This window comes from Capricornis sumatraensis, chromosome 15 (assembly GCF_032405125.1).
Source record: "Capricornis sumatraensis isolate serow.1 chromosome 15, serow.2, whole genome shotgun sequence".
In the NCBI taxonomy this organism is placed as follows: Eukaryota; Metazoa; Chordata; class Mammalia; order Artiodactyla; family Bovidae; genus Capricornis; species Capricornis sumatraensis.
The window spans coordinates 21,244,191-22,397,623 of NC_091083.1; the positions used below are offsets into that span (position 1 = coordinate 21,244,191).

The 1,153,433-nt window shown below is 41.7% G+C and overlaps 4 protein-coding genes, 1 non-coding gene and 1 pseudogene across 24 annotated transcripts; 5 read left to right on the forward strand and 1 right to left on the reverse strand.

Moving 5' to 3' along the window:
• Positions 1-1,195: 1,195 nt before the first annotated feature.
• On the reverse strand, positions 1,196-67,744 carry CREM (cAMP responsive element modulator). 11 transcript variants are annotated; one of them, XM_068987377.1, is made up of 10 exons: positions 67,633-67,744; positions 57,100-57,199; positions 51,761-51,884; positions 32,911-33,057; positions 29,818-29,915; positions 29,534-29,676; positions 21,219-21,407; positions 6,033-6,189; positions 2,181-2,321; positions 1,196-1,900 (listed from the first exon to the last, which is right to left on the reverse strand). In XM_068987377.1, exons 2-10 carry the CDS (start codon positions 57,141-57,143, stop codon positions 1,756-1,758), a joined length of 1,188 nt encoding a protein of 395 aa, XP_068843478.1. In that variant the 5' UTR covers positions 57,144-57,199; positions 67,633-67,744; the 3' UTR covers positions 1,196-1,755. The 11 variants fall into 11 exon arrangements, with proteins under 11 accessions (XP_068843478.1, XP_068843479.1, XP_068843481.1 ...); XM_068987378.1 differs by lacking the exon at positions 21,219-21,407; XM_068987380.1 differs by lacking the exons at positions 2,181-2,321; positions 21,219-21,407.
• A 26,024-nt stretch (positions 67,745-93,768) lies between these two features.
• Positions 93,769-166,230, forward strand: CUL2 (cullin 2). Its single transcript, XM_068986954.1, has 21 exons — positions 93,769-93,869; positions 111,139-111,279; positions 116,640-116,742; positions 119,841-119,935; positions 125,875-125,980; positions 126,647-126,729; positions 133,311-133,407; positions 133,504-133,614; positions 135,268-135,430; positions 139,542-139,666; positions 140,813-140,920; positions 144,509-144,568; positions 145,251-145,379; positions 145,476-145,562; positions 146,535-146,687; positions 147,190-147,267; positions 151,605-151,671; positions 157,846-158,048; positions 159,705-159,806; positions 164,869-164,985; positions 165,729-166,230. Exons 2-21 carry the CDS (start codon positions 111,161-111,163, stop codon positions 165,858-165,860), a joined length of 2,238 nt encoding a protein of 745 aa, XP_068843055.1. The 5' UTR covers positions 93,769-93,869; positions 111,139-111,160; the 3' UTR covers positions 165,861-166,230.
• Positions 166,231-239,637: 73,407 nt separating this feature from the next.
• LOC138091635 (large ribosomal subunit protein eL38-like) lies at positions 239,638-246,099 on the forward strand. Its single transcript, XM_068987552.1, has 2 exons — positions 239,638-239,805; positions 245,890-246,099. Exons 1-2 carry the CDS (start codon positions 239,638-239,640, stop codon positions 246,097-246,099), a joined length of 378 nt encoding a protein of 125 aa, XP_068843653.1.
• Positions 241,732-241,804, forward strand: TRNAG-UCC (transfer RNA glycine (anticodon UCC)). The gene has a single exon. It is a non-coding gene; the product is annotated as a tRNA-Gly (tRNA).
• A 14,276-nt stretch (positions 246,100-260,375) lies between the features above and the next one.
• On the forward strand, positions 260,376-829,289 carry PARD3 (par-3 family cell polarity regulator). Of its 10 annotated transcripts, none has more exons than XM_068987362.1 (25): positions 260,376-260,495; positions 351,321-351,422; positions 476,185-476,362; positions 510,872-511,047; positions 529,877-530,008; positions 572,782-572,873; positions 575,089-575,172; positions 586,032-586,157; positions 587,159-587,538; positions 591,360-591,499; positions 594,320-594,448; positions 596,732-596,770; positions 606,427-606,615; positions 608,213-608,383; positions 616,710-616,869; positions 623,189-623,378; positions 625,905-626,056; positions 627,113-627,157; positions 632,030-632,257; positions 646,321-646,552; positions 676,707-676,817; positions 686,688-686,930; positions 810,479-810,599; positions 822,431-822,558; positions 828,893-829,289. In XM_068987362.1, the coding sequence occupies exons 1-25, from the start codon at positions 260,376-260,378 to the stop codon at positions 829,287-829,289; spliced, it is 4,065 nt and encodes a 1,354-aa protein (XP_068843463.1). The 10 variants fall into 10 exon arrangements, with proteins under 10 accessions (XP_068843463.1, XP_068843464.1, XP_068843466.1 ...); XM_068987363.1 differs by having other exon boundaries at positions 616,710-616,860; XM_068987365.1 differs by lacking the exon at positions 676,707-676,817.
• On the forward strand, positions 492,191-492,806 carry LOC138091495 (large ribosomal subunit protein eL19-like; annotated as a pseudogene).
• Positions 829,290-1,153,433: the final 324,144 nt, after the last annotated feature.

A 1,153,433-nucleotide genomic window follows, 5' to 3' on the forward strand; every position in this document is an offset into this window, starting at 1 on the left:
ACCTTACTTTTCTGTAGAATGAGACAAACACTGAGATAAAAGAGATTCAGAGCTCAGGCTCTGATGGGTGGATTAAGTATTTCTAGAGAAAGCCACAAACGGTGCGCCTCGCCTCCTGGGAGTTACAGATAAGGGATGACGACGTGGGGTGGCACTAAGATGCCACCCAGCGGCCTCCCGTCCTGCACCCCACACTCCTCCACACAGTAGCCAGCTCCACTGCTGAAACTGGGGGAGGGGCAGCCTTCACAGGTCGGGAGTTACAGCAGAAACTAAGGTGAGTCCAGCCCAGAGGAGGCCTTCCGCAGACGTCCCACGAGTGAGTATCTTGTGGTCAGGGCTTTGGGCTTACACGTGTCTTCGAGGTTTTTTATTATAAAAGCAGGATGAGATGTGAATACCAGTAATAACCCACTCGACGTAATGAACCTCATCTGAAAGTGCTGACTCAAAAGTGTTTGATCTACAAGTAGCTGTCTTGAAGTGAAAAATAAAATCTTGAGTTGTCTTAGATTTTCCTTTAAAATTCCTATGGTGGGACTTCCCTGGTGGTCCAGTGGTTAAGAATCTGCCTTGCAGTGCGAGGGGCTTGGATTGGATCCCTGACCGGGGAACTAAGATCCCACAGTCTGTGGGGCAACTAAGCCCATTTGCTACAACTAGCGAGTCCATGAAGCAGCAAAACATCCCATGTGTCACAACAAAGCCCTGATGCAGCCAAACAAATAAATATTTTTAAAAAACAACAAAAAACCAAACCCTCCCATGGTTGTTAGCCATAACTCAAAATAGAGGGTCACCAGCAGGAGATTTCCAGACCATGTGCAGAGAGGCCTAGTGCATCACACCAGCTGAATCTCTCAGAGCTACTCCGCTGTATACAGCTAAGCCCTGGGGCTGGGTTTCTGAGACGACGGCAGAAAGGACACGTGGCAGAAAACACGGCCCACTGTGGAAATCGGCAGTGGAGCCCGTGAAGGTCTGCAAATACAATTCAAACTTGTAACTCGGCACAGGTATTAAAATATGTGTCACCTTTCATCACCTTAAGAGCAAACCGACACTAAAAGCTTCTGAAGATCTATTATATTACACCATAGAGTAAAAACTGTAGTCAATGTTCGGATAGTTAAAAGAGCACCAAACACTACAAAGTGTAACCAACATGGTTCTATTAGAAACTGTTGTCAACTCTGGCATTCAAAGACAGCAATACAATATTTTCTTTACAAAGCAACCAATATAAAAATCTGCAAATGCCATAAATTCATTTATAGGCTATTATTTTTCACATAGGCATGTCACTAGATTCTTTCCATTCCTTCTTTCTTTCCATTCTCTCCTGAGGTATTTTTTTGTGGTTTATTTTTATTGTACTGCTGGATGCATTTATCTTTGATCACCCTTTCCTAAAATGATTTTTAAAGATCTGCAAAAAATTTTTATTGCATAGGACACTATTCATGACACAGATTGGGAATTGCAAATATGTGGCACTGGAACAAGTCTTACAAATATTGCATTTTAAGAATCTGTTACAGACTTTTTTTACAGTTTGTCTCTTTTTTAAAAAAATTGAAGTTACAGCTAAGAGTTAACTACGTACAGTGAAGCAGTTTGGGAATGTTAGAGATTAGAAAATACACTGAATGATACAAAGGAGAAAAAAAAGCCATAATTCTTGCCGGCTATATATTGTATTGCCTTCAAAAGCAACTGTACAGGTTGTAATCAGTTCATAGTTAAATATTTCTACTAATCTGTTTTGGGAGAGCAAATGTCTTTCAAGGTTTCCAGTTCCTCTATAAGCTTCTTGTTTTGAACTTCCAGCACTGCGACTCGACTTTCCAGACACTTGACATATTCTTTCTTCCGACGTCGACATTCTTTAGCAGCTTCCCTGAAAGGAAATAGAAAGCAAAAGGGCAAACAAAACATTTTTTCGCATGCACGCTACTGACAAGGAGGCTGAAGGAGGCTTGGGAAGTGTGATCATGGTGGCGTTCCCCATCCTGGGACAAGAGGTCGCATTCAATGTCAAACACTAAAGCCAAACTGGGTTCTCAAGGGTCACGGGGGTCCCTTCCACAAGTCATTCCGCATGGCAATTAGTAGCATGGCTGCACCTCCTGCCTTGATTAGAGTTCAGAGCAAACAAGGTCCAAGTCAAAGACAATTACTCTGCTTTATGGCAATAAAGATCTTTGAGGGCCTTGAGTTCCTCAATGAGGGTCTTGTTTTGGTTTTCAAGCACAGCCACGCGGTTTTCAAGACACTTGACGTATTCTTTCTTCTTCCTGCGACACTCCCGGGCAGCTTCCCTGGAACCAACACAAGGCCAGTGACAAGGGGAACAGCCTCTCAGCACAGCCCAGAGCGGCCCCCCGGGCTCAACCGCCAGGCGGCCCTCGGTCAGCTCTGGGGAGAGCGGCACGACAGCTGTGACCAAGCATGTGCCTGGGCGTGCGGCCACCCTCAGCCGGCAGGAGCGATGGCAGAGCGACAACCGGCCAGGCACCTGTGGTACAAGGTGTTTCCTTAGGGCACACGGCCCATGGTCACAGGGGCCAGAAAGGTTTTCAGTAACCAAAACGACAGGAACACATCCCCACATGAATTTCTACCGAAAACAACAACAAAAAAAATTACAGATCTGTTCAATTCTCTTAACTATCTTTGTCCACCAAAAGCCACATGTTCTATCACGAGTTAACTTTGATCAAAAATGATTAGAACAATTAGTCCTCAGCAACCTTAAACCTCAGTATGGGAGGTTTTCATTCTTCAAGACTAAATTTCAGTTAAGACAAGATCAATTAGGATGGCAAGCAATAATTTATTGGCTGGAAAAACAACATGGATAAGAATAACAGGTCATGCACATTTTCATAAACCAAAATTAAAGGGACTCAGCTTTTGAAAATTAAAGGAGAGAAGAGAGGGTACAGAAATACAACCCTCAGTAATCCAGACAACTTAAACCTGGAAATGTGAGAATGCCAAGACAGAAATCATGGAAAGGACATGAGACACACATCTGCAAACCAGGACTAAAAGTAGTGTAGACACGCCCAGAGGAAGACCAAACCAGCAGCCAAAGCAACACACACAAATGAACCCACGAGCCGAGTGAGGTATTTTCATGCATGACCCCACCAAAAAACAATGGACACAGCCAACATTTTCTCTAATTTTTTTTTTTCTAGGGGGGAGGAGGTGGCAACCATATCATTTAACTCCTCTGCAGAAGATACCCTTTGATCACAGCTTTATTTTGGAGCATTCCTTTGAGAAGAACTGCCTTTCAGGTACTCATTGTATCAAAAAGCCTACGCTGAAACAGATAATTCAAATATGTAAACAAAAGTTGTGTCGAATGTCTAATTACCAGCTACGGTAATGCCAGTTACTCTGCCGCAATGCTGAACTAGGATTGACGTGTGCAACACACTTGGCCGATTCTGTTTTAATGTTTGGGGGTAGTTGACACTAACAACTGGTTATCTGTGTTTTCTCTGTGGGAAGTAAGGGTCAGCAGAAGAAAGACCTTGAAATCCCAATGATCCGCAGGAAGACATCAAGCCTTACCGCCTAGCTGAGAACAATGCCGTCGCCCTGTGAATTTAAGATGTTCTCAGACTTCTCAAACAGTTAACAGAAAAATTAACAGTGTAAAAGTGAGCCCAATCTGATAAACACAGATTAAGTTAATCTAAATGATTCACATGGCAAGTCAAGAGTAACTCCAATCACACTTGGCAGTTTGGGAGCACAATTCAACTCTTTCACAAAGAAATGAAAATATATTTCTGAATACCAAGCTTTTCATGATTAAATCCTCATATGAAATTCTAGATCTGGAAGGAAGATAGCCATTTTATAAAACAAGTTACCATGAAATGAAATTTTAAATATTGAAGAACAGTGTCGTGGGATGTCTAATTTTTCAAGTTTTATTTACCAAGGTCAACTATTTCTAGTGAAATATTCATACTTCGTGTTTCATGTGTCTGCCTGCCTGTTACCAGAGTCAAAATGTTCTAGGCACAAAGCTCTGGATGGTCATACCAGTAGGTGGTACATTCCTAAGTTGTCTCAGCTACGGAAAACACCTGTTTCTTCTATTAATAGCTCAGCTTTCAGGTCTTGCATTTGTCTGAAGATATCCTTGGCATGGAGAAAAAATACCCAGCAAAGAAGAAAAGCTGACAAGCTTGTTAAAAAACTAAAAACCGTTGTGGGATTGGTAGAAATACAATTAAGTATCTATTATGAATGCCAGCCAAAGAATTTAGTCTTTTTAAAGAGAGAATGTGTAACAGGTCTTTTTCATGAGTAAGTCAGTCCTACGTGTCTCTACATGGTGGGGCTATGGGTAAGGCCATACAACTAAATGTGCAGCTGACACCAAGGTCTCTTGCAGGTGACCTCAGTGTCAGTGCTGTGTGGGCTCTGGGTAAAGACAACCTGAATGTACTTCCAGGTTCTGTGCAGTTTGGGCTGTGTGATTTTAGCCAGCTTGTTACCTGACCTCTCTGAACCTCAGCGGCTCATCTGTAAAGTAAAGAGAATGTGTGTGTGTGTGTGTGTGTGTGTGTGTATGCTCAGTCATGTCTGACTCTTTGCAACCCCATGGACTGTAGCCCACTAGGCTCCTCTGTCCATGGGATCTCCCAGGCATGAATACTGGAGTGGGTAACCATTCCCTTCTCCAAAGCATCTTCCTGACCCAGGGATCGAACCTAGGTCTCCTGCATTATAGGCAGATTCTTTATGGTCTGAGCCACCAGGGAAGCCCATGAAAAGTAAGGAGAATAACTAGACCTATTCTCATGTGAAAGCTATATGCCTGCGAGGTAAAGAAATGGTAGAAACAAGCATTGAAAACTTGCTCAACAGACACTGAGCAACCGAGTAGCTATTTGTCATCTGCTTTTCTCTTGTCCTGCTCTGAAACTGAAATCTGGAAGCTAAAATAGATCCTTCTCAGAATTCCTTGCACCTAGGGACTCTCTCAGTTATTTCTAGCCCAGAAAATATGCAAGAACATGTGAGAAAATGAGAGAGGGAACTAGAAGTATATGTACTACCGGAGGTGTCTCTACGTGGTGGGACTGTGGGTAATTTCAATTCTTCCTCTTGGTTTGTCCCTGCACTCAACTAGAATTTTTCAGAATAGACTGTACTTTGGTATAATAGAGAAAAAACGAAGTTACAAAATGGATAGAAAACTACATGTAAAAGACTTAGAAAATTCTGAACTCACACTCAAATTTATTTTGCTCATAAAGCAGCTTCCCCCCCCCCCCCACACCACAGGATCTTTAACGAGTCAGAGGGGTGGGATGGGGTGGGATGGGGTGGGAGGCGGGAAGAAGGTTCAAGAGGAACGGGACATATGTATGCGTATGGCTGATTCATGATGATGTATGGCAGAAACCAATACAATCTTGTAAAACAATTATTCTCCAATTAAAAATAAATAAAAACAAACAAGTCAGGCAATCATCTTATTTCGGTCTTTTTGTATAAAGTATATAAAGTGTATAAAGTATATAAAGTACTTCGTCGTCATCATCGAACCATTTTCTAGGGTTTTCATTGTATCTGAATGTCTTATTTCATAATAATGATCATTATATTGACCATACTAATTGATAAATAATGATAATTTTTAAAATAATGATTTAAAATTAACTGTTATTGAGTATAGTTGCTAAGAAGCTAAATATTACTTATCACCTATTTCACAAAGTAAATACCAAGTATAAAGTGAATCTTTATTTGTAATAAAGTCCTTCTGTTGTCATTAAAAAAATTTAATGTCTCATTTAGATATCACCCTACAACACAGGGGGCTGATGAAAGAGTTTCACGGCTGGAACTCTGATTAGAAAACTTACCTATGAGCACAAGCAGAGCAGGAGTCTACACAAAATGACACAGAACATGTAACATGGGAGAAATGGCTGAGGACAAGTAGTAAACGATAGGTCCCCTAGGTGGCCGCAGTTTCTAATGAAATGCCTTACCTGTTTTTCATTAGCCTCAGCTCCCGTTTGCGTGTCGCTTCCTCTGCTAGCTGCTGGGGACTGTGCAGGCTTCCGGGGGAGGCAGCCATCACCACTCCCTGTGGCAAAGCAGTGGTCGGAGCTCGGATCTGGTAAGTCGGCATCTCGCCAGTGGCGGCTGCAAGGAAACAAAATGGCACAAGTCATATAAACAATTTCCTACTTGATATATTTTATATAAAGTTGACCTGGAAATAACCACCTTCTTTTTACATGTTGTAAGAGGTGATCTTGCTAATGTTTAAGATGACTGTTCAGGGCATTATAGAAATCTTAGGTATGAGAGATCTCATGAGCATTTGGAACAATGATACTCAGGATGGTCTATACATTTAATAGAAAATGCCCTAACACTTTTCAGAAAGTTTTTTTTTTTTTAATCAAAGGCTAAAGTAGGGAGACTTTTGAATTAATAGTTCATTTAGTCTAAAATCAGTGTTGTGCTGATACATATTTAATTGCAAGCTCTCCAGGAGGGAAAAAAAGCCCTGGTCTGTACTGTTTATCAAATTCTAGGATGTGAACATTTTCACCATGGCCAGTTTCAAGCTACCAGTGTAACTTCACTAGATGTAGAGGTGGAAAGACATACTATAGTAAGGGGCACACCATGGAGACAAAACAGATGTAAATAACCTCAAGATCATGGATATAATTATTAGAAAGGATGAGTTTTAAGTGTTTATTAATGTAATTTATTTGTTAAGTATATGTGTATTATCAATACATCTATTTTTTACTGATGGCTGTTTTTGGAATCAGTTCATAAAAATCCTGAAAATGTAATCATTGGTACCAGCAAACCAGTGGGAGCTGGCCCTTGCACACCACTGCAAGAATTTTACTTAAGCAGAACATCTGTATCCTCTGAATAGCCCAGTGAAGAGATTTTCCCATAGCCTACATCATACCTGAAACAGTTCCTGAAAATCTTTAAGTGCAAGTATTATTAACAGATGATGACTAACTGGGCTGCTGGAAGGAAAATACTAGCTTACTGTATTTTCAGCTTAAAAACAAGAACAAAATAAGAAACAGGAAAGCTCTACTTAAAACTGGTTTCTCTGCAGAATAATAATTTTTGTCTTTCCTAGGTTCCTTGGGATAATAACACATTTCTAAGCAATCATTTTTTAAAACACATTTTCTAATTATGGTATAATCATAGCTAGCTAAATGATAAATTTAAATATTTAGTATTCACACTGAATACTAAAAGTCCTCAAAGTGTCCTGATTTCAAAGTTTGTCTATCCACTGCCATAAACACAGCTTCCTAGAAAGGACAGATTTAAGTCACAAAACATTTTTTTACCACCAACTTTTCAACTTTAAGAATGAATGGTCCATAGTTAATTTGACATTTTGATGAAATGTTGCAAAATGCATGCTGTCTCAAAGTTAAATGCAAGAAAGGTTTAAAAAGTTATCAAGTTCAATAAAAATTGGTCTGAACTTAGTGCCAATCAAAATATGAAAGGCATCATCACTATGTGTCATTGAAATGTATTATACCCATTGAGGAAGAAACAAAATTTTACCCAAAAGGGAGACAAAAGACTTTTTCACTAAAGTGGAATATTATCACTGAAAATAGCCAACCAATTTAAAAGGTTCATCAAAAATGATCTATGTGCTTCTTTTGGATATATACCAGGGTTTTTTTTTTTTTCCCTCTAGGGCTTGAGAATTAGGTGAAAGAATAAAAATATGGCTTTGAGTGAAGATAACAAGGTCTTTGTAAGATTAACAAAATCACTTATAAATTTCTCCCTTCTGTATATAATTTAATAAACAATCATGATAAACAGCAACTGTGATAGATATAACAATCACTAGCAAAATTTGATATTAGTAAACTTGAGAAAAATCCTAAATTTATTTTTGTGACTATTTAAAACACTGTATACACAGATGTCTTATTATATGTCACTGAAAATTTTGAAATATTTTGAAATTATTTAAGAAGATATTTTAAAAAATCAGTTGTAAACTGTTAACTTCCTAAAGATTTTTTAGAAAAACTTCAAATCCTATTGCCAGGGGAACTAGAACGGTGCACAGAACTACACAGCGGTCTCCTTTCTCTGTACTCACAGCAGGGGAAGGTGGTTATGGGTTAATAAAGGTTAAACAATGAAACAGCTGGAGGCGACAGAGGCTTTCTAAAATTGGAACAATGGCCTGTGACGAATGAGAAGTTCTTGTGTCGTCCCTGTGCTGACATTTGCAGGCGGCAAGGATGCAGACCTTGGTCTAGTGTTTTTCTGGCCAAACACTGCTCACAAAGAGTGCAATAAAAATTAACAGCAAGGTACAGATGGGTTCAGGATGCTTGCTCTAGCTTTGTGTATATCTGCTATTTTTGGTACTGTAAGTCAGAGCAGACTGGTTATGTGATATACAAAAGTTAAAGAGTATCCATTTTTTAAAAAAGGAAAAGGGGGAGGGGGAGGAATATTTTGCAGGTGAAAAAATAAAGTTCATTCACTGGTCTTAAAGCCAGAAATGTTTCTAAACTTGTGCCTGTTCCCCAAAGCTGAAACTACCCTCCAAGGGCCAAACTTGGCACCATGAAGAAGAGCGGCACTTTTTAAAGAAGTATTCTTAAAACATTTTGAGCAATAGCTCAGGAAAAAATACAGCTTTAAAATGATATCTTGGAACGGAATGTTGTATTTGGATGTATTAGTTTTAGATTATTCGCTAACAAAACTAGGTTTTATTACAATTTTTCAGACCTAGAATATATTCATTCTATCTCCTTCAACAAAAAATCACCCTGCAGTGCATTAGTTCAAGCCAGAAATAGGAATTAATGTAAATTAGTAGGAATTAGCATCAATTCCTATAATATCCCAAATAATCTATGTGATGGTGCTATTCTAATGTCTAATGGTTACTGAATAAGTATCAAAGGATGAATTCCATATATTGAAATATGATCTTGTTAGTAAGCATGTTAATAAGATGGGGGCAAAGAGAATCTTTTGTTTTAAGGAAATCCAAATGTCAAAAAGTTTTGTTTTTGAAAGAAGTTATCAAAAAGTTTTTGTCTTAGCTTTAGTTTTTGATGAAGTGATTCAGTGGTAATTTAAAGCAGGTCAGATGTTGAGGATCACAGTTCAAAGAAATCTATTACATTCTTCGGTGTCACACTCTGATCCATGGATTCTTACAAAGGCCAATTTCTGTTCCTTCTAACTACTAAAAGTGCCCAAATTATTTTTTATTCCAGAATTTCACTGTACACATTATTTCTGAAAATAAGTAGACCATCTGTGGGGGCTTTAAACTCATGATCAAACAAAAACAAGAAAAAGGTATTAACACACTAATTTTATTCTAAGGCTGCAAACTTTAAAGACAAATCAGGGACATCTTTTTTACCTTGGTATCCCCTAGAATCTAGCTCGGTCTTTGATACTATGAGTGCCTGGTGAGTTTACATGTGGACCACACGGAGTAAATTCTGAACTTCCTGGGGTTTTGCAAAAGCCCACTGTCATTTAGAATGTCTAAAGTAAGCAATATTATGATTATAAGACCATAAGCTATTGTTATTACAGCTGTCTTTAACACTAAGCCATGGAAAGCCTGATAAGGTGCCATGTGTTTATTCCGACTTCTGGATAAAAGGCATTATTTCTTCAGTTTTCCCTGAGATAGTAGTCATCTAACCTGGCATTTTAGAAGGAGAGAAGTTCTATTTATAGTGTGATTCCAACCATCTAACTCCTGACATGTAAAAAGAAATGTTTAGGTTTAGTATCAATATTTCATGAGAAAGAAAATTCCTAGAACTCTCACTTCTGGTTAGTAACTTCATACCTCTCTTCGCAAGCTTTAAACACGGTACAGCAGAAAAAGCATGGGGCTTGGAGTTTGGGTTCTAGTCAGCTCTGCCACTTACCAGCCATGTGACTTGGGGCAAGTTCAGTTTCCTCATCTGTAAAATGGGGATACATGGTCTCATTTAATACTCACAATAAACCCTGTAATGTATGTCAAAGTGTCTAGCACAGTGCCTGGCACATGGTAGGCTTTCAGCAAATGTTAGTTCCCTTCCTCTTCCCTTCCTTAAGTTCTGAAAGACAATATTCCAGATTATGCTTATACTGTATATTAGTTCAAAGGCATTTAACAACCATAAATATATTTCCCCCTGGAGTTTTCCTTCTAACAAACCTGGGTAATAGAAATGGTTGAAATGTGTGGCTCTTATTCCTTACTGCGCTTTTTAAAAAATATGCCTCTTAAAAAACTTTTAAAATTTCTACTATAAAAATTTCTACTATATATTCTATCCCCTTAGAGAATAAATTATTAAGCAATAATAGAAAACATCCTTCTTAAGGTATATAATCATTTAAAAGAGAATCTCAAAGGTGGAGAATCACAAATAAACAGATGGTACAATCTCATCAGCCTGGTAGTAAAAAAACTGAAAATCCCACAAGTCAAAGGTGCTTGTTTCTTCCTAACAAAGAAAAGAGGAAAGCCAGCCAAATGCCTAGCTTGATAACTTCCAGAGTGAAGCGATTTATCAACACCCCTAATGATGGTGATATTATTTGCTTATTTGTTCACTGAGTTCTCTGAGCACACTAACTGAATAAAGATCTCTGTTTCCACACACAGCTCCTACCTTCATGTGTCACGTTGCTCTGTGTGGCCAATCCCAAACACACTGGAGAACTGCAAGCAATGGAGGTGACTTTGCAGTCACACTGGTTAGCACAGGGTGCTTGCCCTGGCTCCAAAAACCAACAGCACCCTCATTTTCCTTTTCTGGCCCTCTTCCTCCCTGCCACCACACCAGGACTCAAACTGTCCAGACCAGGCGTGCCCTCGCCTGCTGTCTCACACCACCCAAAACTTCCCCTCCTCCACTGCCCCCCACTTTTCCCAGGTAAATGAAGTCCTATGTAAATCTAACTAAATACTGAACACTTTCAAATGTGTTATAATTACTATAACACATAGACCCCATAGAATTAAGCCAGTACTATTTTTTATTAAGTTACCCATAAGGGACCTTCCTGAATTGTTTATTAAGTAAAATTCTTCAAGTGAAAAAAAAAAAGTCCATGTAAAAGATGAAATTATGAATATCAAAATTTAAAGTTCTATATAATAGCAAATATATACTCCTATATCATCCTAGGAGAGTAATAATAAATATTCTAGAAAAAAGCAACGTGATATGGTGTGAACAGGACCCAACATGGACTCTGAAAATCCAGAAGAGTTCATCGCTTGCTAACTCTGTGAGCTAGAAGAGCTTCACCCGCTCTGACCCCTGTTCGGTTAGATGCAAATAAGGGTAACATCATCCGCAGTCAGTACCTCAGTGACAAGGCATGGAAAGTGCTTCTCCTCTCACCTATTTAAACGTGGTTTCCTCAGTGGGGACTTTCCTGATCCCTTAACCCTGTTACCTGCTTCTCATGGTCTCTCATGTTCTGCCAGCTTTCTTATAGCACTCGCCACATTTGTATTTATTTGTAACATTAAGTGATTTTTTTAAGTTTACATAAATGCAAAGTATCATCATAATTATTTTAGTAGGCATTCATTTATATTTTATTAGGCATTATTTTATGTTCATATAGGCATATAAAACTGAGCAAAGTGAAACAAGCATCCAAAATTGTATTTCATTAAAATGTTTTTTCAAAAATAGTGGGGAAATAACACAATGGCAATTTCTGTATACCTTCCATGCAGTTACAACCTGATCCAAAACATTTTTTCATGTGAAAATCTCCAAACAAAAACTTTTTCCAGCAGCCCCTTTTCACAAAGGTGAAATGTATCCTTATTCTCATGCATCAAATATTAATTAAGATACTATTTTCCAAATTTGAATAAGTTGTAACTTTTTAACAATTTAGAAATCCAGGCTGAATACCATGATAAAAACTATTTCTGATAAAAATTTAAAGTATAACCAACAGAATCAATAATATAATTCTATAAACAATGGATATTCACTCTCACATTCAATTCCATGATCCTATAAGCAAATCCTTCTAAAACCTTTTCCATGCCAGTCATTATTCTGGAGCCTGATTTTGGTCTAGATGAGCTTTTCAAACTATAAGTTGTAGACCATAAGCTATTTATTAGTTTCATGGGTCAAGAACGGCATTAAAAAATAGAATACACAAGTATATCACAGAGCGTAAGCACTATTTTTGAAACTGGTTTTACATAAATGTACTTGTTTTATATAAACACACACACACACAAAGTCTACTGCAGCATGATGTAAAATGTGCATCATGGTCAAAACTGGGTGGGGACGATCCCCTAGAGAAAGGAATAGCAACCCACTCCAGTATTCTTGCCTGGAGAATCCCATGGAGAGAGAAGCTTGGTGGGCCATAGTCCACAGGGTCACAGAGTCGGACATGACTGAAGACACTTAGCACACATGGTCAAAAGTTGGCAAGTCAAAAGATCCAGCTCCATCCACTCCCTTCAAAATCCGAATGGAGAGGGGGTGAAACTAGGAGTCCAAAGGTGGGGCCCAAAGCTCCACTCAGTTCAGTTCAGTTGCTCAGTTGTGTCCGACTCTTTGCGACCCCATGAATTGCAGCACGCCAGACCTCCCTGTCCATCACCAACTCCCGGAGTTCACTCAGATTCACGTCCATCGAGTCAGTGATGCCATCCAGCCATCTCATCCTCTGTCATCCCCTTCTCCTCCTGCCCCCAATCCCTCCCAGCATCAGAGTCTTTTCCAGTGAGTCAACTCTTCGCATGAGGTGGCCAAAGTACTGGAGTTTCAGCTTTAGCACCATTCCTTCCAAAGAAGGAAAAGCTGCACTACTGCCTTCAGAAGGCCCCTTAAATCCTGTGTTTTGGGAGCTCCTCAAAAAAGCAAATAAAATACGCTTTTCATTCTCAAATACCATTTTAAACAGAACTGATTCTGTGAGAACTGACCAGATTTCCAAAAATAATGATTTCTGAAGACACAGTGAGGTCTTGTGAAAAACGTTTGACATTTTAAAAATTTCAGCATTCTGAAAATTTTAAATTGGAATGGGTAAATCAGGTATAAGCATTGTGGGCAAAATGTGAGAAAAAAATCTTTTCAAGGATAGTAGTAGTATGTTCACTCTGTAAACATAAATGTTCTCTTATTTACAAGCAATGGTTAAAAATGTATGCACATTTTTACTTATGTTTAAATATATTCTAGTTATTCTCCAATCATTTGATTTTATTTTTTGCTATATTTGTTTCTCATGTTTGGACATGCAAGTTGGAATTAAAGGCTTAGTAAAGAAAGATACACACCAACTAATGATTTTTAGAAAATAAATGCACGCACAAAAATGCCTTTGGTCCTCAAATCACTATGACATGCAGTGTTTGAGATTAAGTCCATCTATCTCTTACAGTAAGTCTGTCATCTGAGGGCTTCTGTAATCTATAGCACTTCCAAAACCTCAACCTCACAAAAACTTCTTTGAGAAAAACAATTTAACACAGGCTTTACTTGCTCAAGACAATGGAATGTTCCCTTCGGGAAGAGAGCCAGATCCACCGACTGAACAGCTAAAAGGTGTTCACAGTAACCCTTTCTTAAGAAACTCGACTACAAGTTTAGTACGGGTCTGGCATTCAACTACAAGTCACTAAATCACAGGCATTACCTGTAACTGAGAGCATCAACCCCGGGAAAAAGTGAAGGTGGGGGTGGGGTAGGTGGGGGGCGGCCAATCAAAGACTTGCACTCCCCGGGCCAAGCACGAGCGGGCGCTCGGTCCCCAGGCACCTGCGCAGGCCGTTTGGCCCCGCCGGACACACACTTACCTGGGGCACAACGTGAAGGCAAGGCTCACGGGACCTGCTGGGAGCTAAGGGCGCCGTCGGGGAGGGTGGCCGCCCCCACCTGCGCGCGGCCGAGCGGAAAGAACTGAGTCAATTACGGCGTGACTCGGACTGACGTCAGCGTGCAGCTCGCCTGCAGTTTAACTTTCCACTCCCCGCTGCACCGATTCCAGGAAATGTAATGACGTCGGCCCTCTGAACCCGGTGAGCCGAGCAGCAGACCGTTTTCCACAGGACGGAAGGAACGGCAGGCTCACCAACACCCTTGACGCGCTGGGTTCCTTATTCTGTTTTGCAGCTACATTTGAACACAGCGTGAAAAAAATCGGAAGCTGACTCCGACTTTTTTTTTTTTTTAACAACTTGAACAGAATGTGTGTTTCACTCGCAGCTGCATTGGATCTGCAACAGGTTGCAGATGAATCAACAGCTTATTTTAGTAGAGCAAATGGAGAGAGAGAGAGGGGCGTGGGTGGGGGGTGCCGGATTACCGATTTGGCTAAGGAAGCAGCTCAGTACTGAGGAAAGAAGCAACTACACTCAGATGCCTTCACATGGTGCCGAGCAGATACGGTTACACATTAGAAGAGACGTCTTACTTCTCAGCTACTAGAAAGTTGATACTTTGGGAAACACTGAAGAGGTCCCTAAATAATTTTTCTAAACTTTAAAAACAATTCTGCGGAATGTAAACCCCTCTTTAAAATTCTTACCTGTTTCATCCCCAGTTACAGCCATGATGGGCTTCTGCATACAGCACCGCCTGGCTTCCCCTGCCGCGGGTCCCACATAAAGTGTTCCAAACCAGCAAGCTCGTGCGGGGTGAGTAGGAGTACTGACATCACAATGACATCATTAGCCTATCACTGCCATCAATTTGCTTTGTCACACACGAGCTCACCGAAACCAAACCCTATGAAAACCCTTCCTGTAATAAATCATCTCAGTGTTCTAGTTCCTCATTTTTATATAAAAATCAAGTTGGGCTCTGGCAAAAACAAAACAAAACAAAACACCATCTTATTAGCATTAAAAGTTACCTGGTTGTTTTTTATGGAGCTACTTTTAGTTATTGTTATGTCCAGTGTTTCTAAGTAAGCAAAGTAGGCATAAACCTTAAATATTTTTAACTCATAGAAAGATAAAAAGCACTTACAGATTAAAAAAAAAATTGACAATCAGCCCAGAAAAATGCTGTGAAATACACGTAATGTATTTCATTGATGCTTCTAAACTCACCAGGTAAGGAATATCCAGCCACCTTAGTTGACTTAATACATTTTTATTTGCTACAATATTGTAAAATCCAGCTGTTCCTAAGATGACACAGAATTTGCTGATTTCACTTGAAGGAAATACATACTGAAATTTTAGAAATTCACTCTGCCCAAAGCAGCAAGTATTATATAAATTCTTCCAGAAAAATTAGATTGAATCATATGAATTGGCCGATAGTTAACCTTTTTGGCCCATAAAAATAGCAATTTCATGTGGCTCAATCTAATATGCCATTTTACTCAAAATCCCTTGAAAAGAATTTTGTGGTTTATAAAACTCATAAATAAATCACAATTACTATTCATACATTTAAAAATGCATCCAGTTTTATTTGGATCACTTAGTAAAGGTTCAGCACATGAAGAGCTGGATCATTGCTGGAAATTTAACTGTTACAAAGTTAGACAAAAGATTGGCACATGTTCAACAGAAAAACAGACTACAGCCCTGGGGAAGAAAATTATCTACATCTCTACTGCCCCCAAATAAATTATCTGTCACTGATCTTCCGTCCTTATCAGTGGGCTTACAAAGTCTATTCCCTGTAGGACTAGGATTCAATTCAATGTTACATCAGTGAAAGGGTATTCATTCCACTACCTCCTTCTTGCTTTATTCAATGAAGTACTTCTAGTAAGGCAGAGACTTCACATTCAGACCCTTGGGAGGCAAAACATGATGAAGGATCCATGGTTCTAGTAATTTTCCGAAGCACATAAACTGAAGACATCCTGACTAAGTAAGAAAGTCTGGAGACCAATGGAGAGTCCATGAGGGACTCTTTTCCATTCCAGCCATACCTGAGGGCTTGGGTTCAGGACTCTTGATCAACTTTTATTTCAAATTTGAGAAAGTTCACATTGATTTTAATCTCAACATTTCTTTAAATTGGCACTTGGGTGCTCAAACCTATTTGTGTTAAAAAAAGAAGGGAGGTACTTCCCTGGTGGTCCAGTGGCTAAGACTCCCAATACAGGGGGCTTAGGTTCGATCCCTGGTCAGGGAACTAAATCCTACATGCCTCAGCTAAGACCCAGAGGAGCCAAGTAAATAAATATAAATATATTTTTAAAAAAGAGTAGAGGAAGGAAAGGAAGAAGGGGGGTTGGTTGCTTGGCTGACTACTGCTATCGGTACAGTTTAATAAATCCCCTGGACTAGATAAACTTGGTTAATCAGCACATGGAACTAGTTAGTAACATTTTTACAGAGAGAGACTATTTCGCTTTCATTCAGTAAACGGTTATCAAACATTTATTACACGTCAGGGGTCCCAGCAGCCAGATGTAGAAGGTTGGGGAAGGCTGCCTAGGAAAGTGTTTCTCAGCATGAAGTGATGGGGGAAGTGCTCCTGCCAGGGCGAATGGCTCGAGGTAAGGGCCCTAGAGGGGAGAGGGCGCATGGCACAGGACAGGAAATGAAAGGAACTCTGCACAGAAGAGGGACAAGTGTAGGGAGAAGTCCAGTGAGGAAGGAAAGCCTGGATCAAGCAGAGGCTTGGGCTTTGTTAGGGACTCTGACTCTAACAAGTAACAGGCATTCACACAAGGGTTTTGAGCAGAAGAGGTTGACGTGATTACACACTTGAAAATTTTACAAACACCACTCTGAACTGCAGAAGGGAGAGCAGAATGGGAAAGAGGAAATGCTGGAGACAGAGACTTTTGTTTCTAAGAAATATTAGTAGCTCCCAGAATCACTGGGAAGTATGAGTAAAGGGAGCCTAGCTAAACTTTCAGGAGCAGTTCCCAAAACACCAGGCCAACAAGGGAGCTGCTGCTTCTGGCATGAGGAAGAAAATCAGAGTGCTGCTCCATAGCCGCCAGCTTCAGGGCAGCCACCGGGCAGTGGACAGGGATCACCAAGGTCCGGAAAGAGGACTGTGACAGTGGAGGTGGGGAGGAATGAAGACATGGGCTCTTTAGCAAGGAGGAGGGATGAAGACGGGGCGGGAGAGTGACAGGCGACACCCAGGATTCTGCATGAAGTAACAGGATGGACAGTTACTGAATGAAATAGGGTAACAGAAAGGGAAGTGGGGTGGGAAAAATTAATGTGGGGTTTTGGACTTTAGGCATCAAGAGATGTGAGCCAGGAGCAGGGATGAGGTCATCCAGAGAGAGCACTCAAGCCAGGCAGGAGAGGGCCTGGGATGCAGCCTGAGCTCCACCACAACCACCAGCACCTGGGAGCTGGGCCGAGGGGACCGGAAGAGGGGCAGGGCTACCCAGGCAGTGAAGGTAAGCAGCATAATTACAGGAGCATAGGTGTAGCTTATTCAGATGATTCAGAATGCCTTTGTATTATTCTTAAATTTTTATCTAAACTGTTTAGAAATAAAAGTATGAAACACTGCCAGACCCCTGGGGTCTAGAAAGCTGTTTAAGAAGTAGTCATTTATAAACTTCTGTTGTACAGGAACACTTTGCATTCAAAAGCATTATGTGGCATAATGTGAAAAAAAAAAAAAAGATGAGGACAGAGACTCACAGGGAAACCGCTGTGACCTTTCAAGGGGCTGACAGGGTGGAAGGTCGACAGAGAGTAAGACAAGAATGCCCACGGACCCTGATATGTTTAAGGAAGAAGTAGAACCCCTGGCCACCATTATTTTTCAGATGGAGAAGGAGAAGATAAAAGTAAAGGCAAGGAAAAAAAAAAAAAGTAAAGGCAAGGAGAAAGAACAAGAGGAATATTTATTTATATCTTATTTGTGTTTGATATAAACATTCATGTAGGATCACAGAGAGATTCACCAAGAGTCAGAATATTATTAGCAGTAGAAGTAATTAGAGTTTTAGCAAGGTTCATAGATAAAAGATGAACTTAAAAAAAAATTATTTCTCTATACCAGCAACCAGAGAATGTAACAAAGAGCTACCACTTCTAATAGCAAAAACAAAAACCCAACACCATCAAGTATTTAAGAATTGAACACTGTTCAGAGTATGACAGGACCCCCACCCCCCACCCGCCATGGAGAAAATTTTAAACTGTTAAAAGTTAAGATCTGAATAAGTTATGCTCTGTTTGGTGGGAATATAAATTGGTGCAGCCACTATGGAAAACACTATGGAGGGTCCTTAAAAAATTAAGAATCAACTACCCTATGATCCAGCAATCCTACTTCTGGGTATTTATCTGAAGAAAATAAAAATACTAATTCAAAAAGATATCTACACCCTCGTGTTCACTGCAGCAATATTTACAATAGCCAAAGCATGGAAGCAATCTAAGTGTCTATCGACAGAGAAATAAAGAAGATGTGGTATATGCGTATATATATATATATATAATGTAATTTTAATCAACTATAAAAAAGGAAGGAAATGCTGCCATTTGTGACAGCACAGATGGACCCTGAGAAGAGAATTATGCGAAGTGAAATCAGTCAGACAGAGAAAGACAAACGCTGGATGATATCACTTATATATGAAATTTAAACAAAACTCAGACTCACAGACAAAGAGAGCAGCCTGGTGGATGCCAAAGGTGGAGCATGGGGGAGAGCAAAGACGAGTGAAGGGGATGTCAAAAGGTACAAACTCTAGTTATAAAATAAGTCCCAGGAATGTAAAGTGCAAACTGGCGACTAGAGTTACTAACATTGTGTTGTATGTTACTAACATTGTGTTGTAAGTATTACTAAGAGTAAGTCTTAAAGGTCCTCAGTTCAGTTCAGTCGCTCAGTCGTGTCCGACTCTTTGCGACCCCATGAATCGCAGCACACCAGGCCTCCCTGTCCATCACCAACTCCCAGAGTTCACTCAGATTCACGTCCATCGAGTCAGTGATGCCATCCAGCCATCTCATCCTCTGTCGTCCCCTTCTCCTCCTGCCCCCAATCCCTCCCAGCATCAGAGTCTTTTCCAATGAGTCAACTCTTCGCATGAGGTGGCCAAAGTACTGGAGTTTCAGCTTTAGCATCAGTCCTTCCAAAGAAATCCCAGGGCTGATCTCCGGTCCTCAGCACACAACAAAAAATGTCTGTAACTATACACGGTTAAGTATGTTATAATAAACAGCCTTATCACGGTGATCACTAGCTGTGACTGTACAAATGTAGGATCATTATGTTGCATACCTGAAATTAACAAAAATGCTATGTGTCAGGTATACCTCAATAAGAAAAAAGACTTCAGTTCTCCCTAAGTCAATCGATAAATTGAGTGTAATCTCATCATTGGTTTTCTTACTGTATTATACTATTAGTATTTAGAAATTCAACCTTATTCCCAGCGCATGTGAGAGAACTATAGTTCACAAAAGCGAAAACAGCACTAAAAACAAAAAGTTAAAAAGACAAAAAAGGGGAGCTTGTTCTGTGACAACAAAAGCAGTGTGGTGCTGGCATGCAGCAGCGAGAATGCTGAGACACTTCACGACTGCACAAGGCCTACTTACTGTACAGTTAAGACGGCGCACAACTGGCTGCGTATGCGGAGACAAAGAAATAAAAACAGGCTTTCACCCAACCCTACACAGAGGTGGGCCACAGGTAGATTAACAATGTAATGTGGAAGGTAAAACCATAAAGCTGACAGAATCAATGCAGAAAAATATCCTTTGTGACTTATGGAAGAAAAAGACTTGTTAACTCCCCCACCGAAATAGAAGACTTACATGTGTATTACTGATGTACAACACAAAACATTTTAAAAAAAAACTCCTTCTTAAAGTAGCAAGTTGTCAGTAGATCATCCAATTAAAAAAGATAAAAGAAGAAATGAGAGCATTCTTTATGATTTTTCACTTAGGTATAAAGGATTTATGAGTATCAGATAAATAGAATGGGTGCTTTAATTTTATATTTAAAAGAAAACATTAAAGCACTGGGTAAATACTATTGGTTTTTTTTAACTCCATAAATGTCACCAGTTTAGCTTTTCGCACATTTTTATTATACTCCATGCTGCTGCTGCTAAGTCGCTTCAGTCATGTCTGACTCTGTGCGACCCCATCGACGGCAGCCCACCAGGCTCCCCGGTCCGTGGGATTCTCCAGGCAAGAACACTGGAGTGGGTTGCCATTTCCTTCTCCAATGCATGAAAGTGAAAAGTGTAAGTGAAGTCGCTTGGTTGTGTCCGACTCTTAGCGACCCTATGGACTGCAGCCCACCAGGCTCCTCCATTCATGGGATTCTCCAGGCAAGAGTACTGGAGTGGGGTGCCATTGCCTTCTCCAATTATACTCCATATAGTGCCCCAAATACTTCAGAGTAAATCTAAATTATCAAGAGACTCATCAATTGTAATCTGCTATTTTCTATACTTGCAAAACTTTCAAACTAAAACAACTGATGTTACCCCCCCACCCTTAAAATTAGTGCAAATAGACCAAGGGGAATTTTTTGAAAGTTGCATTGAACACATTATAGTTATTTGAGCACAGCTGAATAAAATAAAAAATACTGTATACTTCAGTTTTCATTGAAATCTTAGGTTACCCTAAAAACTTAAGGCTATGTATCACAACTGCTTCATTTCACTACTCTTAGCTTTCACAAGAGATAGAATAGGTACCTCAGAATTCAAATGTACTAAAAATGCTCAAAAGAAAGCACAAAATCAGCATTTGTTTTGAAATAAGATGTCTAGAGAGTAGGCTTGAGTGTAACAACCGGGGAAAAACCCAAATTCAGTGCCTTGTGGACTGAATACTTAAGTCTTCCTAAGACTAGGTACTAAAAACATATTCGGTACATTTCTAATCCCCAGAGGAAGAATATTTACTTAAAAACTTCATGTTTCCAACTCCTTTTTTTCCATTGTTACTCTGAATTTAACTTTTCTTTAGAGCCAATAAAATCTGCTAAAAATTGAAAACTGTATAGTTTATTTAACTTTTGCTTTAGTATGCTAAAATACTTCTCCAAGCCTTTTTAAGTCCTCTTTACCCTCTCCCTCCCTCCCCAAATCTACATCCTGTAAGTTTCATAGAACTATGAAACCACCACTAAATGGCGCTAGTAACCACTAGTAACCCACAGGTATTCTAAATGTATTAGATGAATGACATATACCTTGAACCACCACCTGGCTGCCTGGGACAAAGAACTGCTGTGTGCCATCTGCTGACTGTGCTGCGTACTGCACAATTGTAGCACCTGGTGGAGGAGCTCCTGAATTTGTCATTGTTAATGCCTGCAGTCCCTGAACACCATCAGATCCTGGGTTAGAAATCTGGATTGTTCCACCTTGGGCTATAGCAACTTAACAGAAAAAGAAAAGAAGTATTAGAGAATTTCAAGATTTGTTCTTAACAACCCCATATTGGAAGAATACATACTCTGGACCTATATATGACCAAAGCTTCTCATTCTCAAGTTACCCTTAATTCTCTATGCTAGATTGATCAAGGGACCCTCCTTCATGGGTAAACACACTGAAAAAGCTCAAAACACTTGAAAATGTCTCATATTCAGAACTGCTTGAAATACCCAGAACTCAGGGAGTTCTTCCTCCTCTCTGGCATCCATATACATACATATAGTATTTAAGAGGAAGAATGGAGATGCAGGCAGGAATAAAGTCCAGGTTTTGACTTTCTCCTTTCTTTCTCATATATTGTTAGTTATAAACAACATTCTTCTAAGATTTAAGAAATGGTCAGTTAAATTCCATCGAGCATTATAATTACAATAAATTTGTACCTTCAGCTAACTACTTGTCTAATTTATCATCAAAAGTACCTTTTAATGGAATATATATTTAATATATAGCTTTAAAGCCTATATATATTTATTAAAATATATGTGTACTTAAATATTTAATAAAACATATGTGTGTATATATACATTTAGACATGAGGTTTTAAAGTGCAAGTCTATAAAACTGTAACTTTTACCATTTTGATTATGTCAGGAGAATCCTGAAATATAAAATGCTAAGCCAGAAAGAACCTTAAAAGGTAACTGTACGGAATTTGTGCTAAAGTATTTACCTTTACAAAATATCTTAAATAACTGTAGCTATGGCAAAAGATATGAGGTAGACTTCCCTTAAATATTGAGGCTTACCAACCATGTTTAAAAGCAACATATTAACAGAAAGTTTCGAAAGAATAACTGATCAAATGTTGTTTTAAAATTTCACTCTAATAGACAAATAAATACTATCGAAAATATCTGAGAGCTCTGTATACTTTAACATAAAGATGACTCCATGTTTTAGTTTAGACACTAGAGGTTAAGTGGAACAAGGGCTAGTCTTTAAAAAAAAAAATCACATACAAACCAGCTAACTAGACTTTACAATGAAGATAGAAGTTAACACATAATCAGAGTAACATGACCCCTATAATTTAATGTGAGTGCCCTACAGGAATGCTGTGGTAGTGTCTAAGGTATATTCTGAATATTTCAGAGTCATTTTCTAACTTTGTTATGGCATCTAAGCAAAGGTGACAATCTGATCAGATAAACCTGTCAGAACTATTAATAACAATAACAACCACCACCACCACCAAATCTTCAGTTCTTTGACCTAAAGTTCTAGGGCCAACACAGAAAGATGAGTTAACATTTTTAAAAAAGATTTCAACACAGAGGCACTATCTGGTTTTAGCTCACTGGCAGGCTACCACAAGACTGATAGAAACTGAAGAATCAGTTACCAAAATGTCAATAGTTGAGAAATTCTGAAGCAATCTGACTTTATTTGTCTCGTTCATCTACAGCATTATATTTTGTACACATTTTCAAAACAGCATTTCACCATGACTGTCCAAAGATTTCAAGGGTCTCAGGACTCACTCTTAATAATAAAAGGGTTTAAGAGAAATCTGAAACAGAAGAGATATCGCCTCCTTGGATCTTCATGGGTGGACATGAATGAATGTCATATGTTGTTATATATTTGAATGCATATTTTCAGTTGATAGTTGGATGTCAAAGAAACAGTGCTTTATAAAGAAAAGGCATGGGCAGTGTACCCACCATGTTAAGAAGCACAAAGCCTAGCACAGAGCAGGCACTCAATAAATATGACTGATGAGTGAATGGCTACCATTTCCTCAAGACAGGACAGATAAAAACTTAAGCCACATGTGAGTGTAGAAGAGTTAAATGAAGTATGGTTTCAAATTGTAATTATAGAACTTAATTTTCCATATTGACAGTATTATCAAGCTTTTGAACTAGTAACAGATCTGAGTAGTTGCTTCCAAGGATAAGAACCATGAAATAGGTAGATAAAGATCCTTTCTTTCTTCTTTTCATACTTCATTTGTTTTACTCTTTTAGTTTTCAATGTTTTCCCAATAGATCTAACCAAATTTCTTTGCTTTCATGCTGTGAAAAACTGAATCTGTTCTTATGATCATTACATAATTAGACATGAAAAACCAAAGACAAGCAGGCACACAGAAGCTGGCTCTGGAGAGAAAATGTTTCTACTGATGAGTCTTGTCCTTAAGCCTAACTTTTATTTTTTTTTATATCAAAGGCACTCTTGATTTTGGCATAAGCAAATGACAAAGGGCTGTCCCATTTAAAAATATTATCTCTCAACTGACAATATCCCCATTGCTGAATACCGGAAATAGGCTTTGTGAGCATGTGTGTATATATTCAAAAGATGTGAGGAGGAAACTTTTTAGGTTACAAAAATTTTCAAGGATAGCATAATATGTTTTCAATGAACACATCAATATAAATTAAGTAGTAGGAAAAACAAAAATGAAATTAACTGAGTGAGTTTAGTTATATCTTAGCTAATTATTAACTTTATAAACTTATGGAAAATTTTTAGTGAACATAAAAGGTAAAAGAATTTTGTGTCAAGCTATTTGTCAAAACCAATCTCAGACATCAGGTCTGGCAAATCATTTAAAAATAAAATCACTGGCCCATATCAAGGCCATTAGGAACCAATGAAAATAAAATAGCTTTTTATTTCCTACTGATTCCTAGGTCCTTGGGGACCTAGGTTTTACTAATGCTCTATTGGACTGAAAGGGCTGCCCTGGTGGCTCAGACAGTAAAGAATCCACTTGCAATGCAGGAGACTTATGTTTGATCCCTGGATCAGGAAGATCCCCTGGAGAAGGGAATGGCTACCCATCCAGTATTCTTGCCTGGAGAATTCCATGAACAGAGCAGCCTGGTGGGCATGCAACTGAGGCATAAAAGCTTATACTTATGGCCACTTTATTGTTCGTACTGGAGAGCCTACACGGGCCTGTGTACAGTGATTAGGATGCAAGCAGAGGTAAAGTAGTGTATTATTTTAGGCCACCTAACACATGCACACTTATTTTCCTCTTCTAAGTAAGCCTTAATAACATTACGATTTGATGAAATAATCTCAACTGAAGGAAAACTGAATGCTTAGATTACATGATCAGTTAAATTCTACTTCACTGTCCTCTATGAGCTGACTCAAGCCGGATGGTATACTATCTGCTCATAGTAGTGGTGAGCACAGGTTAAGCTCTGGTATTCCAGTTGCTCTGGGATATGCTTAACTTTCTGTCCCCTAAAGTCTCAGGTGAACTACGCCCCATAATTAAGTAGGTCACTCTACTCTATACCCACAGACTGAATCTTGAACACACTGACCTTACATTAATAAAAAAAAAGTTTGTCTACAGAGAGTTTAATTCATTAGTTAAGTATTTTTCTACTAAGTAAGTTTTAGTGGTTACATAGATGTCTTCCTATACATTCTGACATAGCCATGATATTTAGTTTCAAATCAGAATTAACAAGTATGGTCTCCCCTTCCCCAACTTACCATATTCCATGGTAACCAGGATGATACCATACCAACTAGTCTAGGCAATTCTTTAAAAATTCTTGGTATAAAAAACTGTTTAAAAAGATCTGCTACTTCTTCTATTCACTGCCATGGCACACTTCTCTTCTTAGAGGAAGTAGTATCACTGAAGCAAGGAAAACACTACTTATAGGATGAAAATTCAAGAACTTTGGTAAAAAAAAAACTTAATTAAAAAATAATATTTTAAAGGTGTATATAATCAATAAAGGAGGAAGAGAAAAAAGGATGGAAACTGAAAAAAAAATTCATGACCAAATGAGGAAGAAGCAAAATTTAAGATTTCATCTGACCTTTTTTCACATGATACATCTTTTTAAATCTAAATCTGTATATATGAGCTAATTCAAACTACAGGATCTTCCCTGTAGCTCAGATGGTAAAGAATCTGCCTGCAATGAAGAAGACCCAGGTTCGATCCCTGGGTCAGAAAGATCCTCTGGAGAAGGGAATGGCAACCCACTCCAGTATTCTTGCCTGGAGAATCCCATGGACAGAGGAGCCTGACGAGCCACAGTGCATGGGGTCGCAAAGAGTCGGATACGGCCAAGCGACTAACACTACCACTACTACTATGTATGAGCTAATTCAAACACATAAACATGCAAATGTTTAATTACTTATAATTTACAATTTAAAACCATCTTTATTCCAATTGCAATGAAAGGATTCATACATAAAACCTCACTGAATGAACTTTAAAAAGGAATAGCCAAAAAAAAAAAAGAGAACAGACCTTATTTCAGTGAATTCTCAGACTGTAATTCAAAAAGTGAGCACAACACAGAAACTGTGAGTACCTGAAAGACTAAAACAGCCTGGTGGGCAGCACCAAAGGTAAAGAACCAGACTGACACTAAGCAGAGACCATCCAAAGTTTGCTTTGAAAGGTACCTAGGGAGCACAGAAGCAAAGTCATTCCTAACAGCAATAAATGCAACTGCATTTACTTTGGAATGCGCAAGCCCGTCATGCCAATTCCTCTGTGAAGAAATGGAATGGGTGCTTATTCATTCGAGCTTCCTGAGAATTCTGAATTCTTCAAGCAGTCCACAAAGGTCACAGATAACCTTTCTTCATAATGGTGGATTTAGGATGAACTTACTTACCGTGAGCATACAGATGAGTTAATAGAGACTCACTCTAACAAGATTCCTAGGAAACAAAGTAGGAGCAAGAAAAGAGACAGAGATGTTTAGGAAAAAATAATTTGAAGTCTTGGACGATAGCCCTTAACTGGTAAGGGAAGAAGTAGGGTTAGCTCGACAATGGGTTAAAAAAAAACTGTCTTTAGAGAAAATTTAATAAAGAAACTTCAAACATTTAAATTTATTTACCTGCAACAACACAAATAGAATAACCACAACTTCTGTTCATGAATTCATTCCCACTCAATGCATGCCATGCAGCAAGTAACATTCTTTGCTAATTCTAAGACAGTCTGAACCACCATCGTTCAGAAATAGTCTCTTAAGACAAATCACAGTTTCTTTGACCAGAATGACTTAATTGGCATACAGCAAACCTGTCACTGACATCAGTACTTTCAATAAAGTTTCGCAAGTGTAGCTCACTTTCTTGGTGTTGCAATAACGAATCCCTGCCTATTTTAAGTTATTTTCCCTAGTCCTGGAAATAGCCTATTCTAACTTTCACTTATTGCTTTTGTCATTTAAAAAATAAGTTGAAATAATAAGGCCAACTTCTGTAAATATCTCACTTTCAACTACTAAAAATGCAACTACTTATATATAAGAAAACTTAAGCACACTTCATTTTTTTATTTTTTATTTTATTTCCTCAACTTTGACAGTTCCTTTGTTTTTAACACCAATGCACTCACTGTATCAAATTAAAATAAATAATTATAATTTATATATAATTTTTGAAGTTTTTTATCCATGGATAAAAGTTGAAGAAAGAATTAAAATCTTTTTATAATAAAAGTTTATAAAATGATCTCAAAACTAGGTACATAGAAATACACAGAAAAATCTCCAGAAATTCTAGTAAAATAAACTCTAATCTAAAAACCAAAAGACACCAATAACTCTATTTCTAGATATTTAAGAACATTTAACTTCTTAATCATTAACTTCTGTTAAGCTACTGCTAGTAAGAAATGGTTGATGAAAATGGATCTTGTATAAATATACATTTAAAGCAAGGTCTTCTAAAGAAAAACTTAAATATTAGTATTCACTTCTCAAATGAAAGAATTATCAACATAACCAAGTGTCACTAAGTATCTAAGAAATTCGTTTTTAACATAGGCAATATCCCCTTTTTGAGAACCGATAAAATGACAGTTTTTAACCTGCGGACAACACATATTGGACAAACACAACTTTTTATTAAAATAACTGCCAGGATCATATTGTATGGGTCCAAATTAAGAAAACTAAGTAACAAACTGTCCATGACATGTTATGGAAAAACCATATGGTAAACAGTAAATAAATATGCCTGAAGTTCTATGCTAATGAAAAAAAAATTGTCCATGATTTCTAATGTGGCAAATAAATATATACCCTAATTTCTAAACATTTGATTTTCTAGTTCTCAACTAGAACCTCTGACTCCACTCCCCTACACCCACATACTCCACATCCAAGGTAGTGACAATATTGAACCCCCAGCTCTAAGGGCATGCTAAGAGCTCAAAATGCTGATGGAGAGGACAGTTTAATAACAGTGAGTGAGACACGCCATAGCTGGCTTACATTTCTCTGTTTCACGTCAAAAGCAGTATGTCTCTTCTGACATGAAGAGTCAAAAGATTTTACCCTCACAGGTAAAATCTGTTGTCTCCTTTTGTTCTCACATTAACCCTGAGCTTGGCAATTCAGTGTTAGTCACACTTCAAAGACTAAAAACCCGAGATGTGAAATTATACCAGGCAGTGACTAGCAGGACCATGTACTACCACCGCCTTCCCCATATCATCGCCAGCTTCAACATCCTCTCAACCCAACATGTTCTCACGACTCCAAATTCTCAGCTAATGATTTAGACAAATTCACCCACAGCATCCTCACCCATGTCACTTAGAAACAGATCAATTGCTAAGCAGACTCAGGATATGCCAGAGAGATTTGTAAGATGCCAGCATCTTAATCACCCTCCAAACTTTAAGATATCTTAGCATAATTTCAGCAGTAATTTCCAACATTTTCCCTGTCATGACACAAAAGAGACAATGATAAGATGGTAACAGCCCACTGCTCAAGGCCAGAGCTGACTAGCCAAGAGGTTTCAGCATCTCCAAGCCCTGCCCAGTCACACTGGTTCTAAAATTCCCATCATCTACTCCCATGGGTCAGAAAAAAAAAGGCATATAAATCAGAGAAGTGATTAAAGAAAAATGAAGGGGAAAACCTCAAGGTCTAACTCTGATAGACCGTGGAGAGTTCTCTTTTCCTGACATTGACTTTGGACATGTCCAATCAGTGCTCTGTACAGGATGTGGACAAATTATATTATAGCCCAGTTCTGCGTAGTATCAGGGTAGGAGCTACCCAAAGAACCAGAATCACCAAAGCAGAACTTGCTTAATACTGCAAATCTACCACCACTAAAAGAAAAAAAATAATGACTGTATAAGGCTTTTCCACAGATTACAGCAGCCAGGTCATAAGTTAAGACTTGAGATTTTTTGTAGGTATTATCACTTTTTAAAGGGAAAACAGAAAATATATCTAAAATATTAACACTGTACTTGGATCAACACAGTCATTAACATTACACATATTTCTGTACCTAACTAGCTTTTTTTCTGTACCTAACTAGCTTTTTTCCTGCCCTTTTCTCTCTTTTCCTCCCCACTTTTCTTTCCTTTTTTACTAAAGTATTTCTTATATCAAATGTTCTTGATTTGGGGAAAGACTAGTGCTTTAACTGGAGCACAAAGCACAGAACTAACAGCCCATTAAAATGCACAAGACTAAAGGTGAATGTATCTGTTTATTTACAGCTTTTGGTGCTTAAAATTTCAAATAAAATGATCTGTCCAATTGCATTAGTTTAAAAAAATAAGTCATTTTTCCATTCTCTTCTAGAAAAAGCTGCAGCACAAATTAACACAGTAGAGAGTAGTGAAAACAGAATTACATTTAAAACATAGTTTAGAAAACATAAGCACCTCTTTTAGATTAGTAAGTATAAGATGTAATTGTTGGTGACAAAAGTCAACAAGAACGAAATACAGACATTTATATCTTATCGTGTTCACATGCATCATAGAGACAAAAACAGTCAAGTTTTAAGTGTTTACTAGATGTGAATACAAACATAAAAACAAGAAAAACCTTCCCTTTATTTTGACCCCAAAGTTGTCTTCATTTAGTAAACAAATTTTTTTTGTTATTTTTCAAAAGGATACGACAACTGTCAGTACAAATCTCTCACTTCTTTAACATGTACTGTTCACACTGTGATACACAATTTAGGTATTATGATGCATTTTTAAAATGGAACAGTTTAGTGCCAAAACCCAAGCTGCTTCAGGGAAACGAGAGACTGAAAGCTAGCGCTACGTCATATGGAATCGCCGCATACATACTGTATTGCCCCGTGCTAGTCTGATATATGCTAGTCGGTACTGCCATAGCAGTGATGTGAGGCGGTGTTCCCTCTTCCTCTGATTTTTCTTCTTCAATCTTGGGTACACCAGGCACATCAGAGGAAAGTTCATTCAGTATTTTTCTAAAATATAATTCAACAATACAAAGAATTAAGATACATGAGTGAGATTTAAAACAGAAAAGCTATCACGGGAGAATCTGAAGTATCTTTATTTCTCCCTTTTGGGAAAAACTTTTCATGACTGTAGGAAACTTAACTTACCTGTAAGAGGGTCTTCGTGAAAGGATTTCTCTACGTTTATGAGAATCAATTACACCTTCTGATTCTGCAGACTCATCTGTTTCTGCAATGGTTGCTACCTATAACACAAGAGTTCCTGAGATGCATCATAAAACCCATGGTATCTCCTTCATTCACAACCCGGTGTCTGACGGGGCTCTGCATGCAGCACAAAGCCGGGCACTGCCAACAGAACACACTGAGCCGGCCTAACCGTGCTCACAACCTGGCTCAGGAGAGGAAGTGCAGACACTGACACCTGGCTGTAAACCAGCCTGTGCACTAAGGATGACACAGATGACAAATGCTACAGAAATGCACACGTGCCAGACAGGCTTCCGGAAAACACTGAACATAAGACACACAAGGCCTAAGACCCAGCCCTGAAAATGTCTCACAAATCCAGCAGAGGGTGAGCTAGCAAGTGACAGAGGAGAAAACAATACCACTGCTGACTTAGGCTGGGTCTTCAAATTACACATTAGATAGATCCAAAGAAAAAGAATATTAAGTAGGTAAATACTTGTGTTAACAAGCCTGGTTAAAGTTATGATTTATATTACAAGAAGTAGGTTGGGCTTGATGTCAGTAGGTCTTGTCAAAATAAGGAATTACTCCTTAAAAGAAAGATCAGTTTTAAATACAATTTCATTTTTTGAAGTAGTATAATAACATGAGTATTAAGGAAACTCTCTCCACAACATGACTGTTCTCAATATATTCAGCCATCTGTCACAGGTTCTCAGTTTATCATCTAGTTCTGAGCTTACAAAACTCCTCCAATGAATATTGTAAGGACATGGGATTTGATTTGAGTATAATCAAAAAATCATATTAAAATACCAACAATGTAAGCAGGCACATGGATGTGCATGTATGTTTGCCCACATGTATGATCATACATCTTTGGTCATGGATACCCTATACATAAGCACACTCAGGCATGAAGAGAATCTTTAGAAAAACTATTGTTACAGTCAGACAATCATACATCATCACCAACTATTTATCACTTTCCACTGGGCTTTCACACATCTCTTGTATAATCATACACCCCTTTGTGCAAGGTAGGCTATTACTGTAGAAAGTGAAAACTGAAGTTCATCATTCACCAGGTCAGAATTCTAAGACAAGATCCATAGGCACCTAGCTCTGTAAAGATAATTAAGTCACCCATTTAACAAAATCCAAAACAGCCTATTGAAAATGAGATAATACTCTCTCTTCCAGTGCCACCGAGGTTAAAGCTAAGTAGAAATATCTGCATCCTAATAAAAGTCACAAAAAAGAGAGTGGAAAGTCTTGTTTTATAATCAGAGTCGGAAAGAGTCAGAAGCTCCTAGAATTAAGGTCCTCACAAGAAAGGGAAAAAAAAAAAAGACACTACTGAGAATCACTCAAATTTTGAACAACTCGGAAGAGACATCTGTGCCACGAAGATAAACAGACTTTTATTGCCCATGGATTTATTACTTCAAGTATCTTGGTGCAACCCTTATTTTGCAACAAACTGGATTCAAATACACAGGAAAAGGACAAGACCAATTAAGCATAAGCAACTACGTTTTCTTCACAGAGCTTTTTGTCATCAGATAGGTTCAAATAATTTCAATATTTAAAGGATAAAGACAAACTGACCTTAAAAAGGAACAGAAATAAATTTAGTAAAAGAGAAAAGTATGCTTTAAAAAAGCATACTTAATAATTTATATCTGTTGATGCAAAAAATAATGTTTTTGCTTAAGAAATGTTAAGAATTTATGACCAACTTTGGTGACAATAAATAACAAAACACGTCTCTGGATTACAACCGCAACACTAACCACATCTAAAAAAACAAGGTTTAATCTGATGTATAAAGGCAACAGCAATTAACGATGATATCATGGCACACATACTGAATGAACAATAGACCTAAATTTCTACACTTTACTGTGAGTATTGGTGAAAACAGTGTCAGTATTAGAAAATCTACATTACGAGGTTTATCAGACATCTCCAAAGAAGCCTCAAAGTACTTTTAAGCATTTTTGGAGAGCTCTGGTAAATGAATCTGAGTTTGAGCAAACAGCAACCTTATTTCAAGGAGAATGACTGGACCTTCAAATTAGGAGCTGATAACAAAACTGCAGCTCGAGTCAATCTCTGTATCCAACAGGGCACCAAGCACTTCACAAAGAAAAAGGAATCTGCCTGCAATGTGGGAGATCTGGGTTCAAAGCCTGGGGTGGGAAGATCCCCTGGAGAAGGGAACAGCTACCCACTCCAGTATTCTGGCCTGAATTCATGGATAGAGGACCCTGGCGTGCTACAGTCCATAGGATAGCAAAGAGTTGGACATGACTGAGGGACTTTCAAAACAAAAAACTTCTACAGAAATAAAAAGGAAATTCTTACAAATGTTTAATAACAAGAGTTGAGCATCACTCTTTTCCATGCCCACCAGTTCAACCACTTAGAATTTATCCTAAAGAAATTTTTAGGCAAATGTACAAATATAGCTTATGTACATATATTTAGATAAACACAGGGATGTGTATAAATAACATTTCTCAAGGTGTTAAAAATGTAAAAATACTTTAAAATATGGAAATTGTTACATTATGTTGAATTGTATTAAAATAATTTATATTAGGTCATCTATGACTAAAAAAAGACACTACATATAACTGGTAACATTACTACATTATAATTTGGTAATAATATAGTACATATAAATAATAGAATACTAGCATGCCATTAAAATATGTTTATGTATGCACATAGGAAACATATATGGAAGACTTTCAACCAAATGTTAATAGTACTTATATCTGAGTGTTGAGATTATTTTTACTTTCTTCTTTTCTGTATTTTATAATTTTTCTCTCAATGAACATAGGCAAATGTGCAATTTCAAAATAAAAGAAGCCAGTGTTGACATAACAAAAAGAAATTACCACCATACTAATAGATTGTTCCTTATATGGTTAAAAAAAAAAAGAGCATCAAATCTACAGGAAAAAAAAAAAAGATAAATGAATTAGTAAAAAGCTCAAGAAAGTCAAAGAGAAGTCATTTAGGAAGGAGGCTAACCTGAACAGTTTGTATTTGTGGTGACTGAATAACGGATGGCTGTGGTGTCTGAATTACTCCCTGGACGTGGACGGTCTGGCCGGAAGGTAACTGTACTAGAGTTACAGCTGGGGAGCCTCTTCCGGTGCTAGATCCAGCTACAGAAACCTGCAAAAACCAGCATCATTGAGGATTAAGGCTGAACACTTTTTCTGCCCCCCCACTGTTACAATCTGCCTATTTTCCCTGCTTCTGAGATCTGACCAGCAAGCCAGGGCACTCAGCATCAGGAGATGGTTACTGTGCTGGAACAGCCATTCTCTGGTGTGACAGATATCAAAGAACCCATGCGTCTCACTTTCAGTCCCCATGCTTCAGTGGCTAAGAATGTTCCAAGCACAAAGTTCTAAAGCAGTTAAACTACCTCACTACGACCTCAAGACTGCTAACAGTGAAGCCTTCTTTAGGCCAGAGTATAAACCACTCTCTCTAACTTAAGAGCAATCGGAGACAGAACTTAAATATGGTAAATTATTTTTTCAATAAGTGCAACTTCTGACATGTGATATTAGAATTACTCCAGATACAAGCTAATGCCTTGTCTCTATACTGATGAAAATTGCAGTTACTTTTATGCCCCAATAGTCACCAAAATAGGCATAGATCAAAGAAATCCCAAGACCTCTCAGGCCCTTAGCATCTCCAAACCAGAGAAAGCTCATACCCTGGAGACTGTGTGGTCCTTGCACACTCCCCTCCCCACAGCTTAAGCACACAGAACCATCACTTGGTTTGCACAGAGAGGAGATTACAGCTGTTTCCCACCACCTTGGTTGCTTGCAACAAAGAGCCCTGCAGCAAAACACATTAAAACGTGTTTTGTTTTGTTCACTTCTCTGGACTCAAAACCTGCCAAGTTTCTAATTGGTAAACAACTCAGTCCTAAAAGCCGGCATAACCTTACAAACTCTGCCTCATTTTACTAAGTTTCACTATTCATTACGACTTCCTTGGAACAGACAGAGACTTTGGACGTGAAAGAACCTACTAGTTTCTATCATGAGTGGTGGCAGACCACAGAATCTAAAACAAATTTTGAAGAAAGCCTCTGTGGGCCCTCACTTGAAGGAAAACCAATCATTTCCAATCAACTTATACAAATACTTTTTAAGAATTACTAAGAACTGGGTTTATAACAAATAATCAGATGTGTTTACATCATTCCCTTGGAAGGCAAACTTTGGCAACCTAGAAGTCAAGTCTTCTATCCATGCAAGAGAACCTTCATGGAGAGAACTGAACTAGGTGCACTGGGGTGGAAAGCAGAAGTGCTAAATCCAACACCTAAGAAACAATAGCACACAAACAGTAGAGAACTAATCGCTCCAATGCCCAGGTCATGAAGACCACAGGAGTACAAAACAGACAGATCAGCAGGAGTCTGAACAAGCGGAGGTGGTGTGCAGAAGCTGCCCCTTGAGCCGGGCCTTGCTATGGTCTGGATAACAGCTGGACAGAAAAGTGAGAGACTGGGGCAGAGACCACCTGACATGGAGCCCCATAGGCAAATTCAGCCCACCTGCCCCTGGAGTATTATTGCCAACTTTAGATTTCAGGGGAAAGAAAAACAGCATCCCATAATGGAGCCCTCAGATTTAATATCCAGAAGTTTAAAAGCCACTAGATTTATTCTACAAATGTTCCCTGCATGAACTGTATAAAGGGATCCTTCTCTTTGTGAACCAGTTGCCAAAAAAAAAAAAAAAAAAAGGTATTCCTCTGCCAAATGACTAGGGCTCAGTCTCAGAACACCTTTACACTCCTGAAAATGACTGATGACCTCAAATAACTTATGTTTATGTTACATCCAGCAGGATCCTGTAAATGTACAGCCAGCTCCTGGGAAGGAAAATGCTATGGGTAACTTTTGTGGATTTCTATAATGAAAATACTCCTAGTATGCAGATTTTAAGCTGCCAGTGGGTGACACTGAAGACAAAGCTGGAAAAAGATGTGTACAACTGGCTATGACAAGCAGCTCAGCTCTTATATATATAAGCTGTTATATGTGTGTGTGTGTGTGTGTGTGTGTGTGTGTGTGTATATATATAATATTGATATGTACTGAATAGAAATAAAAACTGAGAAATTTTTTAAATACTTAGTAATTAATTTAAAAATAATAATTCCATCATATGCTAACATAAATAGTATTTTCTGAAGACTATTTTCAAAGACATAATAATTAGTGACAAGAATGTCAATGTTTTACATTTTTACAAATTCTTGTAATGTCTGGTTTAACTTAAAACAAGCTGGATTTTCATACCTATTTCTGCACTGAATCTATTGTAATAAGTTATTTTAATTGGTAAATGAATATGCCTTATACAGATATATGATTAGAAAAGGTGGAGTATATCAATAGCTTTTTCAGAAAAATATGGGTATTCTTCTTGGATACTACCCCAAAACTCAGCAAATCGTTGTTTTTCTCAAAGATTAGTGGCCATGTGGAATCTGAAAACTTAGTTACGTTAAAATCAGTTGATCTGGGACTTCCCTGGTGGTCCAATGGCTAACACAATGCACTCCCAGTGCAGGGAATTCAGATGCAATCCCTGGTCAGGGAACTGGATCCCACATACTGCAACTAAAGATCCTGCGTGCTACAACTAAGACCTGATGCAGCCGAATAAATAAATGCTAAAAAAAAAAATCTATTGCTCTGTCTTATACTTCAGATGGTTCTTTAGCTAGGCATGATTTTGTAATGTCATGTAGTAGCTACTTGGAAAATACTGAGTTACTGAATTAAGTAGATCTCCCAAATGCTGATAAATTTCATGATAGACTATCAGAAAACTACATTCATTAAAATCAAGATCAACGTCATCAGAAAACTATAAAATATTGGCAAGTTATCAAGTTCAAAATGGCAGATGAAGAATTTCCACAATTTGAAACTTCTGCTAAAAACCTGAATTTTATCATCAGCAATAAACACTGTTAACTGTTTTCCTCGATGTGACAAGCTTACTTCATTCGCTTTTGAGAAAATTTTTCAAATACTCAAGTTTGAACAGACATAGATATAATTTAGTTATTTGCCACTGCTTTGAGAAAAATTATATCCTGTGGCCGGGGAGTGTGTGTGTGTGTGTGTGTGTGTGTGTGAATGCAGCTAGTTCATCTTGTCCCTCAGACAATAACTTGTGTTTTTTCTCAGACAATAACTTGTGTTTTTTCTCAAGATCACCACTGATCTTCAGTAAGTGGCAGAAATGCTTTCAATGAATGTTCCACTTCCAAAACACAGAATATTAAAACAACATGTACTTGAGGGTCAAGATTTAACATAATTGGTAATGTTTACTGCTTCATCAGGGACAGTCTTAAGTGGAACAGAGATTTTTTTTTTAAACTGCAAGTGAATGCAGTGAAGACTGTAATGACCACTAACAAAGTTTGGTGCCACTTACGTGACTGGGATGAGGCACCAACACTTTTAAACTCGCACTGTTTTTGCGCCATCAGGGCAAATGCCAATACAGAGAAAAAAAATACATCTTCGTATTATTATGAAAATAGGTTTGTCCTCCAAACCTCCAGGCATGATTGTGTAACATCATACAGTAGTTATTTGGAAAATACTGGGTCCTTGGAGTTTCCTTCAGGGTTCCCTGGATCACACTTTGAAAACTGCTGCTCTGTCCTCATGCAGCCTCTGGGCCCTGCTCACAGCTCAAAGCACAGAGTGCTGAAACGGGCTGCAATTTTAGCTCCACCACAGCAGGATGGCCAAAATCACCATCCACAGTAATTCTGATAGAACATTCCTATGTCAGAAATTGAGCAAAACAGAAAGTACATTATACCCAAGAGCATCACCAGTATTTCTACAGATGAGACCTGTGGCTTGAGATGCAGTTAGTGCTACGCACAGTTTCATGGAAATGACCTGCTGTAGAAAAATTAGATATTCTGAAGAACAACTCAAGAAAGATTCATGGGGGTTTTGTTAAGTATAAACCATGCTTAAAGTCACTCTATATGTCTTTCAAGTATAATTTTCAGGACTTTACATTATTAAACAATGCTCCATCAAAATGGCTTAGTGAGAAGAAACTCTGCTGTAGAAAAGAGAGCTATACCCACTAGAACAAAACTGAATTCTCAGAATTCTGGAGATGAGTTATATGAATCTGTGCGGTGAAAACTCAATGTCCAAACTCTGGGCAGTGAAGAAGGTCATGTGTGCGTGCGCTCAGTTGTATCCGACTCTTTGTGATCTCATGGACTGTAATCCACCAGACTCCTCTATCCGTGGAATTCTCCAGGCAAGAATACTGGAGTGGGTTGCCATTTCCTCTTCCAGGGGATCTTCCCAAACCAGGGTTCGAACCCAAGTCTCCTGTGTCTCCTGCATTGCAGGTGGAGTCTTTGCCCATTGAGGCACCTGGGAAGTCCCATTTTTCTTATAAACATCATATATTCATTCCAAGAATTTTTACTAAGTCAATCTCACAGAAACAATTCATACTTACAAATTAACTCATTCTTTTGTTCCCTCAACAAATGTTGGAAGCTGGCCTTGTGGACCAGTCTAGACAGCAGAGATAAAGTAGTAAACAAGAAAAGTCTGCTCTCCTAAATCAGAAGGAGACAGAAGACAGATGAAGAGACTAAAACATAATTTGGGAGAGGTGCTAAATTCTTAAAAGAAAAATAAAGAAGGGTAACTAGTGAGGTGGGCTTCCCTGGTGTCTCAGGGATAAAGAATCCACCTGCCAATGCAGGAGACATGAGTTTGATCCCTGGGTCAGGAAGATCCCTGGGAGAAGGAAATGGCAACCTACTCCAGTATTCTTGCCTGGAAAAATCCCATGGACAGAGGAAACTGGTGGGCTACAGTCCATGGGGTCACAAAGAATTGGACACAACTAAGAGACTAATCAACAACAGCTAACGAGGTAGAGGGAGGGTGGAAGGAAGCTACGTTAAGGCATACCTACTGCGGAAAGCTTCTCAGAGGAGGGAACTTCTGTGCAAAAAAATAGTCTAAAAGAAAAGTAGGAAAGAAGGCCATGGGAAGATCTGTCAATATATTCATCACATTCCAACAATCAAGCAGGCAACTGCCCAAAAAACAAACACATAAAATAGGTGTATTTTATATTTTATAATTTTACACCTCTATTTATGAGGCTCTAAAAAGTGTAAAAATGAACTCATGCCAGACAGTTTACCTTTTTTTCCAGATCCCCTGAAGGATAATCCTCTTCTATAGGATGCCTGAAACATAGATTATGCTGAGGCCACCACATCCACCAAAAGCCTCACTAGAGACAGGAGTTAATGTGATGAAATAAGTGAAGATGATGCAGTTGACAGCCTAACTTGTCTTTGCAATTAAAGAAAATCTCCTAATAATGACACTTATAACTGGTAACACCTCACAATGTTGTAACACAGCATTTGATTAGCACCTAGTGGACAGGCACCAATCTGTAGCTCGGTTCCCTTATGATGGGGTTTATGATGTCACAGTGCAGGTGAACGTGTCACACAGCCACTGAGCCCGCATTCCAGACAGTTAATAAAGGATGAGAGGATGTGAATGCATGGTCTAGCAGACTTCACTATCAACTCTGCTGCCTGAAAAATCAAATCTATACATTATCTATTTTAATTCCAAGGACTCCAATGAAAACCCAGTAACACCCTATGGGAGAAGCTGGAAAAACATCTTGATTTCTGTGTATTAAGACAGGATTCTCAAAAAGAAGTCTGTTTCTTCTACAGGGAAAAAAGTGTTTAAAGAATAAGGCTGAAAACAGGAAAATAATAATATAAATGTGTACACTTTAAAAAAGACATAAAATATTTCACTTCACTTTTTAAAAAGCTGTCCTTAGGGACTCCCCTGCTGGTCCAGTGGCTAAGACGCCATGCTCCCAATGCAGGGGGCCCGGGTTTGATCTCTGGTCAGGGAACTAAATCCCACATGCCACTACGAAGATCTGGTGCAGCCAAATAAATAAATAAATAAATAATTTTTTAAAAGTTGTTACTTGCATTAAATGAAGGCAAACACAACATGAAGAATACAGAATTGGTATCACTGTAGTGTCTTTACTGTTTTTCTTTCCCATATTGAGGTTCTGTTTTTTTTAAACAGTGTGACTAACAAATTGCAAAAATCAATGGAGTTAAATTTTACCTTGTAAATATCAACTGAAAGCACTGATAACAGAGCTGGACAGATAAGACTGATATTTTTATATCTATGTTAAAATTATAAGGAGAACTACAACATGATCTTTGAATCCTTTCTGTGTATAGGGAATAAACAAAAACTATCTAAAATTTATCATCTGAATTTTAAAAGGAAGTAATTGTTTCCGTAATTATAAATGGCCAAATACGTCTCTTTCAAAAAATTCCCCTTTTGAAAGAAAAGCAAATATCAGAATCAAGTCATTCTTAATTATATCGTCTATTCTGATAATACTTCCAATAAGCAGTAGTGATTGCTGTGGTGACTGGTGATGACAAAATTAGGGTTTATGCTTTGAAAAACAACGCTCTAGCACATTTTTTTCCCCAGCTGATCCTTATCATTCCCTATCAATAGTACTTGGAGCATCATTTTATATTCTAATATGATATGTGTTTTACTTATATTTATAAAGACTGACTATGAACATGATCTTTAGGGAAGTCAAAATTCTTTTAGCTCTAGACTTTTAAAAATCAATCTTATATACTGATTCCAGTAAGACTGAAACTAAAACTGATCATAATTTTCTAGCCAACTCCATTACAAAGTAATAAATGCACATAGTGAAATAGGTTGCTATGAGATTCTGAGCCCAAAATGATATTTACCCAACAGATGGCTTATATGGGCAAACAGTGGATATTAAAACTACTCTTAACAATGATATAGATTAGATTCATTTCTAATACTGAGGAAGAAATGTACATGCCAAAAGCCTGAAGCTACAGAATGAATACCTAAAACCACTTACCTTTATTTCTGACCAGTATCAACTTATTGGGATCTTCTCTCGTAGCTCAGTGGGTAAAGAATCTGCCTGAAAGGCAGGAGATCTGGGTTCAATTCTTGGATCAGGAAGATCCCTTGGAGAAGGAAATAGCAATCCACTCCAGTATTCTTGCCTGGAGAATTCCATGGACAGAGGAGCCTGGCAGGCTATCGTCCATGAGGGTGCAAGAGTCGGAAACGACTTGGCAACCAAACCGCCACCACAATATCAACTCATAGGAATGCCTATGAAGGAAACTTCAATTCACTTGAACTATTCTACATTAATTTTTCTACCAATGACTTGGTATATAAGCCCTAAAGATTACTGATTTAACAAAAACAACTTTAAAAAACAGTAATAATAAACAAAATGTGGTGTGTACATACAGAGAGGAAGGAATTCCTATCACATACAATACAGATAAACCTTCAAGACATTATGTGAAGTGAAATAAGCCAATCACAAAAAGACAAGGAGAATAAACGCAAAAAGACAAAATGGTTGTCTGAGGAGGCCTTACAAATAGATGTGAATAGAAGAGAAGTGAAAGGCAAAGGAGAAAAGGAAAGATAGACCCATTTGAATGCAGAGTTCCAAAGAACAGCAAGGAGAGTAAGAAAGCCTTCCTCAGTGATCAGTGCAAAGAAATAGAGGAAAACAAAAGAATGGGAAAGACTAAGGATCTCTTCAAGAAAATTAGAGATACCAAGGGAACATTTCATGCAAAGATGGTCTCGATAAAGGACAGAAATGGTATGGACCTAACAGAAGCAGAAGATATTAAGAAGAGGTGGCAAGAATACACAGAAGAACTATACAAAAAAAGATCTTCATGACCCAGATAATCACAATGGTGTGATCACCAACCTAGAGCCAGACATCCTGGAATGTGAAGTCAAGTGGGCCTTAGAAAGCATCACTATGAACAAAGCTAGTGGATGTGATGGAATTCCAGTTGAGCTATTTCAAATACTAAAAGATGATGCTGTGAAAGTGCTGCACTCAATATGCCAGCAAATTTGGAAAACTCAGCAGTGGCCAGAGGACTGGAAAAGGTCAGTTTTCATTCTAATCCCAAAGAAAGACAATGCCAAAGAATGCTCAAACTACCGCACAACTGCACTCATCTCACACGCTAGTAAAGTAATGCTCAAAATTCTCCAAGCCAGGCTTCGACAGTACGTGAATCATGAACGTCCAGACATTCAAGCTGGGTTTAGAAAAGGCAGAGGAACCAGAGATCAAATTGCCAACATCCATTGGATCATCAAAAAAGCAAGAGAGTTCCAGAAAAATATCTATTTCTGCTTTATTGACTATGCCAAAGTCTCTGACTGTGTGGACCACAACAAACTCTGGAAAATCCTGAAAGAGATGGGAATACCAGACCACCTGACCTGCCTCTTGAGAAACCTATATGCAGGTCAGGAAGCAACAGTTAGAACTGGACATGGAACAACAGACCGGTTCCAAATAGGGGAACGAGTACGTCAAGGCTGTATATTGTCAACCTGTTTATTTAACTTATATGCAGTACATCATGAGAAACGCTGGGCTGGAGGAAGCACAAGATGCAATCAAGATTGCCGGGAGAAATGTCAATAACCTCAGATGTGCAGATGACACAACCCTTATGGCAGAAAGTGAAGAACTAAAGAGCCTCTTGATGAAAGTGAAAGAGGAAAGTGAAAAAGTTGGTGTAAATCTCAACATTCAGAAAACGAAGATCATGGCATCCAGTCCCTTCACTTCATGGTAAATAGATGGGGAAACAGTGGAAGCAGTGACAGACTTTATTTTGGGGGGGGGCACTCCAGAATCACTGCAGATGATGACTGCAGCCATGAAATTAAAAGATGCTTACTCCTTGGAAGGAAAGTTATGACCAACCTAGACAGCATATTTATTAAAAAGCAGAGACATTACTTTACCAACAAAGGTCTGTCTAGTCAAAGCTATGGTTTTTCCAGTAGTCATGTATGGATGTGAGAGTTGGACTATAAAGAAAGCTGAGTGCCAAAGAATTGATGCTTTTGAACTGTGGTGTTGGAGAAGACTCTTGAGAGTCCCTTGGACTGCAAGGAGATCCAACCAGTCCATCCTAAAGGAGATCAGTCCTGAATATTCATTGAAGGACTGATATTGAAGCTGAAACTCCATTACTTTGGCCACTTGATATGAAGAGCTGACTTATTTGAAAAGTCCCTGATGCTGGGAAAGATTGAGGGCAGGAGGAGAAGGAATGACAGAGGAGGAGATGGTTGGATGGCATCACCGACTCAATGGACATGAGTTTGGTTGAACTCCGGGAGTTGGTGATGGACAGAGAGGCCTGGCGTGCTGCAGTCCCTGAGGTTGCAAAGAGTCAGACACAACTGAGGGAACTGAACTGAAAAGACAAATATTGATGATTCCTCTTATATGAGGTATCCAAATGTAGGCAAATTCATAGAAACCAAATATAGAATGGTAGTTACAGGAGGTTGGGGGGGGGTGTGTAAAAAGGAGTTGTTGTTTAATAGGTACAGAGTGTTAGATCTGCAAGATGAAAAAGATCTGGAGATCTGTGTCACAACATTGCAAGTACATTACAGCGAACACTGCTGAACTATAAACTTGAACTTGTTAAGACTGTGGATTTTACGTCTTTTCTTTAACCATATACAAAAATAGCAATAACTTATTGCCCCACATTTGCTGTAGATGATAATTAGCTGGCTCATTGCCAAGAAGATAATCAATCCATTGATTTTACCAAAGGCAATGAGACTGACTTCCCCATCATTTTATAAAACATAATTCTAAAGCTCTGGGCGCTCTCGTGCTCCCGGCCCCAGAGTTACTGCTCAATACTTAGATTGGCTGTTGGTCCCAGGATTTACATGTACCAGTTACTAATACATCAAAATGGATAAAATTTAAATCTTCTACACTCTTCATATATCCAAGATCAGAAGCTGAACTGGGACATAAACATGAAACTATCTTGAAAGTGAAAAGTGTTAGTCGCTCAGTCTGTTGTCCAACTCTTCGACCCCATGGACTGTAGCCTGCTAGGCTCTTCTGTCCATAGAATTCTCCAGGCAAGAATACTGGAGTGGGTAGCCATTCCCTTCTCCAGGGGATCTTCCTGACTCAGGGATTGAACTTGGGTCTCCTGCACAGGAGGCAGATTCTTTACCATCTGAGCCACCAGGGAAGCCCAAAAATACTGGAGTGGGTAGCCTATCCCTTCTCCAGTGGTTCCCAACCCAGGAATCAAACCAGGGTCTCCTGAATTGTAGGCAGGTTCTTTACCAGCTAAGCCACCAGGGAAGCCCATAGTAACTATATGTAGCATATAATTATGATTACTCTTTGCTGATCATGCATGTTCCCAGGTAATGTCCTCTGAAATAATCTGATTCAACACTGAGTATCTATGTATTATCACAGAAGTAATAGAAATGTTTAATGCAATCTAAAGCCAGGTTACCTGGGCTCTGCCTTTTACTAGCTATGTGACCTGTGACAAGTTACTCAGCCTCTCTGTACCAAATTTTCCTCAACTGTAAAAGATAATGAAAACAGTACCTTTCTACAGAGTTGTTGTGAGAACTGAGCTATGTGTAAAACACTTAATTCAAACTGAGTATTGGTGTAAGTTAGGGCTCTTTTACCTTATACCAAGTACAAAGCAGGAAGCAAGCCCTTAGAAAAGGTAAAACTAGAAAGTTCTGAGGAACTGGGAGGCCAACTTATACTGGCAGTACCTATTATGGTATATTAACATATCTGATAGCAAATAAATTACCATTAGTTTTCAAAAGGTATTTAGAAAGAGGTCTACTGCTGTACAGAACTTACCTACTCAAAGGCAAGTGCTTTTCCTGAGCTATTTCTGCTTGCACTATTTTCACCTGATATTGTCTTTACTTAGCATTGGGTTTTGCTGTAAAACCTGAACAAACTTTTTGGCCAACCCCGTATTTTTGACCTCACAAGCAGGCTTTTCTCTCCTACGCCTTTTTGGAGAACCACACGTCGTACCTCTGGGGGTGGGAGAAAGCTCAGAAAGCTCACATTTCTGAAGATCATTACTAAGATGCTGTCATCACAATTAATTAACGAGTGAAAATTTCCCAAAGCCTCTGTGCTTCCCAGTGTAATTCCTTTAGCAGTCTGGGGCTTCCAGAGGTTGTAGCAGCAAAACTTGAAGTGAGGCAAAGTAAACAAACAAACTACTTCCTTGTAGTTTCAAGGAAGAAACTACAAAAATTAACATTTCTAATATGAAAAAATTTCAGTGTTTAGTCTACTATTTTTGTTTTTGCTGTTCTTTTTTTTACTGTGGAAAAAAAATACAGAATATAAAATTAATCATCTTAACCACTTTTAAGTGTACTGTTCATCATATTCATACTTTTGTAAAAGATCTCCAGAACATTTTTATCCTCCAAATCGGAAACTATAGCCCTTTATCAACAGCACTTCCTGTATTCCCTCCCTACAACCTACTCTTTAACTAGGAAAAATCAGAGAAAGGGTAAAAAAGTAACCGTTTATACTCAGTTATTTTTCCAATACTGTTAGTGACAAACTATCTGCTACTAAAATTAAGACTTGAGCATCAAACAAAAAGTACCTAAAATCATTACAAATGACAGAACATCTCTAACAATCTCTTAAACACTAAAACAGATTTGTATGCAGTTTTTTTTCTGATTATAAGTGAAAAAACAAAATCTTTTTCTGAAATTTGACTTTGCTTTATACCTGCTGAAATTATCTTTGAAACATCAATTTTCTTATTTTTTAAAAAATATTTATTTGGCTGCATCAGGTCTTAGTTGTGGCACATGAGCTAAGTTGCTCCTCGGTCTGTGGGATCTTAGTTCCCTGACCAGGGATCAAATCTGTGTCCCCTAAATTAGAAAGTGGATTCTTAATCACTGGGGCACCAGGGAAGTTCCTGAAACACCAATTTTCATTCAAAGCAAAGTATTATCACATGTAATACACTGGGATGAAAATACAGAGTGCATTTTAAAGCCAAAAATTAACCTTTAAAGAAGCAGAAGGTGAAGAAGAAGTAAAGAGCCTCTTGATGAAAGTGAAAGAGGAAAGTGAAAAAGTTGGCTTAAAGCTCAACGTTCAGAAAACTAAGATCATGGCATACGGTCCCGTCAGTTCATGGCAAATAGATGGGGAAACAGTGGATACAGTGTCAGACTTTATTTTTTTGGGCTCCAAAGTCACTGCAGATGATGACTGCAGCCATGAAATTAAACGATGCTTACTCCTTGGAAGGAAAGTTATGACCAACCTAGGCAGCATATTAAAAAAGCAGAGACATTACTTTGCCAACAAAGGTCCGTCTAGTCAAGGCTATGGTTTTTCTAGTAGTCATGTATGCATGTGAGAGTTGGACTAAAAAGAAAGCTGAGTGCCGAAGAATTGATGCTTTTGAACTGTGGTGTTGGAGAAGACTCTTGAGAGTCTCTTGGACTGCAAGGAGATCCAACCAGTCCATCCTAAAGGAGATCAGTCCTGAGTGTTCATTGGAAGGACTGATGTTGAAGCTGAAAGTCCAATACTTTGGCCACCTGATGCGAGGAGCTGACTCATTTGAAAAGACCCTGATACTGGGAAAGATTGAGGGCAGGAAGAGAAGGGGACAACAGAGGATGAGATGGTTGGATGGCATCACCGACTCAATGGAGATGAGTTTGGTTGAACTCCGGGAGCTGGTGATGGACAGGGAGGCCTGGTATGCTGCAGTCCACGAGGATGCAAAGAGTTGGACATGACTGAGCAACTGAACTGAACTGAAAGAAATATACTAGCAAAATATACTAGCTATTATTATTAGGAAAGAAGGGGGTGACAGAGGATGAGATGGTTGGATGGCATCACCAACTCAATGGACAAGAATTTGAGCAAACTCTGGGAGATATTGGAGGACAGGGAAGCCTGGCATGCCACAGTCCCTGGGGTTGCAAAGAGTCAGACCTGACTTAGAGACTGAACAACAACACAACTATTATATACAGAGTTCTCAAAATATGAGTACAGATTATATAAAAAATTATTACTCAAATCAAACAAAATGGTCACTAATATTAATAGTTCACAAATTATTTTTACTTATGTCCCTTAAACCCTGAATTACCTTCAAGAATGAGTTACATGTCAAAGTAGTATATTTTCTTGAATTAGCTAAAACCAATGAAGATTTAGCATTTACTGAAAAAAAAAAATCAGTGTTCTATTTTCTCCTCCTAATTTATGTTAATTTTTAGAGCTAAGTGAATACAAATATTATGATCAAAAAAATTAAATTATGGGACTTAAAAATAACCAGGAGAAAGCATACATAAAATTAAAGAGCAATAGAAAGAAAGTCAACAATAAAATGAAACTTTTTATTTTACAATCTTAAGAGGAATATTTCCTCCTTCAGTAACAGCCTCTCAAGTCATAGAATCAGCATATTGAGGTTTAAAAAACAAGATTCAGTTAAACACTGAGCTTGAGCTAGATGTACTCAGCCAATAATAAATATAACAAATCAACCTAACATGATGCAGATCATCATATACAAATATGATGTTGCCGGCCAATTAGCAATAACAAACGTTGCTTGTTTTGTTTTCTGACAGCTATTCATATTATTCTTGGTCCTACTTAGGACAGAGGAGATAGACTTTTGGCACAGCCAGCAAAACAATGAGAAACGCCATCCCAATTTTCCACCAGTTTGAAAAAGCAAACATGTAAGTCATACACTGAAACCTATCCCTTGTTAAATCAATCGTTCCTACTCCAATCCCTCACTGCAAGCCAGGCCTGCTTTCCTCTAAGGCGCTTCTTTAACACACCGTTGGCATCTACAGCAGACAGGATAAGGAAGGAGTGAGCAGACTGCAATCCCTGAACAACACTCCCTAGTGGCTTCCTCTGCTCCACAGAGTCCTCTTGTTCCAAAACTACAGAGGGTGTCAGAAAGGTGGAATATTAGAACTAAGTCTCTCAAGGCACTATGCTGACCCTGATGCTCTCGAGTTTCCTTCCAACTCTGTGATCCCTGTGGTTTTGCTCCTTGCATCTTTCCTTCCTATCTTGGCTGAAACTTTGAGAACTGGTCATTTACACAGCAGAGTTATTGAGCCTTCCGAGTCAGGCCTTGGGCTGCACCAGGAGCTGTAAGGCATGAAACCCCAGACAGCACACCCTCTCTCAGGGCTCCATCCAGGTTCCCTCACTCAACCAAGAGCTTTGTGGCAGCATTATCAATTTCCAAGAGACGTGGGATAAAGAAAGGGCAGGGGGCCATCACTGCTGCTTTCAGAGCAGATTACACTTTGTCAGATAAGTGGGAAAACATGAGTATGTTGAGCATATTATGCCAAGGAATTACACTCAATTTTATTAGGTATGATCATGACATTTGGTTATTTTAGACAATATGTATAAGCGTTGCATACCCAGAAGAAAGGTGGAACAAGATGACGTGATGTCTGAGATCTGGAGAGCTGCTTAAAATTCTTCCTCAAAAAGGGAAAAAGAAAAATTTTTTAAATATAAATTTTGTAGCAACTGCTACAAAATCTTAATTTTAGGTTTCTATAAATGTTGAAGTCTTATTCTACTGTTATATATGTCTGAAATCTTTCATCACAAAAGAAATGATAAGTTCCCATTACCCACTTAAGGATTATATTACTTCCAAAGGCTGTATGTGTAACTTTTAAGACTACCTGTATATACAGTAATTTTGCTTGTCACTATTTTGGCTTTGGGAAAGAGTTTTCTCCTGGCTTGGTGATATAAAATAGACTCTCTTAACTTATCATCAACAGTTTTTCCAGGGGGAGAGGAGAGTAGACTCTAGTCTTATATACGTATCAACATATACACTTAGACAAGACTCCAGCTTCAATTAAAAAAAAATCAACATAAAAAATAATTCAAAGCAAGAAAATACACAAATCGCAGTACTCAAACCTCAACGATCTTCCATGCCAGCCTCTAGCCCTTGGATACTGTTACCACGTGATCTCTATTTGCTTTTGGATACAGACAGAAGTGGCAGGCTCCACTGATACCTGGGAAGTTATAAAACAGAAAAACTGCAAACTCAGAACTTTAGCCTTCCTCCATCAGTCAACAGAGCAGAGGTGTGGGGGCCAAGAGCAAGCTCAAGTTTTCACATCTTTATAGCTGGGATGATTTGCAGCATTAACTTGATTAGCAGAAGCCCTGGAAAGGCCAGGATAGGCAAAACTACTGCTATCGAATGACCAGAGGCAAAGGATTAGACCCACTGAAACTTGGGGTTTTATCTTTGGTTCTCACACTATTTAATGATAAATAGACCATGTGGAAAAGAAAGTAAGTGTCATAAATTCTGCTTTATACAAGACTGAATTTAAGCCTAAAACATCTGGAAATTCACAATCCTCTAGTTTAAAATAAGTGGCAAGAATGTACGAAATACCAGGAATTATTCAGTCAGTTGTGTTTAGCATACATTATAGGCTTAATGAATGAAGATTTCAGCTTGATCTCCTGATCCTTCTATCATATACTGCATGATAATGAACACTCAAATGAACCGCTTCAGGCATCACAAGAATCTAAACTGATAATAATGTTTAGAAAAATTATGACTCTTAAGAACTGTGTCCTAATTCTGCAAAACATCATGATCCATAAAGGATTTATGGCCTCACATCCATGGAGGATAACTCTTATTTAATCAAAAGAATCAATGAGTCAGCATACAGATTTCTTCTTAATCTCTTAACATTCCTAGTATGTGAAAGATAAATACCGTGATATATTTTTTGACCAAGTATTTTAAATATATGGAAAACAGAATAAGATAGGTCTATGAACTTGCTATCCAGATGTAATGACTATCAACATTTAATATACTTGAGATTTTTAAGGAAGTAAACATTATGAATGTAAACCACAGCCTTTTCCTTGCTCTGTGGTTCAGTCTTCTCACAAGTCTCTATCTCTGAGCCCTTCTGTTTTATTTAACTCTTCAAACTTCCCCACACTCCTATTTAACACTTCCAACTTACCCCAGCTCACACTCCTTTGTCTCCCAGACCCATCTTTCTCTTTCACAGGAAAATTTCTTGAAGAATCTATACTTCCAATTTCTACTTTCTCTCTCTCTTATTCTGTAACCTACTAAAGCCTGGTTTCTATTAATTGGACTCCTATGAGATTTCAAAAACCTCATTAATCCGAGGTTATTTTTCAGACCCTACATTACTTGACCTCTTCAGCAACTTCTGACTGAGACTCACAGAGCTGGGTGTCACCCAGGCTGAAGGCTGGAGGAAAAGGCACGTGTAGAGGACAGGGAAGCAGTACCTACAGGGAGAGAAGCGGGCTCAGGAGGAAGAGCTGCTCTCAACTAGCGCTTCAGCAAAAGGCGAACTACAGATCTCGAATCACAGTTACAAAAACTCTAGTTGCCATTTTTGTCTTTTCTGAAATTTTTGTCACCAAGGAAGGCAGGACTGGACTTCCCTGGTGGCTCAGACAGTAAAGAATCTGCCTGCAATGCAGGAGACCCAGATTCAATCCCTAGGCTGGGAAGATCCCCTGGAGAAGGAAATGGCAACCCACTCCAGTGTTCTCGCCCAGCGAATCCCATAGACAGAAGAGCCTGGCAGGCTACAGTCCATGGGGTCGCAGAGTCAGACATGACTGGGTGACTAACAACATATTTGGGACTTTGAAATGGTAAATATTTGTGATGTGTAAAAAAGCATGATACACAACTGTATGATCTTAATTACATAAAAATGGACGCTTGGTTGTGTAAATACACAAATGAGACCTAAAAGGATGCATCAGACAGTAAAGTGCTTATGATTCTGGATGACTTTGGTTTTTGTTTTGGTTTCCTATTATGCCCAGGTTAACTTTTAAGAAATAAATGTCATTTTAAAAACCTTAAAAGAAAACTCTAGAAGACCCCAGATTAATCAAAAGATATATGTATATTCTATTAATATTCTTTTTGCAGACAAAAAGACAATAGGATAAACATCAAGATGCTAACAACAATTAAATTTCTGCATATAAAGACTACAGGTGGCTTTAATTTTCTTCTTCATTTAATAATACACATTTTGCCAATTTTCTACAAATGAACTTTTTTTTTTTAATGAGAAAAAGGCTGCCTTCTTGAAAAATAGCATGGTCTGCATGCCAATTTTCCACGGTAACAAAGAAGGGTGTTGCCAGGGAGATGCAGCTCCACAGAGCACTTGTGAGGAGGAAACCCCAGGGAGCAAGTGGGTGTTGGGAGCCTGAAAGAGGAAAGAAGGGCAGGCTGAGTGCAGGGCGTTTTGGAAAAGTCCAGACCATGCAGGAACCAGGCTGGCCGGAGACAACCCCAGAGTTGCCTGGCACTGCTGCGGGCCTTCCAGGCAGCCATTGGTCCTTCCTAGTCTCTCTTCCAGATACTGCAGTCTCTCTACTGCTCGAACTCATGTCACTGTGATCCCACCCAAATGGGGTCCCCACCCCCGGCTTGCTGATGTCCCACTCACACCACCTGGCCGCAGGTATCCTGCTTTGGTGAACACTTAGAACACGGGATGGTCCACTCTCTCAGATGGATACCACCCTCCAGCTAACCCTGACCAGCTCCACTTCCCAGCCCAGACACAGCACCACTTGGCCTCAACACCAGCAGTTCCTGCCCCCATCCTCTGCCTTCTGTATACTTTTTCCTGGCCTAGAGAATATGCTTCCCTCTCCTTATATACCCAGTGACCTCTACCCTTCATAATAAAACCCTCTACAGAGCACTCTGAATATTCAGGAAATCAACCCTGAATATTCATTGGAAGGACTCATGCTCAAGCCGAAGCTCCAATACTTTGGGCCTTGATAGCGAAGAACTGATTCACTGGAAAAGACCCTGAGGCTGGGAAAGATAGAAGGCAAGGCCAGAAGGGGACAACAGAAAATGAGATGGTTGGATGGCATCACCGACTCAATGGACAGAGTCTGAACAAGCTCCGGGAGATGGTGAAGGACAGGGAAGCCTGGTGTGCTGCAGTCCATGGGGTCACAAAGAGTCGGACTGAGTGACTGAACAGCAACAGAGCACTCCTGGTCCCCCAGCTGCTTCCCCTCTGCACAGCCCAGTCATTCCTATGTAACACCTTGCAGCACTTCTTACATGGCGAGACTTATCCCCTAAACACCTCTCCCCACTAAACCGTGAGATGTCAAGTACAGGAAATCCAGAGCCTCATGCATCCAAAACACCGCCTAGATATGGAAGGGGCTCAGTAAGTAGTTGATGAGCTAAATAAATGTATCTGCTTTTACTATATAGTTTTATAGATATCTCAGAAATGAGGTTTAAGAGCTGAAAAACAGCTAACTCATATTGGTGCTCTCTAAATGAAACCAATTCAAAGTTTAAGGCCTAACTAAAAAGAAAGTAAAGATTAAACCAAGTATATACTGGGCAAATGGCAAGATTTCTGTCATCTTTAGAGCTGAGAATATAAAACTACATCAATCTGGAATTACCAACTTTACCAAATAGTAATCTGAGGACTACACACTATGCAGGGGGTTTTGTTTCTCCTTTACATAGTGTCTGTTACAATGCAAAAGTAATTCAAACACATATCTTCTCTTTGAAGGCAAATCAGTAAGACTGGCTGATACCCAGGGAACAGGGGAAACTTAAGATCAATGGCAAGAAAACAAAATCTGCGTGTAATTCTCATTTCCACACAGGCTGACTTTCATGGGTGCCTGCCTGATGCCTACGTTGAGTTTACCTGAGCTAAAGTGGGGATTGAATTTTGACCAGTCTGCGTCTGCATGTGAGCAGATTCGCTCTCTGCCACAGAATCTGGTAAACTTCCATCCTGCTGAGAGTCAATTGTTTCCATGGTCATTTGTCTGAAAAGACAATAAAAAGGAAGAAGAATTAAGGCCCTATCTGAAATACCTGTTTTCACCTGGATTTCTGGTTGATATTCACTTCTATCATCCAATTGTTCTACCTTGTTTTTCAAGAAATAGATTCAGTGGCCGAGCTCTCTAACTCTCCAAATGTAAAGGCACCTTCTCTGCTCACTGGATATGAACAGTATACCAAGGGAGCAATGTCCCACGGGAATTAGTTTATTTGAAAATTTTTTAATCTTACAATAAAGTCTCCTTGATAATTATTTTAAGCTCTCTAGCATAAATTAGTGATAAAGTTAGGTTTTATATTTCACATGAAGTTTAAATATCCTACAACTCTCACGGCCTAATAAACCTGCTTTATACTATGATTTAGTATGAAAGAATTTCCACATTACCTATATTAAATGTGTTCTGATATAAAGATGTGTCTGGCTTTGTCAGAACTAAATAGTGTCTGATTTAAAAAAACCTGTCAAATTGAATCACTCAGAGTGGACCACTTGTCCTGCAGCTCTTCCTTCACTTAAAGAGGAGAATCTAATTTTTCCAGGAAAAACTTGTAAATTTTTATCTTATAATTTCAACTTAAGTTAATAATTTCTATATAGGCCCTTTCTAGACAGAAGGTAAGCCACATTATAATGTTACCCTACTACGAGAACATATAAAATATGCAAACAAAATCAACAACAAAAATTTTTAAACTTATAGGAACTACTCCCTGCAATTGTGTATCTTTGCAATCGTTAATAATATAGAGTGTTTTTTTCACCTCAGTAGCCTAAATATGTATCCCGAAAGTATGCAGGCAACTTAGAACTTTAAATTGAAATGTCCAGACCTTTTTTCCAGATTGAATTCTTCTGCATTTCAAGAGGCGTCACTTGAATTCAAGTCTTCTGTTCTCAAAGCCGTCTGCTGTAGCCTGCACTACACCTAGAGTTACTTCTCTCTATTCAGACAGTTTAATACTTACAACTGACCGTGACAGTTTAGAGCAATTACGAAAATCTAGAGTCTACTCTGGAAAGACATCTTTCCCTCAATGTTCCCCAATTCTTTTATTTCTTATTATTTCCCAGCATGGACTTTCTAATTCTAGGTAAGCAGAGGCCATCCCCCTGCAAAAACTGCCAATTCCTGAGGTTCCACTTTTGCTTGTGAGCAGTTTCCAAGGAGAATACCTAGAACATTTGATTCTGCAGGATATGAAAAGGTATTATCTGGGCAAAGAGTGTTAAGAGGAAAAACGCTTGGTCAGAGTTTAAAATATCTGTGATTAAAAGGGTTTCTTGGCCGCAGAACTTTCTCTGATGCTTGACTATTCCAGTGTGACTTGGGAAGGATGATGCAGATGCAGTCAACAGCATTTTCCAAAAGAACCATCCCAAACCCTTTTCCAACAAAGCGAGTCCTAGCAGAAATGGTTTGGAAAGATTGTGAGAAATGTTGTCTTATGCTTCTTCTTACACCTTTATTAAAAGCTCTTCAGGTTCTGTCAAGAACTTGAGTCTCCACTCAAACATTACCCTCTGAAAGGCCTTCCCCCTTTCAGAAACATTCCTTTAGCACCATCTACATGACATACCCTGAGAATACAAAAGTCACAGTCCTTGCTCTCAAGGACACCGTTCTCCACTTGGGCCTTAGTTTCTCCAAAAGTCCTCGGACAACCTGTCTTAGAATTGACAAACACACTTGTAAGGGGGAAAAAAAGCAGATTCCCAGGCTCGATCCCAAACCTACTGATTCAAACTTTCTAAGGGGTCTAATTTTTATATCTAAGAGATTCTGATAGCTATTAAAATTTGAGAACAACTTAGCTTATTGGTAAATGATATTGATTAGACCCGTAATGAACACAAATTGTGTGAGGGGTGCTATGTATGAAATGCTAGGAGAAACACAGGAAAACTGAAATAGGCCTGAGGATGGGGCCATATGAGTTGTATGCTGCAGAAGGAGAGGGTAGAAAAGATCAGGACAACCAAGAGAGGAAGGAAAATACAGAGCACGTTTGGAAGACAGAGTAGCTGACTGCAGCAGACCATCTGGTGAGGCGTACAGAAGCCTGCTAGTTTTCATCCTTAACAACTTCTAAAGGGCAATATAGTCAGTTCTTCTTATAGAGGTGAGGGAAAGGAGACATAAAGAGGTTTAGAATCTGATTTTCAACAAAGGGATTGAGTGGCAAAGCCGAGTTTCGAACTGAGGTCTTTTCCCAAAGCATATTCTCAATGACCAAACCAAACTGCCATTCAATCTCTCTCACAACATGAGCTCACTTTATCTTTACAGCCTCATCTCCAGTCACTCCATTCCTTCCCACATTCTGCAATCCAGCCTCCTTACGAGCCATGTCTTTGGCTGAATACACATCTTATTTCCCCAATTTTAATTTCCTATATCTGTACTTCTCTCTTCCTCGGCTGCCCTTCAGTCTTTCTTTGTCCAACGGGCACATTTCTACTCATTCTTCAAAGTCTAGATCAAGGATACCATCTTTAAAAAGTCTATTCTGATAGCCGTGGGCAGAATGATTCTGTCCTGAGTTCCCAAAGCATCTTGTGCAATCCCTCCATTTCAGCACTTGTCTAGCATGTTCATCTGTCCACAAAGTTCTTGCAATAGTGTGAGGAACAGACACAACATCTTAGACTTCAATGTATTCCCAGTGCCTAGAATAGAATCTACCATAATCGTTAAGTAAGGAAATTAATTAATCAACTATTCCAGAAGACTATATGACTGTCAGGGGTTACTAAAATAATAATAAGAAGGTTCAGAGAGATTCGGTGTCTTGTTCCAGGGCTCACAGAAGACTGAATGATAGAGGGTGAACAGGAGGTCCGGTGTTTGTGACTCCAGGGTTCCTCCCACAGCTGGTACCCTGAGCAGTATTCCCGTCTAGATACGTCTTACAAAAACGGTGTGCTTCTCAGTATGCTGCCACTGGTGTCACAGTCTTCACTCAGATGGGATGTACAGACTCTAATTTTATCCCATTTTATTCTCCTGGAGTGCCTTGTACAAGGCCCGGTACATGTCATTCAGTCCAACTTTGTTACTAAATCAATTTATTTGAAAGTAAAAATCTACAGAAGAGCAGGTCAGTACTACCAATTTATACAGCCTGTCATCTTCAAATAAGTTCATTCTGCTGATCTATAACCAACTCCTCTCCAGTACAGCCTCCTAAACCCACTAAAAGCCAACCCCAGACCAAGACTCAGGGGAGAAGATTCAACTAACACTGGAGTGCTCAACATGGATCAGTCATTGTACTGGGCATTTTCAGACACTAACCCAGCAGGAAATAAAGGGCCCAGACCTCAGATGGAAATGACACGTATCAACACTAATATCTGTAAATCAGTCTCAGCTAGTTCCAAAGGAATTTGTTTACCAAGTGTAAGAGACAGACCCATTTTAATCTTGCACTGTTCACTTACCTACTTTACAGCAAAAATTAAAGAGGTAAATCATACAATATTTTACCCCAAATCTCACTTTCTATACCAAATTTTAAACACAGTTGTACTAGTATTAATAATCTGTATATTAATTAATTATATAATATTTCAATTTTAAATACAAATGAGAAAAAGACCAATTAGGAAATAGAAATTACAGAATATTTAAAAATAAACACATACAAAATGATAAAAACAGACACAAAGTTAAAAGTCCATTAAGCACTATAATCTACAAGTAAGCAAAATACTGGGAAACATTTGGTTCTACAATTCTAAAGAACAGATAAGGATTTGCTAACACAGGCATATTTAAACTTATAAATGATTAATGGTAGTAGCAAGATTCTTATGAAAGTTAAATATTTCTTCTGAAATCTTTATTTATTAGCAAACCATTCTCTTCTTCAGTAGAAAAGTAAATGTTATCCCAACATGTTTTGAAAAATTGGGATCCATCTTAATGAATATTAATATAATCATTGTTTTAAAAGAACAGGATCCACTCAGTTGCACAATTTTCCAAGTCTTCTAGGGTGAGCTACCTTTAGTGCGGGTAGCATTGTATTTGCAGGTTACTCTGTTATTTTCTAGGTTTTTAGTAGAACATCTATGTCATATTTCAAAAACTCCCCAAAATACTGAACTACAGCAAACAGTACAGTACTGTTTATATATGATTTATATAACACACTTTGAAGAAATGAATACAAAGCAGTACAGTTGTAAAAATTATGTTTTTATAATTATAGAAATATTGAGATAATTAATGACCAAAGTTATCCTGGCATACCTATGTACCAAGCACACACAAGATATTTAAAAAGAAGGAAAAATGAGAAGAAAAAGGAAAAACATTTTTGAAAAATTCTATCCCAGGTACCCAGGAAGATATTCTTAAAAGAAAGGAAGAAAAGAAAAAGAAACAAACAAAGACATACAAGCCAAAAATATCTAAGTGAAAAATAAGTTTCCTAGTTATAATTAAAGTATACAATTAATAACTTAAAAAATCTTAGTTGTATCCAATTTGCAAAGACAAATTATACTGCAGAGCAACTTTATTTATCCACGCAAAACTTTTTTACCTGCTTAAAAAACAGAATCCAGCAACGAAAGGAAAAATGATTAAAGTTGTTTTTATTATCTCTTTTTAAATAGTTTTATTAAAACTGTCATGAAAAATTCATTTTCTTTTCGCTGCTAGACCCAACTGATGAACCAGAATGTCTCTGAAAATAACTAAAAGACAATCTGAAAAATAATATTTGGATTTCCAGAAAACATTGGTAGAGATGTGCTGTTTTACAACTTTAGGTACAGGTGTTGACTAAAGGCAAGAATAAAAATGAAAACTCTGTCCACTTCCATATATATCATCTCCTTTCTAACTGAAAAGGTCACCACTTAGAACAAGCTGACCATGAATGACCACTCAACTCCTATGATGCCTAGCACAACTCATGGTAGAAGACAAACTCCCTAATTGAACAGCTGAGCAATTTGGGTACATACTATTATAGTTTTATTTTAAAAAATATATGTATATATATATACATATATATACACACCAGGCAAGAGTACTGGAGTGGGGTGCCATCGCCTTCTCCACACACACACATATACATACACAAACACATATACGTATATACACACACCATTAATTTATCCATTTTAACTTAAGCTAAGTAGAACTTTCAAAAGAATAGAAAAATAACATATCCACCTACCTTAGATTTGTCTTCATATATTTTTTCCTGCCACATTTGCTCATTATTAAGACATTAATAATCAATGCTTTGCTCCTTCCTGTTTTCTTCTTTATTTATCCTGCAGTAAATTATAATGTTGAATTGGGGAATCATAAGATTTTATTTAAAAAAAATTAAAATCTCACAACTACAGCAAAATACCCTAGTTTCATAAAACTAAAAAAAAAAATGCATAGAAAGCTGAAAATATTTTTTTTTTTTTCAGACTTACTCCTACCCAATTTTCTCATCTTTGGAGGAAAAAAATTTTCAGAAAAATTAAATTGCATGCTATTTACCAGATGATTTCCTATTGAACAGAGCAGTGCTACTTGAATCATTTAATACACATTGCAACGTGCTTCTATCAGCTCTATTTTATGATAATAAACATTTAATAAACTGAATGAATTATCGTTTTCTCAAATTTCATTTCACTGAAACAAATGTGTCAACTGTTTTTCATATACCTTAACTTCAAAACTGGGTTTTGTTAAAAAATTTTAACTCCAAACAAAATAGTAATTTTTCCTTTAAAATCTCCTCTGACAGCCTTCAATCTATTTTAAAAAGCTGTTTTAGACACTGTAGAAATTAAACTCCTTTTTTTCACTAATATCTCTTTAAAATGTACATTTGACATGCTGCTGCTGCTGTGGAGTGCTCAGTTGTGTCTGACTCTGCAGCCCTCCTCTGTCCATGGAATGCTCCAGGCAAAAATACTAGGGTGGGTTGCCATTTCCTTTTCCAGGGGATCTTCCTCACTCAGGGATCGAACCTGCATCTTTTGTGTCTCCTGCACTGGCAGGTGGATTCTCTACCAATGCACCACCAGGGAAGCCCTCGACATGCTGAATGAAATAAAATCGACAAAGAAAAAGACCAAAGGAGGGCAGCGAGCTCTCAATTTATCTTAGATTTGAAAGGACAAACACTGGCATTCCTAAGTTTCTTCCGGGCGCCTATGCCAGCAATGGGTGCTCTGCCACAAACAGGCTATTTTCAGGGCTCCCTCATAATGGTCCCTTTATAAAGATGTTACACCATCTCACCCAATTTGGAAACTGAGTTGGCAGTCAGGTGTGCTACCCCTCACTAGGGGCACTAGGACAATGATTATTGTTACCACCTGCCCCCAATCTACAATAGAGATGAGAAAAGGTAGCATTTGAACCAAACCCCCCACCCCCACCCCGCCCTAACCCCAACCAGGATTCCCTGGTGGGTCAGTTGGTAAAAGAATCCGCCTGCAGTGCAGGAGATTGCCGGCAATACAGGAAACCAAGGTTCGATCCCTGGGTCAGGAAGATCCTCCTGGAGAAGAAAATGGCAACCCACTCAAGCACTTTTACTTTTTAATTGAAGGATAATTGCTTTACAGAATTCTGTCGTTTTCTGTCAAACCTCAACATGAATCAGCCATCAGTTCAGTTCAGTTCAGTCGCTCAGTCGTGTCCGACTCTTTGCAACCCCATGAATCGCAGCATGCCAGGCTTCCATGTCCATCACCAACTCCCGGAGTTCACTCAAACTCACATCCATCGAGTCGGTGATGCCATCCAGCTATCCTATCCTCTGACGTCCCCTTCTCCTCCTGCCCCCAATCCCTCCCAGCATCAGAGTCTTTTCCAATGAGTCAACTCTTCACATGAGGTGGCCAAAGTAGTTTCAGCTTTAGCATCATTCCTTCCAAAGAACACCCAGGACTGATCTCCTTTAGAATGGACTGGTTGGATCTCCTTGCAGTCCAAGGGACTCTCAAGAGTCTTCTCCAACACCACAGTTCAAAAGCATCAATTCTTCAGTGCTCAGCTTTCTTCACAGTCCAACTCTCACATCCATACATGACCACTGGAAAAACCATAACCTTGACTCGATGGACCTTTGTTGGCAAAATAATGTCTCTGCTTTTGAATATGCTATCTAGGTTGGTCATAACTTTTCTTCCAAGGAGTAAGCATCTTTTAATTTCATGGCTGCAATCACCATCTGCAGTGATTTTGGAGTCCCCCAAAATAAAATCTGACACTGTTTCCACTGTTTCCCCATCTATTTCCCATGAAGTCTTGGGACTAGATACCATGATCTTCATTTTCTGAATGTTGAGCTTTAAGCCAACTTTTTCACTCTTCTCTTTCACTTTCATCAAGAGGCTTTTTAGTTCCTCTTCACTTTCTGCCATAAGGATGGTATCATCTGCATATCTGAGGTTATTGATATTTCTCCCAGCAATCTTGACTCCAGCTTGTGCTTCTTCCAGCCCAGCATTTCTCATGATGCACTCTGCGTAGAAGTTAAATAAGCAGGGTGACAATATACAGCCTTGATGTACTCCTTTTCCTATTTGGAACCAGTCTGTTGTTCCATGTCCAGTTCTAACTGTTGCTTCCTGACCTGCATATAGGTTTCTCAAGAGGCAGGTCAGGTGGCCTGGTATTCCAATCTCTTTCAGAATTTTCCAGTTTATTGTGATCCACACAGTCAAAGGCTTTGGCATAGTCAATAAAGCAGAAATAGATTATATAAAACCCATTCTCCTTATTGATCAATTGAAGCAATGTAGGAGAAGAAGATGGCATCCCACTCCAGTACTCTTGCCTGGAAAATCCCATGGATGGAAAAGCCTGGTAGGCTACAGTCCATGGGGTCCCAGAGAGGACACGACTGAGCGACCTCACTTTCACTTTTCACTTTCATGCACTGGAGAAGGAAATGGCAACCCATTCCAGTGTTCTTGCCTGGAGAATCCCAGGGACAGGGGAGCCTGGTGGGCTGCCGACTATGGGGTCACACAGAGTTGGACACGACTGAAGTGACTTAGCAGCAGCAGCAAGTGGGAAGAACATAGGGGTGATGTCGCCGAGGGCGGTGCTTCCTGGAGATCTTTAGAGCCGCCATGGCCCGTACTGGAATTTCTTCTTCCTGGGGTCCTTGTTGTCCCGTCTCCACTTTGAAGGCCAGGGGCCCCCTTGGGTCAAATCTTCCTAAGAGGAAGCCATGTGAATTCGTTGGATCCATCGGCCTCAATAGGCCCTGGGGTCACTCCGTCCGAGAATCTGCCTACTTGTACCAGGTCCCTGTTCTGGGCGCCACTTGTTGAGGTCCTTTAATAGACCGGAACCTGGTGGTCCGGAGTCGACAATAAGAAAGTAAAGGAGAGAAAGAGGCTGATATTCCATGGTTTACACAGAAAGCCAATAAAGCCCCTGCACGGGGCTTGCTCTGTTCATGAAGGCCTCAGGTGCCCTCTCAATGGGGTGAAGGCACAGAGCACCTTCTCAAGAGGGTCTTAGAAGCCCGGGCAGGAAAGTGAACTCAGAGAGACTCTGCGCTCCAGGGGATCAGCCTGAAAAAGAAAGGGAGGGAGAGAGAGAGAGAGAGAAAGACACGGGGACCAGAGCTCTGATGGAGCAAAGGTCAGCAATGATCTTTAGTCTCTATCTTCCTTAATACACCTACAGCATTTCCTACTCACCAAACTTTGTCCTCCTTGAACTCTTCAGGGCACCACAGTCAAGTCCCTTCCAAGTTATCCAGTCCTTTGCCCCAGCCTCCTTTGGCCCACTCTTTAAGGGTTGGTGTTTCCATGCTCCCAGTCACAAAAACCGCCACACTCTCCAAGACTGCTTCATCCCTGTTAGATGAGTCTCAAATTTCACCTCCAGCCTGACCCCTCTATGGTCGAATGCTCAGGAGTATCCGACTCTTTTGAAACGCCATGGAAGCTCCTCTGTGCATGGGATTTCCCAGGCAAGAATACTGGAGAGGGTAGCCTTTTCCTCCTCCAGGGGAATCGTTCTGACCCAGGGATCGAACCTTTGTCTCTTGTATTGGCAGTACCACCAGCGCCATCTGGGCCTGTATGTATCTGCCTATTTGACATCTCTCAACAGTTTGTTCACAGATCCTCAAGCCTGAAATATTTAAAACTAACCTCAACTCCTTTGCTCTACATCTCCCTTCCTGCTATATTTTTTATCTCAGTTGGAGACTGATGTCACCATGGCCTCAGGCACCGTATCTGGGCATCCTCTGCCTTTACTCTGCTTCCTTTGCCTGTCCCCAGTTCCTGAGGAGGCAGTGCGGTCTAATGGTCATACACAGCAGCACAGTGTGCGATATCCACAGCACAGCACAGCACTGCAGGCTGATCTGCGTGTCAACTTGAGTTCTAGCCCTTACTGGACTATGGTTTTTGCAAGAAAGACAAAACTGAAGTCCCACCACAATTAGCATGGTCAAAATGAAAAGAATGTGGAATAAAAGGGCAGCGCACCTCTAACGGAAGCACGAAAAGAGAGAACACAGGAATGGATAATCTGTTTCTTGGGCTGTGGTTGAAGAAAGATTTTAGCTCTTTGGGAAAGTAGGAGACCCTCACAGGTTAACTATGATTTAAGCAGCAACAGTAAGGTTTGGAAGAAGATAGGAGAAGACGATGAAGTTCATAAGGTAAAGCTGGTTCTTCTCAACCAAGTCAATTAAAAAGTTGGGGAAGGGCAGGCTAGCTAGAAAAGAGAAGTACGGTTGACCTTTAAACAACGCAGGATTGAAACAACATGGGTCCACCTATATACGGATTCTTTTCAATAAATATATTGGAAATTTGGGGGAAACAGGCAACAATTTGAAAAAACTCTCAGGTGAAACTCATAGCCTACAAATATTGAAAATATTTTTTAAGAAAAGGTATGTCACGAATGCATAAAATATACAGAGATTCTAATCTAGCTGAACATAGGCATAAGGTGAGTGGTAGGCACTTAATACAGCGTGTTAGTTTTCTTACTCTTTCATAACTTTCAGAGGGTTACATGACCATACAGTATGCCTCACTCTCATAATTGGAGAAACTGTCATGATAGGTGAGTGTTTTGATTTTTTAATGTAACAATGTTTCCAATACTGTATTATAAATGACTATAATATTATATGTCATAAATTTCTATAATGATTCATTCATTAGTGTATAGCCTAGGCTACTGTGCCACTGTCAATGCATGAATCATTATATCTATAAATGAAACAAAATTTCTTTTCATATTATCTTTTCATTTTTGATGTCTAGTGTTAGGAATACATATAAGAGCTACAGTGTTCTGTTATCACCTAAGATGGTATTGATGTACTGACAAATGATTCGTCTTGTCAATTTATAGTACTGATAACTACAGTACAGTCCTATAAATGCTTCTCTTCCTTATGGTTTTCTTGATAACATTTTCTTTTCTCTAGCTTCTTTATTTTAAGAATATAGTATATACTACAAATAACATACAAAATACATTTCAATTGACTATGTTATTGGTGAGGTTTCTGGTCAATAATAGGCTATTAGTTAAGTTTTAGGGGAGTCAAAAAGTATATGGGAATATTCAGGGGTTAGTGCCTCTAACCCCCATGTTGTTCAAGAGTCAACTTCAATTACCAAAAGCCATATATGTGAAGTTGACAGGGATGATCCTATGATTATTATGTATTTTTAGGTGAAGATGAGTACAGGAAAAACAAAAAATACAGTAGTAACAGGAAATCATGCCACTTTTAACTTTTTGTAATTTTTGTGAAGCAAAATTAGAATAACCTTCAAATGACAATTTTTACACTTCTCTGTAAAAATATAAGTGGTCAGGAATAGTTTTTGTAAATAATTATTTGAAACACTTGCAAATACTGTCTTTACTACTTTGAACATGAATCACCCAGAAAATCAAGCAGCATTCTAATACAGATTCAAGACCACCCAGTTTAACTGCTTCAGATACCTATTATGCGTGCGTGTATGCATGCTCAGTCACTCAGTTGTGTGCGATCCCATGGGCTGCAGGCTGCCAGGCTGCCCCTTCTCCATGGAGTTTCCCAGGCAAGGATCCTGGACTGGGTTGCCATTTCCTCCTCCAGGGGATCTTCTCAACCTAGGGACTGAACCCATGTCTCCTGCATCTCCTGCATCAGCAGGCAGATTCTTTACCACTGAGCCACCTCAGATACCTATTATTATTTAAGAAATATTAACTCTTTACTAAAATCACCAAAGGATTAAAAATTATTCAAGCATCTCATTCTCAATTCATTCCCCCCTGGTGCCTGCTTTTGTCTATTTCAGTCAATGAACAGCAGATCTGCTGCTAAGGAGGAAATGAAAAATGAAATTCAAATAATCATGGCCTACTTCCTTGTCTCCAAGTCCCCCTTCCCTGCTCCAGCTCCAATTCATGAAAGGAAACAAAACTTTCAGTCTTTTGGGGAAGTTATTGCTTGACTAATCATCACTGTAGGGTTTTTCAACAGCATGCTCCATTGCTGCACTTTAAGTATATTTCAAAAACACTTACCTACATTTAAAGTACAACTGCATTGACCACTAACTAGTAAATTTGGGAAAGAGTAGGTAAGACACTGGAATTAGCTAAAGTTTATAGAAATGAATTTCAATGTTGTGATACTCAGGTTGGTCCTATCTTGTGTATACGAACAAAATTAGTGTCCAAGTGCAGACACATGTCTAAATAAATTAAACTTCACTCCTCCAATAATTTTAAGAAATGCAAAAGCATCCCAAGTGTCTTTATGCACGATACATAGTTGTCCCAATGCCAGAGCTGGAAACTTTCATGACAATCAATGCTATGCTATAAATTACTAAGCATTTCTAGGTGGAAAAAATAAGTTTTGTGCTACCAGTGGAAAAAAATTGAAGCTGTTTGAGAATGTGAACAAAACTCTATGACATTTGACATTCTGAGTTAGGATGTTCTAATTTTAAGTCTGCTGAGTTTAAAACAAAACAAAAACAAAAACGTTCATTAAGATAACTTTGAAGAAACTGAGTTTATTTTCAGGAATCCTCAAAAGTAAAAATATTAGAATCACATGAACCCCACTGTTACAATTTAGCAGAATTTCATTTTGACATTTGATTGGTCTGTTCAGTGTTCAGAAAGTGTGAGTGAAGCTGCTTCTCATTTGGGGAGAGGGACTTCAGGAGAGCCTCACAAAAAGTTGCTAGTAAGGTTTTCTTGGAGGCAAGCCTCCTTCCTCACCAGGGAGACAGTTATTTTAAACAGTTCCAAATAACCTTACCAGCCCATGCTTTTCAAAACTGTTTTGCGTGCACCTTGCCAGTAATCTCCTATAATACTCCTGGGATGGTCAGTCAAGAGATTTGCAAAATAGGTATTTTTAAAATTTGCTATAACTGAATTATACCATAAGACTCAAGTTGTCTTCATGAGCAATATTAAGATAAATCCCCAGTAATGTCATCCTTACATTATTCTCTTCGTTCTCTCTTACTTTTTACTGGATATCCTATAGCATCATTAAAAGAAAACCCATGAATGAAAGATTTAAAAACAGGGCACTGTTTATTGTGCAATTCTCATGGTAAAAAGTATTTTACATACTTTGTGTGCTTTAAAAGGGAATTAACAAAATGATTTAAAACGTATATCTCAGTTTCTTCACAGTTATCTACATGTGTATAATGGGTGAGAAACACTTCCCCTGAAATCTATATTTTTACAATGTATATACCTGTACTGATAATATTGAAACTAGATTCAATGTAGGATACTAATTCTTCTCAAAGTTGACTTTTATATGGGTCAACAGCAGTCTCATTAAGTAGAAAATTAACAGGATTCAATGACATTTCAGGTTTATTTCCTTAATGACCACTACTGATTGCATGTCAAAACATCAGTGGTGCAGTTGTTAAGTATTTGCATTGTTCAGTTTTATTTTTCAAAGTTTATCTAAATAGGCCATGACATTTGAGCACATTCCCCAGTTGAACTGGCCCAATATTAACTTGTAGAGAACACGAAGGTGGAGAAAACAGGATCAGGAATATATGTCTATACTGATAAAAGATTCAGTCAGGATTCCTTTTGTATGTTAACCTGAACATACTTCCCTGCTGCTGCTGCTGCTAAGTCGCTTCAGTCGTGTCCGACTCTGTGTCACCCCATAGACGGCAGCCCACCAGGCTCCGCGGTCCCTGGGATTCTCCAGGCAAGAACACTGGAGTGGTACTATTCATGAAATGTCCTTAATTCTAAACATGATTTCATATTTTAAACATACAATGATTTGCCTCAGTGGGAAACTAGTCTATGGAGTCTGGAATTTGTTAAATTCACCAGATTTCAGGAAAGCTTCTGGGGCAATAGGGAAACAGAAAGACTAAAGCGTTCTTCTTTGTTTACACATTCAATAAAAATTTATTCATACACTCTTACAAAATGTGTACACAAAACATCCATGTAATTACAACTTCACACTCACCAAAGCAACTCCAGGTTGAAGAGCAAGTCATTGTGCAAGCATTAGTTTACTCTTAACTATTTTACAGATGCACCAAAAATGTCTGTGTCATTACCATCACTTAACATGACAGTTTTCATTCCAACCCCAAAGAAAGGCAATGTCAAACAATGCTCAAACTACCACACAATTGCACTCATCTCACATGCTAGTAAAGTAATGCTTAAAACTCTCCAAGCCAGGCTTCAGCAATACGTGAACCGTGAACTTCCAGATGTTCAAGCTGGTTTTAGAAAAGACAGAGGAACCAGAGATCAAATTGCCAACATTTGTTGGATCATGGAAAAAGCAAGAGAGTTCCAGAAAAATATCTATTTCTGGTTTATTGACTATGCCAAAACCTTTGACTGTGTGGATCACAATAAACTGTGGAAAATTCTGAAAGAGATGGGAATACCAGACCACCTGACCTGCCTCTTGAGAAACCTATATGCAGGTCAGGAAGCAATAGTTAGAACTGGACATGGAACAACAGACTGGTTCCAAATAGGAAAAGGAGTACATCAAGGCTGTATATTGTCACCCTGCTTATTCAACTTCTATGCAGAGTACATCATGAGAAACACTGGGCTGGAAGAAGCACAAGCTGGAATCAAGATTGCAGGGAGAAATATCAATAACCGGAGATATGCAGATGACACCATCCTTATGGCAGAAAGTGAAGAGGAACTAAAAAGCCTCTTGATGAAAGTGAAAGTGGAGAGTGAAAAAGTTGGCTGAAGCTCAACATTCAGAAAACGAAGATCATGGCATCTGGTCCCATCACTTCATGGGAAATAGATGAGGAAACAGTGGAAACAGTGTCAGACTTTATTTTGGGGGGCTCCAAAATCACTGCAGATGGTGATTGCAGCCATGAAATGAAAAGACGCTTACTCCTTGGAAGAAAAGTTATGACCAACCTAGATAGCATATTCAACAGCAGAGACATTACTTTGTCAACAAAGGTCCATCTAGTCAAGGCTATGGTTTTCCCAGTGGTCATGTATGGATGTGAGAGTTGGACTGTGAAGAAAGCTGAGCACTTAAGAATTGATGCTTTTCAACTGTGGTGTTGGAGAAGACTCTTGAGAGTCCCTTGGACTGCAAGGAGATCCAACCAGTCCATCCTAAAGGAGATCAGTCCTGGGTGTTCTTTGGAAGGACTGATGCTAAAGCTGAAAATCCAATACTTTGGCCATCTTATGCAAAGAGTTGACTCATTCGAAAAAACTCTGATGCTGGGAGGGATTGGGGGCAGGAGGAGAAGGGGACGACAGAGGATGAGATGGCTGGATGGCATCACCGACTCGATGGCCATGAGTTTGGGTGAACTCCGGGAGTTGGTGATGGACAGGGAAGCCTGGCGTGCTGCAGTCCATGGGGTTGCAAAGAGTCGGACACGACTGACCGACTGAACTGAAGTGAACTGAGTCGGGGAAAAAGTTCCTTTTAAGGTCAAAGATCTAAAGACTGTGACTTATGAGGGGAAAGCAGCTTGTTATTCAAAAGCAGCATGGAGACTAGGCCAAAGATGTGGTACCCACAGGGGAATAACCAGAGAACATGACCTTCCTGTCTTCTAACACAGTCTTCACCTTGGACCTCCAGCCCTGCGCATCTCGGTTTGTGTTTATTTCCAGGGAGGGTGGCTGCACTCCCAGGAGCCCGGCGAATGAGGCGGGGAAGCCAGAGGTGTTCGGAAGCTGCTTGGGTGAGCCGCTCGGTTACGGGGCCTCCGGTGTGGGCCGAACTGGTTCCGCCAGGCGGCATCGCTCACCCTCGGGCCGGCCGACCGCCGCTGCCCTAGCCGCGCAGGGAGGGAAGCGGCTCACTCTATGGATCCAGGTCCGGCCGTCCGAGGACGCTCGTCCCTCTGAGTCCGCGGTCGGGACCGCGGTCGCCTGGCTGGCTGGTCCCGGCGTAGCGGGGCACGGGGAAGGAAGGTAGCGCGCCTTCCAGAAGCACCGCTCGGTCTGTCTCGGGTAGCGAGAATCGGGGGCGGCGGCTCTGGCGAGCGAGCGAAGCCGACCGACCCGCGTCGCCCGTCGCCCCTCCCCTCCCAGGAGCCTGAGCGGCGCCCCCTCGGAAAAAGCCCTTGAGGTGCGCGGGGCAAACGGCCCCCGGCTACCCGCTCCGCCCCGCCTCGGCTCCGGCGCCGCCGCCTCAGGCCCCGCGGGTCCCGCCAGCCGGCGCGCCACTTACCCGCAGCGAAGCGATTTACGTAGCGGACCTCGTCACTGCTTACGGACGCGAGGAGGTGGGACGACGAGCCCCACCGGGACCGCCGCCGGCCCACGTTGCCCCACGTCAGCGCTGATGCGGCCGCGGCCTCCCCGCCGAGCGCGATCCAACTCGGCGTCGCAGCCGCCCGCCCGCTCGCGGCCTGGAGTCCGCGCGTCCACCCGCCCGCCCCGCTCCGCGCCTGTCCCTGCCCAGTGGACGCCGGGGAAATCCACGCTCGAACCCCGCCCCCTGCCGGCCGCCTGTGGGAGTCCGGCGCCGACAATCCAACAATTGAATGGAACGGGGCTGGGGGGGAGGGCGATGAGGGGCGGGGCCTGAGGGCGTGGGAGGCGGGGTCTGAGGTGGGGAGGAGGGGGCCAGGGGCGGGGCCGGGAGAAGGAAGTAGGCTGGGCGGGGAAGAGGACCGCGTTGCGGGCGGGATCTGAGGCTGTACGGAAAGAACCGGAAATTGCTAGGTGGCACCTGCTCTCGGAAGTCAGTCCATTGGAAACTGCTAACCCAGGTGGTCCCGTTGTGTGTGCCGAAGTGGCTTCCCTTTGGATTGTCCCCAGCTGCCAGACGAGGCCCGGGAGCGCATCCTACGGACACCACCCCGCCGCCTCCGGCCACGAGCCCCGGAGGCCCCGCCCGCCGCCGATCCTCGGCGGTCTTGTCAGGGTCCTGGGGTCCCCATTTGGTGATTTCGCGGAAGACAGGAAGGCTTTTTGGCAACAAGCAAAACCCCCGCCTGGAAGAGGGGAGAGTTTCGTTTTCGTCTAGCTGGAAACCCGGGGTTTTCTAGTAAGGTCCCGGCAGATAAAACGGTCACCTGTTGTGTACCAGGAACCCTGTTATAACGGTGACCCAACGCCCGACCTTAGGTTCTCAGGAGTGGGTCACACCGAGAACTGCCGTCAAGGACACTATTTGAAAAGTTGCTGAGTAAAGAAAATAAGAGCATAAGCCACCTAGTGCAGGTGGAGAAGGGCAGCTTTGAGAAATAGTAGGATCCCAGTGCGGTTCTTCCGGAAGGGGAGAATCCTGAACTGTTCAGTGCTAGATTATTGCCATTCCGACGTACTGTCAGCAGTAAATGCCTGCTAGCAGAGATGAGAGGGTAATAACGTGGTCGGTTCACGTTCTCCTTTCCACATTAGCAGAGCTTTGAAATTCTTCCAGGACAATAGTAGATGCCTCTCTCCTCCTCCTGTTAAAAATGAGGGACATTACAAAGCTAATAAAAAAGTTAACCAAGTCCTTTTCCTGTGTGTGCTGAGGTAAGGCTGGCACAGGGTTATTTATTCGTAAGTAATCAATGAAGCTCATTTTAGTTCAGAAAAAAAAAGAGAGAGCCATTAGAAGGAATGAGAAGGAAAAAAAGACCAGACTGCTAAACCTGAAAAGTCATAACCTTTGTTTTGATCAAGGTTGACCATGTGCTGGAAGAATAGATTTTTAGCTTCCAGTGATTTATGGGGAATTGTAATCCCTGGAGAATCCCAGGGACGGGGGAGCCTAGTGGGCTGCCGTCTATGGGGTCGCATAGAGTCGGACACGACTGAAGTAACTTAGCAGCAGCAGCAGCAGCAGCAGTGATCACTCTCCTTCCCAAAACATTGTTCTCCACCTACTTGTTTATCACTAAATTTTTTTAAACAAAGTATACATTCTTTGTAGATAGAATCCATCAGACAAAGGGCTTCAAATGCAAATATGAGTCAGAGGGGGCTGAAAAGCATTTGTAGCCCGTTCCAGTGACAGCTCAAGACAGAGACCCTGTATCACTGTTGTTCAGTTGCTAAGTCGTGACTAACTCTTTCAGATCTCGTGGACTCTGCAACTGTGGCACTTCAGGCTCTTCTGTCTTCTGCTGTCTCCTGGAATTTGCTCAAATTCATGTCCATTGAGTAGATAATGCTATCCAGCCATCTCGTCCTCTGCTGCCCCCTTCTCCTTTTGCCTTCAGTCTTCCCCGGCATCAGGGTCTTTTCCAGTCAGCTGGCTCTTTGAATCGTGGCTTCAGCTTCTTCAGCCTTAGTCCTTCCAGTGAATATTCAGGGTTGATTTCCTTTGAGATTGACTGGTTTGATCTCCTTCCAGTCCAGAGGACTCTCAAGAGTCTTCTCCAGCACCTCAGTCAGAAAGCATCTATTGTATCCTTAGGAGCTTTCATAAGCACCACTTAACATGCCCAAATAGATCCAAGTGACCCAATACTGCCTTCTGGCTTTTTGTATTAATCACTTTCCTGACTCTTCTCAGCCCCATTCAGCCCCTCCCTATTCTTCCATTCTCCTTTAAAACACTCAATCGCCTCTCTAAATTTGATGTTGAATTCAGTTCATGCTAGATTCTTTTTCTCTATTGCTATAGTAGATAGGGGGCTTCCCTGGTGGCTGAGTGGTAAAGAATCTGCCTGCCAATGTTGGAGACATAAGAGACACAGGTTCGATCCCTGGGTCAGGAAGATCCCCTGGAGTAGGACATGGCAACCCACTCCAGTATTCTTGCCTGGAGAATCCCATGGACACAGGAGCCTGGCAGGCTACAGTCAATAGAGTCACAATGCGTTGGACACAACTGAAGCAACTTAGCACACAGATGCATAGTACATAGGTGATTAAAACCACTTTCACTAGTGTTAGCTTTATCTGACAAGTCACAGGAAGCTGTTAAATCATTAAATATCCAATATCCTTGCAGTCAAGGATGCAAGGATATTTCCTACCCATGAAGGCAGGAAACAGTCTGATTGCCCTTCCTTTCCTTCTCTGACTTTCTTCATTGGAGAGATTTTTTTTTATACCTGCCACACTCCCTTTCTCAACATTTAGGTCCACCGTGGGTACAGTGTTCTCCGTCTGTCATGCTGTGCTTTCCTCATAAATCTCACATGTATGCCTTCTTCCACATCCACACCAGTGCCTTCCTCATCTACATCTCTGCCTTCCTCTTGCACCCCACACCTATGGCTTCCTGTTATTCCTCCTACCCCCGCATCTTTGCCCATACTCTCTTTAGTTTCTCCTTTTTTCCTTTTTGACTACCATTTAGTTGCTAGAGAAGAACATCAAAAGCACCTTTCTTCCTTACTTTCTCTGATTCTATTTCATTTAGAAAGCTAGAACACCAATCTAATCATGTTCATTATGGATTTTTGCATTAAATATTCTTTTTAAGTATTACATTCAAATGTCATTTATTTTGATTACTGAGTTCTTGTGCCATCATAAATTCTGTGCCCAACATGGGTGGCTCTCTCCTATCATGGTATCCCAGGCTTGATCTGTGACTTATATTCAAATTTTATCAATTTTCCCAACATTATTCTCAATAACTGTCTTCTCCCATCCATGATCCCATTGGAGTCATGCATTGCACTTATCTATTTATATCTCTTTATTCTGGAACTATTCTTCAACCTTTTTTTTTTTCTTAACCTTGATATTTTAAATGGAATAGTCCAGTTATTTTGTCAAAGGGTGATTTAAAAAAACTATGGAGAACAGACTTCAAGGAGAACAGTCAATAGAAATTACCTTATGGGTTAAATAGGCTTCATGGTACTATTATTTCTACTGTTTTTGTCATGGGAAAATATTTTTCCTTCTAAACAATTTCTCACCAAACTTTTAGAATATAGTTCATCTATAAATTTGATGTTATGTTCAAATTCAGAGATTAATGAATTGGTGATAAAATGTCCCTAACTAACTGACTGATGATGATCAAGATAGGATTTTTTTCATGCTCTTAATTTCTGGAACAGGCCACAACAGGCCTTTTGCATATGCCCATTCCCTCTGACTATTATGCTTTTCCCTTTTCTTTTTTCATCGATAATGTCTATTCATTCTTCAGAGCTTAGCTCACTGTGTCTTGTTCAATGAAGCTTCCCTTTACTTGGCAGACTGAATTCAGCCCCTTTAACCATTTACGTATCCTCATTTTATTAGATTCATCTGTTGTAGCACTTATCATAAGTTTAATTAAGTAATTATGTCATCATGTATTTAAAGCCCATCTCCCTTGCCAGAATGTAAACTCCATGATGACATCTGTCTTCTCCAATGCAGTTTGCCTGATAACTTCTAAGTTATTCCTTAATTCAATAATAGGGAGAAATGATAGTATGGGTAACATCAATACAGTTGCATCCTCATATTAGGCTCTTACATAGCTGTTCACCTGCTTTTGTTCTACTTATCCAGTTCAGGGCCATATGCTAGATATGATTAATAACTGTTTTCTAAAAAGATAAGGAATAAGATCCTGTTATCAAATGAACCATGTGAAAAATGCACTTGAAATGAAAGATTAGCCAGTGCATCTCTGTAAAACACAGGAGAAATGATATCCATATTATTTTGTATATAAAATACCTTATTTTAAAAAATATATCTATTTAATTGACTGAATTGGCTCTTAGTCGTGGCATGGGGAAATTTTGGTTTCCCTCGGGGCTCTCTGGCTCAGTAGTTATGGCATGCAGGTTTAGTTACCCTGAGGTATGTGGGATCTTAGTTCCCCAACCAGGGATGGAACTCATGTCCACTGCATTGGAAGACATATTTTTAACCACTGGACCACCAGGGAAGTCTCCAAAATGCCTTATATATATGCATGCTCCATCAATAATAAGTATTTTAACTAGAATTTAAAATTTAAAAATTTAAGGCTATGACAAACCTAGACAGTTTATTAAAATACAGACACATTACTTTGCTGACAAATGTCCATATAGTCACAGCTATGGTTTTTCTGGTAGTTATGTATGGATGTGAAAGTTGGACCATAAAGAAGGCTGAGCACCGAAGAACTGATGTTTTTGAATTGTGATACTGGAGAAGACTCTTGAGAGTCCCTTGGACTGCAAGGAGATCAAACCAGTCAATCCTAAAGGAAATCAGTCCTGAATATTCATTGGAAGGACTGATGCTGAAGCTGAAGCTAATACTCCGGCCACCTGATGCGAAGAGTCAACTCATTAGAGAAGACCTTGATGCTGGAAAAGATTGAGGGCAGGAAGAGAAGGGGGCGACAGAGGATAAGATGGTTGCGTGGCATCACTGATTCAGAGGACATAAATTTTGAGCAAACTCGGGAGATAGTGAGGGATAGGGAAGCCTGGTGTGCTGCAGTCCATGGGGTCACAAAGGTACGACACGACTGAGCAACTAAACAACAACTAGAATTTAGCAGGTCCTTACTGCTACTGACAAGTACTAAGTTGTGTCTGACCGTTTTACACCACATGGACTACAACCTGCCAGGCTCCTCGGTCCAAGGGATTTTTCCAGGCAAGCATACTGGAGTGGGTTGTCATTTCCTTCTCCAGGAGATCTTCCTGACCCAGGAATCAAACCCAGATCTCTTGGTCTGCTGCATTTGCAGGCAGATTCTTTACGACTAATGCCACCTGGGAAGCCTTTGATTTTCATAAACTGACAGCCTCTTATTTTGTAGGTTATAGTGCCATCATGTGGATACTTGATTTTCCTAAAATAAAATGTAACATTTTTGTCATAGAGACTAGAACACTATGACTGGAAACCCAGCCATCCCACACCCAGGCACTAGTTATCATTCAGTACTAGTTACCAAGTCTGGCTGAGTGAAGGTTCATTTGGGGACTTCTGAATCTTCGTTGTAAGCATGCAGAATTTGGAAACATTCATTTAAATGATAAAAGAAAGCTTACAAAATACAATAGCTTGAAGATGCCTGCAATTCCTATGATCCTCAGGTTATTTTGTGTGTGTAAGAATCCACCTGCCAATGCAGGAGATATGGGTTCGATCTCTGATCCGGGAGGATCCCACACGCCTCGGAGCAGCTGGGCCCCGGGAGCCACAGCTACTGAACCTGTGATATAGAGCCCGGGAGCTGCAAGTACAGAAGCCTACAAACACTAGACCCTGTGCTCCACAGCAAGTGAAGCCGCCGTGGTGAGAAGCCGGCAGACTACAGCTAGCGAGTAGCCCCCACTCGTGGCAACTAGAGAAGAGCCCTCACAGCAGTGAAGACACAGCACAGCCATAACTAAATAAATTTTAAAAATTAAAAAAATAATAAAGCATACCGATGATTAGCTAGATGAAGAGCCACATAGGTCTGGAAGGGTCCCAGTGCAGGAGCTTCTTCTGTCCCTTGGAGGTGCAGTATGCCAGAATGAAGCAGGGCAAAGGCTAATCGAGTTTTGCCAAGAGAGCTCACTGGTCATAGCAAACACCCTCTTCCAACGACACAAGAAAAGGCTCTACACATGGACATCACCAGATGGCCAACACCAAAATCTGATTGATTATATTATTTGCAGCCAAAGATGGAGAAGCTCTATACAATCAGCAAAAACAAGAAAGACTGCAAGAAGATCCACCCAGTCCATTCTAAAGGAGATCAGTCCCGGGTGTTCATTGGAAGGACTGATGTTGAAGCAGAAACTCCAACACTTTGGCCACCTCATGTGAAGAGTTGACTCATTGGAAAAGACCCTGATGCTGGGAACGATTAGGGGCCGGAGGAGAAGGGAATGACAGAGGATGAGATGGCTGGATGGCATCGCCGACTCGATGGACATGAGTTTGGGTAAATTCCGGGAGTTGGTGATGGACAGGGAGGCCTGGTGTGCTGCAGTTCATGGGGTTGCAAAGAGTCGGACATGACTGGGCAACTGAACTAAACCACTCCACCAGGCCCAACTTGGTGTTTACCAACCTGGAAACTCTCAGAATCTCACAGTTTAAAGGTTTTTATGGAGACTGCATCATGCAGGTGAACGTCAGCTCCCTTCCCTCACTGTAAACTTAAAATTCCAAGCTTCAAATCCTGGCTTGGTCTTCCTGGAGACCAGGCTCCATCCTGAAGCTATCCAGAGGCCACCAAAGATGCTTCTGTCACTCAGGAAATCCCAAGGGGCCCATGGAACTTTGTGTCAGGAACCAGGGGCAGTGACCAAATGTATATTTCTTTTTTTTTTTTTTTTCTTTTTGACTGTGCCATGCAGCATGAAGTATCTTAGTTTCCCAACCAGGGATCGAACCCATGACCTCTCCAGTAGAAGCATGGAGTCTTAACCACTGGATTGCCAAGGAAGTCCCTGAATACACATTTCTTATTATGTCACAATTAGCCATTCTGCAGTTGTGCAGAGGTATCTCATCATTTTAATCTGCAACTTTTCTAGTGACTAAGGATTTTAATTGACTAACTTTTCATGTGCTCATTTTCCCTCTCTATATCATAGGTGAAGGGCCTTTGTTTATTAAAAAAAGTTTTTATAACATTGGTCTATGAGAATTATTTACACATTCCAATAAAAGTTCTTATTATGTACGTGCTTTTCAAGTATTTCCTCCCTGTCTCAGCTTGTCTCTCTATAGTCCTAATAATGGACTTTGAAGGAAGTTTTAAACTTGATGAAGAAATCCAATCAATTAATTTGTTATTTTATGAGTCAAGCCTTCATTGTCATACCTAGGAAAGCTTTGCCTGGAGAACAAAGATTTTTCTCGTGGGTTTTCTTCCAGAAGAAGAATAATTTCAGATTTTACCCACCAGGCTATTAAAATTTTATTTATGGTTAGGAGACTGTGAGAAAGAAATCACGGTCCAAAGTCTTTTTTTGCCATGTTCTAGGTTCTTGCCTGGAATATCCCATGGACAGAGGAGCCTGGTCGGTTACAATCTACCCTTTTTAATGTAAACAGAATCACCTCAACCTGGCTCAGGAGAGCGATATAGTCTAAGGAAAAGAATCTTCTTTATCTCAGCACACTCAGCTTTATTGCTTAGACCAAAATCTGATAATAATCCCTGAATCTTTTCTTTCTCTCACTTAGAAATGGCAAACTTGGGAATTTCCTAGTATCCATGGATAAGACTCTGCACTTCCACTTCGGGTAGGGGAGGGTGCCTGGGTTTGATCTTAGTCTGGGAACTGCAAGCTGTGGTCAAAAAAAAAAAGTGGCAAATCCATTCATGCTGCCTCTAAAATAATTCCCTAATCCATCCACTTCTATCTGCTATGCCCAAAACCATAATCCAAAACACTAGTATCTTCTGCTGAAATGCTGCAGTAATATCCTAACTGGTCTCTATTTCCATTCTTCACCATGCTACATACCGAACTGGGTCTCCCTACTCAAATTCATATGTCCCCATAACATCTGACGGAGAAGGCAATGTCAACCCACTCTAGTACTCTTGCCTGGAAAATCCCATGGACGGAGGAACCTAGTAGGCTGCAGTCCATGGGGTTGCAAAGAGTCGGACACGACTGAGTGACTTCACTTTCACTTTCATGCATTGGAGAAGGAATGGCAACCCACTCCAGTGTTCTTGCCTGGAGAATCCCAGGGACGGGGGAGCCTGGTGGGCTGCCATCTATGGGGTCGCACAGAGTCGGACACGACTGAAGCGACTTAGCAGCCGCAGCAGCAGCATAACATCTGAATGTAATCCTATTTGGAGCTAAGGTCTTCAAGGAGATGATTAAGCTAAAAGGAGGCCATTAGCGTGGGGACCTAATCCCGTAGGACTGGTGTTCTCATAAGAAGAGAAAGAGATCCCAGCAGCGTGCGCACAGAGAGGTGGACATGCGGAGAGGAAGGAAGCCATCTGTAAGTCAAGGCGAGGGCCCTGGGACAGCTCTTCCTCTTATGGCCCTCAGAGGAAACCAGCCCCCTGGCTCCTTGATCTTGGACTTCCGGCCTCTGAAACTGTGAGGAAACAAACTTCTGTTGTTTAAGGGAACCCAGTGCATTGTGTGTTTGTTGTGGCGGCCCTAGAAAACCAATACATCCTCCTGTAGCCCAGCGAATTTTCATTTGCTTGTTGTTACCTATGCGTGTGTGCTAAGTTGCTTCATTGTGTCCGTCTCTTTGCGACTCTATGTACCACAGCCTCCCAGCTCCTCTGTCCATGGGATTCTCCAGGCAAGAATACTGGAGTTGGTTGCCATGCCCTCCTCCAGGGGATCTTCCTGACTCAGGGCTCAAACCTGCATCTCTTAAGTATCCTGCATTGGCAAGCAGGTTCTTCTCCACTAGCGCCACCTGGGAAGCCCCTTGCTTAAAAACCTCCGAAGATTTCCCACATGGTTAGAATGAACTCTAAACTTCTCAACATGGTATACAGGATCCTACCCACACATTTTTTGATTTAGCCTCCAGTCTTCAAACCATTCATTCTTTGTTTCAGTAATTGTTGAGGATATTTTTTTTGTCTTGTCTTTCATAAGTCTCTTTATATTTTATAAACTAAAATTTTATTTTTTATAACTTTATATTTCATAACTGTATTTTACATATAAAATACATTTTCACATATTTTGTGTGTGAAATTTCTTTTCTTATAGTGTTTATTGATTTTTTTTTTTAATTTAAGGAGGCTGCTTCTTTCAGGAGCCAGATTCATTGCTTTTCATTAAACATGTAAATAACATTAACTGTACTCCCTGTATTGTATGTAATTGTTTAATTTGGGGGGGAACCCAAATCCAGGCCATCACGTTTAACCCTTGCTGAATGTCATGCTATTTGTTTCATTTCTGGACCTTGAATATGTTTTTAAGCATCTTTATTCTGCATTGACCTATAAATTTTTTTTTTCCAGAGGTTTTGATTTATTTAATCCTAGTTGTGATCTGGGAAGAATCTTTTAAAAGATTCCCTAAGTGATTCTAGCTAAAACTGAACCACTGCAAGATCAACCAAGTAGACAGGGTTGGTAGAAGAATCTAGGCTCTCAGGTGATACAATTCTGATGTCTTTCTTCTGTCCGTTGTGAGTTCCTTTATTTTTTTTTTAATTTGTTTATTTTAATTGGAGGCTAATTGCTTTACAATATTGTAGTGGTTTTTGCCTTGACCTATAAATTGAACTGTTGTTGTTTAACCGTTAAGTCATGTCCAGCTCTTCTGGGACCCCAGGGACTGTAGTCCGCCAGGCTCCTCTGTCCATGGGATTTCTCAGACAAGGATATTGGAATGGGTTGCCATTTCCTTCTGCAGGGGATCTATCTGCCTGACCCAGGGATCAAACCCATGTCTCTTGCATCAGCAGGCAGATTCTTTACCTCTGAGCTACCTGGGAAAGCCCATAAATTGAATTAACTTGACATTAATTGAGCACCTAGTATTTGCACATTACTATGCTTTCCTAAAATTTCATCTATCTTTAACACAACTAAGAACCAGAAAAGAGGGCCAGCAGTCCCTTCTTCCTACCACACCAAGTTTCTAGGATGCTGCTGCTGCTGCTGCTGCTTCTAAGTCGCTTCAGTCGTGTCCAACTCTGTGCGACTCCACAGACGGCAGCCCACCAGGCTCCCCCATCCCTGGGATTCTCCAGGGAAGAACACTGGAGTGGGTTGCCATTTCCTTCTCCAGTGCATGAAAGTTTCTAGGCAACCAAGAAAAATGAGAAGTCATAAAGACTGAGAAGGCAGAGGGCAGGAGAGAAAAGAGACCAAAAGTCAAGATGCTAAGTTCAACAGGAAAAGTAAAGAAATGTCTTGCACCATCTTCTGTATATGTGTGTGTATATGTTGTTAAGTGTGTATGTGTCTCATAGTAACATTGTTTTTGTATAGCTAATATGCTGTATTTGAACTCTTCCAGAGATCGGAGAGAGAAATGATTCACCATAACATTAATGCAGCTTTAATTTCCTTTCCAAGGCACTCTGTGGAGTCCTAATATATTTATTTGTTATTTTATATTCTTTTTCTTAAGGACAACCTCTCAAATCCTGGATCTGATGAGGTTACATTTTATTGTAAAAATTTAGATTAAGTATAGAGGGGGAAGGATGAATGGAGGATAGAATAAGAGGTCAATATTAGTTCCAAGAAGCTTGAATGAACACATTTTGAGTCAAGTAGATATTGGGTGGGACTACCTAGAAGGCGCATTGGTCTTTGGCTTAGAAGATTTGCAAAAATCCAACTGATTAGACTTCGAATGAAAAAAAGTATCAAATTATAGAGCTTTCCCTACTGATTTTATAACTAGCTCTTTCCCTTAAAAGGTAGCATTATTCAGTTTAGGTTTTATGGAATTCCAACAATTTGGAATGGAAATAACGTTGAAGGTCACCTAGTTCAAGTTTCTTATTTTATCAAGGAGTCACAGATTTTTTTTTTTAATTTTATTAGTTTGCTGCTGCTGCTGCTAAGCCACTTCAGTCGTGTCTGACTCTGTGCGACCCCATAGACGGCAGCCCACCAGGCTCCCCCGTCCCTGGGATTCTCCAGGCAAGAACACTGGAGCGGGTTGCCATTTCCTTCTCCAGTGCATGAAAGTGAAATGTCAAAGTGAAGTCGCTCAGTCGTGTCCGACTCTTTGCAACCCCATGGACTGCAGCCTACCAGGTTCCTCCGTTCATGGGATTTTCCAGTCCAGAGTACTGGAGTGGGGTGCTATTGCCTTCTCCATTTTATTAGTTTATTTATTTATTTTTGTGCTGGGTCTTCACTGCTGTGCAGGCTTTTCTCTAGTTGCAGCGAGCAGGGGCTACTCTTCCTTGTGGAGCACAGGCTCTAGGGTGCACAAGGTTCAGTAGTTGTGGCATACGGGCTTAGTTGCCCTGCAGCATGTGGGATCTTAGTTCCCCAACCAGGGATTGAACCTGTGACCCCTGCATTGGCAAGCGGATGCCTAACCACTGGACTACCAGAGAAGTCCCGAGGCACAGACATTTAAATGACTTTAAATGTGATGTTACAGCTACAAAACAGATCTCCTGTTTCTTGTGCTCTATTGTGTCTACTCCCTCTAGTTAGTAACCGTTCTGTTTGGTGTGCTATTAGAGCAATAAACTGAACGCTCGCTCTGCTACTGCCAGTGTTAAAAGCAGCTGCTCTATTCAACATCCATTTACAATAGAAACTCGCCAGAGAGTGGGCACAGAGGGAACATATATCAACATAATAAAGGCCGTATATGACAAACCCACAGCTAACATTATACTCAATGTTGAAAAGCTGAAAGCATTCCCCGTAAGATCAGGAACAAGACACGGATGCCCACTCTGGCCACTTTTATTCAGCACAGCAAGTGTCTTTTAACTTCATGGCTACAGTCACCATCCACAGTGATTTTGGAGCCCAGGAAAATAAAGTCTGTCACTTTCTACTTTTTCCTTTTCTATTTGCCATGAAGTGGTGGGACTGGATGCGATAATCTTAGTTTTTTGAATGTTGAGTTTTAAGCCAGATTTTTCACTCTCCTCTTCCACCTTTATCAAGAAGCTCTTTAGTTCCTCTTCGCTTTCTGCTGTTAGAGTGGTATCATCTGCATATCTCAGGCTATTGGTATTTCTCCTGGCAATCTTGATTCCAGCATGTGATTCATCCAGCCTGGCATTCCACATGATGTACTCTGCACATAAGTTAAATAAGCAGGGTGACAACATACAGCCTTGTGTACTCCCTTCCCGATTTTGATCCAGCCCATTGCTCCACGTCTGGTTCTAACTGTTGCTTCTTGACCTGCATACAGGTTTCTCAGGAGGCAGGTAAGGTGATCTGGTATTCCCATCTTTTTAATGTGTACGTATATATATATATATATATTTCAAACATTTTAAACTGCTTGAAAAATGTCTTATTTTAAGATCAAGTGCTATAGTGTAAGTTGTCTCTCTTTCCAACTATCAATCATCACCTTTATAATTTATATATTCTTTCCTAGCACTGATAGGTAAAGCGTATACATAGAATTGTAAAATGTGGAACATGGAAGTAGACTTAGGATTCTTCTAGTCTAGTCTAGTCTCGTCTTTGTATGCTGGATTTAAAAATCTGCCTGCAATGCCGGAGACCTGGGTTTGATCCATGGGTTGGGAAGATCCCCTGGAGAAGGTAAAGGCCATATTCTGGCCTGGAGAATTACATGGACTGTGTAGTCCATGGGGTCACAAACACTGAGCGACTTTCACTCCACCACTAGCTCAGCGAAATAGCAACCCACTCCAGTATTCTTGCCTGGAAATCCCATGGACAGAGAAGCCTAGTGGGCTATAGTCCCTGGGGTCACAAAGAGTTGGAACCGACTTAGTGACGGACACCACACACACACCACTAAAGGTGAAAAATAATTATCTTAATTAGTAAAAGGCATTAGGCTAGGGGACCTAGTATTTCAATTTTCTGTTTTTCTTCCCACAAATTTTTAAACAACTTGTGCTTTCAATTTTTAAAAATAGAATTGAGGAGGCAGTTCAACATGGTGGTGTAGGAAGATCCTGAACTTGCCTCCTCCCACAGACACACCAAACCCCCAGCTGCTTGTGGAACCATTCTCTCTGAAAAAGGTCTGGAAACTAGCTGAGCAGTTCCTGCACAACAAAGGATAAAAGGGCCACACTGAGATGGGGAGGAGAAAAGGTCTCCACCCACAGCGTGGTGACCCACAATCAGGAGGATCTCACAAATACGGAGCTTCTCCCTAAGAAGCAAGGGGTTCACACCCCACATCAGGTACCGCAGCCATTGGGACCAGTTCCAAAGAGATGAGCCCCCAGAACATCTGGCTTTGAAAACCAATGGGGCTTACCTCCAGGAGACCCAAAAGGCTGGAGGGAGCTGAGAGCTCTGCTCTTAAAGGGCTCAAGGGCAAACTTATTCACCTCAGGACCCAGTGCAAAAGTAGCAATGTGAAAAGTATCTAGACCCCATGAGAAGGAGATTCATTTGCTTATCGTAAACCATCTGCCAGGGGGGCAAAGGCCTGTTGGGGGGTCTCTCGTGGTGGTCATGCTACCACCCCCAGGGCTTGGTGCCGTCAGCAGACTGAAAAGTGCCCACAGTCTTCTCAGGAAAAAGGCCTGTTTACTGGTCCTGTCTTTTCTTATTTACTTCAGCCTGAGGGGCAGGCGTAGGTTTACAGCACGTCTAGAGACTCCAGCGGTGCTCTCAGGTGACAGAGGTCATCTGTGTGCACTCCCTTGGCCTCCCTGAAGCTCACCAATATCTCCCAGAAAGAAGTACATACATTCCTCTGGAGCCCCAGATTTTGCAGCTTTACCACGGGGACACCTCAAGATCAGCTTGTCTGGAGGCTAGCAAGGTTTACATTGCAATCCCACAAGATTGTATATATTTCTTTAAAAAAATTTTTTGACATGTGCACACAGCTATATTTATTGATTTACTCACTCCAGTATTCTTGCCTGGAGAAGCCCATGGACAGAGCAGTCTGGCGGGCTACCGTCCATAGGGTGGCAAAGCGTTGGACATGACTGAAGCGACTTAGCATGGGTATGTGCTCCATGGTACGTGGAATCTTCCTGGACCGGGGAACAAATATGCATTGGTAGGTGGATTCCTATCCACTGTGCTAACAGGGAAGTCCAGGTTGCTTTTGTGTTGGTTTTTGCTGTACATGAAGTGAATCAGCTATATGTGTACCTATGTCCCCTTCTTGGATATCTCTCCCATCCTTCTCCCATCTATCATGAGGTTGAAGAGTGAGAAATGTTTCCACTCCTTAAGTCAATTGCTTTGCTTCCTTGGTGGCTCAGTGGTGAAGAACTCTCCTGCCAATGCAGGAGATATGGGTTCAATCCCTGGGTTGGGAAGATCCCTCCAGTATTCTTGCCTGGGAAATCCCATGGATGAAGCAGCCTGGCAGGCTACAGTCCATTGGATCACAAAAGAGTCAGACAAGACTTTGAGACTAAACAACAAAGTCAATAGTAGGTTCCTAGATGCAGTAACTGTATGATTTTCTCTGGTGTCAGATTCTAGAATAAGATCTAAGAAAAAATAGACTTTCTTGATACTTGTTTAGTTAAATTAATGAATAAATAACATATTTGTAAATAAAAAAGATGCTGCCTGCATGTGACTTCCAATCAGCCCAAGGAGCTTCCACTGCAGGGGGTGTTGCTTCTATCCTGGTGGGGGAACTAAGACCTCTCAAGCCCCACAGTTCAGTCAATAAAAAAGTGATTACACTTAGCAATTAATCCATAAGCATTTATGAAGTTCCATAATGGGGCTTCCCCGATAGCTCAGTTGGTAAAGAATCCACCTGCAATGCAGGAGACCTGAGTTTGATTCCTGGGTTGGGAAGATCCCCTGGAGAAGGGAAAGGCTACCCACTCCAGTATTCTGGTCTGGAGAATTCCATGCACTGTATAGTCCATGGGGTCACAAAGAGTTGGACACGACTGAGCGACTTTCACTTTCACTTTCATAATGACCTCAAAATTGTTCTGGCACTATGACGAATCTGTGACTATTCACCATCATTCTCCCGAGCATGCTCATCATTCAGATTCAGAAAACTGACCAATACAAACATTTGTGTTGTGTTCTATATCACAATCATAAAAGCTTCAATAGACCTAGAAGAGGAGACTTCCTGGAGGAGATGAGAATATTGCCGAGTCTCTGAAACTAAGCAGGACCCTGTGGAGTTCCCAAGGATTGGGGCCTTTCTGTCCCCCATTTCTTATAGGCAAGACTCCTCCCCTGACTTCCAAAGGATGGATTGGAACAGTTGTTAATCAAGGAGGAGCAGCCATGAAATCACCTGAGGCACAATTAAAGGGACCAGAGAAGCATATCAGGATTAGGAGAGGGACCACCTGAGACGAGATTAGGGGAGTGCAAGGAGACACTTTGGAACTGTGGTGCTGAAGACTCTTGAGAGTCCCTTGGACTGCAAGGAGATCAAACTAGTCAATCCTAAAAGAAATCAACCCTGAATATTCACTGGAAGGACAGATGCTGAAGCTGAAACTCCAATACTTTGACTACCTGATGTGAAGAGCCAACTCATTGGAAAAGACCCTGGTGCTGCGAAAGACTGAAGGCAGGAAGAGCAGGGGATGACAGAGGATGAGATGGTTGGATGGCATCAATGACTCAATGGACATGAATTTGAGCAAACTCTGGGAGATGGTAAAGGATAGGGAAGCCTGGCATACTGCAGTCCATGGGGTTGCAAAAACTGACATGACTGAGGAACCAACAATAACAGAGGTCGGCTCACATCCTGATCTTGTCAGACCCCACCTTTGGCCCACTGTTTTAAAAACCCTCATCAAATCCTTTAGGGTGTATATCCAGTTTTTTGAGGCTGAAGACCAGTGTGTCTTCCTTTGCCTGGCAAAGCTATGAAGTTGTCCTTTTCTACTTCACCCAAAATTCTGTCCCTGGGATTTGATTCAGCACCAGTATACAGAGAGGCTGAGCTTTTGGTAACATTTCCATGAGAAAGAAGGAAATCCTGCCATTCATGACAACTTGGATGAAACAAGTAAAATAATAGAGAAAGAAATAGTGTATTCTCACTTAACATGTGGAATCTAAAAAATCTGATAGTCAAGTGGTAGTTCCCGGGGGCTATAGGGGTGGGGAAATGGGGAGCTATCGGTGAGAGGGTCATACTTCCAGTTATAAGATGAATATGTTCTGGGGGTCTAGTGCACAGCATGGTAATTATAGTTAACATTACTGTCCTATATATCAAAAGTTGCTAAGACAGTAGATCTTAAATGTTCTCACTACAGGAAGGAAATGGTGATTTTGTGAGTTGATGGAGGTGTTAGCCAAGCTATGGTGATAACCATCTCACAACATGTAAGTGTATCAAAGCGACAGGTTATATACTTTAAACTCACATAAGGTTATATGTCATTTATCTTGACTTCCAGGTATTGTATCTCTCAAACAAGTTTAACTTCTCCAACTCCTGGTTTTCGTGGATGAGAGACCTGAGACTTCCTTGAAGGTTATGAGAGCTGCTCAAATGGAAGACTGAACACTGTGTTGTAAATACATTCTCTGCTTCCCTACCACCTCTCATTTTCTCCTCCTCTTCCTTCTCCTGGGTCCTCCAGGTACCCATTTACCCAGATAGGCATCGTCCTGCTCCCTTGTTCTATTATGGGATCGATTGGTCAGAAAAGTCTAAGTAAATTGGAGGAAAACGTACATGAGAAAGAACTTGGATGAGAACCCAGGATGAAGTGGAAAGAAGTAGAGTGATATAAATGAGTAGTGAGAGAGAGCTTGTCAGGGTGACGGAGCTCTTTTGAATCCCGTGGTGGTGGCGGCGCCACAGATCTAAACAGTGTTCAGGGACTTCCCTGGTGCTTCAGTGGTCAGTGAAGGCGAGTGCGAGCTCAATCCCTGGTTGGGGAGCTAAGCTCTCACATGCCTTGGGGAAATCAAAACATAACAAAAAACAAAACATAAACAACAGAAGCAATATTGTAATAAATTCAATAAAGACTTTAAAAATGCCACACATCAAAAAAGTCTTTAAACAGTGTTCAAATTGGTAAAAAAAAAAAATGGACGCTGCTACTAAGTCACTTCAGTCATGTCCGACTCTGTGCGACCCCATAGACGGCAGCCCACCAGGCTCCCCCATCCCTGGGATTCTCCAGGCAAGAACACTGGAGTGGGTTGCCATTTCCTTCTCCAATGCATGAAAGTGAAAAGTCAAAGTGAAGTCGCTCAGTCGTGTCCGACTCCTAGCGACCCCATGGACTGCAGCCTACCAGGCTCCTCTTTCCGTGGGATTTTCCAGGCGAGAGTACTGGAGTGGGGTGCCATTGCATCTCTCTCCCCTAATCAATGTTACTGCATGATAATTTAAAATTAAATGAAAACAAAGTGTAAAACAGTGCAAAGAGTTAGGCTTCTCATCTTTCCTATCTTCCTAAACAGTAATAAGGGAAATGTGTTGAGGATCTAGGTTACAAAGTGGCTATTTGTTAGAAATAGTATAGGCTACACATGCTAATTTCTAAGACTACTTACATATTGTATGATTATGTGAATGTCACTTTCTCTCTCTGTGTTTTTTCACTAGCATAAAACATCTTTTGGGAAGCAAGTGGTTGCTGACATTTTTTAAAGGTTGTTGGGATACATGAGTATTTTTATTAAACATTAAACCATCGTGCAGTTCTTAGTATATTGGTCTTATTTGCTCATCCATAGAGATCTAGACAAACAAACTTAAAGGTTAAAAGGGTCAAATTCTTTTTTTTTTTGTTTTCTTACTTGACTTGCATTCTATTTACTGGCTCTTATCCTTGCCATGGGGTTCCCTGGTGGTTCAGACTGTAAAGAATCTGGTTGCAATGTGGGAGACCAGAGTTCGATCCTGGGAGGATTGGGAGGATCCCCTAGAGAAGGGAATGGCTACCCACTCCAGTATTCTTGCCTGGAGAATTCCATAGACAGAAGACCTGGCGGGCTAGAGTCCATGGAGTCACAAAGAGCTGGACATGACCTTGCCATACCTATTGATAAATATGCTACTTTAGAAATCCAGTTGCATAATGGTGCACAGTTCTTATCTTCAGCATTGATGTTGAGCAGATGAAGCCCTTAGGACCCACTCTGCACAATTTGACTTTATTAATCGACCTCCTTTTGCTCAGAGATTGTTTCTTTGCCATTTGTTGTAGTGGTTATTCAATCGCTAAGTCGTGTCTGACTCTTTGCGACCCCATGGACTGCAGCGTGCCAGGATTCTCTGTCCTCCACTATCTCCTGGAGTTTGCTCAAATTCATGTCCATTGAGTTGGTGATGCTTTGCCATTTACTCTTTCACAAAATTAGCTTCCTTCCTTCCTTCCAGACTTGCCACATTTGATTTGCTCTGCTTCTTTGATCCCTTTCTCCTAGAATGAGATGGACCACATTTCTTATTTTCATTAAGTTACAAGTATTCCCATCTTCTCTCATCACATTTCTCTGGGTGGATCATGATTCATTTCCACTCTAGTGACACACATATTTTTAATATGATATAACAGTTGAGAAAAATGTCATCTCTCTTTCTTTCATATATCACATGTTATTTATTGTAATCCATTACTCAGAGTCACTCTTGATTCCCAGTTCTGGGAAATCACCTTCTAAATGCATTATTCCAGACAGTGAACTTTATGGATATTTCATTTTTCTTTCTTGTTTTAAAAAATTTTTATTGAATAGTTGATTTACAATGCTGTGGATGTATTTCTTTGAAATGAGCTCTCTTTTGACACAGCTTTGATTTTGTTAAATTACCTGTCTGAATGTGACTGCAAAGAAATATAAAGTATTCGGAGGTAATTTTTTTTTTTAATTAAAGCAATTGTTTTTCTAATTTAAAAGAAGATACTTTTCCTTTTTTTTGTTTTTTTTTTAAACAACTTCCAACCAGAATTATCTACATGTAAACTTGGCATCTGGCTCCACTTCTCCATATGGAAAAATCTTAGGTGCTCTTAGCTTTTCTGATTAGAGACCCTAGACTTTTTCTTTATTTAAATGTACATTTAGATGAGGTTTTTATTTTTATTTTTAATTAACAGATTTTATTTTTTAGAATAGCTTTAGATTTACACAGAAACTGAGCACATAATAATTCCTACCTTCTCTCTTTCCCCCATCCCCGGTTTTCCCTATTAACATCTTACATTGAGATGGCACATTTGTTACAATTAGTGAATATATTTTGATATATTACTATTAATATATGGTTGAAATTTTCCTTAATTTTTTACCTAATGTCTTTTTTGTGACCCAGGATCCTCTCCAGAAACCCCATGTTACATTCAGCAGTCATGTTTTCTCTTGGCTGTGACAGTTTCTCAGACTTATCTTGTTTCTGTTTTCTGTTCAGGTTTATTGAGATAGAGCTTATCTTGTTTTTGATGACCTTGACAGTTTTGAGGTGTCCTGGGCAGGTATTTTGTAGAATGTTCCTCCCTGTATTAGAATTTTTCTCGTGATTAGACTGAAATTTGGGGTTTGGGGTAGGATGATCACAGTAAAAGGGCCAGTCCCACCCCATCACATCAAGGGGACATAGGATGAGCAATGAGTTGTCATTATCAATGTTGACCGTCATCTGGCTAATGTGACATTTGTCATGTTTCTCCACTAGAAAGTTTCTCTTTTAAATTCCCTTTTTGTACTGTATTCTTTGGAAGGAAATCACTTTTCCTAGCCTATACTTAAGAAGCAGGGACTTATGGTCGCTTTCCTTTAGGTGAAAGACCTACATAATTTATCTGGCATTCTCCTGCCTGAGATTGTTTTCTTTCCCTCATATAAGGCTTATTCAGTCATTCCTTTATATTAGTATGGACCGATGGATACTTCAGGCTTCCCTTGTGGCTCAGCTGGTAAAGTATCTGCCTGCAATGCGGGAGACATGGGTTTTATTCCTGAGTTGGGCAGATCCCCTGGAGAAGGAAAAGGCTACCCACTCTAGTATTCTGGCCTCAAGAATTCCATGGAGTATGTAGTCCATGGGATCGCAAAGAGTAAGACATGACTAAGTGACTTTCACTTGCAGTTTTCATGGATATTTACTTTCTACTTTGAGTTATCATCTTCGACTCGTTATTTTCTTGCTTACATTGTTCTAGTTCTGACTCATGGGAGCTTTTTCAGTTAGCTTCTGTGTCCTTTGACCTACTCATATCAACGTGGATGTTTTTATTTTTGAGCACTTCCTTACTTTCTCACACTACAAGATGTTCCAGACTCATGTATTTCCTGCCCTGGCCCTGCAGTTAGATGTTTCTCCAAAGAAGAGCCTTGCATTTTTATAAGCATAAAACAGCTCCTTAATCAGCTACTCCAAACATGAAAACAGTTCTTCAATCTGTTTTTCCTTTTTAGTTTACTAGAAACAAAAGATGGAAAAATGTTTTAATAAATGATATAACTATGAAATGCAAATTTCCAGTAAAGGTTTAAGAAAAGATGATTCAATTTTAGCATATAGATTATAAAAAGGATAAAATTATTTGAAATTATAAGTCCCAGAAAAATCAGGGCTCGTTGGGTTTCACGTCTGTAAGGGATGCTTAGAAGCACAGAAAACAGTTCTGGTTGGGCTCCTTGAATGGTGGGTATTAGTTGTAGATTATGAAATGAAAAGAGAAAACTATGTATACTCTTAAGTGGAAAATGAATAGAAATAGATATACTTGGTTTACTGAGTTATGTAATGACATTTTCATATATTCTATTTAACATTTTTTTCATTAATTTACTTTAAATATAAATTTATAAATTACTATGCCTGTCTGAGAATTACTTAAATATTCTCATAAAGACCAAAGCCAGAAAGATTCAGCCGTAAAAATAGCTGGCTACAAAGTGGCAAATCTATAATATGTTCAGAGTTGCATAAATGTATTTAATCATATTCATAGAAAAATCTTGAGGAATATTTATCAACCTAAACATGGTTATCTATTTCTGTAATATTGGTCTTCTTAAAAAGTTTGTTTGCATTTTTTTTAACAAAAAAACATTTATTACTTATGAAATTGGAAAAAAATAAAGGAATTCAATAAACATCACACAAAGCCAAAACACATTTTTAAGTAATACATGTAGCTTTTGCTAAGAAGTAAAACAAGAGGACTCAGAGATGAACAAGAGTTTAAGGTTTGGTCTGACGGTAAAGACCAAATATTGCCTAAAGCAGTGGCTTGAAGGGTTGATTAGAAAGGATAACTTTGTTTTTCTGGAAGGAAGACGTAATCTCAATTTAATATGAAGGCTATAACTTTTCAAAATGTAATTTCCCTATTATACAGGTTGGGAAAGGTATCAATTCCAGAAAGGTCTCTAGAATTTGGAAACAGAAGAGTGATGGGCTTCCCTGGTGGTTCAGTGGTTAAGAATTTGTCTGCCATTGCAGGGGACACAAGTTTGATCCTCAGTCTGGGAAGATCTCTTATGCCACGGAGCAACTAACCTCGTGCACCACAACTGCTGGGTTCAGACTCTCTAGAGTCTGTGCTCGGCAACAAGAGAAGCAACCCCAATGAGAAGCCCATGCACGGAAACAAGAGTGGCTCCAGCTCACCCACTAGAGAAGGCCTATGCCCTGCAAGACCCAGCACAGCCGGAAAAAAAAAAAAACAAACCCAAAAAACTAATAAAATAAAGAAATCTTAAAAATAGAAAAGAAATATGAGTGTTACAGTGAATCAGGTTTGGCACCCTCTGTGCTAATCCACACCTTCAGCTGGAGATTGCAAGGAAGGTGGGGAGAGCAGAGGTGTTTCCTGAGTTCAGGGGAACTGTTATGAAACTTTTTAGTCCCTGGACCACTTTATACTCTCAAATGTTACTGGGTAACTTAAAGAGCTGTGTTTATGTGGGTTGTATCTAGCACTAGTTACCATATTAGAATTAAAAATAGAAGATTTTTAAAATATTAATTTTAAGAAACAAACACATTTTAACAAACTGTCTTTATGAAAAATAATCGTCTTTTCTCTAGTGGGCAGAAAATCATATTTTCTCTCCATAAAACTTTAATCAGATTGTCCACTGATGGGTGTGGCTTCAATCCCTCCCAGTTAGTTGTTTGGCCTGAGGTGACCCAGCCCAAGAGTCTAAAAACTCTATGATAGGGTGAATGATGACCTATAAGAGGGCTCATGGTGTAGGACACTGCCTCTGCCAGAGAGCTACTGTGGACCCAGGCCTCTGCAAGAGAGCCTCCCACACTAGCAGGTAGGTCTGGTTCAGTCTCCTGTGGAGCCACTGCTCCTTTGCCCTGGGTCTTGGTAAACACAAGGTTTTGTCTGTACCCTCCAAGAGTGGAGTCTCTGTTTTCCCCAGACCTGTGGAAGTCCTGCAATCAAATCCCTCTGGCCTTCAAAGTCAGATTCCCCGGGGATTTCCTGTCCCTTTGCCAGATCCCCAGGCTGGGAAGCCTGATGTGGGGCTCAGAATCTTGTCAACAGAGGGAGAATTTCTCTGGTATTACTGTTCTCCAGATTGTGGGTCACCCACCCAGTGGGTATGGGATTTGATTTTGTCGTGATGGCCCCCTCCTACTGTCTTCTTGTGGCTTCTCCTTTTCTTTTGGATATGGGGTATCTTTCTTTGGTAGGTTCCAGCTTCCTCCTGTTGATGGTTGTTCAACAGCTAGTTGTGATTTTGGTGCTCTCACAGGAGGAGATGAGTGTACATCCTTCTACTCTGCCATCTTAAACCAATCTCTTATATTTCCAAAATAAAAAGATCCTGTGAGTTTTCATCCTTTTAGTGAGAAGTAAGGCATTGCTTTCTTTTTGTGTGTATCTCTTTAATAGCTGGCTTAATAAAAGACAGCTAGATTCTCTATAGGTATAGGAAGTATAGGAAGAAAATAGAAAGCCTTGGGTGGAGAATTCAATTGTCTTTTGGGGTGATTGTGGATATTCTTATCTGATACAGAAAATTTGACAGGTGGATGTTTCTTAAGGGTTAGTTGCAATGAAAATCTGCAACCATGTCAGGTAATCTTTTGTACTCTGTGTTTTATGTGAATGTGCACACAGACACTCCCACACCTATCTGTCCTCTGATCTTTCACTTTGAATTGATATTTTATCCATGGGTTATTTTAAAGTGGCCTGCATCAGTTATTTGGAAAACATTGGTTCAATGTGTCGTGTAGATCTTCCATGTATTGAGATGGCTTATCATCCAATATCAAAAAATTACAGTCATTAATAGCACTACAGTCTCATCAGAAAAGTCTTTAAGCTGTCAAGCTCATGGTGGTGACGGAAGACATTTTCACATCTGAAGTATGGCGAAGTCATTCTGGCTTGAACTTTAGGCTAACTGGAACAGCATGTCTTATGGCTTATCGAAGGTACTGTGTATGTCTACTTTAACCCTTAAAAAAAGGATTATTTAAAAAATGAAAATGTAGTAATTGTGGTTCAGGCATTCAAAAGGGAGCCAGGTTGCCATTATGGATATAGTTTCACACTTGTTACTCCATCACTGAGAACTTGAATTTTCTGAATTCAAAGACAGCAGTTCTCAAACACAATTATCTGTTAGTAGCTGATGGCAGCAACCTTATGGTCTCAAGGTCTTCCCTTTTAACTATGCAACCATTTTGGATCCCAACCAATCCTTACCTAACAAGCATCCTTACTTTTTGCTATTTCTAATCCTAAGTCCTGACAACTTAGGTTAACTTTGTGGGTTTTGCCCATATAAGCCTCCCTCATTTTTGAGCCAGAATCTATGTCTCTTGGGCTATCATTCTCAGTTAGGCTGGACTAAAACTCTTTTCTATTCCTGTTATAGATTGTTCATTGATTATCTCAGTTGACAGTATTGACACAAATTTCCCACATTTTCAAATTTCACTTGCAAGGGAAATTTTATCATTGGCCACAAATAGTGTCAGTTATTTTGCTTGAAGTGTTAGGCTCATGTTACTGTTTTTTGTAGAAATGTCCAAGGCAGAGTAATGTTAACATTTCTATCAACTGTTCTTTCAAGGAAAAATGGCACTCCATAAAAAAACAGTTCAGCTGGCAACTCAGCCACTCAAGCATTTTTCTTCAAGACCACAGTCCTGTGGTATTCAGCAAGAGTAGGCGTGTGCTTCCCGTTTCTTCCCTCACAATGTTAGAAGACCTGTATTCAGGGTTGAAATTTATAAAATTAGTACTTTTTACTACTTCACCAAGGATATTCCTAATACAAAACAAGAACAAAGTACCAAACTGGGAGTGTATGGCATCAATGCAATGACCAACAGGACAGATTTGTGCGACCCTCTTTTTTTTTTTTTTTTGGCCTTGCCAGGCACCTTGTGGCATCTTAGTTTTCCCACCAGGAATCAAACCCAGGCCCGGGCAGTAAAAGTGCAGAGGCCTAACCACTGGTTGGCTAGGGAATGTCTCTTGCCTCCCTCTTGATTCTGCCTGAGGAGATGTCAGCCGAGTTTTGTGAACCCAGAAAAAAATAACAAAGAACGTGTCATTTACAAAGATGATTGTTTTTAACATCGGGACCCCTGAAAAGATCTCAGATTTCCAGAGGTCTGAGGGCCATACTTTGAGAATTGCTGGATTAAAAGAAAGAGACCATGTGAGAAAACAGGTCATATGTGGGATTGATTTTAACATATGATAGCTTTCTTAGAATAAGTACTGCAGACTTCAAGTGCTGTGAGAGGCAGATTAGAAGAGGAGAAAGATCCGTGGGATTTACCAGGTGGGGAGATTTTACGTGGACCTTAAGGGAATGGAACCCACTCCAGTATTCTTGCCTGGAAAGTCCCATGGACAGTAGAGCCTGGCGGGCTACAGTCCATGGGGTCCCAAAGAGTCGGACACGACTGAAGAGACTAAGCCTACACGCATGCATTGAAGGAATGGTACAGAGTTTTAAGAAAGGGTGTTGGATGGGAAAGGCTCAAAACGCACAGAGAAGACAAGACTGACTTCTGAGATCTTTGGATACCAAAGGCTGATAAAAGAATAAAGCCAGGCTTTTGTTCCCCGGGGCGCTGTGCGTACTAGGGAGGAGATGGGTACTGTCTGAACTTTTGTCAACATCACCCTGAGCATTTGTAGGCGAAGGACACCCTTGGATTGACAGGTGCAGGGAGGTAGAGAGTTGGGGTCACAGGCTGTGAAGGGACGGGCCTCTACTGAAAATACATATTTATGTCTCAGAATGTCTACAGATAAAAACCCACTAGAAAAGGATACTCCGAGGAAACTAATTTTGCTAATACCTATCAATCCTTTGAAAAGCCCATAGAAGTAAGTAGGTGGCAAGGAGATGGTGGTGTATCAGAATGTTCATGTAGTTCTAAAAGAACTTTAGGGGAAAATCCTGTGTTGAAACCACTTTTCTAACACATTGTTATCAGCAGCCCCTGGACTTAAGGGGTCCTCAGTCGCCAGGTCAGCGAACCACAAGCGCTCGTGGGCCGCTCGCAGTGGCTTGGAGCAAGGTTCCCTCGGCCTTCCGCCACCGCACAAGAGTGGCCCTCGGCCCTCGCCGTACTCGGACTCTACCAACGCCGGCACAGGACGGGGGTGTTTGGTGGTCGCGGAAGAGGAGCCCCGAGGGTGTGCCGGGAAAGCAGGACCTCGGAGGACGGTTGTTTCACCGCTCGCGTGGCTCTCCCGCCCTTCTCCCCTGTCCGCTCCCCACTGCGCCGTTCCATCCGGGAGCTGTCCCGTGTTTCCGCGACGGCAGGTGAGCGCCCTGGCTCCCGGCCCCGGACTGGCCCCCCCCCGCTCCTCGGCGGTGGTGGCGGCCGGCGGGGAGGCGCCTGCGCGCAGTAATGGCAGCGCGGTGAGCAGGGACGGAGCTGACAGCCGCCGCCGCCCACCCTCCTCGCCGGGCACCGTCCTGCGCGCCCTCGGACTGTCTCCCTCCCCTGCTCCCTGCCCCGGGTCCCGCCTCTGCAGCAGGTAACCCGCTGAAGGCCCGGAGCCAGCTGCGGGCTCCGGGAAACTTCCTCTCCCGGTTAGTGGGTGGCGGGGCTAGGGCGGGGAGAGGAGTTGGGGGCGCGGAGGGGGAGGGGAGGCATGGGGGGAGGCCGGGGACCGGGTGTCCTGAGGGTGACCCTGGCTCCAGGAGCGCCGGCCCCGGAGCCTGACCGGCCCCGGACTGTATCCCGGGCCTCCAGCCGGCCTTGGCCGCCCCTCCCTCGGCCCCATTTTGCTCCCAGGGAGGAAAGGTGCGAGTGCGTGTTCTCTTTCATTTACGCGCCCATGCGGTTACACAGCTCTGTGTGTTTGCGGTGTGAGGGGTCGGGGGCGGGGGGGCATCAATCTCTACATCCTTACCACGAGTGTCTTCACTTTTGTTTCCGCAGACAGCGAAGATTGATAGCTCTGGGGAGGAGTGCCCTGCGTGCATGCTAGACCTGTCTCAACCCTTGGGGTCTGGTGAAATAAGATCCTTAGACTCTTAAGAGCACTTAGATACACACCAGGGAGTCTGGACCATTCCCTACCACCCTGCAAAAACGTGCATGTACAGAAAACATTCGTGAGTTGCAGACTGTTTTGTCGTTAAATCCTCTCCTTTCCCCAGGGAGTACTAATACCTAGTTGTAAGGGAGAACCTTGGAAGTTTACATTTTGATTATAAGATTAAAAACTATTAACATTCACTACAGACTTTGGCTTCACAGTGTAAACATCTTTGAACTAGACCAGTCCCAGATCTATACATAGTAAGATAGGGGAAATAATCACTTAGTTCTGACTTATCACCCACTACATAATAGGCATTTAAGAACACTCAAAAGACTGCTCTCTCTTTCTTACTATCTCACGTTTCTTTCCAAGGCAGACAATCAAACAGATTGTTTATATTTTGCCTCTTTTGCCCAAATACGGTGTTGGAAGACCCTTCCAAAAGAGTCAGAGATGAAATAGCAGATGTACACGGTGTTCTCAGTTACTCTTCCCTACCCCAGATACTGTTTATAAGTTGAAAGGACATCTGTACATAGTATGTGAAAAATACCCTTTCTATGTCTGAATGCTCACATGCATCTGAAATACTTTTGCTTCATTCTCCAGCCTCTGGTGATTTTTAAGTGTTTTCTGTGGGAAGGTAGTTTTTTCATGTTTTTTTAAAAATCTTCACCAGTGTCACTAAATGGAATGTTGTAGGCCTTCTTCAAAGTCTGTTTTGCCTTGCCTTTGTCAGTTCACTATTTATTAAGCACCTGGTTTGTATGACAAGCATTACCTGAGGCCTTAGGGATACAGCCATAAACGGGACATGTGAAAGTTCTGCTCTCCGGGAGCTTCAGTTCTGGGAGGTAAGGGAAAGCCAGAAAGTAAGAAATAGAAAAAGTTTCAGCCAATCCAAAATGCTATAAAAGAAGTAAAATGGGAAGTCGTGGTAGTGACGAGGAGAGACTGCTTCGGATGCTGTGGTCAGGAAAGACCTGTCTGAGGAGACTTTTGACCTGATATCTGAAAAGTGGGGAGAATATGGCCTCTGCAAGTTTGAGGGAACAGCAAATGGATATGTCCAAAGGTAGTTTCAAGCTTAGGTTCAGCAAACTGAAAGCAACTCACTGAAGTTGGGCTGAGACCCTCGTGAGAAAGAAAAGCTTAGGTGGTAGCCATGGGTCAGGTCATGTGAGGTCTGTGTTCCAGAGGAGTTTGTTTGGCTTTTATTCTTAAGGATCATTGAAAAGCTGTTCCCTTTTTGCAAAGCTGGGAGTGATATGGTCTGGTTTACAATCTGACTGTGAAGGAGGTTGGATAAGAGGAAAGAAGCAGGCCTACTGGTGAGAAGGCTGCAGCAGGTCTGAGTAGTGACCAAAGTCAAAGAAAAAAGATGCTGAGGTCTATTTCGGAGTTGAAAGTAGTGATCTGGCCTGGTTCAGATGGGAACGCAGTTGGCTGGGATGGGGGTGACTCCTGGGTTTGAGGCTTCACTTGGAACGTGGTGATGCCATGAACTGAGATGGGGAAGTGAGGGAAGCAGGTTGTTGTATGGGTGTACGGTTGGATGGGACATTTGAAGTAGGACCTATTCAGTATGCATGTAGAGATGAGAAGCAGGCGGTTGGATACACAAGTCTGGAATTCAGTGGAGAGATTAGGGAGGCATTCATTGATTCAACAAGTGTTTTTTAAGCGCCAGCTATGGACTAGGCAGTGGGGATACATCATAGTGAAAAAATAGACAAAAATCTCTGCCTTCATAGGATTTAACTTTTAGTCAGAGAAAGATATGGGGAGTCATCTGACTTTATCTGTTGGTTATTATAATTATGTTAATTTTTTAAAGAATTAAAAACTCCTCTGTTTTGCTTCTTGTTATAATTATCTTTAGATACAAACTATATTCACATGATTCAGAATTTGAAATGCTTGATGGAATATAGAATGAGAGTCTCTATTTCTTGTCCCAACATATTTGAGGCCAAATATTTTGATGGTCTCTCAACACATCTTTCCAAAGATATATTTTGTGCACATGTAGACAAATGGTGTAGGTTTCTTCTCCCCACTTGGCAAAAATGGTAGCATACTTGCTTTGATTTGACACCTTGTATTTTTTAGAGTATTAAATAGTATTTAAAAAGTTATGAAACAGTATGAGACCATCTGAAATAAGAATGTACGAAAGAAGAGGAGACGGTCCTGGGGCACCGCAGCATTTTCTGATTTGGTCCCTATCTTCTGTGAGTTTAGGAGCTGCAGATACGGAGTTTAGTTTAAAGAGCTGTTTTGGTGAGGCTTTTTTTTTTTTTTAACAAAAGTTTGCACTGTTTCTTGTGTCTTTCACCTTTCTTATCTGCCTGTTTTCTTTATGTGCTAGAAAAATGTTTGATTATGATCGAAAGCAGCATTTCCGTGAATGTACTGTCAGTTAAATTCAAGTAAGTTGATAAAAAGACCAGCATTGAATCTTAATGTTTTGAGGAAGTTTAGCTAATGTTAAAGGTTGGAAAAACAAGCAGAAATTTGGAATGTTTTCATGAGACAAAAGTTATTGGTACTTGAGATGTGTGACTGAATTCTCTCTCAGTAATCAGTTAATAATCAGACTATCTGTTCAGAGTTGTCTGGCCCTTTGCCTAGGTTTGAATCTTAACAGTCAAGTTTCTGTTGCGTTGCAGATGTTAGCATAATTCTTATGTTACCATCTTTAGGAATACAGACCGTCCCCAATTTACAATGATTTGCCTTAACAATTTTTCAGCTTTATGGTGGTACAAAAGCAATATGAATTCAGTAGAACCCTATTTTGAATTTTGATCTTTTCTGTGTCTAGCAGTATGGAGTATGATAATCTTGTGATGCTGGGCAGCGGCAGCGAGCCTCAGCTCCCAGAAAGCCAAGCGGTCATGAGAGGGAACAACCAGTACACTGAACAGTTATCCCGCACATGGGCAACTGTTTTGTTTTTCATCAGTGTAGCAGTCACAGAATTACATGAGATAGTCAACATGGTATTACAAAGTAGGCTTTCTGTTAGATGATTTGCCCAACCATGGGCTCATGTAGGCGTCCTGAGCACTTTTAAGGTAGGCTAGGCTAAGGTATGATGTTCGGTATGATGTTCGGTATGAGTTGTATTAAATGTATCTTGACAATATTTGTAACTTTTGATGGATTTGGGGAGACATAACCTGATCTTAAGTTGAAGAAGATCTATATAAGATTCAGACTATGTTACCACTTTGTATTTGGGAAGGCCTGTTGAAGATACTGAAACAGTGAAGTTCCTTTAAGTCTTAAAAGTTTTGAGACAATGACTAGAGTTAAGGTCCTGATATTAGCATCTGCTACAACTTTTGGGGTGCAGTTAATGTTAGCTTCCCCTGTTGATTGACCCAGAGGAGGGGAGATGGAATATTTTCTTTCAGTTGCTTAAGCTTAATTTTTTCTGAAGAATTAAAAAACTCAGACTCATTGTGTTCCCTACTGAATTTAATACTATTTTTTATATTGGTTGACATTTTGATTTTCACTTAGCTGTCTTTAGTCAGACACTTTATATGTAAATTGATCTACCTTTTTTTTTTTTAACATTGTTCTGGATTTATGAACTGTTTTGTTCAGCTTGATTTTGTTTATGTTATTGTTACCTCCCTTTTTTTTTTTTGTCTGAGATAAGTAAGCATTTAGTTTCTAGGTTAGAGAAATATCTTTAAAAAAATTAGTTTTTCTTTTTTTGAAGCATAGTAGTAATGCTATGAAATATGTGTGTTTAGTGTATTAAGCTTACTTAAACTCTGTAAATGTAGATGTTAATGTTATATTTGAAGATCTTAGTTATCCAGAGCATTAAATCATTGAATTATAGCCTGACTGATGAAAAATTCTGACACATATACAGTCAGGTTAGTAGTTTATCATCTTTGTTTCTCTTATCAGCTGTAAGCTTCTTGAAGGCAACATCTTTAATACCTGGTAGAGGTCTGAGTATTGTGAATTCTTAATAAATATCTATTAACTCAATGACTTAAGTCTTGTTCTAATGTAGGTTGCTTTTCAAATAATGAAATGTCAGATTTACCATGTGTAAATATTTCTTGAATTTCTCAGTTTTGCTTTACTTCAGTTGATGGAAAGCACAGGATACTTAATTTTTTTATTTTATTTTATTTTTGTTTCTTTTTTGTTGATTTGGCTGTATCATGTAGCAAGTAGGATTTTAGTTCCCCAACCAGGGATCAAATGCATGGCCCCTGCAGCAAAAGCACTGAATCTCGACTGCCAGGGAAGTCCCTTAAATTTAAATGTTGAAATAATTCGAGACTCTGCAGAGAAGTTGCACAAATGGTACAGAAAGCTCAGGTACATCTTTCTCCAGATTTCCCTAATGCTAACAGCTTACACAACCAGGGCGCAATGATCAAAATGAGGAAAATTAACATTGGTACCATGCTGTTAATTAAACTACAGACCTTTATGTGAATCCCACTAGTTTTTCCTGTAATGTCCTTTACCTTTTCAAGATTCAGTTCAGGATCAGACACAGCATTTAGCATCTGTCTCCCTAGTCTCTTCTAATCTGTGATGATCTTTTCTTATCTTCCATTATCTTCATGCTTGCAATGAATGGTCAGTTTATTTTGTAGAGTGACTCAATTTGGGTTTCTCTGATGGTTTCTCATAGTTAGATTGAGGTGGTACATTTTTGGCAGGCATACTAAAGAAGTGATGCTGAGTCTACAGCATATCATATTGCGGGATACAGGATGTCAGTATGTTGTATTAGAGGTGATGTTAGCCCTCATTAAGGTCATGTCTGTTAAATTTCTTTGCTTGTAGAAGTTACTATTTTTTCTCTTTGTAATTGCTGGATATATAGGGGAGATTCTTTGAAACTATGCAGAAATCCTGTTCTCAAATTTTTGTCCTTTCCTTTCAGCGTTCTTTGGTAGTTCTTGCTTATAACAATAATTACAGCAGTGTTCACCTGATGGCAATTTTATATTTTTCTCATTTCCTTCTATGCTTATTAATTGGAATTCTTCTGTAAGGGAGAACTGTCCCTTCTCCATCTTTGTATCCATGTTGAGTCAGAGATACTTGTTTTACTCTATGGTTTATAATTTAATTTTATCTTCATTTAATCACTCAGATTATTCTGCTATGGCTTTCAAGTTTGCTCTTTGTCTTTTTAACATCCTCCAATCTTTTTAAGAAAGCATTTTCTGTTTTCTGACATCTTAACATGTCCAGACTCATTATGTTGCCCCTGCTGCAGTCCTGGAACCAGTCACCTCTCCTGTGAGCTCTGGTTCCTTCTCTTGAAGAATGGTTTTTAGAAACCAAGATCTAGATGTTAGGTGTGCTGATTGCCACCGGGTGTCAGTGAACAGAGCTAGAAATACGTGTATGAATACTAATCCATGCATACACAACATCTGTTTATTTCTGTATCTTTTCGTCTCTGTGTGTGTTAAAAACCATACTGATAACTCTCATTCCAGTCAAACACTATAGCATTTACATTTGCTATCCCCTTTTATTTATAATTGCTGTTTTCTGATAAAAATAGAGCATACTTTCCCAATAGTCATAATAATGGTTTGAAGTTACCAAAGTGAGTCCAAGGTTTTTAGATAATGTGACTTAATTTAGCTCTCAGAATAGGAGAACAAATATTACAAGTCACTGGGTTGTTAAAAAGGATAACTAGAGTATAATTTGAGTAATCCTTTTTAATATTTGGATAGATGGTCAGGACTAGAAAGAAAACTCAGTCTTAATGTTTATTTGTGAAAAGGCGTATTGGTCATAGCTTTGTCTAACTTGTGCGCCAAAGTGGGTGGGCTTGCCTACTCATAAGAAACTCAGATTAATTCAAGTTCTCTAACTCATCCTTGAAACGTATGTAAGAATTTTTTTAGGGCTAGTTGGAGTCTTAAATTCCTGCCTGGCTTATTAAAATTGGAAAAAAGTGAGCAAGTAAGTGAAAAAAAGACATAAAGCTTCATTGAGATAGGAGCCATGGAAAGAAATACTGTCTGTAGACATGTGGGAGAGTCTCAAAGCATGGAGGAGAAAGGTCTTTAATTCTGGTCAAGTTGACTTTAGTTTGGAAGCAGATTCTTCTATAATTTCTTTGTTGTATTATAAATATATTCCGTATTTCCTACTGTCCCCCCTTCCTAAGGTTTTCTTCCTGCACTGTACATTTTGCCAATTGCAGTTACAGACCACTGTGTTTCTGTTAACTTTTTTTCACCAGTGTCTGCCTTTTTGAAAAAAAAAAAAAAAAAACACTACTAGAAATTCTTTTTATTTTTAATTTAAAAATTTATTTATTTATTTATTTTGCTGCACCAGATCTTAGTTGCGGCATGTGTAATCTCTGGTTGTTGCCTGTGAACTGTTAGTTACAGCATATGGAATCTAGTTCCCTGACCAGGAATCGAGCCTGGACCCCCTGCGTTGGGAGCATGGACGCTTAGCCACTGGACTACCAGGGAGGTCCCCTAGAAATTCTTAAGTAAGCAAGTCACATGATGGAAATGACATTTGTGGTGTGGAGCAGTGTGTGTCACACTTTATTGCAACAGTAAACATTATACCCTGAACCTTCGGTTAACAAAGATACCTCTTGGCTATAGCTCATGGGTCACACATTCAGTGCAGTAAGATGAAAGTGTTTAGATGCATACTTGGAGCTTATTTTCATATGAAATCATGATAACTTTTGGTCAGTGTATACCAGAGACAGTCTTAGAAATGGAAAATATTGCAGAATTAATAACACTCTTTGCTTAGGTATTAAATATTTTCCTTATTTTATGTATTTAGGCTATAACCTGCTCGATAAGCCCCCTGTATGTCATTTTTAAAACTTACTAGGGTATATTGACTTAACTGAAATTTATTTAGGCCCCAGTATTGTTTAGATCAGTGCAAAGAAATAGAGGAAAACAACAGAATGTGAAAGACTAGAGATCTCAAGAAAATAAGAGATACCAAGGGAACATGTCATGCAAAGATGGGCTCGATAAAGGACAGAAATGGTATGGACCTCACAGAAGCAGAAGATATTAAGACAAGGTGGCAAGAATACACAGAAGAACTGTACAAAAAAGATCTTCACGACCCAGATAATCATGATGGTGGGATCACTCACCTAGAGCCAGACATCCTGGAATGTGAAGTCAAGTGGGCCTTAGGAAGCATCACTATGAACAAAGCTAGTGGAGGTGATGGAATTCTAGTTGAGCTATTTCAAATCCTAAAAGATAATGCTGTGAAAGTGCTGCACTCAATATGCCAGCAAATTTGGAAAACTCAGCAGTCCTGAGTGAAAACTCAGGACTGGAAAAGGTCAGTTTTCATCCCAAAGAAAGGCAATGCCAAAGAATGCTCAAACTACCGCACAATTGCGCTCATCTCACATGCTAGTAAAGTAATGCTCAAAATTCTCCAAGCCAGGCTTCAGCAGTACATGAACCGTGAACTTCCAGATGGTCAAGCTGGTTTTAGAAAAGGCAGAGGAAGAAGAGATCAAATTGCCAACATCAGTTGGATCATTGAAAAAGCAAGAGAGTTCCAGAAAAACATCTATTTCTGCTTTCTTGACTATGCCAAAGCCTTTGACTGTGTGGATCACAATAAACTGTGGAAAATTCTGAAAGAGATGGGAATACCAGACCACCTGACCTGCCTCTTGAGAAACCTATATGCAGGTCAGGAAGCAACAGTTAGAACTGGACATGGAACAACAGACTGGTTCCAAATAGGAAAAGGAGTACATCAAGGCTGTACATTGTCACCCTGCTTATTTAACTTCTATGCAGAGTACATCATGAGAAACGCTGGGCTGGAAGAAACACAAGCTGGAATCAAGATTGCCGGGAGAAATATCAATAACCTCAGATACGCAGATGACACCACCCTTATGGCAGAAAGTGAAGAAGAACTAAAGAGCCTCTTGATGAAAGTAAAAGAGGAGAGTGAAAAAGTTGACTTAAAGCTCAACATTCAGAAAACGAAGATCATGGCATCTGGTCCCATCACTTCATGGGAAATAGATGGGGAAACAGTGGAAACAGTATCAGACTTTATTTTGGGGGGCTCTAAAATCACTGCAGATGGTGATTGCAGCCATGAAATTAAAAGACACTTAGTCCTTGGAAGGAAAGTTATGACCAACCTAGATAGCATATTCAAAAGCAGAGACATTACTTTGCCAACAAAGGTTCATCTAGTCAAGGCTATGGTTTTTCCAGTGGTCATGTATGGATGTGAAAGTTGGACTGTGAAGAAAGCTGAGCACCGAAGAATTGATGCTTTTGAACTGTGGTGTTGGAGAAGACTCTTGAGAGTCCCTTGGACTGCAAGGAGATCCAGCTGGTCCATTCTAAAGGAGATCGATCAGTCCTGGATGTTCATTGGAAGGACTGATGCTAAAGCTGAAACTTCAATACTTCGGCCACCTCATGCAATGAGTTGACTCATTGGAAAAGACTCTGATGCTGGGAGGGATTGGGGGCAGGAAGAGAAGGGGACGACAGAGGATGAGATGGCTGGGTGGCATCACCGACTTGATGGACATGAGTTTGAGTAAACTCCTGGAGTTAGTGATGGACATGGAGGCCTGGAGTGCTGCAGTTCATGGGGTCGCAAATAATCGGACACGACTGAGCTACTGAACTGAACTGATTCTTTTGATAATTTTTGGAATGCCAGAGTTTTATCGCTGGGAATGATCAGTACTGAAATAAAAAGTTAAATTTGACGGGTTTTTTGTTTTATTTTTAATTTTTTTTACTAAAAAAGACATTAAGTGTTTAGCCATTTACATTGTTGATAATTATACTTTTGGAAGGCAACTGAAATGTTTATCAGTAATTAAGTTGTAGTCATACTGATCAGTATGTTGAACATGGTTATATATTTTACTAAAATAGTTTGTGCTTCAAATAAAATATTTAATTATGTACCAGCATCAGTTCTGTTCTTAAAATCAGTGTTTTGAGATGCTGTTACTGCTTTACCTGCTGTAGTGTAATTATCCAAATCACTTCTTTGTGTGAAAAATGTCTGAGTGAAAAACAGTATCACTCCATATTAAAAATCCATCTGATGTTGGCAAAATTATATCTTTTGTATTTCTGCTATTGCTGGAAACTTTGTTTTCTTTGAAACATTGTTGGGGTGGGAATTTTGTCAGGCTGTGTTAACACATCATAACACATTGTCAGGCTGTGTTTCAGAACTCTTTGAGCATCTGTACTTCAAAGCTAAGATTCTTGGGAGAAAGGAAAGGTTAGTGCGTTTGTGCATAATCAGTTGCTCAGTCATGTCCAACTCTTCTGTGAGTCCGTGGACCCACCAGGCTTCTCTGTCCATGGGATTCTTCAGGCAAGATTACTGGAGTGGGTTGCTATCTCCTCCTCCAGGGGATCTCTTAGTGTTTTGGGGAGTGAGGTAGGTGTGTGAAGAGAAAAAAGGAAAAGAGATTTTAGAACATTGCTATCAGAAATCTAGATAACTTATCAATTTGATTTTTGTCTTTAGCTTGGATTACCTCGCTGTTCTCTGTAGAACTAGTAACTGATTAGAAAATGTTTGTTGTCAGAATACTAGTCAAGTATCTGTCCTGAGTCTCTGACAATCAGTGATTTGATGTATGTTTTTATATTTTTGACTTTTGCAGCAACCATACAATATGTAGCTTGATGAGTATGTCTGCTTTCACTTGACATAATGCTTTTGAGAATCCTCTGCTGTTGTCCACATATCAGTGATTTGTCCCACTTTAATACTGAATAATATACTGTTGTGTGAATTCACCGCATTTTGTTTTCCATCCACTAGTTGATGGGACATTTGGGTTTGTGCACTTTAGTAGTTATTAATAAAGGTGCTCTGAAAATTCGTGTTTAGGTTTTCCTATAAGTGTATGTCTTCATTTCTCCTGTGTAAATACCCAGAAATGGAGTTGCTGGATCCCATGGAAAGTATATGCTTAACTTTAATAGAAACTGCCTAAGTGGTTATTAGGCAGCTTGTCACTGTTTAGTATATTAGCTGTGGGCTTGCCTTATATGACCTTTATTATGTTGAGGTACATTCCCTCTATGCCCACTTTGTTGAGAGTTTTTGTCATAAATGAATGTTGAATTTTGACAGATGCTTTTTCTGCATCTGTTGAGATCATCATGTGATTTTTCATTGTTCATTTTATTAATGTCATTGATTGATCTGTGGATGTTGAACCTTGTATCCCTGGAATATATCACAGTTGATCATGGTGTATCAATCCTTTTAATGTGTTGTTGAATTTGACTTGCTAAATTTTTTTTTGCAGATTTTTGCATCTATGTTCATCAGGAATATTGGCCTGTAGCTTTCTTTTCTTTTTGGTGTGTGTATATATTTTTTTATTTTGATACCCATTTTGTTTATTTTTTTATTTTAAAAACTTTGTATTTTGTATTGAGATATAGCTGATAACAAATATAAAAGTTTCAGGTGAACAGTGAAGGGACTCAGCCATACATACATATGTATCTAGATTTTCTTCTCTTGGAGTGTCCTTTGGTAATCATGGTAATACTGGCCTTGTAACATGAGTTTGGAAGTATCCTTCCTTCTTTTTTTTTTCTTGGAAAGAACCCTCCTGGAACCCTTTGTTCTGTGTCTGTATAGACAGGTTGTTTTTAAAATCTGTCAAACTTCTGTCCTGAAAAATTCCGGTTCCTCTCTTCTGTGTTAGATCCCTCTGTTTCTGGGATCCCAAGTCTTTCTTGGTTTGTTAATTTCCTCCTGATAGAGAATATCTCCCAATAGATTCCTGAGTAAAATGATTTCATATAGATTATTTGCTACCACTCTGGATAGAGAATTCTAGGTGATTAGTCATTTTCCCCTGAGCATTTTGAAGCCGTTGCTTTGTATTACCTTCCAGCATCCAGTGTTGCAATTGTAAATCTAGATGTAATTTATAGTCTGTTGTGACTTTTTTCTTTTCTGGAAAATTATAAACTCCTTTCTTTATTCTCAGTGGTTTAGTATGCCAAAAAGTGGTGCCTTGTTATTTTTAAAATCAAATATTCTGGGTACTCAGTATGCCCTTCTAGGTTGGAAAACTAATGGTTATTAGTTCTGTAGTATTTTTTCTTTGATAATTACCTCTCATTCTGATTTTCTAGAATGCATCTTAATTGAATGTTAGATCTTTTGGATTAATAATCCTTAAAAAAACCCTTTCTGATTCTGATTTATTTTATGTGCTCCCCACTCATCCTCATATTTATGGAACTGTTAATGATGATGGTAAAGATTTTTTTTAAACCCTTTTACTTTGATAAATTGCAAACATATACAGAGAATGAATAGTTTAATAATGCCTAATGTACTTGTCACTCATTCTTAACAATTATCAAACAGTTCATAAAGAAGCTGTTTAATTTTGAGGTAGGTCAGATAGCATTTATTACATTCATAAGTATTTTGGGATGTGTCTTTGACAGATAAGAACTCTCATTTTTCAAGCTCTCATAATTGTTATAAAAAACATTTTTAAGGTCATGAAATAGCCCCTCAGTGTTTTCAGATTTCCAGGGTTATCATAAATATGAATTTTAAAAAGGAGCATAAATCTAGATCCAAATAGGAACAATCATACTATGGTAGATTAAATGTGCCTTTTCAGTCTATTTTAGTTTAGTTTCTCCTCCGTAAATGTCTCTCACTCTCATTTTCTCTTCTCTATCTTATGTATGTGCATAATTTTCTCCGCCCATGGGATTCTCCAGGCAAGAGCACTGGAGTGGGGTGCCATTGCCTTCTCTGTAATTTATTGAAGAAATCTGATTATCCAGTGGTTTCCTGTAGTCTGGATTTTGCTGACTTGCAGGTTGATGGTTAGTAATGTTTGTATATATATTATATATCACATAGGAGGAATTCAGAAGGTATTTAATGAACAGTAAGGTTAATGATAAATTGTAATTTTCTTATTAATAAGTATTTGTAGCAATTGTAACTTAAGTTGTGTTAACAGTATCTTTAGAAGAAAACTTTGTTGATGTCAGTGTGAAAAGAACTTACTAATACATTTAAAAAACTTTTAACTCAAAAATACTGATATTAAACTAGGTACTTTAATTTTGGAGGACCCATCACATATCATATCAAACATAATAGAATGAATCCAAGTACAGCCAAGCAGTGAGATGCTATTTGCCTAGTTACTCGGTTGTGTCCGACTCTTTGCGACCCCATAGACTGTGGCCTGCGACGCTCCTCAGTCCATGGGATTCTCCAAGCAAAGAATGCTGGAGTGGGTTGCCATTTCCTTCTCCAAGAAATGCTACTAGGATTAAAGAAATCCTTATGTGTTAATATGAAATGCTTTTCCAAATGTACTGTTAAGTGAATATATTAAGTGGTGTGATGCCATTTATATAAAACAGGTAAAGAAAGACCATCTCTATATTCAATTATGTAAAAAGGGGAAATAATGACATATATGCATAAAATACTCCCAGACACATATAATAGATTCCTCTAGTGATGGGACCTGGTGACTCTAGGATAGGAGTGAGAGGGAGACTGAAATTTCAGAGTTTCAGTACCTGTTCTCCCCTACATTCCCCTCCATATTAAATTGCTCCAGAATTTTTGGTATGGTTATTTCACCATAAGTGCTTTAACAGCTTTATTGAGTTATCCTTCGCATACCATTCAGTGTACTCATTTGAACTGTACAGTTCAGTGGTTTTTAGCACATGTGAGGGTTGTGCAAACATGGTGACAATCAGTTTTAAAACATTTTCATCACCTAATTAGCAGTCACTTCCCATTTTTCTCCAGGTCCTCTAACCCTGTGCAAACACTAGAATACTTCCTGTGTCTGCTGATCTGTTTTTTCTAGATATTTCATGTAAATGGAACCCTGTAATAGGCAGTCTTTTATGACCAACTTTATTCACAGAGTATGTTTTGGAGGTTTATCTATGTTGTAGCATCTGTCAGTACTCCATTCCTTTGTACGACAGAGTAATCATTGTATGGACGTAGTACATTTTATTTATCCATTTTTTACTTGATAGACATTTGAGTGACTTCCACTTTTTTGGCCTTTATGAATAAATGCTGCTATGAACATTCGTGTCCACGTTTTTGTGTTACTTTATTTTGTTTTTTTTTTGGCTGGGCTGGGTCTCTGTTGCTGTGGGGGGTCTTCTCTAGTTGTGGTGCTTGGGCTTCTCACTGCCGTGGCTTCTGTGTGTTGCAGAGCAAGGCTGTAAGGCACTTGAGCTTCGGTAGTTGTGGCAAATGGGGTCAGTAGTTGTGGCTCCTAGGCTTCAGTTGCTCCGTGGCATGTGGGATCTTCCTGGATCAGGGATCGAACCGGAGTCTCTTGCATTGCCAGGTGGATTCTTTACCACTGAGCCACCAGGAAAGCCCCATGTCCAAGTTTTTGTGTGGACATGTTTTCTCTTGCATAGGAGTGAATTACTGAGTCACGTGGTAGCTCTGCGTTTATATAAATCACTTTTGTAATTATTATTAACAGCCATATGATACTTAGAAATGGTGCTCTCAGTGAGAAAATCTAGTCTATGAATCATTTTCAAATGTAATGCAAATTTCATAAATGTTATTGTCATAACATTTCTTTCTTTGCCCTCTGTTTTTTACACCCTTATATAAATTCTCCATGAGTAAATGATCATGTAAACAATTTAAGTAAGATGAAGGAGCATACATTTTATTTAAGGAGCTTAAATAAAGGAGCTTTCTATTGGGTAGGCATAGAAGCTAATCGACTGTTTTAGCATACTTCCTGTTACTGGTTTGTTAGTTTTTAGAGTATTTCCCTGGGCTGATGGTTCTCTCACCTTGGTGTTCACATTTTCCATCCATCTAAGAGTGGATTATCACTGTACATAAACCCATTCTCTCTATTCTCAACAGAGAAATCAATGCCAGTCTGATTCTGCTAAAACTTGAATAAAGCTAACAGATAAATCGACGCGACCATTAAAATAATGTATAAGCAGGGTGTGTGGTATGATCCCATTCTTATAGGGGGAGGAATGGAATGTGAAGCAAACAGTGATAGCTTTTTGGTACACAGTTATACAGTAGTCTCCCTACCCTGAGGAAGCACTCAGATAATCATGGCTCAGTTCAGTTCAGTTGCTTAGTCGTGTCCGACTCTGTGACTCCATGGACTGCAACATGCCAGGCTTCCTTGCCTGTCATCAGCTCCTGGAGCTTGCTCAAATTAATGTCCATCGAGTTGGCTGAGGGTAGTTTAATCCTCTAATAGTGGTTAAAGAGAGTTCTTAAGTCATACAGAAGAGGACACCTTACCTAGCTTAAGTAGGCCCAGGAAATTTCTAAAAAGCTAATATTCTGGGCCAAGGCTAAAAGATCAGTAGGAGTTAGGTGAATGGATTGAAAGGAGGAGGCATGGAGAAGAGAAGAATTTTAGGTACAGAAAGCAATCAGGGTAACACTCAGTGTTTGTGAATCAACCTGTTGTGTTCAGTGACCTCTAAGCAAAGAAGTTTCCAGATTATGATGCCAAGGAAAGGAGTCCCATGGGAAGAGCAAGGTGAGGATGGGCTTCAGTCCAAGGTCACATCATGGAAGCTTGATGATCCTGTTGCCAGTGAGCGTAAACCAGATGCTATCCGTAGTGGAAAATCTCAAGCTGCTTTAAGTACCAGAGTGACATGGTCAGCTCTGTGGTTTAGGTAGGTTATTTTTGTTGCTGAATGCCAGATCCAAGAGTCTAACTTTCTTGAAAGTCAAGAACTCTGTTGACCACTGTTATCCTCACCTAGTACAATGCCTGACAGGTATCTAAGTACTCACTAAGGATGTTACTAAGTCTGCTGGAGTAGGACATGGCAACCCACTCCTAGTATTCTTGCCTGGGAAATCCCATTGACAGAGAAACCTGGTGGGCTACAGTTCATGGGGTCGCAAGGAGTCGGCCATCACTGAGCACACAGCACATAGTTGTATATGGCAGTTGAGGGCAGGGGTTCCAGCGCAGGTCTGAATCCTGATGCCGTCAATAAATAGCTCTGTGACTTAAAAGCAAGTTTGTCAATCAGCATGTAATTAGTTTTCTTATCCAGAAAATGGAGGGGACAGTGGGCCCTACTTCAGATTGTTGGGAGGATTAAGTGACTTTATATAAAGCACTTAGATTTGTGTTTGGCTCATAGTAAGTATGGGCTTCCCTGATAGCTCAGTTGGTAAAGAATCTGCCTGCAGTGCAGGAGACCCTGGTTCAGTTCCTCGGTCAGGAAGATCTGCTGGAGAAGGGATAGGCTGCCCGTTCCAGTATTCTTGGGCTTCCTTTGTGGCTCAGCTGGTAAAGAATCTGCATGCAGTGTGGGAGACCTGGGTTGGGAAGATCCCCTGGAGAAGGGAAAGGCTACCTACTCCAGTATTCTGGCCTGGAGAATTAATTCCATGGACTATATAATCCATGGGGTTGCAAAGAGTCAGACACAACTGAGTGACTTTCACTTTCATAGTAAGTACTGTATAACCGTTATTAGTACTTCTTTGATAAAAGATGAATGCAAACTGGAACTGTTGGGGGCCTGACCCCAGAGCTTTCATGGGGTTGCACAAGAATGGAAGGATTTAAGAAAATCCCACACAGTTAGATAGGATGTGTGAAAAGCATGAGAAGTTAAGGTTAATTTTCTGATTTAAAACTGGAGCTTTAGGTTCCCCTCTTCCCCAAATAAACACACACACATACACACACAGGGATTACTGCTAGTTAGAGGAAATTTAAGGCCTGGTCTGTTGACAGAAGAGAGTGATTCAGTGTGGCACACCCTCTTTGGGCTTTTGTTTGACCTCTCTGATTCCTTTTCTTCTCTTCCTTGAAGTCTGTTACCTGGACCCCTCTGGAATTCTTTTCTTCACCACATAAGAAGGGCCCAGAGCCTCCTCCAGTTCGTGGACCATGCAACTGGTCTCTTGTCTCGTTTCCTTTCTCTCTATGAATTCTGCCTGCTGTCTCTTTACCTCCTTTTTTCCCCACAGTGGGACACAAAGAAGAAAAATGTTTCCTTCTTGTTTGGCCCTGGCTACAGACTAACTTGGTGCTTCACAGTCCGGGTAATAAGGGAGAACTTCGGGGAGGATGTGAAGGCTTGGGCTGGAAAAATGCTCCCTTGTGCAATTAAATGTAGCTTTACAAGGTTTTTCTTTTAATTCTGTTCTGGTGTGTTATGGAGAAGGATTTGGAATCCAGCTAAACTGATGCTTTAAGAAAAGAAACCCTTTAATGGTTTTGTGTTTCCTCATATATAGGCTTGGTCTCCAGTTTAAGGAGTGCAAACCACGAGGATTTGGGGCCGAAGCCTTTTTGTCTTGACCGAGTATCTGCTGTGCATTTCTCATGTTGGAGTTTAACTTTTTGGCTCATTGAGTCCCAGCTTCTTTCTGTCAGCACGTGAAGCTTCTCATTCTTTGGACCACCCTGAATTATAAATAATTTGTGTTAAAAGCTCTCTATTTCTCAGAGTTTGTAGTGAATACAAACATTCTGAAGGATTCCTTGTCAGGACAGGCATGAAAAGATGGCAGCCAACGTTGATTGTTCTCAACATATGCCAGGCTCTGTTTCACGCCTTCCTGCATCCTGCTGCCTAATGATGCGGTTGTTTTAGAGACAAGTGACTGACCCCGTGTAATTCATGCTAATGTTAGGATTGTCTTTAATTAACAGATTTCAACACTAAACTTGCACAATGTCTTTGAAACCAAGAGTAGTGGATTTTGATGAAACCTGGAACAAACTCCTCACGACAATCAAAGCTGTGGTCATGTTGGAGTATGTGGAGAGAGCAACGTGGAACGACCGCTTCTCGTATCCTTTGGTGGCACCTACGCCTGCGCCCGTCAGCACTCTGGGTTCATAAGCTTGTTGAAAACAGGTTTAAGCTTTCCTAAGTGGAAGAACTTTCCAGTATAACTATTTTCAAATGTATTATTGTTAACAGTTCCAAGTTTATTGCCCGTATGTGGCAGCCAACAGTCTTCCATAACTTTTTGTTCAACAAATACTATGCTGAGATTTAGCGTATGTCAGACACCGCTTCAGGCTTTGGGAGTACAGCTGTGAACAAAACAAGCCACTTTCCTTTCATTCTGCTGAAGGAGATAGGCGTTCAGTTCAGTTCAGTTCAGTCGCTCAGTCGTGTCCGACTCTTTGCGACCCCATCAATCGCAGCACGCCAGGCCTCCCTGTCCGTCACCAACTCCCGGAGTTCACTCAGATTCACGGAAAGCAAACCTAATGCCAGTGCTTCTGTTAATCATAACAGGTTAAATATCAGGGCAGTGGGTTGGGGGGGAGTGAAGCAGGGCAAGCATCTGAGTATGGCTGGAGTGTGTGTGCGACTCTGCAGATGGTGGTCAGGGAAGGTCTCTTTGAGGATGGTGATAAAACTTGAGCAAAGACTAGGACAGAGGGAGGGAGCAGGTCACACAGAGACCTAGGGGCAGCGCTGCAGGCAGGAGCACATAGCACGTTCAGCGGCTGTGAGGCAGAAACAGTTCTTACCTGGGTTGTCTGCATTTGCAAGTTAGGGGTTGTATATGAAAACATAAATTGGTGGTTTCCCTGTGTTCTAAAACCTGCTGCCTTGCATTCCTACATGAAAGCAATCTTATTTTTTAAATTTATATACATACACATGTATATATACTATACCTAATATGGAGAAGCTCTATATAGTCAGCAAAAACAAGACCAGGAGCTAACTGTGGCTCAGATCATGAACTCCTTATTGCCACATTCAGATTTAAATTGAAAAAAGTAGAGAAAACCATGAGACCATTCCTGTATGACCTAAATCGAATCCCTTACGTTATACAGTGGAAGTGACAAATAGAGTCAAGGGATTGGGTTCAAGGGATTAGTTCTGATAGAGTGCCTGATGAACTATGTATGGAGGAAGTTCGTGACATTGTACAGGAGGCAGTGATCAGACCATCCCCAAGAGAAAAAATGCAAAAAGGCAAAATGGTTGTCTGGGAAGGCCTTACAAATAGCTGTGAAAAGAAGAGAAGCGAAAGACAAAGGAAAAAAGGAAAGATAAACCCATTTGAATGCAGAGTTCCAAAGAATAGCAGAATAGCAAGGAGAGATAAGAAAGCCTTCCTCAGTGATCAGTGCAAAGAAATAGAGGAAAACAACAGAGTGCGAAAGACTAGTGATCTCTTCAAGAAATTTAGAGATACCGAGAGAACATTTTATGCAAAGATGGGCTCAATAAAGGACAGAAATGGTATGGACCTCACAGAAGCAGAAGATATTAAGAAGAGGTGGCAAGAATGCACAGAACTGTACAAAAAAGATCTTCATGACCCAGATAACCATGATGGTGTGATCACTCACCTAGAACCAGACATCCTGGAATGTGAAGTCAAGTGGGCCTTAGGAAGCATCACTATGACCAAAGGCTAGTGGAGGTGATGGAATTCCAGTTGAACTATTTCAAATCCTGAAAGATGATGCTGTGAAAGTGCTGCACTCAATATGCCAGCAAATTTGGAAAACTCAGCAGTGGCCATAGGACTGGAAAAGGTCAATTTTCATTCCAATCCCAAAAAAAACGCAATGCCAAAGAATACTCAAACTACTGCACAATTGCACTCATGTCACATGCTAGTAAAGTAATGCTCAAAATTCTCCAAGCCAGGCTTCAGCAATACGTGAACCATGAACTTCCATATGGTCAAGCTGGTTTTAGAAAAGGCAGAGGAACCAGAGATCAAATTGCCAACATCCGCTGGATCATGAGCAAGAGAGTTCCAGAAAAACATCTATTTCTGCTTTCTTGACTATGCCAAAGTCTTTAACTGTGTGGATCACAACAAACTTTGGAAAATTCTTAGAAATGGGAATACCAGACCACCTGACCTGCCTCCTAAGAAATCTGTACGCAGGTCAGGAAGCAACAGTTAGAACTGGACATGGAACAACAGACTGGTTCCAGATAGGAAAAGGAGTACGTCAAGGCTGTATATTGTCACCCTGCTCATTTAACTTCTATGCAGAGTACATCATGAGAAACGCTGGGCTGGAAGAAGCACAATCTGGAATCAAGACTGCCGGGACAAATATCAATAACCTCAGATATGCAGATGACACCATGCTTATGGCAGAAAGTGAGAAAGAACTAAAGAGCCTCTTGATGAAAGAGAGTGCACAAGTTGACTTAAAACTCAACATTCAAAAAACTAAGATCATGACATCTGGTCCTGTCACTTCATGGCAAATAGATGGGGAAACAATGGAAACAGTGACAGACTTTATTTTTGGGGGCTCCAAAATCACTGCCAATGGTAACTGCAGCCATGAAATTAAAATATGCTTGCTCCTTGGAAGAAAAGCTATGACCAACCTAGATAGCATATTAAAAAGCAGAGACATTACTTTGCTAACAAAGGTCCATCTAGTCAAAGCTATGGTTTTTCCTGTGGTCATGTATGGATGTGAGAGTTAGACTATGAAGAAAGCTGGGAGCCGAAGAATTGATGCTTTTGAACTGTGGTGTTGGAGAAGACTCTTGAGAGTCCCTTGGACTGGAGTCCCAGATCAAACCAGTCAATCCTAAGGGAAATCAGTCCTGAATATTCATTGGAAGGACTGATGCTGAAGCTTGAAACTCCAATACTTTGGCCACCTGATGTGAAGAACTAACTCACTTGAAAAGACCCTGATGCTGGGAACAATTGAAGGCAGGAAGAGAAAGGGATAACAGAGGATTAGGTGGTTGCATGGCATCACGACGCGATGGACACGAGTTTGAGTAAGTTCCGGGAGTTGGTGATGAACGGGGAGGCCTGGTGTGCTGCAGACCATGAGGTTGCAAAGGATCAGACACAACTGAGTGACTGAACTGAACTGAATATAATGTATGTATATGAAAGTGAAAGTCACTCAGTCATGTCTGACTCTTTGCAACCTCTTGGCCTGTACAGTCCATGGAATTCTCCAGGCTAGAATACTGAAGTGGGTAACCTTTCCCTTTTGCAGGGGATCTTCCCAACCCAGGGATTGAACCCAGGTCTCCCACATTGCAAATGGAGTCTTTACCAGCTGAGCCACAAGGGAAGCCCAAGAATACTGGAGTGGGTAGCCTATCCCTTCTCCAGCAGATCTTTCCAACCCCGGAACTGAACATTGCAGGTGGATTCTTTACCAACTGAGCTATCAGGGAAGCCCTAACAGAGGAATCTGCCCTTTCTGAGGTTCGAACTCAGGACCTTCAGATTGAGACTGACCTGCTGCCTTCTGTGCTAAGAGGGCAGACATGTATATTATATGTATATTATAGCGTTAATGATATCATTATATAGGTAAAAACACAGTGTGACCTCCAGCACCCAGGATATATACTCTGGAGAAAACCCACAGCATTCCAGTACTTTAGCTTCTTAGTATTTGGGAGGTTAAAGCGGTCTCTAGGAACCCTCAGCTGCAGGTAGCTGGGGAGAGGGGTGGGTGGCTGTCTGACCAGCTCTGCCCAATGTCTGCCAGGCGCTGTGGCTGGGAGGGCCTGGGGGCAGCCCTGGCAGACTGCTGACCTGCCTTCACCTTCTACCACAGGGACATTCCACATGAAGGAAGGGAGTAGGGTTGAGGCCTGGTCTCTGGGTTGAAGGGCCCTGTAGGAGGCTTTATGAACTGAGTAGACCCTGCAGGAACCAGAGACTCTTTCCGTCTAAAGGGAAGATGAGACGTGAAGGTATTAATACGTGGGTGAAGGTTCCTGTCGTCTCCTGCTCACTGCCCACTCCAGCAGAGCCCTGTGGCTGAAGGATGGCTGCCTCACCGAACAAGGTGTGTGTTCTCTAGAAAGGCTGGGATTTCATAAGAGTGATTCAACTTGTCAATGCCTAACCCAGTTGTTAATATTAAACCGAATGTTGGTACAGGAACAGTGAAGTTCTTTGAATTCATTACTGTTGCAGTTGTCAGTAGGAAACATTTGATAGGCTCTCTGTGTTCTAGTTACTACAGATACAGAAAATGATGGTAACTTTTCTAGACGGCTTCATAGTTTGCAGAGATCTTTTACATTTTTAGTGTTATTTGGTGCCCCAAACACGCCTATCAGACTGGTGGGGCAGATATTATAGATGTGGAAACTGGTACTCAGGGGTAAAGGGACCCACACACGCTGTGCTGGTAATTGATGATGGAGCACAGACTTTATGCAAGATTTCTAACATCTGATTTCTTGTACTTTCCATTTTATCTAGATGATAATTGACAATGGATTTTGCCTTTGAAGAGCTTGTTATTGAACTAGTCTCTTTTAAGTTCTGTGTGTGTATGTGGAATATCATGAACTGTTTCTGATTGGAATCTTAGTAAAAACTTTAAAAAGTGTTAAAAGTTACTTGTGCATGAATGAGGTTGGGCTAGGCAAGTACTTAGGTACTTTTAAGGCTATTTTAACTAAAATAATGAGTAAAAAGACAAAAAGTTGGTCATAGAAGATGACAAGAGAAAATGAGCATAAGTTAAAGAAAATGGAATAATTAAATGTGTTCTTATTCTACAGAATATATAGTTACTTGTTGATTTGTAAGTGGCTTTGAGATAGCTAGTTTCCTTGAAAAGTCCCTTCAGTTATTGATATTTCTAAAATGTTTATTGTTTGATCTGTCTAAGATGATCCAATTACTCTTCACCTGATCGTGAGTTTTCTGCTCCTCCCCTGAAATAAAAAAATGTCTGTGCAAACAGCAAACTTGGAATCTCAGTTTTAAATTTTTATTTTGAAAAACAAAGAACTGTGTTCCTAATTGTTCTACGGCTAGTTTTTCCCTTTTTCCTTTTCCTGTTATTTTGCCCAGGAATTGACTTCTGATACTCAGATATTAGGTAGAAATTTTAGCGGTGATAAACCTTTCATATTTTGAAACTGAAAAAAAAAGCCCCCCACCCTCCTCTGAAAATTGTGCAGCACCGTATGTTAGTACTTAATTTTTTACAAAGCATTTTTCGGGGTGTGTGACTTATCTTATGTGGTCCTGTCCTGTCACATGTTGGGTCAGTGTCCTTCATTCTGTATGTATCTATATAATCCTAAACTATAAGAGTGAAATAAAGGTTTTTCATTTTTTAACTTGAGTTCTAACTTGAGTTAAATCTCATTTGTTTTAAAGTAATGTTTCCAGTGAATATGAAAACCTTAACAATTTAACTAGAGATATCTATGCTTTATGTGTGGCCTATCCTGAACCCCTTGGAGAAAGACTTTATACAGAAACTAAGATTTTTTTGGAAAATCATGTACGGCATTTGCACAAGGTAAGGACTGCTGTATGTATACATGATGTAAGTGTGTTTATGGCTACATAGTTATTTGACTAGTTCACTGTTTTCCAGTGCAGAACTTGTATCAAGTTAAGGTTATTTGTTTTGTTTCCTAAATAGCATTTTTCTAAAATGTATTTAAGAGCTATGAGTCAAGCAATGTGTGGTTAGGTTCTCCAAGGGAAATCAGTTTAGTTGCTCAAGGTCATGCTACTAGTAAGTGAGGAGAGTTTCAAATCAAGATTTGTTCAACTTGAAATCAAGTCCTTACATGTTCTTCGGATGGTGTTTGTAGAACCAGGTGTTTTTGTTTTTACTGTCCCTTCCCCACCTCTTGGTGAATCTCTGTAATCAATCTTTTAGCTGCCTCTTAATATCCTATGTTGGAGAAGGCAATGGCACCCCACTCCAGTACTCCTGCCTGGGAAATCCCATGGGCAGAGGAGCCTGGTAGGCTGCAGTCTGTGGGGTCGTGAAGAGTCGGACAAGACTGAGCGGCTTCACTTTCACTTTTCACTTTCATGCTTTGGAGAAGGAAATGGCAACCCACTCCAGTGTTCTTGCCTGGAGAATCCCAGGGACGGGGGAGCCTGGTGGGCTACTGTCTATGGGGTTGCACAGAGTCGGACACGACTGAAGTGACTTAGCAGCAATATCCTATGTAAGGTCTTGAAAATCCTAGGATTAAAAAGGAGAATGATAAATGAGGAAGAACGACAGGAACTCCCCGTGACCAGTTATTTCGGTCAGTGTGCCATGCACATGAGGGAAACATCACAGACTTGATGATCTGCATATACGCAGTGAACAAATTTGCAGTATTTGGCTAATGGCAGCATTTCTGACTTATTTCAGATTAGTGATCTTATCAGGAACTGGATGAGATCATTTATTGTTTGAGCTAGAAACTTTTGATCACCTTTTATTAGCCCTGTGACCCTGGGCAACTCACTTAACCTTCCTCACTTAACCTGGATTGAACTTTAAGTTCTTTTATCTATAAAATAGAGATAAAGTAACATAAACTGTGTAGTGTGTCTAACCCTGCACATGAGTAGGATGAGGCCTTTTTCAAAGGGTAGTAACCTATAAGTAGAGCACAATTGATCCTGTGATATTTCCCTTATAATCTTTGACGAAAAGCTAATTTTTCAAAGCCTGTTTTATCTATTTGTTTATTATTATTTCTAAAAAGGGCAAGTCCCTAGACTTAGAATTCCTAGGTCTTAAGTCATGAACATTTTTTATTTTTTTAACTTAATGCAGTTGGTCTTCCATATTGGTGCATGTGGAGGCCTGACTGCAGGGGAGTTGAGCCTCTGTGGGTTTTGGTATCTATGGGGCATCCTACAAACAGTCCCTGCTGATACTCAGGAATGACTGTAGTAAGAAATTGTTTCTGGATTTATATTTTACCCCACCAGCCGCAGACGTTCCTAAGGGGGCCCTATTCCCTAGCATTGTTAATGCTGTGCCATGTCAATCTCTCAGTCCTGTCCGTCTCTGCGATGCCATGGACCACAGCCTGCCAGGCTCCTCTGTCCATGGAATTCCAGGCAAGAATACTGGAGCTGGTTGCCCTTTCCTACTCTAAGGAGTCTTCCTGACCCCAGGATTGAACCTGTGTCTCCTGCATTGGCAGGTGGATTCTGTTCCACACTGTGCCATCTGGGAAGTGTGGCGTTATTAATAGTGGTTGGTATTTTTAATTTACTTACCACATGGTAGGCAAAAAAAGTACTATTTGTCGGCTATTCATATCATTGTGAGCTTTAATTGTTTAAATCCCAACTTTAAAAGCATAGCATTTCATCAGAGTTACTAGAAGAGCATTGAGATCAGGACTTGCCCAAGGTCACATGGACAGTTGATGGAAGGACAGTTGAGGTACAAGAAGCAGTGACTTTGGGAATGTCCGTCCTAGTCAGTGAATTTTTGTTGCTATACTGAATTTCAATTAAAATTAACTTTTTAAATACCAGGCCTCAGATTCAGCTTGATTTTCATTTTTCAAAAGATAGTAGGCTTTTATTTTTATTTTATTAAGTAAATATACAATAACTTACTTGGAGAATGTGGAAAATTGTCAATTTTCATAGTCTTATTCAGAGAAGTGAATAATGTGAGGTGATGACGTACAACTAGCAATCTGATCAAAATTGATGGACATGAGGAAAAAGAGAGATACATGGCAATAGAATTACATTCGGTTTTAATCTGACCTAGTATTCTAGCCCAAGGAACAGCATCAAACCATTACATTTTATTTTTTTATCTTAGGAAATGAAGCATTTACTCTGTAATGTGGATGTTTCATTTTCATCTCTAAGACTCACATTTTTTTTTCCTAGCTCTTTCATTGTTACTGAAGGTAGTTAAATTATTATTTTAATGTTAATTTATTTATTTTAATTGGAGGCTAATTACTTTACAATATTGTATTGGTTCTGCCACAGGCGTACACGTGTTCCCCATCCTGAACCCCCCTCCCACCCCCTCCCTGTACCATCCCTCCGGGTCATCTCAGTACACCAGCCTCAAGGATCCTGTATCGAACCTGGACTGGTGATTCGTTTCTTATATGATATTATACATGTTTCAATGCCATTCCACCAAATCATCCTACCCTCTCCCTCTCCCTCTCCCACAGAGTCCAAAGACTGTTCTATACATCTGGGTCTCTCTTGCTGTCTTGCTACAGGGTTATCATTACCATCTTTCTAAATTCCATATATATATGCGTTAGTACACTGTATTGGTGTTTTTCTTTCTGGCTTACTTCACTCTGTATAATAGGCTCCAGTTTTGTCCACCTCATTAGAACTGATTCAAATGTATTCTATTTAATGGCTGAGTAATACTCCATTGTGTATATGTAACCACAGCTTTCTTATCCATTCATCTGCTGATGGACATCTAGGTTGCTTCCATGTCCTGGCTACAAGGTAGTTAAATTAGAATGTAATTTCTAAATATATAATGCTCAAATTATGTCTTTCATGTAAGAACATTAGTTTTTGATAAATTTCATCACTTACAAATGAAAATGATCACTGCTTTGTGTGTAAAAAGTGCTTTTCTTCTCTATCTAGCGAGTTCTGGAGTCTGAAGAGCAAGTGCTTGTTATGTACCATAGGTACTGGGAGGAATATAGCAAGGGTGCAGACTATATGGACTGCTTATACAGGTAAGTGCACTTTCCTTTTCACTCCCCTGACAGACGCCTGTATTTGGTAGTTGAAGGAGCTTTTGCTTTTATGACCTACTAAAATACACAGAACTGAAGCGTTTCGTGATGTATGGACTCTTTTCTGCTAAGGGGACAGGTCTGTAGTGCGGGTCATGTGGATATTTGGGAGCCAGGCCATGTGTGGAAACTTAGTCTGTGAAAACTGAAGCTGTATTTGATGGCCTAGCTCTGTTTCTTCAGTTGTCTGGGACTGGGTAGCACGCATTAAATCTTGACAGATCTAAAGTGAAGCTTCAGCTTGGATGAAACGTCTAGTGGATCCAAGCCAGCACCCTCCAGCGTGTTCCTGATTGACTCCAGGATTTAGTATTTTATGTCTCATGGAGGTACCCAGCCTCATCTCATCCTGCCATTCCTCACACGATTCTGTCCATCTGTCTGGATTGCTTTTCTTCCTTTTCCTGAGTGACTAATCCCCATTCCCTGCCCTGAACTTCTTGCCTCGGTCTCCTGCTTAGATCTCCTGCCTTAACTGCCCCCTCCTGCATGTTCCATGGCCCTCTGGCCAGGTCCTTTCTGACTCATTCACGCCAACGCTGGAAATAGGTACTGGGGTACACAGGCAGAATCCCGTTTATTGAAGGATCGTGGATAAATAAAGGAATGATGCTGGCCCCAGTGGCTTGTGATGGCTGCAGTGAGAACGGTGCCCTCTCTGCACTGTGGCTTGGGCCACAGGTGAACCGCTGCCTCAGTTTCTTACTGAGGAGAAACTGAGAAGCCGAGCTGACTTGCACATTTACATGATGCTTTGCAGGAAGCCACACCAGGGCCAAGGTATGGTCACCTCTTCGTGTTTGTCCTTATTTGCTTTATGCGTTTTTTGTTTCCTTTTGTTTTTATATCACCACTGGACTTTACTAGATGTAGGTTGCTTATGTTAGAAACTGGAGCTTAATTCTAAATAGCCAGTCGCTCTGTTTCTTCTTAGAAGAGCAAAATGTAATAAAACCAAACCAGAAACCAGCAATGGCTAACAAAGGCATGGCTTACTGTGGCTTTGGCTTTTATAAAATGGTGTCTGCCATCCATTAAACATCCTGACCATTTGATTTTTTTCCCTACCTCATCCACCAAAGTTACCTAGTCATAAATAGAACTTTGAGAATTCCTTAGCTGAGCTATGAGGGAGACCAGAGGGCGGTTTAAGGATCAGAGTGAGGGCGCATGTGTGCTTTTGCTCCTGCTGAGAAGCTGGGGCCGCTGCTGTACAGATGACAAGAGAAAGCGCTTCACCTGTGTGGGGGCAGTGGGACCCCTCATTAGCTGAGATGCTTCAGCAAAGATCCAAGTTACTTTCCTGTTCTTTCTTAGTTTTCTGAGAGAGCATTCTCTTGGTTCTTCTGCATCTCTCTTGACCAAAATCAATTTGGTGCTATTGAAATTAGTACTATTAAAGAACCGTTATTAAGTTTTGTAGTATATATGATGCACACACACATATATATGTGTGTACAGATAAAGCCATATGAGGTGATTTTTTGCAGTGGAGGAAAACTATGGGTCAGAGAGGTTAAATGTCTTTGCTCAAGGTCCCTGAGCTGGAAAAATGACAAGGGGAGAATTTAAACCCAGGTCAGCCTGAGTAAGTCCATTCAACCCCTTCATTCTGCCTAGTCTCATTCTAGATAGAGACTGTAGTCATGTAGGTTCTCTTCTCATTCCTTAGCCACACTCCTTATTCTTTCTAGGATGATCTCAGTTATTCCTGGTTTTAACTACAACCTGTATATCGATTACCATCAAAATAGACATTTATTTCAGGTAGCCTCAGTTTCAGAGGAGTAGTCTTACCTGACAGCCTGTACCTCTAAGGTGTTCTGTGGGTACATCATACTGCTGCAGATGTTTACAACTTGTTATCTTTTATGCATACACTGCCCCCAGTAATGCTCATCTCAGTTAATGGTAGTGCTGGACACCCAGATGTATGTGCCAGCAGTCGGTTATCCTTCACCTGAGGTCATCTTCTCTGTCTGATGCCTCTTGGTCAAATCCTGCAAATGTCTCTTAAATTTATTATTTCCTTTGCATTGCTATTATAGTATGGTAGTTCAACTTTTTTTTTTTTTTATCATTTCTCACCTGTATATTAATGATAATGTAACCAGTTTCCCAGCTTTTGATTTCTAATTTATTCTATTTAGTAAATTCCTTAAGTGCAAATTTGGTCACTTAGTACCTTTCCACTGTCTGTAGCAAAGGCTTAGAGTCAGTGGCTCACGGGATTCACTTGGAGGGTTTTATCTGACCTCCATGTGGTTGGCTTCATGTGATCATCATTGCTTAATTATACCGGTAGACTGAGTCATGAGATCTCATGGAGGTACATTTGGCAGTAATTAGATGAAAAGTGTTTGATACTTGTTGGATAGCAGGTTATCCAGGCTATCTTGTTAGCAATCTCAGTCTATAAGGAAATCTGTGTAAAGAAATATAAAGGAAAAAAAATAAGTTTTGATTCAAAAGTATTTTTAAATATTATTTTGAAGTAATTTCTAGCCTCTGCTTTACTCTGGTTGATTTATAAAATGGATGTGCCTTAGCATAGGTGACTTAAGGATTCTGATCTTAAAGGAAAATAATAATGTTTCTGTCCCACTTCTCCTGCTAGTCCATACCTGTTTAGGCCCTGCTGGCCCTTGATGGAACTGCTGGGACCCAAGGTTATTTGTTTAGTACTAAGTTGTGTCCGACTCTTTGCGACCTCATGGACTGGAGCAATTAGCTTGAGACCTAACAACTCCTGAAATCTAGGAGGTATTAGCATGAGAACAGTCCTTGTAATGCAATTCTCTTAAGATAGGTGAAATGCCTGATTTCTTAGAGGCTTCAAATTTACCTTTAGGTTCTTAGTTCTTGTTAGTTAATGCTGTTGGGATACTGCTAGTACTCCAGAATAGCAAAGGATAATTATTAACTACTTTGAGCCAGGATGAATTACAAAAATGTGCACTACTGCACAAATTGCACCTGAGCAGTGAGATATTACCTGTGCAAAAGAGTAAAGACTATTTAAAGAATTTATTGGAAGCTATTTTACGACCTTATAGTATATATATGTTCATTTAAAAACAAATGTGTGCCTAATAAATTCTATTGTAAAGTGTTACAGTGACTTAGAAATTAAGAATCATGTCTGAATCACAATGAACAACTACCCTACTTTTTTCAGTTATATATATAAATTATTTTAAAAGTGTCTCTATCAAGCTTAAGCTGTCAAGAGTAGAATATCTGGAATGAGAAGGATCTAGATAATAAAAGTTAGTTTAAAATTTATCCCATGAGGGAAAGAGAATAGTGACTGGTCCTCTGAAATAACACAGCGTATGAAGCTCCCCTGACATAGGGTACTGGCTCTGAAATACACACAGAGACCTTGGGAAGGGGTCAGTGAATCTAGACTTCCGCAGATCTAGCAGCTTCTCTTCCAAGTCAGCAGTGCTAAGAAGTTTACATTTAATATAGGAATAAGGGGGCTGCTGTAGGCTCCTGGGTAGGAAGTTGGTATCCTGAAAATAGAGTTTTCAGATGAATGAGAGATGCCAGAAATGGGAAACAGAGACCAGTCATGAGAATGTTGCACTTGATCCAAACAAAGAGTCCACAAATGCATTGGAAGTGAAAAAAGAAAATCATGGGAGGAGGTGATGAATAGTTTAGAACAGGAGGACCAGCTGATGAAAAGGATATAAAATGGAGCACGAGGTAGGTGGTGCTGACGTTCTGGGTAGGATTGCTGGTGGCCATGGTACACTGACCAGGAAAGGAGGGGTTTGGAGCAGAGGCTCTTTCAGAAAGGCACGTGTAATGGTGCAGGTGTGACAGCTAAGTTCCCCTGCTCAGAAATGTTACATTTCTTCCTGTTGTTGTGTCCTGCCAGATGGGTAAGCTCACCGGGCAGAAACTACATTTCTGTTTTTCTGTTTTTCTGTCCCCATTGCCTTGTTGTACCTGGTGTGTAGCACGCAGTTGGTCAGTACTTGCTGAATGAGAGAGGGAACCCTCGTGAATTTTCTGAGTCAGCTCTACAACTTAGTAGTGGATGGACCTCTGCCGAATTCTTTAAACTCTCTAAGCTGCAGTTTCCTTACACATAAAATGGGGATCTTAATGGTACCACAAATACCTACCTCCTATTATTCAGCCAGCTGCAATGCTTAGGGCTGTCTGTTATGCATAATAGCCACTCCATAAATATTAGTGACTGTTTTTATTTCCTGGCATTCATGACTTTTTATGATCTGGCTCCAGGCTGCTTTTCCAGACTTGGGTTCTACTGTTAGCTTTTGCCATCCATGCTTGCTGGAAAGTTACCCGTTTATTCATTTCGTTAATTCGAAGAAGTATTTTTCAAGGACTGCCTGTCTGCCTGCCACTGTTCTGGACACCGTCTGGCAGCCCTCACATTCTAGAGAGTATGTGCAGACAAAGAAAGAACAGGGTTACTTCACATAGTGGCAGGTACTGTGAAGGAAAGGAAACAGTTGTGTATCGGATACTAACTTCACTGGGGGTGGGGAGTGAAGGCTGGTTTGGCTTGGGAGTCAGGTCAGGCCCGAGAGGTGTGTGAGCCACGACCAGAGTGACCTAGGCCAGAGGTGCCTCCCTGCCCCAGAGAGTCTGGTTTCAGGTGAGGCAGGCGTTCTCTCTGGAGCTGAGGTTTCCTCTCTCTCCTGTTCCCTTATCCTCGGCTGGAAGCATGGTTGGAAACCCAGCAGGAAATTACGGGGGTTATAGTGAGAATGGAAGGGAAGGTTCAGTGGTACTTGGAGGGGAATGACTTTGTCAGCGGTGGACAGAAGAGACTAAAATGTTGACTGAAGCTCCACGGTGTAAGCCCTGGAGGCCAGAGCTTGAAGTGAGTGAAGGTGGGAGGGAAGGTGTGTAAACGGTTGTGGCCTTGTGCTTTATTATTTCCCATCGTTTCCTAGAATTGGCAGAGGAGTTCCACCGTTGAGATTTTTGTTGTCTTTGCTTTCAGTTTCAGTTGTCTGTGAACACTGAGTAGACCTTTGATTTCGATGCAGCAAACATGTGTGTTTTAATACAGAGATTTCGTGGTTGTTGCCTAAATACTTGTATCGTCAATAGCCGTTTTCACCTTGGCAGAACCTGTCCAACAAATAGTTTTAGGAGGTGAGCATGAAGGGTCTTGTGAAATCTGGGATGGTGGCAAGTGGTACTTGAATATTGTGCACCCTTTGCACACATTTCCTTTAATCTTAGAACTCTGTTCATCTCAGTGATTCTAAGAGTTCATTACAGTTGGTCTTTCTTTATAAAGCTGTTTCCCTCTGGTTGACACAGTGATCTTAATTCTGTCCATTTTTCCTTCTACCTGTCTATAACAGTCTATTCCATTTTCTTACTTAGTGATTGTGATTTTGTTTTTGGTTCAAAAATGAAAAGTTAGATATTTAATGGTGATAAAATATAAATTAGAGAACTTACTTGATCTTTTTAAGCATTTTCTGTTTAATTCTTTGCAAAGTGAACTCGGCTTATTTAAGGAGAATCTGAGAATGAGCAAATTAACTTGTAGAGGGTCTGACCTTGGATAGCAGCTGTTGAGCTCTAAGAGTGTTAGAAATTTTTGGAGCAAAACCCTTGAGTTTTTTTAAGTGGGACTGTGGTAATAGGATTTTTTTTTTTCTACCCTAGAGGTCTTATTTTTTGTCTTTTAGGGCCTTGCAAAGAGAGTTTGGCTGATAATTTTTATCTTTTTTAAAAATTATATTTCTAATTTCTTTGGGGTGTATTACTGAACTATTCTATAGTTGATTATAACTCTAAAGTTTTTATTCTAAAATTCCAAGTTATTTCTTTCCTACTGATTGTGACATAGCATCTTGAAAACATTTGTTTTCCAGGTATCTCAACACACAGTTTATTAAAAAGAATAAACTGACAGAAGCGGACCTTCAATATGGTTATGGTGGTGTAGATATGAATGAACCACTTATGGAAATAGGAGAGGTAGGAAATTCTTTAAAAGACTGGCAAACATAAGCGTGTTTTTATGTACTGAAGTAATGTGATTCCCTGTCTTCTTAAGAACACTGAGTTGACTGTCTTAAAATTGTCAAGATTTAAAACATCCTAAATGTTAAATAAATGAAATACTGTTATGATTTACTAAGACTTTCACATAGATGAGAAGAACAGAAAAGATGTGGGAAAAGTATTATTTTAATAATTATATTAATGGTGGATGAATGACAGAAGGTTAATAGTTTTGCTTTATGAAGAAGCTCATAAAATATATTTAGAAAATATTGAGACTCTTATAGTTTAAAAAAAAAATGTGAAGGACATGGACTTAAAAGAGAACCCAGAAGAGATGAAATAGAAATCTGTGGATGCAGCAAACTTATTTTAACTAAGGTTTTATAAAAACCATTTATTTCTGTAAGATTTTCAGTTAATGATAAAACCTGAATTCTGTTCCTTATTCAGAATGTCTGACATGTGAGCCAGTGTCATTTTAAATTAAGCCATTTATTTTCCTTATGTATATTCAGTTTTTATTTGAATTTTGAAATAAAGTTATAAATACTTCTTCTGATGGGTATTTACTTTTACAAATGTTTAAAGCAAACACTGAGTAATTCAGCCTTGATGATTTTCAATTTTTCCTGGCAGCTAGCATTGGACATGTGGAGGAAATTGATGGTTGAACCACTTCAGACCATCCTTATCCGAATGTTGCTCCAAGAAATCAAAAAGTGAGTGTTGACATTGATCTTACGTTGGTTCTGATTTGCTGATTGAAATGGTTTAAAATACTGAACACTGGCCTGGCTGTCCACTGCACATAGGCCCCATTTTACTGTAATGATCCTCTTTTTCCATTTTAATAAAGCTAGTATTTTAAAGTGGTTTTATAATCTTTTGGTTTTGGGGGGGGTGGAACCACAAGATTTTACTGTGACATCATATGCTTAGTAAATAAGTAAGTCCCCGAAGGAAATGACTTCTTGTGTAGTCCCGAAACCTCTTGGATCCTGTAGACAGTGCTGCTGAGTTCTTTGAACATGTTCTCAGTTGAAACCCTGATGACGATAACCTGCTCAGGAAAAGATATTCTTCCAGTTAGTTGGGTTACCTTTACAACCAGTTAACCCATGAGGCAAATTTATGAGAAAAAGGCTCTAGAATGGTTGATTCTGCTTGTGGCCCAGAGAGGATGGCTTATCTGAGCTGCTGTGTGAATAGATTGTGGCACAGTCTAAGTTTTCTTGTGGAGTCCAGAGCGGGGCGTCCTTGGCTCAGGTGTGGCCTAGCAGATTCTTACTAGACCCTAGGTGACTGGAACTGCTGTGAAGGGAATTCCCTAGACCAGTGAATTGCCACATGATAATGGCCACTCCCTCTGAAACTGCTTTCAGAAGACCCAAATAGGGAGTTTTTTTATGTGAGGAAAAAAAGGAAAGCATTTTTCTTACTACGGGGCTCCTAATAGGAAATAAGGGGTTATGAAAAAAAGTTCACCAAAAAGGATAAGACACTGTTTTAATAGTTAATGTTAATGCCAAATAAGAAGTATGTGATAGAAATTAATAACTTGTTTTTTAAAAATGGTCACTCACACTTTAATAATACTGTTGTTTCCAAAGGGGAACTGTTTTCTTCCTTCCTCTTTTCTCTGCTGAACTATGAATGACTAAAAGGGCACTCCCAACAAGGGTTTTAGGTTTCCTTTGCTAAAAATATCAACTTTATTCTTAAAATTCAGCTATTTTACAAGTACAATGGAAATACTGTTAAAATTTTCTAAATGTACTTTTAATAAGTGTCTCTTTTATAACGATTTTGATCCAACCTAGTAAATTTTTCAGTGTGATTGTTAGCTTGTTAAAAGTGAATTTAATAAAAAATTAAGGAAAGCATGACTGTGTAAGAAAAACAATAATAACTGTAGGATACTAATTCTGGAAAAGACATAGAGACTATGGTCAGAGACATTAGGCCAGCTCATTTTAGTTTTGTTGTTATAGTCAATTTCCTTTACAGTATTATTTGACATGCTTTACTAATATCTCATTTATTTTTTTATGTCTGCTTTATTAAGTAGGTATTACCTTACATTTTCTAGTGAGGGGTACTAAGGCTTAGTAATAATAATAAAATATGGAAACTGTTTACCAGGCAGCAATTGAAGTTTTACATGCTAATCCCATTTAATCCTCGCCACCCCAGGAGACTGGTATGATTTACCATTTATAATGTGTTAATCTTCTTTGACGATTTCAGAAAGTTGAGGGCCATCTCAGCCTTAAGGTAAAGTTATCTGTCAGGCTAATGGAGGATTTTTTCAAAAGCAGACTGTAGATTGCAGAATTTTTTTGTTTGCTTGAGAGAATCAATGAAACAATTCTTAGTTTAATTTTTGTTTTTTGTGGTATCACTAAATGTGTACACACGAAATTTAATTGATAATCAAAAAGTAAAGTTGTTCCTTCTATATAAGGAAGAAAGAAACAAGCGATGGAGTCATAGATTGTGTGTCAGCATATTTTCATAGTGTCTGCTTTACTAAGGAAAGATGGAAGTAACTCTGTTCATACAATAACTTGTCTTTTATAGTAAAATAGTAGAATGCCAACTGGGACTTTCAGTGTAGTAACAGCCTAACATTGATAATTCTAATCAATAAAATGCTGTAATTTCATGGATCTAAATGTTACAGTGTAAGAATGTGAAATTGGAGAGAAGAAAGCAGATCAGTTTTTTAATGCAAGTAAAAGGAATTGTTTAGGTACTTAAGGATACTACTGAAAACACACTCTTTAATGTTAAATGGATTCAGAATTGCTTTCCTTTTTCCAGTAGCTCTGTAGTTAACTTTCTAGTCAGATAGTCTTTGAGCAAAAATTAAAACTTTAAATAAAATTCTTTGTTCACCTGTGAATTAGGAGCAATTTATAACATAGGCTGCTGTGACTGATTTGTATTTTCTCTGACATGTTCATAGGCTTTTTATTCTATTTCTAAACTGTTAAGATTTCATTGAGGAAAAATATAGATTTCATTGAAGAAAAAATATAATCGTGGATAAAAATAAAATGTAACGTGTGTGTATTAGTCTCTCAGTTGTCCCTGACTCTTTGCAACTCCATGGACTATAGCCAGTCAGACTCCTCTGGCTATGCAATTCTCTAGGCAAGAATTCTGGAGTGGGTTGTCATTCCTTTCTCCAGGGGATCTTCCTGTTGTTTGATTTTCATTTTTTAACTTGAAAAATTTTATAAAAATATACTTACCCTTGTCTATTATTTGGTTATCATATACAAAAGATGAAATAACTGCTTTTTTTCCTTTTCTTTACCCATTTGTCAGGATAATGAATTGGTTTGCTGTCATCTTCAGAAAGTGGCCAGTTAGCTTTTTCCACCCAATATATCGTGATGAAACATAAAGACTTAAATATATTTTATTTGTCTCTATTGTCTCAATTTTATTAAAGTTTGAATAGCATCTCTCTGGTTAGTTGGTGCCCGAGTCTTTTTGCTATGACCATTGTCATCCTTGATAACTTTCTTGCTATCTCGTATGTCAGGATGTTTCAGGCTTATCTTGTACATTTTCTTCCTCAGACCTGGCACTAGCTACTTAGTGAAAAACTTAGTTCCAAATACACAAATGATATGTAAATACATTCTTGAAAAACATTGAATGCTCCAGATCTTTTCCTCTCCATGGAGGTAATCCCTGTTTATCATTTGGTTAACTGTCTTTTCAAACTTTTTTCTATGAATTTTTATATCTATGTACAGAAATAAATACGATACAAAATATTTTTGTGTTTTCTTTTTTCAAGTGTATAATTTTTTCATTTTTTTCTAACTTTTAAAAATCATTTATGACATACTGATTTATCTCTCTTGATAATTTTTCTGTGTTTGTACATAGAGATCTTACCTTCCTCCTTCTTCCTAAACTCTATATCGAGTACAGTTCTACCTCATTTTATTAAACGCTTCTCCTAGTGATGTATATTAGGTTGTTTCCAGTCTCCATTAGTACAACTCTGAGGTCTCTTATGCATATATGCAGCTTTTTAGAGCCACAGAGTATATGTATTTAGAATTTTGCCCTCTATAAAGTAACTGTTCTTCCAAAGGCACAGTATGGGAACCCATTTCTCTACCACTCATCAAGTCTTGATGCTACCAAATCTCTCTAGTCCTTGATTTCCCGGTAGCACCGGAGGTGCCCTCAAGTGGATACCACAGAGTCTGGGTGCAGGCAGTTTCCTTCCTCCTGGGACTGTGCTCACTGCTCCTGCAGGGACGCAGTGAGCAGCTAGTCTGCCAGTGAGCTCACTGGTTTTGCGCCAGCCCGGTTTCAGTAATGCCAGTCCTTGCCCATCTTCCTTCACATCTTCCACCCCCTTCTTGTAGCCGTCCTTTCTCTTCTGCATTTTTGTTTTTCTGTGCTATCTAGTCTTCATTCCATCTTATTTTCAATTTCTACAGGTCCAAGGGCTACTGCCAACAATGGAATATTAAAAAGTATCCTTCCTATCACTTCTCAGGTTTGGATTGAGGCAGGAGACTGCATTTAATTTAATCTTCTCATCATAATCACGGGGCAAACGAAGGTTTCAACCAAGAGATTAATTTGCCCATTGTCACATAGCAGAATCAGGATTTATGAGAGTTTCAGCCTTTTTTTTTTTTTTTTTTTTGCTGCACTGGGTCTTCGTTGCTGCATGAGGGCTTTCTCCAGTTGTGGCGAGCAGGGACTACTCTCTAGTTGGGGTGCGTGGGCTTCTCATTGCGGTGGCTTCTCTTGTTGCGGAGCACAGGCTCTAGAGCACAGGCTCAGTAGTTGTGACTGACGCACAGGCTTAGTTGCCTCCTTGGGCATATGGGATCTTCCCAAAGCAGGAATTATACCCATGTCCCCTGCACTGGTAGGCAGACTCTTAACTGCTGTTACACCAGGGAAGTCCCTCAGCCTAACTTTCAATGACCGTCACAAACCTAGTCTGCCCTCTTAAATGCCTTGGTTTTAAAATCACACTCAGTGCTTTTTTTTTTTTTTGGTCTCTTAGCTTTCTTCTCTTGCTTCCATTTTGCTCAGTCTGTGCTTAAAATGCCAGCTTAGTGATGCTTCACTCATTTACTAGGCACTGTGCTGTATACTTTCTTGGGTTATGCTTAGTCTTCACCATACCCTCTTGAGAGTGGGTGCATTTCTTATCCCCACTTTACAGAAGGAGAAATCTCTGAGTAGGAAAGGTTAAGCACCTGCACATGCTGACATATTAATGCAACCAGAACTTGAACCTAGGCGGTCTGACTCCAAAATCTGGGTCTTAAGAATTACAATAAACAATTCCTATAAGCTCCCAGCCGAGTGATTTCATTATGGTTGTTGTAGGCATTTTCTACTTAGTTCTGTCAAGATCAAATAATGAACCACATAATAAAAATTCTTTATATTGTTTTCTCAGGGCTCATCTCTTGGGTTCACTGTTCTTAGATAAATCCAGAGCTTATTCATATAACCAGCTTAGTCATTGCTTTTATATAGTACTACCTTATGAGCATCATTTCAGTTTATTTTCATTATCTGTCAACTTAATAGAAATAAATTATAATGATTTTGTTGTACGTTTTGTGCAGTTATAAAAGTATGTGGTGATCTTAAAGACTGAATAATTATGCCTAAGGGTTTCTGAGTTCAGATGTTATTCTTACAGTAGAAGACAACTTAGTCACTAAGCGCTAGGAATATTGATATACTTTCTAGGCAGTACCTTACCAGATTGCTGCTTCTCTGGGCCTTTTGGGGTCAGAAACAAAAAGGGCAGGAGTAGGAGTGGGTGTTTTCTGGGTGCTGAGCAGGGACAGTAGAATTTGGTCATGAAAATAACTTTAGGTAACCTGATTTAGATGTTTCTCACTTTGTCCTAGACAGAGTTAAAAGGCAAAGAGCTGTGCGCTCCAAATCGATAAATTAAGTCAAATCATTTTTTCACCAGATTTAATTTGGGCTCAAGAGGGAAGGTGAGCAGAAGACATGAGCTCACCTAGTGTCACTTTGTATATATTTATTTTCCTTATTAGTGATAACAAAACGTAGACTTTGTAACCAACATTTTGTGACTGTCAGAAGGACTGTAGCCATATTAATTCAATCACAAAAAAACTTTTCTCAGAACATCCAGATAATTAAAGGAAGAAGGAAAGAAGCTTAGAGGGAGGTGGAGGCAGGGAAGGACACTGACTTACAAAGGTTATTGCTGCCGTGATTCTCCTAAATGTTAGAAGTGCTTTCTATCCCAGTGCAAAACCCAGATGATTGTACTGGAAATGATGATGGTATACTTTTCTGTTGCTTTTTTTGTAAAATAATTATTCATTCAAAGAAAGAAGATATTTAAAAGTGAGGTGGACGATTACCAGTAGAAAGGTAAACCTTTGACTGGATAATGGTTTGATTTAGGCATTATTACTAGATTCAGAACCTTCCAGTATAGAGCCAGGCTGTGTGGCTTTAGGCAAACTTTTTTTTTTTTTTCTATGTCTATAATTAGAAAAATAAAAAATTCACCTACATTTCTTATTGTGACTAAGACTTGCATCTCAGTAGTGCCCTCGACTGACTAGGAGCTTATCAAAAGTCACATAATTGGGTCACATCTCAATAATTGAGATGATTTTAGATCCCTTTGTAGCTGTAAAAGAATATAGAAATATTAAAGCATGTCTCAGTAAATTCTAAGTAGAGAATTACCTTTGTGCTTAGATGAAAGCAACTCAGTGGCTCTAGCAAATGTCTTAGAGAACAATAGCTATTAGTCATTTCAATGAGCAAAATACTGTATAGAGTGTACTTTTGAGGGATGAGTCCCATCAGAATACTGTAGGCATACTTGTGATGGTTTAAAAACTGGATTCTCAGACCAAATCCTCTAGTAACAGAGTTTGTGGTGAGTGAAATTCAAATATTCTTAACCACTGGTATTGCAAATCTTGAATTGATGGGTTTATAGCTACTCTATTAAAATTGAAGAATTATCTTAGTATCAAAATAGTATCTTTTAATTTTACAATTAAGCTTTTCTGTTGTTTATTGAACTGACATCTGATGGGTACATTAACTGTCATAAATATTAATTCAGCTGCAATATTAAAAATTGCATTTTAAGTATCATGGGTGCATTGGCCTTTAAAATACTTCATAAATAAAGTGATTAGACCAACAGAATAAGCAGCTGTATTTTGGCATACTTTGGTATATTTCCATGGATACTTGTATTCTCAAGAATGTTTTTTGTTTTACCTTGTTTTAGTGATCGTGGTGGAGAAGACCCAAACCAGAAAGTAATCCACGGGGTTATTAACTCCTTTGTTCATGTTGAACAGTATAAGAAAAAATTCCCTTTAAAGGTAACAAAGCTTCCTTTAAAACATAAATTATTAGACCTTTAATTTCTAAGGTTGCTTGTTCTGATTTTTAAAATATGATTTAATTGATTTATTTAGTTTTATCAGGAAATCTTTGAGTCTCCCTTTCTGACTGAAACAGGAGAGTATTACAAACAAGAAGCTTCAAATTTATTACAAGAATCAAACTGCTCACAGTATATGGAAAAGGTAGGAAAGCAGTATGTTAACTATTGTCATCTATTATAAATCAGGTGTGGCTTATTTAATATTAGTTATCTTAGTTAATATTTTTTTTTGGTGGAAAAGGTTCCATTTTTCTTGATCAGTCATTGTTCTTGCTTGACATTTTCCATGAGAAAAAGTGCTGTTCCAGTTTTCATTGTGGTCAGTGCTTTCTGATAATTCTGATTAATCTAAAATTAATATATTTCATATTCTTGACAAAATAATAAGCTATATTTTATGTTTAGTAGTTAAGAGAATAGGCTAAGTACAATAGCTAGGTATTGGGAGTTTTTTTCTTTCTTTCTATAAAATAGAAGGAAAAAATAGTAAACTTATAATAATTCTAGATACTTAGTCTTTTGGTCTGTTAAGTTTGTGGAGACTGAGAAAAACTTGCATGAGAAATTTTAATCATTAAACCAGCACATTGATAACCATATTTAAAACGGCTATGTATATTTTCTTAGTCAAAGAATAATCAGATTATAAATTCAGTCATCAGATATGTTAGACATTTTAACTAGTTTTCTTCTGCCACTGTGTTGAATCTCAGGCATTTTATTATCAGGTGATTTTTGTTAGTTTGTTTACCTTTAATAAATGTCTGAAGTGGAAAAGCTGTAGTGAAGCCTCCATAGGACATGGATCAGGAAATATCAGTACTTACTGATATAATACACTGGTGTCTGTTCCACAAACTCAGGTCCAGGAGTTGCTTAATTCTCTTTTGCTTTGTCAGTTATTAGCTCTGGGACCTTGAGTAAGTTATCTAGGACATTTTCCTCCATTAAGTGCAGGTTACACAAAGTCAGTGGGTCTTAGCTTTTAGCCCTTTTTACATCTTAGACTCTTACTAAAGGTTCTAGATCCAGTCTTGAAAGGTATACACAGAGTATCAGTGATATATAAATTCTCATCATTATATCTGACTCTCAAAAACAGGCTGTTGGCAAACACTGAAAACAACCCAAATGCCTTTCAAGAGTTGAAAAGACAGGCAAAATGTATGTACATAAAATGAACTATTATTCACACTTAAAAAACAATAAAGTTCTGACACATGCTACAGCATGGATTAACTTTGAAGACATTATGCTGAATTAAAGAAGCCAGACACAAAAGAACAAACATCTTATGGTTTACCTTACTCAAAATGTCTAGAATAGACAAAGTCAGAGAGGCAGAAAGTAGATTAAAGGTTTTGGGGAGAAGAGAACAGGGAGTTATAGCTTAATGGTTTCTGAGCTTCTGTTGGGTGTAATGAAAAAGTTTTGGGAATAGACAGTTGGGCAACATTGTAAATGCAATTAATGCTACTAGATTGTATACTTAAAGATGGTTAAAATGACAAATTTTATGTTACACATATTTGATCACAATTTAAAAACGCTAATAATATACCAGAAACCATTGGATTGTATATATAGGACATTTGGAGTCAATAAATAAGGGAAAAAGTGCAGACCAGTTAACTTTTGTTCTTTTTCATAAGGCAGTGCTGAAGTGTAGCTTAAATAAGATTTTGAAATGATTTATGGAATGGAACTTTGAATTGTGAATAGAATTATGTAAATAATTCTATATTTCAGGTGTTTTCTCATAGTAGTTCATGACTATAAGAATATATTTCTAAAGGTTCTAGGTAGATTAAAAGATGAAGAAATTCGGTGTCGAAAATACTTACATCCAAGTTCATATACTAAAGTGATTCACGAATGTCAACAACGAATGGTAGCAGACCACTTACAGTTCTTACACGCAGAATGTCATAATATCATCCGACAAGAAAAAAAAAATGGTAAGTGATACCAAACATCAATAGGAATAGGAGTGAAATTATAAACCCACTTTTTATATCATCTTCCAGCCTCCTTAGGCTTCAAACATATTTAAGCAATATGTTGATACGTTTTTCAATATGCCTTTTTACAGATTATTAATTATCTATTTTAAAGGACTGTTTGGAAAAGTATGTTTTCAAACTATTTTCTAAAGTCAAAAGAAAAACTGGGAAAGTGTGTTTGCACATTTTAAAAAATCACAGGGACTAATTTCTTTAATACATTAAGAGTTTCTAGGAGGAGGAAAAACAAAGAACAAGAAAGGGAAATAAAAGTAGATTTTAAATATCTGAAGATGCTCAGCCTCAGTCAAAATAGAAATACAAAGTGAAGATACGAGATGTTAACAATAAGCAGTGAAAAAATGGAATTTTTTTAGAAAAAAACAATGAGAATTTTTCAATAATAGGGAATAAATGTGACAAGATATGTGCCAGACTCACACAAAAAACTGAAATCATTGAAAGGAGCATTGATAGATCCAGGGCAAGCTTTGCAAAACCCAAGATTATTTTTTTAAACTCTGAAAGTTACACTGTTAGCCTAAACGGTCAAGACAGTTTTGAAGAGCACAGTGAGAAACCTTTGCAGGATAGCATGACTTCTAAAAATTACAGTAATTAAGAAAAGGAAGTGGCACAAGGGTAGTCAGAGTGACCAGTGGAATAAAACAAAAAAGCCAGGAAATAACTCATGCATATGAAGATATTTCATTTAAGACCAAGGCGGCCTGCAGAGCAGTGGGTGAAAGATAGTATTTTGAACACACAGTGCCAGGTCCGTTGGATAACCAGTTGGGGAAAAAGTGAAATTTGATCACTACTTCAAACACTGTATACAGAGTCAGTCAATTCACCTTGGGCTTTTGATCTCAGTATAAAGCAGTAACTCTTCCAGAATATAACATAGAATAACTTCAGGACTTGAGGGTAGAGAAAGATAATTTAAATGAGACACAGAAAGCACTAACCACAGGGAAAGATGATCAAGTTTATTACTTTATCATTAAAAGCTTAAAATCAATACAAAACCATAAGACCATTGGATCATCAAAAGAGCATCACAAGAACGGTCATAGGACAAAGGAGCCAAGAATACACAGCATGGAAAGGATAGTCTCTTTAATAAGTGTTTTTGAAGAAACTGGATGACTGACTTAATACCATACACAAAAATTAACTCAAAATGAATTAAACACTATAACTTAAGACCTGAAGCCGTAAAACTCCTAAAAGAAAGCAAAGGTGATAAGCTTCCTGATACTTGTCTTAGTGACGATATTTTGAAACTGACACTAAAGTGAAAGTGAAAGACGCTCAGTTGTGTTCTACTCTTTGCGACCCCATGGACTATGCATGGATTCTCCAGGCCAGAATACTGGAGTGGGTAGCGTTTCCCTTCTCCAGGGGATCTTCCCAACCTAGGGATCGAACCCAGATCTCCCGCATTGAGGCAGATTCTTGACCAGCTGAGCCACAAGGGAAGCGAAAGTAAACATGTGGTTCTGCATCAAACTAAAAAGCTTCTGCCCAGCAAAGGTAACCATTCACAAAATGAAAAAGCGACCTACTGAATGGGAAAAAATCACATATCTGATAAAGGGCTCATACAACTCAACAGCAAAAAAAAATTGATTGAAAAATGAGCAGAAGACCTGAATAGGCATTTTTCTAAAGAAGACCTCCAAATGGCCAACAGGTACATGAAAAGGTGCTCACCATCATTAATCATCAAGGAAATATAAATCCAAACCACAGTGAGGTATCACCTGGCACCTGTTAGCGTGGCCATTATCCAGAAGACTAGAAATAACAGATGTTGACAAGGATATAAGGAAAAGGGAGCTCTCGTGTACTGTTGGTGAGAATGAAAATTGGTGGAGCCACTATGAAGAACAGTATGGAGGTTTCTCAGAAATTAAAAAGTAAAACTTTCATGTGATCTAGCAATTCTACCTCTGGATATTTATCCAAAAAGAAAAAAGAGCTAAAAAAGATACAGGCATCCCAGTGTTCACTGCAGCATTATTTACAAGAGCCAAAGTAAGAAAACAAGTGTCTGTCAGTAGGTGAGTGGATGAAAATAAACACATGAACACATAGAGAAATATTATTCAGCTATGTAAACAAAATGAAGTATTGCTATTTTGTAACAACATGGAAGGATCTCCAGGGCATTGTGCTAAGTGAAATGTCAGACAAAGACAAATACTGCAAGATCTCACTTATATATGGAATCTAAAAAGCAAAACAAGTGAGCTCATTAATACAGGGAACAGATACGGTGGTTGCTGAAGTCAGGGATGTAATAATGTGTAGCATGGTGACTAATTAATAATACTGTGTTACATATTTGAAAGTTGCTAAGAGAATAGATTTTAAAAGTTCTCATCACAGGAAAAAAAGTTATAAATACGTAATGGTGAAAGATGTTAACTCGACTGATTGTAATGATCATTTTGCAGTATATAACAATATTGAAAATCATTTTGTTATAATCCTTAAAAGTAATATATGTCAGTTATACTTGAAAAAAAGACAGTCATAGGGTTATATATGTGTAATTGTTGAAAAAGGTTTATGTCCAAAATATAAAATAATTAGGACATTTGAACAGGCACTGCAGAATATATATATCCAGATGGCCAATAAACATAAAAAGTCTATCAATCTCACTAAAACAGAAATACAAATTAAAATCACACTAAGGTGTCAGTAATTAATGATATTTTGATATAAAATGAAAAAGACTGAAAATAATAAGTGTTTGGAAGTGTATAGAGTAATAGGGACTTGTTATACATTGGACATAGAGTATAAATTGATGTAGCCACCTTGAAACTCTTGACAGTGAGTAGCCACTAACACTGAATAAACATATCTCTTAAGATCCAGCCATTGCTCTCCTAGGTGTTAACGCGCCCACCCAAAATGCATGCATACATGCCCAGAAGAATATGTGCAAGCATGCTCACAACAGCGTTGTTTGTAATAGCCCCAGTCTGGAAGCAGTGCAGATGTCCTGAAACCGTAGAATGAATAAAGTGCCACACAGAGATACAATGGAATGTTAAAGAAGAGTGGAAAGGAACACCTGAGAGCTGTGTACAACTCAGATGAACCTTTTATACTGAACTGAAAAAACCAAACAGGAAAGAATTAGATGGTCTTGTTCTTCTAGATAGTTTCAAACAGGCAGATCGAATCTGTGGTGTAGTTGAATAGTGTTGTCATGACCGTGATTACCGTTGTGGAAGAGCAGGAGGAGGAGTGAAGGCAAGGGGGCTTCCGGGAGGAGGTTGTGTCCATTTCTCACTGTGGGTGGTGAGAACCTGGCTGGGGAGGAGGGTCACTTGTGGTAATTCATTGAGCTATACCCTTAGGGATTGTATACTCTTCCATATGTGTGTTATACTTCAATAAAAAGTTTAAAATAAAAACCACTACCCTGAGATGTCATTTTGCACCTCTCTGTGTGAAGATCAAAGCATTTGTTGACGGAGCTCCCAGCTGCTTGGGAGCTGTGTCTACAAGGTCCTTCTGTAAGACAGCTTTTGCACAGCAGTCCCACTTCTGGGAATTTATACTATGGATACTCTTGCACATATGCAGGATTATTAATCGTAACAGTGTAAATATCAAAAGATTGGAAACAGCCAAATTCCCATGAGTTGTTAAATAATTGTCATATAGCTGTCAGATGGAGTGTTAAGCAGTTGTAAAATATGGGGAAAGGCTTTATGTACTCATAGGAAAAGATCTTCAAGTTAAAAAGTTGTGTTCTGCAGTTGTAGATAGTATATGAAATACGCTACACTGTTTATTGAAACAGGTGGGCAGAGGGAAGAATAGTGCTTGAATGGGTAGGAAACAGCTCTGAGAAGATAGAAACAGCCACAACGTTGCTTTCCCAGGGGAGGAGTACCACGGGGATTAGGAGAAAGGTGTCGGGGGAGCTTGTCTGCATATGCTTCTGTAATTCTGCATTTTGAATCATGTATTACCTATTGTATTAAAAATATTTTTAAACTGTTTGTAAATTTCATAATAAATTTCTTTCTCCCCTCAGACATGGCAAATATGTATGTCTTACTCCGTGCTGTGTCCACTGGTTTACCTCATATGATTCAGGAGCTGCAAAATCATATCCATGATGAGGGCCTTAGAGCAACCAGTAATCTTACTCAGGAAAATGTGAGTGACATAAGGAATGGGAAGATTTTTCTCTTAATCAGACTATCATGGAGTTTTTCTTTTGACTTTACTGTTTAAAAGCATGAAAGAAAAGTCCTACCATGCCAATAAATGAGACATCTTTATTAAAATGTTCAAACCTAGAATTTGTTGGACATGTTTTAGAATTATCAGTGATTAGGAAATCAGTTGAGTAAGACTTCTTACACTACTGTGTTCATTTACCAATTCTTAGTTAATTTCTCCCAGAAAAGTATGTTTGCAACTTTAAAACAGTTGTGTTTCTATATAACTAGCATCTATGTTAAGTTAATTGTAGTACTATTAGTATTAATCACTGATCATATAGACAACTTACAATTTGGTTTCCTTTTACATGTCCTGGGTATGATAGCCCAGAAAGCAAATTTGGATTAAAACTATCTTCCCTAAATATATGCTTATTACCAAAAATAGTCAACAGTGACCCCAATTCCTGTCTTTCTTGAGTTCCCTGCCATTTAAATGACAGTTTACAACAAAGTGTCTTTCCTATCAAAGTATGCTCCTCTTGTCAAATTTTGTTGGACCACCTTCCTTGGTTTTACTAGTAATGGATGACAACTAAGGTAGACATGACATCATATGTCACTTGTCTTCCCTAAGTAGAACTGTTTGCTCCCCTGTGAGGAGTGATCTGTGTATAGACCTTATTTAAAGAAAAGAGATGTCATTCAGTTGTGTCTGACTCTTTACAACCCCATGGACTATACAGTCCATGGAATTCTCCAGGCCAGAATACTAAAGAGGGTAGCCTTTCCCTTCTCCAGGAGAACTTCCCAACCCAAGGCTCAAACCCACGTCTCCAGCATTGCAGGTGGACTTTTTACCAGCTGAGCCACAGCTGTACCCTTATGATACAGAATTCTAGCACCAGAGAGAAGTGTGTTTTCCAACCACAGTCCTCCATTTCTGGTGTTGAGTGACAGCCAATTTCAACACTGAAGTTTTAGATTTTGACTGTCTTAGCTAAAAACATTTTCTGAGGATGTGTATTGTTTGTAACATTGTTTGCTGGGGGAAAACTACTTTTAAGCAGTCTTTACTAAGCCTAATGGTTTTATCCCTGAACTTCTTAAAATATGGTTTTGTATTTCTTAATTTTAGATGCCAACACTATTTGTGGAGTCAGTTTTAGAAGTACATGGTAAATTTGTTCAACTTATCAACACTGTTTTGAATGGTGATCAGCACTTTATGAGTGCGTTGGATAAGGTAAATTTTCAATACATGTATCTTTATCTATATATAATTCTCCTAATTTAATCATTATTCAAGTAGTTTCAGAAATAGGGCTACTAATTATGAGATCTCTAATCTGTACATGAAGATTAACCTTCAGTTCAGTACAGTTCAGTCACTCAGTCGTGTCCGACTCTTTGTGACCCCATGAATCACAGCACGCCAGGCCTCCCTGTCCATCACCAACTCCCGGAGTTCACTCAAACTCTCATCCATCGAGTCGGTGATGCCATCCAGCCATCTCATCCTCTGTCGTCCCCTTTTCCTCCTGCCCCCAATCCCTCCCAGCATCAGAGTCTTTTCCAATGAGTCAACGCTTTGCATGAGGTGGCCAAAGTACTGGAGTTTCAGCATTAGCATCATTCCTTCCAAAGAACACCCAGGGCTGATCTCCTTTAGAATGGGCTGGTTGGATCTCCTTGCAGTCTAAGGGACTCTCAAGAGGCTTCTCCAACACCACAGTTCAAAAGCATCAATTCTTTGGCACTCAGCTTTCTTCACCTTAACCAACTTCATAGTGAAAGTCAGAAGTATGTAACTTATAATTTTTAAGTAAATAACTGAATTATTAAATTGAATGCTTAGGTTATATGGGAATTGAATTTCCCATGATTTTGCTGTAAAAGGAGACTTGTTAATATACTAGTACATTCTGAAAATTACATGTAAAATTTTAGTATTATTTAGTGCTCTTTTTTCCTTTGAATATAATACTTAGGCTATATTGAATACTACTTGAAAGAAAAATAAATATATTTTACAAACTTGAATTTAAATTTGCTTACATGTTTGTTGTAAGATTTTTTAAAAATATAGTTTTATTTTGTCTGTGTTCAGATATTAGAAATAAGTTATAAAGAGCATCTTTCAGTAGGAACAGGATATATATAATCATTATATAATTGTCATGAGGGATACAAGGATAGGAATTTACTCTGTATTATATATGAAAAGAATATTAACAAACTACCACTAAAATGCCATGTTTTGTGTCAGGTAGTAATTTTTGGATGTACCGATTATAGCATATGTTAAGCCGGCTGTATTTTTACCCTATTCAGTTCAGTTCAGTCGCTCAGTTGTGTCCGACTTTTTGCAACCCCATGAACCACAGCATGCCAGGCCTCCCTTTCCATCACCAACTCCCAGAGTTCACTCAAATTCATGTCCATTGAGTCAGTGATGCCATCCAGCCATCTCATCCTCTGTTGTCACCTTCTCCTCCTGTCCTTAATCTTTCACAGCATCAGGGTCCTTTCCAATGAGTTAGCTCTTTGGATCAGGTGACCAGAGTATTGGACTTTCAGCTTCAACATCAGTCCTTCCAGTGAACACCCAGGACTGATCTCCTTTAGGATGGACTGATTGGATCTCCTTGCAGTCTAAGGGACTCTCAAGAGTCTTCTCCAACACCACAGTTGAAAAGCATCAATTCTTTGGCACTCAGCTTTCTTCACAGTCCAACTCTCACATCCATACATGACCACTGGGAAAACCATAGCCTTGACTAGATGGACCTTTGTTGACAAAGTAATGTCTCTGCTTTTGAATATGCTATCTAGGTTGGTCATAACTTTCCTTTCCAAGGAGTAAGCATCTTTTAATTTCATGGCTGCAATCACCATCTGCAGTGATTTGGGAGCCCCCAAAAGTAAAGTCGGCCACTGTTTCCACCGTTTCCCCATCTATTTGTCATGAAGTGATGGGACCAGATGCCATGATCTTCGTTTTCTGAATGTTGAGCTTTAAGCCAACTTTTTCACTCTCCACTTTCACTTTCATCAAGAGGCTCTTTAGTTCCTCTTCACTTTCTGCCATAAGGGTGGTGTCATCTGCATATCTGAGGTTATTGATATTTCTCCCGTCAATCTTGATTCCAGCTTGTGCTTCTTCCAGCCCAGTGTTTCTCATGATGTACTCCACATAGAAGTTAAATAAGCAGGGTGACAATATACAGCCTTGACGTACTCCTGTTCCTATTTGGAACCAGTCTGTTGTTCCATGTCCAATTCTAACTGTTGCTTCCTGACCTGCATATAGGTTTCTCAAGAGACCGGTCAGGTGGTCTGGTATTCCCATCTCTTTCAGAATTTCCACAGTTTATTGTGATCTACACAGTCAAAGGCTTTGGCATAGTTAATAAAGCAGAAACAGATGTTTTTCTGGAACTCTTTTGCTTTTTTGTTGATCCAGTAGATGTTGGCAATTTGATCTCTGGTTCCTCTGTCTTTTCTAAAACCAGCTTGAACATCTGGAAGTTCACAGTTCACGTATTGCTGAAGCCTGGCTTGGAGAATTTTGAGCATTACTTTACTAGCATGTGAGATGAGTGCATTTGTGCGGTAGTTTGAGCATTGTTTGGCATTGCCTTTCTTTGGGATTGGAATGAAAACTGACCTTTTCCAGTCCTCTGGCCACTGCTGAGTTTTCCAAATTTGCTGGCATATTGAGTGCAGCACTTTCACAGCATCATCTTTTAGTATTTGAAATAGTTCAACTGGAATTCCCTCACCTCCACTAGCTTTTTCATAGTGATGCTTTCTAAGGCCCACTTGACTTCACATTCCAGGATATCTGGCTCTAAGTGAGTGATCACACCATCGTGATTATCTTGGTTGTGAAGATCTTTTTTGTACAGTTTTTCTGTGGATTCTTTCTACCTCTTCTTAATATCTTCTTCTGTTCTGTCCATACCATTTCTGACCTTTATTGTGCCCATCTTTGCATGAAATGTTGCCTTGGTATCTCTGATTTTCTTGAATTGATCTCTAGGCTTTCGTATTCTATTGTTTTCCTCTATTTCTTTGCATTGATTGCTGAGGACATCTTTCTTATCTCCTTGTTATTCTTTCAAACTCTGCATTCAAATGGGTATATCTTGCCTTTTCTCCTTTGCTTTTCGCTTCTCTTCTTTTCTCAGCTATTTGTAAGGCCTCCTCAGACAGCCATTTTGCTTTTTGGCATTTCTTTTTCTTGGGGATGGTCTTGATCCCTGTCTCCTGTACAGTGTCATGAACCTCCATCTATCGTTTTATCAGGCACTCTATCAGATCTAGTCCTGTAAATCTATTTCTCACTTCTACTGCATAATCATAAGGGATTTGATTTAGGTCATACCTGAATGGTCTATTGGTTTTCCCCAGTTTCTTCAATTTTAGCCTGAATTTGGCAATAAGGAGTTCATGATCTGAGCCACAGTCAGCTCCCGGTCTTGTTTTTGCTGACTTTATAGAGCTTTTCCATCTTTGGCTGCAAAGAATATGATCAATCTGATTTCGGTGTTGACCATCTGGTGATGTCCATGTGTAGAGTCTTATCTTGTGTTGTGGGAAGAGAGTGTTTGCTATGACCAGTACTTTCTCTTGGCAAAACTGCAGTAGCTTTTGCCCTGCTTCATTCTGTACTCCAAGGACAAATTTGCCTGTTACTCCAGGTGTTTCTTGACTTCCTACTTTTGCATTCCAGTCCCCTATAATGAAGAGGACATCTTTTTGGGTGTTAGTTCTAAAAGGTCTTTTACCCTATTACTGGCGACTAATTCCTGTTCTGTCTTCCATTTAGGCCCTTACATCAGTTGTAAATTACAGAGAACCCAAGTCTGTTTGCAAAGCACCTGAATTGGTAAGTTTGATGGTTGCATAAATGTAATCTTATGAAAAATTGTCATTAGAGAATGCAAGCTGAGATGAATGTCAGATTTGTTTTTGTAGCATTTTTTGGAAAAATTAATGAAACTAATTATTAAAAATAGAAACTGATCAACATTGTATATAATTTGGCATTTGTATAAGGGATGCAGTCGGTCATCTCTGTAGCCTTTTCTTAAAAAGTAATTGAAGGAGAAATATTCCATCTTACAAAGTTTGGGTTGGAAAGGATGACTGCTTTAAAATAATTTGCATCACATTTCATAGAGGTTTAATTTTATCTCAACTCTAAAGGGGGAATTTGATGACAAATGAAAACCTTTAAAGGAAACTTGCTTATAAGGTTGTTTCAAGATTTTTAATAAGTATTTTTTAATGTCATAAATGATTTTACTGCTCAAAACTCACCTAGGTGTTTCCTCAAAACCTAATTACTTATATCAGTGCTCCATTGGATCATTCAGTGTTGATTAGATTTTACTTGTTTATAGTTTTTTTAAAAAATTTACCCAGTGACATGTATTTTAAGTTTTAGTGCATAATTTCAAAACATAAGCTTGAGGATGGCAAAAACCCATGATCTACTTTGCGTTGTTACCATGGTGCCTCCTTTGAGAAGGACCCTTTGTAAGAGTTACTGTCAATTTCTATTTGAGCTCGCTAAGTACTGTGACAACTTGCTGAAGAAATCAGCAAAGGGGATGACAGAGAATGAAGTAGAGGACAAGCTCACGAGCTTTATCACTGTCTTCAAATATATCGACGATAAAGATGTTTTTCAAAAGGTAATTTTTGAGTCTGAAAGTTTTATGTGTCACCTTTGATTAATCTTTGAACTTTAAATCAGAAAGGAAATAATCTTTTAATCTTTTTAAATGTAGTTCTACGCAAGAATGTTGGCGAAGCGTTTAATTCATGGGTTATCTATGTCTATGGATTCTGAAGAAGCCATGATCAATAAATTAAAGGTACTGTAGGACTTTGATATGATGTCTTAGAAGTTATTCCACTAGCACACAGAGATGGTCATTTTCACAGTATGAGTAATAACAGGAAATAATTCATTAGCAGTTGACTGGTTAAATGTAAAGTGTAGTTTCATGTTAGCACATGCAAAGGCTGTATTAAAAGACAGAATCTCTATATGTTGATATAGAATCATATACAAGATAAGATTTGTATTACTTAAAAAGGAGCATACCTAAAATATTCCTTTAGGTACAAGTTTTGTGGAGGGCATTTGACTTTCAGTTCACTTTTACGTGATTTTAGCTTACACACTGATGAGATAAGCAGTTGCTGATTCATATGTATCCTGAGTTATTCAATAGTTTATAATTTTCCTGTATAGCAGACATTGAATATGCAGTCCTTTTCAAAGACACCAAAAATAACTTGAAATTTTTAAAGATAATGTTAACAAAGCTTTTTATATCCCAAGCTTAGAGATCCAGATTTTTTGACTTGATGATCACAGAGTTTGGAATAATTTCAAAGAAATAGATTTCTTCATTATTCACCTGATAGTATTAAAAATCTGCCTCAGTGTCCTCCTTATAACATTAACTACTGGCTCAAATACTCCCAGTTATCTTTCATGTGTATTCGATACTATCTGTAAACCTATACCTTACAGTAATGAAGCAGTTTTTAGTGTTGAAATGACATACAGATTTATAGAAAAGTTCTTGTTTTAAATGGAAATTTGTTACTTCATGAATACTTGTTTTCATTCACTTATTTAATCTGTGTTAAAAAAAAAGAAGAAAGGAATTTTTGAAATATTTTGAGTAACTGCTTTGCGTGATGAGTAATACAAGCCTTCAGTGTGAGTGTACAGGCCGGATCTTTGACCAGACACATAGCAGTAGCACAACATTCTTAATAATCAGTATGGTTTATTATTTCTGTTTTTAAATCTTTAAAACTTTCTTCTACAGCAAGCCTGTGGTTATGAATTTACCAGCAAGCTACATCGGATGTATACAGATATGAGTGTCAGTGCAGATCTCAACAATAAGTTCAACAATTTTATCAAAAATCAGGACACAGTAATAGATTTGGGAATTAGTTTTCAAATATATGTTCTACAGGTATGTGTTTTATTGTGGGCATTTACTAATGATTTCTGATACAGAGGACTGATTAATAGATGGATGCCTGATTACCTTTCTTTCAGTCAGAGGGTTATAGCTTCTGAAGTTACATGTTACATTGATTTGGAATGAACTGTGCCCTGATAGTCATGCTGATGGGTTTTATCAGCATTTGAAGGGAGGAGGAAAAAGTTGTTTTAGTTGCTTGTGGTGGTGGTGTTAGTTGGTAAGTCGTGACCAGCTCTTAAGATCCCATGGACTGTAGTCTGCCAATGTCCAAGGGATTTCCCAGGCAGGAATACTGGAGTGAATTGGCATGTCCTCCTCCCGGGGATATTTCCGACCCAGGGATCAAACCCAAGTCTCCTGCATTGCAGGCAGATTCTTTACTGCTGAGTCACCCCAGGCATTCCCATTGTAGTTGCTTGCATCATTTTATAAACATTCACTTTCAAGTGAGAAGTGTATCTGCTTAACAGTTTTACTCTTCTCCTTTTAGGCTGGTGCATGGCCTCTTACTCAGGCTCCTTCATCTACATTTGCAATTCCCCAGGAATTGGAAAAAAGTGTACAGATGGTAAGTGGACAGAAGATATATTGGAAGACCTAAGGAATTTTAATAATTGTCTTCATGTTATATCACTTTAAATATTTCTTCAAAGTCTTAAGGGCTCATGTGATGTAAAAACACATTCACAAGTTATGATTATTCTGCCTTGTAGGAAGAATGTAAATGATGATAGTTTCTAAAACACTTAGTGGTGTCAGTTGTTTGTCAGAACATGTCTCTTACTCTTAATAAATCAATTATCTGTCGTAAGTAATTCTAAATTACAAAAATTTTGATGTTAGAAGAAATTTTAGAATCTAGGACTTAAAGCAGTAATCTTCTAATTTTTCACTTGAATGTGGAGCCATTTTTATAATTCATTTATCCTTTATAATAGTTATTTTTGTTTCTGGGCTATAATTTGAGTAAATATATAGAGAATGGGAAATATTCTAGAAAGGAAAATGGATTGAAGATGGAAAATACAAGTAAACATGGTCTTAAAATGTGACTGAATAGAAACCTTAGAATTCTAACCTAAAGTGTTTGCAGAGACTGTGGAGACTCCATTGTCAGCAGCTGTTGAGCTATAATTCATGTACCATATGGCTTAGTCATATAGTTGTGTAGTCATTCTGTAAGGCTGCTGTAACAAAATACCACAGCCTAGGTGGCTTATAAACAACAGAGATTGATTTCTCATGGTTCTCGAGGCTGGAAGTTTGAGGCCGGGATGACAGCATGGTGGGGCAAAGGCCCTCGAAGGTGACAGACTATGACCTCACGTGGTGGCAGGAGCTGGGGAGCTCTGTGGGGTTTAATGCCTCAGATGAGGTGATCTAAGCACCTCCCAAAGGCCCTACCTTCTAAAACCATCCCACTGGGCATCAGGATTTCAACATACAAATTTGGGGAGACACAAACATTCAGGCCACAGCACTACACAGTTCATGTAACATGTACATTTTCAGTGGTTTTCAGTATATTCACAGTATGTTCGTTAGCACCATTAACCTTAGATCATTTTAATTGTTTGAAGTGAAGTGAAGTGAAGTTGCTCAGTCGTGTCCAACTCTTTGCAACCCCGTGGACTGTAGCCCACCAGGCTCCTCTGTCCATGGGATTCTCCAGGCAAGAATACTGGAATGGGTTGCCATTTCCTTCTCCAGGGGATCTTCCCGACCCAGGGATCGAACCCAGGTCTCCCGCATTGCAGGCAGACACTTTAACCTCTGAGCCACCAGGGAGCTTAATTGTTTAATTACCCTGAAAGAAACCCCCTACCCATTAAGAGTCACTCTTCACCTTCACCAGCTCCCTACCCCTCCCCAGCCCTAGGCAGTCTGCTTTCTTTCTCTGTAGATTTACCCATTCTGGACATCTGTTGTAGTGCTACGCCATACGTGGTCTTTTGTGACTGCCTTCATTCACTTTGCAGAATGTCACGATTTATCCATGTTTTAGCCTGTGCCAAATAATGTTCCATTGTTTGGAGTCACCACACTTTATTTACTCATCCAACATCCGTTGATGGACGTTGGAGCTGTTTTGATCTTTTGGGTGTATAAGTCATGCTGTCTGTGGGGTTGCACAGAGTCGGACACGACTAAAGTGACTTAGCAGCAGTAGCAGCAGTCATGCTACTCTGAACATTCTTGAATGGATGGACATGTTTCCATTTCTCTTCCAACTGACCCTTTTTGATTCTCTAACTCACCAAACAAGGCTTCTTATTTCTTGATTGGATGGAAGTTTAGGTAGCATTTTTTTTTCCAGCAAAATCTTCATTATCCTTTTCATTAACTTTTTATTTTATGTTGGAGTATAGCCAACTAACCAGAGCTTCCCTGGTAACTCAGCTCTTAAAGAATCCATCTGCAATGCAGGAGACCCTGGTTCAATTCGTAGGTTGGGAAGATCCACTGGAGAAGGGATCGGCTGCTCACTCGAGTATTCTTGGGCTTCCCTTGTGGCTCAGCCGGTAAAGAATCTGCCTGCAATGCAGGAGACCTGCATTCGATTCCAGGAGAAGAGAAAGGCTACCCACTCCAGTATTCTGGCCTGGTGCATCCATGGACTACATAGTCCTTGGAGTCGCAAAGAGTTGGACATGGCCGAGCGACTTTCAGTTTCACTGCCAACTAACAATCTTGTGATAATTGCACCTTCACGGCCGATTAACAATCTTTTGATAATTTCAGGTAAACAGTGAAGGTGACTCAGTCATACGTATTCTTGTATCGAAAAGGCTTTCATTATCTTTTAGTAGTCTTTTATTTGGGCAATAATTTGAGGTTGTGAACCTCAAGGTATGCATATGTTATTTAAAATGAAAATGGAGAGAGTTGCATGGAAACATATACACTACTATATGTAAAACAGGTAGCCAGTGGGAATTTGCTCTATGACTTAAGGAGCTCAGACCAATGCCCTGGAGGAATGGGATGGGGTGAGAGGTGGGAGGGGGTTCCAGAGGGAGGGGACATATTTATACTTACAGCTGATTCATGTTGCTGTATGGCAGAAACCAACACAATGTTGTAAAGCAATTATCCTTCAGTTAAAAATAATAAAAATAAATTGAAAATGATACTTCATTACACTGTTTCCTAGAGAAGTTCACAATGTGCCATTTGAATCTTTGAATTATTTATGTTTTTGTTTCTTTCAAAATAAGGATTATAAATCAAATAACATGTCAGCTTTGGAGTCATAAATCCTGGTTTTACATGTTAATTCTGTCATTTACTGTGCTCTGTGACTCAGGGCAAATAACTTTCTAATTTTCTGTTAACTGATGATGCTAGTACTCAGAGTGCTGATATGAAGATAGAGTGAGATGTGTAAAGTAAGTACTCACTGAACGGTAGCTGATAGTAGTAGCAGCAGTAGTTGATGCTAATGCTGATAGTAGTGGTAACAGCAGGCTAGCGTAATGTAAACAGTCAGGTGTATTTTAAGATGCTGCGCATAAGGTAAACTTAGAAGGCTGACCCCTCGCCTTTAACAGTCTTAAAACCTATTTCTTCTAAAGAGCCTACCTTGCCAATTGAAATTAAAGGAGAAGTTGGGGGCAGAAATAGTAATAGTTTCCTTGTAACTTTGTCATTCTTTTCTTTCTCCTTGAAATAATTATTTTCCAGTACTTTTTGGAGTACTGGAATAAACCCCTTAAACTTCATTTATTAACATATGACCACCCCCAGGTTCCAGTGTCCTTATTTACAAACAAAAAGTGGGTTTCTTTCTGACTGTAAAATCTTGCTCTCAAGATTGTTTTCTCCATTTGAACTTTCTCTCAGTACCAGTAGAGGGAGTTTGTCCTTTTTTTTTTTCCCTAGTACAATTTCAGTATCATTTTCTCACTGTAGATTATGTACTAGCTCTTTAAAAAGAACTCTCTACTTTTTGGACTGATGTCCCACATTCAGTCAGAGGGAGGAATTTTTTTAATGTCAAAGCTGTGTTACTAGAATGTTTAATTTTCCCCAGTAGTATCAACAAAAGGATACGAAGTCAAGACTCTGATGCTTTGCTTGTATTAGTGTTTGACTGTATGTGGGAGTTAAATCACGGCTGTCACTTTTGAAGTAACTGTTGGCACTGGTCAACCTGTCCCTTCAGCAGGGTATATGTTATAGGAGACTAGAGATGAAGGTATGGTTTAATGATTTATATTTTCATATTAAAATGTGCACAGTAATGTTTTTTGCTTAGTGCTTTATTGGCTTCCCTGGTAGCTCAGCTGGTAAAGAATCCACCTGCAATGCAGGAGACCCCGGTTTGATTCCTAGGTCAGGAAGATCTGCTGGAGAAGGGATAGGTTACCCACTCCAGTATTCTTGGGCTTCCCTTGGGGCTCAGTTGATAAAGAATCTGCCTTCAATGTTCAATCCTGGGGTTGGGAAGATCCCCTGGAAAAGGGAGCAGCTACCCACTTCAGTATTCTGGCCTGGAGAAGTCTGTGGATAGAGGGAGGAGCCAGCAGGCTACAGTCCATGGGGTCACAAGGAGTCTGACATGACTGAGCAACTTTCACTTGTATTTATAAAGTTCAAATTGATATCATTCAAAACAGTAATTTCTGACTTTATACAAAAAGTCAGATTTGCAGGACTGGTTTGGCAGTGAAACTACAGACTGAGTTGTAAGTGAAAAGGGCTGGTCTGATATTTGCATAATCTTTATTAGGAGCTTTAATGTGTTTTGTGTTTTCTCGTCTATAAAATGAGTAAATATACTCTGTGGGCTCTAATGTCTTTTTCTAACATGAATTTTCTTTTTGCTTTTTTAGTGTAGTGATAGCCAAGGAAGTTAGGTTGTCATAGCTGAAAATAATTTGATTCCTTTTTTCTTTTTTACAGTTTGAATTATTTTACAGCCAGCATTTCAGTGGAAGGAAACTTACATGGTTACACTATCTTTGTACAGGTAAAATGCATTTAATTATATCTAGTTTAATGAAATTTACCTGATAATGATTATGTTAAAATTTTGGACAGAGATTTATTAGAACCTAATTATAGTTGTTTTGTTTTTTTTTCTTTTCTTTTCTAATTATAGTTTTTAACCTTTTCTTCTTCATCTACCTTTCTGGTTACCCTTAAAGCAACAATAAACAAGTTCACATGCAGCATTTTTAATAGTGTGGTGCTGATAAAGAATTTCTGAATTTTATAACGGTTTCCTACATTTCTGTGGAATTTTATTTAGAAAGCCAGACTTAATGAGTCAGATACTCTTAAAAAAGCCTGTTCTTTCTAGATATGCCAGATATCCTCAGAAAGTTCATTAATTATTACAGCACCACAAGGAGACCTAACCATTTGAATTTGTTTGTGGTACTGTAGTGAACTGCTGTAGAAAATGCTTTTTCCAAAATGTCCCAATTAACTTCGAGTACTTCCCAGTTTTAGAAAAGTTTAATCAAAATCTAATCATTTTCTTAGCTTCTTCCTGGAACAGTGGGGTCGACTTATTGGAAAGTAGGATTAATATTTTGGGTGGTGAGAGCTTGTATGTAATTGCTCTGAGCTGCCTGAAGATGTGAGCCAAAGCAAACACTCAGAATTTTGTCTACTTTTGCTAAAGCTATGCTTTGAAAAGTGCATTGAGTCAACTTTCAGTTTGTATAAGAAGGAAAGGATATCCATGTATGTTAATGTCTCTTAGAAATGATACAGGAAAATCTGATTAGTTGCCATACCTTTGTCAGGAAATTGACTCGAGAAATTTCTGGTGGTTCAGTGGTAAAGAATCCACCTGCTAATGCAGGATATGCAGATTGATCCCTGGGTTGGAAAGAGAAACATAAGTACCATTTATTTGATTACTTTATGTTTGAAATATGATATCTCATTATGTTAGTAATTCATGTTAGTACATAATAATAAGTGTAATGCGGGAGACCCGGGTTCGATCCCTGGGTCAGGAAGATCCCCTTTAGAAGGAAATGGCAACCCACTCTAGTACTCTTGCCTGGAGAATCCCATGGATGGAAGAGCCTGGTGGGCTACAGTCCATGGGGTCACAAAAAGTTGGAGACGACTGAGCAACCTCACTTTCACCTTCACTTTCAATACATATTTATACAAGTGTATCTTTAATGAACAAGCTGAGCATTTTAATTTTTCAGTTGTTCATGAAATAAAGAGATGTTTGCTGGTATTCTTAGTATGTGGTCACTTAGTAGTTGGCTTTTAGTTTCATACCTGTTGTGAGTTTTAGTAAATTGGTTTTAAGGAACAATACATTGCTGGACCAGTGTTTTAATGTGCTTGAATTACAGTTACTTTTACTTTCCCTAAATATCTATCTTGGGGAGTTTAAACTCTCTTTGTAGTTACCTCAGCAGTAATCAGTCCATCTCTTCAAGTAGTTTTAATGAGGGACTTAACTTTTTGGCATTTGGAAACTAGGTGTATTAAGATGTTGGTGAGAATATCTCTTTGGGGGTCCTGATCACTCGTGGCTGGAGCATCCACTGGTGATCATGGCTTGAATCGGGTATCTTACTCCTGGTTGCAGATCGATGACACTCTGTCATGCACTCAGCAGCTTAGCAGCTGACATTGTTCTGTAACGAAAACCTTTCTGCTAGAGACTAGGTTGCTGATAGGTAAGGAAGGAGAAACGCAGATGAAAGTGTTTTGAGAGTTCTGCCTACTCTCTATTCTGGCAGCTGTTAATATCACTTGAATTATGGTTGGCTAATTTGTCAAGTATGTATGTATCAGAATGTTTTATTCTAGTTTGGAGTCTCTTAGAGTTTGTCAGCCTATTCTAAAGGTTAAATGACTTCTTTGTCATTCTCCTTTCCTGTTTACCCAGCAGTGATTAAGTGAATCATCCAGATTTTGGGTTTCTTCACTGCCCCACATGCTCCTCACCCTTTCCCCAGTCTTTTCAGCTCTGAGAGGAGTAATAAGAGAATGGTGCAGGAAAAAGTAAGAAGAGGTCCATGTACCATTGATACTAATAATGTATGGAAAACAGCAAGAAAACTAGCAAGTTTTCATTTTTTCTCTAAGTTGCAGAGTGGATTTGATATCAATGAATGATACTTTGAGCCCTTAATTGCATTGTCTCCTGATGCTCTCTGGGTTCTTGTGGCAGAGACTCACTCTGTTTCCAGACCCTTGGCAGTACATTGCAGCATCTTTGAAAGCTGGGTGATGGTCCTAGCTTAATCTTCTAGATGCTTGAGGCATTATTTTATACTTTGTTTCTGGGATATGATCGAGCAGTCATTGCACAAATGGTCTAATGCCATTTATGTGGTTTATATTTTTGCCTCTCACCACATTTCCTAAACTTCAATGTTGAGATGAAGCTCTTAAAATGCTCTTTATACTAATTGTTAGTAGGACAATCCTAATGGTAATATTCTTATACTTAAACTCTATGTGAATTGGATATTCCCATTAAGTATTAAAACCTCCTTTTGTGGAAATTCAGAGATTAGAATTTTTTTTCTCTAGGTGTTCAAATAATTTTGAAAAACATTTCTGAGTGTTAGTTTTTTTTTTTTAAGTTGAGGCAAAGTGCAAGTTAGAAAAAGCATATCTATCTAGTGATAGTAAGTTGGAGAATTGACTTATTGCCTTTAAGTTCTCTAATTATATAATGAATGAATTATATATTATTAAATAATAAAAGAAGCACAAAATCTTGACCACAGTTGCTAATTATCACTAACAGAGCCTCTGGGGTAAGTTCATGTAAAATTCAACTTCCTTGAGTTAAAATGTAGAACCCGAAAACCAGATGTCATACTGATTTAGTTTACAAGTCAGTAAAAGAAAATAATGTAGGATGTGTATGTGCGTGTAAGAGAAAGAGAAATGCAATCACTAAACCACAACTTTGTGCTTTAGGAAGAGATTCTTTGACTTGTAGTAACTGTTTCTTATGTTACAAGTGCATGTCTCTTTGACAACAGTGTTGGCTACAAGCTCTTCAGTGAGCTCACCCACCACCCCCGGTGGCCCCAGATGGATAGAACTGTGGTTGACCAAACCCTGATGTGTTTTTATAGCTCTCAGGGTAGTGTGGGGTCTAGAACATTTTTATTCCATCAACTGTTTCAACAAACTTGTTCAGTTGTGTCTGACTCTTTGTCACCACATGGCCTGTGGTCCATGGAATTCTCCAGGCCAGAATACTGGAGTGGGTAGCCTTTCCCTTCTCCAGTGGATCTTCCCAACCCAGGAATCGAACCCAGGTCTCCCACATTGCAGGCGGATTCTTTACCAGCTGAGCCACAAGGGAAGCCATATGGCAGAAAGCAAAGAAGAACTAAAGAGCCTCTTGTTGAAAGTGAAAGAGTGCCGGGAGCCAGCACGAGGAGTCCCGCCTGTGGCAAAGGTCATGAGGTTAAGGGGTCCGACAGGCAAAGGCTCCCTTAAGGGAGCCTCGCTGGATTTTCTCGAGCATCTACCACCAAAACCAGAGTCTGCCTGCCGTACAGCATTATGCTTTCACCAACTCCTGTGACATTAACAGGGGGCTGTCCCCCCACCAACTTTTTCTGGAAAAAGTTAATTTAAGCTTTTAGATAATAAGACTCCTGGGCATAATAAGAGTGTTTCAATCCAAAAACCCCTCTGATGGCTTTCTAGCCTGCCTACAGGACTCTTACAGCTGCGCATGTGATTGTTTGACAGTGAGAGGCACAGGAAGCTCAAAACATCTAAGAATGTAGGGGCTTCCGAGGAGTCAAAATCATTAGAATAGGGCTGATTAAGGGTTTCATTTGTTGAGCCAGTACTTGCTGCCAAATTTTCAAATCTTTTATTTGTTGATATAGTTGGTATATAGGAAAAAAAAAAACAAGTAGCAACATAGATCTTTGAATTAAGTACCTTCTTTGTTATAACCCACTGCACCATTGTTCTATAGGGATGTAACTTTAGTGCTTTGAGGGTGATGCAGATTAAAGAAAAACACTTCAGGGGAAATGAGATTAACATTCATTAAGAAAGAGAGCCATAAAGTGTTAACAGGCCTCTTGGCCAGAAGATAATGTAAATCACCTGAGACCTTTTGTATACAAAAAGATATACAGAAAGGGTCAGGATGCTGCCCCCGCATTACTGTGTATGTTCCATTATGTAAAACTTAGGGTATATAAACACCTTTTAAAAATAAACTTATGGAGTTTTGGCACAAGCTTGGCCTCCCCCACGGAGAAGGCAATGGCACCCTACTCCAGCACTCTTGCCTGGAAAATCCCATAGATGGAGGAGCCTGGTGGGCCGCAGTCCATGGGGTCGCTAAGAGTCGGACACGACTGAGCGACTTCACTTTCACTTTTCACTTTCATGCACTGGAGAAGGAAATGGCAACCCACTCCAGTGTTCTTGCCTGGAGAATCCCAGGGACGGGGGAGCCTTATGGGCTGCCGTCTATGGAGTCGCACAGAGTCAGACACGACTGAAGCAACTTAGCAGCAGCAGCAGGCCTCCCCCATGTCGACTCTCTCTCTCTCTTTCTCCCTCTCCCTCCCTCTCCTTTTCAGGCTGATCCCTTGGAACGTGGAGGCTCTCTGTGTCTACTTATTTGCCTGGGCTTCTAAGACCCACGCAAGAGGGAGCCCAAGGCGGGGCACCCTCCGCTATTCAAGAGGGCGCCTGTGGCCTAACGTAGATGGTGCAAGTTTCTTGTCTTGAGACTTTATTAGCTTTCTGTGTAAACCAAGGAATATCAGCCTCCTTTCTCCACTAATTTTCTTACTACACTCTGCTTTCCTAGTCTCTCTTTATATTTCTAAATAAATAAGTTTTTCCTCGCCGACTCTGTCCCCGCTTCGAATTCCCTGGATCCACCAGGACTGGACCCTGACAAAAGAGAAGAGTGAAAAAGTTAGCTTAAAACTCAACATTCAGAAAACTAAGATCATGGCATCTGGTCCCATCACTTCATAGCAAATAGACAGGGAAACACTGGAAACAGTAAGAGACTTTATTTGGGAGGCTCCAAAATCACTGCAGATGGTGACTGCAGCCATGAAATTAAAAGACACTTGCTCCTTGGAAGAAAAGCTATGACCAACCTAGACAGCATATTAAAAAGCAGAGACATTACTTTGCCAACAAAGGTCTGTCTAGTCAAAGCTATGGTTTTTCCAGTAGTCACGGATGGATGTGAGAGTCAGACTATAAAGAAAGCTGAGGGCTGAAGAATTGATGCTTTTGAACTGTGGTGTTGGAGTAGACTCTTGAGAGTCTCTTGGACTGCAAGGAGATCCAGCCAGTCCATCCTAAAGGAAATCTGCCAGTCCTAAATATTCATTGGAAGGACTGATGCTGAAGCTGAAACTCTAGTACTTTGGCCACCTGATGAAAAGAACTGATTCATTGGAAAAGATCCTGATGATGGGAAAGATTGAGGGCAGGAGGAGAAGGGGATGACTGGATGAGATGGTTGGATGGCATCACCGACTCAATGGACATGAGTTTGAGTAAGCCCTGGGAGTTGGTGATGGACAGAGTAGGCCTGGCGTGCTACAGTCCATGGGGTCACAAAGAGTCAGACACAACTGAGCAACTGAACGGAACTGATTTCAACAAAATAATGAATCTGCCTGTTTGCCTCTCCTCACATTTGTGTTTGTTTCTAGAAGATTACTGTGGAGAAAAACTTATGAGACAAAATAACATTGTTATAGTTTAGCAGAAATTATGCTTTAGCCAGAGCTGCAATAACGGTATCCTCCTGTAGGCACGAACCTTCCCTGGGGTAGACCAGATAGACACACAGGAGGCAGTTGCTGGTAGCTGACTGTCTTCTCTTTTTGTCTGTTTCTGTTCCACCTCCACTTCTTACTGTTTTTTCTGCCCAGGTCTTAGCTTTCCTATTAACTATTTGATAGCTTAACTGTGATTATATTAGATACCCCAGACTAATAACCCTCCACTCAATTCTCCCTCCTCCCCCATCCCCTCAGCAAACAAATGCTGCATTGCTAGCAGGAATAACTTTTCAATAATTAAGTTCTTGGTTCACTCTTTCAAGAGAAAATATTGGAAATAATTATTTATCAGGTAATTTTGGAATGCTTCTTTGAGTGATCAGCTTATTGTCACAATTTTGTCTTAATTATAGGTGAAGTAAAAATGAACTATTTGGGCAAACCATACGTAGCTATGGTTACAACATACCAAATGGCAGTTCTTCTTGCCTTCAACAACAGTGAAACCGTCAGCTATAAAGAGCTTCAAGACAGCACTCAGATGAATGAAAAAGAACTGACGAAAACAATCAAATCATTACTCGATGTGAAAATGATTAACCATGATTCAGAAAAGGTATGGGGTAATACTTTAAGAAATTTAAGTATTATAAACATTAAAGCTTCGTGGGACCTTTGCAGTTTTAAAAGTAAGGTTATATTCGTTAATGCCCTTTGTACTTTGCAGCGCTCTTTCAGTGTTGCAGAGAAGGCTCCATCAGTTGGTACTCATGTGCCCTTTGTAGATCAGTTTTATTTGAAAATTATTTAAGAGGTAACATCAGAAGGATTCTGATTAATTGAGGTTTTAAAACTAGTCTGTCATAAGTTTTTCTGGGCTCTTCTGTGTGTTTAGTTAATGTTTAATCTCATGGTTCTATGATAGGAAATCACAGCTTATTGATGTCTATTCCCTGCGAATTTACAACGTGTAACTCCCATCTTGGATGCTGTCACTCTCACATTTAATTTAGAGCCCTAAACTCTAGGATTCAGCTCAACACCGTATAGTTTTAGTGTCTGTCACGGGACTAGCAAGCTGATAGTACATTCCTTTTTTTCTTTATAACTTTTCCCCCCTAGTAACATGGTTTTGTTTTCATAGTATCTAATAGATATTTGAATAGTTAAAAAAGCAACAGATGTGGGTTCAATCTTCTGTTTCAGATTATTGTGCCTGTAAGAAAAACTTCTTGCAAATGATGTTGTGTTTTTATTTTACTTCATGGCCTACACCAGTTCCTCTTGCTAAAGATGACTTTTGTGGCCTCTGAATGGCATGCATGCTGTAATTCAAATCAAGCTTTTCTTAATTTTGAGAAATGATTAATTTTTCTGACTTTAGAAACTTAGCAGAATATTGAATTCTTAATATTAAAGTTTTAATTAATTATGAGTAAAAGCTTTTAAGCTTAAAGTTTAAGTTTAAATTTTTAAGCTTAATTAAAATGCTTAAAAAGGTAAGTATTTTTCTAAATATGTATTTTTGCTGCTCAGTAATGTACAAAATAAATATTGATATGTTGTGTGCACATTAAATGTGAAATACAAAGCTGTCATTTCTTTAATAGACTTTTTATGGTTATTACTGAGGAAGTGCCATCTGCCAAGTGCTGCATGGTCCTGCTGGTGGAGAAATTCCAGTGCATGACAAAAGTGGCTTTCTTAAGCTCAATAGAGCTTAAGAGCTAAGGATTGGCTTAACAACTTCCACTTGAGAAAAGACCACTGGCTTCTGGCAGAGTGGATAAAATGTGCATTAAGGGGTAATGTCAGAGTTGCACTAGGTGGTAGGGAAGTGAGCTTGTGTGCCATTGAAACCAGCTGGCTTCTTTCGTTAGGTTATTTTTAATTGGTATTTTGTTATTGTAATAGCATTCAAAAAAATTTGGTTATTCGGTTTTTCAAAATGTAATGGAAAAATTATGAGCCTTGGTATTTAATAAAAATTAAAATGTTAAAATTCTGCTAAACAGTTGGGCCAGAAAAAGTTTTGCTGAATCTAAGCTGATTAAAATTCTATTAAGTTTAAAATTAGGAAAGAATTGTTTTCTCCTTCATGGTTTGACAAAAGACAATTATTTTCTTTTAAATAATATTTATAATGTAAGAGATTGTGAGAGTTCAGTGTTTTTTGCTTGGTCATTATTTAACTTTATGGCATGTTATTTGTAGCAATTGTTATTTGATGATTTTATTTTTATAAATGTAAATGAATTATTTTTAATTATAGGAAGACATCGATGCAGAATCTTCATTTTCATTAAATATGAACTTTAGCAGTAAAAGAACAAAATTTAAAATTACTACATCAATGCAGAAAGACACACCACAGGTAAGTGGTTTCTGATGTCATTTCTTTTGGAAATATTAAAGCATTGGATTTTACAAGCAGTAACATTGAAACCAATGCAGAATTTTGCACATCAAATTATGATACATCTTCTCTGGTTTATTCTTTCCATTAACTGGCCTCACAAACAGTATTTTAGATTTTAAAAAGAGTAATATAATCTTAGGGAAAAGGTGTCATAGTTTAGTCGCATTTGCCCTTTTGTTTTTTCTCCCAGTTTTACTGAGATATAACTGCTATACATCACAGTGTAAGTTTAAGCTGTACAGCATAATGACTTGATTTACATACTGTGAGATGATGATCACAGTTGGTTTAGTGAATATTGATTATCTCATATAGAGACAAAATTAAAGAAGTAGGAAAAAAACTTCCTTGTGATGAGAACTCAGGATTTACTCTCTTAACCACTTTTGTATATAACACACAACAGCATTAATTATATTTATCATGTTGTACATTACATCTCTAATACTCATTTTATAATTGGGAGTCTATACCTTCTAACCATATTCTGTCATAGGAACCTGGAATGTCAGGTCCATGAATCAAGGCAAATTGGAAGTGGTCAAACAGGAGATTGCAAGAGTGAACGTCGACATTCTAGGAATCAGCGAACTAAAATGGATTGGAATGGGTGAATTTAACTCAGATGAGCATTATATCTACTACTGCGGACAGGAATCCCTCAGAAGAAATGGAGTAGGCATCGTGGTCAACAAAAGAGTCCGAAACGCAGTACTTGGATGCAGTCTCAAAAACGACAGAATGATCTCTGTTCGTCTCCAAGGCAAACCATTCAGTATCACAGTAATCCAAGTCTGTGCCCCAACCAGTAACGCTGAAGAAGCTGAAGTTGAATGGTTCTATAAAGACCTACAAGACCTTTTAGAACTAACACCCGAAAAAGATGTCCTTTTCATTATAGGGGACTGGAATGCAAAAGTAGGAAGTCAAGAAACACCTGGAGTAACAGGCAAATTTGGCCTTGGAATACGGAATGAAGCAGGGCAAAGGCTAATAGAGTTTTGCCAAGAAAATGCACTGGTCATAGCAAACACCCTCTTGCAACAACACAAGAGAAGACTCTACACATGGACATCACCAGATGGTCAACACCGAAATCAGATTGATTATATTCTTTGCAGCCAAAGATGGAGAAGCTCTATACAGTCAACAAAAACAAGACCAGGAGCTGACTGTGGCTCAGATCATGAACTCCTTAATGCCAAATTCAGACTTAAATTGAAGAAAGTAGGGAAAACCACTAGACCATTCAGGTATGACCTAAATCAAATCCCTTATGATTATATAGTGGAAGTAAGAAATAGATTTAAGGGACTCGATCTGATAGACAGAGTGCCTGATGAACTATGGATGGAGGTTTGTGACATTGTACAGGAGACAGGGATCAAGACCATCCCCATGGGAAAAAAAATGCAAAAAAGCAAAATGGCTGTCTGAGGAGGCCTTACAAATAGCTGTGAAAAGAAGAGAAGTGAAAAGCAAAGGAGAAAAGGAAAGATACAAGCATCTGAATGCAGAGTTCCAAAGAATAGCAAGAAGAGATAAGAAAGCCTTCTTCAGTAATCAATGCAAAGAAACAGAGGAAAACAACAGAATGGGAAAGACTAAAGATCTCTTCAAGAAAATTAGAGACACCAAGGGAACATTTCATGCAAAGATGGGTTCGATAAAGGACAGAAATGGTATGGACCTAACAGAAGCAGAAGATATTAAGAAGTGGCAAGAATACACAGAAGAACTATACGGAAAGGATCTTCATGACCCAGATAATCACGATGGTGTGATCACTCACCTAGAGCCAGACATCCTGGAATGTGAAGTCAAGTGGGCCTTAGAAAGCATCACTACAAAGTGGAGGTGAGGGAATTCCAGTTGAGCTATTTCAAATCCTGAAAGATGATGCTGTGAAAGTGCTGCGCTCAATATGCCAGCAAATTTGGAAAACTCAGCAATGGCCACAGGACTGGGAAAGGTCAGTTTTCATTCCAATGCCAAAGAATGCTCAAACTACCGCACAATTGCACTCATCTCACATGCTAGTAAAGTAATGCTCAAAATTCTCCAAGCCAGGCTTCAGCAATATGTGAACCATGAACTTCCAGATGGTCAAGCTGGTTTTAGAAAAGGCAGAGGAACCAGAGATCAAATTGCCAACATCTGCTGAATCAACAAAAAAGCAAGAGAATTCCAGAAAAACGTCTATTTTTGCTTTCTTGACTATGCCAAAGCCTTTGACTGTGTGGATCACAATAAACTGTGGAAAATTCTGAAAGAGATGGGAATACCAGACCACCTGACCTGCCTCTTGAGAAACCTATATGCAGGTCAGGAAGCAACAGTTAGAATTGGACATGGAACAACAGACTGGTTCCAAATAGGAACAGGAGTACGTCAAGGCTGTATATTGTCACCCTGCTTATTTTTCTATGCAGAGTGCATCATGAGAAATGCTGGGCTGGAAGAAGCACAAGCTGGAATCAAGATTGCAGGGAGAAATATCAGTAACCTCAGATATACAGATGACACCACCCTTATGGTAGAAAGTGAAGAGGAACTAAAAAGCCTCTTGATGAAAGTGAAAGTGGAGAGTGAAAAAGTTGACTTAAAGCTCAACATTCAGAAAACGAAGATCATGGCATCTGGTCCCATCACTTCATGGGAAATAGATGGGGAAACAGTGGAAACAGTGTCAGACTTTCTTTTTGGGGGCTCCAAAATCACCTCAGATGGTGATTGCAGCCATGAAGTGAAAAGACGCTTACTCCTTGGAAGAAAAGTTATGACCAACCTAGATAGCATATTCAAAAGCAGAGACATTACTTTGCCAACAAAGGTCCATCTAGTCAAGGCTATGGTTTTCCCAGTGGTCATGTATGGATGTGAGAGTTGGACTGTGAAGAAGGCTGAGTACCGAAGAATTGATGATTTTGAACTGTGGTGTTGAAGAAGTCTTGAGAGTCCCTTGGACTGCAAGGAGATCCAACCAGCCCATTCTGAAGGAGATCAGCCCTGGGATTTCTTTGGAAGGAATGATGCTGAAGCTGAAACTCCAGTACTTTGGCTACCTCATGTGAAGAATTGACTCACTGGAAAAGACTCTGATGCTGGGAGGGATTGGGGGCAGGAGGAGAAGGGGACGACAGAGGATGAGATGGCTGGATGGCATCACTGACTTGATGGACGTGAGTCTGAGTAAACTCTGGGAGTTGGTGATGGACAGGGAGGCCTGGCGTGCTGCGATTCATGGGGTCCCAAAGAGTTGGACACGACTGAATGACTGAACTCAGCTGATACCTTCTAACTGCCTTCATCCAATTTTCCTCCCCTCCCCTACCAACCCCTGCCTCTGGTAACACCAAATGTGGTCTCTTTTTCTATGAGTGTGTTTGTTTTTGAAGTATAATTGATGCTATGTTAGTTCATGTTACAGGAACATAGTGATTTATTTCTGTACATTTCAAAATGATCATCATGAGAAGCGTAGTTACAATATATCACCATATAAAGATACCACATAAATTTCCCCACACTGCACATTTCATACCCAAGACTCATTTATTTTGCTGCTGGAAGTTTATACCTCTTCATCTCCCTCACTGATTTTTCTCTTTCCCCCATCCCCCTTCCAACCACTTGTTGATTCTTTGTATCTGTAACTCTGTTTTGCTATGTTTGCTCTTTTTCTTTTTTTTTTTTTTTAGATTTTACATATACATGAAACCATGGAGACATGTCTTTCTCTGACTATTTCACTCAGCAGAATACTCTCTAGGTCCATCTGTGTTGTCCCAAATGGCAAGGTTTTATTGATTCTTTTTTTATGAGTAATATACCTTTGTGTGTGTGAGTGTGTGTGCGTGTGCACGCACCACATCTTTTTTATCCATTCTTCTATTTTTGGGCACTTAGATTGCTTCCATATCTTTGCTGTTGTAAGTAATGCTGCAATGAACATAGTCATATTTGCTTTCAGGTTTTGTTAAAATGTATGGATTTGTTTTATATTCTTTTCAAAAATTTCTGCCTTGAAGAATAATGCAGTCTCTCATGTTTTTCATTCACAAAATAAGGGAAAGTTTTGCAACACATTTCTTTCAAAGAAAAACTGTTGAAAATGCCTTCAGACTTCCCTGTGCAAATGAACTGCATGGAGATCATGTTAAAACTCAAACTGATGAGTTCATAGGTCTGGAGTAGAGTCCGACCTGGGATGAGCCAGTGTGCACCGTGAACATCCGCTGTTGACGTGGTGGTTCTTCTCGGGCAGCCTGTTCATATCACTGAGGATTTCCTTATTGCTTCCCATGTGCCACCCTGACCTTGGGCTTGAGGCAGGTTGTGAATGTATCAGATATGTCAGGCTCCTCTGGGAACTTAACTCCCCCCCAAGGTCAAATGTTAATCAGTTGCTATTCAGTTTGACCCCTAAAATGGTCAAGATCTCATGCCTGTAGGCAATGGTGATAACGTGTGCTTCTGTCTGTTAGCTGCTGTGAAGTCCCTGTTAATGTGGCACTGCCTGCTTCTGTGCCTTCCTGCCACTGTCTTCCCTTGAGCTCCACGGAGAGAGGCCCTTCTGGCCCAGCCTTCCTGGCTTCTCTGCTTGAGTCAAATGGAGCCCTTCCCAGCTCTTGCCCTTGAAGCCTGATCCAGTATCCACTTGGAGCCAGTTGCTAAAGTCTGCAAGCTTTGTGGTATAAGTCTTTACTCACTCATAGGTCCGTGATCTTGAGACTTATTACTCTGTGTCACTTAAGTTCTACTTTCTTGACTATTTACACTGAGTACAATGTACAGTAGTGTTCATTTTTTAAAAAATAGCCTCCCCACTTTAACTTGAGAAATTATATCTAACTCATAGATATTTTGGTAATGGTTATGTTATATTGGGCACATAGTCATATAGTTTGATTCTCAGTATTGATTGGAGATTTATTTAAACTCACAAATAAAAGGAGTTAAAAACAAGTGCAGTGACTGAGGGTCTCCTTTGCTTTTTGTGGGCTTCATAAAACAGGAAATGGAGCAGACGAGAAGTGCTGTAGACGAAGACCGGAAAATGTACCTCCAGGCTGCTATAGTTCGTATCATGAAAGCGAGAAAAGTACTGCGGCATAACGCCCTTATTCAAGAGGTAAAAGGGGAAAGCCCTGAAGACTTCTTGGCAGAGAGTATGAGAATTAGGCATGTTTCTTTGTGAAGATGATACAGAAACCTGTGACTCCTGTATAGCATAAAGAAATGCTTTTTGTTTCTGAAAGAGAACAGTGCTCATAAATCCAGTATTAAATTCACGTTTAGATTTAGAGGTCTGAGCCTTGTGTCCAGTTATTGAAGGAGGTCGCAGGCATGCACCACTCACTCGTTCCTTGAATTCACACGTGTCTCCCGTTTGGTGGAGTACTGTGCTGGTCGCCGTGGGGTGCACACCAGCTCAGGACATGGCTTCTGCCCTTTGGGAGTTCAGTGTCATAAGGAAGAAATGCATTACTGAAGTAATGTGTCAGTAACTATAAAATTACACTAATGTGCAGCAGAGAAAAGGGATATGGTTCAATGAGAGTGTACACAGGTCTTGACTCGGGGTGTTAGGGAAAGCTTTCTTGAGCAGGTGTTCCTTCAGCTAAGAGCCAGAAGTTGTTTAGGGATTAAATGGAAGCTCGAGGGCGTGTATGAATAGTTAATTAGTTTGCGATTTGATTTAGTATGTTATTAGGTTTGGCTGTATCTGTGCCCTTCACCATTTAAATTCCTTCACCTCAACGTTAAAACTATTCCCATAGTTTGCATGAAAAGGTATTTTTGTGCATTGCAGCAGAGTTGAACGAAGTGCTCCTGACGAGAAGAGCATTTTTACCATCCGCCTCTCTCCCACAGGTGATTAGCCAGTCAAGAGCTCGGTTTAACCCTAGTATCAGCATGATTAAGAAGTGTATTGAAGTCCTGATAGACAAACAGTACATCGAACGCAGCCAGGCGTCCGCGGATGAGTACAGCTACGTCGCGTGAGGCGGCGCTCCTCCAGCGTCGGTGTGAGAAGGTCGTTGCCGTCAGCATCCGGTGTGTGCCCGTGGGAGAAGGCAGGCCTGTGCCTCCATAATTTGGTCATTTGGCAGCCCCTGTTTCTCTGCTGTTTACAACATCACCAGTGCCACGTCATGAGCGTCAGAGAAGATGCCTAGAGATATTTCAAGCTCATGTCATTATGACATTTCTTAAAACTTTATTAAAAGGATGAGTGAAGTATTGCTGAAATGTGGAAATCTGGCTGGGTACCATGCTTTTTCTCCCCTTCACGTTTGCAGTTGATGTGTTTTTTTTTTTTTTTTTTAATGTATCTTAAAGGACATAAGATTAAAAAAAAACCTAAATATTGTAATATGACAGATAACCTAATAATTGTATCTACATTAAAATGACAAACATGATATTGCTGCTTGTCAAATAAAAAAATAAAGAAATAGAATGCCTTTTTTATGTGGATGGAGTATCACAATACAATGATCAGAAATGTCCGTGAGTCCTTGTGTTCCTGTTTAAATCCTACGTGAAAAGGTCTCAATTATTGTTTCTGAATGCCTTTAGCATAAAGGATGCGTTCAGCATAAGTGATGCTTTCTTTTTATGGATTAGAACTACAGTGGATGTGGGCCTTGTGAGGAGTGAGGCTGTGGTTCTGTCTCAAGTTTCTGGTGGTCTGCTGCAGCGCAGAACTGTGAGCGAGGGGACTGTGGTGGCCTCGTGTCTGGCTTAGAAAGAGCCGCCATTCCCACCCAGGCTGTGTCACTTCTCTCCATAGTGCATCAGTTCTATTGAGGTCTGACGCCCCTCTGTTCCTTCCCTCCCGCCTTCCTCGGGGTCGTAGGTCATCCTGCGGTCCCGGTGTCTGTCTGTGCGTTCCCCTCGTACCTCTGCCTGCCTGTTGCTCCCACCTCCTATCAGTTTAACACTAGATTCGCTCCTACGTCACAGATACTCTTAGCAATGCATAACCTAAATACTTTTTTTTTCTGTATAGTGCATTACATCAGGTGCCGCTTTTATTGACATGAAAGTTCATTATTTTGTTTATGTGTATCAACAGCAGTATTAGAATACTCTGGTTTATTTCCGTATTTATTATCTACCCTTCCTGCACCACTACACACACATTTTTTTTTTTAAAGCATATCCTTCGTGGATCATTTCATTTGCAATACTTCAGTCACAGAAAAGGCCTGTAGAAAAACACAACCACAGTTACTTTACTACACTTAACAAATAATAATTACTTAATATCATCTCATATATGGCTTGTATTCCAGTTTCTCTTATTGTTGCCTAAGTGGCTTTTTCAGTTGTTTTGTTTGATGGTAGTATTTCTAACTCATGTCTCTTTAAGTGTTTTAAAAAAAAAAATATCTGAGCTTTTAGTGACTCCTACTGTATTTCTCATTTTCCCTTTTATCCCCTAGAGAGGAAATAATGGCAAATCATACAATATTGTACAATATTGTACATCCACTGGATGTACATCACTGTATATCCACTTTGTTTTGATAACTTGATAAAGTTTTCCAAATTGATTCCTTTTTTCTTAAATACTTATGTCTTATCCTGCTATCTAATTGTCAAGAAAATATATTGAAAAATGGAGAAAATACTTGAGCCGAGGTTGACAGAAATGACTGAGAGGAGTTTTTGTCCCATCTTTTTTGCGTTTGACCTGAAAGGAGACATATTGAAGGCACGGTTGTCATCCGCGAGGAGGAGCCAGGCGCCCATAACAAAGGCACCTTCCGGGAGGATGGATTTAGTGCGCCCTCCGTTGAGCAGCAAGGAGCTGGGGAAGAGCTGAGGCTGCGGGGTCGGGTGGGGTCAGGCAGGCGATGTCGTGGCACCAACCAAACCTTGGCACTCGTGCTTGGTGCCCAGAGCCATGGGCAGGAAGGGTCAGAAGGACAGAAGGGCAAAACGAGGGGCGACAGGAAAGGCTGTCAGTGCTTTGCCTCAGAAAACGAAAAGAATGTGACGAACACTCTGAGAAGTTGAAAAATCACACACGCGGGGGTGGTTAACGTGAGTCAGAGATCTGGCCTACAGCCACGCAATGGATAGCTTGTGTGCGCTTTGTCTTTTCCGCTCGAACCCAGATGTTTTCATTGCTGCTGTAGGTGCAGGTTTATTCTAGAGTTTGGTCCAGTATTGTATGACAGTCGCTCTAATCCGAGCAATGGGATAGACATTCTGGAGTTTGTGTTTTGCCTTATAACTTTTGGTCTTAATAGGATTTTATAACCTGTAATTGCCACAATGCTATAACATTTCGGTTAATTTTTTTTTTTTATCTTTATTGAATGCAGACTGTGGCTGCTGCTTCTATATGTTATTTGTTTGGAATCTTCAGGTAATCCTGAAAAATAAGCAGCATTCCTTTCTTTTCATAGATGAGGAAACTAGAGTGCTTTCCAGGAGTCGTTGCCAGAAACTGCATAACCTGAACTTAAAACCAAGGCAAAACTGTGGACCTAATATAGTGTATCCTGTGAATCAGATAGAAATAACTCCATTTTATATGTGAAGAATGATCATTTTCCCTAACTTTTCATAATAAAAGTTTGTGTCCAGTTAATTTGTGAGTAATAAACACTTCCTTTTTTAGTTTCTTAAGATACTTATTTAAGCTGTAAAATACATGGTTGAGTTGGCTCAAAACCTCCTCCATCTACAGGTGGACAGAATCCTGAACAAAAGCAGTTTTAACAGTCAGGCAGAGGGACGGGGTTCTCTGAGGCAGGCCATTGTGTATGATTATAACAAAAGCAATGGAAAACAAGTCAAAGAAACTGTTCCAACGTGAAGTCAGGTGTCAGATTTGGCTGTGCACGGAAGAAAAAGGATATGGGCTTTTAAAACAGTAGTTGTAAGGGCAGCTGTATGTGGGCCATAGCTAAGTGGGTGGGAATGAATATGGAAAGGCTCACTGGTTGAGGGTTGATGTGTTCCTGGGGCATATCTAAGGCCGAATCAGTAAAATCCTCATGTGAGACAGAAGCCCCATTGGTTGGAGTTCATTAAAGGGGGGCTTCACCGGTTGGCAGGAATGGTTTTCACATTTGGTGACTGTGCTGCCTGGGAAAATGTAAAGTTTACCCCCCTGGCCTCCCTCTAGGGCTCAGGCAAGCTCCGCCCCCCCTGCTCCTTTGTCGCCAAACAGCCATGCCTTAGGGCCAGGTATTGTGTGGGTACCAGGACTCTGACCATCAGCAGCCGAAGTATGATCTGTGCCCAAGTGGGGCATTTAGACTTGTGTTGGTCAGACGTGAACACAGCATTCCAAGTGCTGATGAAGGGGCCTCCTGGGCTCTTGCAGGAGGTCGGGTAGGAGAAGTTAAAGGCAGAAAATGAAGGTGGGAGAGCGCGGGGTAGGCAGCAGCGGCCAGAACACTTGCTGAGCCTGAGGGGCTGGTGTTTACAGTTTACTTGGGCAAGTTATAGTTGTATCGGAAAGAAATGGGTGACGATGTTTTTTAAAACATAGGTGGTGAGTGCATGAATATTTCCTTTGCTGATGCTGTATAGTGTGCATGTTTATGTTATTTCTTTGGTGTTTATGAACTGTTTCAGAGTATTTGCGATTTCAGTGAAAATGGAGACACTGTTTGTGTAGAACGGACTCTGGAGGGAGGGCGGGAGACGTCCACGCAGGACGCTGGAGGCCTAGGCGGTAGTGGGCAGTTGGAGAGGGCCAGTGGCGCCCTCCAGTGGGGGCAGTGGGTAAAGCGACACCACTTGCCAGTGAGGGCAGAGGTGAGTCAAAGAGGACCCGAGACTCTTGGCTGTCACAGAAAATACTATCCAGTGAGGTGGGGCACCTGGACAGAGACAGAGGTGGAGAAGGAGCAGGGTGAGCCTGGCTCCAGATACCTGTGATGTGTGTGTGAGATGACCCAGTGGAGCTGGCAGTGGGTCCCAGGGGCCTGATGCTCCTGATGTAGGTGCTCTGATCCTGAACCTCAGAAGCCGATCGTAGAGGCTTCTGAATCCATCCTCGTTCCCCTGACTCTTCAGCCCTTGAATGAATGTCCCAGATAACTGTGACTATGAGTAGTGGGTATTTACTACCACATGAGTACAGTACCTAACATCTTACATCAGAAAACTAAGAACCAGCAAGAATGAGAGTATTTGATCATTTGTACATGCCTTGAGAGTCCCTTGGACTGCAAGGAGATCCAACCAGTCCATCCTAAAGGAAATCAACCCTGAATATTTACTGGAAGGACTGACGCTGAAGCTGAGGCTCCAATAATTTGGCCACCTGATGTGAAGAGAGCCGACTCATAGGAAAAGACCCTGATGCTGGGAAAGATTGAAGGCAGGAGGAGAAGGGGACGACAGAGGATGAGATGGTCGGATGGCATCATCAACTCAGTGGACATGAGTTTGAGCAAACTCTGGGAGATAGTGACGGACAGGGAGCCTGGTGTGCTGCAGTCCATGGGGTTACAAAGAGTCAGATATGACTGATCGACTGAACACATGTTCTACGGTCTGTCTTCCTAGAACCTCAGAGAGTGGTCCTTGTCACCCTACTTGGAGGCAAGGACATGTTTATAGAAGTAGAGGAATTGAGCCGTAAGTCACTCCGTTATATGATTATTTCTTCTGTTCACAATCTTTGTTAGTGTTAAGCAGTAACCTTGACGGAGGAACATATCAGTGTTTTTCATTCTCCTGACAACATTAATGGTACCATTTTTCAGCAAAAGGAAGAAACATTTGAGAACTAGCTTGTGGAAAAGAACTCAAGGGTTTGTTCAGTTTTCAATTCTTTATTATTTTCTTTTTCTCCAGTGCTTCCTATTTATAGTTCCAGTAATTGAAGAATTGCAGCCTCTGTCAGAGGTTCACAGTCCAGGGGAGGGTGGGTAAAGTGAATGGGTTGCTAATTTTATCCCATGTGGTCAGTTCAGTATTTTCCTTGGAAGAACTTAGGGGTCATAGGAAAACGATGGAAATGTTCTGTGATTTTTGTAACCGCCCTATTGAGGTATCACTCGGTTTGTGGGATTGCCCACCTCAGCACTGCGCTGACAGCCTGACCTCAGAGTGGGTGGGCTTTATTAGTTTATCCTTTGGGGAAGAAAGGACAAGCTTGAAAAGCAAAGATCTACTTTTAGCAGAAATAAGCTGGTTTAGCATCAACTGTACCTAATTTTGGCCACCTGATGTGAAGAACTGACTCGTTGGAAGAGACCCTGATGCTGGGAAAGATTGAAGGCAGGAGGAGAAGGGGACAACAGAGGATGAGATGGTTGGATGGCATCACTAACTCAATGGACATGAGTTTGAGCAAGCTCCAGGAGCTGGTGATGGACAGGGAGGCCTGGCATGCTGCGGTTCATGGGATTGCAGAGAGTCAGACACGACTGAGCGACTGAACTGAACTGTACCTAATGTGGTCCAAGGAGGTCACGCATGCAGCAGAAGTGCCCTGATAAAGAAAAAGTTGAATACTGAATAGGAAAAAAGAAAGGCTGTTTTAGTTGTTTATATACAGCTGAGGTGACTAAATTCAAATCTATGCTGTGCATGGAGGAAGCTTTGGAGACACCTTGTTTAGACTGTACATTTTATAATACCCATCTCTCAATGTTGGCAGCCAAGAAAGATACCAGCCCTCCAGCCCCCTGGTGCAATGGTAAACTGGACGTGCAGTAGGGTAGGAAGGGCCAGGACAGCGGTGGGGTGGGGGGACGTGCAGTCCCTGATTGCACAGCGCTCCTCCACCTGGCTTGCCCCCAACCCCCAGCACTGCCCCATGAAGCAGGATGAGCGGAAGAGGTGCCCACAGGCTAACCCGCTGCCTCTGCCCTCTTCCCTGCTGGCATCTGCCCAGGTCCAATCGGAGAGAGCCTGCTTGCATTCCCAAGGGGGTGGCACCTCCAGGAGGCCAGCCTTGCTCTGGACAAGTCAGTCAGGCTCACTACTGACCCAGTCACATCCCAGCTGGCTCCGTCCAAAAGCTCTGACACCAATTCCTTGTAGCTGCCGATCCCAGAAGCAGCACTCAAGGACCAGGCCGCTAGCTAATGCATCTTTGTCCCTGTCAGATGGTCCCTCCCTCCAGGGGTGACTCTCAAGAGGCAAGAATGGGGCCAACCAGGAAGCTCAGGGAACTCGGCGGAGCACTGAGCTGGGGTTTCTGAGTGTACACTGGAGGGATGCAAGGTGTGATGTGAACTCAGAAGACTGGGGTCAGTCCTTCTCTGCCTGAAGGACTTACTTCATTAACCGCTTTGTTTTGCAGTGGGTGGGTGTGTATGTTCATTTTCATCGGACTCATCTGATGCTGTCTTTGGTTGCATACTGGTTGTTGTTGAATCGCTCAGTCGTGTCCGACTCCTTTGTGACCTGGTGGATTGTAGCTCGCCAGGCTCCTCTGTCCATGGGATTCCCCAGGCAAGAATACTGGAGTGGGTTGCTATTTCCTTCTCCAGGGGATCTTCCCCACTTAGGGACTGAACCTGCATCTCCTGCATTGGCAGGCAGATGCTTTGCCACTGAGCCACCAGCGACACCCACGTATTGTTCCTTACTGTGCTGTGTTGGATAGTGTCCCCCCAAACTGCATGTCCACCCAGAACCTCTGAATGTGACCTTGTTTGGAAATAGGGTCTTTGCAGTAGTAATCAAGCTAAGTTGAGGTCATGCCAGGTTAGTGTGAGCCCTGATACAATGATGGGGTCCTTATAGAAAGGTCATGCCTGGTTAGTGTGAGCCCTGATACAATGATGTGGGTCGTTACAAGGAAAGGGAAGTTTGGACACAGACACACAGCCACGTGAAGACAGGCAGAGATCGGAGCGATGCAGCCATGAGCATCAGAAACACCAGTAGAGACCTGGGAGGGGCACGACCTTACACATGGGCAGTAAAATTTCCAGAAAGATACAAGAGCCAGGCAGAGGAAAAGCAACAATAATAAATTCCTCTGTGCTAAAAAAGACTTGAGTGCTCAAAGCAAGTACATTTACCAAATCCCAGGCTGGATTAATAAAACAGCCACTTAAGGAATATCCTGATAAAAATTCCTGAATTGTAAGGAAAAAGAAAAATCTCTCATACTCTGGACTAAAAGGGAAAGAATCAGCTTGCACTGGATTTGTCTTCCAAAACATTGGAATAACATTTAAATAACATTGGAATAACAGTGGAATAACATTTACAACTGCTTAGAGGAAAGAAGCCAAGATTACTGTGCAACCATTAAGGTAAAAGGCGAATATTCTTTCTGCAAAGATTCAGAGAATGAATCGCACATCTACTTCCATTTGATGAAAATACTTGAGAACTCTAATCAGACTATAAATAAAGCAGAAAAGAAAAAGACCTCAAGGTTGGCGTGATGGGCAAGGAGCTTTGCAGAGTGCGTGTTGTGATGCATGTAAAATGATACCGTGGTCAGGACTGTGTACCGTGCGCGCTAACTAAGGATCTTAGAATAGAAACAATTCTATGAGCAAAACCATAATAGTAGCCGGGAAATGAAAGCACTAAATTCCCTGGTGGAGCAGTGGCCCGCGTGTCCCATCTGGGCCTGGGAGCCTGCAAGGTAGCTGTGATGTCCTCAAGGTTTCTTACTGATGAAGGACTGGAGTTTTGTGGTGGAGAGACATCATATTGCTCTGCGTTTCTATTGTGACATATAGTGGTAGAGAAATAGGTGTCCATTGTACCAGGTATAGAGTGGTATCCACTAGTGAAATGGAAAATTATGGTAGAATTTTCATGTCTGGATATGAAAAATTAGTCTAAGTGATGCCCGAAACTGGAATGGTGATGGACCCACTTCTGGCTGAAGTTGCCAGGTCAGAGCAGCAGAAGACACAGAGACCCGTAGTTTCCAGCTCCTCTTCCTTCCCTGTGCTTCCTGGAGAAACCAGGGCCTGAGTCCAACCCATTCCAGGCAAGTACAGGCTCTGGAGGCCCAGCTGCAGGGCTATGTTTTTGTTACCATTTGCAAAAAAGAAAATTAAGAAAATCCATTCTTTGTTTAGGGTTTGCCCTTTCGGTGGTGTGTGTGTGTGTGTGGAGGGGGGTGAATATTCTTTTTTTTTTTTTTTGTAATTTCAAGCATGCAGAAATGTTGGAAGCATAACACAAAGAACTCTGTGATACCCCCTCTCAGATGTGCCAATTATTTACAATTTGCTCAGTTTGGTTTATTATTTATCTATGGAAACATTCTTCTTCCTGAACTGATTGAGAATAAGGTGCTGATCCCGTACCCGTGCGCCCCTAAATAGCTGAGTTTGTTCTCTTGTATAACCACAGGGTGATCAGAAGCAGGAGACAGCGTTTATACGACATCCCTAATGGCAACCTCCATTCACGTTTCATATTTTTCTCATCTGGAATGGAAGCCCAGATTAGGCAGTATCGTTTCTCCTCGGTCTGTTTCAACATGGAAACACTTCTCAGTATTTCTTTGTCCTTTGTGAGCTGATGAAAGGCAGGAGGCAGTTCTACAGAATGTCCCTGAGAAGGAGAAGCACCCTGGCACCTAGGCGCTGGCAGCTGCCACCGGTTGGGCACCGGTGGTGCTCTTGGGAGGCCAGCACCCACAGGAAGGGCTTGGTGTCCTCTTGCTGAGCCCTAGCCATCTCGCAGAACCCCAGGGCCACTCTGACCACGCTGGATCATGGTAAAGACAAAACCACCCTATAATCATGTCTGAAGCCAGACAAAACATGACTATCGCCAAAGCCACAGTGTACCAGATGCCCCTCTGGCTAGTGAGTGATGGCCTCCCTAGTCTGCCCTCCCCACAGATAGGACGGAAACCTCCAGGTTTCCTCTGTCCATGGGATTCTCCAGGCAAGAATGCTGGAGTGGGTTGCCATCCCTCCTCCAGAGGATCTTCCCAGCCCAGGGATCAAACCTGCGTCTCTTACAGTTCCTGCATTGGCAGGCAGGTTCTTTACCACTAGCGCCACCTGGAAAGCCTGTACCAAATCCCATCCTCCTAACATGTTAGGTCCTCCTAAGATGCTTTGCTCTGATGAAGAATAAGGCCAGCCTGTCCAAACACAGGGATGCTCCTGGTCATCTTTTTAATGTTTTTTTAAAATTTATTTTTAATTGGAGGGTAATTGCTCTATGATGTTGTGTTGGTTTCTGCTGTACAACAACGCAAGTCAGTCATGAGTATACATAAATCCCCTCCCTCTTGAACCTCTCTCCCACCCTCCCCCACCCCACCCCTCTACCTTGTCACAGGGCAGCCGGTGCTTCTGGTCATCTGTGATTGATCCTCTCAAATGAGTCCCCCAAATAACTCTGGACACCGTTTTGAAATAAATAAATTCTCTGTGTGTGGACTTCTAAAAATCTGTTGTGTGATCCCGGGCTGACTTCTTACTGACGTCGCAGTCACGTCTCATCATGTGCCTCCCGACATGCTGGGACAGGATGACCTGAAAAGGAAGCAATCCGTGGAGCAGGGATTCGCTCTGCGTGAGAGAGGAGGGCGGACAGGCACCCAGAGCGAGCTTGGGCACGTTCCGCAGGTCTCCTTTAAGACTCAGTCCTTGAAGAGTAGGTTGAACTCTTGCTCCCAAAGATAAGATCAGCTTTGCAGAGGAAATGTCAAAAATTGAAGAAATCAGAACAAAGCCGTTGTTAATCATACCTTCACCTCAGGTAGCTGTTTCAAATACCTCCTACGAGCCACGTACCATAGTCAATACTAAGGCTATGAGAAAACAGTGGAGCAGTTCTTGCCCTCAAGCAACTCACAGTCTAACTGTTAAGTTGATAATTAAATATGCCCAGGGTATTGTGGAATGTGAAGGTGCATGTTCAAAGATGACTTCCTGGGGAAATGATGCTGCAGGGTAGGAACTAAGCCTCCAGATGGCCCACAGGGCATAATAAAGACTGTTTTCAGTAAAGAATAAATGATGGGGGACTTCCCTGGTGGTCCAGGGAGTAACACTCCATGCTCCAAGTGCAGGGGGCCCGGGTTCAGTCCCTGGGTGGAGAACTAGATGCCCCGTGCCGCAACAAGAGATCTCGCATGCCGAAACTCAGACCTGGCACAGCCAAATAAATAAAAAGTACTTAAAAAAGAAAAGAATAGTGACTCCTCTCTACTACTAGGTCTGGGCTGAACTACTTAATACTCCAATTGCTTGACTAAAGCCAGGAAAAAGCCAGCCATTGTGTTTAAAAAACATAGTCTTCCTAAAAGCCTCAAACAACCAGACAGGGAAGGGTCACGAGGGACAAGGTCTGGAATGAGATAGGAATCAAGGGAATGAAGTTCCCAGGCAAAAGTAGTCCCGATACTGGACTTATCCCCAGGCTCCTCCTCTCAGCAGGGCTGCTTACGGTCACCCTCCAGCTAGAGCGCACGCTCCATCAGGGCCGGTACCGGCTGGCTGCACCGCCCACGAGGCTGGGGCTCTGCCGGCCTGGGCCCTCGGAGGCGGGGCTCCATGACCACTGTCTGAGGCTGCACGGTCCCACCTGCGCCTCGACTGGCAACGTCACAGGGTCCTTCCTCCTTTCCGGGGTCCCATCTCTTTGCCTGTGAGTGGCTCTCCTCCAGAGCTCCATGGCCTCTCTGATCGTGGAACTGGGCCCTGGGCCCTGAGACCCAGAGTTGCTGTGAAGTGGACAGAGAGCGGAGCAGCCTCCCTGCCCTCCTTCCTCCGCCACTTTCTCTGCAGAAGGCAGAAGGTGGGGGGCGGGGGATGAGTTGGCTCAACTATACTCTGCGGCAGGGTCTGCTTCCCACATTTCCCTCTGTATTAAAAAAAAAATTATTGATTGATTTTCTGCCTCGCCAAGCAGCCTGTCGGATCTTAGTTCCCTAATCAGGGATCGAATCCGTGCCCCTGCAGCGGAAGCACCAGGGAAGTCCCCCTCTCCAGTATTTTAACAATAATTTAAATATAGAGTCAACCCCCTGAGGTGGTTATCATGAGACCGTCATATGGGAGAGTGAGCTGAGGTTTAGAACAGGTGAGCGAGGTCTCCGCCCTCCACGCACTCACTTGGCTGCCCTCGAGGGAATACCTGTCAGGACCAGCATCGGCCTCTCTCCCCAGTTTGAAGTTAGCTTCTACTTCCTGAGGCTCAAGTCTTGAGCAGGTGATTGAGCCTCCCTGGAAGTTAGGGAACTGGGTGGGGCCCCACCTCCCTGCCAGCTGCTGTCAACAGGCCCTGGGGAGCCGAAGCTGAGGGCCATGCTGGCTCAGGGCAGGGCTCAGGGCTGCGACTTGGGGTGGGTGCCAGCCTCTGCCCTGTCCCCTCATCAAGTTTGAGAGGACCCGGACCAGTGGGGGCCTCAGAGACAGGCGAGCTGGCTGAGGGCCCTCAGCTACGCTGGGACCTCGGGGAGGATGGGAGTCCAAGGGTTATGAAACCCTCTGCACGGTTTCATAACCCGCGTCCCCAGTCACAGGATATGCCATGTAGGACCTTCCTAAGGGCGCTGGACACGCCAGAGTCCCCCTCCTCTGACCTGCAGGCCCTTTTTTACAACCTTTTCTAGTTCCACCTCAGGCCATGCCTAGCTCTTGAGTGTTGTCTGATGCCTCGGTTCAGAAGAGGCTACACTCATCCCAAGGTCTCTCTCTTTCTCCTGCTTCTCCTCTCACGGCCTCTCAGCTGTCGTCTCTTTACTGACTGTGGCTGTTGCCTCCTCACTGTCCCTTCCTTTTCATCTCTGAGCTGGTTCAGATCAAAATCCTGCTCGCTCTTCAGAGCTGACTCAGCCTTAATAAGAACTATTCCTGCCGTCAGGGTCTTCTCACAGGTTTGACCCTATTTGACCCTATTTACTGGTGGCTCAGAGGTTAAAGCATCTGCCTGCAATGCGGGAGACCTGGGTTTGATCCCTGGATCAGGAAGATCCCCTGGAGAAGGAAATGGCAACCCACTCCAGTATTCTTGCCTAGAGAATCCCATCGGCGGAGGAGCCTGGTGGGCTACAGTTCACGGGGTCCCAAAGAGTTGGACGTGACTGAGCTGCTTCACTTTCACTTTCACCCCATGGGAGTTAGAGCATAAAGAAAGCTGAGTGCTGAAGTATTGCTTTTCAACTGTGTTGGAGAAGACTCTTGAGAGTCCCTTGGACTGCAAAGAAATCAAACCAGTCAATCCTAAAAAAAATCAATCCTCAATATACATTGGAAGGACTGATGATAAAGCTGAAGCTCCAATATTTTGGCCACCTGATGCGAAGAGCTAACTACTTGGAAAAGACCCTGATGCTGGGACAGATTGAAGATAGAAGAAGGGGACGACAGAGAATGAGATGGTTGGATGGCATCACTGACTCGATAGACATGAGTTTAAGCAAGCTTTGGGAGTTGGTGATGGACAGGGAAGGCTGGCGTGTTGCAGTCCATGGGGTCGCAAAGAGTAGGACACAACTGAACAACTGAACTGATCCCACTGAGGGCTTCCCAAGTAGTGCTAGTCTGGAGGAGGGTATGGCGACCCACCCCAGTATTCTTGCCTGGAGAATTTCATGGACAGAGGAGCCTGGTGGATTACAGTCCTTAGGGTCACAAAGAGATGGACACAACTGAAGTGCTTTAGCAGGCACATAACCTACTGAACCCCCATGCCTACCTGACTTTTCTTTGTTTCGCAAACCTTCTTGGCTCTGAACTTGATTTCCCCAGTGAGTGTTCATTTCAACTCAACAAACATTCCTTGACATTCCAGGAGAGTTTTAGCCTCTGCCTTCAAGAAACCTTTAAATTTGTAGTGAAAATTAGACACTTCCACAGGAGATCAAAATATGTGATATGGTGAATATTTCAGCTGATGAAGAAGTAAAATGCTACTGGAGCCAAGAAGGAGAGACTAGTTCCAAATGAGTAGAGGGAAAAGGCTAGGGCAGGTCTGGGAAGGCTTCTTGGAGGAGGTGGCACTGAGCTGGGCTTGAATGCTTCAGAAAGTCCAGAAGGGTGGAAGAGGACATTGGACAGAGGGATGGTGTGCTTGGAGAGTCACTAGCTTTCCACTATGGCTCAAGTACAAGTTGAGAGAGAAAGAGGGAGATAGAGAAAGGATATTATCAAAGGAAGGTTGAAGTGATGTCATTGATGGTCTCCAGGTCAAGTTCAGAAGCTTAAACTTTTATAGAAAAAGAGGAACCAGAGAAGAATTTGGAGTCAAGAAATGCCCAGGATTCAATCTGGAAGGCATTCTTTTCCCCAGTCACCAAGTCTACATCCTCAACCACTTTAAGAACCGAGCAAGTCTCTCCATCCGTTAGGTCACCGCACCTCTGTTCAGCCGCCTCTTTCTCTCACCTGGATGGACACGGCACTGCCCTAACTAGCTCTCCAGCCTCCGGATGCCCCTCTGGCATGCCCACTCCTAACGTACTCCTCCCCCAGGGGCCACACTGGATTGTTGTCAAAGTGCAGATGCAATCGTGTCCATTTTCTGGCCTTGTGACTTGCAGAAGCTTCACGTTATTCTCAGGATAAAGCCAACATTCCTTACATATTACACACCTGTCCTTTCCTGTCTCTTGCCATTCCTGCCACCTTACTAACCAGTTTCTAATTCTGCATTTCCTTTCTCCATGGGGATGCCCCCTCCACTCATCAACTGGCTTGACCCCAGGGGTCTCTGGGTCAAAGTTCGGCTCCGGTGCCATTGCCCCCACAGGGACCTGGCCCTGCCTCCCACCTCCCCAGGCTTCCTGTTGTTTTAACACTTATCACACAGTGTTGAAATGGGCTGTTGATTTATTATTTTCCCCTGCTCTCTGATTTATGATCGGATCTGCATTCCCACAGAGCAGGTGCTTGGGGCTCAAAAAAAAAAAAAAAAAAAGTATTCTCAAATGTGTGAATAAGTGTTCACTTCCTCCCTAGACTGACTGACCTCTCCTGCCCACACGCTCCATGCCCTCTGGACAAATTATTTGCTCCTGTTTCTTCATCTTTTCTTCTTTTCTTTGCCTCTCTGTCCACAGTGATGACTATGGTGCTGTAGGAAGAGAACACACAAAGTCATTTCCAGATAACATCTCTGTGAAAATTCTGGAGTGAAAAGCCAAATGGTTAACAGAGGTGGCCTCTGGGCAGTGGGGCAGGGGATCATAGTGTATTGGTTCCATTTTCTCTAATTTCTTAAATTGACTATATTTTGTAATGGGAAAATACTCTTTTTCTCTCTCTTTTTTTTTTTGTTGGAAAGACTGAAAAAGCTTAGTTTCAGGCAGAATAGTATGTATATTAAATGGTTATCTGTCTAGAAAAATAAAATCAGAAAAAACATATATTTATAAAATCTCTCTTGAAGGACACATATATTGGCAAAGTCAATCACTTCCTTGGAGGGGAGCTAGGAGGCCAGGGTCTAAGGAGGCAGGCTTTTCACCAAGTCCCTAAGTACGTTCTGGAGCTTCCCAAACAGTGGTAGGGAATCTGCCTGCTAATACAGGAAATGCAGGTTCGATCCCTGGGTTGGAAAGATCCCCTAGAGAAGGAAATGCCTTCAGGGCTTCCCTGATAGCTCAGTTGATAAAGAATCTGCCTGCAATGCAGGAGACCCCAGTTTGATTACTGGGTCGAGAAGATCTGCTGGGGGAGGGTCAGGCTACCCACTCTGGTATTCTTGGGCTTCGCTTGTGGTTCAGCTGGTGAAGAATCTGCCTGCAATGCAAGAGACCTGGGTTCAATCCCTAGGTTGGGAAGATCCCCTGAAGAAGGGAAAGGCTACCCGTTCAGTATCCTGGCCTGGAGAATTCCATGGACTACAGTCCATGGGGTCGCAAAGGGTAGGACATAGTGACAGAAACAACAAGAAAGTACATTTTGGATTTTGAACCATGGGCAAAAGATAAATAAAGTGTGATTGCAAAGAGCCGAGTTTGACTTTTGACCCTCAGATGACCGAGGGAACCTCCCTTTGCCCGTCTGTGAAATGGAGGAAACATATCCAGGGTCACAGGGTGATGGGGTGGCAGGCTCTGGGGCGCCACCCGGAGGCCGGCCGGGGCCTCTGCTCCCCTACTGCTCCCTCCCTCTCACCCTTGCTTGTCCTCCAAATGAAGCTGTCAAGGCCGAACTGTGTCTGCCAACACATCTCCCCTGGAGTTGCCCGCCTTGGCTCCCTGCCTGTTGGAACACAGCTAATAGCGTGGAGCAAAAGCCACCCTTGGAGGCGCTGGGCATCTCGGAGCGGCCAGACAGCTCTTTGTGTTTTCTCAGGCTCTCAGCTTGCCAGCTGGTTCCACACATTAGAAATATTTTGGGTCAGCACTGCAGTTTTCAACCACACAGATTCGTTTTGTTTCATGACTACTTCCTTATAATAGCTGTGGGAAAAACTGCACTGGGCCCCGTCCCAAACCACGTCCCTGGCATGGCCAGCTACATTCAAGATGGTGTCTTGGGGTAGAATCGTAAAAGAAGCCGAGATTTCCTGCAACTTACTAGGATCTGGTCTGGAAACAAAGGAGTGTTTGGGTTGAGTTTCTCAAGGGCTGTCATCACCACGACCTTCAAGCTGTTTGAGGCAGGAAGGGGAGCTTAATTTGCCATGTTCCCGCCTGTTTAGATATTCCTGCCTTTCTCTGCAGCCCCGTGGATTTCTTTCTCCTGTATGTGGATATTTATTGAGTGTTGATGAGAAGTACTTTCTTTGTTGACTGGGATAGAGCTGCCAGATTTGGCAGACAAAAATACAGGGCACTGGTTAAATCATCATTTCAGATAAACAACCTTTTTTCTTTTTTTTTAGTATGTCCCATGCAATAATTGGGGCACATATACATTAAAGATTATTCATCACTTTAGTCTTAGGATGTCCCATGTAATATTTTTATACTTAAACTAAAAATTATTCATTGTTGATCTGAAATTCAGATTTAACCGAGTGTCCTGTATTCTCTCTGGCAACCTTGCCTATGAAGGGCACGGATGAATCCTCCGTAGCCCTCATGAGTGTAACTGAATTCATCATATTCTTTTCTGAGCATATACACGGGAAAGGTGAGGGGCACGGGCTCGGGGCACTTGAGGTCGGAGGTAAGAGCGGACACCTCTTTCTGGGATGGGATGAAGGGAACTCAGCCCCTGGGCACCTGGTGGGTGCTCCTCGTGAAGAGTGGACCTCAGACCCTCCCCGTGCAGCCCCAGCAGTGATGCTAACACTCAGAGCAATGCCCTCTCTGCACCACCCTGAGTCCAGCCTCGTAAGTCCCCCTCCTTCCCTGGCAATTTCCTCGGGTACTAGAAAAGGATCTTCAAGGGATACATTGGAGATTTTTATCATCTGTCCACGTTTTGGCTAAGAAGGTGTTTGCTGTGACTGCTGGTTACACCTCTTTCCGTCTGGTTTCTCGTGGTTTCCAGGACTGTCCTCTCTGCAAGGCCAATCAGAGCTCAGATTTTCAGGAATATTTCTCACCTGCTCGATTCTGCTCCCCTGAGAGCCTCTGCTGAGGAGAGTTCCACAGACAGTGTCCCCGTTCATTTTTCTGTTTATAGAGCAGAGCAAGGTCCACGTCCTTGTTCTAAGGCAACACCATAGCTAAAATCCACCCCTTAGTTCACCCCCAGTTTTGATTTTCCTGGTTGAGAACCATCACTTTCTTGATTTTTTTTTAATGTTGTTCAATTGCTAAATCATGTCTGAATCTTTGCGACGCTATGGACACCAGGCCTCTCTGTCCATGGGATTCTCCAGGCAAGAATACTGGAGTGGGTTGCCATGCCCTCTTCCAGGGGACCTTCCTGCCCCAGGGATCGAACCTGAATCACTTATGTCTCCCACATTGCCAGGTGGGGTTCTTTACCACTAGGGCCACCTGGGAAGCCAGTCAACTTTGATCCAGAGCCATTTATTACCTTGATAATTCTTAAGAAGCCATGCAATATTAAAATCAATCAATTAATCCATACAAATAAATATTTGAAGCCTAAGAGAAAATGAAAGAAATGAGGCTCGGCAAAACTGCATTATGCCACGTCATTGACTTTTATAATATTTTGTGAATAGCTGTAAATCAATAGATGTAGAGAGTCTGTGGCGTTGCCTTGGCCACCATCATCTTGTTGAAATAGAACTCAGCTCTGGATTTCGTCTCCTGTGTATTACTGCTGACCTTATGGCTTTTTTGGGTGTCTTTCATAAATCTGGGTACCTGAGAATGGCAAGCCTCTTCAGAACACAAACCGTGTTCTCACTGCAACTTTTAGCCTTTGTTCTTTGGGGCATCTTGAGCAAAATGCGTATATATTCTTATCCTGGATCTTGTAAAATATTTGGAAAAAAGAGCAATAAATCTTTTTATTTTGCTTAGAAAAATTAAACTGGAAAACAGTTAAGACATAAAACTCTCATGAGAAGGGAAACCTACTGCTTAACTCAACAGTATATATTTACATAATTAATATAAAATGGATCTTTAACATATAAATATATTTGGAGAATGAAAGAGGGAAAATAGAAGTAGGTAGTTGTGTGAAAACACTGGAGCTGAAGTTAATATGTACCAGAAGCTAAAACACTTTCTGTGTTCCCGCTCAGAGTGGGGCTTAGGGTGGGGCTGCTGTTTTTCATTATAAACCCATAATCCTTGACTGTCAGGGTTCTTAGTTGAGATAACAATCTACTCTAGCTTTTTTCTTAAGAAGACAGGAGTGTAAGGACTAGCTGGAGCTCCAAGAATCTCAGGGAGATGTGAAGAGGCTGGGTTTGTATGGTGGGTCCCATGCTGGGCTGCAGAAGTGGCCACTGCCTGGATACACACTGCCCTGCTGTCAGCCGCAGACTCCTCACTACAACCTGGGCCACAAAACACAGGTCCCCCTTGCCAGGCTTCAGGTCAAAGGTGTGGGAGGTCAAGGGATGGGCAGAACCTGCCTCCCACAGTCCAGAGCCATGCTGAGAATCATCAAGGCTTAAACACTGCTGGGAAGGCCAGTTTTCATGATGTGGAACTGTTCAAATGGATTTTCTCTTTTGAAGCCAAGCATACATGTTACTTTGATGAAAATAAAAGGAATGAAAAAAGAAAAGGGCTTTGTGAGCTGGAACTAGAGCCAGCTTCTAGGCTCATCAAGTACTCTTAATAGGATGAGCTGGCATATTCACGTGGTCCACGGAAAGTTATTTGAAGATGGGTTTTTAGCTCACTTCCTCCTGAAGGACGTGTGTAGCCCTCTTCCTAGTCCTTACGTAGGAAAGAAAAGCCTTTGCAAAGCCGATGCCTTCTCTTCGGTTTTATCCCAGACTCCTGACCCTCCTCCTTCCCCAGGCCCCTCAAGATTGACATTTGAGACTTGATTATCCTAAAGCAGTCATCTTAAACCGCACTGTGTCAGGGCAGATGGCTGATTGAAGCATGACAGGACAGGTGTCTGTGAAGGAGGGAGCAAGTGGATCCACCAAGGTGTATATTTATACAAGCTGGAGTTAAAAATACAAGCAGCCTGGTCCCAAAGCCTGGGACTGTTGAGATGGTGTGGGGACCTCACTCTGTGATGAGTGAGGCCTGAGGTGCTGAGGTCTGACTGGGGTGGGGAGGAAGGCCTCTTGCCACAGAAAGCTGGAAGAGATGGGCAACCTGGAGGTCAGACCGCCGGAGGTGACCAGCCACCTACAGCCTGAGGTCTCTGCCCATATCCTTGCCAGTTGGAGTTCAGACTGTGGAACATCAAGGGGAGTGGCAGGACATGTTTATGAAATCTGCAGCGCAGGGGAGGACTTTCCAAAGGGCTTCACGTATCATCATGGTGTTTACCCCTGAGCTTTACTGAGAGATAATGAACATATGACGTCATCTTAGTTTTAGGTGTACAGCATAAAGACTTGATATATAGATACATATATGAGGAATGATCATGGTGATGTTTTGTTAACACCCATCACTACCCACACTCACTGTGTTTTTTTAAGTTTTTTTTTAATTGTGGGCTTTTTTTTCCTAATTTTATTTTATTTTTTTACTTTACAATACTGTATTGGTTTTGCCATACATCAACATGAATCCGCCATGGGTGTACATAAGTTCCCACTCCTGAACCCTCCTTCCAGCTCCCTCCCCATACCATCCCTCTGGGTTATCCCACTGCACCAGCCCCAAGCATCCTGTATCTTGCATCAAACCTAGACTGGTGATTTGTTCCTTATATGATATTATACATGTTTCAATGCCATTCTCCCAAATCATCCTGCCCTCTCCCTCTCCCACAGAGTCAAAAAATCTGTTCTGTACATCTGTGTCTCTTTTGCTGTCTCACATACAGGGTTATCGTTACCATCTTTCAAAATTCCATATATATGTGTTAGTATACTGTATTGGTGTTTTTCTTTCTGGCTTACTTCACTCTGTATAATCAGCTCCAGTTTCATCCACCTCATTAGAACTAATTCAAATGTATTCTTTTCGATGGCTGAGTAATACTCCATTGTGTATATGTACCACAGCTTTCTTATCCATTCATCTGCTGATGGACATCTAGGTTGCTTCCATGTCCTGGCTATTATAAACAGTGCTGCGATGAACATTGGGGTATATGTGTCTCTTTCAATTCTGGTTTCCTCCATGTGTATGCCCAGCAGTGGGATTGCTGGGTCATAAGGCAGTTCTATTTCCAGTTTTATAAGGAATCTCCAGATTGTTCTCCATAGTGGCTGTACTAGTTTGCATTCCCACCAACAGTGTAAGAAGGTTCCCTTTTCTCCACACCCTCTCCGGCATTTATTGCTTGTAGACTTTTGGATTGCAGCCTATCTGACTGGTGTGAAATGGTACCTCATTGTGGTCTTGATTTGCATTTCTCTGATAATGAGTGATGTTGAGCATCTTTTCATGTGTTTGTTAGCCATCTGTATGTCTTCTTTGGAGAAATGTCTAGTTCTTTGGCCCATTTTTTGATTGGGTCATTTATTTTTCTGGAATTGAGCTGCATAAGTTGCTTGTATATTTTTGAGATTAGTTGTTTGTCAGTTGCTTCATTTGCTATTATTTTCTCCCATTCCGAAGCCTGTCTTTTCACCTTGCTTATAGTTTCCTTTGTTGTGCAGAAGCTTTTAAGTTTAATTAGGTCCCATTTGTTTATTTTTGCTTTTATTTCCAGAATTCTGGGAGGTGGGTCTTAGAGGATCCTGCTGTGATTTATGTCGGAGAGTGTTTTGCCTATGTTCTCCTCTAGGAGTTTTATAGTTTCCAGTCTTACGTTTAAATCTTTAATCTATTTAGAGTTTATTTTTGTGTATGGTGTTAGAAAGTGTTGTAGTTTCATTCTTTTACAAGTGGTTGACCAGTTTTCCCAGCACAATTGTGGACCATTTTTAAAGTCTTTATTGAGTTTTTTACAATACTGCTTCTATTTTATGTTTTGAGTTTTTGGCTGCGAGGCACATGGGATCTTATCTCCCCGACCAGGGATCGAACCTGCACCCCCTGCATTGGAAGGCAGAATCTTAACCGCTGGTCTGCCATTGAAGTCCCCATTGTTACTCTTCATTCATAATAAGACTTATTGGCAAGTTTGTCACTGATGTACATTGTATCGTATCTATTGAAATGAACTTCCTGAGAGAGAGGGGACATTAGAGAAAACTGCTTTTGTGGTGAAGACACTGTTGCAAATCACAAAAACCACTTTCTGAAGGAAGGAAAAAGCTGCCAGGAAGACAGGAGGAGGGCCTTTGCCCACCCTAGGGGGACCCGCTGCAGAGCAAGTCCCCATGAGGGATGCGGATGCAGAGCAGACCTTGGGAGCCCCGGTGCAGGCCTGGACTCGCTGACGCATATGATGCCAGTTCCGAGGTACTGCCCACCAGGGTTAGTCATCCAGAGAATGAAGCCAGGGAGCCCCTGATATGCTGCCCTGGGGAGAGGACAGGGCCAAAGAGAGGAAAACACAAGGGAGGAGGAGGCCTGATCAAGGAGCGCCTGGAGGGGACCCGCACATGAACTCTAAAAAGAGGTGTGTTTTTCAAGAGAGAGAGCTGGGAGACCTGGGAGTGGGCAGACATGAGCCTCGTTCCCTGCATCTCGCACATACCGTGGCTGGGCTGTGGGGTCAGGCTTTGCCCTGGGGAGCTGGGCAACCACAGTTCTGAGCATTTGGAAAAATAATCATTGTGCCCGTGGTGCCTCTGAGTGTTCAAAGGAAAGGAGTCAGCAGGGTCCTCCTTGGGAAGCTGCCCAGAGACCCTGATGGAAGCGTATGTATCAAACGCCCTGCATCCTCTCCCTGTTTCTTCCTATTCACCCCTACCCTTCCAGACCCCAAAGCAAAAAACACAGGAGTGACAAGAGTGGGCAGCTGACAGAGAGCTGCGGAAAAGAAGCAAACCCGATTTTCAAGTCTGCCTGGGCACCCAACCCTGCTTATACGACTTTCCAAGTGGTTAAAGTCAGTGAATGAATACCAGCGCCGGGTTTTAGGACACCCCCAGGTGTCTTTATTCCAAGGACGATTGTGAAATTCTAAAACTAAAATGATTTTAAGTCCCTGCACTTTCAAATAAGCTCACACCTTGCAGTCTTTACAAGCGCACACTTTCAGAGGGAAGGAGATTGTGAAATCCAACAGCAGCCAGATTCTAGCAGGCCAGCCGCGGCAATCAAAACACCACTTGGTATTTGAGTAATGCTCTGCGGCTTTGAGAGCACTTTCCTGGGTTAGTGACTAAACCTATGAATTAAGACAAAAGATGACTGTTCTAGCCTCCACGTTGCGCTTGAGGTAGATATGGAGATGGGCCCTTCCTCTGGCATGAAGCGACGTAGCTCATCTGTGGAGTTCCAGTTTCAACAGCTGGTGGAGGTGCTGTTTGAAAAGAAGCTGGTGGCCCAGGCCTGGGCAGCAGTGATGTTGTTTGGGCCAGGCAGAAAGGGTGATCGATGCAGGGCTTCAGGTCGTGGCCAGAGAAGGGGAAGAGGAGGCACTTCCAGGCTGGCTGTCCCACTGTGCTGCACTTGGCTGGGAGTTCTGGGGAAGCACCCTGAGCAGCTGGCCAAGTTAGCAATGACCCTGTGAGCAGCAAGGCCCAGACTGAAATCTGGGACCATTTCTTCCTGAGCTCACACCCCTGCCAGCCTGGGGAGCCCCTCAGTTGAATTCCTAGAACTGAGCTGTGTTTGAGAGACAAGGGTCTCCTTATGTGGGCCTGCCTGCATCCTAACAGGCTGATGTTTAATTTAAAGCAGCACCATGGAAATTGAAGAATGGAGAACAAACTTGCTTTTAAAGAAAATCAATATGGGAACTTTCCTGGCAGTCCAGTGGCTGAGATTTCACCTTCCAATCCAGAGGGTTTGGGTTTGATCCCTGGTCAGGGAGCTAAGATCCCACATGCCTCAGGGCCGAGAAACCAAAACATACAACAGAAGAAATGGGTAACAAATTCAATGAAGACTTTAAAAATGGTACACATTCAAAAAAAATCTAAGAAGAAAAGAAATATGAGACAAAAACATGTCTCATGGAAACACAGTCCGAAGAGGTTCAGGAGGCCTTCTGCTGAATCAAGAAATCATGCCCTGCTCAGGGCTGGCCCACCCATTCACTCCACCCGGAAGGGCTGACATGCTGTCTGCTTGTGGTTTTGACGTATTTTGGGCAGGACGGCTCAGGGTCCCTCATGGGAGAGGGACAACTCATTGAGAAAATGGCAAAAGGCAGAGAAATGGCTCAAAAGTCCAATGAGACCATCCAGAAAGTTAGTGGGGGTATAATTAGTGGGATTTGGGTATCTGTCTCCAGAAATCTCATCCAACAGGTACACCTGGTGTTTAAAGAATGAACTAATGTTAAGAACATAAAAATGCATGTCATACCAACAGTTGATTTGTGCCGTGAATGACATTCACACACACGATGTACAACTGTACTGAAGTGAGACAGTGTAGCAAATCAATAATTTTGGCAATCGTATCAGCTGCAGATATCCAACACATAGACCCCCCACACTCCTGGAATTTGGCACAGCTTATCTGTATTTTAGGGAGTCATAACTGAAGCTGCAAAAATATGTTCAGGTTCACTTTATCAATCGAGGGACTGATGTATTATTTTATATTTCACTCTGAAAAAGTAAAATTTAAAAAAAAACTTTAGAGTAGAAAAATACTTTTCAGAAAAATCTTTACTTCATTTTTAAATTGCCCATATCTGGCTATATGCTATTTAATTTATTTTAGGATTTTTACCATGGATAGTTAGATCTAAGTGAAAAAATAATTATACCATTCCCCAGGGTATAATATACATGATAGAAAATGACTGTCCTTCTGTAGTCACATCAACACAGACAATTAGGAAAGGGACAATCTGGGATCTAATTTATTTTCTGCAGTTGCCATAAAAAGCAAATGTCTATTTTCACTTGGGAAATGAGATACATGATAAAAATCAGATTAAAAGATGCAGATAGTTGACACTGTTTATATGTACTTTAAACCCTCAGAGAATGTTCTTAATATTTTATTTCCCATTCATTTACTAGGTTCTATGATTAGATTTGAGTGTAAGGAAATTTCTGGAAATTTACCTCACAGAAAAACCATGTACCACATGTTCTTAGTATACACTTTAAAGAGTCAGGCATGGTCTCCAGATTTCAACTTTTCTACTTAAGTCCTGGCAGTTCGCTCCACGTCAGTGATATTGGATCCTGCTTTACATTCTGTTTTATGATGATTTAGGCAGATTCAGGGTTTAAGTGTCTTTTTAGGAGGATTTCATCCTTTATTACAATATATAGACAATGCTGCATAAATAATTTCTAGCCTAAATGGATGGCAACTGCACATTTTTACTTGCTGAGGCCAAATCTTCAGAATCATTCTTTATTTTTTAAATATTTATTTATTTATGTATTTGGCTGTGCCAAGTATTCATTTCGGCATGCAGTATCTAGTTCCCTGACCAGGAATCGAACCCAGGCCCCTGCATTTGAAGCGTGGGGTCCTAATCACAGGACAGCCAGGAAACTTCCTGAATTCACCTTCTTTGTGTACTAAGTCCATTGCTAGATTGATCTACTGTTGGGTTGCCAAATGGATCTTAGTTCTGTTGTCCAGGTTAGCCAAGGCTTGCACAAACAGTACCAAGGAAAGGAGCTGGCTGCCAGAGGCAGAGCCAGGGCTTAGGTTAGAAGCGGAGTTAACATTTATGACATGTTTATGTAATCTGGACACATGTAACTATAATTTGAAACACACATTGCTACTCTAAAAAAAACTATTTATTTATTATTTTTGGCTGTGCTGGGTCTCCGCTGGTGCTCGAGGTCTTTCTCTAGTTGCGGTGAATGGGGGCTACTCTCTAGTTGTGGTGTGTGAGCTTCTCATTGCAGTGGCTACTCTTGCTGCAGAACACAGACTCTGTGCACTCAGGCTTCAGTAACTATGGTGCACGGGCTTGGTTGCCCCGAGGCACGGTGGATCTTAGTTCCTCGACTAGGGATCAAACCTTCTACATCTACATAGGAAGGAAAATTCTTTTTCTTTTTTAAAAAAATTTATTTATTTTTAATTGAAGAATAATTGCTTCACAATATTGAGTTGGTTTCAGCCATACATCAACATGAATCAGCCACAGGTATACACTTGTCCCCTCCCTCCTGAACCTCCCTCCCACCTCCCACCCCATCCCACCCCTCTAGGTTGTGACAGAGCCCCGGTTTGAGTTCCCTGAATCATACAGCAAATTCCCACGGGCTATCTATTTTACAGAAGGCAGATTCTTAACCACTGGACCATCTGGGAAACCCCCACACTGTTCTTTTGATTTTAAAAGCTTAAAGTAAATATGCCCCAACAGTGGGAAAGACCCATTGCCTCTAGGAAGAGTCAACTGGGGATCAGAGCTCAAGAGGTCAGCAGGCAGGAGAGTTTCTTTGCACAGAATGTCCTTTTATACTGTTAATTTAATATGAGCACATGCTGTCATTAAAAATAAGCCAAAAAACCAAAAACAATGGCCATGCCCGGTAAACAATGGCCTCTACAGACAGAAGGATATTGGAATGTTCATTGGCTCTGGGAGCCATCCAGGCAGCGTCCAAAGTCAGTGAGAGTTACTTGGTGCACTTACCGTAGATGAGTTTTTTCGTATATAATTTTATTTATTTACTTTGGCTGTGCTGGGTCTTCACTGTGTGTGGACTTTTCTCTAGTTGTGGCAAGTGGGGCCTGCTCTCTAGTCATGGTGCTCGGGCCTCTCATTTTGGCAGCTTTTCTCGTTGCAGAGCACGGGCTTCAGGGCCCACAGGCGTCGGTATTTGTGGCTCCCGGGCTCCAGAGCGCAGGCATCGTGGCACACAGGCTGAGTCCTTCCTTGGCAAGTGGAATCTTCCCAGATCAGGGATTGAACCTGTGTCTCCTGCATCAGCAGGCGTATTCTTTACCCCTGAGCCACCAGGAAAGCCCTGTAGATGAGACTTAAAGAGCTCACCATTTGCTGGAGACAATGCCTCCTAGCTATTGTCTGGAGAGGGGCAAGGAGGCTCCCCAGATCCCAGTAGGAAGCAGGCAACCTAAAATGTACCTGACGCCAAACAAGCCATGAGTTGTGACATGTTCCAGCTGTAGCTGGCCAAGGGAGAGTGAATCACAGGTGAGAAAATGTGGTCACAAGGAGAAGTCGGAATAAAGGTTGGCCGGGCGACTCCAGGGATGTGTCAGAAGGCGGCCGCCCCAGCAGGCTGACATCGACCTTCAGTTGCAGCAGGACAGCCACGGCCAAAAGGACCTGATAAGGGGATCATTTAAGGATGTCGGGTCTCTTTTGATCTGTCTTTATATCCAGTAAGTACCTTTCCTGGCTTCCTTTGCATTTCCATGTGCGTTTTCTTTCTGGGGAGAGACAGGGATGATGACTGGGTAAAACACGTCCGGTCGCAATGCATCTCTCCGTTGGGAGTGAGTGTGTTAACACTCGGCAGTGCCATGAGCCAGTCCAGAGTGAGTTTGGATTCAGGAGCCAGCATCACACAGGCAGCCCACACAGACTTGGAATGAGAGGAACCAGCTCCCTTTCTCAGCTTCTCCGCTCATTAATGTGGGATCTTGACCTTGTTAACCTAACCTCTGAGCTTCAGCTTCTCCTGTGCAAGATGGAAATGAGCTAGGGTGAAAACCAAGAAAATAAAGGCAAAACCCTTGAGATGATGTCATATGATAGACATTCGAGAGATGGTTCTCTCACACTGTCCCATAAATAAAGGACCATGTTGAGTCACTAAGTTGTGTCTGACTCTTTGCCACCCCATGGATCGGAGCCTGCCAAGTTCCTCTATCCATAGTGTTTTCTAGGCAAGAATACTGGAGTGGGTTGCCATTTCCTTCTCCAGGGGATCTTCCCAACTTAGGGACTGAACCTGCTACTGCTAAGTCACTTCAGTCGTGTCCGATTCTGTGCAACCCCACAGATGGCAGCCCACCAGGCTCCCCCGTCCCTGGGATTCTCCAGGCAAGAACTGTGGAGTGGGTTGCCATTTCCTTCTCCAATGCATGAAAGTGAAAAGTGAAAGTGAAGTCTCTCAGTCATGTCCGACTCTTAGCGACCCCATGGACTGCGGCCCACCAGGCTCCTCCGTCCATGGGATTTTCCAGGCAAGAGTGCTGGAGTGGGGTGCCATTGCCTTCTCCAAGGAACTGAACCTACATCTCCTGCATTGGCAGGCAGATTCTTTACCACGGAGCCACCGGGAAGACCACAAATGACCATGCGTATCTGGGTGCCTGCTAAGTCATTTCCATCATGTTCGATTCTCTGCCAGCCTATGGACTGTAGCCTGCCAGGCTCCCCTGTCCATGAAGATTCCCCAGGCACAAATACTGGAATGAGTTGCCATGCCTTCCTCCAGGGGATCTTCCCAACCGAGGGGTTGAACCTGTATCTCTTATGTCTCCCACATTGGCAGGCGGGTTCTTTGCCACAAATGCCATCTGGGAGCCCTATAAATGACCATATTGAAGGTTAAATTAGTGGGGAGCTGTAGATCCCGGCGCTTAGGATTCATGAAGGTCAGCATCGTGCAGAAGCAAGCAGTAGAGAAACCAGGTGCAGGATGGGGTGAACCAGATGGAGCCTAAGAGGCAAAATTCAGTTTTGAACAAGCCCAAACATGGCAGTTGAGGGTAGGACAGCGTCTATGGTTCACTCGAGAAGAGATGGTTTAATCAGCAATCACCTAGTGAGAGGAGAAAAACTGTAGTTTTTCTTCATTATTCCTCCCTCTTCTCAACATGCAAATGTGATGTAGATGACGTTGCCCAGAAAGGGATCCCTCTCTGGCCCGCGTGCCCCTTCAGTTACTGCGTCCTCTCTCCTCCTGCTCTCTGCTCCCGGAAGGGCCCTCCCTTCCCTCCCACGTCCACAGCAGGGCTCCAGGTGAGGGCAGCCTCTTGCACCATCCTCCTGTGCTTTGACTTGTTGTCTCTCCTGCCTGCTCCATTAGCCTTTGCTTTGTGAAGGCTGCCAATGACAGAGTCCCCAGTGACCTTCGTGGGGTTCCATCAACCCACACATCTCAGTCTTCCTCTTTCTTGACCGGTTTGTGGCTCTTGCCACATGCCTCATGACATGATTGTTTTCAGTTGGCTTGGGGAATACCACGCTCCCTTGGTTTTCTCCTCTGTCCCTCGCTGATGCTTTGGAGTCTCAAGTGCACCCCCAAATGCTGCCCATTGGGGTGCTCAGGCATAGTCATTAGTCCTCTTCCTTCCAGGGATCTCATTAGTCTCCCAGCCAGCAGCAGTGTGATGTCTTCCAAGTTCGTATCTCGGGCCCAGACCTGCCCCCTTATTTCCAAGTTCATGGGCAAAACCCTAGGTGAACAGGCATCTCAAGCCTCCAACTCTTCTCTTTTTTTGACTTTAGGAACAACAACTTGCTTTTGTCCAGGAAGGATGTTAAAAAAAAAAAAAAAAGACCTGACTATTTAAAATCACCTTCATTTCACAAAACAAAGGATGCATTGACATTTTAAAAATAGAAAGGGCATAGTCTCAGAATCACGCCTCCAGGTTTTTCTCCTTCTCTCAAATCTTGCTGCTTCTCATTTTAGTAAATGACAATTTCATGCTTTCGGTTGCTGCTTTGGACTGAATTGTGTCCCCCAAATCCACATATTGAAGCCCTAAGCCGCCTGTGTGAGTGTACTGGAGAGAAAACCTTATGAGTTAAATGAGGTCATAAAGGTAGCTCTGATCCCATAGAATCTGCGTCCTTTTAAGAAGAGAAGGAGATACAGAGAGACCTGTCAACAAATATGTCTTCAGACTACATTCAGACTTTACCTGCCACTGATCACTGACAGCGCTCAGGCTGTCAGGTGATCGCCATAACCTCAGCGCACCTTTCTATGCTGGATTCGTTACACCCACACCCCAGTCTGTTCTCTTATCAAAATAAACAAACAGAAACAAAACAAAACAGCCAGAGTAATGCTTTTATTTTATAACTTATGTATTTATGTTTTATTGATGTATAGTTGATTTAGGCTTCCCTGATCTGATGCTGGGAGGGATTGGGGGCAGAAGGAGAAGGGGACGACCGAGGATGAGATGGCTGGATGGCATCACGGACTCGATGGACGTGAGTCTGAGTGAACTCCGGGAGATGGTGATGGACAGGGAGGCCTGGCGTGCTGTGATTCACAGGGTCGCAGAGAGTTGGAGATGACTGAGCGACTGAACTGAACTGATGGCTCAGAGGTAAAGAATTTGCCTGCCAGTTGAGGAGACTGGATTCAATCCCTAGTCTGGGAAGATTCCCTGGAGGAGGAAATTGCAACCCACTACAGTATTCCTTCCTGGAGAACCCCATGGACAGAAGAGCCTGGCGGGCTACAGTTCATGGGGTTGCAAAGAGTTATACATGACTTAGTGACTGGACAACAAATAGTTGATTTACAATGTGTTAGTTTCTGGTGTACAGTGAAGTGAAACTATTTTTCAGATTCTTTCCTATTATAGATTATTATAAGATATTGAATATAGTTCCCTGTACTGTACAGTTTTGCTCCTTGTTGTTTATGTTTTTTATATAGTGGTGTGTGCCTGCATGCTCAGTCGTGTCCAACTCTTTACAACCCTGTGGACTGTAGTCTGCCATGCTCCTCTGTTCATGGGATTTCCCAGAGAAAATCCTGGAGTGGGTTGCCATTTCCTCCTCCAGGGGATCTTCCTGACCCAGGGATTGAACTGGCATCTCCTGCATTGGCGGGCGGATTCTTTACCACGGAGTCCTAGGAAGCCATGCATAGTGTTGCATATGCATTAATTCCAAACTTTTCATTTATCCCCACCTCCCCTCCCCTTTAGTGACGATGTTTGCTTTCTATGTCTATGCGTCTGTTTCTGTTTTGTAAACAAGTTCATTTGTATCATGTTTTTAGATTCCACATCTGAATGGTATTATATGTCTTTGCCTTTCTGATCTACTTCACTTAGAATGGTCATCTCTAGGTCCAACCATATTTCTGCAAATGGTATTATTGCCAGGGCAATGCTTTTATTGCTGAAACAGAGTGTGTCACTTCTGGGCTTGGGCACCTTGCATAGGCTTCTCTTGTTCAGAGAAAAGCCTTCATCTTTAAGAATGGCCTCCAGGGGGACTTCCCTGGCAGTCAGTGGTTAGAACTTCGTCTTCTAATGTGAGGGGTGTGTGTTCAACCTCTGAGGGGTAGGGAGCTAGGATCCCATGTGCCTCGGAGCCAAAAAACCGTAACATAAACAACAGAAGCAATAGTGTAACAAATCCAAGAAAGACTTTAAAAATGGTTGATATTTTTTTAAAAAAGAATCTATGACTGATTGATGTTGATGTATGGCAGAAACCAACACAATATTGTAAAGCAATTATCATTCAATTAAAAGTAAGTTAAAAAGAACACGTTTTGTAAGAAAAAAAACAAGCAGAAGAATGGCCTCCAAGCCTTTATATCTATGTTCCCCCTCGGCCGTGTCCCTTCTGAACTCAGCATCCTTTGATCTAGTCACCCTGCTTTCCAGCTTTCCTCATGCACCTGTGTCCTCCTCTCTTGCAGAAGGCCTTCCCTGACCACCCTGCTGGGGTTGCACCCTTCCTTCCCCCAACACTCCCCCTCCATTTGCCGGCTCTGATTTCTCCATAGCACCTTCACCATCTAACACTGCGTACGGTTCGCTTGTTTGTTGCCAGTCCTCTGCCACCAGGTTGTGTCCCGGGAGAGTAGGAGTTGTTTTCTCCGTTGTTCATCACTGTGCCCCAGACTGAGACCAGGCCTGCTCTAGAGCGGCACCCACTCCAAAAAGATTTGTTGAATAGCTGCACTGATGAATGAATATCTGTTTCTTTACCTTTTTTCCAGAAAACTCAATCTTTTGAAATAAAGCAGTCTTTAACATTGGTTTACATAACCACCTTTAAGAAAGATTTTTGCCCTCTAGAGAGTAATTAACCACACAGCTCATGAGCTGGGTGAACCCAGGTAGCCAGAGCCACAAGGGCCACCTTGCAGTCACATACTCTTCATTGCAGGGAAAGTCCTGTAAAGAAAAAGAAATGTCTTGAAGGCGGTGTTTGTAAACCTGAAAGGAAAATAACATTCTAGCAGTATTCTTTGAAAAGTAAAGGTTGGGAATTTTTAAGGATGCTTTTAAAGGCAAATTACTCGGGGTGCTTGGTTCATTTAGAAGAGACTCATCCTTTCTACCATCCATCTGGCACCAGAAAAGCCATCATTCTTGGGGACATGGGGAGTTTCCATTCTTCCAGGGTTAGGATGATCCTTGGAGAAACAGTATGTGGACTCCTTGGGACTTACTGGCAGGAAAAAAGGAAAATTATCTGGAACAACAGTGGTTCCAGTGTCCTGCCAGGGTCCACGTGGTCCACTAATAGCCCCTGCCCAAGATGCAAGTCACAGGCAGCCTGACCTGGCCCTTCATCCTCCGCCAAGCCCTATCCAGCCCCAGGAGGGAGCCTGCCACTTGCGATGCAGCCGAGGACTGGTACTGGCAGCCCATGTTCTGATGGCTTTTGCAGAGACTGCTGACATGTTTTTCAGAATGTCAGAATCTCCTCTTCCAGGGACAGCCTTCTACAGAGCAGATTTAAAATCATATCAAGTCATAAAAAATATTCTTTCTGACAAAGAGGCAGGAGGAGCCAGGGGCTGCCTGACCTTTGGCAAGGGGTCAGCCTGGCCTGCCTGCAACTACTTAACGGTAACTAATCCTCAAAGACCAGAAAGCCCAGAGCACTGAGTGTGCTAAGCTCACTGCTTTCCACATTCCTGGTAGGGGTTGGTTACGGGGAGGCTGAGGGTCTTGGAGGTAGGCTCCTGCCAGCTTGGATTATGAGGGCTGATTGCCCTCTGAGCGCTTCTCTGGTTGAATGTCTGTGTTGATTCCTTAAAACTTCCTGAAGCTGGCAGTGAAGAACCGGTGACATCAATGTGAAATGAGCAGGGTAAGAGAAAAGCCTCATTGTTGTTACTCTTATTCAGTTGCTCAGTCATGTTCAGCTCTTTGCGACCCCATGCACTGCAGCACACCAGGCTTCCCTGTCCATCACCAACCCCCGGAGTTTGTTCAAACTCATGTCTATTGAGTCAGTGATGCCATCCAACCATCTCATCCTCTGTTGCCCCTTCTCCTCCTGCCTTCAGTCTTATCTCAGCATCTCATTTTCCAATGAGCTAGTTCTTTGCATCAGGTAGCTGAATGTCTGTGCTTATTCCTTAACACTTCCTGAAACAAGCAGTAAAGAACCGGTGACTTCAACGTGAAACGGCGGGGAGCAAGAGAAAAGTATCATGGGTATTTGTATAGCCTCCATCTTCAAGAAACAAATACTTCACATCAGGGATGTCTTGAAATACGGTCCCCAGACTCTGAAGGCCCAGGTTGCCTTTTGTCCCTTGCCGTGGGCTGCTGGCTGGATATAAATGATTTGTTTCTCATCTTTAATAAGCTACTGAACATAGTCACAATGGTACATGCATCTGGTTTAAAAGTTCCAACAGTGCAAAGGCTTCATGAAGGACCAGAAGCTTTGCTTCAGCTGTCTCTCCCCTCCCCCTCTCTCTGTTTTTGTCAGGGGACTTCTTTAAGTCTTTTTTATAATTTCATTCATCTTTGGCTGCCCTGCGTCTGTTGCTGGGTGGACTTTTCTCTAGCTGTGGCAAGTGGAGGCTGCTCTCTAGCTGTGGTGCCTCTCACTGTGGCGGCTTCTCTTGTTGTGGAGCACGGGCCTTAGGTCTAGCGGGCTTCAGTAATTGCAGCTCACGGGCTCTACAGCACGGGCTCAATAGTTGCAGAGCACAGGCTTAGTTGCTCCGTGGCATGTGGAATCTTCCTGGATCAGGGATCGAACCTGTGTCTCTCCTGCGTTTGGCAGGCAGAGCCTTTACTACTGAGCCACCAGGGAAGCCCTGAACTAAGTCGTAGAGTAAACTCTTAGTAAATTATATATTTGGGGAGGGGGAAGCACTTTTCTGATACAGTCATATAATATAGCATCCTTTGCCAGTTTTACCATCTGGCCATGAAAAGAACTGTTCTTACACCACCAGGGAAGTCCTGTTAGGGGACTTTTAGTTTTACGCAATCTCAGTTCACATCCACATTTGCCCTAATGAAATCTGGTGCTCCATCTGTAGATTTATTCCAGATGTTTCAAACACTGGTGTTTGCTATGTAAATGTCAAGGATGTTTAAGATCTTTAGGGTCTAACCCTCTGAGGACTGGGTCCCCTGTGTGTGATCACCAAACAAAACTCTGGCATGGCCCAACCAGTTATCTCCTTATCATCCCCTTGGGGGTGGCAAGAGCCGTGCAGGCAGCAGCAGATCCCGTCATGCAGAGACTTCTCAGCCTGCACGTATCTACACGGCTCCCAACCAGCTTTGCAAGGCACTGCAGACATTGTACAATCCCCTGGGAGGTAATTACTGACTAGTCTTGCTGGCTGCCTCGCAATGAAGTCAGGGAGAAGGACTCCGCAGCTCAGCCCCCAGGATCTTCTTCTGAGCCTGAGTTTAGAACAGGAGAACTGGTGAAGGTGGAAATAGTCTTCTGTGCAGCTGTCAGGGCCTTTTGACCTCATCTTGCAAAAGCTGCAAAAATAAAATTAAAGTAAAATGGAAGTGAAAAGATTTCCCAAAGCCTTTGAAAGTCTCTTTTAATCAGATGCAGAAATGCTTCTCAGTAAATGGTGAAGTGCCAATGAAGCATGATCTGTTCTCAGTGGACCTGGGTGGACCTGGGTTTGGTTCTTGCCTTTGCTCCTTAAGAGCTGTTGGGTTCTGTTAACTTACTTCCTCTCTGCAAGCCTGTTTCCTAAGGTATAGGGGACCCGCCTTATCCTTCTTGGGGAATGGTGAACCTACACGCCCAGCAAGCAGGCTGTGCACTCTGAGGGATTAAGCAGGCACCAGGGCACCACCCCCGTGCCTGCTCCTAGGAGATGTTCATGTCTTCTCTCTGGTCCATCCTGTTTTAGGCAAGACTGGGCCAACACCGGCAGACAGGTCTTGTTTTCAGATGTGCTTTTAGAGTTTCTGGTAAGAATTCCAGCTCTCTCTCTACTCTATTAGTAATTTTACCAACTGGAGTTCTTAACTTTCAAGATATTTTTGCCTTTCTCAGGTGGGCTATAAATAACAGCATACTTTAAAATTTCCTGATGGTCAATACTGTAAGCATTTAAAGTTATGTGTCTTCATCTCAGCCAGTGTGAGCCTAAGTGAGTTGGAGAGAGATAGAGTTGATATATATTCTGATATTTTATGATTGTTTAATAAGATGGAGATCCGCAGAATTTGTGTATGGGTTCCACATGAGGAAGCATAATACCTGCATGGACCTCATTTTAGTGTCGGGATTAATTTCTTGGCCAGGTTTTTAAAAGGTGTTCATAAATAAGAAAACTTTTCTAAGATCCTTTCAGTTTCTGTTGAGTGTGTATGAACAGAAATGATACCAGAGAAAATACAGGTATCTCAGCTGCTAAAACCTGTGAGTAATGTGAAAGTAATGGTCGCATTTTGGTAGGAGCACAGTGGAAAAACAGTTCTCAACATAAATATCGAACAAGCATGGGAGGTGTCCTGTGATTCATTAAGGTTACAATTATCATTATCCTTTTCTCTCTGTGCTGCAAATAAGTTCTCCCATTAAAAAAAAAAACACAAAACAATTCATTCTCTGCAGTAATCAATCAAGAACCTTCTGTGTTCTCCTATATTCAATGTATCTTCTGGCCAAGGACTGCCAAAAACTTACTGTATTTCCTTTCTTATCTATGGTGTTGGTGACTAGATTACCTGGCATGGTCCTGTACTCTCACTCTTCGAAGCCCAACAATTTCTGAGAGCATAGCCAGGTCAGATCAAAGAAGCAACAGGAAGATGTTTGGGAAGTATCTCATGACTGCATCCCATGTCCATACTGTGCAGCTGTGCTTGAAGCAGAAGGGATTTAGTACAGGGTATTGACTGGCTGAAAGGAGAAGGGGGAGAACAGAAGAAGCAGAGTTGGGCTGAGTGGCCAGCTCCCACAATCCAGCAGCGGGCACAGAGAGCCAGGGGCCCGGCCACATGTGGAAGCTGCCTGCAGACCTGGGAGACCTCCCCTGCAGCGACTGGCCCCAGATCTACAGGATTTGGCTACTGTGCATGCCAACAGGCTGGGGGCTCTATGCCCTGCCTCTCCCCCATATAATTCCCTTCTAAATTCAAGTCTTGCATGAGTGCCTCCCATTAGCAGCACCTGAACCTCATGTAGAGCCCTAGCTGCCTAGGAGCTCAAGAAGCACCCTTTCCTATCCTAGGTTCCAGGACAGGAGGCACAGATCAGCCCTGGGATTTCTTTGGAAGGAATGATGCTAAAGCTGAAACTCCAGTACTTTGGCCACCTCATGCGAAGAGTTGACTCATTGGAAAAGACTCTGATGCTGGGAGGGATTGGGGGCAGGAGGAGAAGGGGACAACATAGGATGAGATGGCTGGTTGGCATCACTCACTCAATGGATGTGAGTCTGAGTGAACTCCGGGAGTTGGTGGTGAACAAGGAGGCCTGGCGTGCTAGGATTCATGGGGTCACAAAGAGTCAGACACGACTGAGCGACTGAACTGAACTGAACTGAGCACAAACAGTGAGCAGATCCCCAGTCACACCTCACAGGCCTGCCAGTGTTGTTCCTCTGAGGGATAGGGCTGCAGTGGGCCTTAACCCACTGCAGAATAAGAATAAGAATAAGACTTCCCAGGGCCAGTGGTGGGCGACACTGCTACATTCCAGAAGTCCAGCCCGGAAGGCTTCCATTGAGAAATGGAAGGTCAGAGCTGGCAAATGGAGTGAGTGATGCTGCTGAGACCTCAGGTCCCGTCCCAAAGAGTGAAGCACTGGATGGAGGGCTGAGTGTCTGGGGCCCCATGCGGTGAGAATCTAATTCAAGAGAGGGACAGACGATCGGTTTTCGTTCCCACGTTGCCTGTGATTAATTCTTAATGGCTTCTTGGAGCACTAAATTAAGATTTTTCAGGTTCAGTGGAGAAGAAAGCTGCGATGTATTAGGAATATCTGCTGCAGGCACAGTTAGGGGCGACTTGAGTGTAAAGAAGGAAGTGTGGGAAACTCAAGCTTGGGCTTGTGTCCAAGAAGAGAGAGAGTGGGGAGGTTGGAGGGCCTGAGAAGTTAGAGGTGCTTTGCTTGGAGAGAGAGTGAGCAAGAGGGCAACACGAGGTCCCTCCTTGATGGAGGAGGACTGTACACTGAACCTTACATGGAACACCACGAATGCAATACAAAATAACGCTTGACTATCCATCTTGAAGTTAGCAATGAAGGCTTTCTTATTTTGGTTATAGGATAACCAAACAATTTAAGTGCACACAAAAAAGGCTGGTGGTAGTAACTGGCTTATTTAAAAAAATTTCTTTTAATTGAAGTTGCTTTATAATATTGCGTTAGTTTCTGCTGTGTGCCTAAGTGAATCAGCTATACGTATACATAGATCCTCTCTGTCACTGCAGAGCACTGAGTAGAATTTCCTGTGCTACACAGTAGGTTCTCATTAGTTATCTGAGTTGATTCCTAGTCTCAAGTGACGTCAGCAGATGACAAAGCCATGTGCTCACCATCCTTAAACCCTGAAGGCAGCAGGTGGCTCCACATGGCTCACTCCATACCTTCCTGAACAACCTTAGGCTATGGTGCAGTGAGGTTGGAATTCTGCACACCCCAGTTGGACTTTTCAGTTCCGTTAAGAAAAGAACAATATGAATTATAGACTTTTTAGATATCTGTACAAAATGACTGAAACAAAAATAGCCCAGAAGTGACTGTGCAGAAATTAACTCTAAATCAATGCTGAGGCAATTAGTAATCAAATATTTCCAAACTGTTTTAGAATGCTTGAAAGGTTATTCTCTAAAGTCTCTCAAACAAACTGCCATCAACCTTATTTTTACCTTAGATTTTCTTTTTCTCTCACTTGTCTTCGCTTTTTCTGTCTTTCACTCCTACATTATGTGACCACGATTGAAAGGGAAATATACAATATTATTGTCAAAATATCATTTTCATTTCAAAATTGACAATGCCATTTTCAAATGCTTGGGACCAAAAAAATCAAACCATAGAAGTATATAAAAAACATAAAAAGAAAAACATGAAACTTCCTCCCCATACTCGTCCCCAAAGGCACCTTTGGTTAATAGAGGCATATCTGAAAAAATCTTGTCTACCATGAATAGTTTAATGCTTTTTTCTGTGAATATAGAATTTACATTTTCCTCTCAAAGGAAAATTTCCTTAATCCATTTGTTATAAACCAACAAACCAGTAAGTGAGAGAATATGTTTTTAAAAACCAGATTTACTGTTATCTCCAAAATCACTGCAGATGGTGACTGTGCAGCCATGAAATTAGAAGACACTTGCTCCTGGAAGAAAATTATGACCAACCTGGACACCATATTAAAAAGCAGAGACGTTACTTTGCCAACAAAGGTCCATCTAGTCAAAGCTATGGTTTTTCCAGTAGTCATGTATGGATGTGAGAGTTGGACTATAAAGAAAGCTGAGCGCTGAAGAATTGATGCTTTTGAACTGTAGTGTTGAACAAGACTCTTGAGAGTTCCTTGGACTGCAAGGAGGTCAAACCAGTCAATCCTAAAGAATATCAGTCCTGAATATTCACTGGAAGGACTGATGCTGAAGCTGAAACCCCAGTACTTTGGCCACCTGATGTGAAGAACCGACTCATTGGAAAAGACCCTGGTACTGGGAAAGATTGAAGGTGGGGGGAGAAGAGGATGACAGAGGATGAGATGGTTGGATGGCATCACCAACTCTATGGATATGAATTTAAACAAGCTCTGGGAGTTGGTGAAGGACAGGGAAGCCTGGCATGCTGCAGTCCATGGGGTTGCAAAGAGTTGGACACAACTGAGCGACTGAACTGACTGATTATGTATTTACTTATCTATCCATCTATCATCTCTCTATCCACATAGAATACACATATACACTAACATAAATATGTATTAAATACCATACAACCTTTAGAATGATCTTAATTAAACTTTTTGTGGAGAGAAGCAATGATTAAATCATAGCATATTATTGCAACTATTATTAGCAGTTATACCCAGAGTTCCTCCATCTCTCCCAGGATCCCCACCACCCAAGGCCTGAGTAAGCACACATCAACTCAGGCTTCTGAGGAAGGTGGTCTGCATCTTTTGACATTGTTACTGATATCTGCTCTAATGCCTGCACGCATGCTCGGTCACTCAGTCATGTCTGACTCTTTGAGACCACATGGACTGCAGCCCACCAGTCTCCTCTGTCCATGGGATTTCCCAGGCAAGAATACTGGAGTGGGTTGCCATGCCTTCTCCAGGGGAATCTTCCCAACCCAGGGAACATCTCTTGCGTCTCCTGAACTGGCAGATGGATTCTTTACCCCTGACCACCTGGGAAGCCCCCATGCTCTAATATCTATCTCTTAAAAAAGTGTTTATTACTCAAACGAATATGATTTACATTCAATGGAAAATTACTCTTGACTACATTTTAGGGATGGCTCCAGGGTATGAGTGATGAGAAATGTCAGGCTTCATGTGTTGTCCAGGATGAGCCCTGAAGCTCTGGTGAGGGCGTGAGGAGTGCACTCCGTGTGTGGTCTCTCTCGTGGCCTGGAGTCTTGTCTGCTTTCTATAAAATTCTGAGTGCATTTCCAAAGCCCTGAAAATGAATAACAGCACAAGGCAAAATCTTTCGAAGTGTCCCCGTAGATCACAAATCTAATTAGAGTCCAGGCAGGCTTGTGGAGTATTTCTCTCCCCACTGATAGAGGGCCTCAGCATTAAAGATGTTTCTCTGGGGTTTCTAAGTGACTTCCGAGCAGGTGCCTTAAAAACACCAATGTGTGGCCAGAGGAGGGTCATAGTTAACACAACCTCTTTGTTAGTGTAAATTCTGGAGACGCAGAGGAGGGAAAAGGAACCAGGAAAGCTTAGGTATGTATGTTCCCACGTGACGAGTGGCCAGAGAAGATAAATAAGGTTGGGGAGAAGATACACAGAAAGACCTCGTGTTGGTGGAGGGTCTTCCCAGAGATCACACTCTAGCTTCGCGTTCCCTAAGGTCTCTAAACTCTACACCAGGGGGCTGGCAGACTCCCAAAAGTTGCTGTTCCTGTAATGTGGTTTACTGCTTAAAAGATCCTACTGAGTCTCGTTCTGTTGGAGTAGGACCCAGCCTCGCACATCTACTCGCTTAACAGTGTCATCTCTGTCCTAATATTCTTCAGCTTGAAGGAAGTAAATTCTGGGTACTAAACATAGATAAACTGGAACGGTTCATGTGCAATTGTCTTGGCTCAAGTTCAAGGGCATTGTGACTCTTGGCTTAATAAAACCTGTGGGTTATTCTCAGCTTCTATAAGAAGAAGATGTTGGTTTTCCAGTTAGTCTCCTATAAGGAAATTAGAAATGAAACATCTTTATTTTCTCCAGAACTTTTAAGTAAAGTTTAATTACAAGGTGTTCATCATACTTTCAAAGATGGGTCACCATCCTGTCTAGCTGTTGGATTCCTCCAAGTGTAGAAGCAAGTAGTGTCAATGTCATTCACCATTTGTACATTGGCAAGGTATATGCTCTACTGCTGCTGCTAAGTCGCTTCAGTTGTGCCCGACTCTGTGTGACCCCAGAGACGGCAGCCCACCAGGCTCCCCTGTCGACGGGATTCTCCAGGCAAGAGTACTGGAGTGGATTGCTACTTTCTTCTCCAAGGTATATGCTCAGTGGGGTTAATAGCAAGGAAATAGATGGAACTGTTCTTTTGGCCAGTTTGACGATATTAATCTTGATCTGCTGATTTGAAACCATACATGTGAAAACAAAAAGAGTCTTGGCTTTGATGCATGGTGCCCAAAGGACAGTGACTGATCAGAAAAATTCCAGCACCCTTTCTTCAAAAATACTTTTAAAAGGAGTTTTGTAATGAAAGTGCCCATCTTCCTATGGAGGGTGATGCCCTGGGGCCCACTGAGCTCAGCACTGTCTCCAATGGCCCTCGTCTGGGCTTTCAAAGGCTGGACAGGCCCCTGAGGGGTGGCTCCTGTGGCTGGTTCTCTCTCATCAGCATGTATGGACACAAGCCTTGTGCCCCAGTGGTGTGTGCTCATGGGCAGGAACACTGAATTCCCGAGTGGAAGTTTCACTCATTCATGGGACAGTTATCATCCAGTGCCTGCAGTCTGTTGTTGAGGACTGGGCACTCTGTAGGCACCACAGATAGAACAAGAGAGAATGTTCCTGCCTCTTGAAGCTTATATTTTAGTGAGAAGACAAACAATAAATGAGGAAAGTAGCAGAAAGGTGTGAGTACTAGGAGGGAATGAAGGTTTATTGAAGGGATGGGGAGCATGGGTATCATCTAGCATGGCAGTAGGGGGTGTTATTTGCTTGAATGTAATGGCTTGTGACGAGCAGGTTAGCCCTTCCAGTCTCAGGTCCGCCACTTGACAGAGTGCTCCCAACTTTGAGTAGGAATCAGTGTCTGCGAGTTGCATGTCATTAACATGAACTGGGGTGCCAGCTGTCACTGGCCATAATTAAAATGGAGTGTTATGGCTTTATAATTTTGTTAATGCAAAACCATCTTGCTGGGAGTGGGAACAAATGAAGGATGAATTTTATTAAATGCAAGTACTTGCTCAGACAATTCCTTAAAACTCCCACAAATGCTGCACACAGTGTGCCAGGAGATGCGGGTGGAAATGCACCTCCTTTGATGTGTGGTACAGAGTGGCAGCTGCACAGAGCGGGACAAAGCTTCCACACGTCCATCAGATGTCCAGCACCAGTGCAACATGCAAGGGATGCGTGAAAGACACAGCTGTGCTCCGAGCGGTGGGCATTTAGCGACATCTAAGGGGACGTCTTTGCCTCTTAAATTCAATAGTCTCTTGATAAGACTGTGCAAGTTCTGACTTCTCAGGAAAAGGCAATGAGAACAAAGTACTTGGGTGTGGGAAGTGGCTCTTTCCTGGGGCAGCTGTGAAGTCCTACCAGGGGGTGAACTACTGATTACACAAAAGGAGAGCAGCTGCAGGGGAGCCTCCGGGATTGGGGGAGGGGTGTCACTGGCCCAGATAGCGCCACCAACCTGGCAGGCCGGTAAGGCAGGGATCTGGGGTTGAGCTGCCAGGTGACAGCTGCGGCCGCAGCCCCAGTGGACCCCACAGGGCCATCCTCCAGGCCGGAAGCTGGGGAAGTGAGGACAGCGACCCCGATTCAGCTGTTTTGGATAATTCCGAACATTTGGCGTCACATCTGGTGTCGGTGATTTGGTTACTGTTTCACATATTTCATTTCACGTTGGGTATTAAGGGATGAAGCCAGCCGACAACAGAGGCTGGGAGAGTGGAAAAAGAGCCCACTTCTGAGCAAGTCCTCAGGTCATGAGGTTAATCCACTCCAGTGGCTCCTGTAAAAACTGCTAATTGAGGCATGGCTCAAGTCCTGGAGCGCAGGCAGCATCCTTGCCCTGGGTATCACCACATCCTCACGGATGCTCCTTCAGCTCCTGGCCCAACTGCCTTTCCATGGATGCTGTCTGGTACCCGGACCGACATCTCATTTTTTCAGAAACGGCTGTTGGAACATTAAGTTTTTAGTGTCATTTCCCCATAATTATTTGTTCTGTGAAAAGGGAAGAGAAAATCTATAATGTGACAATCGGGCGGCAGTAGTAGACCTGTGATCAGAATGAACAGCTGGGTGAAGAGTCACACATGTGAGGCGCTGTCGTTATTACTGGACCACAGGTTGGAAAGGGCCTGGCCAGGAATGACTGTTCCTCCTGTGAGCAGCGGGTCTCCGTGCAAAGAACACAGAGCTTTTGGGGTTGAACCTGGGTTGTGTAGGTTCTGCGTCTTGCAAACCGTGTGGCCGTGGTCGTGTCCTGGGCTCAGTGTCCCCACCTGCAAACAGGGACAGGACAGGTTTCAGATGGTCATTTGGAGTCGAGTGAGGGGAGTGAGCGAAGTGGACGATCTGTCCACTGTAGTGGGCAGGGCCAACTGTAGGGCAGCCCTTGTGCTGGGGACACGGGGCTTCCGGGAATCCCTGCTCCTGCCCAAGCTCCGCCCCTCCGGCCCTCTCCCGCGGGCCCCCCCACCCCTCCGCGGGCGCGCACACACACACACACACACACACACACACACACATGCACACGCACACACACACCCCGCTCTCCCCAGTCATCTTCCTGCCATCTCCACACCTTCCCGCTGTTATCTTGGTCTCCCATTTCCTCATCACCTTGCAGATCCAACTCTCCCTGAGGTTTAGCTGTGATTGTCCCCCAGGTAGGGTGTCGCTGATTTCCTCCGAATTTCACACTCAGGAGTGACAATGTGTCTCTAACTGCCTGCCACATCGGTCAGTCTGCCTGAGTAGATTCTTAACCCCAAGGGCAGAAATGTGCCATCTGTTTGGTGGAAGTAGCCAGTGGGGAGATCTAAGGAACCCCTGAGTACCTGCTTTTTTGGTCACAAGATAGAAAATGTGGTGTTGACAGAATATAATAGTTTTGCAGAGGGTCCTGTTAGTCTAACCCAAGTTGGAATTAAAGTGACTGCCTTTGATAAGATGGTGGGACCATCATTCCCTGGACAGAAGTGGAGGGAACCCCAGACTGAAGATGCAGGGACCAGGGACTGAGGGGAGATGGTCCTTCATGGGCTCAATCAGTCCAGCCCACCTGCATCTGGGCATCTCAGAGTTCCCTTGGGGTTGGGGAGGGGAGCTGGCAGAACCCAGAGAGCTCTTGTGTTTCCAGAAACAAAGGACTTATTATAACTTTTCTTCTAATTCTAAAATATCTATTAAGCTTTCAAATGAGCCAAATACTATTTATAGTGTATCTAATAGGATGGTTCTTGCTCTCAGAGTCAGTTTTGAAAGCACAGTAATCACAGATTTTTAGATAGTAAAGAAAAAATTTCCCCCTGATATTGGAGTGGCTGAGCCCACCCATGCTGCTGTTTCTAGCTGGGTGGACCCACAGGGGCTGCCCTTGGCCAAGTGGGGAAGTGGACTGTGCTGGTCTTTCCCATCCAGGTCCAGCTCTCAGGAACCTCCCTCCAGGACTGAGTGTCCACTGCTCCCACAAACCCCCGCGGCTATCTGGAACAAGCATTTTCTTCCCTGGGGAGCTCGGCACAGCCATCTTTCTCCCCCCTCATGGATCACGTTCTAAATAAAGTAGCTTTTCACTACTAGGATGATCCATACAAAATTGAGGGCAGCAGTGGTCAAAAGTCAGCAGTCTCACAGAGTTCGCCTAATAGATGTCAGATTGAAAGAAGCATAAATTATTTTAACTAATAGCCTAAGGGACCACAGAAGTGATTAGGAATTCAGTTTGAGGAGTCAGAAAGGCCTGAGTTGAAACCCTGATGCTACCCCCTGGCTGTCTAATGTGGGTCACTGTCTCCCTCAAATGGAGGTAATAATACCAAATTCAACCTTAAAATTCATGATCTGGAAGAATGCTCTTACTAATTGATGGGCGTTTACAGATGAGCTTTGATGATAAGTTGGTAACAGAGCAGATCTTAGGTGGGTGTCCTTTGTTTGGAAGGCCTGCTGAACGCCAAGTGCACCCCAAACGCCCAAGGCTGATCAAAGTGATTGACATGTATTAATGTGTGGAACTCTCATAACAACAACCCTCCAAGGTAGATACTGTTATTATTATTCCCATTTTAGAGATGAGGAAATGGAGGCTCAGAGAGGTGAGGAACTTGCTCAAAGACACACAGCTAGAAAGGGGCGGATATGAGTTTCAAATCCACACAATCTGCCTCCAGAGTCTGCACTTGTAATCTCCCTGCACCTGGCTTCTCTCTGCGGCCTATAGTCTACTCTGATTTTACTGTTGTTGTTGTTGCTTCAGTCACTAAATTGCACCTGACTCTTTCACAGCCTCATGGACTTGTAGCCCCGCCAGGCTCCTCTGTCCGTGAGATTTCCCAGGCAAGAAGACTTGAGTGGGTTGCCATTTCCTCCTCTAGGGAACTTTCATGGCTCAGGGATCAAACCCACGACTCCTGGATTAACAGGCACATTTTTTACCACTGAGCCATCTGGAAAGCCCAATCTATTCAGTTAAGAACTGGATTTTCAAAAGACTGTCTTATTAAAAGGTGGGCAAAGGACCTGAACAGACATCTGACAGATACAGAGAGATACAGATGGTATCTGTATATCTTCAACACTCAGGAAAAAAAAAATACCCTAACTCAGAGTTCACCAGACCAACACAGCATTTTGCCAAAGCTGTGCGTGTGTCTGTAAGGGAGAACCCCAGTTAACACAGCTCCTCTGAACAAGGAGCTGAGAGGTGAGGGAGTTGTTAGACATGTGAGTTACTGCAATAGTTTCCGGGTAGTTTGGAGCCGGGGTTTTCAGGACAAGGCTCTTAAGTGAATGAGATCTTTGACATATTTGTGAGCAAATGGTGTGGGGGCTCATGTTAGGCACCACCTGTGCATGAGTCAGAAGCAGTTTTTTAAAAATTCAAGCTGTTAGTGAAATCACGAAATCCAACACATGCAGAAACATCAACAGTATGTCACTCAGAGGCCATTCTCAGACAAATGTCACGTGGAACTAATAAATTCAGATGCTGAAATAGTCCTTCTGTCCTTGTTTTCTTTCTTGTGTAACGCTATCGAAACTCAGAACATTGTAGGTCTGTGCTACAGACTGATTTTGACTCACTGTTTCAGGGCCTGAACGGAACTGAGCCAAGCCGAAAGGAACTCGGATTGAAAGAAAAATGGAAAATACCATTTTTTACGTAGATAGGGGGATTTCCAGGTGGCATCTCTGTTTGCCATCAGTGACAACTTCTACTTGGTCTGCAGAAGGGAAGAAGTAGCTAGAAGGCTTATAAGCCGAAACCTCTAAGTTCTGTCTGTAAGAATCTGAGAGAAGTAAGTTTGCTGAGTTAAAGCTGTTTCGTGGTCTGTGTAGGAATCCTGGTCTTCAGTGAGAGTAGAGGAAACTCATTTTTTTATCCTGTGGACTTCAATTTTCTTTAAAGGGTACATCTTCTGGATCCTTCTCCCCTTGTGAGGTGGTCACACATTTGTAGAAATAAACTTACCATTCAGGACCCACCCTAGCTTTTTGCTTAGAGTAGACAAAAGTGTGTCTACACAGTCATGTCCAACTCTGCAACGCTATGGACAGTAGCCCACCAGTCCATAGGATTTCCAGACAAGAACACTGGAATGGGCTGCCGTTTCCTCCTCCAGGGGATCTTTCCCACCCAGGAATCGAACCCGAGTCTCCTGTGTTGCATGCAGAGTCCTTACTGCTGACCCACCAGGGAAGCCTCAGACAAAAGAACACCCCCGCAAAAGTCTGAGGGCTTTTTCTGGTTTTATAATTACTTGGCTGTAAATTTCTTGGGGTTTACCTTTTGCTTCCATTATTATCCACATAATACTGGACAGTTTTCCATGCTGGCAGGTTTAGTGCTTCCGTTAAGGACCAGTGCAATCCTGTTTCCCTGAATAACTAGTTTTAGAATGGAAAAGAATGGGTAGAAATAACTCACCATCTTTTGACTTCTTCAAAAAGTGCATACTGTCAGTGGGATTGGCCTTCTGGCATAGATTTGCACCTCAAAGGGTTCACAGCAGGCAGGGTTTTAGCTCTAGAAAACGAAAGCAAGTTTTCAGTCTGCCATAAAGAAGCAAGTAAACACCATTAAGATGACTTTTCTGAAAATGAGTCGTATATCTCTGTGACTCTACTTCAGAGATGCTCAAGGAAACAGTTACCATTAGAAGTGCTTGATCATCTCCTCAAAAATGGGCTTCCCTGGTGGCTCAAATGGTAAAGAATCTGCCTGCAATGCAGGAGACCTGGGTTCAGTCCCTGGGTTGCAAAGATCTCCTGGAGAAGGAAATGGCCACCTACTCCAGTATTCTTGCCTGGAGAAGTCCATGAAGAGAGGAGCCTGGCAGGCTATAGTCCATGGGGTCGCAAAGAGTCGGACAGAACCAAGCGACTAGAACTTTCATTATTTTTCATTACTCAAAATGGTCAACAAAATTGATCATTTAAGGGGCCAGGTGATGCTTTCCAGGTGCATTTCTCTATTATGCTAGTGTAATTGAACAGATGGAGGCTACTCTGAAAATACATTAAGATGAAGCTAAGGGATGATCATTTTTAATCAAAATGAGACATGTGCGGCCCTTTCCCTCCTCCTAAGCATCCCACAAGCCTGTCCCTCACGTATGAGGCCAGGTGCTCAGCCGTTGGGGAGGAAAGGTCTAGATTTCAGCCTGTGATTCATCATGACAATGCCTGTCACTGTCCCTCCGAGTCCACTTGGAGGAGTTAACTAATTCTCAACCAAACTGGCTCAGCTGGTGGCTGGAGTGAAACTTGGAAGTTGATCCACCTAGATGATCATCTCGGTGGTTGCCTTTCCTGAAAGCTCATTCTTGTGGTGTCTGTTCACCAGGGTTCATATATGGATATGATGTGGATCCTACTACTTGGGGACTTAGGACAGAGTCCCTGAGTCCTTTCTGGCTGGGACCCCCCTGGCGTGAGGGGCTGGTGGCTGCAGAGCCTGGAGCCCTCGCCCCTGCCCTGCTAACTCTGGGGAGCGGCTGCTCCAGACACACCATGCTTCCACACTGTCGATCTCCTCTGAACTTTTGCCTTCCCCAGAACGTCTTCCTCGCATTGCACTGTTTGGTGTTATTTCTGAATTAGGCTGTTGGCAATGAGTCAGCAAATACTGCTTTTGTTTCCTGGTGATGCAGCGGCCCCTCTTTTCCACTCACTCATCTTCACCTCCAGGCATGGTGTGCAGAGTGCAAAGAGCTGGGCAGTTGGCAGATGCTCAGTAAACAGAGCGAGCGATCAATTGATTGAGTGAGTGGGTGACTAATTGGTTGATTGATTGGAGCTCCCTGCTTTTTGCTTAGGTCACAGCAGTGCATTCCTCCAGGGACGGAGTGATGGACGATGTGCTTTTGAGGGATGGGCTGCACCCAGCTTAGCCTCAGAGGCCTCTTCCTCCAAGCCACCCAGCTCCAAGACTCACAATTGCATGATTAAATCCAGAGGGGCATCAAAGTGCTCAAAGCCTCAAGCTTTGGTGGAGGTGGGGTGGGGGGCAGGAGAAGAGATTGTATCTGTGGCAGACCCAGGCTTTGCTGTCTTCTCTGGCTCAGGTCTCTCTGCAACCAAATAAAAATCAGTGCTAGAGGCCTGCTGGCTTCTGGCAGAATGAACTAATCAGAAATATGGTCAAAATGCTCCCCTTGGAACTTTCTAACTCCTGCTACAAGGGAGCTAGTGGCTGTGTATATTCAAACAGCAAAGGGAAAGTCTAACTCCCCTGGTAATTTTGACACTGCAATGTTTATCTTCATCTTTAGGTTTAACCTGGAACACTGAGGATCTGAATTTCGTTATAAGCCAGTGACATTTTTAGCTGGCATCTCTTTGCTTGGAGCTGCCTCCGTATGTGTATGGGTTTTGATTTTTGGAATAACGGTGCCTGGCAAAAATAATTATACAGAGGAATGTTCTTTATTATAAACTCTTCTTAGATAGTAAAAGACAATTTGGTCAGATGAATTGCTAAATTGAGCTTGCCCTAATCAAGCTCAGCTGATTAATTTTAAAGGTTTTTGACAATGGACATTTTAGGAGTGTTTAACCAGGCTAATAAGTGCTCTTAAAATAGCAATCGTATGATAACCACACTGTAAGCTGGATAAGTAAAAATATGCAATGGACACCTCACCCATTAGCCACAAAGGGAAAAATTACAGCTTATACATGTACATACATAGATCTTCTTTTAGCTGAAATCCTGTAATTTATTGTATATGATTATAGAATAGAAACAAATACGGAAATGGTTTAGGCACTGATGAAATTTTATCAATAAAATATGTTGGAATGGTTTGTGGTAGCAGAGCATAAATAAAGTTTAAAAGAATCCCCCCCAGCCCAATATATAAGCAATGCAGACATACACAGTCTATTTTACTCTGTTTTTGAATTAATAAAATTTAGATACACAGGGCACCTCTAATAGCCAAGGCCTTCTTTAACTTTGAAAATATGGTCCTTTTCAGGAGATTTCAAAATTCACTCCACATATACCTGAAAAACACAAATGCTCAATTGGCTGGTTTTCTTTGTGTGATAATAAAATGATCTGTTCTCTAACCTCTCATTTTTATCGGTGGCAGAAATGTGACTGTACTGTAACCCAAAAGACATCTGTTAGCAATTTGCAGTCTCCAAGCGGCCCATGGTTTTATAGGAGCTTCATCTGAAACTCTGATTCATTTGGTAAGAAGTCAGCTTACAGCTAACCTAAGCAGAGTGGGGGCAGCCACCCCACACTGGGATCTGGGGAGGGGCTGGTTAAGAGTCCAGGCTCTGCCTCACAGCATCTGCCTGATCAGTTCAGTTCAGTCGCTCAGTTGTGTCTGCCTCTTTGCGACCCCATGGACTGCTGCATACCAGGCTTCCCTGTCCTTCACCAACTCCACTTTCTCTCACGTTGCCTCTTCCTGGCAGCTCGGTCCAGTAAAGGAGCCCCAGTTGTGCACTCCCCGGGGCAAACACTTTAGTTGCTCGTGGCTCTTTCTTCCAATCTTTACCTTCATATTTCTCACTTTCTCTGCTGTTTTTCATTTCATCACATCCGGACATTTTCTGTGGACTTGTAACAGCTGAGCGTTCTCTGTCACATAGCCTTCTTCCTCCCTCCTCCATTCAGCTGTTGTATCTTGAGAGAATTGCACGGATGCAAACTAGTAGATATAGGATGGATAAGCAACAGGGTCCTGTTACATTGCACAGGGAGCTATGTTCAATATCCTGTGTCAAACCATAATGGCAAAGAATACGAAAAATAATGTATATACGTGTATAACTGAGTCATTTTGCTGTACAGTCAAAATTAACACAACCTTGTAAGTCAGCTATAGATCAATAAAGTAAATTTTTAAAAAAGAGAAGGCTGTGATAATAGTGTCAGCATTGTTAGGCCCTTTTAATTACTGTGCACTGCTGAGCCACGGAGGGTGCCGTTTCCTTTCTCATACAGCATTTCCCTTTTTTCTGGAATAAATAATCAGGGTTTTGTTGTTATGGTTTTTTGTTTGTTTGCTTGTTTGTTTTGCTTTTTTATAAACTGTTCCCCTCTGTACTGGCCTGGACAAAGCTGTCCTCATAGAAAAGACCTATACTACTTACTGCTGTCTGTATTGAATCCCGCTTCCTGGGGTGCTTTTCTTCTACATTAATGCTCTTGATTTGCAGGGGGAGATGCTTCATTCTTGTGGAAGAATGTATGGTAGGTAAATCTGAGTCTGTGCAAAACTCGTATTGGAGACTTTTCTCAGGTGCTCTTTGCTCTTTGCCTGTCCATTTGTACTTGAGAAGGACGTCCTTGGGATGTTCTTTGGAAGCTGTCTATGCAGATGGAGCTTGTCCTCTCAGGAACTTGTTCATTGAATGATTGTGTGGCCTCTTTGTTGGCCCCTAAGTCAGCATTTTCAGGGTGTTAGGAGAAGATTCCTACAACTGCTCCCAGCCTTCACTTTCCAAGGGGCCAGAGGGCATCCTGCTGAGATTCTGGAAGCAAATTAGGAATGAAGGGAGTCAACTAGAAGAATTTCACTTAAAAACTGTGTGTTCAAGCCCCAGGCTCATCCTGCTTTCTTTCTATCTACTTCTAGTCTCTTGGCATTTGGGGTGGTAAGGAGGGTGCATGGGTGGGGGTGGGGTGGGGTCGGGTGAGCAGGCTCCTGATTTCTGGGCAGGGGTGGGGGAATGAACTTCACCTCCCACCTCCCTGTCTCCAGTTCTGAGCCTTCCTGAATCCCATGGAAAAAACTGATGCTTTTTTTAGCATCCCCTCTTCAAACTATATGAGCTTCTCGGTGGCTCAGACAGTGAAGAACCTGCTTCCATTATGGGAGACCTGGGTTCTATCCCTGGCTCAGGAAAATCCCATGGAGAAGGGAATAGCAACCTACTTCATTATTCTTGCCTGGAAAATCCCATGGACAGAGGCGCCTGGAGGGCTACAGTTCATGGGGTTGCAAAAAGTCAGCCATGACTGAGCAACTAACACTTCACTGCAAAGTACTGACCCAGTGCTGATCACTATTCCAGTGGTCTGTTCTTTCACTCTGCATGTTAACTGCCTGTAGCTTTCAGAAATGTGTTCAAGTCTTTCATCTTCTGATGTCCCCTCTACCAAAATCTTTGTCCTTGTGGCTTTGTATATTTTTTATTTTAAAGGGAAAGGAGATGCATGTATGTGGCTAATTGATCGCATTTAACCATGAGCCTTAGACACATCAATTTTGCTAAAGTAATTTCACTGGCAGTGGTGATGAGGGAGAGAGCAGAGGGTTCCTACACTTCCAGGTGGTGACCTGTCCAGTGTCCACGCAGCACCCAGTGGAACTGGATGGGTTATTCTCCGAACTGAGGCAGGATGAAATTCTGTTTCTGGAAACTTGCTTTCATTTTTTAGACCTCCCCTAAGTTGGTCAGCCCCATTCATGACTTTGGGCAAAAATGATACATCAGAAAGGCAGAGGAAAACCTTTTGACTCACACTTTCTTAACTTGGGATCCATGAATGGTGGGAGTGGGGGGAGTCTGTGGTTAGAATGTGCTTGAAGTTGGATGGGAGAAATATCATATCTTTTTTTTTCATGTCTGTATTTGCAATAACTTCTAGTTGAAATTCAATCATGAATGCTGCAAGAAACCACAGAGGTAAGTAATGGAAATATTCGTAATCTCATTACCAACAGAAATCACTGATGTTTTCATATCACAAAACAGTGGTTGTGGATACGTCTAATTATGATTTGGAAATTATGATCACTGGAAATTATGGTACTCATCAGACCTGTTGGTCTTATTTTTTTAATAGAAGCATGAGGTAACAACTTAATTTTTTTTTGTTTTTTTGGGCATGCCACTTGACTTGCAGGATCTCAGTTCCCTGATCAGGGATTGAACCTGGACCACAACAATGAAAATGCTGAGTCCTAACCACTAAGTCACTAAGGAACTCCCCTTAAATATTTTAATACATATATTTCTATCTATTTGGCTTATTTTGTAGTCCTATGTATCAAGATCATGTTTTTGCGACCACAATATTTTCTGAGAACTTTGGGGCTGGTTCATTTAGTCGCTGTCAGTGGGGCTCTTCATTCTTTCCTCCCTTGCAGCCTCAGCAAAAACTGACTACTCACCCCGTGTTCACAAGAACATGACGGTAGAGCCAAGCCTCACATCCAGATACGGCCGTGTGGGTGGAAGATAAATGATCATTCCTTCACCTGTGACACTTTTCATAAACAAGAAAGTGTTTCTTAAAATTCCCTCCTCCTTCAGAAGACCTCCCCTTATGACACGTGACCAGAAATGGGCACAGGCACATCCCTAGATAAATCACTGTCCAGGGGATGGAGCCATTAGAACTGGCTTATCCATGAGTCACAGAGAAGCCCAGACACTGTGGCGGCGAAAGTAGGGCTCTCTGGAGAGTTCCCCAGTGATCCAGAGGTTAATACTCTGCGCTTCTACTGCAGGGAGCCTGGGTTTGATCCCTGGTCAGGCAACTGAGATCTTACAAGCCTTGTGATCAAGAAAAGAATAGAAAAAAAAAAAGGAGGTAGGGTTCTATCTGCAAAGATGAAATGGGGAGTGGTTCTGGTGGCCAGGAAGCTGTGCGTTACACTGGCTATTTCTCCAGTTTGCATAGGGAGCATTTCTGTTCTTGTTAGGATGATGTCAATGGACTTGAATTGCTCCCCTTCCACAGAGAGACTGAACACCTCAGATTTTGTTACTTCCCAAGTCTCCCAAGGCACGTGCTGAGCCTCTGGTTCCATCTCAGGGATGAGAGAGCTGCCTTAGGGCCCCTCTGGCCTGGGCTGTGAAGTCAACCTCCTCCTCTTTGCCACACTTCGTGCGCCCTGACCGGCTTGTGGGCTGGAACCTTCACTCCAATCCAGTGTCCCAAATGGCTCAAATGGTAAAGAATCCGTTTGCAATGCAGGAGATGTGGGTTCGATCCCTAGGTGGGGAAGATCCCCTGGAGGAGGAAATGGAAACCCACTCCAGTATTCTTGCCTGAAAAATCCCATGGACAGTGGAGCCTGGTGGGTTGCAGTCCTTGGGGTCGCAAAGAGTTGGACGCCACTGAGCGACTAGCATAGCACATCTGCAGCACAGGTCAGGCTCCCATGCCCGTGAGAGGCTGGAGTCCCCCGCCCCACCCCACCAAGATTCCTCATAGGTGTGTCTTGTGGTGACCAGGCTTATTCCAAACCACACAGGCCCCCATATTAGTGAAAGACTTGGCATCTTCCAGTGGAATAAAACCATTTTTAGTTGCATTTGTTCTTATGGCTTAAACTCAGGTAAGCATTTATCTCAAGTCTGCTGATATGACGCAGAGGGCAGGGCGTATCCACCCATCCTAAGATGTCTTTGGATTTCTTTGTGAAGGCAGTTGAAGCCATCAAAATACTGGAAATCAAGCAACTCCTGTGGTTTTAAAATGGAATTTCCCTCTTGTCCCATCCTAGGTGTTCTGATGGGATTGTGTCTCCAGCTTATTATGCCCACAGCCCAGATTTTTAAAGCTGATCTTCTACCACAGTCTCTTGTTTTTCTAATTTCTTCTTCTGCCCACAGTGGCAGAGACTGCTGCAGGAAAGCAGGAAAGGCCCTGGGTAGGCTGGTTTTCTCCCTGTGCCCAGCTGATGTGGTCAAGAGTCAGCCTCCTGTTCTAAAATCCTTGTAAAGCTGAGGTCCAAGAGGAGGTGATGGTCTGTTTGGAAGACCATAAGGCAGCAAATGTTTGTGTCTATAGACCTGAAATCCATTTTCCCCTGAAAATCTCCTTGTGTCCTTCCCCTCTGTGCTTCTAACACAAGTCACTCTGTGCCTGGGGCTACATACACAGACCACAGCTCCAGGGCAGAGGAAGGGTGGACTGCAGAAACTAAAAAGCAAATCAGCAAATATGCCTTGGTGGTGGGTGCTGGGACAGGCGCGGTTGTCCACAGGCAGGCCTGGCAGAGGGCTGAAACTCTGGGGTGTCTGCAGCCCTTCCCTGAGGCCGGATCCCACCTGGCCAAGCAAGTCCAGCCTGAAACAGAGCAGCTTGAGGGGGCTTCTTCCAAAGGGTGGGGACTGCTGAGTCTGTCTGCCAGTCCCTTTCCAGCCTGCTGGATGCACTCCATCCAGGTGCAGGACAGGGAAGGGGCTCTGAGTCAACCTGCAGACTGGACCATTGATCCAGTTTGTCTTCCTTTACTCTGCAGATTGGCCAGCCTTCCACCTGTAGCTCTCAGAAATGTGTTCCCATCTTTCATCTTCTGGTATCTCCTCTACCAAAATCTTTGCCCTTGTGGCTTTGTATATTTTTTATTTTAAAGGGAAAGGAGATGCATGTATATGGCTAATTGATTGCATTTAACCAGGAGCTGTAGAGTTGTCAATGTTTTAAAAGTTAATTTGTTTGTTTTAATTAGATGATAGTTACTTAACAATGTTGTGATGGTTTTTTGCCATACCTCAACATGAATCGGCCATAGGTATGCATGTGTCTCCCCGCCACCAGGTACCTACAAGCCTCGGGGTTCTTTTTCTTAACATGCCACAGTGTTGCTAAAACTAAAATCACTTACTCAACCAAAGAGTCAAGGAAATCCACCCATGGTTATCATCGAAACCCTGGTACATGTGTGTGCTCAGTTGCTCAGTCGTGTCCGACTCATTGTGACACCCAGGACTATAGCCCGCCAGGCTATTCTGTCCATGTCCATGGGATTCTCCAGGCAAGAATACTGTTGTGGGTTGCCATCTCCTACTCCAGGGAATCTTCCCAACCCAGGGATCGAACGTGTGTCTCCCGTGTCTCCTACATGGGCAGATAGATTCTTTACCACTGAGATGGACCATAAAGATGGGTGAATGCTGAAGAATTGATGCTTTTTGAATTGTGCTGGAGAAGACTCTTGTGAGCCCCTGAACAGCAAGGAAATCAAACCAGTCAATCGGAAAGGAGATCAACCCTGTATATTCACAGGAAGGACTGATGCTGAAGCTCTAATACTCTGGCCACCTGATGCGAAGAGTCGGCTCATTGAAAAAGACCCTGATGCTGGGAAAGACTGAAGCCAAAATCAGAAGGGGGCGACAGAGGATGATATGGTTAGATAGTATCACTGACTCAATAGACATGAATTTGAGCAAACTCTGGGAGATAGTGGAGGACATAGGAGCCTGGCATGCTGCAGTCCCTGGGGTTGCAAAGAGTAGAACATGACTCAGCAAGTGAACAACATCAACCTGATACTCAATAAAAATGTAATCACTCCCCCTCAATAGAAAGAAGATAAGAATACTCTATGTGTAGAGAAGAGAGTTTGATACATGTATTAATCAGAGCTATCATATTTACTATATGCTATACAAAAGTTCTATATTATTGATTTCATTTTACCCACTTGACTTATAAACCGTAGAGACAAGGGAGGAGGCCAGCATGTTTCTCTTTATTTCTGCTTTCCTCTCCTATAATTTCAAGTTTATGGGCACTATTGCTTGGCTATTTGGTGCTTTATAACTGTTTTATCTATTTATATTTATACAGACTAATAGTTATAAATTTATAGCTATTTTATCTTCACTGTGAATCATGCCCTTTAGCTTTATAAGGTGCTTTTATTGGTCTTGCTTAATCACTTTTTTGGCCTGAATTCCAACTTGTCTGAAAAACCAGGACCCCTGCTTCCTTTGGGTGTGTGTGTGTGCTTAGTCACTCAGCCATGTCCAAATCTTTGTGACCCCGTGGACTGTAACCCACCAGGCTCTTCTGTCCATGGGGATTCTCCAGGTGAGAATACTAGAGGGGGTTGCCATGCCCTCCCCCAGGGACTGAACCCAGGGTTCCCACGTTGCAGGGGGATTCCTTACCACCTGAGCCACTAGGGAAGACTTTGGGGGCATTTTCCACTAAACTACCTTTACTTACGCTTTTACTTTCAATATTCTGATTTGCTTTAGTTGTGTCCCAGGTATACAGAATTCAGCTCTACTTTATAATCAAATATGAAAATATTCTTTCTCTTTGAGCATTAACCCTGTTTGTATTTCTTTATTGATGAAACTAGGGCATATTTAGTCTTAGTTCAGTTATATTATTTTATATTATGATTTGCTTTTAGAGTTTCTTTATAAGTCAACATAATTCCATTTTATTTGTTGGTCTGTTTGTTTGCCTTTGTTTTTTAGTGTCATCTTTGTGATATTTAGGAAATTAATATATTTTCTAGTAGCTATCTTTATAATAATAATGTTAACATTCTACTGGGTTAGCCAAAAAGTTCATTTGGGTTTTTCCATCTGATGTGACAGAAAAACTTGAACAAACCAACCCAATATTTGTATAGAAAGTATCTGTTAGTTCCCTAAGCAACTTATCACTGTTACTAATCTCTTCTAGACAGCATATTAAAAAGTGGATACATTACTTTGGCAACAAAGGTCCATCTAGTTAAAGCTATGGTTTTTCCAATAGTCATGTATGGATGTGAGAGTTGGACTATAAAGAAAGCTGAAGGCTGAAGAATTGATGCTTTTGAACTGTGGTGTTGGAGAAGACTCTTGAGAGTTCCTTGGACTGCAAGGAGGTCAAACCAGTCCATCCAAAGGAAATCAGTCCTGAATATTCATTGGAAGGACTGATGCTGAAGCTGAAGCTCCAATAATTTGGCCACCTGATGTGAAGAACTGATTCATTGGAAAAGACCCTGATGCTGAGAAAGATTGAAGGCAGGAGAAGGAGACAATAGAGGATGAGATGGTTGGATGGCATCACCGACTTGATGGACACGAGTTTGTGCAAGCTCCAGGAGTTGGTGATGGACAGGGAGTCCTGGCATACTGCAGTCCATAGTGTCACAAAGAGTTGGACATGACTGAGCGACTGAACTGAACTGGTTATTTCCCTACTACAAGCAATGGCAAAATTAGTATGTTTCCTCTTTCTCATCATTCTACTACCAGCGCATTTTCAAGTAGCTCATAATTTGATATTTGTTACAATCCATCTTTGTTCTTTAAACAAGTTTCTAGTTTTTCACTTAAGTTGTCAGCTCTTACATCAGTCAGGGCCTAGGAAAACAGAAACCATGATAAACCAAAGTGACTGGATCAGGAAGAACCCCTGAAGGAGGAAATGGTGGCCCACTTCAGTATTCCTGCCTGGAAAATCCCATGGACAGAGGAGCCTGGTGGGTTACAGTCCACAGGGTCACAAAGAGTCGGACACAACTGAACAACTGAGCGTGCATGACTATAAACCAAGGAAGTGGGTACACAGGTGGCAGAAATGCTAAGAAGTCCCAGTAAGACTCTGCAGATTAGTAAAAGTGATAAGTTGGTACTTCCCTTCGGGGCTGGGAGGAGGTGGTTTTACTGAGTCAGGGACCAGACATACCTTGAGGTGCTGCCCCAGGAGAGATGCAGCTGCTGTTGCCCAAGGCTTCCTGCCCCCACCCTCCAGCATCCCACAGGCTCCTTCTAGCAATCCAGCCACAGACATCAGGCCCAGGCTGCAGCCACAAAACTTGCTGGGATCAGCCGTCTCCTGATATTGGCCAGAGGAGCCAAAGGGCAAGGACTGACTGTACCTGAGAACAAGCAGGCCAAAGACGGAGGGGCTTTAAATGGTGTCCTTTGTCTACTGGTTGCTGTGGATGAATTGAAACATCCAAATACTACTCTTTATTCTTGGTTTTTAACAGTTTGACCTGGATGTAACTCATAAGCTTCTTTACGTTTATCCTGCTTGGTGTTTGCCTATCGTTTTGCATCTACAAAGTTCTATACTTCATCCAATTTGGGGAAATTTTGGCCTTTATTTCTTCAAAAAAATTTTTTCTGCCCATTCTCTCTTCTTTCCCTTTAGTGTCCCAATGACTCAAGTATTAGACCACTTGATATCATTTAACTGGTCCTTGAATTTCTGTTCGAACTTTTCAGAATTTTCTCTCCTCTGTATTCTTCATTTTGAATCCTTTTAATTGACCTATCTTGCATTTATTTCACTTATTACTCTGGTATTTCTATTCCAGCATAAGTCTATTCCTGTGAAATTTTTATTTCAGAAGTTTTGAGGGGTTTCGGTTCTAGAATTTCCATTTAGTTTTTTCTTAACTGTGTCAGTATCTCTAATGAGATGTCTTGTTTTCCATTTATTTAAAACGTATTTCTTTCACTTCACAGACAATAGCTACAATAGTCACTTCAAAGTCTTGCCTGTGGGTTCCATCTTAGATTCATACTGAGATACGGCTTCCTTGCTTCTCTTTCCTCTTGAGAACAAATTCCATTTTCTTGATTTTTCAGATGACAGGTCAGTTTGGACCGATCCTGGACATTATGACTGTTAAGTTGTAGAGATTCTGGATTCTGCTATTGTTCTTCAGTGAGTGTGTTTCATATGTTCACAGGCGAGTTTTATGGGGTAATTCAGTTTTTCGATATGAATACCGGTCTCGGTCTAGATCTTATTTCCTTAGCTGAGCTGACTTAAGCCTGTTTCACATACACCTGGCTCAGGGTCTGTCACAGACCAATGGAGGATCCCACCTCTGAGTTTCTCCCTCCTGGGACTCCCCTGTCGCTCTCTTCACCACTCATGATTTCTTGCCTTCATTTCTCTGGCTTCCTGTCTTTATTTATTTTTTGTTTCCCAGGATAGAAAACCTGTGGGGTTTTCCTTGTTTGCCACAGTGCTGCTGCGCGTGCTGCACAGACCAGCCTTAGCCCCTGGCAAAACGCCAGAGTTGGGAACTTACTTGCATGGCCCTTCCCTCGCCTTCCCCAATAAATGGGTACCCCTCCCCACACCCGCCAGACTCTCAGCTTCTGTTCCGTCTCCAGTACTTTTTGTTTCATGTTCAGATTTCCTACAAGGAGGGTGGTTGAGGGCTTGTCTGATTGTGTGTTAGTCCATTAAATCTAGAGATAGAGTCTTTTTTTTTCTTTTTTAAGAGAAGAAAAAATTCTAATGAGATTTTGCTACAGAAATAGCGACAGACGGCTGGGAGGACTGGAGAGAGCAGCTGTATTTCCTCCACGCGGGTCGCTGAGGAACTCACGGGAGCCTGGTAATGGCCAGAGGGAGGACCCCTGAATGCCATGTGGCTTGAGGGGTCTGATATATGAGAGTGAGAAAGAAGGAATGAGAGAAAGAAAGGAGGGAAGGAAGGCGGGAGGGGAGGAAGGAAGGGAAGCAGAATTCTGATTGCAGGTTTGCTATCAGAATAGACATGAATAGACCTTTAATACCCAAAAAAGAGACTTCTTGTTATTAACTGAAAGTTAACTGTGAGATCTGTGTGAACTTGTTATCTTAGATAGCGAAAAATAATTCAGCTAGACTGTATCTGAAAAAAGGGCAGTGGTTTGATAACAATAAGATTTCTCTGTGCTAATTCATTCAATACACTGGCTGTAAGTGGAAGAAAGGATTTAATTTCTACTCTACACACATTATCACTTCCTGTTGACACCCTCATCTTATCTGTAGGGTTATATCACAATTTTTATTAAATTTAAATTCATTGTTTATATTTTATGATCATATGTGATATTATTCACAACAGAGTTGCTGGTTCTACTAGGAATACATTTTCTTTCTTGTACTATTTTCCCCTAGTGATAGTAACTGACTTGGATTTTGTTCCTTGGTTCTTCTGAGTTTTTGTTCACTTTATTTCGCATTTACCTATTGCTGATTCACCTCCTAACTTCCACAATAAATCTCTGATATGTTCAGAATCATTAAGTAATCTACTTTTTTTATGTTTGTTTTTTCCCCTTGAGGACATGTCTTCTGAAATCCTCCACCTCAGCCTTCACTCCCTTTTAGCCGTTCTCCCCACAGTTGTCGTCCTGTGATAGCTCTTCAAGAAATTACTTTCTTTCCCTCCCATCCTAGACGTCTTGTGTCCTGAGTCTCATGTCTTCTCTTTTGGTTTATTCCCTCATTTGATGAAGCATATCCCCTAGGATATTCCTAAGAAAGTACATCAGTTCAGTCGCTCAGTTGTGTCCGACTCTTTGCAACTCTATGAACTGGACCACAGCAGGCTTCCCTATCCATCACCAACTTCTGGAGCTTGCTCAAACTTGTGTCCATTGAATCTGTGGTACCATCCAACCATCTCATCCTCTGTCATCCCCTTCTCCTGCCTTCAATCTTTCCCAGCATCAGGGTCTTTTCCAATGAGTCAATTCTTTCCATCTGGTGGCCAAAGTATTGGAGTTTCAGCTTCAGCATCAGTCCTTCCGATGAATATTGAGGACTGATTTCTTTTAGGATTGACTGATTTGATCTACTTGCAGTCCAAAGGACTCTCGAGAATCTTCTCCAACACCACAACAGGATCAAAAGCATCAATTCCTCGGTGCTCAGCTTTGTTTATGGCCCAACTCTCACATCCATTCATGACTACTGGAAAAACCATAGCTTTGACTAGACGGACCTTTGTCAGCAAAGTAATGTGCATAGAAGGCAAATTTTTTGGAGACTTCACATATCTAAAGTTGTCATGATTTCCCTTTACAAATGATTGACCATTTGGCTGGGTAACTCCCTAGTGAGTCCCTGCTTCTGTTATGGAATGATACGATGAACCAGAACAAATATATTTATAAAGAAAGGGATAGAAAGAAGAAAGTTCTAGCAGACTTCTCTATCCAGTCAAGCAATGGACTTTGCTTTCGTTGAGACTGAGGTTGTGGGTCTGGGTCTGGAGGGACCATGTGGTATTTGTCTGAGAGCACTTCTTAGAAGAATCACCATCCTCTCATTTGTGGGGCTGGTCAATCATGGTGCCCTCTGTCTGACCACAAAGATAGTCATGGGAGCTCAAGCAAGGCCAGTGTGGTTAATATTAATAACACATCCGAGGGGGAAAAACCCCTCTGTGCTGCCTGTCTTCTGTTGCCTGTCCAGAGATGTTCTTGTCCTGTGTTTGTCCGGAGAGGCTTTCTGATCTATCAGCCTCCCACTGGACTGAACCTGTGGGGCACTCCCTGGAAACCAGTGAGAGGGGAAGTAAAGGCCAGATAGCCTGGGTTCACGGTGCTCCCCCAAAATGCCATGGCTTCTGCTAGTAAGCCCTCTCCACACCTCTCCCCACTCCAGCTGCTCCAAACCACTTCTTTCTCCAGCATCCTCAGGCCTGGGAATAATATTATATTAATGATAGGTTCTGTGGTTTATAGCACTAAGGACAGCCCTCAGTTCAGTTCAGTTCAGTCGCTCAGTCATGTCCGACTCTTTGTGACCCCATGAATCACAGCACACCAGGCCTCCTTGTCCATTACCAACTCCCGGAGTTTACCCAAACTCATGTCCATCGAGTCGGTGGTGCCATCCAGCCATCTCATCCTCTGTCATCCCCTTCTCCTCCTGCCCCCAATCCCTCCCAGCATCAGGGTCTTTTCCAATGAGTCAACTCTTCGCATGAGGTGGCCAAAGCACTGGAGTTTCAGCTTTAGCATCAGTCCTTCCAATAAAGACCCAGGACTGATCTCCTTTAGGATGAACTGGTAGGATCTCCTTGCAGTCCAAGGACTCTCAAGAGTCTTCTCCAACACCACAGTTCAAAGGCATCAATTCTTCGGCACTCAGCTTTCTCCACAGCCCAACTCTCACATCCATAAATGACCACTGGAAAAACCATAGCCTTGACTAGACGACCTTTGTTGGTAGAGTAATGTCTCTGCTTTTGAATATGCTATCTAGGTTGGCCATAACTTTCCTTCCAAGGAGTGTCTTTTAATTTAATGGCTGTGATCACCAACTGCAGTGATTTTTGAGCCCCCCAAAAATAAAGTCTGACACTGTTTCCACTGTTTTCCCATCTATTTCCCATGAAGTGATGGGACCAGATGCCATGATCTTAGTTTTCTGAATGTTGAGCTTTAAGCCAAATTTTTCACTCTCGTCTTTCATAAACTTGCACTCACCACCATGAATAGCCCCTTCATTAGATAACCCTCAAGTCACCTAACTTGGAGTGTGCCATTTATTTCCTGCTAGGACTTCAGTGGAGCTATTCTTTTGCCTTAAAGGACTTAAGGCTGGATTTGTTAGTCACCACTTGCTGAGTGGGGCTTCCCTTGTAGCTCAGCTGGTAGAGAATCTGCCTGCAATGTGGGAGACCTGGGTTTGATCCCTGGGTTGGGAAGATCCCCTGGAGAAGGGAAAGGCTACCCACTCCAGTATTCTGGCCTGGAGAATTCCATGGACTGTATAGTCCATGAGGTCACAAAGAGTCGCACAAGACTGAGTGACTTTCACCTGCCATGCAAGCAGAAACAGAGCCAAGAGGTAGAGATGAGCCTGATAACATCCTCTGAGCATCTGAACTCAGCTTGGTCTGCAGCTAGCTGTATCCCAGTCTTCCCAGAAGAATCAGCTAACAAACTTTCTTTTTAAAAAAATTAATTTAATTGGTCCAGGATCCATGAAATTTAATGGGAGCCTGCTGGCTGTCTGTGACACACAGGAATGTAGTTCTTAGCTTGACTTGGTGTTGCTTGGCCATGAAAAATTACATCATCCTTGGCTTCATTACCTTTATCACAGCTAAATGTTTACTTGCCCCTACTGGCCTATCTCATAGTCTATTGAAATAAGATCTTCAGAGCCATACCAATTCATATTTTGTGCCTAAGATATTGGCAATGCAGTTCAAGGTTTAAAAAAACATTAGTAGAAGAAATATGTATCATATTCCCTCAAGAGACCTAGAACATTACGTAGAAATTGCATATATGCATCCTTATGCTGGTGATTCTGAAGCCTAGGGACAGTGGACTTATTTAAAAAGTAGAAAATGGTTGATATGGCTCATAATACCCTGCCACATTCTTTTCAGCCTTGCAGGAGCAATTTTCTCCTCACTTACTCTTCTGGGGCCTCTTTTGTCAGGCACATCAAATGGTTTCCTGCCTCAGGACCTTTGCACAAGCAGTATTCTTTAACACAAGGCTCTCCCCTGACTACTGGTTCTTCAGGCTGTGTTGAAATACCACAATTTTAGAGAGGCCTCTCTAAGCCCCTTATCCAATGGTATCTCCCTATTATCCTGTCTCTTTTTCACCTATCTTTTACAACCACGGCACTTATCACAATTTGAAATTATTTTCCCTTCCTGTGTGTAACTGGTATGACCGGCTTCACCAGCTTGGGGTGAAAATTAAGTCACAGTGCTTACATCTTCAAGTCAGAACTGGCTCTGGTTCCATGAGCCAGATTTCCAGGAAGCTTACGCCCTTCCTGAGGTTAGGGGAGGTTCTTTTCCCATCAAGTTGTCCAGTAACTTCAGGGGTTTACTTGCTTTGAAGGGGCCAGTCCTGGCCGCAAACATCTTGTCAAGAGCACCATGCATAAAGTAGGGGACTAAGGAGGACCTGCTGTGAAGCACAGGGAGCTCTACTCAGTACTTGGTGGTGACCCACATGGGAAGGAGATCCAAAAAGAGTGGCTATATAGAAACAGAGCGGATTCAATTTGCTGTGCAGCAGAAACTAACACAACATTGTAAAGCAGCTATGCTCTGCTAAAACTTAAAAAAAAAGAAAAAGAGTCAGTTATAGCCTCTGAAGAGTTCAGTAGTTGGCTCCCTTGTTTTACTTTTTATAAAGTAGTAGACTTATTTAAAAAAATTTTAAACTATTTATTTATTTAAAAACAAATAACTATTTATTTAATATAAATTATTTAGTTGTGGCACACAGGTTCCAGCAGGTTCAGTAGTTGTGGTATGCAGGCTTAATGGCTTCTCAGACAGCATGTGGAAAGTTAGTTCCCTAATCAGGGATTGAACCCATGTCCCCTGCATTGCAAGGCAGATTCTTAACCCCTGGATCACCAAGGCTGTCCTTGGTTGTAAAAGGGCTGTGCTCCTTGTTGAGAGCTGACCCCATGCACCTTGAGGGGTCAGTGTCCACTGCTGCTGGTCCACCTTCATTGGCTGAGCTCACACTTTGGGGCACACTGCATGAGGGGGTGTCTGGTATGACTCTGGGGCTCAGCCCTGGCATCCCACCCCTGCCCGGTGGCCATGGGTGTCCTGGTTCTATAACAGGCCCAACAGCCGGCATAGCTGCTTCGAGACATTGGAGAATGTGTTCAGGGAGATCCCTGAGGACTCCAGTCGCCTGCAGTGTAGACAGCTTACACTCCAGCGTCCCTTATGGGATCCAGCTACTTTTCCTCCCTCTTTGCCTCTTTGCGGTCCTGCCTCCCACACGCAAGCCACACCCTGGAAACATGTACTGATAATCCTTTCACCTCAGGGTCTGTGGCTGCAGGAGGAGACTTGAGACCCCCTTCTCCAAGATGAGCTCCCATCAGCACCCTTGAGATTTTCTCTGCTAGCTGATGGCTGAAACCATCTCATCCTCCAGCCCTACAATCTTCACCCTCTATCAAGGTCTCCTTCCCCTTCATCCCAGGAAGGCCTGGCCCCTGTCTGAGTTGCCCTCGCCCGCTTGCTTGGAGGAGGAGGTGGAGAGCAGCTGCAGTCAGGCACACAGACATGGGCCTTCCATCCCCTTGCTCTAGAGTAAAGGGGTCGCTCACCTCCTGTGACCAAGAAGGGCCACTCAAGTGAGCCTTTCCAACACGAAGACGATTTATCCCTGAATAACTGAGAGTTTGTCTAGATAGAGATTGTGAGAAACTTTTAAATGGAAGCTCATTTTAGGTTTGAAAAAAAAAAAAGACTCCATCATACTGCATGGCTGTCTCCTGTTTAAGCCTCAGAACCTCAGCTTCATCTGTGAGCCCATGCATGGCACATGGAGGGCAGACAATCAGTTCTTGCTGAATGATTGTATCACCAATTCCTGAAAAAATTCATGCCAATCAGTAAACTAGGGTTTGAGAACCAAAGGATGGGTGCAGAATGATCTAATAACCCTGTTAAATGGTGCTGATCAGGGATTTCCCTGGTGGCCCAGTGGTAATGACTCTGAGCTCCCAATGCAGGGGGCAGGGGTTTGATCCCCCTGCTCAGGGAACTAAGATACCACATATGACACAGCCTAAAGATAAACAAACTAATAAAAACAAAGTAACAACAAAATGCCATCAAAAAATTAATAATAAAGGAGCAGGAAATGCAAGTAGATACATAAGCAAACATTAAAAATATTTTTAAAAAACTGATCGTGGGTAGAAATGTCAGTGTCCATATACATGCAATTTTATTCACGTTTTCTTCCTTTTAATTTCAAGAAGTGCAATTTTCTTTTCATTTGGAAACTTTCAAGAAGGGTTTCAGACATTCAAAATATTGTGAAAAAGAATATAACAAACACCAGGGAACCCAACACAGAATTTAAGAAATAAACCCAAACTAAAATAGTTGCAGACACTTGGGTACCTCTCCTCACTTCTCCCACCAGAGGTACCATTGTCTTAATTTAAAGAAACTTCCACAGCCCTAGAAGCCACAGACCAACACAGGTGTGATCTTGCCCCTCCTCCTCCGGCCACAAGTGATTAAACCAGGTGGACGCCCCACACACCTGGGCCAATCAACTGCTGCGTCTCAAGAGTTCAGACGTGAAGGCCTGAGCTAGTGTGCTGTGATGAGCAACACTGACAGGTCTTGCTAGTTGCAGGACTTGGACTCATTTTGGGTGTGGCCACAAGGAGTCTTGTGAGAGAAGGTAAGTGCATAGTGAACAGTGTGAAGGGATAAAAAGAGCAGGTGTAGAGGGAAAGGAGGGGAAGGCTGAGGGGGAAGGGGAGACACCGGGAGGTAAAGAGAGTAAGTGGGGAGAGGGTGTGTCCAAGCAGAAACGCTGCTAATTATCTTGTCTGCTGCTGCGCTCTGTTGTGTCTGACTCTCCGCAACCTTATGGACTGCAGCCTGCCAGGCTCCTCTGCCTATGGAATTTTCCAGGCAAGAATACTGGAGTGGGTTGCCATTTCTTTCTCCAGTGGTCTTCCCTACCCAGGGATTGAACATGAGTTTCCTGCGTCTCCTGCACTGGCAGGGAGTTTCTTTAACACTGAGACGCCTGGGAAGCTCTTTCTGCATCTACTTCTGCTTAAAAGACTCAGTTTAATTCCTTTAGGGAATGATATCTGCTGTTAAAACATGCCTAGTTTTTCATTATCCTTATTTTTATTGGTGTCATTTCTTTGTCCAGTTTGCTCTGATTATAAATATATACATATATATATCTCGCTTTGGCTCATCTTTACCACTGTAATCCTCTCCCTATCCCTGCAGCATAATGGTGATATAAGTCTTAGGGATGTTTTCCTCTTACTCACCATTATTTGTTCATTCAGTCAATCATTTATTCATGCTACAAATAAAATGTCTGCTATGGTAAGCGTAACACAGTAATACAGACAGATTTAAAAGAGTGAGCTGTGGAAGAAACTAAAGCAGGGAGGAGGATAGAAGATGGAACTGTCTAGGGTTTCAGTTTAGCACTGGGGTGGTTGGGCTAGGATTCCTGTGGAGGTGACATTTTGTATAGATTTGAAGGACTCAGGGGACTGTTCTAGTATCATGCAGAGCCCCAGTCCAGGAAGCAGAGATGGTAGGTGCAAAGGCCCTGGGGCAGAGAATGAACTGGGGGGCAGGATGAAGGAGAATAAGCAATAACACATGGGGTCACAGTCAGTGCAGGGCCTCAGGGCCATTGTCAAGACTCACTGGCAGACATGGAGGCTTCTGGTGAGAGAAACGGCCCCGTCAGACGTCTGCTATAAAAGGGTTAACCCAGCTGCTCTGTTGGCAACTGTCTGAAGCAGAGCTGTTCTTCAGCCAGGAGGCACTGGGGCCTGGCGTGTGTTCTTGTGTATTTTCATATCACCTTAGTGTGACGGAGGCAAGCATGCATGCAAGGTAACCGGGCAGGGGGCTATGATGACCGTTCAGGTGAGAAGAGCAGGTGGCTTGGACCAGGGAGGGGACAGCAGAGGAGGTGAGAAAGTGTCAAATTCTGGAAAGAGGTGAAGCATAGCCCTTTGGCAATATTAAAAAATTGTCAGTGATCTACATGGGAAGTGTCATACGACATTGGTAGTTTAAACAATTCCTTTTATGAGAAAGAGGACCCAGGAGGCTGGTGTAGATCCTTGACTCTGATGCTTCATCCCAAATTCCACCCCTCTGTTTCAACCAAGTCATTCTCTCCTCTATGCATCCCACTGGCTCGCCTTCCTAAGTCCACGGACCCATTGCCAGTGAGATGTGTTGTCGTTTTTGAGGCCTGCTTCCGAATGGTCCTCCTTCCTGTGTTCCAGCCTCTGGGATTCAGTTTCAGTTTTCAATACAAACTTCTAGAATTTCCAGTATTACTTGGTAATTACCGCATGCTAATTACTGTTGAAATTTTTCTTTCCAGCAAACACCAAATGAACATGCCTTTCTGCTATCATGATCACATTGCAAATCTAATTTAACAACCTGTGGAATAAACAAACATAGAGATAAATAGTACATTGTCAAGTGATTTCGGCAAGTTAGAAATTGGATCAAATCCTTGTAGGTGGCAATATTTAGTTTGGATTTGCTCTGTCTTCATGGCACTTTAGTTACTATGATCCTGGGGAACTTTCTAGACAAAAGAAAAATGCTCCCTGTTTTCAAATTCATCGATCCATGTCTTCTTAGTGGCTGTATTTATACATTTATTGTTGTTGTTATTCAGTCACCCAGTTGTGTCCGACTCTGGGAGTCTATGGACTGCAGCACACCAGGCCTCCCTGTCCCTCATCATCTCCTGGAGTTTGCCCAAGTTCATGTTCATTGCACCAGTGATGCCATCCAGCCATCTCATCCTCTGATATCCTCTCCTCCTGCCCTCAATCTTTCCCAGCATCCAGGTCTTTTCCAGTGAGTCGTCTGTTCGCATCAGATGACCAAAATACTGGAGCTTTAGCTTCAGTGTTCAGCAACATTTACATGTTTAATCGTCTGTAAATAAAGGATATGGTAAGGGAGAGCATTTGGGACAAGACATGCTTCTATAAAAAAGAATCAGCTTGAAGCATTCAACTTAAATGAGGGTTAAGCACACAGATAATTGTGTTAAATGGTAATGAAATGTTTTATTTTGAAATGTCATTTTGTTGCTGCAAACTCAAAGTCCTCCTGTGAAGTACCTCATTAAGCAGAAAACAAGCCCAGACGTGAATTAATGTTTTCCTCTGAGCACCTACACTTTCTCTATTCTGAGCTCTTCAAAATTCAAGGTGCTTCCTTTTTTCTTTTTTTATTGATGTATAGTGGATTTACAATGCTGTGTTAGTTTAGGTGGACAGCCAAGTGATTCAGTTATTTACATATGCATTCTTTTTCATATGCATATATTCTTTTTCAGATTCTTTTCCATTATAGGTCATTACCAAATATTAAGTATAGTTCCCTGTGCTCTGCCGTAGGTTCCGATTGATTATCTATTATGTTTATATAGTAGTGTATATAAGTTGATTCAAGGTGCTTCTGAAGCATATAACATTTAGATTTTTTTTTTTAATGTCCACAAAATCAGTGAATTCTTTGCTTTTTAGAATTTAACCTTTTGAAAGCAAGTGGTTCTGCTAGGTTTTACTTAACTGCATGAGACTTTTCTTGTATCATTTGTGACGCATTTTCGATTGACTTTCGTATATGAACCCACTCGTGTTCTCTAGATTTTACTCAGCACCTTTTACTGAAGGTAAACTTTTCATGGTGAAGGACTGCACATAGAATGAGACTCCTGCAAGATACTGTATGTACATGTGGCTTTTGGACTAACAGTTTCTGCTGTTTTATGTATAGTTCCTGACAGGGATTGAATTGACTTCCAGATACAGAGGAGAGAGATGCAAAGATACACATTCATTAACATTTACGGATACTTTTTTCAGAGGAGTTATTCATTTAAATGATAGTACAAGAGACACTTTCTCTTAATGGCCAAACTACACAGTAAAAGCAAGTGTTTAGGGAAAAGACACCCTAATGAACCATTTCCTGTAGTATCTTGTCGCTCACATGCTCACACATATTAAGCTCTTTCTTCTACCTACAGACTATCCAGGCTATTTTTATGGTTTCTGAACCCATCTGTTCCAACCTGTACTCGCTGCTATTTAGAATACAGATGTTAATTACCTCCTTAACATCTCCCTGCTCCTTGCTAGAAGCCTCGAATGCCCCCAAGCAGCTATGAGGTTCTCAACACCCAAACCTCGCTTCTGATTTTTCAGAGCAGCTCAACTCAGACTCTTCTCCCCATCAGCCCCGGTTAGAGGGACATGGATATGCCCTCCAGGCAGAAGTACAGACCTGATACTTCATCTCTCTTCACTGAAATCCCGACTAAGGCAGACCTTCTCGCTCTGAGTTGAATAAAATAATCCTAATTCTAAACATCTTAAACATCTTATTAACAGGACGTGTCCAAACATGTCAGAGAGGCTCCTTCTCACCCCAGGTCTGTCCAGCTTGTTTGAAAGCTATGGTTTCTCTCCATGCTGTGTAACCCTGGCTACACTGCTGGGCCATCCATAGCTGAAGGCTGGTGCTTCATTATGGTTTGTTTTCATCCTTGGGCCCTACTATCTTTTCCCTCTGATTTTAAATTCCCTAAGGGGCCTAACATTGATTCTGTGATTCCTATCGGTTTATCAACTGATTTCCCCCCTTTGTTTCTGTGGTAAGCTTCAGAAAGTTGCCACTGCAATGAATGAAATGCAGCTTCCAGTGGGCCTCTGAGAGCACATAGAAACCCCACTTAGAATGAAAACCTCCCTTTCTTTATTTTTTTTATTTTCGGTTGCATGTTACAGCATGTGGGACCTTAGTCCCACCAGGGGTTGAACCCATGGCTCCTGTGTGGAAAGGTAGTCTTAACCACTGGACCACCGGGAAGTCCCTCAAACAGCACTTTAAAATGGGTCATGGAGAATGACTCAGTTTTACCCCTTGAAAGTAACACGTTTTAGTAGAAATTAAGTATTTGTCATTTGATGAGTCTTCTAGAACTTTGTGCTAATTATAATGCCTCATTTTATCACCAAAAGCTGTAGAAAGAAGAGCGCCTTACAGCTGCTAAGAATGGATTGTTTTCACGTGAGCTCTTTAAATTTATTACTCTACTCATTCCTTGTAGTTGATAATTGAATGGGAAAGGAAATAAGTCAGAAAACAGAGGAAAAAGAAGAGAGCACAGTGCCGGGCAAGAATAGATTCTCAACAAATATTTGCTGAATGAATGAAAAGGAGCCCTGAAAATTTAAAAACAGTCATGATGTAAGATCTCAGCTCCTGGGATGAAATTCAATTAAAAACATTCAGACCATTGTGAGCATGAGTATGATTTTTGTCATGAGGAAAGCATGTGTTTCTCTTTTTTTGAATAAAATTTTAGAGAAAGAAAAGGGGTGAAAAAAAGATGAATGCCAGGAAAATTTGAATGAGGTGAACAGAAAATAAAGGCGAAGAAGAAAAACAGATGAGTTTGGTAAAAGGAAAACAAAAACAGAAATGTGAGCACATTTCTGTTTTTCTTTTCTTTTTTTTTTTACAGAGATAAATCTCCCACCTTTATTCTTCAAACTTGAGATCAGACATCTGATCTCAAGATGTGTGATCAAACAGATACTATTTAGTAGTGATAAATATGGACTTCCCTGGTGGCTCAGATGGTAAAGAATCCACCTGCATTGCAGGAGACCTGGGTTCAGTCCCTGGGTTGGGAAGAGCCCCTGGAGGAGGGCATGGCAACCCACTCCAGTATTCTTGCCTGGATATTTTTAATATTACAATGAGCAAATAATTATGGAGGAGTTACTATAGCTGAGTCACTTTATTTTTTATTTTTTTATCTGTTTCTTTTTTTTAATTAAACATTTTTTATTGGAGCATATTTGCTTGTGTTGTGTTAGTTTCTGCTGTACCACTGTTTTTCTTTCTTCTTACTCCCTCTCCTTCTTTCTAGTATTTATACTCAGAATTCCAAAGGGAGATTTAAGAATAATTTGGAAATACGTTAAGTAAGACAACACCAGGTGGCAAATAGCAATTTAATTCTCCTTGCCAACAGAGCTAAAGACTTACTGTGCTTTTTATTATTAATAGAAGAGCCAGGTGGGAGGGAGAGGGGAGGGAGTAAGGAAAAAGCCATTTAGTGTGCGGTGATGAAGGCGAAGCGGAGTTGATAGGACCCAGATAAGAAATCTCTTAATGCACGCATGAATTCTCCTTTTCATTCTGCTGCCTGCTAGAAAATTGGGTGAACAGGCATTTAAGACTTTTCTTTTCCTGCAGCAAATATTTGCATGGGAGCCGGCATTGACACTGTGTGCTTTGGATTTCAGGGAGCAGGCTGATGCCTCTTGGGGCATGTAAGTACAGAAGGCAGGGCCACACCCCTGAGAAGGTAGCTGGTTTCAGAGGCAGTTTCAAGAGTCCTATTTACCCACACTGAGTCAAGTGTGGTACTTGTCACTTTGAAAAATAGGATGGGGGTCTCCTTTGAAGTCTTCCATGTGATTATGTCCTGTTTGTTTTTTATCTGATAGAACACTGGATTTTCTGGGCCCCTAAACATATACTATTTCAGTTCAGTTCAGTCGCTTAGTTGTGTCTGACTCTTTGCAACCCCATGAACTGTATCACACCAGGCCTCCCTGTCCATCACCAACTCCCAGAGCCCACCCAGACTCATGTCCATTGAGTTGGCGATGCCATCCAACCATCTCATCCTCCATCATCCCCTTCTCCTCCTGCCCTCAATCTTTCCCAACATCAGGGTCTTTTCAAATGAGTCAGCTCTTCGCATCAGGTGGCCAAAGTATTGGAGTTTCAGCTTCAACATCAGTCCTTCCAATGAACACCCTAAAGGACTGATCTCCTTTAGGATGGACTGGTTGGATCTCCTTGCAGTCCAAGGGACTCTCAAGAGTCTTCTCCAACATCACAGTTCAAAAGCATCAATTCTTCAGCACTAGGCTTTCTTTATAGTCCAACTCACACATCCGTACATGACTACTGGAAAAACCATAGCCTTGACTAGACAGACAGACCTTTGTTGGCAAAGTAATGCCTCTGCTTTTTAATATGCTGTCTAGGTTGATCATAACTTTCCTTCCAAGGAGTAAGCGTCTTTTAATTTCATGGCTGAAATCACCATCTCCAGTGATTTTGGAGCCCCCCCAAATAAAGTCGGCCAGTTTCCACTGTTTCCCCATCTATTTGCCATGAAGTGATGGGGCCGGATGCCATTATCTCAGTTTTCTGAATGTACTATACTACTATAAACTATTTAGTAGTGATAAATATGGGCTTCCCTGGTGGCTCAGACGGTAAAGAATCCGCCTGCAATGAGGGAGACTTGGGTTCAATCCCTGGGTTGGGAAGATCCCCTGGAGAAGGGCATGGCAACCCACTCCAATATTCTCGCCTGGAAAATCCCCATAGACAGAGGAGCCTGGCGGGGTACAGTCCATGGGGGTCGCAAAGAGTTGGACATGACTAAGCAACTAAGCACAGCACACAGTGATAAATATATACCATTTAACATAAATTAGTAAGTCCGGCCACTGTTATTGCTGTTATTTCAGCTTCTGTACCTGGCAGCATCTTTAGCTCCTCCCGCTGCAGAGGTCGCCGAAGTTCTGTCTTCATTCTGGCTGGGAGAATGGGAGAAGCCCAAACCCTGTCTACTGACCTGAATCAGAAGGAAGGAAGGTTTTCTTTCTCTTTCTCTCTTTTTTTTTCATTTTTGAGTCACGTGCTTCTTTTTTGTGAGGTTCAGTAGGTACGAATGGAAGAAGCAGGCAGTGAGCTCTGTTCTCCAAGGGAGCTGAACAGAAAGAAAACCTCGTGTGGATGCATCAAGGTCCACGTCGAGGGCTTTTCAGGTAGCGGGCCCTTGATGCCCTGTCTGACCAGACTCTCATCATGGAACAGGAAGCGGTGCTCCAGGGCAGCTGGACACACCCAGAGAGGCTGGCTGTGCCTTCCCTCTGCCCCACGGACAAACGGGCTGTGTGGATATGGTGGTGGGAGGGCACCCTCGAGTGGGGGACTGCCCGTCTTACCATGGGTTTGCGGGCAGCCGCCTTGTCAGGCTTTTGGATTTGAGTGCAGATCTCATACTAATCGGAGTTTCCTTTTAAAAAAAGCAATGCTGTGAGAGACAATATGAAGACTGTAAATGTCGCTCTCAATAGAGAATTTTTGAGTTCTTTCCCTTTTTTTGGGAGTGGGGGAGGTACAGGATTAAGTTCCAGGGCCCTAACTGGGGATCAGACTGGGGGTTTGTTCAGTTTACTTGTCTGTAAATGGGGTTGTCATGATGATTGCAAGAGCTGAGTTAATGCATTTTAAAGCATTTAAAATGCTTCTCTCACAGTCAGCCTCAGATGCACTTTAACATTAATCTATTATTATTACTTTTGTTCACTTGCCATGAGGTTTAAACCCTCTTTCACTGCAGGTCTTGCAACATTCTGTGGAGGACAGCCCACAGTTAGAAAGCACTTCACGTTTCCCTAGAGATTTGTTTTCAAGAGCCCATGCTTATTTCTCTAAAACTCTAAATAGCAGGAAGTTTGCATTTTACTGAGTTAGCCCAGAGGTCTAGGTCCACCCTGTAGGGCAGCCTTCCAAGGTTCTGCGTAGCTGGCCCTTCTTGTCAGATGCCCAAGGACCTGACCCCCCCCCACACAAAGCCAAGCAGAGAATGAAGGTAGCTTTCAGATAGGTCAGGTTAGTGAGATTTATCTGGGAACTTGTTTCAAAGCCCTGGGAACCTGCCTTTTGTAAAGAACTATTTTCTACTTTCCCAGAACACAAAGTCTTGGAACTGTGACTTATCCATAAAGAAAAGAAAAGCAAAAACTCCAGCTTTCAGGTTAGATGGCATCACTGACTCAATGGACATGAATTTGAGCAAACTCCCGGAGACAGTAAAGGACAGGGAAGCCTGCCGTGCTGCAGTCCATGGGGTCGCAAAGAGTCAGACATGTCTTAGAGACTGAACAGCAACATGTATTTGTTGAGAAATTTTTATGTTGTTTGCCAGGGGTTGGATATCCAAAGATGAACAAGTTCCTTAACTTTGAGGAGCTTAAAGTTAGTAATGGAAGCATGCTCAGTGGCTCAATCATGTCCAACTCTTTGAGACCCCTGGGACTGTAGCCCACCAGGCTCTTCTGTCCATGGAATTTTCCAGGTAAGAACACTCAAATGGGTTGCCATTTCCTACTCCAGGGGGTCTTCCTGACTCAGAGATCAAATCTTAGTCTCCTGCATTGCAGACAGATTCTTTACCACTCTGCCACCTGGGAAACCCCAGGTATGCATGTAAGAACAAGGTGATATGAGTGGGTGATATTACTTGGAGCAGAAGTAGGAATTTGTTGAGATGAAAATGGGAGAAAAGGCCATTCTAGAGAGATGCTGTATAGTGTGTACAAAAGGTTAACCGTCAGCCAAGACTGCGGATTACTGATCAGATGAGTGAGAAGTCTGGGGTGACCAGGGCACAGTACCCTTCTCTCTCTGCTGAGCAGGTACCCCCACCAGCCACACTACTCAGGGCTCAGCAAAAGATGAGAGCAGCGATCACCCATAACCCTGATGCTCAGACCGGGAACAGGGTACTAATTCATTTCCAAGAGGGACCACCAAGCTTATGAGGTCCCAGAAACTTGTGAAATGACTCACCTGAGTGGAGGTCATGGTATAACCCCTGACAGCTGGAGGGGAGGGTGAGCTTGAGGGGACTGGTTTGCAGAAGCCAGCCCAGGGCAGCACAGGCACTCTGGCAGCTGAGAGGTGCAAGCTCAGGACTCATGAAGCGCCTTTGATGACTTTTCTGAGGTGTTGCATTCTGCCTTTCCCTGCAGGTGAGGGTGAGCTGGTAGACTGTCTGCACACTTTTGCAGTGTGGAGAACATTCCGGAAGGAAAGGAGCCAAGACAGGAGTTGATGTTTAGTTAGGAGGCTGGAGTGGTGCTTTTGGGGACCCCTAAGGTCTGAAGGAGGATGGTGCTGGTGGTGAGAGGAGGGGTCAGTAGAACCAGGAGCTGTTTCTGGACCGGAAATGGCAGGATGTTGCGATGCTGGATGAAGCAGGGAAGGAGGATGATGCTCAGGTCGGAGTTGTCCTGTGGTCGCAGGGGTCTGGGTGTGGAGCTGTGCGCGCTCTCTCAGCAGAGCTGAGCTGGCCCTTCACTGGGTTTGTGCCATTGGCACTTACAGCAGCCCCTGGAGGGGAGGATCCCCAGGTGAGAAGGGGACCGGGATGCAGAAGGGTGGGGTGGCTGCCCACATTTACACAGAGGCCAAGCCGCATCTGGCACCCACGTCTGCCCATCTCCTCCCTTCGTCACCGTGTATTGTTTGCTGTCTTTCCAGAAGTAGGAGGTGTAACCTCAGTCTGAAAGTCTGAAGTGTTCCAGCATTTTGGAGAACAGAGTGGGCCGATCCCCCATCTGGGGGACAGAAACGGGCCAGGAAAGGAGGGCTGGTACAGGAGCACTGAATCAAGCAGGTAGTAAAAATGAAAGGTCTATTCCCAGGAGGGCTGCTTAGGAGGCCGTGCAGCAGGGGTTGGGGGGCAGAACGCACTGGCCACCTTGGGAAGACTGGAGGCCCGAGGCTCGGGGAGGATATATGGGTTCTGCAGCCCTTGTCAGGGTGTTTGGAGATGCAGGATTCATCGGGGATGGCTTCAGGGACCAGGCAGAGGAAAATGAGGTCTCTTTTGTAGCAGCCAAGAGGGTTCAATTCTCAAACAGACCAATGACACTCCTAGGGCTTCTGTGAACCACTGGGACTTCTGTCCACCGCTGGTTCTTAAATTCTGCCAGTGGACAAGGTCATGGACATATACTTTGTTACCGTGACCCTATTTCCCCCTTGGGCAAGTACAGGCAGCTCAGTCCATGCAATAAATAATAACAACGACAGCAACATCTGTGCAACATTTGCCGGCCCCAGGCGTGGCACTGAGTGTTTACATGCACAGTCTTACTTAACCCCAAAATAATGCACAGAAGTTAGTGCCATTGCTTCCCATCCTACACGTGACGGAATGGGACAAGAGCTATTCCTGTGTCTGTCCCAAGTTAAAAGGTTAGGAACCAAGGATCCTACAAGCTTACTGTGATCATCACCCTCTTCTTACTCAATTAAAAAGCCCAGTCTCAGGACTTCCCTGGCAGTCCAGTGGTTAGGACTCTGAGCTCCCAGTGCAGAGGGTGTGGGTTTGATCCCTGGTCGGGGACCTAAGAGCCCACATGCCTTGGGGCCAAAAACCCCCCTAAAACAATAAAAATAAAACAAAGCAATATTTTAATGAATTCAATACAGACATTTAAAAATGGTCCACATCAAAAGTCCTAAAATAATAAAAATAAAAACCCAAAAAAGTCCAGTCTGTATGCATCTTACACAAATCCTCAAGCCCAAGTGTTCTCTTTCTCTTCTTCAAGTTTGTTTTCTCAGCTGACTAGATTGTGGGCGAAGTGACATCACCATCTGATCAGCATCTAAAAACATTTCGGCTAAGTTAAAAAAAATAGAGATCTTGAACGTGCTCCCTTAATTACATTTGACCATTTGAGCAGCTGCGTGGAAACCCCGGGTAGCCGGCCTGTTCTGCAATTTGTTTTGAAAACAAGCTTTTCAGTCTCTCGGCTGCGAGGATTCTGTGTAAAGGGTGTACACTGTGAATCACAGTTTCAAAGGAAGACGACAAACACAGATCTCAGCCAAGTAATTTGTAAAGCTGGATTGCTGACAGAAGTTCAGGAAACAGCAGAAAACAACCAACACAAAGACACAGTCAAGAGGCTGGATGCGACCTGAAGCAATCACGGGAAGAAGCTCCGCGGTGAAGGAAAGACAAGGAGCAGAGACCCCGAGGGGTTGAGAACACGTGTTCCGAATGCAGGATGCCCTGCGTTTGGGACCTGCGCTGCCTTCAGCTGTTCCTAACGTGTGTTTAGTTCCCTGAGGGAACAGGGAACAGAATGTTTCTTCAGTTAGATTTGCAGCTTTCATTATCTTCATGAACTCAATCTGTCCAAATCTCTTTAATGATTACTTCATGGGTTTTGTGGTCTTTTTCTCTAATAATAACAATAACAAAATAAAAATAAGTAACACTTAAACTGAGCTTTCTACCTTCAACAAGTATCAGAGAGACTTTCCTGGTGGTCCAGTGGTTAGGACTCTGAACTTCCAATGCAGGGGACTCAGGTTCAATCCCTGGTCAGGGAACTAAGATCCCACATGCCATGTGACATGGACAAAAAATAAAAAAATAAAAGGTCATTTGGATTCAGCCAAAAAATAAAGAAAAAACAAGAAAATCACAACAAGTGCCAGAGTCCATTGGGGACTGAATGGATGGATAAACAAACACCTGTTGCACGTCGGCAGGTAGTACTCTCAGGAGTTCACTGGTTCATTTAAACTTCATCACTGTTCTATTCAGAAGATATTTGTGATTCTTTCTGTTTTACAGATGAGATAACTGAGTTCCAGAGAGGTGACTTAAGATTATCCAAGGTTACAGGGCTACAGGGGCAGAGGCAGAATCGGACTCAGGCAATCCCACCCCAGAGTCCCCTTCTCCAGACTATTGGTCTTCAAGCTTCATTCACTCACTTTTAAACCTCTCCAATTGACTAGACTTCTGAGATAATACAAATGTGAAGTCTGAGTCATATTGAATGTGTAGAAAAATGCACCACGAAATTGTCAGATCCCAAAGCCCATTGCTCCCCTACAGACTAAACTAGAAGAATCTCTTCCATGAGAAAGCAGTTCATCCCCTACTTTTATTTTTCAAACAAATATCAGGAAACTTGGTTGAATATTTATGTCTCACATTATGAGAGACTCTTCATCAGCTTTCTCTTTTTGTAATTGTAGAAAATTCTTTCTTTGTAAATGTAGACACTTTGGAAAAATACAAACCTTTTTCTTACCAGATAATTTTCATAAGACTAGTGTTGTCAAGTTTCCTTGTTAAAAACATTAGATTTTTATCTTTGATTTATTTTATACTCCTGTGATTGGATCTGAGGATATTTGAGTGGATGTAGACCTCAAAGTTTCTAATCCAGATCTCTATAGTTTTAGTTTTTATTGGGAAAACCATGTTCCTTTTCTGCATTTCCCCAATTAATTTAACAGATCATGCCCTCCTCCAAAGACCATTTCCAAATATCTGCTGAGATCTCTTCTCCTCCACATCCTCAGGATCCTCCCAAGGGCCACCTCACCACTTCCCAAAAGCATATATTCACTGACCTAAGATTCATCTCCTGCCCTCACTTTTCAGCTTTTCTTAGGGAGCTTTTTGATCATTGAAAAGAAATACATTCAAAGATGTATTACCTCAATAGAATTTATATGATAACACCATAATATACAATATTTATATTGAAGTGATACAGTTCAGTTTTAAAAGGAGACCATGGTAATGAGGTGACAAAAATATTGTTCCTTTATTTTCCAAAATTCCTTGGAAAATGAGCCTACGTGGTTACACTTGAAGCATGTTGTACTTTGCAATCACATAATAAAGCCCTGACTACATCGACATCACTCTGAAAAGCTGGTGATGATAAAAGCCAAGGATATGGTTCCATTATATAGGTTAAAGCAAGTTTCATTTACCTGTCTGTGTATATTGCTTGCTTTTAGCTAATTTAAGGTGTTTTTTTCCTTTGTTAGCCTTCAGATAGAGACACCATCTGCCACCATATAGACTCTAAAGAATCTGGATTGGGAAATATTCTCATTCTTCCCTTTTTCCTAATCCTTTAATCCAACAAATCTCAGAACTTTCTGATTATAACTACAAAGTATTTTTCGTTTTTGTCCGATACATGAGTAGAAAGGAAGAAATAAACCTCTTATTATTTATTGATGATATGCTTGTCTACATAGAAAATCCAAAAGAATATAAAGAAAAATTATGAAAACCAATAAGCGTTTGGCTAGGCTGTTGAATACAAAATCAACACACTAATGCCAATTGCCTTTTTGTATACCACTGAAAGTAAAAAGTATAATTTTGCAAAAAAAAAAAAAAAAAAACAGCAGCAAAAGTATGAAGGAGCAAGGCAGGAATCTTGCAAAATGAGTAAGCTCTTTAGGAGAACATTTTAGAACTTTGTGGACTGACAGTAAAGAAGGGCAAAGTAAGTGGAAAGATGTATTATATTCGTAGATGGAAAGAGTCAATATCAAGTGTTCCTATAATGGTCATTTTAAATCAAGGTCCCAAAGGTTCTGCCCCATCCCTCCCTAGTGGAAACTTGACAAAGTGATTCAGAAATGAATGAAGAATAGCAAAGCGTGAAGACTGAAAAAGCGTCACTCCTGAAAATGTGTCTTGACTAATTACATAAGACCCATCATATGGCAGCAATGACTGTTGGTATTGGCACAAAGCTAGACAGACAAATGGACTGCTGCTGCTGCTGCTAAGTCACTTCAGTCGTGTCCGACTCTGTGCGACCCCATAGACGGCAGCCCACCAGGCTCCACCATCCCTGGAATTCTCCAGGCAAGAACACTGGAATGGGTTGCCATTTCCTTCTCCAGACAAATGGACAGACTAATGCAAATATGGAAGAAATTTGGAAGCTCTATTTATGACTGGAGAGGCATCAAAGATTTGTGAAAAAAAGAGTGGACAATTCAGCAAATGCTATTGATTCAAAAAATTGGCTATCCATATAGAAAAGCATGAAGTTGGATTGCTTCCTCTCACATTAAAAATCCATTCTATGTGAATTTAAAGACAAAATCAAAAGGCAAAACTATGAAAAAATTTAAAAGACAATTAGGAGAATATATAAGCTTGAAGTAGGTACAGATTTTTAAAATAAGATGCAAAAAACAAACTGTGAAAGAAAATAAAGATAAGTTGAACTATGTTAAAAATGAAAATGTTTGCTCATTATAAGACAACTTATGAGAGTTAAAAAGAAAGTAACAACCTGGGGTAGGACATTTGCAATACATACCACTGACAAAGGATCAATATACAAATTAATAAAACAAATAGGTACAAAAATAAGACAGACCACCCAATAGGGAAACAGAGAGAGGCATGAAAATGTACCTCATAGAAAAGGCAACACGGATGGTCCATAAATACATGAAAAGGCACACAATCTCATATAGCAATCAAGGTAAGGAAAATTGATGCTGCTGCTAAGTTGCTTCAGTTGTGTCCGACTCTGTGTGACCCCATGGACTGCAGCCCACCAGGCTCCCCCGTCCCTGGGATTCTCCAGGCAAGAACACTGGAGTGGGTTGCCACTGCCTTCTCTGAAGGAAAATTAAAGGCACCAATTAGATACGATTTCACACTCACCCCCAAGTTAAATAGTCTAACAATCCTACATACTGGAGAAGATGTAGAGACATGGAAATTTCCACTTGGGAAACAAATTTGGCAGTGACTAGTGAGGCCAACATGTGCAGGACTACAACCAGGAAGCCCAGCTCCTGAGAAATATATCCTAGATAGTGCTCACAAAGAATCTGGACCAAACTGGGCAAATTCAGGGTAGCTGTGCCGGTGGAGGGGAAGGCAGGGGAGGGAGAACTCCGGGTGATTTTCGGCTTTAGGGCTGGAGCAGATGGCAGTGCCACTGACTGAGATTTGGAAGCCTAGAAGAATAGGGTGGGTATCCAGGGTTCTTTTCAGATTGCAGATGCCTTTTCTCCATCCAGGATGTAGTATCTTGTAAGTACATGGGAAAAGGAGTCTGGGAATCAGAGGAGAGCTGGGGGCTGGATTCCTATGCCCATCCTTCTATCCTCCCATCTGTTTTTCTCTCCATCAGAATGAAGATCATGAATTCTATTTAAGCCCATGGGCTGGATGGGATATCTAGGCAGCCAAGAGAAATGGAGCAGATATTGGGACTGAACCTTGCTGTGCTCCACCATTTAATGATTCTTCAGACTTGAAATATCCAGCCAAGGTCATGGAAAAGGAGTGGCCAGAACGGCAGGAAACAGATCAAAGTGTGTGATATCGTGGAAGCTCCTGAAAGAAGTGCTTCCAGAGGACAGGACAGTGCCAAGTACAAGGGCCAAGTAAAAAAGACTGTTGGACGCGGAAACAAGGAAGGTGTGTGTGACCTTGAGGGATCTCAGTGGAATTGTGGAGACGGGAACATGATTCAAGCAGATTCAAGAGAAAATGCAGGGGGTGGGGGGGTGCAGGCAGGGCGGCCTCTGCGAGGGTCTTCAGGGGCCCCAAAGGGGCTGCCGGGTTTGGGCATCCCAGCAGATGCGTCTCAGCAGCTGATTTCTTTTGCTCTGTGTTGCAGCCTCTCAAAACTGAGGAAATCAAGGACTTCCTGCTCACAGCCCGCCGCAAGGACACCAAGTCCGTCAAGATCAAGAAAAATAAGGATAATGTGAAGTTTAGAGTTCGATGCAGCAGATACCTTTACACCTTGGTCATCACAGACAAAGAGAAGGTCGAGAAGCTGAAGCAGTCCCTGCCCCCCGGTTTGGCCGTGAAGGAGCTGAAATGAATCACGTACGCTGCTTTGAACTGTATTAAAATTTTTAAAATTCTCAAAAAGAAAAAAAGGGAAAATAGGAATGAGAGTGTGGGTGGCTGAACCAAGTCAGTCCTTTACAAAGGCATGCTCTGAAGAGCAGCAGAGAAATGGAAGTCCTTCTGGGAGACGTGGGCACAAAGGAAGGTGCTGGGGTTTTTGTTTTTCGTTCAAGGTATGAGTTTCTGGAACTTGTCTGTATGCTAATGGGAATGATTTAACAACATAGGGAAATTCTGATTAAAAATTTGGGGACCAACGTTCTCAAGGCAAGAGGATTACATAAGGAACATAGAATTCAGATTATTGTCAACATGCGTGTTACTAAACATGTATTTTGAAAAAATCATTCTCCCTAACTCCATAAAATAGACTATAAAATAAATATTAACAATAACAATAATGACAATGTGAGGTAAGAACCATGTTTATCAAGTACCTTCTGTAAGTCAGAGACTCTGCTGCTTTAGTCACTGTATTACTCTGACAACACACAGATGAAAAATTTATTAAGATTTTTTTCTTGATGTGGACCATTTTTTAAAAGTCTTTATTGAATTTGTTATGATATTGCTTCTTCTTTTTTTTTTTGCTTCTGTTTTATGTTTTGGTTGTGAGGCATGTGGGATCTTAGCTCTCCAATCAGGGGTCAAACCCACACCCCCTACATTGGAAGGTGAAGTCTTAACCACTGGGCCACCAGGGAAGTTCCCAAATTTATTTATTTATTTTTTGAAATGTTTACAAATTAAGAAGTTGAGACTCAGAGCATTTCATGGGCTGGCAGTGAATAAGTGGCAGATAGGTGATGAATAGATGGCCGGTCTAGGATCCAAATCCAGACTCTTAGCTAATGCCCAGGTGCTCTGACTGCCCAGTGATGTTCAGCTCTGGCAAGCCCCACCACCTCCCTCCACCCTGTGCTTCTGCAAACCCCATAGGCCCTGGGCTGTTGTTCCCATAGAGCAAGATGTACCACAATTGGGAACCTGTCTCACTGTTCTGTTTAGAACATTTTTTTCTGTTTGAAATGGTTACGTTATCTCTCCCATGACTGAAATGGTTACCACTGTTAATGCAAGAGCTATTTTCACATACCAGCTATTGCCTGAAAACAAAAAGTCCCATGAGAATAAATATGACCTGTCAGGACAAGTTCTAGCAAGTTGTGTTTAAGGTTATTTGTACTTTCCACAGGTTCCTTATTTCCAGTTCATAGATAAATGTGCATCTTTGTATGGCAATCTTCTGGAGATCAGGACTTGTATTTTTCACTGTTTTTATATTTCCTTTATCATTCTCTAAGAGCTTGGTATTCTGATGAGCTGTTCAATAGTGGAGCTGCTGTCTGGTTGATGGCAAGTGTGTGTGGAAATCTCAGACTTACTGAGTTTCTTCCTATCTAGGTCATGAAGAACTCCAGGGAATGAGAACCTTATTGGATTGGATCCTTGATTGAACAAGTTTTTAACATCAACCTGGGGAATGATCGATCGATTGCTAAACTTTGAAAAAAACTTTTTTTGGTGCATGTATGCCATAGAAGAAGCCCTCATCATCTTAGCATAAAAAATTAATACAATGGAATCCACTTCCAATGAGGAACAAAATTTTCATATTAGTTAAATTAAAAAAAATTATTGGGGTTAGTAGATTAATAGTGTTGTATTAGTTTCAGGTGTACAGCAAAATTAATGTGTTATATCTACTCTTATTTATATTCTTTTCACACATAAGCCTCATTTAATAAAAAATTTTAGATTTTTTTTGATTGGGATTTATCTAGAAAAATGAAACTAGATAGCAAAAAAACTAAATTTAAAAAAATGTGTATTAAGAAGGTTTAGATTAGGTCACATTATAATATGAACTATGTCCTTTTTAAAAATAATGTTATTTATCTCTCTATTTTTGTCTGTGTTGGGTTTTCGTTGCTGCTTGCGCTTTCTCTAGTTTTGGTGAGCCAGGGCTACTCTTCAGTTGCAGTGTCTGGGCTTCTCATTGCAGTGGCTTCTCTTGTTGCTGGGTTTGAGCGTGCAAGAGCTTCAGTAGTTGCAGCTCCCAGGCTCTGCAGCACAGGCTCAATAGTCGTGGTGCACAGGCTTAGTTGCTCCGGGGCATGTGGGATCTTCCTGGATCAGGGATCGAACCTGTGTCGCTCCTGCATTGGCAGGCAGATTCTTTACCACTGAGCCACCAGGGAAGCCCTGAACTAAGTCTCAGAATAAACTCTAAGGAAATTATTTAATCTGAGGAGAGAGAGAACTTTTCTGACACAATCATATAGTCCTCTGCTGATTTTACACTGTGACCATAAAAAGAACTGTTTCTACAAAAATGTGCCCTAGTTTCATCAGTTTTCCCAGGGGCCTTTCTTAATCCTTTGATATTCAGATCATTCTTTTCTGAAGCTCCATCTTCATTACCCTTGTGGGACCTTCTTCCGTCTTCAACAGTTCAACCCAGGTGGACCTTCCCTGGTCCACAGCGGGGCCTGTGATGAGGACGGTTGTCCATATTGTTTCCATGAAAACCCAGCTATTCTATGAGATTACAGTTTTGCTCTGTGCACATCTAAACCAGATGTTTATAACCTCAGACCATCAGATTCCTAATGACTTATGACCTTGGTGACCTAGGCGGCAATGGAGACGTGGGCATGGAGCAGAAAGGGACATCATCATGGTTGTGCATGAGCTCCATTAGTGGCCCATTTTGGTTGTTGTTTCTCTAAGTTATGTGAGTTTGGAGTTAAGAGAAAAATATTTGCCCGTCCCAACTTGAAGTGGTGGGATGGAGGGAGAGGAGGGAAGAAAGAAAAAGTAAGGCTTCCCAGGTGGCACAAGTGGTAAAGAATTCACTTGCCAATGCAGGAGATGTAAGAAATGCAGGTTCAGTCCCTGGGTTGGGAAAATCCCCTGGAGAAGGAAAAAATGCAGCCCACTCCAGTATTCTTGCTTGGGAAATCCCATGGGCAGAGGAGCCTGGCGGGCTACAATCCATGGGGTCACAAAGAGCCACACGTGACTGATCACTCACACACACAGAAGAGAATTCGCTTTTAACTGCCTTTCTCACTTCATCCCATTCAGCTCTCTCAGTGTTCCATATTTCTCTGGAATAACATCCTTCCTCCTGTTTCAGCCCCAAGTCTATTAGCCACAGTTACTAATGTTTCCTACCACCCACTCTTTTCCCCAACCCCAAGCACTGGGGGAGAGAGCCTAAAAGGGCCTAGACGATAAAAGTGCTCCTCCAAGAGACATTGGGCCCTTAAACAATGAGGACATGGATTTAGGTCCTGAAAAAAGGTAGGAGGATTGCACCTTTAGTCCCCATCCCATAATTTAAATTCTCAGCACACCCCGGGGACCAAGGCGTAGCTCCCTGCAGCAGCTGCTCTAATTACAGCCCTTCGGGGAATGCCGTGATGCTTCCTCCAACCTCCCTCTCTACCACCCCACCCACAAAATCACTGCTGCCCAGCCCAGGCCCAGAGCCACCACTTCCAATGCTCTCCCAAGGTCTAAACCAATGTTAGATGACCATCCTTTCAAGAAGCACTGTCTTAAACTGCTGTCTTATGTCTGTAGGTTATATGCTATCCAGAGTACAATAATCTCCGTTAATGAGATGAATCTCCTTGTACTAATGTGAAAAGCTGCCCGAGATATATTAAGTGAACAAAAATGTGCAAAACTGTATCTGTAACAGAACATTTTGCTAAATTATTGGTATTGACATATATATTAGTTTGTGGAACTGGACATTAAAATGGAAGATTCAATGACATCAACACTGTAGGTAGGATAGATGTCAGATACCATGCAGAGAATGACACAGGTCACCCTGGAGGAATCTTCAAAGTAAATACAGAAAACTAGTTCTGGGACCGTTGAATCCTGGCACCCATTTTGAGAATATAAGCAAGTGGAGATGGAGGGCTTTGGGAGAAAGTGAATTTGAAGAGTTCTGCTACCGAGGCCAGGAACGGGGAAGTGCTGGAGCCCCTTGAGGATGGGCTCCTCCAGACCCTTGCAGAGCTGGGTTTGTGTCCCTCAGAGTTGGGGGACCTCACGGATTGGTGCCTGATTCATGCCCGACAAAGCAAAAGAGGCTTGTGGCAGGGCAAAGAGCAGAGGGCTGTTTCCGCAAAGTGACCATGCTCCCATGGATCTGTGTGTATGGAGATGTAATGCATGGCTGTTTCTTGCAGATCCTGGTGAGAGAGCCAGTCTGCTGTCACTTAAAGTCCACTAAAGTTCAAAAGGAGGGGTGGGAAAGGCCAGGGCCTCCCTCAGAGAGTCTGAGCCAGGAGTGGATCCTGAGACCTGAATTGGGCAGGATCCCGTCGAAGCAGAGGCATCCTCTAGGCCTGAGGGCCTAGCAGGGGACCCACAAGGTGACCCTGAAACACCCCGGGAAGGAGGTGTTGACTGGAAGCATTTTTTCCGCCCAGTGTAGTAGCCAGCAGCTGAGTGGGGAGGTCCACATCTCTCATCACTTTTGCTCCCCACCCTCGACTTGGCCAAGCCAGCGAGTGGGAATGAAAGAAAGAAAGTGAAATCGCTCAGTTGTGTCCGACTCTTTGCAACCCCATGGACTGTAACCTACCAGGCTCCTCCGTCCATGGAATTTTCCAGGCAAGAGTTCTGGAGTGGGTTACCATTTCCTTCTCTAGGGGATCTTCCTGAACCAGGGATCGACCCTAGGTCTCCTGCACTGCAGGCAGACATTTTACCATCTGAGACACCATGAGGAGAAGAAAAAAAAAAAAAGAGAGAGAGAACCAGATGCACCATTTGCAGGAAAGGAAGTATCTTCTTTGAACGAAGGCTGAATTGATGAACCAAAGCTTGGACTGGATATCTAGTTTCTGATTTGCTACTGTGTTTTGAGACTGCATGACAGTCTAGTTCCTAAAAACTGAGCAAGAAAATTGAGGAGACTGCCCAGTGATTAGCCAGTGGCAGGGGAAAATTTCCCTGCTGGATCAATTTTAAGGGGCCTTGGAAACAAAAATACAGCAGTGTTATTCTCACACCTCTTCGTTGTGCTTCATGGAAAGACTGGTTTCATAAACAAGGTAAGAGGTCCCAGAAGAGAACCACCAGCTCCGGTTATCTCCAGTGGGGTGGGGACAGGAACTTGTCCCCTTTTTCTCTTATCTGTTTCCACCGTGTTTGAATTATGGAAGCAGAGCATGGGGACTTTTGTAATCAGAAGAGCTGTGATGACAAACATGCCCATCTAAAATACTAGGGCGAAAAGTCATCTCTGTAAGTGAAAAAAAAATATGGTGAGAAAGAGCAAGTTGAAAAACAAAATAGCAATCATTGTAGCTAACATTTGTAGAGGCCATTCCATTTTCCAACAGATTTTCATCTTAATGATCTCATTTGATTGTTTCAGTAACCCTGGGGATATGCATTTGAATTATTCACATTGTGCAGGTGTAGAAACAGAAACAGTCATAATTGTTGGTTCCTTCGCTTGGCCAACAACACTGCTAGTAATGATAAGGCTCAAATTTAAGTCTCTGCCTGTGAGTCCCATATTCCTCCTATTGCATAACATCAAGGGCTGCCCTGAAAGAATATTTAGTTGTCAGGGAGCATTCGCCCAGCCCACTCCCTGTGGAGGGTACGTGGTCCCCTGGTGCACAGGACACAATAAAGCCATGTTGGCATGGCCTTCATTGACAGTATTTTCCTGAATTATATTCCACTTTCCTCTTTAAAGAGGATCTCTATGTGTTCCCTCCCACCTTCAAACTTATATTCTTCCTGGATGCCTTGCCTGTCAATGACTCCATCATTTTTCTAGCATCACAGTCTCAAACCTCAGTTTTCTTTGATTTCTCCAGCTCATTTTATTCCAAAGTTGGTCATTTTTAAATCTTTTAGCTTCTCTTCTAGAAGAACTTAGATCTGTTCATAATCCATTTCCATGGATTGGACATCCCCCCCTTGGTTCAGACGTTTAATTTCCTACTTGGCTCACTGCCAATTGTCCATTTAAAAATTTGCCCTTTTCTGGAAGCTTTTGTCTGACTACTGAGGCTTCAGCCTCTGTGTTTCCATTTATACACTCTGTGTTATAACAGTCTGTTTACATCGCTCTCTGGCTGTCTCCATCCCAAGAAGAAGGCTGTCCTTGAGGACATGATTGCGTCTTACCTTTTATCACTATTTAGCACAGTGCTTGGCAAAATACTAATTTCCCAATGAAAGCTGAAAGAGTGAATGAGTAAATTTTTTACAAAGGGACATCTTTGAAGCACATGAACTCTGGGTGTCACAAGCGGGAAGAAGAGTGCTGGGTGTCAGAGGGAGAGAGACAGCCAAGCTGTATCACCGTATGTGGGATATTTCCAGTCCAGGGGCTGAACCCATGTCTCCTGCATTGGCAGGCAGCCTCTTAACCATTGGACTACCAGGGAAGTCCTAAAAGAGAGACTTTGGTATAAAAGGCCCCTAACACACATTTTCTCCCTTTACTTTCAGCCACCACTTCCAAGAGTTCCACTTCCATAAGGCCTGTCTGCTCATCACTGCTTTGCCCAAAGCCTGGATCATCCTGCTTCTTGCTCAGTGGGACTCCCTTCCTGAAGTTCCTGGGAGCCACCCTCAGGATGCTGGCAGGAATGTCTCCATGCTATCTCTGAGCTGAGCAGAGACCCAGGGCCACAAAGGGCAGCTTGCCTCGGAGAACTTCCCCATCCGGAACAAGCTGGTAGCCTCTGCTGAGATGCTGAGCAGATGACATTCCAAAGCACAGAGAGAGCGAGCTTTTGAAATTGAACTCCTAGCTTAGCAGCATAGTAAGAGGAGGGAGGGTGACTCAGCCATCTCATGTCAGGGGCAGAGGAGCAGCCGGGCTGGGTGTGTGCTGCTCAGCACACTTGCATTACTGCCTAGAACACCAGCACCCGGGTGCTGGATTGTATCACAGAGCAGCCTCGCTGCCAAGTGGGTCCTTCTGACATGAGCAGTCTTGCTTTGTGGAAGGAAGACTTCCCGTTGTCAGCTGGGTGAGGTTGGGGGGTGGAGGTGGAGAACTTTGGGTGGAGGTGGAGGTGGGGTACTCTGGGTGGCGGTAGAGATGAGGGGCTTTGGGTGTGTCTCAGGTGGGGTAACCCAGGTTGGCCCACTGCCCAGAGGTCCTCGGCAAAGGTCCTGCATGGTTGGTTGTTTTTTTAATGTTGATTAATTTGGCCGCATCGGGTCTTAGTTGTGGCATGTCAGCTTAGTTGCCCCTGGACAGGTGGGATCTTAGTTCCCTAACCAGAGATTGAACCCACATCCCCTGTATTGCAAGGCAGATTCTTAACCACTGGACCACTGGGGAAGTCCTGCCGCATGGTTAATTCCACCACAGTGACTGCAATTAAAGCTTCCCTGTCACCCAGCCTCATTGTTTCAAGATTTGAGAATTTCAGACATTTAATCTTGACAAGGTCAAGAAAAAAATATATTGTTCCAATGATCAACCACAATGCATTTTTTCCCTTCTTTACTGAATGAAGCTGCTCAGTCACATTTGCTAAAAAACAACAGTCTTTAAAAGCGGATTCATATCCCCTGACCCGAAGTCCTTTAGAGCTGAGATTTATCTAAGCATTGGTGCGAGGCTTCATGTGAACTCATTTCATCCTTTTCCTTTTAATCATCAAAGATTAAGTATCCTCTGGCCGAGGAGAATTTTTCTTCTTAAGAAATGATTACAATCATTTCCTTGATCTGTTCCCCTTCCTACCTCATTTTCTCAAAGTCTTGGAGTAAAAATAAAAAACAAACAATGACTTCAGTACTTCATGCTTCTAGGAGAGCCACGCCCACCTTGGAGAGACTGCAGAGTGGTCCTCCCAGCTGGGAATCCCAATTCAGACTAGGAGCCTCACTTCCTGTGCCTCTGGACTCCCCCAGCTTAGAAGGTCAGCAGAACTTGACCCAGGACTTTGTTCTCAAAAATTCAGCTGAAAGAACCTCAGGTGGAGACACCTCTCCACACTACTGGCTGCTCCCATCTGCCTTGGGTCAAGTGGCCACTGGCACGTAGGCAGCTCAGACTGCTTTGCTTGGCTCTCCTGCAGATCTGTCTCCAATAGCTCAGTTGGTAAAGAATCTGCCTTCAATGCAGGAGACCCTGGTTTGATTCCTGGGTTGGGAAGATCTGCTGGAGAAGGGGTGGGCTGTCCACTCCAGTATTCTTGCGCTTCCCTTGTGGCTCAGCTGGTAAAGAATCTGCCTGCAATGTGGGAGACCTGGTTTCGATCCATGGGTTGGGAAGATCCCCGGGAGAAGGGAGAGGCTACCCACTCTAGTATTCTGGCCTGGAGAATTCCATGGACTGTGTAGTCCATGGGGTCACAAAGAGTTGGACATGACTGAGTGACTTTCACTTTCTTACAGATCTGTCTTCCAATAGCTGGGTTTTAACATCACCAGTGGTGCCGCCTTAACTCTGCTCCATGTGTTTCTGGGCTGGCCTTTGAGGACTTGATTGACAAGCTCCCTCATTCTTAGGCTTTGGAGCATGGGAAGCAGAGAGGCATTTGATGAAGGAACCATGGCTCTTGAGTGGTGGATCATGATGCTGGATGGATGGATAGAAGGATGCAGGGGATGGCTTTCTGTAAGGAACTTGGGATCTCTTCCTGCACACTGAGGTTGGGTGACATGGAGGCATCTAGAAGTGGTTTTCCAAGCAAGGCAGTGGGGCTGACACAGCTTCCAGGCATTTCTGGGAACTGGCATAGGACAGCAAGAATATGGTAGATAGTCTGGTGACTACCGATGGACTGGTTGAGGGCAACCTGGACTATTTTGAAGGGAGGACTTGGATGCCCATGGTTGGGTGTGAAAGTCAACACCACCCCACTGGAAATCATAACCTGGTGAGTCAGGTGCCTTTTGGATTACACCAGCCTCTAGGGTAAAGACATTGTCAGATGCAAGGGAAATGGAGATGGGCCCACCGCATCCCATGAGATTTTCTTCTGATCGGAACCAGGTCAATCTGTGTACTTTTCATGTCTGATAATGAGGGATCATTAAGGCTCCTCCTGTTTCTTGTTCTTTTCCTTTTCTTTCATAGACTTATTCTCACCTGAACAATTCATATGAGCTCAAGCTTCATTAGAAAAACCACTGTTTTTAGACTTCTGTTTAATGTTGCACAATAGGAAGATCCGCGGAATCTAAATGCCATTCTTTTTTTTTTTTTTTGGCTGCAACTGGGCCTTGGATCTTAGTTTGCTGACCAGAGATTGAACCCAGGTTACCTGCAGTGGAAGTGTGGAGTCTTAATCAAAGGACCACCAGGGAAGTCCCTTATGTGCCATTCTAATTTCCCTCAATCTTTGCATTCTATCCTAAACAACTTTACTATTACAATATTTGTACATATGTTAAGAAACCATCTTTCTCCCATCCCTCTGTATTCATGCACTCATTCATCACACTTAGAAGCTAGTGTGCAGATAGCCTTGGGAGAACAATTCTGGGAAAGTGCTGTCAGAGAGGGCACTTGTAAGTTCCTCAACAGTGCATGTGGCTTCCAGCCATTAGCAGTTCCATCCTGTAGAGCTTTGCTGTCCAATATGGTGGCCACCAGCCACATGTAGCCACTGAGCTCTCAGAAGGTTAGACACATGCTGGTTACTCAGTCTTTGACAGAAGAGTGAATGCATGATGAATGAATATGGAGGACTGGTTCAAAGGAAGATGTGCTGTATGTTTAAACTATGCACAGTGTCAAGAAGAATTAGTAGGCAAAAAAAAGTATGAAAAATAGTGGTTAACAGACATTTGGTTGTGTCCAAAACTTTCACAGGACATTTGGTCTACACCAAAAGGTTCTCGATATTTGGTCAATTTTCAGTTCAGTTCAGTTCAGTCACTCAGTTGTGTCCGACTCTTTGCGACCCCATGAATCGCAGCACGCCAGGCCTCCCTGTCCATCACCAACTCCCGGAGTTCACACTTTTGGCCCTGTCCAAAACACCCATGGGGACATTTGGTCCATGTCAAAAGGTCCTTGATATTTGGTCCTGTCCCAAACCATCTGGCATGGATCAAACATGCCCATGATGTTTTGTGTGCATGCATGCTATGTCGATTCAGTCCTGTCTGACTCTTTGCAACCCTATCAACTGAAGTCTACCAGGCTCCTCTGTCCATGGGATTCTCCAAGCAAGGATAATAGGATATACTGGGTTGAATAGAATATATTATTGAAATTAATTTCATCTGTGGCTACTAGAAGATTTAAAGTTAGGAATATGGTTCGCTTGGTGTTTCTCTTGGACAGTTTCACTCTAGATGGCCTGCTTCCACCCCCTTCACTTTCCTCTCTCCCAGGAAGGAGCACTTCTCTGGGTACCATCATCATCTCCATATGTAGCACCTCTCATACCCTGCTGCTAAGCTGCTAAGTCACTTCAGTCATGTCTGACTCTGTGCGACCCCATAGAGGGCAGCCCACCAGGCTCCCCTGTCCCTGGGATTCTCCAGGAAAGAACACTGGAGTGGGTTGCCATTTCCTTCTCATACCCTAGTGGCTGCCTATTCATGTCTGAAACCATTTCCAGCATCAGAACCTCTTGAAGGAGAAACTTTCATACACAGCCCACAGTGCTGTGCTTGTTATAAAATAGACAGACAATAATTAATTGGTGAATACGGATCAATTGCTCCTATTAGACGAAACTTGTGTGAGGCAAGGCATTTACGATTGCTAATGTGGTCTTAAGTATAATACTGCATAGGCATTCAGTATATGTGGGAAACATTTCAGAGATAATTTCTAAAATACATATGAATTTTTAAAATTCCTGGAAATATTTTATTCCTAATTATTAGAACTTTTAAGGGTATGCTGTTAGGTAATTCAATACTGTTCCTATACACATGGGGTGTGTATTTATTTCACAGTGTACATGAATGCTGCTGGATAGAGTTGAATTTATGGTCCATGTGGTCACACATGCCCATTTACAAAATAGGCACAAAACCCAGCTAGATTCTAATCAATTTTCAGAATTCTCTGATGTTTTCAAAACCAATTGAAATCAATCAATTATAAAATAGAGAGATATAAGTTAGGTAAGAGTCATACTTTTTTTTAACCAAAATAAGCAGAATTTAAGACAGTAAACACACTAGAAAATATTTGCTTAACATTTGACCATTAACTGTGATGAGTTTGCTTCTCAGGGGTCTGGGTTTGCTTTTATGCTCATCTCAGGTCAGAAGCAATACGGTCAAACTGAACACTTCGTGGATGTGAGTGCAGCCTGACCCTAATGCATCTTTATGGTTAGACACTAGATAAGTATATTCGTGAAAACAGGTTTATTGTTTGTGAGAAAAGTTTATGAATTTGACTCAAGACACCAAAGTGTCTGGTATCTAAAATTAACACAGCATTAGTTTTTCATCAGTTATTAATATAGAGGGAATCACTGTATCTAGATAAACTAGGTAGATTTAAATAAAGACTTAAGGTTTTATCTGGTTAGTTAAATCACATTGTAATTATTAATCTTATGATCACATTTTTGAAAAGCTGTCTAAACGTATTAATGATTTAATAGTGGAAGGCATTGATGTACACAAAATGGTACAGGAGTACTTGGATGCTGTCTCTTTTCTGAATTCAGGCCTCCTTCCCCAGTTCGGCTGTAAACACTTTGCTGGCTTGAATTTGTAATGTCTGAATTACAGTTATTGGAGTAGCTATCTTATTTTAAAAATTTATATTTTTCTTACTCAAAAAAAATTCTGCTTTCCACATGGAAGTTCTCTAACTGTGTGTGGGATCAAATTAAGGGAAGTGAGCAGAGATTTGATTGAAGGTCACGAGTCCTGGTCCAGAGACTAAACAGCTGTATCACCGATTCAGCAATTTCTCGGAGCCTTGGACTCCTCTCCCAGGCTCTCCCTCCCCCTCAACACCCTCCTTTGGTATCTGGTCCTGACTGTGTTACCGTTCACCCAACTTCATGATGTGTGCGTGTGTGCTCAGTTCCTTAGTCGTGTCCAACTCTTTGTGACCCCATGTACTGTAGCCTGCCAGGCTCTCCTGTCCATGGAATTTTCCAGGCAAGAATACTGAAGCCAGTTGCCATTCCCTTCTCCAGCGGATCTTCCAGGCATAGGGATCAAACCTGTCTCCAGCACTGGCAGGTGGATTCTTTACCACTGTGCCACCAGGGAACCCTACATTACAGTAACTGGACTCTACAAAACTACACACTCCCATGTGGCAGCATGCACCAAGTATCTTAACACATTATTTTAATCTTAATAATTTATCTCATAATTTATGGAGATCATCAGCCCCACTTTTCAGCAAATAAAACTGAGGCTGGAGAGAGATTGAGTGGCATTTCTAAGGCACAAGTAAATGGTACAATTACTATTTCTACCTACATCCCAGCATTGTCTGATGTCCTCTGGCTATTCCTGAACTTGCCTTTCAACCAGAACTATTTTGAGAAAGACCCACTCTAAACTAGTATACTCCTCTCTTTCCAAAGCATTAAAACAGAGACAACATCTATAATTATCAGTAATTGTTGTTGTGGATCCAAGTATTAATACAGAAGCAAGGAGACCTCTGCAAGATTTGTTGTCGTCGCTGTTACAAACTTAATTATTGGGTAGAAATGTTGAAGGTTGCCTCTAAACAGAAGAGGAGTAAGAGAGCCTTTCCCATGAATGCATGGCAGGAAACGGGCTCTCTTTCTGGGTCATCCTCTAGCTTTCTCTGGCTGGCCTTGGGCTAGTGATTTCAACACTCCTTAGCATCCTGGGGTAAGATGGGATGATGACACATGGTGCATACTTATTGCACTGCTTTGCCAGGATAATTGATTGTACTGGTCAAGGGCTGCAGAGGAGTGGAAGTACCTTGTGTATGACAAACCACACTATACCTGGGGCAGTGGAAAGTGCAGGGATCCAAAAAGCAGATTAACCTGTCTAGTTTCCTTAGTTTAAAAAGGGAAGTGGACGGTCACCAACTGTACCTGCTGAAGTTCTCTTAGAGCCCACGGAGCTGTTGATCACTTTCACAAGCCCTAGAGACGCTGGCAAAAATGAATCCACTATCGTTTGGGACAGACCTGGGCCAGCGATGACTCTTTGTTGACACTTGCATTCTCTGAACAGAGAGACACACAGTTGCCAGGAACACTGAGATTCCTGCCATAACAGAGGAGCCTCAGTTACTTTTCTTGACGTGGTGTCGGTTCCTCTATTAACTGTCGCGGGTCCCCACGCAGGTGACTCCATGCGGCGCTGCTTTCTTCCCCAGGGCTGCGGTGGCCTTCCTAGTGCATTGTTCCTGACTTTGCTTTCAGATTGCTTGGGTTGCCGAATTCTAATAAATAAAACGATGCGAACTGCTGATGTCGGAGTTGCAAACGACAAAGCGGGTGGGTCACCACGGGGTCAAAGGAACTTCAAGGTAAGTGGTGGCCTGGGGAGAAAGGACTCCCCGCAGAGCAGCCCCCTCACTCCTGGCCTCTGGGGGCGGGGTGGGGAGGTTGGGAGTTGGGGGGGATCGGGCGGGAGCCCCCCCCCGTCCCCCCCGGACCTTTGGGGTAGTGTGGAGTCAGCCGCGATTCCGCCTGGGCCCCTCCAGCGCCAGGAGGGGGATCCACAGCGACAAAGGAAGGGGGGTGCGGGAGGCGGGGGCCGGGGGCTGCGGCGCCCAGGCTTGCGGGGCGGCGGAGGAGGGAGGCCGCCCCGCGCCTCGCGCCAGGTCTCCGCGTGTGCAGTGTGTTGTGGGCCGGCCGCGCCCCTCCCCTCCCCTCCCCTCCCTCCAGTCCTGTCCCTTCCCCTCCCTCCTTGTCCCTCCCCTCCTCTCCCCTCCCCTCGCCTCCTCCCCGTCCCTCCCCTCGCCGCGTCCCCTCCCCCGCGGCCCGGAGCGAGCGCCGCGCCAGCGCCACACGGCCCGGCCGCCGAGCGCGACGACACACACCGAACAGGTGGCCGGAGGCTGCGGCGCCGCGCGGGCACAGGCGGGCGAGCCCGGGGCCAGGCCGGGCGAGGCGCGGCGAGGGCCACAGGCCGGGCATGCGAGCCGATCGGGCCCCCGGCCGCGGCCCCTAGCCTCGCGCCCCGCGCCCCGCGCCGCGCGCCCCGCGTGCAGTCGCCTCGGCCCAGGGCGCTCCGGCCCCTCCGGCCGCGGTCACCGAGGGGCGCGGGCCGGCCCGCGGCGGCGGCGGCGGCGGCGGCATGAAAGTGACCGTGTGCTTCGGGAGGACCCGGGTGGTCGTGCCGTGCGGGGACGGCCACATGAAAGTTTTCAGCCTCATCCAGCAAGCGGTGACCCGCTACCGGAAGGCCATCGCCAAGGTGAGGGGCCGGGGGCGCGGGCGGGGGCGGGCGGGCGGCCGAGGGGGCGGAGGAGGGGCGGAGGAGCGGGAGGAGGGAAGGCGCCGGGATCAATATGGCGCTTCCTGGAAGGGGAGGCGGCGGCGGAGGCGGGGAGAGCGAGCGCGCGGCGGCCGGCCCCGGCCTGCGCCCCCCGGCCGGGCTGCGGGCCGCAAACTTCCCCGCGCCCGGCCCCCGCGCCCCGGTCCCCGCTGTTCCTTCGAGGCCTGGCGGCCGGCGCCCCGAGCCTCTGGGGAGCCGAGCCCGAGCCGCGGCGGGGCGTGCGGAGCCTGCTCCCGGCCGCGGGCTGCGGCCCCGGCTCCCCGCCCTGGGCCGCGGGCGGAGGCCGGGCGAGGGAACTTTTCCTGCTGGAGCGGAGTTCGGCCCGCGCGCGGGGAGAGTGGCTCGCTGGTGCCTCTGCGCCCCCCCACCCCCGCCGGGCGGTGGCTGGGGGGCCCTCCTGCGTGCCCTGCGGGGCGGGGGTCCCGGGGCGGGTGGGGGCGCGGCGCCGGGAGCGACCAGCTCCAGCTGGCTCGCGATCGTCGCTGGAGCCCAGCACTTCGGAGACCGAGAGGCCCGGGAGCACAGCTGGCTTCTGGGAGGAGCACAGCCTGGAGATGGGTCACCGAATTCTGAGTGTTCCTGCCGGCACCTCCCCGTGGACCCGTCTGCACCGAGCTCCCTGCGGAGCCCGGGCCGCGCCCCGGCCTCGAGTGGAGTGGATTTCCCTTTTCCCCGTGGAGTGATAACATTGTCTCCACTTCCCTGCATTCCTCTACGATGTGTCAGAAGTGAAAAGGCTTTTTGTTAAATTGTTTTATCGTCTGTGTCTGTTTGACAACAGCCCACGCCTCCCAAGTTTCTCTCAAGCACCTGAGGATATTTCCTTTGCGCCAGAGGAACGTTGGTTGGAAAGCACAGTCACTTTAAGAATTCCCGTTTTGTCCCCGATCTTGGAGTGGTTTGAGCCCTGTAGGTCTGGGGGCCACAGAGGAAAAAAATTTTTTTACACTCCTGTTTTGAGGAGAGAGGAAAATTAGCCCACGTTTGGCCTTTTAAAGATAATCTTGGGGAAGTTTAAGAACATGACAGTGATGGAAGATGTTGACTTTACTTCACGGCTCTAAAATGTTCCTTACAGTTGGTTGAACTTTTATTGAAAATCAAATAAAATTAGTGGAAATTGGGCACCTGCTTATCTTGAACCACTGTCAACCTCTGAACATACCTTGAGCATTTTAAAGGGTTGTTTATGGGTGAGAGTTTGTGATCTAAATGTTCGGTACCAATAATTAGATTGCCCGTGTACTCAGGAAACCAACAAAATAAACCGTGAGAGGAAAGAGAATAATATATACTTTGCAGTGTGCCCAGGTTCTGAGTGCAGAGGAGTGATGGACATTTCTTGGCTTACATGCTTAAAATGGACCTGCTTAACATTAGTCATTTACATGCTTAAACATTAACATGCTTAACAGTAGTCATATTTCATTATGCACACGATGCATGTGGGTGGAACAGCTTGTTTGGGAGATAAAAATGTAGTTGTTTGGGTCATTTGTATGCTCCACAGAAATTCTTAAGCATTTACTGTGACTGAGGCATTGTTCTGGGTGCTGGACATCTGTGAGATCCACTGGCTGCTTGTGGAAATTGGACTGTGAGACTCAAGGAGAGAGGCTACACGGTCCTGCAAGTGAGGGTAGCCAGCCTTTGGACTGGCGAGTTACATGCAGTGGGGAGAAGACAGGCCTCTGGGGTTTTGAGTAGATGGAGTTGACAGGCCTCGGTGAGGGAGCTGGACTTTGTCTTTAGGTATCAGTGGTGGTGGTTTTGCAATGACTGGGGAGCATGAAGAAGGAAGCGTCGGTTTCTGCAGGGCACCTGGGAAGGCACCCAAGAGAAGCAGCATCAGAGCTGAGTTTTGAAGGGTAGGCGTGAGACTGATTATTGTTCCTGGTGGAGATGGAAGGAAGGAAGGATCATGCTCAGAGAGTGACGGTGTTATTGGAGTTGGATATAAATGACTCAGAGATGATTCAGGGGCTTCCAAAATTGTTTAAATTCTCTTTAAGTGCAATTCACAGTTCAGCAGGTAAATTTTAAAATGGGCTTTGTGGTCTACAAAGTTCGGTCATCGGATCACAAGACTGTTGACTCTCCAGTGTTGGATGAGCTGGAGTTTCTTCCAGGTCCATTTGTATTTTTTTCCTCTTAAATGATCAGGTAATGGCTAAGATGAAACTTTAGTGGTTCTTTCCATTTTGCCCACCTCCTTTAAAATGGTTATGAAGCAAACACTTATTAACACTTGTTTTAACTTTTATCCTCTTATCTCTTCCTTACCCCTTACTGTTGAATAGAACAAGATAAATTTTGCATGAAGAACTGGGTAACTGGGTAGCTGTAGAGTGGTGTTTGGTTGCTAGGTGACATGTGCCATGCTGAACTCCCATCTGGTGGGGGAGAATGGGGGAAGATCATGTTTATGGCTTTGTATAAAAACCAGCTAAGCTGGAAAAAGAAAGAAAGAAATTAAAGGAAAAAGGAAAGAGAAAGAATGATCCCAAGCCACTAAGACTTTCTCTGCAGTGAGCATTTTGTGGTGTGATGGGGCTAATTTTTGGCATTATATTTAAGCTGTTTTCAGGTTAAACAAATACATTTTTCTGGGCAGTGGAGTGGTGTGACTGAATACCAGAAATGTCCTCAATAAACAGATATTTGAAGGCTTACAGTTATTCATAGCACTTTTTTTTTTTTCTCCAGTTAAAAACTGTTTTTCTGTTTATGATCCCTGATGGGTGAAAATTGTTTGGCTGTTCTTCCCCATCCACCCATCCTCATCTGGACCATCGCTGAGGAGGGTGCCCTGGAGACATGGAGGACCGTGCCATATGGACTGTTCTACTCCTACCTGTGGCCTGACTCATCCATGGTCCCTGATGGACACAGGGTGCAGAGCACCAACTGCCCGGACTGTGTAGTGTGGTCACTTGGCTTCTCAGGGCTTTGCCTGCTCTTTCTTTATTCTCAGTGGATCAGGGCTGGCCTGAGACTTCCCATTTTTTCCTGCTGTGCACCTCAACTCTGGTTAGCAGGAAAAAAATAATCTCCATTCTTTTTTTTAAAAAAATTGTTTATTTGTTGAAGGGCTACTATGTGCAAAATGTCATGCTCTATGAAGAAATGTAAGGCTGAATTCTTGCTCTCAAGAAGAATGTAATGTGGGCAATAGGGTGAATATATTAAACTATGAATAACAGTAGGCAATAACATTAATTAGCAACAGGGTGGTGCATACAGAGAGTAGCTGCTTCTGGATTTCAGAGATGGAAGTGGTCATTATAGCCTGGGGGTGGCAATCTCCTGGAATCCCTGGGGTTTGCATACACTAGGCTTAGTCAGTGGGAAGGCTGGCCTGGATTTAGGACGGCACTTCCTAACTGGGTAGTGGGGTGACCCCCAAAACCACCTGCCTGGCCTAGGAGTCCTGGTTTGACAGGTGTCCGGTGGGTCCGGGCGTGTGAGTCTGGAGCGTGTTGGCTGCCATGCTGAGGGGTGGAAGGGCGGGCATTGCTGGTGAGCATCAGGGCTAGTTTGGCTCCTGGGCTGCTGTCCCGTCAGATGGCGGCAGGACCAAGCTGAGGAGGGCCAGGAACGCCAGGATGAGACCCCGAGGCTTTGTACAGTCTGATGGTCCAGGGGGTCTGAGGTGTTTGGGCAGGACTAGTTCTCTTCTGGGCAGAGGACCAGGATCACCTTCAGTCCACAGAAACGCTGGTTTTTTCACCATTTAACCTTGGGTAGACCAGCCCTACGGAGCCTCACTTCCTCATCTTGAACAGGTTCCTCCCCTGCAGGGTGCCTGTGAGTGCTGAGGGGTGATGAATGGGCAGCTCCTCAGCTCTGCATCTGGGTCCCTAATTGGTTTCACTCACCAAATGGTGTCACTCACTTGACTGCCTGCAAGACTTTCCCGAGTAGTCTGCTAGTTCTGTTTGGGTTTTTCCTCTTTGCTCAGGAAGACAGTGTGTAATTTAATTAAAGAATAGGTAGGAATGTTAATATTTGCCTAAGCAACACCACAGTCAGAAAGAGCACATTATGTGTGTGTGTGTATAAAGTAGAGAATGTAAAAATCACGGCTGTTACAGCTTTACTCTGGGTTGACTTCTGGACCTCCATTTTGTGTGTGTGTGTAGGGGCCACTGCTTCTGTTCCTTGAGCATGGAAACCTTAAGAGTTATTTAATAGCAATTTACCTGTGGCTCAGCTGGTAAAGAAGCCACCTCCAATGCGGGAGACCTGGGTTCCATCCCTGGGTCGGAAAGGTCCACTGCAGAAGGTAAAGGCTACCCAGTGTTCTGGCCTGGGGAAAAGAGTCGGACAGGACTGAGAAACTTTCACTTTCAGTTTAATGGTGTAAAGAAACCCCACAAACATAAATTTATGGGCGGTAACTTTTGAAAATATACTTTTCTTTTTTGGGGGTGAGGAGGACTGTTGATTACCAAAACCATGTAAGTCATGGTTTGTACAAAGACTCTTGTGTTTGGTGTGTGATTTCTTGCAGACAGATGGATGACCACATGTTGTTACACATTCGCAAGGTTATTGAACCTATTAGGAAAATAGGAAACTTTTAGGAAATTGTTGCAGAGTTTGAATGACCGTATTTTTGAATAGTGACATGAAGTACATTTTATTATTTTGTTAACATTTTCTCATCTTCCTCTTCAAAAGGAAAAAAACAAGAAACATGTCTGAATGGTTGATCTTTCTAAAATGCACATTTCCATGTACTCTTCTGCTTAAGGACCCCAGTATCAGCTTTCCCCAGAGGCCAGGTCCTGCCACCTCAGCAGAGCCTGTCCCTTGTAGGACCCCTCCTGCCTCTTCCACCCCAGACCCTCTCACTTCACCCCTACCCATTCGGCCTTGCTTGCACTTTCCTGCCTTTGCTCTGGCATTTTCAGCTTCTCCCGCCTAGATCACTTGCTTGCTTCACATCTGCTCCTCTCTTGAGCCTCAGCGCAGCTCAGGCTGGCCCTGCACCCAAGGCTTGTGGGGGTTCTCCCCGCTTCCCGCAGCTCCCATACTGACCTGGAGGAATGTGCTTTGTTGTGGGTGCTTCAGGGGGTTTGTTTGGGAACAGAACTATGCCTCTTCTCCTCCCGGTGAGGTGCTTGAAGGTGATGGTCCTGCCTCAGTCTTACTGGTGGTATCTGCCACGTAGTCATCTTACAAGCTGAGTAGGTGCAAAATTGAGGATAAATACATGGCATCTATTCTCACACAAAAAGTGCACTTTTGCTTGGAAGACTGTATGATTTTGAAGACTTTAAAATTTGGTATGTTTGGCATATTAGGACAAAGAGATTGATTTAGTGTGGTTTCAGGGTACCTGGAAGTTATTCTTTGGTATCATTTGTTTTCAAGGAGTTTGGTCCATTTTTCAGCCAGAGCAGAGGAATCATCCTGGGGTTTGCTTCGGGCCTGTTTCAAGGCTGGTGGCCAGGGCAGTGCAGGAATCTGGCCTCAAGACACACCTGTGCTGGGTCTGGCGCTTCTAATTCTGTCAGTTGGGATCCGTGGGTAAGTGCCAGGAGTAAACAGAAATGTTTAGGATCTGAGATTCATAGGGAGAATCTGGCCATGAGACGTGCTTCTTGGCTTGTGGCGAATGTGGTGAATTGGGCACGGGAGGTAATGTGTGCACACGTGCACAGAATCTTCATCTGTGCTGGAAGGTTTGTTCAAGCCTAGAGTTGGATGCAGGTGGGTGGTGGTTAACACTTGAAAGATGACCCGAGCCCTCTGCCCTTTTTCAAGGATGGAAAGAAACATCCATCTTGGAAAGTGCTTGGTCTGGGAAAGTGCTTTCCCCAAGTGGAGGTGCTTTTCCATGGGGTAGAGGTGGGCAGCCCACACAGGTGACTTTTCTCCCACTTGGCCACTCACGTAGCAGTCCAAGTGGCCATCAAGGTCAATGGCAGTGGAACAGGGCTCAGAAAATTTATGCGTTTTACCAATTTTTGGTATCTTTTCTGTTTTACATGGAAAAGAGGAAAATCTTAATAAAAAGAAATGCAAAGTTCTATGATCATAATAGGAAGGTGATTGTTTTTTGCCTTATAGTCATTATTTTATCCAATTGAAAATTTTTTTCCATTTGGAAGGATTATGTAAAAATGCTTTTCCTTCATGGCTCTGTCTTCCTGTATCTGACCTTCCATCTTTATGTGTTCCTGCCATTAAATATTACTTTTGTTTATTCTTTTCTCCTCCATCAACTAATATTGTAACTTAGAAATACAATTTCCAGCTTCTTTCCAAATGACTTGAAATGTGAATTATTTCACTCTCAACACTAGCTTATACACACACATGAGAAATTGAAAACACATCATAGAAAAAATATATACATGAATGTCTATGACATGATTCATAACAGCCAAAAAATAGAATAAGTCAAATGCTCATCAACTGAATAAAATGTGGTATATCTATACATTAGAATATTATTAAGCTGTAAAGATGAACGAAGCTGTGATGCATTGCTCACTAGAGATGCACCTTGCAAACAGTATGGTTCATAAAGGAAGCCAGTCATAAAGGCCCACATACTATGAGTCCATATTTACAAAATGACCAGAATAGACAAATCTGTAGATATAGAAAGTAGAGTAGTGATTGCCAGGGCCTGGGGGTTGAAGAATGGTAGGTGACTGTTCATGGGGATGGGGTTGATCTTTGGGATGATGAAAATGTTCTCAGTTTAGATAGTGATGATGGTGGTATGCCTCTGTAAGTATACTATAAACATCACTGAACTGTACACTTTAAATGGGTGAATTTTGTAATATATTGTTATGTCTCAATAAAAATGCTAAAAAAAAAAAAAAAAAAAAAAGTCTGCATAAGCCCCTATGGGCAGAGCTCCATTTTTTAGGTATTTTATGAGAGTCCCATAAAATATGTTTTTCTGTGTTAGAGGTGTTCAAATGAAGAAGGGCTATTTTTAGGAGTTTTCCGTACAAAGTGTGAACCTGCTTTCTCGAGGTTGCCTGCTTTCTCCCGGTGCTGTCTGCTAAGCCCCTGACTGCTGAGAATCCGCGTTCCCTAGTGCCTCCGTAAAGGCTTCGCCAACTCTCCGTTCACCTATTCTGCCTTGTTCTCCCTCAGCCCAGTCCACCAGCTGCCCTGGCGGTTGATTCAGATGACCTAAGATGTCCATCATGGAAGAACTTTTCCAGTTCTTGGTTTTGAGCTTTGGCAGATCCCACAAGCTCTGTGCGCATCAGTTTTCCCATCTTCATCTCCCCATCCTCAGAAGGTCTGGGCTGGGCTTCTGCTTTCTGTCCCCCTGGGCAACAGCCACCCTGAGTCTGCATGGTTGGTGGTTGTGCCCGTGGGACCATCAGGCATGAGAGGCTTTTCAGAGGCATGAACAGAGTAGATCTCAACTCCCCAGACCCTCCCTATGAGAAGGTTTTGCTTCCTTTACTTTGAAATGATGGGCTTGACCCACAGGTCAGACATACGCTGTTTGAAAGTTAGGATGTATTTTGCCTGGACTGTCCCTCAGAATTCCTTACTGTCCCAAGATAAATATCTTTAAAAATAAATTACATGCTCAGAAGTAACTTAATAAGACTGTGTCCTTTGTGAAGTGTAGCTAAAGGTATGATTCTGCATGGTTCTAAATGTATGGCATGTGTGTACACATACATGCACAAATGTATTCATGAATTTGGTATTTTTATGGTGATATCAATTTAAGGGGTTTTAGAGATGACTGGTCCCTACTTTTAATGTTCTTTAATATTCAGAAATGATAAGGCAAGTTTTTGGAACTCAGGTTTATTTTTTCCTGGTGTGTAGTTTTTCTTATTTTTTACTGCATCCCTGTACAGGGATCTGAAAAGACCTCTTAGAGATATTCTGTGATACAAAGCAATATTTCCTTCTCTGTTTATTTTAGAAAACAACTCACTATATATAAAAAAACCTAAGGTTCCTAAATACTAAAAATATGTGGTATTAACAGACGGAAAACACAGAAAGGCTGCTTCTGTGTAAGTGTATGAGATGAGAGTGGGCTATTTTGTTCTAGTTCTTTGCAGTAGACGATAAAAACTGGGAAATATTTTTTCATGTTCATGATTTAATTTTTCTCAAATCTAATATTGAATCCAGAATTTAAAAATAATCCATTTCCCAGGGAACACAGGAAGGCTTTTAAGATATACCATTTGTAATTCTTTTTTTTTTTTTTTTTTGAGAGAGAGGCATCTCTAATTTCTTTATTATATAAAGATGAAAATTTGGGGTAAAGCATTTTAACAGTGTTACTGAGATATAATTCCCATACCAAACAATTAACTCAGTAAAGTGTACAAGTCAGTGAATTCTAGCAAATTAACAGAGTTGTGCATCCATCACTGCAATCAATTTTAGAGCATTATTTTCCCAAAAAGATACCCTACACGCAATTAGCAGTCACTCTCCAATTCTTCCATGCCCCTCAGCCCTGGGAAACCACTAATCTATTTTTCTGTCTTCATTGATTTGCCTATTCTGAACATTATAAGTGGAATCATACAATATTTGTAACTACTTTGTAACTAGTTTCACTTAACACAATGTTTTCAAGGTTCATCCCTGTCATGTTATATGGTAATACTTTGTTTCTTTTTATTGCTAAATAATAGTATATTATATGGATATACCACATTTTATTTATCCATTCATTGGCTGATGGACATTTGGGTTGTTTCCATTATTATGAATGATACTCCTAAGAACATTCACATACAAATTTTTGTGTGGATGTATGTCTTCATTTGTCTTGGGTATATACCTGTGAGTGGAATTGCTGGGTCATATGGTAGCTCTGTATTTGACATTTTGAGGAATCCAAGGTGGTTTTCAAAGTGGCTGTACTACTTTACATTTCCACCAGCAGTGTTGAGAGTTGCAATTTCTTCACATTCTCATCAACACTTATTATTATCTGTCCTTTGATTATATCTTAGTGGATGTAAAGTGAAAGGGAAAGTGAAGTCGCTCAGTAGTGTCCGACTCTTTGCGACCCCGTGGACTGTAGCCCACCAGGCTCCTCCGTCCATGGAATTATCCAGGCAAGAATACTGGAGTGGGTTGCCATTTCCTTCTCCACCATTTGTAATTCTGAAACCTGTTGTGCAAAGTCATATGTGAATAATACTTAGCCAGATTCCTGCCCAACAGGGGTATAGTCTAACCTGAGATTCTCTCATTCCAGCCAGCAGCACCTGTAGAAGGAGGAGGTGAGATGTGCAGGTTATTGGTTCCTGGTGAACCACCATATAGGATATGACTAATCACTAAATCCATAAAAGCTGAATGTAGAATTTGGTATTTTTATTGCTTTTTTAGAGATCTGGGCGGAGAAGGCAATGGCAACTCACTCCAGTACTTTTGCCTGGAAAATCCCATGGACGGAGCTTCACTTTCACTTTTCACTTTCACGCATTGGAGAAGGAAATGGCAACCCACTCCGGTGTTCTTGCCTGGAGAATCCCAGGGACGGGGGAGTCTGGTGGGCTGCCGTCTATGGGGTCGCACAGAGTCGGACATGACCGAAGCGACTTAGCAGTAGCAGCAGCAGAGATCTGGGAAAAAACTGTTCAGACAAATCAAGGGGCTTGCTACATGAAAGCGCCTCGTTTGGCTTGGTAACTACTTAAACAATTGCATCTGGAAGATGGTGGCATTTCTGCATTTGTACTGCCTGAGGAATATGAAATGAGTCATATTTTAAATTATGAAGGCATATACTATTGGGAATATTTTTTTTCAAGGAAACCTGGAAAGCTAATAAAACCCTGAATTTTTAATAGTGGAGTCAGTTTTATCTTTTGTATTTCATGACCCACTTTTTAAAAACACAGATGTTGGGTAAAACACAATTAGCTGGAGGTGGAAAGTTTGGTGGTGGGTGTTTTTTTTGTTTTTCTCCTTCTAGGAGGCAAGCACATCAGTATGACACAGTCTGGGCCAGGATTCAGAAGAACAGATTACATCATTTGTGTATGAGAAAGCAAGAACGGTAACTTCTGTCAGCCTAGGGTCCATGTCCTTCATGGGACTGTTGTGAATGTTTAAAGAGAGAATGTTATAAAAAGGCATTGCAGGAAGTAAGGCAGAGAGCTTGAGAGCTGTTCTGTTCTTTCTCTCTTGCTAAGAAAGGTCACAAGTGATTAAGGCTCACTTGAATAAATGCTTCTAAATTGTTTCTTCTCATCTTCCTTAGAACTGTTCTAAATGTGGAATATTGAATATTTGGGGGGAAAAAAGAGTTCTCCCTTTAAAAGTCCTGAAAGCATTCTGCTGTTTGAGAAATAAAATCCCAGTGACATTGTTATAGATGTTCCAAAGATGTCCATAGAGGAATATCTTTCCTCGTTTTTGGTTTTGGCTATGGTAGTTTTGAACTTTGATAAGTCTTACCAGCTCTCTGAGCCTCAGTTTTCTCATCTGTAATTTGGAAATGTTTTCTTTAGTCAGCAGTCATGGAGATTAAGGGATTTAATATAGATAATTCCCCTGCCATGTTACAGGCTCTTAGTCAATTTTAGATCTTTTCCTTTCAAGTTTCACACAGAAATTAGACACAGTTTTAATGGCTAATTCATAAAATCAACTTGATTTTTACTTGATTTATAATTCTAGTTGTCATTTTTCAAGATGGTTTGTCAAAGAGTTAGCACTTTCTTCTTATAAGTACTATAGAAATTCCAGTATTTAGTTTTCCAGTTTTGGTACTTTTACTAACTGAGTTGGAAATAGGGAAAAAGAAATGTTCTAATAATCCAGTAGCTGATTCTTTTACAGATCAAGAAGTGTGTTTATCCTAACTCTGTAGCTCTTTCTGTTGTTAGCCTCTTCTTCTTTTTGTTAACTTTATTTATTTTCGGCTGTGCTGGGTCTTCGTTGCTGCCTGTGGACTTTCTCTGCTGCCTGTGGACTTTCTCAAGTTGCGGCGAGCTGGGGCTGCTCCTTGTTGTGGTGCTCGGGCTTCTTATTTCGGTGACTTCTTGTTGCAGAGCGCAGGCTCTAGGGTGAGTGGGTTTCAGTAGCTGCACTCGAGCTTAGTTGCTCTGTGGCGTATGGGATCCACCTGGACCAGGGATTGAACTCCTGTCCCCTGGATTGACATGCAGATTCTTAACACTGAACCACCAGGGAAGTCCTATTTGCCCTTCTTATTTTTAAAAATAATTGCAGCTGCCATACTGCTAGATGAATGGAGATTATGGAACCTTTCTTTGCTATATTTACAATATTTTAAAAGGCACTGGTTACACATTTTTCCATTAAAGAAATCTTTTGAAAGTTGGAAAGAGTAAAACTAGAAATTGTAAATTCTGATATTTAAAAAATCCTAGAGATCTTTCAGACAGCTGTTTTAAAGACCTTTAGCCTTTATTAACTAGTAGCAGCAGCAGTAGTTCTGAGAGTACCCTGGAGCTCAAAGAGATAATCTGAGTTATTAAAAAAATGCGAAGGTTGACAGTTTTGTGACCCCTCTAATCCTTTATTCTATAGGCCTGTATAACTCACATGCCCATAACACTTCTTCACTCTTTTCTGTATCTTTAAGATGGTGATTTGGGGCAGCTAAATCAGCAGTAAATGAACATGGAACATCTTTTGCTTGGGTAGATAGTTGTAAGGGTTGACAGATTGATACAACTTTTAATACTTTGAAGTGAAGTCACTCAGCCGTGTCCGACTCTTTGTGACTCCATAGACTGTAGCGTACCAGGCTCCTCTGTCCATGGGATTTTCCAGGCAACAGTACTGGAGTGGATTGCCATTTCCTTCTCCAGGGGTTTAATACTTCAGTTCAGCTAAAGGCACCCAATGCCAATCACCTGAAGACTTCGCCCAAGAGTTGACCTATTTATCATTCTGAACCAGGAGTGGTGCCTGGGAGGCTTCCTCAGGGCTCTGGGTGGGGCTGTGCTAAAATACCAGACTTGCCAACTCATCAAAACTCAACTGAGTTCATGCCCAAGAGGACCACTTCTTACTTACCTTTTCCATTTCACAGTATTGAAAGTTGTCTTCCTCTCTTTGAGGACTTTAAATTCCTTATTAATTCAAGCTTCCTCCCTCTCTGGATATGTATTTAGGGAAGTTGCTAGGTAGTGTTTAAAACAATAAAGCTTATCTAGTTGTGCAGCATTCATATTTTGACTTTGATTCCTTCCAGTATTTGTTTATAAACATTGCGTCAGGTGAGTGCATTTGAAATCCAAAGCTTTTGATTCACACAAGGCCAAAAAAAGAGATACAGCAACACGGTTGGTTGGAATTGATATATATCGTTTCCATTGTTTTTGTGCTTTGTAATGAAAGTGATAAATAGTGCTTTCAGAACCTTTCCAGATTACCCCAGCATTTTATAACAAAACTGTAGAGAAATAGCTCTGGGGGAGTTTTTTCTCCCCAGCTTTATTAAGGTATAATTGACAAATAAAGTTGTAAGATATTTAAAAGTGTGCACTGTTGTTTTATACACCTGTACATTGTGCAGACTTCCTCCCATTGAGTTAATTAACACATTCGTGTCATCTTGAGTATTTCTTTATGTTCTCTGAGAACACTTAAATCGTACTGTTTGACTTGGGAGCATTTTAGACAGATCTGTTCTGATGGGTGATTGAGGTGGAGTTTTAGTTTATTTATTTATTTATTTATTTTCTTTTTTTTTTTGGAGTTTTAGTTTAAAACAGAAGAGTTTTTGGTCCTGGGCTGTTTTTCCCCGATGAGGAGGGAAGCCGCCTCCTTTATAGATTCAGGGGAGTGGTATTTTCAGGTCAGTCTTTTGGTGTCAATAACCTTTTTTAGGTCAGAATGGATGATAGAAAGCTCTTGCACAAGAGGTGCTGTATCAAGGGCGTTATCTGCCTGTCACATTGGGGAGCTGTTGAGAAAGTACCTTTAACAGTGATACCCATCACATCTCAGTCCCAATTTGTTGAGGAGTTTTTGACAGGTAGGAGGGTAACCAGGACACAGTGGTATGTATCAGGTAAAAGTAGCAGTGTTAACACTTATTATCAACAGGCATGGTTAGCACTCTGGGGGCATTTTGTAATATCAGGCCCTAAGTCTGGGCTCATGCTCATTAAACCCATGGAGTGGTAGTGAGGCAACTCTGAGTTTATGGGTGAGGAAACTTGGGCTAAAGAAGATTAAGAAGGTGGCAAACAGTTGTACATCTGATGTGACCCCTCTGGCTGGAGAGCCTGTACTGTTCTACAGGAAAGAATGAACAGCGCCCATTGGAGAAGACAAGTTCTTTTCTGATCTAGGTTTCATCTGGTGGCTCATGAGTGAAGGGAAGAAGTGCACATTTGGGATGATGGAGCTGGCTGGGTCAAGGAGGCTAGATATTGAAGCCCCTTGCTGCTCAGGTGTGGTCTATGGATCAGCAGTGCTGGCTTTGCTTGGAAGATTGTTAGGAATGGAGAATCATGGACCCCATCCCTGAGAGATGCTCTCAAAATCTGCATTTTAGTCAGATCCTCAGATGATTCCAACCTTCTCTGGTAGCTCAGCTGGTAAAGAATCCAAATGGCTACCCTCTCCAGTATTGTGGCTTGGAAAATTCCATGGACAGGGAGCCTGGCAGGCTACAGTCCATGGGGTCACAAAGAGTTGGACACGACTGAGAGACTTTCACTCGCTCAGATGATTCCAGGGGCTTCCCTGGTGATTCAGTGATAAAGAACCTGCCTACCAGTGAAGGAGACTTGAGTTTGATCCCTGGGTCAGGAAGATCCCCTGGAGGAAGAAATGGCAACCCACTCTGCTGTTCTTGCCTAGAGAATCCCATGGAAAGAGGAGCCTGGCTGTCTATAATCGATGGGATCACAAAGAGTTGGCCACAACTTATTGACTAAAACAACAACAGATGCTTCAGAGCAGTTGCTCTCAACTCTGGCTGCAGGTAGGAACATCTGAAAGGGTTTTAAGAACTGGATGCTCAGGCTCCCCACGAACCAAGGGAATCCGATCTCCGGGTTGGAGTGGATACTGGTATTGCTCTGAAGCTCCTCGGGGTTTCTCTGTGCTTCCAGGGTGGTGAACTACTGGTTTAGAGCAGCCTCCAGGCCCTTAGGGGTTGTTGTGTTATGTGACCTTGTAGCTGTACACTGGAAATTTCCAGAACAAAAATTGAGAGGATCAGCCAGGGTGCTCACAGGCTGGTCACTTAAGTGACAATGGCTCCACCTGTACATTTTTATTTCTGACTTTTGAAGTCACTCCCCCGCTTAAAAATTTTCTATTTTCTATTGGAGTGTAGTTGATTGACCTGATGTGAAGAACTGACTCATTTGAAAAGACCCTGATGCTGGGAAGGATTGAAAGCTGGGAGGAGAAGGGGATGACAGAGGATGAGATGGTTGGATGGCATCACCGATGGTTGGATGGGCATGAGTTTGAGCAAGCTCCGGGAGTTGGTGATGGACAGGGAAGCCTGACGTGCTGCAATACATGGGGTTGCAAAGAATCGGACAAGACCGAGTGACTGAACTGAACTCATAGTTGGATTGAAAGTTTTGTGTTAGTTTCTAGTGTATAGCAAAAGTGATTCAAGGTATAAATATATAAGAATCTATTCTTTTTCAAAATGAAATCACTCTCTTCTCCTGCCTGTTAATTAATTTTGAGTTTTATTTGTGGACGCAGTTGACAGCATCGGTACTAGGTATTCCTGAGGTTTCAGCCGTTAACTCTTAAGGACATCTAGTCTGAGTTTAATGACAGAAATGGCTTAAAAGGTTCAGAGGAGCAGTAAAATTGACAGCCCAAGAGACAGAAATAAGGGGGGAAAGGAAAGGTCATATTGACTCACACATGTGAGATTTGGTGCAAGTCATGGGCTGTCCTCTTGGTGTTTGTGATGTGTAGTGACAGGACAGCTAAGACTTCTGGTTCTGGGTAAAGCAGGCTTGTGAGCAGTGGACTGAGAACTCCTTTTGCTGAGCTTCTCTTCAGGCTTGTTTGTGGCTGTGCCTGCCTGTGTAGGAGAAGGCACACCCTCACCAGGCCAAAGGGCATTCCTATCACACACATCCACTCTCAGCTTGCTGGAATGTTCCAGTCAGTCCCCACCCCCACACCAGGGAGCAAGGGCAACAGGTGCCTCTGGCCTGAGGCCTCGGGGACCTGAACGTGGGTCAGAGAATGTGCCTGCCCCCCTGGGTCCATTTTATTAACTTGGGCATGAAATGAAAAGACGTTTGCTCCTTGGAAGGAAAGCTATGACAAACTTAGACAGTGTATTTAAAAAGCAAAGACATCACTTTGCCAACAAAGATGTGTATAGTCAAAGCTATGGTTTTTCCAGTAGTCATGTATGAATGTGAGAGTTGTACCATTAAGAAGGCTGAGCAGTGAAGAATTGATGCCTTCAAACTGTGGTGTTGGAGAAGACTCTTGAGAGTCCTTTGGACTACAGGGAGATCAAACCAGTCGATCCTATAGAAAATCAACCCTGAATATTCATTGGAAGGACGGATGCTGAAGCTGAAACTCCCAACACTTTGGCCACCCGATGCGAAGAGCCAACTCATTAGAAAAGACCCTGATGCTGGGAAAGATTGAAGGCAAAAGGAGAAGAAAGTGACAGAGAATGAGATGGTTAGATATCATCACCAACTCAGTGGACATGAATCTGAGCAAACTCCAGGAGATAGTAAAGGACAGAGGAACATGACATACTGCAGTCCATGGGGTCGCAAAGGGTTGGACATGACTCAGTGACTGCACAACAGCAAAGACAACAACAAATGGCATTGTAGTCTCTGCTTTTCCTGGCATTGTAGCTCCTTATACTATCCCTGCATTTTTATACATTTCCTTTGTTACTAGGAAAAAGAGGACAGATGACCAGCTATCATTCTTCACATGGATTTGCCAACCGACCTTCATTGGGAAAGTTTACACATGGGATGGGGCTTCCTGCCACTCCCCCCCAACCCCCCAACCCCAGTCACAGTGCCAAGAAGACCCAGTACAGGGCTCACCAGCCACAGATGATAAGGACAGGACATGCTTTCCTCAAGGGAGATTTCAGAGATGCAAAGTGCAATATTTAAAACAGTGTCTTCAAAGGTACTGCAGCCATAAGAACTTACTTACAGACCTGTTAGAAGTTACTTTAGTTAAAGGTGTAACGTGTTTGGGAGCACTGCCCTTGTGAGAATTTTTTTCTTAATTGGCGGTTTCAAATAGCACTTAACCATGAGTTGATTAGTAAAAGTGTTGTTTGAAAATTTATGTATGTTTAGGTATTGCTGCTTAACAAACTACCCAGAACTTCATGGCTTAAATCAATAACTAATTATATATCATGATGTAGTGGGTCAGGATTTGGTCAAAGCTCAGCTGGGTGATTCTTCTGCTTCATTTGGAGTTACTTGGGGATATTATATAGCTGGCATGTATAGATGCCATGTAAAGGTCCTAGATGGCTGCATTCATTCACATGTTTGGTGCTGGTGGGGTTGGTAGCAGTTTGAGGTACACTGGGACTGTTGACCAGGGCACCTAGTTTTTGCATCTCCAGCATGGAGGGCTCAGGGCTCCTGGAGAGGGTGTCCTATGAGTCAGAAGAGGAAGCTGTCACTCTATAAAGACCTTAATATGGAAGCCAGCACAAACTCACTAACCTTATATTCTCTGTGCCAAACCAGTCACTAAACAGCAGAGATTCCAGGGCAGGGGATGCTGGCTGCACTTTTCAAAGCCAGGAGAGTCCAGGAACTTGTGACCGTCTTTATTTTGCTGTCACTATAGAGGTGTGTGTGTGTGTGTGTGTGTGTACTGTAGATAATATCAAAAATTCAGTCTTTTAATTGTTCTGTGTCATGTTGTAAAGTTCTCCTTTTCTTGGTCTGGGCACAGTAATAAAGTGTATATCCTGAACTGTCAAGGCTGACAAATCTAAGAAGTCATTGGAGTTCCTAATTCATGAGGCCAGAAATCTGTCAGCTTTCCCAGGCTGTACAGCAGAAAGAGATAAAAATAATAACACCTTGGGTTTACATGGCATCTCCTCTGAGAGGTTCAAAGTGGCTGTGCTGCTCAGGATTCCTTTATTGGAATGTCTTGTAAGGTAAATTAGTCATATATCTTCGAGTTCATGTACCGATGAGGAAATGAAGTAATTCCATCAGTCTGCTAAGCAACAGTGTTCAGAATGCAGCTCTTCCAATGTTCCATGTACTAATTAGAACTGGAATATGAGTTTACCTTTCTTAGAGGGGATTCTGGAAGATGGTGGAGATGGACTTTTGAACATCTGGTAGTGTTTTGAATTATATGTCTCCTGCCAAAACCAGTGTCAAGTTTAAAGAGGAGTTAGTTATTTTTCTAATGTGGATTTTTTTTGGGGGGGGGCAGTAAAAGCTTATGGATATTGCAGCACTGGGGTGTTTTACTATAATGAGTTAAATTCTGTGGGTTCAGCAGATAGGCAGACATTAGGCTTGGTGAAGGCAGCCACTCTCTCATGAGTGTGTGCTGTGGATGGAGGGTGCCTTTGGAAGTGGGAGAACCTTGTCCCCTCTGTGGTGTCCATTCCTGAGTCCTCTCATTGTGGGAGCATCCCCTGGTGCTTATGGGTGATTCAGTGAAGTTTTCAGGGGGTAGTTTTACCATATGTTAAGCTCACCATGCTATTTAGTGCCTTACTTTGGGGTAATATGCTGCTCCACTGTAATGCTCTAAATGTGGTGCTGGTTACATACATTCTGTTTTACTTAAAATGAAACACTTTACATGTAATTGATAGGTATCAGGCTTTGGGAATAAAGTTCTCCAGTCACTGCTTGTTAAGGGCATCTCCTGGTTCATGACTCCCTCACCCCACCCCACCCCCCACCCCCCCAAGTGTGCAGTAACCCACCCCGCATGTTCCCAGCAGGGAAAGTCCCCAAGGACAGCTTTCATCACAACACTCTCCAGCTCAGAGAAGTCCATGAGGCTTGGCAGGGCTTCCAGGCAAAAACAACCTGTATCAGCCTGAAAACGGCCCCTGCCTACCTTTCCCCTTGACTCCCTCCACCTCTCTTCACCTGCCCATCTTAATAGAATGGACTCTTATATTTCCTCAAAGCTGTGCTGTTTCCTGGTTCCCTAGCCTGGAATCCTCTTGCCCTCATTTCTCTTCTCACTTGGGTTCCCCCATTCTTTCCTCCGTGTTGTTGACAGAGCTGTGCCTTTATGTTCAGATAGATTCAGGGCTTCCCTGTTGCCCCTGGGACAGTCTTCCTCCCACCCTCCCAGGGAGGATTCAGGGCTCTGCCCCAGTCTCTGTTTCTCCTTGCCTGGCACCATGTGCCATTGCCTAGACCACTCAGGGTCATCTATGCCACAGACCCAGGTGTGGCCCAAAAGGTACCCTCTGCTCCTCCCCACCCACAAACTAGAGAGATCCAAAAATAGACACATCCGGTTATAGGGATATAAAGCGTCACTAACACAAACATTTTCTTTTTGAAAGGAAGTTACCCCAATAATTTTGACTGTGTTATTACGTGTTTTATTACTTGTAAATAATTAGAAGAGGATGAACTTTTAAGGGGCTTCCCAGGTGGCTCAGTGATAAGAATCTGCCTGCCCATGCAGGAGACACAGGAGATGTGGGTTCAATCTCTGGGTCGGGATGATCCCCTGGAAAGGAAATGGCAACCCACTCCAGTATTCTTTACCTGGGAACAGAGGAGCCTAGTGGGCTACAGTCCATGGGTTGTAAAGAGACATGACTAAGTGACTGAGCATGCCTGAATGAATTTTTAAGAGACAGTGTGCTGATACCATCAAGAAGGACCTTTTGAATGTTCCTTTTGCAGCATGGTGCTGGTTCTCCACTGGGAATCCTTGGTGCTGTCCAGATTCCCCTGCTGACAACTGTGGCTTGACATGTTGGATTTACTGTGCTCAGATGTCGCTGTAAAGATTGTGGGTGGATACTCACGTTCCAGGAGGTGGATAATTTTTCCATAAAGTGGCTAAAAGAGGGGGAGGTATGTCCTTAGTGGAAAAACAGTGTCCTTGGAAACTGCACCGCAGCTATGACTAATGCTTGGAATTGATTAAGAAATACTCCGCTGGCAGTGAGGAGCCACTTTTTTTTATGTGTCTGTGTCTTTTATCGGGGCTTCCCTGGTAGCTCAGCTGGTAAAGAATCTGCCTGCAATGCAGGAGACCCCAGTTTGATTCCAGAGAAGATCCTCTGGAGAAGGGCTAGGTTACCCACTCCAGTATTCTTGCCTGGAGAATCTCATGGACAGAGGGGCTTGGCGGGATCGCAAAGAGTGGGACTTGACTGAGCGACTAAGCACAGCACAGCATTAAACTTGAATGAATATTAAGGGTTTTTTTTTTTTTTTGCGTTTGCTATGCTGAGGAGTGGAGTCTGTGAAGCGTCAAGAGAGGGAGAACAGGTGCTGCTGGATTAATGACCATTTTTGAATTGAGGGAGGAAAGTGAACTGGTAGCCTGAGCCGGGTATTTGAAATGTTCATCTCTTCTTACCTCAGGGAATTGGCAAGACCCTTTGGACTCTGTTCTATTTTCACCCATCTCCTTATCCCCAGGGTTGGGCAGAGCAGGAGGTACCTGCAGAGTGAGTGGTGCAAAGGCACCTTCCAGAATGCTGTGGCTGCATCCTGATGGATCCGAGCAGTTAGACAGTGGGTCAGGGACAGGTAGATGATGGATCAGGGCAGTTAGACGATGGATCAGGGGCCGTTAGATGATGGTGTAGTAGAGCATGGCTGGGCACAGACCTTAGCACTAGCCATTGCTGTGCTGCCATTAACCTGTACCCCATTACTGCATGAGTGTTAGTGGTCCGGCTCAGCCATTGATTGGCACAGCTGTGGGCCCCTCCCCCAAGCAGCCAACTGTCAGTGAGGGACCGTTAGTGGTCTTGCTCAGCCATTGGTTGGTGTTAGGCCCCACCCCCAAGCAACCAACTGTCAGTGAGGGACCGTTAGTGGTCTTGCTCAGCCATTGGTTGGTGTTAGGCCCCACCCACAAGCAACCAACTGTCAGTGAGGGCCCATTAGTGAGGCGTTCAGTCAACTTCCTGTAGAGTGGTGGTCATCAGGCAGCGAGAGAAGTAAGAGGCAGATCCTGGCCTTCTCCCCCCGGGCCCTCCAGCTCACCTGGCCTCAAACCAACAGGTGAGCTGGGGGCCCAGGGAACAGGCTGGGGGCCATGTCCTGCAGGCTCCAGAGCCCTCACTAAGGCCACCCACTAGCTGTGCCTAGGCCTTGAGGTGGTGATGACCCTCTCCTCCATCCCCACCTCTGCAACCTCATGGGATGGGTCACCATCTGTGGGACCTGCTCTTCCTCCCACCGTTGGGTGGGTGGCCTGAAGAGCCTGAGGACTGGTTGGATCCTGTGCCCTTGCTCCCTCAGTGATGATGGCTGGAGAGGGTATGGGACCTGGCCCTGAGGGAGCCGCCCGCTGAGATCTGCTCATCTCAGCCAGGACTGGACCTCGGAGTTGACGGTTGTGCCTGGGGACCGTGTCCTTTCTCGTCAGAACAGAGAATAACATTCAGTTGGTGGAGGTTTACAGGAGCATCGTTCCCTTACTGCGTATGACCTGATCTCAGGAACACAGGCTCTGCCACCAAGACGTTTGCAACAACTCGCTCGCCCTTCCCTCTCCTTCTCTAGGAAAGGGCTTTGCTAAGAGTTCTTGGGGGAGTTTGGGGTTTTTGAGGGCATGAGCCACTCATCTCCTTGCATGACCCTGAAGTAAACCTTTCTCTGCTCCAAACTCTGACGATTTGGTGTTGTTTGGCCTTGCTGTGCATTGGGCCCATGGACTGGTGTTTTGGTAACAATGGGTCAGGGACAGTGAAATGATGGGTTGGAGCAGTTAGATGATGGAATGTTGTATAGGAGAGTTCAGTTCAGTCGCTCAGTTGTGTCTGACTTTTTGCGACCCCGTGGACTGCAGCACACCAGGCTTCCCTGTCCTTCACCAACTCCCGGAGCTTGCTCAAACTCATGTCTACTGAGTCGGTGATGCCATCCAGCCATCTCATCCTCTGTCGTCCCCTTCTCTTCCTGCCTTCAGTCCTTCTAGGCCTTTAGTTTGGTTTCTTTTTCTCCCAGTGGAAAGAAAGTGAAAGTAAAGTCCCTCAGTCGTGTCCGACTCTTTGTGACCTGTGGATGGTAGCCTACCAAGCTCCTCTGTCCATGGGATTCTCCAGGCAAGAATACTGGAATGGGTTGCTATTTCTTCTCCAGCGGATTTTCCCGACCCAGGGATCGAACCCAGGTCTCCCACATTGCAGGCAGACTCTTTAACCTCTGCACCACCAGGGAAGTGGTGATTGTCTATTTTGTGATGCTCTTAAACTATCAACCAGAGTGTGGGTGCATCATGTATATGTGTCTGTGTGAGAGGCTGGGGTGGAAGGTGGTTACTGCACTGTGTGAGTTCTTTGGTCAGAGACTTGGGATTTATTTCACAGTCAGAGATGGGCTTTTTTTTCCAGGGAATAAATACCTCTCATGTAATTCCATGGATTAAAGAAATGCAGTCAGTTTTTGTATGGCTCATTAAATCTTTTAAAAATCCATTTATACTTGGGTGCATTGCTGAAATATTTAGAAAAAAATTCACAAAAAGCTTCATTCCCCCCCCCAACCCCCCCACCCCAGTTTGTATTAGCTCAGTTGTAACTTGATTTTCCCTGCGTCATTTGCAAACTTATCATTTACTTACAAGTGCTGTGTTGCATGAATGCCAGTTCCACACAGGGCAGAGCCTCCGAGGCCCCCTCTGCCTCTCTGCTCCTCTGTGCGGGTGCTCGGTGCGCCCGTGAAGTCATTTCAGCATCTTTCTCCCCCTCATTTACGCATCAGCATCATTGTTGTGCCTGCCTCTTTGGGGATCTGACTGATTGGTAAATTAGAGCTGGCAGAGGAAGTGGAAGACAATGCACAAGTGTTTTACTTAAACAAACACACTCTACAATTTATTTTATTGGATTTTGTCCTTTGAATGAGAATGCCACAAGTAATCCTATTACAGACTAGAAACTGCTTGCTCACACCAGATTACAAGCCTCAGAGTGTGTTGCTTTGCCTTTGGAATCACATAAGTCTTTAATAAATGAGGCAATTTCCACATTCATCAACAATTAACCAGGAATATGAGAAGTTTTATCCCAATCCAAAGCTGCAGAGAGTTTGAGACAGTCTGCCTGTGCAGATAAAATCTCTCTGAAGCATCTGTGAACACTCAGTTCTTCTTCAGAGATGCTGGTTTGAGAGGTGTGAAGAATGCTTTCGTGAAAAATGTTTGTTTGCATTAATCATTTACAAGAACATAAATACTTATTATAGGGAGTTTGCAATGTACAGATGTTTTTGTAGAGCAAATTACCTCACCTACAGTCTCACCACCCAGAATAATCTAAAATTTGAGTATTTTCAGTCTGAATTTCTGTATGTTTGTGTGTATATAAATACAGATGCTTTTTAAAAATAAGTTGAAATCATGATGTATGATTGTTCCGACTTTGTTTCCTTGATATGTTTATGTTTTCCCACGTCTTTTTCTTTTTTTGTTTTTGGCCTTGTTTTGTGGCATGCAGGATCTTAGTTCCCTGACTAGGGACTGAGCATGGTCCCCTCCCGTCCTTCTCATGTCTTTTAAAAATTGTCATAACAAAATTTAAAGGCTATCTAGTGTTTCACTGTGTGAATATATACATATTTGCCTATTGTTGGAAATTTGTTGCTCCCTTTTTCACCATTTAAAAATATTGTAACAATCCTGGTGCATAAAATTTGGTCAGTGGTTTGGATTATTTATTTAAATTAGGTGTATAATTTTTTTGGGGGTGAGGAAGTCATGAACTTTTCTTAAGGCTCTCAGTTTATGCATTTTGCCAGTTTGCTTTCCAGAAGTTGCACCAGTGTGTGCTTGGCTGGCCTGGGAGGTGCTTCCTGCCTCCTCTGGGGAGGCCTCGTGGCTTAGGTGGTACACCACACTCACAGCTGTGAGCCCCGGGGCCCAGGAATGAAGTCTGCAGCCTCGTTTTGATCATCTGTTAGCTGGGCTGTAATACGTCGCACCTTCTCTGTGAAGATTAAAGAGAGACACTTGTGTAAAGGGTGTGATCTTGAGCTTGTCCAGTGCAGGCATCTGGTGCTTGGTTGCTGTGGAGATGACTGATCTAATGTGCAGCATTTAGATTCTTCCCTGATGCTAGAGTAAGGCAGTGACCGGAGATGAATGGTAACTGTATCAACTTGTCTTTCAGGAAGAGGCACAAGTGCTTTTCTGAACTGGGATTCTGTGTAAAACAGTTGGACAACCAAAGTTTAATTTAACAAACCGAAAAAAAATAGCTTTTTTTTCCTGAGAATGCTCTGGGCATGAAATGCAAAGGTGTCCCCGTGCTTAGAGCATCTCCCACCTGTCCACATGGACCCCCTGCATTTTACGGACCCCGCGGTGCTTCATCAGTGCACCATGGTGCCCCTCTGCCCTGTGCTTTGGGTGTGGAATGACATTTTCCACAGCTTTCCTGCTAGTCTGACTGGGTTATGACTGTACAGTGTCTGTTTTCCACGTTAAGACTTAAAACATTTCCTTTGCCATTATGGATTTCTAGGATTCCTTCCATCTTGCCTGAGATACAGAAACACTCCATATCTTCACCATTGTTTGTCCAGCTTACATGCTCCCAGACCTCAGTGAATTGTAAAGCACATCTGGTCTCAGCATTTCCATGACAGCTCTAAGCCCACTCACCTCACTGAGGTGTTACGTGATCAACATTCCATCTTTTGTTCAGATTCTGCTGTTGGAATCATACTTGTTTCATTCTTTTAAGTGTGTCCCATCTCCCCATGATACGGAAAGGACGTGTCCTTGTTATCTACTGTGTTTGGATCAGTCTGTACTACCTTAGTAGTGTTCATATGAACTCAGTTTTATCTTTGTATTCTTGAGGTGCATAATAGATCTATGAGGATTTTTGTTAAATTTCCTAGGACTGAGAAAAGTTGGCAAACACCCAGTAGGTTTTCAGTTACTTGACTCTGAACTGGGTGTGGTGCTAGTTTTTAGACTAATTGCTTTGGAGAACTCTTTGCAAGCCTTGAAGCTGTATGTCCCACTTTTGGGTGTTTGATTCTCCTGATATAATGATGCACAGCAGTCACATTTTCACTGAAGCCTGCATGATATCTTTGGACTTCTGAAAGCAAATCTGTATGTACATATTGGAAAAGAAATAGACATAGAATGCTAAAGCCCATTTTTAAGTTTCTAACCAGGCAGTGAGTGTCAGAAATGGGTAGATTTTAAGTGAATCTTTTGGGCTTGTTACTTGAATGGGATAAGAATCTGTGTGTGGCTCTCCTGTACCATTAGACACTGGCAGGCGCCTCTGTTCCTTTCTAATCCCCAGATGTAACAGGATGCCTCTGACTCTTGTTACTTCCAACTGCCATTCATAAAACTGCTGGCCAGTCCTCCCAGGTGGTGGTGGTTCTAGCGCCTTTCAGACTGTCAGAGCCCACTTGCCCTTCCCTTGTGAGACTCACATCACTCAGACCATTGGGGTGTTGTGTGTTGACTTGGGCTTTTCCAGGATACAATGCTCTAGCATCATCATGTGGCCACTTTCAGTCAGTGATTGTGGGTCAAAACTTTGGCCAGAATCAAAAAATCGTTGCCAGAAAGAGTCGGTTGGGTTACCCCAAGCTGCTCCGTGCATGCGTGCTAAGTCGCTTCAGTCGTGTCTGACTCTTTGCAGCCCTAAGGACTGTAGTCCGGTGGGTTCCTCTGTCCATGGGGAGTCTCCAGGCAAGAATACTGGAGTGGGTTGCCATTTCCTCTTCCAGGGGATTTTCCTGACCCAAAGATTGAATCTGCGCCTCCTCCGACTCCTGCATTGCAGGTGGATTCTTTACCACTGAACCACTGGGGAAGTCTCATCCCAAGCTGCTACTGGAGTATACATTTCAAAATGCAAAGTTAAGGAAATAAGAAAAATGTTAAAATCATAGATTTAGATATCTGGGTTTCAAAATATGACTATGTGATACTTGTGCTAGTTTGGGAGACTGAGGTCATTTGAGATTAGAAAAACATTTTTTAAACTTTTTTTTTGGTTGGAGGATAATTGCTTTACAATGTTGTGTTAGTTTCTGCTGTACAAAACCATGAATCAGTTACAAGTATTCATATATCCGCTAAAACCATTCCTTTTTAAAAGTATGAAGTCATTTTTCTTTTGTGTTTAAGTAAAAATGTCACCTGCTGTCCCAGGTAGCTTCACTGTGTGAACTGAATGATTAGTGACATTTTTATGATGCTCTAGCCATTATTTTCTAGTATGACGCACTTTAATATTCCCATAAATGAATTTAAATAAACTCCAATATCCACTTAAACCATTTCCAACAGTTTTAGGGCAGTGAAGAAGCTTAGTTGGTGATTGGATTTCTGGCACCAGTTTTTCAAAGAGTACGTTGAGGTGAAGATTGAGAAGAATAAATACTAGGAATTATTACTACTGAAACGCATTTATTAAGAGGGTTTCAACAGTTATGTTCATGTGTGGGAAAGTTCAAGATACATTTCCAGTTCCACAAGGTTAGATAGAGACATAGGAAAAAAAAAGGGAAGAAAATCTTAAAAAAAACAAATTAATAATACCAGGAGAATGCTCATCTCCACTTACACCTGCTGTTTTGTTATTCAGATCTTCTTAGGACCAAGCGAAACATCCTAAAACACTGGAGTCATTTTCTCCTGTCTACTCGCAGGGAACTAGTGTTTTATTTAATTTTTATTTACTTATTGCCTACTTTAAATATTAGAATGATGGTTATAAAAACTGTAGCTGTTTCAGAAACCACTTATAAGATGCACATTTTATACAGAGGTTGCTTGCAAGTAGTTAAAGGAAGGCGTTAGATGATTTGGAACATACTAGACCAACAGCAATATTTGCTTTAGGGTGATGAAATAGGGTGGTTTTCCCTTTTTCTATTCTAAAATTTTTATAATGTGGTTATATATATTTATGATAAATGAAAACTGTATACTCTCTTGTTTTTATTTTAAATGTGCTAGAGGACTTATAACAGTCTCAAATAGTTTACACCCTGAGGCAATTATTCCACATTAAAACTGAAATCAAATATCTGAAAGTTCAAATAAATGTACCTTACAGAAAATATTTAGAAACCAAAATTTCTAGGTGGGAGTTATATCAGACCCAGATTAATGCTTTTTAACTGTTGTCCCTTGGATGAAAATAAATTCAACTTGACCCAATTAAGGTTTCAGTTTTAGCACACTGATAAAAATGGCATTTAAAAAATGTTTTAAGCTAAAGTTTAAATGTACAAGCTTCTATATTTAAAATAGATAACCAACAAGGACCTACTGTATAGCACAGGGAACTCTGCTCAGTACTCTGTAATAACCTAAAATCTAGTAAAAAAATTTGAAACGTCTATGTATAACTGAGGGCTTCCCTGGTGGCTCAGTGGTAAAGAATCCACCTGCAATGCAGGAGTTGGGGGTTCAATCCCTGTGTTGGGAAGAACCCCTGGAGGAGGGCATAGCTACCTTCTCTAGTATTCTTGCCTGGAGACTCCAGTGGACAGGGGAGCATGGTGGGCTACAGTCCATAGGGTTGCAAAGAGCACAAGTGAAGTGACTGAGCATGCACACATATGTAAAACAGAATCACTTTGCTGTACACCTGAGACTAACACAACATTGTTGATCATCTATACTCCAGCATAAAAGTTTAAAAAAATGCTTACTGTAAGTCCTTCTTGGAATATAGTTGGCAGGTAGGAGGAAACCTTTGTATGTAAGTCATTGGGTAAAAGTGGCAGGACTGATGTGTTGGGGGCGTAATTGCTAGTACTGAAGATCTGAGTATCTGGAAGTGGAGTGGCCAGCTCTTAGGTATGTGGATATCATTGTGAGAATTGCAGTTAGTTATAAAGAACAGATACAGAGCTCATCTCAACACTGGAGATTATGGAAGACGGAGCTCCTCAAAGACCTTTCTCTGTGCCCCAGTGTTGGTTGAGTACCTCGGAGGGTACTGGAGATTCCAGACTTCATTGCAGGCTTTCTAAAACTTATCTCCAGCACCCAGTGAAGGAGGCTGGGTGCTGCCTCTCCTCCTCTAGGGCCTCTCAGGATCTTCAGATGGGCAGATCTTCTCAAGCTGCTTGATCAGAGTGGGCTTGGGTTACACCCTGCCCTTAAATCAGGCCTCTGCAATTTGTAGGAGACTTCTGCTAGGATGCAGTTGGGTCCTGAAGCAAGTTAGGATGATATTTGAAGGACAATTATGTGGTAAATAGTGGAGTTAAAGTGCATTCCCTTACTCTGCATTTTACAAGTTAAAAATATCTAAAAAGTATGGCAGGCATTTCACAATTTCTCATAGGTGCCAGATTTAGGTATATCACTTTTTAGAGTGCTTAAGCACTGTGAAGACAGAATTCCATTAATCATAAAGTTCTGTTTTTCTAATAAGTTAAAAAACATCCCTATTGCTGTCTTGCTGGGACCGTGTAGTTCGGTCCTAGGTGTTCAGAGTGGCTCGTGTGCTCCCCTGGGTTCAGGAGCCCTCTTTTCTCCACAGAACCATGAGCTCCAGGCCAGGAGTGATGTTTTGTGTCTTTTGTACACTGAGTATGGACTGTGCTGAGAAATCATTAATTTCTGTCCTACTTTTACTCCCAGAAAGCCTTGTTTATTCAAAGAACTAAAGGTAAATGTCTTATAGGAAAAGGCATGATGAATTTAGAGAATCAGATCTAACTTTGTTTAAACATTCTGTTGTAGGATCTTGGTTTTAGGGGTCTTCACCTACCAATTTCCTTTTGCATCAAGTACTAGCTGCGAAAGAAAGCCAAAATCTGGTGGGCCTCTTTATTTCCCCTCCCCCCCTTTTTTTCTCTGCCTCACCCCCGCCCAATGTGGAAACCACCAGAAACCAATAAAAAAGAATGGGAAGTGACTGGAGCAGACAGGAAATACCAGTTTCCCCAGCGAAGCACCGCAGCTCATCCTGAGCCCGAGGTCAGGGGGGCGGGAGTAGCACAGCTGCCTCTGCAGGGGGCGTTCTGCCCCGACCCGCAGCGTCTGCAGCTGGGCGGCCTCTCGGTGTCACCCAGATTCCTAGGCTGATGCTCCTGTGAGCCTCTGCAGATGCAGGCACTCAGGGAGTTGGGGAGGGGGTAGGTGCCCCCGGGCCCGAAGGGGCAGAGCTTCACTTGGATGCTGTGCTGGGACTGGGAAGCCTGGGATGGGAGCGGCATCTGCCCCACCAAGTTCAAGAAAAGTACAGAGTAAACGGAAGTACTTCCCTTCAAATACAGGAAATCCCTAGTCGCTTTTATGTTTTCCCTCACAGCTGTGTGAAATAATATCTTGCAATTTAGCCGTAACATTGAACTTCAGCTCCTTTTACTGTGTGGCATCCAGGGGGTTGATTTTCAGTATTTCCTTATTACAGTGTATTGTATTTCTCACCTGCATGGATGATTGTTCTTTGTTAGTTTAGAAGTCCTGTTTTATCCAGAGAAGGAGAACAGAAAAATAACAGCAATTTTGAATTGCCGTTCTCTCCGTTTTTATTTTTAAAAGATACCACTTCTGTAAAATCTGCAGCAGGAGGAAAGAAGGGGTGTTCTATTTCTGGGGATAAACTAGGCAGGGGACCAAAGGCAACTCCGTTTCCACTTAGCAATGGTTTTATTAATGAATCCCAGTAGAGTTTTAACAGCAGAGCAGGATTTCCTCCTATTATGATTCTTGATGACCTCCAAGATAACAATTCTTTAGGAAAGTACTCATATGACTTCTTTCTGATTATAGGCTTGTAATAATTAGATGTTTATCTCCAGAAAAAAAATGCCATAAAATTTTATTAGTAGTGCAAGGGAAATGCTTGTGTACCTTATCATGTAAATTGTTATCTTACAGTCTCCATCATTTCAAAAAATGTACTGAGAAGGCTTAAGAGTTCTCCCATAGAGCAGTACTTGGACTTATAGACAGTATCCATCATGTCCACCAAGCGCCTAACAAGTTGTACCCACATTCCCATTGTTGAATAGCATCCAACTTTTTGGGAAGGAATGGGGAATCAGGGACTTATTTGGTGATTGGTTTTTGAGGTTAGGTTAGGTCAAGGGCAAAATAAATGTGTCAGCAACTTTAAAACCATTCATATAAATGATGTAGATTCAAAACAAACTCACAGTGTTTCCATGGGGATAGCCAATAGGGATAAGGCACCTCCTGTTCAGAGACTGACGGAGAGAAGACGCAGAGTGTGATGGCGAGTGCTAATTACATGTGTCACTCGGTGGCATCAGTGTCATCATTCATTCATTTCTAAGCATCTGGATCCTCAGTTACAAGGGGTCAAAGAAGACGGGGACGCAGGAAAACCATGGAGGATTTGCCCCATGTAGGAATTTCTCTGAAATAAGCACACCTTCCTGAAAGTGCCACGTGAGAGAGCCGTGCTGGATTTTTTCAGGTGTGACTCTCATCCGGATAGTGTTTGCAGTTTTGCATGATGTGATTGAAATGTTACAATGATCTCCTCTTGCTTTCACTGTCTACATGTCACTTCATAGAAGTGAATTCCATGGGTTTTTATAGCAAATTCAGAAGAGAATGATTTACACATAGTTGCTTTATGTTATATGGGTGGTGACTGTAACTTTATCCATAGTAATCTTGATTGATTACATATATTGTATATGCTGTAGGATGCTACTTTGTTCTAAGTCAGAGTCTGTCAGTTTTGACAATTAACTATTATTTACAATTAACCATCCCTCGTGAGCAAAAATCCTGGTTTATCTGCCTCATTTTAAGGGAAAGGAGATGGATTTTAAGGGAAAGGAGATGCATTTTTAAACAGAATGCACTAAGAGGGAAAAAAACACACTAGGTTGTTTAAACAGCAAGTTCTTCATTGAAAATATGATTTGTCATTTACATCAGTTCAGCATACATGTGACTACCTGTGTAACTGATAGAATAGAATGTGGGGGTAACTGTGGATCCTAAGAGATGGCTTCTAAGTATGTAGGCCTTCTGAGCACTGCAGACATACTTTCATCACCAAATGTTTGCCCAGGGATCACATCTGTGGTGATACATTCAGCACTGCTCACAGCAGCCAGTTCAGAGGGTTAAAAACTTACTGGAAAAGTTCTGTTGGCCTGATACCTGCTTCATTTTCATCCTTGGCAATTCATGTTGCTTATCATTCAGCAAGAGAGACAAGTCTCTTCACCTCCATCCGTGACACTGAGATCTGGAAGCTAAGAACCCAACGTGAGAATCCGGCAGCACAGAGATATTGCTGTTTGCCAGACAAGTGACTCCACACCCGCTGCTGGCTTACATTTGTCCTTGGCCAAGAGGTGTAGGATCGAACAGACTGCGAGTCAGACCTGGAGGTTACCTGGTGCTCCCTCCCTTCCTCCATCCCTCCCTGCCCACTTATGGGGGACACCAGGAGACCCCGCAAGCTTACATGTACTGTTCAAAGCCAGTTGGCTGTGAGCTCAGTGAATTTTGTTTCAGGTTTGGGTTCAATAGTGAAAACGTACTTTGATCTCCATGTTGGAAGTTGCTAGCTCTTGTTTCTGAGTGTGATTTCGACCAGGTTTGACACTCAAGGACATTTACTATTTGTTCACGGTTTCACTGTTTAATGTAATAATAGTAACTGGGGAAATTTTTAAAGTACCTTGTTGACGTTTGACAGCCATAGTAGGAAAAAAGCGACACTAGTTTCATGTACCTGGCCTGAGTGGTCCCGGGGTAGGTCACAGCGTCCCTGCCCCTGTCGGGTGTTGAGAGTTCATTGGAATCTAAGGGAGACGGGAGAAGCTTTAGAGACATGTGGACATGGGATTTGGAACCATTTCTTAGCTCAGACAAGTTACTCAGCCACTGAGTTGCAGCTTTTTCTTTTTTTGAAGGTCAGGACACTCCCTCCCTTGGAAGGATGTTGGAGAATAAAGCTCTAACTCAGAGCCTAAGTGGTCTCCATGTCCTTGGTGAGGCAGCACTGCTCATCTTCATTTTCTGATCTTTTTCCTGGTCTCATGACCATTCTTCAGGGATTCAGTCATTAGTTGATTGATTAAGAAATGAACGTCTCTTACTGAGTTCATGGTGTTAGTGATATGAAGATGTCCACTCAGACCCCCAGTCTGGTGGGAAACAGCATCAGCAAGAGTGGGAAATGGGGTAGAGACCCAGGCCCCATGTGTTGTGGGGCCCAGGGAAGGTCATCTTTGTTCTTCCTGGTCTGATGGCAAGTAAGAGCCCATCCAGAGAAGATGACGTTGGAGGTGGATTTGGGTGAGTCCTCTAGGGGAAGAGGGACTGACCTTGGAGGGAAGGGGCTTATTGTCCAGCAGAGGAATTTGTACCTGCCTCCAAGCAGGTGAAGGTTCTAAAGTGGGGGAAATAGCGCAAAATTACTGAAAATGCTTTGGAAATGTTCTTAGTTTATTATTTTTATTATTTTGGAGTGAGAGAGAGGCTACTGATTTTCTTGTTCCTTTTTTAGCTTGAAATTCTGTTTTAAAAGACCAGTAAGAAATACAGTTGGTTAGTAGTAGCCTACACTCTCCACACTGTAGCCTGCCTCTTTCAAGCTCCAAATATAGCTTAGAATCTTACTTTCCTCCTTTAGTTTCTTAAAAAAAAAATTGTTCCTGCACTTCAGCTAGTTCTGGGGTTTATCTTTCTGACAGAGTTCTTTGTGGTTCATACCACATTTTTGTTTCCTTCTTGGCCATGGGCCTGCCCCTCCAGTTTTTAGATAAACTGTTTTAAAAATGGAACTACTCAGTTAGTCAGATTAATTGCTTTGGATAATGCTGATTCATCTTTCTCAGATTGTCATGCTTTAGTGTCTTGAGTGCTGCAAAAGCAGTGATTCTTTCAGGTGTGTAATGTTTTTTTTCTTGGACTTTTCAAATTTAAGTCTAGAGGTGGTGTCTGCTTAGTCCCTTGTATTGTTATTACTAGTTCCACAACTGCATTCTCACTTTCTTCCAGGGGCCTTGATGGTCTGATTAATGAGTTCCTGTTTGGTCCAAATTATGGGTGAATTTGATTTTCTTCATACTTTCCCAACATTTCTTCAATGAGCTACATTAATTTTGTTAAAGAACAAAGTGTTATTCATTACAAAGAATGAAACTGAGAATGATAGCTTTTCTTACTGCTTCTTCAGAGGCAAGTCAAGAGTTCTTATGACATGCTCTTAGAATTCTAGAGTCATACCTGGAGGTTTCCCTTATGTCTTGATTCTGCGCAAATTTGTGGTTAAAAATAAGAAAGGTTGATATATTACTCAAACTCATGTCCATTGAGTCGGTGATACCATCCAACCATCTCATCCTCTGTCATCCCCTTCTCGTCCTGCCTTCAATCTTTCCCAGCATCAGGGTCTTTTCAAATGAGTCAGTTCTTTGCATCAGGTGGCCAGAGTTTCAGCTTCAACATCAGTCCTTCCAATGAATATTCAGGACTGATTTCCTTTAGGATGGACTGGTTGGATCTCCTTGCTGCCCAAGGGACTCTCAAGAGTCTTCTCCAACACCACAGTTCAAAAGCATCAATTCTTTGGCGCTAAGCTTTCTTTATAGTCCAACTCTCACGTCCATACATGACAACTGGAAAAACCATAGCTTTGACTAGATGGACATTTGTTGGCAACTTCCAAGGAGCAAGCATCTTTTAATTTCATGGCTATAGTCACCATCTGCAGTGATTTTTGGAGCCCCACAAAATAAAGTCTGTCACTGTTTCCACTGTTTCCCCATCTATTTGCCATGAAGTGATGGGACTAGATGCCATGATCTTAGTTTTCTGAATGTTGAGTTTTAAGCCAACTTTTTCACTCTCCACTTTCACTTTCATCAAGAGGCTCTTTAGTTCTTTTTCACTTTCTGCCATAAGGGTGGTGTCATCTGCATATCTGAGGTTATTGATGCTTCTCCAGGCAATTTTGATTTCAGCTTGTGCTTCAGCCACCCCAGAATTTCACATGATGTACTCTGCATATAAGTTAAATAAGCAGGGTGACAATATACAGCCTTGATGTACTCCTTTCCCAATTTGGAAACAGTCTGTTGTTCCATGTCTAGTTCTAACTGAGCTTCCTGACCTGCATACAGATTTTTCAGAAGGCAGGTAAGGTGGTCTGGTATTTCCCATCTCTTGAACAATTTTCCACACAGTCAAAGGCTTTGGAATAGTCAATAAAGCAGAAGTAGATGTTTTTCTGGAACTCTCTTCCTTTTTCCATGATCCAGTGGATGTTGGCAATTTGATCTCTGGTTCCTCTGCCTTTTCTAAATCCAGCTTGAACATCTGGAAGTTCATGGTTCATATACTATTGAAGCCTGTCTTGGAGAATTTTGAGCATTACTTTGTAAGCGTGTGAGATGAGTGCAATTGTGTGGTAGTTTGAGCATTCTTTGGCATTGCCTTTCTTTGGGATTGGAATGAAAATTGACCTTTTCCAGTCCTGTGGCCACTGCTGAGTTTTCCAAATTTCCTGGTGTATTTAGTGCAGCGCTTTTCACAGCATCATCTTTTAGGATTTGAAATAACTCAACTGGAATTCCATCACCTCCACTAGCTTTGTTCATAGTGATGCTTCCTAGGGCCCATTTGACTTCACATTCAAGGATGTCTGGCTCTAGGTGAGTGATTACACCATCGTGATTATCTGGGGCATGAAGATCTTTTTCGTATATCCATCCATCTATCTATCTATCTATGTTTTCTCTGGACAGTAAGTAGCAAATGCTCTTAGGAGGGCTTTTTGTCTATTTTGTTTCCTTCTTATTTGCACCCAAATTTCTTCATGCTCCCACAAGTACATCCAATATTTCCCCTTACGATACATTTTCTGAACAAAGGGTTACCTTTAACTGGCAGCCTTGTGTTCCATTGTCTGTCCAGCTTTGATCCTATAAAGAATTTGTTTTTTTCTTGCTGATCAGTCTTTATCTAACGACACATAAATGTTAGAGTATTGCCGTATTTTGAGCAGGTTCTCTGTCGCATAACGTTGAACAGCTGGGTACTATGCTACTTCTTTCTGTGTTGTACCAGTCTCCAGAGGAAAGGGATTTTGGAGTTAAAATTGCTTCTCTTATTCCTCAAAGTATGTTTCCTTTATCTGGTTGGTACTTATCTTCAAAGCATAACTTCTGACAAGCCTGAAATGCTGATGCAGAGTATCTCTTGGATTTTTACATTTCATATACTTTCATTTTTTTAAAAAAACTAAGTAAACATTTGAATGACTGAAATTTGGTATCTGTAAATGAAAAATTAGTGTGTGATTTGAGTTCAGTATTTTAACGTCTGGATGTCAGTATTATATTTGGCAGGATTGCAAAACAGTGACAGGTATGTACATGCAGTTGTTTTAATTCAGCTAAAACTGTTTTACCATCATAAGATCAGTGTGGTCTTTGAGTTGGTTGTGGTTTTCAATGGCTGCTTTTAAATGACAAATTAGTTCATTTGACATCATCATTATCCATTTACAGTGTCATTGGGTCATGTGTATTTAACTTAGGCTAATTTAACTGTAAATGTTTGCTTAAAATTAATAAATAGTATATATATTTTTTCCATGCAGCATTCTCTTGAACAAGTCAGACTTGTATTTACCATGCTTCTTGTATTCAACGAAAGTGCAGTCTCTTCCAACACCACAGGAAAAACTGGCAGCACTGGTGCCACAGTCGAACTGGCCTTTGTGAGAGAGAACGCAGTACTCAAAACACCATGCACACTGTACTGTGTGGTCTCCTCAAGTAATTTTCGGGGATAATTTTGTCCTAAACCTTAGCCTTGGTCTTAGAAGCTCTGCATCAAAGGTTTGCTGTGAATTCTTTGACCAGATCTATAGGGTGTAGTGGTGTACTTTATTATCAACAGCATTGAAGGATTATAATTTTTTAATATTGAGAACTTAAGCTAGGTATGCTTTACTGTTCAAGCGTGAACCATCCATGACCCTATTTAAATAGCTATATATTTTCACCCTCAATTTGTTCACACAGTGACAGTGCATTTTTGTCATTGAGCTTGTTTTCAGTTGAGAAGTAGTAATGGCTGAGAAATGTGGGCTGTGTTAAGTAAATTGGAGAGCCACTGGTTTAAAGCAAAGAGGTGGGAGTCCCTGGGAGCAGCGATGTGTTGTTTACTTCTGAACATTCATCCAACTGCAGTGGTAGAGTTAAGTCCCTATTATTCTTTGTCTAACACGAAAGCTTCTCATTGAAAATGCAAGGCGCTTACGGGGCACTTTGACACCATCAAACTAAAGAGAAGAACATTAAGAGCCCAGTGGATGGTTGGCCAGAGGACTCAAATGAGCAGTTTAAAAGGAGAGGATCAGCTAGTAAGAAACCATGGAAAAGCACTGAATAAACCTGCTATTCACAGACTCACAAATTAAATTACCATCTCTCTTATTAAATTGGTAAAACAAAAACTGCATAACACACTCCGTGCTCCAAAGTCACGGTGACTGTGTGTTTGGATCATCGTGTCATTGCTGGTACTTTTGTGCAACTGTATATTTCCTTTGAAAAGCAATTTGGCAAGATTATGAAGATCTGCAAAAATGTTCCTACCCTTTCATTCAGTTCCTGGAATATTGTCCTCTGAGATACTGTTTATCCCTAGGAAATTAAAATCATGGGTGAGGATATTCAGCCAGCATTATTTAAACTCTGAAATCCTCAGCATGACTTCAAAGGTCTAACATCAGGAAAATCATTATGTAAGCCACAGTTTATTCATTAGAAGAAATAGTATGTAGCCTTTAAGTGAATATAAAGGCTTTATAGTAAAGTGAAAAAAGGTTATACAGGTTTAGTGAGAAAAGGTACAAAATTAAAGTGTACCCTACAGTTAGAAAAACATTAAACATGCTAAGGTAAAACCTGAATGTTATTTGTTGAAGGGTGGAGAGTTAATAGATTTTTTTGTTTGTTTATAATTAAGAGCTTCATCAAAGTAAAGAGAAAATTAAAGAATTAGATAAGGCTATGGTAGGATGAAAATGAGATGCTGGGAAGACTATATTTTGAATCCAAGGGAATGTGTCAGCTTCTTTGGTATGCCGCCTGGTTCTGCCAGGAGTTCATTTGCTGTCTAAGTGGATTTTGCTTTCTTATCACCTGGGTATGAATGAGAAGTAATTTTGGTAGCTAAATGAACATGTTGAGGCCATATTTTAAAGTTCAAATTCCATCTGCTGAATGTTTTTGCTAAAGGTATTTATTGTGTCTTCCTTTGCTCTAATGAGAATACAGACCAGAGAACCATATAGGAATAGATGTTTTTTCCTTAAGTGTTTTAGAGTAAATCTTTGACTCATCAAATATTTTGACTCTCTTTTACTCCTCATTTTGGATCATTTCTATTATCCTGTTTACAGAAGTTCTGTCCTACCTTTGAAATGTAATTGATAGATTAATGACATGCTTTTTAGTGAAGTAGTTACTACATTTTTCTTTGTACAGATCTCTCAAAGATATCAATCTTTACTAAGTAATTAAGATCACACATTTTGGGATGAAGGTTGAAATTTGCACAAATGCTTATTCATATAGTATAAGTGGGTCTTAGCCAAAGTGGCTCAGTAGTAAAAAAAAATCCACTTGCCAACTGGAGATGTGGATTCAGTCCTTTGGTTGGGAAGATCCCCTGGAGGAGGAAATGGCAACCGATTCCATTATTCTTGCCTGGAAAATCTCATGGACAGAGGAGTCCCGGCGGCTATAGTCCAAGAAGTCGGATATGGCTGAGCATGCATCCACAGTGTATATTGGTGACCTCCCAGTTGTGTTTTTTATTTTAAAGTGGATTTATAGAGAAAATGTTACAGGTCAGGAGACAAGTCTGAGCAATGAGGAATCTGCAGGGTATTGTGATCTACATATGACAGGGGGCCCAGTGCACAGAATGGGCAGTTGGTGTCCTGGAAGTTGAGGTGGGAGAGACCTACCTGTGTGGCAGGCTGCATGTGTAGCTTGGCCTTTTCTCCATTATTCCCCTAAGAAATGGGATCTTGTGAAGTTTGGGGCAGATGGGATTCCTGATTCTATCTGAGCAAGACTGTGGGCAGGGCCCTGTAAGGTGATCTCAGTTGCAGGGATTAGCCAGAGGATCCGGGGGAAGTATGTTGTTTTAGGCAGTGAGTGATGAACATCTAACTAAGATATCAGTGGGAATAGAAAGGGCTAATGCAAGAGACATAGATGCTTCTTTGATACAACTTGAAAGGAGGGAGGCAAAGATGCCACTTGGAATTTGGACTGAGAGACAGGGATAGAGAATTATTCAATCATAACTCAATTCCAGGTCAGCAATCATTTTTGTAACCCTGCATATCAATTTTCTCACTTAGAGACTACAAAATTAACCTGAAGTTTCCCTTAAACTTGGAAGTGCAGTGATTATCCACTTTTATGTAATCACACTTCCTGTTTTCTGAGGACAGTCCTAGGTTGTGATTGAGGATAATTTCTGACCCCTGAGTTTTGGTGTACACATTTTGTTGGTGGGATATTACAGGAAGACTGTTGGGATTTCATCACTGCCACATGTGGGAGTGATCCTGTTTGATGAGTTATACTGTTTTGCTGCTGATATTTTATTACATTTTTTCCCCGTGGGTTTAATTTTTTTTAAAGAAGTTTCACTTATTACTGGCTGTGCTGGGTCTTTATCGTCTCTATGGGCTTTCTTTAGCTGCAGTATGAGGCATTGTCACTGCGGTGGCTTCTCTTGTTTCTGAGTTTACTGTGTTTTCAAAATGCCATACTCCTCTAGAGCAGTGCTTCTTCAGCTCATCTGCACGCTGGGGATCTTGTGAAAGTGCAGATTCTGATTCAGCGGGTCCAAGGGGGACCAAGAGTCTCCACTTCAGACAGGATCCCAGGTGGTGCAGGTGATGCTGGGCCTTTGATGGTCAGGCACAGCAAGGCTCTGCAGGGTGCTTCTGCTTAAACTGCATGCTCTGAAGATTACTTTTTGATGATGGGAAGGAACTCCACTGCTTCAGGCTTTTAGTGTTATTTGAACATTGCTGTGAAGGCAGATTTCATTTGCAACCTGATTTCCATATTATTGAAATATCAAAAAGAATCCCCCCATCTCCCTTCTAGAACTTACATTATAGAAATGTTAATATTTAGAAGAAGTTTTACCTATTAAAATAAACTTGAGGTTTGAATAGTGATACTTTCTAACATTGAAGTAACCTAAGATGCTTAATAGTAGCTTCAGTATATATAGTAGTTTCCAAATGACTTTCAGCAACGTGCAGTTCAGAGTAGACACAAGAAAAATGAGCAAGGTTTATTTTAATAGTTTCAAGCAAAATGGCTTCCTTTTATTTTGAATCATGACTTCACAGTGGAATAAAATGATGTCCCATGAGAAATTTTGAATTAGGTTAGTGAAATTTTCAACATCACTGTATATCTGTCATATTTTGGTAGAAAATGATTTGAAGCAAAAGTGATTTTAGCTGTTTAAGAAGGTAATCATGATACAGAATGAAATTTTTCTTTCTTTGGGAGGATAGCTCTTGATTTTATTTTATTTTTTAAGAGAACTATCTATAAATAGGCATTTTAAATAAAAGGAAATACAGAGAAATCAATTTTAAAAAACAAGTTGGGGGTTCAGGCGGGAGGTGACATGTATACCTGTGTCTGATTCATGTTGATGTATGGCAGAGGCCAACGCAATACTGTAAAACAATTATCCTCCAGTTAAAAAAAAGAAAAGGAACAGGTTAAGAAAGTATTAAACTTGTCCAGTTTCTAGCATCTATTTTTTAATTACCTGGTATTTTGGAAAATTTTAATCTGTTTATCATTTAATTGCTAACATTTAGGTACTTAAGATACTTCATATCTATATTTTTAAAGAAATTTTATTTTACTTTTTTGGTCATGCTACTTGTGGAATTCCCCAGCCAGGAATTGAACGCATTCCCCTTGCAGTGGATGCACAAAGTGCTAGCTGCTGGACCGCCAGGGAATTACACACACACCTAAACATATATATTTCATGTGTTGGTGCTGCTGCTGCTGCTGCTGCTAAGTCACTTCAGTTGTGTCTGACTCTGTGCGACCCCATAGATGGCAGCCCAGCAGGCTCCCCTGTCCCTGGGATTCTCCAGGCAAGAACACTGGAGGAGGTTACCATTTCCTTCTCCAATGCATGAAAGTGAAAAGTGAAAGGGAAGTTGCTCAGTAGTGTCCGACTCTTCTTGACCCCATGGACTACAGCCCACCAGGCTCCTCCATCCATGGGATTTTCCAGGCAAGAGTGCTGCAGTGGGGTGCCATGCCTTCTTCATCATGTATTGGTAATCGACCTTAAAAGGGGTCACTTTATTTAACTGATACCTACTTTTTATTGTATTAAGAGTTCTTAAGGATGTGTTTATAAAAACTTGAACAACATCCTTGATGTACTGAGTTGTAGATACACTTCTGAATAGGAAATACAATGTTTTGACAGTCTGGTAATAAAGTCACTTGAATGATTTCCCATTCACATTTTTAATATAATTGAATCTCTCAGGGAACAACTTGATTTTTGCCAACTTTAGTGTAATTCCGTTTGCTCAGATTCTAGTATAGTTATGTTTGCCCTGGCTATTTTAAAGAGTTACTGGCTCAACTTCTAGGTGTCATCCACCTATAGTGGCAACTAGAAAACAATATGTATACTCACATATAATGCAGGGCAGACATTGCTCCTGCCCCAGTTCTGTTAGCTCTGGCTGCTGCCGATGGACCAGCCTGCCTGCCAACTGCTTTAGCTGCTGCTTCCATAGCAAACGTGGGAAATTTTGCTCCAACACAGAGGATTTCAGAGAGATTAGCTGCCTTGAGAGGGTGGGCTTCAAACCTGATAATGTGTACTGTCCAAGATCTGTTTTTTATCTTTGAATCCTGTTTATATCCAACTTTGTTCATTTGGTTTATTCATTCAGTTCACATGGGACTGAGTGTCTATTTTAAGCAGGTATTGTAATCCAGTGGGTATATTTCTGCTGTAGAGTGGACTGGGGCATTACAGAGTTGTTGGAAAAAACAGAATCCTTTGCTAGTTGGGATGAGCATAGGCAGTTCTGCCTTCCAGGTTGAAAAACTTCCTTGGTATTTGGATCCATGACTTCTTCGCACTGTCAAGGGCTGACCTGAGCTTGTTTCTAGGCATGACCTGTCTTTGTTGACTTATCCTGTGAGCTGTTGGGAAATACTGTCATTTTAATTTGCTCTGTTTCTATGAAGCTCCATTAAACAAGGTCTGAGCTCACCCCATGGAAAAACTCCTTTGTTTCTGCCTAAAAGGACAGGGCGTTCATTTATATCAGATCAGTTCCTTTAAATATACCAGCCTGGGCATGTGTGTGTCTTTGCTTAAACATCTATTGCTTCATAAGATATACCACAGAATTGGAAGAGGCAGAGAAAACTGTTCCTCAGCTGGCATTAAAAGCAGACACCAAAAAAAAAAAAAAAGTAAGCAAGTTGTTGTAAAGCTTACATGGGTGGGACTGGCTGACATTGCTTTTCTTTCGTAGTTCTGTGCTAATTATTTTTGGCTTTAGAAAATTGTTTTGCACTAACAACATGTGGACTGATGTGCCCTGCTAATTGCACGGCTGTGATCTTGACAGTGGTGGTAATAGGAGCAGCAAATGTCCGTTGCTTGTGCCCATGTGCCAGGCACGGTGCTTCACACGGGGAGACTCCTTCAGGGTCTCCCATCTGGCGGGTGTGATGATTACTGTTGTTCTCAGAAAATGAACCTGGGGGGCCAAGGGATGCTGAGTCTAACAGCTGGGATGGGCAGAGCTGCACCCCTGCCTTTGCAGGGTACCCGTCCTGGTGAATGGCTTCATTACTGCTGTGCTTTGTCCACATTTGCTTTCAGAGGCCAGAACACTTAAAATCAAAGGAGTATAAACTTAAAAACTGCTATGAATTTTGTGTAGCTTCTTGAAGAAAATTGTGAATGCTTGCATATTTTAAAATGTCAAATTCTATTTTTTAAGCTTTTTTTTTGATGTGGACCATTAAAAAATTATTTTTGAATTTGTTAAAATATTGCTTGTTTTATCTTTTGTCTTTTTTTTTTTGCCGTGAGGCCTCTGGGATCTTAATTCCCCAACCAGGATCGAACCCATACTCCCTGCAGTGGAAGATTGGAGTCTTAATCACTGGGCCTCCAGGGAAGTTCCTAAAATGACAGATTTTAATACCAGGTCTTCCTCCCTCGCCCCCTCCTCCTCATCAGCCAGAAGAGCATTTGATTGTTGTTTGGTTGTTCATTCCAGAGCAACCTCATAGACTTTTAGGGTTTGAGTTCCCAGAGGAACATCGCAAAACCTCCCCAAATCCGGTGATTTTAGACCTTGAAGGTCATGGAGTCCGAGGATGGCAAATCCATTGCCTCTTGTTGCTGCCCAACTTTTGAATCTGGTGGTTTTTGAGAACTGGTCACATGCTCTTTGTCTGGAGTCCCCACGTAACCTCAGTCATTGCAGACGCCACCACCGGGACATTGACACTGGAACTTGACATGCAGTTTATTCGTCCCCTCTAATTTACTCTCAGAGCAGACATTCTGGGTCAGGTTCCTGTGGTCTGCGGGGTGAGTCATCTGTCCACAGTTACATACCTGGTAAGTGGCAGGCGAGTTTGGACTCCTGGCCTCGTGCTTCCCTCTCTAGTAGGCCACCCTGCTGCTCTGCAAGTGAGCTCCAATCCCATGACGCACCTGCTCAAAAATGGCTACCCCACATGAAAAGTTGGGTGAAGGATGCTTTATCAAATCCAGGCAAGCCATTCTGTTTGGGGTTCTTAGCAGAAGTGATGGGATGATCAGAGCTCAAAGTTCTGTCTTCAGGGAGTTTACAGGCAAGCTCAGGGCTAGAGGTATAAGTTGAGTTCAGGAATGTTGAGAATACTAGGCAAAAGGAATGCTTTTAAACAGAGGGAGGAAATGCTTTTGCAGCTCACATGCTGGAGAGATGATCATTGGCTGAATAACGAGGAAAGATGTTAGAGGGGAGATAGCACTTAGTAGATCTTAATAGAAGAACAGATAAGTGGGCATGTTGGCTGAGATAGCGTTGGTGAGCCACAGAGGTGGCAGAATGGCTCATATCTGAGGTGCAGGGAATATTTGACTGGATAATGTAGCTGCACGTGGCAGACAAGATGGAAAAACAGCATCTGTAATAGATGGTCTTGAATGTAGGGCCATCAGCTGAAATCTAATTTAGGAAGTTATTGGGAGCCACTGAAGATTTTTGAGCAGGGGAATTGAGTAATTGGGGCTATATTTTAGTAAGACAAAGCTGGCTTTGGTGGAAAGGGCAGATCAGAACAGAGGACCCCTCCCCCTCATTCTGAGTTAATGTCATTTAGGGAAAGAGCCACAGAGACTCAGCAGCTGAGGGTTTAGGCCTTAGAGGCACTTAGGCCTCGCACCCAATTTCAGACACAAATGGATGTTGTCAGTCTAGAAGGAGGATATGCTGGAGTGAGCTTTTTGAAAGTAAATGGCAGCAATTGTGCTGCTGAAGCGAGTGTTAATTAGAAGGCACGGTGTGGGGAGTTGTCATTCTCGGGAGAGTCGCATGGTTGTGGCGTGTTGTGTGTGATGTGGATGGATGTATAATTGAAGAACACTGGGTATGGTTTTAAACAAAGAAAAAACGGACAGGATTTTGTCTAATGTCATTCTTTAAAAGTCTCAGTAATCAGTCTGTTAGGGTTAATGACTGTGCTGATGTATAGCTGTATAACCTAGTTTTTTTTAAAGACCTTTGAGTTATTTGTAGTGTTTTGGTTGTTTTTTCATGGTATGTAAAGTGCTAAAAGTATTGTTCTATTCTTCGGATGAAAGGACCTGAGAAACCTCGAGGCCTTTTCTTTTGTATAATCCTTTCCCAGCTGAAGTAGTTTGATGGAGAAGAGGGCGGTTCTATGTTCTGCTGTGATTTTCCTCAGTGAATCTCCATCAGTGTTTGGTTAAGAAGTCCTTTTTGACCAAACCCATCTTCCCTAAATTGCCCCCTCCCGCTACCTCCTTAAACACACTGCTCAGTCCTTTTCTCACCCTGCCTCACCCAAGCCTGTTGTTCTCAGGGACCCCTTAGAGTTTCTGGTGTGCTTTCACTGTATGTAACGTGTTGTTATACGTGCTCTCACCCACTGGTATTCCTGTCAGACCATGGTCTCCATGAGAGCACCAATCCTGTTCATCTTCCACCCCGCTGTGTACGTGCTTGGTGGATGTCACATAACCTGAGGAACCGATATGCGCTTACCGTGAAACTCGAGTGGGTTTTTGGGAGTAAAATGAGACCTCTTGTAATTGTTGGAATATATGCAGATGCTTCCGGAGATGGCAATGGCACCCCACTCCAGTACTCTTGCCTGGAAAATCCCATGGATGGAGGAGCCTGGTGGGCTACAGTCTATTGGGTTGCTAAGAGCCGGACACGACTGAAGCGACTTAGAAGCAGCAGCAGCAGCAGCATGCAAACGCTTCAGTGTACGAGGGAGGTAGATCCTGTCGAGCATTCCCTCCCTTACGTTATAGATCAGAAGAGTGAGGCTGATAGGTCACCCAGAGAATATCAGAGGATACCGAAAAGGCACTGATGGACCTCTTCATTTTCGTGTCTAATGCTTGTGAAAAGCCTTCAGATAGGTTATTTTAGGGCACTCGTAGGGTTTGGAGTGCTGCGCAAAGCATTGGCGTGTACACGAAAAAGACTAGTCATGCCTTGATCCTGGAGGGGCTGTCACTGAAACGGTAGTGTAATATACAAATGTAGAACCCATGACATTTATGAGAGCGTGTCTGTGGTCCAGGGATGGTCTAATTGAAGAGTCACTGAAGACACTTTGGACAGTGGGCAAAAGCTGGGCTATCTCTTGTTCACCAGTTTAAGACTGGCACCTTTTGAATGGGGGTGTAAATGTGACTATGGTAGAAAGGGGGCTCAGAATGACTTCAGGGCTGGCTGCGTTCTTCGGTGATGCTGAATTTTGTGTTCAGAGACTTTCAGTTAAATCCGTTGAAGGCAGCCTTTTAAGTGAGAAAAAACTTGGCTGTAGCGGTGGGTCAGTAGGCAGTGATAGCGTTGGTCAGGGTGGGAGTCCCAGCACTGTGGCTGGGCCTGCAGTGTGCCGTGTCCCCAGCAGAGCCAGTCCTGAAGTTCAGCCACGTCCTCACCCCTGTTGGGCAGCTGCAGAGCCTGCCTCAGAGCAGAATGTGGGCCAGTGTGGCTCTATGGAGAGCCTGGCTTTGTTGACAGTGACATCAGTTTGAGGTTGAGATGGGATGGGATGATGGACATCATTCAGCTTTGACAGGAGGCTGACATCAAAGGAGTTTATTGAATTTACTGATGGAAGCCTAGGAAGGGGAGGTGACATGCATGCCTCTTCTTTGCTTGATGAGCTGTGAGGGCTGAGCAGAGTTTGGCAGTGAACTTGGGTCAGCGCTGAGAACTGGCTATCTACCTGTTTAGACCTAAGGCAGTGACACCTATTAGAGCTCTGTCTCTGTGCCAGGCTGGAGCCACACCCCACAGGTGGTGGCATGTGTGCAGGGCTGCAGCCAGGGCCGGGAGCCAGCGGCCAAGCTGTTTGAGGATAAAGGTGGACCAGGGCCAAGTCAGGGCTCTTTTCCCTTGCCCCTCTGTGGTGACACCCTGAGCGATACTTTGAGGGCTCTATATGGTAAACTTGGACGTCGGAAGGTCCTTTGAGCACTGAAGCCCAGTGAAGTGATGGAACAGACAACATAAGGAGACAAAACAGCTGTGCGTGTCCTTTCAAAAAACAAACTCATGCTTCCTTCAGATAGATTGGAGTCTTATCACCTAACGTTTTGTAGTTTGATTTTTTATTTCTCTCAAATTCTTAGAAATTTGGAGGTCACACAAACATGATTATTTACTACTTTAAAAACATAATTTTTCTTCTATTAATATTATTTTAAACATTCTCAAAGCTTACATGTTTCTTTGTATGGATATACTATTTAGTTTTCTTCTGAGTTATTTAAATTGTTTTTATAAATAACCTTGCATTGAGCTTGTTTGTATGTAAATACTTACATAAATGTCCAATATAGTCTTTAGATTCTAAAAGAGGAATTATTCTAAAGAAACAAACTGCATATATTGCCGTGTTCTTTTTAGAAGGGCTGTAATTATATAGCCTCATCAACATACCAACATTTATGAAGGTAATGCTTCATTTCACCTTTCTCTACTAGATTATATCACTTAAATTTTTTTGCTAAATTTATTCAGAAATCATAATTAAAAAGTCTGCTGTCCTGGTGGTCCAGTGGTTAAGGCTGGGCTCCCGGTGCAGTGGGCACAGGTTTGTCCCTGGTTGGGAAACTAGATCCCACATGCCGCAACTACAGGATCCGCACGCTCCAACTAAGCATCCTGCACGTGGCAACCGAGGCCCGGCCCAGCCTAATAAATACATAAATAAATATTTCTTCGTCTGCTGTTGTCCTAGGTTTCCCGTAATTTTACCGAGGGAAAGTGTCCCCTGCTACACTTGTGTCCAGCGGTGTTGGACTGCAACAGTAGCAGGGGTGGGCATGTTGGTCAACAAGAACCCCAGAGAGAACGGGAGGCCACTTTTCAAGGGGCTTCAGTTTGAGGTGGCAAGAAGTCATTATTGGCGGCCTCGAATTAGTTCAGTTGATTGAGGTTGAATTAAAAAGACATGGAGCCGGTTGACTTTCTTGGGACGCTCAGAGTGCAGGAGCACTTTGCAGGGGCCTGTTCGTCCCTCAGGACCCCTGAGCTGCATTTGTTTCTTGCTTCCCTGCGCCCAGAGGAGCGAGGTGCTGCATTGATCAGCTGCTGGGCTCCTCCTGCCCCTCTGTCTCCTTTCCCCGTCTAATTGTTAAGTGCCCGTCTTCCAACTAAAATCATTGACATCTTTGATTCAGTCTTGTCCCCTTAGGATCCAGGCTCTATTATAACAAGCACTTAGTTTTTTTGGCTTCTGCAGCCTCCCCAGAATCTGGCCTGTAATCGATGCTGAAGGAAGCTCCCTGTTGCCCGTGGAGACAAGTGTAGACTGCCACCCCATCTTCAGTTTGCCCCAGTGGCTTTCCCAGAGCATCTTCCTGAATGACACTGCCCTGTATCCACGTGTGCGCGCTGCCTGTGGTGCCCTGATGCCCCGTTCACATGGGGCCTGGCAGAGGACTTGTTGCGTGTTTAGCGTTCAGCTCAGTGTTTTGCTGATAATCCCTGACAAAACCTTCCCTCACATCCTAACTGGCTCTAGTCTTCTGTGCATCCCGGAAAGTCATCCTGTGTCTTAAAAGTGACTTCCGTGTGTGGTTATGTCTTTGTGCCTGTAGAGTGGGGACTCCCTGCTCACCCAAGTTCCTGGCCCTGCAGTGCTTGGGGCTCAGGCAGCTAAAGGTCCACTGGACTTTTCATTCAAAAGTCTTTGTTTCTCAAATTATCTCCCCCACCTCCTCCAATTTCTCAATTTGTTTCTCATTTTACCTCTTTAGTTGTATATTTTTTGGTCCATGAAATAGTTAAAATATTACAGCCGGTGGGGATCTTGGCCAATACCTAGGCTCATTGGAATATATACCTGTACTGGGGTTTTTCCATTAAGCTTTGCCCCAGGAGTTTCGGATCAGCTTTGGGGCTGGTAGCAAATGTAGATAATTGTTTCCTGATTAGGAGTCAGATTTGACACTTCCTATTGAAATGTTTTGCTGTCTGGGATATGAAGCAGATGGTTGCTTATGACAGAACAGATGTCTGTGTTGAATCAGAGTGTTTTAATCTGCTCTGTACCTTGAGGTGTTTCCCTTGGCAAATGCTTACTTCTGACCTACTTGTTTCAGTTTTGGGTGTTTTTCCTTGCTGAGGGGCTATATAGATTCTTACAAAGAAGTCTGATAAAGTATGAACAGAACATGCTTTAGTATTTAGTATTGGTTAATCCACGTGCTTATCTGAGTGCAAGTCCAATGTCTTGATTGACTGGGTAAGTGGTAATTTGCTGATCAACACACTGTTAACATGAACTACGGATCATAACTCTGAAAAAACCATTTCACTTAAACATAGTTTGACTCTTCAGATTATCTGTTGAACTCAGGCTGTTGGTGGATTGCCTGGTTTTGAAAGTTAGCTGTGTCATAAGACCAATGTAGATTTAGGCATGACCTTGCAACGCTGCGCTTCAGTTTCCTCATCTGTAAAATGGGAGTGAGCAAGGGGGGTAATAATAGTATTGCTTTTCTGACTGAGTAGGGGTTACATGAGTTTATGAATGGAAAGTGCCAAGAATGCTTACTGGCTCGTAGTCACTGCAGAAATGTTAGCTCTGTCACTAATAGCATCGATGTATCATCATTGCCCTCCTCATCTGAGAAGCTGGAGCTCTCGCTGCCCGTGTGCACAGTACAGAGACTGGAACAAGAGCCAGATCTGAATAAGGAGTATCCAGCTGAGGCCTCTGTGTGGCCTGCCCAGCTTGGCTTTGTTTCACTTTGTAAGGTGCTGATTGTGCCAGCTGTTCCCTGGGATGTGTAATGTCTGTGGACAGTTTTTGTTTGGAAGTGTAAGTTTTCGAGAGTTACAGACATAGAGAACAGACTTGTGGTCAAGATGAACTTGTTTGTGCCGTTACAATTATGAATGTAAACTAGCACATCAAAATAGCACTTGTTAAGTGAACTTGAATTCTCTTTTGTGGGTGTTGTTCATATACATGTATGTGTTATATTGATACATCTCAGGGATTCTCAAGCGGTGTGTGTAAAGCTGCCTATGCATGTGGGAGCAGTTTTTCAAGCACCATCCTTGAGCCCTCTTCCTTCCTAGTTCCTTTATCATGACATCCATCATTTCCTCTGTCATAGCACTTTGTTCCTTTGAGATATCCTATTCTTAAATAGAAAGTAATAGACCTTTTTAGGGAGAGAAGAGCGTAAAATAGTACAAAGATATCACAGAAGGCGGGCATATGTCTTTGCTTAATGTTGATTCTCTAGGGAAATCTACTCATTTAAGTGTCATGGGAGGGATGCTAGTATCATTTATGTGACTTGGTAGAAGAAATGTGCCATCATTTGCCTCTGAAAATCTAGGAATACTATAATTTGGCTATACTTCTAAAATATTTCACTGAGCATTTTCTTAGAGTTAAAGAATAAATCCTAATTGCTTAGTTTTAAATTACCTTAGCTAATAAAATATGTGTGTAACCTTTTTTTTAATGTTTGAAAAATAATAAATCCAAATTAGGATTCTTTTTTTTTTTCACTAAGGCCATTTACTTGAATATATTTATGCCTTAAACAAATAAAAAGATGGGTTGAAATTTATGCCCAAATAATGTTTTGTCTTCTATGATGGGCTCTATGTAAAAAAGTCTATTAATTATCTAATTTATATAATTTATCTATTGTGGAATAAAAATTACTCCAAACTATAATGGCTTAAAACCCCAGGTGCTTACTAACTTGTTTCTGGTGGGCAGGACTTGAAGCGTGGCTCGTCAGGGGGCTTTGGCTCATCTTTTAGGAGACTGAAGGTGAGAGGGGGACTGGGGAATCTGTTGAGCTCCACTCATGGGGCTGACGGCTGGAGGCCCTGGTTCCTCACTACAATCAATGAGCACCTAACATAGAAGCCACCTGCTTTTTATAACCAGTTTGGAAGCGACAGTCTGTTCCTTCTTCTATACTCTGTCCATTGAAAGTAGACCAAGGAGAAGGGATCACACAGGGGCATAAACAAGAGATGAAGATCATGGGGGTGTTTTAGAGTCTGTCTCCCATATTACATTTACGTATATAATGTACAGTTTGCTAGATCTTGGAATTATAGTGAACTTGTTGAAAATTGAATACCTCATGGCAACGTGAAAGATTTTGATGGGTCAAGTTATGTTTCTGAAACTTAATTAAGAATCTCCAAGGAAAATGAAGGGTTTTTAAAATTCATAAATGTTCAGAGCTGATCTTGAAAGTAAAGGGGAAACAGAAAATGGTAGTGGTATATGCAGAACTTCTCACTATATTAAAACATTACACCGTAAGACTTGTATTTCATATGTGAACTGACTTATGAATCACCACTGGGGGTGAGCTCTCATTCAGTCATCTTCTGTAATATTAGTTTTTACCTTGGCATTATTATGTGGGCTAAAATCCGAGCACTTAACATGTTTGCTTCAAAGAATTTTGCCTTGATTTTGGGTACAGAGTGATGAATTGGCTGCCCTAAATCAGTTCTCTCAATTCTTTTTTAGATTGATACTTTTTCTTTACCCTCTTTTCACTTGCTTTAATTTGGAATATTTGATTGCTAAGTATGTCATCCTTATATGAAATGTTTGTCACAGAAAGTTCTAGAAGCTTATTTTCTCTTTTCGCAAGAATGCTGAATAGACTACAAATCTCCTGGGAGATAATCTGGAAGATTCTAACCAAGGAGATGTTTTCCTTAAGCAGGGCCCCTTGTGAAGCAGGTCTCAAGAGTACATTGTATCTACTCGGAAGTCTCTTAAGTGCAGATACAGTATTTACTGGTTACATTTATACTTAGTTTTTCTCTGAAGGTGGTATTAGGTCCTAAGTTCAGAGGCTTGACATTGTGGCTGAAATCCTCTGTCAGGTCTCTTTGTGTTCTCTTCTATGCAGTATGTCTCTGTGGTTTCCTATTTCTGCTCTTAGTACTGAGTGTTGACTAATGGAAGCAGTAGTATTTTCTCTTTGTTTATTTCAGTCCTCACTTACCTTCAGTGCCTGTGCTTCCATAGCTTTTCTTCCCTCTCTCCCCTTTCTGCTCTTCTTGGGCAGCAGTATCTGAAAGCATCCCCGTGAATCCTCTGTTTGCTAAACCTATTTTGTCTGACACAGCTTTCTGTCATGACTTGGTTTAGCTGTTTCGGTCACACCCTTTATACAATGGGGGATTTCCAGTGCTGTTAAGCCCTCCTTGTCCCTGGGGTCCAAGGTGTGCCTTTCAGAGGGCAGGGCCAGAACTCTCCAGGTCTTATATTTTAGGTGGGAGCTTATTTTAGGGATTGTTTTTTCTGTGAATGAGTAACAGTGAAATTAATCCAAGCTCAGTGCTGAAATGAAAACACATTTGCATATGACACTGTAAGTCGAAGGTCCATAGTACTTAGCTACCCCAGTGAGAAAGTGATTCATCATCAGGTGTAGTTATGTAGAGAGCATGACGTGATAGAGCAAAAAGGAAACTGCCGGTGAAACAGCGACTCTGAAATTCACTCGGCTCCTCTAAAGTCCTTCGTTTTGAAACGTCTCTCCTTCACTTGAGTGTCAGATGGACCTCAGTGTAGTGGGGAGGTTTTGAAATTACCTACCACTTTGCAGCCACAGTGCTTGGAAAAATTACTTAATCTCTCTGGACCTGGGTTTCCTCATCTGTAAAATGGGGAGAATGCCAGTTTCCTTGAGAGACTGGCTGGAGGTTCTATAAGAATGTGTGAAATAAAATCTAGCACAATGGGTGGTAATTGGTGGGTATTCCACACTCTCTCCGGAGAAGGAAATGGCAGCCCACTCCAGTATTCTTGCCTGGAGAATCCTGTGGACGGAGGAGTCTGGTGGGCTGCTGTCCGTGGGGTTGCACAGAGTCGGTCATGACTGAAGTGACTTAGCATGCATGCATGCATTGGAGAAGGAAATAGCAACCCACTCCAGTATTCTTGCCTGGAGAATCCCAGGGACAGAGGAGCCTGGTGGGCTGCCATCTACGGGGTCGCACAGAGTTGGACACGACTGAAGCGACTTAGCAGCAGCAGCCACACTCTCTCTTTATTCAGTTGATTCCTTCCGTGTCAGTGCTACAACCTGAGTTGTGTGAGGTTTTGTTAAAGTGGCACCTGTTGATGATGGTGGTAGCATGTCCAGCATGGTCTACGCAGCTAGTGAATAACAGACAAACACCGAGCAGGTATAGTGGGTCAGGAACAGATGTGATTTAGAAGTAAAGAGCAAGGTGGGCTTATAACTGAGTTGACAGTAAGGAGTTAGTTTTAGAAGAGTAGGTTTCATGCCCCCAAACTTCATGTGTAAAAAGGCAGCTTTGCCTTAAAAGAGAGATTTTTAGAACATCTCTGTGAAGCACCAACAGTGAATCCATCCAGGTGTAAGGGCAAAATGAGGCATCACGTGTTGGGTTATTTTATGACAATTGTGAGAAAAAAATGTGTCCCTTACAAGGGCAAGAGGGGGCCAGAAGCTTGGGCATGGTTTTAGATTGTCCAGGGGAATTTATAGTGGTTTTCAGGATATACTCTTTAAGAAAACAGATTGTTTCAGAGTCTCAGTGAGTGGATAAGGAAACAGGTGAGGGACAGGTAGGTCCCTGAGCTCACAACTTCTGTGAATTTCCTTCATCAGATACTGTTGTCTAAGAAGGCAAACTTTATTTATTTATTTTTTTTAAGTTCATACTAATGTTCAGTTTGAAGTCTCAGAATCCAGGCTGAGAAACTAGCCCTGGAAAGCACATGGGGGCACAGAGGAACGAGGGTTAAATCATCTTGTTTTTGGTGAATCTTCTACCAAAAGATTCAGCCCAGATCAGTTGTGGATTGTTTAGGTTAGAAACAAAATGCCCACATGCTTTAAATGAAGGCTTTAACCGTGCACAGTAGAACTTGCATTTTGTGGGGTCAAGTCACTGGTGTGTATACCTCATTTGGTGGGTTAGGGTTGAAGGGAGGCGGGATGAGAAGAAAGCATTGCTAAATTAGTGACAATTAAAACATTTCCTTTTACCCTTTCAGTCTTAGTAAAAACTTTGCTTCCAGTCCTCTGCTAAAATCTGTGCAGGCTCTAACTGGTGTCCTGTTACAACTGTTGTAAGTAGCTAAATACTTACCTGTATCCCAACTGGTATTTTGATAGATGGGCAGCAACAAACTACACAATTGCATTAATTAACCAGACCGGGAGTCCCTTTCTGTGTTACTTTTCATGCCACATGGTAAGGTCTTGGAAATATTTGTGCCTTTGGCATTTTGAATGACTGCATTCAAGACTTTACTTACAGTGGTCTGGTCTCATGTGGTGGGGGGGACGTGGAGGTAAAATCAATGGTGTGTCAGGCAGAAGTGGCAGCCCTGGGTCATGATTGGCAGCAGCACACGTGTTCTTCAGGGTTTGCCCGGAGCTTGGCTGCCGGCCTCTCCACCGGTGCGTGGTGCTCTTGGTTTGTCTTTCTGTTTGCCAGTCCCAGTGCCCTTGGGGCGTGGCTAGTGTGTCATCCAGTTCTGCCCCTCAGCATTGTGGGTGGAGAGGAGAGGCTTCCTGGGTGCACACCTGTAGCCGGGTTGGGTTCTGAGGCCTGTCCTGGGTCCAGGACCACAAGGCCGAGGCTGCCGAGTGCATCAGAAGGGCTTCACCTGCTGCTCTCATTCCTTTCTTCCGTTATGACATCTCATGATGGGAAATTTGGAAAAATTGGCTGTGGTAGAAGAAGTGTTTCCACTCTGAACTGGAGACCATCCCTGTCAGTATTTGGATTAGTAAGTATAGGCTTCCCTGGAATGAAAACTTTTGGCTGAGCTATTCTCAGACAGCCCCTGGCCGTGCACTTGGGGAGAACGGCCATCCTGTCCTCTGGGGTGGCCAAATACCAGTCTTTTCAGGTTTAGTGGTGTGACAGGTGACAGCATCCTCCTGCTGGTTAAGGACAGGTGTCATGAGTTGGATCTGCCTCTTGAATTTTGTTTGGGTATTTTGTAAAGAGATTCCACTGAATTGAGAGACAGAAGTAATTTGAGGTCAGTGATTACACTTGACCCCATAAGATACTCTAAAATGGTCTTCACATCCATCAGCTCCAACAACCTCAGTGTAAGTACCTATATATATATATTCCCCACCCCCACCCCCCACCCCCCCCACCCCCACCCCCCCCCCCCCCCCGCCAATACTTTCTTAGCTTTTGCTCTGGTTTCGGGGCATTTAAATGACTTTGTAAAAACTTATCCCTTAAATAATACAAAAAGCTGCCTTAAGTTGGTGGAGCTGCCAGGTCAGAAATGCTATCTGCACAATAATAGGCTGCTATTAATATGTTATTTTCAGGTTGTCTCACTGAGTTTGAATTGGGGACAAGCAGGAGACGGCCTTTCTTGAACATGACTGTGATTAGCAGATGGGTTGCTGTCTCCTGGCTAAGCTTGTCCCCACTGGTACTTCTAGTTCATGGTCACCTGAGAAATTGGGTTTTTGTTGTTCCACAGAAAAATCTCCCACAAAAATAAATTGTTATTCTCTAAGAAAAGAAAACTAAATTTTAGTTTACTGGGATAAGCACTAGATTAACAGATTAGGAGAACTACATATCTCAGATATGTAACCAATTTGACTTCCCTGTCTTACAAGTGTGCAGTACTTACTATGCAGGGTTGAGTTGCTCTTATGGGTTTTTTTTTTTTAATAAAAAATTAAGTTTTTGTTTGATGTGCCAGGTCCTAGTTGCAGCATGTAGGATCTTCGGTCTTCGTTGCAGCATGCGGGATCTTTAGCTGTGATGTGTGGGATCTGGCTCCCTGACCCAAGGATCGAGCCCCGGCCCTGAGCGCTGGGAGCTCAGAGTCTTAGTCACTGGACCACCAGGGAGGTTCCCCTGCTCTTGCTGTTTTACCCATAGTCCTCATCAGCACAGCAGCTGTTTCCTTCTATTGGGTAATTATGCGCCAGGTACTAGGCTGAGTATTTTTGTGTTTAATACTTAGAGCAGCTTGGTGAGGGCTTTGTCTTTGTCCTGCAGATGAAGTTGCCTCAGCAACTGCCCCAGGCAGCAGCGCCTGGAAGGGAGGGATTTTGAGCCTGGTTTTGTCTGATGTCAATGCCTGCGCTTCTTCACGTGCTGTCCACTCCAAATTTACAGTACGAAGGAGTTATAAATAAGACAAGAAAAATGTTTCTAATTTCACCTCCAAGAATAATCCAAATGGACTTAGTGTATAAACATTTGGACAGCTTAATCAGTACCAACAAGAAATAAAGGCTCCTGCTCTAGCTCTCACCTCCAAATGTAACCGCATTAATTGTGCCTTCTGCGCAGCCTTGCAGCCTTCTAGGCTTTTAGGTGGGAGTGTGTGTGTGCGCGCGCATGTGTGTCAGACAGAGGAGAGGGGGACGATATAATCCCAATTTTGGTAATACTACAAGTGGGTCTGCTGCTTTCTAGAAGTGGAATTGCTGGGCTATCTTTCTTTTCATAGTCTCTCATTTTTACCTTTGCTTGAAATGTTGTATCTTCCACAAATTTAGATAAGTTTATTTCTTTTTCTGTATTCTGTATCTATTCTGTTTATTTTTTCTCCTTTCCACCCCTCAGTCCCAAACTATTGTTAATTCTGACAAAGCACCTCATGTTACTTTTTGTTTTCATAATTTTTCTCAATTTTTCATTTTTTCTTTTTAAGATTATAACTTTAGACTCATTTTGCCAAAGGTGACCCGTTCCACAGAAACAAGACAAATGGAAATCTATTAATATTGTAATTGAGAATGCATTACAATGAAGGAGTTGAGATCTTTGTTTTATTTATTTAATTGATCAAACCTCCAAGTTTGCGAGATCTTAGTTCCCCAACCAGTGTTGGGACCTGCTTCCCCTGTAGTGGAATCTCGGAGTCTTAACCATTGCACTGCTAGGGAAGTCCTGACATCTTTAAAATAGTTAACTCTAACCAAAAAAAAAAAAAGAAAAAAGGAAAGAAACAAAAGAAAATCCCGAGAGTATGTGTAATTTACCTTTTACTTAAGTCTTTTTTGGTCGCTTCTTAGAATTCTAAATATCGTGTAAGTCTAATACATTTATTATTTCCTAGGTACTTAAACCCTTTTGATTGCTATTGTCAACTTTTCTCATAATGTTTTTACTTTTTCCTGTCATCATATTTTCATATGGCTATAATTTATATATAGGGAAGAAGTTATTGTATTTAATTTTTATAAAATTTATCATTTAAGTTTTATAGTAATTCAAGTTATTCTTTTGGGTTTTCCAGGTATGTAATTTTATCATATGTGAATAATGATAATTTGGTTTCCTTTTCTGTATTCTTAGCAAATATTTACTTCTCTGTTTATTGCCTGGCTAGCACTTTCAGGGTAATGTTAAGTGAGAATGGTGTTAATGAGCATCCAGTCGACTATATGCCAGACACATAATAATGGTTTTGGTATAAAGGATATCAAAGTCTACCATAAAAATACGTAACTGTTAAATTTATAGCTGTGAAATGGATAAAGAGAAAGTAAATTGAAACCCAAGTACAGGGGGCAGGTAATAGACTAGGACTAGAATTCGAGGAATAAATAATGAGAAAATCTAATGGAAGAAAAGTAAGGTCAATCCAGGCAGAAAGGTTGCACCGGAGGCTGTCTGTCCACCTGCTGAGTCAGTCTGGATTCTGAAACCAGCTCTGCATCAGGCTTCATTTCGGTTGGATGCTCTGAAGATGGCATCCTTTTATGAAGTGCCTGTGACAGAGGGAGGCTCGGTAAATGAATGGAAAGGAAGGTGGGAGGAGAGGGAGGGGCTGCTGCTCAGAGGTGGAGAGCTGGATGCAGGTGAACTGTTCCAGATGGGGTCTGGACGGGGGTCCTGTTTGCCATGTGGGGCTTTGCAGGGGCAGGTGGATTGGGGGGAGGTGGAGGGCTCCTGGTGGCTGAGATCAGGTTGGAGCCCTCAGGGTGAGGGTGGAGGGGCTGGCTGCCTTTGGCTCCTGCACCCACATTTTCCCTGTGTTTCATGCTGTGAAGACAGGAAAGCAGATGGTCCAAGTGCTGCCCAAACCCCGCGCCTACACTCCATCTTCGGACAGCTGATGTTGGGGCTCCCGGGTCAGAGAGCAGTGGGCACAAGGCTTGAGCTTCTCTGTGCACCTCAGGGAAGCCCGCAAGGGCTCAGGGTGTCAGAGTGGACGTAGAGCAAGGCATTTGCAGGTCTTCCCACAGAGCCAGGATGTAAGAGCGGACGTGAGCCATCCTCTGATTGTTGGGAACATGTCTCAGTATCTTTCTTTCACGAATGACTCTCAGTCACTGTTAGTCATGGGTCCTTTGATTAAATGAACTGTGAGGAGAGAGAGCCCAGTTGGATGAACATATGATGAAAAGACTGCTTTGAGTTTGGGGAAGAGGGAAGGGAAGAGATGAGACCATCTGTCTGGGAAGTTTGAGGGTGTTGGGCCAGGTCTTGAGGATGCTGCTGGAAGCTCAGGAAGAATGTCAGCAAACTTCTGTAGAGTTGTAATGTGTAATACTCAGTTTTGTATGAGCAGCGGTGAGGGTGGCAGAGAAGTTAGTGCTATATAGAGTCAGCACCCAGTGTTTGCTTTTATGTTGTTTAAGGATGAAACATTTGACTTGCATGATTTAAAAATAATGTTTTCAATATTATAACAACAGTATTAAGAACTTTTTTTTTTTTTAATTTAGTTTTTTGGCCGTGCTGCAAGGCATTTGGGATTCCAGTGTTCTGGGGCTGACAGTGGTATTGATTGCTGGGATATATCACAGTCTAGGGGTTTTGTGTACGTTATTTGATTAAGTCCTCACACTGATCCTATGATGTGGGTGATATTATCCCCATTTTGATAGGAGATGAAATTGAAGCTTGGTGTGGTTAAGTAATTGGCACCGTCTCTCAGAGCCTGTGGGTGAGACAGGCAGGATTGGAACCTAGGAATGTCTGACTGGAGCTCCTAGCTGCGGTGGAGGAGGTCAGGTCTCGGGCTGTGAGGTAATGTGACCACTTAACTGCAAAGCACACACCGCAGTGGTGGGGGCTCACCTTGAGTGGGAGAGGGAGCCTGGGATTTCTCCCTGATCTGAGAACTCAAGGTTTTGTTGCCTGTTCCCCTAGATGAGATGCTGTATACTCAAACTGACATCTATGGGAGCCTCTCAGAGGAATTGTGGACCACACGTGATCACTCAGCATGCACTATAAAAAGCACCTTCAGGAGACTTTTACGCTGCAACTTGCAGGTCTTTGTAAAGTGGGAATATCTGCTAACTGCTAAGAGATTTTAAAAAGTAAATCCTAACGATGCATTTCCCATTATTTCTTATAATGGGAAACAAACGGGAGAAACTTTGGCACTTGAAGAAAAGTGTATTGGTCACCTGACGGTTATATTGGGACAGAGAAAATACTTGTTTCTGTTGATGATAAATACCTGACAGTTGCAAACTGTTGGACGTTTTGCTGGCACTATTACAAAACTGTAATCTGCCTTTTTCAAAGCTGCAAAGCATCAGTTCTTTAGTTTTTTAGCCAAAAGTGTCATATGAAATGGCCCTGAAACAGGACTGCCAGTAGGTTAAAATAGTAGAAATGTTTGAGAGAAGTTAAAAGTTTAAAAGTTGCATGTATGCAATTCCAAAGCTGTTCCTGCTGGAATGAGGCAAATAATTTCATTAGAAGTTCTAGTACATTAGAGAGTATTATTTAGTTAGTTACTGCTCTAGTTTTGATTTTTGAAGAGTTGTAATTGAAGAGGACAAATGAGGAGAGCTTTTTTGCATAGAAAAATTTCAAGGTTAATTACTGTCATGCAATTACATACAGTAAGTCCCAACGTGCAAATGAGTTCTGTTTCGAGAGCACGTTTCATAAGCCAACCAAGTTAGCCTAAGTACTCAACTAACACAATAGGCTATATCGGACTGTATTGTAATAGGTGTATAATACTTTTCTCATAAATAATATATTAAAAAACAAAAATTAAAAAAAAAATTTAAACTCACAGTACAGTACCTTGAAAAGTATAGTGGTACCAGCTGAGCCTCTTCTGATCCCTGGTGGGGAGCAATGTGGCCTGTGATTATAACGAACATTTGGAGGGAAGTTTTCTAAACTCTCCTCAAATGGTCCTGTTTTTATTTGAGATTTTGACATTTTATTCATCATGGATGTTGACATTAATTTTGACTTTTCCCCTCAAAATTTTCATTAAAAGTGCTTATCACAACTACTGAGATTCTGCCTCCCACCCCACTTAAGTTTTGTCTCCTAGACAGGTCCCCCTTGTCTCACCCCAGTCCTGGCCCTGCTCCAGTCACAGGCTTGTAAAGACTATAATTCTTTGTTGTTTGTCATAAAGGGTGGTTATCAAAGCCAGGTAATTTGGAGGTGTAGACAAGAGATTTCACTGATATGCTGGTAAACAGATGCCTGTTTATGCTGACTTAGTGGCCAGGCAATAGCAGTTGCAAAACCCTGAAGTGAAGACAGAGCAGTGAGGTGGGCAGTGGTCAGGGTGGTAGTCTCTCCCATTAGTGGTGAAAGGAAACCTTTCAGTCTTTTAATCCTGGAAGGTAAACAGCCAAATATTGGACTAACTTAAAAATGTTATTACTTTTGAGATGGGAAATATAATGGTCTTGCTACTAAATTCCTCTTCGCAGTGAACATTTTTTTTTTTTTTTAAACTGGAATTTCTTACGGCAAATATTTCAAGATTTACATGGATAATGCAAATCTTCCTCCAATATGACTGATGTTAAGAGAAGCATAGCCACCTGGTTTGTTGCCTTTAACTGTATGAGCTGTTGTGCTATTTATGATCATTCCGTAGTGATACCATGGAGGGTCCATGGAGGAGAAGGAGATGCAGGAGTGGGGCTGTGGTGGCTGTCTGGGCCCTGGGATTGCTGTGCTCCGTCTGTCACCAGGAGGGCCCGGGCTGGCTGTTTGCTGCTGCTTGCATGGGCTCAGTTGTGTCTGGGAACCTCTTCGCCGGGCAGAGGCACACTTCTCCTTGAAGCAGTCTTGCAGGCGGTCCTGAGTGCCGACGGTATCTGTGCCAGGTTCCCAGCGCTGCTGTATAAGGCAGGGATGGGCCGCAGTGGGAGGGCCCACCAGGGACGCAGAGCCATGGAGGGGCAGTCATGTAGCTTGCCAGCCCTCAGGCCAGCTCTGTTTCCCTCTTCCCTCCTCTGACCGTGGCACTGACTTCTTTTTTTTTTTTTAAACGTGGACCATTTTTAAAGTCTTTACTGAACTGATTACAACACTGCTTTTGTTTTATGCTTTGGTTTTTTTGGCTAGGAGGCATATGGGATCTCAGCTCGCTGACCAGGAACTGAACCCGAACCCCTTACATTGGAAGGCAAAGTTTAACCCTGGACTGCCAGGGAAGTCCCCTGATGGTGGCATTGACTTTGGGCAGCTGATATGCAGGATCAGTCTTCATGTTATCTGCAGCCATCACTTCAGCTTCCAATAGCCACTGCTGGTCAGTGCTGCATGTAAAAATCCATCGCAGCTGGTGAGGATGGTCTGGTGTTCAGAGGACGCAGGTTTAGGTCGAGGAGAACTTGGCCGCTTGCTTTCGGCTCTGTGTGCTGCATTAATTGGCAGTTTTACGGGTCTGAAATTTAGAGTTGATTTCAATTCATTTTGAAAGACAAGTGTGAGGGACAGTTCTCAGTATGTCAGGTACTGATCAAGTGGGGTCTTATCAGGGTTGATTTATCCTAAATCCAGCTGTTTGTCAGATCTGTCACAGAAGCTGGTCTCAGGCTTCTGTCCTGAGCTGAGGAAGCTCTGCTGGGTCTTTGACTCTGAGCTGTGCAGATGAGAGGACTGAGTTACTGACCAGACCTGTGTGGCTCTGGCTCCTCAGGAAGCTGCTCTGATGGCTCAGTGGGTAAAGAGTCCCCCTGCAGTGCGGGAGGCACAGGAGGGTCTCCTGCGGGAGGCAATGGTGGCCCACTCCCGTGTTCTTGCCTGGGAAATCCCATGGACAGAGGAGCCTGGTGGGCTACAGCCCAAAGGGTCACAAAGAGTTGGACCGGACTGACTAAACACACACACTCACACACACACACACACACACACACACACACACACACACACACACATGCAGACAGGGGCAGACAAGCGCTGAGACCTGGGTGTGTGGTTTTACACACACACACACACACACACACACACACACACACATGGCCTGGGTGTGCAGTTTTACACACACACAGACACACACACACGAAGACAGGGGCAGAGAAGCGCCGAGACCTGGGTGTGCGGTTTTGTTTGGCTTCTGGTCCTTTTTGTGTGCCTGTCCTGGAACCCAGACGTTCCAAGAAGTTTCCTGTTTGGGAGGAAGATGTAGTGGAGAATAATAAGATGATAATACACTTTAACTGAATGTCATCTAAGTCCAGGGCACTCTCCTAGACCTTTGTAACCCGGATTTGTAACCCATGAGCTAGGTGCTATCTTCACATCATACCGGAGGACCCTTGGCAGTAAATGGAGCCTGAGACTGTTCAAAGTTGAACTCAAGAGTCAGCGGTTTGAGGAACTTCCTTGGCGGTTCAGTGGTTAAGACTCTGTGCTCCCAATCCATGGGATGCAGGTTGGATCCCTAGTTCGGGAGCTAAGATCTCACGAGTTGGGTGGTGCAGCAAAAAAAAAAAAAAAAAAAAAAAAACCACTAGCGATTTGAGACCCCTCCAGTGTTGTGTGCCCAGTGGATTATTGATGTATTCTTCATAAATAGACTTGTAGAGTTGTTTCACATTTTAAACATTTAAGATCACTGTTGAAGTAAAAAAAAGATACATGCCAATTAAATTTTTTTTTTTTTGGCTCAGAATAAAAATTCGTTTCTGACCCCTCAGGAGGAGAGGGAAGGAAAGAGAGTTTGTTGTTCATAAAATACAGAAGAGGCTGGTAGGGGAGACGTAGCGAAGCTTCGGAACAGACTGACATGAATGAGGAGGAGACCCGGGGTGACAGGTGGGGGGAGTGTGAGTGTGAGATGGGGTGGAGCCAAAAGGCATTCTTCTTACAGTCCTGCCAAGAACCCATGGTAAACCTCTGTTTTGTTGTAACTGCAAAGGCGATTGACAGAGAAAGTTGTCTAGAGCCGCTGCCACCCATTCAGAAGGCTGGTGACTTTGAGGTCATGAAAGAGGGTGAACCCTAATAGCACATGTATTTCTCAGGAGACAGATCCACTGATATTCTTTTTCCTCATTTTGCGTTCAGAGCATCTGTGTCTGCTTGAATCAACTACTGTCTCCTCATCTAGGAGAGCTGTTAGGGACATCTCCTGCCACTCAGCTTGGAGCTTTTTCCAGGGAGATATGTCTGCTTCTCAGCTCTCGCTGCACTGGTGGTCATCTGGAGACGACCCCAGCCCCGCCCCCTCACCGCCCGCTTGCTCTGGTTTCATGTTTCCTTCCCTCCTCCTTTGCGGGGAGGGGGGTGGCTGACTCCCACCAGCTGCTCTCTTTGTGTTTTCTCTCTTGAGCTAAAGTCTCTGACATCCTCCGCGCTCCGCTTTGCCTCCTGTGAGCCCGTGGGAGGTGAACCCTAATGGTTGCTTGTCTGTGCCCCGACTTCCAGCACTGCTTACCGTGGCTTGTGTGGCTCAACTCCAGGTTTTATTTGGTTTTCACTCGTTTTTCCATTAATGTCCCCTTTCTGTTCCATTTTAGTTAGTTGTTGACTGTATATTAATAAAACCTCGTGTTTCAGTGCTTAGTTGTTTTATTTAGGGGGATGGTGATACGGAGAGAAACCTTCTCTTGGGTGTCATCTTTCCTCACTGCCTCTGGTCGGTATTTTGTTCAGATACATCATCCATAGCCTTGCACTGAACACCCTCATTTGTGTTTGCTCTGGTTTATGTTTTGTAGTAGTGTATTCTTTAAACACTTTATATTTACAAGTAAAATTAGCAATATTGTGTATGAAGTGGCAACATACTTCCTTGCATTTTAATGAGGTTTGAATACCCAATAGTTTTGTGTGCCATGGAGCTGATTAAAAGTGGGATTTTATCAATATTTTGTAACAATTTATAAGGAAGAAGAATCGGAAAGAGAATGTGTGTGTGTGTGTGTGTGTGTGTGTGTGTGTGTATATAATAACTGAATCACAGTGCTATACACCTGAAACTAACACAACATTGTAAATCAACTATACTTACAAAAAAAAAATCTAGGGTTCTGTTTGTATGATGGATGAGTAGTACCAGCTTTTCCAGGACCAGTGGCACTTGTAAAAGTGTGATTGTTATGTCCAGCTAGCTAATAAAGGTATTTTTCTTGAAATTATAGATGCAGGCATCATGTAGGATAGTTCATCTGGGAGAGGGAGGGGAGTTTGTTTCTTAGTAGGTTAAAACTGGCATTAAAAATAAAAATAAAATAGTTGAGGATATTGCATGTAGTAAGACCCATAGCCTTTAGGGAAAATGCAGTCTTCACTTGTCCAGTGAGAGCCCACAGCTGGTCTTGCCTCCCTCCTTGCCCTTAGCCCAGGCATGTACTCTGGCCCAGGCTTCTGGGCGTGCACCTGGCACGCTCATGCCCCTGTTCTCTTGAATGTGCAGCAGACTGCCTTGCTGTGGTTTTGCCTCCACAGTGATATAAGTGTGCTGAGGAAGGGGATCTGCCTTTCGTCTCTCTGGCCTCGGGATAAGTGCTGCTCTGGGGTGTTTGTGGCAGACCTCTTTTCCGTTCCTTGTTTGGGCCAAGATTAAGGGCATGACTTCACCTGTCCTTGAAGCTGAACATAGCCAAGTACCTAGAAGGGCTTTCTACTTTTGCCTATTGTGACTGCCGAAATAGGAACTCCTCCTTGCCTGACCGCATAATCACAGAATAAACTTTGGCTTCTGTTAAAAAATGAAAGGCAAATTGTACGAATGAGATACCTTTGACCTCACAACTGTTAGCTCAGCCACCTAAATACACAGCGAGTCCCTGGGACCAGATCGACACCGCACACTCCCACTTCTCCCTCTGGCTCTTGTCGCTCACATTTCTGAGCCTGGATTTAGATACTGCGGTTCTCAGTTGAGATTGTGGAGAGTCTCAGCTATAAAAGGGGATGGAGACATGAGACTGGTTGCTTCCCACGTTCTGGAATGTCTAAAGTAACCTGTTTCCAACATTTCGAGATCATTCTTCAGGTGTATTTTCTGTAGTTCTCACTTTTTATTGAACATAGACAATAGTGCAAAATTAATTATCTGTCTGCCAATGTAGGAGTTTCAGGAGACTCGGGTTCAACCCCTGGGTCAGGAAGATTCCCCTGGAGGAGGAAATGGCAACCCACTCCAGTATTCTTGCCTGGAAAATTCCATGGACAGAGGAGCCTGGTGGGATACAGTCCATGAGATCGCAAAGAGTCAGACACGCCATGCAATTATTTAAGTAATCTGTTTCTGTCTGATTTCTTTTATAACACAGTTTGTTAATGAGAATCAACTCTAAATTCAGTCTAACCAAACATGGACTATCAGTGCATGGGGTACATTGACTGTTTCTTAGTTTTACATTTTCATTAGGTTGCACATCCTGGTGGTGTTTCCTCTAATAGCTCTTTCATTGACTCTTTTAGATTAGAGAGAAGGGGCTTCCCAGCTGTCTGTTTTTCAAAGAATAGTTAATAGCTGTGATTCAGTTCAGTTCAGTCGCTCAGTTGTGCCCGACTCTTTGCGACCCCATGAACCACAGAACGCCAGGCCTCCCTGTCCATCACCAACTCCCAGAGCCCACCCAAACCCATGTTCATTGAGTCGGTGATGCCATCCAACCATCTCATCCTCTGTCATCCCCTTCTCCTCCTGCCCTCAATCTTTCCCAGCATCAGGTCTTTTCAAATGAGTCAGCTCTTCCCATCAGGTGGTCAGAGTACTGGAGTTTCAGCTTCAACATCAGTCCTTCCAATGAACACCCAGGACCCATCTCCTTTAGGATGGACTGGTTGGATCTCCTTGCAGTCCAAGGGACTCTCAAGGGTCTTCTCCAACACCACAGTTCAAAAGCATCAATTCCGTAGCAGCTGCTGCTCCTGTGCCAATAGCTGTGATTAATCTTATAAAAACTATTCTTTTAAACGTTTTTCCTTGCAAGATTATCCCTTTTCCTTTTGTTTTTACCCTGTCAATTCTGAGAAGCAGGGACCCCTGAACCTGGGGCTTATTTTGTATTATGTCTGTCTCCTTAACTTTAGTTGACTTAATTCTTTGCTCTCCTCTTGTAAATATTTGCAAATTCATTACATATTTACTTTCCCTGTGGTTTAAGTGTTTTTTTTTTTTTTTTAAAGATTTTGGCAAAATGTGTGGCATGCTGAAGAATTATTGGAATAGTATTTGGGAGTTGGAAGTGTTTAGATCTTGCTCTCCAGTTAATATTTAATTTTGAGCCTTGACTTTCTCAGTTGTTATTCATGATCTACAAATTCTTTGTGTTTGCTTAAATCTTAGTGGTTTTAATTGCAAATCAAATTTGTTTTATATTCTTTTATGGCCTAAAAAGTGTTATTTTAGGAAGAACCCTAATTTATAGGACATAAAGGGTTTTTTGCGCTGCTTCTAAAAAATCTTGGTACAATAGTTCAGGCAGCAAAGTCAGCAGTTAGTGTAAAGGGCTTGTGTAAAAGAACCCCTCGCCAAATAAGAGTTGAGTGGAATTTATAGGGGAACTGAAGATCTCATGCTAGAATACATTTTCTTGGCATACAGCCTCAAACTCGGACCTGCTGTATAAGAGAGTTCTTGAAAGAAGATGATCAGTCACCATTCTGCATTCTGACAGTTTTCTGAATCAGAGAAAAATGATAGGCACAGAGAAAATAGTTTAAAGAAATAGCTCAAAGCATATTTTACAGATGTTTATAAATGTATGCATTCACACAGATACAAATACCTTTATGACACAGAAACCTTGCTGATGGCAATTTGTAGCTGTAAAATTCTTAACTTTGGGGTACAAAGTTGGGTAACTTACAGTGGTAGAGATATGTAACCAGATCAAATTTCGGACCCCTGTGCCTCCCCCATTCCAATAGATCATTTCCTTTTAATTGGGAGACTGTAAAATAAACACACACATGAAACTCACTGTTGGGTTTATTAAAGAATGGCTTTGAGGACATGAGTTTACTGTGTCTCACACCACATTCATCTTGGGAATCTGCAAGGGAAACTTCTTCCTGGTGACACACACCATGGTGGTTTGCCTCTTACATGTATGCACTCAGTGAGAGGGATTCAGTCCCTCCTAGGCCAGGCTGCTGGATTTCCTCCTAAGCCAGTCTGGAGACTTCATGGAAGTCATTTTGAATACCTTTGGCTTCATTGTAGTTTTCCAGATTTGATTTCTCTGCTCTTGATTTTAGATGATTAAAAACATCCTGCTGCATTATGCAACTTTGTAGCTGTATGCTGCTGCTGCTGCTGCTGCTGCTAAGTTGCTTCAGTTGTGTCCGACTCTGTGCAACCCCATAGATGGCAGCCCACCAGGCTCACCCGTCCCTGGGATTCTCCAGGCAAGAACACTGGAGTGGGTTACCATTTCCTTCTCCAATGCATGAAAGTGAAATGTGAAAGTGAAGTCACTCAGTCGTGTCTGACTCTTAGCGACCCCACGGACTGCAGCCTACCAGGTTCCTCCACCCATGGGATTTTCCAGGCAAGAGTACTGGAGTGGGGTGCCATTGCCTTCTCTGTTGTAGCTGTATAGTACAATCTAAAATGCAGGCTCATTGATTTCCACACATAGTTTATTTATCCATTAGAAAACAAAAAAAGATTTGGATTTTGGAGGGGGAGAGAGTCTTAAGAGTTGTGGTTGTGGATGAAATCACTTTATATCTGACTGCTTTTATATGTTGCTGGCTTTACTTTGCTAATATTTTGTTAAGGATTTTTGTGCCTGTGTTCGTGAGGGAGATAACATATATTTTAATGTCTTTGTCTGATTTTGGTATCAGGTTATGCTGACCTTTCAACATGAGTTGAAAAGTTTTCCTTCATATTTACATAGAGAGTTTATGTAAAATTGACATTAATTCTCCCTTAAATATTTATGAGAGAATTCAGCAGTGAAACCGTTCGAATTTGGAGTTTTCTTTGCGGGAAAGTTTAAAATTATGAATCGTTTAACAGAGTTATTCAAATTTTCTATATCTTTTGGTATCAGTTTTGGTAATTTGTGTCTTTCAAGGAATTGGTCATTTCTTCCAAGTTGTCAAATTTATCAGCATAAAGCTGCCTGTAATATTCTGTTATTAACTGTTTAATATCTAGGATTTGTAGTGATGTCCCTTTTGCATTCACAGATATAATCCGTGATTTCACTTTTTCTTTGATTAGTATAGCTACGGGTTTATTACTTTTATTAATTTTCAAAGACCCAACCTTTGGTTTATTTTCTGCATTTGTCCACTTTCCATTTTATTGGTTTCTCACTTAACTTCCCTCTCTCCTCAATCCCCCTCCCATTTCTCATCCTATCCCATCCCTCTGGGTTGTCACAGATCACTGGACTGAGCTCCTGTGTCACACAGCAAATTCCCACTTGCTCTCTGTCTTGCCATCTACCTTTTTTTTCTTTTTAAAATAAGCACATAGACCTATAAATTTACCATCAAGCTTTAGCTCTAGTCCACAAATTATGATATATTGAATTTTTATTATTATTTGGTTCAAAATCTTTTAAATTTCCCTTAGCCTTGGGTTATTTAGCAGTATGTCCCTTAACCTTCAAATATCCAAACATTTGGAGATTTTCCAAATATCTTTATCATTGATTTATAATTTAACTCTGTGACTAGAGAGCATATGCTGTATTATTTCAGTCCTTTGAGATTTCCTGAGGCTTGTTGGATAATTCAGCCCGCGGTTGAATCTGGGTGAATATTCCATGTGCACTTGAAGCTGTTTTCGCTTCTTATTTTAGCCAGAAAAGGAAAGACAAGTTGGACTGAGAACAAAACAACATCTTTCTCCAGGCTGAGGTGTGGGAGTGATGCAGGCAGCTCTGTTCACAATGACTTTCTTGGTGTATTTTATGTGGGAGGGGATATGGGGTCCCCTCGCTGTATGATTGACCGCAAAACTGTAATAACGAAACAGGAGGCAATTGTAGTCTATAGAAGGAAGATTGCTTAATAGGTTCCTTCCTCAAATTGCAAATTTGCTCATTCTGTGGGCAACTCAAGAAATGATAGGAATAATTCACCTTGCTGAAATTCCATTTTTTAGCAGGAGGGCTTTCATATAATATTATACATACAACTGTCCCTCAGTATCCATGGGGGCTTAGTTCCTGGAGCTCCTTGAACACCAAGATCTGTGGATGCTCAAGTCCCTTATATAAAATGGTGTGGTATTTGTGTAACCTAAGCACATCCTCCTGTATACTTTAAATCATCTCTAGATTATTTATTAGATTACTAATACAATGCAAATACTATGCAAATATACTGAAACATGACAAATTCAAGTTTTGCTTGTAGACCTTTCTGGAAAAAATTTTTTCTCAAATACTTAGATAGTTGCTTGAATACTTGGATGCAAAACCTGGGGGCACAGACAGCTTAATATACCTGTGCTAAGGATGATAATTTCATATAGGTGGATAACTCAGACTGTTTTGTTGTGAAATAACAATTTATCCACTATGCATTTCCTATTAAAATAAACACTAAAAATTGATGCCTCGAGCCTTTTCTGTCTTAACTTAGAATTCTGTAGCTAGAGTGAGGCAGCTAGGATAAGTTCTCTGGGATAGTCAGGACAGAAATGATCATCACCTCCTCTCATAGAACTTAGATGAACAATGGACTCTGTCAGGTAAATAAAGCTACTTGACAACATACATTTTGTTTTCTAGGGATACTGACCTAACTGAATTTCACTAATCCCTTAAGAGTGAAGGTTTAAAAAAGCATTTTGCTCATACTGAATTTTGATAATTTTAAATTCATGGCAAATCACAACTGCAACCAAAGATTCTACCTCAGTGCTAATGTATTGTTCAGCTCCTGTTAGGGTGAATAAAGGGCAAAGGAGGCACTGGTGTAAAAGTCTGATTTTAACTACTCGTCGATTTATTACCTAGTTGAAAGCTTTGAAATATTAACTATATTTTTTGGAAACCTTGGTAACATTAAATTTTCCTTGCCTCTTGGTGTGTTTTCCAGGCCCAGAGTCTCACTCTCAACAGTCTGGCTTTCCCACATCTGTATATGTTTGTCCAGAAGGGCATAATTTCTAAAAGATGAGCCTGAAGATTAGATCTGATACAGGCATCAGAAGTATGTCACATTTCAAAAGCCAAACCTTGGTATTTCTCTGTGCTATGAGATGCTCTGGGACTGATAACACCTATCTTGGGTCAGGATATAGCCCCGAGAAATTGTTTTCTTGAACATTTTAAGAAACACACAAAAATTATTTATGAAATGCTCTTTAGTTCTGACTTAGATGATAAGACCTATTAAAATTCTGTAATACATATTGGAAAGCCCATGGTTTTGCAAAAGTGAGGCAAGGGGGATGTTGGGAGTGTTTTTTCTAAGAAGGATCCTCCCTTCTTTTCCCATCCTTTTAAACTGAATCTCTCCCTGGGGATAGATCACAGATGCGTGCACAAGCGCCAGAGTGAGCGCAGTGAGCTGTAGGGCTGCGGTCAGATTCCTTTCTGGCTCCTGTAGAGGGTTGCTCATCGCATAATGAGTGAATTTGTTGTAACTTCCTTAGTGTTTTTTTAATTAAGTGAAGTTTTTGTGAACATGTACTGGTCAGATTGGTGGTGATTTAGTTGCTAAGTCATGTCCAACTCTTGTGACTCAATGGACAGTAGCCTGCCAGCCTCCTCTGTTGGGTGGAATTCTCCAGGCAAGAATACTGGAGTGGGTTGCCATTTCCTTCTCCAGTGGATCTTCCCAACCCAGGAAAAGAACCCGGGTCTCCTGCATTGCAGGCAGATTCTTTACCAACTGAGCTACTGGTCAGATTGGCTTATAGTAAACTTTCTACATTAAGTCAAGTCACACTATTTGAAGATGTTTAGCGAATATTTCACATGCAGAATATTTCAAATTCTTACAAGAGATTTTTATTCAGAGCATTATCTTTTTAAAAAAGGTAGAGTACTTTCAGCATTTGAAGGGTTTTACATTTGAGGATAATTCGATAATTTTGTCTAATGTGAGGATTCAGAATATTGTGTTACATATGGTGGCGCTAGTGGTAAAAACCTGCCTGCCGATGCAGGAGACCGAGATGTAAGAGACACTGGGTTGACTCCTGGGTCGGGAAGATCCCCAGGAGGAGGGCATGGAGATCCACTCCAATATTCTTGCCCGGAGAATCCCATGGACAGAGGAGCCTGGTGGGCTACAGCGCATAGGGTCACATAGAGTTGGACACGACCGAAGTGGTGTAGCACACACACACGACAAACTATTTTAAACGCTACTGGGCTTCCTAAAATGTGGAATCTTTGTTTGCTGCTTCTAGGTAATGAGAAAAAAATAGTTAAGTATCAAAATGGTTGTGTTCTATTAGAAAACAGAAACATTTTACTCCAGCCTGTGATGAAATCAGACTGTTGGGGAGCATTTAAAAACAAGCAACAATGTGACACATTTACTGTAAACTGGGTAGTGCCTGTGTGCGTGCTAAGTCGCTCAGTCGTGTCCGACTCTTTGTAGCCCTATGGACTGTAGCCTGCCAGGCTTCTCTGTCCATGGGATTCTCCAGGCAGGAGTACTGGAGTGGGTTGCCATTTCCTTCTCCAAAACTGGGTAGTAGCTTATTGGAAATGAATCTTTTTAAAGTGGAAAGGCACTTTTAGGTGCGTGTGTTCCATTCTCTTATATTCATCTTTTAGGAGATGTTTCAGAATTGAAGAGAATTTTGCTGCTTCAGTTTCTGACTGTTACAGTCAGTCAGTGGAAACATTTAAGATTGGGACTCGCTGGCTACTAACCTGGCTTTTTCTAATCTGTGAAGATGTTCACTAATAACACTCATTATCGGAGTCTAAGTTTTATTTGTTGTGTTCCAATCTACAGGTTTCCCAAAGGCTATTTGTATGTATTTGAAGCACTGTATACCTTTATTAAGCATTTGACAGCCAAAATGTGGGAGCGTTTTCTAAAAACTGTGCTTTATTGATGATGAGAAATTGAGGAAGACAGAATGAAGGGCTTTTCCTCTGCGTGATCCTTGCCCATGATCTATCATACACAACACACTGCTGCTGCTCCTGCTGCTAAGTCGCGTCAGTCATGTCCAACTCTGTGCAGCCCCATAGACGGCAGCCCACCAGGCTCCTCCGTCCATGGGATTTTCCAGGCAAGAGTACTGGAGTGGGGCGCCACTGCCCTCTCCAACACAATACACTACTGAGCCTCAAATTGGTGAAATCTAATCAAATAGATAAAATAAATATGGTCTTTAAACTAGAATGCATGCAGGTGTCTGGTGTTAGAAGGGCTGATGTCAAATGTGCCCAGTACACAGTGGTGATGGAGGGGCATGTGGTGGTGGGGTGGGATTAATACTTCCATCATTTCCAATAGGAAACTCACAGTTGTCAAAGACAGTGTTTAACAAGAGGGCCAGAAGAGCTTTATTCTGGCACAGGTAAAGGATCTGGGATGGAGAAAGATGTGACCAGAGGCAGAAAGAAAATCAAAAAGGCTTTGAGCTGCCCATAAGTCACTGATGAAGAGAAGAACTTGGCGATCTCTCTGGTGGCTGTGCTCAGACTTGTTCCAGTGAAATGAATTTTCACCTCTTTCCAAAATACCAGGTGGGAATTCTTTGAGCTTTCAGGCTTAAGCCTGGGAGGACAGGCCTGCTTGGGGTCCCATGGGACTTGCCCTGCCTGCAGGTGGAGCTGGTCTGGACAGCAGGGCATTGATGGCGTCTGCCACGGCCACCTGAGCAGTTGATAAAACCCGCCCCCCCCCCCCCCCCCCCCCCGCCCCTCATGGCCCTCACAATGCATAGCTTCTCCTGAGACCTGGGGCATCAAAGCAGGAGCAAGCCCACTCCACACGCCTGATTTTCCCCTCCAGGCTGCTGGAACCCCCATCCTGCCCCCATCATTTGCTTTCTCGGTTCTTGTAGTCATGTGCGCTTGGGACTCCTGTGCCAGAGTGTTTAAGCTTGACTTCTCCCAACGAGGGACTGGCCCAGCCCACTGTGAAGGGGAATGGGTGGTCCAGTTTTTGTGGCTTACAGGAGGATATATGTTAAGAGTAGTGGGGCCCTTAGATCTTGTGCTGCTCCTCTGTGATTACAGATGGGGAAATGGCCAGAGCTTTTAATTGCCTGAGCACACACAGCTAGTTATTGGCAAAGCAGGGACTAGAGCCGACTCCAGTCCGCAGAATCTCATGGAAAGCTGCCAGCCGTCAGGGCTCAGGGATACCGTGGCTGTAAGAGAGCCCGTTCCAGGGCTGGGGTCACAGAAGATGCTGGACAGATGGAATGTTGGCCAGTCCCCTATGTCTAAGAGAAATCAGCTTTTGTTTTAGGAAACCGCCAACTTCTAAGGATAAACGTAGTTATCACTAAGAGCTTTAGGAATGTTATATTACATCTGGCTCAGAGACAGTTGGCTGTTGATGGTTAAATTTAGGCCGAAATCCACGAGGAGCTAATTGATGATCTGTACTGACCCTTAAGCTTGGATCAAATCTCAGTCTAGAGAAATTTATGCTTAGATAGTGCGTCTAGCTGTTGCAGGGCTGAGAATAGGAGAACAGGGGATTTCTTTATAAACCAGGAGTGCAGTTACCCAGGACAGCAGAGTCAGTCCCCACCAAGGAAATCGTATTCTGGGTTGCACAGAACCTTTTTATTCAGTTATCACCCTTATGGGGTTGGGGGAGAGTTCCCCGTGCTCATTTGTAGACCAGATGGTCTGGGTTGGGGTGTTGGGTAGCTAATTAGTAAAGCTCTGTGGGTGTTTCGGATAGTCAGGAATGAGAACTCCTGTGAACAACCTCACTCCTTTTTGAAATAGATTGCCCTAGATATTTGCGCCCCCTAAAGGGTAGGGTGTGCAGTGTACAATACCCATCCACAGTTGAGGAAGGAACCTTGGCTATAATAATAGTAACTAAACTTACTGAGCAGTGACTCAATCCCATGAGCTATTTTAACTGCTTTAAAGGTTTAGACTCCTGTAATTGTTTTAACCACTATGTGTGTTGGGGACTCTCTGTTACTCTCATTTCTCTGCCGAGGAGAGTGCTGTGAGAAGAGGGTCAGGAGTCGGCTCGGTGAGGCCCAGAGCCTGGACGCTGACTCCTGGCTCTGCTGCTTGTTTGGAAGCAGCTAACCCTCCCTTCATATTGATGATCCACAGAAGCCCCTTAGCTCATGAGGCTGATTTAAAGCGTTGGCATTTCTACTGCTTGTGCACTTGCTCCACAGCATGTCTTAGACCATGGAGGCCAGAACTCTCTGTGATGTGCAAGAGTTCTGGAAACACCTGCTGCAGCATGGGCTTATCCCGGAGTTGTTCTGCACCATGTGTGTGCGTATACATTTTTATGAATATATATATATATATTCACCGTAGCATTTCCTGTGGCTTTCAGTGCTATGTTTACTGTAATTATAATTTTTATTTTTTAAATGTTTCTAAACAAATATTTACTGATTCGGCTGTACCCGGTCTTAGTTGTGGCACACGAGATCTTTTTTTAGTTGCAGCATATGGGATCTAGTTCCCTGGACAGAAATCAAACCTGGGCCCCCTGCATTGGGAAGCTGGAGTCTTAGCCACTGGACTACCAGGGAAGTCCCAGTAATCAAGTTATTTAAATAGTTTATTGAGATTAGGAACAGAGAGGTTTATTACATATAATTTAATTTTTACAAGAAATTGTAGAAAAGTACTAATAAATTTAGAAACATTTTACTAACAAATATAGAAATGTATGAGCTTTTTTTAAAAAAATGTAGGGAACTGAAGGGAAATAAAGAGCTTTTTCTCTACCGTCATGAGACAGTGGATGGTCGTACAAGTCTTTCAATGTGGGCATGATTTGGAAGGACATTTTAATTCCATGGTGAAAGCCATAGACCACAATGCAGCTTCTGGATGCACTGCTCTGGGTTTCCCCCACCCTTAAAAAGTGTTTTATGTAGAAAAATGCTTTAAATAGTATAGGATTTATTTTGTAGCATCTTCAAATTGCCTGTTTATTTTCTCATGAACACGAATTTATTCTAATTTCTTATTAAATTGCTCCTATGCTAAACATGAAGTATCAGTTAAGAATGCATTTTGCCTTGATTGGGGTGAAGAACTGTTTCCCTCTGCAGAGGAAAGGAACCTCTGCTCACAGAGTGCACTCTGCTGGTGGCTCTGGGTTTTAGTAGTAGTCACAAAGCCAGCATCCTCTAAGTGATAGAAGGAATGTGGGACTTGAGAGTCAAAGGCACTTTAGCACCCACTCCCAGCAGCAGCATCTCTCTGCCCTCGGGCCTAGAGTGTAAGGCAGCCCCTGAGGAGGGACGAAGCAGCCCCTTCCTGGTCCTGCCTCCCCATCCCGGTCCTTCTTTCCTATCTCTGTCCTGCCTCCCCATCCCGGTCCTGCCTCCCCATCCCCATCCTGCCTCCCCATCCTGGTCCTGTATCCCCGTCCCCGTCCTGCCTCCCCATCCCCGTCCGGCCTCCCCACCCCTGTCCTGCCTCCCCATCCCCATCCTGCCTCCCCATCCTGGTCCTGTATCCCCATCCCCGTCCTGCCTCCCCATCTCCGTCCTGCCTCCCCATCCCGGTCCTGCCTCCCATCCCCGTCCTGCCTCCCCGTGGAGTTGCCAAGCCCAGGACAGCGGGCGCTTTCAGTGCCTCTGCTGCATCACTGTGGTCAATACTTGAGTGTATTTTAAAACACAACGTACCAGGATAATGCAAAATTTATGAAGTAATTGGGTTTTCCCCTCCACCTCCAAAGCATCGAACTAGCGAAAGTGAGAAGTTTCAAAGTTTTCTTGACATAATAAAGCCAAGATTAATTACTCTGATCTGATTGCTACTTAGTACATTTTGTTTTTCAAGAGATTGCTAGAATTACACAGTGATCTGAGCTGAAAGAAGCTGAAAGACGATCTCTGACAGAGAAAATCTGGGGAGTTAGTAAGGCACTGTGTTTGTTTAAGGGGGAAAAAACTCCAGAAAGTCATAATAGGCATGATGACTTTGCTGCTGCCGCTGTGTGTGTGTTTCAGCTGTCACTGACTACTTTTCCTCTTATGGTTTTATTGAGAACATGTGAATCAAGGGCAGCCTCTGCCCTTCAAGTCAATATATGTATCTGGCAAACAAGACCAGTGAACTAAGAACACCCTGCTCTTGGCTGTGCTTTGTAAAGGCGATTCTATTTTGGAAGGGGGTTTTAAACAAGCTCTGCGATATGCCAGATGCAGAAGCAAACAATTTGAAATTAAAAGTTTTTGAGATGGAGGCCTTGAGCACGTGTCCTGACATGCGGAGGAAATGTGAGTGGCCCTGCCCACACTGGAGATGGAGCAGCCAGGTCTTTCCCTCTGCCCCTGTCAGTCAAGATGTCTCCATGGATCTTTCTTGTGATTGTGGTTGGCAGGGATCCCTTGCACTGAACCAATTTATTCTTAAAACATGCAGTTGATAAACTATAACTTGTTTTCTCCGTAGGTGACTTTCCGTGGAAGTGTAAGGGTGAAAGGAAGGGTGGTGGTGGGTGAAATCTTACTTATTACTATTTAGAAAATAACAAAACCAGTGGTTTTCTAGTGTTACAGCTTATATGATTGCAATTTAATATATGCTTCATTAAAGGTATTGGTATAACCCCAGTACACATTTTTTTTTTCATCTAACGCAGATTGGAAGTAATATTTAATGCTTTGTTTGTATCTTCCATCAGTTACTGAATCCACCTACTTGTTAGATCTCTCACATTCTTCTTCAGTTTTGTCCTGATGGTGAAAGCGTGGCTTCTCACAGCTCCAGGAGATGATGCTCCGGCAGCCTCTGTGGCTTGAGCAGTGGAACCTCAGTGCCTTGCTGTCCTGTTGACCTTGTGGGGATTGAGTTCCCTGGTCACTTGCTCATCCCTTGTGCACACTGGACACTCCCAGGGAGGTGGACCCCCCCTCCCACCACCTCTCAGCCCCAATCCTGCCCTGCCTCATCCAACTCAGCATGCTCACCCTGTCTTTGGAGAAAAGGGGTCAGTTCTTCCGTGTCCTCCTGCTTGCTGTCTTGCTAAACCCAGGTGCCAGTCAAACATCCCTGCAGCATTAGCCTCCATCACTTTCCTTCTTTTCATATGGTTTAATTTACACTGTATTCTTTCCACAGTTGTTTGACTGTTTTCAAAAACAGCATGGATAGAAAGAAACCTAATTTGAAGGTTAGAATTCTGTTATTTTTAGAATGCAGCCTCCTCAGCCCTGGAATTGATTTCATTTGGTTGTCACTGGTCTTTGTGAAGAGTGAACCTTGCTTAGGATTTACATGTAACCTAGTCAAGTTTGCTTCAGTATTGTATTACTTTGCATAAGCTTTGTCAAGGGGGCTTGAATATTTGCTGTAGATTCAGAGTTAATGCATCGCCCTTCTCAAGGTACTTCCATTGCCCTTCTGCTGTGATGGGGTTCAAAACTGTGTCAAGTGCCCTGAAATCAGTCTGAAAAGTTCTTTCTCAGTTCATAACATTGTGACTTCTCATTAAATGACAGTGACAGTCCTTAAAGGCATATTATCTTATTTAAATTATGATGGATTTTGCTTTCCTAAATAAGTGGGCGCAATTTTAGGACGCTAGTGGCATTTATATGTGTATATATAGGTATTATTTTAGGTGCGTTGAGAATTCTTGACAAGGTACAAAATGGCATCAATTCCAAGGCACTTTTTTTTTTTTCCCCCAAAAAAGTAAGGGGAAAAAAAGAAAAACGAGTGTCAGTAGTCTACGCTTGATTTATATTTACCTGTGGGAGCAATGGTTTCCCATATATCTTACACCATAAGCTGAAATTTTGGTGCCAGTACCCTGGTGTGCGGTTCTATTCAGAATGGAGACAGGTTTTTGCAGGGATGTCATGTGACTGTGAGATGGGCCCCAGAGACGCTTTGTGTCAAAACACTCACTCACCTGGTCCAAATGGAGTTTGCCTCTTGTTTGTTGATTGGAGATTTTAGTTAAGAGTGGGCTCTGGTGTTCGGAGGCTTGGATGTGTTGATGTTATGCTGCTTCAGTCTCCTGTGTGCTGGTCCAGGCTCTGCTGTGACGTGAACAGAGCCCTGTCTTGGTGTTGGGAGGTGGTCAGAGGGCTGGGCTGCACACGCCTGATGCCGCCGGTATGTGGGGCTGGTGACTGAAAGGTGGGGGTGCTTCTCTGGCTCACATAGCACATGTCAGACGGGTTTTCTGTTCTCCTTGTGGAGTTTTGTTGACCTGCTTTTCACTTTAGTCTGTTGATAAACAGGAAGTGCAGTTGCAGGGCTGAGAGGGGGTGTCTGAAGGACTTTTACTGTTAAGCCCATATAGGATTTCATTTTAAAAGGAGGAGAGATGAGGGGTTGGAGACTGTAACCCAAGATAATCCCACAATCCTTAGTTTTGGGATTTTAACCAGTGTGATTTGGGGTCTTTCAAAATGCTTGTTGGATCTCGAACTGTGGGTTCACACCGGCAGCTTCTGTGGGTGACAGCTTGCTTAAATAGTTGTTTAGAGCAAACACGAAGCTGGAGATGATGTTTGGGTTGGGGGCTTGAGTGTCAGTGATTCCCACTCAGGTTTAGAGAGCCTCTTCTGCAGCCTGGCCCCCAGAGTTCCTGTGTGTGCGCCTCAGCTCTCCACATGCCGGTCCTGTGAAGAGAGGAGTCGGGTACAAGACAGGTGCTGAGGGGGTGTGTGTGTGTGATGTCTGGGCTTTACTCCCCACTGTCCAAACATGCCATGTACGTCTTGGCCTCCTCACCTTTGTCTGAAGATGTCCCCCACTTGAGGGGGCATAATTCCTTTGTGAAGTGTTCTTTGTCTCTATTTGTTTTTGTAATTCCTGTACCACTTGATTGGCATTTAATTTTGATACCTAGGAATTGTTAGTGAACTTTCCACACACCTGTGGTTTGCCTCCCAAAGTTGATTTGAAGTCTTGGAGGGCACGGGCCTCCATAGACCTGGCTGGACCCCTTTATCCTAAAACACAAGCTCAACTTTGAGACTGAGTGTTAAGGTTTTCATTGGCTGGTGGCGTGTCACATGCCAGCCTGTCACCTGCAGCTGTTAAACTGGGTGATAAGAGCACAGTGTTTTCAGTCATTAGGAGCCGCTGAACGGATGTTCTTCCCTATCCTCGACTGTTCCTGCTGGCAGGAGTCTTTAACTTGGATGGGCCCGTGGCCTTGCTTCCTGCTTCCTAGTCTGGATGGTGCAGAGCGTGGTTCTGCTGCCATCAGGAGGCTCCCTGTGTTTGGAAAGGTGGATGGATCGACAGCTCAGAACTCTGCTACTGCCAAGACATATGTCTGTAAACACGTGCTCAGCAGAGGATGTTGTAGGTAGGGGAGGTTAGGTAGTTTTAATTTTGTATGATGAGTTGCTTTCAAGATCAGATTATGGTGGTTGTGAAAATGCTTATCTTCCTTCCACTTTGAAAAGGAGAGCTATTTGGAGTGTGTTCAATTTTTGTGTCTGCTTGAGCAATGTGTGACCCTCAGTGACAACTTACCTCCTTCATTGCTACACACATGGCCTCGAGTGTCTGCAGCTGGGAAATGACTGCATCGTTGGGCCACTGAGTCCATGGGGTCTTTTTTTTCACTGCCTTCTTGTTGTTGCTCTTGGTAGACGGGCTACATGCCTGTGTCATTAAAGCTCTGCCTTTCTGCCCAGTCCACGGTACCTGTGCATTTTCAGTGCTTCACAAACCAGCTTTGGTTCTGTTTTGCTGTCTTCCCACCCTGCCTGATAAGTTTATAGGGACATGTCTTACTGTTGTTTGAGGTAGTCCATTTCATGCTTTAATTACTAGTTGTATAATTAGGTTTTGCCTGAGTTCCCAAACAGCTAATTTGTTTCTTTGCATCCATGCAGGATTTTTATCGGAGACTTTAGGTATGATGCAGAATGTGTTGGGTCTGTGCCTGCTATATTTCCTGTTTTAGTGCTTCGATTGCACAGCTTAGCATTTTGTTTTGTTTCTTTGGGAACACTGTGCACTATATTTTCTTAGAAGTAATACATTGAAGGCACAGTTAACTAAATTTCAAATGCCTCATAAAGGAAAACTTTACAAGGACAGCAAACTAACTGTGTATCCAAGGGATTAAGAAACGATATGGCGTTAACCTCTATAATCTGCTCACATATTTCATAAGGTATCTTGAAGCCCTTTCTTTCAAATTCCCCCATTTCAAATCAATTTGAAATTGACCAGATAAAGCCAGATAAGTTTGTGAGTCACACTAGGGATTTTCAAGGAAAAATTTTAAGTGCGAACACACTTGGAAACCTATGAGTTAGCAAAGGAATACAAATTGACCTTTGGTATTGGGTCACCAGTAACACCGATGAGTTTTGGGGTGTGGGGCTGTGTTTAAGCGACTTGGGACTAGGGACCATTTGCTGCTGTAACCCTGTGTCTGTTCAGTGCCTGCCATCGAGTAGATGCTCCTCGAGTGTGTGAATCAGGTCCTGAGGCTTGATTAGGGTGATACTGTAAACATGCACATCTTCCAGACACTGTTGTGAGTGCCATGGAGAGACAGGGCAGGAGACAAAATGAGACTGGAGGCTGCTGCTGTGCAGGGTAGATGTTAGCAGCCACTGACATTTGGGTGAGCTTTCCCCGGGGTTTCCAGGAGGGGCCCAGGGAGCTATAGCAAGTCCGAGTGACAAGGAGAACCCGTGCATTCACTGGCCCAGGTCTCGGTTTTCGTGGTGACTGTGTGCTTTGTCGGTCTGTCGCTCTCTTCTCTGCTGAAAATCATCCTAAAAGCTGATGCAGGTTCCTCGCCTGCACATATGTCCAAGGTAATGAGACTCGGAGAGGACTCTGGTCTCTGGCACATCTTTTGAAGATACCATCATAGCTCCCGCCCTGGACCCATGCTGGGAGTGTCCTGGGAGGAGGAGGGTGCTCCACCTCTGGCATCAGCGGTCCCAGGAAACACTGGGACAGGGCTTTCCACCTCCTGAGTGCCTGCAGTTGGAGCCACGTTCTGAGCACCAGCATCTGCTGTCCCCCACCTTGGGGCCACCCCTGTGATGTGGTGCTGTGGCCTTCCTCGCCGGACCCTGTGCAGCGGGGGCTATGCTGAGTTTGAGTGTAGGGGCCACAGAGTGCGGCTGGATGGCTGTGTGCCCAGGCTTCTAAAAAGGAGACCCCAGGTAGGTGCAAGTTATCTATCTATCAAAACCCACCGTTTCCTCACAGTCTCCTCTGTTAGTTCACGAGTCATTCTTCTGATTCAGTCCAGTTGGGTACTGCCAGATGTAAGGAATTAATTGTGGATTTTTAAGCAACTTGAGATAACATCTTTAAAGAAAAACTGGGAGGTGGTTTTTGGATTAAGTCATAGGATGGGGGAGTCGAGAGCTGCTTTGGGGTCAAATTTGGTTGGTTTGTTTTAGAATTCTGCACTATTAGAGTTTATCATGTTTCAGGGAGGCTTTCTTTCTGTCGGAGAAATTCCTTTTTGTCTGAGTCAGCCTCTCTTGTTGGCTGGTTGGAGAGTAAATAGGAGAGGGGAGGTTTTTCTTTTGTGAAGCTGGGTGAGAACCTTGAAGATCTCTTAGGTTGGTTATTTCTTTATAAACAGTAGAAACACATTCAGCATCTTAGTTCACTTTAGAAGATCTCAGTTGTTGCCTGATGTGTACAGGTGCTGTGGGCTGCTGGTGCCCCAGGATGGGTCTCTGCCCTGAGGGGTCTGAGGCCTGGTTTTAATGGTTGTATGTGTGTGCTAAGTTCCTTCAGTTGTGTCCGACTCTTTGCAACCTTATGGGCTGTAGCCTGTCAGGCTCCTCTGTCCATAGGATTTTCTAGGCAAGAATACTGGAGTGGGTTGCCCTGTCCTCCAGGGGATCTTCCCCACCCAGGGGTCTCTTATGTCTCTTGCATTGGCAGGCAGATTCTTTACCGCTAGCGCCACCTGGGAAGCCCTTTAATGGTTATGGGTTTTTTGCTTTTTTCCCTGCAGCTTGGAATCCAGCACTTCCAGGTGCCGACATGCTTCTTAAATCTATGTGTCTTTGTAGGTAACACTGGGGGTAAGACATTACTTCCTTAAACTGAAGATAGTCTAGTCTATATACGTGTAGACTTGGGTTACATATTTTTCATTATTGTTATTTTTTCCCATTCTAAGTGAAAAAGAAAGAAAGAAAGAAAAGACTCTATCCTGATCAGATTTTCCCTTCCTCGTGTGTCCTCCTGACAAATCCGTCTGATCCTCGTGCAAGAAGCAGTGCGTCCAAAAGAGCAGAGCAGTCACTGAGAAGTCAGAGTGACTTCTGAGCTGAAATGCCCTTTCTCTTCCATGATCTCAGACAGGTTGGGTTTCCTGCTCCCCTGGCCTTACACCTGCACATGGAGCTGGAAGCATTTACCTTGAATGAATGTCCTGAAAACCATTGCTGTGCATGAGTGGCCCCATGGCTGGCCCCTCGTGTAGTCGGGAGGGTTAGGGAGGCCCAGGGAGGCCTGGTGCAGGTGCCCACCTTCAGCTCTCTGGTGGTCCCCAGGCCTGGAAGGAGAGGCTTGAAGTTGGGGAGGACACTCCTGTAGGTCCATGTTGTTTTTCGGGTCTCAGCCTCATTTACTGTCTCACGCCCTTTCCTGGTGCCTCTGGCCCATCAGGTGACAGTACTGCCCACCGTCTGCCCTGGGCATCCTGACCCTCCTTGGGACGTAATTGGGGAGAACGTGGCTGGCCTCAGTAAGCTGTTGTCTGGCTCTCCTTTTCCTAAGTTGTAAGCAGGTGTGACCAGCATAAACTCAACTTCTGCCTGGTCCTCCAGGCCAGCGGTGCTGGGGATGCAGCTCTGCACATGAGCATGAATGTGTTTCTGCAGGAAATTGGGTTCCTTTACATTGGAAGGATAGAGTACCTGGAAGGCTTCTTTCCCCACAGCTCAGGCCATCTGGAGTGTCAGCCAGGATAGTCACACTGAGGTTCTTGAGCGAGCTCTGAAGTCAGAGGATACAGGATGAAGGGAGCATTGATCCCAACAGGCGCCCATGTCCATGGGGTTTCTTTTGGTGGTTAGGGGAGCATAAGCCTCTTTGTGAATTCTAGTTTTCCGAGAAAGTCTTGTTGAAATTTCTTTTTTGTCCAATTGGGTTATTTATTATAAGTATTTTATACATTATTTGTGCAACAGCATGGTGTTTTGTTCATTGTTTTGTGCTAAAGAGCAGAAGATGATCCCTGCATTTGGGGAACTTATCTAGAGATAAAAAGTATCTCCATGCGTGTGCAAGGAAACAGGCTATCATGTGACACCTCTGTGGTCTGGATGAACACCTTGGGGTTGGAGGGCATTTCACAGGGGAGGTGGTTGTGATCTCCGTCGGGAGAGGGAAGGACAGCCTGGGTCACTGGAGCCGTGGGGTGACTGCTCTCAGCTGTGTGGAGGGGAAGGGACCAGTGTTTACTGAGCACCTGCTCTGTCTCGGGCTTGGCTCTGGGTGCCTAGGGTAGGATCCACAGAGAGTCTGGAAAAGCAGGCTTGGAGAGTGTTGAGTGCTTGGCCGAGGACGTTGGGTTTTAGTGTTTAGGATGTAGTGAGTCACTGGAAGTGACTCATCACAGGGCAGGGACATGATGAAATAGGTGTTTTGTGAAGATGAATGCAGTCTCAGGATGTAGAGAGGATTAAGAGAGGAGCCTGGAAGCAGTGAGATGAGTTAGAAGGTGATTCCATTATTGAGAACAAGAGAAGAAGGAAGGGGAAAGGAAGGGATGTGCTCACTTGTTACTTAAGGTGATAAAATTATACATACATGTTTCTTATGGAGACTCAGAAGGGTGGCCAACTGAGTTTAGCAGTTCTTTCCCATTGTCTATGGATGCAGATTCTACTTCAGACTAAAGATGAGATGCTACCTTTCATGGTGTTCTGTGCACAGCATTTAAATTGCTGTGCAGTGTTTCATGGATTATATGTCCTCAATTTCTAATTGTTGGGTGTGTAGCTGGTTTCCTATTTTGTAGTGCTGTTTATTAAAACATCTGATTTTCTATATACATCTTGACCATTTGTAGACAAACATTTTAAATTCCTGGGTCACATACTGATCACTTCCAGGAAATTTTCCATTAATTAATTCTGTCATGATAAGACAGATTCTTCAATTGTCCCAGCTTTTTTTTTTTTTTTTTAATAAAATTTCTCTCCAGACGCAGGATCCACTTCAGTATCATACGTTGCATCTAGATACTAGATAATGTGCATTTCAAAAAAAAGAAATCAGTGCAGTTGTGTTATTAAGGTCTCATCTTCTGGACTTGTCTGGTTGTTTCTTTGTGGTGTCATTTGACTTGATTTTTTGTCCCCTGTATTTCCTGTGGGAAGGTGGTGAGGTTTATGGCTTGATTAGGTTAAGTCAGAGGAGGATGGTACTGCCAGTAGGAATGAAGACAAAATGTTGATTTTATGGGCAAGATAAGGGATAAAAGCTTCATAAATTAGAATTAAAATAGGACTTGATAAAAATATTGTTTAGTTATCAGTTATTCCCAAATGAATATCCTTTTATTCATCGCATTAAAATTTCCTGGCAAGTAATCAAAACAAGCTCCCTGGGGAACTCAGACAGCTCCCAAAGTCACGTGCAGTGAGAGAGGTTGATGATTGCATGTCGGGAGAGCTTTGAGGTGAAATGACTCTGAGAAAGAGTTTGTTTCCGACACTGACTGTGAATACGTATATAGCCTTCTATGTGATTGTGAAATATCTATGTATGTATTCATGGTGATGTTTGTAAGATGTAGTAACAAACATCTGTTTCATTTAAGAAATGTTCCTGGGACTTCCTTGGCGGCCCAGTGATTAGGACACCGTGCTTCCACTGCAGGGGGCACGGGGACTCAGATCCTGCATGCCACATGGCATGGGAAAGAAAAGAAGTGTTCATGGGGGCATTAGCCCATGAGTTTATGAGCTAAAACATAGTAATAATAGTACCTAGAAGAAATACAAAGCATTTCAGCCTTGAGAAGTTCTGACTCAGCAGAGCTGAGGTTTGGAGCTTCTGCCTAGTAGTCAAGGGGTGCTGCTCTGGGATGGAACCCTACTTAGAGAACCACTGCTCCAACTAGGACGAGGTTCAAACTGTAGTGTGATACTTAGGTGAGTGGGTTTTCAAACTTGACTTTTTTAAACAATCAAAACTTTTTTATTAAAATAAATATTTTATGGACCTACTCACTGTGCAAAACATTAAAAAGTGATGCTGTTGGGAAGAGATTGGGAGGAGGGGCTGTAGGAAGACAAACAACTGTGATGCTGCTGTTGGAAACCACCCGTATGGGTCTTAGAAAGGGCTAGGAATCATCGGCAGACCTGGGGCCGTCTTGGCTGACAGCATTTATTAGTTGTGACTTCTTGGCAGCAGTTTATGCTCTCTGAGTCTTATATTTTCTCATCTGAAAATAGGGCTTATAAACCCTCCCATCACATTAGATAGTGCGCGTGAATGTAATGCAAATCGAACTCAGGGTTACCACATTCTCATTCTTGCCTTGGTTCTGTCCCAAGCCAACTCTGTGATCTCTGTTAGATGATTTCTATGGAGAGGAGCAGGAATTGGGGAGCATCTGTGGCTTGGGTGATATCTTTGCTGTTGTGAAAGTTATGTCACGGGTACAGACGTCAATCATGGGCTGATTTCCCTACTTCTGGGCTAATGTGTGACTGTAGAGTGATCATGTGCTGATTCTAATAAAGCAGAATGCCAGACAGTTATTTCCTTGGGGTTGGAATTCACCTTTGGTTTCAGGCTGCCTTCTTTTTTGATCGACATGTTAAATGCAGCCATCCACCCTTCAAGGGAGGCAGCAGGTTTGTGGTTTGCTCTGTTGTGTTGTGGTGGTGAGGTGGTATCATGAGTGTTGGGTGTGGTTTGGGGTGGAAAAGGGGGGCAGCAGAGATTGATCAATTGATCTATAGATTTCAATTGAAGATATTTTTTAAAATCCCAGAAAATTCCCAAAGCATAACTTGAATTTGCCATCCACACAGATGACTCTTTACACAGTTCTTGCGTTGTTTTAGGTAGTATACATCATCTAAAGTACACAGGAGGAGGTGGTAGGTCATATACAAATACTACATCATTTTGTACCAGGGATTGAGCATCTGGATTTTGATGTCCCCATAAGTCTTGGAACCCCATACTGAGGGGGGACTGTATCATGTCTATCTTGAACTACCAATGTTCATTAAAAAAAAAAAAAAGAACTTAACAGCATACTTAAAGTTTCTTGCTTTTGGTTTAAGTAGATTGGAAAGATACTTACCAAGATAATCTAGCATGAGGCATCAATCCTACTGACTTTATATTGCTCTTCTACTGACTTTAAAGAGAATATGCTTTCTATTTGTGATGTCATTACCAGTGACTTCATTTGTCTCTGCATTATAACTTTCCTTGGCTCACAGGATGGACAAATGCTAACCTTGAAGCCCTGTGCCACCACGCCCATTATTTTATTTTCCAACAATTTCTTGTCTTTTGGTTTCTGGACATTATAGTTGTGCAGAGTCAAGTGGTTCTACCAGGATTCTCATGAAAAAGAGCAGCATCTCCTAGAGAGTTTGTCTTTTCCAACTTTGTGCCTGGTCCATTCCACATTCTCCTCCATATTTCTGTGTGAACAGTTATGTTACTTCTTCTTTTTGTCTGTCTTTTGACTCAGTGTGGAAGATTGAACCCTGTTTCACTGCCCTGTGTGTGCTTTGCCTCCCTCTCTTGCAACCACTTCTTGGATTTCTGTCTGTTTCTCTCTCTCTCTCACACACACACACACAAATGTGATGTTTGATGTCACATTATTTTCTTTTAAAACTGCTCAGAGCTGAACCATGTAAGATACCTTTATTGCTTATTCTTGGACAACTTGTATGTTTTCTCTGGAATGAACAATTCACCCCCACCCCCCACCCTCCTTTGGTTGGTCTTCTGTGAACTTGCAGCTAATTCCATCCCCACTTGGCCAGCTGTTAAGTAGCGTCTCATTGTGTTGAGGTGCATGGGGTCCTCTACCGGCCTCGTCTGACGACAGCTCCCACCATGACCTGCCCTTCCCACCCCTGGTAAGCATCCTGTGCGTCCTCTCACAGGTCTGTCCCGGCTTCACGCACCACGGTGTCCTCATTCGTGGTTAGGTCTCTGTTGGCACACATCTTCTAGTACCCATCTGAGAAAGAGAGAGGGAACTTCTTGGTGACACTTCATTTCTGAAAGTGTTGTATTCTACTGGCGCTCATGCTTCACTGATAGTTGGTCGGTGAGGTCCAGAATTCTATGTTGTAGAACATTTCTCTTAGAAGTTTTCAAGTCAGTGTGCTGTTATCATATAGATTTTGGTGTTGCTCTTAAAAAGGTCCAACCCATTCTGGTTTCTGATTCCTTTTCCCTTTGGTGGTGACTTGTATTTTACTTTCTGGAAATTCCTTCCTTTCTTCATTCCATCCCACCCTCTTCTGGGATCTGATTCTCTTAAAACCTCATCACCAACCTTTCTCAAATGTTCTCACTGAACGTAATCTTTTTCTCTTCAGAACTCACAAAGCATTTTTTTAACTTACTTATTTTTAAGTGGAGGAAAATTGCTTCACAGTATTGTGAAGCCTCTGCCATACATCAACATGAGTCACCCGTAGGTGTACATGTTTCCTTTCCTTCTTTAACCCTCACAAATCATTTTTATGTTTCATTTTCTTATGACCCATGGTCTGTCTGTTTTTAACTATTTGTGTTTTTTTTTTCTTATCTGATAAATTTTAATTTTTCACAATAGGTCTTGATTGTTAGTGCTTATACTCAGTTTTTTTTGGATCAATGTGAATTTCCTAGTTACACAAGTCTATTCTCCTTTGAAGATTTGACAGGGTATAGATCATTACTATACACCGTGACTGAGGCAAGAGTAGGGTACCGTTTCTATTTGCAGATGCTTTTCTTGAAACTCACTTGGGCATAAAATATGTACCACTTGTGTGTCACCACTTGAAAAAGCTCATTACCTTGTTGTATGGTGTGGTGTCTTAAGAGTCCCTTGGACTTCGAGATCCAACTAGTCTATCCTAAAGGAAATCAGTCCTGAATATTCATTGGAAGGACTGATGCTGAAGCTGAAACTCCAATACTTTGGCCACCCGATGCAAAGAACTGGCTCATTGGACAAGACCCTGATGCTGGCAAAGATTGAAGGCAGGAAGAAAAGGGGACGACAGAGGATAAGAAGATTGGGTGGCATCACCGACTTGATCGACATGGGTTTGGGTGGACTCTGGGAGTTGGTGATGGACAGGGAGGCCTGGCGTGCTGCAGTCCATGGGGTTGCAAAGAGTTGGACATGACTGAGCAACTGAACTGAACTGAACTGAACAGTGTGGTGATGCTTTGTGGAGTGGTGAGAGATTTCTTGAAGTCTGGGTAGGAATCATTCTTTCATTATGACTTTCCCTCCTCTGTCTCTCTTCCTGTGTCCTGGGATAGAGTGCGAATCAGAATTCTTTGCAGTTTGCATCTTATTAAATCTCTGCTTTCTTTCTACCTGATCACAGAACTATCCCCTCCATCTTTCCCCAGTTGTCTTGGGTGAGAAGCAGTGATTCCGTGTGTGGGTTTGTCTCCTGGTTTCTTCTCTGGGCTCCGATCCATCTTGGGGAGTGTTGCCTGGCGGGGACATTTGCTTCTTGGTAGTCCTCTATGCAGCCACTTGTTGAGAACCTTGTCTCTCATTTCTGGATTTTTGTTCATCATAATGTAACCTTATTGTTACTGTTCAGATCTTTGGTTATTTATATGCACATACTGTAAGGGAAACCTTTTTAAAAAATTGAGTATGTGTCACTTTTTTTTTTAATCCAATGACAAGTCTACCGATTGTAGAATTAATGTTTTTGGCATTTTTTAAAGTGGCTTATCACTGCTTTCTGTTCAGTTGTATGTATAAGTTTCTATAGCCAGGACAGCAACAGCAATGATTTCTGTTATTAATTATTTCAAACTTCTTAGTGAAAACTACCGTGAAGTGGAATCAACGAGTATGTGCCAACTTGTTTAGAAAACAAGTTTTTCTCCTGGGTACTTGACCGTTCCTTGAAAATACTGCCAATCCTCTGGGTATTTAGAGAGAATTGTGTGGACGAAGGCTGTCAGTTAACACCTCCTTAGAGACAACTCTTCCAAGAAGATGTATTTCTCAGCAGTGAAAAGCATCCTGGTTTTACACTCTTGTGGGAGGACTTTTTTTTAGTGTCCTTTGCTCTGTTGGGATTACTGATGATTCCCACTTTGTGTCTTCTCTCCCAGCAGTTGTTTCCATTCAGCACATGGTTCAGCGTGACATTAATAAGTACCAGCCTGATGAAAGCCTTGACATGGTGTTGTCGTGGCTACTTGGCATAGCTGACCGTTGAATCAGGACTTCTCTGAAGTCAGGAATCAACAACTGAATCTCAGAAATGGACACACCCTGGTCAGGCAGTTGAAGGATGATAAGCCAAGTCTGGAGAATATTTCAAGGAGGAGGGAGTGACCAGCAGTGTCAGATTCTGCTGATAGATCAAGGAAGATGGGTCCTGAGAACTCACTAGCAGCATGGAGGCTGTTGGTGACCTCGATGGACAGTTTTGGCACTTGTGGTGGGGAGGAAGCCTGACTAGCAGGGGGCTATAGGAGAAGGAGAATCTGAGATGACAGACCCTTAAAATATTTTGCTGTCAAGGGGATCAAAGTGTGGTAGCTCAAGGACAAAAGTAGGGTCCATAGAAGATTTCATACAATTATTTTAGCATCTGCAAAAATACAGTATTAACAACTTTTGAAGACTCTGAGTTGACAGCTAAGTGCTATTTTCCATGCTGTTATGGTTTTAAAAAATTAATTTTATTGAAGTATAGTTGATTTACACTGTTGTGTTAATTTCTACTGTATGACTGATTCAGTCATATACATATATACATTCTTTTTAAAAAATACTCTTTTCCATTATAGTTTATCACAGGTACATTGTGCTATATAAGGGGACCTTGTTGTTTATCCATCCGATATGTGCTAGTTTGCATCATACTGTTAACGGTTTTTAGGAACTCTAACAGTAAGGCTAGAGATAGACTTTTAACCTTTCTTGGGATGTTCCAGTCAGGAGAAGCTCTTGGGGAAGAGGATGGCTGAGGAGTCTTGAGGGATGGAAATGGTCAGCCTGTGGGTAAGTGGGGCTCCAAACATTGGGCACAGTGGGGAGGGGTGCGTTTATACAGGACACAGTGCAGGCTGCTAGAGAGGAAATGGTGCAAAGGAGGCGGGACTGTGGTAGGTTCCCCTGTATCAGTTTAAGAGATTGGGACATCTTTAGGAGGGAATTTATTTCCAGGGAGTACCAAATGTTATAGACAGGCAGTAGATTATGATCTCATGTGGAAAGAGTGAGGAGGGTCAAGAGGCTTTAAGAACGTGTTTTATAAGTTACGTTTTAGGGGTCAGTTTGCATCTGTGTTGGAACAGAAAATGGCAACCCACTCCAGTATTCTTGCCTGGGAAATTCCATGGACAGAGGAGCCTGGCGGGCTCCATGGGGTTACAAGCAATCGGACACAACTGAGCATGCACACATTGCCTTTTGTGTGCATAAAAGTGTTTCAGAAATGAAAGCAGATTTTTAAGCTGGTTAGGTCATCCTGCTCCGGGGAGGCAGAGGACAGGCTGGATCAGTGATAAATGGTTGGACATGATGGTAAAGGACCACCTTCTCTTTATTCACCCCCCGGGTTATTCATTCTTCCCCATTTCTCTTGCAGAGTGAATGCCACTTGGGAAGGAAGAGTAGAAGTACAGTTTGTTTCAGGACTTTGTTCTTTAACAGCTGAACAAATCTAGAAATGAAAAATTCTGGAGCCTGGCTGGACTAACAGCAGTGGGTTTCCCAAGAACTCTCTAGGTGACGTGATTAATATAAACAGGGAATTAGCCGAGTAAGGCCCATGTATGAAGGGGATGCCAAGAGAGGGGTGTGTGTGTGTGTGTGCATGCGCGCGCACTCGTGTGTATTCTAGAAGCTTACTCTCTGTGTTCTGGATGAACAGTTGATTTCAGTACTGAATCTCTTTCTCTTTTTAAATGTTTTGGCCGTGTGGCATCTTAGTTCCCCGGCTGAAAGGCTGAGTCTTAACCTCTGCACCCCCAGGGAATTCCCTGAATTTCCTTTTAAAGAAGTCCAGATAAATGAGGGTGCATGCAGAGCCACTGTGGAGTGTTGGCGTAGTGGTTTCTATGGTCGTATTTAATAACTTTGAGAACTGGAACCTGAACGGTTTTCTGTGCTGGTTAAAAAGTGACAGGGATTGATAATACATGTTCCATTGTAATGATTGCCTAGGGCTTTGGAGTCCCTGGCTTCGCCCTTGGAAGGTCTGAGTCAGAAGATATGGGGTAGGGTCCATAGTCTGTGTTTTTATTAATAACTGTCATTAATCTTGTGCCTCCTCCACCACAACCTTTCCTCTCAGAAAGAGCTGTTCCTGACATCACTGTTTAAGTTGGTAAAATAGAGTGTTAATGTGAACTGAACTTTTTATTAGTAATTCTGTGCTATGGATGATTCAGTAGCTAATGGCAAAGGTTATAGTTTAGTGTATTTTCATTTTTGAATATACAAATGAGAATGATTGTAGAAGTTGAAGAACAGCTATGTTTTTTTCTCACGTCATTTTAGAACTTGGTTTGATGTTATATTCTGTGGTATATATGTTGTGTGTGTGCGTGTGTATATGTGTACATGCATAAGTGTGCACACAAACCCAGGCAGCAGTGTGTAACATTTAAAGTGAAGTCCTTTGTCTTCCTTCTTCCCCAGCCCCACCCCTCAGGGATAAGTATTAAAATGTTGGTGTCTATATCTGGGGACATTTTTCTGTGCACACATACGAGTGTATATAATTTTGTCTTTATAAAACAGACTCAAGCACACACGCTGTTCTCAGCTTGCTTTGTTCACTTGTGGTCTTAACATTCTGCGTCAGTATATATTAGACCTGTTTGTAGTGATTACATAGAGCCACCAAGGCAGACAGCCTCCTTTTCTTCAGATAGGCTGCAACAAGAGTTTTCCAGACACATGGTATGTGTTGCTTGCTTATTAGAATGTCTCAATAGATTGGATTGGGGAGATTATGAAGTATTTCATATTGGACGATGGGAAACTCAGCATACTTCAGACGAATTACTCTTTTGTGTGCCGTGAGTTGTGCTGGTGTCTGCAGCTCCTATCACAATAGTATATCAGTGTCTGAGCCAAAGGGATGTACATGCATGAGTGACCGCATCATAAAAAAGCTAAATGGACTCAAACGTAGGGAGCCACCTGAATTTTCAATCAAGTGCCGTATTGTTGATGAGGTCAGTTCCTTTTCACGGCAGGAGTTTATCCTGGTTTAAATGGTTGCGTCCCCTTTTGGTGGTCCTAACTTGCTGTATGCTCTCATACAGGATCCAAACTACTGGATACAAGTGCATCGACTAGAACACGGAGATGGAGGAATTCTGGATCTCGATGACATCCTCTGTGATGTGGCAGATGACAAAGACAGGGTGAGTTCAAGTCCAGGGAAGCGGCTCTGGTGCATTTTGTGAAGACTGGGGAGGGTGTGGGTGGAGGGGAGCACTTTCCTTTCTGTTTCAGACACTATTTTAAAGAGCATTTGGGCCACTCATACTGGTTTGCTTATTTTATCGTAAGTATCGTGAATCTTTGCTTTCCTGAACCCCAGGGACTCAATACTAGGTTTTGGGAATTTTAAAATTGCAGTGTTTAAATGGAAACATTTTAAGAAGTTTCCATGCCATTCCCCCCTTATTTTCACCAAACGTAACATCTTTCTTGACAACTCAGGCCTGTCATTATGATCACCATCTCTGTTTTGATCCCAGTGGCTGGCATTCCCTGGCTGCGTTCCAGTGTCCTCCCAGTGGGCTTGGCTTCCAGGAAGCCACCCTTTCCTCTGTAGCTCCTCTTTGGGTTCTGTCATACTGCAACACCATCTTCACTGTCAGCGCTGAAGCCATGGCCTGGACCCACCTCCTGTCTGTCCTCACTGACGGAGGGGGCAGAGGAAAGACTCAGGGTGTGTTAGGAGCATGACAGGATGCTGGGCTCTGGCACAGGAATTCAGATTCTGCCCCTCTCAATCCTCCCCCGGCACCTCCCGCTTTCTTTTAGGCAGCTGGTTAATATGATTTTATTTCAGCATTTACTAAAGTTTTAAATATAATCACATAAAAACCAAGTGTGAAGTATTAGAAAGTTAATGAGTGCCATTGATCTTTCCATGCAAACAATCTCTTTTTGCTGAGATAAGCAATACCAATTCTGCAGCTGGCAATATGTATAATGTGTTACTCTACCAGAGTTTAAAAATAGGCTTGATCAAGAGATTGCACGTGATACAACTGAAGTAGTGCAGATTCTTGATTGGATGAGGTGCTGACTTGAGCAAGCTGTGGTCACGCCCCTCATGTCTGGCAGTGAGATGATGGGGAGGACTGGCCGCCGCATCCTCACCTGTTCATCACGGCTTGTGATATAGCTCAGGGTGGGCTCTGCAGTGATGTTACCTCATGGGATCAAGGAAGGTAAATCTCCCAGCGATCACTCCTGTTCCTCCCAGGTGATGGATCACGCCAACCACCAGCCCCTTGCCTCCTGGGCTGTGGGCTGCCGCGTCTTCATTACACCTGCATTCCCGACAGTTAGCATGGTGCCTGGTGCAGAACCGGTTGAAGTCTTATGTGTTTTCTTGAAATCTTAAGGAAAAGGAAAATTTCCAGGTACCAGGTATTGTGTAACCTGTGTCAAGGATATTTGATTCACTAGCACCTGCCATAGTGGGGTTTGTCCCCTGCAGCTCCCGTGGGCTGGGAGCACACTGTGTTGAAAATACAGAACTTTCCTGCCCACATGTGGTTTGCTGCTGTTTCTTCAGGTGTCAGTTCTAGTCATGAGGCTCCAGGAGCAAGAGGCTCTCAAGTCCTTTTGCTGCAATCCACATGAAGAGGCCCCTCTCGAGACTCAAATTATAGTCACTTTATTGTGCAGCTCAGCTCCAGAGCTTAGACAACTACAGAGATTTATGAAGGATTTAAACAGGTGTCCTTTCCCAGTCATAATGCTGCAAAGAGATGAGCTAATGTTGTATTGATCTTTTAATATTTTTTCTTCTCCCTTCCTCTTCCTTCTTTTCTTTTTTTGGTTGTTTTTCTTAAGATAGTACGGCTTCTTGTGCAGAAAGAGAAAAATACTGGCAAAGACATAGCTACCCGTGACCCCATTGCTGCCTGAAGCTCATTACTGCTGCTCTTTGAGTGGGCTTTGCTTTTCCTGAGACTCTTTTCCTTCAGACACACACACACACACACACACACACACTGTTTCTCTTAAATAGGAGGGAGTGAGCCTGCCTTTTTGGAGTTGCTTATAAACATGTTTCCATGTCCACTGATGGTGGCTTTGCTGACAGAACTGCACAGTGTTCTGTTTTAGGGAGTTTTGTGCTGGTTCTTTCTTCCTGGTTTGGATTCTTGGATTTCTGTGGAGGAGGCCCTGTGGTCCGGGGCGTGTCCCTGCCCACAGCGGCAGTGATGAGCATGCCTGTTTCTCTGCCTGTTTCCTTTCAGTTGAAGTATAGTTAATTTACAATTTTGTGTTAGTTTCAGGTATACAGCAGAGTGATTCAGTTATACTTGTGCATATATTCCTTTCCATTATTGCTTATTACAGGATACTGCAAACTGTTTCTTTTCTGCATTGAGCACAGATGTAGGTTTCCCCCAAATTGGTGCCTTTTCACTCTGTGTTTTGACTTTATGTCCAAGTAAAGAGAGGGAGTAAGAGTGGGCTCTGAGACTGCCTCCGTGCTGTGTCTTGCCCTGGTGTGTTGTCGGGACCACGGTTGCCATAGGAGCAGGATGATATAGCACCTGGCGGGTTCATGAAGCACCCCCATCAGCATTCACACTCCAGACAGAGTTCACATTCTGAGTTGGTATTGAGACGTAGGTGTTTGGGTATTGGGTTATTGAGACTTATTTTACGGCCCAGTGTATGGTCTTTTTGGTGGGTGTTTGGAGAGAGAGGAGAGAGAGGGAGAGATAAGGAGAGAAAGAGAAGGTGGGGGCAGGGGGAGAGAAAGGAAAAAGAGGGAGAGAGAGAATAAGGCAAACTGTGATCTAAAACAGTTGCCTATTAAAATCATAGGGTACTTAATAAACTGTGTTTTAGATTTTATAATCATTGTTTTGTTTCAAAGTATTTAAATGTGTGTGTGTGTGCATGTGTGTTAGTCACTCAGTTGTGTCCAGATCTTTGTGACCCCGTGGACTGTAGCCCATCAGTCTCCTCTATCCATGGGATTCTCCAGACAAGAACACTGGAGTAGGTAGCTATTGCCTTCTCCAGGGGATCTTCCCAACCCAGGGCTTGAACCCAGGTCTTCTGCATTTCAGGCACATTCTTTACCATCTGAGCCATAAGAGAAGTCCAAATATGAATATGTGTAAAATTAATTTCAGTTTTTGAAGGAGCATCTTCATGGACCCACTTTAAGTTGTAACTAAAAACATATAACTAATCCAGAATCTCAGCACCACACGAGTGTTGTTGGGTGATTGTTGTATTATTTTATGTATTATTTTGAGTTCAAAGAAAAGTATATTATTTGAAGTGATAAAGTTATACAAAGTGAGGGATTGTGTGTAGTCAGCTGCATGGCTGTTTTCCATGGTTCTGAAATTTGATTCTGTATAATCACCTTGGAGTGTTTTCAACTTTTTTTTTGGCAGGGTCTCTGAATAAGAATCTTGACACCTATTTTGCTTTTAGGTTAGAAAAGCAATCTTCTAAATAAATAGTACATTTCCTCTTAAAAAAAAAAAAAGTCCTGTTTTTTGGAATTCCTCTGGACTCCTGCATTTTATACTCTCTACCCCTCAAGTGATCCAACTCACTGGAAAGACCCTGATGCTGGGAAAGTTTGAGGGCAGGAGGAGAAGAGCGTGACAGAGGATGAGATGGTTGGATGATCACTGAATCAGTGTGCATGAGTTTGCACAAACTCCGGGAGATAGCGAAGCAAAGGGAAGCCTGGTGTGCTGTACTCCATGGGATTGCAAAGAGATGGACCCAACTCAGTAACTGAGCAACAACTCCTCAAGTGCCCCACATGCTGTTTTTGCTCCCAAACTGTAAAGACAAGACTTCATTGGCTTGTCCACCTGGCAGTCTCTGTAAAAGGGCAAACTCAGAGATAGAGATTTTATACCTGGTCATTGAATTTGTAAAATTATGAAAAAATATTTTTAACAGAAGGAAATAAGGATTGAGAGGAAATAATTCAAATGATCACAGGAAAAAATTGAAGCATCTATTAGCTGTAATTTTGGTCACTATCCTTTAGTTATTAATGTTCAATGCATAGCACTGAGAAGCTTTCATTTAGTGCCTATATGATTCCAATACCAGGGCTTACCCAAATGTATTCAAAATGGTGTGAGTGTGGGTTGTCTTGGGTTCTTGGAGTAGGTTTGATTTCCTAAGACACAGAATATTCTAGAGTTAGGTTGAGCATGAGGATGTGCCATGTGTTCATCTCTTCTGGACATTGATTCTTCCAGGCAGGGTACAGAGTCAGCCTGTACGTGCTGTTACACCGGTCTGTTTACTCTCAGAATCTGATTCTCAGTCTTCTCATTGACATCCTGCCAAATTGTGAAAAACCATAGTGGCTTTCACGCGTTCTCTAGCACGGCTGACAGCAGCTGTAACTCGAGCCTTCCTGAATGGTGCTCTGTTCTGTCTGAATTTCTTCCTGATTTGCTCTCCATTATTTATTATTTACTATCTCTGAGCTTCTCTTAGTTCCCTGTCCCTCCTGTCATTCCCTCTGTAAACTTTAGTAAACTGGGTACATAGATGTCCAGGTAAGAATACTGGGCGTTTACTTCTCCCTGCAAGCTGGCACCTTACACTGACTGAAGGGTGGAAATGGACGTTTCAGGCGGAAGTGATCAGCAGTTAGAGTTGGGAAAGGATGCTTTGTTGGGGAGCAGTCAGCAGGAACAGAGTCTTTTTCTCACTCACAGCATTGTCTTCTCTTAAGTCCTTGGTGTTGAAGGTGATTTAAGATGTGGTATCAAGCATTTCCTCTGTCACACTGGGATGTGGTTTTGTTTTGACCAAGGATGATGTCATGTCGTTCTAGCTTTGTGATGACCTTGGGAAATAGCTTTCATTTATCCATATCTAGCTCTTTGTAGGAAGAGCTGGATGGGATAGCAATTTCAACTCTTTGAAGAGTTTGTATGTTTAGAATGGGGTCCAAGTTGTCGAAGGGTTGGTTGCTGTGGAGCCAGCTGTCTGCTGCTTGTTGGAAAGAAGCCAGGGTTCTCTGGGGGACAGTCTGGCTGGCCAGTGTCCTAATGTAGAAGAATATTGAGAAAAAGAAACTCTTAAAATGTATTGGCATTGTGGACAAGCAACCGTTTCCACTTGTCGGTGGAAGCTAGCACAGAGACATTTGCGGAACAGACAAGTTAAAACTGCGTTGTTGAACCAAAGCCAAGTGCCCCTCCTGCTGTTGAAGAAAGCTTAAGTAGAGAAGTTTTCAAACCAGGGTGCTGAATAATAATAGTAATAATATAATAATAATAATGAAAAGACAACACATGTAATAATTTCCTTTGAAGGATAAGACTTTTGATATATATTTTTAACAATTATTTTTAGGTAATTTGACCTGTTTATTGACTGTGCACCTATTGTGTGTCAGACGTTGTGCTCCGTGCCATGGTATATTGTGGAGCACACAAGTAGATACAGTTCCTGCTTCCTTGGGGCTTAGGATCTGTTACGAGAGTCAGACTTACTGATAGATAATGATTTTGAGGAAAAGGAACAGTCCTGTGAAATATGTGATTAAAGTCCCCTGACCATGCTCAGTGGGAAACAATACTTAAAAAAAAAAATGTGAGTGAGCTGGAATTTGGACAGCCAGGTGAGAACAAAGAAGTGTTAGGTGTTCAGATTTATATTTGAGAAATATCCCTAGCTGAATGTGTCAAGAACGAATGGGCGAACTTCCCTGATGGTCCATTGGTTAAAATTCTGTGCTTCCAAAGCAGCGAGTTATAGGTTCCATCCCTGGGCAGGGAGCTAAGATCCTACAAATTGGGTGGTTTGGCAAAAAATTAAAAAAGGAATGAATGAACAGGAGACATAGTGGACCCAGGGAGGCCAGTTGGTGGGCTTTGAGGGGGATGCGAGATGGATGGAGGTTGGATCTGGTGGTGAAGTGGGAAGTAGGTAGGTAGGCAGATCTGAGGTAGCTTAATAGGTAAATTTAATGGTGGGATTATTCCCCAAGGTCGGGAGTGTTGGGGGGGAATCAGGTGGGGGAGCAGGGTTTAGTCCTGACTTTAGCTGGTTGAGGTGCTCTGGAGGATCAGTTTGGCAGGTGAATATTTGGAACCAAAGCGCAGATAAATGTATGGATCTGATATAAAATTGTTAAAAAATCAGATTAAAACAGCATTGAAAGTATAGTCTAATTTTAATGAAAATAATTATACACCTTTGGAAGGTTTTAAGGGACCAATTGAAATAGTTATCTCTGAGGGTGGAATAGGTGAATAACTGGAGATTTTGTTACTTTATTTTTTTAAATTTCTCCGTAGTTCTCCTTCTGCCTAATCCCAATATGAAGAGAGCATTAGTCCTAAATTTGGGTTATAATAGGAACATCCTTTTTTTTTTTTCTTAAAAAAAAAAAAAAAAACTTTAGTGTGAATTGGCATAGTGATGGTTTAAAGAAATAATTAGAAATAATTTGTATAAATAGACTTCATTTAACTAGATGACTTGATTAATTTCCTCCTAACTGGATTTATTTGAGTTAGGTTCTAAATAAGAAAATATTTAAATTAAATGACAGCAGAGCACCAAATGGCTAATTAATTAACTCAAAGGAAAATGTAGCCTGCAGAATGGGAAAAAATATTTGGAAACCATTTCTCTAATAACTCAAATAACTAAAAAAAGAACACCAAAAACAAAACCCAACTGGGTCACGCAATGGACTGAGGAAATGAGTAGATGTTTTTCCAAAGAAGACATGCAAAAGTACCACCGGGCATGCAAATATGTGCTCAACATGACTGATCATCAGGGGAACAACTCAGAACCACAGCGTCAGTTCGCGCCTGTCAGAGTGGCTGGTATCAGAAAACAGGAGACGGCAGGCTTTGGTGGGGATGTGGGGTAAAGGGAGACCGAGGCCTTGTTCACTGTTGATGGGAATGTAAACCGGTGCAGCTGCAGGGAAAAACTGCATGGACAATTCCCAAAACATCAAAACTAAAATTACCAAAGGATCTAGTAATCCTTCCTCTGGGTGTTTATGTAAATCAAGTGAAAACACTTGTCTTGAAATGACATCTGCCCTCCCATGTTCATTGGACTATATTATTTACCGTTGCCAAGGTATAGAAACAACCCAAGTGTCATCCATGGATGAATGGATAAAAGAGTGTTTACACACACACATACACTCACAGGAATATTATTCAGCCATAAGGAAGAAGAAAATCCCATCATTTGTGACAACGTGGGTGGACCGTAGGGAATTTATGCTGAGTGAAATAAGTCAGAGAAAGACAAATATGTATTGCATGATCTCATTTGTATATAGAAACCAAAAAAAGCCAAACCTGCAGAAGCAGAGATTAAAAGAATGGTGGTGACTAGGGGCTGGAAGTTGGGAGAGAAGGGGTGATATTGGTTAAAGGGCACACAATTAAGATGAATAAGAACAACTTAATGATTAGAGTTAGTAATATTGTATTACATGCTTGAAAGTTGCGACGACAGTAGACTTTAAATGTTCTCACCCAAGAAAGATATGGTAATTATGTGCTGTGATGCAAATGTTACTAATACTCCAGTGGTAATTGTTTTGCAGTATAATCAGTGCATCAAATCAACACTTTGTACACCTTAAACTTATATAATGTCATATGTTAGTCACATCTCAAGCTGGGGAAGGACGGGAAGGAAGGCCTTGTTTATGGTTTTAAAATATCACTTGGCCAACACCGACAGTTCTCCAGGAAAAACAGCACATCTCAAAACAAGGGCTCCTGAATAAATGCTGTGAAAAGGTATTTTATAACAAATTTCATCTTTTAAAGTATTTTGTGTAGGTTTTCCTTTCTCTCATATCTCAAGTGCAATGTATAAAATTCAACTTTTCATGTATATAGTAAACTGTTATCATCACAAAAGAAAAAAAAGGAGGAAGGTTGATGACTGTTGGCTTCTTCCTCATTGATATTTTCTGAATAATTTTGGAGAAGTAATTATAAATAATAAACACGATCATCCCATTCATTCATGCAACTATTAATAAAGGCTAGAAATCATGTAGAAAGTAGCAGTTTTTTCCCCTTCCTGGATTGTGTAATAAAGAAGGAGGAAAATAGGAAAAGTGTGGATCATTTGACCCTCTTATAATTCCAAAATAAGTCAACTAATAAAACTGAAGCCTCCTGTGCTACATATGATAGCAGGATAGAGATGTAACTTTGCATCAGCCCTGGGAGTCGGGTATGGCAGTGTCCTTGGTTTGAGAAGTGGGAGAACCAAATATACTTTCTAAACCCGCAGATCTCTTTCACTGCCTTGGGATCCTGCCTGGCCTCAGATAACAAACATTTTAATTGCTGGTTGGGGTTGGAAAAGAGGCTAGTTTAGCTAGTAAAAATATATTGATTTTTAAATACTATATTTAATTTTGTCAGACTACTTGTATGTAATCTTCTTATATGAATATTCAAATGCCAAGAGTTTTGTCGTGTGTAATTGTATCACAATGATTAATATCACAATGATTGATTATAATCACAATTATTGATGCCCCATGTTCCTGTGTAAGACTAAAATTACAGCATATGTTTGAACAAAGGTTAAGCAGACCTTACAGATTCACCCATTCTTCACTTGTTTCATCCTTCTGACGTTCATTCAACAAATGCTTTTCAGTCTCTAATATACTGGAGAAACAGATGGAGGTGCTGAGGGCATGTTGTGGCGTGATGTCCTCTTATCTCACAAAGCTCTCCTTGCAGTGAGAAAAAGAGACTCTGAAGACAGTGAGTCTGGGCTGTAGTGGAGCATAGGACGGAAGGACAGCTCTCAGGACACAGTTGTGCCGATTTCAGTGAATGAGAAGGAGCAGATGTGGGAACAGCCGGAGGCAGAGGGAACAGCAACCTGAAATGGAAAAACGGATGCAGGATCTGAAGGGGATGAGTGTGGCTGGGATGCAGTGAGCAGCTGGGAGAGGGGAAATGGTGGGGTTGGAGAGGAAGGGTGGGTATTGAGAACTATATTAGGCTACTAAATTCAATAGAAAGCCATTAAACTGTCAAACTGAGAGGTGACACAGAGGTATAATTTTAGAAGATGGATTTGGGGAGAATGCATTCTAGGTGTGAGGAATGAGGGCAAAGAAGATATATTGAGAATGATTTTAGAGTCTTAACTGGAGCAAGGTGGATATACAGAGGTTCCATTTCATATACATGGAAGCTGTCACAAGTGGAATAAGGATTCAGGGTTGGGGACAGTCAAGTCTTCTTCCTGTTGAGACACTGAACTGATTTTGCAATGCCTGTGAGACATCCAAACAGAGATGTCAAGTAGGTCATTGGACATATAATTCTGAAGCTCAAGGGGAAGATCGTAGTTGGAGATATGAATTTGGAAATAACTACTACATAGAATAGATGGTATTTAAAGGCGTGTGACAAATAGTGTTTCCATGTGGCAAAGTTTGCAACCATTCTAACCTGGTCACCTTTATTGGTTCCTCCAAGAGTGTACACCTTCATCTTATTGCTTGCCTTCACTGTGATGGAAAATACTAGTAACATTTTAATTAGAAATTAGTATTAAAATGTGGAAAAGAAACTCCTTAAATTCTTCTGAGTCAAAACATTTGAATTAGAATAACGAGGTTTAGATATTGAGGAAAACAACTGAGTGTAAAAAGCTATAAAGAGACAGCTCAGGGAGATGACGCCTCAGACACAAGACTGGTAGTATTATTTCTAAGACATGCACAGAAATTTGTGATTGCTGTAACCATTTGATCTTAGATGGTCCAGACATGATTGCCTCCTAGGAAAGAGTTTATTTAATGCAATAGAAGCGCATAGTTAAAATCAGAAACTCACCTGGAATAGCGGGATCCTATAATCTGTATCCTGTATTTCAGAATTTTGATAGTCCCTCCATTGGAATGCCCAATAGATTGCTTAATTTCTTATAAAATATTAAGCAACACTTCTTTTCAAGGGGATAGTCAAATGCTGACTGTGCTCAGGCATTCTGTTATTAGCAGTAGTGTGTAGTGTCAGCAGAGATTTCTCAGTTCTAGGAACTTGAGACTGAAACCTAGCTGCGCTTACATTTTCTTTTTTTAATAACAGTATCATTTTCTTTAATTTAGCTCAGATGTGTTTTTTGAGCACCCGTTCCATACCAGGCAGAACTTGAGATATTGAAGGGAATAGACAGACGCTTACTTTTCACCATCCGTTGTAAAACAGGAAGATGAAAGTGCTTCTAATCCTGTGCGCCATTTCTGACTTTCCCTCTTACAGAGCTGCAGTCTTAAGTAAAGATAATTCTACCTTCATCTGGCATAGCAGATGATTGCTTTGTTTAGTATTGTCCCCATTAAAGTTCTTGTACTTGTATGATTTATCAGCTATATATTCTGGTATAATCTAATGTTTGGTTATGTGGTTTTTACACTTATGTAGTTTCTTTAATGATTGGTATATGTGTGCTTTTAAAAACAATAATGTTACACCACTTGTTACAAAAATGAACTTTTAGGATTATGAGCTAAATTTAAAAATATTGCCTTGACTGCACTTTCTTTCAGTCCTTGGGTTAGGGTGTGTGTGTCCCAAAGCACTGAGTTTTGTGGGAGAATCTAGTATTAACCATGCCAGAAGCATTCACTGTGTCGTGAATATTTGTAATTGAGTTCTCTGGTTTTTCATCTTTCATTTTCCTGCCCCCTCCTCCCACTAAAGCTTCATTCAGCTGGACTTGAGACAAGCTGAAGGGATGATGCTGCTTTGGAAAGGACGTAAAACACCCTCCTCTCCTTTCTGGGGCAGAGGACAGGTATTCCAGAGTCCTGTTCATTTCTCCTGTGACTCTTTTGTCCTATACTTTTCTGGGTAAAAGTGTTTAAGCATCGGATCGCTTCAGTTCTCATTCTTTGGAAGAAGAGAATGTCCAAGGAGTTTAGAAAACAGTGTTTGCTAAGTAAGAGGGCTCTGACTTTGAAGTAGGGGTTGGGGCTCCATCCTGTCCTGGAACCAGCTGTCTGTTTTGGCAAGGAATGAGTTAAAGAGATTTCTTTGAGCCTGCTGTGTTTACTCACACCCTGCTGACTCCTAGGTGTGTTGTTACACCCTGTGTCACTCCTGACAACTACTTCTGGCCTGTTTAACTGGTGGAGGGTGTTTTCATATGGTACAGAGGAAGCCCTGTCCTTGGTCTCCCTGCCCTAAGCAAAGCTCTCGTCTTCCTGGGGGCTTATATATATGGAAAGGGTTCTTTCCTGTGTTTCCCACCTGTTTCTCATCTGTTGCCCTTTCTAGAGGACTGAGCAAAACACAGGTCTTGTATCTGGGTTTGGGGGATCACTTTTTTTTTTTCTGTAGTTAGTTTTGGAACCTGAGTCACTGTGGATTTTGCCTTCTGATGGACTGAGATGGCAGACAGATTGACAAGGAAACCTGCGAAGAGATATTACTCCTTTTCTGGAATCTCTCGGAAAGATTCAGTGAAGGCCCTGAGGTTTTCAAGGTCATTGAACCTTAAAAGAGCCACTTCAGAAATCAGCAAAAGGAAGGTTGGTACAGAAATTTCTGATTCCTTCAAGTTTCATTTGGAGTTGAAAGTCGTTGAAACTTTTGAGAAAAGCTTTGAATATTTGATTTGAAAATTTAATTTGAAAATTCTTTTAAGGTTTCAAAAACATTGCTATTTTCTGCGCCATCTGTCAGTTAATGGATGTTTATTATTTGTGTGTATGTTTGTTCATTTATTACATGGGTTTAAATTATTCACTGTTACAACACAAAGTTGTCATGGTATCAGAAGATTCTGATTCCTAATATGAATTCTTCTCCTAAAAGTTTGTTTCAATGAAGACTCTCATAGTACCAAAACATCTCACTGAAAGGATTAGTTGACTTTTGTGCATAAACAAAATATTACACTGAATACAAACTAATGTTTATATACTTTCATAGGAATATTGTTCCATAGGACTATGTGGAATTAAACTGAAATTATAAAAAAGTATTTTTTATATTAAAAAAATAATTGGAGGCTACTGCTTGGGAGTATAAAAAAATGAAAGGAAGTGATTCTGGCTGTGTGCTTTCTTGTTTAGTTTTACTATCTATGTGTGAGTATGTAACTTACCGGCTGTTAAAATAATACATGTGTGCTGTGTGCTGTGCTGTGCTTAGTCGCTCAGTTGTGTCCAACTCTTTGTGACCCCATGAACTGTAGTCAGCCAAGCTCCTCTGTCCATGGGGATTCTCCAGGCAAGAATACTGGAGTGGGTTGCCAAGCCCTCCTATAGGGGATCTTTCCAACCCAGGGATCGAACCCAGGTCTGTTGCATTGCAGGCGGATTCTTTGCCATCTGAGCCACCAGGGAAGCCCAAAATAGCACATAGAATTTAAAAATTAAAGATTCCCCTTCTTAATATTAATATTTCTGGAGGTCCCTTTCAGTTACCAAATAGCAGTAATAATTGATAAAAAGTCAACTAACATCTCGCATAGAATGTGATTTTCTTTTTACTTCATCATTTATTTTTGGACAAGGGCCATGGGTTACGTGTGCCCCCCAGTGGTCTTTTGTAGAATGGTCATTTTTGAGCTCCATTAAGAAGCAGTCGCAATATCCACACCACTCTAAGGGGAAGAATTGTGCCTTCAACATTACAGACAAGTTCTTCAGAACAACTTCCTTCAGGTAGTTCAGACCCAGCTCAAATATGTGATGTTTATTTGGATACTTTCTGAAGGATGTGTGTTTGGGAACATCTGTCAGTGGTTTGTAGGAGTGGACAGTGAAAACTCATGTTAATATATGGAAACTCATGTTAATATGTACCATCACGTCGACCCTTATTTTGGACCTAACTGCTAATATTGAGTAATTTTAGTTTCTTCTTTGTCCCCTTCTTTTCCTTTTTACCACGAAGAACGTTGACATGTCAGATACAAATCAAATCCAAGACCTTCCAAATCACTAACCATTTTCTCTGGCAGAAATCACAGCCATAGTAGATGTTTGTTGACTAGGGATTCTCAACAATCCTGATTTTCTTTTTTAGTTATTTATGCACAGCTCAGTGTAATTTGAATTGCGGACACAGATTAAAACCTGTTTTTAAGAAATTAAATCTTCTACGTAGAGTGTACAGAAAAGAAGATGAGAAATTAATGAGGAAATCAAGGGCGCTGATTCAGATGTCAGAATCTTTTCTCTACGTCCTCGAGGAAGTACAGAGTTGAAAACTCTGCTTGAACTTGAGGGTGGGACCTGTGTGTCGGCATTCTGTGCTTGAGAATTTCAATAGGAGCACCCTGTCTTGTCATTAACGATTCCACGCATTGTTTACAGAAGTAGGGTGTTCACCTCCAGTTCTCTGCCACAATCCAATTTGTCTAATTAAATTCTGCTGAGCATTTCTAACTTCCTGCCTGAAACGCATTCTAATTGCTTGTAGTTCCAGCGGTGATAATAATAGTGATGGTATTCTGCTCTGGTAAAAATGTGTTGAAGTGATTACATTCCAACCTGTCGGGGAAAATGAGGGATGAAAAAGACTTAGCTTTTTGGAGGATGCACGGGGATGTCGGCTGTATTGGTGATGAGTTCAGATTCCTATGCCGAGTTTCTGGGTCATCTTGTGTGTACAGTTGGTGACACTATTGACCAAAAAAGGCACCTACCCTCCCCCCAAGGAAGACGCATCGCCTCCTCAGAGCCTTGTTGAAAGCCAGTGTGTGAAATGTCAGCAGCCGTATAATTTCAGATCCCTGCATTGTTTTGCTTTAGGAAAGGTTTCCATAGGTTTCAAAATCAGGGTTTTGTATGCTTTTGGTTGTGGGTGGGGGTGCGGTAGTAATGGTTAGGACAAGAATGTAATACTTTTGAGACTTGTCAAGGGAATTAAGATCTCATATTAAGTGGAAAAACACTACGAAAAGCAGAAATGTTATATATTGGACAGTTTGCTGGGCTCACAAGGCAAAGCAGTTTAAAGTGTGTGTGGTTGAAAAATCTGTCTCAGCAAAAACACAACCAAGGTTTTTGGAGTAAATGGTCAGAGTTTGTGCATCCAGGATCTGTGTGTGGCCCGACGTGTGGATTTCAGTCATTTGCTATGACACCATCATTGCCGTCATTCATCTGTATGTCTCTGTCTCTATGCTGACTTACTTCTACATCCTGATTACATAGAAAACCAGCATGTAGACTCAGAAGTCAGCAGAATGACACATTCTGCTTAATGATTAATGACGGAAAAGCAAGGAAGCTAACTCAGAAAGTTAGATGTTTTTTAATTCAACAAAAAGGAACTTTAAGAGCCTTAAGTTATATAGACATGTATTTTATCTGCTAAAGAGCCTTCATTTTTAAGTAGAAGGCAAAGACCTTAGAATAAAGTTGCTTTGGTCTTTTAGGGCCTGAAGGTAATTATTTTGGATCCGTTTATTGGTTATCTTCAGGTACAAAGCAAAGGAAATTGCATGGATTTTGTATCCAAACAAAGAAAATTGTATTATCTATAGTGTGTGTGTGAAGATAACATGCTAAGTCTTTTTCCATGTTCTGTTAAGAGTGACTTGTAGAAGGATCACAGTTGGTAAAAGTGTAGCTCTGGCTGAATGAAGTTGTCTTCTTATACCAACCATTCCTTAACGATAGACAGTGCCACTACTCATCAGTGAGAGATTGCAGTTACGTCCAGAATAATTTGACGTATAGCATTGTTTATTGTAAAACACTAAAACATATGTCCTGTTCAGTGCTTTTTAGAAAACTACTTTGAAAATATTTAACAAGTTAGGAATATGTAACGGTTCTCTTATTTCATAAAATGTAGCCACTTTTTTTTTTTTAAAGAGGGAATGATTTAGAAATAGAATGTATATGTCTAGATAACTCGGAAGAATTTTTTTTGTTTGTTTGTTACCACAATAGTTCTCTAATCATAGCAGAAAAGCTAGTGCTGCGGACGTCACCCAGGTGGGAAGAAGTGTGTTCTTGATGAGTTTTGTAACATAGCTTTGCTGTGTACATAATAAAATGTCATCAAGTTCTATTCTCTTTCACTTTTGTGTTGCAAAAGTTGTATATTCTTGGTTTTCTCACAACCTCAATTAATGAGAAGCTCCTAAACTTAAATGCAATTCATGTTTTCAAGAATAGCTTATGTATTTTTTAATATTAGGTTTAGCTTTACCCTATGTAGTTAGGTGAAATGTGCAGGTGGTACTACACAAAGTATCAGCTTAAAAAATACAAACCTTTAGTATTTAATACCCTCACATTATTCTAGGGCAAATACAGTTTCTTTCCAAAACACACTGTCTCCAGATTGAGAGAGTTCTGATTTGGATTAAAGTAAGTTCTCTTTAGTTATTTTTTGAGGGGTTTGTTCCAGCATTAATTGTACTCCTTAGTTATCCTTTGACATTTCTTGCTTAGGTAGTTTGATCTGAAATAGCAGTCAAGTTAAAGTAGGCTGAGATAATTTTGAATTTAAGAATAGATTAACCCAGAGCTTTTAATACATAAGGGGAAGTGAAATGCATGTAGGTGTTAATGATGAAATGTATCATCCTTGAGGTGAGCAAAGAAAGACTGCTGAACAGTGAACTGCTGAAAGAATCAAATGGGGCCAGGGTCTTTAGCTTCTCCTATTCCATACCCCTTCCTGTAGTTAGCATCTCACCACGTCATGTGCGTTAGCCGCTCAGTCCTGTCCGATTCTCTGTGACCCCGTGGGCTGTAGCCCGCCAGGCTCCTCTGTCCGTGGAATTCTCCAGGCAAGAATACTGGCGTGGCTTGCCATTCCCTTCTCCAGAGGATTCTCCTGACCGAGGGATCGAACCCAGTTCTTCTGCATCACAGGTAGAGTCTTAGTCCTCACCACATCATAACACCAGCCCAAGCAGGCCTTGGTGACCAAGAAAAAAGGACCAGCATGAAATGTGGCTCATTTTGGGTAAAAAATTAAGGCCATGTAGTTGGAGGATGTATGTTCTTTTGAAAGGCAGCAGCTCTTACATAGGGAGTGTCTTCAAACAGGGCGGAAGCAATGCAGCCCATCCATGCGGTGGATGTGATTTATATTTTATGTGCTGTTGGTTATACACGTTCCCAAGGAGAAGTCCTCTCTGTCGGATTAGAATGAACGGTTGTTCCTGCCACATGGGACCTGCGGTTACCTGGTGAGAGTGACTGGGTGCTCGGCTGGTGGTAAATTCCTTGTTTACCTTTGGGCTGTGAACTAAATGCACTGTAATTTATGTTAATTTGTGCTTTTAAAAGTCTTCAATTTTGTACTTGATCATAAGGGCGGGTAAGAAAGATGAAGAAGTGCGTATGAATAACAGTGTTCCTGGGGAAAGGGAGAGTGGTTAACCTTTTGAATCAGAGTCACAGGTAAATAAACTCAGCTTTTTTAAAAGTGATATATCGATTTTCAAGCTTTAAAACCACAAAACGAGTTGATTTTGAAATTTGTGACCTGTTTCTCTGTCCCTTAGGGACTCTGCTCCTGAGTTCTTAAGCCCTTACAGCTTGTGTGGCTCTTTGTAACAGCTGGAATGACTGACATTCATTTTCAAACAATCAGTTCTCTCTGATTTGGAAACACATATAATCATATTTTGGCAAGCATTTTCCCATTCCAGTTTCTCCTAACCCTGATGTTTTAGTGTCTCTTGCAGCCATGTTAACATTGGCTCTTAGTTTTAAAATGTTTTTGAATTTAATTTTCACATGAAGCTTGAAATACATGTTACTATGATGCAAAGAGTAAAACAGTTTTTAAATGGTTTTTAGGACTGTGTTCTAACAAGAGCCAAACAAACTTTCAAGGTTTTGTTCGGTTTGTTTTCGTTTTTGTTTTTAGTTTTTTGAACTTTATGGAGGAGTACAGTTCAGTTCAGTCGCTCAGTCATATCCGACTCTTTGCGACCCCATGAACTGCAGCATGCCAGGCCTCCCTGTCCATCACCAACTCCCGGAGTCCACCCAAACCCATGTCCATTGAGTCGGTGATTCAATCCAACCATGTCATCCTCTGTCATCCCCTTCTCCTCCTGCCCTCAATCTTTCCCTCCATCAGGGTCTTTTCAAATGAGTCAGCTCTTCGCATTAGGTGGCCAAAGTATTGGAGTTTTGGCTTCAACATCAGTCCTTCCAATGAACACCCAGGACTGATCTCCTTTAGGATGGACTGGTTGGATCTCCTTGCAGTCCAAGGGACTCTCAAGAGGCTTCTCCAACACCACAGTTCAAAAGCATCAATTCTTCGGTGCTCAGCTTTCTTTATAGTCCAACTCTCACATCCATACATGACTACTGGAAAAACCATAGCCTTGACTAGATAGACCTTTGTTGGCAAAGTAATGTCTTTCCTTTTTAATATGCTGTCTAGGTTGGTCATAGCTTTCCTTCCAAGGAGTAAGCGTCTTTTAATTTCATGGCTGTAGTCACCATCTGCAGTGATTTTGGAGCCCAGAAAAATAAAGTCAGCCACTGTTTCCCCATCTATTTGCCATGAACTGATGGGACCAGAGTGCATGATCTTAGTTTTCTGAATGTTGAGCTTTAAGCCAACTTGTTCACTCTCCTCTTTCACTTTCATCAACAGGCTCTTTAGTTCTTCTTCACTTTCTGCCATAAGGGTGGTGTCATCTGCATATCTGAGGCTATTGATATTTCTCCTGGCAATCTTGATTCCAGCTTGTGCTTCCTCCAGCCCAGTGTTTCTCATGATGTACTCTGCATATAAGTTAAATTGTAGGGTGACAATATACAGCCTTGTCGTACGCCTTTCCCAATTTGGAATCAGTCTGTTGTTCCATGTCCATTCTAACTGTTGCTTCCTGACCTGCATATAGGTTTCTCAAGAGGCAGGTCTGGTATTCCCATCTCTTTCAGAATTTTCCACAGTTGATTGTGATCCACACAGTCAAAGGCTTTGGCATAGTCAAGAAAGCAGAAATAGATGTTTTTCTGGAACTCTTTTGCTTTTTTGATGATCCAGCAGATGTTGGCAATTTGATCTCTGGTTCCTCTGCCTTTTCTAAAACCAGATTGAACATCTGGAAGCTTAAGGTTCATGTATTGCTGAAGCCTGGCTTGGAGAATTTTAAGCATCACTTTATTAGCGTGTGAGATGAGTGCAATTGTGTGGTAGTTTGAGCATTCTTTGGCATTGCCTTTCTTTGGGATTGGAATGAAAACTGACTTTTTCCAGTCCTGTGGCCACTGCTGAGTTTTCCAAATTTGCTGGCATATTGAGTGCAGCACTTTCACAGCATCATCTTTCAGGATTTGAAATAACTCAACTGGGATTCCATCACCTCCATTAGCTTTGTTCATAGTGATGCTTCCTAAGGCCTACTTGACTTCACATTCCAGGATGTCTGGCTCTAGATGAGTGATCACACCATCGTGGTTATTTGGGTCATGAAGATCTTTTTTGTATAGTTCTTCTATGTATTCTTGCCATCTTGTCTTAATATCTTCTGCTTCCGTTAGGTCCCTATCATTTCTGTCCTTTATTGAGCCCATCTTTGCATAAAATGTTCCATTGGTGTCTCTTTTTTTCTTGAAGAGATCTCTAGTCTTTCCCATTCTATTGTTTTCCTATATTTCTTTTCATTGATTGCTGAAGAAGGCTTTCTTATCTCTTCTTGCTATTCTTTGGAACTCTGCATTCAAATGGGTGTATCTTTCCTTTTCCCCTTTGCTTTTCGCTTCCCTTCTTTTCACAGCTATTTGTAAGGCCTCCTCAGACAGCCATTTAGCTTTTTTGCATTTTTTTTTTTCCCTTGGGATGGTCTTGATTCCTGTCTTCTGTACAATGTCACGAACCTCCGTCCATAGTTCATCAGGTACTCTGTCTATCAGATCTAGTCCCTTAAATCTATTCCTCACTTCCACTGTATAATCATGAGGGATTTGATTTAAGTCATACCTGAGTGGTCTAGTGGTTTTCTCCACTTTCTTCAATTTCAGTCTGTATTTGGCAATAAGGAGTTCATGATCTGAGCCACAGTCAGCTCCCGGTCATGTTTTTGCTGACTGTATAGAGCTTCTCCATCTTTGGCTGCAAAGAATATAATCAATCTGATTTCGGTGTAGATGGGATTAATGCATTATTTGAGGAAATTGGTTTGAAATTCTAATTTACGCTCTAATTTTAAAGTTTGATTTGTGGGATATCACTTTATTTTTTCCTTATTAAAATTGGCATTTCTATACAATTTGAATATCTGCTGATACATTTGGATTTTCCTTGATTCAAAACTATTTCTTAAATGCAAAAGCAGTGGTCTGGCCTTATCATTGCAACTTACCCTTTCATTAAAGCCATGATTTTAACAGAAATAAGACTCTTAGCTCCTTTAAATTGAAGACCATCTGAGGAGTCTAGACACCTTAGGTAAAATGTGTGTTTTTGTTTTTTTTTTCAATAACATGATGCTGATCTTGGGAACACTCAAATCACCAAAATGTGGGAAAACTGGCATTTTTGTCAAAGGATCCTGTTTCTTTTCATTCATTCTAAACTAGCACCTCCTTTTCTTACAATGATAGTTACATTAGTAAATATATTATTTCATAAATAAAACAAATCATTTTAGTGTTTAAAAAAGGCAATTTAATACTTAAGCCAGCCTTGAGGAAAAGCACAAAGTTTACCAGGTTACATTTTTTTACTCCCGACACCTCAAGCACCCATTCTGTGCACAAGACTATTCTGGTTGCAGTGAAAGTGATTCTTAACATTATACACCTGATTGCACCTTCTGAAATTGTGTTATCTCTCTTTGCAGAAAGTAAAAATAAGTAAAATCACTATTGTTTACTACTGTATATGCGTGCTAAGTTGCTTTAGTTGTGTCTGACTCTTTGCGACCCCATGGACTATAGCCTGCCAGGCTCGTCTGTTTATGGGATTCTCCAGGCAAGAATACTGGAGTGGGTTGCCATGCCCTCCTCCAGGGAATCTTCCTGACCCAGGGATTGAACCTGTATTTCCTGCAGCTCCTGCATTGCAGGTGAATTCTTTACCACTGAGTCATGGGGGATGTCCTTGTTTACTACCTACCTGCCCCAAATCTACTCTGGCTCATGGTATGTGGTTTCTGTCACATTTAAGGTATTTCAATGAACTCAACTCCAAATAATTATCCCAGTATTATGGGAAATCCCCTTCCCCCTTTTCTGTCTCCTATATTTTCATCTCTGTATCCTCAACCTAGAACAATGCCTGGCACATAGGAAGTGCTCAAATATTTGTTGAATGAATCAGAATAGAGATATTGCCCAAAGTATCTTTGCTTTGAGAAGGCCTGATCGTGTGAATACATTTTTTTCTTTTTCTTATCTAATTAAATATTTGCCATTGGCTTCAAATATAACTACAAAGAAGGCTCTGGAGACATTTATATTGTGTGAATTTACAATAAAATCAAGTTTTTATGCCTTGGAAATGGACTTTTTTTTATTACGACCAAGAAATTGACCCGAGTTGTGGTTTGTCTGGGCCTGTCCTGGTCTTTGTTGTTTTCACTTGTCTTTGTAGGTTAGGCTGAGAACAGGTAGTGGTTACTCTTCCACCCACATTCTACCTTAATCACTGCAGGCTACTGGTGAAAACCATGTCCGTCATCAGCTCATCCAGGAAGGTAAAGGACCAAGGAGAGATGTGCCACATGGCTGTGCGGTACCTCCTTCCTCCCTGGGTTTTTGGAAAATCCATCCATCTCACTCCTTTCTGTTATGACCTTAGAACAGTGAAGAAGCAGGCAGTTTCTCCTTCAGGCCTTACAAATAAGGATGGAACTTAACGATAGTAAAGCTTATTATAATTACTTTTAACAAAGTCATCATAGTACAATAAACATTTCCTGTGGAATTTAAGAATAAACATTAGCTACGGTGGCTACTATTTACATTTGGCTTAATTTACCAAGAGCAAGTCTACCTCGGCTGGGCATTCAGCTGTCAGTCATTGGGTGCCTCCATCTGGACTGGGCTCGAAAGAGGAGCATTCTGGCTTTGTCCCACGACACCCACGTGTGAGCACTTTGATGCTTAGGATTCTCTACTGCAAGCATTTCTCAAATATGCGAGATACAAAACCATTTAAAATCAGTGTGCATTTTTCAGTGCTAAAGGCTGGCCAATAAAAATATCTCATTGCGTAATGTTCTTTTGACTCCGTGGTGAATAAGGTGACCTCACTGTGACCCCAGACTGTCGTGCTGCTGCTGTTGGTGCCGCCACAGAGAATGCTTGGAGGTGCCGGTGGCCTCAGCACACTGCTTGCTCTGGATGTCAATCAGTATGTCTTGAGGAACTGTGGAATGACGCTGGGAATCCAATCCATTCTTTCCTTAGACATCAAATTCTAATTTCTGACATTGTGTAAACAGAAAGTTTGCTTCTTCCAGCTGATTGGCCCTTGTTGAGTGGTTCATTTTAGTGTTTTGGATTTTATTCTTGAGTTTCCAAACCAGTTTCTCAACTTGTTTGTCAATAATTATGTTATAATTTACCTTAGCGTGTTTCTGAAAGACCTGGAGCAGATATTTTGGCTGTTGGATATGCATATCAAGGTCAGGTATCAAATTAGGTCCAAACAAGGTCTTGTTCAAAACATCCGTCTTTAGTTTCTAGAACTCCCAGTCCAGTATGATGTGTACATGTCCTCCTCCCATGCTTCCTGCCTTTAAGGATGAGGAGGAGGTAATCAAGTCCAGGAACAGAAGAACAAGAAATGAGGAGCCCTCACTGGACAGATGAATGAATAAGACAAACCTGAGTATTGGAAGTTTGGAGTCTTGTTGAGTGATTCCTATAGCACCATCTAGAGTCTGAGAGCAGTACTGCATCAGCTCCTGCTGGCCGGCACCAGGCTTTCCCCTGGCTTTGACAGAAAGGGAGGTTGAGATTCTTAGATCCTTTGTATTGTGTTGTGAACCAAAAGCAGCAAGTCAGCAGCAATTTCTTGCTCCTTGATTAGCCACATGATTAGCCAATATATATATTGCATGAATACATATGCTATGGTTTAAAAAATAATTTATGCCTCAGTAATATATTTCCTATATTTAAAGTGGGGTTTTTGGAGGATTAACTTTTATTTAAAAGTAAATTAGGCAATTCATCAGAATCTCTACTATAGTTTCATTATCCTCTAGCTTATTTGAATTGCTATACCTGTTTCGATAAAGACAATCTAGAAATCTTTATTATTAATAATTTGCACAGATTGTATTAAAACAGAGAACTTTTCCAGGCAAGTTTTCTTTTTACTTAAAAGATATGATTTTCCTGGTAGTTGTGGTTTTACTTATGTTGTGTCCCTATTTAATGGGATGCCTTTGTAGAAAGTTGCTTATTCTATCTTTTGGGCTATCTATCCTTCTATCTAAGACACATATGTAAACACGTACGTACTTTAAAGCATTTCTGAACTGCCTGCAGATTCTGTGTAAGCTGTTACAGAGAGTAGGATAGAGTGTGCTTGAGAACCCAGAAGTCTTTAGAAAGAGGTATTTAATATTTTGCACAGAAAGACTTGCTTAGGATGAGCCTCTTAATAGCCTTGTCTAGGATGATGGAAGCAGTGGCCACTAATTTGACTAATAAACAGGTTCTGATTGCATTTGCTATTGATACTGACATTGACATAAATATATTAAAACCACTCTTTTTGGAAAAAAAAGTAGAAAGTGGAGTGTTTTGTGGATGAATAGGATGACACAATGTCTTTAAAACATTTTCCATGCATGGTGCCTCCCAGGCCAGGTGGATCACACATAAGAGCCCACCTTGTGTTAAGTATGCCTGCTTATCACATCAGTATTTGCCTATAACCAAGTGTCTGGAAGTGGAGAGAGGGGGTGTTTTGAGACTGAGGAAAGCTGATCATACCGTTCTTGGGGTTCTCAAGGCAAGAATGCTGAAGTGATTTACCATTCTGTTCTCTAGTGGACCAAGTTTTGACAAAGGTATGACCAACCTATATGTGTTAAAAAGCAGAGACATCACTTTGCTGACAAAGGTCCAAATAGTCAAAGCTATGGTTTTTCCAGTAGTCATGTATGGATGTGAGAGTTGGATCATAAAGAAGGCTGAGCACTAAAGAATTGATGCTTTTGAACTGTGCTGTTGGAGAAGACTTTTGAGAGTCCCTTGGACTGCAAGGAGATCAAACCAGGCAATCCTAAAGGAAATCACCCCCAAAATATTCATTGGAAGGACTGATCCTGAAGCTTTGGACTGATCCAAAGCTTCCAACCCTTTGGCCACCTGATGCAAAGAGCCGACTCACTTGAAAAGACCCTGACGCTGGCAAAGATTGAGGGTGGGAAGAGAAGGGGTCGACAGAGGATGAGACGGTTGGATGGCATCACTGACTCAATGAACATAAATTTGAGCAAACTCTGGGAGATAGTGAAGGACAGAGAAGCCTGGCGTGCTGCATTCCATGGGGTCACAAAGAGTCAGACACGACTGAGTGACTGAACAACAAAAGCTGATCTTGGAGAGAGAAAGGGCCACCGTTTCAGCCAGCCTCAGACATCAGTTTAGCCTGATTTAGAGAAATGGATCACTGGTCCCATGATGTGTGTACCTCCAGGAAAGTGGGGGGCGTGGCTCTCTGCCTGCACATTTTAGGGACTGAGATCAGAGGAGCAAGATCTGTCCCTCTTCCTAAGGGTGTGCAACATTTTCAGGAGGTGCGCCCCTTTCTGTGCACCACTCCCTCGCTGATGGGGAAACTTAATGCATCAGTGACTATGCCAACCCCTCCCTCCCCTGAAGGGCTTACCTGAAGGTCAAGGGCTCTTGTCCTTGTCTCTCTACTGCAGCAAAGTTCACTGACCCTGAGCTCTGTGCAAAGTCATGGTGATAACAGCTCTCTTTCTGTGGTTCTTTCCTCTGTGTCACTGACCTTGGATGAAGGCCTGTGGACCACAACCCAGGCCCAGTTTTGGCTACAGATGAATAAGTAGATCCCGTCCATTGTTTTTTCTTTCCCCATTATTTTATGCAAAAATGATGCTTAATTGTTGTCACCTACTTTCCTGACCTCCGTAGAAAGGGGTTTGTCTCAGTTTCTCTGCCATGACCCTCAAGCCCTCCTTTGACTAGATGTGAGCAGTTTGGGAAAAACCACAGGTCCTTCATCAGGCCACTTCAGGGGAGGAAAAGAAGTTTGCATATTTGCTAAACAGAGGTCCCAAGTTCCTTTATTCGTTCGTTTTAGGATGTTTGCAAGTAAGTTTTATTTCCTAAGAAGCTATTGCTTTCTTAGTTACAGAAGAACTAGTTCTTTCAGCTTGTTGGGTGAAGGAGATGCATCTTTTCTGTCTCTTGTTTCTCAGGGAGAATAAGTGCAGCTTCAATTAAGAAGTGCTTTTTGACTTGAGGTGTCCACTATGACCCGAAGGGCTGTATTATGTGTAAAGATGAAAGCATATTTGTTCGACCAAATCTTCACATTATTTCTGTCAGTCCAATTAGTTATAATCCTAGCCCTTCGGCCACACGTAAGAAGGGGCTTTTGGTAGACAATTTAATGTGTGAAAGAACGTCTGTTCGTTCCTTGCCGACGGGGTCAGCAGGGTCCGTTCTTATACACCAGCGCAGAATACGAGGGGCAGGTTGGGTTATAGTTATAGCATCTACCACTGCGACAATGGCTTAGAATATTGAACTAGAGCACCATGCTTCTGTGTCGTGTTTCAAAATAACTTTCCCGTCTGGACAGAACTGAGGCTGGCTGTGTTGCATGGTTCAGTTCCTAAGTTCTTGCTGCTAGAGGCACTATCCTGGGTGCTGATTGGGGCTCACAGGAGTCTGGTCAGGCTGGTTCAGCCACAGAAAGCCTAATGGGTACTGCACCCACACGTGGAAACCCGAGGCTGTCTATCCATGTGTTCACTGCTGCGTCCTGGGGTCAGTGAGGGAATGACAGTCTTCATCCCTGCGTGTATCTTCACGGTGCGCTTTTCAGCTGTGACTTTCAGTGGCTCTGCACTCAGGGCCCACCCTGCACAGCTCCCCCTCTACAGGGCTGGGGCGAAGCACCCTGTGCACCCCGTGTACGTGGCAGCCTTACTGTGCACAGAAAATACTGCGACGTTTAAAATGTCCTTTATGTTCTACAATTTTAATCTAAGTTTTAAATGATCTGTCTTTTCAGAAAAAGAAACGTGCAGTGCAGGCATTTATGTTGATACTGTATGTGATTCAACCAAAATTCTGTCCTATGAGATGCCTTCATTGAAACAAAAGACTTCTAGAAAATTAGTTTCAAATTTGAAACGAGAGAGGATTTTTATAATTATAAAAATTTCAAACACTAGAAGGAAGTTTAGAAATAAATGTTTATCAGGCTCCCTCCTTTGGGGAAAGAACCACAGGCCCAAGTGGTGTGTTGCAGGCAGGACTTGCCTCAGGCCAGGGTCTCCTGGGTCCTCACTCCTTAAAACCCACCTCCTTTTTAGAGTTTGCTTCCTGAGTCCACACCCAGGCTATGTGTGCTTTTGCTTTGCGTGAGAGTTTTCTATTAAAGTGGATTTTGTGTGTGAATTCTAACCGATAAAGTCATACACATTAAATAACAAGTACTTTGAAAATAAAATAATGTCATGTATAGATTTAACACTACTCCTGTGCCAGGCATAACTATAAGGACTTTTTAACAAACATGACGCACGCCATCTGTGAGTGGGTTCTGGTGTCTTCTCCATCTCTTCTCCGTGGGTGAGGACACCGCGGCACTGACAGGCGTTCTTTCACACACTGAATTGCTTACCAGCCCCGACCAGGGCACTAAGCGCTGCACTGCACGTCTTGCTTGTCTGCTGCTCCCTGCCGTTGGTGCTGGAGGAAGTCTAGAAGGAAGGGTGGAGAGGAGGCGCCTGGCTTTTCCTGTTTGCTCTTCCTGTCAGCATTGCCCAGCCTGGGCAATTCAGTGGTAACTGACTCTAGTTTTCAGCTCTTTTTCTGGAAGCCCCAGAACCATCCCAGGAGGCAGCAGCCAGCTTTCCCTCCCAGATGCCCCAGCACGTGCTCTGCTGTGAGCTTCCTCTGAGCTCCTAGGGGCCAGCCCATCCTGCTGTGTCCTTGTTCCACAAAAGCCCTCCACTAAGTGCCCTACATCCCAGCCCCAGCAGGCAGCACCCTCTGCTCTGGCCTGGGTACCAGCTGCCCAGGACCTTCCTCCAAGGGTCTTGGTTCTGCAAACCCCTGTCTCCCTCCTTCTCTAGTATTCCCAGCTCCAAGCTTACCTGTTTACCCTTCCTTATACTCTCTGTTGTGACTTCTGTTTTCCTTACTGGACCCTGATTGCTCTTTTGGCATATATTAAATAATATTCAGGATTAAGCATATTAGCTCATAAAATAATTTTGGTGAACCTATCCTAAGAAATATTATAATTTAAACTAGTATCTAATTATGAGTTAGTACTAGTATTTATTTTCAAATGTTTGCCAAGGGATATAAAACCCAAACCATCTTTTTTAAAAAATGGAATGATTCCTTTACTGAGCTCCAAAAAAGTTAAAATGAGGCTGGAACAAAGTAGGAAGGAGATAGTTCTCAATTATTAATTAGTGAAAATCTGTGGCTTTGGGGAAAGCTGCTGATCCATTTAGAATAAACAAATATCAGTTGATTTTAATGAACTCCAGTTGGACCTAAAGAAAATTATCTCATCAAATGAATTTCAGATTTCATGATCTTTCATCACAAACCTCTATGTTTGTTCCTTTCTCATCATCCTCAGTTTAAGGAAGCGGGAAACAGTGCTTGAAAGCGTGCGTGCTTGCTCTTGCTTTTCTTATTTGTGCCTTTGCCAAGACTCTAAAAGACCCGGTCAGTGTAGCAAAAGTTTAGGGTCCAAGTTTGCATCTGAACATAATTCCTTGTGGAGGAGAAAGTAGAGCTGTGACAGCTTGGTTCTTCCCCCTCAGGCATAGTTTGGAATGTTTAATAAAAGGATGTTTCTTCACACCGAGTTTCCATCAAGCTTGCATGCATGCCTTAGCTTGGTGCTTTTGCAATTTTTATGTAGCATCTGTTCCCCAATCCGAGGGCGCTAACAAGACCTTAATACAGATAGCAGTCAAGACAGCAGGGAGCTGCCCCTGTCGGCTTCTGACTTCTCCTGTGTCTTGAGTTATTATTCATAACGTAAACTCTCTCCCGGTTCCCAGCATGTACATAATTAATGGAAGAGACTATCCCAGGCAGTTTAGCAGCCACAAGTAGGTCGCCATTACCAGATGTTTAATTATTGTCATTAGAAAGCATTTGGAAATACCTGGTGAGCTTTCTAAAAGCATAACAATAAGCAAATCCCTTTGGATTTTGACGGATTGGTTCTTCTGTGTTGAACGATGATTAAAGTGATTACAGGCACAATGCTGGAGCCTTCCTCTGAATATCTTCATCAAAAAGAGGTAATAATTATGTTACAGTCAATGTGAAATGCACGCCATCTTCCTTTTCATTTGTTTCCTGATTTTCTTCAGCTGTGCCAAGTTTTAATTAATGTGCTTCAATAGTGTGAAAACTTGAACATCTATAATTACATATTTAGTAGCAATATTTAAATCTTTACTGACAGTATATTTATCAGATAATATTTTCTAGAATTAAGGTCAGTTGTCTGGAACCTCAAGAAAATATTGGAATGGAATGTGTTCCAGATTGTTTTTTTAATTTTGGTGGTTAAAAATAAAATGCGAGATAGGAGAGGTTGAGAGAAATCTGTTAGAATGAATTTACAACCATTCTGTTAACATTATAATTTTTAAAATTTTTGGTGGCGTATGAGGTGGTCCTAGTAATGAAACTTGTCAAAGGAAGGAAATTTTGAAGAAAATGCTCATTTATTTGACTTCCTTCAATCTCAAGTTTGTATGTCATAAAAAATTTTTATTTTTAACTACTATGTGAAAGGGCTGTTGTCAAGCCATCCGTCTGAAATGTTTGTTTCAGAAACACTCACACTGAAGATTACTCTAAAAAGTCCTTTTCTTTTTTGCATTCAGTTCTGAGGAGCATAAGGAATTCCTGTATGTTATTCTTTACTGATTTCTTTCACTGCTCCTCTTGTTACTCTTAGTATTTTTTCATTGCCTCTCGTGGTTTGTCTTAGTGGAATTTAAAGTTTAGTGTTAAGGTAAAGTTTGGGTTTGTAAAGCAAATTTCCTAGTGTCCAGTTACTTTGAAGATGGACCCACTGGCTCCCCCTTGTGGGCAACCTCTGTATTGTCACTCCCAAGGCTCTTGGTAAAAGGCCCAAGCGCAAACGACTATATATCCTTCGGAGTTCTCATTTCCTTATTGACCCTTCCCAGCATTCTGCCCTATTTCACACATTTTATAGTAATATCACGCACATGACACCCGTTACCGCACCCTGTGATCAGGAGAAACGCAGACTAGGGCCATTCCTGTTGTCTTTTACAGAGAAAACACACAGATAAATCCCTCAGAACTAATATGCTGGAAAGGTTTATAGACAAACATTGTGCAGTGTGCAAATGCTAACCAGGTGAGCCTAGGAGAGACCTTCTCATCCAGTCTTTGTGTTAAGTAATTCAGGCTCCACTTTTTAGGAGTTTGCAATGGCTTGATAGGAAGCTAAGCTCACTTCTCTTTCGAATAGTGTCACACAGATAAGCACCGAAGAATCACTTGATTACGTAAGGGGAGTGGCTGTTTTTGTAACAGGGGTTTGAAGGGCAGATATTGTCCCAAGCTGTGCTTCGTGGATCTTGGGCAGAGTTTTGGGCTCCGAAAGCATTTGTCACGTGCTCTTCTACTTTCATCATAGGAGAGACTAGCGATTTTTATCACAGATTTTATGGTTCTGTTACTAGACAGTTGGCAGGTGGAAGGGGATGAGCAATCAGGAATGGACTGTGATTTTAGAAAGGAGAGGCCCAGGGTTCACAAGTGTCGTGGGCGCCAGTATTAGGGGAGTACAGCTATGGAAATGCTCGTGTGCGTCTCGGTGAGCTGTGTTTATGGGAAGCAGCTGAAAGTAAAATTGAAATCGCTCAGTCGTGTCCGACTCTTCGCGATCCCATGGACTGCAGCCTACCAGGCTCCTCCATCCATGGGATTTTCCAGGCAAGAGCACTGGAGTGGGGTGCCATTGGAAGCAGCTGAAGAAGAGCCCAAATGGAAGATCTTGAAAGGCAGACGTCAGAGCTGAGTTTAGGAAAAAGTGCCAGGTGCTCATGAGGAAAAGGACGGAGAGACAGAAGAAAACAGATTGGATCTGGTGCTCGGCTTGATCGAATTTAGCAGCATAGCCACCATGGTGCTCTGGTTTTGTTTTTCCCCATCACAGATATTTTTCCATAGAAAGGCTGGGAGTGCATCTCGGATTCTAGAGCAGAGTCTGGATTCAGATGGCTCGGGTTCAAGTTCAGCCCAGATATCTGGCTTTTGTGACTTTGGACAAGTTACCAAAACTTTCCGCCCATCTGCAAAAAAAGGCAGTGATTATAATAGTTCTATTTGCAAGTGGGTGGTTGTGAGGGTGAAAACAGTATGTGGTCTGTAGCGTCGCCTAATACACGTGGGTGGTGACTTAGTCGCTCAGTTGTGTCCGACTCTGTGACCCTGTGGTCTGTAGCCCGCCAGGCTCCTCTCTCCACGGGTTTACCAACAAGAATACCGGAGTGGCTTGCCACTGCTTCCTCCAGGGGTCTTTCCAACTCAGGGGTCCAACCTGTATCTCCTGCGTTGCAGTTCAAGTCTTTACTGCTGAGCCACTAGGGAAGCCCCTTTATATATGTTAGCTGTTATTATTTCATTCTTTTTGTATTTGCATAGCCTTCCCCGGAAACCAACAGTGGCATCATCTTTATGATACTTCTGAACTGTTTTTCACAATTTTACTGGCACCAAATGTGTTTATTTTCACCCAGTCCCTATTAGAACCATGTAATTATATTCATATTTTTATAAAGGTTGTCAGTTTACTATTAGAGCAATTAATAAAGACAAGGTGTGAAATATTCTGTGAGCTCATGCCTCTGTGTTAAGCAGATTTAAAGATTCTACCATCGAGTGAGTGTGTGTACAAGGGTACAAACATGTCTCTTCCAGATTTCTTTCTGCCCTGTGATCGCATCTCCAGGTAACAGGTCACAGAGGATGGACTCTTCCTTCACAGCTGGGTGCCCCATGGCCACCCCAGGAGCTGCGCCAGCGTCCTCTGGGCTTGCCCAGGCCATGGGTTTCATCTCTGTGAGCATCTTTGTAGAGGTGTTCCGTGCATCTGAGTCCTTCATCTCTCCCTTCCAGATGCCCCTCCACGGGCACACCGTGCTATTGTTATGTTTGTTGTGGGAGCATTTTCTCTTCAGAGGAGGCAAAGTTTGTCAAAACCGGGAAAAAGATGAGTAGGTATGATTTTTACAGTCCTTAAACGCAGCGAGCAGATCTCTGTGGGGACTGACGACGACATGTATTAGGGGGCGTGTGAGGGGCGGGCTGACCACAGGTCACAAGGAAAGACCTCAGCTTCCAGTTTAAGTGTTTGACCCCGAGGTTCTGCTTCTCGGGTGGTTCTGCTCCCAAATATCGTCTCCTTTTTAAAGGTGAGAATAATTTGTTCCTCTCCTGAGGAACGTAGTCCTTGTACTGGCCCCAAATATTATTTTTCTGATTATTATTCATTATGTAAGACCCTCCAGATCTTTCTTTTCCTTAAAAGGGAGGATCTAAGCTACCACATTTTCGCCTCTCAAGCATGTGATTTGTCTTTTTTAAAATTTATTTATGGTCCCTTACCGGCCTCAGAGCTCTAGGGCTTGTCATTTAAATGAGCACTTTTGGTTTAACATGCTGTAGCTCTTCATTCCCTTTGCCTTAGTGACCAACTTTTTATTTGAAATGCAAATCTCTGAGGAACAAGCCAAAGTCTGACCTACTTATACAGTTTGTTGCTTTCCGTACAGACTCCCTGTGACAGCTGAGGAGTTTGCACATTTGTTGCATATGGTTGCCGCGAGCCTCCTGGATATGAGTGCGCTTCATTCTCTAGAATCTGAGTCTGTATTCCCCCTCCGGACCTTCTGGTGACTCTGCAAGCTCAGAGCTGCCCTGCCAGCTGAGACAGGACCCATCCCACAAACAGCACACACCCCAGTCAGCCCCCAAGAACCTGCCGCACCCCTGCTCGTGTGTATTACTTGGCAGATGTTGGCCGTTTTGGAGTGTCAGCATTTCTGAGCTGTCCTCAGCATCCATGTGGTTGGTTATTTGTAGAACATCTCAAACCAGGTACCTTCCCTGTTGTCTGGGATCTACTGTTCAGATTTGGCAAAAAGTGAAAGGAAATCTCTGTCTCAAATCCCCTAAGGAAACAGGATTAGAAAAAAAAGAGTTATCATCCAAACTGAAGGGTGGGCAAGGGGGCTCCAGGCTGCTTGCCTGTTCCCTCAGAAATCATTTCAGGTTGTGAATCATCTTGGTTGAGCTGGTGACTCACTCACAGCCGGATTATCAAAATAGTCTGCAGGTCTTTGCATAAAGAGAGGAGTTTTTTTTTTTTTTTTTTAAACTTTCTTTTCTAGAAATTTAGGGAAAATGATGTATTTACTTCCGAACTCTTTAGGAGTCAAATGTAGATTTTTAACAAAAAAAAAAGGAAAAGAAAAAAAAGCATGAAAGCTTCTGGGGCCATCACCTTGTTCTTGTCTTCAGCCCAGACCATCCGCATACACTGACCTGTCTCTCCATGGCCAACGGTGGACTGTGAATTGGCCCTGTGTCTTGAACTTGTGCAGAGACTGGGCATGTCCGTGCAATCAGAGCCGGCTGGCCGGTGGCTGTGGGAGAACTGGGAGGGAGATGCCGGAGGTGAGGGGCTGTTTGTTCAGCACGAATAAGTGCTATGTCTTCTCCTTGGGACTTGCTTCTCTCTGGGGGCCAGCTACCAACCACAGGACTGCGTGCTGAGTGTGACATTTGTGAGGAGGGTTGGTAGAGTGTGCTGCGGTCTACAGTGTGTGTAGGAGATAGGGGACTGATTGGCTCATTTTGTTCTGAAAAAAGCCCTGAACTCTTGTTATCTGAAACGAAAGAGACCCTAAAGTAATTCATCTGATGAACACTTCCTAAAGCCTGTCCGTGTCTCTCACAGTAGTAAAATTGCTCAGCCTCCTGGGTGGTGTGCCTTTGTGACTCAGCAGCTGAGTTTCTGGTCTTATTCACTGAAGGCAGCTTGGTTCCAGAGGATGCAGTTAGTGGCTCCATCACTTGGCACCTCTGGCCAGAGGGTGGTCTCAGTGCTGTGCGGTCCCAGAGTCTGGGAGGCCTTCCTGAGGCGGCTGTGCAGACCAGCTCCCAGGGTCCCGGGGCCTGAAGGTGCTGCCACTGGGTCTGGCCACGGAGTGAACGTCAGGCTTGTGGGGACTTCTCTGCAGGGACCCTCTCAGTAAGGGGGAGCCTTCTCTGAATGGGGGCGGGGAGGGGAGAGGGGACACTGTCCCTCCCTGTGCAGCTGCTTGGGGAGGCTGGTGGGCTCTTCTGTGGGAGGAGTTCCTGAGAGAAGTAGGGTGTCACATGCCCCCTTAGGAGCCGTGTGAGGGCAGGAGTCTCCTCTTCAGGGAGGGTGTCGTCTTCTGCTCAGACCAGTGGAAAAGCACATGGGACGTCTTTGGCTATGTTGATTTTTGCCTTTTTGAGTCAAAAAAAAATAATCTCCTTTTAGTGTCAGTGATGGTGGGAGCAAGTGAGCTATGCCTGTGGGTCCCTGAATTTGGCTGGGGTGTGGGCAATGCCCTTCCTCCCTGTCACAGCAGGGCAGGGCACCGCGTGCAGACGCCCAGAGTGTGATTGTGGTCCTGGGTCTGGGCTTCTCAGCTCTCGTCCCTGCTCCTGTGTCCTCTGACCCCAGTGCTGGTAGCAGCTGCACTGCTGAATGAGTGGATGGTGAAGATAGTTTCTAGGCTCACCCTGAAGGCGCTCCATTTTCCTAGGCCTTCTTCTGTATGTAAGCACCCTAAAAGACATGCCCTCCCATCTTTGGGGCTGCTCCACTGCCCAGCCAGCGGCTCCACTGTGCTTGAGCTCAGCGTTCGAGACACATTTGGCCTCTGGGCGTGATGGCCACTCACAGGGATGCAAGTACCCGGCGGTGCACTGCTCTGGCCACACCGGCATGGGGCAAAGGAGCTTACCGGGAGTCCCAAAGTTCAGGAATCTTCTGACTCAGCCTCTTCACCTCGGAGGATGCATAGCTCCACCACCATGCATAAAGCCAAGGACATGGCTTCCCATTCCGGAGGTGTCATTGGACAGTGACCGTAATAAGTTCATCCCAGCTGCTCCCCAAGGGCAGTACCCTGGAGAGTGTGAGCTGATGCCCCACCCCCTATAAAACGTGTCATGTGCTGGGGGAAGGTGCTTGCAGTTGGCGTGGGGCTCCTTAGATCTCCACGTGTCATGGGGTCTTATCACGGGTTCCTCAGAGCGTGGCCGACATGAAAAGAGGAGCTTTCCCACAGCTCTTGGCATTTGTTTTCAGATGAAATGCATCAATATGAAAAATAAAGCATAAAACAGTCATGAAAGTTTTTGGAGTCCTTTTAAGAATTGCTTTGAAGCTGACTTAACATTGTAGCATTTATTACAGTCACTCTGCAGTTCAACTCTGCTTTATAGGTTTTTAATCTTGGGTTCCATATGTGTTTTAAGATGATATAGCATTATATGCAGTTTCAGTCTGTTTATAAAAACCAAATGCAGTCTTCAAACCCATGTGGGTGCCACATGGCAGTATCGGGCTGAAGAATATGTTTCTATTTATAAACAAATATGCTGGTGAGGATTTTAGGTGTGATTTGCAGATTGCATGTCTATCTAGGAGCAATCTCTACAGAGTATAGTAATAGTAATGGTTCCCACCCTCCTCTCTTGCCACACACATACACCTTGGACCCTATTCTTGAAGGTTTTAGTAGAAACAATGCTTAAATGCTCTCACTTCCAAATGCAGTTTCAAACAGTCCAAAACTCAGTTTCCAAATATGTTTATCATTTCTTGATTGAATATTTTCAAAATATTTTCAAAAGCTGACATGTCCTAGAATTTCTCTCACATAGGTCTTAGCTGGTCATATTGATTAGAAGACAAAGAGCGAAGGTATGTTATACTTGCTGGCATTTTAGCTCAAACATCACAAGGAAATTAAGGGTGCCTGTCAGCCTGGTTCCGACACTAAAAGAGGGCTTTTCAGATTTTTTCTGGATTTTTATGTCTGGTGTAGATCTCCTGGGGGCTTGAAGGGAAGGCTTTAAAAATTCCATTTTCAGCCCCTTCCTACTGGTTATATCTTAGAATGCAGAACAGCTATAAGTGGGTGGAGTTGTATTGGTAGGGCTGCTGGTTTTGTGAAAGCTTCACCCAGCAGACATTCTGAAGTTGCCTGCTTTATTTAATTTAGCCAGACCATCATTTGTGAATCTTGTAATGTGTCCTCCAGACGAGGGGCACGGCAGCCAGGGGACAGAGCCCTGCCCTGAGCGCCCGCATGCCAGCTGTGTGCATGGTGATGGAGGGCTGGGGGGGGAGGTGTTGTGGGTGCAGTTCACGATGAGGTTCTACTCCGTGTAGACAGAACGAAGTTTCACGTGTGAGCAGCTGTCTGGTTATATTTAAAGCAACTTACCCTCCTCTCTTTCCTCTGAATGTGTGTAGTAGCAATCAAGGTGGAAGAGTAATTAGTAAAGCTCTCTTAAATAAGAGCAGATACTCCCACATTTCCCAAAAAAGCAGTCCTAAGTGGAAGGCATATGGCTGTGATGCTAGAGAGGACCATGAGAGGTGAATGGAAATTTGGAGAGGGAACCAGTAATCTCATAAAAGATCCTGCAGTTACTACATTAGCAGCATGATGGGGACATGTTCCCATCTAAGTAATGACCAGAATGTGCTTTATGTGAAGAATATTCTGTGAGAGACATAAAGTCCTAGCAGGGCCCCCTCTCAGGTTATTAGTGGATGATGCTCACACTTCGTTTTATTGCCAAATGACTATTATGCTCTCTGAGGTATGAAGTGATATTAATGACCATTTGCAATGAGAAATAACACTTTATAGCATTGCTATCATTTACACATATTAAAATATGTTGTAATGTGGAAGAACACCCTAGGGGGGAAAGATGAAAACTTAGGAGTTTAATTTGAAATGCAGTTTGGAAATTATTTGGACAGGAGAGAAAGCTTCAGGGCAAAATTTCAATAAAAGTGTGTTATTTTCTAAACTATTCATGAAAGTCTGTTTTTTTCATGTACCTGGACTTAATTATGGCTACTCACCGTCCCCGACCCCCCCCCCCCCCCAAAATAAAAAAATAAAGTTTGGTTAATTTTAGTCACTCATATGTACTAATCCAAAAACAAAAACGAAAAGTTATTAATGTAGTTATTTAGAGAAAACACAATGAATCATTTGACTGTAAGCACTTAGATATTATAATCACGTCCTTAGTATTTTTATCTTGCCTCTTTTGTGAAAACCCACATTTCTGCACTCTTACTGTGTTGGGGGAAATTATGTCCTACTTCCTATCATCTATACTTTTATCAAGCTTCAGTCTTGTCCTAGTGATTCTCCAGAGACCTAATCAGTTAAAGAGATTTTCTTTTCCATTTCAGATTGTAGCCTGAAGTTTTACTCTTAGTAGTCAAATACTCTATGACTACGTAACAGGGAGAATTAGAACATGTCAAGTACAGTGACACACTGTAATAGTTTGCTCTAAAAATCTGTTAATAGGTAATCTCTGCTTACCTAAATTTCGTCTTTTTTCCCCCTCATTTCTTAGGAGGGCTTTTATTTGTGCATTGATCTAATATTTTAAGGAGCCAAGAGGCTCTGGCTGTGCTCACATTGAGGCCGCTGCCCCCTTGCCAGCCTTCTCCTCCCCCCTCACTGGGTCCCCTTCCAACCATGAGGCAGGGGCCAAGCTGGACCCACCCTGGCATCAGGCCTGCTGGGATAATGGGGGGTTGCGCTGGCTCCCTCCCTGAGTGCCTTGCAGAGGCCCGGGAAGCTGCGTGGTGCCCCGTCTCTGCTCTCCCCAAGAGGAGGGGAAATGGTAACCCTGAGGGGCTGGGCAGAGTCTCCTTGAACCCCTTGGCTCTAGGGACTGAGACCAGGAGCCCCAGGCCGGCTCATTGCCAGACTGCTATTTCTAATTTGAAAAACTTGGTTTCTTTCTTTGTTGAAATTGAAGTATAGTTGGTTGACAATGTTGTGCTAATTTCTGCTGTACAGCAAAGTGACTCGGTTATACACATGCACATCCTGGTTTCATATTCTCTTCCGTTACGGTTTATCACAGGAGGCTGAGAGTAGTCCCCTGCGCTGCACGACAGGTAGGACCTTCTATCCATGATAGTTTACATCCGCAGGCCCCTAACTCCAGTCTATCCCTCTCTCCCTGCCATCTCTACCCTTGGCATCTACAAGTCTGTTCTGTATGTTTGTACGTATGAAAAACTTGGTTTCTTAGTGTGCGGGTGGAAACAACATGCCTGCAAAAAATTCTTGACTGCTTTTAGTGACAATGTTGAGTCTGGAACCCCATTATCTTGGTTGGGATTTATCTTTATCATTCTATTTATCAGTATCTTTATTGTCATTTTCTTTAAACTGTATGTACTGTCTGCTGCTCTGATCATGACAGACATCCCCTCTTCCCTTGGAAAATTTGGTGAGCATCCCAGCACCATGAAGAAACTTTGTGAAATACACAGGCTTTCTTTTACTTGTATAAAATATGTATTTTTACTCTCAGTTATTCAGTAAATAAATTTCTTTAAGTTCATAAATGGCTTAAGACACTGAATGCCAGTTTTCTTATCACTGAGAATGCTGTGGCACCTGCAGAGACCCTCAGGCCAAATGGATGCCCAGTCCTGTTGGTCAGGGGGGTATTTAGTGTAAAGACTGCATAGCTGTTGTGTACCCTGTAAACGGCATCCTGGAAATGGGGTGCGTGCTTTATCCTTATTCCTTAGAGGGGTGTCTGGAATGGGCTGCCAGGAAGAATCCCAGGGCCCTAGGCGCACAGCGATGCAGGTAGCATCGCTTGGAACCGGCTGCCCCTGCAGCCACCCTTGGCCATGCCCGTCGGCACCAGTCACACTTGCATCTCAGTGGTCAGATGGTTGTCAGGGCGCTGAGCTGGGCCCTGGAGACCCAGCTGCTACCTCTGTGAAGCAGTTTTAATATATTAAGCTTGGAAAGCTCCTGCTGAGCTGGATAAAGACTTGGTGTCCTTTGGGTCTCGCCTGTTTTATTGGTTTCCGGCTGCAGGGCAGGCATCCCTCCCGCCCCTCGCCCTCCTCCCCCAACCCTGGCCGAGGTTCCGGCCCTGGGATGTGGAACTGGCAGGTTTGACTCTAGAAGCCCTCAAAGGCACAGGGAGATGGTTCTGAATTTGGCATGTTTGTCTCAGAGCTCAATACCCAGCCACTGTGGACAGCTTTGCCAGGTTTTGCAGCCTAAAAATATCATGCAGGCAGTAAATAAAAAAAAATCTGACACACGGACACAACATACATATCTCGCCACTATGGGGTCTTTTGTACAGGTTATACTTCTCTTCCATTTCATTTTATTTTTTTTAAATTCTCTGTTAGATTTACATGAGGAAATATATTATTCTAAAATGTGGAGAAGGAAATTCAGTGTTACTGTATTTGTAAGTGTGAAAGCAGAAAGTAACAGAATTAGAAAAGGTCTCTGTGCTCCTTTGACTTGTTTATTTTATACTTCTGTCAGTAAAGGACACTTTAATACATTTAGTCAATGTAGAACTAAAATGTACACAGAATCTCCTGTTCACTCACTGCATAGATGCTCCCTGAGCTATTTTTCTCCACCTTTATTGAGATGTAATTGACACATAACACTGTAAGTTTAAGGTGTGCAAGGTACTTATATGCTGTATAATGATATCACACTAAGACTGGTTAACACACCTATCACTTCACAGAGTTACTGTGTGTGTGTGTGTGTGTGTGTGTGTGTGTGTGTGTGTGTGTGTGTCTGTGAGGTGAGATTGACATTTCCTGTCTGTGTAACCTCCATGTATAGGACAGTACACTACATCCCCAGAATTTACTTATTGCTGGAAGTTTTGGCCTTTTGGCTAACATCTCCTCTCTTCCTCCTCGCCACCAGTCTCTGGTAACTACCAGTCAGCCCTATGTTTTGATTCGTTCAGTTTTTTTAGTTTCCACTTATGAGTGAGATCATACAATATTGGTCTTTCTCTCTCTGGCTTATTTTTCACTTAGCACAACGCCCTTCAGTTTCATCCACATTGTCACAAATGGCAGGACTTTCTTCTTTCTCATGGCTGAATAATATTCCATTGCACATACATAGCATATTTTCTTTATCCCTTTATCCATTGACAAGCACGTTGTTTTTCCATCTCAGCTACTGTGAATAAAGATGCAGTGAACATAGGGATTCAAATACCTCTTCAAGAGAGTGACTTCATTTCCTCTGGATATATAACCAGCAGTGGGATTGCTGGATCATATAGTAGTTCTCTTTTAATTTTTTTTGTTTAGGAACCTTCATACTATTTTCCATCGAGATAGCTTTAGGTAGTGTAGGCATTTCAATAACATTAATTCTTCCAGTGTATGTGTCTCCTTTAATTTTTCACTATTATCTTTCACCTCCTTGGTTAAGTTTATTCCTAAGTATTTTATTGAAATGCAGTGGATATTTGTATATTGGTTTGTATGCTGTAATCTTACTGAATTTGTTTACTAGCTCTCACAGTTTTTTTTTTTTCTTTTGGCAGAATCTTTAGGGTTTTCTGTATAATATAGAAACTTTATAATATATAAATTTTTAGGGTTTTCTGTATAATATAATATAATAATCTTTAGGGTTTTCATGTATAATATCATGTCATCTGCTGATAGAGACAGTTTTCCTTTTCAATTTGGATGCCTTTAATTTCTTTTTCTTGCTTAATTGCCTTGAACCCTTTCTGCGTATGAGCTCTTAGGGGGCACCAGGCCAACCCCAGGCAAAGGACACCCAGGCCCTGCTGTGTGCAGCCCACAAGGCGCCCCTTGCATAGCAGACACTCAGTGTTGAGGAGCTGAGCTTGTGCCAACAGGGCCCTCACATGTTCCCATGACTCCATCCTGGGGGCTTGTCAGGAAAGTCGCCCCTGAGATGCCTACTTTTAAACCAAATGCTTGGGAAGGAGTCAGCAGGTGACTGAAGGTGGGGGGAGGGAAGCTCAGAGGGGGAGGCCGGGTCTTTCCTTCCGGGTGGGAAGCCAGCAGTGTTGGAGGGCTCCCCAGCAGAGTGGGAGGGCTCAGGTGGATGGTTAGGGCAGCAGGGCCACCCTGTCCCTCAGCAGACATCTGAGTGACTGCAGGGGCCAGCGCGATCGGAGGTTCAGGGAAACTCTGATCTTCATGTTTGGGGAGCAGGCACGAGCAGTTATAGAAATGACACGGAGGGCTTCAGGAGGCTTGAGTCCTGACAACACCCATAAACAAGGGAGACAGAATGACCAGAGGTGGGTGCTGGTCTGATAGGCTGCCTGAGTCCCTTTTCTCTGATGGGGCCGCATGTCAGCAGAAGGCGTATCAGAGTTTCTGGATCAGTAATAAGAGCATAGGAAGCACGGAGCGGGCTCTGGGGAGTGACAAGATGTGTCTTTATAAATGTGGTCCGGCCCCTCTGCGGACCATAAAGCAGTTAGGAGGCTCTTGCAGAATCTAGGAGGTGTGGGGGAGGGCAGCTCTGGCCAAGGAAAGAGGGAAGAGCCGGGTGGATCTGAAAGGCTAGTTAGGAGGTGGAGTGACAGGCCACAGTTTCTGGCCAGTACAGCAGAAACCGGGTCAAAGTTAGGGGGTGCTGGTGGTCATGAGGGACATTTTGGCATGTGCTGTCTAGTGTTCAAATTGCTCTATTGAGCAGGTGATCAGGTTTGGGGCCATGAGGAGAAGTCTAGGCTGGGGTGGTGAACTTGGGTATGGCTAAGGATCAGGGAGCCGGTCTAGGGAGAGCCTAGGTCAGTGAAAGCGATGAGGTCCCAGGCTGAGCCTTGGGGCCTGCAGCGAGGGTGAGCCCCCCACTTCAGTGGGGACCCTGGGGACAGGGGAGGGTGGGTGGGGAGGGAGGCCTGCTGAGTAGGCCTGGGTCCACAGGCTGGGGGAACCATAGTGGGGAGGGGGTTGAGGGAAGCAGCTGGGCTGTGGCTGGGGGTGCAGCGAGGAGCCTGGGAAGGGTTGGTGACAGCAGCACGTTTACAGGCAGCTGGGGGGACTGGTGGGGGAGCAGAGGAGGCGGGGCAGAAGGGCAGGGCTGGTAGGTGGTCCAGGGCGCTGAGGAGGCGGGAGGGCTGCGCGCCTGAGACGCAGGAGACCCGGCGCCGCTTGCAGCGACCTGGTGTCCACATGCCACCGTCCTCCCAGTCCCGTGGGAATTTGCTGGGGAGATGCCTGCCGGCTCGTAGGGAGACCTCGGTGCACCTTCTGGTCCCCTGAAGCACATCGCCAGTGCCTCTTGCGTGGGCACTTTTGCTCTCAGCGCATCGCATCCTACACTTAATAACACACAACATGGGATTAAGAGTCAGCAGTTAAATGCCGAGTGCTGCCCTCCGACACCTCCCTCCCAGCCTCCCCACTTTACAGACCAGGGGACCGACTTAGAGATGAGGAGGTGCATCCCGGCGGGCCCAGCACTTCCGGTGGCCCTCGGAGCCCGGGACGTGGCCTTGGGGCAAGTTGTGCTCGCGGCCTTCTGCTCAGTTTTCTCCGCGCCCCCCTGTCTCTGGGGTGTGTGCTCTGAGGATGGATCACCCTAGGGCCCCGAAACTCTGAGAGAGTTAGATTGTGCGGGTTAGAATCGCACAATCTGCCAGCCAAAGCCACTGTCTGGAAGGAGATTGGATGGGAAGGTAGAGATTTTGGGAAGGGAAGATTTGGGATGGGAAGATTTTGGATGGGAAGGATCGAGATTTTGCGCAGAAGGAGCAGAGATGGGCCCATCCTCCCCCACAGACGGGCTGCCCCAGGTGCCTGCAGGAAGGCAGCTCCATTTAATTGCTTTGTAGTTTTGGCCTCTGGTTTCCTTGCCGGCCTTGGATGTGTTTTAGCCCAAGCAGGAATTCAAGATGGGAGTTGTTTTAATTATATAACACAGTGTGCTCATGATAAGAAAGTCATCCATCACAGGAGAGCGTGAGGAAGCAGCTCGAAGCTGCATCATTTCCGCCTCGTGCAGCAGAAGCCCTTCTGCTCACTAGACCATCTCAGGGGAGGACCTCTGCATGGGTGGACCTCTGCCCTGAACAGGGAACCTTGGAAGACGTCGTGGCGGGGCGGCGGTGGGGGGGCGGGGAGCTCTGTCTTCTGTGGGTGTGGGTGTGTGGGTGTGTGCTGGCGAGGTGCATGCAAGGATTCTCACAATAGCTCTGCTCTCTGGCTGCTGGTTCCCGGGGAGGGGAGGAAGCAGGGCTCTGGCCACTCACCTGTGAGGTGGTCCCTAACGCTGTGCTGTCCCCCATGCAGAAACATTTTATTTATTTTTACTTTTTAGAATTATTTCTATTTTTCTTTTTTTGGTCCCCACTGCAAGGATTTGTGGGATCTTAATCCCCACCCCCAACCCTCCACCCGCCCCCCTCCATGATCAAACCTGTGTCCCCTGCAATGTAAGTGTGGTATCTTAAACATTGGACCACTAGGGAAGCCCCTCCTGTGCATTTTAAAAAGGAGTAGTGGTCATAACATATGTTGTGTTTTCCTGTGCACACTCTTTCAAGAAGAGGTGTTTGTCGTCTTTATGCATCCACCTTCGTGTCTCATCAGATCTCGTTTCGTAGATTAGAACGACTTTGAAGCCAGGGAAAATCTTAGATATTATGCCAGTGGCACGAGGACCGTAGGCCTAGTAAGAAATATTCTTTGAAATAAACTCTCACAGGCGTATTTCATATTTTATATATTCTCTTCTAAGAATTGGAAAGGAATTTAATTTTATTTTTCCTGGAGGGAGAACCATAAATCACATAAATACTAACAGAGATGTTTGTGGATGACAGAACTCAATTCATAACTGATTTTCAAATCAAAGCAAACCCACTTAAAAGCTAAGCTTTTCAAATGCTTTGTAACACCCGGTTGAAGGGGCTATTATAAGACTAAATAGTTGTGCTGTTTGGTGGTATTTTTATTTCAGAATACCCACAAATGAAAGTCAATACCCTCTTGGTTTTCAGGGTGCGATTTCTGGACCTTCCAGCAGAGGGCACTGCCAGTTTGTCATTGAGTTTTACTGCTGGCAGTTCAGTGAGCCTGTCTGTGTATGTGGTGCTTTCCAGAGGAAATGGATCAGAGTGTGATGTGCAAATAGTTATATTTTATTTTAGGATGTTATCATGAAAATTATTATAGGTGTCATAATAGCATTTGTAAGGTATCTCAGAAGATGGGACTATTTCTTATTACCTGAATGTAATGAACATTTTGCAGTTAGCTACCCAATGAGATTTGACATAAAATTGGTTGGATTTCATCACCGGCTCAATGGACATGAGTTTGAGCAAACTCCAGGAGATAGTGAAGGACAGGGAAGCCTGGTGTGCTGCAATTCATGGGGTCACAAAGAGTTGGACACTACTTAGCTGCTGAATGACAAAAGGGGTTGTTACTGACTATGGCTTGAATCTCTACTTAGCCCACTCCCTCCCCTGCCCCCTCCCCCAGCTTGATTTGGGTTTTATAAAGGAAATCTTACTAATTTGAATTCAGGGGATGCATACAATTTGGGGGGTAATTTTTACTATGTAGCAAAAAAAAAAAAAAAAAGCATGACAATTCCTTATTGGTGGCTTTGTGATTTCCTGCTGATTTTTAATTGTTCTTAAATTTCAAGTATTTCTTTACCAGTTCTGGGTCCTGGTGACTGCATCTTCAGTGGAGACTTACATGGCTTTGTTACGTCCACTTCCCCGCTCCTTACAGTGTCCACGTTCCCTCTCCTGTACTTTGTCTGCCAGACCCGTACAACCCTTGTATTCTGTGGACCTGACTTGCCAGTGTTTTCTCAGCACAAGAACGGTGGGTGCAGTAGATGTCTGTGTGTATATGTGTGTTTTGTCTATACATACGCATATGGATGCCGATACATTTTGGCTTAAGTTCTTTAGTGTGAAAAATTTTAAGTGATGTGTTGGCATGTTCATACAGTTCTGAGGTTTGAGTATCTTTCATGCTTGGTAAGCTTGATTTTTTGATGTCCATCAAATGTCGAATTTTTAGGAGAGACCTCTTTATATTTTCTGGGGTTAGCTTGTGTTTCCGTTTTCTTTTTTTTTCCCCCTCATTGATCCAGTTCACAGGCTTTCCCTGCCTGTCTGCCCTTCTCCTTTACAGGCGCTGGGCCGGCATGGTCCGCTGGAGGGCAGCACGACTGCGCACTGCCCGGCAGAGTCTAGCGGCTTTCTTTTCAGTTGGCAGGTGCGAGGGGCACTTGTGAGAACAAAGCACATTATTACCGAACACAGAAACCCCCAGCGACAGAGCATTGCCGTGAATTCAAATACACGATCCGGGAAAATTCTCAGGGTCCCCGGGACTGGTCTCTAGGGCGAGCCTGAGACACTGATCACTTGTAATTAAAGCTCACACTTGTGGATGGGGTGAGCGCCGATGTTACCGGGCGGCTCATTGTGGGGCTTTGGAAAGCTGTGGCAAGCCCGCGGAGCCAGCGCCTCTTATCCCCTGAATACTTATGAGGTACAGAAATAAGAGCTAGTTGGGAGGAGGCTTGTTATCTGGATTCATCCGTTTGTGAAAGGAATGGAAAATACTCGCAAATAAAGGCATATGGATCACTGTCCGTCTTGCAGGAAACGACACTCACAGCACCTGACGGAGTCCTTGCTGACAGACTTATTTTACTTGTTGATTCCTGGAAACTGGACCATTTAACTAGTAAATCTTTGCAAAGGGGTATAATTACAGTATCAGACGTGTTTCTGTGTTACTTGTGTAACTCGTGTCTTGGACTATCATCTTGATTTTAATTTCCTTCTTTAGGTTTCGTGTTTTTCTTTTTTCCCCAACGATCTTAGTGCCTAACATAGAGTTTTGAATGTAAGTCATAGCCAACATTTGTATGATAGGCTTTTATGTGAAAAACTGCACCATCCTCCCGCCGGCTCAGTTTCCCTTTTAACATACTTTTCCCTCTCTCTGCGCGGATGCGGCTGCATCCGGGTCTTCCTGCCTGTCCATCACGGCCGCGTGCCACGCCCACTGGCTCTTTCCTTGCTGGTCCCACAGGCAAATCAACGCGGGGACATAGAGCATCGTGAAGTGGATCAGTTTATCCTACTAATCGGTTGACAACAGGCTGACGGGAACTGCGGGCTATCTTCAGCATCACTGTTGCTTTGACTCTGGGTGAGATGACTTGAGGTTCAGGGTGGCTTTGTTTGTCTTCCGCCAGCCCTGCAGAAGCGCTTGTGCAGTCACCGGCTCAGTTGCGGCTCAGCTATTTGCCCAAGGTTTTCAAAACCTCCCACCCGCCGGTGTGAGATCGTCTGCATGCCAGTGGTGAACCGGTGTCAGGGGCCGGTAGCGCCCCGTAGCCCGACAAGGTGCTTGCCTCGGGCCTGGTGGAGGAGGTGGGCTCCTGAGGCCACATGGATGGCCTGGGTGGCTGAGAGCTGGCTGAGAGCGGAGCAGCTAGGCTCGACTTGGGGAGGGCAGCTCTTGAATTTGAGTGTCCAGGGACCTGCGGCTGACTGTTGGTTTCGCTAAAACAAAGCTTGCATGTAACCTTCCGGCAGAGTAAGAAAGATGAGTATAGCGTTTTGGGGTTTTGCTTTTTTAAAGAACAATGCATAGCGACAGCACCCTCACCCTCATTAGACCAGACCCCATGGTGCTGTGGTGCTGTTCTGGGGGCGTGTGGGCTTGGAGGTTCGGTTTGCTCTTCACCATCACCTCTGTGGCCAGATCCTTCCCCGATTTTGTCCGCTGGTGTGTGTGCTCTGTGCCCACACAGCTTGTGGGACGATGTCACATCGTGTTTGTAAAAACCCAGCACGCTGCCTGGCTCATTCCAGCAGGCGCTCACATGTTCTCTCTCTCCATCATCCTTTGCAACTGAATTAATGGAAAAAATAAGCATCAAAACAAATACATTACTTCCTATGTGCTAGTTGTCTGATCTCAAGGAATGAACAGTTCTGGAGATTTGACTGATGTGTGACCTGGTACCAGGTTCTGAGTGCTTTCTTATCTCACTGAGTCCTTTTAGCCACCCCCATCATGTTATCACCCTCCATTCAACCTTGAGGTCACTCGGGACAGTCAGGAAGCCCAGGAAACCTTTCTTGAAAAGAAGAGGGTGGGGACTCAGATGTCCCCTGTGTGGCCCAGGGCCAGGCCCCCACCCACAGAGGTGGCCCGGAGCTGACCTCGCGAAAGCAGGCTGAACTCAGGCGTCCTGCTCCAGCACTCCAAACCCTGCACCTGTGGGCCTTTCCTGAAATACACTGGCGTGGCCAGTGGCCCACGTGGCCACTGGCGGCTGCCATGCGGGAGGAACCTGTGTGGAGGCCAGAAGGGGCCCCTGGGTCCTCCTCCCCTTGGAGCCATGTGTTTGGTGAAGATCTAGGGTAGAGAACCTGGCGGGTACCCTTGCTGCCTCTTGCCTGCCTCCAACCTCCTTCACGTCGGGCTGTCTCCGCGGTGTTTCTCGATCCTTTTGTTCCAAGCACCACAGCTTCAATCTTAACTAGAAATCACCCAACCAACTGAAAAGACTCCGAACTGTGGGAATGGAGTTTTGTGGCTTTCACTCCATACGGGAGTATTCGGAAGCACCACCTGTAGGATCTCTGCAAAAAAAAACAAAGCCATCCCCCTGTTTCACTGGAGGTTGTTACTGTTACTGTTTGTGGTCTGTTACTCCTGGTGCCTGCCAGGGGACTCTGAGCCATGGTATTCTTTCTTTTCTTCTTATTCAACAGAACATCTCTTAAAAACCCTACTCTCAGAATCTCTCTGTTCCTTTAAAGTCTGAGGGGTTTTTTTTTTTTCTCTTCCCTCTAAATTGTAATACTGATGGGAAAAAAAAGTGTATAAAATGGAAAATAACAAAAAATGCCCTGAATACCACACCCCTACCCTCCCTTGGAGGGAAAACATAATCATGTTTTTTCTGTTTTGGCAGCATTCTTCTAGAAATTTCTGCACATATATGAGCATTTTAAACACACCCCCACACACAAATGGCTTCCTGCTCTGCATGCGGTTCTGCCAGTATACCTTGGATGTGTTTCCACATCAGCAAATATAGATTGACTTCATCTGTTAGCAGCTCCTTAGTAATTAGGGGATGATTTCTTACAGCTCTCCCATCTTTTGGTTCCAAAGCAGGACGCTCTGGATCCGTGCCCATGCTCTCTTTGTGCCACTTCCTGTGTTCAGTGCTTGTCCAGCCCTGCTTCCTTTACGGAGAGTTCCATCTACTAATGTCACCCACTCAACTTTTTGTGGCTTTCAATTACTTAGGTGTGTTACCAATTACATTTCTAATAAGAAAGGTATGGGTCTCAGAACTTAAGTTGGCCACCAGAGGCGAATGCAGCAGGACAGGGAATTGGGGATCAAGTCGGAGCAATGACCTGTTATGCACAATGTTAAAAACTGGAGCCTCCAACTCAGGAGAACTTCTGGAGATGAAAGCTCTGCCCAGTGATTTGACCAGCGACCTGGGTCCCCCTTTAGGTCTCACCCTCTTTGTTCTTTCCTGAGTTGTCTTTGGCCGTGGGGCTCCATTCACCATTTGAATTCAGTGGGAGATAAAAAGGCAGTCAAAGAGTGCATTAGAAAAAAAAAATCACAATTAAAAATATAGACTCCTTTTATTTGAACCAGTGTAAATATTATCAATGTTTCTATGACAGTAGAGCCTACTAGGTTCATTTTCTAGAACTGTATGTGACCGAGAATTTGTATTTGTGTATAATCAGTATAATTAGCTTTCAAGTGCTTAAGATTCTTGCTTTCAAAATATGCACTTTTAGCTAATCCATTTTCTAATTTCCCTTTAAAAGCAACATTTCTGAGTGTTAGCTACCTGGTATAAATGCCGTAGAACTAGTGTGAGTACCTTTATCTACGATCATCTGTGTCAAACTATTCAGACCTTCTTATTGACTTTTGTTTTCTGGATGTTTTGCGTCAGGCTCTTAAAGTCAACATTAACTCCTTTATTCTAAGTCTGTCTGAAGCACTTGGGGGAAAGGCAGCCCTCTTTTGACTATGAAGTGACATGAAGGTTATGGCATCCCCTTGGCATGGATTTTGAGTTGGATTCTGGGTTTGGGCAATGGGGCCAGGAGGAGACCCACAAAGTGGAACAGGTAAAGCCTGCGAAGAGCCAGTCACTGTGGGTGTAATAGCTGAGGTTTTTCTTTTTTTGTAACTGACAGCACTGTGAATTTCTAGGTCTCGCCCAGTGATGTTTGAGGGTAGGTGCCCAGTCATTCGGGGGCTTCCCAGGTGGTAAAGATCCTGCCTGCCAATGCAGGAGATGTAAGAGACACGGATTTGATCCCTGGGTCGGGAAGATCCCCTGCAGGAGGTGTGGCAATCCACTCCAGTATTCTTGCCTGGAGAATCCCACGGACTGAGGAACCTGGCAGGCTATGGTTCATAGGGGCGTGAAGAGTCGGACATGACTGAAGTGACTCAGCACATACAAGCACAGCCAGTTATTCCAAGCCCAATCCCAGCCCTGTATGCGTTATGTCAGAGTAGCAGGATTTGTTTGCAGTTCCTGTGATGCTGTGGATGCCAGTTACTGGGGCAGCAGCTGGTGGGAAAGTGGGGTCAGGTCCTCACTGGAACAGAAATAGAAAAACGAGGCTCTGGGATCCCCTTACGTCCCCAACCCTGCTGAGGTGTGCGGGCTGACTGCTTGGCCTGGAGAATATTCTCTCTCCACAGCCACCTGCTTCTCACATTATCCTCACCGGTCCACTTGCCTTCCCATCTTTACCTTCCTGGGCCACATATGACTGTGGTTTCATACCATAATCAGAAGGAAACAGCTGGCCGGTGCATGGAGGGCAGCAGCGGGAGGCCAAGCGGGTGCTTTTGGCAAGTTCACTACATGGGTGCTTTGCCTCTGTGTCACTCAGCCAGGATGGGAATGTGGGAAAACAAAGATCTTTGTTCACAGAAGTCACCCTGTGTGATTGCTCCTTCCAGTGGGTCCTGAAAAGAGAGAGGCTGAGTAAGGGGCCAGCCTGGGATCCTGATAGTGTCTTTGGAGGTTGGAAACCTGGACAGGGGGGAGGTGGCTTCTCTGTGTGCCCGCCAGATCTGGGTAGGGGCTGTGGCCATGGATTAAACCTCTGTCAAACCAAATGTGGCCTGAGGGACACAGAGGGAATCTGTTTTCCGGTTTTGGTGACCTGGGGACCAGCTCCAGGCTCCAGGAAGTTGAAATGTTAATCCCAAAGCCCTGGGTTCCTGTGTCTCCTGTCCCACCACTGGCTCCCCGTCCTCTTCTCGACGGATGGTCTGTATGGTCAGGTGACTTCTGCAGGGGCTGCTCATTATGGAGGGGATACAGGCCACGTTCACATAGCACAGTGGGGACAGCTACGTGTATTCCCAGGCATGTTTTATCCCAGGCATTAGGTATTTATCTAAATGTCTACATCCTGCATATATTCAGTATCTAAAGATCTATAATGTTGCTTAGTGAATAACTAAGCGCTGTGTGCTGTTGACCCCAGGAAAATGACAAATTATTAAAAGAATAGTCTTAAAAGACTAATGAAAGCTGAGGGTCTTGAGTATTTTGGCGCTTGTTATTTTAATGAGGTCACTAAACAGAGGTTACGACAACTGGATGAGTGTTTTATCTGAAGCAGTTGAGTGACTGGGTGGTCTCTTTTCCCTGGCTTCCAGATAATGCAATGTCATATTAATTTTGATGAATGAAATATGCTTAGCTGAGGCTCTCTCTGAGAGGCTCTCTGCTAGCAGACTGGAGGTTGTTTTCTTTCTGGGCTGCAGTCAGTAGATGTCCTGAGCAGGAGACCATAGCATTACATGGCCCTTGTGCGTGCACGTGTGTGTGTGTGTGTGTGTGTGTGTGTGTTGTGTGTATGTGTGTGTGTAAGTTAAGAGAATCCTCCACCCCTGTGCTTTGGGATTACTGCTTTTGTGATGGAGACTAGAAGACTTCCTCTTTTTTTTGGCAAGGGCTATAAAGAGAGATCACATTAGTATAACCTTTGCCCCTTAAGGTGTGGATGAGTGCGTTGTGGTTAGAATTTAATTTTAACAGGTTTTATCAAACTGCTGAAAGATATTGAAAATGTTTAATATGGAGCTGAGGCAGTAAATCACCCGTGGGCTTGTTAAATCAGAATCCTTGGGGGCGGGCGCTCAGGTCCCTCCCGGGACCCTCGTTGCCCCGACCAGCACGCTGCAGTCACCTTGTAACTCTGCGCTATTGAACAGCTGCTGGAGACCGTGGTGAAGGGGGATTTAACACCTTGTCTGCCCCTCCTGGGGGAGGGTTTATGGACCTATTCTTAGATCATTTGGCTTTTCACCGGGATTTTAAAAATCATATCTGAAGTATGTAGACACATCATATTAGTGTCACCTCTGACACTGAATGGTGTCTTTTGACCCCCTCCCATCTGTAGTGCATTTTGCTTCATCTTTTTTTTTTTCCCCTCTCCTTTCTATGCTTTTCTTCCCTCTTTTTGTTGACTTCCAATTTTGTTGGAAGATGCTTAGAGCACAGGTATGGCCATGCTTATTGGGGACACGTTGCTAGTCTCCATCATCAAAGTTGAGGTGACAAACTACAGCCCACGTGCCAAACCCGCCCGGTTGTTGGACCCAGCTGCTGTCCCCATGCGCTGCCCGTGGCCGCTTTCACTGTGTGGTGCTGGGCGTTGCTGAGAAGTGGCCTCAGAGCCTCCAACACCTGCTATCAGGTCCTTCTCAAGAAAAGGTTGCTGACCCCTGATCTAAATCAGAGTAGATATTTATTGGAGAAGGCGATGGCACCCCACTCCAGTACCCTTGCCTGGAAAGTCCCATGGACGGAGGAGCCTGGTGGGTGGCAGTCCATGGGGTCATGAAGAGTCAGACACTACTGAGCGACTTCACTTTCACTTTTCACTTTCATGCATTGGAGAAGGAAATGGCAACCCACTCCAGTGTTCTTGCCAGGAGAATCCCAGGGACGGGGTAGCCTGGTGGGCTGCTGTCCATGGGGTCGCACAGAGTCAGACACGACTGAAGCGACTTAGCAGAGCAGAGCAGAGAGAGAGATTTACTAGCCGCTGAATGAACTGGTGTATGAAGGACTTCCCAGTCAGGTTTTACTTAGTATAGAAACAAACCCGCTGGTCCTGGGTGCTTGGACTCCTGGTGCACCTGTGGTGAAGATCCGTCAGAGCATGTGCTTGAGTCCACACAGGTGTGTATCATCCTGTCACGCCACTGTTGAGTATGAGCATTATGTAAGCTTCTGTGCGGCACCTCTCAGAGGAAAAGGGAAGACTTGGGGAAGTAAGTTTCTGGGCTGGAAAATGTTCCCAGGTAGCATGGATGGGCATCCCACATGCATTGAGGATTAGTCCCTTAGTCTTGGTGGTGCAGGTCCCTGGAGAGTCAGCCAGGTGAGGTCGGAACCAGGGAGATGCTTGCCGTCTATGTGCCTTCAGATGAAAAGACAGGCCATGCCCATAGAGTGAGCTGGTGAACGTGAGCTTCAGACGTTTCAAAAAACGGTCAGGGCAACTTCTGTGTGTACTTCACGTCCTGCTAAAATCATTGATATTATTTCCCACATGAAACTTGAAAAGCTGTTTTAATCAGAGTGCTTATGGTTGCTCTGTTCATTTCGGAGGGATGCTGTAACCGAGGTCCCAGAGCTGGGTGGGTTAAACAGCAGAAATGTGTTATCTCTCAGTTCCCCGAGATGAGATAGCTGGTCAAGGTGTCAGTGTGGCTGCCTTTCCTCTGAAGCCTTGGGAGAAGGAGTGCTGCCTGGCTTGTGGTGCCGCACGTGTTCCTTGGCTTGAGGACACATCATTCCAGTTCTGTGTGTGTTCACGTTGTCTTACCTCGATGTCTGTCCATCTCTGTGTTCAAATTTCCCTGATTTATAAGGATACCAGTCGTGTTTCACTAGGGCCTGCTGTAGTGAATTCATTTCAACTTAATTGCTTCTTTGAAGACCTTATTTCCAAGTAAGGTCACCTTCTGAGGTCCTGGGGCTCAGGACTTTCGCAGATCATTTCAAGGGGACACAATTCAATGCATAATAGATAGGTATGTCAGATCAGTATAATCCAAAAGGATGTTTGGCCTCAAAAGTGAAGTCATACAGAAACACGGCCAAGAAAAGGTAGCCTGTCATTCTCTGAGCTAAGACAGTGTTGGATATGACTGCCTGGGCTTCATAAATGCGCTCGTCTGTCATTCTCTGAGCTAAGACAGTGTTGGATATGACTGCCTGGGCTTCATAAATGGGCTCATGTGTTGACTGTGTTGGTCACCGTGTCTGTTTCTGGATATGCGCGTTCATATGTTTGGAAGGGAACTGTTTTTGAAAGTTTGCGCTGAAATCACAGTGTCCACAAGTGTGTTAGATGTCACGACTGTAACCACGTTCTTCTCATATGTTTTGTCATGTTCTTGGCCAATTTTCAGATATTTGTATCCAAATGTGAGTTTCACCCCTCAAACCAGTCAGAATTTTCTTCTTGATTTTGCATCTAAGCCATGACACATATTCTGTGAGTGCTTCCAGAGACTCTGTGCTGCCAGATGCAGAACTGTGAGTTAACCACATAATCATGTTCAACGATGTTCTTTTTGTTGGACTTCCCTCCCCTGTCCTCTCTAGAAAGAAAGAAAGAGATTAGAAAAGACAAGTTTTATTCTTGGAGAGAAAGAGGATGAGAGTCAGAGAGTGAGAAAGACAGAGAATACGTTTCCCCACACAGAGAGGAGGAGAGAGCAAGGGAGCACACACTGAGGGAGAGTGATTCCAGAAGGATTGCCTGTGGACCTGCCCTCCCAACTCAGCGGGTGGATTGAGAATGAACATCCAGTGAAGCCTGCTCTTCCCTCCATCCCAGCTCCTTCTGGCCGCCCAGTGCCAGCATCTTGTTGCACTGAATGAATTCCGCTGTTTACACAGACACCCCCTGCACCAACCCTCCCCACACCGCACACCTTTAGACACTTTTGTTCAGATGATAAAACACTGTTGTCCTAGAGGTTTTGATTTCAAATGCCTTGTTCACGATTAAAGTCAAAGATTGAAGTTACTTAAAACTGAACATAGTTATATAGAAGAAAGTTTGATAGCCTATTAAAAGATGCCTAGAAAATCCCCATTTTGGTTTAGTTCCACTGTTAAATAATGCATATTTAATGTGCATAAATAATCGTGTGTCTGGAGTAGGCAGGTCTGCTATAAATAGATGCCGTCAGACGGGGTGCGATGCTCTTCCTTCACATGTGGGAACAGCCTTGGGGGCTGTTCCGTGGCTCCCTGCCCCACATGCTGCAGACACAGCCCTGTGAAGTGTCAGTTTTCACTTCTGGGCTGCGTAAGCCCAATGTATATCCCCATATGCTTTTGTGTGTCTTTGTAGAGCACTTTGGGGTGGATTTTTGCTATTTCATCACTTTTCTTACTTTGCGTTCAGGAGCCAGAAACACTGACGTTTCACACGTGACCTGCAAACTCTCAAGCTTCTGACGGGCCAGGAGAAAGAAAACAGTCTATTTGTCAGGAAAAAAGGAAATAAGTGACAAAGCTCCCCCCAAAGCTTAATTCCCACTCTTCTCTAGTGATTTTCTCAGGAGGATTATGAGAAATACTCTTAATATGGACTATGCTTGCCCTGGGCACTAAAATCCAAATGCATCCCAGGCAGTATTGTCCTGTCAGGCATTTGATCTTTGCAGAATCTTTCCCCAGAGCTTCTTGTTTTTATAAAAGACACTAAAAGCAGCTGACTGAAGTTTATCCAATTTATTCTCTCAACCCTAATTTATTCAGTGTTTGTATGTAGCCCACTGGGACTAATTGTAATTGTTATCTTGCTTACAGATACAAACTCATCTTTATCTCTTCAGTGGCTCCTCCCTGTCCCCATAGAAAGGAGAAAAAAACCTCTTCTGACAAATATTATCTGTCATCCTTTTGTAAGAATTGAAATGGCTGACATTTTAGGTGAAAATTACAATATAGAATTATTTTCAGAAGCTTCAATAAAGGAAACATAGTTTCCTTTCTCACATATAGCTTTCTTATTAGATACCTCTTTTCTATGTTAATTTAATTAATATCTTGAGACTTTGGGTTTTAATTTAAAGCAGCATTGGCCTGCAAATCCAAAGTTGATATTTCTATGAAATTTAAGCAAAATGGGTAAGTCAGAAAAAAATGAAGTTCTTCCAAATAAATGATGATCTTGGATTTCTGTCACTAGAGTATTTTCCAAATTAAGTTCTGTAAATGTATCTTTCTTTCTATATGTTTCTAATAGATTGGTAATGTTGCCCTGCCTAGAGGATTTCTGTTCTTTGTTTTTAGCAAGCAATGTGGTCCGACATGAGTGTGACTTGGGTTAATAAGTAAAAATCTCTAATTGAAAACAAGTGTGGGAATGGCCACCTGTAGAAGTACCTAGTTCTTCTACTGAATTTTAGGAAAGGTGTGAAAATTGAATAATGATTAAATAAGTGATTGGGATTCATGTGTTGCTTGAGAACTCTTTCTCCCTCAGCTGGCACAAAATGTTATATAAACATGAGCACCAGGGTTTTGATACTTATTTCATCCACATATATTTAGGTATACAAATTATATTTAGATATACAGTCTTTTTTGTTTCAGTTTATGTACTGCAAAGTAGATTTAAAAATACAAAAGTCTGACACTGAAAAAAAAAAAAAGAAATCTGTGCATCATATGACTATATTTGTCCTTCTTGGTATAGCCTGCCATGGAAACTTCTAGAGCGTAGAAACACTATACATGCTTCTTTAGAGGGTTTATTATTACATGAAAAAATTAATGTGATCATTTTAAGGAGGTGAGAAGGCAGCTGCTGCTGCTAAGTTGCTTCAGTCGTGTCCGACTCTGTGCGACCCCAGAGACGGCAGCCCACCAGGCTTCCCCGTCCCTGGGATTCTCCAGGCAAGAACATTGGAGTGGGGTTGCCATTTCCTTCTCCAATGCATGAAAATGAAAAGTGAAAGTGAAGTTGCTTAGTCGTGTCCGACTCTTAGCCACCCCATGGACTGCAGCCTATCAGGCTCCTCCATCCATGGGATTTTCCAGGCAAGAGTACTGGAGTAGGGTGCCATTGCCTTCTCCGTGAGAAGGCAGAGGTGCTGTTTATTTCAGGTCATGGTGTGAGTCTGGCATCTGGATTCTGTCTTAACAGTTTTCAAGGGTTTTCTTGAGCAGCTAGGAATGTGCAGGTAAGTCCTATTCTGTTGTTTAATGTTGGAACTATGAATTCTTTAATGGGCCCTGCCTGATTTGATATTTTTTTTGTGTGTGTGCAAACCTAGAATAGAGTGGGATTCTCCTTCCATCTCTGTTCAGAGGTTTCTCTTCATTGGATCGTGACAAAGGAAGAGGTCATGCCAGCCCACCTGGGGGAAAGGAGACCATCTGTGGGCTTGAGGGCACTTGCAGGCCGGCAGTGAGGTGCCTGGGCATGCACGTGGCCCTGCTGTTCTCGTCTAAGATTGAAGTGCTTCTCATCTCCTGTTGCTTTCATAAAGAATGAGAGCTGGTTCATTACGAATGATTTAACTTGGAATAAGAAAATTTCCACTTCTCTTTCAAGCTTTGGAATTAGTTTAATTAAAAAGTGCCCTGAAATTGCAGGGTGAGCTTCTGTCTGTTTATTTGTGAGACTTTTAAGCTGCTATCTTGGAAGCAGAACAGAAATGCCGAAACAGGATTCTGAGGTAGGTGAAACGCTCAACCCGTTTTGACTTTTCTGCTGTGTTCATCAAACAGCAGCATTGTTTTCTTCCCTTGTCTTTTTAATAAGAAATGATATATATTCCAAATGAAGAGATAAATTTATGTAAGTCTAGATTTTAGCTTGTCTTTGTATGAGGACTCTGGGGAAGGTTTTTATTGTACAGTGATTCAGAAAGAGAGGAGTGCCCTCCGTACCCCCGACCTCTTGCTCTCCAGTGACAGAGAGTTTGGAGCAAGTGCGTCTGGAAGCAAGGTGGGAAAAGGTGTGGTTGAAATCTGTAGAGCACAGACTTGGTGTGGGTTCAGCTGCTCTGAGCTGTTGATGGCCTGAGTCACCTCTTGGTTGTTAGGGATGCAGGATGCATTGTGTTGCTTTTTTTCTCTTTTTGGTAATAAGTTGGTGGCATTTGAAAAGGAGAAGCCAAAGGGAGGCAAGATGACATCATGCACAAGTGACTGATGACCTGGGGACACCTCTTGTGTGTGGTTGTCTGAACAGTGCCTGTTTTTCCACTTGTTTTCACTTTACAAGAGCAGGGCCCATGGGTCTTGCTGCAGAGCTGGTGGGTGCCTGCATTACATCCCCGGTGCCTGGCATAGGGGTGGGAGCCCATAGTAGGTCCTCAGGAAGCATTTGATGAATAAATAAATGAAGTCATACACCTAGAAGCAGGTTCTGCTATCATGCAGAGGCAGACCCAGGCTTGCTCGGCTCAGTGCCAGGGGGAAGTGCACTGTCCTGTGTTAGGAAAATCTTCTGAGTCAGAGCTCCCTGAGATTGCTGTGAGCTGCCTGGGGAGGGAGGGAGTGCAGGCAGAGGGTGAGTGGTGGAAACAGAGCAGAGGGCACTCAAAGAGTTTCAGTGGGCAGTTAAGCCAGATGATTCTAAAGTGCTATTTATATTCTGAGACTCCATGAAATATTTGAGCACTCCTGTTTCCATAACAATGTGTGAGTCACCAGGGAGAGATCCCACAGTGTGTGCAACGAGATGCCTACCTAGGCTTGGGTATTCCCAACTGCATCTTGATAGTAAGATAAAAATTTAAAAGTAAAACTTAGTGAATAACAAATTATAAATAGATATGATGAAATTCAAGATAGTTTAAACCATTCACTCAATAAAAATTTGAATGCCCATAGGCATCGTAGATACAGTGGTCGTGTTTGTAGCTGGAGAGGACAGCAGATCTTCTGAGAGGGGATCGGGTCTGGCTGACTGTGGAGGAATTACAGAAGAGCATCGGCAGTGGGCAGTGGGCAGTGCGGACGGCTGGTGCGGGGCTGAGGAGGTGCCTCCAACAGTGAGGAAACCTTGCCTAAGAAATAATGCAGGGACACCAGGCAGGAAGCTGGAGTCGCATCATGGTTGACCTCAGGTGTCGCCTAGACACTGAGTTGATCCTGTGATCCAGTGTGGAGGGAGAGGTGGGTGTGGTTCAAGTGCATTTAGAAAAGTTTTTGCCCCCGCCAGAGAGGAAGGAGGACTAGGTGAAAATGACATGGAGAGCCAGCTGTACAGAGTCCATCAGGGATGTATCATCGCTAAAAAGACCTCTTGTGTTTTGTTGGTGGCTCATCTGTTTGCCAGTTTAGATGTACACTTAGTGCATTTGGGGTCTGTTCTTTTTTGGGTCCGTTTTCCTTTCACGTGGGTCCGTTGGCATCCATCACCTTCTCATTTCTGCACTGATTGTGACTGACTGTCACTGTTATGCAAGTGTTCCCACATGCTGGCTTCACTGGTGTAAGATGTCACTAGGAGCTGAGAAAAGCTATTTTAAGTGGGGTGGCAAAGGAAATGTATTTCAGGCTTTAAAGGAGCCCCTAAGTTTTCAAACAAAGCTGAGGATTTTTAAGGAGCTTGGGCACTTGTGCGTTCTCGGAACATCTTGTTAAAAGGGTTTGAATTTTATTCTGGTCCTTTGTTTCTAGGGCATTTTTGGTGGAACACCATTGGACGTTTATATAAACAAATAGAATCGAGTGTGAAAGCCCTAGTGTTTTAAAGTAAAGATGAGGAAGCCTGAATTTTAGAGGAAGTGACGGAGGAATTGTGCCTTTCCTCCCTGCTTTTCCTTCCTCCTCCTTCCTCTGCCCATCTAGTGCTATGGCTTAAAAAGGCCATGGTTTGGAGGATCCTCTGTTGTTATACTATAATTTTGCACCAGACGAATACAGCTGAATATCAGTATTTTTAAAGAAGCCATAGCTGATACTTTCAAACCTTTTCCTTTAAAAATTTTTTCCGAGCTGAAATGCATTTGAGTTTTACTTCTCACAGTTTTTTTTTTTTTTTTTTACCAAAACTGAGAAGTTAAAGAGTTTAAAAATAAAAATGTAAAGCTCTAAGTTTGATCTCTTTAAGCTCTGAGTCCTGGAGACTAGCCCCGTACTCTCTGAGGGTGGCTGTCCCTTTGTGGATCTAAGCGTCCAAGACCAGTCCTGTGAAAAGACTGTTCCCTACCACGTGAACTCTGCTTCAGTTTGTGCGACAGTAAGCTGATTCAGTTCTGTGGGCCAGATTACCCATTGAAGTGCACTTAAAAATAACTTTCTTTTTTGAAAAAGTTAGGTAAAAATGTTAATTAGTATTAGCAGTGCTTTAAAAATACATGCTAGGCATTTAGAATATCACTTAAGTGATCTGGGTACCTTTAGATTATTTGTTAATAAATGTTGTCATTATTCATTAGTTTTTTTTACCCTTGAACAGCCTACTTTTTTTGGTCTCACTCTAATGTTCCTTGAACTTTATATTCCTTTTCTCTCAATCTTCTGTCAGAGAACTTCCTGATGTATTCAAATTTGTCGTCTCCAGAGCTTCAGCTCTTATTAACTCTCCTTCATAGGCAGCTGTGAAATAATTTCCCAGAGGATTCTGTCTCTTCCTGGGAGACCTGTGGTCCTTCTGCCGCCCCACGCAGAGGAGCAGGAGGAGGGGGGTCTGTGCACTTGAATGACGGCTGTTGGCTGACTTCAAATGTCACGAACACTTTTCCCCAGAAGAAACAAAACTTTAAAGGAGAAAAAACATTTTTCCCCCCCCCTCTTCAAATTTAGCTCTTTGCCTTTGAAAGCTGGATCCAGCCAAGCAAACACATCTATATAAACAAATATGTGTATATGAGTATATTTGTTAACACATTTCAGTGTTTATAAACTTGTCCTATTAGTATGGCCTTGGAGTATATTCTTTTATTTTTTTTTCCTTGGAGTATATTCTTAGTGATTGCTTTAATTTTAGTAATTTCTATAAGTTGATTCATGAAAGGGAGGATCTGCTGATCAATAGAGCATTATACATCTGTAGCTTGTGATGTATCATAATGTCAAAAAGCAAATTAAAATAAGAAGTGACAGTGGTTTTCGAAAAAGGTGCAAAATGTGTGTGTGTGTTTTATTTTAGAACTACATGGGGCTTATTGAAAGCTTTTTTTTTATTAAATTTTTAAAAATTTATTTATTTTCGTTTGCAAAATATTTTTGGCACTTTGACCCTAAAGGGTTTCCTCCATAAATTTAGAAACTTGGAAGCTGGTCCCTAGAGAATATTGGGCAGAAAACCATTTTTTAAAGGCTTTTTTTATTCTACAGGAAATGAATGCGTTTGCTCTTTTCCTGTGGTGCCATATTGTCTGAATTTCCATTCTGTACTCATAATGGGCAGAAAGAGTAAGAAGGCCACACATTTGCTAATCCTCTTGATGCTGTGTGGTGCTATGCTGTGGGGTTGAATAATTATGATTAATTGTGAGCTAGACCATGTGCATTTCTGAGAGTGGGTTGTAATTAAATAAAACTTCATGATTTTAACATTGGGCTACTGGTACGTATTTATGATACATAGCTCTATTGTTCATATAAGATATGCTTTGTAATTGCACAGATGTTGCTGAGCTCAAATTGCACGCCATAAAAATATTCTGGAACTGCTTTCTAATGAAAATAAGGTTTCATGTATCTCTGCGTTTCACAGGTTAGACCTCAGAACGCTGAAAGCTGAGAGGTAGGTGAGTGGAAAAGAAAGCAGGTGTCCAGTAGCGCACATGTGATGCACTTTAATTGGGATGCGCGTTGGCTTGATTTGTGTGTTGTTTACATATTTTTCTAAACGTGCAAAAGTAAGTTTTTGTGAGTGACTTATTTTTTAAGTCATTTTTTTACATATCTTTATATGTTTTTACATAGTTTTATAAGAGTGCAAGAGTAAGTTTTTGCGAATGACTTAAAACACTTGAAACAATTCAGCCATTGTAGAATTGTTCTGAGCTTGCTTTTGAATTCAGAAACAAAGTTATTTTGTGTGATGGACTTTAAGTTTAAATATTTATTAGTATTTGTACTATAAGTAGCTTTGGTAGAATTATGGTCACCTATATGGGTTTAGGTTTTATAGCTGCTTGGAGAATTATGTACATTAACTTGAAAGATAAATTACATTTAATTTTCATTTAAGATTGATTATTATTGTTGGCTTGATTGGCTGGCAGAGTACTTTATCATCTCCCCTTCAGCTCGTTTCCAGCCCAAGGTTGCCCAGTCTTTTTGCAACTAGCTTAGTGTCCTGGGTTGTCATTTTTCCCGTAAAGAGAATAAGGAGACTCACCTTGCTGTGTTCTTGTAGTGAGTAGCAATGGATTCCACTCACTGGGTCCAATACTGTGCATCAGAATTAAGAGGCTTTCTGCATCTGTTCTGTCATTAAACCTTGCTACTGCGCTTTTGGGTAGAAGCTGTTGCCCTAGTTTTCCCACGAGGGAAATGAATTATGCAGGCTTCCCACGCTTGCCCAGGGTTGCACACAGCTCCTAAGACGCTGTGCTGGGACGGTGCACGTAGAGCACCCAGCACCATCCTCTCACGTCGTTGTGGTTGTTATAGAGCCACAGTAACCACCTGAGAAAACTGTGTAAAGAGGTGGAAACTAATTTTTTAAATATGACATTGTCTTGGGCATTTTCTTTTGCCTTTTCAAAAATCATGGTTTTCCTCTCCTAAGGGATAATTTCTCACTGATAGGGCAAAAGTCTGTGTGTTTAAGGATTTGGGGGTATATTTGCAAAAGGATTTTATATGTTTTAAAATTTTATATTTTTAATGCATTTTAAACATAGCCTTAGAACACTTTGGTGTATGCATACAATTGTTTACACATAGTTCTTACTTCTGTCTATGTTTATATCTTACCCACTGTGTCTGTAGTTGTGTACTATATATATGGAAGGCTTCCCGGGTGGTGCAGTGGTAAAGAATCTGCCTGCCAGTGCAGGACATGCAGGAGATGTGGGTTCAGTCCCTGGGCCAGGAAGATCCCCTGGAATAGGAAATGACAGCCCACTCCAGTGTTCTTGCCTGGAGCGTTCCACGGACAGAGGAGCCTGGCGGCTACAGTCTATGGGCTTGCAAAAAGTCGGACATAACTGAGTGACTGAACACACATTATATTTGAACTACTTTAGTCTAAATGTCAGACATTAAGTTTATTTCCCACTTTTGTGTACATGGATTAAGATAAATGTAACAGTTTTTAGCTGCCTCCCCCTGATTTCATTATGCACAACTGGGGCCTCGAGGGTGGAATTCTTGTGGTTGGTCCAAGATCTAAATTTTTCCCTGGACCTCGTATACTTTTACTCTAATTTGTCCTATTAGAAGTTCATAGGAAAGCAATTCTAAAAGTGATATTTTTTAATTTGCCAAGTTAATTTTTCTGGCCATATCTGAAATTTGTAAAGGCATTAGGAGGAAATAGCAACCCACTCCAGTATCCGTGCCTAGACAATCTCATGGACAGAGAAGCCTGGTGGGCTGCAGTCCATGGAGTTGCAAAGAGTCGGGCACGACTGAGCGACTAACACATATATACGCACACAGAGGAGAATCTAAAATAACTCCCTTATGCTTCTTTTCCTTGCCTTCCTCAATATATGAGTACTCCTGTGCCTTTTAATAGTTTGGTTTTTAATCTCTTCTGTCTTCCAGTTTTGTCCAGATAATGCTTGGTTAGATAATGCATCTCTAAGGGTCTTATTGTCTTGAATTTCTAGAAAAAGTTGAAATTTCACATTTTGGTTAGCTTACCTTCTCTCTGTTTTTAGGTTGAGGAATACAGTTGTTTAACAGTAAACTGACTTAGTTGTTAGGCAAGGTTATGTTCCTAAAATGGTACAAAATTGGGATGGAAAAACATTCATATTTGTATGACCTTTTGTTTTACAAGTAACTAGTAAACACAGAATACCTCTGAAAACTATAATTAAATTTCTTAGCCGTCACTGATTTTTACTTTTATGTAAGCACTGAACAATGAATGTAAAAATAAATTGGTCCTTATTCTGCCTAATTGTAGATTCGTGTGTTTCTTCCATTTTTAGTGCTGAATTAGGCAGGCATTGTGGCAATAGGCTGATTTATCTCCTAAATTGTTTAGGGACTGGGATGTTTTCTGCAACACTTTACACAGAAAAGAAAACCATCCATTTTTTCCCCCTTTTGTATGAATGTATTTCCCTTGGTGCTGCTTACTTTTTAAAGTCATGGAAGAGTTGAAAATTTTCAAGTTTGCTGTCAGCGCACACACACAGCCTTGTCAACTGGATCTGCAAATATAAATAATCCTTGTGTTAAATTTTAAATAATCAAAATCTATGGCTATTTTCTAGTTGTTCCATTTGGTACCACACTCTGTAAAACCTAGAGTTAATCATATACGACATTCAGCAATTTCATTTTACAGTCAATGATGATCATGGCATGAAACAAAACAAAACACCTCCTTCCCATCCTTAAAAAAACCTCCTAACAGCATGCTGTAGGAGCTCCGTAAATGTTCTTTGGAACATGAATCTAGTTCAACCCTGATGCTATTGGTTCCTTCGAATTTTCCTCCTATGACTTCTCTGCACAGACCTGCCTCTTTTCCTGTGATTGACTCAAGTCTACAGGTAACATTTTGGGGTGTATTTGCTAATCCTCTGAGCTGTCCTGGAAGGTTGGTTTCTGCTGAGACTGTCTGCATCAATATTTCTTGCTTTGAAGAGTGTTGTGGTTGCACAGTGTCCGCCGGGTTTTGATGAGTGTGGCTCTTTTCTGCCATTTTGAACAAGGACACAGCCTAGCATGCTTTACATGTTCACATGTAGGAGACTCTGAGGAGCAGCCAGAGACTAGTGAGCACCAGACCCTCACTCAGGACTGGCTGAGTAGCTTGCTGGGATGCCCCGTGCAGAGTTATTCAAAGTGCCCGGTACTCGATTCAAAAAGTCGCCATTCAAGACATCAAGAACAGAGTGTAAACACAGTGTGGGGCTCTGTGCTGAGGCCTGGGTGGGTGCAACCCTGAAGCCCGCCCTGCTTTTCCTCTCAGACAAATGCAGAACACATAAATGTTTCTCCCAAAGCTTTCTCAATTCTAATGCTAGAGGCCTGAGCAGAGTTAAGTGTTAGTCGCTCAGTCGTGTCCAACTCTTTGCATCCCCATGGATGCCAGGCTCCTCTGTCCGTGGGATTCTCCAGGCAAGAATACTGGAGCAGGTAGTCATTCCCTCTTCCAGGGCATCTTCCTATCTCCTGCATTACAGAGAAATTCTTTCCCATCTGAGACATCAGGGAAGCCCTATTCCAGATCTTGGAATTGAGTTTTCCCTGCTGATTCACCCCCAGTCTTCCTCCAGCTACAGAATGAGCTCTGAGAGGTGCCAGGCACACAAGTAGAAATGTCTGAGAGGTGCAAAAAGGAATTCACCTTTCCTTCCTTTTCTCAACACACTTGGAACAGAAAAAGGGTCATAAAAACAGACATCACCTCGGATACCTGCCATTCAGAATTTGTATAATTAGTAGAGTTTGTATAAAACACAGAGGATCCCTTTCTTTTAATCTATTCATTTTCCATTCATACTGTTTTCCCTCCCAAGAATCCCAGGAAGTTACTTAATTATTTAACTGTGCTTCTAGCTGTTACACATTAAGAATTCCTATTGTTGGCACAAAACCCATCACTTAAGCCTCGTCTTGGGAATGCACTCATCCTTATTATTTCTGATATGACCATGAAATGTGGTTTTTAGCACATTTGTATGTACCCTGGAGGGTTGTTTGCAAACACAGATCACATATGTTGTGAATTTATCTGTAAAATGATGGAATATTTTTATATGGTTTTAATGTACCTGGAGTAATGACTTTGTGGGTGGGACGAGGTGAAGCTCTGACAGTTTTAAAATGTGTAAAATGCAGAAAGCTTGGTCTTGCCTTCTGAGGCACTTAGATGGGCCCCCAAAGATGAAGATTTACGCCAAAGCACATTTCTCAAGTTCTCCTCGCGCCACAAAAACAACACATCTATCTGTGGATCTGGGCCACTCCTTCCATGTTCCAGCTGTGTTAGGGCTGTCTCCTGGATACTGTTAACTGCCCCGCTAGACCCGTGAAGAACCAAAGAACCACCAGAAACGAGAATCTTGGAAATGCATGCCGCATAGCATGTGCATCTGATGGAGGGGATTGGGTCAGGCGTGCTTTCCCACTTCCGGCTCGTCTGTCTCCACCTCCCCTTTCTCTTGGTTGCTCTGCGTGTGGACCTGATGGAGGGGATTGGGTCAGGCGTGCTTACTCACTTCCAGCTCGTCTGTCTTCACCTCCCGTTTCTCTTGGTTGCTCTCTTGGTTTGAGGCACCCAGGCTCCCACGTGTGTCCCCCTCTCCCCTGCACCTGTGAGTGTGAACAGATGCCATTTCTCCTATGAAAACCAGCAAGACTAACAAGAAATCACTTGTATTGCTGGTTGGCTGGGCACAGTTTTATAACTCTCAGAGAGTATATTTGGGTGTGTGTCCTTTGCTTTGGGGGCCCTTTTGTGAAATAAGGGAATCAACTTCCTTGTTAAAATGTCAGGGTAGCCATTTTTGGTGGGACTGGAGGGAAATGAGGTTTTTTGAATTTCTTGTTCTGGGACTGAAGTATCTGGGACTGAAGGCATCTTCAGTCACCTTATTTCTCCAGGATTTGGATGTAAAGGGGTTGGTGGCATGTCAGATGAATTTCTACGTGTAATTGTCTTTCTCTGAACCTGGAGTGGTGGTTACACCAGCTTATCATCTTCGCACCTTTTTCTTTTCCCCATGACTGCTACACGTACGTTTTCTAGTATGTTTTTCCTATTTCCATTTCTTCCTTGCTTTCTCTCCCCTGCTCCTTCTATTCCCTGTCTGGTGTGCCGGATGGGTATGATAACCTCCGATCCTGTTATATGTTTCTGGTTGTGAAGTCTTTGGCAAAGAAATGAGTTGTCTGAGTCTACTCTGCTAATGGACGCCTTAGATAACTGAGATTCCTTCTGAGTTTTGAACTCTAATTGACTTAGGAGCCCCATCCTGGACTGCATATCCACTTTTCAGTACGTTGCCTTTCCCTTGCCTTCCTTTTCTGCATGATTTTGGAGGGAACTAGGCAGAAGGGACAGTCTTCGCAGATTAAACCCAGGCAAGTTAATGTTGTTGTTGGGCAAAGAGTATTAACCCCTGGGCTTCTTGGAATATGTCAGGTTTTTTCTGCCAAGGGCAGGATGCCATCGAGGACAAAGATGAACTCTTCAGGGAAACAAGGATGCAACTTTATTAGCACTGGAACTGCAAAGCACCAGGCAGGGGGTCCCTTCTAATTTAAAAACTTGCAGCCCACCCAGGCGCCATTGATTCACTCTAGGACACCTTGACAAGCTGCCAGCAAAGAGTAATTTTCAAAGCACAACAAAATTTTTCGGATACACTCTCAGGCCCTACATACAGTGCTTAATTTTGATAGCCATTTGCTGGTCTAGTATTCAATGGCACTTTCTTCTTTCCATTCATCTCTTTCTACCAAACAATCACATGAAATGAAACAACATTTTGAATTTTAAAACTACAGCATTACTATTTGTCAACTATTTTAAACTATCACAATTTTAAGTCCTAGTGATGTTGGATACATATTTTACACTGTTCTGAACCTCAGTTTCTCTTTCTGTTCATTGTGGGCATTATATGGACAGTAGAAAAGGCCTTTAAACATTGAAGTATGTATATATCTTAGTTTCCTGACCAGGGATCGAACTCTAATTCTTGGAGTGAAAGGGCTGAGTCCTAACCACTGGGCCATCAGGGAATTCCTGAAATGTGTTTTTCTAAACAAATTGTTGTCCCAGTAAAACAAGCAAGAAATGTATATGTATATAACATATATTACATTATAGAATATATAATAATATTATATAAGCAAAACCAACAAATCAGTGACAAATTATAAATATCCGTCCAGCTTCTCTTAGCAGCCTCTGCAGCCCCTGTTTCTGCTGGCACCACAGTGAAGTTGAGAACTCCGCAGTCTTAGCTCTCATTCCAGTGTGACCTTGCAAGCCTATTATAAGCTACTAACTCATGCCTTGTTCCACTTTGGCCCTCCAGGACCATTTCCTTGACCATTCTGTTAGGAACCTAGAGACTTTGGGACTTTCTGGTGTTTCTTTGATTAAGCAGATTCTTGAAATGTCTTTGGCACTGGGAGTGCAAAATCTTCCCTCTATCCATTTAAACTCTACAGCTGGGAGCCATTTCTTATTTATGTGCCTAAAGCTAGTCAAATCCCTTCTCTCTTTTGCAGTCTCTCTCTAGATTTATTTAAGATAGAGATAATACATTGAAACACTGCTGGGGCACACCTCTGCTGCTCTTTGAGATTGCTCTATTAAGGGACGCCCTCCACCCCTCCCACCACTTTCTCATCTTCTCCACTCTAGAACTGGGTTAGGCACCTTTGGTGTGTGTTCACATTTCCTACAGGGCTTTGAAAAACTTGTGTGTATGTAATAGAAGAAAAGTCTGATGCAGTTATGTTTAAACAAGCACATATTCCAAAAAGAGGTAAAAATTACAGTTGGATGAATATTGCTTGCAAACTTGAATGCTCCCAAGGTTATCTGCACAGACATGCCAAATCTCACTGGATCCATCTGACTGTATAGGGTTTAACTGGAATTAGGGCTCAGAAACAAAAGCAATGACTGGAACACTCACTTTTTTTTTTTTTCTTTTTCATGAAAAAAAAATTAAGGATAAAATTAAGTTTTTATCTTCATTTATTTGATATTTGAGCAAGAAGAAGAAAACTGCAGTAATTCTAATGTAAAAACCAAGGCAGAATATTTTTTGACCTAAATAATGAGCTCTATTTGAGGTAACAAAGTGAAAAATAAAATTTTACTTTGTGTCTTGAATGTTTCAATGGAAAACCTTATTATACTACACTATAATAAATTTTACTTTTTATTTTAAAAAGTGACTTAGTTATGGTGACACACTCTCCTTCCTTGAAATATTTCAGATGGGTAATTCTGACTACCACCACCACCATAATTGGTATTTGAAATGCCATTGGGTATGCATGAGGATAAAGGAGAAAATGTGATGAAATCAACTTGAAATTTAACCAACTTGGAGACATCATACCTTGTAGGGTGCTTTATGGAGTGTAGCCATGTTTTGTAAAACTTTTTAGTAGATTTCAGAAGTTGTATTTGGAAGTGAAAAAATCTTTTATTTCTAAATTTCTGAAGGGTTTCTTTTAGACTCTGAATATTCTGTGAATACTTAGGCCAATATTTTGCAGCAGAAATTTCTATTATATAGTATTTCATATGTTCAGTTGATTAATCTTTGCTATGCTGAGAGAAAAATCTCTTTCCCTCTCCCACATTTAACAAGAATGACTTTAAAAAATTTAGTCAAGGCTAATTTGACTTTAAAACTAGAATGAGGAGTGGAGAATTTCACCAGTGATGGTCTGAGTCATTTTTAGGGGATATTTTGATTTTGAAGCCTTAAGTAGTTCTCATATATTCCTGGACCACAGGACTACAACCTCAAGTGTAGAGTTTTGGATAAAGAACTGAATAATAATGATGGTGATGACAGTGTCCTTTACTATTATCCTTTACTCTGTGTCTGCTATTCGCTTGGCTCTGTCCTAGGTGTTTTAAATGTTGCTGTTTATTCAACAGGCAAATAACTCCATGGTGCTGATCTGAAGAAACTAAACTTTCAAGAGTTGCTGGGCATTCTTGAGTTCCAGAGTTGCTGGGCAAGATGCCCTGCATTCAAAAGGCTGGTGTTAAAAGCCCAAATCTGACTTATTTTAGGGCCATGTCCTTTCACTGTCCCCATCTGCCTCCAGGGGTGCTTCATGGCCCTCTCTCTCTAACTGTTGGCATCATTTACTGCTTTTTCTTGGGTTTTTCTGTTTTCTAGCAAAGTTGTGTGAGAGGAGAGTTGAAGAGCTTTTTACCCAGGCTTCAGTGATGTATTTGTGTAAATGAGCCTCAGAATCCACCCAAGTACACTTCCTTATGACAGAACTGCCTGTATACTATTCTATTGAAGCTTTCCAGTACAAGTTGGAAATAGGAGTTGAAATGTAATAGCCATTAAGTGTAAATTGTGGGTCATTTCAAAGACATTGTTTTTACAAATTGATGACAACATGCTAGGTCTTTCATGTGGCAGTCTTGGACTGAACAGTCTTTACCAGCCTCACATGTTCCCAGTGCTTGGCATGGTTCTCAGGGCGTGTGACTGACTGTTGAAGCAATAAACCTTCTCTTTGCTGTCTGAGAGCTGAAAGGGAGGCTGTAGTCTGTTTGGGAAAAGGCATATAAGTCATAATTGTAGGTTGTAATAAATGTAAATCCATGAGAAATGGTTCAGTTTCAGACAGCTAAGTAGCAGAAGCTTGTAAAACCATGCCCCAGTCCTCCTTTCTGGGGCCCAGATCACAAAAGAATTATTCTTTTTTTTTTAAGCCATGAAATTTTGAAGGCTTCTTATAATCTCCAGTCTATTGGCTTCCTGCAAGAAAACAAATATAGAGTCTTAAATGACAGAAATGATTCCTAAATAAGTAAAACTTTTTCAAAATTTTTACTAAATTTGAATAATAATAATGCTCCTTACAGATGATAGCTCAGGCCAGCACTTCCTCAGTGGCGCTGAGCTAACATTCTAAATTTGAGATGGCATTCTCTCTGTTCTACTGTTGGGTTAATCACTGATGAAACATTAATCATCTCACGGTTCTATTCAAGTCCATTGATGGAAATGCTGAAATGTAATTTAGCTCGAGGAATTGAATTAATGTTTTCTAATAGCCCTGAGGCATTCAGTGATTTATAGGTTTCCATGCTGGAAGGTGTGTGTGTTTGTGTGCAGCAGTTAATCTGAATAGATGGTTAAAAATGATACACATTCTATACTATAAAAATATGTATTAACTCTATGGTGAATGTTCGTACGGTTTGTGGCTGTTAGTGTATCATTGATTATGTTATACACCCAGTACAAAGTAGTGCTCCATTAAGAACTATTTGTTGAGTTTTTATAAAACCTTTAACTATGGATATTCATATGCAGATGTGGACATGAATATCTGTCTGTATATATTTGTCAATATCTATGTTTAATGATTTATTTTCAAGAAAGTTCAGGATTTATTCTTATTTGATTATACTATGAACTGCTGTTATATAAACACTAGTTTTCCATAATCCATCATTTCCCTCATTTATAGCTTTTATTTTCCTCTCACCCCTCATACTCTCTAATCTATAACATTTTTGCCTAAAACCACGTTAATAACATACTTGTGTCTTTCTCACTACTTGCTTCTTTCAAAGATGCAGTTAAATTTTGTTCACTTTGGCACGTATAGGATCTGAGCAGTTTCTGGCCCAGTGTAGGTATTCACCGTTGAATGAAGGTATTCAGTGTTGGATGAATGCGGAATATGAAGAAACCAGGGCAATGTGCAGGGTCCCAGGGAAGGTTCATTCTATGATTCTGCCCCTTTTGCATCACTTTGGACCAGTTGTTTCCTCTGTTTAGTTCTTTATTTGAAAAATATGCATTATTATACCCATGTCACTGGATTAAGGGTTAATAAGATTATGTAAGTGAAATTCCTTACGTGTTGCCTAGAATGTAGTAGGCTTTCATAGTTGGCTCTGTTTGAATGTTCTGTCCTTGGTGTCCCTATGTGTGAGTGTCCTCATCTTATAAGGAAACAGTCATACTGCATTAGGACCCACCCATATGACCTATTTTAGTTACCTCTTTAAAGACTCTTCAAATACAGTCACATTCTGAGGTACTAGAAGTTAGGATTTTGACATATGATTTTGGGCAGGGTGGGGTGGGGAATATGGGTAGTCTTCTAACAGTGCAACACTTTTAAAATGTGATTTGAAGCTCTTGTTAAATGAATTGGCTTTTCTTGGGGCAAAGGGAAGGATAGACCAGCTCTGCTTAACCAAACCTCTTATATTGATTTCTGCAAAACAGAATACTTGATTAATCACATGAAGCTCAGAGGAACTGACCCATTGTCATGTATCCTCCATAGCACAGGATTTTGAAGGAACTTTTAATTACTTCTGACAGAGTAGTATGCCTCAGACTTTAACGCGCACATTACTATTGCAGGGATCTTTTCCACATGCAGGTGTCAATTCGCCAGGTCTTCCTCAGAGGCTAAGATGCTGTATCTCACCTGTACTCCGGATGGTACTGATGCTGCTGAGACCACACCTTGAGAGGCAGGCAGGACTGGCTCCATAGGTGACAGGTTGCAATGCAGAATCAGAGTGTGGTCCCTCGTTTTCAAAAATGATTAATAAATTTGAGACTGTACCAGCAGAGAGTTAAACTAAGTGCATGGAACCCTATGCTGTGACACCATTAAAATGCCCATGAGCCAACCCTGAGCTGCTTTCGAAGCGCTAGTGGAAATGATCTCAGGCCGCTTACTCACACTGATCTGTGAAATGATTGCCCTTATTGACCCATATAAAATCTTTGTACTGCTAACCACTCATGGTTTTACATAATGTTTGCACAAAACTCTGAAGATGTGGGGAAGCATGAGCACGTGGGAAGCATAAATAGAGTTGCCCCGACACTCTGCATATCCCTGTGTATAAAACAGAACTTTGTCCCCGCTAGCACAGTGACTGTGATACACAACTCATACTTCATTTGGAAAGGTGCAAAGGCATCTAGGCCATGACATGTGAATTCCTTGGCAAAAATGATGATTCTTCTTTTTTGTCCTTGAGATAGCACTAAGCCTTCTTTTTATAGCTGAGTTTAACTCTAGGAGCAAAATCCATTGCACTTTTTTTTTTTTTGAGATGAAGATCATTATAATAATATAAAAATTTAAAAACTTGGGTTACTCATATACATGGATTTGTCAATTTTCTGTGGAGGGAACACAACCACCCATGTACGAGTTGTACATCTTAGAGTTATCTCCCCATTTTCCTGCTTCCTTCTCCCCTCCTCTCCTCTTCATTAAGAGAACTGTATAGGTAGATAATTCCAGAAGCCGAGGAAATGGTTTTCATTTAGGATTAGCCCAAGGAGAAACCCGAAGTTTGATGAGAATGGTCTGAGGTCTCTTCCTACTCTTTCATCCTACTAGATTTTTGGTACTTTTCCAAGTCCTTGGTACTAGGTTCCTGTAATCAAGAAATTATTGCAAAGACAATGGTCAGGTTTCTATGGAATGATTACTTCTTTTATAGTTGTGTTTTTTAATACTTCTTTCCTATATCTTTATCTCCAGGTATCTTATTTCTATATGAATTTTTCTAAATTAATTTTTTTGGTCATGCTGTGTAGCATGTGGGATCTTCCTTGTGATCACGTACTCCCTGCAGTGGAAGCATGGAGTCTTAACCACTGGACCACCAGGGAAGTCCCTGAATTATGCAGTTTAAGGGAAAATAGTTTCTTAAAAAAATTCTGGTAAACATCTTGTGGAGGATTGTGATTGCCTTGGTCTGGAATGGTAACCTGAATTTTTTGAATAAGTGCTATTTCCATTTGTCGTTATTCAGTCACCAAGTCGTGTCTTACTCTTTGTGACCCCATGGGCTGCAGCATCTAGGCTCCCCTGTCCTCCACTGTCTCCTGGAGTTTGCTCAAATTCATGTCTATTGAGTCAGCGACTCTAACCATCTCCTCCTCTGCCATCCTCTTCTCCTTTTGCCTTCAATCTTTCCCAGCATCAGGGTCTTTTCCAGTGAGTCGACTGTTTGCATCAGGTAGCCGAAGTATTGGAGTTTTAGCCTTAGCATCAGTCCTTCCAATGAATATTCAGGGTTGATTTCCTTTGGAATTGACTGGTTTGATCTCCTTTCTGTCCAAGGACTCTCAGGAGTCATCTGTAGCACCATAGTTCGAAAGCATCAATTCTTCAGCACTCAGCCTCCTTTATGGTCCAACTCTCACATCTGTACATGACTACTGGAAAAACTATAGTTTTGACTATATGGACTTTTGTTGGCAAAATGATGTCTCTGCTTTTTAATATGCTGTCTGTGTTTGTCCAACGGCTCAAAATTCAAAAGGTATAATTGCCACTGCCATCCTCAAGCCATTCAGTTCCTTCCTTGAAGGTTCCCCACAGTTGTGTGTCCTCTAAAGTTAGTTTAGGCATACATGAGCAAATGCGCCCATGCTTCCCTCTAGGAAACTATTTTCATGGTTTTGCACATGTAAAAAATTATCTAAACTATAATACAAGATTTTGTGAAAGGTAATAACGTTCAGGACTATAAGCAATGGAGGTGGAAGATTTGAGGGGTTAGAAGTGTGTGTGCTCAGTAGCCAGAGATCCCACCTGCTGCCACAGTCACCTTTTCTTACTGCTCTTAGAGTTGGTGCTGTTCCTAGGCTTTCAGAGTTTTGCCCAAAAAAGGGGATATTAGGAAAAGTGGTGGGCTTTTGTATTAGAAATAATAAAGAATTGCCAGGGGAAATATAGTAGATTGTTTTTAAAAAGAAAAATTATCATCCAGTTAGTTTAATTTCAGTTCCTAATAGACTGATGAAATAACATTAACAAGAATGTGTAAACATCTATAAAATAATGGAAACAGAACCAAAGACTTTAAAGCAGTAATCATCACACAAAAACCTGATTGCTTTCCTTGATAGCTTTATACAATTACTTGATTAAAAAAAGGCTATATATGTTAAATATCATGATTTTAAGAAAACAGTGTTTTTTGAAATCTTATGTACCAAATTAACTGAATTGGATAAGAAATGGTAAATGTATAATGAATTATCCAAAGAGATAATGATTATTGAAAACATATCAAATTAAAGAGACCCGCAGGGTAACGTGTATATATTTTTTAATGATCTGGAAGGATTAGCTAAGCAGTGTATTAATGGCATCTACAGATAATGGTGAATGGGAGGGTGCCTCTTTTTTTTGTTTGTGTGTGTGTGTGAGAATGAAGCATAGGAGTCAAAATGCACTTTCAGTGTAACAGCAAAAGGTGAAACAGACTTAATTTCAAAAAACTATTGCATTTGAGAGAAATCATCAAATCAATGGGTCAAGGGAAGGAAAAACATAGTGACCAGATGACCATTTCAGGAGATGGCAGTAAAATAGCAGTTCATTATTATGTGAATTTGATAAGATCTTGATGTACAATTAACCTAAAGATTTTTAGTCCATATGATGAACAAATATCAAGTGCTAATCTAGGTATAATATTATACATATTTGTCAGTTTCATTACCATACCATCATTAGACGGCATCTTGACTGCAAAAGCAAGAGGTTGTACTGCAATAAAGGGAAATATTCTAAAAAGAAGTGTCTTTCAACTGAGAAAATAAAGTGGACATACATTGTAGAGACCCGTGAAGACTTGTTGAGGCAGATGACCTTTGTTTTATCGTGAATTGTTGGCCTGAGTTGGGTACCATGTTGCTGTCTTCCTGAAGGAACTGCACACGATCACTTGAGGAAGTCTGCTGGGACCAAGGAGCTAGCCTCTGAATGCCCTTCATCGTAGACGCTGTCCCTTGTTTCACACAGTTGGGCTTTAGCTTAGAGAAGTTGCAGCGTCTTATTAAGTGTGTTACAGACAGTCCCTGGGTGTTTAGGCATATAGTTGTCTCCTGCTTACTAGACTAGAGTTTTTGTGCTGGATTTCCTGAGGTAACATCAGTAGTCCTTCTTCATGTTAGCAAGCAGTAGGGGTTTTATGTCTGCATGGACAAGGAGCAGGATAAGATTTCAGTCTCTAAGGCAGTCACGATGGGTTGCCCTTTTGACTTATAGCGTCTCACAGCAACAAATTCATGTCTGCTTTGGACCAGGAAGAAACAGTAGTTTGAAATCTAATAGCTTGAAGAGTCAGGAGGACATGCCAATCAGTTTTGTGTCATCAAATTTGTGGATCAAGCATAGATTTTCTAACCTGAGTGATCCTAAGAATTTATCATAGTGCATGACTCGTGTATACCAAAGGCTGTAATAATTAAATACCCCAGAATAGTAGCATTATTGATGTATGTTAAACTGGTGGAGATGCTAGAATTAAAATTAGTCCCTAATTTGCATTGATTTTTTTAAAGAAGACATCAATTTTATGGAAACTTTTGAAGAATTAAAGTGATAGAAAACTGTAAAGCACATCCTCCTTCTGGTAGAAAATGTTCTCTTTCCCCCTCTCCTGATGAGTTTAGCATAGAATCAATGCTAATACTGTTTGTATTGTACTTCAGTGTTTACCAAGTGGATTCACATATATTCTCATATTTCATCTGTGTAACGACCTCTGGAAGACAGGATTTTCTAATTATGTTTTTTTACTGTCTATTTCTTAACTCTGTCTAAAAGCAGATTGATTGAACTCCATTTCCTCAATTTCGAAGGCTGGTTGGATTAACTGTATGATGGGATATTCAAGGAGGCAGAGGAAAGGAAGAGCTAGAGATTCTAGATGATAGAAACCACCCCCGAAATGCTTTCGCCAGCAATCTCACCTCTTTTTCTAAAGGCTGAAAACAAAGACAAGGAGAGCAGGGAGCACGTGTGTTTTTGAACTTGGCAGTGGAGCAGGGCCTTCCTGCTGTGCCTGGGGGAGGAATTTGCTTTGGCTGTCTGTTCTGCAAAGTCAACTTTGTTTTTTCTCCTCAGTGTCTTGTTTTACTGGCATATGCTTATACTGGATTTATATTTCATCTCATTAAAACAAAAATTGAGACTTCTGTATCATTCTTTTCATAATTATGACTTCGTTGGTGGCTCAGACGGTAAGGCGTCTGTCTACAATGCAGGAGACCCGGGTTCGATCCCTGGGTCAGGAAGATCCCCTGGAGAAGGAAATGGCAATCAACTCCAGTACTATTGCCTGGAAAATCCCATGGACAGAGGAGCCTGGTAGGCTACAGTCCATGGGGTCGCAGAGTCAGACACGACTGAGCGACTTCACTTTTATTTTCTGACTTTTTAAGTTAGGATTAAGCATTGCATTATACAACCCCTGATTCCCCAAATAACAGCAGGGTCTTAAATATGCTAAAAGTTTATTTCCCTCTTAGATAAAGAAGTCAAGCAGTCTGCATCCCAGAACTGATTTGTGTGATAGCTCCAGAGGCAGAGAACCAGATGCCTGACTCACTTCAGTGTTATCCTCAGACTGTCAGCCTCGTGGTCCAGAGAGGTTGCTTGAGTGTCAACCATCAGGTCCACATTCTAGGCATCAGGGGAGAAGAAGGGCACCTGATTTCCCTTTTAGGACGTTTTTTTTGGTATACCAAATAGCTTTCCTGTTTTTATTCCTGCTCTAGTTAGAGGGCCGATGAGGAACAGCTTGCTGCCAGGTAAGCTCAGCTCAAGACCAGAGTTCCTTACTGAGGGGGAGAGGAGAGTGAGTGCTGGTGCAAGGACCTCTCATCTTGCACATGTGATGTAGGGCACCATCGATGAGCAGGGAGGATGCCTCTACAGTCTGTCCATTGTCTGGCTGCACCGATTGGCTTATAATGATATGGTCCTGTGACTTACTGCTTTTCATGTAGAGGTGCACATATATTAGAATAATCACCTGATTCATTTAAACTTGTGCCTGTAAAAGGAGAGAGTATTTGTTCTCAGAAGTCACTGAGTAAGGTTAGATTTCTGTACTGTTTCTAATTTTTACATTATTTCCTAAGGCTTCAGGGGGAAATGCGAGCAGCTTGATGCTAGAATAGTTTTCTATGTGATTTCCTCTCCTTTTTCTTTAAAGGAACAATAAAGTGCATAGAGAACAATGGGCAAAATGCCAGCCACTGTGTCTTTCAGGTCTGAGATTTGGCTGTGGAGCATAGAAGAAAATTCCAGAAACACTCTTAAGAAAGTTATTATTTTCTCTTAAATGTGATTTGGAACAGCAAAGGACAATATGTTTTATAGCACAACTTTTAAGACAACTGAATTGGCAATAAATTCACATAATGAAACTTCCAGCAAGTCTTTATATTTCTACTGGGGAATTCCTTGGTGCTTGGTGTAAATTTTTTAATAGTTAATATCAGCTTTCTATTCTTTCGTTTCTTTTTTCGTAGAGCTAGTGGGAAAGAAGCTTGCTGTGTTACAAAGAATGCCTTTTAGTGAAACTATGAATCAACTCACGTGTGTTTCTGTGTCAAGCATATGAAGTGGTAGTTTTTAGGCACTTGAAGGATTGCCCATAAGGTCATAATTGTGAGATTCTCTTTCTCATCCATAACCAAGTGAAATCCTTACTTTCCACCACTGCTCGTCCAGGCTCCCAGCCTTCTGGTTTTTCTTACAATCTATTTTCATCAGGTTCGGCTCTAAACCAGCAGAGCAAGTCCTAGCTTCTTGGAGACCTGGATCTTAGTTCTAGATTTGTTGTTGAAGGACAAGGTATAAGTTAAGGCAAACTGATGTGTGTTTTGAGGCCTCAGTATTCCCACATTTAAAACAATAACTTGAGTTACAGTATTATTCTCTTCCACTTATGAAAATCTGAAACTCAGTGCAATGGTTTCTTTAAAAATTAGCAAAAAAATTTTTCTAGAACATGTTTTTCCAATAATCCCAAACATGAAGATGCTACATTTAAGTAATTAAATTATTAGCTTTGTAAAAGGAATTGAAGTAAAAAAAAGTTTGAGTATTTGTGATTATGAGCTCAAATAGCTAAGCTTAATTTTTATGATACCTATATTTTGTGGGGAAAAAAAAAGTTGCAACGAAAATGTTACTTTCAAAGCCTAATCATATTCTACATTTTCTGTTAAAAATTTAATGATAAACGTGTTGAATTACTGAAGTCAGATAAGGAGGAACCATCTCAAAAGCCAAATAGTCTGTCAGCCTCCTTGATGACATTCAATTTTATTTGTATTCAAACAGCAAGTCTCCTAGGATTAGCAGCTGCCATTGTTCTGAAGCTTGGTCCCTGTCCTGAGTACAATGTGTCTGTTGTCTTCGTAAATCTTTATGTGCTTTATGTGTGTGATTACGATTTCAAACTTAAAGTATTTAAATATGGGAGAGTTCAGGTTTTTAGAATAGATTTTAAGGATAACAGCCAGGATCAGTAAAAACTATGGGGGTATAGATCTAGCCTTTAAAAAAGAAATTTCATTTTGCAATATTTAGCAAATGGGTTAAAGTGCTTTTTGAGATTCTATCTGGAATGTTTAATTAGGAGATTTAAAATTATTTTTAGTGAAAATGTTAGGTATTATTTACTTAGTATCTACTGTCTGGCAATGAACTAGCCTCTTCACATTAATTTTTTTTCATTTAATACCTCCAGAGGGTTCACACCTATTTCACAGGTGGGGAAACTGAAGTCATCCAGAATGAGGGACAGGAAGGAAGAGTTGAGGGGGGCTCACCCTTACCTGAGAGTACTGAGACACCAGTATTTATTGCGAAGGATGTTGTTTCCTGGTGGCTCAGATGGTAAAGCATCTGCCTGCAATGCGGGAGACCTGGGTTTGATCCCTGGGTTGGGAAGATCTCCTGGAGAAGGAAACGGCAACCCACTCTAGTACTCTTGCCTGGAAAATCCCACGGACGGAGGAGCCTGGTAGGCTGCAGTCCGTGGGGTTGCAAAGAGTCGGACACAACTGAGCGACTTCACTTTCACTTTCTTTTCAAAGTGGTTTATTTAATATTTTGCTTTCCTGATTAAGCAGATCTCTTGAAATTTTATATAACTGCTATATCTTCCTCTTCCCCTACCTTAGAACTTGTAAGTAATAGGAATTCGGCCTGAACGGATTCAGAAAAAAAAGAAATTAAAAAAAAATTTTTGCCCACATAAAATCTGATTAATACGTTTCCTTGTGCTGTACTGTGCTAAGTCTCTTTAGTCGTGTACGACTCTTAGCGACCCTGTAGCCCATCAAGCTCCCCTGTCCATGGGATTCTCCAGGCAAGAAGACTGGAGTGGGTTGCCTTGCCCTCCTTCAGGGGATCTTCCCTATCCAGGGATTGAACCCTTGTCTCTTATGTCCCCTGCACTGGCAGGCGGGTTCTCTGTTACTAGTGCCACTTGGAAAGCCCAGTAAATGTACTTGTGTGCACCCTAATACTCTTAGAAATGTAAAACATGTACGTTACCTCAGGGACTTAGTGCCTTTGGAGAGTTGCAAATGTCAGTGTGAATTAAAGGCACAGGCTGTGTAGACAGAAACCCTGGATTTGAATCCTAGCTCCACCAAGTATTGACGTATGACCACTTAAGAGCTTCAGTTTCCACGTAAGTTAAACTACTTCAGGGCTGTCAGGTTAAAGTGAAATAATATGTTTGAATCATAAGGATAGTGCTTGGCAATATTTGAGTTGCTCTTGCTCTTTTGGGGTAAGTTTATTGTTCATTGGCATGGGAATGCCTTCTCATTTGAGTCAAGAAAAATAACATATGTTAAGAATTTTAAAAATAAGAAAGGAAGACTTACTAATTAATATTGGGTGTGTTTTTTATGTTAGTTATTTTAAAGACTTATAAAAGTCCTCTAAATAGATCCCACCCCCAGTGAGCCTCAAATATGATTCAGTTAAAAAATTATTTCTTTAAAATTTTCAAACATTTTCAAAAAATTTTCTATGATATTTTTATTCAGTAGTAGTTGAAGTATTGAGGAAGTGTTACAGTTTTTCATTTATTCTAGTATCAACTGACACATTAAATGAATGATTCATATCCCTGAACAGTATAAAACTGTTTCATATATATGTGTACACACACACACACACACACACATACACATATATATATATAGTTTTAAACACATATATTTAAATAAAATAAAATGTTTTGGGGGTTCTTTTTATTGGAAAAAGTTATTTCTCCTTCACATTACAGGCAGGAAAGATGAGTCATAAAATGGCACTTAGGAGAGCAGTGAGAGTGATGGATTTGCAGCGAAGGAAAGGGCGTGAGGAGGCAGGCATCCTTGATTCTCATTCAAGTTGGATTCATTTCTGCTGTGCTATGTGGTGTTTCTAGCATGGCCAGCTTTTTGAAATGTTTTAAATTTTGCTTCTGTGTTGTCATATAGTTCAGTGCTTGTGACTGGAACGGTCTCTTGGGCAAAGATACTAATTTAAGAATGTTACCAGTCTAAATTTTCCTAAGAGGATTAAACAAACTCAACAGTAAATAAATGGACATGTTTAGAAGGTTTTTCCCCCAAGTTAATTTCCAGAAAACACACAGGAATCATTTGCTAAGCTAAACATCAGGTACATGAACGATTCCTGCTTATGTGGATGGACAGTCGTAGGGAACCTCATCGTTAGGCTTGGGTTCAGTAGTAGGAGCTGCGCAATTCACAACTAGAAGCTGCTCCTATGTGTCTCTCCCCAAAGTCAGTGAGGCAGCTCCCCTCTGTGCCTGATCATTAGTATGCATCAGCCCACAGCTCAGACTCTTTTCCCTTGTTTTTGTCAGGGAAGATGATGGAGCAAGGTTGCCTAGAAACAGTTAGCCACACTCTCCACGGGAATTATCAATCTGTCCTGTGCATTCACCTCTGCATGCAGGGGAGAAAATTGAGTTTTGCTGCTGACAACGTTAATTGATTGCAAGTTGTTTTAGATGTTATGTGATGTTGAAAACCGGCGTCCCTTTCCTTTTTATGTGTTGGATGTGGAGAAACTATACGGTGACTCGTTGCACTGAAACTAAAACGATCGTAGAGGCGTCTAAATTTGGATTTGTACGTGTTAGTATTCAGATCTTGACACTGGTCAGCTTACAGAATCCTCTTTGGTTTTGGAGACTGTTTCTGTAGTGATTTCTTTGGTTTCCAATAAATTCACACAGCCGTCTCCTTCAATAGAGTTCTGATTAGCACAGTCAGGGAGTGACACGTGAAATTGGGGTAGGGGAGAGGGCTGAGATGAAAACCAGCCATCAGCTGATCACCTCTAATTTTTATGGTCCCCAAATTTTTTTTCTTTTCTCCACTCCGTCTGGTAAGATTGTCATCTTCAAAAATGTCTTGCCCTAAAAGGTAAAGGCATGAAAACAATGTGTTTCTGTGGTTGATTTTTTTGGACTTGAATTCCTCTTTAAAGGTTTTTCTGATTTGGCTATTACGAGCTCTTAAAAGCTGAAAGAGGAATAGAGCAGATGAGAGAAAGTTAGATAAACAAGCTGCCACCTCTCTGAGGTTAGAATGGGTTGACCTGGGGTAGGAAGAGGGGCTAGAGGCAAGCCAAGGGGACAAATTTGTTTTGGGCCTGTAGCCCTCTCCTGTGCAGTGCCTAAGCCAGCTTGTGTGCTGAAAGCATAGTGCCTTTGGTCATGAATGTGTTCTACCAAGCACTCCCGGTGAAATGAACGCACTGAACTTTGGGGAGGCCCTAATATCTTTAACACACACCCACACACCCACACACACACACACACACACACACCCACACACACACACACACCTGATTATAAAGATGTTTAACACACACTGTGTGGCCTCTGGGATCTCAGTTCCCTGACCAGGGATTGAACCCACGCCAAGGCAGCGAAAGCCTGGAATCCTAACCACTAGGCTACCAGGGACCTTCCAAGCACATTTAAAAACTGATTCTTCTTTCTTCAAGACAACACATAAGAATCACCTGTGGAGCCTGAAAAATCAGTGCTTATTCCTTGTCTTGCTCTTGACAGATTCTGATTTAGTAGAAAAGCAAATTGTCTAAATTCTTATAGGATTTATTATATTAGTCTATAATGTTAACATATGATGGATTATATTATATGATAATTAGTGACTTATCGTAATAAGATTGCAAATACAAAGGAAGTTATTTATAATGAAAATATTAAAGTCTTATCTACCCAGAAAACAAACGGCCTCACAGTATCAAAAGACCTCTTGACGAGCTCCCTGTTAAGGTTACACTTATTGATAGTGTTTCATGAAAAGGGGAGGCATGAAGCAGTTCAATCCAGAAACTGCATTGAAGCTGACACTTTGATTTCCTTCTAAACCACAGCTATAATGGATCCTTGAAATTTCCAGTGTACATTACAGAGACTATTTTACCAAAAATTGTAATACTAGTATATACTATAACGAGCCCCACAAAATATGTTACATAAGGCAGAAAACATTAGATACCTCCTTTAGTATAGAAATAAATCATCGTTAAAATTTTCTACTACCAAAATGAATTTTATATCACATTGCATCATTAGATTTGACAACTTCACTATCATTTACTTTTACTGTGACATCTAGTATTTTATTAATTTTTTTCATCAAAAAATCATTTTGTCAGATCTTGTGTTAGATGATGAGCAGAGCAAGAAAGCTATGAACATGAGGTTGGATATTCTAAGAATAACTTGGTCATAGCTCAGTTTTACGACCTCATGCTGAAGAGGAAGTCTTGTGACTGCGTTATTTATTTATTTATTTTTATGCATTTATTATTATTATTTTTTTTGCCAAATGGCATGAGGGATCTTAGTTCCCTGCCCACAGAATGGAACCCCATGCCCCCTGCAATGGAAGCATGATTCTTAAACACTGGACCACCAGGGAAGTCCCTGTTTATGTTTTATAGTAAGATGTCCAGTGCTTGGTGCTACCTCACAGGGTTATAAAGACCAAATGAATTATATGCATAAAAGGCTTGAAGCAATGCTTAGCCCATATTAAGTGTGTATATTAATGTTAGCTGTTGACATTATCACAGCATCATCATAATTGCACTGTTATCGTGATTAATCTGTTAATATTAATCTATATTATCCCTTTAACTCCTTCAGAGGAGATTTGGTCTTCTAAGTGTGTCTTTGCCCAGCTTATAATCAATTAAATACTTTTAAAAACTTTCCTATTCATAGGACTATAAGTGCCTGATGTATTTACTTCTGCTCCTGTGGTTCTTCTTGGCAGAGGGTGATTTTTCTTTGGTTGATGAATCCACAAGACACTTGATTTAGTTCTGTGGGTTCTCAGTGTGATCTGACAACATCTAAATGTTAATTTCTGAAATGGGAATGTCGACAGGTATTCCCCGTGACGGGCTCCCCCAGCGGCTCAATGGTGAAGAACCTGCCTACAATGCAGGAGATGTGGGTTCAGTCCTTGGGTCGGGAAGAGCCCCTGGAGAAGGAAGTGGCAACCCTCTGCAGTATTCTTGCCCAGAGAATCCCATGGAGAAAGGAACTTGGCAAGCTACATTCCATGGGCTCTCAAAAGAGTTGGACATGACTTAGTGACTAAATGACATACTCCACAGAAACAAAATCTCTGTGGAGTTTCCACTAACTTCTTAGAGCAGAAATATTCCTGAAGCGTCTAACTTTGATCAAAACAGGTGAGGTGTAAGCCAGCAACTCCCCGGTCCCAGGTTATGGCCAAGCTTTGTAGCTCCATTTGCTCCCTGAGGTGTGAGGATAAAAAATTAAAAACCCACTTCTGTATAACTTTTCATAGAATCCCAGGATTTAAATTTTTACTATGTGAAGAGGAGTGCTGATTCTAATTCACATTCATCTAGCTTTAAGAATAAATGACTGGAACTTCATAACCTATTGTAGTTTTGAGTGGAGACAAAAACAGTCCATCACTTCTTAATTTTTCCTGAATAGTCCTTTGTAGCCCACCTTTACCACTGAGAAGGAAAACATTGCTCAGCTCTATTGTAAACTAACATCAGTTCAGTTCAGTTCAGTCGCTCAGTCGTGTCCTACTCTTTGCGACCCTGTGAATTGCAGCACGCCAGGCCTCCCTGTCCATCACCAACTCTCAGAGTTCACTCAGACTCACGTCCATCGAGTCCGTGATGCCATCCAGCCATCTCATCCTGGGTCGTCCCCTTCTCCTCCTGCCCCCAATCCCTCCCAGCATCAGAGTCTTTTCCAATGAGTCAACTCTTCACATGAGGTGGCCAAAGTACTGGAGCTTCAGCTTTAGCATCATTCCTTCCAAAGAAATCCCAGGGTTGATCTCCTTCAGAATGGACTGGTTGGATCTCCTTGCAGTCCAAGGGACTCTCAGGAGTCTTCTCCAACACCACAGTTCAATTGCATCAATTCTTCGGCGCTCAGCATTCTTCACAGTCCAACTCTCACATCCATACATGACCACAGGAAAAACCATAGCCTTGACTAGACGGAACTTAGTCGGCAAAGTAATGTCTCTGCTTTTGAATATGCTATCTAGGTTGGTCATAACTTTTCTTCCAAGAAGTAAGTGTCTTTTAATTTCATGGCTGCAATCACCATCTGCAGTGATTTTGGAGCCCCAAAAAATAAAGTCTGACACTGTTTCCAGTGTTTCCCCATCTATTTCCCATGAAGTGATGGGACCAGATGCCATGATCTTCGTTTTCTGAATGTTGAGCTTTAAGCCAACTTTTTCACTCTCCTCTTTCACTTTCATCAAGAGGCTTTTTAGCTCCTCTTCACTTTCTGCCATAAGGGTGGTGTCATCTGCATATCTGAGGTTATTGATATTTCTTCCGGCAATCTTGATTCTAGTTTGTGCTTCTTCCAGCCCAGCGTTTCTCATGAAGTACTCTGCATATAAGTTAAATAAGCAGGATGACAATATACAGCCTTGACGTACTTCTTTTCCTAGTTTCATCATTTTTTCTGATACTACAATTTTTTTCATGTTCTGGTAACATTTAGTGATGGTGACTTGTATTGACTTTTTAAAAAAATTACTGTCGCTTATAACACAGGATTACATAGCATTGCATATTTATTTTGAATCATTTTCTACCTCATAATTTAAAAATCAAAACCTTGTCTATCTAAGTTTTCTTGTGGTAGTAAGATCAGCCCGCCCCCTGCCCTCATTCTTCTGTAGGATTATTTTTCTACTTCTCTATAGTTTCCAAATGCTGATGTTCAAATGTTAGTGCAGTAAAACTTTTCTCATTTTGTACTTGGCTAATGTTGTGTTACTGTCCTTTCTTGTTCTGAAGGGCTCTGGCTGTTTATCGGGCATTTTAAAAGTTTTCATGCATTTTCAGATGGTATGAAAAGTAGTAGGATGAGTTTAGCTTTTAATATTAATACCTGTTAATGATTAAACATTCTAAGGAATGATTTTTTGTTTTTGGAAGGCTTTATTAACATTTTTATCTGGAGATAATAATACAGACTGTAATTGTCATTGCTTGTGTCAGTTGAAGTATTTCATACTCAATACTATTAGAAATAAAAGTTAGGAAGGGCATTGGGCAATTGACATTTGAGTGCATCCTTCCTTCAGCTCAGGGAATTGAAGTTCAGAGAAGTTTATTGCCTGAAGTCAAACAGCAAGCAAGTTCTGGAACAGAACTTCAGAGTTTGACTCCAGTGGCTCTGTTCTTTAACTTGCAAATTGCTGCATCTGAGAACAGAGTGGGGCATCCCCGCTCTGCCACCTCTTAGCTGTGTTAGTATATTATTAATTGTCATGTTGTTATTCTTATCCTGAGACCTCAGAGTTGTATCATTTATGAAAATAATCTCCAAGGTTTTTTAAAAATAAAATATTCCCCCTTTTATTATTTCTTAAAAATTTTAAAGATATGATTTATGTTTCCTGGTGTAATTGGCAGAGAGATACATTTTCTTTTTTATTGCGTATTTTATTGTATATTATATTGCATATTTTATTTCAAATTGAGCAAGGTTTTAATTCATAACAAAAGTATTTAAAATCATAATGAATTCAAGCTTCTTCATAGGGTGTCTCTTTTGCCAATAATGGCACGATTCCTACAGCACTGGTTGATTGTCAAAGTGTGATCATTGTAGTGGAGGTCATTCACATCTGTAATACTAACTTCAGTTAGTATTTTCAGTTAGGTGAATTTTGATTTCACTCTTCTGTCCAACGATAGTCTCAGCCCAGATAAAATGCAGTTTTTTGGGAAGGCAGTTCCTGAAACTCCTCCTCTATTCAGTAGGAAGTGTAGCTAGCAGGATGGGAGGTTGGTCCTGATGGTGACTGATGGACTCTGGAAGGGAGGGTGAGGTACAATGTCTATTTGATGGCCCCACAGGAAGAGAAATGCATAGTGAATGGAAGGTAGTTGGTTTCCTTCTCTTTTAGCCCACCTATCAGTTCTTTGTCAGGCAGAACCTACTATACTTGGGAGTCAACTACTCGTCCTTACTAGCTAGCTCCTCCAACAGTGACACACATCTTACGATCTGAGGACAGATGGCTGGAGCATAAATCTGTAAATGTCAAGTTAAGTCTGTTGTGCAAGGCTTCTTGCTAAAATATTGATAGCTTAGTGTCCAGCTGTAACTGCTGGTACTGCTCTTCCTGTGTTTATCTTATTGTTTAAATGAATAATGCTCTTACTACTTTAAAAGCCACTGGAAATTTTAAAATTAGATTAAATTGTCAAAGCACATAACTGATCTTTGCTTCTCTCTGTATTTGTGTTAATGAATGATTCGAGGTAGTACTCTAAGGATGAGTTTATCCTCTGAATGTTTGAAATTCTATCTAGGCCAGTTGTTTAATGTGAAGTCAAATCAGTGTAAAAAGAAAATGTTATCAAAGGACTCAGACTTCTTAAGGTTTAAAACTGTTTTGGAAATGTCTTGGGGATTTAAATTTTTATAATAGATGCTACACCCAAGCAAACACTCATATGTATGCCCCCACACATATTTCGTTACTATTTTAATTTCAAATGGTCCTAGTTCTTATCACTATTTTTGACATGAGTGCTTGTCTATATTGACATTGTTTTTTAATTTTTTTTAAGTAGGTTCAGAGTTTGTTTTCAGAACATATATTAAATCAGTTCATGGTATAAGAGGACTATGCTCCAAAGGTTGATATTGACAGTCTGTTGAATATCTTTTTTCTCTGTAGCACATTAAGTAGCAACCCTGTTTTCAGGGAAGGTTGGCACGACAAGGTCTCATTAACCTCTTGTTTTCTTTGCGTGGGGCACTGTGCTAGCAGCTATAAATTGCATTTCCTGTTATTAGTTTCCTGTGTAGCAATCTTTCTTAACTAGTCTGTAGTGCTCTTTATTTCCAAGTCTTTATAGAGGAAGTAACTATAAATAGAGAAGTTAAAATTTACCCTAAAATACATTAAAAAAAAAAAATCCGGAAAGTATCTGAACAGTTACAGAATTTTATTTTTAAAAAAGTTTACCCCTTAATATAGTACATTCAGAAAACATTTAAAGACATGTTGTTGTCTTAAAGCAATATTGGCTTTATAGCCATCTGATCAGCATCATGTGTGTTGTTTGGCCTGATGCGGGGTGGATATGCCAATTGCAAAAACTTTTGAATTAATTTGTTTAATTAGTATCCAGATAGAATACCATAAATGAGCTACCATGGGACTTCTACATGACATTTTCCGTTGTAAAAGCAAAAGCAGTATATGAAGAAGAAAACACACAACTCATGTTCAAAACCTGCTTTTCTTCTTTGTTTTGACGTTACACAGGTAGATTTTGTGCTGTGATCCATTTTGCACCACTTTACCACTTTTGGCCAGACATTCTCACTGCATTTCCTGAATAATGTACTTACCATACATTTCACTCCTCCTGCCGCTGACTCTCCACCTTGTTTCCCCCAGGATGTTTTTGCACTTGTCAAGTCATGACCTGACTTGGTTTTTAAGGATTTTTAATCTGTATTTGGAATTAGTCACTATCTGTGCTTTTCTGTAAGTTTACGCCTCTTTGCATATGCTTGTAATGACTGTTAGAGAAATGTCCCTTAAGGGGTGCTTTGTGTTGTTTTCACATCATTTTCAAGAATGCACAGCTCTATCTGTCAATCTCTAAAAAAAATAGTTCAAAACTTTCTGCAAAGTAGAAATTTCATACTGTGCGATAGTGTTGACAGGGCTGGCCATTGTTCCCTCACCCACGCTGCAGGGGATTGTTGACTGAACTTTGAAATCCCCCCACACACCATGAAGAGCCCGCTTCCTGCCTTTGCCTTGGGGCGACCCTAGGATCAGTGGAATGTGTTCCGTTGGACTTTAAAGGGTCAGTTCATTGGATTTTGTTTAATCTTTGACTGGTATTTTCCTTTTGATAGAGTGGAACAATAGTTGAATCCTGACTTTCTTTTTTTTTTTTTGTCATCTAGAAAATGGGCCAAGTTAGGAAAAGCCAATAATCACGATAATTTGAATTCTACATTTTTTGAAGGTTGTCTCCCTGGAACCAACTCTGGTGCTCTAATTAGTGCTGTGCACTTACGCACACTCTTAAAGGAGAGCACCACTGTCCTTTCCCATTTGAAAAGTGAAGGTCATCATCCATAAAAACCCAAAGCAGAGGTTCCCAGGTGTGCTATGCATCAAAATCACTTTCTGAAAAGTCAGAATTAGGAATAAATAATTTGCAGCACAGAGTTGCTGCAAATAACTCTGTTTTCTTGAGTTTTTTGAAACAAGAAAAATGGTATTAAATCTTTCAAAGTTATATCTTCTATCTGGCCATATGGTTTTCAATAGTGACCAGATGAAGAACTGTCTTTATATAATTAAACTAGCTCTCCTAATTGAGTATAATTGGACAATAAGTTATCTTGGGTTCCTGCCCAGCAATTAATATCACTGATGGTCTGAATTTGTTTTAATACTATTCCTTCCACAGACAGTATTGGTTAACAATAATAAGTGGACTTGAGAGCCAGTTTCCTGAACTTAATCTTGATTCATCAAGTTAATACTTCTGTGCATCTGGACAAGTTACTTGGCTTTTTTGGGCCTCAGTTGACCTGTCTCTAAAGTGGGGATAAGAGATATACTTACCGCATAACTTTGTAGTAAGAAATACATGAATTACAGTGAACATTTGAGAAGTGTTAGTTGTTTTTATTCTATCAGTAAATGAAAAATTATCATATTAATGACATAACTATAGACTGAGATTATTTCATTAATCATGAAATTCAATAATGTTCAATAATGAGGGACCCAGTTCTTTCTTTTCTGTCATCCTCAGCATCTAGGCTGGTTCTTCCCAAAATCACAAAAGAACTGTAGTGGTTCCATCTTGCACATTCCAGCAATGTGAGTTGGAAGCCCATCTCCAAAGCCCTAGGAAGGCTTCACCTGCTGACCAGTGGGCTAGAATTGAATCCCTTATTCTTCTCTGAGCAGACCTTGAAAATGAAAGGAAACTATAAGAAGTCATAGAGCCAATCAGAGACTAATAGATACTGAAAAATTGGGGTTCAGTTAGTGACCCAAGAGTTTGGAAAGGATATTGAGTAACATTGTTGTAGCATTTATTTTTATATTTTAATGATATGTAAATGTGTACTTGCGTGCTAAGTTGCTTCAGTTGTGTCTGACTCTTTGCAACCCTGTGGACTGTAGGCTGCCGGACTCCTCTGTCCATGGGACTCTTCAGCCAAGAATACAGAAGTGGATTGCCATGCCCTCCTCCGGGGAATCATTCCCAACCAAGGGATCGGACCTGCGTCTCCTGTGGGTCCTGCAGTGGCAGTGGGCTCTTTACCACTAATGCCACCTGGGAAGCCCAGAGAGCACTTGTCCCACTGAACCAGTCAGGAGACGAACCTGGAATCTTTTGGTCCACAGTCAGATGTGTTATAAAGACATAGATAAATAGTATTTATTTATATGTGAACAATCCCCATGAGGTAGAAACTATTAACTCCATTTCATGGATAGACAGGGTTAAGCAGTCCAAGATGGTGGGACCAGGATCTGCTGAAAGAAATGTGGTTCTCTGAAGTTGAAGCTCTTTCTATTATAAAATGCAGTTTCTTATTCCTTTTGGACATCAGAATATTAACTGATGCTCTTAATTTTACTTTATGGTAAACTGATTTACCTTAGTTCTTTTTGAAGACAGGTATGAATTTCATGTATAAACAGATTCTCTCTCCAAGACATTAGTGTTCCATATTCTCATATTAGCAAAAATTTTCCTAATGAATAAACTGTTTTAGTAAATGGAAATTGAATATAGAACTTGTAAAATGCTTCATAATAATCTTACAGAGAATATGTAAGTACATCTGTTTAGTGCTGTGACTCCAGCAACTCATTCTAAAGCACATATTTTAACTTCTAATTTTCAAGATGTTAAAACAAAATCCCCTCAAAGAGTCAGTTTTGTCTATCCTCAACATATTAGGTTTATAACCTGGGTAACTGAAAGAATGGCAATACAAAATGTGGCTGCATTTAGAAGGTTGAATGATTGCAGGGTCATGGTTCAGTGCAGTTCAGTCGCGCAGTCATGTTCAACTCTTTGTGACCCCATGGACTGCAGCACGCCAGGCCTCCCTGTCCATCATTGACTCCAGGAGTGTACTCAAACTCATGTCCACTGAGTCAGTGATGCCATTCAACCGTCTCATCCTCTGTCGTGCCCTTCTCCTCCCGCCTTCAGTCTTTCCCAGCATCAGGGTCTTTTCAAGTGAGTCAGCTCTTCGCATCAGGTGGCCAAAGTATTGGAGTTTCAGCTTCAACATCAGTCCTTCCAGTGAACTCCCAGGACTGATCTCCTTTAGGATGGACTGGTTGGATCTCCTTGCAGTCCAAGGGACTCTCAAGAGTCTTCTCCAACACCACAGTTCAAAAGCATCAATTTTTCAGTGCTCAGCTTTCTTTATAGTCCAACTCTCACATCCATACATGACTACTGGAAAAACCATAACCTTGACTAGATGGACCTTTGTTGACAAAGTAATGTCTCTGCTTTGTAATATGCTGTTTAGGTTGATCATAACTTTCCTTCCAAGGACTAAGCGTCTTTTAATTTCATGGCTGCAGTCATTCTACAGTGATTTTGGAGCCCCCCAAAATAAAGTCAGCCACTGTTTCCACTGTTTCTCCATCTATTTGCCATGAAGTGATGGGACCAAATGCAATGATCTTCATTTTCTGAATGTTGAGCTTTAAGCCAACTTTTTCACTCTCCTCTTTCACTTTCATCAAGAGGCTCTTTAGTTCTTCTTCACTTTCTGCTATAAGGGTGGTGTCATCTGCATATCTGAGTTTATTGATATTTCTCCAGGCAATCTTGTATTATTTTATTTAAGTTAAACAAGTCTCATTACTTTTGGTGAGTTAAAAAGACCATATTTTTCTTTATGCCTCTCATTTTTGTTCTTTTTTTTTTTTAACTTTATTTTACTTTACAATACTGTATTGGTTTTGCCATTCATTGACATGAATCCACCACGGGTGTACATGAGTTCCCAAACATGAACCCCCCTCCCCCCTCCCATCCCATATCATCTCTCTGGATCATCCCCGTGCACCAGCCCCAAGCATCCTGTATCCTGCCAGAAGATGATGATTCATTTGGTTGAAACTATGTTCTGATTGGTTTAAAAAATGGTTTTAATAGTTATATAAATGACAGACTTAAGAAAAAACTTTAAATGGTGATCCCTCCTGTGAAATTTCCTATAAAAAACTTGGGAGATGGAAAACTGAAATGGACGAATAGAGTAAGCAAGAGATCTGTATGCCTGTCCTTGGAGGAGGGTGTGCTGGCTTCCACTGATGTGTGCCTCCAGTTACTTGGAGGAAGACATTTCAACAAGGCTTCTACCCTGTACTTGGTTTTACTGAATATGATTTTGGACAAGGATAAATGGAAATTGGAAGTGACAAATTAGATACTGGTTTGAAATTAGAGGAAAAAGGCAAAGCAGTTGGTCAACTTTTAGCAAGATAAGATTCCCATCATTTCATCTTTGCTATTGCCATCATGAACACTGGAGGTTGGAATAATTTAATTCCTGAATACAAAATGTTTGGTAGTGGTAGAGGGGATTTCTTGTATCAATCCTCTTACCTCACTGCCGCCAAGATTGGAGACAGGGTGTTATCTGCTTCAGTAATTGGAGTAATCAAGAGTATTTCTGTTCCCTGTCCCCTTCTCAGGATCAGAAACTCATCTGTTGCTGTTCTTAATATTGACTAGCTGTGTCACCTGTTTTTACGAGTTTAATTTGTTTAAACAATACTATTTGTTTAATTAATTGTTAATCTTTTTGTTTGTTTTTGCTCTAAAACCTTACCCTACACAGTGGTTTGAGAAAGCCCTCATCTGAGTACATTCCCAGAAGGAAAAGATAGAGGCAAATTTGACCTTAGATTCTGTCATTTTTGCATAAAAATGCTGAGTTAGTTCCAAATGCCTCAGATCAAAAGGAGAGCTGACACTTTATTCCCCTTGCTATCCTTTGGAACTCATGAAAACGTGATCAAAATTTAATACTATTGTTTTAAAAAGGCATAAAAGAGCTCCCTGGACCTGCGTGCCTTCTGCTGTTCCCAGTCACTCCCCCAATCCCTAACTAGATGACAGGGCACTGGCCCCATTCTTGAACGGCTTTGTCTCCCTGGAGTTTTAAGCATAAAGTTCTTGTATCTGTTGACATTAACTTTCAAACCTAGGAAAATTTTTTAATACTATAACCATGTACCAAAAAAAAAATCCTTTATCTATGACCAGATATCTAGTGTATTCTGGAAGTTTTTGGTATACCCTTTAGAGAATTGCTTATTAATTTTTTCGCACCACACAAAGCACGTGGCTGTGTTGAGACTGACAGTGTAATGTACACACATACAGTGATAAACATTTATATTTGACAGAATAGATTTAAATTTTCATCGACTTTGTTACTTTAAAGCATTTTCTACTTGAAATATATCTTTAGTTAATTCTACTTTGATACTCTGCCTGCTGCTGCTGCTGCTGCTAAGTCACTTCAGTTGTGTCTGATTCTGTGCGAACCCATAGATGGCAGCCCACCAGGCTCCCCCGTCCCTGGGATTCTCCAGGCAAGAACACTGGAGTGGGTTGCCATTTCCTTCTCCAATGCATGAAAGTGAAGAGTGAAAGTGAAGTCACTCAGTTGTGTCTGATTCTGTGTGACCCCATAGACGGCAGCCCACCAGGCTCTCCCGTCCCTGGGATTCTCCAGGCAAGAACACTGGAGTGGGTTGCCATTTCCTTCTCCAATGCATGAAAGTGAAGAGTGAAAGTGAAGTCACTCAGTTGTGTCTGATTCTGTGTGACCCCATAGACGGCAGCCCACCAGGCTCCCCCATCCCTGGGATTCTCCAGGCAAGAACACTGGAGTGGGTTGCCATTTCCTTCTCCAATGCATGAAAGTGAAGAGTGAAAGTGAAGTCACTCAGTTGTGTCTGATTCTGTGTGACCCCATAGACGGCAGCCCACCAGGCTCCCCCATCCCTGGGATTCTCCAGGCAAGAACACTGGAGTGGGTTGCCATTTCCTTCTCCAATGCATGAAAGTGAAAAGTGAAAGTGAAGTCGCTCAGTCGTGTCTGACTCTTCGCAACCCCATGGACTGCAACCTACCAGGCTCCTCTGTCCATGGGATTTTCCAGGCAAGAGTAGTGGAGTGGGGTGCCATCGCCTTCTCCGTGATACACTGCCTAGTAAAGTACACTTACTGTAGTTAATGATGTTACAGACTGAAGTATACCCTGGTATACCTTGGAAAGAGTTGCTTTGTACCCATAAATAGTAAAATATTGTCCTCACTGATTCATGGATTAAAAAGATAAATTTAGAAAATGTACTACTTGGAGGAAACCAAAAAATGAATGTATTTCCATTTAGCAGATTGTTTAGTTTTCTGTGACATTGTCTGTACTAGGCTTGTATCCGTTTTTCATTATCAAGCCCTACACATGTAACAACCCCTTAAACTCTTTAAGCATTAGAGATTAGGAATTAGAATTAACATATATAAAAGTATTTGCTTTTGATATTTGGTATCATTAACTTATTCTGCATGGCCTAGTTTTGAAGAATAATTGTTCTGTGTTTAAGAAGTAGTGATATTACGTGCCAATGTGCCAGTACAGAACATACTAGAAAAAATATTCAGGGTATGGTAAAGTCAGCCTTCAAAAGGTTAGGAAAAGTATCCCCAAAATGCTTCTTTGGACTCTGATTCCTTCTTCAGGAATCATGGTTAGTTACGGTTCCTCATATATAATTCTTATAAATTAAGCACATTTTTTTTTTTGGACTGGAAAGCCAAACATTTACCACTATTTTGAGTTACTCAGTAGAATATACTGGTGTTTCTGTTGCACATAATTAAAACATATGCCAGCTTCTATGTCAGCTTCTAATTCAAGCTTAAAAGTTTTTTTACTTTGCAAACAATATTTTGTTAAAAAACAAAACTCTCTTCACAGACTCATTTAAAATGCCCATTTCTATACAACATGAACGGGGAAGGCGATGGCACCCCACTCCAGTACTCTTGCCTGGAAAATCCCATGGATGGAGGAGCCTGGTAGGCTGCAGTCCATGGGGTTGCAAAGAGTCAGACATGACTGAACGACTTCACTTTCACGCATTGGAGAAGGAAATGGCAACCCACTGCAGTGTTCTTGCCTGGAGAATCCCAGGGACGGGGGAGCCTGGTGGGCTGCCGTCTATGGGATTGCACAGAGTCGGACACGACTAAAGTGACTTAGCAGCAGCAGCAGCAGCATACAACGTGAAAGATCTTCATTCAGCTTCCAGGATCATCTTAAAATAAATACATCCATTTCTTCTTAAATGCAACCAATCTTCTTCACTTTGACAAGTGGTAGAAGCCTTTCAAGTATGTTTCTGTTGTTATAATCATTTCTGTTCTCATTAAGTAAGGTCAGATTATATTGCTGTCCTGGGAGTCACCCTTTTTACCAGTTATTGTGTGTCTTTCTTTTCGATGAGTAACTCTTTATTAAACAATGAAATAATGATTTACGGAGGAAACTGGCATTGACAAGTGGGCATTCACTTAAGGAACCTTGACTTGCTGACATGTTAAAAAGGCAGTAATATTGTTTTTTTCTTTCATTGGTTTTTATCTTTTCTGACTGGTAACTATTGTGACTCAGGTAGAATTTACAACTCAGTGTTTTAGTTTTCTTTTAGAAAATGTTATAAAAGCTCTAGATTCTGGCAGTTTACAATAAAATTGGGCTTAAAAACCATTTCTGTCTAATTCTCTAGACTTTATCAGTGAGTGAATGTTAGTTGCTCAGTTGTGTCTGACTCTTTGTGACCCCATGGACTGTTGCCTGCCAGGCTCCTCTATCCATGGAATTCTCCAGGCAAGAATACTGGAGTGGGTTGGCATTTTCTTTTTCACTAGATTTTATGACCCTTGCCTAAAAATGCACAGGTACTTACAAATAGGAGAGAAAGACACCTGAGCCATGGGTTATAGAAAATCATAACAAATTTGCACCAATTAGCCTACAAGCCTTTTTATCTTAGATCCATGAAAAATGCTACTTTGCCAATAAAATCAATTCAGGCAGTTCGATCTCTTGTAAGATGTGCACAATGAGCTGGAGTAGAAGGCAGGGTGTGGGGCCAGGATTAACAGGGTGTGTGGACCAAGGACAGAAGAATGACATGAGGGAGTGTTTTGGGATAGAGGCTCCAGAAAACTTAAGACTTTGGAAAAAAAAGTCTTAATTCTAGATGAGTTGTATATCTCAGGGAGAAGAAATAGCAAATGTGTGGGTTTGGAAGTGAGCATCTAATTGATCTCTGCTAAGTCACTTCAGTTGTGTCCGACTGTGTGCGACCCCAGAGATGGCAGCCTACCAGACTCCCCCATCCCTGGGATTCTCCAGGCAAGAATACTGGAGTGGGTTGCCATTTCCTTCTCCAATGCATGAAAGTAAAAAGTGAAAGTGAAGTTGCTCAGTCATGTCTGACTTAGCGACCCCATGGACTGCAGCCTATCAGGCTCCTCCATCCATGGGATTTTCCAGGCAAGAGTACTGGAGTGGGGTGCCATTGCCTTCTCCGAATTGATCTCTGGTTCCCTGTAACTGGAATAAAAGCTCAGGGTGCACACTTAGGGGGAGGGGACATCATGGAAGCTGAGGCACAGACACTGTGTTTGCAGTAGACATCTTCACACTCTTGCACATTAGAGAGTCAAAGGGACCATCAGAAAGGAAATAGAACTTGTTCTCAGATTACTTAGGACTTAACATGTTGAGAAAAGGAATTAGTAGGAATGGTAAGAATTTTATCGGTCCTAAAGATGAAGGCAATGATGATAGTTTACAACGTGCTTCTTTTCTATAATTCCATACTCATAGCTGATAAAACAAAGCAGTATTTCTGTTAAGAACTACAACTTTGTAACGGCATTCACTCCAAGTGTTTTTGGAGTACTCCAGTCACAAATGCACCTCTGATGTGGGTGTGCTAGATCATTTGGGCTGTAACGGGGAAGGGTAAAATGACTCATTCAATACTTCTGAGCAAAGACATGTGCAGCCACATGCACGAGTAAGTAGGGGCTGAGAAATATTTGGCATCTTCTATAGAGAAGTATGTTTTGGGAGATCTTTACCCATAGCTATTTATATGGACAAGTGGTCTAGCGGTTAAGACTCTGTGTCTTCACTGTAGGTGATACAAGTTTGATCCATGGTTGGGGAACTATAATCTAGCATGCTGTGTGCCACAGTCAAAAAAATGTGGGCTTCCCAGGTGACTAAGTGGTGAAGAATCTGCCTGCATTGCAGGAGATCTGGGTTCAGTCCCTGGATTGGGAAGATCCCCTGGAGAAGGAAATTGCAACCCACTCCTGTATTCTTGCCTGGGAAATCCCATGGACAGCGGAACCTGGCGGGCTACAGTCCATGGGGTTGCAGAGTCGGACATGACTGAGCTACTAAACACCAGCAACAACAACACCTACACCACAGTTGTCTGTATCTTTGATTGAGAAACAATCCTGGCATCATCATGCTTTCTGTATTTTCTAGTTATTCTGATTGGTAATGATTTTCTGTGTATGTACTATATTCTACAAGATGGTTTGGGTGCCAAGGATACAAAATTGAATAAAGCAATATTGAATAATTTGAACTTTATTGAATAAAGTTGAATTTATTTTTTTGAACAAATATTCAATAAAGTTCCTACTTTTCAAGTAGTTTAGGAATCCTCATCTATTTTCATGCCCAAACCACTCAGAATAAAAACACCTTATAGCGGTAACAATGACCTCCTTTGGTATGGATGTTGTTTGGATGCTCCTCTGTCCTGTGTGAACCTCTGGGTCCTTTAAGCATTGCTGTGCTACAGGCTGTGAGAAAAAGTTAAACCGACTATTATACCTGTTTCTGTCACCAGTCCCTGCTGGTGGGTTGGGGTCAGATATGTGTATGTGTTCAGAAAGATTCTGAATGAAATATGGACTATCAGTGAATCAGAAATGTCCTTGTATAGGTATTTTGAGTGGAACTTAGAAAAGTGAAGGACAGTGGGCTGGGTGGGGAGGAGAACGAGTGTGCTGGGGAGGGATAGTTATCACCCTTGAGATTCATGATCGAAACAGACCTGGACATAAAAAACCCAATCGTAATAATGTTGTCCATCTAAAAAGTCTTAAGCCGTGGGGCTGAAGAGTGGTAGCATGTTGCATATATTAAATCTTTGTTGCACATAGGATGTTAGGGCCTATTCAGTTGAGTTTCTTGATATTCCATGTAACAATAGCCAAATCAGACTAGCATAAGAAAAATGGAATTGGGACAGTACCAGAGGGGTTCTTCATGACCTCAATAGTGCCAGAAGTTAATGGGAGCAGAGACTGTGAAGTCCTTAGGAAAACCAAAAGGTCTCTTTTTATGCTGTGATTTCTTGCTTGCTTCTGGAATTATTCTTTTTTTTCCTCCCCAAGAACAGCTTTTTTCACTCCTGTTTCCATGTTATTATTTGTCTCAACATCCCCACCTGTGGCTTATATTAGTCTCGGCCCCTTTCAGTCTGTCAGTCCCATATGTAAGTTCCCAGTTGACCTAATTTAGATCAAAGGCCCACCTCTGATGTCATCAGTGTCGCTGGGAGGGGAGGGTGTGGGTGCAGTGATGTTGGCAGTGTCTGTGGAGATGAAGTAGACCCACACACCCCTTTGGATGTGGTGGGCTGGTGGGTGTGCAGTTAAGTGGAGGTGTTTCTCAGAAAATGAGAGATGGCACTCAACTTGGGCAAAGTGGTCCTATGATTATAAAAAAAACACCCTGAAACATCCTGAGGACATTAGAAAATGATAAGGATAGTAAAATAATAATGGAAGGTATGTATTCAGTTGTGAAAGTTTCATGATCCACCTCTTTGGAAAAAAACTTTGTGATAGTTGAAGCAAAACTTGAAGTATTCATTCTTCTTTGATCTTATAACTGTGTTTTGTTCCTTAGTTATTTTGATTTAAATTTTTTCTAGATAATTTTGCCATACATGCAATAGACAAGATTTTGTTTTCTGATGGAATTTTAAAAATGGAAGTATAACTTCCCAACATTCTCTTAAAGTAGAATAGTGGCAGCATTGTTCGGTTTGAATGGATTGGGACCACAGTCCATGTCTTGAAAGCTGACATTACAGTTACTATTTTTAAAAGACAAAACTATCTGTCCATTTTCAATCAATTAGTTGATCTTCAAATATTTTATTCACTACCATCAAAATATCTTACTATTAGTAGTCTAGATTTTTCCCCTTGAATGAAAGATTTTGTGATTCATTTTTATTTTTCTCATTGTGAAAGTGTTAGTGTGGTTTAACAAAACTTTATCCGTTCCTACGATTTTTTTTTGTCCCAGTCTTAAAGCTCAACACTTAAAAAGCGGCCCCCATTCTGTGGTATCCTGATTCCTAATGAAAGGGTACTGAGTTGTCATTGGCCTTAATTGTAAGTTGGTTAACTTGGCATATTAAGTTTCTTTCGATTTATATTACATATCTTTTTTTAACTACGGGAATTACTCTTCTTAGAAAATAAACGCTTTAAATGATGAAGAATTTATCTTCTTTTTAGATTGCATAAGAAGGAAGCTTGACAGTAAGCCATGTGCCAGGCACTCTAACTTTCTCTGTTATTTAAAACAGGCAAGCATTAAAAGGTTAGTACAAAGAAAGAACCTAAGCTACCTTTCTTCAAAATTTTTCACCTTCTTAGTTCACTGAAAGCATTTGTCAACACTTTATCACTAACATGGAGTATAAGTTAATGATACACTAAGTTTAAAACCTCTTATATTCAATTAGAGGACCTGTTAGCTTTGAAAGCAGTAAATAATAATTGGCATTTACTGAATTTTAAATAGGATCTTGCTTGTAGTTTTGGTTTAGAGCATATATAGCATTTTGGGTTATGCCATGAAACTTGATGTTCTGAGAATATAGTTACCTTTTAACATTTAACCTAAAGTCTCTTCCTGATTTTAATGTGGAATATTTCCTCTCTTTAATTGCTAACATGTTTTTCAAATATTTACACATGATTTTAAAGGTGCTAATTGGCACTAGAATAGCTGATGGATAGTAAACATTAACTTAAGCACATCCATAATAAGTTTTTGTATCTTGCCCTGGAATTGCTGGTATTTGTGCATTAAATGCATCCTGGTCTAGCAGTAAAATGCATAAAATGGCAGTGTGCAGTTTCAGCTTTTACCTTTCCAGGGCCTTGGATGCCAGCTATGGGGTCTGCCTCGGCAGAATTTGATGGATTCTTTTGTAGAATTGTAAATGTTATGGTGAAGCTCTTTTTTTTTTTTTTTCTTTTCTTTTTAACAGAACATTGCCTGTTTATGTGTTCCAGCTTATTTGGCCCAATGGACTTTATAAAAACAAAAACAAAAACCCACCTTTCTTCTAAAACCCAAATATGTGATTAATGCCATCTTTTGTTTCTCACTCTTGCTTTTTGTTTCATGCTTGTTATTCTTCGCACATTTTCTCCCAGTGTCATTTGTATGATTCATCAAAACATGCATCCTTCAGATGGGTCATGTTCCACTGAGCCAGGCGTCTTGTCCGCCTCATCTGTTCATCCCACTTTACCTCTCTGTAGTTTTCCTGAGAATTTGCAGTTTATCCAGTACATCATTTTTGCAGTTATTTTGTTATTGTTCAGAGATGTACAAAGGCCTTTTCTCCTCTGAATGTAGAACCTGACTCGGAACCCCCAGCTCCAGGCTGTTTTCTTGTGTATCTCCTGGGACCTGCCCTGGGGACTCAGGTTCCGGGGACCAGAGAGGAGGCCTGGGGTTCCTCTAACCGTGCCTGCACTGGTTTTGACCTGGGAGCCCTGTCTGGTGACCAGTGTGACTCACAGTGAGTCATTTCCCAGCTCTGAACCTGGCTGCTGATCAATTCCTAGAGCCAAGTTCAACAACAGCAACAAAACTCATCCCATCACGTATTGCATGCGTGCAAGTGTGCATGCTCAGTCATGTCTGACTCTTTGTGACCCCAGCATGGGCTGTAGCCTGTCATGATCCTCTGTCCATGGAATTTTCCAGGCAAGAATACTGGAGTGAGTTTGCCCTTTCCTTCTCGAGGGGATCTTCCTGACCCAGGGATAGAACTTGGTCTCTTGAGGCTTCTGCATTGGCAGGCGGGTTCCTCACCACTGAGCCAACAGGAAGCCCATCATGTTTTGGTCTTACTGTTGTGGACCAATGCAGACAGGAGATTCTCACCTTTGTAAAGTGAAGGTGTGGGGCTATATTGTATTTTCAACTTTAGATAAAAGGTGCATCATAAAATCTAAGGCCTTCAGAGGAGGAAATTATTGAACGTTGCCTTTGTTGTGTATTATTTAAATAAAACTTTGTGGTCAAGTGCTCCAAATCAAAGGGAACCATCCGAGTTCTATTGAGATAAACCCATAGCGTATCCCAGCAGGGCTTGTAATCCAGAGTTTCTTATGGGAGAATCAGCATTATTTGTGAGCAGTTTCCAAGATACTGGATTTTAAAAGATATCACAGTTAATATATATATGGAAAGACATAGTGGCTTGAAGTTTCCATTGTTGAAAGATACCAGCTAAAAACTTTGAAAAGTGTGACTGTTGAGGTGAGAGCTATCTGATTTTCGCAGTTTGGTTTTCCAGCTCCTGCTCATCTTCTTTATAGATGTTAGGGTAGTTTGGTTGGTCTGATTCAACAGAAAGAAGATCCAGTGGTGGATATTCCAGAATAATTTTGCTCCTGGTCAATTGAAAGCTGACCACTACAGATGACCTAACTTCTGAGAGTGATGAACAGGCAAGAGGATTTGGGATATGACAGAGACTAAACAAGAACTTGTAGGGGGCAATCCTGTTCAAAGTGTTTACAAAGTAAAGTCAAGCAAAGGAGACTCTACTACTTTTCTTTAGTTCTTCACGTTGGTCTTCAAATAAAAGAGAAAAACAGTACTTCTTGTTCGGAAGGCTGACATGTTGAGGAGGATTGTTGATAAACCACTATGCTTAAGGTCAGATTTTAATGCTGTTTGGGGAGTAAGCGTCATCCTCTTTTAAACAGTGGAGAAATTTCTGTGGGAAATGATATTTAAAAATGAAAGGAAGAGAGAAAGTTATCGTTTTGAATTACAGAAAACTGGGTTTCCAGGGTAAATCAATGTTATTCCTTTGAAATAAAATTTTAAAGAACAAGGTGGCTAACTGATAAAATCCAAAACATCAGATGGGGAGTTGGTGAGCTTGATTAGTAGAGACTAAGGCCCCTATTGTATAACTTGTTTGTCACCATCTTATTAGCTTTTAGAGCCCAGAAAAGCACAACCACATACATATATGAAGTCATGGGAGATTGTTTATCTTTAATGTCAGCTAATTTTTCAGTAGTTACTAGAAGTGATGGTCAAAGTTTGCTGGTTAATTAGCCATTTTAAACATAGTCATTGCCTGAAATACATTTTTCTGTTACACAGCATAATTTTTTCTCTCGTCATTAAGCAGTATTTTAATTTGAGTTGCTACGTGAGCAGTAGATGTCAGGTTATTTGAGGAGAAGAAGAAAACTCTCAGTAGTAGTAATCCATCCTATTGCAGACTTAGCATTGCCTTGCCAATCTTTTTTGAAAAAATTTTATTGGCGTAGAGTTGACTTACATGTTGTAAGTTCCTGCTATGCAGCACAGTGACTTAGTTACACATGTACATATATCCTCTCTTTTTTAGATTTTTTTTCCCATTTAGGCCATTACAGAGCATTGAGTAGAGTTCCCTGTGCTAGACAGGAAGTCATCTGTTTTATATATAGTCGTGTGTATCTGTCAATCCAAATCTCCCTGCTACTTCCCCCACTGGTATTCTTCCTCAATCTTGATGAGCATTTCTGCGTATTATTCAGAGCTAAACGTGCAATTTCCTAACAGAGCTTAGAAGCTTTATGTCTCAGTATCATAAATCTCTAGGTGAATTCTTGGCAGTGATGCATATGTTCTATGTGTACTGTGATTATCTCCAGCCATAATTATTTAATACACACGGTATATGTAACATTTATCTTCCCAAGGGGAAAAATGATCTGTAATTCTGGCAGATTATTTATATTATTTATCCTTCAAATGTTTGGTAAAAAATTCTATGTATCTATCTTACTGTTCTATTTTTAAACTGTTGTATAAAAATAAAGAAACTGAGCAGAGTAATCTTGTTTTTACCTATTTCCTTTTGTCAATTACTATAAATGGCGAACATTCATTGAATTGACTGGCTGGTGGGAACTGGCTGACAGTGGTAGTGTCCCCCTAACTTTTTGATGGATAGTTCAATAATATCCCCCTTTGCATAAATTTGCATGAAGATTTGAAAGTTTCATTTGCCACTGGATACTAGGAAAATTTCTGCAATCTTATCAAATATTGAATAAGTAAATTTTATAAAAATAACTCTTGTAGTAAGTTAAGCAATTTAAAAATATTTGTTGCTTTGTGTGTTTGAAAACTAGACAGCAGGCTAATAATTTTTTGCCTTTTCAGATAATTTCATTTGTGTTCTGGCAATAATCAGTTCAGTTCAGTTCAGTTCAGTTCAGTTCAGCTGCTCAGTTGTGTCCGACTCTTTGCGACCCCATGAATTGCAGCACACCAGGCCTCCCTGTCCATCACCAACTGTCGGAGTTCACTCAAACTCACATCCATCGAGTCAGTGATGTCATCCAGCCATCTCATCCTCTGTCGTCCCCTTCTCCTCCTGCCCCCAATCCCTCCCACCATCAGAGTCTTTTCCAATGAGTCAACTCTTTGCATGAGGTGGCCAAAGTACTGGAGTTTCAGCTTTAGCATCAGTCCTTCCAATGAACATCCAGGACTGATCTCCTTTAGAATGGACTGGTTGGATCACCTTGCAGTCCAAAGGACTCTCAGGAGTCTTCTCCAACACCACAGTTCAAAAGCATCAATTCTTTGGTGCTCAGCTTTCTTCACAGTCCAAATCTCACATCCATACATGACTACTGGAAAAACCATAGCCTTGACTAGATGGACCTTAAATTCTAATGTGGCCTTAAATTCTAATGTGCTCATTCATTGTATTGAACCAGGAGAATACATTAAATGTCTAAAACAGTATAAAAGGAGAGAAATGCTACTTAGTTAATACAATGAAAACAAAAGCTATATATTTATTTTCAGTGGAACCCTGAGTCTTGTTAATAAAATGCTTCTGCTGCTGCTAAGTCGCGTCAGTCATATCCAACTCTGTGAGACTCCATAGACGAGTATTGCTAATTGCTGTAATCTGCAAAGTTCTATTTTTCTTCTTTGTACAAAAATGTATTCATCTAGTATATTCAGTGTTTTAGTGAATAATATAAAGTATTAACTTCAGAATTTTAAACAATTTTTTATTATTATGTTGACATCATTCTATATGTTGAATATTTACTAGGTTCTAGAACTATAGAACATGTAATTTACATATGGTATTTTTTTCTAATTTTATTTTATCGTAAATATACATTGTACATTAAAACATGCTTGTAGTGTAAGATTGGCTTTGCTTGTTGCTCAGATGGTAAAGAATCCACCTGCAATGCAGAAGTATAAGATGCTGAAAAACAAAGGAATAAAAGCTGGAAAATAAATCTCCTGTAATTCTACAATATCAGATGTTGACCACAATATGTTAGTGTTTGGGGGACTTCCCTAGCAGCCTAGTGGTTAAGACTGCACTTCCACTTCCGGGGGCTCGGGTTCCATCCCTCTTTGGGAATGAAGATCCCTCATGCAGCAGGGGGGCAGCCAAAAAATAATAAAAATTATTTTAAAAGCTGTTAATACTTTGGAGTATATCATTTGCTCTCCTTTCAATGTCTGTGGATATATATTTTAATAGCTATATTGGTTTAAAATAGTATGGATGTTCAGTGATTTATTTAAAACATCTCCTACTGTGTATAGTTAAGGGTGCAGTTATAAATTTGTGATAGAATTCTTCTCAGTGTCTTCCCTCCCAACATCCATGTGTCTAGATTCTCACGGAAATCTCTTCCACATATCTGTCTCTGTTGACAAGTGCTTTCCAGCAATGTGATATGTGGTTCCTCACATCTCTCATTTCCTAGATCTTTAGGGGCCTCAGGCTACTTTGAAAGCTCTACTCCCAGAGGGTCTGTTACTTCTGTCTCTCTCAACTCGCCCCTTAAATTGAAGCAGTTGGGATTTTGGTTAGAGGTGAGCGAGTTGTGGAAACCCGGCCTTGATTTAGGAATGGGTGATCACATTGTAAAGACGGCAAGATGGGCTGCACATAAGTTACTCTTTAGTCAAGCAATTAAATAAAAATTTGAACGAATGGAAGAGGATTCCAGTGGCTATCTGAAATCCACACCCTGCCTATTTTTGAGGAGGAAGTAGTGTCATGGATGTGGGACTTTCTACGTGTTATAGAAACTGAAATTACATCCTCAGGAAAGCTATCCATTTGCACAAAGCGGGTGGATGAGCCTGGTTCTGGGAAAGCAGGAAGGGAGGGACACTCCCCGTGTGTGATGGGCAATAGTGGTTAGCAGTAGACTTTGGTTTCATACTACTTCTTAGAGCCTCAGCTTAGTGTTTAAAGTGACTGAGCCAGAGCTGCTCCAGAGTCATGAGAACACAAGTTCCTACATCTTGAAACTATCATAAGGGTGAAATGGGCTAAGGTGTGGATGTTGCTTAGCACAGGAAGTCATCTTAGCACTTACTTGCAGGTTAGGATAGCGCTTCTCCAACTTGACTTTGGATTAGAGTTGCTGGAGGGTTCAGAAAAACAGACTTCCAGCCCCCAAGTTTCTTACTCAGTAGATCTGGGTTGAGGCCTAAGTGTTTACGTTTCTCATGAGTTCCCACATGGTGCTAATGCTCCTGGCCGGAGATAACATTTAAATCACTTCCAACTTATCTTCTAGTCCCATTTTTTGTAAGTGGTCAGATCTGAATTGTTTTGGATTATTGTAGAAATTTAAAGCTAGAGTTACATAGTTACTTTAAATTTTAGAATTTAAATAAAGTCTAGAATTTTGAGGATTTTGATAGCCTTTAAGTATATACATAATATATGAGTCTGTAATATTCTATGAGTATATAATGTGCTCACTCAGTTGTGTCCGACTCTTTGTGACCCCATGGATTGTAGCCTGCCAGGCCCCTCTGTTCATGGAATTCTCTAGCAAGAATACTGTAATGGTTGGCTGTTCACTTCTTCAGGGGCTCTTCCCAACCTAGGGATCAAACCCAGGTCTCCCGCATTGCAGGTGGATTCTTTACTGTCTGAGCCACCAATATTGGCTTAATTTTTAAAGAAAATGGTTTAATAAGAGTCATTTTCCTTTGATATGGACTCTGTATATATTTCTGGTGGATCTAGAACATTTGAACATGAGATATTTTCCAGAATTTTAAAATAGGTGCAGAATTTAAAATAATGTTAGACTGTGAGCCTTGATTTTTTTTTCCTTTGCTTCCTTGTGAAAGATCTGTAGGGACTAGGCTCCTCTCATGGCATTATTTCTGCCAGATGTTTAAAGCAACTGGAATCATCTAGAGTATTGTCATGAGTTGCCAGTGATTGGCCATCATCGTGAGAACAAAGCTTCACTTGTAATTTTCTTGATGAGTGCAAGACAAGGGCAGGCATGAATGTATGGTGTTGACACACTTAATTTAGTACTCCTTCCACAAAGCTATTACATTGACTATTAATTGGCCTTCTGATAAAATTTCTGCTTAATGCAAATGATGAAAAAAATGCACCCTTGGATACTAGCTGCTGCTTCTGAAAAATTCGCATGCCCTGAGATCTCATTAGTGACAGAAAACATATCTTCTTTTGAATGTGATTAGGTTTCTTCTAAATATAATGATTAAAATGTATTAGACCGGACTGTGGTTAAAAGACTTAACTTGCAACTGTATAGTTTGTGGTTCTGTTGCCTTGTCTCTTTCTCAGCAGTTTGAAAAGCAAAGAGGAGCTTGTCTGTGTTCAGTCCTTCATCAGGCTGTGCTTTTCCAAGGAAGAGCCTGTGTCTGCAGGTGTGAAGTTTACCAGTTTCAAACCAGAAAACCTCCAGCTCACACTGTGTTTTGAAAAGCGTGAGTTGGAAGTTGGTTTCTGCTTATGTTTTCCTGGCTTGTTTTTTTTTTTTTTTCCTGCTTTATTTCACTCTTTCTGGTCCTCTCTTTCTCACTTACTACCTTTTGTTTTAGGATTTTTTAGTCAACTCTAGTGACTTACTCTGGTGATTTTGATGATGGAAGGACTGTCAAGTCAAAAAATCTGAAACTGTTGGCTTCTTCACAATGTCTAGAGATTTTTTACTTTCTGAGTAAGGATTTACAGATTATGAAACTGTCCTGCCTTGCTCTTTTTGTTAGTTTGTCACAAAATCCTTTATTCTCTTTTAGTTTCACACCTCTCTGAAGTGAGCTTCATAATTTTTATTATTAGGAAAAAAATTGGAACTAAGTTTTAACTGTGTCCATTGAGAAGCTGTTGTTACATTCATTTCTTAAGTATTAGCAGACTCTGCTTACAGTGGTGCACATATGTGCCCTATAGGAATGACCCTCAGATGGTGTGAAATACAGCTCAGTTAGTGGCCCTGAAATTTGTGACTGTCTCCAGGGTTGGCAGTGGTGACATTTGCGACTAGATTGTTCTTGGCTGTGTGGTCTGTCCTGTTATGTTGTAGGAGGTTTTGTGGTTTTCCCTGACCTGTACCACCTAGATGTCGATAGCACCCTTCTGAAGTTATGACAACCAAAGTCTCTCCAGACGCTGCCAATGTCCCCTCAACAAATCCCCTACAGTAAAAGGTGCTCTTGGCTTGGCATCCCTGTGAAGAAAAATGTAAACTTGTAAACAGCCTCCCTGCATAAGATGTGCGTTGATAGTTTCTATTCTTTCCTATTCCATTTCATTAGTCCCATACCTTTTTATTTAAAAATTCTTGTAAGCATATTTTTCTAGTAGGTCCTGATGGCACTTAGTTTGCACTTAAAACTGTATGTGGGATAATGATTTACTAAGGGTTTTCTTAAAGTGAGGCACCAGGCTGAAGAACATGCTTTTCCGGGGCTGCCAGTAGCTGCTCCGGGCAGAGATGATTCTGAAAAGCCGCACCAGGAGAGGCAGCAGAACTACCCAGGGCCCCTCCAAACTGCGATCCAACGCACACCACCCCAGAGGGATGGTTCTGCTCTAGAACTGTGGCTGCCGTGGTTTAGGAGACCAAGTTTATGCTGTCAGCAGGAGAAGGTGTGTTGTTTTGGGCTTCAGGGATTTTGCACACGGTTCACAGTGGAAGATGCCTGTGAGGCCAGAATTCATCTGTTGTTCAGTTGCTCACTCATGTCTGACCCTTTAAGACCCCATGGACTGCAGCACGCCAGGCTTCCCTGTCCTTCACTGTCTCCCCGAGTTTGCTCAAACTCATGTCCATTGAGTCAATAATTCCATCCAACAGTCTCATCCTCTGTCACCTCCTTCTCCTCCTGCCCTCAGTCTTTCCGAGCATCAGGGTCTTTTCCAGTGAGTCAGCTCTTCATCTGTAGAACATCCATAGAACAAGAGAATGTTGTTATTCCTTTAGGGACATAGATTAGATCTTGGGGTAGAAGGCTTTTTGAGTCTCACACCACAATATTTAGTTTCATTTCTCTAAAGGAAGTGTTTATGTTACGTCTGTGTGCTTTGGAAGTTCTTCCCTTCTCTTTGCATTTGTTTTTCTTATGCAAATACTGTGTGTGAAATATCAGTTATGCACAGTAATGTAGAAGATGATGATCCTCCTAGGCCACAAATAAGAAACCTTCCAACTGCCTTAAAAATACTGTGTTAAGATTCAAAAAGAAGCATTAACTTTATATCCTGAAATATCAGCTCCTGCATTTTCAGCATTCTTTTGAATGTGTCTTTATGGAATGTTTCAATTATTTAATTTTTTTGGATAATTTTTTTTCCTTTATAATTTTACCTGTATCTCAGATTAAAGCTAATAGAGCTTGTGAAAAGTTGCTATGATGACTATATATTTAGGCTTTTTTCTCTAATTTAGGAATGGATTTGCAGTCTAAAACCTCATTTTAAAATCAGTTATTCAGAACTGTTAACTTTTTTCACAGAAACAATATTGAAAGTAATAGTTAGGTTTTAGACTCAAGCAGAAAACTTACTTAAACCAGAAAGGAAAGGAAATTTCATATACTCATTTTTTCCCTCATTTAGCAGATGGTTTGTTTGTTTTGTACTTTTACTTACCTTGTTATTGTTTAGTCAATGAGCCACGTCTGACTCTTTGTAACTACATGGACTGTAGCCCGCCAGGCTCTTCTGTCCCTGGGATTTCCCAGGCAAGAATACTGGAGTGGGTTGCCATTTCCTTCTCCAGAGGATCTTCCCAATCCAGGACAGAACCCACATCTCCTGCTTGGGCAGGAGGAGTCTTTGCCTCTGAGCCACCAGGGAAACCCCTTTTCTTACTTCACAGGATTTGAAATATAGGGTGTATTGAACCACACGGGGCTTTGGAGGATTTATTCATTCCTGTAGTAAATATTTACCGTGTCCCAACTATTTGCAAGGCACTGGTTGAGACCCTAGCATCAAATAAAATGATGCTAGCCGCTTCCCCAGTGCCTGCCGGCAGTTGGGAGCTGACCTCTAATTTCATGCCCTGGGAATGAGGTAGGAGGCCAGGAAGGAGGCTGCCTTGAGGCCTTTTCCTTCAGTGGCTAATGGAACCCTGGAAAAGGGGCGCTGGGGTTCCTGAAGCCTCTGCTCCATCAGCCTGGCTCCCAAGTTTCCCTTCTAGCTGTCTGTTATGCACGGGAGCCATTCCTGAGCTCTGCCATCCTGACGTCATCCTCGTTCATCTTTGTCTTCACAGTGTCAAGAGAGCCTAAAGCGCTGATGTGCTTGTTGATGTCTAACATCTAACGTATTTGTAGTGTTCATTGGTTTCTGTGGTGTGAATGCTTTACTGCAGGCAATTTCAAGAACCAGTGTGATGTCAGTTAGTGTGAACTTGGAAACACACTGTACATACCATTTTGTAGTATTTCTGTCCTTTGGATGAGGTAGATGTGGTTCCCAGGTGGCTCAGTGGTAAAGCACCCACCTACCAGTGTAGGAGCCAGAGGAGACACGTGTTCGATTCCTGGGTCAGGAAGATCCCCTGGAGGAGAGCATGGCAACCCGCTCCAGTATTCTTGCCTGGAGACTCCCCTGGACAGAGGAGCCTCACGGGCTACAAAGAGTTAGACTCAACTGAGCACAGATGCATGGATGAGGTAGGTATACGTATCCTCAGATGACACATAGCAGTAAAATGCAGTCAGGTAATTAGAAAGGGGTATCTTCCACGAAACTGGTCCCTGCTGCCAAAAAGTCTGGGGACCAGTGATCTGCACAGCCTGCTACTGCTGCTGTTCTCTCTCAGCGTTTGCAGTATCCAGCTGAGCACTGATGGTGCAGAGGCCACAGCATCTGGGGTCCAGCCCCCGAGCTCATCCTCCAGGAAGTGGATTGGAGTGGACAGCTCCCTCTGAAGATCTGATTCCCAGGGGCAGTTCATTCCAATTGCTTGGAGTTGTGTCTTAACGAAGCTTCTTTCCTTTCAACTCCCAAGACAGCTTCAGTGACATTCTCATCAATCAGGCCCGTTTCCTTGTATACTTGTTTACAAGGAGCGTATGTCCGAGGGACATTATCTGTGGTGGCATCCATGAAGGCGACCGCATTAGGGAAGAGTAGCCAGTCTTCTAGAGTGCCCGTGCATGGTGGCATTCAGCTTTCCTGACTCTCTTTGTGGTTTTTAAGGTTCTGGTGGGAATGTTTGAGAATGGGAACTTTCAACCAGTAATTTCAGAGGTTTTCCATTAGTATTTTATTTATTTATTATTTATTTATTGGTTGCACTGCATGGCAGGCATGTGGGGTCTTAGTTACCCAACCAGGGTTTGAACCTGCACCCCTGGCCTTAGAAGCAGAGTCTTACCCACTGGACTGCCAGTGAATTCCCTTCGTTAATATTATTTTCTGTGGGCAAACTAATAATTGAGCTGAACTTATGTTTTAATCACTTCATGTGGAAGTTTAATTCAACCTTTATTGGTAAAAATATTATATATTAAGATTTCACAATCTTGTGTAATAGTCTATTTTGTTCATTTATTACACTTAGCAGTGCCATAATTTGTGAAGTCACTTTTCTCCCTTTTATTTTACCACTTACCTAAGTGTGTTTCACTGTCTGACAGGATTGAATCAGTCAAGTTTTAAGGTGGCAGCAATTTATAAATAATGTGCTTCTTCCAAAGAAAAAGCAGCAGCCTATTAATGGTTTGTTTACATGAAATTTGTGTTTATTTCTGGCAATTTTGATGCTAATTGTCTCATCAGATTTGTGTTTTACAATAAACGCTGATGTGGCCACTTGAGGAGTTTGTGTTTTCCTATCCTTTAGGCTATTTTGCAAGCATAGGGACTGTGTATACATATCTGAGCCGAGACCTTTTCTGCTTTTCTCTCACACCTGTGTAGGCAGACCCTGTGCTCTGTGGAGTCTCTTGTATGTGAGGCGATTTTATTGTCTGAGCAGTTTCCAGCTTCTGGGTCATTAAGACATTTCCAGCATTTTCCGTGGCTTCAGAGATAAAACTGTTGATGAGGTGCGTGGGCATCACAGCATCCACTGGTTGGTCTGCTACTGGGTCCCAAACACCAACGTCTCCTCAGGTTGCAGGTGGTCTCCTGTTGTTACTTGGTTTTACGATGTCTCTCAGCTTTCCTTTCAGTCCTTGGGTCATTCGGGCTGCTGTGTTAAATTCCTTACATCCAATGTATTGAGTATGTTCACTTCTACAGAGGAGGGCAGAGCGATGTGCTAGGACGATGTGCCCTTCCAGATGGGGTGAAGTGAACCACAAAGGTTCCACTCAGGACCGTCGAAGCCAGGGTTCAGGACCCCACGTGGTGGTTGGTTTTCTGGGGTGGGTGCGGTCTTCTAAAAAAAGTGTGAGATCCTTCTGTAAAGGAACCTATGGGAGATAATGGTTCTGAGCTATGTCTCCTTGTAATGCCTTGGTATAGGATTAGTATCTTTAGAAAACCGAATGGTTGAGGCTATAAAGAGCTTAGTTCTGGTTCTGATTGTCTCCTTGACATCTTTATGTCATTGGAGACATATTGGTTTTGGGAAGGACCGCAGCCCATTTCTCCTTTTGTAGATGGTGGGGGTGATTGTTAATATAGCCTTAGCTTTTCCCTAGATTTTCTTATGTTTGGTGAATTTATGTCACTTTTTGATTTGAAAGCATAATAGCACTCAGTGATTTAAATATCTTTAATAGACATGCTTATGTTTGAGGGGAGATAAAACAACTAGAATACTTAAAATGTTATTACACTGTACTGAAACCCTACACATTGGTTCTGGTTTGTGGAAACACAGGTCGTAACTGGAGGCTGAGGTGACTGGTGTTCTAGATCCCAAAGTGGATCAACGCTAAGCACTTGGGATGGATTGTGTTTGGAATGTTTCCTCATACTTCTGACCACAGGATACTCTACACTTTTATGCTCACATTTAAAGGAAAAACACTAACAATACTAACTTAATTCCTTTACAAAAACTGGTTTGGGTAATTGTCCTGTAGATTTAGTACCAATACCAACAAAAATGTATGCATTTTGAGTTCATTGTACTCAGATTTGAGTTTTTACAGCCTAAGTGTATTTTCAAGATCATTGCAAATCAGATGCTAGTTTTTTAAAACTGTTTTGCTTTAACATTGTTCTTCGTGAGTATCTGTTGCTGCCCTTAGCAAGGCCCCTCTGCTTGTTGGCCATGATGGAGGGTGTGTCCTGAGCAGTATCCTGCAGGGTTTGGAGCCAAACCATTGGTCTTAAATGCGCATGGGCAGTTCTGCTACATATAAGCAAAGCCAGTTAATGCAACCCTATAGGTTTCCCTTTCACTGTTTGTTTGTTTTTTTAATGTGGACCATTTTTAAAGCCTTTATTGAATTTGTTACAATATGGCTTCTGTTTTATGTTTTGGTCTTTTGGCTGCGAGACATGTAGGATTTTAATTCCCTGACCAGGGATCGAACCTGCACCTCTTATGTTGGAAAGTTAAGTCTTAACCACTGGACTGCCAGGGATGTCCCTGCCAGTATTGAGTGGATGCTCTTTGTATTTCAAGGCTAAGAAAGGTCAGTTCAGTTCAGTTCAGTCGCTCAGTTGTGTCCGACTCTTTGCGACCCCATGAATTGCAGCACACCAGGCCTCCCTGTCCATCACCAACTGCTGCAGTTCACTCAAACTCACATCCATCGAGTCGGTGATGTCATCCAGCCATCTCATCCTCTGTCGTCCCCTTCTCCTCCTGCCCCCAATCCCTCCCAGCATCAGAGTCTTTTCCAATGAGTCAACTCTTTGCATGAGGTGGCCAAAGTACTGGAGTTTCAGCTATAGCATCATTTCTTCCAAAGAATACCCAGGACTGATCTCCTTTAGAATGGACTGGTTGAATCTCCTTGCAGTCTAAGGGACTCTCAAGAGTCTTCTCCAACACCACAGTTCAAAAGCATCAATTCTTCGGTGCTATGCTTTCTTCATAGTTGAACTCTCTCATCCATACATGACCACAGGAAAAACCATAGCCTTGACTAGACGAACCTTTGTTGGCAAGGTAATGTCTCTGCTTTTCAATATGCTATCTAGGTTGGTCATAACTTTTCTTCCAAGGAGTAAGCGTCTTTTAATTTCATGGCTGCAGTCACCATAAGCTCCTGTCATTTAGTATAACTTGGTTGTTATTGCTATTACTATAATCACATTTTTTAAATAGTTAGGAATTTTGTTTATGATTATCTTGCTGCTGCTGCTGCTAAGTCACTTCAGTCGTGTCCAACTCTGTGCGACCCCGTAGACGGCAGCCCACCAGGCTCCCCTGTCCCTGGGATTCTCCAGGCAAGAACACTGGAGTGGGTTGCCGATTCTCTTACTTTTATTCTAATCCATGTAAAGTAAAACCTTATTTCTATGTTTTAACATTGAATATTTATAGAGTAAAATGAGAAGATGAAGCAGAAAAAGTAGCAGGGGTGTGCTTCAAGGAAATAAAAAGAACTTGAGGATATTGAGAAAAGATGTACACTCTGATACTATGTAACTGTGGTTATCAGAGTGATGTGATGGAACTTAACGAAATATGAATGGGTATTTTATTGAATGTTAGAAAATGAGTTTTAAATTCTGTCTTCATTGTCTTAGAGGGGAGATCTATGAACCTGCTGAAATTACATCCAGAATGCAGTGTGTCTGTGCAGTTTTGTTCTGTGGAGAAGGTTGATTCATTCATTGCTTGACACATAGTAGGTGTGTGGTGTGAGTAAAAGAATAAAGCTAGCTTATGATCTTTTATGATCTGGTGTAGTGTTGTATAATCAGCAATGCATTGTGGTCCTTCTTATAGGAAAGGCAGAAATCACAGCTGGAGGGTTAGGGAACATCCAAGACCCCTTGTTTTGCATCAATCTACTGTCTCCTGGGATTCTAGACTCAGTCTAGTTGAAACGTACTTCTGGCTTCTGAGAATAATGAGACCTGGATGTTAGGGTGTTGAAAAGCAGGAGGACGATAACGTGGGCAATTGGTCTGATTCCTTGAACTGAGGTACATGCTGCATTGCTCACTTCTCTTCTCTTGCAGGCTGTTTATCTGGGTGTGTGAGCAGAGGGGTGAGGTCAGGGCATGGGGCCCAGAGGACTTGCAGTGACTCAGCTGCTGGTATTAGCTTGCCTACACTTCTTAAAGGGGTTGCAAAATCATTATGCAACATGATATTAATTCATCATGTATTTATTGCAGCATCTTTCAGACAGGAGCAGGGTGGGACACAGAGGTTAGAGAAATAGACCGTTTCACAAAAACTCCAAGAGCTGTTTACAGAATCCTCATTTGTTGAGACAAGCACATTATGAAGATGAATTACGTACTTAGTGTTATTTGAACAAATATCTGAATGTCTATATTTTGTATATCAATGGAGTAACAATTTAGCTTTTTCCTATTCTTTTATTATTCATCCCCTATCAGTAAAATTATTTTAGCACAAGTGTTACAGTAACTTTAGGTTCCACTTGTTGAAAATATATATCGATGTCACCTTCCTTGAGAAAGTGCTAATGTGCTTCCTCATGGTATTTCAGTACTACTTATCATGACTCCATGATAATCTCCTCTTCCTGGCTTCTGTGAAACCATGTTTCCTTGAGTTTACTTCTATTCACTAGTCAATTCTTAAATTTCTTCCAAAGTGAAATTGGAGGAAGAGAAGAGAAGCCTGCCATCTCAGCTTTGTGCTGGTTTGGTTTGGGGTTCCCTACATGTTCCGTATCCAGATTGGGACCTTAGCTAAACTCCTGGTTTCACCCACCCCCCACTGATGACATCGCCAGTTCCATATCTTTAACCTTGAACTCCCCTTCCCATCCTGGAACCCCATCTCCAGGTGTCTCCTGGGAACTGAATCCAGTGGGTACCTCAACTGAAGGCATCATCTTTTGTCTCAAACTTCTTTGTCCTTGTCCTTGCCCCCTGACCAGCCACCCAAGGCACACAAACCTGGAGATCTCAGGTTCGATCCTCTCCTCCACAGTGGCACCCATCTACCAAGTACCAAAGCCTTTTAACTAAGTCTCAATTCTGAATTCTCATAATTATTTAATTGTCTTTTTACTCCATTGCTCTCCCATGAGTCTAACCTCTCCTGACTTCCTCATTATTTGGCTAACATGTTGTGTGTGTTTACCCTCCCCGTCCTTTCTCCAAACTCCTCCAAACCTTTGCAGAATAAGTGCAGATCACACAGCTGTGCATTCAGGGTTGCCTTGTGGCAGCCCTTCATCTTCCTCCCTTGACAGCCTCAATCTCCTGATGCTCTCTCTCTCAAATCATCAGGGTAGCTGACATTTATTGAGTACTTGTAACCTGCAGGAACTTCCAAGCACTTGGTCAGAATTAAATACACACGAGACAGTCCTGTGCAGTGCAGAGACAAGAGAGAGGAGGAGCTATCCGGGCCCTCCAGCTGGGGGTCATCTCTATGAACCTCACCCATCCCGGGAAACACATCCGAGACAGGCAATCTCGCCCTATCGAAATGAGTAGAGGACACTGCGCATGAATGGGTGACCTTGGCTTGACCCCTATTCCAGGTCCACTGTGGGGAAGTTTTCTGTGAGACGTAATGGAAGCAGAGAGTTTGGCTATCTTTAGAATTCATTCTCCTAAAAGTTAAGCTTTCCAAACTCTTTGTGCTTGTCTAAATCCATTAGGTGGCACTGGATTTCAAAAGATTTTTGTGCAGTTTTAGTATTAAAGCGATTTGTGGATTGGGGGATATGTTTAACTTCTAAGGTATTTCTTTTCATCTGTCAAATACAGGGGAGAAAGGATTGACACACAATTAGTATTTATTCTGTGTTCATTTTTTTAAAAGAAAAAAAACAGTAGTAAGCAAGTTATATTAATGAAGAGTTGTTATAAAGAATTTTATTATTTAGTTACTTTTTGAATAAACCTGCCAGCTGATTAAAATGAACCTAATTTAATCAGCATTGTGTTGCATACTGAAGATAATTTGGGATAATGTCAAGGACACGTTCTCTCTTCTTTGTGGAAGGTGGTGAGATAATGCGTGTAGCAAAAAGGAGTCAGAACATGTTTGAAGTTTTTCATCTCTGCCTCTGGCTGGATATTAAAAAATCACACTTTGTCTTTTTGCATGCAAATTAATCTGAAAGGCATTTTGTAATGTAACATTAGAGTTATATTTTACAAAACAAATTTGTTGAACTCTGATCTTTTGCTAATATTGGCTTGTGGTTGTCAGAATGAAGACTGACTCTGTTACAAATCAGCATAAACCTAACTTTGATTCAGAGTTTGGAGGGAGCAGAAGTGATGGGTTTGATGCATTTTCGGTGGGCAAGAAATCACCCAGAAGCAGCGACTCCCAGCTCTTCCACTGTCAACTTTTCTGAGTCACCTTTTTTCTCCTGTGCCCCCTGCTGCTCCTCAAAGTCAGTGCTGTAGAATCTTCTGAATTTCTGTCTGTTAAAGCAGTTAAACTCTCTTTTTTTCCGACGATGCCTTTTAGTTGGAAGCTAAGCTATCAGTGGGAGTCTGGTTCAAATTGTGAAGTCAGCAGTTAAGGGATTACTAACCCTGAGTAAGTCCCCTATACAGTGGCAAGTTGCTTTGGAAACAGGCTGGTTCCTTTAGTTGGAAGTGTGTGATCTTGTCTGTAAATGCCGGGGATGATGGTTTTCACCTTTATTGCACCAACTCTAGGACTAGCGTACTAAGAGTCTTTCTGCTTGACTCCTTCTCGGTACTGATGCCTTGATGGAGCAAGAGCCAAGTTTTCATTTCTCGTGCTTTTAATTTTAAACATAATCTGCAAAATTTAGAACTAAGGAAGTGATCCTTTAAATTTCTATTTTAGGATAGGAAATTTTCCTTTGCTGATTGCCAAAAAAAAAATGAAAGTACTATGGCTCCCTGGATTTGACTGGCAAGGAATTTTAGTGATGAGTCATATATTCAACAGTGGGATCAGCGATGGGTGATTAGGGAGAGGATGTGAATGCATTGTTCTGTTAGGTGGTTATTTTGATGAACCGGGTGGGTTTCTTCTGGGAGCCTGGAATCACCTGATCTGCAGTCCATCGAGCACAGAGTCAGGGCGTAGGTTGGTGGGAGGCTGTGCTTGTGACTTGAAGCTTAAAAGCACCCTTGCTTCCCTCTGATGTAGATGTTTCTCTCATGCTAGGTGTAGGGGTGGGTAGGGCATATGGAGACAAGGCTTTCAGGCCAGTGGAAGAGGCACTGGCTGAATTTAACCTGGCTAAGGAGGTAAAAAGACCAAAGGGCCTTCCTGATGGAGGCCTCAACTTGGCTTCTGCAGGCTCTCCAAGTGGAGGCAGAAGTTCTGAAGTGCAGGATGGTAGGATGAGCTCTTACCTCTCACGACCCAGTGGTCCTGCCTGGGTAATTGTGATGCTGTGTTTCTGGGCTGAGCAATCACATTGCAGCTGTCATCCCTTAGGTCTGTGTGTTGGGGTTTGGGGAGAGTTGAGTCTGGCGCCCCAGAAATTACACATCTTTGTGGGACAAAGAAGGGAGGGTCACTCAGGCATACTTACTCCTCAAAGCTCAGGTGGCGTGGTTGGGGCTGTGGGTTTTGGTAGTGAACCTTTAAATCACAGTTCAGAGTAAGGTATTGACGGAAAGCGCCTCTCTGTGTGTCTTTTCTATGTATGCATATGATTTTGGCTTACCATTGTGTCTGTCTGTTTCCTGGGTGATGTTGGGCTTTTGGTTAATAACACATATATATTTAAATTTAGATCCCTAATCCCCAGACCACGGCATTCATGAAGGAGTCACTATTGGTGGAATGTCTAATTTGTGACTTGTTGATGCAGCTATTCCTGAGTCAATATGTAACACTTATTGATTGTCAAGCTAAATTGTGTACAGAATAAAACAACTTGTGGTTGAATCCTGTTTCCTTACCTTGCTGATTTTTGGAGAGATGTATGTGAGAAGGTTGGAAGAGTGGCAAGGTGGCAGGGGGTTACCCATGGATGAGGACCTGCTGCCTCTCAAATCTTAAGCTCTGGAGCTGGAGGTGAAGATAGATTGAGGTCAAGGCTCCTCGTACTGGGCAGGGAAAGGACTCCCACTCTTTGCTGTTCCTAGCTTAGCCAGGAGGAAAAATAGCTAAGCCTTCAGTGTGCTTATGGCATTTAGATTTCTTTTCTAAGCTTTGGGATCTTTTGTTTTGGTCATTTGTTTTTTGTTGGTGGTGTCTTTTTTTTTTTTTTTTGCATCAGACAAGATACACTTAATTCTTGAAATGCTGATGAAGCAGAGAATTAATCTTGCATACATAACATTTAAAGTTTTTCTTTGGCAAACTTGAGATTCTCTGTCTGCCATGAGTTAGCTGTTATCAGCATTACTACTATTATAAAACACCATTGGTGCAAATATATTCTTTTACTAATGTTTTGCTTACTCGACCAGTAAAAACAGTAGCTTTATTTAAATGAGTTTTTCATGAACCATGAGAGCAAGTAAGGCTCAGAGAATGGCTAAGGATTTAGTGTTGCCCCTGTCTTTAAAATGAATTCAGTCATTAGAAAGCCTATGAATTGATTTAATGGGTGTTTTTTTTTTTTTTGTCATGTCCACATAGTAATTTGCTATTACATCATTACATTTGATTCTGAGGTTCATATGATTCTTTCCCAATTTTACCATCATCTCTTCAAGGGAAACCTGCATGTGTTGTAAAGTCACAACAAATGCCACCTTCTCCAGTTTGGAGTCAACCTATATATGTTTGATTAGCCAGTTTCAGGATTACTTTGTTCTGTCTTACTGTGCAGTTTTGCTTTTTATTTACACTTCAGCAATAGTGAAATTGAGTTGTAACCTCATGGATGGGTACAAATAGAACAGTAGCTCTTGGGGAGGGGCTTGGGAGGGGGAGAAGTTTGCATTGTCTGACAAGTGGGTCAGCCAGCTCCTGGCTACAGCCTTTGCATATGCTCCTTGTGGTTTGCGGTTGACATACTCAAGGCGATTAGTTGAGCATAACTCAGATTGGGAATCTAATTAGTCTGAAGGCTCAGTGGGTGACAGAGTGTGTCACCCTGAGGGACAGCAGAGTCAAATCCCAGTTCTAAACTGGAAGCTGGGGAGTGTCATAGGTGAATATATATTTCACTGTGACTTCCAATGAAGCATAATATATTTATTAGGCATCTGTGACCAAGAAATGGTACCTTCTTAAGGGATGCTGTTAGCTCTTGTGGGACAGTGACTTCGATCATAGACAGGTGGGAGCTTCTGATCGTGTTGGTCTCCTTGGTTGCTCAGGGAGCAAGGGAATATCTTACTCCCCTAGGAGGTGTATTGTTTGAAATGGCACTGTTAAATATTTTTCTCGTTAGGTTCCATTTTTGTGAGTAGATAACATAATCTGCTAGTGTCTCTTAGCTTTCTTTTTGTTTTTGGCCGTGCTACATGGCTTACAGGGTTTTAGTTGTTGGATCAGGGATTGAACCTGGGCCCATGCAGTGAGAGCACTGGGTCCTAACCACTGGGTCACCTGGGACTTCCCTAGTCTTTCTTTTCTTTTATTTGTGTGCCACAGGCTATCAAGTGTGCTTTATGGGAAACAACTGTACGTGGAATTTTTTTTTTTAAAGGAATGGATAAAGCAAAATCCAGGAACCTAAATACTTGACCTACTTTACCTTGTTTTTAAAAGTGCCGCCTTGAGTCAAAAGACAAAAAAAAAAAAAAAAAAAAAAAAGTAAAGGTCTTGATACAATGTGATCTTAACTATAGAAACTCAGATTGACCCAGGAGAAGGAAAAGTCATTTTTGCCATAGTGGTAGTTTAGTATGTTACAGAACAGCCTCACTTCTGTCGTGAAATACATGTATGTCCAACTGCTTGATTTTTCTTGTTATTTTTTGGGAATGCTGCACTGTGCTACAGCTTTGTAATGCATTTTCTCTGTGTGGCATTTATTCTTTATAGGCACATCTGCCTATGAAACCTCCCTGCCATTGTTCAGAGAGGTGTTATGTTATATGATGTCATCATTACTTTGGGGTTCTAAAGCATCATCACCATAGTCTCCTGTTAGGAAGAATATTGAAAAGTGTGGCAAGCAAAGTTCCCCACCAGAAGCACAGTCACTGTGTTTTGGTGATTGGTGATTTTATGTTGATACTGTAGACCAAGTGATTCAGTGAAGTCTGGCTTACTCATATTTCTTAGGTGAAGAAAGGGTCTTGAAGGCATCTTCAAGTTCCTTGTCATTTTTAGTATTTTTCCATATGCGTCGGACCTTCTCCAGGGCCAGAAATATGATGCCTTTCTAAAGAGTTATAGGTCTTTATTTCAAAGTCAAACAATTCAATACATTAATGTTGAACATGCTAAAGACATTCGTGAGACCCATAATAATCAACTTTTTCTGGATATATGCAGACTGTACATGAAGAAATCAACAGAGACAGGTGGGTTACTTAAAGGCTAGGGCAGTAAAACAGCTTTGGAGGGTGTATGGAGCCCAGGCCCAGAGTCTTGGTGACTTCACTTGGACAGCTACTTAAGTCCCCTGCCATTTCCTGTATGAAGATAGACTCCACAAGATCTTTTGATTCTTAAAAAAAAAAAAAAAAAAAAAATTCTTCTGGGACTTCCCTGGGGCTCCAGTGATTAAGACTCTGTGCTTCCAATGCAGGGGGCATGGGTTTGATCCCTGGGTGGGGGAACTAGGATCCCACATGCCATCCCCAACTCCCAAATAAATAAAAGGCTTTTCTGATTCAAACTGAGTGACAATATCTTTAGCACTGTTACCCTCAAGTATGTTCAGAAACTTTCACATAGTAGTATCAAAATAATGTGAACTTGGTAAGGTGGGATATTATCTGTGGTTTATCCTCAATGAACAGAATTCAATTCCAAGACTTGCAGGTGCTCATAGCCTGGAGATTCCCCGCAGGCCCTGCGATGCTCCAGGGCAGCGAGGTGGGAGGTTAGATTTGAACTTCCAATTTCAGATTCATTGTATACTTCCAGCTAAACTCTAGTCATATGAATCTTTCTGAGTCTCAGTTTTCTTTTCCCTGAAACAAAATATAAAAAGCTGCTCCGTGTTTCTGTGAGGGGTTGAGGCAGGTTGCAGGGCATCTGCAGAAGAACTTCATTCTGTGCTTATTACGATGCTGAATTTTTCCAGCAAGGCTTCTCCTTTTGTTTTCCTGTTGTTTTTCCCTCTTTTTATTGATGTCAAAGAACTTTGCCTCAGCCTCCAGTTACTCTTGGAACTGATCCTCAAAATCCCAGAAGTCTGTGTTCATCAACCACCACGATATCGCTTTAATTTTAGGTAACAGAGAGGGTGCACTTGTGTCCTGGAAGCTGATGTGCCTTCTCCCTTATGTGTCCAAAGTCCAGGAGGAGAGGCCAGGGCTTCGAGTAGTTTCCTACTGCTGCCACAGCCAATCCCCACAGACTAGTGGTTTGAAACACCACACATTTATTAGTATCTGTCATCATTTTTGAATAGCATTTATTTGGCTGCGCTGAGTCTCCGTTGCGGCATGTGGAATCTTCACTGTGGCACTCAGACTCTCTAGCTGTGGCATGTTTGCTCAGTGGTTGTGGCACACAGGCTCTCCAGCTGCATTGCACATTTTTACACTTATAATTCTGTAGGGTAGGGGTCTGACATAGGTAAAATCCATTCTTTCCTGGAGAGGAGAATTCATCCCCTAGCCTTCTGGAGACCCCCACCTTCCTTAAAACCAGCAGCGTGCTCTGTGTCTAACTATTGTCCCATTTCTTCTCTGACCACAGCTGGGAAAGAGTCTCCATTTATCCGGACTTGTGTGATTAGATGGGGCCCATTGGACAGTCTCCCTGTTTTAAGGTCCTTTATTTGAATCACATCTTCAGGTCCCTTTCACTGAGGAAGAGTGGTACCCACAGGTTCTGAGGACTTGGGTGGGCAGTCATGAGCATTATTCTGCCAACATCACCGCCATCGTCTTTTGAGATGAGGAGATGTAAGGCTTAGGGATGGCAGAGAGGCCAGTGGATTGGGCCAACACCTATCCAAGAAGTAAGGTTAGAGCTGGTTTTAAGTGTAGTTCTCTTTGATTGTGGGTTCTATGTCCTTAGCCACTTTGCTCCATGCAGTTTTTATTCATAGAAGAGGCCACCCTCAATCCTCAAGTGATTTGCGTATGCATTTGCATGCGATGTTTATGAAATGGGTTTCCTGCTGTAAGGGTCTGGTGTCTCAGGCCCCTGAAATGATGTGTTCCAAGGGAGGTGGAAATGTGTGGCCAGGTTCGGAGTTTTATTTATCGGTGGGTCGTCTTAGGTCGCAAAGGGTCGGACATGACTGAACAACTGCACTTTCACTTTAATCGTGGCTGTTATCCTAAATTCCCTCTTTTCTTGTGGACACTTTTTGGGTGAATGGACCACAAGAGTGATGGAATAATAACTGTCGAAGTTAAAAATGAACTTTCAAAAACAGTCTACTTCATGGGCAGCAGTGAAGATTCCATCTGTTAAAATATGGGTTTGAGTCACGTTTCACAAATTGAAGAGCAAGACGTTTCCTTTATTTTTTGAAGGGCACGATAGAGTTTTTTAATATGTGATGTTTCTGTGAAGGTCTTATTTTCTTTTGCTGTGCTGCTGGGTATTCTTGTAGAGTAGATTTTCTAAAATTATATATCCTTCCCAATTTAACACAAAATTACTTTATATCTGCACCTGGCACTTAAATTTCAATTTAAAAGAGAGCTGTAGAATTGTATGTTTTTGGCATATTGCAAATCACCAACTGTGATTCTGCCATTGAAATTCAAACAGCATTTGTTCATGACACAGTCCAGATTTCATAATACTTGTGTTTTCTAAAAATGCTGGAGATAATTATTGAAACTAATATGCGTGTGTAAGTTCTTCCATCATGTGTGGCATTTAAAGACTTGTTCTTTGTAATCTTCAATCTCCATTTTCGTTTGCAGAAAGGACTTTATTCTTAGGAGAACACACCATTGTGAAAAGTTAATAACAAAACTTGAATTTCATTTGCTGCCAATTAAGCGCCAAAATGTCAAAACTTAATATCTTCAAAATGCATATGAAGCCACACACCTTGTAAGAAGTCTGATGAAATTAAAATCAAGTACAGAAATTCAAAATCCTAATGAAGAGCTTGAAATGAATATTCTTAGCTTAGCAGGATTACCAAGGAACCTTGACTTTTAGTTTTATTTCCCACACGGAAATTTTTAAATTGGATGTTACGAGAGGGATGAGCAATCTAGTGCAGAATCATCAAAGTATGGCCCGTGGGTTAAGTTTGGTTCATTATCTGCTTTGTAAATAAAGTTTTATTTAAACACAGTAACTGTCATTTATTTATGTATTGTGGATGGCTATTTTCATGATAGAATGCAAAGTAGAATCGTGTGACAGAGACTATATGACTTGCACAGCTCCAAAAATATTTAGTCTCTGTACATTTAGAAAAATGTTCGCTCACCCTGATCTGTAGAATGTCTATTTTTAATCAGAGGAGATGCTTGTGAGATAAACAGGTTGATCATGTATACATATATATACTGTTTGTGAAAACTGGTGTATACATACAAATGCCTTTCTGTTTTTTACAATTGCTAAGGATTTCTTTTCCTACTAATGTTGCTAATTATAAGGTTGAGTGGCCCAACTCCTCATCCGACTTTTTTAATTTCTTCTTACCACTTAGCCTTCCTTCAGATTGTTTAATCAGCTAATTATATAAGATGCCACAGCAGGATTCTGAGCTTCCTGTTTGTCTACATATCTCTATGACCTTATGGTGGTTTTCTTTTTTGTCTTATGAATTGATGGTTGTAAATAGAATTAATTAAAACTATAATTATAAATACTTTTCATCATCTGTGAATTCTTCTCTTAGTCTGTTAGCTAAAAGGAGTTGCAAAGATTTGGGTTGGAAGCTGAAGGCTTGGTTCTTTTGGGGTGTGGTCCTGTCTCTTCTTTCCTTGGAAGGCTAAGCTGAGTTTTCTAGGCGTGAGATTGGAGGGTGAATGGCCAAGGTGTTCTGTGCCATAGAACTTTTGTCCTCTTTGAGATTTTAAAGAAGTGCTGCCACTGTTTAGTTGTAAGAAGAAATAGAGTGAGTTTAAATAGAGATAATTTATACAGTACTTGGTAATACTGTATTATGAAATTTTTCAATTTTCAGAAAAGTTACAAAAATAGTACAGAGTGTTTTCATGTACTCTTCACCTATCCCTGATGTTAACATCTGACATAACCATAGTATCTTTATCAAAGTTAGGAAACAAACAGTGCTGTACATACCACTGTTAGTACCTACCACGAACTAATCTATAGCTCTCATCTGAATTTTGCCTCTTTTCCACTAATGCCTGTTTTCTAGTCCAGGATCCAGGCAAAGATCTCATACTGCATGCAGTTTGAATTTCTCCCCAGTCTCCTCCAAGGTGCACAATTTGGTCAGCCCTTTACTTTCCTGGTCTTGATATTTTTAAAGAATAGGAGTTATTTTATGGAATGTTCCTTAGTTTGGATTTGTCTGATGTTTCCTCATGATTAGACCAAAGTTATGTGTTTTGGGCAGGAGTACCATGGAAGTAACGTCATATACTTCTTGGTGTATTTTTCAGAGAGTACATGCTGTCAGTATGTCTTATTACTTAGCGAAATGCTGTCTGCCAAGTTTCTGCCCTGCAAGATATTATTTTCTCTTTTTAATTAAAAAGCATCTTATGGGGAGATACTCTGAGATATGCCCACCTCTGATCATATTCTTGCAATTAATGTTAGCATCCACTGGTAGATCTTGCCTGCAACAGTTCTGACTGTGGAAATTGCCTAGTGATGATTTCTCTTAATTTTTTCCATGTTTACTAATTTGGATGCTCCAGAAAGGAAGAGCTGTCCATTCTCCATCATTTATTTCTTCGATTATTTGATTATATCATTATGGACTCAAGGACGTTTAGTTTTCTCTTGGGTTATAATCTAATGCTATCATTATCTGTTTACAAGTGTCCCAGATGGCTTTGGTGATTCAGAGCTCCTTCAGGTTGGCCCCTGATTCCCTTAGATGTTCTCTTTAGCATCATACGGTGTTTCAGGCTCATCATGTATTTTTCTTACCCTGCCCCTGGAGTTAATGGTTTTTCTTCGGACTTCTAGTTCATTTACTGGAAAATCTTATTAGAAACCAAGATCTGGTCGTTCATAGCCATTGAGTCAGTAACTTGTAACTTGACATTGAAGCAATGTCATTGCGTCAAGGATCTCTCAGTGGACAGAACTAGGACATACCTGTGTGGTCTGCACACCACACATGGACTCACATCCACCTGTGCCTGCCTCCCTACCTGCTTATGAAAACCTTGAGTTCACATCAATGCCTCCGATTCGAATCGAATACTACAGTTAATTTCCTTTGTCACTTCTGTTTCTGAACTTTGTAAGAACTTTGGCTCTAATTATCCAAAATATTTTTTCCATTCATTCTTGAGGTGTGTGTGTAGGAGGAGGAGGAGGAGGAGGAGGAATGGTAATAGTAGTCATAATAGTAAGAGTAGCATGAATTTCTAAACCATGTGCTGTGGGAAACAAGCTTACTAACTGAATACAATATTTCTGTTCCTGTCCTTTTTCCTTTAGATGTACTTAAACAGTGAAAATAATTTTCCAGAGTTGCTTAGTTCTTTTCTTCCCCACCCTTTTCTGTGTGGTTGTGTTTTTCATTTGTAACAGGTTTATTTGTTTGTGTTCCATTTTAGATTATCTGGCCTCCAGACCCCCACCTTGCCTCTTGGTTGATTTCAATTATTTATTTGTTTTAAATATTTTAATTATTATGATGGCTCTAAGAGTCAGAGTTACAGAAAAATATGTTCAGGAGAGGGTCACCAGCCCATTATCTTCATTACCTGCTCCCATTCTCTTTCTTTCAACCTTGTTCCCTCTAACTCCATGTAGGCTACCAGCCTCGTTAGTTTCTTCTATCCTTCCTGTGTTTCTTATGCACCGTGAGCAGATGCTTTATGACAGTTCATATCCCCTTCTTCCCACATGAAGGGCCCCTTATTACCCTATGCTGTGTATACTACATGTCGTATATATGTATATGTATTTATATATAGGTATATGCGCTTTCTTATCCACTTGATGTACTATCTACAAAAAGATTTAAATCCACTCGATCCCCTTTAGCATTCTGTGATACAAAACCATTGTATTATTTTCCACCTGTAGAATTTTGGATATGAAACGTACAACTTAGAAATGTAAAAGTATCAAAATCCAGCATGAGCCTGTTTCTCTGAAGTTCCTCTTCCTAAAATGTAATATTCCTGGGTGCGTAAATCTCACTATTTACACCAAAGACGGTGTAAGTTTGGGGTTGTCCTTCTACACGCCTTTGTGTATAACTGCAGATTCACCTGTCATTTCTAGCTGGTAGCTGTGTTTGATGAGCAAGACCCACACCACGGAGGCGATGGCACCAGTGCCAGCTCCACGGGCACCCAGAGCCCAGAGATACTCGGCAGTGAGCTCGGCACCAGCGTCTCAGCCTTCCAGCCTTACCAAGCAACAAGTGAGATCGAGGTCACCCCTTCAGTCCTTCGTGCGAGTAAGTGCGTATTTCATCTTCATTTACAGGGATGCCAACCTTTGTTATTCAGGCATGCTCCTGTGAATGGAATTCATTATCTGTTTAAAATTGATTAAGTTTAAAATCTGCAAATGTCTTTTGCAAGAGAGATAAGTAAGATTCTTTACATTTTTGGATTGAGCTTTGATTACTTTGGACTGGTAAACTTTTAATAGCTCACTAAAGATCAATAAGGATAATATAAAGTTATATTACTTGAATTTTTCTTCCTATGTATTTTGTCTGAATGCTAGAACAAATGGAAGTAATCAAAAGCCTTCCATTGAAACAAAGCAGGGCATGTTTGATTGACAGTCAACTTGGTTATAAGTGTTTCTTGATCTTTATCTGGAGGGGGTCAGCGTTATCTTCAGGGATCTGGAAGAGCTGCTATGAGATACCATCTCAAAGAAAGAAAATATCGTACTTAGTGAGTTTATAGTAGAAATCCTAGGATGCAGAGTGCCCAAGTTCCAAGAAACTAGCTTGAAGAATTCTATACCACTCCTGCCATTCCTTCACTTCATTTACTCACAAATGTGAAGAATGTCTGCTAAATATAATATTTAGTGTTTGTAATTGAATAATCTTATCATTGAGCAGTTGGTAAGAGAAAGAAGGCCTATTTCAAGAAATTTATGTTAGAAATCACTTATCTTTTAGGCACATCTAATTTAGAAACATTTAAGTTTTCAAGTAGAAAATTTAATCTTGTGTGATATTACTGGTAGTTTTCAGTGGGTCTTCACATAGAGATATGGAATGATATATAAAAGTGATACATAGAATATAGTTAGATAATTTTGAAAATATGCAGTTTTTTCTTGCAAAATGTATCTTTGTCCCCACTTTCTGTATTGGTAGCAGTCTACAACATCTTGGTAATTTGCTTCTAGATGTTTATAAACTATTTCTGTTTCCACTGTCCCTTGACGATATATAGGTATATACATATATTAATATATTACTATATAATATCTCCATATTTCTATCTATAACATCAATTTAATAGTTAACACATCTGATGATCCAAAATGTGATATGATGTGTACCATATATGGTATATGAAGTAATATGTAGGGTGTGCACAGGTCATTTTCTTTTATTATATACTGACTCATAAATCCATGCTTCAGTGATTATCTGCTTGGAGCAAATGTGTTTAAAAAATGGATTGCCTGGTTTCAGTTTAAAGAAAATTTTAATGAAATAACATTGTAAATATTCATCGGTGCCTGATGTTTGGAAAGCAGTGTCTTTATGTGAGTAATTACACCAATATATATAATGAAGTACAGAGTTTTTTTGTTGTATTATTGTTGTAGTTTTTTTATTCATGTGTTTTATATAGCAAGATGCACCTTAAATTTAGATATATGCTGGAAGAAAGTCCAGTCCTATCTTTAAGTTAGGAAGAATTTGAATGGCTTGTTGCCCGTCCGTTTGTATCTTTTGACTTCGCTGATTCAACAAAATTTCGATACCACCACCACCCACATTTGGCTGGCTCTGTGTGTTAAAATTTAAACGCTGTTTTCACCCCCAAACATCTCTTTTACCTTGTTTTTATTGAGAAAAGGAAGCTATATTTGAAGTGTATATGTTGTCTTGTAGCCACCAGTGGAAAAATACACAGATATTAAGAACAAGAAACTCTGACTTTTATTTACTAAGGTTATTTAGATTTTATGTCCTTGGAAGGCATTGGGTAAAATGCATGTTAAACATGTACTAAATACAAGGTTTGATGACGTTACTCAATACATATGAGTCATTTTCTATAGTATTAATACTATTCATTCAGAAATAAAAGGGTCAGTCAGTGCTGGCCAGGCCTTGTGCTAGCCGATCAGAGTCTAGGGTTGAGTTAGTAAGTCTTTGCTATCAAGGAGTTTATGTTCAGTGATCTTCCTCATTTTCAGGTATGAAAGGAAAGAAACCAACGATATGTAGAGATCTGTTCCATCATGCAATAATCAACTGCAGTTAGAGGCATAGTTAACACAAGATTTCAGATAAATAAGCTTCAATACTTATCTTGAAGAAATAAAGTGATGATTTTTCTATGAGTTAATTCACTCATCTCTTTTATTCTATAACGAACTGATGGAAGCTAAGAAAACTCTACAAGTATCATTGTCTTGTGATGTGAGAAAAAAAATGATAAATTTTTTTTTTCTCCCAAAGTTTACTTTTCCTCTTCTGATTAAAAAATATCAAGACATTTGGGCCTCCAGAAGTGCTGTGAACCCTGGGCATTGGATCTTCTCTGCCACAGTGGAGAAATCCAGAGGTTTTCAGGCCAACAGAGCCATTTTAAGGAGTGGCAAATGAGGAAGGTGATGATTTGACAGCAGACACTTCAAGCTGTTGTTCTGGGATCTCTTGGCATCTCTTCTGCATTCTTCAGTCATAGATAGGTATACTTTGATTTAATGATAACCAGATGCCGATAACCTGTTCTTTTTTTTTTAAAAACAAAACAGACTTTTGATAAGTTTGAGAGTCTATTGTACTTTACACTTTTAACATGAGTTTACTCTGCAGACACTCCTTTTTAGAACACGGTTTAGAGTATTCATGGTTCAGAAAAAGTAAGGCAAAACCACGTCAACCGCGATCAGTGGCCTTGCTCGGCCTCGGTTCCTTCATCTCAGGGTACCTGGGCTAGAACCGTGAAGAGTAAATGAGATGGTTGAACTCTTGATAGTGTCTGACACATGATGAACACTAGAGTAACGGGAAATTGTAGAGAGAGGATGGTGATAATGACATCTCTTGAGTGCAGACCCAGTTCTGGATGTTCTAAAGGTTTGAGGAGTTACAGAGCCCACGTATAGAGGATGTGTCTTCCTGGATAGAACATATTGCCTTTCTTGGTGGGGTGGGGTGGAGTACTCGCATGTGGAGTGAAATTGGAACTGTGTTCTCCTAACCTCACAGTTCTGTGATAGATACTTAGCTTCCTCTGTTTTTAATGTTCACAAATCCAGATTTAGAGAGACTTACTGTGCTCAGGGGCACAATTTTTGGAGCAGATCATTGAGACCAAGTCTTATTTTTCTCACTCTATGATGTTTTTTTCTTAAAAAAAAAAAAAAAAAAATTCTAAAGGCTGTTTATAGGGCCAGACATTCTGAGGGTAGTCTAGCCCTAGAGTGCCGGCAGCATTCCTTTTCACCCCAGAATACTGATTTAGTATTTCCTTTGGAAGAGCCAGACTAAAGATGCAAGATACCTTGGCAGTGGCATTTGCCCCAGTGATGGAAAAAGTCCTAGAAATAAAATTGCTCTAGAAGTTCTGAGAAACAAAGTATCTGATTAGATTGACTTTTAACATTTTAACTTTTATAGTGAATTTTTACCATTTCTGGCAAAATGGTGCTCTGTAACTAGTTGGTAAGATTTTATGAGCTCCCTGCTTTTAGAACTTACAGAGACATCAACAATTGCTATACAAGCTTGTGTTATGAAGTTAGCCCCCCTGCCTCTTTCTTGAGCTCTAAATGTTTTTTCTTACTCAAGAATATACAGATTGGTTTTCTCTTGCTAGGAGATCTAAGATCTTTGGTTTAGAGATCTAGCCTCTTAACTGGTATTAGAATACTATTTTCCAGATTTAATTTAAATATGTATTGAAAATAGAAATAATATTCCTATTGTATTTCCTTTTAACTTGTGAAGTGGAGCATGGCATACAAATGGCATTCTCAGTATTTCAAATAATTACCTTCTTACTGTGCAAGTTCTATTCAGCCTATAAAACTCATCCAGTTTTGTTGTAGATGCAATCTGATTATTACATGTTGACAAGGTCATATATCTATTAATTGGATTGGAGATGGGATACAAAATTGCTGTAATTATTGTAATTTTCTAGCTAATTGCAGGGTTCGTGGTGAATATTTTACTTCTGCAAAATGGAAAACAGTATTCCATCAGAAGTTGTTCTATGGGGTTTCAGACATTTTGTTTCATATCTTTGGTGCTTTTTGCCCACAAAGTACCTCTTTTGTATCTATTTTTTGTGTATCAGTCCGCCTTTGGATGTCAGAGTGCTCATTGGCAGGCATCAGTGGAAGCAGCAAAGGCAGAGAGCCTGGAGCACTCACTGCCTCTTTGTTCTGGTTGCCACGGTACCTCTATTGTTTATTTATAAATTCGAGCACTCTCCTTTCAGACTTAAAATCAAGGTTGAATGGGTCATATCCAATTGGAAGAGGGCTCCTCCGCTCTGCTCTGTTGTCACCTGTGCACTCAGAAATACTCCCCAAAATGAACAGTCCTCACTCCATTCACATTGTTTATGTTCTTTTTTGGCATGAATAATTAAATGAATTATTGGTCAGCCCATTCCGCACTGTAATATATGGCTTATTTTGCATATCATCTCTTTTTTGTGTGTTTTTTGCTTCATTTAAACTAACCAGCTTTTAAGAGCTGGAAGCTGAATTGACATTTTAAAAATAATGGTGTGTACACAAGGTGAGTGTGTTTGGAGAGTTCCTGGTGGGTGGGGGCCGGGTTACCGAAGGGGGTGTTGGAAGCTCACTACCTAGGATGGTGCAAGCAGGCTGATGTTTATTCCCCTGCTGGAGTATAAACTGGAGGCGCAGGTGAAAATTGCCAGGCCTAATGAGCAATTTGGCAGATAAGACGGGCTGTCAGGCGACAGCAGTTCAGCAGCAGGCGTAGTCTGCAGACCAAGATGCTTGTTCCAGAGACAGCATTTCAATACCATAAAGAAAGCTTTTTCGGTTGGTATCTGGTGTGGCAAATATGTTTATTTCATCCGTCGATTTTCCAGTGAAGTAACCAGACATCAACATATGGCGATTTTGGTTGCAAAATTATTGTTAAACTTGCCTTTTCATACGGTTCATCCATTTAAAAAAGAAAAAAAGGCCAATGTATGTTTCCCCCACACCAGCACACAAGAAATGTTAGGTTTTAAAATGGTGATAAAATGTAAGCCATCCTTGCTTCCTTGGGCTGAAGCATTTTGTCTGTGGTCTTTAAGTTGGAACTTAACACTCTACCAAGAAACAGTGTAGTCTTTTCAGCAAACTGTGTCATTTATATCTGCTTCTTTAACCCAAGAATCCTTTCCTTCCATGCAGCACATGAAAGTCTAGGCCTATGGATGGCTTCTCCCTACAAAGGCTCTCAGTGTATTGTAAAAGGGATGCTGGGACAGGTTTCCGTATCTTTGGAGTGCAGGGGCAGTCCCTTGGGAAACCACCAGGTCCCTCTCCCCTACTTTACCATCAGGCATCTGAGGCTCAGCAGAGTGAACTAACACAGGCTGTACTGACAGTGGAGTTATTGCTGAAAATGCATGGATACTTACTGTACACCAAGGTCCCTTTGTGACATTTCAAGATATGAGACTTGGAGTCAGAGCACTGTTGCTCTTCCTGTCTGACACCAGTATTTCCCAATATCTTTCAGCAGAATAAACAGTTGTTTACTACACTGTTTAATTGCATTTCTGTGAAGTACTTAATTAAAAAAAAAACCCTCCACGCATCACATGTGTACAATATTTTACCCTTAATGATGACTGTGGACCATGGGGAGGAGGAGTATATTTTAGAACCTCTCTGCCTCGGGTGGTCAGCTGGACTTTGGACTGTAGTTAGCAGGCGATCCTTGGTCAGTGAAAAGGTTTCCTGCAGGGGTCACAGCACCGCCTGTGTGTGTTCTGCAAACTCTAACCTTAGAGAGCTGGACACTGCTGCATGGAGCTCTCTGTGTCTGTCGCACCTGCTGAAATCTAGGGAAGAGCAGTTTTACAGATTTCCCACCTCTCCCTACCCCCAAGCCCAAGATTTCCCCATGGTCCAATCACCTCTGTATTCTTCACTTCTTTTCGTCCTTGGCTAGTATATTTTATTTGACCCTAAAGTCTTGCCTTGTACTCTTGTCTTTGTATGGCAATATACCTTATGTGCCCAATGTTTATCTGTTTATCGTGTACAGAAACAGTTACTGACACTTGAAAATTGGTAAAAGTGATATAGCTATGAATACGTTAAGAAAGTACAATTTAAATCGAAGCAAGAAAGCCCATTTTCACATCACAATAAGAAGTGCATTACAGAGAGAAAATAATTGTATGAAAATGTTTGAGCAGACACAATTGGATTGTAAACAAGCTTTCTTTTTCATTTTCATCCTCCATTCTAACCAGGTATCTAGATTCTTTTTTCTGTTAGCGGATGTCACAGGGAGACCCATATGTGGATTATTTTGTCAGCGTGGAAGCCTGGCAGATAACATCTTTTCTTCTCTTCTTGTTGCACTTGATATAGACCTCTTGTATAGCTCTTCTTGAAACGGTGTTCGCTTATTTATTCTTTCCTTGCTTTTAATGTCAGACACGGCCTTGTGTTCCTCATCCTGTTTGCTCCTGTCTGCAGCTAGAGACCGACTTCATCTCTCAGAATCCTTGTGTGAGTCCCAAATGGGGAGGGACCCAGAGGCAGGGTGATTTTTAAAGGCACCCCTGAGGTCGTCACCCCTTCTGCCTTTTCCCTGGAATGGAAAGCTAGTGATCTCTGTGGTGGCCACGTTTTGAAGAAAAACTAACATGTCTAAATCACTGTATGAATTCATTAAATTATTTTGCATTTACAAATTTCATTTATATTGATGTTTAATTTAATTATTATTTAACACTTCATTGCCTACATTTCAGCAAATTATCTTTCTCCTTAACAAAGAGCCTGGGCACTGTAGTATGTGGGCATAGTGGCATGAGTGCTTGTGGCCCCAGACACACATGAGAGAGGACAGTGAGATCATATCTATCCAGCACTTTCTGTGGCTTAGAGCTGATGCTTCTGTTACGTAGTTCCCTCCTGTTGGCATTTGACAGGATTTAAATGAGTCCAGAATTTTCATAACAGCAAAAAGGGGACTGTGCATCTGTTTACCAAACCCTCCTGTTTCCCTCTCTTGGTCTCAAAAATGATCCAGACCATGGACCTGGCTTATTTTCAGATACTGTCACCCTGCTTGTTCCTCAGTGGAATGCCTTTCCATTTGTGTTCTCTCTAAAATTTGTAGAAAGCTTTCTATCTCTGCATTTTTCTACATCACCCTATGTTTTCTGTCTGTTCTGAAGATTAAGCAATCTCGATATGTTCTTTTTCAGCTCTTTCTTACAGGGTCAAGGGTAAATACAGCAATGACAGCTTGTTGCCTGGGCTGCGGTTCTGTTTCGACAGTATTATATAAGTTTTCTTGTCTTTATAGGGGTACCGTAGTAATAAGTGTATGGTTAGGATTGGCCAAAATGTTCATTGGGTTTTTCCATACAATCTTTTAGAAAAACTCGAATGAACTTTTTGGGCCCATCCAATACGTACACACACATATATAGCTGATACTTAGTGAGGTTATATGAGGAAGGAGAATAGGAGTAGCATGTACCTTCAGGAAAATAATCATTTTTGTAGAGATAATTCATGTGTTCAAAGATGGAAGATTGCAGCTGGATCCATCTAGGGCTAATCGTAATATGGAAAGAGCAGGAGCCAAAGGGCATTTCAGACTACTGCTAGATTAGTCAACCCATCATCACATTTAATTAAAATGTCAATTTGTGCCATAGCTGATCTACTGGTTAATTTGTTATTTAGATCAGCTTGAGAAGTATTTATTTCAAATACAGAATTTGTGTTAATGCATTGGAAAAGAATATTCTCTTGCTTGGCAGAGATGTTACAGCCTAAAGATTTATGATTTAGAACAACAAAAATCAGCTGGTGATCAGTTTGCATAAGTAGTATAGGGTTACCTACTAATGCTGGATAATAACTGTTCGTTTTATAACCAGAGTCAGGAAGTTGGGAGTGGGAGGCAGAAGCAAGGTCAATGATGAGTCACTGGGACGTCCCTGGTGGTCCAGCGGTTAGGAGTCCGTGCTTCCACTGCTGAAGGCACAGGTTCAATCCCTGGTTAAGGAACTAAGATCTGCATGGCTTCTAGGATGATTACATAAATTAATGGAACTTGTGAGTACTAGATGTAATTTTCATTCTTGAACCTCCATATCACCTCATGTCCAGTTCACATTCTTGAGCTCTCCTAGGAGTTTCTAATAATTCTGCTTTGAACAGAGGTGTTGAAGTGACTGAAGACCACTTCTAATAACCCTTCATGGGCTCATTCATCTAAAGACCTTTTATTTTATGTTACCGCATCTTCTTCGTTTCCTTGTGAAGAAGCGGATTGTTAGGCATTTACTAAATTTTTTTAAAAGAAAGAAACGCTTTCTAAAACCCAGTGCTCCTTCCTGTTTCTGGGTTTCCTGATATGCTGCTTTATTTTGTAACTGTTTATGTTCCTCTCTGGCAGTTCAGTTGCTACATAATGAAATGTGATAAAAGACTCTTTATAACTTTGAACATAAAATTTCAACTGATCCAAGTTCAAATGCGTATTTGATCTCTTAATTTTATTTACAAGGGCTAACATTCCTTTAATAGGATTTTTTTTTTACACTGAAGAAATGTTTGATAACATTTGCAACTGAACACAATTATATATATATTTCAATATTCCTACATTCTCAAAGACTGTGAATTTATATGAAAACTTTGCAAACAGTCATGTGTGGGGCTTCCCTGGTAGCTCAGTTGGTAAAGAATCTGCCTGCAACACATGAGACTTGGGTTTGATTCCTGAGTGGGGAAGATCCCCCGGAGAGGGGAATGGCAACTCACTTCAGTATTCTTGCCTGGAGAATTCCTTGGACAGGGGAGCCTGGCAGGCTACAGCCCAGGGGTTGCAAAGAGTCAGACACGACTGAGTGACTAACACTTTCAGTTTTCTTCATTTATATCCTCAATTGGATATGCTTGACGCAATCCTCTATTAGTGTAGAAAATTGAGACCCTTAATTAGAAAAAATATCTACTGAAAACGCATCTAAAATGACCACTCTCTGTTTGGTGGTTACATCATCCATCTTTGTTCTCTTCCTTTATTATCAAGACGTACTGAACCGCTGCATTCGTGTTACATCTTACTATAAGACTCAATTGTTTCAGAGAAGTCTGGTTTAGCTATAGGTGGTTGTGGTCACCTTACCAATTTTAAAGACAGAGTATATACTTAGGGGCAAAAACATTTTGAGCTACGAATAGAGTAACTGCTAGTGGCACAGTTTTATTCTCTGGAGCTTGGCTATTGTAGACCTTGATTCCCATTTACTTATTTACAGCAAATGATGCTTCACTCTCATGGGTAACACAAATGTTGGTGTGTGGAATCTACCTTCATATGCAAGGGTCAGTGCTGTCAAGACAGTGGTGTACTACACATGTCTGGAGAAGGTGTGTGTGTATGTGTGTGATTTGCAGTGATTCTTTGTCTTTGTTTTTGTATTTTCACAAGTACTGCCCTTTTGGGCTGACAGAAAACTGAATTTTAATATGGGCTTTTAAACTTCAAATGTCCATAGCAATATTAAAGAATATTACATAATGTGAAGATATTTCTCATAAAACTAATGGGACAGTTTTTTTTTCTTCTGTATGATGAATATGTTACATTTCTAAATAAATGAAATGTCTGTCTAGATTTTTTTCTTCATTTACTCTCATAAACTCTGCCCTTGAAATAAGTACACATCAGACTTTTGGGGAAGTTATTGATCAGATGAAGCTAATAAACAGTGAAGACTCTCTATCTACTTGTGACTGGTTTTTATAATTTGCTTTCAATTTCTATGGGTTCTAAGCTTTAATGCTTTTATGCTACTCATATTTGAAAGTTTTGATTTTTTTCCCTGTCTGCTCGTCTGCTAACTGTATTGGTAACTATTACATTTTTGAGCATTTTCTCATAATAAACTTTAAGACATCAAAGTAATGTAAGAATATTTTTCACTTCTCTACCATTACTTACTGTCTGGCACTCCACTGCTGCTTGAAAAGGTCTACTAGGTGTGTGATGGGAAAATGCAGCTGCTTTATATCTGGACATTGATTTTGGTCAAATGTGCTTCATCTTTCAGAAAAATGGGAGAAATTAGGCTACAGTAGCGCTTGTTCCTTACCTTTTCAAAATCAAGGCACAGCTGAGTAAATGGGGTTCAGGGGCCACACCTGGACCCGCTGATCATGTTGTTAAACTTCTTGCTGCTTCTTAGCCCTGTACTTTGTGAGAAGCACCATTTTAAGAGGCTCGACTTGGCAAATCTTTTCAGGGAAACCGAGCCTCTTCTGAACAAATGCATAACGTCTGCACAGTCTGTTTGGAGGAGATACATTCAATTGTAGTACACAAAATATTAAAGAAACTGTCATGATGAATATGCAACTTTGCATAGATTTTTTAAAAATTTAATCCTAATTGAGAAAAAAAGACTATTACTCAGTATCATTACATTGCTTATTTTCACTTGTCTTTATAATTTTCAGTATTGCAAGGTCACTTGTCTTCTGTTCAGTTTTTCATCATAGAAAATTTCAAGCACATACATGATTAAAGAGAATAGTGTAAGGAAATGCCATGCCCCACTCTCAGTTCTAACAATTATCTGTTGGTGGCCAGTCTTGTTTCATCTGTACTCCCCCAAATAGCGTTATTTCAAAGTAAGTTCTAGATCTTATATAATTTCTTGTGAAAATATTTCAGTAGTTTATTTCTAAAAAGTAAAACTTTAAATATATAACCTTATATAATACTTTCTTAATGCTATGTAATGTGATATTAGTATTAAAATTACTCTATTTTGTAAATGTAGTTTTTCTATTTGGCTTGTTTAAATCAGCATCTTGGGAAAATCCACACAATACATCTGATTGATGTTTCTTTTGGTCTGTGAGTTCCTCTTTCTGTGTGTGTCTGCATGTTTCTATACATGGGGATGAGTATATGTACACACACACACACACATGCACACACACTGCAATTTATTCCTTGGACAGTTTTTCCTGTGGTTTTCCTCTGCCAAATCCATCATTAGAAAAGACCCTGGTGCTGGGAAAGATTGAAGGCGGGAGGAGAAGGGGACGACAGAGGATGAGATGGTTGGATGCCATCACGGACTCAATGCACATGAGTTTGACCAAGCTCTGGAAGATGGTGATGGACAGGGAAGCCTGCTGTGCTGCAGTCTATGGGGTTGCAAAGAGTCAGACCCAGCTGAGTGACTGAACAACAGTGAATGGCAACATCCCTGGGGCATCTGCTCTATCCTCATGGACCCTGTGCTTCTTGTAACCTGGTAGTTATTAGGTGTCTTGATTTGTTTCTGGTTTGATTCTCTGACAACAGTGTCTCTGGGTGCTATTGTGTGGTTCACTCAGGAGACACATACAGCCTGGTTGTTGGTTCTCATTTTGTGATATTAACAGCATTGGTAATTTTTGCTTAGATCCATTATTATTATTTTTTTTTAATGTTTGCAGCATGTTGATATTCCAGTTCTTTCACTTATTGGCCACATTATTTCTATAAAGTTAATCTTTTTGTCAACTGGTTTGTTACTCTGAGATACCCTATGTCCAAGAAGAACAGACCAAATACCTAATTCTGTCTCTGTATTAGTTTCCACAATAACATGTTTTTTTTTTTGGTTGGCATTCTCCTGGTTTCATTTTTTCCTGTTTCCCTCTTTACAAAAGCCACAAGAGCTCATAAACTCTAGTGTAGTTCTTGTTTGTGTCTGCTCTGTTATTGTCCAGATCATCCATATTTGTAGTGATGGCTCTCTAAACTGGGTCCTGAGAGCCCTTCATGACCCCATCCTCACTTTCTGCCATGAAATGTGTTCCATGCTCATCTTAGATATTTTCTGCCCTACATCTGCAGTCAGTCACTTCCTGAAGCAGCCTTGTCCTTTTAATAGGGAAAGGTATTCAGAGACTGCTGTGTGGGTACATTGGTTTTAGTTTGCTAAGCCTAAAAGTGACTTAAAATTAAGAGCATCCTGGTCTAGTTTCAGTTTTCAAAGTGGTGCCTCAAAGTGTCTGATGATTTGATTATTTGAGAGTGAGTCTTTCCAGTCATACTAGTCAGCGTAGGTTGTTCATGGCAATTCCAGGTTTCCTTTATTTGGGTGGTGAAGTTTTATGGTAACTGTAAGAATGGGATTGTGAGTTTCCTGGTGGTCCAGTGGTTAGGACTGGATGCTTTCACTGCCAGGACCCAGGTTCAGTCCCTGATTGGGGAACTGAGATCCTGCAAGCTGTGAGGTGCAACTAGGGGGGAAAAAAAAGGGCTCTGTCATGTTTCCCTGGGCACTGTGACCGCGAGTGTGATGAGGTCGTCCTTGGCAGGTGTCAGAAGCGTTGGTGGACATTCTGCTTGGCTGTCAGTAGATGCCAGAACACAGAGCTGCCAGCATGCTGGTATTTGCAGGGAGTCCCTCAAAAGGAATCCAGGGTGTTTGTATCATGATCAGCAACCAGTGTTTTCATTTTTTTTGTTGTTATTGTTCAAGTTGTGAAGAAGAAACGGCCTCTCAGTTAGCGAATTTGACGCTATCTGTGCCCCTGGTGAAAGTAAGTGGCCAGAGGATGGCTCCAGATCCCTGTGCCATCTCTGGTGGGCACTCTAGGGGAGTATGGCCTTGGCCAGGGATGCTGGAGTTTGGAGAGGCCTGTTGTATCTGTCACCGAGGGTGGTACTATCCCCAGCTCTCACAGCCTCACCAGGTTCTGTGACTTCACGACCTGCCTTTGAACTTCCAAGGATGGTGCTGCTGGTGGTCTCTGCAGTGGGGTCATGACTGGGAATGTAGGGAAACAGAATATTAGAACTTATCGTTAGTTTATTTTTTACTTTATTGTATTCAAGAATTTACCATTTCTTGTATGTGGTTAATAGTGCCTCTCTTAGTTGAGCATGCATTTAAATAATAAACAAAGACCTGCATGCTCAAGATTTTGCTGTTAGTGCTCTATTGTCAGGAAAGCAGAGCTCCTGGGCCTGTCTATGGCTGTTCTCTCCTTGTCCTCTGTGGGGCAGCCCTGCAGTCCATTCTGCAATAGCAGGAGTGATTGTTGTAACCCCCACATCTCATCCATTCACCCCATTGCTTCAAAACCTTCCATGGCTTCCCGATATTGTAAAATACAGTTAACATCAGTAACATCTGCTGCTGCTGCTAAGTTGCTTCAGTCGTGTCCAACTCTGTGTGACCCCATAGACGGCAGCCCACCAGGCTCCCCTGTCCCTGGGATTCTCCAGGCAAGAACACTGGAGTGGGTTGCCATTTCCTTCTCCAATGCATGAAAGTGAAAAGTGAAAGTGAGGTCGCTCAGTCGTGCCCAACTCTTAGCAACCCCATGGACTGCAGCCTACCAGGCTCCTTCGTCCATGGGATTTTCCAGGCAAGAGTACTGGAGTGGGTTGCCATTGCCTTCTCCAATGCATGAAAGTGAAAAAGTGAAAGTGAAGTCGCTCAGTCGTGTCTGACCCCCAGTGACCCTTGTAGGCTCCTCCATCCATGGGATTTTCCAGGCAAGAGTACTGGAGTGGGTTGCCATTGCCTTCTCCCATTAGTAACATCACTTCATGGTAAACAGATGGAGAAACAGTGGAAACAGTGGCTGACTTTGTTTTTCTGGGCTCCAAAATCACTGCAGATGGTGACTGCAGCCATGAAATTAAAAGATGCTTACTCCTTGGAAGGAAAGTTATGACCAACCTAGACAGCATATTAAAAAGCAGAGATATTACTTTGTCAGCAAAAGTCCATCTAGTCATGGCTATGGTTTTTCCAGTGGTCATGCATGGATGTGAGGGTTGGACTATAAAGAAAGCTAAGTGCCGAACAATTGATGCTTTTGAACCGTGGTGTTGGAGAAGACTCTTGCGAGTCCCTTGGATTGCAAGGAGATCCAACCAGTCCATCCTAAAAGAGATCAATCCTGGGTGTTCATTGGAAAGACTGATGTTGAAGCTGAAACCCCAGTACTTTGGCCACCTGATGCGAAGAGCTGACTCATTGGAAAAGACCCTGATGCTGGGAAAGATTGAAGGTAGGAGGAGAAGGGGGCAACAGAGGATGAGATGGTTGGATGGCATCACTGACTCAATGGACATGGGTTTGGGTGGAGTCTGGGAGTTGGTGATGGACAGGGAGGCCTGGTGTGCTGCGGTTCGTGGGGTGGCAGTGAGTCGGACACAACTAAACTGAACTGAACTGAGCATCAGTAAGTTTTGGTAGAGTTTGCAAGAACTGTCTTGTGTCTATCTTGTTTACCCTGTAACAGGTTCCCTTGCTTGAGTTTCATGGATGGGTCTCAGGCTTTCAGGGCCCCAAGCTCCCTGCTTCCCCACAAGTGTGGTGAAGCTGTTTCTCTGTCCTCACTGCTCACCTGCCTCACCTCGGCTTATCTCTCGGGACTCTGCTCGAAGTCACAGTTTCTCCCATGGCCTTTCCTGATCGCACAGACTCGCAGTGCAGTCCTGTGGTGTCTTGTGCTTTTCTTGATTCTAGGAGAAGAGGATTGTCTGGTTCTGCAGATCTACTGGTGTGCTGGTAACCTTTTCACAGCTGTGTCTTTGAAAACCGAAGAAGACCTGGCTTGTGGCATTTGCCCATTTCCTTGGTGTAAACATTCTCACTGGCCAGTTTTATGTTCCCAGGGCCATGTCTCTGAGCACAGCATTGGTGAGAAATGCACTACTATACAGTGTTTCCATCATACAGATGCATCAGTGTACCACAAGCGTTCATAATAACAACTTGTTGTAAAGGACTTGGAAAGTGATGTGTTTTGAAGTGAAAGTGGAAGTCACTCAGTCGTTATCCGACTCTTTGCAACCCCATGGACTATACAGTCCATGGATTTCTCCAGGCCAGAATACTAGAGTGGGTAGCCTTTCCCTTCCCCAGGGATCCAACCCAGGTCTCCCACATTGCAGATGGAATCTTTACCAGCTGAGCCACCAGGAAAGCCCCAAAATATTGGAGTCTTTTAATATAATCAATTTAATTATGCATGCACGTGTGGGTGCTAAGTTGCTTTAGTTGTGTCTGACTCTTTGTGACCCTCTGGATCAACAACAATTACTGCAAAGGTTTAAAAGAAGAAGGATGTTGGCAATTGGAGTATCCTTCTACTGGAAAACAAATACAGGGTACTGCAAATTGTTCTCAGTTGGGAAATACAGATAGGCGATTGGAAGTTTGGTGTCTTCAACTTTATGCAGGATTCTAAAACCTAGTCTCTTATGGGCATTTTTTTTTTTTTTTTTGGTCTCTAAATATTAGGATTATGGAAGAAAATGCAAGCTTTGGACAAGCCAAAAACAAATTCATAAAAATTTTGACATGATCATGATACAGAATAGATGCTAACCTCAGGTAAGTCGGAGCATCAGGGCTAGATGAGGATTCCTCTGTGATTGCATATGCACGCATACTTAGTCATTCAGTCGTGTCCAACTCTTTGCAGTGCTATGGACTGTAGCCCACCAGGCTCCTCTGTCCATGGGATTCTCCAGGCAAGAATACTGGAGTGGGTTGCCGTGTCCTTCTCCAGGGGATCATTCCCAACTGAGGGATCAAACCCATGTCTCTTAGGTCTCCTGCATTGGCAGGTGGGTTCTTTACCAGTAGCCCCGCCTGGGAAGCCCCTATTTAATTATAAGTTTATATCATTTGAATTTGAATCTTAGTTCTGTTCAATGACCACCTCTCAAAAATTTCTTAAATGTTTATTTTTTTCTCATAAGATGATTTGAACCAACTCTAGACATCCCCTGTGGAAGCACAGACAAGTCACACATTTTGGTTTTGATTAAAAACAGTGGGATAGCTTCTTTCCTTTCGCCGCTGCGGCCGCGGCCATGAATATGCTCAGGCTTCAGAAGAGGCTTGCCTCCAGTGTCCTTCGCTGTGGCAAGAAGAAGGTCTGGTTGGACCCCAATGAGACCAATGAAATCGCCAATGCCAACTCCCGCCAGCAGATCCGGAAGCTGATCAAAGATGGGCTGATCATCCGGAAGCCTGTGACTGTCCATTCCCGGGCTCGATGCCGGAAAAACACCTTGGCTCGCCGGAAGGGCAGGCATATGGGTATAGGTAAGCGAAAGGGTACCGCCAATGCTCGAATGCCCGAGAAGGTAACGTGGATGAGGAGGATGAGAATTCTGCGCCGGCTGCTCAGACGATACCGTGAATCTAAGAAGATTGACCACCACATGTATCACAGCCTGTACCTGAAGGTGAAGGGTAATGTGTTCAAAAACAAGCGGATTCTCATGGAACATATCCACAAGCTGAAGGCAGACAAGGCTCGCAAGAAGCTTCTGGCGGACCAGGCTGAGGCCCGCAGGTCTAAGACCAAGGAAGCGCGCAAGCGCCGTGAAAAGCGGCTCCAGGCCAAGAAGGAGGAAATCATCAAGACTGTCCAAGGAGGAAGAGACCAAGAAATAAAGTTCTCCCCCTCTTCTCTGTACATAGTGGCCTCGGCAATTGCATAGATCACTCATTCAATAAAAGACAAGCCTTTATCTGCCTAAAAATAAAAAAAATAAAAAAAAAATAAAAACAGTGGGATAAGGCAAGTATGATAGGTATTTACTGCAGATAGTTCTAATTGTGAGGGGCCTGGAGCAATTTTGGACAAGTCTGTGGAGGAGGAAGAGAGAGTGTTTCAGGTAGATCGATATATAGATTAGCAACATTTGGACACTGCACTGGTTCCGGGGAAAGAAGGGAAAGAGAATGTTCCGATTTTTGGCTATGTTTGTACTAAAAATGTGCATAATCTCCTTCTCCCATGAATGTTTATTTTCCTGTCATCCTTGGCATTTATTTTCATACCGTATTTTTGAACCCTGTGTGATGATTATCCATTCTTGGATATGCATGGCATAGCTGATAATGCACTCCTAGTGGTACATGTCAGCCTGCTCCAGTTAATCCTGGTGAGAAGCAAATGTAGGGTTCTTTTTCCTGCTTGCTCTTTTCCAGCGACTTAGTTATCCTAAAAACATAGTTGATTTTTATTTTTGATATTTTAATTCAGTAGGGTTTTGACATGGAGTCAGCTCTCTAATAGCCAGTTTATTCTGAATGAATCTTATGATTAATTCTGAAAGATACTGAATACTATTGTTTTTTTTTTTTTTTTTGATAGGAATTTCTCTTTTTAGAAATGCAAGCACAAAAAGTTTGTGGCTTGTCAAGTCACTGATTAATCCCTTGTAAAGATCTTACACTTAGGTCATGATAAATTTTTTCCCCATAATTTGCTTTAGAGCATATGAGAGTTTTTCAAATTTGAAGATTCAAAGATTTGCTGTTACCTTTTTTTTTTTTCCCATAAAGGAAGACCTGTATTCAGTCCCAGGTCTGTTGTGAAATGTGTGATGCTTCATTGGAATATTGTGGCTTGGAATAAATAAATGCCAATTAACTGATTTCTTCAACATATACTTTTTTTTTTATTTTTTATTTTTCAACATATACTTTTAAAGCATATTAAGTTCTAGATATGTTAGCATAAATTGGTTGTATATATCCTGTTAATTTTGATACTTTAAAGCTTGTCTCCCTTTGTATAATGTTGATACTGTACAGACTCAGTAATGTTAGATATGTTCTGTGATTATCTAGCACATGTGGATTTATGTTGAATTTCTAAAAATAATACTAAAAACAATAATTAGAAAATAAAAATAGAGAGTTGTGAAAAAGGAAAATGTAAGTTGAAAACCAAGACAAAGAAAATTTTATTTGTATATAATCTATATATCTATACCACCTATCACATAGTAGTTAAATCTACAAATCTTTGGGCTTGCTTCCTGGCAGCTCACATGAAAGGGAAAGAAATCTTTTAACATTTCCTTCCTAATCAAGTTGGGGCTTTGTCAGACTCCTCGCAGACATACATATAATTTCAGTCTGTCTACTCATGAGATTCTTTTAGGATTTACTCTTCTCATTTTTCTTTTAATGGCCAAATCGCTTAACTTTTCTTTCAGCTGATCTTATATGTATCATGTATTAAAGAGCTTATTTCTATGGACGCTTAATGATGTTCAGTGTTCTGAAGAGTAGACAGTTGAAGAATCTACATAGTAAGATAAAAAGCAAAAAGTAAGGCAATTATAAGTGAACTGAAATTAATTTATAAGGGTATACTTACCAACATGCTGTGCTGTGCTGTGTCTAGTCACTTAGTTGTGTCCGACTCTTTGTGACACCATGAGCTGTAGCCCGCTAGGCTCCTCTGTTCATGGGGATTCTCCAGGGAAGAATACTGGAGTGGGTTGCCATGCCCTTCCCCAGGGGACTTTCCCCACCCAGGAATCGAACCGAGTTCTCCTGCATTGCAGGAGGATTCTTTACCATCTGAGTCACCAGGGAAGCCCAAGAATACTGGAATGGGTAGCCTATCTCTTCTCCCGGGGATCTTCCCAACCCAGGAATTGAACCAGGATCTCCTGCGTTGCAGGGAGGTCCTTTACCAGCTTAGCTACCAGGGAAGCCCCCACTTACCAACGTATGTGCTGATATTTCACAGAATGTGTATTGTCTTAACTTTTGAATTATTAACTTTTTCTGTTGTAACTTATATTTCTTTCATTGTAATAATTTTATGTGAGAACAAGTGTTTATATATAAAAAAAAGAGGGAGGCATGTCAGTGCACCCAGATACCCAAGTTGATTTCAGGGAAGCACCTGATTCTGAAATTAAAGGGATCTAATGAAGTTCAAGGGTAGGTGATTGGCTTTGGAGAATGAATTATAATATATTAATCTGACTTTGTTGGGTAGACAAGAGAGAAAAAGAAAAACTGTGAACATATTCTTGTTTGGAAGCATCATTTTGCTATTCATTCCCTTAATTCATCAATCGTTGAAAGGTGAATTATCAGAAAAACATTTCAGTGACATTTGCCTGCAGCTACTAAATTGGTAGTTTTGCCTGAATTAGTTGATCGATTCAACGCAAGTTCCTAAATTGACTAAACATTTGGCTGAAAAGACTCTTGGTAAAAATATAGACTATTTCAGAAGCTTGTAGTGACACATTGTGTGAAAATATAGATTATGAGCATCCAACACATTTTAGTTAATCCAAGTAAATGTTCCTGACCTAAATATAAGAGCAAATGCCATCACAAAAGCTGATGTAAGACGTAGACATTTAAATAGCTGTGTAGTAGAACATTTCCAATATTATTTTCTAAAGGTTAGCTGTCAAAGTTTACATCCTGTGAAGAAAAAGTTTTAAAATGGCTTAGAATCTAGCCTTTGTTTGTTCTCAGTGTTTTTAGAAAAAACAGCCCTTCTATACTTTATTTCTAAAAATCAAAAGCTGTTAGAGCCAGAAAGGGTTTTGCGATGGAATCCAGGCCCTTCTTGTTACAGATGAAGAAACAGAAGCCAGGTGAGAATATGGACAGCCTAGTGCTTTTTAATCTGTTTTGTGTAGTGTGTGGTTTGCTGTTTGAATTAAGACCTAAGCAGGTATGATGAGCATGTCTTTGTAAAGAAGATGCTCAGACGCACCCTGTATCCTGTGCTACCTCCTCTTTCTGGGTGACTCTCTTCTTTTGTCCGTTGAATTAATGTACGGTCCCATTTGTCGAGAAAACTAAGGAGGCATATTAAAAACCTGTACTAATGTAGATAAATTTTGTAAAATCAACCAAGATTGATCACCGGCCCTACTTAATTCAGAGCAAAGGAAGGGAACCTAATTTTTCTATTTTTCCACACCTCGTTTGCTGTAATGAAAATGGCTTTCTGCTTTGAATCGTTTTCAGTGAAATGATTTTCAATATTGTTGTCTTTGTGGCATTTTGACAATTAAAATGTATTTCTCAAGCTCACTGGAAATGCTGCAATGCTTTTCTCCTTTTCATTTTTTTCATTGGTCGTATCTCTGCTTGTTGCCTAGGAAACTACTCTTGGGTTGAATTCTGTTTGCTTGCTTGTCAGGCTGTCAGAGTTATGGGTGAAGTTCGTGACTTTACAGTTGGAAAAGTGCTTCCTAAATATTAGAAATGTTTTATCTATATTAAAGTGCTTTATCGCCTCAATTAAAAAGCAGACAAGCAGTTGTTTGGTTTTCTTAAAATAGTAAATAGAGGATTCCTCCTCACCTCACATTACTATTGGAATTTTCTATGTTGTATACAGATTTGCAGTAGGATTTGAATTGTCACATAGGTTCATTCCAAATATATCAATTTAATAAAAAAAATTCTTCTGTAAATATTTGTTTCTTTGGGGAGTCATGTATTATGATTCTCCAAATATGCAAATATAAACATGGAAATATTACATAAAAAAGTCCAATGAGATTTTAGAAAATGCAAGTTATTTGCCCTCTATCTAACATGTTGAAAGATTGTTTTCTCTTTGTAACATTTTCAAATTAAAAAGATGCAGGAGGACCGTTTCACATCTTATCCTTTCTTAGTGATTAGTACTTAATAAAACAGAGAGTATATAATTACTGATCACTTAATTATATTTTTGTTTAGCTAAATTCAATATCTGGCAGAATTGTTTAATATATAAAAACTTGCGATGATATGTTTTGCACACTGTGGCTAGTGGCTACCTGCCTGGCAGCACAGATAGGGGTCTTCCTAGTCCAAGGCACCATTTGGGGCCTTATTAGAAATGCAGTCGCTCAGCCCTGCCCAGAACCTACTGAATCAGCACCTGTATTTTTAACAAGATCTCCCAGGTTAGATGTGTTGTGCTCTCTAGTAGAGAGCAGTGATTCCCCATCTTCGCTGCAAACAGAATTTCCTGGAGAGCTTGTAAAAGTAATGACTGGACTTTGTCCTAGACCCTAGACCCAAGTTTCAGGATTTCTTTGTGGGGGCCCGGGAACCCACATTTTACAGGATACTCCCAGATCATTTTTAATGACTAGTGATTATTTGCACCCATGGGTGTAACTCAAAGAGTTACAAACAAGAGCACGGTGGGGATGGGAAGACCTTAGTACTGACCTGCATTTCTGACCTTTTATTAAGGTCAGGTATAGCAAGGCTGCAGATGAGAGAATTAGCCCTAGTTGAGTACTTAGTATATTTCAGGCATTATTGTCCTAAACAGACTACATATTTGACTGAAAAGAGTCTTTCGGCAAATATATAGCCTACATCACAAGGTTGTGGTGACATACTGTGTGAATATATAGATTGAACCTATTAATCCCGCTCAGTGTTCCCTACATAGATATGAAGCATGAAGCATTTCGTTTTACACACACACACTCCATGATGTCACCCCACTTCAGTGTGTGCCACTGCCCGTTTCTTCCCTCATATCCCCTAAGAATGAAATAAATTGTGATGAAGTTAAAAGTCCCATTTGTCTGCCAGTCTTAGCTGAAGGGAAATGTCTCAGTCTGAAGTTCTTTCATGACCTTTCTTTTTACCCGTGGAAAGGATTGCAAAGGTCCCAGCATGAGGGGAGCCACTAGCTTAGTGACAGTGGTGTTACTGCATCCCTGAGCAAACCCACAAGCATTTACTGCTCTTCCTCCAGGTTGGCGGGGAAGTCAGAGCCCTGATCTTTCAGTTCTTGGTGTTGCAGGACTCCATGCTTCCTGGAAAGGGGTGTGCTCTCCATGGCTTGACTGGCTTGGATTTGTCTCCACCAGTTAGTGGTAGGTTAGCTTCACCAGTTTCCCTACTTAGTAAGTGGGAGTAATAATGTAACCTGTATTTAGCCTTGTTCTGAGGAGATTATCAATTAATGCAGTAAGATTCTTAGCACACACATGACCCCACAGTAAATGTTCAATGAGTGTTAGTGATTACAGACTTAATTGGCTCATTACAAATGATCAGGATGTATTTACTTTTACATGATTCTTTCCTCAAGAAAAAGGAGGAATGGATTAGATTAGCTCTGAAAGATCTCTGCACTTTGAAGGTAACACAAACAGACATGAGGCCATATGTTTCAGAAGTATCCAGTCTTATTGCCGCCTTGCAGCAACCAGGGCCAAATGGCTTTATGAATAGCCAGGATGTATAAGGCTCGTGGCAAGGAATTAATTTGAAACTGGAACACTCAAGACAGGAAAGTAGATAATGAGCTGTTTGAATGCTTTCTTAGTGCTGCCTTCAGACTCCCCCAGATAAACTAGCATTTCTCCACCTTCCCCAGCCCCTGATTCCTTCCTCAGCTTCACTTTGCAGCGCTGATCACCTCGTGACATTATCTGTTCTTATTTGTTTATCCATTGTCCTTCTCATCACTAGTAAGGGAAACAGACAAGGAATCTCTCTGGTGATTTGTATCACCAGAGTATATAGTCCTTGAGGGATCACTTACTGGCAGCAACTAGAAGTGTGCCTAGCACACAGTAGGTGCTTATCAGATATTTGTATTGAATGATTGACTTTTGATACTTTCTTGTATAGCTTTTAGTATCATGAACATTCAAGTTCAAGATGAAGAATCTATATATGACCATAATGATGTGTAGCGACTCTGGTGGAAGTTTTGCGCTTTGCTTCTTAGCTGGCCCTTCCAGCTAAGAAATTCCCTCGTGGTCCAGTGGTTAAGATTTTGCCTTCCAATGTAGGGGGTGTGGGTTTGATCCCTTGTTGGGCAGCTAAGATCCCATGTGCCTTTTGGCCAAGAAACAAAAACATAAAACAGAAGCAAAATTATAACAAATTCAATAAAGATTTTAAAAATAGTCCACATTAAAAAAAAAACAAACTTAAAAAAGGAGTTCCTTGCCATTGTGAAGTAGCTGATGATGGTTACTGTGCTCGTGAAATAATTATAAAGTCTACTTACATAGAGGGCCTTCCTTATGTAACAGAAAGTTGTACTTCCCTTAAATAATAGAAAGGATTACATTCTGAAAGAATAGAAAGTTGGCTCATGAAATAGGTGAAAAGCTGGTCCCTGGTTAGGAGAAAAACATTACGCTTTTGTAGAATATCATGAAATAAAGGTTAAAATAATAAAGGAATGAGAGAATAATGCTAATCAAAAGTTAACTTGACAGTTACTGAGTTACTTGAATCCTTAATAAAATAATAGAAGACAAATGTCAAAGGAGAAAGGGCAGTGTGCATTTAGAGAGTATCTCTGAAACCATCAATAGGTAACATCAATTCTGAAAGACAAATAACTTGTCAGGTGAAGCTGATAATTTCAAATTTTAATTTACATGGTGGTTGAACTAAATTGGTACAGTGGAAGTCATATAAGGGATTTGATAGATATACATATAAAATTATAGATGAAGAACTTAGATTTACTCGGGCTCAAATGTTCTCAGAGGAGAGCAAACACTGAGTGAAGAACAATAGTACAAAGTTAATAATAAATAGTTGGTAGAATGTTGCTGAGATTCTTGATGAGAGAGTTTATCACTAATATATCAGTTCCTAATTCTTTGAGCTTCTCCTAGCAGAAACCACCCCCACCCCCACCCCCCTTTTTTTCTGGTTTTCTCTGGCCATCTAAGTTCTGTAATTGTTTTTTCTTTGCTAAAAAGGTTGCCCTTATAATACTTGAGACAGTCAGTGTGAAGGGATGGAGATAGATGGGTAGTCACATTCATTCATACCACATTTTAGCAAACATTTGCTGGGCTGGGATCTAAGGGTGGAACCTCTGAGATTAACAAGGGAGAGGGGTTAAGAGAGCACTGGTTCTAGTCAGTGAAATTAACACAAGGTGGATTCACTATGCTTTCAGAACCTAGGGACTCCTTAGAGAAGGAGGTGCCCTCCAGGCTCCTAATGGGCAAGAATGGATGGAGGGGTCTGTGGCCTCTGGTCACTTCAGAGCACTCCAACTGGATCTCGGCATTGGGTGGAGAGGTGCCAGGGCTTAATCTGATGCCTTGTGACCCCACCGGATCAACCTCTCTGAGTTGTGTCGTCTGACATGTACTTTAGTAAAGGTGTTGTGAGTGATATGCAGAGGATGCATTCATGCATTCAGAGGTCTGGGCTGGAGGCAAGGAACACACGAGCTCATGAGAGCCCATCAAAATGTTGTAGCACAGCTAAAGAAAGTTTTAACATGTGGCATAGGGTAAAGAATCCGCCTTGCCAATGCAGGAGATACAAGAGATGAGGGTTCAATCCCTAGGTTGGGAAGATCCCCTGGAGAAGAAAATGGCAACCCACTCTGGTATTCTTGCCTGGAAAATCCCATCAACCCAGAAGCCTGGGTATAGCCAATGGGACTGCAAGGAGTTGGACCTGACCGAGCGACGGAGCACACACACAGCCCTGCGGAGTCTTCAAGTGCACCGGCGGGAGCGGCAGCCTGGATGTCACGGTTACACTAGAAATGCAGACTTCCATCTTCCGTGACCCAAGATCTGTGGCATCATCTTAACAAGATCCCGTGGTGTGTTGTATGCACATTAAAGTTGGAGAATTTCTGACTTAAACGACCCTGGCTGGCTCATCCAGGGCTCCCCCTTGGTGTTCACTTTCTCCATCACTTCTTTAACGCTACAGTTTAGCCGCACAAATTTCTTGCAGGAATCAGGGATTTTCTCTTCTAGGGGCCACTCTGGGTCCTGGGATCAGGCAGTGAGGACAGACAGAGCTGGACTTGACCCTTGAGCTCTCCCCACCAGCTGGGCGACTGTCCCTGGAAATAGAGGGCGTGTGCAGGGCCCAGCACTCATCTGTGGGGGGAAGCATTACCACTCATGATAACACAAAATCCTCCCGGCCGCAGCATACACCTTTTCCTGTCCTGTCCTGCGTTGTGTTCATTTTCTCAGGCGAGTAGCTCAGGAGTCGCTCCTGCCTGCTCCTGGCTCCCCGTGCATGCTCTCAGCTCCTCTCTCTCGGGTACTTTATTCCCCCCACGTCCCCCCTGCAGCTTTTCCTCAATCCTGCTGTATATTTGTCCTTCCTTTAAACTTCCCTTTAATTGCCTCTTTCTGAATCTGCTGCTGGATCAGACGGGTGTGAGGAGTTGGTGCCCTTTGAGGAGCAGCCACGGGGGGCCCCTGGGCAGTGAGGACCGGGGTGGGTGGACGCCAGAGGCTGCCCAGGAGGGGAGACATGGAGGCATCTGAGCTGGGAGCACATTGTGGGGAGCCATCGGTGTAGACAGTCAGCAAGGCATGTGGCTGTGTGCAGAGGTGAGGAGACTGTTCTAGAAGACGGGGTTAGAAAGATGTCTTCAGTCCTGGTGGCTAGAGGCCTAGACCTCAAGACATCTTAACCTGGGGCTTTCTGTTTTTTTGAAGGGGGCTTTTATTTAATATTTAAAATTGAGAGAACTGAGAATCACATGCAGCTGTAAGAAATAATATCTAGAGATCCCTTGTCTATTTCCCTCACTGTTAAGATTTTGAAACGCTGAAGTTTTAGATCCTAACAACATTGAGACAACCCATTGATCTTATTCACTTCTCTCCATTCACTTGTAGTCATATGAATATTTGGGAGGTTCCTGATGAGGGTGGATGTATTATTTTTTTTCAGAATGGGAATCCTAATGATTCCAATTTCATATGCCTCAGAGAAATTATTGGGTTTTTCTTTGTAAATATTCACATGATATTAGAACACTGAATATTTATATCCCTCTTGAGTCTCTCTCCCTTCCTCATATGTATCTAAGATTCAGTGGGACCTTTGAACTCATTCTCTTATCTATAGAAATGGGTTTTAAACTCAGTCTTCCCAAGAAATCTCCTGTTATTTCTAGTGAAGCGTAAGCATACTGTGGTGGCTTTGACACATCTTAATTCTTCTTGGATAGCAGTGTGGTCATATCCGAATGACACGGGATGGGGAGTCCATTGACAAGCACTCCAGGGACAGCTAGGCTCAGAGGGGTAGTGTAACCTTTGACTTAGCCCTACACTCGCTTTCTGGACTTAGTGCACTCATCTGTAAATGTGATCTTTCAATTTATTTCTCAGACACCTTCCAACTATAGTATTCTTTATTTATAGCTTGTAAATTGTGTGTGTGTGTGTGTGTGTGTGTGTGTATGATAACAGGGTAATAAAATTCATTTTATGTCCTTCTCTCTGAGTCATCTGCTGTTTTTTCAAGCTTATTTCCTATCTTGCCTTTCCTCAGATTTCTTCCAAGGATTTTATCTCAGTAAGTGAAATACAGATAAATACTTTTATAAAAAGGGGCACTCTAATAATGAAAAGTGGCAATTCTGAGGTCATGTTTTTCTCCCCATGGCTTGTGTTAATAACTTCTCTCCTCACTGTGATATGTGTCTTTAAGAAATGTAAAATTGCCAAAGATGGTGGAGATGGTTTTCATTTTGCATGAAGCATAATTTTGCTGCTTGCATCATAAGTTCTAATACGTGTGTCAACTGCGTATTATTTTTAGATTTGATTAAATACCTTGATGGCTGGTGTCTGTCTTCTTGGAAAAGGTTTCTTTGTTGCCTTGGATGGTTAAATGATTTAAAAATCACTGGAAGAATAAAAGAAGAGAAACATTGGGAAAACTGATTAGGAGTAGGGGTATGATGTATAACTGTTAAAAATGTATATAAGTATTTGCTCTAATTCATTATTAGATGTTCCATTTTTTCACTTATTTAAAAGGCCCTTTATCTAGAGAGGCAAATCAATATTTACAGTGCATTAGTGCCACAGAGAATTTGAAGGTTTATCCCCTCTTCAAAGGAAGGCACACATCAAACAGCCTCTACCACCACCCGGGACCTGGTGACATCGTCCCCATCTCTGGGTGCTTCATCCAGGAGCTTAATTATTGAAGCTCCTCATCTTTGAATTTTCTTGTTAATATTTCAGAGGCCATACTTTGAAAATCTATATATTAAATAAATCAGAAGATTACTAGGAGAGAAAGTTTTATTATTGTGTTTTGAAAAGTATTGATTTTCCTAAAATGGATGGTAAGGAATCATAATAATAATGACCAAATTACCTTAAATGAGAAGCTCCCATTATTTCTAATTGCTTGCAAGAATGCAAATTGCATTGGATTATTAGTAATGCTGAAAAATTGTGAGCCCTAGAAACATGAAGCAAATCATAGGCAAAAAGGCTGTTTTTGTATTTTATTTCTCTGAGGCCAAGACAAAATTGAGTTCTTTTATCCAATATTTTGCTTTATCAGGACAGTGAGAGGTGGGGAGCTTGTCAAATGAATCAAGCAGTTGTGTTTCGTGCTTCATTTTTTTGAAAAGGCCAGACATCTGGAGTAGTCTCTCTGCTTAGAATCATGTTCAGGTCATCCAAAGACCTCAAGGCAGTTGTGGCTACTTCTGCATTCTAACGCACAACTCTTGTGCGGTTTTCATTCTTCTCTGAGGCAACTGGTAATGCTGCTACTTTGAGATGCTTGTATACTTTTTTCTAGTGCCTCTTCATAAATGGTTGTAAGTTCTGTTTAGGATGAGGTTTGGTGGATGATCATCAGTATAGGAATATTGATCTTATATGGAATCATACAGTTTTTAGTTTTAATGCTAAATCTCTGGTTTTATAGATGGGGACACTGAGGTCCAGTGAGGTGGACTGACATGTTGGGATTATACATCTAGGCAGGTGGTGGTTCTTGTTTTTTCTTTTTTGGCAGACTAATCAATTTTATTTGTGCCTTATAGTTGATATAACTTACTTGATAAACTGTTGTTGGTCAGTCGGTAAGTAGTGTCTGACTCTTGCAACCTCAGGGACTGTATCAAGCCAGGCTTCCCTGTCCTTCATCTAGTAGTCCCTAGACTACTAGGAGGGAAAAGGTACAAACCAGCACGTACAGTATGAGCCTGTTTTTGTAAAATAAAGCAGAAACACCCTAGGAATACAAAAACTAAAGGCGAAGGCTGAAGTGAATGTTAACCAAAATCATAAAAATTATAGCTTTTTATAATTCTTCATCCAAGTACTTGGTCAGTTCAGTTCAGTTCAGCTGCTCATTCGTGTCTGACTCTTTGTGACCCTGTGGACTATAGCATGCCAGGCTCCCCTGTCCATCACCAACTCCTGGAGCTTACTCAAACTCATGTCCATAGAGTCGGTGATGCCATCCAACCATCTCATCCTCTGTCATCCCCTTCTCCTCCTGCCTTCAATCTCCCAGCATTAGGGTCTTTTCCAATGAGTCAGTTCTTTGCATGAGGTAGCCAAAGTATTGGAGTTTCAGCTTCAGCATCAGTCCTTTCAATTAATATTCAGGACTGATCTCCTTTAGGATGGACTGGTTGGATCTCCTTGCAGTCCAAGGGACTCTCAAGAGTCTTCAACACCATAGTTCAAAAGCATCAATTCTTCAGTGCTCAGCTTTCTTTATAGTCTAACTCTCACAACCTTACATGACTACTGGAAAAACCATAGCTTTGACTAGATGGACCTTTGTTGGCAACGTAATATCTCTGCTTTTAAATAAGCTGTCTAGATTGGTCATAACTTTTCTTCCAAGGAGCAAGTGTCTTTTAATTTCATGGCTGCAGTCACCATCTGCAGTGATTTTGGAACCCCCCAAAATAAAGTCTGTCACTGTTTCCATTGCTTCCCCATCTATTTGCTATGTAGTGATGGGACTAGATGCCATAATCTTAGTTTTCTGAATGTTGAGTTTTAAGCCAACTTTTTCACTCTCCTCTTTCACTTTCATTAAGAGGCTCTTTAGTTCTTCTTCGCTTTCTGCCATAAGGGTGCCATCATCTGCTTATCTGAGGTTATTGATATTTCTCCCGGCAACCTTGATTCTGGCTTGTGCTTCCTCCAGCCCAGCATTTCTCATGATGTACTCTGTGTATAAGTTAAATAAGCAGGGTGACAACATACAGCCTTTATGTACTCCTTTCCTGATTTAGAACCAGTCTGTTGTTCCATGTCCAGTTTTAACTCTTACTTGCTGACCTGCATACTTATTTCTTAGGAGGTCTGGTATTCCCTTCTCTTGAAGAATTTTCCACAGTTTGTTTTGATCCACATAGTAAAAGGCTTTGGCGTAGTCAATAAAGCAGGTAGATGTTTTTCTGGAACTCTCTTGCTTTTTCAGTGATCCAACGGATGTTGGCAATTTGATCTCTGGTTCCTGTGCCTTTTCTAAATCCAGTTTGAACATCTGGAAGTTCATGTTCAAGTACATGGTCAATACTATAATACTCCAAGTCATAGCTTCTCCTAATCTGTATTTAATTTTTTATCTAATGGTGTCATTTAATGAACATCTACTTATTTTAATGGAGATTTGGGTCCTTTGCATCACTAAGAACATCTCAGGTAGACTGTTAGGCAAAACTCTATTCATAGAGATCCAGAAACATATTTTTTGTTGTTCACTGAGTTGTTATTGAACCAAAGGTGCCCAGACACTAATGGGTAAGATGAGGCGCCTTGGAACAAAATATGATGGTAGCCCCAAATGTATTCCTCACTTAGCACAGTTGCAGTTTAGAGAAAAAAGCCATTTTATCTGCTATTCTTGATGAGGCAGCAAAATGATAACTTTTAAAAAGCCCTGACCGTGGAACATGCAATTTGATATTTTGTGTAACAACATAGGAGGTAGGCATGAAGTGCTTGTACATATTGAGAGTAGTGACAGTGTTACTCTCTCAGTGGTGTCCAACTTTTTGTTACCCCATGGACTGTAGCTCTCCAGACACAGCTCATCTATCCAAATGATTTCCCAAGCAAGAATACTGGAGTGGGTTGCCCTTTCCTTCTCCAAAGGATCCTCCTGGCCCAGGGATCCAACCCTGGTCTAGTGCATTGCAGGCGAACTCGCTCCCCTGAGCCACCGGGGAAACCACATATTCAGAAAAACTTGTATATGATGATTTGAGTTGTAAGCTAAGATAACCATTTTTCATGGAGCAGTGCTTTTATTTGAAAGAAGAATGGAAAAGCTGTGTTTTTCAGACTTCAGTTATCTGGCAGGGTTTCTAGAAAATGGATGAACTGAGCCTGTCATTACATGGAAAACAACTTATAGTGTTCATTGCCAAAGATAACATTCAAGCTTTAAATTCTAGTAGAATTAGATTTTGGAAAACTTACATCTCATTGTGAGCATGATAATGTCCCAATACTTAATGATTTTTTTCTGATGGAATTGGTAGTGATATTCACATATGTGATTTTCTGCTGTAAAGAAATATATCAACCTTTGGAGAGTTGGTTTAACCTAATTACTAATATATTCCAAGTAATTGTTGCAAAATTTTTCACGGGTAGAAGATCCATTCGAAGGGTAAGATGTAACAAGAGAACAAGAAGTTTGCATTCTATGTTGCAGCTAACCTTCGAGTCAAGTTTTGGTGTAGTATCAGAGATATATAGTTATCTGAGGAGATTAATTTTTATTTTATTTATTTGCCTGCACTGAGTCTTAGTTCTCTAGGCCAGAATACTGGAGTGGGTAGCCTTTCCCTTCTCCAGGGGATCTTCCCAACCCCAGTGATTGAACTCAGGTCTCCCACATTGCAGGCAGATTCTTTACCAGCTGAGCCACCTAGTTATGGGACATGGGCTTTCAGTTGCTGTGTGTGTTATCTATCTAGTTCCCTGACCAGGGATCAAACCTGGGCCCCTTGTATTGGGAGTGTGGCATCTTAGCCACTGGACCACCAGGGAAGTCCATCTGAGAAGATTATTAAAATTCTATTTCCGGTTGCAGCTGTTTGTGGAGTTCTTTTTTTCTCTGTATACTCGGTCATATTGCAGCAGGTTAATGAAGAAGCAGAAGTGAGAATCCAGATGTCTGCTGCTAAGCAACATGTGAAAGAGTGCTCCTCTCCAGCTTCATATGCTTTGTTTTGTAAAATCATCTTCATAAAATTCTGTTGTTTATGTTAACATGTAATAGGTTTATTATTGTTAACTTAAAAATGAATGAATAAATATTAAAAAACTTTCTTTTCATTTTCACTTCTAGCGTGATATATATGCCTAGCTATAACCCACATAAACAAAAGTTTTTTGGGTTCTTCAGTAACTTTTAGAGTGAGAAAGGGTCCTGAGGTCAAAGTTGAGGTATAAATATCTTTGTGCCCTGGGGCATGCTTCGTCATCTTATGCATCATACTTCCTTTATTGAACTAGTAGAGATTTTTGATTTTTTTCCTTCTTTTTTTTTTTCATCTCCTTTTAACATTTTTGAAATTGGGATTCCTCTTGTTTCAGTTTATATGTATAGCTAATGTAATAGTTCTTCAACTCTCCCAAATCTAATGATGCTATTAAAATCTGTGTTTGATTTCTCAGTGTGTGTAATTTTACTTTGAAAACACTGCAGAATTCTTCCCCTTTACAAAATTGAGACTGACATTTATATCTGCAAATAGCTAGAAGTGGAGTTTATTTTTCAGTGAATGGTCAAATAATAGAATCAATTTCATGATTTGGGTGGTGATGGAGTGCTGACCAAGGAGCCTCAAGTTCTGGCCAGATGCATGTCCCCATGCTCTTCCTGTCACCTCTCAGGCTCCACTTACTGGTCTGTGAAGTGAGCCACATGTTTCTCCACTGGGCCTGCACACGTGCTAAGTCACTTGAGTTGTGTCCAACTCTGCAACCCTATGGACTGAAGCCCACCAGGGTCCTCTGTCTCTGGGATTCTCCAGGCAGAATACTGACAGGAGTGGGTTGCCATTCCCTCCTCCAGGGGATCTTCCTGTCCCAGGGATCGAACCTGCAGCTCCTGCATTGCAGGTGAATTCTTTACCACTAAGCCACCAGGGAAGCCCCCTTCTCCACTAGGATTAATGCTTAAAATAAAGATTCAGATTCTTTCAAGTCATTGACTTCTTAATGTTATTTAATATGTGCATGCGTGAATATAAACTGGATGAAAATGACATAATTTTCACACAGCCATAAAACGAAGAAATTATAAACCAATAAAAATGTAAATTGTCACTCTCAGCGTGAGACACTGTCTAAATCGCAGCCAGCATGAGCTGGACATGCGATCTGTTCTGGTGTCTTCACGTTTGCTGCCCGTGTGCTCTTTGATGACTGTTGTTACAGTTCATCAACTGCGAGACAACCTGACTTCAAGATCATCATGCTGTCACTTGGCATTCCTTTGCTGAGAACACAGTGTTTACTTTTCGAAAAGAGTTTGATCTCCTGCGGCATCCTTCACCATGTGGTTTGTGTCTGTGCCCCGGCATCTCGCCAGAAGGGGCAACTGAAAGGTCTGCAGTCCCGCTATAACCCCACCTCTCCTTGAATCCACTTTCTTCCCCTGCATCTTGAATTTTGAGGGTTACAGATGCAGAGAGGTACAAAGTGCTAATTATTTGTGTCTGTTTCAGACTAACAGATTAACACAGCGATCATGACTTTTCAGAAGACGATGATCCCAATTATTTATCTAATCTGAATCGGGTCTGCAGTGTATTTCTCTTGGGGAGAATTTCAGAAACAAGTTGAGTAAGCTGTTTTATTGTGTCCAATCAAACTCATTGAAATTTATAGTCCCTGAATTTATTTGGGGGTGAAATGTACTTTCATGTACTTTTAAATTTTATCATTGTCTGCTTTTAGTCATTATTTCTGGACCATTTTTTAAGTAGACACAGTTCCTTAACAACCAAGCAATCAGCAACCCTGTAACTAACTGGAGGCGACAGAACCCATATCTAAGGAGCAGTATTGTAATTTCTCAGAAGTATTTTATTCTCCCTCCTCCCCATTCTGTTGCTTTTCTGCTTACATTTTTGATTTTTGAATCTGAGAACAATTTTGTTAATTGGGAGAGGACTTTTTTATGGTAAGAGCGTAGTATTATTAACACACCTGGATCCTTAAAGGTATATTTTTGTGAACTTGTTTTTGAGAGTGACTGTATAGTTCTTTGTTTTGTTTTGTTTCTTTTCTTTTTTTTTTTTTGGTATAAATTGTAAGCAATAAGGACTGTCACACGTTTTTTACATACACTTAAAAATTGGAAATTATTCTTTCCTGTAATTTTCCTGTATGCATTTCTCTTAGCAAATTAAGATAAATACCAATAGTATTAAATGTTCAACATATTTTTTTCCTCTGGTTATGTTACTCAGACTCTTTATTGGTTATCAAATCCTCATGATGTGGAAGCAAATGTTAAATGCAACATTTTAGTATGATTCATATGCTTTTCTGATCATTCATATGTTTTCTCTGATCGTTTCTAATTTGCTTTAACATATTTGAGACTATTGAATTGACAGTGGTTTAAATGTAGCCGTTAACATGTATAAATCATCTTTCCTTAGTTCCACATCCTCAACGATCTCCATAGCCACACATTTACCAGATGCATCAATATTCCAAAATTGTTTCTCATAGAATAAATGATGAGTTTACTCCTTCTCCACTAAAGCTGTTTTATTTGCGGCTTTTAATAAATATTTATCCTGCATCCTAGGTTTTGTAAACAAGTTGCTCTAAGCATGAATTTAATCTAAAGTTTTGTTGTAGTTTGATCACGCTCTCCACTCAGTTGACGTGTGGGGCTTTTGGTTCTGACTCTCAGTGTTACAGAGGCATGTGCCTCTGTTCTTCTACCTGGTTTCATAGTGTTTCTCTTCCGTTGTCACAGTGATCACATCTGCTAGCATGTACCCAGTGCTACCATACGAAGGCTGACCTGAGTTTGTTATTGGTTTTTGTTAGAGTAATTGCAAACAGAATACAGCTGATAAAACACCACCTTTTATGTAATCGTGTACCCGAGTATGTGGCAGGTACTACCTGAGTTTACGGCCAGGTGGCACAGGGGTCAAGAACCCGCCTGCCAGTGCAGGAGATGCAAGAGACAAGAGTTCGCTCCTTGGGTTGGAGAGATCCCCTGGAGAAGGCATGGCAACCCACTCCAGTATTCTTGCCTGGAAAATTCCATGGACAGAGGAGCCTGGTGGGCTATAGTCCATGGGATTGCTAAGAGTCGCACATGACTGACTGACTGAGTTTTCACGCTTGCGTATTTGTGTTCTACTTTTAAGATTTCATTATCTGAAGGATAAGAAATATGTTTGTGCTTTGTACTTTTTGCTAATACTTTGTTGAACAAAAGAAATATTTTAGTCAACAGATTTCTTTACTAGAAAAGCCAAACCGATGTCGGGATGATAATAACAGTAACGGTTATTTTTGTCACTCTCTGTTGAGTGCACACCATGTATCAGGAACTGCTTTAAGCAGTCTGTCTCATTTAGTCCTTGCAGTACCCTTAGCTGAGAAGTGATGTCTTATTGCTATTTGTGTAGGTAGGGACCAGGGAGAGGACAGTGAAGCCACTTGCCTAGAGCCACACAGGTAACAGGTGTGAAATGCAGATGCACCTGACCGTCTTACTCTAGAGCAGGTCATCCTGTAGATAAGTATTCTTTTATCCTGTAGACATCCTGGTTCTTTCGCAGTGAAGTCTTTTAAAGAAACGAATGGAATTTCTACCTAGGATCTGACCCACTGTCACCTTAAAGTGTTACTCTACTCTTTAATCTTTGGGATTTAACTACCTTTATTCTCACACACAGTTTTCAGGTGTTAGGTTGTCTTTTAAAAACACAATGCTTTTCTGTGTTACAGATATGCCTCTTCATGTCCGACGAAGCAGTGACCCAGCGTTAATTGGCCTTTCCACGTCTGTCAGTGATAATAACTTCTCTGAAGAGCCTTCAAGGAAAAACCCCACACGCTGGTCGACAACCGCTGGCTTCCTCAAGCAAAACACTGCTGGCAGTCCTGCAGCCTGTGACAGGAAGGTGAGTGCCTCTCATTAGTGTCTCCTTCACACCAGTGAGGGCTGGCACCCAAGGGCCAGAACTTTGTTTCCACAGCATCCCCACCGTGTCCTCTGTGACCTTCATGCCAAAGTTCCAAGCACTTCCTATTTTGTATTGCCCTTGAATTTTCTGATAAAAATCTGTATTATTTTTCCATTTTTTTGAATTGATAACATGTTCATATGATTAAACACGAAAACGTACAACATGAAATATATGTACTTAAGGTCCCTCTCCAAACTTGTCTCCTGGTTACCCTTGTCTCTGTCCTCTTCAGCAACCCTCTTAGGAGCTTTTTCCGTGTCCTTAAAGGGGTATTTTATCAATGTGTAAGTGTGCATTGGCCCCGGAGGTATACTAAAGAAATCACAGCGTATGGACTGGTAAGGATGGGAGTGGACGCTGTCCGTGGTCATTTGCTCTCACAATTCAATTGATAATTTTATCTTCATATGAAATGAAAGCGCACTGTCTAGTCTTAGTAATATTCTCTTCTTTGACCTGATTTAATTTTGTCCATGACCTAATTTATTTAGTCTAAATAAACAAACGTTATTTTAATCTATTTAGCCTACTTTTTCTACTTTGTATTAATGGTCTTTGTCATATATTCCTTATCATCCCATTCTGTTAGACCTCTAACCTTTTACCCAATGAGCTTTAAGCTGTGCTCGTCATTTTCACTGCTGAATTTATGAAATAGATTCTCAGCGAACATCAATTGAATAAATTAATGACTATTTTTCAGTGCAGACGGTACCTGAGCACTGTATGTGTTGAGAAGTATGGAAACATATTCAGTTCAGTTCAGTTCAGTCGCTCAGTCGTGTCTGACTCTTTGCGAACCCATGAATTGTAGCACACCCGTCCTCCCTGTCCATCACCAACTCCTGGAGTTCACTCAAACTCACGTCCATCCAGTTGGTGATGCCATCCAGCCATCTCATCCTCTGTCGTCCCCTTCTCCTCCTGCTCCCAATCCCTCCCACCATCAGGGTCTTTCCCAATGAGTCATCGCTTCGCATGAGGTGGCCAGAGTACTGGAGTTTCAGCTTTAGCATCATTCCTTCCAAAGAACACCCAGGGCTGATCTCCTTTAGAATGGACTGGTTGGATCTCCTTGCAGTCCAAGGGATTCTCAAGAGTCTTCTCCAACACCACAGTTCAAAAGCATCAATTCTTTGGTGCTCAGCTTTCTCACAGTCCAACTCTTGAATCCATACATGACTACTGGAAAAACCATAGCCTTGACTAGATGGACCTTTGTTGGGAAAGTAATGTCTCTGCTTTTGAATATGCTGTCTAGGTTGGTCATAACTTTCCTTCCAAGGAGTAAGCGTCTTTTAATTTCATGGCTGCAGTCACCATCTGCAGTGATTTTGGAGCCTAAAAAGATAATGTCTGACACTGTTTCCACTGTTTTCCCATCTATTTCCCATGAAGTGATGGGACCGGATGCCATGATCTTCGTTTTCTGAATGTTGAGCTTTAAGCCAACTTTTTCACTCTCCACTTTCACTTTCATCAAGAGGCTTTTTAGTTCCTCTTCACTTTCTGCCATAATGGTGGTGTCATCTGCATATCTGAGGTTACTGATATTTCTCCCTGCAATCTTGAATCCAGCCTGTGCTTCTTCCATCCGAGTTTCTCGAGATGTACTCTGCATATAAGTTAAATAAGCAGGGTGACAATGTACAGCCTTGACATACTCCTTTTTCTATTTGGAAGCAGTCTGTTGTTCATTTCCAGTTCTAACTGTTGCTTCCTGACCTGCATACAGGTTTCTCAAGAGGCAGGTCAGGTGGTCTGGTATTCCCATTTCTTTCAGAATTTTCCACAGTTTATTGTGATCCACACAGTCAAAGGCTTTGGCATAGTCAATAAAGCAGAAATAGATGTTTTTCTGGAACTCTCTTGATATTAATCACATATTAATAGTAAAATGTAGCTTGATATTTGCTTGATTTACCCTTTGGGTCTATGTTAAAATGCCTTTTTAATATCTTTTAACTCAGTTTCACATTTCAACAAACTCCTTTTTGTACTAGTTTGTGTAAAGAAAGAAGAAGAAATATATAAGTTTAAACCGAGAAGACGCTATTAAGAAAAAGCAATGTACTGTAGTCTCTGCTTATTTTGGATGAGAGGTTTAACTGTTAGGCTCATTCTTCTGACCTATTTTATTAGATATGTGATGAGTATCTTACTGAGATTAGTCTGAAAATTTAGAATTTTTTATCACACAACAAACTATTCAAAGAATCTGGTTTCTGAATAGGCCTCACGACCTTTCATTTATGTTTGGAATAGACCTGATTTACTTGGATATTCACAAATATATGGCTTCCCTGGTGACTCAGATGGTAAAGCGTCTGCCTGCAATGTGGGACACCTGGGTTCGATCCCTGGGTTGGGCAGATCCTCTGGAGAAGGAAATGGCAACCCACTCCAGTATTCTTTCCTGGAGAATCCCATGGATGGAGGAGCCTGGTAGGCTACGTCCATGGGGTCACAAAGAATCGGACACAACTGAGCCACTTCACTTCACAAATATATAAGAAGTCAAGTTGGCAGTTTAAAAAAATTTATCCTTAGAAAGGTTTTTGCTTAGCTGTAGGATAGTGGGTCAGAACTCATTGAAGAAATGAAGGTTTTGTTTCTAAGTCATTCAACATCTTGTCTGTATGTGTCAGCTTCACTTGTAGTGAAGAGAACCACAGGAGCTATTTTAAACACAAAAGGACTTAATATTGAGAATTTGTGTTTCAGAAAATCACTGGAAGGGCCGGCAGGGCAGGCCATAGTCTGGGCCCCCAGCGCTTTCTGGACAGTGTCTGGCTGCTCTCAGGTGTGGGTACAAGACCTAATGTCCCCGTGCCTGCATCTGCTCAGTAGACCTAGCACCATCTCCTCACGTGCTCACCTTGCCTCCTGTCACCTGTGTACCTGACCTGAACCAGGAATACCCCTGAAAACACCACTGTCTCCACTGCTTGCCACTAACAGTAGCCCAAGAAAAATCTCTGTTTCACAATTATCGTGAACATCACAGGCCCTTGAATCCAAATGAGCAGAATGAGGTTTGCTCCAGATACTTGTCTCCAGGGGCATTTTTTTTCCTGGGAAATGAACTTTAGTGTTCTAGCCTCCAGAGCCCACAGAGGTTACCCGGAGCAGATGGGGATCCTTCTGGGCAGTTCTTTTTAAAATAACATGTATCTGTCATTGTAAAAATGTGGGCAACTAGTAGCATAGAACAAAACTATAATAGCCAATTTCGAAATTCATTGTGACACAGATGTTAATGATCACACACACAAAGTTGGAGTCATTCTCTGTCTACATAGTTGCATCCTGATGATTTCTACATTTTTTTTTCCATTTCCTGGGGATTTCCCCTGGTGTGAACTTTGTTAGAAAATATTTTTGATGAATGCGAGATATTCCAATGTAGAGTATACTTCATCATTCTCTAATTGTTGGACATTTATTCTATTTTATCACATTATAAATATCAGTGCTATGAGATAAACTTGAATATAATTTTGTTGGTTTTAAAAATGATTACTTTACCCGACAAACTTTTTTCCTATTGGGAGTGGTATTTAATGTAGCCAGATAGCCACACTATTCCTTAGCAAAGTCCTTGATTCACACACATATCTCTAGATGACATCGTATTCACGTATGGCACACGTTAAAGGTAGTGTGCAGGGAATTTGTCTTTTGAATTATCTTTGGCTTTACTTTTCAATACCTATTTACTAAGTTTCCTAGTCTAGATTTTAAGCTGTTTGTAGTTTAGTCTGAGGAGTGGTTTTTTTTTTTTTTTTTAGCATGTATATGTCTGATAAATGCTGTCTTATTTTCTGTAAATGACTTGTGATGTGTTTACAGTATTAAGGAAGAATGCTTGAAGGAAAGCATACTTGCTTATTGGTATTAAATTTTATTTGTATTGCATCCATGAGCACTCACTCATGCTGGGCAATTTCAAGATGTTATAAATTCTTATCAGTGTGTAGAGATTTAGGTTTTCTGTATAAAAACATGGAAATAAATTAGTTAAGGGTTCACGGTCCTGTGATTCATTGATCTCTGTGCTTGTATAAATCATCTCTGTTCTTGTATAATTCATCTGCATATGTAAGTAGTTTTCTATTTTTCCCAGTTAAATAAACAGAATGATTTTGGAGTACCCAATCAGCTAAAGCCTCTTCTTTCTGAACAGGACAGCCACAGTGAATTCTCCCTGGTGGTTCAAAACCGCAGAGGAGAGGTGGAGTCTAACCAGGTTAAAGAGTGGTGCTGCGCTGCCAAGTTTAGAGAGCACAGTGCACAGACTTGGATGCTGCTAAGCCAGACGAGAACTCGGAAACCAAGAGTGCTGCAGACTTCTGAATTCCTTCAATTGTGTCAGTTTTACCTGGCAGTGAGGCATAGAGGGGAGGAGAATCTTGGCGTTTTTTTTTTTCAGAGTTCTCTGGAACATTGGCTCATTCCTGTTTCTCAACATTTTGTGGCTGACTGCCCTTTCCACCTCTTTGAGACCAATTTGCTCACAGTGTATGTGGAAAGTATCTCGCTAGAAGATGTATTGTCCTTTGAGATTTTGTGTGTGCAAATTAATATTTCATCTTGGGAAAGAGTCAAGATATTTCAGTCAGTGTGAATATTTAAGTTGTCTTGCCACCCGTTCAGCCATCCTTGTTAGGTCCATATCCCTGTGAATGAAGTGGCCATCTAGGATGTGGACATCGTTTCACTCAATGCAGTGTAATGAGGCGCTTATCACAACCAGCCTCCCACGGGATTTCAGGGACAAGGTCTCTGTTCTGTTCATTGCGCAGTGGTTATAAGCTGTAGTTTCTTTCTGATGAATAATAAGAGGTGTTGCTTTTTTAAGGTAGAAGTAGATGTTTTTTTGGAACTCTCTTGCTTTTTTGATGATCCAGTGGATGTTGGCAATTTGATCTCTGGTTCCTCTGCCTTTTCTAAAACCAGCTTGAACATCTGGAAGTTCACAGTTCATGTTGTTGAAGCCTGGCTTGGAGAATTTTGAGCATTACTTTGCCATCGTGTGAGATGAGTGCAATTGTGTGGTAGTTTGAACATTCTTTGGCATTGCCTTTCTTTGGGATTGGAATGAAAACTGACCTTTTCCATTCCTGTGGCCACTGTTGAATTTTCCACATTTGCTGACATATTGAGTGCAGCACTTTCACAGCATCATCTTTTAGGATTTGAAATAGCTCATCTGGAATTCCATCACCTCCACTAGCTTTGTTCATAGTGACGCTTCCTAAGGCCCACTTGACTTTGCCTTCTAGGATGTCTGGCTCTAGGTGAGTGATCACACCATTGTGGTTATCTGGATCATGAAGATCTTTTTCGTATAGTGCTTCTGTGTATTCTGCCACCTCTTCTTAATATCTTCTGCTTCTGTTAGGTCTATGCCATTCTGTCCTTAATTGTGCTCATCTTTGCATGAAATGTTCCCTTGGTTTATCTATTCAGTAAGTATAGTTTAATTTCCTGCCTTTTTTTTTTGTTAATTTGTATTATATTGAGAGCATTTTTCTGTCTTGTAAATATTGATAGCTTGCACAATGTTCTGTTATGTAACGATTTTTCGGACTTGTTTATTAACTTTGGTGTTTCTTGTTGTTGTTATTTAACATACTTATATGTTTTCCTTTTTTTTGCTCTTATAATCTTTGGAAGTACCCTTCAGAGGATATCCTAATATACCAATCAGATGTTGACATCTCTGATTATTTACTTAGAATAGATTCCTTAAGTACAATTATTTGACCAAGGAAACAAACATTTTTAAGGCTATTGATAGTTATTTCCCATAAATTCATAAATGATAAAGTGAAAAGTACTTATGTTATATAAAGAGGTTTGTGATAAGTCCTAGAGGGGTGGGCTGGGAAGTGAGAGGTAGAATGAAGAGCACCCAGAAGCAGCTGGTACTACTTCTGAATTCCAGTACTTACTCTCTTATCGAATAGCTTAATGGTTCCATTTGACTGTGCATCAGAATTACCTATGGACTTTTAAAAGATAAAACACATTGATATCAATAGATTCATTTATCTGTTTCAGGACATTTGTGTGTGTTTATTTAAAGCTCTTCTGTTGATTCCAGGAGAGTCTTTTTTTAAAGAACTTGGATCCAGTTCAAAAGGGATGTCTTTGCCTTTCAAGAGAAGGCAAATAATAGTATAATTCTGTTTTTGAGATGTTTTCTTTTTAGGCTAGGTTTTCTGTCTTAGAATAGAATCTGGAACATTTAGCATATTTGATTTTGTGACATTTCACTTCATTTCACACTCAGCTCATAATTATCATTTTTAAATGAAATCTATTATTGAGTCTTTTTCAAAAGTATAACAACACCCCATTGAGATATTAGATCCTATCTTATCAATACAAAGCTAAAACAGGAAATATTTTTCTAGATAGAAGCTTTGATAAAAGCAGTGTTTTTGTTTGGTTTTAATTTGTGCATCCATCCTGCCCCCTAATCTTAGTTGAAAGTGCATTTGAACACCTAACGTCATTTTCTGGGACATCAGATTCCTAGCATTAGAGTCACCAATGCTAATCAGACACAAGAAACCTCCAGAAAACTCCGGCTACCTGTTTTATTGAGAGTGGGAGTAAGAAAACTTTTACAGTTGATATGCAGACAGTAAAATAGCAATAATCTTTGAATCCTATTTCAGGTGATTATAAAGTAGCTGCTTGCCGGCTCAGTCATTTGTTCATTCATTATAAAATGATATTCTGTATTTAGCTCTTTTTCGCTTCCTCCTCCTCTTTTCAAACCTTTGGCTGCTTAGTCTGCTTTTGCTCCTTTTTCTTTCTAATGTAGAAGACCGGTCATGTTGGTAAATTTGATAATACTAGTCCATTTTAGCAGGAGGCTATTAAAAAAAAGTTGTACATGCCATCTTGTTAAAATAACCATCTAAAACCTCAAAGTTTGGGCTAAAAAGTTTTTTAAAACCATGTTTTCTCTGTGTATAGCTGTCCTTAATTTTCTGCGAGATTGTTGTTAAGTTGCTAAGTTGTGTCAGGCTCTTTGTGACTCCCTGAACTGCAGCACACCAGGCTTCCCTGTCCTTCACTATCTCCTGGAATTTGCTCAAACTCATGTCCATTGAGTCAGTGATGCCATCTAACCATCTCATCCTCTGTCGTCTCCTTCTCCTCTCGCCCTCAATCTTTTCCATCTTCAGGGTCTTTTCCAATGAGTCTGATCTTTGCATCAGGTGGCCACAATATTGGAGCTTCAGCATCAGTCCTTCTAGTGAATATTCAGGGTTGATTTCCTTTAGGATTCACTGGCTCTATCTCCTTGGTATCCAAGGGACTCTTAAGAGACTTATTCAGCACCACAGTTCAAAAGCATCAATTCTTCATTGCTCAGCCTTCTTTATGATAAAGCTCTCACATCCGTACATGACTAGTGGAAAAACCACAGCTTTGACTATATGGACCTTTGTTGGCAAACTGATGTTTCTCCTTTTTAATACACTGTCTCAGTTTGTCATAGCTTTTCTTCCAAGGAGCAAGCGTGTTTTAATTTTGTGGCTACAGTCACCGTCTGCAGTGATTTTGGAGCCCAAGAAAATCAAATATGTCACTGTTTTCACTTTTCCCCTATCTGATTAGCTTTGAGGGAAATCCAGCTGAGACCCAGGTCTATGACTAGCCTGGTACAACATTTGTACTTTCTGCAAAATGCCACTAAAACTATAAATATCACCTTTCTATTTTGCATATTAAAAGATCTTAGTTTGAATGCACTGCATTTTTGTGCTTTCAGTACTTATGAATCTACTCATTTCTGCAATAGGCTAACCTCAAGTGTCAAGCTCTACTAGTCTGAGTTTTTAATAACCTAGATTCATCTTCTACTTCTGTGCCACATTTAGGAATGTGATCTTCCTTCACATGCTTTAAACATTATAATTTGTGTTCATAGTTATGAAATCCTAAGGTGCTATGGAGAAAATGGTTAAGCCTTGATGTGATATTTTTAGAGCTCACAAACCATTCCAGGAATATAAATCCAAAGCAATGTCAGGATTCCTGTTTAGCGCCCTCAAAGTTATACATCCTACAGATAGATGGAAATGAAGATACTAAACCCATTTTCTTAATTTGAGGGAGGAGACCAGAAACTCATTAACTTACAATGAAGAAAACTTCAGGTATTCTTTAGACGTGTAAAAGTATTTTGGCCTCATTTCGTCTTTCTCAGTGGTTTCTATTTTTAGTATTTAATACTTTAGCTCCTAAACCTACCAGTTCGGGTCATGAAGTCATGGCCTGTCACTAAAGAGAAGAGCCTTGGTGGGCTGCTGGGCCTGGGTTCCCTGGTGTGTGCCCTCCGGCTCTATTTTATTAATAACTCGCACGTGTTCTAGGGGCCATCATGTGGGCTGGTGTTTTTGTGTAGTGTTAAGCCAAGTTGATCTGAGTACTTGCAGGGTGTATTATGTGTTGTATCTCATCTATTCACTCTCTGAAGTCTAAGTATTGTTGCAATTCATTGATCAAGAGTCTGAAAGAGTTTAAGTAACTCACCTTAGAGTTAAACCAACTGCTAAACAATAAAGTTATTAACCTTGACTATCCAGTTTCGTATTCTGTGCTTTTGATTTTACTACCCGGTTTCCTACATGCTTATAGACTTTGCATATTGCCCAATGTTCATTTAGTTGTATATTTTAAACTGCAAAATATTTTATAACAACCTCATTTCTGTTGCCTCTAAAACTTTATGTTAGGCAGTTAAAATAGAAATATAGGAATAATCAGCATTTGTTATTAAAAAACTGGCATAATTTTTAAAACCTTACCAAGTCTATATTATATCTTAGCATCTTAGTCTTGAGTAAAAATACACTAGCTTCATTAGTGTCACTAATCCTTTTGGTGAGTACCACTGAGCTGTGCAGTTAAATATAGTTAAAATAGTGTGTTTTATATTATGTGACTTTTATCACAGTGGTGGTGGCGGTTTAGTTGCTAAGTCATGTCTGACTCTTGCGACCCCATGGACTGTAGCCTGCCAGGCTCCTCTGTCCATGGGATTCTCCAGGTAAGAATACCAGAGTGGGTTGCCATTTCCTTCTCCAGGGGATCTTCTCGACCCAGGAATCAAATCCAGGTCTCCTGAATTGCAGGCAGATTCTTTACCGACAGCTATGAGGGAACCCCTTTATAATTAATAAACTTTATTACTTATTGCTGATTAGTTCTTATATTCCTTTTAATTGCTTAACAGAAAGTTTTAGAGGAGATAAAAATGATGTTCTATATTTTTCAAAAATATATCTGTGGAGATGCTTTACCCAAGGAGACAATTTCACAATTAAAGGGAAAGCTTTACCAGAACTAAATTGTATTAATAGATGGTCCCTGAGAACTTTTCACAAAAATGACTCAGTTGTTCTGCTAATCCACTCAGTCCATTGAATTTATGATTATAAACAGAAAAATCTAAGAAGGAGCTGTAAATATTTATATTGTCACATCAATTGTATATGGTGCCTATTTTAGTAAGTTCTTTGGATAAAGATTGCTTTAAAATTAAGGTAAAAATTTTCAGGTTTTAGCACTCTCTTTTACTATAATATATGTTTTAAAATCAAGGTAAAATATTTAGATAGGTAAACCTAAGAGATTCACATTGCACATTTAGGCGGTATGTAACACAGTGGATATTTTGGATTCAGGTGGCCACTTTAAGTGTTTTTCTCTCCCTCACCTCTTTGCATCTGTTCCCTTCCTCCCTTGCAGTTTGCTCCTGATGCAAAATGCGATTGTTACTTGCAATTTTAGTTTGAGATATGAACATTTGGAGTTATGTGTTTTTGAAAGAAAATGAAATGTAGATGGGTATTTTGTACCTTCAAAATAAGAAACAAGTAGCACTTTCTAAAATGTTTGACAATTGTTTCAGATTCAAGTTTGTTTTGCAGAGTCAAACAAGTGCCACTTGTCATCTTTATTGTATTAATTGTTTGGAAAATGAGCTAGGCTCTGCAATGTGATCTGACTCACAGCATTTGCATCATGTTTTTTTCTTATACGCTTGCTCTTGGTGGAGGGAAGATGGTCAGAAGTGGTCACCCTGACCTTGCTGACAGTGGGTGCATATGGCTGTAGGCCAGCTGGGTGGCCATGCTTATTTTTATGAAACACAGTGGAAGAAACGAAAGGGGAGCCGCTGCAACTGCTGCTTCCCTGTTAGCTCTTTTCCTTTGTTGCTCAGAATCCAGATGGAGACAGCATCTTTGAAACTTGGGAAAATATGACATTTTCCTCTGCCTCTACCTTCTCCTCACTCCCTGATGCATATTTTCATAGGATAAAGGGGCTAATCCTAGCTGTATCAGACAAGAGATCATTGTATTTATAACAGTTGTAAAGCAAGCATTTTATTGCTCATGATTATTCCCAAGACTATGTAGTGTTTATCAATGAACCAACTGTCTCTAAGATAAATATATTTTGTGATTCAGGGACTTGGGTGGTATGTTCCCATGGGAGAGGATCATTATGTAAGAATGGCTGGATATCAGAATTATGTCAGGTAAACCACAATTCCTGCTTAGATTGAGAGCGAGAGCTTGGAAATGTCATCTGGTAGAAACTGGGCACTGAAGTGGGGAGGTGGAACCTTGGGAGCTGGTTAAGCATCTTAATCTCCGTACAGTATTTGTCATAACTTCCCTGAATCCCTGTCTCTTCTTTTAGACAGTAAGAGGTTCAGTTGGATGTTCTCTGCCTTTTTCCTTCCAGCTTTTAAAATTCTGTTTCTGAAGTTTTTCATGGCATTCAAACTGTTGAGGTGGGTTAGGAACAGCTGGGGACATTGGTTCGAAGAAGGAGCCTGACTGAGACTGTTTCACTGATCTTTTGCTTTTCTCGGATTTCCTGGTCTGCTCCATAAGCAGATCTGGCCGCTTCTGAGAACCCTGCGCTCCGACGGTCACCTCTGGAAGCATTATGGCGTTCATAAGTAGATGTACCTCCGTGAGAGATTTGAACACCCCCTTTAAGGTCAGATCCTTTATGTTCAAGGCCTGATGGACATCTGTGTTCCAGGGATTATTTTTCTTACCTGATATGAAGACTATTACCAAGCCCAGTTGTAAGTTATGAGATAAAACTATAGCATCAAGCTACTGAAAGATTTGCTGTGTGACAGGAAACTTATCTGCAAAATTACTTTTAATTCTCAGATGTGTTCTTCCATATTGGAGAGTTCCAGTGTGATTTTTATTTTTATTTTTTTGGCGTATTTAACATTCCCCAGTGTCCCACTGATCTAAATATAATTTTACAACCTATAAACTATTGCACATATATCATAAAGGCTAGAAAAGATATGAGTTATAGTTAAGAATTTAAGGCCAGAATGAGTTTTGAGAACTGTTTATAGTACTTTTAACATTTCAAGGAAAAAAAAGAAAAACTGATGAAATTTGATGTGCCTGCTAGGAGATATTACTTTATACCTTAATTTAAAAATTGGCTTGAATCAATTAATATCTTCAATTTTTTTTTTTTTTTTACTAACTCCTGTTCAATACTTAAACTCAGTTTATCAGGAAAATTAACATAGTTAACAGTAAAATAGTTGTGAAATTTGAGATGAAGACATGCTAATACAGTTTTGGCATTCAAAATCTTTGGATTTTGACCCTTTAAGTTTAAAATTTTAAACAAGTTACTGTGTAAAGTGTATTTAGTGTCTCTGTTGCAAATTCTACCACATTTTAGTAGACTATATCATTTATAAATAGATATATAGTCTACTACTAGACAAAATTTTGTTTTGACAAAAATAGCATGAATTTTGAATTTCCTTTTTGTCTTGTCATAGTTCTGCTCAGAAGTAGGAACAGATTTTAAACACATATCCTTTTCTTTGTCTCCTCTACCCCTGTTATTAATAATGATTAAGACTGTGAAAGATGGCAATTATAAAAATGGAAAGGAAGATGTATACATATATGTACCAGTATTTATGCTCATTTAGAGATGGGAATTACTGCTAATATGGAAATGATTGCTTAACCTACCAGAGTTTCAAATAATGCTTTTCTGTTCATTCCACTTGAAAATAGATGTGTGCCTAATATATGTGTGTGCTAAGTCGCTTCAGTCATGTCCAGTTCTTTGCAACTCTATGGACTGTATGCCAGGCTCCTCTGTCCATGGGATTCTCCAGGCAAGAATACTGGAATTGTTTGCCAGTCCCTTCTCCAGGGGATCTTCCTGAACCAGGGTTTGAACTTGTACCTCCTGTGTCTCCTGCATTGGCAGATAGATTCTTTACCGTTGAGCCACCTGGGAAGCCCTCAAAAAGTGCCTTTATAGGCATGCAGTTGGTTTAAACTGATAGGGGCTGCCAAACTTTCTGACTTCATTTACAAGTTGGTTGTTAAACCTATGTTTTTGTGTGTGTGTGAATCACTTTATTTATCCTCACCCTCTCTCTCCTCCTGACCAACCCCCTCCACTCTTATTTATATCTGTGAAGTGGTATGAAGGTCAGAACAGTACACTGACAGCAGTCCTGTTTACAGACCATTTTATGGTTATCTTTAAATTTTAGCTTTGGCATTGCTTCCAAGGGCATGCTCTGGTGTAACCATCAAGAGGCACAAAAGATAAACTCTGACCCAGAAGAGGACTGGGTCTGCCACACTGACTTGACAGTATGACTATTGAAGATTCTAGCAAGCTTGCTGCAGTTAAAAAAGTGGTCTAAGCTATAACTACTCATTTCACTTCAGCCTCATAATCTCAGGTTAGACATCCTGAAAAGAGTTTCCTTTGTTTTGCGTCTGTTTTTTCTTGGGGAAACGATAAAGTAGAAAATTGAATTCTCTTGGACCACAATTGCAGAGTTGAGAAATATTGTAAATTTAAAATCTTAAAACCACACAGGAATATATCAAAACCATAGGATTCATAGAGGGTGTAAAAATAAAATCTATATGCGTTGAGTGTTTAGTGTTTCAAAACATGGCGCAATTCCTAATGATTTTTTAAAAGACGTTTGGAATTTTTGTTTTGAGATAAAGTGGAAATAGAATTGAGTTTCCTGTGCTAACTTAGAAATGTCCATTACTTCTATGATGCTCACGAAATTTTCCTTTATTTCTGCAGTAGGGATGTAGGTCTGCCAGGAAATCTGACCATCAGCTAAATAGCTGTTTCTGAGAGATAAAGCCTTGAAGCTGCAGCTTATTATGCCAGGAATAAGCCTCTGTCCCAAGGCATTGGGTGGGTTCTGTGTGATTTCTTTTTATTGAATTGTAATTGGCTCAGGAAGAGGGGAGAGGGAACAGCTACTTAGCTTACCCTAGAAGAGATTTACTCCATACCCAGGGTACTGCTACCAGGGAGCAGCAAATTAATATGCATTTCTCAGCCTGGGTGGCTTTTTGACACCTGATGATGTGGCAGTACATTTAGATGATAAGGAAAATCCCTGATCACAGCAGGAACATCTGGGTTTTTCTGGCAAGAGGGCAAGTTTCCTACCTTGTGCAGAAGCTTAAGTGGCTGTTTGGTCCAGTTTCTTCTAATTTAAAAGAAGAGTAATTCTTTCTGGTATTTTTCTTATATAATCTTTTAGATATAAAGTTGTGGCTTTAATAATTTTTTGCTGTTTGCAAATTTAGTACTTATTAGGGCTTTCTATTGGTCTGTTGGTCTATTTTTACTAATATATTGGTCCTACCGCTAGATTTTTATAAGTCTCAAGAAAAAGATTTCATGTTTTGCTGTAAGTTTACCAATATACAGAATTGAGACGTTAATTTGATCATAGAATAAAATAGATGTAAAAGCCCATTCTCCAATTTATTACAAATTCAGTGTGAAACTATCAATGGTTAACATTTTGGTTGGTTTATTTTTTTCTTTAGGTTATGGTATATAAGTTTTGCAAATACATTCAAAAAACATTTTTGACTTTTATGTAGTTAGCTATAGTTTGGTCCATGGAAAATGTGGTCTTGCAAAGACATAGTTGCTGCTGCTGCTGCTAAGTCGCTTCAGTCGTGTCCGACTCTGTGCGACCCCGTAGACGGCAGCCCACCAGGCTCCCCAATCCCTGGGATTCTCCAGGCAAGAACACTGGAGTGGGTTGCCGTGTCCTTCCCCAATGCATGAAAGTGAAAAGTGAAAGTGAAGTTGCTCAGTCGTGTCCGACTCTTAGTGACCCCATGGACTGCAGCCTACCAGGCTCCTCCATCCATGGGATTTTCCAGGCAAGAGTACTGGAGTGGGGTGCCATTGCCTTCTCCAAAGACGTAGTTAAGAGTACCATAATTTAAAAATCACTGGAAAAAATATTTTCAAATTGAAAATAGAACACACTATATACATTTCATTTGAAAATGGTGACTGTCCACACATATATTGTAGAAAATACTAGTAGAAACACATAGTGTGCTATTAGGTTTAAGTATGTGCTTACATCATTGAATACAAATCACAGCTTAATAGAACTATTAAGTGTTTGTACTTGATCCAGACTTCAGGCAGGATTTTGAGGAATAATGTTGCTGAAATGCCAATAGCATGAGATGGTGCAGTCGACAAAATAACAGATAATGTAGGGTAACAATTGGTAACATGTTTTAGAAATTCTTCACTTACCTGGTGATGACTAAGGTGACTGACTGTAACTGGACTTTTCGTAAACACGTTAATATATGAATTTATTACTGACTTTACCATATTGACAATGAATTAGGAAAATTTTTTTATGAGAGATATATTTTTCTTACCATTTAAAGGCTCAAAGTTGATTCTACTGATAGATCTTTTGATTTTTTTTTAAGCCCTTATCTGCCTTAATATGATTACTTTGTGGTAGCCTGCTGCATGAATTACATGTCATAATTGACATAAATGGAGAAATGCCACACTACTTTTTAGATGCAATTGTAAATAATCATATTTTCTGCAGACGTTGTGTGCTGTAGTACTGTAGGTGTGACATAAAATTGAAATAGACATCTAACAGTAGTATGCTGCAGTTCATGGGGTCGCAAAGTGTCAAACACGACTTAGCGGCTGATACTACTTATACTAAAAGACAGCAATACGTCTTTTAGTATAAATTTAAAAGTACAGTCTTTGTATTTCAGTGAAAGTGCATTTCCACTAAATTTTGTCATGATACCCTTATTAAAGCATTCCATTATCAATTTGATTTTTATTAAAAAATTTTTTTCAGTTTTATTTCTTGAGTTGTTTCTGATGTTTTTTCAAGATTATTTTATTAATTTCTTATTATGATTATTTGCCGAGCTGTGGCATGTGGGATCCTAGTTCCCCTACCAGAGATAGAACCTGCACCCCCTGCAGCAGAAGCATGGAGCCCTAACCACTGGGATTCCAGGGAAGTCCCTCAATTTGATTTTTAAAACAACTGATAGAAATGTTCCTTTAAAATTATGGGATTCTGAAACCTTGTGAAAATAGGAAACATAAGAAGTATCCCAGAAAAATCCATCCACGTAGGTGTAGGCCACTGAGCTAAGTGCTAGAGTTTAAAGGTGACTGGTGATCTTCTGCCCAGGTGTCACTGTGATCATGAAAATAGCCATTTTAAAAATTAACTAAATTATAAGTTAGAATTATAATTAGCAGTAAAATTGGAATATAGTGATAATAAAATGCATGACATTATTAGTTCTGGTGAGAATCAGGGAATGCCTCTTAGAGAAAGCAGCTTGGACACTGGGTGTTGAAGAGTGGTGAGTGTCTTTACAGAAGAAGTGTTACTGGGAGTCTAGACTCAGGAAGATCCTGATGGAGATGGGAGGCCTGTGGCACTGAGGTCCCCAGCTCGGCCTCGTGTTTGTTCCAGGTATGACGTGACCTAGAGGGCATTGTAGAAGAATCCTCTGTGGCAGGTTGTTGGAGAGGATGAGGATTGAGCAAGCCTCCAGTTTGAGGGCTGCTGTAATCATTCAGATGAGAGGCACATTGATTCCGTACAAGGGTGATGGCCAAAATCTAAGATCTTGGCCATGAACTCTGGATTCACAAGACCTAGCAACTGTGGGGATTAGGCAGGATGGAAAGAGGTGAAACAGGTGATGCTGTTTTTCAGAAGGGTGCTAGAATTGATATAGGAGTTGGGTTTCATTTTGGTCTACTGATTTTGAGGTATCTTGGGACATCCTGTTGGAAATTTAGATCATGAATTCAGAAAAAATATTTAGTGTTGGTGAGCTGTGTGTAGATATTTTCATGGGTTAGGTTTTGAAGGGCTTCCCAGGTGGCGCCAATGGTAAAGAACATGCCTGCCAGTGCAGGAGACTTAAGGACCATTCCTGGGTGGAGAAGATCCCCTGGAGGAGGGCATGGTACCCCACTCCAGTAATCTTGCCTGGAGAATCCCATGGACAGAGGAGCCTGCTGGGCTGAGGTCCACGGGTTTGCAAAGAATCAGATATGACTGAAGTGACTTAGCATGTGTGCAGATTTTGAAACTGTACACTTTTGGGCTTGTTCAGGGAGACGGTGGTGAGTGGTCCATAGTAAGAGCCCACAGGGGCCATTTAAAAGATGAGGAATCTCCATCATTATGGAGATTCAAAAGGAATCAAAAGCACCAGCAGCTTCTTGGATTCTAGACATCAGCAAGAGTGTTTTGTAGCATCTTGTCTCATCATTTTAAAGACAGATTTTCCCCTTTGCAAGTGGTATTTCATCATGTTGCATACACCCTGTTCATTGTCAGCTTTTCACCTAACGGTTTTAGCATCCATTAATTATCTTTGCCTGAATGAATGATTTCATTAGGAGTTGAAAATGGTGATTTTTCTAATTCTATTAATTATTCTATTATTATGTGCATTACTCTTCATGTTTTCTGAAAGGACAAGCTTTCCTCCTCGACTATTGGTTACTTTGAAATACCATTTCTACAGAAAAAGCAGGACGTATTTTTTTAATGCTCTCTGTTTGATTGTTCATTTTCAAAGTAGAGAGTTGGTATAATAATACTTTCTAGTGGTGGGAAATGAATAGCAAAACCAGGTCCCTAGTCAATGGTAGGAGCACAAGATCCTTGATGTAAAACTCGTGCTTCTGTTTCTCCACCCTTCCATCTTTCCTCTCTTCATGGATCTTATAGTTTCTGTCATTAATAAACTTATCTGCCTTTTATGACTTATTTGAATGCCTGGTCAGTAAGTTTAGGGACTACCATGTGAAGCTTAGATTTGCTTTGTTCTGAAGTTATTATGCTCAAGGAAGGGCTCTTAATATTTTGGGATGCAGTGAACTTTAGTTGCTTCATTTGCTTGATTCCTTTCTTTAGACTTCGTCTGTGTCCTCTACTTCACTTTACCCTTTCCGTGTTCTTATAAGCAGGGTCAGTACTTCATCGTGGGCATGGAGCCGCCGCCTAATCTCACCAGCATTTTCCTTGTACTTGTGGTTGTGCCTCATCACAACTTTGACCCACAGTAACCAGCAGGATACAGAGTTTTTCTAGTAAAAAGTAGTTGCTGCTAATTCTACTATTGTGTTTCTAATGTTTACTTTCTGTAGTTTGGTTATAAAAAGTTACAAAGTTTCACACTACAGTTTATACTGATAAATATTTATAGATTAAATTTTTTTTCAGAAGTCACAATATTGGCGTAGGTTCAGGATGACCAGTTCATTTTTAAGTTTTATCCTCTGATGGAACAGAAAACACCACTAAGGTCTGTGCAGTCAATCCTATTATGTTACATTTTTTGTTTCTGTGTGTGTTTGCTGCTAACGTGGTTGAAGTAATGAAGAATAAGAATCAATCATGTATATGAAGATTTTTACAGCCAGACTACCCTCAACAAAGTTTTTAAGGAAAATATTTGGGTATTTAACATGGGCACTGTTGTTAAGTTAGCTGAAGTGAGGCTAACATTTTAAATTTGTTCTTTTATAAGATACTTAGATTTAGCTATTGAACTGAAATGCTCAATTTTCCTACCTTATCCTAGCCTTCTCATTTCTTTTCAGAACATTGAGATTAAGCCAAAGCTCTAAAGCCAAAGCAAGTTGTTATAAATTATTCTTTGAAAGAAATACCTTGGTTGCTCTGGGGTATATTAAATAAATATTTATCAATCAAAGACATCTCATCTCAAGCATGTTGGGGTGAACAATTATGTGTATATTATGTACCATGTGTCGGGATAGGCTAATTTTTTCCTTTTCCCATTATTTAAATTAATGTTTACAACTAGCTTGTGAAGGAGGTAACTGAAGAGCCCAGAGTCTTCAATCTCTTGCCCAAAGTCGTGAAACTATGAGGATCTAAATAAAGTGCAAATTCATTCATCTTCTCTGTTTTAAATGTTTTTGGTAAATTATAGAAAACATGTCACAACATTATTCTAAGATTGCAAAGAAGAAGAAAAGAGCAATGCCATGGCTGAGTGATGTAAAAGTCTACCATAGAAGTATTTTCCTGCAGAGGTTGGCCCAGAGGAGGGCAGCGTGTGCAGTTCTGTCCGCTGTGCTCCTACCCATGTGGCCACAGCCACCGGACTCCCTTTCCCAGGCAGGTGACTGCATTTCTGAGGTCTAAACTGGAGGAAATGACCTCAGTCAGCTCTTTGGTATCGACTAGGGGAAAACATTTTAAATATGTAGAATCATTTTTCTTCTGCTACTTTAGAAAAACCAGGTGCATCATTAATTTGCAAAGTCTGGTTTTTTACAAGACACCTTTTTGTTTCTTTTTGAATAGAAAGATGAAAACTACAGAAGCCTCCCACGGGACACTAGTAACTGGTCTAACCAATTTCAGAGAGACAATGCTCGCTCATCTCTGAGTGCCAGTCACCCAATGGTGGACAAGTGGCTGGAGAAGCAAGAACAGGTAACATACATACATCCTTCTACTCGTGTCGGTGGTATAACTTCCTGGCCTACCCCCTAGGCATTTCCCTCCATCACAGTGATGCTTGGAGATAAGTGGTTCTGCCCAACTGTAGTTAAATACCAGGCTCTGTATCTGAGTGTGTCTAACATAAATGTAGACTGTTTTGGTGGTGGTCCCTGAGCAAAGATTTCTCCTAAGCAGTTGCTGTAGATTCTCAAGAATTACCACCATAGAGCTTTTTGGGTTGTGAGGCACAGATATTTGGTATGAATAATTCAGTTTATAAGTAGACTTTCAAGGCCGCCCATGGGGGACTTCTCTGGCAGTCCAGAGGTTAAGACTTCACCTTCGAATGCAGGGGGTGCAGGTAGATCCCACATGCCTCACAGCCAGAAAAACCAAAACATAAAAAAACAGAAGCAATATTGTAACAAATTTAATAAAAACTTTAAAAATGGTCTGTATAAAAAAGAGGGGCTTAAAAAAATTACCTATGTATTCCCCTCTCTATTGAGAGGCAATAAAGTCAAAAGATCTGAAGGGATGAAATAAAAATTTCTGTTACCCTTGACTTCACTTTATGGGAAAAGTAGACATTCTAGTATTGTTTCAGCAATTGTCAGGTCTGGGGACTTGTCCTTTCACAAAAGACCAGGACCTGCTGTAGGCATCTCTGTTTTTGCAGTTGCTTAGTTCACTCTGCAGAGTAGCCGCCTCCAATTCATAAAATCAAAAACTGGTCACCACTCAGCATACATAATGGCTTCCTGTCTAAGGAAGGGGACTGTTTGCCGTTTGTTTGAAAACTAAGAGGTTTTCTGCTAAGTTTTGATGTATAAAAAAATTCTTGCAGTGTCATTTAAAAAAAAGTGTTAATTGCTTATTGTTAGTCACAGTGTTTTCTCTGTAGTTTTAATAGTATTGATATTAAAAATCTGTGTGTTTGGTTCCCGCATCACTTAGTTAAAAAGTTCATATGGATCACAAACTAGGTGAGTACTCAGTGACAGGATGCTTTGTTGTGTATTTGTTTCAGTAATTTCTAAAATTATTGATAATGTGGTTGCCTAGATACTGGAATAAGCTGTTTTTCAATTTAGATTAATGGTATCAGTGGAAGGAAACCCTATTCTACTGAATTCATCTCAGTCTATTTTTTCAGTATAATCTCATAAAATAGTTCTATGTATGTGGGGTATTTGAACAATAAAAAAATGACAGTTTGCCTTTGATACCTGCAATGGTATGATTTTTATCCTATAGTAAGGAGCATAAAACTTTGTGTGATGGAAAATTTTTTAAATAATTAAAAAGCCATTGACGTTCTAGTAGGAAGAACAAGTGATAAAAACAAATGAAAAACCAGTGGAAATGAAATAGTAATACCGATTAGATTAAAGTCCATGAGATTATCACTTTGAAGTAAAGTTTTTTTATTGTTTACTTTTTATTTGAAAAAAAAAGTAGTACAATAAATTATAAAGACAGCACAGAGTTCTGATGCACACTTCACATGGCTTAGTGATAGCAGCTAACATAAATAACCACATTATCAAAAAAGTTGAAACAACACTATTAACTATTACTTGGTTTCTACCAGTTTTTACTTGTATTCTTTTGATGTATGTGTGTTAGTTGCTGTCATGTCCGACTGTTTGTGGTCCCATGGACTATAGCCCACCAGTCTCCTCTGTTGCCATTTCCTTCTCCAGGGTTTTGATGTATAGATTTATTTAAAAAATTTTTATTGGAATGTAGTTGCTTCACAGTGTTAGTTTCTGCTGGACGGCAAAGTGAATCAGCTATACGTATGCATACATCCTCTCTTTTGTGGATTTCCTTCCCATTTGGGTCACCGCACTGTGTTGAGAGAGAGTCAGCTCTCACTGAAGTAACTTTTTAAAATGAAGATGGTTTAGCTGGGCCTGGGATCAGACTGGCAGCTGCCTGCCGTTCACCTTGTACGGGATTTGGGCTCTTGGTCATCATGTCTACCCCCAGATTATTCATATAACAGATGAGTTTATCATCGAACCTGCCTCATCAGCGATGTAATACCTGCTGAGGGTTTACAGTCATGCCTGGTACCCAGAAAGACTCACTGTGTCTTAGTGAATTTGTTGGAAAAACATTGGGTATGAATACAGAATATCTGGATTGTGTGATAAGGAAGCAGTCCTTGTTCCTGTAACAAGAAGTCTGGGGGAAGGGCAGAGGGGGCTTCGCTTTTGGCCCGGTGGCCTCCCTCAAGGCCTGGGGTCCCCAGCTTTTCTGGGAGTCTCCCGAGGTCTCCACTAGTCTTTTCGTGCATGATTCAGACCATCACATCCTTGCAGAGGAAGGGGGCCATGCCCTTCTCTTCACTGAGGCTCACTTGAAAGCAGATAAGCTTTCCCTGCCAGCTTGCCTCTTTCCTTACCCACCAGATGCCCTCTGTGTTTTGTTGTTCAGAATTGCATGACTTGCCGGCCCGTTTCTAAATTAGAGGCAGTAAAGTACCTGTGTTGGTTTAGACTAATCAAACTTGACCTCCTGGAACTAGGGGTGGAAATAAGGGTTTACCTTTCCTGAAACACAGTTGCTCGTCACTAAACACAACCACACACACACACACACACACACACACACACACACACACATAATCAGAGCTCTGTTCTAGCAAAAGTTGCTGATTCTGATCGGTTTTTTTTTTCTTCTTTTTTTTGCAAGATTCAGAGAAAAAAAATTGGCAGCCAAGAATTTCTAAAATATTATACATTTATTTCCAAAAATATAACTTTGTCTTAATGTTGCAGTTGTAGGCCTGTAAAGAAAGTAAAATAGTTTTTCTTTGTAATTTTGGAATTTCTTTTTAAGCAAAAGGAATTCATTGAGAAGCCACACAAACACCTCCCCCCACCCCAAATAAGCCTTGCTTTGCTTCTTTTGAAGTTATCTAAAGTATTTGTTCTATGATAAAAAAGTTTTTTTAAAAAAGTACTTTTTCAGTCTATGTAGCCCACTGTAGATGACATTCAGTTCAATTCAGTTCAGTCTCTCAGTCATGTCCGACTCTTGGCGACCCCATGAATTGCAGCACGCCAGGCCTCCCTGTCCATCACCAACTCCCGGAGTTCACTCAGACTCACGTCCATCGTGTCCGTGATGCCATCCAGCCATCTCATCCTCTGTTGTCCCCTTCTCTTCCTACCCCCAATCCCTCCCAGCATCAGGGTCTTTTCCAATGAGTCAACTCTTTGTATGAGGTGGCCAAAGTACTGGAGTTTCAGCTTTAGCATCATTCCTTCCAAAGAAATCCCAGGGCTGATCTCCTTCAGAATGGATTGGTTTCATCTCCTTGCAGTCCAAGGGACTCTCAAGAGTCTTCTCCAACACCACAGTTCAAAAGCATCAATTCTTCGGTGCTCAGCTTTCTCACAGTCCAACTCTCACATCCATACATGACCACAGGAAAAACCATAGCCTTGACTAAACGGACCTTTGTTGGCAAAGTAATGTCTCTGCTTTTCAACATGCTATCTATGTTGGTCATAACTTTTCTTCCAAGGAGTAAGCGTCTTTTAATTTCATGGCTGCAATCACCATCTGTAGTGATTTTGGAGCCCCCAAAAATAAAGTCTGACACTGTTTCCAGTGTTTCCCCATCTATTTCCCATGGAGTGATGGGACCAGATGCCATGATCTTCATTTTCTGAATGTTGTGCTTTAAGCCAACTTTTTCACTGTCCACTTTCACTTTCATCAAGAGGCTTTTTAGTTCCTCTTCACTTTCTGCCATAAGGGTGGTGTCATCTGCATATCTGAGGTGATTGATATTTCTCCCGGCAATCTTGATTCCAGCTTGTGTTTCTTCCAGTCCAGCATTTCTCATGATGTACTCTGCATATAAGTTAAATAAGCAGGGTGACAATATACAGCCTTGATGCACTCCTTTTCCTATTTGGAACCAGTCTGTTGTTCCATGTCCAGTTCTAACTGTTGCTTCCTGACCTGCATATAGGTTTCTCAAGAGGCAGGTCAGGTGGTCTGGTATTCCCATCTCTTTCAGAATTTCCCACAATTTATTGTGATCCACACAGTCAAAGGCTTTGGCATAGTCAATAAAGCAGACATAGATGTTTTTCTGGAACTCTTTTGCTTTTTCGATGATCCAGTGGATGTTGGCAATTTGGTTTCTGGTTCCTCTGCCTTTTCTAAAACCAGCTTGAACATCTGGAAGTTCACGGTTCATGTATTGCTGAAGCCTGGCTTGGAGAATTTTGAGCATTACTTTACTAGTGTGTGAGATGAGTGCAATTGTGCAGTAGTTGACATTACCTAATTGCTAATTGATTCCTGAGCCCACAACATGTTTTTCCTTAGCTTAAGAAATGATGATTCATTCATTAAATTTAGTGGTTTACCATCAGCTAGATAATTAACCAACCTGAAAACTACTTAACTAGACAGGAAGAGCAAAAACAAAATTCATATTAAAACTTCGGCTTAAAGTAAGCACAGTTGTTTGGATAGAAGAGGACAAATAAGTTATGCTGGATGCACTGGAAATCTAGTCCAGCCATTCTCATTTAATTGTGGATTTATTCATTTAGCTGTTCCCATGAGTCATCTGACTTTAATGGCCTGATGCCTTGTCTGTGTTTTTTTTTTTTTTCCTGCCTTAATTTTTACCATTAAAAATAAAGTTAAAGGAGTGGCATCAGGTAGATAAAAGAATGTTTCATATGGTTTAAAGAAAAGTCAGCCCTTGCCTTTAGGATTTGAGATCACAAGGGTGGAACTGGTATCTCCTCTTAGTTTTGCCATCTGTCCTAAAGAGGTCGGGAGAGTTCCAGATTCTATATGCCTGCACTTGTTTTGTTTTTGCTCTGTTTCCTACTGGAGTGCTTGCCTCTCATTAGCTCTGTTTTTTGAAGGCAGTTATGCCCACATCAGCAGTGCCAATGGGACTAAACAGTAGGGATGAAAAGGACAAAGGAGGGTGTGAGTGCTGAGCTAGCAGGCACATCTGGAAGCTGAGGTGCTTTCCCTTTTGTGGATGGACCCTACATAGGAGGGCTACTGAATCTTCCTTCCCTCAGTGTTGCTAAGTTGCACCTCTGTGACCAGAGGTATGTGGTATACTGAACTCTGACCCAGGAAGCACTTGCAGTCAAACTTAACATGTTTATGGAATCATGACTGACCTCACTGCTCAGAATAACCTGTAGCTGCATGCTACATCAAGATCATCTCAGAAGGTAGGACTGAGCATCCTTCAAAGGCAACCTTTTCTTACCTCAGTCATTTGACGTCCTTCTTCTGAGAGTACTTAGAGGAAGCACAGAGGATTTGAAGACTAAATCAGTATTTGTTGTGTTGCCTTTAAAAAGTTCTCCTGGGACTTCCCTGGTTGGTCAATAGCTAGGACTCTGAGCTTTCCCTGCCAGGGGGCATTAGTTGGAACCCTGGTGTGGGCACTAAGATCCCACCCACATGCCATGCAGCCAACAAGTTTTATAAAAATAATAAAATTAGGTCTTAAATAAATAAAATGTAAAAAAAATATTCTCCTGCTTTAAAAATTTTGATTCTAAGATCTAAGTAACAAGAAATGCAACGAAGTCCTTAGTTTTGATGTGTGGCTATGTTTTAAGAAATCTGAATTTCTTTTTATGATTATCACTTCCCTGACTCTGCGTGGACTATAATATTGGCAGATAATAGATCATAAGCTGCCTTTGTTCTTATATCCCCACGGTTTATTGCAGCTAATAAATTCCGCAAAAGAGGAGGCAGGATCTTTACAATATGTGATTGGGAGAATTTGGGACTAGAACTGCAGAGGGACCTTAAGGGAAATTTAAGCTAATTGGGAGCCTGCCATTTTCACTACCTTGTCTGGGTGAACAGGCCTGAAGGCAATTAACAGAAAGAGTGGTGAGGTGGAAGGCACATTCCAGCCACCACTTACGCTGTGTTACAGGGGACGACTGCCCTGACCTTTAGAGGAAAGTCCATGCTTTAAGGTTTTTCCCATCAAGCAAAAACTTCATCTAATTGGCAGGTTATACTGAGGGAGGCAGACTCAGGGAAAGCCTTAAATGTGTGGTGATGGCGAGATTCAGGCTTGACATTGAATGTGCTGCCCCCGCCCCGCTGGAGCCTATGAGGCTGTGAGGTTTAGAAGCGCTGACCTGCCTTTTTCCTTCTTCTTTTGTGTACTTCTGTCGCTGTCTCCAGACCTGATGCTCTTGCTGCAGACTTTTCATGTCGACAGGACATTTCTGACTTATGATCACATCTTCCTTCTAAAATGAAGGTGGTTAATCCAGGGAGGGATAGGTTTGTTTTTATGTCAGCCTGTGTTTGTTGAGTCGTAGAGATTATAATGAGAAAATAATTGACTGTTAAATAGAAAACAGATGTAATAAAATAATGCCAGAGAATGAATGTTTATCATTGGTCTTATTCACAAAAAAAAAAAAGTCCAACATTGTCTGCTTATCCTGATGCTTTTTAAAGTTTTTGAAAAAATTCACACATTATGACTACTACTCACATGCTACACAGTGAGTTTATTCACAAATCATAGAAAAGGTAAGTTAGTATGAAAGGGTTTCACTTTTACTTTTCGTTATAATTTGTTTAAGGCCAAATTTTTGAAGATCCGGGGCAGAAGTAAATTTTAAAAATTAGAGCCTGGGGACTTTGCTGGTGGGTCCAGTGTCTTAAGACTCCACATTCCCAATGCAGGAGGCCTGGCTTCCATTCCCGATCAGGGAACTAGATCTTCCATACTGCATCTGAGAGTTCTAATGCTACAACTAACACCCAGTGCAGCCAAATAAATAAATGAATAAATAAGTAAAAATAAGTATTAAAACATAAAAGTTACAGTCTGTTTTGGATGTGAATAAGCAGTGTGCGGAGAAACAGTTTTAGGATGGATACATGTGTAGGTATGGCTTGGCCCCTTCACTGTTCACCGAAACTGCCATGACGTTGTTAATCGGCTACAAATACAAAATAAAATAAAGAGCTTTATTTCGGAAAAAAAAAAAAGAGAAACTTTTAAGTTCATCCAGATTTTTATACAGGGATAATTTAAAAAATGAGTAAGTCAGTCAGTAATTCCTCACAGTCTTAGATCTTGCCTGTTTCGCCCTGGTGTGATGCATAACAGAGGCCAAGGGTCACGCCATGGGCCCTGTCTGCACACCTCTCTTTGCGGCTGATTTTCCTTTTGTCTACCTGCACAGGGTCAGATCCTCATTCTTTCCCAAGTGCTTAAAAGCCTTTTCTAAATGGGGAAGAAAAAAAATTCTCCTTTCAATGACACTTAGAACCATCCAGATGACATAAATAAGTTGTTTTCTAGAATGTGAACTGGGCATACTTTTTTAATGACAAAATTAGGAGGTGGCTTCCTCAGAAACCTGATTACAACAGCTGCAAACCCATCACTGAAATGACTGCAGGGTCGTCCAGTTAGAACCAGGAGTCACGATGGAAATTCTGACCAGGGAACTGGTTGGGCTTTGTGGTCTCTGCTGACATTAACGGAACAGGAGGTTAGGGTCTGGTGCTGGCAGATAGTAATTAGAATGTATTTTGTTTGTTATTTCTTTAGCACATAGACACTGAGGAACCAAAAGACTGGATTGTCTGGTTAAAAATAATCGAAGGTCCTTGCCTCCCAATTCTCAAATTCTACAGTTTTCTATTAAAAGGTAGGGGATCTATTAATATTATTTCCTAGTTGGCAAAGTTTGGCAGAACTTGTGCAGAAGCAAGTATAGTTGTGTTCCCCTCTAGCAGCAGCAAATGTAGAAACAAGAAACATTGATCGTTTTAAAATTAAATTTAGTTTTCATTATAAAATGCCAGAGAGTTTCTTCATAGCAGAAACCTGTCATGTTCACAGTAACACCAAAAATAAAACCCAAACAACCTCTGAAGTGAGGTGTCATGTCTCTTGGATATGCCAAGAGCAGATTGTCTTGGACTTTGATAATGGGGTGCCTACCATAATATGACATGTCTTTACATTAGTTAAGGTTTAAAACATGATTAAAGTGACTTCTGTGTACATGGCACATATTATTTATTATAAACCCTACACGTTTTCTACTTGTATTATCAAAGAACTGTGGACTCATAGCATCAAATACAAAATCAGGACTGGAAGGCAAGGGGCTGGTGGACATTTTTCCAAGAAGGGCACACGAGTTTCCTGGAGAGCCTTGCCAAAACGCATGCAGGGCCACTTTTGTGAGAGTGATAAGCTGAATTTTACCCTTATCTAAACTCATAATTCACTGGCGTGGCCTTGACTGGGTTGTGTAAACTCTGCAAACTTCATTTTCACTACAGACAAAATGGGGAAAATAACGCCCACTGTAGGCGTGTGTGCAGGTGAAGTGAGGGGACACACACCCAAACTCAGATCCAGCTTTCGGTGCATTGCAGGCACTTGCTCGGTGCTGCTTTCCTGTCTTAATTTTGGCGGAGAATGGGCTTAATGGTTACAGCTCACTTAACTCTCTAGTTTTGAGTCACTGAAATGTTATTTTCTCCTAGCATATTAGGTGTACCACTTGGTGTGCTGGGCTGGTTCGTTTTCATCCCTGGTGTATTCTAATGCCCTCATCATCCTTCCAGAATTGGATTCTTGCTTCCATGGCATCTTATCAGAATTAGAATACAAGTTAATCATTTTAAATCATCTCTGGTTCTTCTCTGAAGAACCTAGTCTGACATAAGAATGACATTAGTGTTAATCGGTGTGTCTGTGTCCATGTTTTATATTCGCTTCTGTTTTTGACAAACACGTGTGGTTTTGATACGATTAGACCTAAGGATACCGTTTGAGATTGCTAAGTGTCTTACGAGGGCTTCTGCTTGGCCACTTCCTGAGCATCTGGGTCCCTTTGTGAGTGGAGGACTCTCCGGAGGCATAGTTCTCCTCGTTGGTTTTTGGAGTGTTGGGTTGGGGTAGTGCGGTTTAATGGGAACTAGTCAATTCTCCTGTTCCTTTATGACTGGCCCTTTTTATTGCTTCTTTGGCCTATGGAGCTAAAAGCCTGGGAGCAGCAGGGAAGTGCGTCTGAAATTCTACTGAGTGAAAAATCTTTGGTAGTGTGTGGATTAACCTTCACGGGGTGTCTGTTAGTAGCTGATGATTTCCTTGCCTGTGAATATAGCTGCTATAACTCGATGTTTAGAGCTTGTGCTGTGGATAAAGGCACATTTTCTTTTTTAGCTACAACCCTCAGGTGCCTTTTCATATATTCATTGCAGGCAGTCTTCAAGATTTTTGTTGTGAGCTGCACGATTAAATATGACTATGAAAAGAATACAAGTTTTCTCCTCTCTCTTCTACATTCACTGAGCAGTGAACTGCTCTCTTTTAAAGAAATTTGGTGAAGAAGTTGCATTAAAATCTTTAGCTTACAGTATGTGGTCTTCCCTGCCCGTGTCCTGCAGCCTGCCCATAGCAAGTGAATCCCACATAGCCGTTTTAAATTTGGGAGTTTTGTGATCTAGGTAGGTGTAGTTTTTCAAAGTCAGTCTCATACAGGCTTTTTCCAGCTACGTTCAACAGGATTCTGGAATGGTCCTGAAAAAAATGACTATTTTTAAACACTAAAGCATTTTGCTCAATGGTTGTATGTTCTTTTCTCCCACTGAGGCCTGGGTATATGTCCCTGTAGTATTTTCATTGGGTCTGTGTATCTGTGAGCTATTTTTTCCTTCAGTTTTTCCCTCCTTTCTTTCTCTTTCTGCTCTTATGGCTGAAGGAGGTTTTTGATCAGCTTTCTTCAATATCTGAAAAGATTTTAAAGAAGAAAATACTGAATATAAACATGTAGTTTCCATGATATAAAGGACTTCCCTGTAGCTCAAATGATAAAGAATCTGCCTGCAATGCAGGAGACTAGGGTTTGATCCCTGGGTTGGGAAGATCCTCTGGAGAAGGGAGTGGCAAGTCACTCCAGTATTCTTGCCTGGAGAATCCCCAGGACAGAGGAGCCTGCCAGGCTAGTCTTGTGGGGTTGCAAATTGTCAGACATGACTGAGAGACTAACACACACATTTCCATAATATAACCTCAATAGCATTGCAGGGGAGAGGGGTCTGGAGTGGGCTTTTGGGTTTTACTTCATGTTTTATAGAAATACATACTCCTTTGCAATAAGAACATATTGCTTGTAATATTTTTATTTTTAGCAAATCAAGCTTCATAAGATTGAAAGATGGAGTGATGTTTTCTCTCTCTTTATTAAGTGAATACTGTAATCACCAAATTGTAAGATAAAATGGCAATGTGGATGTTTATCAGAATCAAGTTAAAACTGTTGAGAAGCAGAGTGCTTCTTCCTGCCTGCTGTGTTCCTTCACGTCTCTGAAGTCATTCTTGTGTTCTCTGGTTCCTCCTGTTCCCAGCACCGTGTTTACGCCCCTACCTTGGCGCGAGCTGCCGCCCTCCTCATACCTGGAGGAAATTCCCCTAAGGTCAGCAGCCCTCGCCACTGCTTTGTCTGCTGTGCCTTCTCAGCCACAGGACTTTGCCTTTGTGTTTATTTCTTCTCTGTGCAGCCCTGAGTGTGTGCACGTGTGTGTCTCTGCACTCGGTCTAGTCAGCAGCTATAGGCTACCCGCTGCCGCATTCCTGGGCTTCCCTGGTGGCCTAGACAGGAAAGAATCTGCCTGCAATGCAGGAGACCTGGGTTTGATTCCTGGGTTGGGAAGATCCCCTGGAGGAGAGCATGGCAACCCACTCCAATGCTCTTGCTTGGAGAATCCCACAAACAGAGGAGCCTGGTGGGCTACAGTCCATGGGGTCACAAACAGTCGGCCACGACTGAGCGGCTAAACCCAGCACACAGGCTTCATTAACACTGGCCCTGTCCCACAAGCTCTTGTCTCCTGGCTGCCCTGCCAATTCACAGACTCAGTTCCTTCCTTCCCTTTTTTTAAATTGTGGTAAAAATCACATAATATAAAACATACTATTTTAACCATATTTGATTGTGCAGTTCAGGGGCACTAAGTCCATTCACACTGTTGTGCAGCTCTCACCATCATCCATCTCCTGAAGTTTTCACCTTCTGAAACTGAAGCTCTGTCCTCTTTAAGCAGTAAGTCCCCCTCCCCACAGCTCCACCCCCACCACCTGGCCCCTGGCATCTCCTGATGTACTTTCTGACCATGATTTGACTATTCTAGGTACCTTGTATAAGTGGAATCAAACAGTATTCATCTGCCCCTTCTGTATGTTGGAATGCATTTTTAAGGTTAACTTAACATACATCCTGGAGGCTTCCCTGGTGGCTCAGATATTAAAGCGTCTGCTTGCAATGTGGGAGACCCAGGTTCAATCCCTGGATCGGGAAGATACCCTAGAGAAGGAAATGGCAACCCACTCCATCATTCTTGCCTGGAGAATCCCATGGACAGAGGAGCCTAGTAGGCTACAGTCCGCGGGATCGCAAAGAATCGGACACAACTGAGCGACTTCACTTTCACTAACACACATCCTTTCACTTTCATGCATTGGAGAAGGAAATGGCAACCCACTCCAGTGTTCTTGCCTGGAGAATCCCAGGGACGGGGAAGCCTGGTGGGCTGCCGTCTATGGGGTCGCACAGAGTCGGACATGACTGAAGCGACTTAGCAGCAGCAGCAGCAGCAGCAACATACATCCTACAAACAGACTGCACGTTCTGTCCCCTGCACGCCCCCCTCCTGCCCCTGCTCCGGCCATGTTATACAGAAGGCCCTCACCAGCTGTCTGTCTCATACGTAATAGTGTACATGCATCAATCCCAGTCTCCCAGCCCATCCCACACCACCCACTTGGTGTCCACAGGTTTGTTCTTTCTGTTCTTTATCTTTCCTGTATCCGCCCCCCTCCCCCCGCCCCTCCCTAATCCTCATGCTTGAAGGAGGGGCACATTCCTGCAGCCTCAGGCTATCGTCTCTTCTTTCATCAGCCTTTTCTTTATTACATTTATGAATTTGAATTTATCTTTGTTTATATCTGTTTCCATGCACCAAAATGGCACAGACATCATCCTGGTTACTATTTGTTTGTAGCTCTGACTCATCCCCCATGTGTTTCTGAGTGAATAAGTGTTTTGAGAAATTTGAAGGAGAAAGTCCATAATGATTTTACTTTTCCTGATACCATGTATTGCAGGTTGATTCTTTGTTGAGTGGACTAGATTGGCTGTTTTTATGCCATAAGATATGATCCTGTGATTTTTATTAGTTACCAGCTAAAAACTGCAGATTATAGGTAAAGCAAAGAAAACCTGTTAAATATTAATACATGTACATAAGTCAACCTTATGCATGTGGTCATACTTCTGAGTCATCAGTGTTTGGCTACATCCTTGCTTGTTTTGCAAGGGGTGCAAGTTTTACACCAAAACCCAGGTCTGATGGAGAGCTTGGTCTTCATCATTTTCAGACTTATTTAATCACTTCTTACCTTTCCCTGAGAGTGTCTTGTAACTGAACATGGTGTTAAAAGGTGAGCTCGAGCAGTCTGTTACCAGCAGTGTCTCTGCATCCTTATAATTTTCGCTGTATCACAGGTCACAGTTGCCCTGGGAAAGACACCTGAGGCTTTTCAGGCTTTTAAAGCTTTCTAGAGAACATCATGATCACAGAAGGTGCAAGCTGCTGGGACTTACTTAAGGGAGGCATTAGTGGGACATAAAAAAAAAGCCCCCTAAAATGTTGCTCACGTTCCAACATAGTCATCGATTCTATTAGATGTAAAGTTTTTAATTACTTCAATATTTAAAATATTTAATTATCAGAAAATGTGAAATTACTCTGTGGTTGTAGCTAAAGCAACAGATTAATTTTCCATTTAATTGGAAAACAATATTTGAACAAGTTGTTTGATTATATTTAATATTTTATAAGCAAGTGAGTTGAATGTAATATATTCTCTCCTGAATATATCATATATTTTGTTTGTTTCAGAGCTGCTTTCTTGCAGTTTAAAAATTGTGTTTCAGAGAGTTCTGAGGTTTGTATTGTCATTAGAATGAATATGAATTATAATTATTACTCTTGGATGCCAGGCTAGCAAAAATTTCATTTTCTTTTAGGGACAAATTTTCTTATTCTGGGAACATTGGAGTTTCATATTTACATGTTCAGTGTATAACATATGGATATTATAAATTCTGAGCCTACCATTAGCATTTTAGATCTAGTATATAGATTTTTGATATTATTTTCTTCATCCAATTCTGAGTAACATTTCTCTTCTTATACATGGATATTTCATATGAAATTGAATTTTAGAAATTATTGTCAAAAAGAGATGTGATGTCCTTTATTTCTCATGGAAAATACTCTGGGCACATTGGACATCTAGTGAGATGAGTGAGAAGAATTATGGGGTCTTCTCTGTTATCCTGAAAGTTAGTATACTCATTGGACTATATGGGGATTAATTTGATAATATGTACTTCTTCTTTTTTTAAATAAAAATGTTAGGATATGTTATTTAAGTTTGGCAAAGGTGATATATTCATAGTCCACAAATGAAACATTACACATGGATATTACAAAATACTGCCTTCCAGCGTCCAGCTCTCCTCCCTTTATGCAATCACTGTTACTGGGTTCTTATGGATCCTTTAACACAGTACCATTCTTTTTTAAGCTAACATGAAAATATATTCTTTTTTCACATTTTTGCATAAATACTGTCCATCATCTTCTGAGCTTTGACTTCTCTGCTGAAAAAGACTGGGCAGTCTTTTTATATTGAAACATAAATAGTGTCTGTTTATGAAACAGTTTAATAATTTTCCTTTGTACAGATGGGACATTGTCTGCTGATAAGCACTCTGCTGTTCACTGGGCTTTGCACCCCAATGAATAACCTTTGTCCTTAAGCTACTTGGCATTGACTGTCTCGTGGATAGATACCTAAAATTGAAATTGTACATTTGTGGGTTTATACGAGAGTATATACATATGTAACTTTGATGGATGTTTCCAGTAGATATTGGACCAGCTTATACTCCCATCAGCAATGCCCAGGAGATCCCCTGCACTCTGTCATTTTACCTTACAACATGAGGTTCTGTGAAATCTGTTCAGCTGACAAGATGTGCCTTTAAAATTCCTCCCTTTCCATGCTCTCTAGAACAGAAGTGTCGACTCAGTTGGCAGCACATGAGCTGAGAGTGGGCTTCCTTTCCTCTTCAGGAGAGCATGTCACTCAATCCTTGTCTTCCTGGAAGGAAAAGGAAGCCTTAGGGGTAGGGGTGGAGGTTCTTGTTATTCCTTCACAGACAAAAGACACAGTAGTATTAGTTTTTTCTGTTTTTAATTCTTTCCATGCTATTCTATTTATTTGTTTTTTGGCCATGCCGCGTGGCATGTGGGATCTTAGTTCCCTGAGCAGGGATCGAACCAACACCACCTGCATTGGAAACGTGGGGTCTTAACTACTGGGCTGCCAGGACAGTCAGTGTTTCTGTTGTGGGTGGGTCTTCCTGCTGCTCTTTTACCGACATCCCAGTGCTTTTCCCCTTGCTCCAGCATTGCCAGCTGCCTGGACCTTCTTTGATCTCCAGATTCATGTGGCTCTTCCATCGCTGGCTTTTTGAACATGCTGGTTGACTCTCCCTTCCTAACTCCTCTCCTCTGGTCAGAACTAGGAGAGCTCCATCCACGGAGAGGTCCTGACACCTGCCTGCTGTGATCCATTATCCTATCGCCTTGCTTCTGGCCAAACCAAAAGAAGGTGCACCCAGCAACTGCTGATTCCCGTTCTTCCCAACATAGGAATTATGTTCAGCATAGCATAGCATCAGGCTTCATTTTAAATGTGTCTTTTTCTTTTAATGAGAGCATGCCTGTATTTGTTGCTCTGGGTTCTGTTTTTGCGGGAGGCATGCATTAACTTCTGGTGGCATGAAATCTCTTTCACAACCTTTGCATCTAAACACAACTTTACTTTCATTGAAGGCACTTGTAGTTGTAAAGGGCTACCTATTTGTAATTTTTGTATCTAAACAGTTCTTCTCATGAAACATTTTTGTAGCAAACATTCCGATAAAAAATATACTATTCCTTAGATAGTATATCTTTCCTTACATTGAATGTTTACGTTTTCAAGAATCTCTTCTAGATTAAGTTGGGGAAAATTTGAAGGGAGGGCAAGGAAAGTTAGATTATATCAGCAGAAATCTAGGCTTTTGGACTTACTCCTATTTTAAGTCCCTGGAGGAACTAATTTTCCTGAGAACTTTGTATTTTAATCATAAACAGACCTGATTCAGTAATACTTTCATAAACCTTTGGCTGAGAGTTTGGCACTAATGTCCTGAACTCATAGAAAGAGAAACATATTTCTGTGGATTGGCCAAGAAAAATAGGTCTCAATTCAAATAAAAATAATGTTTGTTATTTTAAAAAGATTTTTCCACTGAGTTATGTGTTAAACTTTTGCTAATTTGGTTGTCTAATATTGGACATGACTTAGCCAGCAATTTGATATACTTTCTGTGGCTCAGTATAATGACTATTTGAGTTTTTACAATTTTGCTCTTGAGTAGGAGTTAAGTTGAATTAGGGTATACATAATTATTTAATTAACTTTTATTATTTATTTTGTAGATTTTTATAAAAAGATAAATCTCACGTCTTATTTCCTTGAATATGTTGGAAACCGTAAAATATGCAGAGGGTTTTATTGATGGTGAACATGTCTTCTTTCAGGTGTGTGTGCATTTTTCCTTCTGTAAGTGGCTGGACTAGCATTGTGGACCTACTGCATCCTGAGGAAGTCTTTCTCTTGGCTTCTCTGCCATTCTCTCCGTAAACTCACTCACTGTTTTATTTGCAGAAATCCCTTTCTTTTGCTCTGCCTGAGTGTGTGCAGGTCATTTTTCTAAATGGAATTTTATGTGCTCTTCTTTGGCATGACCTTTTAGTTTCTCTTCGCATCCCTCCAGCCTTATGTTACCCACAAATACGAGCGAACTACTTCTTTCTAGATGTCTTTTAGCCATTTTTACACTTTCTTCCAAGCAGAGGGGAAATGGTCCCTAGTCTGAGGGGCAATGTGAGGTAAAGCCCCTAGTTCTGGGCCTGACCTGCCGTCCACATCCAGTTGTGTGATCCATCACAGCCTCTGGATGCTAGGATGACCTCACCCCCTGCGAAATGGTCTGCAGTTTATTTCTGGATGTTTCCTAGAGCTAGAAAATTCTGATTGTTGGTGACTTTCTTATTTTTTTGTCATTTTGCCATGAGTCTCCCAGGTTTCAAACTAATTTTGCTTTTTCTCTTCCTTCTACTGCTTCTTGTTTTATCTATTGCCAGGTGCTACATATTATACCTTTAGTCTGGCGTGTATCTGTGCCTTTCTACTTTCTTTGCACCTGTTCGCACTTCAGCCTCACTCCCTTCGACTGGACTCATGTAACATTTGTCTCCCTCCACCATCTGTCCCTTCCCTGATCAATGCTGCATCTTCCTCTTTGCTTCATCTTTCAAAGCACCATTTGTATTGCATCACCTCCAAGTGTAAAGGCATTAAAAATCTCTCCTGCACTGATTTAAAATTAACCACATTAGCTGGGTGTTCTGAGAATTCTGCAATCCAGAACCCTGGTTAACTTTTTTTAGGCTTTATCTCCCACCATGACCTCATGCAGATCCTATGTCAGACTTCCGTGCCTTCCTTTTTAATGAATATTATCTTTCTTCTGCCTCCAGTGTCCCCCCACCTTTAGAGTCAGTGTTGTGTCCTTATTTACTTAGTCCGATCTCTGGTCTGTTTTGTTTCTGGCTGTGCTGCACCATTTGCGAGATCTGAGTTCCCTGGCCAGGGATTGAACCCGGACCCTCAACAGTGAAAGTGCTGAGTCCTAAGCCCTGGACTGCCAGGGAAGTTACATATGTTTTGGATGCTCACTCTGAGACATCAGCCTGCTTGAGAACAGAGTGGTTAGAACAGGGAAGAGGTCCAGATTGGGTCCTCGTTCATGTTTCTTACCTGGGATCCTAAATAAGCTGCTTAATCTCTAGCTTCCCGGAGGGGCGGGCATATCCTGGATGGAAATTGTCACTTAAGGAAAACCAGTATTCCACAAGCCTCTCTGGAGAACAAGGACTCTGGTAAAATTTTGAGGAACTCCAGATTGTCGATTTCAGTTAATGATCTTTCTGCAAGGCACCGGTCAGTGTTTGTCTCATGCATCCGGTGCACTCAGTGTGCCAGCAAATCTGGAAAACTCAGCAGTGGCCACAGGACTGGGAAAGGTGAGCTTTCATTCCAATCCCAAAGAAAGGCAATGCCAAAGAATGCTCAAACTACCGCACAATTGCACTCATCTCACACACTAGTAAAGTAGTGCTCAAAATTCTCCAAGCCAGGCTTCGCAATACATGAACCGTGAACTTCCAGATGTTCAAGCTGGTTTTAGAAAAGGCAGAGGAACCAGAAACCAAATTGCCAATATTCGCTGGATCATCGAAAAAGCAAGAGAGTTCCAGAAGAACATCTATTTCTGCTTTATTGACTATACCAAAGCCTTTGACTGTGTGGATCACAATAAACTGGAAAATTCTGAAAGAGATGGGAATACCAGAGTACCTGACCTGCCTCTTGAGAAACCTATATGCAGGTCAGGAAGCAACAGTTAGAACTGGACATGGAACAACAGACTGGTTCCAAATAGGAAAAGGAGTACGTCAAGGCTGTATACTGTCACCCTGCTTATTTAACTTATATGCAGAGTACATCATGAGAAACGCTGGGCTGGAAGAAACACAAGCTGGAATCAAGATTGCTGGGAGAAATATCAATCACCTCAGATATGCAGATGACACCACCCTTATGGCAGAAAGTGAAGAGGAACTAAAAACCCTCTTGAGAAAGTGAAAGAGGAGAGTGAAAAAGTTGGCTTAAAGCTGAACATTCAGAAAACTAAGATCATGGCATCCGGTCCCATCACTCCATGGGAAATAGATGGGAAAGAGTGGAAACAGTGTCAGACTTTATTTTTGGGGGCTCCAAAATCACTGCAGATGGTGATTGCAGCCATGAAATGAAAAGACACTTACTCCTTGGAAGGAAAGTTATGACCAACATAGACAGCATATTAAAAAGCAGAGACATTACTTTGCCAACAAAGGTCTGTCTAGTCAAGGCTATGGTTTTTCCAGTGGTCATGTATGGATGTGAGAATTGGACTGTGAAGAAAGCTGAGCGCCAAAGAATTGATGCTTTTGAACTGTGGTGTTCGAGAAGACTCGAGGGTCCCTTGGACTGCAAGGAGATCCAACCAGTCCATTCTAAAGGAGATCACTTCTGGGTTTTCTTTGGAAGGACTGATGCTAAAGCTGAAACTCTAACACTTTGGCCCCCTGATGGGAAGAGTTGACTCATTGGAAAAGACTCTGATGCTGGGAGGGATTGGGGGCAGGAGGAGAAAGGGGATGACAGAGAATGAAATGGCTGGATGGCATCACCGCTGTGATGGACATGAGTTTGAGTGAACTCTGGGAGTTGGTGATGGACAGGGAGGCCTGGTGTGCTGCGATTCATGGGGTCGCAAAGAGTTGGACACGACTGAGCGGCTGAACTGAACTGATCAGGTGATTTTCATTGCTTTTGAGTCAGAGATGTTCTGGTGCGAGGAGGTGAGGTCCTGTGCTTATAGCCACAGGCTCAGACTTGACTTCCGCTTTGAGGGACTTTCTAGTCTGACCACTATGAGCTGCTTTTTCCTTCTCTGGGCAATTAGGGAAATTATTAATACCCCCTCCTTTTTTTTTTTTTTTACTAACACAGTTTTTCAGAAGCTCTAATAACTTCCTCATAGTGGTTAACAGCTTATGCTCCTAAACCCTGAAAAACTATGGTCACTTTGACTGGACTCTTTGACTCTTAAAAATTGTCTTATTTGTAAAATAGTGGATGGTATTCACTTCGGGTCTTGAAAGATGACAGTGGTACCCCTGGTAAAACCAGGTTACAGAAACATGAACATAGAGGAAGTTTTGTTGGCAAACATCTGATATGCTGGGTTTTAGTGACATGTTTGGATAAGAAGGATATTAGAAGTTCAGTTGGGTCCAGATTTGCACAGGTATTCAAATATGTATTATGCAAAGGCAACACTGGTGGTGGAGAAAGGGGGTCAAATCTATCACATTGGTTCAAACAACACATTTCTTTAACCATTAAAGTCCACTGAAAATGGATTTGAGATGAGAAAGCTCTATTAAGAAGATAAGAAATAATGTCAAATCCATGCTGTTGCAGCAGAGATAAAAAAGAATAAACTTGACAGGTACCAGGAGGAAGAATCTGTTGGTCTTGGTATAATGTGATTATTCAAGGTGTGATTTTCTCTGGTTGAGATATTAAAAATTGCTGACAATAATTTCAGTAGAACAAAGGGCCAGGCACCAGATTTCTAGGGGTTAAGGAATAGTGGATCTCCCCAGGTGCTGCCAGTGGTAAAGAGCCCGCCTGCCAGTGCAGGAGACATAAGAGATACAAGTTTGATCCCTGAGTCGGGAAGATCCCATGGAAGAGGGCACGGCAACCCACTCCAGTATTCTTGCTTGGAGAATCCCCATGAACAGAGGAGCCTGGTGGGCGACAGTCCGGAGGGTTGCAAACAGTCGGACACAACTGAAGTGACTTAGCATGCCTGTATGAGGATTAGTAGGGGGTATAAGATGTGAAAAACTAAGAGAAAAAGAGGAAGGCATTTTGTTTTTTTCAATGATGGGGGGAATGGTTGCCTAGTTGCCTGTTGCTATGAAGAAGTCATTGCTCATTGGGATAGAGCTGTTCACTCAAAATTTAAAAAGAACCTTGATTACCTTGCATTAATAAGCCAGCTTTCATCAGGCTTCATATTTGATTAGTTCCTCCTGGAGTCTTCCAAAGGCCCTCTGGTTTCTCCTAACCGTAATGGTTTTGTGTTACTGGAATTTATCTTGTTGTCTGTTTCTTCCCATAGATTGCTATGGAAATATTAAATAACACTGGGCTTGATTCTTATCTCAAGGGATTCTGACTATTAAAATTTCTGTTCATGCTAAGGAACTTTTTGTTTGGTAGAAAATATGATATGGCTAGTGATTTTGTTTTTTCTTTTTTACCCTCCTCCGCATGCTTTGCTCTACGTAATGAGATGATGGAAACTGTTTATCATCAAACTTTATAGCTTCTTTCTTCTATTGTTTTTCTACTATTAGGTGAGAGGCTAACATGTACAAATTAAAATATTGATTTTTTTTTTTACTGTAGTTTAGCAAAAAAAATTAGCAAAAATTTTTTAGTAACCAAGTGGTAATAAGGCAGTGGCTCTAAAGGCAAACTTGTGTACTATGCTGCTGCTGCTGCTGCTGCTAAGTTGCGTCAGTCATGTCCGACTCTGTGTGACTCCATAGACAGCAGCCCACCAGGCTCCTCTGTCCCTGGGATTCTCCAGGCAAGAACACTGGAGTGGGTTGCCATTTCCTTCTCCAATGCGTGAAGTGCAAAGTGAAAGTGAAGTCGCTCAGTCGTGTCCGACTCTTAGCGACCCCATGGACTGCAGCCTACCAGGCTCCTCCGTCTATGGGATTGAGTACTGTTTACAGAGAAATGTTTGCTGTTGGATAAGTATGTTAATTGTTACAGTAGTAAAAAGTGCTAGAAAGAACCTCCTGTTATCCATTTATGGAGGAGTATCTATATCAATTATTTTATATTTGTATTGAGGGATACTATTAGTGCAGCCATTAAAAGAGTTGAGGTAAAAGTATTGAAAGATTTCCAAGATGTGTCATTAAATGAAAAGAACAAGTTTCACAGGGTATATATTATATGTTTCACTTCACATAAAAATTATACCTGAGTATATGGGCATCTCATGCATACGTAAGTATAGAGAGGAAATTGGAGGGATATTTTCCAAATTGCAGGTATGATTCTAAATTGCAATTGTGAATCATTCTAAAGAGGAAACTTGGACTAGGAGCGTAGTGATGACATGGGACTTCCATGTTTTATTCTGTAAACTTTAGCACCAGTTAATCCTTTATGAGATGATTTGATGATGGGGAAATGCTCCCTATAACGTTAAAAGGAATTACTAAGGAGACACACTCCCAATACTGAGGTGGGTTGGTTTCCCCTGCTTCTGATAATGTTTCTTTGTATTACTTCTATTCTATTCTTCTCTCAACATCCAACATCTTCTTTAACATTTACTTTATGATCTGTTTTAAATTAATATTTAAAAATTATCCTATTGTTTTTTATATTCAAGTTTATGAATGCATAGTGTCTTTCATTAAAAAGTTTAATGCAAGATTGGAGTTGCTTGCAATGGCACCCCACTCCAGCACTCTTGCCTGGAAACTCCTGGTGGGCCGCAGTCCATGGGGTCGCTAAGAGTCGGACACGACTGAGAGACTTCACTTTCACTTTTCACTTTCATGCATTGGAGAAGGAATTGGCAACCCACTCCAGTGTTCTTGCCTGGAGAATCCCAGGGATGGGGGAGCCTGGTGGGCTGCCGTCTATGGGGTCACACAGAGTCAGACACGACTGAAGCGACTTAGCAGCAGTAGCAGCAGCAGCCCTGTGAAAGGTGGCACATGACCAGATACATGTCCTCGTGTTTTGTGCCCTCAGTAAGCACTTAGTTCAGTTCAGTGCAGTTCAGTTGCTTAGCCGTGTCCGACTCTTTGCAACCCCATATACTACAGCATACCAGGTCTCCCTGTCCATCACCAACTGCCGGAGTTTACTCAGACTTGTGTCCATTGAGTTGGTGATGCCGTCCAACCATCTCATTCTCTGTCATCCCCTTCTCCTCCCGCCTTCAATTTTTCCCAGCATTAGGGTCTTTTCCAGTGAGTCAGTTCTTCACATCAGGTGGCCAAAGTATTGGAGTTTCAGCTTCAGCATCAGTCCTTCCAATGAATGTTCAGGACTGATCTCCTTCAGGATGGACTGGTTGGATCACCTTGCAGTCTAAGGGACTCTGAAGAGTCTTCTCCAACACCACAGTTAAAAAGCATCAATTCTTCAGCATTCAGCTTTCTTTATAGTCAGACTCTCACATCCATACATGACTACTGGAAAAACTATAGCTTTGACTAGATGGACTTTTGTTGGCAAAGTAATGTCTCTGTTTTTTAATAAGCTGTCTAGGTTGGTCATAATTTTTATTCCAAGGAACAAATGTCTTAATTTCATGGCTGCAGTCACCATCTGCAGTGATTTTGGAGCCCTAAAAGATAAAGTCTGACACTGTTTCCATTGTTTCCCCATCTATTTGCCATGAAGTGATGGGACCAGATGCCATGATCTTCGTTTTTCTGAATGTTGAGCTTTAAGCCAACTTTTTCACTCTCCTCTGTCACTTTCATCAAGAGACTCTTTTAGGTCTTTTTCACTTTCTGCCAGAAGGGTGGTGTCATCTGCATATCTGAGGTTACTAATATTTCTCCTGGCAATCTTGATTCCAGCTTGTGCTTCATCCAGTCCAGCGTTTTTGCATAGAAGTTGAATAAGCAGTGTGACAATATATAGCCTTGATGTACTCCTTTTTCTATTTGGAACCAGTCTGTTGTTCCATGTCCTGTTCTAACTGTTGCTTCCTGACGTGCATACAGATTTCTCAAGAGGTGGGTCAGGTGGTCTGGTATTCCTATCTCTTGAAGAATTTTCCACAGTTTATTGTGATCCACACAGTCCAAGGCTTTTGCACAGTCAATAAAGCAGAAGTAGATATTTTTCTGGAACTCTCTTGCTTTTTCTTTTTTCGATGATCCAGCGGATGTTGGCAATTTGGTTTCTGGTTCCTCTGCCTTTTCTAAAACCAGCTTGAACATCTGGAATTTCACAGTTCATGTACTGTTGAAGCCTGGCTTGGAGAATTTTGAGCATTACTTTGTTAGCATGTGAGATGAATGCAGTTGTGTGGTAGTCTGAGCATTCTTTGGCATTGCCTTAGGGATTGTAGTGAAAACTGATCTTTTCCAGTCCTGTGGCCACTGCTGAGTTTTCTAAATTTGCTGGCATATTGAGTGCAGCACTTTCACAGCATCATCTTTCAGGATTTGAAATAGCTCAACTGGAATTCCATCACCTCCACTAGCTTTGTTTGTAGTAATGCTTCCCTAGGCCCACCTGACTTCACATTCCAGGATGTCTGGCTCTAAGTGAGTGATCACACCATTGTGATTATCTGGGTTGTGAAGATCTTTTTTTGTATAGTTCTTTTTTGTACAGTAAACACTAGTAAATTAAATATTTCTAATCAGGTTAATTTTCTGAAGAATTGTAATCATGGATATTTAAATTGACCATGAATTTATTTGCTCTCATTTATGAAACACTAGATTAAGTCTGATGGAATAACAGTCACCTCCTATTTCCATCAGGAATATGGACAGTGTCCAAAATAAAGAATGGATAATCACCAGCCATGATTACTTTAGTGTCTTGAAGAGTTTCATTATAAACTGGTCAAAATTTACGTTTTAAATCTCAAAAATTATCACCCACCATCTAGCATGTAGAATTATGGTTTTTTGGGAATTAGTACATTCAAATCTTTGGAAGTATACAATTATGAAATGAATGTATTTTATAGGCTTAAGAACAACCTTTATAAATATGCTTTTAATAAGCTGAAATTGGATTTATTCTTTAAAATTTTATTTTAGACTTTCCTAACTGCTTTCCAACCACATTCTCTGAAACCAAACCTTATCCTTCTAGTTAGTTTGGTCATTGGTCATTTCCCTCCAAGAAACGTTTATATAATCACATTATAATCTGTTAAGGGTAATTTTAGTTGTACTGTATTGGAAAGCACCTGTGAAATCTTTGACTAAATGTCTAATCTTTTGTAATGTAAGCTTAACTTCTCTCTCTTCCTCTTTCTTTTTTTTTGAGGGAGATAGTTTAAAATATCAGCAAAGGCGAACAGAAGTACATGCATTTGGTAATTGAAAACCATCATGATGTATACTCTTGCCATTTTCTTAGAAAAATTTCTCCAAATTAAAACTAAACCTAGCCAATTGCACTCCATTTTCTATTTTTGAAAACAATTTATTGTCCTCAAGTCACCTTCCAGTTTTGAAAATAAAACATATATGAGATAGACAACAAATGTTTGCAATTAGTGAATTTAGGTGAAGAGTCTGTTGGGTGTATTTATTCAATTTTCTGCAGGTTGGACATCGCCCCCACTCCCGGCCCTCCCAAATCTGGGGGGAAATCAAGTTGCATGTAAACCAAATTTTTTGCATTTTCTTTAAAACAGCAGTTAACTGATTCCTATCTGAATGTGGTCACTGCGGCTCAGGAAGTAAAGAGTATTTCAGCCTCAGCTTGAGACCTTCATCTGCAGCCGCCTCTGTTTATAAGTTCCCCGTCCTCATTGTCCACAACAACGGATGAGTATGTGGATGTTGGTAGACTGGGTCAGGCCTTGTTTTCATTTTCATGGTGCACTTAGTTTGTTACTTTTTTTTTTTTTTTAGGACTTTATTGGATTTGTTACAATATGCTGTTTTCTTTCTTTCTTTTTTTTGAAAATGTTCTGTGTTTTTGGGGGCAAGGCATGTGGGATCTTAGCTCCTCAACAAGGGATCAGACCCACACTCCCTGCACTGGAAGGCGAAGGCTTAACCACTGGACCAGGGAAGTTCATAGGTTGTCACTTTAGCAATCCAGAGTGGCCCAGGACTGACCTCACAAGTAGGATCCTGGAGTCAGGAGCTGAGTTGGATGGTGTGACTTTGTAAAGATGCCCCTGAGTTTCTCTGACCTGGCTCAGCCGTAGCTGACTGCTGAATAACAGGTAGGGGTGATTATGGGTGTTCCTTCCTTCCCTGCCTGTAGGGTCTCTTTGCATTTCACTTTGTGGTGCTGGAAACATGTGTCTGGGCCCTGCTCTGTAGGAGCTTGCCCTTGAGTCTGGTAGATTACCATGTGGACTGATGGCTGTATAACAAAGGATGGGTCACTTAGTTACTCTGAGCTGCAATTCTCTGTAGAACAGAAACAGCATAAGTATAGGGTCTGGCACATTTGTGGAGATGTTTAATATTATCACAACTCTTAATAAAGTGTTTTCTCTCTTCCTACCCATCTTTATCCAGTGAAGAAAGTACTCTATATATAAAGTTCTTTTCAGTGTTTCTCTAAAATACCTGTAAGATAAAATAAAGATATTTATAAGATAAAATAAATGTTTTGTTCAAAATATGTGCACTTAAGAGGTATAATTATTAAACACTGAAAGCTGATGCTGGGAGGGATTGGGGGCAGGAGGAGAAGGGGACAACAGAGGACGGGATGGCTGGATGGCTTCACTGCCTCGATGCACATGAGTTTGGGTGAACTCCCGGAGTTGGTGATGGACAGGGAGGCCTGGCATGCTGCGATTCACGGGGTCACAAAGAGTTGGACACGACTGAGCGACTAAACTGAACTGAAATCAATGTCATGCTCAAGGCCATGACCTTTTAGTTGTTTTGCTGAAGGAAAGAATTGGGGTGAATTATAACTTGTGTTTTGCACCCCAAGTCGGACCCTCCAAGGTGATACCTTTCTCTAGGTTCACTTAGGTGCCTCAGAAGTACCAGATGTACTTCGGTGTCTAATCTCTTTCTAACTGGATTTTTAGGAAATTAAGTTACCGTTTCAGATAAGAATTGCCCTTTGCTGTCAGAGTGGTGGTGGTAGTTGTTAGAAATCCACTGGCTTATCGTCCACATGGTTCCCGACTTAGGAATGTTCAGTTCGCATTCATCAGAAACTTATTTTGAACTTTGAATCTGGATCCAGTCATGTACTGCTGCATTCTCTCTCATGATGCTGGGTGGTGGCAGTGATTCACAGCTCCCAGTCAGTGTGTGATCGGGAGGGTGAGCAGTCAGTACACCAACAAACATCTGTTCTTCCCTTTCTATACAGTGTTCAATAAATTACATGAGATAGCCAACACTTTATTATAAAATATGCTTTGTGTTGGATGATTTTGCCTAACTCTCAGCTAATGTGTTTGGAGCACATGTAAATCAGGCTTGGCTGATGTTGAAGCTGAAACTCCAATACTTTGGCCACCTGATGCAAAGAGCTGACTCATTGGAAAAGACCCTGATGCTGGGAAAGGTTGAGGGCAGGAGGAGAAGGGGATGACAGAGGATGAGATGGTTGGATGGCATCGTTGACTCAACGGACATGGGTTTGGGTGGACTCTGGGAGCTGGTGATGGACAGTGAGGCCTGGTGTGCAAAGAGCTGGACATGACTGAGCGACTGAACTGAAGCTGTGATAGTTAGTAGGTTAGGAGTATTAGATGGATTTTGGACTTGACAATATTTTTGACTTCCTGTGGGTTTGTCGTAGGAGGTCTGTAATTCATCCGTTAGTTGGTTCAAATGATAAACATCTGATAGATGAATAGCCCTGTTAGGATATAAAACTAAGCAGTAATCTGGCCAAGTATGATTAACTGTCAAACATGATGCTGGTATTTTTATATTGTTAGTATCTGCTATTAATCTGCTAAGAGCCCTTTTTTTTCACTCATCCCAGCGCCACCTGGGTAATCATAGATGGCTCCTACCCGAAGGTCATGTGTCTTCCACACTGTTCAGTGACGTGATACTGGTGGTTTGCAGTCTGCCATGGGGGGAGTATCTGTATTGGCAAACATTACAGATAAGATCTTTTTGCTGTTTAACAATTTGGTTTTTTTGGAGAGCCAGCTCTAGCACACCCCTAGTCACGGCACATCTTCACGGCATTTTCTAATTTTTCGGTTATCCCTCCAGGTCTCTGCTTTGAGAGCCCATCATTGTATTGAATTTTTCTCTAACCTGGATGATCAGACTTCTGTTTAGCCTGAATGAGTTTCTGTGCTTCAGTGCCTGCCCGCACCTTCTCTGCTGGAGCCCTGCAAAGAGCTGTGCTTAGGATGGTTCAGGTCCATCTCCTTGTGATTTCTCAGTGACCTTGCTATGCGTCTCCTCAGGACTCTGACCTGAGGAGAGTGAAAGTCGCTCAGTCACATCCGACTCTTTGCAACCCCGTGGCCTATAGAGTCCATGGAATTCTTCAGGCCAGAGTACTGGAATGGCTAGCCTTTCCCTCCTCCAGGGGATCTTCGCAACCCAGGTCTCCTGTATTGAGGGTGGATTCTTCACCAGCTGAGCCACAAGGGAAGCCCAAGAATACTTGAGTGGCTAGCCTATCCCTTCTCTGGCGGATCTTCCCGACCCCGGAATTGAACTGGGGTCTCCTGCGTTGCCAGTGGATTCTTTACCAACTGAGCTGTCAGGGAAGCCCATGTGGATGTTATATGAAACTAACCCTTTCAAACTTGCAGTCCTATCAGAAAAGCCAGGCAGGGTGCAAGTATTCTTTGGGGTATCATGGATTAAGTGCCTTGAGAAGACACCTGCTCCTTAGACGTGTGCAGGACAGTATATGTGTTGCTATTTTTAACATACATTTGTACCTTGATGGTACCTCTTTAGACTGTTAGCAGTGAGTTCTGTGATTATAGGCCTCTGACTTCCTCAAGCATGTTTGACTCAACTATATAACTTTCATAGCTCCACTAGTAATAGTGTCATTCTAAAGATTCTTTTAAGAAGTTGGAATTTTATTAATATCTGATTGCTATCCTCAAGAATATGTGCAGGCACAAAAACCACCTGCAGTTCTATTTTGACCAAGAATCCTCACGTGGAGATGATTTTCAAAACGATGAAGAATAGACAAAGGCCATTGTGCCCTGAGGAGGCTGGGATTCACATTTAATGCCCAAGGGAGAGAGGAAAGGCACTTCAGGAAAAAGAAATCTGGCCACTAGGGCTCACAAAGAGGCAAGAATCAGGATGAAGGGGCTCTGAGACTTACTTTAGAAACTGCGGAATGACAGATTCAGGGTTTTGAATAGGAAATAGTATTTGGTATTCTAGATTTAAAGCTAATCTGAGCTGACTTTACAGGGAAAGTGTGGAAGGTTTCTGAAGGTTTCCCTTGTATTGTCTCCATCTGAAGATACTGCCAGTTGTTCACAAGAGTGAAATAAGTCCTTGCTCTGGGTTGTGATGCTGAAGATAGCTGCTGAGCTTTTTAAAAATACATGGATTGTCTAATACCTTAAATTTTACTTCAGTGTGTTACCAGTTACGAAGTCTGTTTTCTACTGAATCACAGTTCCGTTCAGTTCAGTCGCTCAGTCGTGTCCAACTCTTTGCGACCCCATGAATCACAGCAGGCCAGGCCTCCCTGTCCATCACCAACTCCGGGAGTTCACCCAAACTCATGTGCATCAAGTCGGTGATGCCATCCAGCCATCTCATCCTCTGTCGTCCCCTTCTCCTCCTGCCCCCAATCCCTCCCAGCATCAGGGTCTTTTCCAATGAGTCAACTCTTTGCATCAGGTGGCCAAAGTATTGGAATTTCAGCCTCAGCATCCGTCCTTCCAAAGAACACCCAGGACTGATCTCCTTTAGGATGGACTGGTTGGATCTCCTTGCAGTCCAAGGGACTCGCAAGAGTCTTCTCCAACACCACAGTTCAAAAGCATCAATTCTTCGGTGCTCAGCTTTCTTCACAGACCAACTCTCACATCCATACATGACCAAGTAGCAGACAACTTGATCTTTTATGTCAACATCCAGGAGTAAATATTTCAAGAGTCAAACAGTTTCTATTCCCATGAATGACCTAAAATCTTAAATATTTCAAGACTTTTATTATTGTAACTGAAAGTAACCAGGTATCTGTTACCTTTTCTGTTAATATTTTAATTTGTGCTATTGCTGCTACAATCATTTAATACTGAAAATTGTATAAAATGAGCCTCTTGCTCTGAAGACCTCTCTTTCTGGTAAATATTGATAAGACAGTCTTTGATACAAAATGAGCTCAAGTTTTTTAGGCCATGTGCAAATCACAAATTCTGGTTTTAATTATATCTCAAGGGAACAACCTGAGGAAACCAAAAGAACTGACGTAATTGGATCAAATTGTGTAATCAAAAGCAAATGATGTGGTTATTAATCCTAATGAAATGATTTCCCAGCATTTAATTCATTTCTCTGATTCCAGAAATTTTAGTAATAAGTACGTTGAAAGGGATATTCTGAGCAGGTACTCTTCCTAAATAGTCCTTTTCTCCAGACTGTTTTTGGTTGAAATATTTCTGAAGGTTAAACCTTAGAACAGAGAGTCTATTCTATATATGAAGTCACATGCTATACATGAAGTTTTAGTCCTATTTTATTTATGTAGAAGGCAGTATTCCAAGCATTTTATGTTAACTTATCCTCATAGATTATCAGTAGATAGTATTATATTATTCTTCTCAGTTTATAAAATGAATCAACTAAGTCAGAGAAGTGAGATCATTTGTCAAAACCATTTTGCATGGAGATTCCATTTTTAACCACAAGGCTAATGTGCTCAGCTGGTAAAGAATCCGCCTGCAATGCAGGAGACCCCATTTTGATTCCTGGGTTGAGAAGATCCCCTGGAGAAGGGAAGGCTACCCACCCCAGTATTCTGGCCTAGAGAATTCCATGGACTGTAGAGTCCATGGGGTTGCAAAAAGTCGGACACGACTGAGTGACTTTTACTTTCACTAAGGTTCCAAAACAACTGTAACATGTTTATTAGTTTAAATTAACATTTTTGTTTAACATCTTAATTTTTGTTTGGTATTTGTATCACATTCCAAGCATTAGGGCAATGCAACAATGTATAGCTAATTAGCTTTATTAATGTTAACCTCTGCATTTATTATAAACTTTTGAATCATGATCTAAAATTGAGCATTCAGACTAGTCATCATTGCCATGTACCTTGTTTTAAACATATAATAGGTTTTGTTTTGTTTGAGAATACGATCTCTTGATCCCCAGGAAAGCTACCAACTAGCTTTTGCATCACTGACTTTAACTAGGAAATTGAGGAATTTTTTGTTTTGGAAAGCTACTTTCTCTAAGCCATTTCAAGTAAGTTAATGACTGTGTTTCATATGTGAATTAAAAGACTTCATTGGAAAGTAATAAAACAGTAAAAACTCTAATAGATGTTTACATGAGTGAATTTTGTTATGGGACCCATGTGTTGTTCTTTACTTGTTTCTTAACAATTTAAAATAATGAGGTGTAGAACTTTGAGGACTACAAAAAGTTTTTAATAAGCCCTTCAGAATTAATAATGGTGAAATATGTATTTATCATCAAGGAAAAAGGGTTACATAAATATATGTTAGTCCCCGTTGGAAGCAATGTGAGGTTTTTATGGACCACAAAGCTCAGTGATGAACTTGCCTTGTAGGGACTCTTCTTTACTCTTTACTCTTTTTTAAATTTTTTTAAAATTGAAATTTCTTCTAATTTATTTGATGTGGCATCTCACCAATCTTCCTTTTTTAAACTTTTCTACCATTCAGATACTACACCAAAATGATTAAGAAAACAACTCTCTGCTGGAACTGATTCAGTATGATATACATTCAGTGTCAATGCACAGTTCCATCTTATTACTTACATATAATGTTCTAATTTTCTTTCTAGATCCTTAATTCTTTGTAGAGTCACATTTCAAAGGAGTTATAAAGTAGTGATATCAGATAATAAACAGCAATTTATGAAAGTTTTGTAACATTAAAAAAAATACCTTTTATTTCTAAAAGATTTTATGCTCATTGTAAAAATACTTAATGTTATAAAGACACAGTAAAAATCCCTGCCATCCAGATGTAATAGCTGGTAAGATTTCCTGATGTTCATTGTTTCTATGAAGGTGTGTGCGGTTTGCTCAGTCGTGCCTGACTGTTTGTGAGCCCATGGACTATCTAAGCCTACCAGGCTCATCTGTCCATGGAATTCTCCAGGCAAGAATACTGAAGTGGGTTCCTTTTCCTTCTCCAGGGGATCTTCCCGACCCGGGGATTGAACCTCGATCTGTATCAGCAGGCAGGTTCTTTAGCGCTGTACCACCTAGGACAGCGTTATTTACACGTTTCTCCTAAAACGATGAGATGGTTGGACAGCAACATTGACTCAATGGACATGAGTCTGAACAAACTCCAGGAGATAGTGAACAGGCAAGCCTGGCATGCTGCAGTTCATGGGGTCAGAGGGAGTCAGACATAACTGAGCTGCTGACATACCAGCCTAGAATGAAAATTCATCGACAAAAGTATTTTAACGGTAATTCTCACTCTATATGAAAGTACAGTTATTATATGTTCAGAGTTGAATATTTGTTACAACATGATTATCATATTTTCTCACAGACCCTGGCCCTGATTTACTAGTTGGCAAGGATCACATCCAGTGCTGAATTGTGCTTGGTTCCTCTTCTCTGGGTTATAAAGAGTGAAACCAAAGAACCACAGGCCATAAGACCATTCTCAAAATCACAGGGCTGCTGCTGCAGAGAAATCTGCAATTTTTTGTAGGCCTAATTTCTCCATAATAAGAATTCCTGCCTTGTTGTGAGGATTAAATGAAAGATTGTATAGGCAGTTTGTTGTGTGTTATAGATGTTTCATAAAATTAGTTCTCTCTCTTTTTCCTAAAAACTTTGCTTTAATAGGTGGGGTGCTTTGCATGTAGTGATAGCCATGAATCTATTCCAGCAAGCTCATGACATGGAGAATGTTGTATTTCTTTAATTTGAATTAATGTACTGGGTGGATCCATTACATGTCTAGTTATAATTTCAAGTAGAACATTCAGTAAACTTTATTAAAGAATACGTTGCATGTCAGCAACACAGCTCTGTTATCCAAGTTACGTTGGATAACAGAGCTCAAAGATTTGTGAACTTATCACATGGTTACATTGCTCAGTTATAATTGAAAAAAGACTAGCAGCAACGTAATTCACAAAAAAGATCCCATCTGTTTTGTTTACTGAAATATATTTAAGGGTTGTATTGTTGATTAAATTGAGGTTGTATTGAGGACTAGAGAAGTGTGTTCTTTAGTAATTGGCATATCAGAAGTCCTCAGTATAGACCAGCAATTATCACTTTTTGTTAATTAAAATTTAAAATTCATAAGTGCCTTGCCTTTCGAAGAAGTGATTTGTCCTTATGTGTAGCAAGAAATATTTGTTTAGACTTTTTATTTCTTACTGATTTAAGTAAAAGTTTATTTAAACTAAAGAGTCTTTTAATGAATGGAAAGATTGATGAATGGGAAAGCCCTGATGCTGGAAAGATTGATGGCAGGAGGAGAAGGGATGGTTGGATGGCATCATCAACTCAATGGACATGAGTTTGAGCAAACTCCAGGAGTTACTGAAGGGCGGGAAAGCCTGGTGTGCTACAGTCCATGGGGTCACAAAGAGTCTAACACGACTGAGCAACCGAATAACAACAAATTTCTACATTAACAAATTGATGATTAATTTTGAAATCATTTTTAAGCCAAGGAGAAATTGATTTTTTGAGAGAAAATAGTTATAAATTGTTTTATAAATATAAATCTAGATATTTATTTACTCATGTATTACACTTATTTCACCCTGAAGATAAAGCATTTTAAAATGTCACCTCCGTAAGGATTAAATGTTAGTTAGAACAGCATGGAACAACAGACTGGTTGCAAATAGGAAAAGGAGTGTGTCAAGGCTGTATACTGTCACCCTGCTTATTCAGCTTACATGCAGAGTACATCATGATAAACGCCAGGCTGGAGGAAGCACAAGCTGGAATCAAGATTGCCAGGAGAAATATCAATAACCTCAGATATGCAGATGACACCACCCTTATGACAGAAAGTGAAGAGGAACTAAAGAGCCTCTTGATGAAAATGAAAGAGGAGAGTGAAAAAGTTGGCTTAAAGCTCAACATTTAGAAAACTAAGATCATGGCATCCGGTCCCATCACTTTATGGGAAATAGATGGGGAAACAGTGTCAGACTTTATTTTTTTGGGCTCCAAAATCACTGCAGATGGTGACTGCAGCCATGAAATTAAAATATGCTTACTTCTTGGAAGGAAAGTTATGACCAACCTAGATAGCATATTGAAAAGCAGAGACATTACCTTGCCAACAAAGATCCGTCTAGTCAAGGCTATGGTTTTTCCAGTAGTCATGTATGGATGTGAGAGTTGAACTGTGAAGAAAGCTGAGCACCAAAGAATTGATGCCTTTGAACTGTGGTGTTGGAGAAGACTCTTGAGAGTCCCTTGGACTGCAAGGAGATCCAACCAATCCATCCATTCTAGAGGAGGTCAGTCCTGGGATTTCTTTGGAAGGAATGATGCTAAAGCTGAAACTCCAATACTTTGGCTACCTCATGCAAAGAGTTGACTCATTGGAAAAGACCCTGATGCTGGGAGGGATTGGGGGCAGGAGGAGAAGGGGACGACAGAGGATGAAATGGCTGGATGACATCACCAACTCAATAGACAAGAGTTTGGGTGAACTCTGGGAGTTGATGATGGACAGAGAGGCCTGCCGTGCTGCAATTCATGGAGTCACAAAGAGTCGGACATGACTGAGTGACTGAACTGAACTGAGAACAGCAAAATTGGTCATATCACAAAATCAGTATGTTTCTACAATCCATAAATTATTTTTTTCGGAAATGTTCAGAAGAATCCAATGGATATTAGTCTGATAAGGAAGCCACACTTGAACCAGATTGATTACGCTGGTTAAAATCTTGTCACCTTATGGGTACACTTAGCCTTTGGTGTGTGGTAGGGAATCTGAGCAGTGAGAGCTACTTCCTGTAAAAGAAATGACTTCCATATTGTTGAAGTGGTGATAGTGGTCAAATCTTGGGATAAATATGTTAGGAGTCAGGCAAGTGGGATGCTGGAGTTAGTTATTGAACCCAGTGATACTTAGTAAGGCTTCTTTTGTGTGTCTTGGAGCACAGGAATTGTGGAGGAAGATTCCTGCATATGACTGGATATCAGACTAAGTATGCCTGATAGGATTCCTCCACCCTCAGTAACTCTAATAATCTATAAGAAGCAAGCTTAGATTTTGAAACTTAATTTCAGGATTCCACTGTGCATGTAACAGGTGCAAAGATACATACTATTTGTTGTTCTCTGTGGTTAGATAGCTTCATAAATCAGCACCATCTGTTCTTCTTCTAAAAGACTCTTCTCTTGCCTTGGGTTGTGTGGAGTCATGTTGTGTATGTTTCAAGACAGGAAATGTTTCATTTCTGTGGGAAATGGAAATTTCATGGACTATGTTCAGGACTGTGTTTGCCATTCCATTTGATCAGTATTAACTTGAGATGAGAGTGTTAGGCATCCTTTTGAGGGTGGGCAACTCACATATAATATTCAGCATCACAGGTACTGAATTATTCTTCATTCAATCCAAAGTTATTTGACATTGAACTCTGGAGTTCTATGGAGCAAGTTTATATTAAGATGAACTCCACTGCCTTTAGAGGTATAAGAGCTATTATTTTCCCTCTATAATATAAGAAGACAGTTTTATTTTTAAAAGTCTTGCTTAGTATCTAGTACTGTCTTTTCTAATTCTTTTTCTTTAAAGTGCTTTTACTCTAGTAGAGTACAATGATCTTTAAATAAAATTATACACATTTCCTGATTTTCTTTGTTTAGAAATTTGCTTATAGGTTTATAATTTCAACAGTGAAATCCGTCCCCCCACCCCGCCCACTCAAATGTTTTCAATTGTTTTCCACATATGATGGAAAATTATTTTTCCCTGGGGATTAGGCTAATTAATCAAATAGTGGCAACCTTAACACAAAAGCCTTCTGGAATCCAATTTGTGATACTCAGGGGACTTGGAAACAGATTCCCCTCAGAATTTATTTTCCACCAAATGTGATCCCCCAAAGTGGTTTAATTCATTCTGTCAACATTCAAGTAAATACTTTCTCTGGAAGCTATGGCTCACTAAGAGTTAATGTATCTCTCATTAAGTTTGGGAAATTTTGGAATCCCAAAACTCCAAAAAGGTGAAAAAGATCATTTAGTTGAGCATTTGTGTAGCAGTGTAATTGAACTGGTTACATTATTTTACATGAAAAATAATAACAACATTTGAGGAAGAATATTATAAATTTGTTTAGCAAGATATCATCAGAACTTTCTTTTCCTTTCTTCTTCCTAAACATAAAAATCAGACTGGTATGCTGGAAATTTAAGTAAGCAAGTATAACTTAAGTTTTTAAAAAACATTTAGACAGTATGTAAATTATTTCTTGAAATTGTAGGCTTTTCTTTAAAGTAATAGTTGTTGAAAATATATATATCCTCAGAACTCAAGAGTATGAATGCAGAGATGCAGGTGATTGCTTTCTGGGTAAATTTTTATTGTGTTCCATAAAACAGACAATTTTCCTTGTTTTGTAAACAAACCAATTACAAAGTTTATCCTCTTGTATGAATGATGGAAGCAGGATTCAGATTTTAAGTGTTCTAACTACCAATTCTGTCCTATTTTGCAATAGTATCCACTTTTGTTAATGATGTAATTAACAAAAATCTGTGAATATAGAGAAAATATTTAGTGCCCAAGAAGGAAAAAATACAACTAGATAATTTTTAAAATTAAAAAGATAATTACAGATTTAGCCTAATTTCATTTTTTTCCTCTCTCCTTTTACTTCTTGACTCTTCCATCTTAAAAACATTGCTTAGATCAGTATTATATCACAGATAAAGGGTTAACAAAAGTTATTTCCCCCTCTGCCCAAGAGTAGAAACTTTGGTGAGGTTTTTGGTTTTGTTTTGTTCCCTTTTCCTGGAAACCTGATAAAGGTTTCCGTGAACAATCTTTGTATGGTAATTAAATTATTCTGATTGGTAAATTGTATCTGGACTGGAAAAACTGTAAATATCTGACAAGCAGCTGTCCCTTTGGTGATGTCATGAGGCATACTGGCTTCTCTGAGGCAGGAGTCTCCTGAGCCAGGGCAGCACTCTGCATCCAGCCTCTGTAAGTGTCTTCCTGTGCAACTGAACTGTCATCCGGGGGACCCACAGGAGAAGGTCGTGGGCATCTTCCAGGAAGGCACCTGCCAGGGACACGACCATGATACTGCCTTCCTGGCCCGTTGGGTTTCCTATCTTTTATTATTTGAAGTAAACCTGGTGCCAGATTTAAATTAAAATTAAATACAGCATACTCGAAGGCATTTAATGAAAAAACTAGCACTCTCTGTGTTCCCCCAGCCCCTCTCCCTAGAGGCAGCAACTCCCAATCTATGCAGATGTTGGTTGGTTCTGGTATTTACTTCCACGTTTCTGAATAAAATATTTATGTTGTTGTTTTGTGGTTACGAGCTATTGACATCTTTTGCTTTGTCATTATGGAAGATGGGGTTTTCCCTTTAATGCCACTTTTACCTTCCCGATACCCCTCCTCTACGTCTTGTTACATGAAAATTCCAAGTGGAATCAATACCCAGTGTCACATTATATAGCGATGTGAGAACTGCTCACGGTTTAGCCGAGCGGGTTCTCTGATTACGTTTCCTTTCCTACACATTTTCCTTCGCTATTCTTGGAGCTAATTGCTTTGGCATTTTGACAGTTTGGTTTGTTTTCTCTGTCTATCTCTTTAATCTGTGTCCCACCCCGTCATTCTCTATCAGGTCTCTGAAAATATCTCCCAAATACTAAAAAATATCAGAGTAATTATTATTATGATTTTTCTCATGGAGACGGGCTTCCCAGACCTCTGTGTCCTGCTGCTCTAATCTTCTCTGGACTGTCGCCATATTCTGGACTTACCTTGGGTTCTGTCCATTGTCTCGTTGAGTTCTCTGGGTTTTACTGGAAGACATCCAAAGATAAATTGATAGGAAAGGACCAGGGGAAGTAAAGACTTTGCTTGTCTGATTTTTTTTTAATACTTGCTTTTTTTTTATATTTGACTTTTTATACATTTTTTTATACTTGATTTTTTTTTTCCATACTTGATTTTTGTTTTTGTTTGGTTGGTCATATTGTTCTCTGTTGAAAAATATGTTTTTCCCTTGATACAGATGGTTTAACTATTTCATGTAGTAGAATTTAATGTTTTACTGTTCAAAAGACATTCTTATCATAGAGCGTGTGTTAATCATGTTCCCAGTTTTAGTTTGCTAGCGATCAGACAAACGCTGTGTGTGTGTACTCAATCGCTTCAGTTGCGTCCGACTCTTTGCAACCCCATGGACTGTAGCCCGCCAGGCTCCTCTGTCCATAGAATTCTCTAGGCAAGAATACTGGAGTGGGTTGCCATGCCCTCCCCCAGGGGCCTACAGATGCTACCACTTGGCGATGCTCAGATTAAATTCTGTTATTGGGAGATAATTTTCCATGGTTCTTTTGCATTTCTGTACATCTTGAGAATGAAGGCCTTTGTGCTGCACTCTTCTTTCAACGATGTGTGTAGAGCAAACAACCTTGGAAGACAGACATGGTGTCTCCCTTCAAAACAGTGAGCAGGCGTGCAAAATGTTTGTGTAAAGGGTTCCAGTTCCCTGGGCTCAGTTTCTCCTGTGTAGACCGGTGTCCCCGGGCCCTGTTCATATCACCTTTGAGAATTTTAGCTTAGGAATCAGTACACAAATGGAAGATACTCTGGCTGATGCCATTGCTGTAATGAACTGTCCTTTGTCTCTGAACCAAGGTGTCCTCTGTGATACCCATGAAGCTATGTGGCAGGCTAACTTAGAGCTTTCAAGCAGGATGAAATCACAGCCCCATCACAGGTCTTCACATCTGTCTCCTCTCTGAAAATTTCCTCAACTAGCAACCCGTGGTGTTTTCTTTTTCCTGCCATTTATTGGATGGTAGAAGATTCATTGGAAGGACTGTTGTTGAAGCTGAAGCTCTAATACTTTGGCCACCTGATGTGATGAGCCAAGTCATTGGGAAAGACCCTGATGCTGGGAAAGATTGAAGGCAACAGGAGAATGGGGCAGCAGAGGATGAGATGGTTAGAGAGCATCACTGACTCAGTGGACAAAAATTTGAGCAAACTCCAGGAGATAGTAGCGTGCAGAGGAGCCTGGCGTGCTAATGGTCCATGAGGTGACAAAGAGTCAAACACGACTTAGTGAATGAACAACCACAGCAACACAGCACTTAGTTGTTTATAATTTTTGATATGTTTTCTCATTCTGAAACCCTTTTATGATGAAAGTACTTTGTATACAGCAAAGTGCAAGAAATTATGGGTTTTATGCAACTTTCTAAAATGTATATGATACATTCTGTATTTAATTGAGTGGGTAATATGTTTAATATTAAATTTTACTGCAAGGCATAAAGTATGAAAGGGTGAATATATACTCTTAAAATATCTTATAGTTGTGTAACATTACCCTAAAACAATTACTGAGGTATGTTTTATATGTCACGTATTCACTGTGTCTCATTTCAATAACAGCTAACATTTATTGTCCATTACCACGTGTCAGGTACTGTGTTATGATTTGTGACGTGGGTTTATCTTACTTATTCCTCTCAGTAATCCTAAGAAGAATTAGATGGTTTTATTGTTCCTAGTTTACAGAAGAAGGGATAGAAATACAGAAAGGGTATATAACTTGTTTAAGGATGTAAAGTTGGCAGATGGCACACTCACTTTTCACATCCAGGTCTGTTTAATTTTTGAAACTGAGCTCTTAACCACTATTCTCTGCTGTAAAATAGACGGGATAGGACAAAAAGTACATTGACTCACCTGAAAAATTTTCTTCACACTGCGTAGTTTAAACTAATACTCTAGGCCTTCCATCTTGATTTGGCATAGTTCATAACTGAGCTTCATTTACTATGGTTACAATGGAATTCAGTGTATAACTCCTGCTAAAAGTGACTGTGCTCAGTTGCAGCTCTTAAAAGTACAAAACAACAAAATAAAGCAGTATAGGAGTTGATGTGTACACATTCAGAAACTGTAGTTCCCACAGCAATTGCAGCCCAGCCTCAGGGTAGTGAATTTTGCAAAATAACTGAACACCATATGCAGCAACATGAAATAATATTCTCCATGCTCTTGGGGCCCTGATAATGGCCACTGTGGGAACAGTGAATGTGTCAATTATTAGTTGCTGTTTCATCACTGTAGTTTGGGGCATTTCATTTATGTGGCTATTTCCCAGTGCCGCCTAGGTGTTTCTGCCAGTTGTATGTCGTGGTGGTGTTTCAGCAGTGCTTAAATTATTAATGAATCCTGAAACTAAATGTCCATAACCCATAAACTATTTGTATGTTTTCCATCTGATTTATATACTACTGTGTTTCTCCCCTCTCTATCCCAACTCCCAGTGGAAAAGCTTAATTTTGGGAGTTTGTTGTTTACATTGTGAGTGTGACTCTTAGGCAGGTTCAAGATGCTGGTTCACCTTTGAAATGTGTTATGTAATGGTGCTAAAGCTGAAACTCCAATACTTTGGCCACCTCATGTGAAGAGTTAACTCATTGGAAAAGACTCTGATGCTGGGAGCGATTGGGGGCAGGAGGAGAAGGGGACGACAGAGGATGAGATGGCTGGATGGCATCACCGACTCGATGGACATGAGTTTGAGTGAACTCTGGCAGTTGGTGATGGACAGGGAGGCCTGGCGTGCTGCGATTCATGGGGTTGCAAAGAGTCGGACACAACTGAGCGACTGAACTGAACTGAACTGAATGGTGCTTAAAGGAGATAAATGACTAAGAAGGACATAGCAGAGCCCCTCAAAGCACAGGATCATCACTCTTCAAGTAGCTTGGCCTCACGCAGTGCTCCACCATTGAGGATGCATGGAGTCTATCTAAACTCATAGAAGAGCTCGGCACATCCAGCTTCTTATTTTGCTGGACTCTCAGAGGCAATTGGGCATTAGCAACTACTTTGCCTTCATATTGCCTTAGTGACTTGAAATATCATCTGATGCTCTGTCTTGAACTTAGAGCCATTGCTTATCATTTTGTTGATTGATGTCTCTGTTAATGGCTTATACATTTATACTATGAGTTAGAAATATACAATTTTTCTGTAATGGTAGACCCTCATTAGGTGGTTTAATAAGTTCATATATAAGCTCACTGTTGTCAAGTTTATATAGTAGAAAAAGATAAACCTAACAAATTATGGGTATGTAAATTATACACATAAACCTCCAAGATGTAAATTAAATAAATTTTATTGAGTTGTATTTGGAAGCATATTACCCCAGAGACTCCTGAGGGTGATTTTGTTTTCATTAGCAAATACTTGCATACTACCTGCTGGGTGTAAGACACTGTGGAGCCGAAGTAAAGCCCACGTGAGCCACTGTGTTTGGAGATTCTGAGTCTTTTCTAAGTATTCTAATTTAGATAATAAAACTGTTGATGTCATCAGACATGTTTATCCTTATTTAGATGATCCTGCAAAGCCAACATCACTGTTAGTGAACTGCGTAGTGAAAAGATGGTGGACAAGATGACAAAGAGAGGTATATTCCTGGGTGACATTTCATAGACTTTTATGAACCATCACATTTATTCCACATGTACTTTTTGAAGCACTGGCATATTTATGCAATTTCTAAAACATGTTGGAATATAATTTTTTTTTTTTTTTACTAACACTCTGCCTTTCTGAAAGGGAGAGTGCAATGCTGGGAGTTGGTTAGCTTACTCTTTGTCCCTTTTTGTGCACCTGGTCCTTTGTAACAGAAGTAAACATGGCTAAGATCTTACTGCCTTTACCTCTAAATGATCGCTCAGTAGGCTTAGGATAACCTTACGTGACATTTCACAGGAGGAAGTGTTTAAGTCTAGGATTGTACTAACTTCATATTCATTTTGACAACCTATGTTAATAGGAACTAGGGAACTGACAATTGAACTGAAAATTTTGCTGATCTTTAAGATTTATAATGGTCTCAACTGTTTGGATTATTAAAATGTTAAATATCTGTCCCCAGTATAATGTACATTTATTCGTATATTATAACATTGTAGTAATATATTCAGAGCAGTAGTATGCATGCATGAATGTATGCTTAGTTGCTCAGTCATGCCCAACTCTTTGTGACCCTTTGCCAGGCTTCTCTGTCCATGGAATTTTTCAGTCAAGAATACTGGAATGCATTGCCATTTCCTCCTCCAGAGGATCTTCCTGACCCAGAGATTGAATCTGTGTCTCCTGCATTGCAAGCAGATTCCTTACCCGCTGAGCCATCAAGGACACCCAGTATATAATATCAATAACCTCAGATTTGCAGATGGAGAAGGCAGTGGCACCCCACTCCAGTACTCTTGCCTGGAAAATCCCATGGATGGAGGAGCCTGGTAAGCTGCAGTCCATGGGGTCACTAAGACTTGGACATGACTGAGTGACTTCCTTTTCACTTTTCATTTTCATGCATTGGAGAAGGAAATGGCAACCCACTCCAGTGTTCTTGCCTGGAGAATCCCAGGGACGGGGGAGCCTGGTGGGCTGCCATCTATGGGGTCGCACAGAGTCGGACACAACTGAAGCGACTTGGCAGCAGCAGCAGCAGCAACAGATTTGCAGATGACACAACGTGAATGGCAGAAAGTGAAGAGGAACTAAAGAGCCTCTTGATGAAGGTGAAAGAGGAGAGTGGAAAAGCTGGCTTAAAATTCAACATTCAAAAAACAGAGATCATGGGATCTGGTCCCATCACTTCATGACATATAGATGAGGAAAAAATCGAAACAGTGACAGAGTATTTTCTTGGGCTCCAAAATCACTGGGGACAGTGACTTCAGCCATGAAATTAAAAGACACTTGCTCCTTGGGAAAAAAAGCTACAACAAACCTAGACTGTATTAAGCAGAGACATCCCTTTGCTGACAAAGGTCCATATAGTCAAAGGTACGGTTTTTCCAGTAGTCATGTACAGGTGTGAGAGAAGTCGGTTGTGAGGTTTAGAACTTTCCCAGTAGTATGAGAACTTCTTTGGTATAGCTATTCTCCAGTTTGTGACTCGCCCGCCTGGCGGCTCTATTGTGTAGCTAATGGTCACCTCCTTCAAGATGACTTAATGCCATACGCTGGGACTCCCAGGACTGCTGTTGCTAGAGCCTCCGTCTCTGTGGCAGGCCACTGCTGACTCATGCCTCTGCAGGAGACCCTCAAACACTCAAAGGCAGGTCTGCCGCAGTCTCCTGTGGGAGTCACTGCTCCTTCCCTTGGTCTTGGTGCACACAGGTTCTGTTTGTGTCCTCCAACCGTCTCTGGCAGGTATGAGGTTTGAGTTTAAATGTGATTGGGTCCCTCTTACCATCTTGTTGCAGCTTCTCCTTTGCCCTTGATTGTGGGGCATCTCTTTTCGGTGGGTTCCACCATTCTTCTGTATGGTTGTTGGTTGCTAGTTACAATGGTTGTTGGTGGTTGTTCAGTGGCTAGTTACAATTTTGGTATTCTCACATGAGAAGATGAGTGCATGTCCGTCTCCTCCGCTACCTTGGGTCTGATTTTTACGCATTAAATATACCAAAAGGTGGAGTAAAAACAATAAGAAGTTAACATAGGTATAAGTCCTAATGTTTTCTTTCCTTATTGCAGAGGCATCTTGTTTACCCCCTGGGATATACTAACTCGGGAGACTTACTGCTTTAAAATACAACTTTTCACATGTTCGAACCCATGCTATCACTAAAGGCCATCCTCACTAGACGAGAGATGTAGTTAACGTGATCATAATGCCTGTTAGACTCCAGTTTTATCCAGTTGCTTCTCATGCGCTTTCTAAGGATAAACCTGACCCGGGGTGTGCTTCTCTCCGTTTAGGATGAGGATGTCGCAGAGGAGGACAGCAGTCGCGTGGAACCCGTGGGCCATGCCGACACTGGTGTGGAGAACATCCCCAACTTCTCTCTGGAGTAAGTTACTGACAGTTTCAGCTAAGTTGTAGCTTCACCGATGGCAGCAAGTATTCCGAAAGCGTATGGCATGCGGAATGTCTGTGCTTATTTAAAACACGCTTTGCACTGGTTTGTTTTCCAAAGAGCATCTTTCATCTACTGAGTTAATGGTATAATGTAAGAGCTATAGCATGGAAATTCACAGGTTCCTGCTGGGTTCCATGCCTTGGCAAATACTATTAAATGGTAGTCTAAAGCAGTGTTTGATTGAAAATGTTTGTCAGGCTCACGGCACTGTCACTGCTTTCAGTTTGCTTTTGTATGTCAGTGTTTTGTTTGTTTTTCAACTTTGCCAAGTTGACAAAGATATTGTAAACATACTTGAAAAACTAGTTGGATCAGGTAAGCATTAGTCATTTTAGTCTATGTTTGATTGGCTTGAAGAAATAGAGTCTATCAAGATATTTGATGGGGACCTTATAAGAGGTTAGGGACCTTGAACATGATTTTAAGTATCAAAGGTCAAAGAAGAGCTTTCATATATTGTCACAACTTTGCAATTATCTTAAATAACGTCAGGTTTGAATGGAAGATGTTTTTAAGACTTTGTCTGAGTTACCTTAGAGCAGCCATTTCTAAATTTTTTCTTTGACTTTGGGTAAAAGTTGGGGGTGGTGATATTAATAATTAGACTCTGAATTTTGTCTTTTCTTGGTTTTCCAAGAAAGGGTTATAAGAATTTTCTCAGTGAAATTAAACAGGCTCCCAAATCAGATTATACTTGGATATTCAGCACCCAGTGCTCTCTAAGTAATTACATTTAAGAAATATTTGTACCATTGTAATTCTTTTGAGAAAGACTATGAAATAAATAAATGTATTAAAAATACCATACTATCCTTAGTTGACAAACAGACATTAAACAGATGTTCAAATGCTATTAATGATATCTGAAATAGCATCTTAGGACATTCTATGAAAACATTAAAAAATTAAATATCCATGTAAATAGTATTACTTTAGTAAATATTTTGCAATATGACAAAATTTTAATTTAGCTAATTAGGATATTAACTAATGTCCTAAGTAGTGTATATGATTTAATCTATATACATATTTTCAATTTTGATTTGTTTGATATTCCAATCTTTAATTTTCTTGAGTCTTTGTATTACATAACCAGGGCACTTATAGTACATAGGATTACCTCAGGTTTTTATTTAAGGCATACAGTTGAAGTATTGGCATTTTCCAGTGCATAAGAACTGTCCTGGGATCCTGATCAAGTCCATTGGTAGTTACTTATGTTTGTCCAGGTTTCCTTAAACCAGATACCTAATATCTAGTTGAAGTAGTATTTCCAAATATTGATCATCGGATCAGTACTGTTTAGATTTCTGTGCCGTGCTCATACCCACAGAAATACCAACAAAGAAAGTGAAATCTCATTGAAATGGTTTAGAAAATTTACATTCTCCAGGTTACACCAATTTGCAGTAAATTTGGGCTTATGATATTCATATTAAAGTACTGTAGTTATGTAGTAGACATCTGCAAATGAAGTCATGTAACTTCATATAAATACTGTAAAGACTTTTAGAGTTCAATTACAAACACTCTTAAGGCAATTGTTCGATTTTTCATGGGTGCCCACTAGGGTTGTGTCACCGGCATGAGCAGTGAGCTTACAGCAGGTAGGGTGTTAGGAGTAAGGGTGGTGGCATCCTATCTGGACAGCTACCTGCAGGGGCAGAGCTGTGCCCTTACTGGACTATTGGAAGGATCAATGAGATGACCTGCTCAGAAGCGCTTTGTAAATTCTAAAGTGCTGTGCAATGGAAACATCTTTAGCCCGTTAGTCTTCATAATCCTTGATTAGATATTAGAATGGGAAACTTTCAGTGCAAGTCTAGAGATCTGATTACAAAATGTGGACTTGGAGTATACAGAAGAGCAATGTCCTGGGTGATTTTTAATGTAGTTATTTCTGATGATTGCTCCCCTCCCATGCCATCAGACTAGCGTGCCGGTATGTAGTGTTGAATGTGCTTTCATCACCATGCTTCTCTTCCAGAATGTGAATGTATATGCGTGTGTGCCCCTTGGAATTTTTGTTTTGTCTCTTTTGTTGTTTACCGTGTGTCTGTGCCGTTGCAGTTTTGTGTTTGGTTTGGTTTGGTTTTGGTTTGTGACAGTACATGTTCATGCTCCCTCATTCATCATTGTCTCACAGTGATATGGTAAAGCTCGTACAAGTCCCCAACGATGGAGGGCCTCTGGGAATCCATGTAGTGCCTTTCAGTGCTCGAGGCGGCAGGTAACGTATCTTGCAGGTTTTTAATTGAATCATAATGTACAGTGTTTTATCTTCATTTATGCTCAGATGTAGAGTAGTGTTGAGTTAGCATATGCTTAATAGAAGCCTCTTCATTTGCGGGCCACCGTGCCTTCCTTCACACGTATGCATCATAATCACAAAAGCACTTAGGCTGATGAAGAAATCGGGCATTTAAATTATTCTAATAATTTTATTGTTCATCACATCCATGCAAACATTTTACTACGCTGCAAATTGATGATAGCCTTTATTGCCAGAACTCCAGCTGAATGTGCAAAGGTAAGGAAGTTCTTCAAGCATTTTCCTGGAAAACATGTATCCAGTATAAGTTACCTGGATAACATAGAAAATGATTCATTGAAAATTTGTTTATATGTCTGTTTAGTTCTTTAATTTTAAATGATTTTTATAATTGTGTTCCAAAATTTTTAAGTTAGAGAAGCTATAGATTTATTTCCTCCCATGTGATCTGTGTCTCCTCTTCAATCTGCCCACCCAAATGGCACAGTTTTGCACTGTTTGTTAGTATGACTTCATTACTTCTTAGAACATGTATCCTTAAAAATGTCAAATGTTAAATGAGTTTCTTTTACCCTGCTGCTTGTTTTCAATGAAAGAATTATTGTTTGTTTTATACATATTCAAATACTAAGAACTGATTTTGCAGCTAATCACATCAACTAATCAAATGTTTGATGAGCCTTTCATCATCCATGAAATACTGCCTCCTCTTGGGGCTTGGGGAGAGGCATTAACCTTTGAGGTTTAATCTCATCCTCTCTTATTTACCTATTTAGTTATTACCAGCTGAAACATATTTATGATCTATTTGGCTTTTTAGTTTGAACTTCTTTCTTTTATTGTTATCCCTTTATCTATTTATTTTTAAACTTCCTTTATGCTGGGAAAAGAAAACAGGGAGCTGGAAAGTCGCCTTAGGCCAGCGAGTGAGAACATAGAACATTCTTTCAACTCTTGCCAAAGAATTATAAGCATCTAATATGTTGTAAGAGACATTGGAATGTCAATTACAGGCATGTGACTGAATTATCTGTTTAATTTTTTAAAATAAGTGTTTGAACAGTTGTACCACCTTCCTAGTGTATGTTCCTGACCGTGCTGTGTCCAGACTTCATGTTTCTGGTAATGCACATGCCTTATGGAAGGTCTGGAAGCTGATGCATTGATTTACCTAGAACTCTGCTGGAGTAGGAGGCTTGAAAATGAGCATTATCTAACAAGATGTGAAATTCTCCTGGAATTGAGAGCGGGGTGTTAAATTCACAGACTTATGACCACTTTTACTTTTTTCCCTTCTTTTCTTCTTCTTTTTTTAAAACTCTAGAGAAACATTGAACTTTCATCAAAGAACTTTCATTTAAATGAGCTCAGTTGTTTTCAAAATGGCCCTTGCCTTTATCTCCTTTAAAAATTATAATTTTAAATGATCTGAGAAGTTAAATCCCTTTTCCATTTATTTCATGAGTAGAAAAATAAGCTAAGAGGGTAAAATGCATGAATGATAGCTTCCCAATACTAGTGTGCCTTTAACTGCTTGTGGAATATAACTCATCACAACTGAGACTTAATTGTGTATAGACCAGCTTTGAATCAATATTTCAAACATGCTATTTTCTGTCATTTATTACACATATTCTACGGCATTGTGTGAAAGGATATTGGGATAAAATAGGTAAAAAGCCTAAAGCAAAAAAACTGTAAGATAGAAAAATTAATCTACTGCAGATTAATTCAGTGGAAGGTATTTTTACTGGTTACCATGGCATTTCATTTTGATATACAGAACTCATTCAACTAGACAAGGATCCCTTTGCAGAACTAGGTGTCATTTTTAATCCCTGTTGATTTGGCAATGTAATGAAGAAAATCCTGTACAGCATTCTTGTACAAGGGACAAAGAGATTAAGACAATGAGATTCTTTATAAACCCTTTCTAGGCATCAGCAATTTTGAAAACGGAGCAGAATTTTTTCCCCCTAACACCTGTAATGTGTCTTTGAGCTTCCTCATTGTCTTGACACTCCTGGTTCTCTGGAGTGAGGCGGAAAATGCAGAGCGCAACAGGAGGGCTCCTCCAGAATCCTAGCCGCCAATCTTCAGGAGCCAGACACACCCATCTCCCTTGTTCTCAGAAATGCTGACAAGTACATTCTTCCCAGTCTGTCAGAAACCTTCCCAAGCATTACTGAGTGACGGTTCCTGTGTTAGGTGTTGGGAAACAAGGATGAATGGGACATGGTCTCTCTCCAGGGATGTGCAGTCAAGATGGAGTGATAGCCAGGAACTCACACTATTGTAATTATGTGATAAATGCCGACATTGTGAGTTGATGGGGAGGGGTTGTCTGAATTAGGTAACTGAAGCTGGCTTGTTGTAGAAGATGATTTTAATTGAGATGACACTTTGTGAAGGATGCTGCATCAGCTCCATGGTGACTGTGAGGGCAAATTAAGCAACGCAGAATAGTGTAAAGGAGGAAATTAAGTGGAACTCGTGAAGAAATTGCATGTATTATCCAGTGGGAATAAAAGAATACACATTTGTGGGATATAAGTTGAAATTTCTGAGAATAAGTTTCTTTGTGCAAAATTCCAGTCATACTCGGCCCCCTCTCAGTTTTGGAAATGTAATTAATTGAATAACACTTACTGAATACTTATTTTTCTAAAAGTGACATATACATGTCAGTATTGCTTTCTGATTTCCATTTCAAAGTCAGAAAGTTTTAAGGAACAGTACAGAATTGGAATCACACATCCTACAGAGAAGAAACTCGATGCGAAACATCTCAAATATCAAACATAATTCAGGGAAATAGGAAAAAAATGTGAAGTCAATGTTAGATAAATTTTTAAAGCTACTTATGTATTCGGTATTATTTTGGCCTGTGTTCAATGAAGTTTTTTGAATAAAGATTCTGCTGGATCAGTTTTAAAGAGGCCATTTTCTAGAGTGGGTTGAATGTTCTTTAGTGACAACTGGCTTGTGGCTGCCCTACCCCAGCCATTGCTTTGGGTATTAAAAATGGAGACAAGTGGCTGCACAGGAGACACTATGTTGATATCCCTTGATGCTCTGTTTTTCTCTAGTTATCATCCTGTATTTTATTCAAAAATATAAAATTAGCTGATCCCCACCCAGAATTCTTTATTCACAGTTTCGCTACCTTGAAATCAATTTTCGCTTCACACATATAATTTCATTTCCTCTTGATTTTAAATGTCAAACATAACCTCCTTATTTAAATCACAAGTGCTACTACTTTCAGGAAGGCTCTGCCAAGTAATTGTCATTTCCTTTGGCAGAAAAACCATGTTTCATGTTAAAATTTTTTAAATTTCTAGGACCTAGCCCAACAGTATTGCTCAGCGAAGCTTACTTTGACTATCCCTACTAACTCTGCATTGCTATCGAAATAAAATACATATAAAAATAAATATCTAAGGTACATTAGAAATAAAACAATAAGGATGTATCCTGGCTTGATGTTAAAGAGGTTTCCCAAGCCTTTCCAATTACTTAGGAATATGATTGTGTTGTAATATTAAATATTTAGAAAGCAAGATAAAATGTATATTCTGAAATAGGGGCTGGGCTTATGAAATAATAAGATTTTGTAGTTTTAAGGGACTTAAAGTCTAACTGAGAAATATGTACTGTATAAAGAGATCTATACTATGTGTCCAAAGAACCTGATGCACGTGTGTGGTAGGATTTAGAGGAAGTGGAGGTTTGAAGCAACGGAACTTGATCTGTTCTTTAAAGGAAATATATGACTTAATGCTAGTGATGTCTGAAAAGATCTTCTTTCCTGGAAGAGGATATACGAAAGGACGATGTTCCATACAAATGTGTGTGATTTGCTGAGAAATAATGATTCGAAACAGAGTGTATTGGAAATGGCTCTTAGAAAGCACTTTATGAATGGCCTGTGAGACTTCATTCTGTAAATAGTAGAGAAATTGTTGAAGGTTTTCGAGAAATACCATTGTATTATTTTTTAGATTAGCTATTATTCTTCTGTTTGGTCCCAGTCTAACTTATAGAAGACATTCTTAATCTTTTCCCGTATGGAAACACATATGGCTAAAGCATATTATTCTTTTTTAAATTAAATTTTATTCTTTATTTTATTTTTTAAAGCATATTATTCTTAATAAAGTGCAGCCTGCTTCTCTGTCTCTTTTCTGTAATGGACATAATTGAATAATTTTTGTCTCAAATAAAAAAGTGTTTATTAGGGTTTAACTATTCTGTATAAAAGTTACTGGACATATTTGGAAGGTCTTAAGAAAAATACTCATCTACTTAATAATTCAGTTAAATTCTATGAACTTGACTCCTCTAATACTTACATGAGTTATAAATAGTGTTAGTTTTAACTCTTAGGTCACTGAACCTTTATTATATTACTTTTTGTTGCATAAGACATCAAAATCAGAAAGCTCATCTTCTTTCCAGAATTCCCAGTTGCCTGTGCTGTCTTCCCTCTTTGTGGCAGACAGTGATGGCCTTAACCACATGCTGAGTCTTCATGTTATTGGCCAAGGGCTTGTTAGCAATAGTCCAGGCTAAGAGATGCATTTTGATGCACCTTTTTTGAGACCACAGATACTTGGGACAGTTCCTGGCTCTGCCTTTCGAGTAAGTGTGGCCTGAGCAGGTTTCCTTCACTTAGCCTCAGTCTTCGTATTTGAAGGCTGGGACACTCCTGTGACTTTGTATGGTTTAAATAAGAAAATACAGAAACTTACAAAACGCGTGTAAGATTCCTTTAGTGGGGTATTTGGCAGTGGCAGCTAATATAATAAGAATGGTATTGACATTTCACCTTCCACTTATCTACCTGTGATGTGCTTTAAGATTGCCTGCAAATGCTGGGTGTTCTGGTTGTCTCAGTTCAGTTCAGTTCAGTCACTCAGTCATGTCTGACTCTGCAACCCCATGAACTGCAGCACGCTAGGCCTCCCTGTCCATCACCAACTCCCGGAGTTCACCCAAACTCATGTGCATCGAGTCGTATTGCCATCCAACCATCTCTCTGTCGTCCCCTTCTCATCCTGCCCTCAATCCCTCCCAGCATCAGGGTCTTTTCCAATGACTCAGCTCTTCGCATCAGATGGTCAAAGTATTGGAGTTTCAGCCTCAGCATCAGTCCTTCCAGTGAACACCCAGGACTGATCTCCTTTAGGATGGACTGGTTGGATCTCCTTACAGTCCAAGGGACTCTCAAGAGTCTTCTCCAACACCACAGTTCAAAAGCATCAATTCTTTGGGTCTGGTTGTCTAGGCAAGTGCTAATGAGACTGTAGAATAGTGGAATATGATCTCAAAATGATCTCTTCTATCATGAATATGAGATGAAAATTTACTGTTACATCATAAGTTTGAGAATTTCAGTACACACTTATTTAGGTAGTTGGGTGTATTTGTTAATGAAGAATTACAGCCGATTTGAATTTCATGGAAACAGCTCAGGTGTTAAGAATAACTTTATTTGAGGCTTGTATATTTCAGTTCACTTTAGAGTTTTTAGACTGACTATTCACTTTTAAAAGAATGAATATCCTCTTGCACTTTGAGTACTCTATTTTAATTCATTTCCCCAAAAATACAATTTATTTACTGAATCTGTATCCTTTTGTCTGGAAGACTTCAGTTCATTCTCAGCTGCAGATTCATTTTGTTCAAATCAAGGGGACATATTAAATGCATTTGTTTTAGAGAGAAAAGTTGTATTTTACATTTAGATAAAACTTGCTTTTTAAAATGTAGTAGTATGATGCCTATTATTTCTGCCCTTATTTTAAGGAATTCTCTATTTTCACTTTACCATGTTTTGGTCCACTTTATCTCATCCACTAAAGGCTATATTAACTTGGAGTTCTTACTGTGGTTCTGAGAGATTGAATGTAGGTCATTGCCAGCCCATTGTCCCGGGCTCAGTGAGGGGAGAGGGTCCTGCTGCTGGGAGCTCATTCTGCTCATGTCTTCTCTGCTTTTGCTGTAGTTGTGGTGTTTACACTGTGTCAGCTTTTATTAAGATGAATTATGATCATTTCCATACAGCTGGGTGGCAGTTGTGGGAGTTTACGTTATCAAAGCAAAAGTCACACTTACTCAGCTAATTTAGATGTCAATAAAACATTTGTTACTTATTTTCAGTTTTATCATTGGCTGTAATTTATACTTAGGATTGAAAATGTTAACATGTGTGACTGAGTTTGTTTTAATTAAGTGTATAATTAGGCTAATGAACCTTGTAAAAATGTAGTGGTGCAATCCTTAATATAATCTAAGCAGTTAAATTTCTAATTACGCATCCAAAATCATGTACAGAGATGCTGCCTTTCCACGGCTGGCTCTCTGGGGCTGCGTTCTCCTTCTTTGCCCCCTTTGGGGGTAAGAAACATTGTACAAAAGCCATGGTGAAAGACTTCAAAGAAATATGTGTGTATTTACGTATTTTTTAATGTAGGAAATTCATTCAGAAGTGGGATTTGTACATAGCAGACATAGTGTGTTTTCCCCTAAATTTTTGAAAAGATGGAGGTACCAGGGAAGGGTGGTAGTTTTGGGGGTGTTTTCAGTTTACCAGAAGAAATCCACTTGCCCAGAAGGCATCTTGCCAAGTCGGGTTCACATTAAATTCGTGCAGGAGGTGGAGAGGTGCTGCCCCATGTAACCGGGAGCCCTGATGTTGTGGCTTCCCGGCGCTGACCTCCCTGCTGTGTTACTCATGACCTGCTGGCCCTCCTGCACCTGCCAGCACAGTCAGGCTGGTGCTTTGCCCCTGGTCCTTTCCCCAAGCGGCCTGCCCTCCCCACTGCCCGACTCCTCTTCTCCCTCTCCTGGCTCTTCTGTCTTTCGCAAAGCGGTTTCTTCTGATGAAAAGTGGTTGCCCCTAACAAGGAATTCTGGTACTGACTGCCAAGAAGGAAAACCACTCTCTACTCTGGGATAGAGTCATGCCAAAACGCTCTGACCTTCACGACCTTTAATTATTCTCTCTAATAAGAGTGTTAAGGGAAACACGACAGCATCGGCACTCACTTCTTTATTCCTTTAGAGGGAATTCTAGTTGCTGGTTGAATTTGCAAACCAGACTCCTAAAATTTGTTTCTAATTATGAATACTATCTGGGCTGCCTTTTCGTGGGCAGGAGGGGGTGGAGATGTCTCTGCTAGCAGACACAACGTTCCAGGAAGATGAAAATCTCTGTTATTACTTCCCATTGATTTCCCTTCAGAGGGTCCTCTTCATTCTGTTTGGCTTTCATGTTATCAGTTCAATTTTACTGTGAAGTTTTTTTGATCGTTCCTTCCCATTCCTTTTGTAATCATTTTCACCTAGCGAACCAAATGGCATAATTTTGCAGATTGTACCTTTTTCCTTTTCAATTAAACCATTCTGTTGAAGAGAATGATTCTAATAGTGTGGTCAAGTACTTAGAAATCAGCAGGCTACTAACGTCTCCTTAATTCAGTCTGTTCTGTTGCTTCCCTGATCACTTGCTGTGTCACTCAGGGTGAAATTTTTCCCTTTCTGCTCCTCTACCCCCAACCCTCAACCACCCCATCAGCTCTCTAGTCTCTAGTGCTGTGAAAGAGGATTCTGAGGTTTCTGCGACTACTTTAATAGTGTTGGATTCTAAAACCTCATTTAATAAACTTTGGCAGTATTTCATGTAAATATGATAGCATACTTGTTTTTGATTTGTAGCATTTTTACTGTATGTGAGGATTACTCATGCAATTGGTTGTATAAGAGGGCTTATATAGAAAGACAAGCCATTTCATGAATGAAGCATGTCAGGCCTTTTTACTGTATGTTATTATCCTGGAATGATTCCCATGGAGGGGAAAAGCAGATTTAAGAAAAGAAAAATGATTATCTAGATGAATATAAATCCATGGACCTATTCATCTGAAGAATATTAATGCCACTTGTAGAATTAAATTACAGATTTCCAAGTTAGATTATTTAAACTGTTATAGATACTGAAAGGTTTTATTGGAAATAAATTTATAAATTTAAACAAATGACTGATACTAGCTACCTGCTAAGTAATTTCCATTAAACTTGGTCTGACTTTCTCCATTTCCCTAAAAATATTCTATTTCAGAATACACAAAGTATTTCAGAATATATAAAAACATAATAATTTTTAGACACTTGAGATAACAGCAATGTTGTAACTGTATTGAGAAATTGCTCATGATCTCACTGATTAAAAACTAATTAACTGGAGTGACTCTTGGTAGGCCATGCTTTTACTCAGGGGCTGAACACACGAACTTGAAAGAACTGTTGTTGGTCCTTTGAGGCAGCTTTTAGCAACAGAAGTGGTACCAAGTCGTGGTTCTGTTAGGATTGCGTGTGGGTGGCTGAGTCATCTTTTCTCTCTGCTGTGCTCTCAGGTGGGTGCTTGGATGGCAAAGTGGCCTCGTGTCTGCTCCTGGCTCCACTATTACCAATAACTGTGATTCAGTTTGATTTCTCTTGTTATTTTGTCCCACTCAACAGAGACATGGGTATATCTTGATGACGTGATGCCTCTGGATAGAACACTTTGTTCCCTTGCCCATGCGTGTGTGTGTGCTCAGTCACTCTTTTCACAGCTGACTCTGTGGCCTCATGGACTGTATCCTGCCAGTCTCCTCTGTCTGTGGGATTTCCCAGACAAGAATATTGGAGTGGGTTGCCATTTCCTTCTCCAGGGGATCTTCCCAACTCAGGGACCAAACCTGTGTCTCCTGCATTGGCAGGTGGATTCTTTACCACTGAGCCACCTGGGAAGCCCATAGACACTGACAAATCATAGGGAAGCTTAGGAAGGTACACTGTGGGCTTGAGTACATTTTAGGAGTCACTTTACATTTACTGTGCACTTTGGTTAGCACAGTAAGATATCACTTCCTGCCAAGCAGGGACTCTGACAGCTCTAGTCTCATGCAGCTGGGTCAGTATATTCTTACCTTTGAGCTTAGAGCATTTTTATATTCATTTAGTTCCAATATATGATGGCAAGTAACTAACAATGACCCACGCCATATTTTTCACTAGTCACCAAGTTTCTTAGACTCTTACACTAGTGGATGTTAATCCCCAGTTATTAACATGACCAAAAGGCAATTTAAATGTCATCTCCTCTTAATTCTTGTGGTAGGTGTACTTAACCATAGTAAGACACTGTGCCTCTTCAGTATATTTAATAATAAAAATTAGAATGACATCAATAGTGACTCAGTAAATATTCATCAAAGAGACAGGGTTAAACTATAGAATAACACCCAAAAAACAAAAGGGCCTTCACCTCAATGAATTTCAGCTCAGTCCTGTATTTGGTATAAATGATACCATCATGAAAAAGAGGATCTGATTCTGCATTTTGTTTCATTTATTCTATTTTGCAAAAACTTGTTAGGAGACTTGTTTGCCTCAGATAAACCTAAGCACCTATTCATTCAGTTTTCATTTGTCAGGACCTTATTACAAGCTCAGGCCCATGTTCCCCACTTTCCAGGAGCTAACAGGGCAAACAATAGAGATAAGATGTGTGTATAAGTAACAGTGACAGGGCAATGAGATCAACAGCAACAATTACCTCGAAGGTTTAAGGATGCAATCTATTGGAGCATCTACATACAGTATCTACATATAGTAGGTTGGACAGTGCATACTGCAGATTGTATTCCGTTGGAAAATACAGATAGGTGATTGGAAATTTGGTGTCTTCAACTTTATGCAGGATTCTAAATGCTAGTCTCCATATGGGTATTTTTTGTGTCTCTAAATATTAGGATTATGAAAGAAAATCTAAGCTGGGGACAAACCGAGAGTAAATTCATAAAAATTTTAACATGATCATGATATAGAATAGATGCTAACCGTCAAGTAACCGTCAAGTAAATCAGAGCATCAGAACTAGGTGATGATTCCTGTTACTTATGAAGCTGTGATCATATGTAGTGTTTGCTATTTCTATGGGGTATATGGAATGTCCATCCTGTCAGTCAAGGAGTTGGTGCTCCAGACCAAGTACGTTTGCAATAGTGTCCCTCCCCTCCCCCTGCCCCTCCCCCCCGCCCCCCCACCAATCTTGGTCTCTAAAAGTTCACTCAGGCTTTTCTTTCTACTTCAAGTTTGACTTAACTCTGAGAGCTGAATGGTGACTGCCAAGATTGGAACTTGTCCCTGGCTTCCTATTTTCTTCCGAAGGGAATAATGGCAACAAATTACGTACTTCTGGGAGACCTAACAAGTTTTGAAATTCAGAACATGAGGCAATATCAAATTCAGATGCCAGGAATGGAAACTCTTCTATTTTTGAAATCTTCCCAATTCTCCTTCTCAAATGTGCAATGCACCAGGGTGAGCTTCTCCTCCTTACCTTTCCTTTCATGGAAAGATGGGTTTGCCATCAGCACTGTACCAGCTGGCTTGAAACAGGAAACTGCCAGACTGCTCACAAATCCATGCTCATTCACTCTCCCCACTGCCTCAGCCACCGAGCCGTGGGGCCGGCTCTGTTGGGAGCATTTGTAAGCATAGAGAGAATTGTACACTTTATTTCAGAAGCATGACTCTGACACGCCAGAAACAATTGCTCATATTTATTGAAAAGATCCCTTTCTATGCACCATTTATGCCATTATGATTTTTGTGTTGGTGTTATTTTAAAATGTCTGAATAGTGATTTAATGCACCCCTTTATTAGGCAGTCTTTGTAAATATAATACCAACATTAAAGCAGTAGGGTATTGTGCACAGTGGTAATATTGCATGTGTAACAGTTTGCATTCTTAATGTTCCAGAACCCTGGGGTTATTAGTAAAACGATTGGAGAAAGGTGGTAAAGCTGAACAAGAAAACCTTTTTCATGAGAATGATTGCATTGTCAGGATTAATGATGGCGACCTTCGAAATAGAAGATTTGAACAGTAAGTGTGGGCTGCCTCATTGCTGCTCTTTTCTGCGTCAGGCATGACAAAGTGCAGGCAATGGGAGTGCCTTGGACCACGTGTCTGTGGTCTTTGCCTTCCTGCTGGAGAGGGGAATTTTCTGCCATTCTCTAGCTTCTAAAAATTTCATCAAACTCCAGGTAATCACTACCATTAGACTATAGTCTAACAGCACTTCTTCAGATATTATGGGCCCAGTTTAGGCTTTACAATTTGGCAACTTCCTCACCTTCTAGAAAATTCACCAGGTTGCAAGCTTTTATTACACTTTTAGCTCACACTACCAACTTTTTCACACATAACATGACAAGCAGGCAGATTTTCCTTATCTTGATTCAAGCCCTTATTCAATTAAAAAGCTACAAATTCTCCATTTCCTATCAAGTAAGGCAAGAATGAGCAGGAATCATGAGGACCCGGTTTAAGACCTGACTAGGGATCCAGATGAAACAGAGGAGCTTCTTGTCCTGGTCTTGGAGTTGCACTGCAACCAACTGCTCTTGGGTCACTGAAGCTGCATTGGCATTCTTGAGGGTTTTTTTGCATGTAGAGACTTGGATTAATTTTTCTGATAAATAATAGTCACTTTGTATAGTTTTCTAAGTGTATTTTTAAGTATGTTTCTTTAAAAACTCGATTGGTCTCCTTGCAAGGAAGTACTTAATAATGATTTTTAAAAGTCCTATTGGATAATGTTGTAGAGAGGTTATATTTAATTTCTCTTAATATTGAAATGATAATACCCCTTATGCTTAAAGCTACAGTGTAACCGAATGATTGACAGTGCAGGACCCAGCATTTCAACAGTAGTTGTAGACAGTTTTGTCATTTTTGAGAATGAAAATTTATATTGGGGTTGTTTTTAGTTTCAACAAAGTCTGTCCATCCTCGTTGCTTAATGCATATACTTCATTAAGTTCATAAGACGTTCGAGTCCACCAGTCTCTTTTTGCTAACTTTCCATTCTTCCTCAAACCCAGAGCACAACATATGTTTCGCCAAGCCATGCGGACATCCATCATTTGGTTCCATGTGGTTCCCGCAGCCAATAAAGAGCAGTACGAACAGCTGTCCCAAAGTGAGAGGAACAATTACTACTCGAGCCGCTTCAGCCCCGACAGCCAGCATGTGGACCACAGGGGCGTGACCAGCACGGGGCCGCAGGCTCTGCCCAGGGCGTCCCGGCTGAATCCCCCACCCGAGCACATGGACCCTCACCCCCGACTCCTACCTCACAGCGCACAGCCCTCGGGAAAGCCGCCTGCCGCTCCGGCCCTGGCAGCACACCATGTGTTCAGTCCCAGCAGTGGTTACAACACCAAAAAAATCGGCAAGAAGCTTAACATCCAGCTCAAGAAAGGTACAACTGATCTTCCCATTAAGTCAGCTTTCTGTCAACTAACCCCAAGCACCTTAAGTCTTATCTCATTATTACAACTGACATAACTTTTAAAGAAAGTATTTCAAGTTGTGTTGTTTTATGCTTTTCAGATTCCCTTTGCTGTATAAACATTTACATCTACAAGTTCAGAGGATAAGGCTTTAAACCTGATGTTTCTAGGAAAAAGGTAGTGGTTATGACTGCAGTACAATTGTTGACAGTGAAGGAAATGGGATTTAGGATGTTACCATCAAGCCCAAAGCAACAGGGAGGCTATGACTGTTTTGAGTGCCCCATTTGATGTCCAGGAGAACTAGAGGCCCTTCTTCCACTTTGGGTCTGTCTTGTGGCGATGAGAAGGGACTGATTCCTTTGGAGCTATGGGTGATTCCTGGTGGAATGCTGGAGGCCCCTGGCCCCTTGTCTCCTGTTCTTCTGGAATATCCTGTTGCTTCCCTTTCTTAATGTGCCAGGGAGAGTTGGAGTGGCCCTGGCTAAGACTTCACCCATGCCTTATATCAGTGTGTTTTGTAAGGATCTCCACCTGCAGATGAGGAAATCCTGCATGCTGGGTGACGTGTGTGTCTGCTCTGGCCTTCTCCATGACTCAGAGCAAGCAAACTGCTAGGCTCTTTTCTGACTCCCTGTCACTGTCCCCTCCAGACACTGCCGTTAATCATCCCTTCTAGCTGAGCATTTTTATGTGTTTTTAAATCATGTCCCTCAAAATGGTGTCACTATAAAGAATGTTCCTCCTTTTATGAGGTCAACCATCTCCCATAGTTAGTTGGAAAGGAACCCAAGAGAGGTTGAGTGATTGCTGCAAGTCACGTGGCCATTGCTGGCAGATTCTTACTAGAACCTTTTCCCTATCCTGACACTGAGACCATTCTTCTTTTCATCTGGTGTAGGGTTTCCAATGCTGTATACTCTGAGATTCCTATTTCCTTCCTAAATCATACTCTTTAATTGGACTCTATGAGAACCACAAAAGCCTTTTTTCTGGTGACTGGCTTTTTTAACCTCCAAATACTTGGTTGACCTGATCAGGAATTGACAGTCTCACTCCACTTTTGAAGCCCCTTGCAAATACAGAATCATATCAGCTTAAACCCTTTTCCTCCTGTTAATAGAGGAATATCAGGTAAATGACAGGACTTGGTTTTTAAGCAAAAGCATATCAAGGAACACAAATAGAGTTGCATACAACATAAAATTCTGCTTGGGGTCTCTCAACAGAGGAAGAATATTTTCCATTGTCAGAGAGATGTTAGTTCATAAGCATCTCTGCCTTTTTACTCTGATATAGGCATATTCACTGTTTAATTATAGTTTCCCATACAGTTATTATATTACCACCTTATGATCTAGTATGGACTTTTTAAATGAAGTGAAATTTTATTTGCCATTAAAAGAATCACTCTTTTGAATACAGAAATGAATATTTTGATAATATTTAAAAGTAAATGATCACGTTTATTACCGAAGCTAATTACATATGTTACAGAAGCTAATTTAGAAAGATTATGCTTGATCAACATAAAATAGAAATAATGGTTTTCTTTTAAACATTTTTCTGACCTTGAGTTATATAATTGATATGGAGCCTCATAGAATCTGGCTTGATTTTAATTTATTAAATATGAAAATGTATGGCAAAAGGCAGAAACTGCCTGTGCATTCTGCCAGTACTTACAAATATTTTATTAAAAAAAAGAAACTATGTTCACTCTAAACAACAGTGACAAAGAATGCTCATTGTCTTAGATTAGTACTAAATATAGATGCTTCAATGATTTAAGTTGAACAAGCTTTCATTCTAGTTAACAGATACTATTTTTTCTGATTATTATTGTTGCATTTAACATTTTTAAGAAAGTGCATCAAAAACATAGTGTTTGTCAGTGTTAAACTTCAAATTCAGTTCAAAGTTAACTGATACAATTTGAATGACAGAGCTCTTTATAAACTGAGGTCAATCCTAAGGAAAGGCTTCATTATAATGATTCTTTGGCATAATTCTGGAACTATGTCATATAACATGTCAAAAGAGAATAGCTCCTGTGTACTTCCTTCCATAATTATGATTTCTTAATATTTATTGTCATTTTGGCATTCTCAAGTACCCTGCTCTTTTGTAGAAATTAGCTTTTTAATAAAGTCAGAGGAGAAGGTCAGTGATCTATTTCAGTCAGTGCAAAATGTTTTGTTGGCTTTGCTAAATGAAAATTGATATCTATTTATCTTTGTTTGAAAGGTCATTGTCTGAACTTTTGGCTTACAGATTTAGGGGTTATTGCTGATATTTTAATAGTATTGAGGTTCATATAACAATCAGTCTTTGTAGTTCATAGAAATTAATATTACAGAAGGAGAATCATTTAGAATTTTCTTAATAAATGTTATTGCAAGTCATTAGAGTTTCATGAAAGCACAGAGACATATGGAAAAGTCCCAGCAGAATAATTAGGAAAATTTCATGTAGACAGTATGCCATTCAACTCTTCACAAAAGACTTAAGAAATTAACAGCCCAGGCACATTAAAGTGATTTCAGACTTGAAGTAAATGAATGTTTTGTTTGAATTTGAGGATATTTACAGTAGGTTTTGTTATAAGTACCGTGTTTTTTTCTCATTTCTACTTTGTTTCTTCTTTAACCCACATTTTTATTCATATTTATTTCCCCATGGATGTTTGTTTACCTAGAGATTCAAACCCTTACTTCCCATTTTTTACTGAGTGCTACATCCAATTAACGAATTCTTCTATAAAGATTTTTCACCCCTTTACACATCTCTTTATTTTTCCTTTATGAACAAGTATTTGTCCTCATGTCAGTTTAACTGGAATTGAACCCAATACCTTAAAAAGTAACTCTTTAAGAAACTCTGGTAGAAATTAATCATCATTGGAAGAGATAAAAATTCTGTGAATCATTAGAAATTTGTCATTATCTCCACACTTTATCCTGAGTTGTTCTGACTCGCTGCATTGTTGGTTTCTTTGATATTAAACTTATTGCATTGAACTTTTCACTGTGTTGAACTTACAAGGGTGCCTATTGAGAAAGCTGCCAAAGAGCCTGGAATTGAAATTATACAAACCAGCACAGTGATGGGTAATTGTGTCATTGGTTTCAGTACCTTTAAGCATTAGATAGTGATCCTCAGACCTGGTAGCTATGATCTCAGATGGGCAATTTGCTTTTGTTGTTTTAGAGAAATATACATGGTAAGATTTAGGTGAATTAGCAAAGAATGAGGCAAAGATAATATGGTTTATCCTGTCAGTTTGGGGAGGTCCTGGTATCCATATCTAGAAACATTTCACTGTTTCTTTTCCATCTCCCTGGACTTGTTCTCTTCCTTTTCTTTACTGCCTACCCTTCAAATCTGAATACCATTATTGCACAGTAACACTTGATATTTGAGATGCTATGAATTTTAACAGAAGGGTTTGTTTTCTGTGTGTATGTGTGTAGAGAAATTGTTTATTTTCATAATCAAGGATTTAAAAACATTCAGCAGGCATATTTGTATACTATTTTCACCTGTCTGAGTATGTTCCCATTTCTTCTTAGACTAATGAATCTTCATATGTGTACCACTTAAACCTGCTACAATTTAGTCTATTTTGAAAATCTATTAAAAATTTTAAAGTATTAAAAGAAATGGATACCTGTGTGAAAATTACGAAATGTCAAGATGAAGTAGAGAGTAATAGCAAATTCTTTATGTGTATTTACCTGTGAAATCTCGCCTTTTTTTTTTTTTTTTTTTTTGCCTGTTAAACATTCAGGTACAGAAGGTTTGGGATTCAGCATCACTTCCAGGGATGTAACAATAGGTGGCTCAGCACCAATTTATGTGAAAAACATCCTCCCGAGGGGTGCTGCCATCCAAGATGGCCGACTGAAGGCTGGTGATAGACTCATAGAGGTGAGGGGCTTCTCTGCATCCCAAGTTCCATAATTCTTGAAAAGCTCTCTTTTTAACGGTCAAGGTTTTCCTAACATTTTCATAAAATTTGAAATTAAATTATATATCTTAGAAGTACTGTGCATCTTAAAACAATGTCTTTCCGCTTCAGTTTTACATTTCTCCTTGTTATTTGATGAGAAATGTCTTTCATTTAGTTCACTCATAAATTTTTAGTTACTTGGACATTTGGTTTATGAGATAACATAACATTTGTCATTATGTAAGTACAGTGTCTGTTAGGTTATATTTCTGGATGACTTTAAATTTATGTCTGGCAGTATAGAAATGTTATCTCCTCTGGAATCAGAGCAGAGACAAATGAAGTAAATGAAAACAGTGTGTCTTGATGAGAAGAACAAGGAAATTTGGAAATGTCAGCGTGGAGAATGAATTGAGACATAAAAATCAAATGTCAGGGGGAAAAAAAAAGATAGTTTTTCAAAGTTTCCTTTCTGTACCTCAAGGGTTTCGGTTCATTGGTCTTTGAGGCTCTCTTTGACATACGTAGGATGGCTAATTTCTGTTTGCCTGAGTTTTGTGCATGTGGAAATTAAGTTGAAGATGATTGAGAAAGAGGGCCCCTTATTAGTGGTTTTTCTTAGTGTTTTCCTTAGAAAACAGTCTGTATTTTTAGTGGTAAGTGCTGTGTTTTGTAATTATTAACTAGCATTCAAGAACTAACGTTAAATATATGGAAGGGGTAAACAGCAAGGTCCTACTATACAACACAGAGAACTCTATTCAATATCTTATGATAAACTATAATGGAAAAGAGTATTTATTTTATTATTTAAAAAAAATTTTCATTGGAGTTTAGTTGCTTTACACTGTTACGTTAATGTCTACTGTATATCAAAGTGAAACAACTGTACATATCCTATATGCCCTCTTTGGAAAAGAGTATTTTCTTTTTTTGGCTGCGCTGTGCACCGGTAGGATCTTAGTTCCCCAACCAGGGATTGAACCTGTGCCTTCTGCATGGGGAGCATGGCGTTGAAAAAGGTTATTTAAAAAAATAATGTATATATGTGTATAATTAACTCACTTTGCTGTACATCAGAAATTAATACAATATTGTAATTTAACTATACTTTAAAAATATGCTAATGTTAAGGTAAATGTTTATGATGTTTTCCTTTTTCCTTAACTTGTAGTCTCATATGTAGCTTGAATCTCTCCAGCTGTAGCTCTCCTCCTAAAATTTTTTTGAAAAGTAATGAAACCAAGGAATAGCTTCCAGATTTTTTCCCACATATACATTTTAGGCCTAGATTCCTTCAATCTCCCTTTTTCCTCTTTGTCTGTTAGTGTGACACCACGTTTTAAAGGGATACAGATAGAAGCCCAATAAAAAGAAAGGTTTGAGTACAAATTGTGTTTCTGGTATTGTTTGCTGAAAGAACCTCCTGTCCTCAGGCTATGAGTGAGGGTGAGTATTAGTCCCCATTTGTAGTTGTAGCTTGTTTCATTTAGAAAGTGTCTCATCTGGGACATGAGCCAGTTATTTTTTGCCCCTAAAAAAAAAAACAAAAAACAGTCTGTTTCCCTGTCCCCCTTTTCCCCCTCTCTCCCTGCACCTCCCCACCCCCCAACTCCACCCCACCGCCGCCTTCTTCTTTGCAGAAGGTAATCACTTTATGTTTGTGTCTCCCTTTCATCATGTAATCACTTTACTTGTGACACATTAGAGAGGCTTTTGCTCTACCTTTTGAGGAATGGAAGGGCCTGCGAGCTGTACCTCTTCAGAATTAGGCTTTCTTTTCTCTAGCCGTCAAGCATATTTAAACCTAACTTTATAGTATCTGTAGTTATATCTACAGAATACCAACAGTTTCATGGGCAAAAAGTTTTCTGAGTATCTGGATATTTTTAAGCCTGTACATTTAAAACAAGTATCATGTGATTAATTTTTAAAAATGATCTAGAAAATTTTTGCTTTCTTTAAACCTGTTACTACCGAAGGGTTCCAAAACATATTTTAACTACAGAAAAGTTTTGATGTTACTGTTTAAGTGATAGACTTAATTGCCTTAACTCAATGTTATTTCTGTCTAAAAAAAGTAGTATTGGATACTTTTTAAAAGAAATTTCCATTCTCATTTCTGTTAGTTATGTCCTGTTGCTGGTAATGTTATTATAATTTCTACAATGATGAGACTCCCCAGGATGTGGTTGTTTGAAATCTATCTCTGTCTTTATCGTTTTCCTGGTAGAATTCTCTTAAAACATTGAAAAATCTTGAGATGAAATACTGCTTGCCCTCTTTTTATTTTGTAGAGATTCTTCTGTGTTTGCTATTTAGTGATAAAAAGTTATTGCCATAATTTTCAATAACATTTCAATGAAAGCTAAGATGCTTTTACCAAAATATTTTTAGTGTGTTTTACTACCCCTGTAAGGGTGGCACTTTTAAATTTTGATATAAGAATATCTGTGATGAATAAGGGCATCACGGAATCTGAGTTCAAAAATAGGAAGTTTTGTGCCAATGTGGCATTGTAGCGATATTTGTATCTCTGGTTACCTGTTAATGTGCTAGTGGCTATGCTTTTGATTTATTGATGAGATCTGAAAGATTGACTGTTTCCTGCCTTGCTTCAAGATAGCTGGTATGCCTTTCATTGTTAGCCCGAGCAGCCTGGTGGTTACCAGATCAGGGCAGAATATATCATGTAATGAGCCTTGTTCCATGGCAGACATGGTCAGTCTAGAATGTGTCTCGTCTCCTGTTAATCTGTTTGCGTGGTATCATCGCTGAAAACTTTTTGTTTGTTTTAGGTTAATGGAGTCGATCTAGCAGGCAAATCCCAGGAGGAAGTTGTTTCCTTGTTGAGAAGCACCAAGATGGAAGGGACTGTGAGCCTTCTGGTCTTTCGCCAAGAAGATGCCTTCCACCCAAGGGAACTGGTGTGTAACTTCAGAGCAGATGAATGGTTTCCGACACACATGAGTCAGGGATCTGGGCTAGCTACCTGCTAGCCAATGTTTATTAAAACATTTTCCAAGCCATTTCTACATTTTATATATCTTTTAGTCTTAACATAATATAAGCATTCTTTACTCACATTTCCTCCCTTTTGGAAATAAATATCCACAATGTTGCATGCAGAAATATTTGAAAATCAAATTGCAGGAATATTTTCTAGGACAGCAAATGTTTATTACTGAACACTTTTAGATGAACTGATTGAATACAGAGATGTCGATTATTCCATAACTGTCACTTCAAAGGCTGTTGTTGAAAGCTTGTCATATTCTCCACTACATATGACAAATTTTCATATTTCAAGTTTTCATGGTACATGTAGCTAAGCCAAATAAAGATGCTTGCTTACTGTTGTATGAAAAAGAGGGCCTTAATTAAATAGTCTTACTGAAAGTAAAAAGACCTGAGATGCAAGAAGCCCTGGGGGCATTAATTCCTAATATAGACATTATTTGGAATGACATAAAAGAAAAGGGGTTTGTTTGCAAACTATTTATTTCACTTTTTATACATATGTCAATGTATCTAAATATTAGATACTGGTATTTGTGCAGTATCGGTGTGAGTGAAACGTATATTAAATTGACATGGTTCTTGGTAATAAAAGTAATCACCTTAATTTTTTTTATTTTGATGTAGTAGGAAAATCAATTTACTTCAAAAACAAGTGATATTTGGTATATTTCAAAAGATATTCTAGTTGGGTCATTTTAGGGCATTTAATCTGTCTTTCAGATAGCTTTTAGCTTTATCTAAACAATAATTAATCCATATATACTAGAGTGGGTAGGTTTTAGGGATGCAGTTTCAAAATTCTTCTGATTACCCTAATTCCCTTAGGCTAATCCTTCAAATATAGATGTGTCATGGTTAGTAAAAATTCCCCTTTATTATAAAACAAATACCTCTTAGTCATGGAAATATCTCATCCCTTGGTGACACACACATTGACAATTTACTGTGATTTCATGGAAATTTCAGATTGTGATAGGGCTGAAAACTGAACACTTGTGTTTTAAATAGATTTTAAGAAATGACAAAAACTTCTTTATTTCTGTTTAAAAATGTTTAATGCATTATTTCTCAATTTAAATTCAGTTTTCCATTTCCCCCCACTGTTATCCAATTTTGTGCTTAAAATGCCACCTGATCCTAAATCTGGAGTTGTCTCTATTAAATTGTAAATGAGCACTTAAAAAAAAAAAGACTGAACTTTCTATGCAATGAAGCCTTAGTCCTTCCTCAGTGTGTCTGAGCCTGGGTGATAGTTGGCATTATTAGGTTGCCAAAGCTTAACTGCTGCTCTTACAGCCTTTCCTGAGTTCCTGCCAGCATAGACCAGCTTAAGGTTAGTCAGGTTCTCCTGGCCCAAGTTTGATCTGCCAGGCTTCTGTTTTCCCCTTCTGCTGCCTTCTTTTTTTTTTTCTTGGTTATTTAATTTATTGCTTGTGAGCTTTTCATTAAGGAGTGAGCCAGTAGGCCGTCAGTTTATTATTCACATTGCAGCTGCTATACAAGATTTAAAAAAAGAAAATTCTGAAAAGTTAAAGGTGGGGGGTGGTGTTTAAAATGATACAGAACACTTTTCCTTTCTTTGGGGTGTTTGTATTTAAATTCTATGTCTAAAGCAAAATTTATCAATAGGTACCTTTTTAGTAAGTCAACCATATAACTATATTAATTAAATCAACTCTATAGTACATGAAAACCATATCACATTTATAACCTGTGTAATATTATAAAGTATAATGCTTGCGGTTCAGACTGTGGTTCAGACTGTTATTATCAAGCCTAGCTATCAAATTACAATATGCTTTATAATTTAGACTTAGTTAGGAAAATTAGAAAACAAAATTAGAAACAGTGCCAGGAATAGAGAAGCAGTTTTGTGGGATTTGTTTTCCTCCCAGTAATAAATTCATGATGTACTCCAAATGAGCAACTAAAAATTTACATCTAGAGAAAAAATTTTAAAGAACCACCCTCCACAGCACACACACACACACACACACACAAGATAACATAACCATATCAATGAAACTTTGTAAGACAGAGTAATATATCAACCATAATTTGATCACCTTCTATATATTTTGTTGATTTTAAGAAAAAACAATTTTTCCTTGAAAGTAAAGCTTTGTCTCCCTGTGTGTTGAAGATGGCTTTGGTCAGTCTGTATTTATGTTTTTCTTCAATTCTTCTAGAATGCAGAGCCAAGCCAGATGCAGATTCCAAAAGAAACGGTAAGAGCTTTGTCTTTTGCAGGATGCAGAGATGTTGGAAAGATAAATTGAACTAACTTCTTACTAATTAATTATGAAGTTACTTGTCCTCTCTTTTCCTGGCTCATAATAGATCCTATGTAGATTTATTAAATCATAAACTGATCTTGCTCTAAGTGACTTATTGCTACTACCCCAAAAAAGACTATTTCATGATTATTTTTGATCAGACAGGGCTAAAAAATGGACGTTAAAGGCTCTCCTATTCACCTGCGTAATAAGAGGGACTAAAATTGGTGAGCTTCATAATTTCATATACACACACCCACGCACACTCATGCACTTATAAGACACACACATACACATATATATATGTGACACATACATACATACATACACACATACATGTAAAGTATTTTATGAGTTGTGAAGTGCTATATTATAACTGGCTACAAAAATGAAAAAAAGAAAACTCAAGTAAAAAAAAAATAGGACTATAAGGCATAAAAATGTGTCATAAATAGGAAAACTAAAATATGTCAGCAGTTAGACTAAACATATTGTCATAATAACATATTTAATAATTTAATTTATTATCAGTTATTATGACATTTTATATGGGACTAAAAATTCTCCTAACAGAAGTAAGTTTTCACAGCTTTGATTAAAATGCAAAAATAGGTGTTTAGAAGACAAATCTTAATATAGGCTGAAAATAAAATAATAGGCAGGCAGTACTAACATAATGAAAGAGAAAGAATTGCCATATTAGTTTCTAAGCTTATCTTTTTGTATATGTGAATGCACTACATGGGGAAAAAAAGAGAAGGTATTTTATATTGACACATGATATCATCCAGTAGAAAATCTAACAGACAGGATAGTTTATACATTAAACATCACAGCACAAAAACATGTCATTATCAAACCCTTGTGAAGAAAATGAAAATTTGCAAAACCATATCTACAGTGGGTGATGCTAGTATGTATTTTTCCAAATTTGGCATGCTAGACAAATAATATGTCTAACATGAATATTTGAATCTGAATGACATAATTAGCACTATTAAAATATAGTATAATTTAATTTTCATTGACACATACATAGCCAGACAGCTTTGAACCTAATAAAAAAAGCAAAATATCATTTTCAAATATTCCATTGTTACAAAAAAATGGATGAATAATCAGACTTCTGACAAAAGTCAGGAAACAAGCTGGAGAATATTACACGTTTATAAGTATAGGTTATAGGAAATTCATAGCCTCCATTTTTTATCCATTAAATCAATAGGTCTGTGATAGTTAATCAAAATCACAGTAGGGTGTGTGTGTGTGTGTGTGTGTGTGGTTGTGGGTGGGGTAGGTTGAGGCAAAATCAGACAGATTAATTCTAAAGAATCAAGTAGGGCTTAAGAATGTCTTTTTTATTTCCTATTTTAACAAACAACAATGATAGCAAAATGCATTATAAAGCTAAGCATTGAAATAGCATGATGTTGTTGTAGGAACAGACAAGTAGATAATTTAAACACATTGATGATGGAAGCGGTCCCAGTGTTTACATGTGTGCACATGTTTGTTAAAGGAGGCATTTCAAAATAGTGGTAAAGAGTGGTTTATTTAGTATTTAGAACAATTGGCTATTGACTTTAAAAAGTTAGATTCCTTTGTAAAAAAAAAAATTTAGATTCCTTTTTATTCACCATAAAAAATAAATCTCAATTATTAAATTAAATCTAAAAACATACCAAAAAGTATTGAGGAAATATGTGAAAAATTTCTCTGTTAAATTTGGCTAGTGAATGGTTGTCCTGGCATGACAAAGTCAAAATGTCCTAAGAGAGCAGACTGATGGGTTTGTTTAATATGTATTAAAAAACTTGTATAGCAATAACTGCACCATGAAAGAGTTGCAAGATAGATACTAAAAGCAGGAAGTATTTTGCAGTGTGTTCCTTGGGTGAAGAACTACTGTTTGGTGTTTGGAACCTTAATATCATAGAACTTTTTGGAAAAGTGAATGGCGTCACAAATAAACTGTATCTGTTAATGCCTAAGATGATCTGAGATGGAGAACGATGCCATAAGATAAGCGTGTTCTTTTGAAACATGTAATCAGTCCTGGTGAGGAAATTGAGGATTAGCTCTGAAGTTTTCCATCACCACTGGGAAGAAGCGGCTTTGGCTTTAAAGGTGGTATTCCATTGAGAATGCCCAGGTGCCTTCTATTCTGTGCCTCATCCCAAACCTTTTGTGGTCATGATAGATGCCAGAGCCAATACCCATTCAGGCCCCTGAACAAAAGAGATGGTATGTGTGTATGTGAATCGGACTTGAGATGGAAATGGAAATGGTTTCTGATAAGGGTTTTTCCAAGCTAGGTAAAGAAAGGTAAAGGGTTGTTTTTTTTTTTGGTCTAAATGTTTTGTTTTCGGTTTATTGTTCTTTCTTTGGTCGTCTCACACCTGGGTCTCTCTTTCTACTTTTGATAGGCAAAACCATTTGGGGCTGTTAGAGGTTTTATGTTAAAATTACAGTTTAAAAATTGGCTTTCAGGGTCTCTCTCTACCTTTTGGTGGCAAGTCTTAAATTCATTCACATAGTGAAGTTCTCTGACATTATATTCGTTAAACTTTCAGGTGTTTGTGAGCACCTTGAGAATGGAATGCCCTAAAGCCCAATTAGTTGATTATAATGACTCCCAGAACTGATTAAGTCTTAGAAATTGTAAAAAAGGTCATTTAGGTAGATGAGCCAAGCTGTACCAATGGCTGATAGACCTTTTAAATGTCTGAGACTTGGGATTCTTGTACATCTTCTAAATTTTGTTTTAATTAGCCAGAATGGGTAGCTAGAAACCCTACTGAGTTTTAGGTTATCCATTCAAAATTGGATGAAAAGCTGAATTATTTAGCATAGGCTGAAGGTCACTTGGAGAAGGCAGTGGCATCCCACTCCAGTACTCTTGCCTGAAAATCCCATGGATGGAGGAGCCTGGTGGGCTGCGGTCCATGGGGTCGTGGAGGGTTGGACACGACTGAGCGACTTCACTTTCACTTTTCACTTTCATGCTTTGGAGAAGGAAATGGCAACCCACTCCAGTGTTCTTGCCTGGAGAATCCCAGGGACGGGGGAGCCTGGTGGGCTGCTGTCTATGGGGTCACACAGAGTTGGACACAAATGAAGTGACTTAGCAGCAGTAGCAGCAGCAGCAGCAAGTTATTCCATGACTTGAACAAACTCCTTGCCTTTGGGACGTTTCTTCACTTGACAGTTTAGTTTTGTGCTCATCCAGGTTGGACAAGGTAATGCATGTGTGTATTAGCCAGGGTTCTCCAGAGAAACAGGACCAGTGGGATGTATAGATAGTTATAGAGAGACTCATTATAAGATATGGGTTTGTGTGATTATGAAGGCTGGAAAGTCAAAGTCTGCAGTGTGGGCCAGCAGAGACCTAGGAGAGTCCACAGCATGGATGAAGTTCAAAGACAGTCTGCTTGAGCATCCCCCTTGCTCAGGCAGGCCTATCTTTCTGTTCTTCTTTAACTGATTGGATGATATGGAAGGTAATCTGTTTTATTCAGATTCACAAATTTAAATGTTAATCTTATCCCAAAACACCTTCCAAATAGACACAAAATTAAGCATCTCAAGAAGTAGTGAATTTACCTACAGGCTATCAGGCCTTAACTTACCGAAGTACCAATTTCTTCCTTGGGCTTTAAAGGACAGTGCAAAACTGCTTTAGGAAGACCCCCAAGAACTCTTCTTAAGATCCATGTAAGAATATCATTGTATGTAAAAGAAATTCAGAGCTACTGGATATAAGTAGGGCTTTAGAAAATAATAGTTTTTAGAGATGATACTAGAGCATATGGATAAGATATGAAACATGCTTAAAGGTCAAAAATTTAACGTGCATGGAATCTCTACTTAGGATCCCTTGCGGAGCCAGGGGGATCTCCCTGTAGAAGCTGCAAGGATACACTGAGGAAATTTGAGGATAAGCTAACTGATAGGTTATAATCTTGATCTGGAAAATTAATGAGCTAATCAGTAAGTCTGGCCATAGGCTTATTAATGTAATGGTTGTGGTGGATCAAGTAGAGCCTACCATGTTGACCCCACTGTAAAGCAAGAAAATGATCCCAATTATAATGGGATCAAATAAAGATACTTAGGAAGAAATTTAACCAAGGAGATGAAAGACCTGCACACCGACAGAGATAAGACTGGTGGACTGGAGGATCAGGAGAGTGAGGGAAAGGAGATACTGGGCAAAGGGTACAGACGTCTGCTATTCATACGATGAGTGAATTCTGGAGGTCTGATGTAGAGCATGGTGATCATAGCTAATAATACTGTGTTGTATACTCAAAAATTGCCAAGACAGTAGATCTTAAACGTTCTCACCACAAGATTGTAGTTTTGTGAGGTGATGGAGGTGTGTTAGCTAAACTGTGGTGTTGATTGTTTTGCAATATATAATTGTACCAAATGAACACTTTGTACATCCTGAGTTTACACAGTGTTATATGTCAAATATATCTCAAGAAAGCTGGGGGAAAAATAGCCCAAAGAAAGACAAAGCACATAGCGAGCCTAATGGGGGTTGAATTATGGGTTAGTACTTCTTCATTCAAAGCCTTGTATAAATTCTTTGGGAGAAACTGATCATCAAACATTTCTGACCATCAAACATGGGCTCTCCTGGCTAACACTGATGGAAGAATACAAAATTCTCTAATTTGAGTTTTTGTTGAAGATTTCTACAATCACACGTTAATCATATGTTAACCTAATCATATGTTAAACTAATCATAATAGTTTGGCTTTGACCATCAAATGTTGCTATTATCACAAAGAATTTTATAAAATACGTGCTATTTCTAGTGCTTTAAGTACTCAAGCTTAAAGTCATGATTCAGTGAAATACTTTTCAATTCAGATGGTTCAAACTTACTTTAAAACAATCTTATTCCAAGATTGGGATAGAATGATATTTTCATGATCTTACAAAAATAGTAATGATTTTGTATAATGAATCTGTATCCATTTTTAGGGGAGTCATTTGAAATTCCCTACTTTCACTAAAGTAAGTTAAAGGTTTCCTAATGTTTGGTGTATTTTCCCTTGGGAAATATATCTTAGTTATTTTTTATTGTCTTCCGTTAATGGTAGAGTGATAAAAATTATCTTTAAAATTTATTCTTTTTTTTTTTTTTTTTTGCTATTGAACTGAGATCATTTTAAAGATTATTTTGGTAGTAAAAATATGTTTGTTTTAAAAATGACTGTTTTAGATATAGCAATACTATTCTGGATTAATTACTATGTGTAATTTTTATTCTAAAACATCATTCTTTCAGAAAAGTTTCAAGAATAGCCTGAGGAGCACCAGTATATTTGTCTTTTTGTTAATATTTAACCACATTTGATATGTAATTTTCTTCCGTTCTTCCCTCTCCCTCCCTCTAATATCTCCATCTTTCCTTTCCATTGTATAATTTGTTTCAGAATTGAGATTAACTGTAGACATAATTCCCCTTCATCTGTAAACCTTTCAGTGTGTGCATCCTAAAGAATGACATTTTGCATGTGACCAGGTTATAGTCATCAAGCCATGAAGTCAGCACTGACTTAACAGAGTTGTATTACCTGATGTCTCAGTTAGTGTCCTTCACGGTGTGCAGACGTGAACAAACGAATGGATACATATGCCTCAAATTCTGGTCCCGTTTCCACTGTACCATCACGCCTGGCATCTCATTGTCATGTCTCTTTAGTCTTTCTTAATCAAGAGTGTTTCTTCAGTTTATCTTTGGTTTTCATTTTTGAAGAGCAAATTACTTTGAGAATGTCCCTCAATTGGAGTTTGTGGGGTTTCTTGGAGAAATGATTTTTCTGGCTTCACATTACGGATTAACAACGGTACAAAACCTTTTTTTTTTCCCTCCTCAGTATTTGTAGCATCAAGGAAAACATTAAAAAAATTTTTAAATGTTATTTATTTTAGATGTACTGTTTGAATCAGAAAAGAGCACATAAAACCAGATGTGACATTTTAACTTTGCCAATAAGAGGAATTAACCTTAAAGTATCAGCCCAAATATCATGCATAAACATTCATCTTGCATATGGGGTAAAATAAAATCTATAGCTTAAACTGTAGGGTTATTCCTTTGTGCAAAAAATATAAACACAGTACCATCTCTCACTTTAAAAAATCCTGCTCTTGATTAAAACTGTAAATGGTTATTATTATTTGTCTGCTATACTTGCATATTATTTAAACTCTAGATGTTGAGTTAGTGTATTCTGTCTTTAACTTGTATGAAAACTCAAGTTAGGCATGGGAATATGATGCCGTACTTATTTTGTAAGATTCATCATAAAATTTTTTGGCCCTACCTGTCTTCCGCATCCTAGCGCTAATCCCTGCCCAATGATCATGTTTTGACCACATAATATAATCAACTTCTACTTCCTTGCTAGCAAGTTTGCAAATTAACTGCAGGCTCAGAGTGGCCTGTGGGCCAGCTCTGTCCCCTCGGCTATTGGGACTGTTGTTTGGGGCAGAAAGGAAAACTAGGCTTTAGTGCAGATCACTTGTGGCTGTTTTTCTGTCTCGCTGCACATATGTGTGCATCTATTCTGCCATCCTGAGGATTAGTGGGAAAATAAATAGCCTTCATACTACCTATACATTAAGTTTTCTGTTTCTAATATGCTTAGCAAAAATGCTCTTTTTTTCTGGGCATTAGAAGGCAAAAATGCCTATGGAGTAATGGCTAAGGGAAAACATGCCAGATTGTACTGATAGAAAAAAATCACGTGTGCATATGAGGGACATGATGTGTATTTGAGTGACATTCATGTCCAAATGGCTTAAGGAGCAAATTAAAGGGAAACAAAATATTTATGTGTTTCTTTATGAAAAATCTTGACTCAAGAAACAGTTGATACAGTACAGAATCTGGATGGAGTAACAGTTGAAGATGATAGAAAATTAGCTTCTCCTTGTATCAGAATGAAGAGATCCCCATATTAGTAAGATTTTTGGAAAAATTCTGTATAAAGTAGACTTTGAAATAGTTTTTGAAGAGCAAATTTTTTAAAAACATTTTGCTTCTGGAGAATTAAGTTCTAAAAACTGATGTTAATTTCAGTCTTATGTCAAGAACAAAATGGATTAATAATACAGTATCAAATGAAAAGTACAATCTCTCACTTAAATGTTTTTAATGACAATAATGACTTAAGACTCGATAAGAAAGCTGGGAAAGAGTATTAAACTCCCATCCTGCAGTTTTCATAAGAAATGAAACTTTTCCATGGAGAATACAGTCTCCTTTAAAACAGGTTCGGAGCAGGGCAACATGTCAGGAAATGATTTGAACTTGATTAAAATTTCTGTTCACGTATTCAGTCAGCTCCTTATCTTGATTTTTCGAGTAGAAAAAAAATGAAAATTTTAAGTCTTAGTAGAACATTATGGAAATGTCAATATATTAAAGTAAACATTAAAAAATCAAACTGAACCTACAAATCAGTAAGTGACAATTAAGAAGCTTCCAGATTTGAGGCAAATAAACGCACTGAATGATCAGACTTAAAAGTGCCCTTGTAAGGAACTGTCTTTGGTTTCTGTGTCTTTTCAAATGCAATTTTCCCAGGAATGTAAGTACTGGTTCTGATTCACAAAGTGAATTTTATCTTTCAGTTTCCTCTGAATTTAAACTAGAAGGGCTCTATTGTGTTCTGATACGATTTTGTATTTCAAACGTCAGAAACATTTTATATTGAGGTAGCTATGTTCATTCATGCAAGGTTTTTATTTATGTTTTCCAATTGTTTTGAACCATATGGATGAAAATAAAATTTATAGAGCAAAACAAATATATAAAGATACTTTTGCATAGTAAATATGATGTCAGTGTTTTAATAGAGTATAATGTTTATTTTTCCCCAATCCATTGATTTTTATTTGAGCTGTAATTATTCTCTGGGAATATTTTAAATGTAAGAAGGCTTTTATAATGCACAGGTATAGGATTTATTTTGATTTTGGTACTTTGTATAGTTAACATACTATCCCTCTGTATCTTTTCAAGTTCTTTTAAAAATATTCTTTATTATATAATTTTCGTATTTTTAACATATTAGAGTTCTTTTTTTTTAAACATACCTTGTCCTGATAACTTTGAGGCTATCTTTCCAGATGGCACAAAGAGTGTTAGCATTGACTATTAGTAAGTTAGAAACAACAAAAAAATCACATTATTGTGGATTTGGATAATGTATTTCTTGTATTATGATAATCTAAAAAAAGACTCTTACTGATAAACTCTGTACTTCAAAAATTATTTCATCTGATTGAGATATCTCAGATTGCATGTTAACTTTCCAAATGTCTTTTAACAATTATATTATTATGTTAATTTTGATAATTATTAGAAAATTTTAAAAAATTCGTTGAGATGCAAAGAAAAAACTGAAGTCTACCCACAGTTCCATTGCTCTGCAGTAGGCTTACACATATGTAACTGAACAGTTCTTAAAAGTGCAATCCTCAAAGCATGCCTTATAGTCCAGCCTCATTAAGTACCATTAGATGTTTAACCATTCTTCAAGCATATTTTGATAATCTCAGTGTGAATGACTAGGTGGATGCAGAAGAAATAATCCAAAAGTACGAAAAGAGAAGGAGGAAAACTTATAAGCTTAGATGAGGCATTTAGTTGTGATTCAGAGAACTTGTGCCCTATGTCTAGATGGCCAACGTACAGTTGGGAACACTACCAAGGATTACAGAAGGCAGAGGACGTCCTCCCCAGGTGTCCAAATACTTATATGTCATCACACTGCCTTTAATCAGGTTATACCTGAAGCATTCACTTGCTCCTTGCTTTTGGGGAGGAGCTGGGCAAAGTTTGTGCATCTGCAATGTGTTGGGTTCTGCAGCAGTCTTCTTATGCACTGGATGTCTACTATTACAAAATCAAGGTTGGCATATACAACTCTTTAATTAAATAATATTGCTTGAATACTATGCACCAGCTGCAGTATGTATCATACAGTACTGTGGAAAAAAAAATTTCTCTAAAGTTGTTTATCTCTACTTTGTCTCACAAATGTTGAAGATTAAAACTCTCTAGCAACTCTGAAAATCAACCCCTTTTTCTGCTGACTGTATTATCAGGATTTGTTGTTGTTCAAGAATAAAGTGATACACGCTTAATAAACATTAATCTATTAATAACACTGAAAATTCCTAGTGAAAAACAGAGACAAATGAGTTATATTTATTTATTTTGATTGCCTGCTGTTTCTGTTTTTCTCCTGTGGTTTAGAATATATAAACAGATGAAAACCCCCCACGAAAAAGAAAAACAGACCAAAACTCTAAGGGTCTACATGTCTTTAGTCTTTCTGCTTCATTTTTTCTCCTGTATTTCTCAGAATCTGGTTTAGGTTTGTTTCGATGTTGAAACAAGTGTCACATAAAAATATTAGCAGCTGGCTCCAGGAATCATCTGGAAGGGGTGCAGTGTGTGCTGTTATGCATCCTGTTGTGGAACTTCCGTGGAAATACTGTGCCTGTTAGCTCATTAGCAGTCCTTTAAAAGAACAGAAACATTGGAATATAACTGTGCAATTTTGTTTCCTGTTAGAAAGCAGAAGATGAGGATACTGTTCTCACACCTGACGGCACCCGGGAATTTCTGACGTTTGAAGTTCCGCTGAATGATTCAGGATCTGCTGGTCTTGGCGTCAGTGTCAAAGGTAACCGGTCGAAAGAGAACCACGCAGATTTGGGAATCTTCGTCAAGTCCATTATCAATGGAGGAGCAGCATCGAAAGTAAGCCAATGTCAGTCTCATCAAGCTTGTGCGCACTCACAGAAGTGTTTAATTTATAGCCCTATTCCTTGGAAACATTTAAGTGGTTGGGGTGAAGTCATTCCTTTTCCCTATATATGTTCATTTCTGTGGCCTGTGAAGTAAACCAACAAAAAACAGATTAATAGGAGAAAAAGTTTACAAATTTTACTGATGGTAAAATTTCCAATTTTATGTGTATGGGACTCCCCAGGAAGAAGTGAAAACCTAAGGAAGCGTTAGATTTAGAAGCTTGTATACCATTTTAGCTTCCATTTTATACCATTTGGGCTTCCCTGGTGGCTCAGAGGTTAAAGCATCTGCCCGCAATGCGGGAGACCTGGGTTCGATCCCTGGGTTGGGAAGATCCCCTGGAGAAGGAAATGGCAACCCACTCCAGTATTCTTGCCTGGAGAATCCCATGGGTGGAGGAGCCTGGTGGGCTACAGTCCAGGGGGTCGCAAAGAGTGGACACGACTGAGCGACTTCACTCACTCACTCTCATACCATTTTAGCAAATGGTGGTAAGTTTTAGAGTTAGGGATTAGACGAAGAAAGAGGGTTTGGGCTTCCAGTGGCAGTCAACTGTGGGATGGTAAACCTCTGAAGGGAACCCCTGGAAGAAAAGTCTCCTTTTATAGGTTTGTTTCTGAAGACTCATCTCAGTAAGTCTCTGTCTCTGTGTGAGGGTCGCCCTCCACTTCCAGGTGAGAGAGAAGAGACCTGGCATCTTCACAGCAAGGACCTTCTCCTCTGGGTTCAGCCAGAGGCAGCGAGGACAGAGCCCTTTCTCTGTGTCTGACATTTCTCACTTGCCTTCCACTGAGAATAATCCTTATGCCAAAGTGGTGTGTTTTGGGGTGGCGTATTCTGATCCCCTGTAACACTTAAATGTTTTCTGGGTTTTTGCCTAATAACCTAAACAGGATCAAACAACTGGTGAAATCTCAGTGATGTGCCATTTGGGGATGAAAGTCTTATCTTCAGCTCCTCATTTTTGATCTCCGAGTTCACAGCCCAGGTTCATGCTAGTGAAATGAAGATTATCTTTGCAGAGACTTAGCTCAGGTTCTGGCACAGACCTGCCTGACGGGAAAGGTTAATCCCTCCCTCTTCTCTCCCTTCGCTCCTCGTGGGTCACTTCTGTTTCCCAGAGGAGAGAAAATGTCCTGGCTGTCTGTTGGGGGAGGGGGGGCGTGCTGCTCTTCTCTGCAATTGTCTAATAGCCTGGAGCTTTTGCATGTCTTGGGTTGTAAATAACCTCTCTGGGTGTCTGTGGAAGCAGGAAAGTAATCACTTTGTGTCCTTTGAATTAGTATGCTATTTTGGTAAACAGATTATGATAATGACTTGATTTACAAATGTATAAATGATTGAAGTAGACACAGGCTGCAAGGGCTGCTCACACATTATTATGCTAGTGTTCAATTGGGCATAATCCATTAGTATTAAGGCCCCCCCCCCTTTTTTTTTTTGCCTTTTTGCTTTGTTTTCATTTTATTTTTTTAACGAAGGGGAAAGCAGCTTCTTTTATCACAGATTATTTAATGCCACTTACTTTTACCTGCTCCCTTCCCAGGATGGGAGGCTTCGGGTGAATGATCAACTGATAGCAGTGAATGGAGAATCCCTGTTGGGCAAGACAAACCAGGATGCCATGGAAACCCTCCGGAGGTCCATGTCCACTGAAGGGAACAAGCGAGGAATGATCCAGCTCATTGTGGCGAGGAGAATAAGCAAATGCACTGAGGTAAAGGATGAGAAAGACAGAAGGCATCTGAAATGGCCAAGGTACCAAGTTCTGTCCTGACACTGGACGAAGAATTACAGGTCCCTGGGCTTTACCGCAAAAGATTCTCAATTATCTCTGGTGGCTAGAGTTTATTTCACTGTCATTAGATTGTGATTTATTTTCTCCATTCTGTGATCAAAATACTCCTGAGCATGCTGTAATATTTCTCTTGCCACCTCAACAGTTAATGCCGGGATCTGGAAGGCGCCTTTGTTTAGCAGGATTCACACCTTGAAAACAGAGCCACACATTCCTGCTCAGAGTGCAGTTTCTCTGCTGTTCAGCAGTGTTGAACCAGGAGGGAGAAACATCAAAGCAACGATTGCTTGTTCCCTTGCTTGTCTAGACTGGGTGCCTCTTGCAAAGTCCCTCAAGGGGGAGAGTCTGTTTCTCTTGTGACGTGGTCAGAAGTGGGAGCCTCCCTTCCCACGCCTGGCCTGCTTCGTCCTTTATTATAGGGCTGGGCATTTTCCTCTGGAGAACCTGCTTTTCAGTGATATCTGCTACATGAAACCATGGTGGGTTCTGCACCTGTGCTGTGTCTAACCAGGTGTGAGTGGGAAGGTTTTCTTTCCTGAAGGACGTGAGCTTTTGTTTTCCCAGTTAGCAAAAACATACCAAGTAGAAACATACTACTTATGTTTCAATAGCAGAGCATTTGAAAATTTAAAGGGAATTAAATATAGGTTTGTTAATAAATATTAGAACCTGAAAAAAAACCAAACGATTTTTTAAAGACATTTTATGAAGTATGTGCCATCTATAGGAAAGAGGTGGGACCTGCTTGCTGAAAGTATTGTTTGTTGTTTTTCTCTTTACTGATGTTCAACTCCCCATACTTTTAAATCAGCTAAGAGAAAATGTTTAGCAAATCGCACAAACTGGAAAGTATACCTAACCTGCTTAGGTGTTTTTCTTAATTTTAAAATCTGTGTTTAATATATAAAGAAAGCTTTTCAGTCATGATGATGGCTCATCCAATCAGTTAACACAACTGGATTTTGCAACATACCTTTGAGCTCAGGGGGTAGTTAGTGGAGAGGTGACCAATTTTTGAAAAATTATCGACCATAGATTTACTTTTACATTTTTATTTTCCAAATGAAGAATGACAATGTTAATTAACAAGTTAATTTCCACGACAGCAAGAGAAGAGTGTCACCTTAACTAGAAACCTCCTAGTGGAAAACTATGAAAGTAAAACATTAGCTTTTTTATGTTGAATGTAAATGCTGCTGCTAAGTTGCTTCAGTCGTGTCCAACTCTGTGCGAACCCATAGACGGCAGCCCACCAGGCTCTGCCGTCCCTGGGATTCTCCAGGCAAGAGCGCTGGAGTGGGTTGCCATTGCCTTCTCCACTGCATGAAAGTGAAAAAAAGTGAAGTCGCTCAGTCGTGTCCGACTCTTAGCGACCCCATGGACTGCAGCCTACCAGGCTCCTTTGTCCATGGGATTTTCCAGGCAAGAGTACTGGAGTGGGTTGCCATTGCCTTCTCCGATATAAATGCTAGGCTACTGGATTGATTTTCTTGAATGGTAATTTTTATTGGTTTCCAAATCATTCCCTGATGTTTTAAACATAAGTCCTGTAAAGAGCTATCTCCACAGTTCGTTCACAAGACACATTGTTCTTTATTAGGTCTTTTTCAAAAATGGAAGAATTTGATTTTCCCTAAGACTGTATCCATTAGACAGATGCTCATTGAGAAAATGTGTTAGGTCTTGGGGGTATAGTGGTGAATAAAAACCCTGGGGGACTTCCCTGGTGGTCCAGTGACTGAGACTCCAGTCTCCCAGCGCAGGGGGTCTGGGTTCGATTCCTGGTCAGGGAACTAGATCCTGCGTGCCGCAACTAAGACCCAGTGCAAATAAAAAACAAACAGAACTGATGGGGGTTCCATCCCTGGATGTTCTCCTGGACAGTATATCATATTGTTATCACCTTCTCAAAGTTTTCCTTCAGAGCAAAGCTTGAAATATTACATGGGCACTTCGACTGTAAGAAACAGACCCAAGGTCAGCATCCTGAATCTAGACATGCTTTCATGTGGTTCAGGTGATTCCCTCTTGTTCCCCAAACAAACCTGTACTAGCCTGAAAATATTTTGATAAAGGCACTGATTTGATCCCCTGTCGCCCTGTAAGATGCATGGAATTGAAATCCCACCGCAATATCTTTGTGTCTCATTCACTTCTACATATGAATTTATGTGAATGAAAATGATTTAAGTAAGGGAACAGCAGCAGTATGCAGTAATAGACTTTAATATTCAATATTCTTTACGGTATCACTTTCATACATTGCTGGTTATTACTATTTCTTAGGATAGAGTAAGCTTATAAAGCAATTAGATAAAAAAAAAAATCTTATCACGAGTGCTGTGTTCTCTTTGTAATACCAGTGAAAAGCCTTTTGTACTGACAGGATTTAACTAAAGAATTCTATGAAGACAGAAGAGCTCATTTCAGCTTCCCATAAGTCTTAAGACATGATTTTGCTGCTGTTGTACTTATATTATATATTACCTTTGGAGAAACATCTCCCTGAATTACTGAGAGGGTTTGTGTAATTATGTTACCGTAAATATTGATGTAACCAGAGCATGTCTTGTCATGCATGAACCTCAACCCAGAATAATGTGCTAAGTTCCCTCCTTCTGGGTCTATCCATCAGCTGTGTAGTCTGGCCTTGGACAGTATCACAGAACTTTATTTCACTGACTCATCTTTAAATCAAGGGTTTGCATACTTAATTTCAAGCTAGAAAAGATGAAAATTTGCAATAAGCTCATCTTTTGTGCTTTGGCACATCTTTCCTTGCCCTCTCTTATATGTGGGAAGTGCTGTGTGCTGTCTCAATATGTTTTCTTTACAAATTAGCAACTCTGCGGAATTCCCTGGGAGTCCTGTGATTAAGATTTGGGGCTTCCAAAGTAGGCGGTGCAGGTTTGATTCCTGGTCAGGGAACTAAGATCTCACGCTCTGTGCGGTATGGCCAAAGATTTAAAAAAAAAAAAAAAAAATTGGCAACTCGTTGCCCTTGGTACATCTTCCCCTGCACTTCTCTGTTCTTTGTTTCTGTACAGCACATTCGAGATATTTTCTAGAAGATGTTCCTCCGTCTCTTCCTCTTGACTTCTCAGGAGTCTGTGAATGCTGCCTCGTTCTTGAATCCTTTCCTGTCAATTCTCTCCGTTTTTCTCCTACTTCAGTCTGGCCCTTCTGTCTCCTCTAAGGTTGCTCTCTTCTGCCGATTCCTTTATTGGTTAGTAGTCTTCAGGGCGTTTACTAGGCTGTGTCTTCTGCACACGCTCCCTGGGAGACCTTTGTTCCCTGGTGTTCGGGTACTGTGTTCGTTGTGATGAATCCTGTGATCGCGTTACCATCTCAGGGCCCTATTCTAGTTCCAGACCCCCTCTTCAGTGGAGACATCTACTGGTGTGTCTCTGAGGCACCTCTGCTTTTTCCTCCTTGAGTTCCTCCTCGGGCTCTTCATCCACCTTTGTCCTTCCCCGAAGAAATAGCTCTACTGTTTCTTCTGTTGAAGCTGGGGATCTGGGGTGACCCTGACCTCTCAGATGCCTTTCTTGTCTCTGTCACCTCCTCCTCTGGAATCTCTCCTCCCCGACTCTCCTCCATCCCCTGCAGTTGCCCAGTCACCTAGCAGGCCTCTGTGCTGCCGCTCCCTGAAGGATCTCCTCGTCAACCCATTTTGTTTACACTGCAGTAAAGCCCGTCTTCCCACAAAGCAAGCTGATCCTGTTCTATGTATCAAAAACTGTAAAATACTTTGGGATGAATTGAACAATGCAGATAGTCTCTGTACTCATAATTCTATAAAACATTGCTGAAGAATTAAGTTAGATCGAAATTAGTGGAGTGATACATGATTAGCAGATTCAGTATCATTGAAGTATCAGTTCTCTCAACTTGGCCTATAGATTTAATAAGCTCTTGTTAATCATCCCAGCAGGCATTTTTATAGCAATGAATAAGCTGATATCAATTGGGATTATTAATTTTTCATACTGTTACTAATATTATTATTATTATCAACATTATTTAATTTATATGGAAATCTAGAACTGGGAAAACTAGGATGAAAATATCATTGGTTGCTTTTGAGCAAGTTGGGATTGAGTGGGAAATAATAAGGAGGAATTTACTAAGGTAATGGGAATGCCCTTTCTCCAAAGAGAGGTGTATGTTACATGGATTTATCAATTTGTCAAAACTCACTGAACTGACCAAGGACTACTTTAAAATGAATTCTCTCTCGCAGTTTAATCCTCTTAGAATTAGAAAGCTATATTAGAATAGAAAGGAGCCTAAGGTGTCATTTATGATTCTCTTTATGTGTGAAGAAATAAACACAGGGAGGTCAAATGATGTGCTTAATGCTGGCAAGTAATTTAAGAAATCGAGAAGCAAGGTGTCCATCCCTCTTAGGCGCACGAGAGGGTCTGATGGCGTGTGCGTTGTTTGGGCAGTTGATGCTCTGGCTATGTTGGGAAGTGTGGACAGTAACCCTGAGTCAGGTAGGCCATCTGTTCTGCGTCTGCCACGTCCAGGCTTGCTTTACACTCTGGCCCTTGCTCTCGACCACATGGAGACGTGACGGTCGTTGGCAATGGTTCTTCATAAAAGCAGAACTCGGAACTGTGCCCTGAAACTCTGGTCACTCTTTTCCAAAGTTAAACCCCATCTTTTTATCCATTGTTTTGTGTTAACTCGTCCTTTGGATATTAGTATTGAGTTGTCCAAGAAGTTCGTTTGGGTTTTCCCTTTAAGAGGCATGGAAAACCTGAACGAACTTTTTGACCAAACCAGTATTTTCTACAGTGTGTGATTTTTTATCTCAATCAACTTTCTTTTACTTCCAGTGTTGTGCAGTGTCCTCAGCTTTAAGGGCCTGCTTCCACATGGCCTATATGTATGATCTCTCTAAACCATTTTAAGGAAACTCTGAGTCATTCACTCAGAAATGAATTTATTCATCCAATTATTCACCCAGTGCCTGCTCTGTGCCAGGAATTGGGGATAAAACAGAATAAGCTTATAAAGACTGAAATATCAGATAATGAGATTGTGCCAATTACTAACTCGGACCCAGTTTTAGGCTTGCTGAAGGGGATTAGGGCAGTATCTGTGCCAGCTTTTCACTGTTTATAGTTGAGATGGTGGGATACATTCTCTTTATGGGAAAGACATGATTTGACCTGCTAATGCACACTTAAAACAACATGAGATTTTACAAAGCCCTATAGATATTATATTCATCTTTTAAAAGAAACCAATCTTTCACCTTTTCCCAGGAAGAATAGGCCAAGTGTATAATATAAAGCATATTCATTGGACAGTATCCAGCTTTTTGTTATTAAATAGCACTTATTATTTCCTGATTATAAAAGCCACATATGATCATTTGAATATGTTTTTAAGAGAATGCTGTATTTCCATTGTTCTTAGGTATGGAGTAATTCCCAATGTTTATGCCTTCGTAAATGAAGTTCTGATATTATTGATTGGCATGAATCTTTGTTATTCACTTAGCTTCTTACTTTGTGAGGATGGCAACTGGAAAATGAAATGAATAGACTGGTCAAAGAGTATAGGCTATTTCTTGGCCCGTGACGTGCACTTGCACATTCCTTTGGGAAAAGACTGTATCGCTTCATGCTGACCTCCAGTATAGGTTATCTTGTTGCAGCCTAGAGCTGAATTCTCTTTAATGGGTGAAAAGGCATTCCTATTTTCCTAGCACTGGAGTTGATGGGGTCCCAAACTTCTGCTCCTACTTGGGACTGAATTGTGTTGCATGGAAGAACATTTTTTTTGCAGCTGAAAAGACAAAGTGAAAATTGCAGTCCTTTTATTTTGGTGTCCTCTTGGAATTAAGCTTAATTTGATAAGAGTTTCATATAAGGAAAATATATGGTCTGCCTGGGAGCAAACCATATTGCAGGAAGGCCACCCTCTCTTCTAGGACCACCTTCCTTGGAGTGGCCACTCCCACACTCCAATGGGATACACTCTTCTTTCTTAAACTCTTTGCTTGCAACAACAAAAAGAATCATCAAAAGATTTAAAACAAAACTCTGTACTCCAATCCTTTTTTTTTTTTTTTTTTTAAGAAATTAAAAGGCATTGTATCTTCTGTTAAATATTTATGTAGGAGGCCATTGATGTCTTCATTTAAATCTGTCTTTTGAGATGCAAATTAGACACAGTTAGGGTGGTGGGGAGGTGCAGATGCTTTCCCAGGAAAGTGCTCAAGTATGACTTTCCTAATGAATAGGCATCTTATTGTTTTTCTCTGGAAAGCCTGTGTGTACTATTCTTTAAATGGAATTTTTACTTGACTTTATAAATTCTAAAATAGCCTCTTGGGATATTTAGGGGTTTCTCATAATGGTGCTTTATAAAGAGTTTATTATCTAAAAAATTTGCAGTTATGTAATTCAATTAAATGTATTTGTTAAGCAAACTCACGGATGTGTTGTCTGTCTTATGATAAAATAAATTATTGTGTAGGATGCAGGTTTTGCACGTTGAGACATATAGCGAGTCTCTTTAATATTGTGCTCATTAAAAATACTCATGCCTGTCTATTTTTAAAGATATCAGGTATTTGTTGTGTTTATTTTTGTTTTTACCTCCCCAGAGTCCCTTGGAATTATGGCATCATGTCCTTTCAGAAAATATTTTTTTATTTTTTTTATATCCAAGACCTTGAGTATTTAATTTTCTTTTCAGTAAAGCTGTCGGTTGTAATCTGCAATTAAAAAAAAGAAACTAATAAAACAAATCCTCATTTCACAATTTAAACCTTATTGAGTCTAATTCACCAGCACTGCACGTTTATTATTCTCCTGCAGTTTGACGTGCCTCCAGTTGTAATTGTGTTGACCCTTCGATGCATTAAATCTCCCCGGTGCTTATCAAACTGGGCGAGATAAGTCTACAATTCAGAACTTCATTAAATATCTCATTTATATTAAACAGATGATAGCTTCTAACAGAAATAAGAATTTGTTCCAATGGAGAAGCCACAGTTGTGGTTTCCTCCGTGTTGGATCGTGCACCGTTCGCTTTGCTGTGGTGGAGCCCCTGCCTCCATGCCGCCCCCACTACCCAAGTCCTCCCTGCCTCTGGCTGTAGGTAGGCCTTTGCCAAAGCATCAGGTGGTGTTAACCTTGGAGCCCCCATTGGGAGGATTTGTATTTATATGTTCTGTTCCCTATTGTTTCATGGCCTTACTAGCATAGATTTCTCTCTCCTATTATTTTTATGAAGTTCATAATTTATAAGGCACAACTGTTATACCACTTACTATTTTAATTCTTGGTGATGGGAATCAACCTATATGGTCCACTTATCTAGCAGATTGTATGTTTGTAAATAGGCATCTTTGCCTGCTTCATTAGAATACTTAATCTTTACTTCTGTATTGTCAATATCCTAAAAAGCTTTTTTTTTGGGGGGGCGGAGTTTAAGTCTTTATTGAATTTGTGACAGTGTTACTTCTGTTTTATGTTTTGGCTTTTTTTGGCCATGAGGCATGTGGAATCTTAGTTCCCTGACCAGGGATTGAACCCACACCTCCTGCATTGGAAGGCAGAATCTTAACCACTGGGCCACCAGGGAGGTCCCTATCCTATGGTTTATTTTCTCTCATACTTAGGATTACAATGAGAGAATAGAATTTGTTTCTAATTTCGGCAGAAAAAACGGAGGCTCAGTGTGTTGTTGAAGACACGAGCTAACAAGTGGCCTTTAGGTCTTAGATTGTAGGTGGTCATACTCCCCTGCACACACACCATGGTGTGCTAATGGTTAGTTGTATTTACACACTCTAAATGTAAAAAGCAGAGTTAAATTTCAGCTTCCATTCTGATAATGATAAAGCATGTATTGCACAGGGCAGCATGTGCAATAAAAAAGTTCTGAATTAAACCATAACTTAAATTGACTTCAACAGATACTTAACCGTCAAACTGAAAAAATAAGCAACACGATGAGTTTGGAAAAAAGCCTTTAATATACATATTTTTCCTCCAGTGCTTGAAATCTGACAGAACTTCATGGGAGGCACAGTGTAAAGTGGCACAGAAAGTTGGTCATTAGGCAGAGCTGTCATCACAAATTATTTTGGTACAGGGTGAAAAGTTCTAGTTCATTTGGTACTCAGTTGGATGCAGGCCTTGGGCAAGTTGTTATAATTCCCCCATGCTGCTCCTGGGCCTCCACTTCTGACTTTGCCTTTCTCCATCTTTCTCTGCAGCTGAAGTCACCTGGGAGCCCCTCTGGACCCGAGCTGCCCATTGAAACAGTGTTGGATGATAGAGAACGAAGGATTTCCCACTCCCTCTACAGCGGGCTCGAGGGTCTTGATGAATCACCCACAAGAAATGCTGCGCTCAGTAGGATAATGGGTGAGTCAGGTACAACCCTGTTGGTCCCATCTTATGTTTATGATTTTACTGGTTCACGGAGAGGTTATTGATGTAATATTAATGTAAAGGAGTCCCATGTTTTCAAGAGGAAAAGGAGCATGTTCGTTATAATTATTCAGGAAGTGTTAATGCTGAGAGAGGCAATCAATACATTGATTTTGTTAAGTGAGGTTTAGATCCTATAACACGTGGAAAAGGAGAAAAAGAAGGGGATCACACAGAAGTGCTTTCCAGTGATCAAGATATTCTTAGTGTGTCTGAGATGTTAAATGAAGCTGTGTTTGGGGTTTTTTTTTTTTAAATCAAAATTTAGAGGTTTATGGCATGATTTCAAAGTCATATTTTTATAATAGCACTGTTTACAGGGAAAGGAAAAAATATGTAAATATGTGTATATGAAATATTCACATTTTTTTGTGGTTGTTATGGACTAAAGTGTTACCCTGTTTTAATTGCATCTCAACTTTTTCAAAGGCTTCATTTGAAAATCCTGAAACCAGTGTTTTTGCGTCCTTTGTTTGCATTCAGCACCATTCTGTCTGTGTGGCCCCCAGTGGGTAATGAGGTTATTAGCACTTGCTCTGCAGCCGTTCAGCTCTCTGCTAACAGATCTGGTTAATAAAGACTTGCTCTGCCACCAGAGTGGTTGGATTTACTGAGTTGCTCATCTTGGGATTAGCTTGTGAGAGTTGTCAAATTTAAAATGTAAGACGCTGTTTTGATTAAAATAGCACATGACCTAAAATGCTTTAATTGGTGGTGTGTTTTGCAAGCCTCTAATCTGAAGTACAAGCCTAAATTTAACTCCATTCTCAGCACATTTAATGGAGATTGAATACAGTCCATATCTCCATTAGGAAGCTTCACTGGGACAGGAATTTGTTTCCTTCATCAGTGTATGTTTATGGAAAGCCTGCTGTTGGCAAGACACTGTATTTACTTTTGCTGTAGATGCAAAGAGGAGTGAGAAACAGTCTGCCTTCAAAGAACTTTCTACCAGGCATGATCAGAAAAATATGTGAACATGACTAGTAGAATTTTCTGTTGTTCTTCCTCTAATCCTTCTCGCTTTCTTATTTGGACACAGTGCTAAATTCCCCATTTCTAATTTTATTACACGTAGAATAAAGACATGCCAGCTCTCTGGTTTAATTTTGTCACCGTTTTTGTTTGATCGTCTTGGTGGAGTGTGAGCAGGGGAAGAATGCTGAAGGTACTGCACACCTGTCAGACGACAGGCATTGCACATGGTGCCTTAGATTAGCCTTCATTTGTTAATAGTCACTGTCCTCACTGCTGTGAGGTTCCCCCTGCTTTTCCAGTTTTGGTGTGTCACTTGATCTTCATTAAGCGCTTTTTTTACTGTTGAAAATTCAGACCTCTTAAGAGAGAAAGAGAGTATGTGTCCCTGGATCTGTATGCATACAAAGTGATTCGCTGTAATTTCCCCTCTATTATAGGAACATAGGACTTGCCATACTGAATCAGACCATTGGTCCACCAGTTCCTGTAACCTGCATCCTGCCTCCAATCCCTGATGCTTCAGAGGAAGGCGAAAAACTAAACCTAAAACACAAACCAAAAGCCCCCAGTTCACCTAGTGACCTTTGGAAATGCTGTATATATGGGCTGAGGATTCCTTCTTTTTCTTCCGTCTCGTGCCCTGCCTTTGTTAGTAACGACCTCATTAGCCCTAAGTTTGCTTTAGAGTTGGCATTGTTTTCCTTTCCCTCTGCTGGAGATGTAATGGACTTTAAAATTCCAGATGCTTCTGCTGGGGTAGTAGCCTCCCTTTCAGCTCTGTGCTTTGTAATGTACTGTGGGCTCTGTTTTGGGCTGGGGGTGACAGACTGCTTTTATGGTAGGCCAAACTGAAATTGTATGATTTGGATATTTTAAGACATTTTTTTACAAGTTAGTTGTACTAGAAACTAGGAGTCTCATATATTTTACTCTGAGAAATGTATGTGCTGAATTTGAGTTTTTATCTTGAGTTTTAAAAATTTGAGAATTCTTTAGTCTTTGTCAGTACCTGTTTCAGCATCATTGACCCTAAGAAACAAGCAGTATTCATAATGTCACTTCCCACTTAAGAGTTAGAAATCTTGCAAAAGATAGTGTTTTACAAAAAGATACCAAAGCAAGGTACCAAATATAAGAAATTAAAGCACTGAATTTCAGTTAAGCTAAACCCGCTAGCACCATCATTTACTAATGGGCGCAGTATTTGGGTGCATGAGAATTTCTCAGACAGATCTTGTTTGGTTAGTGGTTGTCTTCTATCCGTTTTACCCCTGTTTGGACACCAGTGGAGGTGGTGGTATCTGCTTCATGATCTGCTATGATTCAGACAGAACTTTATATTGAAATTCCAGATGACTACATTAAGAAATGATTAATTTCATGTGGACAGGGTATACTTTCACATAGAATATTCCTCCTGTGGAACTCTAGGTCCAAAAGGAGCTTTGAAGCTGACTCATTTCTATGGGAACATAACTCAGGAGAGAAGCTTCCAAACAATAGACCAAAAAAGGGAGAGATTCTAGAGTTGGGAACATGTCAGATGTCACCAGCCACACTTTCCCACTTAACAAATAAAAGAGCTAAGCCCCAAGATCCCATGATGATTTTAGTTTTATTTTGTTCTTGGCTATTTCCTCTTTCTAAAAATAGCCCTCTCTGGGGATTAGTGGGATCACACAGTAAGTATTAGTGACATTTAACCTTTATTAACATCCATTTTTAAGTATCCACATTTTCAAGCAACTGGCATTACACAGTCTGCAGAATCTTCTGTCCTGGCCGACACTGTGATTTAAATCAAATAAGTTGTTTCAGAGGAAACCACCTTACAAACCATGTGCCCCCACCTACTTAACATCTGTGCAGGGGAATTTTGGACTAAAGAAATTAAGTGACAGGTCTGAAGCCCCAGAATTCCGTGTTCCTGAACCAAAATTATGATGTATATTTTTCTGAGTCATGAATCCCGTGTTATTGGAACCTGATTCATCTCCTTAGCTTTTGGTGAGTTCAGCCAGACTTGCAAACAAAGGCAGGAGTTCTCCAGGTATCTTCGGTATTGGCTGACTCTCCACTATCATGGATTTTCAAGGAGTGATCTTGGACACTCATCAAAGAGAAATCTGTATGGAGTCTACGTAGGATTTCTTCCTTTTAAAAGCCTTAAAAGTATTTTATAAATCCTGGACTATCTTAACTACTACTACTACTACTAACAATAGCAGTAATAGGTGCAGCTAATTTCACCAGCATGTGCGCTTCATAGGACACCATCACATTTGGGAGCATGGAGCCTTAACATGTTTTCCAACATTTTTTATCTGAAGAATTTTTCTGTTTAAAGCACAACTGAAATCTGTTGACTCCATTTTCAAATGTAATTCAGTAGTTTTTATATTCATATACTTGTGGTGAGTTTAAAAAAATTTTTGTTCAGAGTAGTTTGAACTTGTTAGAAATTAAACATAGAGAAATGGAACATTAATGTTGTTTTTTATTGTGAGTCAAATCACTGGCAAAGTTTTCATTGGTTTCTAGTGTCATGCATGGTGCTGCCTCCTATGTAAATACACCAATGAATAAATGTTTGGTAAAGTCATTCTGTATCGCATTGTTTTACTCTGCTACAGTTTAAATCTTAGCTTGTTTTTTAACTAGTTGTGGAAAGAGGAAAGTTCATTCACTGAAAACCAGATCATAGGCTTCTGAAGTCAGCCCTCAAAGGGTTCACATTCAGGATGTGCCACGTACCTGCAAACTAGGTGGAGTTTGGTAGAATATGTAGTTTGGCAACTTATTTATTACCCCCAATATATTCCTGAAGTTGGATCCCAAAACAATATTCCTGACAAGTTTGTTGTTGCTGCAAAGTGGAAAATTGATGGAAAAATATGTATTTTCAAGACTTTTGAAATATTAGCCTCCAGAATCGTGGGTGAGAGAAAAAAAGCTGAATCCTTGTTTTGCTGTTAATAGGGACAGTTTGTCCTTTTTATTTCGGTATAAAATTTTGGATCACTTAAGGATCAATATTTCTACTCAAAACAGCATGAAAAAGTTCTGTCACATGCAGAACCATTCTGTATTTCATATTGCTTGCTAGACTGCCTCTCAATATATTGCATACAAGTTCTCATTTTTATGTTTAGAAATTAGTTTGCTATCATGACACCATAATAGTTTCTTTCAATAAATTTTGCCTGGGTGAGGACATGACATTTAATGCTGTGACATGTCAGGGGTGTGCTATTAGGGATAACTTGTGTTTTTTCATTGTCTACATGTTTTTTTGTGGGGGAAGTATGTCTTGAGTAGGAAATATTTCTTTGGGTAATAGTGCTGCAATGTCCAACCTTATTTATGAATGATATTTTATTGAACAGATTTCTGTCTTTCTGTACTAATATCCTAAAACTGGAGTGGGCATAAATGAGTCATTTGAATTCAGGAAAAGGAAACAGTAAAGTATTAAATTCGACTCCCATTTTTTATTATGATCATTCATAAAAAGTTGCTCGTTTTTACAGTTTGTCAAAATGGATGTATTTCAAATCAGAATCGAGTATTTTTCTTGATAATTTGCTGAGGAGAGATTTCAGTGAACATATAGTATTTCTGTAATAGAGTAGTTGGTGCTAAGTAATGAATTCATTGGAAATTTCTAGCAATTGTGCTTTGGGTTGTCCTGAAAAACTCTCTATCAACTTTGTGTTTCTCCTTTGTTTAACTGTCTAGAACAATAGTATATATTTAAAATCCTTCAAGTCTATATGTATGCCATCCTCTAATTTCCAAAATGGTGTTAAAACAAAAATTATTATGTACACACTCTTATGAATGTTTAAAAATGAGATCTTAAGACAGATATTAAAGTGTCATGAACTGTCGTCACATTGCTGTTGTGCTGTTTTTAAAAGTAGTTTATCATAGAGGACGAGGACACCCTTTTAAAACAGTGATAGGATTTGGAAAGGGCAGCAGTCCTGCTTATTTGCATAGGAAGCAGGAGAGCTGATTTCACAGATGTGGATGTTGGACTTGCAATGAGCGTGTTTCCATCCTCCTGTGAGGTGAGAGGCAGTGTGTCCATTTTCCTTGCTCTGTTGGAAGAGCCAGACCAGCATGACCACATCACACTGTGATGAATGTATCTCTGAGGACAGCCTTTCTCAAGATATTCATGTGAACTGAAGCCTCGCCCATGAGTTCTTGCTCAGAGGAAATACGGCACAAGGTTTGGGGAGGAAGCCAGAAGAGCTGTAGGTATCTTGGGGCAGGAAGATGGCAGCATTTGGACCCCAGCTTTATCTATAATGATTCAGGCCCTTGAATTATAATTTTATCCTAAGAAAGATAAACAACTCTCATGCTGATCCATGAACTTGAGCAGATCTCCCTGAAAGAAACTGATCAATGTGGCCAGTTCTGGGTCTTTTCTTACCAAGAACACCATATCCTAATTGAATAAATCAGAATGCACAGGCTCCTGTGTCTTGGCCTGAAAGACCTCACGGCAGTGAGATCCTAGTCTTTTCTCTTTAAGATCACTCCTGCTGTCTCTGAAGTGTCACCTGAGTGCACTGTGGGGTTTTCTCCATCGTGCACTGAAAGATGCTATTGCTGATGTCTGTAATGAATGTCATCATTTCTTCTAGCAGAATAAATCACAGTCATCATTCAAAACCCCTCTCAGATGTTGACTTTTGCTATGATTTCCAGCATCCTCTGCCTTCAGCTACCAGCACTAGTGAATGCCAGGGTACTTGCGGGACATCACTCACAGCACCAGTCAATTACCACTGTATCTGGTCTGTCTCCTTCTTCAGGCTGTGAGCCATTGAGAGACAGAGATTGTCTTTCTTACAGATCTGCTAGGTGGTAGGTGCCCAGTGAGTGAATGAGTGAATGACTGATGTAAGTCTGCAGGGCTTCCCTTCAAATTTCCTGGTAAAAATTTTCAAACAACTTTAATGACTTAGAATCCACATGGCATTTTCATGTTAGAAGACATTCTAGAGATCAGCTCTGGCCTTAGGAAGCATAAAACCAGAGACATGGAATGCCACACCCAGAGCTCCATAGCATCAGAAGAAGGAATAGACCAGAGGTCTCCAACGGACATCCATTTATGGAAAATAAATTTTCTTAATTCTGTTTTGTTCTACCAGGTTGAGACATTTTGGAAATTCAGACTTTTTCTGATGTAGCAAAGTATTAACATTAATGCATCTCACCCTTAGATGGATGTCTAGAATGTCTCTTTTGTTTTTCCATTGGACAGGTAAATACCAGCTGTCCCCCACGGTGAATATGCCCCAGGATGACACTGTCATTATTGAGGATGACAGGTTGCCAGTGCTTCCACCACATCTCTCTGATCAGTCATCTTCCAGCTCCCATGACGATGTAGGATTTGTGACAACAGACACTGGCACGTGGGCCAAGGTTGGCATCAGCGACTCTGCAGACTGGTAAGAACACTCCAGGGCTGGAAAACATTGGGTAATTGCAATCACACTTGATTTTATGTTTAAATATTCTGTCATTGAGCTCAGTGAGATGGGTGTCTTTTATAGCTAAGTTCTTTTTTCATGATTTTAATACTCATAATTATCACTCTGAACAAAAGATTTCCCTCATCCTCATAAACCTGCCCAATTGTGTTAGCCTTTCCAGGTCTATGGTTAGGAATTGAACCAACCCAACAAGAAAACTCTCACTAACTCCGAAACCCTACGCATTTATTAAGTTTCACTTTTAATTATTTTGTACTAAGTCGCTTCGGTCGTGTCCAACTCTGTGAGACCCAATGAACCATAGGCCGCCAGGGTCCTCCATCCATGGGATTCTCCAGGCAAGAATACAGGAGTGGGTTGCCATGCCCTCCTCCAGGGCATCTTCTCAATGCAGGGACTGAACCTGTGTCTCTTATGTCTCCTGCATTGGCAGTCAACTTCTATACCACAAGTGCCTCCTGGGAAGCTGTTTCATTATTTTAGATCTGTGTTAATTTGATGAATTGTTTTTCTATTCAATAAATAAATTCTAAGCAAATCCCTAATGGTGACTGAGAATTTGTAACAGATAGATAACTTTGGCCAAATGAATAGTTGTTATGTTTTGGGAGTAGAGAAGAGGCTTTTACAGGTTTTCTTTTGAGAGTGTTGTGACTGTTCTAGTCTTTGTACTTCTTTCATTATTATTATTATTATTTTGGCCTCATGGTGCTGCATGTGGGATCTTAGTTCCTCGGCCAAGGATCAAACCTGCGCCTCCTGTATCCACTGGACCACCAGGGAAATCCCTGTACGTGTCTAACGTCATGATTTCTGGGGCAGTCGAATCCTATTTTTTCTCCTCTATCTCTTAAAATAGAAGAAAGTATTTTATATTATTGAGTCAGTGGGCGGCACAGAAATGAGGATGTGCCTAGTAATTATATACATCAATTACATGCCTAGTAATTATATACATCAATAAGCAAAAGGACCATCCCTCCTAGGGATGACCATGGAAGGCTTTAGTGACAATTACCACAAACCATGTGAGGCATTGCACCTGAATTTTCTTACTGCCCTTTCTCTGGGGTCTTTTATGAATCTATCAGCAAAATGATCGTTCATTGTTGTGGCTTCGAGCTACACTCAAGTCCACGTGTAATAGCTTATCTTGGAATGAGTTTTTTGGTTAGCATAGAGAAAGAACTGCCGTATAAAGGAGAAACCCCACCGCTTGAAATCCTCAGATGCTGTCACGTGAGCTGTGTCTCTTTCTGAATGTGAAAGTGATGACAAAGTAAGGACTAGATATTTGCAATATTTGTTACAGGTACGAAAGCCTTTAAGTTGACACTGTGATGGGGAATTATGAAGGCAGCCGTAGGAATAGATCTGTTTGGGGCCTTAAGAAGCTCTGTATTGGTGAAAATGAGATGAATAACGAACAGGGCTGGAGTGTGGCATTAATATCCCTAAGGGGATTCATAGAATGGTGAGGACTTGTATGATTTTGCTGTGGGGAATGTGCAGGAGTTGGAAAAGAATATGAATGAAGGGTTATCCAAACAAGAATGGCAGCTGTTCTGAATCACAGCAGAAAATGTAAGCTTTTCCAGCCTGACAATATCTCCCTAATCCTTGATGAAAATGTTATGAAAACAAAAGGGCAATAAGGCAGGATTAATAACTGGAATTTTAATAACTTTGGAGGGGGGGGGACCAGGATATGGTTACATTCTTTAAAGAATCAGCTGTCAGTCCTGCAGACTAAGTTGCTAAGTATGCTAGTGTATTGTTTCTTGAGTCTGAAATTAGTTTACTAGGTATATTGATAGGGCAGAATTAATTATGTTATGGTTTAAGAATTTTTGGTTATTTTAAGATGCTAATTAACTCACAAACTCATTTGACATATTCAATTGTGTATGTTTACAGTTCACTGTACAATTGTGGAAGGTTAAATATGTCAAATGGCTAAACTTTACATTTCTTCACTGACAGAATATGCTTTTATTCAATCCATGAATTGATTTAGGAAACATAACAGACAATGTTTATAAGGTGAAAAAGGTAAAAACAGCATATTCTAATCTTAGTGACAATGTAATTTCAGAGGACAGAAAATTAGTTTAAAAAATACAGCAATATGTGGTTTTCAGTAACAACAATTTGCACACCTTTGAAAAACCATTAGCCAATAATTTCTATTAAAAATATATTGCAGATTTGCTCTGTCTGCAAATTTGATGCCTACTTGGAGTTCAGGTTTAGTGTAGTGCTCTAAATGTAAATTAATGTCATGTTTTTCCATCGCCTCCTATACAACCAAATTTTTTTTTGATGGACTATATTTGTACTCTTTAGTTTAAATATTTCTGAGGAACATTTACAGACACACACAGAGACACATTCATACACACAGGTGTGGATGAACTTTGCTGAATGGCATGTCTCCTATTTTCAATAAATGTTTTTGTTTCTCTTTCCTCTTCACGCCAGCTCTTTGAGTCCAGACGTTGATCCAGTTCTTGCTTTTCAACGAGAAGGATTTGGACGTCAGAGTATGTCAGAAAAACGCACAAAGCAATTTTCAGATGCCAGTCAATTGGATTTCGTTAAAACGCGAAAATCAAAAAGCATGGATTTAGGTAGTGAGTACAATCTCCATGAATCTTTATCTAAATAAGGTTTTAGATGCTTTCAGATGAAAACTGATGGTCCCAAACACATGTCTGTTTACTGTGAGCAATAAAGAAAATAAATGTGAAATGAGGCAATTTGGCAAAAATTAGTTTTTCTCGAAGTTTGAGATAACTACATTTCTCCTAAGTGGCATGTTTACATCATGTGCAATATGTTAATATATATGTTTTCTGATGAGAAAAGAAACAAACACATGTGCGTATCATGCTCTGTTCATGTATCTTTATTTGAAAAAATGAAATGTTTTAACACTGTAGCTGTTTAAAACCAATTTCATTGGTCTTATGATTTGGTTGGTTGTGGGGATTCTTGAACTAGAAGAAAAAGTTTTGGAGAGAAACCATTATCTCAATCCATGTCTAGAGTTTGGTTACTTCATGATATTTTCCTTCCATCGCTGCCCTTTAAGGTTTATTTAATGAAAACTCTTCTGTGTTGATAATTAAGGCCTTTAATTGGAATCATAATTTGAGAGCATATTTATTGTAAAAAGTATTTGGAAGCAAATGAGAGAAGGAAAATAATCCTAGTTGTTCAATCACATACCAATCAGGTAGTGTCTCATTTTAAATCCAAATCCACCGAAAACCAAAACAAACAAACAAATTAATTAATTAATTATATCCATGCACTGATTGAATGATTAGAAAACCCTTTCTTAATCAACTGTAACGTATTTACGCTGTTGTCTGGTGGCTGTTTTTACTTTGAGACTAAAAGTATTAATTTATCCCATGCATAAATGAAAATTGGGCGATGACTGGCCTGGCTGGTGATGATATGCTAACATATCAGTAACACACGTGCCATGAACTGAGATGACTGGCATTGCATGGAGACACGGCTTTTCCCCCTTTTTTGATTATGTTTGCTTGATGTTTCGTATTATTTGCATGAAATATTGTTTAAGAATTCTCACCTAACTGGAAAGATCTGAGAATGGTTGAAGCATGTTGGGCTGTGGGACTAACTGGGCTAACCATTATACATTTACCTTTTAACAGTAGCTGACGAGACTAAACTCAATACAGTGGATGACCAGAAAGCAGGTAAGAATGGACACTTAGACTGTTGCCATAGAAACTGTGGTCCAAGGAGTTTGTCGTAATTATAGAGCTGCCAATCATACGGCTGTAAACATAAATATTCCAGGCTGCCATGGATGTTTTCATTGTAGGAAATCAAATTGTACAAGGAAAGGAAATTTTCTTCGAGCAGAAACGTATCAATGTAGTATGAGCTAAGTGGAAATATAATTTAGTACTTCAGAAATGCGAACACAGCCCAGATTCTGTTAATTATATTTGTGTAGAAATGTTTTGTCATGGTTAAGAAAAAATCAAAATCCTGAAAGCATGATCTCTTAGGGTTGATTCTTTAAGTTTCGAAGTCATCTATCTGATGCTTAGCTTAACATCCAAAAAAATGATTGTCAAGAGGTGATTTTGGTTAGGAAGATAACAGCACATATATAAATATTTTCACTGAAGGACAGTGTCCAATATAGCTCTCATTAGTCACTCAGAAAACCTTAGTTCTTTTTCTAATGAAGGCTTTAGTTCCTTGTTACATAGCATTGAATTAGGCTATATATTGCGTCTGTATCTTAACTTCGTGAACGTGCTTGAAAAGCTTTTCGTTTTTGTTTTTAACTATTTAGGACTTGCTGCTAAAATGCTACCTAGATCCTTCTGTAGAAATAATGGATTATGTTGACCTGGGTTTTACATCATAGATTTTACTTTACTTGTTATCTTATGACAGTAATCAGAGGAAAATCTTTGTGTGTAATTAAAGTCATGTGCTTTGTACAGCTGAGCATTTTGATTTATTATTATAGGTTTGCAATAGAGTTTTAATTATTGTAAATCCAGTATGATGTCGTTATACCACTTAGCACTAATTAGCTTCAATTCACCTTTTTAACCTGCAATAGTAATTAGTTTTAGGCTTCTTGAAAAGTGTGTTTCCCATATACATACGTAAAGATAACTGTGGACATGCCTGGAGTTTTCACATTCTGTAAAGATAGATTGTAAAAACTGCATCCAATAAATCACTGGATTAACTGTAGTGCAAGGGAATTAACAATAGCCTCAGCCCTTATTAAGTAGTTATTTCTTTTATCAAACATAAAATTCATTGGAATTCTGGAGCAAGGCTAAAGAAAAACATTATTTGATAGTTTACATATGTAAATTAGTAATTAATTTTTGGGAGTTAATAGTATTCAGTGCTTTTCAAGAAGTAACCCTTGTCCAATTTAATGTTTATAAAAACCAAATTGAGCTGCTCAGGTTAAAGAACATGATTTTATATAATATGCCAATAAAGTGAAAAAAATAGTTAATTTAACCAAATCACTGTTACTAACAGGAAAAGAACAATTTATTGTGATTAAGAAATAATAATAATATCCAGATGTCAACTGAAAACATTAATACCTTTTATGGTGAGTAGGCAGATTTTATCATCTAATTGAATCATCTGCTTTTGTAGTGTTTAAAATGTTAGTTAGATCCCAGATAAAAAGAGCATTTTAAAAATATTATGTGCAATCTGTTTTACTGAATTAAACTGGAAAAACTTAGGACCAAAATTATGACATAGAGGTAGAAGTATTTGCTGGTCTATTGATTTTAAATCTACAATGAATAAAATACCTCCAGTGGATTCTTCCCATCCTCCAGTATTACACAGTAAAGAGATTTTTTATTATTTTCCTTTTTTCACTTCACTTGAATTGCTAAGATTATCATGATTTTACAGTTTAGTCCAAAGGTTTTTAGTAGAGTCACAGTGGCATTTTAGTGTAGATTGTCTGTCTAGCCATAAGCCTTTCATAATGAAAATTGAATTCCATTTCCCTTTGCCCTTGCAAAAGACATCCTCTTCTTTTTTTCTGGCAAGAGAGGTATTAGTAGATAAGAGTAGAAAAAGAGACCTAAAGAAAATAGTATGATTATGATTTCCCCTTTTATTCTTGGATTTGGGAATCCTGTATGATAGTTCTAGAGTAAATTTATTTTCTACAGGAAAAGAGAGAATGGGAATAAGAGAATTGAGTTTCTAACAATTTAACCTTTGAATATAAAAATAAATGAAGCATCCTAATGACAATAGATTTACATTAAGAGCTTCAAAATATTATTTAAAAATTAAAGACATTGATTGTGTGTGTGTGTAAATAAAACTAATCTTTTGCCTATACCTTGTATAGGGAAACACATTTTCAACTTTTATGATAAGTTTATGATGTTATAAATCTCAGTGACCATCATTTAGCAGTCTTACTAATATAGTAACGAACTATTTTGTTAAAGTGTCTTTGATGAATATATCACCTTACATGAATGAAATCTGTGTTTTAGATCAGGAGTCAGCAAGCTTTCTATAAAGAACCAGGGAGTAGATACTGTAGCTCTTTCAAACCAGACAGCCTTTGGAACAATTGCTTAATTCTGATATAAAGTGAAGGCAGCCATGGAGAAAATGGAAACAAATGGACCCATGGCTGTGTTCTAGTAAAAATTTCCAGATTTGACCCATAGTTTGCTGATCCCTGTTGTAGATACACAAATAATAGATGTTATGAAAACTTTCAACCATGTATAAATAGAGAGACTATAGTTTATTAATCTCTCCTATACCCAATACTCACCATATTTAATTATCAACATTTTGCCGGAATGTTATACTGTGGTGTTCAGAATTAGACAAAAGAGTAGTTAGGCAAGCTTCCAGTGATTCCTACAATATAATCTATTGCTTATTTTGTTACAGTTTCACTATTTATTTCTTCCTAGATTTGCTTTGTGTTTATGTTTCTTCAGAAATACATATATACAGATATATACATATCAATACTTACATGTATGTAATATGTATATGTACATTTATTTGAATAATCATGCCATTTCTCAAATTAACTGTTAAAGTTTTGGGGTGCTGATATTAAATCAAATCTCAGCTAACTTTTTATATATAAATTATGTTTTAATGCTAATCTTTACTGGGAGCATATATATATACGTATCTTTATTGGAGAAATATACATAGATATATGTGTGTATATATATAAACACACACATAATTACACACACATACATACATATGTCCTTTATGAATCCAAGAAAACATCAAATGTTTGCCATATAAATGTTTATAGGACCTAAATGTAGCTAGTAAGTTATAAAAATTAATAGGCGTGATTTATTCAGGAAAAGATCTTACCAATGCTACTTCTTGAAAATGTGAAAGTAAATGTCTCTACCCAGAAATCATCTTTTTCCATTCTCTTTGATTCTTTAATCTCTTACTTTTTCTTTAGCTCTTTGGAACAAAATCATTTTCCTTCCTGTGACATGACTTTTATGGCTATTTAAAACATGGACTTGTCAAACATTATAGTGCTATCAAGAGAAAACGTAAGATTGATCATCCTGGCAAGAAATATTCCTTGTGAATTTTTGTCATGAAATAATCAAATATAGACAAACCTGCATGGAGAAAGTTAAATAAATCATCTTTTTCTCTCAAGCACTCTAATTTATGGAATATTTTTTCTTCATTAGAATCATCTGTCTGCCTTTCTGCCTATGTTACATTTTGAACATACTTGTTCTAACTTAAAACTGCTACCCCATTGTGAAGATTATGTGAAAGTTGTCATGTAAATGAATTTTAAAAAGATAATTCTTGTTTTGACTCTCCCAATTTAATTTTTATTCTGTTTTATACTCTGAGCCATGGAACGACCATCTCAGAACTATTTGGTTTCTATGTGAAAACATATCAAGGTTACTCCTTAATTAGTGGTCCACATATGGGCTGACGGTCCCATGTAGAGATAAGATATCCAGTCTCGCCTCTCCTACCCCTTGCTCTTTTTTTTCCTTTGTACCTGTCTTTCTAACAGTGTAAGTGAAGAACTAGTTCTGTAACCTGGATTGCCCAGCTGGTGGTTGCAGGTATTTCCGTCATCTTGAGGCTAAACTCATCTATTTGAGTGCCAGCTCAGGCAATCATTGATGAAGTTGTTTTACCTGGTTAAAGAAATCCATTTCGATTGCCTTCTAAAGCTTGGTTACAATCTTAGTGTTGCTAGATCCTCAAGTCACCAAGCCACAATTTTAGTGCTCTGAATTCTCCTTTACTGAAAATGTCTTGGTAACTGTGATGTCTTCTTCCTTCTGTTCATTACCTGTTTCTCTCTGCTGACCTGGAGGCGTAAGTCCTCACATGCAGTTCTGGCATCTTTCCCTCTTTACTTCTCTCTCGCGACGGTCCTTATGTAGTTTATTTCTATTCACATCTTGTATTGCTCTTCCCAGAGAACCACCATTTTCCAGAAATAGGTTTCTACCTGGTGCTAGGGTGCCCTGTGGGCGACATGTGGTGTCCTGTGCTTTTCTCACTTGCCGAGTTGTCTGAACCTTTGCCATATGAGGACAACTTGATGAAACTTACTGAGATAAAAGTTTCACTTCCATTGTAAATAATTGGAAACTGCTAAAAAAAATGTTTTAAGCTAAGTCACAAAGTGTACTCTTGGTTGCTTCCCTTAGCCATTTTATCATCCTGCTTTGCAGAATGATTTTCTGGGTTATTCTGGTTTTTTAGATTATTAACATAACTTGAAGCAAATAATTTGACAAAGATTTTATCTGTTGAGCTAAAAATGAAAACTAATAGCTTAAAATGTCTCCTAATGAGAATAGAGAAAATAGACCAAATTTAATACACATTTGGGAAAAGTTAAAATTAGTTACTGTCACTTTACTTTTTATATCTTGCTACCCACGTTCCAGAAGTAGACACTGAACAAATAATTTGTCCCTGATATTTTCTACAATTCACAGATATTCAGCCATGTAATTTTCACCACTCATTCTGACATTTTGTTTTTGCCGACTTCCAAGGTTCCCCCAGCAGAGATGTGGGGCCTTCCCTGGGTCTGAAGAAGTCGAGCTCTTTAGAGAGTCTGCAGACAGCGGTTGCCGAGGTGACTTTGAATGGGGACATTCCTTTCCATCGCCCTAGGCCACGGATAATCCGAGGAAGGGGATGCAATGAGAGCTTCAGAGCTGCCATTGACAAGTCCTATGATAAGCCTGCAGTGGATGATGATGACGAAGGCATGGAGACGTGTAAGTGTACAACGTCTGAAGGAATAGCCATGGCAAGGATCTCTATAGTGAAGCATTTTCATAATACGAAGATGTTATTTACCATTTTACTCTTATTTTCTCACAAATGCACAGTTGGTTTTTCTAAAGGCAACATATCATGTGATATTGCAAGAGACTAAATGCAGAGCAGATAGAAGAATCTTTTCAACTAGATATTAAAGAGATTTTCCATTCTTCTCAATAATTGTTTTTGGAAAATACAGGTTTCTTTCTTTCTTTCTTTTTTTTTAAATGTGATTTCTGCTAATATGAAATCTATAATTTTTTATAAAATAATTTTTATTTTTAAACTTTCTCAGTTTAAAACTGAGAAAGTTTTAGTTCAGTAAATATTGATAGATACAATCCACAGAAAATTTTTGAGTCCTTAATAAATTTTAGGAGTATAAAGTTATCCTGAGACCAAAATATTTAAAAACCACTGCTGTACAGTATATCTGTAATATATCTCAAATGAATATGTGTAATCATCTGTGATTTTGATAACATACTTTTGTTTTGTTTTTATGAATTACTCTTTCCTTGAACTAGGCTAGCAAAATATATTTATGTATATGTATTTCCAAATTGCCAAACATTTTAAGCCAAGATTATTGACAGTTAAAAGTTACTGTGAATGAACAATGTGTTTTCCATAGTATTGATATATTGAGAAAAAAGTAACGTTTATAAATACATAAAATGTATGCTTCAGGGACTGGTTGAAGTTAAACACTTATAAATGACTATAAAAATACCCATTCAGTTTAAACATAAGAAGGAAACTCAGCATTGTATTTATTTAGAAGAGAATGGACTTGAGTTCTAATAGAAAACACTGTTGATTAGCTTATATTGTTCGTAACTGCTGATTCATATTCTAGTTTTTTAACTTAAAGTAACTCTACCCAGCTAACCATCGTAAGAAACACTGTTGGGAAAAGAAAGAAGAAAGAAAGAAAGGATAAAGAAAAGCAGGAGACACCCCTACCCAAAATTAAAGCAGAGATCATTTAGGTGGATTGTAAACGATGACAGTTTAACTTTTGGGGGACCACTTCCATCACACATGCCTACGGAAGATTGTGGTGGGAAAGGAGAGTTTCAAATGGAAATCACATTCTGAGGAGATATAAAGCAAAATTATATAATCTTTGCCTGTCACATATAATGTGTTTGGGAAGATGAATATTTCTGCTACAATGTAACATGCAAAGCAAAACTTAGTAGAGGAGCCCTGCATTCCCCCGCAGCCCCCACCTAATTCTTAGTTTAAATCTGGACAGCTTTTTACTCCATCCAGCCAGTGATTTCAAATATATGCAGCCCATTCTTGCCAGATGAAGAACATATTTCCTATTTTTGCTGCCAAGCTTGGTCTCCAAGCTCCTGAGTCATATAAGCTTCCAACCCTCTCGGGTTTTTCCTGGCGTCTCAGGGGCTCCTTGCCAGTCTCACCCAGTGTTACTTGTGTTGCCTTTCTAGGGTGGGGACCCTCTATCACTTAGAGATCTTGCCTTTGTCCCGGGTGCACATTTAATAAGGGAGCCAGTGCTCTAGCACCTCAGTATTTTTTGTTGTTGGTTTTTTTTTTTTTTTAACAAATACAGTTTTTGTTCCTGAGCTTTTTTCTTGTCCTAGTTCACATGTTATTTAAATTCCTTCATAGAATGCAATTTTCTCACATATACCGCATATTTAAAATGCAGCAGGGGATGGAATAGCGATCAGTACCAGGCATGTTCTTAATTCTGTAGCCTCTAGAGCTTCCCACCATGTGAACGTCTAAATTTGTCCCTGACATAAACTTAGCTTCCGGTTTTAACTGGAAATAACCGATGTAAGTATTTCATATTAAAACTTTTGTACTCAACTATCATCCAGACAAAACCAGGTAAGTAGATGAACTACAATGTGTGACCCGGAGGGGAAGTTCTAGGTAAGAACTGGGAGACACACCCTGACATGTGTGCACCTGCAACCACAAAGTGCTGGGTTTCCACAGAGTCCTGACTTGATGGTGTTTTCTCCCAGACCAGTCTGGTGAACTCTGGATATGGCCAGAGAAAGGCCACTGTTGTATATTTCAAATGTCTGCAGTGCGGCTTGTCAAAACTCTATGACTGAAGTGATCTGAGCACTGGCCTGGAGTCCCTCCACATTCTTCTCACCCACTTGGAATTTGGGTCAAGTTGCTTAAGATTCTTCTTTAATTCCTTCATTTGTGAAACTGAAGGTTTGGATGCCAAGGCCATTAATGCTCAGATTGTCTCAGTGTCTAGTGAGGAGGCTCGGCTCCATGGTTGGGAAATTTGTGGGAGGCTGAGTGAGTGGTCTCTATCAAGGCCACCAGATCCCCCCGCACCCGCTGTCACTGCAACAGTCTTGGGGATTTATTTATTCCCATGAGGCTTGTGGGATCTTAGTTCCCCAGCAGGAATTGCACCCGGGCCCTTGGCAGTGAAAACACCAAGTCCTCATCACTGGACCACCAGGGACCTCCTAGTTGTGGGGTTTTAAAATCACTCTTCGTACTTTGTGATTTTTTGTCAATTGTAAGTTTAAAAAAGGGAAGTTCACAGTTTGCCAGAGAAAGCTGGAAAAGCTCTGGTTCCATTTCTGAGTTGCTTTCCAGTTTTAACTTTCCACGACTCTGTGTCCTCCTTCACTTACCCACTGACCTCAGTCCTGCCTTCCTGCTTCGCTCACCGTCCATAAAATCCACGAGGAAAGATGCCACCACGTCTTATTCCTGCATAACCAGGCTCAGAGCTCGGCCAAGTGTCAGAGTCAGTGACTGTTTGTTGCATCAGTGAATGGGCTCCTGCTTGACTAGCGCCACTGCGTGTGTGAGAGACACAGCAGCGCATGGGGTGGCATTGACGTTTCGCTCCTCCCACTTGTGTCCGACTCTGGACCTGGCCGTCCGAAACCTCCGCGCCTCAGCAAACCCTTTGGTCTTCTCTAAGAACATATCTGTCAAGGCTGGTGTTACTGCTGGTGGTTATGGGACTGTTGCCTTTCCTTATGGCTAGGTGCAGGTGTGAGAAAGGAGTCTGGCTCCCTCTAGTTGCCTAAACCCCACCCTTTGCAGAGCGGATTCTGGAGGCGCGTTCTGCGGACTCTCTCTCTGTCTGCATTCGTGTCTATGCTCATGCCCTCGCTGTACAGCCCCACCCTGCATCCTTACTGTGTGGGCGCTGTCCCTGGCCGCATGTCTGAGCGCTGATGGCCTCGTGCTTTGTGGGACCCTGTGGCTAAGGTCCCTTCTTGTATGGAGGTGGGCCTCAGGGGCCAGTAATGGCCGCCACGTCACTGTTGTGCCGTGCGCTGATAGAGGACCCTGTCCGAGCCGACGGTCTCTGTTAGACGGCCGTCCTGTGAGGATGCCGTCCGTGCACCCTGGAAGCATGGGTTGGGGGGCGGGGGCGGGCATAACCTGTCCCGCTCAGCCTATGTCGGTCCCATGCAGCCCTTTCCCTCTCTACAGGCGGAAGTCACACACGTGGAGGGCGAAGTCGGTTGTTCTTGCCAGCCGGGTCAAGCTCCTCGCCAGTGACGCTCTTTCAGGCTTGGAGCAGGCTTGCCTCTTCTCCGCAGTGCTGCAGTCGCGGCATGCACACGACAATGGGGGCCAAGAGACCCGGGCGGGATCCATGTGGTATCTGGTATCTGTCATCTTCTGTAACACTTATGTGCTTCCTGTGGAGATGGCAGAAGTCGGCGTTTTTGTCTCTCATTTAATCCATCTGGCCTCTCCACGTTGTCTGTGTCTGTCTGGATCAAGATGGAGCTTTGTATTCTGGGACCCATTATCTCTGAGGCCCTACCTGTGTTTGACAGGTCAGGGCATCGACAATCTGCTCCCTCTTCTATGCAAACCATACTTCCCGCATGGCTCTCAGCGAGCGGCTCCTACAGCCCCCATCATAAATCAGCTTCTGTTGGAACCAAGAACATGGATGCTACATAACACTGACTTGTTTCACTTTTGAAAATATAGACTACAACCCCCACCCCCATTTTACCCTCTATTAAAAGTCGTCAAGTCGTCAGCCTTGCTATCAATTCAGGAACAGCTTTTTGTCGAGGTCGAGGAGGTGATACACAACAAAACCGAAGACTGTCCTATTCACTGTACTCTTGATTTTAAGATCTACCCAGTTTACAATTTTAAATGTGAGAACGGTATTCCTTGAAAACATAGAGACAGATTACATTTAAGAAACTTGCCTGCTTTCTTATAGTACTCTTAACAGGAGATAAAGGGGAAAAAAAAGCATCGCTCTAAAGTATGCATAACTTAGGTTAGCAATATGAGATCTGAAGAAACTGAATTTATGTTAGGAAGTTAGCTAATCTGAGAGCTTCAAGATTAATTTTCATTTATTTTGTTAGCTTCAAAATAGCAGATTACACGAGTATCTCAGATTTTTCTACTCTTAGCATGTTCTACATTCCTAGCCATCTTTTGTCACTACTTATTTGAGCAAAAATTATGTAAATTAGGAAGTTATCTTAAGAATCTCCATCAGATTACCATAAATCTATAGTGGAAGAATTCAGTGTCTGGTTTTCAGAGTCGAAGTACTTTGTAAAGGATTTACCATTTGGTTAATCTATCTTTTTGGATAGTTGGAAGTTGATCTATTAAAAATATTTATTCTGAAGTGCTGGGAATAAGGATAACCTGTCTAATCCTTTTATGACAATTTGTATACTTGAGTATCACTTGCAGTTTAAGAAAAGGAGCTTTGGATAATTTTAGGACATTTCTGAATGCGATAGAAGTATAACCATGTGACACAGCCAAAGCTGTCAATTCCTTATATTTGTTTTTTTTAGGTGAAAAGTAAGTTAAGCTAAAAGTATGACGAAAAGTCACATCTGAAGTGTCTGAATTATAGCTTCCTCATTCGAAGCATTTTCTGATAAGAAAAACGTATGTAAATATTTGACTAAGATAGTACTTAGGAATTAAATCAGAATGCATGCCTTGTGATTTGCAGTCCTGCGAGTTTTCTACAATATTAAACAAACTTCCTAATGGGAAAATCCGTTACATTAAAACTGCAATAAAGTATTTATGAGTCTTGGGACCCAAAACCTGATATTTAGGCTGTAAGTTCCAGAGAGGCTAAGGGTACTTCAACCCACTGGGCAAACCAACTCTTGGGAAGCAGTATGGTTAATGGTTAAGGGCCATTGTGCTGCCCAGGTTACCATGCAGCAAAGCATGGGGCACCCACTCAGCCCGCATGGGAGAGGCGAGGGAGGGGAAGCTTCTCACAAGAGGTATGAGTTGAGATGAGCAATCCTGCTTGAGTGGTCTTCATCAGGGTGTGTCGGGAGCTTAGGGAAGGGGGACCATGTCTGGACCACCATTATCCTATCGAGGTTGATGTGTACAGAGGAGAGCGTGGTGAGGAGTGAGATATAAGACATATGCAGAGAACAGCTTGCAGACAGCCTTGTTTAAATAATTTTTGTTCATACTAAGGACCTTAAAGAGCATTTGAAGAATTTCAAGTGAAAGAATATGAGTGTTGGGGCTGTAGAATCGAGGGTGGGTTATTGGGGGTGAGCTGGTAAATAGCAGTGTTGGTGGCAAGATTGGTTCTAGGACAGTAATGCAGTAATCCAGGTGAGTAATGATGCTTGGCAAAGCCAGAAGAAAGGAAAAAACTGCATTTACATCCTTAGCACCTCACACATATAGATGGGTGATAGTGATGAGGTTTTTCTCACTAGTACCTCCAGGCACAGAAATTTAGAATTATCATCTCACTGCATAATCCCTCCATTACCAAATTTTCTTAATTTTTCTGCATGAAATCTCATAACTTCACTCCTTCTACCCAATCTAGCCCCAATTCTCATTGTTTAATATCTGAAGTTACTATTAGGATCTCATAACTGGTCTGACTGTCTCTTCATTTGCTGAGTAAGCTCTGGAGTCACACTGTCCTCCTGGGCCTTCAGGCTCCCATGTGCGTTCTCATCCAGACCATGTGCCGTCCCTGAGGTTTGTCTTCTCCCTGTCCTGACTGTCCCCTACCCTCTCCTGTACGTGGGACTGTTGTCTTCCTTCTGCAAGACACTTTCCCCTGACCTAGCTAGTTTCCCCTTAACTTTCTAGCGCACTGAGTATGGACGTTCCCCGACTTAACAGTGGTTCAATTTAGGATTTTTTGACTTTACAGGGGTTTGAAAGTGATGTGCTTTTAGTAGAAATTGTACATCTAACTTTGAACTTGGGTCTTTTCCCGGCTGGTGATAATGCAGATCTTCTCTGGAGATGATGGGCAGTGGCAGCAGTCTCAGCTCCCAGTCAGCTATGTGATCACAAAGGAAACAGCCCAAAACCATTCTGGTTTTCACTTTCAGTACTGTAGTTACTAAATTACATGAGGCATTTGAAACTTTGTTATAACTTAGGCCCTGTGTTAGATGACTGAGCCCAATTGTGGGCTAATGTCAGTGTTCTGAGCACTTTTAAGTAGACGAGCTTAAGCGGTGATGTTTGGTAGGTTAGGTATATTCTGTACATTTTTGACTTTGGTATTTTCCATTTATGTTGGAGTTTATTGTGCCATAACCCCACTAGAAGTTAAGGGAAATCTGTATACAGATGTGTATGAGCCTTTTTAGTATTTTTATAACATCGAGAAATTTTTGTGAATCTCTCAATAAGGGTTGCATGGCATGGGAGTTAAGAACAGTGACTTTTAGGGGACATTCATTTTGACTTCTCATTAAATAGCAATGCTCACCCTTCACTGTTCCATCACATTTGCACATTCTTATGTTGTTCTTTATTTTTGCTCTTGTTTTCCCACTTAAAAGAGTCAGAGCAGTGACCTGGACTCTCTTTCCTTGACACCATAAATTTTTTGTATATGTTAACATATACATTTGACCAGTTGAATCCATGATAAAAATAAAATTCTTAGTGGCAATTCCAGCAGTGGGGTTATAAGTGCCACTGTTTTCATTGTGTAGTCAGTCCATTGGGTCTGTTGAAAGGAAAGCCTTCAGCTTCTTTATACGTTGTTCCCTGTGGACAGGAAACAGTGCCCATTATAGAGCATTATTTGAATGTAAAATTTAATTATACACTGAAAGCAAATTTTCAGAGATTCAGAAACTGGGGGGTCCAACTGCCCTTGCATTTGTTCTGCTACATTCTCTCGGACAGGGAGAGATAGAGGAGGTGACATTCTACCAAGATCTTCAGCAACATTCTGCCTGTTTGTTTGAAGGGAGGCATTAAAGGAAACTTTAGAACATAAAGTAGAAATGAAGAATGGTTTTTGGTAATAAGTCTTAATCTCTTTGGAAGTGTGATTTTATTGTTTTTGTTCTCTCTACTCTCCTTACCCCAATGTAATTTCTTTTTTTTAATGAAATAAATCTAATTTTAGAATACTGGGTTTTAGGAATCAACTGTTTGAATATTCCTCCAGCCACAGAAGCCCCTTCTCTAAGACCGCTGATAAATGTCAACCGCTTCCTTCATGCCTTTTTCTCCTTTCAGTCATACTCTCTGTTCTTCATAATATCAGTTATTATTCTCACCCCACATTTTAGTGTAAAAGCTGTTTAATTCTTCATGTTTCTTGCCAGCTTTGTGTGTGTGTGTGTGTTTTTCAAGTGTTCTGAAAAAGCTAAGTTTTTCCATTGCCAAGAGCTCATCATTCTAATGTTAAAAGTCAGGGTCCAGAAAAGCAGATCCTATTATTCGACACCATCTGTGTCACTAGCTGTTCATTTCCTACATCTTTTATTCCTTTTCCAAAGTCAATATTCCACTAAAATAAGAAACAAAAATAACATATATTTATTAATAATAAAAACTTCTTAAATACTATACTGGACTTTGCAGTACCTGGGAGTTCAGTCCTCATTTATTTTTATTACACGGTGTTTTAACTAACATTAGTCAGTAGAAATTGGTAGTGGTCAGTGGATTTGCTAAATCTAGTGAAATTTTCCAGTTATTAATGCCTCATTTTAACTCATTCATTTTAAATTTTAAGCAGGTAGATTCTGAAGACTGCGTACTCTTGTGTCCAGTTACTACCTTTAATCTTTTGTCTTGCAAAGTAAATTGTAAATTACTCAAGAGTATGTGTTTCTTTATTCGATATTGCTATTACTAGAGTAGCTCTTTCTAAACAGGGAGCAGTAAAGGATGTTTTTCATATGATGGGCTATTTGTTCAATCTATTCAACACATATTTAATAACACTCTTTTGAGCTATGCCCTCAAAGGAGAGTACTTGTTCACTGATCAGTAAGAAGTAATGTTATCACTTTAATTTTGTATTTCTCTGTTTTTTATTTCTCTGAATGTTTGTACCAACTCATTTCACACTAGTAACAAGTCTGAGCAAATCACTTAATTTTAGTAAAATTGTCAAAGCTGCCTAGAGTGATATTAACTGCTAAATCTTATACTTGTGATAAATAGTAGAGTTGATATTCCACAGCTGCTCTGAAGTTTGATTTATGTAATGTACCTATTAAGATGCTTTCAGCTGCATTTAGTAGAAAAATCACTTCAGACCAGTTCAAACCTTGAGGGAATACACTGTCCTACCTGGTTCTATAGTTGGGCAGCTTCGGGGATTACTGATTCCACAGCATAATGGTATTATCAAAGCACTGCTATCTTTCTGATCCTTCTGCCACACCATCCACAAGTCAGCTTATCCAGAAGGTAACTGCAGGGCTCAAGATTCGAGTGCTTTCTTGATCCCATCCAAGTGAAGGGAGAGAGTCATCTCCCCAAGCATAGAATATATCCTTTCAGGGTGTCGGGGCCACTTCTGTACTAATAAGAGTGGACTGGGGCAGGGACCCATAAGCCAGTGTAAGCCTAGTAATGGATTCATCCCTCGAAGCTGGATCGCATTCCTGAGCACAGAGTTCCATTAGAAAGGAGAAAGGGAGAAATAGATTTGGGATAAGCAGGCAACAGAGATCATTACAGTCCCCCAAATTATATTGCTTCTCAATGGAAAAAAATGGTGAATGACTGTGTGGCTTAGAGTCAGCTCTTGACAGTGAATTGTGTGTGATGACCAGACTGAACGAAGTGTTTGTTTATGGCAGGAGTTACAGAACTTTGAGGTTCAGTGGACACCTAAGGTCATTTTCCCAATGACTGTTACTATCTAAGGGCTTAATCTTTTCCAAGCTTCATGACCCAGTGCTAATAGGATAACTTGCAGAACTGAGTAGCTGAATTTGTCACAGGGAGTAGAATTTTAATTGCGCTGTATTTGCATCTGTTGAAAATATGGTAATTAGGTATGTCTTAATTGCAGAATGTGCTGCCTGGAAGAGAAATAAGCAGCTTCATGTTATACCTTCTTTAAAAAGAGAAACTTCAGAATATCTGTCTTTACAGATAATCACATGGGAAAGCAACTGATAGTATAGTGCACAGAGTGGGTTGAAACAGGCAGGAATGTTAGTCAAAAATAGAAATTTCTATTTGTTTGGAAGGAGGTAATCGTCTTTCTTTAGGCAGACTATCTGCAAAAAGAAAGCAAACAACATGTAAAGAGTAAAATTAAAGAGAAAAAAATGTAAATTTATATAGCATTTGAAATAGTAAATTACCTAAATGTAGGTTTATGATTAGTTCTTTCATTGTAATTTACTGTATGAACACAATAGATCAAGTCATTTGTGCATTATATATCACCAGTGCTTTTCTTCCTTGAAAATTGTTTATCTGAGTATCTTTTGTGTTTTCTCAAGGGAATAAAGTATTTTATTGACCTTATTATAAAGCTGGTATTAATTATACAAAGATTGGTTTTAAAACTGAAAATAATTTGATTAGTCTATTAATGACCTTGAATATATACATTAAAAAAAAATTAAGCATGTGTAACCAATTTACATAAGCTTTTAAAAACCAAAGTAATTCTGCCTAGAAATGGGGTAAAGTGAGATTCTTATTTTTCTCTATCAAATAATTTTAGTGTTTGAAGCGTATATAATGTAATACTCTAAAAGAACATCTTATGTTTATACATAGGAAGCCACATATTGCTAAATATTTTTAATTAGTTGGCATTTGAAAGGATTAGTTACATCCGTACACCCCCAGAAGAATTTCTGTGATAGTGTATTATCTAAATCGGAATGTTCAGAACAAGCATAAAGAATTCTCAAATGCACAAGTACGATTGTAAAACAGTCCACTTGCTTTGAGCAGGAAACTGAGTTAGGAGTTTTGATTTTACAAAATGAGGTTACAAAACCTGGTGTTAATAAATGATTTAATACTAATTTTCTCTGCTTCACCCACTTTTGAAGATAAGTTGTATTACATACACCAGGAAATTATTGGGAGTATGAAAGGAATTGGCAACAAATGTGACTTCGGCATATAGTTAGTTATGGAGGCGCTGCCTTTTTCCTGTGTCAGAGCCAAGAGCAGACAGATGCCTCATGTGCTTCTGCCAAAACTATCGGGCAGAAAACTAGCAGAATCGCTCCTGATCTTCCATTCATGATTTATGATAATGGTCGCTGTGGAAGACGAAGTCATTCATGTTTATTGAGCTCATTTTTTTGTTTATAGTTTCAGACATTGTGGAGGGTCATACAGTCCATTAGACGGTATGTACGGCATTAGCAGTAATAGTATAAAACCCTACCAGAAAGTGATGAGATAGCCAGGAGCAAGGGCCTCCCTGTGGCTGCTGGCACTGAGGTGCGGCTGGTGTTGTCCGGTTTAATGGAAGAACATAGGCGTGGTCCTGCAGTCAGAGGATGGTGATATGTGGAGACTGGGTAAAAGCGTGTCTGGTTGGGATAAAGTCATGAGTCAAGTTCACCACTAACCTTCCTGTTAAACAGTCGTTCACAGGCAGCTTCTGTCCGACCAGTGGTCCTCATTTTAGAAGCTTAGTGAAGTCGCTCGGTCGTGTCCGACTCTTTGCAACCCCATGGACTGTAGCCCACCAGGCTCCTCCATCCATGGAATTTTCTAGGCAAGAGTACTGGAGTGGGTTGCCATTTCCTTCTCCAGGGGATCTTCCCGACCCAGGGATTGAACCCGGGTCTTCCGCATTGCGGGCAGACGCTTTACCGTCTGAGCCACCTGGGAATCCCTGTGATTGTATCATATAAGAAGTACAATAATAAAAGTAGGTGCAAAGCGCTTTGCATGGGTAGGTAAAATGAGTTTTGCCTGCAGCACTTGTAGAATATTGACTAGCATCCCTTTATCTAACTTGAGTATATATATATAGGTTTTGTAGCTCCTGAATGCTTTTGAGAACTGTCTTATCATGATTTGGTCCATTGCCTCCAAATCGAGGCCACACTCATTTCCTCCAAAGTGTGGAAGCAGTGGTTTGTAACCAGATAGAGCACAGCCACATTCAAGGATGTGTTCAGACAAGAGGCTGCAACCCTGCTTAAGCGATATTTTACATTCTCCCGGGGAGCACCCAGTGGAAAAGGCTACACAGTGAGACCTCCCTGGGCCAGGACCACTATTCTTTCCCTGCTCTGTGTGTACAACAATCACAGCCTTAACTCAGCATTTATTTGTAAGGCTATGGATTTTCTCTAGCAATGTCCATCTGAAAGTTGGAACTGGCTTTCTTTAATAAACCCTCTCAATTCCTATTTCCATATGAATTGACAGAGACTAAAATGATCATCTTTTGAAAATGCATGCTTGTCCCTTGGAGAAGGAGAGTGGCTCCCAGTTAGTTACCCCAGTGCAGAGGGAAGCCAGCCTTTCTGCTCATCTCTTTGGTTGGAAGCCTGTCCTTGAGTCCCTGTGCACATCCGTTCGAACTATGGGAGTGATTTCATCAGTAGCAGCTACTAGTCACAGCGCTGGACGACCACACAAGACTGGAAGTGGGTTTCTTGAGATATGGTGCTGGCTGCTGGAGTGATCTTCTGGGCAGAGAGTGGAGTGACTGGATGATAGATGACCTGAATCCATGCTGTATGAAGCATGGAATTGAGCAATCACAGAGTTGATCAAAGAAGCATGTGAAGGTCTGGCTGAGGTACAACTGTGCCAGAATATAGTACAGAGAGCCCCACACTGGCGGTATGCTGGCCCCAAACCTCTGTTTCCTTAGCAAGAAATGGAAGATGTTGGTCTCAGTGACTTCCAAAGTACTTTTTGGATTTAGACACAGTGGTATTTTTACTCTTTGGCTGTAGCCTGGGATGGGATGGAAAATAGGTTGCCTCATGTTTTTAATCAAATGTGAAAATGAATTCTACACTTTCTTTGGTTATTAGCTTAATAATTAGCATTAAAAATTTTTAAAAACTTGGTTAAGGTGGTACCATCATTTGTTAGTATCTTCTAAGATCTGTGAGAGTTTAATAGGACACTAAGATACTAAGATGTACTTTTTTTAAATTTGATTTTTATTTCACAATAGAACATAGTTTATTTGCAATGTTGTGTTAGTTTCCAGTGTACAGCAAAGTGATTCAATGATGTATCAATGATGTATATACATATATCCATACTTTTTCAGATTTTTTTCCCATATAGTTTATTACAGAATATTGGATAGGGTTCCCTTTGCTATATAGTGGGTCCTTGTTGGTTCTATATTTTATGTATAATAGCATGTATATTTTACAAACTTCTAATTTATCGCTTCCCCTACTCTTCCCCTTTTGTAATCCTGAGTTTGTTTTCCAAGGCTGTGATTGCTTCTGTCTTGTAAATAAGATGATACTGAGACTGGTCTTATTATACTCGTAATTTTGTGTATTGCTAACTCAAGTTCTGGTGGAGGGGCAAGACTGAATTTCTCTTGAAGGTATATTAACTTGATCTAGAGGTTGGTTCTTTGTGAAAGTCTTATATGGTTCTGTGTTAAAAGAAGCTCAAAAGCACTGATTCCTACATTTTTTGTTGATGCAGGGGGCCAGAAATGACCTCAGATTTCAAGAGGTACCCTGGAGCTCCGATAATTCTTACTATATTTGGAAAAACCTTAGGCAACTAATCTGGAAAAGGATTTATGAGGATGGCTGTGCACGTGTGCATCTATTGCACCCTAAAATAGAAATTCCTGAAGTTCTTTCGGAGGTGGAGACTTGTCATTCTTTCAGATGCAAAAAGTTGGGGGTATACCATTGGACCATATGCTGACTAAGTGTTGCTTCAAAGGATGGAATATTGTTATCGCTAAAGTATAGCTTTTATCTGCAGAGTTCAAAGGACTGTGAGGCTGTGGATTTATGCCTTCATGGCTCCATCCACCTCTGTTCACCTGCCATTGTGTCAACCAAAATGCAACATGATTTCAGATTAGAACATATAGTAACATTGGCTTGTAATGCTGGCCTCACAATAACAATGTAATGACAATATAAGGAGAAAGTTAGAGAGGCTGTGAACACCCAATCTTCTCTATATTGTCACAAACTGACGTATTTGGGAGGCTGAGGAAAGAAGTCCTGTGTTGACATTTGTGTACTTACTAGTGAGTGGTGCAGTTGAACAAATTCATGAGGGGCTGAGGTGGAGCTTCATCCCCCTTACAACAAGAGGAAAGGAAGCTGTTGGTGAGAGGCTGCTTATTTTCATTTTGCAAATATGAGACTGAGGATCTTTGGGGTCAGCTTTGTGATGAGGGCTTGCTTATCCCCACAGCAGTACAGGCTCTGTATCAACATGAGGGAATCCACTGGTCTGGGACTCAGATTACTATCACTATACTGATACTATAGTATTACTAATAATATACTGTTGCTATTACTAATGCTATACTAGTACCATTGCTATTACTGTTACTGTGACTATTACTCTCTTACCGTTGGCCCATCATCTTCACGCAGGAGTACACACATGTATGGTAGTCATCCACATCTCATGTTCCATTCTAATTCTACACAGGGTAAACAACGTTTGCAAGCCTCATTGGAAATATGGGAAAGAAACCCTCACTTGACTTCAACCTCCTTATTTTTATCCCTTCGGTCCCCCATGTTCCTTATCTTTTTTTGTGTGTTTGTTTCCTTTTAAGTGGAAGAAGACACGGAAGAAAGTTCGAGATCAGGAAGGGAATCTGTATCCACAGCCAGCGACCAGCCTTCCCACTCTCTAGAGAGACAGATGAATGGAAACCAAGACAGAGGCGAGAAGCCCGATCGGAGGAAAGAGAAAATAGGCAAAGAAAAGAAGAAAGACAGAGACAAGGAGAAGGAGAAGATGAAAGCCAAGAAGGGGAAGCTGAGGGGCTTGGGAGACATGTTCAGGTAGGTGCTACCGGGCAGGAATGGCCCGTCCCCACTGTGAGTGCCAGGCTAGTGCCAGATGTGAGGACTTTGAGGTCAGCTGAGAGTCCTTTCTAACTCCCAGGTTTCACTGCTGTGTTTTTACTTTCTTAAGGATTTCGCTGGAGCTATTTCAGACCCTTTTAAAGTGCCTGAAAGATGCTATCTTGCCAACCATGTAAATAACTGTTGAGAGGAAGGAGGGACAGAGACAAAGGGCCCTCATAGCCCCTGTTTATTCTTTTGTGTGTGTGAACAATGGTTCATTGTTGACACTGAACATGGAGCTCAAGTTAGTGGTAGTGCATAAAGGCTCATTAATAACAAGTCTAAAAAAAATGTTACAAATAGAGCTTCAATTAAGCTGTGTTGATTAATTTAATACTTATTGCTTCAGTCAGTAAAGATTTCATTAAATGCAGTCTCTGGCTGTTTCCTGACAGTTGTTTTTGTGCCCCTAAATTATACTCTAGGATTACTTAGCATATCATTTTTTTTACAAATCATGGCTACACAATAAAAGTGACAAGTTGTTCAGAAGTTGCTCTGAAACTCTCCCATAAATGTTCATTGGAGGTGATTTATAATATTCAGGTATTTAATGTCAAATATAAAGATTGCTTGATTGTTCCATAAATTTAAACCCTAAACATATCAAGATGATGGTTTAAAATTGAAAACAGATGGTATCACCACTTAACTCTTCAAAAAGTCGTTATCCTGCATTATGAATCCCTTCCTTTTAGCTTTTTTTAATTGCAAAATGTGAACAAGAGTTTTTATTTTCATAGAATTTCCTGATTTATGGTCCGGAGGTTGACCTCAATAACTCAGGGAGTTATAGATAAGTCAAGACCATGAAGTTGAGGACTCAAGCCCAACCTGCAGGTTACACACACACCAGATGTGTCCTGTGGATGGACTCAGCCAGAGCTAAGTCAAGTGCCTGGAGAAGTAAACTATAGGCATAGATAGCACAGAGCTTGGCCCTTGAGCAGTATCAGCTTTAAATTAAATACGATCACATTTCCATATTCAGTGCTTCAAAACATTAGAATTAGCATCCTTTTATATGGGAGTTTATATCTCGTTGATATACCACTCCTGAATGCATTTTAAGTCAGATCATCTTTCATCATTATATTTTCACGTCCCAGGTATACTGACGGATGGAATTGCTCTAACTTCCACTTTATTTCTGTTTTGGTGTTAGGCAGAAGGCTTCTCAGCTCATAATCAGGCATCTATATAACACACAGAAATTAGGCTGTTGCCCATCAATTAACATTGAGGGAATTTGCACCCCTGTCTTCTTTGAATCAGAGACTATGAAATAAGAGGAAACCTCCCCTAAAATGTACACATCTGGCCTGGAGACCAGTCCTGCTTCTACAACCCCCTCCTGAGTGAAGTCTTCCTGAAGGCTTGTAGGTTTCCTTCATCAGCCAACCATTATTTGATGGAGTCAGTGCTCTGCTCTCCTCATGGAATATGAAATAAGCAAAATTCTAGTTTGTTTATAAATTATTTTAGAAATCTATACATTATTTTAACTGGACATTATTTTTTTCCTGTTACTTGCAACTCCAGAATAAGAGAGGCTTTATGGTAGAGTTTTCTTTTTGGGGCCAGAGGAATGGTGAGTGTGGGGGCACTTGGCAAATTTATTTTCTTTCGAAGGGGCCCTGAATGCAACCCTGCACAATCTTTTCTGAGCTAAAAGTTCCATAAAACATGTGGGCTTCCTTGGTGGCTCAGTGGTAAAGAATCTGCCTGCCAATGCAGGAGACGGGTTCAATTCCTGGGTCAGGAAGATCCCCTGGAGGAGGAAATGGTAACCCACTCCAGTATTCTTGCCTGGGAAATCCCACGCACAGAGGAGCCTGGTGGGCTACAGTCCACAGGGTTGCAAAGAGTTGCACACAACTTAGTGACTGGGAACACATACACGAGATCAAATGCTATAGGTTATACCTCTAACCCATGGTGGAAGCCAGCTCTGTGACGATGACAACTGATTTGTAACTTCAAAGGCCTGAGTGTTCTTGAAAATCACATTTTTTTGTTTAAATGCAGGGGCTGAAGTTTTTTTCCTAAAAACTAAGTTCATAGCTTCCCAATGCTTAAGAATGGCTACTGAGAAACACATAGACATTCACACTTTTCTGGGACAGATATGCTGGAGTAAGCTCATGCTGACTTGTGAGAGTTGTTCAATTTTTGGAAAATTTGCCACTGACTGTTAAACCCAGCCATTATTAAAAATTAGATAACTTCTATGACAAAGATAATGACTACTCAAAACTCATCACTTCCTAATCCTTTTATTATATACTGTGATCTCTGCTTTTGAGGTGATTTATGCCCACTGTATCGGCAGAGCGCTGATGCTACATGCAGGTAGCTTCAAACTAGCTGTGTCGGGAGTACTTTTACCCCAGGAAGTGTATGAATTCCACAAAACAGTTTTTTTTTTCCTCCCAGGAGAGCCACACACCACCTCATGGACAATGCAGATATATCCTAACAGGTTGCAGTATCTTGTCTCGTTCCCTAGAATGTGGCCCTCTTCCCTCTGGTTTCCTTTAGGGAAATGATTGAAGCTTGCCGAATACTCCTCCTTGAAAATGAGTTGAGGACCCTTTATTAGAATAAAATAAACTTTTTCTTTGGTTGTCTATTGGCACTCCTTCATACCATTATGATATGTCCTTAGTATTTGAGAAGACTCTGAAAACACTGTTAGGTTTTTCAAAACATTTTTTATACTGCCTCCGTACCTACTGAATCTAATTATTTGAGACTAAATAGACTTTTGGGTTGATTCTTTTATGTTTCCTTTTTTTTGTGTGTGTGACAGCAGAAGGGAAGATAGTAAGATTTAAGATGAATCTCTTCCTTCTTTTTTGTTCTATTGAGGAAAACAGGATGAGATTCTCTCAGTGCTGTTGCTTTAAAATACCTTAATCAAGAAGTGTATGTGCATTTAATTTCTTAGAACACTTTGTAAGGAGATGTGGGGTGTGTGTGTGGTGGGGAATGTTACGATTTGTTTCTGTTTTTAAGGGTAAGGAGCATTAGATGTTACACGTCTGGCTTTTTAGGCACGTGAACTTTTTCTTTTTAGTCTCTTGAGGGAATGATATGCTTTCCTTCAAATTAGGCTCACAGGCTCTGCTCCCCACCGTCCCTCTCCCCTGCTCCCAAAACACACACACGCACACTCTCTTCCTTCCCCTGTAAGTTGTCTGTGGGTTTTGGTTACATTCGATGAGGGCCAAATAGATATACCATATTTAAAAAAAAATTTATTATTGGAGTATGATTTCTTTACAGTGCTGTGTTTCTGCTGTTCACCTGAATCAGTTCTCTGTATACATATATCCCCTCCCTCTCGAACCTCCCTGCCATTCTACCCCTCTCAGTCATCACAGAGCACGGAGCTGAGCTCCCTGTGTGATACCGCAGCTTCCCACTAGCTATCTGTTTTACACATGGTAATATATATATATATATATATATATTTAAAACTGTACTGCAGGAATCCATGGCACCTTGAATCGGTATTTTTATTCGTTGGTCTATACAGATGACATGGTTTTCTACTTGAGTATTGAGTAGTAGTCATAAGAATGGTTTAATTATTGATAAACAGCTCTAGGAAAGAATATTGGGAGTCATATTTATATGTCTGCTTATAAATTATGGAGTATATGAAATGCAAAAGCTGCCTTAATGCAAGTGTTAAATCACAAATTTAAATCTATAAGGAATCAAGTGACGAATGTAAAGTGTTACTTGTTTGTATGAATTTCTCCTTGTATGACATCTTTTCTTACCCCAGAGGCGCTCCCACAGCCTTAATTAAAATGGCTTTGGATCTGAGAAACCCAAGTTTCTCTATGAAACAGATGAACGTGACTTTGTTGATGCCATCATTCTTTGTGAAAGTGCAGGGCAGAAGGAGGGTCTGATTTAGAGCCTTCGTTCTTTTTTGAATATCATGGAATTGTCTGCCCTCTGATATCACAGATACCTTTGGATATTCTGGTTCTCGAATGCTTGGCTATTCAAATATAATACCATAAAATGTTTCCTAGAATTCTGTAATTGTCTGAAATTGCCACCAAAGAGGGAATGAAGTCTATCCTTTAGAAGGAGAGAGATCTGTTGTTTAATGTTTTAAATGTGTCTACTTTTCAAAGAAAGCAACAGCATCATTAAGCAATGTGTTTTTGGTGAGTTTCCATCTCCAGAATGAAATAATCAAAAAGAAAATAAACTCCCTTATTTGGGACAGTATATTCAGATAATAAGATGTATTTCCCTCCTTTTCACCCTGGAATAAGTGTAATTTGATGCTACTTTGCCTGAAAAATTAGAATCATTCTCAATGTCATAGAATTGTCTGCCGTCTGAAATTGAAGCTTCCTGGACGTGACCCCACTCACGTCCATGCTTTGACACATGACGGCTGAGGGCCCATCGCCCCCTGGACCGTGAAAACAAAAGCCGTGGTGCTTTGTCACCATTAAAACTGAATCCTCCAATTACATTGACAATGATTCTCTGGGTCCCTCCAGCATGGTTTTATCCTGTTCTGTATGAGGTAAAGGATAATTTCGTTTGAAACCTTGTTTGGTTGAAATCAGATATATGGCTGTCGTTCCCTTTTCAGTATATAATTGTCTTCAGAACACACTGAACACGATCAGATCTTAAAACTCGATGTTGTAGTCTGGATCAAACGTTGTAGGCTTATGAGAGAATAGCAAACACGCGTCGTGGTTGTCTGCCTTACCTGTGCTCACTAACCGTGTGTCTGTACCGTGTTTCTCGTTTAGCCTGGCCAAACTGAAGCCTGAGAAGAGATGAGCAACAAGCCAGAGTCCAAATGTCTTGAGAAGCACATATTGCACAGTTTTGTTTTTTTTTTTTTAAAACACAATAAATTTACTTTTAATGAATTCTTAGTGGCTGTTGACAAATTTTGTTTACGACATCAGCAGTTTTGATGGTTTCATAATGTTTGTATTAATTGCTTTGGAACTTTTTATTATTATTATTTATATATTTATTGTTTATTTATTTGGCTGAACCGGGTCTTAGCTGAGGCATGTGGGATCTAGTTCCCCAATCAGAGTTTGAACCCGGGTGCCCGGCATTGGGAGCTCAGAGTCTTAGCCACTGCACTACCAGGGAAGTCCCCTGGAACTTTTTGTACTTGATGTCAAGCTCGGGGGTTTACTGCTTGGCAGAGAAGTGTTTTTATCCCCTCTTTTCTCGGCCCCTTTTCATAGTGGAAAACCATCGTCCTTGCTGCTGGTGTACTCAGAGCTCACCCAACTATACCCATCGATTGTGAGATGGGTGCTTTGGGAGGAGGTGATACACTGGTCTGGTTTCATTGAGTGATGCGGTGGCTGGGGACACAGGCAGGCAGGAACAGTCTGTGGGTGATGAGGCGTGCAGGTTGGGATAGTCACCCATCCATTGATGGACAAACGGGCCAGTTTGAAAGGCAATTTTTGGCAAAGGTTCATCCCTTGATGGATTATACAGTTTAGACCAAAACACAAAAAAATTGGGGGTGGGGAGCTTCTGAACAAATAAATATCTTTGGTCAGGGATGGCTGAACCAGGACGTTCTTCCAGTGTGGAAAAGTAGAGCGATATTGGCAAACAGTGACACCGAGGTTTGCAGGGGCCCCAAGGATGAGGGCACACGTTCCTTTCTAAAAACTTCTCTGGACAGAGCTGCCGGCCCAGGTGTTGTCTCACAGGTGTGAGAGCTCTTGCAAGTGCATCTCAGACTATCCTTCCTTTAGAGCAGCAATCCCCAACCTTTTTGCACCAAGAACCGGTTTCATGGAAGACAATTTTTTCCACGGAGTATGGGTGGGGTGGGGATGGTTTCGGGATGATTCAAGTGCATTACAATTATTGTGCACTTTATTTCTATTATTATTACATGAGCTCCATATCAGATCATTAGGCATTAGATCCCGGAGGCTGGGGATCCCTGCTTTAGGGCGGAGCCTTCTTCCATAGCCCCTTGGATTTTCAGAAAGACTGCTGAGTTGGCTCTGTTTCCGAGATGTGTAGAACTGCATCACACTCAAAGAGAAGTGGGATGATGAAGAGGAAAGCCGTGTCCTAAGTGGTCTTCTTCTGTGAGAAGAAGTCACCTCTGTCTGACCTGGTAGCAGTTTGCAGCCCTCCCCTCATCCCCTCGCCCCCTCCTGAGCTGAGGAATCCCTCTTTGCTGCAGGATGGAGGCACACGCAACAATGTCCATTTGCTCCTGTCAGAAATACCTGGACTTGTGGATTTTTGCCTCAGGCCCAGTTGCCCTGTGGATTAAGGTTAGCGGTTTCTCATTGGTAAAATTGAATGACGTCCCTTGCAGCCTGCTGGTGATTTAGGGGACACAGTTAAAATAAATGTGGAGAAAATTAGGCCCACCTAATGAAACACAGGAGCAGTAGTTTGTCATAGGGAAAGAAAGAGCTGGAAGAGAGCGAATTTGCATACTTTTATTTGTTTTTCTGTTTGTCATCTGGGCAGAGAACAGGTCCTTTATGTAAGTACACCTGTTGGGAGGTTTCCTTGGAGTAAGTTATGAATTCCTTAATCCCATACTTAATATATACTTCTTCTAATTTGAATGGAAACAGAGGTTCCCGTTTTTAACAGAGGAAAGTAAGTGACAGACTGACCTGTTAGCAAAGATGAGTTCTTGGGCAGCTGATAGCATCCTTCTCGTCCTCGTTAGAAGCTGAAGCACAGAGCCTCTGACATCTCCAGCACGGAAACTGACTGCAGAGGGAGCCGAGGGGTGCCGAGCGTGACGGCTGGGCCTCGCTAAGACCTTTTTGACGTTCTTTAACGCTGCTTTTCCAGAGAACAGCGGCCTGAATACAGAATGCAAGTGTCAAGGATGACACCTGCTTTATAGTCTCTGTAAAGCAAACCTTTCGTAAAAGAAATTTTTGACAGTTCTGAGATGCTAAGTCAATTTCAATACCAGACTGTGTAGAAAATAGAATCTTTTTTTCTGCGATTGATGTGAAAATTGAAAGCCAGTGACTATTCACTCCTTACTAACATGGGGTAAATAAATACCACACACTATCAAAAAAATGCACTAGAAGACAAACTTGGCTAATGACATTTACCATCGCAAAGACCGGAAATATTCTTTCTGAATGTTTTTATTTGTTACCATCCAAAAGACTATGAATCTTTTACATTAAATGTACTGGATCAAGTACATGTTATTCCTAAATGGATTTTTGTCAAGCCACAGTGTATTATACGAAAGAAACTGTTTGATCCTTTACAACTGTCTTTTAAAGGAGTCACTGGGGAAGTGACCTCTTACATAATTGAATGTTGGAATTTTTTTTTTTCTGACCTATGTTTAATAATACTCTATTTAGAATCTAAAGAGTAAAATTTGGTTAGGTTTCCTATCATACTGAGATAACCTATGATTTCCTGTTAAACTTTCTACTTACTTTTTTCTAGGACCCATGGTTTAAGCTTGCTTATGTCGGGACGTTGCTCCAGCAATGCTTGCTTCTCTCCTTCACCCTGGTTCTGGCCCTTCCCTCCTGGAGCACCCACTCTGTCTTCTCCTCCACCTTAGAGAAAATCTGTCTTACCCCACCTCCCCTTCCAGCTAGTGCCTCCTTTTCTCTTTTACCCAGTACAGCAAACCGTGGGATCAGTTTCTGTCTGCTGCCTGCATTTTCCTGTTTTCTCTTAAACCCCCCTTTAGTGAGGCCCTTGCACCCCGTGGCTCCATAAGGCCTGTTCTCATCTGGCCGCCAGCGGCCTCTCCTGCCGCACCTTCCTGCTGCATTTGCACCCGCTCCTCGGTCTGCAGGAGCATTCGGCACGTCAGTTCTTGCTCTTCTCTGAGATCACTCTCCTGGGGCCTCCTTCCTCCCTGCTCACCCCATCGCCTTCGCCTTTGCCAGTTCTGGTCCTGCCCCATCCTCCAGATATCGTGGTTCCCAAAGCTCAGGGCTCGGTCTCCTTCTGTGTCTCTTTTCTGTAACACAGAATGTTTGCGTTCTTAGGAAACAGAGCCTTAGAACTTAAAGACAGACTGCAGGCAGACGGTTCCCAGCTTCACATCCCTCGCTCGCGCAGCTTCTTTTGACCTCTTCTTCACGCAATCGCTTGGATGCCAAGCAGACATCTGAAACCTAATGTGTGTTCCCCATGCAGCTCAGGTGTTTCTCCGACTGTTCCTGCCCATCTTCCTTTCTTGTGTAATGGCAGCTCGGTTCTTTCAGTTGCTTAGGTCTGAAAGCTTGGAGTACTCCAATTCCTTTTCCCCTTACACTCCACATTTAATCTATAATGTACGAAAGCAAAGGTCTATTTGATCTGTTTTCAGCACATCTCTGTAATCCTCGTACTTTGCAACATCCTTGTCCCTTCCTGGATCTGGGCAATAGTCTCCCAGCTACACTCCCTACTCCTGCCCTTGCTTCTGTGCTGCAGTCTGAACCTTGCAGCTAGCAGTCATGGCATGTACCTCCTCTCAAACCCCAGCAGCCTTCCAAGTCTCTCAGAGTAAAAGCTGAACATACGAGATGCTGGCTTGCCCGGATGCCCCAGCTCTGCTGTGCAGAACTGTCGGTAGCACCTTCAACAATGCCTGCTCAAGGCAGCCTCAACCAGTGACCCAAGAAAGCCCAAGGACCCAAGAATAGCCTTAGGGTTAGAACGCTGAGGTGTTAAGTCTGTGCCCTTAGCCGTGAATGTGCACGGCAGGACCTGGGAGCCTAGCAGAAATGCAGCACCCCAGGCCCCACTCTGACCTCCTCTGACCTGCTGACATCAGAATCTGCGCTCATCTGCCCAGGGGAGCCCGGGGTAGAGAGGCCTTCCCTCCTCCAGCTCCCAGAGTTTGTCTGTGCATCAAGCTCCCTGCTTCCAGGCTTGGGAACCATCCTGCCCAGCTGTCTTTCCTTCCTTCTATCCCTTCGCCACTTCCTGACCCGAATTCTTCAGCTTCTGTTAGACCACAGCCCCGAACCCTGACTCAGGATCTGCTTCTGGCAAAACCCAGACTAAGATAATGTGTTTGCTGTGTGAACAGATAAATAAGTCCATGAAATTGCTAGAATAAGTGGTGACAGGGCCCGTGAGGAATTTCTGCCTGGAGTGGTTTTGCAGGTGATGAGCAGTGGCTGTGCCAGGGCAGGGCTGTGCTTGTTCCTGCATTTGGGAGCTGAAGTCACTTCCCGAGTCGGCCTGTGACTCAGAAGATGGTCCCCAGGGAGCAAGCCTTTTCATGCTCAAGGAGCTACATCAAGTTCTTTTGTTTGCTCTGGAAGTGACCATTTTCTTTGCTCTGAGTAGCCATAAATGATTTAAGAATTTTCTGTTAACATCAAACTTGCAAAAAACCAAAGATGGTAGGATTTCCAAGTTAGGTTCCTCTCGTTGGGTAGACCTGACGTTTCAGGCTGGGGATTGTCTGGTTGAGGGGGTCATAGATTCAAACAAGGAGTAAGTGTTAAGATTGCCTAAGCCTCAAGTGTCAGGCTCCAGGAGATGGTGTAAGATCTTGTTCTTAAAAGACGTCAGAACCTTGGCTTTACTCTTCACAAGCTGTTCAACCAGCTCTCTGGGTTTTACCCAGAGAGAATGACCTGGTGGCTAGCTTTTCCCCTTCTGGGGCCCACTCCCACCAGGTTAGCTTACAGACAGCCCCACGCCTAGTGGCACTCTGGAGCTTTCCCCTTTTCCCTCCCAGCCCCAGGCCTGGCATGGTCCTGACCATTGCGGTATGGCTTGACCAGGATGGGGAATGATGCTCACCTCCTTCATCTCTTCTGCTACAGCATCTGTAATGTGCTTACCTTCCACCTGTACGGGAAACATCATCTCTCTTTCTCATGATCTATTGCTTTATGTAACAATTCTGGTCCCTAAAAAAAGGAAACTCAACAACTTTACATTCTCTGTCCACACAAAGGAACAGGGACCTTGAACTGAACTGACACAAACTAACTGGAAAACATCCCCACTTTCTGTACTAAGCTCTCTCCATTTCTCCTCTTCCAGTTAATTTAGAGGGATGTCCATCCTCGACCCCTTTTTGGCCCATGTTTCTGATCTAGGGGGTGATGGGCTGGTCATTACGACTCTCTCTAAATTAATTCTTAAGGACTCAAGAATTTAACTGTTAATTAAAAATTAACATCCACATCCCCTTGTTCACAATGGACCCTCAAACTTGTCTATTCCGTGTCTGGAACGCTAGTGTTGATGATTTTATTTTTTTAAATTAATTTTTATTGGAGCATAGCTGCTTTACGTTTGTGCCAGCTTCACATATACATTATCAGTGTTGTGTTCGTTTCACACATACACTATTGATACTGTGTATGAAATAGATGACTAATGGGAACCCGCGGTACCACCCAGGGAACCACTCAGTGCTCTGTGGTGATCTGAATGGCGATGATGATGATAAAAAGGCCATCTTTCCTCCTGCGCCCCCCGTCTCAGGATGGCCCAGAGTCCTGGGAAGGCTCTGACTTCTGTTCTGCTCTCACACCTCACTCCCCTTCTCTTTCTTTCTACACACCTTCCTGCTGGCTCCATCACTGCTCTTTTATTTGTTTATTATTTTTATTAAAATAGTTTCAAGGCAGTTCTTCCTTTCCTGAGAATAAGCTCTCAGCCTCTTCTCCCTCTCCTAATCCTCCCCTTCTCTAATCCCTGCCGCCCATATCAGCACCTGCCTGGAGCTTGGAAGTGCCCAGCCCTGGGTCCCCACTCTGGGAGCCTCACCCCTTGGCAGATTCCCACTGCTGCTTGTGGGGAACTCGGTGACCTAATTCCTGCATTTATAACTGATTTTAGTCCTTAGGAAACCATCTCACCTGTACTTTTGAATTCTGAGAGTTTCAGGCTTTTTTCTCTCCTTTTGAATTTTGTTTGCTTTTAGAAGATAAGAACATTTTTAACAGAGAAAACGAGAGCGTCTACTTACTGTATCTCAGGATAGGCTGATCCTGGAACCGTTTTAAGAAAGTAACAGCACTGTCGACAGGCAGTGTCGCAGGCGGGCGGTTTTCCTTTGAAGTGTGTCTAGGAGCCTAGCTGCAGTCGCCTGGCAGGATCAGAGCGCTGACAACCATCTGTGTTGGGCACTCTCTACTGCAGACCTGAGTTGTCCTCAGCACACAGGGGAAAGGTGATTCCCCTCAAATAAATCTGGCTTGATGCGTCTCCATGTTCAGGTAAGTATAAATGAGCAGGAAACCTCCTGATGGGCCATCATATTGACGAGTAGTTCTACTAAAGATTAACTTTCAGGGCTCCTTTGCAAACTGGCAGCTGAGGGCTGTGGATCTGAAGCCAGAACAGTCCCGTGAAGGGTAGTGTGCTCCCCAGATGGTGCTTTGGGCAGGAAAGGCAGTTACCTGGTGTGAGGTGGCCAGGGGCCCCTGCTCCTGATTGCTTTTTTTCTTTTGGTTTCTTTTTTTTTTTAATTAAAAAAATTTTTTAATTGAAGTATAGGTTGTTTTACAGTGTTGTGCCAAACTGCCATATAGTAAAATGACTCAGTTAAACACATACAGACATTTTAAAAAAATGCTCTTTTCTACTGATTACTTCTGAAGGGAACTGCCTCCTACTCCTCCGGTGTCTAGTCCCGTCTCTGCGTCCCTCTGTCAGCTGTCACATCACATGACTCAGACGCATGTGCAGCCACGCACCGCCCACAAACGTCACCTGGGCATGAAATGAATTCTGAGAATTTTCACTGCTCACCTGGAAAGATTTGTTTCTGAGCATGAGGGGGTGGATTTTTTCAAGTCTGTTTATGGAATGTGTATGATTTTCAGTAACTGAGGGATAGAAGCTTTAATCTGCACATTCCACAAATACTGGAGGCTTACTCCAGGGGAGGCTCCACATCAGGTGTGGAGGATGAAGCGGTGGGAGTAAGGTGAGCAGGAGGCAGGGAGCCAGTGGGAGAGGGACTGTGGAGGTGGGCGATCAGAGCTGCAGGCAGAGTCGGCCTCCCTCCAGAAGATGACCTCCAAACCGAGGACCTAGAGAGGTTGTGAGCTCTGTATCTGATGAGGCTTCTGGGGGAGAGGAGACTTTTGCATCAAAGGGATTCAAACTCTTTTGATATGATCTGCGGCAAGAAACACCTTCCACCTGTAACACGTGCGCGCACGCTCAGTCGCTTCAGTCATGTCTGACTCTGCGACCCTGTAGACGGTAGCCCACCAGGCTCCTCGGTCCAAGGGATTCTCCAGGCAAGAATTCTGAAGTGGGTTGCCATTTCCTCCTCCAGGGGATCTTTCTGATCCAGGGATCAACCCGAGTCTTCTGCATTGCAGGCAGATTCTTTACCGTCTGAGCCACAGGGGAAGCCTTATATACTCAGTAACTCCAGTAAACATTTAAGCAGTGTGATCCTTGCCCTTCCTCCTCACGATGGGCTCTGATATTGAGAGGCAGCAGGGTATAGAGGTCGAGGGTCTGGACTTTGAAGATAGATGGCTCAGGTCCAAATTCCAGCTGTACCCTCAGCAGCCTTGTGTCTGGGGCAAATTCATGAACACCCTTGAGCTTTACTTTTCTCAGCTGTAAAGCATGGATCATAACAGTGCCTGCGTCACAGAGGTGCCTGGAAGCTCAAGTGAGTTAATGTGTACTAAGCACTTTAGAACCCCTCCTGGCACAAAGAATGCACTTGGTAAATGCTAGCTGTTGTAGTCATAATTATTACTCTATAATTCGTTAAAAAAAATGCTAGGTGAGTCCCACCAAATCAATTTTATGTCTTTAAGGGATTACAACACACAATTTGAAAGATGCTGTTTAGATGGTAGAAGTCCTCTAGGTTTGCAAAAGTGTAGAAGGAGGAGCCTGGAGGCATTTGGGAGGCAGGGTGGCCTGTCGTCAAGGACTCGTGATACAGTTAGGACATTATCCTGAGGACACTATGAAGCTGTTCAAAAGAATGGCTTGACCATCTCACAAGTGGAAAATATTTTAATATACATTTCTCTATTGAGTGCGATTGGACACTTTCACGTATTACTCCTTTTCTGTGAACTACTAATTCATATATTTTGCTCTTTATTCTACTGTTTATTTTTGTCATTTAACTTTGCTTAAGGACCTGATCATTGCCATTTCCCTCCCCCCCCAACAATTCCCATTGCCTGGCACAGCTTCTGGCACAGAAAATGCTCAGGAAATACTTATGACATAAACCTTGCTCAGTGCCTCATCTTCACTGCAGAGTCAGCACAGAGGATCACGTGTCCTCTCTTCTTTTTGTAAAATTAATATTTACCTTATTTACTTTCATACTTTCTTCTTTTAATATGGCTAAACTAGATTTCAGTTGGTTAATGTTTTTTTTTTTCTAATTTTCTATAGATCAAATTTTACATGTGTCTCTTTAAGAAAAAGGAGAATGGCTTGAAAAAATGTACAGTTTTAAAGAAAACTGTAATTTTTAACTTGGAAAGCTCTGCTAAGCTTCTGTTGTAAAAATCATCACCAGAGATGGTGGTGGTCGAGGGGACAGAGATGCAATATGTATTTCTCAGGCGGAATCTAGGGGACTTGAATCCTTGGTTAGATATAAAAAATGAGAGAGAAAGAACAGTCAGCAACAATTCTGTGCTTTGGCCCAATCAGCTGGGTGGATAGTCAGGTGCCGACAGGAAAACTCCAGAGGATCAATTTGGGGAGACATGACATGTTGAAACTGGTGTTTACTTGTCTGCAGGTAAAAGTAGAGGTGCTGGGGGCACATGGGGAGGCCTGGTGATGTAGAGGTTTGGGAGCCGAGGATGGAAAAGAGTTTGGGGCAGAGTCAACTGAGCGGCTGTCCAGGAAGTTTGTCCCGGTCAGAAGGGCAGAGGCCGAGCTCCGAGGACCCTTCAGATGCCTGAGGGCTCAGCGTGGGGACTCAGTTGGCAGAAGGAGATGCTGGGGACCCAGGAGAGGCCAGTGCAGAGAGAGGAGGAAAACAGAAGTGTGGTCGTCAAAGCCAGGGCAGGGCTGCGTTTCTCTTTTTAAATTATTTTTATTTTTTTAAAATTATAGTATATGTGCTGTGTCGTATTCTATAAGTTATAGGATGTCAATATAGTGATTCACAATTTTTAAACATTCTGCTCCATTTATAGTTATTACAAACCATTGGCTATATTCCCTGTGTTGTATAATAGATCCTTGTAGCCTGTCTTAGACCCAATAGTCTGTACCTCTTCACCCCCCACCCCTAAACGCTAAATTGCTTCTCCTATCCTTCCCTCTCCCCCCTAGTAACCACTAGTTCTCTTTACCTGTGAGTCTGCTTCTTTAAAAAAGTGAAATTTTGCCATTTGCAACAGTGTGGATGGACTGGGAGGGCTTTATTGTGCCAAGTGAAATAAATCACAGAAAGACAAATACTGTGTGATGTCACTTACATGTGGAATCAAAAGTGTCCAACAGGCTAGGAGTGTGTTTCTTATTCGCTAAAAGGACTTGCACAACGGTGCTTCCACTGAGGGGCTACAGGTGCTCGTGGCCTTGGCTGCATGGGAGCTGCTGACGACAGATGTCCCTGGACGCGTGTTGAGTGGTTGCTGTTGTTTCGTCGTTCAGTGTCTCTGTGTGATGCCAGCACAATCTCCTGACACTAAAGCTTGTTCCAAGGATATCGTGTATTAACTCCCATTTCAAGAAACAAAGTTCTTCTCCTCCCTGGCCCCACTCTCTGCACAAGTACAGAAACCTGTGCCAGAGGTCTGTGTTTTTGAGCAATAGAATTGATGTTTTAAGTGGCATGTTAATCCCAACTGCAGATTTTTACAAAGGTTTCAATCCCTGGGTGGGAAAGATCCCCTGGAGAAGGGAAAGGCTACCCACCTCAGTATTCTGGCCTGGAGAATTCCATGGACTATATAGCCCATGGAGTTGCAAAGAGTCGGGCATGACTGAGAGACTTTCACTTTTCATAGAAATTAGGATACGAGGAATTAACTTTTTTTTAAAGTAAGTTATCACCAAAATGTAATTGGAGGAAGGAGGAGTAGAGTGATGGGATGATTTTGCTAACTGTGGGATCTCTTTTTCCTTCAGAGGTGGGAGAACTTATCATCTCCGTCTCTGCCCTGTCCCCTCCTGTTGGCAGTAGTGGGGCTGCCGTGCACAGGAACAGAGGGTGGACCCTGAGCACTCAGATGCTAAGTGACAATAGGGCCGTCTCCAGCTTTCCCTCACGCTTGCAAAACAAGGCCTGGGGTTGGAAAAAATTGCTTGCTTCATCAAAACACCAGCTCTAAAATTACCTTGTATGAGAGGTGTTTTTTTTTTTTTTAATATTGTGATACTTAACCACTACGACATACATATCAGGAATCCTCATTCTACAGTGCATACATTTTCAGACTGTGTTTTCCCAGAACTGTTTTCCCCAATATTTATGAGTTCTGCCTTTCCTGTGGCTTCAAAGAAAATTTAATAAACTGTGATTTGCAGATATCTTTGCTTTTCAAGGCCACACAGCTCATGTTTCATGTTCTGTTCAAGAGGGTATGAAGTTTTGGGTATGTTCAAGCTATTAATGGTTTATATAGACCATTGAATTGGTATATAGAACAGTGCCTGTGATTTTGTTTAGTTTGTAGACCTTTCCTGAAGGGTTTCTGGCTGTTTTCTGTCTGTGCACATCATTTGCTAAGAACCTTTATGTTATTTTTTACATGCATGTTTTAATATCACAAATCAATCTAGGTATTCTGTACTTGATAGCCATTGTTGCATTCAGAAATACTGCAACTAGATTTCTTTCTTGAAATATATTTCCCGGGAAAGTGTAGAATTATGTGTGTATTTCCTGCTGTGACACAATTTTGCCTTCTTTTATAATTTCAGTAATAAGATATTATAAACTAATTTTTAAGGAGCAGGAAATGTAACTAGTTAGCTACTGTTTGGTCATAGTCAGAAACCACTGTGATGCTTTAAAAGGTTTTTTCAAAGCTTTTAGATCTGTCTTCTCAACTTTAATGAACTGATAGAAAAATATATAACATTTTTCCTATGGAACTTTTTTTTTCTGAAAGGTCCCATATTTAAATATAGTTTTATCCATATGGGTCTTATTATCTTCACTGTCAAAGTTTTATGCTTTTTCTCTTAGAGTCGACCCCTGCTTGTCTATTTAGTCTGGCAAAACTCCTTTGAACATTATTATTCTTGTGAGGTAAGAGTTGTAGAATTTTCATATTATTTCCTAGTATTCTGGGTCTGTAATGGAAAAGGATATTTTCTTCTAGAAGTATCCTCCACTGTCCTGAATACACACAACTGAGAGGTAGCCATCTGATTAGAGAGAAACTCTATTAACAGCCAAATAAAAAGAAGTGTGTGAAGGCGTTTTTGCACCCCAACTGGAGAAATGCCCACACAGCCTCAGGAACAATGAAGGGAAATGAAATCATTCTGACTCAGGGAATGTTTTCTTCTTGTTTATCTGCTGAGAAGTCTTTGTCAGCTGGAATGGCGGTGTTGGCCTGAATCGAAGAGGCTCTGATTGGTGGGGTTTGGGTTCTCAGTTAGTTCTGCTCATTCTGTTTTGGAAGGCTGTTGTCTCCATCCTGCTATTCCTTGGCCACTGTGGACTGACTGTGGGGAGAGGCGTCTAGAGAAAGCTGGTTGCTGGGAACTGTAGGACCCAACCAGCTGAGGTATTGACATGAAGATGGGATCTTTTACAAAGATCCTCTGTTGGGGAAGCCAAATCCCGGAAAGGAAACTGTCTTTCTTTCCTCCTCACCTCCATGATTTTTTCTGGGAGAAATTATTCTGGCTGTAGCATAGACCCAAGTAACTATGGTTGTAACAAGACACTGCTTATTTTTCTCTAAAAGGAGTCTGAAGATTGACCAAGACGTGTATGGTGGTCCCAGAGTGTCAGCCATCCTTTTCTATTCAGCCATCCTTAATGTATATTTCTTTATTTCTTAAATTGTAGCAAAGTACGTTATAACATTTACCCTCTTAACCATTAAAAATTTTTTTTGTTGAAGTATATAGCTAATGTACAATGTTGCATTAGTTTCACGCGTACAGCAAAGGGATTCAGTTATAATATACCTCCCAATATACCTCCCCTCTCCGCATCCCCTGTGATAACCATAAGCTTGCTTCCTGTGTCTGTGAGTCTATTTCTGATCAGTTCGTTTGTACATTTGTATCATGTATTTTAGATTGCGGATATAAGTGTATCATACGGTATTTGTCACCATCTGACTTAACGTGCTCATCCCTAGGTTCATCATCCGTTTTGCTGCAGTTGACAGTGTTTCATTCTTTTTACGGCCGAATAATATTCCATGGTGCATGCACACACACACACACACACACACACACCCTCCCACTTCTTTATTCACTTATCTGCCCGTGGACATTTAGGTTGCTTGCATACCTTGGCTCCATCTTAACCGTCTTCATTTTGTTGGGCAACCATCACCACCATCCATCTCCAGAAGTCTTTTGATCTTGTAAAATGCAAACTGTGTCCTTTTTAAACAGTAATTTTCCATTCTCCATCCCCTATCCCTAGCAACCACCGTTCTACCTTTCTGTCTTTCTGAACTTCGCTACTCTAGATATTTCATGTAAGTAGAATCATACAGTGTTATCTTTTGGTGACTGGCTGATTTCACTAAGCATTATGTTGTAACACATGTCAGAATGTCCATCCTTTTTAAGGTTGAATAATATTCCGCTGTGTGTATAGACCCCATTTTCCTTATCCATAGACACTTTGCTTGCATCTACCATTTGGCTGTTGTGAATAGTACTGCTGTGAACACGAATCTCCCGACATGTATTTCTGTCCTCACTGTCACTTCGTGGTGACAACTCTGGGTGTCATATGAGAATTCTAAGCAGGAAGAAGCAAGAAGGGGAAGAGGCAGCTGCTAGTGGAGGCAGCCCCCTTTTTGAGGATCTTTCTGGAAGTGCCATCAATTTTTGTAAGCCAGAAATAAAGACTAACAATGATAATAAAATAGTTAATATGTACTGAGTGCTTTTTTGTGCCAACACACAGTTAATGTATAATTCACTTCATTCTCAAAATGAAGCTGTGAGGGTGGTTGCTTTTTAGCCAAGAGATTCAGCAACTTGGCCAAGTGTAGGGAGTCACATAGCTAGTGACAGGCAAAGCTGGGATTCTGACCCAGGAATCTGGCTCCAGTGTCATGCTCTTAACTAATATCTTCTCTTCTTTTTGCAAGAGGCTGGGGAAAATAGTTTTATCTCAACTAGGGGTATTTCCTTTTCCTACCAAATTGGAGCTACCCTTCCAAGGAGGAGTGTATATGTGAGTTGACCTCAATGCAGTGAGGTTTACTAATGTACCATGATTATACTAGTTTAGACCAGACAGATCAAACGTCAACCTAGGAAAAGCAACATGATGATATCATGTAACAGCAGCTGTAAAAGGGGCAACTTGGGGATTTAAACCGATGTGAGTGGTGTTGGCTTCAATTCCAGAAGCATTGGTTGGACACACACACGTGTTCTGACGGAGCCGCACTTTTGCCGTGTGTCTGCCAGAGAGTCCTGGAGCCTCAGACCACACAGCAGGCGGTGTAGACAGATGTGACAGCTCTTAGGAGGTGGGAGTGAGCTGGGATGAGAGAAGTTCCAGGCCAGCGCACAAATCTACAAGTTTTATATTGGAATGCTTATTGAACTCTTCAGCCAAATACGGGGAAAATGGGGTGGTTGACCAATTGTTGGATTTCACGTTGCCCTTCCCAGGAGGAGCATGTTGCGTGGGGTTGAGTCCCTAAACACGCCTCTTCCTCCTAAGTGCCTGCCTTCAGTCCCTGAACCCATCCCTAGGTTGTGGATCCTAGTTACCAGCTGGGTTTTTACCACACTGAGTCATAAGCAGTACTCAGCGCTGCGCTTCCTGATAGAATGAAGCCGCAGCACAGAAGGATGAAGAATCTTTTCTAGCCATTTGCCATTCTTTGGTGTCACATGACCATCTTCTATGTGTGCAAACTCACCAGGACCCAGTAAGAAAGCTGATTTTAACCAAATATGTGACCTTGATGCTTTGTTCTTTAAGAGGATGATGTGAGTCAGTAGACGGCGAGTGTGGGCACCAAGGCCTGGGGAGCTGCACCCTCTGAGGGCACCTGCTTGTTTTTCTTGGCCTAAGAATTAGGTGTGGCCTCCAGCTCCTGGTGGGGGTTCCCTCATTGCTCAGTCGGTAAAGAATCTGCCTGTAATGCAGGAGACTCGGGTTTGATTCCAGGATCAGAAAGATGCCCTGGAGAAGGAAATGGCCACCCACTCCAGTATTTGTGCCTGGGAGATCCCACGGACAGAGGAGCCTGGCGGGCTACAGTCCACGATGTTGCAAGAGTCGAACACAACTTAGCGACTAAACCACCACTTGCCAGCTCCTGGTAATTTGCCTGCAGAGCCCTATTGGGCCTTAAAAGAACATGTCAGCTCCTTAATGTTAAATTTGAATATGCAAATCCACTGAAAGATATAAAGTTTTGCTCTGTGTCCTAATTTATTCTGCAGAGAGCAGTCTCAGAAATGTGAATCAACAGAAACTGTTTCCTATCATCGACAGAAAAAAGTGCTGACTGACACCTTCACTTTATGGATAATGAGCTCTTTGGGGAAGTTTTCATCTTTCAGAGTTTCCGGGAGCTATCCAAAAATCTGTTTCCTTCCTCTCCCTGACCCCCCACCCAAACTCCAATGACCACATTATCTCTCTGTCTTTGCCTTTCTCATTTACTCAGTAAACATCAGGATATATTGGAGGGTGCTTAAGCTGGCCGTTTCGTTAGGTATCTCTTATCAAGTGTCAAAGCATTGAATTTGATTCGCAATACATATTTAATTGATGGTGAGTATTTCTGACTCAAAAAAGATACCCTGAAGCTGTATGTGTGTGTTTGCATTCCCTTCTAAGCATGTATAACCTGGATACCAGGGTGAGTATCAGATAGGCAGAGGGTAACAGAAATTATTGGGATTATCTATCTTTGTTACTAAATACTCCAGATTCTTTGTCCTAACAGGAAAAAAAAAAAATGTGCAGTAAAGTATCGTTCTTTCTCACCTTTTCTTCTCTCAAGTGCCCTGTTACATAGATGTGTTTTTTGACTTAGGTCTCATTAGCATTTGAGGAATTGCCTTTGGGGCAGTACCACTTACTAAATTGTTCTGATGCTTTAGGACAAGGAAAACCATGGCAACCAGATGTAGGGTATGATTATTTGCCTCTAACCTGGCAAAAGTGTTGGGTTTAACAAAAGAAGCTTAATAGAAATGTTCAAATTGACCCTTCTCATCACTTGGACTGCTTAGTGCTCAATCAGTCTCTCATTATTATCGGAGTTATTCGAGCAAAGGCAGCAGTGATAGTGTTTTTCATAATCACTCCTTGAGCCAAATGTAATTTGCAATTTGTAGTATTGTATTATGAAACAATAATGCATTAAAATGAACCGTGCAAGAATTAAGAGCACAGTGGTAAAGAAAGGATTCAGAGAAGTAGTTGGGTGGAAGACTCTCAAAAATCATGTAAAATGGACATGGCTGATTTCAGTGCCAAATTAAGCATTTAGAAAAATCAGAATTGTGTCTTGTTTTTACCTTAAGTGTACGTATGTGTGTGCGTATGTATTATATATATAATTCATTATAAAGTCGATGTAGTAGCTAGGAGGGGAAACAAATTACTTTGCAGTTGCATTTTTGGTGTTTTGGGTTAATGTGGTTTGATTGCCTGTGTGGGTATGTTTTGGAAAAAAAATGAAGTATATCAAACCTTATAAAAATCCTGGTGTGGAGCAGTCATTACTGATTGACCTCTTTTTACAAAGAGGAAGTTTATTTCCTACAGAAAATACATTGTATGGTCCATGAACTAGCTGATGTCAGGGAAGCTTTAACATCATAATTAAGATATACTTTCACCCATCTCCTGTCATTTGACTTGAATGCCTCCATGTATAGATTATGAATATTATTTCAGGTTATTTATGTAGTCATCTTGTGTTTTGAAAGATTACTGTGCTTGCTTTCCCCCCCGCTTAAGACTTTATATCTGGATCCCACACTTTCTGGTGTGTGTGTGTGTGTGTTTGGTTTGGTTTGGGTTTTAAAATCTTTGGAGTTTCTGATGATTCTGGTAAAGTCAAAATTGATGATGTGCTAGGTTCAGTTTCCTAATTGCTTTACTGTCTCCTCGTCTGTATCCTTCCAGGACTCCTGCAGTGTCGGGTTACTAGGCATATCTGGGCGTCCTTGACTTGATGACACAAGCTCCACTGGGGAAACACGCACTTGTAAAGACACTTAGTGGGAGTCCTAAGAAGGGCACGTTGCCCATTAAGGGACCATCTCATATCTGAAGGCTGTTCTAGCTTGGTTGAGTAAAAGCTATGTTTTCTTTAAGAGAAAAAAAAAAAGTTACCTATTTTTTTTTCCTGGATGCCAAGCAACACAGATTTCGTTTATTAAATCTAATCAGACTAGCGCTGATGAAAACCGTACACAATCAAATAATGATCCTCAAGTTTGTGAATTTCCTTTCAAAGAGAACCCCCGCTACACTGCACTGGCTTAAAACAGCATCCTATTTGACAAAAGCACTATCAAGTTGTCATGTACACTTTCCAGGGCTGCTTCTCATCATGGTTGATTACCAAGATGTTTTTTGCCTAAATGGGAGCTTTTTCTGCTTTTCCTAATCAGATCTCTCTTCCCTGATTCATCTAGCATCACCACAAACCACTGCTGAGCAAATCAGTACATGATCATGGTAGCAATTTCTTTAAATGTTACTAAAATATGAAAGATCCTGTATCGGAAAGATACATGGGAAAGTCAGAAAGGATTTTTTTTTGTTGTTTCTCATCGATAAAATGGAGGCTGAGGCAAAAAAAAAAAAGAGCCAGAAACCATGAACCCATTATTATACAGAGAAGTACCCCCGGTGACTTCTTGCTGTTTTACCCTCTGATTGGGTGATTTGACCCGCTTCTGCTGCGGCCTGGCAGGATTTGCACGTGTCACGCAGACCGCTTTGACTTCTAGAGTGTCATTGCAATACTGAGTCATTGAGAGTGTCAATAGAGTGTCAATAGAAATACTGGCAATGTTCTAGACATGGGGATGTGGCTGTTTGTGTGACCCTTTCCAATGGTTAGGATCAGACACCCCCCCCCCTTTTTTTTTTAACGTTTTATTTTGTGTTGGAGTATAGCTCATTTACAATGCTGTGATAGTTTCAGGTGGACAGCAAAGGGTTCAGCCTTACATAGGGGGTGTATCCATTCTCCCTCAAACTCAAGAAGCAGTTCTTGACCTTGAGTCTGGACTCCTGGCCTCCATAGAAAAGTTCATTTGGGAACAATGTCTCCTGGACCTCCTTGCTGCTGGCAAAGCAAGATTTATCTCAGTAATTTCAACCAAGATGTTTGAACCAACTACTTTCAGTATAAAGCCATAGAGTAGCTAGCTGTCTTTGGTTCCTCAAGCTTTGGAGGTAGCTGAGTGTGGTTATAAAGAGAGCCTGAGGCTGGAATCCTGGCTTTGCTGCTTAGTGGCTAGACTGCATGTACGCTCAGTCGTGTCCAACTCTTTGCGATGGACTGTAGCCTGCGAGGCTCCTCTGTCCATGGGATTTCCCAGGCAAGAACACTGCAGTGGCTTGCCATTTCTTCTGGGGATCTTCCCAACCCAGGGATAGAACCCAATCTTCTGCATCTCTTGCGCTGGCATGTGGAGTCTTTACCACTGAGCCACCAGGGCACGGCTCTTAATTGCTAGATGACCTGTTAAATCTCTCAGTCCCTCTTTGCTTCCTGAGGTTTTCCCTAAACAGGAAGGCGAGAATACCTATCTAATATGCTGGTTGTGGGGATCAATAAGATCAAGTACATAAAGAAGAATTCAATAAATTCTAGTGAAGTGTAATTAAATGAGCAAAAAAGCTTTCAACAGGTGCTCAATTATACGTCTCACATAGGATTTACAGAGTGAACTTCACTGGTTGGGGATTTCATTTTTCTAGAGGGCCCAAGTTCAGAGCCCCCAGGGTCTCTTAAACTCAGTGAGGCAACCTGAACTCTGCTGCTTCCTTGCACGGTGACTTTGGACAGCTCTGAGTGCAGACCTCTTGGGTGTCAGTTTCCTTGACTGTTAGATGAAGACATCAGACAAGGTGGACTCATCTCCGGGCCTCTGTCTTCAGGTAGATATGCACATCAAGCTTCAGCGCACTGGGACAGGAATGCGCTACAACAGTCTGCAGAGACACATGGCTAGATGTTTATTTTCTTCAGCTAAAGTTTAGAGCAGTTGATTTTTAGGACTTTAAGGCAAGTTGAATTGAGGGAAGTCACTGCTTATACCAAGAATGTGGGGAAAGATTGTACCAGAATCAATCGAAAAAAGACCTTCTAGAGAAACTTGGATCTAAAACCATTTATGAAAAGTATGACTCAAAGGGGGCTTCCCTGGTGTCTCAGACAGTAAAGAATCCACCTACAATGCAGGAGACCCAGGTTCAATCCCTGGGTTGGGAAGATCCCCCTGAAGAAGAGAATGGCTACACCCGCTCCATGTTCTTGCTTGGAGAATTCCATGGACAGAGGAGCCTGGTGGGTTACAGTCCAAGGAGTCGCAAAGAGTTGGACATAACTGAGTGACTAACACTTTCACTTTTTTCACATGACTCAAAGGACTACAGAGGAATGAGGTTAAAAGCTGGTGAGGTGATTTTGCTTGTGTGAACATGTGCCCTGCCCAGGGCATGCAGGCTTCTTATGGTGATGCAGGAATGCAGGACAGAGTCTTCAGTTTTGCTCTACAGGTTCTTGAACTTGGCCCACTGGGTAGCTGGCATCTCCCAGGGATCCTTAGGACCCTGGCACACTGTTATATAGCAAGCAGTGTTCAAAGGCGGTGTAGCACAATGGCTGTACCACACAGGTGTCTGCCAGAAACTGGAAATTTCCAGAAAGAGATGCCGAGTTCCTGGAGAAAGGAAGTGATTAAAGCACATAATGGTGCAAGTATGCAGAAATGAAGGGCAGGGGATGGAGTCCCACACCAGTGCAGGAGTTGCTATTGGCTGGAGACAGGGTCGTGTGGGCTGTGGGGACACAAGGCTTCTGGTAGCTGATACTGAATGTCTGCCATTTTCACTTCTCTCCTCAGCCAAGTGGCATCATTTAACCTATGCATTTCGTAGGGTAAATAGGCAGACAAATCTTTATAGCAAAGTACTCCTTAGACATGAAGACCTCGGTAATTAGCAGTAAGAAATACCAGATTTCTAGGTGACATTTCAGTGAGTTTTTTGCAAGAAAATCTTATTTTAAAAATTATTCCTCAAAACTTACAAGTTAATTGGTTCTAGTTAGTCTGTGTGTTGATTTTTAAATGTTGCAGCAGATTTAAGACTTTCTTTTTCCTCTTGTGTTTTCAAGTATGATATTAGGGAAAAACCTTTCATTACAAAACTAGTTTTATTTTCTTTATAGCAGCCTGTTGTGTGTGAGCGTTCAGTCTAGCCCCTCCCAAAGATCTCTGATTTTGCGGTGGATGAAACTAGAGCCTATTGTACTAAGTGAAGTAATTCAGAAAGAGAAAGACAAATATTGTATATTAACGCATGCATATGGAATCTAGAGAGATGGTACTGATGGACCTATTTGCAGGGGAGCAATGGAGATGCAGACATAGAAAACAGACTCGGGGACACGGGGGAAGGAGGAGGACCACGAACTGAGAGAATAGTATGGAAGCATGTACATTACCTTACGTAAAATAGAGAGCAAATGGGAATTGGCTTTGTGAGGGAACTCAACCCAGTGCTCTGACAGCTTAGAGGGGTGGGATGGCGAGGGAGATGGGAGGGGTTTAGAAGGGACAGGACGTATGGAAACTTGTGGCTAATTCATGTTGATGTATGGCAGAAACCAACACAATATTGCAGAGCAATTATCATCCAATTAAAAAAAATCTCTGATTTTAATTGCAGTATAAAATATAGGAAGAGTTCCGTGTTATTCATACCACAGAGAGAATGAGGTTAATTTCCTAAAAACCAAAACATTGGTTGAAAAGCACAAACCTCTTGCAGTAGTTAATTTCCCACGAAAGCTCTTTCTGTAAAAAAACACCAGAATTTGGTTGCAAGCCGTTATGACCGTTGGTTTGTGGTTTTGCTTTTTTTTCCTCCATTCATCAACAAGTGCACATCTTGCCCATCACTCTTTGCAGTAATAATATATATGGCTGATCTGGCAGACAGCCGTGATCTCATTTGTAGTGCGTCATGGTGGAACCCATTTAGCAGATTACGTGGAGATTACTTTAGCTGAATGAAAGCATTGCTGTATTCTTTGTAAAGAAAGCCATATGTTTAAGCAATCAATTTCACTCTGATAAGATGGGCTCATCCACTGTATCTTTCTGTGAGGGAGTCTTCAATGGCTTGTTGGCACTTTTTACATTGTACCTCTTGTCTCTATAGGGCAGTACCAATAGAGAAATTTTTCCCCATCAATTTTTTCCTCAAGCTCTCTATTTGTCTTTGTCCCTGTTAAAAAACAAATAAAGGTCATTCTACTGTATTAATATATCATAAGATTTAACCAACAAATTCTTCCAGAAGTGGTGGTGATTTCTCTTTGAACATGTGTATGGGTTAGTCAGAAGGCAGTTCATGAGACTGATTCTTTCCTGGGAATGGGTTTGCTTCCTGGACATATTATTAACATAGTATTTTTTCAGTTATTCTGTTCCTTGGAAAATGACCTAGTTGAAATTCACTGGTGGCTTTTCAAAGATAGTAAAATAAATGTAATTGATGTCCTCCAAGTTTCTAAGCATCTTGCTATTAAGTGATTGTCTTCATAGGCTGATTACTGATTTCAACTCTGAAACTGACTGTGTGAGTATAAGTGTAGCTGGAATTTCTCGATGACCTACCCGTCCCTCTTTCAGGAAGAATTAAGCAACTGTAAATTAAGATGAACACTAGAATAGATTGGCAGTTAGAGTGATGAGGATATAGCTACCTGTTTTTTTTTTTTTTCTTTCTTTTTATACTGTAGAATGGTTGGTGTATTTTTTTTTCATTTACAGTCTTTATTTCATTCTGTCAAAAAATTACAGCTGAGGGATCTGTTTTTACCCCAATTATCAAGTAATGTGCTATGCTTTTATAGTATGCCTTAAAGAAATCACATAATTTATTAACTAAAGCAGGCATGAAGGGAAATGTCCAAAAGCTAACCTATACACATTTTATCTATGGTTCATTCACTTTGTTCCTATATTAATTTGAATCTGTAATTTAAAAAAGGAAGGTATAGCAATTTGATAATAAGTTTACAAATAATAAAATATTATATTCTGATGATTGGCAGCAGCCTGAAAAGTTAAAAAAAAAAAAAAGTCTGTTGCTAAGTTGTGTCTGATTATTTGTGACCACATGGACTGTAGCCCACCAGTATTCTCTGTCCATGGGATTTTCCAGGCAAGAATACTTGAGTGGGCAGCCATTTCCTTCTCCAGGGGATCTTCCCAACCCAGGGCAGGCGATTCTTTACCACTGAGCCACGTGAGAAGCCCCAGCAGGCAGCCTAGGAAACAGATATTTTGCCAACAAATACAATTAAAGAAAAATGCAGTTCTTAAATGAGTTGGGATTCACAGTTTTTTTTTTCTTTTTAATTGTGTATTTTAGATTAAAAAAAACCAACTAAAAGTTTGTAGACTGAGTTAGAAAACTGAAACTTTCTGAACAAAATAGGACAAAGATCATTTGAAAAAAAAAATCTTAACAGTAACTAATTAAACTCAGTGTTAGATTGGAGCTGAAAATAGCTAAACTGCTTTAAAACATGGAGAAGTCAACCACCTCAGTCTTCTCCTGGATTGTTAACTCAAAGGGCAGATTCTTGTAAGATTAAGCTGTATCACCCACTCCAGTATTCTTTGACTTCCCTTGTGGCTCAGCTGGTAAAGAATTTGCCTGCACTGTGGGAGACGTGGGATCGATCCCTGGGTTGGGAAGATCCCCTAGAGAAGGGAAAAGCTACGCACTCCCGTGTTCTGGCCTGGAGAACTCCATGGACTGTATGGGGTTGCAAAGAGCTGGACACAACTGAGCAACTTTCACTTTCACTTTGGTTCAGATAGATGATATTGCTGGTGCCATGGTAGTGTTTCTCAAATATGATACAGGATTGAATGTATATAATCCAGAATGAGAACCAGCACCACAAAAGAAAAAGGCCAATATGGTGACAATGTAATGTTTGAAGGGTATTTATGAACTGAGAAACTAAATGGTTAAATGATTTACCTTAAGAATCCCTGTTATAAGTAAATGTGATGCATTAAGATGTGAACTTGACATTTTTCTTGAAGTAGAATTTAATGCCTTTTATATTTCCAGATGCCTCAGTGTTACAGAATTTTCACAATGGGATTCACATGGGCTTTAAATAACATCTACATGCTAATGACACACAAATTAATTTGTCCAGCCCTGAACTCTTCCCTGAACCCCTTGTAGATGCTCAATAAATTTCTGTTAAATGAATGAACATTATGTTTTAGATGATGGCTCCTCCTGGGATGTGTCAGCTGTTTTGGTTTGCTTTTTTGTTAATTCATTCTATAAAGATAGTCATTATGAAATTAAAAGACTCTTGCTCCTTGGAAGAAAAGCTATGACAAACCTAGCAGCATATTAAAAAGCAGAAATATCACTTTGCTGACAAAGATCCGCACAGTCAAAGCTATGTTTTTTTCCAGTAGTCATGTATGGACGTGAGTTGGACTAAAAGGAAGGTTGAGCACCGCAGAATTAATGCTTTCAAATTGTGGTGCTGAAGAAGACTCTTGAGAGTCCCTTGGACACCAAGGAGATCAAACCAGTCAGTCCTAAAGGAAATCAAGCCTGAATATTCATTGGAAGGACTGATGTTGAAGCTGAAGCTCGAATATTCTGGCCACCTGATGCAAAGAACTGACTCCTTGGAAAAGACCCTGGTGCTGGGAAAGATAGAGGGCAGGAGGAGAAGGGGACAGCAGAGGCTGAGATGGTTGAATGGCTTTACCAATTCAATGGACATGCATTTGAGCAAACTCTGGGAGTTAGTGACGGACAGGGAAGCCTGGCTCGGTGCAGTCCATGGATTCACAGTTGGACACGACTTAGCGACTGAACAGCCACCACAAAGATGCTCATTATGTTTACCTCCTAAGCATTATTGATATATTGACAAAAACAAAGGAAAGAGAAAGTTTTTTATTTTTAAAGCTTTGTATTTATTAGTTTTAAAAGCATGCTACATATTTTCTCCCTTGTAAGAAGTCATTAGTTTCTGGGCTTAGGTTTCTAGGGAGTTTTTTGATTTTTTTTTTGTGTGTGTGTGTATGCTTTTTGCAATGGAAATGATCTTCTAATTTCTAAATAACATTAAAATTTAGGGATATGTTTGCTTTGTGTAAGTTAATTTCACAGGCAGTTTTCAATGCCATTTAATGATACAGATAATTTTAAAGGAATAGCGGTGGTGATGCTTTAACTATTTTCTATTTTAACCTTTTCAAAATGCTTTCCCTTACTCATTCATAACATAGTGTTACTTTAGTGAACACAGGTGGTATTCCTGTGTACTCAATCACATATTTGCAATCACATTTATATGTATATATAAAAAGATGTATGCTCCCAACCATTCTAGTAATTGAGATTTCTGTCTCTTTTTTTGTTTGTTTTTAAAGATTTTCTTTTTTAAGTGAACCAGTTTTTTAAAAGCCTTTATTGAATTTGTTACAATATTGCTTCTGTATTGTGCTTTGGTGTTTTGACCGTAAGGCAGGTGGGGTCTTAGCTCCCTGACCAGGGATTGAAACCATGCTCTCTGCATCGGAAGTCGAAGTCCAACCACAGCACTGCCAGCAAAGTCACTTTTTTTCTCTCTCTCTCTTTATATCAGCTTTGATCCTACCCTTTTACTCTTCTCTTTTTCAGTATGATTATCACCATAAGCCAAATTCCTACTTTGTGCTCAATTGAGAATTCTCAATATACTTTATATACTTGTGAATGTGTAGTTGAGTAACTGTCTATAAAAGAGTTGTTTTTTGAAACATCTGGTGACCAGATCACTCCAGACGAATGTTATTTCTGGGGATGGAGCACATGCCTTCCAGGCAACATGGTCTGGTCTGGAGAAAAGCAGAAAAAAGGAACAGAGGAGGAAAAAGAATGGATACCAAGTCTGGGGTTTCTGAGGCATTTCGGATACAGAAGGGAATAATATCAGTGTTTTTTTGGAAAGCCTAGAATTCAGTGCCCATCTGTGGAAATGTGTGTGGACTGTTTCTGAATCACGTGTTTGTTCCTCATGTTTGTTTTTGATCGGATACAGATTTCCAAGTCAGAGATGCCACATTCGGCAGTAGCATTTCATCAAGTTTAGGAACAGTATTTGTTGAAACTGCCTTAAAGCTTTCAGTTTAATAAGCCCAAAATACGGTCAGAGTGTAAGTTATCCTTTTTTGCTTTGAGCCTTGCAAATATGACCTTGTTTGTCAGCGTTTAAAGTATGACACATATTGCCAATAAACCTGAGTGTGAAAATAAAGAATAGTTGTTTGTGACGATATCATTAAAACGATGTTTGTGGATTTTCATTCTATAGTCCTAAGAGAAACCCACTCTGATGCAGATTTTTATCCTCCGATAGTCAGTTCTATACATTTATGGATTGTCTGTTTAATAAGGATGAACCATAAGGATTTTGTTATTTTTCTGTTGGCTAAAGAAAAACAGCTATGGAGCCCATTTCCAAAGACGGTTTTTTTCTGGAAAGTTGCAATTAAAGCGGATCAAAGTAATCTGTCTGAAAATATTAATACTGGGCAGGAGGCATTGGGGCCTCATTTTGAGGATGCTCACACTTCGTTGAATGCATAGGTCTTATCCCAGGAGAATGACAATGCATTTTGTATACATTGACAAGTTAGAATTTTTTGTTATCAACAGGTTTGGCAAACATCGAAAAGATGACAAGATTGAGAAAACGGGTAAAATAAAAATACAGGACTCCCTAACGTCAGAAGAGGAGAGAGTACGGATGAAGCAGGAGCAGGAAAGGTAGATTCCAGTTATTTGGGTGGACCTCATTCAAGGGAGGCGCTTTTGTTCCTTTCTACTCTTTCTTTTTTTAATATAAAGAAATTTATTTATGAAATTTGTATTTCATGCATTTATTTCTATTTTATCTTTCTGTGTCAGTCCAAAGACTGATGGTTGGGTGAATACAACATAAAAACAATTAAAAGGAAAAAACCTTATTTTACTTTGTGGCATTTAAATGAATTTTATTGGTTTTGGTTAAGATCTTTGCACAGAAGATGGTAGGCCATATGAGCATGGGTATTAAGAGAAAATAAATCAGCATTAATGATCACTGAAAATGGCAAAAATATGTAATATTCTGTCTCATTCACCTATGAGTATATAGTATATTATAATAATTTTAAAGAAATGTTCATATGGAAATAAAACTGAGTTTTTATATATCATTTAAAATATTTTAATTTTTAATAAGAATTGAGGAGGCTATTGATTTTTTACTATGTTGTTTTCCTATGAAGGCAGACATCTTTTTCCTCCTCCTGCTTTGCTATCATATTTTATATGACATTTTTTACTTAAATGTTTCTTCATCTCTTCCTGAAAGATTGTTATCTACTGCTGAATCATTTCATGGTGGGGACCCACAGACCAATGAAATGGATGAAAAGTTACTTTGATCACGGTTATAAAGCTAAATATCATCCATAGCTAGGGTTGTAACCCAGCATCTCTAAAGCTAAGTCGGCTATTCTTACTATAATTCTAGAGTTGTGGCACCTTTGATCTTATTCTTAACAAAGACAGAAAGAAAAGAGAGGCTTTTCTGTGATTCATGTTTGGATATTTTTCGTCCATCTTTCTTATACCCCTGAGGGCTATGTTTTTGTGTTTTTCTGGAAAGGTGTGATTCTCTATTTGTAGCTTTGCAGTTTATAAAATATATAAGTGGGGGAAAATATGTACTTTTAATCTATTTTACAAAATTGAGTCTATTCTTCCAGTTCTCCAATTAAAAAAAAAAAGTCATTCCACCTTTCTTGCTTTTCTGACTCTTTAATCCTCACCAATTTAGACATCCCCAAACTTAATAAACTCACTATTTTTAGAACAGGACACATAGTGTTCTCAGTGTTTGAGTATGGCATTTAAGTGTTCAGTAGTATTAACATCTACCTTAAAAGACCTTCTTATCCCTTAAGGAAGAGTATATACCAGGTAAATGTATGAACACAGATTTATCCACAGGCAAATATGTGATTTAGTTAGAGAATAATTTAATGGGTAGGAAGAAACATTATACTTCTCCCTATCTTGATGCCAGCTTAGGGGAAGAATGTCGTTAATCCTGCACCATTTTTCATATTCTAAATATTCCCTTTTTTGCAGTTTAAGATGAACTGCTCTGTTTCAATGTGGAATTCTGTCAACGTTTTCCAAAATCCTTTATAACGTATAGTCAAATTTTTACAGCCAAACAATGGTTTTACATAATGGCTTCACTTGTATTACTAATTTGCCTAAGGCACAGTTCACCTCTCCACTTTGCTTTTAATCTGCATCTCTGTACCTCTAATGATGCAATACTTCTGGGAACTAGGTTGGTCCTAATGAATTTACAACGTACAAGAGGCCTAGAATAAAGAATCTTTTAGGGTCAGGGAACAAGTGAATGGTCCATTAAAAAAAATCAATTAGCCTCATAATTTAAGAAAACTGTTTGACTGCATGTTTCAATAACAGTTTTTACAAGTGTGTTTTATTTAAACTCATGGATCCTGTAACTGAGCAGGGAAATGTATGAGACTCATTGAATTGCATAAGTGGTACTTGTTTAGTGTTGTTATTTTGATAAAGCAATTCTGCTTTTGTAAAACCTCTTTCCTATTCTGTATATTGGCATTGGCATTGCTCCTTTTAAGAATGAAAACTGCAGCTTCTTTGGGAAGGACCTGACTGGAGGTAATAGAGAAAACGAAATAAGCCACTGCCTATGTTCTCATGACAGCTTTCCTTCACTGCTGATGGGCAGTGAAACATCTCCTGTAATATTATTTACTACTGTAGCTATTTGAGTTCCAAAAATAATTTTGGCTGATTCTATCTAAAAATAGAAAACCTGATATTCCTTAGTTATTAGTTATGTCAGGTCCACATACCAAAATATTTTTTGTGTGTGTATCAATCCATGAAGCCTGAATATGATTTGATAGAATATTGAAAAATTAAAAGAACAATAAATATAGTTGAAAATGATTTTTCCTACCATGTTAATATCTATTTAGATAGTGAAAGTAAGTTAGATTCTTCAGAGCAGGGGTCTGAGATGGAATTTGCCTTCATTCTTGCTCACTTCTCTGCCTTTCTTTCCACTCGCTGCCGTCACTGGGAGCTGGGGTCTTGGATACATGCTGTCTACTTGGAGAAAAGAGGAGAGGGATCCTGGTGTGAGTCTGTCTTTGGGCTTCACCAGCTCTCCCCTGTCAGAACCAAAGACTCTTTGCCTGAGGTCTTCTCTTCAGAAGTAAAACAGCAAGGGTGAAGTTTGCTGATCCTGAGATGTGCTATTTCGATTTCCAGTTTTGAGCGCTGAGCCTGGTACCCTACCTGTTCAGTGATGCTGTTGACCACATTTGGTAACCCCTATTAGCTCATTTGGGCTTCCCTGGCAGCTCAGCTGGTAAAGAATCTGCCTGCAATGCAGGAGACCCCAGTTCAATTCCTGGGTTGGGAAGATCCCCTGGAGGAGGGCATGGCAACTCACTTCAGTATTCTAGTCTGGAGAATCTGCATGGACAGAGGTGTCTGGCAGGCTACAGTCCATGGGGTTGCAAAAGGTCAGACACGACTGAGTGACCAAGTACATTTAGGGACTTCCCCCAGTAACTGCATTGCAGGAGATGCAAGAGACGCAGGTTCAATCCCTGGATCAGGAAGATTCCCTGGAGAAGGGCATGGCCACCTACTCCAGTATTCTGGCCTGGAGAACCCCATGGACAGAGGAGCCTGGTGGGCTACAGTCCATGTGGTCACAAAGAGTTGGACATGACTGAGCAACTGAGCATGCAGGCACCCACATTAGCTCATTCCACCTCACAAAAGGATGGGACTCTGATTCCCACATAACACAGGTTCAATTACATGATCTCTGTAACTCTGGGCCCACTGAGCTTCAAGTATAAAGCACATCAATGGATTTTTCTGTTAACTCAGTGTCAGAAGTAATCTTTGGCTTTCTACTGTATTCTTGCTCTGTTGATAGCTTCATTTATATTTTAATGGTATATAAATATTGTGGTTTGGGGTTCCCCAAACAGCATTCATCAGCAGAAAAAGGGCTCCACATGCAAATATATTTGAGAAACACTTGGTTAAAAGCAGCTTATGGATATTTCTTTACTCCATTATTTCTCAACAGCCTAATTCTGTTCATGTACATTGTGAGTCACTAAAATGTGTGTGGGCATGTTCGTGCTAAGTTGCTTCAGTCATGTCCGAGTCTGTTTGACACTGTGGACTGTAGCCCGCCAGGCTCCTCTGTCCATGGGATTCTCCAGGCAATACTGGAGTGAGTTGCCATGCCCTCCTCCAGGGAGTCTTCCTGACCCAGGAGTTGCATCCATGTCTCATACATCCTGTGCATCAGCAGGCAGGTTCTATACCACTAGCGCCACCTGGGAAGCCCGCAGCCTAGAGAATCATTACTTCCTAACTTATTTACTCATAGATATACATCCTTCTTCACTATTTTTTCCCACAAAGTACTAGTATCTCTCAGAATTAAGAGTCATTTGGGAAATACTGATGACAAGTAAAGACCATTGGCTCCTAGTTTAGCCATGTCCAGCTCATTCATCTCACTGGCTATAGAAATCAGAATTGAGTTGTTTTTTTTTTTTTTTTTTTTTATGATGACCACAATAAGTTTAGTGAACATTCATCATCTGATATAGATACAACATTCAAGAAATAAAAATTTCTGGCCTTTTTGCCTCCAGTTTCCAATCACTGGCATTTCTCTTTTCAGTTTTACCGTTTCCAGTATCTGCTTTGAGTAAGTTCTTGAAATTTTGATAGGAACTTTTTTGTGGTCTTTGTTAGTTGATAAGATCCTTTTCAGAGACGGCATATGTTTATTTGTTAGTTTTTGCAGGATTATCATTTTAAAAATATCTATCAGAATATAGCAGTAAGGTTTCTTTAAAGTGTATGAATAAGAATTAGTGAAATTACAGAAGGAATAAACTATTAGCAACAATAGGTGCATTCCCTGTGCATCTAAAAGAATAAACAATTTTCACTTCCTTTTGGCTTGAAACTTAGGATTCAGATTCCCTGAATTCTGACATCAGAACCCAGATATTCTGGATAATTTTTGGATGCAGGTCACATATTGTCATTCAAATACAACTCAACTTTTAAAGCTTATCCTTTTAATGGAACAATATTTTTCTATAATTTAGAAGTATTCTTCATATTTTCTCTGGCCCCTTAAATCCTTCAGAAAAGTCAGTTCTAATCAATGAGGTTAGTTCATCAGACATATTTTAAGAACTTATTGTGCAGGTGAACAGATTTTTAAAGAATCTATTAACTTCATGGAAGTCCAGAATAGACCAATACTTGGGCAAATTGAAACAGATTTTATTGACAGTCTGTAACTGGAGTAGGAAAGTCAGTTTTATTTTTGATTAGAGCTTTCTTAGATTTGGCATTTTAGCATCTCTTTGAGTTGGAAATAATTGTAGTTGATTTGACATTTGTGAAAGCCGGAACGTAATGTCAGTGAATGAGCAAGTATCTGTGAGAGAGAGTAGTGAGTGTGAGTGAGTGAGTGTGTGTGTGTGTGTGTTGGTTAGTCAAATATCATTCTAGTGGTTTATTAGCGTAAAAGAGAAATTTTTCTTGTTCACAATATATTAAATAAATAAAATGATGGTATAAAATTTTTATTCTTATTATTATTCTTCCTCCGTCAAGAATTTCTTACCTTTGTTAAGATGGAGAAAAGATTTAAACCTCATAACATTAAAAAATCAACATAAGACATTATAATCAATTGTGAAAGTTGATGACCACAGAGCTTTGGGGAGGAGAGAGGTTGGTGGGGCTGGAGTTAATAAGGGACACTGTACAGAGATGATAACTGGGGTCTAGGTCTAGTTCTCAAGAACTCAGCATTTAGCAAAGTGAGTAATTCTATCCGCACGCCTAGACAAAGGGCTGCTGATGGGCGTACATTCTTGTAACTGCGTAGATTCTGGAAAAATGGTGGTTGTGTTAGTGGATAGTATTGTCTCTGTGAATGCTTTTCTTTGATCTTTTTTTCAAATTTTAATTATTTTATATTATAATGCTGTTTCCTCATTGTAGCTTTGAGGGATGAAGTTTTGACTCCGCCATCCCTAACCTACTATAACCACTGTGGTTTTTAACAGCTGCCTTCTTCCCTTGAATTGGAAATGCATCTTTAAAACAATTGTTCCTATTCAAAAATTTTTTCTAAGAATCCATTCAGAACATGGAAGGCTTTTCCAGTCAACTTTTGCCCCAATACTGTAAACATATTAAAATCCTACTTAAAATGATAACTCTTCATATTTAGTGGGATATCTCCCTTCTTTGGGGAGTTCAGCATAGATACTCCATTGGCAGCATACATCCAGGTAGGTGGCAGTTGTTTGATTTGCCCAGCAGGGTAAGGTGAAAATTGAAGATTTTTGGTGTCTGCCGTTTGCTCAACTGTTTTGAGGGGCAAGTCAGCATTCAGTCAGTTGACCACAAACCTCTCTTTGGTCAAACTGTTTTTTCCAGTTGCCTTGTTGCTTACATTTCATTCTCCCATGAAGGTAGGATTTTATTTGATGAATTTCTCTAATACCGGTTTTTAGAGAGGAAATGTTGTTGGGAAAAGATCCAGGAACTTTGTTCCCAAAATCAGGCTTCCATATGGTAGTACAATAAGTTGGGGGACAAAATGTTACCCAAAAGAGTTGATTTCAAGCTCTTGAACATTGTTTTGACGATAGTTTACACTTATCTAATATGTAGCAATCTGAAATGTATTTTAATTGCATGTTAAAGTAATATTAGTACATCCTATCTTTTGTAGATGTTAAAAGTGGTGTGTAGGTTTTTTTTTTTAATTAAAAACATTAAAGGTCAATTTCTGCTTCTTGGAGTTTTAAAAAACATATTATTGAGAACATTCCATGTATTGAGCCTTCATAATGTTGGAGGTAGAAGTATTTTGAATACAGTAGAGTAATTTAAGGAACCATTGATTTTTCTGTCTTGAGAAGTTGGTTCCTTAATAGTAGTGCTTATTAAGCTTTGTGTCTTTTCTGGATATGTAAGGACTATACTTCATCGTCATAAAAAAGTTATTTTCATTTTACTCTACAGCAATTAGTGTTAAAAGCCATTTATTGTAAAAGCAAAAATTCTAATGAATAGAAATGTTACAAGAACAGAAGTCTTGTGTGTTTTATCTTCATCATGCATCATCCATTTTAATTAGAGAAAAGGGTGGTGAACACTGTGACAAGAGTCTGGGATGAAAATCATTAATTGATGTCAAGCCGAAGAGAGACTGTTAGCATGAATTTAGTGACAGCAGGAAATAAATTAACCTTATTACTTTATTTAGTCTATTACATTATTTTGTGTATTATTTTCTATGCAGGTTCAAGGCAATTTCATTATCATAATGGAAAATACTTTTTTTTTCTAACAAGAAAGAAAGGTGTGAATATTTATGTTTGAATATACCAAATTGAAATGATAAATTCTTTATTAACATTTTTAAAGGTCTTAATAAAAAGTTTTAGTAGTTGTTTTCACATTTTTTTCTTAACATTCCAAGAATTGGGAAATAGTGCCTGAATGTGTTGCCCATCCGTGTCAGAACAGCTGTCTGCCATCATTTAAACCTCAGAATGGTTCTCTTGTTTATGGCTCAGAATGACTTTCTGGGCTGCTTGCATCAATAGACATTTATTTCTTTGGCTAAGTTTTGTGCTAATCAGTTACTTTTGTCATTGCTGAGATTGGCCTGAGATAAATTAGATGGATACTGCTAAACAACAACCTGACTGTTCAGAAAAATGGATGAGTCTTACATCTTAGGGATAATTTGTGACCCCAGGTCACCGTAAAACAGCAGAGGGGGTGTCCTTTTATAGCATTGACCATCTGGAGCTGTTAAGGGCTACACTGCCAGACACCCTCTTTTTGAAAAGTTTTCCTTGAACTATGTCATTTTCCTTAAAACCATTTTCTCTCCTGAACCCCAAGTTTTTTTTTTGTCTGAAATGAGAAAAATAAACATGAAAATATATGACATGAATATATAACTTCTGGTTGTGTTGTGGTCTCTTTTCTCACTTATAATAAATAAGACATTCAAATGTAAAAGTATAAAATAAAATCATTGTGTGAGTTTTATTGGCTGAATTGTCACTAAAGTGCACCAAAACCACAGTGCATTCCTCATTCTAAAGCTCTGCTTTTAGTGCCATTGATGCAGCAAGCTTTGTTAGCATCTATTTCTAGGATGAACATTAAAATACACATTCGTTCAGGGTAATTAACCAGATTTGTCAATTCTTTGAGTTCTATCCCACTGTCGGTGGCCACAGGTAAACTGTAGTTTTACATTTAAATTTGTGATCCATTTTTAGTTAACTTTTGTATCAGGGATGAGGTTTAAATTCAAAATGGGTTTTGCTCTGTTTGGTTTTGTTTTCATTTTTGCCTATGGATGTCTAATTGCTCCAGCACTATTTGTTGAAAAGACTTATTTCATTGAATTGTTTTCGTATAATTATGAGAAATCAATGGGCCATACTTGTAGGCTCTTTCTGAGTTTTTTGGCCTGTTCAACTGATCTAAGTGTCTCTTCCTCCATAGAAACCACACCATCAAGTGTGATTCCTCCCACTTTTTTTGTTCTTATCCCAATTGTTTAGCTATTCTATCCTTTGCCTTTTCATATAAATTTAAAAATAATCTTGTTTGTATCTACTAAAGTCTTGCTGGAGTTTTATAGGAATTACATTAAGCTGTTTATCAACTTGGGGAGAACTGACTTTACTATGTTGAGTCTTTCATTCATGAAAATTATATGTCTCTCCAGTTTTTAGATCTTCCTTGATTTCTTTCATCATCATTGTATAATTTTCAGCATATAAGTGCTGTATATGTTGTGTTAGGCTTACACCTATGTATTTTATTCATGTCTATAAACAAACCTTTTTAATCAGTGTATTTCATTCTGTTAGTGGATGTAAATGACATTTTAGTTTAATTTTGGCATCTGTGTTCACTGCCAACCTATAGAAATACAATGGATTTTTACTTATTAATATTGTATTACTATTCTGTTACCTTACTGAACTTTCCTTTGAGTTATAGGATTTTTTTTGTAGATTCCTTGCAATTTTCTACAAAGACCTCCATGCTGTCTACAAATAAGAATGGTTTTATTTCTTCCTTTCCAATCTGTATGCCAGTTATTTCCTTTCCTAAGCTGATTTCATTGTTTAGAATTTCACTATGTTGAGTTATGGTGGTGGGAGCAGATATCCTTACCTTTTTCCTGATCTTAAGGGAAAGCATTCAGTCTTTCTCCATTACGTTATCAATGGGTTTTTTATAGATGCTTTTTATCAAGTTTAGGAAGTTAAGTTTTGCTCTATATAGTTTTTTTGAGGAATTCTCTCATGATGACTATTGAATTTTGTCAGATGCATTTTCTGCATCAGTTGATATAATCTTGTAACTTTTCTTCTTTATCTATTAATATGATGTATTACATTGTTTGATTTTAAAAATATTGAACCAGCCTTGCATTCAGGCAATAAACATCACTTTGTCATGGTATATAATTCTTTTTATATATTACCAAATTCTATGTGCTAATATTTTGGTAAGGAATTTTGTTTCTATATTCATGAGAAATGCTGACCTGTAGTTTTCTCTTTTATTAATGGACTATGTTCATCTGATTTTGTATCTTTTCTGTATTCTTTTAAATACATTTGTGTATCATTTATTCCAGCAGTGGTCTACTTTGAATATAAAAAAGTAAATAACTTTGCAATAAAATGTTAAACACAGCCCAAAGTATTGCTTTTATAAATAAGATTTCACTTTTAAGTAAACATTTAAATTTATAAGTATGTAATAGAAATATTTTTTCCCATTAAAAGTTATCAAAATTCTATCAAGGGTTGTTGAATTATCTTCAGCTAACTAAGACCAACTTAGCACAATATCAATAGATTGATTTCAGAATTTGGTTGAATGCATGCCTTCCTGTCCTTAATCTCAGGATTTTTCGAGCTCTGTATACATCACAAAAAATAAAAGTCAGTATCATTAAACAGATCTTTTGCCACTAATAAACAATAATAGTGTGGATTCATACTTAAGCTTCAGAGTATGTTGAATGTGTATGGTATCGCTATAGTGAGAAGATCGTACATGTATATACATACATAAATGTATGCAAATACGGTGTATGTGTGTAGAACTTTTTAAAAAATGACTTTTTGCCTCAAAAGATTTCATGAATAAAATGCAAGTGGATGCCTAAAACTATTCCTAGTGGATTTTTAGAGTTAGTTAACAAGTGATAATTAAAAATAAGATGTAAATTATGAGTATGTCTTATTGACATGAACAAAGCTATCTGAAATGATAATTTTTGAGAATCCATGATGTTACCCTGATAATCTAAAATTAATATAACATTGTTTATCCTATCCAGCTTCTTAGAATTGCATGAAAGAATATGTATTTTGCAATGTATTTTGATGAATGTTCTATATCCAGTTCTTAGGAAAGGCATAGTTTTTCTTGCTCCAACTTATTTTAATTTTACAGGATTCAAGCCAAAACTCGAGAATTTAGGGAGCGACAGGCTCGGGAACGTGACTATGCTGAAATTCAAGATTTTCATCGGACATTTGGCTGTGATGATGAGCTGATGTACGGGGGAATTTCTTCCTATGAAGGTTCCATGGCTCTCAGCACCAGACCCCAGAGCCCAAGAGAAGGGCATATGATGGATGCTTTGTATGCCCAAGTGAAGAAGCCGCGGAATTCCAAACCTTTACCTGCAGACAGGTAGGCTCCAGGAGCAATCAGAGTATTGCTTCCAAATCAGCTATTATATAGTTTGTGACAAGGGAGTAGATTGTTCATCAGTTCTAAAGCAAGAACTGCCTTTTATTAACGGCCTTTAAAAAGCTGTTGTGTCTAAGAGCATCCAGTTTACACAAATCAAAGCCTAATGGAAGGAACAGTAGAGATTTTGATAGCTTGTCTCATGATCCCAGCGTATTTCATCTTGTTCTTAAAATGGTTCAGATGGGAGAACTAACCTGTAGTTTAAAACTCAGATAAAAAAAGTTGAAACTGGTTCTTCAATTTAAGACTTTTTTGTTGTTGTTGTGCAGTGAGCCTCTAGTTATGATAGTTAAATAGATGAGCAATGACATGATTTGTTTTAATTATGGTTTATTTGGGCCTTTTTTTTTTTTTTTGGTGACATGATTTTCATGTCATGAAAGAATTACTGAATGAGATGTATAGTATAGCCAGTCTTCAAACTGCTCGTTAACAAACCACAGGTCTGATTGTGTACATTAGTATAGCACAAAGGAGTGTGATGCTGACGCTATGTTAATGGTTATATATTTATTGCAAATTTTATCTGAAACAATTTAGAAACATCTTTTTCCATCCCTCATTTATATATTCAGCACCATATAAAATTTAGTTCATGAAGAAAATAGTACTCATTTCTTTTTATTTGAAACACGTCCATGCTGTTGTCATAAGCAATACACTCATTCCATCCCATCTTATAATGGTGTCATAATCATTGCTCTATAGTGGAGCTATGCTTTGAACATTAAAAATAGTAGGTTTCCCTTCAAACTAGTGGTTCTTTAGCATGCATCAGATACCTGGAGGGCTTCTTAAAACATAGATGGATTAACCCTTTTCCAAAATCAAAATTCTGGAGACATCACAGAAATTTAAATTTTGTGTTTTGTAATTATTTTTTTCAGAGATAAGCTGTCCATTGAACAATGATATTGCTAATCTAAAAAGTTGGGAATTATGGTACCTGTGAAGTATTTTCTTCATCAACCTGTAACTGAATATGAATTTGGCTTGGAAATAATGGCTTTACCTCCACTGCCTTTTTCTGTCAGAATGAAAGCTGTAAAAAATGTTGCTCAGACTAGAGTAGCATAGAGACTCTTCAAAAAACGATCTCTTGATACTGCCATATAGAAGTAAATTGTTTTGATTATAATGTTATTTAAATATGTATAAAAATAAAATAGGGCTGAACTCCTTCTGTTTATAGCCATTATATAACTATAAAACCAAACATCTTTACAAATTAAATACAAACAAAACAGCAAAACCATTACATGCAAATGAACAACATTACTTTAATGTGGCCAATAACGTTTTTTTTTTAATCTGAAATCTCGCACAAATCATGAACATGAACATGGTGGGGGATGCTCCATGGCAGATTTGTTTCAGTTTGTCTGCCTCACAAGCCAAGGGCTGGCTCAGTTCGGCCATCACTCTTCTCAGTTAGATTCTGCGGTTCTTTGGCATGTCTGTAGCCAGGAATCTTTGACCTGTGCACCCTATCCATGTATCCTAAGGCATGAAATCCAACTGGCTTCTCCATCATTAACTCAAGACATCAGTGAAAATAGCGTTTCTTGATGCCTCTGTATGTATAAACATAAATTCAGACAGGGAAATAACATACAAGGTGACCTAGAATACGGTTCTATTAACTTTCTAAAAAGTTAAATAATGGAAACATAAAACTTGAAACTCCTCAGAGAGAGTTTATACCCAGTAAAGAATCTCCCATCAACTAACTAAATTTCACCCAAGTTTGCTGTTGGTGTCAGATGAACTTTGCTATTCAAATTTTTGGATTTCATGGGAGCATCTCCAGTCCATTGACAGTGTGAAGTGTAGCCTGAATCTGTTCTGGGATGTTTATTGTTCACTAAGAAAGCCATATTCTGAATTTCACTGCTTATCATTTTGATTGGTCTGATGGAAATGTGGATCTGGTAGCCCCACATGGAAATAACCAGGGATCATTTATTAAGTGCTGTGAATTTGATGTCAGAATGAGACACTTTGTCCATTTCCACATATTATTTATAAAATACTTTTTTCTAGAATAGCTTCATACTCTGTCCGGCAATATGTCCATGCCTGTTTACTTGACTTGACATGTGTACTGTTATCTGACTGTACCCTTTGGTCATAGTGTCATTGTTATTACTATTTATTAATGCTCTTGATAACATTCTGTGTTTTCATATTGGGTGGATGCCAGAGAAGCCAGACATAGTCTTCTGTTTTCTATGAATGACAAAGCTCAAACTTACAAAAGTTTTGGTGTATTTAACTTTTATCCTGCTTGTAACCAGATTCTATTGTCAATGATTCCTAATCCTATGTCTCTTTGGTAGAGTGTATATCCTATTTGATTGCTGTGTCTTCAGAGTGTGATGCAGCTGATCAAAATCAAATCAGAACTCTAATATCAGTTTGTTTAATAAGGTCTATTTACAGTGAAGCTGTGAAATAATATATAATTTCCATATTGGGTACAGCTTTATCTGGGCATTCATAAATGCCCATTATTCACCTATGACCGAATCATCATTTTATTCAAAATGTCAGCCTGCAGGTGTGTTATCATAAACTTTATTCAATGTTTCTTGACACTCAGCAAAACGTTTCTTTTTGTAAGTTATACAATTTCAATCCAGAAGTTTTGTGTGCTATGAATTCTTAAAAAAAAAATATATTGATGGAATGACAGTCAGTATGTTTTTTATTATTTGAGGGCACCAACAATTCGTACTTTTATAGTAAGATCCCAGAATCTGTAGTTAAAAACTCCAGAGAAGGATAGTTCTAATGGACATGTGCTGACTGTCACCATGCAGTCATTTGCCACCAAGAGGGCACTGTCCTCAAATATAATTGAAATAAAATAGTTACTGTGCTGCTATAAATCTAAATAGCAGGAAAATAGTAGGCTAGACTCCCCCAGCTTGCTGAGGACACCTTAATGGAAACATAAATACCATAATCACAAGCTTTTTGCATGCATTTTACGACTAAAGAGAAAATGCCGATTTTAAAAGAAAAGACCTCTGTGAACTTGTTTTCTCCCCCATTAAAAACTGGAATCCAGTTGTGTCAAAAGGAAGTCTGCCAAACACAGAGCAAACTAATTTTCTTAGCTATGGGCCATTATTAAACATGCGCTCTTTTTAAAAGGTTGGGTCATATAACAAAGTTGTATTTGTTATTCAAAAAGTCAAAGACCATTTTATTTACTTACATTTACTTAGTATTTTTTTTTTTTAATCTCTGCTTTTCTTGAGATGTGAGAAAGATATTTCAAATGGAGTCCGTCTCATTGTAATGTGTGTTTTGCAAGTTGATGCCCTTGCTGATGAATGAGCTCTACGCTGACCCCATCTCAGTGTCCCTCCTACCCATCTCTGACCTTGGCCAGCTCCGTCCACCTCCTCCATCTGCCTGGACCACCTCTCTCTCCCTACTCACAGAGGATCCACTTTCCTTCTTCTTGGCCAGCCCCGTGAACACTATTCCAGATCCCAGTCCTACCCCTGCAAGGAGCCTGCTCCTCAGTCCCCCTTTTTGTCCCTTAGCCTGTGTGTCTCTGCTGCCACTTCCTCATAGCTGGTGAGCTTGTTGATGTCTTGATCATGTTGCTTAAAAAAAAATCCTTTTTACCCTCTGGCTATTCTCTGCCCTATTTTCCCTCTTCACTTCTAATCCAAATTTCTTGAAAGATTAATCTAGGATTGATAGAGACTGCTGTTTCTTCTGTCCTGCATCTTGTTCTCTCCATGTGGTAGGCAGAATAATGGCCCCTGCAAAGATGCCCCGCCCTAGTCCCTGCTGAGGCTGCTGCTGCTAAGTCGCTTCAGTCGTGTCCGACTCTGTGGTCCCTGGAACCTGTAAATAGGCTCCTTCATGCAGCCAAGAGGACGCTGCGATCTGATTACATTATCTTAAAGTGGGGATGTTTCCCTGGATTCTCCAGCTGGGCCCAGTGGATCATAAGTGAAGGCGAGAGAATCAAGGTCAGAGAGAGACTTGAAGATGCAGACTGCTGCCATAAAGGCAGGAAGGAGCCATGAGCCCAGGAGGTCAGTGGGTTCTAGAAGCTGCTAAAAGCCAGGAAGCAGGTTCTCCTTGAAAGCCTCCAGAGGAACCAGCTCTGTTAACACGTTGGCTTAAAGTCCAGCAAAATTCATTTCAGACTTCTGACCTCTAGCACTCAAATGTGATAAACTGGAGTTATCTTAAGGCAGTAGGTTTGTGGGCACTGGGTTACAGTAGCCATGGCGTGTTAGTTTCCCAATCCTGGACTCCTGGTTCAGTGAATGCTTCTGTTTTTTCCCTCTGGGTCACTCTGGCCTCCCTGAAGCTCTGTTCTTTTAGTTTTTATGTCCAGTACTGCTATCTCTTGCTTCCTTTCTGACTCTTCCTTCCCTGTCTCTTTAGAGATTCTCTTCTATTTGTCTCCTAATTTGGGATTGCCTGAGGAAATAGCTCTGACCACTGATAATTCCTATGTGTTCCTTTGGGTTATAGCTTTAACTGCTCTGAAGCACTGGTGATACTTATTCTGCACTAACTCGGTCCTCCATAAACCCTAGATTCTTGGGGCTAACTTCCAGCACGTGCTTTCTGTGTCTCCCAGGCACCTAAACCCCATCCAAAGCCAAGTTCATTGTTTCTCAGTCCAGACCTCCTCTACTATCATCAGCCTAATCTCAGAGAATGCTGTCACGACCCTCACATTGACTCTAGACGATGTTTTCTTCTGCAGCCAGCCTCCCTCACCAGACATCAGTCAGTGACGGAGGCCTAAGGATTTTACATTCTGAATAATTCCAAACTCCTTCTCTCCTGTTCTTACACATGGATGCTAGCAGTTGTCTCTAAGCTCTTCTCCCAGCCTCCAGTCTTGTTCTCTTCAAATTTCTACAATACCTGGAGTTTTCTATCCAAAATTAAAATCTGACATTTCATTCTCTTGCTTAAATTTGTTCTCCAGCTGCTCATCGTCTCCAAGATGCAGGCCAAGCCCTCAGCATGATGCCTATGGGCCCCGGAATCTCTCGTTTTAGCCTCATCCCTAATTATGTCATATTGGCTCACACCATACTTTTCCTAATAGAGGATCAGCCTCAAAGTATAAATCCAACTTCTTCTAATTCTTGGATGCATTAAGTGGCTCTTTGGTGTTATATGCTCTGCAAATGTTACATTTTGGTGAGTAAAAACAAGCCATCACCATTCATTAAGCTATTCTAATATAGTTAGAGATGCAGCAATTAAATTAAAGGCTGAGGTGACATAAACAACCCAACAAATGAAATCTTGAAAGTAATGAAGCCATAAATAAGGTCATGGCTAATTTTAAAGACTTCTTGTTTAATTCTTTTTGTTGATTAACATTGCCTGAAACCATAATTTGTTTGGAGAACTAATGTGTAATGGGGGTTGTTTATTTATATATTTATTTTAGCCTTAGAGGAAGTTTAAATATTCTGCAGAAATATGAGGATAAATGGAAACTATTTTAGACCTTGGTACTTATTTGGCAAGCAGTCCTCCAGCAGAGTGTGTTCATTTTGTTTGAATGTCTTTCCTTTTGCAAGGCACTGAACTTTAGGGTCTTTGATGATGAGCTGGCCACACTTTTGGAAATTCCCTTTAGCCGCTTGGTATTTCATTTGATTTTAGCCTTCCCACAGAAACTCTAAAATCCTGCTTTATATGCAACTCATCATGGTAACCCATCTTTTTATTTTGACCCAACCACCTGGTTCTTCTGTCCTTTAGATAGTCCAAACCTGTGGATTCAAGTACCAATCTTATTGGTATTTAGTGGTCTTAGGTTGGTGGTTCTTTCCTTCTTGCTTCTGCACCAAGATGGAATATCAGTCAGTTCTTAATATAAATTCATGAGGATTTATGTGGAGCCCTATTGTGAGATGCATTTTCAACTTCTTGGGAGACTTATCAAGATCTGAATTCAAAATCCATTTTTAAATTAACTTCTCAGATGTTCTAGCGCTTTTCCTTGGACACTTCCAGCCCTCACTGTGGATGACTGTTTGATTATTCTCTGTTCGATGCTTTTTCCTTTCGACTTCCTTTAGTGCCCCATTGGTTGATTTTGTGTAACTTCAGTAGTTGATTAGTAATGATGTTTGTTTTCTTTTCCAATCCTTAGTCCTTAGATTCTTCCACTAAAATAGATGTGGAGATAGGAGTGTGAAAATTTCAAACCTGTATTGTCATAGAACAGAAAATGATTAGATAATTCATATATTCTGTGGCTCTGCAGTAATTACTTAATATACACTTCAAATTGCATAAAAGGGACTCAATAAATCTTTGTAGAATGAATGAATGAATATTATTATATACATTTCTGTAAAACTCAAAAAATATTTTAAAAACAATTTTCTTACTTTATACCTTTCGTAATTAGTTCTAGCGAATAAACTACACAGGGTTATATTGCTGAATCCTTAGGAAGAGTTTTCAAAATATTTGTCTTTGAAGTTAAGTACCTTGGGGCCAGATAAGCATCTCCAGGGTGGTTCCTTTTGGTACGATCGTGGAGTGGGTGGGTAGCTCTTTCAGCTTAGCATTTTTCTGATGACACTTAGAATTCTTAAAGAAGGTTGGGAGCAGAGATGGGCAAGATGCAGAAGAACTGGGGCTTACTGGAGAACATGGAGTATCCATGGAACAAGTTAACAGACAGCATGACTCCCGGGAGTTCCGTGGAACTGCCAGCTGTCGTGGACTCGGACAAGGACAGTGAATTCTGGCACCCCGTTTCTTGAGGCATGAGGGTTTTCTCTAAATTTCACAGTCTCCATGTGGCCTATGAAGGAAAGGAAGACCTAGGAATGACTTTGATTCTATAAAATTCTAATTCTGATGCAAGAGAGTTCTGATTTCAGTTTCGGTTTTACACACTGTGTGGGCATAGCTTAAAAAAAAATATCACCTGCTTTGTGACAGAAACTAGAGCTGAGGATAAATACTTAATTCAAATTATTCTCTTTTCCTTCTCTTTCTTTTTTTTCGTTTTCCTTTCACGTGGATATTCAAGCTTTGCGAAGCGGTCAAGGGCTTAAACTCTGAACGAGCCCTGGATTCTGGTATGGATTCTTCTCCTATCCTCTGTCCCTCCGCGTCCCCAGCACTTATTTGGCAGCTGCAATGTACAAGGATGTGGGAGGGGTCTGGATACAGAAATGAATAAGAAACTCCCCTCCCATTTCCTCTCACTTGGTGCCGTGTGACAGACCATGACCTGTGTTATACACAGAGTGATATGAATTCAGTAGGGAGGGGAAGGCTGGCTGGGTGACACCAGACTGGTTGCCATTCCAAGTGGATTCTGGGGTCTTGCTGGAGTCTCAGGCCTGTGGAGGAATTATGCAGTTGGTGGCCTAAAAAAAAACAAATTATGCAGTTTTCTGCCTAATTTAAAAAAAAGTTGTTTTTTCATGAGCATGATATTGGAGAATTCTCTATTTTTTTGAAGCATATTTTGTGTGTGAAACTTTCAGGTTCCTCAACTTAATTTTGATGCTACAGTTGATGCCTGTGGCTTTTTACATTCTATACGGATGCTCAAATGTGCCTGGCTGAGGACATTTGATTGATTTCTGTAATTAACAAGCAACTTAACCTGCAGAAATTTGGTACAGGACTTAAGCTTGAATAGTCACAGATTCATTTCTAAACCAGGGGACTAGGGTGATAAGGGTTATGATCTTTGATACACAAACGAAGACGGTGAGGGCCTGGGGCTGTGGTCAGACCCTCTCCCAGCCTGTGACGTGACGTGTGGACAAGCTCACCTTTGGAGACACTGTTTGGCTTCCCTCTGGAGGTGTGGTTGGAATTTTTTCAAGAGCATTTTCAATAGCTCTGTGATATATTTAAATAAAAATGACCACTTAATTGCATAATATTGGTATTAGAAATGCCTTGTATTCATTATATGATAATTAATTAAAATAAGGTTCAGTGTTAATATGTAGTAGAGTGTTATGGATGTTTTATTTATGGTACACAGGAAATGTCCCTGGTGATTTTTTTTTTTTTGCTCCTAGTTTAGAAATGATAAATCAAATATGAAAAGGAACTAGATGTTTTTCTTTAATGGTGTGTCTTTTTCTGGCACACACATCCATGTAACTGGCATCAGCTACATAAACGCACCTCAGAAAATCAAGTCTGACTGCACCCAAGGATAGCTAAATGCCCATCAAGGAGTCAATGAATGCATTTGAGTTGTTTTAATTAGCTAGGTGTGATTTAAAGGTTGCCAAAATCAAAAAGCCTTATTCATTTTTCATCAATAATCACTTACCTTAATATTTCATTAGAACCTGCTGATTTGCAGACCTCCTTCTGGGCTTTGATTCATTATGACTGCAGACATAATTTAACTTTCCCTCTTTTTCCCATTCTGTATTGTACTCTTTCATCTGTGAGACACTGTTAAGATGTTTCCAACATTCATGGGGCTGCTAATTGATCCAACTTTTTTTTTTCTTCTTTAAACTGTACTTAAAGCTGAGGGTTCTGGCTATGGAAAGCTCTCTGTGTGTATATATGTGTGTGTGTGTGTGTGTGTGCAAAGTCAGTTTTCTTTCATCACTTGAATATCTGGTAATAATGTGCAAATTTTCTGTTTCCTGTGTTCTGAGAGTAAGGGCTGATTTCTCGTATGCAGAAGTCAGGAAGTAAATAGTTTGGGTGCAGTCTTAGACTGTGCCGTTACTCTGAAAACATCTTGTGTGTGGCACACACAGCAGATGAGACTATACTCTATGCATATACCTTGTTTTCAGAACAGTTCTCTGGTTGCTTTAGATGCAGACCTGCCCTTCATCTCTGCACTCCTTTGTATCCTCAGGTACTGGCATCATCCCCGGCTTCTGTGATGCCCCCTTGGGGGTGCTGCATGGACGCAGGGAGGCTGAGAGATGATCCTCACATTAATATGGCACATGTATGGAAGACAGCCATTCCTCTTCTTAAATTTTCCATTGACTATGTACCTGATCTTAGCCGCAGACAGTCCATGCAAGAGGTGGGGATCTGATTGGAACTTCTTGAAACCTCAGATTTCAATCACCTATCCTTAAATGTGTAGAAAGTCCTCATTTTTTTAGAAGTCATTCCTCTAAAACATGGAAACAGGTTAGATCCCTAACACAGACTGAGATTCTGACAAAAAAGACACATTAATAGATAAATATTTTTACTTTTCCAGATTAACTGTAAATACTCTATGTCTGTCTCCTATATCCATGTTTAACAATTTGTTTAAATTACATATTATTAACATTCACCAACTGTAGCAGTTTTGAGGCTAAGTAAAAATTACTTCATGTAAAGAAATAAAAACTTGTGTGCTTCAAAATTCGGTAAATATACGTTGAATTATAAATATTTTCATTGGACAGGAAGCTTTCTCTTAAATATTTCCTAGAAAAAGTAGTGCTGACTTTCCTTATGTCCAAGATTTCTGTTACGGAAATAGTGTCTGGAAAAATTGAATGAATCACCAGCAGATATATAGATATCTGCTTATGGAGAATTTAAAGAACACTTCTGCATTTGGAGATATTAGCCACCACTAAAAATTAAAAGTTGTTGTTTGCCCAGAGCTACTCTTTACATCTTGCTTCAGAATGTTTGTTGGAAACCCTGTCCATGAAATAGATTTCTTAGAGTTAACATGACTTGCTTTGGGAGAGTATGTAGAGTTCCGTAATTTTACACTTGGCGTATGAGGCTCTTCACGATTCTGGGAGCAGGTGTGGAGGTAGAATGGACAAGGTCTCTTTGCTAGACTTCTCCTTTATCTCCCTGATCTTCTCAGCCTGCCTGTCCTGCTTAACAGTCTTTGTTCCTTCTGCCCTTGAATAACAGGTCTGAGGAAGCACAGCAGGTTACATTGTCCCCTGAGGTGGTTTTAGATTTAGGTCTTGGCTCTGCCATTTACTTGAATGGCTGGCAAGTTATTTAACCTCTGTGAGCCTCCTTAAACTCATCTGTATTTAAAAATTTTTGTCCCATTGTTGGAGCATATGTCAGCTGTGTCCTGATTTTTATATTTAGAAAATACATTCTTTATAAACGTCCATTATGATCTGTGTTAGCGACTGTTGGGGGTAAAAGAGAAATACAGGTCCAGCCTCTGATAGTAATGCTCTTCTAGTCTTTTGGGAGAACAACAGACGGATTTAAATAACACAACCGGTTTTATGGACCATGCTGTTTATTCTAATAGCTAGACCAGAATGGTTTGATTGACTTTTTAAAAATCTGGTATGTTTTTTACCATATGGCCAAAGCCATATCTAGGGTGCCAAGCTAATAAGCCTTCTTTTCTCTGCCAGTGAACCATGAAAGTTGTTAGCAAAATGTTTTATTGTGAATTGATCCATTTTCCAAGCTCTTGGTGATATAAACACCATCTTAAAAGATAAAGTGTAGATTACCAAACATTAGTCACTGAAAATTTGTTGCACCAAAGGACCATAGACCACCTGTCTATGGGATGACCCAGAGCGGAAGGTACATAACATGGTTAGGGTGCCTGAAAAATGTGATAAAACTACCCTAAATCAGTTGACTGCGGGTACACAGTACAGGTTATGTTCTTTTGAATGATGTTGTAACATGAGAAGAATGTAAAAACGTGTTTAGTAATACTTTGCAATAACATATTTTTTTGAGGTAGGGTTTAAAATAGAATGATTTTGTGCTTCCCTCATTTATGACAACTTTTTCTACAAAGGGCTCAATGTGCAAATTCTTCTGAATAATAACCACTAATTCCTGTGTATAGCAATGTAATGATGTAGTGGGATTAGTTTGTCCTCTAACCGATCAATTCTTAAAAGAGTTCATGGCATTTCTAGCGTCCTCGTACCATGAGACTATTTGTATCTTTCACTTTCTCTCCTCCTCCTGTTCATGTCTTCCTTTACATCCTTCAGCATATATGCTGCTGCTGCTAAGTCTCTTCAGTCGTGTCCGACTCTGTGTGACCCCATAGATGGCAGCCCACCAGGCTCCGCTGTCCCTGGGATTCTCCAGGCAAGAACACTGGAGTGGGTTGCCATTTCCTTCTCCAATGCATGAAAGTGAAAAGTGAAAAGTGAAAGTGAGGTCGCTCAGTCATGCCCGACTCTTAGCGACCCCATGGACTGCAGCCCAGCAGGCTGCTCCTTCCATGGAATTTTCCAGGCAAGAACACTGGAGTGGGTTGCCATTTCCTTCCCCATATATACCACGTTTAAATTAGCTTCTGAAAAGTCCTTTTGCCTCTTCCATCTTCACAGCCCTTTCAGGATGTCTCTATGGACTGATTTTTCTCCTGGTTCTGGGTCGTATTTTCCTCCTTTTTCTTTTTCTGAATTTATTTAGTTTTGGCTGTGCTCGGTCTTTGTTGCTGTGAGGTTCTTCTCCAGTTGCGGCTAGCAGGGGCTGCCCTCTCGTTGCCCTGTACAGACTCGCCACTGTGGCGGCTTCTCCTGTGGAGGCGGGCTCGAGGCTGCCAGGGCCTCAGTAGTTGCGGCTCCCGGGCTCTAGAGCACAAGCTGAATAACTGTGGTACATGGGCTTGCTTGCTCTGCATCATGTGGGGTCTTCCCAGATCAGAGATCAAACCCATGTCCTCTGCTTTGGCAGGTGGATTCTTTACCACTGAACCACTAGGTAAGCCCTCCTCCTTCTTCTTCTATCTAATAATTTTTTCATCAGCTATCAGATATTTTGAAATTTACGATGTAGAGGATTATATGTTGTTCTGTCCAGTCAGAATTACCTCCCTAAAGTTTAGTTTGGATGGCATCAGTTCTGCCAAAAAAAAACCTGACAGCAGAATCAAGTCCAGACTTCTCAGGGTAGCAGTCTCCTCCCAGAGAACCATCAAGGTCTTAACCCTCTGTATCGTCCTCTTCAAAACTCTAGTCACTCCAGGATGTTTACCATCCTAGAATACATCAAGTATTTTTCTACCTCAGTTCCCACTGCATGTACTTTTGTTTATTTTTGATCAGTCTGGAATTGATGCATTCAGCTCTCTTTATCTCTGTTGTTAAAATCCCAGTTCTCCAAATGCCATCTTTCTGTAGTATAGTACAACTAGTTGGAATGAGTCTGTCCTTTTCCTTGGATTCAAAACAGTTTGTATGTCTACAAACGACTTCCTTAAGTGCTTGGACAGCATAGTTGGAAACTATCTGTCTCCCTGCTATTTTTTGCATGATTTTTTTTTTTTTAACTCCACATTTTTCTATATGTTGTCTTTAGCAATGGTGGGGAATCGTTGTTAAGTCATTCCTGAGAACTGTGGTTAGGACCTGACTGCTGCTAGAAAGCTATCTCAGACATAGGGTCCTGATCACTCATGTACACAGGTTACTTTTCCTGTTAGGAAATGAGGACTTTTCTATAAGTAGTTAAAGATAAGGATCATGCTTTATTTAGCCTCATACCTTCGAAATGCTTTTGTTTATGTTTGGAGAATTTTAAAGTGGGTATGTAGGATGAATGAATGAAAAACAAACTTGGCTTCAAGTAGTTTAGTGATTTGATTTAGGGATGGGGGAGCCCGGTGGGCTGCTGTCTATGGGGTTGCAGAGTCAGACACGACTGAAGCGACTTAGCAGCAGCAGCAGCAGCAGCAGCAGCATTTACCTAACATGTGACTTCAACATGTAAGGATAATTCAATTCATAAATGTTAAGTACCTGTAACTTTCCAGTAACCTATCAATGACATAACAGATATCAACAGAATAGATTGCTTTACAAATCCATTATTATACTATTTTTGTTTTTGGCTAGGACTTTTCCCCCACAAATAATTGTAATTCAGTGTTAATAAAGTTGCATATATATTTTTTCTTTATACATTTCTTAAGCCAGCCAGAATGGTAATTCTTCTACTGATAATGCCAGGTTCAAGACTGAGAAACAAAGAGCTTAGGTTATTTTGGGACCCTTTGGTATCTCTATCCTGTCTGTTTTCTTCCTGTGCAGCTAGCTACTCAAACACTACTGGGCACTATTTAACTAGGCGCAACATTTTGCTGATTTCCTTTAAGTGTTTCCTGAGTAAGAACCATTTAATCCCTTAATCAGCTTCTTTTGAGATTTCTGTTTACACTAAACACAGTTCTATTCCAATTAGTTTCAAATTCTAAGCAAAAGTTCTGGTAATTAAACATTGTCTGAAGGAACATCCCATTCCTGTACTGCAGCATTGAAATTGAGGTACAGTTCAGTTCAGTCGCTCAGTCGTGTCTGACTCTTTGTGACCCCATGAATTGCAGCATGCCAGGCCTCCCTGTCCATCACCAACTCCTGGAGTTCACTCAAACTCACGTCCATCGAGTCAGGGATGCCATCCGGCCATCTCTTCCTCTGTTGTCCCCTTCTCCTCCTGCCCCCAATCCCTCCCAGCATCAGGGTCTTTTCCAATGAGTCAACTCTTCGCATGAGGTGGCCAAAGTACTGGAGTTTCAGCTTTAGCATCAGTCCTTCCAAGGAACACCCAGGACTGGTTGGATCTCCTTGCAAAAGCATCAGGTCTTCGGCGCTCATCTTTCTTCATGGAGAAGGTGATGGCACCCCACTCCAGTACTCTTGCCTGGAAAATCCCATGGATGGAGGAGCCTGGTAGGCTGCAGTCCATGGGGTCGTGAAGAGTTGGACACGACTGAGCGACTTCCCTTTCACTTTTCACTTTCATTCATTGGAGAAGGAAATGGCAACCCACTCCAGTGTTCTTGCCTGGAGAATCCCAGGGACAGAGGAGCCTGGTGGGCTGCCGTCTATGGGGTCGCACAGAGTCGGACACGACTGAAGTGACTTAGCAGCAGCAGCAACTTTCTTCACAGTCCAACTCTCACATCCATACATGACCACCAAAAAAACCATAGCCTTGACTAGACGGACCTTTGTTGGCAACATAATGTCTCTGCTTTTCAATATGCTATCTAGGTTGATCATAACTTTCCTTCCAAGGTGTAAGCGTCTTTTAATTTCATGGCTGCAATCACCATCTGCAGTGATTTTGGAGCCCCCCAAAATAAAGTCTGACACTGTTTCCATTGTTTCCCCATCTATTTGTCATGAAGTGATGGGACTAGATGCCATCATCTTCGTTTTCTGAATGTTGAGCTTTAAGCCAACTTTTTCACCCTCCTCTTTCACTTTCATCAAGAGGCTTTTTAGTTCCTCTTCACTTTCCGCCATAAGGGTGGTGTCCTCTGCATATCTGAGGTTATTGATATTTCTCCCGGCAGTCTTGATTCCAGCTTGTGCTTCTTCCAGCCCAGCGTTTCTCATGATGTACTCTGCATATAGTAGAAATGACATTAAGCTTGTTAGCACATTCATTAATTTTATTGATCAACTACATTGAAGGACTATATACTGATATAAAGGAATTTTTTTTCTCTCAAACTTCAATATTATGTGACTTTGTGAACACTTCTCTCCTCTTTTGTAAGATTAAGTAACTATATACAAGTAAATAATTTTAAATAAATAAATAATAATCACTCTCTTGTAGGGTTGTGTGGGATAAATGAGATAATACAAGTAAATTATTTGATATAGTAACTGCTGGCAGTATTATAAATACATATATTTAATGATGGTAGAGGTCAAATTTCATGTCAAACTCTGTTATGAGTGCAAACTATTATATATAGGATGGATAAATAATAAGGTCCTGCTGTAGAACACAGGGAACTATATTCAATATCCTGTGATAAACCATAATGGAAAAGAATATGAAAAAGGGTATGTATTTATATAGCTGAGTCACTTTACCATACAGTAGAGATGAACACAATATTGTAAATCAACTATACTTTCATAAAATTTTTAAAAACTATATTATGATTAAAAAGTCTTCTAAGTAGATCTTGAAAATTCAGTGAGAAGCAGAGTCACTTGAATAAGCATTCTATTTTAACATATTATAAAATTTGGGGCAACTTCTTGGACTTATTTTTAAATGGAATTTAATCTGTGTAAACTGCTAGCCTAACTATGGGATAAAGTGAGATAATCCTTGAATGTGACATAGTTGGCAGTTTACTTAAAATATGTCACATATGTCCATTGTGTCCTACTCTTTGTGATCCTCTGTCTGTGGAGTTCTCCAGGCAAGAATACTGGAAGTGGGTAACCATTCTCTTCCCCAGGGGATCTTCTGACCCAGGGATCAAACCCAGGTCTCCTGAATTGCAGGCAGATTCTTTACTGTCTGAGCTACCAGGGAAGGCAATCAATGTCACATGTACATGATAACAATTCTGTATTTCTCTAGTGTGTCCTGCAATGGTGTTAAAAAGTCAGCATCAGCTGAGATGAGAGTTTTTCAAACCAGGATGGTTGGTAGATGAACAACTGTAATATTAATTGGCAATAGAATTTATTTTATAATGTGTGTGATTTGTTGCAGTGGTAAAATAGATTATTTTTAGATTCCCATGTAAAATTGTTTTCTCACTAGATAATTATAATTGGCTCTGTGTGTAACACAAATTTTAAATATTTTATGTTATTAGTAACACCAGCGTAACAAGGTAGAAATGCAAATACATTTTCCTGTTTCTTAAACTGTGGCTGCAAACAGAGAATTGGTTCTGTAAATTATTTTTAATGTGCACACTTTTTAACAAGGTTCTTAAAGTGGTAATCATGTTTCAGTTTCCAGCGTCGAGGGGTACTGATGGTTTGACAGCCATACTGTTGCTTTCATGGGTAATGAAATATTGGTTTTCATTAAATTTTATGTTAAAAGCCCTTATTTGGAGTCATAGATTTCTACCATTTCAGAGCATGAAGGAACATGATTTAAAAGCCTCCTGTTTTACAAAAGTGGGGACAGAGGGGTAGGGGTGTGGAAGAAGGTGACTGTTTCTTATCCCCATCTTTCCAGGTAAGGAAGTCTTGGTACCATGGCAGGAATACCTGATGGGGATCAGGAAACCTGTAGGCTGAGGTGGGGTGGGGGTGCTGTCCTTAAGTAGCGGTGCTGCCTTGGGTGAAATCCTGATCACAAGCGGCCTGTTTATAGATTTATAGAACAGGGATAATCACTCCTGGTTTGCCACTTACAGAAGAAATATATATTCATCAAATAAAGTGTATTTGTGAAAGCATACTTACAAACACAAATTTCTACCTGTATTGTATCATACTACTATAATTTTGCCTGCCTCTTAACCTCTTCCATGACCTATAGAATTATGTTGAGTGGTGAGTTAATTCAAAAACGGATGTGAAAGCAACTTTGAGAAGTTGAGTACATCTTACCATACCAGCAGTTCATTGGAATATTCCTAGACTTAGATATAAATACATTTTTATAATAAGCTGGATGGCATCACTGACTCGATGGATGTGAGTCTGAGTGAACTCCGGGAGTTGGTGATGGACAGGGAGGCCTGGCATGCTGCGATTTGTGGGGTCGCAAAGAGTCGGACACGTCTGAGAGACTGAACTGAACTGAACTGAAGAGTCTAATTGGACTTCACGTGAGATTTTTTTTTTAAGAGAACTCAAAATGCACCATCTTGAGAATCATAACCAAATTTCCATCAAAGTTAAATGCAGCAGACACAGATGTGCGTCTGTGAGTAAACAGTGCGTGTGTGATGTGCATGTCTATCATCCCTTTTGTTGAGAACCTGGTAAGATGCTCTGGCCTGCAACATCCAAGTCCATTTCCACTAAATCCCACCTTGTCATCCTTGCTGCTCCCACTGGCCAGGGAGGTCATGGTGCCTTTGACTGTGTCCAGGGTCGTTTACAGTCTGTTACAGGTTCCCACCTAGTATCTGGGTGTCCCTTCACTGCATGTGGGCCAAGACACATGAAGCATTCTGTATCACGTGTTCCCCTGACCCCTGCTCCATCCATCCTTTAGTCACCTCAGGGTGCTTCCTTCTCTTCAGTTTGGTTCTTTCATTCCTTTCTCCCTGCCCAGGGCCCCTCCCTGGCCGGTCCCTCTTCTGTAATTCCTTGCGTACATGTGTTCCTCTCTCCCAGATGCCCCCTTTATCCACGTGTCTTATTACTCCTAATTCTGCAGGAGCAGAGACCCCACCTGTTGCACCCACCTGTGTGTCTGTAAGTTCCCACATGGTGGCTAGCAAGCAGCAGGTGCCGTCTGCTATTTGTTTAATGGCTGCACGCATGTGGAAAATTCTGAAAGAGATGGGAATACCAGACCACCTGACCTGCCTCTTGGGAAACCTATATGCAGGTCAGGAAGCAACAGTTAGAACTGGACATGGAACATCAGACTGGTTCCAAATAGGAAAAGGAGTATGTCAAGGCTGTATATTGTCGCCCTGCTTATTTAACTTATATGCAGAGTACATCATGAGAAATGCTAGGCTGGAAGAAGCACAAGCTGGAGTCAAGATTGCCGGGAGAAATATCAATATTTTCTGGCCATGCAGCATGTGGGATCTTAGTTCCCTGACCAGGTATTGAACCTGTGCCTGCAGCATTGGGAGTGTGGAGTCTTAACCACTGGGCCAGCAGGGAAGTCCCTTAAGCCCTCTCTGTCTTTATGATGCTTCCTGATTCTGGTTTTCAAAGCATCTCCTTTCACCAAATCTAAAAATCCTACATTATCTCCAGGCAGCTGCTATATGTAATAGGCTATTTATCAAAGATTTTGCTTTTAACCCTTCATGCATGCCTTCTAAAAATTCCTCTTCAATAATATGTCATAGAGAGCTTCTAGAAGCTGTTAACATGGACTAATACACAGTAAGGGTTTAATTCCTTTCACTAAACTTAAAAGTTATCATACTATTAAAAGTAGAACTTTTTTCTATAAAACTTGGAAAATACAGAAAAATTAAAGATCTCACCCCAAGCCAATAATAACCTCTTAAGTATATTCTTTGAACACATAGACTGATATCTGCATATGTGTACTGATACAAAACTAAAATAGAGTTATATACATACCTCTTTAGGAATGTGCCTTTTAATTAATATGTCACAAACATCTTACCATGCCAGGAAATAGTCTCTTAGAAAACATTTTATAAAATTGCAGCAATATTTCATTTCATGGATTTATCTTGCTCAAATTGATGAGCTGCCCAAGCTTCAGTCTTCTCATGTGTAAAAAGGAACAATAATATTGCCTTAAACAGTCTCAGGGAATTAAACGAGATAACACACAGGAAGTACTGAGAATAATGCCTGTCACAGAAAGCACTCAATTGATTATTCAGTTCAGTTCAGTTCAGTTGCTCAGTCGTGTCCAACTCTTTGTGACCCCATGGACTGCAGCATGCCAGGCTTCCTGTCCATCACCAATTCCCAGAGCCTGCTCAAACTCATGTCAATTGATTATTAGTTTCAGTTTATATTTATCCATTTCCTACTGTCTTTCAACAACTTAACATGTCTTATGGTCTGTCGTCTACAATTTCTTGCAAATATAAATACGCACTTGCATTTCATCCATCAAACGTTTTTAAACTCTATAGATATACATGTTCTTCATTTTTAAATAGTATTATCAAAAGGTGGTAGGGTATTTCTACTGAAGGCAAATCCTGAATTTAAAACAATTTGGGATTTGCCCTACAGATTTCCTTCTGAAAGAAATCCCGCTTCCCTCAGGTGGTTTCATCCTTGGCCTCTGGGCCTCTGTGGCCTCTTTCACCGGACCCTGTGGTACAGGTCAGTGATCCCCTAGGCTGTTCCAGAAAGACATGCTGGAGCACCCCTGCTTTGGGTCCGGAAGCTCCCCACCTGGTCTTTATTTCTTCTCTCTCAGGGCGCACTGGGCTGCTAGCCTCAGAGTGGTATTAGGTCAAAGAAATTGTCTATCCGAGTTGAGGAACTCATCAGTAATCTTTCAGAGTGCACGTGACCTTAAATAATTGTTTGATTTAATTTAGATGTTCTTTTCTCTCATTAGGTGAAGCATGAAAGTAAAAAATTTATTAATGTTGGACTGTTTTTACAATTTTGGATTTAAAAAAAATACTCATTTCTAATTCTAAGGAAGACCTAGTCCCCTTTTAAAATATGTCAAAAAAAATTTCTACTCTGAAGTTTTGTATATTAAAAAATCTGTATTCATGGTCGTATAATGCAGTCTGTAGAGTTGGAAAGAAAATCCTGTTTAGGCTTTATTTAGGTTAACGTGGTATATCTGTTATTTTTTTCCCTCCATTTCATGAATTAATCTTTCTTACAGGGGGTAGAGTAGTGAATATCTCTTGCCTGGACTCCTGGTATCCCAAATAGAGAAAATTTAAAGTGTTTGCCACAGCATCATCTTTTAAAAGCCTGTTTTTTCTGATTTTGAAAGTTAGTTTGGGTTTTTCATGGAAACCGAAATGAACTTTTTGGCCAACCCATTATTTTTCTTATGTTTTCTCTAGAAATTACACATCTTCTCCCCCCACCCCCCGCAAACCCCATATTTCTCTTTCTTAGTCTAAACCAAATGTTGGCTGCCAGCTCCTTTGTTCTGGGCCCATATGTGTGGGAGATATTTGAGACTGAGAGAGTTTGTCACCCTCCTGACATCTGTATTGTGGAAGTGGGACCCGCCACTGAGAAATGCTAACACAAAGCCTCCGCCATTCCGTTACCGGCGCATTCGAGAGATCCTGACCACATTTCAAAACCGGGAGAGCCTTGTTGAGCCTGAATCTGCTAGACTCTGAAATGCACCCTGGGTTTTGAGGAAGAAGTGAGCCCGTTTATAGCTTTAATTACTCATTTGGGATACTACAGGCTGTTGCCAAAGCCAGTTATCATCAGCTTTGATTAGAAATCAGGAAAGGCAGCTGCTGAAATGCGGAGTGAAAAGAATTGTATTGGATTAGAAAGGCGTTCTTTTGAATCTGAAAGAGAAGGCATGCATCTTTAGGAAACATCTGAATATGCATTTATTTTAATAATTGAATAGCTAGAGGTATAGTACAGTACATTGTAGCTTGGAGTGGTTTTCATTATTAAATTAAGTGCCTTTGTTCAGTTCATCTAGATTTCCTATTGGCTGCCCTAGTCTTTTTCCTTTTAGCTCCAATTTAATGCAGTGTTACATCCCAATTTGTGGGTTGAAATGTGTCAATATTCATAAAGTAAATTCATGAACCATCTTCCCAATCATTTGGGCTTGATGAAACACCATTTACCAGTGTGAAGCCAAGCCAGGAGGGGCATGTAAAAAAGCGCATTCAAATACTAAGCTTAAAAAGACAGTGTTCTTTATTCTTAACTCTGTGTGCGTGAAATACTACTTTGAGTCCTATTATTTTCATAATGCAATTTCAGATCAGAACATATATCAGAATGTCATAATCAAATGCTCATAAGTAAATCAAAACTTCTGAGTTAAATTCACATGTATGTGTCCATAGCTTGTAAAATCAAAAGAAGTGTCAGGAAGATAGACTTTCCACCTTTTGAGAGCTGTCTGAGGCTTTATCCTCCTTTCTTTAGTTGAACTTTGTTCAATGCCAGCATTTCTCCTCTTTCTATAAAAGATGATTACAGTTGCTTAAGGAAATAGATAAACAATATATATAGAAGTGTGCCTATCCCTTAAATAAATGTGTAATCACTAAGAATAGTTGTATTTATATTCATATTTGCAGGAGAGTAAACATTTATGCAAATACACTAAGAGAAATTATCAAACACTTCTTTTCCCTGTGCTCTGGCTTCAAAGTAAAGCTGAGAATTTTCACCCAATTATTTAACTCTAGGCAGTGTAATGCTTAAACAAAACAAAGATAACATTCTGTACCTACACAATGGATCAAAACAGCTTCCTTCATCCTCACTTTGGACCATCTGTTGAAAAGAAACTAAAAACCCTCAGGAAGCAAGCCTCTAATCTGTGGTTAAGGGTTTAAAGACACAGGCTCTTTCTGACAACCCAGCGCTCTGTACAGAGCGCTGTAATAGGTCTCATATTAGCTGTAAAAGGCTGCCTGGTTTGACCTCAGCATCTGTCACTTACAGCTTCTCTGCTCTTAGTAGGAATTCTACCCTTCTCTTTGTGGAACATCTCAGTCTACGTTATTTTAACATCCACTGTTATAAAGATTGGCAATAATATTTTTCCAGGAGTTCAGTTATTCTTAAAGTTTCTGAACGCGTAATTTTTAGCCATCCCTCCCCCTTTGCCGATAACATATTTGCATAATGGAAGTCACTCAGACTGACTGGAGAACAGGCTTGATTGGTGCCAAGAGCATTGTGAAAACTGTGATCCCACATTATTCTTTCTTGAATCCCAATAAAACTTTTGAAAGTTTTACCTTGGCTCAGAAATTTGAGCATCTGTTCACATTTTCTGAACTTCAGCATCACAGTGGTTTTAAGGCCCTTCCCTCCCATGAAGCTAGGGTTGCAAGACAGTCAAGTTGCAAGATAATTTGTACGTACTATAAATGGGAAAGCAACAATGGAAAGGCTTCTGCTTTACTAGGGTGGAAGAATATTTTTCATAAATTAAAGCTTTTAATGGCTATTGTATACTCATTATATAGGAAAATGCTATTATTTTTATTCTTTCATTTGATACAATTAAATAAATTACCTCTGTTTATTAGAATTGTGGGAAAACTTGAGCAAGTGTGTTATTAGAAATGTACTGGCACTCCCCTGGCAGTCCAGTGGTTGAGACTTCGCCTTCCGATGCTGGGGGTGTGGGTTCCATCCCTGGTTGGGGAGCTCAGACCCCACATGGCTCTTGGCCAACAAACCAAAACATAAAACGGAAGCAATGCTTTAACAACAAGTTCAATAAAGACTTTAAAAATGGTCCACATTAAAAAAAAATAATAATAATAACAACTATACCTATCAGGCAAGCCTGTAAACAGAGGTGGCTGAGGGTGGGGAATAAGAGCACATTTCAGCATCTGAGAGCTGGCATATACTGTCTGGTACTTCATATGGTTTTCTTTGTTTGACACTGTGTCACTGGACAACAGGCTGTGCAGACTGTGGACTCTCTCCCTGTTCTCCAGCCTCCTAAACTATAGATGACTCTTGTCGTAGCTGATCACAGACCTCAACATTGGCCTTGTACTTTAGTTAGATTGGGTCAGGTGTAATGGTCAAGGTCTTTTGCGACTCCGATTCTGTGTGTGTGCACGTGCTCAGGCACATCCAACTCTTTGTGGTCCTATGGACTGTAGCCCGCCAGACTCCTTTGTCCATGGGATTTTCCAGGCAAGAATACTGGAGTGGATTGCCATTTCCTACTTTAGGAACTCTGTTTCTAGCATTTAGGATTTCGCCAACTCTGGAACAGATGACACTATCCTACTGGAACCTGGTGGTTGTATAGGATTTTCTTGATAACTTCTGTCTCCATTAATATAAAGACATTTAAAAATGTATGAATGTTTTTATACGGTTAGATTCTTTTAGAAGGGAAAGGTTTCAGCTGGAAAATGCATTGACATGGATGAAGTGAAGTGAAGTTGCTAAGTCGTGTCCGACTCTTTGCTACCCCGTGGCCTGTAACCCACCAGGCTCCTCTGTCCATGGGATTTTCCAGGCAAGAATACTGTAGTGGGTTGCCATTTCCTTCTCCAGAGGATCTTACCAACCCAGGGACTGAACCCAGGTTTCCCACATTGCAGGCAGATGCTTTAACCTCTGAGCCACCAGGGAAGCCCAGGAGATCGTCAGACATTTTCCCAGGGATCGAACCTGGGTCTCCCACATTGTAGACAGACGCTTTACCATCTGAGCCACCAGGGAGGTCCATTTTGACATGGATATCGTCAGACATTTTCTCAGTACAAATAAAAATCATTTAATACTATGTCAGATATAAAAGATGCAAATGCCGAAGCAATGATGGTGACCTACACTCTTGTAAACCTGCACTGTATTTAGACCAACGAGACCACCAGTGAATACCCTTAGTCAGAACTTGGTGAGATCTGGTTTCATGCAGTCACATGCACGCACGGACAGGTTTGTTTGCTTATGTCAGTCATTGGACAGCAGTAGCTAAATGGCAGTGGTAGTTAATGTGCCATTTTATAAACACATAAATGAATCAGAAAAAAGTAAATTATTTGCAAAGAATGACCATCTGTAAATAATGTCATGTCCATTGCAAAAATACCTATGAATAGGAAAAAACAGGACAAAGGCCGCTAATTGAATGAGACTAGACAAAAAAGTCCAACTGGGAGACTGGAAGAGGGCCTAGAACCTCCCAGCCCTTGACATCATCTTCAGCCTCGGGACTGAATTTGCAAATCTCTTCTCTGCCTCTTCCCTGTTTCAGTATTATATTTTCAGGATAACTTTTTGTGACATTCCAACCTTTGGAATTAAAAGGATGTTTATACTTCTATAACAAAATAATCTTACTTTGAAAAAAAATGGATGCAGAAAGCACAGCAAAACTTAATAAATTCACATTGAGTAGGAGAAAGACCTAACCAAATTAGTGGCCTGAATTATAGAATCTTAAAAAAATTTAATAGTAATTTAATTACTTTCAGATTCATGGAGTTCCTTGGAGAAATTGCTTTGGTAAGTAGCTAAGAAAAATTTACAGATAGCACATCAGTGGATAAATAAAGCAATATTTCTAAAGAATACACCGTGGACTAGGATTTTTAAGTGGTTCTGCTTCCTGAAGTATATGCATGTTATGAATTTGCCTTGCAAAAAAAATGATTCTCTGTGAGACATAGGAGAGATATTCCTGACATTCCTAATATTTAAAAATTATTTGTGGTATTTGGAAGGCCTTCATTTACTCATTCGTTCTTGCATTCACTCACTGAGCAAACACACGTGGGGGTCATTGTGCTGGGGACCCAGTGGCGAGTTCGATGTAGCCCCCGCTTTCTCCATCCTGTGGAATGGAGTTAAAGAAGTACATTTTAATGAGTAAACAGGTAGTTACCAGTTATGCTAAGGGTGTAATCACAGTGCAGAGATACTTTAGAAAGGAGATTTCTTTGACATGATGCCGTTTGGGCCGAATCCCGAAGGATAGAGAGGTCAGATGTGGAGAACAGAGCAATCTGGGCAGAGGGAGCTGCGTGAGCTGGTGAGAAGCAGGGAAATGGCCAGTGTGTTCCAGAAACTAGAAGGAAGCCAAGGTGATCTGGGATGAAATTGGAAAGGTGTGTGGAAATTGAATCTATCCAGGCAAGGCTTATGAGATGAGCTTTGTTCAGTGTCATGAGGGAGTTATTACAGAGTTTCTAATTATTTTAACTTACTTAGGTATTTATTGGTCATGCCACACAATTTGTGGGATCTTAGTTCCCAGACCAGGGATTGAACTGAGACCCTCAACAGTGAGAGTGCCAAGTCCTAACCGCTGGAACTCCAAGGAATTGCCTAGTGTTTTTACCTTGTGAGCACAATCTGGTTTATCATTTTTAAATACACCAATGGCTGCTCTGTGCAAAGTAGCTTATAAGGTGGGTATATCAGGTATCGTCAGGAAAACAGAACCCATACTAGACTTCTCTAACAGTAAGGGGGCCTGATGACACAGGGGGTACAGAGGAAAAAGACAACACAGAAGTTTCTAGAGATAACAAGTGCAGGAGCAGCCCTCACAGCACAGAGTAGAGAATAAGGTGGCTTTGGAGCAGAGGAAGATAAATACCCAGCAGCAGATGCCGGAGAGCTGCCTGGTCCTGAAGGCAAAGCAGTGGGGTTTGGACTAGTTTTGGGGATCGGAATGGAGTTGATTTGAGAGAGATTTTGGAGCTGGAACCAGTAGGACCTGTTTTGATGGTGTCGTTTCACTAAAAAGGAAGTTAAGAGCAACTCCCAAGCTCAGACTGATGGATGGAGGTTGGGAAACCAGGAGGGGCAGGTGTGCCGAGTGTGTAAGGATTGATTTTGATCACGTCAAGTTGTTCAGTCACTCAGTCATGTCCAACTCCTTGTGACCCATAGACTGCAGCACGCCAGGCTTCCTTGTCCTTCAGCATCTCCCGGAGCTTGCTCAAACTCATGTCCATTGAGTCGGTGATGCCATCCAATCATCTCATCCTCTGCCATCGCCTTCTCCTCCTGCCTTCAGTCTTTCCCAACATCAGGGTCTTTTCCAATGAGTCGGCTCTTCGCATTAGGTGGCCAAAGTATTGGAGCTTCAGCATCAGTCATTTCTTGATTTCCTTGTCAAGTTGGGATGTCAAGTAAACTGTTGGGTTCATGAGTGAGGTGGTCAGAAGTGACAAATATGGGAATCATTGATTTTCAGATAATATTTAAAAGCTAGAAATGCACTGTGTCGTCTAGAGCAGCAGTCTCCAGCCATTTGGGAACCAGGGACCAGTTTTTTGGAGGACAATTTTTCCATGGGAGGGGATGTGGAGAATGGTTTCAGGATGATTCAAGCACATTGCATTTATTGTGCACTTTATTTCTATGATGATGATGATGATGATGATGTCAGCTTCTCCTCAGATAATCAGGCATTAAATCCTAGAAGTTGTGGATCCCCGATCTAGGGAAAGGATGGAGAGAGGGAAGGGCAAGTTCCGAGCCCTGGGGTTCTCCTGTTGTGAGAGGTGAGCACAGGAGTGGGAGAAAGTGAAGAATGAGGATGGCAAGAACAGTGGGAGGGAAATCAAGACAGGGTGTTTCCACAGAAACCAAAAGCAGAGGGAGGCAGCGGTCCCCCGTTTGTAATGGTGCTGAGTGTGTGGAATGAGGTGCGGACAGAAGGATGGCCATGGACGTAGCCGCATGAAGACGGCTGACGACATGCTTGATAGGGTGAGCGATGGAAGAGGTCATGGAAGGCTAGGACACTCACTCCATGCTGAAACAAAGTGTCCTGAGGGTACGGGGAGGCCATGCGTTCTCCAGCTCAGGGGCCCACGTAGAGCTAGGCACGTAAACGCAAAGGTTATTCCTTGTTGGCACCGATAGATGGGAGTCCTGATAGTCTCCTTGCATTTATTCTCTACCTGCCGTGAGATGAAGACCCCACCTAGGCTTCTAGGTTGCTTTCTCCACTGTATAATTTGACGGAGTCTCCAGTGTATACATTTCACAGATCTGTTACTCGATGCTTTTTATGACCAACTTCATTCAGTTATACTGCTCAATAAATGAGGAAAACTCCATTCACAGGTGAAAAATCCTCGTTTGGAAAAATCAGAAAAGATGTTGTTGGGACTTAACAGCTAATAAAAGACTTGCCTATCCCAAGGGCCAAAGTGAAGCTGCATTTTAGCAAGTTTTCTAAACTTGTAGGTCTGTTCTGGGATGCCAGAGAGCAGTGTCACCGTAACCTTTTCAAGCTTTGCTGCCTGCCGGTCACAGCCAAGTGAAGCCAGCTTCACTGAATGATCAGGGGGATAAAACTGTCATTGATGGGGTCTCTGGAAACTGACATTTTGTCAGCTTTCTCAGGTCCTAAATATCCCATCTGGACCAAAAGCATAATTTAGATGTTCCTCTGGGTTTCCCAGGTGGCTCAGTGGTAAAGAATCTGCCTGCCAATGCAGGAGGTGAAAGAGATGCGGGTTCGATCCCTGGGTTGGGAAGATCCCCTAGAGGAGGAAGTGACAACCCACTCCTGTATTCTTGCCTGCGAAATCCCACGGATAAAGGAGCCTCACGGGCTAGTCCATGGGGTCACAAAAACTCGGACATGACTGAGTATACACAGTAATGCATTTGTGTACATATAAGATGTTTTCTCCAGTAACACCTGCCTCTTCTCTTGGACCTGGATTGGGAAGGGGATTGTTCGCTAAATGATCAATTAATATGGATGTCTTTAAAATGCCTAACATAACCTTGAGAGTTTAGACTCTTATCTCATCTTAGAGAAGTTATCTTTCAGTTTGCTTTGCTGCCATAACTAGGGGGATAAAAGCAGAAATCCTACTTCTTGGTCAAAGTGCTACTTCTATAGGGGGACAAAACATGCATTGTTTTACTTCACTTCTCAGCAGGCCACACTGCTGTTCACTCAGGTGGTGTTTAGTATGAGTGTTCTCTTGGGCCAAATGTCAAATAGATCCCTAATGAGTTCGGTGACATCACTGAGCCTGCTTGTGTTCCCTGCCAATAGTCGGTATTGTTGGAGCAGATCACATTAGCTGGCGTTCAAGCACAGATGCCAAGGTCAGGGCATTAACAGGCGAAAAAAGATGAAGATTTAAAGCAAAAGTCTGTCCATGTCGGAGAACGGCAGGTGGCTGTTTGTGGAGAGTGCTAGAGACTGTCCGGAGGCCACCCTTGCCTCACACAAGTTTACCATGTGTCTCCGCCTCGTGAAAACCGTGTTTAAGCAGTGATGGACGTGAAAGATGATCACTGTTAAGCCGCAGCTGCCACTTTGAATGCTGACTTTCAGACCATGCCACAGACAGCCCTGACATTCTAAAACTGATCAAAATTTTATGACCTTCAGCTAGTGTGACTTCTGGAAATAATGAAGTTCAGTCACCAAACAGTTCATGAGTAAGTTCTGTATTTGTCTTTTAAGATTTTGGCACTAAAACTTGTGGCAGATAAAGCAGAGAAAAATCTCATGTTACATACACTTTTTCCGGTTAAGGGTGGAGATGATAATTTCATGTGTACATACGGATGTGGGGATGTCTAAATCTAACTTGACAAACTGGCAGGTTTCCTTGGCTAGGAGGAGCCTCTCCTTTGCATGCAGGTGGAGGAACCTAAGAAAGGAAACCAGTGTTAGAGGAGACTTATGTCTTTTAAAGCTATTACTTGTACATTTTCTCCTCTGCTTTCTTAACCTGTTGTCATTTTAGGGAGACTAGGAAAAGGAGTTCTTGTTTTGCAGGCGGCTGGCTTGAACAGTTAAAGTTCGGAAAAGGGCAAGACAGCCTGGTACCAAGTGGATTAAAAGAAACATAACTTCCAGCGTACAGCAAAGTGAATCCTTTAAACATATTCATACATACATTCTTTTTCAGATTCTTCCCTCAGAGAGGTTATTACAGAATCTCCGTCTTCCCTAAGCAAACATAGATATTGGCTATATCCAAGTGCCTTTTTACTATTACTTTTTGACACATATAAACAAAATGCTTAGCTTTTACTGGTGTGAATCTAGAAAGAAGTCTGTCTCCGTAGAGCCGGCTGGGTAGAGCTAGGGTGAGAATGGAATAGAGATGGAGTGCTTCTGGTACCAGCTGGTGCTGTGGCCTGAACTGGGCTAAGCCAGGCGTATTTGTCTCCATCCAGGGAATCGGCAGGTTGAGGTTCTCCTGGTTTCTGTGGCAGGGTGGATTATGTTCTGTTGTGTGTGTTTCTTTGTTGGTTGCAGTCTTTGATTAGTAGTTGTTCCATGTACCAAACAGAGCCCAAGTGCCAAGTTGTTTTCTGTGCTCAGGGTCTTCTGAAGCTGGGCGAAGAAAGGTAATCCATATTTGACATGAATGTATTTCACTTTTCTCTCTCACCTCATAGCTGACCAAATGCGTAATTATGAACCAAAGCTATGGTGTTTTCAAATCACCCAAATGTAAAGAGGAATTAATATGAGAGCCACATGCTAAGTATTGGTGGATAAAGAGTTTGCACTTAAGACTTTCCTTATGTGACCCGGAGTATTCAGGTGGGCAAATCGAATGAATCATTTAGAATGAAAGCAGTGTTTTCTTTAGTGCATCTGCCTTCATCCATTCATTCCTTTGGCCTTTTGCTCTTGGATTGCCCAATAACAAAAATAGTAAAGATGGATTAGGCATGTTTAAAGCATCAGAAACAGGATAGAACAGGGTTTGTGATCTTGAGCTTTCAATCTGGTTACACACGCATACATTCCTCCACCTACAGAAGAATAACAAAACGACATATGAATAATAACAAAATAATACCACTAAAGAGACTTATGTAAGCTTAATAGTCATGGGATGTGTTTAGAAAGAAAGGTGCTAAGCCACCTTTGGAGGAGCAGACATGAATGCCCTACAGGAGAAGGGGGACAGCCCACTTAGGAAGAGTCCTGGACAGATGCTGAGAAGCTGGGCTTGGGAGGGGCAGCCCAGGGGCTGTGACATGGAGCTGACCGAGGGGCTGAGGCTTAGACCAAAAGGAGCAGGGCGCCAGTTGCTGGAGGTTTTGAGGCTGAGGAAGATGATAAAGAGACACTGCTGGTAACTCTGGGACTTGGGTAATTGGGATATAAACGGAAGAAAGCACAATCGCAGGCAAAGTAAGGTGACTGCAGAAATGAAAGCAGAGGAGAGACACTTCAGAATAGTCCCTGAGTTACCCTCCAGTCACAAAAGTACATGTTTTCCACAAAGGAGAAGGTGAAAGAGTTCCCACATGATGGGGGCTATTTATCAACATTATGTTGGGGACATGATGTTCATTCTTTTATGTTTCTATTCATTTGTTTAAACATTTTTATCACGCTCCAGGCTAATCAACGGTCATGCTGCCCCCAAAATCTTTGCTTTCCTATTTTTCACCCTAACCAATAATTTTATACTTTATTGAGGTATAATTTACAAACCATAAAATTTACCTGTTTTGAGTATACAATTCATTTATTTAAAATAAATTTATAGAATTGTACAACCATCATTATAATCCAGTTTTAGAATATTTTCCCTCCTCCCCAAAAGTCCTCCGTGCCTGTTGGCAAGTAATCTCTCCGTTCATCCCCAACCCTAGGCAACCACTTACCTGCTTTCTGTCTTTATAGATTTGCCTTTTCTGGACATGTCACATTTCATCTAAGTGGAATAATAGATGATATTTTTTTACATTTGGTGTCTTTATCTTTGCTTATTGTTTTCAGGTTCATCTATGCGGATCTGTATGGTCTGTGTGATTCTTTACCATCTGAGCCACCAGGGAAGCCCCATCTATCTGGTAGCATATATTGATGGTTCCTTCTTTTCATTGCCTCATAATATTCTACTGTGTGCATATTCTACATTTTATTTGTTCGTTCACCAGTAGATGGGGTTTTTTTTTTCAGTGTGAGCGTATTATGAAGAATGCTGCTATGAACTTTTGCATACAGACTTTTCTGTGAACACATATTTTATTTCTCTTTAATCCCATCCAGGAGAGGGATTAAGGGGTGGGGTTGCTGGGTTATATCATTGTTTTATGTTTAATTTTTTAAAAAACTTGCCACACTGTTTTCTCAAAGTGGCTGTACTATTTTACATTCCTACCAGCCATGTATGAGAGTTTCAGTTATTTACATCCCTGTCAACCCTTGTTATTATTTGGGTTTTTGATTATGGCCATCCTCATGGGTGTGAAATAGTATTATGATTTTAATTTGCATTTTCCTAATGACTAATGACGTGGGACATCTTTTCATCTGTTTATTAACCATTTGTATGTCTTTTTTTCTGGTAAACTATTCATATCTTTTGCCTATGTTTTAATAAGGCTTGCTGTCTCATTATTGGGTTGTAAGAATCCTTTGTATGCTTTGGATATAAGTACTTGAACAGATAAATGATTTACCAATATTTCTCACAGTTTGTAGCTTGTCAGTTTTCTTAATGATGTCTTTTGAAGTCTTTAATTTTGATTAACCCAATTTATCACTTTTTTCCTTTCCTTGATCATACTTTTGGGGTCACAGCTAAGAACTCTTTTGCTAACCCAAGACCTGAAAGAGCTTCTCTTACGTTTTCTTCCGGAATTTTACAAATTAACTCCCACATTCAAGTTTGTGGTCCAGATGACTTTTGTGTGTAGTGTGACATGAAGAACTAAAGTAATTTTATTTACATGTGGATATCCTAATGAACAATTAACTCAAGATAGATAAGAATCTGCCTGGCAAACCCATTCGTTCATTTGTTTATTCATCCTTGAGAACACAGTTGGATAATTAAGTTCTTTCTGATGTATTCAATGTCCTCTCTTCTCCACTTGGATAGGAACTTGCTCCTTCTCTGTGTCTTTGTACACTTGCTGCTCTTAAATGTGAACTCCATGTGATCAGAATGCATTTATGTTGTCTCCCCCACTCTTCATCTCCAGAGCCTCAGTGCTGGAAACCTAGTAAGACCTAAAGTATTTGGGGTTGAATTTGATTAAATATCAACCTCCGTGAGACTTGAACATCTCTTTCCCTCTCTTTTAAAATTTGAAATGTGCTCGCATTTGAACCACCAGCAACAATGAAAATAGTCCAGGGAACCAGCTTGTTCAGGAAAAGGAATAGATCATTCTAGCTGACAGGACCCAGGTTTCTGCGGAGCTGCTTTGTAGTTTTGTGAGACAGACATATAAAAAGGGATGGTGATCTGATGGGACTTGAATAGGCTGAGGGATAACGGCTACAGTCCTAATGAAAGAGTGTATCTGAGCACGCCTGGAAACCCTAGGACGACAGCAGTCGTGTGACCAGCTCCACGTCTGTTATTTACTCGTGCTCCTCCTGTGCTGAGTTCCACTGAGGCCTCCTCATCCCTGCTGATCCAGAGATGCACGTTTTTCCATCTCCCTGTCCTGTACGCTTCCCACTGTGGCCCCTGACACATCGTTTTTCTACTCCACGAGGTGAGACCACAAGTGCCTTAGGGATTTATTTTAAATTTGCTGCAGTAAAGGTTTGTTGATATTTCTTTGTGATCAGGTGAGACAGAATCTAGCTCATTTTCTCTCCAGATACTTACTGAGGATTTAGCATGTATTAAGCTCTATGGCCTATGGCAGAGACACATGCATACACACGCACGCACATGCGCTTGAGACCTGGCCCTTCCCCCATGGGGGGTTTTCAATACGTTTGAACATTGATGAAAAAAGAAAAACTAAGGTTGCAATTCCCCTATGTGCCCCTGCAAAATCTGGCAAGATTTTCCCAAATCCGACTGAGAAATAATCTTTCCATATTGTCAGTGTAAGCAGGATTCGGTGAGCAGTGTATTCTGGATATTGATCTTCTTAACTATGTCTTAGGAAAAGCTTTTAAGTCAATCTCTTAAGGTTTGTTATTTTGAGACGGGAAGGTAAGGGCAGCTATGATCCTAGAATTCTCCCTCCAGAGGCTGACCTGCTCTGGTAGCTGAACATATCAAACAGTAGGGATCAAATACATTCTCACGGTTTAAGAATGAGCTTTGTAAGATCCACCTTTATGTCCTCACCTTTGCTTAAGTTTGAAACATGCCATGTGGGATAATGATCAGGCTGGGGTTTGGAGCCACGGAGATCTGGGTTGGAATCCTGAGGCTGTGTGTCCTTGAGGCTGTGACCCAAGGAAGGTCTCTGTTTCTTGTTCTGAAGCAATGAGAGGCTGTAAAGACTGACTGAGGGGTACGAGAAGGTGTGTGGACCTAAGCCTTGCACATAATAAGCTCTTATTAAATGACCGTCATTATTAATATTTTTGACTATTTCTGTGCTGATTCAAGTTTGATTGTTATACCCATATGATCTCAACATAGCATTCTGTGCTTCATGTAGTGTCCCTTGCTCTGATTCTCTCTTTTAATGCTCTCGATTTCTTGTGAAAGAAATCATGTATTACAGATATGGTCCAGTGCCCCTGCCATTCTGTTCACCTCCCCTCGTAAACACACGAGCAATGTTCTGAAATTGACATCTGTGCTCTAGCCCATTCTTTAAAACTCATCCCCATCTATTAATATTGACTCCATAGTATCTAATGTGTAATCCACATCCAGGTTCCGCCCATTGGTATAGTTGTTTTGGTCCAGAATCAGTTCAGTTCCGTGTAGTACATTTGCTTGGACTCAGATTCTTCCTATCTCAGATTCTTCCTATCTAGAACATTCTCCCCCACGCATCCCCTTTTCATGTCTGTTTTGACGGTGCCATTTATGCAGTCCAGCTGGTGGTCGTGTATAATGGTCCCGGGTTTCCCTGAGCCCGTGCTTTCCTCGTGGCCCAGGAGCCCTGGCGCCGATGGGAAGTGCGGCCGCAAACTCAGCTCCATCTCCCTGCTCTCTCTGTGATGTCACATGTACCACCCCATCTCTCAGAGCCTGCTTCGCATCTCAAATGTGGGATTTGGATCTGTTGTGCTGGGATTTGGCGTCCAGAAGGAGCCAGACAGCTGGAGCGTTAGAGCAAGAGAGTGGGGCAACAATTCCAAAGGGCTGCAAGGGCAAGAAAGCACCCTTTAAAGGTGGAAGTTAGAGAAGGCGTTGCTGGTGGCTTCTGTTCCCAGAGCCAAACTTCTGGTCCAGTCCTGCTCTCTAGCAGGCCCTTTCTTACCCCAGGGATGCTTGCGGACACAGTGTAGCCTGCAGGTAAGAAGCGCATCCTCTCCCTTCACCACCACCAGGTGGATCCCTCCTTCTCTCCGTGAGTTATTATCTGGTTGTGCCAGAAAGCTGCTGCTCTTCTGCTGCTTCTGTTATTGCATTTATTGCCAGAGCAGTAGGGTCTGTGAAGGGTTCCTGAATCTTTAAGGTGTCTCTCCACTTGCAGTCCGGTGCTGGCAGACCCTCATGGGAGGGGCTCTGCAGTTTGTTTTCTGCGGGCAGGCAGCTCCCCATCCTTGGGGCAAGCCTCAGTTTTTTTCAGGTCATGCTGGGGACAAAGACTTGTGCTCAGACACCTGGCTAGAGGTCAGGGCCAGCTGTGTGCATGGTAAGGCCTAATGCAAAATGGGGCCCAAGGGGAAAAAAATGCTGCAAAAGGCACGAAAATTCAAAGCTCCTTTCTTCTATTTTCCCTTTTCTGACTTGTCACGATGTTTTTAATTTGTTATTGGATGTTGTTCCAAATAAAGAAACATTGACATTTTAGCTTCTTAGCATGACTTTTACCATCCATTTTTAATCTTGTGCAATGCCAGTCTTTTTATTGTGGTCAAAACCACATAACAAAAAATTTACCATTTAACCATTTTTAAGTGTTCAGCTCAGCAGTGCTGAGTACATTCACATTGTAGTGATCAATGCCAGTTTTAAATGCAAATAGAAGAGCATTTAGCTCATGTACAGAATCACTGAAATTATATAATTTGTTTTTCATAAAGCATGCATGCACGTGGAGTGCATTGTCAATAGAGCAATGAAATACTGCACGAAACTAACTCAGCTGTTTGTATGTTCCTTTTTTTTTTTCAAGATTTTTATAAAATATGGACCGTTTTAAAAGTCTTTATGGAATTTGTTACAATATTGCTTCTGTTTTATATTTTGGTTTTTGGCTGCCAGGCATGTGAGATGTTAGCTCCCTGCCCAGGGATGGAACCCACACTCCCTCAATAGGAAGACAACGTCTTAAACACTGGATGAATGTGTATTGTACCCACACTCCCTGCCTATGACTTAGTGAGGGAGTAAGGAAGAATTAAAAGGAGAAGAAACTATGGTTGCCCTATCTTTTCCTTCCCTTACCTCTCTACCTCTTTTATATTGTGTTTCATCAGCTCAGGAATTAACAGAAGAAAGGATACAGGGCTTCCCAGGTGGTGCTAGTGGTAAAGAATCTGTCTGACAGTGTAGGGCATGGGTTCGATCCCTGGGTCAGGAAGATCCCCTGGAGGAAGGCAAGGCGACCCACTCCTGGACAGAATCCCATGGACAGAGAAGTCTGGTGGGCTACAGTCCTTAGGGTCGCAAAGCAGCCGAACATGACTGAAGCAACTTAGCATACACACAAGAAAGAATATAGTAGGGCTCCCTGAACATTCCTGTTTCTTAGGACGCTGTTACCTCCTTTCTGCATTTGAAATAAGTTCTAGTTTGAATGGCAAGTGTGGTTTTTCCAGATCATCAGCTCCTGTGCTCTGGGAGCATCCAGAACAGGACAGGGAAATGCGGTGAGGAGCACCCTCACCGGACCTGGTACTGCTAGGATCTCCTGTCCTCACACACACACACACTCTCCATTGTCCCAGGAGACTTCACTTCCACAACACAAGTTCAAAGATAAATCATCAAGGGACTTCCCTTGTGGTTAACCACTTCCCAAAGTGGTTAAGACTTTGCCTTCAATGCAGGGGGTGAGGGTTCAATCCCTAGTCGGGAAACTAAGATCCCACATGCCTTGGGGCCAAAAAAAAAAACAAAAACAAAAGATAAGCCAAAAGCAAAATTGTAACAAATTCAATAAAGACTTAAAACAACAACAACAATGATAAATGACCAAGACAGTTGAAGCAGAGCCCTTTCGCAACACAGGCCCTGTGTGTCCGCCAGGTCACACACCCATGGAGCTGACCCTGTCCCTGGTAGATACCGTACACATCGTTGCAGGAGGGGAAGATTCTGGGAATCACACTACTCTTGGAATTTTCTTAATTAAATCAGACCATGTAGAGTCTTGAAATCAGTCTCCTGAAGTCTCACCCTGCCCCCATTTTATCCCCTTCCTCACTTCAATAGCTCTTTCCCTGGAATTCCAGATGTCATGTGGCAGCTCTAAGAGATGGGCCTGGATGTGCTTTATTAATCAGAATACATTTGAATAATTCAAACTATCTGTGAATCCCAGAACCACAGTTTTCTAAGATGTGTACAGCATAGGTTTTCCAATGAATATTTTATTAAATGTATGCTGAGAAGTGCATACTCGCAACTGTGACCTAAGAAGAAAATATCATCAGCCCATTTTACAAACGAGGAAATTGAGGCCCCAGGCAGGTAACATGGCTTTGACATTCCTCATTTACAGTACAGATCCCCATATTCTGATTTCAGAGCTTTGTCAATAACCCCCTAATGTGAGTCCTGAAAGAAAGCTTCCTTCTTAGCCCTGGCTAAGTCACCAGTCCCTTTTAAGCAGTGTTTGAGCGTAAAAACATACGTGTAAAATGCACTCTAGGTGTGAGGCATTAGGTGGGATCCAAGTGGGGAAAATCACTCATTAGTTTGAAGGTTGCAAATGGTTGCAAGTGGGACTTTTGAGTCCCACTCAAAAGTGGGACTGCCTCTTTCACTTCCTCCTGAAGATGAAAGTGTACAGTTTTCGCAACATATTTTTTTCAATGGCTATATGAAAAGCTTCATTAAAAAAAAAAAAAATTGCAGCGTGCCACTCCCCATCATCTCTGTAGTTCCCCTGTGGATGAACATTTTAATCAGCTGTTTTTGTGCTTTAAAGATTTTTCATTTGATTTACAACTTGTAGGAGTGGAGTTGCAGTGAGTAATCAGGAAGAATGCCACACAGAGGACAAAAAGAAGGTGAAACACAGCGTTAATAATTTAGTTTCAATAACCTTAAAAGGTTTACTGTTCACTTTTAACCTTGTATCCCAAAAAGCAAGCTACTGCAGTGAATCAGAGAAATGTTTCTTTTAATTTGCGAGTCATTTATTTAAGTCTGCTTACAGGGACTGATGTATTCTTTAAACAAAAAGGTGGAGAAGTGACCGCAGCTTGTTTCAATGCTGACTGTTTGAGGATGCTTTACCTTTGATAGGAAAGATCTGAGGGTTTAAAGCCTGCAGTGATTTGCTTTCAAAATGCATGGATTATTAGAGTGTCAAATTATTCATTTAATAACATTTTAGTTAGTACCAGGCAAATCACAAGAGACTCACAGAGGTAGAGAGGCAGGAAGGGAGCAGAAGTGATGGCTGCTGAGGGCAGATTGAAGTTTACAGGTGATATTTAGAATCTACTGTCAAGACTTTGGTTGGGCTGGGGCCAGGATTGGCAAGGAAGTTGAAAACACTTGCCAACTAGAATTTTAACATCTCAGGAGGACTGCTAAATTAACAGAGAGATTTTTCACCCAGATCTCATTACCAGGCCTATTAAAACAATCCCCGTTGCACACTGTACTACGCGTTACCTAGAAAATCGTCAGGTGCATAAAGGTGTACCTTGTTTCATAATTAGGGGGAGATGCATAGTCCAGCTACCATGAAAGAGCTAATGGCATGTTTCTTTGGGGCTTTTCCTCGTCTTTAATTAAAAATACTTACCATAATAAAGGGGACCAGTTCTTCCTAGGATTCTTCTTTTATCTCTGGTTTTTCAGTACTTTGCTTCCCAGTTTCTTAAGAAGCATCGTGTTTGTATGATTCACCTTGAAGAAAAAGAGAGGCTGAGATTATTTAGAAATCCAGAAGAAAGTTTACTAGACTTTCATTTTGATTTTAGTGTGTTAAACGGACAGACCCAACTGAATTATTAATTGATTAAAATCCAGTTCCTACCATGGATTTTGATTTTTAGTGCGGACGTGTGAAGCAATCTTTTCCTTCTTCTCTAGGCCTGTGAATGCTGTATCTGCAGCTCCCCCTCTGCCCTTTGGCCCTCAGTTTGCATTGCTGAAGCTCTCCACGTTCACCATCATTACTTTTTCCTGGGCTCTTAGTCCTGGGTACCAGCCTTGACATGGTGTCTTCCAGTTGGACTCTCAGCCCTTTCACTTGGATCTTTCTTGAAAGCTTCAGCTCTATGTGAGCTTCCCTTCCAGCCGGCGCTTGGCAGGGCTTCCTCGCTGTCTTGCCGTAGAAAGTATTGGGCTGGTTTAAGTGACGTAGAGGAGCCCTCACTCAATTTTTAAACATAGACCTGATCTTAAAATAGTCTCACACTCTGCCATCCTCAGATACCACTGATCACAGAATGAATCCGTTTTTTTGCCCTTCTCCTTTCTCTTTCTTCTGCATCTGTAATCCTCCTTGCCCCTATCTTCCCATCCTCACGACCCCTCTTCTCCATCCTCCAGGCACTTGTTCCTCATCCTCCATGCCCTCTCCACCCATAAGATGATATCTCATCACCTGTTTTACTTCCGTTGAAGGTCATTTAAGGGTAATTGTGATAATGAACTGTCATCTCCAGAGGCTTACAAAAAAGTATGGAGACTTGTACAAATGGAACCTTTTTACACGTGTGAGTAGTGGTCTATGCCTTTCCTGTTTTGACAGTTGAAGGACAGCTTGCACCAGCACCGCGGGTGGTATCAGGTCCTTAGCACTCACCACCGTCTCCCAAGTGATGATGTGGAGAGTGTGGAAAGCGCTCAGTGACAGGAGGGCAGTCAGGTGGCCCAGCCCATCCTGAGAGGGTGAGGTCTCAGGCAGGGCTAGAATTCATGATTTCAGGCTCTCAGCCTCCTTGCCAAGAATGTTCCCTTTTCCCAACGTGCCAACTCTTTATCTTGCACAGTCTTCTGAGGAAGAAGAGTGATGCTTTGATGGGTAATCACTGGAGGTTTCATAACTAAAGAAGTCATTTGTTAGAGAAGAAACAAATCTGCATTTGAAATGGAGAGTTTTATCGGAAGAATGCCATTGGCTGGGATGTGGGGATGGAGTTTAAACATGATGAGAGCTCAGAACATGTGAACCAGAGCAATTTCCTCTAAAATGTGACTGGCTGTGGTATTAATTCCTATGTCCGTGGTCAAGGAAATCACCATTATAGTTTTCATAGGAGAGGGAAGTCAGACATGCCTTGTTTACATTATTGCCATTTATAAAACATTTAAAACAGCCATTCTGCTGAATAAACATTCAAGAGCCTGAAGGATAAGCATATCACCTAAACTTCTTGAGACTAAACTTTCTAAACCATTTCCTGCCAGAGGGACCCAACAGCAAAATTGCAAACTCTGTGCCCTGAGATGAGATAGGCTGAATTAGATTAAGCTGCTTACTGTTGACAAGTCTATTGATCTGGGTTCAGCGCAGTTTCCTGTCCCTGCCAGCAGTCAGATTGCGGTATACAATAACACAGTGGCCTGGTTTATGTGAAATTGGGGACTCCAAGCATCAATTACTCCAGGAAGGCAGTGGCACTGGGAGATAAGAGTAAGCTGCTTGCAGTGTTTAAGACTGCTAAAATCCAAGCCGCATATTTGCTGTCTAAAATGTTGCTTATAAATTTGACAGTGTTCCATTTATAACATTTCCAAAGAGATGATCCAGTGTTATTCTCTGCAGGTAGTAGTACAAAGAGCATTATGAATGGTCATTGTTAAAGCAGTGTAACCCACTTACTCAATTTCATGCATATTTCTTATATATGTGCATAAAGAGTTTGAATTGGGTGGCAGGGCAAGGACATGGTGGCACCATCTTGGACTACGGCTATGCCCACATGAGAGAATGCAGGTAGTGCCAAAAATAAGTGTCAGCAATTTGATGTGCATTCCCCCCTCCCCCCTTTAGGGGGCCAACTGAGTAGATTGAATCAACTACCTTTGTATTTCTGCTATCTACTCATGTATTTTTAGAGAGCACTTATTTCCCTAAACACTATATCTTTAAGGCCAAAAGCATGGAGAATACAGAAAAGCACAGTGAAAAACACAAATGTCACCTCCAGTGATAATTATTTTGCGGCTGTGGATAGAGTATTTCAGGTTTTATTTTTGGATACATCTCTCTCCCACTTCCCCCTGACTCCTGCTCGTGTATACACACACATGCAGACATTTCTTTTCTTCACTAAACACTCATTTAATTGTGCATATAATTTGTTTTCATTTTCTTTCTGGATAAAGGAAATGTGGCTTTTCTTGCTTCAAACATAATGGGAAGGAGAGTTGTCAAACGTATGTTTATATACTTCTGTAGAAAGTGACAGAAAGGCATTTTTATAATCCATGAGGTTGGGACTCTTCAAAAATTCTCTATGGGTCAGCTCTTTGAGTCTGTTTACATGAGTTGTTAAGTTTCATACTTAAAATGCACCTCCTTGTTCCTGTAAGAGATGCTCACAGAGCAAATTCCATGCTTTCTGGTAAGATATATGTGCTGTGATTCGGATAAAAGGATAAATTTTTTGTAAGTGACATTTCAGTTTGCTTATTGTGACATTTTCTGTATTTTTCAATGTACATTTATCTCAGAAATAGCTCCCTTACTTTATTACAGGTAGAAACAGTTTCATATAAAACTTAGGAAATACCTTAAATATGGTACTGATGAAAACCAGACCTGGAAATCTAACAAGTCTGGACACATTTTACTAACTTAATTGCATTTTCTGTTTTGATCTCCTGAGTCTGGCACTGTCTGCAAGAAGGCTTTGCAACATTCACGCTATTCTTTTCCATTTTATGCCTTCTAAGAATGATGCAAATGAATGTACTTCAAGTGTGTTTAGCATTTATTGGCATAGTTTTAGGTTTTATCTTTTAATGAGTTTTTAATTGGTTTTATTGCAGGATTTATGCAAGGTTCCTGGAATGCCTATAGGCAAGGGGGACCCAATAAGTCAATGGGCTATAAATGCTAATATGATGTCCCTCAGCAAAGCTCATGTGTTAACTTCCTGACAGGGCTGGTCGCTAAGGGAACCCACGCCTGATGACTTTAGGTTTTTCAAAAAGGAGCATAGACTGACTTGCTGAAAGTTCATCTTGTAGTTTTCCCTTCCTGCAAAGTCCTGACTTTGTCAAGTTTTTAATTATCTTCAGAATGTCATTTTCTGATATTAGATTTCTCCTGAGGAAGAGTTATTCAAGGCCCCTTCATATATTCTATTTGCAGGCATTCATTATATGAAACACAATGAAGAGAACCACAGTTTCTTTTTGTTTTTTTAATTTAATTTATTTATTTTAATTGGAGGCTGATTACTTTACAATATTGTAGTGGTTTTTGCCGTGAGAACCACAATTTCTTCCTGTTTGTGTAATGGTGGTGGCAGTGAGAGGGAGGGCTGATGGGAGACCCATGGGCTGGTCTCGTGTGTGTGCAGACCAGGCACCCCCACCCCACCCCACTTTGCTTGACACCACAGAGTCTTTTGTGGTCAGTTTAACTTGTCACTGACAATGGGGAAGGGAGAATTGCTGAATTCTTTCATTCAAATTGCATGTGTGGCCATATTAATAACGCCAGTGGCTTCACTATGGCTTCTTAAATCACAAACACCCACCCTGCTCCCAATTTGCAGACCCTGAAGAGCTATAAATGAAAGCACTCTACTTAATCAAAAGACTCCACATATAGAAACCATCATGAGAAGTTACTGCATAAGAAATCTCAAAAAGTTGAAAAATGTGTCACAGAAAAAGTCAGCGGTTAGTCATCATCGAATGAAAGGTTCTAGGACGCGGCGCAGCAGTGGCTGCTTCCCCTTCTGTCCTCTGAGCTGCTGGGTTGTAGTTTGCCCTCCTCTGTGTTGTTTACATCCAGTCTCCGCCTCTGGATGTGAGTTTCGGAGAGTCACTCCTGATGTCCCCCGACAACCAGATGAGCAGCAGGTCTGTACTTAGCATCCTCAGTAAACACTTACTTGGTCATTGACTTGAATCAAGTTAGGCCAGTTGGTTTTCTCGGTCTGAATGGAGCACAAGAAATGGGGGTGAAATTATGGTTGGCTTCATCTGATAAAAGACCTGGGGGGGGGGGGTGTTTTCTAAAGGCCTGAGGTTGTGTGAAGAGCAAGGAGAAGCCATGAAAATTTTAGGTTGCTTTAAGATGATTTTAGGAGCAGGATAGAAGAGGAACATTGGAGATGAAAGGGCTTTCAAGAAGAATGTCCCAGTGGGTCTGATGAGCCTGAGGGCTGGAACAAGTGTTGATGGAGGTATATCTCTTTCCTGGACTCTTGCAAGTGCTTCCTATCTGATTTATTCATGAGTTTCTGGTCTCTCCAAATCCATCCTCAATATAGGGATTGCTGATTCATGAATAGCCTTTCTCACTGCTCCTCCCTGCCTGCCTCTGGACCCCCCTGCCATGCCCTGCATTAGCTAAAGGGTCGTATCCAGGCATCTCAGCATCTTACAGTGAACTGAGGCCCATCCGTGGTCCTCTTCTCCCATGGTCGTACCTTGCACCCCCTGTGAATCTTCCACCCTCCTTCCCATCGTTCCCTTCTCCACGAGGGCTGAAGACATACAAGATATGTCTTGGTCTTGTTTCCCTTATATATGTATACGTGTATATATATTTTTTTCTTCTTCCAGATTTACTGAGATATGAATGACATACAGCATTGTATGAGTTTAAGATGTACAGCATAATGATGTGACTTACATACATCATGAGATGATTATTACAGTAAGTTCAGTGAACATCCCTCATCTCATATGGATATACAATAAAAGAAATAGGAAAAAAAATTTCCTTGGGATGAGAACTCTTACGATTTCCTCTCTGAACAACTTTCATACATAACGTGCAGCAGCGTTTAATTGTGTTTATCTAATGTTGCATCCCTGAGGCTCCCCAGTGGCTCAGTGGTAAATAACCTGCCTGCCAATGCAGGAGACGTGGGTTTGATCCCTGGGTTGGGAAGATCCCCTGGAGAAGGAAATGGCAACCCACTCCAATATTCATGGCTGGAAAATCCCATGGAAAGAGGAGCCTGGCAGGCTATAATCCACAGGGTCACAAAACAGTCCAATACGACTGAGCAGCTAAGCACACGCACACATTGCATCCCTAATGCTTATTTATAACCAGGAGTTTTTACCTTTTGACTGACTCATCCAGTCTCCCCACCCTCAACCCCTGCCTCTGGTAACCATAAATATTATCTCTTTTTCTATGAGTTTGTTGATTTTGGAAGTATAATTGACCTGCAACACTGTTAGTTCCTATTTCACAACACAGTGATTCAAAATTTCTATACATTTCAAAATGATCAGCACAGTGAGTCTAGTTACCATCTGTCACCATACAAAGACACTACATAGTTACTGACTGTATTCCCCACACCACACATTCTATACCTGTGACTCCTTTATTTTGCAACTGGGAGTTTTTACCTCTTAATCTCCCTCACCTATTTATTGTCTCCCTTGTATTCAACATTTTATGGTTTCACCTTGGGAGTTATTTCCCTGCCTAATTGAGGTCCTTTTCTGAATAACTTTCTAGATCTCACTGCCTAGAAGAATATTCTGAGTCTTAATGATGGAAACAAAAAGCTTGGAAAACAAAAGGCAGAGGACAAAATAATGAAGCTAATTTGGGCTAGAAGAGATTGCTGTTAGGTGTCAGGCTAGAACAATGTGGAAGGTGCCGGGTCTCATAGGAAAGCAGCCACGAGGCCCAGAGGAACAGTCCTAGAGAGCAGGGCTTCACATTCTGACCTGAGTTCATTGAAGAAGTTTTAAAAGTATATATTGGCCAAACTGTGGGAATCCAGGGAAATAAAAACGTGGGGGGAGAATAATAATTACGAGCACTGGATTCCCCAACATGGCTCATCTAATAGTGTCCTCAGTTCAGCTGGGACAAGGGTGATTTGAGCACACTGCAGTAAGGAGACATGAAAATGGGAGGAGGGGGCAGAAATCTACACTGAAGCCCTCCCCCCGAAAAAAAGAGGTCTAGGGCAGCTGTCCCCGACCTTTGGCACCAAGAACTGGTTTCATGGAAGACAGTTTTTCCACAGACTAAGTGTGGGGGATGGTTTTGGGAAGATTCAAGTGCATTACAATTATTGTGCATTTTATTTCTCTTTATTATTACATCAGCTCCACCTCAGATCATCAGGCATGAGATCCCAGAGGGTGGGGACCCCTGGTCTAGGGCACTAACAGATTCTAAAGAAATAACATCTTACATGGAACACCAAAAAGTCACCTTTCGTAGTGATGGAAAGGAGGAAACACAGTCTCCCAGATTCCTGACAGCAGGGGTGGGGAAGGGGCGTTAGGGTAAGTGGTGGGGGGATGCTATTTGATCAGGCGGACTCGTGGGAAAGGAACCCACATCTCTACTCAGTTTTCCAACGGGAACTTTGTTTCCTGCTCTTTATCCTTCTTTCTCCCTCCACCTCCTTTTGCTTTGTCTTTCTCTTCACTCCCCTGCCCCCAGCAGATTCTAAGCATTTCTAAGTGTGTAGTCATTTCCCAATATCAGGGCTCTAATCTTAAAGAGGAAGCATATACTTGAGGAGGTGACTTGGCAGAGAGGAAAGGGTCTGCCCAGACTTTGGGGTCAGATGGGCCAAAACTGGGCATAAATCCTTACTCAGTGACTTCCTGTCTTGAGGACTCGAGACATGTTTCTGAATCTATGGGTTGGGGGGTGATAACACTGGCATTACAGAAGGGTAGGCATTAAGGGTCAAGGGCAGAGAAGGAATATTTACTAGTGCTTATAATGTGCTAGGCAGAGGCCAAAGGGCTATACATATGTTCTCTGTCTCTTTTTATTAATTGATGTAGAGATGATTTACAGTGCTGTGTTAATTTCTGCTGTAGAGCAAAGTGATTCATTAATGTGTATGATTCACATACATTATTTTTTAAAATATTCTTTTCCATTATGGCTTATCATAGAATATTAAATAGAGTTCCCTGTGCTACACTGTAGGACCTTGCTGTTTATCCATTCCATATACAATAATTTACATCTGGTAACCCCAACCTTCCACTCCATCCCTTCCCCAACTCCCTCCCCCTTGGCAACCACAGGTTTGTTTTCTTTGTCCATGAATTTGTTTCTGTTCCAAAGAGAGTTCGTTTGTATCCCATTTTAGATTCCACATATAAGTGATATTATATGGTGTTTGTCTTCCCCGTCCTCTTTCTCATGTCACTGAGTATGATAATCTCTACTTGTATTTGTGTTGCTACAGATGGCATTGTTTCATCCTTTTCATGGCTGATTAATATTGTTTTCTGTGTGTGTGTTTACACACGACATCTTGTTTATTCATTCACCTGTTGATGGACATTTAGATTGTTTCCATGTCTTGGCTATTGTGAATAGTGCTGGAATGAACATAGGCATGTGTGTGCATGCGTCCTCAATCCTCCTGACAGCCCCATGGAGCAGGCATTCAGCGAGACGACACGTGTGACCGCCGTGACACAGAAAGTAGGAAGCAGGACCTTCTCCCCTCCTGTTGGGGGGAGGGGACCACAGTGGGTCTGGCACGACCCCTCACTCCCTTCCTGTGTTGCAAATCTAAGTCAAGAGGAAATTGTCAGTTTGTGAATGGCCATTGTGCACTGAATTCTAGTTTTCTTGGGAATCAGGGGGTGGGGGTCCTCCCAGACCATCGCAGGCCTTGGGAAAGGAGGCCAGGCCGTGGCTGCTGTGGCGCAGAGGTGGGTCACTCCTGCTTCACAGTCATGACATCATTTCAGGCCGCAAGTTTGTGATAATTAATATCTATTCCTTCAGTCACAAGACAAGGATAGACTATTGCCATGTTGTACCACTGGCTAGATCTTTCCTCACTGTGGATGGAGGAGCCATAACAAGTTGAGCTGTTTCTGATGCTGCTGATCCCTGGGCTCCCTTTCTGGAAGGTGGCACCTACCTGAAATACTTTCCGTCTCCTCTAGTCTCATCAAACGCCTCCTCCTACATTCACAAGCAAGACATGTGGGGGCAATCCATCCATGAAAGAGCAGTTTAGGTTTATATTAAGTCACTGAGGAATTAAACAACCCTCCTAACAGAGAAAAGAAGGAAAAACCAAATAAATATACTTAATGTTGTTCCAGTTTCTCTCCTTTCCACCACCTCCAAACACACACACACACACACGTGCACGCACACACAACACATACGCACTCATACACACAACCCATCTGTACATTTATCTTGGTAACAGAAGTGATGTGTGAGATATTTTCTTATGTTACATGTTGGGAAATCCTTAGTTCTGGTCTTGTAATGACAACATCGTAGACAAAGTATCAGGCAAAGGTTCACAATTTGGTGTGAATCCTATAAAATCTTTCTATCCTTGCAATATGTGCATGATTTTAAAAAGCAACATATTAAAACTTCAGTGAATCTCTTTGCCACTAGGGAGGATTTTTGGTAACTGAGGATGAAGGTTTCATGTGCATGGTAATCAAACCCGGTACCTATTTTGGATTTCTGTCCATGAATATCTCACCTAATATAGTTTTATCATTACCACAACTTTGTGATAAAAATAAGGGTGTTAATGACAACTAATAATAGCTAACATTTATTAAGTGCTTTCTCATGCAAGAATTTGCATGCATTTTCTCATTTTGTTTTCAGCACCATCTCTGTGAGATGGGCACTTTTTAAAGCCGTTTAACAGTGCACAGAGACTTAGCAGGGTTACCCAGCCAAGCTCCAGCCACCACTAAAGAGTTGAGGCAGCATTTGAACCTGGGTCTCTCTGACTCAGGTTTCTTGGCTCTTGGTTAAGAAAACTGAGTTAAGAACTCTTTTTCCTGTTTGTAAAAGATTCTAGATATTTACTCCCATGGTGTTTTTTTCCCCAATACATTATTGTTCAACATTAATATCAGTTATCTCACAAAGAACAGAATCAGCCAAGCTTTGCTTCTCAAAACACTTCTCTCCCAGGTCCCGACTCTACTCTTGGCACCAACAACATCTCCATGTAAATTCCACCCCTCCTTCACCTCTAGACTACTTAATAGCATCGTATTAAAAGAAGCTAAGTAAGATTGAATCCTTTGGGCTCCTGATAACCAAATAATCCTCCAACTACATATTCTGCTAGACTTTTGATGAGAAGATGTTTCCTGCAAAATGAAGTTTTTTTCTCATTAAAACAACCAGTGCATTCATAGATTCTTCCTCTCTTGACCCAAGAAATAGAATTTAAAGGAATCAGGGATTCTTAGGTTACTGAAGTAGAAAGAAAATCTGAAGCCATTTCCCTCCTCTCCCTCTAGTTAATTTTAAATGACAGGATGAGTTTGCTTTGTTTTACCTCTTTTTCTGGGGGTGGGGAATGTCAAAATATCATATGTGAACATCTAGTTTGCATTAAAATGGTTGTCCTCAAATATATTACTTTTCTCCTTTAGTAAAAATATTCAGATATATCAGACAAGTTTATTTCTGGAATACAACTGGTAAAGGACTGATTGCTGAGTACACAGCTCCTGCTCACTACCAAACTGTCCTGAAGGGGTACCTGGGAACCATCACGTCCTGCCGTCTTTGCTGGATCTTTTCTGCTTTGTCGGTTACCTGTTGTTGTTTTTGTTCAGTTGCTAAGTCATGTCTGACTCTTAGTAATTTTGTGGGCTGCAGCACGCCAGGCTCCTTTGTCTTCCACTATTTCCCAGAGTTTACTCAAATTCGTGTCCATTGATGGCATCTAACTATCTCATCCTCTGTGGCTCCCTTCTCCTCCTGCCTTCAGTCTTTCCCAGCATCAGGGTCTTTTCCAGTGAGTGGGCTCTTTGCAGCAGGTGGCCAAAGTACCAGAGCTTCAGCTTCAGCATCAGTCCTTCCAATGAATATTCAGGGTTGATTTCCTTTAGGATTGACTGGTTTGATCTCCTTGATGTCCAAGGGACTGTAAGAGTCTTCTTCAGCACCACAGTTTGAAAGCATCAGTTCTTCAGCACTCAGCCTTGTTTATGGACTGACTCATATCCGTACGTGACTGCTGGAAAACCATAGGTTTGACTCTACAGACCTTTGTCAGCAAAGTGATGTCTCTACTTTTTAATATGTTGTCTAGGTTTGTCATAGCTTTCCTTTCAAGGGGTAACTTGGTATAAAATGAGACACAAGAAATCAGCCATAGGTGAACCTATGCCATGAGGTGTGATATATTAGTAAAAAGCCTTGTTAAAGATGTATTGAAAGGCCTGGCATTCCCTGGTGGTGTTGGCAAGGATTCTGAAAATGGAAGACAAAAGGAATATTGTTAGTAATGTTAGAAGAGAACTCGGAAATATTACTGTTCTCATCTTGAACAATTGAATAAATAGTCATGTAAAACCTCTGTAATTCGGTGCAGCATCCCACATTCAGGCCACCTGCAGGCAATCTTCACTTACACGTCATCCTTATTGTCAGTTACTTTTTGCTAAAATACTTCTTCTTTAATGAACGCTATTACTTGCATTTTAGAGAATGGCTCATTAGTCCTGATTTGACTTGTGTCCGTGACAAAGATCGAATTTTTTTAAAATGACAGATACAGAGACGGAAAAAAAAAAAAGTAAATCTTACATTCATGGCTATGTGTTTCTAAAAAAAAAGTGCAATTCTGCTGATTTACAGCTAAAAGCAGCTCATTAATTAGCAAAGGTACTTACAATTGTTTTACACCATAGAGAATATTCAAGCTTTGAAAAATTGGAGCAGTACACTCTTTGCATGAGAATCCCAGGCATAATTTGTCCAGAGAGAGCTCATTACTTTTTTCTTTTTTAAAAAGTTAGATCACTGCCTCTTTTGACATCAAATATCTATTTTCTGGAAAAAAGGAGTTTTTAAAAAAAAAAATCCGATATTTGAACTTTTCTACTAAATCCTCAGTGTCCACTCTGAAGGGAATTGATGTCTTAAAAACTAAGATCATACTGGTTATTTTTATTTAACGTTGGAATTGAGAAATCTGAAATGAAACCCTTTTGATAAATATCAATTGGAAATTCCCATCAGGTTTACTGTGTATCTCTAAAGAGTGTGCTTTGGGGAATTTGTAAAAAAAAAAAGGGGAAGAATCATCTTTTCTTGGTAAAAGAAAAGGTGGAACATGCATTTAACCCTTTGGTGCCTCTAGCCTTATTTATGTAACCAGCTTTGTCCTGAGAGTGAAACTCAATCCATGGTGTCCCAGCCTGCCTTGACCTCTAACACTCTCTCCCTCTGAGGATGGGGGTGGGGGGTTGCTCTCCACCCACTCAGTAAATGCTCTTACCAGGAATTCCATGGCTGGGGTTTCACTTTTTCTATGTCCTGACTTGTTTACATTAAATTCGCTTGCAGAAAATGGGCTCCACTGCCCAGCAGTTAGTGTGAGGATTACTTATTGAAAACCCTCACCGCCCTGCTTATTTTTATTTATTACTTTTTTCTTTTTGCCCAAGAGTTGCAAAACAAACAACCATCTGAATGGGAAATAATCAGAAGACTGAATCTTAATGAAGTATAAATCCCTCTATACGATAAAGGGGGAGGATATAGGAGCAAATGATGATGTGAGCTTCATCAGTCTTGTTCCTCCAGTAAAATTGTAAGCAGAGAGAACTTATCTGCCGAACCCTCCCAGCAAGCACACCTGTGGGCACTCAGACACCACAGCAGATGGTGGCTTCAAACTGGGTGCAGGGCGAGGGAGGGCTAGATGCCTCTTGGTTGATGAATCTGCGTAGCCTCCTGCATTGCTCCTCCTGACTTATACAGAGATATCACAAGTTTTCTCTGATCTCGGGGAAACTTCCTCCAGTAAGGTCCCTGATCTCCGGGGAACTTCCTACAGTATCATACAAATGGGACAGGCCTGGACCTCAACAGGTTCCCGGTAGCAGAGGGAGAGGCATAACCAGGGCATTAGGGGCTCACTCAGGGAAAGTGTCACCTGTCTTCTGCTTTCTGACACCGCTGGATCTGCTAATCTGTCAGGATCTTGCCAACTGCAGGCGCTAACTAGTTTCACGCCCCATGTACTAAGGGCTTCTCTTGTGGCTCAGCTGGTAAAGAATCCGCCTGCAGTGCAGGAGACCTGGGTTCGATCCCTGGGTTGGCAAGATCCCCTGGAGAAGGGAATAGCTACCCATCTCAGTATAATGGCCTGGAGAATTCCACGGACCAGTCCATGGGGTCGCAAGAGGCGGACACGACTGAGCGACTTTCACTTCACTTCCATATACTAAAGGTCTGCGAGTTACAGCCAGGGGGCGCTAGAGCGCTTGACCAGCCAGCCTGCAATTCCCTCGCTGTCTCTGGGCCGTCAGGTAGGCACACCTCGGTCCTTCTCAGGCACAGCTACCTCTCACCCTTGCTTCTGGACCACCCCCCTACTTCTGTCTGAGACTGAGTGTCCAGTGAGATGCTGTGTGGGGTTGAAGGTCAAGCTGTGCATCCATGCACGCGTCTCTCCATCATCTTGCCCTCCCTTCTCACTCCACCCTCCACCAGGACTGCCCTTCCTCCCACGCTCAGCATCAGTCCTCAGCCACCGTCCCCTGGGGTTTGATGACAGCAGCTCACCCAGCCCAAGGGGTGGGAAACTCTATCCAGAGCAAGTGCCCCAGGGTGCTGCCTCCTTCCAGTCCAGGTAGCCACAGAAGAAACCAGGCAGAGAGTCCTTGCAATCTGCAGCTTTTTCTGGACCCCAGATGAGGTTTAAAAAGTGAGGAGCCCTGAAGAACAGTATCAGGAGGTGAGTCCTTGCATTTCTCCAGGACCCAGTCCCTGCTCCCTTCATGGCTTTACCCTGACTTTGCCTTCTGTGTCTGGTACCCTCTTTCCCTGCCTGTTCCCTTGCTTCCTTAGGACTTGGCATCCTTCTCCAAAATCCAGGCCCTTGCATGTGACACTTCACCAGAGGCCTATATGATGAATGTTCGTGGACTTCCTTCTGAAAACTGATCTAGGGAATAGAGCTGGAAGAGTTTTTTTTCTTAACAACAACAACAACAAAGTTTAAAAAAAAAGAAAAAACTACAGAAAGATTTGAATGCACTATTAACTGTTTTCTAATACTTCGAAAAGTTTTTCCTCATTTACACCCAGCCTATGAAGCATTTCAAGAGAATTTAGGCCAGCATAGGAATATTTTAAACTTGAGTTCAGATGTCAATATAACAGAATAAATATAGTCAGATTAGGCAAGTTCAACACAAAGGTTTCTCAGCTCCTGCTGATATTCACCTGAAAGTTCTAATGGCTTCAGCCTCAGATGATCTTAATTGAGAAATACAAAGATCAAAGTCTTTTTCCATTGCTAAATATGTAACACCCTAATTGATTTCACTGGAGCCCTGAGGCTGCTGTTGATGAAATGTGCTTATGATGCAAAGGTTTACAGTACGTTGTTTTCCAATTTTTTTAAAGATGGTTGTCCCCAGACTCAAATTATGCCTTACATTTGCCTTAATAAAGCTGGTACAATCATTATGCTTAATTATGGTTGACTGTCTAAAACTGCCTTTCCCTTGAGTCACTGAAAGTTTTATTGGAGTTCTTTAATATGATTGTAAAAATTAACAAACTTGTACCTAGATATAAGAGAAGCAGATCCAAAATTTGCCAAACAAGCAATTGTTCTATGTATAAAGTTACATATTTCTGACTATATGCCAGAAATATAGGTGGCATGAGTTGGAATATTTCATGCTGGCTAAATCCACATCAAGAAAGATAATTTGAAAACTAATCCATGTAACTTTTCATTGAAAAGGTAACATATTATCATCATTGAAATCAATGCCATCGATAAATGTTGATATACTAAGTTTTACTTTCCATATTCCTTCTACTTTCTACTTAAGAACTAGGCTTAGTCCATACATTTACTATTCAGAAACCTTTAATCAAGGTATAGAACTCTAACTGAATATTCTAATTACAATCTAGCTGCCATTGATTTTTAATCATAACATGAGAGGTATCTTTGACTCATTCAGAACATTCTTCAAAATAGATTTGACATCTCCCCAAATTCTGTTGCCTATGAACAAAACATTTTCACATCATCCCTATTTCATAACTTGAGTATATTTTCTACTGTAGCAAAACTAGTCTTGGATAGATCAGCAGAACTCAGATTTGTGGAATCCAGGTGGTGATGACTCTGATGTTATTTGGGAGGTCAACTTCAGAAGCTTTGCTAGGCTAGGAGTTAGGGGGAGTTGTACCAGCTTCAGAACCGCCATTCATTTGATCTGAGTGGAGGGTCTCCCTGGAGGAGCTGTTGGTGATTAGTCCCTTTTGTCCTCGTTCTTCAGGTGCTTGGCTCAGACACTGAAGGGTTTTACTCTTCTGTCTCTTGGTAGAGTCCAAAGTGGACAGAGCTCCTTTTTACACTGTAACCACCCCCCAAATGACCTTCAAAAGTAAACTGTCCTGATGTCTTGGCACAGGAGAAATGAAGATGTGTCCCGTGGGTGTGCAGATGGTGGAAGGGCCAGGGCGGTGGGAAAGGCGATGTGAGCAATCCCTGGCTTGGTTGTCTTCAAGTGCAGACCTGGGTAGATTCCAGCTCTGGCTTCTCAGACCTTCTGTTACAGCCAGGTCGGGATCGCCACTATCACTGAGAGGACCCTTTTATTTTTTTCTGAATCTAAGCCACTTGTCTTTCGTGTATGTATCACAATAAGAGAAATCGATCCACATATTATGGCTTAAATGTTGCCAGGAAAGTAATGTATTAAACACATATTTAGACCTATTTTCCTTCTTTTCTTCTATCATTAAAATGGAGATAAATTCATAAAAGGAATATAATTGTCAATACAATTGGAGATAAACTGATAAACTCACAAATTGGAGATAAACTCATAAAAGGAATGATTATAGAAAAGGAATATAATTGTCAATACAATTATATTGACACATATAAGGAATGCCACCATATGCAAAAACATCCTTTGAAATAAAAGGAAGAGAAAGTTTATCTTATTGAGTTTATAGATAAGCTGGGAAGGAGTTTTGGTTTTCTGCCGGGGCCCTGGCTCTCTGTCCACTGTGTGAAGTCTCTTAGTTTCTCTGTACCTCTGTTTTATTCTTCATTTATACAATGTGATGTTTTGACAGAGATGATGCTTTCTCACATCTCATCTGTACAATGGTAAAGGGATGTGTATTGAATATGCTTGAAAAGTCTTTAAACTACTTTCGAAGCCTTCTAGTCCTTCTTACCAACAGCAGTGAGGCTCTAGGGTGGGGATCTCTGTCCTTCAGCTTCACTTCTCTAGTGAGTACCTGGCACACTCAGCATGAGTGAGCATTTGGGGAATGTCTGCTCAACAGACCTTACTTTTCCTCTTTTAATTTTTAGGATGATGGACTCTGGAGCCTAACTATAGAGTACTTACACAAGTCTCTTAATGGGTTAAAGCTCAGTTTCAAAATGAATTCACTTTACTGTGAAAATGGATCCATTTTATTTTAAATATATTTTTGGTGTATAAAAATACATTTTTATTTTTAAAATTATTTTAATGAATATTATTTTAACATTAATTTAAAATATATTTTATCCCTAGTTTTTTTTCCTTTTTAAATTTTATTTTTATTTAACCTCTTGATGTGCAAAAAATTAATTTTCTGAGAGTGAGTTGACATTTTTGGTGTACAACTCTATGGATTTTAATGCAGAGAACCACAAAAAGTCAATTTTACTCTATGTTGATTTAAAATTTAAAAAACAAAGCCTCCCCTTGTGAAAGAGTCATTGTCAGCACTCTGAAGAGATGAACCAGCAGTTGGAATTTCTCTCTCCAAAATATGTCAGCCTTCTCAATATCTGTGGCTTTTCGTTTCTTTCTAATTTCAAGTTTATATTTCTCTTTGGTTTTCTAATCATTTATTTAAAGTTTTACTTATGCTGAGATAAAGATCTTCCTTTGTTATATAAAATATTGTTTTTAAACAATGAGAGACTACCTGTTTTCTTCCCAGAAGTTTCTCACAGTGGAAATTCAATGTGATTTATCAGCATTTCCTGCTCAGTGGCTCCTAACAATAGCTTTAGTAAGTCGCGTTCACTGAGTATACTGTGTGCATTGTGACTTGGCTTCATCCTCAGAGCTCCTTGCAAGTAGGTGAGTGCATCCTTCACTGACAGGTGGGAGATGTAAAGTGTAATCATCTCTGGGGACAGAGACCGGACTGGAACCCAGTTCTCCGTCTGTCTCCAAGCCCTCACCTTTGCTGTTCCAGGCTGCCTCCTCTTGAGCAGATACAGGGATTAGATAACTTGGCCAGCGCATGTGTCTGTTGCACACACAGGCACTTACACATCTATTGGAGGGAGAAAAGCAGAGGTTTGCCAAGAAGCTGCCAAAGAGTTTGTTTGACATCTGTCCTGTTCATGAAATAGTGAAGACTGATGCCAAGTCAGCCACACTGGGCCAGGTGCCTGGGTGGGCCTCACAGCCGCTGAAAATCACTTGCTGTGGTAGCCCTGCTGGCGATCTGGGGCCGCGGTTCCATAAGGCAGCAGGAGCCCCGGGGCGGACAGAGGCAGTAGCCTAATAGCTAATGCTTTGTCTCTGCCTTCCTGTTGTCACTGCTCGGGGTCTACTGATGCTCAGTCCCCTAGCAAGCCTGTTCTTTATCACATATCTAGCTGAGTGGTTGCACCAACCCCGATGAGCTATTGATGCCTTATTGGAATTCGGTAGGTAGCAAGTTGTATGATGGATGGATGGAAGTTAGCTAACAGTTTCCTTTTTCTAAGACAGGCTGAGACTCCTCAACTAGAGATGAGCAAATAGCAGATAGGCCCTATGTGCTGACACAAATTCCTTTCCTGATGTGTTTCTTTTCTAAAGTGAGGTTTTTAACTCCCTCCATTTGGGGCAAATTTCCACAGAGCTGCAGCTATTTTTTTCTAATTTATCTTATCGAAGTATAGTTGATTTACAATGATGTGTAAACTTCTACTCTACAGCATAGTAATTCAGTTATACATACATATATATATATATTTTTTCTTTTTCATACTCTTTTCCATTATGGTTTATCACAGAATATTGAATATAGTTCCCTGTACTGTACAGTTGGAACTTATCCACTCTGTATATAGTAGTTTGCATCTGCTAATCTCAAACTCCCAGTCCATCCCTCCCCAACCTTCCTCCCCCTAGCAACTACAAGTCTGTTCTTTATGTCTATGAGTCTGTTTCTATTTCGTAGATGAGTCCTTTTGGTCATACTTTAGATTCCACATAAAAGAAATATCATATGGTATTTGTCTTTCTCTTTCTTACTTCATTTAGTGTGATAATCTCTGAGTCCATCCATGTTCAACAGACATGTTCTTTTAACCTCCCCTCCCAACCAGCGAAAATATCACACATCCCTCAGTAAGTTAACTGTCCACAGGAAATCTATGGTTTCCTTTTCCTGTTATTAAGAGGTTTGAAAGTCAATACTCTTGGGAGCTCACTCTGCCTGACCCTAACGTTGATAGGTGACGTGAGACCAGTGACTCAGCCTGTCTGCGCTGTACTCCATGAAAGAAGAATCATGGTTCCCCTGTCTCCTGGGGTTGACTTGGAGATTAAGTGAGACAATGCATAAACTGCTTAACATAGCCAGAGGTCAGTAACAGAGGTCACTGTTTTCGCTATTTGTGACAAAGATCCACATATTCATAGTCTCATAGTTCTTTTATAAAATTGCACTTTTTTGAGCAGGTCTTTACTTCCAAATCCCATTTCATGGCTCTCTTGATGATTTCCTTGCCTCAGTGAAATGCAGGATATATGCATGATGTTCAGGAATCCCTAGCCCATTTTTCATGGGTGTAATATTCAGCTTTCTGTTTGGCTACAGTGTTGCTACTCATATTTGAAGGTTGGTCTTTGTGGTTAAAGAACCTAGGAGAATGCCAGGGGAAAAGAACTGGGCTGTAACTAAGAACTCACACCTTCCTTTTGACCATCTACTGAGTCTCCTGTTCTGTAATTGGGAGATTCTGCTCAAAATAGAAAGGTTGCATCCTCTGGTCTCAACAGCAGGAGGGGGCTGCTATTGAGAACCTCTTAGGAAGGTGAATTTTTAGTACTCTGAGTGCTTTATTCTCATGTCCTCATTCGAGCTTCTTCAACATAACAGGCACCTTTGCTAACAGGTAACTGGAGTTGGGGGCATCCTCGGTGGCTGGAGACAAAGATTAGATCCCTGGGTCAAGAAGATCCCCTGGAGGAGGAAATGACGACCCACTCCAGTATTCTTGCCTGGAAATTCCATGGAGAGATGAGCCTGGCGGGCCACGTTCTATGGGGGTGCAAAGAGCTGGACACGACTGAGCACACGTGTGCACATCAATGGCTGTCAGCCGAACAGGCTCCTTGGTCATCAGCTTGAAGCTGTGACTCTGGCCCGGTTAACTCTGGGCTCTGTGTTAACCAGCCACCGGGGATGGATGTCAGCTTGCAGCACTCATGGTTATCTCGTGGTCGCCCCATCCCTGCTTCTGGGAAGGTCCCTCCCTCAGGGCTGCATGAGGTATGTCTACAGCTCCATGGAGCCAGCCTCCATGTCTGTGGTTTCTCCAGGCTGGGGCCAGTACTGTCTTTAAACAGCCCCCACCTGGGGAGCAGGGCATCACTCATGTTAGTCTGAACCCATGGCCTCAAGTATTGCCCCAGTATATTCGAGGTCTGGGGTTCAACCTAGCAATTTGTCTTTTCCTTTGTGTTTGCGTATTTTGTGACACCCTTTGAAGAAATTAACTGCTTGTGACAATTTTGTCAGCTGTAAAGGGATATTGGGGAACGTCTGGGGCTCAGTGGATCGTAAAACAAAATGACAGTCGGTGAAAACTTCCCACCAAATGGAATAATTTTTAAGAATAAAAAATATTCTTTATACAAATTTTAAAATGCAGAAAAGCATAAAGAAAAAAATTAAGGTGATCCCATATCCCATCAACATCCTTCTAGGATTATCCTTCTAGAAGTCTCTTTACGTGTGTGCACATGCCAACCTGTGATTTCAAATGTGCATTCTTCTAGATTCTAAATTAGTTTTGGTTAAAATCGATACCCAAGTGGAATGTATTGAAATATGATAGATCTTCATTGTGTCACTAATTGAATGTTGACTGTGGGCATTCCTTGGAGAAAGTGTGGGTTGGGTTCTGGACCACTGCAATACAGCAGATATTTCAGTAAATTGACACACCAGAATTTTTTGGTTCCCCAGTGTCTGTGAAAGTTATGTTTACCCTATATTGTAGTCTATTAAGTGTGCAGTAGCACTGTGTCTAAAAAATGTACATACCTTGATTAAAAGTATTAATACTGTTGCTAAAAATTGCTAACCATGATTGGCACCTTCAGCCATGGTAGCAGTAACATCAGAGATCCCTGATCACAGATCATCAAGCAAGTAAAATTATAATGTAAAAGTTTTAAGGAGTATGAAAATTACCAAAATGTGACACAAAGACATAAAGTGAGCAAATGCCGTTGGAAAATGGGTGCCAGTACACTTGCTCCACGAAGGGTTGCCACACACCTTCAGTTTGTAAAAAAAGGAAAAAAATGCAGTTATTTGTAAGTGCAATAAAATGAGGTCTGTCTGTAGAAGGAAAAAGGACCAAAACATTAAACTCATGATTGCTGAGATAACAAATGATTTTTTTTATTCTTTTTTTATATAGCTGTATTATCTGAATTTATTATGGTTCTTTGATAATCAAAACATAATTTTAAATGTAAGTTGGCTTGAGATTTTGCTTGTGCTTGGCTTATAGATTTTTCCCCCACAATTTTAATTACTGCTCCATCTTCTAAAATCTTGTTGGCTCTCGTTGGTGTTAAAAATTATATTGTGAACTTCAGGGTCTAAGAATTTCTCATTCTTTTCATAAAATAATAACAGATTTACATTTGTTCTGTAGTAGGAGCTAAGGTTTGTACAGTAAACAATAGTGGAGAATTCAAGCTAATAACTAGTTAATTTATGTATAAGAAAAAAAATCTCTTGTGTGTTAACCTGGAGTCATGAATTCGCTAGTTCTGTATGCACCTGGTCTAAGGAGGAGAGTAGAACTGAGCAATTTTTTTTTTTTTTTGGTCCCGAAGGAATTAAACTAAAACTAACTATATTTACATTGTTGAAGGAATCCACGCCAGGAACTTGGCAGTTGGTGGTGGGGTGTTTTTTATGTTTGTTTTTTTGTTTTAAATTTGTTAGAGGTGGGCAGGTGGTCTGCATTTTTTCTTAGAGGAAAACAATATATCGTCCTAAGAGCTGTCTGAACAGAGCGCCGATGGGACACAAAACAGGAGGTTGAAGGTTTCATTCCAGTTCTGGTCCAATCAATTCCTCAGACTGAATAATTAAAACATGAAGACCATCTGTGTGTACTCAGAAGCCAGCTGAATCCTGAAAGCAAGTGTTTTCCTAAGAATACATACGTGGTGTTTGGTCACTGCGAGGAGTTGTTCAAGACGGTGTGCTAGGTGTCTGTGCATCTGTGTGTGTGTGTAAGTGTGTGCATACACTTCTCATCTCTTGAGTGCAGGTGGGAAAGGACAAGGTGGGAAAGAATGATGACTACCTGTGTCCAGGCACAACCAGCCGTTTCCTGGGAGGGACACACAAAGCTTGTGCTGCAAAGTTACATCAGGAACAAAAGAAGGAGCTGAGGGGGCCCCTCATGGGATGCCCCACAAAGACTGCTTTTAGTTCTGGTCTTCCTCTTAAAGCCTTTAGTAATCGGAACAGAAAGTGTACAAAGTATTTGTAACTTAAAAGGTAACACAGGTCGAAAATAAGTAACACAAAATGCCACACCATGAAAATCTATGAGACACAATGAGTTCCAGGCCTCCCTGGTTTCTCTTTTAGAGATCATTTGTTTATGGTGGTTCTGGCTGCCCAGGGCCTCTGTTGCTTCCAGCGGTCTTCCTTGCTGCGGTGGCGGGTCCGCTCTTCCTTGTGGTGTGTGGGCTTCTCCGTGTACCGGTTTCTCTTGCTGTGGCTCCGCGGCGCGAGAGCGTGGGCTCAGTAGTTCTGCTGCACCGGCTTTGTTGTTCCTTGGCACGTGGGATCGTTCCAGACCAGCGATCAAACCCCTGTCCTCTGCATTGGCAGGTGAATTTTTAACCACTGGACCACCAGGGAATTCCCCCTGTTTATTTCACACATTGTTCCACTTATAATGGGAGGTAGGATCATCCATGTAGTGTGTCAAAAATGATCACAAACACAGGAACTAGTCCACGATGCAAAGACACTTAGAGACCTTAAGAGTAACAGTGATTAAAAAAAAAAGTGACTGTTGCGTTAGGATGCTGTTTCATGAGATTTGATCGCATATGGGTGGCTGTGATTGCATCCATGCCCTCTGTCTACAAACTGCGTGTCACTCAGCTCAGTCATCCTGTGTAACCAACACCAAACTCTGTCTGGGTCACTTGTTTCTAGAAAGTATAGAAAAGAGGCTCCCAGGCCAGCTGCAAGGCTGATGATGAGAGCAAATCAAATGACAGGAGTGAATAATTGGGCTAAGAGAGGTGAGGTAAGTTTAACGTCAATCAATTCCATTAAAGCTAATATTTCTTGAAAGCATGGTCCGTGTACCAGGCACCATGTAAGTGCTTTACATGGATTCAGGTATCATTTGTCCATTTTGCTTTCACAACAGCTCTGTGTGTGACTGCTATGATCCACGGTGACTGGATCGGGAAACTAAGATTTAGAGAGATGGCTATGAGCTTGCCCAAGTTTTCATAGCCAGAGAGTGGCAAGCTTTTCTGTTTGTGAGGGTGTGAGGATGTGTTTGTGTATACACATAGAGCTTGTCCTGTTCTGTTTGCTGACATCACACACCTCTTCCTAAGATTCTGTTTGGGATATTTGTGCCCATATATATGACTCTAAATACATTTCTAAGCGTTGCTTCTTCTGGCACCTTCTGTCCTTTCTCTTTCACATGTAACATATGATGCCTTATATTGTTAGTTGTATAAATAGAGCTTGTCTTCCAAACTGGAACTGGTTTCTTGAGGATGGTAAATGTGTCTCCTGCCCTAGTACATAAACACTCCATAAATGTTTGTTTATGATGTGTAAACTTATGATCTGTCTCTCTTGAAGAAATTTCCTCTGACAGGCACCTAGTGTGTACCATCAGTTAATAGTAGTACTTTGAACTGTGTGTGTGTGTGTGTGTGTGTATTCATAGCAGGCTTTCTGCGAATGTGCATATTATACATTATATTTACAGAATGCCTGTTCTAAGTGCCAGACATTGCTAGAACAGCTCAGAAAAGAGCAGACACCTTGTTTGGCGTGGTGAAGAAAGTCCACTGTCAGCACTAAGAATCCTATTATTTGTCTAAGTCTGAAAATGACATAAAAAATAAACTTTATTTTAAGGTTGGGATTAGATAAGATGAAAATTGAAGAAAGAAGCCACATATATTATGTTAATTGTGTTCAATTCTTTTGCAGCTTATTTGATTTGATTATCAATATGCTTTTCCTTAAGATATCGTTTGGCATTATTTATTTGTAAAATAAGACAACTTGGATTCTCCCATTTACTGAGCATGGAGAAATCACTTTTGGAGCATCTTGAAGTATTTGAAGACAATTCAGGAAGTTGCAAAATCAGTACTAGGAATTATTCTGCTAGTCCAAAAGTAGCAAATCTGTTTTATAAACAAGCATATGCTGACATTTTAACTTAATAGATTAAGTTCATCAGATTTTGCTTTCTCTAATGTATGTAATGACACCTGCTGTGCAATTTAAGTTTACAAAGTTTACTGAAAGCCCTAAGATGAAAATGGTATTTCTTTTTTCGTGGTACCCTTCAGGGGCTAGGGTGAGACCTTAGATCTTTCATTCACAATCTGTCTCCCATCACCCACTTAACGTCCTGTTCTCCTTGAGAATGAAGGGAGAAAAGCATTAAAAAACAAAAAAAGAACAACAGCAACATGGCTTTGGCATGTTGCGGGATATTCATAGTGATTTCTTGAATTATTTTAGGAAACTCAGTTCTCGCTCGTTTCCAGAGACCACAGCTGATGTATGAATTCCCTAATCTGTTTACTTTAGAGAGATCATCTCGAGTGCAGCATCTGTTTCTGCTTTCTCTGTGAGATCTCGGTTTTACATTAGGGGGACTGAGGCAGTGGAACCACATGACCCTCGGAGCCCACACAGGAAGCTGCTGGAGCCTCCCCCAGCCCCTGGGGGCCCCAGCCTCCCCGACTGCTCTGTGAAGGCAGCTTCCACCCTGCCTTTTCCACTGTCTTTCAAGGATAAGCTCCATCTGCCAGTACTCTCATTCTGCTTAGGTACGTCTTCTTTAGGACAGGCAGCTTTCTTTCCCAAAGCTCAGACCAGTAACCCAGAATTACTCCCAATACGGAGAGGGGAGCGCCTTCTGGAAGTGCAGTGGTTATGTTTGAAGCTTGGGTGGGAGCACTCCCTGCCACGTTCCAGTGAAATTAGAGAGATAAAATTTTAATGTGGCAGGCACTTATATTTTCAGTGTGTGCTACCATTTTGCTCCCTCTGCAGCCTTGCAGAAATGGCTGCCTCAGGAAATCTCCTCCCAGCGCCCCATCAGACCCCATGCTCAAGGTCACAGGGAGAGGGGCACCCCATATTTATAATGTTAGTGGAAATGCAAGGCATTGAAACCCAGGGAAGTATCAACAGCTTCCATCTCTGCAAAATAACCAACTTGAATTTTCTTGTGTATAGAGTGGCCAGAACCATTCCCCCAGCTTCTCGTAAGGATGGCGGAGTTATTGTGAAGATAAATTTAAGCTCAGGAAGAGAGAGGGATGTGGAGAAAAATCCAATTAACTGGAGTGAAAGTCATATAGAATAAATACCCTGAGCTAGTAGAAATAGTTTTTAAATTGGATGAATCTTTAGAGGAGAATTGATAAACTATGTCCTTATTGTCTGAGAGGATGCACTTGGCAAATAATATTTTTGAGGAGACATTATCTGCTTGAGGATGTTTCACGTTCTTATTAAGAAGGCGATTAGAAGTTTGGAGACTTTTTCATCGTTCTGATTAATTTGCAGGGGAAAATCTTCCTACTGCAGTAGTCATTAAATGGATCTCTTTGTGTGTACAAATATTAAAAGTAGTCTTGAAAGTACTATAGACAAGCAAGGAAGAAATGCACTGTTTGTTTCCTCATAGAGTTGACATTTTTATTTAGGGGAAAAAAAATCCACGAATTTACAATCTCTCCCTTTCTAGGTTTTTCAACATTTCTTGCAAATTGTATGTAAATGAATGCAAATAGGCAGTCCTCACTCGCAAGCTGCTTAGAAGTGTAAAATGCATAAAATTAAGATGCTGAGAGAAACGTGCATCTAATTAAGGTGGCATGTAAAGAAATGTTTAAATTCAAATTAGATACTTCAGTGGGAAGAATTACTTGTTTAATTCAAAGGATGTTTTGTATAATTCAGGGAAGACTTCTTCTTAGCAGTCTTCCCATTTCCTTCAAAAATCAGTTTTAGGAGACGTCACTGGCTCAGCCAAACTTTTAAATTGAGTTTAACCTAAGAGTGAGAATGCCATCAAAATGCATTCTGCTTTTAATGCCTTTCCCCTTAACAGACAGGAGAGTGAGGGTGGAGGTTTAGATATCACTGTTTCTACCCATTTCACATGAAGCTCCTATGACACTTTTGTGCACTGAGTTCATGGAAAGCCTTGAAACACAGACCACAGCTAGCCAGCTACCCCCAGATCTTAAGAAGGTTTTTTTTAAGCAAGACAGGAAGGACGGTAGCCCAAGCCATTCATTCACAGGCATCTTCCAGCCTTGCCAGGGCCAGAAGAAAAGGAGAAGAAATTGATCTCCATTTGGAAGCTTTTAAATAAGTGGAAGACTTGTTTGCAACACATGAAACAAGCAAATAATTGAAAAATGTAAGATTTGTGTTGAGAAGATACGAGCTGTCTCCTAAGATTGATACTGCTTCCTCCTCAGACACATCCACCCGAGAAGTAGGCAGGAAAGTGGTTGATGCTTGATTTTGAAGCATTCTGCAAAGTTTCACTTCCCGTGGCAAAGTTCTGCCTTCCTGCTGGATTGTGTATTCAGACCAAGTCCTCTGATTGAAATGGAGCCCATGTGTTAGCCCAGAGAATCTATTTCCTGGCTTCAGAGATAGAAACAGTTCCTTGTTATGGAACAGTTTTGATCACATGTCATGTACAAGTCTCTTGGACTTGGGTTCCCTCCTCTGGAATACCTCTGTGTCTGCCATGAGGAATTAAATGGTGATGGTGATACTGTGGTTGTCCATTTGGGGCGTTGCCTGTTCCCTTGTTTCAGCAGTCACAGAAACCCTTCTGACTCAATGCCAGCCTCCTTGAGGCCTCCTTCTTCCCCAGACCCATCCTCACCCACACCCACCCCCGGGACTCAAGCTCCTACTATACTGAGCCTTTGGGATTGTGAGTTGGAGAACATCTGGTTGGTGATGTCCACTTTCGATCCAACAAGTCAGTTTAGGTTTGATCAGAAGGGTCTTGGTTGTTGATGTTCCCTCCTTGGACCAGGGGATGTTTGTGATGCGGAGCTTAGAGTGTGTCTTCCTGCCTGTTTACCTTCCTCTTTCTTTCACTTTGATTCCTTAGTACTCTCAGTGACTGCCTCTCCATCAGTTAGTTGGTTTTAGTGATTGCTACAGTCACAGCCTAGAATCCATCTAGCTGCCCACCTGGAATCCCTTTCCTGCAGGTCCCACATTCAACACAATCAACCTATCCCAATTCAACTTGGTAACTTTGTTCCAAACTGGCCTCTTCGCTACCTGTCTCTCTGGCTAATGATGCTCCATTTGCTCTCCCCTCCCTCCAAATTGTCCATGACACTACCTGGGCTGCTTTATTTCTTACCTAAATTTACTGCTATAGCATCCTAACTGCTCTCTCCCACTCTCATCCTGTGCCCCTTTGTTCTTTTCATGCTGCTGACCAAACAGATTAATCTTAAAACACAAATCATCTCTCACATCCCCAATGAAAGACTTTCCGGTACCCGTTCTCACCTTTTGGGCATGGAATTCAACCTGTCCTCTCTCTGTATTGTTCCCCACATTCTGTGCTCCAGCTCGTTGTTGCAAACTGGGACTTGTAAAATGCCATGTCATTCATATTTTTGAGCCTTTGCGTATGCGGTTTTCTCTGCCTGAAGTGCTCCTTCCCCAGCGGCATCTTCCATAGTCTGCCTGGAAACCTGCTACCCCTCTTCGTGGTCCTTCTGTCACCCGCCTGGGCTGGGCATGTTGTGCTTTCTTTTCTTTTCTTTTTTTTAAATTTTTTAAGTAAACATATTTTTATTGAAGTACAGTTGATTTACAGTGTTGTGCTAGTTTCAGGTATACAGCAAGGAGAATCAGTTATATATATTATATGTAAATATGTAGTGTGTAGTATCTTTTTTTTTTTTTCCAAGTTCTTTTCTATTACAGGTTATTACAAGATATTGAGTTTAGTTCCCTATGCTATACAGAAGGTCCTTGTTGATTATCTATTTTATATGTAGTAGTGTGTGGGAAAAGGCAATGGAACCTCACTCCAGTACTCTTGCCTGGAAAATCCCATGGATGGAGGAGCCTGGTGGGCTGCAGTTCATGGGGTCACTGGGAGTCAGACATGACTGAGTGACTTCCCTTTCACTTTTCACTTTCATGCATTGGAGAAGGAAATGGCAACCCACTCCAGTGTTCTTGCCTGGAGAATCCCAGGGACGGCGGAGCCTGGCGGGCTGCCATCTGTGGGGTCGCACAGAGTCGGACACGACTGAAGCGACTTAGTAGTAGCAGCAGTAGCAGTGTGTATATTTTAATGCTCGCTTCCTAATTTGTCCCACTTTCCCCTTTGGTAACGATAAGTTTGCCTTCTATGTTTGTGAGTCTGTTTCTATTTTGCAAATAAGTTCATTTGTATCTTTTTTCTTTTTAGATTTCATGTATAAGTGGTATCATATGATGTTTGTCTGATTTAGTTCAGATAATATGATAATCTCTAGGTCCATCCATGTTGCTGTGAGTGGCCTGTTTCTTTCTTTTTTGTGTTCTCTTCTGTTGTATGCCGGGCCTCTGGTCACACACTCATTGCATAGTGCTACTGAGGCCTTCAAAGAACCTTTTGTTTATTGTGTGGTAAACAGATATTGATATTTGCCATATTTGAAATTTAAACAGACATTTATTTATTCATTCCTTTAAAATCAACAATAATTCATTATGCGGTATTACAAAGTACATTTGTATTTAAGATAACTATTCTTCAAAATAAAATGTACTAAGAAGATGGACATTGTTTTATACTTTTTCAAAGCTCTTCATGTTTTTAGAATGTCTGGCTTATTAAGAGATGACAGCTGCATTCTTATAACTGCCTCTACATTCAACCTGGTTCAGTGGGTGGTTTTGTTTAAAGTTTATGAAGACAGTTCACCTGATTGTGGGTAGTTTTCTACACCAAAGCTGCTGCTGCTAAGTCGCTTCAGTCGTGTCCGACTCTGTGTGACCCCATAGACGGCAGCCCACCAGGCTCCCCCGTCCCTGGGATTCTCCAGGCAAGAACACTGGAGTGGGTTGCCATTTCCTTCTCCAATGCATGAAAGTGAAGTTGCTCAGTCGTTTCCGACCCTCAGCAACCCCATGGACTGCAGCCCTCCAGGCTCCTCCTTTTCTAGGCAAGAATACTGGCTGGAGTGGGGTGCTATTGCCTTCTCTGACACCAAGGCTGACATGAGGTAATTTCTTTCATTCAATTCTAATGTGAAACCTGAAACCACAGGGATGAACTTTTCTCTGTTACCTTGAAACTATTGATCTCTCCTGCTCTCAAAACCTGTTTATTATTATTATTATTTTTGAGCCCTGAATGATTTACTTACACCAAGCATTGGTCACTTGGAAAATATGGGTCCACTAAGTTCTAAAGATCTTCCAAATGGTGATAATTTTATTATACAGTAAGAGAAAACAGAACAGAAAGCTGAAAGTATTAGGGAGTTATTAAACTCATGGTGAATTTTCCAAAGTTTGAATTGTTACTACAAAGCCCAGATTTTATCATTGGCACAAATATTGTCAGTTAATTTTCCTCAAAGGGACAAATACACACTTTGTTTATTTTCAAGAAAGTTCCTTTCAAATAGTTAAGTCTGAATAGCAGATTTTTGTTACTTGTTCTTTTTAATTAAAAATGGTGTTTTGTGGGGGAGAGGGGCAAGGCTAGTTCAGCTTGCAACTGAATCCCACAAGTGCTTTTTCTTGAAACAAACATCATACTACAGTCTGTATGTAACACAGTGGCTTTATGTATGCGTGCTTTCTCGAGAAAGAAAATTAAAAAGAGGTATACTTGGAGTCAGATTTGCTAACATTAATATTTACCACTTCATCAAGTTTGTGCCTGAGTGAAAATGGCACTCATTTTCCTTCAAGTGCTTGGACCGGAAGAGCACAACCACTATATTGTTTGGTGCCGAATACTGATTATTGGTTTGTGCCAAATCACCAGCGGTTTCACCAGCTCCCTGGTGCACTTTTTTGTACCATCACTGCAAATTTTAATCCAGTACAGAAGGCAAACAATGTCTTAGTATTATTATAAAACAGTTCTGGACCCTTGGAAAGGGTCTTGGAGACCCAGGAGTGCACAGACTATACTTTGAGTACCATTGGACCAGAGGGTCAGGATGAGGTTCTTGTCAGGGGTGCAGAGTTAGTCAGTGCTGTGCCAGGAAGGACAGGACCGGAGGAGCCACATGGTCAAGTTTGTACTTTAGAGGGACTGTGGTGGCTGCAAGTGGAACATCTTCTGGGGACTTGGGAAATTGGCACTGGGCATCACTGCCAAAATTAGCCATGTTTTTTTGAGTGGCCAAGTGGATGTATAAGCTTGAGTATGGTCTTCATTTTTCAAAACAAAAACTTTGGAGTGGTGTCTGCTCAAGTCATATTCAGTTGCACAAATAAATTAGATTGGAGGTACTTCTGGGTGTTCTCATATCTACTACGTGGGTGTTACTTGGTGGATGAATCCTAGGCGTATAACATATATCCATGTATGTAAGCTTGGATGTTTGGGCACCGTTGACTGGTTGGCCTCCCAGCCTGTTACTTTGTGTTTTATCACCAGCAGTACATTCCTTGGATGATAGACATTTATCCTATATCGTATGTGGAAAATATTTGTTTACCATGGAGACCTCCCACTCAGGGGAAGTGTGGGAGACTCGTTCCTCAGTTAAAAGGTCCAGGTCAATGTATGTGCAGAAGTGATCATGTCATCTTCCCAGGCCAGCAGTGCTTGTCTAGGATTCCATTCTGAAGCCCAGCCTCTCTGTGGACCTCTTTTAAAAATACTAAGCAGAAGACAATGCATCTTCAAACTCAGCTGATTCCATTGTGATTGATCTGAGACAATTTTTAAGATAATTGATGATATTGCCTTAGTTGAGTCTGTTAGTGCAAATAATTATTAATCAATATGCTCTCAGCTCTTACTTCAGAAGATAATTTGAACACATGATTTATTCTGAACATTTCAATTGAGCTACCTTTACAAGAGGAAAATCAATGGGCAAGTGGTCCTGAGCACTTTAATTATCTGCTCTCCATCCTCCTTTCCCAGCCATACCCACCTGGTGGTTTGCTGTCCCATCCTGGCAAGGGTGACAGGAAGGTTTTCATTGCCATGAGAGAAAGAGAATATATAGCTCATCTTTGATTGACTAGGTTGATTAAAGTGATTTAGTTAAATGCCTTAGAAACAAAGCCTGGTGGCTTCACTTTCGAGAGCATAGTTAACACTGCCCTAGAAAAAGAAGGAACGTATTGCTAATTTCCTTCCAGTTGGAAAGCAGTTTACTATGCTGGGTATATTAATAAATGTCATGTTAGTTTATCCTGAAAACGTGGGGAGACTGGGGTCACAGAAGGAGATTCAGGTGGAAAGCATTTGGGGTTGGGTTTGTATAACCCCCCACATGACTGCTGTCACTGAAGATGCTTTGTGACTTCCTTATGCTAAGACTTTCCAATCTGGAATTGATTGCTTTGCCTTTTCAGGCAATGTCCTGATGAATGGTGTGGTTTGCTACTTTTTTCCGTGAGGTGAGATGCAGAAGAGAATGATCTGCACCAGGGTCAAGCCCGCCTTCGTCCCCGGGAAGAGCTTCCAAGCACCTGTTGGGGTTGTTCTCGTGGAGGGTCCAGGAGTGTATGGGTCTTGGCCAGGAGCTTTCAGACGTGATTCTAACAGATGGGAATTTTCAACCACAATTCCCTCATTATCCTTGTATTAATAGAAGCGTCGACATGTTCTGTTACAGTTCTTGCTCAGTACCGTGCCTCTTGCTGCTGCTATGGTGTCTCTAAATGACCAGCTGTGAAGGTGTCCAGCAGCCTTCAGGGCCAGTTCTTGAAGTCTCCACTCCCACCCCCCATGACCTCCCGGGACCAAGCCTCCACACACCAATAAACTGAAATCCAGCCTATTGGTAGCAGCTGGCGCAGGGTCCTATCTCCAGAAGGAAATGTTCTTACAGATGGAACAGAGTCCATGCTATCAACTGAACAGTGGAAGGGAGCAAAGGTGGGTTCTGCAGGGACTTGGGATTTTTCAGGAGCTAATTCGCTAGACAGTTTTGGAATGTCTGGCTTGGAGTTAGTATTACGTGGAATACCAAGAGAAACAAAGTCCTGCTTCTGGCCGCAGGAAGTCACAGTCCTGTTGGGAAGGGTTGGAGAGAGAGGGGAGACATCAAATGTGAAGGATACAGGAGAAAGGAGCTGACCCCAGAAGGGCAAGGCTGGTGGGGAGGCAGATGGCTGAACCCTCAATATCCGGCGAAGGAGAGGCGGGGGGTCACGTGGGCCTTTGAAATGGACGTTGCTTATGTGTTTCCCCTTCCCCACTCCCTGCCCAGCGGTCCCACTCAGTGTTCCCTGGGGATAGTAACTCACTCTAGGCTGATCAGAGGGAAACTGAGGCATAAAATCTGGGACCAGCCACGATCTCTGGGATAGCTTCTTCCAGAAAGCCTCTCAGACTCACCAGTGGAGGCCAGGGGACCACACTGAGCTGTGACTGAGGGTCAGACCTCATGTTCCAACTTGTATAAGCAGATCCATGTGGGAAGGTCTTTCTGACGGATGTGCTGGTGAGAAGCCGGTGTCTGGGAGAGCTGTAACCCATCTCCTTGAACATCCCTGGCCCGCTCCACCTGCATTTCTTCTCTCCTGTGATCTCTTCCTCCAAATCATCAGTTGAGTTGGAGTGCGAGAGGCTGACCCCTCTCCACTGCTCCCTGGAGAACAAGCTCCCGGGTCCAAGTCTGGGACATGCACCTTGACCAGCTCTGTGTTATTAGGCCTGTCACCCACTCCTCGGAGGCAGTTTCCCTATCTGTTGAGTGCGTGTAGTACTTGTGGGTTTGTTGTGAGAGTTAAATGAGCTCATCGTAAAGCACTTTCAAAACTGTGAATGTCTCCCATGGAATATACGATATGTACACTCATGTGTATGTAATATGATAGGTAAGGAGTTATTTTACTTTTTCCATCTTAACTGTTCTTCCTCACCTCCTCTGGAGCCTGTCAATGTTCCCATTAACTGTTCTGGTTCTGAGATGAAGCCCTGAGTGGGAGTTGTGGCCACTGCTTGCCCTTGTCACGTTCTTCTATGGCTGAGTTCCATAGGAGGGTTCAATAAATATCCTGCGAAGGAAGCATTCCTTACAGTGATCCTTTTCTTTCCCTTTGCTCCTGTTTCTGTTTTTAACATACAAAAAGACTCATGTAAATCCTTTTCCCCTTCCTCTAGCATGTTTGGAGACCTCTACGGCAGCGTGCCCTAAAGTTGTGTTAGAATGACATGATAGAAAAGAGTGTTTTTCAGTACTAAGGAATGGAATTCTCAGAGACCAATAAAAGTTGCCAAAGGTATTTGAGGATCAAGACCCAGGGTAATGCTTACATAACCTCCCAACTGTTTTCCTAGGTCTAAAGTGAAAATAACAGAGATAAGGCAGAGAGTACATGTGTAAACACGATATATGAACGGCTCCTCCAATCTACATAGCAAAATAAACCAGGGGTCTAGGCCCTAAAAGCGATGCCATGGTGGTGGTGGCCTGCTCCCCTTATTCCAGAGGAGGAGCTGTGACAGGTACAAGCAGCGTGTGTTTAAACAGGACCGAGAGAGACTGCAAAACATTCAAGGGCAGAAAGTGGCAATATATACTTCCCATGGTTGGAGTGGCTGGAGACCTTGAGGTGAGCAGAATGTAATCACTCAAAGTGGAATTTGGCCAGGGCCTCCCGAGTCTACCAGGGGACACTGCGAACTTTCCAGAAAACCAAGACCTCCGTCTTATCTCCTCCCAATGAAGAGAAGGGGAGAGCTGAAATTCCTTTCTGGAAGTGAGATTTGCTCTCCATGATGAGTTCTGATCTTTTTTGCAGGCTTCGAGCCTGAGAACCAAAATAGGAACCTGAGTTCCAAAATAGGTCCCCTAGGAAAAAAAAAAAAATTAAAAATCCACGAAGGCCTGCTCAGGGTGATGTGCAGAAGTTGGTGATCTGGGTTGTAAATCCACAACCCACTTCACAGAGGAAGACCTAGACAGGGAGACTTGGTTTTCTTCTAAGGCATGAACGAGTGCCCTGGGCAATCTGCCCCTGTGGGAAACAGAATAATGCTAGTAATTTGCATTTATATAATACCCCTCGGCTTGTGGATCTACAAGCACTTTGCAAACATTAATTAATTCTCTAAACCCCCTATGAGCCAGAGGGTGCCTTCAGTAACCAATCACAAAGGAGGGCCAGAGATTCGCGCCAGGGTGAATATCCAAGTCAGTCCAGCTCTGCTGGTGTGGGAGCCGGGGAGGTTGTGTGGAATTTTTAGGAGAAAGAACCACAGACGTAGAATGTGGATCAGCCTGAGTGGGGAATAAACCTGGATTTTATGACTGCGTTGAGTGAAGGCCTGTCCACTAACAATTCAACTTCTCTCCTGCGACTCCAGGCATTTGTCAGGAAGTGTGCCGGGTGGTTGTTTCACCTCTTGCTGTTCCTTCTTCATTATCCAAGCTCTGCTTGTACTTGGTTTAAAACCTAAGAATAGGGATCTGGGCTCAGCTCACCTTGGCTCAGTATAGGAGGATGGGCAGCAGCTGGACCATACAGGAAGTCAGTATTTCCCTAGATGTTTTATTTATTTATTTATTGCCACACTGCGTGGCTTGTGGGATCTTCATTTCCTGACCAGGGATTGAACCTGGGCCCTGTATCACCTGGATGGGTGGGTAATTTTGAAGTGCTTGAGAGCTGGTTATAGCAGTTGTTTGCTATGATAGATTCACCCGTTGTGTTAGATTTTTTTAAAATACAAGTAATTACACAACAACCCTTCATAGACTGGGGCACAAGCCAACTTCAATCTGGCTTTTCCGAAGCTATAAGTATAAACGGAATATGACTTGCTGAGATTTATCCTGTGTTCATGCACATGTATGTCTGTACTATGGCAAAACCAGATTATTGGAGGGGGGAGTTAAATAATTCTTATGTTACTTTCAGGTTAACTAGTATATAAGGAGAGATCTGCTTGTGGGGATGTGTATATTTTTTTAAGTACTTTTGAGCTCTAGAACAACAACAACAAAAAAAATGAGGTGATGCTCTTGCTTCCAAAGTCCTTGCTGAGCCGGCTGCCAGGACAGTGACACAGGCGTGGACTTCGGGAAGAGGGGAGCTCTGTTTGATGCGTGTAAAAGATCAAACATGCCGGGACTGGGACTCCTCCCAGCAAGACACACGCCTTCTTTCAGGCTGTTGCCAGCTGGTTTTGCTGTGTGGTGGTGTTAAGCTTTGCAGATTGAAAACATCTGGCTCTTCACCAGCCGTGTGTACTCAGAAGGAGAGCTGCACTGGCCAAAGTAAATTCACTGAATTCTTATCTGACACATTTAGTTGACCCTGATATGATAAGTTGGGGCAATTTCTGAGGATGAATCCTGTTTCCAGCTGTGCGACTTTCCTATCCTTCCCTTGCCTTTGGAAGAATCTGGATTTTAACATTTTCAAATGCAACACCAGCAGCCATGTCTGAAAGTACCCATATTATTTGCATAGAGGTCAAACACAATGTTTCCTGTAGGGACCTCCTGAATTATGAAGCTGCAGAGCAATCCCATGTAAGCAGATGTCAGCATGTTCCAGAAAGGTGGCTTGTTACCTATGGCTGTTAAGACTTCTGGTGTGAACTGATTTGCGAGGGGAAAAAAAAAAAAAACAAAACTTGTAAACTGGAGAGGTTTGTATGTATCTACTAGACACAGACTGATAAACAACTACAAATTATGGTGACGGTATTTACCTTCTGAAAGCATGCTTTCTGGTTTGGTGGATCTATTCTTCTTCAGCACTTTACAGAAGTGGTCTGGAGATGTTGAAACTGAAGCTTCCTGTAAATCTGTCTCCGAATTTTAGCCTGTGAATGTTTTAACTTGCAAAATGGACATTGCACAGATTCGTATTTTTGAACAGCAATCCACAAACCAAACGTTGCTTAATTGGATCATGGCTTCCCACCGTGTTACGGCTTCAGAGCTGACTGATCCATGTTTATAATTGGTCTGCTCTTGTCCTTGGTTTTGGTGCATTAGCTTGAAGTGTCTCGAGAAGTTAATGACTTGTTAAAAGAAAATCCCCAAGAGAACCTTCTTAAAAGAGACTGGTCAAGCCAGGAGTATTTATATCATGTCAGTAGTAGTTTAGCACACCTATTGTGTGCCAGGCATGTATCTTCATGATAATCACATCAAGATGGTAGTAGTTTTCCTCATTTTACACTGAGGCTCAGAGAGGTGAAGCAGCTGGCCCCAGGTCACCCAGCTAGTAAGTTCCTGTGTTAGTTGCCTCCCTGGTGACCAAAACGATGTTGCAGCTTAGGTAATCATCTTGGATTACTTAACCTAGCCCCTTCTCCAATTTGAAAGAGCTCAGAGGATGAAAAGGAACGTAACACTCTCGAGTATGCAGGGTGAGTACTGCACACTGAGCTGAGCACTCGTACCCCTGCTGATGAGGCTTTTCTTGTTCAAAAGTACATTTTTTTTGTTGCCCCAGGGCCTTTTCACTTGCTGTTTCTTCTGTCTGCAATCCTGTTTCCCCAGATCACCATGCACCATAGATGTGGTTTTCTCCTTCTTGGAGAGTCCATCAAACCTCACTGCCTCAACAAAACCACAATTCAGACCTCTCTAGAGATTGCTGTCCTGGTGGATGCTAAGAACTGGCCTCTCCTATTTCTCTGCCTGCCTAGGTTACTGGCGTTCTGTCCTAGTAAGGAGTTTTAGCCACAGGCTGGCCTATGTATACCTGCCCCCTGCATACATGCTCATTCTTCTTTTTCACGTGTTCCCAAAGGAAGCAGTTGAGAAACCGGCTTTATTAAAAATACAGCATAGTTCTCTTTGATGGATATTGTGATTATTTTTGTTGATTTTTTTTTTAACCCTGAACTTCGTTTTCCCTGTTCATAAACCTGAATATGTGCTTTGTGTAGGTTTGCTGGATGAGAATCAGATAGTAACTGGAAGGTAATTTCATTTAGGACAGATGTAGTCAGACATGTGGTATTCGGCATGAGTTATGTGAAGAAAGTCAAGTCACGTTATGAACAAATGAGTTCTGAATTTCTTTCGAGTCTGGGGACATTTATTTATCTTGGATTGTTCCAGAGATTTTCTGCACTATTTTTCTGTAATCACCTTGATTAATCTTTAAGTGGTATGTTTACATTTCGAGTTGATTTATGTGAAGCTTTGCTTTTTCTCCACGGAAACACCCAGGTTTCTCGTGTTACCAGATGATAGAAACCACCTCTCGGTTCCATGCCTGCCACACTCACAGGCTGCCTCCAGCTGAAGGATGCCACGTGTCCTCGAGGACTGTTCCAAGCAGCTGCCGTCACACAGTTCAAATGTTCCACCAGAGGGCTACCCTTCCAATCCCTATGCTGTTTATAGATGCCTCCACTCAGGGCCTCTGTGACCTGCAGTAAATTTAAAAATACTCTGTCTAACTTGGTGTGTATGTGGGGATGCTTTAAATGAATCACCTGTGTGTTGTGTCTGTGTTAGAAGGGCAGGGAAAAATATTGGTATCTTTTTTCCCCCCTCCCTAGTGTATTCCTGGCTTTCCTCTCCCTCAGTTCCCATGGGAGGGGGACCTAGGGGTGGCGGCAGTGTTCTTGCCTGGCTGGCTGGGTTACCTGGCAGAGGCCACCAGTCACTGACAGCTCCAGGACCCTGGTATCCAGTCCTCATTCCAGTGCTTCTTTCATATCACATTCTAACCAAGTCATGTATCTTTTTTGAACCTCAACTGCATCATTAGTGAAACTTATAATCATCTAAAAGTTATGAAAGCACTGTGACAGCTAACCACCAGGTAGACTCGGTTCCGTTCAGTTGTTAAGTCATGTCCCACTCTTTGCAACCATGCCATGCAGACCATGGGAAATGAAAATGATCATATATATCCGTGATCACCAAATTGTTTTTTCCATTCCTTCTATCCCAAAGCGTTCTTCTTTGGAATTGTGTTCATCCCTCTATAAACGCCAACCCCTATGCATCAAGCGTTTAATAACAAGTTTAGACGGAGGCAGCTCTGTCCATTTCTACATGGTGATTGCAGATAATTCCATAGAAGCCACTCAGTAAGGAAGATCCATGAGGACTACTTTCTTATCCCTGGTTTTCCTTAGGAGAAGTTCTTACACTAAAGGTCAGTGTTTGTGAAGCATTCTCACTCGTGGGCTTCTTTTTTTCACAGAAACATGAAAACTCATTGTCTTGTCTTAAAAAGAAAAAAATTATGTTTGCACCCACATCTCTGTGGGGCTTCCCAGATGGCGCTGGTGGTAAAGAACCTGCCTGCCAATGCAGGAGACATGAGACGTGGGTTCAATCCCTGGGTAAGGAAGATCCCCTGGAGGAGGAAATGGGCAACCCACTCCAGTATTCTTGCCTGGAGAATCCCATGGACAGAGGAACCTGGTGGGCTACAGTCTATAGGGTCGCAAAGAGTCGGACAAGACTGAATCGACTTAGCACACATGCACGCATGTCTCTGTGGTCTGGTGGAAAGTGGGCTGCGGGTTAACCCATCCCCAGGATGCCTTGACTTTCATAATCTTCCCTTTTGCTCCTGAAATCTTAAGTTTTTCCATTTTCTGTACTTGGATATATGAATAAAAGAAACCAACTTTCCTGCAGGTAATTATGTTAGAGGAAAGTTGATTGGTTGTTTTGTTAGAAAAATCTCAATCTATTCACAATACATCCTTTTATCTTCCTTGTCTCTATAAATGTACAATTTACCGAGATCTGCAACCCAAAATATATTGTTCTAATGAAATCACTTTGATCAAATGTAAAAATTTTATATATGTTAGTTTTTATAGCAAAGACAATAGAAGATACTTCTGCAGAAATATTTTTCTGTATCCTTAAGGTCAGGGTTCGCCAACCTCTGAAATCTGATGTCTGCTGATGTGAAGTGGAGCTGATATAATAATAATAGAAAGAAATAAAGTGCACAATAAATGTGATGTGCTTGAATCATCCCGAAACCACTGGTCCATGGAAAAATTGTCTTCCACGAAACTGGTCCCTGGTGCCGAGAAGGTTGGGGACCACTGCTTTAGGTTATGTGTTATTGCAGTACATTCTCAGGCCCAGTGGTAGTAATTTGCATAAACAGCTTTATAAGGTTGGAAACACTTGAAGAAATCAGAGTGGCCAAGGGCTGTGAGTCCCCATCAGGGCAGAGCTGCCGCAGCAGATGAAGAGGCGAGGGCCGAGGAAGCAAGGACTCCCTCTCCCTGGTGTCGCTCTGTTAACTGTGAGGGCGGACGTCGCAGCATCTTGAAAGCGGCTGTGATGTTCCCCAGCCTGGCGCAGGCTTCCTGCCCTTTCAAGGGAACTCCTTGATCAGGCATTCGACTAAACTGCGGCGGCTGCTGAGCAGTTCTTGTGTTCTAATTGCCCAGTGGGTTGAGGTTTAGGGACAATAAGTGGATATCAACGAAGGGTCAGGCTTGAAAGCTGGCAGCTCAGTGAGCAGACCAAATTGGAGAGAAGAAAGGATGACTTTTTTTAAACTTCATTTTGTCTAAGATAGAGGTTTTCTTGCTTAAACATTTTGAAATCTGCTTGATGAGTACTTGTCAAATTGATTTGGGAGGTCTTTGTCTTATCTTTTATCTTCTTCCATCAACTCAGGAATGCAAATCTCAGCTCTAAAAGAGGTATAGACCAAGATGGGTCCTCAAGAAGAGTAGCAGTCCAGGAGCTGTGTAGAGGGTGGGGAGGGCAGTGGGGAGAGCACTGGTCACAGCAGTGCCCAGCACTTGGTTATTTCCTGCTCCCCTTTTTAGCATTTGCTGTGCCTGCGTGCAGTGTTCAATATTTGGTTTATTTTTAGAAGACTGCATGTCCTTTCACTACTTTCTTGCCTTCCGTATGCATATATATAATGTCTGTATATATGTTGTGTCTTTTTATACATATGAATACACGTAATGTCTCTGCGTATATGTATATCCATACTAGCATTAGCCTTAGATTTGAAGATCAAGACATTTATATTAAAAAAAACAAATAATGGCACAGATTCCTCCAACTGCACTCTTCTTAGGAAGGATTTTTTAATGTTATTTTATTTTTTAAATCTAATTTTTTCATCCATGCTGCATGGCGTGCAGGATCTTAGTTCCCTGACTAGGGATCAAACCCGTGCCCACTGCAGTGGAAATGCAGGTTTTAACCACTGGATCCCCAGGGAAGACCCTAGGAAGGATTTTTAAAGAAAAAAACCTATATTGTGCATAACTGCAGATCACTTCCCACTGACAATCTTGTACTGGAAGCACTGAGACTTCAGGTGCTTTGGTTATTTAAGGTTTTATCCTTGGCTCTCTTTCATCCCTATGGTGGGGCTTACCCCTTGCAAACTTTTTTTTTTTAATTGTAGTCATTTTCAGATCTGATTGCACCAGCCTTGGCAACACCTAAGTCCCTTAACCCAAGAAATCCAGGCCTCTTCCAAGGTGTGTGATGGTGTAGAGAGTGATCGGCAAGCCTAGGGTGGAGGTGGGGATGGGGACCAAGGCGGCTGGTACAGGTGGCAGGAGCTGCCCCAGAGACAAAACGCAACACCTCTGGGGCCATTATTTTGGTTGGAAATACGTAAGAAAACCTTTCCTCAAAGTGGAAACAATAAACAAATTATCCACTTCCACCATCAGCTAATTGAGGCTGTCTCTCAATAAACAAGTGGATTTTCTGCTAACAAGCAGTTTTACGAATTTAATCGCCAGCGCTCTGTTGCTTTCCCCCATTTAATTGATGCTTGCTGAAATTTTTCTTAATAACGTTACACATTAGTGAGACTCGCTGTCCCTATTTTTGCATCCTCATGGCTTAAAAGTCTGTGACTGTCATTTAATTGCCAGACACATTTTTTAAATTGGAATTAAAATTAAATTGATTCAATTCTTTTTTTTATTTTCTTGAATCTAATAAATCAAGTGCCAGCAGTCCACATGCAGACAAGTGCCAGTCATTGTAGGAGCGTGGTGACACCCTCCAGTTTTATAACAACCTCTTATTTTAAAAATCATGTCAAAGAGATAACCTTTAATCCAAAAATCTGAAATAAAATTTTAGAGGGATGTGTTTGTTGGTTATTTGAATAAGAGATTGACCTCTTTCTCTACTGATGGGTTGTTTTCAGTCATCCTTGTATGAAGGATGCTCAGTAACTGAAGTCAGTATTTGAAAATTATCTTGATACAGCTAGAGGAAAACAGTGGTGGAAGTATGAAAAATGTAGCGTGAGAACTTGAACACCTGTTTTCTCTTTAGCAATATAAGGGGATTGGAATGAGCGGACACACAGGGATTTAACACTTAAATTGTTAATATAATTTTACTTTAAAACTCTCAATCATCCCATAAATTTGATTGTTTTAAATTCCCTTTCTTATATCTCCTATATTTGTCACTCTATATTACCTTCTAATACAAGGCCAAGTAGTAGCTTTATTAGGCTTTTTAAAATCCAGAATGTTCATTTATTATAAATTGTCTGATACTTGAACGTCTAAATAAAATATCCCATTGCTTGCCCGAGGACTATTTTTCCCCAAGTGGAAATATATTTTGTTTTATGTGATTGTGATGATGAAATTGCTTGGTACACTTTTTGAATCAAAAATTCATGGAGACAATTTAAATGTGCGAGTTTATGGTCGAGTCTCCGGGGCCCCTGCACTGGCATATGGAAGCATATTTAAGTTTATTTTTAATTTCCTTTACGGCTGGCATGGTTTCTTTGGGTTCAGACACATGCACATTTGCTCACATGTGTTTGCACATACACACACACACACACACACAGAGGCAGAAAGCATAAACAGGGCTTTTCCAACTTATCAAGGCAATTTTCTGAATGAGTTGCAAAACTGAAATTAATATCTTTCTGTAGTCATCAAGGACAAAAGCCCATCGTCGGCCAGCCCTGCCTGATGCTTAACTCGCCATGAAGTTAATGTGGATGTTGTATGTTTAAGGAAGCAGAAGGCAGTTCTTTTTGACCATGTGCAGTTAAATCCCATAACCGTACATGTTCTGACTTAATTAGTTCTCATCATATCATGTGATGTGGCCAGATTGATATAATTAATAATATGGTGCTGTAATAACTTTGCCATCATAGGTACTAGGACCTCCAAGTGGCAAATGAAGCATTTGTATTATTTTTAAAGTACAATGAATTTTAAATTAATCTTGAAGCGAATTTGTATTGTAAAGAAGAGAAAAATACTTGAAATTAACTAATGTTGTTCCTCCCTGTAATAACTAAAAAAGATAGCTCTCCCTTATCATCTATTCTTTTCTTTTCAATGAAGCTATATAGAAACTCAGTACATAGAACTAATCAAAACAGCCTTATTTTATTAGTATGAACTTATTTTTAAGGTTAAATGCATGACATTTATATACTTTAATACAAGTCCTTGAGAATTTTGAGTCATCTCTGTAGCATCTTAGAATTCTGAGGCATTATTTGGAAAGCGTCCACTCTCTGGCTGGCATCCAGACTTTGATTTGATGGTTCCCTTAACTTTCACCACAACCTAAATTCCTACCTGATTTGCCCTTGTTGCACCAGTCAGACAGGTGAGCCTCAGGGTTTCAGGACTGCATCCCTTCAATCTGGAACGCTTTACCTTTATCTTTCTTCCCTCATTTTCCCTGACTTTCAAGACATAGCTCAGGACCCTCTTTCTTTCTTGTAGCTCTTACCATTTCATGACATGAGCATCCTTGGCTCTGTAACACAGCTTAACTGCTTACATGTGTGTCTCTTGTCTTCCCACCTAGACTGCAACCCTCTGCAGTTAAAAGATAAGAAGAAAAATCAGCACTGTTCAAAAACTCAGTCTAGCATCATGCTGTGCATATTGCTGCTGTTCAACTAACACTTGAAGGGTGAATTTGACATTGTATCTTGGAGAAGTCCATTTTGAACAGTCCTACTCAAATAGATAGCACTGTTATTTCTGTTTGGCCCTGTGTACATTGGGGTACATTTTCCTGGAGAGCATCATTAGGTTTCGTGACCCATGCTTGGATCAACCAGCCAACCAGCACATAGGACATCGCATCTGTCACCAAGTGGCCAACCATGTAACATGCTGCAAGGTGGAAATGGTTCCTATCCCTGCTTGAGGGTGGTCAGCAGACTGTGCGGCTCCCTTGGTGATAGGGCTTGTGGCTTTAGGGTCTCAGCTGCAGAAAAACTCAGAGTAGGGATGGCAACCCACAGCTAGGATTCTGGGGCCACACTGGCTGGTTGCCCTTCTTCAGTTCCTGGGAGGACCTTCTGTGTTAGTGCAGCCCAGGTGCTCTTCTGTGGAAAAGGAAGGACAGTGACCAGTGGTTCTTTCAGTGGCAGGCTTGCGAGTGGGTTTTTTCCGAAGCTGGGATTACTTTGCTCTTGGAGATGCAGGCAGAGGTCATGGTTTGGAAGTTGAGGGGCTTGCTCATCTCTTTGCTCATGTTGCCATTGTGGTGGGATGCTAGGGATGCTGCTTCTGTGCTTTCCTTTACCCAGCAGGAGAAAGGTAGCATTCTTCATCTTAACAAGCATCCTCTAAAGCTGCATGTATGAAAAATGGGCCCATTCAACCCCAGAGGGAAGAAAGAAGGCACACATTTTTCAATAGCCTTGTGGGTAAAGAGTGAATGTTTTCTCAGAGCATGCGTGTTTCCTTATCCAGCTCCAACGTCAGCCCCTGCCCTCATCCCCTCCCTCCAGGTGACAAATAGAACCTGCTTTATTGAGTGCTGAGCAGCGTGAATTCTGACATTGTAGAAGCGGCTATGGCTGTTGGACAGCCATGAAAAATCACCATCTGCGGTTTACCAGGACGCTATATGGTTATACAGGCCCTGCGGGTGGTTTCATAGTCAACTGAGACAGCACACTGAGGGTTCTGGGGAATTCAGGAAGGAAGAAGGCAGTCCCCACCCTCGCAGAGGTTAAAACTCTAGTTGTGAAAATAAGACATCTGTATGTGCAAAACCCATGCGTGCAAGACTAGCGGATGCCTTACTCATCAGTCATGTGGTAAACAGAAAGTGCTTGAATCCAGAACGGGCTGTCTCTCTGATGTCTGGAATGATTTGGAAGATTTTGTGAGAGAATTCCCTGTTGGATTAGGATGTAAGTGGTAGCAGAGCTGCTAATGATGAATATTTACTGTTTCTTATTTGTTTTCTCATTGTTCATGTGTCGTAATGAATACATTACTCATTACTGCTAATCAGTGAATATTGTCATGTAAATTTCAGAGCAATTATCTATACCTTTTTAGCAGGATATTTTAATTTTCATTTATGTAATTTTGCTTGGATTTTTTTTTTTTTGTCATTAAACAAATAGGAATCTCAGGCAGCCCAGAGATCTGTTAACATGGTATCAAATGACGTACATGACGATCAGCATGGGGACTTGCTGCCCTGGTGGGGTCCACGGACCATCGGCATCAGCATTACCTGGGAGCTTGCTGTCAGTATAGAATTTCAGGCCCCACCTGAGACCTGCCAAATCAGAGTGAATTTTCACGATTCCCAGACAATACACATGCAGTTTTCTTGGTTTCATTCTCATCTGATTCTGTGGGAGGTCTTTACAAAATTTTGAAGATGGGTGCTTCTCTATTTATCAGTATATATGATCATTATATATGTAGCTTTCCCTGAGCATGACGCATTATTGAAGAGAAGGAAGTTGTGGAGTTTTATGGATGACTGATTTCTGGCCATAGTTAAAAGTCAAAGTGAATACCTAAACCATTTTCCCAGCACTTGAAGTTTTTCAAAACTCAAACCATTCTTTGGAAAACACTGTTTTCCCTTTCATATCTGAGTCCATATGAATTCAATTTTTGTGGGAAATTTAAGCCATATGTTTCTGATTCATTTACACTTAACCCTTGAGAAGGTTGTGTTACAACAGCAATTGCCTGTCCAAAAAAATCTCAGTCTTTGAGTAAATCCTTCGTAAGGGCAAAGAGATGGGGAGAAGGAAATGGGGGGAAATCATTGGAAAGACCTCAGAGAAGTTGGGGTTCGGGTTCCTGCTTCTGAACCTGGAGGCAGATTTGTGCAGCCTCCCCATGTGGACAGCTTCTGGTTTACACACCTTTGATGGGGGTGGGGTTGGAGAATGGTACAGGTGTCTGTGCTGAAAAGAAACAGGACGTGTGTAGGCCAGGCAGCCTAGCCCAAACCCATATTTCTACTAATCATACATTGACATTCCTCTCCCTTTCTTGTACAGATTGAATTTATATCCCTTTGTGAGATTTCTATGATGTTACCCCTGGCAGAGACCTTATCCATATTTCCTATTAGCGACCTCTTAGCCATGCTGACGAAGTGGACAAAGGCTGTGAAGAAGCCCCAGTGGGTGATGGACCTACAAACACAACTTTGGTTATCTTTACTCTGAGTTTTATACTTTGAGCTGATATGTAACCGGAAAAACTTAAAAAAAAAAATGCATTGATGCTTCTTTTTGCCTCTTGGTAAAGCTTGAGTTCTAGCTTGCCAAATCATATATTCCATGTGACACCCTTTTTCCCCCGATTGATGGATATTATGCATAAACACATGTGTCCACATATGAGAATATATGTCATGAATGAAGAGTGAATGTTTACGGGGGGAGAAATCAGTGATCAGTAAATCATGTTTTCTGTTTAGACATCTACCCTTACATTTAGTGAGTTTTGTTTAGATAAGAGGACTTGGCTTGATTACAGTTCTTAGTGGCCATTGATAAACAAAAGGGCATTCGAATTCCTTGTCTAACACATTCTTCTTAGGAGCCAGCAAATACATATTCATATGACAGATGCTGTAATCAAGGCTGAAGGTCTTACTTAAATATTGTAAAAAGCACCCTCATCTCTGGAAGGCAGAGAGAATGCCAGTTGAGATTGTAATGGTGATTTTGCCAGATTTCCCCGTGCCATAGGCTTTCTCACCATCCTCTTTTGTGATGGCACCTAATGCCTTCCACCACGCCTTGCCCTTTATCTGGGAAGAACCCTTTTCTGCCCTGCAGTCAACTGCCTGACTCTTTCTCCCAGGATCACTCTGTGCCTGCCTGTGTCCCTGTACCCTCTGTCTAGGGTCAGTGTCTGCCATCTGTGCTTCCCTCACATTCTGAGCTTCCCTCTGTCCAAGCTTCCCTCTGTCCTAACATGGGTCACTCTGGTGCATAATTAACTGTTTACGTGCCTGTCTTTCCCAAGGTGGTGGTAACTCTCTGTTGCTCTGTGTCTACCACCTATAGATAGTAAGCATCTGAGTTGTTGGATGGATAAACCGGTGATTTCCGTAGTATCTGAAACCAAAGGCTAAACATCTTCTGAGGATGCCAGATTTAAAATCTGAGGGGGTGGACTGAGTTTGTGAAGGATTCTGCAAACGAATCTAATGCTGTGGGTTCATATCATACAGAAGCTGAATCTTGATTCCCTGCATCTGATCCGGGCTCCCCTGTGCTGGTTACCTTGCAGACGCTCTCTCTGGGTCAGGGGTTGCTATGTGAAGGACCATGGGGGTTCACTCTGACCATCAAGCATGGAGGAGGAATCCAAGCAGATGGAGACAAGGAGCCTTTGTTAATCCTTGGAAGTTAATGGTTGTGGTTGCGACTCAGTACACTCCATGCCTCACTGCCCCATTCTGTTGTTGTTGTTGAGTCATTCAGGCATGTCTGACTCTTTGTGACCCCAGGGACTGTAGCTCATCAGGCTTCTCTGTCCATGGGATTTCCTAGGCAAGAACACTGGAGTGGGTTGCCATTTCCTTCTCCAGGGGATCTTACCGACCCAGGGATCGAACCTGCATCTCCTGCATTGGCAGGCAGATTCTTTCCCACTGAGGCACCTGGGAAGCCCATGCCATTCTTTAGGTTGTTGAAAATATATCCCAATTTTAAAGACTCACACAGATGACATTTTCACAGTTTCCTTCTCTAACCTCTTCCATTATTTGTTTAATAAAGTCTCACTGTTGGAAATGTATTCTTTTGCTGTAATCTAAATCCCTCAATGCCCATTTCCTGCCATTCGGTCTCCAGGAGAGAGGGGGAGACAGCTGGCCACCTCCAAGGGGTCTTCCTTGGCCACCCGTTGGATCATGTTATCATCTCCTTAGGGTTTCCAAAAGTTTCTCATTATATTTATAAAAACAAACTTGAACTTTCAGCTTCGAGTTTATCACCAGAATATCCAGCTTGCTTTGTCATCTGCCGCTCCCCTACGTGTCCTCCTCCCAGACTGTTTTCCTGTCTCCTTTTGTCACCATCATGGGGCACCAGCCTTGCCCCTGTGCTCTGTTCTGCATCTGACCTGCCCCTACAGTTGTAAGCTTCTAGAAAGATTGCACTCCTCTTTATATTTCCTGCAATGGGTAGTAAGTCAAAGTTGGGTTTTCAGCAGCTGTTTCTTTCTTTGATGTACATAGCATCAGTCTGTCTGAAATTAATTAGGAAGTGTAGCTGGTGAACTTAATTCCTACTCACAGGGAAAAGTCTGTGTAGGGAAGAGGCATTTTAGAAAAAGAAGTTGAGCGCCAGAATGTAACGTGGAAAGCACAATGTGAAACAGGGAAGAGTCTGTGGTGTGCATTTCAGAACTCTTTGTCAACAAGGCAGCAGCCGTTTCTAGGTAACATTAAAGCATATTCCATGAAGGTATTTCTATGATGCAATCCAATATAGAAAGTGGATTTGTTGGTATTATGGATAATTAGGATAACAGTAACACCAATAATTACTCTGGGAGGATTTTGTATGGCATAATTAAGGCCCTTAAAGTAGTAGAAAGCCTTGGATGAAAGAAAATGCAGAAGTGGGAGTTTTGGTGTTGAAAAGACAAAAGCAAACCATGTTTAAAATATGTTACTGATGTCATATTTTATGAGCTCAGATTGGCAAAACATCAGGACACAGCTGTTGATTATAGATGCTCTCTTTTGTAGCTACCTCGGAGCCAGTAGACCCTGTACAGGGAGATCCCGTCAGGAAAATCAAAGCAAACCACATCACCCTCTTGACGACTTACCAAATCCGATGCCTGTCCAGGAGATTTCCCTCGATGTCTCAGGAAAGTTCTTGGCTAAATGGAACCGCATAGCAATGTGTGGGCTTTGAATATTTAACATCCCAACCAGACTTTGGCAAGACATGTTGGCATAGCCCAAAAACATGCTCTCGGTTCTCTGGGTTAAAGAAAAAAAAAATTAAAAATTAGAAACTCATTTTAAAATGAGTATTCACTCATACACCTTTTTATGCTAACATAGTTTTGCAGAAAAAAACTCACCATTTCAGATAAAAATCTACATCAAAAGAATTATCTACTAAGCTTTCCTACCAAATACAAAACTATTACTAAATAACTACTTCTGAATCGTAGCATATAGCCCATCATGTAGTAAATTATTAACACTTCTGTCAGAGGAGGCAGTTTTCATAAAATATTTAAGCTAAGGGTCTCAGAACTCTGTTTCAGCAACTGATACTAAAGCTGTAAAGTGAGGATAGCTCACATGTTACAGTTCTGTCAAATATTCAGCCTTTTGATTAAGGAGAAAAGAAGAGCTGAACCTGAAACCATTACTAGTGACATGACCTTTGCTCCAAAAGATCCATGTTTCAACATGATACCCTTGCACCCCTGGGATCAGTGAAGGCCAAAGGGCAGCCCTTTCTGTTGATGGTGGTACAAGATTTTAGGACAGGGTCAGTGGGTATTTCAATTAGCACCAAGAGTCTATTATTGTTACCAAGGACACACATGCATAGCTATGAAAATAATTACATTAGAAAACAAATGAGAAATTCATGTCTTATAAAACTATCTTCCATTACTAGAGTAGAGACACGTTCAAGCATAAACATGTTATTCTGTTTGAAATTGGTAGAATAAGTTTAGACTATATCACAGATAAATTACCCTTAAGGAAGACATTTTTCTATTTTCCTCAATTCTGCTCCTTTATGTGCTTTCTACTTTTTTTCATTTCAGAAGATGTTCTTTTTTCCATTTACCTGAATATTGCTTTTTTTCCATTTTCTCCTACTAACCAGAGGAGTAATTTCTTGACTTGAAAAGTTTTTTGGTTTTTGTTTTTTAATTTTTTCTTTTTCTTTAGAGAATGAAGAACTTTTGTCACTTATGGAGCACCCTTTCTTGAAACACACTCGGTACTGTTCGTAGAGTAGAATGTGTAATGAAAAGGCTTTCCTGGGAGCCTAACTGTGCTTGGCAAGGCAGGCCTTCAGGCGCTGCAGCCCATCACACCAACATGCAAATGCTGGCAGAAGCCGACAATGATGGTGGACCTTCTTAGCAACCCTCAGGTGCTCAGTATAATTTGGGCTAAGGATACTCAATCATAGTTTGTCTTTGGGGAAGTAAGATCTGGATGAATAATTCTTAGTCAACAATATTTAATACGCTGCTGTGGATAAGTGGGAGATTTCAGTAGCCAAACTCAACTACTCCCCTGCCTGAGGTTACTGCCTCAGACAGACGCACAGACTCAGCATGCCAGCAGCCGAGGGGAAGGCAGCGGAGAGCTTGAGCTGACGCCACAGCAGGTGTAAATCTTTCGTGGTGCGCCAGGTTTATATCATTACTGCCCAGACAAATTGGCCATGCATTATTTGTTCTCACAAATCACTCTCTTAGTTGGCACCACAGTTTTATTTTTTTGATTTTTCTCAAATAGTGGCCCCAGCGGAATGCATTGTTTCAGATGGAGTATTCGGAATGTGGATACTGAGTAACAGCAGCTGTCCATCCTTAACTAGAAATGGAGGAAAACATAGGTCACAAAGAGGGGCAAGGCTTTAGTTTGTTTCTAAACTTCCAGTTACGAGAAAAATAAGTACTGGGGAGGTAATGTACAATATGATCTGTAGAAAAGTTCTTTAGGGAGTAAATCCTAAGAATTCTCATCACAAGGAGAAATCTTTTTTTGTTCTTTCTTTTCATTATGTCTACAAGAGGAGATGGATGTTTGCCAAATCTACTGTGGTAATCATTTCTTAATAAATATAAATCAGACCATCATGCTGTGTACCTTAAACTTATACAGTGACATATGTCAATCGTTTCTCAATAAATCTGGGGAAAAAATTAAAAGAAGTGTTTCAGAATTACAGGTTGGGTGTTGCGTGTGTGTGTTGTGGGGAGTGTTCACCCAGCATTTGGTGACTGTCCTCTCTTCTAGAGGGGTGAAAGGGCCTCGGACAGCCATACAGAGTCTTTGAGATTTTTCTGAGCTCTTTTTAATGCAAGTGAAATTTCTGGTGTTTCCATTTGTCAAGATCAAAATAGAATTTTCTGTGAGACTCAGGAGAAGAATTGACATCCACCAGTACTTCTTGAGAAAGAGTATCATCCATACTTTGGAACACACCATGCTTTATTACTGAATTTAATTTTAGTAATAAAATTATTACTAAATTATAGAACAGAACTATTTTCCATAGTTTATTATTTTATCAACATTAAAGTAAAATCTCTTATTCCTTCTTTGTATCTTTGAGTCCAGCTCATCAAGTTTGAGGGAAGAATTAGGAAGAAAGAAGTGGCTGATTTTAAAGACAAAACGGTGGTCATGTTAACCAATGTAAGGATGAGAGAAAGAGGGGAAGCTCTAGGTAGAAAAACTTCATTTTTGTTTGGTTGTCCCTCTGTATCCATGGGAGGTTGGTTCCAGGACCCTCCACTTACAGATACCAAAATCCACTGCTGTAAAATGGCATAATATTTGCATAGAACCTGCACACAACTTACGTGTACTTTAGATCATCTCTAGATGACTGGGTTCTATCCCTGGGTTGGGAAGATCCCCTAGAGAAGGGCATGGCAGCCGTCTCCAATATTCTTGCCTGGAGAATCCCATGGACCGAGGAGCCTGGCGGGTTACAGTGCATGGGGTCTCAAAGAGCCAGACATGATTGAGCGACTAAGCACGGCACAGCACAGATGACTTATAATACCTAAGACAACACTAATACTGTGTAAATAGTTGCCTGTGCATGATAAATTCAAGTTTTGTTTTTTGGACCTTTCTGGAATTTTTTTTTTCCAATTTTTTTCTTTTATCCTCAGTTTGTTGAGTTCAAAGATGGAGAACTCGCAGATGCAGAGGGCCAACTGTGTACACCAGGTTAGAGATGTCATCAGCATATGCAGGTGAGATACCCAGCAGGCAGGCAGGCCATCAGAATAATGGATGTGGGTTTTAGGAGAGAAGTCAGAGCTGCAGGCAGGGAATGTGCCCGTCTAGGGCTGCAGCAAAGATGAGAGATGTGTCATAATCTGGGGTGCTCCTTAACAAATACGGGGGATTCATGTTTTTGCCAAGTGAAGAGAGGCAGCAGTGTCACTTTGCGCTGGAAATGAGCCCCTAAAGAGGTCATTCACTTATGTAGCTATCAGAATGTCCTGTGAGGTGCAGTGGCTGGAGTTGATGCCCACCTGCTGGGTGCTGAGAAGACAGTGTGAAGTGGGCGTGGGGGATACAGTGGTTCTCAGGCAGCAGTGGACATGGAAGGTAGAGATGGAACTGACCGTTTATAACCCAGCTGAAGAGGAAGAAAGGCAAGGAAATGTTAGGAAGCTGAATTAAATCAGCCAGCGATGAAGGAGGCACTGATGATGTAGGAGAAAAATAACTCAGGGCTGTCGTAGTTGCTCATCCAGCATGAGCAGGGGTAGAGAGGGCGGTGTGCTGGCAGGTGGGCGGAGGAGAGTGTGAAATAGAGACCCCAAAGCTCAAGTTAACCTTAGGAAAAATAACGTGGACCATTTTTCCTTTGGAGCCATGATGAAGTTTGTCTCCGAAACAGAGCCTCAGAACACGCTAGATACTTAGTACAGTTTCAGGAAACACAGACTCTGGCTTCTTACATTTCTTATTTTCCTGATTTTTAATAGAAGAAGGTTCTGGTGTGCTGGAGATGTGATGGAAGGCCAGAGTGAAATTTGATGTCTGCTTATCGAAAGGGCCGCGGAGGACTTGGCAGGCTTCGCAGATGGGACTGAAGGGCTGGAGGGGAGGCTTCGTGTCAAAGCTAGGGAACTGAGGTTTAACTCAGCTTATGAAAGAGGAAACTGGATGGAGACCTAGTTCTTATTCTCAGAAACACAAAGGGATTTATGAGGCTGAGTCTGACCAGTATTTTCCTACTCTTTTGAAAGCTAAAATAAGGGTGCAATGAGTTTAAAGATTTTCTTTTTGTCTGTGTCCTAAAATTTAAGGAAATGGTAGGGTTAGATTCTGTCGGGCTGAAGAGAAAAGCCCCCTCTTTTGTAATGAAAAAGGACTTATCTGTTTGAAATAACTGATACTCAGTTGACTGAAGTCAAGTGTCAAGGCCAGGTGATGTCTTGCAAACTTTCCATTTAATAACTTGATAACGTTTATGGATGTTTTCAGTCGGGTTGTTTCAGAAATACTACCATGTGTCTTCAAAAAGCAAACAAAAAGGGCTATGGAATTGAAGTACTGTGTGTGTGTGTATGTGTGTGTCTCTATTCAATGAGGAGAGAAACTAGAAGTATTACTCTGTAAATTTTGAAAAAGAACAATTTCTTTTTTAAAAAAACCTTTTTATTATTCTGTATTGGAGTATAGCTGATTAACAATGCTGTGATAGTTTCTGGTAGGCAGTAAAGAAACTCAGTTATACATATGTCCATTCTCCCCTAAACTCCCCTCCCTCCAGGTGGGAAAAGAACAATTTTTTTATATGTAAGTCAGCTTTTGATTGTTTGCCCATAGTAAAGCTACAAGACGTGTTCAGCAGTGAATGTAAAATGTCTGCAAAACTTGTTGCTGAAATTTACTTAAATGTTTCTCAAAGTTAAAAAAAAAAAAAAAAAGGACTGGTCTGTTCTCCCTGCTTCAGACTGGGATTCTTTGTCTTGCATTGTCCTGTATCTTGGTGAGAAGAATTCAACAGCTGCTATTCTTCATTGAAAGCTTTGGCATGTTCCTTTTTAGAACATTCTGATATATTACAGAATATATTTATGATAAGTGTTCAGTTCAGTTCAGTCACTCAGTCGTGTCCGACTCTGCGACCCCATGAATCGCAGCACGCCAGGCCTCCCTGTCCATCACCAACTCCCGGAGTTCACTCAGACTCACGTCCATCGAGTCAGTGATGCCATCCAGCCATCTCATCCTCTGTTGTCCCCTTCTCCTCCTGCCCCCAATCCCTCCCAGCATCAGAGTCTTTTCCAATGTCCATGACTTTTCCAGTAATCATGTACGTCTGTGAGAGTTCGTCCATGAAGAAGGTTGAGTGCTGAAGAATTGATGCTTTCAAATTGTGGTGCTCTAGAAGATTGTTGAGTCCCTTGGACAGCCAGGAGATCAAACCAGTCCATCCTAGAGGAAAGCAACCCTGAGTGTTCATTGAAAGGACTGATGCTGAAGCTCCAGTACTTTGGCAACTTGATGCAAAGAGCCAACTCATTGGAAAAGACCCTGATGCTAGGAAAGGCAAAAGGAAAAGGGGGTGGCAAAAGATGAGATGGTTAGGTAACCTCACTGGCTCTATGAACGTGAATTTGAGCAAATTCCAGGAGATAGTGGAGGACAGAAGAGTCTGGCATGCTGCAGTCCATGGGGTTGCAAAGAGTTGGACATGACAGCGACTGCAGGACCTGAAGGTATCTCTTTTGGGCTTATTCTTGGAAATTGCAAGCATTGTGGCAGTTCACACAGAAGCTGTTTGCACTCGCCAACGGCAGCAGTAAACCGTGATCGTGCTTCAGCGTGTTCCCCAATCTGAACGGCTCAGTGGAAAAGCTGCCCATCTGAGATAAAGAGAAACCTTTCCACTCATCTCTCACAAGTTAGTCAAAAAGAGAAGAAATGGTTTTTATGGCCGTCTCATCATTTTCTTCATTGTTTGGTAGCCCGTTGTTGGAAATACAAAGCCTTTTTACAAGCTTCTTCTCTGCTTTAGGGAAGGTCTGTCTCAGTGATTTTTGTCCACTGCTTTCCACAAGTCAGCTAAGGTGCGGGCTATTTCATGTAACCATTTTTGGGTCTGTGTTTACTCTTTATATATTAAGACTATAATAACTAGGGAAAGTAACAACATGGAGTAATACCCCAGTTGGGTTCCTTTGCTCCTTGTTACCGCTTTCTGTATGGTATGTATTGCTTGGGGAACCCTATGGTATGAATAGCAAGAATCCTTACTTCTGAGTGTTGGCATTACTCACTGGACCCCCTCTCATCTGGGTCCTCCTGCGGGACATCCCTGATTTGACCTCTGCTGTCCCAGTGGCCACCCCCCGCCCCCACACAGCTGTTCTTGAGCAGATCTTCTCTTTCTGAAGTCTTCTAACACAGGATCAGACCAAGTGTCCCACAAGACACTTAGTATCTCTTGGGAGATACTATTTGTCTATGGTACTTTGTCTCCTGCAAGGGGAGAGCTGAGTGATTAAAACAAACTGGCAAAAAATACTTGCTATATGGCCCTTTATAGAAAAACTTTGCTAGGAATTCTCAATCCCACTGTAAATGACTTGTCCCTTGTGTCTTCCCACTTCTGTCTTTCACTTTCCTCTCTCACCAGTTGAGTATCATGTGTCTCAGCCTTATTTTTGACTAACGTTCCTTTTTTTAAAAAAAAAATCCAACCACATCATCATGCCTACATTATCTTTTCCTAGTCTTTTCAAATTCTGCTTCTAAGATCCAACATACGTGCTGCCTTACCTAAGAGGTCTTCTTTGATTCCATCAGCAAGGATTACCTCACTTTGAGCCTGTGCTGCACCTTATGGTATGTCCTCACCCAGCCCATAGAGTGTCCAGGAGCTCAGGTGTCTCCCCCAGACTTAACTTCTAAGATAAGGGCTCAGCCCTTCCCAGGTGTGGCTGCTCTGAGTCCCAGCCTGAGTGCTGGACTTACATCCCCATCATCCATAGTCTAGTGGGTGACAGTCACTGGTTTCTAAAGTCAAAAGTAGCAGATTTGATCACCTGACAATCACAGAAGCATTTAAATTAGTTTATAGTGATATGAAAAGCTACCCTTCAGGGGCATCAGTAAGAACCTGGGCTTGTTTCTGCTCTGATGGAGTCTTAGCTGGCTTTTAGCTATATGTGCCCTTATCCCCTTACAACTCAACTTGTCAGTTTGAGGAAGCATTTCCAGCTCTAAAATTACAGGGTTTCAGATTCCCAGAAGGGGGTGACATCTATCCCAGCAGCTCACCTCAGGACTAAGGGGACGCGTTTGAATTCTCAAAGTCCTGTCGGAAGTGTGTGGCTGGGCTTTAGATGCCCATCCGCAGGCACTTTCATCACTGTGGGTCCTTCTAGCCTATCAGGTCAACATTTACTGGAGTTTTTGAAATAATCATTTCAACCCATTTCATCAAGTCAGCATTCGGGTGGATTCCGTCCAGGTGTGCCTTGTTTTTCTCCTTCCTGGCACGTAACACAATTCTAGTTAAAAATTTTTATGGGCGCATTTACTCTAAAAGGACAGGACACTTACCTGTTCTAGGCATCACTTTTGCCCAGCACATAGCACAGCAGACTCTGCCAAGAGGCATGGAATGACGTGAATAGGTCCACTGGACCTTTCCTGCTCTTGAGACTGTGTCTTATTCATCTCTTATTCTCTATGGGTATAACACTGTGCCTTTCACTCACCATACACCATAGAAATGTGGGAAAGAATCCATTAGCCTCTCGGCATTGAATTTCAGGCGAGTACCACCCCCCAATTCATACTGCCTTTATTTTCTTTTATGATGCTTCTCTCTAGTTTGCATGGGCCTAGAACGTCACGTGGGGTGATAAGGCTTCTCTGTGTGCTCACTTAGCTGGGCCTGCATCCTAGAAACAGGTCCCAAAGGCACAGCATTTCTTTACCCATGAGCGTTGCAGTCCTTCTGTCCAGCTGACCAGTCACTGCACACTGAAAGGCCAGAGCATCCATATCTGCAGTCTGGGGAATACACACCATTGTTCCCTTGGTTTCTTCCTCACTGGAAAACAAGGGTGTGGAACACTGAAGTACGATGACGGAAGATGATGCCTTTGAAAGGCAATCTCTGCACCTCACTCCCCGTGAGAACACAGCCGGCAAGATGGAGTGTGACTAGCACAGCAGTTACTCCCCTTGTTAGATCTAATTTCAGAATGCCTCCTTGGCCCACTATTTTAGCACATTTTTTCAATGTACCCAACAGCAGTGTTGACACTGCAAGTCTCTTGAAGGCTGTTGTGTAGATGCTTACTGATGGCACCAGACTACAGACTCTTTTTCGAATGTAAGCACTTAGAGGACACTGAATCCAGTCCATTTTGATTTTGTTTGTTTGTTTTAAATATTTATTTATTTATCTAGCTGTGCTGGGCCTTAGTTGCAGCATGTGGGATCTAGGGGTCAACCAGGGATCAAACTGACCAGAGACCCAAGTGGCCTGCATTGGGAGCTTGGAGTTGTAGCCACTGGACCACCAGGGAGGTCCCCCAGTCCATTTTGTTTGTTGAAGTCCTATTAGTTCTGCATAGCTATTTCGTGCATGGGTTTCATATGTATAGTGAATCTTTGAATTAACTAAAACTTACTGCTTTTCAAAGCTAAAACAGTTCCCTGTATTATCTGCAGTACTGAATGGGAATTCTCCTTCAGTAAATGTGGTGACTCCCTAACTTGCCCCAGCAGTTATTCAAATGATAATTGAACCTTCCTTAATGATTCTAGGTTATTTATTTGCCTTAATTATTGGGTTCCTAAGATAGAAAGAACTGATGGCTCCTATATTAAATCACTTCAGATTGTTGAAATATTTTAGTCTGCTTTTATAAGACTTCTTCCAGAGTCATCTACCGTTTCTCACTTCTACTATTGTGCCTTTGATGCTCTTCAGTTACTGTCTTATTTTCAATACGAGTTCCTGGATGAATACGTTAAGATGCCTATTCAGTTCAGTTCAGTTCAGTTCAGTCGCTCAGTTGTGTCCGACTCTTTGCGACCCCATGAATCGCAGCACGCCAGGCCTCCCTGTCCATCACCAACTGCCGGAGTTCACTCAGACTCATGTCCATCAAGTCAGTGATGCCATCCAGCCATCTCATCCTCGGTCGTCCCCTTCTCCTGCCCCCAATCCCTCCCAGCATCAGAGTCTTCTCCAATGAGTCAACTCTTCGCATGAGGTGGCCAAAGTACTGGAGTTTCAGCTTTAGCATCATTCCTTCCAAAGAAATCCCAGGGTTGATCTCCTTCAGAATGGACTGGTTGGATCTTCTTGTGTAAAAAAAAAAACCCACTCCTCATATAAAGGGAGTTTTGCACAATGATTGAAAGTGTGTGTCCTACCTTTTAATCCCTGTTCTGCTATCAGATAGATAGCTGTTGGTCTTGGACAAGTTACATAATTTTTCCACTTCTTTCCTTGGTGTCTCATCCATTGAATGTGCATAATTGTTCTCACTTCCTAGAACTTTGGAAATTAGAAGCCTAGGACAGGCCTCCTATGTGGAAAGAGTTGCATGGTTGTGTTAGCTGGTTTTGCTATGGATACACTCATGAATGACAGGGCACGGAGCCTGGTGGGCTACAGTCCATGGGGTCGCAAAGTGTCAGACACAGCTGAGCATTGAGCACACACATAGCACAGAGAACTGATTTTGGCCAGCTGTACTCTAGCTTTGGGCATTGGCTGATAGGGTAGATTGTAAACTGGGACATTTTTATTCAGATTACCCTATGTCCTTTGAATCATATCAGAACTTCTCTCGAGATGAAATGAGAGATAGAAAACTCTTAGATTTTAAGCCATGGGTCACTTCCCATTGTCAGTTGATAAAATCATTTTAGTAGGTTAGCATCAAGGGTTTTTAAAGAGAAAGAGCAGGAATAGAGTGGAAAACATTTTGTTTTGTTTCATAATTTCTATTTCAGTTATAGATTTATATATACACATTATACCAGTTGCTGTGTAAAATGTGGTTTTTATTGTGGGTTGTGGTCAACGTCTGAATAGCCCTGAGTTAGAATTGTAGCTAATGCAAAAGATAGGATTCCTTTTCTCATTTTCCAATGCCCATGTCTGTAATAGTGTTAGACTTGCTTTGTCAAAGTTTATGTCATCTTTTTCTGGATATCACAACCATGAGAAATGAGTGCCTCATTCTGAGGGTGTGTGGTTGGAGTAGGGGATCCTGTCCAAGAAGCACATGATGGTCTGACATCTCAAAACACATAAGTCACGAGTTTGGAAATCTTGGAAATATAGGATGGAAAGAGTCTTGTTGTGAAATTTGCAGATTTGAGTAGAGAGAATGCTTTCTGTTTGTTTTCATGGGGGAAACACTGTGTAATGTACTCACGATATTCTATATTGGGAGGTGCAGGCATGAAATGTAACTACTTATCAAAGAAAATGGGAGAGAAGGGAGCATATCCCCGGAAAGCGAAGATCACAGGTTCTCATTCATTCAGCAAATTCAGGGAGCACGCATTTCCCTGGCATAGGGATCAGGGCTATGGGAACAAACATGGAAATGGCAAGGTCCCTCCACTCAGAAAGCATGCTGCCTGTTTCCAGGGAGAGCCAAAACACTAAGACAGCTGGGCGTGGGGGCTGGAGGCGTGCAAGGGTGTTATCATCATCCCTGGGCCTTCCCTGGTCCAAGTAGGCTCTCTTGCCCCATGTCGCCTTCATCAGCCTGAGTTTGAGAATATCCGCCCTTCACTAGAGTGTGAAGTTCACTGGGTTCCATGCACAGCCATTCCGAGGATTTATAAGTAGCTATAAAATGAGATTTTAAAATTCAGCTTGAATCTTTTCATATCATAATCACACTTGTGATTCAGCAGAGGGTTTTTTCATGTTGCATTCATACTCAAGGGCTGGGTTTTTCCCCCCTCCTTTTTTCCACTGAAAGAATGCTAACAAGAATAAATTGAGTGGATGAGCCTTCATTGTCGCCGTTTTTCTTCACCGAGGTATTTATAGTAAGAAGATTAAATGTGCCGAAGCTGTTCTTCCCATTCATGTAAACCAAAGAGACGAGGAGTTTCATGAGTGCCTGGGCGGTGGTTTGGCCTAATGAGCATCCCCCGGCAGCCTGGAGACTTGGAGCAGCTGGGCTCAACCCCTGCAGCTCCGGGGGGGTGGGGGCTGCTCCCTCCAGAAGTGGAATTGAGCAGCTATGCTCAATTCCTGGCTTCGAGGAAGCAAGACCTCCTCATGCAGAACCTTGGCTGCAACTTATCTGTCCCTCCTGAGTTCTCTTGAGGGAGCACTTTCCTTACGCCAGGCTGACCAACTAGGACCAACTGAGAAATCAGGGCATGCAGTTTGACCCTGAGCACTCTGTTCATGGACAGAGTATTTGAAATTGTGGCTTTCCAACAATATCTAGGACTTGTAGCTGCTCTATAAAAATAGGAAGTTGAACTGTGCAGTGTAATACTGACCCCCTGCCTGCAGACCATGTGGCTTGTGTCTCCTTCCCCTCTTCTTGCTCAAGGACCATCATCAGAGGGAGGCAGCTTCCTGGGTCACAGGGGTGACCTTTGGACTGTGCTGAGCAGCTGAGTGTCACCCTGCTTGGGCAGAGCATCAAGTTGTACATGGGTGGTGTTGTTTCCACTTCCTACCCCTGAGCAAGATGGTCCTTGCGGATGGTCTCCACACAGATGTCCCATTCTCAGAAGACCTGTCTGTCCACCAGTGGCCACACTTCTCCACTGAGCTTCCTTTCAACGGCACCACTGCTGCTGCCATGGGAACTGAAAATATTAATATAAATACATGTTTGTATACGTACCATGTATACACATGTGTACTCACACACATATCTTTAAAGTGCTTGTGATTTCTGAGGATGGAGAAAGGGGAAAACTGTGTAAATCAAAAATATCCAAAGAGTCATCTTCTCCCCTGGCTGATCTTCAGAGTTTCCTGGGCTTCAGTTCTTGAGTCCCTCTGGGGTCCTGCAGAGCTGACACTTCGCCTTTTGGTTTTTCTTCCATGAAGGCTCAGCTTTTTACCTTCTCAGATGTGCTAAGTCCCATCCCTTAGCCTTCCAACTTCTAAAATCTTATCTTTCATTTATTTACTTCAGTCTCCTCCATTGTCGGGCTTCCCTGGTGATGCAGACAGTAAAGAATTTGCCTGCAATGTGGGAGAAGATCCTCTGGAGAAGGGAATGGCTACCCACTCCAGTACTCTGGCCAGGAGAATTCCATGGACAGAGGAGCCTGGTGGGCTACACTCCATGGGACACAAAGAGTTGGACATGGCTGAGCGACTTCTACTTTCACTTTCCTCTATTGTCAGTCTTTTTATCCTTTTGGTGTTAAGACTTTGTATTTCTCTGTTGTTATTCTAGAGGAGTTTTGGAAGAGAGCCGAGCTGCCTGTCCTGTTCGGTTGGTGTCTCAGCAGCCTCTCCATAGGAACTTTCAGCATCCAGTCAGGCAGTCCTGAGCCACTTGCTTTTCAATCCCATATCACCTGTGATCCATCTCTCTGCTGTTCCTTACTCCAAGCCCTTCCCAAATCCAGGGAGCCAGGCACCTGGCTTGGTCTGCCTTCCCTGAAGAGTTGGTTGCCTTCTCTTCTTATCATCATAAAAAAAGTGTACATTTATTTTCTGACTTAAGACCTCATTTTCTGTTATGTTACTTGACTCTTGAGTATGCTGTGCTGTGCTTAGTCACTCAGTCATATACAGCTCTTCGAAGTCCCATGGAATGTAGCCCGGCAGGCTCCTCTGCCGGGGTCCAGCCCTGGTGGATCCAGGGAATTCGAAGGGGGGACGGAGTTGGCATCCTAGGAAAGAACTTATTTAATTACAGATATAAAAGAGATTAGAAAAGGATAGTATAGCAGGAAATATTAGCGGAGAAAAGGGGCTGAATAACTTGGTTTACGTGGAAAACCAATAAAACTCCAAGACAAGGAGTTTGCACCATCTACGTAGGCCACCGGCGCCCGCTTGAATAGGGGAGGGTGCCCCGCCTTGGGCTCCCTCTCGCGTGGGTCTTAGAAGCCAGGGCAAGTACGTAGACATGGCGAGCCTCCACACTCCAGATGGGATTTCAGTCGGAAAAGAAGAGAACAAGAAAAGACCACATGGGGGAAACCAGTCTTTCCAGGCACTGGTCCGTTCTCTTTATTTTCAGGTTTGCTTATATACTTTTTGTTACACGTAGAGATAGAATACAGAGTCATGTGGGGTCAGCAGACCTGACCCTTGTCAAAATCAAGTGCTTCATATAAATGTATACAAATGTCTTAGGGGTTTTACATCATCTTCTGGCCATGAGGCCTGCTGACATTTTATGGCCCTTTCTGATAACGATCAGTCAACCAGAAAACTTATTTTTTCCAGGGGTAATTTTTTCTTAAACCAGGCACCACCCTCCGAAGGTACCAGATAAAGTTGCATTCCTATAGGGTGAGGGTGCAGGGGGTTGTAATCAAGAAAGGAATTTACTTAGCCTAAGGTGTAACATGATTAATATCAAGGGTTAATACTTATTTCTCCTATATGCTAGTTGTATTCATTAATGTGTATAAGGGCAGGGGATATGGAGACTTAGCAGCAAATATTGGCCCAACAAATGAAAACCCTTCACTGCCAATACTATACTAATAATTTTCTAACTTCTCAAAAGAGTCTGTATTTAAAAAGTTTAAAGCATCTCATGCCTCTCATGGTTGGGAGGCTGTGAACAATCACATGTGGCTGGATGAACCTGTCAGGCAAGCTACAGAACTTTCAGAGGAGTTTGTAAGTTAAAACACTCTTGTCACGCCCAGGAATTTTAATTAACTGGAGCTGTAAGTTGACTCCTTCTCCAAGAGAGGTGGTGGGGGACAGCCCCCTATAAGGTCAGAGGTGTAGGTGAGAGCATGAAGCAGTAAAGTAGGCAGACTCTGGTTTTGGGGGTAGATGCTCAGGAACAGAGGGTCTCCTGAGGCTCGATCCTGCCTTTGTGTATGCTGAGCCTCCTTCCTCATGACCTTTGCCACGGGCGGAGTTCCTCACGCTGGTTCCCAGCACTCCTCTGCCTGTGGAAATTTCCAGGCAAGAATACTGGAGCAAGTTGTCATTTTCTACTGCAGGGGATCTTCCTGATGCATGGATTAAACCTGTGTCTCCTGCATTGGCAGGCGGATTCTTTACCACCATTTTTCACACTTTGGTCTTCTCCACAATTGGCAGGATACCTGGCATCTAATAGATGATTAGTAAATTACAATGGTGATTACTGCCATGGATTACAAATTACAGAAATATGTTATAGCAGTTTTATGTCTCAGCTAATCTTCCCATAGGAACTGGGAAAAATGTTCACCAAAAGCAATGAGGCAGCTACGACCCTGTAGGCATGGTGTTTGGGGGAGGGACGGGGTTGCAAAGAAATAAAACACATGTTCCTGGCACTTCTCTCTCTTGTATTAAAAGGGAGGCCCCTCCTACACTGTTGGTGGGAATGTAAATTGGTACAGCCACCGTACCAACTGGAGTAGTATGAAGGATCCTTAAAAAGCTAAAAACAAAGCTACCATATGATCCTGTAGTCCCACTCCTCTCTGGACATACATCCAGAGAAAAGCATGATCTGAAAGGATACATGCGCCCCAATGTTCATTGCAGCACAGTTTACAGCAGCCAAGACATAGAAACCACTTATGTCCATTGACAGAGGAACAAATGAAGAAGGTGCGGGACATATACACACAGTGGAATATTTCTCAGCCATAAAAAGAATGAAACAATGCCACTTACTGCAACGTGCATGAACCTAGAGATTGTCACACTGAGTGAAGTAAGTCAGTCCGAGAAAGAGAAATACTGTATGATAGTGCTTATATGTGGAATCTAAAAAAAATTATACAAATGACCTTATTTACAAAACAGAAACAGACGCACAGACAAGGAATGAACTTACGGTTACCAAGGGGTAAGCGTGAGGAAAGGGGATGGTTAGGGAGTTTGGGATCAACATGTACCCGCTGCTATGTTTAAGATACGTAACCGACAAGATCCTACTGTGTATTATGCTGCTCAGTATTACATAACAACCTAAATGGGAGAAGAATTTGAAAAAGAATAGCTACATGTGTATGTATAACTGAATCACTCTGCTGTACATCTGAAATGATGATAACGTCATTCATAAACTATACTCCAATATAAAATAAGAAAATTTTTTTTAAAAAGGAGGGGTTGTGTGTGAAAGACGGGGACATTGTAGGAAGAGGCACACTCTTGGGGAAATGTGCGTTAGTTTTCCTACCCAGTGAGCGTGGCCCAGGCATTCAGCGATTGGAAATCTTTGCGGCTGCTCTTCTGTCTGCGGTCGTTCCTTATTGATGGGGAAAATCAGGTGATGCCTGTCTGGGACTGTCTGTGTCGTCCTTTGCTCAGAATCCAGGCGGGCTCAGTTCCAGGCATTCTGAAGTCGGTCCATTGCCAGGAAAGCTGTGGGTGCTGAGAGGATTCACCCGCAGCTGTAAAGTTTGCAGTATTTCTTTTCATTCACGCTCACTGAAGAGAGAGCTTCACTTGTATTTGCCCAACACATATTATTGTCATTTTACGTTTCCTCAGAGAGTTTCCCGCTGAAGCCTCACATTCTGTGTCCTGTCCCGCCACCATCCCCACCTCCATACACTCTGTCATGTCAGTGGTAAGTCTGTTTGTCAGAAAACTCTAATTGCTTTATGTGTGAGAACATTAAACTACGATAAATTTATGTACGCAGCTGCTCCATTACTGCAGAACAAGTTTTATCTCCTAATAAATTGATGTTTCTTTTTAGTGTCAACTAAAACCAAAATTTACACCCGAGGAAGTGAACCTTAACATTAAATAATTACTTCAATGCCACTCGTGGTAGGAAAGGGCCTGCACTACCCAGCTCTAAAAAGGCTGGAGCCAGGGAAATGGTTTTTTCCTCTGTTAATTGTTTCTTGAAAGCATAATTGCACAATGGCTTTAATTGAAATAGGAATGGAAGCTCTGCCCTTTTAAAGCAGATACTGTAAATAGTGTCATCACTTGGTATGAGTTACGCCATCAGGGAAAAGACTAAAAGGTTTATTTATGTTGAAGGGTTAGGGGGAAGGAAAGAGATTTGCTTTGGTGGTTTGTCTGCAGTTGCATTTAAGATAATGGGATAGATGCTTAAAATTCACTGGACTTTGATTAATATTTAATTCATCTTTTCTACCAGACTTTGAATTCAACCAACTACTAATAAAAGACAGAGCTTGGACAAAGGGCTCCTATAAATTTGACTGATTTTAGAGGATCCACATTAAAATGGCCAGAGGCTAGTGTTCTTATTTTTGTGTTTCTCATACCTCAAATGTAGTGCTCTTTTAGGAATAATATACATTAAAGACTTTCCTTGGTTGATCCCATGTGGAATAAATAAGGAGTAGTTTTATGTTTATTTATTTTTTTTGAATTCAACTCTTTACGGTGGGTTTTCTTAAATTGAAATATAGTTGATTTACAATATATTAGTTTCATGTGTACAGCAAACCGATTCAGTTATATTTATATATATATATGCATATGTATATTCTTTTTCAGATTCCTTTTCCTTACGGGAAAAGAATATTATTTTTTTATTATTTTATTATTACAGAATATTGAGTAGAGTTCCCTGATATACAGTAGGTCCTTGTTGTTTAATTTATGTATAGCAGTGTGTATTTGCTAATCCCACCCACTTTAGGATGGATTTCTGTAGGGGGAAGAAACTGTTAAGACAGGGTTTACAAAGGTTGGGCTGTTCTTTCTATTTTTCCTTATTTAATCCCCATAGTGAACCTGCAAGGAAATTCCCACTTCACAGAAGAGGTTTAGACAGTTTGTCATCTGATTCAATTTACACAACTGACCAGAGATGGAGGAACCCTGATAGAACCCTGCTCTCTGCTTTCAAACCCTAGGCTACGCTCACCTCTAAAAAGCCCCCTTTTCCCTGGATCTGACAGATTGTTTCCAGATCACACTGAGGGCTGCTTCTGCCACAATCGATGGTGGGTGGTGTGTGGAGGTCTCAATGCCTAAAGAGTGAGAGCCCTGCGAATACATATGCTTGCTTTAAATTCATATTATGATCTGAAGGTTTATTATATATACATGTGTGTGTGAAAGAGAGAGAGAGAAATCCCGTTTGAGTCTGGCACAGATGCGAAAGCTTTTTCTCCAATTTCTATTCATCAGGAAGACAACAGCAACAACAGAATGTTACGACATGGGCCAACCTGGCATAGCCCTGGGCTAAGAATCTGTATATTTGCATCGTCTTGAATCCGCCGTCTCCTAGTTTGTTAATAACCTTGGCAGGCCATTTTATCTCTGGGCCTCAATTTCTTCTTTGATAAAGAGCAGGATCTCAAAGCTACCTTATGATTTGAGTGTTCTTCAGTTCTTCTTTTAAAGCAGTCCTGTGATGGTAAACTAGAGTCTGCGGTATAAAATTTGTTTGAGCGTTGGCTGTTCATTCCACACTGTGTAAGAAACACTTATGATTTCCTTTTCTTTGCCTTAACCTTCCCACCCAGTGTCTGAACTAGAAGACAGGAAAGCCAGACAGTCCAAGGACAGCCTGGATGTTGTTCTGTGGCAGTTCTACCAACTATCTGGGAAATGATTGAATATTCCTTTTTTAAAAGCTGGGTTTGTTTTTTAAATGGCATTTGAATCAAATGTTAAATGCCATGATGGAGATCAGCACACACCCAAACACTTAATTGAACAATCTGTGTTGTCCTGGCTCTAGCATTTTGGAAGAGTTCTGAAGTTGATGACTTTATTTTATTTGAAAGTCTCTGTTAGCTACAGGGAAATTTTTTCAAAGTAACTGAAAGATCCTGTGAAAAATCTCATAAAAAGCATGTTGGGTCTACAGGGTAAAATTAAAGGATTTAACTAGATATCTTTCTTCATCTTCCAAAACAAAATCTGATCTTGATCCTCTGTGAAACCATTTTAGGTAAAAAACAAAAACAAAAACCATTATGATATTTAGTTGGCACATTCATTTGGTGCCAAATTTCTAAAAATTTCTTAGTACTATAGATAGATAGCTATAGCTATAGCTATATATATATTCTCTAGAATCTTGTGTTTTCTTGTATAAGTAATACATAGATCACAGTTAAACTCATTTTACAGTATTTGCAGTCTACTTTTACTGTTAAGCTAACTATAAAGATTTAGAATTATTATATCTTTGCTTATATGAGCTATTGTTACTGTATCGTGGTCTTGTCTGGCGCCAACTCCTTGGTCAGAAACATAGCCTCCGATTATAGGATTGCTCCTATGGGAAAATGTGATTCACTTTACGATGTGGTTTTTAGGAACACACTGTGGCAAAAAGTTGAGAATGCCTGCCTTTTTTAAAATGTAAGCTTTTCAACCCTTTCTACCATCAGTTGGAGGTTATTCATGGATTGAATTTGACTAAAGTCTCAGAGCACGCCCCCTGCAAGTGGATACAAAAGGGGTAACAAATGCATATGTCAAACTTAAGCTTTAGTTGGAAAGTTTGGTTTCCCCAGGTGGCTCAGTGGTAAAGAATCCACCTGCCAATGCAGGAGACTCAAGAGATGCGGGTTTAATCCCTGGGTCAGGTCTATGTCTGACGCAGGATACAGCATGCTTGGGGCTGGTGCATGGGGATGACCCACGGAGATGTTATGGGGAGGGAGGTGGGAAGGGGGTTCATGTTTGGGAACGCATGTAATAATTAAAGATTTTAAAATTAAAAAAATAAAAAACTAATAAAAAATAAAAAATAAAAAAATAAAAAAATCCGTGGGTCAGGAAGATCCCCTGGAAGAGGAAATGGCAACCCTCTCCAGTATTCTTGCCTGAAAAATTACATGGACAGAGGAGCCTAGGGGGCTATAGTCCATATACACCCATGTTTTGAATGAGAGTTTTACTTAAAATGTTATCAAATAAAAGATTTTCTGTAATGCTGAACAGCTTGATCTTCCAAACACAGATTATGGTCATCGTTACTGATAAATCCTGGCTTTTCTCTTAAAAATTCAAAACCTCGTTGTCCTTTTGTGCTCCTTTTGTTCATTAACTAGATTTACATTATTGGTAAAAAAAAAAAAAAACTTTAAAGTGATATTTTAATTGCTTCTAAAATCCTGAGATCTTAGTTGCAAGATTAAAAGGACAAAAAATAAAGCTTATTAAGTTTGGGGGGGTCTTTTTTTTTTTGAAAGTGCTTAAATTAATTGAAGTTGTCCAATCAACTTTTTTTTTTAAGTCTCCTTCATAATAATATCCATTAGGACTTAGAAGTTACACAAACTGAGTAACTCATCTGTAAATAAATACTGAGAATATAGTGACTGGTAGCCTTCATCAGGAGAGGGCACATACTAGACTCTTTCTTGTACTCTCTTCTTGAGAAGCATTAACCAAACTCTTGGTGGAGCATACTTGATAACAGATATTCAGCTAACATCAAGGAAATGAGAAGTTTAGAGACTTGGACCTAGGATACTCAAGACAACAGTATATCAGAGCTGTCATGTTTAATTCATTCAAACAAAATTTTAAGTTACTCTAAAATTTCTTTCAATTAGTGACACCTTAGCTCTCATGAAAGGAGCTAGATTGACAACCCCTGAGGACACTCTACTTTGTCACCAGCACAGCAGCAGATGCCACCTGCCAGCAGTCCAGGTATCACAAGCCCGAGGCCCAGCCTGAAGGGAGCAGAGAGGCTAGTGCTTGCACCCGTGGGGATTCCCTGCAATGAGCCTTTAGCAGCAGAGCCTGCCAGGTGACTTAAGGTGCTGCTCAAACTGGGCACATTTTTATATCATGAGATTCCCCCCTTCATAAGCACAATCCAGCCTTCCTTTTTGCTTCTCTATTGCTGCAAAAAGTAAACCCACTCCTTTCCTAACAATATTTGTTGGATTTATCGTATATATTCATCCTTCTCTTTCAACATGTTTTTTCTGTATCTGATCCACTGTCACGGCTTAAATATGCATGGCATGTGTTGATGGCAGCTGATATTCCCTTCAAAATCACTTCTTTCCTGAGCTACAAGACCAGATGTATAACCTACTCCATGCCTCTCTCAGAAGTCATTGTTTTCAGTGTTTATCAAGTGCCTGGGTAACATGCTTTCTTAGACATCATCTCACATTATTTGCATACACTTATTATTAGCCAAATTTTATTTCTATTAGAAGAGTCAGAATGAATAACTACTCAAACTAGGGAAAGAAAGTCTAGGCTTTATAGTCCACACTCAATAGAGTGGTCATTGTGGACGTCTATGCACTGTCGTTAGTGAAACAAAATTTATTCTTGTAGGAGAATTGACCACGAGATTTCTAAAAATTATTGGAAGCAGTTCTTCAAAATAGTTATTAAGATGAAGTTTGAAAGCACTCGCAAAAGTAAAAGGTATATTAGAAAGTTGAACGAGTAATTTTAATTGGACATTAAATATATCTCAGAGTTTATTGGTAGCTAAGGCAAAAAGGACAGCATGAAAACCATCCTCTATGACAAAAGGAAATGTATGAGTTTATTTGGAGAAATGTTCTCATTAGCACTAAGTTCCAGGAGTCATTTTTAACATACCTACTTGTAAACGAGAAATTGCATAGCAAAATGACCATTTTCAATGGAAGGGTTCTTTGAGATTTATTAATGTTTTTATTATGATCAGTTGTGCAATAAATGGAAAGATATGAGGTCATATATAGGAATACCTTCTCCAGTGTTATATATTAGGAGTAATTTCTCACATATATATTTTCTAAAATTTAAAATTGTATGATGAATTGGCTTATGTTTGTATAGGGTTTATAAATATAGGCAGGTGGAGTCTTTACCACTGAGCCACCTGGGAAACCCATACATATGTAAACATATTCTTTTTCATTGTGGTTTTTTATAGGAAATTGAATACATTTCTCTGTGCTGTACAGTAGGGCCTTGTTGTTTATCTATATTATAAATACTAGTTTGTATCTACTAATTCCAAACTCTTAATTTATCCCTCCCCTACTTCATTTCCCCTTTGGTAACCATAAATTTGTTTTGTTTATCTCTGAGTCTGTTTCTGTCTTCTAAATAAGTTGGTTTGTGTCATATTTTAGATTCCACATATAAGTGATATCATAGAATATTTGTCTTTCTCTATCTGACTTGCTTTGCTTAGTATGATAATCTCGAGGTCCATTCATGTTGCTACGAATGGCGATTTAATGATGTCTTAAATTCAGCAAAATATAGTTATAATTGTATACTCCATGCCTACTTCTTATATTTTAGTACAGTTTGCAACACACAAAAAAAACAGACTATATTGATTAAAAGAAAAAAAAAAACCAACAGCTAGATTCTGGCAACAGAAGAGTAGTGGATCACTTCTCCAAGTTTTTGACATGTTATTGAAAAGACAGAAAATCAACTCCTTAACTGAATCCATGTTTGTAATAAACCCTAGTGATCTGATGGGAACAATTTTGCAAAATTTGCAGTAAGTTTCATATATATTTGTGTTTATCAAAAACACCTTCAAATTTATTAAATGTTCTGCAATTTACCTATCTATTCCATGGACTCCATACATCTTCACAAAGTTCTGTAGATAATGTCGTGCCAAGACCATGGAGATTACATTTTGATGTCAAAACAAAATAACATAACAGAACCCTATAGAAAAATGTTGCAGTGTCAGTAGAGGTCTATTGTAGCATAATGTCAAAACAGAATGTCAGCCAAAATCCATGGAGACACTATTGTGATATCAAAATGAAACAATATCAGTGCCAGTCTGTAGAGACATTACAAGATGAGAAAAGACAAAACAGTATCGTTGAGATCTGTGACTCCTGAGACTCAATGAAGCTTCATGTCAGGTTAAGTGCTTTGTAACAAACATGGGTGACATTTTGGTGTGTATTTTCTAAATCCTTCTTTTGCCACTCAAGAAAATATCCCAAACTAGTTCTTTAGTATAAATGATTGTGTTAGAAAATTGCTAATGCTTACATCTAAATCTATGTCAAAGTCTACGTCTACGTTCCTTCTGGCCTTCTGTTCTACTATACACATAATTAGTTCTGTTTGGTCTTGGCTTAGCTTCTCTGCACACCAGTACTTGGACATCAGTTGAACATAAAAATATGGGACAGGCGGCGTTACAATCTGCTTGTAAGGGACCATACTGGGCTTTAGCAGCTGCTTTGTCCCCTTTCTTTCTCCTCTGTCCTCAGGTGTAGCTGGCACTACCACTGTCTTGAGGAGCCTTCAAGCATCAGGGCTGGTTTTGAAATGTACAGTTGCATTCTCATGACCTTTGCCCCTCCCACTCATGGTTTAGTAGCACCGTGGCTGGGTAGTTGTTCGGTTTTCCAGCTCTTCAAATTAATTGAAAGATTTAAAAAATTCTGTGTTTATGGCAAATCTTTATTAAAATCTGTAATCATGTTACATTAGGGTTTTTTTTTTTTTCCTAAAGAAAGTTATTTAAATGAGTAGAGTGTCAGGTTAAAGTCTGTGAATACCAGATTAGACATAGAGAAGTGAAAATGTCACCATATAAATCACCTTATAAAGGTCAACGTTTTAGGAATCAGCGAACTAAAATGGACTGGAATGGGTGAATTTAACTCAGATGACCATTATATCTACTACTGTGGGCAGGAATCCCTTAGAAGAAATGGAGTGGCCATCATAGTCAACAAGAGAGTCCAAAATGCAGTACTTGGATGCAATCTCAAAAACGACAGAATGATCTCCGTTCGTTTCCAAGGCAAACCATTCAGTATCACAGTAATCCAAGTCTGTGCCCCAACTGGTAATGCTGAAGAGGCTGAACAGTTCTATGAAAACCCACAAGACCTTCTAGAACTAACACCCAAAAAAGATGTCCTTTTCATTATAAGGGACTGGAATGCAAAAGTAGGAAGTCAAGAAACACTGGGAGTAACAGCAAATTTGGCCTTGGAGTACAGAATGAAGCAGGGCAAAGGCTAATAGAGTTTTGCCAAGAGAACTTACTAGTCATAGCAAACACCCTCTTCCAAAAACACAAGAGAAGACTATACACATGGACATCACCAGATGGTCAACACTGAAATCAGATTGATTCTATTATTTGCAGCCAAAGATGGAGAAGCTCTATTCAGTCAGCAAAAACAAGACTGGGAGCTGACTGCGGCTCAGATCATGAACTCCTTATTGTCAAATTCAGACTTAAATTGAAGAAAGTATGGAAAACCACTAGACCATTCAGTATGACCTAAATCAAATCCTTTACAATTATACAGTGGAAGTGAGAAATAGATTTAAGAAACTAGATCTGATAGAGTGCCTGATGAACTATGGACAAAGGTTCATGACATTGTACAGGAGACAGGGATCAAGACCATCCCCAAGGAAAAAATATGCAAAAAGGCAAAATGGCTGTCTGAGGAGGCCTTACAAATAGCTGAGAAAAGAAGAGAAGTGAAAAGCAAAGGAGAAAAGGAAAGATATACCCATTTGAGTGCAGAGTTCCAAAGAATAGCAAAGAGAGATAAGAAAGCCTTCCTCAGTGATCAGTGCAAATAAATAGAGGAAAACAATAGAATGGGAAAGACTAGAGATCTCTTCAAGAAAATTAGAGATACCAAGGGAACATTTCATGCAAAGACGGGCTCAATAAAGGACAGAAATGGTATGGACCTTACAGAAGCAGAAGATATTAAGAAGAGGTGGCAAGAATACACAGAAGAACTGTACAAAAAAGATCTTCATGACCCAGATAATCACGATGGTGTGATCACTCACCTAGAGCCAGACATCCTGGAATGTGAAGTCAAGTGGGCCTTAGGAAGTATCACTATGAGCAAAGCTAGTGGAGGTGGTGGAATTCCAGTTGAGCTATTTCAAATCCTAAAAGATGATGCTGTGAAAGTGCTGCACTCAATATGTCAGCAAATTTGGAAAACTCACCAGTGGCCATGGAAATGGAAAAGGTCAGTTTTCATTCCAGTTCCAAAAAGGCAATGCCAAAGAATGTTCAAACTACCACACAATTGTACTCATCTCACATGCTAGTAAAGTAATGCTCAAAATTCTCCAAGCCAGGCTTCAGCAATACGTGAACCATGAACTTCCAGATGTTTAAGCTGGTTTTAGAAAAGGCAGAGGAACCAGAGATCAAATTGCCAACATCCGCTGGATCATGGAAAAAGCAAGAGAGTTCCAGAAAAACACCTATTTCTCCTTTATTGACTATGCCAAAGCCTTTGACTATGTGGATCACAATAAACTATGGAAAATTCTGAAAGAGATGCGAATACCAGACTATCTGACCTGCCTCTTGAGAAACCTCTATGTGGTCAGGAAGCAACAGTTAGAATTGGACATGGAACAACAGACTGGTTCCAAACTGGGAAAGGAGTACGTCAAGACTGTATATTGTCACCCTGCTTATTGAACTTCTATGCAGAGTACATCATGAGAAATGCTGGGCTGGATGCAGTACAAGCTGGAATCAAGATCTCTGGGAGAAATATCAGTAACCTCAGATATGCAGATGACACCACCCTTATGGCAGAAAGTGAAGAAGAGCTAAAAAGCCTCTTGATGAAAGTGAAAGAGGAGAGTGAAAAAGTTGACTTAAAGCTCAACATTCAGAAAACGAAGATCATGACATCCGATCCCATCACTTCATGGCAAATAGATGAGGAAACACTGGAAACAGTGGCAGACTTTATTCTTCTGGGCTCCAAAATCACTGCAGATGGTGACTGCAGCCATGAAATGAAAAGACGCTTACTCTTTGGAAGGAAAGTTATGACCAACCTAGACAGCATATTAAAAAGCAGAGATGTTACTTTGCCAACAAAGGTCCATCTAATAAAGGCTGTGGTTTTTCCAGTAGTCATGTATGGATGTGAGAGTTGGACCATAAAGAAAGCTGAGCACCGAAGAATTGATGCTTTTGAACTGTGGTGTTGGAGAAGACTCTTGAGAGTCCCTTGGACTGCAAGAATATCCAACCAGTCCATCCTAAAGGAAATCAGTCCTGAATATTCATTGGAAAGACTGATGTTGAAGCTGAAACTCCAATACTTTGGCCACCTGATGGGAAGAGCTGATTCATTTGAAAAAACCCTGATGCTGGGAAAGATTGAAGGCTAGAGGAGAAGGGGATGACAGAGGATGAGATAGTTGGATGGCATCACCAACTCAATAGATGTGAGTTTGAGTGAACTCCGAGAGTTGGTGATGGACAGGGAGGCCTGGCGTGCTGCAGTCCATGGGGTCGCAAAATGTTGGACATGACTGAGCAACTGAATTGAACTGAACTGAACTGATATAGGTCAAAACGTTCTTTTCCACATTTTAAATGATTTGTCTGGAATTCAATATTATTGATTTTTTTTTGTAATTTGAAAAATCCCTGAAATTGAGAAAGAAAAAGTCAAATGAAAGAAAAGAAGCTCTTCTATGAATACTATGGCAACAAAAAAAAAAATATTCTTTTCTCATTCAGCTACAGTATAATTCTAAAATGTATAAATATTTAAGCAAATGATACAATGGAGTTTCCATTAACTAGAAGTCAATTAAGCAGATCCACAATTAGCCAATGAGCATGCAAATTGCCCTTTTTAGGAGAAAGAAATAGGTGCATAAGAAGTGCCATTACGGAGAATTTGTTTAAAAAAGAAGAAAAAAGTTAGAAAGGTGAAAGAGCTTTGGGGGTAATACCTATAGTCAATAGAGTACGATTCAGCTCAATTTCTTCCCTTTTTTCTACTCAGAGTAGTCAGTAATCAGAGCTAAAGGCCATGAGACTCTTAAAACTTTTTAAAAAGTTAAATGATACTCATTTTTCCTTCTTTCAAAGATGATAGAGACTTCAGTGCTTTCTCTAAGGATTTTTGAACATAAGGATTGAAACATACAAAAAAAGGTTTTGATAAACTTTTAATTAATCAGAGTATGGACTGGTTCTTCTAAGACAATGATTATTTGAGATCTCATGATAGGTTTTTTGTGGGGTTTCCCTGGTTGACTCAGTGATAAAGAGCCCACCTACCAATGCAGGGTTCGATCCTAGGGTTGGGAAGATCCCCTGGAGAAGGAAATGGCAACCCACTCCACTATTCTTGCCCAGAAAATCTCATGGACAGAGGAGCCTGGTGGGCTACAGTCCATGGGATCGCAAAAGAGACACTACTTAGTGACTAAACAACAACATTCCACATTTTATTTGCTTATATTAATTCATCTGTAGTAGCCATAAGACTATGCTCTTACCTGGACAATGATATCAGCTTCGTGGTGACATCTGTGGAGTCTGGAGCTGTATTCTAAAAGTATGCTCTGTAGCTGGGGCACGATTGCACAATGGGAAACTCATGACACATTCTTTGTCATGGGTACCAGTAGAATGCTTTTAAGAGATCCAAATGGGAGCTGGTTACTCTTGGGCAGGACAGTTAAGAGTGGATCCCAGAAAATACTGACGTAGAGGATTAAAGATGATAAATCATAACCACCAGTGGGAGTAAACCTTTATAATAAACATAAAGCCCAACTGTGAATTTCATCACATGTCAAAGAAAGGAAAACCGTTTTGAATGTTAATGTCAGAACATGTGTTTAGGGGAGAAAGTTTGAGGATTTGGGTAAATCATTAAAGTAGGATTTACTTATATTTGGAGCCTTGCAGATTACAAGGGCAATGCTTTAAAAACGGAGTCTCCAAGTTTATATATATATGTGTATATACATGTGTTATACATATGTATAACACAAATAAAAATATAAGCATAAAACATAAAAGCATCATTAATGATGTCCACCATTAATTCCAAATCAATATAGTCACACATTTTGTGCTTTCTCATAATAATTCAGCTAACCATGGAATGAGAAGTTCAATTGATTGACATTTTTGTCTCATTTATTTCCAGATAAATAATTTGTAAATTAGGTCATGGTCAAACCATGAATAGAAGAAGAGTAAATTGTTAACCAATAATTATGAATTTAACTCAGAGCACAAATAGAAGTAAAAAAAAAAAATTACCAGTCAAAAAAAATTCTAATGCTCTTTAAAATGTTTGAAAATAATAGATGAAGACTCTCTATCTGGGCCCATCCAGTGTTCTGTTTTTTAGAAAATGAATAAATTTATGTTTCTACTTTTATTTTAGGCATCAAAACCTTCTAGAGTTAGGCACTCATGAAGCCTACAGACATTATATCTTGTTACATTATTTTCCACTTTAAGTCATTTCAGAAAAGCCATATAGAATTTAACCATTATTTAGAATTATGAGCATTAAGCACTGAATTGCATTAGAATTTTTATCTTAAAAAAATCTTAGTTTTATATAGTATTTTGCATTTATGCTGTCATTAAAGACAGAGAATGCAAAAACAAAGACAATGTTAGTCTTAAATTCTGTGTAATCATTTCATGATTAAAGAATTAAAATAATGGTTCTATAATTAGTTTCTATGCTTGTATGATAAAACCTCTGTAATGTGAAAAAGAACATGATAATCGTTTTATTTTGTCATCAAAACCCATCAGGTTTTGTAATTTAATTTCCATTGCTTTTTTTATTTCAAATTTCCATAATATATTCCTGATTTTCACTCTACTTTTAGTTCTTCAGGGTTTTCGCCTGTAATATTAAAAATCCATTCACTCTTTATTCAGATACTCAAATGTATATTTTAGTTTGAAGCATAGACTTTAACTGTAGGTCACAACTCACTAACCTTTGTATTCTCAGTGGTTTTATTGAATGAATAGTATAATCCATAAACTTTCCTCAACTCTGTAACCCATTAGAATAACCTTACATGTCCTTGCCATTTAATAGACAGTTCAAGAAAATCACACGATTTATGAAAAGTGAATGCACTTTGGGCATTAACCCCAAATTATAACTGGTTCTTGCATTATGCAAAGAAAAATGACATATGTGGTTTCTTATAGGCAGTAACATTTTATTTTCAAGAGTGCGTTTAAATTCAAAGGTATACCTGGAAAACATTTTCTCTCCCATCATTTATTCGTGTAAAGCCACACGGAGCTGCCTGCTAGGAAGACTCCTGCCTGCAGGACTCTGCTTCTGTCTACAGCTCAGCACTCTTCTCTCACGGGGGCTTATGTAGGTTCAGTATGAATTTCTCCACCATCCTGGGGGTTTAGATTCTAACATTCACCCTCACAATATTCAAGGACCGTTTAGCAAGATTTATTAGAATAGGATCTCTTTGATAATTTTACATTGATGATTTTTTAAAGCTTGTTGAACAATATTACTTTTGATATGGAGTTTTACCATTTTGCCTCACTGGAGGAGTGACTGGAAGACTGAGCAACCCTTTGGGGTAGCAACCAACTTGGATTATTTCTGTGAAATTTACTAGTCAGGAGGAGCCACCTCAAGGCTCACAATGGAACGTCTTTTTTTCGTGTATTTATTGTTGGGTCCTGAAATTATGTATGTTTATGCGTGTGTGTATTCTTTGCAGCTGGAGGAATTCCCCTTGAAAAAAGTAAAGCTAAATTTTTCTCACTCCTGCCTGAACCTAGTGACAGGCTAATAAGGAAGAATGATGATAGTAATAAAAGGGGGCGAGGGGTACATTCCTGAGATTCTGCTGCTGATAAAATGATAGCCCTTTTACCGAATGACCACAGAGGGACTTGGGCTCGAGCCTTAGTCCCAGGTCTTTCTGATGGAGAGAGGTGACCCTCCCTCTGACGCATCACATCAGAAGCAGATGCAGTATTAACAGCTTTGGTGACCACCTTTTCAACCTAGAGAACAGAGCTGTATGTTTTTAATTTGTTATGATTTATTACACTGAAATTGGTGTGAAATGGACAACAAATCATAGCTGTCAGAATCTGAAAATGAATTTTATCAGCTGAGGAAAGTAAGTGCCTTTGGGATTTGCATAAGTTTCTCATAATTCTTTTCATATTACAGATGATGAGTAAAACTGTGAAAATAAACCTAAAATGACGCGATATTTCCCAGGTAGCTAATTTCACATGTACACATAGACATATATAAATATAGCCATTTAGTCTCACTGTAGACTTTCCCTGTAATTCAAGGTGATTTGTACCTACCCATAGAAATATTTGTCTAAAATCCTTAGAGTAAACGTTAAGACTGTTACATCTCATAAATATCTGGGATTATCTACAGAAAAATGCGAACATTATATTATAACAAGGTATTCACCAACTTTATTTTTCCACTGTACAAACTTGGAAGAGAGAATTTATGCCAGTATGAAAATACGAAGACTGAAGAGAGATCTATCCTCAAATTTCAGATGTTATAAATACCTTTCAGCATCACACAAAAAAAACTGCCCTTGTTAGAAACTAACTTTGCATGCATAATTAATTTGAGCACCACATTCCTACTTCATAACCAGAAGAGAAATTGAATTCAGGTGTTTGGTGAACATATGGAGAATTTACTGTGAATTTATGACCTGTGGTTTGAGTGTAAAACCCCAAGATACTTGCTGATAAAACTTAATGAAGCTTGCGCAGAGGAGCTATTTTTATTTGTAGTTTGGTAATTGATACATTTCTTGGTTTAACCCTCCCACCCTTTCCCCCATTCCTCATAAATCTTCCAGTCTGAGAGGTAAAGCCACAGCAGAAAGCCAGTTCTCTCAGCCAGGTTGCGCTAAGGCGTGTAGCTAAGCTGAAGTTCAGAGCTGGCTCTGTCATGGCATTTTAGCCTGCTCCTTCCTTCCCTTTTAATTTAGCAATTTATGCTTCCTCGCCTCCACAGGGGACAGGAGACAGGGCCTTGGGAGGAAGTGTCTCCAGGTTCCTCTAAGACAGGGTCCCCAGCCTCTGGGATCTAATGCCTGATGATCTGAGTTGCAGCTGATGTAATAATAATAGAAATAAACATGTATATTACCATACGTAAAATAGATAGCTAATGGGAAGTTTCTATATAACACTGGGAGCTCAAGCCGGTGCTTTGTGACAACCTAGAGGGGTAGGATGGAATGGGAGGGAGTTCAAGAGGGAGAGGATGTATGATTACTTATGGTTGATTCATGTTGTTGTATGGCAGAAGCCAACACAATATTGTAAAGCAATTATCCTCCAACTGAAAATAAATTTTAAAAAGAAAGAAAGGAAGTACACAATAAATGTAACGTACTTAAATCATCCCAAAACCATACCCTATCCAGGTCTGTGGAAAAATTGTCTTCATAAAACTGATCCTTGGTGCTGAAAGGGTTGGGGTGGGGACCACTGCTCTGAGAGAAGCAGAAGTTTTCAGAGGGGTGACACCACTTTGCCTTAAAGAAGTAAAGATGGGAGGCAACCCAGCTCATTGTTAAAATACAGGCAACACATTCATTGCCATTTAGAGGGGTTTTTTCCCCCTAGAATAAACATAGCTTCAGGGACAGGAACCTGCCACGCGTACCCTACCATCTCTGCTGCTCTGTCTGCCCCTAGGATTTCACAAAGGATGCCAGGAAAGAGAACGCATGACACGTGCCCCATTTTACCATACGGGGTGTAATGGGTTTAATGAGAAACCTGTGTTTGCTCACTAATTTACAGCAATTAAGAACTCAGATCTGACATCTGTAGATTATAACTACTTGTCTGGCGATTACAAGATCAGGAATATTTGATGGAATTGCTAATCAGTATGGAAAAATATCTGAGTGAGAATAGTGCTATAATTTACCTGCAGCCTCTGAACAGCATTGGTTCCTGGTCCCTGAGCCAGCATCCCTTGTTAGTTCAGTAACATCCCCACCCTCCAACACTTTAGTCATCCCTGTTCAAGAACTTGTTTATATCCACTTTATCATGCTGACAATCTGTCTGTTTGGAAAGGATTACAACTCTGTACATCCACGCGTGACATCACAGTCAGACATTGCTTAATGATCTGAGACGCTTGTGGTCATCACTGGCTGCCTGTTTCCATAGCTATGTGACAGGTCTGCCCTGCATATGTTTTTCCCAGTGTCACCGTTGGTCTGCTCCAGTCCTGGTGTCTGATTTAAGTGACATCCTAGAAATAGTTGAATTTTAGACTTGCCGTTGGTATGAATAAAGGGACTGAAAGATTTTCCTTTCCTAGGATGTTAGAATTAATGGAACAAGGGAGGGAAAGAAGCTTTAATTTTTCTCCAATGAAAATGTTTCCAAAAATAACAAGTAATCTTGCAGGATGGGTTGTTCCCATAAGGTTCTGGATCTTCAGTCTTTCCATCTGTGTAAATACTGAGGAAATCAATAAAAAGATACACTTCCCTTAAATAAGTCGACTAAAACCCAGGAACCTCACATGAAGGCTGAGTTGTTACCTGAAGACATTGCCAAGTCTTGGAGAATACAGACGTCAGCAGAACAGGATCTGAGTGTAAATGAATGGAATCCTGGAAGCTTTAATTTACTCTCTCCTTTCTAAATGTGCTGTGATGCAGACCATAATGAGGGTTCAGCATCTTAACCGCGGAATCCTAGGATCTGGAGAGGATAGGTCTTTGAAGTCCCGGCAGGTGGAGGAGAAAGAGTACCTTCAGCAGAAAAGTTGGCAGTGTTCCCCTCTGGTGTGCCCATGGAATGCCTGCGGGGAGGTGATAGATATGCACCAGGAAAATGCTTTCGGTGTGAAGCTGTATTGTTTCCACCATCTCAGATATAATTTGGAAATCGGCTTTTGCATTTTTTTAATTGAGAGAAAGAATAATATCTTCTTGCATCCCTAGTAACTGGATGCCAAGTACAGGTGTGAAATTCACTAGCATTTAGAATAGAATTTTGTACTTAGGCCAAAAAAGTAAATTGGTAGAGCTGAGAAGTATATAACAAAAATGAAGAGGCTGAAGGTATGAGCTGATATGGTTAACTAACATTTTTACTATGTACCTATTCTTTTGTAAATTGGGGATTTGAAGGAAATCTGCTGCATAGTGCATGCATGCTCGGTTGCTCAGTCGTGTCCCATCTCTTTGTGACCCTATGGACTGGAGCCTGCCAGGCTCCTCTGGATTTCCCAGGCATGAATATTGGAGTGGGTTGCCCTTCCCTTCTCCAGGCATCTTCCCAACTCAGGGATCACACCCACATCTCCTGCATTGGCAGGTGGATTCTTTACTACTGCACCACCTGTTATGTACTGAGTCCTTGGCAAATTAAGTAAAACCCATTTTAACCAGGAATATCTCCTTGTGGGTTGTGTGTGACCCACATCCTAGCTGGTTACCAGTCTCTGCCAGAAAGAGAAAACTAGAATGAGTCCTTGAGTTTAGTTTTACCAAACAACCTGGTTGAGGGGTCTGTTCTCACTACACTCTGGGAAAACCCCCACAATGCTGCTTTGACCTTATAAGGGCTGATTACAGAGAGCACAGAGTCAGAGTGGGGTGTGTTGGTGAAGTGATGGGGCGTTTGACAAGAGGAGTCATCCTAAGCCATTGGATAGACTTCCATGGGGTGTTTTTGGCTGTAACTGGTGTCGAGAGGAAAGCATGCTCTGTTGGTTGCATGCATTAAGATCTGGCAGTTACCATCTTTCACTGACATCTTGTACAGTTGTATTTACTTTGGGCAATTTTTCTCAAAGACCAAAACTTTGGAGTGACTAACTGTATAAATGGTAGTGGTGAAACTCATTCATAAGTAAGTTTCCTCTCTCTTCCTCTTTTATCCAACAGGCTTTGCAACAGGCAATATTTATTAGGTTGCAAGTGTCGGCAAGGCATAGTTCTGTGTGCCCTTCTAGGCCACTTGATATTTAGTTAGTGTTACAACCCCTTCGCATTGTCAAAGGGTGGTGTGGTGGTGATGGTGGTAGGGGATACTTGTGTGTGTGGAAGAGAGGAAGGTTTAGGGAATTTGTGTGTTATCTTTTGTGGTCACCAGGGGGAGACCCACGATGCAATCGCATTGCAAATCCCTGTTTGCATCACATCCACTAACATCCTACTGGCCAGATCAAGCCACACGGCTAAGGCCATCATCAATGGGTATCTGTTTTCTTGCTGAAGAGCAAGTTAACACAGACTCAGCAGCTTCAAACAGCACATGCTTATTGTATCAGTTTTCATGGGTCTGGAGTGTGACAACAGCTTAGCAGAATCCCCTGCTCAGGGTCTCATCCTGCTGCAGCCAAGATGTCAGCCAGCCTGTGTTCTCACCTAGAGGCTCCTCTTCTAGGGAAGCACCACTTCCTGCTTTTGGAGTTGTTGGCAGCATTCAGTTCTTAGAAGCTGTAGGATTCATGGTGGCTTTCTTCTTCAGTGCCAGAAAGGAGAGAGATGGACTAGCAAGATGGACCCTGCATTCTTACATAACCACATACATAGAATCATATCTATTTTGTGACCTTTACCATGCTTCTATGGATAGCAGCAAGTCACGGGCCTTGCCCACACCCACTTGTTTGAGTGTGACTTACTCACAAAGGTGTGAAGCCCAGAGACAGGGGTTGTGGGACACCTGAAAAGTCTATCCATTATAAATATTTGCTAACAATTTATCCGCTATGGGGATGTGACATACAAAATATATACATGCCAGAGGACAAGGATTATTGAGGAGTTGAAAGGAAAAAATGAACAGGGGCTGCAGTGTAAGGAAAGGCTTCAAGGAGGTGGAATTTGAATTCTTCGACTTCCTATTAGAAATGGAAAGATGGAAAGAGGAGAGGTTATCTCAGAAAGATTTGAGCAAATTTATCTCCTTTCTTCCCTGGGAGCCTCTCTTCTCTTAGAAACTAGAATCTTCTCCCCTTCCTGAGCCCCTGGGTCCATCCCGTCCCTCTGTCTAGCTCCTCTCTTTCCTTTCACGCTCTCCTTCCTTCCATAGGAAGGGAAGTGTGTCCCAAGGAGGTACCTCTTTGTCCAGAACCACGAGTAGTTTTTCTCCCTTGCCCTCTATTCCAGCTTTCTGGATTTCCCCTGCATAATTAAACATGCAAATGATAAAGTATTTTTAGTCCATAAAGAATTCATCAGTTATGTCACAAACGTGTCTATCTCAGCAAATGCTGATCTGAAAAGATAGGTCAGAACTCAAGCTTGCAGGCCAGTGTGCCATGGGTTAGACAACTCAGGAGCAGAGGCAAGGGTCCATGGACAATGCTAAGTGGTCTTTTTTCTTTTTTGATATTTGTTTCTTGGGCCTCTTGCTAGGGATCCAGTAGCCTTATCTGAGTGCAGTGAAAGTAAATAGACTAGAAGGGCAACATACAAGATAAGCAGCATCTGCAGAATATAAAGTAGAGATTACAAGCTAGCAGGCAACAAACATATTTTTTGTCTCACCTAGGACTGAAAAAATAAAACAAGCCAATGTTTAAAATTAGGAGGTGGGAAGACTGTAATTCTGACTTCTCTCTCAAAAAAACTTAGAAGGTGGCATCAGACCTGTACTCTTTCAGGACAATAATCTACTGGAAACAAGTAAGGGCCTCCCTTTGTAGACCAAGCATATTTCCCCCAATTGTCACAGCACAGTGGGTTTCCTTCACTCTTTAGTTAATTGCCCTGCAGGCATTGGAATTTGTCCCGACTATGAAGCCTGGCTTTTCATACTGTTCATGGGCTTCTCGAGGCAACAGTACTGGAGTGGGTAGCCATTTCCTCCTCTAGCATATTAAAAAGCAAAGACATCGCTTTGCTGACAGAGGTCCATATAGTCAAAGCTATGATTTTTCTAGTAGTCATATATGGATGTGAGAGTTGGACCAAAAGGCTGAGTGCTGAAGAACTGATGCTTTTGAACTGTGGTGCTGGAGAAGACTCTTGAGAGTCCCTTGAACAGCGAGGAGATCAAACCAGTCAATCCTAAAGGAAATCAACCCTGAATATTCATTGAAAGGACTTGACGCTGAAGCTGAAGCTCCAAAACTTTGGTCATCTGACATGAACAGCCAGCTCATTGGAAAAGACCCTGATGCTGGGAAAGATTGAAGGCAAAAGAGAAAAGAGTGGTAGAGGATGACATGGTTGGATAACATCATCGACTCAACAGACTTGAGTTTAAGCAAACTCCGGGAGATAGTAAAGGACGGAGAAGCTTGGCATGCTGCTGTCCATGGGGTCGCAGAGTTGGACACGACTTAATAACTGAACAATAACAAGTGAAGCCTGCAGGCATAGTTTTCCAAGCACTTGCAGCGCTTTCAAATGCATGCAGATTCCTGGGCCTGCAGTGGATGGATTGATTGGCTCAGAATATCTCAAGGTGAGTCTTAATCAGCATTTTTAAACAAACATTCTGGAGGATGAGATTCATATACAAGACCTGTGTAGTGGTGAGAGCCACGGTTATGAAGTTTTTTCCTCATTCAGGGCACCTAAGAAGACGGCTGGAGTACACACGTCTGTGCAGCATGGGTGGAGGATGGGCTCTGATGCTTACCTACAAATAGGACTGTGGCTGCATTTGGCATGGATTGGTGTTTTCAGCTACTTTCATTTGTGAAGCACATTACAGGAATCCAGTCTGAAGGTTTTAAGGCTTAGCACTCTGTGTGATCTACCTCCGATAGGAAAGGGTACATCCCGATGGTAATTGAATGGGAAAGATCTGAGTTCTGTCTAGGTCAAGGTTAGGTTGTACATGGGGTTTAGGGATCTCTATAGTGTCTGATCCAATGTACGCTTTCTTGATTCTGTTAGAATCTTATTTAGTTTAAAATACACACACCCATTCCCTCACACACACACACACACACACACGTACATGTGTGTGTGCATGTGTATAAACACCAACATGCTAAATGCTAGTGTTGAGTGTAAACTGTGTGGATTTTTTTGCACAAAAAGCATCTCTGATTCCTCTGCTTATGAGGGGGAATCAATTATAATTGATTGACTGACTGACATAAAGAGTTTTATTGTTTTACTCACCCATCTGATCAACTTAGGTGATATCTTTATTATATTCCTCACCAAAAAGTAATAATAATGAGCAACTTTAAGTTGGCGATGAACCCAAATGTAAGTTGATTGGGGTCTTCAGGAACTCATCACTAATGCTAATAAGCATTTTAAATTTCCTTTGGCCTTCTTGGCAGAAGAGGTAACCAAAAACTTTAGAAATCCAGATGTGAGTTATTGACGCTTAGGACCTGCCCCAAGAGGCAGAGCTGAGCAGTTGCAGTGTTACATCTCTGGAAGCCAGGGTCTCACCTGCAGGCTGCCGGCTGCTATCGCCCAAGGCTGCTTAATGGGCTCCCAGTCTTTGGGAACCTCCATCCATCAGGAAACCGCTGCCGCCTTCAACCCCCAGGTGCTTTGCTAGTCTCGGGCAGGTCAGTCCGCTTCTTCTAGAGCATAAGAAGAAAGGAAGCGAGGAAAACAGAGTGAAACAGTGGTCTCGCCAGCAGCTCAGATTTGGAAATAAGGTCGGAAATGACTTCCAGGACTTGTCTTATCCTGTGAGAAACATGAAGGTCACTAGAATTGAACATTAAGGACCCTGGGTCTACTTCCCTTGTTGGGAGACTGGATGTTCAAGTAATCACAAATAGTAAGAAGAGGTCTGTTTTCACCGATGGCTTGGACTTCATGGACCTAATAATTATGAGGTTAAAACTGTGCTACATGAAAATAAATAATAGGAAAATATTTTTACCTGGACTTGTGAAATACTTCATCAGGCAAGCCTCCTAAATCCCTCTACTAAAAACTGTGAAGTAGGACTTCTCTGATGGTACAGTGGATGGGAGTCCATCGCCAATGAAGGGGCCATGGGTTCGATCCCTAATCCAGGAAGATTCCACATCCTGCAGGCAACTTAAGCCCACGTGCCAGGACTTCTGAGCCCACACTTTAGGGACCGTGAACCGCAACTACTGAGGCCCTGTGCTGCAGTTCCTGAAGCCCATGTGCCGAGAGTCTGTGCTCCACAAGAGAAGCCACCACGATGAGCAGCCTGCACACCCCCAGCAAAGAGGAGCCCCCACTAACCGCAACCAGAGGAAGCCCGTGCACAGCACTGAGGACCCAGCACAGTCAAAACGGAAGAACGAAAGAACATTAAAGGAACACTTAGGGGATTCTCTGCTAGTCCAGTGGTTAGGACTCCCCCTTTACACGGCAGGGGACCTGTGTTTGATCTCTGTTTGGGGAACTAAGATTCTACAAACTGAGCTACCTGGTCAAAAAAAAAAAAAAAAAAAGCTGTAAAGTTAGCCAGGAACAAAAGAGAGTCACAGCTGGAAAGAGAGAGTGAGGTGAATGAATATTTACTCTCCAATTCTTTGTCTGAGGAATGTACACACATGCCTATACCTTCACAGTTTTGCCATGGAGAGTGAGGAGTTCTGTGGATTGGGCATTACACTGGGAAAATGTGTGGGCTGGGACAAGATAAGATGCTGTATATGTGACTTAAAAGCCAGTAGGAATAACAGCCTGCCAGGCTCAGGAGTGTGGAGGGGAAGTCTGAAGCAGTGGAAGGATGCCTCATGTGTCAAGTTGCACATCTTACAGACGCATTAACTTTCCATGTCCTCCAGCTGGTCAATCCCAGAGATTTGTCAGAAGAGAAACAAAGGGAAGATGAGTTCTCATTGCTGGGAAAATCATCAAATTGAATGAGTCAACCGGCTATTTAAAAAACTCTCATGAAATTAACAGAAACGTGAAGGTGATAGGAGCCCACCCAGGAGACGAAGTGATGAGAGACAATCCTGTCTTCTTAGAAGGTGTTCATGTTATGGTCCTCGATGTGATCATTTCAAGTTGAGATTTTTAAACCTATAGAATCCCTCAAAATTTGTGAAATACAAAGACCTATGTTTGAGAATTTTATGTTCTCTTCTCTGACACATTCTGTTTCTAGGCCACCCCTCACAAATGCCATTACCCCAGAAGCTGTGTGGCCAAGAGAAGTCAGATCCACTCTAAGTAACCAGGGCAATGTGTGTTCCATGAAGGGACCCATCCTTCTGTTGGCTGACAGCTTCCCATTCTGCCAGCAGCTTGGAGGGTTATATGTGATAAATACAAGACTTGGTTCTTGTCCTCAAGAAGTCTAAAGTTTCATTGGAAAACTGTATACCAAATGTGCTTGAGTAGCTGTTCGGATTGGATGTGATTTTGCGCTAGGGAATGGAATCAACCAAAAGCACCATGAGATTTAAGATTGATTTGTGTATACTCAGTCGCTCAGTCATGTCCAATTTTTTGGGACCCTGAACTCCAATACTTTGGCCACCTGATGCAAAGAGCTGACTCATTGGAAAAGACCCTGATGCTGGGAAAGATTGAGGGCAGGAGGAGAAGGGGAGGACAGAGGATGAGATGGTTGGATGGCACCACCAACTCAATGGACATGGGTCTGGGTGGACTCCGGGAGCTGGTGATGGACAAGGAAGTATGGAGTGCTGTGGTTCATGGGGTCACAAAGAGTCGGACACAGTTGAGTGACTGAAGTGAATGGACTGTAGGGTCCTCGACAGGCTCCTCTGTCCAAGGGATTCTCCAGGCAAGAATGCTGGACTGGGCGGTCATGCTCCACTCCAGGGGATCTTCCTGACCTAGGGATCGAACCTGGTTCTCCTGTGTTGCAGGCAGATTCTTTACTGTCTGAGAGCAGCTAGAAAATTCTGAATTCTAGTCTCACATTTCCCTACTGGCCAGGGAAAGACTGGAAACAAGTTACTTATCTTCTCTGAATGGCAGTTGATGTGTGTGTGTGTGTGTGTGTGTGTGTGTGTGTGTGAAATACTACCTTCTGCACCTATCTTATATGCTTTCTGTGAGGATAAAACAATTCAAAGTTATCAAATGAAGGCAACAATATTATTAACTTAATGATTCAATTCAACTGCCGCCTGAAGTTGTTTTTAAACTGTTTTTTATTTATGCTGTGAGTGTGAGCTTTTGTGTTTAGACCTCTGATAACTCATAAATAAGAACATCATATAATGGCATTATGTAAATAATACTGCATGTTTGTGAGGCTACAATGTATGGGGTTATCTCACTTGATTGTTACAACTGTGATATTTAGAACAGAAGGGATTCTCATGTGCACTTTCTGTATACAAAGAAGCCACAGCCCAGAGGCACTGTGTCTTATTCCAAGAAGGTAGAGGACCTTGGTATTTATGATTTTTCATGCAATGTCCTTTCTAAACTATTGTTGTTACCAACACCTTACCAGATTACAGAGAGGAAATGAGGCTTTTAAAGAGCTGTGTAAAAAAGGAATGTCTAAAAATACTGCTCACTGTCTTGAATATCTGCCTGAAATCACCTCCATAAGTCTTAATCATAAGAACAAAATGAACACATATTTGAAATGCCTAGATATGGTCTTAAAATTTCACTTCCTCCCAAACAGCACCATTTCACAGCAAGCTGCCATTTTTTCCCCTAGTAACTGCCATCCACAGATTGTATTTCTGAAGAGTGTTCATTGTTGCCTATTTTGTCTTTCAGCAACAGATCAACTCCTAGCAACCATGATCGGATACAGCGTCTCCGGCAAGAATTTCAGCAAGCAAAACAGGATGAAGACGTGGAGGATCGGCGACGTACCTATAGCTTTGAACAACCCTGGGTGAGTGTCTGGTGCCTCCACACAGTTGTAGGAAGTCCTACAACTTCCCTGCAGTAAAAGCCATTAATGGCTGTGACCTCAGACCTTTACAAAACGAGACGAGATGGAGCCAAATTCCTTTGACCTTTAGCATATTGACCTTTTTCCTCATTTCCTTCTGGGTTTCATCATTGCTAATTTCATTTTATATCTTGTTGCACCATCTGTCCATTACATAATAGGTTTCATTTGCCTGACGACAAGACAGAGCAGGAATATTCTGACTCGCAACTATGCCTTTTTTAAAGTTTACTAAATATTTTCTATATACATTTTTCTGAGAATCAGAGCCTAAATAAATTAGTTCTGGGTATCTATGGTGTATCTACTCTATACAAAGTACAGTATTTAGAGATTCTTGATTCTCCCCCATCCCCTCTATGTATTTGTTGAACCCTGCCATGTATCTTCCTGTAGCACAATTCCATTTCTTCCTCCCAAAGCCTCCAGAGTGGTCTTTCTACAGCAAAGCTTTGAATGGGCTTCTCAATGTCCCCAAGATAAGTCCAGATTCCACAGTCTGGCAGGCTAATTAATCCTCCCCAATCCAGCCCCAGATTTAAGCTCTGATCTTGTGTTTTGTCTTAGAGATGATAGCCCATGTGCGGATGTGAGGTGTTGAAGCAGATTTGGGGGTTCAAGATGATGGGAATTGTGAAGACTCTGAAAACTTGAGGGATAGAGTCAATTAGAAATGAGTAAATAGGCTGCTGGAGGCAGGAGAATCTAGCTGAAGTAATGTATTAGCTAAGTCTAGTCCACATGGTGGTGGGATCATAGCCAACAACACTTTAAGGGCTGGGAATAGAAAAATAATTATTTTTAATTTATTTTATTGAAATAAAGTCAATTTACAGTGTTATGTTCATTTCTGCTGTACAGCAAATGATTCAGTTATATTTATACATTCTTTTCACATTCTTTTCCATTATGGTTTATCACAGGATATTGAATAGAGTTCAATATAGTAGGACCTTGTTATTTAGCAAAATAATTTTTTAGATTAATTCCATGATGAGGAATGGCAAGAGAGACAAGGCAGGAAGTGAAGGAAGGCGAGCCTGGGGAGGATGCTGGTAGAGCACTGCCCCGGCTGGAAAGGTGGTCAGTGCAGCTCAGGGAGGTGCCTGAGAGGATGCTGGAGTGGGGGCGGGGTATCAGCAGTCTAGGATTATGAAGCCTAGGAGGCTGTGGTCAAAAGAGTGTGTTTTTGGAGTCTTGGAACATCTGGATGGTGTTGGGATCAAAAGTGTCCCATCCATGCATGTAAATTCCTAAAGCAGAGGAGTGATTAGGGTCCCAAAAGTAAATGAGTTCAGTTCACTGTGTCGGGAATATGATTACACTCAATATTTGGGAGAATGAGAAGGGAGAATGAGAAAAGGCTGACACAGAACTGAGTGTGGTCATATTGTAGGGAAGGAGAGACAAACATGGGAAGATGGTAGGAGCTTTCCATGCTAGTTGGAAAGTCTGAACATGGATGGTATCAGAACAGAATGCTGGCCCACTAGCCAGGTCAGAAAATAATTTTAATTTTTTTTCTCCAGGCATCAGCTGTCTTATTTGTAAACCAAGGGGATTACAGTAGCTGATTGAGTGTCAGTTACTAAACCTTTTGTTAGAATAAACATTTAAAAGGAAGCTGGGTGTGTAAAGCAGCCATCAGTAGAGCTCCTCGGTTGCATACTGAGGTTTCCGTGGACCCAGGTGACTGCAGCCACGGTTCAGAGCTTCTCCAAGTGTGGTCCATGGACCACCTATGAGAAGCCCTGCTCCAGAGTTTAGAGCATTGCTGAGGTCCTCTTTGGACCTAAAATCCAGCGTGGTTAGCACATTCCACACAAAGCCAGAAACCCATAGACATTATTATCTGGAATTTGGTGATCAAGTTGGAGTTTGCAGAACTTTCATTTTGTAAATGAAAGAAGGGAAAATTGGAGAAGTCATCCCAGTTTGAAGGACCTCACCTTGGCTCAGGTGAGAAAGATAGGGGCCTTAGAAGAGACAATATGAGAACTGCATCCTGGAAGAAATCAGCGGTAGCCGACTTTGAGAGTTTATAAAACACGTAAATACCTATGAAAATCTAATTGTCCTCTGCAACAATATCACTATTAATAATATGTAGTTTATTTTCCTAGATGGTAAGTAAAATGAGTCATTCCCACGTAGCAACAGGATGGAATTGTGTTCATTTACTTCTATTGTTTGGCTTAATGACTCAACCTAGTCCTGTTAGGCTTCTTAAAGCCGACCTCTTTGTGTTGTGGGATAAACATCCTTAACTATGCATATTTTCACAAAGGTGCTGAAAGGAAGAATGAGGCCAGTGCAACCTGAAGGGATAGGCATATGAAAATGGTTCTCGCACCCCCAGCTCTATAGAGCTCCAGCCCAGCAGGGGCAGTGTTGTGCCATTTTACTTTACCTGGGTGTGTGAATTTCCAAGCAGCATGTTTTATTCTAAAGTTAATTATTTAACTCATCAAATTTGAGTGTTCATTATGTTCTGTTTATTATTGTGTTTGGCTTGGGAAAACAAAGAAAGCAAGCCCGTAGACTCCTAGAATCAAGCTGATACAAAAGAAGAGATGCTGCATGCAGTCTTGACAGGGAAAAGAAGGGACATTTGAAGACAAAGGAACCACACCCAAGTTGGTTGTGGGTGTGCACAAAAAGCTTGAAAGAACACATCTTTTAAGTTGAAAGATATTTCAACCCGTCTTTGGGACCTAAAATTAATTGGAATTATTTCTGGATAGTAACATCATGTCTGTACAGGTTTGTTGGAAGCGAAATGAGCATTTCCTACTCCTTAGCTCTAGAAGTTTTGTACTGAGAGATGTGGCAACAATTTGGTATCCATTTGATATCTTTCTAAGTTTTCTTTTAATGTAGGACATGAACATTTTGGCATATATTTCTATGTTATCTATTGAATATGACCAATCATGTTGGAAATTTGAGACTATCTTATATATTAGGAAACTCAACTACTGAAGTTCATAGGCCAAATTATTGTGTATCAAAAATGCCATAGCAACTTCAGATGGACCACTTGGCTTGTAAGATCTTTTCCTATTGAGCTGGGAATTATTTGGATGACAGGCTGATTACCTTGGGAATGGAATAATTTCCTAAATTGTGGGTCACAAGTTGACTTTATTTATATATTTTTTCATTTTCAAGCAGTTGGGATCTTGCTGGGTACTCCCCATTCTACAGATTATGTAAATGAGCTTCAGGTGACAGTAATTCTATGTAGTGTGTTAATTTTCATACCAATTCTCATTGTTGCCTTAGGAAGAGCTGCTCAGTTGTTCAGAATGTAGCATGGTCTATGGTTTTTATTATCTGTTTTACAAAAAGAATTTTGAGTATCTTGGACTGTTTATTCTCTTCTCATATATATTCTGACCTTGAAAGATCACTGTATTTGGAAAAGATGAGACCATGATCTCACCTACTGGAACTGTTTGAAATCATTTTAGTGTTAAGGAACCACAAGCACATCTTCAAGCTGTGGGTACAACTTAGACCATATTAGCTGAAATTGTCCTGCTTGTTGGAAATGCCCACACGTGCAGTGCAGTCAGATATATCATACAGAAAAATACCCAAGCCAGTGACTTCACACACAAAGAGAGATGCTACAGAAAATTCCTCCAAGTGGTCCTTTTTAACTCTCCCATTTTTCAAAATGTTCTCTTGACTCTAGCAACACAGAATGTACCTGTTCCCGGGCTTTTGTTCAAAATAACATTTGGGCCAGAGGGAGCTGATTTTGGGCACAAAGCGTCTTTAGATGAGCAGAGGCCTAGAAAATTTCCTTAGCTCCTTGAAGTGAGTTATCTCCCAAGTTGAGTAAAAGGAGAAGAAGCAGGAAAAGCAACTTCTTCCCCACGAAGTGCCAGGTGCAGCATAAATAAAGCAGCAAGTTGCTTTAAATCTTTCTTAAGATAATGGAACAATAGCTGAGGTTAGGGTTATTATCACAGAGCCTCAGATACGGACGGGACTTAGTGTGTTGCTTTTAAAAGAATTAAATTGCAGGCTGCAGACCTAAGTACAGTATGCTGTTAAAACTTTGCAGATACCTGACTGTTGCCCACAGCAGACTCAGTGACTGAGACGGTTGATGGATGGGATAATGGAGCCTTTAATAGCTCTATTGCTAAATCCTTTCCATCCTGGGTGGGTAGGGACTGAAAGTAGTTTAGTCCTTCAGATAGAAAATTGATCCTCCACAATGGGAAAATCCTCTTCTCCCCCAAGCCTTACTTCCTAGCTGTCTGTCCTCAGACAAAACAAAATCTGCTCCTTTCTCCATTTTCCCACTTTGGACTTTTCTTTTTAAAGAAACTTCTGTTTTACGCGTTTATTTATTTACTTGGCCGGGCCGGGTAGTTGCAGCACTTGGGATCTTCGATCTTCGTTGCAGCATGCAGGGTCTTTAGTGAAGGCATGTGGAGTCTGGTTCCCTGACCAGAGACTGAATCCAGGACCCGTGTATTGGGTGCACAGAGTCTTAGGCACTGGACTGTCAGGGCACCCCTACCTTGGACTTTTATTGGCTCCTTTTACCACTTTAGCATCTCACCTGCTTTAATTAGAGGGCTGGTCAGACTGCACAGCCATCCTATACCCCTAGACTGCCTTCCCTGGACCAGGGGAGTTTGAGGAAATGATGGTTCTCTTTTTGTCTTCCTCTTTCTTAAGACTTATAGGCATCTGCTGTGATCCCCTCCTAGCAGGCCTCCACGCGTGGACTCAGGAAATGCCTTCTTAGTTGACAGCCTTACTGTGTGGGGTTTGACTCCAGATCACATTGGGTGACCATCACCTCCCTTGGAAATCCACCTGGAGGGAGCCATTCTTGCAGCGAAGGGGTGCCCTGGAGTCGTGGAAGGGTGTCCTTGTGCTGCTGCAGAGCAGCCCTCTTTCTTGGAGTCCCATGACCTGAGGGCTGTTATACCCAAGGAGCCCTCTGGTGGTGAAGTGCGCGAGGCTGCCTGCCTCCCATCAGCGACGCTGGAAGGCTGCTCCTTTATTTTCAACCTATCTGCTGATTCCAACGGGAAACCAGATCCTAGCCGTGGTTGGGAAAGATGAGAAGAAGACAAATAGTGTGTTAAGACCAAAACACGTATTTATAAAATCTTGATGAGGGAAATTGGTATGCACTGCCATTTTTCAACCATTACTCACATCATTAGTAGCAATTAAGCTTTTCAACATTCAGAACCCACAGAGTTCAATCGATAGCTGTGTCAGTACAGTGTGTGATGGGTAGAGGGGAGGAGGGCTGGGAGGACAGGATCCAGAGGCAAAAGTTAACTTTGTTTGGATTAGAAGTTGGCAATTAAGTCCGCAATAGAAAATCATTTACCAGTGTTAGCAATGGCCACTTTTAAACAGAGTCAAAAACTTACACCCTTAACATGATTCAGTGACCTTTTGTTATCGGAAGATGGAGTTGATACTAGGATCACAGTATATTTGAAAGATGGAGTTGATACTAGGATCACAGTATATTTGAATCGCTAAAATGAGAACTTTAAATCTCAAGGGATATCATTGTTCTCCGTGTTATTATTGCCATCTTCATTGCCATCATCTTCATCACAGGTTTTCATCCAGAGCACACAGACTTTGCATTTTATTTTTTCTCTCTCTACATGCCCTGGACATATGTGAAAATTTGAAAAAAAAATTTTTTAATTGGAGTATAATTGCTTTACAATGTTGTGTTAGTTTCTGCTGTACAATAACATGAATCAGCTATATGTATACACATATCCCCTCCCACCTCCCCACATCTATCCCTTCTAGGTCATTACGGAGCTGAAAATTTTGTTATTCATAATTTAAGTAGAAGAAAACCCACCCCAAATAACCACTTATAAGACTATTACAAATATGTGTGAATACATACAAAAGAACACACACATATTCTTACATGCTTTTTCTTATCTATAAGAAGAAAAACTAGTGTATTTAAAATTATTAAATACTTTATGTAAATGTTACTAGAACTAATGAATTTTATTCATGAGGCACATTTTTACATGAAGCTCTAAAAGTCTTGTAATATCACCTAGTTCTAATCGGTTCTGAAACTTGTAGGGTGTGTATTTATTTTTGTTCTTTATTTAGTATATTAACAGTTTGGGCTTTGTATTTTTATTTTTATGTATTATCTTTTTCAATTTGGAAAAATAAGGATGATTTTACTTAATGGAGAGAAATGCCAAAGTATTTCTTAATTTACTGAAATAGTACACAGAAGAGATTTTCACATTTTGTTCTACACTAGTAAGTAATAGGAGAAGGCTTGCCTGGAAAATCCCATGGACAGAAGAGCCTGGAAGGCTGCAGTCCATGGGGTCGCTAAGAGTCGGACACGACTGAGTGACTTCACTTTCACTTTTAACTTTCCTCCATTGGAGAAGGAAATGGCAACCCACTCCAGTGTTCTTGCCTGGAGAATCCCAGGCAGGGGGCAGCCTGGTGAGCTGCTGTCTATGGGGTCGCATAGAGTCGGACACGACTGAAGTGACTTAGCAGCAGCAGCAGCAGTAAGTAATACCAAAATTGTGCAACTTTCAAGGTTTTATGTAATTTTTAAAGATAATATAAATAGTAAGATCTCTTCATAATCATGATAAACACAAGTACTTTGCAGCTCATTTACCAAAACAACCTGCATAGTCTTGACTGGTGGTTTTTAAACATAAGCCATGAAGAGAGTCACGTAGCCGTGGTTTTCCAGCATATTGTGTAAGAGATAATCATGTATTTACTTCTGTCTTACAGCCTCTATCATTATTATGGCCGTGGCAACCTTGGCTATTTTTTTTCCATTAAAGGTCATTGCTTGTCACCCGTTTCATCGCAAACAAGGCCAGGGTTATTTACAATTTGCTCTCTTAAAACAGAGCTGCTGTCTTGTTATCTGGTGAATCTCTAGAATCATTACAATGATGCTTTGCCTGTGTTTCCCCGTATAGATGCTGCTTTGTCACTGTAGTTGCCGTTTTATCTGAAAACATTCCTTTCTCTCTGGGGTTACACATGATCTCTTTCTTCATTTCTGTCTTTATTTTTGTGATTTTGGACTCTAGATATTTCTATTTCTGCCATTTCTGTTTCTATTCTATTCTCTTTCTGCCATTGGGATGGAAACCACAAAACCCCAGTGTCTTAAAGTCAGGGTTCCTGGTGGTAATACTGTTTCCACAATTCACATTTTTATGAGATCTTCATTGAAATCATGAATCCGATTATTTTTGATGCAGCCTAAGTAGAGAATGGGCCAGGACAAACTTCTTTCACTGTTGCTCTGGGTCCATCATGCGCACAGTCTCCCTGGATATCTGTGGCCCAGTCAACTTTCATCCTAAAGATAAGGGTGATTCTTTCTAATAACCTACTCTGTCACACACTCTGAAAAGAGACAGTAAAATATTAATAGCAAGGCTAAGGTGTGTATTTCATCAGAGTGAAGCAAACAATGAAATCTGTCAGTTTGCTGATTCCAGACTCCTTCCCTCATTCTAAGTTTTCAGACCCCACTCGATGATAATTTCACTACTGGGATTCATCCAGATGCACTGAGATATGCCACTGATAAGGTTGGAGGTGAACAGTCCCAGAAAACACACAGTGGAGGAAACAAAAGCCCTTCAACTTTTTTTCTTCCCTCCATCAGTATCATATTTTCAGGACTCTGGGAGAAGCAACTTAAAAATACACCTGAAATTTCTACAAGACCTTGCATTTTCTTTTCACAACTCCACAAGCAGTGTGTCATAGAACAGCGTGAGCTTGAAAAGCTGGTTAGTAAATCTTGCAGCAGAATGCCAGGTCTTTCAAGACTGTTTGACACATGCGTGTAGCTTAGACTGAGTGTAAATGAAATGAAAATGGGGTTCTTTTTGAAGGCATATTTTCTTGCTTCGCTTTTCCTGTCCACTGGCCCTTCCCCGGGCTCCCCACCAACAACAGATCACCACAGCACTGTTCTGGGCCAGCCTCATCCAGGGTCACGGAAGAAACTGTTTGTCTCCTTAATATTGTTGGCGAACAACTGCTTCCTGCTTTGTTTGCCTAAGTAGAACTCATTCGGCAACATGTTTTCTTTGCTGAAGGCACCACGGATGTTATTTGAACCGTGTTGTGGAGTGTGTCTCCGAACACACATTTGTTCCAATGTGTGTGGTTATAAACATCCACTAGTAGAGACTGGGGTATCGTAAAGTCTAATCTCTTCACATATTATTTTTGTATCGGGATATTTTTAACATGCTCGCTGACGATGCCCATATGCTTTGAAATTTTGTCCTGCATATTGCTTCATTATTGCTTACCAACAAATGGGATATGCTGGCCAGGCAGAAGGGGACAATAGAGGTTACTGCCTTTCTCTTTGCACAAAAGCCACCAGAGGAACCACTCTTTAAGGAACAAGCCTATGTGTTATCTTTCCAGGCTTCAGATGAGTGCTGAGACTCTTATTTTAGAAAGTGATTATTGAGTCCAAGTCTGCTATTGGCTTTCAGCTCTAAAAAAAAAAAAATCAATAACTTGTTCATCACAGACATTCTTTGTTTGGAATAAATCTATTGCACAATGTTGCATAACACAAAGAGGACAGAGGTTGACGAATGCCAAAAAGGGTTACTTAAGAGTGCGTGCCATTGATGGCTATGATCAACCTGTGTCAGGTATTTGTAAAGTTAGAGGCATCGTTGCCTGTTTTGAGTGGAGCTGCTTTCAAAATGTACCATCGTAAAGGCAAGCTCAAAGCCATTGGTAGAAGCTAAAGCAGGCACAATGGCCCAGCACCATACACTCCCCCAGTATCTGGTTTCGTTCAGTGGCAGCTATCAGCAGACGACCTGCTGCATAAAGTGTTTAGCCAGAAGGATTGACTGTTTCTCTGTAGCATATAATTAACCTGGGTAAAAATGCCATTTCTTAATAACTGAGGCAAAGTGTATTATTTCACAACCAGTTCCAGGAGCTATTAGCTTGCAGATTTATTCTTTGGATAAGCTATTCTGTTTGCATGTGGCTGCCACAGTAGACCTGTATATGGTGAACTGTGCCTGATGCTGCTACTGCTGCTAAGTCACTTCAGTCGTGTCCAACTCTAACTCCTTAGTTGTCTAAGAAACTGCTGCTGCTGCTAGGTTGCTTCAGTCGTGTCCGACTCTGTGCGACCCCATAGACAGCAGCCCACCAAGCTCCCCCATCCCTGGGATTCTCCAGGCAAGGACACTGGAGTGGGTTGCCATTTCCTTCTCCAGTACATGAAAGTGAAAAGTGAAAGTGAAGTCACTAAGTTGTGTCCGACTCTTCATGACCCCATGGACTGTGGCCCACCAGGCTCCTCCGTCCATGGGATTTTCCAGGCAAGAGTACTGGAATGGGGTGCCATTGCCTTCTCCGGGTGAACTGTGCCTCAGTTCAGTTCAGTTCAGTTCAGTCGGTCAGTTGTGTCCGACTCTTCGCGACCCCGTGAATCACAGCACACCAGGCCTCCCTGTCCATCACCAACTCCCGGAGTTCACTCAGACTCACATCCGTCAAGTGGGTGATGCCATCCAGCCATCTCATACTCTGTCGTCCCCTTCTCCTCCTGCCCCCAATCCCTCCCAGCATTAGAGTCTTTTCCAATGAGTCAACTCTTCACATGAGGTGGCCAAAGTACTGGAGTTTCAGCTTCAGCATCATCAACTCCAAAGAAATCCCAGGGCTGATCTCCTTCGGAATGGACTGGTTGGATTTCCTTGCAGTCCAGGGGATTCTCAAGAGTCTTCTCCAACACCACAGTTCAAAAGCATCAATTACTTCGGCGCTCAGCTTTCTTCACAGTCCAACTCTCACATCCATACATGACCACTGGAAAAACCATAGCCTTGACTAGACGGACCTTTGTTGGCAAAGTAATGTCTCTGCTTTTTAATATGCTATCTAGGTTGGGCATAACTTTTCTTCCAAGGAGTAAGTGTCTTTTAATTTCATGGCTGCAATCACCATCTGCAGTGATTTTGGAGCCCCCCAAAGTAAAATCTGACACTGTTTCCACTGTTTCCCCATCTGTTTCCCATGAAGTGATGGGACCAGATGCCATGATCTTCGTTTTCTGAATGTCGAGGTTTAAGCCAACTTTTTCACTCTCCGCTTTCACTTTCATCAAGAGGCTTTTTAGTTCCTCTTCACTTTCTGCCATAAGGGTGGTATCATTTCATGCAAAGATGGGCTTGATAAAGGACAGAAATAGTATGGACCTAACAGAAGCAGAAAATATTAAGAAGAGGTGGCAAGAATACACAGAAGAACTGTACAAAAAAATCTTCACGACCAAGATAATCACGATGGTGTGATCACTCACCCAGAGCCAGACATCCTGGAATGTGAAGTCAAGTGGGCCTTAGAAAGCATCACTACGCACAAAGCTAGTGGAAGTGATGGAATTCCAGTTGAACTGTGCCTAGTTTCAGCTAATCTCAGTTCAAAATTTAACTGTCATTCTTTAACAAAAGGAAAATCAGCTACATTGCGTCCTGCTGCTGTACTAAGATGCATAACTGCTGAAAGCTTCACCAGCATGGCCGACCTTCCAGTGTACAGCCTGGGACTTTCCTACTGTTGTGAATTATTGAAGCAAATTTTTATGTTTTGGGCACTTTTAAAATTGGGCTAAAGTTGCTCTATAATGTTATTAGTTTCTGCGGTACAAGGAAATGAATCAGCTATGTAAATACATACATCCCCTCCCTCTTGGCTCCCTTCCCCACCTCATCCTATCCCTCCAGGTCATCACAGAGCATTGAGCTGCACTCTCTGTACTGTGCAGAAGCTTCCCACAAACTATCCTAGTGTTCCGAGAAGGGTTGTTCCCCTATGTTTGCTTTCTATACAAGGGATGAAATTAAAAGACGCTTACTCCTTGGAAGAAAAGTTATGCCCAACCTAGATAGCATATTGAAAAGCAGAGACATTACTTTGCCAACAAAGGTCCGTCTAGTCAAGGCTATGGTTTTTCCAGTGGTCATGTATGGATGTGAGAGTTGGACTGTGAAGAAAGCTGAGCACCGAAGAATTGATGCTTTTGAACTGTGGTGTTGGAGAAGACTCTTGAGAATCCCTTGGACTGCAAGGAGATCCAACCAGTCCATTCTAAAGGAGATCAGCCCTGGGATTTCTTTGGAAGGAATGATGCTAAAGCTGAAACTCCAATACTTTGGCCACCTCATGCGAAGAGTTGACTCATTGGAAAAGACTCTAATGCTGGGAGGGATTGGGGGCAGGAGGAGAAGGGGACGACAGAGGATGAGATGGCTGGATGGCATCACCCACTTGATGGACGTGAGTCTGAGTGAACTCCGGGAGTTGGTGATGGACAGGGAGGCCTGGTGTGCTGCGATTCATGGAGTTGCAAAGAGTCTGACACGACTGAGCGACTGAACTGAACTGAACTGACACAAGGGATGTAAACTAGTGTCTAATGTCTGTATTTACCAAGCCTCAGTAGGCAGACTAGAAAGGTGGATCTCTCAATTTTAAACCATTCTAAGGCCGTAATTAAAATTTAGGATGATAGGGTATTGAGGGCTCACAAGACCAAAAAGGTGCCTCTTGAGAAAGCTGCACGTGATTTTTAAAAAACTCACGGAGTCACATATTGTTTCCGCGTCAGCCTCTGAGAACTGAAAGAGTCACCAAGTCCTGTGCTGTTCGGAGTTCCTTTCCCGTGACCTGTGTTGCGATCTCTCCTGCAGCCCAGCTCCAGGCCGTCAGCGCAGAGCGGGCGACACTCGGTGTCGGTGGAGGTGCAGATGCAACGGCAGCGGCAGGAGGAGCGCGAGAGCTTCCAGCAGGCCCAGCGCCAGTACAGCTCGCTCCCCCGGTACGCGCCCCCGCCCCCGCCCCGCCCCCCGCGCCCTGTCCCTTGGGAAATCCCTCCTCCCCACTGCACTGGCTTTTCCACCTCCGAGGCACCGCTCATAGATCGTGGGGACCGTGGCTTACTTGGCCAGACCACTGCCTGGCAGGGGGACCAAGCAGGAAGGTGTTTCAGGAGATGCCAGCATCCCCAGCTGACAGCTCCCTCCTGGAAAGTGAAGTGACCTTGCTCCCCGCAAGGATGGGGCTTAGGGGTCCGACCTGGGATCTGGTGTTGGTTCTGTGACCTCCTGTGGGGCCGGAGACAGATTCCTCCACTAAGAAATGGAAACAGAACTTTTACTTTGCACGGCTCAGTGGTAACTAGCATAAATGGACCTTGTAAATCTAGAGTTCTCCAAAAGGACAGGTGTAACTAGTGTAAGAGCTCAAGGGGCTGTGGTCTTCTTGGCCAAACGTTTGGCTTCCTGTATTGTAGTTGTGTTTGAGATTATTTTTTAAGGGATGGGGGAGAGCTCTCATAAAGCATGTGAGAAAAAGTGAGAAGAGAAATGTCCAGGACTCGAGAAGGGGAGGGACGGGGGTGGCAGGGCCTGGCGGGAAGATAGGAGGAGACCTGAGGCTTCATCCTCAGGAAGAGGATAAGAGAGAAGCAAGTACATCCACTGGGTTTCTCCTGCTCACCTTCCAAAGCTACTCGGTCCTCCAAACCGATCCTTTCATCCTGGCGTACCCCTCTCCGTGTCCACTGGTAACCCTCTTCTGCACCCCACCCCCATGCCTCTCTCCCACCTCTCCTCTGAAGAGGACGCCATAGACCTGAGGCTTGCTGCTGTGGGACCACTGCTGTCAGTCAGTGATTCCCTGAGAAAAAGAACTTGCCCTTTGGTCAACTGCAGCTTCCTTCTGGTTAGCCATTTTATTCTGTGTGGATAGGAGAAAAGTAGAAACCTTGAAAAGAAAGAGTGCCGTGAGTTTAGGCGTGCGGACTGGTCGACTTATACACCGTCTTCACTCCTTTTAGAGAGTACAGGTGTGTGTGTGGGGGGGGGGGTGTAATGTGCATGTAACTTTTACAGTAAGTCCCCTACATACAAATCTTCAAGTTGTGAGCCTTCAAAGATGCAAATATGCGTTGCATCAACGATAGGCTTGAGTGACACTGCAGCTTGCCCTCCGTCTCCTGTTGCTGATGACCCTTCAGCTCTACCATCTCCCAGCTCCTCTTCCTCCTCCCGTCAGTAACTTCTTGCCTGTTCACTCCCTGCCAGTCCCTGTATACCAGCTGTTGTACTAAACTACTGTACTTTTCAAGGTACTGTACTGTACTGTAAGATTTAAAATGATTTCTTTATTTTGTGTGTTTGTTTTTTATATATTATTTATGTGAAAAGTATTATAAACCTATTCCAGTACAGCCCTACAAGGCCAATTGTGTTAGTTGGGTACCTAGGCTAACTCTGTCGGACTTATAAACAAATTGGACTCCTGAGCACGCTCTCAGAACGGAACCCGTTTGTATGTAGGGGACTTACTGTAGTCTGCCCTCCATATCCGTGGTTCCATCCATGGCTTCTCTGTATCCTCAGATTCAACCAACCACAGACGTGTTGTCCTGAGGTATTCATTATTGGAAAATATCCACGTATAAGTGGACTCATGCAGTCGAACACACACAGTTCACAGGTCAACTGTAACTCCACAGTGTGCACCTCTGATTGAGGAAATCAGAAACTCGGGGTCTTGCACACAGCTTGGTTCCTTGCAGAGCCACCTCACTCAGCTAGAGGCTGGAGGAAGGTTGAGGGGGGCTGTGACCCACATGAACTAGAAGCAAATACCAGTTTCTGACATATGATATTTTTCAAAGACACTTGACCTCTGCTCTTTGGATATGGACAGTTGACAGAGTTTGGTCTAAACAAGTCGCTGTGGCATTTAATACCAAAAAGACTTCACACACACACATACAGAGTTCAGTTGCAAAGTGGAGCATAAGAGAAAACAAATGGTCAGGACTTGGGATCAGGCATGCTAGATGAGGTGGTTTGAATTAGAGGGCTGTATACTCACCAGAGGGGTTTGTAAAGTCTTGCCGTGATTAGGGAGACCTCTAGGCTGAATTCAGGTTCCACTGTGAAATGTCAATGAGAAACACTAGCCAGATGGTAACACGAGATCAGTGGGGAAAGGAGACCCGAGCAGCCCAACACTCAATCCTTAACTGGAGGTGGATTTTTTTTTTTTAATTCCTAAATTAGTTTTCTTTTTTCTGTTTTACTCTCTTTTTAAAAAAACCCTTTTTAAAATTTCTAGCTTTATTCCTTAGTATCCAAAGTGTTAAAGTGTTGGTCGCTCAGTCGCGTCCAACTCTATGCAGCCCCATGTACTGTAGCCCACCAGGCTCCTCTGTCCATGAAATTCTCCAGGTTAAGAATACTGGAGTGAGTCGCCGTTTCCTTCCCCAGCGGATCTTCGTAACCCAAGGATCGAACCCAGGTCTCCTGCATTGCAGGCAGGTTCTTTATAGTCTGAGCTACCACAGAAGTTCTAGTATCCAAAAGGCAGCTCTAAATCTGAGCAGTAGAAGTAGGTCGGGTCATAGTCACTGATAAAAAAGTGTATTCAAGACCCTCGGGGGATGTTTTTCTCTCTTCCCTTTTCCCACTGTCTGTTTCCTCTCCAGCTTTCCCCCTGCCGTTGGTGGTTTCTTGCTCATCCTCCTCGTTTCCTGGCTGTGTCTCCGTGCCCTGACTCAGTCTCCCCACCATGCCCATGTATTATGTGTCTCCACTGCTTGTCACCTTGTCAGCCCAGCTCTGTCTTCATCCCCCTGTGCCCTCCTCAGTGTGATGCCTGACAGCTTTCCTCAGGTGTGGGGGCTTTTTTGGGTGTCCTCTATGTGAGGGTGGTCTTCAGACATAATCACCAAGAGGCGATTATTGCCAAACCAGGGCGTGGGCTTTGGGTGGCCTCAGGCATCTCTACCGAGCTCATTCCAGGACCCAACAAACCTGTGTGTTGGTCGTAAAGATTCACTGGAAGGAATGATGCTTTGTCGCCCCCGTGGTTATTGGTGGCCTTTGAGCGACCCTGGGGAGGTGGAAGGCTTGCTTCTGGTTCTCACTCTGGGACGTGTTTGTGAGTTGCTTCTCTGAGTGAAGATTCTCCAGTTTGTCTTTGGTGCCTTTCTTTGCTCCTTGATCTCTACCAACCCTTCCGTCCCAAAAGACAAAATGCTAATCTTTTTGTTTATTTTCTTCTTTGGTCAGAAAGATGCTCCCCCAAAACTCAGAGTCTAATCATTGGAGGCAAAGTCACTGATTGGTCACCCATGAGCTGTATATGCCACACTTTTGTGAGCATTTTACAGATGTGATTTCTTTTATTGCTCCCCATAATCCTATGAGGTTAGAGATTCTGTCTGTTGCATTGAGGAAGCCACCTGAGCCCAGAATAGAGAGCTTTCCCAGGCTCACAGCTGCATGTGCAGACCCAGGGCTGGATCCATGTCCTTGGGACACCCAGCCAGTCTCCCACTCTTCCCCATGCCTGCGTGCCTCATCTTCCAGTAAGTGGAGGAAACTTACTGTCTGCTGCTTTCTCGTGTTTCTCTACAACCTGCTCGTTTCTTGTCCTGTTCTTTAATCAAGAGCTTGCTGATACACTAGCTTCCTTTCCAAGGTAGTGTGTGTATGTATGTACATGTGTCCACGTGTACACATCTGTGTGTATGAACTTTCCCCACATGTCTTACTTCAAACCTCAGGGAGGTTTTCTTCCTTCTCTCTGAACTGTTTAATCTGAAGAAAATTTTATCTACAAGAAATTCTTTTTCCCACTTTGTCATAATCTCCATCCCAAACAAACTGTTAATGAATTTTCAGTGTGTCCTGGTACAAAAAGACTCTCTTCCTGGAATTATTCAACTTCTAGTCCATGACCACATGGAGCAAAGCCTCAGGCTTCATGCAGGGGACCAGGATGGGCAGGACTAGTGGATCCCAGTGGACCAAGGTTGAAGAAGCTTATCTCCAGTTATCCTTAAATTGATAGCTAACCCATGAAAGAATCCCATGTTGTTGCTATAACATCAGTAACAAGTTTGTTGTTTTAATTAAAGTTTCATGATTAATACCAAATCCCTTGGTTTCATGCTGGCACTTTCCATCATTCACAGCTCTGAGCAGATTAATTTATGACTCTTTAAGTGGAGATAATCAGTGCTTTAGGCAAATAAACTATTCCGTCAAATCTAAGGATTCTTGCCTGAGCTGATTGTACCCAGGGCCTGATTCCCATTACAAGGATGAATATACTTTAGACTGTTTAATTCATCATTAAACAGTCATCGCCAGAGATGATTCTGAACAGTAGTTCATCTTCCTTATTGAGAATACCCTTGGCTACATTTTAGGTCATATGGAAAATGGGCGGATTTCATCCCAGCCATATTGATGGCACGTCTGAATGTTCAGAAATGCAAATGGCTTCATTCCTATGGGAGACCCAATGCTGCATAGACCTTACTTTTCCCCTACCGAGGCTTTTTGAACACTCCGTCATGTTGTGTGTGTTGATGTGAAAGGCTGAACAATACATACTGTCACTGAATCACTTTTTTATTGATAAATGAAGCAATATATTTTGTTTTATGACTCAATTCTCACTCCCTCTCTTCCATTTTCAAGGCGAAAAAATTTGGGCATGTCTGTCTTTCTGGCACAAAATCATAGGCAATCTTTATCATAGCCAATCTTATTGTAAATTCATAAAAGCATCTAGAGACTTGATAGTAAATTAAAGATGTTTCAAAACAATAATGTTTCCTGAAAATGATGTGCAACTTTATTGCAGAAAGGATAAGAAGTTGAAATTTCTATAGGACTCTGATTTATTTCCCCATCTCAGGGTGACAGAATATGAGTAAGTTACCCTGGCCTTGGATGAGGATACTGTGGGCAGAAAATGGTGCTTACTCATCACACACCCAGGTTCTGCAATCTTGATGAGCGTGTATTCCAGAGGTAGTCAGTTGCTGACATATATAACTCGAAAGCCACGGCTTTAAGGGACTGCCTGTTGCATTTTTAATCATAGAGGAGTCTAGACTTAAATCTTTCATAACTGAAGTCATATTGTAATCCATTCCATGTACTTCATATTAGCTAGCATCTCTGGCACGAGGGTGGCAGCTGTGTAAAATATTTGTTTGGCTTGTTTAGAATTGAATTGTAATGTTGTAAAGCGAGCAATTATTGCTGGTACGGAAGCTGCCAAATCTCTAATACCCCTATAGAGCATCCTGCCAATGAGTCTAAATTGCAGGATATATTGTTACCCTAAGCGGAACAGATCACACCCGCCCAGACGCAGGAGGAAGACCCTGTTTCTGAGTAGCTGTGGAGTCTGTTTGCTGTCTCTCCTGGGCAGCCATTGTTCATCCAGGCTTGTCTCAGACTTGAGCTTGCCGGAGTCAGTCACCTTTCCATCCTTCAGCTCCTATCACAATGTCTGAGAATCAGCTGAAGCCCAATACTTACCAGTAACATATGAATGAGTTCCATTCTGAGCGTGCGTTTGAAAGTCCCGTTTGTTCATAAGTCCAACAAAGTTAGCCCAGGTACCTGACTAACACAATCGCCTATACAGTACTGTACTGGAATAGGTTTATAATACTTTTCACACAAATAATACCTAAACAACAAACACGGAAAATAAAGAAAACCTTTTTACTCTTAGAGTACAGTACCTTGAAAACTAAATTAGTCCAGTACAACAGCTGGCATACAGGGGCTGGCATGGAATGAACAGGCAAGAAGAGTTACTGACTGGAGCAGGCAGAGGAGGTGGGAGATGGTAGAGCTGAAGGGTCATCAGCAACAGGAGACGGAGGGCAAGCTGGAGTTTCACTCATGCCCGACACTGATGGCACAGGTTCTGGTTCCGTGCTCGGTTCAGTTCTGTCTACCCTCTTGACAAAACGATCCGGTGATGTCTGCGTACATCCTGGGCTTGGAGTGAAGATACTGCACTACCATACTCTCTACAGCACTGCACAGCGAAGTACACAGAAGCACAGGCGCCTACAGAGGATGCACGCACATGGCAATGTGCGCCAGACACGGGGACTAACCCGCGATTGGGCACACGAACGTGCGCGTGCATGTCTGAAAGCTCGTGACTTAAGGCTCATATATAGAGGACTTACTGTGATGTTTGTTGAGATATAGAAATGCTATTCTGGCTTCCCCACCACCACCCCCTCACTCTTCCCCTTCGTCTCCCTCCCTCCCCTTTTCCCAACACTCACACTCACCTTGGGCTTTGCTTCCTAGGCAAAGCAGGAAGAACGCCAGCTCTGTCTCCCAGGATTCTTGGGAGCAGAACTACCCTCCCGGGGAAGGCTTCCAGAGTGCCAAGGAGAACCCCAGGTACTCGAGCTACCAAGGTTCCCGGAACGGCTATCTGGGCGGGCACGGCTTCAACGCCAGGGTCATGCTGGAGACCCAGGAGCTGCTCCGCCAGGAGCAGAGGCGGAAGGAGCAGCAGATGAAGAAGCAACCTCCGGCCCCCGAGGGGCTCAACAACTATGATTCATATAAGAAAGTCCAGGACCCCAGTCACATCTCCGCCAAGGGGCCCTTCCGGCAGGACGTGCCCCCCTCACCTTCTCAGGTTGCCAGGCTGAACAGACTCCAGACTCCCGAGAAAGGGAGGCCCTTCTATTCCTGAGCAGGAGGAGAGCGGACACTTCGTGTCATGCAATAAAGGACACTTTCCTACGAAGACTTGTATTCGGGAGTTTTTTTTAACACCCTGGTGGTACTGCGGAGTATTTCTGTCGCTGGTATCAGTGCCTTTAAGCAGTGTGGGCAGTTTGATGGAAGGCCTTAATGTCTTTGCCACTGTGTTTCACATGTCTATTTCATGGAAGAATTTCCCGCCATGTGACAATCACCTGTTCAAGGCATCCTACGCTCCTCCTCTCTTGGGTACTGGGAACCTGGCCCAGCCTGGGAGACCCCGTGGCTTTGTGTTACCGCCCTGTGCAGCTTGCGGCAACAGATCATCCTGAAGCCACAGGTGATGTTGATCCCTCTTTGTTTTCCCCTTTGAGTTTCTCAGACGAAGTGACATCTCCATCTCTGGTGGATGAAACTGGGTGACATACACCAGAAACTGGGGCTCTGTGGTACTTCCCAGCACAGTCCTTTTTAACCCTTTGTGACCAGTATGGTTTCCCTTTTCTTTCTCAGCTCCTTGTAATGGGAATTTTCTTCATCTAAGAGAAGCTAAGCCATATTCCAACACTGTCTGGTTATCAGGGGGGTCCTTTTGTAACTGCCTTATAACTCAGTGTTATCAGTGATGTGATCATTCTGTCTGCATTTATAAATACCCTTGTTTAGTCCTATTCCCTCACGCATGAGTTGAGTCATCACAGCTCTGCGTGGAGAACATAGGAGACGGGCTTCAGCCCCGGTGGGGCAGGGGGCTGCTCACCCACCAGCCCGGTGCATGTCATGACATGGAGAGGGCAATAGCTTGAGAAAGAATTCTCCCAGGATGAGCGTCTGGCCCAGTACCTTCCAGTTGTCCTTTTAATTAGTTTTTATTTGATGAGTTGGCAAGAAGGGCATAGTGTGGGACAAAGATCAGGCAGACACTCGTTTTGGGATTCCAAAACCTCACCTCCTGTCTCCGGCTTTTAAAGTCATTGGAATTGATGTTTGTCTATTCATCCACCTGCTATCTCCCTGCCTGGTGATGCCATCAGGCTTCTACAGAATTCTGCCATGAAACAGAAAAGGTAAATAAGAGGACAGACATTCCACATCCTACAGAACGTTCTGGTGTCCCCAAACAGTGATAACGAAAGATTGCCCTTGTGTCGCTACGTTAACGTACGTGTGGGTCGTGAGGACCTGGTTTGCTCCCGTGTTTCCATCTTATCTGTTGGTTTGAACATCCTGTTGTAAACCATGGCTGGATTGCTAAAGTGCCTGCGAATCCCGACGTGAAAAAAAGCTTGAGATGAAAGCTCAGCGTATTGTGTGTTAACAAAAAGAAAAAAAAAGACATGTACTGATATGCCAATTTTTTTTTTTTTTTTTACTGGCACATTGTATTTTTTGTGTCCATTTGTTTTTGGAAAATATGTGAGGGGTCCATCCCCATTCCTGCGTCTCTTTTGCATCTCTGTGTAATGAGAGTTCTGTTTGTTCATGGAGCGTGGCGATGTTGAAATGATATGACCGGTGCAAGCGTGGTGACCTCTGACGACAGCAGCTCTTCCTCACAGCCTCCCCTGTGCTGTGAGGAACAGCTTTCCTGTACATACGAGACTTCTAATAAAAGGCATATTTCTTCCTGTTCTCTGTCTCTTTAGTATTCTTGTGAAAACTCACCTAGCTGGGTTTTTCAAAAGTCTATTAGCAGATGTGATGTTTTTCCCCCTATATTTAGAGAAAGTTGAAAATTTCCTCGTCTCTATCTGTGCAAACATGGAAATGGATGATTGATTGTTTATTTGAACACCTGAGGAGAGAGAGGACTGGGAAGAGAGAAGGACCTAATTAATGAGTTCACTGGAAGGCCCGGGCTGCCCAGAGTAGCTGGGAGATTCTGAATGGAAGGAGCTGATGATACACTAGAATAAATAAAAGAATAATTGGATAGAGAGCAATGTGTTAGTAAGAGTTCCACCATTGCCCTTTGCTCTATGGACCATTTAGACAGGCCAAATGTTCTGACTGAGTCCGCCATGTGTACCAGGAGCTCAGACAGCAGTCCAAATTCAAGCCCACTTTCAACTGGTCCAGCGCTTATTTCCCAAATTATACAATGAGACTTCTTCTCTTTCTTCCAGAAGGACGCTAGTTAATATTTGTATGGTGCTCTGAAGGCACAAAGGGTGCTAGATCCCCGGGTGGGTCCCCGTCCAAAAGGCAGGCTTTGCAAAGACCTGTTCAAAATACCCTCCCATGGAGGGCCAAGCATCAGCTGGTTGTCATAGCTACCCTCATCTTGACACTAAATCCAAATTCTCTCACCTCAGGATTAGTGACGAGAGGGGTATAGCAAGCCAAGGTGATAGATAACACGTCTTTGGTTCTCATATGCCTACAAGGTGTGGGAAAGGAGAAGAGAGAAAGATGGACAGATTTGTTAATTTTCTCACTGACCAGGAGGCCCGCTGCAAATGCCAAAACTCGCAGGTTATTTATCTCAACTGACAGTGAGAAGCATTGCAGGAGAGGCAGCAGTGAATGTTACAGGGGCCCAAATCACAGAAGATTTGTAGATCAGAACTGACAATCGGAGCTGCACGGAAAAGAGGAGGAGGAATGGATGTGGTCAGCACAGAAATGAGACTATGCCTATGATGCCACCTTGTCTAAAAATGGACTGGCCTCTACTCCAGGGCATCCCACAAGCACTTGCTGGGACCAGTGGAAGAACATGTTCTCATGGAGAAGTCCTGAGTCGAATGGGGGTGAGTGTCAACCTCAAGGCACCCACAAAGCTGAGGATCAAGGTGCAGCCACTCAACAGTTCTTCAAAAAGGATGGTCTCACTGTTGCCACCTATCTTAGCCAATTGAGACTGTAGAAAGTCTAAATATGTATGTGTAATTATCCATTATAAAAACAACATTATGTATCGTATGGATAGTCTGTATAACCTAGTCATCATACCCACCTCCTCTTCCTGGGGTCAGGTAGACCAACAACAGGCAACACCACCATCAGGCGGCCTCACTAAAAGGAAAGAGATATAAACCCAGGCTTCTCAGGTTTTCTGTCAAGGAAGTCAGATCTATCAATTCTTTTTTATTTTTAATCTATCAATTCTGTGTCAGTAAGCCAAATGAATTTTGTTTGTTGAGTGAGAGCCTTTGGTTCTACTGCAAACCCTTTCTGAAAATGAGCAGAAAATAAGCAAAGCTTGCTGACCACCACTTGTCTGAACCATGAGTCACCAGCATAAGTCTGAACAAGAGGCCAGAGGGAAGAAGAGGCCAGGCCCCAAAGGCTATCTCCATGTGACTTATCCCAAAGGGCTTGCATCTCCTGGGCTGCTTCCCTCCTCCCAGAGCTTTCATTAGGAAGTAGAGTATTCATGTATACATATGAGAGGTACATGCAGCAAGTGTGAAATGCATACGGAATTCTATATTTAGCTGCTTATTTTCATGTGTCGCTTATTTCATCCTTAAAACCCAAGTCTTAATCAACTGTACTTTAATAGAAAATAAAAAGTTAAAAGAAAAGGAATAAAACTACCATTAGTTAGTTAAGTCACTCAGTCGTTTCCGACTCTTTGCGACCCAATGGTCTGTAGCCCACCAGGCTCCTCCGTCCATGGGATTCTCCAGGCAAGAATACTGGAGTGGGTTGCCATTTCCTTCTCCAAAGTGAAAGTTGTGTCTGATTCTCTGCAACCCAGGAATTTGCCAGGTCAGAATACTGGAGTGGGTAGCCTTTCCCTTCTCCAGGGGACCTTCCCAACCCAGGGATCGAACCCAGGTCTCTTGCATTGCAGGCGGATTTTTTACCAGCTGAGCCACAAGGGAAGCCCCAGAAATCCCATTTTTAGCTATTTAGGTTAGGTCAGGTCAGGTTAGGTTAGGTTTAGTCGCTCAGTCATGTCCGACTCTTGCGACCCCATGGCCTATAGGCTCCTCTGTCCATGGGATTGTCCAAGACAAGAATACTGAAGTGGTTTGCCATTTCCATCTCCAGGGGATCTTCCCAACCCAGGGATTGAACCTGGGTCTCCTGCATTGCAGGCAGTGTGTGTGTGCTAAGTCACTTCAGTCGTGTCCAACTCTTTGGACCCCATGGACTGTAGCCCACCAGGCTCCTCTGTCCATGGGATTTTCCAGGCAAGAATACTGGAGTGGGTTACCATGCCCTTCTCCAGGGTATCTTCCCGACCCAGGGATCGAACCTGCATCTCCTGTAGCTCCTGCATTGCAGGCAGATTCTTTACCATCTGAGCCACCATCGAATAGCCACTAGCCACTAGCTACTTAGCCAACAGAATTGAAATAAGCTGCTATTTGAAAGAAGGAAACAAAAATAACCTCAGTAAGTTAAAGTCCCTAACAAATGAAGACGGCAGTTCCCCTGGTATAATAACAAGAATGCCAGAGTTTTGTTTTAACACAATGATAGCTGACTCACAACAAAGTATTTTGTTTTACTAAATTTTAAAGCATAAAGGGGTAGCTATAAAAGCAATGGAACACTAATTTAAAAACATACTAAAGTTGTTGAATCAGGATAACAAAAAGTCTTGACTCCAGTTAATACCAACATAAGCTTAAGCAGACAGCAATTTGCTTCTGGCTTGCTTTACTGGCCCTAGTGGAGGAAGTGACTGAGGTTCCATCATGTTTGTCCCATCATAAATGTCCTCCTATGACACCAAGGGCTATAAATTTAAATGTCTATTTAACAGTTCTATCTCTCTCTCTTTTTTTTTTTTTTAACAAAGATTACTTCGACAATGACATGTCAGGTAAAGAGATAATCTTTTCTTCAGAGACAGGATATCACCTTAATAAGGCAGCTAATAAGAACGTTCGCAGGTCAGAAAGTGAGAGTGATGGAGACACGTTAATGGAAAACCACCTTTATCTCTGACTAATGATTAGATCACAAAGCTGGCTGAATTAAATCGACTTTTATTTTTTTTAATGTGTGGAGGATGAGGGTTGTAATTCTGAGCATAAGCTTTTTTTTTTTTTTAAACAAGAAACTGATATTTTACTTTAGATTTCATGGAGAAAAGGTGGGGTTATCATTGCACTCCCCACGGAAGGAACTTACTTTCCTGTTAGAAGGTTGTTGTTCCCTCCAAAAATTCATCATCTCCCCAGTCAACATATATCTTCCTCTGCCTCTTTTTTCTTTTCCCTCAGCTTTCATATTCAGCAAAGGAAAAATCAATGGGTGTCCTTTGCCCATAAATTTAGTTTTAGAGGAAACCCTATAGTGGAGAATTTCATTTTTATAAAAGATTTCACTATGAGCCGGATAAGATCAAATGTTTTTGCTAAAGAGGATAATCATGTTCCTTCATGAGTTTTCTTTTCCTTTCTGAGTTTAAATCCCACCGATCAATTTTTATTTCCTCATTTTTAATTTTTTAAAGCGAGTTACCTGTGCATCAGCCTGTCACTCTCCAGGTGTGTCTATTTCAGTCTGGACTTGGGAGAAAAGTGCAAGAAATAAGGAGGAAGGTTTCCCACAGTGAGTTTGAACAGTTACTCATCTTTCATACTTAACACTTATTTCCTCACAAGATCAATTAAATGTGTGAAAAACACGCTTTTTTGAATTGCTCAGCTAACTGCCTAGTCGCCTTGCACCGTTGTTGGCTTAGGAGAGCCACGTGGAGTTTGTTCCCATCCCTACTGTGTTTCCTGTGGAGCTGCGTCTCCTCCCGGGGTGCCGTCAGTTCTGGAAGGTGGTGCCCAAGAGGAATCCTCCCCTCTCTGAAGGCGAGTCGTGCTTGCTAGGAGACTCCTCCTGAAGCTCAAATTTGGCTCCATGTGGGATTTTATGATGCAAATATTTTAAGTACAACTTTGAAGATTTTGCCATTAAAAACAGTCTCGTGTGGCTCAGGGCCCAGCCGACTGCAAACTAGAAAGGGGGACGTGCCATAAATTGCTGGCAAGTGACAGGAAGGAAACGGCCCCACATGTCTAAATCAGTCGTGACCTTGGGGAACGAGCTGGCTTCAGGGTTCACTCAGTTCCTATCTCCTGCTGTCAGTGGCAGCAAGCTTACCATGGTTGTTTACCTTGGGATGAAATGGGAGCAAACATCAGCCTGACAGCCCCAGAGAGGGCTGGAATGAGGACTCACCCCGGAAGCCAGGTATTTTGGAATAATGTAAACCTTTGAACTTGGCTTGCAGGGCCTCCACGTAAGTTTGTTCTGCACGTGCCCTTGACTTGCACCTCCATTTCCTAGCCTCCTTTAATGTTTTCTGTGTGACTGGCCTCCTATCGGAGCCTAAGGGGCTCACCCTCTGGTCCAAGCAACCAAAGTGTTAACACAAAATCTGAAGTGGCCGTCACAGTGCAGAGAGGCCCCTGGCTCCCACATTCCTCGGTGGACTTAAGCGTGCAGGGCTTTACAGTTTGTACAGCATTCACTTCTTTTGCATCCCCAAACCCTGTGAAGCACGTTAGAGCAACAACAGTCCAATTTTACGCATGAGGAAACCGGGAGAGTTTGTGACTTGCTGGTTGGAGAACTGCCCGATTGGAAGGTGGGACCCATTGTCCTGAACCTGTGGGGTTATGAGGGTTTTAGCCAAAGGGAGGTTTTTGTTTTGAATCAATTTAAAATTCCTTACTTGACTGTAATTCATCAACTGGCAAAACTAACACAATAGTACGCAGTATTAGAGAATGAACAACCCTCTCAAAATAGATTTTATTAATCATAATAGTATTTGCATACACTTGAAAATTACATATGTACATATATGATACACATAGTGTGAGATAAATATAATGGTTCTATAACAGTTTACTTTAGCCCCCAAATCCCTTTTGAAATAGACAACCAGCCAAGCCTTCACGTGGACCTGCAGACCCCACTGGGTCCCTTGTTGGAAACCACTGTTCCATGCTTTGGATCCATCACTTCACTATTTAAACCTCTTAGACCTGAAAGTATGCATTTCTCAGCCAGGTTTTAATGCTCAGAAAAGAAAGAGTCCTTTGAGATTTAAGACAGTGAAAAAAAAAAAAAAAAAGAGTAGGGTCTGCACCATGGGGAAGGCAGTGTGCATTCGAAGAGAGTGGCCTCAACAGAAAGCCAATCCTAGCAGGCAAGTTTCTGAAGCAGATGCAAAGGAGACCCCCAAATGCTAATACAAAATAGAAAAGATCGCTGGGAGATTGTACAAAAACACAATAACAATTTGCATTAAATCATCAGCTGTTTTCAGCACAGATGGGTAAATCCTGTACCAAAATGTTGTAAGACATTTGTGGCGGGTTTCAAGCTGGACAGGCATTAAAAACATTCTTAAGCATTTCACGTTGGAAGAAAAATGTAAATCATTTTTAGCGAGGCATTCTTCTTTACCTATCATTTTTCTTTGTGTTTTATTGTATTTTTGGTTAAGAGACGACATACTAATAGCCAAGGGGAAACGATCCATTTACAGAGTTGGATAGATAAAATTTATCTCCAAAGAGGTGGAATATTAATTATGCATAGAAAGGAACTTTTAGCTCTGAAGACATTCCCAGCTTATTTCACTCAAGATCCTAATCAAACACAGTCACAGAGTCTGGAGAGACACAAGTGGTTACTGGGTGTCTTTCCAGGCAATGAGCAAGGTTGGGTGGCTCAGAAGGATGGGATCCCTCTTCCAGGAGGCTCTCTGGGGTTTGTCTGGTGCTTCACCGCACAGCTGTGCCCATCCTCTGCTCCTTTAAATGGACTGTGGGATTGTGAGGCGGAAGCCAGCAGCTGATGCTACAGGGCCCACTCCGTTCCCCTGATCTGTGCCCCTGAAGGAGAGACGCAGACAGCCACAGACTCAGCGTCTGGAAGGACTGGCTGGCCCAAGGAAACGAGTTTCCAATAACTAATCCAGCTGTATGAGGCACTTCCCCGGGCTCCGCTCTCCTTCCCGTAAGCCAGGAAATGCTCTCTCTGTTCGTTAAGGGATGGCTCACCAGGGACTTCTAATTTCTGATTGGCTACTTCATACACTCTATGAGTATCTTCTGCTGCTCATCTTAAGTCCTTTTAGGGGTCCCTCTGGATTAATTGAAAGTCACGGATATCCTGTATGTGTGATCTATTCAAAGTAATTGTAAGCCCATGAAGAGGCCAATATTGATTTTTAAAGAAGGTGCCACTGTATAGGGCCTGAAATGCACAATGTGTAATGTGGAGTCAGTTTAGGAAAAATCACTTATTCCTTCCTTCACTCACTCACTCATTCGTTTGTAGCTCCTACTGTGCACTGAGTATTGGGTTAGATGCTAGAAACACTCCAGTGAGTAGCACAGGTCTTATTCTAAGGAGGAATCTGATAATAGTCAGAGGGTGATGCTGGCATGAGGGAAATGAAGGAAGATTAGGAAACAGAGAAGCAAAGGAAGCCAGGGGTCTGCTCTTTCAGGGGGAACAGATGGGCATCGCAACTGAGCAGAGGTGCAATAATATCTCAAAAGCCCAACAATGAAAGTCGCTCAGTCGTGTCTGACTCTTTGCGACCCCATGGACTATACAGTCCATGGAATTCTCCAGGCCAGAATACTGGAGTGGGTAACCTTTCCCTTCTCCAGGGTATCTTCCCAACCCAGGGATCAAACCCTGGTCGCCTGCATTGCAAGTGGATTCTCTACCAGCTGAGCCACAAATGAAGCCCAGGAATACTGGGGTGGGTAGTCTATCTGTTCCCCAGCGGACCTTCCAGATGCAGGAATCGAGCCGGGGTCTCCTGCATTACAGGCAGATTCTTTACCAACTGAGCTATCAGGGAAGCCCTCAAAAGTTCAATAAATGAGCTTTAAATGTAGCTTGTACGTGTAGGAGGTTAACTTTTATGCAGGAAGTCACTCCATGCAGATCATGAAAGCTTTAACGTGAAAATCGCTAATATATTTTACTACACCACTTAGTATGAAGAGTAATAACCAAAATCAGAAATATTGTTGATGTGTAATAATATAAATATGCCACCGTTTAATCAGTTCCTTTAATTTCCCTAAGGTTCTTACTGTTCCATAATATGTTACAAGAAGCCCGCAAGAAGGAGAGGTCTCGAACTGGGTGACTTTTGACAAAACTTTGAGTTTTCTTACTTATGGACTGAGAATAGTGGAGTCTTACGGTCATTGTACCTGAAACAGCTCCCCTCACAGGTCCTCAAGTTATTGCTAATTTAAAGTCCTTGAAATGTTCCAATTTCTCTTGGTTCAACTTCCTAACTAGTAACCATCCCATGTTCTCTGGGTAAGTAACATTGATCAAAATTATTTTGCTGCTACTGCCGCCGCTAAGTCGCTTCAGTCGTGTCCAATTCTGTACGACCCCAGAGACTGCAGCCCACCAGGCTCCCCCATCCCTGGGATTCTCCAGACAAGAACACTGGAGTGGATTGCCATTTCCTTCTTCAATGCATGAAAGTGAAAAGTGAAAGTGAAGTCGCTCAGTCATATCTGACTCTTAGCGACCCCATGGACTGCAGCCCACCAAGCTCCTCCATCCATGGGATTTTCCAGGCAAGAGTACTGGAGTGGGTTGCCATTGCCTTCTCCAAAATTATTTTGACTTTTTTCAAATCTGCTTGCTCTGTGAGAATTCATTGGTATTAACCAGTGACTTCAGCTAAAAAGGGCTTCCCTGGTGGCTCAGAGGTTAAAGCGTCTGCCTCCAATGCGGCAGACCTGGGTTCGATCCCTGGGTCGGGAATATCCCCTGGAGAAGGAAATGGTAACCCACTCCAGTATTCTTGCCTGGAGAATCCCATGGACGGAGAAGCCTGGTAGGCTACATACAGTCCACGGGGTCGCAAAGAGTCGGACACGACTGAGCGACTTCACTATTCACTATTCAGCTAAAAAAATTAAAAGAGACTCTTTTCCATTGAGCACATGTGAGAGAGGTTTGTTGTTGTTCAGTCACTAAGCCATGTTCAATTCTTTGAGACCCAAAGATCTGCAGCACACCAGGCTTCCCAGTCCTTCACCATCTCCCAGAGTTTACTCAAACCCATGTCCATTGAGTTGGTGATGCTATCTGACCACCTCATCCTCTGTTGTCCCCTTCTCCTCCTGCCCTCAATCTATCCCAGCATCAGGGTCTTTTCCGATGAGTTGGTTCAGGGGTTTGGAAGAGTTTTATTTTTTCCTTTAAAAAAAAAAAAATGCTGGGTGCAGTAAAGTGGAGCCTGAGAAGTTTGCTAAACCCTCAGTTTGGTTCGGCAGCAAAAGCCTTACATACCATTTGCCTGTTTTCTTAATCATCAATTCAGTACCTGGAATAAGTTTACATCTCTTACTATGATGAACTCTTGGCCTGATCTTTTCTGACTGGCCTTTATCAACAGATTTTAAAGTTTAGTAAGAAAAAAGCACTGTTTAAAAGCTTTGCTTTTACAAATGCTAAAAGTAAGAGCTGGCACTTTGCCACAGGTTGATCTTCAGGATGGAGAGTCCACTTCTAGTGGGGGAAGAGCATTGGCCATTCTCTACAGGGTGAGGCCCTCCCTAGGACCTCCCTCCTCTCATTTATGACCCAAATCACGGCTTTTCCAGAATGGGTTCAAACAATGACAATTTTTCTTTTCTTTCTTTTTTTTTTTTTTTGCTAGAACTCAAACTGAGGGCAAGCCAGAGATACAGAGAAGTCAGATAATATGCTGGAAAGTTGAGGTACAAGTTTTCCAGCTCATCCTTGGGGGGATGAAGGAGCTGGGATGAGGAGCAGGTGCTTGGCACATAGGCAGGCCTTCAAATCCTGAGATGACGAGATGCAGAGGGGTCTAGAGCCGTCTGATTACTATTTAATAATGTTGGCCATTAGGAGACTGTCAAAGATTCATGCTCTGCTCAGGAGTGCCAACTTTCCTTTTGAAACTTGGAGAGACTGGCAAAAATGCTGGCTTTGGCAGATGGGCTCTTGGCATGAGCAGGAGTATTGATTACCCTCGCAGGGCAGGAAATGCTACTCTCTCTCTCTGATTAAAAGTTTCTTACCAAGGCAAGCACAAGCCTAAGGTGGTCAGCATGGTTAATAGCCTACATTAACGAAACCTCGACATTAAGGAGTGTCTGCTGCCAGAGTGTCCATCCTGATTGTTGCCACCATGTAACTTTAATGGATCTGACAGTCTTCCTTTTCCCTTTCAGATGTTGTGTCTTTCTGCCTCAATAATCGTGCATCTTCTTTTTACCCATTTTCTTTTAAAAATTTTCATTTAATTTGTTTATTTTCTTTTTGGCTGCTCTGAGTCCTTGTTGCTGTTATACAGGCTTTCTCTAGTTGCAGCAGGAGGGGGTTGTTCTCTATTTGCCATACATGGTCTCCTTGTTTAGGTGGCTTCTCTTGTTGCAGAGCACAGATCTTGGGCCTGCAGGCTTCAGCAGTCATGCTTCCCAGGCTCTAGAGCACAAGCTGCACAGACTTAGTTGCTCCATGGTCTGTGGGATTTTCCTGGATCGGGGATTGAACCAGTGTCTTCTGCATTGACAGATGCATTATTTACCACTGAGCCACCAGGCAAGCTCTATCCATTTTCTTTATAAACCTTTCTTTGCGAAGATCTATGGCTTTTCCTATGAAAATAGGACCATCAGTTGGATGAAAAGGAAAACCACGAATACTAAGATTTTTAGGGACATGAATGTTCAATCCCGTTTTGGTGAATCTGAAGGTAAGATATCGCAACACCATGGAAAGTATCCATCTGCAGGCTGCAGGCCTCGGGTCCATTCAAATCCAGATGAGACTTCGGTTCATTGTTTTAGAAACAGCTGAAGCCCTTGGAGACCCCAGACGTGCACCTGAATCCTGGATTTCAGGTAAGCTCCGAGGCCCTGATGCATGCATGTGTGCTAAGTTGCTTCAGTCATATCCAACTCTATGCGATTCTATGGACTGTAGCCCGCCAGACTCTTCTGTCCATGGGTTTCTCCAGACAAGAATACTGGAGAGGGTTGCCATGCCCCCCTCCAGGGGATCTTCCCAACCCAGGAACAGAACCTGAGTCTCCTGCACTGCAGGCAGATTCTTTACCAACTGAGCCACCAGGGAAGTCCCTGAGAGCCGATACTGATGCTTAAATCACCAAATGATCTTTTCACCCCATAACCTCAGGGACTTGTTTAATCCCAGTGCCATATTTCAGACTTATTTCTGGCTTTGGTTCACATCTCCGCTATGCAAGTCCTTCTTTTTGGGCTCATCCGTTTGACCAAGCTGCTCAGCCGCATCTCTTCAAACATGCTCCAGCCTTGGATCACATTTGCTGTCCCCAGATGGCACCCAGGACACTGCATCCATCACCTCTGATAGGTTAACTTGGCGAAATTAATTGACCATAAAATTAACCTGGCTTCTCCTGGCTTCTTTTGTATAGTAGGCATTCAATAAATGTTTGTTGAGTGAATGCTTTGCCTGAAACTTTATTTAAAGGACTTTAAGTTTTGATGGTAGCATCCTTCTGATTTCCTTCTTTGCACTTATGGCAAGTGTGTAGTGTTTCTGTAAACAGTGAGAGAGAGAGAGACAGAAAGAGGCAGAGCACGGTACGAGAAAAGAGATGGCGGGACTTTCCTGGTGGTCCAGTGGTTAAGACATCACCTCCCAATCCAGGGGGTGCAGGTTTGATTGCTGATTGGGGAACTGAGATCCCACAGGCTTCACGGCCTACAGACCAGACCATAAAGAACAGAAGCAACATTATAACAAAGTCAATAAAGACTTTAAAAATGCTCCACATAAAAAATACTTTATTAAAAAAAGAAAAGGAAAGAGATGTAAATACAGTTGAAGTAGAAAAACTTAAAGAAGGCAAATACCCCTAGACTCTTGAGTGACTGTTAGGGAGTTATTCCTACGGAGGGGCTCACTGGTCCCTCAGTGGTAAAGAGTCCGCCTGCCCGTGCCGGAGACTCAGGCTGGCTCCCTGGGTTGGGAAGATTCCACATGCAGTGGGGCAACTGGAATATTGGAATATTGACCCCCCTTTGCATCCCTGAAATGTTGCTGTTCCTCTGGGAGTTATACTGGGCCCTTTTCTCTTCTCTTCTTTGTGCCCTTCTTGCTCACCCCTTCCACTGCCATAAACACACAGAGGACACCCAGCCACCGTTTCCCTGGGACCCCCATCTTATCCATGGTCTTCACTCTGCTTTGCTCCTGTCTGCAGCGCCAAGGAGCCACTCCCTCTGATGGTGGTGCCCTCTATGGACTCAGCAGTGCCTGTGCCTGAGGCCCTGGTCTCTGAGGACCTTCCACCCGTCACTGGAGCTCATTGTTCGCCCCATTGCCTCCTGTTCTGCATAGTATTGTCCCCAGCCTTGCATGTGACACAATTTTGTGCAATATTATATGGGAGGGGCTTAAGTCAACTGGCCTGAGTTTGGATCCTAGCTTTGCCACTTACTGGATAATCTTCCATTTTAACCTCTGGAAGCCTCAGTGTTCCCATCTGTGAAATGGGGACAGTACCCCACTTCAGTACCTACCTCACAGAGCTGTTAAGAGGATTCATCAATAATGCAACTGCTTAGTCCCATGATTAAAACCTAAGTGCCCCCTGCTCCCACCAAATGCTGCTTTTCTTTACAGATTTCTTTGTAAGGGTGTCTCCTTCAGTTTTTCCTGGCAGTCCCCTTCTATCCACGCAGCTCAGAAGGGAGTTTTCAGGGACGTTCAGAAAACTGGACCTTAGACAGTCACTGAGCTCTTCATCCTCCACCCACTGATCGCTCTCCTAATCCCTTCTCCCCTCCAGCAGTTGCGTTTTATAGAAATTGACTGTTGGAAACTTCGGGCTCCGGTTCATCACATGCTCAGAGCTTGTGCATCCAGGCTGGAACCCTCGACAATCTGCCCAGTGTTAAGGAGTCAACAGTAACCCCAGGAGCAAAGGCCACCCCACTCCTGTCCCCAAAAGAGCCAGCTCACTTGCCCAGCCTGCTGGCAAGTGACAGACCCTTGCTTCCTGAGGGCTGGGGGGATCATCAGGATATTTAACTTCTTTGGGGGGTCTGTTATGCTTCAGAGGGAATTTCCTAACATGTTGATAGGGTAGTCATTTAAATAACTCCATAATTTGTTTTTGAAGCTTATTATTCTGCTTAAGTTCCTTAAATGAGTATGATGATCTGGTTTCTTAGGAGGTAGTTGTGTTTTAGAGTAATTTTCTACTGCAGGGAACACTTGGATACTGTCTTGGGAAGGGACACACTAAAAAAAACCCATTAAGTCTATGCATTCTTTTTCCTAATTCTCCTGCTCGGTCTCAGGTAAGAGCATATTTGTCCATTACTCAGCTTGCACAGCTGTTGCAATAATTCTCAAGCGGTTCCCTCTTGCTTTTGTCTTTGTTTTGTTTCTCTTGCAGTAAGAATGGCCCCTCTGAGAACACAGAAGCCTATAGAAGGAATATTCAACAGTGAGTGAGGAGCATCCAGTGCAGGCGGACATACCAGGGCGAGGAGCGCAGGGGATAGTCCCTGGTGGTCAGGACCAGGCTGTCCCATGGCCAGAGGGTGACTTGCTAGATTATTCAGTGCCATCTGCACTGGGAGCATATGGTTGGGGCTATATCCTGAGGCTAGACCAACCTTCCTTAACCAACATTATTAAGTCACTCTGCAGCTTAAGGGACCCATGGAGCCTCATGGTCTGTGACAATACGTCCAACTTTTTAAGCTTGACTTCAAGGCTTTCTGTGGCCCAGATGCGCCTTTCTGACCTTTCTCCTCTAGGTTGCATCTCTAACTTTCCCTCCTGTCAAAATGCATCCCACCTTCCTGTCTGATTTGGGTCCATGACATTCCCTGGACTGAAAGGTCTCCCTCAGCCCTGCCCTTGCCACCAAGCATTCTGTCCGCCTGGATCCTGCTCACCTTTCAACATCCAACTCGACTCCTGTCTCCTTCCTTTAAAACTCTGCCCAGCTGCCCCGTGATTCCCCTGCACATACGGCTCTTAGACTGCAGACACCGCCCACCGAGCACTCCTGCTTGGCTTGTCACTGTTGGTTATGCTTCTTTGTGCTCACGTCTTACTGGTCTCCCTGGTCTGTCAGCTTCCCTGGGGGCAAAGCCCATATTCTGTGTTTCTGTGTTTTCTCAGTGGGTCTTCTCTCCTGGAAGCATCCCTGCCACGTTTTGGATTCATTGATTAACTTAAAGCAAGTCCAGACTCTTTGGGAAACTGTCAGCTCGTCAATCCTGTAATTCCCTGCCTGACAGCGGTGCAGAAAGGCAGTATGATGGAATCCATTTCACTCTGATTGAGGGAGCAGAACTAGTTCAAATCAGTCCAACGGGTGCTGTGGGCTGCACCTTGTGCCAGATATTTTTTTTTTCTTTTTGGCTATGCCACATGGCATGCAAAATTGTCTGCAACCAGGGATAAAACCTGTGCCCACTGCAGTGGGAGGGGGGATCTTAGCCACTGGACCATGAGGGAAGCCCCAGATATTTTTTAAAAAAGAATATACATTGGCTGAATATATATATATATATATATACGTGTGCGTGCGTGTGTGTGTGTGTGTGTGTGTATAAAATAAAGGATGAAATGTCATTTGCAGCAACATGGATCGACCTACAGATTATCATACTAAGTGAAGTAAGCCAGACAAAGACCACTGTCACATAATATCATTTATATGTGGAATCTAAAAAAAAATGATACAAAGGGACTTATTTACAGAATAGAAATCAACTTGCAGACACAGAAAACAAACATGGTTACTAAAGGGGAAAGGAGGGGAAGGAATAAATTATGAGTTTGGGATTAACATAGAGAGACTACAATATGTAAACTGGATAACCAGCAAGAACCTACTGTGTAGCACAGGAAACTCCACTCAATTTCTTGTAATAAAAGAATCTGAAAAAGAATATACAAGATGATATATTGGGCACAGCTTCTCCCTTCAAACAGCTCGCTGTTTAGGAGACATCATTTCCAATAGGAAATTAGGAAATGCTTGCCCCAAAGTAATAGGTCATATCCATTCAAGTTTTAAATTGATCAAATTCCCAAGTAGTAAGAGGTGTGGGTTCCAAGCTGTGGGGGAGCAGAGAAGGGACCTCAGGGGGCTCCAGAGAAGAGTCAGAAGTTTCAGGGGAGAAGACAGGATGGGGGATGCTTTTGGTCAGAGGGACAACAAATAGCTCAAAACACGGAGTGAGGAAAAGAAAGTGACTGAGTGCTCCTTACGCATCAGGCCTTATGTAGACGCCAACTCATTCATTCCCCGCGTCCCTGCAAGGCTCTCCTTATATTCCGATCACAGAGGAAGAAGCACTGCAAGAGGCTGAGTAGCTTGCCCAACGCACAGGCAGGACTGGCTGCTCTATGACCAGCACAGCGCCCACCGCCACGCTAAGGGAGGGGCGGAGTCGAGGAAGGAAACGCCCTCGCTGGAGCAGCACCCCTTGGTTCAGACCCGCTCTCTCTTCCCAGATGCAGTTCAGAAGGGAGGAATTGTTCAACTTAGGGAAGAGACCCGTTCTCAGTCGCCTGTGCAATGTCTCCCCAGGACCCCTACCTCCTGCTTCTCCCCCCGCATGAAGCGTGTCCCCCAACCCCGCGCACATGCGGGCTGCCCCCGGTGACATGTTTCTAGTGCGTCAATTACAGCAACCGTGGTGGGCTTTTCCGTGACTAGGTTATAACACACGGTGACCTCAGTCCTGCTGGCACTTTCCCTCTCTGACTTTCCTCTTATGTTCCCTGTGATAAGACAAGTTGCGGTCCAGAGGGGCCCATGTGGCCAGGAGCCGAGGGCCCCCTCAGTCCAGCATGTGAGGAAGGGATGCTGCCAGCATCTGCTCACCCTCAACCTGCCTCTCGGGAGCTCAGTGACCAGCTCCTCAGTACGGTTCTCTCTGTCTTGGTCTCTCCCACTTACCAGGACAGCGTGCCCTGTCCTGGCTTCCAAGTTTCCTGGGTTTAGAGCAAGACCTAGGTATCAGATTTCCTTTTTCTTCTGGCCTAGAACAACAGGTGCCTCACCCTGGTTCCTAGAACACAGCCAGGTCCATTTCCTGGAACAAAGAACCAGACACCAGATTTTACCTCCTTCCCCAGGACGCCCTTTCCCTCTCAATGAGTTCCCATCTCCAGGCTTCCAGGGACCATGAGCTAATGTTCTTAGGATGCAGCCCCTATCACGTGTATTAGCATGCAGGAGGCACAGTAATTACCCAACCTTGCAGCTAATTTAAGCTTCCAGGTTACATACAAAACTCTGGGAGTTGGAGGAAGGGATTCCAATATCGTTATCTAGAATACCCATTGTGGTGGACTCTTGTGATAAAGGTATAAAGAAAATCATTTTTTCTGCCCTGGACTTTGGCCAGGAGAAATGTGGAGAAATTCTTTTGTGAATAACCATTCACAAATTTCAACAATTGTTCGTTCTTGAGTCTAAAGTCTCTTTGCATGAATGATTTTCTCATCTTTATGCATAATTTTCCCACATTTTTGTTGACTAAAATATTACTAATCTAATTTCCTATTAAAAAACTCATTTCCAGCATCGCAGAGCTGAAAGGTGCTACCAACCATTTAGTCTTCAATTTACATACAACAAATCCTGTAATCTGATGGGGGCTTTTACACAAGGGTGGCTGCAAGCAATTACATGGGCAAAGAAATATTTCAGTCCGGAGCTGTGTGCTGTGTTAATTTCATCTGTTGAACTCCCATTGCGATTTCGCCTTTTGTTAAATTACCTATTGATGTGGATTTAGAGAGGAAACTCCACTGAACACAGCAATTCAAAATTATAATGCTGTTTGTGCTCTAATATTTTTCTTTTAACTATAATTTGGGAAATTGGAGTTTATTAGAAAAAAAGAAGACTGGAATAATTTATTCCATTTTTCTCCACTCAGTGCCATGACAAAATAGAACATTTCCAGGTAAAGTTTGATTTGGAAAGGCCTAAAAAAATTCTTGACATCACAACGGGACTCTGGGTTGGACTGAATCTCATGATGCCTGACATGGAGGGAGCATGGGGTCTGAGCTGCTGGCCTGGGGGCCACTGTGGCTATTGGGAAAGTTTCAAGAGGAGAGTTCAGAAGCGTACTCCAGGTCGTGAGGAATTCTAACCTCAAATGCTGCAGGATCAGGTGTGATGAGGCCATTTTGTGTGTAACTTAGAAGCTTACATCAGCTGCAAGGGTAGGTTATTACTGTGCCTCCTGTATGCTAATACATGGGATGTGGGCTGCATCTATCCATCCATCCAATCACCCATTCATCCATCCACCCATCCATCCCTCCATTTATCCATCCATCCATCTACCTATCCATCCATCAATCTACCTGTCCATCCATCCATCCATCTATCCATTCATCCACCTGTCCTTCCATCCCTGTAGCCTTCCATCCATCTTTTGTTGACTATTAAGCATATATTATCTTCATTCTTTGGTATCTAGTGTTTTAGAAGATGCAAAGTAAATATTTAAAATTCTTTCATTTAGTCATTCATTCAACAAACATTCACTGAACATAACATTCCTGGTGCCACAGTAGGTGCCAAAGATGCAAAAATGAAAGCTGGAGCCCAACTCTCAGTACCACACAAGATGATCAGTCCTTGCAAAATACCCTAAAGAGTGTTATCATAGAGGGATGGAAGGGGGGCATGGTGTGGGCCTAAACAGAGTGTGTGTGTGTGTGTTGGGAGGGGGGGAATGGGGAGGGGTGGTGGCCAAGTAACCTTCCCAGAGAAGGTGTTCAATGCTCAAAAGATAAGGAAGAGGCAGAAGACTAAAAGACATGGGTGTTTTTAAAACAGCTTTAATGAGGCCTAATTATCATGCAATAAACTACACACGTTGAAAGGATGTAATTGATAAATTCTATTCTGTGTTTCCGAGAAGGCAATGGCACCCCACTCCAGTACTCTTGCCTGGAAAATCCATGGATGGAGGAGCCTGGTGGGCTGCAGTCCATGGGGTCACTAAGAGTCGGACACGACTGAGCAACTTCACTTTGACTTTTCACTTTCATGCATTGGAGAAGGAAATGGCAACACACTCCAGTATTCTTGCCTGGAGAATCCGAGGGATGGGGGAGCCTGATGGGCTGTCATCTATGGGGTCACACAGAGTTGGACACAACTGAAGCAACTTAGCAGTAGCATTCTGTGTTTACACCTGCAAAATCACCATCACAGTCAAGATAAGGAATATACTCATTAGCCCCAAATTTTCTCGTGCCCTTCTGTAACCCCAACCAACAGTGCGGGGGAGTGTGGTTCTTTTGCATCCTCATAAAAGACATATATGGGCTTCCCTGGTGGCTCAGTGGTAAAGAATCCACCTGCCAATGCAGGAGACTCAAGAGATGCGGGTTTGATCCCTGGGTCAGGAAGATCCCCTGGAGAAGGAAATGGCAACCCACTCCAGTATCCGTGCCTGGTGAATTTCATGGGCGGAGGGGCCTGGTGGGCTACAGTCCAGGGCGTTGCAAAGAGTCAGACATGACTGAGCACGCAAAAAGTGCACGCAAAAAGTGTGTTGTCTGTCAGGCCTGAGTGCTGGGGCTGTCAGTCACAGACGGCCCTGCCCATCCTCGTCTGCTGGCCCATCAGGGCACTACCTGACTTTCCTCTCGGCTCAGTCTGGAATAAGAGCAGCCTTGGTGGCTGTGCTGGACACCTGGCTGAGGGTACTGGTGGCGATGCAGTCACACAACGTGAAGTCCAGGCTGGCGCTTTTGTTAAACAGCCCTTCCCAGCAAAGCTGGTGAGCTCTAGACACTGGTCCATTGTGGTTTTTTCCTCATGAGAGGTTTCAATGCTATCTACCTCTCAGGACCCAAATCCTTCCCAAATGGATGCAAGGAGGATTAGGGAAAACAGCTCCGTGACTTCCCAAAGCATCATTCCTGGGGCGGGCGCTGCTCAGCCACCCACCTTGCTTTGTCCTGAAGCTGCTGCATAATCTCGCTCCAGGCCCTGCGGGGTGGACAGGCACATAAAGGACTCCTGCTAGGTCCCTTTGACCAGCCTTTACTACAGAAACCCTTTTAAGCTAATTTTTCCTGACACTTCCAATAGGCCTTTGAAAATGCACTGACTGAGAGAGCAAACATGTGCTCCATAACACGCTCCCGAGTAGGGGGCGTTATTACATCTAATCTCCACCTTCTGCCTTGGACCTGAACCTTCCGGGGCAGCAAACAGCTAAGAAGATTAAGAAGCAAACGCTGGAAGGCCGGATGTGTATGTGTCCAGAAAATGAGGTAGTCTGATCTGCCAAGTGCGTGGGCATGAGTTTTCCGAGCCCAGAGCTGGGAGCAGTATTCTTCCTCTTTCACAACTGCCTGAGGCCGTGCGCATCACTGTCTTTGGCCTCCTCTCCACTGTCCCCTGGCTTCCTTCTTCCTGGGAACTTGGACTCAATGTGTGTTTCTGTGTTTGTACCCCAGGGTCTCCAGGGATTAGGTTTATGGAATTATGCTAACAGAGGAAATCAGAAAATTGAAAGTCGATGTTTGCAATCACATGTTCCCTTGGTGACGTAGCCTTTGGAAATTGTATGTAGGTCCTGCAGCTGAGATGCAGGAGATTTTGGTAAAAGTGACTCCAACCATCCCCTGCCTGGAAGCGAGCCTGCTGTGATCCTGGCTCAAGAGCAGACGGTCAGGGGTGGCACAGGGAAGCCAAGTGACCAAATAGGCTGCTATTGCCTGCAGCAGCCGTGTGTTTCTAAATTTTGTGGATTTGGGGGGGGGGGGTCAAATTCCACCAAACCTGCCTATTCAAGGGATCCTCACCCTCCTTGATAACATACCGGTATTTTTTCATGTCTAGGTGCAGCGAGGAGGAGAAGGCATCGGTGAAAATCACGGTGACAACCATTAGCTGTGCTGAAAATGTTAGCACTGGAGAAGACCTTGGAGGCCCTCATCAAAACTTCTCATCAGCTGAAGCCCAGGGAGAGGCTCAGGGATTCTCTCAAGCTGGTTGATTATCAAATGACGCATATAAGACGTGGCCACAACACACTCCGAGGTAAGAGCAAATCCACCATCAAAAAAAATCGTGACACACTGAGGGCTTCCCAACAGAATACACAGCCCTAACGTGAAGCCCTGAAGATTCAACAGCGTCTTCATAAAAGTCTGATGCTCTGAGCTGACTTGGAAAGGGAGCTGCTGTGTTGTCCAACACATCTGTACCTTTCAGTGTCTGCTTCTTCAGTGCTTGGCTTGCCATGACCCCGACTCCACCTCCCAGCTCCTTTTATCCCATCCGTAAACACGTGGCACTCCCGCTGCTCTGGAAATGTTCTCTTTGCACCTTTTCAGGCACTGTTCTTGCTGTTGGCTTGATTTGGTTTCACAGTTCAGATTTCTGATAAGTATGTCCCATGTTTTTTGAGGAGGATGTCACTGACCAACAGAAACACTGGCTTACCTATGGATCATTTGTCTGTCAGTGATCCAATATGACCTGATTGTGAAGAGGGGCTGTATTGTCTTCAGTGAGGTTGTTGAAGGTGCTGTGAGGGCTTCTCAGGTGGGACTGGTGGTAAAGAACCCACCAGCCAATGCAGGATATGTAAGAGACATGGGTTAGATCTCGGGGTCAGGAAGATCTCCTGGAGGAGAGCAGAACAACCCAATCCAGTATTCTTGCCTGGAAAACTGCATGAACAAAGGAGCCTGGTGGGCTATGTAGGGTCCATAGTGTCACAAAGAGTCGGACTTGACTGAAGCGACTTAGCACGCATATGCAAGGTGCTGTGGACGGGCCAGGATTTGGAACAGTAATTCCAGCCCCATCCTGTGTGGGGATGGCAGGACAGTACAGCCAATGTCTTCTTCAGATTTACAAAATGCCCAATGTGTTTGTGAAGAAATGATCTAGTCACTTCTGGGCAGGGGGACCAATCAGAGCCTGGATATATCCATTGCTGGCTGGTAAACTCTAATGTTTTAATCTGTTGGCTAGCTTCTTTTTGGTTCCTAAACGTTGCTCAAATTTTCACTCAATTCTTCCTTGTTTCTCAAGAAATAGTCTTTGCGCTCTTTGGCTACGCCCAGAACCCTCATCTGCTCTGTCTCTCCTCCCAGACAGACACTCCCGAGTTCATGTCAGGAGAAGGATGGCTCCCAGCTCCCCGGGGAGAGATTCAAGCCGTGGGAAGAACCGAGCTCCAAGGACATCATGTTACACCCTCTAAAATGGTGTCAGGAGGCTCGGGAGGGAGGTGGCTCCAGGAACAAAGTACAAGGAGGCCTGGGACTGTGTGGGAACAATCTGGGCCTCACAGCTGCTCTGTGACAGCCCGTGTCCTCAGGTCCTTCCAGGCGGGGCCTCCTGAGCCACCCACAGCACCGCTGCCACCCTTTTCCAGCACTTGGGCTGCTGTTCCACCTGGCCTCCAGACCCCAAAGGGTGCAGCCACACCATGGATGGGGAGGAAAGCCCCATTTGGGGTAGTCACCTTGGACACCTCTTTGGATCCAGGGCGGTGGACCCTGTGTTTGGGGAGAAGTCCTGATTCAGAATTTGGAATTGGGGTTTTGTGCTAACTGGATGCTTTTCTTCTGGCTTCAAAATAATCTTGTTTTGGTTGCTAAGAAACGCTCTTATTGAACATGGGGCTGAATCGTTCAGTACAATGAGGTGCCGTGCAGAAGTCGGGAGAACAGCACAGTGCTCAGGGGACGCCGGGCCATTTCTTGGGACAGGCACATCATACGGCACAAGTGTCTTCCCAGGTTTTCCTCACCAGGTGCCAAGGGGCTCATTTGTGATTCCAAACACAGGAGTCCCTGCCTAGTTCTGAGGCATGGTCCTTCATTGAGCAATCTGTGCCTAGAACCCAACTCAGCTTGGTTTTATAGGCTGACGATATCTTGCAGGCTTGAAGAAGGAAATGGTAACCCATTCCAGTATTCTGGCCTGGGAAATCCCATGGATGGAGGAGCCTGGAGGGCTGCAGTCTGTGGGACTGCAAAGAGTTGGACATGATTTAGTGACCAAACAACAAACAACATCTTGCAGGCTGTTGGTCTGAGTGGACCACTCTTCTAACGACCAGATCATTCTAATGGTGTACTCATTTGATGCAGGGCAATGAAATACGCTTACCTGCATCGGGCTGGCTGGCTCTTGTGGACCTGATCTCACAATCCTTGCCTCACGGAGGTCTCACTTTCTTCTGTAGTGAAAAACAGGAACCTGAGAGAAGATCCCTTTGGCAAAAGGTCTTTAGTGTCACTGAAAAAAGCAAAGATTAAAGTTTAATATTGCTAATAGTAATTGCTTTCTGTTTTGTTTTTCACAGCTGAGAGACTGTGTTTGGCTGAATCTCTAGGGGGAGGTGAGGGAAGCAGGTGAATAACCCTAGCTCTGAAAGCCCTGATAAAATTAATATGTTCTTTGACTTTAGAGCCAGAGGATGGTCATACACTGTTTTCTGGGCACTTTCCTAGCACATGGATGCCGTAGGCCACAAGCTGGGTTCATGTCTTTTGCTAAGAAATCAGATATGAGTACTGGTGGGGTGGAGGGTGCTGATGAGTACGAGGACTTGAGGAGATGCTCTGCTTCTCACCGTGATGGGCTGAGAGTTGTTTTAGTGTTTAAAACGTGGCCTAAATAACATCAAAGTAGTTCAAAAGTTGGTTTTTAAACATCTCTTAGTGGATTAGAGTTGTGTTTTTTTTTTAAGAAGTCATCCACTTCCCCATTCCCCTACTAGCAGGTGGTATTCCATCTGTGACAGCCAGGGTTCTTTAAGTAAAAGCAACAGCAATGCTGCTGACCTTCATTTGAAAAGGAGTTTATTAAAATGATATTGAGTGGCAAATGCATCTTAAAAACCCATTTGAACAGCCAGGGGTCCAGAAGAGGGTACCTAAAGGACACTGAAATCAGAACAGTGGCTTCCACCATTTCCCGTATTTTTATTACTTTGAGATTCAAATGTCAGGAGAAAGTAATTTGTTCAATTGCTCTGTGGGATAGTTCCAGATTTCCAGTGTAGGAGGGACTCCAACTCTTGGCGAGGAAGTGGAAGTTATCCTGGGTCTTAGAAGAGAGAGAGGAAAAGGCGTCAGGAGGAAAGAGTGGTGTGAACAAATCCACAGGGCAGGAACCAGCAGAGTGAACAAGGGAGCCAGAGATGGGTGCCTGTTGTAATGCAGGTGTGCAAGGGAGGCACCAGGGAGGGACAGAGTGGTGTGTAAAGGGCAGTGAGAGCCCTGGCATTGTGGTGCAGGGGAAACAGAGGGAAGAGGGAGGATTCTAAATGGGGAAATGACCTGAGGGAAGCAACGTTATTAGAAGTCAGGGAGTAGGTCTTAAAAGACCCAGTTCCTATGTCTGAGCTTGGGGAACGAGATGGTAGAGTGGTACCTGGTGAGGCATCCACTGGGTCATGATGGTGCCACTGTGGGCCCTGGTACAGAGACCTTATAAAGGGTGGCATTTAGGGTTGGGTGTTAGTGAGGAGAAGGAATTTGACCATCGCCATGAAATTGGCCCCCCTGACAAAGGCTGAGGCTCCCATTACTGAGAGTATTGGAGCCAACCTGGACATCCAGCCCCTTGTCCTGGGGATGATCTTGGGAGGAAGGCTGAACTTGACTTCAAAGTTCAATTTAACTTCTGTGAGTCTATGAGTCAATGAAATAAGAAGCCATCCAGATTGTTAAAAAATGTAAGACAACACTCAGTTCAGTTCAGTTGCTCAGTCGTGTCCGACTCTTTGCGACCCCATGAATTGCAGCACGCCAGGCCTGCCTGTCCATCACCAGCTCCCGGAGTTCACTCAGACTCACATCCATCGAGTCAGTGATGCCATCCAGCCATCTCATCCTCTGTTGTCCCCTTCTCCTCCTGCCCCCAATCCTTCCCAGGATCAAAGTCTTTTCTAATGAGTCAACTCTTCACATGAAGTGGCCAAAGTACTGGAGTTTCAGCTTTAGCATCATTCCTTCCAAAGAAATCCCAGGGTTGATCTCCTTCAGAATGGACTGGTTGGATCTCCTTGCAGTCCAAGGGACTCTCAAGAGACTTCTCCAACACCACAGTTCAAAAGCATCAATTCTTCGGCGCTCAGCCTTCTTCACAGTCCAACTCTCACATCCATACATGACCACTGGAAAAACCATAGCCTTGACTAGACGGACCTTAGTCGGCAAAGTAATGTCTCTGCTTTTGAATATGCTGTCTAGGTTGGTCATAACTTTCCTTCCAAGGAGTAAGCGTCTTTTAATTTCATGGCTGCAGTCACCATCTGCAGTGATTTTGGAGCCCCCAAAAATAAAGTCTGACACTGTTTCCACTGTTTCCCCATCTATTTCCCATGAAGTGATGGGGCCGGATGCCATGAGCTTCGTTTTCTGAATGTCTGCACATATTTGCGTGTAATGAAGATACGCATGTGACAAACAATATGCATTTTAGAAGAATATTTATTTTGTAAGATTACATACACGTTAAACACAATTGAATCACATTTAGTGGGGAGCAGAAGTGGTGATGAGGGCAAGAGGAGAAGGGGACGACAGAGGACGAGATGGTTGGATGGCATCACCGACTCAATGGACATGAGTCTGAGCAAACTCCGGGAGGTAGTGAAGGACAGGGAAGCCTGGTGTGCTGCAGTCCATAGGGTCACAAAGAGTTGGACACAATTTAACGACTGAACAAGAAGTGGTATGTGAAGACAAAGGGAATTAGTTAATTAATTATTTGAGACTGGGAAAGATAAAGATGAGATCTGAATATATATTTTGAGTGTTCATATAAAAGACATAAAATAGTGGAATGCCAGTTTCTGATTTAGTTGGTAGAATAAACTCCTCAGTAGTCAGCAATCTGAATCTTATTGTTAAGCTCTCATTATTTTGAAGAATACTAGACTTGGGTTGTAAATGTTTCTTTTATGCTGTGACATTATTATTTATTAAACTAATCAAAAGAGAAACACTTCTGATATTGCCAGGTCCCAACCAGCGCTCTACTTGAGAACTCCGTAACTTAAATCACCCAGCCACAATTTGTTTTAGCTTGTTATTTGTGATAATATGAGAGAGAAAATATAGTTGATTTAAAAATCTGTTTTAGTAGATTTTTCTGGGGCAATTTTCTCAAGTGGTTTTTCACAATTACCTATATCATCAGGGAGAGGTGATAATCCTTAAAAGACTGTGCAGTATATGATGTATGTGGTTTTGTAAAGAGGAGGAAAAGTCTCTCTCTCTGTCTGCAGTGAGATTCACTCTTTCCTGCCACATATCCAAAGCTGGGTTGCAAAACTGCTTTAATGAGCCACCACAGAGAACTCGGCTTCACTTAATTTAAAAAGAAATGTGAAATTGCTCCCATGTAAAACTTGACATTCAGATTCCTTACCAGTGTGTCCTCAACAAGATCAGTCACTTTCTTGGCTCCGTCTTCTTTCTTGTATCTCAGACAACCCATATGGGATCACTTTCCTTCTGCCTAAAGTGCATGCTTCAAAGCTGTGCTACTGAAAGTGTGGTCCCCAGAAAGACTGCCAGTCTTCAGACTGTCAGTTACCACCACAGAGTACAGAAAAGTGAGAATCTAAAACTTGTATAGTGATTTAGCCTTGCTGCGTATCCAAGGGAGGACCAATGTGCTTGACTTCTTGAGCAAGGAATAAACCAAAGGTCTTCAAAAAAGATCCGCTCAGATGGGGAGGAAGGCAGTCAGTCAGTTTATACTAATGAACAAAGTTCCCAGCGTAAGACCCTAAATGGTAATCACCAGTGGAATTCTCCATTTTCCAGTAGCATAAGATTTGAGCATCCCTGGATGGGTGTGTGGAAAAGCATTGAAAGTAGTATCTTGCTGGGCATCAGGTGGTTTGTTACTGAGGAACATCTCTCATGAAAGGCTGGACTGGGATATATAGGGGTTATCAGGGACCCCCAGGCTGTGGACCCGGTTCTTTCTCCATGGCCTGTTATGAACCAGGCTGCACAGCAGGAGGTAAGTGGTGGGCGAGCGAGTGAAGCTTCATCTACCGCTCCCCAATGCTCTCTATCACTGGCATTACCACCTGAACCATCCCCTCCCTCGACTCTTTGTAGAAAAATTGTCTTCCACAAAATGGGTACCTGGTGCCAAAAATATTAAGGATCGCTGGGTTAAGTGGTCCAAGAACCAGTGAACATTCCTCCTCCAGGCTCTGCTCTCCAGCACCACATGCCTCCTCCAACTTGTTGGGAGTCACTTCTGCATAAGGTGGCACCAATTTCTCACACTTGGTCATCACCTAGAACCTTACCCTCAAAGTTGTGATCCAGGGACCAGCAGCATCAGCATTTTATGGGGGCTTCTGAGGAATGTGGGTTTTCAGGTCTTACCCCAGACCTCCTGAATCAAAACTATCAAGATCCCCTGGTAGTTTCACATACCTATTAATAATTGAGAAATGCCCACCTAGAAAACAGATACATTGTTTTAACTGAAAGTGCCCTTCCTTAACCAAGTGTGAGGAACTGACCCTGTGGCCTGGCCAGGAAAGGAGATGGGGCCTCTTGGTAAACTTCCTGAGATAGAAGGACCTCTCAACCGAACCCGAGGTTCTGATCATCAGTATTTATATGGACTCATTCTCATGCTCCAACCTGTGAGTTTGGAGTCGCCTGAGGTTTTTGCTTTGATATAATGAGATAAATATACAGTGTTGGATTATCTTACTCTCTCTTCTCTAGACTGTTCCAGAAATAATCATCTGTAAGCCTTAGGGGAGTTGAGATGAAAACTTTTGGTACATGAAATTTTTGGTCCAAATGGGATTTTTTTTTGCTGGTGTTACTAATTAAGATTCTTGTCAAAACTAGGCCAGCTCCATGCCATCCAGTTGGCAGTATGTTTAGAATCCTTCTGTAAACATGCAGCGGCTTGTACAAATAGGGAGGCTTTTCTTTCCCATCATAAGGAGGGCCTGAAATAAATCCCAGACAACTCGAGGAGTTTGTCTTTGCCATAAAAATAGTGGAATTCATTGAAAGCTATCTCACAGCACCCAGACAGGATACGGGCTGGCTAGTTAATTGTCCCTGGGAACGCGCTGGCGGTGGATTTCACTCTGATCAGACTGCAGAGGGGAGGTCCCTCTTTTGGCTTTGCTTTCTGGAGTATTGAAAGCTTTGCAGTTAGATGATGCTAGTATCCAGGTAGAGTACGAAGTGCCTGATTTTCATTAATGACTCTGTAGAACTCTTCTGTAGTTGCTCTCCATAAAAAAAATTTACTCAGCAGATAGCTGGTATCACTGTGCTCATCTTTGAGATAGAAATCTCGATATTGTCTGGGATTTCCCTGGTGGCTCTGTGGCTAAGACTCCACACTCCCAATGTAGGGAGCCTGGATTTGATCCCTCCTCAAAGAACTAGATCCCACATGCTGCAACTAAGACCTTACAAAGCCAAAGAAGTAAATATTTTTTTAAAAAAAAGAAAAAAGAAATCACGATTGTCAACTCCTGACTTCTGTATGGTTAGTTGAAAGAAAGGAAGAGTTCCATATTCTTTTCTTCATAGACTGGATGGGGAGGATCATGGGTGGCCAACACAGCCGTCAAGCTAAGTAGCTGGATGAAGCTGGGGCTGGAAGAGCCAGAAAGTCACCAGCCACGCCAGCCCAGGGCTTTGAATATTGTATGAGCAAATAAGCAGGTGTGGAGTGAATGACTGAGCAATTGATTCTCCACAGGGACAGAGATTTTATTTGTTGTGTTCATCTCTGTATTCTCAGAGGCAAAAACAGTGCCTGATAAGCAGCAGACTCTCGATAAATCTTTGTTGAATGTGTGAATGGATTCAACCATTCGCCTCTGGAAGGTAATTCTTGCAACTGAGTCCATGTTGTATCACTTAATCGTTTGCGTTTCTGCCCATTTCTCACTGCCTTTAGGGTCCCCATACTTATTTCCCCTGCTTCCTTGTTGGGGGTCCTCCAATACCTGAGCTGATCCCAAAACTATGGCTGGGGCTAATGCAAACTGCCTGTTTATCAATGTGGGGCATGAAGATAGGACCTGAAATGCAGTATCCGGTTTACAGATTTCTTAAAGACAACATCTGTAGGCATTTCCCTTTGGAAGTTTGCAAGAGGTGATGTGAGGTTTGAGTAGATCTTAATGTCAGATCTAAGTACGTCTGACAAAATTGCCATTTTCCTAGCTAGTGGGCCCTGCTCAGGCATTATATAAAGAGCTGATGTGTTTAGGCTTTAGAACAGCTTAGATAGAGAAGCGTGTAAGGGCCAGGCCTTCAGATTCTGTCCCATAATGTGTTCTCTGAAGCTGAGGCAGTGAGGGTGTTGACTTCGAGAGTCAGAGAGGCGGTAGCACCATCCAGCATGGGCAGTGGGGACAAGCCTGCCTCCTCCAGGGGCAGGACTCAGGCTCCCAGCAGGTGCTACGCTGTGATTCCTTCAGAGGGGAGGTGGGGGAGCTGCACCCTCAGTCTCCTCCCCAGGTTAGATGTGACGATGTGTCTTGACAGCAAAGAGACTTTGCTCAATTCCAAGGTGCTCTGGCAGGAGAAAGTGTTGTTTTTCCAAAGTCCCTTCATGTTTTTCTTCTCGGTCTTTCCTACCAAGGATGTGGGACTCGTTCAACTGAGTGAAGGGTACCTTGGAGGCTGGGATATCTGGCCTCCACCCAGGGTCAGAAAGAGAAAGTACTAATGACATTTCAAGCTGTGTGACCTTGAGCAAGAACTTGAGTCTCTCTGAGCCTCAGGTAGACAGGTTATTACCTCTTGTGTGTGCTACTCACTCAGTTGTGTCTGACTCTTTGCGACCCCATGGACTATAGCCCCCCAGGCTCCTCTGTCCATGGGGATTCTCCAGGCAGGAATACTAAGTTGCCATTCCCTTCTCCAGGGGATCTTCCTGATCCAGGGATCAAACCCAGATCTCCTGCACTGAAGGCAGATTCTTTACCATTTGAGCCACCAGAGAAGCCACTTACCACTTAGGGGGTAATTATATTTCCCTTGATAAATGCCTTGCTGGCATACAGTAATGATACTCGCTGCCATTTATTGAGTACCTGCTATTATTCTGACCTAAACTTTGAGAATTAATCATATAGATTACGGAAGGAGTTATCAGTCTCGTGTGATAATCTGGGTAACATATTATCATATTATTAGAGGAGAGAGAGCAAATGCTTCTTTGCACTAACTCACTTTTCTTTTGAACCTTCACTTGTGTTATATTAATATGTGCACATAACCACAGGCCAATTCTGTGGTTTAGTAACAGTGTCTCCTTTTTAAAGCTCACTCTGCTTGGATTAGCAGCTAAATTTGGATACTTCTCTCTATGTGTGTGTGTTTTGAAAATTTTTGAAACATTTCTGTTATGCTTGTTGGCTTAGAATCACTATTCAGAAAGCTACATTGCTGTATTAATTTATGCAAAATCCTTGCAGAATTTACCTATAAGATTTTTTAAAACATTTTTTTGAAAGAATCTCAGTTTTCAAGTTACAAATACAGCAATTCATTTTAACAGAACTGTTTGAGATCAAGTGGCAACCTAATAGTTCATGTTTCTGTACTTCAGTGTATATTTCTTGTAAACAAGAACGTTTTTCTGTCTAAGCACAGGGCAACCATCAAAATTAGGATATTGAAAAGGGTACATTTTTATAATCGAATCCTCTGACTTTATTCCAGTTTTACCCATTGTCCCAATCCTGTATAGCAAAGGGATCCAGTCCAATAACATGCCCTGAATTTAGTAATCATGCCGTTTTAGTCTCTGTCTGGAAATTTTCTCAGTTTCTGCTTGATGATCAGGATATCGACATTTTAAAAGATTACAGCCTAGTAGCAATGAAGAGCATCACTCACTCTAGGTTGGTCTGTGAGTCCAGCCCCCAGTGAAGCCAACTCTGCATAGCTACCCCCTCACCCAGCTAGGGTTCCTATCCTTAGTCGCTGACCCTTCTGTGCAAATATCTTCCTTATCCTCTGTGGCATCTTCAGCCCACTCCGGGGCACTGTGGCCCCCTCCGTCCAGCCCTTGCTCTGCCTCACCTAGCAGCTCTAGGACTGTGCAGTTCAGAAAATGGCCGGAATAGAAAGAACCACACCAGATTTTTGGGGTTTGGCATGTAAGTCTTTCCTTAGTCTGAAAGACCATCCTAGTTAGATTAATTGCCCTGAAACCTGAGCCGGTGTGAGACCCCTCCCTGGGCCGGGACAGAAGCCCCGCAGCTAAGGTAGGATGTTCTCGCCTAGTACTTGCAGGCATCCCCGCTCCGTGTTCTCTGATAAGATCGCGGGGAGCAAGGTTTCAGTCCCCAGCCTCACAAGTTCGCCAGCTGCGTTTCTACTCCTCTTGTTACTGTTCTCAGTTCTTGGCTAATCTTCCCAAATCCAGCAAATAAACACAACGTTCACGACCACTGATGCCTTCCACTGATGCAGCGGGAAAAGTTTACAAGATTATGGTCTTAGGTGAGAAAAAAAACAACAAACAAACGTACAGAGCAAAACAGAAGTCCTTTGCAGTCCAAGTGTTACCCCAAAGACTAGGAATTCACTCAGCCTCACTTTCATCTCTGGTGCTTTTGGGGTCTTACTGCAACCATCCTGCTGGGAGGGGACTTCTAGCACCTATTACCATTCACATCTTCATCCCTTGGGGACGGATTTCACCCAGGCTAGCCCCACGTCTCACACGACTAGAGCGAGGGCGGCTTACTAGGGCCGCCACTGTCCCAGGTCACACCTGTGCTTTGCTGTTGGCCAGCTTCCTGTTTCATGGCAGTGCCACTCATCCATTTCAGAACAGGCTTCCACTTAAAAGGACGGCCTTGGCTACTGGTGTTCGGAAGTGTGAAATCAAAGTAGGTGTTTTGGGAAAAGCTTCCTGACATAATAGGAACTTTTGACTGCCGTTTTCACATAATTCCTTTCAAAAGCATTCCTGATGTATGGCTAAGTGTTGATGTAGGCAATGCCACTTGAAGTGGGAGGGATGGTATTTTTAAAAAAAATCCTCTTAGCTGTTGACATTAGCTTCCTGGAATTATTTTTCTTCTTTTAAACAAATCTTAATGGAACAAATGACATGACAAAATACTCTGAAAGCATCTGCAACACGAGCTCCACCTACACACGCCTCCAGATGATCATCTCGACAAGTCTGAATGCCTGATTTCAGTGGGTGTCTACGGGGCTGACTCACGGCTCCACGCTCCCAGCTCCCAGGGTCTCCAAGCTCATCCCCTCCATACCAGCCTCTCTTTCTTTGATGTAATCGGGCCACACAGAGCAAGTGCCCTCTCAACTGTTCTGAACCCCTGCACCTTCTTTCAAATGAGTTTGGCTTTTGAATGATGCCTGGAGGGAAGAATTTCCTAGCACTAGATTTACATTATTTTCCTGCTGTGCTTTAGATATCATTTTTAAAATTCCATTCACACGATCAGAGGAAATATTTTCAAGAAAATGAAGGGGTTGCAAATCCATCTCCTCTGCGCACCTGTAATTCCCACTCTGCCCCACTGTCAACGAATCAAAGAATCAGGCCAGCGGACGCTGGCTAGGACAACCTTCTCTAGAGGTGTCAAAGATGATTTTTTAAAAACACAGTAGGAAGGGAATGTGGCTCCTTCAAATTGCCTCATTTTTCTACGTGGGCAGGAAAGTTGCTTTTTGGAGCGAAGTGGAATGTTGAGAGTGGTGGGTATGTGGTCTTGGGAGAGAGACTGCTCTGAAAGCCATTGCTCATCAGAGAGAGAAATCTAGGGGACAAGAAGGCATGGTGAGATGAAGCAGGTGGTGGAAGCTCAGAGTTCATGTGGAAAAGAGGAGCAGATGTACCCAAATCCTTCCTTAAGCTGGGGAAACAAGACATTGAGAACACTAGGACTCAACACTCCCTTAGAGAAGCTAGGACCTTCATGTCATAATTTTCACAAAGCTAACCTGATAGGATCTATAGATAGCCAAGTGTTTAAATTAAATCCAGCTCAGTCAAATGTATCTAGAGAGTCCCTCAAAGAGATGCTGAGAGAAGTGATTGATAAGGTCTGATGGAGATTCTTAACAGAGCTGATTTTCAGACTGGTGTGGAGAGCAGACCCCGACAGCTGTGAAGTTGGACAGCTCATGATCAAGTGTTTGTTCTGTGTGTGAACCAGCTCTCCATGGATGGACAGGGTCAGTCAGTGGGCACAGGTGCCCGAGTGAGCTGGTCCAGCAGGAAGGACTTGCCCTGGACATGCCCACATTGCCAGACTTATAGACTGGAAAATCCGGGGATATTTTCTTGTCCCTATGGTCTGAATATTTGATGCACCACCTGGAGACTTATTTATGATGGAAAGATCATGTAATAGGAAGACTAGAAAATCAACTTCATATGTTTTGTTCTATTGCTCAAGAATAAACACAGGAACCCACCAAACAGCTGATGGTTATCTACCATCACTAATTTGGGTTCAGAAATATCTCTTCCACGGGCCAGCTCTCAAAACTCTACCTTTCTGTCATTAGACAATACTTTCAGTGTTAAGATATCGAAGGTACTACCTAGGTCGTGGAACCAAATCTTGATACTTCACTGACCCTGTAAAGTCAATCAAAAGTGAAAGTGTCAGTTGCTCAGTCATGTGCAACACTTTGGGACCCCATGGACTGTATGTATGTAGCCTGTGTCCGTGGGATTTCCCAGGCAAGAATGCTGGAGTGGGTGGCCAGTCCCTTCTCCAGATCCAGGGATGGAACCTGGGTCTCTTGCATTGCAGGCAGACTCCTTACTTTCTGAGCCACAAGGAAAGCCCAAAGCCAGTCAAGGAGGGCCCCAGAACAACAGTACAAGAAATGGTTTTTGGTCTGGGGGAAGGAAGGAAAGGCATATAACTGGGTCTACAGGAAACCAGCCTCCAAGACAGATGTTACAAAATATCGTCATCTCTGGAACAGTTGGCTTCCTGCTGGCCTGCCGTGGGCTGGGCAGCTCCCTAGGTCACCCTGTGGCACAAACTGAAGAAAACTTTGTGGAGTTGACCTGCCCCCCCTCCCCCGCCTCCTGCTCCACCCATCTCCCTGAGTGTTTCTTGGCTTGGGGTACACCTTGCGCATTAGTGGTGGGTAGATTTTGCCATGAGAGTGCTTTAGAAATATACATGAACTCGAGGCATCAGATCCTGAGCAGGAAATGAGAACTGAGGTGAGGGATGAAAGCTCGTTTGGAAGGAGAGAGCACTCCCGCAGCTGTCTTAGACCTGCCAAGCCCCGTGTTGTTCTCCGAGCGGATGACAGGACTGATCACGTGTGACTCTGCTCAGAGCCGACGCCCCCACAGGAAAATCTGCCGTGGCTCTAAGTGTTGGAGTTTGGTAACATTTTGCCCTTGGGGTTTGTGTGAAGCGGAAAATCATGCAAAATCTTTTTTAGCCTTGGCTTCTGTGACTCTGTGGAATCTAGGCAGCAGTGCTGAGAATCCAGGGAAAGAAAGAAGAGCTGAGGCAGCGAAGCCTGGGGTGGGGGCGAGGGGAGGGCGGGATGAGGCACAATAGAATTTATTGGGGACTCTGCTCAGCTGTTCACTTTTGTCTCTGAGATCTGAAGTAAGGAACTTTCTCAATGCACTGATGACTTGGATCTGAGAGAGACAGAGTTATTGGTGGTGTTTCGAAAACAGCTTTGAACGAGAAGGGAGGGGGTATGGATGTATCATTGTCTGAGCGTTTTCAACCTTGTCTTGTTAATAACGCTTTGGCGTTTTCCCGCCCCGTTAGGAACAGTGGAATAATAGGACAACATTTCATTTGAATTGTCCTCTCTATTTTTCGTATTCATAGGATGGGAAAATCTCAAAGGCGGAGAACTGCAGCTCTGGGATGGTCTGCATGCTTGAGGCTGGGGCAGCGATGCCCAGTGGGTACCCCAACTCCATCTGTGACGCTGCTGTATGGATGAGACATACACTGAATTTGTGGCAGATGGCCAGACTGCTCTCAGGGTTCAGAGGGAATATATGGATATTTACATATACACAAACATGCCTGGAGCAGCTGCCTGTCCCTGTGTCTCTAGTGAAACCAGAGACAGGGTCCCCAGGTCAGCAGCCCTGGGCCATTGTCACTGCCCCCCCGCAGTTCCTTCTGACAGCACGTTCAAGGTACAAGTCCCACAAGGACCGTCCCCTGAGGGTCCGGGGAGCTGTCCTTCACTCTGTGATCACACAATATGGTGCAGTTGGAGAGACAGATAGGAGATAAGGTGAGTTAGTGAGCAAGTAGAGTTATTGATCTCGGTGAATTTGAGACTCCAAAGAATGTAACCAGTTGCTCTGTCCAGCACCTTGATTAAAACTAAGAAGATCAGTCAAAATGACCCGCTGTCCCTTCCATTCTGCTGCTTTCTTCCACACTAGTGTAGTTTGATGTTAAATTATCTGATTAAAAAATAATAGGTGACAGGAAACCATGGAGAAAAGGGACTTTTATCTAGGATTGAATATAAATGAGACAAATTGACAAGGCTTGTACTCATGAATTTAATATAATCTACATGTAACCTGCTACAGGAAAGATTTTTAAGATGTTTAACAAGTACTTGCTCACCAATGTCCTCATCAAAAATCATTCTGTGGTCTGGGTGGCTCCCCTCTCTGGGATGAACCTGCATGTTACACAGCCATAGTCTCAGCTAGGAATTCACCGCATGGAAGAGATGGCATGGATACTGGTGTGCATGTCAATATCGGCGTACACTGAAATCCATGTTGAACAGTAAACAAAACAGTGTGGAAATGGTGGGAGTTTTCTGGCCAGCTGGTACTAATGTGATAAACACTCTTCTCTTTCTCCAAGTTGCCCAGCACAGCTGCTTCTATGCTGAGAATGAGGTAGTTATTACCTGGAGGAGGGGTCCTGTGCTGTTGGGTGGGTGTTTATCTGTTGGGGAGGGGTGGGGGGAGGAGGGGGCTCCCCAGCTTGGATTATAGATTATGCTCAATGGTTGATCCCCTAGTGATTGTTGTTGTTGTTGCTTTAGTCACTAAGTTGTGTCTGATTCTTTGCGACCCCATGACTACTGTAGCCCACCAGGCTCCTCTGTCCATGGGATTTCCCAGGCAACAATACTGGAGTGGGTTGCCATTTCCTTCTCCAGGGCATCTTCCTGACCCAGGGATTGAACCCACCTCTCCTGCATTGGGAGGTGAGTTCTTTATCACTGAGCCACCAGGGAAGCCCACAACCCATACTGATTAGGCTCCAATATTATGGTCCCTTCAGTTCCTGTTCACGTCCCCAGGTACATGTTCCAGAACACTGCAGTGCACCAGCCTCCTGGATCTGGAGGGGCCTGGACTAGTCCATCCTATGACCTTCACCCTTTGCTGAGCTCAGGTCATCAGCGCAGACGCCCTTCCCTCATGGACTTCCTACTCGGGCTCCGTGGCTTCTCTTCTGCCACAGTCCACAGCCAGAGTCCCTAGCCATAGTGGCTGGCCTGACCGATTTTCAGAATCCAGGAGCGATTCTGGCCATTGGCCACGCCCTCTCCACAGAGCCCTCCACGAGCGGTTCCGGGGGGATGCACTCCTCCAGCCTTAAGGGTCTTTCTGGGTCTCCCTTGTGCTTGTGGCACTTGCTGGCTCTGCAATTCTTTAAGAAAATCAACCCAAGTGACTCCTCTCGCGAGAGTGAAGATTCGCTCCAAAGGCACTAGTCGGCTTCTCTTTCTCGGCGGAAGCAGTGCTGGGCCTTTGTTAAACACTCTGCCCTTCTCCGTACCTTGTACTGACCCTAAAGGAGCAGGCAGAGCCTCCCGGCTGAGGAACAGCGTTTGCTTTTGGAGTGAATGGATGTAAGTGTGTCTGCTGAGCGCCACCCACGGCGGGCTTCCGGCCCTTATGTGAGCAGGTCCCAGCTGTTCCCGCCCCTCTGCCATCTGTCACAGCCCTGCCCATCTCCAGGGCCCGTGTAAATCACGACCCTCTTTGGGGAACCTCGCTGAAGCCTTCCATCTGCCTCTGAACTGGCCGTGGGGCCTCGCTCCGCATCCCGCCCCCTCCTTACCTCACCGCTTGCTCGACACCATGAGTATCTTTCTGTTCTCATCCAGACCCCCTGGAATAGAAATTCCTTGAGGAAGGACCCTGGTTTGGCTCAACCACGTGTATCTCTCCAGTGTGTGGTATAAGCCACTATTTGACCTAGTGGTTCTCAGACTTAAAGCTTTTTGTTTTTTCCTCTCTTTGGGGTAATGAGAAAAATTCTTCCTCCTCCTCTGCCTAATCTGAGACACAACTCAGCTATCAAATTCTTAATTTCAGCTAATTTATTTTCTTTTAAAAATTGAAGTATAGTTGTTTTACAGTATTATACTAGTTTCAGGTGTAAACCTAATTCAATATTTTTATACACAATACTATAAAGTAGTATTATAAAATAATGGCTATATTTCCCTGTGCCATACAGGGTATGCTTACTTATTTTACTCAAAGTAGTTTGTGTCTCTTAATCCCCTACCCCTGTCTTGCCCTCTGCCCTTCCCTCTCCCCACTGGTAACCACTAGTGTGTGTTCTCTATCTGTGAGTTTGTTTCTGTTTTGTTATAATTGTTTGTTTTATTTTTTTCTATTCCACATATAAGGGTTAAAATATAGTAATTGTCTTTCTTTATCTGACTTCTTTCAGTAAGTATAATCGTAATACCCTGTAAGTCCATCCATGTTTTTTCAAATGGCAGAATTCATTCTTTTTTTGTGCCTGAGTAATATTCCATTGCACGTGTGTGTTCAGTTCAGTACAGTCACTCAGTCGTGTCCAACTCTTTGCAACCCCATGAATCGCAGCATGCCAGGCCTCCCTGTCCATCACCAACTCCTGGAGTTCACTCAGACTCATGTCCATCGAGTCAGTGATGCCATCCAGCCATCTCATCCTCGTCGTCCCCTTCTCCTCCTGCCCCCAATCCCTCCCACCATCAGAGTCTTTCCCAATGAGTCAACTCTTCACATGAGGTGGCCAAAGTACTGGAGTTTCAGCTTTAGCATCATTTCCTCCAAAGAAATCCCAGGGCTGATATCCTTCAGAATGGACTGGTTGGATCTCCTTGCAGTCCAAGGGACTCTCAAGAGTCTTCTCCAACAACACAGTTCAAAAGCATCAATTCTTCGGCGCTCAGCTTTCTTCACCGTCCAACTCTCACATCCATACATGACCACTGGAAAAACCATAGCTTTGACTACATGGACCTTTGTTGGCGAAGTAATGTCTCTGCTTTTCAATATGCTATCTAAGTTGGTCATAACTTTCCTTTCAAGGAGTAAGTGTCTTTTAATTTCATGGCTGCAGTCACCATCTGCAGTGATTTTGGAGCCCCGAAAAAGAAAGTCTGACACTGTTTCCCCATCTATTTCCCATGAAGTGATGGGACTGGATGCCATGATCTTCGTTTTCTGAATGTTGAGCTTTAAGCCAATTTTTTCACTCTCCTCTTTCACTTTCTCAAGAGGGTTTTTAGTTCCTCTTCACTTTCTGCCATAAGGGTGGTGTCATCTGCATATCTGAGGTTAATGATATTTCTCCTGGCAATCTTGATTCCAGCCTGTGCTTCTTCCAGCCCAGCGTTTCTCATGATGTACTCTGCATATAAGTTAAATAAGCAGGGTGACAATATACAGTCTTGATGTACTCCTTTTCCTATTTGGAACCAGTCTGTTGTTCCATGTCCAATTCGAACTGTTGCTTCCTGACCTGCATATAGGTTTCTCAAGAGCGTGTATGTATGTGTGTATATATATATATATATATATATATATATATATATATATATGCAATATATACACATACTGTGTTTTTCTTACTTATTCATCTGTTGATGGATATTTAGTTTGCTTCCATATCTTGGCTATTGTAAATAATGCTGCTTTGAACATATATTTTCAAATCAGTGTTTTTGTTTTACTTAGATATTTATCAAGGAGTGGAATTGCCAGATCAGAGTGCTGAAGGATTGGTGGTTTCAAAGTATGGTGCTGAAGAAGGCTCTTGAGAGTCCCTTGGACAGCAAGGAGATCAAACCAGTCAATCGAAAAGGAAATCAACCCTGAATATTCATTGGAAGGACTGATGTTGAAGCTGAAACTCCAATACTCTGGCCACCTGATGTGAAGAGCCAGCTCGTTGGAAAAGACCCTGATGCTGAAAAAGATTGAGGGCAGGAGGAGAAGGGGATGACGGAGGATGAAATGGTTGGATGGCATCACTGACTCAATGGACATGAGTTTGAACAGACTCAGGGAGATAGTGAAGGACAGGGAAGCCTGGCGTGCCTGTGGAGTCTGTGGAGTCACAAAGAGTTGGACACGACTTAGCAACTGAATGACAACAACAAAAATGGTAGTTCTCTTTAATTTTTTTGCAGAACTTCCATACTGTTTTCTATAGTGGCTGTACCCATTTGCATTCCCACTAACAGTGTGCAAGGGGTCCCTTTTCTCTGCATCCTCCCTGAAGTTTGTTATTTGTAGATGCTTTGATGATAGTCTTTTTGACAGGTGTGAGATAATATCTCCTTGTAGTTTGATTTGCATTTCTCTGATGATTAGTGATGTTGAACATCTTTTCAAGTGCCTGTTAGCCATCTGTATATTTTCTTCGGAAAAACACCTATTCCGGTCTTCTGCCCATTTTTCAATTGGGTTTTTTGAAATTAAGTTGTATGAGCATTTATATATTTTGTATATTAACCCCTTATTTGTCATTTCATTTGCAAATATTTCTTGTTCAGTAGATTTTCCTTTCATTTTGTTGATGGTTCCAGACTTTCTGTTCCTTAAGAAACTCTTAGAAGGACTTCCCTGGTGTTCCGGTGGCTAAGACTACACTCTTCCAACCCCGGGGGCCTGAGTGAAACCCCTGGTCAGGGAGCTAGATCCCACATGCAGCAACTAAGAGTTTGCATGCCAGAACTAAAGATCCAGCATGTTGCAACAGAAACAAAAAACAAAAGAACAAAAGTCATGTCCATTGAGTCAGTGATGCCATCCAACCATCTCATCCTCTGTCCTTCTCCTCCTGCCCTCAGTCTTTCCCAGCATCAGAGTCTTTTCAAATCAGTCAGCCCTTTGCATCAGGTGGCCAGAGTACTGGAGTTTCAGCTTCAGCATGTGGCAATGAAGATCCCATGGGCTGAAACTGAGTACAGCCAAAAAAATGAATTAAAATGTATTAAAAAGCAGAGATATTACTTTGCCAACAAAGGCCCATCTAGTCAAAGCGATGGTTTTTCAAGTTCATGTATGGATGTGAGAGTTGGACTATAAAGAAAGGTGAGTGCCGAAGAATTGGTGCTTTTGAAGTGTGGTGTTGGAGAAGACTCTTGAGAATCCCTTGGACTGCGAGGAGATCAAACCAGGCAATCCTAAAGGAAATCAGTCCTAAATATTTATTGAAAGGACTGATGCTGAAGCTGAAACTCCATTACTCTGGCCACCTGATGCGAAGAACTGACTCCTTAGAAAAGACTCTGATTCTGGGAAAGAGTAAAGGCAGGAGAAGAAGGGGATGACAGAGGATGAGATGGATGGATGGCATCACCAGCTCGATGGACATGAGTTTGAGCAAGTTCTGAGAGTTGGTGATGGACGGGGAAGCCTGGTGTGCTGCAATCCATGGGGTCGCAAAGAATTGGACACAACTGAGCAACCAAAAAAAAAAGAATAAATAAAAATTTTTTAAAAAGCTCATGTGACATTAAAAGCACAGATCCTTAGCCTCTCCCACCAAAGATCCTGACTTCATAGGAGTAGGACCTAGAAAGTTGTAGCTTCAAAGGACATTCCTGTGGACTCTGATACTTGAAGAAATAATGACTTAATAAGTTAGGCCTGTTAGAGATATACTTCAAAAATTCCTTCGTGGTCAAGCATATACATTTTTTAATTCCAAGTGAGTGATTCCCTAATGATGGGCTTCTAGGCAAAAAATTGCTCTCTCTCTCACACACACACACACAGGGACTCACTCACTGGTGCAAAGATAATGTTGTGAAGTGATGAAGGGCTTTCCTACCTGTCACCACACCATGTGAATAGTGATTCCACTTGCATATAATTTTGGAAACAGCAATGTCAGATGAAAACCAAGCACCCTAAAAATAATCAGAACTATTTAATTTCAGTTAATCTAAAGCAGAATATAAAGAACCCAAGTCAAGAGCATCTTCCCCAGACCATGCTGTCCTGGCCATCAGAAGAATGTCTGGATTGGATGACCAGACAGAAGAAAGAGTTTTCAAAACTATCTGCATTAGGTCCAGAAAAAATAAAGAATCTTCAGGGCAAGAATCTTCAATAGACTGCATAAGTGGCTCCCGCTTACTCTTGGAAGAGCTTCCTGTAGGCTTAACAGAGATCCAGGATCTATCTAACATGACCTATCTAAGGATCTTGGGTGTGGGTGCATCTTGACCCCCAGCTTGGGGTCACTGGGACATTCCTGGGTGGACCACATTGAAGGTGATCTCTCTCAAACTTTTTGGGCCATGTCATCTATTAGAACAGAAAGAAAACCTTCTGGCACTTTTCCAAAGGGTGAAATATGGCATGAGAACAGTATTACAGTGCCAAGAGACTTTACCGAGAGTTGGGACCTCAGAGGTGGGGTCTCCAGAGCTGGTTGGAGTCCAGGGAAGACTTCACGGAACCAGGTAAGAGACATTTTTCAGAACTGAGCAATTTTTGGAAAGAGACTCAAAAGCTTAAGGAGCCTAAGGAGACTATTTGAGAGAGATGAATATACTTAGACTGGATTAGGATTTACAGATGAGGGATGGAATGAATTATCTCTGAATTCCTTTTTCATACAAAAAGTGATTTGCTGAGATATTTCGTTTGCACAATCACTCAGAGTAGTATGTCGTTGGGGAGGAACCAGCCAGCTGGTTGAATGATTGTAATAAGCATTCAAGTTTTATCTTTGTGGAAATATAACTGTATTAATTAGCATCAGATGGATTTACTAGTATTTTCTGGTCTATGAATACCTGTGTTCTGGTGACTTGAATATGTTTAAATGCCTATAGGAAAGTATTTGATCAATTTCAAGAATTTTGCATTTTATGTATTTTATGTATACAATACATATATTAATAAAACCCAATAAACTTAAAAGAATCTATTTGCTGTAGGATATTTTTGAGATATGAATCAGCTGTCCCTCAATCTCTCTTTCCTTTTTGTGGGAAAAATATCAGAATTTTTTTAATTGAAGTATAGTTGATGTACAATATGATATAAGTTACAGGTGTACAGTATAGTGATTCACAATTTTTTTTTAAGTTTACACTCCACTAATAGCTATTATAAAATATTGGCAATATTTCCTTTTTTATTTTTTTCCTGTTTCCCATTCAAGATCTGCACTGATCTGTAACTCTTGACTCTTAAAGGGGAAATGAGAGTAGAAAACAGAAAAAAAGAAAGGTCTTCCTGGATCATTTTTCCTTCTAATGGAAAAGGCAAGGACTCAACCTCGATGAAATTAAGGAGAAGAAAACCTCATGAGTAAAAACAAGGCTCCCACGTGATCCTCCTCCCTCGGCCCCGCACCAGGATGGAAGTCCAGGCCCAGGAATGGGGGCAGATGGAGCCAGAGGATGGACCACGCAAAGAGATCAGAGAGACAGGAGGGAACCGGGGTACAGGTCGCCCTCCCTCCGGGGGGGAGGCTGGCCAGCATCTCACCCAGCTGCTCAGCTGGTGAGGACTGTCTGGGTCCTCACCAACACCTTCCGGTCTGATTAACTGTGGGCAGGGAACTCCCCTGAAAATATCCTTGATAATGTTCAAGAGAAAGCTATGGAGGGGACCTCCCTGGTGGTCCAGTGTTTAAGACCTCACCTTCTGATGCAGGGGGTGCAGGTTCCATCTCTGGTTGGGGAGTTAGGATCCCATGTACAGAAGCCATACTGTAACAGATTCCATAAAGACTTAGAAAATGGTCCACATAAAAATGTTTAAAATAAAAAAAGATGTGGGACTCTGAACATCCAACAGTACAGTGGAAAGAAAAAGGACACGCCTCTCTCGGTATGCAGGTGGACTCAAGGAACCACCTGGAACCAGGACAATGCGATACACACACCTTTACGTAGCACACCAGTGGCACTTTAATTTTCCTTGTCAGGGTGCCATTTTTGTATCAATACATTGGTAATGGAGGTGAGGGAGGGTCTTGTGGTTCCTTAACAGGTGAAAGTAATCCATTTTATAAAATGCAGATGTCATCAGGTGCTTTCCTGGAGAACATTGTATGGGGGCCTGCAGGATGTCTCTCAAGCACAGAGGGCAATGCATTTACAGTCAGACCCCCTGCGTCCCTCCAGCCCTCTGGCTCGCCACATCTCTATACACCCTCCACTGAAGGTACATTGGATCAACCAGGTTCCCCAAGAACCCGTGTGTCTTCACTCTTCCCTGCCTTTGCTGGTGACTTTCCTTTTCCAGGAACCCTGGTCCATCCTTACTCTCAGCCCCACCCAAGGCAACACTCAATATCAATATTTAGGAAACTCTTAGCCCTTCCTCAGAGCCCAGTGAAACCTTGCTTTGTAAATCAACCTCTCCTCGCCTCCATCCACCAGTCCCACCTCAAGGAAGACTCATGCTAGTGAGTGTTAGTCTCAACACATCTTTGTGAATTGTGAACCCTTCCTTCTCCCCATACAGTTGTGCTGCCTGAAAGCAGACCCTGCGTCCCTCTCGTTCTGGTCTGGAATGTGGCACAGAGGTTTGCATAGACCAGTCACTTCATGTTTGCTGAGTTTAACAGAAATGATAGGGAAATAATTCTCTGTTGATTACCCACTAATGTGGAGGTCTTCCCAGTGGTAAAGAACCCACCTGCCAATGCAGGAGACATAAGAGACCAGGGTTCCATCCCTGGATTGGAAAGATCCCCTGAAGGAGGAAATGGTAACCCACTCCAGCTTCCTTGCCTGGAGAATCCCATGGACAGAGGAGCCTGGCAGGCTACGGTCCATAGGGTCGAAAAGAGTCGGGCACAACTGAAGCAGCTAAGCATGCATGCACACACACATGCAGGGATGTGGACACGCGTTACATACCAGATACTGTATTCTTTCCCATGGTTCAAGAGTCCTCTAATTAACGATTCCAGGATGACTCCTATAAGGATCAGTCTTTTTAGTAATGTTTGAGAATCTATCACAGTTTGTGTTTGGAGGCCAAATATTTCAACACCATTTATAGAGTGTCTTCTGTGTGGTATTCACGATTACCCCCTTTCTCTACTTCCACTGAGACAAGGGAAGGCTGGCGTAGAGAAGGGAATGGGGAAAGTTCAGCTCCTTTCAGTCCCTCACACTGCCATTCCCACCCGGCTCCCAGTGCCCCACATATTCCAAGGTGAGAGGAGGTTTGGGATGCTCTCCAGGGAAAGAGGGGAGACACCACGGCGCAGAAATCTGTGACTGCTGGCAAAGCTGTGCCCAGAGCGAGGTGGTGCCTTTGTACTCCCAAAAGGAAGGTCATCTGAGGCTGGAGGGGAGATTGATGCTGTGCAGAGTGGGACGTGGGCAGAGAGAGAGACGTGAGCTCTTCCATCCCGCGCTTGGCACGCGGCCCCGGCAAGTGACAGGCCTTCCAGGTCTTTAGTTTAAAACCCGGATGAGTCATCTTTGGCGGGAGAAAAGCTTGGCGGCGGGGAGAATTTTGGCAAACTCCTACACTCCTTTGCCACAGATGGAAGTCATATTTCCATACGTAGAGGACAGTCAGGACGGGGAACAAGGCTAAAGCGCCCAGTCCCGACGTCCACGTGTCCACCTTCAAACGTGCCGTTCCAGGACATAGTTGGCCCCCAGCTCCACACCGTGTGGGAATTCACTCCCCCTGGATACCGTCCTCATCCTTAAAGAGCCTATGTAACCGAGGCAGCGGAAAAGGCTGACGTATGCCAGCCATTAATCAGCCACGACAGTGAATCAAGTCAAGCGCCAAAATAAAAGCTCTCCCTCTGGCTTGCAGGATACAGGTATCCCCCACTTTTTGAAAGGTCCCTTTCCACCACTTTGCTTTGATGAAAAACTTACATGAGCCTCTGTTTTCACCAGTCAAAAGAAATCTAAAGAGGATTTTCACTTTTATGGTAAAAAAGGTCATTTCTTCTTCACTGTATGCCTTCTCCACTTATGAAAGGCTTTGCAAGGAGCTCTCTTTGCGGACAGTAGGGGAAACCTGGGCCCTGAACTGCAGGGCTGGCCCGAAGATGTGTAGAGCCCTGGGGAGTCCTTGATTCCTTAGTGACAGCTAATGTCCTACCTGCCCTGCAGCCATGCCTGCCCTCTAGGGCCACATGGCTGGACACGATCCTGGAGCAATGCCCAGTGGATGGAAGCCATGAGAGAGGGAAGTGGGGAGACGGTGTCCATGGCCAGGTCTGCAGCTTAGCAGCCACATGCCTCATGGGGGCGGAACCTCTCTGGGGACACTGCTTGTGCTTATACCACTGATGTGACAGGATGGACTGCAAAGGGGAAATGGTTGTGAAATATTTTGGTGATGTTTCTCACTCTGCCATGATGCACTCAGACTCCAAGTTCAATCACCTGTGTCTCTTGCAGGTCTGCAGGTGGATGGGTTCCTGCAGTCATAAGCCAGGCAGAGCGTCCTTGGCCCATGTGTTCCCGGTTATATAAACCCCCCTCCCCCTGACTGATTCTTCAGGATTCATTCTCACCTTTCTTCCATCTGTCTTGATCTTCACACTCTTTTCATCAAATTGCCTCCTTCTTCTCCTTTGTTACTCTAGCTTTCCTAACGCCATTTTCCTTCCTACTGCTTTCTAAATTTTTCCAGGACCTGATACTTACACTTGAGAACAGAACATGAGAAGAAAAGAGATGTATTTTTAGTCTATGTAGATGGGTCCCCTAAGCAAGGTTGAGATGATCAGTGGAGCAAAGCCACGTGGACATTGTTCTTGGTTCTAAACCCTAGGGTCGTGCTTAGGGGTGACAGAGGGAACTTTAGTTCATGGAACAGGTATTTGTAAGCTGAATAGGGAAGATTTCTGTTTCTGACCTTTTTTACTCTTCTTTCTATCAGAGGCCAGTGCTGTTCCCAGGGCAGGAGCAGCTGCTCCCAGCTACCATGCCAGCACCTGAGAATTCATTCCCAGTAGGAAGCTCTGGGTGGCATTCACAGCCTTGTTACCTCCCTCATCCCCTGATGACTAACTCCCACAGGGGGACAGTCCCACTGCGGGAGTCAGAGCACAGATTGCGTTGACTGACTCATGTCTACATGGAGGCCACCAGAGTGTTAGAGCTGGGTAAATCCCAGGAACTCAGAACCAAGTTGGAGAAGGAAATGGCAACCCACTCCAGTATTCTTGCCTGGGGAATCCCAGGGACAGAGGAGCCCAGTGGGCCGCCGTCTATGGGGTCGCAGAGTTGGACAGGACTGAAGTGACTTAGCAGCAGCAGCAGCAGAACCGAGTATGAACTTCCTTCATGGTAGTTCTCTCCCTGTAAGTCCTAGGAGATGAAGGCATGATGCGTCAGTTGGCTCCTTTCTGACAGAGACATGGAAGGACAGAGGATGGATCCCACGGGGAAGGGCTTATCAACACAGCAACTGAACAGGTTTTTGCTTTGAGTAGATTACTGGTATTTAGCGAACAGTGGATGTTGGCACCAGATTTAATTCCTGAGCTCATTTACTCACTGATTCTGTAAATACCTCCTGAGGGTCTACCACAAAGGAAGTGTCATGCTTTGTGTGGAACTTGAGCACACTCAGCAGCGAGTCAGCAACACTGACAGGTAAACAGGGACAGAAGTCAGGCCTGGATGGAAGGGAGAATGTCTGAGCCGTAGAGGCTGATGCTAATGGCCCCAGAGCGATGGCCAAGTGGGTAGGAAGCTCAGGTTTAATGGCACTGATCAGCTACACTACTCCTTATTATGTACCATCCAACTCTTGTAACTAGACCATGTCGTCAGTATTATCCTCTTTATTTTGGAGATTAAGCCGCTGAAGCTTAGGAAGGATAACTTGCCCAAGACTTTGATGGAAGTTTTGCATCCAGGTGTCCTGAATCCAGAGCTTCAAACTACAATCCTCACAACACTCCTGAGAGTGGTTAGGTAGGTGTCAGTGATATATGACATCCATCTATCTATTTATGGATTGCTCGATCGACCATGGGCTCTGCATGGCCATAGAAGGAAGGCAGGAAAATGGCATTAATAGAGTCTCTTCCCCTCATGGCAGGACCCAGCCAGCCCCAGAGAGGAAGGGAATTTGCAAGAAGGTGACAGGGTGCTAGAATACGGGCTTGAAGACCAGTGGTCACTGGTGGCTCCCCGTTTCCCCGCAGAGCACAGGAAGCCATCCTCTCTTAGTTAAAGGTCAGAAATTCCCAGGACAGCTCAGGTCTCATTCAGTGAGCACCCCGATCCACATCCCCATTAGAAGGAGCGCTTGATGTCTGGGAGGAAGAGCATCTCCCAGGAGAAACAGAGGAGGAGGAAGGGGGCAACCACCTTGGAGGTGCCTTCATGGACCCGGGGTGGCCACTGAGGACTGGGATGGAGTTTTCTGATTCGCCATCCAGGGCACTTCCCAAGTTTCTCCTTTGCTTCGGTTGTCTGGCTCTGTTGATTGTTATTTCCGTGTCAGGAACACAGCTGATGTTGGCTGGGTTTGAACCGTCACATTCCACATTAGCAAGGATACACATGTGTCAGGTCATAATCCGTCTCAGTCTTGCGAACCAGTTAACGCTGCAAACAGGCAGAACCATTAACACGGCGACTTACTCTTCTAACATAATTGTCCTCTGGCGCCTGGGCTTTACTGGTTGATATTCGACCTAATAAAGCTGACCTGGATAAGCTTCCTGGACTCCAAGGACGTGCCTCTCCCTGTGAAGAGTAAAACAAAAAAATTTTCTGTTGTTAAAGTCAGTTTAATGTCTTCACAGGAATACACTTTATAACCTCCTTGCTGGGTCTGACGCATCTGAGCACCTTTTGTAGAAACACAGCCCACAGCCTGAGGACCCGCTCCATCCATCCACTGGGTACAGTCACGGCCAAGAGCTGTCTGCCCTGCCTCTGTCTTCCCCAGCCAATCCCTCTCTCTGGAATGGAAAGATTCAGTGGGTTGATTCAAGCGTCCAGGAGGCTAACAAGGAAAGCAAACAATAAAACGGCAGACAGAAGAAAGGAAGCTAGCAAACAATAAAAAATGGCAGGAAGGTTCCCAGCCCATCTGTAAGCCATTAGAAGGCTGCTTACTATTTTCCAGGATATTTTTTTCCAGGGTTGTTTGCAGCTTCTGTGCTTGTTAGGAAGAGCCCTTTTGGGAACAAGGACAGTGGGACTGAGTAAAGGAACCCCTCAGAGGCACGACAGTCCTAGGAAGTTTCTTTGAAGGGGCTTGCTGGTGTTGTTAGTAACATGACAGATAAGAACAACCCACTGTTAAATGTCTACGTGCCCTTAAACTGACTTCCACAAACTTTCTAAAGACACAGTGTGTTTAAAATTAAAAACAGAGCTTGCTGATGAACGAGTGAAATATACTAATTTTTTTCCATGATGCTCTCTCATTCTTGTCCTGTTGATAGGCCCAAAGTGCTAAATACACATTTTAGTGAATGGTATGGGAAAAATGTCTTTTAAAATGGTTTCTCATGTGGAGGGTACTTATATTTTGACTTGTAGATCCCATAATTCCTGGTCTGGAAGAAGGGAATTTAATAGGCTAGCTGGGAATAGTTCTGAGAATTTTATCCGAGTCCCTTAACTATTATCGAATTCAACTGGAATAATTAAGAAATATGGGATGAAAGAAATTGGATCTAGGAAGTTAAAATAATGCTTTCTAATTTTTTTAAATGGACATATATGATTTCTGTTCTGAAAAAAGTTAAATTTAGGGAAAAGATTAACAAGCAAATTGCTCTTAAGAGGGATGTGAAGAAAGGACTTTATATTCCTGTTTAAAATGTATGTTTCCACTTAAATATATTTTAAGATATGTCTTCTGGGAGAAAAAGGGATGTGTATGGTAATTTCAAAAATCAAAAGATTTGGGATTACTTTTGAATCCTGCCAAATGTGATATAGGGAGTGTGTGTGTGTGTGTATCTATGTGCGTCTGTGTGTCTATGTGTGTCTGAGTATCTCTGTCTTTCACTTTCTCTGTGTGCATGTGTGTCTGAGTGCTTGTGTCCCTGTGTACATGGTTGTGTAGCTGTGTCTATGTATGTTTGAATGTTTGTGTGTCTATGTATCTGCATGCGTCTATTTCAGTGTGTGTGTGTGTGTGTGTGAGTGTGTGTGTGTGTGTGAGTGTGTGTGTGTGTGTGTGTGTGAGTGTGTGTGTGTATGTTTCTTCCTGGTGAATTCCAGGCTGAGCTGCTTGCTGGGGGAAGAACACGTCCATGGGCTGAAGCAGGAGGGCTGCAGGCTCTGGGCTCTGACATCCTTTCCAGACTGTGGCACATTCTTCTGCAGCAGTGCGTGTTTCTCCTCGCCATGGGCGAGTCCCTCAGCCGCTGGGGACCACCGGCTCCTTGCCTGTGAAATGGGAAACCCCAGGATGGTTGGAGTGATAACACAGGGAAAGGGTACACATGTTAGGTCGTAAAGAGTTTTCAGTGAGCGCTGCTGCTACTCGGATCACGACTCTTCCCGTGAGTCAGGACCTCATCTGGGTGGGGGTCTCTGCTGACCCTCATCTGGGTGGCAGTTCTCAGCCAGGAGGCTTCCTCCTCCCCCACCAGGATCCAGCCAGCAGCCACTTCCCTGGGCATGTGGAGATTCCGGAGGGATGGCACCGCGTTTGGTTTTCATCTTCACTCCTTCCATCCAACTCCGTGTGAGTGGGAACAGCTTCTCCTCCCGCCACCTGTCAGGGAACCGCCTTTGCCAGAGAAGAGGGTCTGCTTCCCGTCCCCGGCGCGCTGCCCGGCAGCTGCTTCTCATTCTCCTCACCTTGTGGGGCTTGAGGCCAGACTCTCTAAGGACCCGCAGGGCCAGGCCAGCAGAGACAGCGGAAGAACATCTGGTCGCGGGGGCGTCCGCTGTCTGAGCATCAGGCTCTGTCTTCCCCGTGGGCTGGTGCTCGGGTCCCAGGGCCTCTCGGGGCCTGCTCCCAGCATGCGGACCCTTGGTCTGTTTCTCTAGCACCATCCCTGCCCTGTGCTGCCATCGAGGATGCTCTTTGCTTGGACTCTGGGTTTCTTGCCTTGCCCTGACTTTCTGAGCTGCCCTCTTGAACACTGTTGGCTCATGGGGTCTCAGAGCATATCAGTGTCTACTTCCCCTTTCTCCTTTCTGTGCTCTTTCCCCAGCCCTTTCCCCGGTCAGAGACATCAGGGTTCAGCGAATCAGTGAGAGATGACAAGGATCATGTGAAGAGAGAGCTTTGCAACCGTGCAGACCCGAGTTTGAATTCTAGCTTAGCCGCTTTCTTGTCCTGGGCACTGGGGGAGATCCTCAACCTCCCTGAGCCCTGTTGCTTTCACAGGTAAAGTCACAACAACCATAGCATTATCACCAGGGTCACAGGTACCCTCTGCATGTGGTGAGCACTGCAACTGTGCCTCTCCATCAGGGGACTGGCTCAATCATTGATGAAATGTCATTTTTTGTTTTTCATTCGGAAAGTCGTGTCTGACTCTTTGTGACCCCATGGACTGCAGCACATCAGGCTTCCCTGTCCTTCACCATCTCTTGGAGTCTGCTCACGTTCATGTCCGTTGAGTCGGTGATGCCATCCAACCATCTCATCTTCTGTTGTCACCTTCACTGCAGACCCAAATCTGCAGTGAAAAGAGCGCTGTGATTTGTCCACATTAAATCAAAATTTGTACCATAGCCATTTGCTGTCTGGATGGAAATGCCATGATTCCCTGTGTCCCATTCAGTGAAAGATTCTGTGTCCTGTGTCTACAAAGCCAGCCTGAGGCTATGACCCAGGAGTCTGGGTTGCGTGGCGTGGTGGCATCTGTGTGGTGACCACAGGCAAGTGTGGACAGGCCTCGTGGGTGTTTGCCACGAGCCATGGAGCCCAGCAGAAGCAGACGGACGGTGAGGCCAAGCCTCAGGAAGGGGTTGGCCACGCTTGGCCTCTCCTTTTCTCCTGAGTTCTTTCTTTAAAGCTGTATCTTGTTTCCTATAACTTCGTTATGGGTTGTAAATGGGCCAATGGATCTCGAGTGAACACTTTATTCATTTAGATTGCTTCTATAAGAGAGGTTGAGTGAATATGGATGTTTATAAAAATCTTCATTGCTTTGGGAGGCATTCAGAAATAAGACCCAAAATTTCAACTTTCTTCCTTTTTCTTTTTATTGGGCTATAATTGCCTTACAATATTGTGTTAGTTTCTGTTGTACAAGTGAAGCAGCTATATGCAGACATATATCCCCTCCCTCCTGAGCTTCCCTCCCTCTCCCCCGATCCCACCCCTCTGTCATCACAGAACACCCAGCTGAGTTCCCTGTGCTGTATAGCAGCTTCCTACTCGTTATCTACTAATACCTTACAAATCATAGTGTGTATATATCAATGCTACTCTCTCAGTTCGTCTCAGCCCCTCCTTCTTCCTTTGTGTCCACAAGTCTTTTCTCTGTATCTGTGTCACTGTTCCTACCCCACAAATAGGTTCATCAGCACTATTTTTCTAGATCAGAATTTCCAGCTTCTGGAACTAATAGTCTCCCATCATCTGCTAGCTGGTTCCACAAATCATAACAGAGTTTCATTAGAGTCACAGGGTCCCAGGTTCGTGCTGAGCTATTCCAACTCCCTCATTCGCAGCAGACCTCACATCCTTCTTTATGCAATATATGGATAGTCTGCAGCCCCTTTTCTCTGCCTCTGTGTGCCCAGAAAGTGGGTTTAGATTATCTCCTCTAGCTGATTAGAAGGAACCCCATTCAGTCAAGCATTTAATATTGAGTTATCACCCAAGCCTGACTCTGAGAAATAGATATCGATCCTACCCCTGAACGTGGCCCAAGAAGAAACAGTAGTATTTTCCGTTCAGAGAAGAGCGGGCAGTGTTCTCCAGTCCCTTGTGCTGTGGTGGCATAGAAGTGGCCTTGTCATTAAGCTCCAGGCTGTACCCCTGGCGAGCCTACCACCCAGTCCTAGGAAATGAAAGATGACAGCTCAGAACATACTTTTCATGATAATCTGTTTCAAAATTAACACAGATAAAGGTCTCCAAAAGCTATCAAGGCAACTTACGACAGAGATGAATGTAAGCAATACCCTGTTAAGTATATCCATTAATCACTATTTTTGGAATTTTTTAACAAGCAAATTTTTTTCTTTTATTTTTTAGTTTTAGTTTGCCTTCCGACAGAGCTATTCAGTCAACTATTTGAGTGAGACTTGATGCTTTTAACGCTTTCTTCCCCATGGAATTGGCCTAGAGTGTGCAAGGAATTCAACCCACATGTATTTCTAGTATTATTACATCAGCTCCACCTCAGATCATCAGGCGTTAGATCCTGGAGATGGGGATCTCCATTTTAGACTTGAGCTAACGCCTGATGATCTGAGCTGGAGTTGATGTAATAACAATAGAAACACATGTGATGCACTTGAATCATCCTGAAACTATCCCTCCTCAACCCTGATCTATGGACAGATTATCGTCCATGAAATGGGTCCCTGGGGCCAAAAAGGTTGGGGACTCCTGTTCTAGAAAACTCTGTGTTGGTATGAGTTTTGGTGTCCCACCAGAATCATGAAAAGTCATTCACTCAGCAGCCAGCTGTGTGCCATGGTGTCCAGCACATGGCCACATAGGAAGCAGAGGAATATTTGCTCTCTGGGAATGTGCGCTTGGTTTTACCACTTTTGAAAACCCAGCAGAAGGTGAGGCTTGTACCCCACTGGGGAGTAGACTGCAGTAAGATTAGTGTTGCCAGATCATGAAGTGCTGGAATGCTCTGTTTCTATTTCGCTCCACTTGTGTTCTTGTCAAGCTATGTAGATGAGCTATATTTTGGCTCAGAACATGAGGAAGTAAAGTGTGTGTATGTAACAATGTGTGTGTGTGCGCGCGCACATGCATGCTTGTACAGGGACCTGCAGGAACATATAAACATATACTAGCTGTGATGTGCTTACTGATCCTGGGCTCTGGAAAGGTAGAAGGTAATTGTCACTCCTCTACACAACTTCTGGAGATCTTGGTCAACGCGTGGCAGGACGAGGAATCTGGAAAGCAGGTCCAAGTCTGAGAGGTTCCCTCGTTGCAATGGGCTCGAATTGTCCTCGAGCTGTCACGTTGTGTCCTCTCTTGGCAGCATACTCTCTCACTGCCCCTTTACACTTCGGGCTATAATTGACCTGGGTGCAGCTCCTGACCTCATGGGAAGCCTCCCTGAAGCTCCTAGCTGGCCCAGAGCTCTGCCTCCACAGTCAGAACCGCTCAGCATCCTCTGGGCGTTGGTGCCTGAGAGTGATTGTTAGGGCTGTCTACTGCCCAGCCTCACGGTTGTGTCCTTTTTAAAAAAATGTTCAATCAGAGGATAATTGCTTTACAACGTCGTGCTGTTTCTGCCGTACAACAACATGCTTTAGCTACAGGTATACACACGTTCCCTCCCTCTTGAGTCCCACCCCTCCAGGCTGTCACAGAGCCCCAGGCTAAGCTCCCTGTTAGACAGCAACTTCCCATTAGCTGTCTATTTTCCATATGGTAGTGTATATGTTTCAGTGCCACTCTCTCAATTTGTTCCTTCCCCCTGCTGTGTCCACAAATCTGTTCTTTATGTCTGTGTCTCTACTCCTGCCCTGCAAATAGATTCATCAGTACCATTTTTCTAGACTATATATATGTATACATTAATATACAGTATTTGTTTTCTCTTTCTGACTTACTTCACTGACTAATGGCCATGTCTTAAACTCAGAAAACTCTGTGCTCTGGACCATCTCCTCACTTCATCCCAACAGTCACAGAAAGGCTGTAATACACAGTGTTGCCTTTTCGACCACCACGCTGCAATGAGACATCCTTTCTCTCCTGCCCTGCTTGTGCTCCTGTTTGTACTACAGTTAATCTTGTTTTTATGGAGTGTCTTTTGCTATGAAAACTTCCTGAGTGGCATGTCCCGTTATTTAGGGTCTTGATTTCTTGGAGTATCACTCCAGGCTGAGTGATAGTCCATCTTTCAGGCCCCCTGAGCCTCCCAAGTCCCTAGTTTCATCATTTACATCCCATCATGTAAATACCTTGGCTATGAGGAAGGACTAAGCAATACAAGGACAGTGATGGACTGCCAGGGGCAACTCAAATGACTTATCATATCCCTGATAGACACATATGCAAAAATCCTCAGCAAAATATTAGCAAACTGAATTCAGTAATACGTTACAAGGATTATACACCATGATCAAGTGGGATTTATTTAAGGGACGCAAGGGTGTTGAACAACACCCACAAATCAAGGTGATGTACCACATTAACAATAGGAAGGATAAAATCATACATTTATCTCAAGAGATGCCACTCGACAAAATTCAACATTCTTTCATGATAAAAATGCTCAACAAACAGTATTGAAGTAACATACCTCAATGCAATAATGGCCATATATAACAAGTTCCACAGCTAATATCATATTAAAAAAATATTTTCTTCTAGGATCAGGACAAGACATGGATGCCCACTCTCATCATTTTTCTTCAACATAGTCCTGGAAGTTGTAGCCAGAACAATCAGGCAAGAAAAAGAAAGGAAAAAAACATCTAAATTGGAAAGGAAAGGAAAAATTAAAATATCTGTATTTGCAGATGACATTATATTATATAGAGAAACCCCCAAATATTCCAGCAAAAACTGTTGGAACTAATGAACAAATTCTGTCAAGTTTCAGGATGCAAGATAACATACTAGATAGGATTTTTTGTTATTGAGTTGATAAGTTTTGTCTGATTCTTTATGACTCCATGGACTGGGGTCCATGGGATTTCCCAGGCAAGAACACTGGAGTGGGTTTCCATTTCCTTCTCCAGGGGATCTTCCTGACCCAGGGATCAAACCTGTATCTCCTGCATAGACATACAGAAAATGTGTGTCTCCAGCACATTGTGTTGTATGTATGGATGATGTTATCTAAGGCATCGGTGTCCTCTGTTAAAATGCAAATATACTATCTGAAAGAAAGCCTGCCAGAGAGGGCATCAGCAAAGTTGGACTTCCATCCTTCCTAGCTAAGTGACCTTTCTATGGAAGCACAGAATACTAATCACAGAAGGCGTCTTGAAGACATGAAGTGATTCTCCCCCCACCAGTCTGTGAAAAAATCCTCCTAAAGCCTCCTCCATGTTTCCAGTGACATGGGTGGGTCACAAAGTGAGCAACATTATGCGCTGGCATCTCCTCTTTCTCGAGTCCAGGGCAGTTTTCTGGTGTGGTGCATGTAATCGCCACCTCGTCCCTCTTCCTGCTGAGTCACCCTTTGTTCTTATGCAGGACTGCCCATCCCCAGTGAGTTTATTTCTGTTAAATGGAAGCCACTGGGGCATTCAGGAGCTCATCAGAGGCCACAGGCGCCCTAGGAAGCCTGGAGCGGGGAGCGCCGGTGTTCGCATTAACTGTGGGTGAGCCACGTCATATTTTCATTTCTTTTCAGTTAAAGTCAACCAGAGCTTTTAAATCTTTTCCTATTGAATAGTTAAGTCACTCCTCCCCACCTTCCTATAGGGGAGTGGATTTTTGACCCTGAGGGCAGGATTTAAAATTTATCTCAGATACCTTTATCTTCCTTAACGTGGAACAAGTGGCAGACTTTGTTTGGAATCAGTTTTCTCACCAAAGTAATAATAATGTTGCCTGTTCTGTCCGCTCACCTCCCTGCTGTGTGAATAAAGAGGTGATGTACGTGAAGGATGCGGGGTGCCTGCCTCAGGGCCAGCTCCGAGCCATTGGTGGCAGCTTCGTGAAGGGCTGTATAGAGATGATTTCTGAGGATCTAGCTGGAAAGAGACCTGTGGTTGATTTGTGATGTCAGCCATGGTGTCTATGTGTGTTCCTGTGTGTGCGTGTGTTATATTGTTCTTGACACAGACTTGTCATACTATACCCATGCAGGAAATGTTATCATTATTAATTCATTAACACTGACCACATATTAATCATCTAACTTGCATTAGAAGGCAGGTGTGTTTTGATGAGAAACGAGTGTAGCTCGTTACTCAGAGAAATTTTAGCACTAGAGGGGAGATGTTGTGGAGGGCACGAGGCAAAGGAACACCATGGTCCAGTTCATGTACCCCTCAAATTTGATCTGAAAGACAGTCCTGGGCTAGTAACATTGGTCAATGTAGGTTCTATGGATTGCCCTTGCGAGGACTTGAGAGCAGGGGTTGCAAATTCTAATGCCCACAGGGGAGGCATTGGTTACATCAGTGAGGCAGTGGACCAGGGAGGGCTGGGGGGTGGGCTGAAGTGAGGTGTACACGCTCCATCCAAAGGGGGCAGGCTGGCTCCCACTTGAGTCGTGTTCTCTCGGAAATGAATATGGGCTCGCTGTTGCCAGAACACTCTACTTTTAGAGAAGCTGAAAATCTGGCATTTTACGTAAAATATTCCATTGAAAAATGTTGACTCAATTAAAAAAATAACTGTGGATTCAATAAAACACATCTGTGGGCCAGATTCAGCTTCGAACTGCCAATTTGGGACCTCTGTTCTAGATGCCACTAGAAAAGAAAAAAATTAACTCTTATTAACAAATGCTTACACATGTGCAATGGAATCTCATTAATTCAGGCCAACAGACAATTACTACCCACCCAAAGCTCCTGGGTTAACAGACATGGATTTGGCCTAGAGGAATCTTGGATTGCAGCAGAGGGTGATAATTCCAAGACACAAATGGTTATAATTAAAAAAAAAAAAAACAACAGTGAGTGTCACAACAGAAGTACAATAGAAATGCTATGAGGAATTTTTGAGGGACTTGGAAGGGACATGTTGATGGAGAGGAGTTGATGGTGAGAAATGTGGGTTTAATTTGCTGAAAGGTGAACAGTCTCATTTGCTTAGGATTTAGAGAGCAGGCAGAGGAACAGTAAACTAGAAAGGTGGGCTATGGAGTGTCAAGTTATGGAGGGCTCTGAAGGCCTATAGGAGAGGCTTGTACGTAATTCAACAGACAGCTAGGAGACATGAAAACTTCTAAGCAGCAGCATCTTGAGTGGAGCTGGACCTTCCACCAAAATGTACAGCCTGCTGAAGAGACAGAATGTTAAGATGGCCAATGAAAGGTCTATTGGCAAAGAGGAAGAGTGGCCTAAACCAGAAAGGTGGGTGTGTAACGGAAGGCAGGGAAGGAGTGAGCAAAACTTCAGGCATGAGGCAGATGGGATCTCTCCGCAAACTGGATGCCGGGACCAAAAGTCAAGCGAGAAACAGGGAAATGAAGGAATAGAGGAGTTGGGAGGTGGAGGGTAGAGTGTCAATGCAGAGTTCAGGTGGATTGTCTTGAGTTTAAGGTGTTTTTGGCTGATGAAGTTATGGAAGTGAAGTACACAGGTCTCAGTGTAGTTGTGGTGGGAATCACAGGAATTTCTGTCAGAGCTGGAGAGGGAGGGATGGGAAGGAAGAGATAGAGACAGAGGGCGCAAAAGGCTTAGGTGAACAGCTGTAGGAGATAAGCTTCGGCCATGGAAGTGATGAAGGTGGAGAATAGGGGTTGGGGAGGGTAGGCAAGAGCAAGGAGGGAGCAGGAGAGTCTTGGGGCTGGACCTTGCGGAGTGCCTGTGCCCAGTGGGCTTGGGCAGGAGGAAAACGATCCAGGAAATGAACCATCTGGGATGGAAAAGAAGCCAAAATCCAGATGCCAATGAAAACTTGTGGGAGAGACAGGGGGTGGCTGTTGCTAGTCCTACTGAGAGGTCTGTTAGGTGAGTTTACAACTGGACTTTTAATCATCCCTTTACTAAACTGTTCTCGACAAGGCCTCTAGTGACCTCTTTGCCCTTGAACTCAATGATTTGACCTTCATCTCTCGGTAGCACGCAGCACTGTCTTCTTTTCCTTCTCGAACTAGCCTCTTCCTTGTGTTTATGAGAACATACTCACTTAGTTTTCCTTCTACCTCTCCAGGTCTTCCCACTCAGCTTTTTTCACTTCTTGTCCCCGTTCGCTTCTCCTCTTAATTCCTTCTTTCTGCCACTAATGACTTCCGTCACCATTTGTATGTTAATGATTCCCAGATTCCATCTCCAAGTCAGATCAAGCCTTTATCTGATCTGCAGACTCACACCGTCAGTTGCCAACCAGTCACTTCCAATGGGGTGTTTCACTAGTACCTCAAACTCAGTCCCACAGAAACTCCACTTAGTGTCTCCTTGCGGTCCCCACTCCCCATCCTGTATTCTCTGTCGCAAGTACCCAAGGCAGAACCCATGGTCTCATCCTTGACTTCTCCATCTGCTCATCCCAAATTCAACCAATCAGTGACTCCTCTAGACGTTACCTTGACATCTGAAAAGACCAACCACGTCTCTCTGTCTCCATAGCAACTGCCCTAGCCAAGGTCACCCCACCTTCTCCTAACTGCTCTCCTTGGGCATGTCTTGACCATCTTTCATTAATTATCTACAGTACAGTTCATGTCATTGTATCATTTTATTCCTCTGTCTTGCATGTGCGTGTGCTCAGTAGCTTCAGGTGGGTCTGACTCTTTGCAATCTAATGGACTGTAGCCCACGAGGCTCCTCTCTCCATGGGCTTCTCCAGGCAAGGATACTGGAGTGGGCTGCTGTGTCCTCCACGGGATCTTCCCGACACAGGGATGAAACCCGTATCCCCTGTGTCCCCTCTTTTGCAGGTGGATTCTTTACCATTGAGGGAAGTCCCTATTCCTGTATCTTAGGCCACTTCAGCGGGCGTTGCCATCACCCAGAAGATAAATCCAAACTTCTTAATATGGCTCACAAATCCTGGCTGACCTTACCACTGCTCATGCTTGTTTTTCTGGTTTCCCCTTTCCTCCCTCTCTCCCTCCCTCCCTTCCTTCCACCTCTACACCCTTGAATTCCAGTCCAGCTTAAAATTGCTCCCCTAACAACATGCTCTTTCTCACCTTCTCTCTTTCATATGACCAGTTCCTCCTGACTAGAGAATTTGTTGTTGTTGTTTTTCAGTTGCTAAGTCATGTCCAACTCTTTGTGACTCCAGGCCTCCTCCCTGTCCCTCACCATCTCCTGGAGTTTGCTCAAGTTCATGCCCATAGACTTAATGATACTATCCAACCATCTCATCCTCTGCTGTCCTCTTCCCCTTTTGCGTTCAATCTTTCCCAGCATCAGGGTCTTTTCCATTGAGTCAGCTCTTCACATCAGATGACCAAAGTATTGGAGCATCAGTCCTTCCCAAGAGTATTCATGACCACAGAGTATCCCTTGACAGAACTATCACATCTCGCCAGACACTGCTAAGCCCTCAGATTTCAGCTGGGATCTCTTCCTTTGGGAAGATGCTCTTCCTTTGGGAACCACTCCTGAAGCCAGGAGAGTCTGCAGCTCTTCTCTATCATGTGACTGCTGAGTAATGGCTGCTTGCATAATTCTGCCTACCTCTCCTGAATTGTAACCTAGTTTATATGTTTTTCTTGACTCTAGTGAGGAGTATATTGCTTGAAATATAATAGCCCCTTAGTAAATATTTATTGGATTGGCTGTGAATGAGCAGTTATTAATAGATGTGGCAGAGAAAGGATAGATGGTGACTTGAATAGTGAATTCAATAAGATGATTTGGATGTTTTCCACTTTGCAAGATTTTCAAAAGGTTGTGGGTCTTGGGGAAATAGATCAGTGACTGAAGCCTGAGTTTGCCACGAATTAGCTGGAGTGAAATCCATTTCAGTGATCCAGGCACAGAATCACAGATTATATATATATTTTAATATAATTTGATTTAGAGCACCAAAGGAAACTGTTATCAAAATGAATAAGGATGTATAATTAAATAAGCAATTTGAATCAAATAGATATACTTGAAGTGCAGGGGGGAAAAGAGAGAGAGAAAAAAGGAAGTTTTAGCTCATTTTCCCTGAGTCTTATATGTCAGACTCTATTAGTTTTTCAACAAATATCTTTTTTTTTTTCTTATACTGTTATACCGTGCAAAGATAAAGCTTAGTATAACATTTGATTGCAAATTAATGAGTAAGAACCACAGACTATTAAAGCTCAGAAGGAATTTAAAGATCATCTAAGTTAAATGCCTGACTGGGTTGTTGAATAATGAAGTTTTGTCTCTCCAACAAAATATTTTACCTACACGTTTAATTAATAGATTTATTGATTATTTACTATACAAGCTATTGTGTTAAATGAAGTTGGGGAGAGTTATAAAAATATATGACCTTATCACATTATCTCATTCCCAATGGCTCCTGTGTCAATCAGTTTACCTTCTACTCTGACAGCATGATAAGTTTACATAAACAGACAACTAACTCTACCAGTTAGGGCAAGTACCTAGTGAATGTTCAAGATAAGAGCTTATGGAGAGGAAAAGAGATACAGGAACTCTGGGCTGGGCTGGTCAGGAAAAGGCCTGAAAATACGAGACATCATTGTAGAGGATGTCAATCCCTGTATTGATCCTTCTAATTTTTTAGAATTAACTTTTATTGGGGTATAGTTGCTTTAGAGTATTGTGTTAGTTTCTGCTACACAGCAAAGTGAATTAGCTGTGCATATACATGTATCCCCTCTCTTTTGGATTTCCTTCCCATTTAGGTCATCACTGAGCGCAGTCGATTCTTTTTTTCCTTGTCTGTTTCCCCTGAACATCAAGGAGACAATCCCATGTTCCCAGGAGGGACTGGAGTCACGCTGAGGGAGAATTCAGATGTGACATCGTGAGTCCAGGGGAAGGCCTTGACGAACGATATGGTTCAACGTGAACAGTGAAATTCCCCAGGCTGAATCCTTTGTGGAAAGCTTCACTCTGTTAAGGTGTGTGAGCAGCAATCATTAGGATGCTGAGACAGTAAATCATTCTTCTGTTTATAATAGAACTGGGAGAGCTTAATTACATTTCTCATTTTCCTTATTACCCAGGTTTTTGCTTTTTTTTTAAAGTTGATTATTTGGATCATCTGACATGTCAGCATCATCTCTTTGGCTGTTGACCTTTTCTCTCCTACTTTCTCCTCTTCAACGAGAGCTAGAAATATGTTCTCAAGGAAAATGGTTTGCAGCATATTCATCAAATCATAGATTCCATTTATAAGTGTATGTGTCTGTCACAGACATAGAAAACAAACTTAGGGAGAAAATAACCAGAAAAGAGAGGGAGAGAGAGGAAGGATAAATTAGGCATATTAATAAGGCAGGAGGAGAAGGGGACGACAGAGAATGAGATGGTTGGATGGGATCACCGACTCAATGGACATGAGTCCGAGTAAGCTCTGGGAGTTGGTGATGGACAGGGAAACGTGGTGTGGTGCGGTCCATAGGGTCACAAAGAGTTGGGCATGACTTAGCAACTGAACTGAAACTGATGGGACTAACAGATACAAATCAGTGTATACAAACAACAAGGACCTATGTGACTTATAATGGAAAACAGTCTGCAAAAGATACATAACTAAGTCACTTTGCTGTGCACCTGAAACTAACACACTATTCTAAATCAACTATATTTCAGTAATAACATAAAAATGATAGAGGTGTCCATATCTATACTTTTCTGTCAGTGTGGATCTCTGAGACTTTGTCCTAACGGTCTGTGGAGAGACACGGATGGACCTAGACACTGTCATCCAGAGTGAAGTAAATCAGAAAGAGAAAAACAAACACTGTATATTAACACATCTATGTGGAATCTAGAAAACTGGTATAGAAGATCTTATCTGCAATACAGAAATAGCTACTCAGATATAGAGAACAAGCATATGGATACTGAGGGGGAACAGGGATGGGAAGATCAAATTCCTCTTTCTCCTTACAGATTGATGCTATGTATAAAATAGATATCTAATAAGAACCTGTGTATAGCACAGTGCTCTGTGGTGACCTAAATGAAAAGGAAATCCAAAAAAAGAGGGGATATATGTAACCATATAGATGATTCATTTTTCTGTATGGCAGAAACTAACACACCGTTGTAAAGCAACTGTGCTCTAATATAAATTAATTAAAAAAAAAAAAAGTCTGTGGAATTTGGAAGCCCAGCCTGAGAGTGGTAACGTTAAATGGTCCAGAATTAAGAGATGTAATTGTGTTGGTTGCAAGCTTCATTGTAGAAGCTATGGAAAACATCAGGGAGTTTATTTGTAGGGCTGAAGAGGGGGTAATCCTTCAGAGAAACTGAGATATGAAATACTGACTTTCTCAAAGACATAATTAACACATCTCTCATGCTCAGCTGTCAAATCTCAATCCTGGGTCCTTACAGCCTCTGCTTGTTTTCTAACCTTGCCATTGGTGAGTTGTCCCTTACATTTTTAAGAATGGCCTTCTTCCTATAAGTGTTTATTGGGGAAATGCTTAGCATCAGGATCCAGTCTAACTTTCTGAATGATTGGTCAGCCAATCATTAAAAAAGATGGTCCCTTTCTATCTTCTCACTTTTCAAATGGAGTTGAGGCTTATGTTTGGCACACACAACAGCCTGGCTGGAAGGCAGGATTTAAACATATTTACAGAACAGGGCTGAATTCTGAACTGGTGGTGATGCTTACCTGTCAGCTCTTTGATGCTGAAGCTGTTGAAATAATTTGTTTTCTAGGAGCTGAGTCACCAAATTCCTATTTAGAGGTGGTAGTTTATCTTTAATTCATAATGGTGCAAAACTTAAAACTGGGAAAAATCTAAGTTAGGTGAGAATGTGGTGTTTATTCACAAGTACCCACTGACATGTTGAATAGCAATTTTACTTCACACTGAGAACCCAGATCAAAAAAGAAAGAGCCATGTGTCTTAAGACTGTTTTACCCTGCAAAGCAGCAGTGCGGTTCAATGATGGAGCAGGGAGGCTGTGTTAGGTTTTGGGGTTGGGGAGGGGCCCCCTGAGGTGAGAGTTTTGTTGACTGTTCTGTTAAGAATAGCCATGAGAGACTCTTTCTTTGGGGCTCCTTGTATCTTTTAAGATCATTCATTTTGTCTTCCCCTTTGGGGTTATTTATGATTGTCCTATTAGATTTTATTTGGAAGACACCACTCTCTATTCTTAAAACCGTCATACCATACTTCCGGCCCTGATTTCCCTTTTTTCTTTCCTCTGATCTCCTTGACAACATTTGATGAAATCGGATCATTGCCTTGTCCAGAATTCTTGGCTGACACAACGCTATCATAACCTCATGTCTTCCTTTTGAAGGGTCACACATATTGGGCAAAATTAGCTAGAGAGTTTGCCCTTTGGATCGCTTTTCCAAAAGTACTGATGGGATTTGGTGAAGTCTTGGTACTGGGTCCCCATGTGACCTGAGATGTTTGCTCGTGAAGCCTCCCTGACTGTGTTTATCATTTCTCCCTCTCCAAAGACAATGAGCCCATATGGGGTTTGACCCTGCCACCCTGACACCATTAGCATTGTTTTTGAAACAACTCAGCTAACCCAGTCACAGCTTTTGTGACTTTGTTAGGCCAGCTCAACTGCCCCAGAGAGGAAATCATTTCCACTCAATTGCTTGTGAATTGCAACTTCTCTGTCCAGTAAAAGGGCCCCGGTGTCTATTAGGGTCACTGACCTGCCTCCTAGGTCATCCGTAAATGACAACTTTCAGGCTTGGCTTTGCACCTGGTGTTCAGGGGCTGGACTGGTAAGAGTTAGGAAGTTTTCTGAAAGGTATCACTTCATCTACTTTTTGATGGAACAATATATTCATTATTAGGATCAAATTCCTCTTTTCTTACAGATCGAGTTTATGCCTTTTTATTTGATTCATCCGAGAATGCTTCTGGGTCTTCGTATCAAGATCAAGTATGTGTGTGTCTTGTTATATTTGGTGGAATTTAATTCCTTGGTGTAATCATCTTTCTTAACCAGACCATTCATACAAGCTCATTAAGAAAATCATATTTTACAGTTCTCTTGCGAAGGAGTAAAGCATTTTGAATGCTTGTTTTGAGACAGCAAGCTGTGTGTTTACCCATCCTATCCCCTGGAAAGTTTTCTACACAAGACACTAACGATCCATTTCAGAAGGGAAACCAAGGAGATGGGGGAGAACAAAGGCAGACAACAGGGGCGTGGGAGGGGACTCGGTCCTTTCAGAATTTCCTGTGTGATATACAAACTGCTAAGGAGCGGGATGCTAAAGCTGAAGCTCCAGTACTTTGGCTACCTCATACGAAGAGTTGACTCATTGGAAAAGACTCTGATGCTGGGAGGGATTGGGGGCAGGAGAAGAAGGGGACGACAGAGGATGAGATGGCTGGATGGCATCACTGACTCGATGGACATGAGTCTGAGTGAACTCCGGGAGTTAGTAATGGACAGGGAGGCCTGGCGTGCTGCGATTCATGGGGTCGCAAAGAGTCAGACATGACTGAGCGACTGAACTGAACTGAACTGAACTGAAGGAGCGGGAACAGTCTCTGGTTCAATGTCACAGTGGGCCTGCCTGATCCTTAAGAGGACTGTGCACGTAGTTCAGCTCATTTAAAATGCTCTGCTCTGGCACCCATAAAATATGGCTTGAGGAGAGGACAGTTTTAATGCAGAGTCTTGCTTGCCTCTCAAGGACACTAAGTGGCTTCTACTTGGCTGCAGTTAGAAGCCACTTCTGCAGGAAACCCCGAGCCACTCTGAACTTGGGTTTCTTAGTCCCCTGCCTCTTCGGAAGGGTCCCTGGGCTCAGCGATGCTTCACTGCTGCCACATTATAGATGATCCTGGCACTTCAGTGGAGCCCAGCTGATTTTTCCAGCTGGCCACTTTCTCTTGATCTCTCCCACCGAACAGAATGGCAGCAATGTTCCATTTATCATACACTGTTCTGTGCTATCCCTTAGAAATACTCACGCACTCGCCCCGTGAATATTGATAAGATACATTTGAAATGAGATAAAAACGTGGTAAAGGAAGCTTTCCCATGTGATAAGGAACTTTAGAATTTGTGGTAAAATGTGATAAAAAGTCCAACGCTGTTCTTGGGAAGAACTGTCTGGGGTGTGCCCTGAGCTCGGGGTGTGGGGAACCCCCAGGGGGAGGCTTACACTTTGAATCTGCTCTTTCAAATGTCTGGGGGGCTTTCATTTGTGTTTCTAAGGGAAAAGCTCTTTGAAGGTCACGTTTGAATTAAAAGCTGTGTTTATTATCTGTTTTTCTGTGTTATCTAAATGACAATTGCCTATCAAGTTCGGAAGCTCAGGATCTCCTGAAGGCAGCTATTTTCTAATTCCACTTTTATTCTACCCTCTGGTATAGTATTTGTCTGCGCGCGTTTGCATCTGCTGGGGCTGATAAGGTAGAAGTGGCTACCTGACTAACATTATTATAGTTCTCTCCTCCTTCCTCTCCTAGCTGGTTGGAAATGGTGCTCACCTCTGGATGCTGGTCACCTGCTCAGAGATAACACGGCCGCTGACTGCAGGACCTCTCCCATCACCTTCCAGTACTGCTGGCTCCGCCTATACTGGCCAGTGGGACACCCTAGTCACTGTCTGAGCAAGAAAGGGAAAGGTCGGCATAGGACTAAAATGGATGGGGTGAGTGCTGGTTTAATAACCAAAAGCCAAGAGCTCACTGCTTGTTCAGATTTCAGAGCAGGCATTGCATCTCTCTCATTGGAGAACATTGCCTCGTGGACCTTAGTGCTGCCTTGGTCGCTCCCGGGGTCGAGGGCAGCATCCTCAAATGGACCTTGTTACAGACATATTTTCTCAGTCTACCTCACTGTTTTAATTTAGGAGAGAATCATATTAATAAATAACAGCCAATCTTTATTTTAAGCCTACCGCTTGCCAAGCATTTGAGCTCACTTGACTCTTGAAAACCGCCAATGGAGGAGATTCTGGTAAATCCACCATTTTACAGATGTATAGACACTTGCTTAAAAAGATTAAGTACCTGCCCTATGCAACCTTGACCTGCCCTATGCAACCTTGACCTGCCCAAGGTTGCATAGATGTGAGAGGAGAGAAGAGCTGAAGGCATGTAATCCTTGCACTTTTCTCAGTAGAGTATCAGGCTTGGCACACACCGCAAGTGAAAGATACAATGTCACTTCCAAGTGCAGCCTTCCACAGGCATTGGAGGAATGATACCTAGGTTTCCCCTACTGCCCCCACTACATTTATGTAACACTGTAAATTTAAGTTGTGCAAGTTGATTTGATATACTTTTATATTACTAAATGGTTACCACCCTAACTTAGCTGACACTCACATCACATCTCACGATGTCATTTCTTTTTGTGGTGGGGACATTTAAGATCTACTGTCTTAGCCTCTTTCAAGTGAATAATACCGTTTTATCAACTATAACCGCCATACTCTACATTACAGTCCCAGAACTTACTCATTTTCTAACTGGAACTTTGCATCTTTGCCTACTGTCTTCTTATTCCCCTCCCTCCTCTCCCTAGCCCCTGGTTAACTACCATTCTACTCTGTTTCTATAAATTGGGCCTTTTCAGATTCCATATATCATACAGCATTTCTTTTTTCCTGCCAACTTCTTTCACTTAACACAGTGCCCGTAAGGCCCATCTATGTTATCTCAAATGACAGTATTTCCCTCTTTCTAATGACTGAATAATATTCCATTGTATAAAAATACCACATTTTAAAATCTGTCTATCTGGCTGTTTCCATATTTTGGTTATTGTGAATAATGCTGCAGTGAACATGGGAATACAGTATCTCATTGACATCCTGTTTTCATTTCCTTTGGATACGTACCCAAAAGTGAGATGGCTGGGTCATATGGTTCACTTCAGTTCAGTCGCTCAGTTATGTCCAACTCTTTGCGACCCCATGAATTGCAGCACACCAGGCCTCCCTGTCCATCACCAACTCCCAGGGTTCACCCAACTCATGTCCATCGAGTCAGTGATGCCATCCAGCCATCTCATCCTCTGTCGTCCCCTTCTCCTCCTGCCCTCAATCCCTCCCACCATCAGAGTCTTTTCCAATGAGTCAGCTCTTTGTACGAGGTGGCCAAAGTACTGGAGTTTCAGCTTTAGCATCAGTCCTTCCAAAGAACACCCAGGGTTGATCTCCTTTATTTATTTATTTTTTTTAATTTTATTTTTTGATCTCCTTTAGAATGGACTGATTGGATCTCCTTGCAGTCCAAGGGACTCTCAAGAGTCTTCTCCAACACCACACTTCCAAAGCATCAATTCTTTGGTGCTCAGCTTTCTTCACAGTCCAACTCTCACATCCATACATGACCACTGGAAAAACCATATCCTTGGCTAGATGGACCTTTGTGGGCAAAGTAATGTCTCTGCTTTTTAACATGCTATCTAGGTTGGGCATAACTTTTTTTCCAAAGAGTAAGTGTCTTTTAATTGCATGGCTGCAGTCACCATCTGCAGTGATTTTGGAGCCCCCCAAAATAAAGTCTGACACTGTTTCCACAGTTTCCCCATCTATTTCCCATGAAGTGATGGGACCAGATGCCATGATCTTTGTTTTCTGAATGTTGAGCTTTAAGCCAACTTTTTCACTCTCTTCTTTCACTTTCATCAAGAGGCTTTTTAGTTCCTCTTCACTTTCTGCTATAAGGGTGGTGTCCTCTGCATATCTGAGGTTACTGATATTTCTCCCGGCAATCTTGATTCCAGCTTGTGCTTCTTCCAGCCCAGCGTTCCTCATGATGTACTCTGCATAGGAGTTAAATAAGCAGGGTGACAATATATAGCCCTGATGTATTCTTTTTGCTATTTGGAACCAGTCTGTTGTTCCATGTCCAGTTCTAACTGTTGCTTCCTGACCTGCATATAGGTTTCTCAAGAGGCAGGTCAGGTGGTCTGGTATTCCCATCTCTTGAAGAATTTTCCACAGTTTCTTGTGATCCACACAGTCAAAGGCTTTGGCATAGTCAATAAAGCAGAAATTGATGTTTTTCTGGAACTCTCTTGTTTTTTCCATGATCCAGCGGATGTTGGCAATTTGATCTCTGGTTCCTCTGCCATTTCTAAAACCAGCTTGAACATCAGGGAGTTCACGGTTCACATATTGCTGAAGCCTGTGGTCATATGGTAGTTCTATTTTTAATATTTTGAGGCATATCCAAGCTCTTCTGTAGTGGCTACACCATTTTACATTCTCACCAATACTGCACAAGGATTTCCTTTTCTCCACATCCTCATCAACACTTATTATCTCATATCTTTTTGACAACAGACATTCTAACAGCTGTGAGCTGTTATCTCACTGTGGTTTTGATTTGCATTTCTCTGATGATTAATGATATTGAGCATCTTTTCATGTACCTGTTGGCCATTTGTGTGTCTTCTTTAGAAAAATATCTGCTGCCCGTATCTTAGTTGGATTGTTTGTTTGTTATTGAGTTGTAAGTTCTTTACATGTTTTTGATATTAACCTCTTATCATATATGTGATTTGTAAGTATGTTTTTGCCATTCCACAGGTTGCCTTTTCATTAGTTGGCGGTTTCTTTTTCTGTGCAGAAGACTTACAGGGTTTTGAGAAAGTAGGGAAAATTCACAGTGAGTTCAAGTCCTGATGTGTTTCTACTCACAAGTCACGTCCTACAGGATTCTGCAGTAGAATGCTTATGTTTAGCTCCCTTTTGAGCTCTGGGATATCAACTACTCATTTCAGTGTGTGATGGACTAAACAAAATATTTTAAAACCACACTTCTAATGATCACTGGCTAGAATTGATAAGAAATATGGAATAGTTACTGAGCACTAGCCATGCCAGGTCACACTGAAGTGAAAGTCACTCAGTCATGTCCGACTCTTTGTGACCCCATGGACTATATAGTTCATGGACTTCTCCAGGCCAGAATCCTGGAGTGGGTAGCCGTTCCCTTCTCCAGGGGATCTTCCCAACCCAGGGATCGAACTCAGGTCTCCTGCATTGCAGGCGGATTCTTTACCAGCTGATCCACAGGGAAGCCCCCCCACCCCCCCATGTAATATAATTTCCATCTTATAGATGAAAGAATTTAAGCCTAAAGAAATTAAGTGACTTAACCAAACCTGGACGTGAGAAATCCAACTCATGCCGGACACAGTGTCTGTCACAGGGCCTCTGAGCAGTGTCTCTGTCACTGTGGGGGTAGGGGGGCCAGGGGAACAAAACCAGATGGAGGATGTGCTTTGTGATGGCCGCTGGGTGGATGTAATAGGTGATAGAGTGCTCCAAGACAGCATTGCTTTTTGTTCTGAGAGCTGTTTCTTTTAACATATTTTTCTTTCCCTTGACTATACCCGGAAGAATGGATAAAATTTCTATAATCTTGATGAGAATTTTGAGATTAAAAAAAATAATAAAACAGATGCCTGTTTTTTCTTTTCTTAATTAAGCTGGGATTAAGATATTTCCAGAATTTCTAATTGGTGGAGAAAAGTGTAGCCACAGTTTGTTCTGATAATAACAGTATGGCTTTGCATGGCAGAGGAAATGCCACCAAAGACTGAAGTATTAGAGCTGCCACTTGGTACAACCAGCAAATGCTGTCGTTTCCAGATCTTGTGTCCATTTTCTGATGAGTTGGCATGGTTTTACATTACCTGCAGGAGGTTTCCAGAAGCCTCAGAGCTGGAGAGGAGGGATTTTTAGTTCCCGCCTTTCCATTCTGTCTTTGCCCTCCACTCAGAAACACCAAAGAGAAAATATGAGGTAAGGCAAGAAAGGCGTGTATTCCTTCCAAAATACACACACATTACCATCTTGGCCCTGTATACCAAGACTATCTCACTCTACAATCCAGTGGAACTATGGAGTATAGAAAACCCGTGTAGAGACAAATATCTTCAAAGAAAATTCATTTTTCAGAAGAATGCTAAAAGGTGAAGAGTGAGGCAGAAAAAAAAAAATTCCTTAAATCTTTGTTTTCCTTTTGACTTCTATTTCTTTTTGCTAAAGATGAAAGCGAATCCTGTCTTCTTTCACTGTTCTTCCTTTGCATTGCAGTTGTTTGCTCATTTGCCTTACATTTTTAGATATAAGGTATTTTGGAAATGCAAGGTATTTGCTGTTAATGTTTAGCATTACTTGCATTTGTAATTTTCAAACATATTCATATTTGAATATCTTGTTTATGTATTTTCTTCCATTAGCTCATTTCTGCTTTCATGGCAATTTTATTTCATAATTTAAATTTTCTCCAATCTTTACTACTGAATGGGTTACTTTAATGAAAAATGGAAATAATTACTGCTTCTACTCAAGAAAATATCTTTATTTCACTCAGAGCTGTCACTTTTACTTGTAAGATAAGATGATTTTAAATGGAATGAAATTCTGTAAAGCTGACTGCACTAAGAGATACTGAGAAGCAGCAACGAAAGGAAACTTCTGTTTCTGATTGAAATCAAAACATTGGACATATATTTTACTAGCCTTGTAAATAATTTAACAAGAATAACAACACAAAATTTCCCATAAAATTCTCATTCTCTCTTCTCCACCCTGGAATTTATGGCATCAAATAAACAAATAACATTTACGATACTGAAATAGGTAACACTGAGAATATTTATAGAATGTATCTTATACTCCCAGTAATACAAAGAATAAAAAGTATCATTCCAGAGATCTGGAGGATCTGGATCCAGAAGTGACCTATGTTAACAGGTGTTGCTGTGATGATTCTGAAACAGTCACTTTCCTAGAATTTGATTTATTTATTTATCACTCAGGCTTTACAGGTGGCTCAGCGGTAAAGAATCTGCCTGCCAATGAAGGTGATGTGGGTTCAACCTCTGGGTCAGGAAGATCCCCTGGAGAAGGAAATGGCAACCCACTCCAGGATTCTTGCCTGGAACATCCCATGGGCAGAGAAGCCTGGCTGGCTACAGTCCATGGGGTCTCAAAAGAGTCAGACGTGACTTAGCAACTAAACAACAATATTTGTTGCTCACATTCTTTACAGCAAGCTTCCAGGCTAGTAGAGCAAGGGAAGAACCTGTAAAATATAATGTACAGTTTCCAGTTGCACAGAAACATCATTTAAAATGTTCAGTGACACCACCCTTATGGCAGAAAGTGAAGAGGAACTAAAAAGCCTCTTGGTGAAAGTGAAAGAGGAGAGTGAAAAAGTTGGCTTAAAGCTCAACATTCAGAAAATGAAGATCATGGCATCTGGCCCCATCACTTCATGGGAAATAGATGGGGAAACAGTGGAAACAGTGTCAGACTTTATTTTTTTGGGCTCCAAAATCACTGCAGATGGTGACTGCAGCCATGAAATTAAAAGACACTTGCTCCTTGGAAGAAAAGTTATGCCCAACCTAGATAGCATATTGAAAAGCAGAGACATTACTTTGCCGACAAAGGTCCATCTAGCCAAGGATATGGTTTTTCCAGTGGTCATGTATGGATGTGAGAGTTGGACTGTGAAGAAAGCTGAGTGCTAAAAAATTGATGCTTTTGAACTGTGGTGTTGGAGAAGACTCTTGAGAGTCCCTTGGACTGCAAGGAGATCCAACCAGTCCATTCGGAAGGAGATCAACCCTGGGTGTTCTTTGGAAGGACTGATGCTAAAGCTGAAACTCCAGTACTTTGGCCACCTCATGTGAAGAGTTGACTCATTGGAAAAGACTGATGGTGGAAGGGATTGGGGGCAGGAGGAGAAGGGGACGACAGAGGATGAGATGGCTGGATGGCATCACTGACTCGATGGATGTGAGTCTGAGTGAACTCCGGGAGTTGGTGATGGACAGGGAGGCCTGGAGTGCTGCGATTCATGGGGTCACAAAGAGTCGGCCACGACTGAGAGACTGAACTGACTGAATGTATTTCCTTAGTTGCCCTGCAAATCATTCAGTTCAGTTCAGTTCAGTTCAGTTCAGTCGCTCAGTCTTGTCCGACTCTTTGTGACCCCAAGAACTGCAGCATGCCAGACCTCCCTGTCCATCACCAACTCCCGGAGTTCACTCAGACTCACATCCATCGAGTCAGTGATGCCATCCAGCCATCTCATCCTCTGTCATCCCCTTCTCCTCCTGCCCCCAATCCCTTCCACCATCAGTCTTTTCCAATGAGTCAACTCTTCACATGAGGTGGCCAAAGTACTGGAGTTTCAGCTTTAGCATCAGTCCTTCCAAAGAACACCCAGGGTTGATCTCCTTTAGAATGGACTGATTGGATCTCCTTGTAGTCCAAGGGACTCTCAAGAGTCTTCTCCAACACCACGGTTCAAAAACATCAATTCTTTGGCGCAGGAAATACATTAGAGTGTGCTAATTGTCAGATGTGTCCATTCAAACACATTTTTGGAGGGCTGTGACTCTGCTCAAATTATTGTAAGGCAAGATGGGATGGAAATTACACCCACGTGATTAAATGCTAAGCTCAAAACCTTTAAAAGATCCAGTTGATGAGTATAGTAATGATGTTTATTTTAAAGGGAAAAATAAAGATTTGTTGATTTCAGCATTGGGTGGGGAGATAGACCAATGAGTTCCTAGATCTTTTGGACATTTAATGGTTAAGTTTGGAATGTTTTATACCTTTAATTATAATGATAATTAAAGAAGATAACCTTTACTTGCACAAACGTGTTTCCTTTGGACTTCTCTCCTTCACATATCCTGTGTTTTCTCTCACATTAGTTCTCAGTGTCCCAACCATTTCTGTTCATGATGGGGGAGGATAGCAGCCCATTTAGGGGACAGTACATTTAGCTTCAGTCCTGGGTGCTTTGCTAGTCTTTGCTTCCATCCGTCTGTGTCACTTGTCTCCTTGGTCTGTCCTACAAGTCAGTGAACTTTGAGAGTGGGAGAGATTCTCGTTCCCAGGAAATAATTTTGTCTTCTAGAAGCATTATACAGACAATTTCTTTTTCAATTTCCACTAAGATGAGATGACCTGGAGAATTTTTTAAATTAATTAATTAATTTGGCCACACTGGGTTCTTAGTTATGGCACATGGGATCTAGTTCCCTGACCAGGGATTGAATCCAGGCCCTCTGCCTTGGGAGCATGAAGTTCTAGCCACTGGACCAGCAGGGAAGTACCGACCTAGAGCATTTTTAAGAGTGCAGTTGCGGCTGCTGTTATTTGTAAACCTATAGACACCTCCCTTTAGTTAATAATAAACACATTCAAAAGACTCCATTTTCCTTTGGAGAATACAATGAAAAAAAGAGAAAGAAAACCTCTTGTTTGATATATACCCTTAAGTGAGAGTATTATAAATCTCACCTGCACTTTAGTATAACCATTCAAGCTTTTACAAGTGATTATTTAAAGCTATTCTTTCCCTGGAGAAAGCAGCTGATAGAAAGATTAAATAACCGGTAAAAATGATAGGAAAGAAAATGTAATAACCAGTTATTATAGTGAAAATTATTATTGATTGTAAAACTTCCATTAGGGAGTTTATTAATTTATTCCTTTGATAAACATTTATAAAACACTATTTATAGTAGGGCACTGGGTAGCAAATACAAAGAATCATGTAGTGTGACTCGGGCCTTGGAGTTTGCCGAAATGATGGTCTATTAGGCACAATGTGATCAAATGATATCAGAAAGGTAGACACGGGGAATTCCCTGGTGGTCCAGTGGTTAGGACTCCATGCTTTCACTCCTGAGTGTCCAGGTTCAATTCCTGGTCTGGGTATTAAGATCCCACAAATTTTGCAGCACAGCCGAAAATGAAACCATAGAGAGAGAGAGAAAGGTAGGCACAAACCCTAATTGGAGTTTAGAGGAGAGATAAATTACTGTCAATGGAGATGAATTGAGTTTACATTAAAGATGCAAAATTTGAACTGGGTCATTTTTACTGACATAAATATCAGTTATACTGATAATAGTTTTAGGTTACGGCCTAACGATTCAATATTTGCATATATTGCAAAATCACCACCACACTAAATCTGGTTAATATCTAACATCATATGTGGTTACAATTACTTTTTTTCTGGACAAGTAATCTGGTGGATAGTTATTGCTTTTCTTCCCAGCACCCATTTCCCTTCCTCCCTGTGGCATCTCGGGGAAATCCAGCCTTTTCCATCCTGCAGGGGAAAAGATTGAGTGCAACTCGGATTCAAGCACCGAATCCCACATCAAAGTGGGATTTAAATCTAGTGCTCCATGATTAGGGACTACCGAAACAAGGCCAGCTGCGAAGGGTTAGTTTTACAGGATGAGTATGGAGGTGAGCTCAGCAGGTTGCGTATGGTTGGAGGAGTGTGTACAGTTAATGAACACCCACCCAAAGGTCCAAATGGAAGAGACAGGGATCTTGTTTTGGACCACCAAATTCTAAATAGACACCCTAAGTCAGTGGGAATGAGCTTGGACCATGGGAGAGACACTGGGGCAGACCAGGGAGGACAGACCTCTGAAAATTTTTTTCCAAAGTTCCCTCCATCAACAGTTATTGAGTATCTACTTACTACGTAGTAGCGATAATAGTAATATGACAGCTACTATCAGGCTTCCCTGATGGCTCAGCGCGTAAGAATCTGTGTGCAGTGCAGGAGACGCAGGAGACACAGGCTCGATCCCTGGGTCAGGAAGATCCCCTGGAGCAGGAAATGACAACCCACTCCAGTAATCTTGCCTGGAAAACCCCCTGGACGGGGGAGCCTGGTGGGCGACAATCCAAGGGTCACAAAGAGTTGGACACAACTAAGCACGTAGTCACCATCTGTGATGTTACCTCCCATAGACTTGTTACAAACGGTTCACATTATTTAACCCTCCTTGCAGTCCTTGGGGGAAGGACTATTATGATTCCCTTCGATAGATAAGGCACGAAAGCTTAGATGAGCTAAGCCACATGCTTAAGGCCCCATAGCTGGGACGAACCCGGGTCCATGTGACTCCAGGTCATGCTCTGAGTCATCTGATGATGTTCTGCATGAATTAAACAGCCAGGGAACAAAGATGCATATGACAATTTCTCTTTTATAGAAAGTGGTTGAGGATGGTCTCTCCACATTAACGACTCATTTCAGAACATTTAGGGATATTTTGAGCAATATCGGCCTTGATGTGCTTAGCCCTTTGAAAGCTGTATTCCTTAAGTAATGGCATTCTAAAATATCCTTTTGTCTCTGGTGTTTGAAAATCCAATTCGCTCTCTAGACTGACTATAAACGCACATAGCAGCATTGATTTCCTCATTTCATCACCTCCAGAGAACAATTCATAAAACACGGAAGTTCTAACCAGCCAATCAATAGTCACTACTTAAATCAGAGACTCAAAGAGTAGTTTATTATTATTTAAAAGTGTTCCTCTGAAGATGATGTTAAATGAAAATAAAGGGGCCAATCTGGGCTCTGATCTGTATTCAGCTTCAGGAAATAGTCTGGAGGAAAGGATCCCGTTAACTGTATTTAGAGCTTTTCCTGTTTCTGGTTCCTGCCTGAGGAAAAGTGGGGAAAATCCAATTTCTCAAAAGCCACTTAAGTGATATTAAGCAATTTGTGGAAAGGAGCAGGGCAATGGGCAAGGCTTTCCCCCCACGATGATGCACAAGTCAAATGCTATCTGTCTCATTTTGGCCTATATTTGACTACAGAATAAATACAGATCTGCACGAAATGGTCACTGCGTCTACCAAGACAACCAGACTCATTAATTGTTGGAAATGCTATTATCCTACCCATTCTGTAATCCTATTTCTGGAGTTAGTTATGTAATTTCACCCGACATAGAAAAGGAAACTTTGACCTGAATTACATTTAAAATGAGCTTTTCACTAAATCAGGAAGAAAGGTTTTTTTTTTTCCTTAATGAATCATAAACTGGAAGTCTGTAAGAGGTGCGAATGTGAACTTGGGAAAGGATTCCATTCATTATTCCAAGTAGTTCAAAGATTTAAAGCCATACTTTGTCATTCCATGTTGGGGTTTTTTATTGGGCTGTTATTCATTTTTGTCTAATATTATGTGCTAAAATTCAAGAGGCTTTATTACTGGTGGGGATTTTTGAAATCAAGCTCTCCATCTGGGTGAGAATTTTAGATCCTAGCCCAGGAAGTGGAGAAGCAATGGTGACCCACTCCAGTACTCTTGCCTGGAAAATCCCATGGACGGAGAAGCCTGGTAGGCTGCAGTCCATGGGGTTGGCTAAGAGTCGGACACGACTGAGTGACTGCACTTTCACTTTTCACCTTCATGCATTGGAGAAGGAAATGGCAACCCACTCCAGTGTTCTTGCCTGGAGAATCCCGGGGGCAGGGGAGCCTGGTGGGCTGCCGTCTATGGAGTCGCACAGAGTTGGACAGGACTGAAGCAACTTAGCAGCAGCAGCAGCAGCCCAGGAAGAGGTGGTTTGTTCAAGATCTCACAGCAGCAAGTCCATGATTTGAACTTGTAACTTTGGTTCTTAGTCCAAAATTCATTTCATTCTACTTACTTCTTTCTCTGGAAGTGACTAAAAATGAAGAGTTGATTTGGCTATCAGGTCAACGGAAATTCTGTTGTTCTTTCTCATGCATAAGATATCTGTGGGTAAGGAGACCACTGATGTTGTCTGTATTCTACAATTTCTCCTCTTCCTCAGTTCAGGGAAATTTCCTTCAGATAAACAAAGAAAATGTGTTGAGTGTCTTGCCTTCTGTATTTTGAAAAAGCATGGAGAATAGGAATGCTACATGTATAATCAGATTGTGCAACATTTTGCAAAGTGCTATTCTGTAATGTCAAATTGAAATACCTCATCTAATACATACTTATGAGTAATAGCAAGATTTATGCTTAAAATGGAACCATTTGCTGTTGTTTTTTTCTTTCTCTCTTTCTTTCTTTTTTCTTTTTTTATAAGAGTAAAGCTTGACATAGACAGAGAAACATGGAAGACCATGAAGGGCACTCCTTGGAGCAATCTGAACCAAATAGTTCTTCTCTGGCTGACCATAAGGACCTGAAATCTCAAATTAAGTGTTACCTTTTTCTGGAATGTTAACAATTCCTTGTTAGTACACCAATATCCCTGGAAGAGGTAATTTGAATGTTTTGCTGCATCTGCTATAAACACCTTAGTAAGTATAGGTCTAGCTTTCCCCACTAGGGGAAATTTCTACCAAAGGGGACAGCACCAGCGATAAGTTTTGCCTATTTAACAATTTTGCTTAGAGCTGAACCTGAATCTAACTATGAATAATAAGTGAAAATAGCTTAAATTCCATTAGCAATATGATTCTAGCCAATAGATTCTACACTAGGAGGGGATGCTATTATAAATCATTATTATTTTATGTTCAGAAAATGAATACACTGGTGTTTCCAGCAAGGGAAAAATGCAAGCCAGCCTTCACCTTTCCTCCTGAGGAAAGTGATGAACTAGTATGCATTTAGAAAATGCTGAACCTCTTCTTGAATCTAACCAACTCTATCCCTCCTAAAACATCCATATGTGAATTAGGCACTTTGCAGAATTTTTTTTAAACTCAGCGTTTACTGATCTTAAAAAGAATTGCTAGTGTAAAAATATACCTTACCTTTGAAAGAAACCTGTTATAAGAAAAGGTGTGAACAAAATGCATTATGTTTGTCTGACATATTGCAAGTAGCTTACTTCATTCAAAGGTATGCTTTTTCTCCTTTTTCTAAAGTTCAAGTGCAGTGTAGTTTAACAGATGACCAATAGCCTTCAGGGGCCAATTTTTTATGACTTGTCTCTCAACATTCCTTTGCTAAAAGGACTCAGCATTACCTAACCAGATAATGGAAAAAAGAAAGGTTTGTTTTCAGCCATTTGTAATACGGGAATTTTGTGGAACAAAGACCATAGCTTTTCTTCTTACTTTTTTGGTGTCTAGTAGGTGGTAGGTCCTTAATATTTTTAGAACAATTAATTCGATAATTGAGTTCTTAAAAATCCAATATGGGATAAATTCCCAAGGTTTTTTTTCTTTTTTTTTCTTTAAAGGTACATCTATTAAAATCAGGAAGGAAAAATTTAGTATCATTTTGCTACTCAATGTAGGTTACAAAACAACACATCAATCTTCATTGTGTATAGAAAACCTTTGAGAGAGCTGTGAGATGGCATGAATAAGGTTCTTCTCTGAACCATTTGCCAAAATATAAAAAACTTGAAAACCACAGAACAATTGTCTCTAGGCTAGTGTACCATGTCAGGGGAGGAAAGTGGCAGCCTACTCTGTCCTTTATTCGATAAATCAACTCTACCTGGAAAAATCAGGACAGACATCATAACACAAAGGAACATTTTGTGAAGTCCTTTCTATGTCCTAAATATTTAGGTAGCGTATCTCTTATTTTTTCTTCCAAATAATGCCAACAGTTTGTCTTTGTTGTGTACATGTCTTTGTCAGGCAGACCCTTCCCAAGTTTTGGGTACTAGATGATTAATATATGGTGTTGTATATCAGTGATTCAACATAGAAACTCAAGTAAATATTGTATGCAATGATTTGATTTTTTTTTTTAATTTAATAGGATGGAAGTGGGGAGTAGATTCTTCAGATGGACCTTTCGGGAGACATTTTTAGCAAAGACGTAAGTGCACAGATTGCCTTAGAGCACTGAGAATGAAACGAGGCCACCTTGTCTCATTTCATGTGTTGAAGGCAAGATGTTAGCAAGGGGATGCTGAGAATGTTTGTAAATCAACAGGCCAGATAGTCAAACCTGGGAGGCGCCAACCGGGAGAGCTATTGATTCTAAATGCAAATAGCTGATAAAGCCGACCAATTTTATATGTGTCATTTGCACCCAAGAGCCAGCTTCTGTTCTCTCTGTGAGTCATCATTATAATCTATCAGATATCAGAGCATTTCGTACTTAAGGGACCCAAAAACATGAGTGGAGAAGGATAACATACTCGTTCTTTGCTTTTACTTTTTATTTTATATGGGAGTCGAGTTGATTAACAATGCGGTGTTAGTTTCAGGTGTAGAGCAAAGTGATTCAGTCATACATATACACGTAGCTATTCTTTTCCAAATCCTTTTCCCATTTAGGTTGTTAAATAATGTTGAACAGAGTTCCCTGCGCTAAATACTTGGGTATAGCACAGTTTTTCCTGTGCTATACGATGTGTCCTTACTGGTTACCCATTTTAAATATTTATTAACATTTCTCTATCATGTGGGAATGATTGAAGATGGGAGGAGAGGGGGATGACAGAGGATGAGATGGTTGGATGGCATCACCAACTCAATGGGCATGAGTTTGAGTAAGCTCCCGGAGTTGGTGATGGACAGGGAAGCCTGGTGTACTATAGTCCATGGGGTTGCAAAGAGTGAGAGATGACTGAGCGACTGAACTGAACCGCACTGAAATGAAGCCAAGAAGAGACAGTGTCCTCCTTAAAAGAGATAACATTCTAAATGGAACACAACTCCTGGTCTGGAGTGGGAAGGCGCAAGACTCTTATCAGAGAGAGTTACTCATCTCATGTGAGCTGAGATGGTTGGAAACTCTCTGCCGCTTTAAGCCAGTTTGTAGGAAATGGGCGTGGTTGGTTTTCCAAAAAGCTCAGCCAAAAGACTGGAGGAGTAAAACCCTGGTAGCCTGAGGGCAGTTTTGAAAACAAAGGCCTCCTATTGACCTAGTTGAAATGGGTGATGTGGCTCTCCTTCCCTCTGCAGGCTCTGTGTCTGTTGGAGGCTGCGATGGACTGTCGCCTCTGGGTTGGTCATCTGTCACTCTCCAGGATAACTCTATTTCAGAGGGAGGGAGGGAGGCAGCAGGGCCGCCGGCCCCCTGTGGCCTGATGTCTGGGTCTGACAAGACCCCTGCCTCTCAGCCAGGCATTGACCTGAAGTCCTGGGCTTACAGCCATGACCCAGAGCCAGGAGGATCTGCATCTTGTTCTGTTCTGTTTCGTATTGAAGTTATGCTCTGCTAAGTAGACAGAGATCATGTGAGAAGCAGAGAAAGAGGAGAACTGGTCATCGTGCAGTTCGAGTGGCATTTAATGTTGAAAAGTATCAGTTCAGTCGCTCAGTCGTATCTGACTCTTTGAGACCCCGTGGACTGCAGCACATCAGGCTTCCCTGTCCATCACCAACTCCTGGAGTTTGCTCAAACTCATGTCCATTGAGTCGGTGATACTATCCAGCTATCTCATCCTCTGTCATCCCCTTCTCCTCCTGCCTTCAATCTTTCCCAGCATCCCGGTCCTCTCCAATGAGTCAGTTCTTTGCATCAGGTGGCCGAAGTATTGGAACTTCAGCTTGAACATCAGTCCTTCTAATGATTATTCAGGACCAGTTTCCTATAGGATTGACTGATTTGACCTCCTTGCAGTCCAAGGAAAAGGACAAAAATCTGTGTATATTTTCTAGTCCAGTAATTCCCGATTTTGGTTGTTTCTAATATTGTTGGCTTCACCTTGCTTTTCAAGTCCCTGTTTTTTTTTCTGCAGGTGCCTTGTGAAACCCATAGTTGCGTGTGTGTGCTCACACACATGTGGGTGCGTGCATGCTAGATAGCTTTAGTCATGTCTGACTCTTTGTGGCTCCCTGGACTGTAGCCCACCAGGCTTCTCCATCTGTGGGATCCTCCAGGCAAGAGTACTGGGGAGGGTGGCCACACCCTCCTCCAGGGATCTTCTCAACCCAGGGATCAAACCCACGTCTCATGTCTCCTGCATTGGCAGGTGGGTTCTTACCACTAGCGCCACCTGGGAAGCCTGCTCACATACATACCTAAACTGAAATTAATTTTGTCCAGAATAATTAGAGATAATTACAAAATTAGAGTAGAGCCGATGATGTTTTAGTTCATGCATCTCCAAGAAGTTTCCTTGTTGTTTTTGATTGATTGAAGGAATATTTTCTGCCACAAAGTAAATATCAAAGATAGGTTTTTCTTCTCAATGGGGATTTTAAGGCCAAATTAACTTTGACTGGTTTCCTTTAGTTCAAGTACTTTCATTCTATAGCAAATGAAATTTTAATCCATGGGATCTCCCTGGTGTCCATGAGTTTTGTTGACAATGAGCTGTTTGGAAAGAGGGGGCAGTGGGTCACTTGAGATGCTGACAACCATTGTAAGTAGACTTGATCGCTTGCTGGGACACAGGACACAAAAATTTGGGTTAAGAAATGAAAGTGTCTACATCAGCTTTTACATAAAAATACCATTTTCCAGTGAAGCAAAGGAAAGGAGATTGTTTTTCAGAGTGGAATCAAATTAAAGGGGTTGGAGGAGAGAGTCTCTTTGGCTTTAAAAGATAAAATGACATTTGTTTTATTGTAGAAACACAAATTTCATTCCTTCACAATAGGCTCTATCTACCCTTTATAAAAATGCTTTAAACTGCAACATTATTGCAAAGCAAGCCATCACTGGTGTGGTAAAGATGGCCCAGATAATAAATTGCAGACTAGCAGAGGGCTCAACACTACTTAGTACAATTTAAGATGGGTTGATTTCATTGCTTTTAATCCAATATCAGGAACCAGAAATAAACATAAAAAATAAATAAAATTTCCAGGAAAAAGAAAACTGCCAATTAAACTCCAGGAGATGAAAATGGTCATCATGAAAAACCATCTTCATTCAGGCACCTATTGCATTTCCCAAATGGTCCATGAATTATCACTCCAGACTACTCTGAACCATGTTTTAATCACTGGTTCTGATCCCCCAATCTTCCTCATTTGCTTAAACTGCCTTCTGGAACTAGTTAAGCTATTACATGTTTACTTGTTCTGACCTCCAGTAGATCCTAGATACCAGCTCCAGAAACTGCTTGCCTTCTATATTCCATACATGTCTTTCCCAGCTGTTCTCATATGCACTCAGCTAGCCAGTGCAGTTAACTAAAGTGTCTTTAGGACATTCTTGTGAGTTCAAGAGATGGAATAGGAGTGTGCCCTTTAGCTGTGTCTAACAACCTCCATGGTTCATGAGTGGAGATGCATTGCTGAAGGAGCAAGGGTTAAGGGGTGGAGAGAAAGTTCTAGAACCATCCGCAACAGTATTGGGATTCCTGGATGTAGGAGGAGGGGTGAAGGAGGTTGAGTGTCAAGAGAGAATGGGTGGGCTGGTACCAATTTAACTAGGCATTTTCTATCTTAAGCAATACTCAAGATAGATGTGGGCTAGTATGAAAGCCATGGAAATAGAGATAGGTCAGGTGCTCTCTTGGGCTTCCCCGGTAGTCAGACGGTACAGAATCCGCCTTCCTTGTGGGAGACCTGGATTCGATCCCTGGGTTGGGAAGATCTACTGGAGGAGGGCATGGCAACCTACTTCAGTATTCTTGTCTGGAGAATCCCCATGAACTACAGTCCTTGGGGTGGCGAAGAGTCAGACACGACTGAGCGACTAAGCACAGCACAGGTGCTCCCTTAGGATTAGCACAAGCTGTTGTCATGACGTGTCTTTCTTTTTGTTCCATTCTTATGATACCAACTGACCATTCCTTGCATGTCTAGCCCAAATCCCCATTCTGGTTGGTTCTCTACCTTGGATGCTGTTGGAGAGGGCTATTCATGTCACAAAGCTACACTCTGGTGCTGTGGGAGGTTTCCGCCCAGCAGTCTCGGAGGGCAGGGACTGCTGGTGGAGCGTAGCTGTGACTGGCTCCATGAACATCTCAACACTATCCAATTCGGCTTGGATGTGCCACCTTTTACACCAAACAAAGAATGGAGACAACACAGGTGCTATGGTACTTTTGTCAAAGGAGCAAATGGAAATCTTGGCAATGAAAGAGGTGAGGGATCCTCTAGAGGCTTATTTTGGAAGAAGTCAAGTAGTTGAATCACATCCTAGATTAAAGAAAGTGTAGTCGCTCAGTCATGTTCGACTTGTTGCGACCCTGTGGACTGTAGCCCGCCAGGCTCCTCCGTCCATGGAATTCACTGGGTTAAGAATACTGGAGTGGATTGCCATTTCCTTCTCCAAGATTAAAGAAAGGGGAGTTTAGATCACACTGGGGAAAGGTATTTGAGGTGTGTGTTGCTGCTGCTGCTAGAGGTGAAAAAAAAAAAGAGAGGCACTTAGAGCAGAAAGAGGATTGGAGACAAGGAGCAGAGGAAGATGAGCAGTTTTTCCTCCTCCTCTTTGGAGAAGCCCGTCTACACTCAATTCTCTGCCAGGAGTTCCTACAAGGGCAGGTGGTTTGCAGCCTTATAACAATCTTCCACAGAAATATCGGAGAGACGGTAGTTTCCCTTCTAAGCATCTCGAGGGTGTGGGCTGCGTTCTACAAGGAGATTGGGAAAGGGTAAGGAGTAATATTCCTGAGTGGACCATTTTGATCGTTTTCCTTTGTGTTGCCATTGAGTCCTTCCCATGACCTTTAATCGGTGGGGCTCTTCTCTGGGCTGGGGACTTGATTCATACCAACTGCCCTGACTTGCTCTCAAATGAGGAAAAAAACCATCTGAATGAAGAAACACAAGAGCTTTTACAACCCTTCAGGTAACTAGAGCCATCACTGCACACAGGGTCATTTTATTAATATAAAACACTATGATCTTAATATAAAAATGCAAGTTGAACTGAAAAAAAAAAAAGGATGTCTAAATAACTATATGCCTTTTTGCCTCTTAAGAATATTCTGGGAATGATAGTTTTGTGGAGAAACATAAAAACATCATCATTAAAAATTTAGTCTGTACATGAAAACTGAATTCTGAGGACAAAACAAGATGTTCGATGGTATGTGATTTACAGGAAGGCCTTTTGGCTTCCTCAGACACAGGTGAGCTCTACTGAACACTCGCTACAGCCATACCTGCAAGTGAATTCTTAATAGATGTTCCCTGGTAGGAAAGTGAAAGTGAAAGTGAAGTTGCTCATTCATGTCCAACTCTTTGTGACCCCATGGACTGTAGCCTATCAGGCTCCTCAGTCCATGGAATTTTCCAGGCAAGAGTACTGGAGTGGGTTGCCATTTCCTTCTCCATGGGATCTTCCTGACCCAGGGATTGAACCAGGGTCTCCCACATTGTGGGCAGACTCTTTACCGTCTGAGCCACAAGGGAAGCTCACAGGGAAGTTCCCTCATAGGAACTCTTGCTAAATGTGCAACTACCTGGATTGGCTTTCCTTACATTAAAGTGGAGAAGAGGGATAACTTAGAAGTTAAGGATAAACATATACACAATACTATATACAAAATAGATAACCAACAAGGACCTACTTTAAAGCACAGGGAACTATTTCAATATCTTGTAATAACTTATAAACAAAGAGAATGTAAAAAAGAACATATATATGTATAACTGCATTACTTTGCTGTACATCTGAGACTAACACAACATTGTAAATCAACTATATTTCAATAAAAATTAAAAAAATAAAATACAGAACTGTAATGTAGGTAAAATTGCTCCCTCCAAGCCAAATGATAAATTGCTTAATATGGTTACACATGTAATCATTTTCTGGGCATCTTAAAAGGAAAGATATACCATCTGGATGGAACTGCACATGTGTGGGATATAATGTGGGCTGGAACTGGCATCCTTGAATCAATGTGTTCGTATCATTTAATTTTTCTATTTTACATTTTAAAAATTCAGTACAACTGTTAGGAGACCTATTTTTGTCTTCTCTGAAGCCAATTACATTTTAAGCTGGACCAGTTCAATAAAAATGAATTTGAGAAATATAATCAACACAGAAAGAGGAAGCTAAATGTGCATTCAGTCCCCAAAATTACACATTTCTTTGCTCTGTGGAGAGAGGCTATTGGGTGGAATATTCTTGGCATTTGTTCATTTAAAGATGAGGATAACTCACTTTCTGCTACCTCCACGAGTGGGATGCAATGAAAATTTCATCAGAGGCTGTGTAATTCTGTAAACGCGTTCTTGGGAGTTATAGAAATTCTTACCCCTCCTCACATCAGCGATGAGTCTCCTCACTTGTCTTGGATGAATGAAGTCTTTTTTTAATTAAGCCGATAGTTCCATTTTAGAGGAGGACCAGAAGACAATAAATTGAATTTTTTTTTGGTTTGGTTTTTGTCTTGGACAGTGCTAGAATTAGCCCTGGCTAATTCTAATGATTGACTTGTGTCTTCATTAAGGCCCAGTTTGATTGATTCTGCTTGTGCCTTTCTGCAGGGAGCACAGAACAACTTTGTACACTGACAACATGTTGGATTTGCTGATGGCTTCTGATTCTCTGATATGTTCTGATGTCCACAACCCCCGACACAGAAGTCCAGGTTGCTGTGGATGTGTCTCTCAGCTCCCACACTGACAGAGCAACCCATATTACTTTTCCTTATTCCCTTTGCTGTAATATATTAATATATTCAAATGCAATTACAAAACAAGATGTTATGGAGTAAATATAATGATGTCAGTTTCCATCATCTTAATAGTTTACATAAGAGAGAAAAATCACTTTCAGAATCCCAGCAAGTCTGTGCTGGTTTTCCCCCCTTCTTTGCCTTTAGCTTCGAAGGCTTGGAAAGTCCTAAAAATTAAATTGGTTTCTTCTAATGCCTACAGATGGCAATGCCTTGTGCCGGGTCTGGCTATCATTTTCTTCCTTTAAAGTGTAGAGGGGAAATTAGGTATCATCAGCTCACCTGCAGCATCAAACTTCCAGTAGGAAAGAGAACATTCAGGAGAGTAAGAAAGGCTGTGAAATGTCCTACATCAGTACAAAAGAAGATAGCCTTTTCTTTTTTGGAAAACAAAACAGGAGTTTTCATTGTCACTCATCACTGGGATTCTTCCAAACACACTTTCAATTCTAGGAAAAAACAACAACAGATTTGTATCTCTGTTAAGGAGATCATCATTTGAAAGCTTTCATGTTTGCACAAGGAAGGAATGATGTTTATACGGTCACCAGGGTACATTATCTCCCCAAATTTTACAATAAATATACAAAGGGTCCAGCCATTCTCCAGCCCAAGATAGAGTCAACCTGTCTCCGGAGGGTCCGTCCATTTCTCTCAGACTGTGTCATGTCCAGCCAGCCCTCCAACCTACCCCAAGTTTACCTCTTTCTACCAAAGGGTAAGGTTCTTACCTTGTCTTCTTAGTGTTTTTTTAAATGGTTATTAAATAAATGCATGAAACTTTTACAGATAGATAAAGCATGTCACCCAAATCATTGTAAAATGTGTCTGCTGTCCTGTGTCATTGAACAGGCATTCAGAGAAGTCCTCCATACTGGATTTGACTTCTCATTGTTCAAGTTCTAGTAAATTCATGGCTTCAAATATGGTCCAAGGTTGTGCATTTTTCACTAGATAATGCAAACGAGGTGAACAGAGAAATGATCACGCTTTGGCTGGCAGAGGGGAGAGCTGCTCACTTAGCAAGCACCTCCGCCAGCAGATTGCTGAGCATTCTCCGAGTTTATTTTGCAGTGTGCGTAGGCCCACTTTGCTGGAGCAAGGCAACAGAGATGCGCTCTGCCAGAAATCTGGAGTAAAGCTTATGTTGGTGCCATAGAGGGAAACTTTCTTGTAGGGCATCATGTAAATCTGTCTTGGCTATTTTTCAAGCGTGCATTTATGCCTGGGTCAATAACAGGAAGAAAATCTGTTATTAATTACTATAATTTGAAAGGAAGTTACAACTGACCTCCAGCAGTCTGGCTTGGCAGCATAAAGACTTTTACCACTCAGACTTTTGGAACTTGCCTGAGCACAGACATTATCTGCTGACCACAGCGGAAGGTTTCTGTAGAGATATGCCCAGCTCTGGGTAGGCACAGTGTTCTAGGAAAGGTAGCGAGAGAGAACTTTTATTTTTTGTCAGTAGAGTCCAATTTTAGCGTGTTTAAGAAATGTTCCTTCTATAAAGAGTCAGTTTTATGATATCAATTCAGTTCAGCTCAGTTGCTCAGTCGTGTCCAACTCTTTGCGACCCCATGAATCGCAGCACACCAGGCCTCCCTGTCCATCACCAACTCCCGGAGTTCACTCAGACTCGCGTCCATCAAGTCCGTGATGCCGTCCAGCCATCTCATCCTCTGTTGTCCCCTTCTCCTCCTGCCCCCAATCCCTCCCAGCATCAGAGTCCTTTCCAATGAGTCAGCTCTTCACATGAAGAGGTGGCCAAAGTACTGGAGTTTCAGCTTTAGCATCATTCCTTCCAAAGAAATCCCAAGGCTGATCTTCAGAATGGACTGGTTGGATCTCCTTGCAGTCCAAGGGCCTCTCAAGAGTCTTCTCCAACACCACAGTTCAAAAGCATCAATTCTTCGGCACTCAGCCTTCTTCACAGTCCAACTCTCACATCCATACATGACCACTGGAAAAACCATAGCCTTGACTAGACGGACCTTAGTTGGCAAAGTAATGTCTCTGCTTTTGAATATGCTATCTCGGTTGGTCATAACTTTTCTTCCAAGGAGTGAGTGTCTTTTAATTTCATGGCTGCAGTCACCATCTGCAGTGATTTTGGAGCCCCCAAAAATAAAGTCTGACACTGTTTCCACTGTTTCCCCATCTATTTCCCGTGAAGTGATGGGGCCAGATGCCATGATCTTCGTTTTCTGAATGTTGAGCTTTAACCCAACTTTTTCACTCTCCACTTTCACTTTCATCAAGAGGGTTTTTAGTTCCTCTTCACTTTCTGCCATAAGGGTGGTGTTATCTGCATATCTGAGGTTATAGATATTTCTCCTGATATAGTAACACAATAAACTGTGGAAAATTCTGAAAGAGGTGGGAACACCAGACCACCTGACCTGCCTCTTGAGAAACCTATATGCAGGTCAGGAAGCAACAGTTAGAACTGAACATGGAACAACAGACTGGTTTATATTGTCACTCCGCTTATATAACTTCTATGCAGAGTACATCATGAGAGATGCTGGGCTGGAAGAAGCACAAGCTGGAATCAAGTTTGCCAGGAGAAATATTAATAACCTTAGATATGCAGATGACACCACCCTTATGGCAGAAAGTGAAGAGAAACTAAAAACCCTCTTGATGAAAGTGAAAGTGGAGAGTAAAAAAGTTGGCTTAAACCTCAACATTCAGAAAACGAAGATCATGGCATCCGGTCCCATCACTTCATGGGAAATAGATGAGGAAACAGTGGAAACAGTGTCAGACTTTCTTTTTTTTGGGCTCCATAATCACTGCAGATGGTGACTGCAGCCATGAAATTAAAAGATGCTTGCTCTTTGGAATAAAAGTTATGCCCAACCTAGATAGCATATTCAAAAGCAGAGACATTACTTTGCCAACTAAGGTCTGTCTAGTCAAGGCTATGGTTTTTCCAGTGGTCATGTATGGATGTGAGAGTTGGACTGTGAAGAAGGCTGAGCGCCGAAGAATTGATGCTTTTGAACTGTGGTGTTGGAGAAGACTCTTGAGAATCCCGTGGACTGCAAGGAGATCCAACCACTCCTTTCTGAAGGAGATCAGCCCTGGGATTTCTTTGGAGGGAGTGATGCTAAAGCTGAAACTCCAGTACTTTGGCCACCTCTTCATGTGAAGAGCTGACTCATTGGAAAGGACTCTGATGCTGGGAGGGATTGGGGGCAGGACGAGAAGGGGACGACAGAGGATGAGATGGCTGGATGGCATCACTGACTCGATGGTCTGAGTGAACTCCGGGAGTTGGTGATGGACAGGGAGGCCTGGTGTGCTGCGATTCATGGGGTCACAAAGAGTCGGACACGACTGAGGGACTGAACTGAACTGAACTGACTGAACAATTCACCTGAGTGTAAACTTGGATTTTCAAATAACAGTTTTACCTGACATGACATGCTTCTGTACTTGAAGATAAATCACCATTTGGTTACAGACACTAGAATTAAGTAATTTGTGGAAATGAATTACCATATTGACCTTGTATAGACCTGGGAGGATGGCAGTCCAGGATGGGCCCGTTGCCAAGTTTCTGTTTCATGTATGTGATTCGGAATGTACCTCTTCTTCTGATTTATGATCAATCTGCTTTGATAAAACAGATTGTCTGAGTTATATTTAATTGAATGCTCATTTCTTCAACTTTTTCTTTAAATTGGGTACCATCAAAAAAATCCAAGCGTCTCCTGAAAGGTGGGGTCGAAAGACATTCATCCTTGAGTGAGGTCATATACTCAGAGATAGAAAAAACAAACAATTAATGAAGCACAGAGTGGAAGCTTGGATTAGATGGTCCCCAGCTTCCCGTCCTGCCCACTTACTTGTTCTGGAAGAAATGGAAAGCCCACCACACTTAGGGCTCATCCAGTAAATTCACAGGAGCCCAGTGTTCAGTGATGACTCATGCAAAAGCCATCTTCCCATCAGTGTGGGCGGGAAGATGACCACACAGATGCCCCAATCTCTTTGTAAAGGTAGCCCACTTAAGTGGCCCAACAGGTAGGCATGAGCAGAAACATGCCTAAGATAACATGATGTTCTCCTTATCATCCTGCCCTGCCCTGAACGGTCTCAGCATTTTGTTCAAGCCTCCCTTCCAGCATGCCTCAGAGCCTACCCTTCTACCCTTCTCTCCACTGGTCTTTGCACCTTCCTAGGCAGGAGGCAAGTCTCAGATATCCCCTTATTCCTCACAGAGTCTAGGGCAGTTTACCCAGAATAGGTACTCCGGAAATGCCTGAGAGGTTTTGGTTTTTGCTAGCATTGCCTTAGGTTTTCTTCACCTTTCTTGCTTTACATTAATTGACAGATCTTTATTTTTGGCTGCGCTGAGCCCTCCTTGCTGCTCACTGTCTTTCTCTGGTTGCGGCTTCTCTCATCGCAGAGCACGGGCTCTAGACACAGGCGTCATAGTTGTGGCACACGGGGTTCGTTGCTCTGTGGCGTATGGAAACTTCCCAGACCAGGGATCAAACCTGTGTCCCCTGCATTGGCAGGCGGATTCTCAACCACTGGACTGCCAGGGAAGTCCCGCTTCTTTAAAAATCATTTGAAATATGTTGCATGGTCATCATCATTGCGATTATGAAAAGACAGCATGTCAAGAACACCAGCAGATTTAATATTGTTCATATAAACCTATTCTCTGTTTCAACTGCACAGTAGGTCACGATGGCAGATGTTTCTAGTCTCCAGAACAATGCATAGTTTGGCACATGGTACCTACTCAAGGCATATTAGTTGAATAAGCAAAAGAATTTGGATTGCTCTTTGCCAGACATGGTGCGAGGTGCAGGAGAGCCACATGAAATGGGTCTTTCCCTAAAGGAATTCAGACTTTACTGGATGATGACAAGGGCATAAGCATCTGAGGCTTGTTTAGTGAGAGCTTTAGCTTGTGTTTGTAGAGCTACGAATAAAGGTTGCTTTCAATTACGTGGTTTCATTTGATCTCACAACCACATGAGGTTGTCAGCATAGTAAGTTATTTTTCCTGTTTGTCAGAATTTTAGCTCTCCTCCCTCTCCTTAAATACAGATGTTTTCCTGTTATTTCTATGTTTCTTTACCATAAAAAAATACAAGAAAAAAAGGCAAGATCTATATCTATCTGTGTGTATGCACACACACACACACACACAAAGCACACAAACATATATATTCTATATTTTACTTCGAAACCTTTTTCCTGATGTCATCTTTGTTTTTCACATAAACATGGATGAATACCCACAGAGTTCCAGGCTTCATCAGAGGTTTTGGTGAATATAAAATTAAATATGGAGATTTCTGCTCACACACTTGCAGTCAAGAAAGGGAGTCCAAATTAAATCAACAATGACAATGGAGACCTGTAGGAAAGAAAACAACACTTTTTATAAAACCAGAATGAAAGTGAAGTGAGCTTGGGTGAAAATTGGAGGGAAGCCAGATTGAAGGTCAAGAAGAGAGAGAATTTCAAGTATTGAGAGCATCAAGATCAACTCCCATCTCACACCATAGATAAAAATTAGCTCAAAATGAATCAAAGCCATGAACCTTAGGATAGTGGAATTCCAGATACTGAAGAGCCATACACCAGGTTTGTGGATGTATATTATATCAGATAACCATGCCATCAGGAGGGTTGAATAGAACTAGGGTGGAGAGCAACATTGTGAAGTAGGCGCCAAAATGCTCCACGGATGTGTGGGAGAAACTGAAAAATCAGCAGCTAACAGTGACGAAGACGGACAGAATGGCCTTGTTGTTTATGCCACCTGTGTAGTTCATTTTCCTAATACTACAAATGTTTTCCTTGTTGCAATCTACTTTATGTACAGTTATACTTTTGTAACTGAGGATTGTATCTATGGTTATAACATATTTATGAATCTCTTGCTATATTTCAGTTGTTTTTAACTTTTCAATATTAAACCTATTAGTAACTATAGTTTAGTCTCTTTAATTCTGTATATATATTTGCAACCAAAACTGAAGACAACTTTCAGTTCAAACAATGGTTTTGCCTTTTAATTGAACAACTGTGATCAAATTTCATAATGTCACTTTGTTGGCTGGTTAGACTAACTTTATTCCCACCATTCAAGAAGTTGGCCCTGCCCTGGTTATCATTTCAGGTTCCCAGCCCACTAAGAGAATGTAGAAGGTAGATAGGTAGGGCATGCTCAGCACTTTAGATGAACAGTTAGGTATTTTTCTGATTTCCAGACTGAGAATAAAGTATTCTGAGTTTCTTCTGAACAGGGAGTTTGTCAGATCTGATCTGGGAGGTAATCTAAACTGTCAATTCAGGCACAAATATGTCTGAGTGTGTGATAGCTGTTTGAAGGTATTTGGAGTGGTTTATGACTATATCTTGATGAGAAATAGAAAGTAAACTTCTGGATTAATTGTTGGAAAATCAGGAATGGTTCTGAATCCCTAAGAGAGGCGTATAAGTCCAGAAATCCCAGTAAATCAATGGAAACCTAGGCTTCAAGGGGGGAAGCAGAAAATGGTGAAAAAAGGAAAAATTTGTGTCAGCAGGTAGACTGCTAAGATTACCAGGAAGAAAGTCTCCACTGGAAGCTGGAGGAGTAGCTCTTTTTGTGGTTTCATATTGGGAGGGAAAAGGGGAATGGGGAGAGGATCAGGAGGAGGTTAGCATGTGCTGAGAATAAAAACTGGATACAATTAGAACGGCAAAGGACTAAACCTTCACTGAGAGCCAGCTCTATGCCAGGCATATTAATAAATTACTCTATTTTATCCTCACAATGATTATAGAATAGAGGTATTCTCATCAACTAGAATTAGGTTTGGCTGCTGATAAGAGAAAATTCTAAACAAGGCGGGCTTAATCAAACAATGTTTCTTGGCACAGTTATAAGAAAGTGAATGAGTCAGTCCAGGGCAAATGTGACAGCTCCATGGTATCCCAAGGGACTTGGACACTAGCTTTTCTTTTCTAATATTCTTAAAGAATGGCTTCATTAAGATCACAAGATAACTGCCAGAGCTCCAGCCATCCCATCTGAGTTCCAAGCATCAGGAAGGAGGGAATGTGAAAGAGTTTCTTTCTCAAGTAGTCCTGCTTTTAAGAAGTCTTCCCCAAATGTAAACTGGGCCAGCCACTATGGAAAACAATATGGAGGTTTTTAAAAAAATAAAAGTAGAACTATCATGATCCAACAATCCCACTTCTGGATATGTATCTGAAGGAAATAAATCATTATCTCAAACAGCTATCTAGGGGTGGGGAGTGGGCAAAATGGGTAAAGGGAGTCAAAATGTACAAACTTCCAGTTATGAAATAAACAAGTCTTGGAAATATAATTTCTAGTATGCAACTTAGTTAATAATACTGTATTGCATACTTTAAAGTTGCTGGGAGAGTAAGTCTTATAAGTTCTTATTTCAAGAAAAGAATGCTATATATTGTGACAGTTGTTAACTAGGCTCATTGTGCTGATCATTTCATAGTGTGTACGAATATTGAATCATTATGCTGTATACCTGAAACTGGCATAATATTGTATGTCAATTATGCCTTAATAAAAAAAGAAAAAAGTAAGAAAGAGATAGCTGTTCTCCCAAGTTCATTGCAGCATTACAACATCCAAGACATGAAAACAGCTCAAGTGTACATCCACAGATGAATGGATGAAGAAAATGACATTTATATTATATTTTCATATTGCACATTATATACATGTTACGAATGCCATATACACACACACGCAGAAATATTGCTTCATCATTAAAAAGAAGGAAATCCTGCTGTTTGCAACAACATGAATGGACTGCAAAGGTCTTATGCAAAGTGAAATAAGTCAGACAGAGGATGATGAATACTGTAGGGTCTCACTTATATGTGGAATCTGAAGAAGAAAAACTCATAGAAATAGGGAACAGATTGATGGTTTCCAGGGGTGAGGGGGAAATGGATATTGGTCAAAAGTACAAATTTGAGTTGCAGGATGAATGAACCCTAGAAAAATGTGTATGGCATGGTGATTACAGTTAATAAGATTGTATCTTATACTTGAAAATTTCTAAGAGGGTAGATCTTAAATGTTCTCACCACACATACAAAACAAGATAAATACACGAGGTGATGGGTGTGTTAACTAATCTTAATGAGGTGATCATTTTGCAATACATATGTGTATTACATCATCATGTTGTACACCTTAAACTTGCATAATGCTGTATGACAGTATGTCTGTGTAATATATATATGGGCTACCCTGGTGGCTCAGATGGTAAAGAATCCGCCTGCAATGTGGGAGACCTGGGTTTGATCCCTGGATTGGGAAGATCCTCTGGGTATGGCAACCCACTCCAGTATTCTTCCCTGGAGAGTCCCCATGGACAGGGGAGCCTGGCAGGCTATAGTCCATGGGGTCACAAAGAGTCAGACACAACTGAGCGACTAAGCACAGCACAGCTAAACACACAATGGAATCTAAACACACAATGGAATATTACTCAGATTTAAAAAGGAACAAAACTGACTCATTTGTGTAAAGTGTATGACCGTAGAGTTTGTCATACAGAGTGAAGTAAGTCAGAGAGAGAAAAACAAATATAGTATATTAACACATGCCTCAACCAATAATGCTGAGGAAGCTGAAGTTGAACAGTTCTACGAAGACTTACAAGACCTTCTAGAACTAACACCCCCAAAAGATGTCTTTTTCATTATAGGGGACTGGAATGCAAAAGTAGGAAGTCAAGAAACACCAGGAGTAACAGGCAAATTTGGCCCTGGATTACGGAATGAAGGGGGCAGAGGCTAATAGAGTTTTGCCAAGAGAACGCACTGGGCATAGCAAACACCCTCTTCCACCAACACAAGAGAAGACTCTACACATGGACATCACCAGATGGTCAACACCAAAGTTAGATGGATTATATTCTCTGCAGCCAAAGATGGAGAAGCTCTATACAGTCAGCAAAAACAAGACCAGGAGCTGACCGTGGCTCAGATCATGAACTCCTTATTGCCAAATTCATACTTAAATTGAAGAAAGTAGGGAAAACCACCAGACCATTCAGTATGACCTAAATCAAATCCCTTACAATTATACAGTGGAAGTGAGAAATAGATGTAAGGGACTAGATTTGATAGACAGAGTGCCTGATGAGCTAGGGATGGAGGTTTGTGACATTGTACAGGAGACAGGGATCAAGACCATCCCCCCAAAAAAGAAATGCAAAAAAAGCAAAATGGCTGTCTGAGGAGGCCTTACAAATAGCTGAGAAAAGAAGAGAAGTGAATAGCAAAGGAGAAAAGGAAAGATATACCCATTTGAATGCAGAGTTCCAAAGAACAGCAAGGAGAGATAAGAAAGCCATTCTCAGTGATCAATGCAAAGAAATAGAGGAAAACAATATAATGGGAAAGACTAGAGATTTCTTCAAGAAAATTAGAGATACCAAGGGAAAATTTCAAGCAAAGACGGGCTCAATAAAGGACAGAAATGGTATGGACCTAACAGAAGCAGAAGATATTAAGAAGAGGTAGCAAGAACACACAGAAGAACTGTACAAAAAAGATCTTCACAACCCAGATAATCATGATGGTGTGATCACTCACCTTCAGCCAGGCATCCAGGAATATGAAGTCAGGTGGGCCTTAGGAACCATCACTACGAACAAAGCTAGTGGAGGTGATGGAATTCCAGTGGAGCTATTTCAAATCCTAAAAGATGATGCTGTGAAAGTGCTGCACTCAATATGCCAGAAAATTTGGAAAACTCAGCAGTGGCCACGTGACAGGAAAAGGTCAGTTTTCATTCCAATCCCAAAGAAAGGCAATGCCAAAGAATGTTCAAACTACCGCACAACTGCACTCATCTTACATGTTAGTAAAGTAATGCTCAAAATTCTCCAAGCCAGGCTTCAACAATACATGAACTGTGAACTTCCAGATGTTCAAGCTGGTTATAGAAAAGACAGAGGAACCAGAGATCAAATTGCCAACATCTGCTTGATCGTCAAAAAACCAAGAGAGTTCCAGAAACACATCTATTTCTGCTTTATTGACTATGCCAAAACCTTTGTGTGGATCACAAGAAACTGTGGAAAATTCTGAGAGAGATGGGAATACCAGACCACTTGACCTGCCTCTTGAGAAACCTATATGTAAGTCAGGAAGCAACAGTTAGAACGGGACATGGAACAACAGACTGGTTCCAAATAGGAAAAGGAGTACGTCAAGGCTGTACATTGTCACCCTGCTTATTTAACTCCTATGCAGAGTACATCATGAGAAACGCTGGGCTGGAAGAAGCACAAGCTGGAATCAAGATTGCCGGGAGAAATATTAATAACCTCAGATATGCAGATGACACCACCCTTATGGCAGAAAGTGAAGAAGAACTAAAGAGCCTCTTGATGAAAGTGAGACATCGCTTTGCCAACAAAGTTCTGTCTAGTCAAGGCTATGGTTTTTCGAGTGGTCATGTATGGGTATGAGAGTTGGACTATCAAGAAAGCTGAGTGCTGAAGAATTGATGCTTTAGAACATGGGTGTTGGAGAAGACTCTTGAGAGTCCCTTGGACTGCAAGGAGATCCAACCAGTCCATCCTAAAGGAGATCAGTCCTGAGTGTTCATTGGAAGGACTGACATTGAAGCTGAAACTTCAACACTTTGGCCACCTGATGTGAAGAACTGACTCATTGGAAAAGACCCTGATGCTGGGAAAGATTGAAGGCAGGAGGAAAAGGGAATCACACGGTGAGATAGTGGGATGCATCACTGACTCAATGAGTTTGAGTAAACTCCGGGAGTTGGTGATGGACAGGGAGGCCTGGTGTGCTGTGATTCATGGGGTTGCAAAGAGTCGGACGCGACTGAGCAACTGAACTGAACTGAACTGAACTGAACACATATATATGCAGTCTAAAAAAATGGTACTGATGAACCTATTTGCGAGGCAGGAATATAGACATAGATGCAGAGGATTTGTGGACACAGAGTGGGACGGAGGAGGTGGGACAGTTGAGAGAGTGGCACTGACATCTATGAACCGTCATGTGTAAAATAGATGGCTGGTGGGAAGCTGCTGTATGGCACAGGGGCTCAGCTCTGAGCCTTGCGATGACCTGGGGGGTTGGGACGCTGGTGTTATGGGAGGTGGGAGGGAAGCTCAAAAAGGAGGGGAGATATACATATATATATATGTACATATGATTCACATTGTTTATAGCAGAAACTAACACAACACTGTAAAGCAATTATATTCCAACCTTAAAAAAAGCAGCCCTGGGATTTCTTTGGAAGGAATGATGCTAAAGCTGAAACTCTAGTACTTTGGCCACCTCATGCGAAGAGTTGATTCACTGGGAAAGACTCTGATGCTGGCAGGGGTTGGGGGCAGGAGGAGAAGGGGACGACAGAGGATGAGATGGCTGGATGGCATCACTGACTCGATGGACGTGAGTCTGAGTGAACTCTAGGAGTTGGTGATGGACAGGGAGGCCTGGTGTGCTGCGATTCGTGGGGTCACAAAGAGTCGGACACGACTGAGCGACTGAACTGAACTGAACTGAAAAAAAGCTAGGAAAAACGTCTTTCTAGGAGTTCCACAATTTCCCCCTACATCTTCGGATTAAGTTTTAATATTTAAGGTCACCTCTAGCCACATTTAACTGCCCAGGGAACCTGACTTTGTCATAACTTCACTTGGTACAATGTTTCCTCAAATGAGAGACAGGGTTCTGCTAGTAAGAAGGAGAGGAGAAAAAGCTTGCAGTTTTAGATGCTTCTTTCTCTTATCTTCACTGTGTCTTTGGAGAAAGTAGGGCTCAGGGCATTACCCAAGGTCACACAGCTGACAAGTGGAGGTGTCAGGATTAGAACACAGGTCTGTCTGGCTCCACAGCTTCCTTTTGTTAAGTGGCCCCAACGCTCAACAGAATAGTCTGCTCATAGAGTGGAAGATGAACCAAAAATGTCAGGGTTGTGCTTTGAGGCCGAGAGATGGTTCCTTCATCCTCACCCCACTAAATGGATGAAGTTAGACTCTGGCCTGCGTATCATTTTTCATCTTCAATATACTCTTGCTTTTTAGTCCTTGAGACATTCCACTTCTACGAACTTCACATATGGAAATAATTAAAATGGGTGCAAAGATTTATGTGCTAGGATGTTCACTGAAACTTTATTTATAATAGTGGGAAATTAAAAACAACCAAAATACCCAACAAAGGAAATTGGTTAAATTACAGAATGCTGAAGCATCCATATGGTAGAACACATTGCAACCATTAGAAATCATGTTCTTCAAGAATATTTAAGGACATGCATGATAGAGCTCATAAGTTATGTTAAAAAGATTAAAAATAGTAATCGCTCTGATCCCAGTTTTGTAATATATGTGCGTAGAGGCATAGGAAGAAACCTGGAAGAATAAGCATGTTAACAGTGGTTCTTTTGTAAATGACGGGAGTATTAATTATTTTACTTTTTATTTATGCTTTTCTGAATTTTCCAAATTTCTACCATGAATATGTATTACTTTTGTAATCAGGAAAAGCTCACACGTGTCATTTGGAAATATGCTTCCTCCTTAGAAAAACAGTTTTGTTATTCTCAAGTTGACTGGCTAAGATGTTCAGCATCGTCAAAGTGCTAGCATGAAGAAGGTTGCAGCAGATTGACTCCAATAAATATTTATTGAGCGCTGGTGGTATGGGAGCTGCTGTTCTGGGAATTGCGGGAGTGACAGTATGCAGGGTACAAACTACAAAGATGAGCAAGCCAAGCTCCCTGCCCTCCGGAGAAGTCTCTCTCTGAGGACCCTTCTTGGGAGGTGATGGTCATAGCGTAGGGCCTCAGGCCATTGTGGCGTGACAACTGAGGCAGAAAGACATGACCTGAGAGTGTGTTTTAAGAATGCAGTAAACATGTCATGTCATTATTTTTAATTAATTATTTTTAAAATTTTTTGGCCACACCGCACAGCATGTGGGATCTTAGTTCCCTGCCCAGGGATCAAACCTGTGCCTTCTGCATTGGAAGTGCAGACTCTTAAACTATTGGACCACCTCATCTCGTTATTATATGCCTAGTTCCCCTTTCTCTGTGCCAGGCGTAGTCCATGCAGACTGAAGTCAGCTTGGGCTACTCATCAGGGCAGCTTACTCACCTGGTCTCCCCACAGGGACCCAAGACCCTTGAAGGAGAGAGTCACCTGGTCAACCCTCCTAAGGAAGAGTCCATCTCACTCCAGACAACAGTAATTCAGCAACAATAATCAGCAAACAAGTGAACCCAGGAATGGGATGAGGTTTCTGTGTGGTTTCCATGTAGTTAATAAAGTATCACTATGCAACGAATGACCTGGTCTGTGCTTGAATCCTGGTCCCACTGTTTATCACGATCTGGGGGGAAAAAATCCAATTTCTTCCTAGTTTCAACGGCTGAGAATGCTGAGCCTCATTTGGGGATGAGAAAGCTTTTAGAATCAGGTGGCATTTCTCTCGCTTTGAACCCATCAGATTTGTTTCTCAGTGGGCCTCTCTGAACTCTGCCTTTGGCCCTAGTATGGGAACTTCTTGTATCAGGGTCCCCAGAACCAGCTGGAAGAGAACCTCGGCCCCTGCTTGTGCTCCAGGTTCACCAAGAGGACAAAAATTTACCCAACATGCGCTAGGGGGCTTTGCGTCTCCCCTGCACTCGCCAATCCTATGTCACAGTGATGTCTGCGAACGGCCTTTTCTCTGTCTGTGTGGCCCTGCAGGTCTCTCCTTCTGAGTGTATTCTAGGTTTTTGCCCGTAGCTGTGGTGTTTTTGTGTTGTGCTTTGGGTAACAGGAGGAATTGGAAATCTCATTCTTTCGGTTGGATAATTAAGTCCCTGACTAGGTCAGAGCGGAAAGGGTTTTCTACTCGTGCGGAGAGATGGTCACTATGCAGACCTGTGTCCTCCATCCTGCCTGGTTGTGTAGCTAGGAATCGAGGCTGCTGGTGGCAAGAGGGTGGTGGCATGGATGGTTACCCTTATCACCTCCAGTGTCCAGGGAGTGAAACACTGACCTGCACCTCCTTTTTAGTTTTTTTTTTAAAGGTGATCTGGTTTCAGGAAACATCACACCTGGACCAGCGCATCTGTCTTTCAAAATTATTCTTGAAAACAATCTAGCCAATGCACCACCCTGTTCAATATCTTTTCCCTCTAAAAATAGAACTTTTTAGAATCCTTTCCTTCCATTCTTTCTTCCAGGAAATTAGACCATATGTTTTCTTGGCTCAGAGGAGCTCTCCCCAAATTCTCTTTTACAACAAATGAGTGGCTTCTAACTTTCCTTGACGTGCAGGCAAGGTCCAGGCGTTTATAGGAGGCCAAGGGGCAGGGAGGCAAGGCGGTGACAGTGTAGGTGCAAATGCTGAGTGTGCTCTTGAGAGTGCTCAGGGGATGTGCTGACCAGTGCACCTGTGCAGCTGCGATGCTTTGGAATCTGCCCTCATGAGCCGTGGGGGGGGTACCATGCTTACAGAATGCCCATCTGCATCAAGTGCTGGCAAGACACAGGGCATTCAACTGGATGTTGTGCTTATCCTGAGACACTTCTTCCATCCATTATGCGGGGAAAATACCCTCCAGTGCTGTCGTGATAATCCACGTAGAGGCACTTAGGAGACCCTGCAGTAAAGAAACAGATTCGGATGCTTTGCTCAAGTCAAGGCAAAAGAAAAGTTGTGTTTTTTTTTTTAAGTAAAACTCTGCTTTTCAATAGTCCTGAATATAGAAAATTGCATATTCAATGAAATAAATGTCTATTTCATGATTAAAATATGCTATTTTCTTAGGCTGAGGCTTCCCTGGTGGCTCAGTGAGTAAAGAATCCACCTGCAATGTAGGAGATGCCAGTCCACAGGTTCGATCCCTGGGTCAGGAAGATCCCCTGGAGAAGGAAATGACAACCCACTCCAGTATTCTTGTCTGGGAAATTCCATGGACAAGGAAGCCTGGCGGGCTACAGTTGGACACGACTTGGTGACTTAAACCATCACCACTATTGTTTTCTTAGGCAAAAGGGAAACCTTGCTGCAAGCTGACCTCAGGAGTCCAAACCACAGGGCAGACACATCTGGGGCTTTGGTGTCAGTTACCCTCAATCTCTGTCCTTCTGCCATCTGTTAGGAGTTTGGGGATCTTGGATAAGCGAAAGAAACTTCACATCTCTGTTTCTTCCTCAGTAAAAGGTGTTTTCATCATCTCATCTTTTCTCCCCCAGGGGCCTGGGCTGTGCTATAAGCAGGCAGTGTCTCCATTGAGAACGCAGCCGGGAACATTCACACCACGGGCTACACCTCAGGTGGGCTGACAGTCCTGAAAATGAACTGCGTCCTGATTGTGGCTGGTAGTTGGGTGAGTCCTTCTTGAAACACGTAAAATGTAGTCTCGGTGGCTCATGGATCAAAATAAACAGGTCTCTCTATTTGATCATAATCAATTCGCGTTGTCCTCTCTCCTTGGGTAAAAGATAAAGAGCATTCAATTTTCATGCAATGTGCTCTAAAGCAGGGAGTGGGGAGGAAATGGGAGAGAGGGGGCCCTCAGGAGGGAATGTTCCCAGTGAATTCGGGTGGAAAAAGCAGCACATGGCAGCCTCGAGTCCCATGTGGCTGCAATCAGAGCACGGTGGCTGTTAGCACTTTGTTTTTTTAAGCTGAGTTGCCTTTCTGTTTGTGTGGGTAGTTTGGCATGATGCTGTTCCACAGCATTTGTTTGAGACATTTCAAACATAGCAATTTAATGAGTGGCAATAAAAATATCTTTATTCAAGCGGCATCTTTGGTTCTGTGTATAGTATAGCTACACATTCATATTTTGGGGCTTTCTGGGTGTGAAACAATTTGAGTTCTGAGTGTAACTGTGGGTACATGCTCTGTGGGGGAGTTGCTGGGCAAAGAGAACAGCCAGTGCTATAACATTGCTGCAGATGGTTAATGTGTTTGTGTAGAAAGGTTGCATCTTTGAGGCACCGCGGTGCCAGTCCAGACAGCTCACCTGTTAGGTTCCCTCATCAGGCAGCAATGGAGGTGACTTTTTTCTTCTAACACATCCATTCAACTTGTGTTACAGTTTGTACTATGAATGGATTGCTTTGATATGAGATTTTTAAAAAAAGAAAGCAATGTTAAGTGAAGGGCGATAGAGTGTTTTTGTTTAATTCTAAAATAAAACATTGGGACTTACATGGTGGTCCAATGGCTAAGACTTCGCCTTCCAGAGCAGAGGATGTGAGTTCAATCCCTGGTTGGGGACCTAAGACCCACAGGCATTGTGGTCACAAAACCAAAACATTTAACAGAAGCAATATTGCAACAAACTCAGTAAAGACGAAAAATGGTCCATATAATAATTTTTTTTGTTTAAGTTGGTTGAATTTGGGGAAGCTGTCATGTGGACAAGAATTGCCCTGGAATTGTGCCATCACTAAGAAGACTAATATTTATTATTCCCACTTATGCAGTCTTCACGCCTTCATGACAGGTATCAAGTAGTTAGATGATGCTAGAACCGCAGATCACTGAATAAAACGGACGGAGGGTAAATGCCTCAGTTCTTCATTTTTAAGTGAGTCTAGTGGTTTGGTGCCAACCAGGGATGCATCAGGAAATCCACAGGGGACTTTTCGTGAGTAGTCCTCCTGTATCCACAGTGGGAGGACACAGATGATTTTCCTGATAGCCTGACTTCACAGAACTTGAAGAATTGAGAATTGTGCCTTCTCAGTCTTGGACTGGCCCCAGGGGACGTGGGTGCAGCACTTGTCCCAGGCCTGGAGGTGAAGTGATTCCCTGGCCGTGGCTGGGGATCAACAAAATCCCCATCTCAGGAGTTTGGGACTGAAAGCTAGTTACTTCGAGTAGCCCTTGCCTACAACTGAGGTGATATAGAGAAAAACAGTGGTGAAATAGCCAGGCAGCATTTTCCAAACTTGTGTTTCATGAAGCCTAAGCGATGCTGAAGAGGAGAGAAAAGGAAAGGGGTATGTGCATGTAAATTTGGGAAATACTCTATGCCAGGTTCTTTTTTTGATGTTCAAAATGAATGCTAACCAAAAAAAAAAAAAAAAAAGGTTAACATTTCAGTTTTCCGAGAATCAACTGCAATCAAGAGATCAGTTTTACTTTGCTCAAGATGGTGTTTTCCAAGCTTATTTGACCCAGAAATCTCTTATTTGTATAACCATGTATCAAAATCCTATGGAATGTTCTTTAGAAAGTACTGTACTTTGTATCCCCCATAATGTTAGGAGCAAGACAAGAATATGTGATATCATCTCTAGAACTTTTGGCAATGTAGTAAGTTGGAGAACGGGTTTGGCAGAGAAGTATAGCCATTGAACGGAGAAATTAAGTAGTCGTTATCTACAGAAAGCCCAAGACAATCAACTGGAAAAAAAAAATTAGATGTAATGTGCTGATGTGCTCAGTTGTGGCCAACTCTTTGTGGCCCCGTGGACTGTAGCCTGCCAGGTTCCTTCTTCAGGCAAGAGTACTGGAGTGGGTTGCCATTTTCTTCTCCAATTAGATGTAATTGTGAATACTATTGCAAAGTAATGAGTCACAAAATCATTACCAAAGCTGGAAGCTTTCTCGTATATCGGACAAAGTGGTAGTCAGGTGAAAAATACATTTGGAAAAAGGATTCTAATTCATAACAAGAAAACACAACTCCTTAAAGTGGGCCTTGCAAGAAGTACATGTGATTTATATGGAGAAGAGAAGGAAATATTGCCAAAGAGGGATAAAAAAGGATGTGAATATACGGAAGGGCAAACTATGTTCCTGATTAGAGGATAAATATGGCACAAAACCATCCACTGTCCACAAAGCTATTCATAGATTGAACTTAATCTTAATTAAATCACAGTGGGCTTTGGATTCTGAATTGATCTGAGAAAATCTCATAGATTATCAAACCCCCTAAATATTTTCCATTTCTCCACATCATGTCATCTCTCCTACCATCCAGGCAGCTATCATTTCTTGGATTGCCTTCTAAGTAGTCTCCCTTTTTGATCATTGCCCTTGGCAACCTCCATTCTTTATTTTTTCTTAAACAGTAATAATAAGGAACGTCTTTGATCTTATAACTCCACTGCTTCAAATCCTTCCACAGCTTCTTGCTGTGCTGTACTTAGTCACTAGTCATGTTGGACTCTTTGCAACCCCATGGACTATAACCCACCAGGCTCCTCTGTCCATGGGGATTCTCCAGGCAAGAATACTGGAGTAGGTTCCCATGCCCTCCTCCAGGGGATCTTCCCAACTCCAGGGATCAAACGCAGGTCTCCCACATTGCTGTAGGATTCTTTACCATCTGAGCCACCAGGGAAGCCCAAGAATACTGGAGTGGGTAGTCTATCCCTTCTCCAGGGGATCTCCCTGACCCAGGAATCAAACTGGGGTCTTCTGCATTCATAGCTTCTTATTGCTGTTCAAACACAAGCTCTGTCCCACTGTGGTCCACGGAGTCCTGCGTCACACAGCCCCCTCTGACCTCGCCCACTGCATCTTGGCTTTCTGGTCTGACACATGGATGCTCTGGGCATGTAACTTTAGTCTACAAATTGCTAGTATATTTGCACCCCAAGGTCTTTACTATTTCTTCTGTTTGACTCTTTCTCTTCCTCTGGTTATGTCTTCCTTGTCCTCTAAGAACCAGTTCATCATCATGTATTTCAAGGCAGACTTCAGTTCATCCCCTCTTGTTTCCCTGTAGCCCCATACTTCTTCATGTGCATGAAAATTCTAAAGAATAGTTTGTATAATTAACTGCTTAATGGTTGCATATCTTGCAAGAATATAAGTCTCGTGTCTGCAGACCCCCTCGTGTGTTATTCACCTATGTATTCTTTTGCCAGTCACAATTCCTGGCATGAGCCGTTTTGTGGAATACTGAATGGAAACCAGGAAGAAAAATATTAAAAGAGTAGCAGAGGACCTGTAGTAATGGATAACAGCAAAGCCATAGTGTTTAAAACAAGTATTGTGTGTATCAGAAATAAAAGAAAGATCATTGAAATAGGAAACAATCATCTCTAGGTATCTATGGGAGATTGGTTCTAGGATCCCCAGTGGATACCAAAGTCCACGGGATTACTGCATAAACTAAAACCTATTTAACATATGGTGCTAGAACAATTCACTAACTCTTTGGATTACAGATATAGAACTCTACCTCCTGAATAACAGCATAAATTCCAAATAGGAGAGAAAATAGCAATTCTTAAATGTGTTCAAAGGAACATTAACTTGTAGGCTGTTAATAAAATTAACATGAAAACTAGTTCTGTGGATACATAAGTTTGGGAAGTGCCAAATTAAACTAAATTAAGCTGGTTTCTTTACAGCAAAAAAAACTCTAAAAATGAAGTTAATGTGCATTGTGAATTCAGGAGCTGCATTAGACGGCAGCATTTGGCATAATTATGTAGAACTATTTTTATTTTCAAAGTATAATACCAATTTGGGAAATTTGGATTTAAAAATCTAAAAAACAAAAAAACAAAAAAACTAGAGGGCAGTTCCAAGAAACATTTTTATAATTTTTGTGTTTGGAAGGACTTTCTAGACATAGTATTGAAGGTAGATCTCCAAAAGGAAAATTGTATTATAAAAGATTTTTGGTTCTAAGCAGCAGGAAACCTCTCTTATGAATTAAGCATAGTCAATATTATACTAATATTGGTTCCAAATACTCACATTTGCTCACTGGGTAAAAGTTATACCTTTCTGCCTCTGTAACATCTGGCTTGGTCACATGACCTGATCTGATCAAAGAAGAGTAAGCAGAAACAATGGTATGCCACTTCTGGGCAGGAAATTTCAGAGAAGTTTAACTTACTCTTTCCTTTGCGCCTATTGCCATGGACATATGTATTCATATGAAAATTCTGCCAATGTGGGTCCTGATTGGCTTTGAATAGCAGAACTTTCTCGACAGCACAGAACTTGAGTGAGAGATGAACTTGGGCGAGGTTTGTCAGGTTCTTTGTTCAGTTACCACAGCATTGCTCTTACCCAGGCTAATTCATTAAGGAAAGGACAGTTGTTGGATTAATATCCGGAGCTCACAGAGTGGATGCCTGGAAATAGGCAGGCTTGGGAAATGTTATCCTAAGGGGATTCCCAGGTGGCCCAGTGGTAAAGAATCTGCCTGCCAATGCAGGTGACGTAGGTTCAATCCCTGGGTTGGGAAGATCCCCTGTAGAAGAAAATGGCAACCCACTCCAGTATTCTTGCCTGGAAAATCCCATGGACAGAGGAGCCTGATGGGCTATAGTCCACGGGGTCGCAAAAGTGTCAGACATGACTTAGTGACTGAGCACCTAAGAGCTTTGGACACTAGGAAGTTAAAATCCTCAGATGAGTCTGTAGCAGGAAACAGGGCACTTCAACTGGAGTTGGAGGAACTCAAATCTTTTCCAGTATCTTTTGTTCCCCAGCTCAAACTTTAAATTTCAAAGACAGCATGCACTAAAGGACTAATTTTTATCATGTATCCACGCTCTGGCTAAGAGAGGTGAAGCTTCTAATTACAGTCCCCCTAGAGCAGGAGTCCTCAACCTCCAGGATCTAATGCCTGACAATCTGAGATGGAGCTAATGTAATAATAATAGAAATTAAGTGCACAGTAAAAGTAATGCTCTTGAATCATCCTGAAACAATTCCCCCCACCCTGCTCCATGAAAATATTGTCTTCAATGAAACCAGTCTCTGGAGCCAAAAAGGTTGGGGACCACTGCTCTAGAGGATATCCAAAGGGAGTGCTGTTAAGGAGGATATCCTTGGTGGTTCAGAAGGTAGATATCTGCCTGCAATGCAGGAGACCCAAGTTCAGTCCCTGGGTTGAGAAGATGCCCTGGAGAAGGGAATGGCTATCCACTTCAATATTCTTGCCTGGAGAATTCCATGGACAGAGGAACCCGGAGGGCTACAGTCCATGAGGTTGCAAATAATCAGATGTGATTGAGCAACTAACACTTTCACTTTAACTGAGGACGATATGGATACTGGGAAGCCAACATACTAACATTTAATACCAAAAAACCAGTAGATTTCCCCACTAAAAAGTTCAGTATATTGAAAATACCTTTTAATACAATTAAAGAAAAAATGAACAAAAAATATCTGTAACATGTGAGAGCAAAAGGCTAATATCTTAAATATATAAATGCACAAATGAAAAGTAAAAAAAGATGACATCAGTAGAAGATTATCCCAGTGCAAAAGACATAAGCAGAAATTTCCAAAAAATGAACAGTAAACAGCCAGGAAATTTATAAAAAATTTCAAGTCACCAGCGTTCAACAAAATGAAAAAATTTAAAAATGAGTAATTTTTCATGTCAGAATTTTCAGAATGGACACTACCCTTTCATTTTAAAGAATAGAGAAATTACCCCAAACTAATATCCCATTACAGAGAAAACAGTATTTTTCTCTTACTTTGTGGTGAGTGTAAATTACTCAGTCTCTCTATAGGGTCATCTGGTAGTATATATTTAGTCTCAATAATACTTACAACTTTTAACTAAGTAATTCCACTTTGATGAATTTAACCTAAGGAAATAGCCTCAGATTTTGGAAATTCATTAATAGAAATATTTATTTTAGCTTCTTTTATAATAATGAAAAATTAGGAAAAAACATCAATGACCAATGACAGAAAATTTGTTAAATAAATTATGGTATAGTGCATTTGTAAACTGATACAGCCAGTAAAAATGGTCTTCTAGAACACTACTAACAACATGGAAGATCATTTATGTTATATTGATATTATTAATTATGATGAAGAAGCCCATGTTATAAACAGGTATCATAAAAGGCCAATTAGCTAGAAAAATATTTACTGGGAAGATACAGCAAAACATTAGGGAATTTGGGACATGGTTTTGGGATGATAATATAAAATTACTTCTTTGTGCTTTTTTTTCTTTGTGTATTTCCATATTTCCTAATTGTTCTATAATGAATTGTAACATTTTCTAACAAAGCCTAATTAATAAATGTTAACAATATGTATCACTTTAATCACATTTTAGGAAGCTATTAACAGAGTAATTTGCACTTTATAGTTTATTAATACAAATAATAAGCACCAGAATTTTGCTTTGACATGTTCAGTTCAGTTACTCAGTCACAGACTGACCCCATAGACTGGAGCACCCCAGATTCTCTGTCCATCACAATCTCCCGGAGCTTGCTCAAACTCACGTCCATTGAGTCAGTGATGCCATCCAACCATCTCACCCTCTGTCATCCCCTTCTCCTCCTGCCTTCAATCTTTCCCAACATCAAGGGCTTTTCCAAGGAGTCTGTTCTTTGCATCAAGTGGCCAAAATGTTGGAGCTTCAGCTTCAGCATCAGTCCTTCCAGTGAATATTCAGGACTAACTTCCTTTAGGATGGACTGGTTGGATCTTCTTGCAGTCCAAGGGACTCTCAAGAGTCTTCTCCAACATCACAGTTCAAAAGCATCAATTCTTTAGTGTGCTCAGCTTTCTTTATGGTCCAACTCTCATATCCATACATGACTAGTGGAAAAACCACAGCTTTGATTAGATGACCTTTCTCAGAAAAGTAATGTCTCTGCTTTTTAATATGCTGTCTAGGTTTGCCATAGCTTTTCTTCCAAGGAGCAAGAATCTTTTAATTTCATGGCTTGCAGTCACCACCTGCAGTGGTTTTGGAGCCCAAGAAAATAAAGTCTGTCATTGTTTCCATTGTTTCCCCATCTATTTGCCAGGAAGTGATGGGAACGGATGCCATGATCTTTTTAAGGAAGCTTTTTCACGCTCTTCTTTCACATTTATCAAGAGGCTCTTTAGTACCTTTTCACTTTCTGCCATAAGGTTGGTGTCATCTGCATATCTGAAGTTATTGACATTTTCCCCTGAACTCTTGATTTCAGCTTGTGCTTCATCCAACCCACCATTTTGTATGATGTATACTGCATATAAGTTAAATAAGCAAGGTGACAATAGACAGCCTTGATGTACTCCTTTTCCCAATTTGGAACCAGTCCATTGTTCCATGTCCAGTTCTAACTGTTGCTTCTTGACCTGCATACAGATTTCTCAAGAGACAGGTAAGGTGGTCTGGTATTCCCATCTCTTTAAGAATTTTCCACAGTTTGCTATGATCCACACAGTCAAAGGCTTTGGCATAGTCAATAAAGCAGAAATAGATATTCTTCTGGAATTCTCTTGCCTTCTCTATGATCCAAAGACAGATATTGGCAATTTGATCTCTGGTTCCTCTGCCATTTTAAAATCCAGCTTGAACATCTGGAAGTTCTTGGTTCATGTACTGTTCATAGCCTGGCTTGGAGAATTTTGAGCATTATTTTACTATGTGAGATGAGTGCAATTGTGCAGTAGTTTGAACATTCTTTGGCATTGACTTTCTTTGGGATTGGAATGAAAACTGACCTTTTCCAGTCCTGTGGCCACTGCTGAGTTTTCCAAATTTGCTGGCATATTGAGTGCAGCACTTTCACAGCATCATCTTTGAGGATTTGAAATAGCTCAACTGAAATTCCATCACCTCCACTAGCTGTGTTCGTAGTGATGCTTCCTAAGGCCCACTTTACTTCACATTCTAGGATATCTGGCTGTAGGTGAGTGATCACACCATTGTGATTTTCTGGGTTTTGTATAGTTCTTCAGTGTATTCTTGCCACCTCTTCTTCATATCTTCTGCTTCTGTTTGGCCCATACCGTTTCTGTTCTTTATTGAATCATCTTTGCCTGAAATGTTCCCTTGGGATCTCTAATTTTCTTGACGAGATCACTAGTCTTTCCCATTCTATTGTTTTCCTCTGTTTCTTTGCACTGATCAACTTAGGAAGGCTTTCTTATCTTCCTTGCTATTCTTTGGAACTCTGCAGTCAGATGGAACTATCTTTCCTTTTCTCCTTTGCCTTTTGCTTCTCTTTTCTCAGCTATCTGTAAGGCCTCCTCAGACAACCATTTTGCCTTTTTGCATTTCTTTCTCCTGCCGTTGGTTTTGCTCACCACCTCCTGTACAATGTTATGAACCTCCGTTCATAGTTCTTCAGACATTCTGTCTATCAGATCTAATCCCTTGAACCTATTTGTCATTTCCACCATATAATTTTAACAGATTTGATTTAGGTCACACCTGAATGGGCTACTTTCTTGAATCTAATTGGAGAATATGGATTTTGCTTTGACATGTACCCTCCAGTAATTAGAAACTGTGGTCTATAGAAATATTTGTCATCCCTGGAAGATTTCTCTGTGAAAATTAGATTTAACAGGTATATGTCAAGTGTACGTGATACCATGACTTAGGATGGTATAAGACATTCCCTTGAGAAACACACAGCAGGTAGATACGGTCTACCACGCAGAAGAGGATCAGCCTCAGACGGGAAAGAAGAAGCATACAAGTTTCACTTGAGAGCATACCAATGGAGACCTTTAGAATGCCAGCTCCCAACGTGGAGCAGCCAGCTTCTCTGTATGAGGTTTATATGAAAGATCTTTAATTCTAGCAATTCTATTTTCAGGTACTCTCTCAGGAAACTTTTCCTCCAATTTTTAAAAGAAAGATACTGTTTTTTAAAAATGATTGGATATTCATTTTGGTAAGTTGCCTTCTTCTTTGACGAATACATATAAGCTTGCCATTTACTTCTGGTAGTCCAGAATAATGTTTCTGTGGACTCATAGCTAAATTTATTTTCTACCTCTGTTTTTATGGCTATATGACAATGGGTGTTTCACCAGAGATCTCCTGATTTTGCTTGTTTTTAGGTCACCACTGCAGTCATCATCAGCAATGCAGAAATGCAAGAAAATGTGGCCCATATTCTCCAATTAGTTATAATATTATGTTTATTGACATGTGTGCACACACACATATCACATATCCATGAAATAAAGTGCACAACATTCCAGCTGATAAAGTGTTAAAGAAATGACATATCTGATAAGGACTATGAGCATTCTGAGCAGATGGAGAGTAATCAAAAAGAACTTTAAAGACTATTACTTCATAATATAGAATGATAATTCAGATATGAAATATTATTACAGATTGCTGTTATACTGAGATAATAAGCTATGTAGTAAATCTAAATTTAAATGTCTATTCTCAAAAAAAGCACTGTTCCATGGCTGGTTCCAGAAGTGAGCTATATTGTCGGGTGGTAGTTTGCTTCAGGCAATAGACACATTCCTGAAAAGCCAGGTGAAACTGTTATTCGCTGAATTAAAATTATTTCCATAACATCTGCAATCTGGAATAATAACTCTAGGGCTGTTCTAGTAATCACATGTGAATTTAAGAAAGGAGCCAATCTATTTTCATCATTAGAGCAGAATGAATATAAAGAACCACAGGATTAAACCTGCTCACTTCTCTTTCACCTTCACTGCTGAGGACTGCGAAGGAACCATCCTTGATCTTAGCTAAAGCCAGCTGCTCCCTTGGAACACTAGATCTTATCCCATCTCAAACTAGGACATTGTTCTAATGATCTTTTTCTCTGCTACACCATCATTCTCCATTTCCAGTGGATTATTCCCATCAGCACATGAAGATGCAATTATTTCTCATTTTAGAAAAAATGCAACAATCAAAAAATCTTTCTAGAGAGCACTTCCCCTGTTGCTACTACTCTGTTTATCTTTTTATAAAAACTGAAAGTTTCTTACATACGTTCTCTGTAGTTTCCCTCTAGTCATTCTCTCTTGCATCCTCTCCATCATACTTTTGCCTGACCACCTCTCCAAACCTCCATCTTCAAGGTCATAGATGACCTTCATGGTGCTAATCCCCATGGTCAGTCCTTGGTCATTATTTTACCTGACCTACAAGCACACTCATACATTTATATATATATATTTATATATTATATATGCATTTATACTATATATATATATCACCATATCTTCTTTATCCATTCATCTGTCAATGGGCATTTAGATTGCTTCCATGTCTTGGCTACTTTAAATAGAGCTGCTATGAACATGCGGGTGCATGTGTCTTTTTAAGTTAATTTTCATAGTTTCATATATGCCCAGGAGTGGGCTTGCTGGATCATATGGTAGTTCTATTTTTAGGTTTTTTAAGGGACCTCCATACTGTTCTCCATAGTGGCTGCACCAATTCATACTCCCACCAACAGAGTTCCTTTTCTTCCACACATTCTTCAGTATTTATTATTTGTAGACTTTTTGATGAAGACCACTGTGACCAGTGTGAGGCAATACCCCATTGTAGTTTTGACTTGCATTTCTCTAATAATTATCAGTGCTGTGCATACTTTTTTAAACGTGTCTATCGCTTGACTATATTCATCAAAAATCAGAGATGTTAGGTTGCTTGTTCCCAACATTAAGCAATCCATTCATTTATATTGGGATCCCAAAGGTAAATAAGACATAATCCCTGCCTCAAAAAGTTTATAGTCTATTGGGAAAGATAAACAAATACAGAGAAACACTGTCTTAATCCCCTCACACTATCATTTATATCAGATCTTTTCCTCATATAAGATTTTTATAATAAAATAGCAGTTCATATTTCTGTGAATGACTTGACTTGCTATTTTTGTCATTTGAATTGTTCTGTGAAGAATTCTTTTGTAAAGTGTAATCATCGTCTAGTTCAATCATAGACTTGCAACTGGATGAACCCTCAGATATGAACGTTTACGTTATTGTTGTCCTTTAGTCGCTAAGTCACGTTACAGGGCTGAAGAATTTGTTCCCTATAAATAATGTCTTAGGAGTAATAATGATACCCATTATTTCTTGTATTATGTACCAGACGCTGTGCTAAATGCTTTATATGCTTTATTGCATGTTTTACAAGAGCCTCATGAGTTGGTTACTATTGTTGTGTCCCTTTTATAGATGCAGAAAACTGAGGCTCAGGCAGTAATTTGCTGAAGGTCACACAGATATATGTGGTAGCGTTTCAATTTAAACCAAGGTCTGTCTCATTGATCAGTTCCAGACTCTTGTTAAATGAACATGCGTAAGTGACCAAAGGGCACCTGAAATCCTTTTTCTGATTCCCAGTCCAGTGCTTTCTCTACATAAAATTACTATCTTTGCTTCCAAAGTGTTGTCTATGATGGTTTTATCTTTCGAGGGGAGAGGAATTGACATGCACAGATACACTGAATCTTAAGCAAACAGCTAGGCTAGAAGTTCTATGACTATTGCGTCTCATCCATTTTCCAACGATGTAGGAAGAGAAGAGAAAGTTGAGATTGAGTCACATCTTTGTAGCAATGTCAGTGGCCTCTTTTGTTTATGTGCCATTAACCCAACATTCTGCAGACGAGCCAAAGATCTCCAACAGTCAAACAGTCCAAGGGCAACGAAGGAATTCTATCACATCGATGTATGTTGCCCACAACTCTTTACACACAAACACACACCTGTGATCGTAGAATAGTTTGCTAGAAACAGAGAAAATGATCATTTAAGTTTTTCCTTCCCTTGCATTACTCAAAAAAATTGTTTACTTTGCTTAACGACAGAACAATCTGTGTATTTTTGCCATCGTTGTAAGTAGCTGTAAAAAGCATTGTGATAAACATCAATAGAAGCACAGTATGGTAATGTAAAATTAATGAGTGAGATGGCAATCTCCTTTTCAGGCAAACCGTTCTTTACAGCACAACACACCCTCTCAACCAGCCTGTTCTCAAGAACCCAAGAATATGGATATTGTGATGAAGTTATTATCTGAAGATGTGGAAGGGGCCAAGGAAGAGGGTTGCAAGTGATGGATACTATACTTCCTCACAGTGGCTGCTTACAAGGTGCGAAGAAACTATGCCCAATATGTCTGCATTTACTTTTTAAAAAATAAATAAATTTATTTATTTTGATTGGAGGCTAATTACTTTACAATATTGTAGTGATTTTTGCCATACGTTGACATGAATCAGCCATGGGTGTACATGTGTTCCCCATCCTGAACTCCCCTCCCACCTGCATTTACTCTTTTTGATTTTTTGATTCTCTCTTGCTGGCCAACAACATGATTGAAACTTAGCTGACTTGTATTTAGTATAATAAGTAATGAAATAAAGTAAGTAAACAAATAAGTAAGTGCCACTCCAAGTTTTCCTGCTTTCCAAAATGGTGTAAGTTCGATGAGTACCCGCAAAATTCCGAGAGATCTAGCCTTGCTTATTACAGTAATTAGCCAATTTCATCATCAAGGCTGAGATGCAGATTTCCCTGCCTTGTGTTGAGATGCAAATCTCTTAATAAATACTGAACTGGAGTTTGAAAGAGAAGGTCTTTAGTGTGCTTTCTGACTCACTGTTGGGAGGAGTTGAACTGCAGAAAATCAAAAAGATCAAGAGGACCGTTTAGAAAGTGTTAGATGAACACTATGAATTGTGTCTCCTCAAAATGATTCAGGAGGTCCGATCTGACTGAGGCATACAGAGGAGTGAGATGTGGTATTTCATTCAGATATGATATAGTTTCAAACAAAGAAAACACAGGCTCTGTAGGACTTGTTTTAATTATCATCTAGTTTTCTTCTCTAAATTATGATTTCTTTTAATATGCCTGTGGGTTCACAGAGAAAGATGTTGAAAATTATGAATGTAGTCAGCTAACTTTAAAGTGTTTTTTGTTTAAAAATTCTTTATGTGCCAATTGTAGGAAATAGAAAAAATATTTATGTAAATACAATAGAACATTATATATTTTGTTACTGCTCAGAGAAAAGCTTGTAAGTTTGGTATGCAGTCAGCCCCCTGGGTGTGCAGGTTCCACATCCATGGATTCAACCAACTGTAAATTGAAAAGTATTCAGGAAAAAGAGTCCAAAAAGTTCCAAAATGCTATTAAACTTGAATTTGCCACACAGCAGCAGCTATTTGCATAGCATTTACATTGTATTAAAAATCTCTCTCTCTCTATTTCCCTAGCAGATTTGGGGGCCACTTCTTTTGTGTCTTCCCATCACATGGAACATGCCTCTGTTAAGCTCCTGTGCCATGCTGTACTCAGTCGCTTCAGTCGTGTCTGGCTCTTTGTGAGCCCATGGACTGAAGCCCGCCGGGCTCCTCTATCCATGGGATGCTCCAGGCAGGTATACTGGATGGGTTACCATGACCTCCTCCAGGGCATCTTCCCAACCCAGGGATCAAACCCACACCTCTTACATCTCCTGCATTGGCAGATGGGTTCTTTACCACTAGCGCCACCTGGGAAGGCCCTGTAAAGCTCTCTGCTGCTAAGTCGCTTCAGTTGTGTCCGACTCTGTGCGACCCCATAGACGGCAGCCCACCAGGCTCCCCCGTCCCTGGGGTTCTCCAGGCAAGAACACTGGATTGGGTCGCCACTTCCTTCTCCAATGCATGAAAGTGAAAAGTGAAAGTGAAGTCGCTCAGTCGTGTCCGACCCTCAGCAACCCCATGGACTGCAGCCCTGCAGGCTCCTCCGTCCATGGGATTTTCCAGGCAAGAGTACTGGAGTGGGGTTCCATTGCCTAGCACCTGACAATTGTCATCTACTTGGAGGAATAACTAGTGTCAAAACTATAGACACTAGCAGTGTGCAGACTATGCTGAACACTGCTGGAGGGGTATTACCCACATGGTTGTTTTAAAAACTCAAATCATGATATTGGTCTCCACATCCTTTTGGGTTTTAAACATATAGAAACATTGGTAATTTGAACATAGCAACTCTGATGCCAGACAGATGGTTCTTCACCCATACAGCACAAGCAGCATCTCAAAATCTTTCAAATGGGTATTATCACAATGGATAGACTTCCATGCTTTTGAGACAGGAAACTAGTCATTTCTGAGCTAGCAATGACCTCCCTTTATCGGTATGCTAGAGCAGAAAGAGGAAATATTTTGAAAGTGCTGTAAATCTTATATGAGCATTTATTAGAATTGACTGTGGAGGTCTTGTCTCATTTATAGTTTATGAATTTTTGTATCTATTGTTTTACCTGGACTTAAGTTGGTATTTTAAACTTAGTGGTCATAGACTAATTTTGTTCCAGGAAAGCTGGCCAATTGCATCTAGCTATGATGGAACAGGATTACCCACGTGTAGTTACCCGTAGTGATGCTGGATAATTGTGGATTAATTTATCTGAGAAAAACCCTTCTTTCACCCATGCTAAGTACTGTACTTAGAAAAACAAAAACTTGTGCATGCATCATTGATAGTAACTAATTAATTACAGCCTCATTCACCTCTCAACTCTATTTTTTTTTGTATAGACATCTTTTGAAGCCAAACTACTTGCCTCCCACAAAAAAATATTGAGAGAGCAAAATTTTTAACTGTTTAAAGAATAGTCTATTATTAGCAAAGGTGTTGCCAAGGATGGCTTATTCATTCATTCATTTAGTTGGCTGATGAAAACTTTTCAAATGCCTACTGCATGTGAGACACTATATTTAATATTGTGATGTTTACACAGAAGTATTAGACATCCAAGAGGTGAACTATGTGGAAAAGCTGGGCTATGTGAAAAAATTTAACACAAATATGGTAATTATAATACTCTGGACATGAGACGCCATCACCTACTTGATATATAATCTTAGAGAATAAATATGTGAAAAGGAAGAGACTACATATTTCTGACCGAAACTGGGGGAGAAGCTTAGGCAATAAAGATATAATTGGTTGGGTCTTTAAGAATGCATAGAATTTTAATAGCTGGAAGTATCAGGAGGTCTTCAACCCTAGACAGGATGGTGGAGAGTTAGAATGAGTGAAATATCCTGGTCATTGGGGACTATGATGAGATGGGGAAGTGTAACTGAAGACATTTGGGAGGGATTTAACCATGAGGCTCAAGATTGGACTCTGTTCAATGGGTAAAGGGAAATCATTCACTGAGCACCTCTGAGTAGGAAATTAAGACAAACAAACTGATATTCTGTGACGATTCATTTGGTACCAGGGTATGAAAAAGGTAAGGATTTCAGGAGACTGGAAGGTGGTTGCAGGTCTTAAAATGAGATAAACAGTCTGGTGAGATGGTGAGTGAAAATGAACCTAAGGGGGACTATGAGGAGATGTTCTTCTTTTTCTAATGAGAACGGAAATTGAGTCTGGTTAAATATGCAAGAGGGCTTCCCTAGTGGTTCAGTGATAAAGAATCCACCTGCCAATGCAGGAGATGCAGGTTCAATCCCTGGGTTGGGAAGGTCCCTGGAAAAGGGAATGGCAACCCACTCTGGTATTCTTGCCCGGAGAACCCCATGGGAGTCTGGTGAGCTACAGTCCAGGAGTTCCCAAAATGGTCACTTAGTGGCTGAACAACAATAACAGTAATATGTAAGAAGTTTAGGGTAGTAAGTGAGAGATAGAGATGGGGGCTTTTGGGGAGAGTGGAAGTGAATTTGTGGAATCAGAGCTGGGAGGAAGGCTCCATAGACCCAGGGACAGTGTGGAGCCCAGCACCGTCTCTGAATACAAAGGAGCTGTGTGGGAACCAAGGAGAGGCTGCAGGCCTTGAGTTGTGTGTTTTTCCAGTGTGTTGTATTGGAACACAGAGTATAGCTTCTTTTTTGGTCAAAGATGGACTTTTGACTATTGAACTCAGGGAATCCTGAGATAGCACAGTGCATCCAGTAAGAATAATATGGTGCGTCTGAGTGTTTTATGTTATGTTTTTCTGTGGACACTTCCCCATATACTTAATACTGTTTTAGTGGACTCCATGGTGAAGTGGGGTGAGTTATGGACGCACTTTTGAGAGAGATGGTTCAAGTCTGTCATAGGTGGTCAGTGTGGGGCCATTGATGATTTCATTTTAATTCATACTGGCCATTTCTCCATATCATAGAATCACTAACCATGAAATCTGACAGAAATGGCAATTTTGTTCACTGCAGGGAGAGCGCTCCCAGGGTACAGGATATTACAGATCAGATGTAAAGTGTTTTATTGCTGTTCCCTAGGAAAGTTTGCTGGTACTTAAGGCTATTTTCTGCAATCTCTAATTGATCTGTAAACCTGATAACCATGGCTAAATCATTTACTTTTTTTTATATGGATAAAGATGCTGTTGAACCACAGACTGAATTTGACTAGGAGATATAATTTAAGGGGTTCAGAAAAGGAAAAAGTTTACCTAAATGACCTCACTATAGAGCCTTGAGATTCACACATTATTTACATTTTTGTGGGGTTAAGTTAAGGTATTGGCTTATGAATATGTTGTTCTGATTAGCTATCTTGGCAGAGAACTCCCACCTCGGGGCTGGGGTGAAAGGATATAGATTGGGGACATTTGATGAAAAGAAAGTTTGGGAAAGATCTAGGGTTTGGAATGTTGTGTGGAAGGTGTGCTGTAAGCATCAGGGTGACTATGGGGACCAGAGGACAGTGAGTGCACAGGGCTCCTGGACAGAGGGTGAGCCCCAAAGAGAGGAGGGTGCAGGGGGGGTTATTAGGGAAGCGCCAAGTATGTTATTTCAACCGACATACTCATCTACTCTTTAGGTTTCCTCTTTCACTCAACTGAATAGGCTTGTCTCCAGTATTAAAAATGCATTTCAATATATTAATACATTAGATACCAATACTGATTCCACTTATGGGGGGTACCTAGAATAGTCAAGTCTAATCAAGGCTATGGTTTTTCCAGTGGTCATGTATGGATGCGAGAGTTGGACTGTGAAGAAAGCTGAGCGCTGAAGAACTGATGCTTTTGAACTGTGGTGTTGGAGAAGACTCTTGAGAGTCCTTTGGACTGCAAGGAGATCCAACCAGTCCATTCTGAAGGAGATCAGCCCTGGGATTTCTTTGGAAGGAATGATGCTAAAGCTGAAACTCCAGTACTTTGGCCACCTCATGTGAAGAGTTGACTCATTGGAAAAGACTCTGATGGTGGGAGGGATTGGGGGCAGGAGGAGAAGGGGACGACAGAGGATGAGATGGCTGGATGGCATCACCGCCTCAATGGGCGTGAGTTTGCTCGAACTCCGGGAGATGGTGATGGACAGGGAGGCCTGGTGTGCTGCGATTCATGGGGTCACTAGGAGTCGGACATGACTGAGCGACTGAACTGAACTGAACTGACTAGAATAGTCAAATTCATAGAGTCAGAAAATATACTGGTAGATGGCGGGAGGTTGGGGGATGGGAGGGGGAGTGAGGAGAGGGGGAGAAAGGGGAGAGGGAGAGCTCATGTTTAATGGGAAGAGAATTTCAGTTTAGGAAGGTGAAAAATTCAGGAAATGATGAAAGTTGCAAAACAATGTAAATGTACTTAGTGCCACTGAGCTTCACAGTTAAATATGGTAATAGTAGTATGTTTTATATTATGCTCTTTTTACCACAATGAAAAAAAAATTGAACAGAAAAGAAGGGTCACTAAGAATAGGCTTTCCTGAACCTACAGAACACAACAGTGGGGGCAAGTCTTGGGAGAAGCCAGATCGGGATTAAAAATCCAGTCTCCAACACTTAAATTGTAAAAGCTGAGAAGCGTGCTCCATTCTATGAGTTTCTTTCATCGGTTAAACTGACATAACTTCCTCAGAACGTCGTTACTGGTGTTCACTGCAAAAGCAGGTATTAAATACAACTGTCTGGTGTCATGCGTGACACTGATGGATGCTCTTGTCTTCTGGACCCAAACTACTTTCCTACTGACCTAGCAGGATGTGAGGTGAAGGGAGAACAGTGGCCTCATTCTTCTGTCTCCCGTTCCCTGAGACCTCTCCTGGGCGCTTGCTCTAGCCCCGTTTGAGAGGGCTTCCTCTCCGAGAGGCGAGCTGGACTTCTGGTGTGTGGGACCAGAGCTGAGAGAGAGGCTGGACTTGATTTCATAGTCCACTATTGCCACCTGGAAATCCTTAATCATTTTTGCAGTAGAGGTTGATGTTTCATTTGGGTTTGGATCTCATCCTTCACCAGGACATTGCTGCTGCTAAGTCACTTCAGTCGTGTCCAACTCTGTGCGACCCCATAGACGGCAGCCCTCCAGGGTCCTCTGTCCACAGGATTCTCCAGGCAAGAATATTGGAGTGGGCTGCCATTTCCTTCTCCAGTGTTCAGTTCAGTTCAGTTCAGTGGCTCAGTCGTGTCTGACTCTTTGCGACCCCATGAATCGCAGCACGCCAGGCCTCCCTGTCCATCACCAACTCCCCGAGTTCACTCAAACTCACGTCCATCGAGTCGGTAATGCCATCCAGCCATCTCATCCTCTGTTGTCCCCTTCTCCTCCTGCCCCCAATCCCTCCCAGCATCAGGGTCTTTTCCAATGAGTCAACTCTTCGCATGAGGTGGCCAAAGTATTGGAGTTTCAGCTTCAGCATCAATCCTTCCAATGAACACCCAGGACTGATCTCCAATGTTAGTCCTGGTAAAGGATGCTTTCTCGGTGCTTGGCCTGGTCCCGCAGGCACGCATGCGCACTGTTACTCCCCGTTCTAAGGCGATGACTGGATCAGCTGCCAGATGTGGGGAAATGACGGAGGAGGATGAGAAAGACTCTCCGGAGCTCCTTTTTCTGGCTTGAAAGAATTAAGAAAAAAAAAAAAAAGAAATGAAAGAGGCATAATTTCTACTAAGGTTTACTTGGTCATTGAAAGCATTGTGGAATGTCAGGGTGAATATTTAAGTATATTTTCTCTCTCTTTTTTAACGTTACATATTTGGAGCCTTAAAATATACGTATTCACATATACTAAAACACAAACCAAATAATACAGCTGCCAAAGGATTTCGATATTTTAGGACACGTTTGTTTCTCTTACATTTTGTTGATGTCTAAACACAGGCCTTCTAAGTGAAAATTCCCTCATCTAGTTTAATTTATTCACATCTTTACATTGAGTCCCTGAGCGGTTTTGAGACTGGTTGTGCTGAAGCTTTGTTTCCAACCTCTGAAAGCAAAGACCAAAACCTCTCGGGATATTTTCACTGAACAGAGGAGACATGGGTGGTTTTCATAAATTTGTCTATTCATTGTGCTGAACCTGGGCCCAGCCTCCCCAGAAACTGCTCCCTGACTGAATGAATGAAGGCTAGGAATCACTGTGCTTTGTAGCCCCTTACACTATCCCAGGATTTGGGAGTCAAGTGGAAGCCCACTTGAAGAGAACTGCCAAGAAGGACCAGAGTCAAAACGAGGACTCATGAACCACTTAACACAGCTAATGTGGTTCACAGTGGCACTGACGGCAAATGAGCTATAAGCTGCAAGGAGATGCTTTGTCAGAGTGTCTCTTTACTTTCTGTCTGGAGCGTATTGCAAAGGCCTTGAATAGTCAGAAAAAGGCATCAAGATAATGATGAGCCCGGGAGCCTTCTCAGTTCAGCCATTGTTCCGGGTGCTCAGAGACATTGCTTTCCATCAAAGACCCAGAGGGGCTGGAATGGAATAAGCAAGAAAAATGGGGCTTTTCCCTGGCTCACCACCTATAAAATCAAGCTTCATGTGGGAGAAAGAAAAAAATGAGCAGAAGAAAGATTCTGATTTTCCTCTGGATTTCTGACCAGGCTGAGGATGGGAATCTCACCAACCTCTACCAAAGTTCAGAAATGTTTCGGCATGGTGTCATAAGCCAAGGAAGAAGCTTGGATGAGTTTCTAAAAGTTGAATTCAATGAATGAGTGGACATGAAAGGATTTTGCAAAGTATAAATTGCCATCTAATTGCCTGGTGTTATTATTATTAATTAAAATCTATTCAACTTCTATTTGAGGCTCATGTCCTTTTCTGAGAAATATGCAAATTGTTCTTAGATGTAGTACTTAATTGGAGGATAAGAGCAGTTTTTATCAGGGAAGGAAAACAAACTGGGGCCTAGTGAGAATGAGGGAATCAAGATGACTTTGAAATTCAGAAAAAAAAAAAAAGTGGTGATAGTTTAAGTCAATTCTCTGGAACTAAAATACCAAACATTCATTCCTAATTTTAAAAAGGTAGTGGTAGGGGAGGAGTTTTGCACTGGAATGCTGACAGACCAACAGGAGGCTATCAACTGGTTTGGGAAATGGAGAGAAAAGTTATTGCCATGTTGCTAGGCAACAGATTCCCAAGCTGAGTTCTCTTCCTTTCTTAAAGGACGGGTGCAATGTTTTAGTTCTGTAAATACTAGCCATTTATTTACTTCTTCATTGTGAATTAGAGGGGCTAGTCTCAGAACAAGACTGGCTAAGCGAGAAAGAGTCCAAATGCAGGCAATTAGAATACGATTAGGAAGGCAACATTGTGTATGGAATAAATAAACCATTTGCTCTGTGGAGTGAAAGAGTGGCTATCTAATGCTATTCTGACCAAAAAACCAAAGTTTTACATGACTAAGATGGTTCCTAATTAGAGCTTCAAGTCTAAGAGAATTATAGTTGCCCAATAAAAATTTATTGCAAAAGATAAAATGACTCACGGGAGACAAATGGCTGAGTGGCTGACAGCAAAGAAAGTGAGAAATTGTCATTTGGAAAAGGATCCCGGATGTGTGTTCAAGGGTCAAGTCCCCCCTGGGGAGGGGGGGAGCTGTCCCTTGTAGGTCATTGCTTCACAAACATGCCAGATTGGTCGCTGCTAGCTCTCAGGTGTGGACTCTGACCCCGCAATGGAGGGGCTCCGAGGGGACAGATAAGGCACAGCCTGATGAGTTTGCTAACTGGGAGATGGAATCTGTGGTCTTGGAGATGAAAGCCTTTCTGGGTCTCCCTCACAACAGAACCACTCCATCAACTTTCCTAATATGGACTCGGACTTCAGGCTAGAGGGCGGGAAAGAAAACACTCTTGGAGCTTGAGAAAAAGGAGAGGATTTGATGAATGTACAGATAGGGAGGAAACCCGTTCTCAGGGAAAAGAATCTTTGATCAATGGTACGGAGAAGCATCTTTCAAAGCCCCCTCAGATTCCAGCCACTTTAGAAGGAACAAAAAGAAGCTGATTCAGAGCCCAGCTGTTGTTATGAAAACCCAAATCAAAACAAGAAAAGGAAAAGAGAGACTTGGCAAAATATCATCGCAAATGGATTACCTGAAACAGCCACAAACGATATTTCTCATCAGAATTCACCTCAAAACCAGAGGGGGAATGTTTGGGCCACTGTGTTGGAATAAATACAGGTCTTCTGGGAGTGCATAGGGGGATTTTGTTATTGGTCTTTTCTCTGTGTAGGTGGGTATCCTCTAAAACAGCAAGTTAACCTATCAAAGACGCCTGAGCACCCAAGAATTGATCCTTTCAAACTGTGGTGTTGGAGAACACTCTAGAGAGTCCCTTGGACAGCAAGGAGATCAAAGCAATCAATTCTAAAGGAAATCAACCCTGAATGTTCATTAGAAGGACTGATGCTGAAGCTAAAGCTCCAAAACTTGGCCACCTGACGCGAAGAGCTGACTCATTGGAAAAGACTCTGATGCTAGGAAAGACTGAAGGCAGGAGAAGAAGGGGACAACGGGGGAAGAGATAGTTGGATGGCATCACCGACTCAATGGACATGAGTTTGAGCAAAGTCTGGGAGATGATGAAGGGCAGGGAAGCCTGGTGTGCTGCAGTCCATGCGGTCACAAAGAGTCGAACACCACTTAGCTATTGAACAACAATAACTTATCAAGTCATAGGAAGGAGCCTGGCCCCCCTCAGTTGCCTGCTGTGTGCAGGACCCCTCACGTGGATTATCTGATGTAAACAATGATTTTCCTCAGAGCATTCATACTGTATGAAATTGCTGACAGAAAATATGGATTCTCTGCACTTGTATTAATAGCTGATGGGCAGATGCCTTAAAGGGAGTTGAGTAATCACTTCATCTCCTGTGCTCGATGTGTGAGTTTGTCCAAATGGATCCTTTTGAACTCCAATGTCAGTTTTTGATGTCAGTTTTTTCGAGGAACTTCTTTTACCCCTTAATTATTTTCTTTCTGTTTAACAGCCAAGCATGAATTTAAAGGTTTTGGATGTTTGACTCTTTGGTTCCAATCATACCTATGAAGTATTACACATACATTCAGATGAAACAACAGCAGCAAAAAGCTGTTTGTGGTTTGTCTTACAGGCTTCCCCGGGTGGATTAGTGGTAAGGAACCTGCCTGTCAACGCAGGAGACATAATAGCTGCAGTTTCAATCCCTGGGTGGGTAATATCCCCTGGAGCAGGGCATGGCAATCCACTCCCGTGTTCGTGCCTGGAGAATCCCATGGACAGAAGGGCCTAGTGGGCTACAGGATCGCAAAGAGTTGGACACAACTGAGCGACTAACACTTACTTTTACCCGAGGAGATATAAAAGCATAGATCCAGGAACATACATACCTTCTCTCTGTGGACCTAGGTGGGTCATCCGTGCTAGACTAGAATGTTCCTGATGGTTACTTTTCTCTTACTCCTTGGTCTTTACTAAAGCCCATTGGTCTAGCACAGCTACCCTCAAAACGTTCAACGAGTTTCAGAGTTCTCCAGCAAAACTGCATGATGATTGCAAAGTTTTCTCTTTTATGCCTTTTCACAGACCTGTCCTGTGAAATAAATCTAAGTCTTAAGCAGGCCTTTGCCAGGACTGGAAACTGATAAAGGACTGGAAAAGGAGATGCTGAATGGGCAGCAACTGCAAGGACCTCAGACTCCAGCCGAGGCGTACCGCATCCTCAAACAGGAGGGGCTGCTCAACACCGGGGGGCTGCCTGTGACCAGGACTCTGCTGTCGAGAATTCTCTGTTGCCACTTGTGTTGCGAGGTGTTCAATCTGCGGGGTGTCTTAGGCTGAGCCCCATCACCTGCGGGGCTGTAGCTGCAAAGATGCTTCGATCCTAGCTGTTGGTCAAAGCAAGCTGTAAGGAGTGAGCACAGAGGGGCAGGAGCCGCGGCCCCCTGATGAGTGCCCCATGAGCCTGCCTCGGGGACAGGCGCCTCAGCTGCCTCAGGAGAGCCCTGTGGCTCACAGACCTGCTTCAGCCGGATGTAGAGTCTGGGTTCCCATGGGGCAGGATGTGCTGCAACAGGGCTGTGTCCTGCTGGTCTTGAGGTGTGATCCTGGGCCCCTGCTGGTTAGTATTTCCTCAAGGACCCTCTGGTCGCCCTCCACTCTGCTTCTTGGGGCCTGGCCTGTCAGTGCACTGCTGAGAGGGCATAAATCAGGGATGCTCTCCAGTCTTTATCTCCAGTGAGCATCTCCACTGAGGGAAGGACTGATGCTTCAAAACCAAATGCATCGATCGGGGTCTGAGCAAGTCTGGGCCTAACGCTATGCTGAAATGGAGTTTGCCATTATGTGTGGAGCTAAATAGCTCATTTTCTGCCATGAGACAGAAGGAAATCACTCAGGGAAGCCTTCGAGATGGACGATCCCAATAGCTGCAAAGCTATGGAGAAAAAAAAATTAAGTTTTTCAGAATTGATTGCAATATTTCGAAAGATATTCTTTACCTCTTCACAAAAATCAAACTTTCCATTTGGACTTGTCAGAGTCAGCTTTTAGTGAGACCTATTTTTTTTTAGTTCTTCTGATTAATGGAAAGGAGCCGTTTTTCTTTTTCTTCACTGTAATAAAAATCAAGCTGTCGGAGGGTGCCCTTCAAAATAGAAATCAGGAGATGATTTGAACAGAATATTAATACTGCTCTTTTAAACCCCAGTGTTCGTATCCTGGTTTAATAAACTAAATTTGCAGCCGATTTCTTCTCTAGGAGGCAGGCGACATTTTGTGGAAATATGAGCGTTTCCGACAGAACTTGATCACAATCTTTCATACATTCTTTCCTATTTACAGATAGCAGTGAGAAGAAAGGCTGGGTCTCATTCTTTTGTGCTTGAATAGGCCAGACAGAATGTGTGATTAGATGAATTTGGGCATCTCAATCATTTTATTGTAGCTATTGTTATCGTTCAGAATTCATGGGGCATAATTTTTAATTCAAGAATACAGAGTGGATTTTCTCTTGGAAAAAAAAAAAAATGATTTCTCAGTTTCCAGCGATAAGGCTCTTTGGAATCAGGCTCGGAGCTAACTGACAACACAATGGAGTGTACTTTACGGTGCATTGCTTTAATTTCAGCCCATCATGGCCCGTCTTAAAACTTCTGCCAATGACGATGTCTTCCAGAAACTCTGAGGCCCCCTCGGAATCTTCAGCAGGCATTGGATTTATTTTAATGGTTCTTTTTATCTGAGCATCCTGAGTTTTTTCTGCCACCAAATTTGCATCAGCCTCATTCACTGAAACAATATTTCAAGATTAATGAATTAATCTTCTCCTACACCACCCTGCCAAGATTTTTCGACACCTTTTTTCTCAACTGGGTTTCCCTAGGGTAAAGTGTCTGCCTGCAATGTGGGAGACCCGGGTTCAATCCCTGAGTAGGGAAGATCCCCTGGAGAAGGAAATGGCAACCCACTCCAGTACTCTTGCCTGGAAAATCCCATGGACAGAGGAGCCTGGAAGGCTGCAGTCCATGGGGTCGCAAAGAGTCGGACACGACCGAGCAACTTCACTTTCACTTTTTTCTCAATTGCTCCTTTCCCCATGACATTTTAAGCTTCAGATGTACTGTATACCTGTCAATGTGCTGTGGCCCTCCAGATGACCATTGCTGTTTAGGTGCTAAATTATGTCTGACTGTTTTGTGACCCCATGGACTGTATAGCCTGCCAGTTTCTTCTGTCTATGGGATTTCCCAGGCAAGAATTCTGGAGTGGGTTGCTCTTTCCCCTTCCAGGGGATCTTCCTTACACTGGGGTTGAATTTGGGTCTGCCACATTGCAAGTGGATTCTTTACCCCTGAGCCACCAGGGGAGCCCCCAGATGACCATAAACCATTGTATAATGCTGAGATTCTTTTGCCTCTGAAGAATGGATGTAATCACCTTGGGGCAGTATTCCCACTCCCTACATACACTGAAATATACACACAACACTTGTATCAAGTCACTCTTACATTTTGTTTCCTTAAGGCATTGTATGTGCCAAAAACCTATTGAAATGATTGCTAATGATTGAAAAGTACTTATTATTTATCTGGCTATGCTGAGTTTCAGTTTGCTGCTTGTGGGATCTTTGGTTGTAGCTCAAGGACTCTTAGTTGTGACATGCGGACTCTAGTTCCTCAACCAGAGATCGGACCCCCTTTCCCCTGCTTTGGGAGTACAGAGTCTTAGCAACTGGATCACCAGGGAAGTCCTTTGGAAAGTACCTATTACACTTAATGTGTACTTGTAGTAAAAGATGATACTCATTGAGTGTACACATCTTCTGGGTTAATGTCGACACTGCTGCTGCTGGGCCATAAGGGGCAGTGAGGACTCAGCTGGACTCGAGCTGCACATCCGAAAACTGGTCTTGGTCTACAGGTGTGTCATCAGAATTCAGCCCAGTCCATTAAGGAAGCAAAAGTGCCTTCAGCCACACCTGGTCAGGATACTACGTATTATATTGTGGGGTTTTCACCGTAGTGTGGCTTCAAGGTAACAAAGTTTATCTCCCTCCAAGCCTCTTAATCTCTTCAATCTGACCCTGACACCTTCAACCAGGATCAGCTTCGCTTTCTCCACTTTGGTTCTATAATGTCGTGTTTTTATTTCCAAGAGGGTAAAATAGCAGACTAGGAGAGGAAAAGAAAGAGGAACGACAGGAGGAGACATTGGGAAAGGCATTAGAAAGTGTCTGATTGGACAGGGAAGGATTGTGAAAGTGGGAATTATTCTGAAAGCTTACAGGCACTCACAGAGTCTTCCCAGCAAATGTTTGCTTATCAACATCCTCCTTCTACAATGGGTGGTATCAATTAGAATGAAGGTACCTACCGAGAGGTTAAGTGACTTGCCCAAGGTTACCCAGCTAGCAACCTGCAGAGCCCAGATTTGAATGCAGACAAATGGGTCTTGGGGCTGATCTCATCTTCATGTATGCCGAGAACCTTCCCCGTTTCCCCGGTGGCTCCCTCTCTCTAGGCTCATTTTCTCCAAATTCTCCAGTAATTGGTGTTATAACCTGGAATTCTGTGTTTCCAATTATCCTTAGCAGAGCTCTTTGGGTGATGTTATTCAACTTTTACCGTTTCAAAGAGTTGTCCAAGGAGCTCATTTAAAACGCAGATGACCATTCTCCATGCCTGAAAGAAGATGATCCAGAGGTTCTAAGTGAAGCCCGAAAAACTGTCATTCTAATAAGCACTCCCAGTGACGGTCCGTAAGGTGACCCCTATACCCTTTTTCCCTGGGCTCGTGGTTCCACTTCACTCAAATCAACTCCTTGTCATGTCGGATGCGAAGGAAGCTCATCTGCCGTTTCTACAGTTTTCTTTGTGTATTAATAGTTTGATGGAACTGCAGCAAAGCCAATTCAGTGGATGTAATCTAGTCAAGGACCAAAATCAGAGAGTCAGGCACTCTGTTCCCCAGTGATCAAGGATGTATTTGAAAGCAGCTAGACCTTAGGGTAAGTCAGTAAATTATGGCCTGTGGGTCAAATGTGTGTGTGTGTGTGTGTGTGTGTTTTATATTTAGAAGTGATTTTAAAAAGATATTATGGCATGAAAATTATATAAAATTCCAATTTCCATATCTATAATTAAAACCTTATCAGAGCACATAATTCTTATTTAGTCACGTATTTTCTATGCCTGTGTTTGTACTACAACAGCAGTTACATAGTTGGAACAGAACATGCCGCTCACAAAGTCTGAAATATTTACTAGCTGGGCCTTTACAGAGAAAGCTTGCCCCTGCTTTAGATTATGCAGAAAGGGACGGACCAACCGAATCTCCTTCCATCTTGATTTTCTTACCGAGAAAGACAAGGAGTGAAGTTAAAGTCCCTGATGAGTAGGTAGCGGGTGTGTGTGTGTGTGTGTGTGTGTGTGTGTGTGTGTGTGTGTGTGCTCTTTTCCTCCTATTAAGGTAGGATAGACTTTTTAGAAGTTTTTTATTATTTTTCTTGGCTGCGCCATGCAGCATGTGGGATCTTCATTCCCCATCTGGGGACTGAGTCTGCACCCCCCGCAGTGGCAGCGTGGAGTCTTAACCACTGGACCACCAGGGAAGCCCCAAGACAGATATTTTTAAACAGTCGGTTGAGCTGGGGGTAGAGACACTGCCCCTCCTCTAAACTTGAAAAACGGACCACAGGTGTGTGACATGTTAGTGCTATAAAACCACCACCGTGAGCACATACCTGCAGGGGAAGAGAAACAAGCTGTTGAACCAGCAGGGTCCTCTGTTACTGAGTTTCCTTGACTATTTGCTATTTGTTCAGCCACGTTGTCATCTGCCAGTGTATTGTAACGGCCTTGTGGGGAACAAGCATCAAGGATTTAAGAAAGATAAATGTGAGGAAACCCGCTTGACAATCATAACTCCATCCTTTTCCTAGCAGTTGTCTCTGCCTGACGTTGTTGGACACTACTTGTGGAATATTTTGGCCTGGTTTCTGGAGCCCTGTTATTTTAAGGAAACAGTTTGAGAATGAATAGTCTAAGACACAAGTGAACTCTTAAGTCCTTTATTGCAAGACTGGTGCCTGAAATTTTCCAGGGGAGAGAATCTCAAAGTGACTCCGTCATCAACCAACAACTATATAATTGTACCACGATAATGATTTTTATACAGTCTGGGTGCCTGGATATGTATGTTCCTACAAGTGCATAATGTGAACATCTCTGACAAGTTTGTTTGGGGTTCATTAGTGTAAGCATATGCCAGTCCCCTGAGCATGAGCCCGTGAGGTGACAAAATTCCTAGGATGCACTTTTTTGTCTATTGTAAATTAGAAAAGCTGGCTAGGGTGCGTGCTCCCTAATCATGTTCCGAAGGTGAGGAGAAGGCTGTCCTGGCTCCAGTTGTCAATCTGTGTCTAGAAATTTCACCAATAATTTGTAGCCTGGGAGCGCTTGACTTGGGGACCCCTGGAGCTAATTGGATTCACTGATTTTCTGTAAAATCCCTGCCTGTCATCAGCTCAGCAGTAGGTATGATACTGAAGCTCTAATGAACCCAGGGATAGCTTTGAGTCGGTCTGATTTCTTTGGAGTGAATTATCGGGCCCTAAATTTGGATTTTTAGGGAGGAAAGTTCTTGTATTGTCTCTTATAACCTTTCATTAGGATCCAAGGTGGTGATCAGGTTTCATCCTGGAAGACGCGCCATTCTTGCAGAAAGGTTGTTAGAATCTAAGAACTCGTCAGTCAGGTGGAGCTTGGTTAGAACCTGCAAGGAAAATGAATCTGGAATTCTTGTTAACTGGGAACTGACCTGCTCCACAACAGCAACAGAAAAACCCATCCCAGGGAGTGGGGAGCCAGCGACCTGGGCTCTGGGTTGCTGCCTGAGTTGTTTTGGTTCGGTAGCTAGTTTCTTTGGTGCTTCCATGTCAGAGCAGAATTCACTTGCAAATCTGTTTTATCTCGCTCTGGGAGTTCCCTGTCTCTAAAAACAGAGACAGTCCTGTCATGGGGTACCGTCCTCTGGGAGGAACAGGAATACATTTGGATGGGCTCCAGCACGCCTGGCTGTTCTTTGATATCACAGATGAGGCCATGGGTTTCCTTGTCTCAGCAGGGCACTCACAGGAGCTGTTTGTGGTGAAGGGGACTGTCTGCACATAGTCACCACTTCCATTTGGGCTGAAGTGCTGTGGTCTTTGTCAGAATCTTCTCCTGATGTTATTTTTATCTAGGTCAGAAAAATATGTGTTTACAACCTTATGTTTAGTTAGATGGATGCCATGTAAAATGCCTCCCTTCCCCAAACATACCCCATCAGCCACCTGAAAATCCCACAAGGACCCAAATGTTCTTAAGAAACGTGGGTGTTTATTGTCAAGAAGCAGTTTGCTTTTATGGTGATGGAGAACTTGAGTACCTGCAGAAAAAACACACTTGTATATTGCTATACCCTTGGCCCAGACTAGCAATTTAATACCCTACCCCATCAACCAAGGTCCAATTGATTATGCTGATTTTGTTCTTGTTCGAGGAGCCCTCGGGCCCTTGCTGTGGCTCCCACCCAGGGACCAGCATAGATGTGCGAGGAAAGACTTGTTAAGTGAGTCACGTAGCCCTATCACCTGGTCCCTCTGGTGTGTCTCTCCGATGCCTGGACTTGCTTGGATTTGAGTGATGCCAGGAGTGGGTCGTCAGTGTCTTCCCTTGGGAGTGGATAATATATTCTCTTTTGGATTCAATTTTTTTCCCCATTTCTTGAGTTTTCTCAATCATTCCTGGGAAGCTGACTCTCTTTAGGGCTTCCTCCCTCCTCCTCCTCCTCCTCCTCCTCTGGGTATTTTCTGATATTTACCCACCGAGGGGGCTGAGGCTTGTCTCAGACCTCCAACTCATAGTCATCCATTTGCTCCTCTCTGTTCGCTGTGGATTCCTTTGTGACGCAAGCTTTCCTCCCCCCTTCACTGTGTCATTGCTGCGTGTCTGCACATTCCCTTCATTTTTTCTCAGCCCCTTCACTCCATGTACTGTTGATGAGTTGGTGTGAGAGAAAGGGAGCGTGTGAAGAGAGACACGTGGGGACCAGGAGCAGCCCTTGCTCGGAACTTCGGGAGCCAATGGCTGGGCTCGGGGCTGACTTGGAGTCAGAGACGCCAATGTGGAGAAAAGACTGGAGATGCTGGCGTTCCGAGATCTGCGATGGAAACTGTGAAACTGAAAAACAGGCTCTTGCAATTCCACCACCTGCCATTTTCTTTGGATTACATCGCTGGCCTGCATTTTCAGCTTGAACTAGTTTTCTTCCAGACCACTGTCTCTTACCTTCGCTCTCTGTTCTCTCTGTGACTGTTCTTTTCCATAGCCAGAGATGATGATGTGAGGGGTTGGGGGGGATCTTTGAAATCATCCCATGCAGCGCCTTCTCAATCTGACATGAAGACTCAGGCCCCAGAGTGGTGATGGCATCTTCAAGGTCATGTGGAAGCTGACGGAGGAGCCAGGACCAGCAGCCCAGCTCCCGAATCCCATGCTAAAGCTGTCTTCTCTAATGGGTCCCCGGTTCAATCTGTGGAGTTCAGAAAATGGGACTTCTGCTGAAGCCACTGCCTCCGAGCATGCTCAGAAAGTAACAGTGTACATCTATTTGTCAGAGAGAGGTGGCAAAGAAAAGAGCCCACAGCCCTGAGAGAGGAAATATCAGAGCAACCTTCAGTGAGCCTCCCTCTTCTGCAGGAACACTGAAATGAACATAGCACGTGACGCCAAATAAAGTGATTCGACTTGAATGCTACCATTATTAACATCTTCTGGGTTTTCTCCCCTTCAAAAAATAAGGTGTTTTCTCTCTTTTTAAACAACAAAGAGTCAAACTTTAAGACAAGTGTTTTAGGCATTATTTAATCATCCAAAGTCTCTTTACCTATAATTCTTGAACCAGGTGATACATAATTGGATAATTATAATTTGGAATCTGGAATACAGTCTTTTAAGTAGATCCTATGGTAGGCAGTCACATGTATGACTGATAATAAAGCGACATGCCCTGGCTGTAAATTCCTTTGCCTCTGATACTGTTTATGATTTGCCCTTGAGCTGTCCTGTGGTCTGTTACCCAGTCATTGCTTTTTTCTCGTTGACGTGTGCATGTGAAAATGGGGCTGTTGAGACTGTGCTATAACCTACATGGAAACTCCTCTCAACCATAAATGAGCTTTTCTAGGGTGTTAATTGTATAATTTCCTGATTCTTAACCTTAGAATATTATTCACAAATGGCAAATCTCAAAATAAAAGTGAGAAGAGGTACTTATCTTCTATTTTTGGTTTGGAATACTTGAAACTAAGAACCTAATTTATTTCTCATGTTATAAGATGTAAAAAAAAAGGAAATTATCATCTAAAAATTTCTCCAAAGATCTTTCTGACTTCACACTCTAGCTTTGTTCACGATAATAGGCAGATTTCAGGTTGAATGTTGTCTCTAAGGTATCAGAGAACCATAAAGCTGATTGAATGAAGCATCCAGACAAGAAATCATCTTGGGGTTTGGAGGGTGGTGGTGAAGAAATGACAGGCAAGCATGGAGATTTTACCCAAGATGAGGACGTGCTTTCTAGAGGCTTGGAAGGACTGGATGTCAGTAGATACACGTCACTTTTGCCTTTCATGTGCCTCGATGCCTGAATTGTGTACTTGTGTACAATTTACTATTCACACCCCTCCTTTCAGAGCATCTTTGGTGAGAATCATGTCCTTGTCTCTGATCATAGCCTCTGTAAGTTCTTAAGATGTGTGGATAGGGTTGGTTATCCCCCTCCAGGGCACACACCTTGTACATCCTCCTCCGTACAGTGGTACAGAGTTTTATGAAACAGAGATGTAGAGCATGATGAATCTGGGAATTGGGTTTGGGAACTAAGAGCCTTGCCAAGTGGTCGGTCTTTTAAAACTTTGTCTCCCTCAGGTTCTCTGTTCTTTGGATGTGTTCCTATTTTCGGTCTTTCTATTTTACCAGGTAGTTCTGGTTTTCAGAAATTTCTGGTTTCTGTGCTTCTGGTTTTCAGGTATCCATACTGGGAGGAGAGCAGCTCAACCCTTGCAAGGCTGCCCTAGAGTAGGCATTCAAACTCCCAACCCTCACAAGGTACATCTTACACCGTCTCCCTCTTGTCCCTGAGCAACCCTGATAACACCCCCACTTTACCCCTCTTCACTGGAAGCACCAAGCCACCACTTTCCTGCCTTGACCAACCCCATTTACTAAGAGTTAATCTGAATCCCATCCTAGGTGACTCCATGGACAGTCATTTGAGGAATGCCTCCTGACTCACAGTGGTAGAACCACCCTGCCTGGGACTGCCCTCATGAGCACCCCAGAGACTCAGGCCAGACCCCGCTCCTGGGCTACAGTTCATGAGGTCACAAAGCGTCAGACACGACTTGGCAACTGAACAGCAGCAACAGGCTGGTCATGGCGCTGGCCCAGGCACGTCCTTATTGGAAAGCTAGACTCAATAGATTCCTTGAAATTAACCTCCAACTATTTTCTTTTTTTTCCTTCCAGTTTTACTTATTAATTTACAATTTTTAATTGGTTTTTGTTTTATACTAGAGTATAGTTGATTTACAATGTTGTGTTAGTTTCATGTGTATGGTAGTAATTCAGTTATACACGTGCACATATCCATTCTTTGTTAGCTTCTTTTCCCATGTACGTTGCTTCATAAATTTCCATGTTGCTGTACAGCATTGTCCTTGTTGAGTATTTTTTATATAGGAGTGCATAAATGCTAATTTCAAAATCCTAATTTATCCCTCCCCTCATTTTTCCCCTTTGGTAACCATCAGTTTTTTTCTGAAGTCTATGGGTCTGTTTTGTAAATAAGTTCATTTGTATCATTTGTTTAGATTCCATATATAAGTAGTGTATGACACTTGTCTTTGTCTGACTTACTTCATTCAGTATGATAGAGCCTCCAAGGATTTTCATTCTTTGAGGAAGATGACAGACCCTCCCCTTCCCCAAGGAGTTAGGATTATATCAAGGATTCGGCTGTACTTTGTACCAACACACACAGTCTGCTCATCCTTCTGAACTTCCTTACAGAAACGTTCCATCAAAGAAGAATGTACCAGCCTAGTTGTGCTCAAAGGATGCTTCCAGGTACGGTCACATGTGCTCTTGGGGACTGAGGCAGGATGGGCAGAGACACATAGCATTTCACTCTTGGGACAAATGATGGTGAATGTTTCCAAGTCTGTTTCTGGGGATAATTCTTCACTGCTTTGTGTTACCCATAGTGTGTGTGCCATGTCCAACTCTTTGCAACCTCAGGAATTGTAGCCCTCCAGGCTTCTCTATGGAACATTCCAGGCAAGAGTACTGGAGCAGGTTGCTATTTCCTACTCCAGGGGATATTCCTGACCCAGGGATTGAGCCGATGTCTCTTGCATCTCCTGTGTTGGCAGGCAGATTCTCTACCACTGCGCCACCTGGGAAACCCACCTGTAGAGTTAACTGCAAACTCCTTTCCAGGAGGCATATATCTCTTTATGACCGTATTACTCCTAAAACCTTGTTCTTTAACATTCTTCTCCCCCCCGCACTCCACTTTATGTTACAGATGTATAGAAAAACAGCATTACTCATCAACATTTATTCATGCAACAAGCATCCGCTGATGGCACGTGGTAAAGCAGGTCTGTGTTAGAACTGGGGCACGGACTTCCCTGGCAGTCCAGTGGTTAAGAACCTGGGGTTCAGTGCAGGAGGCACAGGTTCCATCCCTGGTTGTGGAACTAAGATCCATGCGTGCTGTACAGTGTGGCCAAAAAAAAAAAAACTGGAGAAAATCAGTGGACAAATGGGTCCTGCTGGTCAGTTGTCTCCGGAGCAGGCTCATCCCTTCTGGGATGCTCTGCTACTTGCTCACCCTTCTCTGATAGACAGCATCTACAACTTAGTGATTTCTCTTACAACCAACCCACCTGTTCCCAGAGATCTCTGACCCCGAGCTTTAAGTTTCCACAACCCTCTTGTTCCCAGAGATCGTCTCTGACCCCGAGTTTTAAGTTTCCTTCCTTTGTGCTATTCCACCATGGAAGGTGTATTTCTGCCATAGCAAGGATCACCCTTATTTTAGCCAATTGTTTATTTCTGTGACCTGCTTTCTCCAGCCCTTCCTTCAGTTCAACACTCATGTTCAGTGTCTTGCAATTTTAAAGCAAGATCTATGTCTTGTTCACATTTTTTATCCTAAGGGCCTTGTATAGCATCTGACACACACTAAACATTCAATAAATAAGTTATCGAATCGGTGAATGACTAATTAATTGAGGCTACTCTGATTTTGTGTTACCCCGTGTACAGAATCATAGAATGATAAAACGGGAGGCATGAGGGAATGTATAAGACCATTTCTAACCCTCCATGTTATAGATGACACATGTTTTAGTTGAATCACAGGAAGCAATGCAAAGACCAAATATGTAGTATTTGGGGCTGCAGAAAATCTGTGGACAGAAATAATAATAACCAAAGTGGGAGGAGACACTTCCGTTCAGCCGTTAGCCTAAGTTCTAGTCAGTACAACAGGTAGGACCTTTGTGTCACGATAGATTATGTTGAAGTCTGTTCTGAGTTCAAGCTTCAGAGTCAAGGGCCGTCAAACACTTACTCAGCTGTGAGCTTGATGATGAATCATGAGTTACTCATCTGCCATCTTGCAGCCCCATGTGTGCAGAGACGTTCAGCGAACGACTTCAAGGTAGAGGGAGAGAAACCGTTTAAGTTTAGGGTAGAACGCCTGAGACAGATTCAAGTGGAAAGGAGGGGGTGGAAATGGTTTCTATTAGGTGAATGGAGGTGAGACTTGAGTCTGGTGTCTGGAGGAGCTATGAGGCAGGAAGGAAGGGGAGGAGATGGCTTCTCTAGAGGAAATTAATTTTTTTTTTAATCCTCTGATGTATCCTCTTTTCATTATCTCTTGCTTTTTCTTTTCTTCTCTCCTTGTGTTTCTCCCATAGAAATTGCTGTCTGTCTCTGGCAACAGTTCAGTTCTTTAAAATGCAGCCACCTGTGCATGCTGGGGAGCATATGCTTTTCATCTTCTGCTGGGTTGCCTTTAGAGTCGGTTAAGTTCTACCAGCGTGGAATATGCCCAAGAAAACGTCCACCAACTTGTGGAATGTAATTAAACCTTGATAAAGACAATTCTTTTATTTTTAGATTGAAGTATGGTTGATGTATATTATGATATAAATTATAGGTGTATGATAGAGTGATTCAGAATTTTTAAAGGTTGTACTCCATTTATAGCTATTATAAAGTATTGGCTGTGTTTCCTGTGTTGTACAATATATCCTTGTAGCTTATTTTAACCCTAATAGTCTGTACCTCTTAATCCCCTGCCTCTATAAAATTGCCCCTCCCTTGTCCCGTTGGGAACCACTAGTTTGTTCTCTGTCTCTGTGAGTCTGCTGCTTTTTTGTTATATTCACTCGTTCCTTGTATTTTTCAAGATTCCACATGTAAGCGATGTCATGCAGTCTTTTTCTTTGACTTATTTCACTTAGCGTATCGCCCTCCATGTCCATCCAGGCAAATGGCAAATTTTGCTCTTTATGGCTGAGTAGTATTCCATTGTATATATACACTGTATCTTCTTTATCCATCCATCTACTGATGGATACTTAGGTTGCTTCTATATCTTGTCAACTGTGAATAATACTGCTTGGAACACTGCAGTGCATGTATCTTTTTGAATTAGTGCTGTTGATTTTTTTTAAGATACAAACACAGGAAAGAAATTGCTGGGTCATATGATAGTTCTATTTTTAGTCTTTTGAGAAACCTCTGGACCATTTTCTACAGTGGCTGCACCAATTCACATTCCTACCAACAGTGTATGAGGGTTCTCTTTTCTCCACATCCTTATCAACATTTGTTATTTGTGTTCTTTTTTGATGACAGCAGTTCTGACAGGTGTGGGGTGATAACTCATTGCTGTTTTGACTTACATTTCCCTGAGGATTAGTGATGTTGAGCATCTCTCATGAGTGATGAGGGCAATTCTTAAGCTAAAAAGTGACTTTTCTCACTGACAGTTCATGATCAGGCCAATTGGATTTTTGAAGCATGTCCTCACCTGGTGACACGCTTCTCTAACTGGTGGCTACTGTCCTTACTCAGCCTTTTAGTCCATCAGCTTATAATTGTTAAAACTGGCCAAAAAAAGAAAACAAAACACCTTTTTAAAAAATGTCTAATTAAAACTAAAACTCCCTTAGTGGATTAAGGTCTTGAACCATACCCATTAAAAGAAAATTCTTTTCAATATGAAAGTAAGGAGTTAACAAAGCTTCTAATATTTATAAATGCAAAATAATGACTTTAAGTTTAGAGTTTATATCTTCAAGCAAAATTTGCCAAGAAGTACTCACCACTCCAGTATTCTTGAACTTTCCTGTTGGCTCAGTTGGTAAAGAATTTGTCTGCAATGCAGGAGACCCTGGATCGATTCCTGGGTCTGGAAGGATAGACTCTTCACTCCAGTAATCTTGAGCTTCCCTTGCGGCTCAGCTGGTTAAGCATCTGCCTGCAATGCGGGAGACCTGGGTTTGATCCCTGGGTTGGGAAGATCCCCTGGAGAAGGGAAAGGCTACCCACTCCAGTATTCTGGCCTGGAGAATTCCATGGACTGTATAGTCCATGGTCTCAAAGAGTCAGACACAACTGAGCAACTTTCACGTTCACTCACCATCACCTGGATGTTCTTTCTCTGGGCTATCGGGCGTTCAGGAGCTGACTACTCCCTTATCCTGTTTTATCGTGTGCATTTGTTCATGGCCTGTATTCTTCTACAACCTTGGAGGTCAACTCATGCAAATGAAGGTCATTTTGATAGTTACCGTTCATTACCTAGAAATTTGATAAATGTTTTCTATCCTAGTATTTTTATTCCAGTAAAATGTTTTATCCCAGTAAACATGCTCTTTCGTGTGTGTACAATTTCAAATGTTTTCTTTTCTCACTTTCCAGATTTCCTTGTTGGTCAGGCAAACCTATATATTAGTAAATGCCTCCTAATGAATGTTATGCAACTTCTGGGTCTGAGCTTCTGAGAGGAAGAGGAGGGATGGTGAGGAACTAAGTATCTTCGGTTCAGAAAGGCTATCATTTTTTTTTTTTCCCCGTCAGCGTGTGAAGCTAATGTGCCCAGCAAGGAAAACACCGGAACTCCCTTGTTTCTATATTTCTGACCGTGTTAATCATCATCTGTTTTATCAGAAACTTCTCATTTCCTTGAAATATGCAATTTTAACAGGATTTGGTACATTCTTAAGTATCTCTACTCCATCTCTTAGCAAGTATTTTTTCATGAAGCCATGTCAAAATTCATAATGGAGTTTGATATAATTTTAAACATTTGATGGATTTTTAATTTTTAATATTTGAATAGCTTATATATGACATAGTAAAATATTCAAAGCCTATAAAGGTTATATATGAAAAGTAAACCTTTCCACATTCCCTGCCTGTGGTTCCCTATTTTCCAGAAACAAGTAAGATTACTCATTTCTTATGTATCTTCCAAACATATACTTATATATGTAGAGTATTTATACTTGCCCCTCCTTCTTTGGACAAATAGGAGTATGTTACACACTGTTCTGAGTTTTGTTTTCCTCACTTATCTATATATCTCAGAAAATGTTCCAAATTGGTATTTATTGAAATACCATCTCATTATTTTTGATGTTGTTGTTTAGTTACTAAGTTGTGTCCAGCTATTTTGTAACCCCATGGACTGCAACCCATCAGATTCCTCTGTCCATGAGATTTCCCAGGCAAGAATACTGGAGCGGGTTGCCATTTCGTTCTCCAGGGGATCTTCCCAGCCAAGAGGTTGAACCTGTGTCTCCTTCATTAACAGGCCAATCCTTAACCACTGAACCACCTTGCTGCACTTTATTCTTGCGTATGGAAATACCATAATTTATTTAACCAGTTCCATACCCATGAACACTTAAGTTGTTTCCAATAGTTTGCTATTACCCTTCACTCTGCAATAACCACCCTTGTTCATATGTCTTTGTGCACAACTGTGAAACTACCTGTAGGGTGGAGTATTAGACCCACACTGCTCAGTTGAAGGGAATAGAAGCACATTTCAGTTTCCATAGGTGTTGTCAAATTGTTCTCCAAAGACGTTCCCCCAATTTAGACTCCCAATAACGTGGCTTGAGAATATGGGTTTCTTTTTAGAATGTGCACCATCTATAACCTGCTCAATATTTGCCTCCAAGTCTTGCAATCAGCAACTAAGTGAATCTACCAGACACTACATGTAATTAAGAGCCTATTACAGTTACTACTGAAATTAGTCAGTGTGATGCTCCATCTCACCTTCTGCAGCTGATTAAATGCATGCTTAACATCCATGCCTCAACTTGCAATCCCGCCAGCATTTGTGGCTGCACCCAGAGCATTTGACAGTGATGCTCACTGACAGGAGGGAGAGTGTTCTGTGTGTTTTAGACAAATAAAGATCAATGTCTTCAGCCAGATGCTGTTTTGTTAGACAAGTATTTAAACTCTGATCTTATATCTCAAAATTCAGCACAGTATTAACCATGATGGGAAGTTCAGCAGGTGTTTGCTCTCCTTGCCGAAAACTGTCTGCACGTTTGATGTTGGCTCATAATCAGATCGTTCAGAGTCAGCCTGAAACAATTGTGCTTTTCACATGTCAATAAAAATAGAAATGGTTTCCACCTCCAATTTTAGAATTAGGACTGTTAGTTTTGTTATTATTATTGCTGGAATAAATATTTTATAGTGCAGATTTCTTGTAAGTAATTACTTTTTCATTTTTGGAAATTCTTAGTTGACAGCAGGAGGTTTCTTTTTTTCTCTGTGATGTGCTACAACCAAACCCATTACCTTGTCTGAATCCTGAGGTGAATCCTCATACCTTGCTTTGTCAATTTGGCTCAATGCTCTGACAGCTCTGGACATCAGCTTGCCATCTACATTTGGGATCAGTGTTTTCTTAATAGGATGTAAGCTTATAACAGCCTGATGGTACAAATCATGACTTTTCACTCTTGTAAAAGTAAAGCAACTAGCAAGGAATTCATTATGAAGGACCTATTCCGTTAATACGAAGCTTTAACTTTGCTAATTCTAAAATCAGAAGTCGAAGCCAACTTTACTTTTTATTGATGTGTTCAAAGTGGTCAGTATTGGTCAGTGAAATGTCTGTTTCTACGTGTTAAATAAATGCTTCTCACAAAGGAGAGTAGCAATGATCCATAAAATACTACAAAAAGGCGTGATTGCAATTCTTTTTTTTTTTTTTGACTGTGTCATGCAGAATGCAGGGTCTAAGTTTCCCAGCCAGGGATTGAACCCACATCGCACACAGTGGAAGTGCAAGGTTTTAATCACTGGAACCCCAGGGAAGCCCCACGGTCACACTTCTCATCTTCTTCTATTTCTGTTCTTTATAATCTACTTTCTTTCTGACTATTTCATACCCTAGCCTTACTTTTTAATGAGTTTTCACCCCTCACTCCATAAACATCCCGCTTATCCAAGTCAAACTGGACGTATTCCAAACCAAACTTATGTCACTCCAAACCAGCTTCTCCTCTAGAGTTCCCTGTGTCAGCAAGCAGTGTCACATGCATCCATGCCATGCTGACATCTTCTCCTCCCTCCTCTGCCCATCAGTCACCAAATACTGTTGAGTCCTCCTAATACTTCTCAATTCCATCCACTTCTCTCCCCCTTTAGGCTTACTTGGACACAGCCTCCTAAATGAAATCCCACATTGACTCGTTAATTCTAAGTCACTTTTTAGAAGGGCATAAGGGTAACATTTGCATTGTAAGCCAAGACAAATTAAAATGGACCAGATTTACCCTTTCACTCGAAAAGCTAAAAGACTAGGAAAAATAGGTGAAGCAAAAGTCCTCAGGACATTGGACATCAGGCCACCAGGCGATAAAAGGCAGAGATATGAGACAAGGAAAGAAGCCAGGCTGAGTCCCATGAATGACCCAGGGTATGACGTGGAGAATGTTTTCAGGTCATGATGCCAGCTAGAGAAGCTGAACCTCCCCTCAATTGAATGACAGTCCTGCCAGCCACACAAGAAGCTCAGGGGCACCAGCAAGGGGACTGACTGAGAGCCCTGTGATGCTGAACGACCAGAAGAACTCTCTCTCCTCCCCAGGAGGCACTGTCAAGGGGGATCCTGCTGCAAAACAGCAACTGGCCAGGGAAGTGCTCTAATTCCCTCCAGGCCTGAGCTTGGCACCCTCCACACAGTGTGGTTGGGTGGCACAAATAAAGGGAACCCACCACAATAAGAACCTGGTCCAGGTTGACTCGTGGCCCTCTTGGACAGAGAACCCCTTCCCCACCTAAAGGCACTCGATACTTTGAGAAAACTACATCCCATCACCCCAAGAAGTACCATCAGGGACCAGCGGGAGCCCCAGCGGCACCAAAGAAAACAAGCAGACAAAATAATATCACATGGCTCTGAAAACTAAGTTGCACTGGAACCACGGTCTCAAAATTAGGCCAGGACCTGTGGGCTAAACCCAAATGTGGTGACCGCCTAGTATCATGAAAGAGCCTTTAATAAATAGGACCTAGAGTCTGCTAAGGAAAAAAAAAAAGTTCAGGAAATAATTTTATTTTATTTATTTATTTATTTTTTACTTGTTTAGTCATTTTATTTTATTTGTGTGTTTTTTTTAATTTTTTTATTTTTACTTTATTTTACTTTACAATACTGTATTGGTTTTGCCATACATTGACATGAATCCACCATGGGTATATACAAGCTCCCAATCCTGAATCCCCCTCCCACCTCCCACCAAAAGCCATCTGTATACCAAAAACCAGAATTTTAAAGCAGTTATCAGTTCTCTGGTGGTAGAGTGGATAAGAATCTGCCTGCCTATGCAAGGGACATGGGTTCAGTTCCTAGTTTAGGAAGATTCTACTTGCTGTGGAGCAACTAAGCCAGTATGCTACAACTACTGAGTTCCAACTACTGAAGCCTGTGCACCCAGAGGCCTGTGCTCCTCCGCAACAAGAGAAGTCCCTAAAATGAGAAGTACATGCACCCCAATGAAGAGTAGCCCCTTCTTGCAATTAGGGAAAGCCTGCATGCAGCAATGAAGACCCATCACAACCAAAAGTAAATAAAAAAAAAAAAAAACAGTGATGATAAAAATGCCTCACCAAGGTATTACAAATTCTCTTGAAACAAATGAAAAAAAAAAAAAAAGAAAATCTCAGCAAAGAAATTAAAGTGGTTTAAGAAAGATCCGAATGGAAATTATACAACTAAATAAAGAAATAAGAGAAACAAAATCTAGGTTGAGTATAGCAGAGAATAGCAGAGAATAGAATCAGTAAAATTGAGGACAGATGGATAGAATTTATCTAATCTGAACGATAGAAGGAAATAGAAAAAATAAAAAGGATGACAGGGACCTGAGGGATAATATCAGGAGATCTAACATTTGTATCAGTGGAGTCTCAGAAGAAGAGAAAGAAAGTGGGACTGAAAGAGTATTCAAGTAAATACTGGCTGCAACATTTGGCAAAAGACCACACTTTAATAGCAAGGATTTCTTTTAATCTCTTTCTCTAACAGATGAGGGATCGGTGGTCCTTCTGGCTTTTTAGAGCATTGCAATGACTACGGAGGACTTAGCACCAATGGACCTGAGTTTTATTCATAGCATTTCCTCAAACTTTTATCACAGAGGTCTCTGAGCTGGCCCTTCATGCTGCCCTTCCTGTGACATGGTTTCCAACATTCCTTCAATTCTGTGACTGTACTGGAAAATTCCTTTCAGCTAAGCTCTCCCCCCTCCCCCTTTTTCTTGCTTTAGTTATCCAGAGTCAGCTTCTGTTGTATGTGATAGAAAGAACCTACGTTAATACACTAAGTATAGGCTGTGCATTGGACTTGGAGTGCAAAGAAACGTAGTATATATGCTTCACAAGAAAATAAGTGCTTCTCCTCCTGGGATGCACCAATTGAAATATTTTCTTAAAAGTTAACACAGCCCCCTGGTGACTCTGAAATATTCTGCTACAACATGACCTTTCCCCTCATCTTTGAGGCTCCTGTCCATCATTCTAATTGACTTCTCCATTTGAATATCTAATAAACGCGTCAAGTTTCATATGTCCAAAGCAAAACCTAATCTTCCGCAGCAAATGGCACTAGCTTTCATGTAGCTGCTCAGATAAAAGCCTGGGAATCACCCCTGATTTCTTTTTTTTTCTTCCCCAAATCTGACGTATTAGTAGGTTCTGTCCATTATGTCTTAAAAATATAGCTAGAATCCAGCCACTTGACATCTGAACTGCTTCATTCTACTCTACTCCACCACTTTCTCTCCCTTGGAAAAATGCAACAGCCTCCTAACTGCACTTTCTGCTTCTCCTCTAGGTTTGCCATCCGGTAACCAGAGTCATTCTTTTAAAATGTAAACAAGATTATGTGTCTTTCATGCTCAAAACCTGTCATTAGCTTCTCATGACACTGAGAATAAAAGGCAGACACCCTAACATGATCTTTAAGATCTTATGTGATCTGAGTCCTGGCTGAACCTCTTATTTCAGCTTCCTCCCATCTTCTCCTGGCACACCCTGCTCCCGTCATCCTGGTCCCCTTTCTCTCCCCAGCTAGAGGTTACATCTCTAGGGAGTAACAGAGATTTTGTCGGCCTTACTCACTATTGTATTTTCAGTCTCCGGACTAGTGCCTGTCATCAAGTAGATGAAAATGAATAGCTCTGAAATAAATAAGCAATTTAAAAAATTTGCTGTGCTTAGTCACTCAGTTGTGTCCGCCTCTTCATGACACCGTGTGATGTAGCCCACCAGACTCCTCTGTCCATGGTATTTTCCAAGCAAGAATACTGGAGTGGGTTGCCATGCCCTCCTCCAGGGGATCTTCCCAACCCAGGGACTGAACCCAGGTCTCCCACATTGCAGGTGGATTCTTTACTGTCTGAGCCATCAGGGATACTGTATCTTAAAGTCACTTTCCAAGTGGCACAGGGATAAAGAATCCACCTGCCAATGCAAGAGGCACAGGTTGGATCCCAGGTCAGGAAGACCCCCTGGAAAAGGAACTGGCAACCCACTCCAGTTTTCTTGCCTGGAAAATACCATAGACAGAGGAGGCTGGAAGGCTACATACAGTCCAAGGAGTTGCATAGAGCTGGACTCAACTGAGGGACTGAGTGCACACACATAACAACAATGTATCCAAAGAAAAGCAGAGAAAGAAGAAAAAAGAGAGGGGAAACAGACAGGACAAATACAAATAAATAGTGAAAAGATAGATATAATTCAACCATTTAACAAGAAATACATGGGGCAAAAAAAAAAAATAAACACGATGGTGGATATAACCCTAACATATCTATAATTACATTAAATCACAATGGCCTCAGTTCAGTTCAGTTGCTCAGTTGTGTCCGACTCTCCTGTCCATCACCAACTCCTGGAGTTCACTCAGACTCACGTCCATCAAGTCTAACACTTCAGTTAAAAGGCAGAAACTGTCAGCCACTGATGGGAACAAAATATTTGCAAATCACATGTCAGCTAAGGAACTTAGAATTCAAAATATAGAAAGAAGTTTTAAGACTCAGTAGTAAGGCCTGGCAAGGCCAGGCATGCTGCAGTCCATGGGACTGCAAAGAGTTGGACACAACTGAGCAACTGAATAACAACAAATAAGATAAACAGCCAAAACCAAAATGAGCAAATTATTTGAAAAGATATTTCATCAAAGAAGACATATGGGTGGCAAATAAACTCATGGAAATATGCTGAACATGCTGTGCTATGCTTAGTTGCTCAGTCATGCCTGATTGCAACCCCATGGACTGTGGCCCACCAGGCTCCTCTGTCCATGGGGATTCTTTGGGCAAGAAAAGTGGAGTGGGTTGCCATTCCTTTCTCCAGGGGACCTTCCCAACCCAGGGATCGAACCCAGGTCTCCCGCACTGCAGGTGGATTCTTTACCAACTGAGCCACCAGGGAAGCCCACGCTGAACGTAGGAAAATGCAAATTAAAGCCTCAATTACATCTTGATGCACACTGATTAGAATGTGTAAAATTAGAAACACTGATGATACCAAAGTTGGCAAGGATGTGGAGAAACTGGAATTCTCATATTCTGCAGGTGGGAATGTATACCCACAGAATCCCTGTGGAAACAGTGTGTCCGCTGCTTAAGACGTTAGATACACTTACTATATGATCCAGCCACTCTGTTCTTAGAAATAAAGATATATGTCCAAAGATTTATACACAAATGTTCCTATCAGCTTTATGTGTAATAATCTGAAACTGGAAACAACTGTGATGTCCATTAACAGGTTAATGGATAAACAAATTCTTTTTTACAATCGAATACTGTTAAACGATAAAGAGGGATAGATTATCAATATTTGCAAGAATAGGAATGAACCTCAGAATAATTATGCTGAGTGAAAGAAGTCAAACCAAAAAATAATTCCTACTGTGTATTTTTAAATGTAAAAATTTTATATAAAATTAAAAAAAAAAACCTAATCTGTAGTGAATAAAGCAGATCTGTGGTTGCCTGGGGATTGGAAGGGGGTTCAGGGGAAGGGAGGGATAGGGGAACAGGAAAGGGGCATCACAGAGGAACATAGGGAATTTGTCTGGGTGATGGAGATGGTCATTATCCTGATTGTGGTGATGGTGTGTATATGCATGAATCAAAACTTATCAAACTGCATACTTTAATTAGGTACAGCTTATTATATGTCATTTATAGCTCAATATATGTTTTTCAAAAAGGAAATAGAAGCTGACCTATTTGAATGTCTCATGCTGCCATTTGGCCTATGAAAACCCAGCTTTTTAAAATAGGCTGTATCTCTTTGACTACAATGCAATTGTGAATTTCTGAAGATTATGGATCAAATTTATAATCTTATAAAATATACAATCAGGAGACTTCAGGTTTCAGCATTGATATTTTTTAGGTGAAGAAGCTAGCCTGGATGGGGTAAATTGATGTGCCCTGAATCACATAACAATGCAGTGTGTCTAAACTAGCTCACAGAAGTGAAAGTTTTGGTTTCCTGCCACCTATAAATCTAAGTCACTGTGACATTTTAACAAATGGCTAGCATGTCATACTCATGTTGGTCTCAAACTTGACTTCCTGATGGTGAAATCTACTGGCTGAAACATTCAAGCAATCTTTTGAATCATTGTTGAATGTAGCACAAAATATCCACAAGTTTCATCTAACCATAAATCCCAATCAAAATATTTTGGTATATTCTATAGACCATATCAGTGGCTTTAAATTGAATGCATTTAATATATTTAGTATTGCTTCTGTGCAAATTCAAAAAAGTTTTACTTCCTCAGGGTAACTTTGCTTTCTGCTCTCGGAAGATTGTCACAATATACTCTTCTCTTTTTAGGATCAAAGGAGTTTAATCTCATTTGCTGGAAAATTGTTGTAATAAATACATAAATGTATGACTTTTTTCAATCTGAGTGGCCCTCTCCAGAGTTTGACAACAATGGAGGCCCTAGATGTATTTTTATCAGAAAAAGGGAATGCAAGGACTTTCCTGGTGGTCCAGTGCTTAAGACTGCATGCTCCCCATGCAGGAGGCACAAGTTCAATCCTTGGTTGGGAAACTAAGATTGCACAAGCCCATGTGGCATGGTGCAAAACAGAATACAAATAAAATAAAAATAAGGTAAATTTTTAAAAAAGAGAATGTACAGCTAATTTATTAGAAGTATAACTGCTATAATTTCAACCAATACATTTAAGTATTATTAACTCTGACATTTTAATCTTCCTCAACTAGTAAGCAGAAGTGTATTCTCATACCAGTATTTGTAAGTAACTTTTAAACTAATATTGTTTCCCTTGAAGTTTTCAGTATGTTTGGGAATTAGGCAAGATCTTTCTCCATTTTTAGGAAGAAGTGCTTCAAACCCTGTCATTTATGAGCTGGATATATGTAAATAAACAAGATCAATTATATTTTAGAAACCATTATTTTTGCAGTAATAGTCCTAGTTTAAGATGACTAAGGATGAAGTAATCATGGCTCAGTAATGTGTTTTAGTTAAGACTGAACTCAAGAGAATTTGATTTGCTTCCCAGCTCTACAGTTTGGCCAAGAAAAGTAATTACAGTGATTAATAATAATATTTGATTTTCTGGTCCCCAAGCCCACTCCTCAGAGCTGATATTATCTGGAGGCAGAGAAACAAATTGCAGGAAGGAAATGAGAAGAATGTTCTACCATTTGAATTTATAAGCATTACGTGGTCCCAAAGCTGCCTTTGCAAACCCTGCCTGTGTCACCCAGAAATTTTTACAGATTTTCAGCACCTTGATTTCCTGGTCACCCCGCAACTGAGGGCAGAGCAGAGGTGATGATTTTACTCTTTAGGGACAAATTCCAAGGACTACCTGTCACTCAAGTGGTACCTCCTCATGTTGGTTAAGTGCTGTTAAGGAATATGTAAATGGCGTTGGAGAGTTCAGATTTAAATGAGTCAGGACCTCTGCTTGGACACCCCCAAATGAAACGAAACAAAAATAATACATCTTTTTGTCCCTAAAAGGATCTCAGGCTCTCATATTCTCATCTATGGCAGGATTTAGAAGGCAAATACAAGGGAGTTCTAAAACACTCAAGATTTAATATAAACAAGTAAATGGAGAAAGAGAGGGAGAAACCTGCCCAGGGCAGGCTGAGTTTCAAGATTCCAGTAGCCTTCAGCTCTGCCACTACCAGGAGGAGTTGCTATGGGAACCATTGCAAAAGATTAAATATATCAAGGGTATACATGATTGTGAGAAATGGGTGGGAAAAGAAATTATATTAATGTTGAAATGATGGTTCTTCTATTTGTGGGGTTTTCACTTTTTTTCCCCCTAAATCACAAAAACTCCTTCCCAAACACAGAACTCATTAACAAGTCTTTGCTGTATGATGAAGACAGAGAAAATAAAATGTTCACATTTCACGTAGGAATTAAAGGGTTTTATATATATATATATATATATATATTTTTTTTTTTTTTTTTTTTTTTTTCTTTTGGTAGTGCTTGCTTGTTTTCTGACCCCAGCATCACTTTTGGAGTGGCCTTTGCCATCTCCCCTTAACTGGCAAAATGACTCCATAGGGTTGTTGGCACAGTCTCCTGGAGCAACTCATCACGAAATTCCTCACCTCCCCTCTCATCCTTGCATGGATAACATGCACCATCTTTATCTTGTAGTAGGAAAAAAACAAAAACAACAACTCTATTTCTCATGATAATGCTCCTTAGAAAAAAATCTTCCAGGAGAGTCAAAGCTAGAAGGTGAGTCTTTTAAGAAAATGTCTTGAATAATGTAAATACTCTGATTCGATTCATGAAGTTCAGAATTTTTCAAAGAAGCCTTCTTCTCCTCCATCTTATTTATTATTATTATTATTAGGACATCTTTTCAATCTATGAGAAGTCAGTTATTGAATCTCACCTTGCAAGTGGGGAAAGTTGGATCAATTTCAGCAACGACTCCTGGGGTCCTCGTCACCCAGAGGCAGAGCTGAAGCTCAATGTTGCCAGGCCACGGCTTTGCCTACAACCACATGGTCTCTTTGCCCTTTTGAAGAATTTACTTTAGGAAATGAGATTAAAGTGAGCAAAGTCCTTTGTTCCCTCATTTTAGATCAACTTGTTCAGATGAGGTGGGTTTCTAAAAAATGACAGAAAGTGTTTCTCTCTTTTGTAATTATTATGGGTCACATTTCCAAGTAAATCCCTGTAAGGCAAATATTGCACTTTTTTGTTTATTCTGCCTTTTCCTACCCTTTATTATTGCCATCTATACAAAAACTATACAAAAGCTATACAAGAACTATACAAAAATGATCTTCATGACCCAGAGAATCACAATGGTGTGATCGCTCTCCTACAGCCAGATATCCTAGAATGTAAAGTCAAGTGGGCCTTAGAAAGTATCACTATGAACAAAGCTAGTGGAGGTGATGGAATTCCAGCTGACCTATTTCAAATCCTGAAAGATGATGCTGTGAAAGTGCAGCACTCAATATGCCAGCAAATTTGGAAAACTCAGCAGTGGCCACATGACAGGAAAAGGTCAGTTTTCATTCCAATCCCAAAGAAAGCCAATGCCAAAGAATGCTCAAACTACCACACAATTGCACTCACATGACAGTAAAGTGATGCTCAAAATTCTCCAAGCCAGGCTTCAGCAATACATGAACCATGAACTTTCAGATGTTCAAGCTGGTTTCAGAAAAGGCAGAGGAACCAGAGATCAAATTGCTAACCCAGTGGATCATGGAAAAACCAAGAGAGTTCCAGAAAAACATATATTTCTGCTTTATTGACTATGCCAAAGCCTTTGATTGTGTGGATCACAATACACTGTGGGAAATTCTTAAAGAGATGGGAACACCAGACCACCTGACCTTCCTCCTGAGAAATCTGTATGCAGGTCAGGAAGCAACAGTTAGAACTGGACATGGAGCAACAGACTGGTTCCAAATCGGGAAAGGAGTATGTCAAGGCTGTATATTGTCACCTTGCTTATTTAACTTATATGCAGAGTACATCATGTGAAACACTGGGCTGAATGAAGCGCAAGCTGGAATCAAGATTGCTGGGAGAAATATCAGTAACCTCAGATATGCAGATGACACCACCCTTACAGCAGAAAGTGAAGAGGTACTAAAGAGCCTCTTGATAAAAGTGAAAGAGGAGAGTGAAAAAGTTGGCTTAAAGCTCAACATTCAGAAAATGAAGATCATGGCATCTGGTCCCATCACATCATGGCAGATAGATGGGGAAACAATGGAAACAGTGACAAACTTTATTTTGGGGGGCTCCATTTAATCGCTGCAGATGGTGACTACAGCCATGAAATTAAAAGACTCTTGCTCCTTGGAAGAAAAATTATGACCAACCTAGATAGCATATTAAAAAGCAGACACATTACTTTGCCAACAAAGGTCCATCTAGTTAAAGTTATGGTTTTCCAGTAGTCATGTATGGATGTGAAAGTTTGACTATAAAGAAAGCTGAGCGCCAAAGAATTGATGTTTTTGAAAGATGGTGTTGGGGAAGACTCTTGAGAATCCCTTGGGCTGCAAGGAGATCCAAACAGTCCACCCTAAAGGAAATCAGTCCTGAATATTCATTGGAAAGACTGATGCTGAGGCTGAAACCCCAATACTTTGGCCACCTGATGCGAAGAACTGACTCATTGAAAAAGACCCTGATGCTGGGAAAGATTGAAGGCAGGTGAAGGGGATGACAGAGGACGAGATGGTTGGATGGCATCACCAGCTCGATGGGCATGAGTTTGAGTGAACTCCAGGAGTTGGTGATGGACAGGGAGGCCTGGCGTGCTGCAGCCCATGGGGTCGCAAAGAGTTGCACATGACTAGCGGGTGAACAGAACTCACTGATTACTGCCGTCACAGCTGGCTGAAAAGAGTCGTATGTCCAGTGAGATGATGATCTCTGCAGATTTATTCTCTGCAAACATTCTGTTCTAGAGAAATAGTCTAACACAGGACATTTATTCTTGAAAACTGTAATATCGACCACATATAAGTGCATTTCCATTGAAGTGTTTAAAATTAAGAAGTAGGCTACGGGGATTTCCCTAGTAGTCCAGTGGTTAAGAATCCACCTTCCAATACAGGAGTCTTGGGTTTGATCCCTGGTCAGGGAACTAAGATTCCACACGTGCCTCAGGGCAAACTAAGCCCCTGGGGCCACAACTACGGAGCCCATGCACGACATCTCGAGAGAAGCCTGTGTACTTCAGCCAAGACCCGATGCAGACAAAAATCAATAAACAAACATAAAGAGAAGCAGACTGTGTTAAGTGTCCATACATTGTAAAATATGGCTTCACATTGTTTCAAAAATAATAATTTTTTCACTCGGAAAAGAATAAACAGAAGGAAGAAGAGGGGTCTTAGCCAGGAGGGAGCAGTGGAATCCACCCATTCCTTGAGCCGCCCTTCAGGTTGAGTTTCTAAAAGACGTTTGACTCCTCTTTCTTTTGCCTGCTGCTGCTCTTTGTCTGTATTGGAAATGTGCTCAGGATGGGAGGGACATCAAAGGTTGGGGATAAAAGATTGAACGTTGTCCCCTTGTGGGCTTCCCTAGCTCTCAGTGGTAAAGGGTCTGCCTGCAATGCAGGAGACCCCAGTGTGATCCCTGAGTTGGGAAGATCCTCTGGAGGAGGGCATGGTAGCCCATTCCAGCATTTTTGCCTGAGATTCTCATGGTCATAGGAGCCTGATGGGCTACAGTCCGTGAGGTTGCACAGAATCAGACGCAACTGAATGACTAAGAAGCAGCAGCAGCAGCATGGTCTCCTTGCTGGGAGAGAAGCGGTTGTATCTTGGGAGAATTTGTATGAAAATCATGCATAAAAGTATTTTGTTGGAAAAAAGAAAGGATCACCAAGTTTTCTTCTATTAATAATAAATAACACGACACAACAACAATATCATCAAGGTGGATACAAAGCCTGCCACTAGTCGTCACTTTTTCTTAGATAGACGTGAGAAGACCACCTTCCATTCCTGTGAATGAAGGCTGTACACTCATAGAGACTGTATGGCTCACAAGCTAAGGGCACTATAGACAAATGCCTCCAAGCCACCTACAAATTTTGGGAGATAGCTGGAAACAAGATCAGATAACTGACATGGCCTTTATCTCATGGTGAAGGGTCTTTTGAGGGCAGTGGCCAATGACAGCAGCATCCTCCAAATCAAGCATCACCAAACAAAACCAGTTCTTCTCTGTCACCTTTTCCTGAGCACTTTTGGTCTTTCCAGCATGAGAAACAAGCCCATACTTATTTTAAGATTATGAGAGTTGGTAATTAAATTAACCCTCCCACCACCCTCTGCCGGAGGGCTCTGTTGAGTGTACACACCTTGTTCCTTTTTCAGATTTGCTCTGAATGATCTCACTGTGGAAGGAAATCAAACACAAAGTCATATTTTAATGCAGTTAAGACTCGAGGTTTACATTCAGCATGCTACTGTTTCATTTGTGGGTATTTTCTTCCTCAAGAGCTGTCAATTGCACTTGGTTTGATTCTTCTCAAATGCAGCTTGGCAATAATGCTGACCACATCAATTTCATATTCGCTTTTGTCTGACTCGAGGATATCAGACACTGTTTCATCTTAATGAGGTTCTATTCCTATTACCAGGCAGTTTTCCTTTGCTAAATCAGTGTCCTGTAGTGTCACAAAACCTGTAACAGCAGGCAGGTGAAGAGCAACCTCCATGCTTGCTTCCTAACTAACTGAGCTATTGCTCAGCAGCCAGGTGCCTGGTTTCAAGGTCTTGAGCAAATTCCTGTCCTGTGGGTTTCCCTGTGCCAGGCCTGGACTTGCCCCTCACAGATGCTCTGATTCATGGTGTGAAACAAGGTCTCCTTAAGAGGGTATGACACGTGGCTCGCTTGAAGGGATCCTTGAAGGGAACACATATGAAAGCTTTTCTCTTTGGTTTTTAAGCAATGCCAAAACAGGCCCAAATTACTATTTTCTCCCAAAAGGATTGTGTTGCTGCTGCTGCTGCTGCTGCTAAGTCGCTTCAGTCGTGTCCGACTCTGTGAGACCCCATTGATGGCAGCCCATCAGGCTCCCATATCCTTGGGATTAGGCAAGAATACTGGAATGGGTTGCCATTTTAAAGTAAAAAGAGTGAGAGAATTCTGACTTTTCTGCCTAACACAGCCAAGAGAAACTTCTGAGATGAACATTCATGCATTCACTTATTCATTCAATATTAACTGGATACCAAACTTGGAAAAGACATTGTTCTATTTGATCTGTGGGATACACAGCTAACAGACTTTGAGTGCTGGATGGGTATAGGGTTTCATTTATGTTGGTATCAGAGAGGTATTTCCCCTGGAGGAAACAGTGTGAGCATTAGCAAAGAGATGGAAGGGCAGAACCTGTATGGGATAAAAATGCTTGGAAAGACAGGATGAGATCCAATGATGATATAGCTAATTTTTAAGTAAAAGAAAATAAGACTTTCAAAGTCAGAAGCATACTTTAGAAATCTAAAGCTTATTAATAATTCCATCTGAACTATTCTAACTCTTCCCAAAGTGTTGAGACTGAAGGATCTTTGAGTTCAGTAATTCCAGGGGAGGTGCAGTGACCCAGCTTAGGGCAGGAGCAGAGAGAAAGCAGGGAAGGTTGAGATCAAGGGTTGAGATTTCAGGAAGACCATGAGGATGACTGCATTTTTAAATCTCCGCAAGTGAAATGCAGGAGGTGGATTATTAGTCAGAGCTTTACATTGTTCAAAGGCTTGTTTTCAAGATAACTGAAAGGGACAATTGCCTTAAAGATGTGCAATCCATCCATTTTTTTCCTAAATAGACCACATTGTCCTGGATTAAGCCAGACCAGGGTACAGTGGATTCTCTGGAATGTTCTGGAATTCTCTGGACCACATCATTGCATTCTCTGATTGAGCTCTCCTCTGCGGTTGAACCACTGGCATGCATTCAGGGATGTATAGAATCCAAGTCTTTTAAAAATCATTATTCTATCAAGTAGGAAAGCTGTTGAGAATACAGAGAATTCTTTCAAAACTGACCCAGGTTAAACTCTTCACTCGGGTCTTGGAACCAAAACCAATTATACTTCTCTTGAGCAATTGCTTTCTTTCCTAATAGTTTCACAAAGAGTGTTTCCTTCTTTGGGCTGGCTGCTAGGAATTGTAGATCCCAATATATAGCAGACTTTTAGTGAAGTGTACTTACAGCGATTATTGTTATTTTTTCCCCTCATTTTTTTGGCTTGCTTTTAAAAGTATTGTAGGTGCTTACGTAAGTCACAGCAAATCATTTTAAGAGTAAGAAGTGACATAAATAATAACTAAAATATGTGTTACAGAAAATGTTTAATCTTTCAAATATATTCTAGGCTGAGATTTGAACTTTCTCCTCTTTTTCCCCAAGGGTTGAAGCTATGAGTCATAGCATCATTCATTTACTGGAATCTACAGTAGAAAAACAATATCAGAGAAAACTTCCAGACTTGTGGACGGCCAGACATGTTCCCAATTCATATTGTCTTTTGGCGCTGTCTTATGTGACCAGTTCCCAAATAGTTATTTAAAGAAAGTTTTCAAACATAAATATGAATTAGGAAAGAAAGGATTTGGCAACTTTGGGACTCAGGAGTTTGGGACTCAAAAATGAGGCTAGGACATGAAGTCCTTAAATTTTCTGATGTAGAATTTCTGGTATCAAGGGCTATAAAACAAGATGAATTTGAAAAAAGATGCTTCTCGTTTTTCATGCACAAAGAGACATAGACTATAGCTGGGAGAATCGTTCCACCTTACATATACTTAGACCAATTTTCTTTCAGGCCAATTTGGTCAAAATTTTGCTGACACCATTTCTCCAGGAAAAATATAGGCATTAATCCCAGAGTCAGATACATCTGTAAATAGTTGAAAATCAAACAGTTGTGCCACTTACACTGCCAAAGTGACACCCCATTTAAATTTTTCATAAATGTTTTCCAGATTGGCAAATCCTCTTTGATGTTTTAAATTTAATGAACAAGTGCTGAAATGGTTTTACAGTGGAAGTGAGGCTTTTGAACCAATAGCTAAAGTGACTGTCTCATTCTGATCACCTGGGGACACAATTTCTGGATGGTCAAATGGAATATATCTGTCTGGGAGTCACTGACTTTTTCATTTAAAAGTATGGTGTGTATTACCGTAATTTCCCGTGGAGAGCGACTCAACACCAAACAGCCAATGTGTTGAGCCATATTAGCTTTTTCCAGAGCTAATGTGAATCTGGGTTTTCTGAACAGGTGTTTAGATATCTCCAAGGACTTCAAATAGGCCTGGATACAAACCATTGCTTCTGAAGAAGGACAGAAAAAAAATCCTGGCCTAAAATATAGGGATTTCTTGAGTTATCTTGAAATGGAGAACACAAAGAAGTGGAACCACAGAATAGTGAGACTTTCCATTAGTTTAGAGAAGGGCTGGAAAAGCTGTGTACATATTTGAACCAAACTTTTCCCTGAGGCAGAGAAATGACACTTAGTGATGAGCCCTGTCTCTGGTTCCTGAGAGTGTGGGCCCCACTGGACACTCTGTGCTTCTCAGGGATGAGCTAGAATAGACTGGTGCACTGCCCATTAAAGGCACGTGGACACCTCGTTTCCTGTCATAGTCCTGCATAGTAACCAAGCTCCCTTGCAGAAATATATCTATCAACAGTGCCAGCAGTCTTGGCACCACCTGGGAGTTTCTCAGACATGCAAATGTACTGGCCCCATCCCAGACCTGCCAAACCAGAATCTCTGGGACTGGAGGCCCTACCTGCCCTTCCCTCTCCCTCCTGGCATGATGACAGGTGATTCTGCGGATGCTGAACCCTGATTAGAGGTACCTTCTGCTCCCTGGGCTCTTTAAGCCTTGGTGTTGGCCTTGCTCTCAGCCACCCTCAACAGGGAACCTTCATTCACAGACCATGGCATGCTCGATGACTGCTTCCTCCCAGGTGGTGTATCCTGCACCCCCACTGGCCCACCAGCAGACAGTGCAGCGTATCCTCCATTGTTTCTTCCTACCCTGAGGCCACTTTATGCCTGCTTTCTCCCTGTTGTGTGGAGCGAACCCTTGTCTATTCCTGGAAGCAGAGAAGAAAATCCCCCTGTAAGAAAAGAAATTTTTCCTTTTTATATCTTTCTCTCCAATCAGTTCAGTTCAGTCACACAGTTGTGTCCGACTCTTTGTGATCCCATGAATTGCAGCACGCCAGGCCTCCCTGTCCATCACTAACTCCCAGAGTCTACTCAAACTCATGTCCATCAAATCAGTGATGCCATCCAGCCATCTCATCCTCTGTCATCCCCTTTTCCTCCTGCCCCCAATCCCTCCCAGCATCAGAGTCTTTTCCAATGAGTCAACTCTTCGCATGAGGTGGCCAAAGTATTGGAGTTTCAGCTTTAGCATCAGTCCTTCCAATGAATACCCAGGACTGATCTCCTTTAGGATGGACTGGTTGGACCTCCTTGCAGTCCAAGGGACTCTCAAGAGTCTTCTCCAACACCACAGTTCAAAAGCATCAATTCTTCGGTGCTCAGCTTTCTTCACAATCCAACTCTCACATCCATACATGACCACTAGAAAAACCATAGCCTTGACTAGATGGACCTTTGTCGGCAAAGTAATGTCTCTGCTTTTGAATATGCTATCTAGGTTGGGCATAACTCTCCTTCCAAGGAGTAAGCGTCTTAATTTCATGGCTACAGTCACCATTTGCAGTGATTTTGGAGGCCCCCAAAATAAAGTCTGACACTGTTTCCACTGTTTCCCCATCTATTTCCCATGAAGTGATGGGACCAGATGCCATGATCTTCGTTTTCTGAAAGTTGAGCTTTCAGCCAACTTTTTCACTCTCCTCTTTCACTTTGATCAAGAGGCTTTTTAGTTCCTCTTCACTTTCTGCCATAAGGGTGGTGTCATCTGCATATCTGAAGTTACTGATATTTCTCCTGGCAATCTTGATTCCAGCTTGTGCTTCTTCCAGCCCAGCGTTTCTCATGATGTACTCTGCATAGAAGCTAAATAAGCAGGGTGACAATATACAGCCTTGACGTACTCCTTTTCCTATTTGGAACCAGTCTGTTGTTCCATGTCCAGTTCTAACTGTTGCTTCCTGACCTACATATAGGTTTCTCAAGAGGCAGGTGAGGTGGTCTGGTATTCCCATCTCTTTCAGAATTTTCCAGTTTCTTGTGATCCATACAGTCAAAGGCTTTGGCATAGTCAATAAAGCAGAAATAGATGTTTTTCTGGAACTCTTGCTTTTTCCATGATCCAGTGGATGTTGGCAATTTGATCTCTGGTTCCTCTGCCGTTTCTAAAACTAGCTTGAACATCTGAAAGTTCACGGTTCACGTATTGCTGAAGCCTGGCTTGGACAATTTTGAGCATTACTTTACTAATGTGTGAGATGAGTGCAATTGTGCAGTAGTTTGAGCATTCTTTGGCATTGCTTTTCTTTGGGATTGGCATGAAAACGGACCTTTTCTAGTCCTGTGGCCACTGCTGAGTTTTCCAAATTTGCTGGCATATTGAGTGCCACACTTTCACAGCATCATCTTTCAGGATTTGAAATAGGTCAGCTGGAGTTCCATCACCTCCACTAGCTTTGTTCATAGTGATGGTTTCTAAGGCCCACTTGACTTCACATTCCAGGATGTCTGGCTCTAGATGAGTGATCACACCCTCGTGATTATCTGGGTTGTGAAGATCTTTTTTGTACAGTTCTTCCATGTATTCTTGCCACCTCTTCTTAATATCTTCTGCTTCTGTTAGGTCCATATCATTTCTGTCCCTTATCGAGCCCATCTTTGCATGAAATGTTCCCTTGGTATCTCTAATTTTCTTGAAGAGATCTCTAGTCTTTCCCATTCTGTTGTTTTCCTCTATTTCTTTGCATTGATCACTGAGAATGGCTTTCTTATCTCTCCTTGCTATTCTTTGGAACTCTGCATTCAGATGCTTATATCTTTCCTTTTCTCCTTTGCTTTTCACTTCTCTTCTTTTCACAGCTATTTGTAAGGCCTCCTTAGACAGCCATTTTGCTTTTTTGCATTTCTTTTTCTTGGGGATGGTCTTGATCCCTGTCTCCTGTACAATGCCACAAACTTCCGTCTGTAGTTCATCAGGCACTCTGTCTATCAGATCTAGTCCCTTAAATCTATTTCTCACTTCCACTGTATAATCATAAGGGATTTGATTTAGGTCATACCTGAATGGTCTAGCAGTTTTCCCTACTTTCTTCAATTTAAGTCTGAATTTGGCAATAAAGAGTTCTTGATCTGAGCCACAGTCAGCTCCTGATCTTGTTTTTGTTGACTGTATAGAGCTTCTCCATCTTTGGCTGCAAAGAACATAATCAATCTGATTTCAGTGTTGACCATCTGGTGATGTCCATGTGTAGAGTCTTCTCTTGTTTTGTCGGAAGAGGGTGTTTGGTATGACCAGTGCGTTCTGTTGGCAAAACTCTATTAGCCTTCGCCCTGCTTCATTCCATACTCCAAGGCCAAATTTGCCTGTTACTCCAGGTGTTTCTTGACTTCTTAGTTTGGCATTCCAGTTCCCTATAGTGAAAAGGACATCTTTTTTGGGTGTTAGTTCTAAAAGATCTTGTAGGTCTTCATAGAACCGTTCAACTTTAGCTTCTTCAGCCTTACTGGTTGGATCATAGGCTTGGATTACCATGATGTTGAATGGTTTGCCTTGGAAGTGAACAGAGATCATTCTGCCATTTTTGAGATTGCATCCAAATACTTCATTAAGTGGCTTTTTCTTGCTTATGGTGATCTAGGTCATAAAACTTGAATAACTCACATTGCCAGAGTTGGAGGAGGAGGAGGAGGAGCCTTATCCAGTTCGAAAACACCATAAGACAATCAAATATTCTTCCACACTCAGCATGACTGTGCTAGTGACTTATTTGACAGAAATCAAGAGCAGCATTCCTCTGGTACCCATGGCCCTCCCCAAGCCAGGGCTGATATAATTCTGTTTGTGGTCAGATTGGCCGTGGGCTTCTGGTGGCTTTAGCGTATGGATATGGGTATCTGGGGCTTCCCAGATGGCACTAGTGGTAAAGAACCCGCCTACCAATGCAGGAGATGTAGGGACACGGATTTGATCTCTGGGTCATGGAAGATTCCCTGGAGGAGGCCATGGCAATTCACTCCAGCATTCTTGTTTGGATAATCCCATGGACAGAGAAGCCTGGCGGACTGCAATCCATAAGGTCGCAAAGAGTTAGACGCAACTTAGCACGCATTGGGTATGGAGAGTATGCATGTCAGCTAACAAGATGGAGGAAGAAATAGACAAGCTAGTGACATCACTGTCAGTAAAATCCCTTTAAGTTCATGAAGGCTAGCGGCTGAGTCTTCAAAGGCAGACTTTGGGGTTTTGGGTAGGATGTGGTTGGCTGCACATTAGGAAGTGAAGGCTGTTTCCTGGTTCTTTTATTAGGACCTCAAGTTCGTCATGGTTTACATAGAATGCTTCCAAACTTTTTTTTTTTTTCAAGGATCTTGAAGAATTTACCTTCCCAAAAGAAAGTTTGGACTGAGGTCAGAGAGCTAACTGCATTGCCCTTTTTGAATATACAAATTAAAGAATGCATTTCCCCAGAGCTGGCTTTAATTACTAATCATATGGAAGACTCGGGCTCCTAGCTTGGGAATCAGGATATTACGTCGTCTCTCTATCAGACTGTTTTGAGCCTTAACAGACTGATTCAATTAATTGCTCCTTCCCACATATCGCTGTCTTTTGTGAGCCATCATTCTATCTCTTTTGAACTTCTCTTCCTGCTCACCACTCAACCTTCACAATCACACACAGATACTCTTTTCTGCCCCCTTCCCCTTTATCTTGAACTCTTTTGGTTTAAACATCTTTCCAAACCCTTGAAGAAACACTTGAATTGCATAAGGATGTCACCTGTGTGCTGTGTTTCCTAGGGAAAAAAAAAAGTGTCAGTTCATTGCAAGCCCCAGCACTTTCTCTGACCACAATTAGCTCATCCACCAAATACAATGAAAACTGTGGTCTTGCTGGCGTCACAGAGCAGCTTAGAAGCCAGTTTTACTTCCCTTTCCTTGTAAGCTTTGAAACAGGCTCAGCCCTGTTTATCTATTTCAGTGCAGTCTTCTCATCCAGCCTGAAGACAAAAAAGTAACTTGGGTAACTCCCAACCAATTGGCTTTGTCCTGACACCTCTCCCTGAAAGCCTGAGATCTTAAGGCTGGCATTTCTGCTTCAACCACTGACCTCAGACCCTTTCCTGAGAGACGGGAGGGAGGTGGGAGCTGGAGGCTGGTGTTTCTGAGACAGCTGGTGAGGGAGACGGGATGCAGCATGGTGAGAGAGAAAAGAGTGAGGGCCAAGACAAAGGCAGCAATTCACACTTTTGACCTCTCCATTCCCTGGGCTGAGAACACTAGTGGGAAGGATACACACAGCCCACAGGGGCCCTCGAGCAAAGGTCCCTGGGCCCAGCCATCTCCAACAGTGACAGCAAATGGGGAGCGTCATAGTTTCCCCGTTGATATATTTTTTAAGGGCAAGTGCAGGCCCACATGCATGCTCAGTCACTTCAGTCGTGTCCAACTCTGCTACCCCATGGACTGTAGCTTATCAAGCTCCTTTGTTCATGGGATTCTCCAGGCAAGAATCCTAGAGTAGATTGCCATGCCCTTCTTCAGGGGATCTTCCCGACCCAGGGATCGAACCTTCATCTCTTAAGCCTCGTGCACTGGTAGCCGTGTTTTCTAGCACAAGTGCTGCCTGGGAAGCCCCAAGGGCAGGAGTTGGAATCCCTCACAAGACTAGCTCTCCATGAGTGTCAGTAGACTCAGTGCAGGGGTGTCTGAGCTGGGCTTCTCCATCTTTGCTAATTCTCTCATAACTGGAACAGATCATTCCTCTGCTCCCCTCTGTCCTCAGGGAAACCACCTGATGGGGCCAGGAAGGCAGAATCGTGGGGACCTCATCCTCTCTGCCTTTGAGGGTTCGTGGCTGTGGGGGAAGGATGGTGGCTGAGCACGATTTTAGATCCCTTAGCTGCCGACTTGGTTGAGAACCATACAAAAGGATGTGAAAGTTGAAAGATGCCTGGACTTTGTACAAATTATTTATGAATTCCAATAGCTGGAATACATTTTACTTTATCTTTGGCAGCTGGGTTGAGAAAATGTGAGACAGACATTCCTGGACTTCACTAACAGAATTGGAATGTCCATCTGTCTATTTATTTATTTACATATTGATGGAAGTTAAATTTTGCATATGGTGGCTTCCCTAATACAACTCCCATCTCCCAGCAAAAGCCCTCCTTTCTACCTCTACCCCCCACCATCACTCGTGTAGCAAAGTTATTTTCTTTCGAAATGAAAGGCTATGATTCTTCCAATTAATTCTTCTTAGTCCTGCAGCCAGGGGAACTTTAGTGCAAGTTATTTCAAATGAGATATTAACCGTGAAGGTTTAGAAAGGACTAACCCGTTGATTCAAAGAGGACTCAGATCTAAGAATTGACATCTTAATAATACTCTATTGGTGGAGTATGGCAAGGGCCTCCCCAATGTCTCAGTGGTAAAAAATCCGCCTGCAATGCAGGAGATGCTGGAGATGTGTGTTCGAGCCCTGGGTTGAGAAGATCCCCTGGAGGAGAAAATGGCAACCCACTCCAGTATTCTTGCCTGGGAAATCCCAAGGACAGAGAAGCCTGATGGGCTACAGTCCATGGGGTCGCAAAGAGTCGAACATGACTCAGTGACTGATCACACACAGAGTACAGAAAATTTTATTGACCAAGTTCAAAAATCACTAGCATGAAGACCATCACATTTTCTATCTACACTGGTGTTACAAAATAGCTCTAAAACCATCCTCAACTCTCAAGTGAGGATGCTTTGGAAATACAAATTGTTAATATTATTACATGTTCCCATTTCTTCTCTGCCCTGACAATTTTTTGGACAAGTACACTCAGATTTTCTGCTAACAACCAACCTCTCAAGAAATGAGAAAACAATCGTTTAAAGCGATAGCTATTGTCTATAACTTCACTGCTATAACGTGTTGCTAGTTTCAGGAGGGAGTAAACAAACAAACCAAATTATTTACAAAAGTTGATGACCTGAAACATTGTTCTCAATGAGAGATTCCAAAGATTGGACATCCCATGTAATAAGCCACTTCTGGCAAGCAGGATGCTTGGATTCTCAAATTCAGAAATGCCTACTATTTTGAAAGAATGCCATAGGTCTATTTGACTACGTGATTTACTGAACAGAGCAGTACTCTTGGTACTTTAAAAAATATTCTTGGATTTTGCAAGTGGTTGTTATCGTTCATTAGTGCAAGTTATGCTCTGTGATATAATTACATCATGTTATGCCTATTTTATTAAGTAATTTCTAGATGGCAGGAATGGTTTCAATTTAACTAAGTTTTTTCAGAGCACTTGCTTCCTTGGGTCTCTTGTACTTTCCAGCCTTTATTTGTATCTGAATTTTATTGATTCCATTTTTGCTGTGGGGGGGGGGGCTAATGAATATATATTCATATTTTTTCTCCCTTTCTCATTCATTTTAGAAACTGATACTTAGGAGGCGAGTAGCACCTTGCCAGTCGCCCTGGGATCTTACCTTATGCAGACCCCATCCCTTCCTCCCACACCACACATCCATCCTCATTTCTGGCTCTTAGCTCATTTCTCTCCTGCAGGCCTATGTCTTCAAGGCCGGATTTGGACATCTGGTTGTCCCCTCACTGAAACATCTAGGATAGGTTCTTTGGGTCCCTCTTTGGTGACACAGCCTTCCTGGTCACGTGGGCTGTGAACCTCAGAGTAGCTGCAGTTCCTTCCTCGCTCCTCAGGTCCAGCTCATATCCAAGTCTTTGATGCATCCTCTGCCCCCTACTTCCAGCCCCACTTTCACCAGTGACTCAGACCTTCACCTCCCTTGAAGACGGTGCCCCAGCCTTCCAGGTACTGGGCTTTGCTCTTCTGCCTCCAACCCACTTGTGTGGTCAGATTCATCTCCCTTAAGAATACTGCTCTGATTATGACAATCTTTTGCTCAGAAGCCATCAGGGGCCCCCCTTTGTCTGCAGAAGAGTCTACCTACTTCCACCCGGAAATCAGACCAGCCAACTAGAGACCTTCCAGCTGCCTTCCTGGCTTCTTGCCTCCCCCCTCCCCTGCTGCCCTCTTGCCTTTGCTGCTACTATTTCTTCTTCTTGTAAGAAGACAAGGGACCGCACAAGTCAGGTGCCTCTGCATGATGAGTCCTTATTCTGCCTCTTCTTCAAAATCTTGCTCAAGGCTTGCCTCTTTGTACAGCTCTTCTCAACTTTTCTGTAATCCAGCATATGGAATAAGCTGAATCTATTTAAAACATTATTATTTGCTGGAGATCTAGTAACATGATATTGTTTTCAAACCAACATGCCCTAGCTTTGTCTAAAATACAAACTTCTCTTCTCATTTCCCTCCCATCTCTCTCAACAGGCTGATTTTGACCAGGACAGCTGTCATCCTTTAGTTTCCTCCGCTGGGTCACAGAGATGATGTTTGCTTTGTCATGATTACCCACAACATCATGGCAATGTGCTTTCACTGTCATTATGAAGCAGGGATGAGGCGACCATTGCCTGGCACACTGCCGGGAGCCTCATGTGCAGAGCAGACCTTGGGGCTAGGCAGGAAAGGAGGGGGTTGGAGTGAGCCAGAGAAGGCAGAATCAGGAGGGAGTTGTGTCTGTGAGACTTTAGGTAGAAATTAAAAGGGAGAGCCAGACAGGAACCGCACAAGTCAGGTGCCACTGGATAGATGTCTTCTGGGCCGATGAGCTTTGTGGTTATGTTGACTGAAACAAGTCCCCCTCTTAATGGGATGACTCAGATCTTCCCTTCCAGTTCCATCCAGGGGCTTAGAGACCACATCTAGAAAAAGGAGACTCGGCTCTTTAACGAGGAGAGTAATTGCTGTGTGTACGTTTCCTCCTATCAGTTAATCACGAGCAATGAGGTAAAATACATCTTGAAGGGACTGACTCAGGTGCTCTGAAAGGTGCTCTGGTCATCAGGAACAGTGATCGTCTTCTGCAAGTGAGCTGCGTGAGGAAACGTACAGAGTGTCTTGGTCACCCAATGATTTACACAGATCAAGAAAAATACCCAAGAATTATGGATTTAATCCTAGCAACAATAAGTAAAGATAAAATGATGAATGTCTTCTTTTGTTTTTGAATAGTAACCTGAACTAAGTAAATTAGCCAAAGTCACAGTTGCTGTGCTTGTGAAAGGGCCACCAGGATTTCCTTAAGGATTGCTTATTTCTATAAAACTATTCTTTCAATTTCTCTCAGCCCTTCTTAAATGAAATACTTTAGTAACTTCTACAGATGTTAAGATTGTGTTTTTCAGCTGTCTTCCAAGTGGCAGTGTTTTAGGAAGGGGGGTCCCCTACAGGGTCCCAAGAGCGGGCCCTTGTCTAACACTCGGAAAAGATTTATCCGAGGAGACATGTGCTGACCAAGCAAGAGATTTTATTGGGAAAGGTCACCCAGGTGGAGAGCAGTAGGGTAAGGGAACCCAGGAGAACAGCTCTGCGCATGGCTCGCAGTCTCGGGTTTTATGGTGATGGGATTAGTTTCCGGGTGGTCTTTGGCCAATCATTCTAATTCAGAGTCTTTCCTGGTGGCGCACGCATGGCTCAGCCAAGATGGATGCTAGCGAGTGGGATTCTGGGAAGTGGATGGACATGAGGTGTCTCCTTTAGACCTTTCCCGAACTCTTCTGGTTGGTGGTGGCTTATTAGTTCCGTATTCCTTATCAGGATCTCCTGTCATAAAACAACTCATGCAAATGGTTACTATGGTGCCTGGCCAGGGTGGGCAGTTTCAATCAGTGTGCTTCCCCTAACAGCAGCATTCTCTTCCTGGGCTTCTTAGCATCCCAGGGGCAACTCATTTGCTATAAAAATTTCTCAATACATTTAGATACTGGCTCTAAGAAAAGCTTATTTTAAAATGGTAGCTTTCTGGTGAGGAAGCTAAGTGGTCCACTTTTATATGCGTGTAATTGGACTAAGTTCTCTTAAAAAAAAAATGGAGTAAGCTTTGGGGCCCTTCAAACCTCATCAAGTGCATTTGATCTCAGATATTATCTAGCCTTAGCTAGCATAGGAAAATGCCAAAGGCTGAGACTCCAAAAGCATTTTCCTTCATCAGGAAGTTGATGAAGCTTGTTATTTGCTGTTCAAAAAAAAAAAAAAGCTTCAGGTGCTTACTGACCTGGATCAAACTTGAAAACAGTCAAAAGAGAAAAGGAATGTTTTCATAATTGAAAGCCTCAAGGGAACTGCAAAGTAGAGATGGCCCACAAAGCATAGATGGTCACTTCTTGGTGCAGGTTGGGGAGCTGAGGTTTTTTTTGCCGAGAGTCTGCAGCCGGAGAAGGCGCATTTCCCATCACCTCCTGAGACCGGTGACATCCGACACCACGTTTACAGAAGCTCAGCCATGTTTTCACACCTGGTTAAGTGTCCATATTTCCTGGCATCCCAACAAGAAGTGAGTTTTATACAGATCTTTTCACTCAAGTGTTTGAACTCTCAGGAGAACCATGCAGCAGCCTCGTTCTAGAGTTGCTCAGCCCAAATGTTGGATTTATTCAGTACCCACAAAGGGTCCCGGTGCCTGCCAAGAAAAACAGGCCAGCAGCTGCATCCTTGCTTTCACAGGGCAGGCTTTAAAATATTAATCTTAAAGTCCCTGCTTTGGGGAAGATAAAGAAACTTTAGCCATATTGGTATTTTTAACGGCCCGTTAGTGAAATACGTCCCCCTCCTCAAATTATCACTTTTATCTTCCATTTTGTTCCACTGGCTATGGTTCTCTCAATTAATTTAAAAGCACCCAAACTTTCTTTTACATAGATTACTTCAATTTTCCTACAGAAATTACAAAGATCCCTTATTTACCAGGAAAAATGTTAACAAAAGAATTATTTGAAAGTCACTTTTGGGATAACTTACACTGTTATTTTTATTACTTTATTCACAATTGGATATTGATGGTGAAAACTGATTACCTCACTGTTGTGATTGGGCAAAATTTTTAAATTTGGGCTTTATTATAAAAAGGCAGGGAGTGTATGCTGAAGGGTCTGAGGCTGGTATAAAGTCCCTCTTTTCAGCCTTACTAATGTCCGTCTGCAAGGAGCATGGTCTGGGGAGGCAACAGAGGGTGGGGGATCATTTAAAGAACATGCGTGACTTAATCTTCCTATGAAGTATTCGAGGAATCAAAACGTATTTATTTTATTCTGAAGGGCGAGGTTTCTTATCTCTTCTGTGAATTCAGTATTTTTCAACTCAAGAAAAGGTCAGAGATGACATGTGAAATTTTAGCAGCCAAGATAAACAATCTTCTATTCTAAACCAAAATATTTTGTGGGACTGGCAAACCTCCTGAACTCACTGGGAGGTTTACTGAGGGAGGGTGGGAGTGGAGAGTTAACTCAACCAGGGGTTTCTAACTTGAGGTATTGCCAGCATTTCTTTGTATTAAACAGTTAACAATTCAGGAGCTTTCAGCCAGACAACAGTATTGTTATTAAACCATACTCACATGCTTGCAAAATTCACTGTGTATCTTTTTCTAGGTTGCTCTTGCACTGTGGTCTCATGCAGAAAGTTGCCAAACAATTACCCTTTGCTCATGTCCCCTGCAGGTGCTGTTACTTTTGCTGTTGTGCCTTTGATATTTCTTGGCATTTTTTTTTCCCCTCTGCCCTTTCACTCCAGAGTTGAAAGCTCTCACAAAAACCAAGACGTTTCAGTACATGAAGGTCTTTGGGGCACTCCCATCTCTGTTGTATATAAATAAATAAGTAAGCTGGAGAATCCCAAGGGCATGAGAAATATTCAAAAGAGCAGAGATCTCATTTGCAGCCACAGTTCCAATTCTTTGCAGGAAGACGATGTGGTACTTAGGCAGAATGACGGAAAGACCCAGGAATGGAAATGGACACTTTCTTCAGAAATTTGAGTCTCTGTATTCAAAGGTCAATGGGGAAGGGTTGCCAATAATTCATATTCCAGGCAAAGAAAGGATTTTGGCTTGTCTCAGTGAACAACTCCAGGTTAAGAAGAGGGAAAATACCCCAATATTTCTCCATCTGTGTCATCCAGGTGAGGTCTTCGCAGACCTTGGAGCAGCCTCCCTCCTGTGTTTTCTCTATGAGCTCAGGTCAGAGAATACGCCCTTCTGACTTGGATATGCACAGTTTCCCTTCACTGCTTGTGTGTAGAATTGTGGGATGTGTTCTGAGAAGCCATTGTTTGTTCTTATTTCCTTGATTATTTTCCACTCCACACGAAGCCTTTTCTCTGAGAAGCTCAGGGCCACGTGCCGCAATTAAAGGACTTAATTTGAAGCTCAATTATGCCTTGCTGGGTCAGTGATCTGTGAGCCAAATTATCAAGATCCTGCTGATGACCTGACAAGGAGAAAGCCAACCAGGGTGATTGGAACCAGGAAGAGGTGAAGGAAACGTGGAAATGCGAAGATGGGTTTGTGAGAGAAAGACTTGCCAGGAGCCAGAGGGTTCACAGCGAGGTCGTGGTGTAGTCAGGGGCTGACTAGAAAGTGACTGGAGCAAAGGAGCCCAGAAAGTTTGGGGAAAGCCAATGAAAAGGTGCCATCAAGTTGAGAGGGAGAAGAGAGAGCTATTCAGAGTCAGGCAAAAAGAACGTGAAATATTCCAGGCTCTGAGTTCTCACCAATAACACTTCTTTTTTAAACTACTTCTTATTCACAGTGGCCAGAGGACATGAGCAATGGTTATTAATAGAAATATTAATGGATAGCCTTATTATCATTGATAACAATGACAATAGTAAAATTGTCCTTATTCAACATCAAGGTGGACTGAATATGTATAGTTCAATAAAAACAATATGCAATGGGAAAACTAGAAAGAGCTTTTAGATAATAGTAAAAAAAAATTTAATAGAGAGGGGAAAAATTAAAAATTGTTCAAAAAGTAGAAGAATGAAGATGACTTTTATCCTCATCAAAAGAGAAAAAGAAGAAAAGTACAGTAAGTAATACGTAAGTATTTTACTTACAATCCAGTAAGTAAAATATCTAATTAATAGGAATTCCAGAAAGATAGAGAAAAAGGAAGGGAGAAAATAATCAAAGATATAATCCAAGAAAAAATTGCAAAACTGACAGACCTGAGTTTCTACACTGATTCCAAAATACTAAAAACAGAAAAATACAAAGAAAAGCACCAAAGACTCATTAATATGAAATTCCAGAGCAATAGAATCACCGCAGATGGTGACTGCGGCCATGAAATTAAAAGACGCTTACTCCTTGGAAGAAAAGTTATGACCAACCTAGATAGCATATTCAAAAGCAGAGACATTACTTTGTCGACTAAGGTCCGTCTAGTTAAGGCTATGGTGTTTCCAGTGGTCATGTATGGATGTGAGAGTTGGACTGTGAAGAAGGCTGAGCGTCAAAGAATTGAGGCTTTTGAACTGTGGCGTTGGAGAAGACTCTTGAGAGTCCCTTGGACTGCAAGGAGATCCAACCAGTCCATTCTAAAGGAGATCAGCCCTGGGATTTCTTTGGAGGGAATGATGCTAAAGCTGAAACTCCAGTACTTTGGCCACCTCATGTGAAGAGGTGACTCATTGGAAAAGACTCTGATGCTGGGAGGGATTGGGGGCAGTAGGAGAAAGGGATGACAGAGGATGGCATCACTGACTCGACGGACATGAGTCTGGGTGAACTCCGGGAGATGGGGATGAACAGGGAGGCCTGGCGTGCTGCGATTCATGAGGTCGCAAAGAGTCAGACATGACTGAGCAACTGAACTGAACTGAGAAATAAAGAAAAAACCTGAGAAGCTTCTACATATTAAAAACACACACACACACACACACACATACACAAAGGATTGAGTTTTAGAATTGTACCAGATTTCGTTAACAACAGTGGAAGCTGGAAAAAGAGTATTCTAATGCCCTTAAAATTGTAAATCAATTGTTTTCCAACCTGAAATTCTTGAGCAAATCAAATTAGCAAATGAAAGTGAAAATTTTTCAAAGGCTTATTAAAATCTCAAAACAATGGAAGCCACTAGAACATTGCTCTAGGAAGACAAAGGAGTAAAGAGAAAGATAGGAAGGAGCCCAGGAAACTGGATTTGGTACGAAAGGAAGGAAAAAATTAATGTTCCTGGGTTGATGGTGAAGAGAAGGCACAGAACTGCAGCCATTCTTTGGAAACAGAACAGATTAGAGCAAGAGACAGAAGGCTCCAGAAACACGAATCAAAAAAAGGGTCAGGATTTATGACGCCTGTGGGTATATTAGCAGGCCTCATCTCTATCAAAGAATGATTGAGTGACCGGGCGTACAAAACAAATCAAATCAGCCAACCAAACTGAGCCAATTGTGAGTGAACTGAAAAAAAATTTATATGAAGAAGGAAACGTCACAGTTCACTCTGTGATTCAGCTGGAAACAATAATTGCACAGGGTAGCAAATTTGTTATTTAATGTTATGGGAGGATAATGGGTAACAAAGAACTCTGTGCATGTGTGTGTGTGTGTGTGTATTTATTGGTATAAGAGAGTTAACTCCTCCCCTATTTTAAAAGAGAATTGATATATCTGGTCTGAATTTAATTACAACAGTTTGCAACATGAAAGCAAACACTGAAAGAATCAGCTAAAAAGCTGAAGCTCTTGCCACTGGGCAGTAGGACTTTGGTGGACAGAGGTGTGGGGAAGGGAATGACTCGAGTTATCCATGATAAACTTTGTAGTACATTTTACTCTGTAAATTATGCACGAATATTGATTTCATAAAAACAGACCATCTAACACTCTGCTATGCATTAGTCGTTCTTTTTCATTAACTGTATATGAGTCACTAAGGTATCTCCTTCCAGGCTGTATTTATGCAATGGTTAGGTAGCTTGAAATTGTATTCTTTAGCATATCAATGTTTCATAAAAGCATGATTCTAGTGAGCATAGTAAAAATGTTTAATGGCAAGCCTGAAGAATTTCAGAAAGGAAGGAAACAACGGGAATATGGAGAACTGCTTTACAGTATTGTGCTGATTTCTGTGTATAAAAACGTGAGTTAGCTGCAAGTGTATGTATATCCCCTTCCTCTTGAAACTCCCTCTCACCCCACCCCCCCATCCCACCCCTCTAGATCATTGCAGAGCACCAAGCTGAGCTCCCTATGTTATGCAGCAGCTTCCCACTAGCTATCTTACACATGGCACCCCACTCCAGTACTCTTGCCTGCAAAATCCCATGGATGGAGGAGCCTGGTAGGCTGCAGTCTATGGGGTCACTAAGAGTCAGACACAACTGAGCAACTTGACTTTCACTTTTCACTCTCATGGATTGGAGAAGGAAATGGCAACCCACTCCAGTGTTCTTGCCTGGAGAATCCCAGGGACGGCGGAGCCAGGTGGGCTGCTGTCTATGGGGTTGCACAGAGTTGGACACGACTGAAGTGACTTAGCAGCAGAGTATATATGTCAGTGCTATATGGTTTTAAAGGAAACAAAAATAAAGCAAGTCAAAAGGATGCCTCACTGAGGACTCTGACACCACCGGGCCAGGAGCGGGCTGGAGCTGGGGCCCTGAACCAGGTCCCAGGGCCCGAAATGAAGTGTTTGCCCACGTCACACCATCACTCATCTGGGTCACTGCCAAGCAGAGAGCTAGAAATAAGCACTTCTCTGATTTTGTCATTCAGACTGTTGAGTGAATCTCAGAAAATAATGTGACTTCTTTGAAATCAGGACCATGAAATTGCCATAGAAATCATTCTATACCTCAGTGGATGATTTTGAATAATTATGAATAACATAAGTGAAAAGCAGAGTGCTAATGCTGAGCATGTCTTAAGTGCAGAGTCAGAATGAATACCTGATTTATTTATATCAGCAGATACATCTAGAGGGGGGCTGTGCAGGGTCAGAATTAATACCTTGTTTACTTGCTTATATCACAGATCATTTTTGGGGGGATGGTCATTGGTGAGGCTAAATTTTTAAATTTCAGTCGCATGTACTTAATCTGGTTTTTGAGCCAAAAAGGAAGACAATTGCCTTGATATTGCACAATGTTTGCTGTCAGAACAGCATGAAGGGGCTGTTCATAGAAATCTGCCCTGCCTTTGATTTCATAAGAAAACTTAGCAAGATCCCACAGCTCCAAAGTGTTGGAGGCCAGGTAGTTGCCACACGCCTGCCTCTGTGTCCACCCTCCTAGCACCCAGGGTTATCTCTGTAGAACCAGCCCTGATTTCGATATTGAATTTTTCAGTCTTACCGCCTAAGTAATTACCCGTATCAACTTTTTAACCCCTGGGCTTTGAGCAGGTCTAGACTTGCCCCTCACAACCCATGTCTTCCATTCTGCCTTCTCAGCAGGATGAGAATTTACACAGCAAGGATCGTGTTGTAGAAATCAGATTATAAAACTTTATATACTGTCGGTGACTTGGACTCTATAAAAATCAGTTTTCATGCCCCTCTTGGGTTTGGCATCAGACTAAGAAAAGCTGAACTCCGGGTCCTGAAGAATCCTCTGTGCCATCTTGACCACGAACTCCTGTCTGCTGGAAGCTTAGAAGTAGTAGCCATAAGCAGTCTGATTGTGATACCTACCAACATTTGCTTTAAGCAAGCCCCGACCGCTTTCATAATTCACTTTTAAAAGCTACATAGTCCGTGTTAAGTCGATGAAACTAAATGCTGTCAGCTGCTGGCTTTCAAGTCGTTTCTCTGATGGTGACCTTATATTTCTGTGTTCTCACCTCCTTCTCCTGGAGGCATGAGCTTGCAGAATTTAGCTATTAGTTCCACCCAAGACTGTACTCTAAGGCAGACAAAGACAAATGATGGATGCAGGAGATAGATGTTTCTGAAACTACAGTCAAAAGTTTTACTAGACTATGTCAAACACCCACTAAAAAGGTTATTATTCTGTCTTACTTAAACATTCAGCATTTGGGTTCAGGTAGGGTGTGAGATGGCCTTCCTTGGTGGCTCAGCAGTAAAGAATTCGCCTATAATGCTGGAGCCGTAGGAGATGTGGGTTCAATCCCTGGGCTGGGAGCATCCCCCGGAGGGAATGGCAACCCACTCCAGTATTCTTGCCTGAAGAATCCCATGGACGGAGGATCCTGGTGGCCTACAGCCCATAGAGTCGCAAAGAGTCGGTCATGACTGAAGTGACTTAGCAGGCATGCAACGCATGGGATATGGGACACAGACAAGTTACCTGCCCACGGGAAACAGCATATTCTGGCTTCCCTCTCTCTCTTGTGTCTTTCTGTTTCTGCTTATCACTTCATTTCTCTTTTCTTCTCCTGGGAAGAGAGAATAGCTCAAAACTGGGATGCTTCCGTTGTGAAAGATTTTCTCTTTTTTTTCAAGAGTTCACTTATGAGCTCATCTTTTAGATCTGTATTTTAAATTGCTTTTCTTTTAATCTGGATCTTGGCTTCATTCAACAAATGAATTAAACCATAGCATTTGAATAGTAACTTAATTCACATTTAGTTTAGTTTTTTTTTTTTCCCCCAAAACAAGTATTTAATGCAAAGACACTTCTCCCTACTCCATAAAATCATGTTGGTTAAAGCTTCCTTTCACCCAAATTAATTTCTAGATCTTCATAATGGCTTTTATTAGTTTCAACCTCTGAGTATTCTTTCCAATGTACTAACAGAGCTATAAGAGAAAAATTTTCTTAGTAGGGGAGATGGAGATTTCTGAGTTTTCTTTTGAATAAGGGTTCAAATTGTTTGTTCAGGTCAGACAGCATAGAAGACAAAGTTTTGGGTCAGTCATTCTTTGATAAATCCTCTTAATCTCGGCCCCTTGCTTTCCCCACAGCAATGTATGAAGGAGTAGTGAAGTTGAGAACATCGAAACCCAGCCGTGGGCAGTTGTGGGGAGAAGGTAGTGGCCTGTTAGCAAATGTCTGCAGTTACATTCAGAGAAAGCAATGGCACCCCGCTCCAGCACTCTTGCCCGCAAAATCCCATGGACGGAGGAGCCTGGTAGGCTGCAGTCCACGGGGTCGCTAAGAGTCACACATGACTGAGCTCCTTCCCTTTCACTTTTCACTTTCATGCATTGGAGAAGGAAATGGCAACCCACTCCAGTGTTCCTGCCTGGAGAATCCCAGGGACGGGGGAGGGGAGCCTGGTGGGCTGCCGTCTATGGGGTCGCACAGAGTCGGACATGACTGAAGTGACTTAGCAGCAGCAGCTACGTTAAACCGAGATTCTCCACAAGGGTTGATGCTTTCAACAACAGCGCTGTTTACAGACCTTTTGGATGAAGGAGGGTTGCTTTCATTTTTTAAAAAACCTTTTTATTCTGTATTGGAGTATTGCATCGTAGCAAACAATGTTGTGATAGTTTCAGGTGAATGGTAAAGGGGTTAGCCATACATATGCAAGTATCCGTTTCTCCCCCAAAGTCCCCCTCTCATCCAGGTTGTCACCTAACATTGAGCAGAGTTCCCTCTGATGTACAGTAGGTCCTTGTTGATTATCCATTTAAAATATAGCAGTGTGTGATGGCTTTAAATCCTCTCCAATACAGTTTGTTTTCTATGTGGCTACTGCCAAAGATAAAAAACCTCTGTTATCTAGGGGTTCTTTTCCTCTCACTTATCTCTCACTTCCTCTACATAGGGAAAGCTCATTTATTAGTACATGTATATTTACTTAAACAGAAGAGAAATGTGTGGTTTTCAAAGATCCACCTTCCTGACCTGTTACCACGAGATGTTTTCATTAAATCTTCCCACCAGTGTCTGTCCCCGTCTTCCAGTTTCGCTGGTTGAGCTGCATCAATATTCCTGAAGACGAAGCTCAGCCTTTCCTCTGTGATAGATCCGCTCCTCCCTGCTGCATGCACTCAGATGCTTAGGACATCAAGAATCTCTAATGAAGCCAGAGAGGAGAGTCACACTCTGAGGCTGTGGTCACGTGACCAGGACGACAGGATGCGTGTCATCCTATGGCGGGTGAGCACCAGCGTCAGAGAGAGACTGAAACCAACCATTTGGTTTTAGATGCTAAAATGAGCATCTAAAAATAGCCTTAGGTGGAGCAAGAAGGCACGCCAGGCAGCCTGGAGAGTTTGGTGCAAAGGATGGAGGGCTGTGTCTTTTCTCCCTGGATGAAGCTGTGTGCATTTCTGTTAGTTCAGGTGAGAAAGGGGAGCTGGACCAGACCATCCTAAACAACGTGGATGTTTCCACCTCATCTTTTTCCCCTGATGGTGAATTGTGTAAAGTGTAGACAGAAGGGGAAGTGTGGAGGGATAAACTGTGCACTAAACTCCCGAGTTGGGGGGAGTGTGGATCTGGAATGGCTTCTGATTCCTCTTAGCTCTATCCCCACAGCCCCCAACACTTCCGCTGCTCCCGTTAGGTTGTCACCGTCCATTTATCCAGCTGTATTGTTCTGGGGTGAAGCCCAACCATCGTGACAGTACACGCAACGCCCTTTCTGATCTGTCCACTTCAGTTCTCCAGTTTGATCTCATAGCTAAGCTTGAGCTGCTCCCAAGAGCCAGGCATTCCCATCCAGTTCTCAGCTCTCCCTCCAATGAGCTTGTCTCACCTGCAGCCTCCTAGACACCCTTTATCGTTTTCCTCCTCCCAGAACCCACGGTCGGACCGCTGCTTCCACTTCTCCAGGGGAAATTTGAACAGACCATCCTCTCCTTGAGATTCTGATTCCAAAAATCCAGAGAGAGACATCCAGGCTTGAGCAGTCTCAAAGGCTCCCCTGGAAATTCTGGAAGTTTGGGAGCCAAGTGTGGACACACTTCTCTGGGAATCTTCCTTTCCAAGCTGAACTACAGTGTCTTTGATTGTGTGTCTCTGTTAAACATCTGCTTCATTAGGGCAGGGACTCAGGCTTAGATGTGTTCAAAAATAACCACTGAACTGAATCAAAACTGAGGTGGGTTTCTTTATTCCTCTCTGCTCTTGCTAGAACAAAAACAAGCTATTTTTTGGCTAGTTTTTGTTGTTTTTTTAGAAAAGCATGACTTAAAAAAGAAGACGGCAGGCACATTACAAATCTGCAACAACAACAAAGGTCTTACCAAGGCTGGTGATACTGGCCCTTGGTTGGTGTTTAAATGTGAATGATGCCGGGCTCACACTTACTTAAACTTTTTTCTTTTTTTTTAAGATTGACTCCAGTGAAATCCCTTTTCTCATTTTTTCGGTCTTTCATAACATGATGTGGAATATGTCATGTTTTCTCAGGAAGAAAACTTACATACTTTGTGTCTATCCTCCTCCAATGTATCCCTTTTCTCTCTTTCCCGCACATGCACCTACACAATTCTCCATAGATTCTGCCAGGATTGAAACACACAAGTTGAATCATGTGGGATTCTCAAATTTGCAGAATTCTATCATCTTCCCCTGTTCTCCCACTGCGCAGTTTTCAGCCCACCCTCGCATCTACAAGTCTCCTAAAACTGTTAGTTCCTCAATCAGGTCTGTTGCAACCCCATGAATGGTAGTCCACCAGACTGCACTGTCCGTGGGATTCTCCAGGCAAGAATATTGGAGTGGGTTGCCACACGTCCTCCAGGGGAACTTCCCAAATCAGGGATCAAACCCTGGTCTCCTGCATTGCAGGCGTATTCTTTACAGTCTGAGCCACCAAGGAACTCCACAACTCTCCTGAGGTAAATTTACTTCATGGATGCTGAGAAGAGCAATGCCTGATCCTGACTCTTGATTCTCTCCAGGTCTAGAAGACCTGATTTTGGGCTATTAATTGTTATTTTTGTTGATGCGGATGCTGTTATCTGATTTAAACATCGAAGGGATTATTTTATTTTGTTTGTGCCCTGGAGACTTTAGGGGGAAAAAAAGGAAAGAAAAAAGCCAGCACCATTTTGAAAAGGAAAGCATCCAATAATTTAATATACTTTCCCACAGAGCTGAGGAACAGATGTTCCATCTCCTCCTGGAGTGGGAGGGTGTGGACTCAGAGAGGCTTGGACCCAGAGCATGTTTCATAATCTTAAAAAGTCAAGGGGTTTGAGGAAGGTCCCTAAACATGGGAGGTCTGGTTGGGGTAAATTTTTACTTGTGCACAAACACAAAAGGGAATTTACCACAGCTTTTGGCAATCACGTATTTTTTGAATTTTTTCGCTGAACTCTCAAGATGAGAAAGATTTTTATCACCACAAATTAATAGGGTTTTTGAAATTGAGAGAAAAAAAAAAAGAGAACCTTTTAAACTTGGCTAAGACAGTTTTACTGAATAAATTGTTATAGTCATTTCCTTAACAGCCTACCCAGCAGAAGGAAAGTCAGGCCATGTGAGAAGTGAAGCCAACTTTGGAGGAAAAATGGTTAACAAAATAGATGGAAAGGAAGGAAAATTCTTTTTATTCTATTTTCTGTGAAATGATTCTGAAGGAAAGAATCACCGGAGGAACCTTTCAAACACACTCTTGCCTTATCACCCCTCCCCCACCCACTCTCTCAGCCCCTCCACAAGGACATTTATTTCTTAATTTTAAATTTACTTTTTCCAGTTTTCTCCATTTATTTGGGATATGGAATATATAATTATCATCATTACAAGTAATGATAAATTGAATAGCTAAACCAGGGTGTATAGTTCAAACTATTTTGTTGGAACAAACTCCATGAAACGGAATCATCTGGTTAAAGAAAGTTTCATAGTTATATTGCCAAATTGGAGTTCAAAATAGTATGCATCGATTTATATTGCATGTATTCTTTTCTCAACAATCCTTGAAATTTTTGAGAAGGAAGAGAATATTTCCCCGTAGTCTAATTATTTTATTTTCTTTGACTACTAAATGAAAGTAAACATTTTTTAGTCAACTGATGAAAGGACATGTTATTTAGAAAGACTCCTGGGTTAATTCTAATATGGTGTCTCTGCTCTACCCTCTCCCTCAATTTTAGAACCGGTGCTACAAAAAGAAATTCTTGAAGGGTGTCTGACTGTTTATGACTCCAGGGACTGTAGCCTGCCAGGCTCCTCTGTCCATGGGGTTCTCCAGGCAAGAATACTAGAGTGGGTTGCTCTGTCCTCCTCCAGGGGATCTTCCTGACCCAGAAACTGAACCCGGGTCTCCTGCATTGCAGGCAGATTCTTTACCATCAGAGCCGCCAGGGAAGCCCTAAATTCTTGAAGAAAGAATAGCTACTTAAGACTGTTTTAGATGGAGGATGACTTGATTTTTCATCACCTGTGATTACAGGTGATTGATTACATCACCTGCTCTATGGCCACCCTCTGAAATGGCTCCATGGCCCTGGTCCCTCCTGTTTGGATAAATCGGCCTCTGAAGATGAAACCACCATTCGTGATTTTCTGAGACACTTGCTTCAAAGTGGAGTCTCGGCTGCTCTTTTTCTGTTCTGTGGCCATGATTAAATTCCTTCTGTATCATTTATAAGGTTATTCTTTTCTGATCTCTCTTTCACTGAACTAGAAATATCTGCATATCTGAAATCTTCTGGAGTGAAATAAATCTCCAAAGTTATACAGTTTTTAGAGTTTGAAGGAGCATGAAAGAGTGTCTCCCACAATTTTGCAGAAATTCATTTTATAGTATTCTAGGTGGTTGCTGCTTGTATATTGCAAAAATTAGGCACCTGTGACTTCATGTGGAAATGCGTTTTATTTTGGGAGAGTGCAGTGTTGAGCCAAAAGAAATGCACTTCTCTTAAGCTTTTCCTGTTGTATGAATCATGCATGGAAAGAGATGGCACATCCTTCTTCAGTAACCTCTGAGCCCAAATCAAGCTGTCAGTCGGCTTAGGAGTAGAATACACTCCCATTTGGTAATCACAGACGTCATGCCCTCTGCTGAATTTGATTTCTTAGCAGATCCACCATGCTCCTGGTAACTGAGCCGTCCTCTTGGTGAGGAGAGCTCCTTGGAGTCTCCTGGGAAGAGAGCTTGTAAGGGGACCCCAGTTCTCCCCTGACTGTCATCCTGGCAGCAAGAGAGTCTGGGATACTCAAAAGTGGCATCATTGAAAGCCCTCATCATTCAGTATTTATCAAGTGTCTGCTCTGTGCCAGGCATGAAGCTCACTGCCAAGGATGCAGCAATGAAATCAGACGTGGTCCCTCCCTGAAGGAATGCAGTCAGATAAGGGTGCTGGGCTCCCATCAGCGTGAACAGCACACACAAGCAGGGTGTCAGGGCTACTGGGGCAGCATAGAGAAGGGGCACCCAACCCAAAGAGAGGCCTCACTTTCCAGAAACAGAAACGCCTCCAGAGCAACGTGGCATAACTGAATCCACTTCATAGACTGGCTCAGCAGAGAGGATTTTGATGGGAGATAAAAAGCTCAGTTACGTAGATTGGAAGGAAAGACCAGTTATCCAGGGTGTAGTCAGGAGTCTCCTGCTGTCTTTGTTTTGGAAGTGAGCAAAAGATGTCCATCAATCTTTTGAACTTCCAGGTTTAATCTAACGATCTGCTTTTGCTGTGCCAAGGGAGCTGTGATCATTTGCAGGTAGCATGATGCAGAATGGAATCTATTCCTCCATTATCATGTAAATCCCATATTTGAATATTCCAGCATCACTGTGCTTTTTTCCACCTAAGTTTCTTTCCTTTCAGATCTCTGGGAGTGAGTAGGTTCTGATACTATCAATTGATTTTTTAAAAATGCAGGCTGATGAATCTAGAGTTTGCTGAGAGCCGCATGCGGAGAGTCTGTGATTATTTGTGAGCTGATGGAAGGTGAGAATCTTAGAGCAGCAACTAATCTTAGAGGCTGCTGACAGGTCAACCCCAGCAGAGGGGCTCCTGGAGGAGATCGAGACAGCAACACACGTGCTCAGAGACAGACCGCTTCCCCGAGTTGGTTTGTGTTTCAAATTGCCCTATTATGGGTTGAGAGATGGCCGAGCCAAGGAGGACTGGGCACTGGAGAATGAATAACTGCTGTTCTCGACAGAAATAATTCCTGGAAGTGGGGGCAGATGAATAGTTAGGTGGAGAAATGGATGACTCAGTGTGTATTTCCCAAAATAGATTGGCGGCCCTATGTCTTTATTAATGTCTAATGGGCTAGTTGTCTTTGTTAGAATTTTATGAGAGAGTGAGTTCAGGTAGGAAAGGGATAAAGACCAAGAGCTCGTTTCAACAACTAAAGGCTCAGACTTTTAAAGTGAACCTTTCTTCTTTGAAGAGGTGCACAGCCTAAATCTGATGTCAAGAGCTTTGGGGAGGTTTTATGAAGCACTTGGCTGATATGGAAACCAGCAGGCGTCTGTGCTGGCCTTGGCAGGACGGACTTCCATCGGGGTTCAAAGAAAGCGCACAGAGAAAGTGTTGGTCTCTGAGACTCTGCTCTAAGACAGGCCGTGTAAACACAAGAATTTCTCAGAAGTCCGGGAAATTTTCGAGGTTAAACTGGGGTGACAAGCAACTTCTAAATCTCAGCAGTGTGAAAAAACAGGGTATACGTTCTGTCTGTGCACTTGTCCATTTTCTGCTTTGTCCCAACTCTGGGATCTAGTCTGATAGAACATCAGCTGAAAAATTGCCAACAACTCAACAGAGAGGAAAAAGAATGCGAGTCATACACAGGCTTTTAAAGCTTGCCCTGGCAGGGAGTGTGCCACTCCTATTCCTTTTCTTGCCAGAGCTGATCACAGGCCCATGCTTGTCTAGGAGGACAAGGAATTGCAGTCCTACTATGTGCTCAGAAGGAAATCCAGGAAGATGTTCTGGACAGCTCTGATGATGTTCACAGCTATAAACACTGCACACTGCATGTGAGCCAACCCCAGAGAGCCGGTTGGGGGATGCAAAACTCCAGAAAGCCCTTCCTAACTTCCAGTGAGTATCTGTGTGCATGCGTGTGTGTACGCATGCAAAAGTGAAGAACTAAGACTGACTATAAACAGCCTTATTAAAAAAAAAAAAAACAGCCTTATAGAAATACAAATGATACCCGCCCTAGCCCCAGCCCCCGTAAATCTCTTGAGCATCCAGGTGTTTAACTACAGTAGAACTGCTTCATTTATGCTCTGAGAACCCCTGTCTACAGTAGCCAGGGCACGGAAGCAACCTAAACGTCCACCGACAGAGGACTAGATGAAGAAGATACGGCGCAAACATATACAATGGAATATTACTCGGTTATAAAAATAATGAAATTAGGTCACTTGTAGAGACATGGACTGTGAAGAAGGCTGAGCGCCAAAGAATTGATGCTTTTGAACTGTGGTGTTGGAAAAGACTCTTGAGAGTCCCTTGAACTGCAAGGAGATCCAACCAGTCCATTCTAAAGGAGATCAGCCCTGGGATTTCTTTGGAAGGAATGATGCTAATGCTGAAACTCCAGTACTTTGGCCACCTCATGCGAAGAGTTGACTCATTGGAAAAGACTCTGATGCTGGAAAGGATTGGGGGCAGGAGGAGAAGGGGACGACCGAGGATGAGATGGCTGGATGGCATCACCGAATCGATGGACGTGAGTTTCAGTGAACTCCGGGAGTTGATGATGGACAGGGAGGCCTGGTGTGCTGCGATTCATGGGGTTGAAAAGAGTTGGACATGGCTGAGCGACTGAACTGAACTGAACTGAGAGACATGGGTGGACCTAGAGACTGTATACAGGGTGAAGTAAGTAAGAAAGAGAAAATATTGTATACAAACACATATGTGTGGAATCTAGAAAAATGGTATAGATTATTTTATTTGCAAAGTGGAGATAGAGATACAGATGTAAAGAACAAACGTATGGACACCAAGGGGGAAAGGGAGGAGGTGGGAGGAAATGGAAGATTGTGATCAATATATATACACTATTGATACTATGTATAAAATAGATAACTAATGAGAACCTACTGTATAGCTCAGGGAACTCCACTCAGTGCTCCGTGGTGACCTAAATGGGGAGGGAATCCAAAAAAGAGAGAATATATGTTTATGGATAGCTAATTCACTTTGCTGTACAGTAGAAACCAATACAACATTGTAAAGCAATTATATTCCAATAAAAATTATTAATAATAATAAAGAACCCCTGTCTGCTGAGCTAGAAACAAGCTGGGACAGCTGAGTGTGGTTGAACAGCTTCTCTCTGGAGAGGAGAGAGGAATAGAACTGTCTCAAACAGGAAGCCAAAAGCTGGCCGTCTGCTCGGGACACCAGGAGGAAGCCTGGTGGTTTGGAGAAGAAAAGAAAGGCTTTTCTGGTACGGAAGCTGTTCCCACCCTCTGGGTTTCTAATCTCGTGTAACGATTTTATCTGTCACAGAAGAAATTGGGGGTCATGCACATCTTTTCTTCCCTTTTCACCCGGAGGATAATCCTTAGAAAGAGGGTGATATTTTTTGATCATCTTCTCAGCTCTGACCTATCTTTTGCATGATTAGGGCTTTATGGATGTGGCAAACTCTTCTGGAATCCAGGTCAACATGGGAGCTTCTGCCTCCCAGCTTGCAAATCCTCGGGTTCATGTTAATTACAGCTTCCCACCGCCCTGTCCTCTTTCTTTTGTTACTCACATGGGTTTTTGGGAATTATGCTGTTTGCAAATCAGGCTAAATCCAAATGCCACACTCACATCTGAATACCCAGGCCCAGGCCCATTCCTAATTGCTGGGTGCAATGAGGGGGTAATCAGTGGACAAAGATGGCAGGTCTCCTGGGATGGGAGAGCCACACAATTCAGCTTCCTGCAAAATAATTTCAAGAGCTATATAAACTTCCCTTTGTGAACTGAAATTTCTGGAAGCCAAATGTCTGAGATGTACGAACTGTAAGTTTACCAGGGTTCGTAGCCGTTTCCTCAAATTTAAGATTTCACTTCCGGGATGTCAACATAAGCAGCTTATTTTGTGTAAAATCTGAGATTCATTACATGGGTGTATGAACAGGGGGAAAAAGAAAGAAAGCGCCTAAAAATATAAAAGTATTTTTTGACATATGAGCCTTACAGAATCTTTTTAATCTGCCGGTCAGATGGTGTTATGTCCAGAGAGCAAAGCTCTACTGTGCTTTATTTTACCCACACAATTCCTCTGTTATAAATTGAATAATTTGTGAAGTCTACTTATATCAAATTTTAATGATTATTCATTAAGCATGTTTGAATGAGATTAATGTCAATTTCAAATATACATGAATCAATCTCACCTGATTCCCCCACTAATTAGAAAAATGTTTCAGAGTTCCTGGCTCTAACTTAAGTTGTCCAGACTGATGAAACCTTCAAGACAATTTTATATGTTCACAAATTTATCAGCAAATTCAGAATTTTTTCTGGATAGTGGACATGCTGAACTAGGCAGAAGGCACTGCTGTAAGGAGGTCTTTAGGGCTGTGATGGTGAGGTTAGGTGGTGGTTGGTGGGGAGTATGCTGGGGTCCTAGGAAGAGGTCTCGGGCTTGGTGAGCCTGTGACTCTGGACCATGAACTTCAAATATGCTTCTTGGCTCCACGGTCTGTCCCTTAGATGGTACAGGATAGTGGGCTGAAGTTGGGTATTTCCCCTCCTGGTGGTCAGTGGGGTCTGATGAAACCCCAGCAGGTGAGGCTGAGCTTAACTAGTCTCTCCTGAGGGCAGCCCTGGTTAACGGAACGGAGTGTCTGGAATATTTCACAATGGTTGCTTTTCCCTCCCCACCTGAAGCACTCAGAGAGTTTGCCCTGCTCTTCCCGATGAGAACCAGGTAGATCTCCTGGAGGCAAAAACTCACCCAAGGCTAGGAACGTCCTCCTTCATCCCCTCCACCGTGACTGGGCCTCCCTGGAGTTTTTAACTCTCAGACTTGTCCACACTGAGGCTCCAGGAATTCAGTTCAAGTTCAGTCCATGACAGCTGAGGTTTCCCTGCCGCGGCACTGGTTCCCAGGAGGGTTGTGGCTTGTGGGTTTCTGCTCCAGTAAGTCATGATTTTCTGTATTCGCCTCTCAGTGTCTCCAATTTGGGAAGCAGCAGTTTGTCCTGTGATCTCACCTCTGCTGCTGCTAAGTCGCTTCAGTCGTGTCTGACCCTGTGTGAACCCATAAACGGCAGCCCACCAGGCTCCCCTGTCCCTGGGACTCTCCAGGCAAAAACACTGGAGTGGGTTGCCATTTCCTTCTCCAATGCGTGAAAGTGAAAAGTGAAAGTGAAGTCGCCCAGTCGTGTCTGACTCTTAGCGACCCCATGGACTGCAGCCCACCAGGCTCCTCTGTCTGTGGGAGTTTCCAGGCAAGAGTACTGGAGTGGGGTGCCATTGCCTTCTCCGGACCTCACCTCTAGGCTGGCTCAAATGACCATCGTTGATTTTCAGTTTGTTAAGGTTTTACTTGCTCTTAGGATGGGGCGATGACTTCTAAGCTCTTTATCTGCTAGACTGGAAACCACAAGTTTGTCTGCAAGTTTGAAATCATGTTTACATGCCTGTCTTGCATGGTATGTATGTGCGTGCTCTGTCAATTCAGTCTTGTCCAACCCTTTGGGACCTCATGGACTGTAGCCTGCCAGTCTCCTCTGTTCATGGGATTTCTCAGGCAAGAATACTGGAGTAGGTTGCCATGCCCTCCTCCACGGGCTCTTCCTGACTTAGAGACTGAACCTGCATCTCCTGTGTCTCCTGCATTCCAGGCAGATTCTTTATCGCTGAGCCACCAGGGAAGCCAGTACTGCAAGGTGGACCCATGTTAAAACCCACATCTATAAACAATCACAGCTCTGGATGACTTTTCCCCCATGAGATCCATAGGACTTAGCACTCTGCCCAGCGTCAAACAGTTGTCGAGTCAACGTTTGTTGACAGACCAGCTGGCAGATTGGAAAGGATGACTTCCCAACAAAAGATTCTGGCCAGAGGAGCAGGTGATGTTGGGAATAGCCATCCAGCAACTGGTGAGTCTGGAGAAGGAAACGGCAACACACTCCAGTATTCTTGCCTGGAAAATCCTATGGACAGAAGAGCCTGGTGGACTACAGTCCATGGGGTCACAAGAGTCGGACACCACTTAGTGACTGAACCAACCAAACCAACTGGTGACTCTAGGAGGGAAGGAAAAGCAGAGAATGGGAAAAGGAGAGAGAACAATGGACAAAAGGGAAAAAGAGGAAAAGGAGAAGCAAGATCGAAAAAGAATCTAATATTACAGCAAGGTTCCCATCTTCACTGCCACAGGTGGCCTTGGGGCAACACTGTGCCCCCACCCTCCAGTCTCACCGAGGATTTAGCACTCAGGCCCCCAGGCTCTGAACCCCCAACTGGCACATCATTGTCCTCCACATCCTACTATTCTGTTCTCATTTATTCACTTCCCACAACTAAGATTTTGACATCAGCATTGCTAACAGTGTGGACGTGGAGTCTTATCAGCTTAACTGAGTTACCTTTGGGAGTGTAAGGGGCACTCTTAATAATTACTTAATTATTACATCAAGGCAGTTGGGACTTCCTGGAAATCCTGGGAGGTAAGGTGACCCCTACTAACAGCCCATTCTTCTTGTTGTTGTTCAGTTGCTAAGTCATGTCCTACTCTTTGTGACCTCATGGACTGCAGCACGCCAGGTTCTTCTGTTCTCCACTATCTCCCAGAGTTTGCTCAGACTCATGTCCATTCAGTCAGTGATTCCATCCACTATCTCATCCTCTGCTGCCCCTTTTTCCTCCTGCCCACAATCTTTCCCAGCATCAGGGTCTTTTCCAATGGGTCAGCTCTTCACATCAGGTGGCCAAAGTATTGGAGCTTCAGGTTCAGCATCAGTCCTTCCAATGAATAGTCAGGGTTGATTTCCTCTAGGATTGACTGGTTTGATCTCCTTGCAGTCCAGGAGTCTTCTCCAGCACCACCATTTGAAAGCATCAACTCTTCAGCGCTCAGCCTTCTTTATGATCCAACTCTCCTATTCATACATGACTACTAGAAAAACCATAGCTTTGAATATATGGACCTTTGTTGGCAAAGTGATGTCTCTACTTTTTAATATGCTATCTAGGTTTGTCATAGCTTTCCTTCCCATTCTGCCTACAGGTAATTTCCCTTTTTTGGCTTGGAATATAGGTCTGCCTATTGGTATTCTATTAGGACTGATAAATGTGTGCATCATATAAAATGAAAAATTTGGATGGTTAAATCTTTGTTTTTTTCCTTCTAGTACTTGAGAACCCATATAAATACTCCACACACATCTTTCTTCACATTCCAGAGTTTGAAACCCCCTGTCCCTTCTTTGTTTGCTTTCTTTTTCCCTCCCACTTTGTACTAGAGTTATACCTGCACTCATCTCTCTTCGCCTCTAGATATTATTGCTATTTGAGGGCAAAATCCACATTTCTTTAAAAAAAAAAAATCTTTAAAGCTATTGGAAGTACTAATGAAGATTGGATTTTGATAAACATAAAAAGTAAAAAGACATATCTAAGGAAATCATGATTTGGGAATAAGAAATCTTATTTACATTGAACTTAAGGGGTGGAGGGGAGGCATTTTGAAATGCCTTCCTTTCTGATGAACCTTTGAAAGTCAATTTTTGTTAAATGAGTTTACATCTAAATTTTCGTTCTGTTGACAGTTAACACCAGGATCTTTTATCTATGCTTAATGTCACTAGCTACATCCTTCCATTGATCTAGGGGAAAAACTCCCTATTGCAATCAATGGGGAGTTCTATGTAAAAATCAATGGCAGGATATGGCTTGCAAGAATGGTGGTTACTACAAGCTTTCGCCTGGGAGGCCTCCATCAATGGTGCTGCAGGGTAGCCCTTTTGACCATGTTCAAAAACACCAGTGAAAAACCCTGCTATTCTTTAGAAGGGGGAGAAAATGGAGGGAAGGAAGTGGCACCTATTTGTCCTGGATGACCTACATGTTCCCACAGTTTAACAGCAGCTTTGTATTGTCTTTTCAAGATTCTCAAAGAAAAATCCATAGAGAAAGACAAATGCTTGAAAAAAGTCTGTGTTCCTTGGATGGGAAGCAGGCAGTGTCACCAAATGTAATAGCACACATCAGCCCATATGAGTGGAACCAACTGCCCGGCCCCCTGGTTCGTAGCAGCCCCTGGCTCACCTCTTACCCTCAGCTTCAAAGGCTGGGCTGGCTGATCGAAGACAAGAGAAAGAAGGCATCTATTTGATTTATTTATCTGGCTGTGCCAGGACTGAGTTGCGGCACTCTAGGATCCCCAAACTTCCCTGTTCCATGTGGACTCTCAGTCGCAGCGCATGGGATCCATCTCCCTGACTAGGGATCGAACACGGGTCCCCAGCACTGGGAGTGAGGCGTCCTAGCCACTGGACCACCAGGGAAGTGCGTGCCTTAGCCATTTAAACTGGCCTTCTCATAACGAAACCATGAAACTGTGTCAATTTCTCTCCACCATCTACAGTTTGTCTCTCTCCCCTGATTCGTATCTTTGAGTTGAGTAGTATTTCAATAGTCAGGGAGGGGTTGGCTGAAACGGGGGCAAATATTGGCCACTTATACTTTTTACATGAGAACGGGCATTAAGAACCCAAAACTTACACAGCCATGGACAGAAAGAAGGACTAAATCTCCCATTTCATTCTAATTTTTCTCCTGATTCTACCATACTCATCCATTCTGCAACAATTTGAATATTTGCAATGTCCTGGCCATCATAGTAGCCACTGAGATTACAGAGAAGCAAGGTCACCATTAACCCCAAGGAGCCCGTCACCCACATAGAAGCAAGAAAACCAGGTCAGATTATCCCTTGTGAAACAAGGACAGGAAGAAGCACCTGAGGCAGCCTTTGGAGGAAAGGTCCCAGGGTAGAGCTCCTGGAGGAGCAGGGGCAATTTTCCGTCAAACAAGACTTAGTCGGATACAGAAATGCCATGTTAAACAGCCATTGAAGAGATGGAAGTAGCTAGACAGAGTGACAATGGGGACATGACAATGAAGGAAAAGAAGGGGTCTAGGGTAATTCAGATGCAAACTTTAAGAAAGCCTCAATGATGTGAACAAGCATGGCATGTCCAAGGAAGGATAAGTAGTTTCTGGAACTTAGCATTTGGTGAGAAAGAAGTCTGGATCACATGATGAAAAAGGCTTGAATGAAAGTGGTCCACCTTGAAATACTTGAATCCTGGGAAGTAAGCAGGAGGGAAATGATGAAAGGCCTTGAATGCCCATGGAAAAGCAACAGGAGTCATGTGACCCGACTTCTGTTGCTCAGCTTACTATTGCTTTGGAGATGAAGGGGCATTTTTGAGAGGTAATTCAGGAGAAATCTTTTGAAAGAGACCGATGTAGCCAAACACTGTAATTGATTCAGTGGGAGGCTGTGTAAATGAGAATCTTGACGTGCTGGTTTCTGGCTGGGGCAACTGGAAGAGGTGTTGTTAAGGCAACCAGCACCCTGCGGAGGCAGGAGAGGGTGCCAGCCCAAAGCTCCATGCAGGCACCCAGGAAGAGAGTATGCACTGTGATAAATACATTTCCAGGTTGTGAGACGTTCAGGGATTTATGCCTGGTGGCTAGACTCCTCTGTCATTGACAGGGCTGAGCCAAGAGCTAAGGGTGAGGGGGCAGACGGGAATGCAGATGCTCTAAGTGTGGGGGCCCCGCTCCCCTTGGTTTTCCTAAGAACATGCAGGATGGAAAGAGGAGGAGAAGGATGCTTGGACCGACTCAGCTTGACCAGGTAGAGGACTGGAGAGGGTCCACACTGACTTTTTCAGGAAGGCACCCCCTCACAGCGGCCCCAAGGCACCTGTCCAAACCTCACTGGATTGCAATGGATGTTTTTCTCAGCTTTTCTCCACTGAATGGTGTGATCCCTGAAGGTGGGCGCAGTCATCTTTCATCTCTCTTTCCTCCTGCCCCGAATTAGATCCTTAAGGTTTTGCTGAATGATTGACTAGATTAATATGGAGGAATTTAGAGAGACAACAGTAAGATTAGGAGGTGGTTTAGCACTGAGCTGTTCTTTGTGGTTATTAAAAAGGCTGGGTTTTCGGTGATGACTGTAAGCTTCCAAAGTGTCATGGAGGTTAAGTTCAAGTACCTGTGAGGCTTATATCTGTTGTCATCTGCTCAGCAATTTCTAAGGGCTGGAGCGGCACGGGGTGGAGAGGCAGGCTGGGAACACGACCTCACTATCTTGATGCAAGCAACTTATATTTACTGAACACATCACATAAAAATAGACACTCACTATATCAAAGCACAGGACTATGCTGCATGTTTTAACCTCCATGAGGAGAATTACTGTGTAAGGTTCTGTCCTTGTTCTCAATTAACTGACAGTCTCTCTGGACAGCAAACTGAGACCGACGCCGTGAGTGAAAAAGAAGTTTATATTTCTGTCACCAAGAGTCAGCATGGTGGTCATCAGATTATCCTCCTTTGTCGCTGACTGTATTGACCTTCAGGTGTGGCCATACCCCAGGGTCTATATGCCAGGGCCTTGAACTGTAAGCCCATAATTTTATTTTTGTGGACCATTTTTAAAGTCTTTATTGAATTTGTTACAATATTGCTTCTGTTTTATGTTTTGGTTTTTTGGCCATGAGGCATGTGAGATCTTTGCTCCCCAGCCAGGGATCAAACCCACACCTCCTGCCTTAGAAGGCAAAGTCTTAGCCACTGGACCACCAGAAAAGTCCCCAAACCCATAACTTTAGTGTTTTGATTTTACTCACAGACTAATAAAGAAAATGATAGAGATCTGACCATGAGCTTCAATTCACTGATACTCTTGGTACTGGGGATGAGAAGTCATGGGAAATAAGAGTAAGAATTAAACATGAGATAAGAATGTGGGGATGGGCTTCCTTGAGGCATGGCGATAAAGAATCCTCCTGCCAATGCAGGGGATGTGAATTCAGTTCCTGGGTTGAGAAGATCCTGTGGAGAAGGAAATGGCAACCCACTCCAGTATTCTTGCCTGGGAAATCCCATGGACAGAGGAGCCTGGCAGGCTACAGTCCATGGGGTTGCAAAAGAGTTGGACACAGCTTAGTGACTAAACAATAACAATACCAACAAGAGTCTGGGGACAGGGTAGATAGTGTGGAGGTTCTAGGCAGGGCCTCTGGGAGCCAGCAGATAGGACTCTGTTGTCCTACTTGCGGTCTGAGGTCTCTGGGCTCCTGTTCCTTCCACTGTAAGGCAGGCACACTAACCTTCTCAGGGACTCATGGTGAAGCCCAAAGAGGTCATGTTGTGTCTGGCGTGGAGAGAGATGTGCGCTCTGAAGACAGCTGCAAATACCTGAGCCTGGATGGAGCCTGATGGAATCTTGGGGAGGCAGCCATGGGCGCAGTTTCACACTCGGGGGAATGTTTCTGTCTACTGGCCTGAGAAAATGCATCCTTTGCTGAGTGCTGCTGGACTACTACAGGCTGGAATTGAATGCTTGCACCATTTATAAACTAACCCCTTTCCTTATTTTTAATTTCTTATTAATAAAATATAATGATGACCATGAAGATCTAGTGATGTGAAGTACCCAGCCCAAACTAGGGGCAGGCTTTCGTTCAGCACCAGTATATTTTGTGTATTTAAAGCAAAATGTAACCCTCAGCTAGAGATGGTGGCTGTCACTCTTGTGGTCACTATTTATTATCTGATGAGTTCCTTTTTTGGCTGTATTATGTGATTGATGCAAAGAAATGAAGCCTTCACCCTGGTGTGATATAATGTGTGTTCTTTCTTTCTTTCTTTTTTTTTTTTTTGGCTGCACTACACAGCTTATGATCTCTCAGGTCCCCTACCAAGGATTGAATCTGGGCCCCGGCCCTGAAGGCGCTGAGTCTCAACCACTGGGCCACCAGGGAATTCCGTAGTATGTCCTTTCTCTTTTCATTTAAGGACCCACTGAATTTCTGCTCTGGTCACATGTGACCAGAGCGGTGTGGGAATAACATTAGCTTTAGAAAGTTTGCTATTAAAATTGTGTGTCAGTGTCAAATATGAAGAAAAATACAAATGGGTTTGCAGATTAATTTTATAATAATGATGAGCGTTCTCATCTGGTTAAAATGATTGTGTATATGCTGGCATTTTAAGATACATTTGTGGATCTGGTTTTATGCCTAATACGTTGTTTATTAATTTCATTTACTACCGAAATTAGTGGTGTTATGTTTATGTAAGCCCAGAACTCCTCTTCAAACACTGTTTTTGTAAGGCATGTGTTGGAGGGTTTTTAGAGCAAATTATAACCTAAAGCTGTCTTTGTGATGTTGCCATCTCGAACCCTCGGGGGTGGTATGTAGGGCATACATAAGTACATAAATACATGCTGTCAAACATCCAAATAAAAATATGAAATATTCAACTTAGAAATGAGTGTTTTATCTACACAGCCAGATTTTTTGGCTGTCTTTGAATATGGGTGGGAGTGGAGAGGCAAAGAGACAAAGCCTGAGTTGGCTCGATCTCTCTCTCTTTTATCTGGATTTGGAAAATTGTCCAGAGCTGTGTCCTGCAAGCAAGTAGCACCCTTGACTATGGAAATAACTGCACCCTGATGTGTTCTTCTGCCTGGTTATTTCCCTCTGCTCCAGGACTCCCAGAAAATCGTCTCTCCTGGAAATTGACTCTTTTGCCTCCAAAGAGCAGGAGAACTGCCTGGAGGCACAGACATTCTCACCTGTCTCTTGCGACTGGTTTGGTGGAAAGCTAAGCCTCTGGTGACCTTTCTCTGATAGTGGATACAGGCCAACGTCACTTGCATTTCACACTAAAACTTTTAAATACACACAAATAGATTTGGGATCTCTGATTTCTTTAAGAAAAGGAAGAGTTTGGGTAACAATTAGGAAATCAAAAGATGGCCTAAATTTAAATTTAAGCAACTTGCTTTTTGTGCGCATTATTTTTTTTATGCTTTTTCCTAAGAGATAATGACTAGTAAGTAACCCCAACTGATGATGATAAAACTGAGGCTCAGAGAGGTTAGATAATTTGTTCAAGATCACAGAGCTGGAAGATGGTAGAGCCAAGGGTCCATCTGATTGCAAGTCTGCTTTTATTGCTATTTTCTGATAGAATCTCAACACATTTGCACATATGACCTCTAGTCAGACTAGAGGTTAATCTACGTGTGGTAGTTTGTGGAGTGTTCCTTTCATAACCCATGCTCCATGTTGCTCTGAAAAATGAAACCACTGTCCCCTTACTCCCCCTCCCATAAGGGTCCCAATATGTTCCCCGAAGGAGAACATCCCACCTGCCTGAAAGTCACCTGACTATCAGCCCAGGGAAGATCTTGTCAACCTTTGCTTTCTTCACATTATGTTGCCAAGAATTGTTTCTCCCTAACATAAACGGGTATTTTATAGCTTTTTGCAATGACACATAATTCCCCATCCCACAAAGAATTCTGATCACCCTCTCGAGAACTCAGAGACCTCATCCTTATCTACTCTTAATTCATAACTCTTGGGACACATTGGCTTAAAACTGATATATGAAGTGTATCATTGAAGCTATGAGAAAAAGTTAATATAACATAAAAGTCTCTTCTCCTTCACATGAGCACGGCATACAGAAGATGTTGACTGAGCCAGCCAGCCAAAATTTCACAGGAACAAACGGAATGGAGATCAGTGAGTTGGCATCTAACAGCCCTGCTAGGAAATCGAAATGTGTGTTCCTTTTATGGTCAGTCTACGGCTAAATGGAAGCATCTATACCATGTCACTTGAAGGACAACAGGATCTCCATACAGCTCCAGGGAACACCACTCAATTTGTTGTGCAGTGCGGAACATATACAACTGTACACAGCAACCCTGCTTACACCAATATTAACTCCAGCTTAGTTCTCTGAGAGGACCTGAGCTTCTATTTTTCAAGATAAAGATATTGTGCTTTATCATAGGAAATATATTTTTTGGTTTGGCTTCAGCCCCCGATTCCTGGAACAGAGGTTTTAAACTCTTTTAATTTCCTAAGTGATAAGAGCACCAGGATCACCTTTTGTCCTAATGTTTGGTCCTTGACACCAGTTCCTAACACTGAGCTCCTAAATCCCTGGGGATTTCCTGGGTGATAGGAGTGTTTTTTGTTCCACTGAGGCTATTCTAGGTAGACTCCTGACTCAGGGGGCAGTCACCAAAAAGATCAAATCATGATGAGAGGCTTGGAATTTTTAGCCCTACCCCCGTCCTCCAGAGAGGAGAGAAGCTGGAGAGGGAGAGCATAGTGATCGGTATGTGATGGAACCTCCACAATATCCCAAAGGTGTGGAGTTCTGGGAGTATCTAGGTAGATGAACACATCCACGGACCAGGGGGCGACACAGCCCAAGTCCTGAGGAGCCTGCCCTCAGGGCCCTTGCAGAACCGCGCCGTGAATCTGCGCATCTGGCTCCTCTTCTGCATCCTTTTCTCTATCCTTTTGGTGGTTGTTTAGTCGCTCAGTCGTGTCTGACTCTGTGATCCCATAGATGGCAGCCCACCAGCCTCCCCTGTCCATGGGATTTCCCAGGCAAGAATACTGGAGTGGGTTGCCATTTCCTTCTCCAGGGGATCTTCCCGCCCCAGGGATCGAACTCACATCTCTTGCATCGGCAGGAGGATTCTTTACTGAGCCACCAGGGAAGCCCACTCTATCCTTTAATTAACTGCGAATATAAGTTCTGTTTCCCTGAGTTCTGTGACCTACTCTGGCAATTTAATAGAACCCGAGGAGGACATTGTGGGAACCTCTGAATTGTAGCCAAGTCAGATGGAAGTTGCAGGTAATCTGGGGACCTGCTCTTTGTGACTGGCATCCCAAGTGGGGCTGAGCCCTTAACCTGTGAGATGTGGTGCTACCTCCAGGTAAATAGTATCAGAATTGAGTTAAATTGTAAAGAATCCACCTGCCAATGCAGGAGACACAAGAGATGCGGGTTTGATCCCTGGGTCGAGAAGATCTCCTGAAGGAGGAAATGGCAATCCACTCCAGTATTCTTGCCTGGAGAACCCCACAGACAGAGGAGCCTGGCAGGCTGCAGTCCACGGGGTGCAACGAGTCGGACACAAATAAGCCTGGAGCACATATTGAATCAAATTCTAGGACACGCTGCTGGTGTCACAGAGTTGCCTGTTGTGGGGGAAACACCCACACATGGTGTCTGGAGTAGTTCTTTCCATGGACTGCATAGTCCATTGAATCCTCCAGGCCAGAATACTGGAGAGAGTAGCCTTTCTCTTCTCCAGGGGACCTTCCCAACTCAGGGATTGAACCCAGGTCTCCTGCATTGCAGGTGGATTCTTTACCAGCTGAGCCACAAGGGAAGCCCAAGAATACTGGAGTGGGTATCTTATCCCTTCTCCAGCAGATCTTCCTGCCCCAGGAATCAAACTGGGGTCCCCTGCTTTGCAGGTGGATTCTTTACCAGCTGAGCCACCAGGGAAGCCGTGGCTACAGCAGTTTATTAAACAGTTAGCCGTAGCTCACCAGGTCACTTCGCTGGCTCCTGAGACGCCAGTACAGCAGCAGATGACAGAGGCAGCCCATGCGTATTTAGGGGATCCTGCCCTGTCCTCTCCCAAGGGACTCAAGGGACTTTAGCCAAAGGTAAAAAGCAAGCCTTAGGAAGAGATGGGCATCTTGGTTTCCTGGAAACTAGCCACAAGGCAGTACAATCTTCTTCAATTCCATGACAATAATTTGCAGAACATTTTTCTGTTTTTTTAGATTAAGTTAAAATGATAGTACAAATTCAGTTCTTTCCTGTAATAATAAGACTGTTATTTCAAAGTGCAGCCAACATGGTTAGACTAGTTCCAGAGTCATTGATTGCTATTTCCATTAAAGAAAGAGTACAACTGAAATAATTATTATTTTTCTGTTAAAATGAAAATTGGTTACCTATAAGAAAAGAGACTGATCTTTCAACTCTGAAGCCTATTACAAGGGGTTGGTACAAAACACATGTAAAGAACTTGGTCACTTATAGTCTTAAACTGAGCAGAAACGTATAAAGTAGATAACAAAATTGATCAGAAGACTTTAATTCATAAGAAAAATATAAAAAATTATTTTGAGGTGTTGGAATGGTGTGATTGCAGTATCATTTGGAAGAGGCAAGCCAGCTCCACCAGGCATGCTAAAATTATTTTACCAAAATGATTTTAAAATCTTCCATGTATTTTAAATGGCCTAAGTTTTATTAACTTCATTCACAGATATAATAAAGGCAATACAAACAATGTTAAGAGATGTTATGTGGCAAGAAATGATATAATACAGATAAGGAAAATGAAATTATGGTCTTGTAAGATTCGATCCCCGGTACCTCAGAGAATTGGCACTCGGACTGGTTATCAGGCCTAAGAAAGGATGAAATTGCTTTTAAGGGGTTGTACTGCATGGAAACCAAAATGACATCAAGCTTCCATAATTCAATTCCAGGGAAGGCTGAGTGGGATGGCTTTGTTTCCAATAGGGCGCAAGAGAGTTCTGGTCAGTGTCTTAATTGCTGTTTTAGAGTAATGAAGAGAACGAAAACATTTCTCCTCCTGTTTGTCCAAAAAAAGCAAAGTCGAATGTAAGTATTTGACAACTGACACAAGGATGCTTTGTTTGGGAAAAACATCAGAACGTAGGCTATTAAGAGCTGGAATAATACCAAAGGGCTTCAGAGAAAGAGAAATCATGAGAAATAAATAGGTAGAATTGAACTGAGACCAGATAGTGCCAAGGTGTGCCAGACACAATGGTCCTTTTCTTCCCCTGGGGCATTTGAGATTCTAATGAGGAGAACAAGTCCATCCGGCTTACAGCACAGCACGGTCTGGAACATGACTCCAGGGAGAATGTGCAATGGCAGGGAGTCTTCCGCAAAGAAGTTGCGTGGGCTGTGCCTTCCATGCTGCTGAGATCCCCAAGATCCACGAGAAGGTCTGCTTCTGAGCAGGAAAACCTCAGCTCCTGTTTGCAGCCTCTAATGCTCCCTCTCCCAACGACTCCAATAGACTGAAGGGAAGACAGTAAGTCTTGAAGCATGCTTCCCAAAGCCTCAGGCATTGCCTCCCCTATTAAAGACATCTGGAGTGGTTCCATTTTTAGACTGAATTTGACTACACTGTTAAAATGTCTAGCAGATACAGCTCCATTGTGACCTTGGAAACACGGGATCTTCTGAGCCCAGGCTCTAACCCTCTGTCTGGGATTAAAGGGGTTGTGGGGTGAGGGAGGCGTGGAGTGAGGAGACTTCTGATCAGCAGCTGTTTCTTGAGCTCAGGCCATGCATTCGGTTCCGTGGCACAGACAACCTAGAAGTACGATACTTACTTTCAAGAAGTTTGTCACCGGGTAGAATTAGCCTTGCTTTATTGTTCCGGGAAGCATGTTGCCGGCCAAAGGGTTGGAATGTTCATGTCAGAAATTTAACCACAAGATCCACCACCCCTTCAATGGAAAGTATAAACGGATGGTTGATGTCCTAACATTCTTGGAATCCTTAGTCTGAAAACCCTCACCTCACTCTTCGTTTATCTGGACTGCTGTACTGTAATCCTAACTTGATTTGAATCAGGGCTCAGCTTTTGTAAAACTTACCTTTGAAACTAAACTTCAAATCCTCAGTAGGATCCAATCTTCTCTTTTTCTTCCCAAGATGCTTCCAGAACTGTTTGGAGGTGGTACTGTCCATCAAGGCAATAAGTACCAAACTCATCTTTGTCTCATAAGATGTGTTGGCAACTGGATAGACTCACAAATAAATGGCAGCTAGGCGGTAGGACCAGAATTTCACCCCTGTGAACACTGGTGTGTCTGATTTGAACACTCATTGCCTTAACAGCTACACACAGTGCTTCTTCTGAGTGGGGTTGGGACTCAGATTTCTCTGGGATGGATTTGAACAGAAAGGAAACTTTGGGACCAAAAAGCAAATGGAAACCCCCAAGAGTCAAACCAACACCTGAAAGTTATTCCACCCAGGCAATTTTCTGTTGCATTAGACACAAGTCTGTGTGATTATATAACAGAAAATTGACTCTGCAAAATAACTGTAATTGTACCATCTGACAAGTAAACGACATGAGAGAATAGCGAATTCCTTTTAAATGAATACCTTGTCAAGGGATAGAGGGAACAACTATGTTCATATAGGCCCCACTTCTGTGCTTTTTTTTTTTTTTTTTTTGCTGACAAATACCCTTTGTCAATATTCTCTGACCAGCTATTCATTTTACAAGGCGTTGCTGTTCTCTTTGTTTGTGTCCTGTTTGCCGTCTGGTACAATTACAGAGTGAATTAAGCTGGGTACCATAGTATGCATTATGCTCGTCACTCTAGTGGAAGCTGTAGTTAGGTTTGTAAGAAATTTCTATTGTAACCCCAAGTTTCAGTCCATTGAAACTTTCCAAAACATTATCCTTTGGGGTTAAATTCTTCCTTGCTTCTTTTTTTAGGCCACTTTTTTTTTCTTTCTTTTCTTTTTGAAACATAAGAGAAAGATTGCCTGCAGCTGCTTCTGAGTTATTGGTGAATTAAATCAAAATGGCTATTTCCATTGTAAAATACTTTGTTTTATAATCTCTGCAAAATTCAACAAAGAAAGTTACCTGAACAGAAATCCTCGTAACACTCTAAGAGTAATGTAAAAGGCACATTTATTACTATTTGTTGGTCAGTCTGATTTCCAGGTTAAAAAAAAACACAAAACAATCCTACCTCAATAAGATAATAAAGCAAATGACTAATTCAGTAAATTCAAACACTTGGCTTATGTTAAAAAGGCAGCTTTCTTCTCTTACTGACAAATATTAACTAAGTGCTTACTTTGCACTAAACACATTTAATTTCTCCAACAACCCCTATGGGCCAGATACTGTTTTGCAGCTGAAAGTACAGAAGCATAGAGTGATATAAATTAGAAAAACAAGATAAAATGAACATTTAGTAGATTAATGGAAATTAATTAATGTTATTCATTCAATGAGCATTTATTGAGCACCTGCTCTGTGCCATTGGCACTGCAAAGGTGAGGAAGACAGACATGGTTTCTGCCCTCATAGACCTTGTCCCGCGTAGTGATTTTAATTCTTGGGCTCGTTAAGAGAATTCCATAAAGCAACCGACATTTTAAAAAAATGTTTGATCTGTAGGGGGCGAAATATCTATAAACTGAAAAACATAGTGTATCTCGTCCTATGCTTGGTTCTATGGAAGATACAGTTTTACTAGGGCAGCTCAGGGAATGGGCACCTTGCATGTACAGAGAAAGAACAAGTAACATTGTGACCGGAGCAGTACTTGTAATCTGCACCAAAATTCATATTTGAAATATCTTGAAACAGTCATTTTGGAGAGACATGACCGTGATAAGGCTGAGACTGACCTTGGAATCAATGATGTTAACTTTAGAGCTAGGCGTGATTGCAGACACAGATAGTCTAGTTTTCTCATTTTCAAATTACTTCTAGGTGTTCACATAGACCCTTCCCAAAGTCGCACATGATGGGGAAGAGTGTAGACAGAGGAAAGGAAAGCGTGTAGACAGAAGAAAGGAAAGCAGGGGCAAGACGGAGAAGGTTCTGTACTCTGTTTCAATAAGAACAATTCTATGATCTTTTTATATATGCCATTTATAATACTGTTGAAATAAAGGACACTACTGAAAAAAAAAAAAAAAGAGGATGCCATTTAAAAATCACTTATCTGATCTAAATACCTCCCAGACAAACCCTTCTAACTACTCTATCGTTTCCTTCTGTTTTAGGTTGACGACAAAAATGAGAATAATTAGATTAGTGAACGGTCAAGACAAGAATTTCAGATGTGATCATAATTAATGCAAATTGTCCTCCTACAGATCTTACTTAAGAATTCATTTCAATATTGAAGAAGCCAAGAGGATCATACAGATCAAGAGCCGAAGGTTTATTCACATCATTCACAAGGAATTTCAAATTAGAGATGGATCTGTAAGATAAAACTTCATTTAGGGAAGGCCTGGGAAGAAAGAAACTCCCTACTACAAAGGAGGGTCTCCCACACATGCGAATCACTGGACCCAGGATAATCATCTGTCTTCTTCAAAAACATCAAAGGAAACCAACCAGATCACCTTTCTCCATTTTCCAGAGAAAATCATCCACCCATTCTGGTTCAGAAGCCCCTCTGCTGCCAGATAAAAAGATGTTATCAAACCTGCGTATAAAATAACAAAGACCAAGGGACAATTTATCAAGATTAGGAATGTTCTTTAATCATCCAAACCCAGATGCTTAGAAGAATCCACACTCTTCAAGAGACACCAGCCCTTCTGGCAACAGAGGAAGCAGTACTTTCTGCAGCACTCTTTGCAGCTCTGGAAAGGAGCACTAACTCTTTATCAACTTCATCCATGCTTGCTTACTGTTACCTAGTCCAAGCCCATAGTGCTTGCCACACAACAGAATGATAAATTGAGAGATGAGGAGTTTGGGCAAGGAATAGAGACTTTATTTGAAAAGCCAGCAGACAGAGAAAATGGTGGACTAGCGCCACAAATTACTATTTTATCTGAGCTAGAATTCAGGCTTCTTTTCTAGTCAAAGGGGAGGGGCTGTGGCTGGTTCTTGCAAACTTCTCCATGCTAGAATCCTTTGTTCTTGCACCTGTCCAGATAGATCTGTTCACATGTTTCTGTAAACCTCCAAGATGTCAATAGTTATTCTCTGTTCTGCCATTTTTAAACTTCTATATGAATGGAAAAGTGTTGTACCTTTAAAGGCCAGAACCTCAAGGATGGGCTTTCCTGGTTGTGGGCAACATTCTTTTAGGAAAGGTGCAGAGCCAGCATGGCTAAGCTCAGGCAACAGAGCACAGAGTTAGAGCTAAAGCAATACATCCAATATGGAGTCAGGTTTGTTCTGCTCTGTTGCACTATGCCTAGCAGAGACCTATTGAGCTAGTTCTGGGTACCATGCTCTATGTCTGACCTGTACCAACCAAGGCAATCAGGAGTAAGAGATAAGAACCCTTGGGAAGTCTATGTCTTCCTCACTGTCCCGTGTTCATGATGCTGAACACATAGAAAATAAATATTTATTAATGAATCAGTGAACACATAGGAGTATTACAGACCCAGGAAGTTTGAGACACAAGATGAAGGCTGTGGTGGGAAAGGACAGAACAGATAGGGGACCAGACGCTCACGCAGTGCACTGAACGCAAGAAACTGGAAGATGAGATAAAGTTCATCTCCCTTGGGCAGTCACACTACACTGTGCGGGACAGGGGTGGGAGGAGCCTTAACAGGCTTCCCTGGTCTTCGCCAACCCAGGCCAGAGGATTCAGAGGCTGTCTTGATGCAGCACTTCCCTGCATTACCAAACTGTCCCCAGTATGAAATAAATCCCCTGTTTGGGGCCACTCAATTAACCTAAACTCTCACTCTACTCTGGTGATGATTTATAGAGTTTTTATCTGGGATACTATTTAAGTCATGCAGTGAAGAGTCATGGGTTAAGAGACTGTACTTGGATTTGGGAAAGCAATATATATTTAAAAAAAGGCTGAGTAACACTTAGAAGAAATATGGTCTTGAAGTTAGCCAGGTGGACAGGTGATGGGAATAGAGGTGGACGAGAAGGACGCCTTTATAAAACAATCTCTCCCCTATTTTTGGTCACATATTCTGAAAGTTCATACCTAAGCAGTGTGGTAAAGTGGTGTGAGCACTGGATTTGGCATTCAACTTACCTGATTCCAAATCCTGGATTTGCCACTGATGAGACGTTGCCATTGGACAAATTCCTTACCTCTCCAAGGCTTCATTTGGAACATCTGAGAGTAATTCCTCTTCAGTAGGGTTATTGTGAAGTTTAAGCAACAACGTGTGTGAAGCCCCTGACCCATGGTAGAAACTCCAGACTTTTTGATACTGTTGTTAATTCATTGCCTTGAATTATGATGACAATTTGGTCCATAAAGGCCAAAGTTGAAGAGAGATCAGTGCTTGAAACTTGGTTGGCACCTTGGCCAAGATTAGTCTTCAGTAACTAGGAAGAAGATGCGCCATGGAACCAGGGGTGGGAATGGGGAGCTAAGAAAGATATTGCTCTTTGCTGTTTATGGGTTTCCTCTATTATTTTCCTCCACTTTGCAGGAGCCAGCCCCTTCTCTAGGCAAATTTGCATCCTCCAAGGCAGCAAGGAATTGCACAGATTACATGAGAAGCCACTGCCTCTGGCTCTCAAGCTGCCCTTCCTTCTGCTCAGTGTGTTCCTGTGAAAATATGGCCACCAGGATTTGTGCACATCTCAGGGGCTGCAGTTCTATTCATGGGAATCTCTGAAACATGATTGGATCCCCTAGACCCGAATGAACTTCACTTCCATTTCAGCATTTACAAACATAATAGAAATCCTTAACAACCTCCTAGTTTTTCTAGGGGAATTAGAGTGTACAAAAGCTCTGCTAATAACATGGGGTAAATAAAAATAGAACGGTCATATGTTTCCATTGTGCTAATCACAGGAAAAGCCTGTTTTGCTCCCTATTTCCCTAATATCAATATCTTATCAAGACTTCCTCTTCTGTAAGTTTGGGATACGAACTCTGCAAACCACCTCAGGAGTCATGCCAGCTCTTTAAGACTGTAAACATGTTCTGAGAGCACATTTCCCGACAGTGTTACTCTGTAGAAATCCCACTAGATAGGACTCCTGAAATGCTGGTCAGAAAGCTCCTAGAGTTTTCATGTGAGGTGGCTGCCATCTCAAATGCGAACTCAGAAATCTTCTATGACTAATTAAATACAAGATGAGTCAAGTACTACAAACAGTGATCTTGCTTACATGTTCTACCTCAGAAAAAAAAAAAATCCGTAATGAAATAAATATTACTTTTCTTGCATGGACTCTGTCCAAAGAATTTTGACTCTGTTTGGAGAAATGTTTGAAGTACAATCTGATCATTATGCTTAAGGAGAAGCTGAAATTTTATCTCAGGACCCTAAATGTAATTTATAGCCTTATCTTACTTAAAAATAATGTAAAATAGGATAATCTTAGAGTACAAATTTTCTGAATAGCTATTAGAGGATGGAACTGGAGGGAATATATCTAAGTAATATCTAAGATAAACCATATCTTTTCTGAGTTTTTGAATTTATAAAAGTAAATGACATTTACAAAATTCCATAGGAATGATATACCAAAAATAGATAGCTTATCCTTTAATTAAACTATGGAAATGTTAGAAATGAAGATTAATAAGGCAGATCTCTGGATACTTTTCAGCTTCTGGTTCGATATTTCCATGTGTACTTTTATCACGCATTGTGTGCCGTTCGAGACTATGAATAAATTTATGGATATCTTCATTTTAATAGCTTTTATATCTGTTTATATTTTCACCTGAGAATTGTTTTACCAAGAATGATTGTGATTAATTGAGACTGGAAGTTAACAATGACTATGTGGCTGTCTACATTCTGTTCCATCATTTTATTGTATAAATGTCCATTATTTCATTAGAGGCTTAAGAAGAGTAATGATGTATCATTTTATAGTGTGGCTTTTTAAAATTTATATTTGTTTGATTTCAGAAATGGTCTTTTCCACAAGGCTATTCTTTGAGCAGGTGTTCATTTAAGTGGGCTTCATTGTTTTTTGGGTGTTTTTTTTTTGCATAAAATTAAACTGCCAAAGCAATAGACTCTAAAAATGTTTGGCCTCATCATCATATTTTTAATTATACCTTTTAAATAGGTTTAGATGCAGTTAGCTCACATTTGACCAAAACAAATGTTTAAAGAATAAACATTAACTCAAACTCTGAAAGTCCCCATACCAGTTTCTACTGGAAATTAAAATCCTCCCAAAGCCCAAGTAAGATGCTTGTTTGCTTAGTCGCTCAGTCGTGCCTGCCTCTTTGCGACCCCATGGACTGTAGCCCACCAGGCTCCTCTGTCCGTGGAATGTTTCAGGCAAGAATATTGGAGTGGGTTGCCATTTCCTCCTCCAGGGGATTTTCCTGACCCAGGGATCGAACCCGCATTCATTGCATCTCCTGCATTGGCAGTCGGATTATTTACCCAATGGCCCATTGGGGAAGAGCCCTTGTGTGTGAACAAAGAAATAACATTTCCTACTATTTACAGAGAGAAAGCGATTTCTTTTAAAAGTAATGTTTATTGTCTTCTTATCTGGAGAGCTTACTGATTTGATGTTTTCCTAAATTTATTTTAAAAGAACTTTGAAAAGGATTCTTTGTTTGGTCTTTGAATCAAAATTTTATATCCACCAAGTCTAACTGCAGTGATTCTTCAACCATATCACAGTGACATCTTTATAACATTGACAGTAAAGTAAGAAGTTCAGAATGTTTGATTAATCCTTGAGGACTATCATAATCCATTTTCTGTATGTGCTTCTTGAGCCTGCAAATCCTTTAATCCACTCATCAGACTTGCCTATAAATGTGAAAGTTGGGTCTCAGTGAGGTCTGATTATTCTAGAAGGTAATTGGGTATTAATGCCTCTTGACCTGAGAAATACACTTGCTTTTTGTGGTGGGTGACCTGTAGCTCCTTCGTCTCAGGCTAGAATGCCTTCCAGGAATTTGATTGACCTGTTTTTGAGAAATGACCCAACTTAAGAGTTGATCTCTGTCTCATACTGGTAAGAGAATCAGAAGGTTTATTGCAATGGTGTTTGTCACATTGTAAACATTTCCTTGAACTTCTATGATGAACATGAAGAGCAAGCAGGCAGGCGGTACTCCCTTAGAGCCCAATGCTGGACTTTGCCAGAATATCTGAAGGAGTGTTCTACTATCACTAGATAGAGCGAGGAGGGGATTAGTACCAGACCCTTGCTAAATCACAATGTCACCAAAGTTGCAAAAGTAAGTAAGTCTCATCCCTGCTGAGAAAGAAATGATCATGATGCACTTGGTATGTATTTAGTCTAGAAATCTGTGGTTCACATGAAAAAAAGAATATGGAAGGAGCTATTAGCTTTTAGGAAGGAAGTTTCTAGACTATCTCAGTGGTTGCCCCATATTTTGATTCTCAATTTTTTTTTAGGCAGGTGCCTGACCACTTCTTGCCAGGCAGCCTGGCATTTTGTCTTTTTCCTCCCTTTTTATTGGGAAACACATTTTAACATCTGCAAGCCATTTGTAACCAAGCGATCAGCATCAGGTTTTCATGTATCTTCTGCCATTCTTTAACCCATGACAAATACACTGATTTACCGTGACAAACTTCCAAAAAAGTTTCTCCCTTTGGCAATGATTTACAATAAGTTCAACTAACAAAATGCATTCTTGCGGCTCTCAGCTTGACAGGGGAAAGAAAAAGTTCTTCTCCATCTTTTTGTCCCATGGAATACGGTTCAAGCAGGGACCTAAAAAGTTATGTTAACAGGAATAAATACTAAACAATTTGCCAAATTAGAAAGATCCCTTTTCAATGGTCTTCAGTTAATGGTTTATTATGTTCTTACTTGTATCTTTCACTACTCTGTTTAAAAAAAAAACACACAAAAAATTGTGGGGTTTATTTTTCATTCTAATAACTTAAAATTTTCTCTTAAGTGTATGTCTAACCAACTTTGTGGTTTGGGAGTGAGAACAAACTAATCAAATCAGGTAAAATGGTAGAAACCAGATGCTTTTCCAAACAATCCTTTGGGAAGGGTAAGCCTGGAGGTTGAAGCTTTTGCCACACAGTTGGGCAATTTCCTTTGAAGCAATGCTCTTCACACAACCTGTATCCAAGTGCATCATGGTTTTCAATGTAGTTCTAGAGTTAAAGATCCCAGAAGATGAGAAAAAACATGGAAAATATGCACTTCTATATATATGCAGTCAAGTTCAGTCGCTTAGTCGTTTCCAACTCTACGACCCCATGGACTGCAGCACTCCAGGCCTCCCTGTCCATCACTAACTCCTGGAGTTTACTCAAACCCATGTCCATTGAGTCGGTGATGCCATCCAACCATCTCAACCTCGGTCGTCCCCTTCTCCTCCTGCCTTCAATCTTGCCCAGCATTAAGGTCTTTTCCAATGAGTCGGTTCTTCACATCAGGTAGCCAAAGTATTGGAGTTTCAGCATCAGCATCAGTCCTTACAATGAATATTCAGGATTGATTTCCTTTAGGACGGATTGGTTGGATCTCCTTGCTATCCGCGGGACTCTCAAGAGTCTTCTCCAACACCACAGTTCAAAAGCATCAATTCTTTGGTGCTCAGCTTTCTTTATAGTCAAACTCTCACATCCATACACGACTGTTGGAAAAACCATCACTTTGACTAGATGGACCTTTGTTGCAAAGTAATGTCTCTGCTTGTTAAGATGCTGTCTAGGTTGGTCATAACTTTTCTTCCAAGGAGCAAGTGTCTTTTAATTTTATGGCTGAAATCACCATCTGCAGTGATTTTGGAGCCCCCCAAAATAAAGTTTGTCACTATTTTCACTGTTTCCCCATCTATTTGCTATGAAGTGATGGGACCAGATGCCATGATCTTAGTTTTCTGAATGGTGAGTTTTAAGCCAATTTTTTCTACTCTCGTCTTTCACTTTCGTCAATAGGCTTTTTAGTTCTTCTTCACTTTCTGCCATAAGGGTGGTGTCATCTGCATATCTGAGGTTATCGATATTTCTCCCGGCAATCTCGATTTCAGCTTGTGCTTCATCTAGCCCAGCATTTCTCATGATGGTCTCCGCATATAAGTTATATAAGCAGGGTGACAATATACAGCCTTGATGTATTCCTTTCCTGATTTGGAACCAATCTGTTGTTTCATGTCCAATTCTAACTGTTGCTTCCTGACCTGCATACAGATTTCTCAAGAGGAAGGTCAGGTGGTCTGGTATTCCCATCTCTTGAAGAATTTTCCACAGCTTGTGGTGATCCACACAATCAAGTTTTGGCATTTTAGGAATCAGTGAATTAAAATGTACTGGAATGGGTGAATTTAACTCAGATGACCATTATATCTACTTCTGTGGGCAAGAATCCCTTAGAAGAAATGGAGTAGCCATCACAGTCAACAAGAGTCCAAAATGCAGTACTTGGATGCAATCTCAAAAATGACAGAATGATCTCTGTTCATTTCCAAGGCAAACCATTCAATATCACAGTAGTCCAAGTCTATGCCCTGACCAGTAATGCTGAAGAAGCTGAAGCTGAACAGTTCTATGAAGACTTACAAGACCTTCTAGAACTAATACCCCCAAAAGATGTCATTTTCACTATAGGGGAATGGAATGCAAAAATAGGAAGTCAAGAAATACCTGGAGTAACAGGGAAATTTGGCCTTGGAGTACAGAATGAAGCAGGGCAAAGGCTAATAGAGTTTTGCCAAGAGAATACACTGATCATAGCAAACACTCTCTTCCAACAACACAAGAGAAGACTCTACACATGGACATCACCAGATGGTCAATAACAAAATCAGATTGATTATATTCTTTGCAGTCAAAGATGGAGAAGCTCTATACTATATGTACAGAATAGATAACTAATAAAGACCCACTTATAGCACAGGAAACCTTATTCAGTACTCTGTATTCACCTATATGGAAAAGAATCTGAAAAAGAATGGATATATGTATGTGAAAGTGTTAGTTTCTCAGTCATGTCCAACACTTTGCAACCCCATGGACTGTAGCTGTGGCCCACAAGGTTCCTCTGTCCATGGAATTTTTTAGGCAAGAATAATGGAATGGGTAGCCATTCCCTTCTCCAGGGGTTTTCCAGACCCATGGGTTAAACTCAGGTCTCCTGCATTACAGGCAGATTCTTTACTATCTGAGCCACCGTATGTATGACTGATTTGCTCTCTGTACATCTGAAACTTACTCAACACTGGAAATCAACTATACTCCAGTAAAAAAAAAAATAATGGAAAATAGGTAACAGAGAAGGAAAGCACTGACAAGTAAATAATTATAGCTGAAGCTGAGCAAGAAAGGCAACAAAAGAACTGTGAATTTCGTTGCAGGGGAGTGAACTAAGAAAGTTCAAGTATCAGAGGTGATACGTCTTTTTATACAGGGTTTTGAAAAGGCCAAGCATTAATTGGTGAGAAAAACATAACGGGAGACACTTAAATCAGAGATGAAGTTTGGTCAAAATAAATCAATGGTTAATGTCCAGAATAATGAGAAGGATTCATCAAACTTTGAATGTGAGGATGGAGGGGACCTTGTGTTGGGTGGAATGGTGAGACATCTAAGCTGTCACATGGGAACCAGGTGGTCCAAACCTGGAGGCAACAGGAAACTGGGGATCTACATGGGGGTTTAGATGGGAATGTAAAACAGAGGCCCCAGTTCTTAGTCATATTATATATCTAAGTTGCACCTCTGATATGCCCCCAAAGACTTTGCTTTTTGCTGAACAATTTCATCCATTCTGTCAGGACCTCTAAAGTGGATTAATGTTCTTAACTTCCTTCATCTCCCTTTTCCATTTGGCTTTAGACAGAGGAAAATTAAGCCAAGGCAGTAAAAGGCAGGGGTTCCAAGTCAGATCATGAGTATCTTTTGAAGCTGCCCGTGATAAAGAACATATTTAGGCCTACAACTAGCCAGTTTCATCTCTTAAATGTTTGAATACATTATAAGTGAATTTTCCCTGTGATTAATATCTCACCTCAATTTTCGTGGTCATCCCAACTACAAATAAACTACCAATAAATGGAGTCTCACTGCTGATAGTAATTTTAGAGGTTTTTATTGGAGGATTGTAAATATACTATTTTTCAAATGCCCTGAACTAAACTGGAATGTTGCAAATATTTACATTGAGAAATTGTCATTTTTAACTGCTCTAAGAATATGATGACTAAAAGTATAATCTCATGCATGAAAAGCCCCAAACTCATGAATTAAATTATAAAAATGTTTTCTCTCCTCTCTCTCACTATGTCAATAGATATCTCTATATACATATATATATATATATGTAAACCAAATTTTTTCTCCAGTTGATTGGACCACACCAGTAGTATAAAAAATTCCAGCCAAGAAATAGTCACAGCATTTTTGTTAATAATTCCAAATGTTCTTGCCCAAGGGAGGGAAGAATGCTTTCCAGCCATAAATCTTTCTACTGTACAGTGAAGCTGAAATTGTTCCTTTTGTCATGATAGTACCAAATGCAAGGAGTCTGATTTCATCCATCTTGACAAAATAAAGGTGCTGCATCTACTTCTTTCATGTTTTTTGAAGTAATCTATTTCAGTGGGTCAGTGTTATCTACAGGAGTGTGAAAAAAAGTCATGCAGCGGTGCCATGATTTCTAATGGTTTCACATACTGTTGAAAAATGTGTGGACCACCCCCTACCCCCAAGCTCTTAGAATGAACAAGGGCTCTTTGGATATGACCCCGACATTTATTGCTTCTCTGTGGTCTCCAAAAGAGAGGAAGTGTGAGGATTAGAGAGGATTTGTAAACTATATATTACAGGAATCCACTTGGAATCTCCTATCTAAACTTGAGAGAACTAATGCAACATTTTTCTATGGGTCAGATTTTTGTACATTAAACCTAACACATCAAGAATTAGTCTGACCGTCTCTGATATCTCAGTTCATTTCCAGTGTCCCTGTTTAGGTACAAAGAAAGATAGCAGGTGGTGTTCACATGTAGTGTGTGAAAATTTCTGCAACCAAAACAGTCAAGACTTACCTTCTGCCCATTCCATCAAACGATCGTTAATCAAATTTCCCTCTTATCTGTGCCAGAATTTGCTGATCTTTGCTTATGATTCTGGCCAAACTGAAACCTGGATTGTCGTGTTGCCCAGACTCATCAGAGGTCAAAGCTAAATTCCAATTCTTGCCACTGGTTGTTGATTGAATAAGTAGGCATGAATTCACCCCAGCCAAGACACTAGGAGATGAAGAAGGGAGGAGAGCATAGGTGAAAAAGTAGAAGCGGAAATGATTATGAAACTTCCTTTCAGTGTGAAGTCATCCACACCTTGCCATTTTTGGAAAGTACAGGTTTATTCTGTAAACCGCTCTCAGTGTGTGTTTATGTGATGTTTCCTTGTGAATAGATTCAAGTTATGAATTTTTGGTAGTAATACTACAAAAAATGAAGCCATATCCTTCTTAGTGCATCACATGGGGAGACGTGTATCCGTGGTCCCATGCTTGGTGATGTTAACTTGGGTTACTTGGTCATGGAGATGGCTACCAGATCTCTACTTGCTGTTTCCTAGGGGGTCTTAATTACCAAATGTAAAATTTAAAGATATAACCAAGGAAATTGACACCAAACACGATTGAAACTTTACATGAAAAAAATAAAATTGTTGCATGATGGTTCCATTTCTCTTTAATTCTTGAGTGCAAATACTGATCTAAGGTTATAATAAAAACATTCTGATCTTCCATGGTTACTTTGTAATGACTTTTCAAACATTTACTTAAACAAAATGTACAGTTGGTATTGCCATTTTATTTGAGAAAAATGATGAGTTGGAAGGAATTGTTCCAAGGAGTTTGCTGTTTAAGTTTATTCAACTGTGGTTTCCTTTGGCCAGATTGTACTCATGCATGCTTAGGTAATAATGTGTGTCCCACCAGCTGAGGGAGTTTCCCAGTGGAGGAATGAAGGGGCCCTTCCATACAAGATTTTTTTCTTTTAGCTTAGTATGTGAGTATTTTAAATCATCCCAAGATTTCTAGGGATGGAAAGCACTCAAGAGGTCTGAAGCTTGTTGCCATATTTTAGGTAAGGATTATACTCAAATCTTCTGAAGAAGATCCCAGCTTCTCCTTAAATAAAAAGTGTAGAGCAATCTAGAATTACTCACCATCCCTTTGCTGCTCAGCTCTTGTTGCTGACCAAATAAACAAGAACTGGATTCCTTCCTCAAACTTCTCTCTGGCCAGGGGCAGCCACAGGCAGGAATACAGAGTTGGACTCGGCCTTGGCAACTTACTGATGGGGGAGAGATTCTCTGAAACACATCTTTTCTGTAGGGAGGCATTTGCTGAGACCATCTGGGGGTTTCTAGAGCTCAGGTGATATAGAGCAGTATTTTATTTTATAATCTGAGTTCTACCTCTTGTCATGGGCATATTGGCCCTTGCCTGTTGATCTGGATATTCTTGGTGGTCAAGTAAAGACCTGAATGTCCTTGACATGCCATTTGTGAATTCTGGTTGCTGCTAAGTCGCTTCAGTCATGTCCGACTCTGTGCGACCCCATAGACGGCAGCCCACCAGGCTGCCCCATCCTCGGGATTCTCCAGGCAAGAGCACGGGAGTGGGTTGCCATTTCCTTCTCCAATACTAATTGGTGGTCTGAAATAGATTTCTCTATTTCGTGGGGGAAGGAAAAGAGAAAGTATTGAATATCTACTCTGTACCAGGAACAGTCATCTCATTTAATTCTTAACCCAAGCCTGTAAAGTAGATTTCTTAAATTCCTCCATTGATCCATTAATTGAAGTGTTTAGTGAGTACTTACTATGTGCTGGGCATTGTGAAAAGTGCTGGAACTCAGTGTTCCATGCCTTCTAGGACCTTCTAATACTGTGTATTTCATTTATATGACATGAATCAATTTTTAATTTAACTTGGTGATTAAAATATTTTTGTAATAATTAATATATAGGAAGATAATAAAAATATGTAGCAAGTAGGGTGGAATAAGAAGAGCAAATGATCTATTTTCTCCACATTTTTATATGACAAAGGAAGGGAATGTGAACAAAAGAACAAACACCCACTTCCCTGATTTATTTTTAAAATTTTACTCATTTTCTGAAACGAAATACATTTCACATATATAGCAACTTCTCTGATTCTTTAACTGCTCACAGTAGGCCTGGCAGTCACCTCTGTTACCTGATAATCCTTGGCTTCTGAGATTTTCCCTTAATCATACTCCAATGAACTTTATTTCAAGAGCAGCCTATCTGTTTCACAGGACTGATCTCCTTCCAGACTTCAGATGGGAAATGTCAGCCCTCCTGTCAACATCCCTAAGGTTTAAATTCCTGGGATACCAGAGATACTCAGAGAGAACAGTCCAGAGTCGGCTATGGGCACACACCACTCTCCCCAATGCCACTGGTAAGAGCCGAGGAGAGGTCTTCTCAACTGTTTTTTTAATAGAAAAATAGGCCAATAAAGAGATTCTACAAACCTGGAACCACTGATCAGGGGAGATTCTTTGGAACACATCATTTCTATATAGGGAGGCATTTGCTGAGACCATCCAGGGGTAGGGGGGTGGTTCTAGAGCTGAGGCAATGGAGGGCAGTATCTGGTTTTATAATCTGAGTTCCAGCTCTCCTCATGGGTGTATTGGGCCTTGTCTACTGACCTGGATATTCTTGGTGGACCAGTCAAGTAGTGATCTGAGCGTCCTTGACCTGCTATTTGTGAAACTGAATGGCGGTTTCCTTGCTGAAAAGTTTAGTGGGCATGTATGAAAAAGAAAGAAGTAAGGTTGATAATTCATTTGATAATTTTTTATTGATAACTTATCAATATTGTAAAATACTTATAGAAACAGTCATTGCACTGTTTTTCAATCCAAAAGCTTAAGGAAGACCTCTTTGTGGTCACACATGGGAGGGATTGACTGGGCATTCTGGGCCTCTTCATCAAAAGGACATCAAATTTACTCCTAGGACACAGTTACCTGAGTGGGGGTGTTTTGAGATGGACTAAGCTCCAGAGAACCATTTCCACAGAAGCACATCCTTCAGCCTGGCCTACGGGGCAGCTAGCATACCAGCCTGACTTTCATATCAAATGATCCTCCCCATCATTAGGTTTGAACGTGTGAACTTGCCCTGTGATTTCACATGCCTGAGCACCCCACAGCTGACTCAGAAGAAATTCTCGAGGTTGTTTGCTGTGTCTGAAGAATTATCCCCACTCTGGCCAGCAAGCAGATGCTTTGATCTGATGACAGGACTTACTGTAATTGGTGGAGCACTAAAATTAAGCCTGGCAGCCACCTACAGGGGCAGCAGGATATGTCTCGTGGACCAAGGAGCTGCCCAGAGACACACTGACAGGCAGGAAGCAGGTGAAGCAGAACTTGAGCAAAGATGCCATCTCAGAATAGACGTGAAAAATGGGCCAGATGCGCTTGTGAAGGATTCGGGGGCAGGCGGATGGTGGCGATCTGAGGGTGTGGTATTATGAGAAGGCTCAGACAGGAGGGAACTGTTTTCCCAGGAGACCGAGATCTGAAGAGACTGCTGAAGAGATTGTGTGTCTGTCACAGCGAGAATAATCAGGACGTTGGCATTTGGACTCCGGTGACGGGGATGAAAATGAGATTCTGTGAAAGATGCATCAGAGTCAACAGGCAGGGGCTTGGCTGTGGCAGGAGGGATGAAACCCAGTGGAGACAATTTGCTGCAGAAAGTGAGATGGCCGTAACTGTCTCGATCCGAGTGGACACCCGCGGTGGGAGCGTGGGGTGCTCAGCAGAAAGCAGGGTGAGCTCTGAGCACCTGGCCAGGCTCCTGGAGGGAACAGTGGGGCCCAGAGGGACACAGTGACACTGGGGTGTGTATGGCCATTGATCCCCACACCAGGCTCAGTTTTTGTTGTATACCTTAACATGGCTCAGCGTGACCTCCTTATTCTATTCAGCTATTATGTGTGACCCAGACGAACCACGGGTGAGGAGGCTTGTACTCAGCACCATATTTCAGCACAGCTCTATTAACTAAAAATAGAGCATGAGCTGTGGTTTACCCGAGGCCAGCCCGTGTGTGAGTCCTGGATTCCTATTTATCAACAGGCTGTGCCTTGGTGCATCGCAAACAATTCAGATCCAATTCTGACGGCGTGTCAGCCAAAACAATGCCCATCTCACTTGGGACCATTGGTAAGTGTAGTACCCATCATTCTTCCAGCCCCCAGGCAAGGACACCGAAGAACTCCGAAAGCATCATGTCACTGCCCACAGGAGGCTCTCACAAGGTGGGGAGGGGAATTAGTTTGGTTCCCTCTACTCTCTGCAGGGGTGAAGACACAGGCTCAGTGCATCGCCCAGGATCAAGCAAGAGTGACGGCTTGCCTCCCTCCTACCTGTCGCAAAACTGGGCTTTCTCAGCCCTGATTTTATTTTCTGTATGAATAATGTGCATTGAAACCTGTACACTGAGACTGCCTGCTCAACCCAGGAGCTTCTAACAGGCACTAAATGGGAATAGAACCTCTTGCAAGGGGGCAGGAACATCACTTCTTAGCAGAAAATAAATCCTTAATGGGAAATGCAGCCTGAGGCCACTGGGGTCTGGGGAAGAAAGGGTCCCTGGGAGCTGCTAGGATTAGTACACACAGACACCTTTCTTCAAAAATGTTTAAAAGATCACACAGAGCTCTCAGAGCTGGCAGCCATGAGGAGAGCCTGGGGTTCTGATTTTATGAGCTACCTTCAAGATCATTTGAGAGTCAATTAAAAAAAAACCCTGCCAAAGGACAGGGCACATTCGTGGAGTAAGGAGAGAAAAGTGGAAAGCCTATCACCAGACAGACACGTGAAGGTGGAATGTGTGGGTAAAAGGATGGCCGAGTGCCAGTACTTAAAAGAACAAATGATGCCTCTTAGGCCACAGAAGCCTAGGGCAGAGCTGATGGGTTATGGAAAGGCCAAGCTGCTAGTAAGGGCTGTGGTCAAAATTGGGTTCAGTTTCGGAGTAACACAGTAACTAAATGCTGTGGTCGTTTTTGAGCATAAAGTTTACCTACATTCAAAGACCAGATCATTATCCCCAAACCTCCTTAGAAAAAGAGTGCTGCCTGATGAGAAAGGAAGATAGCATTTCCATCATTCTAAATTTGTTTTCAAATATTGTTTAGGCTTCTCTCTTTAAATAGCTTCCTTTCAGCCTTCCTAGCTTCTGCCCTGCCTACAATTCTACACGAACAACAGATGCCGAGACCTGTCTAAACGGACTACGTGTTTGGCTTATCTCAGAAGGCCTGTCAATGACACTCAGGGGCAAAGCTACTTGTTTGAGGTGACAGTAGCTCATTTTTTCTAGGAAAACAGATCCATAGGTTAAAAAATTTAAAAAAAAAAAAAGAAAGAAAACAACATCATCTAATATAGCTGGTATTTCCAGTCCTCATTTTCTCCCCGGGGAGAAAATCTCTTGTTGATTATTGCAAAAATATGCCAGAGATAACAGAAATCCTGCATGCATTTAGCTTCCAGAGAGAAACCTTGACGCTGTTCCTAAGCTTTCGTGTGCTTTTGGTCCCTTTTGTTGCTGTTGTTGTTGCTTTAGTCTGTTTATGACAAACAGGGATTCTATCACCTCAAAATGCCAAGAGTGGAAGAAAAGTGGAAACTTGGAGTTTTCCAAAAAAGTGAAAACTTCCAGTTTTCCACACTTCGACTTGGCATATGATACAGCACCGATGTGGGTCATTCGCATGAACTTCTGATTTTACACCTCGGTCCCTGCCCCCACTGGGTTAGATGCTCTTCTGCAGAAAGGCAGGGCTATAAGACCTCCAGGATGACTTGGTCCAAGTGTATCACTCACATCTCAAGAAGGTAAGGACGCAGCTGCCTGGGTTTATATCTCGATGACCCTGGACAAACTTAGTATTCCTGTACCTGGGTGTCTCCATCCATAAAACAGGGGTAATATGAGTACCCACCTCCTGTGGTTGTTGCTGGGACAGTTCATGGGTTAACAAGTACACTAATGTAGAGGTTGGAGATGGCTGCTATCACTGCCATCATTTTAAGTAAATTAGCGTCTCACTCACCTTTCCCATTTATGGCGTCTCTTCCTGTAGCTTTCTGGGGCTCTGAGCGCCTTTCTGGGCTATGGTTCTTTTTATTTTCCTTGGGAGTGTGTGTTGTGCAGAATGTAAGTGCTGCTGTGGAAATAAAAGAGAACTTCAGAGCCTAAAAACAGCTGCTCGTTTAATATGTGGCATGAACTGTTTCAACAAATAATCACAGTTCCCCCATCCAGGCCAAACTTTGCTCTTCATTATTGTGAATGAGGACTTCCCAGATAAACCCCAGCTAAGTCAGAACGTGGATATTTCCGTAAACACACTTGGCCCCACTCATATGTAAAGATGGCTTCTGAGTGCTGCAAGAGCATCTACGTAAACTTTCTAGAGCAAGTGGACCACAGCCACTGTGAGAGCATCTGTGTCCTCCCACCTCAGGCCTCATGCAGGGGTTGTGGGAACTACAGTTCATTCTTTCTTGGCCACGAAACAGCTTTACGTAGAGTGGATTATAACGGCCCAGGTCCTGAAAGTCAACACAGTCAAGTCAGAGTGCTGGAGACCGGAGCATCCTTGGAGGCAGTTCTGGGAGTGTCTGGAAAGTAGAGGGCTTGCTCTGGCCTCTCCGGGCCCTGGACCAGCTTCTTCGGCTCTCCTTCTGTGCTTCTTGGTACCCCACCCGATGGCCACCCAGCAAGTGCCCAGGCTCTGCATCTGCTCTGATCTCATTTTCCGTCTAAATAGATTTCCTTTCTTGCCCGCCTTCTTTGGACTCTGCCCTTGGCTGAGAATAACCTGATAAACTCAGTCTAGTTGCCATGAACTGCCTGAGCACGTGTGTGTGTGTCTGTGTGTGTGTCTTTTTCTCTGTGTCCGTATGCATGTGGATGTGTCCATGTATGCGTGTGTGTGTATATGCATAGAAGCACAAGCGCAGGCTTGCAAAAGATGTTAGTGGTTGAGCTTGTTAAACTCCCAGATTCAATTTTAATTTTAGCAAACATTGGTGAGACACTAACGCCAAAAAATGAGTCCTGGGAAGGAGCACGGAGTCCGGACCAGTAGGGAAAGTTGTCCAAGAAAGTCGTTTCCTCTCTCTCTCAGGTCCTGCTATGATAGCCTGAGTATTATGTTGGCTTTGAAAATAATATTAGAGATAAAATGATACAGAGGCCAAATCCAAAGTTCCTGATGCTTCATGACTAGCGATTTAAAATTTTTAATGTTTATTGTTGGAAGAGGACTTTAAGATGTCAGGGAGACACATAGTGGCAGAGTTTTGAAAGCTTTCCCTCTTGCTTTGTATGTTAACATTACTGAAGGAGATTCTAGTGGCCACAGTGACTGAGCTGTCTTGCCCCTCAGACTCCAGGGGCGTCTTGCTAAGGGAGGTAGCTTGAAAAGATACTAGGTCTTCTGCCAGCTTCTCCATCTCTGGTTGAGAGCCGACCCACACCTAAACCGGAGGGTGCTGAGTCCTAGTTCTGCAACTCACCAGCCAAGGGACTGTAGACAGGTTACTGAACTTTTCTTAGTTTCCTAAATTTATAAGACAGGGACTGCTGCTGCTAAGTCACTTCATGTCCGACTCTGTGCGACCCCATAAACGGCAGCCCACCAGGCTCCCTGTCCCTGGGATTCTCCAGGCAAGAACACTGGAGTGGGTTGCCATTTCCTTCTCCAATGCATGAAAGTGAAAAGTGAAAGTGAAGTCGCTCCGTCGTGTCCAACTCTTAGCGACCCCATGGATTGCAGCCTACCAGGCTCCTCCGTCCATGGTATTTTCCAGGCAAGAGTACTGGAGTGGGGTGCCATTGCCTTCTCAAGACAAGGACAATACTACCTAATTCACAGTGTCACTAAGATGAGTTGACATAACACAGGTAAATGGCCGGATACATTGCAGGCTTACCTACACTGTTAATTTCACTTTCCAAATGGTCAATTTCCTCTTGGAAGAAATGAAGCTTTGATTTAATCCAGATTTACTTCAGACCAGCACTGACAGAATATTATCAATGATGGCTGATTGACAAAGTTAATCCTCAACAAACTCCATTTATCATCCTTGCTTTTCCTGGAAAGGCAGTGCGGGCAGGATTCACAGTATCAGGGTAGATGTGAGCTTTCAGGCCATCAGGTTGCAACAAATTATGTCCAACACAAGTATGGTAATTTTGTGACAACTGTTACTCTGCAGGAAGTTGAGATGAGATGACCAAATATATAATTTTCGTGTTTCAACTTTTCTGTACCACCTTATTATCTTTAAATAGAAAATAATGTACAAACAAAATGGTTAGGTACTCTTGTTTTGTTTCCTCTCTTTATCTGTGAGGTCTCTTCAAAATCTTTCAGTCTTCAAGCTGTCTACAAAGTGCTGCTTTCAAATATTAAGGGCCAAAGTTTCAATTGGCCTTCTTTCTCTTGCCTCCTGTTATTTACAGGTGCTGATTCTAAATGCAAAAGTTCCAATTTACTAGTATAATTACCCAATTTATATGCATAAAGGTGGGTGCCACTCACAAAAATTAATGCAGCCCCAAATACCACAGGTAAGGCCAATTCAAATGTGATTCTCACTTAACATATTTAGACTGGGCGGGGAGCTCCACTGGCTAGGTTATTTTAGTTTCGCCACATCTCCTACTGGGCTTCCCCTATGGTTCAGAGGTAAAATAATCTGCCTGCCAATGCAGGAGACTCAGGTTCCATCCCTGGATCAAGAAGATCCCTTGGAGGAGGACATGGCAACCCCACTCCAGTATTCTTGCCTAGAGAATCCCACGGACAGAGGAGCCTGCTGCACTACAGTCCATAGGGTTGCAAAGAGTCAGACATGACTGAGCAGCTTAGCACATCTCCTAATTTTGCATTGGTGCCATAATGGGGTTCCGTCCGAGTGCCCAGGGAGGAATCCAGATTGGATCTTGGTGGGGAGCTTCAGTGGGTTCTTCACGAAGGTGATATAACGGAACTGGAATTTTTGCAAGATGAATCCGTTCACCTGTGCAGGGTGATTGGCGGATCTAGAAATCTGGAGACATAGGAGAAGACCATCACCAGTGTGGCCAGGTGGGCTGGGAACCACGACCTGGGGTGTGGGAAACACATCTGATGGGTGGAGGGTGGATAAAGAAGGTTGGCGATGGCTTAATATTCTTACCGACTGAGATGACTCAGAGTCTCAAGTTGCTCAAGAAAATAATAAATGTCTTTGACTGGAAGGGGAGGCGATTTGGGAATTCCTGCTATGAAACAGATAGCAAGCTTGGTACGGACATGGTCTTTGATGGCAGAGATCTCATCTCCATTCCCATGATCTCTGTAGTATTTATACAGTGTTATGACCTGAGTGCATAGATGCTCAGTTAAAAACTCTGATGGATAATTGACTGAGTGACCTGTGAACATTTGAATAATACAGTCACAAGACAAAGCAGGTCCAGGATGGCTGTTCTACTGAAGTTTATACAACTGAGAATTTCCACTGGATAAGATGTCCAGTTAATAGAAGACATGCTAACACAGCTTGTTCCAGAAATCTGGTAGATTCTCACCTCTCTGGCTTCCTCAGTCTGCCATCTCTATGTGTTGCAGTCTTTCCCTCACCATGCTGTTAGGCAAACTGCAAAAGTAGAACTCAGGGTCCCTAAACCTGGTTTGGTACAACTGTGTTAGGAGGCAGGGGGGAGCCCGTGTCATCTGGGCACCACATGGATTGAAAGTTGTAAAGTCACACTCATGAAGCCCCATTAAAGCAGAAGCGTTGTGTCCCCTGAACGCTGTTCAGCATCTGGACTGTACATGTTGGTGCCCAGTGATGACGGGGACCCTGGCAGCTCACCAGATGACACGCAAGTGGACACCATAAGCCCCAAAGTTATGCAACACTCGTGTCTGCGCTGAGTTCACATCTATTAAAAGCTGCCTGAAACTAGAGTAAGCTCTATCTTTGGACCTGGGAAGCTCTTTCAAACTTTTAAAACAATTTGCCATTTAGGAAGGCAAGAGTCCAAAGACTGTGGCTTGAAATGACCATGAAGCTTGGGTTTGCTTTTTCAGTTGTCTGCAAAGAGGAAATGTTTTATTTCTTCCCTCTCCTTTCTCTCGTCTCCCTCTTTCCTTCTTTCTTTTTTTTCCTTTTGGTTCACCACCGTGTGGGCCTACTGCCGCTCATTTATTCAACAATCTGTATAATTTTAACATTGAATGATTAATGATTTCCCTGCCAAATTTAAAGAGACAATTGCACTCAAACCCCTCTGATATCAATGGCATATTTAAAAGTCTAATTTAACAGTAACATACTTGGCGTTTTGATTCCTTTTGATTTGCCTTATCTTTTTTCATCAACTTAGGAGATTTTTCAGCTACAGTCTTTTTAGATCCTTTTTGACTCTCAGGGTATGTGAGGGCCCTGGGCTCCTTCATTCTTTTTACTTTTTTTTTTTTAAGATTTTATAAAATTGAAATATAGCTGATTTACAATGTTATGTTAGTTTCAGGTGTACAGAAAAGTGATTCAGTTATATATATATGTGTGTGTGTGTATAAAATTCTTCATTTATACATACACACATAAATTTATTCTTTTTCAGAATCTTTTCCCTTATAGGTTATTATAAACTATTGCGTATATTTCCCTGTGCTATACAGTAGGTCCTTGTTGCTTGTCTATTTTATATATAGCAGTGTGTATCTGTTAACTCCCCAGTGCCTTCCAGGTGGTGCTGGTGGTCAAGCACCTGCCTTCCAATTCAGGAGATGCAGGTTCAGTCCCTGGGTCAGGAAGAGCCCCTGGAGCAGGACATGGCAACTCGCTCCAGTATTCCTGCCTGGAGAATCCCCAAGGACATAGGAGCCTGGAGGGCTGCAGTCCAGTGGGTCGCAAGGAGTCGGACATGACTGAAGTGACTTAGCCTGCACGCACACATGTTAACCCCCAAATCCTAGCTTGTCCCTCTGACCCCCTTTCCACTTTGGTAGCTATAAGTTTCTTGTCTCTGTTTGTGAGTCTATTTCTGTTTTGTAAGTTCATTTGCGTAATTTTTTTAATTTCACATATAAGTGACATCATATGACATCTGTCTTTCTCTGTCTGCCTTACTTCAGTTAGTGAGATAATCTCCAAGTCCATCCATGTTGCTGCAAAGGCATTATTTCATTCTTTTTCACAGCTGAGTCCCTGGGCTCCTTCAGAAGGGAACGTGGTAAGGAGAAGGTCAGAATATGCCCTTTCTGCTCTGGCAAGACAAAGATGTTCGCATGACTGGCGTTGCTGAAAGCAGGCTCCTCAACTGGCCTGTTTATCTTCACGGGTCACGTTTGAGGAATTCTTTCTATCCTAGTCTCCTGATAGGGAAAGTGAATTCCAAACCCGAGGCCAATACTTTGAAAGGTTATGGGAAAAATAAATACTTCAGTGTCTGCAAATAATCCCTTCTTGCTACAAGAAAAATATATCTATTAATAAAAAAATTGTTGGGCAAATATTTCTTCAAAGAAAGGCAATAAAAATGACAAGGTGCCTTACACGAAGGCCTCCAGCCCATGGTAAATGTCCTGAGTTGCTACAAATGCTATGTTAACCCCGGAGTAAAGTGTTTGTCGGACATGAGACCATCCGTCGTGGCTCTGGGACGCAGGGCTTGAGTGGAGGAGTTTCCAGAGAATCAAGCCAAACCAGAGGCGAGTTTTCTCTGCATTTGCCTGATGCCTAACTCCTTTACTGCTGGAAGGTCCGAATGAGAGTGGAATGGAATAAAACCGTTGGAGGATCCTGGTTGCACCTAGTAGGTAAATAAAACTCAGGGTTGTCAGTACCTCTGGCATCTTTTTAGGTTCCAACAACCAGTAAGCTTGTTTAAAGATCTGTAAGTGAGAAAATATGAGATGTTAAACATCTTCTCTCTCTCTCTCTTTTTTTGTATTTGGACCATTTTTAGTCTTTATTGAATTTCTTACAATACTGCTTCTGTTTCATGTTTTGATTTTTTGGCCCCGAGGCATGTGGGATCTTAATTCCCCAACCAGGGGTTGAACCTGCATGCCTTGCACTGGAAGAAAGTCTTAATCCCTGGACAGCCAGGGAAATAACTTAAATATCTACTCTTCATTTAAAAAAAATTTTTCCTTTTAGCCCCCACCCATCTCCTTCAGGTAGAGGAATATTTGAAACTGCTAAATATTTCAAAGACAGTATCAAGGGATTAATAGACTGGAATTTCAAAGTCCATAGGTCTAGAAGTATCTAGAAAGACTTAGGGTGGTTTGAGACAACTGGGTTAACACTTCTTAAAATAATATAGTTAGGAATCCAGTAAATGTCTTCAGGAGATTTTGAATGATAAAGACAAACTTCAACTGTAAACCTAAGAATTTTAAATACATATTTATTTTCTAATATAATATGTTTGGGCTTCCCTCATAGCTCAGTTGGTAAAGAATCTGCCTGCAATGCAGGAGACCTGGGTTCGATTCCTGGGTTGGGAAGATCCCCTGAAGAAGGAAATGACAACCCACTCCAGTATTCTTGCCTGGAAAATCCCATGGACAGGGGAGCCTGGCAGGCTACAGTCCATGGGGTTGCAAGAGTCAGACATGACTTAGCGACTAAACCACCAAACCATAATATGTTTATGGTAAAAATAGGAAATACAGAAAAAAATAAAGAGCCTTTCAATAGAACTATTCATAATCCTACCACCTTTAAATACTTTGGGAGTCTGGCAGGGAAATACACACCTATACACACAAAGGAACAATACATACATACATACATACATACATACATACTCACTACAGGGAAAAATATTGGCCGTGGGATCAGTGGAGACATCTCTTCCCAGATTTTATTCCTAGAATGAATCTGAATGCCATGAGGAGTATCTATTATGTTAAGGCCCTTTCCCTGCCACAGTGTGGGCTCCGTCACATGCTGGGCTCTGAAAATGGATATGGAGGATACTCTGGCCATCTCTCCTTGCAAAGAATGCACATCCAGAATCCATCAGCTTCCAGTTCAAACCACAGAGAGACTGACTTGCTGAGGCAAAGCCGTGCTGCCTGTACAGTGTAGATGTGTCCCGTGAGTGATCCAAGGTTGAACATGATTATCAAACACCCGCACATTCTTTATACAGATGTGTCAACTGCTTCACTCCCAAACACATCCTTTCCCTTGTTCATGTGTGGCCAATAAACCCGGATTCTGCACTGGCTGCCATTTCAGAGCTGCTGTTTGAGGGCAGCCTGGGGAACCCACAGTGGCTGGGACTCCATTCTCAGGGACTCCCTGAACCCCTGAGAATGATGCAATAATTGAAAACAGGGAGGCTATGTGTCTTTGTGACCCAGAGGAAAGCAGATGTTTGCACAAAGTGACCGATGACCCTGGGTCACTGCCCTCCTTTAAACTTTAAGCTAACCTAAGGTAAGATAACCATGTAACTTTGAAAATCCAAGGAAAACCGACTCCTCTTTGTTGTAAGGATACATTACAGGCACCAACTTTATAAGTGAGCATATTACTTAAATCGGTACTTAGGTACTGACTCAATTAAATTCACAGGTGGTAAAATCTGAATGTGCTGTAGACAGAGCAATTTATCTATAGATGCTCACGTTTTGCCGAAAATAGAATACAGCGTCTTCTACAGATGCTCTTCCCACGTTAGTTTTTATTTTTTCTAAAGATTAATTGCTTCATGTAGTAGACATTCGTTATCCTTCTCCCTCATACAGAGAGGAAGGACATTTGAGGGGGGAGCTGTTCACTTAGCTCTCCAGAGGCGGCTGGTGAGCTGAAGGGGAGAGGCAGCTGTCTGCACAAAGTTGACATCTCCCGCCAGCATCTCAATGGCCACCATTGTTCTCTCTGCCCATGAGGAGCTCATTGTGGATGGATGAGCCTTCCTCCAGGGTCCATAATGAACTCTGGGCAGGTGGAGGTAACAATCAGCCTTGGATGGAACCCATTGCTGCCAAGCTCATGGAGGCTTGAGTCTGCCAACTGGTATGATACCCATGATAAATTAAAACTGCCCATTAGGATGGTCCACCCCTCGCCAAAGGAAACTGGCCCCAAATCAGCAGCTCCTGGCACAGATGACTCTGAAAGGCTGACCTGGGATCCAAACTTGGATTGCAAAAATTCTCATCATCTTTGACCTAGTCAGTCTTCTATTAGGCCTTATTCTAAGAAAATGATCTATTTATCCAGATATCTACACACAAATACATATGCAATTGTCCATTGAAGTAACCCTTTATAATAACTAAAAATTAGAAACTCTAAGTGGCATACAATGAAGTAATATTAATTTGGGGTACACACACACAAAAAAACCTTTTAAAAAATATGCCATTCCAGGTAATCTTCCTGTAGAACATCACACAGAATCCTTTTACTCATCGTCATTGAATCAAGGAGTTACTGTGGACCTTGAGGGATCTTCTCTCTGACTTTCTGTCTTTCAGTAAGTGAATGACAAAGTCACCCAGGACAGACCAGCTTACACTTTCTTTTTAAAGGACCCAAAAATGACACCAAGTGTTGGCAAGTGTGGGAAGAAATGTGTTCTCTATACATTGCTGCCTGTAAGTTGATGCTTTCACCATTGTCTGCAAAAGAAATTAAGAATAGCTTAAATATTTATAATAAGGAAATTAACTCGTTAGATCCATATCATGGAATACTTTGCAAAAGGTGGCTCAGTATACACTGACATGGAAAGATAAGCAAAATGAATATTTTTGAAATGAAAAATATAGAATAACATGTGTAGTAAGATAGTATCTATCACGTGTGAATAGAATATTCCCTACAAGAATATGTACTGGGTATGTGCATGTGTGTGCGTGTAAGAAAAAGATCTGGAAAAGGACAGAGAAGATTACCTATTGCATAACACATATTTTGAAACAGAAATCAGGTCTGGGGAAGAGCATGGTCTGGGGGAAGCTCAGCTTTATTTGCAATGTTTATAATTTTTATAAGTGAAAGTGAAGTCGCTCAGTTGTGTCCGACTCTTTGCGACCCCATGGACGGTAGCCTACCAGGCTCCTCGATCCATGGGATTTTCCAGGCAAGAATACTGGAGTGGGCTGCCATTTCCTTCTCCATATAATTTGTATAACTAGTGTTTATTACTTATGTATTTTATTCATGTATTTATTACTTTACTCTTGATATTACACTATGCTTCATTGTAGGATTTACATATTATATATTTATTTATTAAGTATTATTTATTTTTAATATTTATTTACAATTGATTGATGATTGCTTTACAATATTGGTTTGATTTCTGTCATACGTTAAAATGAATTAACCACAGATGGACACAAATCCCCTTCTTAAATCTCTTTCCCACTTCCCGCCCATTCTTACCCCTTATTTTTAAAAAAGTAGAAGAAAATCTCCTTAGAGCAGGATAGTTGGTGGTCATGCACGCATGCATGCTGAGTCACTTGAGTCGTATATGACTCTGCTGCCCTATGGACTAACCAGTGTAGCCTGCTCAGCTTCTCTCTCTGGGGACTCTTTAGGCAAGAATACTGGAGTGGGTTGCCATACTCTTTTCCAGGGGATCTTCCTGACCCAGGGATTGACACTGCATCTCTAAAGTTTCCTGCATTGGCAGGTGGATTCTTTACCACTAGCATCACTTGGGAAGCCCCTGTGTTGTCTTGCTGCTACTGCTACTGCTAAATCGCTTTAGTCGTGTCCGACTCTGTGAACCCAGAGACGGCAGCCCACCAGGCTCCCCTGTCCCTGGGATTCTCCAGGCAAGAACCCTGGAGTGGGTTGCCATTTCCTTCTCCAATGCATGAAAGTGAAAAGTGAAAGTGAAGTTGCTCAGCCTTGTCCAACTCTTAGCGACCCCATGGACTACAGCCTACCAGGCTCCTCCATCCATGGGATTTTCCAGGCAAGAGTACTGGAGTGGGGTGCCATCGCCAAATGTGGTATGCCATTTAAGCATCTCATATCTTGGAGCACAGACCTTCCTTCTGGTAAGCTGAGATCTTCCCCTTTTTGATTGAGCTGATGCTTATTTTTCTGGGTTTCCCTTCCTGTTGGGCATTTCCCTTCCTGTTGGGCATTTTGAAAACTCAGAGAATGCAGTCAGTGCTTTCTGCCTGTTGCAAGGCCTCCAACTGGCCTGCCTTCAACCAAGCCAGCTTCCCCTTCCCCCTGGAGGGGGACAGTCCTCAGTTCCACTCTCAGGGCTGCTGGACAGCCGCTCTTCTCACTGACTGTGCTTGCTTGAACACGAGCATAGACACCTGTGCGGTCTTAGCCTCGGGACTCCTGGACCAGGTCTGTCCACGTCTTGTCAACGGCACACAGGAAATGTCCCTGTTGGTTGAGAGGAAAACGTTAAGATTTATTTTTCTTTTTGAAGGTGATTGACCCTAGGAAAGAGTGCTTGTTTGGAACATGAGCTGTCAGACTATGCTGTGGACGATTAGTTCTCTGCGGCTCATCACATATCAATACATATGTGCAAATTCAGAGATTCAACAACTCAAGCCAAACATAGTTATCTACACACAGTGGGGGAAAATGTTCACAGAAGATTATGTGAACTGTCGATTCAAGTTCTTCTTAACACATGAAAACAGCTGTCTTACTTTCCTCACAAGTCAGCAGCCTGTAGAATTCAATTACCTGAGTCAAATTGAACACAATTTTCTTTTTTAAAGTGATGAGCTTTATAAAGAGAGACAAATAGAAAATACCATCTTTGGTTGGTGGTAAGAAGTCAAGGGCAGCAGATTGAATCTATGGGAAATGGTACAACCATTCACAGAGAAGGTGGGGTGCCCCAGTATTTAATTTCATTCCTTGGACCTATTAGATTTCTCATATCAAATAATGATGTTGGTCTCACCCCATCCTTGCCAACTGAACCCCAGCGTGATATTAAAGTGAAAGCCAGCACTGACAAGTTCTATAAGCTTTCCCTTCTTCAGTAGCTTCTGAATATTTTTTAAAATGTCTTTCATAGGTGGTTTCCATCCACACAAATTGATGAAAAGCATATGCTGAACAGAACACAGCATCAGAGAATGCAGATCTTGTGAATAAAGCATCAATCATCTGGTCCTCTTGCCTCTGAAATTCTGGATGGACTTCTAGCCCATCGGCTCATGTACCAGCCTCTTGAGTCCCCACAGGAGCTCTACCCCCTGAGTGGGTGGCTGGGTGTAGTGAGAGCAGGGCCACCAGCAGCCTGGGATCTGCCTTCATTCCATCTGTTTCAGGTCCCAACAGAGGGGTTCCTAAATGGAACTGGCGCCTTCTCTCTCATGCCTGGTGGCTCTGCTGATAAAGAAATCTGCCTGCAATGCAGGAGACTTGGGTTCAATCCCTGAGTTGGGAAGATACCCTGGAGAAGGAAACAGTATCCACTCCAGTATTTTGGACTGGAGAATTCCTTGGGGTCACAAAGAGTTGGACACGACTGAGCGACTTTTGCTTTCACTCGCATGCCTTCCTCCATCCCAAGGGAGTCTTGAGAAGGCACATGCCCACCTCTTCCCAAGTCAGGGTCATCTGAACACTGAAGGACTCCTTCTGCCTGTGAGTTTTTCAGGGTCGTAGAGTTACTTACAAGTAAATTCCTCCCCCTATCAGTTGGAAATATCCTGCTGTCTATGTCTTTCAAGATACTGCACTATAAACATGCAGCCAATTGTAGATTTGATGTGGCAGGAAAGGTCTGTTAGGTCCAATCCCTGGACCTTGGCTGTGTGTGGGATGTCCTGTCCACAGAGCAGGCAAACAGAAGGGGTTTGTGGCTTCTCCCCTCTTCAAGCTGGGCCACTGCTCCTGCCACACCTCCACTGTCTGAGCTGCCGCAAAGGCCTCTGTCTAGATCTCTAGGATTCTCCTCTCTTGTTATGTCTCCCATGTCTTTCCTCCACTCCCTTGTGCTGCCTACTCAATAATATTAAAACTATATGTAAATATCCAGTTCATTTTATCCCCCACCCTTGCCACATCCACATTTCTGCTCTCTATGTCTGCGTCTCTATTCCTGCCCTGCAAATAGTTTCATCTGCTCATTTTCCTAGTTCTGCCTATATATGTCAATATATGATATTTGTTTTTCTCTTGCTGACATTTCATTCTGTATGACAGTCTCTAGGTCCATCCATGTCTCTACAAATGAGCCGATTCCATTCTTTTTAATACCTGAGTAATACATATAGCTGATTCACTTCACTGTGCAGCAGAAATCAACACAATATTGTAAAGCAACTATACTCTAATGAAAAAGCATTATACTTGATTTTAGTATACAGAGGCCCTTGAGTATGACATGACTTGCCATTTATTGTGGGCTGAACTGTGTGCCACAGTGAGATTCAAATCCTATTTTTGATACCTGTGAATGTGGCTCTTCTTGGAAACTGGGTCTTTGCAGATAAAATTAGTTCAAATGAAGCCACTGACAACGGTCCATCTAGTCAAAGTTATGTTTTTTCTAGTAGTCATGTATGAATGTGAGAGGTGGACCATAAAGAAAGCTGAGTGCTGAAGAACTCATGCTTTTGAACTGTGATGTTGGAGAAGGCTCTTGAGAGTCTCTTGGACTGCAAGGAGATCCAACGTGTCCATTCTAAAGGAAATCAGTCCTGAATATTCATTGGAAGGATTGATGCTGAAGCTGAAGCTCCAATACTTTGGCCACCTGATGCGAAGATCTGACTCACTGGAAAAGACCCTGATGCTGGGAAAGATTGAAGGCAGGAGGAGAAGGGGATGACAGAGGATGAAATGGTTGGATGGCCTCACTGATTCGATGGATGTGAGTTTGATTAAGCTCTGGGAGTTGGTGATGGACAGAGAAGCTTGGTGTGCTGCAGTCCATGGGGTTACAAAGAGTCAGACACGACTGAGTGACTGAACTGAACTGAACTGAGGTCATCCTGGATAGTAGGGTAGGTCACTAATTGAACATGACTCGTATGAAGATGGAACAAAAGACAGGGACATTTATGCAGACAGATGAAAGCCATGTGACTACAGAAAGGTGAAACAACCACAAGGCAAGGGGAGCTGGCAGAGCGAAGAGAGGAGCATGGAACAGACTCTTGCTCAGAGCCTCCAGAAGAGCCAGTGCTGCCAGCACCTTGATTTGGACTTCTGATTCCCAGAACCACGAAACAATACATTCCTGTTGTTTTACATCACCCAGTTTGTAGTAGTTTCTACAAGCAGCCCTAGGAAACTAATGCATCACCTCACCTCCCTCCCTATCAATGAATGCAGGGGAATTAGCAGGTATGCGTGTCATGAGACAGGGAGCCCCAGAGGAAAGACATCCTCATAGGAAGCCCATCCCTGGTCAGGTTACCTAGGAGTGGACTCATTGACACCCCAGCTGGAGGAAACCCTCACAATAGATTAACTGCTCATGGCTCTACCGTGGGCAGCAGACCAAGCCCATGGTCAAACATGGCTTTAATCTTGAAGGTCAGACTCTAGCTGCAAGGGAACTATAGGAGATGTGAATACATTTCCTTCAGTTTCTTTCTTTTGCTCTCTTTATCCATAGATACTTTCTCTGACTTCAGTTCAAGGACATGCTGTGAAGTTTAAGTCTTTTCCCCCCATCACCTTTGTAATGCAAGTGGCACTGAGGATGTAACAGAGAACAAATCTGAGAGAAGAACAGACTTCCATACTGAATGTATCCCTTTAGCTCCAACACTGTGCTCTGCTGTCTGGGCTTAGCCATGCTGGCTCTGCACCTTCTGTGAAAGAATGTTGCCTATACCCTGAAATACATAGTAGAACCCATTCTCAAGGCTCTGCCCTTTAAAGGTATAACATTTTCCCATTTGCATAGACATAAAAAGTTGCAGAACAGAGAATAGCAATTGTCTTGTTACAGAAACACTGTGACCAGACCTACTCGGACAGCTGTAAGAACAAAGGATTCCAGCATCAAGAAGTTTACAGTAATCAGTCACAAGCCCTCCCTTTTAGTATAAAAGAAGTCTGAATTCTAACTCTGGTAAGACTGTTCTCTGGGACACTAGTCCACCATCTTCTCTGTCTGCTGACTTTCCAAATAGCAGTACTGTCCCTTTCTTCGACACCCTATCTCTTGATTAATCAGCCTGCCATGAGATAAGCAGTATGAGCTTGAACTTGGTAGCAAGGAGGCATCTATAGACTTACATAGATGGAAAGAGCTGAAATACAATTGAATGAATGAATAAGTGAAGAGAAGTCTTTCAAACCCTAAATTACCATGCTGAAGCTTCTCAACCAGGTTTCTTTTGCAGGGTGAAAGAGCAGGAGAGAAGATACTCGGATGGATGGTGCTTCCCTAGAGAGCAGGCATGCCCTCTGGGATCTGAGAGGAACAGCATTGCTCCCTCACTCAGCAAGAACAGCTGGTCCATCTTCCCCTGCTTGGTTAGGCAGAAATCATGCAGGGTTTGTCTTTATTAAATTACAGATATTGTTCACATTTGCGTTTTTTTTTTTTTTAACTCAAGGCTATATTCATGGGATTTGTGAGACTAATTGGAAACAAAATTTCTGATATTTAATTCAGTCAGCCTTTCCCCACATGCTTGCTTCTTCAGAGGGACTAGAGCTTTCTCCAGCTTGTGGGCAGTGCAAACTGCAACTTCGCTTTAAAATCAGAACTAAATATGGGGTTCCAATTGGCTCTGTCAGCCCCAGACACAACTGAGTACACTACCTTTGCACCCACCTCTTTAAGACTGTTCCTTAGCTATTTCTGAACATTGCGGAAACAGCTGCCAGCATGTGTACACACAGGCACGTATGCCACATACACAGACACACACACAGAGGTGTGCACAAGCTACCATGCTGGTTTTCTATAAGGAAATCATTTACTCCCCTTCATGGAATGAGGCTTAATCCACAAGTGAACAAGCTGAACCCCGCTTCAGCACCAGGCAGCAGGCAAGGCTGCACAACTGAGCAGCCCAAGTATTTACTGTTGTATTTGTTGTTGATTTAGAAAACAAACAAATGTGTATTGACGTAAAGCGATCTAAAAATTCAATTCAGGCATACTGACTTTTTCACACTTAGGCATCAGAGAGTAGCTGAGAAATGAGAGACTCAACCAATGATGGATGTGTGCCAGCCCCTGGTTGTAAAGCGCATTTGAAGGCTTCTCGTCTTAAGCGTCTATCACAGTATTTAGCACAAAATGAGCGCTCTGGTGGGTGCTTTGATGTCTTAAGGGGAGTGAATGAGCACTAATGCTTGTGTTATTTTTTTTTTTCCTTCTTCAACCCCTTCACTCTATCAGGATATACACAGAGGGATCTCTACAAGAAATCCATCCTCTCTACCTCTGTGCTTCACCAGACCCCCTCAGAGACAGGTGAACTACTACCTCCACTGACCCTAAAGTATAGCCCATAATTCAGGGTAAATTGGAAATGGTGAGAAATCTGAGAAGCCACTGTTTGGTGCAGATTTCCCAAATACAGATGATGCTCCTTATTAAAAAAAAAAATTTTTTTTAATGTGTACCATTTAAAAAGTCTTTATTGTATTTGTTACAATATTGCTTCTGTTTTAGGTTTTGGTTTACTGGCTGTTGAGGCATGTGGGATTTTAGTTTCCCAACCAGGAATCCACCCCACAGCCCCTGCCTTGGAAGGCAAAATCTTAACCACTGGACTGCTAGGGAAGTCTTGATGCTCCTTTTCTGATAGACAAATTACCCGGGGAATTCCCAACCTTTGGGTAACTACCACACTTTGTCACTGGGGTTCTGCAGGTCTTGTCTTCTAAAAGCATATATTTTAGACCCATGAGCTAGGGTGTCAGGAAAATTAAAATTATTGTTATCTCTTGAGGTAGTTTATAAAAGGGTGCGAGTTTCTGTTGCATTCACTGTAATCGTCCCGTCCAGGGTCCACATCCAGGGAGCCAAGCGCTGTCATCTTTTAGTGCAGGAAGACCTTTATTGTTGTCGTCTTGTCGCTCAGCCGTGTGCGACTGTTTGTGATCCCACGGACTCTAGCCCGCCAGGCTCCTCCGTCCCTGTGATTCTCCAGGCAAGAATGCTGGAGTGGTTTGCCATTTCCTTCTCCAGGGGATCTTCCTGACCCAGGAGTCGAACCCACATCTCCTGCTTCTCCTGCATGGCAGGCGGATTCTTTACCACTGAGCCACCAAGAGCTGACATTCTGTAAAATGGGGTATCATTTGACACAAGTGTTTCTTTACACGTATAAGAGAAAGCATGGTCCCCAAATTATAAGCAATTCTTATTTTGTGCACTGAGTACACGGAGTAATTACAGGTTCTGAAGAGACAGGGATTGTGGATTGAAGCTGTCTCAGGCTGGGCTTTCTTTTTGTGGAAGTGTTTTAATTATGTCTTTGATGGCTTCGAATTCACAAGAAAATGAAAAGGCAATACACTGATACTGTTCTTGGGGGTGTATTGGCTGACTGTATTTGTTTCATTAAGTGATACAAGGAAATGGTGAAAAGGCTAAAATTCTTGAAGGAGATGCTTATCTCCCTCTGAAACTGGCAGATTTCTAACCTCAGGATGAACCCTGATGGGTAGCATTTTAGGTTGTTTATGGAGAGGGGCACAGTACCCTTTTTCAGTTTTCAGGATCTAAAAGATGGATTTCTCACTTTGGTCTTCTCACAAATATCGATTGCAGTCATCTTGCGTAGCTTCAGTAAGTCCAAGCTATAAAATATAACAAGTAGGTTTGTACTGTTGGCATTTTCATAATGAGAAATAGTTGAAAAGCATTATCTTTTACCCAGACTTGAACTTTTAGAAAGAAGCTTAGAAGAAGTTTTTAAAAAGTACAGAAGGATATCATATTCTTTTAAAGGTTATAAACATGTTCCCTATTTTTGAGCCATATGGATTACATGATTAAACGAACTGAGAAAACATATAACATTGCCTACAAAATTATTTTTATTGTATTTGATGCATTAAAAAAGAAAGGATATTTTTAAAGGGAGGCTGGTGATGACTTCCTTCTGGAGTCTCCTGTTAGTGTGCTTATCAAATGCCAACCAACCAAGGCAATCTGTGAATCAGTCATGTTGGTGGGAAAAAGTGAATCAAACCAATTACTTGGCCTTATATAGCTAAAAGAGTTGGTTAAATGCCTAATTTTTTTTGCTGGCCAATAGGTTAGTATGATGTCTTGTTATCATCTAAATTAGTTTTGCTGGCAGAGTAGAGAGAAGATTGAAAAGACTATCTGATTAGCTCTTCTGCTTTTTTGATGCTTAGTATTGGTATATTTTACTTGCTCTTCTCTTTGTTGTAAACAATGTGATTCTCCCAAACTTCGGAGGGACGGGCTACCTCCTGACACTCTCCCGTAGTCTCATCCATGACAAGAGAACAGAAGAAAAAGTGAAATTATTCCTCTTTACAGATGCATGGAATCTCTTTTTTACTTGCAGTAGAATCATCTAACACCTGCTAGACTTTCTCGCTGGAGATTTGGTATTAGTTTATATAAAAGTGAAACTCAAGGGTGTGTAGAAATACTGTTCTGTTCAATTCTTAGCACTGTGACATGGGGCCCAGTTTGGTGACAGTGTCCTGAGGGTGCTGATATCACTGCTAGGTGTCTAGTTGCGTGACGACGGGGAAGCCTCCTGGGGAAGGTCTCGGCCTGAGTATGTACTGAGGTACGTGGAAGAACATGATTAAGGGCCCTGTAACAACTGTCTCTATAATATCTTTCACCCAAACCCCCAAGGACTCAGACAGCAGCCCTAGGAAGAGGAAGTAATGACAAAGACCTCAATGTCACAGACAAGCACTGTTTCCCTGAGAGCCCTGTATCTCATGCGAGGAGCCACGGCATCCTGGCTGGCATGAGAGCACAGCGCCAGTGTGGACGGAGGGAATGCTCTCCCTTCCAGCTTGTTGCTGGGACGTGACACAGCTCCAGCAAGGGCCTTTGCCCCAGTAGCCACACAGGTATTTCTGGGTTGGTGCATTTCCATAAGCATTGCAGGCTCTGGTGCAGCCTCAGAAGTACCACGGTGGCCCTGGACACTTAAGGTGCTGGTGGAAGGATCAGGCTGCTGGCATCACTGTGACAAGTTGAGTGTCAGTAGCGACTGGAGGCATCTCAGCAAGAAGCCAGATCAAAGGGCCATGGAGGGTGCCACTGAGTACCTGAGAGGCCTCAGGTACAAAGGACTAACCTCCAGGGTCCCCTGGGATGGAGCATGAGGATGAGAGGGGCAGGCCATTCTGCCCGTGTGTGGCCAGAGGGGAGTGAGACAGAAAAGTACCATTTTGTCACGATGCAAAGGACCTTCCTGCTGTTCTTAGGCTGGAGTGGTCTCACCAAACACCAGCCATGACTCAACAGCTCAGACTAAGTTGCTCGGAAAGACTATGGATTTCTCATATCCCAACCTCTGGGCGAGAACTTCTTGAAAATCGGAAAAGAAATGCTTTTAGTGCAGAGTTGCTGTCAAAACTGTGTTATCTTGTCAACCAGGGTGTCAATTAAACTGGGCTTGAAGAAGCATGTTTGAAGCTCCTCATCAAGCATGGCTCTCGGAGTTTCAGGCGGCAATCCCGCACATAGAGTGCACGCAGCGTTTCTGTCATAATGTGAGAATGGGAATCATATGCTCTGCCTTCCTGAGGGGGAGAAAAATATTCTCTAATGTTTTCCAGAAATGACACTGTTTCTCATTATCTGGTGCGTTTTGTGTCTGTCGTTCAGCTCAGAACGTTGGATTCACATCATAGTGGTTGCTTCTAGGGGCTGCGCTGGGGTACAAGCGTTTTCTTCGTCTACGAGTTAGTCAAGTATATATCCATTTCTCTTGAGAAAACAAGACTGAATTCCTCTTCCCTGTCTCTCCCCCTTACCCTCCGCCACCTCATTTATGCTACGACAAGTGTGTTAGCTCTATCTTGAAAACATATCCCCAGAAATACAAAATCGACATCGAAATAATGGACACGGCTAAGGCATCACAGGAATTTTCTTTGCCATAATTTACTGTTTAGACACAGTTCTTGAAGGGATTTTCACAAAATATAATTCTGTATGTTTCAAGGCAGAAGGGGGCCATATGGTCTATACAAACCCATCCACCTGTCTGTCTGATGTTTATACCGTGGAACTTTCGTCATCCTTGTCCAGCTCTTCTTCGAATACACTCACAGAGCATGTTGCATTATTGCCTTGGGTGGATAGCTCTGCACAATAATTATTCTCTGTGTAAAGAAGATGGGTACCTTCTTTTATTCTTCCTAAAAGCTGAAGGGGAAAAGGCTGACCACGCCAAACCAGAATCGTATACTAGCAGGTGGGCATTTAATTGGGAAATGAAAGCAACCTAACACTAGTGTGCAGGCGTGTTCAGATTTCGTGAGTAATTGCCATGGAGAAGGTAACTTGGGGGCGGGCTCAGTGGAGCTGAACAACAGACACGTCTAAATATGGCTGTGGCATTTGTGACATACGCTCTTCGCCTAGAGGTGTGAGCAAAAGAGAAGGGTTGTTCCCGGAGGTAAACTTTGAATCAGGAGATAAAGGATATCTTTCAAAGGGGAGTAGAAGCAAAGGGGGCTGCAGGTCATTGCTGGAGACAGACGTCCTCTCTGAGGGGCTGGGTGCTGTATCGCAGTGCTGGATTGATGGGGGTGCTGTTGCCTGAGGCTGAATCTCTCCCACCAAAGCCATGAGAAAGCCTGTGCCTGCAATCTTGAGGGGAGAGTCTGCATTTTACCATCAAATAGCGTGTGCAAGACCTATGAACATGGCTTGCCCCTAACACGTGCTCAACAAACAGGTTTGGTGGAAATATGGAAGTTGTGGAGGCTTGCCTGATAGCTCAGTTGGTAAAGAATCCACCTGCAATGCAGAAGATCCTGTCAATTCCTGAGTTGGGAAGATCCACTGGAGAAGGGAAAGCCTACCCACTCCAGTATTCAGTCCTGGAAAATTCCATGGACTCTATAGTCCACGGGGTCACAAAGAGTCGGACACGACTGAGAGACTTTCACTTTCACTTTCATGGAAGTTGTGGGCTTGCAAGGTCGTCTTGAAGGCAGTGTCCAGATGGAAACTTTTGAGGGACCTGGTGTTCTAACCCAGCACTGGATGCCTTGATGAATGGTAAACAATGTAGTCACTTAATTTGTTTCCCCTACATCTCTATCCTCTTTACTATCGACCTTTCACCCTAGTTTGTGTTTCTTTTAAACTGAAGTATAGTTGATTTACAGTATCATGTTAGTTTCAAGGTGTACACCAAAGCGATTCAGTCATATATATATATTTATTCATATACATTCAGCCATATATATTTATATTAGAATATATATATTCTTTTTCAGATTCTTTTCCCTTATAGGTTATTATTAAATTTGAATATAATTCTTTGTGCTATATAGTTCAGTTCAGTTCAGTCACTCAGTCGTGTCTGACCCCATGAATCGCAGCACGCCAGGCCTCCCTGTCCATCACCATCTCTCCGAGTTCACTCAGACTCACATCCATCGAGTTGGTGATGCCATCCAGCCATCTCATCCTCGGTCGTCCCCTTCTCCTCCTGCCCCCAATCCCTCCCAGCATCAGGGTCTTTTCCAATGAGGCAACTCTTCACATGAGGTGGCCAAAGTATTGGAGCTTCAGCTTTAGCATCAGTCCCTCCAATGAACACCCAGGACTGGTCTCCTTTAGGATGGACTGGTTGGATCTCCTTGCAGTCCAAGGGACTCTCAAGAGTCTTTTCCAACACCACAGTTCAAAAGCATCAATTCTTTGGTGCTCAGCTTTTTTCACAGTGATATTTATTTTATATTTCATAGTGTGTATGTTAATCCCAATTTATACCCCACTCCACCTTTCTCCTTTGCTAACCATGAGTTGCTTTCTATGTCTGTGTGTCTATTTCTGATTTATAAATAAGCTCATTTGTATCTTTTTTTCCAGATTCCACATATAAGCAATATCATATGATATTTGTCTTTCTCAGTCTTACTAACTTGCTTAGTATGATAATCTCTAGGTCCATCCATGTTGCTGCAAATGGTATTATTTCATTCTTTTTTGATGGCTGGGGAATACTCCACTGTATATATTTAACCACATCTTCTTTATCTATTCATCTGTCAGTGAACACTTAGGTTGCTTCCATGTCTTGGCTATTGTAAACAGTGCTGCTGTGAACATTGGGATGCATATATCTTTTTGAATTAGCTTTTTCTCTGGGTATATGCCTAGAGTGGGATTACTGGATCATATGGCAGTCCATGGGCTCACAAAGAGTCGGACACTACTGAACAACTGAACCACAACACACGGTAACTCTATGGAGAACAATGTGGAGGCTCCTTCCACACCAATTTGAATCCTGGATATTTGCATGCTCTCACCCAAAATGGAACTTCATCTTTGATTTGCTCTTGAGGTAACCATGAACCAGAAAGAGCTTTACTGAATTCTTGGCCAAAAGCTGCCTCCTGTATAAGACAGCTTAAAAAATAAGCTAGAAGATCTGGGATGATAGCGCTGGGGTGGGACTCCTTTAGAAGGAATATCTGCTTGAACGCAGTTTGGACCAGAAGCCCACAGCTTAGGGGCTCACATGGTCAGATGGCCCAGAGGCCTGTCTTACATCCACAGACACGTCCCTGCGGATGGAGAGGTGGGGTTTGTAACTCACTGAGCCCTAAACACAACCGCTGTGTTTGGCTGGTGTTACAACCTCGAATTCTGTCACATAGGGTCAGAGGCTCCTGACCAAGTCACAGCCGAGAGAGGGGCATAGCAGCCTCAAGGAGAGTTTCTCTTTCATGAGTCAGGAAGGTGGTCACTAAGACCAACAGAATGTGTGTAGACCGAGGAAATTCACTTTAATGGGAGTATTTAAGTCATATGGGGAAGCATTTGGAAGAATCACAATTTACTCCTGGCTCCCCAAGTCCCTAAGGAAAAGAAATTCAGGAAAGGTTTCTTTACCATTTGTGAATTGTGAAATAAACGCATCTCCAGGGGGGTGCGTGGGTGTGTGTACGTATTAATATTCCAGGGATGTGGGCAATATTGACACTGATGATTTTCTAAGTTATTTGCGATTCCTCCCCGACGAATTCATCTGAAATCGGTGCGCTGCAGATCTTTAAGGCTGCCAGATTCCTTTGGAAAGGAACTGTTTCTTCCCATTACCTTTCAAATCAGCTCTCATGGGTTTAGCCAAGTGCTGTATTCCAGCGTGGAAAGGAGAGGAAGAGGAAGTCTGCCTCTCGGAGAGGAGGAGCGGGGAGGCCAGGAGAGTAACTGCAGCCACATTAGAGAGGAAATGCGCCTGATGACTTCGCTGGGGCCCTTGTATCCCCACCATTTACCAACAATTTGCTAAATGCCTTCATTAAACTGCGTCTTCTTCTGCTGCCATTGTTCCATGGAACTGAAACAAGCCAGCATAGCATTGTCATCTGTGTCAATAATGGTTACAAAATGGCTTTTCCTCCTTCTGCAGCAGACTGCCTGCAAAACATAAAAGAGTGTAGTGATGCACCCGAGCAAATTACCCTCCCAAGCTCATTTAAATAACGTTTTCCCCTCATCTATGCAAAATTCAGATGAATATTTACAACATCCAGGAATAGGTACCACAGGAAGAAAAAAAAGAACGACGACACACTACCAACCCACCCCAACCCGCAAGTGCAATCATTCTCAAAATGCTCCCCAAACAAATTGTTCTGGCTGCTGTTGCCCGGCAACAATCCCACGGCGGTGTTCAGCCCATGCACATGTAAAGCGGGCATCCTCTCTGCTCAGAGCGTGTACAGTCAGGATAGCAGCAGAGATGGAAAGTGAGATGTGAGGGGGGTCAAAGTCAGGGTCAGAAGTGCAGATGGCCGTGACCCCAAAATCAATCTGAAGCACTATTTGCGGCATTTCCCCCCCTGTGTTCCAGTGCTTGATGTCCGTCTTGCAATGAACCAGCTAATCAGACTTCGGGAACCATGGGACCTTGGAGTTTTTGGAGTGTCAGGTCAATTTCTACCTATCAGTGTATTGCCCCTCAATGAGGCAGACCATTATCTTTGGAGAATCTCAAAGCTGTAAAGATCTGAGTGGAGAGAGGAGAACCTGGCAGAGCTCATCCAGGGCTTTGACTGGAACCAGAGCAACCCGCTCATGGAGGACAACCCCTTTAGACAAAGTCTGCCCTGTGTGCAGGGCATTTTTCCTAAGGCATTCTTCCAAAGGTACAAGAATGTGCTTTTATTCTTCTTTCTAACAGATGCACACGTACAGAAGGAAAAGGGAGGGATGGTGTAAAATAAGCTATCACCATATGGCACTAATCATTAGTCTTAGGAGAGTTATGGATGTATGTAGGGGTGGGCTATAGTGGACTCAGGCCAAATCAGGCTTTTACCTAAAGACTGGGGTGATTTCAAATATCGTTGGACCTTTTGTTTTATTTCTAGATATTTCTTAGGTGGTATGATAGAGCTAAGCAATAGATGACTTTATAATTGAGATTTTCCCTTTCTTATCATTATTAATTTGTGATAAAATTAAGGCATTTTATTCAGTATAAATCCTTTAGGGAAGCGATTAATTCATAATTGTTTAATCTAAGACTGATCTGAGCAAAATATTGACAGTTCATCTGAAAACTACCACATAAATATTTCCCCAATACCTCTTTGGTTAGGAAGACTATCCGCTCAAAGTTCTTTAGTGAATCCTCATTCCTCACAATAACATTTAAAACCCCTGCTTTAGTATCTTTTCAGCATCACCTGGACTTATCTCGCTAAACCTGATCTCCTACATTTTTCCTTTGGCGAAACTGGGTTCCATTAATCCAAGGTGCAGGCTGACAGAGCAGAGACAGCACAGCAAGAAGTCCAGGATCTAGGTTCTGGTCTTGGCTCCCTCCTAACTGGCTGTATGATTAACAAGTGCTTTAATTTTCCTTGGTCTTTGTTTCCTTATAACAGCTGCTGCTGCTGCTGCTGCTAAGTCACTTCAGTCGTGTCCGACTCTGTGCGACCCCAGAGACAGTAGCCCACCAGGCTCCCCCGTCCCTGGGATTCTCCAGGCAAGAACCCTGGAGTGGGTTGCCATTTCCTTCTCCAATGCATGAAAGTGGAAAGTGAAAGTGAAGTTGCTCAGTCGTGTCCGACTCTTCGAGACCCCATGGACTGCTGCCCACCAGGCTCCTCCTTCCATGGGATTTTCCAGGCAAAAGTTCTGGAGTGGGGTGCCATTGTTTTCTCCGCCTTATAAGAGCACTGCAGGCATAAGGCCACAGGGTCTGAAGATCCCACGCACTCAGATCTTACTCCCCCAGAACACTTGTCACTGCTGTCTACACTCTCATTGTAATAGGTCCTTCTTTTGTCTTTCACGATACCACTCCCTCCTTGTTTTTCTTTCTTCTTTTCTTTGTGTTTCTCATGAAACGCTTCCCCTGTTCCACTCTGGAAAATTGCAGGTACCTGTCTTTAGCAAGCCCCTCCTTCAGTTTCCTGAATGGGCTCAACTCTGACCACGACTTCCTTTAATGCCCCACCCTGACCTCCGCTGCCTCCATCTCCAGCCCAGAAGGCCCCTGAGTTCCAGTTCCATGTTTGCAACTCTATCAGACTCTGCATGGGGGGGACACTGCACCCCTCCCAACATTTCCATTCCCAAGGAACTTATCCTCCTCAAGTCAGTTTCTCCTTGACTTTGCATATAATACTCAAATTGAAAGACTTTCTTCTTTCCTTCCCTAAGTCTTTTTCAATCATCCTCACTTCAAAAATCAAGTCCATTTTCAGAAAGAACTTATTATACCTTATTTCTTTTATGACATGCCTCATATTCTTATCTCTTACTCTGCAAGTAAGTTATTAGAAGGACTTACTTTTAAATTTTTATTCTATATTGGAGTCTAGTTGTTTAACAATGTTGTGTTGCTTTCAGATGTACAGCAATGTGTTTCAGTTATATATATCCATGCACTTATTTTGTATTGTTTGTGATTGTTTGCCAAATGAGTATAATAAGGCTGTATATTGTCACCCTGTTTATTTAACTTAAATGCAGAGTACCTCATGCAAAATGTCGGGCTAGATAAGTCACATGCTGGAGTCTCAGATACGCTGATGATACCACTCATGGCAGAAAGTGAACTGGAACTAAAGAGTCTCTTGATGAGGGTGAAAGAGGAGAGTGAAAAAGCTGGCATAAAACTCAACATTAAAAAAGCTAAGATCAGGGCATCAGGTCCCATCACTTCATGGCGAATAGAAGGGGGAAAAGTAGAAGCAGTGACAGATTTTCTTTTCTTGGGCTCCAAAATCACTGCAGGTGGTGACTGCAGCCATTAAATTAGATGATGCTGGCTTCTTGGAAGGAGAGCTATGACAAACCGAGACAGCATATTAAAAAGCAAAGACATCACTTTGCCAACAAAGGTCAATATAGACAAAGCTATGGTTTTTCCAGTAGTCATGTATGGATGTGAGAGTTGGACCATAAAAAAGGCTGAGGGCTGAAAAACTGATGCTTTCAAATTGCTATGCTGGAGAAGACTCTTGAGAGTCCCTTGGACAGCAAGGAAACCAAACCAGTCAATCCTAAAGGAAATCAACCCTGAATATTCATTGGAAGGACTCATGCTATAGCTGAAGCTCCTATACTTTGGCCACCTGACGTGAAGAGCTGATTCACTGAAAAAGACCTTAATGCTGGGAAAGACAGAAGGCAAAAGGGGAAGAGGGCAGCAGAGGATGAGATGTTTAGATAGCATTACCAACTCAATCAACATGAGTTTGAGCAAACTCCAGGAGATAGTAAGGACAGGGAAGTCTGGTGTGATGCACACCATGGGGTAGCAAAGAGTCAGACAAGACTTAACAACTGAAAAACAACAAATTTGCCAAACACTGGTCTTCAGAAAGCATTTCTCTCTGTATTGATTATTGCTAATAATCTTCTTATTAATGCCAAATTTGTCTCTTTGTTTTTTCTAATGCAACTTTTATCCAACTGGAGAGAAGAGAGAACTCTTAACCCTTATTCCTTTATGTTTGTGATAAGAAATGGGGTTGACATGATTTTTTTTCTTTTACTGCAAGTCTTCCTCCCTTATTTGTTTTTTCATATTTAAAGAAATAAAGCAAGATGTCAGACTGACATTATAGCAAATGTTGTCATGACAAGCATTTATAGTGAAGAAATTCTAGTTTTGTTTGTGCTTCCACAACATGTCCATTTTAATTAATCTTGCAAGAGAAACTCATTTTGTTCTCAAAGCAACAATATGAAAAGACAGGCTCCAAATGCCTTGGAATGGTTTTGGAAAGTTTGTGGGGGAGATTTGTTATTAAGATGAACTGGTTACTTAAGAGCTGTTATAATTCAAGATTCTGCTTCAGATATCTAATATTTTCTGCAGAGGCTCAAGCAAAGATTATTGCTGCATTTCTGTGGTCAGTGGAAAAGCCCAGTGTGAAACCCAAAACTAGGAATAAATGAATCTTTTTTAAAAAACAAGGTTTGGGTTGGGATAAATATCCTACAGTAGGCAGGAAATATCATAGAACTTCCCTAACCTGCTCTCAGAAGACTTTCAGAACTTCCTGCCATGTTGCAAATACCAAGAGGATGGATTTTCTGGGGATATTTCTGTGCTTCACTTAGGACTCTGACAAAAAGAAAAAGTGCAAATGAAAAATTGTTCAACAGTTTCCTTTGGGCCAGGACAGAGTCTGGACTGAAGTTTAGGGTATGCTGTTTATTTAGCGCTTAAAGTTATAGAACTAAATCATAGTCCTCAGTGAAAATTATGATTATAGGAACCTATTGAAATGAAAATAGTTGCTTATCATTTTAAGAATTAACCACTTCTCTAAATGCTTTTAGCATGGTGAGAAATTATTTTTTAAGGAAAGCACTTACTTACTGGGTCAGTGAGCCCTGAAGCAAATTACTAATACTATTAGATTTTGATAACCAATGTCAAGTTTTCTGGAGGCATAATTTGTTCTCATATGGTAAAATTTGGGAAGTCATGGGCTTTTTAAAAGATTTTCATTGGACTATAGTTGCTTTACAATGTTATGTTAGTTTCTGCTGTACAGCGAATTGAATCAGCTATATGTATACATATATCCCTCTGTTTTGGATTTCCTTCCCATTTAGGTCACCAGAGAGCAGTGAGTAGAGTTCTCTGTGCAATACACAGTCGGTTCTCATTAGTTATCTGTTATATATATATATAGTGTTAGATATATGTCGATCCCAATCTCCCCATTCATCCCATGCTCCTTACCCCCTTGGTGTTCATACATTTGTTCTCTACATCTGTGTTTCTATCTCTGCTTTGCAAGTGAATTCACTTGTACCAGTTTCTAAATTCCACATATAAGCAATTTTATTTGATACTAATATTTGTTTTTCTCTTTCAGACTTATTTCACTCTGTGTGACAGTCTCTAGGTCTATCCACATCTCTGTTGATGGCACGATTTCATGCCTTTTTATGACTGAATAATAGTTCATCGTACCACATCTTTATCCATTCCTCTGTTGATGAACATTTAGGTTGCTTCTATGCCCTGGCTACTATAAATAGAGCTACAATGAGCACTGGGGTGCATGTGTCTTTTTGAATTATGTTTTCTCTGGATATATAGCCAGGAGTGGTGTTGCTGGGTCATATGGTAGCTCCATTCTTAGTTTTTAAAGTAACCTCCATATTGCCCTCTACACTGTTCTCCAAAGTAAACTGTACTGATTTACTACATCAGCCTCAGCTTTTAATTGAAGAAGATCCAATTGGTCAAATACATTCAGTCATCACTCTCAAAATTACCTTTTAGTCTCTGACACCTCTTGCTAAGAAAATTTACTGGGAGGGCTCAAAGGACATATTGGAAGACACTGAATAGAAGATTCACATGGAAACAGATGGAAACAGATTTAGCCAAAAAACCACACTGCATTCTGATTTCTTGGGATTTTGATATGCATGAACTTGGTTCAGGAAAACTGGACTTTGGAACTAAATTTTTTAAGCAAAATATATCTAACTTTGCTTTCACTATGTTAAATAAGTAAAATTGATAAAAGCCTCTCACGCTTCTCTGGGCTGACAGGGCTAGGGAACTGAATCCGAAAGCTGCAGCAGTGCATGAGGATCTGAGGAAACCAGACCCATGATGAGCTGCGAAGTCACAATTGCTGTTCCTGTGTGGACCACTTCTTCATGCTGACACTGAGGTGGGCTGGACCCACCCACCCCCAAGGGCCAACAAAGAGATTGGTCTGCATCTTCCAAAATAAAACACTCAAATCAAGTAATCTTTCCCAACTGTGTCAGTGTATGGCTCCAGGAGATCTCTCCTGCCAACGGGATGTTGCATTTGATCATGACTGCCTCAACCAGTCCTTGGGCAGGTCTAGCCACCATAGCGTGGAAGGCCTTGGCCAAACCCCAGCAATCCCATGTTGCAGGTGGGGTTTAGCTGTCCTGTGACAGCCACCAGGGTCACTCATCCCTCAAAATGCATGAGATTTGAAGTTCTATTTAAGATGTTCTTGTTAAATGTCCTTTCATATAGCCATATCAGTGCTATGATATGCCAAGCCACTGCACAAAGTTACTGTGACATGAACCTGTAAAATGGAATGTTGCTTCATAAAGTCCCAGATCAAAGGAACAACAACAACAAAAGAAACCCTTAAATTTTACCTAGGTATCTGGCCAGCCTCCTCCATCACAATTATCTTCTCTTGACTGTTGGGATGGAGCCCATGGTTCCCCTTGCAACAGAGCTCTCCTCCTCACTCCCAGTCTCCCAATTGACTCCAGGCTATGTTTTCCATGTCATTTAGTCCACTCCTTCACTTTGAGTCGTTTTGTTTCAGTCTAATGTACTACAAAAAAAAAAAAAATGTTTCTTTCTATATCCAGCTTTGCATATTTGCTTTCTTTCCAGTTTCAGCTCACTTAGTTCTGGCTATGCTGATTCTTAGAGTCATCTAGTGCACTTCTGAAGTGCTGAAATTCCGTTTGGTTGCACTTCGTAGAAACCACCTCTGAGGAAATCAAGAGAAGGAATTCATTGAAAGGATATAATAGAATTCCAGGAAAAAATGAACAAATAAAGCTTCAGAAGGGAAGAAAGAAGGGCAGCTCTAGTGACTTCAGGGACCAAACAGCACTAACTTCTTCTTTTGAGTATCAGTGCCAACAGTATTCAGCTGCAAGAAGACACTTGGGAAATTCTGACTTCCCACAGAGAAGAATCTGATAGAGCCAGTTTAGCTTTGGTTGCCCAACGGTCCAGTCCTGCATGAAGGGCTTAGAGCCAAGAGGATGGGTGTTTTGCAGAGACATATCTGCTTTCTCTGGAGAAAGATCTGGACATCAGAAAGAACAATCCTTGTGAACTAAGAAGATGTCCCAAGCATAATAATTTCTCTGTAGAGTGAGATCTCAGTCACGCTTTTTTGGTATCACAGTGTAGTATCACTGTGTATATGAGTGCTCACTCTTGTCCGACTCTTTGTGACCCTGTGGACTGTAGCCTGCCAGGCTCTTCTATCCGTGGGATTTTCCAGGCAAAAATACTAGAGTGGGTTGCCATTTCCTTCTCCAAGAAATCTTCCTGACCCAGGGATTGAACCTGCATCTCCTGCATTGGCAGGCAGATTCTTTACCCCTGAGCCACTTGGGAAGCCCCTTCTGTGTAGTATACACTTTAAAAAAATATGTTATTTTCCCTGAGCCAGACTGTTAAGCCCTTGGCGGGGGAAATGGTCTGTGTCCTTGCTCTAGTCCCAATTAAATGGCAAGCTTCCAGTGAAGGTTTGACTGGCCAAGTCAGCTAACATGATGCCAGTTCTTGAAGGGTAGGTTTCACATGGCTGATGTTCCTTTCTAAACCCGACACTTAATAAACAGCCACCACAGCAAGATACCTTCAGAGGCAGAGGTGGGGGAGCGGGGTAGCGGGGGAGTGGAGGGAGGGGAAGGGAGGAGGAATGGGGACTTAGTGTTTAAAGGACAGAGTTTCCTTTTAGGAAACTGAAGAATTCAGGAGATGGAAGATGGTGAGAGTTTCACAACAATGTGAATGTACTTAGTTACACTGAAATATACAATTTAAAATGGTTCAAAGAGTATGTTTTATATTATGTGACTTTTCCCACAAATTTTTAAAAAATAAATAAAAAATAAAGATAAATTAGACATGACCTCTGTTGTTAAAACAGATAATCTAATAGATTTTCTGTATGAATAATTTTTAGGAGGGAATTGAATCAACAAATTCTTTCTTTTTTTTAGCATTTATTTATTTATTTTAATTTAAATTTTATTTTTTTACTTTACAATACTGTATTGGTTTTGCCATACATTGACATGAATCCACCACAGGTGTACATGAGTTCCCAACCCTGAACCCCTCTCCCACCACCCTCCCCATATCATCTCTCTGGGTCATCCCAGTGCACCAGCCCCAAGCATCCTGTATCCTGTATCGAACCTAGACTAGCGATTCGTTTCTTACATGATATTATACATGTTTCAATGCCATTCTCCCAAATCATACCCTCTCCCTCTCCCTCAGAGTCCAAAAGTCTGTTCTTTACATCTGTGTCTCTTTTGCTGTCTCGCATATAGGGTTATCATTACCATCTTTCTAAATTCCACATATATGCGTTAGTATACTGTATTGGTGTTTTTCTTTCTGGCTTACTTCACTCTGTATAATAGGCTCCAGTTTCACCCACCTCATTAGAACTGATTCAAATGTATTCTTTTTAATGGCTAAGTAATACTCCATTGTGTATATGTACCACAGCTTTCTTATCCATTCATCTACTGTTGGACATCTAGGTTGCTTCCAGGTACTGGCTATTATAAACAGTGCTGCAATGAACATTGGGGTACACGTCTCTTTCAATTCTGGTTTCCTCCATGTGTATGCCCAGCAGTGGGATTGCTGGGTCATAAGGTAGTTCTATTTGTAGTTTTTTAAGGAATCTCCACACTGTTCTCCAAAGTGGCTGTACTAGTTTGCATTCCCACCAACAGTGTAAGAGGGTTCCCTTTTCTCCACACCCTCTCCAGCATTTATTGCTTGTAGACTTTTGGATCATAGCCATTCTGACTGGTGTGAAATGGTACCTCAATGTGGTCTTGATTTGCATTTCTCTGATAATGAGTGATGTTGAGCATCTTTTCATGTGTTTGTTAGCCATCTGTATGTTTTCTTTGGAGAAATGTCTATTTAGTTCTTTGGCCCATTTTTTGATTGGGTCGTTTATTTTTCTGGAATTGAGCTGCATAAGTTGCTTGTACATTTTTGAGATTAGTTGTTTGTCAGTTGCTTAATTTGCTATTATTTTCTCCCATTCCGAAGGCTGTCTTTTCACCTTGCTTATAGTTTCCTTTGTTGTGCAGAAGCTTTTAATTTTAATTAGATGCCATTTGTTTATTTTTGCTTTTATTTCCAGTATTCTGGGAGGTGGATCATAGAGGATCCTGCTGGCAACCCACTCCAGTATACCTGCCTGGGAAAATCCCAAGGGGCGGAGGAGCCTGGTGGGCTACAGCCTATGGGGTCACAAAGAGTCAGACACAACTGAGCACATACAGGCACATACCCAGAAGCTGGGCATTTTCTACCTGGGTCATCATGTGGGTTCCACTTTAGGCAGATGTTCAGGGGATTGCCATCAAGGGCAGGATTCCAATGGACTGCGTTTTCCAGTTTCCACCCTTAACATAGTATTTTTGTTATCATTCACCAAACCTGCCATTCGGAGCCTATATCTATATCTATAGATATGTATATCTCTATCTAGCTAGCTATCTATGGGCTGCCCTAACGGCTCAGATGGTAAAGGATCTGCCTGCAATTCAGGAGACCCAGGTTCAATTTCTGGATTAGGAAGATCCCCTGGAGAAGGGAATCGCAACCCACTCCAGTATTCTTGCCTGGAGAATCTCATGGACTGAGAAGTCTGGCGGGCTACAGTCCGCAGGATCACAAAGAGTCAGACACGATGGGATTCTCCAGGCGAGGATACTGGAGCTTGTTGCCAGGCCTTCCTCCTGGGGTCTTCCCTTCCCAGGGATCAAATCCATGTCTCTTTCATCTAATCTGCATTGGCAGGTGGGTTCTTTACCTCTAGTTCCACCTGGGAAGCCTATAGATAAAACAATTCAAAAGGGGTTTTCTCCCCCCTCTAACTATCTAAGATAATGGTTGGAAGACTATGTGTATTTCTCCACTTTGTTATTTGTATTTTCACACTGTACTTACTCGGGCTATTTTAGAGTTGTTCTGCTGCTTCTGTATTATGTATATAAGTGCACTTCTATGACTTAGAGATCTTACTGAGTTTACATGAAAACTGTTAAAGCAGAAAGAGACTCCAGAGTAAGCCAGACTTGGGTGGAAAGCCTGGTTTCATAGCTTAATAGCTCTCTGAACTTGGGTCAAGCTACTTTGCGATCCTTGGTTGTTTCATCTACACAGTGGGATAATACCTAGTTCACATGCTTGTGGGAAATAAATGAGATAATTTGTGTGAAAGTGAAAGTTGCTCAGACATGTCCAACTCTATGCGACCCCATGGACTATAGAGTCCATGGAATTTTCCAGGCCAGAATACTGGAGTGGGTAGCTGTTCCCTTCTCCAGGGGATCTTCCCAACCCAGGGATTGAACCCAGGTCTCCAGCATTGCAGGCAGATTCTTTACCACCTGAACCACAGGGAAGCCCAATTTGTGTGGAGGGGCCTGACAAATAGAGGAAAATCAGTGTGCATTCTCTCACCTCCCAAAAAGTGAAACCATGAGCTTTCTTCCCGGGGCCTGCCTCCTACCACAGAGGCTGCCTTCTGTGATTCCTAGCCTGCAATGACCAGCTGCCCAAGGTGGGGTGGCCAGGTTGGCTTCTGTTACTCCCAGGACAGCCCAGCTTGATTTCTGAGGGTGTATTGCCACAGGCAGCCAAACTCTGACTATCCCAAACAAAAGGCTAAACCTGCAGAATAATCTCCCTGTCACTGCTGGCACAGTTTTGCATGTTCTATAGAGGCTTACTGTTACTAAACTCAGGTCTGGCTTCTTGCTGCTCAAAAATCAACACAAAGAGATGCACGCGTTTGTAGCAAGGAAAGTTGCTTTTGATTAGAAAGCTGGCAATATCAGGAGGAGGTGGAATCATGTCCTCCAAAACCAGCTCCGAACATTCTGCTCAGCCATGACAGTTGTTAAAGAGAAACAGGGATGTACGCCCAGTTAGTTACTCATTGAGATAGGGGGTCAACATCATCAGCATCCCTCCACTGCGTGCAAGCTTGTCAGCTTCTTGTGATCTATCTTCAGATGTTATCTTGTTCACACAGTTTGTTCATGAGATGACTGAAGAGGAAGCTAGGGAAGAGATCTGGTCCCCTGTTAAACACTTATTCTTCATTTCTACTTCTTTGATCTATGGATATAGCCAACAGGTTAGGCAAGGTATTGTGTGATCAAAGATTAGAAAAATGTGCTGGGGCCAGAGCTTGGGGGTGCCTTATTTAAAAGTTAGTTATAATGTACCTTTGCTAAATTGACAAGAAAAGAGGTTTCTGGCTAAGGGCAGTTTCCTGCAAAAAATAAAAAGGCAATAGTTTTCACTATTGTGTATTTTGTTTCAATATGGAGATAAAGATGCTAATATAAAAAACTGGCACAGGCTTCCCAGGTGGAGATAGTGGTGAAGAACCCGCCTGTCAATGCAGGAGATGTAAGAGATGAGGGTTCGATCCCTGGGTTGGGAAGATCCCCTGGAGCAGGGCATGGCAACCCACTCCAGTATTCTTGCATGGAGAATCCCCATGGAAAGAGGAGCCTGGTGGGCTACAGTCAATGGGTTCACAGGGTCAACATGACTAAAACAACTTAGCACGCAATCAGTTGATGGCTCACCTAGTAGTTTTTGCTTCTTGAAACAAGTGGAAGAATGAACATACTGGCCTTGGGATGCCATTCAGCTCAAAGCTGGTGGTGATCACAAATGGCTTTAATAAATGAAAGAGCTATTTTGGCAGCACCCATTGAGGCAAATAAAGATTAAGGTCCTTGCCAACATCACAGAGTATATTAGATCCTCTACTTTAATTGCATCTTATGAATGGAAAGGATGCAGGAAATGGAATTTTAATTTGTACATCTAAGCTATGTTATTGAAGGAGAAGGTCTTTGTGACCTTATGGATTTGAGGAAAAAAAAAAAAACAACTTTATAGGGCATAGCCGAAACTAGCATAAAAGTTATGTCTCATGGCTGACATTGCTGCTGTTTGATGCTTGCTGCTAAATTGTAGAAAAGCAGGACATGAATCCCTGGTTGATTTTTCTGGACATGCATTTGCAACAAACAAGGCTGAGTCTGGCTGGAACCATGTGATGTTCAGAAACAGTAGAAACACAGTTTGTGTCCCGTCCCCCCATTGAGTTCTAGGGCTGGTGGTGGCTTTAATTATTTTTATATCTCTTGCTTGATAATCAGACACAAGCTACATATTTCTGTGGACAGACTAATATATTCTATGTCAAGACCTGCAACAGGAATGAAGAAAGCCCTGGAATGGCATTGGCATTCATCTTCAGAACAGCAGGGAGAAGGCATGAAGAGCAAGGCTGGGATGCAGGCTGGGGCAACTCCTTCACTCTGGCCCTGTTATCATTTCCACAGCCCTTTGTTTCCGGCCACGCCCCCAAGTGCGTTCTTTGATGACAGAGACTCATCTCCATTTGACTCTGGGTGTTCATGACTTATTCTGTGAATGGCCTCAGCTCATCAGTCCCCCTGAACCACAGCTGTGGTGCAGTCACATCTCTGCCTTTGCTCACATAATTCTCAGACCATCTTGGCTACCCAAAGATAAGCAGCTTGATTTGAGTTATCAGGCAATCTAATCTTCTCTGCTTGCATCCCTAATTTCCCAAAATGAGTTCATTCCTCATAGTATATAAATAGATATTTGATATATATCTGACATGTGCCTGAAAAATCCAATACACACAGCCACATGAGAAGCCACATGGTACAATGAAAAAAAAAAAGCATTAAGCGAAAGAGAAAGCCAAAGGACAAAGGACTTGGCTTCTAACTAATTATGTGATCTTGAATAAATAATATATTCTTGTCGAACTTCTCCTTTCTCATCATTGGAATTCACTAACAAGATATTATAAAAATAAAATGAGATAATCTATAAAAGCATTTGGAAACTATTAAGATTTGTATAAATGGGAGGCAATATTTTACTACATACTTTAACCCCAGCACATTGATAGTCATTAGGAAAAATCAAGAAATGAAAAGAGGTGGATGAACCTAGAGCCTCTTACACAGACTGAAGTAAATCAGAAAGAGAAAAATGAATATCATACATTAATGGATATATATGGAATCTAGAAACTGGTAAAGATGAACCTAGTTGCAGGAAGGGACAGAGACGCAGGTACAGAGAATGGACTAATGCCCCCCACAGTGGGGGAAGGAAAGAGTAGGATGAACGGAGAAAGCAGCATCAACATATATACACTACCATGTGTAAAACAGATAGTTGGGAAAAGTTATTACATAAAACAGGGGGCCCAGCTTGATGCTCTGTGATGACCTAGAGGGCTGGGTTGGGAGGACGGGAGGGAGGTGATATACAGATAATTACAGCTGATTTGCATTGCTGTAAGGCAGAGGCCAACACAACATTGTAAAGCAATTTTCCTCCAATTAAAAAATAAATTTAAAAAGTCAGCTAATAAATAAATGAAAAGCACATGACCTGCCTTTGTGGAATTTACAACCTACTCAGGAAGATCACACATATACACGTGTACAATAATTAGTCTCATAAGTCACTATAAACTGATATATATATATATAATGTAGACAGATGGCACACCACATGATAAGAGTTTAAACAATTGAAATCTATGTGTGTAAAATTAGTGCACAAGCATCATGCTATTACTAATAACGAGCATAGTCATCATCTTTACCACTTTCTCATCATGCAGATTACTTTAGGGAGGGTCTCTGTCCTTCTTTACATCCTAGTTTAGGTTTGAGATGAGTTTACATTTATATTTACTATTTATTTAGTGCCTTTCTATGTCTCATTTACCAATATATCCCAACACCTAGGACAATATCTCAATAAATGCCATTGAATGAATGGTTGAATCAGTTAATCGATGCAGGAGAAAAGAAGCCATTTTCCATTTGGATCCACACATGGTATTTTCTAATTCTGGATAAAGAATAAAAACAGTGGAAAAAAGACTGACCTGTGCACACATGTGCACACACACTCACATACACTAGCTTAACTTATGGAAACACATCGGAATTGAAGAGAGCCAGCGTGAGGTTGGTGGACAGACTGGAAAAGTCACCCAGACAGCTCTGTCCATCTCTCCCGTCCACTGAGAACTGCGATCTAACATTTTTAGGGCTCTATCTCTCTAACATGGGGTTCCAATAAAATGGGAACATTTCTTGGACAGTCTATTGCCTTTTTTCTAATCCTTTCAGCTGTTTAGAACCTCTTGCTATTAAAACATTTCCTTAACGTTAGTGTGTGAATTCAAGTCTGATTGGATAATCAATTCTTGGATAATATTCTGAGCATAGTTGGAGGTACATAAAGCAAGCTCTTAACCCATTGATGTTTACCTATTGCGGGTAATGATCTGTTCAGATGGAGCTGTTTTCCATGAAGATAAACTACTCTAATCAGTTTCAGTGTAATAGTTAACCCCTCAGGCCAGTGCATATGGTTGTCATTGTGCAGCTGTGCTGATAGAATAGCTTGGCCCTTCCGAATGTTTGTTCCATTTTTGTATAATTGCTGACCACCCATTATCTGTAGAGGATAATCATTTTTCTTCTTTCCTTCTCAGTTTCTAAGGAACAAAACCTTCCCTCCCTCTTATTGTAAACAGTTTGAGAAAAAGCAAAAGGTGAACTAAATAAGAATGCCTCGTTGTCCCATGCCTACCCCAGTGCTGAGCTCCCTATCCTGGACTGTTTTCAAGCATTTCTGCAAAAAACAAAAGGCATTTTCCTAAACCAAGATGTTTCACGTGGAAGCCAAACAAATCCTAGCCTTCATGGATAAGGCACTGTAAAACGGCTCACATCTCCAAATGAGAAGAGACATGGTTGGAAATTACAATGATCTTCTCATTTTAAATGGAAATACCAGCAGATGTCACAAGAAACGTATAGAACTAGGCACAGACAAATAGAGAGCACTTTGGGGGTGTGAAGTAGAGAAGAGGAGCATCCACCTTGGACTGTGGAGGAAGGGGACAGTGGACCAGGAGTTCAGCAAGGAGTTTGCTGGGTCTGAACAGTATTAACCATCTTGGAAATTTAAACATTTCTTGTCAGTCACTTTTAGGACGCTATCCATAATTATATTTATTTCACAATAGGTTGATCCCGGACATCTTTTCAAATGTGCTCACCATTGAATTTGCACGTTGTCATAGGTTCCCTCTTTGAGTTTCGGAGAGAAACAGAAGAGACAGCCAGCAAAATTGGGACAGGGAGACGGTGTCCATCGGCAGCTCCCCCTGCAGAGGTCTCCTAACCCTGTGCCAGCTTGTTAATTTCTTGCTCTTGCCTGTCTGTCAAAAGAATGGAGACGGTATTTGACAGCCCACACATTTTTTTTTTAAGCTAGATTTTTATACATTTCCCTGATTTCCAAAAATATGACCAATGTTATCCTGGCAGAGGTGTTTTTCTCCCCGAGAATGGGAGTAACAGAGCAGATGTTCTCTGTCTCATGTGGTGCACTGAATCGTGCTATCATGGGATACCGAGAAGACAATCACAAGTTGTCTTTCCTTAAGTGATATTTATCCTTCCCAAACAGAGGTCTTCCCCGGTGGCTCAGACGGTAAAGCATCCGCCTGCAATGTGGGAGACCTGAGTTTGATCCCTGGGTTGGGTAGATCTCCTGGAGAAGGGAATGGCAACTCACTCCAGTATTCTGGCCTGGAGAATTCCATGGACAGAGGAGCTTGGCGGGCTGTAGTCCATAGGGTCGCAAAGAGTCAGACACAACTGAGCAACTACCACACACAGACACACACATACACACATCTTTCCCAAATAGTTCACTGGTGGGGGCTGCAAGGGTTTCTAAACTCACAAGTTTAGTTTTTAAGGATGAGAGAACCCTGAAACCCTGACTGACATTCAAGTTGGAGGTACTGTGAATCTGTGGCAAAATAGGATTTTACACATTGACACCACCAATAAGAGTTCTGAAAGGCATGCTTGTCATGAAAGAGTTTCATTTGGAACAGCCCAGACTGTGGACTAAAACGGTCTCCATGTGGCAGAGGATGTTTGTGAATGAAGTGCCTTTCAATGAGGAGAAATCGATTTTAACAGCTCATTTATTGATGAAACCAAGCCTAGACTCAGCAGTTAGAGAGCTTTCTTGGAACAAGGACTCGAGGATTCATCTGTCTCACCTGAACGGATCAAAGAAAAAGCTTCTCATAAAAGATGTTTATGGTCCCTCTGCTCCTGGAGTTTGGATGAGCTAGTATTTGATAACGAGTTACTAGGGAATTGGGGCGACTAGAATGCCTGCTAACACTTCCCATTCCTGTTGGACTCAGTGGAGTTAAGATTATTCAAATACACTTAAAGATGAACCCTCCAATGGCCGAATTGTGGATTCATTTAATGTCTTAATTCCACTAAGCTTCCTTAGCACTACCCTTTGCTTTTGGCTATGCTGGCTCATTTCCTGTTCCAACACGGTGCCTGTCATTTCTCCACCTCTAACTTACACACAGCCAGGTGGAGTCAGAATCCTTTCTTTCTGCAGCTGTCCACTGCATGTCAGGTCATGATGTTCCTGTAAGACACATGCAAACCAGAAGATCTAAGGTAGATCTCTTGAAAATACAGGTACAATCACTTTCGTGACATTATGGTGACTGCTAACTTCGAGGTGCTCCTGAAAAAACTGTACTTGGACTTCATATCACTAAGTGGGAGCCTCTTTGGGTCTGAGAGATAATATATACAATGTCTGCATGCCCCACTCTAATCCATTTATTAATGAAAGGTGAATTACAAGACTGGGGGAAGCTACAGAAAAATGTTTTCTGGTCAGTGCAAGCTGAGGATGAGCCATTTATTCAGTTCTCCTGGCCTAGCAGAATTCTGGTGCTTTCAGTTCAGTTCAGTCGCTCAGTCGTGTCCGACTCTTTGCGACCCTATGAATCGCAGCATGCCAGGCCCCCCTGTCCATCACTAACTCCCGGAGTTCACTCAAACTCACGTCCATCGAGTTGGTGATGCCATCCAGCCATCTCATCCTCTGTCATCCCCTTCTCCTCTTGCCCCCAATCCCTCCCAGCATCAGAGTCTTTTCCAATGAGTCAACTCTTCACATGAGGTGGCCAAAGTATTGGAGTTTCTGCTTTAGCATCAGTCCTTCCAAAGAATGTCTAGGACTGATCTCCTTTAGAATGGACTGGTTGGATCTCCTTGCAGTCCAAGGGACTCTCAAGAGTCTTCTCCAACACCACAGTTCAAAAGCACCAATTGTTTGGTGCTCAGCTTTCTTCACAGTCCAACTCTCACATCCATACATGACCACAAGAAAAACCATAGCCTTGACTAGACGGACCTTTGTTGGCAAAGTAATGTCTCTGCTTTTGAATATGCTATATCTAGGTTGGTCATAACTTTCCTTTCAAGGAGTAAGTGTCTTTTAATTTCATGGCTGCAGTCACCATCTGCAGTGATTTGGGAGCCCCCCAAAATAGTCTGACACTGTTTCCATTGTTTCCCCATCTATTTCCCATCAAGTGATGGGACCAGATGCCATGATCTTCGTTTTCTGAATGTTGAGCTTTAAGCCAACTTTTTCACTCTCTTCTTTCACTTTCATCAAGAGGGTTTTTAGTTCCTCTTCACTTTCTGCCATAAGGGTGGTGTCATCTGTATATCTGAGGTTATTAATATTTCTCCCAGCAATCTTGATTCCAGCTTGTGCTTCTTCCAGCCCAGCATTTCTCATGATGTACTCTGCATATAAGTTAAATAAGCAGGGTGACAATATACAGCCTTGACGTACTCCTTTTCCTATTTGGAACCAATCTGTTGTTCCATGTCCAGTTCTAATTGTTGCTTCCTGACCTGCATACAGATTTCTCAAGAGGTAGGTCAGGTGGTCTGGTATTCCCATCCCTTTCTGAATTTTCCACGGTTTATTGTGATCCACAAAGTCAAAGACTTTCGCATAGTTAAAGCAGAAGTGGATGTTTTTCTGGAACTCTCTTTCTTTTTCCATGATCCGGCGGGTGTTGGCAATTTGATCTCTGGTTCCTCTGCCTTTTCTAAAACCAGCTTGAATATCTGGAAGTTCACGGTTCACGTATTGCTGGTGCTTTAAGATTCTTAAAAAATAAAATGCCCACATGAAACACAAAGCATCTAATGGGATATCACCAGAATTGGGGAGGAAAACATATTTTGAAGAACATATTCTTCTTTTTTTCTTTTTATATTTATACCATAAATATTTCAACACATTCCACTTTCTACGATGAGTTCAATCTTCACAAAAGTAGGATGAACAGCACCTGTTTCCACTAGGATCCATCGCATTGCACAAAGTGACAGTGAGCGTGAAAATCTTAATGATGACCACCAGAAAGAAGGTCAGCACGGTTGATATCACAGATTTTTCAGTGTTCCAATACAAGTTCTACCCAAATCCATAAAGAAAGACATACGCATAGGAAACTACACATTGAAAGCAAGTCTATTGAGATAAATATTGGACATCAATTGTATGAATCTTTAAGGCATAACTGCAGACATTCTTCAGACATTCTTCAAATTCATAGAATGACAACAAAGTATGGCTACGTACAATCCATTCGGTTTTATAAACCACTCATGAATAACCTCACAAGCCATTGAAAACCAGATGACAATTTCAAATAGCTTTGATCTACAAACAAGGCTGTAAGACAGAAAGAAAGCTTTTCTATACCTGGCTTTAGTATCACAAACTCCAAGCCACCATGTGACTCACATTGCCCATGATGGAGTAAGAATTATCCGAGAATTATCTGATTCCTGTTGGCAGAAAATCACACATCCCCAGCAGGCCTTCATCACATGGAAGCAATGTCTGTGAGGCAGAAATCAGCAGGTTGTGAGGGTACAAGTCAGTTATATAAGCACATGGCTCACATTCCCAGGGTAACTGCCCTCCTCATCTGCCACACCCTCCTGAATCTGCCCTGCAACCTCCTAGGAGGTCCCATGAAAAGATGGCTACAGAGGCATCATTTTTAAGCCTGGTTTCCAGATGGCTCTGCTAAGTGCAAGTGTGCTGGTCTCACTGGGAAGGGACTGCTGTGTTATTTCAGCTGCATTTATCACAGGTGGTCCTGAGTGGAGGGGAGAAAGGAAGTTTTTCCAGCACAAATAACTGAATAGGAATATCTCAAAGCCACACTGTCAGAAAGGAGAGAGAGCCTGAGATCAGAATCTGTACCAGCTTACGCTCTGGGGATAGTTAATGATGTGGCTCTATAGTCGGGTACATGGAGGAAAGATACTGAAAGACTCGCCAGACGATGAGGGAGGGAGAGCGTCATGTGGATGGACCTACTGGAATGGGTCCAGACTGAGATATTCTTGATGCACACAAATGCTCACCAAAAGGATTCCATGACAGAAATATGTCTTGGCTGTTAGATTTTCAAGATGAATTATCTCTATGGATGGGGGCTTCCCACGTGGCTCAAAGGTAGGGAATCTGCCTGCCAAGGCAGGAGATGTGGGTTCGATCTCTGGGTTGGGAAGATCCCCTGGAGAAGAAAATGGCAACCAACTCCAGTATTCTTGTCCGGCAAGTCCCATAAGCAGAGGAGCCTGACGGGCTACAGCCCCTGGGTTCACGAAGAGTCAGACTCCACTGAGCGACTAAAGAACAACAATCCTTGTAGATAGTAGCCAACCTCATTGTCCAGCTATTTTAGACTCCTCCGTGGGTGTATGAGCAAAGTGGCCCTGGTGACAGAGGTCAGGCTCAGCATAGCTTCAGCAGCTTGGGTGTTCCGTCAGTAGAGTTTATCTGATACTGCCCTCCCTAAGAGACTTATCAGCATCAGTAACCCTGATACAGTATATTCCTAGGGTGAGGGTATGGGTGCTAAGTCACTTCAGTTGTGTCTGACTCTGTGCGACCCCATGGACTGCGGCCTACCAGCCTCCTCTGTCCATAGGATTTTCCAGGCAGGAGTACTGGAGTGGGGTGCCATTGCCTTCTCCAGAGGGTATGGGTAGACAGCAGTAAATCAGTGGCAGCCTTTCCATCTTAGCAAGGAAACTATCATTAAGGTCTAATGCACAGTGTTGCTTCTGATCCCGGAATTCACTTATATACAAAATAAAAGCCTGGTGTTCCTTGCAGTCTCTCATATGTACCCTTATTGCGGCAGGCACCTGGGTTTGTAGGATGAAGTGTCATCTCCCTGGAGAGATTTCACTGACTACCCAAGTAACTGACTACCCAGTAAGATACCCAAGTACCTTCTTCCTGTTTTATCTTCATCCCCCTATGTATTTCTATCCAGTTTTAAACATCAGTTTCCCACTAGAAATTAAACTAGATGCAATTGAACTAGCTCATTTGTTCATTGCCATATCTGTAGCACCTAGAACAGTCCTAGGAGCAAAGCCAATGTTTAATAAATATTTGTTTAATGAGTATGTGAATAAATTATTTGTTAGAATGTATAGTTAAGACCCAAGACATATTTGATTAACCATTAAGACCTTAAGGCCCAAATTACTTAATAAACAGGTAATGAGACAATTTCCATTTTAACTGGCTGATTTGGTCCCTGGTCAGGGATCGTATAATTACAGAAATTTTAATGCTGGGGAAGAAATTCAAGGATAAATCAAATCTGCGTTCATTCTCTGAGTCCATTATTTGCAAGCCATAATGCTAGATCGTAGGGAACATACTATGGATGTAACATGACCCTATGCTCCAGGAGTTTAAAATTGGGAAACACAGAAAATAATAAATAACAGACAGAAATAGGACACTTGAGGAGCTCGTGTGTTTGTAATATGTGTGTGTGTGTTTGAGTGTGTGTGTGCACACATGCATGCATGCACATGAAGAGGAAGTAGCCATTTATTCATCTGTCCTAGGGAAATCAGAAAGGTTTTGCGGCAGCAGTAACCTAAGAGCTGGGCTTCCGCAGTGGGCCAATGCTGGAGACGCAGGTTCAATCCCTGGTTCAGGAAGATCCCTTGGACAAGGAAATGGCAACCCACTCCAGTATTCTTGCCTAGGAAATCCATGGACAGAGGAGTCTGGTAGGCTATAATCCATGGGGTTGCAAAAGAGTCAGATACAACTTAGCGACTAAAAAACAAGAGCAACCTATGAGCTAGGACTTGAAAAATCAGCAGGAGTTCAACAGGTTAATCTGGAGGAAAAGGTCCAGGCTTGGAGAACAAGGGATCCGGAAATCACAGAGGGCTTGCTTAATGGAGGTTTGGGTGGATCCTTCCAAGATGCTGGATGTCATATTCAGGTGGTGGCCTTTACTGCGTAGCAGTGTGGAGAGATCAGCAAAGGTTTGTGAGAAAAAGTCTAACACCTTCTGATCTGTGATTTTGGCCACACGTTGAAGGATAGATTAGCGAGGGAAGAGACTGGAGGCAAGGACACCGATCAGGAGCTTCATCTGATGGTCCAGGGGTGATAAGAAGCTAGTGGGCTTGAAACAGGCCCACAGCAGAGGGCATTAAGTGAATGGGGTGGATGCAGAGATATTAAGAGAGGATTTGTAACAGGATTTGACCAGATGTTTTATTTTGATGGATTGAGAGGAAACATAGCCTAAAATAACTTCTGTAGTTCCTGTCTGGGTGATTTGGAGAATGGAGGTGATGTCAAGTGATGGGAAGACAGAATAAATCAGGGAGATTTTGGAAGAGAAATTTGGCTCTGTCCAGTCTGAAGATCAATTGCATATCTATCTTCATATGCCAAACTTGCATTTGAAGATCAATGGCGTATCTATCTTCATATGCCAAGTTGGCATTTGAAAATTTGGGACAAAAGCTCAGGATGAAAGTCCAGTACAGTGATGTAGTTTTGAAGTGATATTTAAATATTGCAAAGAAGTTAAAGAGAGAAGACTGTCAACACTTAACAACAAACAGGAAATGCCAAGGTAGATAAAGAAAATGAATGTTTTCCCCAAACAGCATGACAAAGTAGAAATATGTATCACTGAGGCTCCCAGTCCTGTTTTCCACCCTTTCCCCAATATTCTTCATCCTTTTTTTTTCTTTTTAAAAATCAATTTTCTTTCTTATTTCAAATTTATTTTTATTTTACTTTATGGGCTGTGCTGGGTCTTCATTACAGTGTACAAGCATCTCTGATTATCGTGTGGGGGCTTCTCTCTAGTTGTGTTGTGTAGGTTCTGGAGGGTAAGGGCTTAGTAGTTGTGGCACGCAGGCTCTCTAGTTGTGGTGTGTGGACCTCTTTAGTTTTGGCACTCGGGCTTAGTTGCCCCGAGGTATACGGAGTCTTAGTTCCCCGATCAGATATTGAGCCCCGGTCCCCTGCACTGAAAGGCGGATTCTTTAACACTGGACCACCAGGGATGTCTCCCTCTTTTTTCCTTTCCCTTTTAATTATAGCTGTCCCATCTTTCCTATGGGGAGAAAAGAAACTCACCATGACAACTTGAAATTACAACTTTGATTAATGTAGTTTTCTACTCAAAAACCATTCATGACTCACAGTTTCTCCTACTCCAATGTCCTGAACTCTGTAGCGTTTGGCGTTTCTCCCATTGCGGCCACCCTCTTACCTTACACCCAGGACAGTCAGATACACCTAAGCTCCTTGTCAATTTTTCTACCTCGGGATCTCTGCTCCAGCAGTTCCCTGAAACCAGCATTTCCGTCGTTTCCTTCTCCACATACATGTCAAGGCTTTGAAACCCGCCGTTTTTTCCTATTCAGAATTCTCTCACTTTATCGACTCTTACAGAAGTCCCCCTTCACTTTGGTCATAGCCTTTGCCTCAGTGTCCTTTGCTGTTTCCATGCCTTAGTCCCTCCGTAGCCTGCAGCTGTAGAAGACTGCAACTTATTCCCTTTGTGCTTGATACTGGCTTTCTTGAGACTCTGAGCACAGCAGTGATTAGATGGTGTTTTGAAATGAGAGAGGAGAGAAGAATAATTGCAGCAAAGCCCATTCCTGCTCTGTGTGTTCCCTTTCTTAGCCTGACTGATTTGATGCGATGATAGGAGACATCACTGAACTCTCATAAACAGGTGTAAAGGTCTCTGGTATTCTCTGGGCTGATTACTTTCAGAGAGAGAAAGAAAGAAAGAAACCCACAAAACGTATGAGGTCTGGGACTGGAGGGGACTTCATTATTTTTAATGTCTCAGTAAAACATCTTTTTTCTCTCTCTCTACATTTACCAGACTAATCCCAATAATGTCTTTTAAACAATTAATTCTAGTTTCAAAAGCATTCTACTCTGCAGTTTGTCCAGAATTAAGTGACCATTAGAAGGCATTAGCTTAGAAATGAGTGCCCTAATTACTTCTGAAAGTTAGCCATAAAAGACAGGAAAAAAAGTCCAGATTTCAGAGACATCAGCATCCTTGCAGCACGGCTGCTTCCTGTGGACCTCTCTGTCATCCCACCACGCAAAGTGTTGGGTAGAGGAAAACACTGGAGCATTTTGGCACCTGCTGATTTAAGTCTGTATTAGCAAACATTTATCTTTCCCTGATTCTGGAAAATAAAATGTATGGAAAGATATGAAGATGGGGACCGTTTTTCTCTAGATGAACTTTCGGGAATGCCAGGAAGCGTGATGGTGTCGATGTGTACAGATGATGCGTGTCCAATTGTGCAGCCACGGAGTTTGTTACCACTTAAGAGCAATGCATATATATGGAATCGAGAAAAATGGTACCGATGAACCTATTTGCAGGGCAGGAATAGAGGCACTGACATAGAGAATGGAATTGTGGGCACAATGGGGGGAGAAGAGGGGGAGCGAATTGAGAGAGTAGCTTTGACTTATATACCCTTCTGTGTATAAAATTAGATAGCAAGTGGGAAGCTGCTGCATAACACAGGGAGCTCAGCTCAGTGCTCTGTGATGGCCAAGACAGGTGGGGTGGGAGGGCGGGAAGGGAGTTCTAGAGGGAGGGGATATATGTATACATATGGCTGATTCACAATGTTGTACAGCAGAAACTAACACAACGTTGCAAAGCAATTACATTATAATTTTAAATAGCTTAAAAAAAGAATGTCACAGACACAGTAGTTCCCTGTGCTAAGTGTGCTTGTTTCAGCAGCAACATCAACTCACTGTATGGGTTTAGACTTCACAGCTGTTTGCAGAGGCCTGGTGGATACTCTGTCCTACATCTAGGTATAGGAGAGGTGCTAAGTTTCCAGCACAGTCTCTTTTAAAAGTGGGGGTGGTTTTCACCATGAAGCCCAGTCAAGAATCCACCTGCCAATGCAGGAGAGTCGAGTTCCATCCCTGGGTCAGGAAGGTTCCCTGGAGAAGGAAACGGGAATCCACTCCAGTGTTCTTGCCTGGAAAATCCCATGGACAGAGGAGCCTGGGTGGCTACAATCCATGGCATTGCAAAGAGCTGGACATGACTGAGTGACTAAACACACACACACACACACACACACACACACACACACACTCAGGGGAACTGTGCCAGCTGTACTTGTGTAGCTCAGGAGACAGAGTTCTCCCGGTGGGTAAGTCCATGCATCGTATGTGTGATCAGTCAGCTCACGTTGGACGGGAGTGTTGGCAGTGCTCACAGCCTTGACATCCACTTTACAGGTGATTACTTTCAGCTTGCATGTCTGCCCATGGAAAGCAGGTGTTCTCAAAGAGGGTTCTTGTGCTGTGGGAGTGGAAGCTTCTTGTACTCACTGCTGCTCCCTTTCCCTCTGCTGGAGTGTAAGATCTTCACTGCTGTAACCCTTGCGTGCTGAGTTGCTAAGTTGCGTCTGACTCATTGTGACCCCGTGGCCCACCAGGCTCCTCTGTCCATGGGATTTCCCAGGCAAGAATACTGAAGTGGGTTGCCATTTCTTTCTCCAGGGGATCTCTTCAACCCAGGGATCAAAGCTGCGTCTCCTGCATTGGAAGACAGATTCTTTACCACTGAGCCACCAGGGAAGTCCTTTGTAACCCTTAGGGGACCAGGATAGGATTATGAGGGCTTCCCCTGTGGCTCAGTGGGTAAAAAATCCTCCAGAAATGCAGGAGACCCAGGTTCGATCCCTGGATCAGGGAGATCCACTGGAGGAGGGCATGACTACCCACTCCAGTATTCTTGCCTGGAGAATCCCATGGACAGAGGAGCCTTGTGGGCTATAGTCCATGGGTTTGCAAAGAGTCGGACAGAAACGACAGAGCAGAGTACAGCACAGCACATGAGATTATGAATGCTTTAGGAAGGCAGAGTAGTTCTTGAGCTCATTTAGATTTCTTTGCAGAGGTTATGAGGTTTAGAAACAGAAAGAATCAAATGGGTGATTTTTTTCCCTTAGCTTTGGCTCCAAAATAGAGCAGCCTCCAGTCAGGCTCATCTGCCTTTTCCGCGACTCCTCACTGATTAGGGGCCCTTGGAAAGAACCCTTGAATGAATTCACAGGCCAGTCTGCTCCGAATTTCTCCTTTCCGCTCCCCGAGTGGAAAGTAGGAAGTTGAAATGGGGACGCAGTCTAGGTAAGTGGGGCCCCCTGGGGCTCTGGCAGTGCACGTTTCTTGCTGAGAGATGTTAGACACCTTCCTTACCTGTAAAACCCATCTCACACTCTCAGTGGGAAGACGACGCGAGCTAACATGGCTGGAGTATTTGACACAATGCTGAGTGTGTAAGTCAACAAATGTTGGCTATCATCATAACGCAATGGGAATTTTGTGGTCCAGCTACCCAGAGCTTCACCAAGGACAGATGTCCATCCAAAGAAAGGAGTACAGAGGGGCAGCATCGCCGTCTCCATATCGCTGTTTCATCAGGAATCTGGACTTTTATCAAATGAAAGCATATTAGCTTCAGAGCCTCACTGTAGTCAGACGCTAGGGACTGTACCTGCTGGCCTAATGAAGGCTTTGATGTGGCTTGTCCAGGTTGTATAGGTACCTACCTTTAATCATGGGAAACCAATGACAGATAGCAACTCACAAGGCTTCCTTTCATCTCAGAGTATTCTTCCAGCATGATTTCAGAAGTAAATATCTAGGCATATTATTTTTGCCTTTATCCCAAATTAGAATCAGGTGAGAGGATGCTATTTTGTGGCCTTTGCCACAAGATGAGCTGCCCCAGGTTGGTGGGTGGGTGGGAGGTGGGGCGGAATATGTGTTCTTCTTCAAAATTTATGTATTTCTCTGAACCCGTGTTTTATGAAAGAACTCAGGGCTAGGAATTCTGAAATTTGTGGAAACTACATGTAGGCTTTGCATCCTGGAAACTGGTTCCCACTCATTCCAGAAAGGTCGTCAAAGGCAAGCAGGCTATGAATTCATCATGCATTCATCATTTAGCCACACCAGGGGGTTTTCTATTCCTTGCCTTATCTGTCATTGAAAAAAAAAATTCACAAGACCTACATTATTCCATTTATTTCATGGTTATAAATAATCAAGTACAATTTGCAACTCTGTGGTTTGTAATGCATTCAGATGGGCTGAGAACGTGATGGAAAAGAACAGGCTTGGTTTGTGCAGGAGGTTTGCTGAGGTCTGACTTCCCTGGGGAGTTCCCTGTCTTTGCAGAGAAGGGCTCAGTTATGTTGTAGGGACCTCTCCGGAAGCCAGGGCAAGGAAGGCCTCTGCTCCTAAAGCATGTCTCAGGGAGCACCCCTGGGTGATACTCTGCAGAGCTGCAGGCTGGGAGAAGAAGGATCATGATTTCCAACATGGAAATCTTTTGAGTCATCTTGGCTGGAGATTTCTTTGGATCTCCAAATCCTTCCATGCAAAAAAGAAAAAGAGGGTGAGAATTCGAAACTGAAGATTGTTGCTGAGAATTGCTAGTGACAACAATATGGTCACGGTCTGTTTTTCACAGTTCGGTTCACACTTATTTCAGGGCTGGGGGGAGGGGGGAAATGTGTTCTTGAAATAAATCGGAACTCATTCAGAGATTGTGAGCAGGAGATCTTAATGGAGATTTTTTTTTCTTACTTTCGAAATCATGAGCTTTATTCAGAGTCCAGCCTCCCTGCCTGCCTGCGGAAGATCCTCCAGCGAACTAGAGGCGGATGCCTCTAGTTCTTATTCTCTCTGGCTTTTCCAAGATTAACTTCCAAACATCGTCCCACCTGCCCTGTTGGCTGGAGCGCCCAATTCTGATTAAGTTGTCGCACACTCCGGCTGTCTCCTCTGGTGACAGAGCCATGCCTAGGGAGATTTCTGAGCCTGTGGCAGTGTGTTCCTGAGGCCCCATCCCTGGCACTGAGCTGCTCTGCTCCTGGCATCCTGCCCCTCCTGTGAGCCCACGGGCTTTTTCAGATGGTGTTCACATGAGCCATCCAAGAAAACTTCCACCCTCATTAAAGCATCAGTAAAGTTTAAGGTCCCCATACCTGACCTCTACTGGGGTGTAGATACAGCTGCTAAATCTTTCCTCTGATAGGTACTGGCTACCCTCTCTGGTCAGACAAACAAGGTCAAAATTAGAGCTGGTCTTCTGAGTCTGCTAACCTTGCTCCAGGGAAGAAGAGAGCCTTGGCCCCTGTATCCTTTATTCAGCCACAATCCTTGAACTGGTTGATCTCCTTAATCCCTTATGCTTTGATTAGACACTATGAGTGTCCTGTCCCAAGAGACGTGGGGCCGGTAGAGTCCACCTCAAGCCTCTCTGCATCAATATCTGAAGGAGTGATCTCCACCTGTACTGGGAAGATAAGGCTCAGTCATCTTCAGAAATTCCTCCTCTCTGCTTTTTCTTGTCCCTTGAAATCTGGGTCTTGAAATCCAGCACCGTGATCATCTAACCCAAATGCCCCAGGCCTCACCAGCTTGTGGAGACAAAGAAGTCATGGAAATGTGGTATTTAAGTATTCTTGCCCTCCTCCTTGTGAAGCCGATCTCTCTTCCACCTCCCTCACCTGACGCTCCCTCTGCACCTGTCCATCCAGCCCTGCTGGCAGGAGCCTGACTGAAGAGGTGTGAGGTCCTAGGCTGTCACTTTTCAGATCTACCTCATACCAGGAATGATGGGCTCTAAGCTCCCTTCAGCTTCAGTCACTAGCTTCCCTGCAGAGGACTCCAAGCCCTGAGCCACCGCTCCCCCTTCCCCAGCCTCGTGAAGTGTGCCTTGGGGCGGAATTAACCGCCCTCTTCTCAGGTTCTTTTTTAGTCACTAAGTCATGACCAACCCTATGTGACCCCATGGATGGTAGCCTGCCAGGCTCCTCTGTCCTTGGGATTCTCCAGGCAAGAATCCTGGAGTGGGTTGCCATTTCCTACCGCATGTTCTCAGGTGGTTCTATTCAAATTAATAAAACAGCAACGACATTAACAAAAACATCTCTCCCTCCATTTAAAACACAGCGCCCTCCTGCAGGTCGACTTACATTCATGGGTACTGACTGGTCAGCAGTCCTCCTGTTCTGGAAGCAGTCAACATAGAAGCCCATGGGCTTGGCTAGGACTCTCTGTAGCAGACAACGCCCACAGCACAGGGCAGAGATCACCTGACTCCTTAAAAAGACTCAATCAGCCGGTCCTCTCTCTGGGCGTCTGTTATGAACTGAACTGAAAAGCGTTAGTGTTAGTGGCCCAGTCACATCTGGCTCTTTGTGACGCCATGAACTGTAGCCCGCCAGGCTCCTCTGCCCATGGAATTCTCCAGGCAAAAATCCTGGAGTGGGTTACCATTGCTTTCTCTAGGGGATCTCCCCTACCCAGGGATCGAACCCAGGTCTCCTGCAGTGCAGGCAGATTCTTTACTGTCTGAGCCACCAGGGAAGACTTGGGCTCCCCTAAAATCCAGGTTTGAAAACCTAACCCGTAACATGACTGTCCTCAGAGATGGGCCCATTGAGGGGGTAATTAAGGCTCCATGAGGTCATAAGGCTGGGGCCCTGATCAAACAGGAGTGGTGTCCTCATGAGGAGAGGAAGAGATGCCAGAGATCGCTCTCCTGTTTGCACACAAGCTGTGTGGGTGGAGAGGGCAGCTGTCCTCAAGCCAGGAGGAGAGGCTTCATCAGATCCCAGCCCTGCTGACACCTTGACCTTGAACTCCAAGTGTCCAGAGCCATGAGAAAGTAGGTCTGTGCTGTGTAAGCCTACGGTGTCTTGAGAGGGACCCTCAAGCCTTGCTGCTCCTGTGATGACAGACAGGTGGGGAGCAGGGACAGGCTGGGCCCCCTGGCAAGGCTGAGCACCTCCTCATGACAGGCTTGTGGCTCCGGGACTAGAGGAACCATAAGCCCGTGCCGTTGTCCTCTGACTCGTCCCTCTCAGACGGCTTCCATGCATGACGTTTCGTTTGGGTCTCATAATACCTTTATGATCCTTTGTAGGCGTCAGAGTGTTTTATTCTGTTTTACAGCTGGTGAAACTGAGGTATTAAACAGGCTGCACAATTTATGTAATGTGTCTGAAATTGCTCTCAGAGCTGGTGCTCCAGGCTTGCCTCAGCCTGATTCAGTATTCTCACAATGCAGGGCGTCTCCAAGTGGGTGAGGCCGAGGGACCTCTGCTAGGCTGGGGACAATTTCAGTTCTTTTGTCTTGTAGTTTTCAGCATCTGTAGGATGGCCAACGGCCCCGGTTCCCAGTTGTGGAGTAGCTGGGGAGTAGCTGGGGAGTAGCTGTGAGGGAACCCAGTGGGGGCCTTTTTATGAGACACATGACAAGCTGGGAACTACAGAAAATCATGATGCTGAAAGACAACCTTGGGGCCACCAAGGGGAGGCCGGTCTGGGAAGCACGAGCAAGCTAAGCATCGGGCATGAGCTGGGGACATCTTGCATAAGTGTATGTTAAATATACTTAATATATTTAGTATACACTTGATGAAACTAAAACCCACCCACTGAGAGATAGATGCCTCATGTTCTTCATTTCTTGAGGCTGGCAGCTCTACAGCTAAGGCCCCCTCTTCTTCTGAGTTGGCCACTAGCATCCTTACCCCTCAACTAGAAGGCAAGCTTCTTGACAGCTAGAATCTCCTGGGGCTTGTGTGCTAATGGGTCTCCTGTACTAAGAATAAAGGAGCAACTATTTTTAATTGACTGGGCTTCCCAAGTGACTCAGTGGTAAAGAATCCACCTGCCAGTTTAGGAAATGTGAGTTCAATCCCTGGGTGAGGAAGATCCCCTGGACAAGGAAAGGCAACCCGCTACAGTATTCTTGCCTGGAGAATCCCATGGACAGAGGAGCATGGTAGACTACAGCCCTTGGGGTCACAAAAAGGTCAGGCAGAACTTGGCAACCAAACAACACTGTTAATTGATTATCTATCAGCCACTACACTTTCTTCCTTGCCAACACAATCCTTAATTTTCACTGCTTCAGAAAAGCCAATCCTCAGCCTGGCCCAGACGGTGCACTTTAATCATTTTAAGTCAATCTTAGGTCTTTCTATTCTTGTTGCTAGTGGCTGGTTTAGAAATGGCCCTGTTCTATGCTTTTGTGACTGTTATCCTTTAAAAGGGCAGTGTGGTGCCTGGATCTGTGGCAACCACCTTGGCATCATGAGGGGCCCAGCTCGAGAACACAGGCTAAGATCCGTTGGTAGCAGAGTGGGAAGGAGAGAGACTCTGGGACTTGAACAACATTGTCAAGCTACTACCAATTAACCAAACTTGGAGCCAGCCCACCTTCAGACTTCTTATGTGAGATAAGGCGTATCTGTGGTTGCTTAAGCCACTCCTAACTAGGTCTTGATCTTCCATAACTGAAAACATCCAGACCCAAGAGGCGTGCCATAAAGGTCTGTTCACTTGTTGACAGATGAAACCTGCTTTAGTTCACGTCATATTAGTGAACTAAAGCTCTAAATGTTGACCAGTAGAGGCAGAAAATTCTGGTATTAAAAAAATATTATTTAAGCAATCAGGAAAGCATTTTTTTCTGTTGTTTCAGGTCTTGGCTTTGGTGGTGAGGTTGATGGATGAGGAGATTCTAAACCTTGGGAAAATCATATTAAGAGAAAATTTCAAAAACCTTTTTATTTTCACTTTTTAGTTGAATTATAGATTTAAATTGGCCAGTGCGAAAAACACTGCACTTACTAAGGTGACCCTGGAAGGTGAGTTTACTCTGGCCGATCTTGAGGCAGGATGTGGACTCGAGTGCCATTTTGTGATGGGGGACTGTTCCCCTGCTCGCCCCCAGGGTTGCCACCCATGGAACTCTGTGGCAGGTACCATCCATGTGGACACATTCCATCAGGTACCTTTGGGACCACTTGCAGCCCAGAGAATCAGCCCATTTTCATTCTCTTTCCATACCACCAGAGATTCCTTTCCTGCCTGCATAATCTGTGGGAGCTTGGAGGATCACAGCACTGCTCCGAGAAGGAAAGCGGGACCAGACAGAAGGCAGAGCCTTTGCTTCAGTCTGTTCCGCTCAACAGAAGGACTTTTGGTGACTGGTCAGTTGGATGTTCTTCTTCCTCACCTGGAACATGCAGGGACCTCATGTCTACTGGACTATCTTTTTGTTGTTGTGTAGTTGTTAAGTCATGTCTGACTCTTTTGTGACCCAATGGACTGTAGTCCGCCAGGCTCCTCTTTCCATGGGATTTCCCAGGCAAGAATACTGGAATGGGTTGCCGTTTCCTTCTCCAAGGGGATCTTCCCCACCCAGGAATCAAACCCTTGTCTCCTACATGGGCATGGACAGAGGAGCCTGGCAGGCTATAGTCCATGGGTTCGCAAAAGAGTTGGACACAACCTAGTGACTAAATTGAAGCACCCTAACTCTCTAGTTTTGCTGATTCCAGCTCATACACTGCACTGGTCCCCAGAGCTGGTGGTTCCACTTCTCTGCTTACAGTCCTTTAGCGGCACCGCATCCTCTACAGACTACTGTGGGCTCCTTGGTTTGTTGTGTGAGGAGAGGCTCTGGACTCTGCCCTCCTCTCCAGCCTCTTCTCTCCCTTTCATCTGCCACAGACAAAAATCTACCTGCATCCAACTCCTGGTAGCTTCCAAAGCCCTCACGTTCCTGGCACCTCCTTAGCACCCTTCCCCACGCTCTCATCTCTGGATGCCTCTTCACCTTGCCTCTCTGCACCTTGCACCTCCCTTTTTAAGACATGTCTCTGGTGTCCTCTGGGGAACCTTCCCAGATCCCCTGGTGCAGAGTTAGAGTCATCTTTTCCTCTGTACTTCCTCCTCCTCATCACTGCTTCACACCCAACACCCAGTCACTGGCTGGTTTCTTCATCTGCCCCTCCCACTACATTCTGAGCATCCTGTCCTCAGGACTTGGTCCTGCCCATCTTTGTATCACTGTGTCCAGCACAGAACTTAGCACACACTAAGTACATACCAGTCACTTTCTGGTTCAAACTGAAGTAAATCAAACTGAAAAAAAAAAAGAGTAGGAAGAAACACCTGCAGCAATTTCTGAGGCCAACAGATTTGTTGTAGGCGTCTTCTTTTTGTCAGGATCCTGGGAACTCAGAAAGTGCACTAAACGTTAACTCCTTTGCCGGTTAGTACCTAGGAGTAGATATCGAACTGAGAGAAAATTGGGGAGGTTGAGGAAGCAGGTACAGAGAAACACCATGGATGGACCCTAAAATAACCCCTTGCCCTGTCACCCTCTCATTCTTTGTCCTCACTCAAGTTTTAACATAGTTCTTCTAATTTACAGTTACTCATGGGGTCTCAGACGGGTTAATTCTTTTCATTTCACCCTCAGAAATTAGAGGCAGATCTATGGGGCAATGAAACTGGACAAGCTCCTGAAAGTTCTGAATCCTCGACTCATTGGAAGACCAGAATATTTGTTATTCTTTACATAGGATTTCCTCCATCCCCAACTTGGAAATTACCATCTGCTTCTGTGAGCTCTCCCCAGCTTCCTCTGTGAACAAAAGGGCCAAGTTTTGACTCAATAATTTTAGCAGTATCTACCTCCCTTGTTGATGAGTAAATCTTTTTCTGCTTTCTTCAGGGAATTCTGTATCTCCTTTGGTCACCTATTATTCAATACATGTTCCTGGCCTTTTAGGAACTTTTTCAGGACTGTTGTTCAGATTTATCTTGGACAGAAAGATGGACCTAGAGTCTGGAAAGGTGGTCTCTGAGAGATGCTCTGGATCAGATCCTTCCCTGGTATTTTTCCCAGTGGATCAACAGAATCCTTCTCAATCCTCCATTACCACTGCAAGGATAAAGCTGGTCATTCCTTTGTGGGGAATGGGAGACAGCCAGTCACAGACATTTGAATGAGGTGTATTTGTTTTCATTCCTTCTTCATGGCAACCAATTCTGTTCGCTTCTGCAGTTTTTGTAAGCTGGAAGAATAGAGGTACCTGATAGTAATTTTATTTTCCTAACCTATACATTTTGAAAAAAGTCTACATTTCCTTTTGCTGGGTTACTATGGCTAAAAGTATAATTAGAAAGATAATACGATGATATTTTATATAGAAACATTTGTATTAGTGCCTAATAAAAGAAAGTACAGATAATAGGGGACGTGAAAGATAATTATGCTTTTGTTTTAACTGCATGAAAGAAAGTAGAAGTGTTAGTTGCTCAGTCATGTCCAACTCTTTGCAACCCCATGGACTGTAGCCCACCAGGTTCCTCTGTCCATGGAATTCTCCAGGCAAGAATACTGGAGTGGGTTGTCATTCCCTTCTCCAGGGGATCTTCCTGACCAGGGGATCAAACCTAGGTTTGCAGGCAAATTCTTTACAGTCTGAACCACCAGGAGCTGCATAGGATGTAGTTTATCTCTGAAAGGACGAGGCACATATACAGCTGCCTGGCATGGATACAATTAGAAAGCTCTATGGAATGTCCAGGATCTCTGAGCCCTTCAGCATCTTTAGGAAAGCTACACCCACACGCTTCAGTTTCTTTAATGTTTTACAAGAGACTTTTTACTAGTTTCCTTTGGTGAACTGGTTTCCAAATAGTAGGGGGAAAAATAAAAGTAAGAAACGAGGATGACGAACGGTTGTCATGTGCTTTAGCTCCCAGGCATGAAATTGGGGCTCAAGCCAGCAGGGTGAGTTTTCTTTGGGTCCAGGCCAGCAAAATGAAACCCCAAGAACCCAGGCTTTGGATATGTCATTATCTAACAAGCCAGAGGAAATGGATGACATGATGCTGACTGAAACAGATGATGAATTCTGGTCTGTAATTTATGTGAACATCCACTCACAGTTAAAAATACTGATTAGTATCAGTATCAAATTGTCCAATCTCAGTATCAAATGAGAACAGAGACGCAAAGCACACAGACCCTGCGCAGTAATAAGGAGTTTCGTCTAGGTACCCCGGCAATGATCATTAATTTCGCTATGTTTTGATTTAGTGTTTGTGTTAATGTATTCTAGTACGTCTGAGAATATGAAAGTAACACCTGGTGTGCTCTGTACAAATGCTTCTCTGCTTTAGGAGGAAAGCCAGAGGGGACACGCAGCTGAACCCGAAGCATCGTTATAAATAGGCTCCAGGGAATCGGCTCCTCAGATTTCCGAGAATAAAACAAAGTCAGAGAAAATATACAAATATGGGAGCCTTCCTTGTATGCAAGATACACCTTTAAGGAAATACTATGCTCAGAAGTTTGTTTTGGGGCAGTTTGTAAGCCAAACTATGTTTTCACAGCATAGCTTTGCATGCAAATGCCATTATACATCCACCCACCCACACCCACACCCACACCCACACCCACACTTCACAAGCAGAGGCAATGAGGCCAATTTAAAAAACGCTCATCCACAGGTTTAATTTTGCTGATATGTCAACACTGTCAAAAGGTGGTTATTCCTTCTAGACTATCTCTGCCAGCGTTGGGCACACTGTTGACTTCATCTTCCTTGAGGTAATTACTCCGGTTCTCAGTGTCTCTGAGATCAGCGTTCCTTTCTCTTGTGTAATTGAGAGCTGGCGACTCACACGTTTAGCTTATTATATAAAGAGTCTCCAAGAAGAACTGACAAGGCAAGAAGCAGTTCTTGCCCGGGAAGACCCAGAAGCACAGCATCTTTGCAGAGAGAAAAGCTACTATTATTACTTGAAATGTATGATATTTCCTAGATCTGCACAAATCTAATAAAGGAAGATAAATTGACTTTTCGGATTTTCTTGTACTAAAATAGCAAAAATCCATTTCATCCTTTTATTCCATTTTTACTTAAAACCTAACAGCTGAGTTTCATTCAAGTCTAGCTTGCTCCTGCCACCCCTGTTCAAATTCATCACGAAGGAGAGGATAAACTAATCACACTGTCCCATTTTCATGGCTATGTTCATCTTACACCCTTATTGGCAATTCGGCTAAACACTAAGGTGTAATATGAGTAAGAGCCAAGCCACCATTTTTCTCCCGACGTCTAGAGGAGCGAATGGTTCCCATTTGCCACAATCCCAGGGCTAGGAGGTCCCACTAGCAATCTCTGCCTTCACCTGGAAGGGAAAGGTGAGAATAGGCAATCCATGAATTCAATACACCCTGAAAAGATATTTTTGGCTCAACAAGAGTGCTGAGTAGTCAGCTGGAGTTCTCAGGTGCAGTAGGGAAAATGCAGTGGTCTGTTGAGCTCCCATTCTGGCTGATTGATACACTGCTAAATGCTCTTTGGAGCTCTGCCAGGAGAAATATAAACAGCAAAAGAACTTACTCTATAAGTATCTGCCTTTTTGCCAAATCGTATGAGGAAAATGTGTTTAAGAAAAAAAAAAAGAGAGAAGGATGTATTTTTATTACATGTATGCTCATCAGACCCCAGCTCTGTAAAACCCATTAAAAACAACATGAAGTATTTAAAATCGTCAGTGGTCACCTTCACTGGTTACTAATTTACAAGATTAAGAACATTTGGATCAGAAGATGAAAGTACATTAATAAACACAGATTTCTGAAAGAATCCTTGCTGATCTATTTAGAGAGAGGGCTCAACATCTCAAGGAAAAATGTCAGCGTGTCAGTGAGGAGAAGGCATTGATACTTGACGATGACACCGGGAAGTGGAGAGGTTTGTTTACCAGTCACTTGCAGAGCCCTGAAAACTATCAGTATTTTTTTTTAAATTTACGTATTTTTGATTGGAGGATAACTTATTTGCATATTGTGTTGGCTTCTGCCATACATCAACATGAATCAGCCATCGGTATACATATGTCCCCTCTCTCTTGGACCTTCCTAGAGGGGACCATTCCACCCCTCTAGGTTGTCACAGAGCACCAGGTTTGAGTTCCCTAAGTCATACAGCAAATTCTCACTGGCTATCTATTTTACATATGGTAATATATATGTTTCAATGTTAGTCTCTCAGTTCACCCCACCCTCTCCTTCCTTCACTGTGTCCCCAAGTCTCTCCTCTATGTCTGCGTGCATTACTGCAGGGGCACAAGTTTTCAAGCTAAATATGCGTGACAGGGCTTTCCCAGTGTTAGGGGAAAGGTTCCCTTTATTCCAGGCCTGTTTGGTTTTGTAACTCAGCTCCTGGAACCCAGGAAAGTTCCCACACCAATATAGGGTGCAGTCACCACCAACATCCATACCCACACCCAATGCTTAGTCTGAGCCCCACTCCATTCTGCATGTTTACAGATGCAAACACATTTAACCTTCCCAACAATCTCACCTAGACCCTCTCCTTATCCCCAGTGGCTAGAGGAGGAAGCCAAAGCTAGGAAAGGTCTAATAGCTCTTGGAAGATGTTCTCACAGCCAGTCCATGGTGGACACAAGACACAAACCCAGTTGGCTGGCTTTCAAAACCAGCATCTGAGAGAGGGGAGCAAGCACCTAGAGCTGTTTTAACATATCAGTCTTGTCCCTTGAGGAGCTCAACTTGACAGTTTCTTCTGTCATTTGTCCTCTCCCCAAATCAATAATTTTGGAGGGGAAAAAAGCTCAAACCCACCAGACCTTTTAAATCTATGTTTTAAGTGAGATAATATGGTGGCTGCATAGTAAATATACGTAAACAAGGAAAGTGGAAAAATAGCAGATGGCAGGTTGTGGTCAGCACTGAGGACTGGACGCCTGATTATAGCCATGTTTACGTGTGTGAGGCTCACCAGGGTCTTGGCATCAGCAGATGTTTAAATGCTTCATTTGCGGATGGGACTAGAGGGTAGATAAAGGCAAGGGAGTCGTGAAGGCAGGAATGAAACCAACAACAGCTGCACTTTCATCCATTCTTATGCCCCAGAGTCCCTTCCGGGTGAGGTCTCTTCCTCAGTGAGTGTGACATGGCTCCCTGTGATATGTGATGGCAGGGATGTCTGTTTGATGAAACTTCCATAGGCATCTATGTTTCTTGCTCTGAAGGGTCCTCAGATTTTCAAGGGTTAAAGACCATGAGAACTCTTTCTAATGCTGCAAAACCACTGCACCCAGATGGGCCTGCCCTGACCCAAAAGGAGATCAAGGAATCTTCCACGAGGCTGAGCTGAACAGCACAGGCTGGGGCACATCCCCAGCGTATGTTGCACTCCTGCCTTTCAGATACCACCCAGACATTTGCAAACCAATATGTAAGAAATTGTTAGACTCTCCTTTTGCGCCTTAGTTTCTTTTAGTTTGGCTTTCTAAGTAAGTCCATTTTCAAATACAAGTTGTCAGGCAAAGAAAAACTGCTTTGCAAAGCGAGGCCCTCTGTCTCTGGGGCAGCGAGGTGTCCCAACAGCCCCTCTGAGGTCCTGGTAAAACCTCCTGGTTTCTGTGCTCCAGTGACTCAGGTGTTTTATCCAGATGCCACTCTGTCCCCATGACAACCACTTTCACTCCTGCCTTGGGTCCTGCAGCTTTGCACGTGGACTTCCCTTGAACAGCCGCTGCAGAGCTCTTTTGGGCGGTCCAGTGGGCTTTCCGGCACAGCTTCCTCCTGGATGCTGTCTCTGGCTCAACCCTGACATCTAGCCACTGACCACCCCAGGCCTTGGGACCCCAGTCCAGCAGCTGCTGCTCCGAGAAGGAAGTTGAAAAAATGCACAGGGGCCTCCAGACCCTTCAACTGGGTCCCCTCCTGGCTTTTCTTCTTAAGAGTCACTTTTTCTGTTGCAGAATGTAGAGTCAGTCTTTTTGTCCATGCGGTACTGTGTCTTCCAGGTCACCAGAGACAAGACACAGCTCAGAAGGAAATCTCACTCCTTGATTCTTGGGGTCTGGGCCTCCAGAGTTTGGGCTTAGCTAAAGTCCTGGGTTTCGAAGTACAATATTTCTTCATAGATGCCATCTGGCTTTTTAAACTTGATTTTGTCCAAACAAGAAAATTACATCAAAATGGAAAATGTTTGCTTTTGGCATTCTCAAGTGACAAAACGAAACTTCCAATTCTTAAAAATCGCCCCAAATAAAATTTGAATAAAAAGTCAAAGTACTCATGACAAGCCTTTGGTGAACCCAATCCTCCCTATTTTACCTATATTTCAATATTCTGGCATTGCCTGAAGTTCCTTTTTACCTTCAGACAGCATGTTTAAGAAATGACTCTTCTTAATTTTTTTGTAAGTTAACTCACATCAAGAAAATGTGATTTGATGGGTAATTTTTCTATCCAATATCCAACTTGCTCCTCATGGCTTGGAAAAGCCTGTCACGATTCCCAAGTGTGAATGCTAAACCAGCCATAAAGAGAGGCACATGCCTAGGGCTACAGCAAGCTAAACTAATGACAGCCGAGATCAGGCTGAAAAGGAAATGTACACACAAGTTAGCACATCAGCACATACACACATGTGGACATACACATATCTTCACACACATTTGTGCTAACAGAGTAGATATATCTGAAAAAAATATTTTTATTCCCATGCTTTATTTTTTCCTTTTTGATGGGTTTTAGTGGAACTCTAAATTGAAAGCAAATTGGTACAGTTTCTGTATTAAGCAAATGAAATGCCTTAAATGTTTAAAAACCTCTGATGGAAGACTGGCTTCTTAAATTTTCAGGAGTAGCTGTCTTCTAGAAGTTACTGGACTGGAAATAAAGAAAACTGGGTCTCTGACCAGGTTCTGTGAAACATCTAGGCTCAATGGCTTGGTAGGACTGGGCTTGTTTCTTTATATGGGAAATGAAAGGTGGAGGCGTTAACAAAATTTCTAGCTCTAAAAATTTTGGGTATATGTGTGCTAAGTCACTTCAGTTGTGTCCGACTCTGTGACCCTATGGACTGAAGCCCGCTAAGCTCCTCTGTCCATGGGATTCTCCAAGCAAGAATACTGGAGTGTGTTGCCTCGCCCTCCTCCAGGGGATCTTCCTGACCTAGGGATTGAACCCAAGTCTCTTTTCCTGCATTGGCAGGCGGGCTCTTTACCACTAAAAACTGAGTCTGTAATTAATAAAAATACACTGAATGTGAATTTTCCTACTGCTGCTCTTCATGGCTGTGACTGGTCCTTTTGGATGCTGGAGGGGCTGTGTGCACTGGTGAGACATTCATTTCCTGTGTCCTGGCAGCTGTGGCTTGGGACATGAGGCTGTGGGTGGCAATTTTGGCTGGTGGATGACGCCATCAGGGTCTGAGCCCAGGAATCCGGCGTCCCTGCCTCCCACGCCATTGAAGTATTTCTGCCGTGATGTCATTTGCTCACTACTTAACATGTTAACATTCCATACATCTACGTGGAAAATTGCAAACACTAAGACCCGAAACAAAGTGCATCATTCAGGACAGCAACGAGGAACAGATGGCTCACTGGAATTAGGACATTTCAAAGGTTGGTTCACAAAGAGGCCCTTTATGAAAATGTGGGGAAGCACAAAGGAATATGGTAGTAACCTGGGGTTAATAGCAGCAGAGAAGTCACCATGGCTAGGACTGGGGAGACAACGGGAGGGAGGGGGCCAGTGGTGTCTGGAATTCTTAAGTCACTAATAGAGGAGACCTTCCGGAGAGGGGCAGGGACGTTTGCTGGAGCAATGCAAATAGGCCACGACAATATCTCAGAAAGGGGCCAAGGGTAGTGAATAACCCGAGCTCCTCCCTGCCCTCCCTGCCTTCCGCCAAGCCTGGAGTCAGGGAGTCCATTGATGGAATCCATATCCACCAGCCTTCTGGGGCAGGAAGCAGGGTGGAGAAGACAGAGTATAGATCTGGAAGATCAAAGAGAAGGCATTGGCACACAAAGAAAACAAATAAACACACCCTAGGGACAAAATGGCTTCAGACACTTTCAGGATGAAACTATAACCTTTAATCACTAGCTGCATTGAAACAATCACATATTTGTTTTAGCTTTTTTGTTACAGGCACTTGGGAGGCAGTCCCTGAGAAGCAGAAGGAAAAATATGTGAGCATCAAACAATGATATCGACGTCTAAAGGTAAAAAGGGACCAGATGACTTCCTGGTCAGCAGGGCCAGGAAATAACCACTGAGCCTGTGTGCATCTAGGAAGCAACGTGCTGGTCACCAACTCGTGTGAGTGGGTCTAGGGGGCAAGATTTTGGCAATGCTTATTTCAGCACTGGGAGAGAGTGCTCAGGCTGGAGGAAGGAACCAGTCTGACCCGGAGTGGACCCTCAGCCTGTTGCAGAGAGGAACGTACCTGGGGTCACCTCCACCCAGGAAATGCCTTTTCTGGAGTGCACGATGGCGTGGCCGTGGTCAGTACCCCACTCTGCCCTGCTGCCGCGGGATGTGTCTGCCTCTCATGCTGCCCATCAGATTTCCAGTCTGCAAAGCGGACTTGGATGTGGACGTGGATACTCCGGAGGCTCTGGGGGAGTCCAGCTGCCATCACCCTTGAACCTTTGAGAACGTCCACCAGCTTCCTGTCTAATGTCACTTCCACAAGCACCCTCTTTTGTGCTCTTCATGACAGCCCTCTTAGCGTAAGTGTATTGTGTTTTTCAATGAAGACAAACAGAAGGTCCTAGAAGGGAAGCACATAGGCGAAGTTTCGATAACCAGTGGGCTGCAGAGCAAAAATTTCATGTCACTAATTGTGACTGCTTAAATGCGTTAAGAAATGACTCGCAAAAGACAGTCGGACATGACTTGGCAAGTAAACAATAGCAAATGCACTTGACCTTCTTCTCAGTGTTTTACGAACATTAACTCACCTATTTCTTAACTCTGTGAATGAGGCTGTTATCATCCCCATTTAGCATGTAAAGAGAATATAGCCAGAGTATTAAGTAGCTGGCCCAAGGTCACCCAGATACTCAGGTGAATTTTCAACTCCAGGCAGTCTGAGTCCAAAGACCAGCTCCTTGTGCATGGAGCTCAAGGGGCCAGACACAGGGAAGGGAGAGGGTAGGAAAGGCAACGTAATTCAGGTCAAGACAACTGTTAAGGGTGTAAGGAAAGTGAAAATGTTAGTCGCTCAGTCATGTCTATGCCCATGGACCTTGGGCTGAAGAGGCTGGGGTGAATGCACAGGCTGTCCTATCCCATCTCCTGCCTCCATGCAGTGGCCCCTGCTTGTGAAGGTCTGGATTGCTCCCAGGGGCCCACGAGGCCCTGGCCTACTCTCTCTTCCCTCTTCCATTTCTCAATGCTCTGCAATCTGAATTCTCCAGGCAAGCATATTGGAGTGGGTTCCCATGCCCTCTTCCAAGGGATCTTCCTGACCCAGGGAACAAACCCAGGCCGCCTGCATTGCAGGTAGATTCTTTACCATCTGAACCACCAAGGGTTTAAAGAGCTCAGATGTTAATTACAGATCTTAACTAATCATTTACTTTCTAACTCTCACAATTAAGTGTTGCTTCTTTGCTTTTCAGATTATCTGAGGATCTAAGTCCTGCCCTTGTTACCCATTGGAATGAACAACAAGGAGGTTCAAAAGTTTAAGTTACTAAAAACAAAAACCTTGGCGCTTTGCTTTGTTTGGTTTGGGGATCCCGAAATGTCCATGCCCAGTATTTATGGAACCAGGAAGTGCTAAAGTCACAGGAATGTGACAGGCAGAGTCATTTGATACCAAAGAAATCAGGAAGTGCTGGAAACTTGAAAAAAGGTGGCTGTTGCAACATTTCAACTTGACTTTTCCCCCCCAGTCCAAATCAAGTGTTGGTGTGTTAGAGGTTTTTGTCAGTGATGAAGCTAGTGGTTCATTTAATTTTTACCCAGGCTGTGGCTCAGCCGAATGGCAGTCTTCTAGCTCATGTTGAGGTCATGGACTATATTTCACAGCCCTTCTTTCTGAAGCAACTCCACAAAAAGGCCCTGTTTATTTTATTTTTTCATTTCAGAACAAAGAACTAATTTTTACTTGAGTGAGGCTGAAAGATATTGCAGAATTTTGCTGGTTTTCAGTCAGTCATGTCCCACTCTGCGACCCCAGGGACTGCAGCACGTCAGGCTTCTCTGTCTTTCACTGTCTCCCGGAGTTTGCTCAAACTCATGCCCATTGAGTCAATAATGCCATCCAACCATCTCATCCTCTGCTGCCCTCTTCTCTTCTTTCCCTCAATCTTTCCAGACATCAGGGTCTTTTTCAATGAGTCAGCTCTTCACATCAGGTGGCCAAATTATTGGAGCTTCAGTTTCAGCATCAGCCCTTGCAATGAATATTCAGGGTTGATTAGGATTGACAGGTTTGATCTCCTTGCAGTCTAAGTGACTCAAGAGTCTTCTCCAGTACCACAATCCGAAGACACCAATTCTTCGGCACGCAGCCTTCTTTAAGGTCCAACTCTTACGCAGAATAGAATATGCCTTAAATGGCATTATTGCGTAGTACCACTGACCACATATGACAATTTAAAGTGATTAAAATTATATACAGCAAGAATTCATTTCATCAGTTGCACAAGCCACCTTTGGAATGCTCAGTGGCTCATTGGCTGTTGACTGGTGCCTGCTGAATTGGACAGGGCCATGCAGAACAACATTCTTCTTGTCACAGAAGCTGCTGCTGGAGAGCCACTCAGGACCCGATCTCGATTGGGAAAAAGAGGCCAAGCATTAAAAAGGGGGCTGTGAGGAGTCTTCCCTGAAAGGGGCCTTCTTTACTGGACTTACGACTGAAATGGCAACGCATCTATAAGTCTCAGGGGGCTAGCTGGCTCAGGTGAACTTCAGAAGCTGTCCTTTGGAAAGCAGCCCATGTCCATCCCATCCTCTGTTTCTGCTTCTCTCCTCTTGCTCTCGGCAAAGTGACTGATGTTAGAGCCTTTATCAACCGCACAACAGGAGCCAAGGAAAAGCTGTGGGGAACAGCTGATCCAACATTTAGAGGAGATGCTGATGGTGATAGGACTTCCCAGGTGGCTCAGTGGTAAAGAATCCGCCTGTCAAGCAGGAGACCTGGTTCTCCAGGGGAAGATGCCCTGGAGAAGGGAATGGCAACCCACCCCAGTATTCTTCCCTGGAGAATTTCATGAACAGAGGAGTCTAGCGGGCTACAGTCCACAGTATCACAAAGAGTCAGACACGACTTAGCAACAAAATGACAACAATGACAAGCTGATGGTGGTGGTGATGTTAGTAAAAGAGATCCCTAAAGGGAAATGACACTTGGGGGAAGGGCATGGGGGGCCCTCAGTCCATGGTTTTCACCAAAGGATCACGATCGGATGCACCAAGCCTCACCTGTGGGCACTGTAGTCTGGCGGTGTCAGACTGGAAGCGTTCTAACCCACCTCACATTGCACACATTGTGCTAAAGATGGCACTCTGCATGAATGTGGGGATGATGGACCTTCGATGATACAGCTCTGGACCCAGTAAGCACTTAAGGATAAGGAAACCTTTCCTCCTTTCATACTCCCAGATGTCGAGCGATGCTTCCCTGTGTATTGTAGGCACTTATTAGTGCCAGATGGGTGACTGTGAACATTAGTCTTATTCAGGATATCAATGAAGTCTATTTCGCACAGGGATTGAGAGGTCTTGTCATAGGGCAGTGTGATGCAAGGCTTCCCCCAGACACCCAGCCTGCTCTCTGTCTGCCTCCCGTGCCCTGTGTGACTGGAAGAGTCTGAGTGGCCATACAACATACAGGACAGGGCTTGGGAATAGAACCCAGGATGCTGCACCTGGGTTGAACTTGGCCACGATGCACCCTGGGGCTCCCAATATGTGTCTTCCATCATCAGACTGGCTCAAGTTCTAGGTATAGTTGAGCCTTACAGTTGAAAACAGCAGAACTCGAAACTGCTTTAGGAATGACCCAGGAGACCAAGACCCTCACCTCTATCTGCTGCATGAACTTGGGTGCCAAAAGTGTCATTGTACGTCAGTTTTCTTATCTTTAAAATAAGTTGCTGGAGCCGTGTGATTTTAAGGGCCTTTCCAAATATAAAACCATGTGAAAGAACACTTTCTTTGGAAAGCAATCCTTGTTGTTACTCATTGCCCTGTTCTTTTCAAGGTGCTTGACAGATAGATTTTGTGATTATTTTTTCTGTCTTTTTCTCTAACTTCCTATGTGAGAAGTTAGAAGTCCAGACTTTTTCCGGGTCATTTTCTTTCTCCATTTTGAAGAAGAATCTGAATTGGTCCATCCTTGCTTTGGTCAAAAGGAAAAAAAAAAAATCTTTAAAAGGATAGTTAATGATGCTGAAATTACTCTGGGCATGTTAAGTGTTTGTAGTTCAAGCTGTCAGGGACTGCAATGGATTCTGTTTCTCTTATTTTGCTACATTTTTCTTTCTTCTATCCCCAGGTTTCTCTGTGTCTAGACTAAAATAGAATAGCTTGACTTTGGGGAAATTTGCCAGCAATCTTCCTTGTGCTTTCATCCAGAGGTTCTTAATGCATGGTCCTCTGACCAGCAGCGTCTGCATTCTGTGGGCACTTGGAAGAAATGCAGAAGATCAGGCAATCTGACCACAGAATAATCAGTCCACGTTTTAGTCTTTCTTGGCTGCACCAGATGGCAGGCATGTGGAATCATAATTCCCAGTGGTGGTGGTTTAATTGCTAAATTGTGTCAAACTCTTTGCAACCCCATGGACTATATCCCACCAGCCTCCTCTGTCCATGGGATTCTCCAGGTAAGAATACCAAAATGGGTTCCCATTTTCTTCTCCAGGGATCTTCCTGACCCAGGGATCAAACCCATGCCCCTGCATTAAAAGCTCAGAGTCTTAACACCAGACCACCAGGCAAGTCCAGTCCAAGTTTTAAATAGCCTTAAGGTGATTCTGATGTGTGCTAAATCTGAGAATTTAAGAACTCTTGCTAATAAAAGACAATATTTTCTCTTACCCTTCTCGTTCTTAATGTATTTCTCTACTTTCTTATATAATACATTGTTTTTCTAAATCTTTCGAAAATAGAATTCTATTTTCTACATGGACTTTTCTTATTTTGGCTGTAAAGGACCTATTAATTTCTCTTCTTTATTGAATGGCTTAGTGTCCTCTTTATTGGGCTTTGGCAAAGAATAAGTTTATCATCTGGCATGAATTAAATGAAATGCAACCAAATTGGTGGTTAATTAATTTTTTTTAAATAAAACTCTAGAGTCTTGTTACTCCAGGCTGACTGATTCTGCAAAATCTGTCTCCAGCCCAGCTCCACTGAATCAGATTCTGTATTCTACTAAGATCTCCAGGTCATTTGTCTATAAATTAAAGTTTGTGACGCACGACTCTAAAAGACTATGTTAGGCCTTCAGTGGGACGAATGTTTCATAAGTTGGAATAAAGTCACTTGAAAATTTTAGCCAAGCAGTCAGATTTTATCTCCAAGGTAATTCAATTGGTCCTCCATATCTGTGGGTTCTGAATCTGGATATTCAAGCCACCACAGATAGAAAATACTGATGGAATATATTCTGAAAATATTCAGAAAAATTAGTTCCAAAAAGCAAAAACTTGAATTTGCCACATGCTGGCAACTATTTACATAGCACTTACATTTTGTTAGGTATTATGAGTCATCTAGAGATGGTTTACAGTATATTATAGTATCTCCATTGGTTATATGGAAATACTATGCCATTTTATAGGCTTCCTAGGTGGTGCCGGTGGTAAATACCTCACCTGCCAGTGCAGGAGATGTAAGAGGTGTGGTTCAACCACTGGGTCGAGAAGATCCCCTGGAAGAGGACACGGGGAACCCACTCTAGTGTCCTTGCCTGGAGAATCGTGTGGCCAGAGTAGCCTGGAAGGCTAGGGACTCCATAGGGTCTCAAGAGTCAGACGTGACTGAAGTGACAGCATGCATGCACATATACACACACAGCCACTTTATATGAGACTTGAGCATCCCTGGATTTTGGTATCCATGAATCTCCCATGAATCCCGAAGGATAGTTGACAACATGAGCTTTATCATGACGAAAGAGAAAAGGTATAGTTAATCTGCAATAAATGGATTACACACATAATAATCAATTAAAAAACGTTTTCATTCTTCTGTGTAAGATTGCGCTAGCCTAAGGGTGAAATCACAGAGAAAAACATGCATGTGTATGCAAGGGAAGGCTAATTAGAAAAAATATGCTGGTATTATGATATACCAGACAACACAGCCAAGGAAATGACAAAGATAAAGTCTCTGTAAGGAGATTACAGAGTAGCTTTAGAGGCAGATGTGGCTCCATGGAAGTGCAACGTAGTGATAACATTAGTCCTGCCATGTATTTGGTCTGGTGGTGGTGGTTTAGTCACTAAGTCGCATCAGACTTTTTGCTGAGCAGATCCTAAATGTCTGGCATACTGTTCACTGCCAAGCACTTGACCAGTGTTATCTCACACAGCTCCCATAGCAAGCACTGAGATAGTATGTTTACCATCCCTCTTTTATAAGGGAGAAACTTGAAGATGGAAGGTTAAAATTAAATATAGCCTTTCATTCCAGGTACCTTTAATTGTTCTGCTGTTTTAATGAGGGTAACATTGGTGGCGTAGTGGGTAAAATCTCAACTCTCAATGGTTTATGAAAAATTCCTTCTTACTTACGTTCAGAAAGGTGTTCCTGATTAATGGCAGACTTTTCTCAAACACAGCTTCAGTAACTCAGCTTCCTTTATCTTTTTAGCTCTGCCACATTTCACATTTGGCTTCCAGGACCTGCCTGCATCTGCATCGCACCAGCAGAAGAAGAAAGTGAGTGGGTTGGGTAAATGGGATTTTTAAAAAATGGGTTGGACTGGAATGGAGTGAATTGCTTCCACTCACGTTCCACTGGCTTGAACTTCAAGGGAAGCTGGGAAGCGTGTTCAGTCCCAGAAAGAAGCCACCTGCCCAAGTGGTGGAGCAGGAGCTTATCCTTGCCAACTTCCATGTCCCCATTGGTAAAGGAGAATAATTATATGAGCATCCTCTGGTAGTTGCTACAATAAAATTGCATAACCACTGTTATTACTGCAATGCAGGGGCTCATAAAACTTTGCTTTTCCTAGCTGATAACTCTCTGGTCCAGAAGATACAGTCTACTTAAGACTCATCCTGATCTTACTGAGGATGAAGATAGAATGGAGATGTTGGAATGAAGTGAAAGTCTCACCCAGGAGTCCAGATGAGCAAGGAAATTAAATATGCAGCAGTTAGGCATAAACATGGGATTTTCGGAAAGCAGATTTCAAAGACTTCAAAGGAAATATGTTATAGCCTCCTGGTTATAGACCATAAATGTGAATGTGGTTCATTAAAGAGGGAGAAGGATCTAAGAGAAAAGCAAACTCTGACAGCACAATCATTCACGATTACAGTGAGGAAGAAAAAGGGAGGCAGAGGCCAGAGGAAACTTAACTGCTGTTCACAGTGTTCTCTTATAAAAGGATATGTCCAAGGTATGGCATACACTTCATGAAATTATCAAGGAGCGTCACGTGTCAGGAAAAGCTGGAACCTGAGGCAACAGAAACAACTTCTCCTTCTGCTGAGAGGAGAGGCAGAAAGGAACCAGATCCTGGCCAGAACAATAGTGTGAAGTGCACAGCTATCAGAGGGAAGACAGCCTCCCAGCCCTGCTTTGCTTTCTCGCTCTTCTTCAAGAATTGGAAAGGATGACATCTAGGTGGGCAAGGAGATCATCTAACCTTTAAAATGAGTCCAGACCTCCAGGCTTCGGTGAAGTTTACCCTCTAAGCTTCTGAGAATTTATAGATTGAGAATCAGGATCCTAGAGATGGGCAAATATTCTGATTTTCAAAAAGCTGAGAAAAGGAGATGATGGCAACCCCAGTTTGTAAGCTTAATAGAGACCCACAGGAACCCCTGAAATAGATGATTTGCGTGAGGGTTTGCATGTACTTTGAAAATAAGAGGAGTCTGGGAAATAGTGGACTTCCCTGGTGGCAAAGTGGTAAAGAATCCACCTGCAATACAAAAGGCATGGGCTTGAGAAGATCCGCTGGAGAAGGAAATGGCAACCCACTCCAATATTTTTGCCTAGGAAATCTCCTGGACAGAGGAGCCTGGTGGATTACAGTCCAGGGGGTCACAAAGAATCAGACAAGACAGAGAGACTAAACAACACCTGGGAAACTGCATGGTTTCACCACATCAAACCCATCTCCCTCTCCCTTGGAGGAGGAAATGTGAAATCGTCTTAATTTTAACATAAATCGGTTTCAGCGAAGAATTTAACAATGTTAGTATGGCACTTAGCACAGAATAGGTGCTCAATTAATCTTGGTAAATTAACACATGAGCAAGATCCTCAGGAAGAGAAAGAAACAGTAATTTGGATTCCGAGGTTAGGTGGACTTGTGAAGTTTGAACAATGGATCTCTATTTACATGGAGGAAGGTCTTTATCAGAGTTTCTGTCTGAGCTCTGTATGGCCTTGGAATGGGCATGAAATGAAGACACAGAATATAAAGATGTCAAATCCAGGGAAGATGTGCCAGTTTAAGGAAGTGGTAGCTCCATGGTTCCCTGGACAGGTTAATTCAGTTGCAGTATTCAGTCAAAGTCTGGAAACCATAGGACAAGGAATAAACTAGAAAGTTTCCAAGTCGGCAACAGTGAAGATGAGAAGATGGCAATCGGGCCATAGAAGAGATGATAAGAGGCATGAGGGTTGTTTAGTCTGGATGGAGACGGTTGGAGGTTGGGCGTGGACATATGCTACTTTCTCTATGTTCTAAAGATGGAGGAGGGCAGGACCATAATGGCCACATCAGCCATCATGGGGATTCCAGTCTTATTTCAACACAGAGAGAACTTGTAAAAGGATGAGGAGGGACTTCCCTGGTGATCCAGTGGTTAAGACTTCGCCTTCCAGTGCAGAAGGTGCAGGTTCAATCCCTGGTTGGGGAGTTCAGATCCCACATGCCTCGTGGCTGAAAAACCAAAACATAAGCAACAAAAGCAATATTTTAACAGATTCAATAAAAGACTTTAAAGATGGAAAGAATGAGTAATCGCCCCAAGGTAGCCATCTCCCTCTACTCAGAACAGCCATCTTTCAATGATGTTTAGTAGATGACGCTGTTGTTTAGTCACTCGGTCGTGTCCAGCTCTTTGTGACCACATGGACCGCAGCACATCAGGCTTCCCTGTCCTTCACTATTTCCTGGAGATTGGTCAAATCGTCCATTGAGTCGGTGAGGCCATCCAACCATCTTATCCTCCATCGTCCCCTTCTCCTTCAGCCTTCAATCTTTCCCAGCATCAGGGTCTTTTCCAGTGAGTCAGCTCTTCGCATCAGGTGGCCAAAGTATTGGAGCTTCAGCCTCAGCATCAGTCCTTCCAATGAATATTCAGGGTTGATTTCCTTTAGGATTGACCCTAAAACTTCTCAGACCCAAAGCCAAGATGGCTGTAGGCCCCTCTCTGCTCTTTGTCCTCCTTCTTGATGGAGAGCTGAGGTGCTCCGTGTGCAGCAACAGGTGGCACTAGGAAGCCAGGACTGCATGCTTGAAGCTCTGCCTGCCTTGGCTGCCAGGCTGGGAGGAGCAGCACGCACGTGTCGCTTCTGTCTCGGGGAGAGACACCCCTGACAGCTGGCCAACGGAGCACCCTGATGTCAACTGTCAAAGCACCCAGTAGTCTATGCTTGCGAGCAGGGAGAGGGAATGAGATTTCATTGCAGCAATAAGAGAGCAGACAATATGTTCGACACTAAACCAAACTTAAGTGAGTCCCTTGAATTTATTTGATACTGAGAGTTCTCCTGGGCAAGCTGATATAATTATCGTTAAGGTGATACTTACAACGAATGGCACGTCATTAGCATAGTGATGAATATTGCAATCTTTGTGTTTGGTTTGAACACCCAGGGGATATCCTACTCTTCTATTTATTTCTCTTTAACTACACACACACACACACAAATAACCTTCCTCATTTATCACTATCTCCTATTGCTAAAGCGTTTTTTTTAGGGGACCAAAATCAGAAAATTTTGGAACTGGGGAGCTCTGAATGAGTGTTTCTAGATCAAAATGTCAATATTGATTTCATAGATTTCTCACACAGAGGCCCAACATTGAGCCTGAAGCTGATGCAAATAAGGTAGTGATGTGAGATTCTTACTGGTACCGTGGGTCAGAGTCTATTTCAGCATACCATTAAAAGGGAACAGTGAAGCATTTCAGGACCATTGCACCACACTCTCCATGTAATTAACAGACAGTTGGGAGTCTGGGATGGACATGTACGCACTGCTCTATTTAAAATGGATAGCCAATAAGGTCCTACTGTTCAGCACAGGGAACTCTGCTTAATGTTATGTGGCAGCCTGGATGGGAGGACAGTTTGGGCAGAATGGATACATATGTGTGTATGGCTAGTTCTTTCTCTGTTCACCTGAAACTATCACAAATGTTAATTGGCTATACTCCACTATAAAATAAAAAAAGTTTCTTAAAAAAAAGCATTTTGACTTTCCTTCTTTACAGGTGTTTCTTTTATACTTTTAACTCTGTTATTCACCTCAAGCCATTTACCATAACAAGAGACCCTAGAGGGTAAGGATGAAGTGTTAGTCATTCTTCTGTCCCCTACATGGCCTGGCACAGTACCTAGCTCATAGGCACTTAATTATTTGTTGAATATATGGACAAATAAGTGGATAAATGACATTTTATTCAAACAAATTGAACTATAAGTGATCTCCAAAAGAATTAGAGAAACTTTGTTTTTTCAATCCCCTCTGGACCATCTCTACCAAACACTTTTCTTTTGAGATACTCACTGCCCCTGTCAGCACTTAGTTCCAGCTTTGGTTGGAATGGATGACTGTGTGGTAAACTCTTCTTTCTATTGGTTCCATGTGGTTCCCTGGGGTTTCCCCAGTGGTAAAGAATCCACCTGCTATGCAGGAGCCACAGGAGATGTGGGTTTGATCCTTGGGTTGGGAAGACCCCCTGGAGAAGGGTGAGGCAACCCACTCCAATGTTCTTGCCTGGAGAATCCCCATGGACAGAGGAGCCTGGTGGGCTACAGTCCATAGGGTCACAAAGAGTCGGACACAACTGAAGCTACTTAGCATGCATGCACGTCTGTGGCTCCCTTGAGTTTTCACTCAGAGTGTTCACGGCCCCATTTGGATCTGTGCTTGAGGATTCTCATCCACTGTAACTTTACTTCCTTACATATAATTGAAAGCAGTTTTTGTGAAACCCACATGTTTTCATTTTCCAAGTAAATATCTCAGGTTATCCATCCATTCACCATAAGAGATCTTTCACAAAAACCCTCTAGGCCAGGGATCCCCAAACTTCAAGACCTTTTACCTAATAGCTGATCTAGTGCCTGACGATCTGAGGTGCAGCTGATTTAATAATCACAGAAATAAACTGCACTAATACATTGTAATCATCCCCAAACAATCCCCTGCCCTGATTCATGAAAAAATTTTCTTCCACAAAACTGGTCCCTTGTGCCCAAAAGGTTGGGGACCACTGGTCTAGACCATATGGGATGCTTCAGCTGGTCTTGAAGAGAAATGGCCAGAAGGAACTCCCAGATGCCAGAGAGCAGAGGGGGGCCTCCGATACACCATCTCATTTTTATTCTGGCTACTTCCTTTCTCTTAGGCAACCTCAGACCATGTTCTTTCTCAAGGCAACCTCCATGGGCTCTTGGTTTATGCGAAGCTCACTCTCAACATCTAAGCCTTTTATCCTGTTCCTGGTTAGTTAAGTCACATCTTCTTCATACCATATTGTTCAGGGTTATTCATTTCTTAACACAGATGGAACATTTTGCGTGTATCTCTGTTATATTTCATCTTGTGAGATTCGGTTTATTGTATCATTCTGACAAGCACTTATTGAGCTGGTTCCATAATCCCACGTGTTTCCTATCCCTCTAAACCTTGCGTGAGCTGCTGAGCAAATAAAGCCACCTTCCATGTCTTCATCTAAGTCTACCACAAAGGGCACGACAGTGGCTTTTGAGTCTCCTTTCCCCTTTAAAAGCATTTGGCTGGAATATATGAAGGCATCTTTATTTTTATTCTGTACTTACCTTCCTAGCCAGCTGTTATTTTGTATGTCCCAGTTATTTGTAGATGTAGTGACCTGAAACAATCATCGCTTTATTGATGCTTGCAGATGATGTCTCAGGAATTTGGACAGGGCACAGCAGGGTGGCTTGTCTCCGCTCTGTGATGTTTGGAGTCTCAGCTGGGAAGATGCGAATGGCCGCCGGTGACTCAAAAAGCTGGGAGCCAGAATTATCTGGAGGCTTCTTCACTCACACGCCAGGCACATGGGCTAAGCTGGGGCTGTCCCCTGAGCACTGACATGTGGCCTCTCCACACGGCTCAGGCTTCTCACAGCATGGGACTGGGTCCAAGAAGAAGCATCTGGAGAGAGCGTTCCGAGAGAACCAGAGGAGAAGCTGCCTAGTCTTCACTGACCTAGTCTCACATGTCACAAAGCATCTTTCATTGTGCTGGTTGAAGCAGTTACCAGCCTGTCCAGATGTAAGGAAAGAGGCCCCTGCACCCCATCTATCAGTGGAATAATGTCAAAGAAGTTGAAGTCATATTTTTAAAAACCACATCTAACTGGCATCTGATTAACAGCTTGCCAAATCTATCAGGTCTTATAAAATGAGAATACATTTTTGTTCAGGCTTTCTTCAGAGAGAGAAAGGATGAACCCATAAAAAGGCTACACATTTGTAATGCTTGACTCATATGGAGCTTCTGTTTGTTTTCACGTGTCAGCTTTGGAGACATGTCTAAAGATTAGTAGAATACTTAAAAGCATTGCATTTGCTGGTGGTTCAGAAGGTAAAAAAATCTTCCTGCAATGCCGCACACCTAGGTTCTATCCCTGGGTCAGGAAGATCCGCTGTAGAAGAGAAGGGCAACCCACTCAAGTATTGTTGTCTGGAGAACTCAACCGACAGAGGAACCTGACAGGCTATAGTCCATGGGGTCACAAAGAGTCAGACATGACTGAATGACTAACACACACTTGGTGGATTGAGTACATTACAGTGTCGTGTGATAATCAAGGTTCTAATGAACTATGCATATAATTTCTGCAGTTCCTCAGTGCTGTCTTCATAAGTGGTCTGATGCTCAATCATAAACATGGCCACTGGTGCCAAGTGGCTGGTGAAGCCAGGAAATCCACCTCCCCACAGGTGGGGGCGTCTTGCCTGTCCCAGGAGAGCTGATGGCTCATGGCACCAGCCCTTCCTGAAACTCTCACAACCCTCAGAATAAAACTCTGTGGGAAGGAAACCCTCAAGAGCAACAGGTATTGTTTTTTGTTTTTGTTTTTTTTCCACTTCACAAGTAGCTCATGATAAGTCAACCAGAAAAGGAAAATACAAGGGAAAAAGATGAAGAGTGAAGGGGATGGTTTCCATACAATTCTTAGAGGGAACAATAACATTGGTAAAGTAACATGATAAAGACATTGGAAACAAATTTAAACTAAATTTTAACCTAAATGGTCTCAGCCAGGTTTCATGTTTGTTTTGAATCATTACATGAGGGCTTTCCCTGGTAGCTCAGATGGTAAAAAAAAAAATATGCTTACAATGCAGCGGGCACAGGTTCAATCCCTGGGTCTGTAGGATCCCCTGGAAAAGGATATGGCAACCCACTCCAGTAAGCTTGCCTGGAAAAATCCCAGAGCAACCTGGTGGGCTACAGTCCATGGGGGCCCAAGAGTTGGGCATTTAGCTGACTTAGCTCCTAATCCACCACTACCACCGCCAGATTTCACATTTTTAATCATTACGTGAAAGTACCATTCGGGAACCTCCTCAAGGGAGTCTGTGCACATCAGCGACAGCTGGACAGTTTTAGAAGACAACTTCCAAGAGGCCACAGGATCTGCCTGCTGGGACAGTGAACAGGCAGCCTCATCTTCTACTGACCTCTTCTTGGAGACTGAACGAGAATCATGATGAATTGTGAGTTGGCCAGCTCGACCAGCCAGACCTCAGAAATGTGCCTGCCTGAATGGCTGGATGTAAAAATCATTGTTAGTTTCCCCCTACAGTTTGTTATATGTCGATCTTCAGTGCCACCTAGTCGCTTCTAGACAAATATTCCCCTTGGAGCATATGTTTGAGGGGGAAGGAGTATGTTCTTGAAAAGTTCTGTAATGAAAACGTCATTTAAGATTGCAAGTGCTCGCTTTAAGAGATTCAAGCTTTAGCAGATCATTTTAATTAAAGTTCCCTAGACAGGAGGCAGAAAAACAAGACTGACTGAAATGAATATAACCTGTATGGAGCAGTGAAAAAAAAAAAAAAGCCCAGGTGGAGAGGTAGAGTTCTACTACGTATTTTCAGAAGGAAATCAATATGCAGTCCACAAACAAGGCATGGGTGTCCAAAGATAAAGTTGAAAATATCACATCAGGTGGCTGGAGGCATAGGTTTGTTTGAAGAAATACATCTTTGTTGCCTTAGAAATTCACTTTAAACAAGAGATTCGTTTTTTATTTCCCCACTGAAGGACATGCTGATTATTGTCCTGCAGTTTTTCAATTAATAAGTTCACAGTTAACAGTTTTTAAGTACACTGAATCATGTAAATTTCTGTATCTCAGCAGCTAATTTATTTGTTTATTGTGGTATAGCAGGCACCACATGAATCTGGTTTTGAAATCAATTCCAAGTAAAGTGGATGATTTTTGCAGTACAGATGATATGAAATGAAGAGCCTCAAACCTCACAGCCCAAGCCACTGCATCCCGGAGTGGGATTCAAGCTGCCATCGTGAGCTGAACAGGGAAAGAATCCTGTGTTCATAACCCCACTGATAGAGCGAGAGTGTTGAGACCTGTTTCTATGTGACTACCTGTGATTCACTTCTATCTTTTATTTATGATTACACAATTTTTGCTTTGAGAGCTCTTAATGTATTCACAGACACACAAACACAAGGATCATTAAGTGACAAGCTGGGTTTATTTACCATTGACAGCGAGCTCAGATAGAATGGCTCTACTGAGCAGCATTTGAAATTTAAGATTATATTCATATGCCAGCATTTCCAGGTCTCCTGTACCCTGTCCCAGGCCCAGGCATGTACAAGGGGATCCTCTTCTAACTTTAGGAAGCTGATTTTTCATAGAATGCTTTAGGATTAATGAAGGATCCTTTTTAAAGACCAGATGCTGCCAAAGTTTCTCAGAGAAGAAATAGGAAATGACTTAGCAGGGAAGTGGTGGAAATAAAGAGAGGGCAGTGTTAGAAAGAGGGAAAGTAAATGGAGAGAAAAGACTCTGATACTGGGAAAGATTGAAGGCAAAAGGAGAAAAGGGCAGCAGAGGATGAAATGGTTAGAGCTCATCACCAATTCAATAGATGTGAATTTGAGCAACCTCCAGGAGATGGTGGAGACAGAGGAGCTTGGCGTGCTGCAGTTCATGGGGTTGCAAAGAATCAGACAGGACTGAACAACAGCAATGAAATGAAGAGAAGACACAAAAAGGAATTTTAGAAAGTTCTGACACTCTTCTTTAAAAAAAAAATCTCATAATGATGATCTGTTCCTTTGCAAGGAGTCAACGTATGAGCACTTCAATCAGTAGAACGCACAGACCTTGAAGAAAAAGTGACACAAAAGCACTGAAAGATAAAATTGAGTAAAACGTCCTCAGTTAATTTGAAAAATTCCAATACACCCTTGAAATTGCCAGCAACGAAAAGAAACCTCACAGCCATGCAAACTGGAATTTTCTTTTCCTGTGAGTTCATGAAGCTGGTGGAATTGCATCTCTGAATGTATATGCTGGTGTTTATACTGGCCTGGAATGTGTTGATCTTGGAGACTATTCTTACATAACTTATTAATGTTAACATTTTCTCCCAATGCAATGTGAGCTACTATAAGCGTTTGAGTCCTAAAGCAGCTTGATTCCTTTGTATTCAGTGTTCCATGAACATAATGAGGAGAGCCCATTTCTGTCCTTCCCCAGAGCTGTCATTTAAAGCAGCCCCACCTTACACATGTTTGCCCCATCTGTCTCCCTTCAAGTCTGCCTTTGTTTTGCAACAGAAAAAAAAGGGGGGGGGGCCAAAATGGAGATGAAAAACACAGAAACCACCATAGATTGAAAAACATTTGAATCATGCCCTTAAAAGTGGTTTAATTTGGGATTCTTGGAAAAGTAAAATTCAGATGCAATTAAGCTAAGCACGAGTGGATCTGGTTTCAAGACAGGGACTAGTTGTTTCCAGAAAGCTGGACACGCTCCGAGTTGCTCCCAACCCTTGGGTATGTGATGTAGTAGGGTGAATGCCTCCTAGTAAATCAGGCCTGGGGAGTTGCCATTCTTCCTGCAGGCCATAGGGTGCCAGGACACAACGTCAGCCATCACTGTTTGCATATTAGGGCACCCCATTCTGATTTTGAAGCAGAGATGATAAAATCTGCAGTGGAACTAAGTATTTCTTCAATTAAAGTATACCTGAACCAACATGAAGCCAGTCACAGCTCTCTTCAGTTGTCTTCATCCCACGTCCCTGCTATCTTTGTAGAAAATAGACTGAACAGGATGATTTGGCTCAGTGGACCTATGCTGGCAAGGAATTTGGAGATAAAAGAAATGTCTATCAGATTCTTTTGGACTCTGGTGTTCTAGAAGTGGAAATTCACTGGGGCTGTGTGTATTGGCTGTTCTTGATCCACTCGGCCCAGGTGCGCTGCTAACGTGAATCGTGGCCCAGCAGCCTCCTTGTGCTGACCAGCGAGGGGGGCCCCTTAACTCATGCTGCTGCTGATTTGCTCTGTGCATTCCATCTTGAGAATTCCTGCAACGGTGTCCACTGTGGAGGTGGGGGCTTCTTACACCACCTGCCAACTAGATCCTCCACACAGGTTACCAACTCACATTATATCAGCCAAGACCCAGCCGCCTATAGGCAAGGTGTTGGTGGATCAAAGTCCATCTGGATGATGTCAAATTCAAATCTAGGACGGCCCACTCCATGTGTGTTAAGAGACTCTCCAATCATCTGTTCTAAGCAAGCATTTGTGATGTGAAATTTCAAATTCTTTTGTCTTATATGACTTAATAGATGACTCTACCGTCTGGAGGAGATTCTGTTTTAAAAACGTTTGCTTGTTTATCTTACTTGGCTGGGTCGGGTCCTAGGTGTGGCACGTGGGCTCTAGAGCACATGGCTTCAGCAGTTGCAGCAGGTAGACTTAGCTGCTCCACAGCCTGGGGCAGGCAGAGTCTTAACCACTGAAACATCAGGGCAGTCCCTAAAGGAGATTCTGAATCGAGATTTGGTGTATTTTCATGGGTATACTTTTAAAAAAAAATAGTAATTTTCTTCACAATTTTTTATTAAATATATATGTTTTTTATTGTATTTATTTATTTCGGGCTGTCCCGGGTCCTCACTGTTGCTTGGGCTTTTCCCCAGTTGTGGCGAGCAGCAGCTACTCTCCAGTTGTGGCTCATGGGCTTCTCATTGCACCGGTGTTTCTTGTTCTGGAACGTAGGCTCTGGGAATGCAGGCTTCAGTAGTCGTGGCCATGGGCTTAGTTGCTCTGTGGCATATGGGATCTTCTCGGACCAGGGGTGGTAGTCATGTCCTCTGCACTGGCAGGCTGATTCTGATGCAGTCTGTCACCAGGGAAGTCCCGGGGCATACTTTCCAATGCCATCATTTGCTGTTTGGTGAGTGGCTGGATTGTTAGTGACCTTGTTAAGGTAGAGATGGATAGCATTGCATAAACACTTCCCAATAACTCAATTTACCCACATCAAATTGCCAACATCTGTTGTATCATAGAAAAAGCTAGAGAATTTCAGGCAAACATTCACTTCTACATCATGACTATGCTAAAGCCTTTGACTGTGTGGATCACAACAAACTGTGGAAAATTCTTCAAGAGATGGGAATACCAGACCATTTTATCTGTCTCCTGAGAAACCTATATGCAGATCAAGAAGCAACAGTTAGAACTGGACATGGAACAACAGACTGGTTCCAAACTGGGAAAGGAGTACATCAAGGCTGTGTATTGTCACCCTGCTTATTTAACTTATATGCAGAGTACATCATGAGAAACGCTGGACTGGATGAAACACAAGCTGGAATCAAGATTGTCAGGAGAAATATCAATAACCTCAGATATGCAGATGACACCACCCTTATGGCAGAAAGCAAAGAGAGACTAAAGAGCCTCTTGATGAAAGTGAAAGAGAAGAGTGAAAAAGCTGATTTAAATCTCAACATTCAAAAAATGAAGATTATGGAATCTGGTGCGATCACTTCATGGCAAATAGATGGGGAAGCAATGGAAACAGTGACTGACTTTATTTTCTTGGGCTCCAAAATCACTGTGGACGGCGACTGCAGTCATGAAATTAAGAGATGCTTTCTCCTTAGAAGGAAAGAAATGACAAATCCAGACAGCATATTAAAACACAGAGACATTACTTTACCTACAAAGGTCCTTATAGTTAAAGATATGGTTTTCTAGTAGTCATGTACGGATGGATGTGAGAGCTGGACAATAAAAAAAGCTGAGACCTGAAGAAATGATGTCTTCAAACCATGGTGCTGGAGAAGACTCTTGAGAGTTCTTTGGACTGTTCCTTTTACAGAAAGGAGATCAAACCAGTCAATCCTAAAATTAATCAACCCTGAATATTCATTGGAAGGATTATTGCTGAAACTGAAGCTCCAATTCTTTGTCCACCTGCTGCTGCTGCTGTTAAGTCACTTCAGTTGTGTCTGACTCTGTGCGACCTCACAGACGGCAGCCCACCAGGCTCCCCAGTTCCTGGGATTCTCCAGGCAAGAACATTGGAGTGGGTTGCCATTTCCTCCTCCAATGTATGAAAATGAAGAGTGAAAGTGAAGTCGCTCAGTCGTGTCCGACTCCTAGCCACCTCATGGACTGCAGTGCACCAGGCTCCTCCATCCACGGGATTTTTCAGGCAAGAGTACTGGAGTGGGGTGCCATTGCCTTCTCCTTGTCCACCTGATGTGAAGACCCAACTCATTGGAAAAGACCTGATGCTGGGAAAGAGTGAAGGCAGGAGGAGAAGGGAACAACAGAGGATGAGATAGTTTAATGGCATCGCTGACTTAATGGACATGAGTTTCAACAAACTCTGGGAGATGGTGAAGCACTGCGAAGCCTGGAGTGGTGCAGTCAGTGGGGCTGCAAAGAGTCGGATACGACTGAGCAACTGAACAACAGATAACTCCGTACTGATGTGCAGGTAGGGTAGAAAAGGGTGCTCATATGAGTATACAAGAAAGTGAAGTCTCTCAGTTGTGACTGACTCTTTGTGACCCCATGGATGATAGCCTACCAGGCTCCTCCACCCATGGGATTTTCCAGGCAAGAACACTGGAGTGGGTTGCCATTTCCTTCTCTAGGAGATCTTCCTAACCCAGGGATTAAACCTGGGTCTCCCACATTTTAGGCAGACACTTTACCATCTAAGCCACCAGGGAAGTCCTTTGGCAGGTTGGTATAAACCCCTGACAGGGTTTCTGCCATAAGCCATATAAGGTCACCGCAGAACTGTAGAGCAGGGCTCCTCATTTGTTTTGCACAGGGCATGTCATTCATTCACAGATGCTTCCTATGACTCCAGAATAAAGAAGTGGTTTCTGCTACATACTGGGTGAGATTAATGGGAATACATGAATTTAGTATTTTTACATGGACAAAAGAACCTCTGAGAGTCTTGTGGACTTAAGGGATCAGGATCAGGTGTCCATAGGTAGTCAGGGGGATGAAGACTGAGGCAAACACTCCAAGAGATATAGAATCCAAGATATAACTGGTAGGTTGATTCAAGAAGCCTAGAAAAAGTGGGAATCAGATAGGCTTATTCTTAGATAACAGGCACTGCCAAGTTCATGACTCAGTCCAGCCTGCATGGTCTTGAAAAAGCTCTTTCTTCTGAGAGTCTGGGATTACAAAATAGGTAACAAAATAGGGATTAAAAATTACTTAACAAAAAAAGTTTACAAAATTGCTGTGAGGATTAAGTTTGATGACTGTGAAGTGCATCACACAGTGCTTGACTCAAAATAAGGGTGAAGTATTGCTATTGTTAGATGATTATTAATAAGATAAAGTGAAAGTTAGTCACTCAGTCGTATCTGACTCTTTGTGACCCTACGGACTGTAGCCCACTAGGCTTCTCTGTCCATTCTCCAGGCAAGAATACCAGAGTGGGTTGCCATTTCTTTCTCCAAAGACTCTTCCCAACCCAGGGATCGAATCCTGTATTGCAGGCAGACTCTTTACCAACAGAGCCACCAGGAAAATCAGATAAGATAAAGCCATTCTATTAATATAGTCTAAAGACTGCAGCCATGAAATTAAAAGACACCTGCTCCATGGAAGGAAACCTATGGCAAACCTAGATAGTGTATTGAAAAGCAGAGACACCACTTTGTCAACAAAGGTTTGTATTGTCAAAGCTATGACTTTTCCAGTAGTCATGTAGAGATGTGATCGTTGGACCATAAAGAAGGCTGAGTGCTGAAGAATTGATGCTTTTGAACTGTGGTGCTGGAGAAGACTCTTGAGAGTCCCTTGTTCTGAAAGTAAATCAACCAGTCAGTTCTAAAGGAAATCAACCCCTGAAAATTCATTGGAAGGACTGATGCTGAAGCTCCAATATTTTGGCCATCTGATGTGAAGAGCTGACCTATTGGAAAAGACCCCGAGGCTGGAAAAGATTGAGGGCAGGAGGAGAAGAGGGCAGCAGAGGATGAGATGGTTACGTAGTATCACCACCTCAATGGACATGAGTTTGAGCAAACTCCAGGAGATAGTAAAGGACAGAGAAGCCTGGTGTGTTGCAGTCCATGGGGTTGCAAAGAGTCAGACACGACTTAGTGACTAAACAACTACAACAAATATGTTATATATGCTATAATTGTATATTATGTATGATATATATTATAATATAAATGTTAATTATACTAATATACATGATAGGTTGAAGTGAAGTGAAAGTTGTTCAGTCGTGTCTGACTGTTTGCAATCCCATGGACTATACAGTCCATGGAATTCTCCAGGCTAGAATACTGGAGTGGGTAGCCTTTCCCTTCTCCAGGAGATCTTCCCAACCCAGGGATCAAACCCAGGTCTCCCACATTGCAGGTAAATTCTTTTCCAGCTGAGCCACAAGGGAACCCCAAGAATATTGGAGTGGGTAGCCTATCCCTTCTCCAGCAGATCTTCCCAACCTAGGAATCAAACCAGGCTCTCCTGCACTGCAGGCTGATTCTTTACCAACTGAGCTAATATTATCTAATACATAATACATATTATAATTTATAGATATAATTATTTTATTATTAAAATCATTTTTTACAAGGAGAAAGAATAATAGTTTGGGGGGTTCTGGGAGCATTTCTGACTAAGCAATTTTTTTAACAAATGATGGTCACAAGGAAGACTTCTTAGTTACCCTCTGGCTGGACGCTTCTACTCAGCTCTTGCTGTTCACCACTATGGTGAGATTTTGCTCTGAGTCTTGAGTGTCTCAGAGGGAAGAAGGAGCCAAATGAGGCTTTTGGACACGTCTAAGAGCCTCAGGGAACCTGACTCATACCGTCTATGGCAAGATGCCTGGTCCGCGGACATTTCCAGGTCGTTTGGAGGCTCCATGTGGGAAAGGAGTCAGTTCTCCTTCCCACAGTATTTAAAACTCTTTCCGTCTCCCAGCTGTGCCTAAAGTGATAGGCCCTGGGATACCCACCAAATACATCAGCTGGCTGTATCCTCCTCTCCTAGGATTTCTTTTCTCCACAGGTGGGGAAGGGAAAAGCCTAAAGATGGCCCTATAGAAATACTCAGTATCTAAACCGAGTAAGGAAACATCCTCCCCAGAATAAAGACCATCTTCCTGAAAGCCAGTAGTGCTGCTCCCGTGCTGAGAACAAAGGCATCCCAGCATATATCCCTTACTCCATCAGGTAACCAAAGCTTGTTCATAGCCCACGGCATGATGTTATAGAAGAATCTAGGGTGCTGAGAATGGGGTTGGCATTGTGGCTGGATGGTAGAGGGGATGTGTTACAGGGGATGCAAATAGTAAATAGTCATCATCTCTGCCCTCAATAAAATTTCAATCTAGGTATCCTCTGTAGCTGCAGTGCTCCCTGAAAACCCTAAAGCTTTGTTTTGTTCTAACTGATCCTGCAATGTTAGGTGCTAAATTGGCATCTTCTGTTGAACTTACTTGAACTTTAGAGTCCCCATGTTCAAGTTTAAAGGCATCTCATGTTGTAATCAGTTACCTCCCTAAAATGGGATCCCCTGTCTGTTCATCATGAAGGAAAACCCAGAAACATCTTAAATTCCTTTTCCTCTCTCCACCTAAGTTCAGGCATCTGCCAAGTCTGTAGGTGTCTAGGTTTAATATTTCTTTGTCTATTTCCAGTTCCCTTATCCTACTTATTACTTTTAATCAAACTGCTCTCTCCATCTTCCTCTTTGATTTGATCCAATTCTATCTACCTCCAAGTGCTAGATTAATCTTTATAAGGAACAGACTAAATATGCTCAAAAAGGAAAAGTCACTCTGCTAAAAGTGAACAATTTACTGGTATGAAAAACACACTTTTATAAAGTTGGCTTTGTTTGTTGTTGTTGAGTCAGTAAGTTGTGTCTGTCTCTTTGTGACTCCATGCACTGCAGCACACCATGCTTCCCTGTCCTTCCTTATCTCCTAGAGTTTGCTCAAATTCATGTTCATTAAGTCAATGATGCTATCTAACCATTTTATCCTCTGCCACCCCCTTCTCCTTTTGCCTTCAATCCAATCAATTCATCAATGTTTTGCCACCACTGGATGGATGCGTATAGCTGAGTTTCTGAACCCTTATTGTTTGACATATATGGTAACCCCACTGAGGTGCATGGCCTCAGTCTGGGGCACCAATCCCTGATATTGTCAACTTTAGAGAAATAAATATTTTGATCACAGCACTAAACATGTAAACATTTAGGAAAGATTGTGGTCTGGGGACCCAAATAGAACTAATTCCAAACTCCATTTATGCTGTTTACAAACTTCAGGCTTTGGGAAAACCATTTTGCCTTGATGAGCTTGAGCAATTGTTTCTGTTTTTCTGTTTTAATTTATAAAATAGGAATAGTCATGCCTACTTAACGAGTGGTATGCATATACATATGCATATACATAGACAGATAGATATGCTGGTGTACCTAGTACATAGTGGCTACTTTAATAACAATTATCCTTACAAATATTGCAGTTACCTTTGGGATCACTTTGTAATTTGTATCTTAACCCTGAAATTATAATATTCACTGGGCTTCTCCCCAAATATTATTCTTCCCATGTCAGTTTCCTTTTCTCCCTCTGATCCAAAAACAAGTAGAATTGCTGCAAAAATCTCTTTCAAAGTACAGGAGAAGAGGCTGTCCGTTGCTGACCTTGGAGTCATCTTTGGCATTTTCTTTTCACTAGAGCAAATAAAGGGAAATACTGAGACACTTTCTTGCAGAACTTGTTTGGACTTGCTCCTCTGTCACCTCTTTCTTCCTACTAATAATCACCCTTTTCCTCTCTAGAGAAATAGTTCTTGCTAAGTGCTTGAAAATGCATTAGGAAAAAAAAAATCCAGCTCCTTTCTCTTAAGCAAAGGATATCAGCCACAGTGAAAACCCAGATCAGTACCAAGGCAAGGGGAGAGCATTCTTTATCCTGAGGGTACCTCCCCTCTGAAGTCATCTTGCCTTCTGGTGAGAGCTCCTCCTGATGAGCTCCGATAGCCTGGAAGAAGAGGAGATGCAGGAGAGATGCAGAAGCTTCTAGGCTAGTAGTGAGTGGAGACCTTGAGCTCAAGGCTCTAGTCCCTGATCTCTCTAGGCTGGAGGAGCCCCGGGCCTGGGAGCCGTGCCCAAGCAGTGAAAGATGTGCGTTCAGTCAGCAAAGACCTTCACCAGAGTCCTCATCCTCTTCTGGGCAATCAGGACATGTCCTTGACTTGGCTTCCTTTCAGTTCACTGATGTCAGCGCCGCCTTGTCTTCTGTCCAAACCCCATCCTGCCATCCCACTGAGTCACTATAATTTAAGAGGATGTGGGGGTGGAGACAGAGTTGGGCCAAGGAAGCAGGAGGCCAATGTTCTGTTTTATGCTCCACCGCCGGCCTTCCGTGGGACCTTGGACCCAATACTTAGCCCCAAACCATTCTTGTCTCTTTATTGGCTGTAACAGAGGTCATAGCAAGTAACTCACCCAGCCAGGCGGGTCTCTCTGAAAAGCAGATGAGCTCATGCAAGAGAAGGTATAGCGTGATGTGCGAGGAAGAGGCGTTTTTATGATGTGCTTTTACTGAAACTGTTTCCTTTGCTCTCAGATGGGACTAATAATATGAGCACTCTTCAGGGGGGTGTGCTTCAACTAATAAACACATGATTCACCCCTTAATGAATAGAATAGGAAGTGTGTGTAGCAATCAGAACCCAGCAAGCACAGTTGCTAGTAGCCACTGTTTAGAAAACAACAACTGGAATCTAGACACTGCAGACCTCTTTAATAAATACCGTCTTAATTTTCTGAACAATTGAAAATCTTAGGCAGAGGAAGAAGTCTGTGGACCAAAGTTCGAAGGGGAGGATGGTCAGGCAGCTGAGTTTCTGAAGATACATCTTTATTTAGCATCTTCTTCCCACAGCCAAGTTATAGACACCCAGAGCTCATGTGAAGAATTGTGAGAGCTGGTACAAGAAGCAAGAGTGGAACCCTAGCTTCACCATGTGCAGGCCACCTCAAAAGGAAGGGAGAGGATTGAAAAACTGAAAATCAAAATAAAAGAATACCATTATTAATGTAATACTTAGAGACAAATTTAACAAAATATATTTAATACCTGTAGACTAAAAAGCATATGACAAACCTGAAAGAAAGGAAGCAAACTGTAAACAAAGGGAGAAATATATTATTTTCATGAATTGGCAGATTTAATATCATTAAAATGACAATTCTCCCTATGTTGGTGGATAGAATCAGTGCTATCATAGTACAAATCCCAGTAAGCAAGTGGGTTCTGTTGATATTATAAAAGCAATGGGCTTTAAAAAACACACACACACACAAAGCAGTTCTGAGAAAAAGAGAAGAGAACTAGAATATAGCTGAAAAACCTATGTTACAAGATTTCAAGCATTACTATAAAGCTGCAGTAATCAGGAACGTTGAACACTGGCATAAAAAGAATATGTATGTCAATGGAAAATAGAGAATCCAGAAATACTCTTACTGTTATATGGCTCACTGAGTTTGAAAGAGGTGCCAAGGTAATTCAATGTGGAAATGAGTTTCTGTTTAAAAACGTATGTATGTGTGTTGCTGTTTATAGTCACTAAATCATGTCCAACTCTTTTGCAACCCCATGGACTGTATCCCACCAGGCTCCTCTGTCCATGGGATTTCCCAGGCAAGAACACTGGAGTGGGAAGCCATTCCCTTCTCCAGGAGATTTCCCTGACCCAGTGATTGAACCTGCGTCTCCTGTATTGTAGATTCTTTACCAACGAACCACCAGGGAAGCCTTTTTGTATGTATGTATTTGTGCATTTATGTAAGTAGGTATCTATTTATTTATCAACTTTACTGAGGTAATATTCACAAATACAATTGTGTATATTTAAAGTGTACCTTGGTTGACATAAGTGTACTGCGTGAAATGTTGCCACAATCAAATTAATAAATGTATCTATCACCTCATGTTGTTACTATTTCTGTGATATATTCGGAGGGTTTTAGGAATTCAGAGAACTGGAAAAGCATCCTCAGTTGGGTAGTCAGATAAATTTTTATGAAGGAGATGAAATTTAAGTAAGCTTGGAGCAAACTTCATCCCCGTTAAACATTCTTTCTGGGACCATTAGCCTATCCCTCGGGTCATTTCAGGCTCTTTCCTCCAGAACCCACAGGAAAAATGGGGTTATTTCCTAACAAAGCTGGTGGTATGAGGGTACACCTGAGAGAGTTGAGTGGAGAAATATGCAAAATGGGCATCTCTCCGGGTCGCAGCTGCAAGATTTTGCAGGGATCTGGAGAACAGAGCTTTGTGCTTTGCAGTTTGTCTCTGTCATCTTACATTCTTCTTGCTTGCTCTGCAGCTCAGTGTGCCACAGGAACATCAAGATCCGGGAAGTTACAAAAACAAACTCTCAGGAGGCAAGCTTTCTTGCTAGATCTGGTAGAAAGAAAAGGAGTCATGGGTACCAGCAAAGATGGCAAAATCTCTAAGGAGACATCATTCGTAGAGAATACGCTAGAAACGCAGCATGCTCTGTCATCCACCCATCGGTTTCATTAGGCTTTCATCTGTAACAGTCAAGGGGAAAGAACTCTAAACTGAAACTGGGCAAATACATTTTGCCCATTAATATCTACTTTGCGAGTGTATCAAAGCTTTCCAAAGCTAATATTTCTCTTTCTCCTGATCATTATCAAATCTGTTATTGGTTGCTCCAACTTAAAAGAGGTATTGATAGCAAAATGGGTGTATCTTCCATTAATATATGATAAGCATAAACACACCTCATCTTCACTCAGTTGTGGACCATTTAGAGTAGCGGAAAATAATTACTGTTATTCTTGGGAAGGCTTGCCTTCGACAATAAGACAATTCCAAATTTCCACAAAATCTAGAAGATCGCATCTCCCAAATGACCTACTCTAGTATTCTTATGAAGTCTCAGAATCTCATTAGTAAATTAAAGAGATGTTTATGGGACCTGAAATTCGTTCTAAATACACTGCATGGAAGAAAATAACATATTAGTCTTCTCTTAAATTCACCAGAACAGCTAATTTGCCTGATGGAGAGACGGGGCCTGAGAGAAAAGACGAGGGAGGCTGACTCCAACCCTGTGTGTTTACACCAACAATACCCACCAATGGGCCAGATTACCGGGAGCCGGAACACTGAGCCCATGTACCATAATCCAATTTGAGAAAATTGCTGAAGGCCCTTAGTCCATGGTGATGGGGACGGCAGTGGTGATTACCGTTCTTTTGCTTCTCTTCTTCCCCCATCCCCTTCCTCCTCTCCCTCCTGCTCTTCCTCCTCTTTCTCTTCCTCCTTCTTTTTGTTCCTCTTTGTTATTTCCTATTCTTATGTATTTTTTACTCTTTGGCCCTGGTGCTAACACCATGTTTATCTCTTGAGATTAACTTCAGTTATTCGTTTCCCTGAGTTTTTCCCTTTTAACTTTGTAAAGGACAAGATTAGATTCCTTTTGCACTCTCCCTACCTTGGATTTTTGGGACATGAATTTTAAGCTATTATAGCTCTGGTTCTAAGCACCAAAGCTTGGGCTCAGTTACTTTCCTGGCTTCTTTCTAGACTAGAGGGTAAGGAGCTGAAGACACAAAAGAGAAAGATTCCGAAGTTTCAGAAGGCACTGGAGAGATCAGGTAGAAACCTCCCTGTGGAAGCAAGAACATCAGGCCCAAGAGAAGGTAGGAGACAGCTGTGATCTGGGATGCCATGTGGATTAGGGTTCTGTTTGGGAATCTGAGCTTTATCACTCAGAAAAGAAAGAGCTGAGTTTTGTCTTTCATATTTCCCCAGTGGTGAAATAAGTGGCTTTCAGAAATGAAAACACAAGCAGAAGGACATATAACAAAAGAAACTATAAAAACAATACCATGCAAAGAGTAAGGTATTTCTTAGATGTAGGAGATAAGCATGATTAACCCTACTCTCTATTTCCTCATCTGTGAATTGTGTGTCATAATAACCATGCAAGCTACTTCATGGGGCAACAGAGATAATCTCATGAAAGAAAGGATATAAATGTGTTTCACAATATATTTGAAGAAGGCTTTAATTTTTTAGCTGGAGAAAAACATTGACTGCAGACTTCCTTTTCTCACATCAAATCCATCATAACCATGGAAATGAATGTATATGCATTGTCTTACTTGGAAAAAAGAGAGAACAGGAAATATGAGAAATCTGAAAAGAATGTAAATGAAAATCTGCAGAGGGACCATCAGCCAAGAAACAGGGCTGGAGACCAGGACCGGCCTAGGAGGAAGCCATAACATACAGACGGGAGAAGCACTAAACGAGCTTCCTGCCTGGGGGTGGTGGGAGCTGGAGGCAAGAGAACAACCAGGAAGGTGATTCATTGTGCTACCTCAGAGGGAGGGGTCAGGTTTACCCCTTTATTCAGGGTTTACCCCTGAATTTTGCTCTCCCCACCCTACAAGCAACAGTAGTAGACGCATCTGACTCATCAAAGAAGAGTGACTGTCAGATCTTATGAAAGAGAAAACTGGCAGAATCTGGGCTGGCTTGCAGCTCCCAGAAAGTACGGAGTTGCACCATATGGAGGATTAGATGCTGAGATATCCTGTGCTACAGCTGTCCCCCACATCGTGACCCCAAATTACCCTGGCAGGTCAAGTCAAGCAGCAGTACAATAAAGGCAGTCAGTGGACTAACCTAGAATCTCAGCTTCAGAAACAGGTGCCTGGGGATCCTCTAATATTTGATGAAATTCAACAGAATGAAAGAGAAGCAATGGCATCAGCAAATGGAAGAACTTAGGCAAAGACTACAGACACAATGGAATCATTAGAAGAGGGCTTGGAAAACATACTAGCATCAGGTTTCCCACCAACTACATGAAAGCAAATGTTGGGCAATTTCTTGTATGGAGAAGAAATAATTATACATCTGTGTGGCCAACACTGTTGGTTTTCTATATAGTATCTATTTTACTCTCATCTCTTGCTGACTAACAAAATTCTAGCATTACTTAGAACAGCAACGTATGCACTTAAAAATACTCACTTCCCCAAACTCCCTCAGGATGAGGATTGGCCATGTGACACAGAAATAGAAGCAGAAAGTTATTTGGGCAGTGGTTCCTGGAAATAAGTTATTTTCCCAATAAAAAGGACAAAATTGCCTTGTACATGTTTTCCTTATCCTTTTCCTTTTTTTCCGCCTGGAACATAGACTTAATGGTTACTGATATGTGAGCCATTTATGAGAGTGAGAGCTAAAACCACATGGTTGAGGGGTGCAGATTTGTAAAGCAGAAGCTTTTGATGACTTCTCTGAGCAATTGCAATAGCATAAGACTTCCAGTCTCCAACTTCTTACTGAATTAAAAAGATCTCTATTTAGACAAATCTCCCAAACCAGCCTCATTGATCACATGGCTATTCGTGCAGCCAGATGCAATTCCTAATTTATAGAAGCTAGTCTTCTCTACCTAGCTAAACTATCATTCAAAGACAGACTACAATAAGAAAATTTTTTTTTCAGGGAAATAATGAGAAGCAATGGAAAAAGCAGTTGCATTACTTGCGTAATGTTAAAACCGTTATCACAATACAAAATGATATTAAATTCAAGGTGATTCATAGTTTTACTTGTCAGACTTGATCACTAAACCTTTAAATGATTTTTCAACTATGTATACCATGAAAGTGAAATTTTATAGTTAAAAATCATGTGGTCTCATACAGTCTTATATGGGTTCAAAATATTTAATACATTCTATCTTCCCAGGAAATAAGTTAAGGAGAGATACTGATGGAAAAAGAGAGAGAGAGAATGGAAGAGAAAAAGAGGGAGGGAGAGAGAAAGAGAAGAAAACTCTGTATTTGCTAAACCCTGAGCTACTCCCCCAACTCTGTATACTTACTCATCAAAGACCCTAGAGATATTTGAAAGGCTATAATAAAATTTAACATTCATTCATCCTTGATAGCAAACTCAGAAAAACAAAGTGTGGCCTATCAGTCAGATCACTGCTTGGAGATGATAATAAAGATGTGATGAGGAGAAGGGGCAAGAGAGGAGGAGGCAGAGGACAAAGTATGACGGGGGCGGCTGCGACACACTTACGCGTGCCAGGCTCTTTGTGCTTTACAAGCATCGTCGTCTTTACCTGTCCAGAGCCTCTCTGTGCTTTGCAGTTGAGGATTTGGATCATTCACGTGTCAGAAAAAAGACAGGTGAATTCAACAGTTCAGCAACAGATTTAAGCAAGGATGGGTAACTCTGCAACAATTTCTTTGTTGGGAAGAGTTGCAAGACACGGAGACTCCCAGTTGCTGGGGTCATGTACTGGAGCCTTTTCACTCCTCTGCTTCCCACTTGCTTTTATGCTGGGTGATAAACGGGTCTCTTTAAAACTTTGCCTCATGGAGATCATTAACATCTAGATTCTGTTGATTTTGGCTGACTGGGGAAGAAGAACATGGGCAAACAAGAACAACAAAACAAAGATGAGTAAAGTTGAGTTCTAATGTCTAGCTAGAGGAATATTTCTCTCTGGACTTATGCCCCCCCAAAATGCCTACCAAATTAACTTGCTATATATATATATCCTTCTATATAAAACCCAGATGGAAAAAAAGGCGTGAAATACAGCAGAGAAAAAGGTAGAGAGCAGAGTAAAAGTGCAAGAAAACATTTGCTCATTCTCCTTTGCTATTGCTATAGCACGATACTCCCTTGCTGTTCCTCCTGGAAGATTAATTAAAACTTTATCAGAGCTTCGCTTCCCTTTCTTCCCCTACACTGTCATCGTCCACCTTCGGCAGGGTGTGGAGACATACCTATGCTATGTTCTCTAACTCGAATTTGCCTAGGTTGCCAGTCATCAACAATGTTGGCAATTTCACACCTGCATGTTAAGGAACTCCTTGATTGATGGGTAAGTGGTCCTGTGCATTACTCAGAAGAGTCTTGCGACAAAGTTATAGACTCTACTTTTCCTAGTATAAAATTTAAGTTGGATTTAGTGATCTCATAGTCAGAGTAATTTTTCCTAAGATTTTCAAGACTCCTCCATATTAACCTAACTCTTTCTCTGTTCAGCTATTCATGTTGGTCTTATCTCCTGGTTGCCTGCATTCTTACATCCTTCCCCAGGATACTAGGATCTTACATCCTTCCCCTAGGATACTCATTCCTTGCTGTCTGGCATTAAGCTTGACTTTCCATTAAGCTGCCTGTCCAGTCCAGATGGCTTGAGTTTTGAGCCCTGATTGACAATTTGGATTTGAGATGCTCCTCTCTGTCCACAGAGAGCTCTCCCAGATTTTCATTCTTTTTTTTTAACTCCTATAAAATTAACATGGTGGGGGTAGCTAAGATGGTAAAGAATCTGCCCACAATGCGGGAGACTGGGTTCAATCCCTGGGTCAGGAAGATCCCCTGGAGAAGGAAGTGGCAACACACTCCGATATTCTTGCCTGGAGAATCCCATGGACAGAGGAGCTAGCTGGGCTACAGTCCACTGGGTCGCAAGGAGTCGGACACAACTGAGCAACTAACACTAACACATAGGAGAAACGTTGGATTTTGAGGACATCTAGGTTTGAAACATGCTTCTGTACGAGTGGTTTTTAAAACATTTATTAGGATATAGTTGTGTACCCCTTTGTGTTAATTTTTGCCGTACAGTGAAGTGAACCTGCTCTATGTATACATATATCCCCTCCCTCTTAGACCTCTCTTCCGCCCCTCATTCCATCCCTCTAGGTCATCACAGAGCACCAAGCTGAGATTCCAGCGGTATACAGCAGTTTCCCACTAGCTATCTATTTTACGAATGGTTGTATATATATGGAAATCTCAACCTCCCAATCAATCCCGTGCACCCACTGTCCCCCACGTCCGTTTCCTATGTCTGCATCTCTATTCTTGCCCAGCAAACAAGTACCATTTTTCTGGATTCCACACTTATGTGTTAATATGAGTTTTGAAAACTCATTTCACTGATCTGGACAAAGCACTTTTCTGATAAATGGTGGATTTGGCCTGGGTGGGTGGTGTGGAAGATGCCTCAAGCTACAGCATCCTTGGACACTTGTGATTGGTCTTTCTTTAACATGACTTAGTCAAATAGCTTCCATATAAAGGGATTATGCAATTAACGTTGTTTCAGAAATGATGCATCCTCAAACCTACTTTGGTTGAAGAAGTGAAAGTGAAAGTGTTAATCTCTCAGTCGTGTCCAACTCTTTGTGAACCCATGGACTGTAGCTTGCCAGGCTCCTCTGTCGGTGGGATTCTCCAGGCAAGAATACTGGCGTGTGTAGCCTTTCCCTTCTCTAGGACATCTTCTCTACCCAGGGATCAAACCTGTGCCTCCCACATTGCAGGTAGATTCTTTACCATCTGAGCCACCAGGGAAACCCTTAGTTGGAGCAGGGTATGTGTAAATAGGTCTATAAACATAGAGGTAATTCAGAAGTCTTCCTTAAAGAAGCACGACACAGTTTTTAAAATATTTGGCATATTGGTAAAGCTAAGGAAAAGTAAAGGGAGATTTCGCCTTCTCTTCTCTGCACTGAACAGCTTAGTCCAGAAGAGACCTACAAACTGGCCTCCGACATCGGCATTATTTTTAACCCCAATACCCACTGCACCTTGAATTCTGTTCCATCTTTTTGTTCTCTGGCCAACCCACAACAGATGTTTTGTTGCTGTTTGTATGTTAAGAGCAGAGAGAAAGAATGGAACCTTTGTCAGGCTCAGTGGTGACAACAGAGTGCGCAATTGATGCTTTGCCTGAGAGCCACTTAGGCAAGTTCCAGGGTCCCCTCTGATGGATGGACAAGCTGTGTAAGCAGCATCCCACAGCGGGTGCTCAGACCCAGGCCCCTCTGGGGTCACAGGCAGTCATTCTGCCCAAGAGAACTTTGCCCTGGCAGAGAAATTTCTGCCAGCCTGCCTCAGCGAGAAGTCTCGCTTATCACGGAGCTTAATGGGTCTGCTAACTAGTGTTGACACTGTGTTATTTTTCAGGAGGTGGTGTTCTTTTCTGGACAGCATATTTGCAGTGGACATTGCAGCCTTGGCAGGAGCACCGATGCAGTGGAAGTCCCATCAGGGTCTTCCAGCCTAATGATGGTGGATGCTGGAGGCTGGGAGGCCTGAGGAGAGGGTGGCCATCCCTCTCCCTCCACCGCCCACGTTGCCCTTTCCATTACGTCTTCGAGCTTTGTTTCAGACAAGTTGCCTGTGGCAGTGGGCTGGAAGATGACTCTGAAGGGGCTCCAGCCCACACGGGGGACATGTGTGACAAATTATCCTGACAGGACTGCCACTCCAATATTAGCAGCTCGTTAGAAGAGATGGGTGAAATTCATCTCGGCTTTGATCAATTTTCTGCTAGCATTTCAGGGCTTTCAAAGAATCCCATCTCGCCTACCCCTTCCACCCCCGCCACTAATTTCTCCTAATTTTTTGTCACTGGGGCCTCACTTGGCAGGACTTCCCTAAGGTTCAGAGAATCTGGCAACAGACCGAGTAGGTCTTACAAGAGTTTATGCCCCTTGTCAGGAAGGAGAAAGGGAATGTGAGCCATTTGTACTTGAAGAAATAAAGAAACAAAGAGCCTGGATGATATAATCTCCAAGGTTCTATCCAACTCTCACACTCCATGAGTCTATGGCAAGAATCCTAAGGGAGGGTGGGGGAGGGGAAGGCCTGTGCTCAGGTATTTCCACCATCTGGGGAATCTGGGAGCTGGGAAAAACCACAGAGAGTGGCCAGCCTAGACACAGGATGGGGAAATGCACGTGAGACGAGGTCTGGTCCTCCTGATTTCAGTCCAGCACCCCTCCCACTTGACTGTGCCTTCACAAGAGAAAAAAGCATCACAAGTGAATTTATCAATTAGGTCTCTCCAGAGGAACCAATAGGAAGTGTGTGTGTGGTGTGTGTATGAGAGAGACTGAGATTTACTTTAAGGAATTTGCTCATGTGACAGTGGGGCTTAACAAGATAACAGGCTGAATAGATAGGAGGTGACTCGGCCAGACTGAGGTAGAAATTTTTTCCCCCAGGAAACCTCCATATTTGCTCTTAGAGACTTCACCTAATTGGGTGAGGCCCACCCACACTGTTGAGGGTAATCTCCCTTACTTATTCAACTAATTGTAGATGTTAATCACGTCAACCAAGTATCTTCACAGCAGCATTTAGACTACTATTTGGTTAAATACCTGAGTAACCTAGTTGGCACATAAAATTAACCACCACAGCAAAGAAATGAGCCATCACATGGGTATAAAACCTGGTATAATAATATCTTGTGTGATAATAACAGACACTGTATACGGCACTTACCATGTGCCAGAAAAAATTCTTAGTTCTTAAATGATTGATCTTCATCGTTTGTGGATTCTGTATATGTAAATTCATCTACACTAAAAACTATTTATAATCTCCAAATAAATTAATGCGGTCACTTCATGGTCCTTTGTAGACACAGATGAGAGATTGTTGTCACCACACATGCATATTTCCATCTGAGGCTAAGCAGAGCAACATTCTGCCTGCTTGTTTCAGCTCTGACTGTAAACAGCCGTCCTTTCTGCTGTCTATTTGGTGCCGTGGCTTTGCATCTTTGTGTGTCTTGGTGGTGGCTTTGCTGTTTCAAGTGGCTCCCTCACCTGTGCTGAAGCGCTGTCCAGTGTCCTAAGCACAAGAAGGCTGAGCGGTGCTTTACAAAGAAAATGTGGGTGTCAGATAAGCTTCATTCAGTCATGAGCTACACAGTGCTATTGGCTGTTAATGTGAGTTCAGTGCTAATGAGTCAACAATATATAGTAAACAAGGTGGATTTAAAGAAACACATATAACTGGGCATTTATCCGGAAAAAAGGGAAACTCTAACTTGAAAATTTACACGCACCCCAGTGTTCACAGCAACACTATTTACAACAGCCAAGACATGGAAGCAACCTGAATATCCATTGATAGATGAATGGAAAAAGATGTAGCATGCACACACACACACACACACACACACACACACACAAGCGGACCCTCAGTCATAGAAATAATGAAATAATGCCAAATGCAGCAACATGGATAGACCTAGAGATTTTCACACTAAGTGAACTAAGCCACATAGAGAAAGACAAATATCATATGATGTTGCTCTGGATGTGCAAATCTAGAGGAAGTGATACAAATGAAATTATTTACAAACATAAAGAGACTAATAGCCATAGAAACAAACTCGTGGTTACCAAAGGGAAAGGGGTGGTAGACAAATAAGGAGTCCGGGCTTCACAGATACACGCTACTATATATAAAATAGATTAACAACAAGGGTCTGCTTCATAATTCAGGGAATTATATATTTAGTATCTTCTAATAACCTTCGATGGAAAAGAATCTGAAAAAGAATGTATATAACCGAAGCACCTTTCTGTACTCCTGAAACTAACACAGCATTGTAAATCAACTATACTTCAGCTAAAAAGTCTCATGAACACGCGCACACACACACACAAAGTAAGGTTATATATTGGCCAATTGACAAAAACGTTGTGAGCAGAGACTCAGGGAAGCTAAGCCCATGTCTCTTCTAGAGTCCTGGTTCGGTATTCACTAATTCAGAGTTCTTGACAGCTTTATAGAACATAAATACTGCACATAACTGCAGATAATATGATTCAACTGTATGTTCATGTGTTTAATCCCAGGACGACCCTGTTATTTCCATTTCAAAGGTGAGAACTCTGAGGCACAGAGACGGTAAACAGGTGTTAGAGCTCTGATTCAGTCCGTAGGGTTCAGGGTCCAGTGCTCCTGTTTTCCTGTCGTGTGTCCTTGTCAGGACTCTGCTAATATTACAGTTCCATCTATGCATTTCATCTTTGCTGACCCCTTTACATGTTATATCTTATCCCAGTTACCTGAAGTTTAATGTTCTGTGGGCCTTCATTTAAGTTTTTCTTTTGGTATTATAATGCTGTTAAAAATGGCAGTAATCAGAATAACGGAAGAAAGATCAAACTGAAAGAAATATGGAAAGTTGTTATTGCCTCTCTCGAATGTTCTGAACATTGGGGGCCTCAAGGACAAGCCAGTACAGAGAACAACGATGAAGGGAGACAGACCCTGACTGAGTTGGGGCTGTTCAGTTAGGTGCAAGAGAAGACAGATTAAAATTGGTTTGCATAGATTCCCACGAGGCATTTTTAATTGTGTGTCACTTAAAATGTAACGTGTGATCTCTCCCTCTTCTTAATAGTTGTCTTTCTGGAAAATAAACTAGGCAAAACACAGCAAGGCAGGCTGCTTTCTGAAAACTTCTGTTTACCTGTGTGGGGAGGCACCGTGCAGCGTGCCCACCTTTGCGGATTTTATTGTGTTTGAGGAAATAGGCCAAAAGCAATACTTTTAATGCAGTAGTGGAGGTCTCAAGCAGGGCAATCCGTGAACAAAGATAGAGGAAGCAGGAACGTCCGACTTGTTTCAGAAAAAGCAAGTCATCCATTGCAATTAGAGTAGGAAGGCGTGACGGGAGAGGCCACCACTCTGCAGGATTCCAAAGGTGTCATTTCACCACCTCCCAGGTGAATAGAGCCTTCTATTGTCCAGTGCACAACCTGAAAAGTTGGACAGGGAGGGACTGGGTAAGCTTGGAAAGGGGGGTCCCTTCTCTCCTTTTCTCTTGTTATGTAGGGAAAGATTTGAAGGGAGAAACGACATCAGATTTTCCCATTAACATTTTTCTTTTAATTTTTGTTTATGTTTGGATGTCCTGGGTCTTCACTGCTGCATGAGGGCTGTATCTACTTGGCAGAGAGCAGGGGCTAACCTAGCCGCAGTGCTTGGCTTCTCACCGCAGTGGCTTCTCTTGTTGTAGAGCATGGGCTCTAGAGCGAGTGCTCAGAAAGCACATGCGCTTAGCTGTCCCGTGGCACGCAGAATCTTCCCAGATCAGCTATCGAACCCATGTCTCCCGCATTGATAGGCGGACTCTTAACGACTGAACTACCAGGGAAATCCAATGTTCCCATTTTCAAAAGGACAAAAAGCTTTGAATTTCCTGGATCAGCAAAACCATCAACTAGAGTTAAGGTGTCTGTGACTAATTCCCAGAGTACCTGCTTGAAATATTACTATCAGTGGTAAAGTAAAAATGCCGAGTTATAGATTCTCCACGGATGATCAGTGCTGTGACCTAAGTTGTCCAAGAACTCAGTCAGAAAAATAGCCTTTCCAAGTGTTGAAGCCCTTTCAGAATGAAATGCATTAGCCCCCGGAATATGCGTAGGCTCTGAGAAAGCTGGATGAACTTTTACAGAAATTCCAGTCTCCTTTATAGATCAGGCCAAATATCTTTGCAAATTCGGTCTTAGGCAACAGCAGAAATAAGAGGTGGAGCGCGGGTCCTTGGCTTTAATATGGTGAGCTTTCCCCTCCACCGACCTGCCACTAAAATAAACAAGAATAATAAACTTCCACGGTCTTTTAGCTGGGATGGAGGGGCCAGGCCAAGCTTTTCCTCAACAATGTTTCTCTTCCATTTTCCGTTGCCTCAGTCTCAGGTTTGTACTGGAACTGAGTCCAAACAGGATAAAATACCATGAGAAGCTTTGTTGGGATCACTACAAGCTGGCCAGAGACAGGAAATAGTAGAAACCATGAGAGAGCCTGTTCTGACGAGAATTCCAGCAGAGCTTGGTTCCATTCAAGCAAGTTCCAAAACAAAGGAAAAATCCCTTAATGGTCCGTCAAAATTTTGAAGGTGCTCCTCCAACACAAACAGAAATTTACATCTTTAGAGTCCCCAGTCTGGAGCCAGTCCACTGCCCGCGGTGCCCTGGCAGCCCCGCCCCCTGGGTCGGAAGAGGAAAGTCAGGGGTGTGGACCTTTGGTGAGGCTGTGGCTTGTCCCAAGCCTCGTAGGTAACTGACAGAAAGGGTTTTCCTGAGGCTGGGACATAGGAAACTACTGAGTTTCATTTTTCTTGTGCCAGCACTAATTGACTTGATGCTGTCGTTCTCTCACCCTGTAAAAGAAAATCGCTATAAGTTCACGGCTTCATCTCTGCTCATAGGAGACGTAATAAAAGCACCAGCTCCCCCGAAAGAGAGGTGAGCACTGTTAATCACTCTGTCAGTGTGGAGAGATTCCTTTCTGCTGCACAGTTGTTCCCTGACCTAAGACGAATTGGAAGAAGAGGTCCAGTGCTCGTCTATGCTCCAGAGGCCATCTTGTTTTGCAGATGGTGGAATAAATAAAATATTTCCTGAAGAGTGAACACGTGCGGGAAGGAGCAGGGTGTGAGGGTATGCTGCAGGAAACTGGGCTAGCCAGATGTGAGCGCTGACCCCCGCTCGCTGGAATCTGATTGACACTGGGGTTGGATTTCTCCAGCTGTTTGGAAGAGCTTCATGGGAAGTCAACTCTTTCCCAAGACTGAAGGGGGCCACCTGCACAATATCCCTTTCGTTGCCATTGGGATTTCCATTGTGTGTATTTCTGGGATCTCAAATCCCTATTTTTCAATGTACAGAAATGTTAGAAAAGGGATTACAGATTTATCAGCAACCAGATCTCTGTACAAGAGCTCTGTGTTATTTCCACCATGCTATGTGCTCAGAGTGTCAGCTGAACCCTACACATCCATGTTTAATATTTAGCTGCAGGATGATTTGAACTGTGGATGGTACATAATCGAAGCCAACAAACTAACAGAAAATGCACATGTGTATTGTGTGTGTTTATGAAAGTAAATGTGTGCTGTGAACAAGTTCCTGCAAATGGAAACCATCTATAAAGCTGCCCACTAGAGCCAATGGAATGCTCACTAATTAGAATCATTTCTGGAAACTATTGTTTCAGGAAAGGGATCGTTCCAGGAAGCCTTGTAGATTTTATTTATTTATGTATTTATTTATGTAGTTTTTTTTATAACTGCAGCCTTGGCTAAAATTAGCATCACAAAGCAAAGACAGCAAAATTGCATGTTTTAAATGTGCCTTAAAACTGAGCATCCATCATAGTAAAACATCAGATACCCCAAGTTTCAAAAATCAGCAACTCTGGTAATAGCCACAGAAATTTGGACCTCATATGTGGATTAGTTTGCTGAAATTTACCTTTGTATGAGCTACAAAATAAAGTGTCTGAGAGTAAACTGCAAATGCAAATTAAATGGCAGGCCAAGGTTTAAAGAGAACAACTGATTTCAAACAGAACCTTCAGCATCTCAGAAGCAGCTGTTTACATACAAGCAATTAATGCCTGAATTACAAATCATTCTTATCAGCTCATTAAAACAAGCTCCCCAAGGACCTCTGCTAAACTTTAAAAAAATTGAGATCTATAAATTGTATACATTTGAAAAAAGGAACACATTCCACAGTTCACCCTCTGCTAATTCAGATTGTCCTTTTTGACAGTCTGAGGGAGAAAGGTTTCCGCTTGCTCTTGGAGTGAGAACAGCTCTTAGTGATAATGCTGACATTGATCTCTGATGTCTGGGGGATGTAGAAAGGACCTCCTCGGAGTGTAAGAGCATGTCACACTTACATGTGACAGAAGAGCCATTTACATGATGTAATTTAAGGGGCCCTTCTTGCCCCCCGAATAGGTCCCCACTTGAGTCTCTGGCATTTAACATTTCTATGATTGAATTCATTTGGATGAAGGCGAATAGCTTTTTCAAGGTGCCCCTGTTTAAATGAACATGTCTTCCTAGTGGAGGGCAATCCATGAGCCTGGATGGGTTCACGAACATCAAGGCAGCCAGGGTTCAGGGCCGGGGGCTCAGACAGAGAACACGGTGATGGAGGGAAGGTCTGCACCTCGGGGCCTTCATTCTCAGGTGGAAATCTCAAGAGCGTAATGGTGTCAGGTGGACGGGGAAGATGAAGAAAAGAAGTATGCAGAACAAAACTGTGATTATGCTGAGTGCCAGTCTTGGCTCCAACATGCTGGTTTAGCTTCATTGTCTCTGAAGTGATTTCTAAACTCCCAGGGTTTTGCTCTCTCAAGGCTGAAGCCCCAGGCCAATGCCTTCTGTAAGGCTTCTTCTGGTTCCTAGCAAGTCCTTTAAAATCCTGAGCGCTTGCCTGAAACATCTGTATGTTCTCTGGAGAGGAGCTTTATCACCCCTGATCAAGTATGGTTCTCACTTCTGCATAAATCTCCCCACTTCTGTGAGAAAGCTTTCCAAAATTAAAATTCAAGTCCAGGCAAAGTAGTTCTGGGATATCGTGAAATACAGTCAGCAACCCTAACATTTCACATGCTGAGAAGTCAAATACATAAAAAATCCATGCATTTATATGACCTACTGAACATTTACACATTGTCCAAAGATTTTCTTTTAAATGTTATTTTAGCCCGAGGAGATGTATCTACTAAAAACCATAAGAAAATACATCCAAGTGGATGTTTTAAAGCATAGTTGTCTATTGACCAGTCTTTTTTTTTTTCCACTTAAAAGAAAAAATAGAACTTCTTTTAAAGGAAATACCATTTTTCCTTGGAGAAGGTAAGTGAGAATCTTGTCTTTTCTTCCATCACAGGTGTTATTGTTCAATTCTGGAAGAGGTCTCTGGCCCACCAGGCAGCTCTGTGTCAGGCCAATGACAAGTAACTCACTGCCTTCTTTCCTAACTAGACCATTTCTATGAATGACCAGTCCCTACAAATAGTTCACTACTTAAATGATAACAACTTTTGTTTCCATTTACTTTTCCATAAACAGAGCTGTTAAACTTTATTCTTAGAAGGTTTCTACTAGCCACTTGAAGATCTGTGATTATTTTGAGGGTCATGTCTGAAATGTGGGTAGGGGAAGGTAACCTTTTTTCGAGAACTCTGGTGTATCAATGTGGATTTTTTAATGCATAAAATCCTATGCTCCCCATGCATCCCGCAGAGAAATGGTAAAATGAATTTTGGGACTGCTAATCAGGTCCTTTGGAGAAGGCAATGGCACCCCACTCCAGCACTCTTGCCTGGAAAATCCCATGGACGGAGGAGTCTGGCAGGCTACAGCTCATGGGGTCACAAAAGAGTAAGACATGACTTAGCAAGTAAACAACAATAATCAAGTCCTAAGGACATGGAATTAAGACACTTAAGAGTCTTCAGAAAGAGAAAGACAAATATCATCCGATATCACTTATATGTGGTGGAGACTGAGGGCAGGAGGAGAAAGGGCGACAGAGGATGAGATGGTTGGATGGCATCACTGACTCAATGGACATGAGTTTGAGCAAGCTCCAGGAGATGGTGAAGGACAGGAAGGCCTGGCGTGCTGCGTCCGTGGAGTCGTAAAGAGTTGGATATGACTTAGTGACTGAACAACAGCAACAATATCACTTATATGTGGAATCTAAAATATGGCACAAATGAACCTACCTATCAAAGAGAAAGGGGTGTCCCTCATAACTCAGGTGGTATGAGCTCAGAATCTGCCTGCAATGCAGGAGACCTGGGTTCGATTCCTGGGTTGGGAAGATCCTCTGGAGAAGAAAATGGCAACCCACTCCAGAATTCTTGCTTGGAAAATCCCATGGACAGAGGAGCCTGGCAGGCTACAATCCATGGGATTACATGAGTCAGACATGACTTAGTGCGTAAACCACCACCACCACCATGAAACAGAAGCAGACTCAAAGACACAGAGAACAGACTGGTAGCTGCCAAGGGAGAGGGAAGGAGTGGGAAGTTGGCGTCAGCATATCTTAACTTTTACATAAACAGATACACAATAATGTCCTACTGTATACTATATTCAATATCCCCCACAATGGAAAAGAATATTAAAAAAAAATGTGTGTGTGTATATATGTATGGGTTTCCAGGTGGCTCAGTGGTAAAGAATCTGCCTGCCTGTGCAGAAGACGCAGTTTCAATCAGTCCTACTGTCAAGAAGATCCCCTGGAGTGGAAAATGGCAACCCATTCCAGTATTCTTGCCCAGGAAATCCCATGGATTAGAGGAGCCTGGTGGGCTACAGTCCATGGCATTGCAAAGAGTTAGGCATGACTGAGCGCATATGTGTGTGTGCGTGTGTGTGAGTGTGTGTATAACTGAATCACTTTACTATACAGCAGTAATTAACACAACATTATAAATCAACTATGCTATTAAATAAAGACTCTGAAGACTCTGGAACAAAGAGAGAAGTACAGAAGGTCCAACTGGACTATGTCCTCAGAAAGCTGAACATATGTTCTGCGCAGAGAGATTGGAGTGTCCCCTGTTCAGGACATCAGAAGGTGACGAGAGGGGAAACTTTCAGGGCTGGTCCAGCATGATGCCAGCCATGGCAGAGATATCTGCCAGGTGAACAGGGGTACAGTGACGACCACCTGGAAGGACAAAGCAGCCTGAGCCTCTTGGGACCCTAGGTAGAGAGATGTGGAATTCAGTGACGAAGCAGTGTGGGACCCCGGCACGAAACACCACTGGGATTGTCACCTAGGCCCTGGATGATCCCCCGGCAGACAGAGTCTGGGAAACCAGGAGTTAGGTGTTGGACCACATCATCTAAACTCAAACGTAAATAGAACATGTTTGACTTTAGCGTGTTACCTTACAGCAGATCTTGCCACCTGTTCCTCTTGGTCCCCTAAATCAGGCAATCCCAGAGGGGCAGTGGGAGACAAAATCCCACCATCCATAAGTGGAACTCTGCTTTTCACTGTCTGCTTGAAACTTTAAAGTGGGCTTTATAGTTTATCACTTAACCCACCCGCCACTCTCAGGACCAAGAAACTGCTAATCTGATTTGATTCCTCCTGGATAGGTGCTGACATCAGAAGGTCAAGTGAGATCAACTCACTGGTGTAAAACATGCCTTTACAACCCTGTGGAGCTTGATCTCTCCAACGGCTTCTGCCTTTCACCTCATGAGCCAAAGCAGTGTGGACCCTGAGATTCAGTCTGAAATGTGGATGACCGCCCCAGCTCAGCAGCATCCCCTCCCCACACACATCGTCTGTTGCCCTGACCCTCCCTCTGAACAGTATCTGACTCTTAAACTCTGAGAAGATCTTAAAGAAGCCTAGTCATTACAGCAACTGCTCCACTGACATTAGGAATGAAATTTCAATGTTAAGATCCAAAACTTCATTTCTCCGAAGTCACTGAAATTTTCAACCTGCCCCCAAAACCCACCAAAAAGAGAAAATAAATGGTGAAAGCAGAACAAAAAACACAAATGTGCTCATTTTACCCAGAGATTCATTGAAGAGCTGTTAAAGCCAGTGACATATGGATTTTGAAATGAGCATCGTTTTTAGCCAAAATCTTCTTCAAATGTTTCCTAGCAGAATGTTTTTCCTTGTCCTCCTCCATCTTTTTCCTAGAAGTTCCTGGTCTTTAAGTGATGTCACTTAGCTCTCAAGAAGTTTGTATGCTAGAAATTATCCTATGTTTAGTTGGAAGGATGTCTTCATTTGATTCTGGGAAAAGTCCAAAGATAATCATGAAGAAAATATCTTGGTTTAAAGACACTTCTGCAAGATTTCTCAGAAATTTCACAAGTTAGTGATTAAGGCAGCCTGATCACAAACTGGCAAATTAGTCATGGCGCCTTGAATCATATATGGTATAAGAAACAGCAGGGGCATGAGGTCACAGCAGCCAACACTTTAGAGAAGGCAATGAACACTCTATGGGTGTCAGCACCTAACCAGGAACTAGACTGGCCCTGTGTGATGCTGTACAGAAATGTTTAAAGACATTGTCTTCAGCCAACATGGCTCAGCCTTTGTTGTCAGCCTACCACACGTAAACAGCAGAAGAAAACAAAAAACGTAAGACCCGGGCGCTGGCTCCCATCCCGTGAGGTGCTGAGGACATGCTAACCTGAGAAAAACCATTGGGCCAGGGCATAAAATGGTGTGTTTATCTGTCAGAGTGGTCATGGTTTTATTGAGGAAATAGATTATCCAGAGAAATGTGTACGGTTTATAGTTCTGTCAGACAGAAAGGTTGTTTCTAGGTCACATAACTTCTTTATTATCAGAAGATGCTCAGCCCCAACAGTCTCCCCAAGAAGATGGCCTGGCTCCCGAAGCCCAGGATCAACTCCATCACTCATCCATCGGCTGTTGACCAAGACCAGCGATGTGCCAGGACATATTAAAGTCTGATTATACAAGCAGAAAACCAAACAAAGCCTTTCCTCATGGTCTGGCCGAGGATACGGACACAGAGAGGGAGAATTCTTCATTTGAACCATATGAAACACCCATTTTAATGTCCAAAATGATGGCTCTTGACCATTTCACATGGTGTAAACTTTCAGATGCAATTTGTTGCTCAGTGATAGAAACATGCGTGGCTGTTGTTTGTTTGTTGTTTGCATTTAGCATAAGAAAGGGTGTTCAGCTGAGGGAGCATGGATTGGAAAAGGGGAGGAGGTGACTGGGTGCACTTGCTGGGGAGCCCTGGTCACAAAAGAGGAAGGTGTGGACTGTGCATGTGAGAAGAACTTTCTGGAACAGACTGTCTTTAGGAAGTTATCTTGATGAGCCAATTGTTTGTTTAATCAGGGAAGTTGTTCCAAAAGAGCATATTAGAACTGAAAGGCTATGACCTAGGGAGCTGACATAGAAGCCAGCAAGTATCAGAATGACCCTTGATTTCTTTGCTCTTACTGACCCGGAGAGTCCCACACCCTCTATCTGCCCGCCTCCCACCACAGTCCCTGGAGTGGGCTTCCTGACCAGTAATCCCTGTAAAAGATGATACCCTGGTATTAGACCTTGAGCATCCTACTTATTCACAGTCATCTCATATGTAGAGACCTCCTGCTTCCCAAGGATGGTGTCATCCAGCCAAGGATTTCTGACTCTTGCCTTGGGAAACAGTCCTCAGGCTCAATGTCTGGATTCTAAGCCCAGCTCTGCCGATTCAAGGTTGGCGACTCCAGGCCCATGAGCACTGACCTTGGCTGGGTTTATGATTGTTCTCACCCTTGCAAAATTTCTTGGTTTTCATTTCCTGAATTTCAAAACGTCCGCTCCTGCTCCATCGGGCTCCTGCCATGTATGAAGTGGGCCACCTTCTCTGGTTCTGCTTTTGATTCTGAGCGAACAGCCTCAGATCCTGAAAACCCGGTGTTTTGAAGTTCTAACACAAGAGCATGGGGGACTGGAGCGTACTGAGCATATTGAATTAGACTCCAATAAACCTCTGTAGCAACTCGAGGTTCTCCAAAAGTTCACTGAAAGTGTGTTACCACATCCCTGTTTGGGAGACTCTGGATGGTACAGACTGCCAATGGTTTCACTTTACGCTCTGCGGCTTACCACACAGACAGCATTATGGGGAAAGGAACAAGCTTGCAGCCTAATAATTCATTAGAACTGGAAAGTGTGTGGCTCATGAAGATTAAAGTTTGTACACAGACACATGTTTCTGGATTTGCATCGCTGCTGAATGATGAGGCCAGAAATACGACAGTGCAGAGGAATCACATCCCTCTGGGTAGCTATGGCTGCTCGCTGTGTTCCAGAGAGGCTAGACTTACTGAGCTTAAGTCCTCTTAAGGTTACATCTGATTCCATGATACTGTGATTTGCAAAAGCCGTTTTTTTTCCTCCCCCGAAACATGAAATAGGACCTTTCGTTACCTAACAACACTAAGGTCATAAGACAAATGGGTGCTATTACTGCAAGTTCTCTGAAGCGTGGGCAGCATTTCCGGGGACGTTTTAACTCAAGTACTCCCTCCAGCTTTTCATCATTCCAGGAAAGGCCTGTGACCCATTGACAAGAGCAGCAGAGTCTGCTTGTAGAAAGTGGCCCAGAGCTGGATGTTGACGAGCTTTGGCACACAGTTGGCCACGACATCTGGGGCCACTCTACTTGTATTTTTTTCCTGCAGTCAAGGAATAATCCATTTCTGGATGGGCAGACACATTCTGATACCTCATCTGTACCTTTTTTTAGTAAACCCTACTAGGAACTTGTTTTCTGTGACAACAAGATGCGTTGCAAATTACTCTAAAGATGATATTGATTTTCCTGCAAATAATAAGTCCAGCCGCAGGAGAACCATAAAACTTCAAGTTGTTGCTTCAGTGAGTATTACCGTGTAATGTCAGTAGCTTTGGTTTTTATTTAATTTTGTGATTAAAGTTTTTATTGATTTCCCTGCAGGGTAGAATATATCAATACCTTTGGTTTCAAAGGAGCATTCAGGAACAAGAAAACATAAAAGGACTCAACTACAGAAAACTGGGGCTTTATTTTAAAATTTAAGAAACTGCCACTGGAAATCTCCAAGGTATGTCTTTGGAACTAATTTTGGATGTGGCCGCTCAGCCTTGTGCCAGGAGCTAATCCCTGGGGTTCATGGGCCTATGAAGTTTAGTTGAGAAATGCTTAGCTGGTAGTTATAACAGCTAATACTCTTTTGCAGAAGCTGATACTCCAGCAAGTGAATCACAGCCCCACTTTACCATAAGTCATGCACCCTCCTTCCTCTTCACCAGAAAGGAGTGGCCTGATGGGGCCCATGTACGGAGGCCCTGTGGGCAGCTATGTATGTTCAAGAGAGCTGGTCCTTTGCAGAAGTGCTGCGTCCTTGAGAAACAGAGACTGTATCTCCAACTCAGGATGGGCCCCACCGTCACTCTGCGGGATCTACAAAACTATACAGGAAGTGCATGATTTCCTTTAGTCCTAGAAAGGCCCACAACCCTCCGAGCCATCCCGTTTCCTGCATGATCTTCTCCTCCCCTTCAGACTGGGGGCCAGACAGGGTGCCTTCTCTTTTGTGGGATGGGCATGGTAGACATTCTCTTGAGACCAAACTACTTCCTGTTACACAGATCAACAGGTTATGTATCCTTGTCATCGTGGTCAAGTTCATTTGTGTCCCCATGGGGGCAGGCCCATGAACCTGAGGGATTAGCTCCTGGCACAAGGCTGAGCGGCCACATCCAAAATTAGTTCCAAAGACATACCTTGGAGATTTCCAGTGGCAGTTTCTTAAATTTTAAAATAAAGCCCCAGTTTTCTGTAGTTGAGTCCTTTTATGTTTTCTTGTTCCTGAATGCTCCTTTGAAACCAAAGGACACTCTTTGCGACCCTGTGGAGTCTAACCCACCAGGTTCCTCTGTCCATGGGACTCTCCAGGCAAGAAAACTGGAATGGGTCGTCATGCCCTCCTTCTGGGGATCTTCCTGACCCAGGGTTCGAACCCACATCTCTTGCATCTCCTGCATTGTCAGGCAGATTCTTTACCACTGAACCATCATGGAATTCCCTTTATGTATCCTTAACACTCCCAACTAAGATGTATATTTCACCAATGACATTTTGTCTTATTCTCCCTACAGCTCCAGTGTTCTGAGTTTTGTCCCACCGAGTAGCAGATTAGGACCTGGAGGGATGTAAGAGGCGTGTTTCATGACCTACAGTTGGCAGAGTGGCAGAGCTAAAAATTACACATAGCTCTTTTGGCTACTGACCCATTCTATCACTGGAAGATGACTTCAGTCAACTTATTTCTTGCCTGTTGACACTGGTGGTTTGGTTTGACGGGGTTTTTTTTCTGTCTGAGTTGACTGGTCATTCTGGTATAGAAGAACCAGGGGGCCTGGTCTGCTCTGCACACTGGTCCACATGCAACCTCTTTATTTCCAGCAACTGGGGGTGCCATACCTTGGAGTAGGGCCTTTTGGCAGAGACTCGGGGCATCCTTTGGAACTGGAGAAATGAACCCAGGCACAAAGTCATCAGTCTGGTAGATTTTGTGAGCTCACCAAACAGTCATCGGTCAGCAGCCAGAAAGACAGAACAGTCTTCTCCCTCTCTTCTTCCTCCTTAAAAACACGTTCCCCTTTGTTTGAAATTCCAAACAATTTCTAAAAGAATAAGGCAGGATGATCTCTGTAGCAGACAACCCTGAGAGTATAACTGACTGCACTGCAGCCTGGAGAGCGCCGGGAAATGGGGTGAGATGGCTATTCATCAATAAAAACAGTGTTAGAAAGAAGGCCCTGTCCTCTGGCTAGTTCCTCCCCTATCCCACTTCATCCTGCTTCAAGAAAAGCAAAGAGAAGGGAAAGCCTCGGTGTAAGTTAAAGAGGAAGGAAGTTCACTTTTGATTCTCACTGCTAGAAATCCAATCCCTATTCAGATTCTCATGGGATCTGTTGCTTTGAACATTCATGTTCCCAGGGTAAGGTCCACGGTGAGCGGAGGAGCCCTGAGTAGCTTCAGGGCTTTGCCTCCAAGAATATGCCCCTCTCAGGGCTGAGGTCAGAGCCACACTCAAGAAGAGGCACAGCCTAGCGGTCTAGAGTGAAAGGAAAGAGGCCCAAAACACAGCAACTTGAGAAACGGGGTGACTGAGAATATTTGTCTACTCTGTGGGGTTGAAGTTCCCATAGGAAGGACCCCTTTGGATTAAGATGTTGT

Excerpts from the sequence above, each read along its gene's own strand:
- PARD3 (XM_068987362.1), top strand. The coding sequence starts at position 260,376 with ATGAAAGTGACCGTGTGCTTCGGGAGGACCCGGGTGGTCGTGCCGTGC. Across the intron at positions 476,363-510,871 it reads CCCTTCAGTCCTTCGTGCGA|ATATGCCTCTTCATGTCCGA; the intron begins GTAAGTGCGTAT and ends TCTGTGTTACAG. Across the intron at positions 596,771-606,426 it reads TGCAGATTCCAAAAGAAACG|AAAGCAGAAGATGAGGATAC; the intron begins GTAAGAGCTTTG and ends GTTTCCTGTTAG.
- CREM (XM_068987377.1), bottom strand. The coding sequence starts at position 57,143 with ATGAGCAAATGTGGCAGGAAAAAATATATGAAGACAAATCTAAG. Across the intron at positions 29,916-32,910 it reads CACAAATACAAACTGTTCAG|GTAGCAACCATTGCAGAAAC; the intron begins GTTAGCCTCCTT and ends CTTGTGTTATAG. Across the intron at positions 1,901-2,180 it reads CTTTATTGCCATAAAGCAGA|GGAAGCTGCTAAAGAATGTC; the intron begins GTAATTGTCTTT and ends ATTTCCTTTCAG.
- LOC138091635 (XM_068987552.1), top strand. The coding sequence starts at position 239,638 with ATGCTGGATGAAGCAGGGAAGGAGGATGATGCTCAGGTCGGAGTTGTC. Across the intron at positions 239,806-245,889 it reads CTGGAGGGGAGGATCCCCAG|CCTCTCAAAACTGAGGAAAT; the intron begins GTGAGAAGGGGA and ends TCTGTGTTGCAG.
- CUL2 (XM_068986954.1), top strand. The coding sequence starts at position 111,161 with ATGTCTTTGAAACCAAGAGTAGTGGATTTTGATGAAACCTGGAACAAA. Across the intron at positions 111,280-116,639 it reads ACGTGGAACGACCGCTTCTC|AGATATCTATGCTTTATGTG; the intron begins GTATCCTTTGGT and ends CAATTTAACTAG. Across the intron at positions 139,667-140,812 it reads GTAATCTTACTCAGGAAAAT|ATGCCAACACTATTTGTGGA; the intron begins GTGAGTGACATA and ends TCTTAATTTTAG.